The sequence below is a fragment of the Ascaphus truei genome, chromosome 8 (assembly GCF_040206685.1).
Source record: "Ascaphus truei isolate aAscTru1 chromosome 8, aAscTru1.hap1, whole genome shotgun sequence".
NCBI classification, from domain to species: domain Eukaryota; kingdom Metazoa; phylum Chordata; class Amphibia; order Anura; family Ascaphidae; genus Ascaphus; species Ascaphus truei.
The window spans coordinates 15,715,953-16,818,452 of record NC_134490.1 but is presented as its reverse complement, the minus strand read 5'-3'; the positions used below and the strand labels follow the sequence as shown (position 1 = coordinate 16,818,452).

Below are 1,102,500 nucleotides of genomic sequence, written 5' to 3'. Positions count from 1 at the left end.
GCCAATGGGAGTTAACGCCGGTGTGGGTGCGCTAACCTGTACCGGTCCCTGATCAATGTGACGCCAACTCTTATTAAAACTAGGGGACTTGCTTGCTTGGTTTTGTGAAAGTCGTAGTCTATTACTGAAACACATTTTAATTGTTTATTAATGTCATTATTTAATTATTTTGCAGGGAGATCCAGGAATTTCTGGAATCACAGGAAGAAAGGTAACACAATGCCAATGTTTAACCCCCACCAGGGGGCACTAAAGGGTGGCAGAGCTTAGAGCAGGTCTCTAGGAAAGTGAAAACGGTAACGGGCTAAATACAGGTCTCTATGTCTGACCGAACATGTGATCCACATAGGACATCCGCCCAGGGCCATATTATGCTTTAATACGCTTTTATCATTGGTTGTTAACTCATTCCTTACTCAGGGAAAATGTTGTTGCCATTCCAAACCTGCTGTTATCTGGACTGGGAGATGTAGATCATTAAATATTTCTTTATAAAGGCAAAAAAAAAAGTGTCCATCTTTAAAAATGACTCTCAAAAATATTTAACATTTTTATTTTCAACGATACTAAACTATTGTTGAATTTCAAAGTGAAACACATGTAAAAGTTAATTTAAACATATTTTGAGGTCAAATACATTCAATTGGACACTTAATGAACGTTTGTCTGTGTCCCGGGAACAGATTTTTAATTTTGAGATATACCGTAGTTTAGTTAACAATATCCTTGCATTCCAGGCAATTTAATTATGTTTTGTCAGGAAATCGCACATTAAAAAAATCATTAAACCCCTAGAACAGAATCCCTAATTAAACTCAATTAAATTCTAGCAATAGGGAGCTTCAAATGGCGTTTCCTAAAAATGGGAGGGAAGTCTTTGATTTTTTTTTTAACACGCCATTGCAATGACTCTCAATGGGAAAAGATGGTGTCAGAGCAGGGTCTCAGCTCCAGTTCTCAAGATCCCGCAACAGGACAGGTTTTAAGGCTATCCGAGCTACCGCACAGGTGGCTCAATCAGTTGCTCAGTAAAGACTGAGCCACTGATTGAGCCACTTGTGCTGAAGCAGAGATATCCTGAAAGCCTGACCTGTTGGGGGGGTCTTTAGGACTGCAGTTGAGAACCCCTAGGTTAGATTTAACAGACACATATACACTGGGGCCATTCGTAGAAGAAGCTTATATTTAAACATTACACAATACTCATAGCATGGCCTAAAGCCATAGAACATTCACATACATTTGTAACAACTCTTTCTAGTATAAAACAGAACAGGAACAGTATTTATCACTATTATTACCACAGCAGTTGTTCTGACAATATAGATTAGATACTGATACTGTAAATTAAGGTTAACATTCTCAGGTAGTGCTATGTGATCCATGGTTTGAATCTTTGCCCCTTAGAGACGTGATATACAGTACATATGGTTACTGGTACTGGTAACATCCTTTGGCATGTGTAAGCCTTTTAAACCTTATGAGGCTTTAATATAAACAATGGCTCAAATACATTGGTTCTTTCTTCTGAGTGGGTTAAGCCAGTAGGAAATCACTATTCAAAGCACAGGCACAAGTTCGTACAATGTGTAACAAGCTACATTTTGTAGACCCGGCTTTGATTATTTGCGGAGTGACCTTTCGGTGGTGCCGTAAAAACGTAAGGAACAAGTTACAATCAAGGGACGCAAATTGTTAGCCAGAAAAAAAGTGACCCGGGGAGACGCAGAAATCGCTGAATCTCATTGTAATCTGTGCGTCATGTAAACTCGCCCCTAACTCCTCCTATTGCAGGGACGGCTAACTCCAGTCCTCAAGGGCCACTAACAGGTCATGCTATCCCTGCCTCAGCGCAGGTGGCTCAATCAGTGGCTCAGTAATGACTGAGCCACTGATTGAGCCACCTGTGCTGAAGCAGGGATAGCCCTAATACTTGGCCTGTTGGTGGCCTTTGAGGACTGGAGTTGGCTGCCCCTGTCCTATTGTCACTCCCCAAATCCCAAACTGATGCACACAGCACAAAACGTGGAGCAAAAATATTAATACATTGACATAGGCTCCAGGTGAACATGACGCAATTTGCTACAAAGTTGCCTTGACACATCACCCTCAATGTGAGATAATGACCGTATTCCACGCCAGCGCACTTACTCGAGAATAGCACATGGCCATCACTATTGACTACTAGGAAGCTGCAACCTGCAAGATTTGGCCATATTGTTTACCCAGGAAGGAGCTCTGCCACCAGAGAGTACACCGGCAGATATCTCAAACCCCCGGGGGTTCCTAAAGCTAAAAGTAGCCCAGGAAGAACCCCTGGTTCCAATTCTTTTAAATCATAACACTTTAAAGATGCTTCAGCTTAGATGAGACACAAAAAGCATTATTGGCATCAACAATTATTACAGGCGCTGGCATTTTGTTCTGCTGAGACCTAAGCCCATCTACCCCACTTAAAGAGGCAATGCAAGCATGCAAACTTTTGTTTTTTTTTAACATAGGATTGAGACAGGGGGTCTCCGGAGCTGAACCCTGGTAATTTCAGCTCCGGGGACCCCCTGCTTCCGGAGATACTTACCTCCGTAGGGAATGCCGGTAGCTGCTCTACTCAGCTAGCAGGGTTCACGCAAAGGCGGAGTTTCAAATTTCCCGCCCCCTGCTGGACCAATAGGAAGCCGTGACATCAGTTTTGGCTTCCTATTGGCCCGCGTGATCTGTTTCTCGGGAAGCAGAGGGTCCCCAGAGCTGAAATTAACGGGGTTCAGCTCCAGAGACCCCCTGCTTCGATCCCGTGTAAAATATAAGAAATTAAAGATGGCTCCTTTAAAGCCTAATGTAGAAATCGCTATTATGTGCAGTAACACTCCTGCTGGCTGTTATCAATAGTTAGAGACCATTGGGAGCCACCAGCGTACAAACATAATTGGCAGGCTGGACAGTATATTTCATGCTCCTTTGAATTGTTGCGGTAGATGTGCATAGATATACTCCGTGTCATTATGTAGGTCAAACATAAACTGTTCTTAAGATTTAGCATCATGAAATGTATGTTTGTATTGTAATCCAACTAAATGCACATGGAAAGTTAAAAGGAAAATTAAAAAACACTCCAGTGCTTTTTGTTAGTACACAGTTTTATCGATGTTCTGTGTTTTATGACCTGATGTGTTTGTACAATTCCAGGACTCTGGGGCATTTTAATTAGTTCTGCGTAAACTGAGACGTGTTTGTAGTGTCAGGAAATAAGTTACTATCCCTATGGGCCTCTGCTTGTACACTCACAAACACACACAAAATGCGCCTAATCTTTCACCGTACGGTCTGTTTTTATATTAACTCTGCGTCCGGCTGTAAAGGTTGAAGTTTCCAGCCAATATAGCATATTAGGGATGCAGAAAGCATTGATGAGTAAGTAGTTACATACAGTAGGTCTTCTCATAGGCAGCAGTGTCTTGCTGCTGTAACGCTTTTGCTGCAGGGAAGGCTGCTCTTGCAACCATAGAAAGGTCTGGCTGGGACCCTGCAAGTAATTCATGGGGAATGGGCCCCTCTATAATTATTAGAACACATGCAAATATGTGTGTAAAGAAAGAGGCATGTCTGCATCACTGTAATGATATGTACAGTATATTAAATGACTTGGGTTACTGTAAGATAATATTCCCGTCATGCATTTAGGGCAGGGCTGGGCAACTCCCAGGCCTCAAGGCCACCAACAGATCAGATTTTCAGTATATCCCTGCTTCAGCACAGGTGGCTCAATCTTCCCTGAAGCAGGGGTATCCTGACAACCTAATCTGTTGATGGCCCTTGACGACTGGAGTTGCCCACCTCTGAGTTAAGGTCATATTAACTTATCTGAGGTAAGCCATAAAGCATTGTATAGTCCATTCAAGTGAATGAACTGAACAGCAGGACGTACCGTAAGGTGCCTTAGGCATCCGGTCCCGCTGCGCTCGTTGGCGCGGGCAGCCACATGCGAGTTCCCCACCAGCAGGGGAATCCTCCCGAGCCGGTCCCGGTCCCCCCTGGCGGCACAGCGCACTACACGCTGTGGCGCGTCAGCCGCTATGGGACACAAGAAAATGGTGATCCCTAGCGTTGACGCGTCACGTGGTGTGGCTGTGAGCCAATGGGGAGGGGAGGCTTCGGGAGGAGGAGAGGCTTCGGGGAGCGGGGAGGAGTGTGGAGTGAAAGCAGCGTGCCTGTCTGTGTGTGTGTCTGAGTGTGTGAGTGCCTGTCTGTGTGTGTGTATGTGTCTGAGTGCGTGAGTGCCTGTCTGTGTGTGTGTGTGTGTATGTGTGTGTATGTGTGTGTGTGTGTGTGTGTGTGTATATGAGTGCCTGTGTGTGTGTGTTGCTTACCATCAGCAGCTCCAGCCCAAGTCCGTGGAGGGAGGGGGGGGGAGAGTAGCGGGTCCCTCCGCTCAAGCCACGCCCCCCCTCCCTGTCAAACCTCCCACTCCCGCCCACCTCCCGCTCCGGCTCCCGCTCCCTACAGACCGCATATCGCGGTCTGTGTATGTCAGCGCACCGCCTGTCTGCAGTGCGGGCGCGCTGACTCTGGGAGCGGAGCCTTAGCCTTACTACCGCTTGGTTAATATGCCCTTAATGAGTAACTATCATATCGGTGACCTGTGTTTTATTGCATTAGTTGAACATTGTAGATTAATTCTAATATTTACTTCCATAGGGGCCACGCCTAAGCACTGCAAAACTTCGAATCCTCTTCTCTGACAAATTACCTTCTTGGCTCTCTCTTTTCCAAATTCTTTGAGCTGCTTTATGCTTTAATCCAGCGGTGGCCAACTCCAGTCCTCAAGGGCCACCAGCTGGTCACGTTTTATGGATATCCGTGCTTCAACCCAGGTGGCTCAATCGGTCCCTGCTGCAGCACAGGTGGCTCAATCAGAGGCTCAGTCTTCAACTCAGTCACCTGTGCTGTGGCAGGGATATCCTTAAAACCTGACCTCTAAGTGGCTATTGAGGACTGGAGTTGGCTACCCCTGCTTTAATCCCGCCTTGCTTTAAAATGGCTGCCTGTGCTCCTCCCTCTCTTACTATTTCTATTTCCTTTCTTCTTCTTTCCAGGGGGAGGTGGGTGAAGCAGGCTTACCGGGGACATCGGCTTCCCCGGGGCTTCCAGGACTTACAGGCCCAAAGGTACCCATGAAACCAAGTTTGCTGCCTGTATAACTTACAGTGTGCATTATAAAATGGGCCCTGAATGCAGTAACCTGACATTTCAGATACGTTGCTATGTAGTAATCCAAGTGTTGTTTTTTTTTTATTTTTACATAGGATTGAAGTGGAGGGTCTCCGGAGCTGGACCTCATTTATTTCAGCTCTGGGGACCCCCTGCTTCCCGAGATACAGACCTCCAAAGGGTGTGCCGGTATCTCGGCAAAGTTTAAAGCTCCCGCATCACACGGCCAATAGGAAGCCGAACCTGATGACATCACGGCTTCTTATTGGCCCGCAGGGAGCAGGTGTTGTGCAACTCCGCCATTACATGAACCCTACTAGCCGAGCGGAGCGGCTACTGGCAACCCCTACGGAGGTATCTCTGGAAGCAGGGGGTCCCTGGAGTTGAAATTAATGGGGTTCCACTCCAGATACCCCCTGTTTCATTCCTGTTAAAAAATAAATTAATAAATGCCCAAATAATTGCATGCTTTAATATAGTACAACCAATTAACCCCTCGTGTTCACCCAGAAAAGTTCTTGTATTTTCTGGCTCCGGCATTCAGGATAAAATAAGTCATTCATTACCATTACTGTAGTTGCCGTTTAAAACATACCTGTCCGTAGTGGTGAGATACATATTGTAAAATATTTATCTTGCATGCATATTTTTCCCAATGGTTTAAAAAAAAAAAAAAAAAAAAAAAAAAACATTTTTCAATACAATTTTAACCCAAACGTTAACATAAAACGGATTGCATGATACCACGCTGTCCTGTGCTGCCCTCTGCTTCTGCATCGTACATGTTGCATGCTGCTGGTACCACTGTTCTAGATCTCTGTCTTATTGGAAGATCCAAGCGACTGTTCTTTGCCCCCCGAGTGTCTCTGTACACAGCTGTTCTGGAAATGACTGACATGCAAATTGTGTTCAGTTTGCGTTTCCTTTTTTTCTTTTCATCTTTGTTGCTTTGTTTTCCTTTTATTCTTTTTTCTTTCTTCCTGGACTTTGTGTAGGGTGACCAGGGAGACGCAGGCTTGAAGGTAGGCATGATAAAACAGGTCCTGTGGTTTTTTTTTTTTTAATTGCAGTTCAGTTGGTTCTTAATGCAAGCTTAGGCTGCGTCCCCGCTAGCGCTGAGCGGGCAGCACTTGCTGCGGTTACTTACATATATAGCTATATGTAAGTCCCCGCTCATGCTGCGCGGGCACACACGCGCTCACCTGCGCTCTGCGCTTAAGTAAACAAAAAACGATACTTTCCTGCGCGCTCAACTACCCGCAATGCCCTCCCCCCCCCATCCCGCGCGCGCGTACATGCAGGACACCCGGCGATCATGCTTGGAGCGGTCTCCAATCATGAGTACGCTCAGCGGGGGGAGTCAGACTTAGGATGCTTAGGCCACAGATCATTAAACCGAAGTCAATGGGAGCTTCTGTGTGATAGTGCCTGATCGCCACTAGCACAGTTCGATGAATAACCCACATGTTATGCAGTGCAGGATCTGGCCAACTCCAGTCCTCAAGGGCCACCAACAGGTCAGGTTTTAAGGTTAACCCTGCTTCAGCACAGGTGGCTCAATCAGTAGCTCAGTCAATTCTGGACAAAAAATATCAAGAGGAGCCTGGGTTAAAGAAGTGCATGTCCAGTAAACCTACTCACAGATTGCTCTTTCGACCTTTTGGGTCTCATCAGTGTGAGGCTGGTTATACTGGCTTGGCAACGTGAAGCTGGGAGAGGTTTCAACACACATTACATGAGTCCTTTGGTCAGAATGTGCAACACTCAGAGCCAGAGGTTTGACATACAAGGATAGAAAAAAACTTCACACTGGACTGACATATGCTCTAAGCCAGAGGTCTCCAAACTACAGCCGGGGGGCCACATCAGGCCCCCCACAATATTTTATCCGTCCCACAGCAACTTGAAATTTATATATTTTTGCTCATTATATATCATTTCCCAGTGTAAGCATGGCATCCTTCCTTTGTTTTTTGTCACATTTCTCTTTTGTTCTGAATCATATCATGCTGATTACCCCCCAAAAGATCCAAATAAAACATATTCATTCATTTATAACATATATAAATATATAAAAAATTATAAAAAGATTTTTTTTCTTTGGCCCGCGATAATGTGTAGAATATACGAATGGGTCCCTCGTACTGAAAAGTTTGGAGACCACTGCTCTAAGCCAACCATCACATGAAATGGAAAAGTTAATACATGTTATCCCGTATTCTCAGGACACAACGTCCCAGACTCTCGAGATAGACTGAAAAGTGTCAACTGCAAGATTTACTCTTGACCTGATAGATTTGAGATAACCCGGGTAATTGAGAGAAAATCAGAAAGATGCACCTTCAGCTCTTTTGAGCTTTATGTGACAACTACTTGGAATATATATGATTCCTACTCACCTTTGGCATTTCAGCTGGATATGTTATGGGGGATCCTGTTGGGTTCTTGATTGGTCTGGACTTCTACTTTACACAGGAATTCCTTTTGAGGGTCAGGAGGATTATTCAGGAAAAAGGTGTCAAAGAAGCAAAATAGATTTGAAATTGTTCTGTTCAGTTTTGCTGCAGACTTCCTGCTACATTTTGTTTTATTTTTCGTCCTAAATAAATAAAGCACAATGAACAGGAAGCCGCTGCTTAAGTCCTGGTTCTAACAGGAATGAGGGCATCTCCTATGAAAAATGCAGCGTCAATGGGGAGTCTTCATTAACTGCGTTCTGGAAACACATGGGAGTTTCCATGCGATTGTGCCTCAATCTGCGCTATCGCAGTTTAAACACGGGGGAATATATATATATAAAGCTGAGGCCGTGATTATACTAGAAATTGCCGGTGGTACGACGCCGCGTGGCTGAAAAACAAACGGCTGAAATCCGATGAAGGTTTACATACCAGCGCGCCGCCTGGAGCTGCAGGGCGGCCGTCTCCGGTTTTCCAAATTGTTTTTGGCAGGCTTCCCTCCTGCCTCCCCTGTATGAGCGGCAGCGCAGGGTGACGTCGCCGGATCGTGCTGCTCAGCGGCATCTGGTATAATTGAGCCCCAAGGGCCTTTATATCAGCCGAGGCTGCCAACAGGATGTTTTGGGGCAAAATCCCCCATTAATAAGCCCCTTAGGCTGAGTCCCTGGTGTCGGCGCTGCACGCGAGCGTGCCAGGCTGGCGGCGCGTACAGCTGAGATCCCCGGTCTGCAGAGAGCTACAAGGAGAATGGGGGGGGGGGGCGGCCATGACGTCACCCGGCAGGTTCGCCCGCATTGGCTGAACCGCCGGGGGCGTGTCGAGCGCTCCGTCGCAAGTTGTGAACACAGATTTCCTGTCTTCAGATAAATCTGGTCACGCCACGAGGCGGGCCAGGTGGGTAGCAGGCCCGATACCATTGAGGGGCAGCTCTTGTCTCTGCAGCGCTCGCGATAGCAGGCGCTGCAGCAGGCAGCGGGGACCTAGCCCAAAGAGGTTTCTTTGACCGGAGAGTGTCTGTGGTTTACAATCTAAATCTATTGTCAAACTTAATTAATATATGTTACACGTTCAATATACGTTTCTCATGCAGACAAATTAGCACCATTTTAGCACTGCCTTTTAAATTACTAAAAGTAACAGAAACATATAATTTCACTTAGTTACTTTCACTTCACTTCCATTGCACAATCCCAGCCATTTTTTGTTTTTAAATTACAGGTTTGAAGCAGGTGGTCTCCGTAGCAGAACCCTGTAAATGTCAGCTCCGGGGACCCCCTGCTTCCAGAGATACCTCCAAACGGGTTGCCCGTATCTCTGCAGTTTTCTACAATTTAAAGCCACCGGTCACATGAGCCAATAGGAAGCCGAACCTGATGACGTCACAGCTTCACAGCTTCCTATTGGCCTGCTGGGCTTGAATTTGAAAAGCCGCCATATAGTGGATCCTGGAGTGGCTACCGGCACCCACTACAGAGCTAAGTATCCCCAGAACCAGAGCTGAAATGAATGGGGTTCAGAAGACCCCCTGCTTCAATTCTGTATTTTAAAAAAATGGAACGGCTTGATTGCCTTTTTAAGTCTCTTTACAAATCACATCCACAAAGGACACATAACTATAGACCTCTCTGTATCAACCAGTTTAATTTAAGTGTGCACACAAATACGAGGCGTCTTTGGGGAATTCTTCTCCACTGTTCCATATGTTTTTGTGTAATAAGACCTTGAGCGGTTACCCTTCTACACCCTTTATATTGTCACTATTCTAGTGTTTAATACATAGCTACCTGTCACTACATGGCCATTTGTACTGATGCATCTGGAAACCGCTTTCCATTGGAAAACAGAGATCATCAAATCTTTTACAGCACAATATGGCTACATTGATTTTTTCTTAACTTATTTTTGTGTGCAGGGACAGGGAACCCCCTGGTAGTCTCTTTATAAAATCAAAGTTTAGTTGCGCCTGTCTACACATTCAACGATTGGCTTACGTCCAGTTCTGCTATTCATTACATTAGCGATGCCGCCATGACGTAAATCTCAATGTCGCCATGTAATAGGATGTTGGAGACGGGTAAACATAAACAGAGAACAAATAAACAAAACAATGATACTAGCGATTATACACTAATCAGATCCCAGAATACAATGTTACCAAGAAGTTTAATGTTGTTTTCTTGTTACAGCTGGTACTTTAGTAAGTAGATCTTCTCTCTGATATACCTTACGTAATATTAGCATCTGGCTGGGGAGAGAATGGACTATATGCGAGGCAGTATGCAGGCAGAGCATATTTTCAGTAACTACAGTTCTATGCAGAGGACAAAACTTGAATTCTGTAAAACACTTGTGGTTCATTGTCATATCAAAACATATCAATACACCTACCTACCAATACTGTATGCCAATGTTCTTAGAACGCTGCAGACGTATCTACATTGCATTCAATTACTAGAAGTACTACTTATCCAAGATCTTATTTATTTTATAAAAAATGTTTTACCCGGAAGTAATACATTGAGAGTTACCTCTTGTTTTCAAGTATGTCCTGGGCATAGTTAATATAACAAATAATACATGGTTACAAATACAGTTACATAAATGAACAGGGTATACATTATATACAAGACATTGCATGCACAGGTAAAGATAATATATATTATGGGCGTATGAAACAGTTACAGACCAGATTAAAATGTGAGACAGCCTTAGTTTTGAAAGAAATTAAACTGGTGGTGGATGTGAGAGTCTCCGGTAGGTTGTTCCAGTTTTGGGGTGCACGGTAAGAGAAGGAGGAGCGGCCGGATACTTTGTTGAGCCTTGGGACCATGAACATTCTTTTGGAGTCTCAGATGATAAGTGCTGCATGTGGTAGGCGTGAGGAGCTTGTTCAGATAGGTGGGTAGCTTGCCCAGAAAGTATTTGAAGGCAAGACAGGAGAGGTAAACTTTGCACCTAGACTCGAGTGATGACCAATCTAGTTCTTTGAGCATTTCGTAGTGATGTGTGTTATAGTTGCATTGGAGAACAAAACGACAAATTGAATTGTAGAGGGTGTCAAGTTTGCTAAGGTGGGATTGAGTTGCCGAGCCATATACTATGTCTTCATAGTCAATAATTGGCATTAGCATCTGCTGTGCTATACGTTTTCTGACCAGGAGACTTAGGTAGGATTTGTTCCTGTAAAGTACCCCTAGATTGGCATAAGTCTTGGTTGTCAGGGTTTCAATGTGCATCCCGAATGTTAAGTGGGAGTCAAGCCATATGCCCAGGTATTTAAAACTAGTAACAGGGGTTAGGGTGGTGTTAGTGTTGGTTCTAATGTGGAGCTCAGTCGCTGGAAGCTTTAAAAATTTAGTCTTGGTCCCAAATACCATTGTTACAGTCTTGTCAGTGTTTTAAAACAGTTTGTTTTGGGAAATCCAGTTTTCGAGTCTCAAAAAGTCAGACTGAAGTATGTGTTGAAGGTCAGAGAGGCTATGGCTGTGTGCATATAGGATTGTGTCATCTGCATACATGTGTATTGAGGATTCCTGACAAGCTGTGGGAAGGTCATTGATGAACACTGAGAAGAGTAGGGGCCCCAGAACAGAGCCTTGCGGGATGCCACAGGTGATATCCAGGGGGTTGGAGTTAGAGCCAGAGATGGACACATGTTGGGATCTACCTGATAGGTAGGACTGAAACCAGTTTAAAGCATGTTTCCCTATTCCAGAGCTCTGGAGTTTGTTGAGCAGGATAGCTTGATCAACAGTATCAATAGCCTTTACAAAATCTAGGAATACTGCACCAGTGAGTTGACCCCGTTCCATTCCACACTGGATTTCATTGTAAACTTTTAGCAGGGTAGTTACGGTAGAGTGTTTGGGGCGAAAGCCAGATTGGAATTGGCTAGGGAAATTTGTCTTGTTATAGTAATCGCTTAATTGGGAGTGGACACATTTTTCCATGACTTTGGATAGGATTGGGAGAAGGAAGATTGGCCTGTAGTTTGAGACAGTGTTTTTGTCCCCATTTTTGAAGATTGGGACAACTCTGGCAGCTTTCCGGGTCTTAGGGATATGGCCTGCAGACAGGATAGAGTTGACTATGGAAGCAATTGGTTTGGCAATTGCTGGGGCACCAAGTCTTAGGAACCTAGATTGTAGTAAGTCAGGTCCACATTGGCTGCTTAGCCTATGTTTTAGAGAAAGTGGGGCTGAACCTTTAATGAACGCCTCTAAAATTGCTTCCAAATTGGGATCTCAAGCTCTTAATTTCTTTTTTATGATCCAAACCCTTTGTAAGGCCATCATTTTCTAAGTTCCCGTGTATACTCTAACTGGAGAAACCTTGGATGCTGTGTCATGTTCCTGTGAATGTGTAGTTTAACTTGTCATTTTTTTATTGTTAAAAGATGACAGAACACTATCCACCCGCCCTTCGTCACCCCCTCTCTTTTTCACCACTGTAAATGGGAAAATGGCTTATTGTGTGTCATCAACTGCCCCCATGCTATGTACATGTAATGCGCCTCGTTGCCAAGATGGCTTGATTACCAATGTTTGTAACATGTACCAATACGCTGACTGACACCAATAAAGGAAAAATATTTAAAAAAAAAAAAAAAAGGTGACAGAACACTGAGCCACGGAGGCAACTAGCCCAGGACAATAATACTAATTATACATAGTGGGTAATTATCCCTTCAAAACAAATATATACAATTTAAGACATAAAGCATAAAAAAACTTTAAAGGGCCTATTCTGGTAGCTTCGATAAGTAAGTTATCAACAGTTTTTGGCACTTCTTTAGCGAATTTGCATGTGTAGCTATGCAGAAAGCTCCAACAACTTGCCAAACTCGCTCAAGACCTGCTTTTCTCCGATCGATAGCACTCCCGCACAGACAAACCGAACGGGAGCTAAAATAATGTCCAAACTCACATTTCTTTACAAATCGAGCTATTCAGGTAGCTCTGACATTCACATCGTGGCTGCAACTTGCACATTCTGATCTCGCTCAAAGAAATACACAATAAAATAACATTGACATAACTGGACAATACATTACACTTGCCAATAAACCCATTGATTTTGACTGTGGTAAACCATGCCCTCAATATGGGCATAGATTGCCATAATGGCAATAAATGGGCAACCTAAAAAAAACATTTCTATACATTACATTTTAATAAAAAATTCTATACATTACATTTTAATAAAAAAGAAACTGAAAAGGGCATAGATAAACACATTGCCAGTCAATGGGCATCCTAATAAAAATACACAATTAAATAAAATACAATCAATGTGTCTCTTACCTTTGCCGAGATGAACATTCACCCTCCTCATCCAACTGTGCCACCAACTCTTGACCCACAAAGCAATGATCCTCATCAGCATGATGCAAAGAAGTCCGTGAGCCTCAGTAGCTTGACCATTTTAGCAAATTGTTTACTGGAAAGGTAGGTTGCACCCTTTTAAAATTGAAGCTTCAATTTTTTTGACAAGACACATGCAATCTGCTAAATAAAATTCACAGTAAATTAATTAATAAACCCCTCTTTATTTTTCAAGTCTGTAGACAGTCCTTTGGGATTTGTGATGTCCCTTTCCTTGCTATTGTTGGGTAAAAGAGTAGGTATGGAATGGGTAGGTTTGTACTATTCCAGAAGGAACAGGATCCAGTACAATTATCAGTGAAACGTAATACACTTCAACCTATCATTGTCATAAATACCATCAGAAAAGAAAGAGCTACCTCCAGACGCCTGACAAAACAATTGAAGGCTTCGCAATTAAAAGGTTGTAACTTCTATTATATTTTATGGTTTATAGTATGTACTGATCATTTGCTTTCCATTGAAGTGGTCATAAAGTACTTGTAGGCTTAAGGTTTTTAATACAGTTATTGAATACATATCATAAAAATGATCTCCCGTATTAATAATCTTTGTCAAAGCTTTGGCCTAACCTTAAAAATCAAGTTACTTGAACTGAGCTGGGAAAGTTTACTCTTGGGTTAGCCGTCATTAAGGGGAGAACACCAGATGCTGTCTACAGGAGATCAGGCTGGGGCTCTTTAAAAAATAGCAATATAACCAACTCATTCAAGACGTCGGAAGCATGCATGATCAGAGACAGGCTTCAAATTGTGCTCTTAAAGCTTGGAAGCTTAATATAACTGCAGGCAACACTATGGTTCATGGGGGTTTGGTTACGGATATTTCAGTTTACAGGTGTAGTGAATAAAGTGGTAATCATCTTGAAGTCTTCCATCGCCTTCTGCTGGAGACATGTTGTACTACACCAATGCTGTGTTTTCAATCTTTGGAGTGTTGAATGAAGATGGAAGGTAAATGAAACAATACAGTACCAATACTTAATAACGTACAGATTTATATGCCTCAAACATCCTTCTTTTTTTGTTCATTTTCTTTAAGGTGAAGATGCTTTTTTACTCACACACCTCGAACAAAAGGGGCTGGTTAGGACGTCAAGTAAACACATCTCCAAATTAGCGCATAGCAAATGTTAAGGTCACTTCTATATTCTTTGCCACACAAATGTCCTCGGCTGATTCTACCCCTGTCTTTTTGTTTCTCATTTCCAACTCCAGGGAGAAAGAGGCATGCCGGGGATGCCAGGAAAACATGGAGCTAAGGTATCCGACAAGGAATGAAACACCATTTTAAGCCCCAGACTTACCAATAAACCTCTTAACCAGGGGTGGCCAACTCCGGTTTCCAGACTATCCCTGCTTCAGCACAGGTGGCTCAATCAGTGTCTCAGCCTTTAGCTGAGCCACTGATTGAGCCACCTGTGCTGAAGCAGTGATGTCCTGAAAACCTGGCCTGTTGGTGGCCCTTGAGGACTGGAGTTGGTCGCCCCTGCTCTTAACGGTCTCAGATTTTACAATATGTGTTTTCTTTTTTGCTTGCTGTTCCTTTGCCCGTTTCTTCTCATTCCTGTGAGTTACTAACGAGTACTCACTCATCCCGGCTCTTTCCTCACCCTCTGTGGTTTCGTATCTGTGCTTTTCATTGCGTGTCTTTTTTTCCTTTGGCTTTACCCTTCAGATTTATGACCTCAGCCCTTCCTTTAACTTTGACCGCATTCATATTATCCTTCATAATCATATTTACCAGGGTTTATTGTGACCTCTGGTAACCACTTGTTACATTATTCCTTAAACCTTCCTATTAACTGTCCAATATACATTACATTACGTTATTAAATATATACTCAGGGTATCTGAAAGGGACGTGTCTTGACGTGGCACAATTTCATTCACTTATCCTGATTATTTTGCACAAATGTTTTTACTTCTGTTTTTTTTTTTTTTTTTTATATATATTTATTTTAAAATCTTCATTTTCTTTGGGAAACACAGATATTTTTGGCGGGGAGACTAAAAAATGGCTGCCATTGTTATGGTGGTTCTGTGAAATGCTCTAAAAGTGAATTATTGCTGAATATTTCAAATAAGTAATCGATCGTTTTTTTTTTTTTTACATGTACTGGTAAAGCTGAACTCCGTTAGCCGTATTTACTAAGTGTTACTAAGCCATAATGCACCTTACATCATTCAATTGAATGGGCTGCGAGTTGTTTTTATGGCGCTGTAAAGTTTATTTATTTATTTATCACATATTTTGCCAGGAAGTAATACATTGAGAGTTACCTTTTTGTTTTCAAGTATGTCCTGGGCACAGAGTTATGATGACAAATACATGGTTACATTAAATAAACCAGAGTTATACATTATATATAAAACCATTGCATGAACAATTATTGATAATATATGTCTTATGTCATAATACTGTACTGATTTATAAATATGGCCAAAAGAGTCTAAGGCTAATACTGGAGTTGTACTTTGCAGATATGTCTCACTAAAGTATATGACAACCTGGAACAGAAAACAAAAATGGCCACCACGCTACAGTTTGGAGAGTCCTGTATAAGGCATAGATTTATACATCCCTCTTACAGTTTGATTCCAGTGGGGGTGCCTATGTGTACAGTATGGAATCTGTACAGTGTATACTGTATGTCCATTATCAACCAGAACTACCAAAGCAGCCATTTTGAATTGTTCACTGGATTGGGAAAAAGGTTACAACTCAGTAAAGCACAGCTCATTTAAAGAAACAAAACAAATTCCATCCCTGACTCATGTATTTTACCTGTGAGTCTTAAACATTTACTGTCTGCTTATAGCTTAAAACAGCTGTTAAAATGTGATGAGAGGTGTTACATGTCTGCCTAACTAGAAGCTTTGTTGCTAACCGTAGCCCAAACATATTTTGGGGTGAAGAGTGGATGCACGGCAGGGGTTTCCTGTGGTGTTGATCCAGGGAGAAATCTGATTGCCATTATTGAAGTCAGGAATCATTTTTACCTTATGAGACATAATTGGCAAAAGTTTCACTGGGGTTCAATAAATATAGGAGGAGCATCTCGCCCAATAAGAATTGAACAGAGGTTGAACTCGCTGAATATGTCTTTTTTTCAATCTCACCTACTTAGAGTACAGTATGTAACTATGTCCTTTCCCTGCTGCTCCTTACATACAGTGTAGCTTGCAGTTTTTTTTTTGCTTGCTTATCTATGCTTTGTCTTCATGGAACAAGAGTCATGCATCTATCTCTCAGTGCTTGTCTGGCAAAAGCAGGGTATTAGTGCTTGGTTGGTAAAAGCAGGGTATTCCAGTGCTTGACTGGCAAAATCAGGGTATTAGAGTGCTTGGCTGACAACAGCAGGGTATTCCAGTGCTTGGCTGACAACAGCAGGGTATTCCAGTGCTTGGCTGACAACAGCAGGGTATTCCAGTGCTTGGCTGACAACAGCAGGGTATTCCAGTGCTTGGCTGACAACAGCAGGGTATTCCAGTGCTTGGCTGACAACAGCAGGGTATTCCAGTGCTTGGCTGACAACAGCAGGGTATTCCAGTGCTTGGCTGACAACAGCAGGGTATTCCAGTGCTTGGCTGACAACAGCAGGGTATTCCAGTGCTTGGCTGACAACAGCAGGGTATTCCAGTGCTTGGCTGGCAACAGCAGGGTATTCCAGTGCTTGGCTGGCAACAGCAGGGTATTCCAGTGCTTGGCTGGCAACAGCAGGGTATTCCAGTGCTTGGCTGGCAACAGCAGGGTATTAGAGTGCTTGGCTGACAACAGCAGGGTATTCCAGTGCTTGGCTGACAACAGCAGGGTATTCCAGTGCTTGGCTGGCAACAGCAGGGTATTAGAGTGCTTGGCTGACAACAGCAGGGTATTCCAGTGCTTGGCTGACAACAGCAGGGTATTCCAGTGCTTGGCTGGCAAATGTGTGGTATTTGAGTATAAAGGGATTCAACAAAGTAAAGGAGGGAAGCATAGTCCTAAGAAAGAGGCGCGCTAGAACAAGAGGCCATTCTCTGATGCTGGAGGGTGGCCGCTCAGGGGAATGTGAAGAAGTACTTATTTACAGAAAGGGTGCTAGATTCGGGGAATAGCCTCCCAGCGATGGGGAAATGAGCAGATACGGTGGGACAAGCAGCTCACATTCTATGTTTCTGGACTCTGTCTTTAATGTTGCCAATATGAAAAGGCTTCTAAACAGAATCTCCCAGGCATGTGTATTATACAGTGATCTGTGTTTGATTTACTGTTGACATTGGTTGAATATTTTCAAAAACATCCAAGGTCTTAACATTTGTGACATTAAATTAAAAACACCATAGTGATGTATTTCTTCAACTTAGTTGTCCGCATATTAATCAAGCTAAAATGTGCTTCTTGTTTTCCTTGCAAGGGCTATCCTGCAACAGCTGTAGCAATAGCGGGGATTAAGGTCAGTTGTTTGTTTAAACTGTTCGTGGCAAATGAGAAAAATTTCGATTTTTTTTTAACATTTTTTATTATTATTATTTTTACATTTTTTATTTATTATTATTTATTTATTTATTTTAACCGGTTGATTCTACTTTTTTATTTTTATAGCATTTCTATCACTATTGTTATACATAGCTTGATAAGGAAATAATATACATTTGTACTTTTATCACACTTGAATGATGGTGCGATATACTGTTTAGACTCCAAGTGTTATTGATATGTCAAAATAGAAGTGTAATAGAGTATTTCTGTTCATGGCGATGGTATATATTAAATCTGTTTAATGCCATATTGTCAGCTATGGAATTAATTATATATACCTACTACAAGTCAGGACCGGCGTCATGGCGGTGCTGGCGGTGCCTGTTCACTGAGCCCCGCGGCTACAGAGGCCCCGGGGGGAAGAGCACGGAGCCTCCGTAACTCTTACCTTCTCCAGCGGCATCTCCTCATGCTGGCTCCTGTTATCATTACACCGAGACGTCCAAAGGCGTCGTGATGCCATAACAGCAGGACGTCACGTGATGTCATGACGCCATGTGGCGTCATGTTGCCAGGACAAATGGATGCCCTGTGGCGCCGCATTGCCATGACAACGTGACACCTCGTGGTGACGTCCCCTTGTCACTGCAACGCGACGCCATTGGACGTCGCAGAGCCATAATGGCGGAACCATGCTCGGGGAGATGCCGGGAGGAGGATATGCCGCTGGAGAACGTAAGAACCGAGGCCTGGCACATGTCTGTGCACCGAGCCCCGCAAACATCCCAGCCGGCCCTGCCACTAGTATACAATATTTGCAACCACTGAAAGTGTTTAATATTCTATACTTGAATGCTGCATCTCATTTGTTTTTCTCTCATTTGTGTTTGTGCATTCGTCTAGGGTGAACCAGGAACTCCAGGAACTCCAGGAACAAAGGTAGGTTTATTCAACTCATTTTAGCCCTTGACTGCACTGCAGTGCTACACAGAGTTGGGACCCGTGGGACAAAGGCTACGTCTCCCTCTCATTACCTTACCTCCTAGAAAGGGTGGTTAGTATCAGTCTGTACTTTAACTGTAGGTTACAACTTCCATCCCTGTGTTTTATTCATTGAAATGTTGTGGTTATTATATTCCTAATTTGCTTCTACGCCTGTACACAGCTGCCCCATGTAACCTTCAGTAAAATGAATCAATAAAACTATTTCCCTAGCTCTACCTCTTTCAATTTGAGTGTTTAGCCCAGGGGTGGGCAACTGCAGTCCTCAAGGGCCACCAACAAGTCCGGTTTTCAGGATATCCCTGCTTCAGCACAAGTGTCTCAATCAGTGGCTCATTCGAAGACTGTACCACTGATTGAGCCACCTGTGCTGATGCAGGGATACCCTAAAAACATGACCTGTTGGTGGCCCTTGTGGACTGGATTATATATCTTTAGCTTATCTTTGTCATCCTCTCTTTGACATCCCCAAAAGGACTATCTGGTGTGGTGAGTACATTATAGCCCCCAAGGACGATGGGTGTCGGGTTAGAATGCAACGTGATGTCATAGTTTCCAGCCACTGCTGGATTCAATAACATTAAATGACAGAATTTCTGCAATTGCAGTTCGCCCAATACTGTTAAATTCTTCACTGTGTGTGACCAGGTGGGGGACTGACGTCCAGTCAGATATTTTTAGCATCAGCAAGTGTAGCTTTTTCTCTGTGTGACGAAAGTCACTTTGTTCTTAGGTTTCTAGAGGGCTATTTGATGAGTACAAAGAAAGAGAAAAAAGTAAGAATATCTTTAGAAAAAATAGGAATCAAAACCTTCATAGTCTTTTAAAAACACAAAGAAACTAATGTTTAGCATTCCACAATAGCTAGACGAAGGTTGAAGTATTTTTTCCAGAAATATTATTGGTGTAGTTTATTGGTTCAAATTTCAAATCCTATTGCCAAAAAAAGCACAAATGGTATCTAAGATATTAGTTAAAACTGCAGTATTCTTTTTATAAATCAAGTTCTTGCTTGGCTTGTTTTCCTATAATGTTTTAGGGTTTGGAGAAATTGCATTAAACTAAGATCCTTAGGATAACCTGTCAAATTTGATATAGTACTAGGGAAAAGGGTCTTATATTGAAGCTTTATTGCTTAATTATTCATATACAGTACACATTATTTGTGTATATATATGTATATATATATATATATATATATATATATATATATATATATATATATATATATATATATATATATATATATATAGCAACTGTAAATATTACTGTATGTTCATTTGCATGTCTTAGACAGGTCTACAACCCTGTCTTTCCCCATTATCACCCAGCATACAGCACTTCCACTGCAGCAAGGGATTCTGGGAAATGACATGCAAATGAGCACTCAGTGCCACCTTTTGTCTCCAGCTCGTATTACACAAGCAAATCCTCAAGCCAATGCATGCTGTTTTAAACACAGCTTTTAGACAGAGGCTGGGATGAGATGCAAAGCCATTAAACCCACTCACAGACATGTTTCAACCTTGATGGGTATCATCAGTGTGAGGTTGGTTGTAATGGCTAAGCTGGTTTGAGACTAAACTAGGTAATCACCATTATTATTAAGGTTATGGTGGGTAAAAAAAAAAGTGACAAAAACCCTCCACAGTAAAGCATAAAGCAACTGTAAGTATTACTGTATGTTCATTTGCATGTCTTAGACAGGTCTGCAACCCTGTCTTTCCCCATTATCGCCCAGCATACAGCACTTCCACTGCAGCAAGGGATTCTGGGAAATGACATGCAAATGAGCACTCAGTGCCACCTTTTGTCTCAAGCTCGTATTACACAAGCAAATCCTCAAGCCAATGCATGCTGTTTTAAACACCCATAAAACCCAGTCTGTGCTGAAAAGTTGTGTAATGCGGCAGGCATAAGCTTATAGGGGTCCATGTTAAAATGGATCAGAAGCATAAGGTGACACTGTGCGCTCATTTGCATGTCATTTCCCAGAATCCCTGGCTGAGGTGGAAACACTGTATGCTAAGAGATAATGGGGAAAGGCAGGGTTACAGACTGGTCTGAGACATGTGAATATGTTCTCAAGCGATATTTTTATTTGCTATATTTGTATACACATTATTTGGATATTTTCTTCATACAGGGTGAGAAGGGAGACACGGGCAATGCACTTGGTGGAGTTAAAGGGGAACCTGGATCCCCAGGCTTAACAGGACCTACAGGACCAAAGGTGTGTGTTCTTAGGATCCTTTTTTCCCACTTTTCAGGGGATAATCTTCAGGAGGTGGCGAAAACATCCAGTGAGGACCCTCTTCCAATGTTACCGTTCATCTGAGGATACGTGATAAACATGTGGGATTTGTGTAACATAAACCAATACAGTCAAATTGATGCCCGGCTGACGCCAACGTTATCTACAAGTGTATAATAACATGAGAGGGATCTTTAAGATATTAAGTATTGTTGTTGTTATACATGACTTGCTGGGTTAATGTTGATGTCGAGGAGAAGGAGTACTCGTGGCACTATAGAAAATCTGCCACGAGTGCCGAGCAGGCCAAGTCCACCAGCAGGAAAACCCAGAGAACGAAATATAACGACACCCCAGTGATCTTGATACAGTACAAAAAAAAATATTCTTGCTTGAATAAATGTTGCATTTTTTTGCATTAAGACCACTGAAGTGCCATTGTATTTTGTTCCCTGGGTTAATATTGAAACAGAAATGCAAGTGCATAGTATAAGATAACAAGTATTACAACAAATGTTGTGTTGTGTCCCTAAAGTATATTGGTGCATCGCAAAACTGAACAGAAATGGTGTCATTTTAGAAGTCAGTGTATATTAGTGTCACTGCAGCCTTTCCCTATAATACTGGAGCAAGGCTTTCAGGCACTTCTGGAGGAGAAGGGGGTAATTGCTGAACTACTAATTCATCTGAATTGTAATGTACCCTCTAGTTTTACATGCCAGCTGAAGCGTGTCCGTGTAAACTGTACACGATTCATATTCAGCCAGTTATTTATAGCATTAAATCGCTTACTTCTCTCTCCAGCTGATCAAACCTTTCAAACCTCTTTGATTTTCGGGTTTGAGAACCTTGTTAGAATGAAGACAAAGAAACAGGAAGTTGTAAGAGACATTTTGCTAAGAACATTCCTCTCCTTTGAAACCAGAAATATGACAATCAGGGATATTGTGTAAGACACAAAGGGAATCATTTTTTTCATTATTCCCATCCTCCCGCAAAAGGTGGGAAAAGGTTGAAGAACAAAAGAAACCGATTTTTGCTTAAAATCTTTTTAACTTGAACACGTTAGGAATAAATATTATTTGTACTTGCAATTCTATACGGACAATGCGTTAAGAAAAGAACGTGTTGTCCAAGCCTGGCCTGAAGCAATGGAATATTAGGAATTATTGTTTTGAAATATTTGAAAATGTGAACTTCAGATGTTCTCTGATGGCATGAAAAGTGAAATTAGGATTTTAGCCAACCTCAACGAGAGCTAATATCGAATTAAAAAAATAATATTATGGTTCTATCATATATGTTTTAATTTTCTCTGGCTTGCAATAAAGTATATTTACAGTGAATACTTGATATAGTCTAACTATGTTTAAAGTCTGTCATAATCACTCTAATTACTATCCCATCAAGAAAAAAAGATTGAAATGCTTTTCTATCTGATACCTTAAAAATTGACATGCTTTTTGTCTTTTGCATAGGGAGAAGCTGGTGATATCGGCCAACATGGAATTCCAGGGCAGCGGGGTGACAAGGTATACACAGTACTACCAGCTGTAGGTGTTTACATGACACAGAGCCACAAATCAGAGCAGTGAGCCAAGTGGTCACACAGTGGGATAACAATATATCGCTGACCATCTACACAGAACCCACAATCCACGCCCACATTCTCTTTCATCTTAACTACTGCAATCTTCTGCTGGTCAGTATGGACTTCCTACCCCACCACTCTCTGTTTCACAATCTATGCGGACATCAGCTGTTGGATCTGTCCCTGCCTCTCTCCTCCTCAGATTCCTCGGCTGGCTTCCCATTAACCCTTTGTGTGCTGGAGGGGGCCCGAGGTCAGAGTGCACCGACCCATCCGGCACTCGCGGATCACATGACCGTGATCGCTCTGTCATTGATGAAGAAAGGGAAGTAGTCATTCCCTTTCCGTTCATCATCAGGGCAGATTTCAGCCCAGGACGTGATCTCCCCTAAGAAAAAGACTACTTTTTTGGTGGGGGGGGGGGGGGGGGGGAGGCGGGGAGCGTAGCTGCGACGTCATTGAGCACCCAGCGTGCCAGACCCAATGATGTAGTAGCTACTATCTATCTCTCTCAATGTCTTGTATAGTGCAAACACACAGCGAACCTGCTCCTATGCGCTTTTTAAAAACTCCAAAGGTGGAGCGAAGAATCAAGCTGGGTTCGGAAAGGCGATTTCAAAGAGCCAAGCCTTGAGCCGTTTTCTGAAAGTGGGAAGGTCTTTGATGTTTCTGGTGAATATGCGGAGGGTATTCCATTCCCTGTCTCCCTGTACCGAAGGGGCACAACCAGCTCGTATAGTGCATTTGAATCTCGGGACTTTTTTATAAATTGAAGGTTTTGGGATCGTAGATTCGAGGTGGGTGTCTGGAACTGAAAATTTGTTTGAAGGTAGAGGGGTCCTGTGCCGTGGAGGGTCCGGTGTACCATAGAGAGGCGTTTAAACGTTGCTGTTTGCTTGGTGGGCAACCAGTGACGTTTTCTCAATTGAGGGGTGATATGGTCAAACTTCCTGGTGTCAATGATAATTCTGGCTGCAGAGTTCTGGAGCGCCTGGAAAGTAGAAAAAAAGTAGGTCGGCATTCCTACGTAGAGAGCATTATTACTGTTAGGACCAGGTCGACTGTGACGGTGGTGAGGTCTTTTTTTGTCAGGAGATGGGCAATCCTCTATCATTTTCAGAGCATTGACTGAAGCTTTAGCTGTGGCATTGACTTGGGTGGGAGGGTGTCCTGGTCATTAAGGATGACTCCTACATTTCTTACTTGTTTTTATGTAATGTAACTGTTGTTACCTATTGAAAAGCGGAGTTCCTGAGGTCTTGCAATTTATTCATTGGCAGTGTGTTTCTTTGCTTGTAGAATCATTAAGACATTGAGTAAGTGAATTTGATTGTTCCTTGTGATTATTGGATGCTCCAATGAGTGTCATTGGCATAAAGTTGGAATCTATGTCCTCTTCTTCTAATGTGGTCTGTCTAAGGTTTAATGCAGATGTTGAACAGGAGGAGGGAAAATGAAGATCCTCCACATGTAACCGTGGTATATGGTACCATATGTTGTACCATATGTTGTCCCATATGGGTGGATTGCTTGCAGTCTTTCAAGAATGACATGATCTAATAAAGCGCAGTGTCCCTGAAGCCAGCAACTTCCTTCATTCTAGTGGCGATCATCTTATGATTAAGAGTGTCAAATGCAGCCGACAGATCGAGAAATATGATGGCCAAGTCATGTCCTTTATCCAGTAGATGTAGTATATTGTTCCATATAGTGAGGAGGGCCGATTCAGTGCCATGTTTGGATCTGAATTCTGACTCGTTAGCATCCAGTATATTATGAGTTTCAAAGTGGCATTGGAGTTGGTAAGTATCGTTTTTCTCGATTACTACGTACTAGGGTTAATTTCCATATCACCTACAAAATTCTCCTCCTCTCCTTCACGGTTCCTCCTTCCCCCGTCCCTCCTATGTTCGCCTTTTCTCTGTGCTTTCTCATGGCTGTCCTCTCTCTGTCCCACTTGGTTCTCTGATATATTTCTATTAAACCCCTCTTTCTCTGGAAATCACTTCCCATCACCACCCATCAAGCTTCCTCTCTCCCCATCTTCAAGAAATGCCTCAAACGTCACCATTGCCATGAAGCCTAGAGGTGTAAGATGCCCCCATGACTCACTGCATACGCACTTAGGGGCTTATGAAATATTTACTTGAATAGGAGTACACAACCGCAATTTTGGTTGCGTTACATGTTGGCGCTTGCCCTATACATTTTGCACTTCAGTGTACTATTGTCTCTGTATTTTCTTCCAATACACAATTTAGATTGTAAGCTCTTTGGGGCAAGGAATCTGGATTAGATTCTTTTTTTTCATCTACTTTCATGCCTTTAATTAAACCTATTTGTATTTTTGCAGGGTGCTACAGGAGCTAAGGGAGAACAAGGCCCCTCTGGACCACGAGTAAGTCTTGTTGCTTTTTGTCAGAATGACGGGGGACTGTTACCACACTTTGGTGGATATGGAATTGCCCCCTAAGTGGAAGCTCGGTCTCGTCAATGGGGATCTTCGGCTGCTCCGGTGGATATAGACTTAGGCCGCGTCTGTGCTGAGCATTAAGTCTATGGGAACGTCAATAGCACGCGCACACACACGAGTGCATGTGAGTGCATGTGAGCGACGACGCGTCTGTTTTTCGCGAGCCAACATTTTTGGACTTTGTCTCGTGACGGCCGGGTCACGTTGGCGGTTTGCCCAATGAGGGCGAACCAGCTCCATGACGTCATCGGTCACGCCTCCGACACGCCTCCCCGTCGCGAGGATCTGTAGTCAACAGGTCGCTCGGCTGACAGGCGCCTGCGAGGCCATGCACTCCGTCGCATGCGCGCCTGGACTATGGTCTCGGCCTTAGGCTCATAACCTTCTGGCAGTGAAAGGGTTAAGTGTGTTTAGTGCAGTAAAACTCAACAAGTCCTCCTACTGATGGCAATTTACATTTTGTGACAGGGTCTAAAGGGGGAGCCGGGGAAATCAGAGATGGTTGAATATAATGGCAACATCAACGAGGCCCTACAGGTAAGCAATGTATTCTGTATCTGTGAGAAAACCCGCCTCTCATCAACAATTCTCCTCTCAACTTCCTGGTTCAGGTAAAAAAAAACAGTTTGTAAATAGCAGAAGGTTGTATGATGAGGGGGAGGCCTCCTTCCTACAATATAATATTTGGAGAAAACTATATTGAACTGTTTAAAGAAGCAATCCAAACAGCACTTAAAAACACGCCCCATTGCCATGGCCACGGGTGTGAAATAACGCTGCGGTGTCATGTGACATCACATCACGTGACCCTGCGCATTGCCATGGTGACACATCGCCCGACTCCGGCTGAGTCACGGTAAGTGAGTTACAGAGGCCTCGCGCTGTCCCCAGGCATTTAATTTAAATGCCTTGAGGAAGAGCGCGGGGTCACTGTAACCGCCACGCCCCCCCCCCCCCCCAAAACAAATCTCACGCCTCCCAGGTCAAAGTGTACTATTGGCAATGGCATGTGCAGTCTTTTGAATCATCAGTAGGCAGTGCTAAGCCATAAGGTACCATTCATGGCCTGTAAAGTAATGTATAGTATAGCACATTTTAGTCAGTATGGCCCAAAGGATCTTATTTAATAAAGTAAAACATAATGGAGCAGCCCTGACAGCGTATTCCCGGGGAATCCTATAACTCCTGTGGAGTACTTTTCCATGACTGTTCTTAAAAATATAATTATCGCAGTCAAAATAGAATGACATTATTATTACTACTTATTTTTTTTATGTTATTAAACCAACCATGTTAGAGCAGAAACGAGTAAAATACAAGGAGATAACGACACAACAGTGCAAATAAAAGTAAGCACTGGTACTAGGAAATCGCATCTTTGAAATGTTATAATTCAGTAAATGACATTGCTCAGTCAGATCATGTCTGGAAATCACAGGCTCTTTGAAATGCAATTACTTAGAAGTTTATTTTCCAGGACGCTCACCAGGGAATTCCACTAGCCAGATCTTCTTTTGCCTTTAATATCTTGACCCTCGGATTCCTTCATATCCTTCCCAAACCATGGGGCCGTCCCACCCAAAACCCAATAATACAAAGAAACCTATTTCGGATGAAAACGGTCACAGCATTTATGAAACAATCCTTGCCAGCAATTTAACACATTAACATATTTAACATAATCATAACGCATATGCCAGCAACTGGCATTACTACCAAGTGGGCATGTTCACCATAATAACACCAAGCAGGGGTGCTCAACTGCAGTCCTCAAGCCCCCCAAAGGGTCAGGTTTTCAGGATATCCCTGCTTCAGCACAGGTGGCTCAATCAGAGGCTCAGGCTTCGACTGAGCCTCTGATTGAGCCACCTGTGCTGAAGCTGGGATATCCTGAAAACCTGACCTGTTGGGGGGCTTGAGGACTGGAGTTGAGCACCCCTGAGTTAGAGCAACACGCGCCGGAAGGTAATGTATTGCTAGTCCATTCACAGGCTCCACCGGGGCCAAACCACATGTCCATTCCTTAGCGTTTCATTCCGGGTGTCAATGAAATCCGTCACTGTGACGTATAATCCAACAATAACATCTCCTCTCTCTCCTCTTTCTCTCCTCCCTCTCTTCTCTCTCCTCTCGCGCCTATCTGCCAGCATTCGAAGAGATGATTGCTCTCCCATGCGTTCCAATCAGAGACACATACAAAGACCCAGTAAACTCAATACAATCTAATTTAGGAGGAAATATTGATTCAATTGACTACTCAAACATGCAACAGTCATTTTGTGAACAAGAGGTTAAAGTGCGCAGCAAGTAAATAAAACGTGATAAATAGTGATAAAGTAATTAAATAATTAATTACGTGACCTTGAACAGAGCGTCTGCAGCTGTGATGGAAGGGGGGGCTCAGGAACCCCCTGGAGCTAACAGATAAATACAAAAAAGACACAGCGCACAACGCTCATAGTGCAATTACAAAATTATATTGACATGAACAAATTATTAGGTGTGTATTGTGCGTACATCAGTGCAGTTTCGGGTTATGTTACCCAACGCCTCAAATGACTGGAACAGATGTCCTCACAGGGGTAGAATCGCTGATGGCTCTGTGGCAGGATTTCAGTAGGGCAGATGGAAAGCCTCTGTGCGTCCTTGCTCCCCAGAGCATGAGTCGAACGGGAGCTGCTGGCCCATGCAGTGTTTGTTCAGAGAATGGCTGAACACCAGCTGAGTACTCTCACTCCCCTCCGTGTGCAACACTTCCTGGTGGATGACGTCACCGCGGGGAGTCGCCGATTTTCGGCGCCGTTCAGTCTGTCAGCTCGCGCAGTAGAGTACTGGTTGGAAGGTAGAGCTATTGGCAAGAATGTCCTACGCGTTTCGAAAACTTCCCTGATGAAGAAAACTGCTGTTTTCGAAACGCGTAGGACATTCTTGCCAATAGCTCTACCTTCCAACCAGTACTCTACTGCGCGAGCTGACAGACTGAACGGCGCCGAAATCGGCGACTCCCCGCGGTGACGTCATCCACCAGGAAGTGTTGCACACGGAGGGGAGTGAGAGTACTCAGCTGGTGTTCAGCCATTCTCTGAACAAACACTGCATGGGCCAGCAGCTCCCGTTCGACTCATGCTCTGGGGAGCAAGGACGCACAGAGGCTTTCCATCTGCCCTACTGAAATCCTGCCACAGAGCCATCAGCGATTCTACCCCTGTGAGGACATCTGTTCCAGTCATTTGAGGCGTTGGGTAACATATCCCGAAACTGCTTGTTTTAACTGCACTGATGTACGCACAATACTCACCTAATAATTTGTTCATGTCAATATAATTTTGTAATTGCACTATGAGTGTTGTGCGCTGTGTCTTTTTTGTATTTATATGCAACAGTCATACCATTACTCAAAAACAGCAAGCTTGACCCTACGTGTCTTTCTAACTATCGACCTGTCTCCCTCCTGCCTTTTACCTCTAAACTCCTTGAACGTCTTGTATTCTCTCGCTTGCTCCATTTTCTCAACACCTATTCTCTCCTAGGCCCTCTACAATCTGGCTTCCGCACTGCTCACTCCACGAAAAGAGCCCTCACTAAAATAACTGACGACCTCCATGCTGCCAAAGACAGAGGTCATTACACTCTGCTCATATTACTCGACCTCTCTGCAGCATTTGACACTGTGGGCCACCCTCTTCTCCTTCACATTCTCCATACTCTTGGTATTCGGAACAAAGCTCTATCCTGGATCTCATCCTACCTCTCCCATCGTACTTTCAGTGTCTCTTTTGCTAACACCTCCTCCTCCTCTATTGATCTCTCTGTGGGGGTACCCCAGGGCTCTGTCCTGGGACCTCTTCTCTTTTCTCTGTACACACTCTCTCTAGGTGACCTAATAACATCTTTTGGGTTTAATTATCACCTCTATGCTGACGACACACAAATATACTTTTCAACACCCGACCTTACACCTGCTGTACAAATCAAAGTTTCTGAATGTCTCTCTGCTATATCATCCTGGATGGCCCTCCGCCGCCTTAAACTCAACATGGCTAAAACAGAGCTCCTCATACTTCCTCCCAAACCTGGCCCTACTACCTCCTTCCACATTACTGTTGGAACTACGATCATTCACCCAGTAGCCCAAGCACGTTGCCTAAGGATCACACTCGACTCCTCTCTCACATTCGCCCCTCACATTCAAAACATTTCTAAAACCTGTCGCTTTTTCCTCCGCAATATAACAAAGATACACCCTTTCCTCTGTTGCTCGACTGCTAAAACTCTGACTCAGGCCCTCATTCTCTCCCGTCTTGATTACTGTAACCTTCTGCTGTCCGGCCTTCATGCCTCTCACCTGTCTCCCCTACAATCTATCCTAAACGCTGCTGCCAGAATCACTCTAATCTTTCCTAGATCTGTCTCAGCATCTCCCCTCATGAAATCCCTCTCCTGGCTTCCGATCAAATCCCGCATCTCACACTTCATTCTTCTCCTCACTTTTAAAGCTTTACACTCTTCTGCCCCTCCTTACATCTCAGCCCTAATTTCTCGTTATGCACCATTCAGACTCTTGCGTTCTTCTCAAGGATGTTTTCTTTCTACCCCCCTTGTATCTAAAGCCCTCTCCCACCTTAAACCTTTTTCACTGACTGCCCCACACCTCTGGAATGCCCTTCCCCTCAGTACCTGACTAGCACCCTCTCTATCCACCTTTAAGACCCAACTTAAGACACACTTGCTTAAAGAAGCATATGAGTAGCACTGTGGATATTCTGAATACATGATACATAAAGCTTGGACCCCTGCAGACGCACTTACCAGAACTCCCTCCTACTGTCTCTCTACGTTCTCCCTACCTACCAATTAGACTGTAAGCTCCTCGGGGCAGGGACTCCTCTTCCTTAATGTTACTTTTATGTCTAAAGCACTTATTCCCATGATCTGTTATTTATATTATCTGTTATTTATTTGATTACCATGTGTATTACTACTGTGAAGCGCTATGTACATTAATGGCGCTATATAAATAAAGACATACAATATAATACAATACAATGATGGTTCTTGTAGGCTTTATCTCTGAAAATGAAATATACAAGGTTTATAATCTTCTAATTTACACTTTATTAAAATATGCATCATTATTGTTATTGCAGGAAATTCGAATGTTGGCCCTGGTAAGAAAAAAAATATTTATTTAACCATTTTCATCTCTTTTTTTTTTTTTCATTCTAAATGATCGACTCTTAGTATATTTTCCTGTAAAATAATGTTTTAATTAAGTTACCCAAAAAGTAAATGGACGTGCCTAGACTCTCATCTGTTTCTGTTATATGTGCATTGTTTTCTGAAAGGACCCTACGTCAGTGATGTATCACGACATGCTACTACCATAAACCCTTTCCCTGCCAAACAGTCCTGCCACCTGTTCTGGCAACGAAAAGGTTAAGTTGGTGCTAACGAAGGCATTTTGAACTTTATCACGCTAAGCTATCCTGGATTCCTTTTAGCTTCCTTAAGCATCTCGTGCGTCAGCAAACAATCTATAAAAGGCATTAGTAGAGAAGTATGTGACGCAGCATTATAATGTATCAAATCCCCAGATCATATCCGTGTCAACTCTCCATTGCCATAATCGTCACTGGCTAAGAATTTGCATCCAAGGCACAGTGGCCAACTCTTATAATCTTTGTTAAACAAGTTCATGACATCAGACACCAGCACACACACAAAAAAATCCTTTTTTTCATGTGTGTCGAGGCATAAATATCGGGGGCATGTTACAACCACCCCCTTTATTAGCCCCTGTCCTTCCAGAAACCCTGCAGGCCGTGAAAGTGCTAAGGCTATGACACAGGAGTGACTAAAGAGTAAAATGCTGAAGGGAACTTCTAATTGTATCAAATAAAAAAGTAAATAAGTATTAAACCAGCATGATGAAACATGCTACCCAGGGCATCCTGCTGATTTCGCAGGTTCTGGTTGACAAGACAAAATATCTGGGGGGGTCTTTACTTAAAAACGGCATTTTATTGGAAAACACTGTATTGGGGTATTTAGGATGGCTGTTGATAAAATTCAGTGAGATTTACAGAAAATCTGTGGAGAAAAAGTACAAATATGTTTATAATCAGTAAATTTAATAAAAAGAACAAGCACTTTAGAATTACAGAATAAACCGTAAAAGGAAGACCAAGGGTCATATTTACAAAGTGGCGCACAGTCCTAAAATACCTTACATAGTTACATAGTAACCTTACAAAACATTCATGTAAATGGGCCATAAGGATCTGTAATATGTCTTATCTTATCGCTTAGTGCTACTTCGTTAATATGAGCCCTTAAAGTTGCTGCTTTTTTAGGACTTCATGCAATCTTTCTGAAATCATAAACATTTGTAAACCGAAAAGAAGCTAAATGATGTTTTCTCAAACTAGGGGCCTCCTGGACTTCCGGGACCTCCTGGTCCTCATGGATTACCGGGACACAAGGTGAGAATTTACCCTGCGACCAATGCGTTAATGGATTGGCTAGCTCTGTGTCCTTACGGGACCAGTGTGGACCAATGGAGCGACATGTATAGTAGATCAAATGAAGGTGATTGTCACCTTTATATAAAACAATACACTTAGAAAAAATATTTATTTTTAAGCTCCTGTAGTAATATTGGCCCAGGAGGAGTGTAAATTCATTGTAGGTTGGGATACCTTTTAAAGGACTGTAAGTGGGCGACGTGTACTGTAGCAACACAGAGGAAAGCATGATTCCTATGCTCACTGTCGGATTTATCCGTACTAGTACTCACACATATATGTTTAAAAACACACCGGAGTAAATGACATGGGAACAAATTTTCAACTTCTTCATTAAACAGAAACAATGTCTTTGACGTTGACACGAGCTTCACCTCTCCACATGAAGTCTCCTGCAAGAGTTTATTCCCACCGCTACGTCTCACCTTTGGGCTGTGATTATACCTAAAATCGCCCAGCGGCGTCACGCGCGGCTGAAAAACAAAGCACATAAATCCAATGTAACCAAACATACCTATTGCGACGGTTGCGCAGCGCCGAACTGCAGGGCGGCAGACTGGAGAGGAGACAGAGGAATTTGTTCCTGGCAGGCGACGGCCGCGTCACGTGAGCGGTTCAGCCAATGAGGGCAAACCGCTCATGGCCACGCCTCTGCCACGCCTCCCTGTCTCCTCCGGCCTGCAGTTCAACTTGCCGCTTTGCCTCATTGCCCTTCTGCCCAGCAGCTCCTGTATAATTGTAGCCTTAGAAACGTCTGCTGCCTTCCTTCTGTGCTACTACCGTACGCCATCATTGAAATGCTCTGAACACTGTAATGTTATCTATGAAGAACGTTCCTGCTGGTCCTTTAAAAGAAACCACAACCTTCAATGAACCCCGCTCTCATGGAGGGAGTGGGTGACATAGGGGCGGCGAGAGCGACATGTGAGGGGGGCAGAAAGAGTAAATGGGGGGCACCCTCAATTTCAAAAAGTGCCCGCCGGACATTCCGACCTGCATAAGCCCCTACCTTCTCCGGTGCCACTGGGGTCTGCCGGAGGTTAACCGCCAGTCAGAACCTCCTGCACTGCTCCATGTGTAGGGGGCTCCCTCTCTCCTGCTGGCCCCACCTCCTCGGAGGAAACGATACTTGGTGTAAGAGGGGTAAGAGAGAGGGAACTCTGTCCAGGATGCTCTGATTGGCAGAGGTGGTAGGGAGTCACGGGGGAGTTTTTGAAGGGTCCACCACTAATCTCTGATCCAGGTAAGTATCTGATGTAGGTAAGTATCTCCAGAAGCAGAGCTGAAATTAATGGGGTTCAGCTCCAGGACCCCCTGCTTCAAATATGTGTTAAAAAAATAAAAAAACGGCACGAATTGCTCCTTCAAAGTAACATTTCATGTAGTTTAATAATATTCAGTAGAATACTGAAAATTGACCGAAAGTATAACCTTGTACTTGATGTAAATACAATGGTTTCTTTCCTCCTGCTAGGGTGAAATAGGATTACCAGGTCCTCCGGGTCATGATGGAGAGAAGGTAAGAGTTCTGTGGCACGAGCTGCTGCCCGTCTTTTCATTTTATGAGGAATAACCAGAATATACAAAACCTAAAACCCCGGAGTATTCAGAGTTATTTTCTGTTCAGTAAAGTGGTATGAATGAAGCCATAATGCGCAAGCGAAACCAATGATATTGCCAACGCAATCATAAATAAGAAAAGCAATATGAAAAAAAAAAACATTTATTTATAGGTGAGATGTAGAGGCAAAACAGAATAAACTAGCCCATGTATCATACAAATGCATAAGAATGTGCTTGTAATGCTGCACAAGTGGATCAGGAAGGACCCAGCTTATATTTATTCATTTCAAAGAACCTGGTTAATGTGCCTTCCAAAGTCAGAATTGGGCTGATACAGGATATGACAATATTGAGTATTATCACTCAGAATTTTTTTTATTGGGTTCCTTCAAAGAATGAATTATTCTGCTGTCACCATGGATAAATGCATGGAGTCCAATTATACAACCAGTATTAAAGGATGGCGGGTGCACTCCACTCCTTTCAAAATGGCGGTTGGCGCTCTAGCAGGAAAATCCCAACAGAAATCGCTACATAGACTTCAAATAGAGAACAGTATCTTGTGGCACTCAGAAACTCCTTGACAAACGTTAAATAGACTTTCAAAGTCTTTATAATGATGCAGACAAAGACTTTAAATGTCTATTTGACTTTTGTCACTGTGTTTTTGAGTGCTACAGGATACAGATCTCTATTTGAAGTCTCCTACCAGTGCCATGTTCCACCCTCCGGCCAGCAATGAAGAAGCTCCTCCCCCTGTGTTATTATTATTGTTACTGCACGATAGAAAATAGCACGCCACAAGAAAGTAGATGCTGCCATTCCCTGTGGTAGCACGTGTGTTAAAACTGCTGTACTTTATTCTGATGATATCCTAATGCAGGGGTGCGCCAACTTCCTGAGCTTCGCCCCCTGCCTGGCAGCCGCAGCGTTCGCGCCCCTCCTCTCCAAGGACCCGGCGTGAAATGATGCAGCGGGTCATGTGACGTCACGACTCGTGACCCCGCCGCTTCATTTGACACGGGTTGCCATGGCGATACCTCACATGACCCCGTGGCAACGTGTCGCTGAAGAGCCAGCAGAGAGCAAGTAAGGGAGTTAAAGAGGCCTCATGTCTCCCCGGCATTTAATTTAAATGCCTTGGGGAAGAGCACGGGGCCTCTGTAACCGCCGCGCCCCCCCTAGAAATTCTTGCGCCTCCCCTGGAGGTGCGCCCCCCAGTTTGCGCAACCCTGTCCCAATGTATAGGCTAAACGTTTACAACAAGGGTTCTCAAACACCAGTCCTCAAGATCCCCCAACCAATCAGATTTTAAGGATATCCCTGCTTCAGCACAGGTGGCTCAGTCAGAAGCTCAGTTGCCTCGGGCTCAATCAGAGCCTCTGATTGAGCCACCTGTGTTGAAGCAGGGACTAATGAAGTCACCTGTGCCAAACCAGGGATATCCTGAAAACCTGACCTGTTGAGACGGCTTGAGGACTGGAGTGGAGAACCCCTGGTTTACAGCATTCAGAAATCAAGCGTTTGCACTGGTCTAAGCTGTAATGGCCTCCGAGTGCTCGGCATCTGAACCAGTAACAGTGGCTAACATTGAGTTAAATGTCCGCATCAAAATAAAAGCTCATTGAGAAAACTTAGGAAGGGGAAAATTGACTTTAATTCATTATTTACATATATTTTCCTGCTTAGAAGGGTGGGTAGCCATGCTGGTTGTAGTTGATGTGCTTCAAGCTTTCGAGCCCATCAGGGTCCTTCATCGGGTATATAATGTATTGGAATTATTTATTTATGATGGGCAAATATGTTTCTGAGTGCAGTACAATGGGGGGATAGACAGTCGTATATTTTGTTTTTTGTGTGTCCCTATGTTTCTTTTATGTTCAAATTAAAATGTTGAGTGCTGGGAAATACTTTTGTTTTTTGTTGTTACCGTTGAAGGAAATAGGGTCCCTCTTTGTTCTCTTTGCACCACTTTTTGAAGATATTGTTTTCTAGACATTTGAGCCTACCCATGAGCCCTGTCTATATACTGTCTATATACCTTCTATATACTGTCTATATACTGTCTATATACTGTCTGTACTATATACTTTGTGAATGAAATGTTATGGATTGCTCCAAAAATCTGGATTTGCTTGCAAATATTGCATGTTTTAGGGGCCTCGGGGAAAATCTGGTGAGTCCGGACCTTCTGGTTCCACCGGAGCTCCTGGACAGGATGGACTTCCAGGACCAAAGGGAGACATTGGTTCCAGAGGGATGCAAGGGCTAAAGGGAGATAAGGGAGAAGCCGGAGAAACAGGTTCCCCTGTGAGTAGACGCGGAGTATAACTGGTATACTGTAATTATGAGATACAGATATATACGCCAGCACTGCATGTTCTGTGACGCTATAATAATTGTACATTCATCTTTCACAACGTGGTGGTTAATAGTGGGCAAGTTTCTTGGTTCAAAATCTGACCTTCGCCAATTCGTTGTTTAAGAGCCTAATCCCGAGAAAAGCTCATTCTCAGATGGTTATTTTTTTTGTTTGTTTTTTAATAAACTGGGTGAATGTTTGGCTTTTATGACTGGAAAACACATAAATTATACACAAAAGTTCCCACTTCAAAAAAAAAAAAAAAATTTTAAAGACCTGCTGAATGTTATTTTTTATTCCTCATTTTTTTTTTTTTTTACAAATCCAAAACCATTGGCGTTCTAAAAACAATCCACAAAACATTTTTTTAACCAAAACACCAGTGGAAGCTCCAACTTCCTGGTAGACCAATATCTATAGTCCAATAATGCAGGAACAATGCTCACTTGCCCTGAACAGGTTACAATACAATGTAAGAAGCTTAGGACTGTGGAAGATACAGACCCATATTTCCTAAGCAGTGTTATTCCATAAGACACCATCTGGCTCATATATCTGAATAAGGTGTCTTCTGATGCCGAAATGTATCTTATGCAATAGTACCACTTAGTAAATATGGGCCAAAGTGAGCTGTCCAAAGTGATACATTGAACATACAGCAAGTGACTGAGGTAGGAATCAAGCCTCACAAGTTTAGTGTTCAATGCCAACAACAGTACAGGCATACCCTGCATTAACGTACGCAATGGGACCGGAGCATGTATGTAAAGCGAAAATGTACTTAAAGTGAAGCACTACCTTTTCCCACTTATCGATGCATGTACTGTATGGCAATCGTCGTATACGTGCATAACTCATGTAAATAACGCATTCCTAACCGGCTCTATAGTCTCCCCGCTTGCGCACAGCTTCAGTACAGGTAGGGAGCCGGTATTGCTGTTCAGGACATGCTGACAGGCGCATGCGCGAGCTGCCGTTTGCCTATTGGGCGATATGTCCTTATTCGCGAGTGTACTTAAAGTGAGTGTCCTTAAACCGGGGTATGCCTGTACTGTGTGCTATCTCCATGCTTACTCCTCCTCCCTAATTCATGTTGAAACTTTCTAACACCAGGTTGCAGATAGGGAGTGGGACTTCTGTTGAAAAAGGGCAGACATTTCTTTTTCGATAAAATAGCTAAAATGAAAATGCACCTTTCAGTGCTGTTTGTCCTGCCAATGTACGTTGCTATTAGTATATTTATATGTAATAACATATCTGTTGCTCTGTTACCTTAACAAAAGGATTGCTTTTGTTTTCAGGGTCTTGATGGCCCCACTGGGGAAAAAGGACAGCATGGAGACCAAGGAATTCCTGGCCCCCCAGGGCTACCTGGCCCAATTGGGCTTCCAGGACTTACAGTAAGAATGTAAAAGTCGTAATGTGAAAAACCTGTGTGAACTCGGGACATTTCAGGAAGAGGTGCATTCACTCAGAGAAACACATGCTAAGGATATTTCCACCTTATAATTGTTCAGTTCACTCCCGCTTTACACTGAAGAGTGTGTGTGTATATATATATATATATATATATATAATCTTATACTATATAATTGAAAGCACTGTATGCCTGCCTGCCTGGATGTCCGGTGTCCCTAGGGGAAATCTCATTGGTCCCTTGGCCCGCCCCCGCACACCTCTCATTGGCCTGAGGCGGAGTGACGGGCCAAAGGACACACAGGGACACACACACACACACAGGGACACACACACACACGGACGGGGACACACACACACAATCCCCTCCCGGTGCCCCTCACTCTCCCCCGTCAGCTGGACCGCACCTCAACTTCCACACCCCCCCCCCCACCCTCCCTGTGCCCGAACTTACCCGGAGTCCCGTGTACACACACACACACATTCCCACCCCGCCCAAGCTCACACACAAAAGCTCATCCCCCCCAAGCTCACACCCCCCAAGCTCACACCCCGGCGCCGCTACAGTCAGCGGGGGAGCGGAGCGAGCGCCCGGGACACACGCGGGGGAGCAGCCACAACACGCCTCACATCCACGTGGGAGCGGCCGGATGAGTGAGGCAGCGGCCGGATGAGTGAGGCAGCGGCAGGATGAGTGAGGCAGCGGCAGGACGGGTGAGCTCCCCCCCCTCCACATGCTACGTGCTGCTCTTGCCTCTCCGCTCCCGGCTCCCCCCTGTCACCGCGTGACAGGCCGCGGGACGTGAGATGGGAGGGGGGATGCCCCTCCGGTCCCGGCTCCCCCCTAGGCCGCGGGACGTGAGATGGGAGGGGGGATGCCCCTCCGGTCCCGGCTCCCCACTAGGCCGCGGGACGTGAGATGGGAGGGGGGATGCCCCTCTGGTCCCGGCTCCCCCCTGTCACCGCGGGACGTGAGATGGGAGGGGGGATGCCCCTCCGGTCCCGGCTCCCCCCTGTCACCGCGTGACAGGCCGCGGGACGTGAGATGGGAGGTGGGATGCCCCTCCGGTCCCGGCTCCCCCCTGTCACCGCGTGACAGGCCGCGGGACGTGAGATGGGAGGGGGGATGCCCCTCCGGTCCCCGCTTCACCTTCTCCCCTCCGGTGTCCCCGCTGCCTGCGCAGGAGGAGGGGGGGGGGAGCGGGTGTTGGTGCTGGTGTGTGTAATTGTGTGAGACTGTGTGTGAGTGTCTGTGACTGTGTGAAACTGTGTGCGACTGTGTGTAACTGTGTGTGACAGTGTGTGTAAGTGTTTCACAGTGTGAGAGTGTGTGAGTGTGTAAGTCTGTGTAAGTGTCTATGACTGTGTGAAAACTGTTTGAAACTGTGTAAGTGTGTGTGACTGTGTGTGACTGTGTGTGAGTGTGTGTAACTGTCTGTGATTGTCTGTAACTGTGTGTGTGTGTGTGTGTGTGTGTGTGTGTGTGTGTGTGTGTGTGTGTGTGTGTGTGTGTGTGTGTGTGTGTGTGTGTGTGTGTGTGTGTGTGTGTGTGGTGCACTGTGCAGTGTGAGCAGTGTGTCAGTGTGTGCAGTGTGAGCAATGACCACTGTGTGTGTGCAGTGTGAGCAGTGTGTGTGCAGTGTGTGTCAGTGTGAGCAGTGTGTGTGCAATGTGAGCAATGAGCAGTGTGTGTGCACTGTGTGCAGTGTGAGCAATGAGCAGTGTGTCAGTGTGTGCAGTGTGACCAATGAGCAGTGTGTGTGCAGTATGCAGTGTGTGTCAGTCTGAGCAGTGTGTGTGCAGTGTGACCATTGAGCAGTGTGTGTGCAGTATGCAGTGTGTGTGCAGTGTGAGCAGTGTGTGTGCAGTGTGCAGTGTGTCAGTGTGAGCAATGAGCTGTGTATGTGTGTGTGTGCAGTGTGAGCAGTGAGCAGTGAGTGTGCAGTGTGAGCAGTGAGCAGTGTGTGTGCAGTGTGCAGTGTGTGTCAGTGTGACCAGTGTGTGTGCAGTGTGTGTCACTGTGAGCTGTGTGTGCGCAGTGTGCGTCAGTGCGACCAATGAGCAGTGTGTGTGCAGTGTGCAGTGTGCAGTGTGCAGTGTGCAGTGTGCAGTGTGCAGTGTGAACAATGAGCAGTGTGTGTCAGTGTGAGCATGGTTCACATCCCGGGCAACGCCGGGTCTCTCAGCTAGTATATATATATATATATATATATATATATATATATATATATATATATATATATATATATATATATATATATATATATATATATATATATACACTTCAGTACACTATATATACAGTATATATATACACTTCAGTACACTTTTCAGTGTAAAGCTGATATATATATATATATATAAACAGCTGAACCCGTTATAGCGTGGTGCTTGGGGGGGGGGTATGAGGGAGAGCTGGGATATCTCTCCCAGCTGTCCATGACCTGGTGGCGCAGTGGCACCCCAGCGCAGGACTGACCCGGCAGCAGCTGGCAGCTCTTTCCTCTCCCTGCTTCTGCCTAAAGCTTCCGGCTGACAGGGAGAGAGAGGAAAATCAGAGCCAGCTCCCTTAAAGAGACAGTATGTCTCTGTGTGTGTGTCTGTGTCTCTGTGTGTGTGTGTGTGTCTCTGTGTGTGTGTCTGTGTGTGTGTGATCCCCCTGAACAGAGAGCATCAGAGCAACGTATCGCCATGGTAACCAGCGTCGAATAACGCTGTGGGGTCACGTGACGTCATTTGACGATTGAGCCGCGGTGGAGTGGGGGGGCGCAGGCAGCCAGCTCCCTGCCACCTGGGACATGGCAAGCCCTGGTCACCCCAGCAGGGCACAGGAGGGGCTAGAAATCGGCATGGTAGGAGATCTGCATCATGGTACTGCATATTATTGGGAGCCACGCTCACATCGCGTTATAAGCGGATTCGCGTTGCAACGGATCGCGCTATAACAGGGTTGAGCTGTGTATATGAACAACAAAAGAATGTACCAGAGCTCAGATAAGAAAAGTGATAAGTATTAAATGGTTAATGGAGTGTATAACTGAGGAACAATGATATATATAAAGATGTGGAAAGGCAATTAATACCAGGAAAATGCAGCTCTAAAAAGGGATTTAACCAAATCAAATAAAATGTGTGCAGCAAAAAAGAGCGCAGGTGCCAGTAGTATATAAAAATAGGACAATTTTTAATAAAACAAACAGGACAATCAATGTCCCTATGTTATTGAACCATATATAAGATATCAAAAGAGACATACCGTATATAAGCAACAATGAATAAAAAACAATATTGACCAATCATAAGCCGTAACTCAATTGAGGAGGATAGTCGATATGTAATTGCACACATTGAGGGGGGGGGGGGGGACTGCTGTGATATAGGAGAAGTGGCTGATGAAAAGTTAGTTCAATGGTAACCTGTAGAAAACCAAAGGTATGTATGGCGGTAGTGAGGTAAATAGATGGAGCAGTCGGTATCTTATACTAATTAGTGAAAGCACTGTATGCCTGCCTGCATGCATGCCTGCCTGCCTGCTGGATGTCCGGTGTCCCTAGGGGAAATCTCATTGGTCCCTTGGGCCGCCCCCGCACACCTCTCTTGGCCTGAGGCGGAGTGACGGCCCAAAGGACACACAGGGACACAAACACACACACAGGGACACACACACACACACACACACACACGGACACACACACGGACACACACACACACACAACACACACACGGACACACACACACACACACACACTCACACACACACACAGGGACACACACACAGGGACACACGCACACACACAGTAGGGGGGGGGGTGTACATTAGCAGCATGTATAACTCGGGGGGGGGGGGCCTCACATACCCGCGCGCACCTCCTCCTCTCCCCGTGTCTCCCGCGCTTTCAACCACCCCCCCCCCCCGGCGCCGCTACAGTCAGCGGAGGAGCGAGTGCCCGGGACACAGCGGGGGAGCGGCCACAACAAGCTGCCTCCCGCCTCAGTTCCACGTGGGAGCGGCCGGACGGGTGAGTGAGCGGCCTTCACCCACCCCTCACCCCCTTCAAATCACCTCCCCTCCACCCCCCCCCCCCCCCCCCCGGCGCCGCTACAGTCAGCGGAGCGAGCGCCCGGGACACAGCGGGGAGCGGCCACAACAAGCTGCCTCCCGCCTCAGATCCACGTGGGAGCGGCCGGACGGGTGAGGGAGCTGCCGACGGGTGAGTGAGCGGCCGGGACGGGTGAGGGAGCGGCCTTCACCTCCCCTCACCCCCCTTCACCTCCCCTCACCCCCCTTCACCTCCCCTCACCCACCCCTCACCTCCCCTCACTCCACTTCCCTCCCTTCCCCCTTCCACCCTCCCCCTTCACCTCCCCTCCACCCCCCCCTTCACCTCCTCCACCCCCCCCTTCACCTCCCCTTCACCTCCCCTCCACCCCCCCCCTTCACCTCCCCTCCACCCCCCTTCACCTCCCCTCCACCCCCCTTCACCTCCCCTCCACCCCCCCCCCCCCCTTCACCTCCCCTCCACCCCCCCCCTTCACCTCCCCTCCACCCCCCCCCCTTCACCTCCCCTCCACCCCCACCTTCACCCCCCCCTTCACCTTCCCTTCACTCCCCCCTTACAACCTCCCACCACCTCCTCACCACCTCCACCCCCCTTCCCACCTCCCCCACCCCCCTTCCCAACTCCCCACCACCTTCCCCCCCTTCCCACTACCTCCCCCCCACCCCCCCCCTTCCCACCACCTCACCCCCACCCCCCTTCCCACCACCTCCCCCCCACCCCCCCCCCTTCCCACCACCTCCCCCCCCTTCCCACCACCTCCCCCCCACCCCCCCCTTCCCACCACCTCCCCCCCACCTCCCCTTCCCCCCCTCCTTCCCACCACCTCCCCCCACCCCCCCCTTCCCACCACCTCCCCCCCCACCCCCCCACCACCTCCCCCCCCACCCCCCCACCACCTCCCCCCCCTTCCCACCACCTCCCCCCCCACCCCCCCTTCCCACCACCTCCCCTCCACCTCCCCTTCCCCCCCTCCTTCCCACCACCTCCCCCCCCCTTCCCACCACCTCCCCCCCCACCCCCCCCCCTTCCCTGAGGCGGAGTCACGGGCCAAAGGACACACAGGGACACAAACACACACACACACGTAGACACACACACACACACGTAGACACACACACACACACAGACGCAGACACACACGTATACACACACACACGTATACACAAACACACACACGTAGACACAAACACACACACGTATACACAAACACACACACGTAGACACACACACACATAGACACACACGTACACACACACACACACACGTACACACACACACGTACACACACGCACGTAGACACACACACACGTACACGTAGACACACACACATGTACACGTAGACACACACACACATGTACACGTAGACACGTACACACACACACATGTACACGTAGACACGTACACACACACACACATGTACACGTATACTCACACACATGTACACGTACACACACACATGGAGACATACACACACACACATGGAGACATACACACACACACATGGAGACATACACACACACACATGGAGACATACACACACACACATGGAGACATATACACACACACACATGGAGACATATACACACACACACACATGTACACATACACACACACGTATACACTCACACACGTATACACACAGGTATACATACACATAATGTATACACACACACACATGTATACACACACACGTGTATACACACACACACATGTGTATACACACACACACATGTGTATACACACACACACATGTGTATACACACACACACATGTGTATACACACACACATGTGTATACACACACACATGTGTACACACACGTGTACACACACACACATGTGTACACACACACACATGTGTACACACACACACATGTGTAAACACACACATGTGTACACACACACACATGTGTACACACACATGTGTATACACACATGTGTATACACACACATGTATACACACACACACACACACACGTGTGTATACACACACAAACATGTGTACACACACACAAATGTACACACACACACACACACACACTTATACACACATACAATGTATACACACAAACATGTATACACACACAAACATGTATACACGTGTATACACACATGTGTATACACACACGTATACACACACACAATATATACATACACACAATGTATACACACACACATGTGTATACACACACGTGTATACACACACACGTGTATACACACACACACACACGTGTATACACACACACGTGTATACACACACACGTGTATACACACACACACACACGTGTATACACACACGTGTATACACACACACACGTGTATACACACACGTGTATACACATACACACACACGTGTATACACACACGTGTATACACATACACACACACGTGTATACACACACACGTACACATACACACACACACATGTATACACACACACACATACAATGTATACACACAAACATGTATACACACACCCCAGCACGACCACATCAGCACACCGGTATCCCATGCCCCCCCAGCACACTGGCATTCTCGGCTCCCCACCATTCCCAGCCCCCATCAACACCATCAGCACCCACACATCGCCACCTTTGCACCTCCCCCATCGGCACACCCACATCCGCACCCCCACATCAGCACCAAACCCTCCCAAATCAGCACACCAATACAATCACCATCAGTACAGCCACAGCAGCACTACCACCGCACATGGGCCGCGTGGACCACTCCCCACCCAAATGCCACACCCACACCACAAACATCCCGGGCAACGCCGGGGCTCTCAGCTAGTCTAGATATAAAGATGGATATGAATGAGGGCTTAATTGCGTCTCACCGTTTCACAGATGTAAATAGTGATGGACGAGTCCGTCAGCTAAGCCTCCAACCTGTATCACAGGGAGACCATGATATGCTGATCCGGGATAATTACAGTATATTCACTCACATGTAATGGTAACCCCAGGAGGGGGGGAGTCCCACAGCTGATCAGACGGTCCAGACTGAACCCCATTAATTTCAGCTCTGGGGACCCCTTGCTTCCTGAGATACAGACCTTCGTGGGGCTGTCAGTATCTCAGCAAAGTTTAAAGCTCTGTGTCACGTGGGCCAATAGAAAGCCGCGTCGGGTGACGTTTCGGCTTCCTATTGGCCCGCAGGTCGCTGCAGCTTTGAAACTCCACCATTACATGAACCCAGCTAGCGGAGCGGCTTCCGGCACCCCCTACGGAGGTGTCTCAGGAAGCAGGGGGTCCCCGGAGCTGAAATGAATGAGGTTTCCTCTGGAGACCCCCTGCTTCAATCCAATTGAAGAAATAAACAAAAACGGGAGAAAAAGGAAACGCCGGCTTGGATTGCCGCTTTAAAAGTGAAACAATTGAGCTTCCACTGTGAAGATGTGGTGTACAGTACTCGTTTGAAAATATCCATTTGGCTTGGGCCCCTGTTTCTGCTTTCTGTGTCGTGTTATTAGCGCTGTATCTGGCTTCTGATTACTTGTGTTATAATGTTATGCCATTGTTATTAGGGAGAGCATGGAGACTCTGGAGAGAAAGGAGACCCGGGGAATTCAGTAAGTGAATTACTTTTGCATTTTTAATGCTAGAATTGTACCTTATTATTCATTTTCTCTGTAAATTATTTTCCACCCTGATTATGACTAGAATTGTACAGTAAGGCTGTACTCTATATCTTGTTATTAGATTGTTAAAATGTTCACCATACCACTCAAATCTATTCCCAGTAAATATGGACAGGTTTTTTTAAAGCTCAGACAATTCATGCATTCATTTTATAAAACCGCATCTTTTCATAGGATAATATTTTTTGTATGTATTACGTGCAAATTATTCTTAAGTATGAATGGGTTTGGCCCAAGAAATGTAAAAGACAAAACTTCAAGATTAAAGTGGCTTTACCGCTTGCTATTTGTTATTATTTTAATTTTACTAGGGTCTCCGGAGCTGAACCGCATTGATTTCAGCTGCAGGAAGCCCCTGCTTCCTGAGATACTTACATCTGAAGGGGCTGCCCGTAGCAACTCCGGCCGTGCACAGCAAATGTCTGTTTAAAGGTCCCGTGTCTCGTGGGCCAATAGGAAGTTGCGGTGTCATCCCTTCCCACTTCCTTATTGGCCCGTGTGACACAGATATGAAGGCATCGCCTTCAGAGGTACATTTCTCAGGGAGCTGGGGAGTCCCCGGAACTGAAAATGACACGATTCAGATCCGGAGACCCCCTGCTTCCCACCAAGGGGTGGAATATATATTTGTAAAGGCAAAGCTCCTCTACGCGGGATATTCACTAAAGTGCGATAGTTCTGATCGGGTCAATTCAATGGTAAGTCTCCAATTGGCACTATCTCATTTTAATGAATAACCTTCTAGGCCAACACCAGTCCTCAAGGGTGACCAGCAAGTCAGGTTTTAAGGTCAACGACTGAGCCACTGATTGAACCACATGTGCTGAATCAGGGATATCCTTAAAAACCCGACTTGTTGGTGGCCCTTGAGGTCTGGAGTTGGCGACCTGTGTTCTATGGGATAGATCCACAAGGCTCCATTAAATCAGGGCTTATATTGTGACACTACCTAAGACAGGAAAGGGCATAAGGCTAAGGCCCCGTTGCATGCGTCCGCACGGCTGTCTTGCTTGCCGGCGGCGCATGCAACTCACTGCACCGCGATCTGCGGTCTGCAGGAAACTTTTTTCGGAGCGGGGGGCGTGACCAAATGGGTCGGGTGGGCGGGGCCATGACGAGGGGGGGCGCGGCCATGACGTGTGTCCGTGTGCTGGAGTGGAATATAACATTGACATATCTCCAGTTTAATCGGGTGCTGTAAAGTCCCGTCCGTCCACCGCCCCCCTCTCCCCCCTCAGTTTGCCCTGAAGCCGGGCCCCGTCCCCCAGGCCCTGCATGTAAATGAGTGTGAAGACAGGCAGTAGTAAATAAATGTGTCCCGCTCCCCGCAGCCTCCCTGCTCCCCGAAGCCTCCACTCCTCCTCTCCTCCTTGCCAGGGGTTCCCCCCCCCCCCCCCGCATCTGCTTACACTGCAGACTATGAGGAGAGAGTCTGTGGGAGGGAGGAGGGGGGCTCCCTTGGTGCTGCTGCTGCTTTCCCTTTCCTCCCCGCTCCCCGCTCCCCTAAGCCTCCCATCCTCATTGGCTCACAGCCACACCACGTGACGCGTCGCCGCTTGGGATTACGGGAGGATTCCCCTGCTGATGGGGAACGCTCGTGCGGCCGCCCGCGCCGCTGGGCGCAGCGGGTCCCAGCCCTAAGGTTCCCAGGGGGGTTAACATCTCATTAACATTACGTTTTTGTAGCATAACGTTTTGTTATCTTCCAGTGATGTGACATTAAGTATGTTTTATCATTACTCTGATCCAGACCCTGAAATAGGCATTTAACTGGAGTTCATAAGCAGAGGACAGGGAAATAACTCTGGGAAATGACGCTATGTTAACTAAATGACACCTAACTGTGGTGTTGCACACATCCAGACCTGGGAAAGCCTGCTTTAGGGTCTGGTGGTAAGTAACTCTTACGTTTAGGTATTACCAGTGAGGGTCGCCTAACTAACGTAGCGTTCATTTTCCACGTTGGCCGTAACTGACTTTTGTGGGTATGCAAAGTTATGACACCTCATTTGCGTCTCATCATCGCTAACAGACGTTATATTTAACGCAATGCTCTTTACGGAAGAAATCAGGACTTAACTGTATGTTATTGTCCTTTGAACATTCATGTGTTTGTTTACGGACGGCCAGTGACAGGGTAGCACTCGGGACAACTGTCCGGGGCCTAGCGGTCTATACCCTGAAGTTGTAGGCCGCTTACACGACCCTTCCACCACTCAATAACCCCTCTCTTCCCCTCCTTTGTTTAACAACCTGGGGTCCAGGTCAAGAATGTATTTTTGGTCCCCAGGAGAGCTACCAGTGACCATGAGGTTGTCACTTTAAGTGACTTAACAGAGCTTTGTGGATCTGTGCCTTAGAGCTGGGGTGTTCAAACTTTTCTGTTCACGCCCCCCTGTCTGCTCTCTCCCCCTACTCGCACGCCCCCCCTCCTTACCGGCTCTCTGGCTTTGGCAGCATCATGTGACGTCACAATGTCATGTGACGTCACGTTGCCATTTAGCCCCGCAGCATCATTTGACACTGCATTGTCATTGCGATGTGTCACCGAAGAGGCGGCTGAGAGCAGGGAAGAGAAGTTGCAGAGGCCTCACGCCTCCCCCGGCATTTAATTTAAATGCCTTGGGGAAGAGTGTGGGGCCTCTGTAACTGCCGCGCCCCCCCCCCCCTAGAAAATCCCAGGCGCGCCCCCCAGTTTGCACACCCCTGCCTTAAGCTAAGTCCCCAGTGGAGGCTGCTGCACACGCACCTGGCATCCTGGCGACGCGTGCACAGCTTAAAACCTCGATCTGTGGTCTGAAGGAAGCGATGGGAGGCGCGGGGGCATGGTTAAAACGGGTGGGCACGGCCATGACGGGGGCACGGCCATTGGTCAACAGTAGCTGCACTCCCATTGGTCCGAGCTGCCCGGGAACACAATCATGTTGTATCCCCTGCTGGCTGGCGCGCCACCGCTCTGTGTGAGCCAACACGCAAGAAGACACTGGGGCCTGCTACTTCTGAGGTGAGTGATTGGTGTGCGGCGTGCACACTGCCACGCGCCGCCGCCATCACCACCGGGGACCGAGCCTTAGGGCTGTTCTATAGAATGTGCGGCCGTGCGCACGTGACTGTGCGAACGCGCATGCACGTGCCGCACGCTTTTTGTGTGTATGCTGAGCTGTGAGCTGTGTGTGTGTATGTATGTATGTGTATGTATGTGTATGTATATGTGTGTGTATGTGAATGTATGTGTATGCTGAGCTGTGAGCTGTGTGTGTGTATGTATGTGTATGTATGTATGTGTATGTATGTGTATGTATATGTGTATGTGTATGTATGTGTATGTATATGTGTATGTGTATGTATGTGTATGTATATGTGTATGTGTATGTATGTGTATGTATATGTGTATGTGTATGTATGTGTATGTATATGTGTGTATGTATGTATGTGTATGTATGTGTATGTATATGTGTGTGTATGTGTATGTATGTGTATGCTGAGCTGTGAGCTGTGTGTGTGTATGTATGTGTATGTATGTGTATGTATGTGTATGTATATGTTTGTATATGTGTGTGTGTATGTATGTATGTGTATGTATGTGTATGTATGTGTATGCTGAGCTGTGAGCTGTGTGTATGTATGTGTATGTATGTGTATGTATATGTGTGTGTGTATGTATGTGTATGTATGTGTATGTATGTATGTGTATGTATGTGTATGTATATGTATGTATGTATGTGTATGTATGTGTATGTATGTGTATGTATATGTGTGTGTGTATGTATGTGTATGTATGTGTATGTATGTGTATGTATGTGTATGTATGTGTATGTATGTGTATGTATATGTGTGTGTATGTGTATGTATGTGTATGCTGAGCTGTGAGCTGTGTGTGTGTATGTATGTGTATGTATGTGTATGTATATGTTTGTATATGTGTGTGTGTATGTATGTGTATGTATATGTTTGTATATGTGTGTGTGTATGTATGTATATGTATGTATGTGTATGTATGTGTATGTATGTGTATGCTGAGCTGTGAGCTGTGTGTGTGTATGTATGTATGTATGTATGTGTATGTATGTATATGTTTGTATATGTATGTGTGTGTATGTATGTATATGTGTGTATGTGTATGTATGTGTATGTATGTGTATGCTGAGCTGTGAGCTGTGTGTATGTATGTATGTATGTATGTGTATGTATGTGTATGTATATGTTTGTATATGTGTGTGTGTATGTATGTATGTATGTGTATGTATGTGTATGTATATGTTTGTATATGTGTGTGTATGTATGTATGTATGTATGTGTATGTATATGTTTGTATATGTGTGTGTGTATGTATGTATGTATGTGTATGTATGTGTATGTATATGTTTGTATATGTGTATGTGTATGTATGTGTATGTATATGTTTGTATATGTGTGTGTGTATGTATGTATGTATGTATGTATGTGTATGTATATGTTTGTATATGTGTGTGTGTATGTATGTATGTATGTGTATGTATGTGTATGTATATGTTTGTATATGTGTGTGTGTATGTATGTGTAATTTATTATTTATAAAAATAAAACCACTTTTGTAAAAAATAAAATATTTATTAACATTGTGCAGACACGTTCAGACACATACATACACACACATACACACACATATATACATACATACACACACATATATACATACATACACAAGCATATATACATACACACACACATACATACATTTCAGCGCCGGTAGCGGCGCGAAAGATTATTTTCCCCGTCTTCCCCGCTGTCAGCCGGATGCACGCTCACTGCCGCGCGCGCGGTCCTTGTATAGAAGGGCTGACTAACCTCAGCCAATTATAAGTGACGCGCACGGCGTAGCGCACGCGGCCATTATATAACAGCCCTTAGTGGTATTAAGGAAATAAGACACCTTATAGTCAATATATATCCTACTGCCATAAGGTGTCGTACACCGCCATCTTATGGCCGAGAACGGCACTGCTTAGTAAATGTGGCCCTAAATATTTCCCATATATTTTAATGAAATTATAGAGGAGAAGTGTTTATTAATATTAATACTGTTTTATATACAGTAAGTTGCCATGTTTCCAACATCCTACACGCCGCACTTTAGATGATGTTTGTCTGTCCCTAGGTATCTGGGCCCCCTGGTGCACCAGGCGTTTCTGGACCTGTGGTAAGTGTTTGTGACTCCCCTATATTACATATATCTATATATTTATAGCTAAATTGCATTTGTAGAATAAAATCCAGACTCACAGTTGATTTTGAATTGTAGTAAAGGCTGTTTTCTTAATGCAGAAATCGCCTATAGCCAAACACACTTGTACCTTTCAATCTAGTGCTATATGTGCCCAAATGCACGAGGCCCTGTTAAATCAGGGCACGGAATAGGTAACAGGTGGTATTTTCGAGAGGTGAGGGAGAGAGGGGAGAGAGAGAGAGAGAGAGGGGAGAGAGAGAGAGAGAGGAGAGAGAGAGAGAGGGAGAGAGGGAGAGAGGGAGAGAGGGAGAGAGGGAGAGAGGGAGAGAGGGATCGATCTCTCCAGAAAACCCAATTTTTCTGTGTCTGGACGGAGCAAACGCCAGCTTGTTCTTGTTAGGGGGAACGTTAGCACTAACGGGTGGAAGCAAAATAACCATAAGGTATTTAAGGAGTAGCACTGGGTTAACGTTAGGTTATTTGCGTCACTGCATAGGCATTATAATTAACCTAACATTCATTTAGGTTAAGTTTAGATTCAATAGGCTAACGGCGCTTAATTCATCTGGCCCTTTGTACCGAAAGATACCATGTGGTCACTTGAATGGAATAGCATTGCTTAGTATATATGGGCCATAACCTGCCGGTCCCGTTTTCCACATGCTGAATCTCTCAATATGGAACAAGCAGATAGTATGTTTCCTAAAGGGAGATATTGGTCTTCCGAAAAGGAGCTGGCCTGTTGTCCAGGGCTAATATATACCATCTTTTTTAAACAGGGAAATCCTTTAAAATGAAAGGTCATTCATGGTAACCCCAGTTCAATATGATTTTATAGCGTTTCTCTTCATTTCTCAAATCATTTATTTATGGGCATCTGTTGCCCTCTACTGGGGTAACACTGTTATTGCAGGCTATGGTTTGTAGCACCGAATACTGTTTCAATTTGATTAGCTGAGACAGGCGGTGTCAGTCTTGGTTCTGTGTCTTTTACTACCAGGGATTTCGTCATACTGTATTAAACTCTATATGGAGCTGCAAGGCCCAAATTGGCTGAGAATTATCGTACACGGGAGCCAGTAGTGCACTAAGTGGGCACCATTGCCAAATATTTCATCAATACAGGTGTCAATGTGCCAAACTAGGTGTAGCAAGCTCCAGTTCTGAAGGGCCACCAACCCGGGCAGGTTTTAAGGCTATCCCTGCTTCAGCACAGGAATATAAGTATATCCCAGCTTCAGCACAGATGGCTCAATCAGGCTGATTAAGCCACCTGTGCTGAAGCCGGGTTATACTTAAAACCTGAGTTATTGGTGGCCTTGAGGACAGGAGTTGGCCACCTCTGTGCTTAACCATCACTGATGTAAGGCTGCGCTTATAGTGCCCGCGACGCGACGTCGTTCCAAAACAAAACAATTGACTCCGTCGCAAGCGCTTATAGTAAGCGCGACGGAGCGACGGAGCGACGGAGCAACCAAAAAGTTGGAAGCGGGTTAAAGTTGATTTTTCAGAGACTGTCGCCACTTGTGACTGTCTCTGAACCAATCAATGACCCTGTCGCTAGCGACATCGATGAAAGTTACATTATAACTTTCGCTGGCGGCGATGGGTGACGTCATTGGTCGCGTCGCCATCACCAGCACTATAAGCGCGGCCTAACAATCCCAACACTGGTTATTATCTTTAGCACAGTATAGCGGACTAAGCCAGTGAGTCTGGAGATCTTGAGGTTAATAAGATTGCAAGCAAATGAGATCATTTGTTCTCTTTCATTGCCATTGAATGACTGCTGAAAGTAGCAGTACTGTATGCAGGCTTAGGATCTGAAGAAGTAAAGAAGGCTTTAATTTACTGGAATTTCTTGGATGAACAGATCTCTGCATATATTATTTATTATTCCTACATTTTTGTTACTAGTGAAGTTATATTAATCTTCAACTGAAATAAATTAAAATGCCAATCAATTCGTTTTTGTGGGTCAGAATTATTTTGGCTCATTACATGTTTCCATGTTTTTGCGCAATAGCTGCTGTTTGAGGGGTGAACAAGGAAGGTGTTAAAGTTCTATAATGTTCCATTTTTGTTTGTTCCCGTGCACAGGGTCCTCCCGGACTGTCTGGCCCAAAGGTACGATCACTGTATTTAATAAAACTAGTTCTCATTAGACATTAAACTGCAGTGTGTCTGTGTGTGTGTTTGGGTGTGAGTGTGTGTGTGTGTGCATGTGTTACAGACAATAGATGAAGTATTAATATTAATTCAATAATATCTATTTATTAAACACTGTAGTTCACTATAAAAAAAATATATACTATACTGTATGCACTTCCTGAAAACAATTGGACATTTACACAGCATGACTTATTTTTTGGAGCCGGTTAATGAGTCATATTTCAATGGAATGGAGTTTACCACTTTGTCTACTTGGAGTTTCTACTGGAAAAAAGAGAAACCCAGCATTATCCATGAGTTGATGGATACATATCAGGAATAAATATGCAGAATAAGTCCGTTTCAGTTGGGCACTAGACACGGTAGGCCGGTGCTGTGGCTCCCTGGCTTCCCATGCAGCAGCCTGGCAGTCAGGCTCCTCCTGTCGGCGCCGGAGCAACCCTCCCCCTGTAGTGTTTCGTTGTCATGGCGACCAGACGTTAAATGATGCCGCAGCGTGTTGTGATGACGATGCAATGTCACATGACGCCGCAACGTCATGATGTCACAATCCTGCAGGAGGGGGGCCGCCTCGAGGAAAGGCCCCCAAAGTATTGGTGCCTAGGTGCAATCCGTCACTGCAGTTAGGTGCTGGATTTGCCAAGTGATGTGTACATTTCCCCCTATGTTTTCTTACAGAGAAGTGCAGCACTCTACATAGAATTTAATAGGCTCAATAATCTCTGCCCTAACAGATTTAAAACCACATTTTTTGTATCCTAGTACAGGGGATGCTCAACTCCAGTCCTCAAGCCCACAACAGGTCAGGTTTTCAGGATAGTCCCTGCTTCAGCACAGGTAGCTCAATCAGTCCCTGCTTCAGCACAGGTGGCTCAGCTTTGACTGAGCCTCTGATTGAGCTACCTTTGCTGAAGCTGGGATATCCTGAAAACCTGACCTGTTGGGGGGGAGAGGGGGTGGGGCTTGAGGACTGGAGTTGAGCACCCCTGCCCTAGTAGATGGTAATAAAGTGAGCTACCGTTGGTCAATGTCATTTTGGTTTCCCCCTCTTCACTGATGGTGCCACCCGCATATTTATACTTCCCGGGCGTTAACATCTTCCCATGGGGTAACCGGCTTTGTATGGTGCTTGCATTTTTGTTCATCTGCTTTTCAGGGAGAAGCAGGAGTCAATGGAGTGAAGGGAGACAAGGGAAACCCGGGAGAAAAAGGAGACAAAGGTCCCCTGGGTTTGCCAGTAAGTAGATGTGATTTACTTGTCATTTTGGGAACCATTTGGGAACTAAAGGAAATGCAAGGCGCGCTGTCCCAAAAGTTCTCTATGTCCTTTAACCAGTAGTTGTTATCTCCCTGCAGCTCCTAATCTCCCGAGATCAGCGGGGTCACTGGAGGAAACTTAAAAACAAAAAAAAGGAGCAAAAGAGAAAACCAAAGCAGAATCAGTAACAGTATAATCACATTTATGTAAAAAAACACAGGTTTTATTCACATCAATGAAAAATCCCGTGGATTCCCCTTATTTAAAAGTGATTTTTCATTGATGTGAATAAAACCTGTGTTTTTTTACATAAATGTGATGATACTGTTATTGATTCTGCTTTTGTTTTCTCTTTTTTGCCCTTTTTTGTTTTTATGTTACCATTTGGGAACTGAATTATTGCCGGCTGGTGTGTTTAGCAGAAGGGATAAGAAAATCCACAACGTTCACTTCTTGACCAAAATTGGCATTATTGTATTTATTGGCCTAAATCACTCCAATACAACAACCCATGGAAAAAGAACCTTTTTATGGCAATTTGTTCCAACACCATAACTGATACCCTTTGCATTTGTAGTGTTGATATGCTCCACCCTTTATTAATATGCATGGGTTTTGTGGTTTGATCCGTAGTCTAACACCTAACTCCAGGAATAACGTTGGCATTTGATAGCGGATTCTGGCTTCCACATTGCCAAGAAGATTTAACCTCAAATCTGTTTTAGAAAAAAAAAAAAAAATCATTTACAGTAGGTTTCAGAATCACATTAAAAGTGTTCGCTGTTGCATAAGCAGCCACAGTGAAGCAATAAAGGTAATGACTTACCCCCTGGAGTTTGCATCCAAACTATTAGGAGAATGTTTTTAACGTCCAAAGTCAAAGTTCGTAAAACACATTTTTAAATCATGAGGCAATTGTTTATAAACAATGCAGCTTTACCCTCAAAGTTAGGCTGCGCTTATAGTCCTGGCGACGGCGCGCAGCGTGATATCAAGTCAATGTAATCCGTCGCGTGCGCCTATAGTTGGTGTGACCGCGGCACAAACGACGCAGCGACCAAAATCGCTGTAAGTCAATAGAATTTGATTTTTTTCGGCGACCGCAGAGTGACGTCAGCGGCACGTGAGCGGCTCAGCCAATGAGGGCGAACCGCTCACGGCCACACCCCCACCAACGCCCCCCGGTCGCCCACTCATGTCTCCTTCACTTTAAGCAGGAATCGCTATTACAAAGGCGACGGATGACGTCACACGGTCGCATCGCCGTAGCCAGGACTATAAGCGCTGCCTTAGACAGAGCTCCCTGCTCATATGCCTTAGGTTTGCTTGTCTTACCATGGACGTTCTGCAGGATATTCTCACGGTTTGTGATATCGCTGACCTGGGGAAACTATTTCGGATGGAAACCAGTTCAGTGTAAACAAAAACATTTTCAAAGGACAACTAACCGCTCTTCTCTCTTTCATTTAATGCTGTGTAAAAAGCCTGCAATTCATACATTATATATATAAACATTAATGACAAATATATGATATACAATATACTCTATAATCAAATCTATATGTAACCACACCTTTGTTTTACTAACTAATGTACAGCACCTTGCATAAGAGCGCTATATAAATGGGGTTATAAATAAAAAGGATGAGTATCTCTGTCTAGTAAGTTTAACATAGGTTGAACTCGATGGACAGGTCTTTTTTCAATCTTATCTACTATGTAACTAGGTCTTATTTCTTCATTCTTTTTACCATGCTGCCTAAAGGCTGCAATTCAATATCATTAGCTCATTCATACTTCCTTGGTGAAAAGAGTTACAAAGTCTCGTAAACCTGCACCCAGGCAAACGGCAAAAGGCTGATCTTTCACTAGCAATACATGGTTATCTTGTCTCACGGCTGAACTTCCCCCTGCTTCTCTGTGTCACGGTTATGAGGAAGAACTCTGTCATCTGCACTTTAAAGCGTTTGCTGCCTACTAGTTAGTGACAGCGTTGAATCTCCCTTTTGGTGCTAGACATAAAAGGGATTCATTATCTAACAATTGCTGGCTTCTTTGCAGCATTAAATGAAAGAGAACGAGACGTTTAATGGGATGTGCATTGGAGCGGTTTATTTTTCCTTATGCATATTACCCGTAGGTCACACCCTAACAGCACTCCTATAGGAGCTATTTAGTTAAATATGACTATGTATATTAGGCTCGTCAAACTGAACCCATTCAATGCGGCAGACAATGTGTAACCCATGTTCCTGTATCCACAAGAATATACAGCTTTATTTATTACATTCATGCATTACATATATTTATAACGTGCTTCCCTACCTACTTATTAGCTTTCAGGTCAGTGTTTAGTGATCTAGATCTGGGGTTCTCAACTCAAGTCCTCAAGACCCCCCAACAAGTCCGATTTTAACGATATCCCAGCTACAGCTTAGGTGGCTCAACCAGTGGCCCTGTCGTTGATTGGGCCGCCTGTGCGGAAGCAGGGATATCCTTAAAACCTGGCCTGTTAGTGGCCCTTGAGGACGGGAGTTGGCTACTCTTTGTCCTTGTAAAACCGCATGGTTTGAAATGGTCACACGTCACGGAGTCAAATTTGACAACTATCTGTATTCTGTATTACAAATTGCATCATTTACACCGCATCTATCAAACTTGACAAACCGCCAATGAGAGAGGGAGAGACATCGACTCTCGTAGACACCTGTCGACCTTGATATAATTCCGGACCTAGGTACATTTCCCTTCTGTAGGAACAATGAAACTGTTCCTTAGTCTGAACGTGTTTTATAATGACTGGATATTACAAATGAAGAGATCTGCATTTTTGTCTCAAACTTTACGGGCCTGTTTATATTATATTATATATTATATATTATTATATAAGTTATAAGTATATATTATAAGTATATAATTATATTATATATATATATAACCTTTCACGTCCCATTGGCTCTGACAACTCCTAATTTCTACACTGACTTTTTGTAGCTGCGATCATTTGGTTTGTCACTACTGCCCATTGTAAATTGGATGTGCTTCCAATTGTATACTGTTGCACCCAGTTAATAGCAACATGAGACTTCCCTGTAGAAGAAGACAGTTGTGAAATCATGTATTGCAATAAAGATAGTGTTCTGCTGTTCCAACTATAGGTATACTGTAGCTACCTGAAAAGAGTTGACTACCTAATTCCGTCAGACTGTATTCATTGTGTCAATGTGTCATAACATCACCTTCCCTTAATCCCTTTATTTTGTGTTCTCGTTTTGTTAACTAAGAGAATTAAAGAGTATGTATGTCTGCAGTCACTGCTTCACTCACCTCTTCCCTCCCTCATTGTTCTCCCCCCTTTCATCTCCCTTCCCCTTCCATGTCTGTTCACACTCTCACCCTGCTATCCAGGGTGCCTCAGGTTTAGACGGCAGACATGGTCCACCGGTGAGTTCCATCTCCATTACCCTAACATACCTCTCTCCTATTACCGTGCCTTGTCTTGTCTGCTCTTCACTTTAGCCTGTTCACTATCCGATGAATCCCCCCAACCTACAAGCATCATTAAAATACACCAAGCTAAGCACATGAAATAACGTTGGATTCCTGAAGATCATCATTTTGCTGATCTTTAAGTAGTTCATTATACTCTGTTTTAAACCATGAAACATACAGACCATGTGGTTGTTATCCGGCTCTGCAGACCGGTGACTTTCCCTATCCGTTTTGATATTTTTGAGAACATATGTTTAACGGTTTAAGTAAATCGGTGTTTAAAAGATCAAACGGTATTCAGCAAAAGTGAGTTAGATTCTATGCGTTTGGAAGTCCGATTCGAACTGCCCCAAAGGAAAAGTGCTTTTAATCATGTGTTTGGTTAAACTTCCTGTTGAATAGACTGGCGCTTTAATCCTCTTGTTGCAAAGGGGCTTCTGACAGCGAGGAATCAAAACACTTTCCACCATAAGCAGCTAATTGTCGTAGTATGGTGCATTTATAAACATATGTACTTCTGTTCTACCCTGATTTGTATTATGCTTATTGATCCTATTGCCACATATGGTTCCACTAGTTATATTATATCAGTGAGCCAATTCAGACACAAGATAAAAGTTTTATATAGAAAAGTACTTAAATCTAAGTCTCTTTCATTTCTTCCAGGTTATTAAAACGTATGTTTTATGGGAGGACGAAAGCTGTTAGATAAGCTTCACACAATGTCCTGTTACCCAATAGTGGATATACATGTGATGTCGATGATTGGATAGGTGTCTTGAAAGGCCTCCGTGTTGAATTTTTCACCATGGTTGTTGGTAGAGGAATACAAGAAAGGTTGTGAACCCAAGAGCTTAGCTCAAATTTAGATATAATGGAAGTGTGTAACAGTGTTAACTAAGAGAAGTGCTTACTAAACATGCATTATTAGAAAAATAGCATGCATCTGTTGTTGTTATATACATATATATATATATATATATATATATATAATTATTTGTATTCAACCAACTTAACTGAGATTTTTGTAATGAAAATTATTTTACACTAAGTCCTTCTGGTAAAATAAAGGCAATAATTAAAGATAACGTCAGGCTAATGGATAAGCAACCGTGTACCATGCAACTATGTAGATAAATCTTATGCTGGTATAAATATTTACGGCCGTTCCATGAGAAATGTTTTAAAGTAGCAGCTTTCAAAGGTGAGAATCTGAATGTACCAGGATTATAATTCACTTTTCTTAATTTCCCCAAATAACATATTAATAGGACACATATTGTTGTAACCCAATGCTGACCTACAAATGTACTGTTTCTACAAATACCACTGTTCTAGCAGACAACACAGTGCCAAAGGTCTTCATTATGTGTATTTATGTATCAAACAACTAACTTTCTAATTTAAAAAAAAATCTATTGCTTAAAAAAATGCTGCAATCATTGATATAAATCACGGCCACGCAAATAAGAGCTCATTATTATTTTTGTATTTCCATCACTCCCTTTAACTTTGGCAAATGACATCAGTAACTGCTACAATGTGACAACAAGGCACCAAACTCAGCCCCGCAGCCATAGCAGGCTGAAAATAAATGTGCTTCGAGATATAGGCCAATGCAGTGTCGGAGGACACCGTGGATGGACTGTCTAGTGTCTTGTGGTGTCGGAAGTGGTCTTATGGCATAGCATTGCCTAGCAAATATGGGTCATAACGTTTTCAGATGTGTAAGAAGTGCTGAAGCACACGTCTCCGTTCACCATATGTACTGGTTCAACCCAAGTGTTTTTAGAGTGAGGGGAATCATTACGAGACATAAAGACAGAACCTCAGAGTCTGTGCTCTATCATATTTATCTCTGTATGCATACATTTCTGCAGCATGGTCATTTCCAAACCGCATGCTCAGCTACTTTCCCTGAAATGATGCAAGTTCCTCTTTATTTAATCCATTTTAATTTGTTTTGGTGACAATGCTTAAATACATGACTAAACCAAATTTTCTTTTATTAAGCTACCTTTTCAGCTTTGGGTAGGCAGCGTGGCAGTTTACTTTGATTTCCGTGGATTAGGAGTCGGTTTCAAATTTGTGTTTTTATGTGACACCTTTGGGTCTGCGTTATCAATATGCAATCAAGGAAAGTGACCTTTTGCAAAGCTGGTTAGACTCAAAGCTGAAAACTGTAACTAGCCAAAGATAACTCGACTGTCTGCACAGCTGGACTTCTCCTCTACTTGCTTGTTTCCTGGTTTTCAAACGTTGTGACAAAACAAATTGTATGTTGAAAAAGTTCTTGTTTTTCCATGATAAATTAGGGCACCCCAGGACCAATTGGACTTTCAGGGCCAGCAGGACCAAAAGGAGAGAGGGTGAGCAAGGTTACTCCCCTTACTAGCTGTATGAACACCGCGCAATAATGGGGATCTGTTGCTAAGGCAAAGATTATTTTTACTCTTTTGTTGCAGGGCAATAAAGGAGATCCTGGAGTTGCAGGATCAATTGGACCATCTGGCCTCCCTGTAAGTGTTACAATGCAATATATAGTACTCCAATGCAGAATTATATCAACATGTGTATATATATATATATATATATATAATCCTGAAGAAGGTTCTTTTGGAGACTGAAACGTCAGCCTCCTATGTGTTATGGATCAATAAACACACTATTTTGCATTCATTTTGTCTGGTGCAGATAATTAATCTTTAAATGAAATATATATATATATATATATCACACACATACACACATAAACACATACACACACACACACACACACACACAATTGAACGCTCTAAATGTTATCCCTGTACAAGAAAAAAATATTATTCTGTTGGTAAAATCAGTACTAATAACAAGTGGTATGTCCAATAGTGATGGTACAGGACACTCTTAGGGGTTTCTTTGGTGCAACTTATTCATAGGCGTTCTTCCCATACTCCAGTTGTGTGAAGTCAGGAAATATCTAAAAAGAGAAAAGGTGCACACAAAGCAGCCTCTATGCTGTAGTACCTTTAATATAAAGTCGAAATGATAAAAAAAAGTAATGCACTCACAAAGAATAAAGTATTTTAAGCTTATCTGTGTTTGGTTCCTATTGGAGTCTATCTATCTATCTATCTATCTATCTATCTATCTATCTATCTATCTATCTATCTATCTATCTATCTATCTACATAGATAAAACGCTCAATTTCAAAATCCATTCTCCTAGTAGTTGAGGTGGTGCAGGAAAAAAATCCAATACACTATAAATATACTTCCATTTTATTATTGCCATATATACAAAATATATATATATATATATATATATATATATATATATATATTTTAGTTATATTTACACAAGACTATATATACACTGAGCACCAAACCTACATTCCTCACAGACAGTTAAAAAAAATTAAAGTAATGGCTAACATGGGAACCACAATATATGCATAGAGCTAATCACATATTTAATCTGAACACAACAGGGTACAGTGTTTCCTGTATGTTCTGTTTGACCCAAGTCAAGTACCTTCTATTATCAGCTTCAAAGTATTTACTGAGCGCAACTGATGTCCCAGACCATCCCTTAACATGAGACAACTGAATCCCCAATTTATAGATCGTTGCATGTATCTCCTCTTTCATGAGATCATTGACTCTTAATCACTCACAGTGTATAGTGCTCCTGTGACAGTCTCTTAAACTTTATCATTGCGGTTCTGCTGTGGTCTTTAGCCTGGCATCAGGGTAGATTCAGGAACTCGCGGAATACCGTGCTGCTCTTAGTTTTTCTCAGCATCCTCCCCCATCTTCCATCAGATGTTCCTCCCCTCTGACGTCACAGCTACGACCTCCAGCACGACACGCGTTTCACCTGTGTGGCTCCGTCAGGGGTTTGAGATATATAATGTACATATGTGTATGTGTGTATAAATAAATAAAAAAATATATAAGCTGGTAATGGAGCCAAAAGTCACTGGTGACAAGTGAAGGCTAAATCTTACTTTTCTTGGGTTTGCTTTTGAGTTAGAAATTCATCAACAGGATATACAGAGCATTGTTTCATTACATTACTTAGAGCAATTATATATATATATATATATATATATACACAGTAAATATAAAACTATTGTATACACATACACTCTAATATTCTGTTTTTTTGTAGGGTTTACATGGACCACCTGGTGAAAAAGGAAACCGGGTAAGAATTTGGTTATACTGTACGCTACCGTTTGTTTTATCACTAATCCCACATGAGAAGGTGGAATGATTATGGTCTGAGTTAACCCAAAGACACAACACCAATTTATACAAAGAGAGGCTTCACTTACATACACTTCTACTGAACATGGGGGAAGATTAACTATTGTCCCTGAATGGTATTAAAAATAAAGATGCAATACATAAATTCTACAGGTCATATTTTTTCCTAGCATTTATCACTGCAATGCATGCATTATCATAATAACACACGCGGTACACATAAAAACCCTGGGAGGCCATACTTATGTTGTAATGGGGCAGTGTGTTCTGGGTTGGTACAAGTAAATAGATTTGTCTAGTTCCTTCCTCGGTTTGGTATACAGCTGTGGTTCTGCATGCTTGTGTCTGCTGTTGAGTTAAAATAAAGTGCTAATCACTCAATAGCATGTTTACGTTATTTTATTAACATTAAAAGGAGATTGATTCGAACGTAGTATTTTAATCATTCCACCTTAGAAAAGAAAAACCCATTAACATTAATCTTTTGTCATCTTCCCTTTCTCATCTTCCCTTTCTATGGAAAAACCATAACATCATTTGCAGACTTTTCAGTTGGTTTCACTCAGTTTTGAATACAAACAGTAATGTGAGCGGAGCGATTTCTAGTTCTACAATATAATCTGTGTCATTTCCTTGATTGGCATCACTGTAAAACATACCACCTCCAGCCCATTAAATGATTTCCCTTCTCCATTGTCTGGGTCTATTCTCAGTAATCGCAAGCATTCCCCGGTGGTATCTATGCATCAATAGAGCAGCAATTACTGCCGTGACGCCACAAAATGTGTGTTGCAAATGCGGTGTTCTTATAGTGCAGTCTGATTAGCGCCTGGTCATTAGAGGCCCATAATTAGGAAGGCTTCTTAAATCCTACCCTAAATTGGACGCTTATTTAAGACAGGTGCAATTTAACGTGTGAACGCCCACATGGTGCTGATGTAAATAAATTAGGAGTTGAGGCCTTATTTTTACAAACCACCGTTGAGCACCTGCCCAGTGAGTTTGGGCTAGGACTCCACTGTCGGTAGCCAACTCGATATTGGCTCGATAGGTTTTTATACCATGTGCGTATCGCAATAACTATCGCTCTGTGCACCTTGAGTATATCAGTCATGCGAAGTCAAAATTCTTTTAAAAGACTTGTGTGAGAAGTGAAGGCAAACTAAGCATAGCTCCATCTGATCTAACTACTCTGAATGTAGCCCTTAAACCGGCCTTCCTCGTGTGAAAGCCCATCTGAAAATGAGTTAATTGTAATGATGTGGTCAGGGGCCTGAGATTACCAACTGAAAATGTGCTCATATTACACTTGTGCAATAAAGTCTTGCTCCATATCCGCTTCTTCATCTGCACTATTTCATGTGAGTGTGTGTGTGTGGGTGTGGGTGTGGGTGTGCGTGTGTGTGTGTTCTTTGCTTTCACAGGTTCACCTTCGTCCCCTTTATCCTTTCCTTAACGTGTGCCTTTTTCCTGGGTCTTTCCTCCTGCTTCCTATGTAGCCCACTCCAATTTTTATCCTGGATTATCCTTTCTTTGTTCAAATGTCTTATCCCTGGTTCCATTTTCCCGCGTGTCACCTCCTCCAATCCATTCATTTTGCAAACCCACAATTTATTTTGTCTAAATTTAATCCTAATAATACCTGTATTTTCTAACCTATCCCAACGAGATGCTTATAAATTTCCTCTTCCAAAACAATGAATAGATTCCACCTTCCTAACGGAACTTGTAAAGTTAATATTAAAAAAGATGTATGTCTTCGTAAATGCAATTTTACTTTCTTTGGTATTTATTTGTTCAACTAAGTTTTAAGGGCGAAAAACAAATCATTTGGTGTCTGATTCAGATCTGCTGTGTGTGTGTGCTTAACTTATTCAGTTCTGTAAGTTTAACGCAATATGAAATAAGTGGGTAGTAGTGGGCAAAACCTATATATACTGGTGCTAAAAACTGGCAAAAAGGGCAATCCGTAAACCCAAACAATTACATATAAACAACAACAACCTGTCGCACTCAGAAAAAAATGTAAAGGAGAAGGTGTGGTTTCCTGTAATGATGTATATGATGCAGAGTGATGTGTACAAGACAACGTTTCGGAATTGGCTTTCTGAAAACTGTTTTCTGCACCTGACAAAGACTAATGCCAAAACGCTGTGCTTCCTGTACATCACTCTGCATCATGTAAATATGTGTTGGCGAGCATACCTTTCCCTTTAAGTTTAACACGATAGCCAACTTTACCTTCGCTAAGATCCCGAGGGTTATTCACTAAAGTCCCGACTGCAAAACTGGGGGACAAAATAAACGCGCCAGATTTATCAAAGGAAAACCTCAAAATGCTCTCAATGGGATTTCTTCCCTTTGATAAATATGATGCTGTTTTTTGCACTGGTTTTGTTCCAGATTTGCAGCCATAGGCTTTAATACATGTACTCCCCTGAATGGGCGATAATCAATGGGATTTTTTGTTTTAGGCTCACATTATAATATAAAAATATAAGATAGTTTTTTTCCTTTGGGTAAAACAATGCTTTGGAAGAGATGGTCTAGAAACAACCAGACAAATATTAGGAGCCAATCCAATTCCTCTTGGTAAACCTGTTTGCATTGGTCATTCCGTAAAGCTCTCCATCATAGTTAAAACTTACTTTATACATGCAAACAAGCAGTACATTTTTCACCCTTACCACAGATCGTATCTGACAACACATCTTTCGCCTCTAGCTATTTCTCTCCCCCATAGAAATATTGAGTTGTTTTATCTGTTTATACACTGTTATGTCTGGATCAGGAGTAGCATTTGACGTATTGTTCCTAGAGAGCTGTACTGCGTTTTTAAGAACTCATCTTAAGGCATATTGACAAGGCACAGCTGGTTCAGGATGACACCATAACACTTATCTTCTCACTATAATAAACATGAAAGAGCCTATATTGTATTCTTGGTGACAGCCACAATGAGCTTTTATTATATTTAAATGCTACATAGTTACATAGTAATGTTATATGCTAATGTTACCTTGGCAGTCCAATACAAAAATCAAAAGGGTTACGTTTGAATATCCACTGAAGCTACTCATGAGGTATTTGATGAATCAGACTCCAAATAATTTACCTTGATAACTTTTATTGGGACGTACTACGTTAGCCCTTGAATATAAAACAGACCCTTAATACTTGGCTTATCACGTTGGCATCAAAGAAATAATATGTTCTTGAGGATCTTTATGAACCACAGCTGTCTGTTCTTTTTGCTGTGGAGTGATCATTAAAAAAAACTGTTCTAAATGAAACTAGTCAGAAAAATATCTGTAGTGTACAAAAGCTTGTTATTTTATCTCACAAGCAATAAACCCTTTTTAAACCTTTTATTTAAAGGCTTCATAATTGTCATTTTAACAAATTTCCGCTATTACACTGAATAATAAATACTTTCAGTACTAAAAGCCTACAGTAATTTATTATTATTTTTAAGCATTATGGTTTCTTAATAGCTACTTAAAACAACTTTGAAGTGGATGATCCTTTACATTATTACATCTTTTTCTTGAACTTAATTATTATTTGCAGGGGGAAAGGGGGAAGAAAGGCTCTAGGGGGCCTAAAGGGGATAAGGGAGAACAAGGAGCGCCTGGATTAGATGCACCCTGCCCGTTGGTATGTTTTGGTTTTTACAATGTACTTTATTTAGGACTTGAGGATGGGAAGAACGAAAGGACGAATTATTCCAATGAAATTCTAACTGCATACGAAATGGAATGTACATTATACAATTACAATGATATCTCCGATCTTCAAGGGACGTTTTTGGCCGGACCCATTTATCTTAAACTTAGGTTGCAATAAGAGTTTGGAATAAATGGGCTGTGGCCAGATTATACTTGTGGTCTCACTTGTTGCTACTGCAGTTTACTGACGATTCCTTGCAGGTTCTCCGGAGTTGGTTGCTTGTCTAAATTGCATTTGGTGATACTTCTTCACTTCCTCAAGATTGCGGACATCAGGTGGTATGGTGGTCCAGGGCTGGGAAAGTTGTAGGACACCTGGGCTAAGTGAAATACACCAGAGAAATGATTCCATTGGTTTTAGAAACATATATAGAAAAACTCATTGTGTAAGAGGGCGCTATGTATCAACCGTTCAAACTATGCTGATTGATGATTAGATTCTTACATTGGATCCAAATCATTAGCCATGAAAATTGCCACTATGAATATGGGAACACAATCTCGAGATATATTTTACACAATATCCATAGTGCCTATACCAGGGGTGGCCAACTCCAGTCCCCAAGGCCACCAACAGGTCAGGTTTTAAGGATATCCCAGCTTCAGCACAGGTGGCTCAGTCATTGATTGACCCACTGATTGAGTCACCTGTGCTGAAGCAAGGATATCCTTAAAACTTGACATGTTGGTGACCCTTGAGGGCTGGAGTTGGCCACCCATGGCCTAAAGAGTAATTTGCACTTGAAATCAATCCTGACTAGAACTCATTCTTCAGGAGTTTACAACGGGAGCAGAGAAACCGGAAGCCCTAAATAGTGGTTGTGGGAATGAAAATCAGAGAAAATGGTGTCCTGCAGCTCTGCCACCCTAAGAGTGACATCACATGCCTCCAAATGAAAGTGTCTGGCATCTGCTGGATTAATCCAAATAGTTGATTTCATGAACAGGCACACCGAGGTTTTAAAGGCGAAAAAGGTGATCCGGGGTTACCAGGGCTGGACGGGCTGGATGCCCCATGCCCATTGGTATGGCTATAACTTCCCTTTTCCTGCATGCTTCTTACTGTTGTCTAATGCTAATCCTTATTGTGTGATGCCATTAACATGCACTACACCTATCTTCCTGTACTCAGTAACCCCTAAACACAAACGTATTCAACTAGCATTTGGCTTCTTATAAGGCTCCTATTGCACTGAATATCCCAATTTGCTCATCATTTCTTTCATTCAAATACTGCTTCTCAGGAAGAAAAGCGCTCCCCCGATTTAGACAACTTTTGTATATTTCATATACGTAAACCCCTACATATATAAAATCCAGGGGAACCTTTAATACCACAATAAAAGTAAATTAAAAAAATGTAGATCAACTGGTATTCTTATTTAAAGCACTGGAGCAGTTCATTGAACGAGGCCACTACAGTCTCAACCTGAACATGTATAGTATGAGTAACTCCTAAAGAACTGTGACCAGCACAGACACAGATTTTTATAACTGACAAAAACACTGATTATCTTCTTGCAACAATTAGGTCTTCAACACGCCTGACACAGAGAAACGTGTTCCTTAGCATTGTACTTCTGTCTCTCTCGCTCTCTAATGATATAGGTACACACTGTGCAGTAATGCATGCCTTGCATGATCAACACCACAATCTACTGTTATTTTCACATTGCCGTAGGAACAATATCTGAATGTTACCGTGCGCCATCTTTTTTCCCAGTCTTGTTTTTGTTAAATTGACTACATTATTGACTTGGCGAAACAAAAATCTATTTTCATTATTTTCCCTGGAGCATGTTTTGAAGGAAAAAAAATATGCATGACCTCAACTAAACACTAGTACAATTAGAAGGCAATATATGAAGTTCTCAACTCATTGGTCCAGATTCATAGAGGTCCGTTGTAGACTTAACACTCAACACTTAACTTTAACGGATGTTAGTGCTGATGATGTGCCAAAGAGGTGTTCACTGTAATAACACCTATACACAGCTCCGTTATAGTTAATGCAGGGATTTAATGAGACCTAAGTTAGGTCCTTCCTAAAGGTGGCGTTACTCCCATCCCGACCCAGACATATGGATTTCTCTCTCCTCCAAAACTCTTATTTCAGGGTCTGGAGGAGCGTAACAACACCTATCGATAAGACGGGCTTAACGCAAATCGTGTTATTTCAAATGCAAACACAAGGCAGTACAAACTTAAAATGGCGTTAGGCCTCTGATAATGAGATATACAATGGCCATTGCTTTTGCATATATTTAGCTTGGTGGATATGCATTAACCGCAGGGAACATACTGGCCATTAATGATTTGGATAACGTCTCTATTAGCATGGAGTAAACAGACCTCTGTGTATCTGAGCCATTGTCTCTAACCAACAAACTTGTGGCCAATCCTTCCTCATTCCCTATGATTACTCCTTCTGACCAACCTTTAACAAACTCTACTTTAATAGCAAACTCTTCCTGCCTTATCCAGACTTATTAATTTTACCTTCTTACACTTCTAAAAGCCAACTATCTCTGCAACGAAATCCACCCCACAAAGCAATGTAACAGTTTCCGTATTCTTGTCGCAATGGTCAGTGCTACAAATCAGCCTCGGGCCTTCGTCTATTCCCCATATTTAGTGCTGAGTATTAAAACTGAGAACACTATATAATTGTGCATTATGAAGAAACCTGCAAGATAATGTAGTTATTCTATCAATTTAACATGAGGTGTATCATAAAGATGTACAGCCAATTGATCTGCTGTTTTCTGATACTACTGTGTAATTGTTTTAATTCAACGTTCTTTGGAAATATATGAGTATTTCAGCATTAGGTGATGCCTTTGTTATTTGCACTAACAAATGATATTATAAGACAAGCTTTTGAGAGTTATCCTCTCTTCCTTAGGTCAGGCAGTTCTGCCTGACCTAAGGAAAAGAGGATAACTCTCAAAAGCTTGTCTTATAATATCATTTGTTAGTCCAAATAAAAAAAAGGTATCACTTAATGCTGAAGTACTCATCTACATTGGTAATTTATGTAAAATGTTACTTTCTTCGGTCATGCAGGCCAGACTCATTAACATAAGGTGATATATTGTCATCAACAAGCCACGCATCCTGAAAGTGTGGGAAATGTTCGAGCATCATAGCCAGCAGCACAGTTCACAATTGTAAAAACTCGGTTTTTGAAGAGAGAAAAAATAGTTTTTATATACTTAACTACAAATTGATAAACGTCAAAAATTAACCAAGTAACGATACTCACATTTGTGGATAAGGAAAAGGTCGTCTATATGCCTTAATGTAATTTCTCATACAGTAGCAAACATCAGCTCTATGCAGTGAGATCTCTCCCTTGTATGTACTTTCACAACTTGGGTAGAGATTAATTTATTGAAACAGCATCTCCGTGATTTGAATTTGAGAAGGAGAAGGGCAGGAAGGCGGTTTGGCCTGTCCTCCATGGACAAGGAAGTCTTGAAGGGGAGTTTGTAGTCAGCAGACAGCAGAGTCAAATATTTACGGGCTTTAGACTGCCAACAGCAGAGATTCACATCCCTTCCAACAACATTTAGCACCTTTTCTAGCCCCATTTTTCACTATATTATTGGTGCAATCCCACATAGTCAGACGTATAATTTCTGAGGGGCTTTTGAGTAGAAAAGTAGTTGACAATCAAGTGTTTTCTTTACCCTTTCCCCATCCAGTTCTAATCAGAGAACCAATAAAAATAAGGGGAGGTGAGATGAGGAGTGGAGGCACTTGCTGATCACACAGTGACATCACACAAAAGGGAGCAGCCAGAGGAAATCAACCCCCCCCAAGTCTAACTTTAAAAAATACATTAAAAATACATATAGGTGTCAGATTTGGATAATAAATGTATCAATTGCTCAAATGAGAGCTCCTAAACATGTGACTAGAATTAGTTCACTTTAAACAGCAGCAGGCCAAAGGCATTAAAAGCCCTGGAGCACAATAAGACCATTGTTACCAATATATGTGATACAGCCATTCCGCTGCCACCTGCTTCCAGCGTTGAAAATGACATCTGCACCTTTGAGGTGGCACCAATCCCGACCTGCAAGATAAAGTTACTTCATCTATTTTATTATCAGGTTTCTGTTCATTAATCAAGCAGATAAACATTAGTCTTACAAAGACAGGGCTTCCTTTATGAATAGTGCAAGCTATCTTCTTCAGTGGACCTTCACATAATGATGTAGTCAGATCTATATTCCCTGTGCCCGGGGACTACCCGTGGGAAACCGTGGGCAATGCGCATGCCGCCAGTTCATTAAATGCAGCTAGTCTGTGGCTGTCCGTGGCTGTTACTTTCCCCCGGAGCCACAGGAAAAAGCTCCAGGGAAGGCGATCCAAGGTTCTTCTCTTATTTTAAGACCCCCACACAGTGACAGTCCAATGCAGCAATATTGGAGACCCATTTGAAATTGTTTAATAAATTATCTATTTAAGAAATTACATTTTTTTTATATAAAAACAAAATGTTGTGGCAGTGAGGTGTATGTCACACAAAAATCTGAAACCACATAGGCCATACGTGTAGTGTATTCTGATATAGCACCACGTGTAATTTTACCTAAGGTTGCAAACCCCCTCCCTCCCCGGCCAATTTAAAATGTAGATTCCTTTATGCACGAACTAAAGAAACACTACCTTGAATCTCCTACATGGGCCATTGCTTCCATGCAAGCATTTAAAGTGCAGAATAGCTCAACCCCCTTATAACGCTGTTCTTGGGGTCCAAAGAATCACATCGCGTTATAAGCGGATCGCGTTAGAAATAATGTACTATTGTATGCATTGTACAATAAAATATTTAAGATACCAATAATCGTGTTGTAAAGTATTCTTAAATATCAAAATTGGGAGCCACCCTTGCATCGGGTTATAAGCGGATTCGCGTTGTAACGGATCGCGTTATAACGGGGTTGAGCTGTATATATAATGTATTTGTTAGAAGACAATTATAACCTGAGGGTCACAGGATAACAAACAAGGAATATGTTTTGTGTTGCTATGGTTGAAATGTTTGCGATTATGAAATGCATTTCTAGAATATATGTAGATGCTTTGTTTGATGCATGTGGTACCCCACTACGATAGGGTGCATAGAACGCTTACAATGCCTTATTTCCATAGGGTGAAGATGGTTTGCCGGTACAGGGTTGCTGGAATAAGGTAAAATGACTAGTGAATTTGCTGTTTCCTGCATCCTGCACTTTAACGTGTGACATTCCTGACAAAGATGGTGCCCAAGGGACATAGACACCTATATTAAATACCCAGTGCTATGCCAAAAGACATCTCCCAGTGCCGGAAGTCCCTTCAAAGCCTATTCACTAGAATGCGCATAAGGTGTCCTCCAGTGCCAGCAGCTGTCTTATGGCAGGGGGGGGGTCAACTCCAGTCCTCAAGCACTACCCTCAACATGTCAGGTTTTTAGGATATCCCTGCTTCAGCACGGGTAGTTCAATCAGAGGCTCAGTCGAAGACTGATTGAGCCACCTGTACTGAAGCAAGGACTGATTGCGCCACCTGTGCTGAAGCTGGGATATCCTGAAAACCCGCCCTGTTGGGTGTCTTGAGAACTGGAGTTGAGTAGCCCTGTCTTAAGGCATAGCACTGTTTAGTAAATATGCCCCACGGTTTCAATACATTATTAGTGAGGCTATCTTTACAAAATATCAAAACACAAAACGCCTTTTTGCACACTCCATTGAGTATTGTGTTGCACAGATCAGCGTTAGGGAGGCCCCATATATGCAGAATTCCTTTTGGTCCATAAATCAGGGCACGTGTGCTGCAATTCTGGAGAAATAGACATTATGTATCAAAGTCTTCCGGCTGCAAAACTGTGATTATCAATTTGATTATTTGATACATAACCCCCATGGTGCAGTTAAAGGGAACTGCACCCTGATTTCAAGAACCTGAGTAACACACATGTTCTCATGCTCCCTTGAATACAATTGTGCTTGGAGTGCCAGCATGCTGCTTGTTCATCATATACTGCACATGGAGATGAGTGTATCTTTGTAAATGTCTCTGCACGTGTGAATGCAGTCATTATCTTTACCTGCGGAAATATCATTAAGCAGATCCCAGTAAAAGAACTCTGATTCCACTAGGGAACACCATTATCAGCAAGAATCTGAGGGTTCACCTTAAGAAAACGCAGATAATTTGGGGCCGACAAATGTGTCTGATCTTATTTGTGCCCATATAGGCTCGCACCTCCTTCAAGGAGCAATCCAGGCCATTTTTTCTTCTTCATTTCGAAATACAGCCTTGAAGCAGGGGGTCTCCGGAGCTGAAACCTGTTAACTTAGGCTCTGGGGAGCCCCTACTTTCAGAGATACTTGGCTTCATAGGGGGTGCCGGTATCTCTGCAGTTTTCAGCTCTCTCGTCAAATGGACAAATAGGAAGGCGAACCTGATGATGTCACAGCTTCCTATTGGCCCGCAGTGCCTGGGAGTTTTGAAAACATATAGTGAACCCTGAATTGCTACCGGCACCCCCTAGGTATCTCCGGAAGCACTGGGTTTCCGGAGCTGGAAGGAATGGGGCTCAGCTCTAGAGGCGCCCTGCTTCCATTCCGTATTTAAAAAAATGAAGAGAAAACGGCCTTAAAGTGTTTTCTTACCTCCTAAAACTCCACCAATCACTGAGATGCCAAATCTAACCTACGTTTGTTTTCTTTTGCAGTGATCGTTCTAACCTGGGATGCCCTGTGTGTCTGTACATAGAATATTTATTTTTATACAGTGTTCATTTAAAGTACCAACCTTTTATGCATATTTTTTGTACAGAAAATACTAAAAGATTCCTCTCGTTTTCATGGACCATTTGTGTAATTTTTTTAATTTTATTTTGTGCCTTTGCTTTTCTAATATTTGTGAAAGAACGCTGCTGTATTTGCATGATATTTGTGCATAGTTATTAAATAACGCTTCTTAAGTTATTGTACTTTGGTGCCAAAAGCAAAGTTTATCAGAGAAGTGACGGCCTATTTCCAAAGTATGATATTTAATAAAATCCACCATTTTTTGTTTGTTTTTGACATTATAGCCTCATGACCAAGGTTATTCGATGGTCCAGAGCAGGGGTAGCCAACTCCAGTCCTCAAGGACCACCAACAGGTCAGGTTTTCAGGATATCCCTGCTTCAGCCCAGGTGGATCAGTCGAAGACTGAGGCACTGATTGAGCAACCTGTCTTGAAGCATGGGTATCCTGAAAACCTGACCTGTTGGTGGCCGTTGAGGACTGGAGTTTGCCACCTCTGGTTCCAGAGAAAATTGACTATTTAGGTGTCGGCGGGGTATTCAAACCAAGTGGTGTTTTATCAGGCATCAGAATTGGAGATCACTGTGTTTAAGTTAAAACTGCAATCTGTGATCAGCCATTCCATATCCATATTTTAAAGAAAAAGATTTTTTTTATATACATCAATCAAAAGAAAGAAGGTTGTCCCACTAGTACTGCGGGTTTGCAGCTTTGTAAAAATGTCCCAAATATCCACCCACCTTTTTCTACTTTCATACCATTGACAAAGTTTCATTAGTAAATCAGATGGACCCACTTACATTTTTTGAGCCCTTGGGTTTTGTAATGTCTCTTGACTTGGTGTATTTTTTTTAAAGTTTATTTTTTTTCTCTTAGCTTCCCTGAACCAAGGGGGTTCCCCCAAATGCTGACCTGTGGTTCCCCGACATGCAGAGACCTCCTGCTTCCTGAGTGACAAACTGTTTTGTCCACCAGGCAAAAATACCAATAGAAAGTTGAATCGTCATCAGTAGATGATGTTTCGACTCTCTATTCGTGACCCTGCAGCCATATTTGAAGTCTTTTTGTGTAAGGGTTCCTAAAGGGCGCGGGAGTATGGATTAGCTCCAAAAGGACTCCCTTCACTCCCCCCCCCCCCCCAGCCCCCTTCGGTTCAGGTAAGCCTATAAAAAAATTTTTTAGGGGGATTGCAGCTTTAAAGTGGTGGGATTAGAATAAACAATGTCTAATGTATAGGATAAAAATACCTCACACTAATTAGAACCATCGGTCACTGGAGAAGGTGTGGGATGTGCGATGTTCTGAGGTCTTGTGGTGCACCAAAGTTCGAGAACTTTGTTGGAGAACGCTAGACTTAAGGTGTTCCCAAGGTCGGCGAGTCTGATATCATGTTCACATGTTGTTTTGTGTTTGTATTGCATGGTTATTTTTTTTTTTTGCCTATTTCCATGCTGAAAATGACTATCTTCTTTGCTCTGTAGAAAGCAACAGTGACTTTGTTTTACCTGATATACTAATGCTGCAATACAGCAATGCCCAAAGTTGTTCTTCCAACGGAGGAACTTTTACATAAATGCAATGCAGTCATGTTTTTTACAGAGGTGAAGGAGTACAACGTTTGACAGAAATATTCAGGTGTCGTTTCAGGAATAGGATAAATAAACACATTATGAATTCAAGAGAGTATGTATATGAAAATAATGCAAATATACCAGCTGCAAACCAATACAAGAATCCCACCCAAAATTATAGTTACACATTTTCTTCCCTTTTACCAGAATAATTTGAAGATTCTGATTGAGAAATAAAGCTGAAGGTGTGCTGTATCAAGCACATACATGTATTGGGGCACCTTTTTTTCACCTCTTAGCTGAGAAAGTTCAATCTTTAAATGACCCCAGGAATTCTAGACTATTGAGACATATTTTACATTGATATGTCTACGTTCAGCGTAATGTAGTATGAGTAGCATAGCTCTATTATCCACTGACTATGTGAGCAATACTAATTAATATACACAAATGAGTTTTGTCATATATTAGATAGTGAATTGTATTCTGTTCCCACTTGAAGCACAATGGCAGATGGTATTGTTATAGGTTGGGTTTTTATACTGGCGCATGGAAGTGTTGGCAATCTGTCAAGTAGTTCTGTCTGCTTTCTGACAAACATTGTTTTTGCCTGGTTTGAATTTAACCCATTGAGTGCTTAAGGGTCCTGCAATTTATCAATAAGTTTAGCCTTAAGTAAGTAACATAAAAATGTCCACCTTGGAAAGTTATATGGGAGAGGTATGGATAGGCTTGCTATATAACAGAACTGCGTTTACTGTGTTATACGTACCTTCATTTAACATGCACCTATAATGCAGGGTAGTATGCGATCAATGTACAATATCACTGCCATTTATGGTGAAAAAAGGGAAATAATAAAGCTAGATCTCCTTATATACAACAAACAAACTAGATGTGAGACATACTGTCCCTTTTAAAAACTAGTCTAAAAAACTATCAATATTTAAACCTGGAATCTTACGTTTTATAAGTGGTTGCTGGTAAGATTTGTGATGAATATGTTCCACATTAACAGGATCTGTTTGTTATGACATTTGTAAATTGGTTGTAGCCTTAAAAATGACTAAAGTAGTAAAATACATAGACACGAAAGGCACATACTAATTTGGCAGTATTGGTGCATTCTATCAAAAGTTACACATTTATAGTGACATGAATTGGTCCGTAAATGATTCAATGATATCTATGAAGGCAGTATGATTATTAATAAGTGCCAGGAATTGTTAAAAGAAAATGGTGTGAATCCCATCTTGCAGTCCCAACCAAAATGTGATAAGGTAAAGCAATGTCAGTGTTGTTTTCCCAAGATGCATACTCACAAAAGAACGTTCATTTGCCACTTTAAGGGGCAGACTCCATGGCTACTAGCCAAAAAATGAAGCTGTACAGAATGCAGGAACTGAGAAATGGCCTGCAAAGATGAAGATGAAGACAAGGGTCTCCCATGCTTGAAGATTTGATGAAGTCTGCTCGACTTGGGTCAATGTCTGACAGAGCTTCTGGGAATTGTTCTGTCCTGAAACCCATGGTGCCATTACAGGAGACCATGTGCCTGGTTGGAGTTTCATGGTGTATCTATCACAAAGTTCTCCTGCATCCATGAGGACAGATGGCTAAAAGAGACAACTCCTAACACTGTGTATTTATGATGCTCTCTTGAAGTTTCCCATCACACCATATTCTTTTTAGACTGACAAGTTTGACAGAGTGGGGGAAAAAAGATTGTACAGACTCTTTCTACAGGACTACTTCGCGGTGTGAAAGAAACCACATCCTCCTTCCTCTCTTCAGCAAGAGCCTTTGGAAAAAAATGGATACAACATGATTTCTTGTTTGTTCATTTTGGAGAGCAGCTGTAGATTTAATGAGGAAAACAAGACTAACTTCCAACAAGTGCCTATTGATGATTCCATCTCTAACCTTCCCACTGCCTTTTTATTTTCCAACCTATTATTTATCGCCTTTTTAATGACAATCAAAGATAAGGGGACAGTTCCAACTTGTATAAAGCACCGATTTACAATATATTTAGTGATTTGGGATATTCCCTAATATTGCTACAGATAACTGGCTACAAATCGATTACAATATCTAGTCATTGTATTATTATTTCTGCTGACTTGTCAATTCCCTGGAGCTCACATTTTAGTGTGTTTCGTTCAGCATTTGTGTATGTTTCAAACCAGCGACTGCCCCAAATAAAGATACTTAAATATAGATGTATATTTTAGCTGGTAAAAACCTGTGAGTTCTTGATGAATCTCTAGCTACTGAATTGGAGTAATTTGTGCTGGTGAAGCGTCCTTTGAGGTGACAAAGTTATTCCTGTAACGCCATCCTAAGGATTAGCTATATTTGACCTCCTTGCCGTGATGCTTTTGACATACATTAATAACCAGGTTTGCTGTACTGACTGGTAATGAGACTGGTGATACCATGTGCTCTTACTCCATACCCTGGTGCTCTAAACACCCATACATGTGAGCTCTGTGGTTGCACAAGAGAATTCCAGCAATAGCAGTAAATGATTCTACTACTTTACACCCCTATTAGTTTTCTGCCTACATCCTTTTTAACCCCGTCACTGGCAGAAGTGCCAAAAAAAAAAAAAAGCACTGTTCCACTTTAAGGGGTTAGTTTGGCTATAAATACAATACGCTGTCGTAGATCTATAGATCAGGAAGAAAACTCGTTTCTTCTGCATCCCCTTTGGTGAGAGGTTTTTCCTGGACGTTGTGTGTACATGAGCTTTCGAACTCTCATGCCATCTAGAAGTTTGGGAGGCCTTTAAACCTCTTGAGCTGACAACATCGAAGTCTCGCGTTGGTCGATTAAAAAGTATCATTACGTGCAAAACAGTAATTTTAGAATGATGCACAAAAGGCTGGTGAGAGGGTTGTTGTTGTTTTTTTTATCTTTTGTCTATGCGGTAATTTTGTGATTTTCAATATTTGTTACTTGACCAGAACTGCAGGCGTTGTGCCTCCTTTTTCTAAGAAAACACATTTTCAGAATGTATATCGTTTGGTAATATTTGAGTAAATATCCCTTTTAATTCTACTCCTGTCGTCATGACAAATATTACTGTGCTATTACCAGTTCTGTAGTGTCCTTTCTCCACTTTTTCCGTTTGTATTTTTTATTTCGGGGCCCTGTGTGTACGATGCTTTGGGAATGTAAATTGAATTCATGTTTCGCTGGGTTTTGCTGAAACACTCCCCAAGCCTAGATAATAATCCTATGTTAACTAGCAGACTGGTGCTTTAATCCCCTTCAATGAGGGGATGCCATACCTAATATAAGGAAGTGAACCTGTAATGACAAGATCCAGGCTGACCCACCTTAGATACTGTATCTACGTAAAATGTTATAGTCCGACTTGGAAATAAGATTGCAGGGTTGTGTGACTAAGAATCGGTTCTCTTAGTACGGGTTGTATGAAGCCCAAGCATGCAACCATAACCCCAGCCTCACACTGCCACATATACAGTATATGATTTGTAATAATGTAAAAGTACTCCAGTATGTAAAACTCTGACCATTTCTTATGGTTGTTCCATAGTTTAGCCAGGTCCCTTGAGCACAATGAAAGCTTTACTTTTTTCATTTAATATATAAGCCCATTTTCACTAAGTGGGCCATTCCGTAAGACACCTGGTGACCCATTCAAGAGTCGAAAGGTGTCTTATAGAATAGCACCACTTAGTAAATATGGCCCGTAATGCTGAAGTTACTGGCTAGTGAGATAAAATGCTACAGTGATTACAAAAATCGTTGTCGCAGCCACATTGAAGAGGGCCTGCATGTTACTCACAAACAGCTTGGCTATGGGGCCTGTTCTAGTAGCTGCGGTATTGTACGTGTGAGATTGCAAAATTTGACAAGGCAATAATGATCGGAGAATAATTTAGGATCTCGCCGTATTCTAAAAGATTTTCGCTTCTAAAATATCACATCTGTTGAAATCGCACATTCCGAGCGAAGAAACTTACAGTGCAGATCGCGCTTTTTTAAATGAGAACTTTAATACATTTTTATGATATAGATATATATAGGTATATATATACAGTATATATATATATATATATATATATATATATATATATATATATATATATATATACCTATATATATATATATATACACACACACATATACAGTAACGGAGTCTGAAACCAATGACATTGCTTTTGAAGCATGGGAGGCTGGTTCAAATTCCGGTGTCATCCCCTTGTGACCCAGGTCATTTTATCTCCATTTGCCTCCCGGTGCCACCAGAATTAGATTGCAAATTCGACATGGCAGGGATTTATGTTTTGTTATTAATGTTAGAAAAATGAACACACGCGCATATATTTAAACTATTATATTAATAATTCCCATAGAAAAGGGCAATATTGTCAAGTAATGCCCTAGATGGATTTAAGGTAATCAGCTTCACATTGGCCCTTCGACTCCTCCAGCCAGGGCAATATTGATCAGTAATGTACATAATTCGGTAGACAGTACAGGGAAAGGTAATTAAACCAATTGAATTAGGGAGTCTGTGCCCAACAGAGCAAAAACAGCCAATCTCGCAGCTATTGGGGCAGGGGTGGCCATCGGCAGTCCTCAAGAGCTACCAACAGGTCAGGTTTTCAGGATATCCCTGCTTCAGCACAGGTTACTGCTGAAGACTGAGCCACCTATACTGAAGCAGGAGTATCCCGAAAACCTGACCTGTTGGTAGCTCTTGAAGGCTGAAGTTATCCACCCCTGTATTGGGCCAATCTCTCCAGCTTTGAGGTGCTGAGATAAAATGTGCGATTACTTCCACACTCTTTTGCATTTTTGGCTTTACGGGGGCACTAAAATACCAGCGAATTAGCAACATGGGGGACATGGAGACATTTTGGCCATATCGCAGGAATTTGCAGAGCCGGAAAGAAATGAAAAAAGAAGGGCTTTTAGAATATGATGACGTGCTAATCCATGCAAAAAGTGCTCTTTGCGCATTGGAAATGCTACTAGAATAGGCCCTGTATGTGGTATTAGCGTGAAAATGAAAAATGATAAGGAATTTCTAGATGAAAAAGAGGAGAACACAGTAGGACTGGAGCTTTGATTTGCAAGACATAGATTGGGGGTAATCTGTACATCTCCAGATCTTTCAGGAAACTACAACATACTGTAAATAGCTACAAACCTGAAGATACAGATGTTAGTGTGGATTTTGTTATTGTGGGATTAAACCATTTGCCAAACTAGTTTCACTCTTGTCTCGACAGTTTTGTTTAGGCTGGGGAGTGTGGGATTCCGTCGTGCGATAATTCCATTGTTTTATTAAAATTCTAATGTAAGCAAACTGATTCAACAAACCTGCCGTCTTGTTCTCGTTTTGCACAGTTCAAATCTCCCAAATTGAAGTCGCTTCTTTCATTTCCTAGACTCAGCGCATGATCTTAAAGATATGAACGTAACAAAGCAAACAATTTCATTAATTTTGTGGCTAATCCCAGGTTCTTGTCTCGTCTAGGGATGTACAATTCAATTATGTGGAAATGGTAGTCAAATCTGTAATTGTTAATTACGTGAATCCTTTCTGAAAGTGGCATTTAAAAGAGAAAAAAAAAACGTACACATTATTTCAATGTGTTTGTGGCAGTTAGCAGAGAACATGATTGTTATTTGTTGAAACAGTTGCATTTAGCTTTTTGCTATTTTTTTTTTAGTTTTGCAACAACTGATGTACTGTTTTATCTTGTGATATGAATTAAGATGTACAATATTTAATGCACTAGTATAATACTCTTATTTTGATGTATTAAAGTGCAAAGTGGGCATTGTTTGTACTTTCCTCTTGTGGCCATACGTGGACTATTATGGGAGACTTGTAATATTTTTTGTATCTCTTGTATTTTAAGATGAGCCTCACAGGTATTTTAATACACCGCAAAAGCCCTACGAGTGGCATTCTTACTAATAGGTTTCTGATTATATTTTTGCACGCTCCTTCAGCTGCTTTTGACTAAGTTATTTCAATATCTATTATCTTGCTTTAATGTTTTATAAGGTCATTTAGGGATTTCAAAAATGAGAAAGGCATTAGGAGTATGAAACAATTTAATGTTGCCTCTAATTTCTCTTGATATTATAAAGGAGCTCCTTGGGGTTGTTGCAAAACGTGCTGTCCTTATCGATTAGGCTGTCAATCGTGGCTTAAAACACCTCACTGTGCAGTGTCCAAATCACTGTCAGGTTAAAGCACCTGGTAAGGTTAAACATGAACATGACCAATGTATGGATTAGGTCAGGGGTGCTTAACTGCAGTCCTCAAGCCCCACCAACAGGTCAGGTTTTCAGGATATGCACGCTTCAGCACAGATGGCTCAATCGGAGTGCATTACTTACCTTCAGATTCACTTATCACCAACACCCTAAATTGGCTTCACTTTAGTATATAGTTCTGTTTGCACATATCCATGATGTGAACACCTGCGCTCCCCTTACCTGGAAGACTTCGTGAATTCACATGGACCTGGCAACGGTCTAAAAAGGGTTAGTTTGAGCTGCTCTACAAATATTATCACACATTCTGTCACATTGGTGGTGATGAATTCATTATTACAGTTTTATTTAACTTTGATTCACATTAATTTGTGTGTTATATATTTGTTTATTTCACGTTCACTGTCACGAATTTATGGTATAACCTCCATTTTTTAAAATATCTATCTGAAGTAAGCACGTAGCTTTATAAGGCTGCGCTTATAGTGCCGGCGACAAGTCAAAACAAATGCATTGCCGCCATCGCGTGCGCTTATAGTAAGCGCGGCACGATGGAGTGACGGCGCGGTCGCAATCACTGGAAGTCATCTCAATTTGATTTCTCCAGCGACCGCAGCCTGACGTCACCGTCGCGTCGCTATAAGCGCAGCCTAACTTGCACTTGGTTCACCAAATTTCATAAAGGAGCTCCCAGTTACAATCCTCCAATTTTGGCTCAATCAGAAGCTCATTCAAAGATTCATGAGCTTCTGATTGAGCCACCTGTGCTGAAGCAGGGACTGATTGAGTCACCTATGCTGAAGCAGCAATATCCTGAAAACCTGACTTGTTGGGGGGCTTGAGGACCAGAGTTGAGCACTCCTGGATTAGGTGACTTTAGTTTAAGAAGCATAAAAACATGACTGCACTATAATTGTCCTATTCATTAAACTCCAGTATTGCCAATGCAAAATTGCCCCAAAACGCCATGCAATTTGACGCAATACAAATCAGGCGGTGTCACTGTATTCATTAGGAGTTATTTATGTATAAAAATTGCACCGCTAGACGTTTTATTTGCATGCACTTATCGCCCGATTTGCTGCAATACCGGTTGTAAACTGTCATTAAGATACCTCCCCGCCTTCAGGTAGGCGCATTAGGGCTTTTACTGGAGAGGCAGTGAGGGAGATTTCTCTCGACCTTAAGTGACTCTCCCGGTGACCTTCAAACGCTCACCTTAATGAATATGCCATGAGTATGTCATTTTGCGAGTGTGCCTTATTTGCATACAAAATTTGCTTACGCACGGAAGCAAATGGCAGTAAAAGAAAAAAGCCTGTTCTCTCATACAGTAGGTTGGACATACAATAAAGGCTTTAATGAACACGGCGAGATACTAATCCGTGCAAAAAAAACATGTTTCTGCCTGGAAATGCACTTATCGGAGTTGAATGAATAGGCCCCTTTGTGCCATATTTACTTCTATACCTAGCCGATCCGTGACTGCTGATGGGAGGCTCTTGGAGTGGTTTAGGGCAGAGGTGCTCAACTCCAGTCCTCAAGACCCCCCCGACAGGTTTTCAGGATTTCCCTGCTTCAGCACAGGACAGCTTCAGGATATCTCTGCTTCAGTCCCTGCTTCAGCACAAACCTGACGTGTTGAGGGGGTCTTGAGGACTAGAGTTGAGCACACATGGCTTATGGAGTCCTCCCAGTGTCAGATTTCCCGTGAGGCCCGGGGCCTAAGGCGGCGAAAATTTGGAGGCGACAAAAATTTCCTCCATATATTTTTGCCGCGCTTTCTGGCCTCTCGGACGTAATGGGAAGGCACTTGCCTGTGTCGGCGGCCTCCTCTCTGCCGCGCTCCTGCTCCTTTGGAATCCCAGCGTCAAATGACATCATGATGTCGCATTTCCATGGCAACGTGCCGCCACGTGACGTCACGTTGGTGACATCCGCGGCGTCATTTGATGCTGGGATTCCAAAGGCGCAGGAGCGCGGCAGAAAGGAGGCGGCCGACTCGGGCAAGTGGCTAACGGCGGCAAATTTAGAAATCCGTCGCCGAGTTCTCCGGTTCGCGAGCCTCTTATTGTTTGGAGTTTGGGAAATTTAAATCATTGCCGGTGAGCCAATCAAGGTGTACCGAATGCAGTTTGTTGCTTATCTATGCAAACATGTAGGCCCATGTGTCGTAAACAGTGTCAAGCTGTGAATTACTTTACAGCACATTCAAAGGAACGGACCATAAGGTGTTTTAAGGATTAGCACCACTAAGGAGATATGACCTGCAATATACAGTATTGCAATTCAGCATTTGTCATGACGGCTAAAAATAGCAGCTTCCAGTCAATACGGCTGCTGTCACAGTTACGCACTGGTCCAATGCAGTCATATTGAAACAGTGTCTCCGTATTAATCGGAAGCTGCCGCGTTAAACTGTCGCAGAAAATAGGAATCCATAATGAACTGAAACATATTACAAGTGTATTTTAAATGTTTAAATAAAATTTGCAACGATTTACAGATGTAGCCAACTGTATTGCAACTGGTGGCACGCTGCCGTGGGGGGGCGGGGGAGGGACACCGCGCAGCAGCGGGTGAGAACGTCCACTTGTGTGCAATCAGCCGCTAGCGGAGCTATTGCTTTATTCCACCAGCGGGGGGCGCTCCACGTGTCGCAATAACGTTGGGTACATCTGTATATGAAGGTCTACAGAACTACTGTAGGTTCATCACAGGGTCTGACAGCTGTGATAGTGGACAGCAGACATCTTGCATACTTCAACTGGGTGCTCCTTCAGCAACGGGTATGTTATCCCCCTTCACCATCTATAGAATGTACTCAACTCCGAGTTGCCTTATATGGCTCCAAAGAGTGAAGGGTTAACTTATGTTGGCAATTGTATATTTGTTTGATAATGTTATTCTTTTATACACGTGTTCTTCTGCTTCTCTCTCATGCAAAACATAAAAAGCTCTATTGTTCTTTCAGAAAGTCTAATAGTTGTCAATTGTACTGTAGTGAGATTTCCATTTTTTTCCCCCAGTATGTAATATTGTATTTTCGCATTATCTGGTGTACATACTTTCTTACTTTTCTTTTTTTAATAAAATGTTTACTTATCCATTTATTTTTCATTGTTTATAGTCGGCAGCTGCCCGAATAAATAAATTATTAAGCAAGTCACAGGCTGATGTTTGTTTTATTAATAATTTGGATTTTCATTCAATAATTGGTTACACATATAAATATGACTGTGTACACACAACGGCTGGTCACCTGAATTGTGCAGAAAATCAATTCTAATTTGAACAGTGGATTTCAAAGTCCGGTGTCCACACACTGTGAGCTTCAGAACGGAAAGAGGACTCTTCTCACCAATGATTAGGACTTCTGACGTTTTTGTGATCATTGATAATTGCAGTTGCAGTGAGAGACTCACTTCAAGTAGATTACATTTCACAGGTCTGCTATCAATATCAGTGCAGCTATCCGTACCCCCAATATCATTGTAACCTATAATAATGATGTAAAAACCTAATATATATATTCTTTGTAAATTTGTCACCTAAATATGAACACCTATTTCTGAGCAATTCAATTACTTTTTATAGAAGTCCACTTCCATCTTCAATTGATTCAGACAATTGGGCACAGGCTGTGGATGAGGTGGACATACACTGGCGGCACACTTTATTCTTACCTGGCTCGTACCGCAAGCCGGGAGGTGTCCCGGCTTGCTCGTTGCTTTCCCTCGGCATGCCGCGCGTCATCGATGCGCGGTCACGCTTCATCGGGAGCGTGCACACGGCGCGCGTGCCCTGGGTTGCTCCTAATGTGGGGGATGCGGTGGGGGGCTCCGGGGGACCCGGCGGACCCGGAGAGGGGAGGGGGAAGCCCTGATCGGAGGACCGACCCTCCGAGGCTCCGGCGCACGCCCGGGACACCTCGGCGCGCGCCCGGTTATTGTCGCGGCCGAGACCGGGCAAAGGTAAGAATAAACTCGGCCGCGACAGTAAATGAATAGATAGAAATCAGTGCTACCGGATTATACCATACATCATCTCATACTTCCGGTCATATCAGACCGTTGCGGGGATTCCAAACTGAGTTTATTTTATATCAAGCATATATGAAGACATTTCATCCCAAGCCTCTTTCAAGGTAAGTCACTGTCTCTTAAACTATAAATATCTGCAGTCGACAACCTGTTGAGAACATGGATTCCGGATATCCGTGCTCCTGTTGGTCTCTTTGTAACAGTCTTTTCTGTCCCAACTCCATGTTCTCCTGGTAGGCGCTTCCACAACAATTCAGCAAAAATAGAAACCCTGAGTGTGGCTTAAAAAAATCCCAAATTGCTTTCTAAAACACAAGGTAAACAAGTAGCGCATTTCGCAACAGCGACGAGGTGCGAGATCACTGCACTATGGAAACGGTCAGAAATCCCAACTATTCCTGCAATCAGAAATAGAATTTGGTTTGTTTGCCAGATGGAAAAATTAACAAGTTTGGTTACAGATACTGGCGCTAAATTTGTAAAAGTCTGGATGATGTGACTAGCACAAACAGACATCCCGGGGGTGGATGGTACTACAATCCTACTGTGATAGTCTCGGAAACACGTTCTCCGCTGACTCGAAAAAGACAGGCAATAGTCGGAAGAGATCTAAGGTAGTACTTTAGATAGAGAACAGAGAGGCTGGCCACGTGAGAGACCCACTCCTGGGTGATAGTGAGGCAAACGAATGGACTTCCCCACCTCTCCTGATTTAGGTTAAAATTTTCTTTTTCTTATAAGTCTGACTATTTGTATAACTGCTGTGACTCATGAATATGTACGTATGTATTGTTACATGACGAAAAAACTTGAGATATAAAAAAAAAAAAATTATTTGCACAATATTCATTAGCACATCCAAAAAAAGCTCACAGAAAACCGCCCTGAGAAAGCACTGATAGGCTTGAAACGCGTAGGAGATTTTCTTTGTGCTTTTTTAGACTTGTTGAATATTCTACAAATAAACGTGATTTTTTTTTACTGATCTGAGTCTTGTCTAAGAGTATGGTGCAGCGTAGCCCCATCAGGGTTTCTAATTATGTAGATTAGGTGGAAGCTGCTTTGGGGACCAGGTAAAATAAAGGGTTTATACCCAAACCTCACCTCTATTTGAGTAGCCCTGATGAATTGTACCATCTACCACCTTCCTTACTGCCATCTGTTCTGATTGCAAGAACCTTTTATACTTTAGGTATCTGGAGCAGCTCTGCTCGGAAGATAAAATGCCTGAACAATGACATCCGACTAGTCTGTACACCATAGAAAATGAGATAGGGTCATGCTGTGCCACTTAGGATGTTTCCAATATTTGCTGGGCTTTAAAAAAACAAACAAACATATTTAATGCTGTGATTTTGAAAACCTTTATAGCACGGCCCCATGCAACAAAAGTACAATCTTATCATTTGACCATGTTATAGCGTTAGACCCTGAGGGAACTAAGGACACTTTTAGGGCTCAATGGGAGAGGGGTGCGGATAACAGGAATGGCGCTCTCAACCAGAATGAATAATTAAACTCTAGAAATCATTGTGCACATGGATCATACTAAACTCCAACTGTGAATACAATGTGATCGAATCTAATACCACTATTCACACATAATAGTGGATAGTGTGAGTGACAATCAAAAGTAAATACAATGGGAAAAAATAAGTCCTCCATTCAAACTTTCCAAGAAAAAAAACATACTCCAGTTTTTCAAATGTAGTTGTTCCAGAAAGATGAGGGAGCGGGGACATCAAAAATTAAAGGGAAACAAAAATAGACCATATTATAGTATTCATATACTGGACACCTAACAAGCTCCTATTGAACTGAGCTTTGTCTGAGTGCTTTTCCTGGTAATGTACAGGTTAATAAAGGCTTCAATCAGACTTAGAACTTTGCAACTAATATTGACAGATTTACTATAAATCATTCTTCCTGTTATTACACAGGTTATTAAGAATTTATATTAGCGTTAGGGACCCCTGAATTATGGTCTGCTTTGACGTTGGCTCAGGGGCTTACAACAATTTTGGCCAAAAATGTCAAACTAAAAGACCATTTTACTTAATAGATATTTATACATATATATTTAGGCACTGTACCGTGTATGATTTTCACTGGATGTGCTAAAACTGAGCTTTGTCTGTGTTTTATGTGCTGTCTCTGGTTTTAAATAAACATATTATAGTATTGTCAGGAATAATGGGAGTAATAATAGGAACAGACCTCCAATGAGTATCAGTGGGCATATCATAATCTGTGGCAAATACAGGTGGGTAGTGGACTGATGCGGGTTATCTCGAAAAAGAGAAGAACACCATCGCACAGATCTATAGAACAATCTTTATCAAATGAATAGATATAAACTTGTAGAATGCGCACTTCCGAGAAGGCCTCTCTGCGAAATACAGTGATAAAAGCAATTCTGTGTTCAGCGGCAATCTCACCGCTTCCGCGATGCCGATGCTGTTGGATGCCAGCTGATGTTGCTTCCGGTAGTGGACAAGTTGAAACCTCAGCAGCCATGACAGGAGTTCCTTCTCCAATCGGATATTTCTTACATATGTAAACCCGCCCCCCCCCCCCCTTGGGATTACTATGGCCTTAAAGGGTTACTGTGTGGGTTCACACACCATAAGCCCTGCCCAGTGCTGCCTGTTGAGAGAGACATCACAGTAGGGTATATAAAGTGGGGGAGAGGTCAGGTCCCTTGAGGAGTCACAGAGGAGGGACCTCACTGTGAATAATGTACATATGTTCAGACAATAGATAGAGTCTAGGATAGGGTAAGGATCCCCTTCATTGTTTTATAGTTAGGGACAGAGCCCTACTTAGCGTACCCAGGAATGGCTCCACACTACTCTCATAGATTTGAAGAGACAAAAAAGTGTATTTTCAAGCGCTGATACATGACGTCAGCGTCACGTGAGCTGGTTCAGCCAATGAGGGCGAACCAGCTACGTGACGCCCCCGCCACGCCTCCAGATCGCCTCCCCAATCTCCTGCAGCTATATTTACAGATCGCTGGGACTGCAGGAGTGCGGGAAGCTATGCGCGAGGTCGCGAGCGGGCGCACAGGCTGTATAATCTCAGCCTTAGAGACAAGATGTAACGTATATGCTGTGATTGAGCCTTTATTAACGGTGACCAATAAAGCTACTGTTTGTATGAATAAAGTTCCTGGCGCCCATCGTTGCATTACTAACGCCCAGCCTGCAAGGATCCAGCACCCTAACAAGGTAATAGAGACTGAGTAAGCCAATTAATGAGACATTTCATGTAGACTCCTGAGGATGCCGGCAGGGAGGGTTACGCATATAATCTGAGCCAACACAATCAACTGGTTAAAAATGGACTGTGACGCTGGATGAGGAAGAAACAAACACAATATTACACAAGCAGTTACAAGAAAGAGATGTGTATGACTATATTTAGATAAGCCACTTGGAAAGGAAGAAGTAGGTTCACTGCACATTTCTCCTTATTCGGAAGGACACGTTATTCCCCCTGTGTATGGTTTCATCTTATCTGGTGAAGGATCTTAAAACATATTTCTGAATAAGTGCCCTATATTTTTCAGGCCTCAAGGTGACTTAAGATGAAATGTATCCAGATAACCAACTCATATTTTCTCCTGCTTCCTGTTGTGTCTGCATAACAAACGTGGGCTAAGAGTTCCACCCCATCTCAGACCTGGTGGATTTAAATCAGCCATCCGTGCTGCTTAAATCTTTTGCAACTGTTTTTTTTTTTTTTTTTTAACTTCCTGAGCAAAGGTGTCACCCATATCAGAACTACGGTATTCAAACGTCCGGCGACCCTTGACTCCCGAGATATTCTTTTTTGAATTTGCTGGTGTATTAAAAAAATAGGCTGGCTTTCTATGGAATGAGGCTGAACCCAGCAGGCTTATTTTCTTTGACTGTTATCTAGGCCAGTGGGGCGCAAACTTTTGGTGCTACGCCCCCTGCCTGCTCTCCCCCAGTGCTCGCTCCCCCCCCCCCTTTACCTTTGTGCCGGCGTTGTTTGACGTTGCGTTGTCATGGCGATGCGTCGCCCGAAGCTAGATGAATCAAGATAAGTGTGTTGCAGAGGCCTCGGGCGGTCCCTTGGCATTACATTAAAATGCCTTGGGGAAGAGCGCGGGACCTCTGTATCTGCCACGCCCCCCTAAAAAAAATCTCGCCGCCTCCCACTTTGCGCACCCTTGATCTAGGGCAGCGGTGCGCAAACTGTGGGGCGCGACCCCCAGGGGGGGCACGACACTGCCGACGGGGGGCGCGGGGTTTACAGAGGCCCCGCGCGCTTCCCGAAGGCACTTAAATTAAGTGCTGGGGGAGCTGCAGGGCCTCTGTAAACCTAACTTACCGTGGCTCCGGCGGCTTCCTCCCTGCGGCGCCATGGCAACGCGGCGTCAAAATGACGCTGCGAGGTCATGTGACGTCACGTTGCTATGGCAACGTGACGTCATTACGCCGGAGCGCGGGTAAGTTGGGGTTGGGGGGGGCGCGGGAGCGAGGGGACAGCCGTCAGGGGGGCGCAGGGAAAAAAGTTTGCGCCCCCCTGATCTAGGGCATAGGGGGTTTCCTGGAGGTCAGTGTAATGTTACATGGTTCAGTTCCACTGCAGGCAATGTATAAATAATACCTTTCATTCAGGGGAGGTGTGGATTGCGGCAATCAAAAAAAAAGAAAAACAGCAAAATAATGAAAACTTTGATACATCCCACAATAATATAGCACCGAGCAATTACTAACCTAACTTTATATACTGACGCAGAAGGAGGCAACACGCAATGACTGTTCTTAGGGGGAATGTAATGTACTAATGTCAAATAGCTAATGTATATATAAAGCCCTCTCCCGCCTTAAATCCTTCTCACTGACGCCCCACACCTCTCTAATGCCCCTACCCTCAATATCCGACTAGCACCCTCTATAGCCACCTTTAAGACCCACCTTAGGCTGAGTTCAGGGTGGATGCTGCGGCCGCGAGCTTCCGTGTGCACCTCCGCCGCGTGCTCCTGCAGCTCAGCGATCTGTGACTTAGCTGCAGGAGTTGGGTTGCGGCGTTTGGGGGCGTGGCGAACGTGTCACGGAGCTGGTTCACTGAACCAGCTCACGTGACGCGACTGTAGCCCGAAAATATCATTTTGGGTTGTAGCGGCAAAATGTAGCAGCGTCAACGCTGTACTTTGCTGCCGGTGGAGTTTTTAGTTTGAATACTCCCACCGAACAACCCGAAATTGTGATGAACGTGCGTGCTCAAGCAAGCGCGCGCACATCGGATAGCATCCACCCTGAACTCAGCCTTAAGACACACCTGCTTAACGAAGCATATGAGTAGCTCCATGGCTGATACTATACACCTCATATATCGACATTGGCCCTTGCAGACGCCCTTACCAGAACACCCTCCTACTGTCTCTGTACGTTCTTCCTACTTACCAATTCGATTGTAAGCTCTTTGGAGCAGGGGCTCCTTTTGCTAAATGTCATTTTTATGTCTGAAGCACTTCTGCCCATTACGTGTCATTTGTATTATTTGTAATCTATACGATTGTCACGTGTATTACTGCAGTGAAGCACTATGTACATTAATGGCGTTATATAAATAAAGACCTCCATACATACATACAAGATATCCCAACTCCTGTATGCAGGTGATGCATATTTACAGTGGTTTAGTTCAGAATTTGCCAAAAGGAATCATATTTTTCAGAGTAGGATTAGAAGACCACATAACATTGACACATTCCCTTTTTCCCCTGCACATTTATGATGCTCATGTCAGATCTTCTAAAGGAATTTGGGGCCTCAACAGTAAACGTCTTTTTCCCCTAGCATAGATATCAGTTTAGAAAATCTGTGCCCGCGTCAGTTATGTATTAGTCTCATGGTCATATTTTCATTTTAATCAGTTTTTTTTTTTTTTTTACACTAATATAATAGTTTAGGTAGAAAAAAGACATATTGTTGTAGCACGAGTTAGGCCGCGTCCATGGTCGCCGAGATCACGCGGAGGAGTGCGCGTGCGTCACGATCAGAATGCCTTAAGGCAGGGGTGCGCAAACGTTTCCCCGTGCGCACCCCTGCCTGCCCTCCTTTGCGGCTCGCGCCCCCACATTCCCCCCCCCCCCCGTTCGGCCCCGGCGACAAATGACACGCGAGGTCATGTGACATCACGGTACCATGGCACGTGACCCCACTGCATCATTTGACGCTCGGTTACCATGACCACGCGTCGTTGGAAGGTAAGGGAAGTCATGTATTAGTGTTGTTATAGAGGCCTTGCGCGGTGCCCCGGCATTTAATTTAAATGCCTTGGGGGAGAGCTCGGGACCTCTATAACTGCTGCGCCCCCCCCCCCCCCCAGAAAATCTTGCGCCCCCCCCAGTTTGAGCACCCCTGCCTTAAGGCAATGATCAAAGCCATAACCGAGCATGCGAGGGGGCGCGCCGTGCGCAACGAATAAGAAATTTGATTCCACGGCGGCGCGACGGCCAGATCAAGTGAGCTGTTAGCCCAATGAGGGCGAACCAGCTTTGTGATGTCATGGCCACAACCCCCCCCTCCCCTTCGTGTCTACCCAGGCCACCAATCGCTGCAGCTAAAATGCGGGTGACGTCACTGTCACGGTAGCTTATGACAAGATATAATGAACACCAAATATCTGGGTTGAACTGAACGAGGCTTAGATGTAATAAAATATATTTATTCCTTAAAAAAGGTGAACACAGCAATATAGTACAATTAACAGACAAGAAGGTAACACTTACTTAGGGTTGGGGGATGGAGAAGTATCCGCTAGCAATTCTCCAGCAGTCCAGTGACATTCAAGATGATATCAGAAGCACAACTCCAGCACAACTAAAAACTGTAGGGTTGACACAGTTTATATACCTGTGCAACCCTATTCTTAACATTGAACACAGTTTTTAATGCCTACAGTGACTCCACATATTGGCCAAATATGAACTCTCTGCGACCTCCAGAACTGGAGATACAGAAATGCACTTTAAAACATTAAAATACATGCTTATAATGAAACATGGGAACAGGGGAACATACATTTTCAAGGTACAACAAGGTGCAAACCTCATCCTTGGACCGCAGTCCAGTTAACCCCTTGTCTCTCTGGTGAGGTCAGGGGATGGCCATATGGGGTGCAACCCCTTTAATACCGGGCCACCCCCTTTCTCCCTCTACACCTCCCCTTCTTAATGGGTGACCTGTGGCCCACTGGCCCTAACGGGGAGTGGGGCACTGCTGGCACCCTTAACGAACTCAGTCTCAGAGGGATAGTCCTGATGTGAAAGTCCATCAGCATTGCTGTTGTCACTACCCTTTTTGTGCTGAATCGTAAACTCAAACTCTTGCAAGGCCAAGCTTCACCTTAGCAACTTGGCATTCTCCCCTGATGCCCTCTGCAGCCAACTCAAGGGGTTGTGGTTTGTGAGGACCGTGAAAGCCCTTCCATACACATAGGGCTGGAGTTTTTTGAGTGCCCACACAATGGCCAAGCACTCTTTCTCAATGGTGGCATAGGCCACCTCTCTGGGAAGTAGTTTTCGGCTGAGGTACACCACAGGGTGCTCTCTACCGTCGTCCCCCACTTGGCTCAACACAGCCCCAATGCCATAGTCCGAGGCATCAGTCTGTATGAGGAAATGTTTGGTATAGTCTGGGGCAGCCAGTATGGGGGCCCCAGCAAGCGCAGTTTTCAGTGCCTGGAAAGCAGTTTCACAGGCAGGAGTCCAGGTGATAAGCACAGGCAGTTGCTTCTTAGTCAAATCAGTCAGGGGTTTGGCCATGGCGCTGTACTGTGGGACAAACTTCCTATAGTACCCTGCGGTGCCCAAAAATGCCATGACCTGTTTCTTGGTCTTTGGAACAGGCCACTGAACTATGGCTTCTACCTTGGCAGGCTCTGGTTTGAGGTGTCATCCACCCACCCTGTGCCCTAAGTACAGGACCTCTGCCATCCCTACCATACACTTAGTGGGTTTCAAGGTAAGCCCAGCCTCCGTGATCCTATCCAGCACCGCAGCTACATGTCCTAAGTGGGAGTCCCAGGAATTACTAAAGACAGCAATGTCATCTAAGTAAACCCTGGCATAGCTCTGCATCCCTTCCAGTAACCTATTGACCAGGCGTTGGAAGGTAGCCGGGGCATTCTTCATCCCAAATGGCATCACCAAAAACTCATAGAGGCCACTTGGAGTGATGAATGCTGACTTCTCCCTAGCCTCCAGGGTCAGGGGGATTTGTCAATAGCCTCTGCTCAAATCCATAGTGGTCAGATACTTTGCCCCCGCAAGTTCATCTAGTAACTCATCCATGCGGGGCATGGGATAGGCATCTGACACCGTCCCAGCGTTGAGCAAGCGGTAGTCCACACAAAACCGGGTGGTCTTGTCCTTCTTAGGAACTAGGACTACCGGACTTGCCCAAGGACTCTGGGATGGAGTAATAACCCCTAGGGTCAGCATCTCCTCTATCTCCCTCTCCATACTGGTCTTGACCTCTGCTGACACTCTATAAGCGTGCTTATGCAGAGGCCGCTGGTCCCCTGTGAGCACTGGGTGTTTTGTGAGATGTGTGGTCCCTGACATGTCAGTGAAGAGGGTCCCATACTTAGCTAGCATGTCCCTGGCTTCTCCCTTCTGCCTAGCACTCAACTGTGCCCCTATCTCCACCTGCTCCACAGTGTTTCCCTGCCTGCTAGAAATCATAAGGGGTCCTACAAGATCCATCGCTACTTTCTGGAAGGGTTCCCCTATTATCGGTAGGGGTTTCAGGGGTGCCTTCACACGATCGCTCGCCTTACCCACTCGCTGGCAGGCATCACAAGAGCGGTAGAAATTGCCCACATCTCGAGATGCCCCCGGCCAGTAGTAACGCTGTAATAACCGGGCTCGCGTTCTGTTGACCCCCTGATGTCCCGCTAATGGAATAGAGTGAGCTACCCGTAACAGTTGCTGTCGGTACCCCTGGGGCACTACTAGCTGTCGCTTACCGGTCAATCCCTCCTCTATCCCTGGGTTCCCTTCTTCTCTATACAGGAGTCCCTTATACCATAGGCAGCGCTCAGTGCCCTCCCCTGCCTGAGATTCGGACGCCCGAAGTCTCACGCCGGCCAGGGTAGGGTCTGCCTTCACTGCCTCCCTAAACTGGGCTCCTAATTCTGGCCACCCCCCAGTCATGTAATTGTCAGGGAAATGGGGAAAGGTGAGAGGGAACAGTAAGTCAGTCTGTGGTTGCATCTGATCCTGGCTTACCGCCCCGGGCTCCTCTGCGCCCTCTGCTAACGTTGGTCCCAAAGGCTGGGGGACTGGCGCCGCCGCCATTGCCGCTGTCTGGCTTCGGGTAACCGCCGCCACTGCAGCGGGCTTGGGCACTCGGTCATAGGTGCAGGTCATCGGTCCCAGATCATTGCCAAGAAGAACATCGGCATCCAAACCGGGTAAAACCCCCACCTCCCGCACACCCTGGCCCTCCCCCAATCCAAAAAGATTCTGGCCACTTGCAGGAAACGTGGCTCTCCGTCGGCCACAGTGATCTGTATCCCAGGGCCTAGGATCAATTCCTCTGGCCGGACCATATCAGGTCGGACCAGGGTCACTGCAGCTCCTGAATCAAGCAAGCCTTCTGCTTGCCGGTCACCAACTGTGAGTGAGATGTCTGATCCGGCCGTCCGTCTGCTGCAGATGTCCGCGCTGAGATGTCCTCCGCTCCTGGCTGTGGGCACCGATGAAACCGGGACAGGTGCTGCATGGGACGTCTCGCTGGGCGTTGGTCCCATGACCGGTCCGGTGTCTTTGGTGGAAGCTACCCGCACGCGGGCTACCGGCTTCGCAGCTGGGGTGCGGTGCCCCTGATGGGGTCCGCCGGAACGCAGGGGTTCCGGGCAATCTGGTCTGATGTGACCAGGGCGGTTGCAGTTGTAGCACCGGCGCTCGTGCTGGAGCTCCCCCGCCTTCGGTGGACTGCTGCCCGCAGGCGGCCTCTGAGTCTATTGGGGGGTATTGGCAGACTTTCTGACCGGTGCCGCCGCCACCGCCGTATTGGCTACTGGTTTGGCGGTCATCAGGGCTCGGCTGGCCACATAGTCATCTGCAAGCCTCGCCGCCTCCTGGTAAGTCTTGGGCTTCTTGTCGTACACCCAAGCCCTCACCGCCGGTGGGCACTGCTCCATGAGCTGCTCCTGAAAGATGAGGTCCAGCAGGCGTTGGTAAGTCCGTGCCTCATAGCCCTCCACCCAGCATATCCCGTATAAAGCCATGCGGGTCACGTAGGTAACATAGGAGTCCTGGGGGTGCCTCTCTTCCTGCCGGAATTTACCCCGGTAGGCTTCAGGGGTAAAACCGTACTGAAACAATAACAGTTCTTTCAGGTGTTCGCAGTCATCAGCATACTCATCTGGCAGTGCCATCATTGTCTGCTTAGCCAATCCGGACAGTAAGGGGTCCAAACGTGCAACCCTATGCTGGGGAAGCACATTGTACCGCCGGCACTGCGTTTCAAAGTTCTTTAAGAAACTGTCAATCTGGTCAGTGCCTTCCACGAACTTTGTGAGACTGTGCTGGTCCAGTTTGAGTTCATCTGTGTTGGGTTGGACAGGGGGGCAATAAACGGGTCTGTTCACTGCCATAGTGATAAACTGCAGCCGCTCCTCCGGTGTCCCTCTGTCTCCCCATGCAGTAATCAGTGCCAACATTTCAGGGGTGAATGGACTGGTAGCCGCAGCAACCAGTACCCCTCCTGTTGCACTGCTCCCGGGAGGTGCACTCGTTCCCTCCACAAGATTCCGCCGCCCCGGCACTGGGTTACTTCCCTGATCTCCGGGTGGCTGTATAAGGGCAAGCTGAGCCGTATCCTGAGGCTCTGCAAGCCGGGCTTCATAGTCACTGATTGCGTCAACCATGTCTGCGACCTCCTGGTTCTCATAGGGCCGTCCATATTCACGGCACTTGTCCTTCAGCTGAGCTTGGGTCCACATGTTGGATGAGCCTTCAGCCTCGCTCATAGTTCAGTCGCAGCAGTTAGGTGGTGTTACAACTTGTGTTAACTGTTGCACTACTGTGTGTTCAATATCTTTAGTCCCAGGAACTCGCAATTCCCTTCGAGTTCCCACTATATTACAGGGTAATTACCGTACACTGTAATACAGGTTCAGTTCAGATCCCACCGCTTGCCACCAGTTAATTATAGAGCTTGTCACGGTAGCTTATGACAAGATATAATGAACACCAAATATCTGGGTTGAACTGAACGAGGCTTAGATATAATAAATATATTTATTCCTTAAAAAAGGTGAACACAGCAATATAGAACAATTAACAGACAAGAAGGTAACACTTACTTAGGGTTGGGGGATGGAGAAGTATCCGCTAGCAATTCTCCAGCAGTCCAGTGACATTCAAGAAGCACAACTCCAGCACAACTAAAAACTGTAGAGTTGACACAGTTTATATACCTGTGCAACCCTATTCTTAACATTGAACACAGCTTATTGGTGAACAATTACTGTATCCCCTCTCTAATGTGGAGACACAGACTAACAGACTAACCCATGCCCTCAGGTAACAATTAGACTGGCGGAGTTTGTTGATTGACTAATACTTAATCCCTAGACATTGGGTAACAATCAAGGCAGATACTTTTTGATCACCGTGCTTAGGCTACTCAGCCGTCTGCCCTTCATGACTTATTAGCCTAGCAAATGGCGTCTGCATTTTCAGAACAGATCCAAAATAAAATACATATACACTTTAATATCTACACATTTTAATAAGTTCCATTCTGGTGGGCTCAGTGGATCGACCTTTGCCAGTTTTTAATGCCTACAGTGACTCCACCTATTGGCCAAATATGAACTCTCTGCGACCTCCAGAACTGGAGATACAGAAATGCACTTTAAAACATTAAAATACATGCTTATAATGAAACATGGGAACAGGGGAACATACATTTTCAAGGTACAACAAGGTGCAAACCTCATCCTTGGACCGCAGTCCAGTTAACCCCTTGTCTCTCTGGTGAGGTCAGGGGATGGCCATATGGGGTGCAACCCCTTTAATACCGGGCCACCCCCTTTCTCCCTCTACAGACACACGCACGAACGCGAGCTTGCGGTCACCATAGACCCAGCCTTACTGTGCTCGGCCCCGGGACAAGCTGCGTGATTGTGGCTGCCACATCGCTGTAGGATTATCGCTGTGGGAGGTCTGATCCAGATGCACGGATCCCCGCGCAGCAATGTCGTGGCAGGCACTGTCTCTCCGGAGCTGCAGCTTTTTGAGAGTGAGTAGTGCTACATCTGTAAGCCCATCGAGCTCAACCTTTGTTACATTCTAACTAGGTCAGATACTTACACTGTAAATGTATTAATAGTGGTACAGAGAAAGGCAAAAATACTTCAAGCACATTTTGCCATTATGAGGCTTATTCTGTAAACTTCGAAATTGCCGAAACGGCGATCTCACATGAAAACCACATTGACTTAATGGGGCTTTTGGTGTGAAATCACCAGATGGATCATCTTGCAGTTTGCAGCATAAGCCATTATGTGTCACAACAGAAGAAAAAAATTCCTTATGGACTCCAGTGAATGCAAAATCAGATAGCGTTCTGTGGCACTGAGCATACGCATGTTCTAGGTCTGCCATCGCAGTATACGCATGTTCTAGGTCTGCCATCACAGTATACGCATGTTCTAGGTCTGCCATCACAGTATACACATGTTCTAGATCTGCCATCACAGTATACGCATGTTCTAGGTCTGCCATCACAGTCTCCAGGGGTAGTTTTTTTTCCTGCTCACTGTAAAGAACCATTTCTTTTACTGCTGAAGAAATCTGCTTTCCTCCAATCTCAGTGGATGACCCAGTATAAATTGTGCAGCCTATGGCAGGGGTGAGCACCTCCAGTCCTCAGGCGCCACCAACAGGTCAGGTTTTCAGGATATCCCTGCTTCAGCACAGGTGGCTCAATCTTCGACTGCGCCACTGATTGGGCCACCTGTGCTGAAGCAGGGATATCCTGACAACCTGACGGTGGCCCTTGAGGTCTGGTGTTGCCCACCCCTGACCTCTGGAGTGAAAATCTCCTTTCTTTCATACATATGGTGCTGCTTTTGTACCAGTTTTGCGCCTGGAGATTTTGATGAATCTCACCAGGGACAAGAAATAATGTCGCTTGAACAAAGGGAAATAAACAATTAAAGCTGCAATACTACAATCCTCACTTTCTTTTTTTGTATATGTAAAGCGTGACAATGTATAATTCTACATTCTTACCTCAGCTGGCGATCGTTTGGTGCTCCTATTATAAATTTGTCAAAATCCTGATTGTGTGTCTAACATAATGGCTGCTTCAGTCAGTGTAACTCAGCAGCTACAATGTATCCTTATATTACTAAGGTAACATCTATAGTTACAGTTTGCAGCTCAAACTGCTGGGAATATTGGCAACAAATGATCACAAACAGGAAAGTGTTGCAAACATCTTGCACTGCGTGCACAAACCTGCTATAGAAATCAAATGGCATTAAAGCAGGTCCAAGCTGCTGTTTATTTATTTTTCCCTTTAATATGTGCATCGATACAATCCATACGACAAGTAATTAGCTAAATTGCCGATCGGCGAAGATTCGAAATGGGGGTCACTAAATGGCTGTCAGTGCAGCAGAAGAGGACCAAAGATGCAAAGTTCTGTGGGGAAGATCATGTGACCAGGCAGTCACTAGATATAATTGGTGCACTGCTAGAGAGGGGGCAAGGCTCAAAAAGGGTTGTGCAAAGCCTGTTTCAGAAGAGGAAGGGGATGTGACTTTGCAAATGGTTGCTATAGAAACAAAAAATGCCTGTTACATTATAATACATTCAAAATGTCATTCACAGTGTTTTTTTTTTTTTTAAATGCCACAAGTATTTTCTCATAGTACAGAACTGATTTATTTAAAAAAATAAAACACATATAGTATATTGCTTGGTCTGCAGTTGTATCATTTTAAAAATACAGTAAGGGCCGTTCTATACTGTTTGCGGCTGTGCGCGCGCGTGTGCATGTGCGAACGCGCGTGCACGTGCCGCATACTTTTCGTGTGTATGCTGAGCTGTGAGCTGTGTGAAGGTACTGTGTGTTTATGTGTGTTTGTTTGTGTGTATGTACTGTATATGTGTGTGTGTGTGTGTGTGTGTGTGTGTGTGTGTGGGTGTTTGTGTGTGTGTGTGTGTGTGTGTGTGTGTGTGTGTGTGTGTGTGTGTGTGTGTGTGTGTGTGTGTGTGTGTGTGTGTGTGTGTGTGTGTGTGTGTATGTAATGTGTAATTTATGAAATAAAAAAAACACTTCTGTAAAAATAAAATATTTATTAACTTTGTGCAGACACGTGCAGACACACACACACATACACACACACACACACACATACACACACACGTATATACATACATACAAACACACACATACGTAAATTTCAGCGGCTGTAGCAGCGCAAAAAGATTCTTTTGCACGTCTTCCCCGCTGTCTGTCGGCTCCCTGCCATGCGCGCGGCACCATTATAGAAAGGCTGACTAACGTCAGCCAACTAAAATTCTGCGCGCGCGCAAGGCGTAGCACGCACACGTAACTATAGAACGGGCCTAAGTATTATTTAATGCTACAAAACTGATTTATTTAAGAAAAAAACATATACACATATATACGATTTCACGTTTAACTGCTTTAACACCCTCACAGTCATTTTTAAAATAGGTTTGCAATTTTAACCACCTTTGGTAGCAAAGAGTTAAGAGACATTGGGCACTTTTTACATTCTGACACTCCAAATGACACCTCAAAAGGTACAGTAACAATGCACATAAAGGTTAGTGCCTTGTCCATTTTCCTCTGGAGCAAATAAGCATCCGTTTATCAGGAAATAAGTCAAAGTAAAAGTAGGCCAATGTGTCAAAATTACGTTTGCAGGGGTTTTTTTTTTTTACACATTTTTGTAAAAAGAATTGAAAATTCTCAAATATTTTAATTATTCGAATATTGTTTTTGAATATTCTCTCGTTTTCGATTATTCTTTCAATTTTGTTTTTGAGTGAATAGTTGATCATTCTTATACTTTCTCATTTTCTTTCCGCAAATGTTTTAATATTCTCCAACTTTCTTCATTTTTCCCGTTGTTTTTCCCCTAAGTTTGAAATACTCTTCCATTTCACATTTTAAAACTTTTTTTCCCGCAAACATCCGAAAATGTGGGAAATGCGGCGAATTTGCATGGCTAGAAATAAGTAATCATGGTGAAAAAAGCTGAATTTACTGATAATGAAGGACACATATAATGTGCAGTCAGCAATGGTCTAAATATGAGAGTACGGGGGTTGGTAAGCATGGAGTACCAGTAGGGGTAGGGTTGCCAGGTGTCCGGTATTGAACTGGACTGTCCTGTATTTGGATACTCTGCCCAGCAAAAAATGAGAGGTACTGTAATACTGGACTTGTATGTGTCCAGTGTTTTCCTCCCTGGACATAGTGATCTGACACACGTTGCACCATTGAGTCCAGTATTTTTGGAGAAGCCATCTGGCAACACTAAGTACCAGTACTTTTTTTTACCTACAGGTCCACAGAACCAATACTTTTTTGTTACACACTTACTGTTCCACTTTCTATTGCAAGTAAAGTGCCTTTGCTTCAGGAAGGCTTTCTCCTTTTCTGCATTCCGAATGCTGGACTGTATGAATATTTCATATATGATGAAAATAGCTTTTTTTCCCCCAATGGTAATACATGTTTTGACCTCACAGTACCTAGACTTTCGCTAAACCACTTCCACCCCTGGCAGTCTGTCTAGCCCAGCAAAAAAAATAATATATATATATATATATATATATATAACCATTAAACATATCCGTTATTTGCACAATGCAAAAGTAACAGCCATTACTCACTAAATCTAAATTGAATGTTATTTTTTTGCTATTCTCCTTTATTCAAACCACTATGTTATTAACTGCTTCTAACCTTCTCACTCTCATATATAGTGATGATTTTTATTTTATAAAAAAGAGGAATATCCAAAAGATATTTAAAAAAAAGCCATCATGCTAATCAGGGGATGCCAGTGACTATGGCTGGGGGGGACTCCTTACATACTCTACGCATAGTATATAGCCCCTTAGTTACACCCCCTATGGATAATATAGGAAATAGCACAAAAAGACCCTGGCAAAATGGATCTATATATAAATATGTATTGAAATAATGCATTTAACAAAAAAATGGTATTAAATCATTACACGCTTGAAATGTAATCAATAAAAAAATATGCAAAATACAAAAAAAAAGACAGTGTGACATCCTACCAGTGCAGTAGAGGTGTTATGTATTTATTTTTTAATTGATTATATTTCAAGCGTGTAATGATTTCATAGCATTTTTTTGTTAAAAGCATTATTTCAACACATATTTAGCTATTGATTAATATTGAGTGCATTATTCTGCACAGTGTCCTACCTTCATATATAATCATGTTGGTAATGTGTCTAAACTTCATGTACCCTTCTGTTTTGTGACAGCAGATGGGTACTAAAAAACAACCCACACGTCCAACCACACAAGGCAGCAGGAAACACACACACAGACACACACAAAACTACTCCCCCCCCCCTACTCCATATGCACCCAGCAAAGAGAAACCAGATCTAAAAGTTAGGAAATCAATTTGCTTGAACTCCTCCTAGGGGTGGTATTTTATTTAATTCCCTGTACAGGGCTGTCCCCTTTCTCTCCTCCTCTTTCCCCCCCTTATTTTTTTTTTTTTTTGCCCTCTGTCCCACCTCCTGGTTTTTACTATCAGCCTCCAAGAGCTTCCATTTACACACTGGTTTGGGGGGGGTGGGGGGGGAAGAGAAGAAAACAAAATAATAGAAAGGATACAAAGACACACACAAAAAGAAACAATACAAAAGAAGATCTCAGCCACCTCCTACTTTGCAGCCATCTCCTTGAAGCAAGAAACAGAGGGGATAGAAATAGACTAGAGAGCAAGGTAAGAAGGAGAAGAGGCAGCAGCCTGGGGAGGAGGAGGGCACATCTCTTGCAATGAATGGCTTCTGCTCTGCAATGAATAAGCACAGCCCGGACAGATACAAATGTAGCCAGAAAGAAATGTATTTAAAGGGGACGCAGCAGCCCTGCAGCCTCTTCCTAACATTAGGTGTGATATAGATGACCGTTTTTTGTTTTGTTTACATTCAAATATAGGAAAATGAAAGCCCCTCTGCTCCCGATGGGGGAGGGTTTTTTACCCCTCCCCCCCCCATGTAATTCATTATATTCCTATTTATTGCGCTGGTTCTTGCATCCTCCCTTGTTTACATTGCTGGTGGAGAGCGAATTTATTCCTGAAAACGTTTTAAAAATGTAATTTTCCTGCCGGACCCCCTCCCCCCAGCCAATAAAGCATGACACCAAATACATGTCTGTACTGTATAACACTGAGGAAGGGGCGCTTCTCTCCGCCTGTATACAGGAGAGACCTCTCTTTACCGCGTCCTAGGCCGTTTTTTGCACATAGCAGCAAGAAGTGATTTCACGTGGGATTCTTGTTATTATTATTTATTTGCACCCGGGATTGCGTGTGCGCCCAGCATTGCGCTGCCCTGGGAAGGGGCACTTTGTGTCTCAGACCGCCCGGAGCACACACTTTCTAGCCCCCCCACCCCCGCTGCCAGGCCGGGGTGAGAGATAATACTCCCCATCCTCCTCCTGCCCTCTCCCGATCCTCCCCCTGCCCTCTCCTCATCCTCCTTTTGCCCTCTCCCCATCCCCCTCCTCCTGCCCCTTCCCCATCCTCCTCCTGCCCCCTCCCCATCCTTCCCTCTCCCCCTCCTCCCCTTGCCCTCTCTCCCCGTCCTCCCATTGCCCTCTCCCCATCCTCCTCCTGCCCTCTCCCTATCCTCCCCCTACCCTCTCCCCATCCTCCCCCTGCCCTCTCCCCATCCTCCTCCTGCCCTCTCCCCATCCTCCTGTCCTCTCCCCATCCTCCTGTCCTCTCCCCATCCTCCTCCTGCCCTCTCCCCATCCTCCTCCTGCCCTCTCCCCATCCTCCTGCCCTCTCCACATCCTCCCCCTGCCCTCTCCCCATCCTCCTCCTGCCCTCTCCCCATCCTCCTCCTGCCCTCTCCCCATCCTCCTCCTGCCCTCTCCCCATCCTCCTCCTGCCCCCCTCCTCCACTCCCGCTTCTTCCTCTCAGCTCCCAGACAGAGAATAAAAAGACCCCTCCTCCTCTCCCCACCTCTGTGTTCATGTCAATCCCGCTTTCCCAACAGGAAGAGTTTCATTTTCTACCTCTTGCTCTTTGTTTCTGTGACTCCCCCCCCCTTCTCTTTTTTCCCCTCTCCTCTCTCTCCCCATCCCCCCTTCTCTTTCCCTCTCCTCATCCCCCCTTCTCTTTCCCTCTCCTCTCTCCCCATCCCCCCTTCTCTTTCTCGCCCTATCCCCCTTCTCTCTCTCACCCCCCTCGATTCTCTCTGTCTCCCTATTTCCCTCCCTCTCTTTCCCCTTCTCACCCCTTTCCTCATCCCCTTCAGTGACTTCCCTCTCTCCCCTCATCCCCCCTTCCACCATCCCTTTTCCCTACCTCCTTCTCTGGCCCCTCTTTCCTCACCCCTTCTATCTCCCCTCTTTCCTCATCCCCCTTCTCTCTCCCCTCTTCCCCCCCCCCTTCCCCCCCACCTCTTCCCCCCCTTCCTCTCCCTTACCCCCTTGCTATCAATAAGACACCCCTTCCTCTTATTTATGTTCTCCTATTTATTTTTACTGGAATTAAATAATAAATTTTGTATTAATTATATATGAAAATATGTTGTACTGGGGGGGGGGGGGGGCAGTAATAATAATTAGGGCTGTATACAGTTGATCAGTTGTATCTGATTGTTTGTGTCCTATGGATTTATTTTCTTCAATACATAATCCGGGTTTGCAGGCTTTGCTGGCTGCTGTTTTGCAGCTAGGCCTCTTAAAGAGGCGGAGGGCCTGTTACATGTCTCAGCACTTGCACACTATTCCTCCTTTCTATTCTGCCACCATTTGTCTGCAGCATATTACATCTGTGTGGTGTATACAAGCTTTTCTAGCACTGAGACATTTGCACAGAAATCCATATTTTCTTTTTGCAGCTATATGAGAAATAGCGTATTTTATGGGTTTTTTTTTTTGTACTTTTTGACGCATCTGATTTCTAAAAAGGATTATTTCACCTTGTTGGGAACTTTTTTAGAGGGTAGTTCGATAGACTACGAAGTAGGCGATCACGCTGTTATCGTTCGTAAAACTGATTGGCTCTTATTCTGTAACGCGTGCTAAGCGCAGATGACGTCCTATCGCAGGAAAAAAAACGCATTAAGGTCAATGGGGCTTTTGACGCAATACGTAGTCTGCTTTGATCACACCTTACAGAATAAAGGGCCATTGACTTCGGTTGGGGTTTTTGCTTCAGAGTATATTACTGCCTGTAATACAGGTATACCCCGCATTAACGTACACAATGGGACCGGAGCATGTATGTAAAGTGAAAATGTACTTAAAGTGAAGCACTACCTTTTTTCCACTTATCGATGCATGTACTGTACTACAATCATCATATACGTGCATAACTGATGTAAATAACGCATTTGTAACAGGCTCTATAGTCTCCCTGCTTGCGCACAGCTTCGGTACAGGTATGGAGTTGGTATTGCTGTTCAGGACGTGCTGACAGGCGCATGCGCAAGCTGCCGTTTGCCTATTGGGCGATATGTCCTTACTCGCGAGTGTACTTTATGGGGCCTATGCAGAGAGCAGCGCTTTTTAAAATTGGAGAGGGGAATAAAAAGTAGGTTTAATGGAGTTTTATTCTCCATATGGAGAAATGGGCGAAATCCGCTATTTTTAGCATTACTGCATGTGGAGAATTGTAAATGAGGAGATGCGCGCAGCTGAAAGGGAAAAAAAAAAATCGCGCATTTATTTTTTTTTCCCTATAGCCGGCGAGCTCCTGCTTCTTGCCAACTTTAGTTGGCGGAGAAAATTGAAGAAAATCGCGCCAAAAACAGCCGCTAGATGGCGAGCGCGCCTTTCTGAATTCGGATACTTTTCAGACTGGCGAGATGTAGTTTCTCGCCAACCGCGCGGCGAGATTTTCAAATAGAAAAAAAAAATTGGCGTGTTTTTCCTACCTCGCCATTTTCAGCTGTTTTTTGCGCGATTTTCTCCGGAAAATGGCGAGATTTTAAATAGCGCTGCTCTCTGCATGAGGCCCAAAGTGAGTGTCCTTAAACCGGGGTATGCCTGTACTGAGAATATTTTGACTTTATTATCATGAATTATTTGATAAACCCTATGATATGTGTGTCTTGTAACTCCTTATATGGCTTTATATATCTGTTCCCCTAATCACAAATAAGGCAAAATAGCTTTGGACATTGATGCTATTAGATACGAATGTAAAACGTCTCAGATGATATCAATTTAACGACTGCTGTTCTTACATAATTCCCATGTTTGCTTCGGAGACACCTTTACTACAAGTTGGCGTAATATTTTGAGGAGTCGTTATATAATAGTGCTTTCAAGTCAGTGTCAAATACTATTATATTGCTCAGATGATTTATGTAACCAATACGGTTCGTGTGTTAAAAAATAAATGTTAAAAATGCAAATATATTCTGAGCTGGCAAGGGGTTTGCTTGTATTTCATTATTTTATTTCCAATTGCTGCTGGATTATATTATTATAGTATTAAATCATGTTTTTTTTTTTTAATTATTAAACAGATGGGTTTGTCTGGCCTTTTAGGTTGATATTATCAAACCACCCGTTTTGTTCGTATCCTAGTGAAAGTTAGGTCTTAAGTTACATACAGGTACAGCACATTATGAATTCATTGCTTCACTTTTGTTTGTCTGCAGTGAGCTCTCACTTTCACTGTTCTCTATTCTTTTAACTTGCCAGCTTAACATAGGGAAACTCAATGAATGAATTCAGGGCTCAGTAAATGCTTGCATGGGAGTAGAAGATATTTGAATTGAACTCAAATTTGCCATCCTTATGAGATCTGTGAAAACGCTGAACACAAAGTGTATACATTCAGATAATGCTTATCATGTTTTGTTTGCCTGGTATGCTTTCTTTATATGGTGTTGACGCTATTTTGTATGACTGATGAACATTTACTCAGTGTTTACGATGAATTTTATATATATACTAGCTGAGAGACCCGGCGTTGCCCGGGATGTAAATGCGTAATAGGTAGTATTATTTATAAATCGTGGAACAATAGATGACTATTTGTTGTAAAGGTTTCATAATAATGTTGAAAAGAAAGATGGAAGAAAATGTAATACGATGTTGTTTAAAAATGGTTTATTGTAAACACACCACAGTACAATGTATATTTTGGTGACATAAGTGATGTGAAAATGTGAGGCGTGTGTCTTCCTAGGGTGTGAGGCGGCGGATGGGTGTTCAGTACGGGTGGCGCGTGGGTAGTGAGTGCTGGCTGTGGGTTGGGGTCTTGCTAGGGTGTGAGGCGGCGGGTGACAGCTGGTCAGTGATATTGTTGCGTAGGGGCAGGATGCGGCAGGTGTGTGTCGAGTGTGTGGGTTGTCTGTTGAATGCGTGCGGCGGGTGGGGGGAGGTGGGAGGTGGTGTGAAGGGGGAGGAGGGTGGAGGTGGTGTGAAGGGGGAGGAGGGGGGAGGTGGCGTGAAGGGGGAGGAGGTGGGAAGGGGAAGGGGGGGGTGGTGGGAAGGGGGGGTGGAGGCGGTGGGAAGGGGGGGTGGAGGCGTTGGGAAGGGGGGGGAGGGGGGGGTGGGAAGGGGGGGGAGGCGGTGGGAAGGGGGGGGAGGCGGTGGGAAGGGGAGGTGAAGGGGGGTGGAGGGGAGGTGAAGGGGGGTGGAGGGGGTGGAGGGGAGGTGAAGGGGGGTGGAGGGGAGGTGAAGGGGGTGTGGAGGGGAGCTGAAGGGGGTGTGGAGGGGAGCTGAAGGGGGTGTGGAGGGGAGGTGAAGGGGGTGGGGAGGGGAGGTGAAGGTGGTGTGGAGGGGAGGTGAAGGGGGGGGTGTAGAGGAGGTGTAGGGGAGGGTGGAGTGGAGGTGAAGGGGAGGTGTAGGGGGGGTGAAGGGGGAGTGAAGGGGAGGTGGGTGGCGGGGAGGTGAATGGGGGGGGGGTGGCGGGGAGGTGAAGGGGAGGTGAAGGGGGGGGGGTGGCGGGGAGGTGAAGGGGGGGTGGCGGGTAGGTGATGGGGGTGTGGAGTGGAGGTGAAGGGGGGGTGGAGTGGAGGTGAAGGGGGGGTGAAGGGGGTGGAGGGGAGGTGAAGGGGGCGGAGGGGAGGTGAAGGGGGGGTGGAGGGGGGGTGGCGGGGAGGTGAGGGGGGGGGCGGGGAGGTGAAGGGGGGGGGCAGGGAGGTGAAGGGGGGGGTGGCGGGGAGGTGAAGGGCGGGTGGCGGGGAGGTGAAGGGGGGTGGAGGGGAGGTGAAGGGGGGGTGGAGGGGAGGTGAAGGGGGGGTGAAGGGTGGGTGGAGGGGAGGTGAAGGGGGGTGGAGGGGAGGTGAAGGGGGGTGGAGGGGAGGTGAAGCGGGGTGGAGGGGAGGTGAAGGGGGGTGGAGGGGAGGTTAAGCGGGGTGGAGGGGAGGTGAAGCGGGGTGGAGGGGAGGTGAAGGGGGGGTGGAGGGGAGGTGAAGGGGGGGTGGAGGGGATGTGGAAGGGAGGGGAAGTGGAGTGAGGGGAGGGTGAGGGGAGGGTGAGGGGAGGTGAAGGGGGGTGAGGGGTGGGTGAGGGGAGGTGAAGGGGGGTGAGGGGAGGTGAAGTCCGCTCCCTCAGCCGTCCGGCAGGTCCCACGTGGATCTGAGGCGGGAGGCAGCGTGTTGTGGCCGCTCCCCCGCTGTGTCCCGGGCGCTCGCTCGCTCCCCCGCTGACTGTAGCGGCGCCGGGGGGGTGGGGGGCTGAAAGCGCGGGAAACAGGGAGGCTTCCGGCCGCCGCGAGTGAGGCCGCCGCCATCTTGGGCACTCGGTGCCGCGAGGCAGGCTGCCTGGCCACTGGCTGTTACCCCGCCGGGGAGGGGGGTGAGTTGTGAGCGCCGGGGAGGGGGGGGCATGTATATGTGTGGGGGGGGAGAGGTGGGCGATATAGAGGGGGGTCTCGCACGGCCGCTGACACTGGGTGGGGGGGGGCGCTGAAGGGGTAATAATAGTGTGTGTGTCCCGCTGACTGTAGCGGCGCCAGGGGGGGGGGGGGGCGGGGTGAAAGCGCGGGAGACACGGGGAGAGGAGGAGGTGCGCGCGGGTCACGATGTTCAGGGAGGTGTGTGTGTGTGTGTGTGTGTGTGTGTGTGTGACACAGTGTGTGTGTGTGTGTGTGTGTGTGTGTGTGTGTGTGTGTGTGTGTGTGTGACACTGTGTGTGTGTGTGTGTGTGTGTGTGTGTGTGACAGTGTGTGTGTGTGTGACAGTGTGTGTGTGTGTGTGTGTGTGTGTGTGTGTGTGTGTGTGTGTGTGTGTGTGTGTGTGTGTGTGTGTGTGTGTGTGTGTGACAGTGTGTGTGACAGTGTGTGTGACAGTGTGTGTGTGTGTGTGTGTGTGTGTGTGTGTGTGTGTGTGTGTGTGTGTGTGTGTGTGTGTGTGTGACACCGTGTGTGACACCGTGTGTGACACTGTGTGTGTGTGTGTGTGTGTGTGTGTGTGTGTGTGTGTGTGTGTGTGTGTGTGTGTGTGTGACACTGTGTGTGTGTGTCACTGTGTGTGTGTGACACTGTGTGTGTGTGACACTGTGTGTGTGTGGTGACACTGTGTGTGTGTGTGTGTGTGTGTGTGTGTGTGTGTGTGTGTGTGTGTGTGTGTGTGTGTGTGTGTGTGTGTGTGTGTGTTTTTTGGCCCGTCACTCCGCCTCAGGCCAATGAGAGGTGTGTGGGGGCGGGCGGCCCAAGGGACCAATGAGATTTCCGCTAGGGACACCGGACATCCAGGCAGGCAAACATACAGTGCTTTCACTAATATAGTATAAGATATATATATATATATTTATATATATATATATATATATATATATATATATATATGTAGCCCTGCTTCCTATCACTAGCAAGCGGCTACTATGTGCTGTGTTACCTGCTGGCTCACAGGGCCTAGTCTCTGCCACGGAGAGCCTGGGGTGCGCGCAATATTTATAACGGGTGCAGCGCCTCCACCTGCGACAGATCCCGCCAAAGGGGGAGTGAGTCTTCGCAGGACGTATATGCAAGAATTACACTTACACAGCCAAGTTCTAAAACCAATCTCTTTTACTGGCAGGTCAAACTCACGGTACATTACAAGCCATAACATTCCTATATATGTGTATACGTTATATAACACGCCACGGCGGACGTCACCATCTCCTAGCGCCACGGCGGACGCAACACAACTTGCGCCTCGGCGGACGCCAATCTATAATCCCCACACCCGCCACCGGGTGATCCCACCCCGTGTCCAATCCTACTGCTTAGTCCTCCCGCACACAGCAGGCTCTGTCTGTGTGTGTATGGGTGACTACGCAGCCACTATGTCTCGGGTGAATGAAAGATACAGTTGGTGCACATGATGAAATACCTGCCGAGCACTCCGGTGCTCGGAACTGCCACGATCTTCAAAAAGGGTCTCTGTGCGTCGACACCGCTCTATCTCTCTTTCTCCCTAGGGTCAGGGGCGCTCCCACCCGGACTCTGGCAACTCCAAAGGGGTCTGAGCCCAGACCTCCCTTTCGACAGAATAGTCCAGGTCAAAACCAACAGTACTAAGGGGACAGGAACCTTACTAAGGCGATCCCTAGCTCAGCTTGTCTCTAAGGTGACTCAGGGCTAGCTGGGCCTGGGGCACCTGGCCTGCGCCGGGGTGGTCAACCTCCCCTCACAGTCTCTCCGTCTCCTCTCCAATCAGCTCTGACTCCACGTGCGCGCAAACACTGCCTATATCTCTGGCAACTCCTCCACCCATAGGCTAGACTCTCACCTGACCCTCCCCGCAGGGCTGTTGGGTCAAGGGACTGCTCTATCTCCCGCCAAATGCACTCTCCTCCTTCGCGGGCTTTTGCAACTACTCTTTGCAAGCGCAACCTCCCATTCTTTGGGGTGAATCAGGGGTCACGGCTACATCTATATATAATATATATATCTTATACTATATTAGTGAAAGCACTGTATGTTTGCCTGCCTGCCTGCCTGCATGCATGCCTGCCTGCTGGATGTCCGGTGTCCCTAGCGGCAATCTCATTGGTCCCATGGGCCGCCCGCCCCCGCACACCTCTCATTGGCCTCACACACTCACACCACCCCCTTGGCCCGCCCCTGAGGCGGAGTGACGGGCCAAAGGTCCACAAAAAAAAAAAAAAAAAAAAAAAAAAAACACACACACACACACACACACACACACACACACACACACACACACACACCCCCCCCCCCCCCAAGCTCACACACACCTCACCCCCCCCCAAGCTCACACCCCCCCCCCCCAAGCTCACACACCCCCCCCCCCCAAGCTCACACCCCGGCGCCGCTACAGTCAGCGGGGGAGCGGAGCGAGCGCCCGGGACACACGCGGGGGAGCGGCCACAACACGCTGCCTCCCGCCTCACATCCACGTGGGAGCGGCCGGATGGGTGAGGCAGCATACCCACGGGCCTCGCCGCACGCTCCTCGGCACCGGCTCACCTCTCCCACCCCCCTCACAGCAAAGACCAGCCTACCCGGCGCCGCCTGCAACGCTCCTCGGCACCGCCGCCTCACCTCGAGCCGGAGGGCAGCGGGGGGGCTCCCGCCCTGCAGGAGGCCTCACCTCGAGCCGGAGGGCAGCGGGGGGGCTCCCGCCCTGCAGGAGGCCTCACCTCGAGCCGGGGGGCAGCGGGGGGGCTCCCGCCCTGCAGGAGGCCTCACCTCGAGCCGGAGGGCAGCGGGGGGGCTCCCGCCCTGCAGGAGGTCTCACCTCGAGCCGGTGGGCAGCGGGGGGGCTCCCGCCCTCCCGCCCTGCAGGAGGCCTCACCTCGAGCCGGAGGCAGCGGGGGGGCTCCCGCCCTGCAGGAGGCCTCACCTCGAGCCGGGGGGGCTCCCGCCCTGCAGGAGGCCTCACCTCGAGCCGGAGGCAGCGGGGGGGCTCCCGCCCTGCAGGAGGCCTCACCTCGAGCCGGAGGCCAGCGGGGGGGCTCCCGCCCTGCAGGAGGCCTCACCTCGAGCCGGAGGCAGCGGGGGGGCTCCCGCCCTGCAGGAGGCCTCACCTCGAGGAACATGCTGCCGACTGCAAGGTAAGCAGCTCTCCCCCCACCCCCCCCCATTCCTTCATTGCCAGCCTCAACCCTCCATACATACACACACACACACTATATATATATATATATATACATACACATACACATACACATACACAGAGACACACACACACAGAGACCACACACACACACACATGTAGGCGCACACACACACATGTAGGCACACACACACACACACACGCACACACACACATGTAGGCACACACACACGTCCACAGACACACACATGTAGACACACACACACATGTAGACACACACACACATGTAGACAGACACACACACACACACACACACACACCTATACAGACACACGTATACACACACACACACGTATACACACAGGTACACGTAGACACACAGACACACGTAGACACACGTAGACACAAACAAACACGTAGACACACGTAGACACACAGACACACCTATACACACAGACACACACCTATACACACACACACACACCTATACACACACACACACACACACCTATACACACAGACACACACGTATACACACAGACACACACGTATACACACAGACACACACGTATACACACAGACACACACGTATACACACAGACACACGTTTACACACACACACACGTACACACACGTATACACACACACACACGTACAAACACACACACGTACAAACACACACGTAGACACACGTGTACACACACACACGTAGACACACACACAGACGTAGACACACGCACACACGTAGACACACACACACGTAGACACACACACACACGTAGACACACACACACACGTAGACACACACACACACGTAGACACACACACACGTATACACACACACACGTATACGCACACACACGTATACACACACACACGTAGACACACACACACGTATACACACGCACGTAGACACACACACATGTACACGTAGACACACACACACATGTACACGTAGACACGTACACACACACACATGTACACGTATACTCACACACATGTACACGTACACACACACATGGAGACATACACACACACATGGAGACATACACACACGCACATGTACACATACACACACGTACACACACACACACATGTATACATACACATAATGTATACACACACACATGTATACACACACACATGTATACACACACACATGTATACACACATGTATACACACACACACACACACACACACACATACACACGTGTATACACACACAAACATGTATACACACAAATGTACACACACACATGTATACACACACACACACATACTATGTATACACACAAACATGTATACACACGTGTATACACACGTGTATACACACGTGTATACACATGTGTATATACACATGTGTATACACACACATGGAGACATACACACACGCACATGTACACATACACACACACGTATACATACACATAATGTATACACACACACATGTATACACACACACACACACACACACGTGTATACACACACATGTATACACACACGTATACACACACACAAACATGTATACACACACACAAACATGTATACACACACAAATGTACACACACACACAAACATGTATACACACACACAAACATGTATACACACACAAATGTACACACACACATGTACACACACACACACACATACTATGTATACACACATGTGTATACACATGTGTATACACACACGTACACATGTATACACACACACACACAATATATACATACACACAATGTCTACACACACATGTGTATACACGTCTATACACACATGTGTATACACACACATGTGTATACACACACGTACACACACACACACACACACGTACACATGTATACACACACACACACACATACAATGTATACACACAAACATGTATACACACACACAAACATGTATACACACACACGTGTATACACACACACGTGTGTATACACACACACGTATACACACACACACTATCCCCAGCAAAACCACATCAGCACACCGCTATCCCATGCCCCCCCAGCACACTGGCATTCTCGGCTCCCCGCCATTCCCAGCCCCCATCAACACCATCAGCACCCACACATCGGCACCTTTGCACCTCCCCCATCGGCACACCCACATCCGCACCCCCACATCCGCACCCCCACATCAGCACCAAACCCTCCAAAATCAGCACACCGATACAATCACCATCAGTACAGCCACAGCAGCACTACCACCGCACATGGGCCGCGTTGACCACTCCTCACCCAAATGCCACACCCACACCACAAACATCCCGGGCAACGCCGGGGCTCTCAGCTAGTATATTATAATTTAGGGTTGCCAGGTGTCCAGTATTGAACTAGACTGTCCTGTATTTGGACACTTAGTCCAGTAAAAAATTAGAGGTAATACTGTACATGTATGTGTCCAGACATAGTGGCCTAACCAACTTGGGGGGGTACACTGATTTCCCTGAGCAGGGAGAGAGCAGGGCAGCTTCCTCCATCCTGATTGGCTGCATAACCCAGCAGCAGCCAATCAGGAGGTGTCGGGAGCCAGAGGGTGGGGCCAAGGACAGGAGGAAACAGCACAGAGCAGAGAGCGAAGAGAGAGGTGTGTGTGTCTCGAACATGTGTCTTGAGCGTGCGTGTGTCTTGAGCGCATCGCACCTTTCACCATTGTGTCCAATATTTTTAGAGAAGTAAACTGGCAACCCTAATATATATATATATGAGAAAAACAGAGGAGAGAGCGTCCGCCCCATAGCGTAAAATAGTAAATTTAATGAGGGGAAGGGGAAGAGGGGGGGGGGTAAAAATGCACTTACAAAAGTACAAATAAAATAGGCATTGCGTGATATAATCACCACCATCCGGTCACTGATTCCTGTCCTTGGGGTGAAATCCGCTCTCAATGCAGGATGAGTATACATCCCAGCAGAAGTCTTTAGCAGATTTTCAGGGCCAGTAGATATAGGATGTTATTTTAGAGTCCAAAAAGGTAACTCCGAATTGCCAGGCCTCTGTAACACCAGCGCATGGATCGGTCCGCTCCAGCGCTCTATGATGACGTAGTGTCAATGCGTCCAACGTGATGACGCTCCCTGACGCGTTTCGTCACTCACGGGTAACTTTCTCAAAGTGTATTTTACGCTATGGGGCGTGCGCTCTCTCCTCTGTTTTTCTCCTAGATTCCCTGTGGATGTGTTTAGTCCACTTCGAGAGCAGCCGGAGACCCCCTGCACTAGCATCTACTTCATATTGGACTTTCTACTGAGGACTGGTTTTTACCCTCTTTCTTTGTACATTTATGTGGTTTTATTTTTAAGCACGTTAATGTCACATTATTTGTTTGTGTATAGTTTTTTCTTAGAATAGAGCACAGGTATAGATTTTTAGGTGTTACTATATCTATTGATTTTTCATTAGAATCACAATTTTATATATTTTTATATAATTCTTTTTTGGTTTTATTATTCTTCATAGACATATAAATATATATCCAGTTGTAACACTTTAACTTGAGATTAATATAATATCTAGAATCAGAGGCGCTGCCTTTTTCCTTTGTTTGTTTTTATATATATATATATATATATATATATATATATATATATATATATATATATATATTAATATATATATATATTAGTGATATCTGTTTGCTAATGCATATTTTTTGTTTAATAGCACAAATAAAGGCCATCATCTGCATCTGTAATGTAACAGCTTTGTAAAAATGTACCTTTTAATGTCTTAAAAAAGACAATGGATGAGCTAATATCTAAAGGTGCAGTCCCGTATACTGAATTTGCAATAGATTGAAAATCGTAAGCGGATCAACACATTCCCTAATTTACGTTTGCTTCATAATTTTGAACTTTCCCAAGTTAGACCTGGAAAGCAACTGCGGAAATCTCAATGACAAATATCACAATTATTTCTAAGATATAACAAAGGGTATATGGTACATTAAAGCCGTAGTCCCCATTTCTTACATATCATGGTTTTAAACAAAAATGGCCACACACTCAACTATTGATTGCCTCATCTGGCAGGTGTCGTGCTCGGTAAACAGGTAATCATAGAATGTAGATGGACACCGGAGTGTTCAAAATACCTGCGTTGACCACAGGAATAATGGAAAAAAGGACAATATGTGTTTATTTACTCCATAAAACACAAGATATTTCGACGATTCATTCCCCAATGTTGGTATTTTGAACACTGCACGGGGTCCATCTACAATGGTGTGTGTGATTTTAATACATATTTTGCTTTTGAACATTTATCATGGAGTCTTCTTCGCATCTTGTATGGGCGAAATATTTTTCCCTCTATAATGTGTGTGTGTGTATGTATATACAGGCATACCCCGGTTTAAGGACACTCACTTTAAGTACACTCGCTAGTAAGGACATATCACCCAATAGGCAAACGGCAGCTTCCGCATGCGCCTGTCAGCACGTCCTGAACAGCAATACCGGCTCCCAACCTATACCGAAGCTGTGGCCAAGCGGGGAGACTATAGAGCCTGTTACAAATGTGTAATTTACATCAGTTATGCACGTATATGACGATTACAGTACAGTACATGCATCGATAAGTGGGAAAAAGTAGTGCTTCACTTTAAGTACATTTTCGCTTTACATACTGCACCGACACACTTTATTCGAGCAAATACCCAGTATGTAGCTGGCAGATACCTGGAATGCGCCGCTCCTCACCTCTGACAAGCCCCGTTGCGTTTGCCTTCCCAGCCTGGGTTCATGCCTGGCTGACGGGCGGCTGATCTGTTAAATGATAATGATTAGGATTTAATAGGCTGCAATGCTTCGCGTGTCTACCAGATGGCATAAATTCATGAATTGTAATGCAGTATATATATATATACTGTGCAGTATTGCAGCCAGCGGGAATAAAATGCTTCAATCCCTGCCTGGAAAATAACCCAATGCACTCGGGCAGAAAACAGTCACAAACCTCAATACACCCGGGTATACCCGAATTCGTGGGACTAGCCTAGCTCGAATAAAGTGTGTCGCCAGTGTACATGCTCCGGTCCAATTGCGTACATTAATGCGGGGTATGCCTGTGTTACATAGTTACATACATGCTCCGGTCCCATTGCGTACGTTAATGCGGGGTATGCCTGTATATTATATATATATATACATATTATATATATATATATATAACCTGCTGGGGTGTGGCACAGAATACCATAAACATGTCCATGGCGGGGGAACCAATAGCAAACTGCGAGGCAATCTGATGATGATGTTGCTGTGTTTTTATTGGCCGTTGGAGCAAGTTATTCTTGCTCGGTGGAATAACTACTTGTATCTTAAGAACCGTGGCCCCCATGGGGGTCCATGAATCGTCTCCAACAGAACCCCCAGATAAAGTAATAGAAGCTCCGTGCTCCATAAGGCTGAGTCCATGCTGCCTGCTGGCGTGCTGAGGCGCAGGGAAAGCGGGTGCTTTCCCTGGCCTTGCGGTTGCTTACCGCACGCGCCGTCAGCAGCCGTCAGGGGGCAGGCCGGGGGCGGGCGCGTCACTGGCCGGGGGCGGGCCAGTGACGTCACGGAGCTGGTTCGCCCTCATTGGGCGAACCGCTCACGTGACCGGCCTGTCTCGCCGGCAAGCGGGGGAATTTTAAATTCCCCTAAGACCTGCGCTTCCGCAAGCGCGCGGAAGCGCAGGTGAGCCCCTACTAAAGCCGCTCTAATTGCGGCTGTAGGGGCTCAGTGCTGAGCGGGAGCGTGTGGGAGCGCGCGTTAGCGTGCTTCCGCCAGCAAGCACTTAACATGGCCGAGGCCTTACTCACCGGATCCTTATTTGGGGTTTTCTTTTGATTCATCAATTCTCTACTAAAAATATTCAATTATTCCTAATAACGGATTCAATAACAGAAAGAAAGAAGCCATGCATATTAATGTATTTACATATGTTATTCTTTAAACCCCATATAAATGTGAATAAATCGTCAATGTTTGTCAAATATTCTCATAACGAGACTATTAAGATAACCACCTCACACAGGCAGCCATTACGCAATTGATTTATTTTATTTAATATTTGACATATTTATGCGCAGAGGTAGCAAATTATTGTAACCGTTATCATGTGATTTCGTGTTACTGCCGCATTGCGTTTTACCGGACCGTTTGCGTTATCGTGTGATTTCGTGTTACTGCCGCAGTGCGTTTTACCGGACGGTTTGCGTTATCGTGTGATTTCGTGTTACTGCCGCAGTGCGTTTTACAGGACGGTTTGCCGTTAGCGTGTGATTTCGTGTTACTGCTGCAGTGCGTTTTACAGGACAGTTTGCCGTAAGCGTGTGATTTCGTGTTGTTGCCACAGTGCGTTTTACCGGACGGTTTGCATTATCATGTGATTTCGTGTTACTGCCGCAGTGCGTTTTACCGGACAGTTTGCCGCTAGCGTGTGATTTCGTGTTGCTGCCGCAGTGCGTTTTACCGGACGGTTTGCGTTATCATGGGATTGACCATACAATTCAGTGGAGCCGCGAGTTGCCAAACCGCGCAATTTGCTAAACGTGCCACGAAGTGCTATAACGTGTGCAGATAACGTCCGCTTCCTCTGTATATACATTGTGCCCGGCTGTACATTGGGTTTCTCACACAGGTTGCTCAATCAGTGGCTCAGTCTCTGACTGAGCCACCTGAGCTGTTGGTCGCCCTTGGGGATTGGAGTAAACCGCCCCTTCTCTGGGGCCTCTGGCAAGCTGAGGCTACAAATAATTTCCCCTGTGTCCTAATTCTAATCTCTATTGTTTCTGTCTTTCCCTTCTCATACCAATCTCCCATAGTCAACATCTATCTTTATATTACAACTGACTGTAACTTTAAGATGCAATTTGAGAATAGAATAAACTTCCTCCTAAAGCATGAAAATGCAATAACTGTGCTGCGGTAATAGAAGAAGTGAAATACTGTTTCGTTTCTTGATTTATACTGTAGCTTTTCATTTTAGACAGGGTCCCACTTATAAAGGTGCAGTTCCACTTAGCAATGTAGATTGTAGTTGCAACAAATAAAAGTGCCCCCCTTCCCCCACCCTCGCTAGGTAAGTCCTTCTATATATTTTGGGGGGGACATCTTTCACAGTTTCTGTTTTGCAGATATATATTTGAAATTCTGATCTTAAAAAGTATTCACCGGTTTTGGCCGACTTTAAGGCCCGTGATTTGGCAGCCATTTTGTTTCCCCTGAAGGGAGATTTAAACCAGGAAACGTCAGCGTTAAGTATCTCAGGAACTGTTGTGTACCAGGAACTTAAAATAGTGCAGTTCTGCGGGAACCCTAAAATTCCCATCCTATAAAAAAAAAAAAAAGAAAGGAGTTGGGGGGGGGGGAGTGCTGCACTTTTGAGATACACCGTGTAACTCCCCCCCACTGAAACCTTGAGAAGGATCCAAATGGTTGGCACATAAATCGAAATAACCGCACCCAAGTAATTGCTCTTCCTGCTGCCTAACGCAGCGATGCACAAACTGGAGCGTTCGGATCCACTCAGAGCTGTTTGGCTGCTTGTTTTTTTTTTAAATGTTTTTTTTTTCATTTAGTTTTATTTACTGGATTGGAGCCTGGGGGTCCACCGAGGCTAAACCGCACTAATTACCTCTGGGGGGGCTTACTTATGTAATGCTGAGGCCGCGATTCCGCACCCACCAAAACAAATACCTCAATTTTCAAGGAAGCAGCAGATAGTGCGCGGAAGCGCGACGGAGCGTCTGTATCCTGACACGACAAAATAATTTGTTTTAGATGCGACAGCCGCATCACGTGCATTATAATCGTGGCCTAAGAGTATGCATATATAATTGTTTAGATACAATGTGTCCCTCCCTCGAAGAGCTTGCAATCTAATTTCAGTACCTGGGCTTAGGGGATAAAATAACTTGTTCAAGGTCAGAAGGAGCTGACGCTGGGATCCGAACCAGGTTCATCATAGGCAGTGATGTCACACCTAACCTGCCCCAGCAAGTAGAACACACATGTGCCACAATTGGTTATGATGCTTATTTTGCCCCCAGTCGGCATTACTCCTCTTCTATTTGGAAGAAGATCAGCGCACATTTTGCCTAAAGCTGTCCTGTGTTTTGTAAACTTCTCCAAAACCAGCAAGCAAACAAATTACAGCTCAAGGAAAAGCCTGCCCTGCACTTCCTGACCTTCCCATTACATGTGCAGGCGTCTGTATGTGCACCTGTAACGTGTGCGGGCGTCTGTATGTGCACCTGTAATGTGTGCAGGCGTTTGTATGTGCACCTGTAACGTGTGCGGGCGTTTGTATGTGCACCTGTAATGTGTGCGGGTGTTTGTATGAGCACCTGTAATGTGTGCGGGTGTTTGTATGAGCACCTGTAATGTGTGCGGGCGTTTGTATGTGCACCTGTAACGTGTGCGGGCGTTTGTATGTGCACCTGTAATGTGTGCGGGCGTTTGTATGAGCACCTGTAATGTGTGCGGGCGTTTGTATGTGCACCTGTAATGTGTGCGGGTGTTTGTATGAGCACCTGTAATGTGTGCGGGCGTTTGTATGTGCACCTGTAATGTGTGCGGGCGTTTGTATGTGCACCTGTAATGTGTGCGGGCGTTTGTATGAGCACCTGTAATGTGTGCGGGCGTTTGTATGTGCACCTGTAATGTGTGCGGCGTTTGTATGAGCACCTGTAATGTGTGCGGGCGTTTGTATGAGCACCTGTAATGGTGTGCGGGTGTTTGTATGAGCACCTGTAATGTGTGCGGGCGTTTGTATGTGCACCTGTAATGTGTGCGGGCGTTTGTATGTGCACCTGTAATGTGTGCGGGCGTTTGTATGAGCACCTGTAATGTGTGCGGGCGTTTGTATGTGCACCTGTAATGTGTGCAGCGTTTGTATGAGCACCTGTAATGTGTGCGGGCGTTTGTATGAGCACCTGTAATGGTGTGCGGGTGTTTGTATGAGCACCTGTAATGTGTGCGGGTGTTTGTATGAGCACCTGTAATGTGTGCGGGCGTTTGTATGTGCACCTGTAATGTGTGCGGGCGTTTGTATGAGCACCTGTAATGTGTGCGGGTGTTTGTATGAGCACCTGTAATGTGTGCGGGCGTTTGTATGAGCACCTGTAATGTGTGCGGGCGTTTGTATGTGCACCTGTAATGTGTGCAGCGTTTGTATGTGCACCTGTAATCTGCGTTTGTATGAGCGCCTGTAATGTGTGCAGGTGTTTGTATGAGCACCTGTAATCTGCGTTTGTATGTGCACCTGTAATCTGCGTTTGTATGAGCGCCTGTAATCTGCGTTTGTATGAGCGCCTGTAATCTGCGTTTGTATGAGCGCCTGTAATCTGTGTTTGTATGAGCACCTGTAATCTGCGTTTGTATGAGCACCTGTATGTAATCTGCGTTTGTATGAGCGCCTGTAATCTGCGTTTGTATGAGCACCTGTAATCTGCGTTTGTATGAGCATCTGTAATCTGCGTTTGTATGAGCACCTGTAATCTGCGTTTGTATGAGCACCTGTATGTAATCTGCGTTTGTATGAGCGCCTGTAATCTGCGTTTGTATCAACACCTGTAATCTGCGTTTGTATGAGCACCTGTAATCTGCGTTTGTATGAGCGCCTGTAATCTGTGTTTGTATGAGCGCCTGTAATCTGCGTTTGTATGAGCACCTGTAATGTGTTCAGCTGTTTGTATGAGCACCTGTATGTAATCTGCGTTTGTATGAGCACCTGTAATCTGCGTTTGTATGAGCGCCTGTAATCTGTGTTTGTATGAGCACCTGTATGTAATCTGCGTTTGTATGAGCGCCTGTAATCTGTGTTTGTATGAGCACCTGTATGTAATCTGCGTTTGTATGAGCACCTGTAATCTGCGTTTGTATGAGCGCCTGTAATCTGTGTTTGTATGAGCATGCCTGTTGGATGTGCAGCTCTAACCAGAGAGAATCGATTCCCAAATGTAATTCGTCTCAATCCCTGTGTTTGCTGCCACTATTTTTAATATACCTGTTGTAATTACAGGGGGAAAATGCTGAACCACATCCAAAGTACAACTGTCACAGATATAATTATTTCATCACCTAATAATATGAAACACCCTTTTCCAGTTTATCTGGTCTTTTATAATGTCAGTTATTTAATTAGGGAGGCTCTTCGTTCTATCCTTGCACTGCTCTTTGTTATCTTGAACTCTGTTCCTATTCATTTTCTAAATAGCAAGCAGACCCACACCAGCACAAAGCTGTATAATGTTGTTATGACATGCACATATAGTAAAGCCCTGCCTGTTCTCACTGGGTTTGACATTATTTGTTGAAGGGAGGTTTGAGGAACCAGTGTCTTTAGTGAGCTACAGTAGCACTGGGAATGCCCCTTAGAGAATAAGTCCACACCCTCATTATTACACATTATTTCCACCCAACATTGACTCCCATGTAAAACAATGTTTTGCAGCATCATGAATAAATGGGTCACACCTTTCAGTCCTAATAAAAGCCCTCGCCCAGCAGATAGTCACTGCTAAGGCTGAGTCCCCGCTGGCGCTGAGCGCGCTCATGCTTGGAGAGCGCTCCAAGCATGAGCGCCAGGTGTCCTGCTTGTACGCACGCGCGGGGGAGGGGGGCATTGCGGGTAGTTGCGCGCGCAGGTAAGTATAGGTTTTTTGTTTACCTAAGCGCCGATCGCGGGTGAGCGGGTGTGCACGAGCGCTGCGTGAGCGGGCACTTCCATATATCTATATATGTAAGTCCCCGCCGCAAGCGCCACCCGCTCAGCGCTAGCGGGGACGCAGCCTAAGAGACCCCCTCCACTTCTCACATTGCAGGATGCTGAAGTTACAAAGGAGGGCAATTGCTTCTTTTCTCTGCATTATTACAGTGGGGCACCTTTTGTATTGTTACCTAGGCAATGATAAAGTTATCACCATACTTACACCGTAGGAGGAGACGTCCTCCATGTACAGTACAGGCCTCTGAAGTGGTGGCTGGTGCTTTAATACCCGTGGGTCCCTATTCGATGGTGAGATGGGGATTAACGTGTAATTAATGGTTCTTCGGCTTCTGTTCTAGTGAATGGAAGTTGCTGCATTTTCAACGGTGTGCACCTCGCTTCTCAATGTCTTAATGGGCCCTTGTATCTGCTTCTTTGCCGCGTCATTTCGCGTTGGGTTGGAAGATGTGAGACAGGTGTAATGCTCATCATCACTGTTCATTTAAAACAGGGGGGCTCAACACCCGTCCTCAGCAAAATAGACAGGACACCCGGCGCTCATGCTTGGAGAGCTGGTGATGTCACCGCTCTCAAGCATGAGCGCGGTCAGCGCCAACGGGGCCGCAGCCAAAGGCTGCGCTTATAGTGCCTGGCGACGGCGACGCGATGTCGCTCCGAAACAAATACATTGACTCCGTCACAAGCGCTTATAGTAAGCGCGACGGAGCGACGTCGCGACCAAACATTTTGAAGCCGGGTCTATTTGATTTTGTAGAGACAGTTGCCACATGTGACTGTCTCTAAACCAATCAGAGACCGCGGCCCGCCTCCTTTCGTGAGGTTACTGGCCTTGTTGCCAGCGACGTCGCTTAAAATCAAATGATAACTTTCGCTGGTGGCGACGGGTGACTTCATCGGTCGCGTCGCCAGCACTATAAGCGCAGCCTAAGGCCGCGCTTATACTACCGACGATGTGACGTCGCCCGAAAACAAATGCATTGTCGCCGCTGCGTGCGCGACGCCGCCGCAAAGCGAAATACAACTTTCGCTTGTGGCGACGGGTGACGTCACGCGTCGCGGGCACTGTAGGCGCGGCCTAAGAGTTATTCAACGTAACAGGAGATCAGTTGCTTGGTTTCTCTTCATTAATATTCCTTGTTATTGTGTTTCTTTTTTAGGTTAGAATATTATTTTTGGATATTCTTTCTATACATTCTCGTGACACATTACTGCCACCCATGTGCTCCCATGAATATCACAGCACTATGTAAAGTGACACCTCACTCTTATTAACAGAGCGGCAGCATTTGTTCCTGCAAGCTCTCCTATAACCGCAACATTTTATTTTATCTTTAGTCACATTGGAATATTATGCATAATATGATGCCATTAAACAGGTAAGCAATCATATTAAGATGTAGGAGGTCACCGTATGGTCAAATTGATTTTTGAAAAGGCTAATTTTTTCATTAATAATAGACATTAAAAAGAATCCAAAGAACACTATAAAGTAGCTTAATCACAGGATGAATAGTCTTTCTCATCACCCTATGCATTCGGTAAAACAATTAGGTTATATATCCTTTGGCGCACAGGTTCATTGTGTCTAATATACTTGCTTTTTGTATGATGGCTGTATTATATACAAATAAATTGCCAGTTTATTCACACAAGGCAATAATCTTAATGCCCTAATTTACATGACATACAGGGAAGCGTTTTTTTGTTTTATTGAGTAATACAAGATAAGTATAAGAGTACAATAGGGTACAGAAGCCATTAAATGGTGCAATCTGTCTAGTTAAAAACACATTTTGAGTTGTTCAAAACCTTTGTAAGCTATGTGCAATTTTCTAGTATCTGTGTTGCATCTCAAAAAGAGTCATGTAAACAGAGTTTATATTCATTGCAGGTTGTGACACCTTTTAATGGACTAAGCTAGTTCTTCATACTTGCAGTGGAGTGTATAAAGCTTGTGGAAACGTCCCAGAGCTCTTGATCTATTATTAGTTATAACAGCCTGAGATGAATCTATCTCTGTGCAGTGATGTTTATTTTTGGCGGGAGTAGAAAAAAATTACTACAGTGGTTTTCATTCAGTATCCAAGATATCCACATTCCCAAGAGATCTGTTAAAAAGGAAAAATAACCTGACAAAACATTTTTTTTTCATTCTTTCTTTTGAAAAAATGTGTGTGTATATATATATATATATATATATATATATATATATATATATATATATATATACACACATACAGTTAGGTCTGGAAATAATTGGACACCGACACAATTTTCATAATTTTGGTTCTGTACGCCACCACAATGGATTTGAAGTGAAACAACCGAGATGCAATAGAAGTGCAGACTTTCAGCTTTAATTCAAGGGGTTGAACAAAAATATCGTATGAAACGTTTAGGAATTGCAACCATTTTCATACATAGGGCCTCATGCAGTAAGCCCCGATAAGGCTTTTTCGGCATTTTATAGCCGTTTTTTGCCCTCCTGATTCAGTAAGCCCCGATAAGTGGGGATTATCGGCAACTTTTCTTCCGAAAAAAATTTTTTCGCCACCTGGCTGCCGATAAGCCACTTATCGGGACTTTTTTTTCCCGCCTGAATTCAGTAAGCCCCGATCAGCTTTTTGGTGCTGATCGGCAGGCCAGATTGGAGATTTTATGGCCAATCCAGCCCGCCAACTAAAGTTGGCAACTTGCTGAAGGAGAAGCATCGGCAAGGGCGACACTTAGGAAAAATCAGCCCTTTTTCCTGCCTGTGATTGATGCCGGGGGTCTCCGGAGCTGATACCCGCACCGGAGCCCCCCGGCATGCATCCGAGGCAGGAAAAAGGCATTTAAAAGCTAAGGCAATGAAGGGGTTAACCCACCGTGCCAGCGTTATTGTGGGTAGCGGGGATGGGTGAGGGGGGTATTTGGCCCTGGGTGTGAGTTTAGGACTTGCGGGGGGGTTGCGGGGGCACTTAACCCCTTCACGACCGTAGCAGTTAATACCGCTACGGTCCTGAAGGGGTTAAGGCCTCCCGCTACCCACCCGCAAGCCCTAAACAACCACCGTTGGGGCTAATGCCCCCTTCACACACCCCCACTACCCACAATAATAAAAAAAACACACCCCAGCCCCACAATAACGAATTAAATAAATAATTATATATATATATATATATATATATATATATATATATATATATATATTGTGACAAACAGCTTACTCCGGGGCTCCGCTGCTTGTCCGGGACGGTTAGAACACGGTCTTTTGGGGTAGGTTAAATGAGGAGGCGTCACGTACTGTTCCTTTAAACAGGCTGTGCCTGGTTTATTCAGTCCCAGGCACTGAGACTGCCACAGTGCATACAACAAAACACATCAAAACAAAAGCTGCTCACCTGAGCGATAACTTAACTTAGATTTCCCTAACTCAGGGTGGAAGTGGCTTTTCCACTTTCCAACAACAAAACAAGGTACTTTTGCAGAGTTAGCCAAATGAATAGAACAATTGAACCTGTGTGGGGAAGGGGCTTCTCCCCACTGTGTTCAGCAGCCTTCCAGGCTCTGGAGAAGAGACAAGAGCAAACAGGAAATCAGTCTTACATACCTGATTTCTAATTAGCATGACAGGTGACAGAAATCCCTCAGTTCCAGCGCTTGCCCAAAACTGTGGGATGGAGTGCATGTATTATAAGGCTGCACTCCCAGGCCAGACAGGATAGAAACTGTTCAGTATCCTGGGAGCCCTATATATGGAATTTATTACCATCCCCTGGTTTCTGTCACATATCCTCCCCCCCAGCTCAGACCCTGAGGGATGAGCGACCATGGATATTAGGGAGTGCATCCTTGACAACCCGTCAGCATTGCCATGTTTGTGCCCTGACCTGTGTTCCACAGAAAATTTAAAGGGTTGTAGGCTTAGGAACCACCTGGTCACTCTAGCATTCTTTTCCCTGTTTTGACACATCCAGGTAAGGGGTGCATGATCTGTGACCAACCGGAATTTTCTCCCCAACAGGTAGTATTTGAGCGTCTCTACAGCCCACTTTATTGCGAGACACTCTTTCTCTACTATGGAGTAATTTTTCTCCTGGGGATTTAGTTTCCTACTTAAATAAAGGATGGGGTGTTCCTCACCTTGAGACTCCTGGGAGAGTACCGCCCCCAGCCCTACCTCAGATGCGTCGGTTTGGACTACGAACTCTTTGGAGAAGTCAGGTGTGACCAACACTGGTTGGGCACAGAGAGCTTCTTTCAGGCTTCTAAAGGCCTGTTCGGTTTCGGGGGACCACTTTACCATAAGTGGTCCTCTTGCTTTTGTGAGGTCGGTTAGTGGGGTTGCCTTAGTCGCAAAATTGGGAATAAACCTTCTATAGTACCCAATTAACCCCAAAAAGGTCCTTACTTGTTTTTTTGTAACTGGCCTTGGCCAACCTTGTATCGCCTCCACTTTGAGTGTTTGGGGTTTGAGTAAACCTCTGCCAATAGAATACCCCAGATACTTGGCCTCCTCCAGACCAATGGTGCATTTAGCGGGGTTAGCAGTTAGTCCAGCAGACCGAACTGCGTCGAGCACAGCTTGGACATTTGGAAGGTGGGATTGCCAATCTTCACTATGGATTACCACATCATCCAGGTAGGCAGCAGCATACCGAGCATGTGGTTTTAAAATTTTATCCATCATTCTTTGGAATGTGGCGGGAGCTCCATGTAAGCCAAAAGGCAGCACCCTATACTGAAAGAGGCCGTCTGGGGTTGAGAAGGCTGTCTTTTCTTTTGCCCTTTCTGTGAGGGGAACCTGCCAGTACCCTTTTGTTAGGTCTAGGGTTGTGAGATATCGGGCTTTGCCCAGTCTCTCTACAAGTTCATCTACCCTGGGCATAGGGTAAGTATCAAATTTTGACACCGCGTTTAGTTTCCGGTAGTCATTACAAAACCTTGTTGTACCATCTGGCTTTGGGACTAAGACTATAGGGCTGTTCCACCCACTTTGGGATTCCTCAATTACGCCTAGTTTTAGCATTTTTTTAACCTCTAAACTTATAGCCTCCCTTTTGGCCTCTGGGATTCGGTACGGTTTAAGGTTAACTCGGACCCCCGGTTCAGAGACTAGGTCATGTTCAATTACGCTAGTTCTACCTGGCTGTGTAGAGAAGATTTCTTTGTTTCTGCTCACTAAATTCTGAACCTCTTGTTTCTGATGAACGGACAGGGTTTCAGCTATGCTAACCTCTGGGTCAGTTTCTTGACTCTCTGACGGACCTGGGGTTACTAGGGTTGACAAGACTTCTCTATCTTTCCAGGGCTTGAGTAGGTTTATATGGTAAATTTGCTCAGGTTTCCTCCTACCTGGCTGTCTTACCTTATAATTTACTTCTCCCACTCTTTCCAAGACCTCATATGGCCCATGCCATTTAGCAAGGAATTTACTTTCCACGGTGGGAACCAGAACTAGTACCCTATCACCTGGAAAAAAAATTCTGACCCTAGCACCCTTATTATACGTATTCCTCTGTGCTTCTTGAGCTTTCTCCATGTGTTCCCTCACTATGGGTAGGACTGCAGCAATGCGGTCCTGCATCTGGGCAACATGCTCTATTACACTTCTGTAAGGGGTAACCTCGTGTTCCCAAGTCTCTTTGGCTATATCCAGTAAGCCCCTTGGGTGTCGGCCATACAATAGTTCAAACGGGGAGAAGCCTGTGGATGATTGGGGAACTTCCCTAATGGCAAATAACAGGTACGGTAACAAACAATCCCAGTTTTTCCCATCTTTATCGACCGCCCGCCGTAACATGCTCTTTAAGGTTTTATTGAACCTTTCCACTAAACCATCTGTTTGTGGATGATAGACTGAGGTTCTGAGATGCTTGATTTTTAGGAGTTTACATAACTCTTTTGTTACTTGGGACATAAACGGTGTTCCCTGGTCAGATAGAATCTCTTTAGGAATTCCAACCCGGGAAAACAGAACTACTAACTCTTTTGCTATGTTTTTGGCAGAGGTGCTACGTAGGGGAACTGCCTCCGGATATCGGGTGGCATAATCTAATATTACCAATATATGCTGATGTCCCCTAGCAGACTTTATTAGGGGTCCTACTAGATCCATAGCAATCCGGTCAAATGGTACCTCTATTATGGGAAGGGGTACCAATGGGCTGCGGTACGCCTTGAACGGGGCGGTGATCTGACATGCTGGGCATGAGGAACAATAATTCGTAATTTCTGCCAGAACCCCAGGCCAATAGAAGCTTCGGAGAACCTTTTCTTTTGTCTTTTCCACCCCTAGGTGTCCCCCCAATGGATGACTATGTGCGAGGTGTAACACTACATTACGGAATGTCCGTGGTACCAACAATTGTTTAGTTGTAACTGATTTTCTTTTATCAACCCGATATACTAGGTCGTTCTCTACCTCGAAGTAGGGGTAAGCAAGCGACCTATCTGGTTGGCCAAGAGTACTATTCAGGTCCCGTATATTTCCCCTTGCTACCTCTAATGTGGGGTCCTCCCACTGGGCCTTCTTAAAACTCCCAGGACTGACCTCTAGGTCAGCGAGGGTCTTATCCGGTTCTGGGGTGGTAAGTGTCTGATCAACATCCTGATTTGGGGTATTCCCTACCAAAGTAGTGATGGGGAAGGGAATTTTACAGCACTCCTCCTTTTCCCCCTTCTTATTTGGGCCCTCGTCAACCTCCATTTCTGAAAACGGGAAAGGATTTATTTCTTCTAATACTTCGTTATGGTCCGCTATTGAACTCTGGGCGCTATTCTGAGCGGGGGACCACATTTTTAGAAAATGGGGAAAGTCGGTCCCTATTAACACATCATGTGCCAGTTTGGGTACAATACCCACCTTGAAATCTAAAGAACCAAACTCTGTTTCAAAAAAAACATCAACAGTGGAATATTCATGATTATCCCCATGTATACAACAAATTGCCATTCTTTGTGAACTGTTTCCCTGTTTCTTCTTAATGGGCAAGAGGTATTCGGACACTAGTGTGACCATGCTCCCAGAGTCCAGAAGTGCCCGAACCCTCCTACCATTAACCTTTACAAATGCCCACAGATGGTTATTCAAGGGGTCCTCTGGGCTAGGGCGCATACATTGGGACAACAGCGAATAAGGTTCCACGCTGTTGCATTGCATGGGCTCATCATTTAGTGGGCAGATTTTTGCTGTGTGGCCCCTCTCATGACAATTTACACATTTAGGTACATAGTCTGTGTCCCACTTAGAGCCTTTTCCCGGCTCCCCATGTTGGCTATTGCCCTTAGTGTGCGAACCACTGTTGCTGGTGCTGCGTGAAGGTGGTCGCCGCTCTTCAGCTCCCCTTAACCCCGGTACCCTTTTACCGTCTCTGGAAGAGTCCTGGAACCTCGGGTAGTGGGGTTGCTCCACGACTGGGGGTTGCGGGTGCTCTCCTGCTGCATTGTACCTTTCTACGAGGGCCACAAGCTCATCCGCATTGTGGGGGTCACTCCGACTGACCCAATGGCGTAAGGCAGAGGGAAGTTTCCTCAAGAACTGGTCCATGACCAACCGTTCCACGATGTGGCTTGCTGAGTTGATCTCGGGTTGTAGCCACTTCCGGGCGAGGTGGATGAGGTCATACATCTGGCTTCGGGTGGCTTTATCCATCGTGAAGGACCATGCGTGAAACCTTTGGGCGCGAACAGCCGTGGTTACGCCGAGGCGGGCGAGGATCTCGAACTTCAATTTTGCATAGACGTTAGCTTCGGCTGGCTCTAGATCAAAGTAAGCCTTCTGGGGTTCGCCGCTTAGGAAGGGTGCGATTAGACCAGCCCACTCAGCTTCTGGCCATCCCTCTCTCTGTGCCGTGCGTTCAAACGTGAGAAGATAGGCTTCCACATCATCCGAGGGTCCCATCTTCTGAAGGTAGTGGCTTGCCCTGGTCATTTTCGGAACTGGGGCTGCTGCTGCCAGTGGAAGGTTACTGATAGTCCCCCTCAGGATCTCGAGTTCCTGCTGTAAGCCCTGAGCGAACCGCTGTTGCTCCTCTCTCAGCAAGCGGTTTGTCTCTTGCTGGTTTGCATTCGCCTGTTGCAGGATTGCATTAGTCTCTTGCTGGTTTATTAACAGCTGTCGCTGGGTTTCACTCGCCTGTTGCAGGGCTTCATTCGCGTCTTTCTGGACAGCGACATTGCGTACCAGCGCACTCACCACGTCTTCCATCTTGTTTGGAGAGAGAGAAAAAAAACTTTTTTTTTTTTTTTTTTTTTTTTTTTTAAAGTTCTTTAACCCCCAGACCTTTTAGTGTTCTGCCCGCATTCTCCACCATATGTGACAAACAGCTTACTCCGGGGCTCCGCTGCTTGTCCGGGACGGTTAGAACACGGTCTTTTGGGGTAGGTTAAATGAGGAGGCGTCACGTACTGTTCCTTTAAACAGGCTGTGCCTGGTTTATTCAGTCCCAGGCACTGAGACTGCCACAGTGCATACAACAAAACACATCAAAACAAAAGCTGCTCACCTGAGCGATAACTTAACTTAGATTTCCCTAACTCAGGGTGGAAGTGGCTTTTCCACTTTCCAACAACAAAACAAGGTACTTTTGCAGAGTTAGCCAAATGAATAGAACAATTGAACCTGTGTGGGGAAGGGGCTTCTCCCCACTGTGTTCAGCAGCCTTCCAGGCTCTGGAGAAGAGACAAGAGCAAACAGGAAATCAGTCTTACATACCTGATTTCTAATTAGCATGACAGGTGACAGAAATCCCTCAGTTCCAGCGCTTGCCCAAAACTGTGGGATGGAGTGCATGTATTATAAGGCTGCACTCCCAGGCCAGACAGGATAGAAACTGTTCAGTATCCTGGGAGCCCTATATATGGAATTTATTACCATCCCCTGGTTTCTGTCACAATATATATATACCCAACAACACCTATACCCCCCTAACATACAGTATAGTAATGGGCAGAATGACTATTATCCACAAATGGATAATAGTGCAGTTGTCCATTTACAATACATACACAACAATAAAGACTTTAAATACATATAGCACTCACCCATGTCCCACTGCCACGATGAAGGCCATCCTCATCTTCATCCTGCCCATGCCCCATCCGCTTCTGCAAAACAAACACAAGAATTACAACATCCAAATTAATGTCCCCTAACCCCTTAATCACCATAGCGGTTATTAACCGCTACAGTTATTAAGGGGTTAAGCCACCATCACCCACATACCCTCCCCCACAAAGCCCCCCAACCACCCTCACCCAATACCCACAGGGGAGTCCTACCAAATACCCTTGGGCCTAATACCCCCTCCCCCAGCACATACAGTACAATAATGTGCCAAATAACTATTATCCACATAGGGATAATACATTATTTGGCCATTATTAAACACATTCAATAACGTTAAAATGTAAAGAAAATTGTACTAACCTCATCAATAAGAAGTCTCCGTCGCCAGCATCATCCTTGGGGTCCGTTGCCAACATTAGAAATAGCCACAACATTTCAATATCATTAACATAACACTGAACCCCTTAATCACCTTATCGGGTACTAACCTGAAAGGTAATTAAGGGGTGAAGCCATCCTGCAATGCCTACAACAGTTATGCATAACATCCTCAGTGAAATAAAAACCAATTGCCTAACCAAATTCCATTTAATCATTCAATCTGTAGGCTCACATGCCTCATAAAACATTGCATTTACAGTGTATACATGTAGCATAACATGTAAACTGCATGTACACGCTGCAAATCAATGTTAACAATACAATAATGCCACTCAAATCGCCATACATCACAAGAAGTATATTATTTAATACAATAAACTCACCATCAATGAATTACCACACATCAATTACATCCCTAAACAATTAAAATACCATCCATACCAATTACACAATGAACTAAAGCTATCCTAACAGAGAACAACTTCAAAACATAGTCAAAAGTACACCAACAATTACAATATAATAAAGCAAGGCTTTCCATATCCTACTGTACGGCCTGGAAGCCCAAAACTTACATCTGTCTAAAAATACAATACATTTAGCACACATCAATGCATAGCCACAATGATTAACAATACAGAATTAGAAGCTTTAACAACACTATCATTTCTTACCCTGTATATATATCTGTACACATACATACAGACATACATACAGTGGGAAGAAATGATATGCATTGTAAAAAATGAAAACATGAAAAAGCAACACAAAAAACAGTTACATTAAGTACATTTCTTTATTTAACTTACCATTACTTGCCCCCACCGACTCCCGTTGATCAGCTTACTCACGAACCAATCCACGACACCATCCACGACACCATCCAGGAACAAATCCACGACACCATCCAGGAACAAATCCACGAACCAAACCAGGAACCAATCCAAGAACAAGTGCAGGAACCAATCCAGGAAGCAAGCCACGAAGAAATCCAAGAAACAATCCACGACACGATCCAGGAACAGGAACCCATAAAAGAAAAAAACATAACAAATTAAACATTAAAATAATAAAACATGACAATCAAGGGTTGTACTAGTTTTATTCTTAGTGAATCTGTATTACAATACCTTGTTCCGGGGTCTTCTTGACGTCCGGTGCCACGCCCTGGTCTTCAATCTTCAGGAGGAGGTCCGTCCTCCTCGGCATCTGCCTTCAAAATGAGACGACATAGGCTTTTATAGGCCTATGACGTCACATTTGTCGTCATATGGTTCCCACGGCCCTGATTGGGCCGTGAAAACCATGTGTTTTGGCCGATGTAAAAAAATTGATGACGTCACTTAAAGGCAATGCCAGCACAGCCAATCAGAATGGCTTTGCTGCTATTGCCTTTAAGAAAACGTCATGAAATGACACATGGCCGGACTCACATGGTAAGCCAGCCAATCAGAGCGTGGGAACTCCATCCCTACTCTGATTGGTTCAAGTACCATGTGAGTCCGGCCATGTGTCATTTCATGACGTTTTCTTAAAGGCAATAGCAGCAAAGCCATTCTGATTGGCTGTGCTGGCATTGCCTTTAAGTGACGTCATCAATTTTTTTACATCGGCCAAAACACATGGTTTTCACGGCCCAATCAGGGCCGTGGGAACCATATGACGACAAATGTGACGTCATAGGCCTATAAAAGCCTATGTCGTCTCATTTTGAAGGCAGATGCCGAGGAGGACGGACCTCCTCCTGAAGATTGAAGACCAGGGCGTGGCACCGGACGTCAAGAAGACCCCGGAACAAGGTATTGTAATACAGATTCACTAAGAATAAAACTAGTACAACCCTTGATTGTCATGTTTTATTATTTTAATGTTTAATTTGTTATGTTTTTTTCTTTTATGGGTTCCTGTTCCTGGATCGTGTCGTGGATTGTTTCTTGGATTTCTTCGTGGCTTGCTTCCTGGATTGGTTCCTGCACTTGTTCTTGGATTGGTTCCTGGTTTGGTTCGTGGATTTGTTCCTGGATGGTGTCGTGGATTTGTTCCTGGATGGTGTCGTGGATGGTGTCGTGGATTGGTTCGTGAGTAAGCTGATCAACGGGAGTCGGTGGGGGCAAGTAATGGTAAGTTAAATAAAGAAATGTACTTAATGTAACTGTTTTTTGTGTTGCTTTTTCATGTTTTCATTTTTTACAATGCATATCATTTCTTCCCACTGTATGTATGTCTGTATGTATGTGTACAGATATATATACAGGGTAAGAAATGATAGTGTTGTTAAAGCTTCTAATTCTGTATTGTTAATCATTGTGGCTATGCATTGATGTGTGCTAAATGTATTGTATTTTTAGACAGATGTAAGTTTTGGGCTTCCAGGCCGTACAGTAGGATATGGAAAGCCTTGCTTTATTATATTGTAATTGTTGGTGTACTTTTGACTATGTTTTGAAGTTGTTCTCTGTTAGGATAGCTTTAGTTCATTGTGTAATTGGTATGGATGGTATTTTAATTGTTTAGGGATGTAATTGATGTGTGGTAATTCATTGATGGTGAGTTTATTGTATTAAATAATATACTTCTTGTGATGTATGGCGATTTGAGTGGCATTATTGTATTGTTAACATTGATTTGCAGCGTGTACATGCAGTTTACATGTTATGCTACATGTATACACTGTAAATGCAATGTTTTATGAGGCATGTGAGCCTACAGATTGAATGATTAAATGGAATTTGGTTAGGCAATTGGTTTTTATTTCACTGAGGATGTTATGCATAACTGTTGTAGGCATTGCAGGATGGCTTCACCCCTTAATTACCTTTCAGGTTAGTACCCGATAAGGTGATTAAGGGGTTCAGTGTTATGTTAATGATATTGAAATGTTGTGGCTATTTCTAATGTTGGCAACGGACCCCAAGGATGATGCTGGCGACGGAGACTTCTTATTGATGAGGTTAGTACAATTTTCTTTACATTTTAACGTTATTGAATGTGTTTAATAATGGCCAAATAATGTATTATCCCTATGTGGATAATAGTTATTTGGCACATTATTGTACTGTATGTGCTGGGGGAGGGGGTATTAGGCCCAAGGGTATTTGGTAGGACTCCCCTGTGGGTATTGGGTGAGGGTGGTTGGGGGGCTTTGTGGGGGAGGGTATGTGGGTGATGGTGGCTTAACCCCTTAATAACTGTAGCGGTTAATAACCGCTATGGTGATTAAGGGGTTAGGGGACATTAATTTGGATGTTGTAATTCTTGTGTTTGTTTTGCAGAAGCGGATGGGGCATGGGCAGGATGAAGATGAGGATGGCCTTCATCGTGGCAGTGGGACATGGGTGAGTGCTATATGTATTTAAAGTCTTTATTGTTGTGTATGTATTGTAAATGGACAACTGCACTATTATCCATTTGTGGATAATAGTCATTCTGCCCATTACTATACTGTATGTTGTGTATTGATGCTATGTTTATTGGGGGCATTTGTCCCCAATAAACATGCTACTATGCGTTAACCCCTTCATTGCCTTAGCGGCTATCCGCTATGGTAATGAAGCAGCATTAATGTATTTTAATAATATTGTGCGGAAGCAGGAGGCCCCCTGAGCTGAAGCGCATTTATTTGTGGCTCAGAGACCCCCTGCCTCCCGAGTTACAGGCCCCGGTTTGGGCCATCGGTTACAGTGTGGACGCCATGTTTATTGCGGGGACGCTATAAACATGGCGGCGACACTGCCACCCGATGACACATACCGGGGCCTGTAACTCGGGAAGCAGGGGGTCCCTGCTCCACAAAGCAATGCGGTTCAGCTCAGGGGACCCCCTGCTCACTGTACAGTATAATTAAAAAGACATTCATGCTGCTTCATTACTGTTGCACATAGCCGCCAAGGTAAGGAACGAGTCTTTATTGATGTGTGTGTGTTTTATTTATACTGTACATGTGCAGAGGGTCTCCGGAGCAGAACAGCGTTGGTTTGAGGTCCGGGGACCCCCTGCCCCCCGAGATACAGGCCCCTTTATGGGGTGCCGGTATCCCTCTGGTTTGTTTACAGGTCGCGGTCACGTGATCGGGACCTTTAAACGCCGAGGGATACCGGCACCCCATAAAGGGGCCTGTATCTCGGGGGACAGGGGGTCCCCGGACCTCAAACCAACGCGGTTCAGCTCCGAAGACCCCCTGCACATGTACAGTATAAATAAAAGTTGTTTTTAAATACTTTTTTTGGTGCCGAAGTTTGCGCTGAGAGAGCGGCTTGTCTCTCTCAGCTGCAAACATCTATCGGCACCAAAGGCTTATCGGGAGCCAGGCTGTATCGCCACAGCTCATCGGCAGCTTTGCTTTCGCAGTGCTTCAGCATGGATCGGAAGGATTCGGCCCTCACTGAATACTGCGAGGGCAAATCGCCCAAAAAAAACATTTTCGCAATTCGTGCCGAAAATTTTGTATCGGGGCTTACTGCATGAGGCCCATAGTCCCCTTATTTCAATTTTCAAATGAAATTGGACAAATTAACACAGTCATAAATAAAATGTTCATTTTTAATACTTTGTCGAGAATCCTTTGCAGGCAATGACTGCTTGAAGTCTGGAACTATTCTGGAGGCCAGGGTCATGTGTAGCATGATTAGCCCAGATAGGTTCAACTTGTTCCTTTTACAAGTACAACAAGTTCTTTGTCTTTCTTCACTTTATTGAGGAAAAGCATGGATTTACAAAGGCACTTGTGGATGATGGTATTGTGAGAGAATGTCTCTATGGTGAGTGCGCTTGATAGTGGGGAAAGGTGAAAAAGGATAAGTCCTGCCAGTAGAGCAAATTACAGGTGGGGTACTCACTCAGCCAGTGTAGAAGTGGAAAAGGAAGTGCCAGTGTATGCTGGGTAGCAAGATAGCCTGGGGACAGACCATCTGTAAGCAAGGCAGAGGGGGAGAAGGCAGACTAACCCATTCTGACAGAAAGGCTGAGGTTGCTGTAGCAACTCACTGGCATAATGCAGAGACAATGATCGCAACACTGTGTCTACCACACAGGCACTGTGAGTGTACAGTGCAAAATGCATGCAGCTGGAATGAGAACTTGACAGACAGAAGCTGCAAAGGAAAGGGGGGGGGGGGTGAAACAGAAATGTGGTTCTTGTTCCATGACAGGAACGCATGGACATCAGCAAACGCTGGGTTTCCTCCTTTGTGATGCTTTGCCAGACTTTTACTGCAGCTGTCTTCAGTTGTTCAGGTCTTTCTGCCTTAAGTTTTGTCTTCAGCAAGTGAAATGCATGCTCGATCGGGTTGAGATCAGGTTATTGACTCGGCCATTGCAGAATATTCCACTTCTTTGCATTAAAAAACTCCTGGGTTGCTTTCGCAGTATGTTTTGGGTCATTGTCCATCTGTAAAGTGAAACGCCGTCCAATCAACTTCGCTGAATTTGGCTGAATCTGAGCAGACAATATATCCCTATACACTTCAGAATTCATCCGGCTGCTTCTGTCTTCTGTCACATCATCAATAAACACTAGTAACCCAGTGCCATTAAAAGCCATGCATTCCCATGCCATCACACTGCCTCCATCGTGTTATACAGATAATGTGGTATGCTTTGGATCATGAGCCGTTACTAGCCTTCTCCATACTTTTTTCTTCCCATTATTCTGGTACAGGTTGATCTTAGTTTCATCTGTCCAAAGAATGCTGTTCCAGAACTGTGCTGGCTTTTTTATATATTGTTTGGTAAAGTCTAATCTGGCCTTTCTATTCTTGAGGCTTATGAATGGTTTGCACCTTGTGGTGAACCCTCTGTATTTGCTCTCGTGACGTCTTCTCTTTATGGTAGACTTGGATAATGATATGCCTACCTCCTGGAGAGTGTTCTTCACTTGGCTGGATGTTGTGAAGGGGTTTTTCTTTACCATGGAAAGGATCCTACGATCATCCACCACTGTTATCTTCCGTGGACGTCCAGGCCGTTTTGTGTTGTAGAGCTCACCAGTGCGTTCTTTTTTTCTCAGAATGTACCAAACTGTTGATTTGGTCACTCCTAATGTTCCTGATGGTATTTTCCCCATATGGGAGTTCCTGTATGGGATGTTTGTTTGCTTATTCAAATCTAGATTGTAAGCTCTCACGAACAAGCCCAGTACCACTTTTTATCGGTTTCGTCTGTTCTTATTTGGCCACATATTACAGGTTAAAGGAGCAATCCAAGCTGTTTTTTTGTTTTTCCATTTAAATACAGGATTGAAGCAGGGGGTCTCCGGAGATGAACCCCATTTATTTCAGCTCTGGGGACCCCCTGCTTCCAGAGATATTTACCTCCGAAGGGGGGGGGAAAGGGGGCGGTATCTCACTGCAGTTTAAAGCTCCCAGTCACATGGTCCAATAGGAAGTCGCACCGGATGTCGTCACGGCTTCCTATTGGCCAGCAGGGCCCGGCTTGTTGTCCCGGCTTCCTATTGGCCAGCAGGGCACGGGAGCTTTGAAAATCAGCTATAATGTGAACCCTGGAGTGGCTACCGGCACCCACTACGGAAGTAAGTACCTCCGGAAGCAGGGAGCTGAAATTAGTGGGGTTCAGCTCCGGATACTCTCTGCTTCAATCCTGTATTAAAAAAATGGAAAGAAAAAACAAAACGGCTTAAATTGCCTCTTTAACATTAGATTTAGGCCCAGATTCACTAAAGGGTGCTAAGCTTTAGCACAACTTAACTCCCCTTTAAATGAATAAAGCTTATGCTATTCGTGGATCCGGCCTTAAATTACGATTCTCAAGAATTATTGTGCTTCGGGGGAGAGGGGAATCCTATTTTCATAATTGTATATTTCAAAATGGAAGTTACAAATGTAAAATAAATACAGTAATTCAGTTAGTGGGGTTGAAAGGGACAATATCAAGTAGATGGAGAAAATATATATATATTTTATTATAGTACTTACATTTTTATTAATCGTTTTGCAAGTTTTTTGGGGGGTACACAAAAGAAAAAGGAGTGGGGTACATTGATACATCTAATTGGTTGAAGTCACGGGGGGGAGGAACGGGAGGAGGGAAGGGTACAACATTTATACATATAGAATATATTCTACATTAGTTTTAACACAGTATAGATCACAACGTTTGGAATATTTTAATCTAAATATGGAGATATACCAGCATGTCGGGGAAAAAATATATATTTGAAATAACCTAATTAGTTGTTTAACTTGATTAGTGTAATTAGCCACCTTAGAAATATTCACTCGCCCCTAACGTGAACACTGATGGCCTGTGAAATATGAACACAGCTCAACCCCCTTATAACGCTGCGCTTGGGATCCAAAGAATCACATCGCGTTATAAGCGGATCGCGTTAGAAATAATGTACAATTGTATGCATTGTACAATAAAGTATTTAAGATACCAATAATCGTGTTGTAAAGTATTCATAAATACGAAAATTGGGAGCCACGCCTGCATCGCGTTATAAGCGGATTCGCGTTGTAACGGGGTTGAACTGTACATCTTCTTTTTCACCAGGTTCTGTAAAATTCACCCTTACCAAATAATTATTGTTCATCGCTTATAGCTGTTCGGATAATTATGGCACCATAATTTTTGCTTAAAAAAAAAAAAAGAACAGATAAAAAGTTGCAATTAAGAATGCGACTTTTGATATGCTTTGAGGGGGGCGGGAGTTACAATCTTTACCTAATCTTATTATTTTTTATATACTAATAATAGTTGACCCAGACTTTTTTTTTTATTTCTGTTGCTTTGTGTGGCTAATGTTGGCAGCATAATGAGTTTTAACAAGATGCAGAAGAAGAACGATCATTTAGAAAAAAAATGTCTGGACTCCCAAAAAATATAAACATACTCATTTTGAGTGGAAAATTTTACTTTTAAGAGTGATTTAAATTTTTCAAAGGAAGCCAATTCCACGAATGCATTGTGAAGTTACAATGTGGATAGTGTTCATGAGATAATGTCCAGAAAGTTACCTCCTGAGAGGTCCTTAGGACACCGCTGCTCTCGGAGACAAACACTCGCGGCATTATTGAAAGTCCCTCTTTCTTTTCCCCATTCTGCCAGTTACACTCATTAGACAATTCAATGGTTGGAGTTTTTTTTTTTTTGTAAAGTATTTTTACTGCAGACTTGTACATACAGTATATATTTTAACATGCATAATGTGGCAGATTCTTATACAGGTATCTCTTTATGTTCCATACAATATTTGTTTTGCATTATTTCCTTTTTATTTTGAATATAGTAACACTTGAAACTTCAACGCAACTTGTAAACATTTACTTGTACTATGTCAATCCGTGATATCATTTTACCTTCAATGGTTGAGTTTTGAGGATTTCCCTGGTCAGCTTTTCTCATTAGATCTGGCTTCTTCTTCTTCTTTTTTTTATTTTTTATTGCCCAGTTCTAATTTTGTTCGTCTTTGTGCTGTGAAAAACAGGACTGGTTCTATGCTTTGTAAATTGTTACAGGCTGCTCGGAAAGACAACATTGGATGGAGATTACTTCAAGGGGGACTTTTTTTATTTGTCGCTGGGACCACCGGGGTTTCTGCTGGCAGTCGCAATCTTAAAGGGACAGTTCAAGCAGTCGATTTGTTCTAAACATAGTACAGTATTGCAGCAGGGGGTCTCCAGAGCTGAACCACATTCATTTCAGATCCGGGGACCCCCTGCTTCCGGAGATACTTACCTCCACAGGGGCTTCCGGTAGCCGCTTCGGCTGTCTAGCAGGGCTCAAGCTTTTCAAGCGCGCGCGCCCTGCGGGCCAATGCAAGTTGCGACATCATCAGGTGCGACTTCCTATTGGCCCATGTGACAAGGGAGCTTGTCAAGTGGGCCACACACACCCCCTTCTGAGTTTTTTTTTTATCTCTGGAAGCTGGGGGTCCCCAGAGCTGAAATTAATAGGGTTCAGCTCCAGAGACCCCCTGCTTCAATCCTATGTAAAAAAAACAGAATGTGCCTGTTCGGATTGCTCCTCTAAGCCTGGGGCCATAGAGGGGTGAGGAGTTCCGAGCCGCGCTGACGCTGAGGCTCGCCTGCTGAAATCTGCAGACTTTTCTTATTAGAAGAGCTACCAAACAACGCACCTGTTCATTTACGTTAATTCTATTTTATAATAAGATCCTCTATTTATACTGTGTTCGGGGGAAATTGGTTTAATCATCTGTTTTATTATTTATTACTCTTCCTTTAATTCATCAGAACTGCTTGATGTCTTTCAATATATTTGGAATGTTTTATTTTTATTACTGAGTTAATACATTGATGAATCTATTGATTCCCCCGTCCCTGTAAATCTAACCTCTTCTTTCCTTTGGTTTTGCAGCCGGGCGTTGCACCTTTTGAGCGAGGGCTGCTGCATATCAGCTGATAGAGACGGGCACCGACCACAGCGAAGATGTCAGCTCGAGGGGGGAAGAAGAAAACCACCAAACTGTCCCGCTCGTCCCGGGCTGGAGTCATCTTCCCAGTGGGCAGGATGATGCGCTACCTGAGGAGAGGGACTCACAAGTACAGGATAGGCATGGGAGCACCCGTCTATATGGCCGCTGTCATAGAGTATCTGGCAGGTAAGCAGAGACTAGAGGATACACAGCGACAATGTACCTCCCTTTTGGATCCTGTAGTACACTGGCAGTGAAACATTATAGTGATATTCTGCGTTTAGATATATACAGTGGTGTGAAAAAGAAAGTACAGGTACACCCTCTTTGAATTCCATGGTTTTACATATCAGGACATAATAACAATCATCTGTTCCTTAGCAGGTCTAAAAATGAGGTAAATACAACCTGAGATGAACAACAACACATGACATATTACACCGTGTCATGATTTATTTAACACAAATAAAGGCAAAATGGAGAAGCTATGTGTGAAAAACTAAGTACACCCTTACTGCTTCCATAGGAATTAAGATGCTAAGTAGCAGACAGGTGCTGCTAATCAAATTGATTAATTGATCATCTGCAAGTGTGACCACCTCTATAAAAGCCAAAGTTTTAGCAGTTTGCTGGTCTGGATCATTCAGGTGTGTGTTAACACAATGCCAAGGAGGAAAGACATATGTATATATATATATATATATATATATATATATATATATATATATATATATATATATATATATATATATATATATATATATATATATATATATACAGTGGTCGACAAATCACAAAAAAATCTACTCGCCCAACAAAAAAATCTACTCGCCACCTAGTACCAAACGTGTGATGCCTGGGCCAATAGGAGCTCGCCACGATGTTAAATCCACTCGCCCGGGGCGTGCAAATGTATAGGTTTGTCGAACACTGTATATATATACACATATATATATATATATACTCCGTGGAAACAGCACAGATTGACTAAGTGAAGGTAAGTCAGTAAGTTATATCTCCAAGTGTATCAATAGTTGTTTAAAGAGACACTTCTGAACCCACTAAGTATCTCCTGTGCAACTGCATAATGTGAATCAATGCTAAGGTCTGCAGTGTACCACACTAGGTTGTTCCACAATAAATAAAACCTGTGTAAGTGAGACCAAGCTCCATGACACACATTGTATAGGTCAGATAGTATCTATTAAGCTTCCACCCGGCCACCTTGAGAAAGCGTCAGAGCGACGCGAAACGGCCGTCGGTGGTGGACGCTCCTCTGTGACGTCAGCACGTGTCAGTGCGGTGTCCAGCGCAGCTCCGAGGCAAACCTTGCCAGTGTGAGCTTTATCGAGGCGCGCTGTTACTTTCAACTATACTCCTCCCCACCCGGCTAGCTAATGTTCTGTGGTGTTCATTAATACACCACGCCGGGTGGAAGCCTTCTATATGTTACTCGATCAATGCAGTGTGCGCAACGGAGTTGGGTCTTAACTATACAGGTACTATTTATTGTGGAACAACCTTAGTATGGTAAACAGTAGACCATAACCTAGTCGTACACTACGCAGTCGTACAGGGGGTATCTAGTAACCTGTATGGATATAATTAAGCTAACAGACGTAACAGCCTGACTGACACTTTACTAATAGTGCTATTCACAATTACTTTCCTCTCCACCCGGCTAATTAACGTTCTGTGGTGTACATGAATACACCACGCCGGGTGGAAGCTTTATAGATACTATCTGACCTATACAATGTGTGTCATGGAGCTTGGTCTCACTTACACAGGTTTTATTTATTGTGGAACAACCTAGTGTGGTACACTGCAGACCTTAGCATTGATTCACATTATGCAGTTGCACAGGAGATACTTAGTGGGTTCAGAAGTGTCTCTTTAAACAACTATTGATACACTTGGAAATATAACTACTGACTTACCTTCACTTAGTCAATCTGTGCTGTTTCCACGGAGCATCGTGTGAAGTAGCTCATTGTGCATTATATATTTGTATGAGCACTTCTATATAGGCTGAGGCACTTTATGGAATCCATCAGACATTGTGAATGTGCCTTGCGGAAGACCTTTGTACACAGTATATATCAGGCTTCCAGCTTCAAGCCTTTTTCCCTAGCTACACTGTAGCTTTTTACTTTAACTTATTATTTTTTGCGTCGTCTCTAGGGACCCTTTTTATATATTGTTTACTCTTGAAGATTTGAGTACCATTTCTGGATGTATTTATCCCTACATATATCTAGTATGTGAGTTTTGAGATACTGTGCACCTATTACTCACCATCTAATCAGCGAGTACTCTCTTAGAGTCACAATCTATTCAGTTGTAGGTACACCTATATGTGTCTGTCCGGTACATCTTTGACAGTTACTACACTTATTCCAACCTTTATACCACACTGAGGCATAAGTTAAAATCCATTCTGCATATGCCAGCCATTTTAGGGCTCCCTAGATTCATATGGCAACCAGTCTAGCTCACAGGACTGGGAGATAGCTATTTAATTCTGGTTTTAAGTGTTCTGTGTTTTCCCTAAACCCCATATTTAATTAAAGGTTTATTTTATTTATTTTCATTCATCACTTTACGAGTGCTTGTTCCAAAGGGGTCCTTTTTCTTGCCTAGGCAAGTACAGTCCATGTTACTAGGCCTTGATTATACCAGATGCCCCTGGGCGGCAGCGTGATCCGGTGATGTCATCCGCACACCCCTGCCGAGCGGCATCTTGAACAAGCAGGGGAGACAGGAGAGGAGAGAAGCAGATGAGACAGGTAGGCGTGGCGGAGGCGTGGCCGTGAGCGGTTCGCCCTCATTGGCTGAACCGCTCAGGTGATGCGGCCGTCGCCTGCCAAGAACAAATTCCTCTGTTTCCTCTCCAGTCTGCCGCCCTGCAGTTCCAGGCGGCGCGCACGTCGCTCGAGGTATGTTTACCTCAATTGGATTAATGCTCTTTGTTTTTGCGCAGCCAGCTTTTTTGGTTATAATCACGGCCCTAGAAATGTTGCCAGATTCTGTAAAAAACAACAACAAAAAAACATCAAATATGAGTGCGGGGGTCGCCAGTACAAACAGGCTACGTCCTCTGCAGATGACATCACTGCTTTCTATTGGCCGGCGGAGCCAAGGCTGAACGAACGGGCATGTTGTCCTCACGGGCCAGTATTATTGCTTGGGAGACTTAGGGTTCATTTACCAGCATCTGTGGGGTCTCTTAAGAAGCGAGCAGCGAGGTTGAAGAAGGAATAACCACCCCCCAATTTTTTGAGCTGAGAATTGAGTACTGATTTAAGCCACTACTCAATTTAGTGTGAGGTTGCCATCCCTGCGCAGGAGAAGACTTTGGACTCATTCATTTGAATGGCGCTTACCTCCACAGCACATTGTATCTTATCTTTATTAGTCTAATTAAGGTAGGCATTTACGTGTGCAAAGGGTTGAGTGGGTGAGTCTATAAAGTTTTCTTCAGTGTCACGCGTCTATGGACCAGTATTATAAAGCCTTTAAGGCTGCAGACCAAGCAATATTCTACATGTTTTTTTGTTTTTTTTAATAAATCAGTTCTATACTATGAGAAAATACTTGTAGCATTTTTTTTTTTTTATTATTACTTAAATTTTTTATTGAGCATTTTTGTACATACAAAATAAGGTAAACAAAACATACAACACAGAAAAAGGGGGGATACAGTAATACAAATAAACTGGTTGTGGAACAATAGAAAAGAGGTAGATCGGGGAGGGGGGAAGGGGTAGCATTTGTACTAATATAGCACTGTACACAAGAATTTAAATACCACATGTATCACTCTGGTAGCATTTTTTTTTAAACATCTCTGAAGGACATTATTAATGTATTATAAGGTAACAAGCATTTTTTTGTTTCTATAACAGCCACTTACAAAGTCACATCCCCTTCCTCTTCTGAAACTGGCTCTGGCACACCCCTTTTTGAGCCCTACCCTCTCTCTAGCAGCGCACCAATTGTATCTAGTGACTGCCTGGTCACATGATCTTCCCCACAGAACTTTGCATCTTGGGTCCTCTTCTGCTGCACTGACAGCCATTTAGTGAGCCCCCAAGCTGAATCTTTGCCGATCGATCACAGGAGAATGGATCAGTCGGCAACTTAGCTAATTACTTATCATTATGTGGATTGTGTTGATGCACACATTAAAGGGGGGAAAAATAAAATTAAAAAAACATCAGCTTGGACTGCTGCTTTAAAACATATTGGAGATCAATAAAAAGAAGACAGGATACTTTTTCTAATTGCAGAGCAGGGGTGCCTCAAGTCCCACCAACAGGTCAGGTTTTCATGATATCTCTGCTTCAGCACAGGTTGATCATCGGAGGCTCTGTCTTTGGTCTGATTGAGCCAGTTGTGCGGAAGCAAGAACAACCTGAGAACATGGCCTTTTGGGGGGGGGGGGGGGAAGAGAACTGGAGTTGAGCGCCCAGAACTAAAGGAACAGTTTCACACTGACATAACCCACACGTTTACACATTCAAGCTTTTGGATTTTTCTTATTTTTTAAATACTAAATTGCACATAAAGCATGTGAAGTGATTAGATAATTTGCTGGAATATTCGGTACTGTGTAATTGCAAATGCAAATTACAAGTGCCCCACGTTTAAATATAGCCCTTTATGACATATGAGTACTTTTTCTGGATCCAGATTTTAGCTTCTGGTTTGATGGGTATAAAACTTGCCGGATAGCTGCAGCTGTGGAAGTGTAACTTGTCCCTTTGCTGGAAGAGGACATAATTTCCAGGCCACGGCACCGACCCCCCCCCCCCCCCCCCACCCCACAGATGTTCCAGGACTGATTCCAGCCCATTCACATTTATGCTGAATTTGCCAAACTTCATGCGATTGGTTTAGTTCTCTTTCATTAGCTAAGCATTCTATTGATAGACAAATGGATGCTGTTTATAGTCACATCCAACCCTCTCAGTGCGCTCCAAAATACAGGTGCATTAAAGGCGCCATTCAACCCAGCGGCGCAACAAAAACATATACTTTTTATAAAATAACTTAGTGGAATTAACTTCTTTAGAAAGATGGTTCAATTACTGTTGTCTTAGGTGAATTAATATAGTTACATAGTTGCAAAAAGACATGCGTCATGAAGTTCAACCTATGCTAAATTTAGACGACAGATACTTTATTCTATAACCGTACTTACAATATATTGATCCAGAGGAAGGCAAACAATAAACCCCAGTGACATATCATCCAATGATATCTCATAAGGGGGGAAATAAATTCCTTCCTGACGTCAAGAATTGGCAATCAGATTACTCCCCGGATCAACATCCTTCCCATGTTTACTTATTTGGTATGAATCGTGTCTTGTCGGAAACACCAAAACCGAACTTATCCACTATGTATGTCCATCTTCTTGACATAGGCTGTTACCATCATTACTTTACCAGGTAAAGAACAAATCCAAGCCATCAATGTCACTGACTATCAAATATATTTTAGTGATAACTGGCTTTAAGATGTTTGGCAAATTACTGTATCTTATTTCCCATGGGAATGTTAAAAGTCTAAAAATTATTTTAAAAATATTTGCTATTTGTTGTTTTTTTCCTCTTCTCCAAAAGGTGTCAACCAGCCACATTTCTCCTATTTACCTTGCCCCTGTCCTTAGCTGGCTTTCATCCCAGGTTGGACTACCCCTTTGATGCATCATTCTGGCCCCTTCTGCCACGTGAAAAAAAAAACTAATGACATATGAAGTGTTTTATGTTTATTTAACATGAAAAATAAGTAGAATTGGGGGATGCCCTCTGGCCGGGGGCGGGGGGAGAGGAGGGTGCTGGTACAGATGGCCCATGGCATGAAAAGGCCCAGCTATGTCCACCTCCTGCGATGAGATCCTGCGGCCAGATCAGGCCTGGTAACCTCTACCCCCTGCTCAGCAGGCCTGGCCCAAACTATCCCACCTTCAATTCTTTTATAGCACAGCCCGAGTATACACAGCTGTATTTAAGAATAGATGCCCCTAAATTCTTTGCTGTGCAGCAGATACGCCATTAAAGGGTCAGCCCCTGCTAGAAATGGCAGTGGCATGTTCAACGGGTTCAATGCAGGTGATTAACATTGTTTTAAACAAATGAGACAAATATAAGTATTATGAAATATTGTATTTAAATGTATGTCTTCGTAGCAATGAATGCTTGTTTGGAGTGTTGCTTTTGCGATCTTTACCTAATGTTTTGTGATCCTATAGATACACAAGAGGATTGTTCACCCTTCGCCTTTTGCCTTTGATAGTATAAAGAGATAACGGGAAAGAACAGTAATTAGCAGATAACTTTCAAATGTATGATGTGGCCGGTGCTGGGGTTAGAGCTCCCAGGGATTGTGTGTTTAACATTAAAATGAAACAGACCCAAGACGCAAATAACTAAATGTTTTACTTTTTGAATAAAGAGAGTTTTTTTTTTTCTCCTGCTAAGAGGGACTGTCCCTTTAAGCGATGCTAACGGTTGTTCTTATTTATTTGCAGCTGAAATCTTGGAGCTTGCAGGCAACGCAGCCAGAGACAACAAGAAGGGCAGAATTACCCCTAGACACATCCTTTTAGCCGTTGCAAATGACGAAGAGTTAAACCAGGTACTTGCATGACACTGCCACCAGGTGGCGATCCATTGTCAAATACCCTATTTCCTCGATTCTAAGACGCCATCGATTCTAAGACGCACCCTTGATTTAATAAAAAAAAATGTGGAAAAAAAAAACCCAATATTAAAAGTGCAGATTTTTTTTTTTTTTTTTTAAAGCAAACAGTAGCATACATTTATCTGCACTAGAGAGAGGCAGACACAGAATGGGGAGAGAGAGAGACAGTATCGGATGAGCAGAGAGAGAATGGATGGGGGGAGGAAGGAGAGAAAGGAGGGAAGGGGGGGAGAGAAAGGAGGGAAGGGGGGGAGAGAAAGGAGGGAAGGGGGGAGAGAAAGGAGGGAATGGGGGGGGGGAGAAAGGAGGGAAGGGGGGGAGAAAGGAGGGAACGGAGGGATGGGGGTAGAAGGGGATAGGGTAGAAGGGGATGGGGGAGAAGGGGATGGTGGAGAAGGGAGACAGTGGAGGGGAGGGAGACAGTGGAGGGGAGGAGAGGAGGGAGACAGTGGAGGGGAGGAGGGGAGGGAGACAGTGGAGGGGAGGAGGGGAGGGAGACAGTGGAGGGGAGGAGGGGAGGGAGACAGTGGAGGGGAGGGAGACAGTGGAGGGGAGGGAGACAGTGGAGGGGAGGAGGGGAGGGAGACAGTGGAGGGGAGGGAGACAGTGGAGGGGAGGGGGGGAGGGAGACAGTGGAGGGGAGGGGGGGAATGAGACAGTGGAGGGGAGGGGGGGAGGGAGACAGTGGAGGGGAGGGGGGGAGGGAGACAGTGGAGGGGAGGGGGGGAGGGAGACAGTGGAGGGGAGGGGGGGAGGGAGACAGTGGAGGGGAGGGGGGGAGGGAGACAGTGGAGGGGAGGGGGGGAGGGAGACAGTGGAGGGGAGGGGGGGAGGGAGACAGTGGAGGGGAGGGGGGGAGGGAGACAGTGGAGGGGAGGGGGGGAGGGAGACAGTGGAGGGGAGGGGGGGAGGGAGACAGTGGAGGGGAGGGGGGAGGGAGACAGTGGAGGGGAGGGGGACACACACAGAGACACAAACACAGAGTGACAGAGACACACACATACACACACAGAGTGACAGAGACACACACACACACACACAGAGACACATACACAAACACACACAGAGTGACAGACACACAGAGAGAGACACATACACACACAGTGACAGAGAATCACACAGAGAGACACATACACAAACACACACAGAGTGACAGAGACACACACACACACAGAGACACATACACAAACACACACAGAGTGACAGACACACAGAGAGACACATACACACACAGTGACAGAGAATCACACAGAGAGACACATACACACACAGAGTGACAGAGAATCACACAGAGAGAGACACATACACACACAGAGTAACAGAGAATCACACAGACACATACACACACACACACACACACACAGTGACAGAGAATCACACAGAGAGACACATACACACACAGAAGTGACAGAGACACACACCACACACACACACACACACACATACACACACAGAGTGACAGAGACACACACACACACACACACAAACACATACACACACAGAGTGACAGAGAATCACACAGAGAGACACATACACACACAGAGTGACAGAGACACACACACACACACACACACATACATACACACACAGAGTGACAGAGACACACACACACACACACACACAAACACATACACACACACACACACACACAAACACATACACACACAGAGTGACAGAGAATCACACATAGAGAGAGACATACACACCCAGAGTGACAGAGACAAGGGAGGGGTCGGAGAGCTCGTGGGGCTGGCAGCCGATACTGTGAGTAGCAGAGGGGGGGGGGGGCGGATGGTTCATGGGGCAGGAAGCTGTGAGTAGCAGAGGGCTCGTGGGGCTGGAAGCTGTGAGTAGCAGAGGGGGGGCGGAGGGTTAATGGGGCAGGAAACTGAGTAGCAGAGGGGGGGGGGGGGCGGAGGGTTAATGGGGCAGGAAACTGTGAGTAGTGGGGCAGGAAGCTGTGAGTAGCAGAGGGCTCGTGGGGCTGGAAGCTGTGAGTAGCAGAGGGGGGGCGGAGGGTTAATGGGGCTGGAAGCTTTGAGTAGCAGAGGGCTCATGGGACTGGCAGTCACAGCTGTGAGTAGCAGAGGGCTGGAAGCTGTGAGTAGGGGGGGGGGTTGATGGGGCTGGAAGCTGTGAGTAGGGGGGGGGGTTGATGGGGCTGGAAGCTGTGAGTAGGGGGGGGGGTTGATGGGGCTGGAAGCTGTGAGTAGGGGGGGGGGTTGATGGGGCTGGAAGCTGTGAGTAGGGGGGGGGGGTTGATGGGGCTGGAAGCTGTGAGTAGGGGGGGGGGTTGATGGGGCTGGAAGCTGTGAGTAGGGGGGGGGTTGATGGGGCTGGAAGCTGTGAGTAGGGGGGGGGGTTGATGGGGCTGGAAGCTGTGAGTAGCGGAGGGCTCGTGGGGCTGGAAGCTGTGAGTAGCGGAGGGCTCGTGGGGCTGGAAGCTGTGAGTAGCGGAGGGCTCGTGGGGCTGGAAGCTGTGAGTAGCGGAGGGCTCGTGGGGCTGGAAGCTGTGAGTAGCGGAGGGCTCGTGGGACTGGAAGCTGTGAGTAGCGGAGGGCTCGTGGGGCTGGAAGCTGTGAGTAGCGGAGGGCTTGTGGGACTGGAAGCTGTGAGTAGCAGAGGGCTCGTGGGGCTGGAAGCTGTGAGTAGCAGTCAGGGACGGTCAGCTGGTGGTGCCGCTACAGCCGCACTGCTGTGGGTCGCAGAGGGGGGGCCAGCACTTCAAGCAACAAACTGAGACAAGGGGGAGGGAGAGCGGGCGGGGGGCCGTGGTTCAAGCAGCCGGCTACCGCGCTTTTTGGTAAAACGCTGAAAGCTGCACGCCCTCTGTCTGCAGCGCCCCCAAGCAGGTTTTTTTTTTTTTTTTTTTAGTACATCGATTCTAAAACGCACCCCTATTTCAGAGATGTGAAATTGGGAAAAAAAGTGCGTCTTAGAATCGAGGAAATACGGTATATCGTAAGTAGCAGTGATTTTTAACCTGTGGAGCGCCAGATAAAAATCTTGCGTCTTCAAGACCCAATTCCCAAGATATTTGTAGTTTTTGCATCAGTTTTACCTAAGAAAACTACAAATATATAAACACAAGGTCACCAATAGAGAGCTTTCTATTGGAGGCCAGAGCAGGTCTGACTCCAGCAGCCATTTTGTGTCCCCCTGGAAAAGTATTCTTGTCCAGTTGTAAAAGCAGCAAATATGTCGGCAACCGGGGGTCCCCAGAATTTGGGAGACAGCGGGTCCGTGCCGGGGGAACCCCCCAGGTTTAAGAGATGTTAAAAAAAATGAATAATAAAAAAAATCAGCACCGATTGTTTCCTAAAAAACATAAACCCTACTGCAGTAATATATATTATTTTTACATACATAAAAAAAAGTGGCCACATTACATTTGAAAAGGTTTCCACCGTTTTTTACATGTTGAAAACCACAGAGACAGCACACATCTCCTGTATAAAAGAAATGTTTGGAAGTGGCCTAATCCCGGGGTTCTCAACTCCAGTCCTCAAGACCCCCCAACAGGTCAGGTTTTCAGGATATCCCTGCTTCAGCACAAGTGGCTCAATCAGTCCCTGCTTCAGCACAGGTGGCTCGGTCAGTGACTCAATGACTGAGCTGCCTGTGCTGAAGCAGGGATATCTTGAAAACCTGACCTGTTGGGTGGGGGGGGAGGGGTGTCGAATTGAAAACCCCTGGCCTATTACACTAATGCAGAGTTATGGCTTTGAACGGAAATGACTACCCATTATTCATGCTACTATGATTCCCTTATACAATTCTGCGATTGCAAATTAGGCTGCGTCCACGCCGCCGCTTGGCACGCTCACTTCAGTTAAAATCAATCTGTCCGGCCACGCTCTCGCAGCGCACTCATGCACATACGCTCTTTCAAGCTAGGCGCTTGGGGAGACAGAACAAATTGATTTTCAAGCACGCTGAAGGGTCACATAACTCTTCAGCAACCAATCAGCGCCAGTCAATGCACACAGCCACACACACGCACACACACACACACACACATACAATTATAAACACACACACTTACACACAGAAATAGCCCCGATCCAGCCAATGACACGCCCCCTGCTTGCGCTTGCAAAATTATGCAGGACAGCCTGCACTCACGCTTGGAGAGTTGGTGACGTCACTGCTCTCAAGCATGGGCGCGCTCAGCGGCAGCGGGGCCGCAGCCTTAGGCCTCGGCCATGGTGACAACAAGAGCGCTGAGCAGCGCTGACGCTCATGCTCTCCTGCTCAAGCAGGAGCTTTTTCGTGTCCCTGCATGAGCGTCAGCGAGCCCGCTTGTGTGCCGGGTGGGAGGCAAGCGGGAGGCGGGGCTAGCGCGCCACGTCACGGTGCTGACGTCACGGACTGCCATTGGCCTTTGGCGGTCACGTGACTGGCCCTGCGCTTCCCTCAGCGGGAAAAATTAAATTGGGCTGTCGGCTGAAATTCCACACGCCTGTGGAAGCGTGCGGTAACGCCGTCTAAAGCCGCGCTGATAGGGAGGATGTGTCCCCTCAGCGCGACTCAACTAGTTACTACCAGCAAAGAGAAAATCTGAATGACCTCCCAGTCCATACAAACGCTGATAACACATCTAGGAGGGAGAAGGAGCAGCTCAGTGAGTAAAGACACTGAGAACGAGTGTGAAGCAGGGGAACCTGGCTCAAATCCCCGTGGCAGCTCCTTGTGTCCTTGTGTCCTTGTGTCCTTGGGCAAGTCACTTTATCTCCCTGTGCCTCAGGCACCAAAAGCATAGATTGTAAATAGGAAAAGCACTGTATGAAATAAAGTTATTGTTAGAAAAATAAATGAGTTTTCAGTCAGAGTTACAGTATTTGTGAGCGGTTTCTCCAGCTTTTTCTGATGATATTTAGTGTTGGTAAAGGATGCATTTGCATTGTCCGTTGGCTAGCATTTTTTGTTCATTCATCAGATAGCTACTGTACCAAGCATCAAACCACTGTGTGCGGCTAAACAGACATTAAATGTGTCCCGCAGCAGTGGTGTTTGTGGCAGGTTTAACATACACGTAGGATCATTTTCTTACACGCTGGTTTAATGTTCTCTAAGCTAAAGGTCCGTGAACAGAATGATTATCTTCCATAGCTGGTAGTAGTAATCAGTGAGGTTGGCTGTTTATACATGAAATCTGTGTAATTCAATGCAACATTAAGTGAACATGCATAGGTATTATTCTTTTTATTCTTCAAAATTTTTCCCTTAGTATAGTGTAATAGCATCCATTAAATGTGTTCCCTCTATCTCTCTCTGACCCAATGTGCTATATTCACACACATATACATACACATACAGGCATACCCCGGATTAAGGACACTCACTTTAAGTACACTCGCGAGTAAGTACATCTCGCTCAATAGGCAAACGGCAGCTCGCGCATGCGCCTGTCTGCACATCCTGAACAGCAATACCAGCTCCCTACCTGTACCGAAGCTGTGCGCAAGCGGGGAGACTATAGAGCCTGTTACAAATGCGTTATTTACATCAGTTATGCACGTATATGATGATTGCAGTACAGTACATGCATCGATAAGTGGGAAAAAGGTAGTGCTTCACTTTAAGTACATTTTCACTTTACATACATGCTCCGGTCCCATTGCGTACGTTAATGCGGGGTATGCCTGTATATATATATATATATATATATATATATATATATATATATATATATATATAACGGAAATAGCCGTGTTAGTTCAGTTGCGATAGTGTAGTGTTAGTCCAAATAAAACAGGTATCACCTAATACTGAAGTACTCATTTTTTTCTGCACTATATATATATATACATATATATATATATATATATATATATACATATATATATATATATATATATACAGTTAAGTCCGGAAATAATTGGACACTGATACAAGTTTTGTTATTTCGGCTGTGTACCAAAATAAATTCAAGTTGCAGTTAAATAATGAATATGGGCTTAAAGTGCAGTCTATCCGCTTTAATTTGAGGGTATTCACATCCAAATTGGAAGAAGGGTTTAGGAATTACATCTCTTTAATATGTAGCCCCCTCTTTTTCAAGGGACCAAAAGTAATTGGACAATTGACTCAAAAGCTGTTTCATGGACAAATGTGGGCTATTCCTTCGTTATTTCATCATCAATTAAGCAGGTAAAAGGTCTAGAGTTGATTCCAGATGTGGCATTCGCATTTGGAAGCTGTTGCTGTGAACCCACAACATGCGGTCAAAGGAGCTCTCAATGCAAGTGAAACAGGGCATCCTTAGGCTGCAAAAAAAAGAAAATCCATCAGAGAGATAGCAGGAACATTAGGAGTGGCCAAATCAACAGCTTGTACATTCTGAGAAAAAAAGAACGCACTGTTGAGCTCTGTAACACAAAAATGCCTGGACGTCCACGGAAGACAACAGTGGTGGATGATCGTAGGATCCTTTCCATGGTAAAGAAAACTCCCTTCACAACATCCAGTCAAGTGAAGAACAGTCTCCAGGAGGTAGGCATATCATTATCCAAGTTTACCATAAAGAGAAGACTTCACGAGAGCAAATACAGAGGGTTCACCACAAGGGTTCACCACCATTCATAAGCCTCAAGAATAGAAAGGCCAGATTAGACTTTGCCAAACAATATCTAATAAAGCCAGCCCAGTTCTGGAACAGCATTCTTTGCATAGATGAAACTAAGATCAACCTGTACCAGAATGATGGGAAGAAAAAGGTATGGAGAAGGCTTGGAACGGCTCATGATCCGAAGCATACCACATCGTCTGTAAAACACGGTGGAGGCAGTGATGGCAGGGAGCATGCATGGCTTTCAATGGCACTTGGTCACCAGTGGTTTTTAATGATGTGACAGAAGACAGATGCAGCCGGATGAATTCTGAAGTGTATAGGGATATATTGTCTGCTCAGATTCAGCCAAATTCAGCTAAGTTGATTGGACGGCGCTTCACTTTACAGATGGACAGTGACCCAAAACATACTGCGAAAGCAACCCAGGAGTTTTTTAAGGCAAAGAAGTGGAATATTCTGCAAGGGCCGAGTCAATCACCTGATCCTAACCCGATTGAGCATGCATTTCACTTGCTGAAGACAAAACTTAAGGCAGAAAGATCCATGAACAAACAACAACTGAAGACAGCTGCAGTAAAAGTCTGGCAAAGCATCACAAAGGAGGAAACCCAGCATTTGGTGATGTCCATGCGTTCAAGACTTCAAGCAGTCATTGCCTGCAAAGGATTCTCGACAAAGTATTAAAAATGAACATTTTATTTATGATTGTGTTATTTTGTCCAATTACATTTGAGCCCCTGAAATAAGGGGACTGTGTATGAAAATGGTTGCAATTCCTAAACGTTTCATACAATATTTTTGTTTAACCCCTTGAATTAAAGCTGAAAGTCTGCACTTCTATTGCATCTCAGTTGTTTCATTTCAAATCCATTGTGGTGGCGTACAGAACCAGATTTATGAAAATTGTGTCAGTGTCCAATTATTTCCGGACCTAACTGTGTATATATATATATATATATATATATATATATATATATATATATATATATATATATATATGTATATATATATATATATATACATATATATACACAGTTAGGTCCGGAAATAATTGGACACTGACACAATTTTCATAAATCTTAAATATATATATATATATATATATATATATATATATATTATATTTATGTTGTGTGTATATATATGCAAAAAATCGTTATATATAATAAGAGAGCATATTGGATGTAAACAGTATCTGATGTCTTGGGATGTATACTCTGAAATGAATAAAGAGAAACAGAATATGGTGAAGTACGTTCTGTATTAGTAAAAGCGCAAAAGTAGACAGCTACTTACAAAGTAGCCAAAAGTTAAGGCATGTAGGACACATAAGTTCCTCTCCTTCATGCTGGTCTGTATGGTGGTCTTTTCCCCTCCACGTGGGACGCCAAGACATCAGATACTGTTTACGTCCAATATGCTCTCTTCTTATTATATATAACGTTTTTTGCGCCTGTATTTTCTCCCCCTTTGTCCCATATATTACTACTGTGTATAATGTAACACTGTGGCAGCATTTATCGTTTCATTTTATTGTTTTATTGTCTTTATATGCGCACTTAGTTGTTATATATTTTATATATATATATATATATATATATATATATATATATATACACATACATATACTGTACATATATATGCACAACATAAAAATGGCCAACGTTTCGGCTACCCTCTGGAGTCTTTATCAAGATATTATTAACATTTACAGTTAACAGTTACCAAAACAGTGACTGTACTCTCATAAAACAGAGAGTACTCTTAATAATTGTTATCTGCTGTCATAAACATTGAAATAAAAGTTCATTTCCATGTAGAACAGTCAGTGCTGCGGACCACTTCTAGATAAATCACCTTGTAACGTCTTCCAGATTTTGTTCAACATTCCTCAGCGTTTCCTTTGTATTCTCAGTTACTCAGAGGGGTGACCATTGCGAGTGGCGGGGTCCTGCCAAGAATTCACCCAGAGCTGCTGGCTAAGAAACGAGGTGCCCGTGGCAAGGAAACGATCCTCTCTCAGCCCATTGAGAAGAAGAAGAAAATTGGCAAGCCAATGGCCAAAAATCTGCCAAAGAAACCAAAGGCCGGGAAAAAAAAGATCATCAAAAAGGTGAGCCGCATAATTGGGAGAGTGGACAGCAAAGGTGAGCCCAATTTTAGACTGAGAATAATAGGTTAACATCGCACCAATATGACTTAACTATGGCTGTCAACATGCTGTGTAGGAATCCAACTGTAGCTTAGTTATAGACTACACACACACACACACACACACACACACACACACACACACACACACACACACACACACACACACACACACACACACACACACACACACACACACACACACACACACACACACACACATATATTGCGCAAAACTAATTTCTAACAATTCTACAATGGTGTCAAATGAATGCTGTCACAATGTAATGGATGTACACCACACCAGAAATATATAGGAAACAAAATACAAAAGCCACAAATCAGAGACAACAGGTGAATGAATACAAAACACCTGTGGGATAAAAACGTTGAATGTCCTTATAAGAATTCCTGGACGAGGTGTGACCTATAAATCAGAAAGATGCCAATATGGTGATGTATGTTTTATCATTAAAATAAAGCGCAAGAAAAGTGGCTACTTACAATGTAGCAGAAATATCCAGGCATGTCAGGATAACATCCTTTCTGTTAGCTGCAGCAGAGGGGCTGATGATGTAAGGAACCTCTCGCACAATGTGTACACACGCTGGGGCTCCCTTCGTTGCACTGTTCAACCCGATCTCGCGATCACCACCCGGAAGTGGCGCCGCTCACTCCGTCGGCTCCGTCAGCTAGCTTAGTTGAAAGTATAGTGCACAGTCCCAATAGCTTTAAATAAGGCTTTGCAGCAAATTAAAACGTCCTTACATCAGACAGATTAGGGAGATCTATTCAGAGACCCTCACCCTACATGTTTCGTCTGAGTTAGTACCACAGAAGAAGTCTAACTCAGACGAAACGCGTAGGGTGAGGGTCTCTGAATAGATCTCCCTAATCTGTGTGATATAAGGACGTTTTACTTTATATTATAAACAAAACAGTACAGGGCGTCATTTCTAATAGTTCATTGATAGTAACAATAATGTATCCCAGTGTCCGCTCCTTGTGACCTTGGGCAAGTCACTTTATCTCCCTGTGCCTCAAGCACCAATATCATAGATTGTAAGCTCCCCTGGGCAGGGACTGTGTCTGTAACTATCCTATGTGCTGCGTACCGCGTGCTGTGCTGTCATTGGGAAGCGTTTTGAGTCCCATTGGGAGAAAAGTGCTATATGAAACAGTCATTATTTATTATTATTTCTTAAAAGGACAAACAAACAGAAAAAGAAGGGGCGTCCAGTTCAACAGCAGATGACGGTCCTGGGGACGGATTCACTGTTCTATCTTCAAAGAGCCTCTTGCTTGGCCAGAAGGTAACCGGCAAATTCTGGGAGGTATTGGATTAAAAGGGAGAAAATAAATACACATTCAAAGGCCGGCACATTTATCATGTTTCACAAGATATCGCTTCTAGTCTTCAACCACACTATCTTTATCAGGGCCGGCTGGGGGTTTTGCGGGGCTCGGGGCAGTGGGGTTTGGGCGGGGCCTCTTACCTTCTCAAGAGCAGCATCTCCTCCTGCTATGTCGCGTTGTCGTGGCGCCATGTGACGTTGCGTTGTCGTGGCGATGTGTGGTCACATGATTGCAGGAGGAGATGCCGGCTTTGGAGAGAAGGTAAGAGAGGCACTTGCAGAGGCCCCCTTTGTAAAAACAATTAAATGAAGCCCACGGGGCTTATTCTGTAAGCTGTGATAGTGCCGATCTTGCGATATTTGCACTTTACAGAATAAGCACCTTAAATGTCTAAAAATAATTAAAACATCGTACCATCAAGCTTGGACCAGTGAGTAAATGCAAGCTTCCATTTTGCAGTATTTGCAAGGAATAGTAAAAAATAAATATCACACGACCCGATTTGATGTTGAAGGGACGTGAAACACTCCAGCAGAACCCCTCTGTATTGGAGTTCTATACAGACATGTATCACGCACACAACACACTATACACACGCCCATCGCCGCACATCCTCCTATGGCATTGTCTTGTTTCTGTGAGTTCTGTGAATTCCGCTTCTATTTGAACAGCACAGCTTGAGTTTAGTGTCTGCCTTCTTCCCCTTACACTTTCTTCTCCTTCGCTCAGCTGTCCTTGACTCAGAGTGATGTTGGTCACATAGGATCAATGAAGGTTGAAGGCATTATCCATCCAACTACTGCAGAAATCGACCTCAAAGAAGACATAGGTGAGTTATATGTGGGCATAGGCAGATTATTTAGTGAATTCATTATACACATCAGATTTGTCCAATAAATTCCAGCTCACTTTAAATTGCAATTATCATTCGTCATAAACACTTTTCTTTTTTTTGCATCAGTTGTCTTCGCTTAACATAATATCTTCCATCTGAATAGTTTATAATGAATCAATTAGTAGAGATTCTAATCCTGAAATAAAATCTGTTCATTACATAACTGCTTTGTCTGCTAACATGAAGTTAACCAAGTAATGTTATAATTATTAGTATTTGCCGATATTTAATATCACCACGCACACCAGCACTTTTGACTAAGCAAGATGGGAAGAACTATTTTTTTTTCCCCATCGATTTCCTATAGAAATCATAGGGCCTCTATCAAACAAAGAATATTTAAAACATGCATTATGGATGTCATTAATGGGTCTTGTTTAGTGTGAAAATACTCTGGCCTTTAATTATACAGACAATACAGTCCAATACGGCTCTGGTTTGCAAGCATAGTCATCTTCATTCCGGTCCGCAGCTGGAAGCTGAACAGTCCGACAATAACACTGCTGCATTGGGGCAACAACTCGTGGGGGAACTGAGCAAGGGTTTTTATTTAGTACAACCCAACATGAAACACACACATAACTAAACCAGCTTTAAGTCAGCGTAAGGCCTGGGACATAGTTGTTCTAGCAGTGCTTTCCCTGGCCTTACACAGCGCGCCGTCAGGGGGCGGGTCAGGGGGCGGGCCAGTGACGTCACGGAGCTGGTTCGCCCTCACGTGACCGGCCCTGCGCTCCGGCAAGCAGGGAAATTTCAAAACTCTGTCAGACACACGCTTCCCCAAGTGTGCGGACGCGTGCGCGAGCCCCTGCTAAAGCCGCTCTCATTGCGGCTGCAGGGGCTCAGTGCCGAGCAGCAGCACGGCTCAGCATGCCTGAGGCCTAAGGGAAAAATGAAAAACCAGTCCATAAGAGGCTGTGCCCATTGTCATATAAGGTCTCAGTATCTCCTCAGGGAGATATCTGTACTGTAAACCACCCTCCCTCTCTCACTCCCCTCACTTTACACGTGGGCGGGGTGCGGCATCACCCGGCATTCTCCTGCGTCTCAACCTGCAACTCCCATGTCTCCCCCTCCATCTCCCGTGAACATGGCTGCGCGGCGTCAAATAACGTCGCGTTGCCATGACCACGATGCGGTACGTGCCGTTGCGACGTCACGGCAACGTGATGCCGCGTAACGTCGTGACATTACGTAGCGCCCTGTCGTCATGGCGCCATGTTCACGGGAGTTGGAGAGGGAGACACGGGTATTGCAGGGGGCGGCCCAGGAGAATGCCGGGAGATGCCGCACCACGCCGCCGGTAAGACTCGCCTGCGGGTAAAATGCACTCACCTCAGACGGGTGGGCGAGTGCATTTGTCGAGCCCTGGGTATAGACATAGTAGGTTATGGGGTAAAGCAGACCTTCAGTCAGCAGTTCCCAGTTTAGGACAGACCTTCAGCAGCAGGGTCGTAGGGCAGTATCCTTCCTGATCACAGACCGCCCATAGTGAGGTATGCTGTCCTTTTTAAAGGGCTAACGATGCAGCTGTGACCTTGCTAATTAACTTTGCTTGTACTGTTTAACTATTGAGGAACAAAGTTCATCAATAGTGCTCAGAATGACTGTAGAGGAATATTTGTAATAATGTCCATATAGACTTTCTTGATTGAAGATATAATGATGCAGGCATCTAATATAAATGTGAGTAATGAGTGTATAGGTGAGCGTTGTGTATAGGACATATATATTGAAGTCCTAGGGGTGCTGTGAGTGGAGAATGATTAGCTCCACCACATTACTCCTAATGAGGACAATGTCACACACGCTTGCAACCACCTCTCTGACGAAGCGCCAGCTAGGCGTGAAACGCGTAAGAGCTATCCTCCATTCCTCTGTCTGCACCATGATGTTCGAATAAAGATTACCTTTTAACCACAAGCTGTTATCCTGATCATCCTTGGCTGTGCCCTGACACACTGCGTCCTGCAGCATACTCATCTGTTTAACTATTGCTCTGCTGGAGTCCGCAGCTACCGATATGTTTCCCATGCATAGCTATCACACAGGCTATTTACCCTGCTACAAGCACGCCAACCTTTACATCAGCACCTTCGTTGTATAATAGTTTTTGTTGTGCAGGAAATGCCTTGGAAAAGGCCGGCGGGAAGGAATTCCTTGAAGCTGTGAAAGAACTGCGCAAATCTCACGGGCCCCTGGAACTGACTGGAGGTAATTTAGGGCAGTGTTAGTCAACGCGAAGCTCCTTAGGCCGAGCTCACACTGGCTGCTACGGCCGCGTGCTTCCGTGTGCGCCTCCGCCGCACACTCCTGCAGCCCCGTGGTCTGTGCGCTAGCTGCAGGAGTTGGGTCACTCGATTGGGGGCGTGACGAATGAGTCACGGAGCTGGTTCGCCTTTATTGGCTGAACCAAACCGACTGTAGCCCCAAATTTCAATTTGGGTTGTGGCGGCAAAATGTCGTAGCGTCAACGCTGGACTTTGCCGCCACAAGCAGTTTCTAGTTTGACAACTCTCGTCCACTAGCCTCAAAGAGTGCCGAACGTGCGCGCATACGTAAGCGCGCGCACGTCGTGTAGCAGGCAGTGTGAGCTAGCCCTTAATACAGTAATTGGCTTGGGCTATCTGGCAGGTGTTACCTTTTGGTATAGTGATTGTGAAGTACGTTTATTTAGCATTTTATGTACAGTATTCTTTTATTAATTCCCTTTTTAATTACATATATGACATTTTGTCTCAAACCACGTACAAACGGTTTCCCCAAGCATTCAGTGGCCCAAGTCATTCTGAGAGCCGTCTCCAGTCTGTTATTTGCCAGTGAAAGCATTGGTATCTATGTGCAAGGATTGGCCAAACTAGGCACAAAGTAGAAGGGAGTGCCACATTTGTGGCATGTGTAGATTTCCACAGCTCTAGCTCACTTAGGCTGCCTACAGCAGACTTGTGATGAATGATGGAACTTACATTGTCACTGCCAACCTCCGAATAATAATACACCTTTCTCCTGAGACAGGAGTTGCATTTTCCATAGTATAATTATTTTAGGGCTAACGACTTTCCTTGTTGCTCTCTAGCTGCCCTCAGCCAGGCAAACGGACTAGCAGCCAAGTTTGTCATCCACTGCCACATCCCTCAGTGGGGATCAGACAAGTGTGAAGAGCAGCTGGAGAAGACCGTTAAGAACTGCTTATCTATTGCTGAGGAGAAGAAGCTGAAGTCGGTGGCGTTCCCTTCCTTCCCCAGTGGCAGGTATGTTCCTGTCACAGTGCTGTTACACGTGCTGGGCCAGTGCAGCAGCAATGTCAAATATATTTGGCTGATTATCCCAACATTTTTACTGATATCCAGCTTTCTTGGGGCCTCCCAAAAAGACGTTTAAAGGTTTATGATGGGAATAAAAGTTATCAAGATTATTCCTATTTGACATCATTCCTCCATTAAGGGTCATTGCCCTCTTCCAAAATGGCCTCTGGACAGTTTCCTGACAGGTTCATTGGTTCCAGTTGCTGATTGGCTCACCAGAAGGTTTGTTGCAGCAGCCATTTTAAATGTCCAAAGTTCTATCAACATAGGTGAATACCTTAGTAGAAAGGGGTAGATTTGTGTTAGTAAGGCAGGGGTTTTTGTTTTGTTTATTTTCACAACAATTCTGGTTAGGTTTTGGTATTATGTATTAGAACTAAAACAGGAAAAATTAGCATCTCACCCTGTAAGGTTCCTACATTTATTTATAGTGGCATACCTTGTCCCAAAGCTATGTAGCAATCAGTTAGCATTTTACACATGCATTTCTACTATACGGTTTACCCTCTGTTAAGGCAGCAGAAAAAAGCAATATCCATATGTGTTATTTTTTTAATACATCAGTTCAATACTATGAGAAAATAATTTTTTTTAAACAACTCTAGAGTACATTAAAATGTACTCTAATGTAACAAGCATTTTTTGTTTCTATAGCAACCGTTTACAAAGTCCCATCCCCTTCCTATTCTGAAACAGGCTCTGGCACACCCCTTTTTGAGCCCTGCCCTCTCTCTAGCAGTGCACCAATTGTATCTAGTGACTGCCTGGCCACAGAACTTTGCATCTTTGATCCTCTTCTACTACACTGACGACCATTTAGTGTACCCGTGAGCCGAATCTTCGCCGATCGATCACCAGAAGAACGGATCGATTGGCAACTTAGCTAATTACTTATCATTGCGTAGATTGTGTTGATGCACATGTTAAAGGGGGGGGATCAATTAAGAAAAACGGCAGCTTGGACTGCTGCTTTAATACCAAGAGCATTGTAAACACTATTTTACTAATGATTTCCTTTAATGAGTGTATTAGTATATGGTATGTGAGTAAACGCTCCCAGTAGCTTTGCATTAAAAACACCCAGAACACAAAAACAACTTGCACTGTTGGGTGGTACTGATTGATAACATATGTGTATGGAATTCAGGAGAACAATGAATCTCTGTCCTGAGGGGCTCGCCGTTTAATGTTTGGAATATGTGGCACAGAGAGATACAGGGACTGCAAACATTCTTCTTTTTACTACACAGACTGAGCCTTTACCAAAAAGCCACTCCTCACTCATAGATATGTTATCGATTATAGCTACAAATCTTTACTCATTAGGACAGGGTTGCTGAACTCCAGTCCTCAAGACAACCCAACAGGTTTTAATCCTATCCCAGCTTCAGCACAGGTGGCTCAATCTGAGCCACTGATTGAGCCAACTGTGCTGAAGCAGGGATACTCTTACAACTTGACCTGTTGGGAGGTCTTGAGGACTGGAATCGATGTGCCCCTGCATGAGGAAATTATAACCACTTCTTTCTTTTATCTCCAACCACGTAGAAACGGTTTCCCCAAGCAGACCGCAGCCCAAGTCACCCTGAGAGCCATCTCCAGCCATTTTGTGGCCTCCGCCTCTTCGTCCTTGAAGAACATTTACTTCCTGTTATTTGACAGTGAAAGCATCGGCATCTACGTGCAAGAAATGGCCAAGCTGGACAGCAAGTAGGAGCCAGAGGCCATAACCGCAGCTTCACCGACAAGGACGGTTACGAACCAGCAACGGGGGGAAGGACATGATTGGAAGAGACGGATGGAATATATAGATCTGTTTTTTTGTTTTTTTTAATGAATAAGGCGGTGTGAACCTTGTTTGAAGTTTTGTGGTTTAAGGACAGCTTTTTTATTTGATTTTTCCATGGGTGAGGAGGGTACCGGAGGTTTATTTGGGGTAAACGATAGGCATTCTGAAATTCCTCCTCTTTCTGTAACACGCCAGCTCCCTTTACATTTTTATAGAATCTGAAAAAGAAATATATGCCTCTGTCCGTCACCAACCATTTTTCTTAAAGGATGTCGTTTTCATAACTCTCTCTCTCTCTCTCTCCTGTTTTCTGTCTTTATTACTTTAGACTTTGTGTTAAAAACAGCTTAAAAAAAAACAACGTGTTTTAGATTTGTAGCTTTGGATTTTACAAGAGAAATAAGACCATGAGGTTATTAAAAAACAAAAAAAAAGTTCTTACGTTTTGTGTCTCTTGTCTTTTTATGGGGATTAATGCATAGTTATTACTTGATTTGCCCACAATTTGGATTACATCCATAGCAAAAAAAAAATCTTTGCGTTAAATACATATATGGGGCTATACACTAAGCACCAGAGGAGCACAACCTTTTAGTGCTGCGCCCCCTGTCTCTCTCCCCCCGGCTCTCGCGCCGCCCGCCTACCTTCATCCGCGTCAGATAACGCTGCGGGGTCATGTGACGTCACGTGACCAGCGGCGTCATTTGACGCGTGTCACGTCGCCGTGTTGCCATGGCGACGCAACACAAGCCAGCTGAAGCAAGGTAAGTAAACAGTTGCATGGGGCCTCACGCGATCCCCCTGCATTAATTTAAATGCCCGTGGGAAGAGTGTGGGGCCTCTGCAACTGCCTGTGCCCCCACCCAGCAAAATCTCCCACCCTCCCTGGGGTCGCGCCACTCAGTTTGCGCACCGCTGCCCTACACAACTCAATATGCCTATTTGTCATACAATGTAACGACAACACACATCACTGCAAAATGCTCCAAGAACTAGAGTAACTATCACTAGGTCCAGGCACAAAGTAACATTTTTCTATCTTGTCTTTAATAAATACTTTCTGGGCAAGCTGCCCGTCTAACTGAAAAAGCTCCTCACCCCTACCACCAGAACTAATCGCCTGAGATCTGTCTCCGAAAGACTGTTCAAGGTCCCAAGGTTCAACAAAGAATCCGGTCGCTGCTCCTGTTACCGTGCACCTCACAACTGGAACAGTCTACAAGAGACTCTCACAGCCGCCACCCGTCTAAATTCTTTCAAGACTTCAGCTGTCTCACATCTTCATATTGTCTAACTTACATACGCCAATAACATATCTCTAACTGTCCATGCAATGTCTTTAAATATAATGTATAACCTCTGTTCATTTAATGTAACCATTTAGTGTTATCATAACTCTGTGCCCAGGACATACTTGAAAACGAGAGGTAACTCTCAATGTATTACTTCCTGGTAACACATTTTTATACAAAAACTAGCTTTTGTGCCCGGCTTTGCCCAGGGAATGTAATATTGAATACATGTTGTGTCCCCGCCCCGCTGGTACATCTGCCCCCGCTAGCTGACACACCTCCCCCCTCCCCCGCTGGTACATCTCTCCACGCTAGCTGGCACACCTCCCTCCCTCCCCCCCTGCTGACATCTCCCCCGCACATCTCACATCACACACACACACAGGCAAGGACATGCCCCCTCCCTTAGCCACTCCCCCCACCCCTTGCTCCTGCTCTAACAGATTTGCTGTACAGCCGAGTGAAACTTAAAATGTCCATAATTTGGGAGGTGAGTCATATTGAAAGCTCAAAATAGTTGCGTTGACATACAGTACAAATCCGCAGCACAATGCACAGTTAAAGTTTCCTGGTGCTAAGTGGTGCCGTTTCTGAGATTTCGATGCTTCTGACATACAAACAAACAGACAGACGGAGTCCAACTAGAATTATAGTATAGATGAGTATATTCAGCAAAAGGTCATATTCTAAATTGGCCTTTAGAGGGAGCCATCAGGCTAATGAACAATTCTCTTCAATGAAACTGAAAAGACCCATTATTTCTAGCTGTCAGTATTGGATATATGAGGTTAGAGTTGTCTGTTACAGTGGAGCCTTTGGACATAATGTACATAGGAATGTCATCGAGCTCACCAAGAGTCTTTCATCTGGATGAGCCACAATGAATATATAGTGATGCGACTTATTTCTGACCTCAAATGGCCTTGTAAACAAAAAAAGTCAGTGTCGTATTAAAATATGATTTAGCTTGTAAAGCTGTGGATCAACAGAATAGGGTGGAGGGGTAGAGATAATTTATATATATATATATATATATATATATATATATATATATATATATATATATATATATATATATATATATATATATATACACGGTACTGATACCTCTACATGAAAATATGGAAGATACCACATTGTACCGCACTCAAATGAAGCTAAGCACAAATAAAAGCATTTCGTTAACCACAGAACGGTATCATCTATTTATTTTTTGATTTTATATATATATATATATATATATATATATATATATATAAAAAAGAAAAGAAGTGCCAGCTATATATAAAAGAAAAGAAGTGCCAGCTCCATAGCATAATACTGTATATAAAATGATTAATTTTGAGCAGATACACAGAAGGGACTCCCAGGCATATCATCTGCCCGCTACATCACGGATGAGTATCTGCTTACTGACACCTGCCACCATAGTACCCCTTAATGTATTTGACAAGCTGATTCATCCTCCAGCTGTTCAAAACAGCATACAGATTGTCTCCAATTAATGTTTTTTATTATTTGATGTGAGTGCAAGTCCTGGCGACTTCTCTTGTTTTCAATAAATTAATCATTTTATATACAGTATTATGCTATGCAGCTAGATCATTAAAGAAGCTTCGCCTACTCCAAACAGTGACTTTTCTGGAACTGGATATTTTCATCCTTTTTTTCCATTTTTGGACTGGTTTGTTCTCACTATCATTTTCTACACTTTATATATAATTTTTATATTTAATATATTGATTGATTGTTATATATAATTATTTATCCCATTTAAATCATCTATCTAATTTGTGGAATTTTATACACTACTCATTGTTTCTGTTTTTGTGAGATTATATAATACTAGCTGATATACCCGGCGTTGCCCGGGAGTACATTTTCCCGCTCCCCCTCTGTCTCCGCTCCCCTCCCCCGTTCCTAGCTTTATTTGCCCCCCCCTTCCCAGCTCGGTTCCCCCCCGTTAAGCTCCGTTCCCCCCCGGGACACTTTACATCAGTCTTTCCCCCCTGCACCAGATGGCAGTCTCCCCCCCCTGAACCCCACATCACTCTCCCCCCCTGCACCCCACATCACTCTCCCCCCATGTACCCCACATCACTCCCCCCCCCCTGCACCCCACATCACTCTCCCCCCCCTGCGGCCCTCATCACTCTCCCTCCCCTGTCCCCGGTGGTTGTCCCCCCCGCTTGTTTTCCCACCCCCTCTCTCCGGCGCTGGGGTCACCCTGTCCCCGGCACTCCTTCCCCCCCCACTCGCCCCCCTCCCGGTCCCGCGGGTGAGGAGAAGGCGGCGCTCCGCAAATCTTCCCGACGCTTGTCCCCCCTCCCTCACCTCGGTCTCCGGCGCGCGTGACCGTTCACCCACCTCACCCTGGTCGGCGGCGGTGAGGAGGAGAACAGCAGAGTGGCTGTGTGTGTGTGGGGCGGCTGTGAGCGGTGAGTGGTGTGGGCTTAGCGTTATTCTGTCCCGGTGCTTATGTCCCCCCCCCTGACCTCGGTCTGACCTCGGTCCCCGGCACGAAGGGCCTGTGGGTAGGCCGTTAATCAGAGGCTCCCCCAGCGCCACCCACCCCAAACACACCACCACAGCCCTCCTGCTGTGCTGGAGGCTGCACCACGCGTGGGGAACCTGCGCACCCGCCCCCCGATTACGGCCGGAGCCCCCACCCGCCACGCGGGAGACACGCGCTCCCACCCGAGCACACTTACCCTGGCGCCAAACCACCACCGACCACCTGCATTGAGCGGGAGGGGATCAAGCGGCCGCCACAGCAGCCGCACCAACGGCTCCTAGTGATCACACTCTCCCCCATCAACCGCGCAGGCCCAACCGGACTCCGGGTAAGGGACCCACCGTGCCGAATTATTTCGGGCACCGGGAGAGGGAGGGTGGGTGTGTGTGTTTTTTTGGACCTTTGACCCGTCACTCCGCCTCAGGCCAATGACAGGTGTGCGGGGGCGGGCGGGCCAAGGGACCAATGAGATTGCCGCTAGGGACAGTGCAGACAGAGAAACATACAATGCTTTCAGAAATATATAGTAAGATATACACACACACACAATAAAGTTATAGGGACTTTATGTATTACTGTTTAAAAATATTGATACAAATCAACGTACTTCAAAGAATGTGTATTATTACATTAGAAATCAGTTGGATAAAACAAATCTTATTATGTGAAGTCTTCGATTTTATAAGCACCTAGAAATATACATAACAGTAAAACATTTTTGTTACAGTTTTATTATAAAAAGACTATCACATAATTACATTTCAGTACATCTTTATTTCAGTACAAATATCAGCTTAATTCCAAACTTAATCAAAGGCAGGTTTTCAAAAATAAATACAGAAAGGGTAAATAAAAGGAGTAAGTATTCTATAGACAGATTGTCGGGTTGGGTAAGTATGGATGGATTTATGATCCAGGTCAGCAAAATCACATAAACCAAGCAAGCGGCATACGTACTGAGACAGAGTGGTGTACAGTTCCCCTGTCTAAATCAGTATGTAGGGTAATAATGATTTCAATTGTTAGGGTAAATGTACAGTAACCGCTTGATAGTGGGGATGGTCGGGTTATCTATTTGTAACAATGAAAATGCTTTAGTCACGTACAAATTGAGATAGAAAAAAAAAAAAGAATCACGCTGATAATTGTGTAGCATCTTACGATTTGATAGTATGTCTTCGTCTGTTTCTAAGGTGGTGTAAATAACACATTTTTTGCACTCTTCCGCCGCTCACATTTCGTGCTTATTGCTGCACTGATGTTTAATTAGTAGTTGAAGTAAAAACCTTTGAGAATATCTTTCTAGACCATTTCCATGTTGATAGCTTACTTTGTAACCAGACACTAACATTGACATTTAGAGCGTCTTTACACCCGCCTTTGTTGAGAATTGTCCTCTTATTCTAGCAATCCTTTCCATTGATAAAATATTTTTGTGTCCTGCTTTAATTACATTTTTTGTAAGGAAAATTAAGTCCGGTAACGGCTACAATGAAAAAATAAATTGACAATGTGGGTAACTCAATAAAATATATTCCATATACATTTTTAGGAAATGTATAAAAGCTTGAGTAATAGTTTTATATTGATGCATTAAGCACATACAGCATATATAACAATGTTTCTATTCAACGGACGTTAGTTTCCATTAAATATCAATAGCTACATTTCTGAGGTTTCCATCCCTCACTCTAATAGATATATGTGATTCCATCATATATGACAGATTTTTATAATGATAGCAATATCATAGTAATAACATCACGGTTTATTGGAGTAATGATATATTACAGTATCTCATTGATCAATGTATAAATGTCCAGTATTGCTTAGCTGTATGAATTAAGTAGGAGCTGCGAAAATATTATTCTTCATCAATATAGCAATGTGTTAGTTGCCTGTTAAACAGTCAATATATTAGGGAAACAAAAAAGGGCATAGGAGCACTCACAATTTCTTCCTGTGCTGCCATGGTGCCACATTGAATTAGGATCGCACGCAGGAACAGAAAAGGAGACAGCACTCCCCTGGACTTGTGTGAATAATAGTGCAGGTTTATTTTATTCTGATAAAGGCCCAAAGTGGGACCAACATGTTGATCCTTCAATAAAGCAGCATTTTTATTCGCACAAGTCCAGCGCAGCGCCGTCCCATTTCCCGCTCATGAAAATAATAGGAAATACAGCCATGCAGATTCACGGAATGCATTGCTGTATTGTATGTGATGAAAGTATACTGTATGTTGTAGTGTGTTGAGGTAGCGTCTTTTTATACATCAATTAGAATCTACCGATGATCACTTCCTGCAAATGTCCCGAGCAATTAAAAGGCCCAACGGGAGGGGAGACAGTTCATAAAATCTCCTGGATTTGTTCAATGAAAGCTGCTTCCGGCGGCGCTCTTATTTAACGAGGCATGGTTTGTCCCATCTCCTTCCAGCTCTTTGGCACAAAAATGTCCCGGCTTTTAATTTGGGTCACAAAAAAACGACCGACGTAACAGCCATTGAGCTGCCCAGCGCCATCATTTCGCCCCATTGATAAGAACATGGACAGCGATCCTGGTAAGAGAGACAGAGGTGGAGTGTTTGTAGTTAAACGTTTGTACACATTCCTGGAAGCGCATCACTGACTTATTTAGATATCACCGGTTTCTTTTCCATATGTAAACGAATTACACAATTGCCACAACAACAAAAAAAAAACACACTGTATACACTATAGCCCAAAATGACATTTTCCTGAGAGTGGTTTGGAAGTGTATTTCCTACCTGGCAGAAGTATCTTATTCATTAGTTCTTTCCCTGTTTGATGGGCCAAATTATTCCACCCCAGTGAAGATATCAACAACTAGCTTCTACCTGAACCATGTGCGGGACCTTTTTATATACTCAGAGGAGGTTTCTACTCCAATCATCAGCATCTTTTTTAATTCGTATGAGTTTTTCACTTTATATTTAATTGGTTTTTGAAGAAAAGAAAGGAGTGGCTCGGTGACTGAAGACACTGACTGTAAATAATGACACTGAGTTTGAAGCAGGGGAACCTGGCTCAATTCCCAGTCAGCTCCTTGTGACCTTGGGCAAGTTACTTTATCTCCCTGTGCCTCAGGCACCAAAAACAGGTTGTGATTCCCATCTGGGCAGGGACTGTGTCTGTAACAATTCCCACGTGCTGCGTACCGTGCACTATACTGTAATTGCGAAGCGCGTTGAGTACCATTTGAAGAAAAGCACTATATGAAATAAACTTATTATTAAAATCAATTGTGGTTCACAATCACACTGAAGTGTCATTTCCAACCTCCGTTATCAAAGCCACCAATTGGATAAACCCCAGCATGTGCCAGAGTGGCACCACAGCATCAATAAAGACGGCCCACGCTAGGTACTGACTCAAAACTCCTACCTTGTGGACCGTGATGAAGGGGGCTTTAAATCAATGTATGATGTACATTTTCAAGACTGGAAATCCATAATGCTACTTTATCATTGTTTCTGTTTAAGAACAGTTGGATTAAGGATTCAAGATACATAAATCCTTGAACACGTACTGTAGAGTTCATGATGTACGGTCAATTTTGATCAATATTTCATTTACTTTACTGATATAAGGAATACAACCTCTTTAGTACCTGGTTTGTAAGTCTTAAGTGGTTTCTCCATCAGACTGTTGAGAATGTTGGTCACAGCAACCTTGGCATGCAAGCTTGCATGATACGCCATCTTGGGTTCTTGTACATTGGCACAGTCGCCAATTGCATAAACATTGGGATGTCCTTCCACTTGAAGAAAGTCATTAACTATAAGAGCACCATCAGCTGCAAGGTTGTCACCTGAATGACAAAAACATTGTACTATTATAGGATCCAAAAAATTGTCATTAGATAAGAACCACTTGGCCCATTTTCCGTTCGGCTGTAAAACCGTAGAAGACCCCTTTTGATCCTTGGCTTTCTTTTATATCAAGAATCTCCTAATGTCTATCCAACATCATTTTTCATTCATTTACTATATTCGCTTTTACCAGCTCTGTTGTGAGGCTTTTCCACCAATTCACCTCCCTCTCTGTGAAGACAATCACATTATCCCGGAGCCTCCACCTTCAGAGTACGACCTATTGCTGTAGCACTTCTCTCTCTCTCTAAAATATGCGGTCCTCCTGTACTTTGTTGAAAACCTTTGTGAATTTGAACATTTTAATTTTATCCTCCCCCCTTCCCCATTTACTCCTACAGGTTGTACATAGGAAGGTCCTATAGTTTTCCCTGGTGAGTTTTGTAGACCATGCCTTTGTATAACCCTTCCATTGGGACTTTCTCCACTGTACATGGACTTGTGTCAATCTCCTTTCCACTTATATTCCTGCTCACCAACTGTGACCTCTCACCTTCAGCTGTGGAGACTGAATAGTTATTACGGTTGTGATTATTTGCTTAGCCTTCTGCCTAAGGCCGCAGGCATGGTCAGCGCTTAGCCGCTGAGCCGCGCTCACGCTTGCCAGTGAGCCCCTGCAGCCGCAGTGAGAGCGGCTTTAGCAGGGGCTCGCGCACGCTTACGCAGGCGTGCGGAGGCGTAGCAGTCAACAAATTTTTCGTTTACGCGCAGAGGGGAGCGGGGTTCCGGTCACATGAGCGGTTCGCCCAATGACGACGAACCAGCTCCGTGATGTCACTGGCCCGCCCATAGACACGTCCCCAGACAGGCGCACGTAGTAAGGCCAGGGAAAGCACCTGCTTTCCCTCAGCCGCCGCGCGCCTCCGCACGGGAGAAATGTCTATGGACTCCGCCTAACTTAAAATAGTTCTCCATCTTCCTTCTTCTATGTCTGCCGGTATTTCCTAAAAGCTGTCTTTCTAGCATTTACAATATCTGCCACCTCCTTTGAGAGCCAGAGCAGCTTTCTTTTCATTGAGCCTCTACGAACTTGCCGGATACAAAGGCCTGTTGCTTTCATTATTGCACTCGACTCAAACACCTCCACCCTGCCAAAGAATCACTTCAATATATTCTCATATTCTCATCTTTAAAACGTCAGCCCCCCTAAAATCTCAAAATCAGAAAGATTTTGTGTGGGTGGGACCCAACCTCTGCCTTTATACTACACAACACTCATGGGTTATCCATTTGCTAATATGTAATAAATACTCATCCCAACCTCACATCAGACCACAATTTTATTACTCTACATACACCCAACAATAATAATGACGTTGCATTTAGAATTGCTCATTTCCCTTGTAATTGTTGGGTTTTGTTTTTGATGCAATGGAGTCCAGATTTGATGCATAATTACATTTTGACAAAGTGTTTTCTCCATGAAAATGCAATATCTTCTACATAACGACGCCATTTGTATACAACGTGTCCAGTGTGTATTAAATGCAAAACCAAATCATTGCAGCACCAATTTTATGTAAAGCAAAAATGAATAAAAGGATCCATGAATCTTTCTGTAGCGTTTATTTTATCATGCCCCTAAATCCGTATCCTAATCTCAGTCTAATAAAATTATATTGCGTCCTCTTATTTAGCCAGTTCCTTACCATTAAACACACCCTCAGCATTTCTTGGTCAGTTCGTTTAGCGAACCATCCTTTTACTATCAGCAATGTAACGAATGTCTCACTCTCTTACCAAACACGTTGCTGTAGGAAGACGAATTGACCTTTATCCCTGTGCAGCTGAGAATTAAGTTAGCGGTGACGACCTCTGCATTCTTGTCCAACAACACTTCTATATTATCTTGAGCTACATTCATAGTCAACTCATTCAGGTTGGTGACCCTCTGACCTGTGCAAAAATGACCTTATGTTATTTGTAAGTACAGCGCATGATATGGAGGAAGCAGGCAACTACATGTATTATTGAATAGGAGTAGCAATGGAAAAATGCGACTGCGACTGAACTCCAGACCTCCAGCCCCCCCTACCCGCCTAACAGAGCAGTTTTAAGGATATCCCAGCTTCAGCACAGATGGCTCAATCAGACTGAGCCTCTGATTGAGCCACCTGTGCTGAAGCAGGTATATACTGAAAACCTGTTCTGTTGGGGGAGGGCTTAACGGCTGGAGTTGAGCACCCATGGAATAATCTACAGGCTCCTGGCACTGACAATAATGCGGTTCAACTTCAGGGACCCCGATAGACATACTTGTAAAAAATAAAAAAAAAATGGTGATTGTGCTGAGCATGCGCATTGTAAGTGAAACTTCTTAGCGTTTTGTCACTGAAAGAGTAATGCGTTTTTTATGATTTTCTTTGAATTAAAGACTTTTGGCTTTTTTTCCGCAGAAATTTCAAAGTGTTTCATTCAATGAAAATCATAACAATTATAATACTATTTCTGTGACAAAATGCAAAGAAGTTGGAGTTACAACGCGCCATTTATTACATTTTGGGGGTGCGTGTGTATGTCCCCGTTCATTCATTCTAACCCCCCCCCCCTCCCTTCCCCCTGGGTAGTCGTCTCTGCGCATGATCTGGTGGAACATAAAGTTTCTGCGCATGCGGTATAGATTCGGCTCTGTTCCGTGCAAGCGCGAGGGACGATGAAAATGTATGCGCATGCGCAGCCAGTGCAGATTTTTTTTTTGCACTTGGTAGGCGGTACTGTTGTACGCATGCATGAGAGATGAACACTGAACATGTGCAGTTAGTATAGTACGGTTGTGTGCATGCTCGGCCGGCGAGGCGCAGGATGGGTCTTACAGACAATGGGCTTTGCGCATGCGCTGGTGAGATGGCAATGACGTTATCTGCCCACGCACGTCTGATGCGGGTGTCGTCGGCTCACAAGTTGTGTGTGCAAGGTATGCTATGTCGGGCGCATGTACCATACCACTTTGACTGTATCTGAGCATGCGTCATTGTTGCTGGTTCTGTCTTCGCATACCTAGTGTGTTACGGTGTGCAAGGACGCATGCGCTAACAGCGCTGACAGTGTTGCTGACAACTTGTGGCCACTTCTGCAGCCACAGTCAGCCCATGCGCAGTATGTTACTTCCGTTTCACAGTGTGTCACAATTCAACTTGTGTTACCCTATGAGATTTTGTTTAGAGCCACCGTCAGCTAAGGCATGGGGGTTGAGGGGGGGGGGGGGGAGTGTTGTGCTGCTTTAAGCTTCAAGATAGTCTGTAGGATGCAGAATACAGTGCACAAGCTGCCATATTAATATCAATCTAAAATGTCAGTAAAGACAGCTTTCAAATTAATTCCAACCCTATGTATATTATTAGCAGCTTGGCTGCTGTAATGTACTATTGTTAACATAAATGAGCACATACCCAATACTAGCTTTACCCCTTTATTTAGGAGGATTTCCTTCACTGCTCGTCTGACGCTGGGTTGCAGCTCCACATCTGCTAATGCAACCTTAGAATGAATCAAAGTGACCTGTGGAAGCAAAGAAGGAATCTGAACAGGGGTATATGAAACCGTACTGCCCAATCCACCCAATCCCCTTCCCCTCTAATAATGCTGAGGCCATAGTGCGCATGCGACAGAGCGCAGGAGGCGCCTGTCACCTGAGCGATTTGTAGACTCACTTGTGCGAGCGACGGGGAGGCGTGGCTGTGACGTCATCCAGCTTGGTTTGTGCTGACTGGCTCAAACGCGGCCGTGACGCGAAAATGCAATTTTTTTGTTGGCTCTCGCGCACTATGGCCAGCCCAATAGAGCTACTGTACTTTGTTTGCGCTGCGCGCACTGTAATCGCAACATGACCTTCAGTTGCAATTCAGCACAGGGGTTAATAGTAGTAACGACTAAAGCTTACAATTGCCTTAAATCTACACCTTACGTGTTATACAGCTTCTTAATCTACATAGACCCAAAGAACATAGAACATTGCATAAATATGGATATTTATAACTCAATCAGATCACTTAAAGGTAAATGGGAAGCGCAGTTCTTCTTTCATCTCCCGGTCCCATACATACATTTAATAAATGGTCCCAAGATTGGTAGCAGATAGTGCACTTGATCTTGTCCCATACAGTAGGTCAGATTATAAATAGTTGTAGAGGAACTGGACAAATCTGTAGACGATCAATCAGAATATAATAATAATAATACAGTAATAATAATATAGTTGTTCTAGTTAATGGATACTTAGATTCTTCAGGGTGCATTCCTTCTGTAAAGTTGATGGGACGTGCAACAATTTACCGAAGACCTCTGTAGAACCTCTGTATTGGCATAATACACTAGAATCAATAAACCACATTGTGTCCCGTACCTCTTTATCTGGATACTCTGTCTTCACCTCTGCAGCCATCTCAACTCCCGCTGATCCGCCACCCACTACCACCACATGTTTAGCTTTCTGCACCTATAAAATACGACACGTGCCATTAAATTACGATTGTGTCACCCAAATATATTTTATGCCCCAACGTCAGGTTTGCACACGAGCACATATGCCCTGATATCCAAGTATGCCCATCCATGTGGATTACCAGTGCGCACGGTATAACAGGGGTGCGCAAACTGTTCTCCCTGCTCCCCCCCGCCATCTCTCACCCCGGCTCATGCCCCCCCCCCCCGCTCCGGCATCAAATGATGCCTTAGGGTCATGTGACGTCACTGACCCCACTGCGTCATTTGATGCTGGGTTGCCATGGCGACGCATCACTGTGTCCATAAAAATGATGACCTTATTGACAATACAAAAAAATTAGTAAGCAGTGTTGAAGTCCAGTGGTTTCCATCTGTCTTCTTGAGAAACCACAGAAACACATTTTTGTACCAATGATCAAAGGATTAATGATGGTGATAATGCACTTAGATTACATATGAATGAAGTATTGTCTGGCTGACTGATATCGCATACCAAATACGGTGATAGACTGGCAAAGATCAGTCACAAAGTTCAAAGATCCACTCATGGCATGTAAACCATGAAAGTAGGTTTCGGTTTCCGGAGGGGGGAGGTTTGGGGGGCTGAAGGTTTCTGCAGCTCTCCCAAAATTAGTGCAAAGCCAACACAACACCAATGAATGGGAAATCCATGCTCCAATCACTGTACATTATTCAGATGTGCAAATATAGAGAAACAGAATTGGCAAAGCTACTTTCCCACCAAATCAATAGAAAACGTGTGAAGGTTTGATCTACAGCATCAGTTCAAATCTGTAAAGAGAATTTACATAATAAATGTAAAATGTGCAATTACTACTTGTCATATGCAGCAGCTGTCTGCACATCTGTTACTAGTAGCAGGGGTGCCACATTTACATCGTTCCCAATACGAAATCCATTTAACAAATAATTTTAAATATCTTTTCCTTCAACATTATTAATATATGGGCAGTTTTATTGTACAGGGGCAGTGTGTACAAAGAGATTGGATTTTTGCTTTGGGACAAACCTGCAGTTCTGCTTTAGATTTTGTAAAGCCCTCATGTCTTCCTTGCTCATTACTCTTTGGTCTCTGGCGACCCTTTGCACCTGCTCTCTGTTCTTCCTAGACACTGTTGCCAAGACAGTCTTTGGATGTCTGCAGGTAAGTAGGGAATTTATCCACCAGTCTTAGGGAAAAGACCAAGCCTTTTTACCTGCCTCTCACCTGTCTCCCCTACAATCTATCCTAAACGCTGCTGCTAGGATTGCTTTACGCTCTCCTAAATCTGTCTCAGCATCTCTCCTGCTGAAATCCGTCTCCTGGATTCCTATTTTACACTCTATCATTTACAACCTTCTCCTCCTCTCTAAAGGCTATTACACTCTTGTGCCCCTCCTTACATCTAAGCCCTAATTTGTCCCTATACACCGTCCCGACTCTTGCTTTCTGCTCAAGGGTGTCTTCTCTCTATCCCTTTTGTATCTAAAGCCCTCTCCCGCCAAAAGCCTCTCAAACTCACTGCCCCACACCTCTGGAATGCCCTTCTCTTCAATATCTGACTAGCACCCTCTCTCTCCATCTGTAAGGCCCATCTTAAAACACACCTCTTAAATGAAGCATATGGGTACCTCAAACTGTATGCACTGCCCGTGGCTCCTTGCAGAACACCTTCCTACCGTCTCTGTAAATTTTCCCCACTTACCACTTCGATTGTAAGCTCCTCGGGACGGGGACTCCTTCTCCTATTGTTTCATGTGTTATATTATTAGGTCACGTGAATTACTGCAGTAAAGCGCTATGTACATGGATGGCGCTATATAAAGATATTCATTCATACGAAACCAGAATTCTACCCTAGTATGTTCACTTTATGCATGTGGTTTGTGAAATCCTGTTCTGTAAAGACAGAGAACCCATGAGGGTATCTACAGGTCTTCCACAGCGGGCTAGGACATTTCGCAGCGAAAGTAATCCCCTAACCATACCACTGACCCTAAAACCCCATAACCTTAACCTCTTAACCCCTTACCCTAAAAACCCCTAACCATAACTCCTTACCTTAACCTGTTAACCCTTTACCCTACAACTCAGATTGCTAATGCAAATCTTTACCCTAAAAACCGTAACCCCTTACCCTAAAACCCTTAACTTTACCCCTTACCCTAAAAAGCTGAACTATAACCCATTACCCTAACCTTACCCTAAAAAGCTTAACCCCGTATGTATGTATGTCTATTTATAAAGCGTCATTAATGTACATAGCACTTCACAGCAGTAATATACGTGACAATCATATAAATAATATTCAAACCTGCTTCACTTATCCTGTTATTTATCATACCTGGGTTGAAAGCAAACAAGGTTTCTGGGAAATTCCATGCAAATGAGCAACATGAGCAAATGGCCAACCCCCGTCCTCAAGGGCCACCAACAAGCCAGGTATTACTATGGATATCCCTGCTTCAGCACAGGTGGCTCAATCGGTGGCTCAGTCAAGGACTCCGCACCTGTGCTGAAGCAGGGATATCCTGAAAACCTGACCTGTTGGGGGGGGGGGGGTCTTGAGGACTGGAGTTGCTCGCCCCTGCCCTTGAGCTTCAGAAAGACCCGCTAAAAAGCCTGAATGTACGGTGTGTGGGCGCACCAAGATAAGGATGTCAGATCTATTCTGTGAACGGAAACTTTGTAGTAGTTACTGGCCAGTAATGCCAGGTATAAACGCGCCCTATTCCCAGGTGCGAAGACCCCCGAGAATTAGAAACTGTGCATTTGCAGGTGAACTGATGAGGAATGCCTCAATTACTTCCTTTTAAACCACCGTGTGCCAAGGGAGAGATAGCCCGGCAGCCATATTGGATTCCCCATAATGCCGCGCTTATAGTGCCGGCGACGCGACCGGTGACGTCACCCGTCGCCAATAGCGAAAGTTGTAATTCAATTTGCAGCGACGTCGCGAGCGACGGGGTCATTGATTGGTTCAGAGACAGTCACATGTGGCAACAGTCTCTGAAAAATCAAATTTACCCGGCTTCCAAATTTTTGGTCGCGACGTCGCTCTATCGCTCCGTCGCGCTTACTATAAGGGCTTGCGACGGAGTCAATTGGTTTGTTTTGGAGCGCCGTCGCGTCGCCGTCACGGGCACTATAAGGCAGCTGAAAATAGCACAGATAATATCTGGAGGTCCTCTTCCTCCCCCCCGCCCCCCGTTCAGATTAAAATATAAATGTTGAAGAATCTAGGGGGGGGGGGGGAGATAAATGCTGTAAATATTTTACTATTAGGTTTATGATCGGGACGAGAAAACACAAAACTCCAAGGTTTCAGACAATACGGCTGTAATAACAACACATTTAAAATACACTTACAACATCTGTGCATATGGTATCGTAACTACAAAAGCTCACCTCCTTCACCAGATCTTCATATTTCTGGATGGCCATATCCCTGGAAATGACTTGGTTGAACTTTCCAGGGAAGGGCCCGTCGCTCCCCGTCGCGAGGATGAGGTGAGAGAAATGAAGCTCCTAAGAACATGTAATGCTGACAGTGTTAGGTTGGGCTCAAGAACTTTAATACAAGCGAATTGAGAATGAGTATTGGATGCTTGACACAATCACTTGTCATTCCTTGGAGCACAACAAGTGCGATATATTCTATATAAAAATAGTGGATGTGTTTCTTAATCACAGAACCACTGTACCAACGGTATAAATGTTCCATGTTGATACAGTAGGGACATTGGTTCTGTGATTATAATTAAAAAACGTATCATATACACACACACACACACACACACACACACACACACACACACACAAACATATAGCAGGCACTCCTGGACTCTGAAACGTTGCCTCGTAGGATCAAGTTTAACTCTTGGTATTCCTGCCTGAACTGAGATAATACACTGAAAGCACATTACTAGCTGGGCGGAACACTAACCATTCATGGTGGCAATTTTACTTATCATTTATTAACATTCAAGACATATCTATTGAGAATAACGGACTAGACTTTAAAGAGTGTTAATATTTCATTTTACAGTACAGATATGTACATTGACTTAATGAATGTTATACTTTATTGATCACCCATCAATTCATTGCAGTGTGCACTATATCCAGCAGTAGTTCTTTCTCTGTGTTTCTCTCCACACCTTACTTTGCTCTTAACTATCTCCTCAGTAGGACCCACTGTACGATTTTCAGGTTCGGCGAGATCTCTGTTATCTGTGCACAGACCTGGCTAGATTCTACAGTTTGAGTTCATTTTATGGAGGGGGAATTTGTGAGATTGTTTTCATGTAAATAAGATTACAGCAGGGAGTATCAGCTGCAACCAGACAAATTCTCCATGCCCTTGTTGCTTAATTCCGCATATCTTTATTACCCTTTAATCCAGGAAGTGATGTTTTTCGAGGGGCCTCCCTTAGTGAGGTAAACAAAGCCCCCCGAAACGCTGTTTCTGCACCCTGGACTAAAGGGCAATAAAGGTATGCTATATTAAGCATCAAGCGGTATGGTGAGTTCGTCTGGTTGCGACCCTCACAATTAGGCCTCGTCCACGGTGACGGAGCGCTCGCACGCTGTGCAATGAGTTACATTAGGGCAATGAGAACGTCTATGCACGCGTGTGCGTGTCAGCAGGAGCTATGCACGGAGAGACAAAAAAAATGTGTCTTGGTAGCGCAACGGCACCCCCGCGCCACGCCCCACCCCTTCGCGTCTGCCTGCAGGACAGAAAACCTCTCCTGCTACAAGCTTACGTGACGCCCACGCATGCAAGCACCATGGACGCGGCCTTTGTTTCCACGTATGCTGTTAAGATGTGCTGCGCCAGGGCACCTAGGCAGGCTGGCATTGACGACTACGCGATCGCCACCATAAGTATTAGAGATTACAACAGAGTGTGCGAGAGGTTAAGACAAAGCAAATGGTGTAATCCTAATTACCTCATTGCTTTCTAGGAGTACTTGCTGTGTCTGCAGGTTTATTCCCAGCACTTTGCCTTGCTTAAAGCTGTCCTGGTAGGTTGCTTCATAGGAGATGAAGGTTTTTCTTGCAAAACCTGTTGCACATAGAGAGAGTCTCACATACAATCACATGCCCAGCATACATTCATTACATGTTCAGCATTGCTTTTAGCTGCAGTCCTGTCTGCTGGTGATTTTGTTATTGGTGTACTGATAAGAGACCAACCTGAGTCATAAATTAGTGCTTTTTATTAACCGCACGGCTAACTCGTGGGGCTGCAGCTTCGGACAGTCATTCTCTTTAACCGAAACGACTTTATGGAAGATGCCAAAAATAACATACATTTTACAGCAGTATTAAAGGATCATAATTACAAGGAGCAGCTGAATGATTAAAGACTGGCTCTGTCAACAACGATACTGAGTTTGAATCAGGGGAGCCTGGTTCAATTCCCGGTGTCAGCTCCTTGTGACCTTGGGCACTTTATTTCCCTGTGCCCCAGGAACCAAAAACAGATTGTAAGCTCATCTGGGCAGGGACTGTAAAACTCCTATGTGCTGCGTACCTCGCGCTAGACTGTAATTGTAAAACGCTTTGTGTCCCATTGGGAGGAAAACGCTATATATGAAATGGTTATTATTATTATTATTATTAAGACAAAAATAAAAGCTTGTTAATCATTATATGAAACAATGTAGGAAAAAAACAAGGTATACGGAGAAAGGGTAGAAGTAGGAAAAATATATCTATTTATATTTTTAACTATTTGATAACTACCATATAAAAACATTAAATGGTTCCCAGATTGCCTAAAAATGTATTTGTGTTTTTCTTCTGCTTCCGGCATGTGATTTTTTCTAATTCTGCTATTTTTCAAAGTGTTGCTTTTATGTTTGGAACAGATTAGATGTCTTGATTTGTAAAAATGAAACCTGTTTTCCAGCAGCCATAGAAACATTACCCCTTAGCAAAAGGGTTGCCAGGTGACTTGTCCAAAAATACTGGACACAATGGTGAAAGGTGCGACGCACGCGAGAATCGTTGGTGGGGAAGAATGTTATTTATAAATGACCTGACATGTCATTTTTTCTAAATTTCACTCCAAGTATTCACCAATTTGCACCAATTTATATTCTATTTCGTAAAAAATCTGGGGAGGGGTCTTGGGAGGGAGCGCCCTTCCGAGGATTTGTTTTTAGGAAATAGAATATGAAATAGTGCAAATTGGTGCATACTTGGAGTGAAATTTAGAACAAATGACGTAATGGTCAGATCATTTATAAATAACTGACCTGCAGTCATACTGTACATGGCGAGCAATACTAATCTTAATGCTCCTCACACAAATTCCAAGATTGTTGCACTCCTCCTCATCCTCTCTCTCTCCCCCCTTAGCCTCTCACCATCCCACCGCCCTCGTCTTTTCACGCCCTCCCCTCATCCTCTCTCACCCCCCCCCTCCTTTCATCCTCTCTCAAGAATTTAGATAAAGATGGGCAATCAAAACTGCAATTAGATGTTACTGCAAAACAAGGACAACAATGATCTCATTTTGCAGCCATGCATTGCAATAGTAAAAACTCCACACCTTATAAAAGGCCCTAATGATACCATGACAAAAAGACCACACATTAAGGTGTAGTGGTTTATAAGTGTCTCTATACATGTTTGAGGCAAAGGGATGAATGTAAGTGGTGATACTTTTGAATGGATCAGCAGGACGGTCTTCATAAAGAAGATCTGCACACAAGCTTTGAAGATCTCACAACTCTGTACAATCCCTATATTGTAACAGTATTACAAGTGAAAGCTTATTTACAGCTACAACTCCAAGAAACGGTCATGTTGGGCCATTGCAATCAACCTATACTTCTCCAAGACCCAAACGACAACTAATAGACAAGTTTACACTACTGGTGTAGCCAGACTTCCTGTCCCCGGAGCCACGGAAATAAAGCAAAACACAGAAGTTCCGGAGACAGAATAGCCCCCCCCCCCCCCCTACAGAGAGATTTCCCACTGCCGTGGAATGCCACGGTCAGGGCTACGTGGCTTCCCACGGCAGCGGGTAGAGAGAGCCTGGCTGCATCTGTATATAACATACTTGTTGATGAACTGGTTTGAAAATAAGCCGCATGTTGGAGAAATAATGGAGGACAAGACTTACCACTCTCTACGGAAGCGCGAAGCGCAGCAACATTGTGATGAAAAGCATCTTTCATATCCACCAGCACAAAGGGGATTCCATTGGACTTGAGTTGATTGGCAGCTGCTATACCGGCGAAACCTCCACCCACAACCACCACTCGCACCGATTCGTCCACCGACAGTTTGGACCCCATGTTTGTCACAGGAACGCCTTGAAAGCAAAAAAAAGTGCAAGAGAGTTTCTTGTAAAGTTACATTCTGTAAATACACGGACACAAAACGGAGTAGCAGGAAGCCACAGGGGAACTACACAATGCTATACATTAGAGAAGGGGTGTGCTCAATTCCAGTCTTCAAGCCCGCCCAACAGGCTGAGCCACTGATTGAGAAATGCATTTTGCTCAATTCTGCCCCCAAAATGGCCCATTTTCTCAATTCTGATAAAATGCTGACGAAATTGGCAACATTTTGGGTCATGGAAAGTTTCACAAAATCTTAAAATGTAAGAGAAATCCTGGAAAATGTTGTGAAGCAAAATTTGAAGACAATTGCACATCTCTAACAATAAATAGATTGATATGCAATTTGTTTGTCAAAAAAAAAAACCCCAGAGAGGCGATTCTTTCAATGAAAGAATGTGGGCGGTGTAAAGGCAAAGATTACATACATTCCTTCTTTCAAACCAGTGCAATGGCATTACTGTACTAATACAATCTATCGCAATGTTTGCTAGGAACGGGGCTATTTCGTCTCCTGCCTGCACAATTTGATCCTAATATATTCAATTTGATTTATTTTTCTTGGATAAATATGATGGTTTGGGGGTTTTTTTTGCCCCAGATTTGCAGACTAGAAATAGGAATACTGTACTCAGAAGGATACAAGGGATTTATGGGAATCTGCCTAAATTTACTTCACATTCCCCAAGATCCCAACTCAACATCCAGTCCTCAATGGCCATCAACAGGTCAGGTTTTCTGGATATCCTAGCTTCAGCACAGGTGGCTCAATCAGTGGCTTAGATTGAGCCACCTGTGCTGAAGCAGGCTCTTCGACTGAGCCACTGATTAAGCCTGTGATGAAGCAGGGATATCCTGAAAAACTGACCTGTTGGTGGTGCTTGAGGACTGGAGTTCCTCAAACCTGGTTTAAAATCTTCTCCTACACAGTAAAGGGTGTCTTCAAGTTCACAGCAAATGGAGCAATTGTCCAAAACGAGAAGTGGGTAATTCTCTACACACCACGTGAGATTGTTTTTTTTAATTTCGAGCAGAAAAGCCAAGCGGTTTCAGCTTCTTAAGGCTAAGGTCCCGTTGCACGCGTCCGCACGGCTGGCTTGCTTGCCGGCGACGCGTGCAACTCGCTGTACCGCGATCTGCGGTCTACAGGATGCTTTTCTCGGAGCGGGGGGGCGTGGCCAAACGGGTCGGGGGGGCGCGGCCTTGACGTGAGGGGGCGCGGCCATGACGTGAGGGGCCGGAGCGGGAGGTGGGAGGATTGACTGGGAGGATTGACAGGGAGGGGGGGCGTGGCTTGAGCGGAGGGACCCGCTACTCTTCCCCCCCCTCCCTCCACGGGCTGCAGGTAAGTAAAAAAAACACACACACGCAGGCACTCATACATACATACATACATACACACACACACACACACACACACACACACAGGCAGGCACTCACGCACTCATACACACACACACAGACAGAGACAGGCACGCACACAGACAGGCACACACATACACACACTCATACACACAGACAGGCACTCAGGCACACACATACACACACACACAGGCACTCAGGCACACACATATACAGACAGGCACTCACCTGCTTTCACTCCACACTCCTCCCCGCTCCCCGAAGCCTCTCCTCCTCCCGCAGCCTCCCCTCCCCATTGGCTCACAGCCACACCACGTGACGCGTCGAAGCTAGGAAACACCATTCTGTGGTGTCTCCTAGCGGCTGACGCGCCACAGCGTGTGATCAGCTGTGCAGCCAGAGGGGACCGGGACCGACTCGCGAGGATTCCCCTGCTGGTGGGGAACTCGCTACATTGCCGCCCGCGCCAACGAGCGCAGCGGGTCCCAGGCCTTACTTATGAAAAAGGTGGCACTGTGTGCTCATTTGCATGTCATTTCCCAGAATCCCTGGCTGCAGTGGAAGCGAAGCATGCCAAGAGATAACGGGGGAAAGGCAGGGTCGCAGCCCAGCCCGAGACATGTGAATGTGCTCGCAAGCGATATTTTTTATTGGCTGTACAGTATTTACGGAAAAGAAAACGCTGAGGCAGAAACCTTCCAGCCCGGCTTACTTACCTGCGAGTGGAAGTTCAGGCTGGGACAACCGACTTGCTGCAGAATCACAACACTCAATCTCTGGCTCTCGCTTGCTAGTGACGACAAGGGATTGGTACACAGAGCTCTCCCTGAGCTGGAGAGGTATGGTTTAATTTGCAGGGAGAGCATGACTCATCAGAATAACCTGGTGCTGTGTTGGACGAGTTTTGCAGCTCGAGAAGCCGCTGCTTCAGTTAGACAGAGAAACCAGTCTAATCCTGTTAATAATAACATTACTGCCACCCAGTGTATATATGTTATTCTTTGTATTCTTATTACATGCAGTATAGCCAGCCGGTCATCTGACACTTTACTTCAGTCCTGTGTGCTAACTCTAATCCCAGTGCATTCTGGGTAGTAACCGTCCTGTATCTCTAAGGATAATGGAGACTTGGAAAACCAGAAGTGGATTTTAGTCTTATTATGATAAAGAGTATTGCTCTTCAGCTACTTTTCCAAGGGGGCAGGAAAATAAGCGCAGAGGGTCAAGAACAGGATTTGAATGTAGTTGTTTACCAATACTACAGCAACAACCACACGTGTGTATCTTTATTTCTATAGCGCCATCCAGGTACATAGGGATTTACAATACACTTGACATAATATTATAACACATAATGGGAATAAGCGCTTCAGGTATAAAACCAATAGGAAAAGGAGTCCCTGCCCCGAAGAGCTTGCAATCACATGTATTTTCATTTGGCATTAAAGGGGTTAAAAGTTAAACTGTTGATTCAAGATTGAGATTTACACAGTAAATTAACCCCATTCCGAACCATAAAAAAGCCTTAAGATTCAGAGGCACTCGGTACTGAGCGAGTTAAAATCTAACATAATTTTATATAACATAATAGTGAGCTATGAAAACCATTAATAAAACAACGTTTAATCGTTTAACTTTCCTGACACTACTTCCCCTCCCATGTGCCTGCAGTAATACACAGCTCCTACTCCCACCCTGAGAACGCCTGCAGTAACACACAGCTCCTACTCACATCCTGAGAGCGCCTGCAGTAACACACAGCTCCTACTCCCATCCTGAGAACGCCTGCAGTAACACACAGCTCCTACTAAAAAACAGATACAGACCGGCGCCTTATAATCCAATTGGATGGTAAATAAAGTCCAATAGATGGCTTGAAATGTCCAATAATTGGTGTTCTAGTCCAGTGGACAGCAGATTCCTCAGCAGCAAAAGTAATATGCCATGCAGGGAAGACAAGAGAACAAAATCATAGTGTAACACAGTTGGTTAAAACTTAACATATATAGACATACACAGACAAACACAAACAACACTTAAACAACACTAAACAATAGGCTGACTAATATTAATGATTTTAATGAACACAGTAAAATCCAGCACACTGGTGACGAGCGGATTCGGGTTCCGGTGTTTTAAAACCGGAATCCTACTTACAGCAAGACCACAGGATATAGGCAAATGGATATTGAATCGATCATCTGTCGGTAGATGCTTGTGAGCTTGTGAGTCCTGCAGATCACTCCTCGTGCTGATGCCGAAAATGGCGACTCTGCCTCCTACTCCACGAGACGCCTTCCGTTTTCGCCCGGAACTGCGTCACAGCGGGCGGGACAGGGATACCGGATCGCACTCCAAATGCCAGCTCCTTAAGATCTCAACTCCAGAAACTGCTGCAAGGCTCCGCTCCTCTCTCAGTGATGCTGGTAATAAACTCTCAAAGGCCCAACGCGTTTCGTGCGCATGCGCACTTCTTCAGGGGTACCTTGCAGCAGTTTAAGTGTTGTTTGTGTTTGTCTGTGTATGTCTATATATGTTAAGTTTTAACCAACTGTGTTACACTATGATTTTGTTCTCTTGTCTTCCCTGCATGGCATATTACTTTTGCTGCTGAGGAATCTGCTGTCCACTGGACTAGAACACCAATTATTGGACATTTCAAGCCATCTATTGGACTTTATTTACCATCCAATTGGACTATAAGGCGCCGGTCTGTATCTGTTTTTTTCTGTGTCTCACTAACTGTGTTTGGGTTAGATGTTCCTGGCAGCCTTGTTTATTAATTAATTTAATATTCACACTGTTGTCCTTACAATCACTAATATATTTGTTTCGATTAGTTTTTAGCGCTATCCACACCACTCTTTTTTTCTTACACAGCTCCTACTCCCATCCTGAGAACGCCTGCAGTAACACACAGCTCTTACTCCCATCCTGAGAACGCCTGCAGTAACACACAGCTCCTACTCCCACCCTCAGAACGCCTGCAGTAACACACAGCTCCTACTCCCATCCTGAGAGCGCCTGCAGTAACACACAGCTCCTACTCCCATCCTGAGAACGCCTGCAGTAACACACAGCTCCTACTCCCACCCTGAGAACGCCTGCAGTAACACACAGCTCCTACTCCCATCCTGAGAACGCCTGCAGTAACACACAGCTCCTACTCCCATCCTGAGAACGCCTGCAGTAACACACAGCTCCTACTCCCATCCTGAGAACACCTGCAGTAACACACAGCTCCTACTCCCATCCTGAGAACACCTGCAGTAACACACAGCTCCTACTCCCATCCTGAGAACGCCTGCAGTAACACACAGCTCCTACTCCCACCCTGAGAATGCCTGCAGTAACACACAGCTCCTACTCCTACCCTGAGAACGTCTGCAGTAACACACAGGTCCTACTCCCATCCTGAGAACTCCTGCAGTAACACACAGCTCCTACTCCCATCCTGAGAACGCCTGCAGTAACACACAACTCCTACTCCCATCCTGAGAACGCCTGCAGTAACACACAGCTCCTACTCCCATCCTGAGAACGCCTGCAGTAACACACAGCTCCTACTCCCATCCTGAGAACGCCTGCAGTAACACACAGCTCCTACTCCCACCCTGAGAACGCCTGCAGTAACACACAGCTCCTACTTCCATCCTGAGAACGCCTGCTGTAACACAGCTCCTACTCCCAGCCTTAGAAAGCCTGCAGTAACACACAGCTCCTACTCCCGCCCTGAGAACGCCTGCAGTAACACACAGCTCCTACTCCCACCCTGAGAACGCCTGCAGTAACACACAGCTCCTACTCCCACCCTGAGAACGCCTGCAGTAACACACAGCTCCTACTCCCACCCTGAGAATGCCTGCAGTAACACACAGCTCCTACTCCACACTGAGAACGCCTGCAGTAACACACAGCTCCTACTCCCATCCTGAGAACGCCTGCAGTAACACACACCTCTGCATGGGGTTGGGCAGGCACAGTTAGTCAACTTGGCTAGGATAGGATTGCCTAGGGGGGGGCTGAGTGAGCTAGTGGTAGCCGGGGAGGAGAGGCAGCAGTTAGAGCAAGTAGCCTTCCCCATTCCACTGGCAGGGCATCAGGGGGTCTCTCGGACTAGAGCCCAGCTGTTGCAGCCTTGCTCTGAGCTGGAGGCATCAGGGGCGGTAGCAGAGTTCTGCCACCTCAGTGATGCCTGTTGGCCAGTGGGTAAGGCGGGTGCTTGTGTACAGGTATCCCTGGTCTCGTTCCTGGTGATGGGGAAGCTGGGGCAGGGAGAAGTGCATGCACAGGTAGTTCCCTTGGCTAGGTTAGAATTGCCTACGGGGGGCTGAGTAAGGTAGGGCTGTGGGTAGGTAGGCCGCCAGGAGCAGTACCCGTGGCTAGGGTAGAACAGCATATGGTTCTGTTCTCAGATCAGCCAGAGGTATGTGCAGAAGGAAAGGGCAGCATAGTGAAGGAGATGTTGAGGTATGTAGGGATATACCTGCAGGAAGGAGCGGGCTGCAGTCAGCCCAAGGATTTACAGGCAGCCACAGGGCAAGCGCAGAGGGGGTCCCTACTAGCTAGGATTGTGACTCCAATTTTGACTGACTTGACTCAGGGGCGACGGTCTGTGCTGCCTGTCTGGTTCCCTGCCTGGGGAGAGCGCTCCCAAACCCTGAAGCTGGCCCTGGCCAGTGAACCCCCTGTGGTGTATGTGAAGTGCACCCTATTTCACGGAGTAGTGGCTTATGCCACATGGGGAAATGCCATCCTGCCGAGGTGGGGCTGGCCTACAAGACTCAGACTTTACCATCCACCCTAAGAGGAGCAGAGGGCACAGCCCTGTTAATGGCGTTGCGCGGCAAAAGAACCCCTCTGACTGTGAATCCTCAAAAGCTGCCATGGCCCAGGCTGAGGTATCTGGCCCAGTGGGCAACGTTTGAGGAGGGAGAGGTGTCATGATCGGGGTATGAGGGGTTAATGGGATCTGTGTATATGTTGATCTGCATCCCCCTGCTTCAGCAGAATTGCCCCAGGTCTGAGATTTATTTCCCCAGCAGTCTGTGTTATATTCCTGTATGTGTAGAAATCATGTCGGGAGGGAAAGGGTTAACCATATTGTGTATATGTTGATCTGTATCCCCCTGCTTCAGTAGAATTAATCGCTATGTTATGTATTAACATGGAGAGAGGGTTAACTGTGTATTTGTCATAATGTAAACCCCATAGAACCATATCTCTGTATGTGTTTGTGCTACCAGGTTGAAATTTGGATATGCTTTCCTATGCAACGAACACAGGTTGCATAGATATTGTTAATCTGATTTAAACTATGGGAAAAATAGTTATGTTATCGCTGTTTTTATTATAACTTTGGATGTAAGTTTGGAAGCTCGCCAAATGGCCCCTATGATATGTAATTGTACAATCAAAGGAGGCCACTTGAAAGGCTCATTGCATATGCAGCCAGGTCTCACAACTAGGTGATAACCATTTCACCTGTCAAAAGTGACACCCTACATGAAAGACCCCTGCCCAAAAAGCATTTTTGCTAGACAGGATAGCAACAAAGGCATCATGTAATAGTTTTTTATAAATGGGCTGGCCAAGTAGCTACAGGGGAGGGTTGTATTAATGAGGGGCTGGGTAAACCCAGCTTTTTGCGTTACCTGGCAACCTGTGATTGGGACAAGATAATTCTTCACCAATAACTGAACTGCCATGGTAGGAATGGGGGCCTGCATCTATATAGTTGCTGGCCCACTTTATTCCTGTGTGGGTTGCTTGTATCTGTCGTTTTGTCATGCTTGTTGTGACCTATAACAACTAAGGAGCTGCTATTCGGCTGAATATCTCCTTGTCCAACCTCAGTAAGTGTAAATATTTCTGTAATGTTATTTGCTTGATGTATTATCTGTTCTGCTCATAGGAAATAAACTCATTCAGTTTACTATATCCTAGCTCAATCTGGCCCAGTTATTGTATATATGTGCTGTTCTCTCGTGTCAGTGTATTTTTGTGTAGCCTTAGTCTCCTGCATTCATGCACCATACTACTTTTAAAGAGGAGCACAGGGTGGGATCACTTAACAGGCTCAGATCCCAGACAACCTTTAGGAGTTCCAGTGATATCACTAGCTGGCCCACCTATACCCACTCTGAGTTGGGTAGGGCGATACAGGAAGGAATGCCACAGTTCATTGGGATTATATAAAAGTAGCACAGTCTTTATTCTGCAACTCAGACTGTGCTTGGCAGGTGAGTGTTACTGTTTAAGTTCGGACTAGCCAGGGGCACAGTCCTTAAACGGTGTTACAGCAAAGATGGAAATCCTATTCTCACCTTGGTCCCTCTGTTCACTGGTTCCCTGGATATTCAGTCCTCCCAGTGGACAGTTACATGAGTGTTTTCACCCGACTACCATAGCTAGGGCAACTTCTTTTCACCCTTCATTGTTTCTAGCTCTATCCTGGGGGGGGGGGGTGTAACCTCTCCCTCCACACACTTATAAGCCCAGTCAAGGATGGGCTCTAAAACGAAGCACGGGAGAGTTAACCACTTGGTGGCACCATTTGTATTTGACGTGCAGCCTAGATGGACAAAAGTTGGATTTCAATTTCTTTTACATATAGAAACAGAAGTGTGGTTTGTAAATAAAAATGAGTACTTCCTACACAGCTGATAACCGTTAAAGTTCACTTATAATTGTAAAGCTGAATTGTTCGATTGACCGTCCCTGCTAAATGACCACCTTCATATAAACTAAGAAAGTCCAAACAGGTCCCTTTTGTCTTACACATCTTTGTTATTGAGGGTTGCTACCTAACTTCATAGTTATGAAACAGATCCAGCCAATCCAGGTTATTTACGAGATAGTGACGTTCAATTCTGAAAATGAATAAAAATCGCCTATTCACCATATTAAAAAGACGGGGATCTTAAACGCAACATCACGAAGCAATGTCTTCAACTACATTTCAATTACAATGGAAGACAGGTATTTGTTATATTTGTTAAAGAAATTGATTTTTCTTTCCAGAATTAAAAATGAATACACATTTAAGGTACCAAGTTACCAGCTTCTCTTGGGAGCACAGGGAGTTGCTTGATGCAGAGAAAAAAAGCACAAGGGCCTTGTATAGTAAATATCAAGAGTACAGTTGTTCCAGTAAAGCAAACATGAACAGGAATATTCCTTGTACACATGGCTGCTTCTGTCTGTCTGGCTACCCTCACAATGAGCTCAGGAGCAGCAGAATGCACTGAAGCTTCTGTATTGAGTCTATCTTAGTCACTTACCTCCTAAGAGTAGAGATGAGCAAATATAAGTGGGAGGTGAACAAAATCAGATGGACTTCAACAGATTTTTCCATCTACATTTTCCACTGAAGTAGCAAAGAGTCTGGAAAAATTAGCTGGACCAAGTAACAGTATTTCCCAAAATTTAAATAAATAACAAATAAAAAAAGAGATTACCAAATGACTGGAACAAAAAAAAAGCATTTGGGGGTAAATTTACAAATCACTCCAGAGTGACTTATTTTAAAAGTTTGCTCATCCTGCAAATTTTGTTTTAGTTAGAGGCCCATGATAAACTGAATGAATAAATATTAATTTTGGCAGAGTACCCAAAGTGCAAAATTGTTGTTTCGAGTTGAATATTACTTTGTTGAGCTGTACTGTCGCGGCCCCTTTTAATCTCCAACATCCCCGAAAAAATTCGGGGATGTTTTCCGTCTCTCACGGGCCTTGTCCGCGCGGCCCGAAATCGCCTGATAGCGCTAATAGCGCTAGACAATAAAAATGCCCGCAGGCGCCCAAAACTGCCGAAAACGGCCACCATCAGCCCGCGATTTGCTCGCGATTTTTAAAATCGTGGGGAAAAGGCCGCAGGAGGCTAAAGGCAGCAGCCACTGTATATTGTAGGGAATGTTGGGGTAGATGCATGAATGTGTGATCGTGCGAAATCAACTATCAACCGAAAGAATTGACATTTACCAGTGATCATGCTTTCATTAAATCTAAAGTACATCGTTATTTCTCACCGCTTACTTATACTAAGTGACAATGCTTTGGATGGATCACTTACCTCCAAATAATTTAACTTCCAGAGAGACTTTGATTTGGATGAAAACAAAGTACAAATATAAAGCAGCAAAACATGTGAAATATTCTGTTAATTTATTTTAATAAATCAGTTCTGTAGTATTAGATAGTGACTGTGTTTGTTTGTTTTTTTAATTCAACTCTTATTGTCCTTTTTAATGAGTTTTAATATCCTGTTTTCTGTAGCACACCTTCCAAGCAGTGCAAGATCTTTGCAACACTTTCCTGTTTGTGATCATTTGTTGCCAATGTTCCCAGCAGTTGGAGCTGCAAACTGTAACAATAGTCAATGTTACCATAGTAATATCAGGATACATTGTAGCTACAGAGTTACACTGGCAGCCATTATGTTAGACACACAATCAGGATTTTGACAGTTTTATAATAGGAGCACCAGACGATTGCCAGCTGAGGTAAGAATGTAGAATTATACATTGCCACATGCTTTACATGTACAAAAAGATTAAAAAAAGAGGGAAAGTAGTATTGCTGCTTTTGAATATTCCTGTCCCATTTTTCCTTGACCATATATTACTGTGAATTTTCTTTGTTATCAATAGGAATCATAAAGTCAGGGTATTTAGACACAGAAGACACATTGCTTGTGGCTGCTCTGGACTCTGGCGGGTCATTTTTGCTAGTAATATCTTTATTTGGGTTTTGTCTGCCAGGATGCATATTTTTCATTTAAAAAAAAATAGTTTTCTTTGGAGGAAAAGACGTTGTCCTGTATTGATAAGTATTGAATATGTAAACAATGACTACATCCCATACAGTATAGCTATTCATTCAGTGTTATAATTACTAAGCAATGCTATTCCAAAAGGCAACGCATGGTCAAGTGAATAGGTCGTAAGGTGTCTTCCTGTGTTGTAAGGTGACCTAAGGAGCAGGACTGCTTGGTAAATATCCCCCCTAAGCTCTGGGAGTTATCGGTAATGGAAGAGATGATGATAACTGAGAATGGAATAACAGGGGTTAAATTGTGTGTTATGTAATTGAGAGGGGAACTTTATGATCGGGAAACTTTAACTTGAAGTGATTTTAAAATATGGAGAAGCAAAGAAGGGTGGGTAGCCGTGTTGGTCCTTTCTTCCATGTGGTAACAAAGGAGGGAGAGGCAGTAGGGGGTATGATACCTTTTATGGGACCAACAAGTCGTTGATATGTTACACGTTCTCTCAGGGTCCTTAATCAGGTAACTGAACATATGGAGAAGAAATACAGAAGGTACACTAGAGGGCGCCCTTTCACTACAATAATGATTAACTGGGATGAGTACTTCAGTATTAATCAGGGGTGCGCAAAGTTTTGACCCTGTGCCCCCCTGCCTGCTCGCGCCCCCCTCTTGCTCGGCTCCGACGTCATTTGATGCCAGGTTACCATGGCGACGTGTCACCGAAGACCAGTTATGGAGAAGCTGCAGAGGCCTCGCGCGGTTCCCGGCATTTAATCTGTAGCCGCTGCGCCCCGCCCCACCCTAGAAAATCTCCCGCCCCCCCCACTTTGCGCACACCCCCCCACTTTGCGCCACCCCACTTTGCGCACCCCCCCCCACTTTGCGCACCCCCCCACTTTGCGCACCCCCCCACTTTGCGCACCCCCCCCCCCCCCCCACTTTGCGCACCCCTGTATTAGGTGATACCTTTTTTATTTGCACTAACAATTGATATCATACAGTAGGACAAGCTCTGGAGAGTTCTCTCTTCCTCAGGTCGGCAATACTGATTTACGGAGATTCCATGAGCTTAACACAGAGGTAAAAAAAAGAAAAACAATCTAACAATCTAAGCCAGCGGTGATCAACTCCAGCCGTCAAGACCCCCTCCCCCCCCCCCCCCCCCCCCCAACAGGTCAGCTTTTCAGGATATCCCAGCTTCAGCACAGATGGCTCAATCAAAGACTGGAGTTGAGCACCCTCTGCTCTAAAGTGTGTGAGTAAATCGTGTGAGAATGATCCTCAAGGGATTACACAACTTGCATTCCTTAAAAAATGTTTTACACTGTTGCAATAACAATACAACAGTATTATAGCTTCTGCGGGAATCAGAACCGCATTGTATGCGTAGCTAGAGCCCCAGACCCCTCATTAACATACCTTTGATGCCAGAGATGCATCAAATGTGTTTCAATCTTATGTGCCCATGGACACTCCTGCACTTAAATACATACATCGGGAATCATGAGAATGTTACAAGTATTCCCCTGTAATCTAAATGAGCTGATTATTGAGCATTAACTCATACTCTGAATACATTTGAAAATAATTACACATTAAAAAAAGTTATGGTGGTTAAAAAAAGTTATAAAAACACTCAGCTGTACAGTGTACAGTAAATAAAAATACCACTTGCGCTGCATTTCCCAGGCTGTGCTGAAAATATGTGTAATATGGGAGGCGTGAGCTTGAAGGGGTTCATGTTAAATGGCTAAGAAGTAAAGCATGGCACAGTGTGCTCATTTGCGTGTCATTACCCAGAATCCCTGGCTGCAGTGGAAGCACTATTTGCTAAGCGATAATAGGGAAAGACAGGGTTGCAGACCTGAGACATGCAAATGTACCCACCAGGGGTATTTCTATTTGCTGAAAATGATTACACAATAGTACCTGACACACTCCAGTAGTACAGGGGTCACGGACATTAAACCTTAAATGTCAGAATGACTCAGCCACTGATTGAGCCACCTGTGCTGAAGCAGGGATATCCCTAAAACCTGACCTGTTGGTGGCCCTTGAGAACTGGAGTAGGCTACCCCTGGTATAGAATAACACATGTAAAATACAAAGTGAAACAAAACCAAAATAGAAAAATTGAAAAATAACACCAGGGTTTTTATTATTCCTTTTTTTTTAAAAAACTTTTTAAGTGTCATAGTGATCACAAGGCCCAGAATTGCCCTTTGATGATCGGAATAGAGAAATCTGTTGCGATCTGGTTCACTGCTCTCAGAAAGCCGTGGTTTTGACTTCCCCTAGATATGAGCAGAAAGGGTATGACATTTATGGAATGTCATTGGGGCACTTAGATTGTAAGCTCTTCAGGGCAGGGACTGCTTTTCCTAATGTTAATTTTATGTCTGATTCGCATATTCCCATTATGTGTTATATTATTATGTCACGTGTGTTACTGCTGCGAGGCGCTATGTACATAAATGGAGCTATACAGTATAAATAAAGATGTACATAGATACACCAGAGTGCCAACTATGGTGAAGTTACCTCAATATCATAAAGCACTCAATGGGTTAAAGAAAAATAACCCAAATGCAGAGGTGCAAATAGCACTGACATGAAGACGTGTGATGCAGAAGGCAGGAGAGTCATTGGCACTTCAGTTAGATACCCTCTCCAGATATTCAATCCATAACAATGGGATACTGTACGTAGGTTCCCAGAACATGAAACATTCCTTATCTTTAAATTATATTTCATTGATTTATTTCAGCAGTACTATAAAAACAATCATAGCAGCCCTGTAACAGCAGGGGCTTAGTTATCACAGCCCTGATGCATTCTGTGGTTCTGAAGAAGACTTTGATGAAGGGATGTAGGACATGTTGGAACACGTTTCTTGGTTGCTATGGGAAATATTATTATACTAATATTAATTAGATGTGTGTGTGTGTGTGTGTGTGTGTGTGTGTGTGTGTGTGTGTGTGTGTGTGTGTGTGTGTGTGTGTATGTATATATATATAGCAACTGTAAATATTACTGTATGTTCATTTGCATGTCTTAGACAGGTCTGCAACCCTGTCTTTCCCCATTGTCACCCAGCATACAGCGCTTCCACTGCAGCAAGGGATTCTGGGAAATGACATGCAAATGAGCACTCAGTGCCACCTTTTGTCTCAAGCTCGTATTACACAAGCTCGTATTACACAAGCCAATGCATGCTGTTTTAAACACAGCTTTTAGACAGAGGCTGGGATGAGATGCAAAGCCATTAAACCCACTCACAGACATGTTTCAACCTTGATGGGTATCATCAGTGTGAGGTTGGTCTTAATGGCTAGCAGGTTTGAGACTAGACTAGGTAATCACCACTTTTATTAAGGTTATGGTGGGTAAAAAAAGTGACAAAAACCCTCCACAGTAAAGCATAAAGCAACTGTAAATATTACTGTATGTTCATTTGCATGTCTTAGACAGGTCTGCAACCCTGTCTTTCCCCATTGTCACCCAGCATACAGCACTTCCACTGCAGCAAATATATATATATATATATATATATATATATATATATATATATGTATATATATATATATATATATATATATATATATATATATATATATATATATATATATATAGTGCATCATTTAAAAAATAGATCCAGCACTCTTGGGACTTTAATTTGAGAAATATTTCATGGGGTTATCGACGTTTCGGTCCCGATTGGAACCTTTGACAAAAGTCCCAAGAATGCTGGATCTATTTTGAATGAATGAATTTATATATATGTTTAATAAAGTGGATAATTTAATCTGTCTGTAGCGTTAGACACACAATAGATAGAAAACCTTCTGCTCCTAATAAGGTGTTTGATGGAGGTTATTTCAGCTATATGTTGTACTCACTGCTGGAGAACTACTTACAGTCTACATTCCCTAATCCATAGTCAATATAATTATTTATGCACTTCTCTACTTAATGTGCTCATTTTTAAACAACAGACAAGCACTCTTCCTTCTCACCCCATAGGGTACATTGGAATCAGATTCCCTGCCGAACATAAGGCCTCTGTTCTGGGCATTTCGAGCAAGAAGTCTCCCGTGCTCTGCTGGCAATCCAGCACAGAGTCTCCTTTCAGCAGTCACCCTCCTCAGAGCAACTCATGCATTTCCATGCAGTGAATCTTTGTGCTACGAAACCAGGTTTCACTGTTCACAGAAGTAAGTTGAAATTGTCTCAGGAAGTGTATGGAAGCAACCAGTGTATAGATGAAGCAGCGGCTTTCTGCAGCGAGGCTTGTGGGGGTTCCCGAAACTTTGACTTTTACATGTCAAATGACCCATGTAGGCAGTTAATTACCCATGGACGTTAGCACCCCGCAGGGGTCGCATCTCCTTAACAGGAGTAGAGGTGCTAATGACAATATGACTTGGAGTGACCTTTCTTCTCCGTGGTTGCAGGAACTGAAGGTGAGGGGTACTAGTTACACAGTAAAGCACTATTTAATATTTAGAATAGTAATTAGAAACGAAGATGCTCACATAGGGTTTAGCTGCGGATTCGCAAAACAATTTTGGACCTCTTCCCCAAAATTATTTTACACTTTTCGGTCAATTCAATAAAATAGCGAAGAAATGAGCGAAATGGGATTTTGTTTTTCATAAATGTGTATATTTTTTCCCCCATTTTCACTCATTTATATCTTCACTACTGAAGATGCCGGGTGTATGTTGATATGAAGGATACACCTGGCATAATCGATAATGAAAGACTTGAGTTATTAAGACTTAGTAACCGTAGGGGTCACTCTCAGCTACACTCTACAGGGGGTGATACAGAGCAAATGTTCTAGTAGATTCTTGGCCTTTCTCTGGCTAAATCGAGTACTGGGTACAATTTAACTGTGCCCTTGTCTGACCATTATAAATTGGGGGAAAGAATGGTGTGTATGACACCAATTATGCAAAAGACTCTCAGCAGTGCCTCCAATGTAACCCCTCTAATTTTCATTGCACCTAATGCTAAGGTGGGGACCCGAGTCCTCCTTCTAGATACATTACCCCACACGTGGCTGTATGTCAAACGTAGGGAGGTAGAGTACAGTAATGTCTATAGCACAAAGGTTTTTATAAGGCAATAGTCTTCATACACCAAGGTAAACCTTATGATCCTTGACTGGAGGATAATTCAATGCAATACATAGAAACATAAACAATCCCCACAAAGCACTGTGCAAGTATGTGTCCGTGTCTCTCTCTCTTATACCACCCAACCCTATGTATAAGTGCCTGTGTGAAAGTGCCGGCACACAGTTGGAGCTATTATTTGGTATATTTACGTAGCAGACATGTTTCTTCGTAAATGCTTTGTTACCTTTATGTGGCTTCCATTGAGGATCCCCTCTGATGGTGCGATTGCCTCCTGCTGCTGTCCCATGGATGCTCCGCTAGGCTCCACTCATGGAGTCGACCTGCACTCCCTTCAGCCAGCATCCGCTAAGCTCATGTGGTTCACTACCTGGCTCTTAACCACCACTTGTCAGTCCTGAGATCCCTCGGGTTGCGGCAGCTCTGCCCCCGCCAGGCCCTCTTAAAGACTCCTCTCACCTTAGCCTCTCCTCTCAAGTCTATTGTCATTGGCTGGTGTCATGCCTATCATGAGCCTGGCCTGGGGGCGGTGTGTGAGCGCTGCATGCATTTTACACACACAGACACACACACAATGGGCCATCTCTGCAGATTCTGGCATGGTCAAAGATATGGGCCTCCAGGCTACTAAATTCTTGGGCAGGGCAGTGACTGGAGGAGTGAAAGAAAACTGAGCTCCAGGGACATTTATATTTAAAAAAGCTCTTTATTATTAATCACTAATTTGCAGCAATAATTCATTATTTAATAAGACAGAAATTATTTTTTAGTAAACAATGTCAGCCAACAAAGAAACATCACCCCCAACTCCTTAGCTAGGCTCCCACCCGATGAGGGTACTAACTTTGGAGTGCAGGGGGTACTACCCAGGGTGAGACTTGAACTAGGTGATTCTCTTCTATGAGACACAGGTGCAGCGGATCTCAGGTTGTCTCCAGGTCTCCTGGAGTTGTCCCCCTGCTGTCTGGATAGACCTCTGGCTACTTGCCTTTGACTGCATTACGGGGCACCACTTCCCACAGCTAGCACCGACTACAGGGAATGGAAGAGTGCAGACTCATACGTTAATAACCCATTGTTAAACACAAACTGTATATAATAATACTCGTATTCTCCTTGTCATAGCATGATGCATATCCTACAATACTTTACAGGGTGAAAGATGGAGATATTTTTTTCCTTTAAATATGTGTTAATTACATTTTATATCCATGGCCTACAGCCCTATTTGCTAATAGGGCTGTAAGCTTTTCCTATAAATAGGAGATTGGGGGTGAGGTGTGTTGGGGCGGATGTAGCGGGGGTGGATGTTAGGCCCCTTTTGGTAGAGGTAGGAAGGGTTAACCCTTGTATGCCAGAGTAACAAGACATTACATGGCAAAGCCTTACTAGCCTTTATGACATGCAGATGGTTAGTTAGGTTGATTGAGGAGTCAGGATTTTTAACCCTTTAGTTAATAGTGAACATGGCATGAATTATGCATGCCTTCACGACTACAGTGTTTACAAGGGGTTATTAATATTGGAATTATTTGTGTGTGTATTTATGGGGGGGTTTCAAATGGTGCAAACTTCTTAATTAGGATTTTTATATGGCGAATATCATACAGATTGTTGCGTTTGGGACCCTGAACTAGCGGGGGGAAAAAAAAGATTGCGCCTTCACTAATGACCTCCATGCTGCCAGAGACAAAGGTCACTACACTCTGCTCATCAGGGCCGCCAACAGAAATCGTTTGCCCAGGACAAACATTTTGAGCAGGCCCCCCTCCCCCGTGTCGGTGTTATTGCCTGCCGCCCCCCCATTTCACACCTCACGAGTGCCCGCTCTTCCCACCCCCTCTTCCTATGTATTTCTCTCCCTTCCGTCTCACCCCCTCTCACTCTCCTGCTTCGCATGTTTTCTCTCCCCTGCATCTCACTCTTACTCACCTCTTTTCCTCACTCACCCCCTCTCTCCCTCCTTCAAGTGAATTACCCCACGCTCACTCATTCCTTCCCCCTCACACAATTCCCCCACAAGATATATACCAAAAAACTTCCCACCCCCAAATACATACAAAAAAATTCCCACCCCCCCAAATATATACATCCTCCCCCACCCCCCCAAATATATACAACCTCCCCCACCCCCCCCCAAATATATACAACCTCCCCCTCCCCCCCAAATATATACAACCTCCCCCACCCCCCCAAATATATACAACCTCCCCCACCCCTCCAAATATATACAACCTCCCCCACCCCCCCAAATATATACAACCCCCCACCCCCAAAATATATACAACCTCTCCCACCCCCCAAATATATACAACCTCCCCCACCCCCCCAAATATATACAACCCCCCCACCCCCCCAAATATATACAACCCCCCCACCCCCCCAAATATATACAACCCCCCCACCCCCCCAAATATATACAACCTCTCCCACCCCCCAAATATATACAACCTCCCCCACCCCCCCAAATATATACAACCTCCCCCACCCCCCCCCCAAAATATATACAACCTCCCCCACCCCCCAAAATATATACAACCTCCCCCACCCCCCCAAATATATACAACCTCTCCCACCCCCCAAATATATACAACCTCCCCCACCACCCAAATATATACAACCTCTCCCACCCCCCAAATGCATACAAAAAACCTACCTACCCAATACATATTAAAAAAACAATACATATAACGCCCCATACATACATATATAAATACACACATATATGAATACACACAATACATATTAAAAAAAACAATACATATAAAACCCATCCAAATACATATAAAAAAATCCCAATGCATCTAAAAAAAATACACCAAATGATATAAAAAAAAGACCCCAATACATCTACAAAAGCCCAATCCATTAAAAAAATAAAACAATACATATAAAAAAACAACCCTCCCCAATACATATAAAAATACCCCAATACATATAAAAATACCCCCAAGCCCCCAAATACATATAAAAATACTAATAAAATAAAAGCTTTATTTGTACGACATGTATACCCTCCCCCAGTGTATTAATATTATCAGGGCTGGCAAAATACTGTGAACTAAACAGCTATAATCTAGGTGAATGTAAGTAATAATACTAACAATAATAATAGTCACAGATAATACTACAAATAGGAATAATATTATATATTTAATATACTTGTATAAATCAGGTACTAATAACATAGTTACAGAGTAATAATAGTAATGGTGATATAAATACTACGGGTCATTTGTAATAATAAGAGCCAGTTCCCCACTCCATAATAATAATAATAATAATAAATGTGTCCTCGCCCCCTCCTGTCTGCTTCCCTCTTTCCCCACCGAACTCCCTTCTCCTCTCCTAGTCCCTTTTCTTTGTACCCTTAATTTCCAATTTCCTCCCCTCACCTCCTCATGTAAGGTCCCTCTCCTCCTTCACCAACTCCTGTAGGGTCCCTCTCCTCCTTCACCAACTCCTGTAGGGTCCCTCCCCCCTCACCAACTCCTGTAGGATCCCTTCCTCCCCCCTCGCCAACTCCTGTAGGGCCCTCTCCCCAACTCCTGTAGGGCCCCTCTCCCCCCTCAACTCCTGTAAGGCCCCTCTCCCCCTCATCAACTCCTGTAGATTCCCTTCCTCCCCCCTCATCAACTCCTGTAGGGTCCCTTCCTCCCCCCTCACCAACTTCTGTAGGGCCCCTCTCCCCCCTCACCAACTCCTGTAAGGCCCCTCTCCCCCCTCACCAACTAATGTAGAGTCCCTTCCTCCCCCCTCACCAACTCCTGTAGGGCCTCTCTCCACCCTCACCAACTCCTGTAGGGCCCCTCTCCCCCCTCACCAACTCCTGTAGGGTTCCTTCCTCCCCCCTCACCAACCAATGTTGAGGGACATTTAAAGATGGTGCGTCGGAGTGGCGCATGAGGGACTCTGAGCAGCAGCGGCGGCAGCAGCAAGGGATATTGACTAGGGCGCTCAGCCATGCGGGACAGGGTGCACAGGACTCAAAGACTTAAAGATGACACCAGGGTCAGAGCACGCATGGTGAAAAGCCAAGCGGCTAGGTACCCAGCAGGTTCTTTTGGCGGGCCGGGCAAGTGCCCGGTCAGCCCACCCTTGGAGTCAGGTCAATCCGTGTATTAGTCTTACAGTCAGAGCAAGTTTGTAGAAGTTTGAGATAGGTTCATAATGTAGATCAAACTTGTGACTCAATATACAGTCCAAAAATACTGATGCGAAGGTTGTTATTAGGGCTGTTCTTCCTCCTCCTTCTGTACACAGCAGAACTTCAAATGGCAAACTCAGTGGTGTTACCCAGAAAGTTCAGCACGGTATTCTTAGATCTGAAATAGATCAAGTGTATGCTGTAATTATGGGTATATGCCCAATGTCTTCGACTGAGCAACTGATTGAGCCACCTGTGCTGAAGCTGGGCTCTCCTTAAAACCTGACCTGTGCGGGGGGGGGGGGGGAGGGGGGGCATGAGGACTGGAGTTGAGCACCCCTGGTTTAGAGAACCTCTTCAGTTCTCACAAAGGGTCTCTACTAGAGATGGGCAGAACTGTGCCAAGTGAAAAAATATTCGCTTTCTTTTTTTATTTTGCATTCTCACAAAATATTTGCCAAGCCGAAATTACAACGGGAAATGCTGAGGTTCTTAGTAGCAGTTTTTATCACTCAATCTTGTTGTGCTGCCACCCCAGCCATGATAACCACCAACACCTAACACCTCTGTTTTGCCAACTAAGCTGAGACTGACTTATTGATCTGAGTGATCTGAGTGATGTGTGTGTGTATCTCTTCACTACCTCCCCAACTGCATAAACACATGGCGTCCATTTATAGCAGTGGTTTTCAACTGGGGTTCCACGAGCACCCCTCAAGGGTTCCGCGGCTGCCAGGGGGGGGAGAGCCAGGACAACTCTCTCAGCTGTCCCAGGACCGGGAGCACATAGCAGTGACCCGGCGTCTCCCGAGCTCAGCAGCAACAGCCGGCAGCTCACTACTATCCTCTCTGCCTGTTCCAGGTGGGAGGAACACATTCCAAGAGCTTCACTCCTGAACTTGTCTGGACAGGAGGTGAGTGTGTGTGTGTGTGTGTGTGTGCAAGTGGGGGAGTGTGTGTATGAGAGTGTGTGTGTGCAAGTGGGAGAGTGTGTGTATGAGAGTGTGTGTGTGTGCAAGTGGGAGAGTATGTGTGTGTGTATGTGTGTGTGTGTGTGTGTGTGCAAGTGGGAGAGTGTGTGTATGGGAGTGTGTGTGTGTGCAAGTGGGAGAGTGTGTGTATGGGAGTGTGTGTGCAACTGGGAGTGTGGGAGTGTGTGTGTGTGTGTGTGTGTGTGTAAGTGGGAGTGTGCACGCGCACAAGGGGGAGAAGGAGCATGGGAGTGCGAGAGAAGGGGGTCAAAGGAGGAGGGCAAAGGGGGTGGCGGCGAGACGGGGGGGAGAGACAGGGGGCGAGGGTTGGGGTTCCCCAGAATTTCAAAATTGAATTTTGGGGCTCTCTAAAAAAAAGGGTGAAACCACTGATTTATAGTCTCTGCCGTAAGAAGAAAGAGAAATAATGAGAAATGGTCATGCATAATGACGTTTTTAATGTTTTTAAGCCAAATTGCCTTTTAGTCAATTTCTCAGTGTTTGCAAATATTTTACTCAACTCTAATCTTTACAATTCTAATCAGCAATACGTAGCAACGTTCTGTAGGTTCTCAATGTAGAAGACAGATAGTTTATAAACTAATATCAGTATATGTAGAGTGCAAAGCTCCTCTTTTCTGCCCATGTTGTTTCGTTCCCCTCCTAAACTGACAAAGTGATGTGAATATAAACAAAATTAAACTCGCATATATACTTTCAGACACCAACGGCGCAGGCGAGACCTTCAACCCACCTGAAATCCCACTTTATATATACACAGTACCTTCGTGCAAATAGTAAGTAAATAGTAAGTGCACATTTTGATGTATTTTACGCTTTTTGCTTGGTATAGTTGTGTAGACTGTCCACACTATTATCTTTCCACTATCCCGAGATCCGCAGGACACACTGGATCTAATGACCATATAAGGGTACTGATCCGCTTCAGCTAAAGATGAATCCCACACTCCTTCCAGAGAGACTGAGCTCCCCTCATGTCAAATATTAGTCTCCATAATACAATGGAAATGCAGTAAAGTTTGAGATTGTCTTGGACGGCACATAAAAATACCACTTGTGAACCCATTCCCACGTCTCAGACCGATCTGCAACCTGCCTTTCCCCTTTATGTCTTAGCATACAATGCTTCCACTGCAGCAAGGGATTCTGGGTAATGACATGCAAATGAGCACACAGTTATTTTGGAAAACATTTGGATTGTAATTGGCCAGCCTTTCATACGATGGGTACAGCTCAAAGATGTTTTTTGGAAATCCTACTTCATGACCAGAAATGAAAGTTGCCTTCACCTTCTCCCGGGATAAAAACCAATGACACAAAGTTGGCATCGTTATTAACATCACTGAGCTACGTTGAAAGTGCTGAGGGCCGTCTGGTTAAAGCATCAATCCCTGCCCCTTATTATATTTATATTGATTATTTTACATAATTGGAACAAGGAGGCGGGGGGTCACCCCCGGAGGTGAACTGCATTATTTTTTAGTTTTTTTAGTTCAGATGACCCATCATTTCCAAGATACTTGCAGTTTTACGAGTTGGGCGATTCAAAACAGGCTTTGGGATTGGATGGGCGCGGGTGCCATCTTTAAAATCCTACAAGTGAACCGACACCAAAAACGAAGTATTTCAGAAACGTGGGGGTCTCTGGAGCAGACAATAATGCAGCTTTGCTCCGGGGGGGAGGGAGGGAAGGCGGGGATCGACCGACTGCCACCAATTATATAACAATAAAATCAATACCTATTTTGGGATGGATTGCTGGTTTAAGACAGGTCTGGTTTTTAGGATATCCCTGATTGAGCGACCTGCGCTGAAGCTGGGATATCATCAATACCTGACCTGTTGGTGGCCCTTGAGGACTGGAGTTGGCCACCCCTGCACTTGAGTAGTGTAGCTGTTTTATTCCGTACCAGTGAATAACCCTCCTAACATACCTTTTGCACCGGTCACAGTCTCCACAAAGGTTTCCACCAGCAAGCGGTGCAAGGAGTTAACTGCTTAACTTCTGTACAGTCAAGTCATATATCTGTTACTGTATACGGCATTTTTCTTCCCTTCCTAACCATCATTTAATGTTAAAAACGGACATACCCTTTTCTCTCACTGAGATATTTGTGCCAAATGTGCAAAGCGTAACAAACATGTTTATAGATTTGATGTACTGGAGAAAATATTACGAAGTCGTTCTTGGGCCCCTAGATGTGTGTGTGCTGAGAGGGAAGCCGGGTGTGTTTCATGCAGGAAAGCACGATTCAGGGGGATACATTTTATTTACACCGTTCAGCAAAATGTTATGCAATAGAAAGATCACTTTATTATTATTGTTTTTTCATGTAAAAGGAGACATCAATCCCTGCCCTTTTCCAGGCTTTGTTACCAATCCCTGCCCCTTTCCAGGCTTTGTTGATCTTTAAATCTGGTTCTTCGTTTGGGAAAAATAAGCGTTTGAAATATTTAGTGTCTGGGATGTTAAAATGAAGCTTTACCCAGAGCAGGGTATATGCGTTAACAATCAGTCCCTGCTTCAGCACAGGTAGCTCAATCAGTCCCGGCTTCAGCACAGGTGGCTCAATCAGTCCCTGCTTCAGCACAGGTGGCTCAATCAGTCCCAGCTTCAGCACAGGTGGCTCAATCAGTCCCTGCTTCAGCACAGGTGGCTCAATCAGTCCCAGCTTCAGCACAGGTGGCTCAATCAGTCCCAGCTTCAGCACAGGTGGCTTAATCAGTCCCAGCTTCAGCACAGGTGGCTCAATCAGTCCCAGCTTCAGCACAGGTGGCTTAATCAGTCCCAGCATCACCACAGGTAGCTCAATCAGTCCCAGCTCAGCACAGGTGGCTCAATCAGTCCCAGCTTCAGCACAGGTAGCTCAATCAGTCCCTGCTTCAGCACAGGTGGCTCAATCAGTCCCAGCTTCAGCACAGGTGGCTCTAAACCAGGGGTACTCAACTGCAGTCCTCAAGCCCCCCACCCCAACAGGTCAGGTCTTCGACTGAGACTCTGATTGGGCCCTCTGTGCTGAAGCCGGGACTGATTGAGACACCTGTGCTGAAGCAGGGATTTTCTGAAAACCTGCTCTGTTGAGGGGGGCTTGAGGACTGGAGTTGAGCGCCCCTGCTCTATCCAACCCAGCACCATCACTTTTCAAATATTGATCTGACGTTTGAAGCAATTGAATATGACAAGATAAATGCAGCCATTAAAACAGAGTACGAAAAATAAGATAATGTGATCCTTTCTGAAGAAGCGACGTCAGAGAATGTTACTGTATGAGTTCTGCGTCTCTAAAGTATACTGCTCGTGTGTGGTATATAATCAGCAGCTCTTTTTCTACACGCGGGACGTGCAATGCATTGCAGGGAAACGTGCCGATTGCTCCTCTGGCAGAGAAAACGATAACATCATTATATCACAGATAGGTCATTCATTAATTTACAATATTATGTGGGATTAAAGATAAAATCCAAGCGGTACTTCAAAACAGAAAACTTTTTTTTGTTTTAATATATGCAGTCTTTGATTACCTTTATTAAAAACGAATGATCTAAGCTGCCGATCGATTCGTTCTCCCGTGATCGATCAGCAAAGACCCTGCTTCCCAGGGTTCACTAAATGGCTGCCTTTTGGTTTCAATCAATCCTTCAGCCAGTGTAACTCAGCAGCTACAATGTATTCTTATATTACCAAGGTAACATTATTTTTTGTTACAGTTTGCAGCTCAAACAGCTGGGAACATTGGCAACAAATGATCACAAACAGGAAAGTGTTACAAAGATCTTGCACTGCTGGGGAGGTGGGCTAAAGCCTGCTATAGAAATCAAAGGATGCTCAGTATATTAAAACTCATTAAAAATGGCATTAAGAGTTGAATAATAATAAAAATGCAATATTATCTAATAATACAGAAATTATTTCGTTAAAAAAAACACACATGCACTATATTGCTTAGATTGCCTCTTAACATGCTTCAAAGAAAACTCACAGTGTTAACGGTTAGAGAGCCCTGTGACGATCCTGGGGCAGCCCACAGGGACCTATTGACGTATACCAGGTACGGCAATGGAATAAATGCTTGTTTTGATGGGGACGGTGGGGCTTACAGCTTCAACTGAGCGGACGACCCATATCGCAACAGAAGTGGACCCCCTCTACTTCCGTTTCCGTCAGCTGGGGTAGCGGTGGCGGTCGTGCGATCGCTGCGGAAGCACATGGCGGGCGTTCTGCGGCCGTCGGCACCAACACGGTTAAGGTCAAGCAAAATGTAAAAAATAAATGAAAGGGATGGAAATAAACCAGACGCCCCAGCTCTTCCTCCCCTAAACCCACACAGACTATTTTCTCTTCTGTCAAAATAAAGTCCGTCCTTTCTTTCATTTCACTCTGTGTTTTTCCCTTCATCCCCCGATCTCTCGTTTCCAAGTTTCAGTGACATCACCGCAATCGCACAGGAAGCACACACTGAACTTTTCCATTCAATAGTGTGCCTTCCTTACTTAACCCCTTTGCCTCTGTAGGGATTTGCAGCACTTTGGCACTTAGCCACAAAGGGGTTAAAGTGGCAATCCAAGCTCTTTATTTATTTTTGAAACATTTTTGCCAATTTTTTAACCAGGATTGAAGCCCCATTAACCCCATTAATCTAACCCCATTCATTTCAGCTCCGGGGACACCCTGCTCCCAGAGATACCTACCTCCGTAGTGGGTGCCGTTGTGCCGGCCAATAGGAAGCAGTGATGTCATCCGGTTCGGCTTCCTATTGGCCCGTGTGATGCAGGAGCTTTAAACTTTAAAGCCCAGTTACCTCAGCCAGAGCGGCTACGGGCACCACCTATGGAGGTAAGTATCTCCCAAAGTAGGGGGTCCATGGAGCTGAAATGAATGGGGTTCAGCTCCAGAGACCACCTGCTTCCATCCTGTGTAAAAAATAAAATAAAAAAATGTTTATAAAAAAAAAAAAAAAAGCACTTGGATTGCCCCTTTAACAGAAGAAAAAAAATGTATATAATTAGTTAGGAAACATAGCGACCACTACTCACTAAGCTACAGTATGCCCACTATACACTAACCCAGGGGGGTGCACACTTTTCAGTCCAGAAAATATTGCGCCCCCTAGTTTGCACACCCCTACGTGACTAACCAATACACTCATGTACTCCCACTGTTTCTATTGGGCTTTCACATGGCACATGATTGTAAGCTCTTTGGGCCGGGATTACTTTATCCCAATGTTACATTTATAACTGGATGCACTTAACCCTTCTGTAATATGATATCCCCTATATTGTAATTCCATTGTGATGTTTGTAAAAATTGTAAAGGGCTGTGTGCATGGCTGGTGCTCTAATATCAATATATATATTTCATATATATTTATATATATATATGTCTTTTGGATACTGCTACGGTAATGAGAGAAAAACATTAATTTAACTACTTCTTTTTTTTTTTTTTTTTTTTTTTAAATGACATGTTAAAAAAAAAATAGCACACGAGTTACTTGCCAATAGGGGCTGGGTCAGCTCATGGGTTTTACCACAAGAGTATTCTCCTTGTTCCAAGGGTATGAAAAAGGCTTTGTAAAGCAGGATGGAGTGAGGAAGGAGCTCAGAGCGAGCTCTGTCACTCCTGCAGACTGCATGAGACAGAGGAGTATTTCACTGGCTCTCTCCAACAGCACTTCCTAACAACATATACAGTATAAACACACACACACACTCACACACACACTCACACACACTCTTCTTGCTACCGACTGTACACTAACCTTATTTTATTCCCCCCCCTCCAATTTTTGTTCCCCCCCAGAAAGTGGATCAGGACCAATTCTTTACCATTAGCCAAATGTAATGAATTATTTGGGATTAACCACGCCACAAGCATTGTTTATACCTGCCAAGGTTGACAATGACAAGGATCCATAATGGTCTTATCTTCATTTGATTAAACAGATGTTGCAAACAAGACAAGTAACTGGGCATGCATTATCAGGGAGGATCATCGTCACACGGGAGGTTCTGCGTTTCTGTATCCATCACTCAAAGTGACCAAAAAGAAGAGAAACGGATCCACCTGAAAACTGCCACAATACAGTGGGACCGGTGACCATGTAACGTCCTTTATTTCCTACATAACAGGCCTTCCAACTCACTGGATCAGCAAAAAGGGTTACTGGTACTTGGCACGGGTAACCTGATGACCTAAAGTAAGACTGTTTTCTATAACAGAGGATTTACGATAATAGCATTTATTACATAATGTACCATGCATTCCACTTTTGCCTAGAATGTAACTAAATAGTCATGGTTGTGCAATCTATGTTATGTTACCCGTCAGGTCGGTATGATATCTGTGACTGTTAAGTTACACATTTACAGATTATACCATGGGTTTACGGAGCGTGTGGTTTTGTCCCCATTATCCAGGTCAGAACAACTTGGTTTTTCCATTAAGCAATAAACATTACATTTGACCAAGTCCCTAACACCCAATCTTGTGCTGTAAAATTGTTTTTCCTTAATCTACAAAGAGAGTAAAATATATGAAAATAGGAGAAGGGGTGGGGGGTTAAAACAAAGGAGCGTCAAAGATATTTTGACGCGTCCACGTCATTCCTTCTGAAATGTTGCACACAAAATCATCATATGTTTGTATGGTGTGCAACAGAATGAAAAAGCAATGGGGATCTGTGTGAGACGTGGATTGGCTGTTGAACATTCATTATCCTATATGGTGCTAAACAAAAGTCTCACACACTAAACACAGTCTAAACACACGTATATCTGTAGGGGATCCATCTAAAAAATTAAATAGGAAAAACATGGAGGGCATGCAAATGATAACAGCCAGCCTTTAGTAGGAAAGATTATTATCAAAATTAATTATTTCGCAGCACTGTGCAATAATGGCTAATAAAAATAATGTTTAATAAATAGTAAAGGAATATGATATAGTAGTATACAAAAAAAGTTAATATGGCATTCTTAATACAATAGGTAAACATGCTCTGCTTTCAGGGCTTTACATTTAAAAGGTACAACTTACATGACTATTTGGAATTGGTAATGTAATTGAATTGCATGAGTTTATATACTGTAGATAGGGCTGGCATTTCTATGACAGTCACATCACAGATTAAGCTATTACATATAATAATAGCATGTTCTTGTATAGCGCTGCTAGTTTTACGTAGCACTTTACAGGCACATGTCTCTGTCCTGTGGAGCTTACAATCTATGTTTTTGGTGCCTGTGGCAAAGGGAGATAAAGTGACTTGCCCAAGGTCACAAGGAGCCGACACCAGGAATTGAACCAGGTTCCCCTGCTATCAAGCTCAGTGCCAGTCGGTGTCTTTACTCACTGAGCCGCTCCTATCCTGGTTCCCCTTCATGGAATCCTATGTGCACAGTGTCACAGAAGGTTGCCATGTTACCAGAGAACACAATAAATACAGGATGGGATGGTGGCAACTTTTAGATCAAGCGAGTTAACTTATAAATGAGGTGTAAATAGTTATAGCTGTTTCCTGGAATATTAATGTTTTTCCACTGTTTACATTCATAGCTGTGACCAGAGCAAAGTGTACCAAGGAGGAAGGTCAGGCCCAGGAAAGTCATATCCTGAAATATTATCCTGGACTTTCCTCTATCAGCAAATGCCTTTCCAGCACTGGCAGTATAATTAAAAAAATAAAATGAACGAGGTCTCCAAAAAGCTTTCAATATATTTTGGTCCATAAAGTACATTTGTTGCCATCTGCCTCCCATCATTAACATATTTCCCACCTTCACAGAGAAGTGTTCAATCATTTGTAACACTGTATAAGGTACAAATTACCACCTCAGAATAAAACAGACCTGACAGACTTTCTTTAATCCCGTTTGGTAGAATGATTCAGACTCAGCAAGTTATTTTCTTAATGAGCTAAAATAAAGTTGTTTAGCTGAGGTGGCAATAGGAAATTTCTGCACAAGTTAGTAAAGCCAATTTAAATATGTGCCGTCCGGCTTCCGGAAAACAGCGATGACTGGCCAGCTACAGAACAAGCTCTGAGTGTCTTCACTGGACCTGCTCCAAGTTTGCAGTAAACCAGAATACACACAAGACACCGATCCATCATATTGTGGGTACATAAGATTAAGAGGAATGTATACAACTCTTAGCGGGAGATTCACCATTCGCCATCGACCTGAATAGCAGGTAACTTCAGATCAAGGTGCGATATCCCACATCAGCACTCGGTGAATCCAGGCCTTAGGTCTTAGTGAGAGCTTCTGGTGCTTCTTGTTGGGCCCGCAGTGCCTGAAGACTTTATAAGCTTATTTTCACCATTACATTTTATGATTTATATTATCCACTGTAGTCAATTGTTATTTCTTTATTTTTATGTACAACTTATTTACAGATCGTACATTCTTTTTAGAATTTTACAGACACATTAAATTCATTCCCCAAACAGCTAACAATCCATTTCTTAGGGTCTGAGGTGCAGGTGGATAATAGTGTTTTGGTGATGGAGACTTTGCCTCTGTGGCTTTGTCATTCCTTCTTATACACCAATAACCCCAATGCTATAAAAGTAGCCCGTAATGCATTGCGGCCTCTCTGGCAGCAATGGGCTTCAATGAGGCATTTCGGTGTCTCCATGGCTTCCTCGCATGTAATGCCAGCTGAGCATTTACTTAAACCTATATCTATATTATTTGGTATTGCTGACCTGAGGAAAGAACTCTCGAAAGCTTGTCTTATAATATAAATTGTTAGCCCAAATTAAAAAAAGTATCACCTAATACTGATGTACTCATTTAGTCTGCACTATCGCAACTGGACTAACACGTCTATTTCTAGTTAATTCAATATTTATTTGGCAAACTCACCCAATGCTTTTATACCTAATTATATTAACTTGTGTGCTACTGATGTGTGGTTACTAAAGATGGGCGAATCTCTCTCCGACATTCGAATTTTCTGCAAATATGGCGTTTCTTCGTGGCTAGAGTTTAAAAAGTGACACCGTCCACCACCGCACATTCGTGTACTGTATATGCAATACCACTGGTCACCACCGCACATTTGTGTATATGCAATACCACTGGTCACCACCGCACATTCGTGTATATGCAATACCACCGCACATTTGTGTATATGCAATACCCCGCACATTTGTGTATATGCAATACCCCGCACATTTGTGTATATGCAATACCACTGGTCACCACCGCACATTCGTGTACTGTATATGCAATACCACTGGTCACCACCGCACATTCGTGTACTGTATATGCAATACCACTGGTCACCACCGCACATTCGTGTACTGTATATGCAATACCACTTGTCACCACCGCACATTCGTGTACTGTATATGCAATACCACTGGTCACCACCACACATTCGTGTACTGTATATGCAATACCACTGGTCACCACCGCACATTCGTGTACTGTATATGCAATACCACTGGTCACCACCGCACATTCGTGTATATGCAATACCACCGCACATTCGTGTATATGCAATACCACCGCACGTTTGTGTATATGCAATTCCACCGCACATTCATGTATATGCAATACCACCGCACATTCGTTTATATGCAATACCACCGCACATTCGTGTATATGCAATATCACCGCACATTTGTGTATATGCAATACCACCGCACATTCGTGTCTTTGCAATACCACCGCACATTCGTGTCTTTGCAATACCACCGCACATTTGTGTATATGCAATACCACCGCACATTTGTGTATATGCAATACCACCGCACATTTGTGTATATGCAATACCCCGCACATTTGTGTATATGCAATACCACCGCACATTCGTGTATATGCAATACCCCCGCACATTCGTGTATATGCAATACCACCGCACATTCGTGTATATGCAATACCACCGCACATTTGTGTATATGCAATACCACCGCACATTTGTGTATATGCAATACCACCGCACATTTGTGTATATGCAATACCACCGCACATTTGTGTATATGCAATACCACCGGTCACCACTGCCCATTCCATTCACCTGAAAGTTCCAGACCCTGGAAGAGAGAGAAAGGAAGAGAGGAAGAGAGAGAAAGGAAGAGAGGAAGAGAGAGAAAGGAAGAGAGGAAGAGAGAGAAAGGAAGAGAGGAAGAGAGAGAAAGGAAGAGCGGAAGAGAGAGAAAAGAAGAGAGGAAGAGAGAGAAAAGAAGAAAGGAAGAGAGGAAGAAGAGAGAGAAAGGAAGAGAGAGAGAGAAAGGAAGAGAGAGAGAGAAAGGAAGAGAGAGAGAGAAAGGAAGAGAGAGAGAGAGAGAGAGAGAGAGAGAGAGAGAGAGAGAGAGAGAGAGAGAGAGAGAGAGAGAGAGAGAGAGAGAGAGAGAGAGAGAGAGAGAGAGAGAGAGAGAGAGAGAGAGAGAGAGAGAGAGAGAGAGAGAGAGAGAGAGAGAGAGAGAGAGAGAGAGAGAGAGAGAGAGAGAGAGAGAGAGTTGACATGAGATGTTGACATTTGCACAAAGGAAAAAGGATGTAGCTTTCAGGAGCATTCATCAAATTTGTAACTGCCCGATGCACCTGCGAATATCCATCTGCAAACCGAATTTGGTTTTGGAAGAGACGATGTTAACGGAATGATAACTACATATTTGAGAAGAAAAAAAATATATATCCTGTAAACAAACTATGTAGTAAGTGTCATAAAAGAACTGTGACTGCACAAAACAGAAACCTCGCTCTAAAATGTAGTTGTACTGCTGGTTTAACCCTGTCCCAGCCAGAGCGACCAGCAGCGCATCTTTTCGCAAGTGGATTTGATTGCTTTGCAATGTCCTACTTTCCCTTCCGGCAGCGAACAGGTTAAAAAAGATACAGATATATTTGCCTTTGTTGCTGGCAAAATGACGGGCTGTTTTGGGAGATGCAGTGTATGTATTTTTAGTGCAAATAACAGTCTGGGAAACAGCTGCAGCCTCAGAGACTAAACACCCCTCTGTTCTGTGCTTCCGTCTTGTACAGCTTTTTTCTTCCTTTTTTCCGGTCTATTTTTATAAACCACTTGTTTTTTCCCCAATCCTCAAATAACAGGCCAGAAGATGCGGGTCAGGGAAGGTGGGTGTCACACCCGCTAAAGTATGGGTTTCCTTATTTTATTTGAACCTCACTGTTGTGTCTAAAGCGGTTTGTATGCCATCTGCAAAAATGTACAATAAGTAATTATTCATCTGAACTACTTTTTTCCTCCTAAATAAAAAACCCCCACCCCCCAAAAAACGAAAACAAGTTAAAATATTGTTTGATTGTTCATGTAGTGTTGATCCAATAATTCCTTTTAATTTTTCTTTTATTATTTCACTGTCACCATGGAATCCACTATTGTCTTAACGTTTGCGAATGGCCATTTCCCTCCCCTTGTAGCTCAATGTTCATTGGTCTCTCTGGCAGTGAAAGGGTTAACGGAATACCGCTATCTTAATATATAAAATTGAAAGGTTGGTACTAGCTGCGGTGAATCTGATTGGTCCTCAGCCTCTGGCCAATCAGATTGATGGCTCTATGACGTCACCCAACTCTCTCTCTCCCTCTCCCTCCCCCTCCCCCCCACCGGCTCCCGGACAGAGGGGAAGCGTGGCGCGGCCCTCCTGCCCCAGCCGCCAACGCTCACTTCCCTCCCCGGCTGGGGGACAGGCAGTGGGCAGGCAGCCTCCGGAAGGACCCCCTTCCTCCTGCAGCTGCCCCCGGTAAGATGGCGGTGCACAGCGGACAGGCGGGGGGTGGTATTCAGTCAGGAGAGAGGGGGGGGAGTTAGTCAGGAGAGAGGGGGGGGAGGGAGTCAGGAGAGAGTGTGGGGGAGTCAGGAGAGAGGGGGGGAGAGAGGGAGTCAGGAGAGAGGGGGGGAGGGAATCAGGAGAGAAGGGGGGAAGCCTGAACAGCTGTGAAGAGGGGGGGAAGGGAGTTGAGAGGGTGGATGGGGGAGGCAGAACATTACATCACGGGCAACGCCGGGTATATAAGCTAGTACAGGAATATACCAAATAAGTAAACATGGGAAGGATGTTGATCCGGGGAGTAATCTGATTGCCAATTATTGGAGTCAGGAATGTCATGGAACAGGAATACCCCTGTCTGCACTTCTGTTTCACCCCCCCCCCCTTTCCTCGCAGCCCTGCTTGCCAGCTTATTAGGGCCAGCTGTATGTGTTTGTTTCTGCACACAACACAGTGCTTGTGTGATAAATACAGTGCCATTTCCCCTCTCCCAGCAGCTTTCTGTATTAGAGATGCAACATTATTGCTACATGTTGTAGCTCCCCCAGACACTCCTGTGAGCTGCCATAGCAGCCCCAGCCTTTCTCTCAAATGGGCTAGTCTGCTTTCTCCCCCTCTGCTCTGCCCACAGATGGTCTGTCCCCAGACTATCTTACTACCCAGCATACATTGCCATTTCCTTTCCACCACACCACTGGACGAGTGAGTACCTTGCTGTAACCCCTGTAATGGTGCTGCAGGATTATCTTTTCACCTCCCTTTACTACTAAGTACACACTGAGATATTTAGACCTACACCTCTACACAAGAGACTGTTTTTCCCTGCTTTCTCCAAATAAAGTAAGAAAAGAAACAGACCTTGTCGTGCTTGGAAAAGAGGGCCGAGTTGACACTATCTGAGCTAAGTCATCCTACACGTGACCCTCTGGCTTCCAGAATAGTGAAAAAATATCGTGTGCCTTACAGACACTTACAGGAGCTGCTACTCCAGACTCCATGATAAAATAGGGCAGTCTCTGCAAACAAAGGAAGCACCAAGTAGCTCATACTGCACACAGCCTGCAGCCTTAACAGAAAAGCAGCAGCCTACACTGCACAGCAGCTTTGCAACAAACAGTGCTTCTTACACAAAACCTAACTGCCTTTTTCTCTGTCTGAGTTCACCCTCTGCACAGCCCCATAGTGAGGAGCCACCATCTCACCTACCCCTGCGCACGTCCCCACGGCTAGCGCCATCAAGGGCCACGCTACCGGACACCCGCCAGGACATGGATCAGAGCCACCGGAAACCTGTGAGTACAGCTACCCCTACGCTGCACGCTGCAGGACACCACTCGGCATCATCTGAGACAGATGCCCATCGCTGACAAGGTAAAAAACCGCACGCCACACGCACTGGCAAAAGGGCTACACACACCTACAGCATGGCAGAACTCAGAGCCTCACCAGACATCACGCAGGAAAGTGATCACTCAGACACAGAGACCGCTGCGCAACTGTAACAGGCGCAGGCAGGTGTAAGGCCCAAATGGACAGTCACACTGACACAAAAGGCCAGCGAAAAATATGAGACTGACATTGAAGCACACCGCGAAAAGTTAGAGAAGGCCTGGGAGGACACTGGTCGTGAAATATGTAACGTTGCAAGTACTACTGATCAGGAGAAACAAATTAGACAAGCTATAGCCCAATTGAGGTCAAGTCACAAACGTTACCAAATGCTGTCACAAACATATCTCTCCTACCTAAAAAGAATTAACACGGAGGAAAGCCTCAGCGAACGTGACCAGCAGGAGGCAACTGACCTGGAGTGTGACGGCTTCGTGCAGACCATTATCACTGAGGCCGAAGACCAGAGAAAGGACCTTTTGCTGGAAACCGCATCACAGCGCTCCACCACATCCAGACACTCATCAAGGTCAGCAAGATCAGCACAATCCAACGCATCCAGCGCAAGTGCTATCAAGGCGCGAGCCACCACGGAGGCCGCACGTGCCAGGGCCGAATATGGTCGGAGAGAGGCAACCGTACGGGCAGAAAGAGCGCGCATAGAAGAGGAAGAGCGGAACGCCGCTGCTGCTACTGCCGCCGCTGCCAATGCCGCCCCGCGTAGAAAGGTCGAATTGGACGCGGATCTAGAGGCACTTAACCAAGAGAAGGAAGCCGCCGCCGCCATAGCCCAAGCTGAAGTCCTGGAAGCAGCCGCGCAACAGGATGGCAGGGAGCAACCGTACAGATGGATTGCCTCAGAGGATCCGGTCCGACGCACTGAAGACTACGTAAGGAGCCTCTTCAGTGTAAACACCAGCGCACCATCTCAACACGGAGGGAGTGACACCACAGACACCGAAGACTTGCTAGGACCACGAGGAGAAGACGCTGCTCCGTCAAAGGCACATGCTGCCTGGGATAGCAACAGCCGCAACAGTGATCCACACGCCAGGGCGCACACGGATGCACTACAACGGGCTCGCCATCCAGGTACACCCACACGGGGAAACACCGCCCCTCACACCGACCAGCAGTCATCACGCGTCCACGCCAAGGAAGAGGCTACCGCACGGACCCTCCCAGCAATTACCTCAGAACGGGACAAACACGCCGACGCCTCAGGCCTGACAGACATAGCCAAGTATATGATCCAGCGCGACCTGGTGCAAGCAGGGCTCATCTGCTTCGACGACCGCCCTGAGAACTACCGGACGTGGAAGTTCACGTTCAAAGACGCAATCAACAGCTTGGACTTCTCAGCAAGGGAAGAGCTCAACCTGCTATTCAAGTTCCTGGGGAACGAATCCAGAGAGTACGCGAATAGACTGCGAGCGGCAAACGCGCATCAACCCCAAGTAGGTCTTGACCAAGTGTGGGAAAGGCTAGAAGAGTCCTACGGCAGCCCCAAAGCAGTCGAGGATTCGCTCTTCAAAAGAGTCGACAGCTTCCCCAAGATCACAACTAAAGACTACTCGAAGTTACGAGAGCTTGGGGACCTGCTGCAAGAACTGGAGTTCGCAAGGAAAGACCATTCCTTAATAGGTCTCAACGTCCTAGACTCAGCTCGTGGAGTGAGACCCATCCTGGAGAAGCTACCCTTCAACCTCCAAGAAAAATGGATCTCACAAGGCTCCAAATACAAAAGGGAGAAGCAAGTCGTCTACCCCCCATTCTCAGTTTTCTTGAGCTTCATTCGCGAAGCAGCAAGGACGAGGAATGACCCCAGCTTCTTCTTAGGTGCGCAAACCACATACAGTGCAAGCAGCCTGAGGAACGAGAGACCAGCGTCGAGATATGGTAACCCCCAAACACCCATCTCGACCCGCAGGACGGACGTGCCTCCCACAACCCAAACTACTCCCGATCAGTCGGTCGCCGGAGACAAGGAACCAAGGGACCCAAACAGGGAATGTCCCATACACAAGAAACCACACCCACTCAACAAGTGCTTTGGGTTCAGGATGAAGTCCCTAGAGGAACGCAAGAGGTTACTTGGAGAATTCGGAGTTTGCTTCAGGTGCTGCGGTTCCACGACTCACCTAGCCAGGGACTGTAAAGAAGAGATCAAATGCACAGTGTGCGAAAGTGACAAGCACGTGACGGCGTTACACCCAGAGGCGCTGACACTCCACCAACTCAAGAACCCATCCTCTGTAGCGGAGCACGGCGGGGAGAAAGAAGAAGGAGAGCCAACATCCATCACATCTCAGCGCATTGAGGTATGCGGAAAAGAAGGTGACAAAATGTCCTGCTCTAAAATATGCCTTGTCGCAGTACACCCCCAGGGACAACCTGAGAAGGCTATTCGGATGTACGCAATACTCGACGACCAGAGCAACCGATCGCTGGTCAGGTCAGAGTTCTTCGACATGTTTAACATACAAGACGGTGCTTCTCCTTACACTCTCAGAACGTGCGCAGGGCGAATGGAGACCACAGGGAGAAGAGTGAATGGCTACACCATATGCTCAATAGACGGCAAAGTGAACATGCCCCTTCCCACACTCATCGAGTGCAACCACATGGCCACAAACAGGGACGAGATTCCCACACCAGACGTGGCACTCCATTACTCCCACCTCAAAGGAATAGCCAACCACATCCGGCCGGTAGAACAAGGCGCCAAGATCCTGCTGCTGCTCGGTAGGGACATCATGAGGGTACATAAAGTCCGTAAACAGCATAACGGACCCCACAACGCGCCATACGCCCAAAGACTTGACCTAGGATGGGTGATAGTGGGCAACGCGTGCACCAACAAAGAGCACGGGCAAGACTACGTTGATGCCTGCAGAACGGTGGTGACAGAATGTGGACACACATCTCTCTCTGAACCATGTCTTGGCCATCTCCAAGTGACCGAAGGGCCAAGTGAAGAGAAAAGACAAGGTCATACCCCTGAGATCAACAAAGACATCCTCACGTCGAGGGGATGCGACAATGGCCTAGGATGCTCAGCAGTCCAGACAGCTAAGGATGATGAGTCGATTCCACCAAAGGAAGAAAGTAACCTCCCAAAGGTGACCGACAAAGGGATCGTCCAAAAGACAATAAACGATCAAACAGTTCTCTCGCGAGCAATGGCACGATTAAGATGTACAGTTGTTCCTCTCCATAGAGTATCAAGTGACAAAGCAAGCAGCTGCCACGGCTGGCATAGCCATAAAAGATTACGCCCCACAGGTGAAGCCACAGTGTCAAAAAGACTGTCCTCTCCTACGTCTAAAAGAAGACGGCCACAGAGACATTTCACAAAGGGATTTACTAGGACAAAAGAGACTGTTCTTCGTTACGTCCAGGGAGACAATAACCTCCCGATGGCAGTCAACAGAGAGACACAGAAGTGTTTCACCAAACGACGTGGAGATGTTCCCGTGCAAGAAAAATGCACCGATGACCTACGGTGCACAGCGTTCCAAACAACAAGGGACGGCAAACGAACACCATCAAGGGAAGATAGAGGATTCCCGAGGTTAACTGTCGAGGAGCTCTCTAAAGACGGACTAGGCAGTTGGGTGACTCCACTACCATCCCATTCACTAAAAGGACGCTTCCCAAACAATGGAGAACATGCCATCTCTAGGTTCACTTCGCACCTCCGCGACCTAAAAAGGGAACCAGAGACTAAAAACAACTTTGTGGCCTTCATCCAGAAGATATTCTTTACCGGCCACGCAAAGCCAGCACCTCTAATGGAGGAAGGTGAAGAATGTCGGTACCTCCAATCACCTGGGGCCTACCACCCTCAGGAACCCGATCAAATCCGGGTAATGTTCAACCCCAGCACTCAGCTTCAGGGAGTCTCTCTGAGAGACGCCCTCTTTACTGGACTAGATTCGACAACTAGTCTTCCAGAAGTGTTGTTCCGCTTCCGCAAGGAACCAAAAGCCATCTCCTTCTGCCGAACGCCAGGTGATAGGGCGACAAGCTACCACGACTGGCAAACTTACAAGGGGATGTACTCTGTGGATAAAACTACAGAGACAAAAGGACTGTTTTCTCACAAGGCTAAAAGGAAACAGTGCCAGAGACTCTTACAAAAGACATTGTGGTGCATCAAGCTAACCAAGAGCTGTGCATCCACCTGGCTTCCCTTACTGGAAGGTTGGCCAAAGGACTTTGACGCCAGTGGCACCGGCCGGTATCACCTTGCTATGGGAATATGGACCTTTGCATTGTTATGTTATGTTTGCATTGCACATATGTTCCACATAGCCTGTTATATAGTGGTATCTACAGATACCAGATGGGGAGTGTCATGGAACAGGAATACCCCTGTCTGCACTTCTGTTTCACTCCCCCCCCTTTCCTCGCAGCCCTGCTTGCCAGCTTATTAGGGCCAGCTGTATGTGTTTGGTTCTGCACACAAACATAGTGCTTGTGTGATAAATACAGTGCCATTTCCCCTCTCCCAGCAGCTTGCTGTATTAGAGATGCAACATTATTGCTACATGTTGTAGCTCCCCCAGACACTCCTGTGAGTTGCCATAGCAGCCCCAGCCTTTCTCTCAAATGGGCTAGTCTGCTTTCTCCGCCTCTGCTCTGCCCACAGATGGTCTGTCCCCAGACTATCTTACTACCCAGCATACATTGCCATTAACTTTCCACCACACCACTGGACGAGTGAGTACCTTGCTGTAACCCCTGTAATGGTGCTGCAGGATTATCTTTTCACCTCCCTTTACTACTAAGCACACACAGAGATATTTAGACCTACACCTCTACACAAGAGACTGTTTTTCCCTGCTTTCTCCAAATAAAGTAAGAAAAGAAACAGACCTTGTCGTGCTTGGAAAAGAGGGCCGAGTTGACACTATCTGAGCTAAGTCATCCTACATGTGACCCTCTGGCTTCCAGAATAAGGAAGGAATTTATTTTTCCCCTTATATGATATTATTGGATGATATTTCTTCCTCTGGATCAATATACTGTAAGTACGGATATAAGATAAAGTATCTGGCGTCTAAATTTAGCATAGGTCAAACTTGATGGACGCATGTCTTTTTTTCAACCTCATCTACTATGTAACTATGTAACTGTGTAACTATGTAACTGGGAGGCACATATCCAGCATCAGTGAAAAGAGGCGTCTCCCTGACCAATGACTCAGTCAGTAACAGTAATGCTGTTCTGTTTTTCAGGTCGGCTCACTGATAAGAACCTGCTAGGGAACCATTTTAGCTCATCCCAAGATTCCTGCATTGTGTGGCCAATATCAGACCCTCCAACATATAGCGCTGGATAATATGTAAAAATACAAAAAAAAAAAGGTTCAAACTGCACAACCGTCTTACAATCAAATTAAAAATGCATTGAAAAATCGATGTTTCGGTATAAAACTATACCATCATCAGGATTTAAAGTCACGGGATCAGTGCAAATATTTATAGGGCTCCCTAAATCTAAAACACCCACCTCAGGCCAACGCTAGTCCTCAAGGGCCACCAACAGGCCAGGTATCCTTTAAGGACTGAAGTTGGTCACCCCTGTCCTATTTCATCTCCCAAACCTCGCCCCCAAGGGCGCGTATATGACATTACTGCAAAGCTCATTGTTATGAATCTCCAAAATAATTGTTAGATAGAAATGTGAACAAAACTGTATACAGTGAGTAAACGATATTAAAAAATGCACAGAACATTTGACTCCATATAACTTATAATGATGAGTTATAAGTTTTGTAATTGACCACACATGTAATTGACTTAATGATTATAGACAAACAGGACCTGTAAGCCATACTGATGACTCGACAATATTTTATTCTGACAAAAACATTGTCTAAAAACACTAGCAACATTTCTCCTGCAAAGTTATAGTGCAGAGCAACAATGCAATAAAGTAGTAAGTATCTAGCTTTGCCTAAATGCTCATGTCTTAGGCCGTGCGTATAGTGCCCGCGACGGGCGACGCGACGCGTGACGTCACTGTCGCCGGTAGCGAAAGTTGTATTTCGGTTTGCAAGGCGGCGCGGGCGACCAGGCCATTGATTGGTTCAGGGGTTGTCACATGAGGCGTCAGCCGCTGAAAAATCAAATATTCCCGGCTTCCGAAAATCAGGTCGTCACATCGCCCCGTCGCTTTGTCGCCGTCGCGCTTACTATAAGCGCAAGCGACGGCGCCAATGCATTTGTTTTTGGGTAACGTCGCGTCGCCGGCACTATAAGCGCGGCCTTATATGTCACACAATTGGTGAGCTCTAAACAAAAGCTCATCTTTATTAACCCCTGCACAGCTGAAGCATATACACAACAGTTGTATTGGGGCGGTCACCTCTATATATTGAAGCCTCTATTAAGGTCACATAAGCACATCAGTATCAATTAAATAAAACTTACTAAACTTCTTTAAAAAAAATAAACCAGAACTGTAAACATGGACTCCAAAAAGGATTTTTTCAGAAAAAACACTCAAGATGATTGCAGTCTTTGTATGTAGGGAATGGGATATCGCGCCTATCTGTGTTACAGCTACAATGCAGTAAGCCGAGGGCAACCCTCAACTGGCAGAAAGAAATTAATAAAGATTTTTTTTGCCAGCAGAACACAAAAAGCAACATAGTACAGAGCAGTAAGCAACGGCACCAGGATAGTATCCCCAAACTAGGGGTCCAGGGGTGACTACTAAAAAGCAATAGCAACCCCTGATATGCTGCTACACCAGTGCTATGCGATGTCCCAAACCAGTAGACACAGTCACGTAGAGTCAGGGGCGTTGCTATTGCCCGGGGCCTGTACTCTTGGGGCCCTGCTCTCTGGGGTGACCAATCCAAATTTCTCCAGGCACTCACTGACTGCACATGTATGAAGAGCGCTTGCCGGCTGCTCGTGCGCATGCGCGATCGGCGTTTGTCGATTTCTCATGCACATGCGTGATCGGAGTTTGCCGGATGCACATGCGTGACCGGCAAACATCAATCGCGCATGCGCGCTTGGCAACTGCCGATCCGGCTTGCGAACGAGCAGCCGGCAAGTGCCAATCGCGCATTTGCGGCCAACGAAAGAAAAACATTTTGCCTGGGGCCCCGCGCTTGCCTAGCTACGCCACTGTGTACAAAATATAGTACAAATAGCTGAAAGGCTGTGCTGGAGGTGGCTAACTCAAGTCCTCAAGGTCCACCAGCAGTCCAGGTATTAGGAATAACTCTGCTTCAGCACAGGGGCTCAATCAGTGGCTCAGTCGTCGACAGCAACTTTTACTATCCTTAAAACCTGACTTGTAGATGGTCCTTGAGGACTGGAGTTGGCCCACCCCTGTTTTTAGGCTTAGACTGATGAAGTTCTTTAGTGGGACATCACCAAGTTGAAGCTAAAAATAAAATACAATGAAGCAGAGTGGATGGCTGCTTTAATATAAAAGGGATCTGGTTTCTGAACTTCTATTCTCTCCACAGTATCTGCGTAACTTAAAATGCAGGAAGCACTATAACAATGTTTGACATAGATCGGAACTCCGGAAAGAAAACCCTGTGTGCATTCCATATATATTCTGCGCTTTGTCTAAAATCGTAAGGATTTCACCAGCACTGACAGGACTAAAATAACACAGTGTAGGTAAAACGTTGATACATTCTTATGAATCACTGACCAGAAGCAACCCTGGGTCACTGACCATCAACATTTAGTTGTGATGAGTTGCAATTTACTCATCATCACAACTTCTAATACTACTTTGAAGAGCTTGTGATGAAAGATATAGATTTTCTACCCTGCGTTTACAAGTAGACACTTTTGCTTCAGATTTTGGGACCCGTTCTATAGAACGGTATACAAAAAAACATGAATAATGTTGGGGGGGATAGGGGTGGGTTTGCTGGGATTGTGTGTTTATTAACTTTTAGAACCTGATATTGATAGCCAAATCTTTCATAAGAAACTCACACTAGATTGTAAAAGCCTTGGGTCAGGGACCTCCTTCTTATTGTCTCAGTTTGTCTAAACATGTATGTACTCTTTTATCATACAATCTTATTGTACATTGTACTGCGCTGCAGAATATGTTAGCACCATACAAATAAAGTATTATTATTATAATAATTATTATTTTACTCTCTCATTAGTTGTCCCAAATGGTGCTGAAGCAAACACAATTCCTGCAAAGCACCATCATATGTTAATGTGCATGTCCCATGGTCCACTAAGCCGGTTTTATTTTGAATATTAACTATGTCTATGGAGTCTGGTGATTCTGCACTATTATGCTTTATCAGTAAATAGATATGTTCCTATTTATCTATTTAGTTTTAATTTAAACTTTCCCCATCATTACTGGAGATTTATATGAGGCAATCATTACAAAAGAGATTCAATTTCAACAAGCTGGCAAATATTTGGTAGTCATACATATTTCGCATAATAACTTCCCTTAAGGGGGCCTAGTAATATAAAACACATGAAAATTAACCATTAGGCTCACGTAATCTACCCATTATCAATACTCTTATTACCTGCTAGCAGATAAGATACATTAGATAGTCATTATTGAGCAGTACATAAGTATATTAAAGCACATTTTAATTCTATCCTTGTAGAATTCAATATTTGGCTAACAGGTTGAAGAAAATGTAATCCAAAATGATGTCCAGAAATCAAACAGGGTTTGTGTCAGGCAAGTACTCGCCTTACAACACCAGCAAGATGTACACAGTTTTGCAATATTGCTCAGATGTTAGAGTACATAAGAATAATAACTTTGATGCCTCTTGATTTAGCTCTTATCCTTAGTCTTGATGCCAAAAAAAGCATTTGAGATGGTCAGCTGGGACTATATTTTTAATACATTGAAATAATTTGGTATAAAGGAAACTTTTCCAGGCCTTAAGAGTTTTATATTCCAACCCCTCAGCATCACTGATGGCTAAAGGTACTTTGTTTAATCCTTTTTCTATGGGTAAGAGAACAAGACAATAATGTCCACTTTGCCCAACTATTTGTTTTGCTCTGAACTGGATAGGTAGAAGAGAAGAGGAACACAGCTCACAGCATCCAAAAATGCGAAATAAGGGCAACTCCAAACATGGGAAAAAATATATATTAACCTTTAATGATCAGCTTGGCAATAGTATAGGAGCACGCACCAACGCGCTTCATTCCGTTGGTGCGTGCTCCTATATTATTGCTAAGTTGATCATTAAAGGTTACCATATATTTTTTCCCATGTTTGGAGTTGCCCTTATTTCACATTTTTGGATGCTGTGAGCTGTGCTCCTCTTCTACCTATCTGGATTCTTCCTTTGGAGGACTGCACGCATAGGAATCCATCCATCTGGAAAATTACTAGTCAGGTAAAGGGCATTAGCCCCTCGTCTGTTACCTTTCTATTTTCTGGACTGTCTTATGTTATACCCCAGTGGTGATTTAATGTTTATTGGAGACCAAGTATTGGGGTAGCTGTGTGGGCACCACCAGGTCTCTATTTTTCACCCTGGGATGTTCATTCCTGTCATCGTATTATTGTTCCTGGATTCTGGATTCTCTTAATGAGATTTATGTTGTGGCGAGCTTACTGTGGTGATGCACCAATATACCACAATGCTCTGAACTGGAACCACTGTCATTGACAATTAAGAAAATAGTTTGCTGATGACATGGTACTTTTTTGTTCAAAATCTTCCCGCCTAGATTAGACAATTGATTTTTTTGTTAAAGTATTAAAAAGAAATAGCTGTGTTAGTCCAGTTGCGATAGAGTAAATGAGTACTCCAGCATTCTGTGATACCTTTTTTATTTGAACTAACAATTGATATTATAGAGAATTCTCCTCTCATCTTCAGGTCAATATCCTGAGGTAAAGGATAAACTGTGACCACAGATTTTATGGTCCACAGAAATACCACCAGATATCCATGAGGGGGACCTTCCTTTTTGTGGATGCTAAGTGTAATACTTAGGAATAATCTTGCCTATTCATATTTTCCCAATCTATGAGGTCAAATGCAGACCTCAAATAAATAAAATCTTAAAGAATCAGAAAAATTGAGAAACTTTCCAATCTCTTCCCCCCCCCCCAGACATTTAGCCTTATAAAGATGTTCAGCTTATGTTTTGCAAATGCAAGTTCCCCAACTTCAGAGGAGAGATATAAACACTTTAAACAGTAGTTTCATTAATTTTTTTGTGAAGAGGGAAGATAAGAAGAACATGCATGTCTAAATTATAGCTGACCAAAGAGAAAGGGTGACCAGAATTACCCAAATATAGAATGGTCTCATTTGGGCATGTCTTAGTAAAGTGATCAAAGAAGCTAAAATGTTAATAAATACACAGAAACCACAATTGCCTCTCCACTTCAATTAGAATACATACCTCTTGCTAAAGTAACTTCTCTTTATGCGGAAATCCCGACTGCCGGGGGTGTCTCCAGCGCTCTTTAAACAATGGAGAAAAGTTGAATCTAAACAGGTCAATCATTTTTTTTTAGATCCGTTGTACAGCGGCATTCCCCAATTTCAGGATTTGGAACAGAAATTCCGTCTTACCCAAAAACATTTATATGTTTATTTGCAAATTAGGCGCAACATACATAAATTATCTCATTTAAATTAATCCAGATTTCATCGGCTGCCACAATGAATCCGCTCATCGGTTCTTCCCTGAAAACACAACCGGCTTCCTCTCCCTAATCTATAATTGCCCTATATTATTTATGGTGTCCTTGGAATGTTTAATGATCTCTGGTTATAACTTGAAGTGACTCATTTCTGTCTCATATATGATAACATTGTAGTATTGTTATTTCTCATTCGGGGTATGTCTACTCCACGTGGACCTCCCCCACTCCTTCTCGGGGGCGCTGGGAAGAGGTGTTGTTAGAGGGAACACGTATTTTGCATATCATTAGCCAGCAAGGCCTGTAACGGCTGAAGACAGCACTTAAACACTGTGTTGGTGAGTTTTGTAGATGCCAGTTAGCACTTAACGAGGTACTAATTTAGGTTAACACCTCGTAAAGTCATCAACGGAGCTTTGTGAATCTGGGTCAAAGTGTTCAAATAAAATGCACAGAGGTAACAATCACAGCTAAGAGATTGCTCTATTGGAATTTGGGGCACGTGGAGTGCTCAGTCTCCACCCAGTAATCCTGGCTGTAACAGCTACCAGAGGTTAGAGTGCTGTGATCCATGTGATGTGTTATTTAGCTATGCACTCAGCTACTCATCTAAAATTGCTCATGAGGGATGCACCAGAAATGAAAGTAAAAATAAATCAGATTTCCTCACCATAACTTTTGAGCGAGACTGCTGGAGCCGTGACAGGGAATAATAATAGGTCTCCTTAGTATGAGAAGGATTGAGGGCCATATGTTCTAGATATTTCACACAGAGTTTAGCTTGCTTTTATCTGCCATTCACAGCTCTTAACTAAAGCAGATTACTCAGCCATAAGAATGACATGACTTCATTTACTGTATGGAACGGGATTGAGAAACACATTGTGTTTGATGCAATCTAACAAGAAGCTTAGCGGTTCTCCTCTTGTAGAATTTCCAGGAGAAGTGTAGAAACATTTTAATGTTGACCCACTGTGCCAGCATGTTGCAGGAAAGTAAGCTGAGCTTATACTGTGTGCGATGGCGCTTGCGCTAGTGTCTGCGCGTGCACGCGCCAAGCGCAAAGTGCAGGATCCCTTGAGGTCGCTCCTAGTGCACGCACGACGGAGTGACCATGTTTTGAAAAGACAAAATATGTGTCTTTTCAAGCAGCGGCCTCATCACGGCCGCGTCGCGGGAGCGGCTCAGCCAATCACGGTGAACCAGCGATGTGACGTCATAGCCACGCCCCCCATTGCCTCAAACACTATGAGCACAGATTGCTTGTGCAGTAGCAGCAAGAGCTCGCACTCTCGCAAGCAAGCGGAGTGTATGAGCTCGGCCGTAGAGGGGTAGAGACCTGTTGTACCGCGCTGCAGAATATGTTGGTGCTTTACAAATAAATAATAATAATTGGTATATTTTCACTACAGGCCATAGCTGTGGTATGTATGAATGTATAGAATTGTATTTATAGCGCTGCCAATGTATGCAGTGATTAAGAGAATTATAACAGACAGAATCGGGAGATACACAACTGGGTTGAACAAAAAGATCTGCCCTAACAATTTAAATAGTATAAAGGGAGTCTCGCGGGATAAAATAGGAGCAAGTGCAGTAGATATTGAGAGGACAAGTAAATAGATCTGGAGCTGGGATTAACCAAGTGCTTCACTGGGGAGGTGAGGTTCTAGCATGACTTGAAGATGGGGGGGATGTGGATTAGCAAAAGCTGGGGTGGGAAGGTAGTTCCACTGGTAGAGAGTCGAAAGTGAAAATGGTTTGAGACACAAGAGTGCTGTAGAGTCCTGTAATGGAGCAGAGAGGAGACAGCCCTTAGCAGAGTGTAAAGGGATGAGAAAGGGTACTCTTTAGAGATGAGATGTTACAAGAGGTAGAAGAATGTAGAGCCTTGAACGACAAAAGTAGAATTTTATACTTAATAGAAGAGTTTGATTGTGAGCCATTGAAGGGTTTTTTTAGGCGGCGCAAACTGACTGTATCATAGTGCCGAGGTGCGCAAACTGACTGTATCATAGTGCCGGGGTGCGCATACTGACTGTATCATACTGCCGGGGTGCGCACACTGACTGTATCACAGTGCCGGGGTGCGCAAACTGACTGTATCATAGTGCCGGGGTGCGCATACTGACTGTATCATACTGCCGGGGTGCGCACACTGACTGTATCACAGTGCCGGGGTGCGCAAACTGACTGTATCATAGTGCCGGGGTGCGCAAACTGACTGTATCATAGTGCCTGGGTGCGCATACTGACTGTATCATAGTGCCGGGGTGCACACACTGACTGTATCATAGTGCCTGGGTGCGCATACTGACTGTATCATAGTGCCGGGGTGCACACACTGACTGTATCATAGTGCCTGGGTGCGCATACTGACTGTATCATAGTGCCGGGGTACACACTGACTGTATCATAGTGCCTGGGTGCGCATACTGACTGTATCATCGTGCCTGGGTGCGCAAACTGACTGTATCATCGTGCCGGGATGCACACACTGACTGTATCATAGTGCCGGGATGCACACACTGACTGTATCATAGTGCCTGGGTGCGCACACTGACTGTATCATAGTGCCGGGGTGCGCACACTGACTGTAGCATAGTGCCTGGGTGCGCAAACTGACTGTATCATAGTGCCGGGGTGCGCAAACTGACTGTATCATAGTGCCGGGGTGCGCTAACTGACTGTATCATAGTGCCAAGGTGCGCAAACTGACTGTATCATAGTGCCGGGGTGCGCAAACTGACTGTATCATAGTGCCGGGGTGCGCACACTGACTGTATCATAGTGCCGGGGTGCGCAAACTGACTGTATCATAGTGCCGGGGTGCGCACACTGACCGTATCATAGTGCCGGGTGCGCAAACTGACTGTATCATAGTGCCGGGGTGCGCAAACTGACTGTATCATCGTGCCGGGGTGCACAAACTGACTGTATCATAGTGCCGGGGTGCGCACACTGACTGTATCATAGTGCCGGGTGCGCAAACTGACTGTATCATAGTGCCGGGTGCACAAACTGACTGTATCATAGTGCCGGGGTGCGCAAACTGACTGTATCATAGTGCCAGGGGTGCGCAAACTGACTGTATCATAGTGCCGGGTGCACAAACTGACTGTATCATAGTGCCGGGGTGCGCACACTGACTGTATCATAGTGCCGGGGTGCGCACACTGACTGTATCATAGTGCCGGGGTGCGCACACTGACTGTATCATAGTGCCGGGGTGCGCAAACTGACTGTATCATATTGCCGGGGTGCGCACACTGACTGTATCATAGTGCCGGGGTGCGCAAACTGACTGTATCATAGTGCCGGGGTGCACAAACTGACTGTATCATAGTGCCTGGGTGCGCAAACTGACTGTATCATAGTGCCGGGGTGCGCAAACTGACTGTATCATAGTGCCGGGGTGCGCACACTGACTGTATCATAGTGCCGGGGTGCGCAAACTGACTGTATCATAGTGCCGGGGTGCGCAAACTGACTGTATCATAGTGCCGGGGTGCGCAAACTGACTGTATCATAGTGCCGGGGTGCGCAAACTGACTGTATCATAGTGCCGGGGTGCGCAAACTGACTGTATCATAGTGCCGGGGTGCGCACACTCACTGTATCATAGTGCCGGGGTGCGCAAACTGACTGTATCATAGTGCCGGGGTGCGCAAACTGACTGTATCATACTGCCGGGGTGCACAAACTGACTGTATCATAGTGCTGGGGTGCGCAAACTGACTGTATCATAGTGCCGGGGTGCACACACTGACTGTATCATAGTGCCGGGGTGCACAAACTGACTGTATCATAGTGCCTGGGTGCGCAAACTGACTGTATCATAGTGCCAGGGTGCGCAAACTGACTGTATCATAGTGCCTGGGTGCGCAAACTGACTGTATCATAGTGCCGGGGTGCGCAGAGTGACTGTATCATAGTGCCGGGGTGTGCAAACTGACTGTATCATAGTGCCGGCGTGCGCACACTGACTGTATCATAGTGCCGGGGTGTGCAAACTGACTGTATCATAGTGCCGGGGTGCACAAACTGACTGTATCATAGTGCCGGGGTGCGCAAACTGACTGTATCATAGTGCCGGGGTGCGCAAACTGACTGTATCATAGTGCCGGGGTGCGCAAACTGACTGTATCATACTGCCGGGGTGCGCAAACTGACTGTATCATAGTGCCGGGGTGCGCAAACTGACTGTATCATACTGCCGGGGTGCACAAACTGACTGTATCATAGTGCCGGGGTGCACAAACTGACTGTATCATAGTGCTGGGGTGCGCAAACTGACTGTATCATAATGCCGGGGTGCACAAACTGACTGTATCATAGTGCTGGGGTGCACAAACTGACTGTATCATAGTGCTGGGGTGCGCAAACTGACTGTATCATAGTGCCGGGTTGCACACACTGACTGTATCATAGTGCCGGGGTGCACATACTGACTGTATCATAGTGCCGGGGCGCACACTGACTGTATCATAGTGCTGGGGTGCGCACACTGACTGTATCATAGTGCCGGGGTGCGCACACTGACTGTATCATAGTGCCGGGGTGCGCACACTGACTGTATCATAGTGCCGGGGTGCACAAACTGACTGTATCATAGGGCCGGGGTGCGCAAACTGACTGTATCAGAGTGCCGGGGTGCGCATACTGACTGTATCATAGTGCCGGGGCGCACACTGACTGTATCATAGTGCCGGGGTGCGCAAACTGACGGTATCATAGTGCCGGGGTGCGCAAACTGACGGTATCATAGTGCCGGGGTGCGCAAACTGACTGTATCATAGTGCCGGGGTACACACACTGACTGTATCATAGTGCCGGGGTGCACACACTGACTGTATCATAGTGCCGGGGTGCACACACTGACTGTATCATAGTGCCGGGGTGCACAAACTGACTGTATCATAGTGCCTGGGTGCGCAAACTGACTGTATCATAGTGCCGGGGTGCGCAAACTGACTGTATCATAGTGCCGGGGTGCGCAAACTGACTGTATCATAGTGCCGGGGTGCGCAAACTGACTGTATCATAGTGCTGGGGTGCGCAAACTGACTGTATCATAGTGCCGGGGTGCGCAAACTGACTGTATCATAGTGCCGGGGTGCGCAAACTGACTGTATCATACTGCCGGGGGGCGCAAACTGACTGTATCATAGTGCCGGGGTGCACAAACTGACTGTATCATAGTGCCGGGGTGCGCAAACTGACTGTATCATAGTGCTGGGGTGCGCAAACTGACTGTATCATAGTGCCGGGGTGCACAAACTGACTGTATCATAGTGCCGGGGGGCGCAAACTGACTGTATCATAGTGCCGGGGTGCGCAAACTGACTGTATCATACTGCCGGGGTGCACAAACTGACTGTATCATAGTGCTGGGGTGCGCAAACTGACTGTATCATAGTGCCGGGGTGCACACACTGACTGTATCATAGTGCCGGGGTGCACAAACTGACTGTATCATAGTGCCTGGGTGCGCAAACTGACTGTATCATAGTGCCAGGGTGCGCAAACTGACTGTATCATAGTGCCTGGGTGCGCAAACTGACTGTATCATAGTGCCGGGGTGCGCAGAGTGACTGTATCATAGTGCCGGGGTGTGCAAACTGACTGTATCATAGTGCCGGCGTGCGCACACTGACTGTATCATAGTGCCGGGGTGTGCAAACTGACTGTATCATAGTGCCGGGGTGCACAAACTGACTGTATCATAGTGCCGGGGTGCGCAAACTGACTGTATCATAGTGCCGGGGTGCGCAAACTGACTGTATCATAGTGCCGGGGTGCGCAAACTGACTGTATCATACTGCCGGGGTGCGCAAACTGACTGTATCATAGTGCCGGGGTGCGCAAACTGACTGTATCATACTGCCGGGGTGCACAAACTGACTGTATCATAGTGCCGGGGTGCACAAACTGACTGTATCATAGTGCTGGGGTGCGCAAACTGACTGTATCATAATGCCGGGGTGCACAAACTGACTGTATCATAGTGCTGGGGTGCACAAACTGACTGTATCATAGTGCTGGGGTGCGCAAACTGACTGTATCATAGTGCCGGGTTGCACACACTGACTGTATCATAGTGCCGGGGTGCACATACTGACTGTATCATAGTGCCGGGGCGCACACTGACTGTATCATAGTGCTGGGGTGCGCACACTGACTGTATCATAGTGCCGGGGTGCGCACACTGACTGTATCATAGTGCCGGGGTGCGAACACAGACTGTATCATAGTGCCGGGGTGCACAAACTGACTGTATCATAGGGCCGGGGTGCGCAAACTGACTGTATCAGAGTGCCGGGGTGCGCATACTGACTGTATCATAGTGCCGGGGCGCACACTGACTGTATCATAGTGCCGGGGTGCGCAAACTGACGGTATCATAGTGCCGGGGTGCGCAAACTGACGGTATCATAGTGCCGGGGTGCGCAAACTGACTGTATCATAGTGCCGGGGTGCACACACTGACTGTATCATAGTGCCGGGGTGCACACACTGACTGTATCATAGTGCCGGGGTGCACACACTGACTGTATCATAGTGCCGGGGTGCACAAACTGACTGTATCATAGTGCCTGGGTGCGCAAACTGACTGTATCATAGTGCCGGGGTGCGCAAACTGACTGTATCATAGTGCCGGGGTGCGCAAACTGACTGTATCATAGTGCCGGGGTGCGCAAACTGACTGTATCATAGTGCTGGGGTGCGCAAACTGACTGTATCATAGTGCCGGGGTGCGCAAACTGACTGTATCATAGTGCCGGGGTGCGCAAACTGACTGTATCATACTGCCGGGGGGCGCAAACTGACTGTATCATAGTGCCGGGGTGCACAAACTGACTGTATCATAGTGCCGGGGTGCGCAAACTGACTGTATCATAGTGCTGGGGTGCGCAAACTGACTGTATCATAGTGCCGGGGTGCACAAACTGACTGTATCATAGTGCCGGGGGGCGCAAACTGACTGTATCAGAGTACCGGGGAGCGCACACTGACTGTATCATAGTGCCGGGGTGCACAAACTGACTGTATCATAGTGCCGGGGTGCGCACACTGACTGTATCATAGTGCCGGGGGGCGCAAACTGACTGTATCAGAGTACCGGGTGCGCAAACTGACTGTATCAGAGTACCGGGGTGCGCAAACTGACTGTATCACAGTGCTGGGGTGCGCAAACTGACTGTATCATACTGCCGGGGTGCGCAAACTGACTGTATCATAGTGCCGGGGTGCACAAACTGACTGTATCATAGTGCCGGGGTGCACAAACTGACTGTATCATAGTGCTGGGGTGCGCAAACTGACTGTATCATAGTGCTGGGGTGCGCAAACTGACTGTATCATACTGCCGGGGTGCACAAACTGACTGTATCATAGTGCCGGGGTGCACAAACTGACTGTATCATAGTGCCGGGGTGCGCAAACTGACTGTATCATAGTGCCGGGGTGCGCAAACTGACTGTATCATAGTGCCGGGGTGCACAAACTGACTGTATCATAGTGCTGGGGTGCGCAAACTGACTGTATCATACTGCCGGGGTGCGCAAACTGACTGTATCATAGTGCCGGGGTGCACAAACTGACTGTATCATAGTGCCGGGGTGCGCAAACTGACTGTATCATAGTGCCGGGGTGCACAAACTGACTGTATCATAGTGCCGGGGTGCGCAAACTGACTGTATCATAGTGCCGGGGTGCGCAAACTGACTGTATCAGAGTACCGGGGTGCGCAAACTGACTGTATCATAGTGCCGGGGTGCGCAAACTGACTGTATCATAGTGCCGGGGTGCGCAAACTGACTGTATCATAGTGCCAGGGTGCGCACACTGACTGTATCATAGTGCCGGGGTGCGCAAACTGACTGTATCATAGTGCCTGGGTGCGCAAACTGACTGTATCATAGTGCCGGGGTGCGCACACTGACTGTATCATAGTGCCGGGGTGCGCAAACTGACTGTATCAGAGTGCCGGGGGGCGCAAACTGACTGTATCATAGTGCCGGGGTGCGCAAACTGACTGTATCATAGTGCCAGGGTGCGCAAACTGACTGTATCAGAGTGCCGGGTGCGCAAACTGACTGTATCATAGTGCCGGGGTGCGCAAACTGACTGTATCATAGTGCCGGGGTGCGCAAACTGACTGTATCATAGTGCCGGGGTGCACAAACTGACTGTATCATAGTGCCGGGGTGCACACACTGACTGTATCATAGTGCCGGGGTGCGCAAACTGACTGTATTATAGTGCCGGGGTGCGCAAACTGACTGTATCATAGTGCCGGGGTGCACAAACTGACTGTATCATAGTGCCGGGGTGCGCAAACTGACTGTATCATAGTGCCAGGGTGCGCACACTGACTGTATCATAGTGCCGGGGTGCGCAAACTGACTGTATCATAGGGCCGGGGTGCGCAAACTGACTGTATCATAGTGCCGGGGTGCGCAAACTGACTGTATCATAGTGCCAGGGTGCGCAAACTGACTGTATCAGAGTGCCGGGGTGCGCAAACTGACTGTATCATAGTGCCGGGGTGCGCAAACTGACTGTATCATAGTGCCGGGGTGCGCAAACTGACTGTATCATAGTGCCGGGGTGCGCATACTGACTGTATCATAGTGCCGGGGTGCGCACACTGACTGTATCATAGTGCCGGGGTGCGCATACTGACTGTATCATAGTGCCGGGGTGCGCACACTGACTGTATTATAGTGCCGGGGTGCGCAAACTGACTGTATCACAGTGCCTGGGTGCGCAAACTGACTGTATCATAGTGCCGGGGTGCGCACACTGACTGTATCATAGTGCCGGGGTGCGCAAACTGACTGTATCATAGTGCCGGGGTGCACACACTGACTCTATCATAGTGCCGGGGTGCACACACTGACTGTATCATAGTGCCGGGGTGCGCAAACTGACTGTATCATAGTGCCGGAGTGCACACACTGACTGTATCATAGTGCCGGGGTGCACACACTGACTGTATCATACTGCCGGGGTGCGCAAACTGACTGTATCATAGTGCCGGGGTGCGCAAACTGACTGTATCATAGTGCCTGTGTGCGCAAACTGACTGTATCATAGTGCCGGGGTGCGCAAACTGACTGTATCATAGTGCCGGGGTGCGCAAACTGACTGTATCATAGTGCCGGGGTGCGCAAACTGACTGTATCATAGTGCCGGGGTGCGCAAACTGACTGTATCATAGTGCCGGGGTGCGCAAACTGACTGTATCATAGTGCCGGGGTGCGCAAACTGACTGTATCATAGTGCCGGGGTGCGCAAACTGACTGTATCATAGTGCCGGGGTGCGCATACTGACTGTATCATAGTGCCGGGGTGCGCACACTGACTGTATCATAGTGCCGGGGTGCGCATACTGACTGTATCATAGTGCCGGGGTGCGCACACTGACTGTATTATAGTGCCGGGGTGCGCAAACTGACTGTATCATAGTGCCTGGGTGCGCAAACTGACTGTATCATAGTGCCGGGGTGCGCACACTGACTGTATCATAGTGCCGGGGTGCGCAAACTGACTGTATCATAGTGCCTGGGTGCGCACACTGACTGTATCATAGTGCCGGGGTGCGTAAACTGACTGTATCATAGTGCCGGGGTGCGCAAACTGACTGTATCATAGTGCCGGGGTGCGCAAACTGACTGTATCATAGTGCCGGGGTGCACACACTGACTGTATCATAGTGCCTGGGTGCGCAAACTGACTGTAGCATAGTGCCGGGGTGCGCAAACTGACTGTATCATAGTGCCTGGGTGCGCAAACTGACTGTATCATAGTGCCGGGGTGCGCAAACTGACTGTATCATAGTGCCGGGGTGCGCAAACTGACTGTATCATAGTGCCGGGGTGCGCAAACTGTCTGTATCATAGTGCCGGGGTGCGCAAACTGACTGTATCATAGTGCCGGGGTGCGCAAACTGACTGTATCATAGTGCCGGGGTGCACACACTGACTGTATCATAGTGCCTGGGTGCGCAAACTGACTGTAGCATAGTGCCGGGGTGCGCAAACTGACTGTATCATAGTGCCTGGGTGCGCACACTGACTGTATCATAGTGCCGGGGTGCGCAAACTGACTGTAGCATAGTGCCGGGGTGCGCAAACTGACTGTATCATAGTGCCGGGTGCGCACACTGACTGTATCATAGTGCCGGGGTGCGCACACTGACTGTATCATAGTGCCGGGGTGCGCAAACTGACTGTATCATAGTGCCGGGGTGCGCAAACTGACTGTATCATAGTGCCGGGGTGCGCAAACTGACTGTATCATAGTGCCGGGGTGCGCACACTGACTGTATCATAGTGCCGGGGTGCGCAAACTGACTGTATCATAGTGCCGGGGTGCGCAAACTGACAGTATCATAGTGCCGGGGTGCGCAAACTGACTGTATCATAGTGCCGGGGTGCACACACTGACTGTATCATAGTGCCGGGGTGCGCAAACTGACTGTATCATAGTGCCGGGGTGCGCACACTGACTGTGTCATAGTGCCGGGTGCACAAACTGACTGTATCATAGTGCCGGGTGCACAAACTGACTGTATCATAGTGCCGGGGTGCGCAAACTGACTGTATCATAGTGCCGGGGTGCGCAAACTGACTGTAGCATAGTGCCGGGGTGCGCAAACTGACTGTATCATAGTGCCGGGTGCACAAACTGACTGTATCATAGTGCCAGGGTGCGCAAACTGACTGTATCATAGTGCCAGAGTGCGCAAACTGACTGTATCATAGTGCCAGAGTGCGCAAACTGACTGTATCATAGTGCCGGGGTGCACAAACTGACTGTATCATAGTGCCGGCGTGCGCACACTGACTGTATCATAGTGCCGGGGTGCGCAAATTGACTGTATCATAGTGCCTGGGTGCGCAAACTGACTGTAGCATAGTGCCGGGGTGCGCAAACTGACTGTATCATAGTGCCGGGGTGCGCACACTGACTGTATCATAGTGCCGGGGTGCGCAAACTGACTGTATCATAGTGCCGGGGTGCGCAAACTGACTGTATCATAGTGCCGGGGTGCGCATACTGACTGTGTCATAGTGCCGGGTGCACAAACTGACTGTATCATAGTGCCGGGTGCACAAACTGACTGTATCATAGTGCCGGGGTGCGCAAACTGACTGTATCCTAGTGCCGGGGTGCACAAACTGACTGTATCATAGTGCCGGGTGCACAAACTGACTGTATCATAGTGCCAGGGTGCGCAAACTGACTGTATCATAGTGCCAGGGTGCGCAAACTGACTATATCATAGTGCCGGGGTGCGCAAACTGACTGTATCATAGTGCCGGGGTGCGCAAACTGACTGTATCAGAGTACCGGGGTGCGCAAACTGACTGTATCATAGTGCCGGGGAGCGCACACTGACTGTATCATAGTGCCGGAGTGCGCAAACTGACTGTATCATAGTGCCGGGGAGCGCACACTGACTGTATCATAGTGCCGGGGAGCGCACACTGACTGTATCATACTGCCGGGGTGCGCAAACTGACTGTATCATACTGCCGGGGAGCGCACACTGACTGTATCATAGTGCCGGGGTGCGCAAACTGACTGTATCATAGTGCCGGGTGCACAAACTGACTGTATCATAGTGCCGGGGTGCGCAAACTGACTGTATCATACTGCCGGGGTGCGCACACTGACTGTATCATAGTGCCGGGGTGCACACACTGACTGTATCATAGTGCCGGGGTGCACAAACTGACTGTATCATAGTGCCGGGGTGCACAAACTGACTGTATCATAGTGCCGGGGTGCGCACACTGACTGTATCAGAGTGCCGGGGTGCACAAACTGACTGTATCATAGTGCCGGGTGCACAAACTGACTGTATCATAGTGCCGGGGTGTGCAAACTGACTGTATCATAGTGCCGGGGTGCGCAAACTGACTGTATCATAGTGCCTGGGTGCGCAAACTGACTGTATCATAGTGCCGGGGTGCGCAAACTGACTGTATCATAGTGCCGGGGTGCGCTAACTGACTGTATCATAGTGCCGGGTGCACAAACTGACTGTATCATAGTGCCGGGGTGCGCAAACTGACTGTATCATAGTGCCGGGTGCACAAACTGACTGTATCATAGTGCCGGGGTGCGCAAACTGACTGTATCATAGTGCCGGGGTGCGCAAACTGACTGTATCATAGTGCCGGGTGCACAAACTGACTGTATCATAGTGCCGGGGTGCGCACACTGACTGTATCATATTGCCGGGGTGCGCAAACTGACTGTATCATAGTGCTGGGGTGCGCAAACTGACTGTATCATAGTGCCGGGGTGCGCAAACTGACTGTATCATAGTGCCTGGGTGCGCAAACTGACTGTATCATAGTGCCAGGTTGCACACACTGACTGTATCATAGTGCCGAGGTGCGCACACTGACTGTATCATAGTGCCGGGGTGCGCACACTGACTGTATCAGAGTACCGGGGTGCGCAAACTGACTGTATCACAGTACCGGGGTGCGCAAACTGACTGTATCATAGTGCCGGGGTGCGCAAACTGACTGTATCATAGTGCCGGGGTGCGCAAACTGACTGTATCATAGTGCCTGGGTGCGCAAACTGACTGTATCAGAGCACCGGGGTGCGCAAACTGACTGTATCAGAGTACCGGGGTGCGCAAACTGACTGTATCATAGTGCCGGGGTGCGCAAACTGACTGTATCATAGTGCCGGGGTGCGCAAACTGACTGTATCATAGTGCCGGGGTGCGCAAACTGACTGTATCATAGTGCCGGGGTGCACAAACTGACTGTATCATAGTGCCGGGGTGCACAAACTGACTGTATCATAGTGCCGGGGTGCGCAAACTGACTGTATCATAGTGTCGGGTGCGCAAACTGACTGTATCATAGTGCCGGGGTGCGCAAACTGACTGTATCATAGTGTCGGGTGCGCAAACTGACTGTATCATAGTGCCAGGGTGCGCAAACTGACTGTATCATAGTGCCGGGGTGCGCAAACTGACTGTATCATAGTGTCGGGTGCGCAAACTGACTGTATCATAGTGCCGGGGTGCACAAACTGACTGTATCATAGTGCCGGGGTGCGGAAACTGACTGTATCATAGTGCCTGGGTGCACAAATTGACTGTATCATAGTGCCTGGGTGCGCACACTGACTGTATCATAGTGCCTTGGTGCGCACACTGACTGTATCAGAGTACCGGGGTGCGCAAACTGACTGTATCATAGTGCCGGGGTGCGCAAACTGACTGTATCATAGTGCCAGGGTGCGCAAACTGACTGTATCATAGTGCCGGGGTGCACACACTGACTGTATCATACTGCCGGGGTGCGCAAACTGACTGTATCATAGTACCGGGGTGCGCAAACTGACTGTATCATAGTGCCGGGGTGCACAAACTGACTGTATCATAGTGCCGGGTGCACAAACTGACTGTATCATAGTGCCGGGGTGCGCAAACTGACAGTATCATAGTGCCGGGGTGCACAAACTGACTGTATCATAGTGCCGGGGTGCGCAAACTGACTGTATCATAGTGCCGGGTGCGCAAACTGACTGTATCATAGTGCCGGGGGGCGCAAACTGACTGTATCATAGTGCCGGGGTGCGCAAACTGACTGTATCATAGTGCCGGGGTGCGCACACTGACTGTATCATAGTGCCGGGGTGCGCACACTGACTGTATCATAGTGCCGGGGGGCGCAAACTGACTGTATCATAGTGCCGGGGTGCGCAAACTGACTGTATCATAGTGCCGGGGTGCACAAACTGACTGTATCATAGTGCCGGGGTGCGCAAACTGAATGTATCATAGTGCCGGGGTGCGCAAACTGACTGTATCATAGTGCCTGGGTGCGCAAACTGACTGTATCATAGTGCCGGGGTGCGCAAACTGACTGTATCATAGTGCCGGGGTGCGCACAGTGACTGTATCATAGTGCCGGGGTGCACACACTGACTGTATCATAGTGCCTGGGTGCGCAAACTGACTGTGTCATAGTGCCGGGGTGCGCAAAGTGACTGTTTCATAGTGCCGGGGTGCGCACACTGACTGTATCATAGTGCCAGGGTGCGCAAACTGACTGTATCATACTGCCAGGGTGCGCAAACTGACTGTATCATAGTGCCGGGGTGCGCACACTGACTGTATCATAGTGCCGGGGTGCGCACACTGACTGTATCATAGTGCCGGGGTGCGCACACTGACTGTATCATAGTGCCTGGGTGCGCAAACTGACTGTATCAGAGTGCCGGGGGGCGCAAACTGACTGTATCATACTGCCGGGGTGCACATACTGACTGTATCATAGTGCCGGGGTGCGCAAACTGACTGTATCATAGTGCCGGGGTGCGCACACTGACTGTATCATAGTGCCGGGGTGCGCAAACTGACTGTATCATAGTGCCGGGGTGCACATACTGACTGTATCATAGTGCCGGGGTGCGCAAACTGACTGTATCATAGTGCCGGGGTGCGCACACTGACTGTATCATAGTGCCGGGTGCACAAACTGACTGTATCATAGTGCCGGCGTGCGCACACTGACTGTATCATAGTGCCGGGGTGCACACACTGACTGTATCATAGTGCCGGGGTGCACACACTGACTGTATCATAGTGCCGGGGTGCGCAAACTGACTGTATCATAGTGCCGGGGTGCGCACACTGACTGTATCATAGTGCCGGGTGCACAAACTGACTGTATCATAGTGCCAGGGTGCACAAACTGACTGTATCATAGTGCCGGGGTGCGCACACTGACTGTATCATAGTGCCTGGGTGCGCAAACTGACTGTATCAGAGTGCCGGGGGGCGCAAACTGACTGTATCATACTGCCGGGGTGCGCAAACTGACTGTATCATAGTGCCGGGGTGCACATACTGACTGTATCATAGTGCCGGGGTGCGCAAACTGACTGTATCATAGTGCCGGGGTGCGCACACTGACTGTATCATAGTGCCGGGTGCACAAACTGACTGTATCATAGTGCCGGCGTGCGCACACTGACTGTATCATAGTGCCGGGGTGCGCACACTGACTGTATCATAGTGCCGGGTGCACAAACTGACTGTATCATAGTGCCGGGGTGCGCACACTGACTGTATCATAGTGCCGGGGGGCGCAAACTGACTGTATCATAGTGCCGGGGTGCGCAAACTGACTGTATCATAGTGCCGGGGTGCACACACTGACTGTATCATAGTGCCGGGGTGCACACACTGACTGTATCATAGTGCCGGGGTGCGCAAACTGACTGTATCATAGTGCCGGGGTGCGCACACTGACTGTATCATAGTGCCGGGTGCACAAACTGACTGTATCATAGTGCCAGGGTGCACAAACTGACTGTATCATAGTGCCGGGGTGCGCACACTGACTGTATCATAGTGCCTGGGTGCGCAAACTGACTGTATCAGAGTGCCGGGGGGCGCAAACTGACTGTATCATACTGCCGGGGTGCGCAAACTGACTGTATCATAGTGCCGGGGTGCACATACTGACTGTATCATAGTGCCGGGGTGCGCAAACTGACTGTATCATAGTGCCGGGGTGCGCACACTGACTGTATCATAGTGCCGGGTGCACAAACTGACTGTATCATAGTGCCGGCGTGCGCACACTGACTGTATCATAGTGCCGGGGTGCGCACACTGACTGTATCATAGTGCCGGGTGCACAAACTGACTGTATCATAGTGCCGGGGTGCGCACACTGACTGTATCATAGTGCCGGGGGGCGCAAACTGACTGTATCATAGTGCCGGGGTGCGCAAACTGACTGTATCATAGTGCCTGGGTGCGCAAACTGACTGTATCATAGTGCCGGGTGCACAAACTGACTGTATCATAGTGCCGGGGTGCGCAAACTGACTGTATCATAGTGCCGGGGTGCGCAAACTGACTGTATCATAGTGCCGGGGTGCGCAAACTGACTGTATCATAGTGCCGGGGTGCGCACAGTGACTGTATCATAGTGCCGGGGTGCACACACTGACTGTATCATAGTGCCTGGGTGGGCAAACTGACTGTATCATAGTGCCGGGGTGCGCAAACTGACTGTATCATAGTGCCAGGGTGCGCAAACTGACTGTATCATAGTGCCGGGGTGCGTAAACTGACTGTATCATAGTGCCGGGGTGCGCAAACTGACTGTATCATAGTGCCGGGGTGCGCAAACTGACTGTATCATAGTGCCGGGGTGCGTAAACTGACTGTATCATAGTGCCGGGGTGCGCACACTGACTGTATCATAGTGCCGGGGTGCGCAAACTGACTGTATCATAGTGCCGGGGTGCGCAAACTGACTGTATCATAGTGCCGGGGTGCGTAAACTGACTGTATCATAGTGCCTGGGTGCGCAAACTGACTGTAGCATAGTGCCGGGGTGCGCAAACTGACTGTATCATAGTGCCGGGGTGCGCAAACTGACTGTATCATAGTGCCGGGGTGCGCAAACTGACTGTATCATAGTGCCGGGGTGCGCAAACTGACTGTATCATAGTGCCGGGGTGCGCACAGTGACTGTATCATAGTGCCGGGGTGCGCACACTGACTGTATCATAGTGCCGGGGTGCGCAAACTGACTGTATCATAGTGCCTGGGTGCGCAAACTGACTGTATCATAGTGCCGGGGTGCGCAAACTGACTGTATCATAGTGCCAGGGTGCGCAAACTGACTGTATCATAGTGCCAGGGTGCGCAAACTGACTGTATCATAGTGCCGGGGTGCGCACACTGACTGTATCATAGTGCCGGGGTGCGTAAACTGACTGTATCATAGTGCCGGGGTGCGCAAACTGACTGTATCATAGTGCCGGGGTGCGCAAACTGACTGTATCATAGTGCCGGGGTGCGCACACTGACTGTATCATAGTGCCTGGGTGCGCAAACTGACTGTATCATAGTGCCGGGGTGCGTAAACTGACTGTATCATAGTGCCGGGGTGCGCACACTGACTGTATCATAGTGCCTGGGTGCGCAAACTGACTGTAGCATAGTGCCGGGGTGCGCAAACTGACTGTAGCATAGTGTCGGGGTGCGCAAACTGACTGTATCATAGTGCCGGGTGCACAAACTGACTGTATCATAGTGCCGGGGTGCGCACACTGACTGTATCATAGTGCCGGGGTGCGTAAACTGACTGTATCATAGTGCCTGGTTGCGCAAACTGACTGTATCATAGTGCCTGGGTGCGCACACTGACTGTATCATAGTGCCGGCGTGCGCACTCTGACTTTATCATAGTGCCAGGGTGCGCACACTGACTGTATCATAGTGCCAGGGTGCGCAAACTGACTGTATCATAGTGCCGGGGTGCGCAAACTGACTGTATCATAGTGCCTGGTTGCGCACACTGACTGTATCATAGTGCCGGGGTGTGCACACTGACTGTATCATAGTGCCGGGGTGCGCAAACTGACTGTATCATAGTGCCTGGTTGCGCAAACTGACTGTATCATAGTGCCGGGGTGCGAACACTGACTGTATCATAGTGCCGGGGTGCGCACACTGACTGTATCATAGTGCCGGGGTGCGCACACTGACTGTATCATAGTGCCGGCGTGCGCAAACTGACTGTATCAGAGTGCCGGGGGGCGCAAACTGACTGTATCATACTGCCGGGGTGCACATACTGACTGTATCATAGTGCCGGGGTGCGCAAACTGACTGTATCATAGTGCCGGGGTGCGCACACTGACTGTATCATAGTGCCGGGGTGCGCAAACTGACTGTATCATAGTGCCGGGGTGCACATACTGACTGTATCATAGTGCCGGGGTGCGCAAACTGACTGTATCATAGTGCCGGGGTGCGCACACTGACTGTATCATAGTGCCGGGTGCACAAACTGACTGTATCATAGTGCCGGCGTGCGCACACTGACTGTATCATAGTGCCGGGGTGCACACACTGACTGTATCATAGTGCCGGGGTGCACACACTGACTGTATCATAGTGCCGGGGTGCGCAAACTGACTGTATCATAGTGCCGGGGTGCGCACACTGACTGTATCATAGTGCCGGGTGCACAAACTGACTGTATCATAGTGCCGGGTGCACAAACTGACTGTATCATAGTGCCGGGGTGCGCACACTGACTGTATCATAGTGCCTGGGTGCGCAAACTGACTGTATCAGAGTGCCGGGGGGCGCAAACTGACTGTATCATACTGCCGGGGTGCGCAAACTGACTGTATCATAGTGCCGGGGTGCACATACTGACTGTATCATAGTGCCGGGGTGCGCAAACTGACTGTATCATAGTGCCGGGGTGCGCACACTGACTGTATCATAGTGCCGGGTGCACAAACTGACTGTATCATAGTGCCGGCGTGCGCACACTGACTGTATCATAGTGCCGGGGTGCGCACACTGACTGTATCATAGTGCCGGGTGCACAAACCGACTGTATCATAGTGCCGGGGTGCGCACACCGACTGTATCATAGTGCCGGGGGGCGCAAACTGACTGTATCATAGTGCCGGGGTGCGCAAACTGACTGTATCATAGTGCCTGGGTGCGCAAACTGACTGTATCATAGTGCCGGGTGCACAAACTGACTGTATCATAGTGCCGGGGTGCGCAAACTGACTGTATCATAGTGCCGGGGTGCGCAAACTGACTGTATCATAGTGCCGGGGTGCGCAAACTGACTGTATCATAGTGCCGGGGTGCGCACAGTGACTGTATCATAGTGCCGGGGTGCACACACTGACTGTATCATAGTGCCTGGGTGCGCAAACTGACTGTATCATAGTGCCGGGGTGCGCAAACTGACTGTATCATAGTGCCAGGGTGCGCAAACTGACTGTATCATAGTGCCGGGGTGCGTAAACTGACTGTATCATAGTGCCGGGGTGCGCAAACTGACTGTATCATAGTGCCGGGGTGCGCAAACTGACTGTATCATAGTGCCGGGGTGCGTAAACTGACTGTATCATAGTGCCGGGGTGCGCACACTGACTGTATCATAGTGCCGGGGTGCGCAAACTGACTGTATCATAGTGCCGGGGTGCGCAAACTGACTGTATCATAGTGCCTGGGTGCGCAAACTGACTGTATCATAGTGCCGGGGTGCGTAAACTGACTGTATCATAGTGCCTGGGTGCGCAAACTGACTGTAGCATAGTGCCGGGGTGCGCAAACTGACTGTATCATAGTGCCGGGGTGCACACACTGACTGTATCATAGTGCCGGGGTGCGCAAACTGACTGTATCATAGTGCCGGGGTGCGCAAACTGACTGTATCATAGTGCCGGGGTGCGCACAGTGACTGTATCATAGTGCCGGGGTGCACACACTGACTGTATCATAGTGCCTGGTTGCGCAAACTGACTGTATCATAGTGCCGGGGTGCGCACACTGACTGTATCATAGTGCCGGGGTGCGCACACTGACTGTATCATAGTGCCGGGGTGCGCACACTGACTGTATCATAGTGCCGGCGTGCGCAAACTGACTGTATCAGAGTGCCGGGGGGCGCAAACTGACTGTATCATAGTGCCGGGGTGCACATACTGACTGTATCATAGTGCCGGGGTGCGCAAACTGACTGTATCATAGTGCCGGGGTGCGCAAACTGACTGTATCATAGTGCCGGGGTGCACATACTGACTGTATCATAGTGCCGGGGTGCGCAAACTGACTGTATCATAGTGCCGGGGTGCGCACACTGACTGTATCATAGTGCCGGGTGCACAAACTGACTGTATCATAGTGCCGGCGTGCGCACACTGACTGTATCATAGTGCCGGGGTGCACACACTGACTGTATCATAGTGCCGGGGTGCACACACTGACTGTATCATAGTGCCGGGGTGCGCAAACTGACTGTATCATAGTGCCGGGGTGCGCACACTGACTGTATCATAGTGCCGGGTGCACAAACTGACTGTATCATAGTGCCGGGTGCACAAACTGACTGTATCATAGTGCCGGGGTGCGCAAACTGACTGTATCAGAGTGCCGGGGGGCGCAAACTGACTGTATCATACTGCCGGGGTGCGCAAACTGACTGTATCATAGTGCCGGGGTGCACATACTGACTGTATCATAGTGCCGGGGTGCGCAAACTGACTGTATCATAGTGCCTGGGTGCGCAAACTGACTGTATCAGAGTGCCGGGGGGCGCAAACTGACTGTATCATACTGCCGGGGTGCGCAAACTGACTGTATCATAGTGCCGGGGTGCACATACTGACTGTATCATAGTGCCGGGGTGCGCAAACTGACTGTATCATAGTGCCGGGGTGCGCACACTGACTGTATCATAGTGCCGGGTGCACAAACTGACTGTATCATAGTGCCGGCGTGCGCACACTGACTGTATCATAGTGCCGGGGTGCGCACACTGACTGTATCATAGTGCCGGGTGCACAAACTGACTGTATCATAGTGCCGGGGTGCGCACACCGACTGTATCATAGTGCCGGGGGGCGCAAACTGACTGTATCATAGTGCCGGGGTGCGCAAACTGACTGTATCATAGTGCCTGGGTGCGCAAACTGACTGTATCATAGTGCCGGGTGCACAAACTGACTGTATCATAGTGCCGGGGTGCGCAAACTGACTGTATCATAGTGCCGGGGTGCGCAAACTGACTGTATCATAGTGCCGGGGTGCGCAAACTGACTGTATCATAGTGCCGGGGTGCGCACAGTGACTGTATCATAGTGCCGGGGTGCACACACTGACTGTATCATAGTGCCTGGGTGCGCAAACTGACTGTATCATAGTGCCGGGGTGCGCAAACTGACTGTATCATAGTGCCAGGGTGCGCAAACTGACTGTATCATAGTGCCGGGGTGCGTAAACTGACTGTATCATAGTGCCGGGGTGCGCAAACTGACTGTATCATAGTGCCGGGGTGCGCAAACTGACTGTATCATAGTGCCGGGGTGCGTAAACTGACTGTATCATAGTGCCGGGGTGCGCACACTGACTGTATCATAGTGCCGGGGTGCGCAAACTGACTGTATCATAGTGCCGGGGTGCGCAAACTGACTGTATCATAGTGCCTGGGTGCGCAAACTGACTGTATCATAGTGCCGGGGTGCGTAAACTGACTGTATCATAGTGCCTGGGTGCGCAAACTGACTGTAGCATAGTGCCGGGGTGCGCAAACTGACTGTATCATAGTGCCGGGGTGCACACACTGACTGTATCATAGTGCCGGGGTGCGCAAACTGACTGTATCATAGTGCCGGGGTGCGCAAACTGACTGTATCATAGTGCCGGGGTGCGCACAGTGACTGTATCATAGTGCCGGGGTGCACACACTGACTGTATCATAGTGCCGGGGTGCGCAAACTGACTGTATCATAGTGCCTGGGTGCGCAAACTGACTGTATCATAGTGCCGGGGTGCGCAAACTGACTGTATCATAGTGCCAGGGTGCGCAAACTGACTGTATCATAGTGCCAGGGTGCGCAAACTGACTGTATCATAGTGCCGGGGTGCGTAAACTGACTGTATCATAGTGCCGGGGTGCGCAAACTGACTGTATCATAGTGCCGGGGTGCGCACACTGACTGTATCATAGTGCCGGGGTGCGTAAACTGACTGTATCATAGTGCCGGGGTGCGCAAACTGACTGTATCATAGTGCCGGGGTGCGCAAACTGACTGTATCATAGTGCCGGGGTGCGCACACTGACTGTATCATAGTGCCTGGGTGCGCAAACTGACTGTATCATAGTGCCGGGGTGCGTAAACTGACTGTATCATAGTGCCGGGGTGCGCACACTGACTGTATCATAGTGCCTGGGTGCGCAAACTGACTGTATCATAGTGCCTGGGTGCGCAAACTGACTGTAGCATAGTGCCGGGTGCGCAAACTGACTGTAGCATAGTGCCGGGTGCACAAACTGACTGTATCATAGTGCCGGGGTGCGCACACTGACTGTATCATAGTGCCGGGGTGCGTAAACTGACTGTATCATAGTGCCGGCGTGCGCACTCTGACTTTATCATAGTGCCAGGGTGCGCACACTGACTGTATCATAGTGCCAGGGTGCGCAAACTGACTGTATCATAGTGCCGGGGTGCGCAAACTGACTGTATCATAGTGCCTGGTTGCGCACACTGACTGTATCATAGTGCCGGGGTGTGCACACTGACTTTATCATAGTGCCGGGGTGTGCACACTGACTTTATCATAGTGCCTGGGTGCGCACACTGACTGTATCATAGTGCCTGGGTGCACAAACTGACTGTATCATAGTGCCGGCGTGCGCACACTGACTGTATCATAGTGCCTGGGTGCGCAAACTGACTGTATCATAGTGCCGGGGTGCGCACACTGACTGTATCATAGTGCCGGGGTGTGCACACTGACTTTATCATAGTGCCTGGGTGCGCACACTGACTGTATCATAGTGCCGGGGTGTGCACACTGACTTTATCATAGTGCCGGGGTGTGCACACTGACTTTATCATAGTGCCTGGGTGCGCACACTGACTGTATCATAGTGCCTGGGTGCACAAACTGACTGTATCATAGTGCCGGGGTGTGCACACTGACTTTATCATAGTGCCAGGGTGCGCAAACTGACTGTATCATAGTGCCGGCGTGCGCACTCTGACTTTATCATAGTGCCAGGGTGCGCACACTGACTGTATCATAGTGCCAGGGTGCGCAAACTGACTGTATCATAGTGCCGGGGTGCGCAAACTGACTGTAGCATAGTGCCGGGTGCACAAACTGACTGTATCATAGTGCCAGGGTGCGCACACTGACTGTATCATAGTGCCGGGGTGCGCACACTGACTGTATCATAGTGCCGGCGTGCGCACTCTGACTTTATCATAGTGCCTGGGTGCGCACACTGACTGTATCATAGTGCCGGGGTGCGCACACTGACTGTATCATAGTGCTGGGGTGCGCAAACTGACTGTATCATAGTGCCGGGTGCGCAAACTGACTGTATCATAGTGCCGGGGTGCGCAAACTGACTGTATCATAGTGCCGGGGTGCGCAAACTGACTGTATCATAGTGCCGGGGTGCGCAAACTGACTGTATCATAGTGCCGGGTGCGCAAACTGACTGTATCATAGTGCCGGGGTGCGCAAACTGACTGTATCATAGTGCCGGGGTGCGCAAACTGACTGTATCATAGTGCCGGGTGCGCAAACTGACTGTATCATAGTGCCGGGGTGCGCAAACTGACTGTATCATAGTGCCGGGGTGTGCAAACTGACTGTATCATAGTGCCGGGGTGCGCATACTGACTGTATCATAGTGCCGGGGTGCACAAACTGACTGTATCATAGTGCCGGGGTGCGCAAACTGACTGTATCATAGTGCCAGGGTGCGCACACTGACTGTATCATAGTTCCGGGGTGCGCAAACTGACTGTATCATAGTGCCGGGGTGTGCAAACTGACTGTATCATAGTGCCGGGGTGCACACACTGACTGTATCATAGTGCCTGGGTGCGCACACTGACTGTATCATAGTGCCGGGGTGCGCACACTGACTGTATCATAGTGCCTGGGTGCGCACACTGACTGTATCATAGTGCCTGGGTGCGCACACTGACTGTATCATAGTGCTGGGGTGCGCAAACTGACTGTATCATAGTGCCGGGGTGCGCAAACTGACTGTATCATAGTGCCGGGGTGCGCAAACTGACTGTATCATAGTGCCGGGGAGCGCACACTGACTGTATCATAGTGCCGGGGTGCGCTAACTGACTGTATCATAGTGCCGGGGTGCGCTATCTGACTGTATCATAGTGCCGGGGAGCGCACACTGACTGTTTACCAGTTCAATCCTACAATAAGGGGAAGGAGTGGGAGGCCATTGTTGCTTTAAAGCAGCAATACTATATTCCCCTTTTTTTTATTTTACTATGTAAAGCATGTGGCATTGCACATTCTTACTTACACTGGCAATAGTGTGGCGCTTTGTTTTCAATCTGTAAAAATCAGAATGGTGTTACTAACATAATGGCTGCTTCTGTCAGTGTAACTCAGCAGCTACAATGTATCCTTATATTACTAAGGTAACATTATGTATTGTTACAGTTTACAGCTTAAACTGTGGGGAATATTGGCAACACATTATTACAAACAGGAAAGTCTTGCAAAGATCTTGCACTGCTGGGGAGGTGAGCTATAGAAATCAAACATTTTTACTGCATTTTTTAAAAATTATTATCATGCTTTAAAAACTAATTTTAAAAAATGGCATTAAGAGTTGATTAATAATATATATTTTTTAATGCAGTAAGTATTATGTAATACTACAGAACTGATGAAAGATTTGCTGCTTTAAATGAAACATTCCCAACAAAAAACTTCCAGCATACTGCACATATAATGGATTTCAGCGCCACCACGAGCAGGGCCGACGTCTGGGATATATGATGGCAAATTGATGCCTCCGTTCATTGTCTAGTATATTTTCTGTTGGTTAGGGGTCACCAGTCACTAGTACAACTGGTCTCCTTTTTTATTCACTGGTTCTCATAGCCCCCCACTCTTCCCACACAGGTTGCTATTCATACCATGACCAACATTGATGTCTCGATAATTTCTTTATAGGAAAAAGGCTGACGGCCCAAAACAGCCTCTGCACAAATTGGCACGGGTCTGCTTTGCTTCACTAAATCAGGTTTTTTTTTTTTTTAAACTTCATTTACTGCTGCACAACAGCCATAAATTAGAATTACTGCTTCTAGGGTTATTCTAAAGTGAAGATTATATTACGATGGTGCTCAGCTTCAGTTCATCATTGTGTAATTCACAGAGGTCTATTCTGGTAGCTGCGATGTTGTCCTTGTCAAACTGTGCGGTGTGACAAGGCAATAAGTCGCAGAATAAAAGGTGGAATTCTTGTTGTATAAGACAAATCGCATCTACTACATCTCGCCTATTAAAATATGATATTCCGTGCGTGAAAACGGCCAATCTGTGCCAGTTTGCCTTTGTTTTCATTTGGAGCAGAATTACCATAACGCCGCGAGATGACGCAACCGCCACCATTTATTAAGTAGCCGTGTGTTGGGAGAGATGGAGAGAGACTGGTTACCTTTTAGTGCAATTTCTACTGTGATTTCTCAGTTGTCTTTTGTTTTTATATTTTGTTTGTTCGTTATTGTCTGCTTGTCAGTTTAGTTTGGAGTGTGCGGATTTCTGATTCTTTGATACTGTTTGTTTGTGTATTTTTGTTTCTAAGTGTGGTCTCTGCTTGTTTGGGGTGTGAGTTAGTCCAGGGTAGAAGTGAGCGCGCTGGCACACGAGCGCTGTGACGTCGGTCGCTCATGCTGATTGGGTGATTCCTGGCAAGCTACTTGCGCGCTAAGGGGGATGTGTGCCTGTGACATCACGTGAGCGGTTCGCACTCATTGGCTGAACCCCGCACGTGACCAGGGGAAGCGCGACAAATACAAAAATATTTGTCTCGCCAAGCATCGTGCTTCTGCACGCTCACTTGCACGCACATGCGCAACTTGGACCCAACAATTTACTTTAATTGTTTTGATCGCGCGCTCGCAAGCTCTCAGCCTGCATGCGGCCTAAGATGGATGGAGGGGAGACGTGAGAGTGTAGGTGAGTGGAGTGTGAGTGGGCATGAGAGGAGTGTGTCGGTGTGAGAGGAGTGTGAGTGGGCATAAGAGGATTAAGAGTGGGTAAGAGAGGAGTGTGTGGGCATGAGAAGCATGGCAGAGTGGGGAGTGGCAGAGTGGGGAGTGGCAGAGTATGAGTTGGCAGAGTGAGGAGTGGCAAAGTCTGAGTTGGCGGAGTGAGTAGTGGCAGAGAGTTAGTTGGCAGAGTGAGGAGTGGCAAAGTGCGAGTTGGCGGAGTGAGGAGTGACAGAGAGTGAGTTTGCAGAGTGAGTAGTGATGAAAAGAGGAGTGATGTTGTGAGAAGTGGTGAAGTTGTAGATGTTAGGAGAAGAGGTAAAAAGGAAGTGAGGGGGGCTACAGTTGCTTGAGTGAGTGGAGATATAGATAATAGACTCAGGTGAGGAAGGGGCAGCATGGGAGGAGTCAAAGGGGACTGGGATGAGTGTTCAGGGAGAGATGGAGAGCATACACCCAAAAACAGGAGACTCAGACATTGAGCCTCCTGCTGCACCTGTGCCTAAAGCCCACCGCAGCCGTGTTGCTGGTGTACGCAATCTGCATTTCACTGGTGCAGAAAATGACGTGCTCATGGAGAGCCATCAACTCCTACAGCCGCCTGTTTGGACGATTGGCAGCACAGATGCAGACTGCGGGAAAAAACGCATATGGGAGGATATGTTTAGAAGTCAGTGCCCTTGGAGATTCCCAACACGCGGCTGAAAACTGCAAGAAGCGGTTCTCCGACCTTAAGAAAATTGTTAAGGAGAAGATGGCACTGTTCCACAGACATGCTGCTGGTACTAGTGGTGGTCCTGCTAAAATCATAACCATGACACGAATGGAGGACAGGCACACATGGAGGAGAGGAGTCCATCCTGTCCCCGTTCACCATATATAGTTTAGAGGGGGACCTGGATATTGTACCAAGTAAGCCCGAAGAAGAGACAGGTTACATCAATTAAATTGCTTTCCTGTGTTAAAAGCACCCTGGGGATGCACAGTAGGACTTCCTCAGGGCTATGTCACTTGATAGAAACCAGCCAGGCCTCATGGCTGGCCTATAACATCTAAAATCTAAGATCTAATCTAAGATCTAAATCTAATCCAGACTCAAGAGCATGCATCATCCAGAAGCCTGGAATCTTCTGAGACCCTGTACCTGCTGTTGTAACATCTATGCAGTGATGCAATAAAGTCCCTGTTTTATGATATACCTGCCTGGACTGAGTCAGTGAGAAGGTGTATGGGAGAATGCTTCAGATGGAGACTGCCTCTGGTACTACCAGAGTTCCCTGAAGCTGGAGGCGCTGACATTGGACCAGATGACATTACAAGCCTGTCCTGATCTCCACTACACCGTAGATCCACTCAGCTCTTCTGATCCAACAGGCAGGGCCGGATTAAGACCTTTAAAGGGCCTAAGCACTTAAAAGATTTTGGTGCCCCCATATATATCTAATTCAAAATTAAACTAATAATAAACCGTAAAATTAAATTTTATTTTTCGAAATGAAACAGAACTTACAGTAAGATGGAAAATAATGTTTATTTTTGTATACTCCAATTTATTTATATTTGAAACGTTTTCTCCTACTTTTTCTAATTGCAAAGTCTTTGATCAGATCCTCAAAACTAATCTTACGTAACACATCTGCTTCCATACTTAGTAGAAATAAGGCACCCAGCCTACCCTGTTGCATAGTTGTTCAGTTGGGATTTTTAATATACTTCAACTGAGTTGTTGTGAAACCCGGTTCAGCTGCACCCTTTGCAGTTTTGCACCATATGGTCCATGGCAAATCCGGAATGGAACATTTCTGTGGGGCCCCCCTTCCCTTGATGCCCTAAACACGTGCTTATTTTGCTTAATGGTTAATCCAGCCCTGCCAATAGGTATACCTCAGCACCACACAGAGACGGTAACTAGCCGTGTATCTCCCAGAGGGGGGTGGAAAAGGGGGATATGTGCTCCATAAAATTAGGGTGGGATGGGTGTCATGTAGCGGCTATGCGAGACATTGCGGCCAATCTTGCTGGAACTGCCATTAATTTGCACGGCAGTTACCACCAGACTGGGCATGACAAACAAATAAATACAATACCTAATGAATAACCCAGAACAGAATAAGTTAATTGTTCTTACATTTACTTTTATTAATTATATGAAGAAATAATACTTTGTTTGCATCAATACCAATAGAAGTAAAACATATTAGCATTCTAAGAGAAGTGCGAATGTCTTAAAATGTGCCGCGCAAACGTTTTCATAAACTTCTCAAATGTTGCCTTTTCGCTAAATTGTCACAAACAGACACATTGAAGTCTAAGGCCGCGCTTATAGTGCCGGCGATGGTGATGCGATGTCGCCCGAAAACAAATGCATTGTCGCTGCCATGTGCGCTTATAGTAAGCGCGACGGCGACAAAGCGACGGGGCGACGTGATTTTTTGCACCCGGGAATATTTGATTTTTCAGGGGCTGTCGCCTCATGTGACAGCTCCTGAACCAATCAATGGCCTGATCACCTGCGACGCCGCTGCAAAACGAAATACAACTTTTGCTAGTGGCGACAGCGACAGGTGACGTCATGCGTCGCAGGTACTATTCGCGCGGCCTTAGGATACTAATAGCCTAAGGCAGCAAATGTATATAAAGCTGTTACAATGCCCATCAGGGAACCAGAGAATAAACTATATATATATATATATATATATATATATATATATATATATATATATATATATATATATATATATATATATATATATATAGACCTGCCTAAGACATGCAGATGAGCATACAGTTATATTTGCATATATATATATATATATATATATATATATATATATATATATATCCAGTCATTTTAACCCATTCTTTGCCACAGGGCTGCAAAGCCCATTACAATTCCTCCTCATTAATAAAGATGGACAAATCCATTTCCCAGATCTTCGCTGTTACCCCCCAAATCGGTTTTGCGGTGAAAAAATCCGCAAACATATTTGAGCGGTTTCGTTCTGCGCGGCTTCATCAAAATCCGCCACTGGACACAATCCGTTGATGGATTTGCAGACTCCAACCTGCGGATTCAGGAATCCGTCGGCGGATTCTTAAGAACCTGCCAAGAGATTACTGAATCTGCAAATTGGATTCTACAGATCCGTCCACGGGTTGCTGATGTTCTCGGAGAGTATTGATAATTAAAAAATCCGCGAAACGTGAATCTCCATTTTTCAGGTTGATCCGCTGAAATCCAGGGCCCAAAGGGACCGGCTGATCCGCTGCGGATCCAAATTCTCCCCCAAAATTCTCCCATCTCTACTCATTATACACAGTTGATCCTTTAACTGAAAGCATGTGTCCACCACTGTAGAATCTGTCTCTGGTTTTTTTTTCCAGCATAAGGATAATGGAGCCATTTATAATGGCTACAAGTTTATTTAACATCCCCACACGCAGCCAGGCAGCTTTGTGATCATTTCTGACAATGGTGTGTTTTGATAAAAAGCCCCGTTGAGCTTTGAAGTTGTTTAGTTTGATATTCCACATATTATTACATCTGTATGTTGCAGATTATAATACATGAACCACGGGATCAAAATCAAGAAAATGTCAATATTCTGGGCCCCAAAAAATGGCATCTTGATGGAAAAATACGGATTTGTATCTGTGAGTCTCCACTGAAATGTATGTAACGGGTATTCCTCCACCCAATTGCAGATAGAACCTAATGTTACCGGGTGTGGTGCTTTACCTGTTAGGCTCCCAGGAGGGCCGAGCTTCCGCCACGGGGAACCTGGGGCAAGTATAATATGAGTAACCCTGTACTCGGTGCAGCGCCTCCACCTGCAATGGCTCCCACCAGAGGGGGAGTGGTTCCTCGCAGGACAATATATATTAATACACACACAGCACGTATAACAACCAATGCCTTTACTATCGTGACCGTACTCATGCATAAAATCAATAAATCAACAGGTGTCCCTCCCTAGAGGAGACACTAACTAATGCGTCTCGCAGGACGCTACCTCCACCTGCACCTTTACCAGATGATCCCACCCAGTGTCCAGTAACCCCACACAGTATTACCACACCCTTCAAGTGAGATATGTATGTGTGACTGCGCAGCCACTATGTCCTGTATGAATAGGTGGTATAGCTGGTGCACTTGATGGTTACCTGGCGAGCACTCCAGTGCCCGGGCCTGCCACGGAACTTCACAAAGGATCCTGATGTCGGCTGAACACAGGAACTGCCGTCCGGGGCGATCCCACCCGGATGACTGCTGCAGCGACAGCGAAGGTCTGAGCCCAAACCTCTGGATGGACGCGCGGCGTCCGCTGTGTCCCTAACTAGCTCTGGATAGTAAGTGACAGGGTCCCTAACCTGGGGCCTGTCCATGACACAACTCACTCTACTGGGTGGCTCAGGGGCCTTGGGGGCTGCTGGCCTAGTGCAGGGAGTCACTGACTTCTGCACCCTACCTCCTTCCCCTGGCTGCTCCTGGCGCTGACTGACTCGCGTGCTCCAAGCCCGCGAAATGTATCTATTCTCCCTTGCAGGGAGATGCTGTCGCCCTATTGGCTCCCTGGGGTCACGTGGGGCGCGGCTGAGGCTCATGGGACTTGTAGTCCCTTCCAAGAGCCTTCCCTGGTAGGCTAGCATTCCCACGCTTATCACTGCGCATGCGCGAGCTGTTTGTGGGCCTCCCGGCGCTTGGCTCTCACTGCGCATGCGCGGGGCAATGCGCAATGGCGGCGCCCTGCTTTGGGAACCGTCGGGAGCCTCGCAACGCGATCGCGTCCCTGGCAACTGCCCGCACGCATCCCCGGCAACCGGCCGCATCGGAGGATAGCGCGTTGCTCGCGCACATGCCCCCACACCTCCCCGCGAACGGCCGCAGTGAGTACGAGGAGGGGGGTCCACAACGGAAGGGGGGACCTGGCTACATCTATAAGATCACTTATGCAAAAACTCAGAGTATTAGTGAGAGTTAGGGGTGGCAGGTGGCTTCTCCAAAAATACTGGACACAATGGTGAAAGGTGCGACGCGTTCAAGACACACACACCATCTCTCTCCACTCCATGCTGTTTCCTCCTCTCCTTGCCCCCACTCCCAGACTCCCAATGCCTCCTCCTGATTGGCTGCATTACCCAGCAGCAGCCAATCAGGATGGAGGAAGCTGCCGAGCCCCCTAGCAACAGCCCTGCTCGCTTACTGTTCGGGGAAATCCTGCGCCCCCCCCAGCCGGTCAGGTCACTATGTCCAGAAAGGTAATACCGGACACATACATGTCCAGTATTACCTCAAATATTTTACTGGACAAAGTGTCTCAATACAGGACAGTCCGGTTCAATACTGGACACATGGAAACCCAGGTGAGAGGTGACGTGTGATAAAATACAACTACTAGATAAGGCCTCGAGCATGGTCAGCACCCGTGCTGAGGCGCGCTGGTGCTTACCGGTGAGCCCCTACAGCCGCAATGAGAGCGGCTTTAGTAGGGGCTCGCCTATGCTTCCGCAAGCGTGCGTAAGCGTAGGTCTTATACAAAATTTAGATTTGGCGCTCGCCGGAGCGCAGAGCCGGTCACGTGAGCGGTTCGCCAATGAGGGCAAACCAGCTCCGTGACGTCACTGGCCCGCCCCCCGACACGCCCCCGGACGGCGCGCGGGCCAAGGCCAGGGAAAGCACCCGCTTTCCCTCAGCCTCCACGCGCCTCAGCACGGGAGAAGGCACCATGGACGCAGCCTCACACATGGCAACAGCAGAGTTGTAAGTGATTCTTTCCAATTGCACTTTTCTTTTTCGTTAATAATTTAGTAAAGTGATACAACAAACAGTGCTTTAAATATGCGGATATGTTTTATTGCAAATAAACGCTTTCATGTATTATAAAGGGAAAATGATCCACTTTATACAAGAAACATGCACTGGTCTTGAACATAAATGTACCATGATTGTTTAAAAGACCAGATCCAAAAAGCATGTTGCTTTCTTTAAAAGGATTGATTTCAATGTAGCTCATAATTACTACTTTCATATAGTAACTGCAAACTGCTGCTGAGCATTGAAGTGCAGTACAGGCTCTGGTACGTAGAACATAGGGGTATAATGTTACATGACCACAGGCACAAAGAACTGGCACCAAGCTTCAAACAGGGTCTCACACTTTAGAAGCATTGGTATGTATCTTAAAGGCACGAGGGGCCAACACTGAATTGAACTTTAGCTTTCTGAATATAGATTACCAATAGTGCCAAATACACTTTGAATTCTTTGTGTAACCCTCCCTGCCCGGCTTCTAGGGAAATTACATTGGTGTGTTATGTATGGCTACTTTGCATGGGTTATTTTATTTATACAAATGTTTTACCAGGAAGTAATACATTGAGTTACCTCTCGTTTTCAAGTTTGTCCTGGGCACAGAGTTATAAAAATACATGGTTACATTAAATGAACAGAGGTTATACAGACAATTCACAGACATCTCATGGACAGATAGAGTTGGAAAATTGGGTCATGGGATAAAAGGGATGGTGAGTTTCAGATTGAAATAGAGAAGCTTTAACATCACCAAACATCAGCGAATAGCAAATGGCTTACACCCTTTGGTTGCCCTTTGGCTGCGCCAAAGGCTGTCTGTCTTTGGGGCGACCCTGATGTACACTGAAGGGGTTCAGATTGAATGCAGCTGTGGATTAAAACTCCTTTGTCTTCCTGGCTCATTAACATTCTAGTGGGTGGAGTTGACGTTACACATAGTACAAACAAATGTTAACCCTCAGCACGCTGGTCCAGTGCAGAGGGGAGCAGCTCTTGGGTAACCCCATCAGGCGCCCGCCTTTGGGGCGACGCAGATGTACACTGAATGTACACTGTACATTGAATGCCTTAACTTGACTCAGGGTGCTGGATTCAGGAGGCTGGGCGATGAGGTAACAATGTTGAAAAATAATGGGGCGCCAGGAAATGTTGTCATACAACAGTCTTTAATTGAGGTCCCCAGACACGGGGACCACACACCGCACTTTAAACAACGTTGTACTGTTTCTTTATTGTTATCAATGGATTCTGTGCTTCCATGAGTGCCCACGCTTAACACTCAGAGGGAGGTATATATCTTAATTGCTTAACTGTTCTGAGACACTGGGCCCTCTCCTTATCTGTTTGGGATACCCCTCTGTATTATCCCGGTAATGCTAGGCCCATTGGAAATCTTAGTGGGTGCTATACAAGTGACCCCAATCACTTTTCAGTGTGTGCCCCCTTGCCTGCTCTGCCCCCCTTACTTCAGTCTCTGACTCACATGACCAACTGCGGCCTTTTTGTTCACTTATTAAATACATTTGAAAACAAATACAAATTGTTATGTTAACCACAAAAAGTAAGACATGTGTTATATATTTAATAAATAACAAGAAAACAGAAGTATCAGGAGTGCATTTTAAGGCACTGAAGAGCGTGTCTACTGTCCTGAAATGAAAGGTATACAAGTCCATTTGAACCCTTCAGCTGCCAGTGAGGCCTGCCTTGCATTGCAATGAGTCAGAGATTCTTTTGGCATTGAAAGGTCAACCAAACATGTATACTACAGATACTACATAAAAATGAATAAACAACGAATATTGTCTGGGGATGGAATTTTTCCAAGACCTCTCCTTTATGCCACTTATTTCACCACAGAAACAGATGTATTTGCGTCTCTCCGTTCACTGTGCAAATATTTGGAGTTACTGTGTACCATCAACTTTTGAAATGAAAAAGATAAGCAAAAAAAATGATATACTTTGAAAGCCAAGCAGCAGGAAAGTGAGGCCACAGAGAGTTCAGATTACTGCTCTATGTTCGATCCTGCCAGTTCTGGTAAAAGCTAAAGACATTTCTCAAGGAAGAAGACAGAGGAGTTTTGACTGGCTATGTTCCTTGTAAGCTTTAACTAACATCAGTTCTCCTGCCAGTGTATGGATAAAGCGCCAGTACTTCCTAGGACGAACTAAGGACAGTGGCATGATTAATATGTTAAATGTATGTAGTCCCCTTTCCCTATGCCTAAGGGAAACTACGCGGGTGACTACGTGTGCTGCTATACCTGTTGCTCACAGGAGGCCTAAGCCTCCGTCACTGGGAGCCTGGGGTGAGCTCTTTCTCCTCTAGTGCAGCGCCTCCACCTATGAGGGATCCCAGCAGCATGGGATGATTCCATATAGAACTATTACAGTAATAAACACACACAGGTATATAACAATGGTTTACTACACGCTCATATACAGACAATAAGGATAACAATACCCCAATACAAATACCCAACACCAAGAGTGAGTCCCCCAAAATAATGAGGGTGCCCTGGGCACCTGTAACCCGATGTCCGCACGAGCAGGCCCACCCAAATGTGAGGTAGCGCTACCGCCCTTGTGTTGTGATGGTGCACGGTGAGTACCTTCCTGGCTACGACCAGGGTATGGTGGAGATTCGTAATTAGCAGGGCCGCAACGCGATCCCACAATGTGGGATCTGCCAAATCCTCTCTCGCCTTACGGTGGTGATCCGCCTTGTGGGGGAGCTCCAGCAGGATTGTCTCCCATAATGTCTATAGGGCCTTGAGCCTGGTACCAGGCCGCAGAGGCACCGCGTGGCCGCCCGATCACCGGTGCAGGAACACACAGTAATAATGGGGAAGTGTCCCTATCTGGGGCCTTCCCTACAACACTCAGCTGGTGGTGACTCATGGCTTAAGGGGCAATACTAGGCCTAGTCCAGGGAAGCACTGCTCCCTGGACACTACCTGCTCTGTTGCCCTCCTCCTTCCGACTGGCCCACGGCTCCTTTGTGCACCAAACTATCACCTCCTTCCTGCTCTCCTCCTCAAGCCCTATTGACTCCTACGCCCCATGTGGTGCCTAGCCCAGAGGACTATGGGACATGTAGTCCATTGCCGTCTCCAATGGAGCCCCTAAGTTGGCCGCCGCAATCCCGGACTATCTGCGCATGCGCGACGCGTCTTCTGCGCATGCGCAAGAACAAAGATGTCTCTGGCACCACGCAGCAGCTCCCCCTCACCGGAGGTAAGGAGGGGGGCTCTGCTACATGTAGTTCATTGACACCTTTGCAAATATATATTTGTCATTAACTTTTAATATCTCTGTGGTAAACAAAGGCTTTGGTGAGTTTTTAAAATCTTCGTGTTTTAGTGATGACGGTCTACGGTACTCAAAGCCGCAGGTAAATGTTCTTATAGCTCGGTTCTGTGTTTCAAAAGCAATTATGCTGCCTTTATTAGTTAATCAGATCAACAGCGAACTGTTCCAGGAGAAATGCAAAACTTACATTTTTCACAAGATACAAGTAAAGGTAAACAGTTACTTTAAGAATGATTGGATCCTCACACAAAATTAATCATTTTTGACCTGCAATGTTAAACTGCCACTATAAATAAACGTATGAGGGAATACATATGCTCCATATATAGGATCTTGGCATTTAATTTATGCTTTTAGTCATTTTGAATATGTGTTAAAGGAGTAATCAAGCGGCCTTTAAATTTTTATTTTTTTTAAAAACATACATTTTGAAGCTGGGGGTCTCCGGAGCTGAAACCCCATTATTTCAGCTCTGTGGACCCCATCCTTCCCAAGAAACTTACCTCCGAAAGGGGTTCCGGTATCTCAGCAAAGTTTAAAGCTCCTGCGTCACATGGGCCAATAGGAATCCGCAATGTATGACGTCACGGCTTCCTATTGGCCCGCAGAACACAGGAGCTTAGAAACTCTGCCATTATGCGAACCCAACTTGCAAACCGGAGCAGCTACCGGCACCCCCTACAGAGGTAAGTATCTCGAGAAGCAGGAGGTCCCCGGAGCTGAAATGAATGAGGTTCAGCTCTGGAGACCTCTTGCTTCAATCCAATAGAAAAAAAATCAACAAAAATTGGAAAACAAACTTGATTTGCCTCTTTAAAGTATCAAGTTACTTTCCCCTCATCTGTTCTACTTGCATTTGCAAATGATACAAGCTTTACTTATAAAGAACAAAAGGAAGTGTCAGGCGGGGGACACAAAGTAAGTCAGCCACTCGTGTGTCATTGCAGCAACTGGTGCTGATTAATGTATTTAATTGATTGAACAGGGTGTTTTCTAGGTGCCCTGTCTTACCACCAGCAGGATACACACTCAGTTCACAAGATATTCACCTCAGACGTACTGGCATTGTCGAGACATTTCCTGCCACGCTGATTCATATGGTGATGTAGAAATACAGTTTGTATTTGAAGTGCTGAAAGACATTAGGATTAGGAATCGGCACAAGCACTTTTCTTCCCGTTGCAATTCTTTACGGCATATCTTTCCACGGAAAAAAGGATTGTGTGTGTAGGACCGACATGGAAAATCAGCAGCCCACCTTGTACATTGGAAGGGTTGACAAGTGTGCAGAAATACATGCTGAGACCATACTAGATTAAGCAAACATTCGACACTCATAGTCAGGGGCTTTCGGCCCCCCACACACTACACACTACTACACTCATTCCAACTCATACAGCACACAGGAGGCTAATTCATTAGCAAGAATGACCTCTGACCTGTGCCCTCAAAGAATGTGTGCTCCATCCAATCTTGGACATTGCTTGTGCTACACTCAGATTTTGGCTTTAACGGTTTCACACTTTTCAAAACTATTCATTTTCTTAGCATCCTTTATTGTGGACATACACATTTCGAGACAATGGGCTCTTTTCAATATACTCCGTAGAATGCCATTGCTGTCCGAACAAAGATTAGAATGATTAGGGATAGCGAAAGGGAGGGGGATATTTTTGTATGAATGTATTTTGGGTCTCAGTCCTCGAGGAAGAGGACTCAAGTGGGTTAATAAAGGTGCAATCAGTACTTCATGTTACAACATATTCACTTTCAATGAGATGCTGCAGTTGTGATTTGATACATTGGCTTCACCAACGTGATAATTCACATTAGAAATGGATATAGCACCACATAACATGATACTGTGTTATCGGTGCTGATGGAAAATAAGATTATATGCCAAACAGCTCCAATTTGAGCAGGGAATATCCCCCCGTCTTGAAAACTTTGAGATCAGCAGATGACTTGTCACAAAAATTATACATGGTGGCTGAAGTCATGTAAAAAAGATATAATAAAAATTCCTGTAGCCACATTTGAAATGAGAAAAACCCTGGAACAATAACTTATAAAGAGGGATTTCCTCTATAGTGTGTGTGTGTGTGTGTGTGTGTGTGTGTGTGTGTGTGTGTGTGTGTGTGTGTGTGTGTATTACTGCGTGCTCATTTGCATGTCTTAGAGGTCTGCAACCCTGCCTTTAACCATTATCACCCAGCATACAGTGCTTCCACTGCAGAAAGGGATTCTAGGAAATGACATGCAAATGAGCACAAAGTGCCACCTTTTGCTTCCAAACCATATCACATGGTCCCCTATAAGCTTATGCTTGCTGCATTGCAAAGTTTGTGAGCACAGCCTGGGTTAAGATGCATAGCCAGTAAACCTACCCCAGACAGCTTTTTTTTTTTTTTTCCTCCCGAGAGGGTTGCACACTCTCGCTCATCGGGTCCCAAACCACTTCAGTGGTTCGGGAGCATGCCTTTGGACTGTCCAACCGAAGTCAGACCCGCCCTCAGAACACAGTTTCCCTGAAGGTTTCAGCCCGAAAGCTTAGGTCTCCAGGGACATTGATGCCTTCCTCCGTTAGGATTCAGGACATCCGTCTCTTCCTCCCTCTGGCCCGAGGCCCGCAAGAGAGTTCACATCATCTCCCCTCTTTCGAGGGTTGTGCGGGTGCACCCCAGCCCCGAAGGGCTGGTTGTTCGAATGCCATCCCCCCTTAGTCCGAAGGCTCAGGGGTTCTGTGGTCTGGGGCCTGGACACCACCTCTCAACGAGCTAGAGGGCCAAATGCTTGCCACAGACCTTTCCTACTGAAGCCTCAGATAGGATGGTACTGCATTTGGTCATAGCTGTGCAGGCCGAGAGGAGCATTCATATCGCCTTGATCTAAGCCAAAGGGCCAAGGCACCCACAGACAGCTTTTTTTTTTTTTTTCCTCACGAGAGGGTACACCCTCTCGCTCATCGGATCCCAGTCCACTTCAGTGGATAGGGAGCTTGCCCTTGGACTGTCCAACCGAAATCAGACCCGCCCTCGGTGCCCAGTTTCCCTGGAGGTTTCAGCCCGAAAGCCTAGGTCTCCAGGGACATTGAGGCCTTCCTCCGTTAGGATTCAGGACATCCGTCTCTTCCTCCCTCTGGCCCGAGGCCCGCAAGGGAGTTCACATCATATCCCCTCTTTCGAGGGTTGTGCGGGTGCACCCCAGCCCCGAAGGGCTGGTTGTTCGAATGCCATCCCCCCCTAGCCCGAAGGCTCAGGGGTTCTGTGGTCCTGGGCCTGGACACCACCTCTCAACAAGCTGGAGGGCCATATGCTTGCCACAGACCTTTCCTACTGGAGCCCATGTAGGATAGTACTGCATTTGGTCATAGCTGTGCAGGCCGAGAGGAGCATTCATATCGCCTTGATCTAAGCCAAAGGGCCAAGGCACCCACAGACAGCTGCTTCGACCATAATGGGTCTCATCAGTGTGAGGTTGGTTACACTGGCCTTGCCAGATGATGCTTGGGATGGGTTTCACCACACATATTTAAGTTATGGTGGGTAAAAAAAGTTACTAACTTACTAAGTGTGTGTATATATATGTGTGTGTGTATATATATATATATATATATATATATATATATATATATATATATATATATATATATATATATATACAAATATAGCTGTATGCTCATCTGCATGTCTTAGGCAGGTCTGCAACCCCGCCTATATATATATATATATATATATATATATATATATATATATATATATATATCAAATGGAAATATTACAGTGTGCTCATTTGCATGTCTTAGACAGGTCTGCAACCCCGCCTTTCATCATTATCACCCAGCATACAGTGATATACAGTGGTGTGAAAAAGAAAGTACAGCCTTTTTGAATTCTATGGTTTTACATATCAGGACATAATAACAATCATCTGTTCCTTAGCAGGTCTTAAAATGAGGTAAAAATAGAACTATTCTATTTTTGCTGAATTCCCCTGGCTTGGAGCACGCTACACGTCACTTCCGGTTCAGAGATCCTGACGTCATCGGCTGATGGTGGACGCCGAACGCGGAGCGCGGACCAGAGACTCGTCGTGTCAAGATAGTGAGTGCTTTGGCTCTTCTTTATCCCCCGTATTTACCTCCGCTGTGGGGTCATCTTGTTCTTGTGTGGCGCCGGGTTTAGAGAGGCAGTGGCGGAGGGTGGCGGCATACTTAGCCGTTCTGTTCCTTCTCAGGGGACGCGGCGGTATTGTTGCCACACGGCATCCCTACCACTATCCAGCCCCTACACGAGTGTAGCTATAGCACTCGGTCAAGTGGAGTGATTATATACTTATCATATGTATACTACAATGGGACTCTGAACGGAAGGCTGTTTCATTAATATATATACAGCTTATTCATTCTGGATGATCAGTATTACTGGTGTAGCGGTCATGTAAAATGGCTACAGTCATCTCTCCTGCTGACAGTAAGGCCTGGTAAGTTGTGGGCATGCCAGCAGTAATTATGGAGGTTTGCCCTCACACCCTGGTGGGGTGCCCTGTGTATGGATGGGAGTGGTCACATGCTCTGACTCCATGGTTAGTGATGTCAGAGGTGTGTCAGCTTCCAGAGTGTACATAAGGCACAGCACTGTGTCTAAGAGTTAGTTCGGGCAGGAGTTCAAGTTCTAGTACTAGCCTGAGTTACTGAGAGTTCTGGTTATGTTATAGTAACTGAAGAGGAGACTGTGTCCAGGGACCTGGCACAGGGCAGTGATCCCTGCGGGGATAGGGAATCCCTATCTAAGGAGAGATACACCTTTTAAAGGGAGGCACTGACTGGACATGAGTGGCTAGATATCTACTGCGAGGGGCAGCTAGCCCACTCAGACAATAAAGATGTTCTCAATCACAAACCCTCTCGTGTACATGTGTGGAGTGAATGTACAGAGAGGAGCACCACAGAGGAGTTCCTCAACAGGATCATCCCCATGCGGACGCAGGGACCCTGATGAGGTGGAGGCGCTGCACTGGAACTAGGTGAGACTCAGCACACTACCTCAGCTGCCTGTCTGGACGGGTCCTCCCCACACACCATCATGCGGGAGACTCAGGAGTCCTGTTGCCAACAGGTGCACCACCAGACACTACCACACTGTAATGGGGACCGGTTAGACCACAGGGGCCAATGTGAGATTGGGTGGGTCAGGCCGGTTCAGAAATACCGTTACACTGGCATACAATTTGGAGCATCAGTGTTTCCTTGTTGTGATTCTGGGATTTCCTTTACCTTAAAATTAGGTAAATACAACCTCAGATGAACAGCAACACATGACACATTACACCGTGTCATGATTTATTTAACAAAAATAAAGTCAAAATGGAGATGCTCAGGGTAGACTTCAGTTCCTCATGCTGCTCTATAGGGACACACTGGGTAATCAGACGTTCCTGCAGCACTTGTACTTCGTTAGCAGCCTGCAGATTTTCTTCCTGCAAAGTTTGCTGCTTCTCCTCTGCATTCTGGAGGTGCGTACGCAGACCTTGCAGTTGGTTCTGCAAAAGGTGCTCTGCTTGTGTGTGTTGCTCTTCAAACTTTTCATCTTCCAATAGTTTCTTTAATTTTTGTAGCTCGTGCAGCTTTTCCTTCTTTTCATTGACATGGTCTGTCAAATCAGAATTTTCTTCTTTCAGCCGTGCATTTTCTTTTTTTGCAGTTTCTGTAAAACTTCTGATTTGAGACTCCTTGTCTCCTGGCGTTTAGTCCAGCCCTCTCTAATAGAGGAATCTCTGGTCTGTCCTTCCTGGGTCAGCCCCAATTGTGAGCTCAGGAATCCTCTTCCTGTGTCTCACATGACACTATTTCACAGAGCTCTGATTTGGCAGGTGGAGTCTGGCTGATTGCCTGGCTGCACTTAACTTGCTCTCTGCTGGATTTAGAGGCATTTTCTTCAACAGGAATAAGTCCCTGTTGCAGCGACGTCATACAGTGTCTCGTTACCGCGGCAACGCATTCTCGCAGCGGCAAATGATGTCACACCGTCACGTTACCATGGCAACGTGACACCGTGCGAACCAACGTGATTTAGAAAGGCGCTTAAGACACTCTATGCAAGTGATATATAATTGATAACTATAAAATCAAATAAATAAAGTGTAAGGTGAATTAGACATAAAATCTCAACCTCCAATGGGAATAGTACAGATTCCCTAAAACAAGTAGACACATCCAGGGACTGGAAGGAGCATATGTCCGGAACACCCCAAAAAGTAAAAGAGAAATATCTAGTGCAATAATGCCATACAATATAAGATGAAAAGCGACCTTGTGGCTTCCTGTCACCGCTGTCTAATATCCTACTTCCTGTAAGTAGGTTCTTCATATGAGCCAAGATTTGATCCCCTTTTTCATCTTATATTGTATGGCATTATTGCACTAGATATTTCTCTTTTACCTTTTGGGGTGTTCCGAACGTGACACCGTGCGACATCACGTTGGTGACGTCCACTGCGTCATTTGACGCTGTGGTTCAGAAGAGAAGGAAGGCGGCAGCAAGAAGGCGGCCACTACGGTAAAGTGCGGGAGCAAAAATAATGAGAAAATAAAGATAAAAATGCTGTGGGGCCCGAAAAAAAAAATTCTCACCTGGGCCCGAACCCGCTCTCGCTGGCCCTGCCTATCTCCCCCGCCAGTGTGCAGCAGCAATGGAAAAAACCTGCAGCAGCGTGTGCCGGATCCAGGCGGAAAGCAGAGGGCCGCAGGACCGGAAGTAAGTCGCCATGATCCCCATCCAGGGGGGGAACTGTTTGCAATGACAAATCACATGACACAGGTATATAACAATATACACAACCTCATCCACATTATCACCCAGAAAGGGACTGTCAGCGTGGTTTCGTCACCGGGTCGGTGAGTACGGCTGCTGTCGCAGGAATGGGGTGCAAGCAAACAAAATATAACAATCATCATTTTTTTTAAGCCTATAGTAGTAATAATCCCTGGCCATTAATGCCCCGGGTAGGTTAAAGCTTCAAATTCTCCACCCAAGCCATTAATGGCCAGGTAAAGTCCTGAGATATTTACTGACGTATATCAAACATATCAGCTTTGTTCTACCCAAGTAGCTCCTGATTGAGGAATGCGCAGTGAGCATTGATCGGTGAGAGTATAAGGTGGTTCTTTAAAAAGTATCACAGGAGGGGCTAAGAAGCGATTAAGAGAACATTCCTGCTGTGTCAAAATCAAATCCTTTTTGTCTTCTCCTTTCAGCCTGTGTCATGCTGAATCTCTACCCTCTGTGAGCCTCTCCTTCTCATTCCTGTACACACACACACACACACACACACACACTCACACACTCACTCACTCACTCACTCACACTCTCTCTCTCTCTCTCTCTCTCTCTCTCTCTCTCTCTCTCTCTCTTGTGTAACGTAATGAGATGACCTCAGTGATGATGTGGCACTTTATAAAACAGCCATTTGAGCTTATTTCCCAGCCCTGCATTGGCCACGCTTTACTGTAACAAAAAAATTTTTTTTGCATTGAAACGGTTGACCTAATCTTCCAGAGAGTCTGCTCGTGCAGAAAAGTCTCAGCTTTCATCAGACTAGAGAACATCGGACCAGTACTTCCTACTTCTGGTTCTCTAGTGGCATTCTGGGGAAATAAAAGCAGCGGAAGAGAAAGGCATTTTCAGACTTTTGCCATGATGTCTAAAATGTTTATATATTGGCTAATCAAATGGAAAACTGGGCACCACATGTTCCGTGTCCAGAAAGGGGGACGAGTTGTATTGTTTCACTTTTCCCTAAAAAAAAAAAAAAAACATTACTGTCTGTGGTTTTTGGACACATAATACAGAACTGTGATTGTTTTAAAGAAATGAGTCATATATTGTAGAACCGTCTGAAAAAGAAGAGGGGGAAAGCAAAAGGATTGAAGTAACATGCACTGTGCAATTGTACAAAGTATATATGAATATGTTACTCTACTGACCTTGGTTAAATCTGCAATCCCATTTTCTTTTACTTAACGAGATCTCTCTGGCCTTTCCCAGCTCTGGTTTTATTTTTGAAATCTGATGCTCTGTTCAGGAGATAAAAATGTGGAATATTAAAGGGGAAATTCTACATTGTCTGAATGGGCCGTCTTTAGGGGATTTTCAGCCGACAACGGCCTGATTGGCCACTCTGGACAATATAGAATTACCCACCAAGTGTCTGGGAGGCTAAAGCTGAGCTCTCTCCAAAGCCCAGTGCAGCCTAAAGGTTGTACTTGTAACATCGGAAACGAGAGATTATTGTGATTTTTAACACACAAAACCCCCATAAAAAGACAGCAGGACGTGATTAGCGCCACAGAGGCATAGAATACAGGCACGGATAGACTACATATCCATAATGGTAAGTTTGGTAACATTGATCTAACTACTAATCCTTTTACAGAAATAAATCAAACTTCACCATTCCACAGATAATGTCACATGGTATAGGATGTTTGGCCGCGGCTGGCGTTTAGGAGCCACTCACCTCGCCGCAGGGACATTTCGCCACTAAGGTAAGCCCCTAACCTTAGCCTAAAAACCGCTCAGCCTAAAAACCTTACCCCAGTCCCCTTACCCTAAAAACCTTACCCCAGTACCCTTACCCTAAAAACCTTATCCCACTCCCCTTACCCTAAAAACTTTACACCCATCCCCTAAAAACCTTACTCCAGTCCCCTTCAGAATGGGACATCTTGCCGCCAGCATCTCGCCGCAGTCATTTAGCCGCCGCCGGTAAGGTAAGTTTATTAGCATGTATTAGTATTAGGGGTTAACTTTAGGGGTTTTAGGGTAAGCTTTTTAGGGAAGGGGGCCCAGTCTCAGCCGTTTCGCCGCCTCTCACCTTGCTGTCCCATTCCGTGCAGAATAGACCATGCAGAAGTGCTGGTCACAGAACAGGAGTTGGGAACTATTGATGACTTCGCAAATCTCTAATTGTTATCAATGATCTCAGTCTATTCCATTCTTCAGTGGGTGAGGAATCCTTCAGCTGCCATTAGACAACTTTCCACTTTATTACTTTCTGGTTCTTTCAATAAAGTGCAAGGCCGCAGTTAGTGAGGCTTTTACTAGCTCATAAAAGTGTGTTGCTTCAGGGAACTTTTTATTTATATACTTTTCACTGTCTATCTGTTTTTGAAATACTGCACTGAACACCTCAATAAACAGCGGTTATTACACACACAGAATAACACATCACAGCTATGACCTGAGGTTACATCTTACTATTTCAGGAAACTAATTATCATCCTTAAAATATATCAAACATGTCTATTTCCCCCATTACAAAACAGAGACACATAATGTACCCAAAGTCACAAAGCACTGTTAAAGCACAAGGACAATGTAGCAAATTATATTGGAGCTGTAGATAAGTGAAAGCACTTACCTACGTAACACACTGACATTTGTACTGTTTGTTTTATCACTTAGGAAAATATGTTAAAAGTGTTTCCAAATACTAATACTAATGAATATGCAGGAGCTGCTGGCAAGCCCAAAATCTGCCTAGGAACGGCAGAAAAATATACAAACGCTGCAAATATTACTTATTGCATTTCTTCCGATCTGCAGAAGAAAGCTAGAGTATCCAGCCATTAGTAACTAATAGCCTTACTCATTGTTACTTTGGATACAATAAGCTAGAAATAGGATGTCCCATATATGTGAGGAGGACGCTGGAGAGAGGAGGGGAGGGTAATGATTTCTGCAAGGTCATACACAATAATTATAGTGACATATTAATCCTAATATTAAAAAGGATAAGGAAGAGCTATTCCATTAGTAATGTGAGACGCTGGGTCTGGGGATTGGCCTGGATAGAAAGCACCGTGCCCTTTCCACGCATGCAAACAGAAAACCGCGTTAGCATTAACTCTTTGTAGTTAAAAATATAACCAAATATTTGTAATGATTTTGCAATGAAGTACATGATGAGGAAATGAAAATACACTGTGTGCACGTTGCTATAGTGACACATGTATAAAGACTTGAAGTCCTCAATATATTGAAGACTAATGTTACTTAGATACTTTAGGCCGCGTCCATACGCAGTGCGATGGCGCATGCGCCGAGAACGAAAGGCTGTGCCTCTATGAGGCAGGCCATAGAGTGCACGACCGCAAGCACGATGGCGTGGCGATTTTTCACGCAACAATTTTTTTTTATTTTGTCCCGCTACGGCTGGGTCACATGAGTGGTTTAGCCAATGAGGGCGAACCGTTCACGTGATGTCACGGACACGCCACCGACATGCCTCCCCATCGCGTCTCCTCCTCCAGATCCCACAGGCCAGGGATCGCCCCTGCAGCAGGCGTGTGCGACGCCATGTTCGCCTTCGCAGGCGCATGCCTACTCTATCCGAGGCCTTAGGAATAAGGATATGAAGTCACACTGGACTGGCAATAGGATCAAACCGGGACCTCCCTTTCCAGAATCCTTTTAACTATCCAGGCTCCTCCACTTGAAACAAATGGTGAAGTAGACAGAGCATGCAGACAGGACAGAATAATGTATGTCCAAGGCCCTGATTAGGTATGCCATGAAACGCCTTCCCTGTGCAAGAGAAGATTGTAACCCTGTTCAGTTAAGTAGTGCCGATCTCTTTTCGAGCACCATTAATAGTAGCCCGAGTGTGTCACATTTCCTTCTGGAGAAAGTAGTCCATCAGCACAACGGGAGTTACAGCTCAATGCTTGTGGATATTTAGCACACGTTAAGAGGAAGGGTTTACGTGTCAGATGGGTATCGTTTTTCTTCATTACTGTACATGATCGGGAATATAAAGTGTAGGTTACCCCAGACGCCCAGATCTACCCAATTAGTACCCAATGTTGGAGGACTGTCCCACGTCTTCAGAGATTTCCTCTCTCCATACATTGGGACAATCAACAGAGCTGTGTCTCATATTCTTACAGTGCCGTGTGCTCTGCACTGTGTAAAAACGGTTACGTATTTCTGCACTTTACAAAGAAACATTGTTTTATTAAGCCCGAAGCCATGCAAAACATTTTTAAGTTTTTTCTTTTTTTAAACATAAGACCGTAGTTTACAAAACTACAAACGTTTAACTACGTTGTTTAATAAACTCCAAAAAGGCCAAAGGCTTAAACATATAACACATTCTAAGTTACTCTGTGATGTGGTATATTTCCTTAGGGCTGGAGTGTAGAAATATGTGGCAATTTCTTTATATAAAGCTAAAATATACCATGACAAACCTGGCCTGAAATAAAAAAAGATAATTATATATAAAGCGCAGCATTTAATAGATAAATGTGTATTAGCTGTTAAAGAGTCTACATAGGAACCATTTGCCTTGAATTAGCCTAAAGTTTATTCGACTCATTGTTCGAAGCTCAGATGTGCACAGCTGTAAACGCACATCTGTATCTTTTAAAAATGGCAGAGAAAGCCGTTTCTCCCCTTCCACATCAGTAAGTTCCCTCTGACCCTGTGAAGCAAGAAAGCTTTACAGTCACATTAACATTACATTTAAAAACGGGAGATCAAACGGATACGGTCTTTGATTTCCCCAATAATCTTGCCGAGTCTTCAGAACGTAGAGAAGGCATTTCTTTCTCTCTCACACAATTATCCGAAATTGAGTGCGCTTTAATATGATCCGTAAGGAAAAACAGCTGCAGTGTGATTGGAATCAGGAACTATGTATGGTTTAGTTTTCCTCAATGGCTCAGCTGCTATGGCATGACAGGGAGATAAATATGCTAACCAGCAATATCATTGCTGGAGGCGGAGCCAATGAGCAGTCAGCACATTGCCGCTACATGCAACGTTCTTGTTGTTGATTAAGTCAACCCATATCATGCTCTGGGGGCGGCCAACTCCAGTCCTCAAGGGCCACCAACAAGTCAGGTTTTAAGGATATCTCTGCTTCAGCACAGGTGGCTCAATCAACAAATGAGCGACCTGTGCTGAAGCAGGGATATTCTTAGAAACTGACCTGTTGGTAGCACTTGAGGACTGGAGCTGGCCACCCCGCTCTAGATCTTGCCAGGGTCGGAAATAGCAGTGTACTGGGAGTATCCTGTAAGACTGGGAGGGTGTGTTTTCTGGGTGGCTCACAGTTGGGCGTTTTTGGGAGGATGGGTTTCATGCTTCAATGTTTTGAGTTGGCAAAGTCTTGATTACGAACATTTCATTTCACTGTAATTGTTTCACTTTGGGCCTGGAAGGGACTGATATAATAGGAAGTTCACCCCCCCTCCCCCCTACTTACCCTTGGATGAATCTTTCCATGTTTTCACAGGCCCCTCCTAGCGTCATTTAATACTTTGAAGAGGGAGAACGAGCCATTGAAAAACCCTGCTGCCTGGTATAGAAGGACAGGGCTGAATAGAATAGGATGGAACTTTGCCTGATGCAGTCACTGCCTTTACTTGGAAGGGAGACGCAATATATAGTGAGGGTCAGCAAGCATTGACTTCTGGGAGAGAAAATAGCAACTACAGTGTATGCCTCATACAGGGCCGTCTTAACAGCATTATAGGTCCCCGGACAAAGCAGTGCACTGGGCCCTGCCAACTCTCCGCTACAAGTCGTAATTTTTCTCCTTCTACTGAGTTAGCGGGAGATTTAAATGTTTAGGCTGAGTCCCCGCATGCTACTGCAGCGCCCGCTGTGGCGGACGCTGCAGGGACGAGAGCCCTCCCCCCAATGGCGCCGGGCCCGCTGCGAGGGGGGGCCGCAGCGCTGTGGGGAGTTTCTCCTGAGAGCAGGACTCGCGACGGAGCGCTAGGCCACGCCCCCCCGGCGGTCCAGCCAATGAGGGCGAACCTGCCGGATGACGTCATGGCCGCGCCCCTATCACTCCCCCGCCACACCCCCCCACCCGGTCTCTCTTCCTGCAGCTCACTGCAGACCGGGAATCTGCTGCACGCGTCGCCAGCCTCGTGGGCGCGCGTGCAGCGGAGGCACTGGGGCCTTAGCCCTAGGCATGTGATTGGAAAATTTGTGTTAAATTCTGGTCTGTGCACAGATTAGCATGGGGCCCCTATGCTCATTGGGCCCCTGGGCAACTGCCCAGCGTGCCCATGTGTTAAGATGGCACTGGCCTCATACAGAGACCCCTTTTGGAAATAAATTAGGGTAGTACTTATAATTGGTCACTCACTCATTTCTTTATCTTAATGTTGATGTTGAGTGCATTCTAGTCCTTAAAACTTGAAGTGGGTGTCAGACTGATTGTATTGCTGATTCCTGTACATATTTATACGTATTTATTGAATCCACCACCCTGCCTTTAATATCTATGTAATTCTACCCCATTAAATGTTATCCAAATAAGTTCATGCAGGATAAGAGAGTTTGGGTAAATATGAGCAATAACAACCATTTTCACAGCCAACAGTTCACATTCCTTTTTTATTATTTTTATTTTTTTGGTACAGCTCAGAATCCCTGCAAATAAAATACTTTGTTTTTCTCTCTTCACAAAATAAATAAATAAAATTACTTGGAAATTGCAAAAAATCAATAAATGTGTCACGGTAACAAATCTTACACAAGAAAGAAAAAAAAAATACGGATGGTCTCGGAACAAAAATAAGGAATTGGAATAACCGTGAAAACTAAACATAAAATCGGTCACGTGTGAAAACCTTCTGGATGTAAACCTTGGACAAACAAAAAGTATAGCAGATTTATCAAAGGAAAAAAAAACCCCACAACTGTCAATTATATTTTTACTTTGGAGAAATCTAGTTCGGAGACTTTGCATCAGTCCCACGGTTCTTTATTTCACATAAAGGTGTTGGTTAAAGGTGCACATCTCTTAATCATAAGGCAGTGAATAAACAGTTCCCAGTCTTATTAAGACTAAACCAGTGATGATGTTATTACCTGTTGAACTAATATATCATTCTTCATGCTCATTTGCATGTCTTAGACAGGTCTGCAACCCCGCCTTTTACCATTATCACCCAGCACACAGCACTTCCACTGCAGCAAGGGATTCTGGGAAATGACATGCAAATGAGCACATTGTGCCACTTTTTGCTTCAAAACCATTTTAAACATGGTTCCCTATAGGCTTAAGCTTGCTGCATGGTTTTGATGTCTCATAGGGTAGCAGTGCTCAACTCCAGTCCTCAAGAGCCCCCAACAGGTCAGGTTTTCAGGATATTCCAGCTTCAGCACAGGTGGCTCAGAGGCTCAGCCACCTGTGCTGAAGAAGGGACTGATTCAGCCACCGGTGCTGAAGAAGGGATATCCGAAAACCTGACCTTTTGCGGGGTGGCGGCTTGAGGACTGGAGTTGATCGCCCCTGTCCTAGGGTAGAGTAAAAATAATATTTTTCCATTCTGCCACAGAAAGAAAAGGCACATGGTCATTGATAGTAATAGAACCAGTCTATTAAGTATTTGAAAAAAAATAGTTATTTGCAAATTTGCTTTTATTTTATATTTTTTATACCGGACAGAACAATTAATGTAACAGGTTTCTGTACTGTCATGAGTTGAAGAAGTCATTCATGTAGTATATTTGTTGAGAGCCCTTAAAAATTATCATCACTGTGAATCTGTAAAAAAAAGCTGCTTTACAACAGCACCTTTGTAGTTACTGCAGCATTTTTGCCTCAGATGTGAGAAGCCTGAATTATACACATTCCTATGGTATTTGTGGTTGCGCTGTTCAGAATTAGGCTTTCAGATTATATATATATATATATATATATATATATATATATATATATATATATATATATATATATATACTTAGTTAAGTTATGGTGAGTGGAAAAAGTGACATAAACCCTCCACAGCAAAGCATATAGTAAATGGAAATACAACTGTATGATCATCTGTATGTCTTAGGCAGGTCTGCAACCCCGCCTTTTACCATTAGCACACAGCACACAGCACACAGCACTTCCACTGCAGCAAGGGATTCTGGGAAATGTCATGCAAATGAGCACACAGTGCCACTTTTTGCTTCAAAACCATTTTAAACACGGTTCCCTATAGGCTTAAGCTTGCTGCATGGTCACAGCTTTAAGCACTGCCAGGGTTAAGATGCATAGCCAGTAAACCCACCCACAGGCTGTTTCGACCTTAATGGGTCTCATCAGTGTGGCGTTAGTTACACTGGCTATGTAAAGCTGAACTCACCATAACTTAACTACGTATGGTAAAAAGTATGGTAAAACCCATCCTGATTGCTTCAGCTTTGCATAGCCAGTCAGGTCCGTGATGGTCAGGACACTACAGACTGAGGGACCTCAGGGATTTAAAAAAAAAGGAGAGTGTGTGTTAACCGAGTGGTATTAGTTTACTGAAACTCTGATATACTGCTATGTGGGACAAGATCTTCAATTAGCGGTCTCTGGTTATCCAGGTAGCCTGAGGACACGGCCTTAGAGAATTTGTGGCATGCTAAATCTATGATATGAATGGTGTGCCTTGCTTCCAACAGTGTGATCTTGAGAAACTTATAAATGGATAAAAGACAAGCCCAACATTTGCACCTAAGGCTCAGTAAGTCACACATATAGACAGGCTATTGCTGTACTGCCTCTGTCCTCCTTTCAGAGTCATGGAAGTCCTAAGGGACTTCTCGGTGTCAGCAATACACAGCGAGTATTATAGAGCTGTGAGGAGTTCGGAGCACTGAAACCCATCTTACTGCAAATTTATGGTCTGTAGAGAAGTGTGAACCTGTCTGAATGGAGCATGTATATATATACAGCTCGCACTCAACCTGGAGACACAGCGACTGCTCCCTGCCAGAAATGCCTCAGCATGGTTTTCTGGGAAATATTATAAAGAAACATTCTTCACAGGGGAGATATCAGAACAGTTTTCATGCTGGTCTATGGAGAAGGTGCACTCTGTCCAGTAATATGTCCAGTCATCCTGCCCTTAATGGGATCTTGATGTCCATCAACTCAATGTGCATTCCCTTATTTCCAAGGGAAATGGAAATAAAAATAATAGATGCAGGACTGGAAATCTTTGAGTTATTTTACCATTCGTGTTTCAATTTGTGGAAGAGCTACACTTTGATATAGCTTCTGTCAGTTGCCTGACGTGCTACAATTATAGATTGTAACTGCACAAAAGACGCCTGAAACAATATATTCACTGGAAGAAAGCATGTCAATCAGGATACAAAGAAAAACAGCGAAACGAATGGGAGGTCAGTTTCTCCCCATGAAATAATCTTTCAAATATGCCTGTTCTTTGTGCCATGTTTTCCATGGCTCTTATCGTCTCTTCGTTGTTCAAGAGATTTAAGTTTAATTGCAATTCATGTTTTGCACATGTTGATTAATCTTGGATAGGACAAGTTCTCACATGCTGGATAATACACAAGATACCATTTCATCCCTGAACTCTGCAACGTCACCGTACTGCAGTGATTACCTTACACATTAGGCATGGGTGCACCTCCAACCAACACATTTAATGGTTAAGAAAACAACACAAAATTAATCCAGATTACAAAACGACACTTTTTTTTTCCGGTTTCAAAAGGCCTGGGGCAGCTGATTTTTGAGGTCCTTATTCTATGTATCCTTTAAACCCGGGGTAGCCAACTCCAGTCCTCAAGGGCCGCCAACCAGGTCAGGTTTTCAGGATATCCCTGCTTCAGCACAGGTAGCTCAGTCATAATGACTGAGCCACTTACTGAGCTACCTGTGCTGCAGCAGGGATATCCTGAAAACCTGACCTGTTGGTGGCCAATGAGGACTGGAGTTGGCCACCCCTAATTTAAACCCTCTGCTGCCAGAGGTTAATGCAGTACCTTTCTGGCCCCCCGGGCATAAAAGCGTGTAACACATTCAGTGACAGAGAGGCCAGAAAGAAATGGATAAATGTATTATCTATGGACCTGAGGGCCCCTCGTTCTCCACCTACTTTAATAATAATGGGCCCAGCAACATATTACAAAGCAATCTATTACCGGTCCCTTTCACAGCAATGGGGTTAACTCCCTAAGAATTGTAGGGTTCCCTTCAGCACAGATTTTACATAGCAGACTAATCACTGCAATGAACCAATTATAAATATTTGGACTAGACCAGCTGCCCCGCTACCCCCTTTAAAAGCAGCCCTGCTAGAAAGCGTCCATTATCTATTTATAGACCTCATTCACCGGAGAAGGCAGGTGAGAGGTCTGTGCACACTTTATGGAGTGTTAGAATAACTCGGAGTGAGAAACAGGTGTGAGCCACCTCACAGGCCCAAAGAAAAACCCGGCTCCTTCTGGTTTATAATATCATTTGTTTTCACACGCAGAACTTCAACTGGTTTGTTTTTGGAGCATTTGGGAAACAGGACAAATGAAAGAGCAGGGATCCGGCAGGCCGGTGAGACACTCTTGTACTCTTCACGGGGACCTGGCTTGCTGCCGTTTCATTTGACATGTCTATTGCAATTTTGCCTTTTTATTTTTCAAGTGCAGCAGGGGTTCGAGTGCACAAGCGCTCTCTAGTTTAAATGCATTGCATTCAAAATGTCTACAACCTATTCAAAGTGTCATATATAAAACATCTGTTCGGAGAGCAAATCTGTTCACTGATTAAAGGAGATGGTCCGCCATCTTTGTATTGCAGAAACTCAAACAAGATTCCTTTTTTTTTTCTTCTTTCCACGGATACAAGTGATGCGATTGTTTGCACTTTTAAAAATACGGTAAAGCTTGACTGCTTGTTACTTTTGACTGGAAATATTAAAGTCTCCGTGTGCAGCATTCATACATGTGTAGAAGCCCCACCAACAAACAAGCTCTTTGGGTTTTACATTTTTTAGTGCAGATATCCTCCTTTTTAGCTTCAGAAATTGGGCAGACGCTTTGGGAGGATGTGAAGCCAGAATACACTGGGGTTTTTTCCGGTCAGCGTTACTTTAGTAGCTAGATAGAAGTAGGCAGTTTCTATACATCAGCAGGAATCATCCACTTATGAAGCCAATCTGGGTAATCAGCCTTCAGCATCTTCCCCTGACATTGCAGTATGAAGAAAGCTCCCTAATTTAGGAAGCCATTCATTGGAAAACGCACGCAAGCTCTTTAAACACAGTGCACTGCGGCTCAGCGGGTGCAAAATTGTCCCCTCCCACCGCTCTCCCCTGTTTCAAGCACTTGGTTAATTGGCAAGATTTTTTTCCCCCTTCTTCCATATATATATAAATAAGTCAAATAGGAAAACATTACGTGACCCAAAAATTAACCCTTTCTTCTAGCAAATTGATGGATCGGTTTGTAAGGGTCTCTAAATCACTGGCCAGTTTATAGCCAAACAAATTCATTGCTGGCTTACAGACATCCTGAACCACCTGGGCCAGTTTGAAGGGTATGCTGAAGCGCCACTTCTCAAACTGCTCGGAGGAGTTCTTCTGTGTAGAGTAGATGCCGTTGCTGTCTTGGGAGGCTTGAGTGTTTTTGATGATCCATTCCTCCACCTGTGGTGTAAGGGAGATCCCAGCAAACCTGTACATCTCTCTTGCCTTTTGAAGGGGGAACCTTGCAATGTCTTCATATCGCATCAGCATGTAGCGTCCACGAAGCCAATCCGGCTGTCTCAAGCCCAGCTCTGCAGACATACGGATGCTCTCACAGTTGCCTCTTAATTTTTGGACCTCGTCTTCATGTATGGGAGCTGCCCCTTCCAAAGCCCATTTTTTCCATGACTCATACTTGCCAGAGAAAGCGACCATGCGAGATGCCAGCACGGCTCTGGGGTCACGCACTAGTTGTATGATCCTCATGTCCAGACGGGGGTCTTCAACAAGAGTGCGTAGGAATTCCAGCTGACGGATGCGTACTGCTTTAACTGCCACGTGTTCCTTATTTAAGCACGCCTCCAACGCCAACGTCATGTTCAAAGGGCCGCACCTGCGATTTTTGCAGTGGTACTTTTCAAAGACTTTCTTGACAAATGGAGTGCAGACAGGGTCTTCGCACAGTGACTTGCTGGAACCCCTGCGGAACATGAATCGGGTGAGATGGTTTTCAGGCGCTGGTGCGATAAAGTTCTCCAGGATGTGCAGATCGCACAAGAGAAGTTGCTGAAGGACATCTCTGTAGACAATGGCTGAACCCACTGCATTAGACCCAACAGATTCAAAGGACACAGTCCTTTCAATGTGCCATAGCGGCTCAAACAAATAGAAGATGTTCCCCTGTTGGTTGAAAAATTCACCCACAAAAGATGAGCCGGTGCGTGTGGTGGCCATGAGAAGTATGTGCCGACGCGGACTTTTTGGATGGTCCTCGACAAATGGGTTACTTCCTCCAAATTGTAGAGTGACGTTCACCAATCGGTTCCTGAGCTGTGAGAAGGCAGAGTCCAACTCACTAAGGGACATTAGGGAACCATTATCGGAGTAAATTATGTTGGGGTCCGTGCTGTTCACTCCAAAGACGTTCTGTGGCATTTGCTTCAGGTTTAGTTTGTCAGACACTCTGCAGAATAAACATAAATAAAACATATTAATTCCATATCATACCAAAGTTTCTACCTCCTAAGTCATGAATATTGTTCTAATGAAATCCATTGGAGCAGCAGTGCCAGGTGTCAACAATGAAAAGGTACAATGGCTTCACCCATCCATGTGTCTTACAAAAGACCCACTGTGTCTTTACATTGTTGCTTGTAAAGGCACAGTGAACCTCCAATGCATTGTTCTTCCATTGTGTTGGATAATGCATTTCTGAACCCTCCAGTCGGCATATAAATGTGTGTATATTTATTAAGTAGAAATAGCTGTGTTGGTCCAGTTGCTATAGTGCAGACTAAATGAGTACTTCAGCATTAGGTGATATCTTTTTTATTTGGACTAACAATTGATATTATAAGACAAGCGTTCTCAGGTCAAACAACTGTTTATATTTATAAACCATAAAGTGCAGGTTGCTGCATTAAAAGGTAGATTGTTTTGTTCAGGGCAGAGGAAAATGTTACCCTCTTTGGAAATAATTAACACACACATTCCCAGCGAGCTCAAACCCCAACACCCACTATATATGTGCTACTGAGCGTAGCAAAGGAATAAATATATGGTAATAAGTATAAAGTTAAATACTTCAATAATAATATTTTCTTGGTTATTTAGTTGAACCCTTTGGCCAAAGCATCATAAGCCTGCATACCAACGTCGCTGGACGCAGCCGTACGACGCTTTGGCCAAATGGTTTAACTAAATAACCAAGGAAATATTATTATTGAAGTATTTAACTTTATACTTATTACCATATATGTTTTGTCAATTGGATGTAGCATTGGGCTCCCCTGTCTCTTTGAAAATGAACACATTTTAAATCCACACTTTTGCTCAATATATGGAGACTCAGAAATGAGGTGCAACCTACAAATCTAGACGTCCGATTCCCCCTCCTTGGACCAAAGTGAACTAATTCCAGTGACACATTTAAGGAGTCTTATCTGGGTAACTGATACTTTTCTTTAACCAAAATCTGGGGTATTATTTACTATTTTAAATTAGATTTGGGAGGGGTTTGATTTCCTCTGGCTGCTCCGTTTTGTGTGATATCCCTGTGTTCAGCGAGCGCTTGTACAGCCAGAGTCCAGCCCCCCCCCCCTTCTCCCACCCCCCCTCTCCCCCCCTTCTCCCACCCCCCCCTCTCCCCCCCCCCCTTCCGGTTAATTTTATGGACTCTCTGATAAGGACAGGGTGGGATATGGGTAAATATAACTTCTTGCTTGACAAACACGTCCCTATTCAGAGGCCCTAAGAAATTAATCTGTCCGACTATGTGGGATTGCATTTAAGCCTTCCAATGAAATATGTACTGAGAAACCTCACACTGCGGGGAACACGCTCTTTGTTCATTAATAACGTGGGGTTACAGGCCAGTGTAGACGGGTACAAGGTTGAATCAACACTGTAGACCAGGTCTCTTCAAATGGCGGCTCACAGAAGGCCTTGAAGTGGCCCCTGGATATTTTTTTTTTATTCCCTGGTAATTTCATAACATCCAAGTGCAGTTTTTTACATTGACGCTCACTTGTTATTTAAGGTAATGTAAATGTATACGGTATAGATGTTATAAAGGATTGTAAAATGTTTAAATACAATAAATTACACAACAATAACCTTGTGGCCCTTCTGCTCTTAAATCTTTTCCGACCAGGCCCTTTGGAAAGCTAGTTTAAGAGCCCTGCTGAAGGCCTTGCTGTGGTTTACATATTAGGCTGGGGCCATGCTACAAAATACAGCGCTGTGCCGCGCTGACGCTCATGCTCTCCTACTCAAACAGGAGCTTTTCTGTGTCCTTGCATGAGCGTCAGCGAGCGCGCTTGTGAGGCGGGGTGGGAGGCGGGGCTAGGGTGCCACGTCACTGCGCCGTCACAGAGTGCCATTGGCTGTTGCCGGTCACGTGACCGGCCCTCCGCTTCCCTCAGCGCAAAAAATTAAATGATCTGTCGGCTGCAATTCCACACGCCCGCGGAAGCGTCTACCAAAGCCCCACACATGCCGGCTGCAGGAGGTAAGTTTCCTGGCTCAGCGCTGTATTTTGTACCATGGCCCAGGCCTTATGTTTATTTTACACTAGGAGTAGCTACACATTTATGGAGATGGCAAAGTGCCGTTAAGTGATTCCACAGCTGTACAGAATTCATCAGTACAAGACATTAGGCAAATACCTTTACATTGTTAACTGGTCATTTTAGTAAGAAAGACACCTAAATACAAAAAGACGCCTCGCGTAATCCTCTAGTTGCGTCTCTGCAGCACAGACCAATAGCCGTGTATACAGCTTTCCGAAAATGTCCTCCTCCCCCCTCTCTCTCTTCTAATGAGACAAGACCAGAAATGTGTCTTTGGGGAACGCTAGTTTCTTGCTAAAGCACACACATTAGAAAAAGGCCATAGGGTCCTCCTACACTACTATCCTAGCTTTAGCACAGGTGGCTCAATCAGAGGCTCAGTCGAAGTCTGAGCCTCTGATTGAGCCACCTGTGCTGAAGTTGGGATATCCTGAAAACCTGACCTGTTGTGGGAGGCTTGAGGACTGGAGTTGAGCACCCCTGGATTATAGCATAGGCCACTGTTTGAATTAGACCAACAATTGTCCATGTTATATGTGCTGATAGCAGATCAACAGCGGAATTTCTTAAGAGACATCAGAAAATGAATGATATATTTATACTGTTAAAGCTGCAGATAATATACAAGGTATGCACTCCTCCACCCCCGCAATGGTGTTCTATAAAGTGATACTGAGCATATCTATGCCCTTTAGCAATCTGAAACCATCTAAACTGGATTAGACAACTGAGACCTTGTGCTGCCTGCCAATAAATACAGCTGCACTGCCCAATCTTAATGCCTTTCGTTCCCTTTAAATAGCAAATTGGAATAAAAATCTACTACAGAGAAGGCGTCTGTTTTATTTTACGATCACAGATACAAAATCAACATTACAGGCATGCTGATGTGCTGCAGATTTGAATCGTATTTTCCCTAGGAGGAGAGCTTAAGTGGAGATGTGCGATTGTCTTGAAATGTTTCGGGATTTTCTGTGTGTGCAATTTTATCCTAAATATTGCATTTTCAAGACTTACTAATTGACTTTTTTTAAATGTTTGGTGAATTTTTTTTTTTGTGTGTGCAAATTTTAACCGTTTGTGGAAAGAAAAAAAAAGGGAAGGGGAGGGGGAGGGGTTGGGCAAATTGTGTCTGGTTTGTGAACTTCAGTGAAAATGTTGCATGTTTCCAAGCTTGGCCATAATCTAGGGGAGGAAAGGGAATTTAAGTGTTTATTTAGAACCAAGCAATATTGCACTGAAGGCTAAAACGAAGGCACAGTACATTAGCGTTACCATTTAGCATATACAGGCATACCCCGCATTAACGTACGCAATGGGACCGGAGCATGTATGTAAAGCGAAAATGTACTTAAAGTGAAGCACTACCTTTTCCCCACTTATCCATGCATGTACTGTACTGCAATCATCATATACGTGCATAACTGATGTAAATAACGCATTTGTAACAGGCTCTCTAGTCTCCCCGCTTGCGCACAGCTTCGGTACAGGTAGGGAGCCGGTATTGCTGTTCAGGACGTGCTGACAGGCGCATGCGTGAGCTGCCGTTTGCCTATTGGGCGATATGTACTTACTCGCGAGGTACTTAAAGTGAGTGTACTTAAAGCGGGGTATGCCTGTACAGTAGTTCTGACGAATCCATGAATGGTAGGGCACGAAATAGGTAAGATGGATTTAGATATTTAGACACTCAATTCTCCTCACTTTTAAAGCTTTACACTCTTCTGCGCCTCCTTACATCTCATCCCTAATTTCTCGTTATGCACCATCCCGACTCTTGCGTTCTTCTCAAGGATGTCTTCTTTCTACCCCCTTTGTATCTAAAGCTCTCTCCCGCCTTAAACCTTTCTCACTTTCTGCCCCGCACCTCTGGAATGCCCTTCCCCTCAATAACCGACTAGCACCCTCTCTATCCACCTTTAAGACCCACCTTAAGACACACTTGCTTAAAGAAGCATATGAATAAAACCGTGGATAATCCTGGACACATGATACATAAAGCTTGGCCCCCTGCAGGCGCACTTACTAGAATTCCCTCCTACTGTCTCTATATGTTCTCCATACCTACCAATTAGATTGTAAGCTCCTCGGGGCAGTGACTCCTCTTCCTTAATGTTACATTTATGTCTGAAGCACTTATTCCCATGACCTGTTATTTCTATTATTTGTTATTTATATGATTACAACATGTATTACTACTGTGAAGCGTTATGTACATTTATGGCGCTATATAAAAAAAAAGCTGTGTGTGCTGAGCACGCGCATAGTAAGTGAAACTTCTTTGACTTTTATCACAGAAATTGTATTTGTGTTGGTGATGTTTTAATTAAAAATCAAAATACAATTTCAGTTACAAAACGCAAATAAATTTGACTTAGAATGCGCGTGCTCGGCACACATCCCATGTATTAGCTATTTGCACTAAGTGTGAATTCCTTGTGTGTATGTGTGTCAGTGTGTGTGTACGTCAGTCAGTCATTCAGTCAGTCAGTGTGTGTGTGTGTGTGTATGTCAGTCAGTCAGTCAGTCAGTGTGTGTGTGTGTGTGTGTGTGTGTCAGTCAGTGTGTATGTGTATTTGTGTCAGTGTGTATGTGTAAGTCAGTGTGTGTGTCAGTCAGTGTGTGTGTCAGTCAGTGTGTCGGGGGATGTGGGTGGGTCAGAGTGTGCGGGGGTGGGTCAGAGTGTGCGGGGGTGTGTGGGTGAGTCAGTCAGTGTGCGGGAGGGGTGGGTGAGTCAGTCAGTGTGCGGGGAGGGGTGGGTCAGTCAGTCAGTGTGCGGGGAGGTGTGGGTGAGTCAGTCAGTGTGCGGGGAGGTGTGGGTGAGTCAGTCAGTGTGTGGGGAGGTGTGGGTGAGTCAGTCAGTGTGTGGGGAGGTGTGGGTGAGTCAGTCAGTGTGCGGGGAGGTGTGGGTGAGTCAGTCAGTGTGCGGGGAGGGGTGGGTCAGTCAGTCAGTGTGCGGGGAGGTGTGGGTGGGTCAGTCAGTCAGTGTGCGGGGAGGTGTGGGTGGGTGGGTCAGTCAGTCAGTGTGCGGGGGTCAGTCAGACAGTGTGCGGGGAGGTGTGGGTGGGTCAGTCAGTCAGTCAGTGTGCGGGGAGGTCAGTCAGTCAGTGGGGGGGTGTGGGTCAGTCAGTGTGGGGGGGGGGTGTGGGTGGGTCAGTCAGTGTGTGGGGGGGGGGTGTGGGTGGGTCAGTCAGTGTGTGGGGGTGGGTGGGTCAGTCAGTGTGTGGGGGTGGGTGGGTCAGTCAGTGTGTGGGGGGAGTTGTGGGGGGGTCAGTCAGTGTGTGGGGGGGTGTGGGTCAGTCAGTGTGTGTGGGGGGGTGGGTCAGTCAGTGTGTGTGGGGGGGGGTCAGTCAGTGTGTGGGGGGGTGGGTGGTTTCAGTCAGTGTGTGGGGGGGGGGTGGGTCAGTCAGTGTGTGGGGGGGGTGTGGGTGGGTCAGTCAGTGTGTGGGGGGGGGCAGTCAGTGTGTGGTGGGGGGGTCAGTCAGTGTGTGGGGGGGTCAGTCAGTGTGTGTGGGGGGGTCAGTCAGTGTGTGGGGGGGGGGGGGTGGGTCAGTCAGTGTGTGTGTGTGGGGGGGTGGGTGGGTCAGTCAGTGTGTGTGGGGGGGGGTGGGTCAGTCAGTGTGTGTGTGGGGGGGGGGGGGGTCAGTCAGTGTGTGGGGGGGTGGGTCAGTCAGTGTGTGGGGGGGGTGGGTGGGGTCAGTCAGTGTGTGTGGGGGGGGTCAGTCAGTGTGTGGGGGTGTGTGTCAGTGTGTGTGTGTGTCAGTCAGTGTGTATGTGTGTGTGTGTGTGTATGTGAGTCAGTGTGTGTATGTGAGTCAGTATGTGTGTATGTGTCAGTGTGTATGTATGTGTGTGTGTGTGTCCTGCCCCCCTCTCTCCTGACTCTCCCCAGCACACTTGTCCTCCCCCCAGCACAATTGTCCTTTCCCTGCACCCTTATCCTTTCCCTGCACCCAGACCCTTTCAGCAGTCCGCCCCCCAACCCCCCCCATTCCTACCAGATCGCGGCACAGAGGAGATGGAGGCAGTGTCGGCGGGGGGAGAGGAAGAAGCGCGTCATCGTTAGCTGGAGCCGACTCGGAGGCTTCTGATGGTGCTGTGGGGGACGTGGGGGACGTGGGGGACGCAGCGCACTCATCACCCCCCTCCTCCCCCCCCGTTACCGGAGCAGATCTATGCCTCGGCCGGGGCATGCACCGGGAGGAGAGGCCGCAGGAGATCAGTGCCTGCATAGAGCCCCGGGGAGCAGTGTGGGCTTCAGTGTCCCTGTGAGGAGAGTCATGGCGTCTCGAGCGTCGCCATGACTACCGGGCATGCGCAGCATATCAATGGGCGGGGAACGGGCGGGGAATCAGCGGCGCCGTCACAACTGCGCATGCGCGGCATGGCAGCGGCCGTTAGGAGCGGCGGCTATCGCCGCCGCATATGTCACAATGTGTGGAGGGGGGTGGGACTCAGGGGGTGGGGGGGCGATTAGGAGCGGCGCCGGCGGCTATCGCCGCCGCCGCCGCATCTGATTTGTGGAGCGGGTGTGATGTGAGTGTTGGGGTCTGGCTCAGCCCGGCCTCAACTGCCAGCACTGACGTCACATCCGTTTCATTTCTGTCTCCACAATTCTTTTTTGCCCCATCACGAATGAGGTGCCACTAAGGAAGTTTCACTTCAATAAAGACATGCAATACAATTTAGATATCACCCTAAGGTGGCCGGGGATTCCTGGCTCCATTTTGCAACCAGAAACGGCAACAAATCTTTGTTGTTTTAGTCAATGTTATTGAACAGCTTCAATACTATCCTATTGTGACTTTATTGGATTGAACGAACGTGACAACATATTGTGCACTCTGCTCTTTACCCATACTGTATCTCAGTCTCTTACTTGGAGATGATCTTGTTTTCTTTTTCAATGATGACCAGAACCACCACAAAACCCAGGAAGAGAGCATATTTGGTCTTCATTCTGATGGTCCGTAGCACATCTCGAAAGTCCATGGGCAAGCTTGGTATTTTATCCATGGTGGAGACTTCATCCAATGGCTTATTCCTTCTTTTTGTCTGGGTGGGAGGACTCCCAGGTCCCCTTCATTCAGAAGCTATATCTGAGGCATTGCTTCAGTGTTCATATCTCCTCGTGGAGTATGTCTGGTTTTTTTTTCCTGTGGAAAAGGACAAATAAAGTAATTATATTTAACATGGTAAATAAAGTCTAAGGTACAAAATGCAGATAAGTAGTAGAAAATGTCAATATGCCATACTCATTAAATACACCTTCAACCAGCAGCCCACCATAATATATTTTCTGAAAGACTACAAAACTATGATTGCACATTAGAACACAACAGGGCCACCCATTTTTCAATGGCTTATCCTTTTGTTCTAGAGTTTATATTGGCATTACTACTATTCCAAAGCTTGTTCAAACTTGTTTCTACAGGGTTCCTTGTTATGCCTGGGACATTTCTGTGGCAGTGACTAGTAGAAATGTACTTTTAATCAGTTTTATTGGGCATCACAATACTTTAAAAGGGAGAGGCATAGCATCGTGTTTAATGTAGCTTCCATGCACAAGATTGTGTGTTCAATTCCAGCCTGTGCCACTTACACTTCATGTAATATTTGGCAAATCACTTTATTTCCCTGTAGCTTTCTAGGATTAATATACATAGAAAAATATGTGCATTGAATGATGTAAATCTAGCTGCGAAAAGTGCAACATTTACATTATTTTTCATTTGTTTGCCTTCTTGATGAATAATTAAAATCTTAAATGTTATTCAAACACTCCAATGGTGAAATGCTACCAGTTTTGTAGGCAAATTAGTTTGTACTTGAAAGGATATTAGCATTCAGGGAGTTGGTGTGCCGGCTCCTGTTGATTCATGCTTTGCTAAATAAAAAGAGACTTTTCTTAAGTGCAGGAGCTCATAAACTCAATTGTCTCATTCATCTGGACATAATTTAGAGCTGGTGTGTTTATTGATCTTTTGGCCATGTGTGACAATTCAAAACGTTATCAAAGACTTTGGCTGTAATTATGGCTCATTGGCAGCATTTGCCACCAAATTGTCTTAAAACTGTAGGGATATTATGTGGTTATTACATTATGCATTGCACCATCCAAATGGTAAGGGTTAAATAGAACTAAACACAAAGCAGCAGGCCATAGGCTGCAATATGAAACATGACCACACCCAGTTCATTTGCCAACAACGTCTTTTGCATAGGAAAATACAGCCAAAAACGGGTTATTGTACTTTTCCAAAATTGCAGCGCTCCCAGTCTCCCCCAAATTGTGTCCAACCAGAACAACCTCTACTATGGTGATCAATATAAATAGATCTATGTAGCAATGTAAGGGTTAAACTCAGAGCGAGAACGCGTGTCACACCCAATGAGCTATAAAATACCGCACAGGTCTCCTCACAATTCCCAAGAAACTCCGTTTGGCAGGTGAGGCTGCATCTGGAAAACTGCCTTCTAGTTCAAAAGGTAAAACTCTCTAATTGTCTCTCTATGGAAAACAGACCTATTGTAACCAGGGTATTCAATCAACACAGCAGTGAAAGGCCCTTTCACATATTCAAAGACACCCAAGAAAGGTTGCATGTAAACTGAGAAGAACACTATTGTGAGGAATTGGTGTTTGAAGGAGCCCCTGGTTTAAGGTCCAATGTCTTCTCTGGAAGAGTGTGGCTCTCCCCCGATTACTGGTATACAATGCAGTTGTGTAATTAATCTACAGTACAGTATATAGTACAATATCTATCTATCTTGAAGAAGAGACCAGATGTTCTAATTATCTGCACCAGACACAATGAATGCAAAAGAGTGTGTTTATTGACCCATAACACACAGGGGCTCCTTAATCTGTGTGTTATGGCAGGAGTGCGCCCCACAGGGGGGCGGGAGATTTGTCTGGTGGGGCGCGGGCAGTTGCGGAGGTCCCGCGCTCTTCTCCCAGGCATTTAAATGAAATAATTTTTTTTAATTAAATGCCGTAGGATCGCGTGAGGCCTCTGCAACAAGAAAACTTACCGGGATTCAGAATTTGACGCATATCCATGACAACCCGGCGTCAAATGCCGCGGGGTCATGTGACGTCATAGGTGTCAAATGATGCCACGGGTCACGTGACCAGACGCGTCTGCAGGTAGGAGGGGGGGGGGCACGAATCTGGAGCAGGCCAGACAGCGTGGCGCAGCAGGAAAAGTTTGTGCTCCTCTGTGTTATGGGTTAATAAACCCCCTCTATTTTGCATTAATTTTGTCTGGTGCAGATAATTAGACCATGCTGGTCTCTTCTTCCAAATATATACACATATACACACACACACACACACGTTAAAGCAGCAATACTACTTTCCACCTTTTCTTATTATTTTTATATGTAAAGCATGTGACAATGTATATTTCTACATTCTTACCTAAGCTGGCAATCGCTTGGTGCTCCTGTTATAAATCTGTAAAAATGCTGATTGTGTGCCTAACATAATGGCCGCCTTTCAGTTTCAATCAATCCTTCAGTCAGTTTTAGAATTATATATTGCAATTGCATTGTAAGTTGCCGGTGCTCAGAGGAGGAGAGAATTCTGCAATGTCACAACGGAACACAGTGAGGGAAGAAACATCCAACGTTTCAACTGCGATGTAGTCTTTGTCAAGGTAAGGACTCACCTTGACAAAGACTGCATTGCTGAATGAATCACCTGATTATCATCAAGTCCGTGTTCCTGGATACTTTCTTCCTTCACCGAATGATACTTTGCCACAGGCTTTACATAAACAAATAAGAAAAAAGTGGGGAATATTTTATTATTTATTTATTTATAAAATATTTTACCAGGAAGTAATACATTGAGAGTTACCTCTCGTTTTCAAGTATGTCCTGGGCACAGAGTTAAACAAATAATACATGGTTACAAGTACAGTTACATAAATGAACAGGGTATACATTATATACAAGACATTGCATGCACAGTTAAAGAAAATATATATTATGAGCGTATGAAACAGTTACAGACCAGGTTAAAATGTGAGACAGCCTGAGATTTGAAAGAACTTAAACTATAGTACTGCTGCTTTAAATGTGAGTGAATGATTTCTTTTTTATTCTCCATCATTTACTCAAAAATAATGCGGGCTTCTTTTTTAGATGTTCAATACTGATCATGACAACCCAGTGGATTGAAAGTCTCCTCTCATTAACGTCCAAATCAACCCACTAGTGCCAACACAAACATTTCTTCTTTTCATTCTCGCAGTTCTGTCTATGATGCTCTGTTGGTAGCAACTCAATTTTACAATGTTATTATACACACACGCACGCACTGCACTTTATTTAATGGAAGCGGCTTGTGGCTGGGAAATCCTCTGTCATTCGTGCAGGGGGAATCCCAGCGATAAACTGCCCAAGAAGGCTCAGTTTTCTCAAAGGTCCTACTCGGGCCTGTGCTTCAGGAAGTATGTTTAAATGTTATTTATCCATTAGAGTTTTCCTGGAAAGCGAGCAGACATATGGATTTTATTTGCGTCAACCACCCCTCCCCACCACACACACACACACACACACACACACACACACACACACACACACACACACACACACACACACACACACACACACACACACACACACACACACACACACACACACACCACACACACTTCAGTAACAGGAGAAAGCACATTTACGTATGATAGCCTACGGGGATAGCCTACGGGACTCCTGTGTGACTGGATGCTGGCCCAATTCATAAGGGAAAAGAACATTACATCCTCAACGAATCCTTACGGGAACCACGATTCATAGATTTCTGATTCATAGCCAAGTAAAACCAGATGGGGAAACTGCACGGGGATGGAGAGTAATGAGTCATTTGGTTTAATTAGCTGATTAGATAAGGGACCATTTAGGGAAGGGGTGGACAACTCCTGTCCTCAAAGGCCATCAACAGGTCAGGTTTTTAGGATAGCCCTGCTTCAGCACAGGTGTCTCAGTCAAAAACCTGACCTGTTGTTGGCCCTTGAGGACAGGAGTTGCCCACCCCTGATTTAGAGCCAAGTCCGACACAAGTCTGAGAAATTCTCCTGACAATGAATTCCTTAGGGATTCCATCATCTCTAGTTACAATTCCCCGAAGTGCCTTCAACTTCAAGACAAAATATATTGGAAAGCAGCAATCCAAAAATATATCCCTTTCTGCAAATAGTCCATACTTAAACCTTCTTCTTCCTGATATCAGGTGTCATTATTTAATGATCCAATAACTCTTTCTTTTTAAGAGTTTATGTAAAAAAAAAATTTTCAGAAACAGTTTAATAAAGGCCATTATTTCAGTTTGCCAAAAACGTCGGCCATACTTTGTCCTGGTAACTACTACTTTGGACACGACTGAAGAGTTAGGCTTTTTTGCACATGTAGCGATATTTGTGATTGTACGTGTCACGGTGTGACTTTCGTATTTAAATTTGCTGGTCTGTCACCCATCTTAACACCTGAGCAGAGAAGAATATTGATGGCTAAAGAGTTACATGGATGGAAGTTACAAACACAGAGGACGCAGAAAAATTAAAGCAAAGTGGGGCTAATGAAATTTGATCCCTTTAATATTTGTACACTTAAAGCTGCAGTTCAAGCTGCCGTTTTTTTAAAAATGTATTAAAACATTTCCATTCAATATGTGCATCAACACAGTCTACACACTGACAAGTGATTAGCCAAGTTGCCGATCGATCCGTTCTCCTGTAATCAATCGCTAAAGATTCGGCTGGGGGTTCTTTAAATCACTGTCAGTGCTGCAGATGAGTACCCAAGATGCAAAGTTCTGTGTGGAAGATCATGTGACCAGGCAGGCACTGGATGCAAGTGGTGCACTGCTAGAAAGAGGGCAGGGCTCAAGACCCAGAGCCTCTCATATAAGACAAAGGGGATGTGACTTTGTAAATTGTTGCTATAGAAACAAAAATGCTTGCTACATTACAATACATTAAAATGTCTTTACATTTTTTTTTTGTTTGTTTAAATGCTACACATACAGGATATTGTTTGTTCTGCAGCTTTAACATCAAGGCACTTACTCTCCATTAACTTTACAAAATGGTATGCTAAAGATGTGCCAACATGTTTACAGTTATTATGGAATACACTAAAAGATTACAAGCTTTCAAAATATATAACGAACTTCCAAAGGAAAATCAGAAGATCTTGGAAATCGTCATTATTTAGTGGATTTAAAGCATCAACCTCCAAAATGATATATGTTTTACCTTACCTGAGCCAGGGGGAGGGGCCCTGTGAGCTGATTTGTGGTCCCCTAGACACCTGTGCACCCTCCCGATTCCCAGTAATAAAGGATTACAAATGTTTGTAGTTGCTGAAAATACTGCAAAGATGGCCGCCGAGTCGCCAAGAGAAAGCAGTGACCTCAACTTCCCGTGAAGTCGTGGCTTTCTGGTTCTCTTTTTCTAAACGGTTAGCAACTTATAAGATCTGAAGACGGACGCACCTGCATCATGATCAGTGCGGATGCATGAGCTGGCAGGTAGGAGCTTGAATGGTTCTTAAACGACTGATAATAGCTATCGCAGAATGAATAATACCCAGTGGTGTTTTTTTATTGCATTAGTGCCAGGAAAGAAAGTGCTAATAGAAGAGGTCATACTCTGAAACAAGAGAGCGGGAGGCTGAGGAGAAATACAGTATGATGGAGTACTTCTTCCCGGAAATGGTGGAAACTTCATGGCATTAACCTCCCAACAAAGATGGTGGACGCTAATACAGTAAGGGAATAAAAAATTGCTTGGGATAGATTCAAGAGTACCCTAATTACGGGAATAAGCCAATGATCTAATAGGGTTTGAGGTTTCACAACAAATAGGAAAACTAGGTGGTTCCAGTGGTCCTCATCCGGACTGTTAATCTCAATGTTTTTTTTAAAATCCTCCTTGCTTGGAAATTACCCGCCTGGAAGATGTTTTTTGGGTCCCAGGAAGTTCTGTAGCATGAACGCACGAGGCAGCACAACCAAATGTGGGCATTTAATAAAGAGAAGGACCAACACAGCGAGATATGACCAACGTAATAAATATATATAATTTTCACAACAACCAGGGTGCATGCTGCAGAAGTCCTGAAAACATTTGAAGTCCTGACTATTATTCGTTATGGAGCCCCACAATACTTCTTCATATTTATTTGTGACATTAGCCTACAATTGTTAATGTCGGGTGGAAAAGCAGAGAGATATTTTGCCAACAAAAAAATCCAACTAAGTAATCAGACTGGTGTCCATCTGAGTTTAGAGAGAGTGTATGCAGAACAAACCTGGAATTAACTGAATTTCCAAACAGATGTTGTGCACTTGGATGGGGCACGGCAAAAACGGTGCCGTTTAATGATGGACACACGGTAACGGAGAAATATTAATAGAGGTGGACCAGAGGCACTCAACTCCAGTCCTCAAGCCGCCCCAACAGCTCAGGTTCTCAGGATATCCCTGCTTTGGCACAGGTGGCTCAATCAGTCCCTGCTTCAGGACAGGTGGCTCAATCAGAAGCCCCTTATAACAGGTAACTCTAGTCCTCAAGGGCAACCAGCAGGTCAGGTTTTCAGGATATCCCTACTTTAGCACAGGTGGCCCAGTCTGTGACTGAGCCACTGATTGAGCCACCTGTGCTGAAGCTGGTATATCCTGAAAACCACACCTGTTGGGGGGGGGGAGGGGCTTGAGGACTGGTGTTGAGCACCCCAGTGCTAGATGATGCAAAATGTAAACATAGAACAGAACAATTGATAAGTCTTATTTGCTATCTTCATTGCCTTCATCATTTTACAGTTATTTTGTTAACAAGGCACATTTACAAATGTACTCTCTCGTAGGTCCCTTCCTTTTCTGCACCGATTCAAATCTGGCATAGCGTGGACTCAAGATATATCAAGACGGATCTTCACTGCTGGAACTTATTGGTATTTAAATCCTTCAATCACACGGGAAAAAAGGAAACCGCAGCGGGTGTGATCTACAACGCCGCCTTGTTTTCTCTGGAGGGGACGGCGACGGGCTACCTTTACCGGTAAATATCTCGCGGACAAGATTGTGCAGCGAGTACTGCTGCATTTAAAGCTCTAGCACAAGGGTGGCTACCTGCAGTCCTTAGGGGCCACCAGCAGGTGAGGTTTTAAGGATATACCTGCTTTAGCACAGGTGGCTCAGTCAACGACGTCGTTGACTGAGCCACCTGTGCTAAAGCAGGTATATCCTTAAAACCTCACCTGTTGAGGACTGGAGTTGGCCACTCTTGCTTTAGTAGTACAAAGCAGTCTGTAAGATGTACACGTACAACAGGCTAGGAACTGCGGTTCTATAGGTTTGGGATGAGAATCTCTCAAACGGCACCTGTTTCTATAGGTTGTAAGATGGAACCAACTGGGGTTGTCAATGGAAGAGAGAGAATAAATCCCATTAAGGTTTAGTATAACCGTGCTATATAACATATATATAACATATAGTGCTATATAGTATAACCGTGCTACAGAGCTTTTCTTCATTCAGTAGGATGGGAAATGTAATGATCCACAGATTTCTGTTTCATTATGTCAAAGAGAAGCCCCCGCCGCCCCCCCCCCCTCGATTGTTACAATATAAACATAAAATCAAGCCAGGCCTTGGTGATAATTACAGTATAAACAACGACCCGTTGAAAGATTGCTTGCAGACGGATTTCCATTGCACCGCAGATTCAAATAATGTTGTGATCACAGATGAGGCATTTCCTAATAAAAGCAGAATAGGTTGAACGTTTGCTGTTTAGACATTTTCTGGAAGGTATGATTAGAATGTGGTCAGCTTGGAGACATATGTTCTGTAACACGCTAAAGCCAAAACACAGTAGCTGTTGTCAGGGTTGGATAAAAGTCTTTGTTCGCCCTGAGCACTCATCATCGTAGGCCCCCCAAGATAAATCTATAGATAAATATTTGCATTGTATACAATGTATAGGTCCCATAATATAGTATAAAGAACTGTCTTGGTTCAACCATGGAACAGAAACGACCATCTTCACTTGCGCTACTCTCAATGGAGAATGCGCCTTTGCAAAAATTGGAAGATGTAGTCCGTAATTTAGCAATTTTCTTTTCTCATTCTTGAGTTATCAGAGATTTTTGGGGGCCCAAAACTTTTTCATAGGTCCTGGGCACTGTACCCATTGTGTCCAATGGATAGTCCATTCCTGGCTGTTGCCATGCGATTTACAATGCACAACACAGGATTCCCGGGCTGCAATAGCCATTGACGAGAGACAAACACACACTCATTATTCAATGCGCTATTCCTACCTGCGCTTTGCAAGTAGGATTTCAATTTTACATAGCCGACCATCACCAGAACATCAACCATAATATGTTGTATTCTTGTTGTTATTGCTTTTTAATTATTTTTATTAAATGTACCTTTTTTCACTTCACCTATCCTTTTTTTTTTCACCGTTGATTAAGTTACCTGTACGGCACCCACGTTCTAGCACATACAAGCGCCACTACTTGAGTACTATACAGTATTACGCTATGTATTCTCCATTTATCTTTTCATATGCTGTGACCAACATCCGTATTAATACGATTTCAAAGTGACCAGGACATTTTGTTTAATCTTGGCCTGCCTACGGTTCTATATATACTACACATATATACCATCAGTGTCACAAACCTATGACTTTACTAACCAGGCTCCTGAATAGTTTCCCATTGCATGCGATCTACTGGCCACTCAAATTAGCCAATATACTGAAGTAACAAATGCAGCATGTGAAGTGAATAAGTGCCATTCAATATTAATGCTTTAAAATATGCCTAATTATTTTATTGGAGCTTCTTAATAATATTTCTAATGAATTCTGGAATCAAAGTTGCCCAAACGACTACAACTAAAAGTAAGAAGGGACGCAGTAAAGTCCTGTTCCCAGCCATCTAAATGGGGTAAGAGCTGCAACAGAGTTATCCAAATGAATTGTCAGGTTGAAGTCTGGTAACCTTTTCTGTGGTTTATTTCCTCCAACCCACGGTAAAATGCCATTCTTCAGGCACCGTCCATCAGTGCTACTTACTCGGACATTTATGACCAGCAGAAGTTCTTATTATAGATCAGATGAAATTGACTGCTTTTTAATGCACGAGGACACTGTTCTCTGTTCTTGAATGGAGGTTTTCTGTAGTGGAGTTAAGTCTGGGTGTTAATCAGGCAATGTATTTTCTGTCTTAGTCATGTGATTCCTATGTAGGGCCCAGGACAAGGGTGGTTCAGCCTGCTATAATACATACATAATACATACATACAAACATACATACATACATACATACATGATGAAAGCAGGCACACCAGGACTTGGAAACTATCTACGTTTCAGCTCTCTAGGACAAAGTCTTGAGAAAGGCTCCTGTAGAGAGCTGAAACTTTGGTAATTTTACAATAAACTTTATTTACTTTTCTAAGTACAGGAGGGTCTGCTTCCATCTTATCTGTATTCCAGTCCCCAACGGTTTGCACCCAGAAGGCTACTATTTTCAGTGGCGTGCTACATACGTGCTACATACATACATACATACATACATACAATACAATAGAATTCACATACAATTTAAATGTTGCCAAAGAAATAAACAATTGTCAAGCTGTTAAGGTGTCAAAGAGGCATCCTGAAGAGATCCCATTCACCATGGAGTCATTCAATTCAGCATCATGTCCTCACCTGTAGATAAAAAGCCCAGGTGCAACATTTTGACTTTAAATAGGACCTTTCTTAGGGTGAAGTTACTAGGTATTATTAAAACACTGGCCCTCATGTTGGAATGAAAGACTTTAGTTTGAATGTAAAGCAATACTGAATGACTGCATTCTACTGTCCAATTACAGCTTATTCTGTGGGGGCGATTCACTAAGCAGCATGTCACTAGCAGTCAATGGCGAAGAGGGGTTGGATACCCAGTGCAGATATATCAGCACTTCTATAGAATCAGCCCCTCAGGCTGGGATTCACTGTGCCGAAGTGACCGATCGAGCTACTTTGGCACATATAGAATCAGACCCCAAGTTGTGTCTTTAAAATAAACTGAATCCTACTGTGCCCACCCCTCCATATCACCCTCCACATCCCCCTCCCCCTCCACCCGCAAAAACAATATTTCAGGCATGGAAATGCTAGGCAGAGTTTAAGATGTGTTGTAATTATGTAAAAGGAACTTTGACAGGTTGGAAGATTTATTACTGCATATTGCACCTATCATGTTTGAGGAGTTTACATTTTTTCCTTCCTAAATAATCCGTCTTTATAAAAGGCGTATTTATATTTCATTGGCCTTTCCTTAGTGGTCGAAATTATCCTAAACCTGTTACCAGAAAAAGTGTCTTGTTGATCCTTTATTAAGGTACCTTCAGGCAAGCACTATGTTCATGCAGCATGGAATGCGTTAAAAGTTCTACAACATTACCACCCCTACCCTGTTTTAAAATAGAATAGAATAAAATAGAAATGCATGTTTAGAGATAACCAGATAACATCACTAGGACACTATTCAGTGTGCATTTTACAGGAAACCGCACTGAGACCTTTCAAAGACTACTCATATAAGCCACATTTTTCGAAAGCGCACTTGTGTCTCTAATATTTTTTTTAATTAGCTCTGCTTTGGGCTTTTCAGAGCGTCTTGTCAGTAAACACACAGATACCCAGCAAGCTCTGAAAATCCCCAACAATTACCACACAATGTGTGTGGTGTGTGTGTGTGTGTGTGTGTGTGTGTGTGTGTGTGTGTGTGTGTGTGTGTGTGTGTGTGTGTGTGTGTGTGTGTGTGTGTGTGTGTGTGTATATACACACACTATATATATAGGGGCCTATGCAGTAACTTGCGAGAAGGCTGAATTTGGCTGTTTTATTGCGAGATTGGCATGTAGTATGCAGTTGATGGCGGTATGTGTGCGAGTTAACTGAAAAACGGCATATGCAATTGTTGCCGGAAATCAAGCGCCGGCGGGGTGGCGAGAATGGCTATTTCGCCATATTAAGCAGCACTCAGAATTCAGTAGATGCCGAGTAAGATCTTGGGGGTGCGCGGGAGAAACTCCTTGCAAGAAAAGTGCCAAAAAGCTGCGGCAATACAAGAAGGCACCAACAAGCAGTCGAGAGCCGAAAATTTCAGCTGCTAGTGACATTGTTGTGTCATTGTACTGTTGCTTCTTACAGCGCAACTTTATTTGTATTACATGTCATTCAGAACCTGTTACATGTGTTGTTTATAATAAAATATATTATTAATGTTAGCCAAAGGTGTCTGTCTTGTGAATGACAAGAAGCAGGTATGTTCCTAAAACTATCTATTGAGGGACAGCGCTGTGAAAGCCTTGCTAATGTCACTAGCAGCAAGAAACACACTGCTGTGAGTAACAGAATGCGTCAAACTATCATGAGGTGATTTTTTCATTTTCAAAAGTTGCCGCCAAATTCTCCTTCAATACAGATACATGACCTAATCCCCCTCTTGCTGCATGCACGGGTTACAGTACACACAGCAACTCACTGAAATGTAAGCTTTGCAACATAGTCCAACACACAGACACAAATGTACATGAAATGTCACAAGTCACATGCACACATGCACACATGTATCACCTCTTCACGTGTCAAAGAACAGAAGACACAACTGTAGCACTGCACCAGGTATGTTTCTAAAAGTATCTAATTAGGGACAGCAGTAAAAGGTTTGCTAATGTCAGTAACAGCAAGACAGTCACTACCGTGAGTAACTGAAAGCTATAAGCAAGAAGGAGGTTTTTTTATTTATGTGCAGAGGTTGACGCCACATTCAAGTGAAATACAGATACATGCAGTCTTCCGCCACTGACTGCAGGAACGCGGAGCGCTGCGCCTTGTACTCGCAACATGTGCAACTCACCAATTTCCCTCACAATCGCCATTTACTGCATTTAGCGGCAAATTCCCGGCAAACACAGGAGATTTAAGCGCGCTGCCGACACACACATATCGCAAATTGCTGCATAGGCCCCATAGTCCTCAAGGGCCACCAACAGCTCAGGTGTTCAGGATATAGCTGCTTCAGCACAGGTGGCTCAATCTTTGTCTGCCTTCGAATGAGCCACTGATTGAGCCACCTGTGCTGAAGCAGGGATATCCTGAACACCTGCCCTGTTAGTGGCCCTTGAGTTGCCCACCCCTGTTGTAAGGCATAAAAACCAGTGTCGTGCGATCACATTTGTAAACTCGGGTGAGACATTTGCAAAGTAATGCATTGTGAAGCAAGTAAGAATTATGCATGAAGTATAGAAGATGGATGAGAGAGAGAAATAACAAGTCCATGTCATTTGAATCTTCCCTTAACTTTCACGTCCTAATTACAGACTTCGCCGTCAAGTCGCGCAGCTGTTTTCAATTGGAGAGAAACTGAGGTCATGTGGCAGGGCCTGTTATATACAGTATAACCAACACGGTGAATACACTGTGTAACTCATTCCAAGTCACTGCAACTTTGGAATCTCTCCAGCCCCCTCAATTAGGTACAATCCACTAGCTAGCCCCTAACGAAAAAGGGATATATTGTATAAGGATACTCTGTGGAATCTGTCTAATGAAAGCAGGATGTGTTGTGTAGAATTTCCTATTGTGCTTCTCAGATCACTTTAAGGGAGCAATCCAAGCACCTTTTTTTTTTTAATTCTTTACCCAGAATTGAATGTAATTCATGGACCAGGGCACACGGATTTAAATCATAAAGAATGTAATGTGCCATAGAACACACAACGTTTTGTCCTGCTGGCCTTTCTCAAGTGAAGTGGCAAGTGGCAAGATTTTCTCAAGTGAAGAGAAAGGCCAGCAGGCCGAAACGTTGTGTGTTCTATGGCACAAATAAATTCTTTATGATTTAAATCCGTGTGACCTTGTCCACTAATTACATTGGATGCAGCGGATGATACGCAGGTCTTCCCTGGGACTAAGGAGCACTGGTAAATGTATCACTATTAATCATTTTTTTCCTTGGTGTGCAGCAAACATCCGTATTTTTGCATTACCCAGGATTGAAGAAGCATGTCTCCGGAGCTGAACCCCATTCATTTCAGCTCTGGGGGCTCCCTGTTTCTTGAGAAACTTGCCTCCGGAGTAGGTGCCGGTAGCTGATCCGCCTGAGCTTTAAAGTTTAAAGCTCCCACGTTTACATGGGCCAATAGGAAGCCGCACTGGATGATGTCACGGCTTCCTATTGGCCCGCAGGGCATGGGAGGTTTGAAACGCCGCCATAACATGGACCCTGATAGTCGAGCAGAGCAGTTATCGGCACCTACTACGGAGGTAAGTATCTCTGGAAGTAGGGGGTCCCCGCAGCTGAAATTAATGGGGTTCAGCTCCGGAGACCCCCTTCTTCAAACCTGTGTTAAAAAAAAGAAAAAAAAGAAGGAGCATGGGATGACGATTTAAATGTAGATTGTAAAAACCTGCTAAAAAAATTCTGAAACCAAACCCAAATTTATACAAGTCTGGACGCCGTGGTTGGCCCAGAGAGACATCTCAGGAGCAGAGAGAACCACAATCTGGCAACGATTGAGATAAATGCGTTCTCTTTTGAAGTATGGGTAAGAATATGAGTAAGAATGAGCTATAGTTCACCTTTTAATAAGACTAACCAGAAATATAAGAAATAATAAGAACGTTAGTCATCTACACAAGTATTGAAGAAAGTTCCCATAGTAAGTAAGTAATAGTAAAATAACAGAAGCAGAGATCTCACACCTGTTATCCCCCTCCTCCCCCCCCCCCTTTTTTTTGTTGTGTCTTGGTTTTTTTTGCTTGTTTACAAACAGATAACATGTTACAATTTTGATAAGAATATTTTTTATTCCACGTTTGAAAGTTCTAAATATGCAATGTTTTATTTGATATGAAAAAATTCAATAAAAATTTGAAGTTGAGAAAAAAAAATTCTGAAACTATGGAGCGAATATGACAAAAATGTTAGACACTTATGTTACCAAGTTCTTTCACTTCATAGCATATCTAATGGGCGTTGTTAAAAAGGTCATGGAGCGTTACAATAGAACAGCCTTGTAACTGCTGGTTGTTAAACGTGAACGTTATCATGCTACAAAACGCACAGAGAAAAGAACATGTGTTACCTGTAAAATGTCAATTCTTCATGCCCCATACAACTGCACTTTCACTGTCCCCTGTGGTTCACTGGGCTGTTTCAGAAACTAAGAAGATAACTTAATATACTCTAAATCAACTGAGCGCGCTGCAGTCGGCCAAAAATTATTAATCGACTTGAATGGGGGTTTCTGATTGGCCGCATTGGAGAACATGAAATGACTTCCCCTTTACTTACATATGTCAAAATATCTAACTACTACCATGTCTCGGGCGTTTGTTTAAAGTACTCATTTAATATTTTCCATGTTTCGCTATACACTGTAAGAAATCAGGTGTGGCTCACAACTTGCCCTGTTCCAGATACTGAAGATAAAACAAGTCACTCACTTCAATGTAGTTACCTGAATACATATTGCTGGGACGATGTACACAGAGCTTACAATTTGCTATTTTGTACCTGAGGCAGAGGAAGGTCGCACAAGGCAGGACCTGCTATCAAACTGCAGTGACGACATTACTATTACCGTGTTGTTCTCATACAACATGAACAATGTACACAACACCATACCGTGTAATAAGAAATAAGGGATTTTCACAAGTGTAGAAGATATTGGGCCATGTTTATTATGTTGATTGGGCCAAGTTCACTAAATGGTGCTGTGCCGTAAGACACGTTATGGTCCATTCGTTTGCACGACAGTCTTAGAAAATGCTTGGGACAGACATGAGGGGAGCAGGACGTTTTGAATCCAGGTGACAGATCTGGGAAACAGGCAGATTAGATGTGTCAAAAAGCCCATATCTGTCATCACTATCCATATGTCTTCCAAGAATAATACACATCACTCCTCCGATGACTTATAATTGGGGCAAAGATTATTTACAACCCAGCGCACATCTTGCGCCGAAACCATCATATTAAACCATACATATAATGGAAGTAACTGCGGGTTACTAGATCATGTTGCCTTTGCCTGAATCAGTTATTTATTATTTTGCCAATAAAATACCCAGCACTTTACAGAATTGACTTAAATGTAGATTCAAACACAGGTACTGACATGTGTCACATTTACTGTATATTTCCAAGTGATGTGTTCTCAAACTGAGAGAAACAAAGCTATACTAATTAAACACCCATGCAACATGATGCTAGACTAATCAGGAATCTTCTGGCATTATTGGATGCATAGCAGCTATCCCCCTCCCCCCTCTCTCCCAAAAGAAAGAAACTATACAACATATACCTCAAACTGAAAGGGGAGATTCAGATATACAGTACCACACCCCTATCTGCAGTTCAAGCAATATCCTGCATGTGTTTTTTTTTAATAAATCAGTTCTGTAGTGAGAAAAAATACTTTTAGCATTTTCTGTTTTTAAAAAAAAAACAACTTTGAAAGACCAATTTTCTTGTATTCTATTTTAATACGCATGTTTGTTCCTATAGCAACCATTTACATCCCCCAGATCTAAAGATGTCGCCAAACTTCGCCGATCAATAGACGGAGAACGAATTGACCGGCAGCTATGCAGACCTTTAGGTAAGTAGATATTGCCCACATGAAACTATTGAAGTAAAAAAAACAAAAAAAAACAGGAGCTTGAACTGCAGCTTGAAATAATTTCAGCGGTTGTAAAAAAAAAAAAAAGTGTTGCACGGCTAAGTGATTTGTGTGAGATGTGTTGCAAAGTGAGCTGCAAATTTAAACAGAGTGCAAAGTGAAGACTGCAGAATACACAGCAGGAACTTTAAAAGGTAAAGAAAATCAAACTCTAAAAAGCATAATATCATTACAGGTCTAATTTTATTTCACTTGCCGTCTCCAATCTATCCGTCAAGTGATTGTACGTTTTAATGACACGATTGTGAGAGTGGATGATAAGTCAGGTTTTGTGAAGCAGCTTTAAAATTCCACACCGTGTTCAGGTGCCGCGCAGCGACAGAGAATATACGCACCATGAAGATCAGGGGTTCCCAGCTCTGGTTCTCAAGGGCCACCAACAGGTCAGGTTCTCAGGACACACCAGACTGAGCCACTGTTTGAGCTAAAGCAGGGATGTGCTGAAAACTTGACCTGTTGGTGACCTTTGAGGACTGGAGCTGGCCACACCTGCCCATGGGCATGTTAAGTAAAATATACAGTTTACACTGATGCACCCATTGTGATATGTAACCAAACCTTAAAGCTGCAGTTCAAGCTCCCGTTTTTTTAGTTTTTTTTTTTTACTTCAATAGTTTAATGTGGGCAATCTCTACTTACCTAAAGAACTGCATAGCTGCCGGTCAATTTGTTCTCCGTCTATTGATCGGCGAAGTTTGGCGACATCTTTAGATCTGGGGAATGTAAATGGTTGCTATAGGAACAAACATGCTTGTTAAAATAGAATACAAAAAAATTAGTCTTTCAAAGTTGTTGTTTTTTAAACAGAAAATGCTAAAAGTATTTTTTCTTACTACAGAACTGATTTATTAAAAAAAAAAACACACACATTGCTGGAACTGAAGCTTTCAGGCTCCGTAAAAAGTTTATCAAATTTAGGTCTGCAACGTCAACACCAAAACTAGCAACATATTGTAAAACAAACGGAGGAAGAATGGAGAAGCGATTACAAGACTGGAATGTATGTATAGAGACAATACAGACAGTTATAGGGAATTATATAATAATACTGTACAATAAGAACAGCAAAATCAGACAATAGGAAAGTAAATCCCTGCCCCACAGAGATTGCAATCTAAATGGTATGTTGGGAGATTTACAGAAACAGCAGGTGAGGGAATAAGTGCTGTAGATGGCAGTACCTGGTCACAATGGTTGGTACTGTAGGAGTGACTGTGGGTGTGGGACAGTAGCCATGAGTCCTGGCTATTCAGATGCTTCTTTTGCAATGTGGGTTTTAAGGTTCATTGGGATTAAATTAGATGGTTAACACAATTAGCAGGGGAAGAGGTGTCAGAGAGGCCTGAGCCAGAGCAGATGTGTATATGGCTGGGTCCAGGATTAGGAGAGATATCCGCAGGAGCGAGGAGGGGGAGGAGAAGGGGGAGAGAGGTGTAAATAGTTGTGCAGTGTATGGGAACAAGCATACTGTAGGTGGAGGGAAGGAGAGATGAAGAAATTGAGATAGGAAATAGAAGGGAACTGACTAATAACACGGTTTATCTATTTCTGATGTAGCCAGGTCTCCCCTGCACAGCAGCACCTCCCTCACCTCGTGTCCGATCGCGGGTGCCGCCGAGTCCAATGGCGGCTCCGCCCGGCGATCGCAGAGGTGAGGGCGGTCAGGTCCCGGCTTGGGGGTTGCCAGGGACGCGTGCGGCCGGTTGCCAAGGCCGCACGCGCATTACAGGGATCCCGGCGCTCCCGGAGCCGGGCTGCGAGGGCGCCGCCATTGCCCCTTAGCTCGCGCATGCGGAGTGGTCGCGCATGCGCAGGTAGAGCCCCAGAGCCAGGACAGAGTCGCGCAAGAGTAGGGACAGGGATAGAAAGGTTGCGGCGGCCATTAGGGATTAGTGCAGGTGCAGGAGAGGCGCGCACGCGGCCCCTATGTGTTTTTAGGCTTCATGGGACTACAACTCCCATGGAGCATAGCGAGACAGGCACCAGGTGCCTCATAGGAGCCAATAGGGCTGCAGGATTACCCTGGGCTAGAAAGAGATACATTTGGCGGGCTTTCAGCTACGTGGCAGTCAGAGACCGGAGCAGCCCAGGGAAGGAGGTAGGGTACAGGAGTCAGGGACTCCCTGTACTAGGCCAGCACCCCCAGGGCCCGAGATAGCTCAGCTCCCCAGTGACGTGAGTGTTGCCAGGGACAGCCCTCAGGTTAGGGACCCTGCCACTTACATTAGTGGGAGCTGGGAAAGGAAGGTTAAAGAGAGTTGGAGTCAGGGAGCTGTGAGGGAAGGAAGGGTGCGGGGAGCGAGTGCAGCTCCTGCCCCATATAGGTACCCACACCCCAGGTAGGCCCCAACTCCCCACTAGATTAGTGGGTAAGTGCTGAGGGAGGCCCAAGATAGGGACGCTGCCCTTAGTGTAGTGCTGCCTTGTCAGAGTCACGGCGGTCAGTGCTGTGAGGTCTGACGGGCAGGCACCTTGTTGCGCAGCACGTTGGCTGCCAGCATCCAGTGGGTCACAGCTTGTTGCTGCAGGCGCTGGGATTAGTTTAGTAACAGTCAGGGCTGGGAAGAGTTAGGGGAGTGGGGCAGGCTATTAACCCCTGTAGGCCCCTAGGAGCTTCCCCTAAAGCCATTACAGGTTGCTGTGCTGTAGGGACGGCCTATATACCCACACCCCAGGTAGGCCCCAACTCCCCACTAGATTAGTGGGTAAGTGCTAAGGGAGGCCCAAGGTAGGGACGCTGCCCTTAGTGTAGAGTGCTGCCTTGTCAGAGTCACGGCTGTTAGTGCTGTGAGGCCTGAGAGGCAGGCACCTTGTTGCGCAGCACGTTGGCTGCCAGCATCCACTGAGCTACACCTTGCTGCTGTAGGCACTGGGGCTCGTTAAGTGTTATTAAGCATAGTCAGGCTGGGAAGAGTTATGGGAGTGGGGCAGGTTATTAACCCCTGCAGGCCCCTAGGAGTTTTCCCCAAAGCCACCTTAGGTTGCTGTACTACAGGGACAGGCCCTAGGTTAGGGTTCCTGTCACGTTAGTGCCAAGTGTTAGTTAGGGACTCAGCGGATGCTGCTGTTCCTGTGAAGAGGTTCGGACCCACGTTGGGGTCCCCAGAAACTTTCATCAGAATAGGATCGCCACTGGCGGTCCGAGTGCCAGGAGTTCGGTTGGAGGATCAGACGGATTCATCACACGTCTGACCCTTTGCAAAGCCAGTTGCTGATCCGAGTACCGGAGTGCTCGGCAGGTACCATACAGTCATAAGTGCACCAACGGGCCCTTAGTGTAACTGTGACTGCGCAGTCACCCACGTTCTCTCCAAGAGTGCGGGACATTGGGTGGGGTTCTTTGGTGTTGGGGAAGCGTCCTGCGCTACGCAGTAGGTGTCTCCTCTAGAGAGGGACACAGGTTATATTAGGGTATTGCCGTGATATGTTGTTTGCATGTTAGTAAAGTCCTTAGTTATTATACCTCACCGTGTATGTTATTATTGATTGTCCTGCGAGGAACCACTCCCCCTCTGGTGGGAGCCATCGCAGGTGGAGGCGCTGAATTGAGTAAGTGGTTACCCCTAGTATAATTGCCCCAGGTTCCCCGTGGCGGAAGCTCAGTCCTCCTGCGAGCCAACAGGTAATGCACCACACCTATGGTAATACCGTATGTTCCTTGCACCCACATCAGATCTGCGATTGGGGGGGGGGGGGAATACCCGTTACACTTAAGAACAAAATTGCTGGATACTATTATATAAGAGCATGTTTTTTGGTCAAAAAGATATAGATAAATACACACCCAATGACAATTGTTGGACAAAGATGATACTTCGAACAACAAACAGAGAAAAGAGACCTAGTTTGGGCACTCGAGTAAATCAAATGGGTGAGGTATGGAGGATTTAAAACAACTTTAATAAATCACTAAAAAAATATTGGGGATTAAAACGAGTATTAAATGCTGTGATCCTAAGGTCTGAACCTGTGATAACAAGTTCTGGATCGGTAATGCGGATGGCAGAAACACTCAAAAAGGAGTGTCCTGCAATCAAAAAGGAGTGTCCTGCAATCAAAAAGGAGTGTCCTGCAATCAAAAAGGAGTATCCTGCAATCAAAAAGGAGTGTCCTGCAAGGTGTTTGTATTTTACTCACCTTTCTGATTGCAGGACACTCCTTTTTGATTGCAGGACACTCCTTTTTGATTGCAGGACACTCCTTTTTGATTGCAGGACACTCCTTTTTGAGTGTTTCTGCCATCCGCATTACCGATCCAGAACTTGTTATCACAGGTTCAGACCTTAGGATCACAGCATTTAGTACTCGTTTTAATCCCCAATATTTTATTTAGTGATTTATTAAAGTTGTTTTAAATCCTCCATACCTCACCCACTTGATGTACTAGAGAGCCCAAACTAGGTTTCTTTTCTCTGTTTGTTGTTCATTAATACTTACCGAGGGAGCACCTACATCACTATCACATCGTATCTATCGACAGCTGCGGGGGTCCCCTATCTAGTACCCAAAGATGATACTTGACTGGATTCCCAGAGATATCAAAAGACCAAGATGACGACCAAAAGTAAAATGGGAGGATTAAGTAAAAAAATGTGTTTGAGCAGCGGGGAGAGGAGAGGAAGATCATGGGGGAGGTCGGCATTTAGGATTGACAAGGGCTGAAGAGGGTGATGATAGATAAATAGATTGATATATCCCCTATGTTGTGTCTGGTTATACCCATTACCAGCTTCACATTGCACAGCCAGTAACCAACTTACACTGATGAGGCCCACAAGTCTGTGAGTACTGTTACTTTACTGGCCATGCACTTCATTAACCCAGGCAGTGCTGAAAAGCTGTGCAATGCGGCAGCCATACGCTTACAGGGACAAGAAGTAAAAGGTGACACACTGCGTGCTCATTTGCATGTCATAACCCAGAATCCCTGGCTGCAGCAGAAGCACTGCATGCTAAGAGATAAGGGGGAAAGACAGGGTTGTAGACCTGCAGTCTGAGACATGTGACTGTGCTCACTGGCGGTATTTTTATTATTATACATATTGTATGTATGTGTGTTTCTGTATGTATGTATGTGTGTTTGTATGTATGTATGTATGTATTACTGCAGCGTTGCTGATCTGTGATTAGGCCCCCCCCCACTCCCCCACTCCCTTTTATATTTAGTCTCCTGACCCTCTGTATCCTTCTCCATCCCTATACATCTGCGGAGACTGGAAATGTTTAGCCTCCCTAGGGGAAATGGAGACTTTAGCAGGTTAGCTATGAACTTCCTCTCCTATTTCCCCCGAACCTTGATGTGCTTCCCTTCCAGGACACAACACATGCACCGAATTAGACCTCAATCCAGTTTGGTAAACGTGTTAACCTCTTCATTGCTGTACAAAGCTATGCTACCGCAGATTAAAGAGACACTCACAGATATTTCAAACTTTGCTTTGATTTTCTCAATCTGGTTCTATTTCTTTGTTAATCAGCTTTTCTACCTATAAATCCTCATGAAAATCGATAGACTGCAAACGCACAATATACCAGGACAGATAAGCGCTGCTATTTATACACTGCCGGAGAAATAAACTAAAAACAGAGTGAAGTAACATAAATCCCAGAATCACTGAGCAAGTCACACAGCGGGTTTCTAAAATGGTTATATTAACAAAAAATGATTATTTTATTTATATTTTTTAAATCAGGATTGTATAACAAATGTCATTCAAAATATGAGCTTTTTAAACCCAACGCTGTTCTGTCCGTGCAGTCAAAATGGAAAGAACCCTGTTAAATAGCCTGGACAGCAAACTCTTCAGCGTTTGAACACGTAATATTTTCCTCTGTACAGCACAGCTGCACTGACAGTGCTATATAATATGTATGTGTTTTAGATATTACTCATAATAAAGAACGCCAGTGTTACGCTCTTACTCAGCTTTGCTAAACCTTCGTTCCAGCATGAAATGAATAGAGTGAAACGGCAGCACACAGGATTATTAATGAAACGGTTGTTAGAATAGTCCAGTGTTTATAAAGAAAGGCATAGAGACCTGACAGATACAAGAGGTGCAGCTGCTTCCAGGTAACCAATACTCTTGCACCTGGAAAGCCTAGGAACGCATACATTAAACATGCCCGACTATGCCTCCTTATCACAACACATTGCTGTAGAAAAACGGGTGGCCAACTCCAGTCCTCAAGGGCCACCAACAGGTCAGGTTTTCAGGATATCCCAGCTTCAGCACCGGTGGCTAAGTTGTTGACCGAGCCGCCTGTGCTGAAGCAGGGATATCTTGAACAGCTGACCTGAAACCCTCCGGCTGTAGAACACTGACATGCAGTTATGTTGTATCGGGGGCTCCGTTGCAGATGTTTTAAGTATTTCAGCTAGTCCCGCTCAGCCTTACACGGACACAGAAGCTAGTGCCACGTATTGCATCAGGCCAGAAAAACGTCTGCAGATTCCAGAGCCAATGAATACATTCTGCTCCTGGTACAGGTCAGCGGCTACACTTCTCTTCCTCTGACGCACAGATTACTTACTAATAAGGGACAAAGCAGACAAACAACACGGGCAGGGAAAGGAGCAAGATTAGGCGCCTCGGGGCATGTGCAGTAAGGACCTCAATGTGTACGGTGGGACGGGGGTTCTGTACCCTTTTATTTCCTCAACTGATAGTTGCTAAAATGCAAACATAGTGAGCTAATATACAAGGAAATCAAGGGGGAAATTATCTTGGGGAAAACCCTGTTGGCACAAGGGTAACGCAGTCACATTGAGGGACGATATTATATGTTGACGCTGGTGTCATTTGATTAAATCGTTCCCTGCCAAAGGCGCCTGCAATGCACACGCGTTGGAGGCCCCTCTGACTACTTTCCAACATTTTACTTTTTTTCTTATTTGTACATGTAAAGCGTGTGACAAATGTATCAGTCTACATTCTTACCTCAGCTGGCAATTGTTTGGTGCTCCGCTTATAAATCTGTCAAAATTCTGATTGTGTGCCTAACATAATGGCTGCTTCAATCAGTGTGACTCAGCAGCTACAATGTATCCTTATATTTCGAAGGTAACATTAGCTATTATTACAGTTTACAGCTCAAAGTGCTAGGAACATTTACCACCAATGATCCCAAACGGGAAAGTGTTGCAAAGATCTTGCACTGCTTGGGAGGTGGGCTAAAACCTGCTATAGAAATCAAAGGATGCTTTAAAAAAAATATCAATCATTAAAAATGGCATTGAGTTGAATAATAAAAAAATCACTATCTAATAGTACAGAACTGTTTTTTTTTATTTATTTTTAAACCATATACAACTTGACATGTTTTGCTGCTTTAACACCACCAGGACCCCTATTCACTATGCTAAAAAGTAGTTTTCCCCTTGTTCAGGAAGGTTTAAGATCTATTCATTTGAACAGAGTTTACATCTTCTTCCTGCACAAGGAGACGACGGCCTGACAACATAATGAATAAAGGCGTAAATACCAACAGACCAATGTTGCCAACAAATAAAACGTTTTGCCTGTATTCTATCAGAGAGCGGTCAGGTGTCACGCCATGTGCAAGTCTCACGCTCTTGGACTGTATCGGACGCAGCAGGGGAGCCTGAGACACCGTACTAATCCCGCCCACTTTATCATTACCTGTTCCCCGCCCCCTCAATCTGCAGGCCTAGCTCCCTTGCTCCAGAGGAGGGGTCTGACGCAGACCTCAACGCGTGTGTGATCCCTATTCTCACACGCTGAGTGGGGGACCCGGCTCTTATCAGAAGGGGGAAGCTTTCATGCTGGGGTGACCACGTTTCTCAGGCATTCACTTAATACCAGGGAGGGGGGTTAGCTTTCAATACACAGTTCGTAGTGGAAGCGGTAATGAGGAGTATTTGTGTACAAATTCTTGAAGAGCTTGGCCTCCAAAAGAGAAAAAAAGTCACACATTTCTATTACTGTATGTCTCACTCTACCCAGGCTTCCGATTAGTTATTATCCCAAGATAAAAGGGGCAACAGGCAACACACAGACGCAACATGGACTTGTGGGGGATTGAGCGAGTGTTTCCTTAAAGCAACAATCTCCTCACAGACTCCATTCTAAGACATCCAATATCCAGACCCCATAGACCATTTTAACAAAATAAATATTACCCTTTGTCCTGGGAAAGGTGCCTGTAATGTGTTATTGTGCAATATGTTGCAGGCCCCTAAGGCAGTGAAAGGGTTACGAGTTCATTGGCCCTTTTCCAAGATGGCGGGAGGTTAGCTCAGTTAGGGCAACATCTTCATCATCATCAAAGGTATCACTATATATTGCACCTTTTAGTGAGATAGGAGGCTACATTTCCCCAATACACCAGCTGCCACTTTAACGGGTAGGAGCTGGCGGCCGGAGCTTGTAACACGATATGATCCGTGCGATTATTCTGCTGGCACAGAGGTCTTTTTATTCTGAAATGACTGATCATGACACACATGTTTGGGGTCAGCGCCTGGTGTATCAGAGCCAAGCTGATGACTGTACGTTGGCGTGAGAAAGCAGTGCAGACTGTGTCTTAATCCAGATTCCCAGGCCTCCCTCCAGATCCCAGTCATGTTCGCGGTCTATTGGGTGAACACAGCAGAGACACAACACAGATTCTTCCTATCTGTAGTGAGTCAGTGAATAAAAAAAAATATTATATATATATATACCGTATTATATATATATATATATATTGTGACAGAAACCAGGGGATGGTAATAAATTCCGTATATAGGGCTCCCAGGATACTAGACAGTTTCTATCCTGTTTGGCCTGGGAGTGCAGCCTTATAATACATACACTCCATCCCACAGTTTGGCAAGCGCTGGAACTGAGGGATGAGAGATCCAGACCAGAGTTTGTCTGCTGCCTGATTTCTGTCACCTGTCATGCTAATTAGGAATCAGGTATGAAAGACTGATTTCCTGTTTGCTCTGGGCTCCCCACAAGAGCCAGGAGGCTGGAAGGCTGCTGAACTACAGAGGGGAGAAGCCTCTTCCCCAAACAGGTTCAATCTTTCTGTTCATTTGTGTAAGACTGCAAAAGTACCGTGTTTTGATGTTGGAAGTGGAAAAGCCACTTCCAACCCTGAGTCAGGGATATCTAAGTTAAGTTATCGCTCAGGTGAGCAGCTTTTGTTTTGATCTGTTTTCTGTTGTATGCACTGTGGCAGTCTCAGTGCCTGGGACTGAATAAACCAGGCATAGCCTGTTTAAAGGAACAGTACGTGACGCCTCATCATTTAACCTACCCTAAAAGACCGTGTTCTAAACAGTCCCGGACAAACGACGGAGCCCCGGAGTAAGCCGTTTGTCACATATGGTGGAGAATGCGGGCAGAGCACTAGGGGGTCTGCGGGTTGAAGAACTTTGAAAAAAAAAAAAAAAAAAAAGTTTTTTTCATCCTCTGCAAACAAGATGGAAGACGTGGTGGGTGCGCTGGTACGCAATGTCGCTGCCCAGAAAGACGCGAATGAAACCCAGCAACAGCTGTTAATAGCCCAGCAAGAAACTAATGCAAACCAGCAGCAGACGAATGCAGCCCATCAACAGCTGCTAATAGCCCAGCAAGAGATTAATGCCAACCAGCAACAGGCGAATGCCAACCAGCAACAGGCGAATGCAAACCAGCAACAGACGAATGAAGCCCTGCAAAACGCGAATGCAAACCAGCAAGAGACAAACCGCTTGCTGAGAGAGGAGCAACAGCGGTTCGCTCAGGGCTTACAGCAGGAACTCGAGATCCTGAGGGGGACTATCAGTAACCTTCCACTGGCAGCGGCAGCCCCAGTACCGAAAATGACCAGGGCAAGCCACTACCTTCAGAAGATGGGACCCTCGGATGATGTGGAAGCCTATCTTCTCACGTTTGAACGCACGGCACAGAGAGAGGGATGGCCAGAAGCTGAGTGGGCTGGTCTAATCGCACCCTTCCTAAGCGGCGAACCCCAGAAGGCTTACTTTGATCTAGAGCCAGCCGAAGCTAACGTCTATGCAAAATTGAAGTTCGAGATCCTCGCCCGCCTCGGCGTAACCACGGCTGTTCGCGCCCAAAGGTTTCACGCATGGTCCTTCACGATGGATAAAGCCACCCGAAGCCAGATGTATGACCTCATCCACCTCACCCGGAAGTGGCTACAACCCGAGATCAACTCAGCCAGCCACATCGTGGAACGGTTGGTCATGGACCAGTTCTTGAGGAAACTTCCCTCTGCCTTACGCCGTTGGGTCAGTCGGAGTGACCCCCACAATGCGGATGAGCTTGTGGCCCTCGTAGAAAGGTACAATGCAGCAGAAGAGCACCCGCAACCCACAGTCGTGGAGCAACCCCACTACCCGAGGTTCCAGGACTCTTCCAGAGACGGTAAAAGGGTACCGGGGTTAAGGGGCGCTGAAGAGCGGCGACCACCTTCACGCAGCACCAGCAACAGTGGTTCGCACACTAAGGGCAATAGCCAACATGGGGAGCCGGGAAAAGGCTCTAAGTGGGACACAGACTATGTACCTAAATGTGTAAATTGTCATGAGAGGGGCCACACAGCAAAAATCTGCCCACTAAATGATGAGCCCATGCAATGCAACAGCGTGGAACCTTATTCGCTGTTGTCCCAATGTATGGGCCCTAGCCCAGAGGACCCCTTGAATAACCATCTGTGGGCATTTGTAAAGGTTAATGGTAAGAGGGTTCGGGCACTTCTTGACTCTGGGAGCATGGTCACACTAGTGTCCGAATACCTCTTGCCCATTAAGAAGAAACAGGGAAACAGTTCACAAAGAGTGGCAATTTGTTGTATACATGGGGATAATCATGAATATTCCACTGTTGATGTTTTTTTTGAAACAGAGTTTGGTTCTTTAGATTTCAAGGTGGGTATTGTACCCAAACTGGCACATGATGTGTTAATAGGGACCGACTTTCCCCATTTTCTAAAAATGTGGTCCCCCGCTCAGAATAGCGCCCAGAGTTCAATAGCGGACCATAATGAAGTATTAGAAGAAACAAATCCTTTCCCTTTTTCAGAAATGGAGGTTGACGAGGGCCCAAATAAGAAGGGGGAAAAGGAGGAGTGCTGTAAAATTCCCTTCCCCATCACTACTTTGGTAGGGAATACCCCAAATCAAGATGTTGAGCAGACACTTACCACCCCAGAACCGGATAAGACCCTCGCTGACATAGAGGTCAGTCCTGGGAGTTTTAAGAAGGCCCAGTGGGGGGACCCCACATTAGAGGTAGCAAGGGGAAATATACGGGACCAGAATAGTACTCCTGGCCAACCAGATAGGTCACTTGCTTACCCCTACTTCGAGGTAGAGAACGACCTAGTATATCGGGTTGATAAAAGGAAATCAGTTACAACTAAACAATTGTTGGTACCACGGACATTCCGTAACGTAGTATTACACCTCGCACATAGTCATCCATTGGGGGGACACCTAGGGGTGGAAAAGACAAAAGAAAAGGTTCTTCGAAGCTTCTATTGGCCTGGGGTTCTGGCAGAAATTACGAATTATTGTTCCTCATGCCCAGAATGTCAGATCACCGCCCCGTTCAAGGCGTACCGCAGCCCATTGGTACCCCTTCCCATAATAGAGGTACCATTTGACCGGATTGCTATGGATCTAGTAGGACCCCTAATAAAGTCTGCTAGGGGACATCAGCATATATTGGTAATATTAGATTATGCCACCCGATATCCGGAGGCAGTTCCCCTACGTAGCACCTCAGCTAAAAACATAGCAAAAGAGTTAGTAGTTCTGTTTTCCCGGGTCGGGATTCCTAAAGAGATTCTATCTGACCAGGGAACACCATTTATGTCCCAAGTAACGAAAGAGCTATGTAAACTCCTAAAAATCAAGCATCTCAGAACCTCAGTCTATCATCCACAAACAGATGGTTTAGTGGAAAGGTTCAATAAAACCTTAAAGAGCATGTTACGGCGGGCGGTTGATAAAGATGGGAAAAACTGGGATTGTTTGTTACCGTACCTGTTATTTGCCATTAGGGAAGTTCCCCAATCATCCACTGGCTTCTCCCCGTTTGAACTATTGTATGGCCGACACCCAAGGGGCTTACTGGATATAGCCAAAGAGACTTGGGAACACGAGGTTACCCCTTACAGAAGTGTAATAGAGCATGTTGCCCAGATGCAGGACCGCATTGCTGCAGTCCTACCCATAGTGAGGGAACACATGGAGAAAGCTCAAGAAGCACAGAGGAATACATATAATAAGGGTGCTAGGGTCAGAATTTTTTCTCCAGGTGATAGGGTACTAGTTCTGGTTCCCACCGTGGAGAGTAAATTCCTTGCTAAATGGCATGGGCCATATGAGGTCTTGGAAAGAGTGGGAGAAGTAAATTATAAGGTAAGACAGCCAGGTAGGAGGAAACCTGAGCAAATTTACCATATAAACCTACTCAAGCCCTGGAAAGATAGAGAAGTCTTGTTAACCCTAGTACCCCCAGGTCCGTCAGAGAATCAAGAAACTGACCCAGAGGTTAGCATAGCTGAAACCCTGTCTGTTCATCAGAAACGAGAGGTTCAGAATTTAGTGAAAAGAAACAAAGAAATCTTCTCTATACGGCCAGGTAGAACTAGCGTAATTGAACATGACCTAGTCTCTGAACCGGGGGTCCGAGTTAACCTTAAACCGTACCGAATCCCAGAGGCCAAAAGAAAGGCTATAAGTTTAGAGGTTAAAAAAATGCTAAAACTAGGTGTAATTGAGGAATCCCAAAGTGGGTGGAACAGCCCTATAGTCTTAGTCCCAAAGCCAGATGGTACAACAAGGTTTTGTAATGACTACCGGAAACTAAACGCGGTGTCAAAATTTGATACTTATCCTATGCCCAGGGTAGATGAACTTGTAGAGAGACTGGGCAAAGCCCGATATCTCACAACCCTAGACCTAACAAAAGGGTACTGGCAGGTTCCCCTCACAGAAAGGGCAAAAGAAAAGACAGCCTTCTCAACCCCAGACGGCCTCTTTCAGTATAAGGTGTTGCCTTTTGGCTTACATGGAGCTCCCGCCACATTCCAAAGAATGATGGATAAAATTTTAAAACCACATGCTCGGTATGCTGCCGCCTACCTGGATGATGTGGTAATCCATAGTGAAGATTGGCAATCCCACCTTCCAAAGGTCCAAGCTGTGCTTGACGCAGTCCGGTCTGCTGGACTAACTGCTAACCCCGCTAAATGCACTATTGGTCTGGAGGAGGCCAAGTATCTGGGATATTCTATTGGCAGAGGTTTACTCAAACCCCAAACACTCAAAGTGGAGGCGATACAAAATTGGCCAAGGCCAGTTACAAAAAAACAAGTAAGGACCTTTTTGGGGTTAATTGGGTACTATAGAAGGTTTATTCCCAATTTTGCAACTAAGGCAACCCCACTAACTGACCTCACAAAAGCAAGAGGACCGCTAATGGTAAAGTGGTCCCCCGAAACCGAACAGGCCTTTAGAAGCCTGAAAGAAGCTCTCTGTGCCCAACCAGTGTTGGTCACACCTGACTTCTCCAAAGAGTTCGTAGTCCAAACCGACGCATCTGAGGTAGGGCTGGGGGCGGTACTCTCCCAGGAGTCTCAAGGTGAGGAGCACCCCATCCTTTATTTAAGTAGGAAACTAAATCCCCAGGAGAAAAATTACTCCATAGTAGAGAAAGAGTGTCTCGCAATAAAGTGGGCTGTAGAGACGCTCAAATACTACCTGTTGGGGAGAAAATTCCGGTTGGTCACAGATCATGCACCCCTTACCTGGATGTGTCAAAACAGGGAAAAGAATGCTAGAGTGACCAGGTGGTTCCTAAGCCTACAACCCTTTAAATTTTCTGTGGAACACAGGTCAGGGCACAAACATGGCAATGCTGACGGGTTGTCAAGGATGCACTCCCTAATATCCATGGTCGCTCATCCCTCGAGGTCTGAGCTGGGGGGGAGGATATGTGACAGAAACCAGGGGATGGTAATAAATTCCGTATATAGGGCTCCCAGGATACTAGACAGTTTCTATCCTGTTTGGCCTGGGAGTGCAGCCTTATAATACATACACTCCATCCCACAGTTTGGCAAGCGCTGGAACTGAGGGATGAGAGATCCAGACCAGAGTTTGTCTGCTGCCTGATTTCTGTCACCTGTCATGCTAATTAGGAATCAGGTATGAAAGACTGATTTCCTGTTTGCTCTGGGCTCCCCACAAGAGCCAGGAGGCTGGAAGGCTGCTGAACTACAGAGGGGAGAAGCCTCTTCCCCAAACAGGTTCAATCTTTCTGTTCATTTGTGTAAGACTGCAAAAGTACCGTGTTTTGATGTTGGAAGTGGAAAAGCCACTTCCAACCCTGAGTCAGGGATATCTAAGTTAAGTTATCGCTCAGGTGAGCAGCTTTTGTTTTGATCTGTTTTCTGTTGTATGCACTGTGGCAGTCTCAGTGCCTGGGACTGAATAAACCAGGCATAGCCTGTTTAAAGGAACAGTACGTGACGCCTCATCATTTAACCTACCCTAAAAGACCGTGTTCTAAACAGTCCCGGACAAACGACGGAGCCCCGGAGTAAGCCGTTTGTCACAATATATATATATATATATATATATATACACATGAGAACGAAAAGAAGACAGCGTGGCTCCCATAGCATAATACTGTAATTTAATAATTAAAATGATCGTGCAAGTGAATCACGGACACTTACATTGTGCAAAATGAGTAAAGTCTTTACAGTCACCCGATGGAGCCTGCGTGGATAGTTGCCGTGTGTGGAGTCCAACACACTCCTGTCGTGGTTGCCAGGAGGGTGCACGCGCACCCGGTATCCCCCTGGTTGTAAATCCCGCGAGAGTATGTGTCCACCGATAGTACGGGATAGTACGGGATGCTGACACGGCAGTCACACTTCCTGCATCAGGATACCAAACGTAGTGGAAGACGGACCGGCTCCAAAACGAGCAAAAGACAAAACTGCTCAAAGAAAGGATAAAGCTTTATCCCCTGAGGAAGTCGCATATCGCGACTAAACGCGTAGGGAAGTAGCTAGCACTGGACTTTTTATTGCACACTATCCTTTCTTTGAGCAGTTTTCCATCGGGTGACTGTAAAGACTTTACTCATTGTCTCATTTTATTTTGCACAATGTAAGTGTCCGTGATTCACTTGCACGATCATTTTAATTATTAAATTACAGTATTATGCTATGGGAGCCACGCTGTCTTCTTTTCGTTCTACAGATCAAGAGGAAGGTGGTTTTTTCCTGGAGACTGGCAGCGACACCCAGCAGCTGTTGAAAGACACTTTTATTTTCATTTTTTCATTCATTCATTCACCGCATCTCTTGGGGCTTTTTAACCCTTTTCCTTCCCCATTCCCTCCCCCCTTTCATTCACCCATTCCCTCTCATTGTTTATGTTGTATGTTTATTTATATTTATGTTATGTTCTGTTTCTAGTAGCCACCTCATACACACAGGTACTAGTGTTTTCGTGTGGACATTCATTTGTGTGCAATCATCACCTTTGTTGTCTGCTATTCCGGCTAGCGCAGCAGTGTTTTTTCCTTTCTTTATATATATACCCATATACATATATACACATATATATATATATACATACACACACACAAATACACACATGTGTATACATTCACATATACACATATATATAAACACACGTGTGTGTATACATTCACATACATATAAACACACGTGTGTATACATACAGTATGTACAGTATGTCTATAATTGTATATATGTAATGTTCAATATTTGTATATATTTATAATGTGTGTCTACATTATATGTATGTATAGTAGCAAAAATCCACAGCACTCAAACTTGAGAAAGGATCTTTGAGGTCCAAACGTTGCTCATTTATTGTTGTTTGCCTTGTGGTACCTCTAAAATCCTTTTTGTAATTCACTGGTGAATGCTGCAGATTGTTGCTACTATACATTCTCCAGGACTGGCTGGTGATCCTTGTCCTTCTGCTTGCACCCCATACTAACGTAAGTATTTACTATCTTGCACTATTGTGTGCACCAGGCATCTTATTTTTCTATATAGTGTGTGTGTGTGTGTGTGTGTGTGTGTGTGTGTGTGTGTGTGTGTGTGTGTGTGTGTGTGTGTGTGTGTGTGTGTGTGTGTGTGTGTGTGTGTGTGTGTGTGTGTGTGTGTGTGTGTGTGTGTGTGTGCGCGCCGTTTTCAGGTGATTTGAAAAGTGTACCAAATACAGAAGAATTTACAATGCATCTGATCTCAGACGCATTATTAGAGAGGGTTGGGGTTCCTTACAATGCTTCTGATCTCAGACGTGCTATTAGAGAGGGCTGGGGTCCCACACAATTTCACAATATAATTATTGGATTCCTTAACCAAAAAGGTTAAAAAAAACACTGGTATGTACACAGAGTGTGAATGTAGGGGTACAGTACCATTCTCTTGTCCTTCCCCTGCTTGTAGAACAGACATGGATCATCGACGATAGCACCCTCTCCTATTATCTCCCAGCAGCCAATGTACACATTCAGTTGGGATTTAAAATACAAAAATCACCAAACAATAACATTTACACATTAACACATTAACACATTAAACCTACCACTGACATGGCCTTCCAATTAACCCATCGCCTGCCAAATCTTATGGACAAACAATTAACCCATCGCCTGCCAGTTTGAAGGTTGCTTTTAACAATTAAAGGAAAATCTGATAGAGCCGCACGCAGAAGATAAAGAATGAACTTGCTGAGCATCAAAGTAAACTTTCCCCTGACTTGTTACATTAAACTGCAATGGTGCCGATCGGGGGGAATATATCCCATCTCATCATTATCCTTCTTACTTGTGCTGCGGCTTCCGCCTGGACTGTATTTCTCATGGAATACGGTACACTTGGGAAAAGGCTGATGGTGGTCAGAGATTAACCCCAACGGTCGCTGCTGCAAACCCATCAACACTGCAACATCTGCCAAATTCGGGCAGCAACACAGATAAAGTTCCTTTCTAACAGCTCTGCTTCCACTTCCTGTGTGCGAGGCCCAGACAAAGCGACACTAGTGTATGAAATAATAAAGCGCTAAGAAGCGGTGCTATTCTATACAAAGGGCTTCTGGTGCCGGAAGACACATTGTGGCCCATGAAGTTAAATGCTAAACCATAAGGAGTCTCCAGGTGCCGGAAGCCGTCATACGGAATAGCACTGCTTAGTAAATATGTGCCTAAATATGCCCTTAACCCCTTCTACTTGTTGCTGACACCTGCTGCAGAAAAGTAGTTAACGTAACTATCTTTATGTGACCAGCGGTAAAATGTACAGAAGTACAACTAGTTTTCCCTACTAAAAGGTCTTTTTTTTTTTACAAAGCATTTCTCTCTCTCCTTTGTTTCAGCATAACCATTGGGAAAATTAGATATAAAGAAGACGCCCCCGAATAATGTTCTCTTCACATGTATACATGTCTATCCCATTTGTATCTAAAGACCACCCAAAACCCCTTTCACTCACTGCTCCTCGTCTGTGGAGTGCCCTTCCCCTCAATATCCAACTAGCACCCTCTCTCCACCTGTAAAACCTCTCACTCACTGCCCCACAGCTCTGGAATACGCTCCCCCTAGCACCCTCTCTCTCTCCACCTGTAAAACCTTTCTCACTCACTGCCCCACAGCTCTGGAATACGCTCCCCCTAGCACCCTCTCTCTCTCTACCTGTAAAACCTTTCTCACTCACTGCCCCACAGCTCTGGAATACCCTCCCCCTAGCACCTTCTCTCTCTCCACCTGTAAAACCTTTCTCACTCACTGCCCCACAGCTCTGGAATACCTCCCTCTAGCACCCTCTATCTCTCCACCTGTAAAACCTCTCACTCACTGCCCCACAGCTCTGGAATACCTCCCCCTAGCACCCTCTCTCTCTCCACCTTTAAAACCTCTCACTCACTGCCCCACAGCTCTGGAATACCTCCCCCTAGCACCCTCTCTCTCTCCACCTGTAAAACCTTTCTCACTCACTGCCCCACAGCTCTGGAATACCCTCCCCCTAGCACCTTCTCTCTCTCCACCTGTAAAACCTTTCTCACTCACTGCCCCACAGCTCTGGAATACGCTCCCCCTAGCACCCTCTCTCTCTCCACCTGTAAAACCTCTCACTCACTGCCCCACAGCTCTGGAATACCTCCCCCTAGCACCCTCTCTCTCTCCACCTGTAAAACCTTTCTCACTCACTGCCCCACAGCTCTGGAATACGCTCCCCCTAGCACCCTCACTCCACCTGAAAGACGCATCATAAATAAAACACACCTCTTTAATGAAGCATATGGGTAGCTCTGCTGGCTGATACGAATTAATATATATAATATTATATAATATGCACAGACTTCGCCATTTGCAGACGCACTAACCAACACCCTCCTGTCCCCACTTATATTGTAAGGTCTTCAGGGCGCGAGCACACAACCCAATTAGTTTGAAGCAGGGGGGGGGGGCTGGTTTAACTACTGGTGTCTACTCCTTCTGACCTTGGGCAAGTCACTTTATCTCCCTGTGCTTCAGGCACCAACAGAGATTGTAAGTTCATCTGGTCACGGACTCTATCTGTAAAAAAAATCCTACGTGTCGCACAGTACAGGCATACCCCCGGTTTAAGGACACTCACTTTAAGTCCACTCGCGAGTAGGGACATATCGCCCAATAGGCAAACGGCAGCTCGCGCATGCGCCTGTCAGCACGTCCTGAACAGCAACACCGGCTCCCAACCTGTACCGAAGCTGTGCGCAAGCGGGGAGACTATAGATCCTGTTACACATGCGTTATTTACATCAGTTATGCATGTATAGGATGTTTGCAGTACAGTACATGCATCGATAAGTGGGGAAAAGGTAGTGCTTCACTTTACGTTCATTTTCGCTTTACATACATGCTCCGGACCCATTGCGTACGTTAATGCGGGGTATGCCTGTGTTACATACATGCTCCGGACCCATTGCGTACGTTAATGCGGGGTATGCCTGTGTTACATACATGCTCCGGACCCATTGCGTACGTTAATGCGGGGTATGCCTGTGTTACATACATGCTCCGGTCCCATTGCGTACGTTAATGCGGGGTATGCCTGTGTTACATACATGCTCCGGACCCATTGCGTACGTTAATGCGGGGTATGCCTGTGTTACATACATGCTCCGGACCCATTGCGTACGTTAATGCGGGGTATGCCTGTGTTACATACATGCTTCGGTCCCATTGCGTACGTTAATGCGGGGTATGCCTGTGTTACATACATGCTCCGGACCCATTGCGTACGTTAATGCGGGGTATGCCTGTGTTACATACGTGCTCCGGACCCATTGCGTATGTTAATGTTGGGTATGCCTGTGTTACATACTGTACATGCTCCGGTCCCATTGTGTACGTTAATGCGGGGTATGCCTGTGTTACATACATGCTCCGGTCCCATTGCGTACGTTAATGCGGGGTATGCCTGTATAGTGTAATTGTGAAGTGCTTTGAGTCAGAGAAGAAAGTACCACATAAAATAAAGTTATTATTATTATTACACATACAGTGTCGTTACTTTTGTTTAGTGATACTCAGCAAATGCCTTAAGCTTGACCTGCCAGTGAGAGCATTAATGAGCAGCTAAGGCTCTCTCTGTCCGTGATTATTACTTCATTATTATTACTGCCAGGATAATTGGAGACGTATGGCGACAGGAGATCAGGTCCGTGAGAAGCCCGTGCTGGGGCTGGCCGGAGACCCTTGTGTTCCAGAGGTGCGGCTGTTGCTTTGCCCCATTATTTTTTATGATGTGCTTAATGCACTTCTTTTTTATTTATTTTTTTGCTGCAGATTAACTTTAAGATTGTCCGCCAGTCGACAGTGGGAGAAATTCAAATCCTAAATGAATCATTGTTTGTTGGAACAAGGAGACTGTGTGTAAATACTTTGCTAATGGGAAAAAGTCAATGCTGTTTACCCGAAAAGAATGTTTTGGTACCAACTGCCTTTTTCCTCTGTTAATCCTCGTTACATGTAATGTTGGAATTTCTGCATTATTGAACTATTATGGGTGGCGGGCGGGGGGGTAAGATTTTTTTTGGGGGGTGGGAGATAAAATGTAACTTATTTTTTAAACTACGTATAGCTCAGCAGTGTTGGAACACCCACAACAGAGATATCAGCATTTAGGAACCAAAGTCAGTGGCATGTGGGATTCTGGGCATTTTAAGTGCTGCATTAATGTAGTTCGCGGATACCAAAAATTAATCAGTAAGGCGATTCTAAATCAGTGATACTCACAGAAAAGTGGATGACAGATCTGTTACAAATATTCTCTCCATGGGTATGAACCCTCAGGAAACCGCTATATACTGGATTTTCTGTGACATTTGCTATTATGATTTTTTAACAAAAATTTACAAAAAAAAAAGCCTGATAAACATATCTACTATATATTTCTGAAAGCACTGTATGCCTGTCTGCGTGTCCTCTGTCCCTAGCGGCAATCGCATTGGAGCTTTGGTCCGTCACTCCGCCTCAGGCCAATGGGATGGCTCCCTTGGCCCGCCCGCCCTCGCACACCTCTCATTGGCCTGAGGCGGAGTGAGGGGCCAAAGGTCCAACACACACACACACACACACCCCTCCCCCCCCCCAGGTAAGTCACACCACTGCGCGTCCCGCCTCAACTTATGGCCCCAGTAATTCACCTATTTCAGGCGCGCAGCCTCGCGCCTCAGGCCAGGGCCCCACACAGGCCCCCACACAGGACGCTTCCTGCCGCCGCCTGCACGTGTCTCCGGCACCCGGGCAGCACATCGGGGGACCAAGCGGTCGCCCGGGGAGCGAGCCCCGAGTCACGGGGAGCGGGGGGGGGGCGAGTCACAGGGAGCGGGCGAGCCCCGAGTCACGGGGAGCGCGAGCCCCGAGTCACGGGGAGCGGGTGGGGCGAGCCCCAAGTCACGGGGGGGCGAGCCCCGAATCACGGGGAACGGGGGGGGGGGGCGAGACCCGAGTCGCGGGGAACCAAGAAGGGGGAGCGGCCAGCGGGGGGACAGACGCCGGGGGGGGGGGCATGCGGATACATAAATTATGACAATACATTTCCCCCCCGCTCCCCTTTCCCCCCCCCCGCTCCCCTTTCCCCCCCTCCGCTCCCCTTTCTCCCCCCTCCGCTCCCCTTTCCCCCCCCTCCGCTCCCCTTTCCCCCTCCTCCGCTCCCCTTTCCCCCACCCCTCCGCTCCCCTTTCCCCCCCTCCGCTCCCCTTCCCCCCCCTCAGCTCCCCTTCCCCCCCCCTCCGCTCCCCTTTCCCCCCCCTCCGCTCCCCTTTCCCCCCCTCCGCTCCCCTTTCCCCCCCTCCGCTCCCCTTTCCCCCCCCCCTCCGCTCCCCTTTCCCCCCCCTCCGCTCCCCTTTCCCCCCCCCCTCCGCTCCCCTTTCCCCCCCCCTCCGCTCCCCTTTCCCCCCCCCTCCGCTCCCCTTTCCCCCCCCTCCGCTTCCCTTTCCCCCCCCCCTCCGCTTCCCTTTCCCCTCCACCCCCCTCCCCCTTCCCCTCCACCCCCCTCCTCTTTCCCCTCCACCGCCCTTCCCCCCTCCCACCCCTTTCCCCCTCCCACCCCTCCTCCAACCCTTCCCCCCTCCTCCACCCCTTGCCCCCCTCCACCACCCCCTTCTCCCCTTCCCGCCGCCCTTCGCCTTCCTGCCTGCCTTCCTGCCTCCCCACCCCCGCCTTCCCGCCTCTGCCTTTCACCCGCCTTTACTCCGGCCGCCTCTGCCTTTCACCCACCGCCTCACAGCCTCTGCACGCACTCAACAGACACCCGCCACACTCGACACATACCTGCCGCCACACACACCTGCTGCCTCCCGCCCCTACGTACCGACATCACTGACCCACCGCCTCACACCCAACAGGACCCCCGCTCACAGAGAGCACTCACAACCCACGCGCCACGTGCCGCCTCACACCCTAGCAGGACACACGCCTCACATTTTTACATTTGTTATGTCTCCAAAATATACATTGTACTGTGGTGTGTTTACAATAAACCATTTTTAAACAACATCGTATTACATTTTCTTCCATCTTTCTTTTCAACATTATTATCCAACCTTTACAACAAATACTCACCTATTGTTCCACGATTTATAAATAATACTACCTATTACGCATTTACATCCCGGGCAACGCCGGGTCTCTCAGCTAGTCCTAAATGATTAACCAAGACATTACAGATAGCAGGGCATGTGTTGCAGAGTTAATTGCAACTCCAATATAGTTTGCTAACTGGGGATCTCCTTAACTTTTTTTGTTTAGTTATAGTGTGAGACTACAAGTGGTTAGAGCATCAGCCCCGCCCCCCCCCCCATAAAATACTACTGGAGATGCAAGAAGTAAAAATACACACCCCATGTAACATCTGACATGGATCATGAGATTATAGAAAAACATTGTATGCTGCTTTTACCCAGGGAGTATTCAGTGTATATGTAAACACACACACACTGCACTCAGTCCAGTGATGCACTAATGATGTTTATGTAGCCACCAGAAGAATCACTTTGGCTCATTTGGGGCTTTTTATAAATTATGTTTTTTGAAACATATGATTGAAGCAGGGGGGCCCCGTTAATGTCACTCTGGGGACCCCTTCTTCCCGAGATACAGACCTTTAAAGTGGGTGCTGGTATCTCCGCGAAGTTTAAAGCCCCCGCGTCACGTGGGCCAATAGGTGCTTTGAATGTGCATAATGTGATCATAATGCATAATGCGATCGCTGCTAGCCGAGCGGAGACGGGCACCTCCCTACGGAAGCATCTCGGGAAGCAGGGGGTCACCGGACCTGAAACTAATGGGGTTCTGCTCCAGAGACCCCATTCTTCAATCTAATGTTTAAAAACAAGCATAAAAACAAAATCGCCAGCTTGGATTATTGCCTGTAACTGAACCCTACAAGGATTTACACAGTTTCTCTGAAACAAATTGCTGGAGGGTTGCACTGCGATCAGTAAGAAGTAATATTCATTTGCAAGGAGATATATGTTCTATATTTGCAGACTTTAGGCTGGGGCAAAGGGAAGCGGTGAGGTATCGGGTTTTATGCTGTACAATATGGTCGCTGAGCTGTATCTTGCTTGACACGTCTGTGTAAAAAAAAAAAGTTCTTTATCTAGAATAAGATAAAAAAACACATACACACAACAGGAAGCACCGTGACAATCCTCTTCCAATGGCCTTACTTGGGCACATTTCTCGTTGTACGCTAGGAATCATTATAACATCTATAAAGAACGTTAAAATGTATTATAACCTATAATGGGTCTCCACTTCTCCAGGACCAGTATGGCTATCGGAAAGTTTATATGTACTTATGTTCAACTGCAAATTGATCACAATCAAAAGCAGCACTGTACAATCTGCAAAACTGGGTAGCAAAATTGCTTCCATTTTTGGCAACTGTTAGACAAAATTAAGTGTGTGAGCCTCTTTTAGCAATGTCTGAAAGTGTCTATTCTGCAACACAAAGTGACAGTACAAACACAATGCCAACTGTTAGTACCTTGACAAATGAAATACAATGTAATTGAATAGGCACTTTCCCGAGATATACCGAGCAGAGAGAACCCTCGGCCGAGATATACCGAGCAGAGAGAAACCTCGGCCGAGATATACCGAGCATAGAGAAACCTAGGCGTGCACAGACATTATAATAAGGCTGGTTGGAATTCCAGCGTCCTGACCTTGTATCGGGATTCTGCACAGCGCCAGCAAGGCATGGCTATCAGTATGGCAATCATTTATTTACAGAGCGCCAACAAACACTGCAGCACATTGAAATACGTGAACAGTGCCAACATTAACTAGTAACTGTATGTGGATATGGGAACAGATAGGGAAAAACTGACCACTGTAATAATAATTATAGGTTTTATCTAAAAGTGCTGGGTATGCAGCACTGGATAAAAGGTACCTTCCCCAGAGAGTTTACAGTAGGATTTTGTATATAATTATAGGTGAAAGATTTGGGTAAAAAGAAGTATCAATTACCCAGGTGAGACCTATTAATTAAACAGGTCACTGGAATGAGTTCACCTTGGTCCTAGGAGAGATATACTTCTTTAATGACACACACAGGACGGTCTAGGATATTTGGTCGTGGCCGTTTTGACGCAACCCAATCTCCACCGGACTTTAGCCGCAAGGGACCTCGCCACCGGGACACTCATCCACCGCCTACTTCGCAGCTCAGATAAGTCCGTAACCTTCGCCCTTACCCTAAAACCCCCTAATTCCAACACTACCCCTACCCTAAAACCTTAACCCCTTATGCTAAAACCCCTTAGGTTAACTCTTTACCCTTACTGCTAAAACCCCTAAAGTTAACCCCATACCCTAAAACTTACATTTTTCTAGAAGCAGCTGGCGGCGGCGGAGCAGTAGTGGCGGAGGGCCCCCCTGTGGATAAACACAGCTTGGTCGTGGCGGGACGGCCGCGACTAGTTGTCCCATTCCGCACACCGGGTTAACTAACTCATTGACACAGACATTCATACTTAGAGCTACTAAGCGTGGCCAAATTCATACTGAGAGTTACTAAGCGTGGCCAAATTCATACTGACAGTTACTAAGCGTGGCCAAATTCATACTGACAGTTACTAAGCGTGGCCAAATTCATACTGACAGTTACTAAGCGTGGCCAAATTCATACTGAGAGACACAATCAAAACAGAAACAAACAAAACCGTAAAACTACCAAAGCAAAGCAAATCATTTACTAGCAGATAGAACGAGTCAATGGTACGGAAATTGAAAAGCTACAGCTGGATTTGAAAAATAAATGAGGAGAAAACGAGGTAAACTGATACAGAGAAGCAGACTTTGTCAAGCATAATATGGAGAGGAAGTTATAGTTAGGGTGTGCTCTCTGTCAGAGCGCACACATTGGCGATCTCGGAGTTTAGAGAATCTCGGATCTCGGAGTTTAGAGAATCTCGGATCTCAGAGTTGAGAGAATCTCGGCGTTTAGAGAATCTCGGATCTCGGAGTTTAGAGAATCTCAGATCTCGGAGTTTAGAGAATCTCAGATCTCGGAGTTTAGAGAATCTCGGATCTCGGAGTTTAGAGAATCTCGGATCTCGGAGTTTAGAGAATCTCGGATCTCGGAGTTTAGAGAATCTCAGATCTCGGAGTTTAGAGAATCTCGGATCTCAGAGTTTAGAGAATCTCGGATCTCGGCGTTTAGAGAATCTCGGAGTTTAGAGAATCTCAGATCTCGGAGTTTAGAGAATCTCGGATCTCGGCGTTTAGAGAATCTCGGATCTCGTAGTTTAGAGAATCTCGGCGTTTAGAGAATCTCAGATCTCGTAGTTTAGAGAATCTCTGCGTTTAGAGAATCTCAGATCTCGTAGTTTAGAGAATCTCAGATCTCGTAGTTTAGAGAATCTCGGAGTTTAGGGAATCTCAGATCTCGGAGTTTAGAGAATCTCGGCGTTTAGAGAATCTCAGATCTCGGAGTTTAAAGAATCTCGGCGTTTAGAGAATCTCAGATCTCGGCGTTTAGAGAATCTCGGATCTCGTAGTTTAGAGAATCTCTGCGTTTAGAGAATCTCAGATCTCGGCGTTTAGAGAATCTCGGATCTCGGAGTTTAGAGAATCTCGGATCTCGGTGTTTAGAGAATCTCGGAGTTTAGAGAATCTCATATCTCGGAGTTTAGAGAATCTCGGATCTCGGCGTTTAGAGAATCTCGGAGTTTAGAGTATCTCAGATCTCGGCGTTTAGAGAATCTCGGATCTCGTAGTTTAGAAAATCTCGGATCTCGGCGTTTAGAGAATCTCGGATCTCGGAGTTTAGAGAATCTCAGCGTTTAAGAGAATCTCGGAGTTTAGAGAATCTCGGCATTTAGAGAATCTCGGATCTCGGAGTTTAGAGAATCTCGGATCTCGGCGTTTAGAGAATCTCGGAGTTTAGAGAATCTCGGATCTCGGCGTTTAGAGAATCTCGGATCTCGGCGTTTAGAGAATCTCGGAGTTTAGAGAATCTCAGATCTCGGAGTTTAGAGAATCTCAGATCTCGGAGTTTAGAGAATCTCGGAGTTTAGAGAATCTCAGATCTCGGAGTTTAGAGAATCTCAGATCTCGTAGTTTAGAGAATCTCGGAGTTTAGAGAATCTCGGCGTTTAGAGAATCTCGGATCTCGGCGTTTAGAGAATCTCGGATCTCGGAGTTTAGAGAATCTCGGAGTTTAGAGAATCTCGGAGTTTAGAGAATATCAGATTTCGGAGTTTAGAGAATCTCGGATCTCGGCGTTTAAAGATTCTCGGATCTCGGCGTTTAGAGAATCTCGGAGTTTAGAGAATCTCAGATCTCGGAGTTTAGAGAATCTCGGAGTTTAGAGAATCTCAGATCTCGGAGTTTAGAGAATCTCGGAGTTTAGAGAATCTCAGATCTCGGAGTTTAGAGAATCTCAGATCTCGGAGTTTAGAGAATCTCGGATCTCGACGTTTAGAGAATCTCAGATCTCGGCGTTTAGAGAATCTCGGAGTTTAGAGAATCTCAGATCTCGGAGTTTAGAGAATCTCGGATCTCGTAGTTTAGAGAATCTCGGAGTTTAGAGAATCTCGCCGTAAATCTTTAAGTCCAGGCTCAGCTGAGAATAACCTCTTCCATACCCTTGGATTTCCCCATCAGGCTGCACCCATTGGACCTGTTTAGTATATGACAGGACTGCATGCCATGTATCTAACTCCAAGAATGGACGATAAAGTGATGGTAAGTCTCTTCTCCCCCCCAAAGGGGTACATCCAGGTGTAAGAATGCATCAGTCCTGATAGCGAGAGATCTCCTGGTTTGTGAGCTGCGGCCTGCTGAACATCATCCATTCTATTCATCCTTGGGATTTAAAAATAAAATAAAAAATGGCAGCTGGTGATCATGCCACCAATGATGTTGCCTTTACTGATCGGCTCAGTATCACACAGCTGTCCTGCAGCCATCTTGGAATGGAGCATGGGCTTTTCAGCTTTACATTGCAAAGCCAGTATAACCACACTGCTCAGACCCAAAAGGTCGAAACAGCTGTTGGTGAGTCGGTTTACTGGCTATTAACTTCTTTAACCCATGCGGTGCTGAACAAGCTGTATAATATGACAGACACAAGCTTATAGAGGTTCATGTTTAAATCGATATGAAGCAAAAAGGTGACAATGCACTCATTTGCATGTGATTTCCCAGAATCCCTGGCTGCAGTGGAAGCATAAGGCTTTGTCCCCGTTGGCACTGAGTTGCTCATGCTTGGAGAGCAGGGGAAGCTGAGTGCACTAGAGAGTATAAAAAAATTGTTTAGCTATGCGCAGAGCGCCGGTGAGCATGTGTGCACGCGCATATGCGCGCGCGTATCACGTGAGCGGGGACTTGCATACATATTTATATGCAAGTCACCTCGCCAAGCGCCGCCCGCTCAGCGAGCTCAGCGCTAGCGGGGACGCAGCCTAATGCAGTAAGAGATAACGGTGAGAAGCAGGGTGCAGACCTGTCTGAGACATGTCAATGTGCTCACAAGTGATATTTTTATTTTCTTAAAAAGGTAAAAAAAAAATCCATAACCAGGGCACTATCAGTGAATTGTAACAAACGCAAGCACATTTTCCAATAATTTTCCCTACTTTGGCTGCTCGCGTCCTTACCACAGACCAAGCCAAATTCTACTTAACAGTTCTGCATATACGATGAATACTCTATATAAAAACACATGTTATCACAAGAGACCAGCAACAGCAAAACGTTCCAATAAATCAGGACATAAGAGATCCAGCCATCTCATTCTGTTTATGTTCACAGCACTCCAAAGAATGGGGGGGGGGGGGAGATTGGGATGTTTGCCCTTCGTCATTATTGCCGTCTTATAAGGCAATTAAATTTCAGTGAGTCAGTCTGGGAGCTTGTGTTTGTCTGGCTATTTAATAGTGCTCACATTTAACTAGTTGCAACTACAGTTTAAAGTTGACACCTCATTAAGGTGAATGGAGGAGAATTCACACCTCTATTGTTTTATTCAGCATTCCCCCCCCCCCCCCACACATTGGTACATGTATTTACAGATTCCTCATGTTCTCTAGACCAGGGGTAGCCTACTTCAGTCCACAAGAGGCACCAATAGGTCAGGTTTTCAGGATATCCCTGCTTCAGCACAGGTGGCTCAATCAGTGGCTCAGTCTACAACCTGAAAATAGAGGAAATCCAAGCACGCAGGCTACTTTTTAAGAGTTTTTAATCAAACACTGTAGTCTTCGACTGCGCCACTGATTGCGCCATCTGTGCTGAAGCAGGGATATCCTGAAAACCTGACCTGATGGTGGCTCTTGAGGACTGGAGTTGGCCATTCCTGTTCTAGGTGCTGGCTATTTATACAAGGTGAAAGGGGGTAGGGCAACTATCTTTATGCACTAAGAGGATTTCACCCCCGCCCACCCCCATTTACTCTGCTGCAAAGTTGCCTTCCCTTGCTTGGAAACATTCATTTCAAGATAATGGAGCTGCAATCTTCACAAGCAGGGGCAAAATGCTTCACAGCATTTCCCCCCCCCCACCCCCCCCAAACATTTTTATAAAGCATTGGTAAGTTTTGCAGACATTGCAGTACAAATATGACCTAATACCAGAAAGGGTTTTTTGGGTTGGATACTGATCGTTGGGGGCTTCGCCCGGGGAGGGTCCAGAGATCTAGAAAGAGTAGAAAAAGAGTAGGAGAGAGGGGGGAGGAGCTTCACAGTATTTTTAATGGCCCATGGGAGACGGGAGCAATGAAGCTGAGCTGCACCTCATAAAATGACCCCCCCCCCCCATATCCCATACGAGGTAGGGGCCATTAATCCTTATAACCCGTTCTAAGTCAGGGAGAACTGCACCACATGATAAGCATACAAGTACTGCATTTATTTTTTTTACTCGCCCCTTGAGTTACTCTTAAAACTGCACCAAGCCTTGAGCTCTGCATTCGGTAATGTGTCCTGATTCAGTTACCTTCCAAGACCTCTCCGTGTGGTGAAAAGGTTTACGATGTTTCAGCGAAGCAGTCATCCTTGAGAGCTGCTGTGAAGGACAGTATTCATGAAATCTTTGTGTGTATGTGTGTATATGTCTTTATTTATATAGTGCCATTAATGTACATAGTGCTTCGCTGCAGTAATACACGTCATATTCATATAAATAACAAATAATACAAATAACACATCATTGGAATAAGTGCTTCAGACATAAAAGTAACATTTCGGAAGAAAAGTCCCTGCTCCGAAGAGCTTACAATCTAATTGGCAGGTAGGAAGAACATACAGAGACAGTAGGAAGATGTTCTGGTAAGAGCGTCTGAAGGGGGCCAAGCTTTATGTATCATGTATAGTATTAGCCAGATTAGTAATCTGCCTATTTAACGGCTGTGTAGGTTGCCCAAATGTATAATTTCATTTATATAGCGCCTCCCATTACATTAGGAGGTGAATAATGTACATTACAAAGAATGGACATAAGTGCAACAGAAGGCTAAAGCTAAAGTAGACTCTGCTACAAAGAGCTCACAATCTATGTGTTATGTCGGGAGGCTTACGGGCACATTAGGAGTCAAAAGTGCATTATGAGAAATGCAGTCAGGGAGGTTTAGTGCATCTGGAGTTCGTAGCAGAGGCGTAGAACGTTTAATGAGCTGCTTCTTTTAAGAGGTGGATTATCAGCTGGGCTTTGAATGTGGGAAGTGAAGATGCCTGACCAATATTGAGTGGAAGAGCGTTCCCTAGTTAGGGAGAGATTTTATATGTTGGGAGAAGGAAAGGGAGGCGATGAACGTAACCCCTAGGCAGCGTGCTTGCGAGACTGGGTGGGTAGTAGGGTTATTGACTGTAATGGAGAAGGGAATAATGTGACCTGGTTGGGAGGGAATATGAGGAGCTGTGTCTTAGCCATGTGAAGCTTGAGGCGCCGAAGGGCCATCCAGGCTGAGATAGCTGCTAGGCACTGTCATTTGTGACTGAACTGCGGGTGCAAGGTCAGGTGTAGATAAATATAGTTGTGTGTCGTCAGCATAGAGATGACAGGTGAATCCAAAAGAGTAAATGAGGTCACCCGGGGAGAGGGTATTTAGAGAGAAGAGTAAAGGGCCTAAACCTGAGCCTTAGGGATCAGTACACCTACAGATAGTACCATAGAGGTTGAGGAGGAGTTGGCATAAGAGATACAGAAGGAGCGGTAAGAGAAGTAGGAGGAAAAAAGTAGGAGGGCAGTGCTATGGATAAGAATGTGCAGGAGAAGAGGGTTGTCAGCAGTATCGAAAGCTGAGGAGAGATTAAGAAGAAATAGATTAGAGTCGTTTCCTTGAGATTTGGTCTTATTGATGTCATTAGCTACTTTGGGTGCGGTTTCTGTAGAGTATGCTGTGCAGAATCCTGATTGGAGGCGGTCAAGTAGGTTATGGGAATTAAGAAAGTGAAATACATGTAAAAAAGAGGCAATACGTTCCAGAAGTTTCGAAGCAAATGGCAAGCGGGAGACATGTCGTGCATGGTATTTAAATCGGGTGCCAGCTCAGTGACAGCAAATCTCCAACCCTTCAAGTGACTGAGCGAGACTGTGGGGAGGATTCAATATATAGGATCACATTTACGGTAGCAATCCCCCCCTCAGAAGCCCATGAGTTTAATTAGCTCATATCATGTTAACATCTTGCCTCTTAAGCATGCCCTGCCCAGGTAACCTCAAAACAGCACTGGGCTCTGGGGACTACTCCATTTAAATCTCCCGGACACTATAATAATTGGAACCGCGTATATCTCCGGAACGAAGCATTGGATGAAAAATAAATAAACAAACATCGTTGGAAAGGGTAAGAGGAAATTCCATAAGTAAAAAATAAACTGAAAAATAAAACAGAGATGCACACAGACTGCTGCTTTTATACAACATGAAACTGCTATTTTATTTCCGATCTTCTAACACAGTATTCCAAGTGATACCTTAAAGGTCCGGCTGTTGGAGTAGCCTAATGATAAAGTAATGTAAAGAACATCTGCAGCGGGGGGAGCAGCCTAAGGCTACGGCCCTGCTGTCTGCGCTGCACGCGCGTCTGCCCGGCTGGCGGCGCGTGCTGCCGACTTCCCTGGTCTGCAGTGAGCTGCAGGGGAAAAGACAGAAGGGCGTGATGGGGGAGTGATGGGGGCGCGGCCATGATATCACCCAGCAGGTTCGCCCTCATTGGCTGAACTGCCGGGGGCGTGGCCTAGCGCTCAGTCGCTAGAGCTGATCACAATTTTCATGTATGCCTGAAAAACGCAGCGAAGCGGCTGCCCCTCGCAGCGGGCCTGGCCCCATTGAGGGGCGGCTCTTGTCCCCGTAGTGCCCACCATAACGGGCGCTGCAGCAGCCAATGGGGACCAATGGGGAAGCACCGCCCCTATCGGCCCAGTAAGCACCTTCGCGCGGAAGGTGCCGCCGCGCTGCACTGCAAGTTTTTGCAAATACAAACATGCGACTGAGGCGTGGTCAAGCCCCCCCCGATGGTTCAGCCAATGAGGGCGAATGAGGTCATGGCCAAACCCCTGGAAAAAGCCCAGCCACGCCCCTTCCCCCCCCCCCCCCCCCCCCATCGCAAACTCCTGCATCTTCTCTGGGACCGCAGATCGCGGTGAAGTGCTGTACACGCGCGCCGCCCCCCCCGCCGGGCACGCCTGCTGCAGTGCACACTGGGACCACGGCCTTACACAGGCTCTAAGGTCATGCAGCAGTAGTAGTGATGTTAAAGGATTTGCATTTAATGCATTGTAAGCACAAACTAAAGGACCTACACTCTGAAAGATATATAGGAGAGAGTCCGGATAGAAGCCTTCAAATATTTCAAAGGTAAAGGAAGGAAGCATCATTCAGGGATAAATAAACACCGGGACGGAGGGTCATACTAATGGGAAATGCGGGATTGCCCAATGGGAAATGCGACGTGTCCATTTTGACTAGAAGGGTAGTGGATACATGAAACAGCAATCCAGGGACAGACATAGTGAAGGAATCATTCAAATCGGCTTAGAATAGACAAAAATAACCATATGGGGAAGAAAGCTTCAGAAAAAAAAATATAGATTCTGGTGCATCCCATTTTGCAGCAATAGGGAAAATAGGCTGAGATAGGAGCCGAGTAACCCGTGTGTGCTGTAACTTTGTATTTTCTATGCCAAGAGATAATGGGGAAAGACAGGGCTGCAGACCTGTCTGCGACATGCAAATATACACAAGTGGTATTTTGATTTACCGTCACTTTTTTTACCCACCATAAATTTTTTAAATGTCTGGTTAAACCCACTTACCAGCTTCACGTTGCATAGCCAGCAGCCAATCTCGCACTGAGGAGACTCAGAAGGTAGCTGTCTGTGAGTAGGGTTCCTGGCTCTGCACTTCTTTAACTCATGCAGTGCTGAAAAGCTGTGTAATACGGCAGGCATACACCCATAGGGATCCTTGTTAAAATGGATAAAAAGTAAAGAATGACACACTATGCTCATTTGCATGTCATTACCCAGAATCCATGGCTGCAGTGGAAGCACTCTTTGCTAAGCGATAATGGGGAAACACAGGGTTGCCGACCTGAGACCAGGGTTGCCACCTTCTACTGAAGGCTAACCTGAAGACATTTTTAAATGTAGCGCTTACCTTCGTCTCCCGGCATCTTCCCCTCAATATGGCCATGCGGTGTTCCATGGCACCGCGTTGTCATGACAACGGGACGCCACGTGACAGCACGCTGCATGACAATGGGTCGCCTTATGGCGCCGAGGCGTCACAATGTCCTGGCAATGCGCCGCCTCGTGACGTTCACGTAGCGTCCCGTTGTCGTGGCAATGGACGTTATGCTGTGACGTCACGTGGTGTTCCCAGTGACATGGCAACGCGGCGCCATTTGATGCCGTGCAGCCACATTGACAGGAGTTGAAGGAGAAGCCAGGAGGACGCAGAGGATGCCAGGAGACGCCGCCGCTGCAAGCCGCCTCAAGCCGCCATCCCGAGGTTCAAAGGTAAACCCGTAGTCTAGAGATACATGGCCAGAACCCGTAGTCTCCGGGTCAAACCTGGAGTGGTGGCATCCCTGTCTGAGACATGTGAATGCACCACAAGTTATTTATTTATTTACTATTCTCTATATTAAGGCAATTATAGAAAAAAATAGGGGTTTCTAATTGGCAGTGAGGTTACTACACTTTATTGAGCCCCATAAAACACTTGCCAATTTTTTTGCAGTGAGTATTATATAAAATAAATGAGTTACAGTGCTTGTTAAAGAAGGTTAGTGTGAATAAGCGTGAATAAGCGCAGCCCAGGCCTGGCACTGTATAAAGAGCACACTTTACAGGCAGGTCACACCATAAATATGGGACTTCTGCTCTGTGCCTCCAACATTTATTCATCATATAAGGACATTTCTGCTTTTAAAATGGTGCCACTTCAGCTCTGCATTTAGTAATGTGTCCCGGCTCTGTTACCTTCTCTAGGACATTGCTTATCGGCCAAAAGGTTTCAAATATTGTAAATATCCGATCGCTCAGAAAATGATACACTTGCCCTGCACTTCCATTCTGATTTATTTTGCAGTAAAACGATTTTCCGATCTATTTCCCGCCGGGCGCTGTATGACGGGATCTCCCCCGGACCGTCACTGCATCACGTTTTTCATCCAGGAATAGCTATACGCACTCGATTAAGTCAGGGGTGCTCAACTCCAGTCCTCAAGATCCCTTCGCCCCCCCCCCCCGCCCCAACTGGTCAGATTAAGTGATGCAACTGAGGAAGGGATAACACCCCAATACATTGTGCTCTGTCGATGTTTTGTATGCCCAATAAATGATCTAAAAGACCCCTTTTCCACTTAACCAAGGTCGTATATATCTATTCCTGGATGAAAAACCCTATCCTAAAGCTAGCAAATGCCCTGGTTTACACAGAACAGTCCCGGTTTGTACGGATCTCTATATTAGTCCAAACAGGTCAGGTGTAACTCTTGATAATGTAGCCCCCTGTAAACAGCACAGGCTATACCTATCTTCCTTCTGCTGTGGTAAGTCCTGTTAAGATCAGGCACCAGTAATCATCATGGGTTTTCCCCCCTCCATAGCCCTATCCTGAGTGGTAGATGCAGGCCTGGACTCTGTTGCAGGCGTGAGCAAGAGGGGAGGTCCTGTTGACATCACGAGGGGCGGGGCTAGCTCTATATTTAGCAGCCAACTCCGGTGAGTAGAGCCAACTCCGGTGAGTAGTGGAGAGTTAATAGTGATATCGAGAGTCTGGAGTTGCCGGTTAGTTATGCCGGGAGTATGCAGTGCAGTTAATATGCCATGAATCAAGGAATCCTGCGGATCGGTCCGAGGATTTGGAGGAGACTACGATCTCCCCTGCGCAGAGTGCAAGAGAGAGAAGAGCGGAAAGATTCAGCGTCCTTTAGTAGAGCTGATAGAATTATAGACTTGGTGGACCAATGCCCTCACCCCACTGCCAGGGGTGATGGGGAGAATCCAAGACCCACCGCGAGGCTAACCTCGGGGGTGGGCCACGGGGTATTGAAGCCCTAGCCCAGACCATCCTGCCGGAGGAGTGACTTGGAGGGAAGGAGAGGAGGAATTATCTGGGCGACGGCGAGCGGCGTAATAACCCGTCCTGGCTATTGTTGCGGCTGTTGGAAGTCACTATCGTTGGGATATTGTTGCTCTGTTAATAAAAGAGACTATTCGTCATCCGCAAAGACTGTGTGTGACTTGGAAAGTACTACCCTGGGACCCAAGGGGTTCTTCTATACCGGTCCTGTCCCATATTCCTGGGAGTATAGAAGATAGAGGCGCTGTACCACTTAGAGATCATGGAGGCTACCACCCCAGAAGCCCGGTCCTGGCTCCCCCACAACATCGCGGGAAGCTCAGGCCCTCCTGTTCCTCACAGGTACGCACCACACCGCATGTAATCCGTCCTCATGCACCCTAGACACCACCGTAGAGTCTGGGGGAAGGGGGGAAGCAGGGTTACAATAACATGAAAGGCTAGTTCAAATAATTAATGTATTTTTTTTCTTTCTAGAGTGCAGACAATGCATGCAGCGCTGTACTTACATTTTTGCCGGCACACGGTGAAGAGTTTACAGTCTAATTTTGTTATTAAAGCCAATAAAGTGCCTCTTAGGGCCGTTCTATAGTGTGTGTGCCTGTGCGAATGCGCGTGCACATGCTGCACGTTTTTTGTGTGTATGCTGTGAGCGAGTGAGGTATATATGTGTGTGTATGTGTATGTATATGTGTGTATGTGTGTATGTGTGTGTGTGTGTGTGTTAAATAAGTTTTGAAATAAATAAATACTTTAATAAATTGTTTATTAACATTGTACATACACACACACATATACACACACATACATACATACATACACACATACACACATACACACGTACACATACACACACATTTCAGCGGCACTATTATAGAAAGGCTGACAAACCTCAGCCAACTAAAACTTCCGCGCGCGCGCGCACGACGTAACAAGCGCACGCAGTATAGAACAGCCCTTAAAGTCACAAGGAGCGGTGACCCTGGGATTGGAATGGGGTCACTCACCACTGGACTAAGGATTAGATAAGATTATCAGACCAGTCCTCTACTCGATTCCTAGTATTTTACTGGCTAATGTACCCATCTCCTGGGTGAGCCTTGCAGAAGTTTGGTTGCTTTTACCCTATATAGGCATCCCTTACCCTCTCATCCCTTACCTTTTTTTTGCCATGGGGAAGGGGAGCGGCGGATAACAGGGGGTCCCCAGAGCTGTACTGATCTAATTTCAGCTCCTGAGATACCTACCACCACATGTTTACATCCCCCTCATCACACAGGCCGTGATGGATGATGTGGCAGCTTCTTATTGGCCCGCGAAACACTAGATTTAAACCTCCATTTTGTTTCCCTTGGGTGGGACGTTACCGATCGCTACCTTTACAGGTAAATCAGGAGACCCCCAAAGCCGAGGCTAACGCAGTTGAGTTTTGGGGACCTCTTGCTTCCCAGCCACCTACAGTCGTAGTGATTATGACTCCGTTATTATGCCGTTTTTCAAAAATTCTAATTTTTGCGGCCATCTTTCTATAGCCCTGCAGAAAACGCTTTTATATGATTCATTGTCAAAAGCAGAAAATTGAACAAGTGGAAAATGAGACCTGTGTCCAGGGTGAAAAGGGTAAGTACCAATTCACAAAAATAAACACTGTCTACATCAGGGGTGGCCAACTCCAGTCCTCAAAGGCCACCCACAGGTCAGGTTTTCAGGATATCCCTGCTTCAGCACAGGTGGCTCAATCAGTGGCTCAGTCAAAGACTGAGCCACCTGTCCTGAAGCAGGGAGCCACTGATTGAGCCACCTGTGCTGAATTAGCGATATCCTGAAACCTGACTTGTTGGAGGCCCTGCAGCTTCCCAGCATTCATTCAAGTGCCTTCAGGAAGTGCGCGGGGTCCTCTGTAAACCCCGCGCCCCCCGCAGCGAACCTCGCGCCCCCCACTTCGCGCACCGCTGCATTACATGACTGAGGCTGTGCAGTGTAGCAGCTCTGCCTGCGTAATGATAACATATGTTTAGAGAGCTCTGGGGTTCTTCTTATCAGCAAACAAAAATAGCTGCTGCACTACGTGTTTCTTTGGGACAAAAACAGCGGGTATCCGCCTATTAATCTCGTATTAACTTAAAAAACATTATTTGTTTTTCTCCAATTCTTACTTCCTGATTAAAAAAATAAAATAAAAAACGAATAATACTTTCTGCATTATTTTAGTCAACGTTCTGCTTTGGTCCTGAAGGACTGCAGCTTCGATGTAGGTTGCGATACCTTTTAAGGGATCAACATTATGGTTCTTTCTAGATGAAGTGCACCTAGCTCAGTCAGAGGTTTGTGGATTCCAATGTGCGTGAAGAAGAAAACGCTGAGCGTTGGAACGCTCCGTACACTATCATTTCATCTAGGAAAACTCCGCGAATCATTTGTACAATACCCGCCCTTCACATTGTCGTGGTTTAGTCATAACTCACGTTGTTATATTTAAAAGAACAGTTCCTAGGGGTAGAAAGTGCAGACACATACATTATAGACAACTTTTTTTTTTTTAGTTAAACAAATGAAATGATCAACTCCACGCTATCTAACACCCCTAACACCCACATCCCCAAATGGCTAATGGGACCAGCAGTGCGGCTGGACCACACTCCATCCTGAGGTATACTCCATCTCACAATGAGGGACCAAAGACTGCTGTGTGATGTCAGTGTAATGTATGCTGTGCATTGCTGTACGAGAATAAAGACCCCACTTGTGTTTTATACTCCTGCCTGAGGCTGCAGTTCTTCAGGGCTACGGCACTGTTGCCTGCGCTGCACGCGTGCCTGCAAGGCTGGCGGCGCGTGCAGCCGAGTCCCCCGGTCTGCATTGAGCTGCAGGGGGAAAGACAGGGGGGGGGGGTGACATCACCCGGCAGGTTCGCTCTCATTGGCTGAACCGCTGGGGGCCGTGGCCTAGTGCTCCGTCGCAAGTCCTGATCTCAATTCTCTTGAGAGCAGGAGAAACTGTCGGCGCAGCGCGGTGGGCCCCCCCCCCTCTCGGCGGGCCCAGCGCCATCGTGGGGCGGCTCTTGTCCCTGACGCGTCCGCCACAGCGGGCGCTGCAGTTGCCAGCAGGGACCAAGCCTAAGAGGTTCGAAAGCTTGTAACATATCAACTACTTTTTCGTCCAATAAAAGGTATCATACCCCCACTCCCTCTCCCTCCTTTGTTATTACCTAGAAAATGGAGTATCCCTATGTAAAGCTAATTATTACTGCTTGACTTTTTGTTTTCCCATTCGTTGGTCTCTGCAGCTATTGTCAAGTTTAGTCCAAACCTACCATCCCATTAATGGTTACCAATGTCTCTTATCCTGGACCCATCGCCACACGGGAACTCTGAGGGGCGAGGTCATGCACTCAAATTCTACTCGCATCTGTCATTTGTGTTTCTCATTCGGTTTTTGCCAGATGTGTCAAAAAAACATATTCTAAGGGGCCTATGCAGAGAGCAGCGAATTTTAAAATTGGCGAATTTATTAAAAAGTAGCTTTTTTGGAGAGTTTTAGGGGCCTATGCAGAGAGCAGCGAATTTTCGAAATTCGCCATTTTTTGGAGATAATCGCGCAGAAAACAGCAGAAAATGGAGATTTCCGAAAAACGCGCCAATTTTTCTTTTCTATTTGTAAAACTCGCCTCGCGGCTGGCGAGAACCGCAATCTCGCCAGTTTAAAAAATATCCGTATGCAGAGAGGCGCGAACGGCATCTAGCGGCTGTTCGCGCCAATAAAATGGCGCGATTGTCTCCGTTTTGCCTCGCCAAAAAAAACTGCCGCTCGCGGCCATTGCAAAGGGAAAAAAAAAGGCGCGAATTTGTTTTAACACATTTCTGAAGCGCGCATCTCGCCAATTTAAACTCGCCACACGCATCCATGTTAAACATAGCAGAATTCGCACTTTTCTGCATATGGAGATTAAAACTCTCCAAAAAAGCTACTTTTTAATAAATTCGCCAATTTTAAAATTCGCTGCTCTCTGCATAGGCCCCTTAATCTCCATATGCAGAAAAGTGCGAATTCTGCTATGTTTAACATGGATGCGTGTGGCGAGTTTAAATTGGCGAGATGCGCGCTTCAGAAATGTGTTAAAACAAATTCGCGCCTTTTTTTTTCCCTTTGCAATGGCCGCGAGCGGCAGTTTTTTTTGGCGAGGCAAAACGGAGACAATCGCGCCATTTTATTGGCGCGAACAGCCGCTAGATGCCGTTCGCGCCTCTCTGCATACGGATATTTTTTAAACTGGCGAGATTGCGGTTCTCGCCAGCCGCGAGGCGAGTTTTACAAATAGAAAAGAAAAATTGGCGCGTTTTTCGGAAATCTCCATTTTCTGCTGTTTTCTGCGCGATTATCTCCAAAAAATGGCGAATTTCGAAAATTCGCTGCTCTCTGCATAGGCCCCTAAATGTTTATCAGTCTGGCAACTGCATGAACATGGCCTCTGTTATTTTGTAGGCAGTGGTCCTGTAGCTGATGTCGACAGACTCTGCAGTAAAGCTCCTTGGACCTAATTTTAGAGACATTTATACTCTAACAACAGGAAGGTTTTTTTTTTTTGCAAAATACGCGATATGGGCTTACTGTACCAGGAAGGTGGAATTATCAGTTTGTATCTAAAAAGAATAGTGGCGATTCACACGCCCCAGCACCATCGCACTTCAACCACTCGGTCCTGTGGGCGGGTTTACAACATATTTTCTTTCACTGTTGCTATGTTACCGACTTCTATAATTTTTCGCACATCTAAAGTTTTACAGTTTGAGAAATGTCATTCTCAATAACGTAACATTGCTGATGCCTCTCACAGTCCTTGTTCAGAATGAATGGGGTAATCCATCCTAGGACCAAACAGAACTAACACCAGTGACATGTTTACGGTACACATCCGCTGGGGAATGTACACATCCGCTGGCGAATGTACACATCCTCTGGGGAATGTACACATCCTCTGGGGAATGTACACATCCTCTGGGGAATGTACACATCCTCTGGGGAATGTACACATCCGCTGGGGAATGTACACATCCGCTGGGGAATGTACACATCCTCTGGGGAATGTACACATTCGCTGGGGAATGTACACATCCGCTGGGGAAAGTACACATCCTCTGGGGAATGTACACATCCTCTGGGGAATGTACACATCCGCTGGGGAATGTACACATCCGCTGGGGAAAGTACACATCCTCTGGGGAATGTACACATCCTCTGGGGAATGTACACATCGTCTGCGGAATGTACACATCGTCTGGGGAATGTACACATCGTCTGGGGAATGTATACATCGTCTGGGGAATGTACACATCCGCTGGGGAATGTACACATCCGCTGGGGAATGTATACATCGTCTGGGGAATGTACACATCCGCTGGGGAATGTACACATCCGCTGGGGAATGTACACATCCGCTGGGGAATGTACACATCCTCTGGGGGAATGTACACATCCTCTGGGGAATGTACACATCCTCTGGGGAATGTACACATCCTCTGGGCAATGTATACCTTTTTTTAACCGAATCTGACACCTGTACGTATTTTTAACTTATGTTTTTTAAGTTAGACTTGGGAGGGGGTTTGATTTCCTCTGACTCCCTTTTGTGTGATGTCACTGTGTGATGTCACTGTGTGATCAATAAGTGCTTCTACAGCCAGAGTCCCCCCTCCTCACCTTAACTTTATTGGCTCTCTGATAAGGACAAGGTGGGATAAGAGTAAAGAAAACACATGACTGACACACACTTCCCATTCAGATGCCCCTAAGAAATGAATCTGTCCCATTGTACCTTTGAAACAGGATTTCCACCTGTGGGGGAGGGGGGATACTTTTTTGTTGCACTAGGTGGGACGCAGAGGGTCTTCGGAGCTGAACCGTGTTAATTTCAGTTCCTGCTTCCTGAGATACTTACATCTAAAGGAGTTGCCGGTAGCAGCCCCAGGGGGGAACACAGTATGGCGGTTTAAAAGTCCGGAGTAACATGAGACAATAGGAAGCCACATCATCTCTTGCGGCTTCCTATTGGACCGTGGGACATTTAAACCTGCATTAGATACCGGTAGAACCTTCAGATGTCAGGATCTCGGGGAGCAAGGTGTCTCCGGAGTGGAGATTACCGCGGTTAAACTCCCCCTGCTTCCCTGCTAGGGAAACACTTCCTTAAGTACAGAAAGTGTAATGTGAAATGGTGTTTAATTCTGCAAACGGGTTCAGAAACATTACAAGTAGGAACTTGTTTATAACTGTCAAACGTTAATGAAGTTCCTGGGCCTAAGAATGTCTGCGACATTCCACATACATCCTACACATGCTGAGAATTACCATGCGGGAAATGTAATGCGGAGCAGGTCAGAGGTTGCTGGGAGCAGTCAGGTCAGAGGATTGCTGGGAGCAGTCAGGTCAGAGGTTGCTGGTAGCAGTCAGGTAAGAGGTTGCTGGGAGCAGTCAGGTCAGAGGTTGCTGGGAGCAGTCAGGTCAGAGGTTGCTGGGAGCAGTCAGGTCAGAGGTTGCTGGGAGCAGTCAGGTCAGAGGTTGCTGGGAGCAGTCAGGTCAGAGGTTGCTGGGAGCAGTCAGGTCAGAGGTTGCTGGGAGCAGTCAGGTCAGAGGTTGGTGGGAGCAGTCAGGTCAGAGGTTGCTGGGAGCAGTCAGGTCAGAGGTTGCTGGGAGCAGTCAGGTCAGAGGTTGCTGGGTGCAGTCAGGTCAGAGGTTGCTGGGAGCAGTCAGGTCAGTGGTTGCTGGGAGCAGTCAGGTCAGAGGTTGCTGGGAGCAGTCAGGTCAGAGGTTGCTGGGAGCAGTCAGGTCAGAGGTTGCTGGGAGCAGTCAGGTCAGAGGTTGCTGGGAGCAGTCCTGTATGGAAGTGACACACTGGGTGTGGAACTCTCGGAATGAAAACCAAGACTCAGAGGAGGTCGGACATACAACATGGAGCAGCCTGGTATAATCATTAGTGCAACAGACCTACACATATTAACATTCAACAAGACATTCAACAACAAACCTCACGGTTCAGTGGCCTTGAAATTAACCCCTTCCATAGCAAACGGGTAAAAAAAAAAAAAAAGATGTGGATAACACAAAGTTTTAAAGGAACAATCCTGCTACAGGATGGGAGTTGAGGTTCCATCAGGCTACTGCAGCCATTGTACCTGTTCAGTATATTACTGAACGCCATGTATCCAACTCCAAGAATGGAAGTTAAAGCTTCAGCCAATTTAACATCCGTTCCCCCAGCTCGCCCCTTTTCCCCCCATTTCTGCGCATGCCCCCTGGTTCTTTACCGGAGAAGTTACTAATATTATTTACTTGCTTTTAAAGGGAATATAAATGTCTGTCTGTTAGGACAGGGGTGCCCAAAGTGGGGGGCGCAAGATTTCCTGGGGGGGGGCGCAGCTGTTACAGAGGCCTCATGCTTCCCCGAAGGCATTTCAAATAAAAGCCGGGGATCCCGTGAGGACTCTGTAACTTTTACTTACCTTTTCTCCCAGCGACGCGTCTCCGTGGCAACCCAACATCACATGACATCGTAGGATCATGTGATGTCACGTTGCCATGTGTCACATGACCCCGCTGCGTCATTTGACGCCAGAGCCAAGCAGGGAGGTGGGACTCAAGCTGGAGGGGAGAGGAGACTGGGGGGAGCATGTAGGAAACTTTGCGCACCCCTGTGTTAGGAAGTTGCAATCAATGACACGGTGGCTTCCTATTGGTCCACAACACCAGCAAAATATGACAAACTGGTACCTTCACTGCCTCCCCCGGCATTTAATTTAAATGCCTTGGGGAAGAGCGCGGGGCCTCTGCAACCAACGCGCCACCACTTTGCGCACCCCTGCCATAAGACACCCTCCTGCATATGGCCCATAAAGCAACAGGCCCTCTCCCTCTCCTGTCGAGTGTACGATTGGCTTTAGAACCATTCCGGGATCTTAATTCCAAAAAAAGTTCCAATTAAATTACCCTTACAGTTCTCCAGCCCCAATACTTTGTCATTATAGCATTTGAACAGTACCTGCTGTACCGGTGTTAACGCAGGTCACTTTTAGAATGCTGTTAATGAATACCACCATGGACTGTGTCTCTGTTAGGTGGATCATTAACAACCTTTCACATGGATCAGCAGCGTGGGTGCTCTGGGCAGAGATGACTGATTCTAGAAGCGATGGTGGTATGTCAGGCAATCAGAGGGTCTTGTGAACTCACTTAAAGCCGCAGACCAAGCAATATCCTACATGTGGGCTTTTTTTTTAAATAAATCAGTTCTATACTAGAAGAAAATACTGGTAGCCTTTTTTTTAAAACAACTCTGAATGATATTTTTAATGTAATATAATGTAACAAGCATTTTTTGTTTCTATAACAACCATTTAGAAACTCACATCCCCTTCCTCTTCTGAAACAGGCTCTGGCACACCCCTTTTTGAGCTGTGCCCTCTGTCTAGAAGTGCACCAATTGTATCTAGTGACTGCCTGGCCACACAATCTTCCCCACAGAACTCTGCATCTTTGGTCCTCTTCTGCTGCACTGACAGACATTTAGTGAACCCCTGAGCCGAATCTTTGCTGATCCATCACAGGAGAACGGATCGATCGGCAACTTAACTAATTACTTATCATTGTGTGGATTGTATTGATGCACATATTAAAGGGGGGGGGGGGATAAAACAGCAGCTTGGGCTTCTGCTTTAAACTGTTTATTTGGTGAACACAAACGTGTGGATTGACAACCTTTCACGTGCCTCTGAAGGGTTATGTGATGCTAAGCAAGGAATATGTGTGGAAAACATAGCCTTTTTTACAATAAGGAGGTGTGGATGTAGCGTTTTAACATCTGGGTCAGTCCGCATCTTACACCTCCTGAGAATACATGAACATATGTTTTACCAAAGTAAGACCAGAAGAATAGTAAATATGTTACATTTTACTGCAGTCACACACCACACACCATAGCTTTTACACACTAACCGCCCCCAGCACACTTGAGCTTTCGGACAGTCTCCTGTAAGTTAGACTCTTGCTTTTCTAGGTGGGAAGTAGAGGGTCTCCAAGGCTGGATGCTTTAACTTCAGCTCCGAGAACCCCCTGCTTCCAGAGATACTTACCTCTAAAGGGGCTGCCGGCTGGGAACAGAAAATGTCTGTTTAATTGTCACGCGGGCCAAAAGCCGTGACGTCATCCCATGTGGCTTTTTACTGGCCCGCGTGGCGCTGGACCTTTAAACAGATATGAGATACCAGCAGCACCTTTAGAGGAAAGTATCCATATTATGATGGAATTGGAGACGTACAATTACACAGCTCAAGGACACCTCTTCCTTACTATATGCCGAGCAATGGGACTTATGAATCAGTCATGTAGGTGAATGCTTAACCACATTGAGCATTGGGAAAGTTGTCATGGAAAACATGCATCCAACTAAATCTTACAAATCACTTACTGGCGTGAGACCAAGATCAGAAACTCGATGCCAAAACAGTTTTAGAACAGTAAAAGCATAGCTGTAGAAAAAAAAAACAAATCTGGTTTGAGACACAGTACCAGTTCTTTCTATATACTAGGGATGGAACAATCACGGCTGCCTAAAATGTGATCCCTGACGCCTGTGCGACTGCCGGGTTAGTCAACACCGCAACCGGCAACGGCGCACGCAAAGCACAACTGGAAGCGCTGTTGCTTGTCGCCGATGTGACTGACAGGTTGTGCTGCTAAACTTGTTGAAGAAAGTGCAGAGCCAGCATACCTATTCAAATAGAAAAATATGTATTCGCAAATAGGACAAAAGGTCAGCAAATAAAAAAGTACACACATTCCCTGTATCTCGTTCCCCTGCAGTTTCCTCCATTATTGTAATAAAAATAAGCATTTTGTGGTCTAGCCCCATAAAACAAATCTGACAATGAATAAGTGATGTCTTATGCTAAACAAGAAGTCGTCGTCTTGTGAATTACACAAATAACCACACATGGCTTGTCGGGCATTCCTTCCACTTGTCTGTAATAGCTGCAGGGCTGGGTTCCTGAATTGACTGTAGAAGAGCAGACCACATCTTGTCATTGAGCCTGTGCTGGGAGGATCTAGTCATTGGGAGTTATGGAATTTGGCTATCTGCCTGTTTCTGGCTTCCATCCCTCTGTCACTGAACTGTGCCGAAATCAAAAAAGGAAGGGCTTTCCTTCTTTAATTCCAGATTCTAAATTTATTCTACGGAGTTCAGGAGAGGACAGGCAACCTTCCCACCCAACCCCCCATTCCCTTCTTACATGACAGGCTACAATTTAGGAAGGGTTTTAAAAAAAATATATAATCTATCCGCATTTCAAAAGATATATAAATTTAGTTTTTAGATTTTTCAATCCATGCTTGCATTTATTAGAACTGAAAGAGCACTGCATTTGGAAACACTGATCTCCTATGGTTGGAAGTGTTCCCAATGACATCATAGCAGGTATCAGATTAAGGAAGTGATGTAAGGATTCCTGCAATGACATCATAAGGAGGAATTACAATAATAGCATATATATGGTTCTCAATGGCCATTGTTACGGTGCAATACTGGCTCAAAAACAATTCAATTGCTTCCAATTAAAAAGTGCAATCTTTAAAATAATTTCGAAATGTAATTGGCTTCCTAAAGCAAATGTAACCATTATTAAAGCAAATACGTGAATGCTTGGGTTTCTTTGGAAACTACGCGCAAATCTACTTTCTTCTGGGACTCTAAATGAAGTAGTGTTTGTACATTAAGTGTTTCCTTTGTTTCCACTCGTGTAAACGGCGGCTATTTAGTGAATGAATAGGCACGCCTTCATCTTTTTCGTTCTTCCAAATAACAAAATCTCATGTTGATCAATTCAGCAATTTTTAAAATTAAAATCTAGATCAGAGGTCTCAAACTCAGTCCCCAAGGGTCACCAACAGACCAGCTTTTATGGATATCCCTACTTCAGCACAGGTGGCTCAATATATGTCTGCAAGAATCCCTAGATAGATCCAATAAACAGGCACAGCCCAAGAGATATTCACATTAAAGAGGTTTATTGGATCCAAAATGCACACATATGCCCGATGTTTCGGTCCCAGGGGGAACTTCTTCAGGGTACCTGAAGAAGGTCTGCTAACGATCAAAACGTTGGGCTTGTGTGCATTTTGGATGCAATAAAATAATCTTTTGCCCTAACTTAGTATTATGCTGGTAATATAGATCACTAGTGATCTAAATCTAACTATCCCTTATCTCCTCTGGATTGCACCACGACGGCCTCCTGGAAAGGCAAGTCTTTGATCCTGTGTGTGTGTGCGGCCATTTTTGTGGATGGGAGAGGCCTAACTGCACCCTTCCCTCCCTAACATTTCAGAGAGTGTTTGTTTCCTTGAGTTCATGGGAGGTCACTGATTCTCTGCTTGTTTATGTTGCATAGGGAATTTATTTCCAGCTGTCTTTAACTCTCCTGGTTTACAGTTTCTATGCATTTACATCCATTGTGTGGGGGGGAGAAAGTCATTGAAATGACAGAGAAATATTCGGCCTTTGCTGCTTTCTACAGCATCTGTGAGTTGAGAAGATAAACAAGAGTTAGGCTCTCTATTCATCTTATGACCGGATGTTATATCAGAGGTCCCACTAAGGTAGTTTGCAAATTAAAATACATTTACAAATTGCCTTTTATAATGATTACATATATTATTGTGAGATTTTATAGTAGTTTTTCAATTTTAGGTAAATATTATCGTGACTTTTTTTCGGGTATTAAAAAAAGTCTGCATTGTGATTCTCTAAAAAAAAAAAGCAGAAATAAATCTGCTCTGAACACTACAAAATTGTATCTGCTGCAGAAACATTACTGGTGATACATAAACCCTTAGGCCGTGCTTATAGTGCTGGCAAAGGCGACACGACCGATGACGTCACCCGTCGCCATGGTCACTGGCGAAAGTTGCAATTTGATTTTTAGCGACGTCGCTGGCGACAAGGCCAGTGACGTCTCTAAAAGGGGCGGGCCGCGCAATTTGATTGGTTTAGAGACCCGCCATGTGGCGACTGTCTCTAAAAAAATCAAATTTTCCCTGCTTCAAAATTTTTGGCCGCTCCATAGCGTCATCACGCTTACTATAAGCGCTTGCGACGGAGTCAATGTATTTGATTCGGAGCTACGTCGTGTCGCCGTTGCAAGGCACTATAAGCGCAGCCTTAGGCTGCGTCCAGGGTTGCAGCAGCCGTGCGGAGGCGTGCTGAGGCTGAGGGAAAGCGGGTGCTTTCCCTGGCCTTGGTTAGCGCGCCATCCGGGGGCGTGTCGGGGGGCGTGCCAGTGACGTCACGGAGCTGGTTCGCCCTCATTGGGCGAACCGCTCACATGACCGGCCCTACGCTCCCGTGAGCGCTTGAAACTAAATTTTTTCTAAGACCTACGCTTCCGGAAGCGTGCGCGAGCCCCTGCTAAAGCCACTCTCATTGCGGCTGCAGGGGCTCACTGGTAAGTGTAAGTGCGCCTCAGCACAGGTCAGCGCCTAAGCGCTGACCATGCCCGAGGCCTTAGCTAGCACTAAAAAGTACAGGATGTGTTGAATATTTATGATATTTATAGTTCGGTTTTAATAACAAAATTTCCAAGGTTTTACCCTCATAAAAGCATTTGATCACTGACTTTGTAAACAACGACACAGAGTTTGAAGCAGGGGAACCTGGCTCAATTCCTGGTGTCAGCTCCTTGTGACCTTGGGTAAGTCACTTTATCTCCCTGTGCCTCAAGCACCAAAAGCATAGATTGTAAGCTCCCCTGGGCAGGGCCTGTGTCTGTAACCATCCTATGTGCTGCGTACCGCGCGCTGTACTGTAATTGGGAAGCGTTTTGAGTCCCATTGGGAGAAAAGTGCTGGATGAAATAAAGTTATAATTAAAGTTATTATTATCTATATTCTGTGATATCACCAATTAAGAAACATGTAATAATAAAGACTGAGCCAGTGTTACATTGAATGGTGACATTTTATTGATCTCTATGTATCTTGTAATAACCACCGTATCCCATTGCACAATAATTGCCTTTTCTTCTCCATGTAATTAGTATCGTCACAGAATATAACTTTAAATGAGACCTAAAACAGTTATCACGCCTCCACTCTGTCCTGCCCTCTGTTTCCATATAACGGCCTTGTTACTGTATTAACATTGTGTTGTCTTCTATCCACTTGAACAGAAGTTAGCACATTGTTATTCACATCTCACCACATTGCACAAAGACCGTTGTGTGAGCACCCCCCCTCATTTTCCTCTCACACATCGTATCCCCGTGCAAAGTTCAACAGTATCCGCAGCATATTGCTAACGGCGCAGGGGGACTTGGCGGACAGGAAATGATGGAGATCTCATCATCTGTCGCTGTTATGAACTGAGATCCTGAGGACCTACGACAGAGGAATGTTGGACAATATAAGTGAGAAATGCTGTTTCAGATCGTTTGTCAAGTCAAAAGAATGTCTGTCAATAGGAGTAAAACCACTTAAATACGGCTTGTATTATCTTAATATTTGTTTTTTTTAATGAAGTGCAATTAATGATATTTTTAAAAGGTGAAAACAATATAAATGTTAATTGGTGCATTTTTTGATTGGATCAAACAACCTGCCCCTGTTATTAGTTCCCCCCTGTGTGAGACTAACTCCTGGATGACCCCATTAGACTAAAACAGACAGGTGGTTGCTCTGCCTTCCTGGAATACAAGCATTGTTCTTTGCATGAATGTAAATGAGCAGAGTCTGTAAGGTTCATAAGCACAATAAAACAGTGGGGACCAATGAACCAGTGCTGTGATAATAGCATACAGCTGTTTCCAAACCATTGTATTCACTGGCATTCCAGCCTGTTTTCTCTGGTCCTAAAAAAAACAATAGAGCCATTTGTTGTCTATGGATGCTGATTGTGTTTTAAATGAAGACACAGTGCTAATACCAAACAGTAAAAATCCCAAATCTTACTGCAAGCACAAACCATGTATAAAGAACAAGATGTTTAACAACACAACAATATCTTGCTGTATCTTTTAATGCAATGTCTGTTGCAGCAGGTTACCAACAGGCAGGCACACACACACACAAACCTATGGGGTTATTCTTTAAATTGCCCTAGTGCCAATCAGGGTACTACAGCACAGAAACTTCCATTGAAGTCTCTCTCCGATGAATGATTCTGAATAACCCCCTAGGAGTGTCCCACTGCATATTCTCTTGCATACGTTTCTCGGTTGAAATTGAAATAGAGACTCATTCCTATAACTGTACATTCCACTGTTTGTGTCTACACTAGTCATGTTTGATTAAACCCCTTTCTGCCAGACCAGCCTGCTACGCATTACAGGTGGCAAACAAGGAAAGAATTGAGCAGACAAGTTGATTCTGAGCTCTGACCTTGAACTGGAGCGAATGCACCTTCAAAAATAATCACCGTTATGGTATTCTCCGTAATAAAAATATACCACATCCATGCATCTTGAAACACGAGCACTACAGTATGTTGAAAAACATTGTTTAAGTTCCCCAAGATCTACTGCTACTTACTCTCTAATTCAGTATTAAAAGGAGTTCTTCTATTGCAGCTGTTTTAATGTCGTATGTCAATGGAAGTGGGGAATGATGTTCAGGGACTGTTCGTACAGGGGCGGCCAACTCCAGTCCTCAAAGGACCACGAACATGTTAGGTTTTAAGGATATCCCTGCTTCAGCACAGGTGGCTCAATAAGTGTCTCATCCTGTGCTGAAGCAGGGATATCCTGAAAACCTGACCTGTTGGTGGCCCTTGAGGACAGGACTTGGCCACCCCTCTATCTATTAATATTTGGGATCTTCAATAATGTTTCAGGACTTTGTTCTATAAAGAAGTGGCTACTATGTCTATTTAATTCTATAAAGAAGAGATTTAGTACTTTAGTGGTGTCTAATCATACACAGAATTGCTTTTTGCTTCGATAGGCTCATTTTCAGTGCTAGACAATATACACAACGTGCTGCTACAATGCTGTGTATGTGCCAGCAGGCATATCCCAGAAAGCGTCAAGGAGCAGAGTATTAAATAAAAGCTGCTTCATTTACTGACTAAACCATTTACCATATGGCAAATCGACATAAAACAACTGTTCCTCCTTTTAAAATAAAAAGAGCAAAAAAAAAGCCTAGATAGTGGCCACGTGTGCGGATCCTGTCAGTACAGCATTTCTCACCCCAAACTGAAGCAGCTGCTCGCCTCCTGTATGAGTGAGCAAGACAGTGCGAGGGGAGGAGGGAGAACTATTCCACTTTCAACACCTCAACAGCCGGCATTTCCATGCGGAATGGAAAACAAGTTGGGAGGATTATCTCAGCACACCGACAGAAGCAGGGATACAGTTTTTAATGAACACGCAAGGATTCAATGTGTTTTAGATAAAGTACCTTTCCCATCTACTTTTGTTAAAAATGATATATATATATTTTATTATTATTTATTATAATGGTGATGGTTATTCAAACATCAATGTTTTGGGCCTCTGTTTAAAATGCTTTATCCATGTTTAATGTGAGCGACTCAATGAAATATATATATATAAATACACACACACACACACGTAGATATACACGCGCACACACACATACGTACATATAAATGCACACGTACACACACCTTTATTTTACTAATTTGTTTAACCTTTCCCATATTTCACAGTGAGATCATCCTGTATTTATATATTTCAAGTAAAAGCAAATATTTAGCACACAGGCGATGAAACTGAAGGCAATCGTTACATTCATTAGGGCCTAACTAAGGACTCGTACCCAACTGAAAACGTTTACAAAGTGCTGCCGCAATTCCAGAGCTGCAGGGCTCGGGAAACGTTTACAAAGTGCTGCCGCAATTCCAGAGCTGCAGGGCTCGGGAAACGTTTACAAAGTGCTGCCGCAATTCCAGAGCTGCAGGGCTCGGGAAACGTTTACAAAGTGCTGCCGCAATTCCATAGCTGCAGGGCTCGGGAAACGTTTACAAAGTGCTGCCGCAATAACAGAGCTGCAGGGCTCGGGAAACGCTTACAAAGTGCTGCCGCAATTCCATAGCTGCAGGGCTCGGGAAACGCTTACAAAGTGCTGCCGCAATTCCAGAGCTGCAGGGCTCGGGAAACGTTTACAAAGTGCTGCCGCAATTCCAGAGCTGCAGGGCTCGGGAAACGCTTACAAAGTGCTGCCGCAATTCCAGAGCTGCAGGGCTCGGGAAACAGTTACAAAGTGCTGCCGCAATTCCAGAGCTGCAGGGCTCGGGAAACGTTTACAAAGTGCTGCCGCAATTCCAGAGCTGCAGGGCTCGGGAAACGTTTACAAAGTGCTGCTGCAATTCCAGAGCTGCAGGGCTCGGGAAACGCTTACAAAGTGCTGCCGCAATTCCAGAGCTGCAGGGCTCGGGAAACGCTTACAAAGTGCTGCCGCAATTCCATAGCTGCAGGGCTCGGGAAACGCTTACAAAGTGCTGCCGCAATTCCATAGCTGCAGGGCTCGGGAAACGCTTACAAAGTGCTGCCGCAATTCCATAGCTGCAGGGCTCGGGAAACACTTACAAAGTACTTTTAAAATACACGGATAAGAGCCGCTAAAGATAATACAGTACTGAACATCACTCCATTGTACAATACTGCCGAATGACTTCCACGCTGCAATAAGTGGATTAAGCTACCATGTGTTAATTTTTACTAGAAGTTGACATCGTCCACCAACATACTATTGTCAGAGTAACGTGGAATCAGTGATATTTTATTTACAAGTATATCTTTTTGCTGATTTAACAAACCCGTTATACTGTTTCCCATTATTCTAGACCTATTTCTGCTTTTCTACAGAGTGCAGCAAACACACGTTGGGTCAGCTGTGGCTTGGTGTGCCTTTAACCCTTTCATTGCAGTTCATTGCTCTGGCAGCAAAGGGGTTCATGTGCACTGGGGTATGTTTGCATTGCTTCAGGAGACAAGAAAGCATGATACATCTTTTGCTTATAAGGCGTACAGATAAGACTGTCTCCTAAGCAACAGCAGCGGTTTATTTGTGAAGTTGAGGTAACCGCTGTAGAATGTTTCAGGGATGGAAAAAAATATATATACAATTCTTAGGAGCCGCCCAGAATTTTTAGGAGCCAGCGTTTTGTTGGAGGGCGGCTCTGTGTCAGTGTGAATGTGTGATACACTGACATGCACACTCTTACTGACACACACTCTCATACAGAGACGCGCGCTCTCTCATACAGAGACGCGCGCCCTCTCATACAGAGACGCACGCTCTCTCATAGTAGGGCACGCTCTTTGTCTATAGTAGGGCAGCCCGCGCTCCTCCGCGCTGACGCGGAGGCTCACCTGCTCAATCAGGAGCGATTTCATGGACTAGCAGGCGAGCCAGCGTGCGCGATCGGGAGGCGGAGCTATGACGTCACGGGGTCAACAGGGGTCGAAGCGCCGACGTCAACGTCACGACGCCGGCGTCGTCATGCTGCTTCACCCTGATTGGATGTTTGCAGCCACGCGACGTCCTCAGCGCAGTCTGAAAACATGTACCTGAGGCCAGCATCATGCGCCCGGCCACTGGTTCTACCAAACCTCCTCGCCGGCAACGGACGGAGCAACGTGGTGCGCAAAAAGGGGTGGGCGCAAACACTGCAGCTCCCGGGCAGGGGGGCGCAGCTCAAGTAGTTTGCGCACCCCCCGCCTTAAAACACACCTGCTTAACGAAGCGTATGGATAGCTCCATGGCTGATAATTTACACCTCATACATAAACCTTGGCCCCTTGCAGACGCACTAACCAGAACATCTTCCTACTGTCTATTTACGTTCTTCCTACCAGCCAATTAGACTGTAAGCTCTTCGGAGCAGGGACTCCTTTTCCTAAATGTCACTTTTATGTCTAAAGCACTTCTTCCCATTATGTGTAATTTGTATTATTTGTTATTAATATGATTGTCACGTGTATTACTGCTGTAAAGCGCTATGTACATTAATGGCGCTATATAAATAAAGACCTCGATACATACATAGCCACGACTGTCAAGAAGCGAAATAGTTGTCGTCATAAACAAACTTGCTTAACTTTAGAACAAAGTAACTGTTTAGTTACACAGGCTGCCCTGAATTCCTACTTGAAATCACTGCTTTGCTGACTGTGTGAGCAGCCACGTATTGTTTTGCTAAGTGTTACTGTCCCTTGTGGCATCAACAAGGTTAACAGTGCGTGGAGAGAAGTCAGGAGGAGGTAATGTTGCCTGGGTAATAAACAAATGGTCTTTGCATCTGTAGTAAACGTGTGAGATCTAAGGTGGACCAGGAAACCTTTTACATCTGGGATCCTAAATCTGATGTCAGAAAGAAAACGGCTCTGCTCACATCTGTGAACTTCAGACAGAAAAAGTTCATTCTTTTTCGACATGAAAAGGAACACTATATCTGTAAACTGTCAGCTCGTTACTCTATGTAAAGAGCCTTCACACGTGTAGTAGCCGTGCCAGCACACTTGCGCGTTATGTCATGCAAGTGATTTGGGATGAATGGCCGGTAGAATTTAACAGTGAATAAAGTACGTACATGTTTTTCATTTGCAAGCTCTCAAGTATTAAAGACTCACGGAGTGGTCAATGGAATGAACTGAAACCCGGTGAGCGGGGACAAGATCGGTTTAGGTCAACTTCCAGGGTCAACATTTTGGATATTCAAAAATCGCGTGATTGTGAAATCCGTGATGAGGTAAACAGAAGAGGTGGCGTCCGTAGGAGCCCAGAACGTGATCCCTACGCATTTAGCAGAAAGCACATGATGCAGCTGCCATGTGATGGGGAACCCTAATGGTTAATAATATATAGCTGACAAAAAGAGGTTGCTTTCTGTGAGCTTTGTCGTTATGCTCCCTTCTTCATATGACTTAATGTAACATCTATGTATAATTGTTAGGTTGGTATTGGTAACCTGTAGCACTAACGTGCTCAACCTGACCCTCTTCAGATTGTAACAGTTCTTGTGTCCGAGCCATCCCTTTAAATTATAGAAAGCATTATCAGCTTTTAGTAACCCCATGATAGTAAGCATTGTGACGTTTTAAAAGGTTTCGTTTGTGCATAAAAACTAATCCAAACAGATTTTACAAGATATTTGGGGACAGAACATGTGGACTGATGAGCTTAGGTTCCTACATTACATCAAAGCAGCACTCCCCATAAAAAGAGGCTGAAATAATGTATAGTATACTTTATGTTGTACTTGCTGTTTAGATTTTCACAATCTTGATTTTTTTGCAGAGTTTTCATCCGTTTATTTTTTAACGCCAATACAACAGATTTTTTTGAGCAGGGACCCCCTTGAAGGATTTTAAAAAAAAATCTCGGGGCCCTCACTCATGCCCTCCATGCTTACACACGCACTCCCCACACTCACCCACCCCACATTCACCTTCAAACATCATACTCACCCTTTCACTCTCCACATGTATCCCCTTCTAACACAGCACCCTCACCTTATTTCTTAGTCATAAACACAACATTCACCCCCCCCAACACCTTCTCATACGTACAACACATACCTTTCCCCACCCCACATAAAGCACTAGCCTCCCTCCCCCTCCCACACAAAGCCATTGACACACAGACACAGAAAGCCATCATATATCACACACCCCACACACAAGGCCACCCCACTCCTTCTTACACAAAGTCCCTCCCACCTTCCCACACACCTTAAAACAGCTGTCCAAGCTGCCTCCCCCCACTTTAATATGCGCATCAATACAATCCACACAATGATAAGTAATTCGCTAAGTTGCTGATCGATACGGTCTCCTGTAATCGATTGGCGAAGATTCGGCTCAGGGGTTCACTAAATGGCAGTCAGCGCAGCAGAAGAGGCCCAAAGATGCAAGTTATGTGGGGAAGATCATGTGACCAGGCAGTCACTGGATACAATTGGTGCACTGCAAGAGAGAGGGCAGGGCTCAAAAAGGTTGTGTGCCAGAGCCTGTTTCGGAAGAGGAAGTGGATGTAACTTTGTAAATGGTTGCTGTAGAAACAAAAAAATGCTTGTTACATTCTAATACATTAAAAATGTAATTCAGAGTTGTTTGAAAAAATGCTACAATTATTTTCTCATAGTGTAGAACGGATTTATTTAAAAAAAAAAACAAAAAAAAATGTAGGATATTGCTTGGTCTGCAGCTTTAAACAAGTCAGCTGCTCAGGGGGTGGGTCCTGTGTGATTGGGAGATGGAGGCTCCTCTCTTTTCTGTGGATGGAGAGACGGATTGCAGCCTCCACGTCTCCAGGCAGCGCGAGGGGAGGTGCCTATTGAGCAGCGAGCTGAGTTTTCCCCCTTGGGCCGCAGCCCCCTTGGCAGAGGGTCCCAGTACATCAGGGTTCCACAGCACCCTGGCTCAGACACACTACCTTACCACTGTCTTATTGAGTGTGAACAGCCATGTTAACCTCTCAGGAAAGCAACTTTTTAGCAATATCTCAAAAAAAAAATCAACTTTAGAATTTGAAAAGGGTAGGATATCTAAGAAAAGCAGCACAAATATTTTGCAATGGTATTAAGAAAGGAGATACTTATTTTTTTATGGTGAATAGAGCAGATTTGACATTTTTTATTGCAATGCAAACAAAGCTGTCTCAGCACAAATCATAATGTTTTAAGCCTACAACTATATGAAATTGCAGCCCATTAAAGGTAACAAAAATATGTATAAGTCAATCATTGTTTGAGTAAAATAAAAAAATCAAATTTTTGAGCATTATTATGATGAATGAGTCATGATATTTCTCATTAAAACTTCAGTTCCACTCGGACTAATTCTCATACACTATTAACTTGTGCATTTTCTAAATCAGACTTGATCACTATTAGCAGTGGTCGACAAATCACCAAAAAATCTACTCGCCGAACAAAATAATATACTCGCCACCTAGTACCACACGTGTGCTGCTTGGGCCAAAAGGAGCTCGCCACGATGTTAAATCCACTCGTCCGGGGCGTGCAAATGTATAGGTTTGTCGAACACTGACTATTAGCACCGCTGCATACTTTAACCTTTCAAAGGAGCAAGTCATGGATTTTTTTTAGTACTGTTTTTTTTTTTTAAATGTAGGATTAAAGCAGGAGATCTCCAGAGCTGAACCCCATTTATTTCAGCTCTGGGGAACCCCTGCTTCCGAGATACAGACCTCCAAAGGGTGTGCATATCAGGAAAGGTTAAAGCTCCTGCATCATGGGGGCCAATAGGAAGCCGAACCTGCTGATGTCACGACTTCCTATTGGACCGCAGGGTACGGGAGCTTTGACACTCCATTACATGAACACTGCTACCCCTTACAGAGTTAAGGATCTTCAGAAGCAGGGGGACTCCGGAGCTGACATTAATGGGATTCAGCTCAAAAGACCTCATGCCTCGATTGACATAGTACAGCTAAATGTTTACAAGTTGAGTTGACGGTTCAAGTGTTACTATATAAAAAATAAAAAGGAAATAATGCAAAACGAATATTGTATGGAACAAAGAGATACCTGTATAAGAATCTGCTACATTATGCATGTTAAAAATATAATGTACAAGTCTGCAGGATTTCCAATAAAAAAAGACCCCATGCCTCAATCCTATGTACTGTAAATAAAAAATAAATACTTAAAAAAAATGTACAACTTGGATTGCCTCTTTAACTATCACCTAATGGAACCATATACATTCAGTGACATTTCCTATGGAGTTTTTTGCCATGACGATTTCCGACCCAACTGTCAAAAGTGTAAGAACAGATATACAGATAAGATATAAAAAATAGCTTTTATACACATCCAAATCATTAAAAAAAAACTTCCACTATATTGCAAGAAGCACACCAAATATAAGGATAATTCTATAGGTAGCAAAAAGGGTCTGTATTGCTTTAGACCCGGGATGCGCACACGTTTTTCTTTGCGCCCCCCTCCCTGCTCTCCCCCCTTGCTCATGCCCCCCCTTACCTTACCTTCTCTCCGGTGTCATCGCAATGCATTGTCATGGCAATGTGCCGCCAGAAGCCGCCAGAGAGCAGGTAAGAGGACGTTACAGAGGCCTTGTGCGCTTCCCCTGCATTTTATTTAAATGTTGAGGGGAAGAGCGCACTGCCTCTGTAAGTGCTGGGCTCCCCCCAGTTTGCGCACCCCTGCTTTAGACCCCTGGTAGGGGCGCCCCAAGTGGCTGGACCTGATCCTCTATCTACCATATTGCAACTCCCATACATGCTGTTAAATGAGATTGAGGCTCATGCCTTCTACACACAAATAACTCCTCTCTCTAAATGGCCTTTTCCATTTATAATTTACAGATTGTATTCAATGTGCTTTTGATCTTCTTTGAAGAGTAAACACTTCTTCACGCCATACACATCAGAGGCAGAAGACCCCGTGTGTATTTAAGGTTAAAGAGTAGTGAGTGCAGTGTTTCGGAAAACCCCATGCAGACCAGATTTTAGGCATAATCAACGATTTACCAAGCACACATGTCTGCACTTATCCATGTGAATGTGTGATTAGCTGGTTATCCCTAAAACATGGGGTGTGCCAAGTGGAACGTTACATAATGCTGTCCTACTCAATGACAAAATATATATAATGAGGTATTAGTGCAGGGGTGGGAAACTCCAGTCCTCAAGGGCCACCGACCGACACCACCGGTTTTCAGGATATCCCTGCTTCAGCACAGGTGGCTCAATCATTGGCTCAGATTGCGCCACCTGTGCTGAAGCAGGGATATCCTGGAGGCCTGACCTGTTGGTGGCCCTTGAGGAATGAAGTTGCCCACCCCTGGATTAGTGCAAATTTAAGAATGGATTAGAGTCGCAAATGACCATCTTGGAACCTGTACAATCTATTAATATTAGTGATACTGTATGGTCTAATTTGGATATACATGTTTACATCCATAGTTGTCTCCATAGACCCCAAGAAATACAGATGTTGTTACTTCTGTTAGTTGTTGGGCTTGAGTTTTTCCATGACCAATGATTACAATACAGTATCTGCCGTTTCTAAATAAGGTGTGAAGAGGTTGAAGGTCATATGTGAATACACCTATGTTAAAATATCATCCTATAACGCCCTCGCAAGGGCGGTACGGGGCTACTTTAGACCTAAGACAATTCTGCAATGACATAAGTATGTAAGAGAGAGAAATAACTTAGGCTGCGATTATACAGAAAAACGCCCGTGGTGTCACCCGTAGCGGCGCAAAAACACATTTTGAAAACGCATCAGCTGTCTCCGCTTTGCAGTAGCAAGCAGGGAGACAGCTGAATTTGGTATAGCCACTTATCATGTATGTATGAAACTTGTTTTTTTGCGCCGCGCAGTGTCGCTACGGGCGACACCACAGGCGGTTTTCTGCATAATCGCAGGCTTAAGCAGCACTACAGAACTCATAAAAATACAATTAATGTTACAGAATGACAACTCTTAGCATTAGCAACCCGTAATCTTGAAATAAAAGAAGTGGAAGTTTTAACCTAATCCTTGGATTTAACACCAGGTAGCAACAGCACGTCTAGTCCAGGAATGGCCAACTCCAGTCCTCAAAGGCAACCAACTGGCCACGTTTTAAGGATATCCCTGCTTCAGCGTCGACTGAGCCACCTGTGCTGAAGTAGGGATATCCTTAAAAGCTGGCCTGTTGTGGCCCTTGAGGACTAGAGTTGGCCGCCCCTGTTCTAATCTGTCTTCCACTGAAAGTGAGAAGCAAAATGCAGGCAAGGCTGCCTTAATCCCACCTCAAATAAACTTGGTTAATGACATAAACTCATTAAATTGTATCACATTTGTAGCCTTGGAAAAATGTGATAATGAAAATTAACACACATTGCATAGTGTGTCATCAAACACCTCGGTGTTACATCGCCGGGTGGGGAGAAATCCAGGCGAAGACATTTTGCAAAACTGGCTACACAGTACTTCTTCAAATGTCACCAATTAAAATGCTGGTTTAAAAGGAATTTAAACCATTCCACATACAGTAACAACACACTAGAGTCAGGTTTGTATGTTTTACTGAAGTAACAGTTACAGGTGCTATCCCTAATACTCTATCCTAGTAGTGAGATATCTGGCAGTTAATTATTATTAATTATAATAAATAATGTTTTATTAAACCATGAATGTTTTGGGCTGTGATTCGGATATTTGTGGGTTAGAGACATTTGTTTTGAAATAACTGCATCCCATGCTATCTCCGCTGAATCGCTGCATTGGTAGTATTAGACATTAAATACTGTAGTCCAAGTTAGAAACAAGTGTTGGAAATGTTCCGCTATAGAACACCTCAACCGCTCTATAATCAATTAAGATAACATTAAATAGCTCTGCAACATAGACGAACGAGATGTATCTGCGAGAAGACCAATAGCAAATATCCAGAATATACAATACATTATCTATAACTAGCAAGTTAAATGCATATATATCCTACAAAATAAAGAGTGTTGTTTTAAAGTTGCAGTGATCAGAGCTGAATTAGTAAATGTAGATGTCGGCCATTTTTTATTAACCCCAGCAAAATATATATATTTTTTAAATCACGTTTTTACATCAAAACTGCTCAAACTTTGAAAGAAACACATTGATTTTACAGCGTAGAAGAATGGGATTTAAAAAATCATGGGAATCAATGACAATTTGTACTTTATTTGGATCAAGTAAGTGGAAATACATCATAAAATATTGGGGACGATTACCTTTATTTAATAATTATTTTGAAAAAATACTATTTCAATACACATCAGTGCTTCACTAACGCTAAATAAGTTAACTATAAACTCAAAATCAGACATGTCAAATACCCTTGTATGTTGATGTAATGTAATCCTGTTGTCTCCAATTATACTACTTGGATCGCAAGCTCTTTAGAACAGGGAATACGCACTTGCCTGTGTTAGCTTTTGTGCATTAGTAGTGTATTTCTATGCAACAAGAATTGATTGCACTGTCTAGGGAGGCATTATAAGAATACAGCAATACAACACATGCTACGAAATAAATCTTTCCTGTGGTTACAAACAGTAATTTGGGGCTTGTTTTCAGAGCTTCTGCACCATGAGTCTCCCGGACACCTGGATAAACTCACAAAGGAACAGAAATTGCCCCAGCGTTGGGGCTTGTGGCTTTGAAGTTTCTTTTTCTTTTAGTATTTTTTTTTAAAGTGAATATGAGTAGTTAGCACAGGGTTTCAATGCTTAACAAATATCTCCAGGCCCCTGAGCTCCATTCATGCCCAGACTACTCTGTGGCTCTACAGCTTAAACAAGCTGTTTCTTTAGAGCAGAGCCCACTATAGCCTGCAGCCTTATTTGGGAAATCAATCGCCACTCAAAGTAAACCGTGGTAATTAGTCCCTTCATCAAGCCTAAAACCTGCATATATTTTATGTAGAGAGATAGACTTTATGGGAAAAAAATTCTCCAAAATGTATGTGATTACCCTAATACAGTACCAATATTTACTGAACCCACATATGCTGCACTGTAGAGTAATACTGAGCCATATGCAATTTGATGAAAAGCGGGGTAACGTACATTACATTAAGTGAATAAATGTTAGTGCATCGATAACTGTGTGTTACCCAACTTCTCATCATATTAACTAAGGCGGTCTGAGTACACTATATACTTCCAGCCCTCCACTCATGAAAACGTACCAGCATCACTGTATAATTGTACTTAATATCAGTATATTCGTATAGAAATGTACAAGATGCACTACTGTATATACTGATATAGGTGTCACTAGAAACTCCCAGACCCCCAAATCATCAAGTTCTTAGATAAAGAAAATAGAATTGAAAATAGCACCAACACAAAGATCCTCCTTAAGAATCCCATGGTGCCATGTTGGTGACAAGTGGCGCCTGATATCATTAGCCTCTTACCCACTGCAGTAGCCAACAGCATAGTTCATCCTCGCTGCAAGGGCGTATCTATTGTTTTTTTTGTGCAGAATTGAAGGGTTTCAGGGGTGAATAGTGGGAGGAGGGGATCATCCCAACTTTAGTCATGTCACGTTTCTTTGGGTCTCCTGTCCTAGAGGTACTCATAGTTGCTTTTCTGTCATCCTCACTACCATGTTACATTCCAAATGGTTAAATACAATGTACTGTAGTTAATACTTCTTCATTTTCATCCATCCAAAATTACTATGTTCCATGACTTCCATCCTCACATCAACTTCAAACTTGAAGTCAGCATCTTCATCTACATCAAAAGAGGATGTGGGGGAGAATGTATGGTTGTCACTGAGAACTAATGCATTTTATAACTGTGTCAAAAATAGAATTACATTTTGTAACCCCTTTACTGGCAAATGGGCATGCTGCAATATGAAGCGATAATGAGTATGTGCTGACAAGCTACACTACAATAATTACAGCTGCAGAATCCATGAACAGCCCTAATGCCCTCTGTCCCCTCCAGGCATCAATCGTAAAACCCCTTACCGCAGTGGAGACCTCTCTTTGGTTAACTGGGAGCAGTAGGCAACCTGCAAAGGGTCTGTTTGATGCAAGGGTGATGGGGTGGAACCAGGAGTGTGGGGTCTCTGCAGCCCCCATGGAGTTTATACATTATGAAAATATATGTATGTTACTGATTTCGTACGTAGAGCACCCCACCCCAAACATTTTTCTTGCACTCCTGAGGGCTGTTGATTCCTCTGTGGATAATGACATTTGAGGAGGCTGTAAACTCAGATATACAATACCAATTTACACATCAACATATTCATTTTCCAGGTCCATGGTATATTTTTTTCCCCAGTTGAATATACAATGCTGGTATAATGTGTTCTCTAAAACAATATATGGTTTTGCAACAAGTGGCAGTCAGTGTGACTTTTCTTATTGCAAGTTGTGGGCCCAGGAAATCCCTCCCTGCAATATCATTAAGCACTTCATAAGAATAACCAACAATGCAATGGCATAGACCCAATCTCTCCTTAACAATCTGTTTTAAAGGGAATATAACTTATTTTCCATAAACGTGACTAGGTAAAAATGTGGCAGTTTTGAAGAAAGTTCCAGGTTAAACTTTTTTTTTCTTTTAGAGGAGGGAAATGTGAAATGATAATTTAATTAACCCCCCCCCCCCCCCTGAATCCCATTAGAAGTGTAAGAAGAAGCACTCACAGAATGGCGAGCATCCACTGTCCCGCTTCTTCTCTCTGCCTCTTGCTTTCCTCCCAGTGATCTGCTCCAGCTTCTCTCCTGGGTAGCAGGGCTGTGAAAGTGTGAGGTTGAGGTCCTAGCTGGGTGATGGAGGATGTGACACATAGGCTGGGGGTGCGCTCCTAGCCAGCAGGGCAGCCCGCATGCTGTCAGCAGCTTCCCCTTCTTGTCCCAGAGACTGCAGGGGGCTGCATTTCCCTGGGTGTTTATTATAAGAAATAACAGCAGGAAGCAGCCGGGATTAACCAGATGCAAAACTTACTTCCCCCTGCTCTTTGCAAATCTTTAAAAGGGGACCAGGAGGAGGGCAACAAAAGGCAGGATTTCCTATGCAAATGCATCTGAGTGTAGCGGAACTTTTCAGGCAGCCTGGTCTCTCCAAGTTGTCGCGTTTCCTACAGTTGATCCTCTAGCTTGCGACCCATGGGAGACCTGAGGATGAAGTTGGGACGCGTGGGAGAAGTTGGTGAGTGTTCGGTGGGTCCCGGCTGGAGCCTGGAGTGCAGCATCTCAGTGAAGTCCCTGTCTGCCTAGAGGTGGAGCCTTGAAAAGATCTCTCCCACCCTCTTCCTCCTCCCTGCTATACCTCTCCTCTTCTCCCTCATCCCTCCCCCTACCTCATGAGCTCCTTCTTCTCCTCCTCTCTCTCCCTTCATCTCCCCCCCTCCTCCTCTCTCTCCACCTCCTCCCCTCACTCCTTCTCTGGGGATCCATATGAACAACGAGCTCTCTGTTAGCTTTGTCTCAGAGTAGCACTAAGTATGCACAGTTTGAGTATTTGGCACTTTCTCTCGAAAATAAGTCAGTCATTTTTTTTGACAGTCGTTTCTTCATGAGCTTTTTTTTTATGGGATGATATTTGGTGCTCTACCCACAGTCCTGTTAAAATAAAAGCATTAGTGCATTACAGGGCTGCTCCATGCAGCTTCACATCTGCATGGAGATCAACCACTGAACTGCTTTGCAGTTTTTGAAGCCCTCAGTTTACTGCAGTAAAGCAATTTCAGCTGTATTTCAAAAAGGAGGGAACATCCATATTCTAAAAACCCTACTACTTCTACCCCTAGAGGAGTCAGATACTGGCATTTAAACCCTGCCTAACCCCCTGCTAGCTGGAGGCCCTCAAAACATAAGACTGCATTAAAAATGCCAAGTGCCACATCTGTGTGACCAAGGGCAATTATTTTTGATCAGATGCTTCTACCCCCCTCCCCCCTCCTCCGCCTCTGAATAATTTATGATATTCCCTTTTCTTTCTCTGTCTTTTATTTATACAAACAACGTTTCAAGTTGTTCTATCTCCCTACTTACTCTCTAACACTCTTTCCATAGATGAAGCCTTTTACCCATCACCAAGGTGTCTTTACCTGTAGTCTGGAGACCACAGTGGTTTCGTCTCTGTAAACTTGAGAATATGGGTTCTGATATTGGATGGCAGTGTAGGACGAGGATAAAATAAGAGCAATTCCGTAGGCGTTGTGCAATAGTCCATATATGAGTTGCAAATGAACATGAAGAGGTGGAGGAATAATGGGGCAGAGCCTATTAACTAATATACTCATTGAACATATTAGCAGTTGTTACTGGGCCAACAGTGATCACCCACCTCCTAGGTACCCATTCTCTGTCCATTCTGTTTGTCTCAATTTCAAGCTCTTAATGCCAAAGGCAGACACTAGTGTTCCCCTTCCAGAGTGGCAACTATGGACCTCACCATCGCACCATCCTCTGACCCGCCTGGTATAAGAATGCTCTCTTCTACAAATTGTAAAGATCTTTTGTCTATTTCCTCTCCCACAGCCATAATCTATGCATATAATTAAAAGGTGTCCTGATAGATAGAGTTGATCATTATGTTGCAAAATTCCTGACTACTCATTGGTGTACTAAATCCTATTCACACATCAGGTGTGTCAGAGGTCACACAACAAATCTAAGGCCGCGGGCATGGACAGCACCCGTGCTGAGCTGCGCTCACGCTCGGCAGTGAGCCCCTGCAGCTGCAATGAGAGCGGCTTTAGCAGGGGCTCGCGCACGCTTCCGCAGGCGTGCGGAAGCGTAGCCGACAAGTCAATTTTAGTTTCGGCGCTCACGGGAGCGCAGGGCCGGTCACATGAGCGGTTCGCCCAATGAGGGCGAACCAGCTCCATGATGTCACTGGCCCGCCCCCCGACACGCCACCGGACGACGCACAAACTAAGGCCAGGGAAAGCACCTGCTTTCCCTCAGCCTCAGCGCGCCTCCGCACGGCTTAAGTCACTATGGACTTAGCCTAAGACTGAGCTCAGACAGAAGGTGTTGCGATGTGCGCGCGCACATCTGTCGCAAATTTGGGTTGTGTGGTGGGAGTTTTCAAACTGAAAACTCCCCCGGCAGCAAAGTGCAGCGTTGTCGCTGCAACATTTTGCCGGCACAACCTAAATTGTAATTTGGGGCTACAGTTGCGTGACGTGAGCTGGTTCAGCCAATAGAGGCGAACCAGCTCCGTGACGCTTTCAGTACATGCCCCCGCCACGCCCCCGTACGCCGCAATCTGGCTCCTGCTGTTTGAGCACAGATCGCTGTGCTGCAGGAGCACGCGGCGGGGGCACGAACGCTAGCAAGCTGCCATAGCAGCCTGTCTGAGCGAGCCCTAATAGTCATCGCCACTTTAAAGCTGCAGACCAAGCAATATCCTATATGTATGTGTTTTTGTTCTGTACTATGAGAAAATAATTATAGTATTTAAAAAAAAAAAACAACTCGGAATGACATTTTTGGTGTATTATAATGTAACAAGCATTTTTTTTTGTTTTTATAGCAACCATTTACAAAGACTCATGGCCTGGGTAAGCCTATCAGTATAGGTCTAGAGTAGACCCTGAGCACGCCCCCTCTGAACCCTAATCAGGGGAGTATCCAAATTTAGTTGGCAGTCTTGCTCTGAAGAGAAAGGAGAGAGCATGGTCTGTCAGTCTCTCCCATTGTGAGGATGAGCTGGCCCACCCCAGGCACAGGAACATCAAGACTCATTGTCCCTATTATAGGGGTAGGTGCCCTCTAGAAGTCTGGGACTTCAAAGACTGTACAGCACTGTAAGGAGAGTTGCAGTGGATGCATAATATGCAGATATTAAAGGATCCTGGTTCTACTATATTCCCCTGTCTGAGTGTCAGTCATTGGACAGGGGGGTAGAAGGATGCCATGGTGGGGGCTGATACCTGGAGCACCCTACAGCTGGAGGTGCTGAGTACCCGAGAAGAACTACAAAAATAGAACCCCAAAAGCCTGTCCTGGTCTCAACAACAACGCAGGCAGCTCAAGATCTCCTGCTCCATACAGGTAGTGCACCACACAAATAGCGTAGACTGTAGAATCTCCCAGAGAAGGGGGAAAACAGGGCTACATATATATATGCAAATATAACTGTATGCTCATCTGCATGTCTTAGGCAGGTCAGTAACCCCGCCTTTCCCCATTATCACCCAGCATACAGCACTTCCACTGCAGCAAAGGATTCTGGGAAATGACATGCAAATGAGCACACAGTGTCACTTTTTGCCTCAATAACCATTTTTAACATGGTTCCCTATAGGCTTAAGCTTGCTGCATCCCAGAATCCCTTGCTGCAGTGGAAGTGCTGTATGCTGGGTGATAATGGGGAAAGGCGGGGTTACAGACCTGCCTAAGACATGCAGATGAGCATACAGTTATATTTGCATATTTGCTTTCCTGTGGAGGGTTTTTGTCACTTTTTTTACTCACCATAACTTAACTCAGTATTATGGGTTTTTATATATATATATATATATATATATATATATATATATACATACGTGTGTGTGTGTGTGTGTGTGTGTGTAACATTATGAAGGCTTTACCCAATGATCTTCCAAGTACTGCGGTTGTAGCCTCTCCATGTTGCTTCAACACATTTTCTGATTTCATCCTCCCATCTTTCTTGTGATCGTTTTGTTGGTCTTTTGAGTACTATCTTGTCCAACGATAGTTATCTCTTCTTGTGTTATGCCTGGCACTCCCTTGTGATGTCACACACTTTTGTTTTCTTTCAAACCCATGCATTCTATTTCCTGTGTGTGATATATACTGTATATATATCACACATAGGAAATAGAATATATACACACACACTTTTATGGGAGATAACCCGGCACACTATGTTCTCATTTGCATTTCCTTACCCAGAATCCTTCTGTTATATAACAACCACTGTATGGCATGATTTGACAGTGGGTTGCATGAAGATGAAAGACATGCAGAGGAACTCATGGGTTCCTTGTCTTTGCTGTCTCTTTGGCACCAGCTTCTGAAAAAGATGTAACAGATAAACGGAAGGATTTCGATTCTGAAGTCAATTAACCATAATTGGAAGTAAGTGACCTACAGATAGTTATTTGACCCTATAACAGTTAATGTATGTATACTCTAAAAACCAACCATAATATGTCCAGTCCTACTACTCCAGACAAAGCAGCCATATAGATTAACTTTCTATTACTTCTAACCTTGTACAAGCAGTTTATCCAGTAACAGAAGATCCTTTATACCGGCCGTTCTTTTCATTCACTTCTAGATCGACGCTCGTGTGTGACTCATAACTAAAAGAGACCGCCAGATCTACTCAAGTTTAAAAGCATAATAAGCATCTAATAGGGTAAGTAACTCAAATCTGGAATACCCTATGGGCCTATGGCAATATTAAAATGTTAAATACAGACGGGATGACTAGAAAATCAACCCTTAAAAAATATATTTTGTTATTGTGTATTTTTATTTGTGGTTGTAGCTGTTTACAATATTCATTATTTTTAGATGTATCTACAATAAAGCACGCTTTTTTTTATGGTCCCATGTATGTGACATGCAGCATTTAAAGCACCAGTCTCACCTTGCCAACCCTCCCTTTTTTTGAACAGGATGAGAACCATGGGATCCCCTCAAGCTGAACCCCCATACCCAAGATACTTGCTGGTAAAGTTTCCAGTATTACCTCTTTGTTTTGTGGGGGGAGTGGAGGATTTAAATGGCCTTCCTGACATTGCAGCTTCTAATTGCTCCGCAGCTTGGCGGCCATTTTGTTTTCTCCCGGTAACTTCACTGGTAAGTATCTTGGGAGCCAGGTGGCATCCTCCTCCCCATTTCACAATCCATAAAAGAAAAGAGCGTGTATGCAACAAATGGGCGGGATTGCTGTTTTAAATAGTCCTTCTATTGAAAAAATGCATTGATTTTTTTATTGTCATCAGTTTTGTCTGCTTTATCACTTAGTGAGGCAATGACTGGTTATATTTAGCAATCTATCTCCAGTTCTCAAGTACCCCCAACCAGGCCAGGTTTTAAGGATATCTCTGCTTCAGCACAGGCGGTTCAATCAGTGGCTGTCATTTTGATTGAGCCACCTGTGCTGAAGCAGGGATAATCTTAAAACCTGACCTGTTGGGGGTACTTGAGAACAGGAATTGAGAACCACTGATATAAGCAATGCACATCAAATATAAGGCCTTGGCCATGGTTAATCCTGGCGTGCGGAGGCGCGCTGAGGCTGAGGGAAAGCAGGTGCTTTCCCTGGCCTTAGACAGCGCGCCATCCGGGGGGCGGGTCGGCGGCCGGGGCCAGTGACCGGCAAGCGCGAAGATTTAAAATTTCCCTCATTGCGGCTGTAGGGGCTCAGTGCCGAGCGGAAGCGCGCCTCAGCGCGCCTCTGCCCGCAAGCACTAAACATGGACGCAGCCTTATGTGTATTAAAATCTGCACATGGACAAAATGAGCTGCTGTGACATATGTGGTGCTTAACCGATCCTGATCCAGATGTAAGAAGCTGGGTTATCAAGTTGTTATTACACTGGAAGCTGACACAAGCAGATACAAAACAGAAAAAGTTGCATCCAGTGCAGTCAGACTGACAGGACGCCTATGCTGTGCCCTACTAAACATTTATGGTAGGATTTGTGAAATGTTGTAGAAGTGTACAGCCTACAAAGTCCCATTCCGGTGCCTGTCATGTTCCAAGGACCAGTCTGAATAAGATATGGGATTTGACAGGGTGAAACGCAATTGAAATCTGAGACCACTAATGCTAAAAAAATAAATGAAACAGTCTTTCAATAAGTGACACTCGCACCTAATTATCGTACTAATATGTCTTTTTGATGGAGCTGAACCGCTGAATGTCATCTACACCCTTTGATCTTTACAACTATCAAACCTCAATCCACATATAATAGTTCAGAAAGGCATTGTTCCTTATTACTTGAGTGCAAGCCAAAATTATGTTGCCACCTACTCAGATCAGGCCGACCAAATGTCACCTCCAAATGGAAGGCAACTAAAAAACAGTTTCCAAGTCACAGGAACCAAATGTCACCACCCTGATCAGTGAGACATTCCACATCTCACAGCACGCCAACCAACTTGCACCTTTCAGATAAGAACAACTACATTCCACATCTCAGATAATGAAAGTCCACACATCTTGTGGCAAGCTATACTGCTTCAAGCCAGAGGAGATGTGAGATTCTGGAAGACTGATTTAACCAAACTAAAAGTTAAATCGAAGCATACTACAGGACTACTGATGCTTAACGGAAGTAACTGTGTCCTCCAGTGAGTGAGATGGGAGGGTGTTAGCCTGTGTTCCAATGAGTCCGATTCATTCCAAATGAGTACCAATGGGCAGTCTAAGGGTAGCCAAACCCTCCCTCTTAAATATATATTATTGTAGAGTCAGTTGTTGTATTTAGTATTGTGTCCATTCTTTTATGAAACATTGTAGATATCATGTTTGAATAGTTTTTATTTTTTTTAATTAGTGTACTCAATGCTGTGCACAGAATTTTGGAGGCACAATGAGTCCTTGGTGATAAAAAAAAAAAGTATGTGCAAGACCTCACAACAGTATCAAAACGTCAAGGTAATATCACTGAAGTTTCTGAAAATACAATATATAACCCCTGGATAGAACTCTTGTCTTCAACAGTATATCCAGAATGAATTAGGGTGCGGATGATCTCGGGGCATGAAATAAAAAATAGAAAGAAAGGAAATAGCGCCATTTGTTACAATACTTAAGGGCCCTTGAGGAAGCTGCAAGTTGCAGTGAAAGGCGTAGGGCGATCGGAGTGGACAAGGATGCGAGGAGAGACTGAACACCGGTGACCACACTGCAAGGCCCGCACATGCCGACTGGGAAGCTGTAGCATGCCAAAGTTGGGGCATTGCAGAGAACGCCAGGATACAAACGCTGACATCTTAACATCAGTGATTGGAGGCTCAGGACTGCCCTGTTGTGTCCAATATGCTTATAACTCACCTGTGTCTGTGAGTTTTGTTACGTGACTTTTATATTTTATACTTCTCATTTTTTAAAGTATTCCGGGAGAACATACTTACCAGAACCACCCACTGCTGTATACAAGGGATGATCATCACCCTTGGAAAGGTGCGATCACTACCTACACTTGTGAGTGTATTGTGAGTGTATTGGTATTTGATTTTTAATCACTTTGGAGTATTGTAACATTTTGCACCATTTCCTATTTTTATATATATTTTTTTATTTCATGGCGAGATTATCCGCCCCCTAATTTGTTCTGGAGACAATGAGCCCTAGCCTGAATAATTTACAGTGTTGGAGTCTGATACACAGGGAGATAACGGAACATATTTATTAAGTGGAAATACGATCATTCACCCAGTAGCCCAAGCACGCTGCCTAGGGGTCACACTTGATTCCTCTCTCTCATTCTCCTCTCATATTCAAAACGTTTCTAAAACTTGTCGCTTTTTCCTCCGCAATATCACAAAGATACGCCCTTTCCTCTGTTACTCAACTGCTAAAACTCTGACTCAGGCCCTCATTCTCTCACGTCTCGATTACTGCAACCTCCTGCTGTCCGGCCTTCCTACCTCTCACCTGTCTCCCCTACAATCTATCCTAAACACTGCTGCCAGAATCACTCTACTCTTTCCTAAATCTGTCTCAGCGTCTCCCCTGCTGAAATCCCTCTCCTGGCTTCCGATTAAATCGCGTATCTCACACTCAATTCTACTGCTCACTTTTAAAGCTTTACATTCTTCTGCCCCTCATTACATCTCAGCCCTAATTTCTCGCTATGCACCATCACGACTCTTGCGTTCTTCTCAAGGATGTCTTCTTTCTACCCCCTTTGTATCTAAAGCTCTCTCCCGCCTCAAACCTTTCTCACTTTCTGCCCCACACCTCTGGAATGCTCTTCCCCTCAATACCCGACTAGCCCCCTCGCTATCCACCTTTAAGACCCACCTTAAGACACATCTGCTTAAAGAAGCATATGAGTAGCACTGGATAATCATGGACACATGACACAAAGCTTGGCCTCCTGCAGACGCACTTACTAGTATTCCCTCCTACTGTCTCTGTACGTTCTCCCTACCTACCAATTAGATTGTAAGCTCCTCGGAGCAGGGACTCCTTCCTTAATGTTACTTTTACAGTATGTCTGAAGCACTTATTCCCATGATGTGTTATTTATATTTGTTATTTATATGACATGTATTACTACTGTGAAGCGCTATGTACATTTTATGGCGCTATACAAATAAAGACATACATACATACATACATACATACATACATACATACAAGTGGCCCTAAGCAAAGTTCTGAGTACATGTGCACTCAGAGATTTTCCATCAGGAATCTAAAGCGTACAGAAATTAATCTTGAAAAATGTCCTTTTTTTGACCGTGACATTGGTTCAATAAATCAGTTCATATTCAATTTCATCCCAGGCTGGTGGGTTACTCTAATTATCTTCTTAAATGGTACGAAACCATACGGCACCTTATAGCTAATTGACATTTGGCTTGGCACCACTTAGTAAATATGTCCCAAAGGGACTTGCTCAAGAGGAAGTGACAATAGGGTTTGAACCTGGTTCATCCATGTGCCGGATTACCCAATAGCACAGTAGGCACGTGACTAGGGCCCCCCAAGCTTAGGGGGCTCCCATAGGTTGCTGCGGCTCTCCATGCAGCAGCCTGGCGGTCACTGTCTGCCGTACTCTCCCTTCTCCTGTGGGTGCCGGGATCCAACTTCCGCCCGACCAGAGGTAGGAGCTGGAGGAGGGAGCTCCAGAATCCCCGGACCTCCCCCAAGGTAAGGTGTGTGTAAGAGAGGGAGGTGTGTCGTCTCTTATCTTCTCCAGAGCGGCCCTCCTCCTGTAGCATTGCGTTGTCATGGTGACCCAACATCAAATGGCGCCGCGATGTCACATGGCAACGCATTGCTATGACAATGCGACATCATATGACGATGCAACGTCATGTCGCTGCAGGAGGGGGGCAAGGAAAAGCCCCCAAAGTTTTGGTGCCTAGGGGCCCCAGAGGGTCTTAATTTGCCACTGGCCACTGCCATATATACATATTAAGCCAGCAGAGGTTGCTATATTAATCACTATGCCACTGAAATGAGAAAAGGTGAAAACATAGCAAGAAAAACATTGTAGCCAGTGCTTTGATGACCCCATAAGCTGTAATAAGGTTAATCATAATAAGACATGTTATTCCATGTATGTTCAGCTCGCCCTTCCCAAGAATTATTGATCTTCAGGTTTTCCATTTCCACTGACATATTGGGATAACCTTTGTAAAAATTGGTATTTCCTTGTAGACCATCGATCTTGTTAAAACCTTGACAAGATGACATATAATTTTCTACGAATTTTAAATGAATACAATTACCTGGATCCTCGTCTTCTACTTTAACCCCTAAGTAAACCTACAGTTTTCTTACTATGTGCGTGTGTGTATATATATATATAAACATGCAGCACAGCTATTTATATATGTTGACTCCTACAACCATTACATACAAACCACTGAACATATAAATCCGTCTAAAAAAATAATCATATAATAAATAAAACATTTCGGAAAAAGATTTGAGTTATCTGAATGAACATAGTCCTTAAAGGATATTTTTCAGGTAGTTCACTCATATTTTAAAGGGTGTTTTAAAGTCATTTCTAACCAATTTCTCTTTTCTTTGATAGAAGAAATTACTTCACAAGCTTCTTTTGAGTGGTGAGCTGTGAATTGCCTTTGAGAAGCTTCTCTCTGAAACTGCAGCTTATACAATTTATTCCAGTTGTACCAACCAATATATCTTCTTGTCTTCTCCCCTATTGTGCAAAATGAACAGCTGCACAGTGTTTACCACAAGAAAAAGATTGTTTTCGAGATCCTTATCTGTGGATTGGAGATGAATTGAACTGGATAATTTCGGATACATCCGTGATTTCCATTCGATGGAAGCAACAGATAAATGGCTTTAGAGATTCATGCTGCAATTATGCACAATGTGAAATCTTTCACATCAATATGTAATGGGATGTATTTCCTGCTTCGTGCTCTCTCCAAGACAAAAACATTTTTCTTAACAGCATTTTCCTTGTTGTCAATAAACCTCTTCAGTACCGAAGTGGCCTTTGCATTTTGTTCAACACTAAGGTTGTTGCTAAATGACATTTGGAGTAATGATTTTGCAAAAACGAGGCACTTGTCTCCTTGTAATTTGGGGTGTCAGTAGGAGGGGTTACATGATGTAAATATTATCATGGCACGTATCAGATTTTCCTGCTTAGGCTGAGGCCCTGCTGCGGTCGGCGGCGCGCATGACCGCGTGCGCACCGACCACCAGCCCCTTACCTCCATTCTGGAGGTCACCGCTGGCTCCTTACGACGTGGCTGACTGCGTGCTGCGACGCGTCAGCCGGCCAGAGCTACAAGCTTCTGGTGATCAGAATCGCTGACGCGTCACGTGGTGCATGAGTCAGCCAATGAGGAGGGGAGACTGCCGGCAGGGGGGTGGGCACAGGGGCTCACTGCACACAGCACACATGGGCTCACACAGCACACACAGCACACACAGGCTCACACAGCACACATGGGCTCACACAGCACACACGGGCTCACACAGCACACACAGCACACACAGGCTCACTGAAACCACAACAGCCCTCCAGGTTTTCTTACAAAAAGCAGCAATACAAGAGCAAAGTAATCACTATGGCCCATAGTGAGTTCAAATGAGGCAGCTAGGCATAGTCAGACCGCAAACCCACAGAGGGGACGGACGGAGGGTAAACTGTGTGTTTAACTGCTGATAAACACTGTTCTGTTTTTGTGAATGTCTGCGTAACTTCTGATAAAGCTATATATTGTCTGCTGAACTATTAAACTATTAAGCTGGGCAGAATTGTAGGGGTAAAAGCATAAGATCTATCTATATAAAACCTATGGTCGCGCCCTCCAGCATGGCCCCGCCCACCCGACCCATTTGGCCACGCCCCCTGCACCTAAAACCGGCTCCCTAAAGACCGCAGATAGCGGTGAAGTGCTGTACACGCGCCGCCTGGACGCAGTGTGGGCGCGCCGGCCCGTTCAGCGGGGCCGTAGCCTTTTTTTTAAAGTGTTTTAAAGCGGCTGTCCAAGCTGGCGTTTTTTTTCCTTCTTTTTTTTTTGCGTAGGATTGAAGCAGGGGGTCTCCGGAGCTGAACCCCATTCATTTCAGCTCTGGGGGCCCCTTGTTTCTAGAGATATTTACCTCCATAGGGGGTGCTTGTAGCCACTCTGGTTCGGCTACCAGGATTCACATAATGGCAGTTTCAAAGCTCCCGCGCCCTGCGGGCCAATAGGAAACCGTGTTGTCATCCGGTGCGGCTTCCTATTGGCCCACGTGATGCGGGGGGCTTTAAACTTGCAGGAGATACCGGCACCTCCATTGGAGGTCTGTATGTCAGGACGCAGGGGATCCTCGGAGCTGAGATTAATGGGGTTCAGCTCCGGAGACCCCCTGCTTCAATCCTATGTAAAAAAATAAATAAATAAGAAAATAAAAAACGGCTTGGATTGCTCATTTAAACCCTACCAAGCCCGAGGTTGTGTAACCCCTGGCTGTCTATATACAGGGTATGTCGCACAGAGTGTAATGTAATGTACGGATGGTACTGCACTTGACGGTGTGCGCCAATGAGTGAAATAACATTAGTGCGGTCCTTTTTGCGCGCGGCTAATGCAGACACAATGGTGTCTGCTCCCACTGTCATCTTGTGCGTGTCACACAACAACACGCCAGCTGCAGCAATAACGCCTGATACATCTGTAGGTACGTTTTACAAGCCCGCAAGTACTACATTTCAGCACATGAAACCCAACTGTTCTTTGTGCTGATATAAACATACCCATAAATTATCTGTGGTGTCTCGGCTGGAATAATGTTTAGCCCTTCCGAAAATGATGGTCCTTTGTATGAAAAAGACAGCTTTAAAACGACGTAGCCTGTGAAATTGATATATCCCGTCATATGTGAAGTAATTGCTTCCACATAATCAATCTCCAAATTGCTAAATAATGCAGAATAAGAGCCACGCCTCTTATTACACTGTTGTTGTGCAATACACACTGCGGGTGACCGTGTGGCCTTTGGGACCATTCCTTGACACCATGTTTGGTTTGGGTCGACTCCGTGGAAAGGGTCAGTGCAGATGGTGTGATGAAGTTGGTAGAGCGTTAAAACTGGCGGCTTTATGAGGCTCACAGGATCGCTGACCATTACTTTGTCACATATTCCGTCTCGTTTCTTTACTCTGTTTCTTGCTGTGCATGGGTTTTATCAAATTAAATCAAAAATAAACAAAAGAATGTAGTAAAATGGTAAGAAATGTATTATACAGGTAAAACAATGAAACATTGTTATAGATCAGATGTGTTGGAGAACTCCTTTAAAAGGGAACCATGATTATCATTTATACACAAAGAAGAAGGGGTTTGACAGCTCACTTGACTATGAGTCATGCGGAATATGTGTATTATTATAAATGCAGCGAGAGAGAGAGAGACATTTTCTATCATGCATTTTTAAAGCCATTTTAATGGCAAAATGCCCACATGCGCACCTGGATACACCTGGATACATAGCTTCATTGTCTAATGTCATAAGGAAAAATTACCTGTGTTTACAAAAGCGTAAAACTACTTATATGACTATGCATGCAGACGGAGAAATTCTGTACAGGTCAACATGGAGTTTACAAGATAAACATATATGTAATACAAGACAGTCTGACACCTGTAATTTTAGGATGTCAAAAATATTCAGGTCACAGATAGCAGATGGTAACATGTGCGAGCTTTCTGAACCATTTACGACCCTTCTGCATATGCCACAGTCTGATTTATTTAAACCAGTGTTTCCCAACTCCAGTCCTTGGGGAACCCCAACAGGTCAGGTCTTAAGGATATCCCTGCTCCAGCACAGGTGGGTCAGTCAGCGGCTCGGTGATTTTGACTGAGCCACCTGTGCTGGAGCAGGGATATCCTTAAGACCTGACCTGTTGGGGTTCCCTGAGGACTGGAGTTGGGAAACACTGATTTAAACATTTCCCTATCCTTGCATTATATTAATGTTTAAATAAAAATATTGGGCACCTCTCTCTCTCTCTCTTTTCTCTTTCTCCTCTCTCTCTCTTTTCTCTCTCTCCTCTCTCTCTCTCTCTTTGTACTGTATAATGAAGCTGCTTGTATGATTATAAACACGCGTGCTCCAATCTCATCACTCTCTAAGTAAAAAGCCTGAAGCTCATTCTCCACTTGAAATCATCAAAATGCATTAAACCTGCAGGTTTTCCCTCATCAAGTTCCTCTCTTGGTCATTTTTGAAAATAAACCACATGCCAACAATGTATCGGTTTTCCATGTAGCCGGCATTATTTATTTATTATTATTATATTATTTATATACTTGCCGGCATTATGTACAAGCAATATGTTTTAACAGAGTATTTCAAGGAAGCCATAACGCCCAAACTATATACTTTTTACATGGTTGGGAAAAGAATATCTTCAAAGTGACTGTTTCAGCTCGAACTACTGGTACGGTCCGATTCCAGAGATTGACACAGAAATCCCAGCCGCTCCGTTTTAACACATTCTTTTTTTGACTATTTTTTAAACAGGATTTGAACCGGGGAGCTCCTAGATTCCAAAAGACTGAACGGTTTTAGGTATGACCGCCAAACCACGAGCCAATAGGAAGCTGTGACGGATGACGGCTTCCTATTGGATGACAGCGGACAGCATCTTTTAAGAAGCCAGGAAGTGAGCTGGCACGTAAAACTGTAACTAGCACGGGGAGCCAGAGGGATCTCCGGAGATGAAAATAGCGAGGTTGAGCTCCGGGGACCCCCACACCGGTTCGAATCCATCTATTTCAATTTTGGATGGGATTTTTGCTTTAAAGGAGCAAAACATGTAGAATCTTATATGTTGTTGTTTTTTTTTTTTTTAAATAAATCAGTTCTGTAGTATTAGATAACAGTAACTGGTTATTTTTTATTTTTTTTATTTTTTTCCCTTCTGTCCAACTCTTAATATAATTTTTTATGAGTTTTAAAGCATCCATTGATTTCTATAGCAGGCTTTAGCCCACCATCCTAGCAATGCAAGATCTTTGCATACATTTTCCTGTTTGTGATAATGTGTTGCCAATGTTCCCAGCAGTTTGATTTGCAAACTGTTACAATAGATAATGTTCCCTTAGTAATAATATAAGGCTACATTGTAGCTGCTGAGGATTGACTTCAAACTGAAAGGCGGCCATTATGTCAGGCACACAATCAGGATATTTACAGATTTATAACAGGAGCACCAAATGATTGCCAGCTTAGGTAGGAACGTAGATACATTGTCACATGCTTTACTTAGACAAAAAAGAAAAAGGAGGAATGTAGTATTTCTGCTTTAAATATATTGGGTCTTATTTTATAGGCTATTAATCACTGGGCCGCTTATGCCGCCAGTTTTTTGAGCGTTGCTATCACGGTATTCAGAAAGCCTCGATTACCTGTGATAGCAAAATTCCCAAAACGGGCGAGTAGCCGGCGGCATGATGATCTCCTCTCTCAGAAGGGCTCACCCGGCGATTTTTTCCAGCTGCAGAGAGAGCTGCACAGAGAGCGCCGCCTCTCCCTGCGCATATCTCGCCAGCGATTGCAAGATTTTAATATACATTTTAATACTAGTGTAGATGAGCAGGGGTTGAACCGCGTTGATTTCAGGTCTGGGGACCCCCTGATTCCCGAGATACAGGCCCTCTTATGGGGTTCCGGTATCTCCTATGAATTGAAATGTCTCGCGTCACGTGACAGTGGGAATAAAATGCATAGGAGATGCCGGCAACCCATAACGGGGCCTGTATCTTGGGAAGCAGGGGGTCCCCGGACCTCAAATCAACGCGGATCTGCTCCGGAGACCCCCTGCTCATCTACAATTGTATTAAAATGAATATTAAAACAGCTTAATTACCGTAACGGCTAGCCGCTAAAGCAATTAATGGGTTAAACCTCCATAACCTGTTTCTTGGGGCAGAGGGGGTGGATGAAGGGGGTAGTAGTCCCAGTCTGGGTACTTAGGCCTGCCTGGAAGCTCGCGGAAGGAGTTAACCGCTTCACTACCATAGCAGTGGGAACCGCTATGGTAATGAAGGGGTTAACCAGTCTCGCTACTCCCCCGGAAGGCTTAAACACCCACCCTTGGGGCTACTACCCCCTTCACATAATCCCTCTACCCCCAAGAAACAAAAATAAACACAACAACCCTACTACCCACCTCCTCTACCAACAACAACCCCCCACAACACATACAGTACATTAATGGGCAAAATAACTATTATCCAGATATGGACAATCGCTCATTTGCCCATTATAAAATCAAACATTAGCCAGCAAGCAATAAATAAATAAATAAAGTAAATAAAACTTTCTACTTACCCCTGCCATCATGAAGGGTGTCCTCGTCAGCATACTGCAGGTCCATGTCCTCCGTTGCCTGCAAGAGTACATGAAAAAATATAATTTAAGGCCCCTAACTCCTTAATCACTGATTAATAACTGCTATAGTAATTAAGAGGTTAACCCACCCTCCCCCGCTACCCACCCAGGAGGCATAACCACCCACCCAAGAGCCACTATACCCACCCTCTACCCATTGATTGGCACAGTGCTATATCATACCTATATATGGGCATGATAAGCCACTATAGCACTCAATGGTCAACCTAATAAAAATCATTAATGCCAAAAATACACACTAATTAAATAAAAACACAAGCACCTAAACACCCCAACAATAAAACAACTAGATAGCCTAATAGTACACATCACTAAAATGTATATATCACCAAAATAGCAAAATAATTAAAATGATGTTATTCCAAACATAAGAATTAAATAAAATAAACACCTATCCAAGCAAACTATTCAAGAAATAAAACCACTAGCCAACCAATCAATTAAATAAATAAAACCACTAGCCAACAAAACAATTAATTAATTTAAAATGCTAACCAATCCTAAAATGTACTATAAACAAGGCATCTAAATTCCAAACAATTTAATCCTAACAATAAACATAAATAGAAAAAATAACAATCAATTGAAAACAAGCATTTGCCAAAAAATGCATTGCCTGTCACTGTATTTATCTGTACCCTAAAGGGGCACAGATTCATACATTAGCAGTCAATGGGCAATCACAAACATTGAAATAAATAAATACAATAAAAAAACCTGAAAAAAGACATTTACATACATTCAATATTTGGCTTACCTTTAGAAATCTTCATCCTCCGAATCCGGGCGTATCGGGAAGCTCTCGACCCGCGACGTCATCACCCGCAATCCGTCTCCATCCTCTTAAAAGAACAGCATCAGGTAAAAAAAAATCTTCTTTCTTTGATCTTCTTCGACCATCTTCTATCTTCATCTGTCATTCTGTCCTTCTTTTCTTTAAACGTCTTTTTTTTAAATCCAATAGAGTCCCATGGAAAATCCAGCAACAGAAGTTGCCTCATCGTCTTCTTGAGCTAAAGCGAGCCGGAACAGGCCTTATATAGGGAATGTGACGTCACATTTTAGGGTCAGATGGTACAGCTCCAATCCGATTGGAAGCTGCAACATGTGCCCGCCTCTTTTTAAAATTTTTTTAAGGATGTGACATCATCTCCAAAGGAGGTACGTCACATCCTTAAAACCACATGGCTATATCACATGGTATTACAGCCAATGGGACTGAAGACAATTTCGTTGGTTCATGTACCTTGGTGGCCCTTGGTGGGTTAACCCCTTAATTTCCGTAATGATAATAACCACGAAGGTAATGAAGGGTTAACTCCACCCGCAACCACCCACGAACGGCCTAAAAACCCACCAAGGGCCAAATGCCACCTTCACCCACATTAAAAATGGCACTGGTAGTTAACCCCCACATTGCCTTAGCGGTTAGCCGCTGCGTTAATTAAGTTGCCTGTAAATGCATTTTTATTGCATGGGATTGATGCTGGGGGTCTCCAGGGCTGATATTAATGGGTATCAGCTCCGGAGACCCTCGGCATCAATCCGATGCAGGAAAAATTCTTTTTTTTTCTGTCCTCCCTCGCCGCCTTCTCAGCAGCTTCACCCCAGCCTCCCACCAACTTTTCCTGGCGTGAGGATTTTGGGAGAAACTCGCCATTCTAGAGCCACGATTAGCCTCGATAAACTAATCGAGGCTACTAGAATTGCACGAGTGTCAGAACCTGCCGATAAGTGGCTTATCGCCGCTCGCCCGGCGATGTGTTTTGGACAGCTGAAAAAATTGCCGATTTATGCCTTTATCGCCCACTTATCGAGGCTTACAGAATAGCATTGGGCGAAAAGGCCTCGATGATTGGGTTATGAAGCCTTATAGAAATAAAAAAAAAATCTAAATAGTTGCCGGCAACTGTGAATGAGCCAATGAGTAACAGTGATGTCAGTGGGAAGTTCCAGTATTTGGAACCCAGTATGCCGGCTCCTTTGGAATTTGGCCAGGTTACTCAGCCACTTGAATGAATCGGCAACAGGTCCCTTCTGACTCAGCTCTAGGGCTGAAGAAGTTGCTCACAGGTGATGTCACCACCTTTTGATGTGAGTGGAACCTGCTTCAAATTAAAGTGTCAGCTCCCGTTGTGGCATTGGGAAAGTCACTTTACCTCCCTGTGCATAAGGCACCATTTGATTGTAAGCTCTTCAGCAAAGGGACTAATTGTGTCGCACAATTCTATGTGCAGCACCGTGTATATTGTAAGCACTATATAAGAAAAATGATGACTAGTAGTTAATATGGGCCTCAATTTGTGACAGAGAATCACTATTTCTGTCAATTAGATTGTGAGCTCTTCGGGGCAGGGACTTCTATTCCTAAGTGTCACTTTAATGCCTGAAACACTTCTGCCAATTATGTGTTATTTGTATTATTTGCTATTTATATGATTGTAACGTGTATTACTCTGTGAAGCGCTGTGTACATTAATGGCGCAATATAAATAAAGATATACATACATACAATTCAGTTGTGCTCTCTATCAGTGCTATATAAAAATCTGTTAAAATTAATAATTGACTCTCCTAATGTAGAATCCAAGACAACATAAAAAAATACATGCATTGATTATATATTTGGAAATCTTGGAAGTAAAAATTAAATGGCTTGTAATAATAATAATAATAATAATAATAATAATAATAATAATAATAACAAAAAGCCTTTTATTAGAAACGAAAACATCAAATAATTATTTTTTGGGGGGATAACAGCACATGTGGTTATAATGTTTTATTTAATGTGTACGTATTGCATTTAGTAGATGGAAATGATATACAGCAATCTTATGTACTGTATGACAGCTCCATCTGTCAGTACTACCCAGTAATCGTGTTTTTTGTTAAAAAAAATATATCTGAAAAATAAACACTGAATATTTGTGTAGCCAGCTCCCCCCTGAGCTACTAATTCCCTGCCTAACACGTAAGCCCTGGTACCAGCGCAGTGTCAGGGTTAGATCTACACCTTGCTGCAGTAAACAGCTCCCTTGAGTGACAGGGGGTGTGTGCCTAGGTATTGCCCACTCCGGGCTAAGACCTGGGACCCTCCCCTGGTAACAGAAAGGGGCTGCAGCTCCAAACAACCTAACTACATTTGAAGTGTGGAGCCATGGCTCTGGTTCACCTTCTATCCCCTCCCTTAGGGGAGTGGGAGAATATACCCCATACAAGGAGAGACTCCTGGGGCCTCAAGCCCTTGGGGTTGACTCCAGGGACATAGTGGAGCCGTGCTTGCTGCTTGCTGCATGCTGTGATGTATTTTCAATAAAGACCAAGTTCTGTTTTTACTCCTGCCTGAGGCGGCAGTCTTTTGGGGGGAGAAAAAGAGGTTTTCTACAGGGACTGCACCTATCTCTGATAGGCCCTGTGGGAATGGAGGCGCTGCACCGACGAAGATGAGAGCTACAGATCCCAAAAGCCTGTCCTGTTCATCCTCAACTAACATCGGCGGAAGCTCAGGACCTTCTGTAAACCTGCAGGTGAGAACCACAACAGCGTGTAACAGTGAATCTCCCTTAGGGTGGAGGAACACCGGTTACATTTGTCATCAAAGTAATGTACCCCTGACAAAGGGCAAAGTTTCAATATAAAATAGTAAATAAAAACACCGCTTGGGGTGCATTCACATGTCTCAGGTCTTCAACCCTGTCTTTCCCTATTATCGCTTAGCAAACAGTGCTTCCTCTGCAGCCAGGGATTCTGGGTAATGACATGCAAATAAACACAGTGCGTCACTCTTTACTTCTTAGGGCTCGTTTATAGTGGGCGCGTACGCGACTATCGCTCGAGCGATCCCTGCACTGAGGTCTGAGGCGAAGGGGAGGCATGGCGGACGCATCACCAGGCTGGTTCACCCTCATTGGCTGATCCACTCACATGACGCGGCCATCGCGCGAAAAGACAACATTATTTGTCTTTTCAAAAATCTGCCATGGGCGGCCTCATAGAGAAGAGGTCTGTTGTTCTCGCCACGCGTGCGCTATATAGTGAGGCGAGCACTATAACCTCAGCCTTATCCATTTTTAACATAGGCCCCCTTATAAGCTTACAGTATGCCTGCCGTATTACACGGCTTTTCAGCACAGCCTGGGTTAAAGAAGTGCATGGCCAGTAACTCTACTCACAGACAGCTGTTTCAACCTTTTGGCTATGCAACCTGAAGTTGGTACGTGGGTATAACCAGACATTAAAAAAGTTATGGTGGGTAAAACAAAGTGACAAAAACCCTCCCCCGTGCAGTAAATAAAACCACCACTGGTGCTGCATTTGCATGTCTCCGACAGGTCGGCGACCCCGTCTCTCCCCGTATAAAATAGTAAGTGGACAGTTTCCATTTCCAAATAACCTCACTGACTTGTTCAGTTCATTTGGTTCTGGCTGATGGATAAACGCCTAATGAGAGAAAAGTGAAATTAGGAACGGGTGATGGAAAACAGATTATTCCTGGAATTATAGGCTGTGCAAATGTGCATCAATTTATAATTAACTCTTCAACTGATTGACAAGTGAAAGCCTGATTTACTGTCTAGTGTTTTTGATTGACTTTGAGCACGCAGAGATGTCAGAGAACTTGAGTCCATTAATTAAGACGTTGAGGAATTTCTCACGTAGGTGAGATTCTATTTACACTTCTGCTCTAAAGTTCACTTTTTTTGCATCTTCTCACTGTCTGTCTATACTGCATGAGAAGTAATGGGAATCTAAAGCAGGGGCGGCCAACTCCAGTCCTCAAGGGCCACCAACAGGTCAGGTTTTAAGGATATCCCTGCTTCAGCACAGGTGGCTCAATCAACTGATTGAGCCATCTGTGCTGAAGCAAGAATATCCTTAAAACCTGACCTGTTGGTGGCCCTTGAGGACTGGACTTGGCCACTCCTAGTTTATAGACATGTCCGGTATCACTCATCTGGAGTGAGTGTCACTCATTATAAAGCAACCACGCTCTTCCCCAGCAACAGTGAACCCAGACAACGTACATGTCAAGGTCTTTGAAGTATTGTTCTATTAAACTATATTAAAAACAAAAATGTGGACGCTACTAAGCTCATTATTTGATGCTATGGATATACTGTATACAGCAACGTATATGGGTGGCATGTCGCATTGGTAGAAAGGATTTTTGGTGGGACGTTCATTATTATTTTTCTTTCATATATAGCATTGAAGATGACAATATTGGGGTGAGTGCTACAGACATACAGTAAATGTAAACAATGCGAGGGGGACTCCCTGCCCCGAAGAGCTTACAATCTCAGCAGTCTTGATTACCATCTTGTAATCTATAGTGACCCAAAACTCAAGAAGCCAGTGAGCCGAACCCCTGCACCACTTTTCCCGTTTATCTTTCCTTAATCAGTTCCCCGATGTTATTGATGGTCACACAGGGCGTGCCGCATCCGCCTGAATAACTAGGAGTATCTTTTCAAGAGAAGGGAGCAACACGTTATGACCATCATCCCTCGTTCAGTAACCCTTCGGAAGTGAAAGCCAGGGAGATCTTTCAGACTTTCCAAAAATGAAATAGAAATGTTTTTCATAAATCACTTGGTTTTACCCCATGAAACCTGTCTCTGCCATTAGCTCAGTTTGATCCTATGTGAGACTGCACGTTAAATACAGCATCATTAGAATTGGAATCCTGCACTGGAAAAGTATCATTCACACAGACCTTGCTTTTTTGATATGCCTACGCCAGGTGTGTTCATTGCAGATGAAACACAATGTATTTATCTTTTCAACGTCCCACATGCTCTTTATATTCCATTTGCACCCCCGACACTATTCTGGTTAATCTCCCGGACTTTAGACTAAGTTCTGCAATAATGACACCTAGTGGACAGGGTGCAATAAAGAAAAGTGGATAGTGCTGTGATGAATGGGTGCTTATATTAGACACAATTAGAATCACAGCTGTAATCCAATTTGAATAATACATACATACATACATACATTATATATATATATATATATATATATATATATATATATATATATATATATATATATATAATATGCAAATACAACTGTATGCTCATCTGCATGTCTTAGGCAGGTCTGCAACCCCGCCTTTCCCCATTATCACCCAGCATACAGCACTTCCACTGCAGCAAGGGATTCTGGGAAATGACATGCAAATGAGCACACAGTGTCACTTTTTGCCTCAAAAAACATTTTTAACATGGTTCCCTATAGGCTTAAGCTTGCTGCATGGTCACAGCTTTGAGCACAGCCAGGGTTAAGGTGCATACCCAGGGGAGGGTTTTTGTCACTTTAGTCACTTCCTTCCGGTATCTTCGGGGTATATCTTCAGCAGATTGTTCAGGGGTTTAGCTCGACTAGAGTACACTTCCACGAAGCGACGGTAATACCCACAGAAACCCAGGAATGATCGCAGTTCCGTGACATTCTCGGGACGCGGCCAGTTCACTACCGCTTCTACTTTGGCTGGATCGGTAGCAATTCCTTGAGCAGACACGATGTGTCCCACGTAGGTCACCGAGATGTGACAAAACCGACTTGTCGAGGGATAACTTCAATCCTTCTTTTCCAAGACGGTCTATCACCTTCAACAGCCTCTCTTCGTGCTCTTCCAGGGTCTTCCCGAAGACAATGATGTCGTCCAGGTAGACAAGACACTCCCGAGGGTTCATGTCCCCGATTGTCTTCTCCATCAGTCGCTGGAAGGTAGCAGGAGCTCCACATATACCTTGGGGCATACGCGAAAATTGGTAGAAGCCCAGGGGGCAGACGAAGGCTGTCTTTTCCTGGTCCTCTTCACTCACAGGTACCTGGTAGTACCCAGATCGTAAGTCGAGCACACTAAACCATTGGCTCCCGGTTAGAGCATTCAGGATTTCTTCAATGCGAGGAAGGTTGTATTGATCGGGTACCGTACGATTATTCACAGTTCGATAATCGACGCACAATCTTACAGATCCATTCTTCTTCCTTACCACCACTATGGGTGATGCATAAGGACTCCGAGACTCCGTTAATATCCCAGCGGTCTCCATTTCCTTCAGGACGTTCCTTACATCGTCCACATCCCTGGGGGCGGTGCGACGAGAGCGTTCACGGAACGGAGTGGCGTCCCTCAACCTAATGGTGTGTTGGGCGCTGCGACTGTGGCCCACATCCATCTCGCTGGTGAAAAATACCGTCCTTCTTTCATTCAGCTTGACCGTCAGTCGATCCTTCCACTCAGTTGGCAGCGTCGAGTCTCCGAAGTTGAAGTCCAGATCGACTAACTGCTCACCCACTGCAGCGGCGTTCACCTGGGGCACTGTTTCTACCGGGCTGACGGGATATATGCTGCCCAGACTTTGTCCTACATCAATGTCCATCAGAAATGGAGAGATATTTTGAACATACACGTAGGTTCGTAGAGAAATTCTGGTCGTCCACTCTCTCACTTCGGGGATTACCCTATACCCTCTCTGGGTCTCTTCCTCAGGGGGTCTCCAGAGAGAACAGATGATTGGTCTCATCTCGATCCGTATAGCAGCACCAGACGGCCATGCGTTGCACTCCCCCTGGTAAAATGGTCGTCAGTCCGCGTTGACGATTGTAGAGGTCCCCGTGACGCTCTAAGGTATATACTTTGTTGCACTCCTCTCTCAGTACAGGGTCAAGGAGTGAATTGGCCATTGGCAATTCATTGGTCTCTTTCAATCTGATTACGACTCGCACTATATCCGTATTTGTTCCCAAGATGACCGGGTACTGACACTGTCCTTGAGGCTTCGGGCATACCATTGCCTCCACATGCATGGGATGTTTCTTACCGGTATTCAATTGAAGTATCTCCAGTGGAATTCTCACAATCCCATCGATGGGGTAATCTTCATTGCTCAACCCCCTCACCTTCATATGTTCTGCCGACCGCAGGGGACAGTGCTTAAGGTGTTGGTCGTAGAATGGTCACTTGGGACCCGGTGTCCAGTAAAGCAGAGGCATAGACTCCTTCTACTACCACACACACGATGGCAGAGGGGCCTACCTGACAGTAACCATCTCCGGCCAGAGTTCCATCGTCTGGGTTTAGGTCAGTAGGAGCTTCGGGAGGCGCAGGGGTGGCCTCGGATGTCTTGGCTTCTGTGGTCTGTATCCGACAGATCATGGACCTAGCTGGGCTTCCTTTACTGGGCGTTTTCTTTTCTTGGGTGACTCCATCAGGGCACTCTCTGGAGAAATGGCCTTTCTGTCCACAGCCCTAGCAGACGATATCTTTAGGATCCAGTCGTCTTGGGTAAAGGGGGGAGGATCTCCCCGAAGTCCGGCCTTTTGTTGAGGGCGGCTTGGGTGGCTCCTCTTCCTCTTGGACAGGTTTCTTGATCCGGCGAGCGGAGACTCCCGGGATGTCACTCACAGGCGAATCTTTGACCTTGGTGCCTGTATGCAGCTTGGTATAGGCTTCATGCCCTTTGACGATCCCCAAAATGTCCATGAAGGTAGGGGGAGGCCCCTCCATTAGTGAGCACCTGATCATGATCGCTATGTGATGCGTGGGAATGGCCCCTCGGAGGAACTGCTTGCGCCGGTATTCGTCCATCTCTGAGGCTAGGATGAGGCCGCAAGTTCGCAATTTCCACAGGACCAGCTGGATTCGTTGAAGGAAGTCTGACAGGTCTTCCTTCTCCTTCTGTCGGAGACCGTAATATTTGAACCACAGCTCACTCTCCTCTTCATCTTTGCCATAGATCTGGACTAACAAGTCTAGCATCTGATGAGCAGAGAGATCAGGGTCTTGGTCGCGCTGTGCACTGACCATGGTGGCTGCTGGGGGTCGGAGGCTTTCCAGGATTCTCTGACGTCTGACCGTTTCAGAGCAGGGCCATTCATCGATCACCTTGAGGGTGTGTTCCTTACAAGACTCGATGCTTTCCTCGCCTGCGGGGACAGGAACCATTCCTGAAAACGCCTTCAACATCCTGTAATTTTGGGCTTGGGCGGACGTAGTTATCGCTTCCACAAGCTGCGGGAATGTCACTCCTAGCATGGAGCCGCCACTGTCTGACGAACTTGCGATCCCCGCTCCCTGACTGTTAGGGGTTGGGGTGAAGCTGTTCACTAACCGGTTAGGGACCGGTGACGTTGGCGTGCTACCGGCCCAGCTGGTGGCCCCTTGCCTAGCATCAGAAGAGAAGGTCACTCGGGGTAGAGATATGTCTGATCTGTTGGGTGTACTGGCGGCCATATCTTTGTCTTCCCAACCCGCATGTCTTGAAAGGGAAGTTACGTGACTGGAAACGGTTCCAGGGTAAATTAGAGGGCACCCTTGCGGTAAAGTCTCTGGTAGATACACTACTCGTGGGCCTCTATCAGAGGGTATAGCTTGTTCGGTGGCCAGCAATAGGGTGTTCTCTTGCCGGTCAATGTTGTAGTGCTTGCTGATGAGGCGGGCGCCCGCCAGACCAGGTAATGTCCTGACTCCGCTGCAGACAGTAAACATGGTTACATCGGCAGGTACCCCGTCTACGGCGACTACGTGTCGCAGGAGCTCTCCTAGCTTTTCGGCCCAGTCGGCCACTTGTTTGGGCGTGAGCACAGACATGCTCACTGATAGGATACTACGTTAACTACTGAGTAGGGCACCCCAGGACTTATCTCAGCAGCGCCTCCAAATGTAACAGGTATTCCCTGTGAATACAGACGCTACTACCTGCTGTGTATACCTGTGTGGCTCTCAGGAGCCTAAGTCTCCGCTCGGGGAGCCTGGGGTACATACATATAACACAATCTCGTGGCGCAACGCCTCCACCTGCGATGGCTCCCGCCAGAGGAGGAGTGATTCCGCGCAGGATAAATATATATATATATCACTCCACACACCGCATGTAAAATAACCAATGACTTTACTGTATAGCATGTACTTATTCATAAATCAACATGTGTCCCTCTCTAGAGGAGACACTGACTACTGCGTCTCGCAGGACGCTCCCACCTACACCGGGTGATCCCACCCCGTGTCCAATAACCACACACAATATGTCCCACACCCTTAAAGGGAGATGATATGTGTGACTGCGCAGCCACTAGTCCCGTATTAATAATAGGAAAATGGTGAAGAATCGGCGCAACTGCGCATGTCTGAAAAAAGGCTCCCAGATGTCTCTTCAATAAGCTTTATTAAACACACACCAGGGCTACACCAGCATCTCCCCCTCAACGCGTTTCATCCTTACACAGAGGGCTTCGTCTCGGAGTGGGGAGAAGTGGTGACAGCCTGTTAAATACCCTAAAAGCCCGCGAAAGCGGAATAAAAATTAACCCCTTCAATACTTTTCAGCCTCTTCATAAGTGACTATGTTATTAATTCTTAAGTCTATGTTAATCCCTTAGAACATTCTCAGGTCCATGTTAGTCACATAAAGTGCATAATCAAAACATAAACATATACAGGATAAGACTGTTTGGCTGCATATTGAGGTATGTAAATATATTAAAATGCTGGTTACAACACTGCATGAAATGATAATCCCTATATTACATTATTAGAGCCAAACTGATATAAGTCCATTATTATGCATATATATTTGGACTTCCTTTATCTTCAATTACACCATTGGTAATAATGCGTATGCTGTTTGGCAATGAATTGTAGGGAGTAAATAATATATAAAAAAAAAAAACAACACAAGACATGTAAATTGAGCATGGGAGAAGGGGAGGGAGGGGGAAGGAGGGGGAAGGAGGGAAGGGGGGGGGGGGGGGGGGGGGAGGGGAGGGAGGGGAGAAAAGGGTGGGTGGGTGGGGGAGGGGATGATGAGGGTGGGGGAAAGATATGGAGTGAGGTGGGGGGGGGAAAGGGGGAAGGGGGGGGGGAAAGAAAGGGGAAAGGGAAAGAACAAAGAACAAGGAAAGAAAAAGAAGAAAATAAAAATAAAAGACAAAAGACAAGAAAAAAGAAAAGACAGAGCGGAGGATAATAATAATATCCAATTAACATACTGTACATTCTGTAGTTGAGAGGACAATTATATATTAGCATAATAGCATAAGCTTTCCCCAAGGTAAACTCCTCTATATTTTTTATAGAAAACATCGCAAGTCCCAATCCACATTTAGTCCGTTGGGCTGTAGCGTATTTAATGTATGGATCCAATGCGCCTCTCGTTGATATAAGAGCTTGGTTCTATCACCTCCCCGGGGGGGTATGGCTATATGTTCAATTGCGCAACATTGGAAATTTTCTACAGTGCCCAACGGACAGTTGTTAAAATGTAATGGGACCGGATGTGTCATGTCTTTGTTTTCAATTAACCTTAAATGTTCTAAAATGCGGACTTTTAGGGCTCTACTTGTTAGCCCCACATATTGTTTTTTACATCCGCATTGTAGCAAGTAAACAACAAAGTTCATCTGACATGACATAAACGTTCTTATATGGAATTTCCGTGTTTCCTCTTTGTTAGAAAAATGCATAGTTTTCATCATCTTAGGGCATATCTTACAATGTCCACATTTAAATGATCCGATCAATTTGGGAAAAAAGGACAGTTTGTTTTTGTTATTGTTTGATGTTTTCAACATACTAGGTGATAAACGATTCCCTAACGTAGCTGCTCTGCGAAACACTATTTTGGGTCCCACACAGGCCATTTTATTTAGTAACGGATCTAAAGATAATGTGGCCCAATGTTTGCGTACTATTGCTTTGATCGCATTAGCTTGCTCACTGTAATTGGTAATAAAGAATGGTGCTTCTGCGTTCTCGACTTTTGTATCTGACTTAGTACAACCACCCGGCATATTTATAAGGGTATTCCTATCTATATGCAGTGCATGCTGATATGCCTGATCCAGATCTACACCGTCATATCCCCTCGACAGGAACCTCTCTCTCATCTCGTCTGCCCTGTGGACAAAGGCCTCCAATGTGGAGCAGTTCCGGCGCAACCGCAGGAACTGCCCCTTTGGAATGCCTCTGACCAGGGGGCGTGCATGACAACTTTTGGCATGAAGCAATGAATGTGGGGGTAATAGATCCATCTTGAAGGGGAATAGGGACAATGATTTAACATCACATGCTGTATCTTTTTCATTCTCGGAGAGTGACTTCTACCCATCTTCTGGAGATGAGAAGGCAGGTACCAGTGAGATGATGCATCCAGACCGACCAGCCAGTAAGAAGTCTTCAAAAAACGAGGGAAGACAAGAAGAGGCAGGAGGAAGAACCCACAATGGGATGCCCTCAAAGAGATTGAAAACTTAAGTATTGAAAACAGCAATGTCATAAACATTTCTAAATATCAACTGACGCAAGCAGAACTGTCTATTCTACATCTAGGACTATCTTTTGCCCCTAGCACTTCATTCAACCTATTCACTACAATGGTGGATCTATTCAAATTCACGAGGAAGTTAACCCTCAAACGTTTTTTCTCCACCAGAAGCAATGTATCTAACACTTTGTTACCCATTTATGATGTTAATCAAGTTGTCCCCATCCCTCTGGGTTTTCAGGATCAATGTAATCAACAGGACCTTATGGATCTCCTTATGGAGAATAATACCTTAGATGATCCTGTTGATTTCCTGGGGAGTGTAAATTCTGGCCTCAAGAAGAAGTCAGTGTTCTGCCCCTCACATATGAGGGGGCAGTACATTGACATCTTCCAAAAGGGCATTGAGAGAGACCTCTCACTCCTAGCAAAAGGCATAGGATCCAGGGGTATGCAGCGAGACAATCTGACGGCTGATCAAAGGGCAGCTTTGAAATCTCTGAGTGATAATGATTCTATCCTTATTAGGAAAGCAGATAAGGGTGGTGCAACAGTGGTGCTCGACAGAGAGTATTATATATCTGAAGCTCAGCGGCAACTAGATGATCCAGAGGCCTACCGTACCCTCGACAGGGATCCAACTCCACAGTTCAGTAGAGAGTTCCAGGATCTCTTGGACGAAGGTGAGATTCTACACGTCCTCTCACCCAATGAGCGGGACTTCCTTACCACTCCAGATCCCATCATTCCCATTTTCCATCACCTGCCCAAGATACACAAAACACTCACTGCACCCCCAGGTAGACCCATAATTTCAGCTATTGGTTCCCTGGGTGAACACCTTTCCCAATACATAGATCACTTTTTACAGCCACTTGTTTTTTCTTTACCTTCACACATTATTGACACCAAGCATGTTTTATCTCTTTTAGCACCTTTAACTTGGCACCCGAGCTACATCTGGGTAACCCTAGATGTGGCCTCTTTGTATAATATTATTAATCACGAGCACGGTCTTACAGCTACTGAGTTTTTTCTGCACAATCACTCCACGCTTTCTCCAGCACATATAGCCTTTATCTTGGACAGTATTAGATTCTCACTCACCCATAACTATTTTTTCTTTGACAAACAGTATTATCTCCAAACACGTGGGACAGCTATGGGGACCTCGTTTGCCCCCTCCTATGCCAACCTGTTCATGGGTTGGTGGGAGATGTCCCACGTGTTTGGAGATATTAACCCCTTCAGGCATCATGTGGTGTTTTACAAGCGCTACATTGATGACCTGATTCTGATCTGGAGTGGTGGGGAAGAAGACCTTTTGAAGTTTTTTGAATACCTGGCAAAGAACACACTTAATCTGAAATTTACTCACACATATAACAAAAACCAAATTCATTTTTTGGACTTAAATTTATATGTTGATATTGAGTATCAAATTCAATCAGATATTTACAGAAAAGAGAATGCCAGAAATTCATTGCTTCATGCCAAAAGTTGTCATGCACGCCCCCTGGTCAGAGGCATTCCAAAGGGGCAGTTCCTGCGGTTGCGCCGGAACTGCTCCACATTGGAGGCCTTTGTCCACAGGGCAGACGAGATGAGAGAGAGGTTCCTGTCGAGGGGATATGACGGTGTAGATCTGGATCAGGCATATCAGCATGCACTGCATATAGATAGGAATACCCTTATAAATATGCCGGGTGGTTGTACTAAGTCAGATACAAAAGTCGAGAACGCAGAAGCACCATTCTTTATTACCAATTACAGTGAGCAAGCTAATGCGATCAAAGCAATAGTACGCAAACATTGGGCCACATTATCTTTAGATCCGTTACTAAATAAAATGGCCTGTGTGGGACCCAAAATAGTGTTTCGCAGAGCAGCTACGTTAGGGAATCGTTTATCACCTAGTATGTTGAAAACATCAAACAATAACAAAAACAAACTGTCCTTTTTTCCCAAATTGATCGGATCATTTAAATGTGGACATTGTAAGATATGCCCTAAGATGATGAAAACTATGCATTTTTCTAACAAAGAGGAAACACGGAAATTCCATATAAGAACGTTTATGTCATGTCAGACGAACTTTGTTGTTTACTTGCTACAATGCGGATGTAAAAAACAATATGTGGGGCTAACAAGTAGAGCCCTAAAAGTCCGCATTTTAGAACATTTAAGGTTAATTGAAAACAAAGACATGACACATCCGGTCCCATTACATTTTAACAACTGTCCGTTGGGCACTGTAGAAAATTTCCAATGTTGCGCAATTGAACATATAGCCATACCCCCCCGGGGAGGTGATAGAACCAAGCTCTTATATCAACGAGAGGCGCATTGGATCCATACATTAAATACGCTACAGCCCAACGGACTAAATGTGGATTGGGAATTGCGATGTTTTCTATAAAAAATATAGAGGAGTTTACCTTGGGGAAAGCTTATGCTATTATGCTAATATATAATTGTCCTCTCAACTACAGAATGTACAGTATGTTAATTGGATATTATTATTATCCTCCGCTCTGTCTTTTTCTTTTTTCTTGTCTTTTGTCTTTTATTTTTATTTTCTTCTTTTTCTTTCCTTGTTCTTTGTTCTTTCCCTTTCCCCTTTCTTCCCCCCCCCCTTCCCCCTTCCCCCCCCCCCCCTCACTCCATATCTTTCCCCCCCCCCACCCTCATCATCCCCTCCCCCACCCACCCACCCTTTTCTCCCCTCCCTCCCCCTCCCCCCCCCCCCCCCCTTCCCTCCTTCCCCCTCCTTCCCCCTCCCTCCCCTTCTCCCATGCTCAATTTACATGTCTTGTGTTGGGTTTTTTTTATATATTATTTACTCCCTACAATTCATTGCCAAACAGCATACGCATTATTACCAATGGTGTAATTGAAGATAAAGGAAGTCCAAATATATATGCATAATAATGGACTTATATCAGTTTGGCTCTAATAATGTAATATAGGGATTATCATTTCATGCAGTGTTGTAACCAGCATTTTAATATATTCACATACCTCAATATGCAGCCAAACAGTCTTATCCTGTATATGTTTATGTTTTGATTATGCACTTTATGTGACTAACATGGACCTGAGAATGTTCTAAGGGATTAACATAGACTTAAGAATTAATAACATAGTCACTTATGAAGAGGCTGAAAAGTATTGAAGGGGTTAATTTTTATTCCGCTTTCGCGGGCTTTTAGGGTATTTAACAGGCTGTCACCACTTCTCCCCACTCCGAGACGAAGCCCTCTGTGTAAGGGTGAAACGCGTTGAGGGGGAGATGCTGGTGTAGCCCTGGTGTGTGTTTAATAAAGCTTATTGAAGAGACATCCGGGAGCCTTTTTTCAGACATGCGCAGTTGCGCCGATTCTTCACCATTTTCCTGATTCATACCGACGGTGGCACGCAGGAGCAGGCGAGGAGAGTGGGTCCCAAACCGGAGGAGCAGGTGAGGTAATATTGCTATCCCCCTGCACCGGTTGATTCTGTGGCCCTGCATAGCTCCCTCGTATCTCTCCAGTGTCTGATTCTCCTAGACCTGTGTTAATACACTGAAGCGCACGGCAGACTCCCAGGCATCCGTATTAATAATATATGTAGGATCGTTGGTGCACTTGTTAATGGTTACCTGCCGAGCACTCCAGTGCCCGGGCCTGCCAAGGAGCTTCACAAAGGATCCGAAGGCTAACGAATCCAGGAACTACCATCCAGAGCGATCCCACCCGGATGGCTGCTGCAGCGGCAGCGGAGGTCTGAGCCCAAACCTCTGGATGGACGCGTGGCGTCCGCTGTGTCCCTAACTGACTATGTAGTAAGGGGTGGGGTCCCTAACTTGGGGCCTGTCCCTACAACACTCAACTACTGGTGACTCAGGGCTATCTGGGGCCTAGGGGGCTGCTGGCCTAGTGCAGGGAGTCACTGACTCCTGCACCATACCTCCTTCCCCTAGCTGCTCCTGACGCCGACTGACTAGCGTGCTCCAAGTCCGCGAAATGTATCTATTCTCCCCTGCAGGGAGATGCTGTAGCCCTATTGGCTCCCTGGGGTCACGTGGGGCGGTCCTGGGGCTCATGGGAGATGTAGTCCCTTCTGTGAGCCCTCCCCTGATTGGCTGCCTCTCGTGCGCTGTCACTGCGCATGCGCAATGTTCCTGGCTGGCTGCCGCATGCGGGGACTCACTGCGCATGCGCGAACACATAGAAGATGGCGGCACCCTCGCCGCCCTGCTTCGGGAGCGCCGGGAGCCCTGACAACGCGATTGCGGCCTTGGCAACCGGCCGCACGCGTCCCCGGCAACCCCCGAGCAGGATCCTGACCGCCCCCACTTTTCCGAGCAGCCGACGGGACCGCCATTAGGCTCGGCGGCACCTGCGATCGCCAGCAAGGCGAGGGGGGCTTGGCAGGCAGGGGGGACCTGGCTACATATATATATACATATATATATATATGTATATATATATATGTATATATATATGTATATATATATATATATATATATATATATATGTATATATATATAAAATCAAAAATAAATAAACGATACCGTTCTGTGGCTAACAATATGCTTTTATTTGTGCAAGCTTTCGAGATACACTGATCTCTTCTTCCGGCGGTGCTATATATATCTATCTATATCTATATCTATCTATATATATATAATTTAAGTTATGATGGGTGAAAAGGTGACTAAAAACCCTCCACCGTATTGCATATAGCAAATAAAAAGATCACTTGTGAGCACATTCACATGTCTTTAGGCAGGTCTGCAACCCTGCCTTTCACCATCACCACCCAGCATACAGTGTTTCCACTGCAGCAAGGGATTCTGGGAAATTACATGCAAATGAGCACACCTTGTCACCTTTGCTGAAAAACCATTGTTACATGGAGCCCAAATAAGCTAATGCTCGCTGTTAATACAGCTTTAAAGCACAGCATGGGAATCAGATGCAAAGCCAGAGAAACCTCTCACAGACATGTTTCAAATAAAAAACAATAAACTGCGCAACAAATGTGTAAAATTGTGATGTTAAAACTAATAGTGTGTATATAAAAATCTGATAGATTGATATAATAAAAAGTGCACTAATAAGGTTAAGAGAACACAAACTTGTATTCCCAAAAGTGTTAAAGCAATAATATATATAATAAAAATAAAATACAAAAACCTTTATCAATCAAGGAGAGTCTGCAGCTTGTTAGAATGGACGGCCCAATCCTCACACGCAGCACGTGTAAAAGAGAAAAAGAACAAAGCGCACGACTCTCGTACCGTAAAAAAGTAATTATATTGTGACAATAATAAAGTGTAAATGATTGCACGTACAAGAAAGACTAATCATATAAGCAGGGCATGTTTAGGGTACATGTTACCACTCTGGAAGATGGGGACTTGCTTCCTGGGGCTCCTTCAGCATACACTGCTCCTGATCCAGTATATTAAGTAGCAGCAGGGGTAGCCAAACAACGCTAGCAAGTATTGTCCGTAACACAGTACCCAATAAAGGCTATATTGAAGAGACAAATGGAAACAAATCTCTCCTGCTCCGTCCGATCTGCTTCAGCTCAAAGCCCGTCAGGGAACAGCAAAGCTTCCGACTCGCCACACTCACAGACCAGGACTCTGATGTCACCTCAACACGCCGTAGGTCCACAACGGGCCCCCCAGTGATCAGTGAAGTAAACGAAAGTCCCGTGAGTAGCGCAAGCAGGATCAAAGACGCTGGTAGTATTGCAGGAGAGTGTCCAATGTAGTATAAACAATCCTACAGTTTTTATTGAAATTGTAAAAAAAAAAAAAGCTATTTTAACTTCAGCATGAATGTAAGTTTTATGCAATTTCGAAAAATACAATTTTATTTGACAGTATTGTTTTTATTTTAAATTACATATGGGGGGCACCGTATTTTTTCAGTCCTTAGAGCCTCTAAGGCTGCGCTTATAGTGCCTTCGCCAGCGACGCGACGGCGACATCCCGCTGCGGTTGCTGGAAAAATCAAATTGACTTGACTTCCAGCAATCGCGGCCAAGCCGTCGCTCCGTCGGCCATCGCGTCTACTATAAGTGCATGCGACGGCGGCAATACATTTGTTTTGCCGCAATGTTGCGTCGCGGGCACTATAAGTGCAACATAACGGTCTTAGCAGCAGTATGGGCTTCATTTTTTTAAAAGCAGGGGGTCTCCAGAGCGGAACTGTGTTAATTTCAGCTCCGAAGACCCCCTGCTTCAATCCCGTAATAAAAAAGAAATAAAGTGATACCCGTATCGCTGCTTTAAGCTCAGTCTGTTCAAAAGGATGGGCTAGCTTTCTTTGAGTGGGTGCACCTTTTTGTTGTCTTGGGCTGTCTATCATACACTGGCGACACACTTTATTCGAGCTCGGCTAGTCCCACGAATTCGGGTATACCCGGGTGTATTGAGGTTTGTGACTGTTTTCTGCCCGAGTGCATTGAGGTATTTCCAGGCAGGGATTGAAGCATTTTATTCCCGCTGGCTGCAATACTGCACAGTATATATATATATACTGCATTACAATTCATGAATTTATGCCATCTGGTAGACACGCGAAGCATTGCAGCCTATTAAATCCTAATCATTATCATTTAACAGATCAGCCGCCCATCAGCCAGGCATGAACCCAGGCTGGGAAGGCAAACGCAACGGGGCTTGTCAGAGGTGAGGAGCGGCGCATTCCAGGTATCTGCCAGGTACATACTGGGTATTTGCTCGAATAAAGTGTGTCGGTGCAGTAGTGCCAACAGCTCCAGGGAATCCACATAAAGTGTGTAAGAAGCTAAAAGTGACACGGCCAGTAGGTGCTCAATTGCATGTCATTACCCAGAATCCATGTCTGCAGTTTAACCACTGTATGACATACAGTATTACAATGGGGTGGATGATGTAGTTATTGTACCTTAGAATAAATCATTGTTGAGATGTCTCTTGCCCACAAGATGTCTCTATTGCTCCATTGGTGAGATCCATTGTGGGTCTTGTAATGCAATCCTTTACTGGCATCTTCCGGACTAAAGAGGTAAAAAAACAAAACAATATACACAAATATCTAGAGAGGAGTGTATTTGTTTTTCCTAAAGCAGCAAAACAGGTTTCACTTTAAAAAAAAAAGTATTATAGGATTGAAGCCGGGGGTCCTCTGAGCGGAACTGTGTTAGTTTCAGCTCTGCAGACCCCCTGTTTCCGGAGAAACTTACTTCTGTAGGGGGTGTCGGTGAACTCTGCAGTCAAAGAAAGTGTACCGAACAAAATGGTGGTGTTTAAATGTCCCAAGTCATGTGGGTCCAATAGGAAGCTGTGATGTCATCCAGTGCAGTTTCCTATTGGCCAACGTCACCGGGATATTTAAACTAAAAAGAGATACCGGCACCCCCTATGGAGGTAAGTATCTCTGGAAGCAAGGGGTTCCATGAGCTGAAATGAAGGTAGTTCAGCTCCGGAGACCCCCTGCTTCAATCCTGTAATAACAAATAAATAACATTTAAAAAATGAGACCCCTATTGCTGCTTTAAATGTAATTGTTGGTTTCACTGCAGGTATGAGACTTCCAACTCCCTCTGAAATTCACTAGGGAAAGCACTCAGGCCTGGGACCCGCTGCGCCCGGCAGCGCGGGCGGCCGCACGAGCGTTCCCCACCAGCAGGGGAATCCTTCCGAGCCGGTCCCAGTCCCCCCTCACGGCACAGCTCACTACACGCTGTGACGCGTCAGCCGCCAGGGGATTCAAGAGAATTGTAATCCCAAGCGGCGACGCGTCACGTGGTGTGGCTGTGAGCCAATGAGGAGGGGAGGCTTCGGGGAGCGGGGAGGAGAATGTGGGGGGAAAGCAGCGTGAGTGCCTGTCTGTGTGTGTGTGTGTGTGTGCCTGAGTGCGTGAGTGCCTGAGTGCCTGTCTGTGTGTGTGTGTGTGCCTGAGTGCCTGTCTGTGTGTGTGTATGTGTGTGCCTGAGTGCGTGAGTGCCTGTCTGTGTGTGTGTATGTGTGTGCCTGATTGCGTGAGTGCCTGAGTGCGTGAGTGCCTGTCTGTGTGTGTGTGTGTGTGCCTGAGTGCCTGTCTGTATGTGTGTGCCTGAGTGCGTGAGTGCCTGTCTGTGTGTGTGTATGTGTGTGCCTGAGTGCCTGTCTGTGTGTGTGTCTGTGTGTGAGGATTTGAGGGGCTCAGCGGTTGAGGGGCTGAGGGGCTGAACGGCTGAGTTGAGGGGCTGAGGGGCTGGACAGCTGAGTTGAGGGGCTGAGGGGCTGAACAGGTGATGGGCTGTCCCGCCCCCTCACCTGTTTTGGCCACGCCCCCCCCCGCTCGCAAAAATTGTCCCTTTGGACCGGAAGAAGCCCCAAGTGCCTCTCCACGCGCCGCCTGTCTGCAGTGCGGGCGCGTGGTCTGAGGCAGCGGGGCCTTAGCCTTAGCAGGCATTCACATTGCCTTTTTATGACTCAATTTATATATACAACATAGTGGCAATACTCCTCTCTTATACGTCCACATTTCACTGATGATCCCACCATGACTGAACAGAAGAACCTTCTCCCTGAATTGGAGCTGGACAGCACCTGTTACTAATGTAGACATGTGGTAAAAATGGTATACAGTTCTCTCTCATGCTGGCAGTAAGCCTGGTAAGTATACAGGATTGCCAGCATCAATCATGGAGGTTTGCCCTCACACCCTGGTGAGGTGTCATATGTACATGAGGGGAGTGGTAACAGACCTTGTGTCCATTGTTAGTGACACAGGAGGTGGAGCCATTTCCTTGGTATATAAGGCACAGCACTGCCCAAAGTTAGTGGTTCAGCATGTATGCAAGGTTATGTTCAAGGTCAAGGGGATAATCTAACGTGATTCTGCAGCAAATAGCCTGACCTGCAGCACTAAGGCTGGCAGGGCCTACACTGTGTCCAGGGACCTGGCACAGGTGGTGATCTCCCTGAGGGGAGAGGTGATCCAACGCCATTGGGAGGGCAGATAAACCTTCAGTAAGGAGAGCACAGAAGATGAGCGGCTGAGCTCTTGCTGCAAGGGGCAGTCTGCCCATACCATCATCAATAAAGATGCCCTGTTTCACGACAACCCCACTGTGCGAGTGTGAAGTTACTCCACAGCGGAAGGCACCACCAAGAAGGAGTTCCTCATCAGAACCATCTCCTTGCGGACGCAGAGATCCTGATGAGGTGGAGGCGCTGCACTGTATGTAGGTAGGACTCTAGCACACTACCTCAGCTGCCTGTCTGGGTTGGCATTCCCCACACAACATCATGCGGGAGACTCAGGAGTCCTGTTGCCAACAGGTGCACCACCAGACACGACCATGTAATGGGGACTGGTTAGACCACAGGGGCCAATGTGAGATTGGGTGGGTCAGTCAGGTCAGAAAATCCGTTACACTAAAGTACTAAGTATTTAGTTGAGTGGGAAGCCATATATTCACACCATAGACAGTCGCTGTATAAAAAATACATGTTTTTTAATTCTAACACGTTAAAAAACTTTCCCCCTTCCTTCAGTATACATGTTCCCCATCCTTCAGTCCCACCGTTAAATATATAAGTAACAACAGATAACAAATGGAACAATAATGAAGACTTCATGAATGTGATATAACTCTATGTAAAAGATGGCAACATATATTGTGACTGATCTTCTCACTCCCTTTATTTTCTGTTTCCCCATTTATTTAAATAACTAATTAAAATGACATTAAAAAAAAGCCAACATTACAGCCTCTGAGTGGCAAATGTAGGACCGTCCGACCGGGTTTTGCGTGTAACACGCCATTCTCTCCGCTGAGAGGTCTTGAGAACAGCGTGTTGCATGACGAAACGGTTCTGTCGTTCCCACATTGGACACTCAGAGGCTGTAATGTTTGCTTTTCTGACATGTTCAAATCACTGATTTTTATAAAAATAGAGTTTGCAGTAAAAAAAAACAAAAAACATCTATCGTCCCATTTTTATGTGGCTTTGCAATGCAAGAACAAGCTAATCTTTACATAAACTCCAAACACTAACCCTTCAAAAGAGATATTTGAAACAAAACATAAGGAATACAAAAAAAAAAATTGTTAATGCCTTTTGTGCATCGTTTGGGGAAATCGTTCAATATTAAAGCATTTAAGGGGATTGTGCAGATTACTTGAAAACTCCTAATGACTTGAATATTGAATAAGACCCTTAAAAACAGAGTTTAAAGTCCTAAAATCACTTACACTGGAATGAAAATAGCAGCCCCAATCAAGGCTTATAAAATATGGCAACAACTCAAGTTTACAATTAATAAACATGATAATTACCAAGAAAAATAAACTGATTTCATATGTTTGTCTATCTTTATTTCTAAGACGATTGGTCTTTTCAGGTGGCTGTGCGTGACGTCAGCGTCCTGTAAACTGGTTCAGCCAATGAGGGTAAACCGTGACGCGTCCAGCACGCCTCCTCAATCTCCTGCAGCCAAATTCACAGATCGCTGGTGCTGCAGGAGAGCGGGCGGCTACCACGTGGAGGCGCGCGGACGTCGTTGTCACCATGAGCGTCACCATGAGCGTCACTCATGAGCGTCACCATGAGCAATCCAGGTACAGGATCCACAGGGAAGACCCGCTGCAATCCAGGTACAGGATACACAAGGAAGGCCCGCTGCAAATCAGGTACAGGATACACAGGGAAGGCCCGCTGCAATCCCAGGTACAGGATACACAGGGAAGGCCCGCTGCAATCCAGGTACAGGATACACAGGGAAGGTACGCTGCAATTCAAGTACAGGATACACAGGGAAGGCCCGCTGCAATTCAGGGACAGGATACACAGGGAAGGCCCGCTGCAATCCAGGTACAGGAGACACAGGGAAGGACCCGCTACAATCCCAGGTACGGGAGACACAGGGAAGGCCCGCTACAATCCCAGGTACAGGAGACACAGGGAAGGCCCCGCTACAATCCCAGGTACGGGAGACACAGGGAAGGCCCGCTGCAATCCCAGGTACAGGATACACAGGGAAGGCCCGCTGCAATCCAGGTACAGGATACACAAGGAAGGCCCACTGCAATCCAGGTACAGGAGAGACAGGGAAGGCCCGCTGCAATCCAGGTACAGGATACACAGGGAAGGCCCCGCTGCAATTCAGGTACAGGATACACAGGGAAGGCCCGCTGCAATCCCAGGTACAGGATACACAGGGAAGGCCCGCTGCAATCCAGGTACAGGATACACAGGGAAGGTACGCTGCAATTCAAGTACAGGATACACAGGGAAGGCCCGCTGCAATTCAGGGACAGGATACACAGGGAAGGCCCGCTGCAATCCAGGTACAGGATACACAGGGAAGGCCCGCTGCAATTCAGGGACAGGATACACAGGGAAGGCCCGCTGCAATCCAGGTACAGGATCCACAGGGAAGACCCGCTGCAATCCAGGTACAGGATACACAAGGAAGGCCCGCTGCAATTCAGGGACAGGATACACAAGGAAGGCCCGCTGCAATCCAGGTACAGGATACACAGGGAAGGACCCGCTACAATCCCAGGTACAGGAGACACAGGGAAGGACCCGCTGCAATCCCAGGTACGGGAGACACAGGGAAGGCCCGCTGCAATCCCAGGTACAGGATACACAGGGAAGGCCCGCTGCAATCCAGGTACAGGATACACAGGGAAGACCCGCTGCTATCCAGGTACAGGAGACACAGGGAAGGCCCCGCTACAATCCCAGGTACGGGAGACACAGGGAAGGCCCGCTGCAATCCAGGTACAGGATACACAGGGAAGGCCCGCTGCAATCCAGGTACAGGATACACAAGGAAGGCCCGCTGCAATCCAGGTACAGGATACACAAGGAAGGCCCGCTGCAATCCAGGTACAGGATACACAAGGAAGGCCCGCTGCAATTCAGGTACAGGATATACAGGGAAGGCCCGCTGCAATCCAGGTACAGGATACACAAGGAAGGCCCGCTGCAATTCAGGTACAGGATATACAGGGAAGGCCCGCTGCAATCCAGGTACAGGATACACAGGGAAGGACCGCTGCAATCCAAGTACAGGATACACAGGAAAGGCCCGCTGCAATCCAGGTACAGGATACACAGGGACGGCCCGCTGCAATCCAGGTACAGGATACACAGGGAAGGCCCGCTGCAATCCAGATACAGGATACACAGGGAAGGCCCGCTGCAATCCAAGTACAGGATACACAGGGAAGGCCCGCTGCTATCCCAGGTACAGGATACACAGGGAAGGCCCGCTGCAATCCAGGTACAGGATACACAAGGAAGGCCCGCTGCAATTCAGGTACAGGATACACAAGGAAGGCCCGCTGCAATTCAGGGACAGGATACACAGGGAAGGCCCGCTGCAATCCAGGTACAGGATCCACAGGGAAGACCCGCTGCAATCCAGGTACAGGATACACAAGGAAGGCCCGCTGCAATCCAGGTACAGGATACACAGGGAAGGCCCGCTGCAATTCAGGGACAGGATATACAGGGAAGGCCCGCTGCAATTCAGGGACAGGATACACAGGGAAGGCCCGCTGCAATCCAGATACAGGATACACAGGGAAGGCCCGCTGCAATCCAAGTACAGGATACACAGGGAAGGCCCGCTGCTATCCCAGGTACAGGATCCACAGGGAAGACCCGCTGCAATCCAGGTACAGGATACACAAGGAAGGCCCGCTGCAATTCAGGTAAAGGTACACAAGGAAGGCCCGCTGCAATTCAGGTACAGGATACACAGGGAAGGCCCGCTGCAATCCCAGGTACAGGATACACAGGGAAGGCCCGCTGCAATCCAGGTACAGGATACACAGGGAAGGCCCGCTGCAATCCAGGTACAGGATACACAGGAAGGCCCGCTGCAATTCAGGGACAGGATACACAGGGAAGGCCCGCTGCAATCCAGGTACAGGATCCACAGGGAAGACCCACTGCAATCCAGGTACAGGATACACAGGGAAGGCCCGCTGCAATTCAGGGACAGGATACACAAGGAAGGCCCGCTGCAATCCAGGTACAGGATACACAGGGAAGGCCCGCTGCAATCCAGGTACAGGATATACAGGGAAGGCCCGCTGCAATTCAGGGACAGGATACACAGGGAAGGCCCGCTGCAATCCAGGTACAGGATCCACAGGGAAGACCCACTGCAATCCAGGTACAGGATATACAGGGAAGGCCCGCTGCAATCCAGGTACAGGATACACAGGGAAGGCCCGCTGCAATTCAGGGACAGGATACACAGGGAAGGCCCGCTGCAATCCAAGTACAGGATACACAGGGAAGGCCCGCTGCAATCCAGGTACAGGATACAAAGGGAAGGCCAGCTGCAATCCAAGTACAGGCTACAAAAAAAAAGGAAACGTAAAGGCTCCAAGGATCTTATAAATGCAATCATTTATTGAAGCCGCACTTTATTGCATCAATAAATTATTGCATTTATAAAATCCGTGGAGCCTCTACTCTTCCTTTATTTATTTTTTTACATAATAATATAACACATAACGGGAATAAGGGCTTCAGACATAAAAGTAACATTAAGAAAAGGAGTCCCTGCCCAAAGAGCTTACAATCTAAGTGGTAAGAAGAACGTACAGAGACAGTAGGAAGGTGTTCTGGTAAGTGCGTCTTCAAAGGGCCAAGGTCGATGTACGAGGTGTATAGTAGATAGATGAAGACAGGTGGTGTTTTCATACATACAATTATATTTTAAACTAATACTTTAAAAAGTGCAATCCTTCCAGAACACTTTTTAAAACTTATCTTTGGAAAAAATGTAAGATCAATTGAATCATATTTTTTATAAGGAAAACCAGTATACTGTACATGTTTAGCATCCCAGATTAATTTTGCCATATAAGCAGATACTTTACATAGAGTCATGGTGGCTATTCTGGACCAAGCCCACTGTTTCAAATGAGTAGGTTCAGATAGCTAAACGTACGTATCTCCTGTAAATGTACACAGAGTCCTTCTATTTTCTTGTCACTTTTATTGGCAGGGGGATGGGGGTACAGAGGATATGAAAATAGCTGGCAGATTAGGCTGGGGCCATGGTACCGCAGACGTGCGGATGCTCCGTGAACAGACTGCCTTAAGGCAGTGTTCGCGTCCATGCGCGTGCGGGAGGGGGCGCGCGTTGTGCAAGAAATCAGTTGAAACTGATTTCTTGGCGCAACAGGCAGGTCACATGAGCGGTTCGCCCAATCAGGGCGAACACCCCCAGAACACGCCCCCCACGGCCCGTCGACCATGCCCAGGGAAAGCACCCACTTTCCCACAGCCTCCGCGCAGGCGAAGGCACCATGGCCAAGGTGAAAAGGAATGCTTTTCTAGGGGAGCAGTGGGAGGTATGTCTACTTACTGTGGTCTGTTGATTGAAAAGGAAGTGGGGAGTCTGAACACCCAGGATATAGGAGGATTACACAACAACTAGGGGTTCTGGGAGAAATTACAGGGGTCTGTGCTGGAGTTGCTAGGCAACAGACAAACCATGGAGGGATGGATACATTAGTTGCAAAGTTGAACTGAACAGTGACAGGAATAACATTAGAGGGAGAAATGCACCACTAGTTTTAGGGCAAGGGTGCTGGTATCCAGAGAGCATGGAAAAAAACATAATCCTGTTCCAGGACAATGGCCACGGAGTTTGACCCGGAGACTACGGGTTCTGGCCACGTATCTCCAGGCTACGGGTTACCTTGTAAACCTCCGGGTGGCAGCGTACGACGGCGTCTCCTGGTATCCTCCCGGCATCTTCCCCTGCAACTCCTGCCAATATGTTTTCATGGCGTCAAATGGCGCCGTGTTGCCATGTCAATGGTAACGCCACGTGATCTCACAGCGTCACGTGACACCCGTTGTCATGACAACTGGGCGCTACGTGACGTCACGGCATCACACAGCGCCCCCATTGTGCCATAAGCCGTCCCGTAGCATGCCGTTGTCATGGCATTGCGGCGCCATTTAAAACTGTATGTACAAACGCATGTTTTTGTTATACACGAGAAGTGTATGAAATGAATATTTGAGGATATCATTGTATTAATATTTTTGGTCTGGGTTATGTTATCTTGTGTGAGTAAAAAGTGAAGACTTTCTGGATTGAATCAAAGTTGCCTCGAAATACACTAATGCATTGACCCCAAACCACAATGTTTCTGTTCTTCTTTCACTTCTTCTTTCACTAACTTAGTTTATTTCCGTATAGTCACATGGTTCAGCACAGACCTTGCTTCCTTCCTTGATGTGACATTCTATTTGCAGGAGATATTTTGCTTATTTCAAACTTGTTGCAGTTGTAATAGATGTATCATACTGTAAGTTACCTTTTACTTAATGACACAGACATCCGCAGTTAGAGATGGATTAAATGAGAAAGTACATTAGGAGCAGTCAAAAGTGTGACTTAAAAAAAAATATATATACATAGCATTGAAGCAGGGGGTCTCCGGAGCTGAACCCCATTCATTTCAGCTCCGGGGACCCTCTGCTTCCAGAGATACTTACCTCCTAAGTAGGTTCCGGTAGGTGCTCTGGCTCAGCAAGCTGGGCTTTAAAGTTTAAAGCTCTCACGGCACATGGGCCAATAGGAAGCCCCACCGTTGATGTCACAGCTTCCCATTGGTTTGCAGGGCGGAAACTCTTTGTGAACCCTAGTAGCCGAGGAGAGCGGCTATCGGCACCTAATTTGGAGGTATCTCCGGAGGCAGGGGGTGCCTGGAGCTGCAATTAACGGGGGTCAGTTCTTAAATGCTATATATATAAAAAATAAAAATTCACAAAAAAATCTGCAGGCTTGGATTGCCGTTTTAGTGAGAAATAATTACATAAGCTGTCGATGAAGCCCTTCTCCTGTGATTGATTGGATAATATCTTGCTTGTGGGATCTCTTTCTGATACTGCGCTTCAGTCTGTCAAATTCTGCAGCTAGATATGTAACATTACATTACTAACACATTATTGATACATCTTACAGAGTAATAGACAGTCTGCTGATTGCAACACAGCAACAGATCTGTTTGTGATACTTTGTTGCCAACTGACACAGCCCAAAATGGTGTGTGCCAGAGCCTGTTTCAAAAGAGGAAATAGAAGTGACTTTCTAAATGGTTGCTGTTACAATCAAGGGATGATCGGTACATAAAATCTTTAAAACTGGCATTGAGAGTTTAAAAAAAAAAAAAAAGCAGACAGTATTATCTATTACTACAGAACGGATTTTTATTTATTTATTTATTTTAAACCGTAGAATTTAGCATGTTTTGCTGCTTTCATACTGAGAAGAGCAAAATCAACAAAAAGATGGGTTGAATAACTGATAAAAGGTGTGGTACTCTAGAGGAAAGGGACCTCAAAGTTCCTATACAAAGATGTATGGGCCTTTAGTGTTCTCCTTGGTGTGATATGTTGGAATATAAAGTGACATACTTCGCTATCTCTGCCGTTCAAATGCCAGGGCTTTAGGGAAAGGCCAGCAAGGCGGTTGCCTGGAGCCCTGCACCTTCGGGGGCCCCGGCGCTCCCTCCTCTCATCGGTCCCGGGATCCAAAAGAACAGGAGAGGGGAGACCTGACGGAGGGAGCTGGGGAGTCCCCGAACCTGCACATGACTGTGCTCACCCCAAGGTAGGGAGGGGGAAGAGTGTGCGTGTGTATATAGCTGGGGAGGTCTTACCTTATGAGGAGCGGCCTTCCTTCTGCAGTGCCGAATTATCATGTTGCTGCGCCGACGTCATGGCACTGCAGGAGGAAGGGTCCGCTACCGGCATGCGGTCTTGGGCCCTGAATGAATCATTTGGAAACTGTGATCTCTTCAGTTATACTGAGATAAGGAACAATGTTATCCTTGTATCTGTGTTATGACCTATAATAAACCCCTTTTCTAAGCCTATTCTTACTGCAGGCATCTACCGCCTCCCTAAAGTCCCACTACAATCCCTGACAGATATGACTCACTTTTTTGGCACAATTTCCGGTATGAATGTAAAGAGTGAGCTGTTAATTCCTGGTGATGTCAACCTCAATTGGCTTGACCCTAAAAATACAAAAATCTGGACACAATTCAAGTCACTAAATTTAACCCAACCAATTTCCCAACACACGCGGACAAACCTAAAACCGTGCAACCATTCCTTGCTAGATTGCATCTTACCCTCTTGACCTAACATAATCCAATCGTCTGGTATCCTACCTGACATTTTCAGCAACCATGCAATAGTGTGTTGTATAAGAAATCAAAGCCCCAGAGTTCTGCTCACTAGAACATTTAGAAACTTTAACCCACAACAATTTGTGGCTGATCTTACTAGCTGCCCTTGGTACAGAATTAACCTGATACCTGACCCTGATTCCGTGCTCAATTATTTCCAGAGTTCTTAAAACTCTGTGATACCCATGTCCCACTGTGCAGAATAAGATTATATACCTTTCGTGACTACCAACCTTATCAAGCTTTACCATTTTAGGGATACCTTTTGAAAAAGATACAGAGTAACTGGCACTACGAAGGATTTTAATAACCACAGATGCCTGCGGAATACATGCACAAGACAAACAAAACTAGCAAAAGCACAATGTTACTCTGACAGTCTTTATCAAAGTACATCAAATCCAGCAAAATTCTGAATGGTCATCAACAATATATTTCAGCCTTCTAGTCACCAACAACCATCTAATATCAAAAAGGATGATATGGTATTAATAGTGGTGGTGGTGGGGGGGGGGGGGGGGGTAGTTATAAGTAATAAGGCCTCACATATTGGGTTATTATACTCTAAAGTGTGTTAGTGTTGGCACTTACACACAGAAACTCCAATTGACTTGAATGGGAGTTTGTGTGCTATAAAAGAGCATAACGCCCATACAGGTGCCCAGCTCAGTCTCAGCCCTGGAAGGATATGACTGCGGGGAGACCAGAAATGTTAATAAAAGTTATATAGAATTAAAACAATAGTCTACTCTGGCTGTCCCCTGAGGAGGATCGTTATTGATCCATGGTTAAGTTGAAATTGCCACTAGCAACATCATTCGAGCAAATGAACACTGGTTGATTGGGTGTTTTGTTTAATTCCTGCCATTATTTAAGGGCTTTGGTTCACTTCAGGTGGTAAAACCAACCCAGCTTTGCTACAGTGGATCATCGATTTAGTAAAATGAACAACGAATGCTGCTTTGAAGACAGAAGAATTGTGGGAGAAACTTAAAATTTGTAAAATATAATATACGCACACACAGCTTTCCCAGTGACACACAAACACATAAACACACCACTTCAAAGTGACACACACCCAGTGACACACACTGACAGCTTCCAAGTGACACACACACAGTACCCTTCCAAGCCTGTCGCTCACAGCAGCACGGATCGTACACACAAAAAGTGTGCGTAACATGCACGAGCGTTTGCACAGGCGCGCGCGCCCACTAAATTATGGGCCTTAGGCCCCATCATGATGTCAAGATCTAGAGGCCACATTCGAAAGGACATGAAGGTCAGGAGAGTGCCCAGCAAACAGTAGAGGGTTTGCACATAAGCACTACAATGCAAAAATTCCAAGGAAATAAATAAAGGATAGCAGGGAAATGAAAGCAATTTAACTACTTTATCAAATATATCATTATTGCGTTTGTTCAGTGGCAGATATGGGTGGGTCCAAAACAGTCTCTGTGCTTGTAGAGCCCCAATGCTGTACAAAGTCCTTTCCTTAATGTGTATTGAGACTCAGAGTTTGACAAGGGGAGGAGGCCGCGCCCCTTGAACAATACTGGGTTTATTTAGATCAAAACCTACTAGACCAGGAGTGGCCAACTCCAGTCCTCAGGGCCGCCAACAGGTCAGGTTTTCAGGATATCCCAGCTTTAGCACAGGTGGCTCAGTCACTTTTATTCATTCATTCATTCATGAGCTGTTAACGGTAACCCCAACAAATTGTCTCAACAAACATTTGTGATATCCAGTTACAAACTGGTTAATGGTAAGCCATTGTTTGCATCTGTTTTGTGACCTATAACACAATATATATGACTGCTTGCCTTGTCATTATACATTGAGCAACGCATATTGTGCAATAGTTGAACAGTTAAATATTCCTGTTCACACAATGAATTTACTTCCTGATTTGTCTCTACCGAAATGAAACATTGCCCCAATTTGCAAACTTTCTAAGATAAAATCACACCAGAGCGATAATACATCACTGATTATCTTTCAGTTTAAGTGTCAGATTATTCAAATATAACGTTTATTTAAGTTCCCATTCCATGTGTGTTGCTTTGAAAGAACGTTGCACCGCTGATATTTCTGTCACATGGATTAGAGTAAAAATAGAAATATCTTGCACACCGGTACAACAAAGCAGTCGCTCCTAACTCCGTCCGCAAGTCTCACCAACAGGTCAGGTTTTAAGGATATCCCTGCTTTAGGTGGCTCAATCAAAATGACTGAACCGCTGATTGATCCTCCTGTTCTTAAGCAGGGGTATCCATAAAACCTGACCTGTTGGTGGGACTTGAGGACTGGAGTTGGGAACCACGGCAATAAGGAATGAAAAGATATAATTATGCCGGTGCCCCTTGTACAAAGACAGGCGCGTCACTGCCCACAGTGTCAGAAAAAGGAACATGGATTTTCTTTAAAAAAAAAAAAGATTTAAGCGAAAACTGGAAGGAGGACACGAGTTCAGAACCCAAATGTAGGTGGAGTGGATGAGCCACGAGGGATTCCTCTCCCTCCCCAACCCCCTCCCCCCCACAGCCCCCACCCCCCACCCCCCACATTTTCCCCTCCTCTCTACCCGTACCCTCAACTATTAAAAAATATGTTGGCCAGTTCTCTCACAGTACAAGCAAAGTTAAAAAGATATATGTTGTTGACCATATTGTACCCATATCTGTAAATGTCAATGCCAATAAAAAAAGATTGATACAAAAAAAAAAAGAGAGATTTATTCTAGCCACTAACAGAACCAACATTTGGCTTTCGATGCAACCATATCTCTGATAAAGACTGCAACGACTTGCGAAATGTCGGTTCTGTTAGTGGCTAGAATAAAAACGTTTGAAATAAAACCTGCAGTGTCGTGGTTCCTTTGTCTGATGTGTATTATAGAACACATGCACACTGCATTCATGGAATTTGCTTCCCGCTCATCCAGTCCTGTAAAGTGTTAGCCGTTTTGTGTGAATCTCAAGCATTTTGCCTTGAAGCCACACTGTCCTGGCAGTGCTTTCTTTTGTCGTATTTCCAGGCTTCGCCACCCAAGCAGCCAGCATCACCCTTCCAGACCCTCCAACATGAACATTGCTACAGTACAGTCCCTCTGTCAATGTGGGATACCGGAGCTTACAAGCAGGCTCCTATGAAGGCATGTGCATTTTATTTTTATGCAAAAATCATTTTACCAATAAAATACTTGTGTTTCTGCATTTATTTGTATATACCGTACTTGTATTTCCATAAAGCTGAGGTAGTGATACCTTCCCTATAACACGCTGATCATTTATCAAATCAGTCATCGATCTTCAAGCTGCTGTAATTAGCTGGGGGTTCCTAGCATCAACCAATGGGAAACAGGAAATGGTTCTCGCACCCAGGCAGAAATGGGCACTATAGGTTGAGTGCTGTATGCTCTCTCTTAGTTCTATAGGTATAATTTAATTAAGGAGGCGCACGACATATAAAATATGTACTGCTTAATAGGTACAGAGGGTATGCCCTTCCCTTCCTACATCGAGCCCAAGGGTTTAGTTTCAGGCCAATGGGCTATCCTTCCGGCCCCTGCATTGGACCAAACACTGCCCTCCTAGATTGTGTAATTGCCAGGCCCTGTATTAGGACCTAGAAGGGCAGCCTCTCGGCCCGTGTTTCAAGTGCCCTGCATTGGATCAATAGGCTGCCCAACCAGTCCTATGTCTCCCACCCCGGACCCTGCATTCTGCAAAGAGGCTGTCTCCTTGGGTGCTAGAATGGATCACGTTGCTATCACATATGTCTGGGACCTTGGCTGGACCTTGACAGCTTTGCTCATATTTAAAGAGATAAAGCAGTACAACAAATCACACACTGTGCAAAAAATAGGCGAGTACTGTACACGGGTGATAACTTTTTTATTTGGACTAAAAGGGAATATTTATTGAAAAGCTTTTGAGATCTATGCTCTCTTCCTCAAATCAACGAGTACTAGACTACAAATTACATTTATTAAATAAACATTAGAACATGCTTTCTAACTAAATGAAGGGAGGAAAAATAAAATGCACGAAAACAGAATTATTTGACTGAAGTGGTTTTGTGTTTATCAAAATATTGCAGCTGAATGAAACCACTCACATGACCTGTAAAACGATACCATGAGATAGCACTCTTAAATGTCCAGAGCTTGGTATTGAAGTGTCTAACATTTGATAGAGATTTGTTTGCCATGGAGATTAACGCCACCTCAAACATCACGGACATTTTTGTCAAACCTAAAAGAAAAAAGTTACTACCCCATACCCAAATGTTAAAATAACAATCCTGCTTTCCTTTTTTTTTTTATGGTTCTAGGACTGAAGCAGGGGGACTCCGGAGCTGAACTGCATTCATTTCAGCTCCGAGGACCCCCTTGCTTCCCGAGATACTTACCTCCGTAGGGGGTGCTGATAGCAACTTCAGCTGGGGTGTGTGGGGCTATCGAAATGGCGGCTTTAAAGCTCCCGCATCACGCGGGCCAATAGGAAGCAGTGATGTCATCTTTTGTGGCTTCTTATTGGCCCACGTGACCAGGAGCTTTAAACCTGCAAAGCTGCTACAGGCATCCCCTACGAAGGTAAGTATCGGGAAACCTATGGTCCACGGAGCTCCAGTGTTTGAGGGGAGCATTTGCTCCTTTAAAACACCCTATTATGGGCCCTGTGCAACTTCTCCCTGAGATCTCCTTCTCCAGTAGTCAAAGTGTAATTGTTTCAAGGAGTACAAAGTTCCACTACTTTTTTTTAGTTTCACACAATCTTACAATTGCACTTAGTTTTTAAAAGAAAAATGGATTAATGGAAGAAAGTCTCGCCTTTCCCTATGTTAAAATCTTTCTAAAATACAGGCCAAAGAGCTTTGGCCCAAAGTTGAATAAAATCAGCTGATTTTTCAAATGTGACAGTTGCCACTACCTTTTTTTACGCCATTTCAACCTCTGTGTTTGTGTCTGTAGTTACAGACATGTCAATTCTCACTGACTTTCCCCGAGTTTCTCTGATTTGGAGTCAATCTCACTGTGTTTTAGCATCCGCAGCCTTATAGAGACGGAATTGAGTCCTAATGATAAAAAAAAATTGTTAGGCAGGAGAGGGCGTTAGATATAATAGGAGTAGACAGAAGACATCCTTGAGCAGAATGAAAGAGATGGGCGGGTGTATAGTGAGAAATTAGGGCTGAGATGTGAAAAAGGGCAGAAGAGTGTAAAGAGTTAAAAAAGAGGATAATTTTGTAAGTAATACGGAATTTAATTGGAAGGCAAGAGATGGATTTCAGCAGGAGATACGGGAGAGAAAGAGGGCTTACGTTAAGAGTTTTAGCAATAGAGGGACAGAGGAAAGGGAGTATCTTTAATGTCGCATCGACCTATAGGAAAAGAATCGCCCCAGCTACATGCAAGTGTGACGTCACAGCGCTCAGTTGTGCGCGCGCAAGCAGCCTGGGCGCGGCCTTAGGAAGGGTGTGTGTAGAACATGCGGATACAGAGGGGATGTGATTAATGCACATGGTGACGGGCTTAGGACAGGGTCTCCCAGCACTGTGATCTTTACCTCATGCTGAGTGAGACACAGTCCGAATGTGTGTGACTCATGCAAATTGCGAGACTTGACTGGACTGCATAATACTATGGTCAGTCCTGCCTGGTATAAAAGGGAACTAAATGCCGTGGCATGTTTAAGCCAAGTGCCCTAAAAGCCCATACATAACCACATACTGTATACCTGGTATATCATGGGCATTTGTTATGCTTGAATCCAGTGTTCCCGACAAAAAGAGACATAATTTTTAAGGATACAGTTGGAGATCTGTACATTGTGCCTATAACCGTGCAAAAGCAACTAACGGAGAATTCCAATTGGCCAACAGAAAGTCCAATGATCAAAATGAGGCAGTTCATTTGCAAAAACACACTGTGTCCCTGCAAGCTCAGAACCCAAACCCACTATATATAAAATGTTTTTGAAGCAAAAAGTGGCACTGTGTGCTCATTTGCATGTCATTTCCCAGAATCCCTTGCTGCAGTGGAAGTGCTGTGTGCTGGGTGATAATGGGGAAAGGTGAGGTTGCAGACCTGCCTAAGACATGCAGATGAGCATACAGTTGTATTTACATTTGCATATTTGCTTTGCTGTGGAGGGTTTTTGTCACTTTTTTTACTCACCATAACTTAACTCAGTATTATATATATTTTTTTTCTTTTTCCAATCCTTTCATTTCTTGATTCTGCTAACTTTCCCCGCCCTCCCCCCAAAGTAAATGTTATTGGATTTTGAAGTCAAGGATATAAAAAGGGTGAGGGAGGGGGAAAGAGGGAAGCAGAAGATAAAAATATAAGGAGGGGAAGCAGAACCACCATATTATTGCAAATAGCAAGAACATTTTACTGCTGGTTCTTCGAATTTGTCAAGTAGGGTATACTTGGAAAGGTTATACCCACGTATCCAGGGATTCTATAGATTACAGAAAGATTTTGTGTTGTGTTTCAGGAAAGCGGGGGATCTTTCCAGTAACGTTACCTCGTTTATTTTCTGGATTTTGATGTTTATTTAAGGAGCCATGTTTTATCCCAGCCTGCTGCTATAGAGCATCTAGCCGCAGTCAAAATGTGTGAGATTAGTTTCCACTGTGATGAGTTTCGATTTCAATTGGCTTAGCTACAGATGCAGTCAAATTCATATACAATGGCGGATTTCGAAATCCGCCGCCACTAGGCACTTACATATGCTGGCCGGCTCCTTTCTGTCGCCCTCCTCCTGATTCGCAGTGTCAAATTACGCCGCAGATGTCACCAAAGTGATGCCACACGGCGCCTCAATGCCATGGCAACGAGACGCTGCGTGATGTCACGTTGGTGACGTCCGCCGCGTCATTTGATGCTGCGAATTGGGAGGAGGGAAGCTTATGTAAGTGGCTTCCCATCAGGCCAGAGACTGCAGCAAATGTGTATGGGGGGGGACATTTTTGCTGCCCCAAATGTTGCCGCCCTAGGCCCGGGCCTAATGGGAAACATGTAGCAGTTTTCCTGCAAGGAAACTGCAGCTGAATGGCAGACTGACTGCGGCCAGATAGCGGCTTCACCACGGTCAGACTAATTGCCCATAAGGACTAATACATCGGGAGTTCCTGCTTCTGAATGGGATTCTCGCTGTGTTAATCCTACCGGGCAGCCACCAGTCTGGAGGTAATTAAGGGATTAACCCCTCACGCAACCCTCCCAGGAGGCCTAACCACCCACCCTGGGGCAACTACCCCCTTCACCCACCCCCTCTACCCCCCAACAAACCGGGTACTTCTGTTTAACCTCTTCATTACCTTAGTGGGCTAGCCACTAAGGTAATGAAGCTACTTTTATTTTAATTACATAGCACTGAAGCAGGGGTCTCCGGAGCAGAACCGCATTAATTTCAGGTCCGTGAACCCCATGCTTCCCGAGTTACAAGCCCTGGTATGGAGTGTCTGTATCTCCTGAAAGTTTAAATTCCTTGGTCACGTGGGCCATGACACAGGAGAACTAAATTTGCAGGAGATACTGGCACCCCATACCGGGGCTTGTAACTCGGGAAGCATGGGGTTCACGGACCTGAAATTAATGAGTTTCAGCTCCGGAGACCCCCTTCTTTAATACTATGTTATTAAAATAAAATAAAAACAGCGCAATCGCCTATTAGAGCTGTGCAGGGAGAGGAGCCGCTTCTGTCTGCTCTCACTGTGCAGCTCTTCCAGACTGTGGCGGTCCGGTAGGATTAGCGCAGCGGATACAGAAGCAGGGATCCTCGCTGTGTTAATCCTGATGGGAAATTCCCACCTGCTCTGCACTTGGCAGTGATCGGGCCACACTTGGGCCTCGGTCAGGGTTGCCACCTCTCCGGGTTTGACCCGGAGACTCCAGCTTTCGGGTACTTACCTCTGGGCTACGGGTTTAGCATGTCAATCTCCGGGTGGAGGCGGCGAGGTGCAGCGTGCTGCGGCGGCGTCTCCGGCACCCTTGTGCTATTCCCCCTCCAATTGCAGTCAAATGACGCCGCGTTGCTATGACAATGGGACGCTACGTGTCGTCATGAAGCTACGCGGCGTCACGTTGCCACGGCAACGCGGTGTCATTTGACGCCGCACAGCCATGTTCACTGCAGTTGGAGGGGGAGTTGGCCATAAATTGAAGGTGGCAACCCAGCCCGCGGTTCACTCGTGCCAAGTACATGACCGGGTGGAGATAAATTTGACTGCATCTGTGGTATAATCAAAAAGGAAAGAATTATGGTCCATTTCCCAGAATTTATTTTACTTTAGGAGTTTAGGGCAAAGCACCAGATATGCGCTGAATCAGGAGTTGTTCTGACACGAAAATTACTTATTCAAGAGATTGATTCGAGTTGTCGATCTCAGCCACGAGTGCACACATGAATAACACCAACACCAGTTGTTATTAGTAAACACAATTTATTGGTTACTTAGCTTCGGATGTTCAGCATCTTATGGCACTCAGAATGCTGCACAACATCAACCAGGGGACACCCGCCTTCGCTTAGGCTAGGTCCCCAGTGCAGTCGGTGGCGTGTGTGCGGCCGTGCGCGCACCTCTCACCAGCCCCTTACCTGCTCCCTGGCTGTTCCCAGTTCATCCTCACTCCCAGGCTCACTGCGCACTGTGATGCGTCAGCCGGCAGGGGCTACAACCAGTTTGTGATACCGTGCGGCGACGAGTCACATGGTGTGGCAGGGAGCCAATCAGAGGCGGGGAAGCAGGAGCGAGGAGGGGAGGAGAGCGAGAGGTGGGGGGAGAAGTCTGCTGATCTGTGTGTGTGTGTGTGTGTGTCATTGATTTTTTTTTTAGTTTGGCCGGTGTTGTGGCCCCGCCCTCTCGTCATGGCCACACCCACACAGCCCGTTTTTGCCACGCCCCCCAGAACGCCGCCTGCAGATCGTGGTATAGCGCCGCCAGGTCGCAAGACGGGCGTGCAGGCGTGTGCAGTGGGGCCTCAGCCTTAGGATGGACTGCCTGATAAATATATTCCTGTGATCACGTTAGCACTGAGCGAAGAGCTGAGTATACTATCCCTGTTTACTGCACTTATCAGGAAACATATTCAGGCATTCAGCCAACATCCCAACTAGGGAAAGACTGGGGGAGTCCAGCTAGGCTCCCGCTTCTCATAATAAAATCTTTCAGAGCATTCTCGCAGTTATTTCCGTCACAGCAAAATGAAACTACATTTCAGCATACAGTATTAGGCGGCGTTTATAGTGGGCGCACGCGTGCAACGGAGCACAAGGCGCCGCGCGTGCCTGTCACTCTAGCAATTTGTGCTCATAGGGATTGCGCGACGGGGAGGTGTGACGGACGCGTCACAAGGCTGGTTTGCCCTTATTGGCTGAACCGCTCACGTGATGTGGCTGTCGCACGAAAAGACAATATGTTTTCAAAAACCTGCCGCGCGGTCGCTCTGCATCGGTCGCACAGACTATAAGCGGCCTCAGAGAGGTCTGTTCTCGCGCCCACTATAATTGCGACTTTAGGCCTCGTCCATGCTGCTTGCGCGAGTGTCGGGGGGGGATGGTGCGGCTATGACGTCATGGATCTGACACGCTAAATCAAATTGGATTTCTCGCCAAGCAGCTAAGTGCCGTGTGCAATTGCTCAGTCTGGACGGGCCCTTAGGCCGCGCTTATAGTGCCGGCGACACAACGTTGCGGCAAAACAAATGTATTGCCGCTGTCGCGTGCGCTTATAGTAGAAGCGGCACGACGGCTTGGTTGCGATCGTTGGAAGTCAATTTGATTTTTCCAGCGACATCAGCGTGACGCGCACTATATGCGCAGCGTTAGACATTTTAGTAAGAGAAAAGTTAGCCCATCATGCACCCTGGCCATCAGAAACACAATAAACTCCATTCTGTTACAGGGGTGGTCAACTCCAGTCCTCAAGACCACTGCCCCCCTCCCCCTCCGAACTGGTCAGGTTTTCAGGAAATCCCTGCTTCAGCACAGGTGATGCAGTCGAATACTGAGCCACCTGTGCTGAAGCAGGGAGACCCTGAAAAGAGATTTGGATACATTTGCCTTGATCTCTTAGATGCTGCTAACTTTGATGTCACTTTTTACTTATTAGAGATTGATATGTTCTCTTAACATGACGGAATTATGACCACTTTATCCTCGTTCCTGCATTCGACTTCATAGTGTGTGATTTTTTAAAGATGAACTATGTGTATGTATAGCATGATTAAGAGATAAAGCAGAATGCGAATTCGGCGTTTTCGGGTGCTTGTTGTTCTCAGTGACCCCTATCTGTGCCCTTATCAAACATGGCCGCTGCAGACTTCCGGCGCCCTCCCCGCCCGGGGTCACGCGGTATTGCTGAATCAGGGTCAGCTGACTCTCGCGGCTGTGGGCGTGGCCGGTGCAGTGTGTGGTTATTAGCTGCGGAAGAGCGGGCAGCCGGGCCAGTCACGTGATTTCAGCACTGCAGACAACGCAGCCATGAAGTGTCTCTTCGTCGTCTCTTGTGTACTGGCTGCGGGTGAGAACCCGGGGGGTGGGGGACCTGGGCAGGGCCGTGTCTCAGGGGGAAGCTGCCGCTGTGTGGCGGGGCCACCGTGTCCCGCAGCGGCTCCTGCAGTTATAACCACTCTCCCCTGTCGCCGCGGGTACTGTGAGGGGGTGGGGGGAAGGGTATGTTATCAGGGGCGCAGTCACTTATACCATATATCCCCTCTTATTCAGACTGTATCTCCCCTCTTAATCAGACGGGCCCCCTGAGCAGTGCCCGGGCTGCTTGTGCGAGGCAGGGGAAGGCACAGATGGCCGTGTTCTTTCCCAGGGCTGGGTGTTGGTTGTTGATGTTGTTGCACACGGGTTGTTCTCCTGGGGCAGCTGTTAGGAGTGTCGGGTACTTGGCGCGTGTTCACATGTTGGCCCCTGAGGGTACATGCACAGTGGGGGGTAATTGGCTGCTTTGGGGCACAAAGGGATTCTTTGCTGGGCCTAGAATAATAGTTGCATAATCACACTGCACAACCGCACACAGATCCGTCAGTTTGTTACAGCTTCTGGTTACTTTTACTTCCAAGGAAACGCGCCCAGTGTGTTGTACAACAATAGCTTAGCACTGTGTGTGTCTAGGTGGAGAGGGTTTTTTTTTCTTCCTTTGCAGTATATTTGTTATGTTATAACAATGCCCAGGAGGACATGCTTGAGAGCGAACTCTGTATTACTTCCTGGTAAAACATTTTTATAAAATAAGTATACGGTTACTGCAAAAGTTAAACTACGATCTGCAGTGATATAGTTTTTATGCCGCATTCTTTGGTCAGTGATTAGGAACGCCATTGTTAATGTTTTATAACTCTGTATATGTGCATCCCTGGTTGCGTTTAATCCCTGGTTGCGTTTAATATGGGTTGGTCCCGATTTTTTTGTTTTTTTGAGGCTTGAGCATTACAGCAGTGTTATTTCTCAACAAGGTGCCTTTGTTATGATCACATGATCCATGTGCTCATACAGAGTTAATAACCCAATGATTGATACTATGATTCAACAAATTCCATTGCTAATATTGGTGGCCAAATCAGGAATGTGCTTGGCCCTTCTACATTTTGCAAAGGGTGCTACTCTGCAGTTTTTGGTAGCAAAATGTTTGAGTGCAATTTAAACAGTGATTGCAATACAGCAAGGCCCCGCTTCTCGGCGATTCACCGGTACCATGTCTGCGCAGAGCGGGTCGGTCCAGGGTCGCGCATGCGCAGAATGGGTTTTTTTTTTTTTTGCAGATGTTGCGCATGCGGAGAATGTGTAGTTGATCTGAAAGAGAAACCACTAATCAAGGTAGTTATCCACATCACCCAGCGTGAAATGGATTCTTAAATTGAAACTGAGGGGAAATTCCCACTTCACTTAGGACAAGGAAGCTTTTTATAAAAAATAAGCTTGATTTTAAATGGCGTCGCCATGTCGTTTAATCTAATTGCTTTTCCCCCCTGCGAGCCATAGAGCGCTGTTGTGGTGATTCTAGGGCAGTGAGGAAATGCTTACAATACTGATGTTTTAAAATACAAACTAGTGAAATACTTGTAACATGATTACAATTCTAATTTTAAAAAAAAGTTACTGAGGCCTAGTGTTGGTGGAGGAAGTAAGTGATCATGAAATAAGGCAACAAAACAGCATGTAGTCTTGGTCTCCGATGGCTAGTCACATTGCAAGCCATTTGTTTGGCGGTAGCCTCTGATATATTTGAATAAACCACAATGTTAATTCGGACTTAAATTGTACATTTTGACACCAAATTTGACATTAATTTTGCCTATCCCAAGTGTTGGACGCTGGATCCTGCCGCTAACCTATTTTTCAGGGGGAAAAAAATCTTGCATATAAAAATACATATCTAATTAAGAGACTGCATAGCTGTTATTACATGATTCATGCTACTAAAGACATGGATTGCACCTATGGCGTGATGCAGCAGAATGAATCGAAGAGTATAATGAATTAAAGATATTAACGAATATTTAAAAAAAAAAAATACTTCTGCTTCCCCTTTTGTAAACGGTTGAAAAACAAGATTTTAACACTTATTGTAACCTAGTCAGAACTACAGAGCTTGTTTGTTCGGCTTCTAAATGTTGTGATTAGTTGCTTACAATAATAGATATCTGTGCTCATTACTTTTTGTTGGCCTTCTGCCAAGCACACTGGCCTCTCCTGTATGTCTGCTTTCAGGGAGTACAGGGAATATCTGCATATTGGGTGCATTGGGCCCCATGCTCATCTCAAAGTATCGGTCTGTGTCTCAGTGGCCTACTTTGCACATTTTTCCTTCTGAAGGCTGGGTCCATAGGGACTTCAGCCGTGCGGAGGTGCGCAAAGGCTGAGGGAAAGCGGGTGCTCTCCCTGGCATTAGTCCGTGCGCTGTCCAGGGGCAGGCCAGTGACGTCACAGAGCTGGTTCGCCCTCATTGGGCAGACCGCTCACGTGACCGGCCCTCCGCTTTCTTCAGCGCGCAAATTTAAATCTGACTGTTTCCTCCGCACGCCTGCGGAAGCATGCACGAGCCACTGCTAAAGCCACTCATTGCGGCTGCACTGGTATGCGTGAGAGCGGGTAAGCGCTGACCATGCCCTCGGCCTAAGGCCTCGTCCAGGGTGAAGGTAAGCGCGCTCATGCAACACGCGATCAAACACCTGATCGCAATGAGACTGTCGGTGTGCTTGAGCGCTCAGCTGCTTGCAGAGACAAATGCATTTGATTCTGGTGCGTCATGTGAGCGGCTCGCCCAATGAGGGCAACCCAGCTCTGTGCCGTCACGACCCAGGAAGGGGGCCGCAGCTCAAAGTTTGCGCACCGTTGGATTGAAAATTGACTGACTGAAAATTGAACCCAGAACTTTTCCCTTGGGGTGAGATTTAAACCAGGTGACTTAGCTAGTAACTGTCTGAAATTTGATCTAATTTAGCCTTCCTACTTGTGCATGAAGACACGAAGTGCTGAGCTTGGGAGTGAAGACATGCTAGCTTGGCACCCTCTTGTTACTTCTGGGTCTTAACACTGAATGTTTGTACATTATATGATGAATTGTGCATAATTTATTCCATGTCGGCAGTGTTGGAGTACTGGATAATCGGCTGAAGTTACTATTCAGCAGTTCCGAACTATATCAGCCATAAACACACTGGGTTTATGTAGTACAAACATTCTGTTGTAAACAAAGCACTCAGATCTGATATCATTTCTCTTCTGTTTGCTTATTCCTGTTGGTTTGCCCAGATTAGTCCTTGTATAAGCCAGTGTCCTTTCTACTCTAACATGCAAAAAACATGATGGGCTCTTGGCCTGCACACTGCTGGTTTACAAGGTGTGGTCCCCCTCGGCATTTGTCACAGATACAATCAAGTGAAATTGAACAGCAATGGTAAAAAAGGTACTTTTAAAAACCTTTGAATATATATTTGTTCTCTATACTTTTTTTCTTTTATCTCCATTACATACTGTATCGTAATCTGGTGTTCGTGTACTTTTTTTTTTTTTCATAGATGGGTCCTGCACTTTTAAAGGCTCCATCTAACGACACATGACTTTGCAAAAAAAAGCATGTAACATTTGTAATGTTAACAAACATTTAAGTTTTACTAAAACTACTGGGTGAATTCAGCTTCTTTTATTGCCAGCTTAAATAGTTTGCGTTCTATTCTAATTTGAATGCCCAAGTAGCACTTAATATTTTTCAGGGATCATCACACTTGGATCACAAAATGTGGAAGCCGTTTGCAAATGGGTTGGACCCTTAAATTGAGAAGATGAACCCTATGGCCTGTTTGACCATGTTCACCCCCTTCCTTGTTGGCACTGGACAGGAAATGGGGCAGCTAATGACTGGAAGTGGGGGGGGGTCATATCCCAGAACCTATTGTGACATCACACAATAAGATGGCTTTGTTGCGTTTCAATCCTTGGAAAAAAGTCTGTCCTGGGCAATTAACCTTTAGTACAGTACTGATTACCAATATTTAGGCTCTTTACTAATCCATGGTTCAAAATATGACCGCACACTGCACAGCGGCCTTCTGGTGGAAGGTGAGGTCTTATGATATAGCTCCGTTTATTAAATGCTTTAAACTGATAGCAAGTGTTAATTTAAATCAACCATGTTTATACTGGGGTTTATTTTGCTGCTGATAGACTAAAGTGTCATTTGCAGTGAATTACACTATGCGAATACTGTATGTAGTAATTTCCTGGGTGTTTTTTTCGGTAACACCGGAGTAAGTCGTCACCTTACACTCATGGCGTATCCAGATATACCAGAATTGCTAGATGGACTCCATAAAGCGGTTCCTCAAACGGTCAGAACAAAACGACAGTCTTCACTTTAATATTTAGTCATGACTTCTAATTTGCAGAGTTTACACAGGAATCCTGTGACGTGTGCCTATAAATCCTTACCAGGCGCACCAGTGCTCAGGAGGGGGTTTCCACATATACTGTGTATTTTTTAAGCCTCGTGTGCTGTAGTATTCCTATATGCCTGCTTGCCTTTACTCCAGGGATTCTCAACCCCCTCGGGGTGCTTTGCCAGGTCCGATAGGAATTCCCTATTCAGATGCAAATTATTTTTTGTTCAGTTAAGCATGCAATATGCATCCAGTCTGTAGCTGTTGGCAAACTTCCTTCTAGATATCCCTGCTTCAGCACAGGGGACTCAGTCAAAGATTGATTAAGCCACTTGTGCTGAAGCAGGGATATTCTGAACCAGACTTGTTGGTGACCCTTGGACTGGAGTTGGCCACTCCTGATCTATAGATTGCCAGTAGGAAGAGTCTTGACTGCCAGATCGTGCCTGACACTGTTTTGTGCCGACCAGGCGGTTAACCTTGTCCAATGGTGCAGATTACTGCTTGAAAGATTTTGACTTCATTATTATTATTATTATTATTATTATTTTTTTTAACAGTGAAACAAAACTTGTCTGCATACAAACTGATTTCACACTTATTTGCCAAACCGATAATGCTGGAGAACAATAAAGATGACTGGAATTACATCATTCAAAAACACACGTATATGTGTATATAATATATAATTTTGGAGCGGGTGATTAATGAAATTTTGTATTTCAGTTGCAGCAACTCCCCTGTTTGGAGTAGAGCAGTGTGCCAACGGCCCGCGCTCCTGGTGTGAGAATGTCCGCACTGCATCTCAGTGTAGAGCTGTTAAACACTGCCAGCAAACAGTCTGGAACAAGCCCACAGTGGTATGTTTTCTCTAACAGTCACGCTCGCTTCATGAAAGTAGAATTTTAACAGATCAATTTTTTATTTTTAAACACTCTTATAAATTGATCAAAAGAACCTCCATCTGAGGTATTGGGACGTTTCTGCCAAACCAGGTGAGGTGAATAACTTTGCATTGGAAATCAATGTTTTAGTTGGGGATTCTGTCCTTGAGAGGTCGCACAAGTCCTGAGCTTGTTAAAAGTATACATTTTTATTTGTAATGATGTCGCTTGTTTTCTACCCAACTAGTATTAAATAATAAAAAGCCACCTTGTGCTGACTAACGAGGGCCCCGTGTCCTCGGCAAAACTTGTGCAACCGGTTTTGGTAAAATTTGTGAGGATTTTCTCCGGTGTGTGCTAAAACTATTTTGGGGCAAATTCTTTGTTAAATGGGACACCCTTTCCGTGTGACTTCACTGACTCCGATGCGGTTTGTTTTATAATGTATGTAGAAATCGATGCCATGTGACTTGTGCAAGGAGGTGGTAACTGTGGTGGGGAATTTCCTGAAAGACAACACGACTGAGGTATGTCCTATGATACTTCTATCACATGCTATACCTAGAGGGATAAACAGATACGGGCTGTGTAAACTATTTTCCGTGCAGCATCACATGCACCACTACCCCATGGCTGGTAGAATGGTGTATTGTGTTCAGTGGGGATATATAAAGGTTACTATATATTTTCATTTGTTTTGCAGAGTTACTTAAGGTCTTTTATTATTTTCTTTTATTTGGCAGGGTGAAATCCAAGCTTACTTGAATAAGGTGTGTGAATTCATCCCTGACCCTGGCATGTCCTCTACATGCAAACAAATGCTGACTGAATACTTCCCACTTGTCTTCAACATCCTAAAAGAAGAGCTGGTAAGCAGACGGCCTCCCGACTCTTAATGATGGATGACAGGCCGTTTATGTATGTGTGTACATATATATACATTTGGACCACTGACATGGCATTTTCCTCTTACGTTTGGACATAGATGTAGCTAAGGTTACTGTACCTGCTGGCCCATTGTGGTGGAATATTGTGTTCTATTGAGCATTTGCTGCCATTGAAGCCTATGGAAAACCTGATATGGGTGCAATAAACTTTACCTATGTATACAGTCACAATGACCTGGTGAGGTCCTATATACCAGCGGTGCGCAAAGTGGGGGGTGCGACCCCCAGGGGGGGTGGGAGATTGTGCTGGGGGGGCGCGGGCAGTTGTAGATGCCCCGTGCTCTTCCCCCAGGCATTTAAATTAAATGCCGGGGGATCGCGTGAGGCCCCTGCAACTGTTTACTTACCGGGATTCAGCTGTCTGTGTTGCGGACCATGTGACCTGACGTCACACGCCCACGCAGCGTTATCTGACGCGGATGAAGGTAGGCAGGGGGGTGCAAGAGCCGGGGGCAGACGGGGCGCAGCACAAAGTTTGTGCTCCCCTGCTATATACGATAATCTATCACTTTAAGTAACCTGAACCATTTCCTCTTGCCATTTGAAAGCTACCTGTGACAAATCTGCAGTTTTCTAGGATGGATAAGTGTTCGACCTTTTATATTATACCAGGATAAGACAAACTTTCCTATAATTCAGTGGTATGCTTCTGAAATGTTATGTATCTAACCACCATGTAAATTGTTTTTTTTGTTAGAGCAATCCGGGCGTAGTATGCTCTGCCCTTGGTGTGTGCACATCTCTTCAACGGCATCTGGCTATGCTGAAGCAGAAGCCTGTGACTAATGAGATACCAGATATAGACCTTTCCAAACTGGTTTCTCCCTTTCTCACCAAAGTTCCTCGACTTCTCTATCCCGAGGACCAGAACCCTCAGGAGCCTAAGGTAATGACCAGTCATGGGATCTACCTGGGTAGTAATGAATCCCAGAGGAGTTAAAGCATTGGAATGTCTGGGATAAACACTAATGCTAAGGGTTACGTGGGTTGGGAGACTTCAGTGTCTTTGCACTACTTGCAAAATCAGTTATTTTTTTAATCATAGATTACCTTGTTGCTTTTCAGAACTTGGCTTAAATACCATATTCAGGAACTCTTTACAAAATGTATGTTTGTGGGAAAAAAAACGAGAGCAGCCATCTTTATTTGCTCCATCCCTCCCATTTGGTGAATTTGCTACTTCCTGCTTTTTTAAAATTGGGCCGCCATATGGGAAGGCGCTACCGATGGTGGTGTGGCTTCCTAATGGCCAGTGGAAGCTGTGAGATTTGGTTGCAATTTTTTTTCTCCTGGAGGGAGTTTTAAAAACTAATCTTGTGTAAGAACAGGGCGATTGCTACTTTAAACACACAAAGCAATCCTAGACATTTGCTGGCACCCAACTACATTGTGTATTGGTCCTAAGGTTGCCTCCATATAGTAATCTTGTTGCTGACCCATTTTGCAGCTTAGGGGTTAAAGATGGGCTGTTCTAAACGGAATGCTTTCTCTTTCCCCTTCTCTCCCCCCTCTCCCCCCCCCCCCCCCAGAACGGGGATGTCTGCAAAGACTGCGTTGTGCTAATCACTGATCTACAGGACTCCATTCGAAGCAATTCTTCCTTCTCCAAGAAAATGGTGGATCAAGCCTTGAAGGAGTGTGACCAACTTGGTGGTGGCCTCTCTGACATGGTACTTCTATTTTATATTCAACATCTAACCTTATGGCAGGGCTATTGAATGAGATTGTTTCTTTTCAGCCCAAAATGTATCAGTACTTCACAAATTGGTACGAAGAAGCAAAGGGCACTTTCATATGTACCGCATAGTAGATGCCGTGCAGTTCCATCAAACGCTTATTTTGTGGTTTTTAAACTATTACAGCTGATCGGTATGTTTGTTTTTGGTGACTTAGTATTTTATGCAATTTATCCAAGAAGGTTACTCGTCCATAGTTTCTGTAAAGTAGAGGTTAATACAAGTATGCTGTCTGGCTTTCTCCTAAACACATTTGAAAAATATGTGATAAAATGATGATCTTTGCGTTCAGTTGCATGTGAAGCCCTTATGGTCCTACTTAAGCTGCCTAGTTTTCTAAAATCGCTCTACTTTCAGAGCCTCCAGTATGTGAACTGTTAGTATAAGTGCTGTTTACCAGTTTCTGTAGCTGTACGTATAAAATGTCTAACGAAGGGCATAGTGGGTAATCTGTTGAAACTTTTTTTGTTTTAGTGCAAGACCTATGTAAACGAATATGCTGATATTGTCATCCAAATGCTACTGCAAATGGTAAGTCCACAAGCACATTGTCTTTTTTTTAATTCTCTGTACAACCATTGGCGCCCTGTGTATCTGTCCCAAACTGGGCCGCTGTTCATCCTATTGCTGTGATTCCATAAATAAGTTCTAGCACGACCTTAAAGCATAATATTTGATCTCATGAACCTTCATATGCTTTGTACAGATTTTCTGTTGAAGCAATAACTATCCTAATTCTATAGCCGAATGCTTGTTTTTAATGAGAATTTTAACTAAAAATCAGAATCCTTATAGGTGTAAAAGCACTTCATGTTTGCATGAACAATAACCTGAACAAAATTACCACTGGTAGACATCAAATCTAGTTCTGTAGATTGACGAGTGACATTCTGCTCATCACATTTGATTTGAACACCTTTTGGGCTTAATTTTTTTTTTTTTTTTATCTTCAAATCTGTTTTCCTGGAATCAATCTTAACTTGTGTTATTTCCATCTTTCTGTGTGTTTTTTCCTTTTTTAACCCCACCAAATCCATTTTCCTTTTTTCTTTGATCATCAGGATCAGGTATGTGAAGCTCAGCAGTGTTGCTTTTCTGTGTATGACCATCCACCCTCCTAACTTCCCCTCCTCCGTACAGCTTTTTGATGTAATACAGCTTACAGGACTGCATTTAACTTTACAGAACCAAAAACACATTTTCAAACCGGGTGCTTCTGGACTCGACCCCTTTTGGTAGTGGTCCTTTCAGCACTTGGTTCCTTTAAACCAACCACACAAGTTGTGATTAGTGGTTACATTTAATAACAATTAGTCTGGATCATACAAGTCTGGCATCTCAAACTGACTAAAGAAAGTGTGATGTAACTGGCACACTGGTTGATGCATAACGCATGTAACCTTAAAACTGCACTTAGTTCAGTGTGTTTGGGAACTTGCCTGCCTGTCAAAAAGCTTTATAATGGAGGTTGTCCACTGTTCACAACCCTGCACTGCTGTGAGTAACACTATATCACATGGCACTGTTATGGTAACACTGCAACTCTAATCCTCGATACTAGTGCTGATACTGTCCCCTGCTTATCGGCTGCTTTCTTGAGTTATGCATCACCTATTGTTATCCCACCTTTTGTCTTTGTTATTGCTAAACCTTTATCCTGTAACTGTTTCAGTTCTCGTTTTCTGTGGCATAATTTTGAAAGTATGCTTTACATACTTGTCTGTAGTCCATTTTCCCCATAACATGCCTTTGCCAGACTTGTCATTTCTGGAATTATGTAGAACTTGTAAAAATGTAAAAAAAAATTTTTAGTTATTTTTTGTGCGCATGAGCTGAGCACAGCCCTATTGGGGGGAACAGACAATGGTGTAGGAATGAGCAAAAGCTCGATCTAACTACCGTTGATTTTTTAATTGGTTTAAACCAGGTGTATGGGGGTGTTAAGATTTAGATATCATTATTTCAGAAACCTGATCAGCTGTGTACCATGGCCGGATTATGTGAGCAGACCAAGTCTGCACCTCTGGTGATTACACCAGCTAAAAGCCTCATTCCTGCAGTGAAACTGGAACCCGCTATTAAAGTAAGTCTTACTTTACCCTACTTAAGTGGGAATACCCTGCTTTAAGGGCTTAAAATGGGCTTTTGTGACACCGCAAGTAACCTCTGTGCCAAAGACAGTTGTAACTTTTGGGGGAGAAACTTATAATAGCCATGTTTGTGTACCTGTAGTACATATTGAAAATAAGCAGATGTAATGTGAAACTAAAAGCATTTGGTTCTATGTTTAGATGACCGAAGCGTCTTCCATTAATGCAAATCCACTTTGTGAAGTCTGCCAGCTGGTGATACAGGAAGTTGAAACCCTTTTGGATAACAACCGGACAAGGGTAATGGAGGGGGATGGGGGGGAATATGTGCGGACCTGCAAATGTATCATTTTAGTTTTTGGGATGATTGTGCCATGAACTGTAAGTCCCCATATCATTTAATGTGGTGTGCAGGGGTGAGTATTCTCTACCTCTTCACCAACAAAGGTGTCAAAGCATTGCAATACTGACAGCATGGCCAATACAACTATATAGGTCATTTTTTCTGGAAAGTTATATTTAAGGAATTTCCTTTTGCTAAAGCGGTAGTAATGCAATAAATACCTTTTCAGGCTTGGTGTAAAATACTGAAGTTTGGAACTTCCAGGGAGTACCGTATTTAGGTCACTGAGATTTGATGGATAGTGCCAATTTGTCTTCCCATGGCACCACAAGCTACTCCTGTATTAGGGACTTCTGCCCAAGTCTGATTCCCCAGGTATTAAAACAGAGCAAGAGCTACAGACAGAATGATTGGTTGGGACTTCGGACGTCTTTCCATAGTGTATTGAAGACTACGTAATTTCTGCTTCCTGTAGTTTTAACTGAACAATCACTTTTTTTTATTTTGCAGGAGAACATATTACAAGCTTTGGAGAGAGTCTGCGACATTGTCCCCAAAAAATACTGCCAGCGATGCAAGGATTTCATAGAAGACTATGGGAACTCAATCATTGAGTTACTAGAGCAAGAAGCTAGTCCACGTATAATATGCAGTGCTTTAGGATTGTGCAGCATCAACCAGCGGCAACAGATTGGTAAGAACGGTGATGGATCCAATTCTAATCCTGTTGGCCTGAGTTGATCTTTGCTGCTTTTATATACTCCAGTGTTAAAAAAAAATTTTTAAACACCTGTGAACACTAATAAATACAGAGTCTTCACTAGCATATTGGATAAACTTCAATGATTACTTGCAAGTGTGCCCGACTAATTTTTGTAAGACTGGGGTTTCTCGTTTGAGAAACACCTTATAGTTCCCTCACTTGTATATTTTAAGTTCACTTTTTTTTTTTCCCCCGCTAAATATGTTGCTGCCAATGGTCTAAAGTGCTTCCTGAAAGGGTAGGAAACAACATTTGAGTACATTCTTTGAAATAATCTGCAGGAAAATCTTTGTAAGAAACAAACCATGAGCGGGTCATGGTGTTCAAAAGCTTGTAAAAGGAATGTGTTTTTTTTTTTTTTTTCCTAGGTCATTCATGACCGTGCACACTTTGTATTAAAGAAGCATTACAAGTTTAATTTTTTTGTTTTTTTTACTTACAGGATGGAACTGTTCATTTCGGCTCCGGGGGCACCTTACTGCCAGAGATACGTGCCTCTATCTATGCAGCCAAGGAACAGTGCCTAACGAAATGGTGATGTTTAACTGTCCCCTTCACGCAGACCAATAGGAAGACGTGGCATCCGATGCAGCTTGCAATTGGCCTGCGTGACCGGTACCTTTTTTTAAACTCTGATACTGGCACCGCCTATGGAGGCATCTCTGGAGGCTGGGGATCCCCAGAGCTGAAATTAACAGTTCAGCTCTGGAGACTTGCTTCAAACCTGTAATAAACAAAGAAATAACTGGTATTGCTGCTTTAAGCCCTGTTCCTAGTGTCATGTACTTGCATAAAGACATGGGAGAGAAGTAGTAATTGCAGAGATTATAAACATGTTTTTTAATAGCAGATATTGGAGTACAATTTTATTTAGATTTTTCATTCTCAATGGCAGTATGTCTGGTTCTAGGTTTCTCGCCACGGACATAGTGTGAAGCAGGAGAGAAACTGCTGCAGTAGTGAAGTCTTGTTTAAAAGGACTCTGTTTATAAGTGTCAGTTGCTACAGTTTCATTGTTTTTTTTTTTTTTTTTCCACCTACTCCATAAATAGAAAAAATGAATGTAGAGAAGGTTGCATCTGGTGGCTGCTGTAAAGTGTGCAAGATGATCATGAACTATGTGGATGAACTACTGGAGAAAAATGCAACTGAATCTCAAATCCAGAATTTCATGAAGAGGGTTTGCAACTTCCTACCAGAACCCATGCAGGATGAGGTACTATGCGATGTTCCTTGGAGTTACCCCTTTAAAAACTGAAGATATCTGTTCATTTTTGTTTAGTATCGGAACCGTGCTGCTGCAGAACTTCCCATAAGGGAAAAGCCGTATTAAATGCCAGTAATGTGGCTTTGGGATCATTCCTGAAATCTGCATATCCCTTTCCACGTCCTCAACTATCAATATGGAGGCTTCCTTTTATCACTTAGTTGTGGTACCCTAATACTGCACCCCACAGGAGAATCTAACCCACCTTTGGAACTTACTACTTTTTCAAACTGTTTGGCACACAGGCTCTCCTTGGTGAAAGCAAAACCTATAAACGTTTACATACTAATAGATCTCCGTGGAGGAAGACTTATCTTTCTCCCCCCTCCCCCGTCCCTTTGTTTACAGACCTGTTGACTTGGGTTCCATGAAATTTAAAAAATATATATATATATATTTTTTAAATTTGTAGCTGTCATGAGAATTTCTCCAGAAAACTTTTGAGTATATTATGGTTGTACTCAAATTGTTTAACTTCCACTTGTGTGGTACACTAATCCTTTGCAGGTAGAAAAAGCTTTGCATACTTTTATCTTTAATGTCTCTTAACTGTGGCTCTTGAACGCATTTAATTAGCTGAATGCTCCATTCTGTTGTGTGCTACCGGCAAGTTATCAACACAAATGCTTTTCTGTAATTGTTTGCAGGAGTTATGATTGTAAGATGAGCAGACTGTAAATGTAAATTCCTTGTCTAACATTAAAATAAATGTTGGCAATAAATGCCAATTGTGTTTTACTTCTTTGCATCATAAATATTTATTTTTCAGTGCCAACAAATTGTTGATCAATACGAGCCAATGATTGTGCAGTTACTTTTGCAAGTCTTGGATCCTAGTTTTATTTGCATGGTAAGTTTTTGAGATGTTTCTTTCCCTTTATAAAGTGGCATTACCTCTTTGGCTTTTGACTAGGTGGGAAGCAGGGGGTCTCTGGCCCTGATCTACATTGCTTTCAGGTCCGGGAACGCCCTGCTTTCTGAGATACTATTGCTGAAAAGAGGCTGTGCACAGACGGTCTCTTTAAAAGACCAGAGTCAGACTAGGAAGCCGAAACATCATCCCTTTTTCTTCCTATTGGCCGTGTGACATGGGAACTTGAAACCTGCAGAGATACCGTCATCACCTTCCAATGTTGGGCTCTCGGGAAGCAGGGGTCCCTGGAGCTGAAATGAGGTTCAGCTCTCAACACCCTGCTTCCAACCTAATGGAATATAATTTTGAAAGGCAATGCTTTGCTTTCATGGTTGTATATTCTGTTAAAGGTTGTAAAGATTGTATATTAAGTTGTATTTTATATTGTGTGTATATATTTATATATATATATTTTTTTTAACAGAAACTAAAACTTTGTGTAAATGGAAAGCATCTTTTGGGATCGGATGAATGCATGTGGGGTCCCAGCTACTGGTGTAAAGATCTTGAGACAGCAGCACGTTGCAATGTAAGTTTTAGACTGGCTCTTAGCATAATTACTAATGACTTAAACTGGGCTGGCTAGCCTCGGATCTCCTATTGGTTGGGCAGAAAACACGACACTGGGGGGAGGGGGGAGTTTCTTAGTCCTCTGTACTGTTGTTTCTCCCCCCTCCCAATGCCTTGGTGTGCTGGGAGAGGGAAGAAATATAATCTTGCTCCTATTTGGTCCAGGGCAGCCAATGGAAAGCTGCAACGTTGACAGTATCTTTCAAATGGGGTCCACAGCTGGGCTTTATTTTTATTTTTTAAATCTAACATTCGCACACTGAATCTCGGGTTAGGTAAACTTAAAAAAAAAAAATAAAAAAAAATTTGGGGTTGCCTGCTTTTAAAATAGGGTGGTTAGTGCTGTCCAGGGACTGGCAGTAAGCGGTGTGCCCATCTCCTGCCAGACAACCTGACATATATTTTGTTTTTCATGTGACCTTTTATTATACAGATTCTCATTGTTCTGTTTCTTTCTTAACAGACTGTTGAACACTGCAAACGCCACGTCTGGAACTAGAATCTTCCTGTTCCTATGCAGAATTACAGAAGGGTCAGAAATCTGGTCTGTTAGAAATGTCCCCTCCAGCCTAATTTTTGTATTTTTCTCTCCTCCTGAAAACTGTACTAAAGAGAATCGATAATTTGCTGTACATATTTGTTAATCTGCAATGATTAACATATTGAGTAGTGTATTTTAAGACAAATGCATTTTTAACTTCCTAAAATGTGATTTACTTTTTTTTGTGTGTAAAGCAAAATGTTTTTTTTTTTTTTTTTTGGAAAGTGTAACTTTATTCTCATTGTTCAGTAGTTTAGCAATATTTTCTTTGGATATTGTTGCTCTTGTATCAAACTAATGTTCATGGCTTTACCACATTCTACTAGCATTGAGTGCAAGATAATGTCATATTTTTTTTAGTTTTTTTTTTAAAACTAGATCAGTCGGGGTAAATTAAACTCCAATCATTAGCATGCTGACTATCCATTCTAAAACAGAAGACATTGGGAGAGGAGCAGACTGCAGTCTTATAACAGTAGTGTATGCCAATAACAAGCTTAAATATTATCTTGGCTTTTATGCTGATCAAGAAAGGTACAATCAATAAATGGCCATTAAACTGTTTGTGTAACATGTTGGCATTGAGTGCACACTGGCTTTATTTGCCGATATACAATCGAAGTGTTTTAGCAGGTTGGATTTGCCATTTTCACCACAGGTTGGTTAGTTATATAATGCTCTGTCAAAGACCTTGAAGCCATGATTTTATCTTGATAAGGGTGGTGGACACTTATCAGCTTTGGCATTGAAATGTGGGTATAGACTTAAACCTTCATGTGCCGCTTTTGCCTTAATTTGCAGACCCTCAATCAGGCACAAAGCTTTTAATTTTTTTTTTTTTTTTCCATTGTAAGTCAAGACAGTTTTAGCATAATGGTAATGATAGAAATGTAATGTTGTGCCTCTTCTGTTGAAGATTGAATCTTGAAATTTAAATTTAACTGTTAATGTTGTACCATCAGCCAACAAGATGATTAAAAATTAGGGTAAATATTTGGTTTAATTGACTTGTCTAAACTTTGCACTAAAGCTTCTATAATTGACAATAAAATTCTTAACCTTACAATACTGTTTGTTTAGTACCAGGTTTTGCATGGAGGTGATTTTATACTGCAAAAGCAACACCACTTCTGTTTTTGTAGGTGCCAAAAGGGCATTTCTTTAAAGTGACCTTTATGGCAGTAGCTGACACAACCATATATAAAAAAACAAACACAACTTTCATTAGTAATAAAGTGGTTTAGAGCAGGGGGGCGCTGGCGGTTGCAGAGGCCCTGCGCTCTTCCCCCCCAATGCATTTAATGCCAGGGGATTGCGTGAGGCCTCTGCAACTCCTCTGCTTACCTTGATTCAGCCAGCTGTGATGCGTCACCATGGCAACGTGTGACGTCACACCGACGGATCATGTGACATCACATGACCCCCGCACTCCGGAAACCAAGGAGGGGGGGGGGGCGGCGCCCAGCACAAATAGTTTGTGCACCCCTGGTTTTAGAAGATTTTAAAAAAAAAAAAGGAAATGGTCTCCAACAAAAAAAAATACTCCCCAAGATCTTTGTTCCTGTATCTGGAATTGGCTGATTTGCTTTAATCTGCAAACAAGACGGTTGCTTTTAAGGGGGATCTTTCTATGGGGCCAAATTCACTTTGTTTTTTATGGGCTGTTTAAGCTGCTATTTAAATTTTGTGTACACGAATTACGCTTCAGTTAGTAAAACTTAAAAGGGTACAAGATTAGAATTACATGGATAAACCCATTTACAGTAAAAAAAAAAACTTTAAATAAAACCACTTTCCACTTTTTGTGCAATATGGAACTTCTGTGAAATTCTGAGTGCCTCATTTGATTCTGATGGATACATCTAGTCAAACAAGACGGTTTAACCAAAGTGATACTGTATTTTTTTTCCCCCTCCCCCTTGACATAAATTTAAAAAAAAAAACAACCACAAACATTTAAATAATGAAAACACACTTAAAATTCACATTTGGAACCCGTGGTGATGTCTGTTTCAGGGCTCGCGTACATGTGGCGAGTCAGTACAACAGAAATAAAGTTCATCTAAAGCTTGATGGTTTTGTGTTGGCCTCACAGGTCTGGTGGCAGTGTTCAGTCTAGCGTTCATGTTTTTTTATTCAGAGAATATTTTGTACTAGACGGGCAAGTCTTTCACTGCCAGCAGAAAAGAAATCTTGGTACTGAGCCATTTTCAACATTCTCTTCCTCAAACGGTCTTTATGAAATAAACCAAGGCGCAAGTTCAATACTGAGTGTAGTCCCTTCTCTTGTCTTCCCCTGCGTGCCCCTCCCTATCCCCAATGCATCCCAGATCTGTGTCCTAGCAGAAGTCCCCATTTAATTGTTTCATTAACACTTTGTATTAAAAATAACCACACTTGTTTGCAATTTCTATTGCTCATGCTTCTTGTAGAGCTGTAAACTTTGAACAGCCTGAGTGGAGCGAAGGATGCCAGTCACTTGTGCTTTTTTAGGCAGTTGGCCTAAAGTGTGTGTGCTTTCACAAACCCAAGTCCACTTCCTTTTTGTGCAGTGATGCTGTAGTTCTGACTCAGTACATACTTCTTAACAATTAGACCAATGAGGCCACCTCTAGTCATAATTCTGTTATCTCCAGGGGGCTCTCCACAATTGTATCTCTCATCTTGTGCATAGGTGTAGACTTTGCAGACTCTGTGCGTGCGTTTCTGTCATTGAAGGCATGACTGTCTGTATTCAGTGTCTCCAAAGATCGGCCAAGGACTTTCTGGTCATCCTCGGGCAAGCTATTGAGGTCGGAAGTCAAAAGCGTGCCAGTACTGCCATGGATTACGTGGATCCCATCTGGTCCCTTTAATTCAACCGGCTGCTTGTGTCTGAAGCGGAGGGATCCCTGCCTGGGGCTATGTTCCTCTTCTTCCTCTAAATCGTTCTGGATCAACTGTAACAAGATGATACATGCAGTGCTAATAACTTTTTTTTTTTTTCCCCACCTTTACGAACTAATTTAATTTGACACCAAGCTTGAATGTTCCATTTAGTTTGTATACCACTGCACACAGTTCAATTCTGGGATGTTGGTGCCTTAAATACACCAGTGCTACACTAAGAACTGATGCCAAATTGCGTTCACGTTAATCGTCCTTGGATCTGTGCATTAAATGAATGGCAGATTCCCAGAGGGGAGAGAATAAGAAAGTACCACATAGGAATAAAGTTTCATTTCTCACAGGTCTGATGTATATGAAATGCCATTGGTAATGGGTGTTATAGGTAAAATATCCCTGTGCAAACCTTGTTTACAGCATTGTTCTATTTGAAAGGCAGGTTGCATACTAAACCTAGTAATCTTATTGTGTTTTGTTTTTATTTATATTTAAAAAAAACAAAGGATTATATGAAGGATTCCCAGTAGAGCAGTGAACTAACTGCTGTATTGTTGCACTGGTGATGTCAACATGGTAGAAAGTTCAAGGTATATAAATCGATGTAACTTTCAAGTCCCCTAGATACAATGGAACTGAATTATTGTACAGTGTAGTTTCTTTACTAGTTATGAAAGTTCTATTTGATACTTTTAATAAAATTACACTGTTCAAACAGCACCTAGTAATTTAGGGGGAGCGTAGCACAAGAGGGGGTGGGGAGAAACATCTACCCCCAAATCAGCTGTTTAATGCCAGGGTGGAGACAACTTTGTTATGTTGCAAATAGTGATTGGCCTCTGAGAAGGGCCCCAGTATTTCAGTGCACTGTTAATCTGCTGAGGAAGCAGGGAGAAGAGCATGTATGATCTGCTGCAACAAACCCACACCCTCTGCACTGGGATGAGCAAGAATGAACTGCTAGGGTGTTCAGTGAAGCCCCTATAGACATCTGTTGCCCACCAATGATTTACTGTACTGAGATGCTAGGAAGTTTTTCTGTAACCGTAACACATGTTGATGGGGCACTTCCACATGGAATATTTTTTTTGCCGCAAAAATACATCTCACCACCACTCAATACTTGTTGGACTGTGGAATTAAATATACAATTAGCCATATAAGTTATGCAGCAAGGTTAGAATATCAGACATTAGCCACTCCATGCGCACACTACTATTGAGACGTAGTTAATGAGGCGCAAAGTGCCTGCACATCACTGCAACCTGCGCATGCGGTCTACCTCTGTCACTGAGGACTGATCCCCAGCGCTGCTGGTGGCCTTGTGAACCATTCTTTGGGCTAATAATTTTTTCAGTCTCATATAATCATCCAACACCAGTTTCAGAAGGGATCCCTGTATAAAGATGAGGGTTAACAGGGTAGTTAATTCATTACATGTCTTTTAAAACCCAGTGTCAATAGGGCAAACCACGCATCTGACATTCCCCTACTTATCACCAAAGAAATTATTCTCAACCATTATAATCGGTTACTACAAAAAAAATATCTACTGTCAAATGTGGACATAGGTTAGTGGGGGTTTAGTTGGATATTGTGTAATTACACCAAGAATCCCATTGTGTTTGACTGAAAGCATTTGCAGAATGTTTGGGGTGTTGCAATAATACACACACCAGAGGAAATGTGTTATTTTGGAAAATTATGGGTCTGTTTGCTATGCCTTTGGACACCTTAAAGCAATATCCATTTTTTTTATTATCAGTTCTGTACTAATGAGAAAATACTTGTAGCATTTAAAAAAAAATGTTTTTTAATGTAATTAATTTAACAGGCATTTTTGTTTCTATAGAAACCATTTGCAAAGTCCCTTCCCTTTCTGACAGACTCTGGCTCTTGTGCCCTGCCTTCTCTATAGTGCACCAATTGTATCTAGTCACATTATCTTCCACACAGAGCTTTGCACTGTGGGTAGTTTTGTAGAAATGTCAGTTAATTAAATAACTCAGAGCAAAGCGATTGATTACAGGAGAGCAGATCAGTCAGCAGTTTAGCTAATCACTGTCAGTGTGCAGATTGTATTGATGCACATATTAAATGGAAAAAAAGTTTTAAAAAAAACAGCAGCTCGATTGAACTGCAGCTTTAAGATATCGTAAAAAAACATTTTGCAGGATGGTTCCTGAGAGCAAGGAGCCGTTTTTTCTATTTGGATACAATTGTACGCTATTTTTAATCAATATGGCAGCCTGAACCTTTCAAAACTGCACTGATTTTAACCAAATTCAGCAGGATTTTAAGTAGCTGGATTGAATTTAGAAAATCCATGTTTTGTTTTGCACATTGGTCAACATTTTTGGATGCTCCAGGGTGGGAACGGGGGGGGGGGGGGAATGGTGTGTTTTTGCACCCGATGGAGAAACCAAAAATATAGTTTACAGCATTGAATAACCGAGCAAGGCTCAGCTATTGTTCCATAAACACTCGGCTTTAGTGACATATTATTCCCCTCTCTTTCTAATACTTTATTGCCTGAAATACACCCAAATCCCCTCTAGGAAATGGGACCAAAAAGTTCAAAATATATTGATAACACTGAAATTGGAATTTGGACATTTACTAGATGTAATATGTGTTTACTTTACAAGTGCAGGTTAAATGGGTAGTAAAAAGGGGAACAAAAAGTCACACATGTTGACCTAGAGCAGGGGCGCACAAAGTTTCTGTGCTGCGCCCCCTGCCTGCCAGCGCTTGTGCCCCCTCTTTCCTGTGAACCGATGTCATGTGACCCGCAGCGTCATGTGACGCGCGTTACCATGGTGAAGCGCCCAGAAGCCGGCTGAATCCCGGTAAATTAAGGTTGCAGGTTGGATAAGGGGGCGGGGCCTCTGCAACCGCCGCGCCCGCCCCCCAGTTTGCGCACCCTAGACCTAGAGTTGATTTTAAGCAGATTCTTGTAATTCTTAAAAAAACCAAAATACAAACCTTGATGGGCTGACTAAAGACCCTGGGTTTATCTGTAATCTATAAACGGTGGATAGAACTGCACACACAAAGTTCAATTGAATCTAGGAAAACATTTCTGATACAAAGCAAGGTGCTCGGGCATACAGAGCGGGCTGGTTAAGCCATTCATGTGCATATAGGAACAGGAGAACATGCAGCACACTAATAAAACAAAAAAGTTGTGTGTGTGTGTGCTGATCACGTGTATTTTAAGTGAAACTTCTTTGTCTTTTGTCACAGAAATTGTAATGTTGATGCTTTTAATTAATCAAATCGCAATTTCAGTGCCACAACACAAAGAAGTTTGACTTAGGCCTCGGCCATGTTCCCTGCTTGCTGACGGAAGCGCGCGCACTGAGCCCCTACAGCCGCAATTAGAGTGGCTTTAGTAGGGGCTCACCTATGCTTCCGCAAGCGCGCGGAAGCGTAGGTTTTAGGGGAATTTAAAATTCCCCCGCTTGCCGGCGCGACAGGCTGGTCACGTGAGCGGTTCGCCCAATGAGGGCGAACCAGCTCCGTGACGTCACTGGCCCGCCCCCAGCCAGTGACGTGCCCGCCCCCTGACAGCGCGTGCGGTAAGCAACCGCAAGGCCAGGGAAAGCACCCGCTTTCCCTGAGCCTCAGCGCGCAAGCAGGGAGCCTGGCCGAGGCCTTAGAACGCGTGTTTTAGCTATTTGCACTTCTATATTTATAGTAACTGAATTCCGTGTGTGTTTGTTGTTCTCAGGGTCCTGCCATCCTATCTCTTCCTCCCCCAGCGGAGCTGTGTCCTGCTGCTGGTGCCAGCCCTCCGGCGGCAGTACGGGGACATGGACGCGGCTCACGGGGGCAAGGGGGGTGTACTTGGAGGCTCACTGGGGTAGGGGGGAGAGAGGGTGTACTCGGCGGCTCACTTGGGGGAGGAGAGGGTGTACTCGGCGGCTCACCGGGGGAGGACAGGGTGTACTCGGCGGCTCACGGGCAGGGGGGGGGATTGCGCGTGCTCTGTGGCTCACTCTGGGGGGGGAGGGGTGGCGGCTCGTGTGTGTGTTCCTGCTGTTGGAAGCTGGCAAAATTCAGTGGCAGTGAATGTTGCCGACGGCCTCTTCTGCCAGCAGCGACGTCACTTCCGTTCCCATCAACTCCGTTCACTGCCACAGAATTTTGCTCATGTGGTAGGAGGTGCCGCTAAAGAAGTTTCACTTCAACAATGTTAGCTGCAAAAATATAAGCTTTTTAGTGAAGCTTAGCGGGCAAAAAGGAACAGCTAACGTTTCAGGGCAGTGTCCCTTTCATCAGATTTCTGAAACGCTGCCCTGACACGTTAGCAGTTCCTATTTGTCTGCTATGCTTCATTAAAAAGCCTACATATTTGCAGCGAACTTTGTGCTGTTTTAGCATGCTGCATACAGTCTCCTGTTTCCTATCTGTAATCTTCTCTCTGATCTAACCTTAATGGGTCCTTCGCGCATAATCTGGCCCAGTTTTGCTATGTTGTCATACTCTTGTATCGCTGCACGGAGGTAGCGATCATCTTCTGGCTTGGTGGCCGTCGGCTCTCGACCGAACGTGCCCTGGGAAAGGAAGAAATTCCACCATCACAATATCACACGGTACAGAGAGGCAAACAAAAGAGGAACAGCGCGTTTCTCATTTGGAAACAAATAGCTAATGTTCTAATGATTTACTTTCTATTGATATTGTCTCCTTTATAGGCTACTTATTATCAAAGCCATTCAATATTTTCTGCAAGATTACCTCTGTTATTAAAATAGAGAAGTCTTGTGGAAAATTTTTGATTGGTGAATTATTAGTTAGAATTGAAATCTCTTAAATACAAACAAAATATACAGCTCACTAAAGTAATGATGTTGTGTTGAATTTGTGTGCCCAAAACGCCTAATGTGACGTTGGGTGCAATTGATGAGCTAATATTTAATGAATACACAAAAAGTTGGAAGGCAGGAGCATATTAGTGCCTCCGTCTACCAATTAGAAGCTCATTTTTAAAGCGCACTCCTGGGCGGTAATAATATATTATTAATATTCTGTATGTAGAATCTATTTTAGTAAGGTAATTATTAAACGTTAAGTTTTAACCGCCCAGGAGTGCGCTTGAGAATTGAAATCTCTCAGCAATGTTGCTAAGAATTTTGAGATGCCGAAAGCTCAAGGTGCAAATATTTAAGGAGAATATTCCAGTAAAGGGCATCACTGACTGCACAAAATTATTTAAAAACAGGTTGTACAATCATATTTGATAGAGGCAAATATGTAATGTGTATGTGAATATGGCTGAATTTAGATAGGGAAATATACAAGATTTCAATGATTAGCCTCTGTCGCGTAAATGCTGGGACGTCTGGAGCAGAGATTGGTGCTGTGGGGATTTGACCTACATGAGTCCTTGCTGGGCTGTTCCAGAGGTCTGTGATGTCACTTAGGTTCTCGGGTAAATCGTCTTCATGCTCTGCCTGTGCAGCTAACTCCATGTTCCTGCAGAAAGGATCTAGCCACACGGGGTTAGCCCTATCAAGACAAAAAGATTAGGAGGTTCCCCTATCACTGGGGCATAAAGCAAATTGTAAATTGTAACCTCTGCACCAAGAGTAATAGATTCCACGATAAAATCTTTTTATGAAGACTCACTGTCTACCTAATTATATTATTATGGGGGGAGGAGCCCAAAGCCCTATAGAGATTGAATGCTGTATACAATTAGGACTGACCCTGTCTGGTAATGGACATCCGTAGCCAGGTGGTGATCATCCTTGAAATCAACCACACCGTCCCTTTACTTTTTGTTATCTCCAATTCTCCTCGGGCTAACTTATCGATAAGCAATCCGCCGTGGCAGAAATCAGATCCGAGGCCACACTTCAATAAAAAGTCCTATTCCCAGTAAGATATCATTGGTTTTTATACAATACAATACTACCGAATGTTTAATAAAGTAAAACTAATTACATATTACATTTTATAACACTACTTATTACCTAGTTCTCACTTTCACGGTCTGTGCTAATAATACTTGTGGGAATGTTTTTCTTCCTTGGGTAGGGAAGAGGGGTAACCGTAGCATTCAGCCTTGAAGGAATCTGTGATTTCGGTTTATAAATAGCCTTAGGATGTATTTTTGTATGTATGTATATCTTTATTTATATAGCGCCGTTAATGTACATAGCGCGTCACAGCAGCAATACAAGTGACAATCATATAAATAACCAATAATCAAATAACACATGATGGGAATATGCTCTTCAGACATAAAAGTGACACTTAGGAAAAGGAGTCCCTGTTCTGAAGAGCTCACAATCTAATTGGTAAGTAGGAAGAACGTACTGAGACAGAAGGAAGGTGTTCTAGTAAGTGCGTCAGCAAGGGGCCATGGTCGATGTATGAGGTGTATAGTATCAGCCACGGAGCTACCCATATGTTTCGATAAAGAGGTGTGTTTTAAGATGGGTCTTAAAGGTGGATAGAGTGTGCTAGTCGGATATTGAGGGAAAGGGCATTCCACAGGTGCGGGGCAGTGAGTGAGAACGGTTTAAAGGCAGGAGAGGGCTTTAGACACACAAGGGGTAGAGAGAAGACACTAAAAACTTGACCAAAACCCTAAATACAGTAGTGCAGGGGTCTGCCTCTCACTGTGTGCTGTGGGGGGCCCGGCCGGCGCTGGTTAGGCCTCTATTTGCCGCATGGCATCTCCCCAGCTGCTGGCATGCCTCCTCATTGGCCCGGCCTAACCAGCGCCGGCTGGGCCCCCCCACAGCACACAGTGAGAGAGGCAGCAGCCAGTGAGCGCCAACTTGCGAGAGCCGCATGTAGGTGCGGGAAGAGCCGCAGGTTGCTGATCCCTGCAGTAGGGTATCATATTTTTAAACACGTGCAAACGGGAAATGACATATGACAAAAATAACAACGAAAAATCAAAGCAAAGATAGTGATCATATGATCACTTATAGACCCTAATGAATGCACTCAAATGTGTCGACAGAACAATTGGACAGAGTATGTCCCGGGATTCTAATAACCCTTCAGTGGTCAGACTGAAGTATTATTTAGACACATGAATTCCATAAAAACGCCTGGTGGGCAACAACGATAGTGATAATATATACAGTGAATGAAATATAAAAATCCCCAATAGCTAGGCGGCTTGTGGGCTGAATGGTCATATGGATAGTATCCACCTGTGACCCATAAATGCCAATTATCCGCTCATATTGATTGCGTCCAGCGACGGGTGTTGGCGAGTTAGCAGTACTAATACAAAACGGCAGGATTCAGTCTATTCCCATATAGGTTGTATAGCTTTAAGATAGTGCTGTAATCCAAAGTTCCCAAAGCAAGGGAGGACTCAAGGGGGTGTAGCAACCTCACTACCTATCTTGGAGGTGTGGTGTAAGCTACTTTCATATGTACCAATATTGGTTGTCACATTTTAATCCTTTTGTGTAGTTTGACAGTGTCAATTGTTATCCACAATGTGGTAAGGGTATTGGTGACAGGTAGAGTCAGTATGTTCCGTACCCATACTCATAATATATAGCTGATACATACAACGTTCCCAAAGCAACTATAATCAGAGCTATGAAAGGGTATACATATGTAGCACCTGTTCCCCTCTGCCACGGAAGATCTGGCCACTACATGGGTGTTTCCCTGGATACTGTAGCTCACCTGCTGGTTCAGAAGGTCTGAGTTGCTCTGCGGTTGGAGTTTGGGAGCAGCAACAGGGCAGGCTTTCTCGTGGTTCTTACTGTGCAGCGCCTCCATCCCATGAGGATCCTGCTGGATGTAGGATGGTCCCCACAGGCAATACTCCATTCCAATAATCACACTCCATAGTTTGTCCAACAGCAGTTTTATTGTACAACAGCATGATCGTCCTCCAGCCCTGGAGCAGACCCGCGGGTATGAGGCCCCAAGAGCCCAACCCAATCTCCTTAACCCTCTGATAGGGAAAAGGGTATCACACTGTCCCATAATCATCAACACTGAATTTGGTGTTGTGTCAGCCTTTATACCCGGGGGGAAGGGCTTGTAACCCCGCCCCATAACAGGGCCAGGTACTGACAGGCATCACACAATATACGTGACCCAGTCAGAACCCTCCCCAGGTATGACACTCCAGCTGCCGGTTTAGGCCTGCCCCTGGATAAGTAAGATAGTACCCATTCCAGGCTGCAACTGCAGGCTAGGCCCTGCGCAGGAGTTTAACCCCAACACTGCCAGTTCCTATCAGGATTTATAGTGTTGAGGCCAGTAGAAGGCCACCTCTCCTCCGCAGGTGACCGTCAGCTGGGCGGTGCAGCTGCAGAAGTGCCGCCAGCTGCATCTCCCATTCCGCCCCGGCGCGACTATCAGCTGTCCGGCGGGGTGGTAGAAGTGTGTGTATCTCTGTCTGCGTGCATGTGTCCCTGTCTGTGTGTGTGTGTCTGTTGCTCCCCCCTCCCTGTCAAATCTGTGTGAACTCCAGGAGGTGCCAAGGGAGCTGTGTGTCTTTGTGTGTCTTTGTGTGTGTTTATGTCGGTGTGTCCCTCCATTCTCTCCCTCCCCTCCTTCCTTCTCTCCCTCCCCCCCTTCCCTTCATTCTGTCCCTCCCCCCTTCCCTCCATTCTCTCCTTCCCCTCCCTTCCCTCCATTCTCTCCTTCCCACCCTTCCTTCCATTTTCTCCCTCCCCATCCCTCCATTCTCTCCTTCCTTCCCTCCATTCTCTCCCTCCCCCTTCCCTCCATTCTCCCCTTCCCCCATCCCTCCATTCTCCCCTTCCCCCATTCCCTCCATTCTCACCTCCCCCCTTACCTCCATTCTCTCCTTCCCCCCTGTCCTTCAATTCTCTCCTTCCCCCCCTTCCTTCAATTCTCTCCCTCCCCCATCCCTCCATTCTCTCCTTCCTTCCCTCCATTCTCTCCCCCCCACCATCCTCCATTCTCTCTCCGCTCATCTGATACTGTCTCTCTCTCCCCATTCTGTGTCTGTCTCTCTTTCTCTCTCTCCCTATTCTGTGTCTGCCTCTCTAGTGTAGATAAAGGTATGCTATTGTCTGCTAGTTAAAAACAAATTCTGCATATTTAATATAGTGGGGTTTTTCCCCCAAATTTTTTTTATTAAATCAAGGATGCATCTTAGAATCAATGGCGTCTTAGAATCGAGGAAATAGGGTAGGTCCAGTCACCCATAGGGATACATTACACAATATAGCCAATGTGTCTATATCAGGTCAGAGACATTACTATTGTAATGCATCCAACGACACAGTCTATCAAGTAATGATCAATATAGCTACAGTGTTGCTAAATTCAAAATAGTAGCAATAGCGTTGATATGGTAATGAAAGAAAGAACAACGCGATACAACACGCCCCGTCGCTGGATGGTTAGTCAAGCCTTCTCCCTCCGAGACGCCACTGTAGTGATGTCACAGCAGCCCGACGTACGTTTCATGTGGCTTACGCACGGTTTTTCAGGGGAGGCTTAAGCCACGCGAAACGTACATTGGGCTGCTGTGACATCACTACAGTGGCGTCTCGGAGGGAGACGGCTTGACTAACCACCAAGCGACGGAGCGGATCGCTGGACGCAATCAATATGGGCGAATAACTGATAATTGGCATTTATGCATACAAGTATACCGGGTCACAGGTGGATTCTATTCATATGACTATTCAGCCCACAAGCCGCCTCGTTATTGGGGATTTTTATATCTCGTTCACTGTATATATTATCACTATCGTCGTTGTTGCTGTTATGAATAAAATTTTATTAACACACAAACCCAGCAAGCTCAAACGCCCACACCCACCTAATCTTGACTATATGTAATGCCACATAGAGTGCAACTGGGCTGCCACAGCCCAGTTGCACTCTATGTGGCATTACATATAGTCAAGATTAGGTGGGTGTGGGCGTTTGAGCTTGCTGGGTTTGTGTGTTAATTAATTTCTGACTGTAATCAGTTGTATGGAGGTTGTGGCACCTCCCCCTTTTTAATGGGGGATCTTCTCATCTTGCTGCAGGTAATGAATCTATTATGGTTCTTCCCCCTCATACAGAGGTTTAGGGAACAAATGCAGTGTAGTGTAGGACTTGCACTTATTATGGTTTACCTTGACGATTTGGTGTGCAAGCTTATGATGTTTTGGCCAAAATTTCTCACTAAAAAAACATATTTTATTATTAGCATTAGCAATGTTATTAGTACTGAAGCATCATTTCTTGTAATTATTACCATGTATGTTTTGTCATTTTGACGTAGCACTGGGCACCCCCTGTGTTTTGCTATAAAATTTTATTATTTTGCCCATTGGTTGTTTTTATGGAATTCATTCTGTGCCTCTCGGTTACAAGGGTATGTGTCTAAATAGCACTTCAGTCTGACCACTGATGGGATATTAGAATCCCGGGACATACTCTGTCCAATTTTTCTGTCGACACATTTGAGTGCATTCATTAGGGTCTATAAGTGATCATATGATCACTATCTTTGCTTTGATATTTCGTAGAGAGAAGACATCCTTGAGCAGAATGCCAGCGGGATGGTGTATAGCGCAAAATTAGGGCTGAAGCCTGGGTCCCGCTGCATCCGGCGGCGCACGTGGACGCGTGCGCATCACTCACCAGACCTAAGTTCCTTCCGAGCCGGCCCCAGTCCCTCCTCGCTGCAAGGCTCGCTGCGCACTGTGACGCGTCAGCCAGCAGGGGATACACGAGGATTGAGTTCCCAAGCGGCGACACGTCACGTGGCCTCGCAGTGAGCCAATGAGGAGGGGAGCTGTCTGGAGCTACGGGATGGAAGTCTGTGCAGCTGTGCATAGCCCCCCCCCCCCCTCTGGTGCCCGTTTCGCAGGCTGCCCCTGCTCCGGGAGGATGGATATGGGGGGGGGGCTCCGGGAGTGAGAGAGGGACCGACGGGGGGAGGAGAGGGGCGACAGCACGGGAGCCCTCTGCTCAAACCACGCACCCCCACTCAAACCACGCCCCTTGCTCAAACCACGCCCCCTCTCCCCGCTCAAACCACGCCCCCCGCTCCCTACAGACCGCATGCAGTGCGGGCGCGCTGACTGAGGCAGCGGGGCCTTATCCTGAGATGTAAGGAGGGGCACAAGAGTGTAAAGCTTTAAAAGTGAGGAGGAGAATTGAGAGTGTCATCCGGGATTTGATAGGAAGCCAGGAGAGGGATTTGAGCAGGGGAGACGCTGAGACAGATTTAGGAAAGAATAGAGTGATTCTGGCAGCAGCGTTAAGGATAGATTGTAGGGGAGACAGGTGAGAGGCAGGAAGGCCGGACAGCAGGAGGTTACAGTAATCGAGACGGGAGAGAATGATGGCCTGAGTCAGAGTTTTAACAGCTGAGCAACAGAGGAAAGGGCGTATCTTTGTAATATTGAGGAGGAAAAAACAACTGGTTTTAGCTACGTTTTGAATATATGTCCACATGCATCCGATTCACAAGGACAGGTTTCTTTCTTTAAAAATAAATAACTCGTAATTTATTCTCTCCGTCTACAGAATTCCCAATGTAAACTGACAACAAATTCATCAGCGCACTTATTAACAAGGACGTTGACCATGTAGCTTAAAATACTTTTCAACTCACCCTTCAAATGAGTATTTATTTGTGTTCGGCATGTCGAGAATATCCATAAAACCTCGGTTCCCTGTGGGAAAATAAGCAGAGCAAAGGCTCCAGTTCAAAGGTATTTTGTTGTTCAAATAAAATGAGGATTTTCATCCATCTCCGGCCGTCTCTATCACTTTTAAAGTTTATGTTATCATTTACGTTAGATACGTTCTTAAGATTAAAGACTGAAAATGTAACTGAGACCATAAGAAATACGTTAGATATAAATAGCTTTCACGAAACAATTCCCCAGTGAAGTGCTCGGGTTAGAAAAGATAGTGCAAAATAAACCAAGTGGAACTTGTAGCTTATTAAATGGCAAAGACAGAACACAGAGGAAATTAAATAATGAAGGTTAGTGGCTCGACTATAACGTGTGGTATATACATGGTGACCATGGCCGGCCCTATCAGCTGAACAATGTTATTTTTTCCATATATGAAAAGGACACATGAAATGCTATTAATACGCCTCTCATCCCATTGGCTGCCAGAAGGGTTTATCAGTTCTGATTGTGGTTACTTAATGTTTTGATATAAAGACAACATAAATAGGCAGACTGAATAAAATATCCCCAGAACCACAACCTTGGATTTGTGCTATTTTACCAGCACAGAGTTAAATAAACAGAACTTACCCGTTGAGCCGGCCACAATTGCTTTCAATTTCCGCTTGTGTCTGCAAAACATGGTAATTAGTTGGGGGTTTTTTTTATCCAAAAAGGAGCTTATATTGGTGATGTCAAACTGATACTTCACGAGTTACATATTTGTAATTGTTCTGTATGAGACTTTTTGTTGTTGTTGCTTGCACTAAACTTCTTTAATGAAGAATTCCAGCATCCATATTGATCTAGTACATGAAAATATGTCCCGGGGACCTTTTATTGTGCCAGGCTGCTGTTACCCACATTACTGTCAGGATACTGTAACATTGCAGCTTGCTTAAAACACGCTCTACTTTTTATGATACTAAAAACGTATGTATCGCAAATAAGAAACCCTTATGCTAAAAAAACAGGCAATGTATTTACACTGAATTAGGAAAACAAATACCTGGTCTAATTTTTAATTCAGAGAGCAAACAATGTTCTATTAACACCCCCCCCCCCCCAATCTATCTCTTCCCCCCATACTCCCTTCTCCCCCCTCCATCCTCCCATCTCTCTCCCCCCTCCTTGCACCCTCTCTCTCCCCCTTTCCTTCCCCCCTTGCTATATAGATATAGATATATATAGATATATATATATCTATATCAGTGATATGCAATTAAAATATAATGCCATGTACTCTGTTTTATTTATCATTGATTTTCTTTTGAACCATTACCTATGAATATTGTTCCAATATCTTATCAGAAGAAAAGAATGGTAAATCGGTGAAAGGGACAACAACATATTACAAAGCAGTTCTGATTTCATTTAATTATGTACAATATTCCAGATGAGAGTACAAATCTATGGATTGGGCTAATGGGATTCTGATTCCGAGTACTGCATTTTAGCCATTAAACTATGTCTCCTTTCTCTAGTTATAGTAGGGAATAACTTCTCTCTACCCCCGTTGTATCTAAAGCCCTCTCCCGTCTTAAACCTTTCTCACTGACTGCCCCACACCTCTGGAATGCCCTTCCCCTCAGTACCCGACGAGCACCCTCTATCCACCTTTAAGACCCACCTTAAGACACACTTGCTTAAAGAAGCATATGAGTAGCACCTTGTCTAATACTAAGTATACACAATACATAAAGCTTGGCCCCCTGCCGACGCACTTACCAGAATGCATAATTTACATTTAGCTGATTATGCATATTACATCGATTCATTAACCAAACATTTTGCTTATAAGAGCGAACGTCTGCATAGCTTACTCACACAGTCCTGTAGTACCAGTTCATGAAGATGAACAGCATAGCAGCCAAGAATAGGAGAATCGCCAGAATAATGATTGCCATCTGTAACGGTATAGAAATAGTGTCTGGCACATCACATTTGTTCTATTGAAACCATATATGTTTAAGGATGCGATAAGAATTGTGAAAGACAAAGGAGTTCAAAAGCATCTCTGTTGATGGAACCTGGTATGGAAAGAATGGTTCTGGAAAAGGGTATTAAGAATCTTTAAGACGACACTAATAGCATACTTCTAAACTACACTAAACCCATATCGAGAACCCCCCCTTTTCAAAACCATAGCATAAGTGAAGCCCAATTTCCTATTAATTGAGCGCAAGAGGCACGGCTCTTGTAATTTCTTGCATTAATCAACCAATGATCCTTTATAGTGCAGCTCCTATGTGGATGCTTAGTACCAGTCCTCCTAAACACATACACGAGTTTCCAAGCTGAGGATATCTCCTGCTGCGCATCTTTACCTGTAATGCAGACAGGTCTTCTGGCGCCCGTGTCGCGGTGGCAGGTTGGACATCCAGGACATTGTAATTCCGGAAGAGATTTCGTAGCTGCTCTTTATTCTCGTCGATCATCTGAATAACTCTTAGAAGAAAAGTCACATTTACTATGACCCACCGGCTTCAAAGGCAGTGACATTACTGCTTTGTTACTCCTTCCTCTTATATAATAGATCTATTGAAGAGTCCCATGGTTGATTACAGTTTTCAATCTGCTTATTAATAGTGTACTAAACCATACTCGGACAGTAACCGGATTTGCTGCCAAATAATACTTTCTCCAATCTGGAAGGGCTAATCTTGCATGGGATATAAAATGACTTACATTTCTGTACTTTCAGCCATAATCTTTTACCTTTCCATAAAAATGTCTCAACTTTATTCACAATATTCCAGAAATCAGAAAGCAGTGGCTGTTTGCTACATTTCTACAGTGGCTATCTTGCTGGTTTTGTGTATTTTAAGTTGGATATCCATTAAAATACCTTAAAGCCTCTGTGCACCACTACTCCGCTACCGAGAGTGGGCAACACGTATTTTAATTCCTTGGTCATCAACACTAATGACCTTTGCACAGGGCAGACTGCAAATGTCCTACATCCACCTGCCATAAGGAATGAAAGACTCATGGAGTCGTGGAATGAGCTTGAGCATCACAACATTTCCAGGGACAGGACATAGAATACGAGGTTATAAAGACTTCTCCAATTAATACATAGCTAATCAACTAGCCTACATTTAATGATCAACTGCTGCGGTATGTATTGCCATGAACACCTGGCCTGCTGGTTGACCTTGAGGACTGAACTTGAGCCCCACTGTTATACCACCATCGCGGACAATGATTTCCTTTAAGTCCCAACTGTACTCTGTTAATTAAAGTAATGTATAGGGCATACTGTATGTACAACTTACCGCTCCACATCCAGAATCCTGTTGGTTTCACGGTTCACCACGTGGATCAGCATGTCTGTTTGTGCAAAGTTCACTCTGCCTTTCTTGTCCACATGGAACTGTGAGGAGAGTGAGCAAACCCTTAAAACTCATTCTCTGGTGCTCATTCTCATGTGATGGAAACATAACACCTACAGTATATGCACTGAGGTTTATAGGCAAGTAACACAAAGAAGAAACCCATACTTTTTGCAAAGCTCTAAACTATAATTTAATCCAGGGGTGCACAACTGGAGGGCACAAGATGTTTTCAGGGGGCGCGGCGGTTACAGAGGCCCCGTGCTCTTCAGCCCAAGATCTCTATAACTCACCTGAATTCAGCCGGCTTTGGGCGACACGTCGCCATGGCAAAGCAGCGACAAATGGCGCCGCTGGGTCATGTGACGTGACGTGACATCACATGATCCGCAGCGTCATTTGACGCCCGTTGACATGGCAACGCAGCATCAAATGACGCCGCAGGGTCACGTGACATGACGTCAGATGACCCAGTGGCATCATTTGACACTGGATTAAACATAAGGGGGGGGGGTGGAGCAACACTGGGGGTGAGCAGGCAGGGGGGCGCCGCAAGTTTGCGCACCCCTGATTTAATGTATGAATTGGCTCTAATGTTGGTCTCTAGAAGGTATCACCACCTACAACAAATCTGCATTTCTCCAGGAGCAAAATGGGTTCTTGAACTTTATACTACAGGGAAGTACCAAAAAGCTCTTTACATGATGATACAATACTTGTACTGATATCCTTATGAAGAGCACGAATTAGAACTGAAATGTTTAATATCAATATGTAATGTAGTAATACATTTTTTCACAATGATTAATTTTATTAATAGCGGGTGGTTATTTGTTGTATATTTTGTTGGTATTTATGTATGCATTTGAGTGGCTTGTTTCAGATCCTGCCATCCTTTTGAATATATTTGTCATAATAACTAACTTATGATAACTAATAGGCTATCCCTGTGATATTATACAAATACTATAAATATCTATTTCTAGCTATATCTATAAATTATCAATTGATCGATGTGTGTATATACACATGGAGAGAAAGAGAGCAGCAACAGTTTCCTTTCACTTTTGCTATTACCTGTACATCATCTGTGTTCACAATGGCTCCAGTGATGTTGGACAGCAGACGTATGAACTCCTCCTCAAACTCACGCACCCTGTCTGGAATCTCATTGATAACAATCTTTAGGCGCTGGTCATCCCTCAAGATATAGATTCCCACCATAGAAGTGTCATTGTGCCCGGCCAGATCAGAAGCCACAATGTCCACCACAAAGTAGCCAGGGTTATAGGCCGTAAACAGGTCAAAAGTCCTCACAATCCCATCAACGTTACCTGCCAGGAAAGCCAGGATATTTAGGGTTCACTACAGGTGAAGAGAACTTGAAGGAAACTGAATTATTTAAATCTATCGGACATCTTTTACGTGGAAGACAAAATTCACTAGTATTGGGCAGCTTTTCAAGTTGAGTATGAATTCCTTTCATTGGACCACTGCAGATGTGATACTGTACATGAGATTTTCAGGCCTTATTGCTGAAAAGTCTGTAAATAGTTATGCTGGTTCTATAAGAAGTATAATAACCAGAAAATATGTTGACAAACTGGAAATGTAGACAATGAGAAGAACACATTTTTCTTTTTAACAAAGGTTTCCGGAGACTGGTCATGCCTTTTATTAAGGGCGATAACATAATAAAACAATAAAAGAGAAAACCATGTTACACTGAAGTGACTGGTGACAGTATACAGATGTTACTTTTCTGCCAGGCCAGTTTTCAAAGGGATTTAGAAAATTCCTGACCAGGAAAGGACGCCAGTGACTATGACTACAGTTCCAGAAAATGTATAATAATTCACATTTGATACAATGACTGTTCTCTGTCTTTGATACTCTACTCAAACCACCCTCAGCTGCCTCTCCTTCCTCCATCTCCGCTCAGGACTTTGCTGACTATTTTAAGGAAAAGGTGGAATCCATACGTCAGAACATCCCCTCTGTTTCTTCCTCCCATCCTACACCTCTTCCTAACTCTCCTCCTGCCTTCCTTGACTCTTTTTCCACTGTCTCAGAGGAGGATGTGTCGCTGTTGATCGCCTCTTCTCCCTCTACCACTTGCTCTCTTGACCCCATTCCTTCCCATCTCCTAAAACCTCTTGGTCCTACTATAATCCCTACGCTCACACACATTTTTAACTCCTCCCTCTGCTCTGGAACCTTTCCATCCTCCTTCAAATATGCAACAGTTATACCATTACTCAAAAACAGCAAGCTTGGCCCTACCTGTCTTTCAAACTATCGACCTGGCTCCCTCCTGCCTTTGCCTCTAAACTCCTTGAACGTCTTGTATTCTTTCGCTTGCTCCATTTTCTCAACACCTATTCTCTCCTAGACCCTCTACAATCTGGCTTCCGCACTGCTCACTCCACGGAAACAGCCCTCACTAAAATAACTGATGACCTCCATGCTGCCAAAGACAGAGGTCATTACACTCTGCTCATATTACTCGACCTCTCTGCAGCATTTGACACCGTGGAACACCCTCTTCTCCTTCACATTCTCCATTTCTCTTGGTATTCGGAACAAAGCTCTATCCTGGATCTCATCCTACCTCTCCCATCGTGTCTCTTCTGCTAACATGAATAGAACAGTGTATTGGTGCATCACCATGAATAGTCCATAAGTAATCAATTAATTCCAATAATAGATCCAAACTTCAGGACATAGAGTATATTGGCATGACATCTCAGGGTGAGAAACTGGAGGCCTGGTGGTCCCCACGCGGGTACCCCAAAATAGGTCTCCTAATAAAGTGTACTCAACCCCGAGGAATAACTCAAATAAGTCCAGCAATGGATGGTAAAAAATATAATGGGCTGCAGCCCTTTACCTTCCTTTATGGTGTCCTTGGTTAGTGGATCAATTCCAGCGTGCCGTCCTCTGAAGGTAGTCACAAGCAGCAAAGGATGAAGAGGAGCACAGCAGCGATTCCCAGCAGCTTCCAGCTAGTGTAGCGCCAAAAAATGAGGGTAACTCCAGATGGGGATAAGTTATAAAAATAGTAATTTATTGGTCAGTAGAGAGGAATACAATGGCAGGAACGCGTAGGTGCGTTCCTGCCATTGTATTCCTCTCTACTGACCAATAAATTACTATTTTTATAACTTATTCCCATCTGGAGTTACCCTCATTTTTTGGCGCTACACTAGCTGGAAGCTGCTGGGAATCACTGCTGTGCTCCTCTTCATCCTTTGTCTCTTCTGCTAACACCTCCTCCTCCTCAATTGATCTCTCTATGGGGGTATCCCTGGGCTCTGTACTGGGACCTCTTCTCTTTTCTCTGTACACACTCTCTCTAGGTGACCTAATAACATCTTCTGGGTTTAAATATCACCTCTATGCTGACAACACACAAATTTACCTTTCAACCCCTGACCTTACACCTGCTGTACAGACCAAAGTTTCTGAATGTCTCTCTGCTATATCATCCTGGATGGCCCTCCGCCGCCTTAAACTAAACATGGCTAAAACAGAGCTCCTCATACTTCCTCCCAAACCTGGCCCTACTACCTCCTTCCACATTACTGTTGGAACTACGATCATTCACCCAGTAGCCCAAGCACGCTGCCTAGGGGTCACACTCGACTACTCTCTCACATTCGCCCCTCACATTCAAAACATATCTAAAACCTGTCGCTTTTTCCTCCGCAATATAACAAAGATACGCCCTTTCCTCTGTTGCTCGACTGCTAAAACGCTGACACAGGCCCTCATTCTCTCCCGTCTTGATTACTGTAACCTTCTGCTGTCCGGCCTTCCTGCTCTCACCTGTCTCCCCTACAATCTATCCTAAACGCTGCTGCCAGAGTCACGCTACTCTTTCCTAGATCTGTCTCAATGTCTCCCCTGCTGAAATCCCTCTCCTGGCTTCCGATCAAATCCCGCATCTCACACTCCATTCTTCTCCTCACTTTTAAAGCTTTACACTCTTCTGCCCCTCCTTACATCTCAGCCCTAATTTCTCGTTATGCACCATCCAGACTCTTGCGTTCTTCTCAAGGATGTCTTCTTTCTACCCCCTTTGTATCTAAAGCCCTCTCCCGCCATAAAACCCTTTTCACTGATGCCCCACACCTCTGGAATGCCCTTCCCCTCAGTACCCGACTAGCACCCTCTCTATCCACCTTTAAGACCCACCTTAAGACACACTTGCTTAAAGAAGCATATGAATAGCACTGTGGATATTCTGAACACATGATAAAAAAACTTGGCCCCCTGCAGACGCACTTACCAGAACTCCCTCCTACTGTCTCTGTACGTTCTCCCTACCTACCAATTAGACTGTAAGCTCCTCAGGGCAGGGACTCCTCTTCCTTAATGTTACTTTTATGTCTAAAGCACTTATTCCCATGATCTGTTATTTATATTATCTGTTATTTATTTGATTACCACATGTATTACTACTGTGAAGCGCTATGTACATTAATGGCGCTATATAAATAAAGACATACAATACAATACAATATATGATTTACATTTGGGACGAGCATGGTTGTACTGATATTAAATATGAGAGGGTAGCTGTGTTGCACACGTCAGATCATTTGTTTCCCTCTCACACTAAATTTGCTTATATGGAAAGTATATTATATTAACAGCACCTCAATAGAGATTAGGAGCATTTTCGGACACATTTTGCTACATTGGGTTTTTGTGTAAATGACATTGTTTTTCTAGTACCAAGGGGACCAGGAACTCCTGAGGGTAGTAAGACCGTACATTATTCTTGGTGGTGCAATGTAATGGAGGCGCAGTGTGATGTTTTTCTGGGGACTTATTGCTCATTTTGAGTGCTCTGTGGGAAGGGAGTGATTCAGCTGGATGGTATTAACGCCTTTCACATGCATGGGGCACATTCTTGTTTGGTTATTTCAGGAACACTCAGTTCCCTTATCTGACATGGGTTACTAATTCTTTATTAGGCATGAGGAACAAACAATGTTATGCATTCGTTTCTTTTGTATCGCTTTATGGTGCCAACCACTTGCATCTAATAATCAATGGTCAAATATAAGCTAAAAAAATAGGATGAGGGACACAATTTGTAGGAACACTAAACTACGTTATTTTAGAGCAAAATGTGCCATTCAGCAGCAAAAAAATCTGTGATTAAAGAGATTTGCATTTACGAGTTTTCCTCCATTGAAGTTATACTGACATCTAGTGAGCCGATTGGGAAGTCCAGTCTGAAAGAGGGTTGGCATTCAAGCCGGATAGTTAGGGCTTCTATTCACAATGGCGGCGAATCTGTCTTCACCTTGCTGGGAAGATTTAAGCTCCATTCCACTGAATGGATCTTACATGTTCATGAACAACGGAAAGATGGCTTCCTAACATATTGAATAGGGACTACACAGATTACTATAAATTAAATATACCATGCTAGTGTACTAGCTTTTAGATGGATTATTTTATTTATTGGGATATGTTGACGGACAAGAATATGGGATTCATGAACGATTAGTAGAGGTGTATACTATAGGTGCATAGTGAAATACCGAGATCTATTTAGCCAAGTCTCCCAGCTGCAAAACTGGTAAAGAACCAATGCAAAATAACTGCACTCTGCATCCCAGACAAAAATACAACTGGTTTCTTTAAGTTCTAGATACTTTGCAGTGTCAATGAGATGTACGCTGATATGTTAAGCTAATATTTCTCTGGTGAATGCCGCACGTTAATTTCCTGCCTTGCAACTACCTGGAGAGATGCCTAATTTTCCAGGATTTACTTTAATCTGGAGCACCTGTGAATAAGTACAGTATATGCTTATATCTAATCCAACGATTTAAGTGATAAAGGCGCTCCAACGCTGGATCCCTTAGATGTGGGAATATATGCAATAAGCAAATAAACAGGATAGGACAAGGGGGTATATAAATGAGATGATACTTGTAGTTAAGTCCCCAGATGGAGGGCAAGGTATACGGTTAAAAACCCCAATCAAACCCTCATTGGGATGGTTCCTGGACTCACAATAAATATTCAATAAAGAATAGTACTCACAAAAAGCCCCTTTCCAATGTCCTGTAAGGCGTGCAGCCAGGTGAAGAGATGCTGGTCTCAGAGAACAGAATTGGAAGAAAAACCAGCTCACCGCCAAGAGTGGGTCCCAAACAGATATGTTTAAAAAATCTTCTTTATTCAAACTATCTAAGGCCCGGGCCATAGAGGGGGGGAGCCGTGCTGAGGCTCGCAGACGCTGAGGCTCGCCTGCAGAAGCTGGGCGATTTCATGCCCATACAGGCGAGCCAGCGTCCGCGATCGGAGGTGGGGGGAGACTGAGGGAGGCGGGGCAGTGACGTCGCTGGGCCAATCGCTGAAACCTCCAACGCCTCCGCACGCCTGCGACGCTCGCGCGAGCCCCCTCTCAAGGCATCCTCATTGAGGATGCAGGGGCTCAGCACGTAGCGTCCGCACGGCCTGTCCATTTATGGACACGGCCTAAAAGTGGAGGTTAACACCCTCCTACGCGTTTCGTGTAAAAATACACTTTATCTACAGTACATCCTGATGTTTGACATAAGTGCGCGGCGCGCCACCAAGAGATGTCTCTTTGTTTCTATAGGGTCCCACATTCTGGTATGTTATGCACACATGCCAACATTTTCTCCCGGACAATCGAGAGATTTGGCTCCACTCCAATGACATCACTGACTGTCCTAAATTCATACAAGCCATGCCCCATGACATCACTAGACCCACTCCCTTCCTGCCCAATGTAGCACACAGTAACTGCCTGCAACTCCCTCCCTCTTCATGAGTAAGGCCACGCTTATAGTCTTTGCTACGGCGACGTGATGTCACCCGTCGCCGTTGTAGCAGCGATTTTTGCTTATAGAGACAACAAACAGCGACCGGGGGGCATGGCGGGGGCGTGGCCATGAGCGGTTCGCCCTCATTGGCTGAACCACTCACGTGGCTGAAGACGTCACGCTGCAGTCGATGAAAAATCAATTTTCATTGACTTCCAGCGACTGTGAACAATCCGTCGCCCTGCTCCTACTATAAGCGCACGTGATGGATTCAATACACTTGTTTTGATGCAATGTCACATTGCTGTCGCTATCACCGTGACTATAAGCGTGGCCTAATAAGGCAGATCTAATCTGTTGATTTTAGATCAATAAGCCCTGCCTGGCACTCAAAGCGGAGTGTGGTGCAGTTGATTTATCTGTTATTCCCACTCGGCAGGCAATAAGGGGGTGCATGGGGATGAGAGGGAGGAGGGAGACCGACCCCAAATTTGTGACTCTCAAAATAGGGAGGGTTGGCATGTATACTTGAGCAGTCAATGGCATGTCATACCTGTATGTTTTTAAGGCATCAGTAGTGTATTGAACACGCACTCCAGTGTAAATTGCTGAAAGTTTATTAAGGAACAGTCAATGTTTTGGCCCTTTATCAATCCAAGTGTGCGCCACACATAACGTGCTTTCAAAACATTGCAGGCCCCTGTGGTAGCCAATTAACAAGTGCTTATTTGTAAGGAGTGGCTCATCGAGACACATACAGTAAAACACGTTACTTACCAATCACAAAGATATTTTTCATCTCCTCTGAATCATTGGAATGCAGCCTGATGTAGCGTATTCCCAGGATGCTGTAGAAAACAAAGCTGTTGTTCCCCACATCAGCATCCAGAGCTACTACTTTGATCAGTTCTGAGCCCACCTTTGCATCAGTGGCAACCCCTTAGAAAACAGGAAGCATTTGGAGATTAGAAGGTATACAATACAATAAAAGTCATTTAGCCAATGTTTATCTGAATAATAAATACTAAATATTAAAAGCCTCAAAATACCCAAACAATGATATGACAACACTTTGGCAGAAAGTACTTTTTTTTTTTTTTTTTAAAAAAGCCACTACTAGTAATGTTACTACTAGTAACAGAAATAATTATGTTAATATTTATTTATACACAGCACTAATTTGCTTTCTCTAAACATATATATAAAAAATGAAATGACAGCTATAGATGGGTGGATTTGCCAATCGTGGACATTGTGGCTGGAGAAAAAAACTGCAAAAAGACATGAATTTTTAACCCAAACCCACCAACAGGGAATGTCTTACTTAGCGAAAACATTTATTTCCAACTTTCACCAAAATGTGGGCCATTTTTTGGGGGGTGGAAAGTTGGCAAAACTTGTATAAAGTGTGTGAGTTCAAAAGTCTCTATAGAGAACTATAGCTGTCTGACATGTTAATCTGGTCTGTAACTGTTACACACGCCTATAACATATTTTATCTTTAACTGGTCATGTAATGTCTTGTGTATATATAACCCTTCACTTAATGTAACTGTATTTGTAACCATGTGTTGTTATCATAATTCTGTGCCCAAGACATACTTGAAAACGAGAGGTAACTCTCAATGTATTACTTCCTGGTAAAACATTTGTTAGCAATAAATAAAATAAATAAGACAATATTTATGCAATGCAGGGGTAAGAGCACTAGACAAGTGGATTTAAATGTTAGCTGACAAAAAGACGAACAGTGACACTAGAAGTAAATGTAAGGATAATAGCGATATTTATTGTTAAACGTGTGAAAACCTGATATGGGATCAGTCTGTTACTCCAGAACCTGTGACAGTAATGCGGGAGCCGAGTATCACACATTTAGCAATTCATTGTGATTTGGGGCTTAGATTGTAGTTTTATGTACAAACTGAGGATGAAACTGTAATGTGAGCTGTGGCTGAGAATCTTAGAAGCGTGTGAAATTCTTAGAACTATCGGCTTTGGCAATGTTCTTTCTATGGCGTGAAGTACCTGCTGTGTATTCAGTCTTTGTGAACCGGGGAGGTTGGTCATTAATGTCTTCCAGGTAGATTTTCACTTCTTGCAAAGTAGAGTCTGTGCTGGGATCAAAGCTCTGGATCCTGGATGACCTCAGACTTTTTCGGGGTGACCAATTCTTGTTGCTGGAGGCTTTGACTACAAGGAAATAAAAAGGCTCCTTCTCTCTGTCCAAGTTGTGTCGCACGGTCAGTGTCCCCTCTGGAATCAGCTGGAAATTGCTTTCCTGATTACCGGCTAGAGAAGGAGGAAAGATAACAAACTGGTTTATCTCCATTGTCCATCTGAGACTATTAAGCCTTCAACCCCCAAATATGTCAACATAATGTGCCCTATGAAGGTGATATTCAACTATTGATGAACGTTTTCTTGATAAATCCTGACTTTCAAATCATGCGTTTTCATATAACTTTTGTAAGATCAGAAGGTCATTATTTGTCTAGCTATTGATTAAAGCTCACCTTTATTTACATGGATATTCCGGAACAAGTCAAAGGTTTAGTACAGGGGTGGCCAATTCCAGTCCTCCAGCACAGGTAGCTCAATCAGTCCCTGCTTCAGCACAGGTAGGAAAATTTGACCTGTGGGTGGCCCTTGAGGACTGGAGTTGTCCACCCCTGGTTTAATATCTACATAGAGCTTAAGTAGAGCTCATACCTATCTGTTGAGCTGCTCCTCTGCTTGATAGATATTTCTAGACTTGAATGCACAAGTAGTATAAAAATTATTTTTTATTAAAAAAAAAGTGAATGCACCAGTTTCCTGTACCTAATATAAGAACCATAAAACACAGTTTTGTGTCTATTTAATCCATGTTGATAAATCAACTGATTAGAAGGTCACTTTAACTTCCATGTCCTGACCAGCAACAGGTTTAGAACAAGTAAAGAAAAAAATGTCTCCCGTTACTTTTACAGGCATAATTCAGAATGTAAGGATTTACAGGCATACCCCGCATTAACGTACACAATGGGTCCAGAGCATGTATGTAAAGCGAAAATGTACTTAAAATGAAGCACTACCTTTTTTCCACTTATCGATGCATGTACTGTACTGCAATCGTCATATACGTGTACAACTGATGTAAATAACACATTTGTAACAGGCTCTATAGTCTCCCCGCTTGAGCACAGCTTCGGTACAGGTAGGGAGCCAGTATTGCTGTTCAGGACGTACTGACAGGCGCATGCGTGAGCTGCCGTTTGCCTATAGGGCGATATGTCCTTACTCGCGAGTGTACTTAAAGTGAGTGTCCTTAAACCGGGGTATGCCTGTATAGTCTTCTCCCTTTTATGGAAATAATACACAGTAGAAGGAAATTACCTGCTATGAAATAATACACAATAGCATTAGAGCCCTCGTCTGCATCCACAGCGCCGCTAACGTTCCCCACTACTGTTCCAGGTTTGGAGTGTTCGCGGACAGAGAGGGTTTGGTACTGAGCGGCTCCTCTCTGCCAAGAGTCAAATAAACAGGTAAGTTATTAACCGACAACAGAAGCCAAAAAGCCTATTTACAATAGGGATGTTTCTATTGTACACCTGGTACCATTATATACTCTGACAGACCTCTGTTCTATTCTCTTTGTCCTGCACTGTATGTATTTTGATTAAATAAAACCTGCTTCTTAATTCTACGAATCAAACACTTTGACTGATTGTAACAGCCCTGTATAGTATTTTCATGACTAGCTGAAGTAAAAATAAAATCACTTAGCTATAGTGATCCAGGTGTTTGTTTAATTGGCTTAGATAAACACGTGCAAAACATCGATCCTAGAACACAAAGTGTTGTGTGCTGTACTATAAGTGTAGTTGCTGTTTGATTAGATGTCAGTTAGATGCTTTCCATGCCTATATACTGTAAATGTTTGTACATTAAACGTATGCAAAAACACCTCCACATTCCAGTTCAAGGATGCTACTGTCTTTAAGGCCTTCACACTCAACATGATGTTTTCATAAATAAAATGCAGTATATTTCACTTACTGGAGGTCTCACAAAGATGGGCTCATTATCATCAATGTCATCAAGTGCAACTTGAAGAGGAAGCATTGTCTCATAGGGCACTGGTTGGCCAAGGTCAAAGGCAACAATTATAAGCTACAACAAATAAAATACATTGAGCCTTAGTCCCCCAATAAACACACACTGGAAAAAGTCATCTGGTGGTTCTACAATTCCTTGTCTCTACCAACATTAAATGTACTGTATGTAAATCAAGCTGTATATTCATATGAAGCCGGCTACTACTCATTCTCCTGGTGGAGCTAGGAATGAGTTGCAGACTGCACCAGATGAATAGATGAATAGATGAATGGGTAAATGAATAGATGAATTTGACATCTATTCATCCCAAGGGCAGTACACACAACACACGGTCGTCCCTTAAGGCAGGGGTGCGCAAAGTTCCTGAGCTGCGCCCCCCTGCCCAGCAGTCGCAGAATTCGCGCCCCCCCCTCTCCAAGGACCCGGCGTCAAATGACGCTGCGGGTCATGTGACGTCACATCATGTGACCCCGCCGCGTCATTTGATGTGCGTTGCCATGGTGATGCGTCACTGAAGAGCCGGCAGAGAGCAGGTAAGGGAGTTACAAAGGCCTCACGCCTCCCCATGCATTTAATTTAAATGCCGTGGGGAAGAGCATAAGGCCTCTGCAACCGCCGCGCCCCCCCCTAGAAATTCTTGCGCCCCCAGTTTACGCACCCCTGCCTTAAGGTTGGAGGAAAGGAGATTTCACCAGCAACAAAGGAAAGGGTTAGTTACAGTAAGGGCAGTTACAATGTGGAATTCATTACCCAGGGAGACTGTCTCCAAAAAAAGTTTGGACATCTATTTACAAAGGAAAGGTAAACAAGGATATACCAAATAAGTAAACATGGGAAGGATGTTGATCCAGGGAGTCATCTGATTGCCAATATTTGGAGTCAGGAAGGAATTTATTTCTCCCCTTATGAGACATCATTGGATGATGTGTCACTGGGGTTTTTTGTCTGACTTCCTCTGGATCAATATACTGTATATACAAATATAGAATAAGTATCCGTCAGCTACATTTTAGCATAGGTTGAACTACTATGTAACTATCACTGCACCATATGAATGAGGGCCAGCACCTTGGCTACTGTAATTGTACAGGCGTTGTCTGCTTTACTATGCTCTTAACCTAGTTAATCTCATTTGAGCCTTGGATGGCTCTAGTACTGTGGTGCTTGAATTCAATTACCACTTAATTAAACTAAAGCTAACAATTTGTTTGCTAATTCATGAGTTTTACCAGCAGAGAGGGCAGCTAAACACCGCCGAGCCATTCACTGCTGGCTCTGATGTTGCCAGCGGGATTGAAAAAGAACACTGAATTTTTCATTTAATCAAAGGCAGCCCTACATCCTTTGGAAGTGTTTCTAGTTGGGTGTGACACGCCATGCGTTCCGTGAGTCACTCACGTTGTACATGGCTTGTTTCTCTCGGTCCAGTCTCTGTGCGGTCTGAATGAGTCCACTTATTGAATCAACGTTGAAGTACTCCCAGTCCTTGTTCCCTGCGCCGGTTTTGAGCAGGCTGTAACGCACGGCACCATTCAGGCCCTCATCGTTGTCAGTGGCGTAGACTTCATATACAGTGGATTTCAGGGGGATTTCCTATGAATGAACGAAGGTCCAAGAATAGTATCTCAATATGCCACTAGAGGTCCCAGCAACACTTACAAGTGTCAACTATGCGTGCATGAAGATGCTGTCACACTTATTGTTGTTTATTTATAAAGCACCAACATATGCCGTAGTGCGGTACAATGAGGGGAACAGGGTGATATAAATGATATAAACAGAATGACCTACCAAATGAGTACAAACAAGCGCAAACAGATACAAAAGATAATGAGGGACCTGCTCGTGAGTTTACAATCTAGAGCAGGGGTGGGCAACTCCAGACCTTAAGGGCCACCAACAGGTCAGGTTTTCAGGATATCCCTGCTTCAGCACAGGTGGCTCCATCAGTGGCTCAGTCGAAGACATTTTTTCACTCCTGAAACTAAGCATTTGGTAGTGCGCAGCAATACTCAGTATTTCCATACAGCTGGGCTCTATCCTATATACTCCCCCCTCTCCCACCGCAAAAAAAGAAACCCCTTCCCCCCTATTTTTCTTGGTTTCCCCCTACCACCCTCCCCCAAAAATATGAAAAACAATAAAATTTGAGTGAAAAATAAATACAATTAAAATAAGCAATGCATCTTTATTTAAGGTCCAGAGGGTCTATGTATTAAGGCAAATCTGCTGCAATTCTGTGGCCCCTCTAAATACGCCCCAGATATGTCAAAGAAAAAATCCCACTGAAATCAGTATTTTAGAATTTTTGTTTATTTGCCACAGAATTGCACAACTTTTGCTTTGATACATGAAGATATATATGTAACATATACAAGCGATATTCTTAATTGCCTATATATACAGCTGAACCCCATTATAACTCGGTCCTCGGAGTCCACCCGATACAACCGCGTTATAACCGGGATCGCAATAAAAAATGGCTGCCGCGATCAGGGGTTCCACGTCCGCCAGAGGGAGAGAGCTCTGATAACTCTCCCTGAAGCCGGTGTCGCAGCAGTACCCCAAAGCAGGACTTACCCGCAGCAGCTCATCTGTGTGCTATGCAGAGAAGCTGTGAGTCTGCGAGAGGGGGAGGGAGCGGGGGGAGGATCTCATGCAGTCTGGGCCAGAATGTCAGCTGTCTGTGCGAGTCCCCAGGCCAGGAACCAGCTCCTTTCTCTCCTCCCCCCTGGCGGAGGTACAGGGAGGGAGGCAGGTATGTGTGTGTGTGGTGGAGGTTAGTGGCTCCTCCTTCCCAGGTTTTAAGCCCGCCCCTCCCCACTTCCCTAGTTTGCAAGTGCCTCATTCTGCTGGATATAGACCCACTGTGGTCTTTCTCCCTCCTAATGGAGGTAAATGAGAATTTTAATCCTAATAGAGGTATATTAGTATTTTATCTGGTAGTGTTAGGCCTTGCGAACAGGTGTCTGCCTTGACTTGGCTCGCAAGCTTACAACGCTTTGGCCAAAGGGTTAAACTAAATGACCCTATTTCAAGAGAATATATAAGTATGTTACTGTGTATTTCTGTCATGTTGGATGTAGCATTGGGCTTCCCTGTCGTCTGTTGTATACATATGCCACGCTCTATAGCACTCCATTTTGACACATATATATATATATTTTGTGGGGGCTCAGGGGTTCCCAAAAATAGCTTACTGGGGTTCTGTGTTTTGTATGTGTGTCACCGCAATAGATGCCGCAGTTTACTGTCCTGCAGAGATTTACTTAAAAACACAAGGACCTTTCACGACTCTTAATAGGATCCTGGCTAGTCTGGCACCTGGGATATATAGTCAGACCCAGCCGAAGGGACGCCTGCTGCTGTTAACTTTTTGGGAGCAGCAAAGAGCATTTGTACGGGGGGGCTTTGTGTTTTGGCATAAAGGAACCTTCCCTGCAAATCCCAAGATGAGGTATGGGAATAATTATTACTGAGCTGATCTTTACTGTAACAGGAATTGTACTTTTTTGTATCTCCACTGCTTATTCCCAGTTTAAATCACAGGGTTCAGGATTATGTGCATGGATGTGTGTGCCTATATTGCAATAAGTCCGTGTTTGTTAGTAAAAGGCTGCAAGTGTTTGTACACTCATTTGAAAGAAGTGAAGAATAGAAAGAGTAATTTCTAAACAAAAGTCGCATATTTTCCACAGTGACTGAATATGGGAAAATGTGGGTTCATTTGGGGAGATAATCAGCTGATTATGGAATTGCACATTAGTCAAAAAAAATTCTTCTAAAATCAACAATCTTGTACAGATTGTTTCTCAGCAGAACTGTAAATCGTCAGATGGAAGTGATTCTTGTAACTACTGACAGTTCAAAAGAAAAGAGAGCGGGGGGGGGGGGGGTGAGTTTCCCGGCCAGGAACCAGCTCCCTTCTCTCCTCCCCCCCAGCGGAGGTACAGGGAGGGAGGGAGGGAGGTGTGTTTCAGCAGTACAGGAGAAGCTCCTGAGTCTGGGCTGGGATGTCACCTGTCTGTGTGAGTCACCCGGCCAGGAACCAGCTCCCCTCTCTCCTCCCCCCAGGCGGAGGTACAGTGAGGGAGGGGGGAAAGGTGTGTATATGGGGGGATGGGATGTGCAGGGGGGGGGGTGATGTGCAGGAAGTGGGGATGTAATGGGCAGGGGGGATGGGAAGGGATGTGTAGGGGGGTGATGTGAAGGCAGAGGGATGTGATGTGCAGGAAGGGGGGATGTGATGGGCAGGGGGGATGGGATGTGATGTGCAGGGGGAGTGATAGGGGATGTGATGGGCAGGGGTGGGGGATGTGATGTGCAAGGGAGTATTGTGTGTGTCCGTCCGTTAGTAATAAAGCTTTAAAAAAAAAAATAGCTTTTAACAAACGGGAGCCACACTCACACCGCGTTATAAGCGGATTGCGCTATAACGGAGTTGAGCTATATATATATATATATATATAGGCAATTAAGACTATCACTTGTGAGCACATTCACATGTCTTAGACCTGTCTGCAACCATGCCTTTCACCATTATCACTTGGCATACAGTGCTTCCACTGCAGCAAGGGATTCTGGGAAATGACATGCAAATGGGCACACGTATCACCTTTTGCCTAAAATCCATTTTTACATGGAAACCTTTTAAAAGGCAAATGCTCTGCTGTTCACACAGCTTTTAAGCACAGCAAAGCCAGTCAAACCACTCACAGACAGCTGTTTCAACCTTGTGGGTCTCATCATTGTGAGGTTGGCTGTAATGGCTTTGAAATTTTTGGGCTGGGTAGGTTTACTATACACATTATTTAAGTTATGTTGGGTGAAAAAGGCAACATAAAACCTCCACCGTTATCATATAGCCAATAAAGAATATGTATATATTTATAGACCTTGAAAGCTCGCACAAATAAAAGCATTTTGTTAGCCACAGAACGGTATCGACTATTTGTTTTTGATTTTTGTTATATATAATCTCGACATTTCTGCCATTTGCCAGCTCCCAATAAAAATGCAATCTACATTCATAGCCAACAAAGGAGTTATTTCAGAACCAAGTTCACAATAAGACAGAGAGTCATGATTTCCCAAGTGCATTTGATACTTCACAATGTATTACTTATTAATGAAGAATGACATGTGTAATTTCACTCTCAAGGTGCTCTTCCTGGGTTTACTGCACACTTTACATAGCGTTGCATACTATGTCATCCCATATAACATATAAAGCCCATCCCACAGTGCAAAGCTGCTGGTCCTTTGACAATTTTAGCCCATGGCGTTACAATATGTTACCCCAGAACTGAAGGAGATGCAGAAAACGTTTGTATCCGAGTAATTTGTCCCATCAGGGATGGTCTCCAGCAGACTTATCAGACAAGACTTCCTGTATATACTGTGACGGGGTACCTCTTTAATGTGGAGGATGGTGCCATTGGGCGGGCGGACAAACACCGGACGGTTGTCATTGACATCAATCACCTCCACCCTTAGCATGGTGGTCCCCCACAGAGGGGGTCTGCCTTTGTCTGTGGCTACGACTGTTAGGTTAAACCTCTCAAAGGACTGCAGCAGCCTTTGGGACGTTACCAGCCCAGAGTTGCCATCAATGTGGAACGCCTCTGAGGAGAGAGTAGAGAAAACCCGCTTCTTTACATGTGACAGTTATCCTAAATATACAGAAAAAAAACACATTACTTTAAAAAAAAAAATGCAGTCCCGCTAAAAAACCTAGAATTGGATTGTTATCAAGTGAGGGACATCAGACATATCAAACATTGCTCTATTATTTTTAACGTTGGATGTATAATTTTAACAGCTTTGCATATTAATGCATTGCAGTTAAAAGGTTTTCTAATATAAGCTTGAAAGTCTAACTCCGTCAAGAGGTATATTAATATACAGTGCTCGACAAACCCTGTCGCCCACTCGCCAGGTGCGAACGGAAATTGGCCCGTGGCCAGCTACTTTTCCCCCCTGCTCTGCGCAAATTTAAAAAAAATAAAAAAAAAAAAATAAAAAAAATATCCTCCTGGCTGATTGGCCAATTGGTCGTGACGCGGAATGGAGCCCTTCTCTGCAGGGGTAATGGCTTCTCCTCGCGCGCGCGGTCCGTCTCCGTCTCCTGCCCGCGCTTCCCTCCTCATCCCCTCCAGTCTCCGCTCCTGTCGGGCAAGAGATGACAGCAGGGGATTTCTCCCCCCATCTCCCCCCCCCCCCTGCCCCGCTTGCCCTCCGGTTCTGCTCCTGTCCCTGTGGCTGCTCGCGCGGGGCAGGAGATGACAGTGGGCGATGTTCCCCCGTCCCGGTTGCCCTACGGTCCCCGCTTTCCCCCAGTGCCAGTGGCTGCTCCCGATGCCAGCAGGGGTGTTCCCCTCGGTCCCCGTGGCTGTCTCCGCTTCCCCACCCCCCCACAAATTTAAAAAAATAAATAAATAACAAAACAAAATATTTTCCTGGCTGATTGGCCGTGACGCGGTCGTGACGCGAAATGGAGCCCTTCTCTGCAGGGGTAAGTAATGGCTGCTCCTCGCGTGCGCGGTCCCTGTCTCCTGCTCGCGCTTCCCTTCTCATCCCCTCAGTCTCCGCTCCTGTCCCCGTGGCTGCTCGCGCGGGGCAGGAGATGACGGCAGGGGATTCCCCCCCCACCCACTCCCCGGTCCCGCTTGCCCTCCGGTTCCACTCCTGTCCCCGTGGCTGCTCGCGTGGGGCAGGAGATGACAGCGGGGAATGTTCCCCCCCCCCAAACCTGCTTCCCCTTTGGTCTCCGCTCCTGTCCCCGTGGCTGCTCGCGCGGGGCAGGGGATTTCCCCCCCCTGTCCCGCTTGCCCTCCGGTTCCACAGAGTGTGTGTGTATGAGAGTGTGTGTGTGTATGTATGAGAGAGAGTGGTGTGTGTGTGTGTGTGTGTATGTATGAGAGAGAGTGGTGTGTGTGTGTGTGTGTGTGTGTGTGTGTGTGTGTGTGTGTGTGTGTGTGTGTGTGTGTGTGTGTGTGTGTGTGTGTGTGTGTGTGTGTGTGTGTGTGTGTGTGTGTGTGTGTGTGTGTGTGTGTGTGTGTGTGTGTGTGTGTGTAAGAGAGAGAACGTGTAGGACACCAAAGGTACCCCCCACCCCACCCAGTCAGTCATCCCCCCACCCCACCCAGTCAGTCATCCCCCCACCCCACCCAGTCAGTCATCCCCCCACCCCACCCAGTCATCACCCCACCCAGTCAGTCATCCCCCCACCCAGTCAGTCATCCCCCCACCCCACTCAGTCAGTCATCCCCCCATCCCACCCAGTCAGTCATCCCCCCATCCCAGTCAGTCATCCCCCCATCCCACCCAGTCATCCCCCCATCCCACCCAGTCAGTCATCCCCCCACCCCACCCAGTCAGTCATACTCCCCCCCACCCAGTCAGTCATACTCCCCCCCACCCAGTCAGTCATACCCCCCCAGTCAGTCATACCCCCCCACCCAGTAAGTCATACCCCCCCCCACCCAGTCAGTCATACCCCCTCAGTCAGTCATACCCCCCACCCAGTCAGTCATACCCCCCCACCCAGTCAGTCATACCCCCCCAACCAGTCAGTCATAACCCCCCCCACCCAGTCAGTCATACCCCCCACCCAGTCAGTCATACCCCCCCCACCAAGTCAAACATACCCCCCCACCCAGTCAGTCATACCCCCCCAGTCAGTCATACCCCCCCACCCAGTAAGTCATACCCCCCCCACCCAGTCAGTCATACCCCCTCAGTCAGTCATACCCCCCACCCAGTCAGTCATACCCCCCACCCAGTCAGTCATACCCCCCCACCCAGTCAGTCATACCCCCCCACCCAGTCAGTCATAACCCCCCCACCCAGTCAGTCATACCCCCCACCCAGTCATACCCCCCCACCCAGTCAATCATACCCCCCCCCACCCAGTCAATCATACCCCCCCCCACCAAGTCAAACATACCCCCCCACCCAGTCAGTCATAACCCCCCCCACCCAGTCAGTCATAACCCCCCCCACCCAGTCAGTCATACCCCCACCCAGTCATACCCCCCCACCCAGTCAATCATACCCCCCCCCACCAAGTCAAACATACCCCCCCACCCAGTCAGTCATAACCCCCCCACCCAGTCAGTCAGTCATACCCCCCCACCCAGTCAGTCACCCCCCACCCAGTCAGTCATCCCACCCCCCTGCCCAGTCACCCCACCCAGTCAGACAGTCAGTAATCCCCACCCAGTCAGTCAGTAATCCCCACCCAATCACCCACCCAGTCACCCCACCCAATCACCCACCCAGTCACCCCACCCAATCACCCACCCAGTCACCCCACCCAATCACCCACCCAGTCACCCCATCACCCCACCCAGTCACCCCATCACCCCACCCAGTCACCCCATCACCCCACCCAGTCTCCCATCATTCACCCAGTCACCCCATCCCCCCACAGTCACCCTCTCTCCGTCTCTCACCCTCTCTCTCTCCCTCTGTCTCTCCCTCTCTCTCTCCCTCTCACCCTCTCTCTCACCCTCTCTCCGTCTCTCTCTCACCCTCTCTCCGTCCTCTCTCACCCTCTCTCCGTCTCTCTCACCCTCTCTCCGTCTCTCTCTCACCCTCTCTCCGTCTCTCTCTCACCCTCTCTCCGTCTCTCTCTCACCCTCTCTCCGTCTCTCTCTCACCCTCTCTCCGTCTCTCTCTCACCCTCTCTCCGTCTCTCTCTCACCCTCTCTCCGTCTCTCTCTCACCCTCTCTCTCTCTCTCTGTCTCACCCTCTCTCTGTCTCACCCTCTCTCTGTCTCACCCTCTCTCTGTCTCACCCTGTCTCTGTCTCACCCTCTCTCTGTCTCACCCTCTCTCTGTCTCAAAATCTGGATCTGGATATTTTATTTACCCTGTATATCTTAACTGCCTATACTACACCGAAATAACCTATACTGCTTTCTTCCAGATCTGACTCAAGCTTCACACAGAAGACATTGGAATCCCCCGTAACCCAGAAGACAGGTAGGGAACACATCCCCTCCAATGTATAACATTGTGGGAATGAGGTACCTGGACATTGAGGGTCTGCGGATCAGGTAAGATCCCAGGTGGGATTGCTGCTTTAAACATTCTGAAGCGGGGGCATCCAGGCACTAGTTAAGGGGTGCAGGAAACTAGTCATTCACATCTGGCTTTTTTTTCTAGATTCGACATTTATACACACACATACACACACACAAAACAAGGACTAATTGTAGTATAATGTAATACAATAAATAAACTTATGTCAAAAACGAATGTTCTTACTAGAAATGTATTAAATTTATTTCATTTATGTTTTTTTTTAAATGCGGGGCTGGGGGCGGGATTAGAGGCGGGGTTGGGGGCGGGACTAGAGGCGGGACTAGGTGGCGAGTAGATTTTTTGGTTCGGCGAGTAGATTTTTGGGTGATTTGTCAAGCACTGTTAATATATATAATGTAATGTCATATAACATGGGTAGGAGCTTGTTAAGGATTCATAGCTACCCAAGGAAAGAATGCTGCAGAGATATTTGGGTGAATAGGTGAAGGAATAAATAGATTTTGTTTTTGAAAACGCAACCAACTATAAAAAGAATCAGTATGTAACACAATATATCCATAATATATGACACACAAATGTACTTTTCAGCCCCTGTCCTTACACCTGCTGTACAGACCAAAGTTTCTGAATATCTCTCTGCGATATCGTCCCGAATGGCCCTCCATCGACATAAACTTAACATGTAAATTGTGTAAATGAGTTCCTCATATTTCCTCCCAAACCTGGCCCCACTACCTCCTTCCACATTACTGTTGCAAGTACTATCATACCCAGTAGTGCAAGCACGCTGCCTAGGGGTCACGCTCGGCTACTCTTTCACATTCTCCTCTCACATTCAAAAGGTAGCTAAAACCGGTCGTTTTTTCCTCTGCAATATTACAAAGATACGCCCGTTCCCCTGTTGCTCGACTTGTAAAACTCTGACACAGACCCTCATTCTCTCCCGTCTCGATTACTGTAACCTCCTGCTGTCCGGCTTTCCTGCCTATCACCTGTCTCCCCTACAATCTATCCTAAACGCTGCTGCAGAATCATTCTACTTTTAAATCTGTCTCAGTGTCTCACCTGCTGAAATTCCTCTCCTGGCTTCCGATCAAATCCCGTATCACACACTCAATTCTCCTCCTCACTTTTAAAAGCTTTACGCTCTTCTACTCCTCCTTACATCACAGCCCTAATTTCTCGATGTACACCATCCCGACTCTTGCGTTCTGCTCAAGGATGTTTTCTCTCTACTCCTCTCCTGCCTTAAACTTTTCTCACTGACTGCTCCACACCTCTGGAATGCCCTTTCCCTCAATATCTGACTAGCACCCACTCTATCCACCTTTAAGACCCATCTTAAAACACACCTGTTTAAGGAAGCATATAAATAGCTGCATGCTGATGCTTTATACCTCATACATAATCCTTGGCCCCCTGCAGACGCACTTACCAGAACACCCTTCTACTATCTCTGTACGTTCTTACTACCTACCAATTAGATTGTAAGCTCTTCGGAGCAGGGATTCCTTTTCCTAAATGTTACTTTTATGTCTGAAGCACTTCTTCCCATGATCTGCTATTTGTATTACTTGTTATTTATATGATTGTCACGTGTATTACTGCTGTAAAGCGCTATGCACATTAATGGCGCTATATAAATAAAGACATACATACATAATATATTAGACATTTGCTTGACATTTTTTCAAGTGCTTGGTGACAATCGGATTACAGAATTGACAGTCCCAGCTACTATATTTTATATTGTTGCGTCACTGCACCTGGACGGCTATTAATATTATGACTTATTTATAAGTGGCCACATGTTATTTAGTGCAATACACAGAAGACAAAACACTGGACCAATTAAAAGGACACAGACAGAATTAGAAGTACCCGAGTACAATCACATACACCAGGGAATGAGCTCCCTCCATGTAAGAGCTCACAAACTAAAGACTCTGCACCTAAGAGTTAGGCCTGTGTACCAATTATTTTCTTGACATAAATGAATGAAATGGTCTAAACAGAAAATAAAGTAATAAAGTAGTAGCCCCCCCTAACATGTTTGCAAACATATGGCATTGAAGCATCAAGCACTAACAATATTTCCTTTCCTAGGTATTTAATCCTCTGGGCGCCCTATAGGCGGAGTTACTACGTCATCATCTTACTGCTCATTTTTCTGTGGGAGATCGTGCTCTGCGCACCACAGCGTGATATAAAGGACGAGTTACAGCATCAGCGACGGAGCGATCACGTGACCGCGAGTGCCGGAGGGACAGCCTGGTGCTGCCGTACCTATGTCACGCAAAGGGTTAAAGCACTAGTATTGCCTGTTGGTTTTTTTCTTTGACCCCCCATTTTTTTTTACTTGGATAGAAAGCAGGGGGGTCTGTGGAGATAAACTGCGTTCATTTCAGTTCCGGGAATCCCCTGGCTCCTGAGATACTTACTGGGGGAAGATCTGCTGTGTGTGTTCACCATCCCCACTGACATACCTACACCAGGGCCCTCCAGGTTGTAAGTCACCACCCCGTTGTCGCCCTCATCCAAATCTGTGGCTGACATGATGATCACAGACGTGCCCTCGGGTTCATTTTCATACACGCTGGTGCTGAACTGGCTTTTGGGGAACTGGGGCCTGCAGTCATTAACATCCAGAACCGTGATAACTACCTGTTATAAAGAAAAGGGGGGAGGGGGGTGAGAAATACAGATCTGATGGCTAAATCAGTCAGGATGGACACATATACCAATTTTATTTGCTGCACATCCCGATAAGGAAATGCAGGAATAGGTAAAACAGTTACCCACTGCCCACGGCATTGATTGAAGGGCAGGCCTCCATCTACAGCATTACAGGGGTTAAAATGGGTTTATTGATTTTTTAAATGAAGCTGTAGTATCTATTGAAATGTATAGCTCATTTCAGACATAGCCTGGAATATTTGCTTGCTTATTTTTACCCATTGAGTAACAGTGACTATTTGAGAGTCCAAACCATATTTACTAAGCAATGCTAATCAATGATACCTGACAGACAATTCAGCAGTTTTCAGAGAAATACATATTAAAAGGAGGTAGGCTCAAGGGAACAGTTAATGGAACGGCAGTGGTGGGGCGCCATCAACAATGGAACTGAAAAAAACCCCCAGCATATTGGAATCTATGGGTTTAGGAAACAGGAAATTGAAACTTAACATTAGGACCTATTTTTTCCAATATTTGAAGCCTCTTTCCCTTGCTGGACAATATTTCAACTCCGTTCATGAATGAAAATAAAATATTCCATAGGACAGTCTAGGGGCCTAAGCTGGATGTTAGGTAGGAAAAATGGGCAGAGTATGCGAGCCAAATGAATTGAATTATATATATGTTGATATATATATATATATATATATATATATATATATATGTATATATATGTATATATATATATATATATTCCTGCAAAAAAACACAGCGCCAAGTCCTTCAATAGTGTAATATGTTTTTAATACATAATAAAATACAGCCAAGCAACCAAATCAATACTCACAAAGTTAAAAGTCTTTTTAGCTTATCACATCTACTGATGTTATGTAAAAGGGTACTCAAGTGTCTACAGGATGACGTCCTAATGTTGCGTTGTGTGGACGGTGTGTGGTGCAAGGTGTAGGAACTGAGACAAGTCCGTAATGCGTAGGGCAGATTCAATTCTTGGAGCAGTGTCTGTGGCTCACTCTGAGTCTCTCCACACACCGTCCAGACAACGTGACATAATCCCCTCCCCCAAAGAACCCGTAAATGTGTGTGAGTGCGATGGCTCATTGCGGCATCCACCGCAACACAAAGGGAGAGGAGGGGACAAAAGACAAAACGGAAGAGGGTTAGCAGTATAAGCAACCGGGATATGGGCACTCCGATGGGGATGGTCCTACTATCCTGGGGCTGTATACTGTGGAGACTGCTCAGGGCATAGCCTGCCGCTATATGGACTCATAGCATGAGACCATTCTTAAGGCTTCTTTCTGCCATGCTCAGTAGCACTCCTCTGTGACACTCATATGCTTATATAAATGTTGTGGTCATTTTGGGGGTTCAATAGGAGCTTGTTAGGTGTCCAGTATGTTTCTTTCTAATCGGCACACTTTCCCTAACTGTAAAACAAAAAAATAGGGGATCCTAACTTATCCTATATATACATTGAACGCCTACATACTATATACAGTGAGATCCCTCAGTGTTTCCTCCAGGGATTTCCCTATAGAACTTTCTACAGCTCTATATGCATCCCTCGTGACATCAACGGTCACCATGCCTACAGTGGGAATGGTTACAAGTATCTCTACTATCATGTACCAGGTGACAAGCAAAGCACTTTCTAGAAGGTGGGCGTGGTTAGGGAAATCCCCCACAGTTAACCCTCTGAGGTGCTTAACCCCTTAAGTGATCATAGTATTCCCAAAGAGGTTACATATATTAGAATCCGGGCTAGCTCAATTGGTCCATCCCCATCGCCAAATTGCAGCGAGGAGAGAAGCGCCTGCCCATAAAGTTCGGATCGTTCCGAACCACGAGAGTTTGAGTGAGTTCAGATTTTGCCCCCAATCCCCTCAATCTTACCGATGTCAATTTTAGTAACAAAGACATAGCAGTCTAACTGCTTATCATCATATTACCTGCACAGAGTTCTCTCGACGGTTGCTGGCGATATCTCCAGGGTTGTCTCTGGCAATGGCTGTAAGGGTGTAGTGATCCTTCTTTTCTCTGTCCAGGGCAGACAGGATATATATATCCCCCTGTTTCACATACAGAGGAGAGTTAGAATATTTATCCTCATGCTTTACCCATTTATTTTTAACTTCAAGTTGCTTTATACTTCAACATCTACAATGACTATGCAGGAATAACCACCCCTTAGTCTCATAAGACCTATGTAAAGGTTATAGTTCAGATTTAAAGAGCTGTGTTAAAGCCCCATGGCCCAGTTTCCCGGAACAACCAATATATTGTATGCAAAAACATTTATTTCAACCAATGGAGAAGCAGGTGTTAAGATGAAACCTAACTTTTGACCATCCTGTAATGCAAGGTTAGAGCCATAGTGGTCCCTGAGAATATCATATTCATCATTGGTTGTATTACATTTTAATGGGCTAAGAGAGTTCTATATAGATGTAAGTGTGTACTGAGCTTTCCCATTCTCCCATGTCTTCCACCCCTCCCCCATATATGCTCCGTAATGACCAGGAGACTTGTGAGGTGCACACACTATAACATCTATGAAAAACACTCTACAAACAAATCTTGTAGACATCATGTGACATTGAACTTAAAGTTGTAGTGATGTTGAACCCCATCGTAAAAATCTACTATATCCCAATTGCAATGTGTTACTGGGGTGTAGTAGGAGCCACATGAAGCTGCCATGTTCCTATTAAATACAATGTTTAATATCTATTTTATTTCATAGTTTTCTCACAATAGTCCCAAAGAATGCCCTTCAGAGCCTCAGATAGGGAACAATGGATTTTAGCTGTTAGACTGGGACTTGGCTAACACAAAGACTAATAATTGTGACTTCTTTGTTTTAGATGTTGCCATTAGAAACTGCCATGAAAGTCTACCAAGAAGCAGTTTTCTGTTTAAGTCATTTGTCATTTACTGGAGAGAAAGGAAAATAAATTCTGCTAATGGGCTATTTCTGTTCTAACGGCTTGTTCCAACAAACATACAGTATTATTCAACCTCCCAGCTGTGCAACAATTCATATACCCACAGAAGTCAGTAACAAATATAACATTGAAAAAATGGTGAGCACAGTGAACACTAAACTCAATCAGTTTGCCTCAGAGGAAAATGAAAAGTTCTAAAACTGTCCGATTTGCTGCAAAAATTGCAGTTGAAAATTATGTTGCTTGTTTTCAGATGAGCAAACACTTTGACAAGTGACCACCAGGTTTTCAGATGTACATTTTAAATATCCATTATGTTATTGGTGGAGCAAAGGAGTGGGCTGGCAAAGGGAGCCTGTTGAGCGAATGAGCGTGTGGATGGTCTGGAAGGTTGAGCAAAGAGACAAGTCGGCAAGCGGCTAGTTCAGAATGTGGCTTCGGGCCAGTTGAGTGACGGAGCAGGAGAAGGGAGCGGGAGGGACAGGGGGACGGTTATTATAATAATGAATGAAAAGGAAACACAACAAACCTTATAGTAATAATAATAATAATACTCTCTTCAGAGCAGGGCATTACTGGCCAAAATTATCCTGCTGGGTTCACTACTCCAGCCAGGGCCCTGTTGGCCAGTAATGCCCTGTTATGAAGTGGTCTATTACTTAAATGATTCTGATTCCACTGTACAAAGAAATATAAATATATTGCCAATTAATTGCATAAACCACATTCATGTTTATATTATTTTGCTCTGTAGTAAAACGCACATGCCGCAAACAGTCCTGCTTTGGGTTGTCATAAATCTGTGACATAGGTATTTACCCTGCTCACAATCTGCAGAAACTGATACTGTTTTCAACAATTACATAGCTTAGAGCAGGGGGGCGCAAACTTTTTCCCCTGCGCCCCCTGCCGACGGTCCCCTCACTCCCGCGCCCCCCCACCCCCGCTCCGGTGTAATGACGTCACGTTGCCATAGTAATGTGACGTCACATGACCTCGCGGAGTAATTTGATGCCGCGTTGCCATGGCGACGCTGGAAGGAAGCCGCCGGAGCCAAGGTAAGTAAAGGTTTACAGAGGCCCTGCAGCTCCCCTGGCACTTAATTTAAGAGCCTTCGGGAAGCGCGCAGGGCCTCTGTAAACCTCGTGCCCCCCCCCCCCCGCAGACAGTCTTGCGCCCCCACTGGGGGTCGCGCCCCCCAGTTTGCGCACCGCTGGCCTAGAGGAGAATAGGTGGAAAAGTATGGAACTCACCTGAAAGCTGAGGTTGTGACTGCAAATAGCAATACAAGTTTTAAGAGAGGACTCTTCATTAAGAGGTCAATTAATGGAAATGACTAGTATGGACATATCGGCATCTGGAGGCAGGAAGTGAGTGTTTTACTCACCCAGAGACTTTAGCACCTGAAAGTAGTGGGGGAGAGTTGGGACGGGATACTGAGATTGATGGACCATTTGGTCTGATCCAGTATTAAGTTCTTATCGTAGAAAAGGGCTGTGTTGATTTTTATTGAAGAGAAATGTAAACAAAAGGATGCTATAATGTATAGTGTGTTATAACCAACAGCACTCTCTCTATTCGCTAAATTGGTTTCAAGAAGTAAAATAAATACATAGCTTCCATAATGGTGTACTCTGAATTCCCATTTTCTAAATTGTGGCTAATGGAGCAAAAAAAAAAAAAAAGCAGTTTTCTACTCTTAAGTCAAATTGTGGCCATGAAAATGAAAGGGATTGAATTGCTGAATGAAAGTTAACGAAGTACATAAAACCATTGGTGTTGAATGACCAAGTGATAGCAAAGAGGAAAATGCTCTCAGACATATACCATTGTCGGATTTATCCCAAACTTGCCCTCTCCATCCACAAGGCTGTATTGTATGAGGGCAAAGCGACCAGAGTCGGCATCTTTGGCTTTTATCTGCAAAACAGTTGAACCAAGTTGGATGTCCTCAAAGACAGGTTTCTGAAAACAAATAATAACAGTTATATGAATATATATATATATATATATATATATATATATATATATATATATATATATATATAAAATAAAAAAAACTCTAAGGATGTTTGCACATCCCTGTGATAGGCTGAATGGCCTGTCACCACCCAGTCAGCCAGTGAAGCTGCATATCCCTCCCCCTCTGTGAATGGAATGGAGAGCAGTGTGTATATGGGGCAGGAGGGACTGCAAAGAGTGGCGAGAAGAGAAACAGCAAGGTGAGTAGTAAAGGGAAACAGAGAGACAGCAAAGAGAGGAGGAGGGTGAGATGAGTAGTCTCACGGGAGACCAGGACTAAAACCAGGGATCAATACCGGCAGACAGAACACGAGAGTTTATAAAATTCATTTATTGAAAAATTATATCCATCACTATACAAAACACACAAACATCACATATACCAAACTGGGGAATACTCTGCATACCTAGTTGCAGGGACCTCCTTGCAGAGATTTCCCCTGTTCTCTCTTCTTGCCCAGTGCATACAGGACTGGTTTTCAGGCCTGAGACCAGCACTGGAGTGGACACTGCAGTTTCTCCCTGTCACAGCAACACCTCTGTAACTCTCTGCAGGCTCTGTCTGCTAGGGGTCTCACTCCCCACCTTTTTATACACTTAAAACATAATATTGCAACACTCAGGGCCAGGTGCTGCCTACATGCCCAGGTCCTGATTGGTGGGTAGAACTGCAACATAACATTTGCAACATAACAACATACAGGGAAAGCTCACAGACCAAGTTGCAACAATTCTCCTGCAAACACGAACCCCTGATTCCTGAGGTGGTGGAACCAAGCAAAGACATACAGTACATATATACATAACATATAATACAATACCAAAACCTTTATTAACAGCAGCCATATTTACCCCTACCATCACAAGTAGGAGAGGAGAGAGTAGTGTGCACAGAGAGGAGAAGACACAGTAAGGCAGGTAGTGCAAAGAGCGGGGAGGAGAGAGTGCAAGGAGGGGCAGTGCATGACGGAGGAGAGAGAAAGGTAGGGAAGAGGGGACAAGAGATAGCAAAACGCTACAGGGAGGGGTGAAAACAAAGAGTAATGTTAACTTAATATACTTTCAGATCTCCTAGATCAGCGTATGTTACGCCGGGTACAGCTAGTACAAATATAAAACAGCAGGTCACAGTAAACATGAAACCCGTGAGCATTTATGTGGTAAGTAATATATGTTCAAAGGGACATAAAAGTGGTTTCAAGGCGCACAACAATATCAATGTATAATTTTCTCATCTACACCGGGACACATCAGCCATAAAGAAACAAGACTATATACTTTGATATAGCGTGAGTCAGCTCACTTAGGCCCAGACTCACTGAAATCTGTTAGGCCATCTAACGTTACATTAACGGTAACGCTGTTCTCACTAAAGAAAGTAACATAACACTAACTTAGCTTAGCAATATAAACAACAGATATTAGGAAAAATGAAATGCAAAATATAAGCAAATGAGCTGCTATTATAAGAATACCCAACTCACAAAGCTCTGCTAATGTTAACGCCCCAGAACATTAAGTTATATAGGTCATACCTAAACTTGCCGTTGCACCCATCCAGACAAAAGCAATAGGTAGAGTCCTATTCCAGTGTCTGGCTGAAAGTACCAGCGAGACTTAAATGTTATTTGAAGTAACATGACATTATGCCTACGCTTAGGAGTTCTGTTTTTTGTGTGTGCCTATTTCTAAGGCTAAATGCCTGTGATTGTGGGGGCGGACATAGGCTCCTCATCTCCCTCTGATTGAAGTTTCAGTTTTCCTCCACCCTCCGCTCATCCATATTGTACAATCCGTACCCTAGTTTGGGCCCTCTTTCAGGCCTGACTCATACGTACACCCAGGCCAAAATATATTCCCATCTCTCATTCCATCTAAACTCGCTGTAGGCCATGCACCGGTTACCTCAGGGCAAATAACATCCATTACTGATTTAGGTAATGGTATTTGCCCTGTTATATGCCTGATTAACAGAGTTTAGCGAGTCTGGGCCCTACTGTTTAGCCTCGCTGAGTGCCTGTACATTAGTGTTAAGAAAAAGGAAGTAGGCGCTCTCTCATGATGTTCTTGTCATAATGAGAACATCAGTTGTATACAATCCCTCATTAATAATCCATTAAGTCTTAGATACTAAAATAATAGTACACATAACTATATAATCAAGTTAGAAATTATTACTTCTTCAAACTCACTTGGCAGCTGATTCATTATTGCTTTTATTTAAATGCAAAATAACAAAACGGCTTGTTTAGCTCAGCAGTGCGCAATCATGGATCGCAACCCCCTTCGTGTCGTTGGAAAATTTGTGGGGTTGCCAAAGAACCCCGCAGCACAGCAGCCTCTGTATCCCTCTCTGTATCCCTCTCTGTATCCCTCTCTGTATGCCTTTCTGTATCCCTCTCTGTATCCCTCTCTGTATCCCTCTCTCTATCTCTCTCTCTATCTCTCTCTGTATCCCTCTCTGTATCTCTGTATCCCTCTCTGTATCCCTCTCTGTATCCCTCTCTGTATCCCTCTCTGTATCCCTCTCTGTATCCCTCTCTGTATCCCTGTATCCCTCTCTGTATCCCTCTCTGTATCCCTCTCTGTATCCCTCTCTGTATCCCTCTCTGTATCCCTGTCGGTATCCCTGTCGGTTTCCCTGTCGGTATCCCTGTCGGTATCCCTGTCGGTATCACTCTCTGTATCTCTCTCTGTATCTCTCTCTGTATCTCTCTCTGTATCCCTCTCTGTATCCCTCTCTGTATCCCTCTCTGTATCCCTCTCTGTATCCCTCTCTGTATCCCTCTCTGTATCCCTCTCTGTATCCCTCTCTGTATCCCTCTCTGTATCCCTCTCTTATCTCTCTCTGTATCCCTCTCTGTATCCCTCTCTGTATCACTGTCTGTATCCCTCTCTGAATCCCTCTCTGTATCCCTCTCTGTATCCCTCTCTGTATCCCTCTCTGTATCCCTCTCTGTATCCCTCTCTGTATCCCTCTCTGTATCACTGTCTGTATCCCTCTCTGAATCCCTCTCTGTATCCCTCTCTGTATCACTCTCTGTATCCCTCTCTGTATCCCTCTCTGTATCCCTCTCTGTATCACTGTCTGTATCACTCTCTGTATCTCTCTCTGTATCCCTCTCTGTATCACTGTCTGTATCACTCTCTGTATCTCTCTCTGTATCACTCTCTGTATCACTTTCTGTATCACTCTCTGTATCCCTCTCTGTATCCCTCTCTGTATCTCTCTCTGTATCCCTCTCTGTATCCCTCTCTGTATCCCTCTCTGTATCCCTCTCTGTATCCCTCTCTGTATCCCTCTCTGTATCCCTCTCTGTATCCCTCTCTTATCTCTCTCTGTATCCCTCTCTGTATCCCTCTCTGTATCACTGTCTGTATCACTGTCTGTATCCCTCTCTGTATCACTCTCTGTATCACTCTCTGTATCCCTCTCTGTATCCCTCTCTGTATCCCTCTCTGTATCCCTCTCTGTATCCCTCTCTTATCTCTCTCTGTATCCCTCTCTGTATCCCTCTCTGTATCACTGTCTGTATCCCTCTCTGAATCCCTCTCTGTATCCCTCTCTGTATCCCTCTCTGTATCCCTCTCTGTATCCCTCTCTGTATCCCTCTCTGTATCCCTCTCTGTATCCCTCTCTGTATCCCTCTCTGTATCACTCTCTGTATCTCTCTCTGTATCCCTCTCTGTATCCCTCTCTGTATCACTCTCTGTATCACTCTCTGTATCACTCTCTGTATCACTTTCTGTATCCCTCTCTGTATCCCTCTCTGTATCCCTCTCTGTATCCCTCTCTGTATCCCTCTCTGTATCCCTCTCTGTATCACTCTCTGTATCACTCTCTGTATCACTCTCTGTATCTCTCTCTGTACTCTCTCTGTATCACTCTGTATCTCTCTCTGTATCACTCTGTATCCCTCTCTGTATCCCTCTCTGTATATCTCTCTGTATCACTCTCTGTATCACTCTCTGTATCTCTCTCTCTCTCTTGCAAAAGAAGCAGAGATCTTAGCTCTCTTGGCTCTGTTCAGCCTGGATGATGATATCGTAGATGCCCGAATAAGGGCCTATCCATATTCGGGCATCTACGACATCATCATCCAGGCTGAACGAATGAGAGAGTTAGGTTCTGACTGCTTCTGCTGAGGAAAGGGAGAGACAGATGGGGGGGAGACAGAGAATGGGGAAGAGAGAAACAGGGGAGTGAGGAAGAGAGAGAAACAGGGGAGTAGGAAGGGAGGGAAGAAAGAGACGGGATGGAGAGACACGGGGAAGGAGGGAGAGACATGGATAGAGAGACACATGGGGAGTGATAGAGACGGATGGGTAGCGAGATACAGAGGAAGGGAGGAAGAGAGAAACACTGAGGGAGGAAGAGACAGAGGGAGGGAGAGAGAGTCACAGGGAGGGAGAGAGAGACACACAGGGAGGGAGAGAGACACAGGAGGGAGAGAGACACAGGAGGGAGAGAGAGAGACACACACAGGGAGGGAGGGAGAGAGAGACACAGGGGAGAGAGGGAGCGAGAGAGACAGGGAGGAGGGGAGAGAAACGGAGGGAGAGAGAGAAACAGGGAGGGAGAGAGAGAGAGAAACGGAGGGAGAGACACATGGAGAGCGAGACACAGAGGAAGGGAGGAAGAGAGAAACACTGAGGGAGGGTTAGACACAGAGGGAGGGAGGGAGAGAGAAACAGGGAGGGAGAAAGACACGGGGAGAGAGAGAGAGACAGGGAGGGTGCGAGAGAAACAGGGAGGGAGAGAGAGACACAAGGAGGGAGAGAGAAACAGGGAGGGAGAGAAAAACAAGGAGGGAAAGAAAGAAACAGGGAGGGAAAGAAAGAAATAGGGAAGGAGAGAGAGACAAAGAGAGAAAGACAAGCGTGAGAGAGAGACACAGTCAATCCACTAATGGTTTTTTGGCCGCAGGTGGGGGGTCTCATGCAATGGACATTTAAATATAGGGGTCGCGGCGAAAAAAAAAAAAAAAGTTGCGCACCACTGGTTTAGCTCATCATTACAAGGTCAAGAAAAGATGGTAGTAAATACTGAATTACTTTTTTTTTTTTAAATACAGAAGAAATACATGTACATGGGAGCTATTGCCTACTTTTATATTATAGTAAAATCATACATTATGTAAGGTAATTGCAGGCTGTGATACCTTTTTGGAGCAACATGATAGTTTCAGACTCACCTGATATAATAGTTGGCTGAAGATGGGGTTATTGTCATTTATATCCACAATCTGAAGGTAAACTGGGATCTCTGCTGATCTCCGAGGAGACCCGTTATCCGAAGCCCTAACAGTGAAATTCAACCACTGCACCTGCTCATAGTCAACTGTTCGATTTGCAATAATCTTCCCTGCATTAAATACAGAGTTTAAAATGAAGAATGCACAGCAGCAATTTAGAACTTGCAGTCACATGCCACATATCAACTGAATCTATCTATCTATCTATCTATCTATCTATCTATCTACGTATCTATCTATATGTGACCAGACAGATAGGATAGATAATGTAGATAGGTAAAGTAGAAATATCTATAGATACAGTACAAAATGTATTAAATGTGTTAAAATGTTGAATTCATTACCCATGGAGACTGTGATGGCAGATACAATAGATTTGTTCAAAAAGGTTGGACATCTTTTTAGATAGGAAAAGGTATACAGGGATATAGCAAATAAACATGGGAAGAACGTTGATCCAGGGATTAATCCGATTGCCAATTCTTGGAGTCAGGAAGAAATGTATTTTTCTCCTAATGAGATATCATTGGATGATATGACACTGGGGTTTTTTGTTTGCATTCCTCTGGATCAATAAGTAAGTATAGATATAGGATAAAGTATCTGTTGTCTAAATTTAGCATAGGTTGAACTTGATGGACGTACGTCTTTTTTCAACCTCATCTACTATGTAACTATGTAACTATAAATGTCACTTGTTAATCCTACCAGTGACCCACATGATCACACAACAATGGCAACATCCTATTCACAGACTTGCCCTTCCCTCGCCCATACAGTACCTGCCATGTTATCCTCTAGTTGCACGTATCCCATTGGTATAAGGTTGTGCAGAGAGTAGGTGATCTGTCCATTTGAACCCTTATCTGGATCAACAGCCGATACTGAAATCAGGGTAGTTCCTGAGGTGGCACCTTCCAGAATCCTCTCAGTGAACACAGTGACCCCAAAAGGACGAAATCTGGGAGTATTGTCATTGACATCCAGAATATTCACTGTCAATTTTGCTGTGGGTCATAGTGAAACGCATAAGAACATTATGTTGTTGATAGAACAGGAAGGGTAAAAGCTTAACATAGGTACACGAATTAGGGGAAATAAACGTAGTTGCCTATTCTCCGCAAATCTTTTGGCCTTCAAACTTCTATTAAACTTTTTCGCACATTTTCAAACTTAAAAAAACAAAGAAAACAATTCTGAACCAAATTTTGGCAATTTCAAATCTAATCAAAGAGTATATATTTATTTACAAAAATGTTTTACCAGGAAGTAATTCATTGAGAGATACCTCTCGTTTTCACGTATGTCCTGGGCACAGAGTTATAACAATACATGGTTACATTAAAAGAACAGGGGTATACAGTCAATTCACAGACATTTCATGGACAGATAGGGTTGGAAAATTGGGTGCAGGGGATAAAAGGGTTGGAGAGTTTCAGATTGAAATAGAGCAGCTTTAACATCAAAATATGCACTGAAATGCTGTAATAATCCTGTATTCTGCTCCTCCTGGAACATCTTGAACTTGTATTTGTACTTCTTTCTTCTTCATTGGATGGTTTATACGTCAGCAGTGAGGAAGCAACAGATTTCTGCTGTTCCAGAAATGTATAGATACAATTTTTATATAGACAACAGAAGCTTATTTTTCTTGAAGCATGAACATATTTCCAACATGAATTATTGAATGTGCTAGTAGAGATTATGTTTAAAAGATCACTTACCATTAGGGACACTCACTGATCGATCAACCACCTCACTGGCATTATCATACACAGAAATTGACACATCATATGTAGCTACAAGCTCTCTGTCCAGGCTGGATTTTACCATAACTGCTCCTGAAATACAGTATTGTATTTACATTGGATGCACCCATTCCAGTAAAGTTAACTGTATTCACTATTATATTTATTATTTTGATATTGTGAGTTGTGAATTAGAGAAATCTAATTCATAGGATTGTGTGGGTAAGTTAATTGTGTACTGTTCTAAACTAACAAAAACATTAACATGTCCTCCATAGTTTATAAAAGTATAACTTAGCTGTAAAAACATATTTGTATTTAATCAAATGATAGTAGTGCAATCTGAACTGCAAAGTATTCTTTGTATTGCTTTATTTATCATCAATTAATATTAACCTTAATTGAATCAGTAGGTATAACAACCATGTAATCATCCAAAAAGATAAAATGCAGTACAAAAATTGGAGTTTCCTTTTTTAGTTGGGTTAGATGTTTTTTATTGACATTACCCAAACCTGTTTTCTAAGTTCCTCTTCCATTGGAATTCCATATTGTGGACATTATAAAATACATGTTAATTCCCACCCACCTAAACCCGTCCAACCCTTTACAGTTAGGTCCCAGTGCTCCCATTTTCAGTCTGCAAAGGCTTAACAACCAATAAATGGACATGCCTTGCCCTTTATGATGACTAGGCTTGCATCCATGCCGCCATGACTATGAGCGTGACGCAGCAAACAGTTATCATGATGATGATGGAAGAAGACTATGTATGGGTCAGACAGAAGAAGCTTTTACAGAGAAAACAGATCAAACCTTCAGGATTGTGAGCCATAAAGGAAAGAAAAGATTCATTTGGTTAGTAGGATGATACTGTCAATCAGCAGAAAACCAGACTGCAGGCAAGCATTAAAAAGAAGAGGAGGAAAAATAGAGAACAGAGCATTCAAAGAGAAACTGTAAGCAAGGGACATACAGTATATAGGTGCCGTAGAAAAGTGGAATGGTAGGAAATACAAACCTAATATAAAGCAAATAATAAGAGGAAGAAAGGTCTAGAAAGATTATGTTAAAAAGTAGAAACCTCACAATATCATACCTGTTTTGAAATCAATATGAAAAGCACTCTGCTGGTTAGGCAGAAGGGCATTGGTGTCATCTTTGGCCAGTATTTCGATGATGTAATACTCAAGACGTGGGTTAAGGTCCCGGTCAATGGCAGTGACCTCAGCAATAACAGTGCCCACCGCGGCTGATTCCAACACATTCACTGTTTGGATGGGGTTGACAAACTCTGGTGGGCAGTCATTCACATCATCAATAAGGATATTGACAGTGGTGCTGCCAGACAAAGGAGTTGTTCCATGGTCTGTGGCCACCACTATCAGCCTGTAGGCATTTTTCTCCTCCCTATCCACAGTGACATTGGCTACTCTTATGACCCCAGTGGAGGCATCAATAAGGAACCTATCTTGAGCGCCACTTTCAATTCGGTAGCTTAGCTGTTGGTTTGTACCACTGTCTGCATCTGTTGCCATTACCTGCACAACAGAAAAACCTGGGAGAAAAACAGACTCAGGTGTCAGGGAAACACATTAGATCAGGGGTGGGCAACTCCAGTCCTCAAAGGCCACCAACACGCCATGTATTGGGGATATCCCTGCTTTACCACTCTGATTGAGCTACTGATTGAGCCACCTGTGCTGAAGCAGGTATATGCTTAAAACCTGACCTGTTGGTGGCCCTTGAGGACTGGAGTTGGCCACCCCTGCATTAGATAAACGTTAGCTGTTAGGTATCATTTTGGACCAGAGAGCATCACTTTAATTTTGCACCTCTCAGCATCAATAAAGATCTTTGTTTCAGCTTGCAATTTGGGAGCAAGAAAAGGAGGAGTTACATGACTCACATCATTACACGTATAAAACTGTATGACTCTGTGCAACCGTGTTTTTACTCTTCAACCTATGTCAAAAACCTGCCCCGTTTAAGATAGTGTTATCTTTTGCCTTCTAACAATCTGCAACTGGTTTTTTTTGTTTTGTTTTTTTCATGTAACGCAACTTTGCATTGACAAATTGTGCAGTGTGTCAAAAACACACATTTCTGTACGCCAACACACATAAACCTTATATAAACCTAAAACGACTTCCCATTCTGGCATGTGGCACTACAAACTTAAATATATATATATATATATATATATATATATATATATATATATATATATATATATATATATATATATATATATTTAAATTAAGAGGTTATTCAAGTTTAAACTCAGGTTGTCATATGATCACAGCAGAATTTGTTTTATTAAAATTCCAAAATCAGGAATTAATATGAACATTCAGGCGTTTCTATTTAGTCTTTCATAATACAGTTTAAAATGCTGAACGGGATGTGCTGTTCTACCTATCTCTTTAGCAATAAAGCAATAAACCCTACAATAGTTGTTAAAACGTTTTTCACAACTCCCTTACTGAGAAAATAACACAATGTAGTTTACTAGAGGTTGTCAACCTATTTATTATTGTAACCTTGCCACATGCTTACAGTAATGTCAAAAAAATAAAAGTAACAACCTTTTATCCCCCAACACTAAAGGGCCTGTGCTATAAGCGTTCATAAACCACTTACCGAGCACTTATCGGCCGAAAGGCCTACTGCTATTCAGTAAGCCTTGATAAGTGGGTGATAAAAGAATGAATCGCCAACTTTTTGAGCCTTCAAAAAACAATTGCAGAGTGAGAGGCGATAAGCCACTTATCGGCAGGTTCTGAAACTCATGCAATTCTAGTAGCCGCGATTAGGTTATCGAGGCTAATCGCAGCTCTTAAATGGTGAGTTTCCCCCAAAATCCTCACGCCAAGAAAAGTTGGTGTGAGGCTGGTGAGAAGCTGCTGGGAGGCGGCGATAAAGGACTTAGAACTAAAAAATGCTTTTTTTCTGCATCGGATTGATGCCGGGGGTCTCCGGAGCTGATATCCATTAATATCAGCACCGGAGAACCCCAGCATGAATCCCATGAAAAGAAAAATGCATTTACAGGCAACTTCATTACCGTAGCGGCTAACCACTAAGGCAATGAAGGGGTTAACCCCTCCCGCTACCCACCAAGGGCCAAATAACCTCTTCACGCACGCCGCTACCCACAATAAACACTAATACCCACCTCCTCTACCGCGGGGGTCCTCAGGTGGTCCCCATGGGTGTCTGTGGGCCCTCGGGTGGTCCCTGCAGGTGTCCAGGGTCCTCAGGTGGTCCCCATAGGTGTCTGGGGGCTCTCGGGTGGTCTCTGTGGGCCCTCAGGTGGTCCCCGCGGGTCCCCACTGGCCTTCGGTACCAATCCTGTGGCAATTTTTTTTTGCAATTCATTGAAATAAATACAACCCCCCCCTCCCAACAGATACAGTACAGTAATGGGCAAAATAACTATTATCCTGAACATCAGCTATAGTGGCTTATCATGCCCATATTATATGGGTATGATGTACCACTATGCCAATCAATGGGTACAGAGTGGGTATAGTGGTCCCAGGGTGAATGATTAGGCCTCCTGGGTGTGTAGCGAGGGAGGGTGGGTTAACCCCTTAATTACTATAGCGGTTATTAACCGCTAAGGTGATTAAGGGGTTGTTTAGATTGTATTTTTTCATGTATTCTTGCTGGCATCGGAGGACATGGACCTGCAGTATGCTGACGAGGATGCCCTTCATGATGGCAGGGGTAAGTAGAAAGGCTTATTTACTTTATTTATGCTGGCTGGCTAATGTTTGATTTTATAATGGGCAAATGCATATCTGGATAATAGTTACAGTATTTTGCCCATTACTATACTGTATGTGTTGGGGGGTGGAAGAGGGTTGTATTTATTTCAATGTATTACAAAAAAAAAATTTGCTACAGGATTGTACCTCAGGCCAGCGGGGACCTGTGGGGACCACCCTAGGGCCCCCAGACACCCACAGGACCACCAGAAGACCCCAGGACACCTGCGGGGACCACCCGAGAGCCCACAGACACCTATGGGGACCACCTGACGACCCCCGGAGACCACCCAAGGGCCCACAGACACCCCCGGACTCTGGTATCTATCAGGTGGGGGTAGAGGAGGTGGGTATTAGTGTTGTTGTGTTTTTAATCTTTATTTTGAGTAGCAGCTGTTTTAATACACGTGTATGATCAGGGGATCTCCAGAGCAGAACCGCGTTGATTTGAGATCCGGGGACCCCCCGCTTCCCGAGATACAGGCCCCGTTATGGGGTGCCGGTATCTCTTATGCATTTAAATGTCCTGTGTCACGTTACCGTGAGAATAATATTGGCACCCCATAACAGGGCCTGTATCTCAGGAAGCAGGAGGTCCCCAGACCTGAAATCAATGCGGTTCTGCCCCAGAGACCCCCTGCTCATCTACACTAGCATTACATTTTTTGTTAAAAAAACATTAATTCCGGGCGAGATATGCGCAGGGAGAGGCGGCTCTCTCCGAGCAGCTCTCTCTGCAGCTTAAAGAAATCGCCGGGTAACGCCTTTTCAGAGAGGCTATCATCACGCTGCCGGCTACTCGCCCGTTTTGTGAATTTTGCTATCACAGGTAATCGAGACTTTCTAAATACCGTGATAGCAACGCTCAAAAAAACTGGCGATTTAAATGGCCCGGCGATTTTTTTATGAAGGCTTATAACATAGGCCCCTAAGTGTTTTTTTTAACCCAGTTTTTTATTATAATAATAATCATTCTAATAATCATTATATAATTTCATTCTTAAAGCAGAAATCCCACCTATTCGAATGTATTTCAATTGATTTTTATACAGACTTCGAACCGGGAGTCTCTGGAGCTATTCCTAGCAGCCCCAGAGACCCCCCAGTTTCCGAGATACTAACGATTTTAGTTGACAGTGTTTCAGCCTTGACTGGGGAAATTAAAATGGCCACCAAATCCAGCAAGCCCCTCTGGCCAATAGGAAGCCGCAACTGTTGATGTTGTGGCTTCCTATTGGATGTCTGCGGGTGCATCTTTGAAAATCCAGAGCTGGCAACTAAAACTGTAAGTATCTAGGGAACGGGGATCCCCGTAATTAAAATAATATACAAACATACAATACCTGTGTCACAGACCTTTTACTAATAATAACCATTGGCTTTTTATCATTAGTATAAATGGAACTTGTTTCCTCTTACCTGGTGGACTGTTTTCCCGCAGGTGCACAGAAACACTTGGGGGGCTAAAGACGGGTCTGTTATCATTGGCATCTAAGATTGTTAAAACAAGTCTGGCTGTACTGTTTAACTTGCCAATGTCCTCCACCACCAAGGTCAGATCCAGTACTGGGACTGAGAACGCCTCTCTGTCTATTCCTCTGCCAGATTTCACAGACACAACACCTGCATGGAAACAAAAGCATCTCACAGTTGTCAAATGTGCAGCCCCACTTAGCACAGGGCAGACCAACTCCAGTATTCCAGGGTCACCAACAGGTCAGGTTTTCAGGACATCCATGCTTCAGCACACGTGGCTCAACAGTGGCTCCGTCTTCGAAGACTGAGCCACTGATTGAGTCACCTGTACTGAAGCAGGGATATCCTGAAAACCTGACCCGTTGATGGCCCTGGAGGACTGGAGTTGGCAATCCCTGATTTAGCACATACTGTTAGAGTTTCAACAGTCAAGCCCACCGTGACCCCCGCCCCCCCACACACACATTAAAGCTGCAGTTCAATCAATATCCTACGTGGTTTTTTTAATAAATCAGTTCTGTACTATAAGAAAATATTTGTAGCATTTAAAAAAAAAAGACATTTTTACTTTAATCTAATTTAACAGGCATTTTTGTTTCTATAGAAACCATTTACAAAGTCCCACCCCCTTCCCCTCTGGCTCTTGAGCCCTGCCCTCTTAGCAGTGCACCAATTGTATTTAGTCACTGCCTGGTCACATGATCTTCCACACAGAACTTTGCATTGTGGGTAGTTTTGTAGCAATTCAAAACGGATTACTGGCACACATCTCATCTGTTTGAATGTATCAACTGCCAGTGCTCACGGAGATTAGGGAAAGTCCTGCAAGACCCCAATAAATTCACATGGAAAGGAGAAAATATCCAGACACACAGTCTTCTCATTCAGTGATTTATTCAGCATAGAAAACGACCAACGTTTCGCTTCCACGCAGCCTTTGTCAAGGTGAAGGCCTAAGACTTGCGTGACAGTCGAAACGTTGGAATATATCACTGAATGAGAAGACGTGTGCCTGGATATTTTCTCCTTTCCATGTTAGTTTTGTAGAAATAACCGTGAATTAAATCAGTGGTGCGCAAACTTTTGCAGCTCCGTCCCCCCTGCCTGCTGCCCCCGGTGCTCAAGCCCCCTTACCTTCGTTCCCTGCGTACAACCACCGAGCGCCCCTACAAAAATCTCCTGCCCCCCCCCCCCCCAGTTTGCGCACCGCTGAATTAAATAACCCTGAGAAAAGCAATCGACTACAGGAGAACGGGAAACAAGTAGACAAGGTTTCTGCGCTCGTGCGGTCAATCAATATGGTGACGTAATCCGTTTGCAGCTACACGTGAGGGGTCACTCCTCAAAAGGCCCCGATACATGGGAAACTCCCCCAATGAAGGGGGAACTCCCAAAAGACAAAAAAGTACAAAGTGCACGCAAAGCACACCACCGATTACTTATAAAATAATGTTTAATACAATAAATATAGTCCAAATAGACCACAAAACAAAAGTTAAACACAGTAAGTAAAGATAAAAATAATAATACAAAAAAACAATAATGATAAATAAAATACAAAACAGTACAATCCCACACACCTGGGAGAAATGCCTGTTATATTATAATACATTAAAGATGTAATTGAGTTGTTAAAAAAATGCTACAAGTATTTTCTCATAGTACTGAACTGATTTATTTTAAAAAAAACACATGTAGGATATTGATTGGTCTGCAGCTTTAAAAGGGCATGGAGCAGTAAATGAGGGACGTTTCTGCAGCAATTACAATGATGCAGTGGTCAGTATTGAGCTGTATAGCAGTTTTTAACAAATTTGTACGAATTTTAGGAGATTCAAAATTTAAATATAATAAAAAAAATCAAACTACAAGGCTTGTACTGTACAACAAAGATCTGATAACACGAGGACAAATACAAGGAATTTGTATAAAAAACATTTCCAAGTGGCAGCTACTATAAATACAGTAAATATGACAAACATAACTGACAAATACAGCTGCATTACTTTATCTGGATACATATTTAATTTACTAGTTGTTAGAACCCTTCAGCACTATGGGCCCTACTTACTAAGCAGCACGAAGCATAATGCCTCTGGAATGCGTTTCACCTCAATACCCGACTAGCACCCTCTCTAGTCACCTTTAAACACACCTGTTTAAGGAAGCATATGAGTAGCTCCATGGCTGATAATTAACACCTCATACATAAAGCTTGGCCACTTGCAGACGCACTTACCAGAACGCCCTCCCTGTCTCTGTACGTTCTGCCTACCTACTAATTAGATTGTAAGCTCTTCGGACCAGAGACTCCTTTAGCTAAATGGTACGTTTATGTCTGAAACACTTCTCTCCTTTATGTGTTATTTATATTATTTTTTATTTATATGATTGTCACGTGTATTACTGGTGTGACGTGCTATGTACATTAATGGCGTTATATAAATAAAGACATACATACATACTGCACCTGACTGCTCATGAGTGCATATAATAATAATGATAACTTTATTCAATATAGCGCTTTCCTCCCAATGGGACTCAAAGCGCTTCACAGTTACAATATAACGCCCGGTACGCAGCACATAGTATTTCTACAGACACAGTCCCTGCCCAGATGAGCTTACAATCTATGATTTTGGTGTCCGAAGCACAGGGAGATAAAGTGCCCAAGGTCACAAGGAGCTGACACCGGGATTTGAACCAGGTTCCCCTGATTAGCACTCAGTCTTTTACACACTCTTTACTCACTGAGCCGCTCAGGTGTTTTAGCGCTTAGCACCACTTAGTACATGTGGCCCTATAGATCTTAATAAAGCAAAATGAACCAGGAAATGTAAAAGTAAAAAAGGAAACTCTTACCCGTGCTGTTGTTTATTGTAAACAGATCCATCTGAGCCCCGACTAGTCGATACATCACCACTGCATTTGGTCCTAAGTCATTATCTAAAGCTAGAATAGGCCCATTCAGTACTGTGATAGGTGTTCCTAGATCAAATACGAGAGTCAGAATTTTTTTAAGGTGGATTTTGTAATCAGCTTCCATCATCTCGTTTTCTCCCAAGCCCCCTCACCGTCCCAACACATCCCAATGACTTGCTGTGACAAAGACATTAATAATGAGTGAGGCAAACAAGATGAGGCCCCGTGAGACATGTTACAGTGATGGCTTAGGCTGTTGCAGCCCATGCAGACTGAATCAAGAAGCCCCCTCGTAGTCTTAAAATCCTGCTGGAAAAATAGATAGATTGGTCATTACTGCATGTGGCTATAGTGTTTGCAAATAAACATCAAGGCTTTTGGGATAGTGTGGGATAAACTTGGCGTTAATGTGGGATAAACTTGGGATAAACTTGACGACTTGTGGTTTTCGGGTTCCTTCTTATGATCATGTTCCACCTAAATAGACATGTAGTCTCATCTGAGTCCCGATAGCAACAGGCTTCCTAATTCTCTCATTTTGTAGGAGAACTCAACTCAGTGTTTTTTTTAGTGGTCTAAAAGCATGGCTGGGTCGTCATGGTTAAGGTCTTTTTATACAATGTCTCATTCAATTTTCAAAAAGTAGTTAAGTAGGATCTGTCGCTTTAAGGATAAGTGTTGTCATTCTGTACTGTCGTTGTAGAGGTAAAACTCATTAAGTGCCTATTTCGTCATAGTTCAGAGTTAACAAAACATAAAGCTCATTAAATATGCTTTTGAAATAATGTCAAAAAGAACATTAAATGGTCTTTTCCTCAGTACTCAAAGAATGTAGTTAATGACTTTTACCTCTGAGACGACGATATATTTGCTAAACACTTTTCGGTGACTGCACACTGTCTATACAATCAGGGATTCTCAATGTTCTCACTCAAACACTAATGTGCAAATATCAATTGCTCACTATGTCCCACCCTAACTCTTTGTTTATATGACCTCTGCACCAACTACCTCTTCTTGGACATTCTGTTTTTTTGGTTTGTTCCATTCCCCTTCCCCCTCATATGCCTTCCTTATAGGGGGACCACAACATGCTTCAATATTGTGCCCCTAGACCAGGGGTGCACAAACTGCGGGGGTGCAACATTTTCTGGGGGGCTGGAGGGGCGCGGCGCTTACTGAGGCCCTGTGCTCTTCTCCAAAACATTTAAATTAAATTTCAGGGGAGCGTGAGAGGCCTCTGTAAGTCCCTTACATTGTCTCCAGCGGCTTCTGGTGACGTGTCACCATGGCAACGTGGCATCAAATGACGTCGCGGGTCACCTGTCGTCGTGACATCAGAAATGTCGGAGACAAAGTAAGTGGGGGGGCGCAAGCAGGGGGGGAGAGCAGGCAGGGGGTGCAGATGGAAAAGTTTGCGCACACCTGCCCTAGACTATTGTCACACTTTCTTCTTCTTAATACAGAAATTATGCTCCTCAGGATCAGATGCAGGGAGAATGAACAGCGTTGTATGACACTGGCAAGATGCGGCCCAGTGATGCTGTGTATCCATTTCATTCTTCTCACATGATACCAAGTTGTTTGTGTGTCTGTAGAGGAGAGGCCTAATGTGTACTGTTATCAGCTCGTGCTTTGGAATGGTTTCTGGTTTGAATACTAGTGCCAGTTCTGTGTGGCCTTTGACTACTGACAGTTTTGTGACCTTTTAAAACTTTATTGGCCTTAGGTACCAACTATTAGAAAATTCCTCAAACAATGAAAAAACACCACCTACAGTATGAATGCAAGCTACTTATGTGAATGGCAAAATGCTGGGACATAATAGAGCACCATCAGCTTATACAGTCCCACTGATTGAACTTAAGCAGAATTATACTGTTCTCTAGTCATACATCCAGTGTAGACATCTATAATTTATCACAACAATTAAAATGTTGATTTATCTTACTCTCTTGTTCAATGCACTTTATCCAATTTTATGTGCCGTAAATATTTTTGCTACTATACCTTTGCATGAATGCTATTTACTTAACGCTGTGTAAGCTATTTACCATGTTACTTTACAAAGTAACATATTTTATTTAAGCTGTGAACTCAAATTCCTTTTTATTAACCCCCTGCAAATGGGTAAATTCTATCTTATTTTAACGATAATTTCATTATAACATTGTGGGCCTTGGGCACTGGGAAAGATGTAGGTTATATTGCTGAGTGTTTTTGGTCAACACTGACTTGGAAACAGCCTTCTGAATAAATATACCACCTGCTGGGGAGTTCTCCATGATTTCTGCCTGATATGCTCCTTGAGTAAGCAGAGGGGGGTTGTCATTTTCATCCGATATTGTCACAACCAGCAGGTCGAAATCCTGAACAAAGGGATAAAGGAACAACACAAACATGTTCAATCTAAAGCGTAGGAACGCCTAGGAGTATCCAACTCCAAGAGAAAGAAGGGTCATTACATTTCATTTTATTTCTAGTTGTTGTTTACAAAGCATACAATGATTCATCTGTTGAAAAGTGCAGTAGCGGAAAGAGGGCAATAGTATACTATATACTTGCGGGGACTATATAGCCGCCATCCCAAAAGGTTTCCGTTTGTCTGTGCTGACTTATAACTTGTCAGTCACTGTGCACTATGCAAGATCAAATAAATATAGCCAAGACAATATGAATTTAACTAGTGTTCCTGCTTCTTTCTTTGCTTGAGACTTATGTGACAGTGACCAACGTGTATACTGTATGTAGTTTGTGTATTAAGTAAGCAAGCCTGATGCGTCTTCGTTGGAATTGCTTCTTAGTTGCAGGTTGTGATACTTTTCATGGGAGGAATGTTAGAGTTCTTCATAGATGAAATAATAGTGTATACAGCGTTCAAAACGTTCTAGGTTTTTTCATCAACTGTTCATTGGAACTGAGGTTTGTTTGTGTTCACAAATGTGGTGAGAACATTACAGCTCTGAACTGTACAATAAAAAACCCTTAGCTATGATGAGTCTGAAAGGATAATATATATACTGTATACCATTAGAAGTGCTACTTTATCGCAGACTTTCACAAATCAGGCTAAATTTGTCGATTTTTTTTCCCTCATTGTTCTTTTTATTGATCATCTAACTTTGCTGGTAAACATGACAGATTTCAACACATCTTTAAATTATACTAAAAAGAAAAAATATATATAAGTAAAAAGGTATCAATCAGATGCTCAAACTTAACTCAAAAATACACAATTCTTAAATTAAATAATGAACTCACAGAATGTACAGAACATAAGTTTAGTCAGACACATATTACAGACGTTAGGTTCGGATATACTGTTCTCTGTCTTGATACCTGTTTAACCTGGTTCTTTTCTCCCTCTGTTTACCTCATCTATGACCTTGTGCAACTTGCCGCAAGAGACTCCAGGATGTGTGTGCGAGAGCCTGATATATTTGGTCTTTTTCACTCTGTGGTAGGGAGTCAATATAGGGTTCCCATTTTGTGAAGAAAGTCTCAGTTTTTTGTTCCTTATTGGTCTCCGTTTCCATTTTATCTAAGGTCATTAGCTGAATGAGATATGTTTTAACCGTTTCCAAGTCATATTTCACCCATTGCACCATTATAGACTTTCTAGCTGCCAGGAGTATAATGTCAGCAATCCTTGGGTTTCCTGAGTCCCCATTAACTTCTTTCCACCCCTCCATGTTCCCAAATAAAACCGATAGAAGTTCCTTCACAGTTACCACTTTTGTCATGTCATGTATATATATTAGAACCTGGTCCCCAAAATCAGATATACATGGGCATTCCCATAGGCAGTGTTTTAGATCCGCTTTAATAAGCCAATTTTTTTAATCACACAAAAATTGTATCAAGCATTAAAAGTCGAACTACGTTGCTAATTACAACACAAAAGAAAATTGCATCAGGGCCTTTATATTCTATCAATATTGCAAAATGCTAGCGGAAGCTGCAAAATGTTGTGGTTTTGCTATTTTCGTGCGTTCCAGAGCAATGTAAATATTTGTAAGAATTTTGTGTAAAACACGAAATGAAGGGGAAGATTGCGAAAGCATTTGCTTAACACCCCTTCAGTGCCGGACAGGATTGCTTTTCCAGCAATGAAGGGATCGCTTTAAACCAGGGGTGGCCAACTCCAGTCCTCAAGAGCCACCAACAGGTCAGGTTTTCTGGATATCCCTGCTTCAGCACAGGTGGCTCAAACAGTGACTCAGTCAAAGGGCTTGCTTCAGCACAGGTGGCTCAATCAGTGGCTGAAAGAGCCACTGATTGAGCCACCTGTGCTGAAGCAGGGATATCCTGAAACTCTGACCTGTTGGCTCTTGAAGACTGGAGTTGAAGACTGGAGTTGCCCACCCCAGCTTTAAAGCCTTCCATGTTGAAAAATAAATCAGTAACACTTTGCTTTGTTTTTTTCTCCGCTGCAGTAATAATGTGAATAGTATTCACCTGAAGCATACTACAGTATATGTAACAGAATGACTATGACGCGTATAACAATCAATCATAATGTTTTCCCACTTTACCCGTCTAGAGTTCCGTCCATTTTCGGGATTGTCCTTCACGGTCACTGTTAGTCTGTGCTCAGAAACCTTCTCTCTGTCCAACTGGCGATTCACATACACTATCCCAGTCTGAAAATAAAATCCAAGCTGAATAAATGCAAGAGGAAAACACCAAAAACATGGTAACACACAAGATAAAAACAGCCAGTGACTAATCTAAGAAATATATTACCCATAAAGCAGCAATACTACTTTCCCCCTTTTTTCCTCCTCTTATTTTGTTATGTAAAGCATGACCATGTATCATTCTACATTTTTACCCAAGCTGGCAATCGTTTGGTGGTCCTGTTAAAATCTATAAAAACTTTGTGCTGCAGTCTGTGAAATGCTGCAGCTGACGTGTAACATTGTATTACTAAGTGTAACACATTATTGTTACAGCTTTCATAGTACACCGTTTGCTATTTGGAACACAGCAATAGATTTGTTTGTGATACTTTGTTGCTAAAGGGCAGAGCTAAAAAAGCTGTGTCTCAGAGCCCGTTTCAAAAGATGAAGTGGATATGGCTTTCTAAATGGTTGCTGTAGCAACCAAAGGATGATCGGTACATTAAAAAAAATCATTCAACATGGCATTAGGAGTTTAAAAAAAAATGCAGACAGTATTATCTAATACTACAGAACTGATTTATTTTAAAAAAAAATATAGGATTTTTCACATTTTGCTGTTTTAAAGCCATAAACGTCCTTGCATTTTCATCTTGTGTCAATGTAACAAGGTACTTTGCTTCAGCTCTGTCCTAGATGTATCCATTGGAAACGGCAGGTAGGAAGAATTAAGCAGAAGTCACCTGGAGCGCAGGTACAGTTTGCCTGTCTTTGTGTTTATAGTTAGATTTTCATTGAGTAAAAGACGCTGTCTGGGTTAATGTGCCTATGTATTAATAAGGGCAAATGTTTTCTGTCAGGGAAAGAAAGTTTGTAAGAGGCAGTGAGAGAGTGGTAAGGAAAGACGCTGGATTTGCAGTGGGAGAACGTCTCTAATCCAGCCGAGAGATTGTTGTATACGTGGGCAAATCAGCCTATGTTTTGGAGAAAATATTTATTCTGCCTGTAAAATCCAATGTGTTGAACACACAATAATACATGCTGAATTCACTGCTGTAGGTGTTTCACACCACGTCATTATCAGAATGACGCAGGCATCAAAAAGACTTACATTTTCATTGATGTAAAATGTGTTTTCTCCATTCCCCGCCGTTAGGTTAAAGGTCAGGATAGCGTTACGTCCGATGTCTGCATCACTAGCAAGAATCCGGGTGATAGGTGTTGAAACAGGTGTGTTCTCACTGATGGTTATATTTTTAGGAAGGTTAAGGATAACAGGGTCATTATCATTAATATCTAACACACGCACTCCGACCACGGCCTGAAAGAGAGAAGAGGAAGATTTACTAGGCAAACAAGACAAGATATTGTAAATAAAATACTACATTACCAAATAAAAAATGTAAAATCACTAAGATTGTCAGCTCTTCGGGGCATTTTCCCTTTTCCTATTGTTTTATGTCTGACGCGCTTTTTCCCATTATGTTATAATATAGTCAGGTGTATTGTAAAGCGCTATGTACATGGATGGTGCTATATAAATAAAGATATACCGTATGTACATACTCACAAGGATTCTTAAACACATTTTATTTTAATGTACTGGCAAAAACATGGCATTGAAAGCAACTCTGTCCCTTTCTGAACCCTGTTTAATGTCATTGTGAAGGTTTCAATTACTAAGATACTGAGCCCGAATTAAAATGATTGCCAAGGATTGCAATAAAATCTAAGTTTGTAAATAAAAGAACAATACTTTCAGGAAGTTTTTCTTTTAGAGGGGATTGCTAATTAAAGCTGCAGACAAAGCAATATCCTACATGTGTGTTTTTTTAAATACTTTAGTTCTGCATAATGAGAAAATACTTGTAGCATAAAAAAAAAACAACAACTCTGAATAATATTTGTAGTGTATTATAATGTAACAAGCATTTTTGGTTTCTATAGCAACCATTTACAAAGTCACAATCCCTTCCTCTTCTGAAATATGCTCTGTCACACCCCTTTTTGAGCCCTGCCCTCTCTCTAGCAGTGCACCAATTGTATCTAGTGACTGCCTGGTCACATGATCTTCCCCACAGAACTTTGCATCTTTGGTACTCTTCTGCAGCACTGACAGCCATTTAGTGAACCCCCGAGCCAAATCTTCTCCAGTCGATCACAGGAGAACGGATCAATCGGCAACTTAGCTAATTACTTATCATTGTGTGGATTGTATTGGCACACATATTAAAGGGGGGAAATGGCAGTTTGGCTGCTGCTTTAAAGGGAAAACACTTGAAAGGGCAATAGAATTTTTTTTTATATATAGATGCTCATACTGCTGGTTTGCTACTGTTTAATTGCCTGGGCTTCTCTATATTACTTGGCACAATATATACTGTATCCAGTGATATCTAGGAATGTACATTATTTATGTGAACATTGCATATCAAATATAAAACACGCAACAATTACACAGAGAGAAAAATGAGCTTGCTTACTGTAGAGCTGAAAGGAGGATCGCCCCTGTCTTTTGCCATGATTGTAATGTTGTAAAAAGCAATGTTCTCTCGGTCAAGCTCGTAATCCTTTTGAACTCTCAAATCCCCTTCCACCGAGGATATTACAAACTCTCCTTCAAAGAAAATCAGAAGAAATACAGAAATCGATTGTAGGCCATGTAAAACATTTTTATTATCGTTTATTTGTGAAGCGCCAACACATTCCGCCGTGCAGTACAATGGGTACAGAGTTATGTATATTACAAAAACATAAACAGTTACATACAAGTGAGGAAAGAGTACTGAGGGCCCTGCTTGTGAGAGCTTACAGATTAGAGGGTGTGCAAACTTGGGGGTGTGAGATTTTCCAAGGGGGGCGCGGCGGTTGCAGAGGCCCCGCGCTCTTCCCCAAGGTATTTAAATTAAATGCCGGGGGATTGCGTGAGGCCTCTGCAACTTCCCTTACCTTCGGCGTCGCCATGACAACGTGGCGTCAAATGATGCTGCGGCTTCACGTGACCCAGCAGCGTCATTTGATGCTGACGACAAGGTAAGGAGGGGGCGTGAGAGCAGGCAGGGGTGCGCAGACTGAAAAGTTTGCGCACCCCTGGTCTAGAGAACATACATATATATATATATATATATATATATATATATATATATATATATATATATATCCTTGCTATGACTCCATATTGTGTTGTGTTGAATATGACCAATTCATGCCATGGTTTCCTGTGGCCATTGCCATTCTAAATTGTAAATCAATGTTACGTTGCTCAGTAATGTACTATGTGATCATTTCATCTCAGACTTTCCTTTGCTATCAATATTTCTTGCATTTCAATGAAACTGTCACATAACTGTTACTTCGGAGTTAATGGTCAAACAAAATGCAAATGGAGCACTACAAAATGTTCAACCTTTCTGCTCCAATCTGACCCCTGAGGAAGTTCTGATTAGAACGAAACGCGTAGGGTGGACATCACAGACTAAAGAAGGACTGCCAAGCCTTGGTATACTCTGGGGAACTTTCTGCAAAGGATTGAGTCCTTCCTGAAAATTCCACTGTGGACGGCCGCCACGGGTGGATGCCCAGCGAAGGAGGGAGTGCTGGACTTTCATCTTTGCCTGACCCAGGCTGGTCCCACTGCTTGATTCCAACTTATGGTTTGTGAGTTTATTACTTTTTAATTTATTTATGTCATAAAGCTACCTGCACTATTTTCTGTGTCCTCTATTTTTCATGGTATGGGATCCACCTCCCCATGTTCCTGACGGACATCACCATTGAAACAACATATGAGGTGGTCACTCTCGATAACCACAAAGCTTCTATCGCTCATGAAAAATGTGAGTGAAATACATACCATTTATTAATTATCACTATCAAAACTTTTTTGCACTATATGTGTATGTTTTTTCTCTTTTTCATATACCCCTGGATGTGAGTGCGCTCCTGACCCTCTGTCTCTGTTTCTGCTCCAAACGCAATATGTGTACATCGTGGCTGCGACGGTCCTGTTTTGCCATGACGGCAAGAGCAATAGGTCCTTTTAAATTACAGCTTTTAAACATAGTAAATCATGTTACCACTTGAGGACCATACACACACATTGAACAATGAGATCTGTCATGCTCCCAACAAGACCCTTGGTTATTAAAGGTTAATGTACAAGAGTAAGGAAATCCCAATCCCTTTTTGTGGTAACTACTTCAAATAGATGGTTTTTAGGGTCACTATATGGCACTATATCTACCTATTATACCAGTGGCTGTGAAGATAAGAGCAGGTTCAAGCAGTTACAGTGTGGGAGGCCATGGATCCCTTTCTTCAATTTAGATCAACTCTTCTGTAACTAAAAGAATGCAGCACCCTGCAGCCTGTGCACTATTTTGTGAGATTACTTTTGTCCTCACTGATGGCTTAAAAAAATTAAATACTTCGTTCCCTTTCAACTTGTTCAGTAGTCGTCTTGCAGAAAACAGGCCTCTTCTTAACAGCTGCATAGTACTCATACACATAATTAGGGTTGCCAGGTGGCTTCTCCAAACAAACTGGACACAATATTGAAAGGTGCGACGCGTTCGAGACACACACACCTCTCACCTCCATGCTATTTCCTCCTCTCCTTGGCCCCACCTTCAGGCTCCTGACACCTCGTCCAGATTGGCTGCTGCGTAATGCAGCCAATCAGGATGAGGAAGCTGCCCAGTCTCCTAGCAACAGCCCTGTTTTCTCCCTGCAGAACAAGGTAAGGATCAAATATACAACCGCTCCATGAAAAAAGGGTAGGCGCTCACCAGCAAAAGGGGTCAAAATCAACTTTAATAGACTACATAAAAAACAAAGAAACAAACAGTACTAACTACTCTCCCACGCATTTCACGCCCACTGTCAACTCCTTTCATCACACTACATATATTATCATGCTTCAAAAGCATCATTGCTAGACCTCCTGGAGCTTGTACACGGTTTTCTCTGTTCTCTGCTTTCTCCCTGGTCAGGGAAATCCCACGGCCCACCAAGCCGGTCAGGTCACTATGTTCAGAGTGGTTATACCGGACACATACATGTCCAGTATTACCTCTAATTTTTTAATGGACAGGTTGTCCAAATACAGGACAGTTCGGTTCAATACTGGACACCTGGCAACCCAACGTAATGGAAATAAGATATTCCATATTTGTACTTGTTTGTGTTATTGAGCAATGGACACACAATAACTAGGACATATAACTACTAGATTCACTTTGCAAAGTCAGTGTTGCTGTAGCTACATTGTTAAGGTTGTTTACATTCTTGAATTGTGCAGCCTTTCCTGGAATTATCAGGTCACCAACAGTTTATCTCAAAGTATCCACTGTGCTAGTGCTCCTAGCTTGCACTAAATAGGGTGGAAATGAACCAAATCCATATTAGTTTTATATTAAGCCTTGTAACCTGTAATATGCCTCCCACCGGTATTTCAAAATGTGAAATAAAATACAGAATGTACAAGCCGGTATCTCTAATCTAGACTATTTGGTCTAGAAGTTCATATAAACAATGTGTAGGAGTGTGGGGGAATTATATTTTCTGCAGACATTAAAGAGTGGAATAATCATACTGTATTTCCTGATTTAAAGTGGCTTAAGTGCTTGTTTTTTTTTATTTTATTTTTTTTACATTTTTATGATTTAATAAGCTTTAAAGCAGGGGGTCGCCGGAGCTGAACCGCACTGATTTCAGCTCTACCCCCTACTCCCCGAGATACTTACATCAAAAGGGGTAGCAGCTCCGGATAGGCACAGAAAATGTCAGTTTAAAGGTCCCGCGGGCCAATAGGAAGTCACAACGTCATCCCTTGAGGCTTCCTATTATCCCACGTAAGTACTTCTGAAACCAGGCGTTCCCCGGATCTTAAATTCAGTTCAACTCCAGAGACCCCCTGCTTCCCACCTGGGGCGGGAGGAAGGGTTTAAACACAAAGTTCCCTTAACATTATGTAACACCCTTCCCCCTATCCCTATGGGAAACAGCTGTTATTACAGTACTGGTGCTACCTGTAGGCGTACAGAAGGCCTGGGCCTCCACTCATAGGGAGCCTGGGGTGACTGTGTGTTCTGTATATCTCTATATGGTGCAGCACCCCCACCTATGAGGATCCTGGGTAATAGTATGCATCCTCATAGGAACTCGTATACCTTTAGGGTATACCCCAATAACACACTCACGATCAAATTCCAAAATATGTTGCTGAAGTATTGAATCCCAGACGGTATATAAATAGAGACAGTGACTTGTATACTTGCTAAATATATACTGAGTCCAAATTCTATGAATATTATTGGGTTCTCAGATAAGCCCTCAGGTTAGCTGGCCTGTTCCTCAAGGCACCAATCTTGCTAACCTGCGCTGTATAGGCTTGAATATAAAAGCATTAATACCAGTGAGTGAATATATATAGATCTGTACTCACTAATTGTAGGCGTCTTCTTGAACCGTCAGCGTGCTTCAATCTTGTAAATGTCCAAAGATCCGAATTTGAGAGACGATGCACAGCGTGGGAAAAAAGATTCACTGGACTGCTTGTATATGGTACACAAATCCTTTATTGGTGGCACATAGACACAGCAAGGAAAAATAACTCCCTCTGACGCATTTCACGCGACAAGCGCACTTTATTAAAAAAGCACGCTTGTCGTGTGAAACGCGTCAGAGGGAGTTCTTTTTCCTCGCTGTGTCTATGTGCCACGAATAACGGATTTTTATACCAGATACAAGCAGTCCAGCTAATCTTTTTCCCCACACTGTGCATCGTCTCTCAGTTTCGGATCTTTGAAGCAGGGATATTGCTAATACCTGGCCTGTTGGTGGCCTTTGAGGGTCAGAGATGATTGCAAAACAATTAGTTGCAGGCTTATCGGGTGCTTATGTGGCCACCATAAGGTGCTGGTCACAGGGCCACTCCGGCACCCAAATGGTTAAGGGTCTTATTCTAAATCCGCTAAAGTGGCCGATCGGGTTGGAATTCCCCATTGACTTTGGGAGATATAGAATTAAGCCCCTTATTCAATATGCAGTGATGGGACTTCCCCATAGCAGGGAGGCCTCTGAGATCATTTCAATTTTAATGGAACTCCGAGACTTCCCTGCCACGATCAAGCCCCATCGCTGCATATTAAATAAGTCGTTTATTGTTTACAGATTTAGATATTTGACAAAATTACCCATTAAAGTTGAAAGAATGTAATAATGTAATCAACGTCCTTAAAAAATGTAAAGGATTAAAGCAAAAATGTGGTTGTTTCGGTTTCTATGAAACTTTTTTGTTCTTTTTAATGGGGACTCCCAGGCTCCTATTGAATAATCTGTAAAACAATCTTCTTTTTCTCCTAGGATTTCAGCGCCATTAAAAAAAAATGATGCTTACACCTTTCCTAGCAAAGGAGAAGCATATTCAATTGTATGGGGCTGATCTCGTCCCCAGCATGAAGCTAACGTTCCAGCGTCCTCTTTGTCATAGAACCGATGAAGTGAAGGAGGAAATACGGATACACAAAGCGATACCAGAGGAAAGGGAATAGCTAGAGGTCCTCCTGTGTTTCACCATAAAATGCTTCTTGCTTACCAGTTAATGAAAAACAGTTATAGATGTTTTTTTTTTTTTTTGTAAGCTCCTAACAAGAACTGCCCCTTTAAAATGAAGCTTTGAAATGAGTTGCTGGCTAGATATCCCGCTCTACTCTCCTATGATGCTAGTCTTTGAATCTACCAAAAGTGATGGGAATATCTCTACGCAACTTCCTGAGGTTCTTGCAAATACGTTACAAGTGGTAGCAACGTGAGCCAGCAGTTCCTCATTTTTTGCATGTCACTAAACTATTTCTAATGAGATGTTGCAACCTCATAGATTCCCAGAAAACACAGCTGTTCTGTTACAGAATGTATTGGACAAACCTCGCTCCATATCTGTTATCAGTGCTCATGTTCATCTTCTGCACCTCATCTGCACTAGCTACTTCTGGCTAGACGCATTTCTCTACCATCAGCATCTATTTGGTTCTTTCCCCCCACTATGTTCATCTTCTGCAGTTGTGCAGCTAGCTACGTCTGGCTGGACGCATTTCTCTACCATCTATTTGGTTCTTTCCCCCCACTAACACAACCCTCCGGCAGATGTAGCGACACTGATTGTTCCTAAAGCCACACTACAGCTAAAGAAAGGTCACTGCCGTGGCTTTTCCCTTCCTTAAATGGGTCATACAATGGCTTGTCACGGAACACTGCAACTGTACGTGTATCTACATTCACCCAAACACACAGAGTCCCCTAAATTCAGCAAAGTACACTATGGGGGTTAATCATTAAACTGCAATAGTGCTGATCGGGGAACTATAGCACAGGAACTTTCACTGACTACTTCAATGGCAGTTTTCATACGATAGTGCCCAGAACGCCACTTTTGCAGTTAAATGAATAACCATATATTGGTAAAATTAGCACAACTCCCAACATCCTTATTCAGTAATGATGGGGATAATTTCAGAGACTGATAATTTTATACGGTGACTTTACAGTACTGTACTGTAATACTAGAGTATCCCATTTAGATCCCACCTAATTGGCTTCCTTAAATAACTGTAATCAAGCTCAAAGCAACAATTTGGTTTGGATTTGGGGATTGTTTGTCAATAAAGTGTTGCGTATCCCACCATTTTCAGAGAGCCAACGAGGGGGAGAGTAGGGGGCTTTGCAAACTTGTTGTTTAACACACAGTGACATACCAAAAAAGAGAATAGCTAAAGGGGATCGAAACCCTTAAAAAGTCTCAGCTTATCATGTTTACAAACTAACTTTAAAATATTTCAACATATAAAACTTGGTAGGAAAAACAAGGTGTCAATCACCCAGATTAAACCCCCATGAACATGTTGATGCCATTAGCCCACTTCGGTTTTAGGAAGGACAGCCTTCCTATGTGTGTGAAAGTCACATTCACGATTGTAAAATACATGTTCTAGTAATACATTGTACACAATTATATGCATAATCTTACATTGTTTTACTTTCATCGAAGCGTCATCATTCCAATATATTTATGGCTTTAAGAATTTTCATGCCTTAGATTCAGCTCCGACATCAATATGTTTTCACTCAGTAACTAGTCACATTATTATACAATACAGGTGTTTTAGGGATCAGATAGAAGCATCATTAAAAACAGACATATTATACTGAAACTAACATATCCTTTTTAAAAGGAAGCCAACATACACCTTTTACACTCATTATATATGATTCCTGAGCATTAACAACCTAAGAAGAATAAGACGTCTATCGTTCAACTTAATCAGATCTTATATCAGACATCCACTTACCCAGAATATCACCCCCTACAATGCTGTACTCTACTTGACCATTGAGACCAGAATCTCCATCCACTGCTTTAAAGGTTGACACCCTGGGACCCGGTTGTCCCTCTGTGATGTCGAAGGGTCCCTCATATGGCTTTGGAAATGTGGGCCAGTTGTCATTTATATCGTTTACATTGACTAATACCTGTAATAACAATATTTCATAGATTAGCAATAGTGACATTTGGGGATCTCTGTAGTGACTTTCACTGGTCAATAGTTTGGGGCGCTCAGTGAGACACAAATCAAAAGTGTGTCTTCTCATAAAATCTGTGTTTCTCCTTCTAATAATAATAAAATCTATGGGCTTATACACACGGTGTGCTCTTTTAGGCCAACAAACTGACCTCTTCCTACCTATGTTCAAAGCCAGGCCAGCTTTAGAGTATGGTGTGTTGCTAAGGGCATCATGCTCTAAAAACCACACAACAATAAAACAGAGAAAGCAGTGAAAATAATAGAAGACTTCTAGAAGAAGACGTGACAGAATCTGAAGGAACTTTAAATGTTTTTACTGGAGAAAAGGAGAACGAAAGTTTAGTTTAATGGTCAACACATAAAACTGAAAAAATCATGACCAATTATTGTGGAAAGGCAGCACACAAACTCGTAGACATAACATACAACTGACGGAATTCTTCTTTCACATAAAAACCTGCTTTTAGAGTGTTAATGCAATATGGGAATGCAACGGGATACATGCTCTGATGAAAACCTATCTGCAGCTATCTGAATCATATTATTGGATAGTTGTGTTACTCCTAAAAACACTGGATTTTGACTGTTCTGTGATGAAGGGATCAATATTTAATGCCTCTATCCATCTTTTGTCTAAAGATGGATAGAGGCTTCAAGGTGCCCACCTTCACTCTCCTTGCCCCTCCCAAAGCCCCTGCTCCGTACACTACAACACCATCTGGTTTGATTTGCAGAGTTCAGTATGAGGGATACATACCGTGATGGTCGAGGTTAGGCGACGTGCAACAATGGGACACTGGTCTGTGGCAGTCACTATCAGAGTATATTGGCCTAGACAGACCTCATAGTCCAACTCCTTTACTGCTCGGATTAGTCCCTAGTGCACAAAATAAAAAGGATCAGAAAATTCTATGGGGTTTAATTATCAAATGAAGACAGCGCCAACCGGAATTTAATGGAGAATTGCACCAAAGAAAACATTCTTTAAGGTGATAAATAGCACAATGTAACACTTATACATAAAACTTGTAGTTATTTGTACGTTATATTATTAATTCTGAGCATACCAAAATGTTCCATAATGTAACAATGTTGTTCTCACCGTTGCACGGACTATAGTAAAGGTTCCTAGAAGATTGCCATCAGTAATGGCGTAGGTAATAGTACCATTAGGACCTTCGTCCCGATCCACAGCTGTGGTAGTGACAATGATGGAGTTGAGTGTGCGAGGTCCCTCGTCCAACGTGACCTCGTAGAGCACTCTTTGAAACACGGGGGCATTGTCATTCTCATCCATAATGGTCACATATACAGTGGTTGTCGCCTGCAAACAACAAATACGCTTGTTAATTATTTTCCATAGTATTGAGTTGGTGTTTTTTAACCTCTTTGCTGCCAGGGGGGGCATGGAACAGAAGCCCCTCCCCCTCCCAACATGGATGAAGGAATCTCTGGCATATTTTATTACATATACAATAATGGAAAATAATAATAATAATAGTTGCACCTTTCAATTCTTTGCTGCTTTAAAATGATGAGGCTCGCGAGATTACCCTGCCTGCGGGACCGAGTACACGGCTCTAGCATGGGTAGAGCCGGTGAGCTCGTCTTCCATAAACAGCTGAGGACTCTTCCTACTGATGTCCTTGCACCCACGCCCTGCAGTGTTCATTTCCAATATCTCACATGTAACTGCGCTTTATTTGCTTTTAATTTGTTTAAAATTATTTTTATAGTGATACAGGTTGTGCTTGTCTGTTTTTTTCTCCTCTTTTGTTTACTCAATGATCCCCCGTTCAGGGGGAAGAAAGTCTTAAACACCCAAGTTCATATGGACTGAGCATGCTAGATATCTATTAGTGGTACTGTATTACTCCAATCAGGAGGTTAAGTCGAGCACGGTTATAATTCTTTCTGCTTTAAAATGATGCTGCCACACCACCTCCAAGTGACCAAAGAAACATTTTCAATATTACCCATTTACTGCTGGTCAAACTGAAAGAGGTATATAACAGTCCAGAATATCACTGGCTAGGGACCCACAGTCGAATGTGTTAGAGTCACATTAACCACTATGACATCTCTGCCACATCTGTTTCCTGTTCTACACTTCATAATCATTTTACTGCACAAGAGAGAGACAGCGTATTGTAAGTCAACATCGAACTGAAAGCGTTAGACACTTAAGGGCTACTACACATATAGGTCTTCACAACCAAACCCAGACATATACTGTAAACAAAAATAATGTAACCCACAGAATTATTCATATAAAGTTAACATTCTCAGCATCTGTCAAAAAGGGTGACACGTCTCTCCCCTCTCCTTCTGTTTTTCTCTCTTTTCCCCCTCTTTCTCTCTGTCTATCCTTTACAGTACTAATATAAGGGGTTTGATCTAAGATCCTCCTATAACTGTTAATTCTCCCGGATGGGGATTTACATAATAGAATCTAAATGCATAGGAGGTTACAAAATACTAGGAGCAGATCGACTCTTCTTGATCAATCAACTTTGAGATGCTTCGGGTTGTTCACTTTTAAATGTATATGTTAATTAAGTTTACTGTCTATAAACAACCATGTGATGTGAATGTACCCCTGTCAGAAAACAATAAAAATGTTTGAAATAAAAAAAAAGGGTGACACGTCCATGATGATTTAAGGGAAAAAAGCCAACGCAGTCCTACTTAATTAGTTCATGGCATTTTGTGTCACTCAAAAAGACATGCTCGTTTTGGACAAGATTTACCCCCTACTATTCCCCTGGAAGGCATACAGTGTCCTTTGTTATTTCTGCTTTCTCATGCAGTTTACAGCAATGACATTAACACACCATGTAAATGTGTACGGGAAAAAACGGCCTACAGATGAACTTATGGAAAGGCTTAACAAAGCCAGTCCAGTCCACCATTTCTAGGATCTCTTGGCCAAAAAGGCCAAATCAGCAATTGCTGCAATTAACATGGCCACATGTAGTGCTGCGACTCATTTTAAATAAGTAGCACGGGGACTTTCCACGTCTAACTTTATCCCTTGGAGTGGCCAGGAATGCAATGTAAAGGGGTTAGAAAATAAACAGTGGACATAGGCCCTCATTCTGTAAGGTGCGCAGGTGACGTGCAATCACATGAAAAGCCCCGTTAAAGTCAGTGGGACTTTTCATGTGATAACGCTTCTTCTGCGCTATCACACCTTACAGAATAAGCCCCATAGTAGTAGGGCCGAAGGACATTAGCTGTACCTGAGATCAGCTAAAGGTAAGAATGAGCAGACTGAAAATTGAATTGGAGAAATTATTTGTTTGTATTTGGTTTAATATTATTTGTGTAAAAGTGTTTAACGCTTAAATCTTTAAAGTTGAATGCTTATGTTTTTATAAAGTATATCTGTATTTTTGTTCTATTGTTTAATATAATATGTATGAGAAATCCAATAAAAAGATCAATGATAAAAAAAAAGAAAATGAACAGCCACAGTTTATATAAGAAACAAACTCTTGGTCAATTTCATTGGTCAAAGGACTCCCAATTCAATGCAGAGAAGAGCAAACGTTATATAAAGAATATTTCCTTTGTGACTGTATATATAAGTAAATTGGGAAGTGATTTGAGTGCACTTTTTATTTATCCATGTATACATAGATGAGAGGGAGGCTGTGACATCACTGTTGTGAGTGGAGTACCTCAGGGATCGGTACTGGGACCCTTGCTTTTTAACTTGTTTATTAATGACCTTGAGGTTGGCATCGAGAGCAAAGTCTCCATCTTTGCTGATGACACTAAATTGTGTAAGGTAGTAGAATCAGAGCAGGATGTAATTTCTCCCCAGAAGGACTTGGAGAGACTGGAAACATGGGCAGGTAAATGGCAGATGAGATTTAATACAGATAAATGTAAGGTTATGCATTTGGAAAACAAGAATAAACAGGCAATTTACAAATTAAATGGGGACAAATTAGGAGAATCCTTGATGGAGAAGGATTTAGGAGTGCTTGTAGACAGCAGGCTTATTAATAGTGCCCAAAGTCATGCAGTAGCTGCAAAGGCAAACAAGATCGTATCTTGCATTAAATGGGCAATGGAAAGAAGGGAAGTAAACATAATTATGCCCTTTATAAAGCATTAGTAAGACCACACCCTGAATATGGAGTACAATTTTGGACACCACTCCATAGAAAAGACATAATGGAACTAGAAAAAGTGCAGAAAAGAGCCACCAAATTAATAAAGGGGAAGAATAATCTGATTTATGAGGACAGACTAGCTACATTAGATTTGTTTACATTAGAAAAGAGACATCTAAGATAACTGTGATAACTATATAAAAAAAATATATATATATATATATATACAAATATATTCAGGGACAATACAGGGAGCTTTCAAAATAACTATTCACCCCAAGGACAGTACATAGGACGCCATATCTTAAATTTGGAGGATAGGAGATTTCACCAACAACAAAGGAAAAGGTTCTTTACAGTAAGGGCAGTTAAAATGTCGAATTCATTACCCATGGTGATTGTGATGGCAGATACAATAGATATCTTCCAAAAAAAAGGTTTTAGAAAGGAAAGGTATACAGGGATATACCAAAAAGTAAACATGGGAAGGATGTTAATTCAGGGAGTAATCTGATTGCCAATATTTGGAGTCAGGAAGGTGTTTATTTTTCTCCTTAAGAGATATCATTAGATGAAATTTCACTGGGGTTTTTGTTTGCCTTCCTCTGGATCAATATACTGTAAGTACTAATATAGGATACAGTATCTGTTGTCTAAAGTTAGCATCGGTTACACTTGATGGATGGATGTCTTTTTTCAACCTCATCGACTATGCAACTGCTAATTCCCTAGGATCGAGGAAAAAATTAAGAGTGGAAATATGTAAATTATTTTGTTGAATAAAGAGTGTCTTATTCAATGAAAATCACGTGCTCCTCTAATATACTGGTGTCCTTAGAACTGGGGGGAATCTTCGTTCCAATTGTACACTGGTATCATTGGGGCATTGTACAGCAATAAGATGAATGTCTCTCTTATAATATGGGAATAAAGTAGGAGATAGGATACAGAAATCTTTATTTTGAAGCCCACATCCCTATCATTCAACAATATTATTTTGATGTGCAAATGTATGTTGGCAAAGGGTTAAAACGAATAGTTTATGTGGTTTTTGCCATTTTATGTCATATGTATGTATGTATGTATGTATGTATGTATGTATGTATGTGTGTATGTATGTATGTATAGATATGCTCGCTTTAATGCATTGGGACACTAAAAGAGTTGTGTGTGCTGTTAAGGTTACTAGAAGAATCCTAAAAGGATTGCAAGTAGAAAGAAAGTGCGAATCAGCAGTCCTCATTCCTGTGCATTGTGTTTCAAGTCTCTCTCCATTACAAGGATATTCATAAATGCTTTATAATGCAGCATGAATACCAAATCAACCCAGTATGGACCACAGCAATACAATAATAGCGTGAGATTCTTACAGTCATCAGGAATTAGTTTCATGTTAATCAAGCGAAAATATAGTTACTTATTCTTACTGTCCTCCTGGGGGAGCTGCGTTCTCTCCCCACTGCCTGCTGGTCTGTTTTTCTTTTCGTACTGTAAAGGGCGACTGCCTATGAAATTTCCTGTGTTGTGCAACTCTTTTGCTCTCAACACTGTCACCTCATTTGAAGTGATACAACAGGCATGAGAAACACTGCACTCCCTTTGCAGCTCTGGCAAGGATGGATTGCTACAGGAGGGCCCACCGTCCCACCTCCAGCGTATGGAAATTCGGTCTCCTGCTCAGCCTCTATCTGGCATCTTACCAAGGTAGGACAAGCAGACTTCTGTCCTTGCTCTCTCACAAGTGACAAACATGAAAACATGTTTATATTCAGTGCTGTACAGGTCTATTTAGACAGTTTCCCTTTCTATTATCTTCTAGAGCAGGGGTGGCTAACTCCAGTTCTCAAGAGCTACCAACAGGTCAGGTTTTCAGGGTATCCGTGCTTCAGCACAGGTATCTCCATCAGTGGCCCAGTCTTTGACTGATTGAGCCACCTGTGCTGAAGCAGGGATACCCTGAAAACCTGACCTGTTGGTGGCCCTTGAGGACTGGAGTTGGCTACCCCTGTTCTAAGGAGTGTAGTATGGCAGCTGCAATAAGGGACCAGGAGGGGGACTTTTTTTTGTCAACTGGGCAGAAAGTAGAAAACTAGCAAGTCAATGTAAAAAGAGCAAGGAGAGGAAGCCTCTCTTTTAAATTGTTAGTGGTGTACTTTGGGGTGTACAATGATTTGAATCCCATGGGAATTCATGTTCCTGGTCCCATGGGAAATCAAATGTTGCAGTATAAAGCCATTTGGATTATGAGACACTTTACATGGTGTAAAAAATGATAGGCAACGACCTCCCTCTGCAAACCTACAATGCTTGTAATCCCCTCCGTACTGCAATAGAAAACATATTTTCTGTGGGGACGGATTTTTGCCTTTTGGTTATTACTGATAATTAGAGACCAGATCCAGGAGAAAATGAACATTTCAGGCACGGTGAGGCTCTGCAGATGTCAGGCGTCTCCTGTTTCAGTGTAGGTGGGAACAAGGTGCCGTACGAGCTTATTATATGCATGTGCAGAAATATTCAACCTCATTATAAGTATGGCCATTTTCAGGGGAACGAGGGGGGGGGGGTTCAACTTTTTATTTATAGCAACTTTTCCTTTAACAGCCTCTGTCCATTTGGCAGCATTGTGAGCAAGATAAGGAAACACTCCCATATTTCTAAATATATTGTTAGTTTGAAACAATACCATTGTTTCCCAGAAACTAAAAAAAAAAAAAAAAATTGATGAATCAGGGCTCCAGATATAACTCATGTTTAAGTTTTTAGAATGGGGACAGGTAGCCTGGTAATTAAAGCACTGGCCTCTGAAGTGGGAATAAAGTGACTGAAGACCCAATCCTTTGAGCCCCTTTACTATTTTTCATTTTTGGGCCTTAAAATACAAACTACTTGGAAATAGTTTTATGCAATTACGAAGTTCAGTAGTAACTACAAAGTTATATAATTCAGGGGGCGCTCAACTCCAGTCCTCAAGCCCCCCCCCACAAACAGGTCAGGTTTTCAGGCTATCCCAGCGTCAGCACAGGTGGCTCAATCTGATTGAGCCACCTGTGCTGAAGCAGGGACTGATTGAGCCACCTGTGCTGAAGCATAAATATCCTGAAAACCTGACCTGTTTAGGGGGGCTTGAGGACTGGAGTTGAGCACCGCTGTAATATATGAATAGTCAGATAGAAATAGGTAAGCTAATTCAACTGAATTAACACTATTTATAGGGGCCCGGGGAACAGCGAGGCCCCCTAAAAAAGTTCTTCAAAAGCATATTGTAGTGAATATTATATGGTCCCCAGCAGCACTCAAAAACAAGGCACCCCACTGAATGATTCGTCATTTTGAATCTTATTTTAGACAGATATTCTCACATAAGTAAAAAAAAAAAACAGCACGATTTAAAAAAAAGAACAGTTATATATACAGATGTTACCCTAGAAACGCTGTTTTCTGAGTACCGCACAGTATCAATATACCAATAAGTGAAATTGGCCCTATATCTTTTCCACATGTAATAATAGGGCTATGTACAGCTGTTCTCTTTTAAAGTGGTGAACATTTATTATTTTGTACTCATTATATGAGAATATCTTTCTAAAGTAAGACTGAACAAAACATGTACTAGGGCGTACATAGAAGGCAGATATCCCTTGATGGTGCACGATGAATAATACTAAAAACAGACTTTATTAGACATACTAAAATAAATACAGGATATATACAGCTGGTGCTCTTATAACAAATATAATGATACATTTAATTTAAAAGGGGTGTTCATCTCCAGTGGCCAAACGTATAATGATTGCCAGATAGTGATGTGACTATACCAGCAGAAATGGGGGAGAGCTTAGATTAGAGCCCTAATGCTCAGCACCTCCCTCCATGTGGAGTAAATATACATTGCTGCAGATGTTATATGCACAGATTCAATTGGAAAAATACTGATCTATATCTACTGTGTGTGGTGATACTGTGTATTTATGTTTGGAGTAGCAACAGTGTTCATGTTCAGAGATACATTTCCGTTTTGCGTGTAGTTTTCAGTTGCTGTGATAGTAAGGCATTAGGATCCAGGTCAGTGAGAGAATGAGATTCTGTGCTCGCACGATTATCGCGGTGTTTGCTTGGATTATTATAGTGTGCTCTGGAACAGACTGACATCTCTTAGGCCCGGTCCATAGAGGGGTGGGGAGAGCGGAGGCGCGCTAACGCTGAGGCTCGCATGCTTCGGTCAGAGCGATTGCACGGACTTGCAGGCGAGCCAGCGTGCGCGAAGGGAGCCGGGGGGAGGTGGTTGGAGGCGGGGCAGTGACGTCGCTGGGCCAATCGCCATCGACGCACTGACGTCAATGTCATGGCGCCGACGTCACTGCGCCGTGACGTTGACGCTGCTGTGCTGTGATTGGAGGTTTTCAGCCGACAGCGTGCTGAAAAACAGCTTGGCGCTCGGCTGAAACCTCCAACTCGTCAGCACGCCTGCGGACGCTCGCGTGAGCCCCCTCTCAAGGCATCCTCATTGAGGATGCAGGGGCTCAGCGCGGAGCGTCCGCACGGCTCAGCGCGGCCTCTCCATCTATGGACTCGGCCTTAGGCAGCTCTATGGTTCATCGTGTTGGTGTCGTGGAATCGGAAAGGCAGCTTAGTGCAGACCCGGCTGCACCTGATCACAGTGCAGAGAGGTGACCCAACGTCAGTGTCACAGGGAAGGCAGTGCGCCTTTCAGACTGCGAGGTGAAGCTACAGCAAGACAGTGTAAGAATTAGTTACCAGTATGTACGTGATAGCCGCGTGGCTGAATGTACAATGCGCACTGTATCAACAGGGTGTTCCCTGTAAGGGAAAAATTGTGTGATGCGGAGCTGCAATTGGGACCGGATCAAGGCCGGGTGTGCTGGTATGGATTGCTGCTGGCGGTATGATAGAGTGTCTGCCAGACCTGTTTGTGAGGGGAGTACTTTTTGGTTGGATGGTAGTTAGTCAGTATTCAAACAGACCTAGTGACCCGGGCCTAGGGTGGCAATATTTTGGCAAAATGTCCGCCCCCATATACAGATGATGCGCGCTTGGTCCTATCTGGCCTGAAGGTAAGGCACTTACTTCCTATACTTACTATACTGCATATACTATATATACTATACTATACTGCATAAAAACATAAGATGTGCACTCACATTTGGTACATTAAAAATGCACATTTGAATAACATTGATGGGACACCTGGCGTCCTCCTCACTAGCTGCAGCCCGCTCTGGGGCTCTCTGCGTCTCCATGTCAGTTATGGTGACATTCGAGGACTGGATCAGCTGGACTGGCTTGGTGTTCGGACAGCTCACTTTGGTTCCCACAGACCATAATTCAACACGTTTCTCCGATGCTTCTTCAGGAATTTGGCAAAACGCGTTGAATTGTTGCCTGTGGGAACAAGAGTGAGGGGTCCGAACACCCAGCCAGTCCAGCTGATCCAGTCCCCGGATGAGCCGTCACAATAAGTGACATGGAGATGCAGAGAGCGCCAGGCGTGATGCAGCTAGTGAGGAGGACGCCACAAATCAGGAGTCGCTACAATGTTATTCACATGGTGTATTCATGCATGTTAAGTATTTGTTCAATTCACATGCAATAAGTTTACACTATCACATTGTTTTTCTTTTATAACTTTAAGTTGGTGACATCCAAGGGGTTAGAGTTAAAGCCAGAGATAGACACATATTGGGATCTACCAGATAGGTAGGAGTGAAACCAGTTTAAAGCATGTTCCCTTATACCAGAGCACTGAAGCTTGTTTAACAAGATAACATGATCAACAGTATCAAAAGCCTTTGCAAAATCTAGGAATATTGCACCATAAATTGTTCCAGTTCCATTCCACACTGGATCTCATTGCAAACTTTTAAGAGGGTAGTTACCATTGAGTGATTTAGGCAAAAGCCAGATTGGAGTTGGCCAAGGAAATTTGTCTTGGTATAGTAATCGCTTAATTGAGAGTGGACACATTTTTCCATGACTTTGGATAGCATTGGGAGAAGAGATATTGGTCTGTAGTTGGAGACAAAGTCCCCACTTTTGAAGACTAGGAGATATCTGGTGGTTTTCCAGGTCTGAGGGATATAGCCTGTAGACAAAACAGAGTTGATTAGGAAGGTAAGCAATGGTGAATGGTTGATTAGGAAGGTAAGCAGAGTTGATTAGGAAGGTGGCAATGACTGGGGTACTAAGTCATAGGAACTTTGATCACACCAGGTCAGGTACACACTGGCTGTTTTAGTTTTAATGTTTGGAGCTCCTCTTCGGATACTGGGGCAAATTGTATGCACTGTTGGGAGGGGGTGGGGATATAGGGGTTCTCACATGTTGAGCTTCATGATTGTAGCCAGGGTTGCACTTTGATAGTAGGGAAATAGCACACCACACAAAATATTTATTCAATGCGTTTGCAATGTACGTGTGATCTGTATGGGATCTGTAGTATCATCCTTTTTGATAGTAGATGGTTGTTGATGGCTAGATGGCTGGAATATATTGTTGATGACCATCCAGAGGTTTGCTGGATTTTATGTATTTTGGTAAATATTGGGCTTTCGCTAGTTGTATTTGCCCTGCGCATGTATTCCACACACATCTGTAGTTATTAAGAGCCTTGGTAGTGCCACTTACTTTGTGTGTTTTTTTTTGGTTTGGAAATAAACAAGCACAGAAACGGGGGCAGGTATAAAATTGATTCTGTGCCATGTGCAGTTGGTAAGATCAGCCAGAAATTGTTGTGGGTTAAAGTTTCTAAATGTTCTAGCGATTAGAACTTTAGGGCTTGACTTGGGCAGTTTGATTTTCCTTACACAATACATGATTGTATAGTCACTAAAAAGATCAGGTAGGATACCAGAGAATTGAATTCTATTGGCAGATGAGGATAGAATCCAATCTAGCAAGGAATGGTTGCCAGATTTAGGTTTATACATGTGGGTTTGGAAATTAGTGGGTTAAATGTAGTGACTTGAATTGTGTCCAGATTTGGTTGTTTTTAGGGTCAAGCCAATTGAGGTTCAAATCACCAAAAACAGGTCATTCTTCCGATTCAGAGAGGAAATTGTCCAAGATCACAAGTAATTGGCAATGGGATTCGATTCAGTTTATCTCCCTTCATGCACAGTGCGATTACCACTGATGCAGAACAGATTATCATTCTCATGTATAGCACGGCGATACAGATATACCGTGTCACATTGTCACCTGAGTGAAAAAAACATGTGTAGAAAAAGGTGCGGAATTAACCACTAGCGTGAGTTCTATGAACAATCGCCACAAGTCAACATTTTTAAGTGTCTTGACTGAAATCTATTTTTGTTTCCTCACAAAGACGAATGAAAAACCTTTGAGAATTTTTGTTAAAACTGCAAAATTAACGTATTTACAGTACTGTAAGCTTTAAAATAGTAGCGTAGCTTTACAAGGTATATTATAGTTGAAATACATCTAATGCAGTTCCTCAAGTAACATCTGCAGCTTTCCTTGTTTGTTTCATATCTCAAAACATTAATGCCCCATATCCATCATATATATATATATATATATATATATATATATATATATATATATATATATATCATCACATATATATATATATATATATATATATATATATATAAATAAAACATTATATATATATATATATATATATATATAATCAAAAAATAAATAGATGATACCGTTCTGTGGCTAACGAAATGCTTTTATTTGTGAGAGCTTTCGAGATACACTGATCTCTTCTTCGGGCGATGTTACAATGGATAAAGCAAGAAAGGTTTAACTTTAAAACAGTCTGGAATGTTATCTGCGGATGAAACCTATCCCTCCCCCTGTGCAGTATGAAATTTATGACTTTAGATGTTAAATGGTCCCTGAATGTTTGTGATGTAAGAGTGTGTGTATATGTGTATGTGTGTAAATATAAATTTATAAAGCGCCACAGTGTATACAGCGCTTTACAAAAGGTGTGTGTGGACGGGGAGTGTATACGAATGGTGTTGGTGGGTGTTGAAATGTAAGAGGGTGTTGGATTACTATAAATTTGTGTGGATACTATGTAGTTCCTATTAGTATATAGGGATAGAATTACATTGTATATATGTATGTGTAAGAGACAGCTGTGTGTGCATTCATATAGCGCAGTATTTATAGACATGGGATTTAGCATTCATGGGAAGAGAGTTCTCTTGTGTAGTGGCTCATGAAACTGCGGTCTCGGTTTAGGCCACCGGTCAGTGTCCTGAACAGTTTAATACATTTTTATTCGTGCAACACCTCTCTTTCGGTGTTCTAATAATGCGCTTGTAATCTCGGCTACGGCGATGTCAACACGACGGTGTGACATAATCCGTCGCAACAGCAATTTCTGCCTATAGTGTAGGAAACAAGAGATGGTAACTGGGATGTGTGGTGGGGGCGTGGCTATGAGCGGTTCGCCCTCATTGGCTGAACCGCTCACGTACCGTCTGACATCATGTGGCGGTCGTCTAAAAAAAATCCTGTGTGGTATTTGTATTGTGCCGCTGTGTGGAGCATTGCACAGGTTTTGCATCTTGCGTCCTGGCATGGTCTTGTCCTGCATTCAGTTGTACTGTTGAATACTTTACTCCACACCATAATTTCCTTGAGATTATGAGGTTGTCTGTATGATAATAAGGGTGTTTCAGGGAAGACCTGTGTCAGTCTTGTATCTTCCTGGAGAATGGGTTGTAGTTCCCTGGCAATCTTGCGTAGGGCTTCTAGGTGTGGGTTATATGTGACCACCAAAGGTACCCTGTCACTTGTCTCTTTCTTTCTGTATTCAAGGAGATCACTTCTTGGTATTTCGGTGGCTTTGTGGATTTACTGGTCTATAATTCTGTGGTTGTATCCACGGTTTATGAAATCCAATCTCAAGGCTTTAATCTGCTGGTCTCTGTCTGCTGTGTCAGAGCATATCCAGTTATATCGTATGGCTTGACTGTAGATGGTTGCATGCTTAGAGTGTGTCGGGTGGAAGCTATTGTCCCTCAAATAGCTGGCTCTGTCTGTAGGTTTGTGGTATATATGTTATTTATGGTAATGGTGGTGTCTAGGAAATGTACTTCATTTGGGGAATGGGTGAGTTTGAGGTTGATGGTCGGGTGGAACATATTGAAGTTCTCATGAAACTGTATGGGGTCCTGTTCACCAGATGTACAAATTAGGAGGATGTCATCGATGTACCAAAGGTATGTAAGGGATTTCAAGTGGCAGGTGGAAAAAAAAATCACTTTCCAGTTTTGCGCTGAAGAGATTGGCATACTGTGGCACCATCCGAGTGCCCATAACAGTCCCGGTTGTCTGGAGGTATTTAACATTTCTAAATGTGAAGTAGTTATGGGTCAGAATAAATTCAAAGCATTTAGTCACTTTCTGTCAGTTGATCCTGCTGTCCCAGAAAGTATCTGCAGGCTGAAATCCCATCTTCGTGGGGGATGTTTGTGTAAAGTGATTCTTCATCCATGGTTGCTAGTAGTGTTCCTGTTGGCAGGGGCTAAATAAGAGAATGAACCTGCTTCACCACAGCATCACACGAGGAACAAGAGACAGTCCTGTCGGCGAACATTTCTCTGACTCTGGTCACAAGATGAACAATCTGAAGGTGGCCATACTCAAAGGTAATGTTAGAACACCGAAAGAGACGGTTGCATGAATACAAATTTACAAAAAACTGTTCAGGACACTGACCGGAGGCCTAAACCGAGACCACAGTTTCATGAGCCACTACACAAGAGAGCTCTCTTCCCATGAGTGCTAAATCCAATGTCTATAAATACTGTGCTATATGAATGCACACACACCTATCTCTTACACATACAGTTGTACAATATAATTCTATCCCTATATACCAATAGGGACTACATAGTATCCACACACATTTATAGTAATGCAACCCCTCTTACATTTCAACACCCACCAACACCATTGGTATACACTCCTTCTCCACACACACCTTTTGTAAAGTGCTGTATACACTGTGGGCGCTTTATAAATTTACATTTACACACATACACACACACTCTTACATCACAAACATTCAGGGACCATTTAACACCTAAAGTCATAAATCACATACTGCACAGGGGGAAGGGATAGGTTTCATCCACAGATAACATTCTAGACGGTTTTAAAGTAAAACTTTACTTGCTTTATTCATTGTAACACCGCCCGAAGAAGAGATCAGTGTATCTCAAAAGCTCGCACAAATAAAAGCATTTCGTTAGCCACAGAACGGTATTGAGTATTTGTTTTTGATTATTAAGCTCGGCTAACACGGTACAGATATATATATATATATATATATATATAACAACAATCAGAAGCGCATACTTCATAAGGGTAAAATAAATATATATTTTAATATAACGTGTGCTGAATAGTCCTTTAGCTGGAGGATATAGACCTATGGATGTATAGCATGCATGGATATTATACAAACACGTGATAAAAACACGGTTTGTCATATTCTAGGAGTCCAACCGGTTAAGGTATGGCCAAATAAAATGGAGGTGGAGGGACTGTTGCTTTAGAATATGTTTTATAGCAAGGGCTAAAAGATTAACTTACAATGGCACAATAGTGCATATCAACGAATCCAGTGGGAGTACAAATAGCTGAGAAAAGAATGCAGGGGTGATAGCTATAATGCAGTGATAAGAGGGCCTGGCAAAATTCACAAGGACATCCCTCTTTGATGAGCTCTGTAGTAACCATTGAGTGCACCGAATGGGAAGTTTGTGTCTGTGTGTGTTTATACTCACACACAGACACACACAGACACACACAGACACACACAGACACACACAGACACCAAGAAAGAAGAAGTGTTAAAAACGCCCCACCATTTTAACTGCTTCTTTAAAGCTACCTAGTAAATAACCATATTGCATTAACACTTTCCCTGTCAGAAGGGCCAGGAATGCATTGCCAAACAGTGCATTTCTGACTGTTCTGGCAGTGATGGGGTTAAGTCTGGTGACTAGCAGCACAAATTAGCGTATGCGTACTTTAAAAGTTGGACATACTGCAAACACTTGTGTTTTGACAGCTCCTTCTCTTGAGCAATAATTGCATACTGTACGTCACACCGGTTGCATCTCTCTGATGTAACCTGTCACAGTCTAGAGGTTTAGAGATTTACCAAGTATCACTTGATTTCATTTATAGTACATCTGCAAAACCACCCAGGCACAACACTCTAATGCAGTCATGCTGCTAAAATAAGAAATATATCCCCCATCGGACACAGTTACACCTTCTGGTATTAAAACGCAGTAATTACGTTTCATTTCAAGGTGTTGAAAGCCCATCTGTCCGTGATTCAAAAATACATAGGGGCCTATGCACTAAGCTCCGATAAGTCACTTATCACCAACTTATTGCTAAAAAAGCCTACTGCTATTAAGTAAGCCCCGATAAGTCAGCGATAAGAGATCATTTCGCCCAAAAAATTTGCAGAGAAAAGAACAAATCTCCAAACGCACGGCGATAAGCCACTTATCAGCAGTTTTTCAAACTCGTGCTATTCTAGTATTCCCGATTACCTTATCTAGGCTAATCGCGGCTCTAGAATTGAGATTTCCTCTCAAAATCGTTGGCAAGAGGGTGGTGAGAAGCTGCCGATAAGCGGCGAGACGGGACTTAAAAAAACCAATGCATTTTTCCTGCATCTAATTGATGCCGGGGGTCTCCGGAGCTGATAGCCATTAATATCAGCTCAGGAGACCCCCCTTCTCCCGCATTCTATTAATAAAAATTACATTAAAGGAGATTCATTACCATAGCAGATAGCCGCTACGGTAACGAATGTGTTACATTTCTAATTAGGGTTTTATTACTAGTGTATTGTAGCAGGGGACCCCCTTCTTCCTGAGATACAGACCTTGTTATGGGGTGGCGTTATCTCCTATGCATTTAAATGTCCCACGTCACGTGACCGTGGGAATCGAATGCATAGGAGATACCGGCAACCCTTAACGGGGCCTATATCTCAGGAAGCAGGGGGTCCCCGGACCTGAAATCAACGTGGTTCTGCTCCGGAGACCCCCTGCTACAATACACTATTAATAAAATGTAAATTAAAAATTTCGCCCAAGATTTGTGCAGGGAGAGGCGGCTCTCTCTCTACAGCAGAAAGAACTCACCGGGTGAGCCATTTTTGCAAATGTTGCCGTCACTGGTATTCGGGGCATTCTGCATACCGTGATAGCAACGCTGTCAAAAACGGAGATATAAAAACCCTGGCGATTTTTTTATCGGAGCTTAGTGCATAGGCGCCATAGTCGGCATTTAAATGCCATGATAAGTAATTTTATAGAACAGGTGAAGCGAAACATTTTTAGAGCAAAATTAGCAATGGGTAGATTGGGGGGAAAACCCGGTCAGAAATGTATGCAAACTCCTTTTTTTGGTTCATGCAGTAAATATAGCAGCCAGCTAAGGCTCAGGCTAAGGCCCCGGTCTCTCCGCTGTAACGCGCGCCCGCGCTTTTGGCGGCGCGTTCAGCCGATTCCCCGGTCTGCAGCTCACTGCAGGAGGAGAGACCGGGGGGGGGGGGTGGGGCGTGGCGGAGGAGTGACGGGGGCGCGGCCATGACGTTACCCGGCAGGTTCGCCCTCATTGGCTGAACCGCCGGGGGGCGTGCCTAATCGCTCGACGCGAGTCCTGCTCTCAATAGCTCTCGCGCGAGCGCTGCGGCCCCCCCTCGCAGCGGGCCCGGCTCCATTGCGGTGAGGGCTCTCGTGCGCGCAGCGTCCGCCACAGCGGACGCTGTAGTAGGCAGCGGGGGCAAAGCCTAAGGCCCCGCTCCCTCCGTCAGCGCTCCCGCACTGCAGACAGGCGGGGCACTGACAGACACAGACCACGATATGCGGTCTGTAGGGAGCGAGAGCCGGAGCGGGAGGTGGGCGGGAGTGGGAGGCTTGAGCGGGAGGGGGGGCGTGGCTTGAGCAGAGGGACCCGCTACTCTCCCCCCCCTCCCTCCCTCCACGGGCTCGGGCTGGCACTCATACACACACACACACACACACACAGACACACACACAGACAGGCACTCACGCTGCTTCCCCCCCACACTCCTCCCCGCTCCCCGAAGCCTCTCCTCCTCCCGAAGCCTCCCCTCCTCATTGGCTCACAGCCACACCACATGACGCGTCAATGCTAGGGATCACCATTCTCTTGTATCCCGTAGCGGCTGACGCTTCACAGCGTGTAGTGAGCTGTGCAGCCAGGGGGGACCGGGACCGGCTCGGGAGGATTCCCCTGCTGGTGGGGAACGCGGGTGTGGCCGCCCGCACCGCCGGGCGCACTGGGTCCCAGGCCTAATTCTCTGCAATGATACTAGTAATTGCTTAGTGAACATGTGTACTGACAACATTGCACAATGCTATATATCAGTGGTGCTCAACTCCAGTCCTCAATCCCCTCCAACAGGTCAGGTTTTCATATAATAATCCCTGCTTCAGTACAGGTGGCTCAGTCGAAGCTTGAACCTCTGATTGAGCCACCTGGGCTGTAGCTGGAATATCCCGAAAACCTGACGTGTTGGGGGGGGGAGAGGGGGGAGCTTGAGAACTGGAGTTGAGCAGTATATGAGCCATACTCCCTCCACACCGCTATTTTCTAACCCTAAATACCCTCAACAGTGTCAAAATAAGTGACTGATCTGGCCGTCATCTGAGTTTTATGAATTAGAGAAGATAGGAAACAGTTGCACTTCATTAAAGTTAATTTATCAATAACATTTATTTTCAGCATTACAAATATAACAAGACAGCCAACAATGAACTTGCATTAAGGAACCGACATCACAGTCTTTTCTCAACTTTGTTGATACATTTATAATACAACGAAGGAGCGCAAACAGAAGCTCATACTTATAAGTGATTAACAAATTATTCTTACTCAGTGCTGCCTACAAAGACCGGTCACTAGTACCGTGTGAACAGATGAAACGAAAAATCGAGGCACAGCTGAGCGTGATTATATAGGTGATGGTCGTGTGCAGTGCCCCATAAGTGAAATGAAGCACTCACAGCTGGTCTGTAGCGGTCTAATGACCAATTGCAGTAGTGAATGATGAAAACTGCAAGCTGAAGTTCTCCTCAAATGATAAAACATAAGAAGGACATTGCATAATAACATTTGTTAAACAGTAACATAACAGGGCGAGTATGGGATACACTCATATGCTCCCACTCAGTTTGGAGCAGTAAGTGTGTTGAGGAGGCCACTCAGGATCGTCCCAATGCTGCCACGTAAAAGCCACAAATGTCCTGCTCCAATCCTTGTGTCGGCGATGTCTTTGCCGGTGTGGGTACTTCCGCGTCTGCGCGTGCACAACAGTACGGTGTCCCAGTGGAGTCAGGCTGGTTGGTGTGGAGTGAGGCTGGCTGGTATTGTGTCCTTAGAGGGTCAAAAAAACCAGCGCGTTTCGCTCGCCTCAGTCAAGTCAACGGCTTCCTATGGGGTTCTCTCTGGTTTCTCTAAGCACCTCATCCTACTTGCTGGATTTCATTAAAACCCAACACTTTTGGTTGCAAGCTGTCAAGGTCACTTCAAACCACACAGATTTGTACTATTTTCTTGATTTTGGTTTTTTAAATTGCATATATTTTAAAATGGGTTGTTTTGAATGCACTGAGAGCAAATAGTATTCTAACCCCTTGACTGTCGGGGAAGCCTACAATGCAAATCAATGCAAATCAATGCATTGCAGATGTTTCTTCCGGCAAAGTTTGTAACCCCTTAAATGTGTTGGAAGGCCCTGCAACACATTAGCACAATATATGGGTAAGAATTAAAGAGAGGGTGCTCAACTCCAGTCCTCAAGCCCCCCAAACAGGTCAGGCTTTCAGGATATCCCAGGTTCAGCACAGGTGACTTAATCAGAGGCTCAGTCAAAGACTGATCGAGTCACCTGTGCTGAAGCTGGGATATCCTGAAAACCTGACCTGTTGGGGGGGGGGGGGGGGTGGGGGGGAGGAGACTGGAGTTGAGCACCCCTGAGTTAAAGTATGGTGCAAAATAAGTCATTTTTCTTGTATATCTAATAAGCTTGAAAATCCTTTCACTACACACTTTGCTTGTACTTCATAAGGGCCTTTTCTGATTACAAACGAATCCTGTCATAGTCAGCTGGCTTTACGTCAGCAGCCACATCTGCTGTACCCCCTCTCCTTCCAATCCCAGTTAATTGGAGAAACGTATCAGGAAAGTGGGAACGCAAGGAGTCTTTTACAAGGGCTAAACACACTGCAATCTCAGTGTGTGCATGCAAATACAGAGACAATCCTGTGTTAATACGCCATTTGCCCTTGGTCTTGCTTACAGGGAAAAGGAAGGACAGACTACTAGACCAAACACACAAACAAAACTACTGTATATTTGAAACAGGTCATGGGAAATCTCTCTAAGCCTCAGATAAAAATGCAATCTTTTAGTATAGTTAACCCACACTTCTCAATGCACTGTAATTCTGATCACACAGTAAACCCACCAGTAACTCTAATATACTGGACTGGCTCTCAATAGATACCGCCATATTTCAGAAATCTTAATCACACATTAAGATCTAGGAAATGGGTGTGCAAACTTTTCTTGCTGCGCCCCCCTGTCTGCTCTCCTCTGTTGTCGCGCCCCCCTTACCTCGGTGCGGCGGCATTGTATGACGTCACGTTACCATAGAAACTGTGACGTCACATGACCCCGCTGCGTCATTTGATGCCACATTGCCATGCTCACGCTTCCTGATGCTGGCTGAACCTCGATACGTAGCGGTTGCAGAAGCCTCGCGCGGTCCCCTGGCATTTTTGGGGAAGAGCGCGGGACCTATGCAACTGCCAGCGTCCCCCCAAAAAATATCCCGCCCCCCAGGTTTGCACACCACTAATCTAGGATACCACCTACTCCCTCTCCCTTTGCTACATGGAAGAAAGGACAAACACGGTTACCCGACATTCTTTGCAGATCTAGGATGCAAATCCCATAAATCCTCAATTTTTATTGATAAAAGGATATTTATCTTACCATATGCCAACATAGCATGCAGCCGGGTTAGCATGGTATATATTTCATCTTACCCAATGCAGTATGTTACCACACACAGAAAAACTAAATGGGGAATGGGATCCTATGTTGGGGTTAATAAAATACATTTTTTTGCAAACAATATGTGATTTAAAGAGCTGTCAGTGTCCCGAGATGACAGATATCAATTCCAACACATTTGATGACGAGACATCTGAAGTCTGAAAAGGTTGTGCCCAAGACAACCATGTACGAGTGATATGTAGGTCCATGAAAGGTATCACAGATCACAAAGTATCTTACATAGTACAGTAGGGGATGGAAACCCCGCTGTAAAATACAATGAGATGTTAAGAATAATTAGTGGAAGACTGTACATATTACCGCGCTCCTACCTTTAGAAGTATGCTGCTGGTAAAAGGGTTGGCCATACATACAGTATATGGAAAACAAAAGAACAGATCCTGCGCTCCTACCAATTTGGGCTAAAATATACTTGTATGTATGTATATCTTTATTTATATAGCGCCATTAATGTACATAGCGCTTCACAGCAGTAATACACGTGACAATCATATAAATAACAAAATAATAAAAATAACAGAACATGGGAATAAGTGCTTCAGGCATAACATTAACATTTCGGAAGAGGAGTCCCTGCTCTGAAGAGCTTACAATCTAATTGGTAGGTAGGGAGAACGTACAGAGACAGTAGGAGGGCATTCTGGTAATATGGGTCTGCAGGGGGCCAAGCTTTATGTATCACTAGCTGAGAGACCCGGCGTTGCCCGGGATGTAAATGCGTAATAGGTAGTATTATTTATAAATCGTGGAACAATAGATGACTATTTGTTGTAAAGGTTGGATAATAATATTGAAAAGAAAGATGGAATAAAATGTAATACGATGTTGTTTAAAAATGGTTTATTGTAAACACACCACAGTACAATGTATATTTTGGTGACATAACAGATGTAAAAATGTGAGGCGTGTGTCCTGCTAGGGTGTGAGGCGGCGGGTGGCGCGTGGGTTGTGAGTGCTGTCTGTGAGTGGGGGTCCTGCTAGGGTGTGAGGCGGCAGGTGGCGCGTGGGTTGAGAGTGCTGTCTGTGAGTGGGGGTCCTGCTAGGGTGTGAGGCGGCGGGTGGCGCGTGGGTTGTGAGTGCTGTCTGTGAGTGGGGGTCCTGCTAGGGTGTGAGGCGGGGGGTCAGTGATGTCGGTGCGTAGGGGCGGGAGGCAGCAGGTGTGTGTGGCGGCAGGTATGTGTCGAGTGTGGCGGGTGTCTGTTGAGTGCGTGCAGCGGCTGTGAGGCGGCGGGTGAAAGGCAGAGGTGGGCGGATTAAGGGTGGGTGAAAGGCAGAGGCGGGTGGGTGCGAAAGCAGAGGCGGGAAGGCAGGGGTGGGTAGGCGGGAAGGTGGGCAGGAAGGCGAAGGGTGGTGGGAAGGGGTGGAGGAGGGGGGGAGGAGGGGGGGAAGGGGTAGGGGGTGGGAGGTGGGAGGGGGCTGGAAAGGGGAGCGGAGGGGGGGAGGAAAGGGGAGCGGAGGGGGGGAGGAAAGGGGAGCGGGGGGGGAGAAAGGGGAGGGGGGGGGAGAAAGGGGAGTGGGGGGGGAGAAAGGGGAGTGGGGGGGGGCAGAAAGGGGAGTGGGGGGGAGAAAGGGGAGTGGGGGGGGAGAAAGGGGAGTGGGGGGGGAAAGGGGAGTGGGGGGGGGTGGGAAAGGGGAGTGGAGGGGGGAAAGGGGAATGTGGGGGTGGGAAAGGGGAGTGGAGGGGGGTGAAAGGGGAGTGGGGGGGGAAAGGGGAGTGGGTGGGGTGGGAAAAAGGAGTGGAGGGGGGGGAAAGGGGAGTGGGGGGGTGGGAAAGGGGAGTGGGGGGGTGGGAAAGGGGAGTGGAGGGGTGGGAAAGGGGAGTGGAGGGGTGGGAAAGGGGAGTGGGGGGGGAAAGGGGAGTGGGTGAGGGGGGGAAAGGGGAGTGGGTGAGGGGGGGAAAGGGGAGTGGGTGAGGGGGGGGGGAAAGGGGAGGAGGGGGGGGGAAAGGGGAGGGGGGGAAGGGGAGGAAAAAAAAAGGGAAGTGGGTGAGGGGGGGGGAAAGGGGGGGGGGAAAGGGGAGGGGGGGGAAAGGGGAGGGGGGGAAATGGGAGGGGGGGGAAAGGGGAGGGGGGGGAAAGGGGAGGGGGGGAAAGGGGAGGGGGGAAAGGGGAGGGGGGAAAAGGGGAGGGGGGAAAGGGGAGGGGGGGGGGAAAGGGGAGGGGGGGAAGGGGAGGGGGGGGAAAGGGGAGGGGGGGGAAAGGGGAGGGGGGGGAAGGGGAGGGGGGAAAAGGGGAGGGGGGGGAAAGGGGAGGGGGGGGGGAAGTGGAGGGGGGGGGAAAGGGGAGGGGGGGAAAGGGGAGTGGGGGAGGGGGTGGGAAGGGGAGTGGGGGAGGGGGTGAGAAGGGGAGTGGGGGAGGGGGTGAGAAGGGGAGTGGGGGAGGGGGGGGAAAAGGGGAGTGGGGGAGGGGGGGGGAAGGGGAGTGGGGGAGGGGGGTGGAGAGCAGTGGGCATATGTATTGTTAGAATTTATGTATGTGCATGCCCCCCCCCCTCCAGGCATCCGTCCCCCCCCCCTCCGGGCGTCCGTCCCCCAGCTGGTTCGGCGGGCGGTCGCTCCCTCGTTCCCCGTGACTGGCGACTCGCCCCCCCCCCCCCCCGTTACCCGTGACTCGGCCCCCCCCGTTTTGCAGCTCGCCCCCCCCGTTCCCCGTGATTCGCGCTCCCCCCCTGTTTCCCGTGACTCGCGGCTCGCCCCCCCCCCCCGTTCCCCGTGACTCACCCTCCCCCCCGTTCCTCGTGACTCGCCCCCCCCCCCGTTCCCTGTGACTCGCCCCCCCCCCGTTCCCCGTGACTCGCCCCCCCCCCCCCCCGTTCCCCGTGACTCGCGCTCCCCCCCCCCCCGGCGCCCGCTTTCCCCCGATGTGCCGTCCGGCTGAGTGTGGCGTGTGCAGGCGGCGGCAGGAAGCGCCCTGTGTGGGGCCTGTGTGGGCCTGAGGCGCGAGGCTCCGCGCCTGAAATAGGAGAGTTACTGGCAGTGGTGTGCCTTACCTGAGGGGGAGGTAGCGCCGGGGAGGTAAGGGAGCGGCTGGGGTAGGAGGGCCGTGCTTCCCCTCCGTCTGGAGCCGGTGCAGGGCGGTGCACGTGATGGGGGGACGGACGGACAGAGGGGGGAGGGGAGGGGGGGGTGGTGTGTGTGTCCTGTCTGTCTATCTGTGTCCTGTCTGTGTATCTCAGTGTGTGTGTGTATCTCAGTGTGTGTGTATCTTTGTGTGTGTCTCAGTGTCCTGCCTGTGTGTGTCTCCGTGTGTGTGTGTGTGTGTGTCCTGTCTGTCTATCTGTGTCCTGTCTGTGTATCTCAGTGTGTGTGTGTGTGTGTCTCAGTGTGTGTATCTTTGTGTGTGTCTCAGTGTCCTGCCTGTGTGTGTCTCCGTGTGTGTGTGTGTATCTCTGTGTGAGTGTATGTGTGTGTCCGGCCAATGAGAGGTGTGCGGGGGCGGGCCAAGGGAGCCAATGAAATTGCCGCTAGGGACACAGGGAGACACATACAGACACGGACACATACAGACACGGACACATAGAACATTTTCACAAATATATAGTAGATGTGTATATTATTAGCCACAGTGCTACTCATATGCTTCTTTAAGCAAGTGTGTCTTAAGGTGGGTCTTAAAGGTGGATAGAGAGGGTGCTAGTCGGCTATTGAGGGGAAGGGCATTCCAGAGGTGCGGGGCAGTCAGTGAGAAAGGTGTAAGGCGGGAGAGGGCTTTAGATACAAAGGGGGTAGAAAGAAGACATCCTTGAGAAGAACACAAGAGTCGGGATGGTGCAGAGCAAAAAATTAGGGCTGAGATGTAGGGAGGAGCAGAAGAGTGTAAAGCTTTAAAAGTGAGGAGGAGAATTGAGTGCGAGATACAGGATTTGATAGGAAGCAAGGAGAGTGAGTTCAGCAGGGGAGACACTGAGACAGATTTAGGAAAAAGTAGTGTGATTCTGGCAGCAGCGTTTAGGATAGATTGTAGGGGAGACAGGTGAGAGGCAGGAAGGCCGGACAGCAGGAGGTTACAGTAATCAAGACGGGAGAGAATGAGGGCCTGAGTCAGAGTTTTAGCAGTCGAGCAACAGAGGAACGGGCGTATCTTTGTAATATTGTGGAGGAAAAAAATGTAACAAAGGAGTAATTTGCTTTCTTCTTTTGATCAAAACATGATTTAAACCTGATCTGTAAGATTTAATATTTGACACTAGGGTATTTGTGCACCCACAATTCATCTTTATAATCAGGGAACTCTGATTGTGGCTCTGGATAGCTTTTAATTGCACTAAATCACAAAAGCATATGCTTCATTTATTTAACCCCTTCAGGGTACTTTCACACATTTCACAAAGTTTAGTCCATAGGGCAATAAGAAATTGCATATATTCAGTGTAGGTACCTGCTAAACGGAGTCTACGTTGCCGAGGTTGCAAGGCTTGAATCATGTTTTGAGCAAAAGATGCAACCAAATGACTCCTTGTCCCACAGACTTAGGCTAAGGGCCCAGTGCGCGTGCCGCTCATGCGACGGGGTGCCTGGCGGCACTTGTTCCTGGCATCAGCGCGACCAGGTGGACTGCTGGGAACTCACGTAGGGGAGGCGTGGCGGGGGCGCGGCCACGAAGTTGGTTCGCCCTCATTGGCTGAACCGCCGCCGTGATGTGGCCATTGCTCGGCCGCCGCGCCAAAAGACAAAATGATTGCCTTTTGGCAAAGGCGGTCGCGCATTGCGCATTGTGCCGGGGCGCGCAGGCAGCTACTGGGGCCGGCCCCATAGAGGGCCGTACCTGGAACGCGCCGCGCGCGCCGTCGCAGCCGAGGCCACTTGGACCTAGCCTTAGGTTCTAAATGTAAACACCACTAGTATATTTGAGCCCAAATTGGTAGGAGCGCAGGATCTGTTCTTTTGTTTTCCAAAAATAAGTAGTATTGTTGAAGCATTGTTTACAGCCATCAGAAGAGAAGGGCCATTATTGTTGCCGCTCTGACAAGAATACAGGGAATTTGGTCCTTGAGTTTGCCTATTAAACATCTTTGCAGGGAAGTATTCTCTTTTCTAATGAGCCATACGGTCTCAGGCAGACAATTTCATGCGGTGCACTTTTTTGCTTCAGTAGGTCCAGCTGTGAAAGTCTTGTCCCACAGGCAAAATAATTAGTTATCCAAATGTGCATAGGAATGGTTTGGTGAAGATTTAGCCTGCAGGCTAAATTGAGCCTAAGAAAGACAGGAAAGTGAGCAAAGAGAACCGTTAAAGAATTGAGGGGCTATATATAAACACCACACACCACCTCTAATGTACTGTACTACCCTACCCTGTGGTAAGATGTAAGAATCGTTTTCTCAGCCATGAGACATTTGAAGTGACTTTTTTGCATGCGCCTGCTGGTTTGCCAGAGCTAAATTACAGGAACACATGTTAAAATTAATATATATTCCATTAACATGTGGGAGTTAATTAAGTGCTCTAAGTACGTCCATCATCTGCTAGCACAAGCAGGACAAAAGCAATGGAAATTATCTTGCTATATAAATCACGAAGAGGCTTATTTTCATAACTAATGAGTTAATGCCATTTTATTATTAAAACTCTTATGCCGCACATTGCCCCATTGTACAGGATAATTCGATGCTGCATATGAAGATTAAAATAACAAGATATTTACATTAGACTATCAACTGTACGTCTTTGTTTGTTGCTCCTATGCCTAGTTTATCTTCCTTTTAGTGAGCAAAGAAAAGTTTTATTTTTCTAATGAAAAACAAACAAAAACATACCAGTTTTTTAAAAGCCTGTCACGATGACACCAACTTTTATCAACACATTTATATTTCTGGGTACTTGATTGAACAGAACAAGTTGCAAAATAAATTGTGATTTATTTCCTTAATAGACAAACACAAGACATCTGCAGAATACACTTGACATACTTGAAAGTCCAGGACATACTTGAACACGAGAGGTAACTCTCAATGTATTAGTTCCTGGTAAATCATTTTATAAATAATAAAAATAAATAAAAAAAAAAACCACACCCTTTTTGTGGCTACATACACAGTCTTTAAAAATGCACTTACTCATATCCATTCTCATGGCACAACATTCACAATATCTGCATTGCAATGTTACTACTAGAATTTAAATAACAGTAAATAAAATCTCTAAAGCCAAATCTGAGTAAAATCAAATCATGCACATGTATGTCTTATCACTGAGGAAGGTTAGCACAGCCTGAGTGAGAAACAATACCAGGCGTGGAAGGTTCTTTGTTCTGAATGGTACATCTGCATAAAAAGCTACATTGCAAATACACTGAACCACAATAGGTTTCCATATTACAAGCCAGCATGACCACAATGTCGTGCAATTCAAATCACAACCAATAAAAGGCTGCAACATCATGTCCTGAGGACATCTCACCTTTCTATTGGTCTACCAGAGTGAGGCTGACTTAACAGCTATATGGTTCCCCCAGATAAGAAATATTGTCTGGGGGGGGGGGGGGGGGGGGAAATGGTTACATGTTGGTCACCGGAGATAAAACAGTGTGGGTCAGCTCCAGGTCAGATTATATCAAAAGAAAAAGGAGCAATATCGATTATTTACCTAAGTATTATGATGAAGGAGCAAGGGAGAAAATACATTGTCACTAGATAGAGAGAACGTTTGTAAATATGTCCTCCCAGAAAGATGGCCTTGTCTTTTAATTTTATAGTTCAGAAACTAGCAAAAAAGGATTGCACAAATACATCATTTAAAAGCTTTCAAGAAATATTCCTAAGCAGAGATGCTTTTCTTTATGAGCATTAGTCACATTATTTTAAGTTAGATTTATTCTGCAACATAATAGGGTATGGAAGGTAACCACAAATAACATCATTTATCAACTATAATTACAAATGATTTAAAATTATATTTTATCATTGATACAATAGTTAAGGAGGTTTCATCTACTATATATTTCTGAAAGCGTCGTATGTGGCTATGTCTGTATGTGACATGGCTATCCCCTAAAACCCCTGATGCAAATATCGCCATTCAGGGATACTCCATTTTTAGGAGAGATAGGTCAAAGAGAGGAGGAGGGGTGTTATTTTATATTGCAGACACCTTACAATTTACACTGTTAAATTGCCCACCAAGTCCACCCTCTTTTGAAACTGTAGTTGGCAAAATCTGCCTCCCCTTTTCTAAGCCCATCTTGCTAGCTGGCATCTACCGCCCCCCTAAAGCCCCTCTACAATCCTTGACTGATATCACCCAGTTTCTTGGCTCCATTTCCTCTCTGAATGAGAAGAGTGAGCTGCTAGTTCTAGGGGATTTCAACTTCAATTGGCTTGACTCTAAAAACCACAAAATCCAGATACAACTCAAGTCAATTAACCTATCACAACTCATTTTCCAACCCACACGGACAAACCTGAAATCGCATAATCATTCCTTGCTAGACTGGATTCTCTCCTCAAACCCCAGCAGAATCCAATCTTCTGGCATCCTTCCTGATATTTTCAGTGACCATGCAATAGTGTACTGTGTAAGGAAAATTAAACCGCCCCATTCAAGCCCTAAAGTTCTCCTCACTAGAACATTTAAAAACTTTATTCTGCGCTCGAATATTTCCAATCCGAATTCTTAAAACTCTGCGATACCCATGCTCCACTACGCAAAATAAGGGTACGGGGGGCCCACCTTCCATGGGTTACACCTGACTTTATAGCACTCTACCAGTTCAGGGATGCCTTGTGGAAAAGCTACAAAGTAACTGGCACTACCAAGGATCTCAATCACTACAGATGCCTGCGGAACATGTGCACAAGGCAAACAAGGCATGCAAAAGCACAATATTACTCTGACAATCTCCACCAAAATACATCAAACCCAGCTAACTTCTGGAAGGTTATCAACAATATATTCCAGCCTCCTAACCATCAACAACCAAGTAATATCACTAAGGGGGATATTACTCTGACAAACCCCACTGACATTGCAAATGCATTCAATGATTACTTTGTGGGGTGTGCCACTAACTTATTAGCGAAACGCAGCCCAAACCACAAACATGAATCTCATCCTGGGAGTATCCCTACAGTCCCACCCCCTCCCAACACTGCCCACAATTTTCAATTTGGCCCAGTATCTGAAGAGGAGATTATACAAGCGCTCCTCAAACTAAAACTAAGCAGCCAATGTGGACCCGACTTACTACAATCTAGGTTCCTACGACTTGGTGCCCCAGCCATTGCCAAACCAATTGCGTCCATAGTCAACTCTATCCTGTCTGCAGGCCATATCCCTAAGACCTGGAAAACTGCCAGAGTTGTCCCAATCTTCAAAAGTGGGGACAAAAACACTGTCTCAAACTACAGGCCAATCTCACTTCTCCCAATTCTATCCAAAGTCATGGAAAAATGTGTCCACTCCCAATTAAGCGATTTCTACACCAAGACAAATTTCCCTAGCCAATTCCAGTCTGGGTTTCGTCCCAAACACTCCACCGTAACTACCCTGCTAAAAGTTTGCAATGAAATCCAGTGTGGAATGGAACGGGTCAACTCACTGGTGCAGTATTCCTAGATTTTGCAAAGGCTTTTGACACAGTTGATCATGTTATCCTGCTTAACAAACTCCAGAGCTCTGGAATAGGGAAACATGCTTTAAACTGGTTTCAGTCCTACCTATCAGGAAGATCCCAACATGTGTCCATCTCAGGCTCTAACTCCAACCCCCTGGATATCACCTGTGGTGTCCCGCAAGGCTCTGTTCTGGGGCCCCTACTCTTCTCAGTGTTCATTAATGATCTTCCCACAGCTTGTAAGGAAGCGTCAATACACATGTATGCAGATGACACAATCCTATATGCACACAGCCATAGCCTCTCTGACCTTCAACACGTACTTCAGTCTGACTTTTTGAGACTCGAAAACTGGATTTCCCAAAACAAACTGTTTTTAAACACTGACAAGACTGTAACAATGGTATTTGGGACCAAGACTAAATTTGTAAAGCTTCCAGTGACTGAGCTCCTGATTAGAACCAACGCGAACACCACCCTAACACCTGTCACTAGTTTTAAATACCTGGGCTTATGGTTTGACTCCCACTTAACATTCGGGATGCACATTGATACCCTGACAACCAAGACCTATGCCAAACTAGGGGTACTTTACTGGAACAAATCCTCCCTAAGTCTCCTGGTCAGAAAGCGTATTGAACAGCAGATGCTAATGCCAATTATTGACTATGGAGACATAGTATATGGCTCGGCTCCTCAAACCCACCTTAGCAAACTTGACACCCTCTACAATTCAATTTGTCGTTTTGTTCTCCAATGCAACTACAACACACATCACTGCGAAATGCTCAAAGAACTAGATTGGTCATCACTAGAGTCTAGGCGCAAAGTTCACCTTTCCTGTCTCACCCTCAAATACTTTCTGGGCAAGCTACCCAGCTATCTGAACAAGCTCCTCACCCCTACCACATGCAGCACCTATCACCTGAGGTCAGACTCCAAAAGACTATTCATGGTCCCAAGGCTCAACAAAGTATCCGGACGTTCCTCCTTCTCCTTCCGTGCACCCCAAAACTGGAACAACCTACCAGAGACTCTCATATCCACCACCAGCTTAAGTTCTTTCAAATCTAAGGCTGTCTCACATTTTAATCTGGTCTGTAACTGTTTCACACGCTCATAACATATATTTTCTTTAACTGTGCACGCAATGTCTTGTATATAATGAATACCTTGATCATTTATGTAACTATACTTGTAACCATGTATTATTTGTTTTACTCTGTGCCCAGGACATACTTGAAAACGAGAGGTAACTCTCAATGTATTACTTCCTGGTAACATATTTTATAAATAAATAAATAAATAAATAAAATGTCTCTCCCTGTGTCCCTAGCGGCAATCAGATTGGACCTTGGGCCAGGCCAATGACATTGCTCCCTTGGCCCGCCCACCCCCGCACACCTCTCATTGGCCTGAGGCGGAGTGACGGGCCAAAGGGGAGGGAGACACACACACACACACACTCTCTCTCTCTCTCTCTGTCCCCCCCGTCCCCCCATCACGTGCGCCGCCCTGCACCGGCTCCCGGACGGAGGGGAAGCGCGGCCCTCCTGCTCCTGCCGCCAACTTCAGGCTCCTCCCCCCTCGCTCTCAACCGGCTCCCGGAAAGACGGAGTGGAAGCGAGGCGCTACCTACCCGCCGCACCATTACCTCTCCGCAACATCCCCACCACGTGCGCCGCCACCCTGCACCGGCTCCCGGACGGCACCCTTACCTCTCCACAACATCCCCACCACGTGCGCCGCCACCCTGCACCGGCTCCCGGACGGCACCCTTACCTCTCCACAACATCCCCACCACGTGCGCCGCCACCCTGCACCGGCTCCCGGACGGAGGGTAAGCGCGGCCCTCCTACCCCAGCCGCCAACGCTCCCTTACCCCCCCGGCGCTCCCTTACCCCCCCGGCGCTCCCTTACCCCCCCGGCGCTCCCTTACCCCCCCGGCGCTAACTCCCCCGGCACTAACTCCCCGGCGCTACCTCCCCGCCGCTAACTCCGCTGGGGGGCCAAGCAGCCTCCTCGGATCTGCGGCAGTCCCACTCTCCACCACCTCTCACTCCCGTCGTGTGTGTGTGTGTGTAGGGACATTTTACTCCTGCCAACAATTTGTGCCTCACTTTCACCCCTACCCTTCACCCCCCCCTACCCCTGCCCTTCACCCCCCCCTACCCCTGCCCTTCACCCCCCTACCCCTGCCCTTCACCCCCCCCCCACACCCTTCACCCCCCCACGCCTGCCCTTTGACTGACGCACGCACACAAACCCTGACTGACGCACGCACGCACACACCCTGACTGACGCACGCACACACCCTGACTGACGCACGCACACACCCTGATTGACGCACGCACACACCCTGACTGACGCACGCACACACCCTGACTGACGCACGCACACACCCTGACTGACGCACGCACACACCCTGACTGACGCACGCACACACCCTGACTGACGCACGCACACACCCTGACTGACGCACGCACACACCCTGACTGACGCACGCACACAAACCCTGACAGCCGCACGCACACACACCCTGAATGACGCACGCACACACCCTGACTGACGCACGCACACACCCTGACTGACGCACACACACACCCTGACTGACGCACGCACACACCCTGACTGCCACACGCACACAAACCCTGACTGCCGCACGCACACACACCCTGACTGACGCACGCACACACACTGACTGACGCACGCACACTGACTGACGCATGCACACACTGACTGACGCACGCACACACACACACTGACTCACGCATGCACACACACACACACACTGACTGCCGCACGCACGCACACACGTACTGACGCACGCACACAACCCCTCAGAGCCGCACGCACACAACCTCTCACAGCCGCACGCACACAACCCCTGACAGCCACACGCACACACACCCTGACGCACACACACAAACACACACACACTGACTGACACACACACACTGAGTGATGCACACACACACACACATACTGACGCGCACACACACACACAGACTGACGCACACACACACACACACAGACTGACACACACACACACACACACACACACACACACACACACACACACACACACAGTGACTGGCGCACACACACTGACTGGCGCACACACACACTGACACACACACACACACTGACACACACACACACACACACACTGACACACACACACTGACACACACACACACACACACACACACACACACACACTGACACACACACACACTGACTGATGCACACACACACACACCCTCACTGACTGACGCGCGCGCGAGCACACACACCCCCACACCCACGCACACACACAGTGACTGACTGACGCACGCGCACACACACACACACACTGACTGTCTGCCGCACGCACACACACACGCACACAATGACTGTGTGTGTGTGTGCGTCAGTCAGTCTGTGTGTGTGTGTTTGTGTTTCTGCGTCAGACTCACTGACGCGCGCGCACACACACACACAGTGACTGACTGACGCACACACAATGACTGACGCACACACACTGCATGAAGCTGTAAAGGGGGACAAACAGAGCTGTAAAGGAGGGAGGGGGGGGAACTGGATTGATGTGAATGGGGGACAAACAGAGAGAGGGGGAAGGGGAGAGGAGAGAGAGAGGAGCGGGAATATTACATCCCGGGCAACGCCGGGTCTCTCAGCTAGTAATATAATATTTCTGTGGTTTGCTGGTTTGTAAGTGTTTAGGATTCAGTTCTGAACCAGTGTTATACAACACTTTCCTCGGAGCACTGCCAGAACAGGTTTTCGAACAAACCAGCAAACATCCAATTAATATGCAAATTAAATACATTCACTTGTATAAAGATACAGGGTTATAGCTAAAACCTGGGGATCCTTGAGGAGATATTTCAGAATCACTTCATTTCTAAAATGAAGAAAAACAGTGATTGATATGTAAAAACATGTGTCTTTGTCCAGTTCACCCATTCACCTAGGCATGTTCAGGAAATAAAAATGTGCGATGTATAAGGAGGCAGCTGTTATGTACACTGAGGGTTGTCAGACGTCCTGTATATCTGGGATTGTTCCTTATTTCAATTACTTGTCCCAGATAGGCTTGTCGGGATGCATTATTAGCCTTTATTTTAGTGTCTTGACGTGAAATGCCTGAACATATAATTACTGTAATTAAATCAGACATAAAGACGTAACAGATTTCTTCGAGTGTAATAGTTACCTTTTCTGATAGATTTCGCTAAATTACTAAAGTATTAATATGATAAAGTTAGGACACTGCCTGGTCATCTCATAATACCATGACCCCCACCCCTATAGGTGGTAACTCAGCGTGCGTCTTCCCAGAACCGCCAAGAGCACAGATGATAAAAACCAAAGAATATAGCGGTGAGCGGGAGATACCATTCAGCTCCACACATTTGCAGATCGTTCATCGCTCATTGTGACCTCACACTTAATACTGGATTTTGTCATCCCGTATTGTAAACCTTAAATGTGGCGACCCTATGTACACTGAATGATCCGCTCATTCACTGCGGCCTATGTACTACCATATTGTTTTCATATTTCTGTTGCGTCATCAAAGCTTCAAAAAAATGTGCGTCGCTTGAATGACGACTTCATACATGACACAATTTTTATAGAGTTTATGGCAAGTTGAACTTGACACACTTTTCCCTTTTATTTGGTGTACATAAGCATTATTTTTTGGTGTACACCATTTACATCTGTATGCCCAGCACAGTCCATTTCTGTGCTCCGAAACAAATGGTGGTGCCGCAGATTGATGAATTTAAGTACATAGGCGCATGCAAGCGCAATCGAGTTTGACGTGCACCAATTTTGCGCTAATAGCCATTTGCGATGCTTAGTATATAGGCTCCATTGTCTTGCCACTAATGCTGTGGACAGCAGGCTTGACTTCTTCTCAAAATAATGTGAAATATTTCCTGAGCATGTGGGCGCATGTTGATGGTCGTGGTAGTGCAGTGGAAGCATGTTGGTGGTAGGACATGTGGGTGGTAGGATATGTGGGTGGTAGGGCTAATGCAGGGTGCATGTTGATGGTCGGGCTAGTGCAGTGGGAGCATGTGGGTGGTAGGACTAGTGCTGTGGGAGCATGTGGGTGGTAGGACTAGTGCAGTGGGAGCATGTGGGTGGTAGGACTAGTACTGAGGTAGGACTAGTGCTGTGGGAGCATGTGGGTGGTAGGACTAGTGCTGAGGTAGGACTAGTGCTGTGGTAGGGCTAATGCAGTGGGAGCCTGTTGGTGGAATGGATAGGGGAGTGGGAGCATGTACTTTACACTGTCGTTTGGGTAAGCTTGGTGGGAATTTCTCCCTTAACTTTCCCGCAGTCAGGAAATGCTTTGTGTTGCGGGCAATTCTGGCAGTGAAAGAGTAAAAAGGCTTATATTATATAAAAGTGACAGGTCTGCCCATATATACTGTACATCCTCATTTGGTAAGGCTGGTAGTTATGACAATGCTCATGGATTTACAGTATGTGTAAATGTTTCAAAGTAAAGGCTCATCAGCCAACTAAATCCAGGTGAACAGTTTGATAATCATTCAGTCCAGATTGTGTATCATCTACAGAAAGTCTGGCCTGGAATTAGTTTGTGGTAATGAAACTGGTTAAATGAATACAGTATATGCTGAAATGAAACAATGGGGGCTTTCCTCATGCGTATATGGCCTTCACTGTGTAACAAATCATTCTCAATTTCAGTTGCGACTTCCTATTTTGAGACATTTCACACAGTTTATTTGTTTCAAATCTGCTGAGCATTTGAAAACTCCAAGTTTAAACCGTGAGTCACTTACAGCCGATACTGCACTTTAAAATGGGAAAGTGGCCTGAGCCCGACTCACGACTTCCAAGTCTGTCAAGCTTCAAACACCCTTTCCCTAATGAAGAATTGATTTGATGCCCAATCATAAACCAAAATGTAATCCTGAATTCCCCTTTATTTCATCCCGACACACAGATAATCTGCAGAACATAAATCGCAGACGCTACTGTTGCATTTCACAATAATAAATAAGTGAGAGGGCAACTTTTTTTGTTATTTTATTCTTACATGACATAGGTTCACAATGAATGTAGATCAGGGCTGGGCAACTCCAGTCCTCAAGGGCCACAAACAGGTCAGGTTTTAAGGTTATCCTTGCTTCAGCACAGGTGGCTCAATCAATGGCTGTCGGAGACTGAACCACCTGTGCTGAAGCAGGGATATGCTTAAAACCTGACCTGTTGGTGGCCCTTGAGGACTGGAGTTGCCCAGCCCTGATCTAGACAGTATAATAAAGTATTTGCTTTGTTAAGGTTCCCATGTGTAATGCACCAACAGCAGCATGTCTCTGTGCCATGTTTCCTGACCCACTACAGTACTTGTTTAAAAGGAGTAATGTCCCTTCCTTAAAATTCCTTAGTGGATTAAACTTCCTATTGAAGCAGGTAGCGCAGGGGTATTGTATTATATATATGACATTTTTTGAAGTACTGCTGTCAATTTCCTGTAATGTACAGTATTGTCTCTCGTGTACAGTGCTGCATACATTGGTGGCTGACGCTATGTAAATACAAATCTACACATATCTATCTATATAGCTATATGTTGGGTCTCTCAGCTAGTCTATCTATATAGCTATATGTTGTAAAACCATATACAGATGTGACCTGGGCTAGAGGCCATGACTGTCACACAAGATATTGTAATAAAGCATTGATTTCGCATAGGATTTCTTTGAAATGCCTCTAGTGTCTAATAACAAAATGTACCACTACGAGTGACAAAGTGACACAGAAAAACCTGGATTATGTTAACTTCATTGCTCAGCTTGGCTGCCGCTGCAGCCGTTCTGGACTTTATGATGAGTATCACTTTTTTTTTCCATCTTTGAGATTTTGTTGGCACATGATATGTTTCATAGCAATGTTCTATTATTATTAGTTCTTCTACTACTTACTATTCAGGGTATTTCTGCTTTTGAACATTTGCAATATATACTGGCCTCTGTGTACATTATATGCTGACCATCAATCAACTTCATTTTTTGCCTTTACCGGCAAATATATGGTTGAGTTTCAGAATGTATCTTTCTATATATTCAGTATATATATATATATATATATATATATATATATATATATATATATATATATATATTCATGTGCAACAGGGCAGTTTTTGTTCCACCTATATACTGTACTACTTATATTTGTAGCTTTAGACATACTGACCAGCCAGTCAAAACACATGTTTCTCTGCTTTTTCCTTAATGATGGTGAATATACTGTGATCCTGCGATCTCCACCTTTGCAGATTTTGCACATTCAACCACAGCTGGGGTTTTTTTTTTGTAGTCCTTACTTAGGTTTTCTATTAGAGGTTCTTTAGAGGTCTTGCTTTTTTAAAACTGTCATTTTTATTTTATGTCTTGAAAAAAATCTGTTTAATTTGATATACTGCGTGCTTGTTTTGGGACATTTATATATATACAGTATATATATATATATATATATATATATATATATATATATATATATATATATATATATTTTCCTTAAAGACAAACTTTTTCAAGACGACCTATCCAACACTCTTCCTGATTCATTTCTTTCACTTCCATCCTAGAACCACACACAGAGCCCTGATGTTGATAGCCAAACCCTTGCTGAGAAATGTACGCACTATTCCTTGTACCTTCCACCCCCCTCCTTCCAAATTGTAAGCTCCTTGGGACAGAGACCTCCTTCCTATTGTCTTAGTTTGTCTTCACATACAGTATATGTACTCTTTTGCCATACAATATTATTGTCCTCCCACATTGTACTGCGCTGTGGCATGTTGGCGCCATAAAAATAAAAGATGATAATAATATATTGACCAAAATTACTTGTCAAGATGATATTATGTGCAGTAAAGATGGTGATTATACCTCTTTTCTTGACTTCCTATTATTAATGACTTCAATTTTTAACACCTCAAGAGACTCTGGTAGTGAGCTCCTGCTTCAACCTGTAATAGCAAAAAGTGGGAAATAATCCCTGGTGGTGCTTCAAAAACGGGGTGGTTCAAATCGATGAGTACGTATATACATAACAATGCGAAGCAATGTATGGTTCATATATGAAAAAAGTTCAGAACCATCATCGATAGGCGGTGAATGAAAAGTTAATAATCCATCTGATAAGCCAAGATGTATGTGGAGTAATGTGGCAACCATCTCACCTGATGTATACTACGTAGGATGTCAAAGAGAAAGGGGGGAGGAAAACATGGCCCCGGCTGCCCACCAATGGGCCCCTCGTTAATGGAGCACCCCCTATCTATAAGCATGAAGGTCACCTCCCCCCGCTCCGTGTAGGTGAGTGGAAAGCTGTGACCACACTGGCTAAGAATAAATAGATCAGCTGTATGCCAAAGTTTGTAGCAGTACTGACGGTACAGATCGTCCAGCTTGGTTCTGATGCGCGTGCTTCAATCCTGATGAAAGGTACAAAAGTATGGTGGTGGAAGAGAGAATGAGCACAGCAAAAAAGATGAAGGGATGGAGGCAGGTAAAAGGTTACATTCTTTAATAGGCATAATAGCCACACATAAACAAAATAGGTCCCGTGACGCGTTTCTCGCTATTAAGGCGCTTTATCAAAGAATGATCTGTGCTCTGAAAAAACGGTTTTAAATAGCAGTCTCTCAGTTGGAAGGCATTTCGCACCAACAACACTTGGCCTCACTGATTGTCTGGGACCAGGTGAGTGACGACGGAAACCCGCAGGTCTTGACTGCTGAACCATCAAAGAGTCTACCATAGACAGGACAATATAGAATTGCAAAATTGGACACAAACTTTGTATCGCACCCCAACTAGCAAACTATAAGTGCATCTAGCTAGTTATTTCACTTTACTGGCAGATAGCTAAAGTATACCGATTGGAATTGAGTGCAACAAAGGCCATAGTCCTCTTGTTTTTTGTTCCCTTAAGAGACTCATCTTTAGATGTGCAGATTTCAAGAAGGTACTGTACATCTGAGGTGCTTAAACCACCGAAACTATTTGCATATGCAACATAGCGTCTGCGTCCTGTCTGTTAATAGACCTCACTGGTGAGCTCTCTAATTAGCTGCCTTGCATGTATACTTTATGAAAGGACAATCCCATGAGCTATTCTCAATGTACCTGTGCTTGTGATTTTTGACCTGACTCCTAAATGCAAACAGCTAGAAAACCTCAACACTTCCCAGGGATGAAGAACAATACTCGGCTACTTTAAGGATCTGCACTATTGAAAGATGTGGGGTCACAGCAAACTTACTGCTACTTCATTTTGTCTGTAACCCAGGGGTTCTCAACTCGAGTCCTCAAGATCCCCCCCCAACAGTTCAGGATATCCCTGCTTCAGCACAGGTGGCTCAATCAGTGGCTCAGTCGAAGTCTACTCTTCCCAGACCTTTTCCACTGCACATGGACTATCTTTTTGCTAGTCAAGTCAAGAAGGCAGGACAGAAATGTGTAGCTGGCAGTGTGTTGTTTGGTTGTTAGATTACATGCTGTGGTCATTATATCCTCCTCTATATCTACTTATTTTGCCTATAACAAAGAAAAAGTGTGCGAGTGGGTAGCACAGCAACACTTATTCGCCATGACCTTGCACACTTCAGCTGCTGAGTCCTATAATAACATCACTTAGTAGTACTACTGATTGCAGCAGACAAATGCGAAGCACACCTGCTCTTTCACCTTGACATCTGCATGCAACTGCGGTGTCAGTGATCCTGTGCTAAACCTCAAAATCTAAATGATGCGTTGTCTGCTGCTGGTAAACAGGATGTATAAGCAAGTCAGAATAAGAAGCCATCTCCCCAAAGCCTACAAGAGCTAGTGCTTTTGGAGGTGCATGGAACCTGTGATACAGAAAAAAACCATCTAAAATAAAGTATTTTGAAACACAGGTATATGCTAGCTATAACGATCCTCTCTTTAATCTTTATGGCTGCTATAATCTCTTAAGGAAGCAATTATTTGCCTGTTGATAAACACATTTTAACCACTTTGCTGCCAGAGGAACCTTTATTTATTTATAAAATGTTTTACCAGGAAGTGATACATTGAGAGTTAACAATCGTTTTTATGTATGTCCTGGGCACAGAGTTATGATGACAAATACATGGATACAAATACATAGTTACATTAAGTGAGCAAAGTTATATATTATATACAAGACATTGCATGCACAGTAAGGCCGAGCGTATAGTGCCCGCGACGGGCGACGCGACGGGTGACGTCACCCGTCGCTGCTAGCGAAAGTTATATTTTGCTTTGCGGCGGCGCGGGCGTTTGATTGGTTCAGGGGCTGTCACATGAGGCGACAGCCCTTGAAAAATCAAATATTGCCAGCTACCAAAATTTGCGACGCGACGTTGCTCCGTCACATTGTCGCCGTCGCGCTTACTATAAGCGCACGCGGCAGCAAAGCATTTGTTTTTGGGCGACCCGTCGCAGGCACCATATGTGCGGCCTTAGGCTACGCTTATAGTGACGGCGACGCAACGGTCAGGTGACTGTCGCTGGAAAATAAAATAGAGATGACTTCCAGCGATCGCGACCAATCCGTCACGCCGTCGCGTTGCGCTTACTATAAGCGCACGCAATGGCGGCAATGCATTTGTTTTGCCGCTCCGTCGCGTCGCTGTCGCTGGCACTATAAGCGCAGCCTTAGAGATAATATATGTTATAGGTGTATGACACAGTTACAGACCAGATTAAAATGTGAGAGCTTTAGTTTTGAAAGAACTAAGACTGAGGCGGCTGTGATTGTCACTGGTAGATTGTTCCAGTTTTGGGGTGCACGGTATGTACACATTGCTTACCGTTTGCATACTTAAAGCATCATTGTCACCCAACAAGGTTCTTTGGGGTTGCTATAATGTAAAAGCATTCACCATAGCAATGCGCCCCCCCCCACCACTGATATCGTTTTTCAAATTTAGCAGGCCTAGAATCCATATTCAATATGACCTATGACTGGGAACTGCTTTTGCAAGGAGTGTGTGTGTTTGTGTAACAGAAGGAAATCAATCGGCAGTGATCCTCATAATACATCCATCAGGGCAGATTCAGAAGCAAATCACGGAAAGTTCATAACGGGAATCCACTTTTAATGACCTTGAAAATCAATGATCATATTATATTATTATATTGAAAAAGATATTTGCTGGGAATTTCATCAGGAAGGCCAGCACAACAAGATGAAAAGGAAAAGAAAAAGTATTTAAAACGGCGCTGTTGGCCCGTCTAGCACGGTGGATGTGATATATTTGTGTGCGGCAAAACCATATCAGATAAGCAGAGAAAAAGGCAAAAATCTACGTACAATATACCAGCCAGCGAAAAGCAATCATAGGACAGCAAGGTTAAGCAAACCAAAATGGTGGAAAAGATACGGTTAATGTATTTCTTGCTAAAGGTACCATTGAGGTACCAAAACGTTGTCTCGTTAGTGTTCTGCAATCAATTGTTTGTGCTGTATATGTTTTCTACCATTTTGGTGTCCCTCGCCTTGCTGCTGTATATATATACTTGTGTGCATACAGTATATGCAGATGGAAATAAAAAAAAGATGCACTCACTCGACTCGCAGGTAACTCCTCGTGAGCACGTCCATCCCCCATCAGGGCATCCAATATTTTGAAAGGTTCTCCCATGTACGGCACGCCAGAGGACTTGATTAATAAAAATATGAAGTAAAGAAGTCGGTACTCAAGTGATCTTTATGAAACAATCCAAAGGATTTATTGACGATAGATCGACGTTTCGGTCCGCTTGCGGGCCTTTCTCAAGAGAATCGTCAATCTATCTTCAATAAATCCTTTGGATTCTTTCATCAAGACCACTTCAGTGCCGGCTTCTTTACTCTACTGGAACGTAGGTGGTATCCACGACGGTGCGGGACCACCCTTGCTGAGTACCGGTGGCAGGTATCATGTTTTTGTGAGTGCGCCACGCAACAGAAATAGAAACATGAGAACATTTATTAAAGGATGATCGTCGTTTCGATCCATAACTCTGGCCTTTATCAAGATGTCTGAGTTTTGATAAAGGTTCGAGTTGCGGATAGAAACGTTGATCGTCCTGTAATAAACGTGTTCATAATTTTAGTCCTCTGGAGTGCCATTTTCCCTCCGTGTATGGGAGAACCTTTCAAAATATATCCAGATGGAGCCAACGTTACTACTCCACGCCCATTGTTTTGAATCAGCTGTGCATTAGAAAGAGGTGGGACTATAGTGCTACTTCACCAGCATCAGCATGCCAGAGGGAATAATGACTGTGGCTACATCTTTATGTATAAATAAATATGTGTGTAACTGTACGCATACATATATATATAATAAAATCAGAACGTTTGAGCAGCAACATGGAGAAGAAAGGCTTTTGCAACCCAGTACCTGGAAGATCATTGGGGTGATATAACATTTGTAGCTATTACTATATCCTTGTCCCCTTTTAAACAAAGATATATTAGAGGATACCAACCTTTTACTACTACTTAATATCTTACTTTGGAATGTACTACATGGCTCTTTTATAGGTATGTAGGTTGAGAAATACACATGGCTTATTGTACATTAATAGCAAGACAAGTTTGTTTGTTTTTTTAAATAAAAGGAAAAAAAGTTGATGGTAAATAAATATATAATGGTAGCTAGTTGTTTTAGCCAAACATTTCTCCATATGACTGTACAAAGTCTATTTATTATGAATTGAAGCCAAAGAAACTCTAGCTGTTCTTGATTTAACCAGATGTTAGGCATTCACAGTGTAACATTTTTTACTTACAATGCTCATTGTTCTTTTCTTTTCCTCATATAGATCTGATAACAGCTTATTCAGTCTCTACCAAGCACTCGCTCTACATTTGCCCCAAAGGACTGAATGTGAATCTTACATGTCAAGTCACTGGGGCACCGGCTGAAAACCATGATCACACCATTCTAATCTGGCACTTCAGTAAGAACAAACACTCAAACTGTCCTGAAAGAAAACACATACGGAATATGACAGAGAAGGAGCACCACGCTGCACAAATTATACACAATCTGCAGAGTCGAGAATTCCACGTGACTCTACAGAACCTTTCCCAACTGGATAGTGGTGTCTACTGTTGTTTCGCTTTGGAGACCATTAATCACCACCGTGTGCACGTATCCCATAGTTACATAGAGCTTCAAGTGAAAACAGGTAAGACAACTGTACAAAGTGAATCCTACTCACCAAGAGAAGGCACAATGGATGGCCTTTTTAGTGTAATAATACATTACACTGATTAATATTAACATGGACTTTAGCCATAGCCACAGCGTCCATAAAAGACCATAATGTACATTGATTATCCAAATGTATTGATCATATGATCTTATTACCCAATGGATGACTACTATTATTAAAATAATCCATGTTTTCAATTTGTAAAAGTATGAGGATTTTATTATACCAAACCTGGGCCGAACTGATAATAAATATATAACTTATATAAAGCTGACAGTGTGTGCAGACTGTACCTGTATATACTTGCTTTATGAATGCAGATACAATCCTTCCACAGAACACTGATAACCTTATTTCCATTGTTAAAGGACAAGGTACATGCAAAGTTATCGGCTTAAAACCATCGAAGCAGCTTAACTGGCCTAAATCGTCCGCAGAGTAGCCAGTTCAGATTGGCGCATGCCAGGATAAAACTTGACTCTCTCCCAAATGAAAACTGGAGCAAAAGCACAACATGGTTCTCTGTGGCTGTACCCTTCCCAGAGGGAAAGTTCATAGAAAGACCAAGACCATTATTGCACTAATCAGGGGTGGATAACCTTTTTTCTGCCAAGGGCCATTTGGATATTTATAACATCATTCGCGGGCCATACAGACACAGACAGGCACACAGGCAGGCACACAGATCCCCCCCCCCCCCACTTGTGGTAGTTGCTGCTGCTGCTGGGGGGATCGTGTAGGGCGGTTGCTGGGGTAAGTGCGGGGGGAACTGCTGGGGAAGTGCGGGGACTGCTGCAGGGGGAGTGCGGGGGGAAGTACGGTGGCTGCTGGGGCTAGTACAGTGGCTGCTGGGGATCGTGTAGGGCTGCCGGCGCCTCACACCACCTCCTCCCGATCGGGCGCGGCGGCCATTTAAAAAAAATTAGCGTGATCCCGGTTATAGCAGTTGTCTTAGCAGGGCCAGACCAAATGATTTCGGGGGCCTGTTACTGCCCTCGGGCCTTACCTTCCCCACCCCATGCACTAAATGAACAAACATTACTGGTGTTAGGAATATAAACCATTTCATCTGTTGATATACCCATGTATGTATACAAATTGGGGTTAATAACGCTACATTTAATAATAACTTTATTTATAGAGCGCTTTTCTCCCAATGGGACTCAAAGCCCTTGACAGTTCCAAAAAGTAACAAAGAAGAAAACATTTAAGGTTATAAAATACACCAAACACAAGGAAAGATACAATGCAGGATGGGACGGTACTGTAGCTATTAAAGCTGCAGACCAAGCAATATCCTACATTTGTTTTTTTAATAAATAATTTCTGTACCATGAGAATATTCTTGTAGCAATTTTTTTTTTAAACTCTGATATTTTTTAATGTACTATAATGTAACAAGTGGTTTTTGTTTCTATAGTAACCATTTACAAGGCACAGATACTGAGTTAATACTCCTCTGCAGTCATTTAGTGAACCCCTGAGCTGAATCTTCGCCGATCGATCACAGGAGAACGGATCGATCGGCAACTTAGCTAATTACTTATTATTGTGTGGATTGTATTGATGCACATATTAAAGGGAGGAAAAATAAGTTAAAAAAACCCAGCAGCTTGCACCCACTGCTTTAAATGTCGGACAGGTTGTGGTTCATGAATTAAATGTCGGCCTATTTTTATAGATTTCCAGAGAGGGGGCCTCTCGAACTGTACAAAATTGTAAAAGTACAATTCTAAATAGGATCAAATTAAACATATGATAGTCATATATTAATTAAGTTATAACAAGGCTATTGACGCATTTAAAAAACAAGACAAATACAAGTATTTTAAAATATTTCTGAAAGCCTGTATTTCTTATAAGGGCACTCGGACGGAGCAGAAGTCGGACTAGGAAACTGTTTTACTAACCAGATTTATTAACACTCTTTGTATCAAGTAACTCATCGGAAAGATGGGTCTGGAAAAGTTGAAGATGAAATGTTTACAAACATTACTAAGAAACTCTCAAAAATATTTTTAAGTAAAAAGATCTGCCTACTGTATATTGTTTTTAAAAGGCGTCAACCATTTACTTTTAACCTAACAAATAAAGCACTGACATTAATTCCATTCGGTCCCAGTGGAGACTACATCTTCAAGTGGAAACATCAGTAGATAATGTTCTGGAGTGATATATATATATGTGTCTCCTGCCTATACATCATATTCGAAGATCATCCAGGCGGACATCTTTCTTTCCCCCCACACCCACCCTGATATTTGGTCTTTTTTCCACATGTTTTGGCATATTTTGGATATCCTAATATCACTGGTACTTTACGTTTTGCCTTCTTGAACTATTTGGGACAATTTTATCTATATTCATTTTTGTTCTGGTTTTATAGTTCACTATATTTTTAACACATTATCGACTATTATTATTATTATTTAGCATTATCAGTGTCACCTACATCCTATATTATTCACCTCACAGTCATATTATTATATTTCTATTCTTATTGGCGCTTCTTTGATTTTTGTGTGTGTGTATATATATATATATATATATATATATATATATATATATAATACTTTGTCCATATTTATGAAAAATTACCCAAATCCTTGAAGGCCTAATACATATAATTGGTTGGTTAGGGTCACTTATGATGTGAAGTGTAACCTACAGATCAAAGAATCACAACGCTATTCCCTTAATGGAATCTCTTTCTGTTATGTTGCAATAATGAAGATGTACTGTAAGCTCATTCAAGTCAGATACATTTTTTCTGTGACAGACAGTACAATTTTCCTGCTTTGCTTTAAAATCTGTGCAATGTTCTCCTTCTAATACATGTGGCAAACTTGTTTCTCTTTTATTTTTAAAGATAATCCAGATCTTCAAAACTGTACGCATCACCGGTCTGCTGAAGATGACAATGAAAGTAAGAACATTACTCCGATTCTAAAAATCAGTGACACCGACATCGAATCGGTGAAACTCACAGACAAGCTGTTAGTGTTTGCATGTCCCACACCGGGTGGCACAAGCCATTGGAGCTGGCATATCTCATACAGGGTGGCACAAGCCATTAGAGCTGGCATATCTCATACAGGGTGGCACAAGCCGTTAGAGTTGGCATATCTCCTACAGGGTGGCACAAGCTGTTAGAGTTGGCATGTCCCATACTGGGTGGGACAAGCTTGTTAGAGCTGACATGTCTCATACTGGGTGGCACAAGCCATTAGAGCTGGCATGTCCGATACTGGGTGGCACAAGCCATTAGAGCTGGCATGTCCCATACTGGGTGGCACAAGCTTGTTAGAGCTGACATGTCCCATACTGGGTGGCACAAGCCATTAGAGCTGGCATGTCCCATACTGGGTGGCACAAGCCATTAGAGCTGGCATGTCCCATACTGGGTGGCACAAGCCATTAGAGCTGGCATGTCTCATACTGGGTGGCACAAGCCATTAGAGCATCATAGCTCATACTGGGTGGCACAACCAGTTAGAGCTGGCACGTTCCATACTGGGTGGCACAACCTGTTAGCGCTGGCATGTCTCATACTGGGTGACACAAGCCGTTAGAGTTGGCATGTCCCATACTGAGCTGCATATAGTAACACTTTGGGTTTCTATGAATCTCTGAAATGCTTTTACATAAACATCAAACTTTGATCATATTCCTTCCTGCTTCCTTACGTTACTGGTTTTGTACTTTACTCTGGGATCTATGCCACACCAGATTTTAGGAATGACCAATGCAATAATCCTTTTGCGGCAGAAGGGCCTGTAATGCGCTGCTCTGTAATCAGTGCTGCTCAGTTTTTTTAAGGCATTTTGATGTGTTTTTTTGTTGCAGTGTCTGACCTTGAAAGGGACCCGAGGTGAATTGTGGTTGTATCTGCCGGATGAAAATACTTGTCCCATGGCCAAAATATGGCCACTGGGGTAAGCCTTGCTCAGACGGCCGATAGAATGCAGTGATGTCATTGCGAGATAACACCAGCTTTCTATCGGTGACCCGATGGCCTTATTCGTTGTTCTACTGATTTCCCTAGAACCCGGAGTTTCCAGAAAATTGGGCTACCCCGATTCATCAGGACCCTGCCAAGTTCAGGTTCTGCAGAATAAAACTAGCACTTTTGGGGGATTGAAGTTTTAAAGACAAAATCCTGCCAAATGTAGCTATGTTTTTTTTTTTTTTTACAGGATTCAAATGTGTTATACACTTTGCTTATGGCAGATTTCAAGGGCCCAGATACAGATACTGTGAACATGTGTATTATCTACAAAAATAGAGCAAATAAAAATACCACTTGTGAGCATATTCACACGTCTGACAGGTCTATGGCCCCAGTCACTGCGTGCACACGCGCGCACCAGTTTCAGCCGCGCTGTGGTCTTCCTCTGCGTGTCCAAAGAAGATTAGGAGATCGCAATGGGGGGGGGGAGGTCATGGCGGGGGCGCGGCCATGACATCACGGGGCTAGTTCGTCCTCATTTGGCTGAACCGCCGCCGTGACGTAGCCAGCGCTCGACCGCCGCGCTAAAAGACAAATGTCTTATCTTTTGGCAAAGGTGGTCACGCATGGCGCTTTCTGCAGGTGCGCGCAGGCAGTGACTGGGGCCGTAGCACACGTAGACGCGAGCAGTGGGGACGAGGCCTTATCTCAGCATACAGTGCTTTCACTGCAGCCAGGGATTCTGGGAAATAACATGCAAATGAGCACATAAATATATATATATATTTTTTACCTCAGACACCACAGCAGCAGCATTGGCTATAGTGGCATGCATCGTTGGAACCCTTTGCCTGCCTCTCATACTAATCCTCGTTTACAAACAGAGACAAGCGATCACCAACAGGCGTACGTATTTATTCCCAATTCTGGGATTGACATTATTTCTTCTATTTTGCGCATATACTGTATGCTGATGCTCTAGGAGTACTGGACTGTATGTAACAATTCATAATTGATACTTTCCTCTGATGTGTCACCACCTTGTGCTTTATAATCCCCAAATGCTCCCTCTCTCATTCCAAACAAAACACGGAGGTCATCTGCTGAGCCCGATGAAAAATCTCACACTCCATATTTATGGCTCTCCCAGAACTTCATCTTGTAGCCACGTTCTCCGGAATCAAATATTAGATCCCACAAACAAACATCTACAGCAAAGTTGCCTATACGAAGCTGCCTTGCTCCCCAATCTCTTCTTTAATGCTTTACATTACATATTGCTCATAGAAGCTTTTTGCTAGAAGAAGCTGCTGTATTTTTCTGTGTTGGCTTCATTGATTTATATACCAATTCCCCACTACCATTTTATTCCAACCACGGAGTCCTGTTTTTGAGGCTCAGTACCATGGGAATGGTATTTTACATTAAGATACCAAGAGTCCAAGACAATCCCATCTGAAGTTGCAACGGGTACCAACGAAATACAAATGTACTGTATGTATATCTTTATTTATATAGCACCATCCTATACAGTATTAGAGTTGAGAAGTGACTCCCCACTCTTGCTTTAACCCTGTGTTCTCCACTAGAACAGCCTCTGCTGACTAATTGTTAATTTAATTCTCAATTCTAACTTGGCTACAGGTAATTCAGACATCTACTGCTAAAGCTCTAACACAGACCCTCATTCACTCCTGTCTTGATCTATCCTAAATGCTGCTGCCAGAATTACTTTACGCTCTCCTAAATCTGACTCAGCATCTCTCCTGCTGAAATTACTCTCCTGGCTTCCTATTAAATCCTGTATTACACACACAATTCTCCTACTCGCTTTTAAGGCTGTACACTCTTCTGCCCTCCTTACATCTCAGCCCTAATTTCTCACTATACACCATCCTGACTCTTGCGTTCTGCACAAGGATAGCTTCTCTCTTCCCCTTTTGTATTTAAAGCCCTCTCCTGCCTAAAACCTCTCACTGACTGCCCCATACTTCTGGAATGCCCTTCCCCCTCAATATCCAACCAGCACCTTCTCTCTCCACTGTTAAGGCCCATCTTAAAACACTCCATTGGCTGATACTATACATCTCATATGCGTTTACCATGACCTTTTGCAGAAGTTCTCCCGCTAAGTACCACTTTGCTTGTAAGCACTTTGGGGCAAAGCTTTTCTTAAATTCCTCCGTGTGTGAAGCGCTTATTCCTATTATGTCACGTGTATTACTGCTGTAAAGCGCTATGTACGTGGATGGTGCTATATAAATAAAGATATACATACAGTACATACATGACGCATCTCATTGCCATATTGGCCACAGGTCATCCCATGCCACATGTTAAAGGAGTGACAACACACTGCTGCTAACTTTAAAAGTACCTGTCAATGATTAAGAAGCAAGCTGATATTCTCAGATAAAGACATTTGGCAACAGTAGGGAATAACCTCAGAAAAGGTGACCGAGATTACAATAGGTTGCGTTACTAATGCTCAGGAAAGCATTTTAGAATGTTTCCAATACACAACTCTGATTTAAAAATAGAAAAACAGGCGTAGAAGAGTTTCCCCTTAGTAAATCCATTTACATTTCTACGGATTCAACGTTGCTAGAGCAACTCAATCCTTACAGAATAAATTATTTCACCATAATGGTCCACCAGATAACTCGTACGCAACTGTACCGTGTCACAGCCAAGCTCTGAAAATGTATGAGTGAGAAGCAATGAGCAGACGGGGCATTGTTCCAGTGAATGGGATCTAGCTGGACAGTGTTGTAGTTACAGTGTTGAACTGTGAATTCTTTACTCAAATTTAAACCCTTCTGTATTAAACTATATGAAGGCAGCCTGTTGGATCTTCTAAAATGTGGATCTTAAGTCATAGTAACAGTATTTTTGAGATGACTCCCATTTTTAAGTTGTGCTTTCCACTCGGTCATTAGAACGGACGTGAGAAAGCACAGCCTTACCACTATACAACAAAAACGGACCCTGCGGCTTTGACCCTAAACGTGACCTGAGCGTACACTTGTAGAATCAGATTTAACTGCTCATGGTCAAGTTTCTCTAGTTTTGTTCCTCTTCCTCTTATCTACTTTCGAAAATAGTTCCAGATTAAAATTAATTATACGTTAATGTTTAGTAGTAGATGCTATTATTGTGTTAAGAATAGAACCGCTGGGTTCTGCTTCATATTATTCAGAGGCGCAGAAAGCCAGCTGCATAGTATAAAGCGTATGAAATTGTAATCAGTGCAGAATGGTTACTCTGATGTCTGTCTATGTAGCACAGCGGTGGCCAACTCCAGTCCTCAAGGGCCACCAACTGGTCAGGTTTTAAGGATATCCCTGTTTCAGCTCAAGTGGCGCAGTCAAAGACTGAACCCCTGATTGAGCCACCTGTGCTGAAGCTTGGACTAATTAATCCACATGTTGATTAAGCCATCTGATTAAGCCACCACCCCTGCTGAAGCAGGGATATCCTTAAAATCTGACTAGTTGGTGGCCCTTGAGGACTGCAGTTAGCCACCCCTGATGTAGTACAATGTAATGTATCGGAAAGCATGATGACTAGTTAAAAAAAAGATTTGGATTTTATTAGACGTGTAACTATTATAATTTAATTTTTTTATGGAACCATGTACAAAGTACGTAACAATAATGTACCTAACAATATGCACCAGGAATACTTCTCCCCTATTGTGTTCGCATGAAAATGTTTGCTTGAATGGTCTGCAAATGTTGTTTTATAATGCAATCCATTTATAAATGTACTTTGTGCATCTGGTTGAATAAAATGAGTGCCTCTGGTGGAAACGACCTTACTGCGATGCTAAGTATACTAACATTTTTAGAGGGTTTAATTAAATGTGCTTCTTCAGATGGGCAACCAGTAAAAGGGTTATCCAGACAACAGTGTCATAATGACTTCTGATTTCTTGTTTTTACTTAGGAGCACAGGAACTGGTCAGAATGGACAGGTAAGATGGATCAGAACCACCTGCAATACTTTGCACTTTTCCACCTATTCATTCTATAACATTTCCAGTCCTTGTGATATACTATCTTGTGCATAGTTGAGAGTATTATATTATTCAACAATATTTGCCTTTAATTCTCTCTCTCCACATACATACAGTATATTGATTGACCTAGTGGTGTGTGTGCTGTAACTTATCATTTATACACTTGTGTGTGTATATATGTATTCCTGCATATTCAAATGAATGTATACATTATTACATTTGCATAAATTCTAGGCTTGATATTTCTTCCCTTCCTCCTCTACCCAAAGGCCCAGATCTAAGCTTCAGCACGGCTTTACTCCTGTTCATATGAATGTGAGCCAAGGCATGCTAAATCATAACTCCCTTTTATGAATCTAGGCCTCAGATTTAAAGGGACAGTCCCTCCTAAGACACAAATGAACTAAGAATTGTGACATGTTTGAGCTGAAAGATCTTTAAAAATAATTTAAAAAGAATAAGGTCAGGTTTTCAGCACATCCCTGCTTCAGCACAGGTGGCTCAATCAGTGGCTCAGTCGCTGGCCACCCCTGACCTCACCCACTTGTTTATAATTTTGCTAAGTATTACATGTATTGGATTTCTCTCTCTTCAGTGACGCCCATGGTCTTGAGAACCCCGTGTTTGATGACGGTCCCAGTGGGAATGTACAGGTGGAACAGAGGCCCCGGTTAATTTTCATGGCCAGTCGCCAGCAGTCAGACACGGGTCGCCATCTGCTCTCTGAACCCAATACTCCTCTGTCTCCCCCGGGCGCGGCCGATTGCTTCTTCCCATCACTAGGTAAGTGCCCAAAGAACATCATTGAATGGAATCATTTTCCTGCCCACATGCTAAGAGATGCATACTCAGTATGAGTTACATTGTAGCAAAGTAACATCAGATGTTTTGACGCTTGTGATGCCTTGGTTCAACACAAACGGATGGATAACATGCTAAATGACACAGAATTGGACATATGGCTGCGACCAAGTCTCCGCCGACCATTTCGCTAATAAGGTAAGTTAATTTAAGAGTTTTTGCGGGTGTTCAGGATAGGGGTATTAGGGTAAGGGGTTAGGTTTTTAGGGTAGGGGGTTAGGATAAGGGTTAAGGTTTTTAGGGTAGGGGATTAGGATAAACTGTGTAGGGTAAATGTTTAGGATAAGGGGTTTTAGCAGTTAGGGTAGGCGGTTAAGGATAGGGGTAATAGGGTAAGGGCTTAGGTTTTATGGGTATAGGATTAGGGTAAGGGGTTAGGTTTTTAGGGTATGGGATTAGGGTAAGGTGGTTAGGATAAGGGGTTTAGGGTAAATGTTAAGGGAAAGAAGTTTACTGTAAGAGGTTAGGTTTTTAGGGTATAGGATTAGGGTTTTAGGGTATAGGATTATGTTTTTAGGGTATAGGATTAGGGTAAGGGATTAGGATAAGGAGTTTAGAGTAAGTGTTTAGGATAAGGAGTTTAGGGTAAGGGGTTAAGGTTTTTAGGGTACAGTAGGGGTAAGTATTAGAGGTTAAAATGAAGGGGTTTTAAGGTAAGGGGTAAGGTTAGGGGTTTATCTTGGTGGCAAAGCGGCCGCGGGCAGATGTCCCTGCGGCTAGGCGAGTAGCAGCTAAACACCAGCGGAGATTTGGTCCCGGCAAAATGGCAGTGACCACATGTCACTAGAGTCTAGACTGTAAATTGAAATGTGCAGTCGTAGAACACAAGAATCAATAAAATCTAGTATTTAATCATTTCTGACCTTTTCTTTTATTACCTACATCATGCTGCATGAAGGCAAATCTTAAACCTTTTCTAATATTTCATTTAAATGGGGGTTTAGTTACATATTGTGACCAGGATAAACTTGCCCACCACACCAAGGTTACCCCAGATCAGGGAAGTCCTAACTTCATTTAATTATTTGTCCTGTGAGTTCTCCTGCGTCTCTCTGTCTGAAGTATAACATGAAATGTCTGGTATAATAGGGACTAGGTGGGTAGGGAGCTTAAACCAAAAAAAATAAAAAATACTTGCAATGTGTTTTATAATTTACTGAAGTGCAAATTTAAAAAAATAAGTATTTTTTGTACATAAAAAATGTACAAAAAAGGGTTAATCAGCCGGGTATAATGGCCTGATTAACCCCTCTATCACCACACCTCCCCAACTCAAAGCGCAGGCTCTGCCCAAACCACCCACAACCTACCAAAAACTACTTGACACCCTCCCGACCAGTCCACGGTTAATACCATGCTAAGTAGTCTTATGCCTTCCACGTATTCTTTTGTCATCACTTTCCAATTCCTTTTAGAATTGAAACTCTATATCAGGAGTGGCCAACCCCAGTCCCCAAGGGTCACCAACAGGTCAGGTTTTAAGGCCTTAGACTGAGCCACTGATTGAGCCACGTGTGCTGAAGCACGGATATCCTTAAAACCTCACCTGTTGGTGGCTCTTGAGGACTGGAGTTGGCAACCCCTGCTTTAAATCATACAGATAGTACTTTGAAGAAGCATTTCTCACATGAAACAACGTTTCGGTTGATACAGTAAAACATAATTGTTTCCCTTTTTCCCCTTAGAACCCGTCCCAGATTCTCCAGACCCTATGGATGTGTAAAGAGGCTCAACATGGAGGACTCCACCTCAATGTATACAGACTTTAGCAATAATAAGGGGACCTTGACCCAAAAGTTTCAGGGAAGACCTTGTTATGTCTGCTCCATAATGCAGACAATGTGGAATGCGTCAGGACACCAACACATTTCACTCAATAAAAAACAGACAGCCAATCAGAGAAAAGTGTACAATTCCCATTGAAGAAGATATCAAACTTGGACCAAAACGTTCTTGATCACATTGTTTAGTTGGCATTGTCCTTTGTAACATGTTATAGGCAGCTGCAAATGTACTTTATATAACAGAACAACAGGATATGCATTTTATAGGTGTCAGATTCAAGAGGCTGTTATTTTGGCTTGTTTATTATATAACGTTCGCCAAATGCTCTCAAAATTGCCAGGAGCCAGGCTTTTCCACTGCAAAATTTGTACGCATTAAACTGCTTTTAATTAAAAATAAAAATTGAAAAAAAGAAGACCTTGATTCATGAATTCTAAAGAATACACTCAAATGACTCACACAACATCAACATCGGGTCTGGGAGTGAGTGCTTCTATTCTAAAATGCATGTTAAGTCATGAAAACAGCTCTCCACCAGGTGGTTTTATTTATATCACCGGATAAAAACGTTACATAATGCAGGAGCACACACTAATTTGGGTTAAGTTAGTTCATCAAGAGGCTTTGAGAAATAATTCACTTGAAAGTTACAAGTGGTTTGTTGGCAATCCACCAAATAATAATTATTCCTCTCTATAAATGAAATAGTACTGTACTTTTATAATTTCCTCTCATTTTCTTTAAAAAAAAAACTTGTATTTTTATCCTGTCTCTTTTTTCCCCTTTTTCTTTCATATGATGTCCTGTTTATTTATTCAGTGTCTTTATTCCTGTTTTCTTTCTCTTCCTTCCATGTCTGTGAATGGTTTCTCTGGCTTTGCACCTGATTCCCATGCTGTGCTTTAAAGCTGTGTTAACAGCGAGCATTAGCTTATACAGTACGGGCTCCGTATAACAATGGTTTTTCAGACACAAGGTGACACATTGTGTCATTGTGCTCATTTGCATGTCATTTCCCAGAATCCCTTGCTGCAGTGGAAGCACTGTATGCTGGGGATTATGGTGAAAGGCAGGGTTGCAGACCTGCCTAAGACATGTGAATGTGCTCACAAGTGATCTTTTTATTTGCTATATGCAATACGTTGGAGATTTCTTGTTGCCTTTTTCACCCACCATAACTTAGAACGTTAATGTATTAACACACATTCCTCCCAGAGCTCACCCCTCCCCTCCCCACCTTTTTAACTTCTCATTTTGCTGTATGGACAGGACTCACTGTGGTTGTTTCCCCTAATACAGAGGTAAAAGGAAGGGTTCATAGTGTAGTGTTAGGACCTGCAAATTTGGTTATGCCTTGATGTTGTCATGCAGACTTATGACGCTTTGGCCAAAGGGTTTAACAAAAATAACCAAGAAAGTATTATTATTGAAGTACTTCACTTTATACTTATTACCATATATGTTTTGTAAATTGGATGTAGCATTGGGCTCCCCTGTCTCTTCCTTAATGTACATTTATTTCATTTATTCAGTTTTCTTTTCTTCGTTTCTTTCTGCCTCTTTCAGCTGTTTTCACTAAGTCGCACATATCAGATTTGTGTACAGTGGGCAGATTGTCGCTACCTGCCATTAAAGTCAATGGCAGATATCGCCGATTTGCCTGCGATAGTACAAATCACTCTATGATGACTCCAAGCCATTGTAAGAAAGATATTTCCTTAATTTATGGGGGTAGTAGATTCAACCGTCTGTTACAAATGAAGCTAAAGCCAATCTACTATAACAGGGGTGGCCAACTCCAGTCCTCAAGGGCCACCAACAGGTCAGGTTTTCAGGGTATCCCTGCTTCAGCACAGGTGGCTCAATCTGTGCAGGGATATCCTGAAAACCTGACCTGTTGGTGGCCCTTGGGGGACTGGAGTTGGCCATCCCTGTACTATGAGATGGACGGAGCGTTAGTTCTGGCTAGAGGCAGGCGAATCCGCCACAATCCATTCCCCGGATTTTTTCGTCTTCACCCCCCACCCCCCTCCCAAATCCGTTTCGCGGTGTAAAATCCGCAGATGGATTTGGTCGGTTCGAATCCGTGCGGATTCATCACAATCTGCCACAGATTTTGTTTTCAGAAATCTGGACGGTTCTGTGGAATCCAATCCAATCCAATCCAACTCTTAAGAATCCGCCAACGGATCGCTGATTCCGCGGATTGGATTCTCCACATCCGTCCACGGCTGGCGGAATCCGCAGAGTGAAATAATAATAAAAAATCAGCTTAACACGAATCGCCCTTTTTGTGATTGATCCGTGGAAATCTGCGGACCGAAGGAACCGGCCGATCCGGTGCGGATGCAAATCTGCCAAAACAATTCGCCTGACCACATCATTTATCCGGACAACAACCATAACAACAGCATGCAATAAACTAGATTACATACTGCATGATTTAGCAATATTAGGCTTTGTTCATAGTGAGTGAATGCGTGCGCGCGCGCGACCGCAGCAGCAGAAGAGGCTTCTCCGCTTTCTGCGGAGGCGACAGGGAGGCGTGGCTGTGACGTTACGGGGATGGGCGTACCACTCACGTGACTCGGCCATCACGTGGCAAAGACAAACTTTTTTGTCTCGCCACGCGTCGCTCGCCTCGCCGCTCACGTGAGCACTGTGAACATGCACATTGGCCTGCATCGGTTTGTTTTCTGCTGCACTATGGCCAAGGCCTTGTTTGCAATGTTGAGATCCTGGCACATGTTTTATGCAAGTAGTATTTTACAAATGACCCAATTAAAACAAATGCTGCATTTTACATTCATTCACATAAGGAAATTGTGCTATTTTTAAGGTTATTTAAAATTTGACGCAGAACAGTTAATTTTTCTTGAACATGTCCTGTTGTGAGTAGGTTCCTAGAAGCCAAACTATATGCTTCTTAATGCTTATTTTTCTAAATATTTTCTGTGTTCTGCTTGGGCTGTGTGTGGAGGCATTACTGAAAGATTAAACAGGATGAGAAGGTATTGCGGCCAAGAGTAAAAACACAGAAATATGTAACACCTTTGCTACTATTGTAACATTTGGTTAAAAATGTGTATCTCTCTTGTTAGAGTCCATGCAGATCCCTCCCCAAACTCCCACCAGGTGCATTTAAAGGTGTGGTTTTACATAGTGTGGATATTGTGCTTTTCTCCCAATGGGACTCAAAGCACTTCACAATGACAGCATAGTGTGCTGTAAGCAGCATTGTACATAGGAATTGTTACAGACACAGTCCCTGCCCAGATGAGCTTCAATCTATGATTTTGGTGCCTGAGACACAGGGAGATAAAGTGACTTGCCCAAGGTCACAAGGAGCTGGCACTGGGATTTGAATCTGGTACCCTTGCTTATGGGAGGGTAGTGCTCCCCTCCCCCCCAAGGTTTAAGCTTGCCCCCCCCCCACTTTCCAAGTTGGCAGGTCAGTTTAATTTTGCCAGGTTAAGACAGATCCAATGTGATCATTCTTCCTATAATTATACAGGTAAATAAGAATTTTAACCCAGGTGAGTGTTGGGACCTGCTTCGGTCATGCCTTGTAAGTGGCAGCAGGCTTAAGATGCTTTGGCCAAAGGGTAAAACTAAATTACCCTTTTTACATGAGATATATAGGTATTGCACTGTGTATTTTTGTCATAATGGAAGTAGCTTTGGGCATTTTTGTTTGATACATTTAGCCACGCCCACTAGCACGCCTTTTGACACTTATATGCATATATATATATTATGTGGTAATGGTTGGGGTTTCTCAGAGCTTGTTGGGAATCTGTGTGTTTTGTTAATTGTGTGCAGCTGGTCTCACCCTTGATTCAAACTCATTGTTGTTGCTTAGGCTGGTTCCCGCTAGCGCTGAGCGAGCGGCGCTTGCCGAGTTCACTTTGTGTAAAGTGAATTCTCATGTCCCCGCTCACGTGGTGCTTGGGGCTTGGGAAGTAAAATAAAGACTGTTCGAAGTGCACTCAATAGACCCCCCATGCAACCCCCCCCCCCCACACGCACTCGCATAATTCGCAGGACAACCGCGCTCATGCTTGGGAAGTTGGTGACTTCGCCACTCAAGCATGAGCGCGGTCAGCACCAGCAGGGCCGCAGCCTTACAGAGTCAGTGTCTTTACTCACTGAACTGCTCTTTCAGCACTTTTATGAAGGTGGGAAGCAGGGGGTCTTTGGAACTGAACCGCATTAATTTCCGCTCTGTGACCCCCACTTGCAGAGATACCTACTACCAAAGGTGCCCCAGTACCATCCCTTGCTGGGGAAACAAAATGGAGGTTCAAATCTCCCGTGGCACACGGCTCAACAGGAAGCCGTGACGTCATCCGTGGCAGCTTCCTAATGGCTTGCGTGCCGCAGGAGATTTAAGAAACAGGAAGTGCGGGCAGCGCTTACGGAGGTAAGTATCTCAGGAAGCTAAAATTAACGCGGTTAAGCTTCAGAAACCCCCTACTTACCTCTAATGCTGAAATAAAGGGTGAATTTAATTTAAATGAACTTAAAGAGAGGTTACTTTCCGAAAGTGTCGGAAGTTTACACGCTTCCAAGTATGTATAAATAGCCTCTGCGTCTGATGATTTATTTTTGGGAAAATTTAGGCTATATAATTTGTTATAATAGTCCGAAAATTCGTTCGCTATTTGCGTCTCACAATGTGTCTTCGTACCTGATTTTGTCAAAATAGCTGTTATTTGGGATTTAGCTCTCATACCGCGCAATTTGGAGGCGAGTAATCGGTCGGCTTTATTACCTTTATCATAATAGTTTTGTTTGGTCCACCGTAACGCCCTCTCCACTTCATCCATTTGGGTCTGCTTAAGTTCAGATCTAGTTTTGTCTAGCAATTTGAATTGTTTTTTCGAGGGATTAGTTTTTTTTTTTGTTTTTTTTTAGTTTCAATTTTTTTTTTTTTTTTTAGAGAGACATAACAAATATACAGTCTTGGAATACATGTGATGTTTTAACAGTGTCACTTGTCCATACAACAAAGGGTATTAACAGTTCGTCATCATTACTGAAATAAAATAGTTGCTATAACACTGTTTTTGAATAAGTGTAGTCTGTCTTCCTATTTCCGGTTGTGTTAGGGAAGCAGCCGCTTTCGTAAACGTCTCTCATGGGCTTAACAAAGGAAAGAGAAGAACGTAGAAAAGAAGAAAAAGAAGGGTGGGAGGGGTGGAAGGGGGGGGGGGGTAGGACAAGCCCATTTGTCTGGTCTTTCTGTATTTATTTCTATGGGGTCCCTAGTTTCCTGGCCATATTTCCCAAATTTTGTGAAATTTGTCAGTTTTCTGGTTCAACTGTGCTGTGAGGAGCTCCATCATCTTTATTTCCCTTAGTCTCCGTAAGACAGTCTGCCTAGAAGGCGCATTTACCTTTTTCCAGGCAGCCGCAATAACACAGCGGGCAGCTGTCATTACATGAGTGATCATCTTACTTTCTGCCGTTCCTAATTCATCTATTGGTTTGGCCAGCACCATGGTCAGCGGTTCCACCTCAACCTCCACCCCCAAGTACTCTCTGATCAATCTTTGTATCATGACCCAGAATACCTGAATTTTTGGGCAACTCCACCAAATATGAACCATATCTCCTTTTTGCCCGCATCCCCTCCAGCACAAATCCGGGAACCCGGGGAAGATCTTAGCCAGCCTGCTCGGGGTTAGGTACCAATGAAATAGAATTTTATAAATATTCTCTTTGATAGTGGTACAGATTGACGTTTTTGCAGCTACCTCCCAAATGTCCTCCCAGTCTTCTCTATCGATCTCTGTATTCAAATCTTCTGCCCATTTGATCATATAGCTATGTTGGGAACAACCCGCTGATCGCGCCAGGCCCAGATATATCTCAGAAATCAGCCCTTTACAGTAATATCCTTTCCTACACAGTCTTTCAAAATTTGTTAAATCTTTGAATGCCGAATCTTTGGAGACTGATTGCAGGTAATGCTTAATTTGGAGGTAACCAAACACTGGTATATTTATGATTTTGTGTTTCTTCTCCAGCGCCTGGAGTGGTAGAATTATACCGTTATCTACAAAGTCGTCAGCTACCATCAGCTTTAACGTCTTAAATTTATTGAGTCTCTGTGGGAGCCAGCCTGGGGAGAATTCAGGGTTATGGAATATAGGGGTTAGTAGTGTTGGACTGGCTGTCAGACCATATTTATTTTTATTTCTAGACCATATCCGCCATGTACATTTCATTGCTCCCAGTTTTAATATTTCCAAGAAGGTCTCTCCTCCCCTCTCGGTCCACATAGCAGCCGGGAGAGAGAGAGGTCTTGTATAGGTAGACTCAAGTCCCACCCAGCAACTGGTGGCTGGATCATTGTTCCAAATTATTGCTTGTTTGAGTTGGGCCGCCAAATAGTATTTAATGATATCCGGGACTGCCAAGCCTCCGCAATCTTTTGGGGCTAGCAAAATAGATCTAGCTACCCTGGGTCTTTTATTTTGCCAGATAAATTGGAAAATTCTGTTTTGTATGTTTTTAAGCTCCGGCATTGGAATATCTATAGGAAGAGTCTGGAAATAATACAGGAGCCTTGGTAGGATATTCATTTTGATCGTGGCTATTCTTCCTAACCAAGATATCTGGTATTCGTTCCAGCTCTGGAGGTCCTTTTTTAGCCTCTCAAATAATGGTGGATAGTTATGTTTGTATAGCGTATTATACTCCCTTGTTATTTGGATTCCTAAGTATTTGATCTTTGTGGAGTTCCACTTATATTTAAAATTTGCTTGTAGTAATTTAACTTCAGAATCCGATAGGGTTAGGTTCAATGCTTCCGACTTATCCATGTTGATTTTATATCCCGATATTTTGCTAAATTTATCTAGTTGTGAATGTAAGTTCGGGAGTGAAATCAAGGGGTTGGCGAGAGTTAGGATAATGTCGTCGGCAAATAGGGATATTTTGTAGTTTGTCTCTCCTATTACAATTCCATTTATGTTTTTTAAACATTAAGAGAATGCCTGACAGAGATTTCAAAAAGTAAAGATGGAATCACCAAAACAAAGGACAAAAGGGCAACTTAATTCATACAAAAGTATGAAAAGTACCTGGAAAGCACAGTATCATCATTAATCTGTCTGTGGCAGTATATATATATGTATATAAATCAATATTAGTGAATGGGTATATTGTGTTTCCCCAACCACAAGCAGTAAACAGACGTGATTTTCTTGTAACTACTCTATAGATGTGTTTAAATCACACTGCCAACGCCAATACAAACAATTCAGTGCCAAGCGACCGTGTTATTTCTCTCTGTCCTTGACGATATGACAATCAACCACCTGGCTTTGTGGGTCAGCAATTAAAGATAATTACTTTCTGCCTTGATTAATGATTTTCATGGGAGTATACTAGTCACATCCATTTTTCCAGACAAAGTTTTGCAACATGTCACAGGCCCTGTCCAGATCAGTTTCCTGAAATCAGAAGCAGATTCTATCAGTACAGACAACTGACGGCGAGTTGTATCTGATATCTCTAGGCTTTATTTACCAGTATATAGAATGGTTTATTAAAAGTCCATCTGTAGCTCTGTTATTCTAATACCATGATATAAAATCCAAACTCATTTTCTTTATTTTAAATGAGCAATCCAAGCGTTTAAAAAAATAAAAACATTTATTTAAAATATATATTTGACACAGGATTGAAGCAGGGGGTCTTCGGAGCTGAACTCTATTAATTTCAGCTCCGGGGACCGCCTGCTTTCGGAGATACTTACCTTCGTAGGGGATGCCGGTAGCCACTCCGGCTGAACCAGTTGGGTTTTAAAGTTTAAAGCTCCCGCATCCTGTAGGCTAGTAGAAAGCTGAACCTGATGATGTCACAGCTTCCTATTGGCCCACAGGGCGCGGGAACTTTGAAATGTCGTCATAATGTGAACTCTGCTAGCCGAGCTGAGCGACTACGGAGGTACGTATCTCCAAAAGCAGGGGTCTCTGGAGCTGAAATTAATTGGGTTCACCCCCTGGAGATCCTCTGCTTCAATTCTGTGTAAAATAAATAAAAAATAACTAAATGGTAAAATAAAATTAAAAAAAAAAAGCGCTTGGATTTCCGCTTTAAACTCTCTTAATTGTTTTGCTTACAAAAAAGGTAGCTGGGGAGAAGTGTTCCCTCTTATTGGTGCAGACTAAGGCTAAGGCCCCGCTCCCTCAGTCAGCGTGCCCGCACTGCAGACAGGCGGCGCGCTGACAGGCACAGACCGCGATATATGCGGTCTGTAGTGAGCCGGAGCCGGAGCGGGAGGGGGGCGGGAGTGGGAGGGGGGCGTGGTTTGAGCGGAGGGACCCGCTACTCCCCCCCTCCCTCCACGGGCTTGGTCTCCCGGGCTGCAGGAAGGTAAGCAGCTCCCGCTCCCTCCCTTTTCCCCCAGAAATGCCCTCAAGCTGATACACACACACACACACACACACACACACACACACACACACACCACCCCCTACCTTGTGTAGGAAGCTGTCTGACAGCTCCCGCTCCCGCCCCTGATAGGCTCTTCAGCGCAACACGTGACGCGTCACCGCTCGGGATCACAATTTTCTTGCATCCCCCGGCGGCTGACGCGTCACAGCGCGTTGTGAGCCGTGCAGCGAGGGGGGACTGGGACCGGCTCAGAAGGATTCCCCTGCTGGTGGGGAACGCGGTCGCCCGCACCGCCGGGCGCAGCGGGTCCCAGCCCTAAGTGTGGTTAGTTTTGCTTAGTTAGTGTTTATATTGAAGTAAAACTAACCATTATTTCTCATTGTATGAGAGTTCCCTTTTAACAGCTGGCACCATGAAACCAGGAACGAGAACCATGAATTGAGATGATATATTCTTAAAGCTGCAATCACGCTTGATCAATGTCTTTTTTTGTAAGTATTGGAAGCCGGGAGTCTTCCGGAGATAACCCACATTGTTGTGACACCCGGGTTCCTGGGAATACTTACCTGTTTTTTTTTCCGGCGTTTCTGCTCCCACCAGGGGAAACTTAATGGCCCCAAATCTCATGGGTCCCACGGGCCAACAGGAAGCTATAACAGAATTGTTTGCTGCATCTTGTTGAATGGCCATGCAAATCGTTGTAGAACATTTTGACGTGGCTGCTTCAGCAAGACTGACACAATTGGCCGCCGCAGGTAATATGTCCCCTAACTAATAACCTTAACCTCTCACCCTACAAACCTTACCCCATTAACTCCTTGCCCTAAAAACCTCATCCTTCTACCCTAAAAACCCTAACCTTAAATCCTTGCCCTAAAAACCTTATCCCGTTACCCTAAAACCCTAACCTTAAGTACCCCTTAAGTAACATTAACCCAATGGTTTCCAACCTTTATCTGGTTAAGGAACCCCAAGTGAAATTCTGAGGAACCCCGACCCTTTCTAATAGTGTGTCTGAGGTCAGATGCATTGTATGGATCCCCAATCCTCTCTAATAGCGCGTCTGAGATCAGATGCATTGTAAGGAGCCCCAACCCTCTCTAATAGCGTGTCTGAGATCAGATGCATTGTAAGGAACCCCAACCCTCTCTAATAGCGTGTCTGAGGTCAGATGCATTGTAAGGAACCCCAACCCTCTCTAATAGCGCGTCTGAGATCAGATGCATTGTAAGGAACCCCAACCCTCTCTAATAGCGCGTCTGAGATCAGATGCATTGTAAGGAACCCCAACCCTCTCTAATAGCGTGTCTGTGGTCAGATGCATTGTAAGGAACCCCAACCCTCTCTAATAGCGCGTCTGAGATCAGATGCATTGTAAGGAACCCCCAACCCGCTCTAATAACGTGTCTGAGATTCGATGCATTGTAAATTCTTCTGTATTTGATACAATTTTCAAATGACCAGAAAATTACAGGGGACCCATTAGGGATGCTCGGGGAACCCAAGGGTTCCTAGGAAACTTGGCTGAAAAACACTGCATTAACCCCTAATCCTAACACTAGTCACTTACCTCGGGCCGAAACGGCAAGCTGTTTAACTGTTGCTGCCAAGTATCCCTTGGCGGCGGATAAATTTCTGTGGCGAAACGGCTGCGTCTAATAGTCCTATTCTGATTTAAATCCCCTCAGAGAACATCAGTAACTAAACCGGTAATTATATCAGTGTGCCCAGAACTAAGAATAGCATAGTTTACCCCGGAGGACATAGGCTACGCTTATAGTGCCGGCGCCGGCGATGTCAGGCTACGGTCGCTGGAAAAATCAAATTGAGATGACTTCCAGCGATCGCGACCAAGCCGTCGCTCCATCACGTCGTGCTTACTATAAGCGCACGCGACAGCGGCAATGCATGTATTTTAACGTGACGTTGTGTCGCTGTCGCCAGAACTATAAGGCGATCCCAGTGCACGCGTGCCCGGCGAAGGTGGGGGGGGGGGCGGCGTGTGCACAGCGCTGCACCCGCACACGCATTCCTGGGAGGGAGAGGTTGCGACGGGAGGGGGCGTGGCGGGGGGGGGGTTTGAGGGGGCGTGGCCATGACCTCACACGGCTGGTTCGCCCTCATTGGCTGAACCGCCGGGGGGGGGGGCGTGGCCACGGCTCCGTCGCAAGTTCCACACACTATTTTTTTGTGTGTGTGGAATCTTGCAGTACAGCACGGCTGCTGAATGTGCGCCAACGCATGTTCTCGGCCCTGAGTGACTGGGGGGGCCGGTGCTTGTACGCACAGCACACGCCGAGGCGTGCTCTGTGGCAGTCACTGGGACCGCAGCCTAAGCACGGCCTAGCGGCTTTAATAAAATAATTTAGGAAGTATTACTGCTTCAATGGATGGTGAACACATCAAATACAGGGTCATAAACTGCACATGTATCAAAGAAGAAATCCAATTATTTATTTATTTATTGCAAGCTTTTATACAGTTAGTAAGTATTATTTGTTCCAGTTTTGCAGCTGGATGTCGCTGATACATTACCCTGTCAGATGTCAAGAACAGAACAATAAACATGACCTATTTACATCATTTCAAGCACCGTTGTGGTCAGTCATACTGAATTCCCATGCGTAGTCATTACAAACCTCTTTGGTTGCGATTCACTAAAGATCGTCAAGTGGGCGATAATATTTACAAAAAAAAGTTCAATATTATTGTCCATTTAACATTCTGTTCCCTATGATTGATATATTCATGAATAACATGTACATAGAAATCTTTTCAACCATATGGTGATTTAATACCCTTTAAAGTATCCTCTGGTAGCAAAGAGATGTAACCCCTTTGATGGCAGAGGGGCTATCAGTGTATTCCAAAGGAATGACTGGGGTACCCCTGCTACATTAAAAGGGTCAACAGAAAAATACACCCCCACCCCTGGCCTCCCAAAAACCAGCATAGTAACGAAATGCAACTATCACAAATAATAATTCCTTCGTAGCCCAAGGTCAGGTAGGCAGGATCAACCTCTGCCAGCTGGCCCCTATGGTCTAGTAAAGAGTTAATGCAGTCCCTACTCCAGAGGGGTGGCCTCACCAGTCGTCAAGGGTCTCCAACAGGTCAGGTTTTCAGGCTATCCCTGCTTCAGCACAGGTGGCTCAATCATCATTATGACTATTTAGATAACAATACGTTAGTAGCCCAGATTTAACGGACCTCTATTTACCCTGGACACAGTAAAATTGCTATCGTGCCAATCAGTACAATATCATATATTTGTATTATTATTGCTGCTGTGCTGCTGTTGTGCTGCTGCTGCTGTAGGGGCGGTATGTTGCTTTGGAGCTCAGGATGTGTCTGGAGTGGGTACGAGTGCGCCATGAAAGCACTCACTGCTTTTGTGCAGTGGGGAAAGTGTGAGTCTGTTTCCTTTCCTTCTGTGTTGTTTGTCCGTTCCATGTATTTGACTTATCACAGCACTGGTAATCTCACCATTAAGTCATACAGTATATACCCCAGTCCAGTTTGCGCTAAAACTTGCTATTTCTATGTTGCAATCTTAAAGCGGGTTTCTTGAAACAGTTTTGCAGCATCTGGTACTGTGGGCTTATTTATACACTGTATGTACATTTATACACAATTACACATGTGTCACATTTATTGGGTTATTAATATATATTTAATATTACAGTCTAGTTTGGTTTGCACTTTTTAAGTTGTTTTATGAACAGTTTACAATCTGAAACATGCAGTGACAATACAAGTACATTGGTTTATAAACCATTAAGGTTATCACCAAGTTAAAAAAAAAAAAACAAAAAAAAAAAACCAACACATGCACACAATAACACTGTCAGCTCAACTTCCTTTATTAAATGTCCTCATTGTTTAGTTCTGTCTTAATAATACTATGTTAGTGGTTTCCTGTTTTTAGTTTTGAGGCCAAGCCAACGTGTAGAGTAACTTCTTCAGCTATTCTATGAAGTACCTTTTACTGAAATAAGTCAAACATTTCCTTCCAGAGTATAAGGGGCATGTCCTGGAGCCCCTGTGATAACTGGAAGAGGTGAAGCTCTTGATTCGAGTCAGCGCTAAGAATATTTCCATTACCAAGACAATGTGCCTCTGCTCTGCACTTTAGGAACTCATTAATAAAAAAAAAGTTAATGTCATATGAAGGGTGTGGTGCAGTTCATTGCATACAATAGCTACTGAAGGGGGCATCCCCAATTACTTTTCTGCTCACTCTAAAGGCAATAATTTTGCTGTTTGGTTTAAACCCAAGTGGGGTTATAGATACCTCCATACTGGCCACAGATGGGAAGTCAACATACGTATATGTTTCTTTTCTAATGTAACTGTGTGATATAAAATAACACAAGTGGATCCATCAAACCCGCCTTATTTTTCCATTTCTGTATCCAGACACCGGTATCTCTATCACTAGATCAAACTACAGACGGGTTAGATATGGATTGCTATGCATTACTCTTTAGATTAGCATTTTATTTCTATTGAGAGGTCTGTGTAGGAAGCAGACAAACCACTAAAGCAAGCCAATAAAAACAGTAATTGCTTCTTTATGTTCATATGTCAGGAACCTGATTACCTAACTTTATACATTTAACCTCAGACATTTATCGTTCAATGGAGAAAAATAATGACGAAATGCAGGTCAAGCTATTCCCTTCATGAATCCTGCTACTGATCTGTATACCTACTTGAAAACCCATTTGTTCACAAAAGATGGCAACATTGGAGTTAAGTGTTCTTATACATTGACAAAAACAACCTCATGTTACAAATGAATCTCCATGCATCAGTTTAATGCCAAATTGCATTTTTGGGGCACTTGTCATATATTCTGCATATCATCACAGCACTACAGTAGTAGTATATAGATTTCTACAAGGAGAAGAATACATTGTATGTACTATACCGGTATAAACGCCTTAGAGAGCCAGTGCTCAGATTCCAATTAAATGCCAAAGAAGTTATTGTTAATATTAGCTATCGTTTCATTTGTGTTCTGTCTTTGCCTTCCAAAAATGATAACTGTACAAACACATTTTAGTTCATTTTGGGACTATATGCACAATGTTCCAGTGAATATCGCAGGTGCACAATCAATTTGTTAGTGAAATCAATAAACTTTTGAAAAACAAGCAATTTCCTAATGATTGTTAAAGAATTAAGATTGTGCTGGGCTTTTGCATTTTTTGCAAATGAATCGCTGGCCACTTTAGGTCCTTTTTCTATGTACTTTGCTAAATTTGTGATCTAACAGTAATAGCAAAACCCCGCGTCTGACACACATTGCTCAGAGATACATTTGAACACCTCTCCACATGACACACAAACACAAAATATATGTAGCGACATCAAAACACCACATTTTCTTGGGGTGAATACTACCAACCACAAATTAGACATCATTTCATGTAAAGCCGCCACTTGCTACGGTGCTGGTTACCATATGGTACTTTTCAAAAAATCATCAATGTATTCATTTAAGAAGCAGTTTGTAACTGTGCATATGGGAGAATATTTTTTTTATAAAAACACCCTCATATAGTATATAGTATGTACCGTACATATATAAATATGTATATGTCAATATACTATACGGGGGGGGGTGTTTATACAAAATTCTCCCATAAGCACAGGAATAAAAATAGATCTCATATATACATAAATTCATATACTGTGCATAAGATTAATCTTTATTCTGATCTGTTTTGTTATCGCTATAGAGGAACAATACTTTTATTTAAAGTTACCAAAGAAAGAGTTTTTTAAGACCTCAGCAATATACAGGTATACAGAGGCCCTCCAATTGCAGAATTCCTGGTGCAAACAAGCCCAGCAATGCCCATATATTCCAAGTAGAGGGATATATATATATATAGATATATATTACAGCAGCAAACACGATGGAGGCACACAGATGTACAGTAATTGCAAAAATGTGCTGACGTTTACTTCATGCTTAAGCAGACAAATATCTAACGTTTTGGGGATACAGCCCCTTCCTGTGGCATTGTCTGAGGAAGGGGCTGTGTCCATGAAATGTAATATTCAAGTAAACTTCAGCACATTTTTGCAACTACTGTACATCTATGTGTCTCCATCTTCTGTGTTGCTATTCTTTAAGATCTCATATGGGCTCAGATCCAAAAAAGAGTGTTAGGCTTCAGTACAAATTTACTTCCATTCATACAGGTACCCCCGTTTTGGGGATCTACTGTAGGTCATAGTTTCTATATACAGTAATTTGTGATGTGGCTTCTTAAAAGTTTTTCCTGGGTTATTTTAACTGAAAACAATGTATTACAATATGTGGGGTAAATGAACAACAGGTATTATACAAACTGAAGGGTTTATCAGCTCAGAACAAGCACTGACGGGGCGTGGAGAGGCAGCTAGAGCAAAGTAATGGTGGAATCCCAATCACATACAGGACATCAATGTCTAATGAAACCAAAATAAGGTGAGGAAACACCCACCCACCCTGCCTCGAACCTCACAAACAGCTGCAGGGCGGAGCTCACACGTGTGCATTATGAAGAAAATGATTTGGAAACATCCTGCTACACAACAGGACTAAAGGGATTTCAATGGACACCTCGGTGTATTGGTTCATTCTTTGTGGAGCATTAGTATTTCAAGTTGATTGATTATATTGCTAATGGCACCTTTGTACATAACAATCTCTCTATTATATTAATTAGAAATAGCAATGTAGGTGCAGAGTAAATGAGTACTTCAGTATTAGATGATCTCTTTTTTATTTGGACTAACAATTGATATTACTGTATAAGACAAGCTTTCGAGCGTTCTCTCGCTTCACCACAGTACTGAGTATTGCTTGACACGAGGAAGAGAGAACTCTCAAAAGCTTCTCTTATAATATCAATTGTTACTCCAAATAAAAAAGGTAGCGCCTAATAGTGAAGTACTCATTTACTCTCTTTATTACATTATACTTTTATAAACCACTGTGTCCACAAGCATAGTTCCAGACTATTGGCCATGCACACTTTCCATTAAAATGTCACTTCTGTTAGTCATGTCAGAAATATTGCAGTCCTTAACAACAGAGAAGCATCTGCCACCTTCTGTAAGATAAAATGCTAATTTATTGTGGCATGTCCAGCACAAGAAGAGAGGGTTTGGCTCCCATCTGTTTCAGATATGCCACAACAAATTAGGCTTTTCTTTTACAGAAATACATTCACATTCTTCAGTGAACGTTTTGATGGTTTTGCAAAAAAAATTCTCCTTTAAGATCCAGGGCACCCCTGGTTATTTCCACTTACTGGCTATCTCGGCGATTACCATCTGTAGGATACTTACGGAGAGGGCAGGGTTTCCTTCATCCTCCACAGTGACCACTAGTCCATAGAAGCTTTGCCTCTCACGGTCAGGGGGGGATGGCCTGGTAGCGATCTCACCAGTAAGTCTATCCATGCGGAAAGTGAGGTCCTCATTGCCTTGAGTGATGTAGAAAGAGAGGACGCTATTTAGGCCGGTGTCTCGGTCTGTAGCTCGGACCCGAATCACAGATGTCCCACCTCCAACATTCTGGAGTCAGCAGACAGAAAGGAAACAGAGAGCATACAGGACATTTATTTATATGGAACATATTTTACAAGGAAAAATACATTGAGAAAGAAATCTAATTTTGATTTATCTGTAAATTCTCAGAGTAATCATTGCTCTGTTCTAGGATATACTGTATTTCATTTCATACGTTTTTAATGGTACAACAGGCAATGAAGATAGATACATTACTTTTACTTATGACACCACATGTAGGATGACTGTAAGTTGTGATACACGTTTTAATGGACAAACTAAATCGCTCAGAAGTATAACAGAGCGCACATCCAAAACCTAACAGGTCTCTACTGAGTGTGTTCAATACAGAAGAGATATGTGAGGAGTCAGAACCTCTATATACTGCATTACATCTATGAAGACCTTTCCTGCTGGTCCGTTCAAATATATATTAAAATGTTACAAATCTATATGTCTCCAAAACCAATGTGACTACTAGAACTTTAACTCCCAAGCTATTCAAGGTAAATGTGTGCTTCCTACTGTATCAATACTTGTTATTCTGATATGTGTATATAGCAAAGGGGTTATTGATGCATTTCGGGGGGGGGGGGAGGGGGTGGAGCAATGGAATTGTCATTCTTTTTTAGCAAATAAAAACACGTGTGAGCACATTCACGTCTCAGACAGGTCTGCAGCCTGCCTTTCCCCATTAGCTCTTAGCATACAATGCTTCCACTGCAGCCAGGGATTCTGGGTAATGACATGCAAATGAGCACTCACCGTGTGTCAATTTTTGCTATATTATTTTTTACCATTTTATCAAGTTTGAGTCATTCAGAGGTGCAGCTTAGTTCACATATATGAAGCTTTTGTAAAACAATATTGAAACCCACTTTGCACAACATATTGGAATAAATAAATAAAAGGCTCAACCAAGTAATACTCTGTTGTTGTTTCTGATATTTTATGTAGAGTTTTCTTGGCCATCTTGAGCTACTGTTAAAAAAGTTGTACTAATGATTTCTAAAGTACACAGTCTTCAGAAAAATTAATAGGCCACTGTACCTCATAAACACTGATGTTGTAGCCAAATGGGCTACTAATGACAGGAGGATTGTCATTAACATCAAGGACATTCACTGTTAATGTGTGCTCTGTTCTTCGAGGCGGGGAGCCACTGTCAGAGGCCTGGACCTAAAGGTAAGCAACAATTGTTACATAGTTACATCGTAGATAAGGTTGAAAAAAGACATGCGTCCATCAAGTTCAACCTATGCTAAACTTAGACGACAGATACTTTATCCTATAGCCGTGCTTACAGTGTATTGATCCAGAGGAAGGCAAACACAAAACCCCAGCGAGATATCATCTAACGACATCTCATAAGGGGAAAAAGAAATTCCTTCCTGCCTCCAAATATTGGCAATCAGATATATGTGTTATAAATGAGCAGGTGAAAATGTCCCACTATCTAACTGGAATTCACTGGGTAGAATCTTGCAGTTAAAAGGGCAGAAGCATACTCAGGGACAGGGCCGGGTTGATGGCTGCTGTCGGTGCCCCTGCACCAAGCCCTGCGCTTAGAGGCCCCGCGCTCTTCCCCACAACAATGAAACGGATTGACGGGTAGAGCGCTGGGTCTCTGCAACTGTCTCTTACCTGTCCGGTGGCATCTCCTTCTGCAGCGTCTCGTTATCTTGACACCGCGACGTCAAATGGTGTCGCATTGCCAGCACGTGACTCCGCATGGCGCCGAGTTGCCATGACAATGTGATGCTGCATGTTGCCGTGATGCAGTGTCCTTTGAGGAGATGCTGTGCCGGACCTGGTAAGATGCCCCGCAAAAGAACATGCTCGCACTGCTCAGAGTGTACACTTCTGTACCTTCTTTCACAGTTTTGATTTACAGATGTAGCCGGTTGAACTGTTTCCTTTTTTGAAGTATGCCCGGGATACTGTCATATTGTGCGGCAACCTCACCATTTAATTCTGTAGAAACGCTGTGATATTCTAAGACACGGGTGGGCTAACTTCAGTCTTCAAGGGCCACCACCTGGTCAGGTTTGATCAGGTCTGATTGAGCCACCTGTGCTGAAGCAGCGATATCCTGAAAACTTTGGGGACTGGAGTTGGCCACTCCTGTTCTAAGCTTTGCTTGAGTATGGGCCGGGAGAATGCTAAATGGCCGCAGGGTCAGGGCTGACTAGGGTGGGCCAATAAAAAGCTTCAACTTCATCAGGACATGACGCCATGGCTTTCTGTTGGGTGTCTCTGGGGCTACGCTTGTAGTCTGTTGCAGTATTTTAAGTTTCTTTGTATCAAAACCGACACAATAAAGACATTTTAAAAGTCTCAGGAACCAGGGTGTACTCACCTGCGAGCAGCTGAGAGGGCCTGCTCTGATTTAGGTAAAAAAATGTTTGTTCTTAAAAACGAGGAACTGCTGCATTAAAGAGGCAATACAAGCATGCATTTTATTTTACATAGGACTGAAGCAGGGGGCATCTGGAGCTAAACCCCATTCATTTCAGCTCCGGACACTCCCTGCTTCCGGAGATACATACCTCCTTAGGGCGCGCCAGTAGTCACTACTCGGCTAGCAGGGTTCACATAATAGCGTCCTTTCAAAGCTTCGGTGCTCTGCGAGCCAATAGGAAGCTGTGACGTCATCGGCTTCCTATTGGCCCGCGTAACGCGGGAGCTTTAAACTTTGCCGAGATACCGGCACCCCCTTTGGAGGTTTGTATCTCGGGAAGCAGGGAGACTCCAGAGCTGAAATGTATGGGGTTCAGCTCCGGAGACCCCCTACTCCAAACCTATGTTAAAAAATAAATAAATGGCTCCTTTAAGCAATTGCCTTGACATCATAAACCTGAGTTTGTTGGGTTCTCCTTGTCTGAATTACCTTCAGTGAATATTGATCTTGTAATTCCCTGTCCAACGTTTTTATCAAAAACATTTCTCCGTAGGTGTTGTTTGTGGTGCGGATCTCAAAGAGCCCACCTACGTTTCCTGCGGTTAGTGAGAACGTCACCTGTAACAGATTCATTCAAATAACAGCGTGACATGGGAAGAAGAAGAGCGGTGGCACGAAGAGAGATGGGAAGAAGACGACAATCAATAAGGTGCAGCAGCGTATGTTACAGTCTAAGGATGTACAGGTACTATAGCGAGTGGGAGAAGACAAAGATTACATTTCTCCACTTCTTATAATGTTTATGTGGAGGGATTCACGGAGATCTAACAGCGTTTACTGCCATTGACTTTGTCGATCCCCCCCCCCCTATATTCCTATATATATATTCCTATATATAGGGGAGGATTCACGAAGCTCTGGTAGTGTGTATGGTAGCTCAGTCATCGTTTACTTCCATATAAATCAATGGCAGTAAACGCTATTAGATCTCCGTGAATCCCTCCGCATAAACTCTATAAGCAGTGGAGAAATGAATGTATATATATAATATAATATAATATATATATATATATATATATATATATATAATGCACCTATTTAGCTTTAATTTACACAATTTTATTTAGTTTCACAATCCAGACTTTGTTAATAAAACCAGAATTTAGAATCTCTCTGAATAAGACATTACTGGAGGCCAACTGGCCAGTATAATCCTGGTCAGCTGGTCTAGATACACTGGCGAACTAAAGACGTAACGCCTCCAACACTAAAGGGGTTAAAATACTATGTCCACTTAGTGGTTTATACTAGTGGGGCTCAACTCCAGTCCTCAAGACCCCCCCCCCCCCCAGCAAGGTCAGGTTTTAAGGATAGCCCAGCTTCAGCACAGGTGGCTCAATCAGTGGCTCAGTCTTCAACTGGGCAACTGATTGAGCCACCTGAGCACTAGCTGGGCTATCCTTAAAACCTGACCGTGCTGGGGGGTCTTGAGGGCTGGAGTTGAGCAACCCTGGCTTCTATTATTTGCAATGTACTCAATAAAGACCTGTTGTCATATTTTAGATATGTACCAAGTAAAGAATAATATTAAAGAGTTTACAAGACTTAATTCCAAATCTTTGACATACAATTTCAAAATGTTCCAATCATGCAAAAGAATGATTACATTAAAATCAAGTTGACATTCATAAATCCATTAGTTGAAGTAATGGCAATTGTTGAAAAGAATGTAGCATTTTGCTTGCTTCGGCCAAACTCCAGAATTCTCACCAGGCCATTGTTTCCAGCATCAGGATCTCTGGCCAGGACTAAAGCTACTCTTTTCCCCGTGGGACAGTCCTCTGCCACGTTAACAACTGATTCAGATGTTGCATCAAACTTGGGGCTGTTATCATTCTCATCCAGGATAGTAATAGATACCTGCAGAATCAAATGGATCTGTTGACTTTTGCACAAGTTAAATTCTGCAATCCACTGGTCAGCTATTACATTTTAAAGTTAACCTGATATCTACCTTTCGAGGTTAAGCCCTGCCTGCTTTTCAATTTAGAAGTCTCAGTTAATTATATTAATTATTCATGCAAGGTGACATATATTAACATGCTGCTTAATTTAAACGTTATGTACTGTACTACTTATGTTCCTTGGAAAGGATCTCAAAATCAAAATAAACCACTCCTTGATATAATTTGCATATAATTAAGCCTGGTGTATCAGTTTGCATGGAGCATGGTGTATCAGTAAACATGGATCCTGGTGCATCATTAACTAAGGAGCCTGGTGTATCAGTTTAGATGGAGTCTGGTGTATCAGTTTAGATGGAGCATGGTGTATCAGTTTATATGAAGCATGGTATGTCAATTTATAAGGATCCTGGTGCATCATTAACTAAGGAGTCTGATGTATCAGTTTATAAGGAGCCTGGTGCATCAGTTTATAAGGATTCTGGTGCATCAGTTTATAAGGATCCTGGTGCATCATTAACTAAGGAGCCTGGTGTATCAGTTTATAAGGATCCTGGTGCATCATTAACTAAGGAGCCTGGTGTATCAGTTTATAAGGATCCTGGTGCATCATTAACTAAGGAGCCTGGTGTATCAGTTTATAAGGATCCCCATAACCCTTTACAATCTCTCCTAATTTGGGATCTACACTAGTTCTAGTTTATTCATTATGCATTAATTCCACACACAGCAGAATGGACAACAGTTCATCACAAGTTGATAACAATGTCATTAGGCAACAATCCTTGAAAACAAAAATAGAAAATAATATCCTGCTGGAGTATAGGTACTATGCAATAAAGAAAAAGAAGGCACAGAATGAACAACAAACGCACAGAAGAATACTAAAGTATAGTTACTTATGCTAGGATCTCTGAAGAACATCGTACCCAAGTATTAATACAGAGCTGAAGCACAGGGTATTAGCCAAGTATTAATACAGTGTTGACGTTGAAGGTTTGATGTTAGATCAGCCCTAACATTGACAAAGGCAGCGTGACGCTGCCGAAACGTTGGTCTATTATTGGCACATTAAAGCCTTTTTGCTTAAGTCCGTGTGCCTGTGTCTCCCTCTGCTCACCTATGCATCCATTGGGACCCTTGGACTCCTTTTGAAGCAGAGCACCGGCAGCTACGTAAGTACCCTCATTTTGCCTCATTCTTGAGTGCCGGCATTCCTTTTTGTATTGTTGATGTTAGATCAGAGTAGGACTGACATTTTATTCTTACGAATGTGCCTTTTTGCTAATTGTAGCACGTGTTACGTAATGAGTAATGACACTCCAAGGTAGTGAATGTGCCTGTTACTTCCATACGCAGCATAGAGTCCCTTTGTTGCAAGACAGACCTGTAACATATTGCATGGTAACCTAGTGCTAATCCATTCGGGTGCACAATGGTTAATCACATGCTGCATCCAGGTGCAAGTCATCAAATCAGATCAACATACTGCACTTTTTTGAAATGTCTGTTGTTGTGTTAATGGCAGGAAATGGTGTTATAATTCGCACATTATCAAGAGACGGGAGAAGTAATCTATAACTAAGTCTAAGGAAGGACAAACCCTTAGAGAGGAAGGTGGATCTGCCCCACTCATTATAACAACATCCTAAAGGAAGCGTGGGATTGTCCGTGGGGATATAGGGGACTCTGTTATTGTTTGTCATTAATTGTAGTTCATGGGAGGCTTATTGTCACCTCTTCTACTATTATTCTTTTGGGAGCTTGCAGGCTGCTGGCGTTCTCACATTGCCCTTGTATGGGGTGAATGATTTAATTTGTTGGACCCCGATGACCTAGTAGAATAAAGGGCAACACATTTAAACTTTCAGCACAATGGTTTCCTTTACAGAGGTTAGGACAGGGCCCTGTGTGAGAAAGCTACGCCTTTTCCTATGCCTCAGGTATAAAAACCCTATAAACTGCTGTACGACGCAGATACACAGGGAGAGCAGCATAGAACTGATACTAAAGCTAGCATTGAATGCACAATACACAATTATTTTACATGCCATGCATGGCATTCTGGTTTCTATATTCAAGGCTGATGATGACACAATCTTTTTTTAGCGCAAACTGTCAGAATATGGCTTTTCTGAAACAAAAAACATTCAAAACGGCCCCAACATGCTTTTCATACAGAAGCTCTCAGACATACACCTCCTCTTACAGTTGATATATGTGTTTAATAAATGAAAGCGGCAAAACATGTGAAATCTTATGTTTTTTTAAATAAATCAGTTCTATAGTATTAGCTAATGACTGTGTTTTTTAATTTTTGAATTCAACCTTTAATGCCATTTTTTTACTGAGTTTTAATATACTGAGCATCCTTTGATGCAATGCAAGATCTTTGTAATACTTTCCGGTTTGTGATAATTTGTTGCCAATGTTCCCAGCAGTTTAAACTGTAAATTGTAATAATAGTCAATAGCCATGGTAATATCAGGATACATTGTAGCTGCTGAGTTACACTGATTGAAGGATGGATTGAAACGGAATGGCGGCCATTTAGTTAGGCACACAATCAGGATGTCGACAGATTTATAACAGAATCACCAAACGATTGCCAGCTGAGGTAAGAATGTAGAATGATAAATTGTCACACGCTTTACATGTACAAATATGAGAAAAAGTGGGGATGAAGTATTGCTGCTTTAAGGTGTGCCTGTTAGCTTTGAAAAGTTAGATCAAATGGCCTTTGAAAAAGCTATATAACAAATATCATAACAAATAAAATGCAGATTGGTTTTGTTAGGGCACATGGCAGAGAACAGACTGGGACAATAGGCTACACCTGCACTCTTATATAGTAGAAAGAATCCTTGCAGGTGCTGCACTCTCTGAGAACAAAGCATGTAGTATACTGCACTTTCCATAGCTGCAGCGATCAGTCCGGAGTTATAAAACAGGGTTTTAGAAAATACCAGCAGTGACCATTTTGACCCAAACACTATTTTATCGAACATGAGAATGGGAAACAAATCAAAAAAATTACAATTAAGAAAAGTAAAAAAAAACCTACACATTTACAATGATAATGAGGAAAGACGACCTCAGAAGAATTAAGGGCACTATTCTAAGAAGAATTAGAAGAATTAAAGGTACAGCTATTATGCTACGGCCCCAGTGGTCACGGCTGCGCGCGCGCTTGAGCGTCTGGCGGTGCGTGCACCCGTTTCAGCCGCGACCTGTGTTTGTGCTTTGAGTGGCGAGCAGGTGACCCAACAGGGGTCGGGGGGGGGGGGGGCGGGGCAGGCGTGGCGCGGCCATGACATCATGCGGCTGGTTCGCCCTCATTGGCTGTTCGCCGTGATGTGGCCAATGCTCGGTCGCCGCGCCAAAAGACAAAATTCTTGACTGTTGGCCAAAGCGGTCGCGCACTGCGCCTTGTGAGCGCAGCGCACACACCGACTGGGGCTTGCCCCATAGACGGGTGTGTCTTTTGTGCGTCGCGCGACCTGCCGTGGCCACTGGGGACCGAGCCTAAGGAGTACAACAAGAGGCGATTTAAAAGACATGGAAACCACTAGTTGGGAAGACATGGAAAATCCCAGAAAGAAGAACACACGGATGCAAAAACGTATTTACCTTCTGTTGATGATCAGTGAGCATTACAAAAAGAAAAACAACAAACAAAGATAAAATGATATTATTTAGATTCCTAGTTGTGAAAACTCAATATGAGTAACAATTGATCCACATGGTGGGACGCGTTGGCCTATTTCTCTGAGGACTTTAATAAACAGGTTCTCAGAAGATCAATGTTTCCTGGATATAGACAAAAGATGTCAAGCCTTTAAATAATGCATGTATTGTGTATATGTTGTTCTTCTTCACATAAAACTTCAAACAATAGCAGCACTACATAAAAAAACAGATTCTCCTTTATCCGTCTTACCATAGAAAACATGGAGGTTGTTGAAAAACCTCATCAAACAGAAGTGTCACTTCTAGAAATGTGATTAAACCGCTGGGAGATAGGAAATCAGGTCATTTTTGCAGATTGCTGAAATTCATCCTTGTGAGACATTCATGGCCAGGTTTAGTAAGTTGTGCTACTGTCCTTCATAAGACACCTTCCTGGTACAGATGACACCCTATGGGCCCTTCACTTGAACTAGCAATAAGGTTTCTTGTGGGGTAGCAAAATATGCCAGAAATCAGTGAATTCTACTATGATTTTAACGATTGATGGATTAAATGCTTATTTTATCATTTATATAAAAACATACAAAATATGTTGAACATAATGTTAAATATCCTTCTTCAAATGTGTGAGGGACCAGCTGCTTTAATAGGGTTCCTTTTGGTGAGCTGTTCATTTATTTTTATTATGTTATTGAAACATTTACATCTCGTAGTCGAAAACAAAATATTTATCTACTGCAGGCCTGCACAACACACGGCCCGCCCGCGGCAGCTTTCGCCCCCCTCCTCCCGAGTCCGCTCTCCCTCCCCCGAGCCCCCTCTCCCTCCCCCCACGAGCCGAGCCCCCTCTCCCTCCCCCCGCGAGCCGAGCCCGCTCTCCCCTTCCTCCCCCCCAGCCCGCTCTCAAGACTGCACGCTCTTGCAGTGTGGCACTTCCGGTGCCCGCTGCTTGCGAGCGAGCGCATTCCCGCCGTGATCTGAGGTGGGGAGGTGTAGGGGAGGTGGGGGGGAGGTGGAGGGGAGGAGGGGGGGAGGTGGAGGGGAGGAGGAGGGGAGGTGAGGTGGGGGGAATAGGTGCAGGGGGGGGGGAATAGGTGCAGGGGGGGGGAATAGGTGCAGGGGGTGTGGAATAGGTGCCGGGGGGGTCTAATATGTGCAGGGGGAGGAATAGGTGCAGGGGGGGAGGGGAATATGTGCATGGGGGGAATATGTGCAGGGGGGTGTGATGTGCAGGGGAGGTGATGTGGAGGTGATGTGCAGGAGGGGTGATGTGAGGTGCAGGGGGTGAGGTGCATCGTGGGTGATTGGAGGTGCGGGGGGGTGATTGGAGGTGCGGGGGGGGGGGTGATTGGAGGTGCAGAGGGGGTGATTGGAGGTGCAGAGGGGGGTGATTGGAGGTGCAGAGGGGGGTGATTGGAGGTGCAGAGGGGGGTGATTGGAGGTGCAGAGGGGGGTATTGTGTGGGTGAGGGGGAGAGATGGGGGTATGAGAGGTAGATGGGGATTATCGCAAAGGTTGATAGTGAGGGGTTCTGGGGGAGATATGAGGATGATGATGAGGGGTTCTGGGGGAGATATGAGGATGATGATGAGGGGCTCTGGGGGAGAGAGGATGAGGATGAGGGCGTCTGGGGGAGAGATGATGAGGATGGATGATGATGGATGATTTTACCCGTGCGGCCCAATTTTTTTTTCCTTGGAGCAGTTCGGCCCTTCTCGCTTTACGAGTTGTGCAGGCCTGATCTACTGTGTCAGTTGGCTTGCTGAGGTGTCTCAATGATATCGTAAAACAAGGTTAAACTAATATTTTGTGACCTTGAAGCTGTGATACACTAAAGATCACCAATTATCAGTAATTAGTGTCAGCCTCCTCTAACTCACCCTCTTCTTTTACAAAAGCATGGAGGAATAATTCATGTATCAAATGAAATGTAGCAACTCTCTGAGAAAGTGTTTTTCTGTTGGGCCTCTGCCACCATTGACAACATTTATTAAAAAAGCAATGGTCAAATCGGAACCAGGGGCCCGCTCAAGCTCAACCCGATTACCACTGGGTTCCTGAGCATGTACTGTATGTGCAGGTGTTTCTGGTCCCTTCTGGGAAAACAATCCGGCTGCCATTCAAGCCTCATTCCCATGAGCCAATAGGAAGCCGCAATGTCTTCAGAGAGTGACACGGTAGCTTCCAAGTGGAATACTCAATATAATGTTCTCTTAAACTACCACTTTGTTGTTCTGAGTATGATGTGTGTACTGGCTGAAACTGTGGACAGACTACAGTAGGGATGCTCAACTCCAGTAAGTGCCGGACCGAGACTTTATTACGCCCAGGCAGATACAAAATTTGGCGCCGCAGGTCACATCGCAGTCGCCACCATCACAGCAGATCACCTCACCACCTTGTTTAAATATTCTTAGTCTCCATAGTCGCAGGGCACCTTGCACGGTGGTATCCACCATCTGTGGGTGTGAGCGAGCAAGCGACCTCACACACACAGGATACTCAGCTTGGTCACCAGCAGTCGGGACACGGTTTAAAATTTCCCATGCACAAATGTGTCCTGGCTGCTGGTGGCCAAGCTGAGTGTCCTGTGTGGGCGCGCACACAAATGGCGGTGTTAGTCCGAGTGGGGGTTGCTGAAGTCACGCTCCTCCATCTCCGCTTCCCTTCCGAGCTGCAATATCCTCAGCCTCTTTCACATTCTTAGCATGTCCAAGGGGCTGAGCATAATGCAGTTCGGAGGGGAAGCAGAAATGGAGGAGCGTGCCTTCAGCAACCTCTTCCCGGACTACCACCGCCGCCATTTGTGAGCACACGCACACACAGGACACAGTGGGGCCACCAGCAGGCATGACATGTTTTTACATTTCCGACGCACCGCGGGAGTCCTGGCTGCCAAGACGAGTGTCCTGTGTGAGTGTGCGTGCATGTCATGCTCTCTCCCATACGTGAGGCACCCCACCACGTACAGTGTCAGCGGTGCACAGTACTAACAGCACTACTACGCGGTGGGGAACCTCACGTATAAGAGCACGCAGGCTGGTCTACTAGGTCAGCACTCTCATACATGAGGCTCCCTGCCCCTGCCGTGTCATAGTGTCTGCATGGTCAACACTACTATGCGGTGGGGTGCCTAATGACGGTATGAAACCACGCTTGGCCTCGGTTGTTTTGGTGCCCATTTTGGTCGGCGCCCGGGCAAGTGCCCAGCCAGCCCGCCCCTAAATCCGGTACGGACTCCAGTCCTCAAGGGCCACCAATAGGTCAGCTTTTAAGGATATCCCTTCTTCAGCACAGGTGGCTCAATCAATGGTTCAGTCATTTTGATTACACCACCGTTGCTGAAGCTGGGATATCCCTAAAAGCTGACCTGTTAACCTGACCTGTTGGGGGCCCTTGAGGACTGAAGTTGAGGAAGCACCCCTGCACAACAGGAACAGATTTGGAAGACCCTGCTGTGGTCACATTTGCCTCTTCAGTAATATTTGATGATTAATGCAAATCCGGAACTTAAAAAGTGAATGCACACCTTCTCGTCTCCTATGTATCCACATAGCGCGTGCACGGTTGAAAGCCGCGATCTGTGGTCTGTGCTGGAGCTGCAGGGGGAAAGACCATGGGGGGAGGGGGGCATAGTGGGGACACGGCCATGACATCACGTGGCTGGTTCGCTCTCAGTGGCTGAACCGCCACAGTGATGTAGCCAGGGCTCCGTAGCCAGGGCTCAGTCGCCACTAGCAAAGACAAAATTCTTGTCTTTGCTAAAACGTGGTTGCGCATCGCGCATTGTGCCAGGGCGCGCAGGCAGCTACTGGGGCCGACCCCAATAGAGGGCCGTACCATCTGTGCGCCGCGCGCGCCGTAACCGTCGCAGACGCTGGGACTCAGCCGAGGGGTTTCAGCCATTCGCTGATATCACAGGTGCTCTGTACAATCCGAAACACCCCAACCGCCTTATCCCCCGGTACCCTATGTTTCCACTTACCCATCCGTATAGATTGTGAGCGCCTAGGGTCAGAGCCATCCTTACCTACTCTTACAATGTATGTCAATGTTTCTTATCTTATTGTTTTTCGTCCTCAAACCCTATTGAACTGCGCTGCAGAATATATTGGCGTGTTATAAATAATGAATAATGAAAATAATAATAATGATGAACATTTTGTATTACTTTTATATTTTGAAATCTAGAGTGGACCTTTCTGCTTAAGCTATACAAATTTAGAGAATGTAGCCTTTATACCATCACACATGGTGCTATTACATTTTTAATGCATCTGGCCTAATAAACTTACCACAGTAGAGTCTTGCTTGGGACCACCATCGTCTGCTACCACTGTCAATGCGTAAAATTCTCCTTTTTCTCGGTCTACCAGACCTTTCACTGTTATTACACCCTGTGACGTAAAAATAATAAAAACAGTAAAAAAAAACAAATGTACAGATTAAGAACTAAAATGATTATACCTGCCAAGTCACTCCAAGTTCAAGTGTGACTGTGACCCACGCTCGTTTTTCTTCACGTTCTACTCTGTTATATCATTACCAGTGTTCGACAAACCTATACATTTGCACGCCCCGGGCGAGTGGATTTAACATCGTGGCGAGCTCCTATTGGGCCAAGCAGCACACGTGTGGTACTAGGTGGCGTGTAGATTTTTTTGTTTGGCGAGTAGATTTTTTGGTGATTTGTCGACCACTGATCATTACCAATGGCAAATAGCCAAAAGACTAGCCATGTGGTTATCATACCTTTTGGCCCTGTAGACTTGGTTTGAGTCAGCCACCAGACGTTTTATTGACATGGAAATTAGGTACATTCAGCTGTGTACAAGTGCATTGCTTAGTTCTAAAAAAAAAACCTGGTGTGACTGGTAGTCTTTGAAGAGAAGTTTCTAAACCACTGCAATAGCAAATGGGAATGGAAAACAAGAATAGAACAATAACACAAAAGGGAAAAAGTTATGAACTAGGGGACAGACTCAGGCTGACCCACTGGATTACAGGGGAAATTCCTGGGAGACAATGTTATCAGGTGTGTCCAGACTGACCAAGCATACTGAAATGATAGGGAGAGTCACATACTGTAATCATGGGTAGACTTGGGATTCTGACCGAATCTCCCACATCAATTTATCTGTAAGTGCGGCTGCTGGAAGAGTCAGTCTGCTCAGTGTCGATCAGTGTATGTATGTATGTGTATATGCATGAGTGAATACATGTATGAGCCTGTGTATGTATGAATGCAACCCCTATTATAACCTCATTATCTGTTATCACCCTATTGTGGGACCTGACTACCTGTGTTTAACCCTGCGGACCCCCAAACAGTGATTAGGATAAATGCCAACATCAAAAGCAGAGAAGCACAGAATTAAGTATGCAGCAGAGAATTGGGAAACCCCGTGTAATAAATAACAGTGTCAGCCAAAAACAGCCAACAGCTACAATATTAATCAAAACAAATTTACTTGTTCACATAAGAGCTTTTTAGACATAAGCAACACACAGCACATTTTCACAAAACAAACTGCTGGACAGTTTTTAAATAATTGAAACAGTTTGGAAACAAACTATGCAATCAGGGTGAAAACCAAAAACTAAAGCTACTGTACTTTGCAAAAGAAAGCCATAGAAAAACAGTGGGATGGCACCGTTAAATGCAGTGCTGATAGCACCATTTATGTTATTGCTCACACATAACAGGTAACAAGCTGCTTGGTAAAAGAAAAAGGTCTCTCTTGTTAGTGAGTTGTTATGGTGTTGCTGCTGAATGTGGTATTACAAGTGACACAAAACAAGACATAACAGAATTAAATAATTATATGTTTTGTAGCATTGCCACTCCCTGCGTATAGTATGTTGCCAGCATAATACGTCCTATGTCCTTAAGTCACAAGGATCTAGCAGTAGGATTCACACATCAGTGCTATCACCATATGACTACAATTCCTCTTACTTGCTATAGTATTTACACAACGAATCCATTCCTACTTACTGTCATTCCATCGATTTTGAACAGTGCCAGTGCCTGGGCATTTGTGTTCTGGTCGAACCTGTAGGTCAGCTGGTTCAGATTATCGATGGAGCGGGCTTGAACCCGAACCACTTCGGTACCCGTGGCAATATTCTCTATTATTACTGCCTCGTAGGCAGCGCTGGAAAACTGAACCACCTCATCCGGCTCATTCATCAAGGTGACATAGATGGTACAGAAACCACGGTTATTAGGGGGTGCCTGGTCCGTGGCTGACACATTCATATAATAGGTGGTTTTAGTCTCATAGTCTAGGTAATCGATGGTGGTAAGTAGGCCGGTGCTTTCATCAATCTCAAACTTCCCATCTGAGCCAGATATAAGCTTATAAATCACCAGCCCCCCGTCACCTGTACGGAGGATGAAAAGCGTCATTAGACTGCATAGAAATCAAAGCTATTCCAGAAGTTCCAAAAGTAATCAACACATGTCCAGAACTTTCTCACTACAGCTTTCTGAGTTGTCAAAAAAAAAAATAGGTCAACTTAAGTTCACAGGCCCAAATCCTTGCAAGGCTATTTGATGATGATGATGATGATAAATGATCGTTGGGGAAGCAGCAGCAACATGCAATTTGAAGAGCTGTAGTAGTTATATTGGTCCAGAAGATATGTAAAGGTGTATGGGGATTTGTTGCAGGTTATGATACTTCCTATCAACAGAGTTCTTCATAGATGTAGTTTTACACACAAAAAAAAACAAACAGATTTATCTCCATCATATGTACTGTCACACTATACATTTGAACGAAGACTTGTGATGTCTCTGGAATATGTGTAGCCTCTTTGTTACCGCTCCATTTGTTAAAAAAATACTCCTATTGATGCACTACTATAAAGTATCACGGCACGCTACAGACCTACACATTTACATTGAGATAGAAGAGAAAGGTTGTATGATCAGAGCCAATCAAAAAGTCTGAAGCAGGTAGGTAATTCACTGAGAACGCACAGGGTACACTGTGGAAAGAAAGAGCAGCCAACTTCTTTGTGTACGGTTGGTTTAGCTCATCATCAATCCTGGGTACTGTGGCTTCTAAAACAACCGGGTTTTTTTTCAGTGAAGGGAGAATAGGGTGGGCAGCAGATACTGTATATGACTCTTTTGGTTTCCTTTATATATATATATTTGGATTCTTCTCTGAGAATATAATAGAGTTATCTGCTATTGTATTTCAGGTGAATTAGCTTGTTAATAAACCAATGACAAAAGAACAGTTCAACCAATGTTTGGGGTGGTGTGTCCTACATACCTGTGTCTCGATCTGTCGCTCGCACGACCGTGACAGAGGTCCCGATGCCCGCGGTTTCTCGCAGGCCCAAGCGAGTATATTGCTGCTGTGTGAACATGGGCAGCTCATCATTAACATCTTCCACATAGACAATCACCTAATGGAAAGGCACATCAACAAGTGAAAAGCCTGGTATTATCACAGTACTGGGATATGGGACAGAATCATTGGTACAGATCGATCCATAAACTGGCTGTTAGGACCATACCTACTTAGAAGTCCTAAGCTGTAAGGCACTGTTCAGTCCATTCAATGGTAAGGCACCTTACAACTTAGCACCACTTAGTAAATATGAGCCAAAGTGACTTGTCCAAGGTCACAGGGAGCTGGCGCTTTATCTTTCCCTGTTCGAGGTTGGTGCCTTAACCACTAGCCCATTCCTTCTCTGTCATGCACCATGGTTGATATATTCCCATTTCAAGCAATGTTTGCCATTTGCAAAAGGTTGGAATCATAAATCATTTGAGATATATTTATGATTCAGATCAAAACGAGTCCAAGTAGTTACGGGTGTTCTTCCAAAGTTGATTTAACTGTTAGCAAAATGCTGACTCTTAACAACATTTTTTACAACTAATATTAACCACTTCAGTGTTGGTTCTGGAGGGGTACGCAGAGATTAATATAAGTGTACTGCTCTAGAAAGGCCGTTAACACTCAAAAGAACAAACGTAGCCAGGAGCTCTTAAACATCTTCTCCAGCCACATCAAGTTTTAGAAATAACCAATGCATTTGCTAACATGCTAATACACCTAATTGAGATCCCTAAATGGGATGTTCATTGGTAATCAAAAATCTATGTTCGGCTCAGCGCCCCATGGGTACAGTAGGTTTCAGAGCCACTGAACAAAGCCATTGATGTTGCTTGGCATTGATTCTTAAATGACTATTCCATGCAATTCCATGCAATGCCTGCAATGCGTTTTTGGCACATTCAGTATTGGCGGGTTATGCTATGAAATCAATTATCTTATGTTTTTTTGCATGCTATAACATTACTTATTTACTTTGTTTTTGGAGAGGCATTAGTGAGGAGTAATTGGGTCAGCGGAATGACACCAGCACAATGTGACTTCATGCATGTCACCATCTGTTGGATAATGGGAAGGTTTTACTGATGCAGATCACTGTCATTGGTTTGATTATCTATCATTTAACTCGTGTTTATGTTAAGATGAATTATTTACTTTTAATTCCAGTTACGGTACTGGGTGATACAGGAACATTACAGGTTTATGAAACATTCTCTTAAATAGAATATCTTGCTCTGGCCTTCCATAGCACAAACCACTTTAAAATCAGGCTAAGAGACGGTGTACCTCCCGGTTTATGAGGATTATGCTCTTAAACACACTTTGATCAATTTTTACATCCATGGATTAGTACAGTGGTAGCGCAAAGTGGGGGGCGCGACCCCCAGGGCGGCGCGAGATTACCGGCGGGGGGCGCGGGGTTTACAGAGGCCCCGCGCGTTTCCCAAAGGCACTTAAATTAAGTGCCGGGGGAGCTGCAGGGCCTCTGTAAACACTACTTACCTGGATTCAGTCAGCATCTGGAGACGCGTTGCCATGTCAAATGACGCCGCGGGGTCATGTGACGTCATGTTGCTATGGCAAGGAGGAGGGAGGGGGCGCGTGGAGAGGAGGACATCGGGCAGGGGGGCGCAGGGAAAAAAGTTTGCGCCCCCCCTGGATTAGTACATTGATTTCACCTTACCCTTACAGAACTTCTCATGGGTCCTTGGTCACTGTTGTAAGCTTCTACCACCAAAACATGGGATGAATTGGTCTCTCTGTCTAGAGGTTGGGTGCCCCGCATGACTAGTCCCGTGCTGACATCAATTCGGAAATTGTTTTTGCTATTTCCTATCAACAAAAAAAAATTATGAAATGTATTTCAAATACATCTATATTACCAATATCAATGGCTTATCCCAGTATTGCATAGGATACATGAGCATACATCTTGTTCCATTGGAGGGCATTGATAGATCACAATGACATCACTGCAAACCATTAATGGGTTGGAATATTAACCATTCTCCTGCAAAAGGGGTGAGAAGTGACGCAAGACCAGCTGACGCCAATGATTGTGAGCAAACGTTTTCTGTCTCAACCGCTCATCAGCACAGATTCTAGTTATTCTCTTGTCTTTCCCTTCCGACATCTCTCCTGTTGGTGACTTCTCTATTTGCAGTGTAAGCCTGAGTACTCTAGACATGCTGTGGTTGTTAAACATGAAAATAGGGAAGCACTTTGTGTACTTGTTTTGTAAATGTTTGGAAACTGTGCGAAAACATAGCTGTCATAGGAACTGTGTTCTTGGCAAGGTTACATTTTTCACTTAATAATGATCTTTCTATTATAAGGTTGTCAGTGGATGCAGTGTGGTATGCAATATAATTTACAGTATAGGTTTAAAAATTACAGGCACAGTAAATCCCTGTGTTCAAGAGCTTACAATCATCTTTTAATGCTACCATTGCATTGCAAATAAATACAAAGGATGGGGGGGGGGGGGAGGGTGAGGGGGGGACAACTACGGTTCTCAAGGGCCACCAACAGGTCAGGTTTCAAGATATACCCTGCTTCAGCACAGGTGTCTCAAGCAGTGGCTCAGTCGTCAACTGAGCACCTCTGCTTAAGCAGGGATGTCTTTAAAACCTGACCTGTTGATGGCCCTTGGGGACTGGAGTTGCCCACCCCTGACGTAGGAAGCCCTCCCGTAACCAAGTAGGTTTCTAATCATATGAATCCTTTTACGCTGCTTCACGATAATATTTTGTTGTAGCCAGCAGCAAACGGGCTCATATCAGTTTGTTTGTTTTTTGCTACTGCAAAGAGGGATGAGTCCTGTACAAAAGGTGCTTGGTTTTGGACTCATTACTTAAAATGTTAAATTTGCACAACTGGCATGCACAGGTGAGCATTGGAAGATGAGAGGAAACCATTAACGGGTCATTCTTTTACTGTGTATGTATATCTTTATTTATATAGCGCCATTAATGTACTTAGTGCTTCACAGCAGTAATACACGTGACAATCATATAAATAACAAAATAATACAAATAACACATAAAGGGGAGAAGTGCTTCAGGCATAAAAGTAACATTTCGGAAGAGGAGTCCCTGCTCCGAAGAGCTTACAATCAAATTAGTAAGTAGGAAGAACGTAGAGAGACAGTAGGAAGGTGTTCTGGTAAGTGAGTCTGCAAGGGGCCATGGCTTATGTATGAGGTGTAACGTACCAGCCACAGAGCTACTCATATGCTTCATTAAGGAGGTGGGATTTAAGATGGGTCTTAAAGGTAGATAGAGAGGGTGCTAGTCGGATATTGAGGGGAAGGGCATTCCAGAGGTGTGGGGCAGTCAGTGAGAAGGGTTTAATGCGGGAAAGGGCTTTAGATACAAAAGGGGTAGAGACGACATCCTTGATCAGAACGCAAGAGTTGGGATGGTGTATACTGTAGCGAGAAATTAGGGCTGAGATGTAAGGAGGAGCAGAAGAGTGTAAAGCTTTGAAAGTGAGGAGGAGCATTAAGTGTGCGATACGGGATTTGATAGGAAGCCAAGAGAGGGATTACAGCAGGGGAGGCGCTGAGACAGGTTTAGGAAAGAGTAGAGTGATTCTATCAGCAGTGTTTAGGATAGATTGTAGGGGAGACAGGTGAGAGTCAGGAAGGCCGGACAGCAGGAGGTTACAGTAATTGAGGCAGGAGAGAATGAGGGCCCGAGTCAGAGTTTTAGCAGTCGAGCAACAGAGGAAAGGGCGTATCTTTGTAATATTGCAGAGGAAAAAAATGACAGGTTTTAGCTACCTTTAGAATGTGAGAGGAGAATGTGAGAGAGGTGTCGAGTGTGTTATACTCTTGAAGTAGACTATACAGGAGCCTGATTGCAAGATGCCTACAAACCAACGTGGAGGAAGAAGTTGAAGGCATTGGTGTTCCATTGGGCATGAGGCTATTGACATCCACTACTGGGATCCATCTACTTACCACTGACAATTCGATACCACACTCTGCCGTTCTCCCCTTCATCTGCATCAGTGGCTTCCAACTTGAAAAAATAAATAAAAATTATCACATAAGAAAATGTATTTTTAACGGCTGAAAAGGGAGTTTTTCCAAATGTTGCCTTCAGTTCTGCATTTGTGTTTAGAATTCATTGTGCAACCTTGATTTTGATAAATGGATGTAAAATGTGAAGAGGTTACAGTTTCACCAGCACTTGCTTGTAACAAACACACTTTGAAGGGTTTACGCCTGTATACTATGTATTGTGGGAAGAATGGGCACTATAGGCAGGTGAAATGGTCAGCAGTCTCTGCTCACCTCTAAGGACTATTTGGGAGTCACAGGCTGAAAATGGTATTTGAATGGAAAAGTACTGTTTTTTTTATTATTGAGAATGAATTTAATTCTCTGAGGCTGTTTATGCTAAAAACCTGTGACTGATTCCTGAAAAGAAATACAGGAGAAAAGTGTGTGCAAAATCGTATGGGACGAAGACTTATCCACATAGCCCCATTGTACTTAACACCGGGATTTAACAAGACTTTAGTTAGGTCATTCCTAAATATGGCTTCCGTCCAGACCCTAAAACATGGGTGTTCATAAAGAGGAGAGAGATACGTGTGGTATAAAGGCTGTGGTTGAGGAAGTATAGAAGTCACTTGATTCTCTAGTAGTCTGTCTGTCGCCACCCTTAGGTAAGAGATACTTAATGGGAGTCATGCTATTTTAGTGCTAACATAACATGGCGTTAAGTTTATGCTCAGGGTCGCACAGATATCCCGGGGTCCAGCACAGTTCTGACCGTGTTACGAGCCCCATTTCACACCTCGTGGGCCCCCTCTATTTCTCTCCCTCTTGCCATCTATTTCTCTCCCCTCTGTCGCACCTCTCACTCTCCCCCCTCAATCAATTACCCCACTCTCACAATCCCTGCCCCACGCCTCACATGTATTTGTCTCCCCTGCTTCTCACTCTTACTCCCTCATTTCCTCACTCACCCCCTCTCTCCTCTCACCCCCCTGCATCAATTACCCCAATTAACCTACTCTCACTCACTTCCTCCCCCCACACAATATATACTAAAAAAAAACCCAATGCAAAAAACTTCCCACCCCAAATACATATTAAAAATATCCCCACCCCCCAAAATACATACGTATAAAACAAACCCCAATGCATCCAAAAAAATGACCCCAATACATATAAAACCCACCCCAATGCATCTAAAAATATACCCCAATACATATAAAACCCACCCCAATAAATCTAAAAAAAAGACCCCAATACATCTAAGAGACCGCAAAGACCCCAATGCATCTAAAAAAAAAGACCCCAATGCATCTAAAAAAGAACCCAATACATCTAAACAAGACCCCAATGCATATTAAAAAAAGACCCCAATGCGCATGTAGCCATGTTTTCCCCATGGCTACTAAACTTCTCTGCCTAACACGTAAGCCCTGGTACCAAATTTAGAGTTGTTCTTGTTGATGTAGAAGTGTGGAGCCAGGGCTCTGGTTCACCTTCTATACCTTTTCCTAAGGAGAGTGGGAGCATATACCCCATACTCCCTCAGGGAGCATGGGAGACAAGGAGAGACTCCTGGGGCCTCAAGCTCCTTGGGTTGGCTCCAGGGACCACAGAAGAAGAAGATCTGCTGTATTATGTCAATGTGCTGTGAGGTATGCTGTGCAACAAGAATAAAGACCACAAGTTATATTTTAGTCCTACCTGAGGCTGCAGTCTTTCAGGGGAGGCAAAGAGGTTTTACTGCAGGGACTGCACCTATCCATGATAGGCCCTGTTGGAATGGAGGCGCTGCACTGTATAGAAAGAACCCAAAAATCCGAAAACCTTTCAAGTTCTCCCCAACAACATCGGCGGAAGCTCAGTGCTCCTGAGAGCAGGTGAGCAGAATTACACCGGTAACCAGAACCAAATGTCCCTTCGGGTGGGGGAAAAGGGGTTACACATGTAGCACCTTTCCCCACCCTAAGTGAGATCATATAGCTACCGGTGTATTCTGGTGCATATCTGTTTGGTAGAACAGAAGGCCCGAGATCTCCGCGGTGGTATAGGGAGACATCAGGACAGGCTATCAAGGATGGTTCGGCAGTCAGCGCAGCTCCTCCAGCCCAGGAGGATCCTGGTGCAGCCAGGATGAAACTCATAGACAACTCTTCTTGGTATTCACACTCCAGACATCAGAACGGAGAGGGTATAACTGGGGTTTATTGGGTACATCATAGATATTACAGGTTCCATTCCCTGAAGGCAGTACCCCGGGCTTGTGGCCCTGAGCACCCCTCCTCAGCATACCTTACCCCCTAACAGGGCAAGGACTCAGCCCACTGCTGTGTCCTCATAGCAGGAAGGGCAGCACAGAATTAACTCCCAGAACCCTTAGGCTGAGTCCATGCTGCCGCAGACCGCCCAGAGGGGTCCGTACGCGGCACAATCAAGTCCCTTAAAACATTGATCGTGCCCATAGACAGCGCGGGCGCGCGCAAAAGCAGGAAGGTGGGTGCGTTGCGCGAGAAATCAGTTGAAACTGATTTCTCGCCGCGATGGGCAGGTCACGTGAGCGGTTCAGCCAACGAGGATGAACCAGCTCCGTGACACCCCTAGACTTACCCCCCATGGCGCATCTAGCATGGCCAAAAAACACACCCACTCCACGTGCTCGGACGCAAGCTGTATGGACCCAGCCTTACTTTAACCTCTAGGGGGAAACCCCCTCCGTCCCAGGGGAGTGGCTTTTAAGCCGGCCTCCTACCAGTCATAGGCCCCCATTGTAATACCAGGCTACTCCTGAACTTTATTAGGTAACACACATACAGTATAACAATACAACCAGGCCCTGCAGGAATTGCTCCCAACACTGCCCACTCTTTACTGGGACTTCTAGTACTAGAGGGGCCAGAGAATTAGTAGCCTGAGGGGTCTTGGCTACACACATATTACAAAAGACCCCAATACAACTAAAAAAAAAGAGACCCCCATACATCTAAAAAAAAAAAAGCAGTTGCCGCTGGGCCCTGGCTCTCCTCACTTGCAGGCCTCGTCCTCTCTCTGCCTCACGCTGGGCCCTGGCTCTCCTCACCTGCAGGCCTCTTCCTCTCTCTGCCTCACGCTGGGCCCTGGCTCTCCTCACCTGCAGGCCTCTTCCTCTCTCTGCCTCACGCTGGGCCCTGGCTCTCCTCACCTGCAGGCCTCTTCCTCTCTCTGCCTCACGCTGGGCCCTGGCTCTCCTCACCTGCAGGCCTCTCTCTGCCTCACGCTGGGCCCTGGCTCTCCTCACCTGCAGGCTTCTTCCTCTCTCTGCCTCACGCTGGGCCCTGGCTCTCCTCACCTGCAGGCCTATTCCTCTCTCTGCCTCACGCTGGGCCCTGGCTCTCCTCACCTGCAGGCCTCTTCCTCTCTCTGCCTCACGCTGGGCCCTGGCTCTCCTCACCTGCAGGCCTCTTCCTCTCTCTGCCTCACGCTGGGCCCTGGCTCTCCTCACCTGCAGGCCTCTTCCTCTCTCTGCCTCACGCTGGGCCCTGGCTCTCCTCACCTGCAGGCCTCTTCCTCTCTCTGCCTCACGCTGGGCCCTGGCTCTCCTCACCTGCAGGCCTCTTCCTCTCTCTGCCTCACGCTGGGCCCTGGCTCTCCTCACCTGCAGGCCTCTTCCTCTCTCTGCCTCACGCTGGGCCCTGGCTCTCCTCACCCGCAGGCCTCTTCCTCTCTCTGCCTCACGCTGGGCCCTGGCTCTCCTCACCCGCAGGCCTCTTCCTCTCTCTGCCTCACGCTGGGCCCTGGCTCTCCTCACCTGCAGGCCTCTTCCTCTCTCTGCCTCACGCTGGGCCCTCTGACTTCAGCGCACACCGAGCCTCCACTCAAGCCCCCGCGCGCCGGAAGCTGGGCCATGCTTACTCCCGGCGCGCCGACATCAGAGAGGCCAGTCACCCGCTGACGTCAGAACACTTGTCCCTTCTGTCCCCCCTGTCAGTGGCCCTGCCTGTGCTAATAAGATACACAACAGCCATTGTTTTTTCATATTATCAAGTAATTGAAACTCAGGGAAAGCAACGTCCATGAATGATTTTGATAATGTCTTGGTAATAGCACAGACCTTTTGGGATCTGGGCCTGAGTGTGTTCCTTTTTACTTCCTATCCTCCATTGTGTTTTCTTGCTACCTTACACAGCTTGCACATCAAGGTCTGTTTCACCTTTTGGACTCATCAGCTTGAGTTTGGTTGCTCACTTTGTTTGTGAAGGTGCTTGTGATTAACAACCTAAGGTTATGTTGGATAGAAAGCGATAAAACCCCTCCATGCTGTACACAGGAAACTCATGAGTTCATGTGTAATCCTCTCTGCCCGGCTTCCGAGCGAGGTTACATCGGTGCTGTGTGTATATGGTACTCCACATGGGTTGCCTTGACTTAGGGTGCTGGCATTTGTGCGGCTGGGGTAGCAAGGTTGTGAAATAATGAGAGCTAGGAACTTTTACAGTACAACCGTCATTTATTTGTGTCCCCAACTCAGAGACCGCTCAGACATATCTTGACACGTTGTACAGAGTTTGATACAAAGACATACATGAATACTTCTCTTTCATCTGTGCCACTCTTAACACTTAGGCTGGGTCCATAGAGGTGGAAGCTGTGCTCCTCCGTACTGATGCTGAGGCTCGCTTGCTCGGTCAAGAGCGATTCCATGGACTGGCAGGCGTGCGCGATCGGTAGGCGGGGGAGGTGGAGCAGTGACGTTGCTGGGCCAATAGCCCGCGAAGCGCCGACGTCAATGTCACGGCGTCAACGTCACGGCGTCGACGTCACAATGTTGACGTCATGACGCTGCTTCGCGCTGATTGGGTGTTTTCAGCCGACAGCGCGCTTAGAAACAGTTTCGGCTGTCGGCTGAAAATCCCTGCGTCTCAGCACTCCTGCGGACGCTCGTGGGAGCCCCCTCTCAAGACATCCACCCTGAGGATGACGGGGCTCATCGCGGAGCGTCCTCACGGCTCAGCGCGGCTTCCCCCTCTATGGACCCAGCCTTAGATGGATTGTACTCTGATTTCATTTCTTAGGTAGTTGTGGGACTCGGCCCCCCATGTCTCTCCTCTTTAGATAGTGATCAGACTACTCAAGGCCTCTATGGGAAATCCTGATAGGTCTCATGGTGCTTGACCAATAACTTGCTGTATTTGGAAACGGCCACTTCCACACACAGAATGATAAGGAACATTAGTGCTGATCCGCGGATAGAGCTGATGAGATGGCACCCAGAGGCCCTCTTTTCTTGAGACCCTCTATGGCGTGCTGTATTCCGTTTACCCAAACTGTAAAGGACCCTTTTTCCATCTTTAGGGGCTCCTTACTTGAGGGGTACTGTCCCTATCTACAACATAACAAACAGGGGGCCTGGCCTATGCTATCACCTTATTAATATTCCCATCTACACTCCCCGAGGCTCCGCTCCATTGGAGCTCCGGGAACCTGACGTTCCACAACAGTCCCTCCTCCTTAAATACCCCTGCGTGACGTATAGATTCCCATAGCAACCAAGGTGTGGCCCAGTATAGACCAGTATTGTTAGTAACTATTTAGGAGGGGGATACATATGTATTTTACACAAGACCTGCTTTACCAAGCAACAATTATTATTCAGAAGGCTTTATACAGCAACGCGATCATTTAAAAGGGCATATTATTATTATTATATCATGTTTATGGGATAAAATAGACTAGAAACATGATATAACAAAATATAACTTGATTGCATACAAGACCTGCCCTCTGAGCTACATTGATGCTACCTGGAAAGACAGGTAGCACAGGACTCTGAAGAGTATACAGGCAGAGAAGGGGTCAGGTACAGCTCTAAGCAGACAAAATGAGTCGTTCCTCTTCTCAGTGAGGAACCAATACAAGGTACAGTAATTTGCAGGCAGCACAAGATAACAAATGAGCACATTCAAAATGTTATGTGCTGCCCTCTGGTGTCCAGCTTGGTACATAACCGTAGTGAAAAATCCTTGTTTATAATACGATGAATCAAATATTTTTTTCCACCATACAAACACCATAGTGTTATAGTAATTATTGCATAGTTTATCAAATATATTGTGGTGTATGAAGAGCCTAACAAGGAGGCAAAGAAATAACGTCTATGGGTTACTAAATCCACCAGCTCATTAAAATTATAGGTTGACAAGGTTCAATGTTAATCTGATTCTCAGAAGAAAGAAAATAATGCTGAACATAGAGGCACAGTTTGATCACATTATAAAAGTGGTATTCCTCCGTAACCTCCTATTACATTATCAAGCATAGCCAGGTGGTGCACACAGGCCAAAACCGGTACAAAGCGGTTTCATACGATTGTCAAGACAAGTTCACGCCACCTCAGACCTGGCAGAGTTTTTGACACATATACAAGGTACAAAAGTGATGCACAGAGATGTAGAGTTTGATACATCTCATTACAATCTGTATCATATAACTCCCCCCTATCTCCTCCTACTGCCCCTCTCCAAATCGCAAGGTGGCGCAAAACTCAGAGCAAAGACATACATTCTGATACATTGACGCAAACAGACACAAGATGAGAATAATGCAATTTACGTGCATTTTGCTCCAAACTTGCTATGATACATCTCCCCCACCTAATCCCTCTTTTGTTTCACAGGATGAGAACCGGAGTTCAACTGCATTACTTTTAGATCTGGGGACCCTGTAGTTCCAGAGATATTCCCCGGAAAATGTACCCCTGTACATTTGTTTTTTTTTAACATCCTGGTTTTTAAATGTCCCGCGTCACACGGACCAATATGCCGATGTTATAAATACATTCTAATAACAATGACTACGATAGAGGATGTGAAAACGTGGATACAAAGACAGGCAGAAGGTGACACACATCTTTAACGTGACACGCACAACGTGCAAATGATAAAAACAGCTTAGTGGCATTAGTATTCATTACGTAACGCCGGAGCGTGAACGGAAATAAAATGTTGCATATTTATTTGAAATTGTACGTTTATCACCTTGTGCAAGAAATGCTTAACAGGGGCACTGACAGAAGGAATACAACAGGCAAAATGTCGTAAAACACAAAGGTTCGTACGTGTCGCAAAAGGGCTTTTGGTTGCACAGCTGGAGCAGGGAAATCTCATTTTAACTTGTTCTTGTACTCACCAGATATGTATTTTTTGGGGGGTGGGGCACACAGACTGTTTGGCGTACAGATATTAATGGTATATACTAAAAGATACTTTTTCTGTATGTCAAAAAAAAGTAGGAAGTGCGTCAAAATCGTTCACCAAACGCAACTAGTTGTAAACTTTAAAACGTCTAAATAGCGCTAGTGCAGATAGAATGCGTGGCTCTGTATCAACCAAAAAAGCCGTTAACGAAATGTATTATTTTCTGAACTTGACTATTATAAATAATATTACACTAATAATTAATATTTTCTAATACTAGTTCTAAGTAAAAAAAAATACATATAATTCTGTGTAGCCCCCTTTCCCTATGCCTAAGGGAACTACGCGGGTGACTACGCGTGCTGCTGTACCTGTCTGCCCACAGGAGGCCTAAGCCTCCACCTCTGGGAGCCTGGGGTGAGCTCTGTCTCCTTGCGTGCAGCGCCTCCACCCATGAGGGATCCCAGCAGCGCGGGATAACCCCTCATGGAAACCAATACACAGTAATGAGTAATACACCACACAATGTATAGAACTAAAGTTTACTGCAGGGGAGCGCAAAGTTTTTGAGCTGCACCCCCCTGTCAGCACCCCTCTCGCTCCCGCGCTCCCCCCTCACCTTGTTTGCGGCGTCAACTGACGCCGTGGGGTCACATGACGTGTTTCTATGGAGACGGCCGTGTGACATCACCACGCATAACATTGTGGCATCATATGACGCCGTGTTGCCATGGCGACGCGTCACAGCGTCTGAAACAAGGTAAGTGTTTAGTGTTGCAGAGGCCTCACGCGATCCCCCGGCATTTCCTTAAATGCCTCGGGAAAGAGCGCAGGGCCTCTGCAAGCACCCGCGCCCCCACCAAAAAATCCAGCACCCCCTCTGGGGGGCGCGCCACACACTGTGCGCACCGCTGGTTTACTGTATACACATACTAACACATACAATAACGGCAATAACCTTACCCACAGTATACACCCAATGAGCCAACACGTGGTGGTTCCCCCAAAGTACTGTGGGTGCTGTGGCACCAATACCCCTGGTGTCCTGTCCCAGCAATTCCCACCCAAGTGACAGGTAGCGCTACACCCTGTGGATGTAGGTGCACGTTGGGTACTCCAGTACCTAGGTAACCTGTGTTGGACCGGGTCCCGCGAAGCGGGGCCTCAAACACAAATCCCCTCTCTCCGAAGGGGTCCGGATGCTCCAGCCGGAGGGTCTCACAAAAGTCTATGCATCCTGTAACCTGGTCCCAGGCCGCAGGGCACAGCGTGGCCGTCCCTATCTGGGGCCGTCCCTACAATACTACTTCGCTAGTGTCTCACGGCTTGTCTGGGGTCTCGGGGCAGAGTTCTGGCCTAGTCTAGGGGCTACTGGCACCCTGGACGCATCCATCCTCTCTGCAGATCCTGGAAGACTGACCCGCAGGCTTTCCGATATCCTGTTCCTCTTCTCTTCAGAGCCCTATTGGCTGGGACAGCCCCATGTGGTGTTTCCCTCCCCTCGGAGGATTCTGGGACATGTAGTCCAGCGGCTGCATGTGCGGAGCTATCCAAAGATGGCCGCCGCCGCCTCCTCCACTGCCCATGCGCGCCTCGCCGCACTTCGCATCTTGCAAAATGGCCGCCTCCAGCTCCCGATCGCGCAGAGCTCTGGGGAACCAGTGAGCAGCTCCCCCGCACCGGCGGCAGGGTAGGGGGACTCGGCTACATCTGGTTTCATGTTAATTGTGTCAAACTGATATTTAAAAATAAAACAATTATACGATATACGCTTCATGCTTGAAGCCTTCTTACATACGACCCCCCCGTTTATGGCGGTTTGTACTAATTTTTATAGCTCAAATGTTGACGCACAAAAATAAGTTGAAATGATCTTAGTACATACGGTCTGCACCAAAGTGTGGTACAAACACAAAGCAGATGCAAATATATCATTGAATACAGCAACTGTGCCCAGAAGACAACCCACAGATCAAAGCAAAGTAAGCAACAACTGAAAAGTTCAAGGAAAGAAGCTGGGATTTGCTAAGACAGAGAAACATAAAGAAGCTCTTTATATTAACCTTCACTCCGTCCCATCCCCCTCTAAGCCCATCTCAACTTTACAGCAACCTGAAGGCTGGCATTCACAGAACAAAATCCCGGACCAGACCGTACCATGTACACATTCCACAGGGGGAAATGAACTATTTGGGGAGCTCACACTGTTATTTCCAAGAGTAACGAAAACTAAAGAGTTTTGCAAATCCCATCAGTCCTTTTCACCAACTTGAAGCAGACTGCACCCAGTGTAAACGTTATCACAGCCCGCCACTAAAGGACGAAAGGAAGCTGAAGGTTTAGAGAGTCTGTGTTTTGTGCAAAAGTTTCTGCTTTCTCTCCTCTTTGTCTGCATCACCCACACCTCTCTCCTCCCTCTTGCTGCCCTCTGTCTCCCCATCCCCCTAGCAAAGGGCACTCTGCCTGGAAGAGAACAGGCAGCTACCAGTGAAAGGCAAAAGCCATGAGAAGACTGCAGATCCTATGAACAATCCCACAACTAAGGTAACCAAAGAACATTATAACAAGGGCTCTTCCACTTCTGCCAGCATTGCTTTTTAGCGGGATGTTTCAGGTCAGAGCGATGGGAACATTACCCATCACATTTACATGGGGTCTTCTCACTTTCCCCTCAGCATTGCCTTCTTCTTGTATGCTGAGAATCAGCGAGAAGCCCTGCATCTCTCATAAGGTGAGTGTCCCAAACGTTGCTTTCCAGCATCTGATGAGAAGAAAGATACAGGCCACTTGGGGTCCACTGGATTTTTTTTGGGGGGAAAAATAAAATAAGATGGTCAATTGCAGTAGCCAGAGACGCAGAGTTTTATTCATTCAACTGCAATGGTGCCGATCAGGACACTATTACACGGAAACTCCTGTTGAAGTAAATAGAAGTGTAAGTGGGATAGCTGCTTGTTGATTGATTTGTAGCCAGTTACATGAAAGAGGCAGCGGAATAAAAATGACAGTTCCCATTCTAAATACTTGCACTGCTTTGATGGCGATGAGGCACTGTGAGAGTTTGGTTACCACCACATGATTAGCACCTCACCCCCCTTAGGAATAAGACACCTGCAGCTTTCTCTGTGCATCTGCTTCGATGGGTTGTATTTTCTACTTGGCCATGTACCTAGGCAGATGGACATGCCAATGCTTTAACCTTTTTCCTGCCAGGGGGTCCTGCAACGAATGAGGGAGCAGGGGTGGACAGAGATTGGGCCCCCAGAATATTTTTGCACTGGGGTCCTCCTTACACTAGTCCCTCCACTGGCTCAGTACAACAGTGCTGCTCAGCTCCAGTCCTCAAGCCCCCCCAACAGGTCAGGTTTTAAGGGTATCCCAGCTTCAGCACAGGAGGCTCACTGATTGAGCCACCTGTGCTGAAGCAGGGACTGATTGAGCCACCTGTGCTGAAGCAGGGACTGATTGAGCCACCTGTGCTGAAGCAGGGACTGATTGAGCCACCTGTGCTGAAGCTGGGATATCCTTAAAACCTGACCTGTTGCAGAGTTTTGAGGGCTGGACTTTGGCACCCCTGCAGTATAGTGCTACATGAAACGCACTCTCATCGCACTGCTTTATTTCGCTATAAAAGCACAAACACCATCCTAGCTGTGAATCCTCTGGGACAGGGTTTCCAAGTGGTGTGAAGGTCATTTGATATTCCTGCCAGTGATAAACAGTCCTGCATCGTGCCGGAGGCACCTTCATCCCCGCAGGGATTACATTTATATTCCAGACACTTCACCTGACTGGCCAATAACATCATTTATCATTAACAGTGGCTGAAATACCTTTAAAAATTAGTGGTACTGTGCCCGATATCGAGCAATTATAAAGCTGCTAAATAATGGGGTAACGCCTTTTTGATGTCACTTTTTCTCCTCGGAAGCGGCAGTATCACTATATTCTTTTAACTTTCTACCTGCGCCCAACCGAATGTAATCACAACCCCCCTCCGCCATTTATAAATCCTTGCCAGATCTATGCATAGTGCTATCGTTTAAAGAAATCTGGCTTTTATATTCAATAGAAGGTAGATCCTGCTTCAGCTATTACTTTGTGCTACCGCTGCTTTTGGCCAGAGGTACATCCCAAACTTTATCTGACACTTTAAAGACCACAGTCACCTGTACAGCCAAAGAAAATGAATGATGATATAGATTAGGAGTACGCAAACTGGGGAGGGGGCGCATGATTTTTTGGGGGGAGACGGTTGCAGAGGCCCTTCGCTCTTTCCCAAGGCATTTAAATGAAATGCCGGGGGATTGCGTGAGGCCTCTGCTGCTCACTTAACGTGATTCGGCCAACGCGTCGCCATGGCAACGCGGCATAAAATGACACCGCATGGTTATGTGACATCACATGACGCCTGTCACCATGGCAATGCGACGGGCACACGTCATGTGATGTCATTTGATGCCGCAACAAACGTAAGGGGTGAGGGGGGGGGGCGTTAGCACTGGGGGAGAGCAGGTAGGGGGGGCACATCACCAGAAGTTTGTGCACCCCCTGATATAGATCACATCTTCATTGCCACAAGGGGTGCTGGTCTCTTGGGCAATGAAGGCGTGAATGGGTTAAATCTTAATGGTTGATGCATCTAAATATTTTTAGTAATAAGTAGATATGAGTAAAGCAGAATTATTTTCAGTCACTTTTCTTTAAATGACCCTAACTGCCTGAAATTGTGTGGTAATAAACTCGTCCCTCCATTAGTATCACAGATCCAGAGTATTAAAACTGAAGTACAGTACTAGTACTACTCCCCCCCCCCTTCCCTGGCCCCGTGCCCTCCCCAGGTGACTGCACAGGTGCCTCTGAAACGTTGCCTTTGATAGATTATAATTTCATAAATGATTAGAATGAAAGGGAATTTCATTTGAAAGTTCTGCAGTTTTCCGTCATCTTAAAAAGGATGAAAGTGACAGCCGGAGCGCCGTGCCCTGCGCTGGGGGGGGAGGCAGAAATCGCTTCGTCTTTCAGCTCTGCCTGAACTTGAAAATGATTTTTGTACATTTTTCCCCCCAAAACACATTGTTCTGTTTATTCACGGATAATTCAATGTTTTGATTTGTGTGCGCAAAAAGGCGCGTCCTAATGTTACAAATGTAACTGTGCTAAGCGTTAGCATTAGATGGCAGCTCCTTCTACTGACATACAGTATTATGCAGCTTTTCTAAAACTTAAAAGCCCCGGACCCACTGAATAACATATTAAAAACAGTTGAAGCACTTAGCCATGTGACATCTTATAGTTTGATTCATAGACTTGTTGGGTGATAAAGGATTTCGTATGAAAGAGGAGAGTTGATGGTTTGATAATAAGAATGATATGTGATTAGGTAGAGCGCTCTGGGCCATATCTACATATCTACTAAGGGGTGCAAAGCTATTAGCTAATTAGCTAATACCCATTATTGCCCATTCAATAGAATAGGGTGTAAGGTGTTGTATGGCTTTTCTTTTTGTTTTGTACTACTTTTGGAGTGCTGAGCCATCCCACAAGAACAGCGGCATAAACCTCATCCTAAACAGGTTGTTTTATTTCCCATAAGGGTCACAAAGTCACCAATCACTTTTAATACAATTTATGAGCGCAGATCACTTTTTGTATCACGTTGTATGGCTTTGCACTGCTCAGTAAATACAGCCCTCCATGTTTGATCTTTGTCTGTTTGCCTTCGGTTTAAAGCAGATCTTTTTTTGTGACGGTACGTGCCAGTGTACAGTGTGTACTCGCACCTTTATCTCTCACCTTCTCCACCTGCTCCTCATCTCCGACAGCATCTTCTTGTAACGCCGTGTCACCATGGCAATGTGACGTCACATGACACCGCGACGAGAGATGAGGAGCAGGCGAAGGTAAGAGGCAGGGTACCGGCACCTTTTACATTACAAAAAAAAGAAACACAGGTTGAAAGTATTTAAATACCAGTGACTCCTTACTACTACGTACTTACTAAGGATCTGATGCAATTCATGCAAATGTGGGAAGAATGCCAGATGTTTGGGATATATATATATATAATGTGATTGGGATCAATCAAGGATGTGAATGGCACAGTCCAGGGACTTTAAAAAGATGCTCATCATGTTTTCACTCCAGTTTTGTCTTTGTGCAAAACGTCTCCCACTTCTGAAACACTGAAATTACATCACATAACAATGGAATACTTTCTTACATATGTTGTCTTTAAATACGAGAGCTAAATGTCATTTATTCATTTATGATATGCATATTTTGGAGGATAGTTACTAGTTATCAGTGAGTACCAGGATTTGATGACAGTAAGGTGGATGGATTCCCCTTTATCCCACAGAAGGGGTTAGCATTCATCAGTGCATGTTTATCATGTAGAACAAAAGGTGTACAAACAGCGCTTATACAATCAACAAATGATAAACCTTAGATAAATTGTCCGAATGGTAGTCCTGGAGCTGCCTGTTGAGATTGTTCTGGTATCTTGCACCCAGACTTGAATTTGTGGACAAAAGCAACCTCCTCTGGCGCTGAGGTGGGGACTTGAATTTTCTTCGTATAGACTGTGACCTCAGGAAAAAACAAAAGACAAAACATGCAGGAAGCCTGCAATGGTGTATTACCCAAGGGATACAAAACATATATATAGGAGCAATTTATTGATTGATTATCTATAAAATATACATAAAATATACATGAAAATATACATAAAAATTAATAAAATATTTGAACCAGTGCTTGGCACTAACTGGTGATGTGAACAAGCTGCTTGCACACTATCACAGTGGGAGGCTTGAAATTTGTGTCCAAGACTTCTGATCTTTGCTCCGCCTGGTAAAAATTGAAAACCTACTCACCAGATGTGAATAGGTCAAATGCACTGGTTAATGGTCTTTAAGGCCGGGATACACCGTCTGCCTGGCGGTGTTTACGTCTCCTGCTGCCGGGATCCTATCTCGTGCTCCGTCGTGAATCACTTCATGGAATGCACCCGATCCGCTCGCGCAATGACGTCACCAATTCTCGTCCACTGCTACGGTGTCCCAACAGTACCAAAAACCATCCAACGCGTTTCGAAAGCTCTATTGGTGTCTTTCTTCGTCAGGGATATGTGCTGAAAGCATCTATGCTGCTTTATATCTCAGTTTTTGATTGCAAACGGTCCATGATTGGTGTGATTAAATTAAAACAGTGTGATATCAATGTCTCTTGATTCAGATATTTGAAAGAGTATACATGATTTAAAATAGAGATGGAAAACAGACTGCAGGAATATTAATATACTGCAAGAATGTTAATACAATTGGGAATCTTTGACATGTAAATTATAGATGAATTAATCTTCTCTGTGTGAAAATGTATCTAATACGATGTTGTATTAACAAACATATTTGTTGTTAATTAAGTGACTAATTATTTAAGTAATACATGTTCATAACCTACACAGAGATGTCTGTTGGAAATTTTCATGATGTAATTCATATCATGGTGTCATATAGGGCATATTGCCATGCACATATTATGTACAGTCAAATTAACCCAATCATACCAAACAAATCATAGTGGATGTAGAATGGAAATACATGTGGAATATAAATACATATGGATTGAAAATACATTGATTAGTTGAAAGAATACATTAAACATAGTTAGAAACATAATCACAAAGTAGATCATATGATAACACAGCAATAGTAACAAAAGAGTGCGGTACTTGGTATGGTGACCGCAGTCATGGGTATATTCATAAATTAGATCCATAAATAGATCCATAAGGAAGGAAAAAAGGCAATTATATGCATATACAGTGCTATTGAATGGTGATAGTCCTAAATTAGATTAGTATGTGTCTATAAAATATGTGATGAACTAATTCATAACTTAACATTATAAGTGTTTTTTGAATTATAATATAATGTGATTATTTTACATTTGTTCCATCACTATTTGATGAATTTATTGAAAATTTGGTGAAAAAAAAAAATATATATAAAAAGTGATAATTATTTTTAATTTTTAATTTTTAATTTTATTTTTTTTTTTTTTTTTTTTATTTTTAATTATTTTCTTAAAAATTAAAAATTAAAAATAATTATCACTTTTTATATATATATTTTTTTTTTCACCAAATTTTCAATAAATTCATCAAATAGTGATGGAACAAATGTAAAATAATCACATTATATTATAATTCAAAAAACACTTATAATGTTAAGTTATGAATTAGTTCATCACATATTTTATAGACACATACTAATCTAATTTAGGACTATCACCATTCAATAGCACTGTATATGCATATAATTGCCTTTTTTCCTTCCTTATGGATCTATTTATGGATCTAATTTATGAATATACCCATGACTGCGGTCACCATACCAAGTACCGCACTCTTTTGTTACTATTGCTGTGTTATCATATGATCTACTTTGTGATTATGTTTCTAACTATGTTTAATGTATTCTTTCAACTAATCAATGTATTTTCAATCCATATGTATTTATATTCCACATGTATTTCCATTCTACATCCACTATGATTTGTTTGGTATGATTGGGTTAATTTGACTGTACATAATATGTGCATGGCAATATGCCCTATATGACACCATGATATGAATTACATCATGAAAATTTCCAACAGACATCTCTGTGTAGGTTATGAACATGTATTACTTAAATAATTAGTCACTTAATTAACAACAAATATGTTTGTTAATACAACATCGTATTAGATACATTTTCACACAGAGAAGATTAATTCATCTATAATTTACATGTCAAAGATTCCCAATTGTATTAACATTCTTGCAGTATATTAATATTCCTGCAGTCTGTTTTCCATCTCTATTTTAAATCATGTATACTCTTTCAAATATCTGAATCAAGAGACATTGATATCACACTGTTTTAATTTAATCACACCAATCATGGACCGTTTGCAATCAAAAACTGAGATATAAAGCAGCATAGATGCTTTCAGCACATATCCCTGACGAAGAAAGACACCAATAGAGCTTTCGAAACGCGTTGGATGGTTTTTGGTACTGTTGGGACACCGTAGCAGTGGACGAGAATTGGTGACGTCATTGCGCGAGCGGATCGGGTGCATTCCATGAAGTGATTCACGACGGAGCACGAGATAGGATCCCGGCAGCAGGAGACGTAAACACCGCCAGGCAGACGGTGTATCCCGGCCTTAAAGACCATTAACCAGTGCATTTGACCTATTCACATCTGGTGAGTAGGTTTTCAATTTTTACCAGGCGGAGCAAAGATCAGAAGTCTTGGACACAAATTTCAAGCCTCCCACTGTGATAGTGTGCAAGCAGCTTGTTCACATCACCAGTTAGTGCCAAGCACTGGTTCAAATATTTTATTAATTTTTATGTATATTTTCATGTATATTTTTATGTATATTTTATAGATAATCAATCAATAAATTGCTCCTATATATATGTTTTGTATCCCTTGGGTAATACACCATTGCAGGCTTCCTGCATGTTTTGTCTTTTGTTTTTTCCTGAGGTCACAGTCTATACGAAGAAAATTCAAGTCCCCACCTCAGCGCCAGAGGAGGTTGCTTTTGTCCACAAGTGCATGTTTATCAGCCCGCAAAACATTCATACCTGGGGAAGGAGGTTGTTTTGTCCTTCCCATTGGTCATTGGACTCCTTCCAGGTGTCTTCTCTCCCTCATCCCTAGCCCTTTACTTGCAATGTTTATTTCCAGCTGCCACTAGTCCATCAACAAGGCACACGTTAAATTCCACTCCCAGTGAGATATATAAAACGCTAACCCTCCCACATGGACATATGAAAGTTCACTTAAAACAGGCTGGTACCAGCCACGCAAAGTTCAAGTTTCTCTTACAGCTGTTCATATTCTTTTTTTTTTTCTTTTGCAAAGTTGCAACTTTGCAACTCAGATCAAAATTATGATCAAGACTAGAGATCGGCGGATTAAGAATCCGCCTCGGATTGTTCGGTTCCTTTGGGTCACGGATCAGTCTCAGGGGAGGCGGGGAGAAAGACTGCGCGTTCAACTTCTAATCCTGTTGGGTCTGATACCATACCCCGTTCCTCATGAGGTGCCTTATATTTGTCAACCCAATAATGCTTTGTGTGACTGTGGGAAGCCAGTGGAATCACTTCCTGAAGTTTGTAGAGTTTTATATATTTTAAAATAAAGTATTTCAATTCAATATGTGTCTAGCACTCTGGCAGATGGCAGAGTGAATATCTTTGTTGCTTTTCTCTTATACCGTAGCCACCATTGTGCATATTCGTCATGTAGCACAAAATGAGTACTCAACCTGTAGTAGCTCCCTCCCCCTGGCTTCCTTTAAAAGTAGACTTCTTCCAATTCCTGGTCCACTTCCTGGTTGACAGTTTAATGTTCCTTGAGGAACATACCGGAGATACCTGTGAGATATTCCAATAGCTTAAAGCGAAATCACCTGTACCGATGGGGAGAGGTGAATCAGCGGGCACTACGATGCAGGAAAAAACTGTTGAGGCTGGACTGTGCTGTAAAATGTTTCCTTTATTCAAACATGGATAAAAAGAGGAGGGGAGGTAAGCCCCTGCACTTCTAACGCGTTTCACCCGACGATTGGGCTTTTTCAAAGATTAACATTACCCGTGCGTGAGACATTGAAATACCGGAAGTAAACCGGACGTGACGTCACTCAGCCAATGAGCTGCAAGTATACCACAGATGGCATGATGGGAACCTGCATTCATGGCTGATGTGCGCTCGCGCGAGATACAAGGGCATCAGTGTCATGCGCAATAGAAACTAATTAAAAACAAAGAGTATTCAGTTTGCAATCCATTATAACCATAATAACAGTTGGATTTGGTTAATCATTAAACCGCAAGTCCCAAACATACAATGACATACATGTAATGGTATATACATAAAGATGTTCATTAATTGATTTGTTTTTTGTAACTGCGGATAGCAAACTTATGATTGCAATAATAAATTAAAAACATGTAAAGTCAAGGGTTAATTATAGATACAGTATTTCCAGTACATCAATATTTAAGTTCTTAACTTCCATATAGACAGTGCATATTTCAAAAGTGCAAAAAAAAAAATCATATTTAAATTCTAATAAAAAGTAATAATGACAATAACACCAGTGCAACTTATATTCTATGTTAATGCAATTATAACAATAAATTTCAAACAATTCTTTCATGGAGCTGTGATCTGTTTATATTCTAAAAAATGTTTAGATCATAATATACAACACCAATATGAACACTAAAAACCTCATTTACTAGTGTGTTCTAAAGGGAAAGAGAGAGGGGGAGGGAAGGGGAGAGACAGGGGGGGCAGGGGGGGGGGGAAGGAAAGGGGGGGGGGGGGACAGGGGAGGGAGGAATGGGAAAGAAATGAAAGAGAACACAAGTTGTGAATATACTCAAAGATACATTTACAAAATGCAAAATAGTCAATGTTGCCATGATACAAACATGTAGGCACATAAAGTGATTGATATAATACATATTGAATTATCAAGGAACAAGAAGCATTAGATATGGTCCATGGTGTCCTATCATAGTAAATAATTTTTTATTTACTATGATAGGACACCATGGACCATATTTAATGCTTCTTGTTCCTTGATAATTCAATATGTATTATATCAATCACTTTATGTGCCTACATGTTTGTATCATGGCAACATTGACTATTTTGCATTTTGTAAATGTGTCTTTGATTATATTCACAACTTGTGTTCTCTTTCATTTCTTTCCCATTCCTCCCTCCCCTCTTCCCCCCCCTTACCCCTCCCTCCTTTCCTTCCCCCCTCCCCCACTCCCCCCCCCTCCCCCTCTCCCCCACTCCTGTCCCCCCCCCTCTCTCCCCTTCCCTCCCCCTCTCTCTTTCCCTTGAGAACACACTAGTAAATGAGGTTTTTAGTGTTCATATTGGTGTTGTATATTATGATCTAAACATTTTTTTAGAATATAAACAGATCACAGCTCCATGAAAGAATTGTTTGGAATTTATTGTTATAATTGCATTAACATAGAATATAAGTTGCACTGGTGTTATTGTCATTATTACTTTTTATTAGAATTTAAATATGATTTTTTTTTTGCACTTTTGAAATATGCACTGTCTATATGGAAGTTAAGAACTTAAATATTGATGTACTGGAAATATCTATAATTAACCCTTGACTTTACTTGTTTTTAATTTATTATTGCAATCATAAGTTTGCTATCCGCAGTTACAAAAAACAAATCAATTAATGAACATCTTTATGTATATACCATTACATGTATGTCATTGTATGTTTGGGACTTGCGGTTTAATGATTAACCAAAACCAACTGTTATTATGGTTATAATGGATTGCAAACTGAATACTCTTTGTTTTTAATTAGTTTCTATTGCGCATGACACTGATGCCCTTGTATCTCGCGCGAGCGCACATCAGCCATGAATGCAGGTTCCCATCATGCCATCTGTGGTATACTTGCAGCTCATTGGCTGAGTGACGTCACGTCCGGTTTACTTCCGGTATTTCAATGTCTCACGCACGGGTAATGTTAATCTTTGAAAAAGCCCAATCGTCGGGTGAAACGCGTTAGAGGTGCAGGGGCTTACCTCCCCTCCTCTTTTTATCCATGTTTGAATAAAGGAAACATTTTACAGCAAAGTCCAGCCTCAGCAGTTTTTTCCTGCATCGTAGTGCCCGCTGATTCACCTCTCCCCATCGGTACAGGCGATTTCGCTTTGTCTGCACTCAGCAAAGGAGCACACAGACCCGGAAAACACATGGATATATGTGAGTACAATACTGCTTATTGAGAGCTGCCCCAGGTTCATTGGTTTATTTAGTTCTTGGATGTTATGAGAGGTTTGGAAGGGTCCTAGGACTTCCCCCATACAACTCTCTTCATCCCCGCTAGACCATGAGCTATCTAGGGGTTAATGCCTACAGCTTCAAGCAATATTAAGGACATTATGTGATCCGGTTTGCAGCGAGTCATTTTCATTTTTTCATGAGTGGGTAAATGCTCTGTAGCACTAGTTAATTGGGGGACCCTACCTCAATATTTTTTCCTCTATTCCAATAGCTTGATGAGCTACATGTGTGAGGTATAAGCAGCTCATAAGTATGATGTGACAAAGCCACTACCCATCAGCTGGTTTAGTTCACACTGTTAGAGCTACTGCCTAGAAAAGCTGTGGTTGTCGGTTCTTATCCTGTTGGGTCTGATACCAATACACCATTCTAGTCATTAGGTGCCTTAACTCTATATAGTTGGTATGGAAATAATTTTAAGAAGTGTGGGATGGGACTCTTTTAAATATACTTTGCGTCCCCATTTGCATATCTCGCAGCCGGGTACCTCAGCGGTCGGTAGGACGGTCTGTCAGACAAACCCTCTACCTGTTTTCTGATGTCCTCCATTCCTTTTTACACTTGCGGAGAGAACACCTAGAGCAGTTAAGGCTGTTAGGTTGTCCGGGGGAGGGCGTGGAACATATTGAGGAAACTTTGGAGGCCATCATTTGTGTGGCCCACAATAACTCACAACATATTGAATTTACAGGCATTATAAACACTTAGCCCTAAGAGTTTACCTGCTATTTTTTTTTTTTACACAGTGTCATTTTGATATTTCTAAAGACAAGTTAAACAACAACATTGTGTCTTTAACTGTGTTATCCAATGAGCAGTGTCTTCACAATTTGGACAACGCTTTTCCACGCAGTTGTTTTATACAAATAGTTCAATTGAAATCACATTCAAAGGAAGATTTTTTTTGAAAAGTTGATTGTATATTCTGATAACAGAGAATTCTTCTGTACTCACATCCCATTTATTTTACTTAACACAAACAGACTGAAGGAGAGAAGAAATTAATATATCTCAGTAGCTATTACCATAACAAGTAATTGAGATTTTGAATAGCAATTGTTCTGTAAACAAGTTGCTGTTTTTTAGATTGACAAATGTGAACATTCAGCAGACTTAATTTTGCCTTTCTCAATAATACTGTAGCTTGAGCTGTAGGTACATAGATAATTTGATTTACATTTTTTTTGTTTAAAATGTCACTTGACTTCATAAATCATGTTAATAGTGCCTGCTTTTTGCAGGGTACTTAATATATGTTATTGCATTAAAATATTATATAGAGAGCAAAATAAACTACTGAAATGTATGTTTGCGTTTGTTACAGGAAAGATGATTACGGAACATACAGGGAAACTTGGGAATGACACAGCAGCAGACATCAGTATCCTTGGACTTTTCAACACAACCATGGAGACTGTCCATGGAAACTCCACAGAAAGTCCTTCAGATGTCACAGACCCTCTGCCCATCATCATCTCTCTCATTTGCATATTCCTTCTGCTTGCCACCTGCCTCATTTTCGTGACACTTTGTAAACCTGCTGCACTAGACCAGTCTCTCTACGGGCCACATGAATGTATGCCATATCATGCAGAGAATGCCAGTGAACCACAACTAAGGCTCTGGAAGAGGCTGGGCTCGCTGAGACGCTCAATCAACAGTTTCAGACGGAGTCGACCCATCACTCAGCACCAGAGGACTTGCTCAAGAAGACCACCAACCAACCAAGACTGGTCCTTTATGGAGTCCACCAAAATGTGACCAACCACACTTGGTGTGCACCATGATGACATTTTTCCATACTACATTGGATGAAAACAGAGCACGGAACAATATATGCTTCTGTTTTACTGTGTTCACAAAATAAACTCTGAAGGGTTCAATCAGATGTACTCCTATGGTTACTTTTAATGTGGGATACAGAATTTCCTTAAGGAAGACGTACAGTGGCCACGTGAGACTGATGAATCAATACTGTATTATGACAATTACTTGATCGCTTTACCAGCCACTGTAGACATACTGCATGAGAAAAGCAAATTTCTGCAGACAACCAATGTATATTTGTTACACATGAAAACTATTCCTCGCTATTGTATAGCATCACTCTGCTGTTCACTGGAAGTTCACTGGTTTCTTAGTTGTGTTCTTCGTAGGTTTGATGCTAAGGTAATCTTATCCACTCTGTTTTTTTACCATATTGTTTTAGGATTCTATACACGAATCAAATGTTTGTCACTATATGTCACACTTACATAAATATATAAATAATACTCCCACCTTACTGATGAGTAAATCAATTGTGTAAGACTTATCTTATTTAAAAAGACATTTGTTCTACAGTAGACTAGAAATACAAAGATTGGTGCTAAGAATGACAAATGTGTTTCTCTTCCAGTGGGATGCAGTATTTCCCTGTAATTAGAGTTATTGAACATTTAAAGTTGTCTTTAACAGAGGAGAGTGAAATGGGGAAGAAATAAGTAAGAAAGTCACATAGATCAATAACATACTCAACCAAGGCCGGATTGTCTTTCTGTAACCTCTGGTTGGTTGGCTTTATTATAGTAGTAACAATGTCTGTTATTTCCCATGTGGGATAAAGCCCTATGGAGTGAATATTCTTAATATGATCAATGAATTATAGTGATTATAGTGAGAAGGTTGACAGATAACTTTAAGATTAAATAAATGGCCAATGAAGCAAAACTTTGTTCAAAAAGCTACACATTTCTGTAATTTAGGGCTCTCTGGCCCATTGAGTAGCAGGAGCATAGCCGCCGACAGGGGCAACAGCCAGGACTTCTGTCCCGGATTCAATCAGTCACGGGGCACTCTCCCATTACTGATTGGAGCCAGTGACCCTACAGTGTATGTGGTCCGCACTGCTGCTCCACTGGCTGCCCCTCCTTTATGCCCGAGCACTCCTCCTACATGGCCTATAGGGTACTCCCCATCGCTAGCCGCTGTCCAATCTGCACCCACCCTCCTGCTTGTTTTTCCTCCGGCCTGGGCACTCCAGCAGGCCTATCCGAGGGCCTCAGGTAAGCTTGTTATTACCCCCTTACACCCTTCAGGCCCGTTACTGGCTTATATCATCTCAGTACTTTCCCAAACCAGCTAGTGGTAAATGGGACAAAAGTCTACTTCCTCAAACAGCTTTTGAAATGTGAATCTCTGAGAAAGCCATGAGGACTTATTTGCATTTCCCAGTATTGCCAAAGCAAGGGATACAAGGAGCAGAGAACTCAGCAAATAGTGCGGGCTTCTTCCATTCATCCATGTGAATTGTCCCTCCAGTCAGTGGGAACAAGGAGGCTGATGCTGAAAGAATAACGACCAGTAGCTAGCTGTCCCTTTTATTGGTTCTGACATTGTTATTATCGCCCAGTTGCTGATGGTGATCCCTGATGATTATATTCCTTCACTATTTCTAGTCACTAAATGCTTTTTTGTGATCTGCATGTGACAGTTGACCATTTATAACTAAAAATGTGTTACAGCAGGTGTGGCCAACTGCAACCCTCAAGGACCACCAACAGGTCTGGTTTTAAGGATATCCCTGCTTCAGCACAGGTGGCTCAATCAGTGGCTCAGTCAAAGACTGAATCACTTGCAGATATACTGTAAAGCAGGGGTGGCCAACTGCAGTCCTCAAGGGCCACCAACAGGTCAGGTTTTAAGGATAACCCTGCTTCAGCACAGGTGGCTCAATCAGTGGCTCCGTCTACATTGTGCTCCTGTAAATTGCATACATTTCCAGAGAGAAAACCCCATCTTCTACTACACAGGATACCAGTCTATTATAAAGCCCTATGCACAATGCCACAAATTGTAAAGCCCATTCAACAACGTGAGTATGTGGAGTTCAAATGCACATTTATCACCAATGGCTTCTCCTCCAAAATGCTTTGACAATGAACACAATCCATTATCTCACATTTACTTGTTTGAGAATATTTCTTTTAGTCTCATTACTTGGCTTCAGAAATAATTAGCCTTATCGCGTCACAGATGCATGTTTAGAAGCACAGGGAAATGTAATATGCATTTTAAATGTCATTTTATGTATTAGCCAGAGCAGATCTTGCTAAGCCGTGAATTGCAAATACAGCCAAACACCAACACACTTCACACAGAATAATATGCAGTACATACATTATGTTTTGCTCCGGTGACCCCGTAGTTCTGAAGATACTACTCAATGTAGTTACCGCTGTTAAATGTTCTTCCAGGGGAAAGAAAATGGTCCAAACTCAGTGGCTCAGTATAATAAAGGAGCAATTCAAGCAATATTCTACGTGTTTAAAAAAATATATAATTCAGTTCTGTAGTATTAAATAATACTTACTACCTTTAAAAAAAAAATTGTATTCAACTCTTAATATCATTTTTTATGAGTTTAAATTTACTGATAATTCTTTGATTTCTACAGCGCTCTTCCCCAGCAGTGCAAGATCTTTGTAAAACTTTCCTGTTTGTGATCATTTGTTCCAAATATTCCCAGCAGTTTGAGCTGTAAACTGTAACAATAGATAATGTTACCGTAGTAATACTGTATAATATATATTGTAGCTGCTTAGTTACACTGACTGAAGGATTGATTTGAAACTGAAAGGCAGCCATTTAATGAACCCTGGGAAGCAGGAGTTTGCTGATCGATCATGGGAGAACAAATCGATCAGCAGTTTAGGTAATTAGTTTTCAATAAAAGTAATCAAAGGCTGCATATATTAAAACCAATTTCTTTTAAGCGTCTTTCATTGCCTCTTTAAAAAAAAAAAAAAATTAAAAATAGTATTACGAGTTGAATAATAGAAAAAAATGCAGTAAATATTATCTAATACTACAGAACTGATTTATTTAAAAAAAATAAAAAAAACACATGTAGGATATTGCATGGACTGCCACTTAGAAACGCACAGCACCCTTTCATTCCCCATCATTGTCATGTTGATACATGCCTGCATGATGCTGCTGGAGTACGGCACATTCTCAGGGACGCTGGCCTCATAGCTGCTCTTCAGGAAGATCGGCCGGTTATCATTAATATCCAACACCGTCACCAGGACCGTGGCGGTTCCAGTTTTTCTGTTTCCTGCAGGACCATTGTCTGTAAAGGCAATAAAACCTATAGACCTCCTCTTATACACAGGCCGGTATGCACACATGTATTTCTGCATTCGTTTGTGTACCACTTTTCCTTTTTAACTAAAAAATGATAGTATCAATTCCATTACGAAAAACAGTGAACTATATAAAAAATGCGTTACCTGTCCTGTTTTTATAGTAAAAAAAAACAAACTTGAAAGGATGAATTCCACTAAGGGACAAAATAACAGCTGAAGGTACAAACAAGGCATTATTTTATTGTTACGTGTAAATGTCTGAAAAATGTCTGAGTTTTTTTGTATTTAACAGTGAGACTAATTGGGGGGAGGGTTTAGGGGGTCACCTTGATGTAAGATAAACAGATTTATAGACACCCACTCCATGGGCTCTCTTCTATAAAGTCTGAGAGCGTCAATTCGTGACTACCATAGGAAAGCCCCATTGAAGTCAATGGGGTTTTCCGTATGGTAGCACCAGATCGGTGCTATTGCACGTTATAAGGCCGCATGTCTGACCAGTGTACAGGAGTTGAGGTGCTTGATGTTCAAGGTCGGTGAAGACACATCTTTTTACGGCAAAATGATGTGATTTGTCTATACCAGGGTGGCAAACACCAGTCCTCAAGGGCCACCAACAGGTCAGAGTTTAAGTAAATCCCTGCTTCAGCACATGTGGCTCAATTAGTGGCTCAGTTAGTGATTGAGCCACCTGTGCTGAAGCAGGGATAGCCTTAAAACCTGACTTGTTGGTGGCCTTTGAGGAATGGAGTTGGCCACCCCTGGTCTATACCAATATAACGTCGCCTGGCAAGACAGGATTGTTTTTATCTATGGGGATACATGGGCAGTTCAACGTCCACATGTTGCACCTCCCACCTTATCTTGATATTCGTGAGATTATGTCCCGTGTGAATCAGAAAAATACCTCAACCACATGAAGCACAACCAAGCTTTCCTTACCAATAGCCTCCAAAACTAGGTTGTAAGATGCCATGGTTTCCCGGTCGAGGTTTACTACTGTTCGGAGGACGCCATCCCTAAAACCGACCATGAACTTTCCATCCTGATTCCCTCCTACAAGAAGTCAGAGACAAATCCTGCTCAATACACAGCGACATCACATAAAAAGAATCTAGAAGAAGACAAACACATGTTTCAACCATATTTACAAAGTAAATATAACATTGTTATTCAAATTACTTATGCTGTAGGTATATCATTTAAAAAATGAGCATGTTGGTGGCCCTTGAGGACTGGAGTTGGCCACCCCTACTCTAGATTTACCCCTTAATCATATCACTACTATTGGTTGCTTTAGGTACCAAGCACGACTGCACCTTTGAGTAGTATTACAGTAATATTAGTAGTATTAAAGTCTGCATAATTCTTTGGGATCTGGCTAAAAAAGACCAAAAGCACCAACATTTGCTGCCAGAATTGCAGCTTATAGAGGACTCCCTGAGAAGATCTGAACTCTAACTGTACAATGACTGGGGACTATAAGGCCTCGATTATACCAAGAGCTGCAGGGCGGCAGCGTATCCTGTGATATTGCATCTTGGTTATACCAGGGCTTCAGGAGAGTCGACAGGAGAGGAGGTAAGGAGGCATGGCCGTGAGCGGTTCGCCTCATTGGCTGGAACCGCTCACATGACGCGGCCGTCACCCCCGCAAACCAAATTCTCAAATCGCTCAAGGAGACAGCCGCCCTGCAGCTCCACGTGACGCGCACGCCGCAACAGGTATGTGCGCTCCTATAGGGTTTTTACATTTTGTTTTTCAGGCGATAGTATAATCACGGCCTAAGGATGTATCTAATAGTAGTGTTACAGATACTTACATTATTTGCTTAATACACACCATCATTATTATGTGATTAAGTGAAACCTTGCTCCTATTCCAATTAGCGTCCACGTGTGTTTATTGTAGCTGAAGGAATAGTTTAATTATGTGGGTGTTACTGCATTCTTTTAATAACGCGTCTCTCACCTTAAAGGTCTTTAAATAGCGTTTTTTTCAATTAAAAGTAATTGGGCAAAAAGTAGCTGCGTGTAGTCAAGGAAATGAATAGTAAGGTGTTTAGAGATTGTATAGGGTTGCTGCTTTTTTGGGTACAACATTAGGAAACGAACTGCTATATCACATCACCGATTTCCATAAAATAGTCATCCAAGTTGGTCCTCATGCTTGTTGCAAAACAATGAGTAGTGGGGCGCATTTTCCCCATCGATGGGGCAGCTCTGCTCTGCTACGGTATATCTTGTAATGCTCTAACTAACCTTAAACTTTTTGGGAGATTGGCTAATGCTGAAAAGTGTGTGTCTGCGAACTTTTCCTTTCTCTGTGTGTGCTGATTTTTTTCTGTATTGCTCCTTTTTTTTGATACATTAAAGAAGAAACTTGGTGAGACCAAAAGCAAAACGGAAGTCCTTCATTTTCTTTGATTGAATTTGTGACTGCTGATCCAGTTTGGTTTTTGTATAGTTGTATGCCTCTTGCGGTATCGATGCAGGATCATAGCACCACTAGCAGAATTATATTAGACTGGGTGAGTGCTAGTTAATGCTATTTTTGTATATGTAATGCTGAAAAATGACCTTAAACGTAATCTAAAGACGCACATGATTTCTTGGGGGATGCCATTTCAAGTAATGGAATGAATACAGGAGGGAGACGTCTGTTAAGATCACGTTTCAATGCATGCAGGCATAGCATGTAACTTGTACAAGGCCTCTTTCCTCGCTTTTGAATCAAAATAAGGGGGGTTATTTACTAAAGCATGGGTGGTCAACTCCAGTCCGCAATGGCCACCAACAGGTCAGTTATTAGGTATATCCCTGCTTCAGCACAGGTGGCTTAAACCTGACCTGTTGGTAGCCCTTGAGGAGTGGAGTTGGCCGCCCACGTGCTAAAGTCTCCCAGCTGCCAAATTGGGGCAAAATAATGTATCAAATAAAAAGCTCCAATTCCTTATAGTGGGATTCCATTTCAATAAGTACGGGGCAGCTTGTGTACAGATTTGCCCCTGTTTTACAGCTGGGAGACCTTAGTAAGTAACCCTGTATATCTCTTTGGAAGTTTGAAAAGCTCTTATGAGTAAGATTTTGGGGTACGGGTTATTGTACTCAATAACGCTCATGGACTTGAATGGGAGTTAGCAGAACGGGCACGATGACCCGTACCGGCACTTGATGCCCCTAAGAGTGATGGAAGCCATTAATAAAGTCCCCCGACTGCAAAACTGGAAAATAAATAACATCAGATTTATACCAACAAAAAAATCCTGTTAAAGTCAATGTTTTTTTATTTGTTTTTTTATTTGTTTTTAATGTTTTTTTGCACCAGTATTGCCCCAGATTTGCACGCACTTTGATAAATGACCCTATAGTAGTAGCAGACCACAACTCTACTGTGCATATTAATTATGCACTATAATAAATCGTGCAAGCACTGTACAGTGCTCAAGAGTAGAGGCAATTTTAATATCCTGTTGATAAGGGTTATTTAACTTGAGTTCATAGGGTAGAACAGAAAGCCCTACGAAGCTAATGTGTAGTTGACATAGAGTTAAACAGCATGTACTGTAACCTGCTGCACTTGTCCATGATCACTAGAGGGCACTACACACAGCTTAGTTGAATGTTCTTTGCAAACCTTGAACCAACCCTGCTCTGGAAACTTTGAGATAGCTGAGGTGATAAGGGACAACAATGAAAGGATTTAGTTAAGGAGAGTACTGAGAATATATTCCATCCGCTATAGGCCCATATTTACTAAGCAAAACGATAGCATATGATACCTTGCGATGACAGAAGACACCTTACAGCAGGGGTGGCTACGTCAAAGACTGGGCCACTGATTGAGCCACCTGTGCTGAAGCAGGGATATCCTGAAAGCTGACCAGTTGATGGCCCTTCAGGACTTGGAGTTGGCCTCCCCTGCCTTACAGCTTATTCAGGTGAACAGGCCATGGGCTGTTATGATGAGAAGGATGACAGGGAACTTGTTTCCAGCCTTTTTTTAGTAGGATATATCATTTTGTTTTTGTAGTGTGCACAGTCCTCCCACTATATGGCCAGGGTTAATTTAGCCGGTTCATTACTTAACGGGACTGCACAGTTTTAAGGAGTAAAATACTCAGCAGGAATTTGATACTAGAAATGGGAAATTCATGCAGACATAAAAAAAAACTGACATATGAGCCCACACCCACCACCAGTTTAAGTTCTTTCAAAACTAAGGCTGTCTCACATTTTAATCTGGTCTGTAACTGTTTCATACGCCCATAATATATATTATCTTTAACTGTGCATGCAATGTCTTGTATATAATGTATAACCTGCTCATTTATGTAACTGTACTTCTAACCATGTATTATTTGTCTTAACTCTATGCCCAGGACATACTTGAAAACGAGAGGTAACTGTCAATGTATTACTTCCTGGTAAAATATTTTATAAATATATCTGTCCACATAAACAACATCAATACAGTGCCATAGACTGCCTGTAAAAATTCCTATGTGCTGTGTACTGCGCATTATTCTGTAACTGTGAAGCGCTTTGAGCCCCATTGGGAGAAGAGTGCAATATGAAATAAAGTGATTATTATGTAAAAAATAAGCCAAAGCATGGAGCTAGTAAGGACACATTTATTGTACCATCTTGTGTGCCTGCTTAAAATCTACTATTTTATTAGTGAAGCTAGTTTAAAGTATTGCCACTGATGCCAGGAGTTATTACGCGCCACGATCCCGGCTATTGACTTGCAGTCCGTTAATAACCCACATCAGAGCTTTGTGAATCTCCACCTACAGTATGTGAGGGAGACTTTATAGCTCCTATTCCCTCTCCCAGAACCCCCAGATTCTCGCATCCTCACTGGGTTTCAACGCTCTCCCTCAAATGAGGGCCGTGACATATTCAGACCAAAATTTCAGTTTCATCTGGTTCTACAATGATGTTCTGGTCTAAGCAGCAGGAATGATCAAAGGGTCTTTCTCTCACTTAGAAAGGTCCTAGTTTCATGTCACAAGGTGACAGTAACGGAGTGCAGCTCCAATCTTTGCAGTCAAGGGAAAATTCATCACAAATTTAGTAGGAATTGATGGTGCTCATGCCTGATCAATTCACTTGGCAAGTTGTTTTATCAGCTTTCATGGATGAAAACCTACAGAGAGGATCAGGGATTCTGTCACAACCTAATGGTCGTTATAGGATGTTGTGGCGTCATTTCACATTGGTCACCCTAGCAACATGACATTATAGGAGGCGGCCCGCTCAGGAAAAGGTAAGACCCTCTCTCAAACGAACACAGACACACACAGAGACACACAGAGATACTCTCTCTGCCGGTCCTGGGGCCTCGCACTTCCCCCTCTCTCTCCTCTTGTCGGCGAACGGGATCTAACTTACGACCGCCCGACCGGAGGGGGGAGCTGGATGAGGGGGGCCTGAGCTCCCTCTTATAGCTCCCCCCTCCGGTTGGGTGGAAGTTGCATCTCGGCGCCGACAGAAGGAGAGAGCGCAGGGCCCCCGAAGATGCAGGGCCCAAGGCAGCTTCCTTGCCCTATGGCCGGCCCTGTCCCTCCCCTCCTTTGTTATTGCATTGTTTCCTTAAAGGAGTCTTGAAGGAATAGGTTCCCTGATCTCACATAGATAGAGAACAGCACATTGGTTACATTTTGTGACTATTCAATATTTTCAGCATAAATACAAATCATTGGATTAATAGTGGTGGAGGATAGTGGGGAGGATAGTGGGGAGGATAGTGGGGGAGGATAGTGGGGTAGGATAGTGGGGAGGATAGTGGGGTAGGATAGTGGGGTAGGATAGTGGGGGAGGATAGTGGGGAGGATAGTGGGGAGGATAGTGGGGTAGGATAGTGGGGTAGGATAGTGGGGTAGGATAGTGGGGAGGCTAGTGGGGTAGGATAGTGGGGAGGATAGTGGGGGAGGATAGTGGGGAGGATAGTGGGGAGGATAGTGGGGTAGGATAGTGGGGAGGATAGTGGTGGAGGATAGTGGGGAGGATAGTGGGGAGGATAGTGGGGAGGATAGTGGGGAGGATAGTGGGGTAGGATAGTGGGGTAGGATAGTGGGGTAGGATAGTGGGGGTGGATAGTGGGGTAGGATAGTGGGGGAGGATAGTGGGGGAGGATAGTGGGGGAGGATAGTGGGTAGGATAGTGGGTAGGATAGTGGGTAGGACAGCGGTGTAGGATAGTGGGTAGGACAGCGGTGTAGGATAGTGGGTAGGATCGTGGTGTAGGATAGTGGGGTAGGATAGTGGTGTAGGACAGCGGTGTAGGATAGTGGGTAGGATAGTGCTGTAGGATAGTGGGTAGGATAGTGCTGTAGGATAGTGGGTAGGACAGCGGTGTAGGATAGTGGGTAGAATCGTGGTGTAGGATCGTGGTGTAGGATAGTGGGGTAGGATAGTGGTGTAGGACAGCGGTGTAGGATAGTGGGTAGGATAGTGCTGTAGGATAGTGGGTAGGATAATGGGGTAGGATACTGGTGATTCCATCTCAGTGGTTTGCATAAATGTACTCCCCCTACCTGCATTATGAAAACTTGATATTGTTTATTAACATATATACATCATGTAATCAAAGTCATGCTGTGTCTCATCCCCATTCTGCAATAGGAATGTGGGGGGTGTTTGCTGCATTTGCTGGATTTCCTACCAGTTATGAAATAACTGAGCTCTGCATTCAGTCCCGTATCAGCATCCGTGCAGTTCAGGCGTGCTACCACGTAGTCTCGGGGGGCGCTCTCAGCCAAAGAAACGTTGTAGAAAGTGGGAAAGAAAGTGGGGCTCTCGTCATTCACATCCAGGACTGTAAAACATAACAGAATTGTACCTGAAGTAAGTCAATTATAGGGAGAAATAGTCAATATCTGCTGCACAATTGTGTTTGTACGCAGCATATCTGTTTGTTATATCTCTTCTAGTACACATCTCCATAATCTGGGCCAGGTTAGTAAAGGTACTGACTCTGAAAACAATTACGATGACTTTGAAGCTGGGGAGCCCGGTTCAAAGCAGGGGAGCCCAATTCAAAGCAGGGGATCCCGGTTCAAAGCAGGGGATCCCGGTTCAAAGCAGGGGATCCCGGTTCAAAGCAGGGGATCCCGGTACAAAGCAAGGGAGCCTGGTTCAATTCCCAATGTCAGCTCCTTGGAAAAATCACTTGATCTCCCTGGGCCTCAGGCACCAATCAGATTATAAACTCGTTGGGGAAGGGACTGTGCCTGTAAAATTCTATGTGCAGGGCTGTATACCGCATGCTATATTGTAATTGTGAAGCATTGTGTCCCTTTGGAAGAAAAGGGCTATATGAAATAAATATATTATTGTTACAATGTATCTAGTATATGTTTATACTACGGTATTAATACCCATGTGCCGTTCTGATGTATAAAATGGGACTATGGATCTATTCTTTTATCCACACCATTGCCTTTTGGGAACAATATTGCACTATTGCGTATCCTTTTCTCTTTCGGTCCTGTAATCTGCGCTCCCAAACTTTGAAGATTGTTGCAACTAGAAGAACTTTTGGAATGGTTATAAATAGGGTTTATGAGCTGCATTTCAAAATGAGGTTTTTGCCTGTTTGAGAACTAAATACCCAATATCACTTATACAAATTCACTATATCACTTGCTGGATTTATTACTATTATAGTATTTATTTCATGGTTGCTATTCTACACATTAAGTTTGTAGTTACAATTCACTCGTTATGTTTTGTACAATGGGGAATATCAGATTCTGTGTAGGTTGTGGTATTGTTTTGCTAGGTGTGGCTTCACGAAAAACAAAACATTGGCAAATACATACAAATATAATAGGGATAAACTGGGAAGAGCAAAACATGTTCTGGCTCAAGGGCCCGAGGATAGGTTTGAAAGCCCTTGATGTTGCTTATCTGGTGAAAATAAAAGGTCAGAGTCACAGAATTTACAGTATATATCGATTTCCTGCAACATCCTACAATTTTTGGATGACTGGAAAACCTCTGTAAAACAGCCATATAAATGATCAAGAGAACCATGATCTCGCAAAATGATCACAACCTTTCCAACTACATGGAATCAAGGATTTGAAGAAAGGGTCAACTTGAAGAAAGACGCTACAACATACAGATTAGTGAACGTCTCCAGCTGACAGGCTGGATTAAACGGAGTGCAGCTCGATCTGACAAAAATCAGGGCTGGATTAATATGCTGGTAAAAAAGTATTTAATGGCACATCTGACAAGTGTAGAGCAAATGCAAAAAACTCTAACGCGTTTCACACATTACTGCGCTTTATCAAAGAGTAACCACATAGATCAAACTAGGGGATATACAGTATATACCTGTCTGCGCTGGAAGCCGCAGGTGCGATTCCGGGCACAGACCGCCCCCAAATAAAAAAAGACATGGGGACAGGGTGTCCGGCAATCGAAATAGCGCCCCCTCCGGGGGAGCACTGCACTGCAAACACCACAATTAAAAACATGCAGCATATGGAAAACAAAGAAAAAAAATAACCATACAAATGCACAAACGTTGTGCATATAAATTCAATTAGATACACGACCTGTGTATACAGAAATGCGCATTTGATACAGTAATTCTATATTCCGTCACTGGGCAAATTTATATGCATACTGAGTCTTACACTTCATAGACCCCGAGACTTTGCTTATTATTGCTGAATACATTTAGCTAATTAATTGCTGCCTCACCAATAGCAATCCTGGATATCACATCTCTTTTGAGCGCTATATTCTGGGATTGAGTGCCCTATTGCGACTTTCAACATATACATTACCCCGGACTGTCAAAGTGCTGGTTGAACTCTTGGATGGCGTTCCGGAGTCACTGGTCACCACGCGAAGATAATACTCTGCAGTTCTCTCCCTGTCCAGTACATCTGTAGAGGTGATCAGTCCACTGGTGCTGTTTATGACAAAGTCCAAGCGCGGCATGCCCACCTGCATGCGATATGTCACTTGACCGTTCAAACCATCATCTAGGTCTATAGCCACCACCTGTCAGAGGATATTGTTTAAGTAGTGAAAGGCTGGACACCTCATTACATTGATGCGCAAAATTCTGCAGGCTTCTCCTAAGGGTGTTCTAATGCCTCATCCAAAGCATTGTGCTCCAAATACACACACTTTTGCTAATATAACCAATTAACAAAACTTTTTATGCTATCTATAGAGATCCTTATTGTTCTTTCTTATACAAAATGAAAATATAAGCTGGTATTTGTTGTGTGTTGAATGAGTGTAAAATGCTTGAAGGTAAACTTTACAAGAAATAATGCATTTTGATACACCAAGCATTGTCATTTACCCAGAATCCCTCTCTGTGGGTTACCTAGTCTATTACAAGTGACAACAGGGTGATTGAAGCAGGTTTGAGGGACAGGTTTGAGGGACTTATTGAAGACATGCAGATACGCTCATAGGTTCACTATCTGTGCTGTTCAATTAATAATGAGTATACTGTACAGAGAAATGTAAATAAGTGAAAAGTATTATTGAGGCTGTTTTGCTGTCCTGTGTTATCTCCTTAACTTGTCTGGGATTGCATATTTAAATGACCACACAGTGAGTTCTGTATAGGTGTGTACTGGCGGATCATACACTATTTTAAATGTTGACTAGGTCAAAGGTGTCCAACTCTAGTGCTCAAGGGCCACCAACAGGTCAGCTTTTCAGGATATCACTGCTTCAGCACAGGTTGATCAGTCAGTGGTTCAGTCAATGACTGAGCCACCTGTGCTGAAGCAGGGATATTCTGAAAACAGGACTTGTTGGTGGCCCTTGAGGACTGGAGTTGGCTACCCTTGGACTAGATTATTGTGCGTTAAACTTGACATAAATCACCTTGAATTGAAACAGAAAACACAACAGATGTTTCTCTGGCTAACAATTTCCATGACCTAAAGAAAGTTCTTTCATCTCTTTGATGCAAACGGGAGCGGAAATTGGAGCAATGCATCAAAACATACTTCTCGTTGCACTTTCTGTACATCGATACATCACCCCCTACATGAGAAACTATAAAGCCCTGAGAAGTAGTGGGATACTTACCTGGAAAACAGAGGATCCAATAGCAGTGCCCTCTGGGATTTCAGCAATGAATGGCAGGTTCTGAAACGTGGGATCATTATCATTGAGATCCAACAAGTTTACTAGAACAGTGGCACTGCTAGTGGCACGGAGAGGCGGTCTTCCACCTGCCAAGTCAAAGGGAGGCAGATGCCACGTTAACAGAAAAACACAATGAACAACAGCAGCAGTCATCTTCAAAAGGCAAATGCACGCACAGCAGAATAAACTAGACACGTTGGAGACTTGTGTTTGAAGACGTGGCTTATACAAAGGTTACAGAATTATTTATTAGCAAAGTACCATTTAATAGAACCAATTCTTGGAAACGTAATGATTGTTTTCACATATTGTTTTCTAAATATTATATATCATTTGAAATCATAATCTGTCATACAGTATGGAAGCTCTTATCTTGCTAATGAGTGGAACGTACAGTCGCAATTTGCAGCTACTTTCTATAACAAAATCCATGGTTTTGTAGCTTAGCTGGTTTGTGTCATACAGCAGTTTGTGTGACCATGAAAAGCCCGTTTTTAATGTTTCATCTAGGGACAGAAAAAAATTCTACAGTATAAGGACTTGAAATACTTGAAGGGTGGCACTAAGATAAAGGCTTTGGGACAGGAGGTGGCACTAAGATAAGGCTCTGAGACAGGAGGTGGCACTAAGATAAAGGCTCTGAGACAGGAGGGTGGCACTAAGATAAAGGCTCTGAGACAGGAGGGTGGCACTAAGATAAAGGCTCTGAGACAGGAGGGTGGCACTAAGATAAAGGCTCTGAGACAGGAGGGTGGCACTAAGATAAAGGCTCTGAGACAGGAGGGTGGCACTAAAAAAAAGGCTCTGAGACAGGAGGGTGACACTAAGATAAAGGCTCTGAGACAGGAGGGTGGCACTAAGATAAAGGCTCTGAGATGGGAGGGTGGCACTAAGATAAAGGCTCTGAGATGGGAGGTTGGCACTAAGATAAGTGCACTACGATAAAGGCTCTGAGATGGGAGGGTGGCACTAAGATAAAGGCTCTGAGATGGTAGGGTGGCACTAAGATAAAGGCTCTGAGATAGGAGGGTGGCACTAAGATATAGGCTCTGAGATAGGAGGGTGGCACTAAGATAAAGGCTCTGAGACAGGAGGGTGGCACTAAGATAAAGCTCTGAGCTCTGAGACAGGAGGGTGGCATTAAGATAAAGGCTCTGAGATAGGAGGATGGCACTAAGATAAAGGCTCTGAGATAGGAGGGTGGCACTAAGATAAAGGCTCTGAGATGGGAGGGTGGCACTAAGATAAGGCTCTGACAGGAGGGTGGCACTAAGATAAAGGCTCTGAGACAGGAGGGTGGCACTAAGATAAAGGCTCTGAGATAGGAGGGTGGCACTAAGATAAAGGCTCTGAGACAGGAGGGTGGCACTAAGATAAAGGCTCTGAGACAGGAGGGTGGCACTAAGATAAAGGCTCTGAGACAGGAGGGTGGCACTAAGATAAAGGCTCTGAGATGGGAGGGTGGCACTAAGATAAAGGCTCTGAGATGGGAGAGTGGCACTAAGATAAAGCTCTGAGCTCTGAGACGGGAGGGTGGCATTAAGATAAAGGCTCTGAGACAGGAGGTGGCACTAAGATAAAGGCTCTGAGTTGGGAGGGTGGCACTAAGATAAAGCTCTGAGCTCTGAGAAGGGAGGGTGGCATTAAGATAAAGGCTCTGAGACAGGAGGTGGCACTAAGATAAAGGCTCTGAGAGAGGAGGTGGCACTAAGATAAAGGCTCTGAGATGGAAGGGTGGCACTAAGACAAAGGCTCTGAGTTGGGAGGGTGGCACTAAGATAAAGGCTCTGAGATGGGAGGGTGGCACTAATATAAAGGATCTGAGCTCTGGTATGGGAGGGTGGCATTAAGATAAAGGCTCTGAGTTGGGAGGGTGGCATTGAGATAAAGGCTCTGAGCTCTGAGACAGGAGGGTGGCATTAAGATAAAGGCTCTGAGTTGGGAGGGTGGCACTAAGATAAGGCTCTGAGATGGGAGGGTGGCACTAATATAAAGGCTCAGAGCTCTGAGACGGGACGGTGGCGAACTCCAAAGACATACATTTACAAAGCGGTCTTCTACCACAACACACCTTTCAGCAATGGAGGATACATTACAGCACATTGAAGTCAAGCATTAAAGGTTTCTTGTGGCAGAAGATGGTTTAGTGAACATGTGCCACAGTGTTCAGTACCAAAGAGAATTTCTTCTGAAGTGTATACATGGCACAGCCTCCCACCCATTGCTTTAAAGGTATTAAAGTACTCTTTTCAAACTGAAAGCAACACAGTATCCCCGGGAAGATCATCCACTGTGTCCACCATTACCACTTCATTTATAGAAAACCCGGTATATTGCCTATAAAATCAAGTTGTTTAATGCCTTGGGATTTTTAGTAACGTTGCTTTCATGTAATATATTATATAATACTCTTGAAATAAATTGAATTTGTTTTTGCACTATAATGACCTTGCTTCTTATATCGGCATTGTTGTCGTGTGTATTTTTATGATAAAATAAAGGTTATCACGCATAAAGTCCTTATCTGTCAATAACTTGTGTTTGCCCAATTCTAAGGCAGACACACTCAGCAGCAGATCCAATGGGTTGGAGAGGGTTGCTTTGGGGCAATAGGGTTTTAGGCAAATAGTGGCATGGCAGAGGAAGGAGAGGCAGCCCGAGGGTGAAGAAGGGTATGCGGGAGGTCAATGATGAGTTACTGGAGAACATGCCACTAACATTTAAATTTGACCATGTGTCAACATTTCGGGGCAGTACTGTGCAATTAATACCAAGAATTTTGACCAATCAGAGAGCAGGGATGTCAGGATCGCCTAGACCTCCTGCTTAGCCATAGTTCTTCTTTGTCCACTGGGTGTGCTGCTGTCTTCTGTTTCCTCTGGGTTCCTCTGTCTGCCTGTCTGTCTTCTTGTTGCTCCTGTCTCTGTCCTTTATAGCTTCTGCTTCCTGGTTGGTTCAATTGCCTTTGCTTGAAGTCAGACTCCTATGCACATGCCTCTGATCCTGATCTGTTTCTGTACCTGTATTATAGAAGTCTGTTCACAGTAAAAGCCCTTTCTGGTAATCTGGCTTGTTCCTGTTTGTTCCTGTTCTCAGTCCCTGCCCCCAGACCTGTCCTTGCTCCCCTGTCCTGTTCCAGTCTGCTCGTTGCCGACCTCTGCTTGTTACCTGACTTCGCTACCTGCCGCCTGCCTCGGACCTCTGCTTGTTTCCTGACTTCACTACCTGCCGCCTGCCTCGGACCTCTGCTTGTACCTGACTTCGCTACCTGCCGCCTGCCTTGGACCCCTGCTTGTGACCCCTACTACGCTCGTGCTGTTCCGGCCACTGAGATCCTACCCGCCACAGGAGTCTCCCGTGACAAGGGACTTTATTAACAGCCTATACAACACTATAATGTCCATTCAGTCTGTGAATAACAAACAAATCAGAGATGGTGAAGCAAGTGGGCGAAGGACACATACGATCTGTTACAGAGATAATGATCCGCCTCATCATTTCAGCCTCCAGTGGATTGGGGTTCTCTCTGTCCAGCACCACTCCCGTTGTGCGAATCTTCCCCGTGGTGGAGTTCAGGGAGTAGAACTTGTTAAGGGGATTGATGCTGTAAACCAATGTGCCATTCTCGGCCAGGTCTGGGTCAATGGCAACAACCTATCGCAGAGATGACGGGAGAGAGAGAAACGATTAGTAGAGAAGGTTCTGTACGAAATGTGAAAGTCTACATTTATAGGTCACCTGTGGATCCATTTTTAACTACTGTATTATATTAGCACAAACCTGCAGTTTTAGTAATCAATGTTTCAGGTCTCCTCAGCCGTGAAGTATTCATGGTTTGTTTACTTTATTTTATAGTTAATGCTGAAAAAACACGTTTAATTAATTTTAGGATTCAATATTTTAAATACTTTGCAAATGGTTTAAGCTGCGATGTGTTTTCAAGCACTTAAAATGGCTCATTTGTTTTAGAGTACAAGGAAGCAATGTGTTTTAAATGGGCCGTACCACTTAAAGCTGCAGACCAAGCAATATCCAACACGTGGTTTTTTTTTTTTAATAAATCAGTTCTGTACTATGAGAAAATACTTGTAGCATGTAAAAAAAACACAAAAAAAAACCCAACAACCTTGAATTAAATTTTGTATGTATTATAATGTATCTATTGACTGCCTGGTCACATGATCTTCCCTACAGAACTTTGCATCTTTGGTACTCTTCTGCTGCACTGACAGCCATTTAGTGAACCCCAAGCCGTATCTTCGCCTATCTATCACAGGAGAACTGATCGATCGGCAACTTAGCTAATTACTTATCATTGTGTAGATTGTATTGATGCACATATTAAAGGGGGGGGGGAGGCAGCTTGGACTGCTGCTTTAAGAACATAAATGGAGTTGCCTGAATAGGGCACTGTTCGCACCTTACTTGATGTTTGTTTCATTAAAAAATATATATATAATGTTTCAAATTTGGCACTAAAAAGCCTTACTCTGTATACAATAGCACAGGAGTGGCCAACTCCAGTCTTCAAGGGCCACCAACAGATCAGGATTAAGGATATCCCAGCTTCAGCACAGGTGGCTCAATCAGTGTCTCGGCCAACTCCAGTCCTCAAGGGCCTCAATGACTGAGCCACTGATTGAGCCAAATGTGCTGAGGCTGGGATATCCTTAAAAGCTGGCCCATGAGGACTGGAGTTGCCCCCCCCCCGCCCACCCCCCACGTGCAACTGTACAACATGCAATTAAATTGCAAACACCCCGAATACTGATTTCCCGAAGACTAGTTAATGATTCCAAAATCACAGTGACCAGGGCTATGTTACAAAGCAAGTTTCAGACCAGTGCTCACATTTAACCCCTTAAACGTGACAAGTATTCTGCCCAGGCTCCTCTTGGCAGTGAATGGGTTAAGAAGCCTTTGCTTGTAAATACTTTAAAATCAACAGTTTAAAGTCACATCTTTAATTTAGCATTGTCCTTGTCGTGGCCGGAATATGACCATTTTCTGTTTATAAAAATGCTGTGAAGGTTTAAAAGCAAGTGTGACCATTTAGGTGAAAAAAAATGGAAGAGAATTTTGTTTAAAATGCTCAGAAATTACCTTTCCCGGTCCCCATTGTACGTGGGCAGCACCAGCATCAAGAATTCTGTTGGATCCCTTAAATGCTTAAGGAGACACATTTCTCTGCAGTACATTAAACATAAAACTACCCCAGTTGGTTTATACCTTGCAATGCGCAATATTTGCAAATGCATTCCTATTATTATTATTATTACATTATTCCTATCAAAACCCTTATTCAGACATGTTTTTATATTCTTCCCACAAATACAATTACCAACAAGTGGCATGAATAGTATTTGTTGAAGCTGGAAATAAGTGGTTATAATAAAAATGATATTTTGCCTCCCATGCAGTAAAAACAGAGTTATGGTGCATACAAAAGATGAAGTCCATGGAAACAATTGTATTAAGCTTGTGCTATTTAATAAGAATCTATTTTATTATGGATCTGGTGAATCTATGCAAAAGCTGTGCAAAGTGTTAGAATAAATATTAGGCACATAATTGCCTTCTGTTTACACAAAAAGCAAACTATCCCCAGTCGCAGAGATAAGAACATCTCCTCTGGAAAGTATGACAATATTAAGAATGTGTGCAAGAATTTACAATGTACCATGCACGTATTATTAAAATTATACTACAACACAATGTGTTCTAAATAGTTGTGTGTCCTTAAGTAGGAAATGCTGGGGGGAAAACACGCAGTTATTGTCTTTGAAAACAAAATTAGCAGAAAAATGAATGATGTCTGATCAGAACAAAAATAAAAATTAATTTAATGCGTTATTAAACCCAAGCTTTGATCTATTTAAGTCTATTCTGTACTTTGGGATTGTGCAGAAGTAAACAAAAAAAAATGACATTTATTTGTGAAATCTAAGGAACAGGGAAGAGAGTGTATTAAAATCTTCACTAAATGGATAATATGAAATATGCTGCAAGAATCGCCGTGCCCACTTCTTTGGTATTGTCAGACCTCTATATCGAACATTAAGTAAACATGCATATCTTGAATTTAAATCTGATCTTTAAGATGATACATTTATTCTATACCTAACACTCAGACCTATGTTTCGTAAGCGGTTCTATGCCATAAGATACCCTCCACGGGCCAGAAGACACCTTACAGCCTCACCCAAGTCAATTTGCAGTTAAGTGTCTTCCAGCACCTATGGTATAGCACTGCTTAGAAAACATGGCTCTGAGAATCCCTGAATAATTTCACATGAATGGGAGCTGGAGATGTGCAAAGCTGTAACACAGGTGTATTCAGTGAATACGGGGGTACATCAAAGACCAACGTTTCGGTCCACCAAATGGGACCTTCTTCAGGGTTATGTGGGGGTCCTGTTTGGTGGCCCAAAACGTTGGTATCGTATACTCATATTATTTGTATGGGACAGGACCTGCATTACAAGCGTGCCTACAGGAGTGCCTGTTCATTTGACTATATATATATATTTATATATAAAAATAAAAGAAGAAAAAAAGCGCCAAATCCTAGTGCATTACTGTGCAAAATCGATATATTTAATTCCCAAAAATCTCAATAAAAATGAACTCACAAACATAGAACAATTGAAAGCATGTTATGAGATATACTCATGCTCCTAGGACCAGGAAACGCTGCTTCGCTGCTGTATTCACTCCGTGACACCACTGGATCAGAATGCTGCCTTCGTTGTTCACCGCCTGCAGGAACTGACGTATCAGGCACTCCGCGATGATCTCTCACCGGATACACACCAACAGATGCTCTTTGGTTCCCACCGGGGACGGTAGATGCCGCGGACCAGCGGATGATGTCACGAAAATCGTGCTGGATACCGGACCGGTAAAGATCCCGAGCAGTTCTGTAGCAAGCGTAGGGAAGGTGTGCAGTGGACCTTCACAAACGCTTGCTACAGAACTGCTCGGGATCTGACTGGTTGAGCCACCTGTGCTGAAGCAGGGATATCCTGAAAACTTAACCTGTTGGGGGGGGGGGGGGTGGTCTTGAGGACTGGAGTTGAGCACCCCCAATTTAAAGAACCGGTGCGAACTCACGCACGAGTTACATTTAAATAGTATACCCCACTTACGTGTCGAGATTTCGTCCTTAAACAAATAACTTCCGCCCCCATAAACCTCAATAGGGTTATTTCGAAAAAAATCCAGAATTGTAATTAAATGGATAAAGACGTAAGCAAACACATTCATTAATAATATGCATGCACTATGCAATTAGCTGCCAACTGAAAAATAAATACAGGTATTAATAAACTGAAGGCAACACCAGGCTTTGGTTATTATATTATCCATGGTGTTAAGTTTTGCCCCAGGCATACAGATTGCAGGGAAGGGGTATTATCATCTTGTGCTTTTCCTGCATGTCATTTTTCTTTTCTGAACTAAGGCTAAATTACTTCTGCCGTCACCCTGCCTCTTATTTTCCATTATTCCGTGAAGGGTGTTAAATCAATGCTTTTTCGGAGCGGCCCTTGAAAGAGGTTATGGGCTTTGGGCTCAGCATTTCATTTTTAAAAAGCACGGAGGCAATCCAAGGGGCACATTAAAAAAAATGCTGTTTTTAATATATGCAGTCTTTGATTACCTTTATTGAAAACTAAGCTGCTGATCGATTGGTTCTCCCGTGATCGGTCAGCAAAGATCCTGCTTGCCAGGGTTCACTAAATGGCTGCCTTTCAGTTTCAAATCAATCCTTCAAACAGTAACTCAGCAGTTATAATGTATTTTTAAATTACTAAGGTAACATTATCTATTGTTACAGTTTGCTGCTCAAACTGCTGGGAACATTGGCAACAAATTATCACAAACAGGAAAGTGTTAAAAAGATCTTGCACTGCTGGGGAGGTGGGCTAAAACCTGCTATAGAAATCAAAGGATGTCCAGTATATTAAAACTCATTAAAAAAGGGCATTAAGAGTTGAATTAAATTTTTTTTTAATGAGCGTTATCTAATACTACAGAACAGATTTATTAAAAAAAAAAACACGTGGGATATTGTATGAATTGCTCCTTTAAATGAGCCAAAAACATGGCTTCCTAAGCAAGAAGTCTGAATGCATAGAATGACTGAGATACCTTTCACATGCAAATGCCACAGTTCACACTTTTGTTTACAGCACTGTACTGTAGGTACTATGACCAAAGGGGACAAGCAATTGGTCTTTCTGGGTTTCCTACATAAGAGGACAGGTGTATAAAATAGCCTAAAAATAGCCTGTGTGTTTTGCAATGTGTACCTATATATATTATCAGAAGGAGTCTTGTGCATGAACAGATAGTAAACATCTTTGTCAATCTAAAGAAAGATCTGAAACGCCTTTAGTTATACTGTAAGTTACCTTGCGTGTATTACACGTCCCTTGAAATATCTGCTATAAAGCAGGTGTGGGTGATACCAGACACCGTGCCTTGGTTCCCAGGCCACATACATTACTTCTTTGGACATGTGCAAAACTGAATAAATGCCCTTGCGAACTGTTAAGAGTTTTTTCCTCACGTTCGATTCTCTGCTGAGCATTTCGCCAAGCCACAAAGTGTGTAATAATGTCGCCTACTGTTGCTCCTGTGTACTGCTATCCTGCACGTCCATCCAGGCGAGATACAGCTGTGGGTGACGCAGACCCACATATAATTATATACCCCTTTAGTAATTGTAAAATGTCAGGGTTATACAGTGTGGCTGTGATGTCTGATCTTACAATATTATGTTTATTCTATTTCAAATAAAATGTAAAAAACAAACAAACAACATTGTGTGGTTTGAATTGTCACCATATTTTTTAGAAGTGGAACATCTTTTGGAATACGGCAAGCTAAAAAATGTTTTTACGGCTACATATTGCCTTGTCAAATCGCAGAATTTGACAAGTACAACACTGCGGGTATTACCCACAGGGTGATATAATTGGCTTTCTGTAGCTTGTGATACCGTTGAAAGAACCAACACAACAGTTCTTCCTTGATGTAATAACTTTTTAGACCTGGTTACGGTTGTTTGAGTGGTAATTTACAGTCAAACGTTTAAAAGTTTAATTAGAAAATTGAATCTATATTTCCTTAAGAAAAGCAATCATTTGGGCTCATTGACAAAATAGCAGGATAGTAATAATACCAATGCAAATAGTAATATTAATACTATGGAAGATGATATTGCAGTCACTATGTGTCCCTCTTGTTTCCAACATACCGTAGTGACATCTGAATCTGGAGGTGTCATCTCCACCAGGTTAATAAGGTATGGCTCATCTTTCCATTGGGGGGCATTGTCATTGATATCCAACAAAGTGATATTCACCTAAAATAAATACAAATTGCAGTGATTTCAGAATAATACCATCTGGATATTCAATGGTTTTCTTTATCACAGTTTCAATGGAATGCAGCTATCTTCCACAACATTATCCTAACCATTAAGAGAGACAATAGCAGGATCGCGTGGATGGTGGGAGGGTATTAAGAGGAAACAAGGATGGATGGAGTATGAAGAAAGGGTGAAAGTTGGAGCAATAACAAAGGTGCAGAGGTTGGGACCATGGAGGAAAAGGGCAGGACAAGGCAGAGATACCAGAATATACTGTATAAAAGGGCAGAGAAAGACATTTTCAGAAAGAAGAATAGAGGAGACCAGTTTTGAAGGGACAAGATGTAATGTTGATTGGAAAGTGAACACTACGAAGGAGTCAGCATGTGTTTTAGTGATGCGTGTCTGATATACATGGGTCATACAAAAAAAGCCCAAAAAGAATTGATTGTGTTAGGCAGTTCCTGTGGCAAACATGCAAAACATGGATATTAGGTGATCACCTTCCGAGGACAACAACTTCCATTTTAGTAGTGTCTCCAGTTGTATATATATCCCCTCAAACATCCCTCCAAATAACAGAGAGATGCCTGTGCTGAAATAGCCTAAATACAAAAGGAGTACATGTGATGTACTCTGGGAGATATGCTAATGCCTATGTAAAGTATATTTAAATGAATCATCCCAAACTTCTTAAAAGGCTGTCTATAAGAACCATACTGAGGTGACAAGCATAAGGTACCTAGCTGGACTGGTGTCAGACCCAACAGGATTAGAGCCCATAACCTCTGCTTCTCTGGGAAACAGCTCTAGCAGTGTGTGAATGTGTGTGAATGTGTGTGAATGTGTGTGAATGTGTGTGAATGAGTGTGTATCCGTTCTGCGGATATGTTAAAATTCAGAATCCGCAGGACAGATTGTCAGTGATAGATAAAAATCTGGCTGGAATGGGTTTAATGGCGGATTCGGATGTATCCGCTTGGCTTTTTTAGTACACAATCCGCAGACAGATGTTTGGTAGGGCGGGATCGGATTTGGTCTAAAACAATCCAGGAAGGGGATTCGGACCAGTCCACCCATATCTAGTATACAGTACCTAGATCAACCAAAGTGCGATGTTGATGATGTAAGAGGAGACTACTACTTTGCTATATACAGACCTGAATTACCAGTACCATTTAATTTACAAACCCGCAGTACTGTTCCTATGTGATTGAAGAAGGGATTTACAGCAAGATACATATTTCTTAAAGAAGATCCAAAGAATCTGCCCCAGTGTTTAACATATTGGGCCCAGATTCACTAAGAGGTGCTAAGGTTCAGCACTCCATAACTCGCGTTGATTTGCACCTTTTATTGAATCTGGGCTCTGATACTGTATATCTTTAACACAAACAATAACCAATGAGTTCAACAGATCACAAAAAGTATAATTACTGAAGGCTTCTCATAATCTTCATTAAAAAGTGTGCATCACACTTTGATTTTCAATATCTTAATTATCGCTGCAGTGTTGTGCAAAGAATTCAATGAACTACCCAATGAAACTAGAACAATTACTTTGCAGGAATAAATTAAAATTTGTAATTAAAAGGTGTTTATACATCCCTCTAGAAAGCTGTTAATTTAACGCCATTTCTGTTGTGTCATTAACTCAGGGGTGCCCAACTCCAGTCCTCAAGTCTCCTCCAACAGGTCAGGCTTTAAGGATATCCCTGCTTCAGCAAAGGTGGCTCAATCAGTCCCAGCTTCAGCACAGACGGCTCAATCAGTCCCAGCTTCAGCACGGGTGGCTCAATCAGTCCCAGCTTCAGCACAGGTGGCTCACTGAGCCACTGATTGAGCCACCTGTGCTGAACCAGGTATATCCTGGAAACCTGACCTGTTGAGAGGGGCTTGAGGACAACTGTTGAACACCCCTGCTTTCACTTTCAAGTGGCTGTATTGCTGTTTGGATGAGCATGTTTGAATGAACACATCCATATAAACACAAAATACACTATACTAATATACAACATGTAGTCCCAAGCACATTACAAATTTAAATTTAGGTAAAGAAAGCTGTATCTAAACCCTTCCTGTCCCTGAAAGGGTTAAACACGGAAGTGAAAGTATTGTGAAGAAGAAAATGACAGGGGTGAGCAGGTGAAGGAAGAAGCGCGGTAATCTAAAAAACAACCTATTATTCACAATATTATTGACATATATATTCATATATCCACATATAGCCGACATGGTTACCCACGTTAATATGAAATAACGCGTTAAATACAGCGCCCGTTCTCTCCTCCACCGTTGTTTCCAACGGCGCTACTGTTAAATAACGCGCCAGCATTAACACAAAGCGTAGCGTTAACGGGAGCAGTAACATGTACATGTTTGATAATCTTTGTAGTGTGAGTGTTGGGTCACAAAGGTCATTGGGGACAAGTTATATATGAGGGGAACTAACCGTGGCGATGCCGATTTTCTGATTGGGTCCCACACCGCCATCCACCGCCCGGATGATTAAAATGTATTCAGACTTGGCCTCTCGATCCAGTAGCGTTGTTGTAGTGATTTCCCCTGTTGGGGCAGAGATTGTGTATTAAAGCCCAGGCAGCAGTATGGTATTAACAGTCAGATGTTGCTAACGTAGCGCCTCCTTTTAGTCTCAGCCCTCTCCCGAATCCTCACCAATACCTCGTCCCTGAATGGGAGCACTTACCTGACATCTCATTAAAAAGTGAGTACTTATCAGCGAAATAAGAGTGAACACAACTTTAATGTCCAATCAGCTTTATATAGGGTCAGAGAAAGACTTCGGGCCATACTTACTAAGCAGTGCCATAAGGCACCTAATATGGGCTATACCAGGGGTGCTTAACTCCACTCCTCACACCCCGCCAACAGGTCAGCTTTTCTGGATATCCCTGCTTCAGCACAGGTGGCTTAATCAGTGCCTGCTTCAGCACAGTTACATTATATATTACATAGTTGACATTATATGCACTATACAATTTATATGATTGATCAATATTTACAATGTCTTAGTCCTAGGCACTTTTGTATTTGTCAGTCAGAGCAGTAACAAATGTGAGAAAATAATATGCTTTGACTATTATGATTCCATTTGCAGGTTCAATGTTGGTTTTAAATGTATTATATTCCTTTGCTCATTGTATTAGTTATGTCTTAGTTTGTAATTTCACCCCCACCCTGAGGGTGTCGCTGTGGCTGCAGTTTTGGCTCCGGCGCTCATCACGTCAGATTCAATGGTACGGTACACGTGATGCACTCAGCGTGGAGTCACGCTTGGCGGGGGAGAAGTTATTTAAATAACCAATACTCTTAGATCCCCTACACTCTTTGACAAAGCGCCTGTTTGCGCGAAACGCGTTAGAGTGGTTTCTATCTGCTTAGCGCCATGCTGTCACTCCATTAATAAATTATTTTAACCCATTTTGGCATCGTAGCCCCCACTGTTTTTTCTGCATGCTGTGCTCCGTTGCATCAACCCTTGGAACCCCTGCGTCACCACTGGTGGCTCAATCAGATGCTCAGTCTTTGGATGAGCCACCTGTGCTGAAGCTGAGATATCCTGAAAACCTGATCCGTTGGGGGGTGGGGGGAGGGGGTTGGAGGGCTTGATCACCCCTGGGCTATAGTGTACAGTTGCTGTAATCGCCTTACAACTGTAAAATGATGTGTTTTACAAAGTTAGCCACAACTCTTCGCGGTATTGTTTTATGCTAAACCCGTATCTCTTTCCCCAACTTGCTTTTTTAGTGACAGAATCAAGAAGCAAAATAGAATGGCGAGTTTTGGTCACAGGGAATTATAGTTGTTTAAATCTACAAGCAATTGACAAGCTGTATTTTAATTTGAGCGAGGACTTTCATTGTTTTCCTTTATACAGAGCACGCCTTGAAAATGATACCACACCTGGCAGCGATGAAGGATTTACTAGAATGGTTATATACACCCTCAAACGATTCTGATCCAATAAATACCGCGTCACAACATACATGGGTGGTATGTTCCCTTTTGTGAATAGGCAATAAAAATGGCCATGTTAAAGAATGAAAAATAATGATCTACAGTTTGCTTCCATGGAGAAGCAAGACACACGGCATGAGAAACAAATTAATCTAAATGGAAATACATTAAAAATGCAAAGGATTCCTTTAAAATATAAGTGCTTCAAAAGTTTTGCACCATCAATTAATTACCAGGCTTACATTTTTTTTTTTTTTATCTTTAAAAGGCTTTAAATATTTAAGTGTCGTAGTGATGGATCTTGCCACCCGTTCTCCAAATTACTTGCAATTAAGAATGCGCCTTAACAGAGCAGGTTCGACTAATTTGCAACTCCTACAAAAAGTACTTCTATCTTTACAAGTGGCAGTCGGAGACGTCTGAGCAGAGAGAACTCCATAGAGCTGTCACTTTACACCTTCCGAAGCAGGTGAAAGGATTTCAACCAGTCTAATGGTTTCAGAATCAGCTGGTGTCCACTCAGCATTTCAAACTGCTGCTAGGTTCTTTCAATAATGATTTTCCTGCACACATTTAATCCTCATCGAGATTGAATTAAAGGTGTTTGGAATGGTGAAAAGAACATTAGGAAGCAGCTTCACGTTTGTGACTTTCAACAGGGTGACTGTTTTGTGTATTTGCCCTTCCTCAAATTCACTGCACCCCTGCACATGTGGACAGCTAAATGTTAACCCTTCTGCAAACATTGTTGTCTCTCTGGCAGCAAAGTGGTTAAAGGTTAATTATTGTTGGAGGTGGTAAACTTTACTGATCACCGAAAATGATGCTCTTTGTAACAATAATAATAACAATGATTCTCTGTACATCTGCAGGTCGTACTTATTCTTCACAAAGTGCTCTTGCATTAGCTCTTCCCTGTCACTTTTATATTCTCTTCTATTATTTTACATATTTTTAAAATGTTAATTTCTATCTTCAGTTTGTACATCATCTTGCAGCGTTTCCTATTTAGATTGGCTAAATCTTTAAGTTGGACAAACACATGGCAAAACTTTCAAACTACAAAATGATATGTGAAGAGTGAAGCTACTTACACAATAAAATATTACACAATCTAAAAAAGACATACTTTTAAATAGTGTTGATATGATAGGAGTAAGGTTGTGGCAGCCATTCCAAAAGTCAACAGGTGTGCAAACGATGCAGTATTTTTGGAAGACCATCCACAATTCGAAACAGCTGAACTTTGATACCCAAGAACTAACCAAACTTTTCCATACAAGCTTTCACCAAGAAAAAATCTCGTGAGTTCCGATTTTTAAGTGGGGAAAGTTTCTGATTTCGGTCAGATCTCACTATGTTTCTTTTTCTTTTTTTCCCTTGGTGCTATAGGGCAGGGGTGCTCAACTCTAGAGATGGTAGAGAGGTTTTCAGCATATCCCAGTGTAACACCTTTATCTACCCCCCCTAAGGGATATCTGGTATTTTTTAATAAAATCCTTGTGTTACCGGTGTGATGGTGCTCACCTGCAGGCTTACAGAAGGCTGAGTCTCCGCTGCTGGTGTTTGGGAGTAGGAACAGGTCAGGCTTTTGGTGAAGTTCTCTATGTAGTGCAGTGCCTCCATCCTGTAGGAACCCTATTAGAAACAGGGGTAACCCCCACAGGCACTCCTTTCTCCAGCAACACACTGAGACTCTTGATGGTACAACAGGTCTTTATTTATGTCTTTGCATACAACAGTTTTTTCCTCCATAGCAAGAGAGATTATCTCCACTGGATCCTACATAACCCAGCTGGAGGTCACCTTGCAGCTTACTTGCCTTTTTCCTGTGTCAGAGCCTAGCTCGCAGGACCCTTCTTTGGAATCCGCCCAAGGAGCTTGAGCCCCAAGAACTTATCCTCAGCCCCCTTACCCCCTGATGGGTAGCTCCCACTCCTCAGAGGGAGTGGACAGAACACACTAAATTTAGAGGGATGCTATGTTTTATACGACAGGGGAGGGTCCCACTCCTTAGGCCCGGTAAGAGGGCAACACCCCTCCAGGAATCCCACCCCCATGGTCACATGCTCCAACGGTCCCCAGCTAGCACCTAGAGACCACAACAAATTATCTATCTCATGGTGAACACACATGCTGACTCATGTTATGGGGGATTTAACCCCAACACTGTCTGCTCCTTACCAGGACTTACAGTGTTGGGGCCAGAGAAATGTGCCAGGGGCACTGGGCTACACCAGCTTCAGGTGGCTCAATCAGAGGCTCAGTAGAAGACATGTGCTGAAGCAAAGACTGATTGAGCCACCTGTGCTGAAGCATGGACATCCTGAAAACCTAACCTGTTGGGGGGGGCTTGAGGACTGGAGTTGAGCACCCCTGCTGTAGGGTCATAACCTTCCTAAGAACCAACTAGAATGCCAGTAGAGTGGCCTGTTCTGAAACATTGCCACATTTGATACAGGTGCACAAATATGCTTTAGTAAGTAAAATTGTGAATTCAGTATCTGAAGATAAGCAGTGCAAACCCAATGACGTTACTGCTCTAGTCTCGTAGCGGAGGGAGCCACAAATGCAGAGGTGTGGAGTAACTGATGAAGATAAGGAGTAGCATAGCAACGAATACACTAATTTCACTGCTGAGATTAGAGAAGCTTCATCCTGACTTCTGCACCTGAAGAAGGGACCTGTGTAGTCCTGATATCTGGCATGTCTTCAACGTCAGCCACTATACAGATGCAGCGGCCGTTATCCGAACATTTCACTGAGCCGTTTTCGTGAACTGCAGTATTCTACGCGGCATTCACTCGTTATTCTTCCGTGAACGCTGCCGTGAATGCCGCCAATCACACCAGTCACACCTATCCCAATCCAGCAATGTGCCAGCGCCGGCACTAGTAAAAACACTAGTAAACACGCATCTTAACGCGGGAAAGTTTGAAGACATCACGCGGCACGACCTGGGTACGCCCAGGAATACAAATCGTGAAATGTTCGGATAACGACCGCTGCATCTGTAGCTCGCAGTTCTACAAATAATCTATTTTATTTTCAAACAAGCTTTGTTTCCCTTCTGTTTATTACTCCACTCTGTCTACTTTGTTACCTCAAAATATACCATCATATTAAAAAATAAATAAACAACTTTAAAAATAGTTTCCCCTAACAATAAAGAAATCTGAGTGGAATAATATTCTCAAAAATTATTTTCATAGATCTAGACGTGAAAAATCAACTTTTTTATAGAGGTTACTGATTTATTTGTCTATTCTCATATAATCTAACTGAGCTAAATACCTCTCTACATAACTGTTATCAAAAGGCAGTTCTTCCAAACTTGCAAATATATCGGGTGTTGATATAATATGCATTTTTAAAAATAAGAATAAAGAAAAATTAGCAGCTTTAATATAATGTGCACAACCATTTTTCAAAACGGTAACATATATATATATATATATATATATATATATATATATATATATATATATATATATATATATATATATTATATGTAGTGATCCCCAAGCGAGCTGGAAAATGTGGACCAACATCAGAATAACATACTGTAAGCTATGAAGGACATATCTTGTATTAACAGCTCAGGGAAAACCACCTGGCTTAATAATTGTTATAATATATTTTCTTTATCCAACAGAAGACAGCGCAACCTGCAAATAATCTAGATTAAATGTGAAAGGCAGAAGACATGATGGAAGTATCACCTGACCGGGCGTTAATCCGGAATTGAGGGGAGCCATCCAAAGAGTATATGATGGATTCCTGGCCATATTCTCTGGACCGGTCCAAATCCGTAGCATTTAAAAACAGCACAGTGGCTCCTGAGGGAAAGAGAAAAAAAGCATACACCTAATAACACTGTACCATTCTAACAATCATGGACAAAAGTAGGAATCGTTATCAAGTATTTTAATGTTTGTATACACTAAGGGTTCTAGATATAAGTGGGGATATATCACCTGCTATGATGTTCTCCAAAACTGTGATGACAAAGGATGAGCGACTGAAAGTTGGAGGGTTGTCATTTTCATCCTGCAATTGAAAGTACACAATGACCAACACAACAAATTGTGGATTATACAGATCATATGTCCTAAGGGCACACAGACTAAGCAGTACAGTGAGCTTTGAATGTAGAGGATATTCTACAGTACATGTTTAGATTTGATTCTTCTAGAGTTGCCCAGAAGAAGAGTTTGTTGCTACACAACAAAGGAATCACAACATGGATTTTAATAACATCAGTGCTGATCAAATCTACAATTCACTTCCCTTCCGAAGGGGTTAAGAGATGATTTTGAGTTGCGAGCACCTGCCAGATTCCTTTGCTGGGCCCCTCTATGCTGATAGCACTGCTGAACATAACATTTGTGAACACATGAGGTAGTTACATTATATTGCTGAATATTGGGTGCCACATAGGAAGCAGACTAAGGAATTCCCTGGAGCATATAAAGAAGTTAATACCAACTCCTATGTGTTGGCATCCAGTCATCACCATTCACAATGGATTAATAATATCCCTAAAGGGCAGGCATTGAGAGTGAGGAGAAACTGTTCTCAATCAGAGGTTTATAAAGATCAGATTAAGGATTTAGGTTCCAAATTTATAGAGAGAAATATAAGAGAGTGGTCCAAAATGCCATTGATTTGGCAAGTAAGACAGACAGAGCCTCATTGATCCATCCTACAAAAAAGGCACCTATTGTTTTAGATAGGGAATTTCTCCCATTTATCACACAATTTAATGGGATGGCTCAAGATATCTCCCAGGTGTTTAATAAACACTGGGGGATTCTACAAAGAGACCATATCCTTAAATCTATACTGCCTAGCAAACCTCAAATTGTATACAAAAAAGCGCAGAATTTGAAATCCCAAATAGCACCAAGATGCCCCAGTAAATTGTTGGGATCCGGCCCATGTATGGAGACCTCAAGGGATACTACACTTGTAAAAAATGCATTGGTTGCAATTTTGGGCGAAAATGCAAAGAATTTAAATCAAATGTCACAGGCAAGACATATGACATCAAAACATTCATCAATTGTAAATCAAGTTTCTGTGTCTATCTTTTAGAATGTCCATGCGGATTGCAGTACGTGGGTAGAACAGGGAGGCCTCTTAAAAGAAGATTTGCTGAACATGTATATAACATCAGAAAGGGCTTAGAAACACACAGTGTATCAAACCATTTCAAGGTACATCATAATATGATACCTGATAGCTTATTTGTATTGGTATTGATTGCCCCAAAGTCAATGTTAGAGGGGGAGATAGATTACAGAGGATCTCTCAACAAGAGACCTTCTGGATCTACACCTTAAAAACCCTCTCCCCTAAAGGATTGAACATTGACTTTGATTTGGCATCTTTTCTTTGAGACCCCCTGTTCCATGGCCACGTTATTGCAATTCCTTTAATCAGCATTTCTGTTGCAGAGTCAATTGATGTTTCCATTTTATTTTTAATTTTTTTAAACAATTTTAGTGTGTTTTATGGTTTCAATTATTCCCATGTATACACACCTCTAGGATCCCAGGTGTATGTTTAACCCCACTGGCACCGTTTCATTGCGATATCAGTTCATTCACCTTGGTTACACCTAATGTTATACCGAAATTTGAAGGGTTAACTTAGAGCTATTTAAAGACATTGGGATTGGTGAGGCTCCACAATACCCTGAGGAAGTGACGTTTCCCCGTCACGAAACGCATAGGGAGGAGCCAAAGGAGGTGCCGGACTGTTGATCCATCTGACACAGGGACAGTGACGTCATCGCTGTGCGCCGGAACAAGACGGGACACACGCGGGGTTGTCGGGACTGTCAGAGACTGTACATTGGTTTCTAGCCTGGCTAGGCACCTCTAACAAATGCTTTTAACTTACAGAAACATTGTGAGTATGTTTCTGTTCAAACGAGGATGTGTTATTAAAGTTTAAACGGTATTGCGCAATCCTCTCTCTCTTTTTATCCCATGCTATGGAGATCTAAGTATAGGAGTATTGAAGCATATCCGGAAAACATTCTCTCTGTGAAAGAGGGTCCTTTCCTTGATATGCATCCGAACCAGGGACATCACGTGGGGTTCGTGTTACCCTGGAAAACGATCGGATTCGGAGGGCTCATCATACAGTTTCTCTCCACCGCACGCTGTCTTCCTATTTCTAGTAAGTAGGCATTCTTTTGGGACATCTACACAAGAGGGCTTCATTGCTTAAAACGTTACTGCGCAATGTTGTGTCCCTGTTCTATGTTTCACTGAACACGATAGCAGTTGCTGCGAGGAGGACCTTACACCATATATTGGGGACTGAGTCCATTTCAGCTTTATCATCATTTAGAAGAAAGGACATTTTACTTCATCCACCACCATTGTTATATCCTTTGTGGACTTTAATTCAATTCACTTTGTTTTATCACTTCACACATGCGCCAAGGTTTATTTCTATTTTTATATTTCTTAATAAATTCTTTACGATTAAAATCCATATGAGCTTGTCCATTAACTACATTGGATGAAAAGATAGGGGCAGCTCAAACCTGGCAGCTGGAATAACACTGAACACGAGGAGAGAATAGACAACTTCTTTAAATAGTTCAAACAGTGGCCTTGTTGAAACTTATTACTGAGCAATGTGATGCAGCCACTGAGAGCTGCAGAGGTGTAAAAAGGTACAGCTCGGCCCAATAATAGGGTTTTTGTTTATTTTCATTACTACAAACTATGCGTCAGCTGCAAAGGCTGATAAAAAGGCAACTGGTAACTGGTGATAATCTGTTATCTGAGAGAAAATGTGTCTTTTTTTGCAAAGCAAACAAATAACAGATGCTATAAAGCAGTGAGTAAGTATTATTACAGCTTCATCTGTCCATCTTTCTAAAAGAAAAAAAGCACAAGTGTAGTGTAGTACAGGGGTGGCTAAGTCCAGCCCTCAAGGGCCACCAACCGGTCAGGTTTTAAGTTATCCCTGCTTCAGCACAGGTGGCTCAGTCAATTACTTTCTTCCTCAGCGTCTTTCAAGATTTCAGTTGCAATTCCACCTTCTCCGGGGGCCTTCCCATTTGTCATGGATTATAATTTAATATTAATTTGGTCTGTAACTGTGACATATGCCTGTACCATATATTAATCATAAACTGTTCATGCTATGTCTTTATATATAATCTATAACCCTATTAATTACATGTAACCATTATTTGTCACTATAACTTCGTGCCCAGGAGATACTGAAAACGCGGTAACTCTCAATGTATTACTTCCTGGTTAAACATCTTCCGGGAGAACGCATGGTACATCGTTGATGGTTTCTTCTTTGTCTTCCTCTGCTGGATTATGCTCATTGTTATCTGTCTCTTGTACAATTCTTGTAGAAGTCCTGAGCTCTCGTTATGATAAGCGCACAGTCTTTTGTTGTTGATCCATCGTCCTTTTTGAGAGTGATGATTTTCTTCTTCACAATCATAAATGGCTGCTTCGTCTTCTTTAAACTTGTATTATGCTCGATAATCTTTTTCACCATATCATCATCTAATTCTTTGACATTTCAGTTGTACACTTGCAGATCATCTTGCACAGCTTTGTATTTACAGTTTTTGTTCTGTCTTGGGATTGCTTCATTTCTTGTTGTTTTCTCAGTAACTGTTTTGTTTCATCCAATATTTGTAGTTTTTTTTTTGTTGTTAGTGATTCCTCCAGTTTTTTCTGTGCATTCAAATACAATCGTCATAAGTTTCATCACGCTCCTCAGCCCTACCACATGCAGCACTTATCATCTGAGATCTGACTCCAAAAGACTGTTCATGGTCCTCAACAAAGTACAGTATCCGGTCACTCCTCCTTCTCTTACCGTGCAGCTCACAACTGCAACAATCTACGGAGACTCTCACAGCCGCCACCCGTCTAAGTTCTTTAAAATTAAAGCTGTCTCACATTTTAATCTGGTCTGTAATTGTTACATACACCTATAATATATATTATCTTTAACTGCTCATCCAATGTCTTTAAATATAATGTATAACTCTGTTCATCTAATGTAACCATGTATAGTCATCATAACTCTGTGCCCTGGACATACTTGAAAACGAGAGGTAACACTCAATGTATTACTTCCTGGTAAAACAGTTTATAAATAAATAATATATATATATTTATATATATATAACTTCTTTTTTTTTTATACATACTGTATTCCTTTTTACTAGCAACTCTACAGAGCCACTTGTGATATATAAATATACGTATTGTTCTGGGGTTTTGTAGAAAAAGGCATTGGCAGGATTGGCATGTGTTTAATGCCAGAGATAGATAGCTGGGCAGAAACTATTAGGGCTGATATTTCCTGGGATAATGACATTACACTTGCTATTAGTTCTGATTGAGCAGCTCGCTCTACAGAAAGCTTATTGTACCCTAATGAGAAATCTTCAAAGCGAATTTGACTTCTTTATTAAAAACCATCAAGCAGCATTAAGAAAAAAGTCTGACTCTTCGTCCACCTCCTCGCTCTGCAATAGGGGGTTATTTCCCCTCACCTCAACAGGTTTTTTATTACAGAAAAATCCCTTCAGTGAGGAAGACTGAAGAAAGTGACTTGACAGCTACTTAAAAAAGCAGCATACAGAATCATATAGAAGCCAGTGACCTTTTCAAGTCAGGTTTTTAGACTTAAGTGATTATGTTCTTCAAAGAGCACACAGGAAGGGTATTTAGATCCTACCAAACCTCCCACGGCCCCTGCTTTATCTCCACCTACCCCTTTCATTTCAGTAATCCAATGTGAATTTTAATTTGTCATTTCATTTTTAATTTATTTCAGAACCCCCCCCCAGCATATTCCCCCTTAGGGTTGTGCCGCCTTTTAAATACCCAGTTACGTTTTGTGTTTTTGAAAGAGCCAGCTCATTAAGGTCAAATGTTTCTGGTCCCAAAGCCTGTCAGATCCAATTAATAACATCCGTTGAGTAGCTTAGAGAAGTCAAGTGATGTGATTCAGAGTTGATTTTGACCTTTGAGATGATGATTACCTGTGTTGTACATACAGTATATAAATACTTTCCTCTCACCACAAATAAGAATCAGGTATACAGCTAACAGGTACTCACATATAAGGTAGATTTCATGCAAAAATAAATTTTTTAGTTTCTCTTATTGTAGAGGTAATCTGCTCTGCTTTTAATACACATCATATTTGTGCAAGAATAAACTTTTTGCAGACCACATACTGTAATTGTCCTACAGCTTGTGAGTGGAAGGCTGTCTCCATTGTGCAACAAGAAGCGCAAGACCATACCATTAGCCCAGATCCCCGTACGGAGGTGCGCACGGTCGTGACATCACCCGCTTAACGTGAGTGTGTTTTTTGGCCATGGTACACACACAGTCCGTGTGTGTGTCAAGGGGCGTGGCAGTGACGTCACGGAGCTGGTTCGCCCTCATTGGGACGAACCGTTCACGTGATCTGTCTGTCGCGCTGAGAAATCAGTTTAACTGATTTCTCACGCAACGCGCGGCCCCGCCTGCTTCTGCGCAGACGCGCCCACATGCCGCGTGGACGGGAACACTGCCTTAAGGCAGCCTGTTCGCTCAGCGTGCGGACGCCTCCGCACGGTCTGCAGTACCATGGCCCTAGCCTTATACTCAGCATTTATATTGATTTGAAAAACAGTGTTGTAATCTTTCCATTGCTGAAGAGATGTGCAATGTTGTCTATAACTAATTTTGTTTTATCTGCAATCTCATCTCTTCCTCTAAATACTGAAAATAAGACCACAAATTAAAACGGCATTTCTTTCTTTTAAATATTTTTTTTTTTAATGAGATGTAGACTTTGTCCCACTGAATATAATGTGTGCTCTGCAAGAACAGGCTCCCTTTCCCATAGTATTTACAGGCATAAACAAATTCCTATCTCAAAGAGCATGCACTCTAATTTCAGTTGGCACGCACAGAAAAATACAGTGGCTTGCTCAAGTCCAAAAGGAATTCTAAGCCTATAATTTTGTTCTCCCAATATGCTTTACTATGCCACTTAAATGAGGATTGTCGCAGTGCTTGTCAGGAACCTGGACAATTGTTTGTCTCACATCAATGTCATAGTACGGGCACAACTGGTGCAAAAGGAATTTCAGTGTACGCACTTACTCACTTCCGCTCTAATTGTGCACACCACTGTACAAATAGATCACTAATATACAGTATTACTAACATAACCAAATGACACTAGGCATCCCTAGATATGAGCTTGTGCTAAAAGTAAACCTTATTGCCCAGAATCCTCTGCTGCAGGGGTTGGGGACAATAGTATTCTGTTTATGACTTCACAATTGGTCCTCGAAGAGCCATTTTGCAAATGTATAATCTATTCCTCTGTATTTTGCTCTGCCGAATACTTTTTCTCCTTTATTTGTGCTCTCTCCCCACCTACGCTCTCCATTTTAGTTTTCTGTACCCTTTCATAACAACCTTTAAAATGCGAATTCTCCTTATAAAAAAAAATAAAAAAGGTTAAAACAAAGGAAAGATTACAGGGTACTTACAAATACTTCAATACTGACAGAGACAGTGCTGTTTAGTGACGGAACACCAGCATCTTTCGCCATAACGGTCAAATATATAACACCATTGGAAATGTGTTCATAATCCAGGGGGCGAGTCACAGTTATCACTGCAATCGAGGGGGGGCAAAAATTGGTCAGAAAAACAGAAAGGAAACATGTTACAGATGCAGCGGCCATAATTTAACGAAATCACGCGGTTTATAACTCGGAATACCCATGTGATGGCGCTGGGGATTACTTCCAACCGTATCGCCTTAACACGCGAGTGCAGGCGAGTGCATAAAATTGCATTTTAGTGTTCTGGCTTTTAAACACCTGACATTGACACAGTAGCACAGTACTGTACACATTACAATTCATTAATTTCATTGCATTTTATTGCACACAATCCATAAAATTCAAACAAAGCAACCGCGATAAACATGTGTGCCTGGGGCGATTGGCCGCATTCATGCCGCGTGGAATACAGCAGCGCACACGAAAACGGCGCCGTGGTGCCTTAAAATAACAGCCGCTGCATCTGTAATAGTGTGTAAGACTGTGCTAGGCTATTACATATGACGTACATAATGGCTCTTACTGTGGAACTGATATTTGTTTGAATAGAACTTATTTAGAAGCCTCTCCTAAGTCTTACAACACTAAGAGGTACGATAGCTTCAATTAGTGGGAAGCAGTAGAACCTACAGTATATTTTGCTGGTCCCAAACCCGGTCCAGCAGTTTTTAATCCTGCTCATTATTTGTCAATTAAGATATTGTGTGAGGGAAGATACATTCAGATATACACCATATTCCAATTTTAAGTACAACCTGGGAAATCATTTGCCCAAAATGATAAGTGAGACTGTCAGAAACTGAATCCACATACTTGTATATTGATAACCAACACATTTTTAATTACCCCACATCTTTCCTTGCATCTAAGGGTAGTAAAAGGTTGTGCTGGTTTTATCATTGCTACAAAGACTTAATCACTCACCTCCATAACCTTCAGAGACAGTAATTTCAAAAAAGCTGCGGAAGGCAGATGCCTCCAAAATGCTGTATGTGATCTGGTTATTTGGTGGAGAATCTTCATCAGTTGCCTAGTTTAGCAATAAGAAGAGCATTACATACTAATTGACAAAAGCTATGTTAACAACCTCCATTTATTTGCTTCTGGTACATTACTTTTTATGTAAGTAACTAAAGGAAGAGTACATTATATTGAAATGTACTGTGTTTACAGTTTATTAATTTACCAATAGCCCCTGTTATAGGTGACGTGCTAAGAGCAAAAAGTATTTGGTTTTGCAATTGTATTTGTTTAGTTTACGATTTCGATAGTTTAACTGTAGCATGGTTTACTGGTTATGGCTCATGAAAAGAAGACGAACCTGAAACACTTTTTGAGTTAAGTGAGACAAATGTCGGATTACATAGGAGTTTCATCTTTGCCTGTGCCCCTCTGGTGTTCCCACAACCTTGTGTAGTGAGAGTTACGGAGGCTCTATATTATGTACTATTGAGATCTTCTTTATGTCTCAATTGAAGGAATGCAGTAGCTACAAATATCTTCTTGTGACTCAATCCATCTGGGTCGTCCCATCATAATGATCTTATCTGTTGCAGGAAATCCCTGTAGCATTTGTCAGGACAAAAGGACTATAGCTACGATACAATTACAATTACAAGTTACATTGAGGGATTCAGTAATTCCACCTATGTAAGCAACTGATTGGAAGTAGTTTGCTCCGGACTATGGACACTGATGTCGGGTAATTATTTTCGATAACAGGCCCAATTGAGTTGTTATATCTTATGACTAATTAGAAAACTTGACCAAAAAGGGAAAGATGGAGCAACTGAAAACAGTACTAAGCAATAGAATGCAGAGGATAACATGAGTTAATTTAGGAATGTTTTTCTTACCCTAAGTTTGATAATTGTGACCACAGATGGCTCATTTTCTCGGATGGCTCCCAGATAAGACTCTTTCTGAAAGGTGGGGCTGTTGTCGTTAACATCCAAGACATTGATGCGCACGCGCCCTGTCGTCTCCTCACCTCCCCCATCCCTGGCAATCACCGTGAGAGTGTATCGCTGGGTGGTCTCGAAATCTAGCCGGGCAATGAGGGTGATTACACCTGTGTCTTTGTCAAGGGAAAACCTGAGTGGAAGAAGAATTAGCTGTCAGTCTCATTATCTCAATCTCATTCATGACATTGGTGAATATACAAAAATAATGCCCTCTAAACACGCAACGCAAGAATGGAAAGTGCCAGATCTGCAATGGCTCCTGGGAAATTTCCAAGAACATGTTGCTTTGGTAAAATAAGTCAGTTGGTGGGGAAAAAAATAATGATGTATTTCAACAGGGTTTTTACTTCTTTGATAAAAGTGGTGCATATTTTGCCCCTATAGGACTGGGTTTTCCAGTCATCCGAATAAAATAGTCAGTTAACCCTTTCAGTGCCAAAATGGCTCCTGGCAAAAGTTGCCCCTGGCATAATGATGGTGAAAAGAGGCACTCCGCAACACTGTATTTGGAAAAAAGATAAGTGTGATTGATGACATCATATTGAGACAGATGTCTGACCAATGTTTCGGCCCATACTAGCCTTCAGCATGGTCAGGTCAAGTAAATATTTAAGACCTCAAAAAAGGTCATTCTAACTCTTATGATAGCCTAACATTTTCTTAAGATGGTAAAGAGATATGCACACAAATATAGTACCAAGCTTACTCCTGCCCACTATACATGATTAACACAGAGGAAAAATAAGAAGCACTTGTAAGCTTTACCAATTAGTTGTAAAATTGATTTAATCTGTATCATAAGGTTGGGAGAAAGGTTGACACCAGTCAAAATTACATTAGAAGCACAGACAATGTTTTTAGCTGTACAGTTAGGTGTATATTATATGTTGGAAGAAAAAGCTTGTGCGTTGTCAATCAAGCCTGCGGTCTGCCTACATTGACTGGGTTTGGAGCTAAAAACATTTAAAAAGGTCATTGGGAAAGGCAGATAGGACACAATCTAATAATGCAATACAGCAACACCAACATAAAAGCGATGTTCAAGCAGCAATGCAAGCTCCCCAACCCCAAAAGGTATCATTGTGCAGAACCATGAAGAAGCATGTCCAACAAACCAAGTCTCGGCTGTCCATAAAATATTCATGACAATCTGGGAACCAGAGTGCACCGAGACGTCTCCATTGAGAACAGGGGCGAACATAAAAGTATTGTGAAATCTCCCTTCACTCCTCTCAAAACACAAAGGAAACACATACTGTAGTGCAAACAAGGACGCTCTCGCTGGTTGACACTGTGAATTAGGGGGATATCATATTGGGCATTGCATCATATAATATTTTCTATATGAAGAAGGAGCTCTGAAAGGCTGCCAATGTATAAAGAGACCGCATCATTTCCCAAAAACTAGTCATTTTCAGCTGTTACCTTTCCCCCCCTCAAGTCGGCAATGAGGCATCGATGCAGCAGTGGGAGGACTGCATTTGGCTCATTACAACCTTGCAGTCTGGGGCTCTGTTGTTCTTGTTTATATTTCTATGTCCTTGAAGATTTAATTCCGCGGGGTCACATCACTTAACTCTTATACAGTAATTGAATTGTCTTATTCAACTCGCATGTCAGGGGCATGGAGAAACATACATAGTAATGCCAAACCCCTGAATGTGATCATGAAATTGTGGCCCAATCTTGGTTCTCCAATACAGGATAAACAATACAGAGTGCTCTGAGATGAAAACAAGAACTGGATCAAAATGTAACTACATGACAGAAGTAATACAATAATGTAGACGAAAAGAAGCAGGCAAGTAGCCCTTACGTTTCATTATTAATCATCTCTTCCCAAAAGGGAAGCTTGTGTAATCCTTACCTGTCAGGGTCATCACTGAAGAAATAGCTCACTTTTCCAAAAGTACCAACATCATTGTCTGTAGCCTACAGTACATAGAAAAATAAGATACATTTTTACATTTCAAGTGGGTACGTGAAGATTTGTTTGCGGCATCGTCTAAATTCAATTAGCAAACTGAATTTGTACAGGACTTTCCAAAATAATGCACTATATATTTATAAAATGTTTTACCAGGAAGTAATACATTGAGAGTTTTCAAGTATGTCCTGTGCACAGAGTTATGATGACAAATACATAGTTAAATGAAGTGAGCAGGGATATACACTATATACAATAGGCCTTGGCCATGTTTGGCGCTTGCTCGCTCTCGCCTGCTGCCGCTCGCTCTACCAGGAGCTTTTTGCTGTCCTGACAGAGGAGACAGCAAGCGCTTTGGAGGCGGGTATCACTGTGTGTGTGTCACTTGGTAGCTGTCAGTGTTTGTGTGTCACTGGGGAACGTGTGTGTGTGTGTGTGTGTGTGTGTGTGTATGTGTGTGTGTATGTGTGTATATTATATAATATTTTAAAAATTAAAAAAAAAGACATGTGAGAATAAATTATTTATTAACATTGTGCAACTTTGATAAATATATTCACGCGCACGCACACACGCATACACACACACACACACACGCACACACACATGCATACACATACACATGCATACACACACACACAATGCACACACACACAGACACACACACACACACACACACACACACACACACAGGAGACAGGGATCGGGCAGAAGGGGGACAGGGATCGGGCAGAAGGGGGACAGGGATCGGGCAGAAGGGGGACAGGGATCAGGGCAGGAGGGGGGCAGGGATCGGGGCAGAAGGGGGACAATGATCGGGCAGAAGGGGGACAGACCGTCAGGGGGCGGGCCGGGGGCGGGTGCGTAACTGGCCTGGGGCGGGCCAGTGACGTCACGGAGCTGGTTCGCCCTCATTGGGCGAACCGCTCACGTGACCGGCCTGTCTCGCCGGCAAGCGGGGGAATTTTAAATTCCCCTAAGACCTGCGCTTCCGCAAGCGCGCGGAAGCGCAGGTGAACCCCTACTAAAGCCGCTCTAATTGCGGCTGTAGGGGCTCAGTGCTGAGCGGGAGCGTGCGTCAGCACGCTTCCGCCAGCAAGCGGCAAACATGGCCAAGGCCATATATTGCATGCACAGTAAGAGATAATATATATTGTATGTGTATGTAACAGTTACAGACCAGATTAAAATGTGAGACAGCTTTAGTTTTGAAAGAACTTGGACTGGTGGCGGCTGTGAGAGTCTCAGGTAGATTGTTCCAGTTGTGAGCTGCACGGTAACAAGAGGAGGATTACAGAGATCTGTAATGCATTGTTTTCATGCCTTAATGATCTAGCAAACAGAGGTGTGAAAACATTAAGACAGGGGTGCTCAACTCTAGTTTTTAAGCCCCCCGTCCAACAGCAACAGGTCAGGTTTTAAGGATATCCCAGCTTCAGTACATATGACTGGAGATGAGAACTCCTGTATTAAGGATTAGTACTATATGCGTTTCTTTTATCTGTACCAGAACACTTAGCATCATTTAATATAACAGTCAGAGCATCACATTCTTCTATGAAAGAAAGAAAAGTAAAATGGTGAAAGTGAGCTCAGATTTATGGCACCCATTTCACCACATAAATAGTGAAAGGAAATAAAGATTTGTGGAAGATAATAATATATAATAAATATATGAAATATGTATGAGTCCCCGCTAATGCTGAGGTCCCCAAGCGTTTATATTATGTACGGAAGCAGAAATAATAAAATGTTGTTTTAAAAAAATGCCACTTTATACTATTTCAACCCCTTTGCTGTCAGTGGCGCCCGCAATGCGCTGAAACGCGACGTGTTAATGGTCCCTCTAGCATTGTCGCAGTTTAATATGGCTGCTGTCCAAGATCTAAACCAAAAAAAGTCTCTCGGAGAAGATGGAAAAATACGAAACAAAAAAGGTCCCCTCCGGTTCTCGCGATCACGTGATCACACTGTCACTGATGATGGAACGTAAGGGGAGGAGCCATCCCCGTCCACTCCTCCTCGGTGTAGATCGCATCCTGTGCGCACTCCCCTAGCAAAACTGGCATTTTTTTAAATGCAGCTGCTAAGACACGGGCTGTACCCTCGGTTGCGCCAGACTCCATGACGTATTAGCTACGTCTCGGGGCACTGAAAGGGTTAAATAGGGCTTATCTGCTCTGTTGCCAGCGATGTTACTGACTCTGGGGAAGGAGCTAAGTTCTAAATGCGACATTGGAAGCGCTTTGATATGAAGTGCTGCTGGAAGCTACCCTAACACACAGGTGCAGCAGAAAGGGCCATCATGGTGACATGTGCAGTACACATGCAACATTCAGACCTCTTCTACTGCAATAAGTAGGTATAGAAAAAAACAAAACAAAGCCCTTTTACAGGAATTAGAGCAAATATATTAAAGCGGTAATCCAAATTGGTGATTTTTTTTTAAAAGTTTTTTTTTAACATGGCATTGAAGAATTGGGTCCCTCAAAGCTGAATACTATCATTTCAACTCCAGGGACCCCCTGCTTCTGGAGATACTTACCTCCATAGCGGGTGCCAGTAGCTGCTATGCTCAGGTAGCAGGGTTCACATAATGGCCGCTTTCAAAGCTCCTGCATGCAGTGGACCAATAGGAAGCCACGACATCATCAGGTTCAGCTTCCTATTGCCCCGCGTGACCCGGGAGCTTTAAACTTTGCCAAGATACTTTGCCGAAATACGGGCACCCCCTTTCGGTGGAAAGTACAGTATATCTGGAAACATGATGTCCCTGGAGCTGAAATTAATGGGGTTCAGCCCTGGAGACCCCCTGCTTCAAACATATGTTAAAAAACAGTAATTTAAAAAAAAAAACATGTATTGCTCCTTTAAGATTCAATAGCAGAGTCTTGTTTCTGTTTCACAGGTAACCCCTCTGTGACTTCTATAGGCTGCCATCAGATAACAGCCAGATGGAGTTAAATGGAGAGGAAGAAGTGATAGCATTTCATATATCCCACTATAATCTTTGCTTTGCTTAACTGCTCCTAAAATCATTCTATTGACAATCCACAAAATGCAAGCCAAAAAAAAAAGGGCAAAAAAGGCCAAAGCACTTGTATATATATTCATGATGAGCATGTTAGTTTGTATGTACTGTATGCAGGAAAAAAGGGGGGAGTTCTCCGTCCGGCGCATAGGCTCAAGCAAAATGTATAGACATAAAGAAAAATACCGGGAAAAAAACAGTGAATTAATAAACAATTGTTGCAATTAACAATGGAATAGGTGTATCCACAGGGGAAATACAAATTCCACTAACGCAATATTGTTCCCAACTTCCAAATTTCAATAGTCTTAAACAGTTAATATATGGCTATTTAGCAAACATTGAAACTAGATCAACTTGAAGTTTAATTGATGTAATAGCACCACTAATTGTGGTCAATGTTGCTTTTCGAAGCAAATCTTACAGTAAGTGGACATATTGATAGAATCGCTTCCACCTGATTAGCACTTTGAATCCTCTGGTTAGTCCAAATGGCAATAGATACCAAATAATGATCACACAGATGGAACTCTATGGTGTTTTTTCATTCAGGATTATAAGTTGGACAAAATAGAAGAGAAGCTATCATGGTGCAACACATTTAATATTAGGACTGGTTTAAAACAGTAACGCAGTTACAGAACAGCAATGGTGTGTCAGCGTTGTGGATAGCTTCCCAGCTTGTTGACAATCTCGGTCCCTCATTGCTCTGGTGCGGGTGCAGCTCAGCTTCCAATGTTGAAAGTCCGCAGGCTCTATTTTCTCCCAGCTTGTGCAGAGCCTGGGAGGGGTAAGGAGCCAGCGATGCCTGCAGGAGCGTGCCCATGTCCTGCTCACGAGCACTTTCATGAGCTGCCGTTTCCTGATTGGTCCAAGGAGATTCAACGCGTCACACAGACTATGGTGGTCTATAAGGCTCAATCCAACGCGTTTCGCTGTGATGCTCCGTCAGGGATTTGACTAAAGGTTCTGAAAAGCTTTAAATACCTTTTTTTCTTGGACCTCTCACTTTCTCCCTTTAACCTTTGCCTTTGGCCTCTGTCAATTGACTGTTTCCAGCACACTAGCTAGATTTGCTAGAAACTACTCACTGACTGACTTCACTATCTCATCTTTTCCACTTTCTTATCATCATCATCTCATCTCATTTGCTATCACTCATATTCTTCCCACTATTCCTCCCGCTGCACTCATAACTCCGTTGACCTCTCTGCACTGGAATCCACCATTAACTAACCTCTGCTCTACCTCATCTTGCAAACACTACAATTCTTTCCTTTCCTCCTCCTTTAACCAGCATGTAATTCTTATTATATGGCACATTCATCGCTCTAATCCCCAATCTTGGCTTAATATACCTACACTATATCTCAATACTTAACTGACTACATGAAGACGCAGGTTGATCTAATCTGTCAAGACATCCCCCTTGCATCTCATACTCCTCTCCATCCTAAACCCTTCTGGTTACACTGGACTCTCTAACCTGTCACAAAATTGGAACTGTCTGATACTATCATCCTCCCTTTTCACTACATGCAATCTTGACCCCATTACCTCTCACCTTATCTAACCTCTTAGGCCTGGGACATAGTCCCACAGACCCCGCTGAGCCGCGCTGAGCAGATGAACTTACCCCCTTCATCTGTGATCAGCGCGGCTTTAGCAGCTGCTTCCGCATGTGTGCGGAGGCTGGGAAATTCTGAGGAGACAGGCAAGTTTAAAATTTGCCGATCATGGGAGCGGAGGAGCAGTCACGTGACCGCTCACATCCAATGGGTTCCGCCTCCGCCACGTTACGCCCCCAAAGCGCGCTCACTGCCTCGCTTGCCAGGACACAAAAAAAGCTCCAGTTTGAGCAGGCGAGGCAGAGCAGGAGCACGGCTCAGCGCGGCACGAGGCACCATGCCCGAGCCCTTACTCTGCTTCACCAATGTAGCTAATGATCTCCACACTGCCAAATCTCAAGGGCAGTGCACCCATTTAAGTTTACTTGACCTCTGCCTTTGGCACTGTCAACCACTCTTCATTCTCCTGGTATTGGTAGCAAAGTCCTCTCCTGGTTCTCCTCTGATCTTTCTAACCAGTCAGTGTCTCTATTGCTAATTGTCTGTTGGCGTCCCTCAGGGTTTGGTCCTGGGACCATTCCTGTTCTATTAATACAGTATACACTCTCACTTGGTGATCTCAGCTGCTGTGGCTTCAAGTATTACCTCTCTGCAGATGGCACACAATTGTATCATTTAACCCCAAAGTTTACACCTGATAGGCAGTCACAAGTCACTGGTTATCTCTCTGCTATTTTATGATTGATGGTCCTCTTTCAGCTGAAACTTGACTATTGAAACCTTCGCCTCTCTTGAAGATATGGGCAAATCCACCCAAATCTGTATCCCGGATTTTCTCACATTTCCCCCCAAAATCTGTTTCATGGTGTTAAATCCGCGGACGGATTTGGTCGGTTTTAATCCACACAGCTTCATCAAAATTCGCCATTGGATACAATCCGTGGACAGATTTGTAGAATCCAATCCGCAGATTCAGCAATTCAGCAACCGATTGCTGAATCCACGGATTGGATTCTGCAAATCCATCCACGGGTTGTGGAGTGTATCAATGTAGCACTTAAAGTCTCCCAGGAAGACGGTGAGGGTGTCATAAAAAAGGAAGACAGAAATTCAGGATTCAAAAGCCAGATAGAAAGGTTTAGGGGGAGCATGTACAGTTAGGTGGTCAATAGGAGACAGCCACCTCCAGAGAGAGAGAGGGGACACAATTCCAGGAGGGGTAGAGAGTAGTTGGTACTAGCAATAAGAAGACACCTACTAAAACAAAGGCCACCATAGGAAATGCCATCTCTAGTGCAGAGTCCGATTGAGAAAGCCAAGTTTCCATCAAAGCAAAAACATTCAGAGAATGGGAGCATAAAAGATCACGCACGACCTGGAGCGTGTGAGGCTAGGAAGGGAACTTCCCTCCTCCCTCTATTCCCTCCACCTCCCCCCTTCATTCCCTCTCCCTCCCCCCTCCATTCCCTCCCCCGATACTCTCTCCCCCTCAATGCTCTCTCCCTAAACTGCTGCACCCAAGGAAGCTGCCCCGCTCTCACCCCCCCATTCTCTTTTTCCCCTCCCCATTTTCTCACCCCCATTCTCTCTCCCTCTCCTCCCCCTATTTTCTCTCCCACTCCTCACACCATTATCTATCCATCTTCTCCCCCTTTTCTCTCTCCCTCTAGTCTCTCTCCCTTTCTCCCCCCATTCTCTATCCCCGTTCTCCCCCCATGCTTTCACACACACCCATTCTCTCACTCACACCCCCTCCCCCCACTCTGTAACACACTCCCACCTCCCCCAATTCTCTCTCCCTAAACTGTTGCGCCCATGAAAGCTGCCCTGCTCACCACCCCTCCCTCCCTCTTAGTTCCACAACTGCTAATGTACTGTATAACACTAATAGCTAACACTAAGTAAACACTCGTGTTTGATGTCGGATGGTTTGCATGAAGTTTCTGAACCCAACAGTTACAATTTAAAAAGACATGCACTTTTAATCTTGTATGGCTAGTACCAATAATGGGTTAATAGAAGTACAAACATGGAAAGAAACCATGCACGTCCAATTTGCTCTTTAAATTGACTGAATGAGCAATTGGAGGTCATAAACTGTTGACAAACTGTGAGTATAATAAAGACTACTAATCCTGCCAAACAGATTGGAATACAAATTGTGGAAATATGGCACAGCAAAGCGCTGTGAAAGTAACATGATATACTGTATATATATATAAAATCTTAGACAGTAAAACAGTTATTTCCCATGGGAGAAAATAGCACTGACATCTATATATCAGAATAAAAGATATTCTCTCTCTCATGTCTCTCTCTCACGTCTCTCTCTCTCTCTCACCGTCTCTCTCTCACCGTCTCTCTCTCTCACTGTCTCACTCTCCAGTTATTTTCCCAAAGCAAGTCTCCTCTCTTCACCACCGCTCGCATCGCCTACAATCAACAAGACAATTTTTTTTTATTTTTCCTTTTTCTTAATTGGTTATGAGGGATTACTCCTTTAAAAAAAACATTCTAGAACTTCCGGTGGGCGAGCCTTGGTAATGGTCGTTTTTTAAAGGAGCTCCTCAACACCCTCCTGAAACTTCTGCTTAACCAAGCTATAACAAGCTTTTGTAGGAAAGAGGATAAGCAGATAGACAAGCTCAGCTCTCTGCCAAATCACCGGGAGCCAAGGAGGACAGGCAACCGGAGGACGCTCGAGGAGACGGCATGGTGATAAGCCCATCAGACCACACCACGGGAAGCCCCCACCCCGCGGTGGACAACACAAGTCAGGAGGAGCGACCGAGCGGAACCAACGAGACCCCCTTCACGCCACAAACCGGAGATCGGGGAGAGGAGGGGGCGTGTGTGCGCCGATCCACGGACAACGGCGCGTAGGCTGAGGATGTCGAGAGGCTAAGAAAATCAGCTGGAGAGGGACACGGAACCCAGGGAGAGGAAAGGCACACACACGCCCATATGTGAGCGCAGTGTGAAGGTGTGAGAGGCCGAGCGACAGAAGCAATGGGCTGCTGGAGAGGTAAGGGGACGGCCCCGCAGAAACTACCCTCCCGCACAGCGCAGATCAAATATTGAACACCAGCTAGGCAACACCAAGACCAGTCCGGGGCCCGCAAAGGAGACGCAGAGCACAGGTGCCAGAGCACAGGTGCAGAAGATCTGAAGATAGAGAGCGCTCACCACTGGGACCAAAAAGAGACCAAGACAAAGCCAGACCAAGACCAGTTATCCTGAAGTTTCTTAATTATGCAGACAGAGAAAACGTGTGTATGTAGCACCTGTTCTCCCTCCCCCCCCCCCCCCTGCCAAGGGAGATTTGGTATCTACCGGGTGTGCTCTGGTGCTGTTTAGCTCACCTGTTGTCTTCCAGGAGGTCTGAGGGCTCCGCTTGATGTATATGGGAGCAGCAACAGGGCAGAGTTTCTTCTGGTGCAGTGCCTCCATCCTATGAGGGTCCTGGCAGAGACAGGACAGATCCCCACATGCACATACTTCCCCCAGTAATAGGCTCACACCGTCTGCTGTACAACTGGGTCTTTATTGATGGCAATTGGCAATTCTCCTCCACAGTCCCTGGAGCACACCCAAGAGGCATGAGACCCCAAGAGCCCCTCCTTATCTCCCTCACCCCCTGATGGGGCAAGGGGAATCACTCCCACTCCACTGAGGGAGGGAAGACACACAGCCATAATTTGGTGGAGTGCAAGCTTTTATACCAGGGGAGGGGCTTGTAACCCTGCCCCATAACAGGACAGGTCCAGGGACTGACAGGCATCACACCATCTTCATGTGACCAAGTCAGTACCCTCCCCAGGTATGATACTCCAAACTGCCGGTAGGCCTGCCCCTGGATACGATAGCATAGTAGCTATTCAGGCTGCAACTGCAGGCTAGGCCCTGTACAGGAATGTAACCCAACACTGCCTGTTCTTATCATTAGTGTTGAGGCCAGTGGAAAGGCTATAGTCAGGGGCACTAGACTACACATGCTAGAAGCCTACAGGAAAAAAATCAAGACCTGCAATATGAAGGTAATAGACTCCAGATCAGTAAATACCGATATACAAAGAATAAAAGTAAATTGAGAAGAACCAGGGGTGACAGTTTATTAAAAACGCAAAGACCGATAAAACACCCACATTATGATCAGTCTTGGCGTGTAGCTTAAGAAGGCCGTCCACAGCTTGAGTGTTCGTGATGTAGTGCAAGCACCTACATAAACTATATTATACAGTTTACTCATTCCAGGAACTGAACAATAAATACATATTACCAAATACACAATTTTTCGCGTATCTACAGTCTAGGCACTACACATTGACAACACTAAATAATTTATCAGCAGAAGATAGAGATAATCAACGTGATGCTCTATTTCATATGGCAAAATATGGGAACATTTCAATATCAAATGTTTACCAATGTCTGAAGAAAGTACTATATTTCGATGAGAATACACCAGGAATAGGAGCTTGGGTAACAAACTGCCCCAATCTAAGTATGGAGACTATTGTGAGACAGTTTGGGAATCATTAAAAATACCACCCGCAGTGTACCAGGAAATGTGCTATAATATTCTACATAGGACATACACTACGCCCACATTTAGATTCAAAGCAAAACTATCTCCAGCAGTAAATGTACAAAGTGTGCAACCCCAGAGGTAGACTTATGGAGATGCCCAGTAATCCAGGATTTCTGGTCCAGGATAGGGAACTACTGCAAAGAATCTCAGGATATAATAATCCATATAGACCTTGAATATGCGATCTTTAATATTATAAATCCAGATGCAATAGGGTAACAGGAAACCAAATTGGAAACAATAAACTCAAACAAATTATAGCTATGGCAGCAAGAAAAAAGACCCTGCAACAGTTAATACACAACACCTCCCCATCTCTAAAAGTGTGGAAGGAAAAAAATGTTTAGTCTATTTACACTTGACTGGGTAGAAGCCATGACAGACAAAGAAAAGAAGAGACGTTTCCCAAACTTGGGAAGGCTTCATTGCAATATTTCTAAATGACAACAAGGAACTTTATTTATACAACAATCCCAGGTGAAAAAGAATTGGGAGAAAAATGTATAACGGATGCAAATCTTCCCCATATCTCCCAAACAATTAGCACAGAATATTATAAATGATAAAACCTTGAAATAATAATACCACTAATCAACCTATATAACCATATAAGTAGGACACAAAAAATGCCGCAAAATGTCAATCTAGCAAAAATAATTGAAATAACAAGAGAACACAAAGTCCATGGCGCAGTTATTGATTAAGATTATCAATCCTGGGCACAAGCAGTAATCAGTCCAGGTGTACAGTAAATTTATAAAAATTTATATAAGATGCAAATCTTCCCCATATCTCCCAAACAAAAAGAGAGGCACTAAATAAACCCATAACAACCCTGGAAGTACAGGAAACCATCAATACACATAAAAACAACAAATCACCAGGACTAGATGGTCTTAGCACAGAATATTATAAATTATTAAACCCTGAAATAACAATACCACTAATCAACCTATATAACCATATAAATAGGACACAAAAAATGCCGCAAAATGTCAATCTAGCAAAAATAATTGTTCTCCCAAAACCAGACAGAGACCCGGAGAAACCTTCATCTTACAGGCCCATCTCCTTGTTAAATCGAGATGTCAACGTTCCACAAAAATATTCTCCCAAACATTATTTCTCCAGAACAAACAGGTTTTGTTCCCAAGAAACAGTCAGTAACAAGTGTAAAATCTGCGGTGGCCTCAAGACAGTCCGAGGGTAATAACATAATAGTAAATCTCAAAACCGAAAAAGCATTTGATAAAATTACATGGGCGCATATTACCAGGATACTCCTGGCACAAGATTTGGGGGTAAAATGTATAACACTAATCCGAACTATATACGACTCGCCCCAGGCCTAGATCACAGATAATGCATTGAATTCTGACGTTTTCACTTTACAAGGTAGGGTTGTCCCCTATCCCCAATTTTATTTGACATAGCTCTTGACCCTCTAATTAGACCTCTAAAAAAGATGAAGAATTTTAGCGGCATTCAAATACTGTAGGCGATAAGGAACTAAAAATTGCAGCTTTTGCAGATGATATGCTCCTTTTCATTCAAATCCCCAATAAGCAATACCAGCTATTATAGAAGCAATACAAACATATGGTAAAATTTCAGGTTTAACCATCAACTATGAAAAATCAGAAGCACTAGCTTTTAATTGCAAAACAAAAGATCGAGTGGAAGGGTCCCTTTCCAGTCAAGTAGGTAAGTACACACAGTAGGCTAATATAACATTAAACACATACAATAATACAATAACACTGGTGGTTCCCCCCCAAAGTACTGAGGGTGCCCTGGGCACCTAGAAACCCGGTGTCCACAGAACAATTCCCACCCCAAAGTGTGTGAAGGTAGCGCTACCCTCCCTGAAGTGTGGTGGTGCATGATGGGTACCTTCCTGGCTATGACTAGGGAATAAGAGAGATCCTCCATTAGCAGAGGTGCATCAGTGGTCCCACGATGCAGGATCTGTAAAACTTCTCTCACGCCTCACCTCTGGGCTGCCATGTGTTGTGCCTTCCTAAGGCTGTAGGTCGTGGCGCGAAAGTCCGTCTGACTGTGCAGTGGTGTGGGTTGTCAGCTCTATTTGGGAGGTTCCCTATCTAGGGCCTTCCCTACAATACTGAGCTCAGTAGTGATCAGGGCCTAACTGGGGCCCAAGGGCGAAGTCTGGCCTAGTCCAGGGGCTTACTAGCTCCCTGGACACATCCGTCCTCTCTGCTGGCTCCCTCAGGACTCACATGCTGGCTCCTAGTCCGCAGAGGACTTCCTGGGCTGCAAGAATACCTTATCTGGCAGCGTCAACCCCCATCATGGTTGCCGCGATCGACATAGTCCCATTGCCTTGCATAGCTGCGCCAACCCCAACATGGCCGACCCAACTTCAACCCGATCCACCCGAGCAACGGAGCAGTTTTCCTCTTCATAGGAGGTAAGCAGGGGACCCTGCTACAAGCATAAGAAAGCAACTTTATTCACCCCATTTCCAGATGCCATACAGAGTTTAGACTGCAGACAAGGATGCTGGGTAATGACATGCAAACGAGCACATTCGCCATGTCACTTTTCAGCTTCCTACCCATTTTAAACATTCATGTTTCCTTTGAGCAATCCCTTGGGAATCCATGGAAAATATGCAAATGCCCCCCTGACTTGGCTACACTTTGCACAGTGGGCGGTGTCTTACCCTTATTATTACCTTCATTGTCTGGTTGGAAAGCAACAGAACATATATTCACAATGTACTGTAGAATCGGGAACCAAGTTTCAATTAATGAGATAAAAACAATGAAACTGCATTGTATTATACCTTTCTGATTCTGCACTTCTTTACAATATAAGATGATTAAATTTGTCAGGAAAAGATCTAGGGAAATGTCCCATGTTTCAAATTGAGAGGAAAGTTTAAAAAAAATCACATGCCCTGTATACTCATTTAAACTGCCCAGTGTCTCTTACCTGCAATCTAATTGCTGTATAACAGTGAATCAGGGATTTAGGAGCCTATGGGTGGCTGTGTGTATCTGTTACACACATACCATACACAAAGGTGTGTGTGTGTGTGTGTGTGCGTGTGTGCGTGTGTGTGTGTGTGTGTGTTAGGGGTGTGGGGGAAATATGCAAAAAGCACTCATGGTTTGCCGATCTTTGTGTTATGTTCCCTACCAATATACGTACAGTATTTAGTTTAACTAGTGTCTAAATAGCTGAAAATGTAATCAATTCTGTAACTGTCTATTGGCCTTGCTGATTTAAAAATTGGCTGGATAATCATTAACTAATTTTATCTAAGCAATAATCAGCATTGTAGCAGGTATAGCTATGGGGAAGAGGTTTTCAATAAGCCAGTGAAGCATACTGCAGCACTAACTGAGCATATCAATGTGTTGCAGAATCATTCAGCAGTCAATGGGCTATGAATATTCTGTGTACAGTTGGAATTTTAAGCATGCAAAAAAACTTTGTACGAGCAGCTTCAGCACCAGGATGCAGAACACCTGAATGCCAAACAATGGAGGTGCTACTTATTGCCCTTACATTTTGCATTGTTAACACCTTTAATTGTAAAAGCGTTATGTTTGGCAAGAATTGCTGTAATATGCAGATATGGTCTTGTTAAAGAAAACAGGATATGAAGCCCACATATAACTCACAAGTGCTTTTATACAAGCAGCAAATCTTATACCAGTGGGGTTTAATCTTAAAAAGACACGTGGAACCCTTCACAAATGTATGGTGAGTCAGTGAAACCCCTTAAATATATACTGTGACTTGTGGATTAAATCATGTGTACTTAAAAATATTAAAGCTGTGGTAGGATTTATATCTTCTAAATAACCTTATAGCGTTCTTTATGACATATAATTTTTAATACTATAGTATAACACTATAGTATTACCTTTTTGAATTAGTTAATAAAAAATATGGCAAGATATAATTGTCACGGGAGACCAGGTTATTTAAACCTTTTTACCAGGATCATTCATTGAGCAAAACAAGGCAATGAAATACATTTTAGTTTATTCAGCATAAATTCGCTTTCACACAATGATACACAAAATACAGACAAAATACACACTTACTTTGGGACGGGGGTCGAAAACTAGACTTTCCTAGGGGCAGGGAACTCTATGGGAGAGTTTTACCCTGACCGGGACTTAGCGCGGAATCTCCTGGAACCCAAATCGGCATAAAATTCCATACGCCACCACTACTTTCTCTTCTGAGAACTTGGTCCCTCCTGACTGCGAGTTAGTCCAAATCTCCTGGAACTCAAATTGGCATAAAATCCAAGCCGCATCCGCTACAATCGTTTCTGAGAACTTGGGCGCTAAAAGCTGGACTTAGACTCTGGCAGGCCGGCTTTTCAGGCTCAAAATCAAAGCCAGTTGCTCTGCTATTCGCACAGAAGCAACTTTGAAAAGCCCGCCCACACTCTTACTACCGGAGACTACGAATCTGATTGGCTCATCCATTCTTATAGTATTTTCAGTTTCATTCACAAAACAAAACAGCCAATCAACGCGTTGGAACTTTCCCAAGCAACCAATCAGATCCAAGCCGGCTAGAAAAGCCGGGTCAGCGGGAAATCCGAAATAGCCAAGAGACATGAGCAAGCCTGCCACCTCTCTCCCTGGCTATCTCAATGCCACATGCTGGGCAGGCTCCACCTGGTCTGCCAGAACAAGTGGCTTCCTGGAGGACTGCCACTGATCTCCGGACCTGGTACTCCGCCTTTCCCCGCTGAACAAATGCTATTAACACCTCCGGTTATTCTCTGGCTGCTCTGAACCAAGGAAGGACAGATGTCTTGAGCGGCAAGCTGACAACAAGACAAAAGGGGACAAGATTCTAAACTTGGAGCTGGACATTGCCTTAACACATAAGGGTGCGGATCCAAGAGAGCAGAGAAGCTTCCCCTGCAGCAACCCAGCTAACAGATAAGATTTTTCTTATAAGACTATTATCTATGTCTATGTATATATATAAATAACTATATGATTTGGGCTGGTGAATCGCTGGGCTAACCACGCAGTTAAAGAGAACTGGATCACAAGTGTATTTATACTCCAGAGTGGAGCGGATTTTGTTTGTTGATTTACATGTTTGCTGTGTTTAAAGCAACAGGCGCAATAAAGCCTTATTTTAATTTAACCTTAAAACAGTCTCCATTGCATACCTCTGAACACGTCTCTTACAAATACCCTTGTGAGTCTTGGGGAACAGTGGACAGAAAAGGAAAAATGTTGTCGTTTTATTTCTATCTCCCTTATTCCCCACACACTTTCCCTTGGACTCAGTTTGGACTCCAGAGTCCCCCCTCAACCTTATATATATGGTTGGGGCATCCACAAACCTTATAGTGGTTGTGGGTCACCTTGGCACTAGCTGGGGTACCCCCTTTAACCTAGGGATCCCCTCAGCTACAGGAATACATGTTTTATCCCTGTGCCTCATTCTCCTTTCTGGACTGTGCTGAAGCAGGGCACCCTAGTGGTGAGTCGCGCTTGCTTTTTCAAGCGGAGGTATTGCCGGGACAATGTGCCTACATGTATCCCAGAATCAGGCATGATCCTGGGTACATTTATGGGGGAATCGACAACTCCGGACCCCAACCTCCTAGGCACATTCTGTCAACGGTTCCTCCGCAAACCCACCTAGAAACTCATACCCTAGCACAGCGGTGCACAAACTGGGGGCGCGCCCCCCGGGGGGGCGTGAGAATTACTAGGGGAGGCGCGGCGGTTACAGATATCCCGCGCTCTTCCCCATGGCATTTAATTTAAATGCTGGGGGATGCAAGGCCTCTGTAACTCGCTGAGCTGGTCTCTGCCGGGTCTTCGGCGATGTGTCACCATGGCAACGCGGTGTCAAATGACGCCGCGGGGACATGTGACGTGACGCGACGCATCGCCATGGAAACGTACGTAAAATGACGTGGCGGGCTCACGTGACATGACCCGCAGCGTCATTTGACGTCGAGTCCTTGGAGAGAGGGGGGGCGCGAACACTGCGGCTGCTGGGCAGGGGGCTGCAGCTCAAGAGGTTTGCGCACCCCTGCCCTAGCAATCCCTGCTTGATTGCATGCCCGGAAAGGGAAAAACACACAAAAATACCTTTAATACATACAGGATAACACAGTGATACATTGTTACTGGGTCCAAAAGCTGACTCTCTGGGGATCCTTATACACGGATCAGGGGTAACCAAAACGGGCTTGACCTTTATTAGCGAGCCTGGTTACCCCCTCCCGTCACAATAATTCCCAGGTCTTAAAGGATAAAGGGTCATATTTATTTAGCAGTCTTCTGCCATATAATACCTTGCGGTGCTGGAAGACACCTTACAGTAGATTGAGGCCAATAGGCAGGAAGTAAGGTTTCTTCCAGTGCTGGAAGGTGTTTTAAGGCAGAAGACTACTTAGTAGATATGGGCCAAGATGTCAGCCATGACTAACTATGATGCCCGGAAACTTGTGGGTTACACATTACTACAAATACAGCTGATAAAGAAAAATCAGTCAAACAGAATCCCTTATAGTTTGCACAAATGGAGGATACAAATAAAGTGGGGAAATGTATATCCCGGGATTTAGCTAACCCCTCAGAGGCCATTCATATTGAATCATACATCAAAACTCTTAAAATAAACTTTATTAGCTCAAATATAGGAAGTGCAGGGATGAGAAGGTATATACTAAATACATATAAGGTGAACTTAAAGCAAGATAGTGGTGCAGGAGCTCGAACCAGGAGCTCAATACCCACAATTGCTATGGCAAGAGGGATGAGGGATGTCCCTCAACGGGTAAATATGTTATGACCGTATCTCACTATGAAATTAAAGTGAACCTATAATAATAATATAATATATATAATACTGGGATACATATCTGTTACAACTATAGCGCTATGATATTGAAGTCAGTTGTATCTCAGAGGGAACGGTATAGATACAATGTGCTGCACCTCAGCATACAAAGTAGCACTGATGCTGTAAATACCCACAGATCTAAATAGTAGATGTAGATGCTGTAACATAGTTTGTAGGGTTGTCAGAAACCCCCTAGATGTTTGGGCTAGATGCATCAAGTAACATCCACACTAATATCTATATAGCAATAACATATAAAGAAAAAAAGAGAAGCGCAGGCTCCAGAGTGTAATACCGTAGAGAAAATGTAATCAAAATTAAAAAATTGAAAAAGGTCCTTTGGACATGCACTCACAAGAGACCCAATAATAAACAGCATGTATGAGATAAACCTCAATCATGAAGTCGTCACTGCCAGGGTATGCATCAGTCTGTCAATATATATATACCTAGCACAAGCTGTGGTAGGTGATAGAAAACCATCAATATTTTGGTCAGTAGCTCAAAATCGGCAGGTATCACAGTTTAGTAAATAGCATTGAAAAAAATATAATTTGCCGTTAAATACTAATGTGTATGTGGGATTAGTGAATACTGTAAGTCCATAAATAAAATGTAAAGGCTGATCATGCCAATTTGTTCATTTATCGACCTTCAGTGAATCTAGGCCACACGCACGTGGATGGAAGTTAAATAACTCTACGTGAATCAGGTCTTAACCGGCACATAATGATTTCCAAAGGTGAAGATGATCACACAAAACAGTTAATTCCCTAAGAGAACATTACTAATAATAGCTGCAATTTGCTGGCCTTAGCTTTTAATCTTGAAATGCACTCAGAAACAAAGACATTTATCAGAGCATTTCAGACCAACAGAAATACAGTATACTACATCCAGCATTTGTATGCAGTATTCAGAGTACCACAGAGAAAAGGACCATATAATAATCACTCAAACACAATATTAAAAATGACTCAAGTTTTTTTTTGTTTTTCTAGCTATTTTTCTGTTTCAGTGCAATAGAAATAAAATAAAAAGCTTTTTTATATATATCAGAAAAGAGAGATCCCTAAATGATGCACTCTACTCTACTAATCAAAACAATAAATCTTTATTCAAAAATATGTAAACACACTAATTAATTAAAACCTAAAGAGGTGCGCTATGAGACGCCAAATATAAAGGCTTCTCTGATGTCCAAATGGCATAGGTATATTAACCCTGATATGCCTAATATGCTGGGTGAATCTTACAAAAAAATGCAAAGTGTAGATTTATACCCAGGCGTTCACACAGTGCATATAGTGTTGCTGAGATGAAACCCCTATGGGGCTAGTCTAGAGACAAATAGTGGGCGATTCTGTTCAGTATAGCGGTGGATACTATGTGGTATCATATATTAAAGATGTATCCCCACACATACAAGTCACTCAAATAGTGAGCAGTTAACAGAGGATGTAATTGGTAACACCCTTACATAGACTGACAGACTGTAACTGGTTTCAATATCAGTGATCTCCCAATATAAAGCAGCAGTACTACTCATATAATAGTGTGTCATAGAGGATCTACTTACATAACCATATTGCTGGCAGTATGTGCAGAACCGCGTGCACTGGCGGTCATTAACAGTCTCAGCAGGCCATATGTACTTATCATAGCCCTCTCTCTAGCTAGTGGGATCCACGTGTGTGGCCCACATCTTAGTTTTTATATAATATATATATATAGTTTTTATATGTGCGGCCCACATCTTTTTTATATAATCCAAGTACTGTACACAGTTGATAAACAGGAGCTCTGTATGGACATATATAGAGTGGTACTCCTGTTAGTGGATATGAATGAACGATTAACATACCGGTACTTTTTTTTACTGCCTTACAAGCTCTCTATCAAAATAAAATATAAAATTAAAACAAAAAAAAAATGCTGATAGTTTTCTTCGTAGTAAAATCAAAACGTAGGGGTTAATTCACTAAACAGTGATCACTTATAACCATTGCCATTTACTGATTAACCCAGGTGAAAAATGTAAAATGCTTGCAGACTGATGAGAACATACTGTACACTATACTTTCTTTCAGTAAATGCTCTACAGTATGATAAGTCACTATCATTCAGATGGATTGTAAGGTACATATTTACTATGAGGTACTATGCCATAAGACATGTACCAGTGGTGAAAGACACCTTATGGCCTATTGGATGAACCATTTACTTGAATGGACCAAGAGATGTCTTCTAGCACCAGAAGGTGTCTTATGGAATAGCACTACTTAGCAAATATGATCCATGCTATGGAAGCAATACTCATTTAGTAGCCAGCACAGAATGTAAAAGAAGTAGGATGGAGCAAACCTCCGTCCATCTTGGGAGGAAAAGAAAGCAGGCCGTGGAACCCAAAGACGGAACGCGGTCTCAGAAGAGTCTAATAAGGATTGAAAAAGTGTCGCTCTGTCACAATAAATCCAGGATTACCCTATTTCTGGGACAGTGAGAACAATCTTTCCCTTGCCTCTCCTGAAGATACTGTATGCAGAATACTAATGAACCCCCTCTCTTCATTCGGCTGGCCTCCTGATCTTGTCATGCCAGTAGACTTAACCCTGGTTTGGGGCCGGTAAATGATGGGGTTGGGGATTGGATGGTGTCTGTGCCTGGGAGAATCTTCCTATCCAACTGTCTAGCCTCAGGTCTAAGACGAACCAACGCTAGACCACAGATCTGGAGTGTGGCTCCCGGAGATGGGTGGCTTGGATGGTGTGAGGGAACAAATTAAATCCAGCAAGGCACCATAGCTCGCAGAAGCCTTGATAAATACTGTAGGTGACAAAAAATAGCTGCAAGGGCCCATAACAACAATTCCCACATCATAATAACTTTCCTGACACATGTTCCGAAGGAGGTCTGAGTTATACAAAACAAAAGCAGACACCTGCTGGAAAAAAAATACATACATATATATAAAAATATATATACACACACACACATGTATTGTATATATACACACACACACACACACACACACACACACACACACACACACACACACACACACACACACACACACACACACACACATATATATATACATATATACATATATATATACACACATATACAGTTATATCTGATTGAAGTGTATAAGGCCTAAGTTGGGGCTTTTGAGTGTTAAGAGGGAAGGGCTTAAAATGTTAAGAATGGTCCTTCCCATATTTGTTTTGTTAATAATAGTAGGATGGCGGGTACACACACAGATTAATAAAAAAAAATTAAACAATGGGATTAAAACCTCTCTCGGCTTATGGTGTATTGAAATGTTCAATAAGTTAGGTATATTGTATACAGTATGTATTTCGTTGTTGCCCTGGGATCCAGGCCAAAACGGGACTGTTGATCTCGGTCAGTTGTGATGTGCTTCCACCAGGCTGGCACGCTTCGGTGTGTGCAGCCTAAGATGACCCTTGGTTTCCTCCCTCCCCCATTTTGTTTCCCTACCTCGCCAAGGGCAACCGAGCACTGTGCTAGGAAAGCCCTTAGAGGCTTCTCTTTTCCCTCCCCTACCACCCTCCTTACCACTGAAGAGAGCATTCACAAGTCCAGTCCAAACCCTTTCAAACGCAAGTTCCCTGACACATAACACTACCAGGAAGTCTCATCTTACTGTAGTATACTCTCTCACTGCCGGCTTCTCAAATGCCTCTGACAGTCATTTCTCACAACGTCAAAGGTTTTAGTAGCCCATGTAAAGACGAGGAGGATTATCTGATTATAAGAGAATGAAAGGAGATGTCCTTATATTACATGAGACACACTTTATAAGGTCAAACACCCTGGCATTCTTCGGTAAACAATATCGCCAGTTTTTTTAACTCATCTGCCCAAATCAAAAAGCAAGGAGTCACAATTTTACAGTTTAAAAAAACAATCAAATAAGAACAGGTAGGGGCGGGAGGTTCTTGATCCTGGTGGGGACTCTATGGGCAAGACCTTACAATAGCAAATGTCTATGCTCCAAATGAGTCCAACTCCAAATTTTTTTACTAAAGTCTGTCACACATTAGGAACTATAGCGAAAGGCAACATCATCCTACGAGGGAATGTCCGACTAGCACCCTCTCTATCCACCTTTAAGACCTACCTTAAAACCTACCTCCATAACGAAGCATATGAGTAGCTCCGTGGTGATACTTTACACCTCATACATCGACCGTGGCCCCCTGCAGACGCACTTACCAGAACATCTTCCTAGTGTCTCTGTACATTCTTCCTACTTACCAATTAGATTGTAAGCTCTTTGGGGCAGGGACTCCTTTTCCTAAATGTTACTTTTATGTCTCAAGCGCTTATTCCCATTATGTGTTATTTGTTATTTATATTATTGTCACATGTATTACTGCTGCGAAGCGCTATGTACATTAATTATCTCCCTCACTTCCAGAAACTCTCTTATGACTCCCTTCTTAGGCTGCGCTTATAGTGCCGGCGACAGTGATGCGACATCACGTCAAAACAAATGCATTGCCGCCATCGCGTGTGCTTATAGTATGCGCAACGCGATGGCTTGGTCGCGATCGCTGGAAGTCATCTCACTCAATTTGATTTTTCCAGCGACCGCAGCCTGATGTCACCGTTGCGTCGCCGGCACTATAAGCGTAGCCTTAGGCTGCGATTATAGTGCATGCTTGTACGTGTGACTGTGTGATGTCATGCGCGCATGAGAAACATGCACTGCAGGCAGGAGGCATCAGGAGGCGATAGGCAGGCGTGGCCATGACGTCATTTGAGTGGTTCGCCCTCATTGGCGGAACCGCTCACGTGACGGGGCCGTGATGTGGCCATCATGCTCAAAAAACAAATTGATTTGTCTCTTCAAGATTTAGCCGCTCCGTCGCGCCTCCGCGCAGTCGAACGCACTAAGCACAGATTCATTGGACGCAAGGTATTTCTTTTGGCCCACGCACACCGGCACTATAATCGCAGGCTTAGGGAATCCAAATGTTATACCAGATTTTTGTAAAAGAGCCTTTAACAGCTGGGAGAAATTAGGAATCTCAAGATTTAATGACCGAGGCACGGACTTGAAACCAAATCCTTTTGAATACTTCTCGAAAGAGAAAGGTTTACCCAATAAATAATTTTTTCAATATTTGCAAATAAGGGCATTCTATACCAACCACATCCAGCCTCACCTGTGACCCACTTTGAGAATTTATGCCTGGGAAACGTAGACGCTCAAAAGCTCACATCACAACTTTATGGGAACTTCTCAGGTCCAGGGTTAGTTTCCCAACAAAAACGTAAATACATGTCACATTGGGAATCCGACCTTAATGAAGAGTTGGATGGGGATGGCATGAAATCTTTGAAGCGGTAGCTAAGGCTTCGGCCCCACTGCCTGCGCTGCACGCGTGTCTGCGAGGCAGGCGGGGCTTGCAGCCGAGTCCCCCGGTCTGCAGTGAGCAGGGGGAAAGACGGGGAAAGGGGTGATGGGGCACGACCGTGACGTAACCCGGCAGGTTCACCCTCATTGGCTGAACAGCCAGGGGGCGCAACAATTTTCTTGAGAGCAGGAGTTTGTCGGCGCAGAGCAGCGGCCCCTCATCGCAGCGGGCCCGGCCCCATTGTGGGGCGGATCTTGTCCCTGCAGCGTCTGTGTAGACGGACGTTCACAGAGGTACACAATTGGAGGCTTTTATAAGGTGAAATTATAATAGGCTTTATTGTGCCTTTTCCCTTTTCATTAGGAAATCATCCAAACACAGGGGGGGGGGGGGGGGTACAAAGCTTCTATTCACTTGGGAGTATTTCTAGTGAAAATACCATGCAATTAATTCACATCTCCCTAAGTCAAGCATGTCTCGAAGCCCCAAAACATATAGCATGAAATAAGCAGATATAAGCAGTCTCTTAATAATGAAAGTATTATCTGTTCCTTGGAGGGAAAATCTTCTCTGGTTCAGCTCCCTTCCCTCAGGGTGTGTCAGCATTCAGGTTCAGAAGTTTTCCTTGTGTCTTGTAAGCAGCTCTGCTGTTTCTTCTGGCAGGGCTCAAGACTGTTGTGAGAGTCAAAGACAATCTCTGCTCTCTCTCCCAAGTTCAGCTCTCAGTCACAGCTAAGGAGTTATTTCCTGTCTCAAAGGCAGGCTTTTTCTACCACATGTAATCAGACAGGTGGTGTTAGTTAATTTGCTACCAGCAGTTAACCACCACACTGCTGGATTAGAGGCATATTTGTGAACAGGGATAAGTCCCCTGTTACATACCTCCCCTGTTTGTGGGAAGCTCGGGCTTACCACGGCCAAAGCCCATCCTTCCACTCTCATTCGAGATCTCTCTGTGACTTGAATGAGAGTGGATGGAGGAAGAGAACTCTCTGTCCTGCTGGGATTGGAGCCCTTTCTCCAGTTTCTTTTTGTCTCCTCCCGAAGGTGCTTGAGATCAGCACTCCTCAGTCGCTCGAGGAGGACTTTTTCCACGTAAAGTTTTTTTATCACGTGCGCGGTCATGAGATTTCTGTTGCGTCGGGCACTCCTCTTTTTGTAGACAAAGTGTATGGCAACAGTTGTAGAGCAGTTAGGACTAGCCCTTAGAGTTTTCTGCTCTTGAAGCGGTCTTTCTGCAGTTTCTCCACACCACGGAGTCGCCAGTTCAGCTTCTTTGGGACTGAGTTGCACCTCCACCTCCTTTTCCAGAGAACGTCCTATTTTTTCAGCTTCCTCAGCTAAGGATTCTTCTGGCTTTGATTCTGCACTCCTACCTCTGTTTGTTGCCTTTTGGGCAGGTGTAGGTTTGGCTAGTGCTTTCTTAGGTGGCTCAAACTTCGTAATTTTGTTTTGAAGTTGCGTGGAGTCCCCAACTCTCACTGTACCCTTGTCCTCACGGGCATTAGTTACTGTGGGATACTGGTGCTTGGGCAGGGCCAATACCTTTTTCCGTATTGGAGGAATCTGTAAGTTACTGGCCTGCAGAGTCTCAACCTGTTTGAGTGCGTCTTGCAAGTCTCTTGTTAGGGAATCTATCTGCGCACTTTGCTTCCTCTGAGTCTGTATCAGAGTCTCCTTCATATTCTGGAGCTCTGTAATTTTTGTCGTCAAGGTTGCCGCTGCGTCTGTTTTCTCCTTGGTGTACTGACTCAAGGGAATGGAACAGTCTCTCTGTCCCTCCAGCTCTTGCTCCAGTTTCTGAGCCTTCTCACGCTCCCTCTCATACAGAGTCACCTGGTATCGAAGATCCGCTTCCAATGATGCTCTGAAGACATGCAGCGTGGCCTTTAGCTCCTCATACTGCTCTGTGGGGACGTACTGGGTATTCAGACGTTCCTGCAGCGCTTGTACCTCTTTAGCAGACTGCAGTTTTTCTTCCTGTAGCGTTTGCTGCTTCTCCTCAGCATACTGGAGGTGTGTATGCAGACCTTGCAGTTGGTTCTGCAGTCGGTGCTCTGCTTCAAACTTTTCCTTGACTTCTTCTGTCAACTGAAAATGTTCTTCTTTCAGTTTTAAGTTTTCTCTTTTTAATCTTGAATTTTCTCTTTTTTCAGTCTCTGTATTCTTCAGGGCTTCTTTGCAGTGCTCCTTCCATTTACGCACATCTGCTTTGAGAATGACACTCTCCTGGCGTGAGACTTCCTTCTCTAGGTTGACGGTCTGAAGCTCCTTCTGAGAGACTTGGAGATCTGTATCAAGATTACCAATAGTTTCTTTAGCAATGTCCAGCTCCTCAGTGAGACTGTGTAGTTCCTTTCTGGAAACTTCCAGGTCTGTGCGGCAGCTGTTGGTCTCATGATGTGAGGCATCAAGCTCTATACGAAGAGTGTGAACCTCTTGCTGGAAGACTGTCATCTGCTTCAGTGCCTCCTCATACTTCCGCTTTAGCGTAGCCACCATTTTATCCAATTGGCTCTGCTTTTCATCCATGGAGGAAATAGTAGCCTTTGCAGTATCTAGCTCAGTCTTGAGATCCTCCAATTCGGTCTTAGCCGCAGAGTAAATTGCAAGCACAGTCTTCTGTAGCTCAGCATTATATTTTCTCTCCCTTTCCAATTCTTCACAGAGCAGATCACAGTCATGCCTGGCAATTTTCAGGGCATCTTCAGGGCTGGTCAAGGGATCGTCACTCACGGCTCCGCTTCCCTGGGATGACTGGTTGAGGGTTCCTCACTGTTGGCACCGGACAGACACTTCTTTGGGGTACACGACTTCTGCCTTGGGCCCTCTGGATATTCGGTTAACCGCGGGACGAATTCTCCATTTTCTCTAGGCCGCAGGGCAACTCGGTCCCCCTTTTCCTCCACAGGATCTGCGGACATGTCTGTTCCTTCCACGGTAAGTGAAGAACTGCTTTTCTTTTTCCGCCTTTTTGATTTGGATGACACCGTCCCTTCAGGGATATTGGGGTCTCCATCTTCATTTGAAATTTTAGCGGCTTCATTATATACGCCAGGCTTTTCTTGCAGTTGCTTTAGCTGACAGAAATATTGGGTGATCTGCTGCTCCAGCTCTGTCTCCTGCTGATCATATTCGTCAAAGGGAGCGGTCTTTTCTGTTCGTGCCGAGTTCAGGCACCCCCACCATTCTTCGGGTGTTTTGTGGGTGTGACTCGGTTCGGGTTCCCCGTAAGAGATGTCTTCCTCTTTATTGGACTGGAAGGGCCACTCTTCCGTGGGGTAGGGTTCATTACAGGAACGCTGCATCTTGTCCTCCATTTTTAGGCTATCAGGTGTAATTTTCTTCCTGACCTCAGGAGGCACTATTGGAGCTGTTGCCACTGTATTTGCTAGAATCCCTAATTGTGGTAGTCCTACAGATGGGCATATTTTTTTTTCCAATATCAGCAGTACTGTGCATGCATTTTCTCTTATCAGGTATACAAGATGTGCAGTTGCTAGGTAAAAAAGTCTATTTGCTCTACACCATTTACTTGCTAGGTGCAATCTCTCCGCTTCAGCAACAGAATTTGGTTTTCTGCCTGAGTTCAGTAATTTTCAGTCTCATCTTTGGGTATTATGGCATTCACACTTCACACTTTGGGTGTCTGTTTTTGCTCCCAAGATATATATAGGCAGACTTTTTTACTTGCAGAAAAAAAAACATTCTTTCTTTCCCGGCAGGGTGACTCAACACTCAGCATTTGTTTGCTAAAAATTCCCCTGCTTCAGCACAGTCTTGTATCAATTTCCACACTTTTCTGCATATACTTCATTCACAGTTGGTAGCCCTATGCGGTGTGGCAACCTTTATTTGCAAAATCAGTACCACTCGTGGGTCACCATCTGTATTCACGGCTTCAGCGAAACTTTTGAAAACAACAAACACCTATCCCTTTTTAAGGGCTGACTCACTTCTTGAACCCTGACTATGGCTGGAAGGCAAAACCCCTATTTCAATGACCATATTACACTTTGTGATAGGCAAAATAAGGTTTAGCTACTTCAGCAGTCTCTTCTGGGTTTTTGTAAGTTTCAGTGCAGTGTGTATCCCTTTAACTCTGATCTCTGCTGCATGAGGGTTTTTTTTTTTTTCAGACTGTTTGTAGGCCAAAAAGCATAACAAAAAATTTCACATAAAAATCTCCTGTCCTTTTTAACTTTAAAGACACCTCTTGTCCCACCTCGGACACCAAATGTAGACGGACGTTCACTGAGGTACACAATTGGAGGCTTTTATAAGGTGAAATTATAATAGGCTTTACTGTGCCTTTTCCTTTTTCATCAGGAAATCATCCAAACACGGGGGGGGGGGGGGGGGAAACAAAGCTTCTATTCACTTGGGAGTATTTCTAGTGAAAATACCATGCAATTAATTCACATCTCCCTAAGTCAAGCATGTCTCGCAGCCCCAAAACATATAGCATGAAATAAGCAGATATAAGCAGTCTCTTAATAATGAAAGTCTTATCTGTTCCTTGGAGGGAAAATCTTCTCTGGTTCAGCTCCCTTCCCTCAGGGTGTGTCAGCATTTAGGTTCAGAAGTTTTCCCTGTGTCTTGTAAGCAGCTCTGCTGTTTCTTCTGGCAGGGCTCAAGACTGTTGTGAGAGTCAAAGACAATCTCTGCTCTCTCTCCCAAGTTCAGCTCTCAGTCACAGCTAAGGAGTTACTTCCTGTCTCAAAGGCAGGCTTTTTCTACCACCTCTAATCAGGCAGGTGGTGTTAGTTAATTTGCTACCAGCAGTTAACCACCACACTGCTGGATTAGAGGCACATTTGTGAACAGGGTTAAGTCCCCTGTTACAGTCTGCCACAGCGTTTGGCATTTTATCTTTTGACTCTGTGTCTCTGTCCTGGACGCACTTTCCTCCTGCTCCTTGCCGCTAGCCTGTGGTTACAGTGTTACCATCTAGCGTCTTTTCTCTCTTGAGAGAGATCTGCCATTTAAGTGTATTTTGCTATTACGTTTTGCACTATGGTTGTATTTATTTTTTCCTATAGGTAATGATACTCCCCTGATTTCCTCTATATTGAGCCAGCGGTGACCTTGCCTAAGAGTTCTATATGTACTACCATCAGGGAGAATGCATATAAGATCATGATGAGATGGTACTTTAACCCCCTGAAACTACATTTCTCCTCAGTTAATCCCTCATTTGCCCTAAAGGATGTGGCGAGCAGGCCTAATTTCTCCACATATGGTAGACCTGCCCAGCAGTAGCAACCCTTTGGATAAAGATAAAAAATTGGTTATAAAGAATCTTGAATCTAGACCCATAGCTATTTCTCTTGAATAGGCCACTCCAAGATATCTCCAGGGCTGAAAACAAACTAATCTCCCACATAGCAACAAGATGTGAATTAGCAGCTCTATGGAAACCACATAATATACCTCCCTTCTCTAGTATCAACAACAACATTTGGTTAATATGCCAAATGGAAAAAATGACAAGCTTCTTAAACGACTTACATACTGGTATACTGGAGTTAAACCCTCTATCGATTATGCTTTAAAACCGCAACGCGCATTCTCCCAAGAGCTCCAACAGCAGAAATATAAAAACAGATCCTTCAATCTATTTGTACCCCCACAAATTAGGTAAAATTACAGTATAACTTTATAGTCTACAGTTGTGCAAGTAATTTCATTGTCTATAAAGTAGAAAAGTGTTACTGTAAGTATTGGTTTTATTGGATGTGTTCCCCTCTATCCATCACCCTCACCACCCTCTATCCATCACCCTCACCACCCTCCACCCCACTTTATTAATATTTCTGTAACATCCCCCAAATGTTTTTTTTTCTATCTCTGTAAAAACTTTCAATGAAAATGTAGTAAAATAAAATAAAGAAGTGGGCTTATTCCTAACTAATATTTGTACATATAGGACTGAACGTCAATATGATTTGAACCCCAATCTTCCCTTGCTCTCTATGAGAACATGTATAGGAGGAATCATCCAACAAAAATGACCATACTATACCCATGAACTAATGTGTAACTCCCTTTACCGTCAGAGTAATAAGTTACAGGTTTGCTTGACTCCAAAGAGTTAATAAACTATTTTGTTTATTTATTCCTGGTTTATCAGTTTAGTAACTGACTTACACAGCGAGACATTCATTTACATGTAGTTTCAGCTCAAGTGATACTTTTTCACAATAATGTATTCCATTACAGTCTCCTGATTCCTTTCTTCTCCCTCAATTACCCAATATGTGATAATAGCCTTGCGTTCCCTCATGAAGTGAGCATGTACGAAATCTACCTTACTATTTCAAAAGGCTTCATGTTGCACAAATGTTCCAGGTGGTTGCCCTCCCTCCATAGCCAGCAATAAAGGGAGGCCTCAATTTTCTAAATTGGATGGAAGCTTTAACGGTGGACTTTGATCGGAGTTGGCATTGAGTGTTAACGCTTCATGGAAGTTTCCCTTCCACCTGGGCAAAGCTGCGTTCTGCCCCATTAGGGAAAGTAGCAGAACTGCCATCACCCAGGCTTCTTCTTTCCAACCTGACCCATCCTATGAACTATACCTCTTTAGAAAGGTTTGAGAGATAGGGATCATGAAGCAAATGTGGCCCTTGCATCTGTCCAAAGAAATCCAGATGGCCGTCATGGCAAACTGCCCGTGCTGCCACGGGCTCAAAAAAAGAAAAAATACCAGCTACAGTATTTAATAAAAGGTTGCAATACCTTATTAGAATAAGTCACTGTTTACGTTATAATATTTTGGAATACGCCAACACCTGAGACTGTAGCAAGTGTTATGAAATAGACAGCACATGCTGTAGGAGGTTTTGCAATTGCAATTTTGCAGATACAGTACACATATTGACTTGTCTGTTCTCAGCTATAAACTCCATAATGGTCAGTATTTTGCATATATATAGTAATATATTTATTTATTTTGGTTATCGATTGATTATTGCAGGGGTGCGCAAACTGGGGGGCGCGAGATTTTTCTGGGGGGCTCGGGCGGTTGCAGAGGCCCTGCGCTCTTTACCCAGACATTTAATTAAATGCTGGGGGATCGCGTGAGGCCTCTGCAACACTCCACTTACCGGGATTCAGCCGGCTGTGTGACGCATCACATGGCATGACATCATTTGACGCCGCGGGGCCATGTGACGTGATGTAACACGCATCATATTACATCACCGCGTCAAATGAAACCGCGGGTCATGTGACGTGACATGACCCGCAGCATCATTTGACACGGATACAAGGGGGGGGGGCGCGAGAGCCGGGGAAGGGAAGACAAGGGGGTGCACCTTCAAAAATTTGCGCTCCTCTGGATTATTGAATCAATTCTACATATTTTTAGGTATATATCCTTTAGAGAGGTTGTCTCTTGTTATTTACAATTTAATTTATTCCTGTCCCAATTTTGGGTTTTTGATCTTTGGGTGTCAGGAGTATTTTAGTATCAGCTGTGTCTTTCTTTTTGCTTCTATTTATTTATATGGGATTATCCATTTCTATTCATATGGAATTTCTCCATTGGGCTCTGTAGTGGACAACGTGGTGTGGTGTCCTCAATCCCCGAATAGTACTATTGCAATGAAAATGCATTGATGTGAGTGTTATTATGTGATTACATGTATGTATTGGTTTTTGTTGTTGGCACAATATTTTATTGGTTACATATTTGTTGCATAAAGATGGTGTATTTTATTCTCTATATATTTTTATTGTTATATGTATGCATATTTTGTATATGTTTAGATTTTCTTTATTTTTAGCATTGTTTGAGTCAAGCAGATAGATTAATCTTGTCTGCTATCAGCGAATCTTCTTATAATCCTTCTTTGTTATTTGTTGCCTAGCAACAGTGGGGTATTTAAACTCCTGCATTGAGATATCACAAAAAAGCCTTCAAAAAAGGCACCTAGTTGGGACGAAACGCGTCAGGACGTGACACTACGTCATCACGCAGGAGTCTGGTGAGGTCTGATCAGATTCAGGGCGTTCGTCAAGACCCCAATGATGTCCAGCAGGCAGCCTGTAACAGGACTCAGGCTGCATTACGCCACCTCTGGTTCGGGTGCGCAGCAGATTGGGGCCTTTTGCTCACGCTCTGAGCTCACCATCTGAGGGCAGTGATTCCGGAGCAGACATGTTGGCGGTGATATTATATTATTATATTCACATACGCTGTTTTAATTGCGTACTATTGCAAGTGTGCCTGTTTCCACCCCCTTGTTTTTTTCCCCTTCCATTCATTAAATGTACCGTTTTACGCTATGGGGCGTGTGCTTTCTGTTTGCTTTTCTTTTTAGGTCTCTTTGACTGGATGTGGTTCATCCTTGGAAAGCAGCCTGGACTCCTACATCTCAAGCAATTTTGAGCCATTTTTTCATCTGGACTTTATTTCCGGAAGGGTTTATTTATGTTATCTGTTTTGTTTGTCTTGTATGTTGTACTGCACTTTACATTTAATATGACAAATTTCACTCCCTTAAATTAACTTACTCATCACCATCCCTATTTAGTTGTTGGTGAGTAGTATAGTATTCTATTTATCAACACTATATATATATATATCATAAATTATTCATACCCATTTGAGTTTATGTATACTTTTTTATTATTGTATTTAATATTTTTGGTGCTACTATAATATAATATATATATATATATTTTATTTATAAAACTGTTTTACCAGGATGTAATACCTTGAGAGTTACCTCTCGTTTTCAAGTATGCCCTGTGCAAATAGTTATAACAATACACGGTTACATTAAAAGAACAGGGTTATACAGTCAATTCATGGACAGATAGAGTTGGAAAATTGGGTACAAGGCATAAAGGGCTTGTGAGTTTCAGAATGAAATAGAGAAGCTTTAACATCACCAAACATTAGCGAACGGCAGCGAACAGCTCACACCCTTTGGCTGCCCTTCGGCTGCGCCAAAGGCTGTCGGCCTTTGGGGCAACACAGATGTGCACTGGGATGGTTGAGATTCAATGCAGCTGTGAACACAAAGTTCTTTGTCTCCTCGGCTCATTAACATTTCAGTGGGTGGGGTTGACATTCCACAAAGTACAAGCAAATGTTAACCCTTAGCACACTGGTCCTGTGCAGAGGGGAACAGCTCTTGGGGAGCCCCATCAGGCTGTTCGCCTTTGGGGTGATGCAGATGTACACTGGGGTGGTTGAGATTCAATATGAGAAAAAGGACACACAGCGCACCGAAGGTGAATAGACAAATAAATGTATTAAAGCTCACACAGCGTGTATCAGTGACTTACATTTAAGACAAAGAAAATGTGCTCAGCTGTAAATCCGGAAAAGAGTGAGTCCATAGGTGGAATATAGGCATTTTATATGTTTGTGCTATAGGAGTGGTAATAAATAATTTCTGCAAAAAATAATTTTTTATGTACATTTGATTGCAAAATAAACTAAAGCAAAGCCCATTATCACAAATAAAACATACAATATTGGAACAATGTTATCCTTAATTTACAACTTGTGGCTTTGCTGTTGTCTATTTTTTGTGATTTAACTAAGGAAATATGAAATATATTATTTATTTATTTAATTCCTCCTTGTCACTCTTTGTATCGCTGGCATGCTGCAGTATGTTGATTTTCAAAGATCTTCACTCTGCTATTACTAACAGGAAATATTATGTTCAATTTAACTGGTACATTGTATCTTCTAACGCTGTACATTCAGAGGTGTGGGAACAAACAAAAAAATGAGTGAACATTAAAATTGGCTTTTAGCCCCATCAAAGTGTATGAAAGACTGAAGGTGATTTTTGGTCACTTCAATTGCTACAGCTATAGTCCTTCACAACAGGAGAGTCCTTCAAATCAGCAGCACAATCAGTCAACGAAAAAAAAAATCGATGCTTCCAAAAGATTCAAAATGTTTTTATGATGTTCATAATCCATCGGGTATTAGCAGCAACTTGACAGATCTTTACTCATAACAATGCAGGAATACTAATATAATCTGATATCATTAGATTCATATGTACAGTAGAAATAAACTGTTGTCACTGTTAAATAGACCTCCTGTATTTTGGGGTGTGATACATACACAATTATAATCAGACTTATTCGTGCTTATGAATACATTACAAATGTGTTCCATGAGTTCAGCAAATCAAAGTACTTTGCTTGAATTATTGGACCTAGCCTAAAATCATCAGCCTGATTTCTATGATATTCATTTGGTATTTTATTGTTTCTAATGGTGGCAAAACTGGTGTACTTTAAAAAAAACAAAAAAAAAAACAGAACGTGCAATGAACATGTTTTTTGTTTTATTTTGCAATCAATTCTCTATATCTCCTGCCTTACATTGTTATCTTGTTATTTTACATGTGTGTTAAACTCATGGAATTTTTAGTGAACCAGAATTGCTGACCTGAGGAAGGGAGGAGAGCCCTGATATACCAATTATTAGACCAAATAAAAAAAGGTATCTACTAATACTAAAGTACTCATTTACTCTGCACTATCACAACTGGACTAACACAGATATTTCTACTTTCTTCATTGTTATCTTTACAAACCTGTCTTTTTCCTAGTTTCAAGCTGAGAGACTTTAATAAATAACCCTTTCAGTGTCCAAACTTTTCAAATCTCTTGCATGATCTAAGGAACCTAGGTACTGTACAGTAGCTAAGTAACTGAACCATGAGGAGACCTGGGTTCACAACACCATATCATTTTTGGCAAGTACTTTATCACCCAATGCCTTGGGGCAGGGATTAACCATGCATGTATTGTTCCAAACTTGTTCAAGGCAATGCATTGTAGACATAATAAATATATGATATCTATAGCTATTTTTCTTCCCAGTAAAGTCTATATTCTGCAGGCAGGCTATCACTCTGTTCATTGTTCTTTACCACTTCTTTTTCAACATGTTGGCATTGTTCGATATCTCTTGGGATTAGGTAATTTATTCAAACAATACACTCTCTTTATCCAGCAGTGGAACTGACAAGGCCCATTATTGAATTAGTCCCTTTTAAAATAAGATTCAGAATATAACGTAAACATTTGATTCCATTTCCCTTACTCCTTGATCTGTAGAGTCTGACATAGTGTCACAGCCAGAAAGATCACAGTTTCTTATCTGTGCACTGATCTGTCTCAATGAGCTCACTGCCACCGTTTCCCATTAAACTCTTCACTGCTGGTGGACCTGCACATATATTGTGAGGCAGTGCACTTGCAGACCTCTCTGACAGTGAAAGGGTTACATGGATACCCTACTCTATGCGAGAAGCCATGGCTTTTAAAGGTGACCAGTTTGCTACCATGCCTGAATGGCCTTTAATAGAGTTGGAGTAAAAAATTAGATTTTAAACGCTGTATCTATATAAATTGTAATAGTGTGCACTCATGGGTCTTTAAATTGGATTTTGCTTGCTGATGGCCATACCCTATTTTCCCCAACACACTTGTCTGGATACATTGATGTGTTGCTCATTTAATAATGCTGCAGACCATTGGCATTCCCGGCAAACTAATTCCCTCGTTGTGCAGCTTGTAATTACATTTATAAGTACTTATTTCAATGATGGACAATGCTTTAGGGAAAAGTGATGTTCTCCGGTACATTGAAGTACTCGGTGGGCAGATAATGTTACTATAATAACTACACTGTTGCGGAAAACGAACGGTTTGCATTTTATCAGACCAACGACAAAAAGGGTATAAAGGTATTGCAGTACGTAGGGTTTTGATGCTACAAAAGGTCCCTACTTCAAACTTGAAGAATACACTTTTTGTACACTTTAAATCCCATATAAGGAAACATAAAAGGTAGAATTTGTATCTTGGTCCAATAAAATACATTACATGCGACAAAAGGATCCACTAAAACAGGGGTGGGCAACTCCAGTCCTCAAGGGCCATCAACAGGTTTAAGGATATGCTTGCTTCAGCACAGGTGACTCAATCAGTGGCTCAGTCTTTGACTGAGCCAACCTATGCTAAGGCAGGAATATCCTTAATACCCGACCTGTAGACAGCCCTTGAGGACTGTAGTTGACCACCCCCCTACACTATAACCTAGTAGTCAACAAGGAATTAAACATTTCATTCTCTAATACAATTATTAAGTACAAAAGTGTGATGGCAAAAATTAATTAGAGAGTTATGCAGAAGTTGCCACCAGAATGTTTAAATGCAAAGTCCAATAAACATGTTATTTGACAAACCCAGCGTTTCCCCAGTTTCAAGCTGATTCATTTATTTTTGTCAGATCCCGCGTTTTTACCATTCTTTCGGGAGGATTCACGAAGTCCCCATAAGGGATAGAGCTCAGCCGGTGTTAACTGCCACTATTACTGACTCGGTCAGCAGTTTACGCAGGTCCAGCTCCGAAATGCCTTAACGCAGGGGTGCGCAAACTTTTGACCCTGCGCCACCCCCCCCTGCTTTCTCATCACCCGGCTCGCGGCCCCCCCCCCTTTTTTGCCAGGCTCCGGCGTCAAATGACGTTGTGGGGTCATGTGACATCATGAGACCCGCGGCGTCACTTGATGCCGGTTACCATCGCGATGCGTCGCCGAAGATCAGGTAGGAGAAGCTGCAGAGCCCTCGCGCGGTCCCCCCCCCCCCGGCACTTCATTTAAGTGCCTTGGGGGGAGAGCGTGGGACCTCTGTACCCGCCGCGCCCCCCAGGAAATCGACCTGCCCCCCAATTTGTGTACCCCTGCCTTAACGGATCTGCTTGAATACCCCCTCTATTGTGAGCCAAAAGTTAGTTGATTTACACACTGATCCAACATGTGCTCGTACCTCTGCACCAATGTCCTTGGTATTCTCAATACACTGTAAATCAGGGGTGCTCAACTCCAGCCATCAAGGGCCACCAACAGGTCAGGTGTACAGGATACCCCTGCTTCAGCACAGGCGGCTCAGTCAACGACTGAGCCACTGATTGAGCCACCTGTGCTGAAGCAAGGTTATCCTGAACACCTGTCCTGTCGGTCCTTGAGGATTGGAGTGGCCCATCCCTGCTGCAGAAGAAACTGCATAGAGAACGGCTTTTTATTATTTGTACAACAGTGAATAAATAACACTACCTGTGCGTCACCATCACTGCTTTGGGCACAATGTCTCTGACACTTTGAAAGCATTTTCCATAACTACTGTACAAATAACCTTAATTTCATGATTTCTTGAATATGCATTTTGCCTTTACGATGTGGAGCCTCACTTCACCTCCTGCTGTGCAACCTTCAGCTTTACAGACATCAACCAGTGCTGCACCATTTAAATCATAATATTCATGAATGCTTTTCCCTGTTGACATATCCTCGTGTTATAATAAACATTTAGTAACGCCAAAATAAACCATGACATGATGAAAGCCAAAGAATGTTTTCCAGTGGAATGTTATAAAGTGCAACTATATTTTACAAATACATTGCAAAAAAACATACTAAAAATAGTACATTTCCTAAGTGCCTTTTTTTATTCTTAGAAAGTGCAGTCAAGGTAGTCATTCTTTTGTACCCAGGACATACGTGAAAATGAGAGGTAACTCTCCATGTATTTTTTCCAGGTTACATCTTTGATAAATAAATGAAATAAATATTACACACTTTCCAAGCAGTCACAAGAAATGTAAGATGCAATTTTAGTGGTGAAAGTGATTAAAATGGATATAACGTTATTTTAAAGCAAAAGTGAAATCTAGACCATTTTGACATAAACTAACACTTTAACATGTTACCCTGTGGGAATTTCGATCACTGCTGCCCTCCCCCTCCCGAGCCAACTTTTGGACATAAACAGAATGAAAACTGCAGGATCAGTAACACCACATGTCATGTCACCAGTACCAGAAGCTTGCTTGCTTACGGAAGTTCATAGATAAGTGACCCGAACCGATACATTGACTCCAAAATGAAGATAGTGAACTTATAAGAAGTCTGCCAGACAGAAGGTGAGATGACTGCAGGATGACAGTCCTTGGTCTCTTTCTCATTGTGTGCCGTATTTTGGTCCTGTGTACATTATTTCAATGAGTGATGTCGCCAATATTTCTCATGGTCAAACACTTCATTATCAGTTTGTTAAGGGAGTTGTGGTTCTTGAAGAATATTGATGTTAAAACGTTATCCCCGGCCCCTTAAAAAAAGCAACCACTGCATATGTAAAAATAACTACTTTAGAATGTAGTCCTAATCAATGCACAACTTTGTCATTAGTTTGAACACCTTTCTAGCAGCTTATGAAAGAAACAGTATTGTTTTTTGCAATATTTGTTAGTCAGTGTTGAAGAGCAACACAAATTAAAGGAGTTACATGGTTCAGTGCTATCATACAATTGTTGCTAAGTGAAAATGCATCTTTAGAACAAAAATGCAAAGAGCAGTTTGCTATAGTATCTTCTGTTTTCAAATCTTGACAACATTATTGGTTCAACTTCAGTCTCTTTAAATTAGTAATTCAACCAAACCACTTACAACTCATGCTGTCATTTCCTGCTAAGGGATATAAATATTATAGAGGATTTCCTCATAATGTTAATGCAATGATGTCTCCAAGCTCCAGATCATTAAAGTAGGCAAGCCATACTTCCATTGGAACAGTAACAGAAGATATACCTGGCAGCTGACATAACATGACGACAGTTGTTGTGTGAATCGATAATTACATTCCATTTTCTGTTTATAGCAAATCCTTCCACGGCCCCATTATGCATTTCCTTAGTGTTAGAAATTGCGTCCTTGTGCTTATTGCTTGTAGTGTGGCAAATACTAATTAGTGACAACTTCACAAAGACAGCTCTTAAGTTGGCACAGATCCCCACAATATTGAATCATCTCTTGTTACTTCCCATTACAGCTGTGGTCTCTCTATTTGAGGGAGAAAACACAATTTTTATTGGAAATCAAAGAACAAGCATCTCATCCCACACGTCTCATTACTGTTACTGTGATGGACCCCTTAGAATGTATGTACTGCATGTACTTTTTTTTATTTATGTACCGCTAGAGATGGGTTGGCAGTTCCGAATACATTCCCCAGACCAAATCCGATCCCCACAGCAAAATCCATCTGGGGATGGGGTACTTAAAAATGGAGGAGCAATTCCACGGCTGAAAGGAACTGGCCAATCCGCAGGGGACTCAAATCCGAAGAGAAAATTTGCCCATCTCTGCATACCACCACCAATGTAGGCAATGCTTTGTAGTGGAGACAATACATTACAGGGAAATTATAATACAAGAAGTGCAACAAACATAAAATCAGACAATACGAAAGGAAAGCCCTGCCCCGCATATCTTACAATCTAAGAGGTATGTTAGGAGACTCGCAGAGATAGTAGTTGAGGGAGCAAGTGCAGTAGATGGCACTGCAGATAGGCTAATGGAGCAAAGGTCTCAGCAATGGAAACAGGTAAGAGATGAGAGGTAGTGAATGATATGATGTCATTTTTGCTGGAGGGCGGCTTTGGTCAGATTGGCCTGGATTTTCTTCCAGAGTAATTGGAGTTCTTGGATTTTGTCATCCACTGCGGGAACTCCGGAGAGAGGACTGGAAGGAGGAAGGGCAGCAGGATGGTACCCGTAGGCACAAAAGAACGGTGATTCCAGTGTTGAATCGTGTTTCATGGAATTGCGGTAAAACTCTGCCCACGGGAGCAGATCAAACCAGTCGTCCTGTTGCTCAGAAACAAAGCAGCGGAGGAATTGTTTTAAGGACTGGTTGGCCTTATCCGTGAGACCATTGGACTGGGAATGGTAGGAAGAAGAGAAATGTAGGGAGATAACCATTCTTTGCAGAAGGCTTTCCAAAATCTTGAGACGAATTGAGATCTGGGATCTGAGACTACATCCGTCAGGACTCCATGGAGGCGGAATTTCTCTTTATAAATCTCTCCGATAGTTCAGAGGCCGTGGGTAGCTTCCTTAGAGGAACAAAATGGGCCTGTCGTGTGAATCGATTGACTACTACCAGTATGGTAGTCATACCCCCGGAGGGAGGCAGTTACACAATAAAAATCCATAGATAAGTGGGTCCACGGGCGGGTGGGAACAGGTAAGGGCTGGAGCAACTCACAGGGAATTGTCCTTGGCACCTTCATCTGAGCGCATATAACGCAGGCTGTCAAAAACTGCTTTACGTCTTTGCGGATCTCTGGCCACCAAAATATTTTTTCGAGGAAATCGCAAGTCTTCCTAACCCCCGGGTGACCAGCCGTCTTGGCGTTATGACCCCATTGCAACACCTCACTTCGGAATTGGGGGGGGGGGGGAAATAATTTAGACGAACGTGTGGACGTTGACCTAGGATCCTCTGCCTGAGTCTTTGAGATCTGTTGCAGAAGTGATGATGATACTGCAGAGATGATCTGTGAAGATGGAATGATGGGCCCCTGCCCTACCTCCTCAGAACCGTCAGGACAGAATTGTCGAGATAGAGCATCTGCTTTGATGTTCTTGGATCCTGGATGATAAGAGATCACAAAGTTGAACTGAGTGAAGAAGAGAGCCCACCTCGCCTGACATGTCCCGAGTCTCTTTGCTCCTTCAATGTATTCAAGGTTCTTGTGGTCTGTAAGGATTGTAAATCGGAGAAGTTGTCCCCTCAAGCAAATGTCTCCATTCTTTAGGGGCCATTTTAATAGGCAGAAGTTCCCAATTTCCAACATCATAGTTCCTTTCCGCGGCAGATATTTTTTTTTTTTATAAAAGAAAGCACAGGGGTGGAGTTTCCCATGAAAACCCTTCCTTTGAGAAAGAACGGCTCCAGCTGCCAGAGGGTTTTGTATGATCCGGATGGATCAGCATAGGTGCGGAAGGAAAGGCGGACTTGAGCTTCTCGAAAGCCAGAAGAGCCTCAGAGGGCCATATCTTATGATTCGCCCCGTTCTTAGTAAGAGCCGTCATGGGTTCAACCACCTTGGAGAAATTCCTGATAAATCGTCGGTAGTAGTTGGCGAACCCAAGAAATCGTTGCGTTGGTTAGAAGCCTAATGGTAAGGGCCAATCCAGCACTGCCGATACCGTCGCACAATCCATCTCGAACCCAAGGGAAGAGATGAAATGCCCAAGGAAAAATCTTCTTCTGTTCGAACTGACACTTCCAGCTTGGCAAAGAGGGAGTGTCCCAAAGTTTTTGGAGGACCAGTCTAACCTGTGCCCGATGTTTGGACAAAGAACTGGAAAAGATAAGGATATCGTCCAGATATACCACGAGAAATTCATCAAGTAGATCCCGGAAAATCTCATTGATGACATTTTGAAATACGACTGGAACAAATCGATGTAACAGTGCTACATGTATATGGCAAGGTTTAAGATTAGTGATTCTCTAGCTTTGTCTAGCTTGAGAAAACAGTGTATGTCCCTCCTCCTATTGCTCCCTTCTGTAAACATTAGAAAGAGAGACTCTTAAAGGGTGAGAAAGTCTGCACATTAGGGATACCGATGTAGCCAGGTTCCCCCCTTTGTCCCTTGGGTCCCGCTTACCTCCGACGCAGATGGTTGCGGAAGCGCGCCAGTGCAGGGAGCATTGCGGTGGAGGCTGCAGTCGACAGATGGGGCATTCGCACCAGTGGGATTCAGCCGGTTCGCACCGGTTCATGCGAACCTGTACCTAAATTTTCCTCAGTTCGCAGAACCGGTGCGAAAAGGGCGAGCAGAGCTTCTGCTAAGGGGCTGGGCAGCTTGCTCCATCCTGATTGGCTGCATTACACAGCAGCAGCCAATCAGGAGGAGGTGTCAGTAGCCTGGTGGTGGGGCCAAAGAGCAGAGAAAAAGCGGGCAGCAGAGAGAGGTGAGGCTGTGTCCTGCGTGTGTGTCCTGCCTGTGTCTCCTGTCTGTGTCTGTGTGCTGTGTGTCTCCTGCCTGTCTGTGTGCTGTGTGTCTCCTGCCTGTCTGTGTGCTGTGTGTCTCCTGCCTGTGTTCTGTTTGCACTGGTTGCAGGCTGCAGTTATTTGCAGTGGTTCCCCATGGTCTCTCTGCTCCCCCCCCCCTGGTCTCTCTGCTCCCTCCCCACTATTGCTCACCCCTGTGAGATGTGAGGGGGTCAGGGAGAGATGTGAAGGGGGTCAGGGAGAGAATGGGGGGGGGCTGGGAGAGATGTGAGGAGGTGCTGGGAGAGATGTGAGGGGGGTCTGGAAGAGATGTGAGGGGGGCTGGAAGAGATGTGAGGGGGGGCTGGAAGAGATGTGAGGGGTGGCTGGAAGACATGTGAGGGGAGCTGGGGGAGATGTGAGAGGGGGCTGTGTTCTGTGTGTGTCCTGCCTGCCTGTGTCTGTGTCCTGTGCAGTTTGCCTGCTTGTGTAGTTTGCATATGTCCATTTGTATTTTCACTGGTTGCAGGTTGCACTTATTTGCACTGGTTCCACCTGGTCTCTCTAACACTTCCCCCCCCCCCTTGGTGTCTCTTCCCCCCTGGTCTCTCTCTCCCTCCCTGGTCTCTCTCTCCCCTCATCTCTCTCTCCCCCCGTCTCTTTCTCTCCCCCCTGTCTGTCTCTCTCTCTCTTCCCCCATCTCTCTCTCCCTGTAACGGATCCGCACCTTAGTTTGCTGTTTGCCTTGCCTTACAGACCCGTGCAGCCCTGGAACACTGCTCCTGATGTTTGCTGCAGCACCACCCTGGGTTCACTCATTAAAGCAATGCTGTCACACGCCCCTTCTGCTATTGGTTTACTGACCTTTAAAGACACCTTTCCCACAATGCTTCCCTGCCGAGCATAACCCTTCCGGTTGTCACAAGTGTTCTGCCAAAAGCCCTAAGGCTTGGCTCTGTTGTGTACTAATCTCTCTAGTTCTATTCCCTAGTTCACGCAGAGGTCTGTTCCTGTCTCCTGTACTGAAGCAAAGTACTCTTCATGTTAACTTCAGATCCCTGTTTCCTGAGGCCGGCTGCTAGTCTCATGCAGCGGCCTGTCCCTGTCTCCTGTGCTGAAGCGGAGTACTCTTCATGTTAACTTCAGATCCCTGTTTCCTGAGGCCGGCTGCTAGTCACACGCAGCGGCCTGTCCCTGTCTCCTGTGCTGAAGCGGAGGTCTCTCCAGTGTTGACTTCAGCTCCCTGTTCCCTGAGGCCTGCTATCCTTCCACAGCAAGAGCCTATCTACCGGTACCTGGGGGCGCTGCTCATTCTCCATAGCAGAGGCCGTGTCCTGGTTCCTGTGCTGAAGCGGAGGTCACTCCAGTGTTACTTCAGCTCCCGGTTTCCTGAGGCTTGCTGTCCTTTCTCTGCAGAGCCTATCTATTTGGTTCCTGGGGCCTTCTGCTCATTCTCCATAGCAGAGGCCGTGTCCTGGTTCCTGTGCTGAATCGGAGCACCTCCCGTGTATTCTTCAGCTTCCTGTTTCCTGTGGTCTGCTGCCCTACCTTTAGCAGAGGCCAATCTGCGAGTCCTGAGGTCTGTAGCTCTCTCTCTCCTTGCACAGGCCCGCTCTGGACTCTTGCGCTGAAACACTGGTTTTCCAGTGCTGCCTGGTGGTGTGCCCACTCCGGTCTGCCTAACCCTTCCTGAGACCAGTACCATGGGCCATGGTCGCCGCACGCGCAGAACCCACGCCTGCGCTCACGCACCTAAGCTGAGGCGGGGAACTTCTGATTACCTGTTGCTGAACTCCTGCTTTAATAACATTTACCCTGATGTCTCCAGTCCTGACTATGGCTTGTCCACTGATGATGCTACCTTCTCCAGTCCCGACCCTGCTACGTACGACTACAAACTGCGCAGTCCGGATCAGCCTGCGCGGTCTAAGGTCAGTGCTTATACAACCCCACCTCAGCCACGCGGTCCGACCCAGGTTTGTGGCGAGCACAACCGTGACACTCCCCCCGTCTCTCTCTCCCCCCGTCTCTCTCTCCCCCGTCTCTCTCTCTCTCCCCGTCTCTCTCTCTCTCCCCGTCTCTCTCTCTCTCTCTCCCCCATGTCTCTCTCTCTCTCCCCGTCTCTCTCTCTCCCCAGTCTATCTCTCTCCCCGTCTCTCTCTCTCTCTCCGCCCTTCTCTCTCTCTCCCATGTTTCTCTCTCTCTCTGCCCCCATTTCTCACTCCCCCCGTTTCTCTCTCTCTCTGCCCCCATTTCTCACTCCCCCCGTTTCTCTCGCTCTCTTCCGCTGTCTCTCTCTCCCCCCGTCTCCCCCGTCTCCCTCTCTCCCCTTCTCTCTCTCTCCTCTTCTCTCTCTCTCCCCCTTTCCTCTGTCTCCCCCCGTCTCTCTCTCTCCCCGTCTCTCTCTCCCCGTCTCTCTCTCTCTCCCCGTCTCTCTCTCTCTCCCCGTCTCTCTCTCTCCCCGTCTCTCTCTCTCTCTCCCCGTCTCTCTCTCTCTCCCCGTCTCTCTCTCTCTCTCCCTCCCTCTGTCTCTCTCTCTCCCTGTCTCTCTCTCTCCCTGTCTTTCTCTCTCCCTCTGTCTCTCTCTCTCTCTGTCTCTCCCTGTCTCTCTCTCTCCCCGTCTCTCTCTCTCCCCCCCCCATCTCTCTTTCCCCTCCACCCCCTCCGTGAGAGAGAACCTTTTGCTAAAAATGTTGAATCCCACCACTGGGCGTCCGGGTCCTCGGTGTCCCACGGCAGACGGAGGGACAGGGCACCTCCATCTTGGATGGACGTGCAGGCACAAAGGCAACCCACGCATGCGCAGAGGAGCCCCGACGTTCCGGCAGCCATTAGGAAGCTCGCGCATGCGCAGAGGCTTCTCAGTAGCGGTGGCCATTTTAGGAAGTACTCCGCAGGGGAAATACACCTCCCAGCATCCTTTGGGACAGCCCTATCATGAGACAGGGCACAGCAAATGGGGCTGCTGTATTCACGAGTCCCAGGGAGTACAGTTTTGGTGTGAAGCAGGGACCACGCCAGTCGGAGCTGGGACGCAAAGGGGTAAGGTAGTGTCTGGGTGCAAGTGGCTCCCAGACTAGGCCAGATACCCCCTTTAGGCCTCAACTCATATCAGATTGTGGCTGCTACAGGGAAAGCCCATAGCTTGGGACATTTCCCCAGTAGCTGCCTACAGTTAGCGTATAGCACCAGTGAGACGCCACATGGTGATTACAGCCTGTGGTCTGGGACCAGACCACCTACATATAGAGACTCTTAAAGGTGAGACCCTCCAACCGGAGTTCACCCCACGCAGAGGTGGACGCCTTTGTGGATGACGATGTTGCTGGATCAGCGGATTCCTGTTTATTATTCGGCAGCACCCGGGTACTGGAGTTCCCGGGCAGGTACCACACTCAAGTGCACCAACGGTTCACAGGGTAGCGCTACTCCATACACTTTTGGGTGGGCCTGACATTAGGGAAGGACCTCAGGGTATTGGTGCCTAGCACCCAATGTACTTTGGGGACACTCCTCTGGTATGCCGTGCTATAAGTGCAATTACTGTGGAGTATAGACTGCTGTGATATATGTTCAGTAAAACCCGTTATTATATACCCGAGTGTGTGGTTACTGTTAGTATTGGTTCCTGTGAGGGGTTTATCTCGCTATGCTGGGATCCCTCTCAGGTGGAGGCGCTGCACTGAGGAAACCAAACGACACCCCAGGCTCACAGAGGCGGAGGCTCAGGCCTTCTGGTAGCCAAACAGGTAACAGCAGTACTGGTGGTTCCTTTAGTTACGGGGAAAAGGGGCTACACCTAAATTCCGTTTTTGTCCAATTAGAAGGAGCTTTGGGTGGCAGAGATACTCATCATTATTACATAGTGCAGACTGTTCATTTTCCAAGAGGCATCATCCCCACCTTACTACGATGCATATTGTTGTATTATTAATTATGCTGACTTGGTTAGAGGGTTTTTAATAGCACATTTTTCATAGTACTTTGAAAAGGATGGTTGTAACATTGCTATCTGTATGCAACATCAAGGCATCAACAACCAGCATCTCCTCCACTTCCTATCCCCTAACCGACAGGCACAAGACCTCAGCTTGTAAAAGCAGCTGCAGAGTAGCGTCAAGATGCCGTGAGGGGAAGCAAGTGCTACAGAGCGATTATGCTCTTGTGCACAAATCTGGAGACAAGGGCATGCTGTACAATTTGTTCAGGAAACAATAGCAATGTTTGACATGTCATAAGGATTGATGGAGCAGAAATTTACATGGGAGAATGCATTTTTAAAGAGCTCCGCCGGGCCCTGGAGAGGCTGCGGCAACTGTAATAGTTTCAGCATTTATCATACTTTGAAGCCCCGCTGAATAACTCTGGAAAGTACATAAAATGAACTCTACTACCTTTAATAATGGAAGGTGGATATAGAGGAGTTTAAGGAGGTTTACTTGACACACACACATATATATATATATAATACATATTTTTACACACACACACACACACATTATATTGACCATATATTTATGATACTTATGTCTTATTTATATATTATTCATACATATATAAACATATATATATATATATATATATATATATATATTTATATATAAAAACATATATCTATATCTATATATATCTATATATATCTATATCTATATATATATGAAAAAAATAGATATGATGGTTAGGATTTAGCATATTTAATATCTTTAAATTATGTGTTTTCTGTTATCAAGTCCATGAACGGATTGCTATGCCTTTAAGGTTCATCCAGAACTCCTTTACACACCTGAAGGTTAGAATTTTGCATGTCTAATATGTGTTTTCTGTTATCAAGTTTATGAATTGATTGCTATGCCTTTAAGGTTGTAATTATTTTTTTTAATTACCATTCATTTCCATTGGTGGAGTTTATTTTAATTAATTACCATGATGACTATTCAGCATATAAGGACATTCATCATCATCTTCGGATATACCCCTGAGGAAGTTGCCCAGAGCGATGAAATGCGCTGGGCCTACCTCATGGAAGCAGTCCAGGAGTGGTCATAGATCACAGGACTTCAAAATCTTTCCATACTCTCAATCATCGTGAGAAACATCCGGGGAACTCTTTCTCTCCCTCCGGAAGACCCTGAACTAGTGTTGACTCCACGAGTCGAGGTGGTCAGGACGAATGATATATTCCCTTCACATTCCCTTCCAGCGATAGGAAATTTGACATCTCGGTACTTTGCCTTCAATTCACCTGTAATACGCTGTTTTGGCAGGCTTCATATCAGAAGCATGTTACCGTGATGGAGAGAGTAGATTGCAGGGTAAACTCCTTTTACATCTCCTCCGGTAGTAGGACTGTGGAAACTTTACGTCGGTTACCGGAGACCAGATCATTGACTATTTGTTTGGCTTGCACCATGAGATGAATTTGTGTTTATACTTACACTGAAAGCTACTATGCTTCCAATTGGAGATTGAAGATCCATCTTTGAACGTATTCTTCATGCTTGTGGATCATGGACATTTGGAATATTGATCATCTAACATTGGAACTTTGTTCCACTACGTATAGTGCTGGACACTCAGCATTTTCCTGCTCATTTGTTTTTATTATAAGTCATAAGTTCTTTTCATTAGAATAATTCATTTTGATACATTTTTATTAAAATTACATTTATTGTGGAGTAAGTGCGTCTGTTTTTTCTTGTATCTATTTTTTGAATGTGGTTATGTCCAATTAGAAGTTGCTAGCACTCCACAGTAATCCAATCTATTATACACTATTTTCTAAGTGATTATTTAGAGTTATTCTATATCCTACTAGGACATATGTTCACACATCTTTATTACCTTTGTATAATCTATTATACATGGTGGTTTCATCAATTTATTTATTTGACCTACATGATTTTCTTCTAGATTTAGCGCTGATTATTCTATATATATATATATATATATATATATATATATATATATATATATATACACACATATACACACACACACACACACACACACTTATATACAGTACACACACTAAAACGTATTGGTCTATATTAACTAAGTAGTGCCATACCTTCTAGCTCCAGAACGCACCTTACAGCTAATTTCCTTGAATAAAAATTGCATTTAATTATATGGTCACTGCATCAAGTGTATGTTACGCATATTGGATTTCATGCACTCAGTAGACTATGCCAGCTCCATGTACAGTGACCCTTTATTTATTAATACTGCCTCCTACTAACCTTATTAAAGATAACAAACACATTTGACTCCGTTTCATGTAAGTTTCTTTAGTAGTCAAAGTCTGCAGGGGGTCTAGGTTAATGTTGTACATGAAAAGAAACAGCTAAAATTCCTAAATGTTACCATCATTTATGCCAGGGGAGCGCAATCTTTTTCCCCTGCGCCCCCCTGCCGACTGTCCTGCTCTCCGCGCGCCCCCCCCCCCCTCCCTCCTCCTTACCGTCGTTCCCGGCGTCTGGGTGTCATATTGCAATAGCAACGCGACATCACATGACCCCGCGGTGTCATTTGACTCTGCGTTGCCATGGCGACGCGTCTCCAGATGCCGGCTGAACCACGGTAAGTAAGGCTGTGCTTATAGTGTCATCGCTGGAACAGCGACGTCAAGCTGCGGTCGCTGGAAAAATTAAAATTGACTTGACACCGTCACGTCGGTTCTACTGTAAGCGCACGCGATGGCGGCAATACATTTGTTTTGTTGCGACGTAGTGTTGCTGTCACCGGCACTATAAGCGCGGTTTCCAGAGGCCTTCGCCGCTCCCCGGCACTTAATTTTAGTGCCCTCGGGAAGCGCGCGGGGCCTCTGTAAACCCCACACCCCCCGCAGTAAATATCGCGCCCCCCCAGTTTGCGCACCTCTGATTTATGCAACAAACTCCTCTTACTTCTTCTTATAACCATTCCCAAATGAAAGTCATCTAGCTGGAGACTCCAACATGAAAACGTGTATTTTCAAAATCTGTTCATGTCATTTTAATTAAGGTCCAAATACACAGCCTGGAAATCGAATACATTGTCTTCTTACAGCTTTCAGTGGGAGTCCTTTTGAATAGGAGACGTAGCACTGTGTAATTTTTTATCACTACCATCCCATGGGGGAAACAATTTCATATGCCAGCCAGGGACAGAATAGTCGGCAAAGACTGTTTCCTTTTTTCAGGAGATTTGATGCGTTTTTCTCTCTTTGCTTTAGCTCTTTATTTATGAGCCTATTAGTTTCAGTTTAGTTACGGAATTGGTCTCAAATTCCATTACAACCTAACTAATGTAACATTTACAACCTCCAACAATTATGGAAGTGTCAGGATCATGTGGCTGGTGATGCGTGGAGCTGCGTGTTTCAGAAGCACTAACACCTCTTTATAATGTATGCAATAAAGATTTAATGGCTGGCAGGTTTAGTTCCTTCAGCGATAGATTAAACATATTTTAATATGCCTCGCCTCTCACTTCCGAATGTTAACATTTTCTTTCAATTAGAAACAGTCAAACAGCTTTCAGGTTCAAAGCAACGACTTATGTTCAGGGGTGAAGAGTAAATGAACGTGCTTCCCTATGTGATATAGTATATTTATGTTGTTGAACTCCCTCTATTCTGTTCAGAGAAAACACTGTACTTACTGTAAAGATGCAAAACCCATTCTGCTGCTGTGTCTACATGTTAATGCTGTGATCTACTCTTCCCCTCTGTCTTCCAACCCACAATTAACACCAATAGAAGAGTCCACTCCGTATTCCCATTCCTGGCTTTATTGCTTGGAGAGGCTTGAAGGACGCTAGAGGGCAGCCATGGAGTTTTAGGAGGTGCTGTCACTCATTCAACATGTTGAGGAGTGGGACAATGCAGAGTAAACAATGCACCAATATCCATTTAAGTGAATGGGAGATCATATATTCTTAACCATGCAATACTCTGCTTCAGACTATTTTGAACAGAGAGGTATGTATTGTTGTATTGTATTGTATTGTATTGTATGTCTTTATTTGTATAGAGCCATTAATGTACATAGCGCTTCACAGTAGTAATACATGTGGTAATCATATAAATAACAAATAATAAATAGATATAAATAACAGGTCATGGGAAGAAGTGCTTCAGACAAATGTAACATTTAGGAAGAGGAGCCCCTGCTCTGAGGAGCTTACAATCTGATTGGTATGTAGGAGAAACGTACAGAAACAGTAGGAGGGCATTTTGGTAAGTGCTTCTGCAGGGGGCCAAGCTTTATATACTGTATCGTGTCTAGTAATATCTATTGTTGGAAGATGTTTGAGGCTGTCTTTCATAACTGGTGTTGTTTCATACTACATTTAAATTATGTTTCTACCAAATTATTGAAATATATAAATATAAAGATTATGCATCCTAAAGGTGGTAAAAACAAAAAACAAAACTGTGCGCTACTACCTAACTACCTATAAAGTTTAAATGTATAAATATATACAGTGCAGTGACTATACCATCAATATAGTGCTAAAAAAATTTTTTATAAAAAATTAAACCACAACTCCCACAGTGAGATAATTATACATTAAATAATAAGTGCCACATAACCGTGTTGGGGATAATGGCGTCTGCAGCTGTAAACGCAGGGGTGGCTCAGCACCCCACACACACTAAGAGAATGGAAACAAAAGAAAACAGCGCACAACGCCAAATAGTGAAGCAAATTCAACAATATATTATAGAATTAAAAAGGGGGTAATATATCTGCGTACATGAAAAAAGTTGGTAAAAGGCATGTAGTGTGTATCACACTGTTTACCACTCGGCAGCTGTTAGCTGTAGAATCGGGTGCTTGCTTCCCTCTGCTGATGCAGCTCAGTTGATTCTGGGGCAGGACGTCAGTCTTTCACTCCCAAGGGGATTTCCCTTCATGCAGCCAGGTTCAGCAGCTGGTACTGGGGCTCGGTGAAATCGCTCCTGCTTCCTGGCCGATATGAAGCTGCTCCTGTACCTCGGCAGGTGTATCCTCTGCACAGAGGTTAAAACGCAGCTTGCTGGGGTGCCCTCAGCGTGCCACGATGCCGCTCCGTCGCGGGACGCTGTGTAATGACGTCACTGTCTACACAGCAGTGGTGGATTCAATAGGGAAGTTTGAACAGTCTTACAAAGTCTCTCCCTGAAGATGTAGTTAATTCTACGAAACTAGTTGGATGTAACATTCTATTGCCTTATATCTGCTTACATTGGCCTTTGTCTATGTATTGGCCTGTCCTGTTTTTATTTCATCCTGTGTGCTGTTTTGGACACTTGTGAGAGACTTTGTAAGACTGTTCAAACTTCCCTATTGAATCCACCACTGCTGTGTAGACAGTGACGTCATTACACAGCGTCCCGCGACGGAGCGGCATCGTGGCACGCTGAGGGCACCCCAGCAAGCTGCGTTTTAACCTCTGTGCAGAGGATACACCTGCCGAGGTACAGGAGCAGCTTCATATCGGCCAGGAAGCAGGAGCGATTTCACCGAGCCCCAGTACCAGCTGCTGAACCTGGCTGCATGAAGGGAAATCCCCTTGGGAGTGAAAGACTGACGTCCTGCCCCAGAATCAACTGAGCTGTATCAGCAGAGGGAAGCAAGCACCCGATTCTATAGTTAACAGCTGCCGAGTGGTAAACAGTGTGATACACACTACATGCCTTTTACCAACTTTTTTCATGTACGCAGATATATTACCCCCTTTTTAATTCTATAATATATTGTTGAATTTGCTTCACTATTTGGCATTGTGCGCTGTTTTCTTTTGTTTCCATCCTAAAGGTGGGCCTGTAAGTATTTATATATGTATATCTTTATTTATATAGCACCAGTCAGGTACATAGTGCTTGACATAATATTGTAACACATACTGGGAAGAAGTTCTTCATACATAAAAGTAACATAAGGAAAATGAGTCCCTGCCCTGAAGAGCTTACAATCTAAGTGGTTAGTGGGGAGCACTCAGAGAGACAGAAGGAGGGTGTCCTGGATAGGGGCCAAGGTCAGCAGAATGGGACATGTGGACACGGCCATTTTGCAGCGACCAAATCACCGTCGGCGTTGGGCCGCAGATGGACCCTCCGCCACTGGAATCCCCACAGCTGACTGCTTCTAAGGTAAGCTTTATTAATGTTTAGGGGGTTCATTTAAGGGGTTTTAGTGGTTAGGGGTTAATTTTAGGGGTTTTAGCGGTTAGGGGTTAATTTAAGGGGTTTTAGCAGGTTAGGGGTTAATTTAAGGGGTTTTAGCGGTTAGGGGTTAATTTAAGGGGTTTTAGCGGTTAGTGTAGGAGGTTCATTTAAGGGGTTTTAGCGGTTAGGGTAGGGGGTTTTAGGGTAAGGGCTTTTAGGGTAAGGGCTTATGGTAGCTGGTTTAGACACTTACCTTAGCAGGGAAGTGGCCAGGAGCGGCAGGTTCCAGCGGCGTGGTGAGTCGCAGCAAAGCGTCGGCGGTCTTTGGTCACGGCGAAAAGGCCGCAGCCAAATGTCCTAGACTGAAGGTCAGTGCATATGAGATATATAGTAACAGTTACGGAGCTAACCATATGTCTCGTTACAGAGGTTTAGACCCTAAAGGTGGAGAGAGAGGGTGCCAGTTGGATATTGAGTGGAAGGACATTCCAGAGGTGTGGGGCCGTGAGGGAGAAAGGTTTTAGACGAAATAGAGCTTCAGATACAGAAGGGGTAGACCATTAGTGATTGTAGTATAGCCGAAAATCTAAGGGTTATTATCACAGAGGGAATGGAGTCTCTTTCATTTCTTTTTTTATAGGAAGCACACAAATAAAAGGTTTATGTGCATTTAATGCACTTTTTCACATCTCTAAAATGTAGACTGATCATAAAGTCTACTCAGCTTCTCTTCAAAATGTACACTAAATGTACAGTACACTGAAATACAGACTTTCATTTGGAATGCAAAATGGAGTATAATAATTTAAAGCAGGAACCATACGATATGTATTTCTGATTATCTAAAGTATTTCATTCTCATGGTTACATCTTCATGCCACACCATGGAAATGAATAAAGTCACTCTTTCAACCCTTCAGTGACAAAATGTTTAGCGGCATTACGATTTGGACTCTAGATTCATGCGATCACTAATGCAGAATTCCCAATACCACGTATCCCTCCCACATAGCCCTGAATGGCAGAGGAAATGATCTTGCTTGTTCAGATTACTTACTCCCCTTGGCTCTCTAAGAGGTGATAGGGAGATCAGCTGTTGGAGTAGAAGAAAATGTTGTTGGCGCTCGAAAATTGGCACAAAAATCATAATGGTTTATTCGTGAAAGTGCGAGTTCTGCAAAATTGGCTTATAAAACACACAACTTAATGGGGTAACAATTGGGACTTTTCGCTGTATTCATTAAAAATTATCTATGCAGAACTGTTGCTACATTTGCATGCACTTTCCACACCAAATGTGTTCTATTTGATGCAATATTCGTTTCTCACCTCTCCAGGCATTTGAGAGAAAGAGAGGTAGACAGGGAAGGGTAGCTGTGGATAATAGTGCATCCAGGTAGTGTGAATATACACAGTTAAAAAAAGTGCAGCATATCAACAAATTATACGAAAAATAAAGTGCGCAACCCAAAACTAAAACTTAACCGTATTTAAACAATGTAAACCGTGTACCATGTAATAACTCCTTATATAGCCATGGGTCTCGCAAAACTCGTACTAGATAAGGCACTACCCTACAGTGGAAGTGATAAAAATATTAAAACCATACAAAACCGTTGGTGTCAGGGTATGCAGCTATAATAATAGAGTAGCTCAGCACTCCTATGCACATAGAGAAAAATGACAAAAAAAGCGCAAGACGCAAATGGTGAAGTATATCAAAATTATTAATACAGTGAAATTGAGGTAAGTATTCTGCGTACATCAGATTAGAAAGTAATAGGCATTCACGTGTAATACACAAAGTTACCGCACACTGGTCAGCAGGGATGGTGGTTTCAGGGTTCTACCCCAACAGATCTTTTCTTGCTATTATTCTGGCATCATCTGTCTCTCACCCGATGTTGTCCCACAACCAGCATCTGCGGTACTCCGAAGTGTGTTCCGCAGCAGCACTGTGATGTCCTTCTTGTGCTGTCTCCACGTGACAGAAATCAGTCTCTGTGGTAAGCTAATAGTCTCTGTCACACACGGCCACGTGGTTATGTTCTCACTGCAGGAAAGCAACCGGCGTGCAGCTAGAGTGTTCCGCCTCGTGGTCCGCGCACCTCAGTGACGTCACTCTTTGGGCGCAGAGCAGAGTGTAACAGGGCGGAAGTAGCCGCAGCCGCCGTGCAAGGAAAGTTCAATAAGCACACAATGGCACTAAGAAAAGCAACCGCACGCTGTACTAATAATACTCTTTAAAAGGTACAATAACACTAATAAATCCAGTAATTAATCCAACGCGTTTCGAAGCTGTAACGCTTTATCCCTGAAGAAAAAGCGTTACAGCTTCGAAACGCGTTGGATTAATTACTGGATGTTTTAGTGTTATGGTACCTTTTAAAGAGTATTATTAGTACAGCGTGCGGTTGCTTTTCTTAGTGCCATTGTGTGCTTATTGAACGTTCCCTGCACGGCGCCCTGTTACACTCTGCTCTGCGCCCAAAGAGTGACGTCACTGAGGTGCGCGGACCACGAGGCGGAACACTCTAGCTGCACGCCGGTTGCTTTCCTGCAGTGAGAGCATAACCACACGGACATATCAACAATTTCCCTGCACTCATCTTGGGTATATGTATTGTGACATAGTCCCAGGATATTAGGCAGCTTTCTGCCCGATTTAGGTCAGAAAGGGCAGGAATAGTGCAAAAGGATCCATTCCACAGCTTCACATTTACTCAGGCGGGTGGATGGAAAGTGCAGGCCACAGTTTACAATGGGTCTAGTTCTCACCTGCTCTCCTAATTAAGGAACAGGTATTTATGGCAGCTAGGTTTGCTGCTTCACTCTCTCTCCTAGAGCCTGGAGGCTGGGGGCGTGCTGCTCCCCTGTATCCAGTTCGGGGAGGACGCCCCCTTCATGAGTCGCAGTGTCCGGAAGAATTGCCTGGACTCTTGGGACGCTGTCCCCATCTATCAGTTAAGAACGCAATGTATATTTCTGTGCCTAAAGACGGTGAACATTATTGAGTATATAGTAACCCTAAAAACGGGAGTGTATTATTTAAGCTGGGGAACCAGGTTTGTTGGCCAGCAACAATTAACGAGGCTTATGTGGCTGTATAGTTACTTTCCCTAAAAGGGATAGGCTTTGTTTTTATGGTTTTGTTTTCTTTTCTTAAAGTGACAGGCTGTGAGAAATATTGTGTCACCCAGTAGCCCAAGCACGCTGCCTAGGGGTCACACTTGATTCCTCTCTCTCATTCTCCTCTCATATTCAAAACGTTTCTAAAACTTGTCGCTTTTTCCTCCGCAATATCACAAACATACGCCCTTTCCTCTGTTACTCAACTGCCAAAACTCTGACTCAGGCCCTCATTCTCTCACGTCTCGATTACTGCAACCTCCTGCTGTCCGGCCTTCCTACCTCTCACCTGTCTCCCCTACAATCTATCCTAAACACTGCTGCCAGAATCACTCTACTCTTTCCTAAATCTGTCTCAGCGTCTCCCCTGCTGAAATCCCTCTCCTGGCTTCCGATTAAATCGCGTATCTCACACTCAATTCTACTGCTCACTTTTAAAGCTTTACATTCTTCTGCCCCTCATTACATCTCAGCCCTAATTTCTCGCTATGCACCATCACGACTCTTGCGTTCTTCTCAAGGATGTCTTCTTTCTACCCCCTTTGTATCTAAAGCTCTCTCCCGCCTTAAACCTTTCTCACTTTCTGCCCCACACCTCTGGAATGCCCTTCCCCTCAATACCCGACTAGCCCCCTCGCTATCCACCTTTAAGACCCACCTTAAGACACATCTGCTTAAAGAAGCATATGAGTAGCACTGGATAATCATGGACACATGACACAAAGCTTGGCCCCCTGCAGACGCACTTACTAGTATTCCCTCCTACTGTCTCTGTACGTTCTCCCTACCTACCAATTAGATTGTAAGCTCCTCGGAGCAGGGACTCCTTCCTTAATGTTACTTTTACAGTATGTCTGAAGCACTTATTCCCATGATCTGTTATTTATATTTGTTATTTATATGACATGTATTACTACTGTGAAGCGCTATGTACATTTTATGACGCTATACAAATAAAGACATACATACATACATACATACACATAAGAGCAAACTGCTGAAGGTCAATGGCTTAGTGCCTCAGACATGTATCTGTTAAGGGATACAAAAAAGAGACACAGCGCACAACGCTCATAGTGCATTACAAAATATTATTGACATGAATAATAAATGGTGAGTAATGTGCGTACATCAAATAAATTAATATCAAGCAGTTTCGGGATATTTTACCCAACGCCTCCGGAGACCAGGATGTAAGTCTTTGCAGGGGTGATACTGCTGTCCTCGATGGTGCAGGGTCCTATTGAAATGTGTGCACAACCTCTGCTTGATCTTGCTCCCCTGAGCACAGGCAGGCTGGGAGCTGCTGATTCCTGCAGTGTTTCAGCAGGGCAGTTTTAGACATCAGCTGTGCGCCAACACTCTCCTCCGTGTGAATCACTTCCTGGATCGTGCCGTCACCGCAGGGATTCGGCGCCGCTCAGCAACAGTCAAAATCGCGCAGTAGGGTGCCAGTATGGGGCTAGAGCACTAGTACAAGCTTGACCTACGCGTTTCGAAACGGAACGTTTCTTCTTCAGGGACTATACAAATAATATGGCGCTATACAAATAAAGACATACATACATACATACATACATACATACACATAAGAGCAAACTGCTGAAGGTCAATGGCTTAGTGCCTCAGACATGTATCTGTTAAAGCTGCAGTCCCTTAGTGGGACAAAATAAAGCAGGTAGAAGCCTGAATTAAGCAATGTAATGCTTCCTATTATCCTTTTGTCTAGTTTTATAACCCTAGAGGACTGTGTCGCGAAGAGCCCAAGCAGAAGTCAGCGCTACATAAGAGTGCTGTTTGTCACAGTATATACACGCTACCTGGATGCACTATTACCTCCACTCACGTTACTTAAATGTATCAGTCTGTGTCTATGTATGCACAGTATGTGTGTGTATATAGGTGTGTGTTTGCATTTGTGTATATATATTATTTACGTTATGGGCCGTGTGTGTATATATATATACACACACATGGCCCATAGCGTAAAGAATACATTTAATGGAGGGGAATAGGGAGGGAAAGAAAAAGGCTCACTCACAAGGGTAAGTAAAAATGAGGCAATTGTGAATACAAATATCACTGCCAAGTGTGTGAATCCACGGTGATGATCCTCTCTAAATGCATACAGTAGCCTGTAGGAACCGGGACACGTCTCCAGCCGCACACCGTAAACTCCAGACACTCCCCGCAAAGGATTTCAAATCTTGTAGCTTCCAGCTGAGCTCCAAGCGCGATTCAGCCAGCACCGCGCTCCTGCATGATGACGTTGTGTCGTCGTAACGTTGTTTTTGCATTTCTGACCAATATATATATATATATATCAGGAGTGTTGCTGCAACCCGGGCAAAGCCTGGGGGCCCACGCTCTTGTGGGTCTGCTCTCTAGGTTGAAAAATGCATACCTTTGCAGCTGCGCATGTGTGATCGACAATTGCCTACCGCGCATGCGTGATCGACATTTGTTGAAACATGTTGTGACGTGATTGACTCTCATCATGGTTGAATGGAGACACTGTGTGGAGGTATACCTATCCCCAGTACAAGCCGCGGTCTACATGCGACATGCCGGTGGAAGTAAGAAAGATATCGCTGGCACTGGGGGGTACGGAGGAGCCCTTCTTCGACCCTTTACCTTCTCAGATGACTACACCTTGATGCTGTCTTAAACGGAATTGAGATCTACCGTCTGTTAACCGACACCGGACCCATTCTCCAGTTGGTGATGTCTGTACAGATATTTCTCTCAAATGCGTGTTTTTTAATCCACTATGTGAGCGCATGTCCTGGCGGCTAACTCTTTTCTCTTTAATAAATTGCAGAACAGTATTATGCTATGGAGCTGGCACTTCTTTTTCTTTGTATGTGCACGTGTATGTGTATATATATATATTTATTACTGGCGTGGACAAAAATACAAAATACTTAGAAGTCAGTCAGAATATTTAGGAGCCAGCATTTTGTTAGGCGCGCATTGGGAAGGGGGCGTCCGTCTACACACACACAAATTGAAATTCTGAGGAATCCCAAAACCCTCTCTAATAGTGTCTGAGATCAGATGCATTGCAAATTCTTCTGTATTTGGTCATTTTCAAATGACCAGAGAATTGCAGGGAACCCTTTAGGGATGCCCAGGGAATCCCTGTTGGAAGAGTGTGGCTCCTTATGCCTTCTCCGTTCATTTTCACGTCTTATCACATCTCCCTTCCTCCCCGTATCCATTGTAACTAGGTATCTCTCTACAAACTGTTTCTAATATCCTCAGTTTCTACATTTCTGCCACACCTGATGAAGAACACAGAGGTTCGAAAGCTTGTAACATACGGTATAAACGATTTGTCGGTCCAGTAAAAGGCGTCACGCCACCTACTTTTTCTCCCTCCCTTGTTATTATAACACTGGAGAGAACAATTGCAGTCTTGCGCTGTTCTCGGAATTGCCCACAGGCTTTTCTCCCTCACTCTGTCCAATTTCTAAAGAGTCACAAAGGTATGACCAGTGCTGTCTTAACACATGGGCATGCTGGGCAGTTGCCCGGGGTCCCCACGAGCATAGGGGCCCCATGATAATCTATGCACAGACCAGAATTTAACACTAATTTTCCGAAGATGATAACATAAACATTACCATCGTTACAGTAAAGGAGAGACTTGCCCCAAGGAGCTTACAATCTATAAGCAAAGGGAAGTGGAAACTGGGTACAATAGGGGGGATAAGGAGGTGTGACGGATATTATCATAGATTTCACATGGTATTAAGTGATAATATTCGTGCGGTATGTTCCCATATCTCGCAGGATATGACAAAGCTGCCCCTGCCATGGCTGACATCTTTATAATGTGTTGCCAGATCACACTAGTAAAACCAAACCACAGTCACACATGATTATATATTTTTAAAAACACATCTTTAAACATGTCACTCAGGTGGCTGAATGGAATTGTGCAGGCGGCTGAATACTATTAGAGCACCGGGACCCGCTTAATGAAAGATATTCACAGCTTTGCCTTTTTATTCCATTTTTCTTTATTTAAAAGAAAAAGGGAAAAATAAAAAAAACTCACGGAAACAGGAATTGATGGGAAACAAATTGCCTCATCTGGAAACGCAGCACCTAAAGGAGTAGTAGCTGCAAAAGCAATTACAGAATGTCAGAAATGTGTCAGGCATCCAAAGTGACCTATAGTGATTATTATTATCATTATCCCAACATAGCTGTCACTTTGGATGACCCAGATCATCGCAGAGCATGTCTGTGACCACAAGGGGGAGGTAGACCAACTGTGGAATGGCTGCTGAGCTGAAAGAATGTTTCAGTCAAGCGTGAAGTACCCTATCCAGAATCAGAACACTACTTTGAATGTTTTGGAAAACAGGACTGACACTGCTACAGTACCTCTGGACATTGTATGTGCACCCCTCTCTTGGTATTTCTGACCTGTCTCTATTAGTGTTAACACAGACTTCAACCTGCTCCTGAGTATTAACTTCTGTCCCAAGCATTTAGGAGCCTTATTCTGGGTGCAACTGAGGGTCCCTTGTTCATCTCTGTGCCTGGTCAGCAGCTTGTCACAAGGCTGTTATTTGCTCATGGAAACCCGCGAGTGCACGGAAGGAGTCAGAGGATACAGGAAGGTGTACAGCAGCTGTGTTATGCAGAGCCTGAAGGAGCCCCGCAATGTAAAATACAAGTTAAGCCGGCATAGACCTTTGCGGGGGAAGCCTGAAGGTCTCTGAATAACCAGCCACACCTGCATGTATGCAGGAGGCGGAGATAAACATACATGACTTTGGACCAATGAGCAGTCTGAAAAGTGAGCTGGTGAGGGGACGATGAGAAGACACAGAGGTGTGGTGAAAGCAGTCTGACAGAGGGTGTTCATGAGCTCCCTCCATGTCTTACCCTAGAGCAAGGATGGCCAAGTCCAGTCCTCAAGGGCCACCAAAAGGCCAAGCATTCAGGATATTCCTGCTTCAGCACAGGTGGCTCAATCAGTGGCTCAGTCTTTGACTGAGACACTGAGCCACCTGTAGTGAAGCAGGAATATTCTGAAAACCTGATCTGTTGGGGGCCCTTGAAGTCTGGAGTTGGCCACCCCTGCCCGAGAGGGACTGCTTGCAGGCCCAGTGCAAAAAGAGTTACTCTCCGTATGAGAAGCACCTATCGTCTCTGTATCAGATACAACCCACAGTCACAGTGAGCCGAATAAAACGGGTACAGCCTGCTATGTCCCATGAAGCAGGGCAGCTTCTTCTTCCAGCTTCTGCATGGAGAGCCCCCATTCCCTCCACGGACTGCACAGAATGAGCTTCCAGCCAGACAAAGTGGAGAGAGAAGGTGCTGCAGTCTCTCTAGGTCAGCCCTCTCCTAAGAAGACCAACATTTCACTCATCCATCCTCCCCCCTCCCCCTGGACTGAGACCCTTGGCAGGAGGTGGGGGACCAAGTCAAGTTGCATAGACACATATGGACCGCAATGGAAATCAGGACTAATTCAGTGTTTGGAGATCAATTTTGCGTGGCAGCCTCACGGAGAAGTGAGGAGGGATCAATCCATTGATTTTTTTTTTACACTCTGGCAGCAATCAGGGGATGCGAGGGAAGAGGGAGATTTACCCCAAAATCGGGAGTCTTCCTCCTAAATAAGATGGTAAAAATGTGTAATTATGAGTTTTTGTATCTACATTCTGTATTTAGCAAATGTTACGAGCGTTTTCTTATGACTGTGCGTTTTATGGTGAAGGTTTGTTACATGGGATATTATTATACTGAGAGGTTTTAAAGAAGCAATCCAAGCGGCACTTAAAAAAAAAAGTTTTAATATATGCAGCCTTTGATTACTTTATTGAAAACTAATTACCTAAGCTGAGCAAAACAATGAAATTAACCCCTCCAAAAGCGCTAACCTACACTAAACTAAGTGATAACAATTTGTGCTAAAACAACGATAAGTGCTCGTGCAACATCAAAATGATAACAAAATGACTTGCACAATGCTGTGAGAAAAAAAGAAAAAAAAGCAGCTAGGTGACAATAATAACAGGTAATTCCAAAACCTGATACAAAACAGTGAACAAACACTGAGAGCTCATATGGTGCTGCTGTGGCCTGGAGAACAAGGTGTCGTTAACGGACGCTTCCCCGACGCCATTGAAGATAGAGGGTGTATCCTGTAAGCTGTCTCCTGTAAGCTGTCTCCACGTGGGGTTCGTGTGAGGAGCGGATTAGAAGGGGAGCAAGCACAGATCCTCTCCACTGAACATATTGGCGTTGATTATGTGAGTAGGATTCTTTCACATCTCAGATAGGGCTCTGATTGCTATAACACACTGCGCAATCAGGTGTGTCTGCTTATCTGTTATTTCAGACGGTGTATCCATCTACATCAAGGACATCTATCCCATCTGGAGCATCTAAACCAGAGCCCAACTACCATCTTAAAGACTAGAGACTGCCTTAAAGATCACGGTATCTTGGACTTTAGCGCTGGGGACTTTATATTTGTTTAATTACCTAAGCTGCCGATTGATTCATTCTCCTGTGACCAATCAGAAAAGATCCTGTTTGCTAGGGTTCACTTAATGGCCATCTTTAAGTTTCAATCAATCCTTCAGTCAATGTAACTCAGCAGCTACAATGTATCTTTGTAACATTGCCTATAGTTATACAGTACCTTCTTACAGCTTCAACTGCTGGGAACATTTACAACAAATTATCACAGGAAAGTCTTACAAAGATCTTGCACTGTTGGGGAGGTTGGCTAAAACCTGCTATAGAAATCAAAGGATACACAGTATATTAAAACTCATTCAAAATGGCATTGAGTTGAATGATAATTTTTTTTTTAAATGCAGTAAATATTATCTAATAATACTACATAACTGATTTATTAAAAAAAAAAAAAACACATGTAGGATATTTCTTAAATTGCTTCTAATCTATTTAGTTTCCTAAGAGGAGGGTACGTGTAATTTTCACACACAGGCCTCTTAAGTGAAGAAACAGCCACAGCGCCTCTATACATAAAGATGCAATCCCTCCTTGGACCAAAGTGAACTTATTCCAGTGACAAGTTTAAGGGGTCACATCTGGATAATTGATACTTTTTATACAAATTCAATTTATTTTTTACGTTGGGATTTTGGAGGGAGTTTCATTGCCTCTGGCCGCTCTATTTTGTGTTGTGTCACTGTTTTCAGGGAGCGCTTGTACAGCCAGAGTCTCTCCCATCCTCCCCCCTCCTCATCTTTATGGGTTCTCTGATAAGGACAGGGTGGGATAAGGGTAAAGAAAACATTTGACTGACAAACACTTCTCCATTCAGAGGCCCCTAAGACCAAGTCCCCGCTGGTTACTGCAGGGTCCGCCACAGAGCCGCCCCACAATGGCGCCGGACCCTCTGCGAGGGGCGGCCGCCGCGCTGTGCAGACAGTTTCTCCTGCTCTCAAGAGAATTGAGATCAGGACTCGCGACGGAGCGCTAGGCCACGCCCCCCAGCGGTTCAGCCAATGAGGGCGAACCTGCCGTGTGACGTCATGGCTGCGCCCCAGTCACTCCCCGTCATGCCCCCCTGTTTTCCCGGGGAATTTGGCTGCACGCGCCGCCAGCCTCGCAGGCGAGCGTGCAGAGCAGGCAGCGGGGCCGTAGCCTTAGACATTCAACTTGTAACTAATTTCCAAAAATAGAAAGAAGCTGAATCTTTGCTATTAATATTGTGAGATTTGTCCTCCTCTCATCCCCTTAGCAATACCTACTTGGCTTCGGTGGAGCAGGGCAGTAGAGGAGGACGGTGGGTGGCAGCGGGAGAAGAGGACAGAGGAGGAGGACGATGTTGGTGGGAGAAGAGGCTGCAGGAGTAGAACAGAGCAGCACAGGAGGAGGACGGCGGATGGCGTTGGGATAAGAGGACTGAGGACCACGGAAGCACACCAGGATGGCCGGGAGGTGTTGCACTGTAGCAGCGGCAGACACCGAAAGTCAGTGAAGACTTCCTAGTCGGACCAATGGGGCGCACTCCTGCCTGGCCGTCCTCCTCTGCTGCCCTGCTCCGCTCCCACGATCCTTCGTCCTCGTCTCCCACCACCCTCCTCCTCTGCTGCTGCCACCCTGCGCTTACCGCCCTCTTCCACCACCGATCCCGTCCCCACCCAAAATATGCCGCCCTAGATGACCGGCTAAGTCGCCTAGTGGTTGCACCGGCCTTGCTGCCACCGTCCAAGAAATATCAAATTAAATGTGCAGAGTCTCAGGTCCCTGTTTTTTAAAGAAAACTACTTTTTACACAAATTCCAGATTTTCATAGCTTGTCTCCTTCTGTATCTGTGCCTCGCCTGTGGTTTGTATCAATGTTGATTTATTTTCTCTTGACACGGAAAAAAACCTAAAAGTTAATGCTATTTGCTTAATTAACTAATTATTTCTGCTTTTTTGTCTGTAATGCAAAAAAAATCAAATGATATGCCAATTATACCTCTAACTATATTTTAGTTTCTGCAAAAGAAACTCACTTCAGCATTCAATGAAAAGTAATAATAACTAACATTTTTAGAGCATGAACGGTGTATGCAGCTCTTTGCGCAGAATGTTCCAGGCGCACGCCATTATCCCGTAGATTTTATCATCTCATTTGGTGCAGGTCCGCATTTTCCTGTCATTCCTTTAGTGAAATATTTTGTTGTGCACCACCATACGCATCAGCATAAAATCAGCTCCTTCACAGGAGTGCAATGGTCTGTTATTAAAGGCCTGCTGTTTTTGAAGCGCTCTGACAGAAATCTGCGTAGAACAGAAAAGGGTTTTGCCCCGAGGTGCTAGTCTGGTGACCTTCAGCTATACGCTACATTGGTTACGCCTGCTATTTGTTGCTTCTTTGTTACTAGTCACAATATCACAATGGCGCATCTACAAAAAGTTCACTGACGGTCACACCTGATTCACTGCAGGGCAGCCTGGTCATCCCATCTCAGTGCAGGTGTTTTCTTGACCTGTGCCAGCACTCTAACCCCCATGCTCTCCTAAAATAACGTTGTTTTTTTTGGGGGGGGGGGAAGCAAGGCCACAGCTTTATTAGATTAGATCAACAACCCGATGACTTGGCTGGGCTGCCCATCAGGGATCTTGAGCCCATGGCATTGCTGGAGCTTGTGATGCCCACTGCTGCCGGAACTCTGGATGTATTAGTAATAATGGGGGAACATTCCCCAGAATAAAGAGTCACGAAGGGCTCTGAGCCACAGTATAAGAACTATTACAATTCACCTCACTAAATCATTGGGCTGCATCCTTGTAAACCAACTCTGTTACAGGCAAGGCCACCACCCCGGCTTTCCCCAACTCCTGCGGCCTCGTTCTGCGCCAGGCCTCTCTCTCCCACCGGTGCGTGTCGGAGGCTGAGCCTGGTTGCACCCAGTTTGGAGAGAGAGAGGCCCGACATGGTTAAGAGGAGGCAGCAACTGAAAAGAGCCATGAGCCGGGGACTGGCGGCAACAACCAGAGGCTCGGCTTCTGATTGCCGCCACAGGGCCCTGGCTCTCCTCATCTGCTGCCTCGTCCCACACCGGGACCCTCTCTCCAACCACTGCGAGCCGGAAACTGGGTGCACCCGGAAGTCAGTCTCAGCTTTCGGCATACACCAGTTAGAGAGAGAGAGGAGCCCGGCATGGGATGAGGCAGCAGCTGAGGAGAGCTGGGTTTAGGGATCCGGCAGCAACCAGGGGCCTGTCCCCCCAACCACCGGGCCCGGGACACTTATCCAAACTCTCCCCCCCTGACGGCGGCCTTGCCCATGTAGCCCAGACACATTTATTTGACTTGTGACATCCCAGAGGAACCGAAGAACAAGTAGAACTACTTCACTAATGCCCACAACATAAGAGGCCTTCCCCATGTGACCACCCCCTTATAAGGCCTTGCCCGAGGACACTCCCCCAATAAAAATTAACCCCTAGCCTCCCTTGTGAACTGCTGAAGGAAAGGGCCAGTGCCACCTGATCATGCGGGATCCAGCCGTAGTACAGGTGTTTAAATCGGGGCCATGAAAAACTACCAAATGATTGATAAAGCCAGATATCTTCTATGCTCCATTTCTGGCAAATAGATCATTTCCTGCCAACCACTGAAGGTAAAATTGGGGTTAGGTATTTTTGTGGAAAAAAAAATTCAAACATTATAAGTTCCAATTACATATTGTCAACAAGTACGGCTTCTTTTTGAGTTTCCAGTAGATTCCACTTACAAGAAAAGATAAATGCAAGTCAATGATTCTTAAATGAACATCTCATTGTCCTAAATGGTTTCCTCTCTCTCATGGATGAAATGTGGATATTAATGCACATTACTCCTATGAAAACACATTGTTTCTTGTCCTGAAGGGTGAAGAATCCCCACTACCCCCAACAGGGAAAGAAATTGCTTTGCAGTGAACTGAAAAGATTATACTGGTAATTGAAATGAATAAGAGCTTTGAAATTGGTTTAACCCTATGGCGCCTGACAACTGATAAATCTGTCATTCTGTTACTGTGCCTTTCTGCTTAGCCATTGATGTATCCATTGTATATTAGTCTTTTCTAATCCTGCAAGTGTTGCAACTCCAGCAGTGAATGGATTAACCGTTTAGGGCTTTATTCTATATACTGTATATAAAACTCCTATTGAAGTTAATAGTGATTTTTAGCCAAAAACAGCCTGAACGGCTGCTTCGGACAATATAAAATTAACCCTATAGCTGCTAGGTGGGATATTGTAGCAAAAGCACTGGCAACAAAGTGTTTTTTGGGTTAAAGGTACGCAAGGCACTAAGAGATCCATGAATTTTAAAAAGCTGGGAATTAATGGGTTAAAGTTTAACATCGACAGAGACAGACACAGAGAAAGAAAACAAAATAAATGAAGTTTAATTGCACCAGATCTATAATTAAGGTTTTTTGAGATTTTAAAAAAAGAGAGACCGGTATATTCGGTTAGCATATACCTGTTAATTAAAGTGAGAACAGGTGATTTGTGTGTTCACAGCTACTCTTTATGTACATTCTAATACGACAATCGTATGTTTGATAGAGATAATACTATTTATTCCTATTTAAATGTTCTTTGGTGAACACTTAGGGGCTTATTATTCTGTAACCTGCGCTAGCGCTGATCCACGCATAAAAACCCATTGAAGTCAATTGGCCAGATTGGCGCTATTGCAGATTACTGAATAAGCCCCTTATCTGAAAGAGACTTATGTTGAATAACCTAGTTTTTTTGTAACTTTAAAATATACTGCATGTCCAACCGGCGCTCCTCTGGTAATGGTAAAAAAAATAAACGTTCATTTGTGGGTAAAATTGATAAGGTTGCTCAGCAGACATGGGTCACACAATTTATTGTCCGTGCTTGTGTAAAAGAAAGCTCAAGAAGCCAGAGAAGAGAGAGAAGAGGATATTAACGAACTTAGATATAAGGATACCTCAGATTCTGGGCATACTTTTAAATGCGGTAAGGACTAGACAAGAAGATTACTGAATAATAGATTCAGTCTGCAAACATTTACAAAGAGATGTGTGATTATTTGCACCAATTTTTTGAGAATAAGGCCCTTTACAAGATTCTGCAAAAGTCTTGACCCTTCATAGCAATCTGACAAAAATGTTGCACTTAAAGTAGCAGGTTTCACCCCCCACCCCCCCATTAATATTTGCATCAATACAATCCACACAATGATAATTAGCTAAGTTGCCGATCGATCAGTGAATATTTGGCTCGGGGGTTCACTAAATGGCTGTCAGTGCAGCAGAATAGGACCAAATATGCAAAGTTCTGTGGGGAAGATCATGTGACCAGGCAGTTACTTGATACAATTGGTGCACTGCTAGAGAGAGGGCAGGGCTCAAAAAGGGGTGTGCCAGAGCCTGTGAGTTTGTAAATGGTTGCAAAATATACAAAAAATACTTGTTCTATTACAATACATTAAAAATGTCAGAGTTGTTTAAAAAAAAAATTTTTATAAAAAAAACACATATGTTGGATATTGCTTGGTCTGCAGCTTTAAGTCTATTTTTGCGACATTTACACAACTATTTACAGTGTAAGGTTTTTATTGTAGGTTTATTGGACCAACATAAAAATAATATGGTCTGAGACATAGATGGTCTATTACACAGAAGTAAAGACTCAGTTTGAGACGAGTTTAAGCTTATTTTGGGACAATAGAATATATACCAGCCTACACCGCACCAAACTTTTGGGGGAATCCAAAACAACTACAGGAGATATTAGAAGAACTTGTGTATACAGTAATACTTTTTAGCATACATTTATGAATGAATGCACCTTTTAAACATTGTTTAAAACACCTGTCCAGTATTTACACTCAATTCTTTTTTAAGACTTAGAAGGTTAATAATAACATGTATTTCTTTTTTTTTTATATTTGATTTTTTTGTTACGTTTTCTTTATCATTGTCATTTTTTTTTCAAGGTGACACCATCTGAAGCAGGTAATCTCCACGTTTATTGATGCTCAATGAAATGGCCAGTGTACGTCTGCTGCTAATTAACCGCATTGATTTCATATTCTCTTGTTGTCCACTTAAATGGCAAACCGTGCATCTGATAGATTGAATAACCCACACAATCATCTGGTTGACATCTCAATCACACCTCTGTTAGGTCCCTAATGAATTTTATAATTTCACAAACACTGGAAATTAAGGTCAAAGTCCGGTCTGGGGAGCATGAATCACCTGTGCTGATCTTTATGATATTTTAAACGTATACTTCATCTTAGCTACCATCCCTATTTGAAACACCAGCGACCATTTCAGACGTATGGGCTATAATTATTCCTCAGGGAAAAAGCACAGACGGGACATTGGTGTAGAATTATTCATAGGTTGAATTATTATGGGTTTTCCGCATCACGTCACACTGTTCAACAAAAAGTATCATTAATTGTACACAGTTTTGGAGCTATGATCAAGATTTCCTGTTCTGTTTGTGTATGGACAGTCTGTGTTGGTTGTTATGGGACCTCTATGTATTAGGGTTAGAAAATGAGTGACAGCTTTTGTAAAGAGAAGGCAAAGTTCCCTAATAATAGTATTTGGGTTACACCTGTGTGGTCTTATTCAATAAGACCAGATTTCTGGATCGGGTTCCCATAGCAATGATTACTGCCCTAGTATATCTGCTCTCTTCTTCCCTAGTTCAGAATAAAAGCCATGCAGGGCAAATTGATGTTATATGGGGCATGTAATAGCCCCAGAATATGAGTTTTTGTTCCCTGTATTGCAAACTTGTTACATTACTTTCTTTAAGCACTGGTGGCTGTTATAGAAAGTGAAGATTATAGGAAGTGTAAAAAAGGAGTGTTTGGGGAGGTACGGTATATATCGTACATCAATAGGCACTCTCGTAAAAGACCTCTTTTCTTTCCTCCAGCAACTCCAATATTTCAGGGTCTGGATGGGAGTTAGCATATAAATTGAAATGTACACTGACTTAATGCTTGGCGAATCGCCTGGGACTAATTCACATTTTTTTTTGCGACTGGCAAAGGGCAAATTGTGCATTGGTTCGCGAACTCCAGAGAAAGCTTTGCACGTCTCTAGATCTTGAAACAAATCTAAAGGAATGGGTGAATATGACATGTCCATGCTCTAGGAATCTTGATGGTCTACTAACTTATAGCCATTTTGCTATTTATTCTAACTCTATTACATTTTGAAAGGATCCCATTTATGGGAATCATACAAAGCCTGACAAATTATACGGGGAACTTAACTTTCAAGATAGATGCAGAACTAAAACATAGAAGGTTAATGTCTTAATTACATGTTGGAATGAAGGTGCTATTTATTGTTTGACACCTCCATGTGGCTTACCCAAGTGTCGGTAATATGTTGCAGGTCCCTTCGGCAGAGAAAGGGTAAAAATCAGAACATACAGCTCCCTTCTCTACAGCAGTAAGACCATTATTACTCCGTCCTATTCTACCACACTACAGTCCTATGAATTGATATTCTGTCATTTAAGAAAAATATAAGCTCAAGAGAATTGTGCACTTATGGTATTTAGATGCCACTTTTTCAGAGACACTTATAGGTAGTAATTCCTCCTCTGTCTCCTTGCATCTTTATTGAAAACAGATGGATTGATAATAATATTTAAAAGAAACAAGCAAACCCAACAAAGGCCATTCACATTAAACTTTCCAGGAAATTTGGAATATCCACTGATTACTTTGCCATTTACTGTTTTTTTATAGTACTGTCTTGTTGTTCCCCGCTTTCTACTGCTGGTAATGAATTCAATTTTCTTTTAAACGCTAAAGAAATTGAAAAAGATGTTGTTCTCCTTAAGCACAGCTGGAGTCTCCGGACCCTGGGGAGGGAACAGAACAAGGAAATCAATTAAGATGCTAAAACTGGGGATAAAGGAATAGAGGGCAAGACAGCAGTGAAAGCTGGAGTGTCCTTGTACATGCCATATTCACCTGTGGCTTACTCCCTTACGGAGGACTACTATGTTTCATCACCATTTTGGGTCAAGTAGTTATTCATGAAGGTGGTTTGCGTATTGTGTGTGGCAACAGCCTGCAGGTAGAGGACTGTGTCCATATAATTTGGGGCCCGTTTCCTCTGTCCACAGTGGATCCTTATCATCCTTGCTCAGCACCATCACCGAGATTAATACTGCTCTTTTTCACATCTACTATTATCATTTAGTTATAAGGCGCCAACATATTCCGTAGCACAGTACAACAGGGTTGGAGGTCAAACGATAAAATAACAAACATATAACATACATTGTTGCAGTCGGTAAGGAGGGCCTTGTCTCAAGGAGCTTACAAGATATAAGGAAGGGTAAGTGGAAACAAGGTACAGCTAAACCCCGTTATAACGCGGTCCTTGGGGTCCACATAATGCGATGGCGCTATAAGCGGGATCACGAAAAAAATGAAAAAGGCCACGATCAGAGGTTCTGCGTCCGCTAGAGGGGGAGAGCTAGGATAACTCTTCGAGCTGTCCCAGATCCGGCGGCGCAGCGGCACCCCCACGCAGAACTTAACCGGAACAGTAGGGTGCTGTGGATCCGACACCACGGGTCAGCTATCACAGTGTGTGTGTGTGTGTTGCTTCACTCATGTTTATTTTGTCCGTTAGCAATAAAGCATTATATAGAATAGATATGTTGGGGGAAAAAAATGCCAAACACAGCTGACGTCATTCGCGCGACCATGTTTCGGGATCATTCACGTGTGTTAGGTAAACATCGTAAACAGGTGTCAGAGGAGCTGGGTCACGTCCTCAGCCGCGGGAGTTGCATGGTGGTGCCGGGGGAATTAAGAAAGGTAGGAGACGGTCTAAATCGGGAGCCACGCTCCCGCAGATCGCGCTATAATGGGGTTGAGCTGTACAAGGGGTAAAAGGTGGGTGTGTTTCGGATAGCTGCGTGTTACTTCTTCCCCAACGCCAACTCCTTGAAATAAGTGGGATTATGTGGAGGTAGAAATGTGAGAGCAGGGTAATGTGTGAAGATGGAAAGGCTTCAATATACATCTGTAATACTTTACCCAAGACCAATGACAGAGCAGATGTAACATCAGCGAACGGCAGCCAATAGCGGACATCCTTTGGCTGCCCTTTGCTGGGACTCGGGTATTATCTCCACGAGAGTCGGAGGTAAAGTGAAGTCAGCTGCGCAGCAAACAGACACCCACAACAGACACCTGCGATGTAATGTACTGTTTAATGGGTTACAGGGTCAGTCCCATGCAGGGATAAAGTGATCCAATGACCGTGATACCCTAGGAGTTAAAGGAGCAATCGTGGGATATCAGAAATGGCAAAAACACCCTGAAATCTTTGGTGTCCCTCTACTTTGGGACAAGGGGGTCTGTCTTGACCTACACATTTATTGGGGCGAAATAAATGGATATATTGATACACAAATTTTCAGAGCAGATCCCCCAAATTTGGGTAAAGTAAGTTTCCCTCATCCTTCTATTACCCTGGCACCTTTCAGAAATACTGTTACAAACAACAGTCACCCCCTTGTAGGTTCCCAATTAGGTTGCTGTTTGGGGTTACCAGAGTAATGTGAAGGTTATGTCTGCTCTCTAGTCTTCAGTTGAGATCACCAAAACATAATGTTAATGTATTACTTGTATTTCGCCATTTCTTCCCCCACTTCCTCCCTCCCAATAAATCCATATTATAGCTTTGGGGCTCAGTGTACTGTTCTATTAAACCATTGACCTTTCAAGATCCACAGCATGTTCTTTTATATAAACTGACTTTACACACTGATTTCATGCCTAAGGTCATGAAGGGACTGTGATGCAGTCACACCCATTAACTCCAACATTGAGTCACTTGTGCAACTGGTAGAAACAATAAATAGAGTCAAATAGTGGTAGTAGTGTGTATCAGTTATCATGATAATGGATATGTTCAATATTATTTTAAAAAAAGGACTACTGCCATACAGTATATTAGAAAACGAATAACTTGGTCTTTGCTCTGAAATTCAAAAACAAGAGCTAGATTTGTTCTCTAAATATGGAACATCATACTACTGTACACACTCAGGAATCTCTGACTATATTCTGGACCAATGAGAAGCTACTGGCCTCATTTAAGAGTGTACTGTACCTTTCAGTATTTCTGTTACAACTATCCAAAGGAGAGAAGGGGTCTCAACAGTAAGGATTAGATATCAATGTTTACTAAAAGACAACAATCACAAAAACAAGCATTCTGGGAGACATACAAACCATGGAGGAGTGTAGGGTTATTAATACCTATTAATGAACCAATATTAGTTGTTCATACATGTAATCCAGGGGTGGCCAACTCCAGTCCTCATGGCCACCAACAGTTACGTTTTTCAGGATATCCCTGCTTCAGTACAGGTGGTTCAGTCAAAGACTGAGCCACCTGTGCTGAAGTAGGGATATCCTGAAAACCTCTCCCCCTCACCCATTTTTTTCTAACGCGATCCGTTTATAACACGATGTGATTCTTTGGACCCCAAGCACAGCGTTATAAGGGGGTTGAGCTGTATATATATATATATATATATATATTTAGTGTTAAAAATCATGATTTTCCTAATCTCTTAATCTCTATTTTATAATAGTAACCTTTAGACTGCACTGGGCTCTGGGGAGCGCTCCATCATAACCTCCCAGACAATTAATATTTAAAACGCTTTTTATCTCCTGAATGAAACATAAGATTTTACAAGTAAAAGGATAAGTAAAAAAATTAAATGCTAAACAAAATAATAATAGGGATTAGCACAAAGTGCTGCTTTTAAAGAGCAGGGAATTGCATCTAACATATTTGCCTGGACTTGTATTGGTAAAAATCAAGATTTGACAGGAATGCACCTTCTTTAACCCGTTCAGTGCCAGTGGAAGCTGTAATGCAGTGAAGGGGTTAAGAGATCACCAAGCGGATCCTGTGTAGAGTGACAACCAACAGACCACTGTTTGCATCTTAAATGGCGGTTTACTGATATACGCTTCTCTCTATCCTACTGTGCATTATGACTTTTTTTTATATATACTGGTATAGCCAACCAGCACTTGCAGCTGGCGGAAGAAGAAAAGGAGCACCTTAGATCAATGTCTCCAGGTCCCGGTGTGAGATCGATGAGGCGAAAGAAAGGAAAACTCAGGGCTGAGAGGACAGCAGCAGAGAGGCTGGAACAGTGCAGAGCACATAAAAGGTGACCTAATGAATCCAGTGATGAGAGTTTAATTAGCAAATTGACTACATCAATGGACTGCTAACCAGCATTTTCCCCTAAGCATCTGCCAGGAATTTTTTGGCTTGGTATGTGGAGGTATGAACACCACAGTCCTAACGGGAATGTGCATTGCAATGATGCCTCATATCCACTTAGGCAAATGGTCCCAGCAAATGGAGTGGAATATACAGATTACTGGGAATAAAATGTCATTTAAACGTGCCATACTCCCAGAAAAACAACATTCTGAGAGCAAGACAGCTGAAATAACCTGTAAATATATTTAGGTTTCTGTGTATTAAGCCAATGTATGTCGTAGCACAGGGGTCTTCAAACCAGTCCTTAAGAGCGGCACACAGGCCAGCTTTTATGGATATCCCTGTTTCAGCACAGGTGGCTCAATCAGTGCCTCAGTGCTTGACTGGGCCACTGATTGAGCCAACTGTGCTGAAACAGGGATATCCATAAAAGCCGGTCTGTGTGCGGCTCTTGAGGACTGGTTTGGAGACCCCTGTGACGTAGCAAATTCAGGGCATTTCCATCCTGTGTCCATCAATCAATGAAGTTTGCTTCAACGTTGATCCCGTAAGCGCCATGGGAGGAGTTACAGATGTAGCCAGACAACCTTTCCCCGCTGCTGAGGAAAACCGCGGGAATGCAATCACAGTGTCCTCCGACAGCTGAGATTAATACACGGGACTTTCTATACGGAAGTAAGGACCCTCACCACTGCGGCTTTTACCTTCTCCGGAGCTGCGGCAATTTGCTTTTATTTCCCAGTAAGTCTGGCTACATCTGTACCTGGTGCACCTTTGGTAATAAGATGTATCAAATTCTGTTATCTGCATATACCCCTCCCCCTTTATTTTGTGTCAAAAAAATCACCAAAGTTGAAAGGGGTAGTACAAATTGATGAGTTAAAGAAAAATGAAATAACTTGGTGTATAGAACTTGGCTTCAAATGATGCCGTGGCAACGTGATGTCACATGACCCCGCTGCGTCATTTCAGGTCAGAGCCGAGCCTGCGGGGGGGGGGGGGGGAGGGGGGGAGAGCAAGCAGGGGGGCGCAGGGGGAATAGTTTGCACACCCCTGCATTAACACACACTTCTCTTCGCTAACACACAGACCCCTTCTTTCTCTGTTTCCATGTTTGTAAATTGCAATACGTGCAAACATTCTAATCCCGAGGGTGGCCAACTCTAATCCCGAGGGTGGCCAACTCTAATCCCGAGGGTGGCCAACGCTAATCCCGAGGGTGGCCAACTCTAATCCCGAGGGTGGCCAACTCTAATCCCGAGGGTGGCCAACGCTAATCCCGAGGGTGGCCAACTCTAATCCCGAGGGTGGCCAACTCTAATCCCGAGGGTGGCCAACTCTAATCCCGAGGGTGGCCAACGCTAATCCCGAGGGTGGCCAACTCTAATCCCGAGGGTGGCCAACGCTAATCCCGAGGGTGGCCAACTCTAATCCCGAGGGTGGCCAACGCTAATCCCGAGGGTGGCCAACGCTAATCCCGAGGGTGGCCAACTCTAATCCCGAGGGTGGCCAACTCTAATCCCGAGGGTGGCCAACTCTAATCCCGAGGGTGGCCAACTCTAATCCCGAGGGTGGCCAACTCTAATCCCGAGGGTGGCCAACTCTAATCCCGAGGGTGGCCAACGCTAATCCTGAAGGGCCACCAACAGATCAGGTTTTCAGGACATCCCCGCTTCAGCACAGGTGGCTCAATCAGTAGCTCAGTCGTTGCAAAGTTTATTAGCCACATGAGAGTACAAAATATTACAATTCATGGCAGAATATACCGGTCTAACAAATTACAGTAACATGCAGGACATGATACATCTCGTGTGCATCTCTAAACTATTTCTGGTTCTCATCATATTCCCACATTCTATTCAACATATAATAAGCTGACAGAATTTTGACCAAGGCAGTCACCTGTTTGCTTTAAGCTTGGTTCCATATGTTTAAGGAAGCAATTTAGCCAATTGGTTGAGTGTGTACTGTTTTAACTGTCATTAACATCGGCTTAACACGTTATTGTAGCATAATGTTGAGTTATAGTCCAATAACTTGACGTTAAGTATATATTCGTGTTACTCCAATCCAGATAATTAAGTAGGTCTTCAATTCATGTTGTTAAAGAGAGGAGAGTGAAATAACGCCAGGAAATATGCTATATTAGTTAAATCATGCCAAAATGTTGTTACACCAATCAAGACCCTGAAAGAGCCTTATTTCAGGCTGTGGATGTAGAAAACACCAAGTTTAGGTATGGCCTAACTACAGCGACATGAACTCCCTGTGTTAACCGTAACTTTACAACGCAATGTATAACATGCGCCCAGGCAATGAAAATGTTAACGTAACACTGGGACTGAATGTGACTTTAACACCCCCAGCGGGGCACAATCACTCCAAGAAAACCAATGCTTAAAATGCTCTCATTAGTATAAAAAAACAAAAGCATTTTCCACACTCCTGAAATGCCTACATATTCAAAGAGCAATATTGCATACAACTGTGGAAATATCATTGTAGTAATAAACCAACATAAAGGCAAACTGACTATCACAGCCTGCACCTTTATGCACAGCGATCTGGTATGGGGCCTGTTTCTCTTTTTTTTTTTCTTTTTAGGGAACTTTAATTACTTAAGCTATCTTAATTTTTTTTTAATCGGTTCACCGGAGCAGATGAGCTGTCTGAGGGATGCAAGAGTAATTGTTTTCCCACTGGCTTCCCCTCTTCAAGTGTCAGACGGAGATCAGGTGCAGCCGGCGAGCTTTGCATCAAACATTCAGAGAAACTGCTCCGCACAGCAGCTCCGGGCTTCAGCAAACAGCAAGGCTTGAGCTGTACTGGATGCCTTGCTCTCGAAAACTAATTGCCAATGCGATATTCTGCCTGGGGAGTTTCCTACTCTTCCTACCTCTGGGGGCAGGTACGTTAGAAAGGAAAAAAAAGGAGGTGGGATACAGGCATTAACCCCTTTGTAGCCGGAGGTGCAAAGCAATGAATTGCCAACATCTGTGGGACTCTGGCTATTTTGTTTCTGCACTCCTTTATAATAAAGCCTTTTAAAACAAGTAATACTCAATTTTGACGACCACCCTGGGGTTTACCTAATAGGTCATTGCAGCAAGTCACTACATTCTTTCAGTACTGAGGAAAAGGCGATTAAATGTTCTTTTTGAAAGGAAAAAATTCTGTCATTTAAAAAAGGAAGGTATTTTGATATGACAAGTTCTGACGATTATTATGATGATTAAATGTCATCAATGAGTCATTAGAGGTTTTTTTTTTTTATTTTACTAAGCCTATTTTTTTTAAAAATGGGTAAAAAATGCACTTAATGAGTATTACCTCTACAACGACTATATGTAAAGAAGAAGAAGACAAAAGAAAGATACCTAAAGACTGCATTTTCATGTGTGTATTTACATTTTCTCAACAGAACCAACAGGGTAGCACAGGAGTGCTCAATTCCAGGGGTTGTGAAGTGTTCTGGATATTCCAGCTTCAGCACAGGTGGCTCAACCAGAGGCTGGATCAAAGACTGCGCCTCTGATTGAGCCACCTGTGGTGAAGCAGGGACTGATTGAGCCACCTGTACTAAAGCAGAGACTCATTGACCAACCTGTGCTGAAGCTGGGATATGCTGAAGACTTGACCTGTTGAGGGGGCTTGAGCACTGGAGTTGAGCACCCCTGGTTTAGGAGACTGCATATTGAATTGGTCTTCATAAGCATGTTTATAATCATACGAAAGGCTGTAATGACAAGTTATTATGTTAAAAGGGTCGCGGTTGCCGGGATTCCCAAACCCGGCCGCTACCAGATTTTGCTTTTTATCCCTCTCACCAAACAGCAGGCAATAAAAGGGATGATTGACAATAATCCATAAAATTACCCATTCAGTGACCATAAAATGAAACTCATTTTGGACGGCACGAAAGCACCATAATAATTCACTACATGATGGTGGCATTGTGGCTGGCCAGCCACAACAGAGACACTTGCTTTATCCCCTTTACTAGCTGAGGTGCCTACAAAGCAACATGTTGAGGGGTAAAAGAGCATTTCATGACACAACAGAAATTCATCCCACTTCCTCACATACCGTAAATATTATTAAAAAAAGGGTAAAAAGGCAGTGACCATTTTTTCCTTGCCATACAAAGGAGGCACACATTCTTTGGCTTGTACCATGGAATGAGCAGCACGATTCACGGTAATTAGCAGCACTAATGGCCATGAGAAGTATTTGATTGTTGTGCAGGCTGGGTCATGGAATAGGAAACAGTTTTGTAACAGTTAAGGTCTCTATCATTTTCTAATATTAACCCAATTTGCTTTGTTAACTTGCGTTGCCAGACGGGCCCGTCTGGCAGTTAAAAGGTTAAGCCACAATCAGAAAGTGAATCTGGCCCTACGTGGATATATGAAAAGTGCAATTACGGACGATTTCTTTTTTTTGGAAAACAACTACATTTTAATATCATCACAGAAAAGGTCAGATATAGGCATTTTATCCCCTCTCAAGCCCGGTATACATTCTAAGTTCCCTGTAGGTACCACGGTAGGTAAATCTTTATTTGGTATGCTTGGTAAGCCTGCGCTTCATCGTTATCATGATCATAATCATCATTACAATCACATATGGTGGACACAAAATGGTCGCAAGGTTAGGGCTTGTTCTGGCGGCCAATAGAAAGTTGTGATGTCATCGGGAGTATATGTCCTATCTTTCTTTTTGTGTTAACCACAGCCATATTTGGCTTATTTGTGCATCAAAACAGGCACAAAGAATGACCAATATTTCGGGAACTGGGGCATGAATGGAGGTCGGGAGGTCATGGAAGAGCTCAGAGAAACCCCCTTGGTTCAGGTAAGATTAAAGAGAATTAGTTCAAGCTGCAATACTGCCCATCACAGCAAGGTCGTTAAAAACTGCCATTGAAGTCAATGGCAGTTTTTCTGCGATCAGCAGTCACAGATTTAGACCCATGGGGCTTATTCAATAAATTGCGATTCAGAGCCTTATCATACCGAATCTCCCAATTACTTCAATGGGAGGTTCCATGGGACAGTACTGGGGTCGGTACTATTGCTGTTTAATCAATAACCCCTATGAGTCCATTTGTTTTGTATCAATCTGTGGAGGTTCATCTTTTACTATATATAGTATATAGCATATGTATAATGTCTATTCTTTATTATAAAGCTCTGCACTTGCTGCACCTGTCATTTTAGTACCAAAGGATTAATGGGCTGGTCCAATTCCTGTCTTGTGTCAGACCACTTATCTGCTCTTCTCTTTGGATATCATTTAACCCCATCACTTTGCAGTGTGTCGCTGGTCCCTCTGGCAGCAAATGGGTTAAACCTTTTGTTTGAGGTGTGTTAGCCAGCCAGAAAACGTGTGTGTGACATAATCAACGTTCCGTCCCGATTACACAGATGCTAAAGGATTGATGGCTGCAGGTTGCATGGTGTCTATACAGTTTGCTTGATACAAAAGGCCCTAAGACGGTCTAGATACAAAACAGGGCTGTCTTACAGTATATTCACGTGGCTAGGCTGAAGGTGGGCCAAGGCTTAGCAACATTTTGTACGTTTACGTCCTAGAGTCTTCAAAAAATGCCCCTCCAATACCTACAAATAATGAGGTCTCTGCCCCCTTAGCTCTAATACTACAAGGCAGTGTTATTGGAAAGAAGTCTCCTGTTTATTTAGTGCTGTGGATTGAGAGCATCAACCTCAAAAAATGAACAAGGCAGATCTGACAAAGATTTGGGTGTTGTGGTCATTTGAATTGAAGCTATATTTTAATTAAGCAAGGCGAAGGTCACGGGCATTGACTGGTTTGAAAATGATCTTGGAATTCTGCCAAGTTTAGTATGTGTTGTATATGGGCAACTACACAACCGCGTTCCTCAAAACTATTCATTTTACAGTAACCATGCAGACCCTTCATGTAGAGGACTGAAAACAACGAAATAAGAAAAACATGGAATGGGTTAGGACAAAGAGCACATGTCTAGTTTGGAGAAACATTTGGCAAGATGTTATGCGATTTCTCATGAAACAGGTGAAAGGAAGGGAAGGACAATTGGTATGTGGAAGAGAACATCACGGCCTCCTCCACACATAATAACATTACATAAACAGAGGAGTGATCAAGTGAATGTAAATGCCAGATTGCCACGGGAGCAATGTAACACTGAGACTTAATTTAATAATGCTATCCACAAATGTGTGTGTGAAAAGAAGGCAGGAGCCACCCTGATTTAAAGCATCAGTCCGTGCAACTAGATTTTGTGGTTTGTGTTGGGGGAGATATTTCTTTTTATACTATCTGAACCAGGTGTCTCTTGGATCTGTGATACTCCCCACTTCTGGGGATCCCCTGGTTTGAGAGATGCAACTGGTTGGACACAGGAGGACACAATATGGCCACTTTGGCAACCAATAAAAAGCTGCAATGTCAACAGGAGATAACATAACTTTCTGTTGTGACACTGAGGCCATACTTGTAGTTTATTTTGTGTCAGACACCAGAAATGTTTTCTTTATTCTTGCGAACCTGGGGGGACCCTGAAGGTCCGCAAATCATGGATTAGCTCCTTGGGATCCTTTGGCTCAGGTAAATAAAGGGGACAGGGAAGAATCAGAGACTGCTGCTGAAACATATCACTGGCTGACCTGCTCCTTTCAATGCCTTCTTCATTCATTCTTTCTTTCACATAAGAATTTGTAAACAAACCTGTTTCAGACAGGTCTGCAACCCTGCTTTTCACCATTATCTCAAAGCATACAGTGCTTCCACTGCAGCAAGGGATTCTGGGAAATGACATGCAAATGAGCACACAAGTGTCACCTTTGCTTCAAATAAATTTTGACATGGAACCCTATAAGCATATGCTTGCCGTATTAAACAGCTTTTCAGCACAGCCTGGGTTAAAGTGCATAGCCAGCAAACCTACTCGACCTTTTGGGTCTCATCAGCGTGAGGATAGTTATACTGGCTTGCAATGTGAAGCTGGGAGAGTTTTCAACCACATCACACAAGTGATATTTTCATTTGGTGTATGCTATGCAGTGGAGGGTTTTTGTCACTTTTTTACCAACCATAATTTACTTAAGGTGTGGAAGCACTGTATGCTAGGAGATAATGGGGAGACGTCTGAGACATGAATGTGCTCACAAGCGATATTTCCATTTTCTGCAAACATACCTGGAAATAGATGCTGTGTTCTATGCCCTGAATCAGTTAGGGGAATCCTGATTTACATGCTAATTGTATCTGCCTGATTTATTCGGACTTGTTCTGCCCTGACATTTAGACCTTGTTAAACAGTTATAGCTGGAGCTTGAAAAAAAAAAAAATGAGAGGCTGTAACAACCTCATTGTTTAGCGCCTGACCGCCTGACTTGTTAAACATCTGTTTGAAATATTAATATCTGTCAGCCGGGAAAAGCTCGGGGCTCTTTGCATCTTCGGACCATCTGTTTGTAGAGTAAACACAGTTCCACAAGACCCGGATCTCTGTGTCATTCCTGCACTCATGGATGTGTTCATGTCACGTGTGTGCTCACTCATTTACACGTGTGCCCTTGTGCGTTGACACTGTATTTCTGGGTGCATTGATTAACTCAAATCAAAGACTTTAAGTGCATATAGCTTGTGTGTGGAAATATATTTCTGCATGTCCGTGTCTCAAAGTAGTGGGAGGGGATATTAGGAGTGTACAAAACAACACTGGGAATTAGGGATTGCTGTGCCTGTATCCTCCTTAGGCCCTGTTAGTGGGAATTTCTATGGGGTCTCTAATCAGACCGATTCTACAAATCACATGCAGTTGAATGAATAACATTTCAATCTTTAAAGAGTAACCCATATCTTGCTGTAGCTTTTTTTTTTTTTTAACCATATGCGCTGAACCGTATTAATGTCAGCTCCAGGGTCCCTAGTATCCGAGATGCGTGACAGTTACTTCCTAGTATTTATATATCTCTTCATCATTTGGGCTACTACGAAGCTGCAATGGAGGACGTTGCAGATTCCTATTGGCTCGTGCAATGAGGGAGGTTTAGAGTGTTAGTGCGGGGGTGGCTGATGGAGTCATGTGCCCTGGGGAGGGAGTGTAGGAGTGTATTGGAGTTTAAACCCTTCCATGCCTTAGTACAAGGGTGGCCAACTCTTCCAGTACTCGAACAGGTCAGTTTTCAGGATATTCCTGCTGCAGCACAGGTCACTCAATCAGTCATTGACTGACCCACTGATTGAGTGACCTGTGCTGAAGCAGGGATATCCTGAAAACCTGACCTGTTGCTGACCCTTGAGGACTGGAGTTGGCCGCCCGTTCCTTAGTAGTTAGGAAGACATGAGAACAAATGAAGTGTAACACACAAATCTTTTGATACATTTTACAAAGCCGCTGCAGTTATGCGGCACCTATTAATTTGCGACTCGTAAATCAGAAAGTCTGAAGCCAAAAGATGGAGTTGTACTCACTAAAACCCTCAGGACGGTGGTTCCCACAGTGACGTTTTCAAACAGACTGACGTTGTAAAGTGACTGACTAAAGATGGGGCGGTTATCATTCTCATTGATGAGGTTAATCTTCACTCTGGAAAATCCCACATGGTCCAAGGCACTCTCGTTCGCGAACAGCTATGGGACAAACGAAAAGCAATTAATACCATACTCTAACACTTTTACACAGGGGCATGGACTGGTTTTGTAACATACTACAGTATATATATGTACAGTATATATGTATGTGTGTATTATCACCCAGCACACAGCACTTCCACTGCAGCAAGGGATTCTGGGAAATTACATGCAAATGAGCACACAGTGCCACCTTTTGCTTCAAAACCATTTAACATACATACATACATATATATATATATATATATATATATATATATATATATATATATATATATATATATATATATATATATATATACATATATACAAATATAGCAAACTTTTTTTCCCTTTTTTAATTCCATGGAAGAGCTTGAACTTGCTCTTTGCAGAGATTTAGAGACCAATGACATTTTATAGGGAGTTCTTTCTGTATTTTAAAAGGTGAGACTTCACTATTCGGTCTATGAGAAAATTCCTGCTAAATATAAGTAGCTTTGGCCCTTATTCTGTAACGTGTGAATAGCGCTGGTCCAGCGCAATCGCACGGAAAGCCCAATTAAAGTCGATAGGGCTTTCCGTACACTAGCACTGGATTAGCGTTATTCGCACTTACAGAACAGGGGCCATTGTCCTTCGGCGGATGAGGCTTGCATCAGGTGAGTAAGAAGTCACAGGCCAAAAATTGTATTCGAATCTTGGGCATCTAATCCATGCCGGTGTATAATGCGTTTTAACAATAATTAAGCGCTATTAAACATCAGCAGAGTCTGTTATCCCCAATCAGCTCAACGGCCCTAATATTACGCTTTATGGAGCCGTCACACAAGCAGGTAGTTTTTACTTTAAATGAATCACACAATAAACCAAAGACAAATGACTTTACAATACTTTCCCCTGATTGACTACAAATATTCCCCAACTACCTGTGTTGCCTATATCCTTATCTTTCAATCAATGTTTTTTTTTCATAATCTGTATTGTCACAGAGCAAGTTACTCTGCAGAAACTGTGATAGCAGTGGTAGAACAAGACAGACTGTTGATATTTCTATGCATACAAAACAATGTGCTTTTCTTCTAATTCACCTAATGCAAAAAAAATGTATCTTAACACTAATCAATAGATAGATTGGTTAAATAACAATAGTTTATTCCTAGCCAGTGCTGTTAGTGTCTTTATTATGAATCAGCTGCTTCTACTAACCTACACTGTTCATCAATTGGTATGCTGTGGTGTAGGATTGTTAATAAAAATATATCCCTCCTGAGTATGTTTTTTAACCAGTGCATACATTTGCAATATAAGACCAAGACACTGCTCGTGTTGACCAGGCCGAGCTTCCTGAGGAATCCACTCTGATTATTTCTCTAACCTTAGTAATTTTTCTACAGCCAGTTAAAATGATTGATGCAATATAGGTTGAAACAACAGCCCACATTGATCACTATCAGCTGGCTGAGTACTGGATTCTGCCAGAGATACTTTGCTTAAAAGAGCTTCAATGTAATGGAGTCTCCAATTGTTTTCATCAGTGGCTGGCATCTGTCTGAACTGACCATGCCACACGGGCAATGTCTCTTCTTATATTCTATTTTCCTTTCATCAGATAATGCAGTGTAGCTTTCTCTGTGTCTCATAATCATGCTACTGTTTGTTTATACCCCAGCTTGTGTGTATAAGCAGGATTTTGACTGGTTCACAGCACACAGGAACTGCTGGAATAACTACAGAATCCGTTTTACTCTGAGGATTTACAGTTAGCAAATGAAAGACACTATAAAATAGAACCCAAACAGACGGCAGGTAATGGGGGTATTGGTTGAAAGGAGCATTTATTGCTCTATAAAACTTTTATGGCCCCTCTTTTGCAGACAGCAAACATGTCCTTAGTAACCTTTCTATCACCACAGCTCCCTGCAATACATTGCCTTGAAATATGTTACACGCACCCACAGCTCTGGAGGGGTTAAGTGTGTGCCTGCAGATTGTTCTATTATTGTAACTGTACCGTTTTAACAATCTAAAATAAAGAGATTTCCTTATTTCCTCACCAGCATGTCAGGAGATACCAATTTTGGATGGTTTACGATTCTATCAGCGAAACTGATATCAGATGCGACAGAACGCCCTATGCTGTCTCCTGAATACAGATGGGTGGATTTTTTTGCAGGAATTCCAATTCGCTGCGAATGTGGCGTTTCTTCGCAGCCGCGGATATTCACGGCTCCGTCTCCAATCGGCACATACGCCTCTCTTTTTCTTTTAAATCTTTAAAACATTTGTGCACGAATGCGAAGACGCAAATGTTAGAACATTCGTCGTTGGAGGCAGGGCGGAGTGAAAATAGCGGCGGTTTAAGGATCATCAACCCACATTTTTTACTGCCCAATCCGGCTGCAAAGATTCGCCAGTGAATCGAATTTTGTTCAAAATACCACAAAGAATTTGCAGCTCGAAATTTGACAAATTCGCTCATCTACACCTGAAGACAAATTAAGGCTATTTTAATCATGTTACTTTGGACGGATCCCCAGGTATATACACTTTAACATTTATGATTTCAAGGCTACTTTTTCTGAAGGGTATATATAGCCTGCTTTTGAACAGCTGACACATGTGTCATGGGATGCTTCATACCGAGAATTCATAGCGAGGTATTGTCTCAAAGTCCAGCGGCACTGCGACTCGCATGCGAATATCCGCCTTCCCTTGAACTGAGGTTGGAGAGATGATGAAATGGTTTGAGTTGTTTCCAACCAGGTATACCTCGAAGGCACTGTTTAAACCCTGCAAAAAAAGGCAAAAGACAAAATCAAAACACTGATGAAGAGCAATCAATTAATAAATGAACGTGCTTCCCTGATGTGGTTGGTGCCTTCATGAAGATGTTTACGTGTCCATTTCCACATGGTTGCTAGTAATATCACCAAAAATACAGCACAGAATCGGCTATCTTTTACAAATGCGGTCACATCATTGAATTAAAGCAGCCAAGGACAGTTGTATTTCAGAAAGAAGTGGCATTTTTATTTGTTCTCTTTACATAAGCAAGTGGATTTAAAATATGAAAGTAAACATCAACACAAGTATCTGGGAATAAGATCATTGATGTGAGATAGAATCGGAAATAAAATGGTACCCAGGGTTACAATACAACACAGTCCCTTCCAGCATTGAATAGGAAAAATCAAAGATGAGCTAAGACAAATGAACTTGCAGTGTTGAACCTTTGGTGTGATTCCATTGGGCAATATACAGTGGATCCATCGAGTTGTTACATCAAAATATGACACTGTAAAATAAACTGTTCACCCGTTAATCAGCGGTGCAAACTGTCTGCTCTTGACAGTGTCAAAAACAGATGTCACATTCTTCAAACACCTAATTTACAGCTGTTGATGTATTAATTGGTGACAACACTGTCATCCCCAGAGAATAATATATATCGACAGTTGTGTTACACATAAGGTAAATATGACACATGCAGCAGTTTTATTGATTTTGGAACGGTGGGTGTACTGTATGAGTGTATTAAATCTTGCGGCAGCTTGCAGGGGAAAATCCAACCAGAACTATTTTATATTCAGTGAAAAAAGTAGTAATTTTTTGGCTGAGTGATACAATTATTATAGGGTCTGCATTTATAGTGAAGGCAAACCAATATTGCTGCACTGTTACTGTACATATAGAGAAAATGTCGATTGACTGTCAATTATTTAAGTAGCTGCTAAATGCTGTTGTTAAAAGTGAGAAACTTACTCGGCTTTAGCAAAGCAAATACTACTATATTTTCTTGATGCGTCTGAGTTAAATAATCTGGAGAGTGATTTTATTGGTCAACAGAGTGCAATTAGAATAATCAACAGGAACACTTACCAGAATTCCCTCCTACTGTCTCTGTACGTTCTCCCTTCCTACCAATTAGATTGTAAGCTCCTCAGAGCAGGGACTCCTGTTCCTTAATGTTACTTTTATGTCTGAAGCACTTATTCCCATGACCTGTTATTTATATTATTTGTTATTTATATGACTAACACATGTATTACTACAGTCCTGTGAAGCGCTATGTACATTAATGGCGCTATATAAATAAAGACATACAATACAATACAATAACCAGTAGAAAGGATTGCTCACACATCCAATCCAGTTTTCAATGGCCCCAAAAAGTTAGAAATGCAAAAATATAATGAACACGTCGATTGTGAAGATGAGGACACCCTAATGTGGTTATGAAATAAATTAACTATATATAGTAGTCTCAAAGTTTCACTGTAAGAATCCGCCAAAAGTCCTACTCATACAGGATGAAAATATTTTGAAGGCAGCTTTTTGATGAAAAGAGCCTGCTTGGCACTTATCTCGGCCAGAAAACCTCTGGACCAGTACAGCATGTTCCAATGGAGTTCAACATACCTACTGATATAACTGCAGGATTTCCAATTTTCTCCCAGAACAAACTTCTTTGAGGAGGATTGGACAATTAAATGCACGAGAAAGCGCTAATGGCTGAAAGTGCCTGACCGTAACAGCAGGAAGCAGATGAGTAGGCCAGAATTTGCTCTCAATTCTTTCCACTTCTGTGTAAGGATGCACAGCACTATGCAATACACTAGAACCAAGTGCAGCAAAATCATTCTGTAAAGAGTCACTGTTCTTTATTTCTAGTATTTGGTAAACTAGACCCCTAAACTATTTTAGGCCTTTAATGGTTTATTCACACTTACTGTAGAAACTTGGCCGCGGAACTGCTCCCCTGGCACTTTCAATGGTTTCACATTTTAAGATGTTTAATATCACATATTTAAAAATCCCATCAAAAACATTTAGAGGCCTATTCTATAAGCCTCGATAATCCATTTATTAATCACCCGCTACTCTTCCCCCCCCCCCCCCTCCATGGCTCGGGCTGCTGATTGAAGGAAGTAAAAACAACACACACACACACACACACACACACACACACACATACACACAGACAGGCACAGGCACATACACACAGACAGGCACACACACACGCAGGCACTCATACACACACACACAGACAGAGGCAGACACTCATGCACTCGGGCACACACACAGACAGGCACGCACGCACTCAGACAGGCACTCAGAGACACACACAGACAGGCACTCAGAGACACACAGACAGACAGGCACTCAGAGACACACACAGACAGGCACTCACGCTGCTTTTACTCCACCCTCCTCCCCGCTCCCCGAAGCCTCTCCTCCTCCCGAAGCCTCCCCTCCCCATTGGCTTACAGCCACACCACGTGACGCGTCAACGGTAGGGATCACCATTCTCTTGTATCCCGTAGCGGCTGACGCGCCACAGCGTGTAGTGAGCTGTGCAGCCAGGGGGGACCGGCTCGGGAGGATTCCCCTGCTGGTGGGGAACTCGCGTGTGGCCGCCCGCGCCGCCGGGTACACCGGGTCCCAGGCCTAATTGCGGCTCTAGCATGGTGAGCTTCTCCCAAAATCCTCATGCCGGGAAAAGTTGTCGAGAAGGTGGTGAGAAGGTGGCAATACAGGACTTAGAAAAAAAAATGCATTTTTCCTGTATCAGATTCATGCCGGGAGTCTCCGGAGCTGATACCCATTAAAATGCATTTACAGGCAACTTCATTACCTTAGCCGCTAACCGCTATGGCAATGTAGGGGTTAACTACCAGTGCCATCTTTTTTATGGGTAGCAGGGGTGAGTGATGGTGGTATTTGGCCCTTGGTGGGTGTTTAGGCCTTGCGGGGGGGGGGGGAGGTTGTGGAGTTAACCCCTTCATTACCTTAGCGGTTAATAGCGCTAAGGTCTTGAAGGGGTTACCCGCTCCCGCTCCCACTACCCACACAATAAATATTTTGAAACACAACAACCCTACTACCCACCTCCTCTACCCCTAACAAACCCCCAACACATACAGTACAGTAATGGGCAAAATTACCATTATCCTCTACCCCTAACAACCCCCCCCCCCCCCACACACACATACAGTACAGTAATGGGCAAAATTACTATTATCCACACATGGATAATAGTACATTTGCTTTCTATTGATTGTTATTTTTTTCGATTTCTGTTTATTGTTTTGAATTTGTTTTGGCATTTGCCCCAAGAAACAGGCTAATGATGTTTAACCCCTTCATTGCCTTAGCGCCTAGCTGCTATGGTAATGAAGCTGTTTTAATATACATTTTAATACTTGTGTAGATGAGCAGGGGTTCTCCGGAGCAGATCCGCGCTGATTTGAGTGCACGTAGACCCATATTTATTAAGCGCTGCTATTTCATAAGGCACCTTCTATAGTCGGGAGAGACCTAAGGCCAATTCAAGGGAATGGACTGTAAGGTGTCTTATCATACCAGAAGGTACTCTTCAGAGAAGGCTATTATTGTGCTTGCATAATCTATATACAATATAGGGCTGTATACATTGTCACCTATATATAAGAAAAATATTATTTAAAAACCTGAAGATTTTACAATGCATGTCCCAGGTGTTCTTCCATAGATGCATTCATTTGGAATGTTGGCACTGAGATTCATTTAAAACCCAAACCATACTTTCCTCTGATTTATTTATTTTTTTGTCTGTAACCCCCCTCTGTTTTCCCCTTCTCGCTCACAGACACTAAAGGCCTTCAGACACCCTGCTGCAAATCTGAAAGCGAATCCCTTATTTCAAAGTTTATCAGCGGCCCACAAAATGGGCTAGGTTTGATGGGATTAGTACTTAGTACTCGTTCATCTTCTGAAACCCCACAGCACTGCCTCAAGTCCCTCACTCCCCTTTAAACTAGTACAAGGCAGGGGAGGGGGGCAGAGTCTGCTAGATATTTCAAAATTGTTCGCAAGATATCACTTCACTGTAAGCTTCAAAGACTCAACAGCAAATGCTCTTCAAATAAATGGAAGATACTGCCAGGGCAGCTAACAGATTTCCCGGGGCCCAGGACTGGAGTCTCCACGCTAGACTTGTTTGGATGGTCTGGTTAAGTGGAGAATATATGTTTTTTTTTTGATCATCTGCCTAACCTAGTTGTTGACTTTGCATTAATAAAATTAAAAACAGGCAGCAACTCATGTTATGGAGGATAAATTTCCTCCTTATATATGGCAGTGAAGGCACAGGTTGTGCAGGTTGTGATACCTATTAATGGACCAATATATCAATAGTACAAGGTTTTCTTGTCCATAAGCCTTTCAGTCTTCAGAGGTCTCGTCATCACGTCTGATGAAGAGACCTCTGCAGTCTCAAAAGCTTATGCACATGTAACTGTTGATATGTTGGTCTATTACAAGGTATCACAACCTATGAAATATCTGACTCTTTCTGGGACCGACATGACGATTAGCAGCCTTTTGTGAAGACAAAACAACACCACACAATTCCATCAATGTCGCACATACTGTAAGTGCAGCGATATAACCTATACAAAAGCACAATACAGTTACTTAGGAATCTATGTATATCTTTATTTATATAGCGCCCACACAGTACTCAGTGCTTTACAAATGAGACAAAAAAAAAAACCAGCACAGGGAATTATAATACAATAAGTGCAACAAATAAGATCAGACTATATGAAAGGAAATCCCTGCCCCGGGGAGTTTACAATCTAAGGCCACGTCCATAGTGCGCTGCACGAACAACAGGCCGCATCTCTATGAGGCCGGCTATGGAGCGCGCAACTGCGTTTTCAAGAAACAAGAGAATTTGTCGCGCAACGGCCGGGACATGAGAGTGCTTCAGCCAATGAGGGCGAACCAGCCTCATGACATCACGCCTCCACCACGCCTCCCCGTCGTTGTGGCTCTCAGTCCACAGATTGATCGGCCAACAGCTGCACGCAGCACCATGCGCAGTGCACAAGCCCACTCTATCCGAGGCCTAAGTGGTATGTTGGGAGAGTCACAGGAACAACAGGTGTGGGAATAAGTGCAGTAGATGGCAGTGCTTGGCCACAATGGTTGGTAGGAGTGACCGTGGGTGTGGACAGTAGCCATGAGTCCAGGCTGTTGAAGCGCTTCATTTAAGATGTGAGTTTAAGTTTTGACTTAAAGGTGGGGAAAGAGGGTGTTTGGCGTAGACTGGAATCCATATCTACATTCCAGATCATGACTAATTTAAACTTTATCAAATTAATTTCCTGTCCTTAAAAAGACTGGTTCTTATTTATTCCAGTGGCTCTGTATGTGTGGTCATCTGTGCTTATTTATTTGAGTGGCTATGTATGTGTCTACGTCTGTACTTATTTATTTGAGTGGCTCTGTATGTGTGCGTCTGTGCTTATTTATTTGAGTGGCTCTGTATGTATCTACGTCTGTGCTTATTTATTTGAGTGGCTCTGCTTGTGTTTGTGCTCTGCTTATTTATTTGAGTGGCTCTGTATGTGTGTGTCTGTGCTTATTTATTTGAGTGGCTCTGTATGTGTTTGTGCTGTGCTTATTTATTTGAGTGGCTCTGTGTGTGTCTGTGCTTATTTATTTGAGTGGCTCTGTATGTGTGTGCGTCTGTGCTTATTTATTTGAGTGGCTCTGTGTGTGTCTGTGCTTATTTATTTGAGTGGCTCTGTATGTGTGTGCGTCTGTGCTTATTTATTTGAGTGGCTCTGTATGTGTGCGTCTGTGCTTATTTATTTGAGTGGCTCTGTAAGTGTTTGTGCTGTGCTTATTTATTTGAGTGGCTTTGTACGTGTGTGTCTGTGCTTATTTATTTGAGTGGGTCTGTATGTGTGTGTCTGTGCTTATTTATTTGAGTGGCTCTGTATGTGTGTGTGTCTGTGCTTATTTATTTGAGTGCCTCTGTAAGTGTGTGTCTGTGCTTATTTATTTGAGTGGCCCTGTATGTGTGTGTCTGTGCTTATTTATTTGAGTGGCTCTGTATGTGTGTGTATGTGTCTGTGCTTATTTATTTGAGTGCCTCTGTGTGTGTCTGTGCTTATTTATTTGAGTGGCTCTGTATGTGTGTGTGTCTGTGATTATTTATTTGAGTGGCTCTGTATGTGTCTGTGCTTATTTATTTGAGTGGGTCTGTATGTGTTTGTGTCTGTGCTTATTTATTTGAGTGGCTCTGCTGCTGGGGATCTTCCCTAACCCTGAACCAAGACTCACACCTGATATCACCATTGCAGCCTGCCATCTCTTTCCCTGTAAATGGTGTTAACTTTCTGATTTAATACTGACTAACCTTAAAACTCACCCCACAAGTTAAGCATCCCAACAGCCTGCACTCATGGTTACTCTCCCACACTCAGCCACTCCTACCACCCATTGTGACCAAGCACTGCCATATACAGCACTTATTCCCTCACCTGCTGTCTCTGTAAGTCTCCCACCATACCTCTTAGATTGTAAGCTCTTCAGGGCAGGGATTTCCTTTCCTATTGTCTGATTTTGCTGCACTTATTGTATAATTTTAATTCCCTGTACTGTATTCTTTGTGAAGCGCTGAGTACACTTTTGGCGCTATATAAATAAAGACATACAATACAATACAATGCATCTGTGCTGTGCTTATTTATTTGAGTGGCTCTGTATGTGTCTGTGCTTATTTATTTGAGTGCCTCTGTAAGTGTGTGTCTGTGCTTATTTATTTGAGTGGGTCTGTATGTGTGTGTGTCTGTGCTTATTTATTTGAGTGGGTCTGTATGTGTTTGTGCTGTGCTTATTTATTTGAGTGGCCCTGTATGTGGGTGTGTCTGTGCTTATTTATTTGAGTGGGTCTGTATGTGTGTGTGTCTGTGCTTATTTATTTGAGTGGGTCTGTATGTGTTTGTGCTGTGCTTATTTATTTGAGTGGCCCTGTATGTGGGTGTGTCTGTGCTTATTTATTTGAGTAGCTCTGTATGTGTCTGTGCTGTGCTTATTTATTTGAGAGGCTCTGTATGTGTTTGTGCTGTGCTTATTTATTTGAGTGCCTCTGTATGTGTCTGTGCTGTGCTTATTTATTTGAGTTGCTCTGTATGTGTCTGTGCTGTGCTTATTTATTTGAGTGGCTCTGTATGTGTCTGTGCTTATTTATTTGAGTGCCTCTGTAAGTGTGTGTCTGTGCTTATTTATTTGAGTGGGTCTGTATGTGTCTGTGTCTGTGCATATTTTGTATTTGCCAGATAAATCTGAGTCTTTCTAATCTATTGTATTGAGTGACAGAAAATCAAACACAAATAGACTTGTGTTTCTTTTATCACCCTCTTTTCTGCTCAGATACCCTTTTAAGTCCAATTAAATATCTGCACAATTAAAATGCCAACCCCTTGCACTTACAGTAACGAGAGACATAATAGACAAATAGATGTATCATTAAAACTCAAACAAATAGGAAAAAATAGGCCTTTGTTTCCAAGGAGCACAATATTTACAAAGGTTGAACTTGATGGACATATGTCTTTTTGTTACCTATTCTGCCATGCTAGCAATCTCTTATGCATACAGTATGTATTGGCTTTCATTTAATCAAATTCACTTTTAACCCCTTTAACCATGTCAACAAATGTGTTAATAGTATGTAGTAGTATGTAGACACGACTGTTCTTGGCTACCAGCCTGCCCTCCCTGGCAGTAATCCCTGGTTACAGCAGGCCTGCCTGTAGTTAATATGAGTTTTCCCCAATCCCTGCAGTGCTCTTAAGTGACAGGGGAGGAGGTGGAACTAAGCCTGGGTTGCCCAATCATGGTCAGAACTGGTGCCCTCCTCCTGGCTGTAGTTAAGGGGTTTGCCGCCCAAATTTAGCAGTGCCTCTCCCCACTTGAGAGAGGAAGGTCATACCACAGGTTGCCTGAACATTGGGCATTCTCTGTTCCTCTTACCCTCGGGGGGTCCTTGGATATCTGAGCCAGACACTGCATTGGGCAGACACCTGCCGTGACTGTGAGTGCTGACAGAATAAACCGTTCCTGTTCCATATACCTCCGGCCTGGTGTGTGATCTTACTGGGGGGAGAGGTAACTGTTTCTATCATAGGAGGTCGCCTCCATACACCTGGAGCCTGCGACAGATTGAGGCGCTGCACTGATAATTATGCTGGGTATGTACCCCAGAAACCTGTCCCATGTCCACAACCATCGCTGGATGACTCAGCCCTCCTGCTTACCAACAGGTAGCATGCACCACACACGCTGTAATGGCAGAATCTCCCATTGGGTGGGGGAAATGCCGTTACAAGTACAAAAACTCAGCCTTTTTCAAGTTATATAAATTAAATTGCTTTTGAACTCACACTAAGATCTGAACCATATTGCTCTTTTGATTTGTTACCAGTTGGTCACAGAGGGATTTCAATGAGATAAGGTGATTTGCAGAGGATCACACAACATAAACAAGAGAGAACTTGTGTATTTAGGACCAATACCCAAACCTAAGCCGTAAAGCACTACATGCATTTGGAGTGACACTGCCTATACAGTGCTGAAAGGGGCAGTTGGTTGCTTAGAAATTGTAATAACAGTGCGGTTGTGCAGCCTACAGTATATTCAAAAAGTCACCAGTGCAGACAAAGTCTAAAACGGGGGTGGACAACTCCAGTCCTTAAGGGCCACCAACAGGTCAGCATTTCAGGATATCCCTGATTCAGCAGGTGTGGCTCAATCAGTCCCTGCATCAGCACAGGTGGCTCTTTCAGTCCCTGCTTCAGCATAGGTGGTTCAATCAGAGGCTCAGTCTTTGACAGTCAGAGGACTGAGCCACCTGTGCTGAACCTGGGATATCTTGAAAACCTGACCTTTTGGGTGGGAGGAGGGGGGGGGTAGCTTGAGGGCTGGAGTTAAGCACCCCTGGTCTATGCCATGCATTACACCGTCGTGTTTCTTTTTTCTCCTGTAATGATCGTTCCCTATCTGTACATTTCTTTCTACTCGATGCTTCTCTCTTCTTTGATTTCTTTCTCTATTTAAAATTTTGCTAGAGTTATCTCTTCAATTCCATCCCTGCTAGGACAGACAGGATCAATCTGAGACTGGCTAACCCTCAGCTTATCTCTGCTCCATGTGATTGAGTGTCTCGCTTTATAGACAATTTCCTGGTGAATTGCATGTATTGCAAACTTTCCCCCCCATCTCTGCTATTCCTCCTCCCCACCAATATAACATTATAATTCAGTACATTGTGTGGATGACGGCTCGCCACGGCCCAGATCTATAAATGCGCGCTAACGATTAGCTCACCTTTATTCTCATTCATATTAATATTCACCTTGTACTGTAGATCTGAGCCTAAATGCTTTACTAGCAATGTATCTGGGAACGGTTTGCATGCACAGAAGTAAAAATAACTAGAGATCCGCACAAATCTGTTTCCCGGAATTTCTCACATTCCTCAAAATCCGTTTTGGGTGTAAAATCTGCGGATTTGGTCGGTTTTAATCCATGCGGATTCATCAAAATCCGCCATTGGATACAATCGGTTGACTGATTTGTAGAAGCAATCCACGGATACAGTAATCCATTGGCCGATTCTTAAGAATCGGCCAACGGGTGGAGTGTATTTGTAATAATAATTTACAAATCCGCCAAACGCGAATCGCCCTTTTTGAGATTGATCTGCGGACCAAAGGAACCGACCGATCTGCTGCGGATTAAATCCGCCCCAAAAATTCACCCATCTCTAAATGTAACCACAAGATCCTGTGGTTAAAGCTCATTTGAAGTCATCTGGTCCTCTAATTTTTTTTTAATTCCCCCCGTCAAAAGAATTATTGACACAAATTAACTATAAAACTGTTACTTTTCTAAGGGCAAATAGCAGCTCTGTTTAAAATCATAAATTAAGAAATACATATTTTTTTTAAAGTAGCTCTTTTCTCCAAGATACTACAGGAAGGCAACACAAAGTAATAACCACAGTGGAAAGCACCTAATATTTGTACAGCAAACGTTCCTGTTATGCCAATAAGGAACATATTACACTCATGTGGCCCTATTCTCGTAGCTCTGAAGTTGTCATTGTCAAACTGAGTGGTTTGTCATGTACAGAAGTCAAAGAATTAAATGTAAGAAAAAACTCTATTCTCTATTGCAAATCGCACCTTCTATACCGTCTGTAAAAAGTGACAAAAACAAAAGTGCCGGGTTTAACAGCCAAAACGCCCGGATTGCACATGCTTTTGAGCGATGAGAATTGCAGTTGTCGTAAAATAAAAAAGCGAGTTTGAGGCTTTTTTGACAACCGATTGGAATGGCAGAGCTGGAGTGAAACCGCTTCTAAGGAAACCTTTTCCGCACAGATTGGCAGAGCGAGAGTGACACCACTTCTAAGGAAACCTTTTCCGCACAAATTGGCAGAGCCAGAGTGAAATCGCTTCTAAGGAAACCTTTTCCACACGGATTGGCAGAGCCAGAGTGAAACCGCTTCCAAGGGAACCTTTCCTGCACGAATTGGCAGAGCCAGAGTGAAACTGCTTCTAAGGAAACCTTTTCCACATGGATTGGCAGAGCCGGAGTGAAACCGCTTCTAAGGAAACCTTTTCCACACGGATTGGCAGAGCCGGAGTGAAACCGCTTCCAAGGGAACCTTTCCTGCACGAATTGGCAGAGCCAGAGTGAAACCGCTTCTAAGGAAACCTTTTCCACACGGATTGGCAGAGCCGGAGTGAAACCGCTTCTAAGGAAACCTTTTCCACACGGATTGGCAGAGCCGGAGTGAAACCGCTTCTAAGGAAACCTTTTCCACATGGATTGGCAGAGCCGGAGTGAAACCGCTTCTAAGGAAACCTTTTCCACACGGATTGGCACAGCCAGAATGCAACCGGCCGAAAAAAATGACGTTAAGGCTGACCTAATCTTTCTACAAAAGCACGTTACATAGATGAGTTGTTCATTTTGTTTTCTGCTTGCTTTGTATATTTAAAAAAAAAAAAATGATACCTTCATATTTGTCTTCAGTCATAAAGTCATAGTATATTAATACAGCTTAGTAAATATGGCCTTTAATTCCCACTACTGTTGCCTGCTAACAATGTGACATAGAACAACATTCTCCCCCATTATTCTGCATGCTTCGTGTGAGATGATAATTCAAGCTATATCTGTCTTTCGCAGTTATAATATCAACAGTCCTAGTCCTGGTTACATTTATGTGAAGCGAGAGTCAGACCAGATAATCCAAACAGATTTACCATACCTGCTTACTGATGTATCACCAAATAACTAAAGGTAAATCTATAAAGAAGATGATAACAATGAGAGAAACCGACAGAAAAAAAAGCCTCCAAGCATAAGAAATTCAATGTTGCATCATTATTGATACAAAGCAAACCAAATTGTCAAGATTGTCTTCAATGCGTTTTTGTGTAATATTTTGTTGCTTATTACTTGTCAGAATGTCCTCTTTTTGCTTTTTCCTCATCCTAGATAAATCAATATTGTCATATCCCGCTTGAAGGCTGCGCACAAGAAATAGTTTCTGTCTCATTTTCCTATCTTAATTTCCATCTTGATTACAAATGCTCCCAAAAGGATTGCTCAACATGGGTAGAGACTAGAATGAAAGGGACAAGTAGCACACCAAGAGAGATTCCAGCGCAACAGGGCCAAGTCTTGCCAGGAGGGCCGCTGGGAAGATGAAAGCAGAAAACACGAATGGACAATAAATAGGAAGATGGAAAGGCAAATAGAATATAAGAGAAGTGAACTAAATAAAGTGAACATGGCAAAAAAAAAAAAAAAAGAGATTTGAGATGACGACAACAAACAGTGCGTAACAAGAGATAAGGTCTCAATCTATAACAATGTATCTGCTGCTTGTACAGTAAAATAATGTGGTACATTGTGGCACTGGGGCATCACCGAGGGCTTAACTGAAGAAACACTTTTTAGATACACACTGACAGAAACAGAGCCAACTGAATTTCCCTCTTGCCGCACTCGCACACACTGCCATGTGAAATTCGGACAGTCTCCTGAGTCCGCCAAAGATTTTGAGTCTACCAGTGATTCCAGGAAGCATGGCCAGTTTAGACCTTGAGGGCACACCTGATGCTGCTGCCCACCCAGGATTCCCCCAAGTATCTAGTAGGCCAGTCTCAGCCTGAACAGGAAAGTGAAACTTGCTTAAAAAATGGTTTCAATCCAATTGGGTAACCAAGTTTCAAGTCAGGAAGAAAGGGACACTGAATCTTGCTATGTTGCAGCTATATAGCGATATGAACTAAGACTCCAATGACGGTGCTACATTAACAACCCTACCTAAAAATATTAAAATGCATTTGGAAGTGAGGCTCACACTCAATTAGACTGAGATTTCAATCTTCTACTATTATTTAAATGAGGATGGATGGTGCACTGCGGTGAAGCTCAATTTCAACTGGATATATTGGCCTCAGTAGCAGTGTTGTGTGTGACATAGTAACATGAGAATGTTTCTTACTTCATCTTTATCCTGCACTTGGATGTAGAGAGGCAATGCAAAACCCAACTGGGCCAGTTCAGGAATACTGACACTGTACTCTGAGCTATTAAAAACTGGGGCATTGTCATTGATGTCGATCACCAGAATGTTGAATGTGGTTGTCACAGTAGCATTGGAAGGGCTACGATCATCAAGCAGTTCTGTTCCCTTCAAAGAGAAGACAAGAAAGAGAATGTTTTCACAAATTGTACCCAGCTATAGTATAAGTATTTAAATAGACAAGCTATGTGTAGTATATACCCTTAAAAAGTTATACATTTTAGATCCCACAAATGCAGTAATTAGAAATAAACATTTTGTCTGAATACTTCAATAAAATAAGTGTCACTCTTTTATACCAATAACATAATAACAGATATTTACTAATCATAACATTACACTGAGATAATTATGTTTGGATTAGAAATGCTATAATTATTCTCATTTATTTGTAAAGCGCCAACATATGTAAATTACACATATTTATATATCAAATGGAAATATTACTGTGTGCTCATTTGCATGTCTTAGACAGGTCTGCAACCCTGCCTTTCACCATTATTGCCCAGCATACAGTCCTTCCACTGCAGCAAGGGATTATGGGAATTGACATGCAAATGAGCACACAGTGCCACCTTTTGATTCAACTCCATATTGACATGGACCCCTATAAGCTTATGCTTGCTGCATTGCACAGCTTTTCAGCACAGAATAACAAATTGAAGTAATAAAGGCGTAAACGTTTGATCCCTTGTATGATTGTAATAAACAAATGAACAGTATGGGACATAAGGGTATGTGAAAGAAATAGAAGTAAAGTCCCCAAGAGAACCAATAATCCCTGAAGGGAAAGAAAAAAGGCTAAAATAACCTAGATCAAGCCCTCATTGGGATGGTTTCTGGACCCACAATAAGTATTCAATAATGAATAATACTCACAAAATCCTATTGTGAGTATTCCTTGATAAAGTGTATGTTTACACGAAACGCGTAGGAGGGTGTTAACCTCCACTTTTAGATGGATTAAATAAAGAAGATTTTTACTATTCATTTGCTTGGGACCCACTTTTGCGGTGCACTGGTTTTCTCTCTTGTTCCTATCAGCTTTTCAGCACAAGCTGGGTTAAGAGGCATAGCGAGTAAACCTACCCACAGAATCCCTTGCTGCAGTGGAAGCACTGTTTGCTAGGTGATAATGGTGAAAAGCGGGGTTACAGACCTGTCAAAGACATGTAAATGAGCAGACAGTAATATTTCCATTTGCTATATGCTTTACGGTGGAGGTTTGTTTGTCACTTTGTTTACCAACCATAACTTAAATAATGTGTGGTGGACACACCCACACACCACCCACCCACCCACCACCCACCACCCACACACCACACCACCCACCACACCACCCACACACACTCTTTCAAAATAAAAGATGTGCTGTACACACTCACAACCTTTTATTTACAGAATCTAAGCAAATAGAGAAACAATGAGAAGTAAAAGGGTACAAGTGTTCTCACTGTTAAACTGACAAATTGGTCATGTTGTGTCGTCAAGACCTTGTCAGCAAAGACAGCAATGTCTTTAGAAGGAGAAAGCTCTTTAATAGGATGTTACTATTGCTGCTTGTTACAATGCTACGTGCTCTGTACCATTGAAGGAGATGCATTTCCTTATTTCTTCTCATTCCAATTAAAGGCAGAAAATGAAGGATCCAGGCACCAGAAGCACCACTATGATGATAATAGGGTATTGAACGAATGAGTGCGGCTGAAAAGAATCTTATCGGAGGTCAAGTGCAGTAATTATATGTCACTTTCTGGCCCTACAAGACTGGTGCCCCTTTGAGAACTGAAAAATGATCTGTGCACCTTTGGCACAGCCTGGAACAGTCCAAATCAATGGGGCTGCTAAACAGCGACTGATTTGTGGGCACCTTGGCGGTCCTATACCAGGCACATCTCAGAGCATTTCTGACCAACAAGCCAGCTCCATATTGATTTTAATTAAAAGTCTGTGATCGGAATGAGTGGAGAAGCAGAATGGTTCTTGCTGATCAAGTGGACTTCTGGTAACGTCATGCATCATTGCAGCATAAAAATATTGCTCAGAACACAGGGGGAGTTCCCAGCACGCAATAAAGAATATAAATGCAAACGACACTGGGTGATATGCCAAAAAGAAAATGTTTTTACTTTGCTGATATTTGTACAATGTACAGAAAAGATTATACAAATGTAGCAAACAATTGTAAATGACAATGATGGCTAAGGTATAATAAAGTAACAAATCAAGATTATCCGCATATGGAGTCAAATCCACACACTAAGTGTAATGGGAGAAAAAAGGATACATAGAGGAGGGGGATAAGGTAAGGGAAAAAGGGAATAAGGGTGGCAACGTTTTGGGGCTCCTTGTTCTGGCCCATTCCCAAAGACCACAATGATCCAGGTACTTCCCTTACCCCTGTTAGAACAGGAACTCCCTTAATTAAAAGCAATAACCAGGCTGAAGTAATGATGGAAGTACAGTAGCAAAATGCACCAAGAATAATAATCTCCCAGCTGGGTATAATGAAACAAATGACAGCAAAGGCACCTAACAAAAGTTAGTAACTATACTGTCAGCCCAGAAATGGGCAGTCCTAGTTAGCACAACTGAGTCCTATGACTAATGTTCTCACAGAGTAAAGTTGTATCAAACAGAGTAACGGATCACAGAAATCAAACTAACTTTTGTTAGGTGCCTTTGCTGTCATTTGTTTCATTATACCAAACTGGGAGATTATTATTCTTAGTGCATTTTTCTACTTCCATCATTACTTCAGCCTGGTTATTGCTTTTAATTCAGGGAATTCCTGTTCTTACAGGGGTAAGGGAAGTACCTGGATCATTGTTGTCTTTGGGAATGGCCAAAGGGCTAGGAGCCCCAAAACGTTGCCCCCCTTATTCCCCTGTTTTCCCCATCCCCTCCTCTTTTTCCCTTACCTTATCCCCCTCCTCTATGTATCCTTTTTTCTCCCACTACACTTAGTGTGTGGATTTGATTCCATATGTGGATATACTTGATGGGTTACTTTATTATACCTCAGCCATTATTGTCAGTTACAATTGTTTGCTACATTTGTATAATCTTTTCTGTACATTGTACGATCATCAGTACAGTAAAACATGTTCTATTTGGCATATCACCCAGTGTCGTTTGCATTTATATCATTTATTGAGTGCTAGGAACTCCCCCTAATTTCTGTATTGTGACTTTAGAGGGAAATAGGGTCCCTCTTCGTTCACTTATACCACACCTTTGTTTATTTATTGATTCGGTATACCTCGAAAAATATTGTTGTTTCCCCAGGATTTCTAATACAATTTAAAAGTATTTCATTCTTTTAATACAAATAGCATCTTAGTGACATTAATCTTAGTTCATTCCAATCTGGCTTCTGACCAAATCACTCCAGTAGCGACCCTCTTAAAAATGTGCAATGAGATCCAGTGTGGAATGAAACATGGACAGTTGACTGGGGCAATATTCCTAGATTTTGCAAATGCTTTTGATAGTGTTGACCACACGATTATGATAAACAAACTCCAGTACTCTGGTATTGGACCACATGCTTTAAACTGATTTAACTTTTATTTATCAGGAAGACAAGTGTCCATCTCGGGCTCCAACTTTATCCAATTAGATATTACCTGTGGGATTCCCCAAGGCCTTACTTTTTTCTGTCTTTATAAATAACCTGCCCACAGTTTGTAAGACAACTTCTCTGAACACGCATCCTGATGATACTATTTTATATGCACGCAGTCCTAGCCCCTCTGACCTTGAAAATGTGCTGCAATCTGATTTTTCAAAGGTCGAAAACGGGATTACTCAAAATGAACTGTTTTTTTAAGAACTGACAAAACAGTAACTATGGTACTTGAGACTAAGGCTACATTTCTAAAGCTTCCCATAACAGAGCTTTGGATTAGAACCAGCTCTAACACTAATCTTGCTGCTGTTACTAGCTTTAAATATTTGGGTATGTGACTAGACTCCCATGTAACATTTGGTTTGTATATTGACAAACTGAACTCCAAAATCTATTCCAAACTGGATGTACATTATAGAAATAAATCCTGCCTATGCCCATTGGTCAGAAAGTGCATTGCACAGCAGATGCTAATGCCAATTATTGACTATGGGTATATACAGTAGTTTATGGTAAAGCAGCCCAAACCCACTTTAGCAAACCTGACATTCTTTACAACTCAATATGCCCTTTTGTCCTCCTATGTAACATCAACACCCACCATTGTGATATGTTAACTAGACTAAGTTGGCTTTCCCTTGAGTCCAGATGCAACTACATCTTTCCTGTCTTATCATCAAATACTTTCTGGGCAAGTTACCCAGTTACCTGAGCAGGCTTCTCACCCCTACTGTACACAGCACATATCTCCTTAAATTAGCCCCCAGAAACCTGCTTACAGTTCCAAGGTTCAATAAAGAATCTGGTCGCTCTTCCTTATCTTACCCATCACCCCCCATCTGTAAAAATTTACCGGAGTCTCTCAAATCAACTTCCTGTCTAAGTTCCTTCAAGATTACGACTATTTCCTACTTTAAACATGTTTATAGCTGTAACTTGTAATGTTGTCAACTTTATTGTGAGTACAAATAGATGTAATGCTGCACACCAGAAATAATCAAAATACTTGCAATTACCAGAGCTCCTGAGTCAGGGAAATATATCTAAACAAAACCCTAAGCTTGAATGAAAATAGATTATCCAGGGCACTTTATATATATATTGGACGCTTTACTGTTTGGGTATGCCAGTGACTTGAAAAAGACCTCTTAGCAGGTCGAAACGTCGTGCTGTTCTGACATAATAAATTCATTGAAAATCCGTAGTGACCTGGATCATCTATTTTCATTCAAACTTTACTGTGAGCCCAGGACACACTTGAAAACGATGTATTTCCCCTGGTATTTCATAAATAAATAAATAATCCAGTGCAACATTTCTCATATGTACGTTTTTGTTTCAGTGTATTACTAAGAAACAATGCATGTATGAGCAAGGTCTCTTAACTAGGAGTGTTTAGTCATTCAGAAACCCAGACAACTTGACAATATTTAATATATTGTCATAGAACGCATGCAGAGCAGTTACATGCATTGAACTGTATACACCTGCAAAGTGTAGTAACGCAGGCTAATTTTCATTGCACCCCCAAACTGCTCCTTAATATTGCAATATTCCCCTAGATAGCGTACGTAGCACAACTATAATCATGTTTCAATTTCTTACGAATACAGGTATAATCACGGGCATTATTTTTTTTCAGCAAGTTTCTGTATTAATGCTGGCTGCAAAAACGGTGTATTTAGCCAATTGGTATTAATTATTTATTTGCTGGGGATATTTAAGTAATAATCCCCGAAGAACAGGGCATTACTGGCCAATAATGAGTTGAAGGCCCGAGGCGAAGCCGAGGGACTTTAACCCAGCCAGGGCATTATTGGCCAGTAATGCCCTCTTCTGAGGGGATTATTACTATTATAGGCTAAATGTAGGCTTTTTTCATAAATAATAGACACTTTTGTATAGTTATATAGATTTTTTTATTAAAATAAAATGGTAAATACATGAAACCACCTCTATATATGCTTACACTGCAGATATCTATATCCACACACTGCCGCCCCCTCTGTGTGCACACACACACACACACACACACACACACACACACACACACACACACACACACACACACACACACACACACACACACACACACAGGGACATCTTAACAACATTAGAGGCCCCCGGGCAAAGCAGTGCACGGGGCCCTGCCTACACTGCCGCTCCCAGCCTCCCACGCGCTCACTAGCAGCAGCAGGCACCGGAAGTGCTGCACTGCTAGGCAGCGAGCGGTTGTGACACGAGCCGGGGTGCCGGGCGGGCGGCGGGCAGAGAGCGAGCGGAGCCGGGGGGCTGGGCGCGGGGAGAGCGAGCAGGGTTGCCAGGTGGCTTGTCCAAAAATACTGGACACAATGGTGAAAGGTGCGACGCACGCGAGAATCGTTGGTGGGGAAGAATGTTATTTATAAATGACCTGACTGTTATGTCATTTGTTCTAAATTTCACTCCAAGTAATCACCAATTTGCACCAATTTATATTCTATTTCGTAAAAAAATCCAGGGAAGTCTTGGGAGGGAGCGCCCTTCCGAGGATTGTTTTAGGAAATAGAATATGAAATAGTGCAAATTGGTGCATACTTGGAGTGAAATTTGGAACCAATGACGTAATGGTCAGATCATTTATAAATAACTGACCTGCAGTCATACTGTACATGGCGAGCAATACTGATCTTACTGCTCCTCCCACAAATTCCAAGATTGTTGCACCCCCTCCTCATCCTGTCTCTCTCTCTCTCTCTCTCTCTCTCCCCCCTTGTCCTTTCACCCCCCCTTGTCCTCTCACCCTCCCACCCCCTTTGTCCCCTCACTCCCCCCTTGTCCTCTCACCCCCTCCATTCATCTTCTCTCATCCCTCCATCCCTTCCCTTCATCCTCTCTCACCCCCATCCCTTCATCCTCTTATCTCCCCCCCCTCCCTGTCATTATCAGTACAGTTGCTTTCAAATTTAGACTTCAAAATCCAGCTTTAAATTGCATATTAAATCATGCCATTGAATAAGTAACCTGCTCTGCCTTCTTGGGGATGATCTGTAAGTAAGGGTGCTGCAGAGATTGCAATGTTGCTGTGATGAGAGCTGAGTTATGAAGCCTTTCTGAGAATTTACAATGGTGGTTATTTTTAATAGATTTCGAAAATGGGAAGACTGTAAGTTTAGTAAAAGAAAAGTATGGGTGAGTGAGCAATTAAACAAAGTTGCCAGTACTGTATGTAGTCGGTCACCACACACACACACACACACACACACACACACACACACACACACACACACACACACACACACACACACACACACACACACACACACACACACACACACACACACACACACACTAACTCAAACACACACACCCTGAGGCACACACATATACAGGCAGGACACAGGACACAGTCAGAAAGACAGACACACTGAGACATACGCAGATACACACACACAGATACACACACAAACATACACACAGATAGCCAGGCACACACATATACAGGCAGGACACAGGACACAGACAGAAAGACAGACACACTGAGACACACACACACACACACACAGATAGACAGACACACATATACAGACAGGACACAGATAGACAGACACACACTGAGACACACACACACAGGCAGGACACTGAGACACACACACACACAGGCAGGACACAGACACACTGAGATACACACACACACACACACACTGAGACACACACAGATACACACACTGAGATACACACACACACACACACACACACACATATATATACAGACAGGACACAGATAGACAGACACACACTGAGACACTCAAGCAGGACACTGAGAAACACACAGGCACACACACACACAGGCAGGACACAGACACACAGGCACAGCCTCACCTCTCTGCTGCCTGCTTTCCTCCGCTCTTTGGCCCCACCCCCCAGGCTCCTGCCACCTCCCGATTGGCGGAATTACACTGCAGCAACCAATCAGAAGCTGCCCAGCCCCTTAGCAGCAGCAGCCATGCTCTATCCCAGCGGTGCGCAATCTGTGGGGCGCGACCCCCAGGGGGGGCGCGAGACTGCCGACGGGGGGCGCGGGGTTTACAGAGGCCCCGCGCGCTTCCCGAAGGCACTTAATTTAAGTGCCGGGGGAGCTGCAGGGCCTCTGTAAACCATACTTACCCGTGGCTCCGGCGGCTTCCTCCCGGCGTCGCCATGGCAACGCGGCGTCAAAATGACGCTGCGAGGTCATGTGACGTCACGTTGCTATGGCAACGTGACGTCATTACGCCGGAGCGCGGGTAAGTTGGGGTTGGGGGGGGCGCGGGAGCGAGGGGACAGCCGTCAGGGGGGCGCAGGGAAAAAAGTTTGCGCCCCCCTGCTCTATCCCATGTCCGGTATTATCTATCATATTTAACCGGACAACTGGCAACCCTAAGAGCGAGCCGGGCGGGGGGGAAAGCTTTAAGCATTGGTGAGCACGCATGGGCCGGGCGCGTGGGCCCCCCCTATGCTGTGGGGCCCCCGGGCAACTGCCCATTGTGCCCATACGTTAAGAAGGCCCTGTACACACGCACACACACACACACACACACACACACACACACACACACACACACACACACACACACACACACACACACACACCACCTCTACACACACAAGCACACCACACACACACGCTGGAGCTCTACACTCACACACAACACAGCAGCTCTACACACACATACACCACAGCCGCGCTACACACACACCACAGCAGCTCTACACACACACACACAACACAGCAGCTCTACACACACACACACAACACAGCAGCTCTACACACACAACACAGTAGCTCTACACACACAAACTCTGCTGCAGCACAACACAACACACACTATTGCTGCTATACCCATAAACACCACACACACACACACACACACACAAATGCAGCCACTTGCTTCTTTGCAGACTCTCTCTCCCCCCCCCCCCCCCAAATTCAACTGAATCTGCTCTGAAAATTTCAGTCAGCTCGGGAGGGGGAGGAGTCAACCCATGGCTGATACTTCCTGACCAATCCCCTGCCCTGTCTCAGAGCTGTTACTTCATTCTGACCAATCCCCTGCCCTGTCTCAGCTGTTGTGAAAGCTGATTGGTTGGAAATAAACAGATTGAAAATTACACTTTGCAAGCTGCTAAAATTCCGGGCATTACTGATTGGATAATGCCTGGAATTTTAACCAATCAGAGAGCAGGATTTTCAATAATGCCCTGAATTTTACTGCTTTAGCCTATAATCATGAATACAAACATGACAAACAGAGAGGCTAAACAATCATACAGACTCAGCTGTAACCCGGAAATGCTGACAGATATATAACATTTTGAATAAGGGTCTCAAACACTGAATTAGTTAGTTCAAGTGAAAATTTGTGTTGGAAGAGGTCCTGCCTCAAGGAGCTTACAATCTATAGGCAGGTAAATTGAGACATTGGGTACCGGGGATGAGAGGGTTGGTGAGTATCGGAAGCAATAGAGCAGCTGTAACATTACCAAATAGCAGCAAATTGTGACACCCTTCAGCAGCCAGCAAAGGCTAATGCTTTTGGGGCGACTCAGGTGTTATGTCCCAGGGATTATTTGTGGAAATTAAAAATGCAGCACAGCAACATGCAGTGCCCAAGTCAGACATGCAGTGGGGAGAGGGGCTTTTGGACTCCAGGTGGTATTTGAAGTGGTTCTTCTCATGCTGTTAACCCCTTCCATGCTGGCTTGGTGGACAGGGGCAGTGAAGGTGTATTTGGGAGCCTCCTTTATGGAGACGCCTTTAAAGCGACTCAGGTTTTATGTCCCAGAGATTCTTTGTGGAACGCCAGGAAGGTGTTTTATAACGAAAATCTGCTTAGTAGATATGGCCCAATATGTCTGGTGCTTAGTTACCTTTACTGTAAGAATAAATCCAGAAGTGTAGAGAGGGTTTTCTCTGTCCAGCTGTCCATTCAAAGTTAATGCACCACTGATATAGTCCAAGGCAAATATGCTGTTGGTGTTACCTAGGGTGAAAACATCAATGATAAGAAACAGAAAGACATCTCCACATGGCCATATTACACACATGAACACATATACCTCATACTAATTCTGAGATACACAGCTCCAGTATTTTAAATCAGAAAACCTGGTCCCATTTCAGCACAGGCTTACCTATAGAAGCTACACTCATTATTTCAAGCAGTCAGAATAGGCAATAATTCAGGTCACATTCATTTTTAGTGGTCAGAAGTTGCATGAAGCAATACATTAACATGATAAAACAGATCTCGTTATCAAAGCTCCACAGAGAAATGAATGATTGATTCATCAGCAATCATCACAACAAATCCCCTGCTATAAAACACGATTTAATTTTTTTACAATATGTTCCCAGTGCATCAGAAATATTTATATTATAGAACAGGGTTAAAACCTTCTCTTGTATGAAAGGAGCAGCTGTCAAGATTCCCCCAAATACTAACAGGTAAAAGTAACAGTCTAGCAGAACTGGTGTGGGGGAAAAGAATAGAAGCGTGAAAACATATTCAGGATATTCACAGGGCAATGCTGCGGTTCAGGAAACGGCACAACAAACAAAGCTAAACAGGGTTCTACGGTTCTGAAAAAGATAACATAGGAAGGTTGGGTGGGCAGAATAGACCATCGCAGCCAGCAATTTCTATGTTTATATGGAACGTTAAGTAATATTGACAAATATGAATTGTTTGATATATGTGGTCCTTTCCACTACGGTTCATTCCCTTCCTCCCATCAATATCACACATTAATTCTCTTTTCATTGATCTACATCTAATCCACATACAGTACTGTAACAGGGGACACATTTATCCACATCTGGGGTGGCAAACTTCAGTCTTCAAGGGCCACCAACAGGTCAGGTTTTAAGGATATCCTAGCTTTAGGACAGGTGGCTCAATCAGTGGCTCAGTCAGACTACCTGGCCTGTTGGTGGCCCTTGAGGACTGGAGTTGGCCACTCCTGATCTATATAATGTACTTCAAACCAAAACTAGATACGAAGATGGATATAAATTAGTGTACTGTAGACACAACAACATACTATTTCCCAGCAACAGAAATCCTCAACATATAAGTTACTTAGTCACACTACAATGATCTTGTTTTTATCAATCTTTAATGTTCTAGGGGTCATATTCTAGGTTTGACCTGTCCTAGCGTTGTCTTCATCCATTATAGCCAGTTTGCACGTGACGTTTATGACATCCAATGTTTTGCTTTTAGGATAGGTAACCAAAGGCGACAATAGGGTTCATTTATAATAGATGTTTGTGCAAAGGACGACTTGCATGCCAGCTGTATGTTGGGAATTCCTCAAGCAGGAACTAATAAAGAAAATGTGTTGTGACTCTATCTATCAGGTATCATGCCTTTAGATATAATGTGTCATGTAAAGTGATCCTATCTACACTCTCCTTACCATAGACAATGGTTGTCATTATATAACTATATACTTATTAACTGTAAGTTGAAAAAGGTTGACAGCTATAAAATTGTACAACAATATCTACGGTATATTGAGTTTTCTGATGATATTGGCTTTAACTTTAATCTTTTTATGCAGTCGGCAATACTTTTCTGCAGAGCATTTATATCTGGATTGCTGAAGCATTACATTAAAGTAATAGGTTTTTGATCAACTTTGTGGTCCATATTCTATATATGCCAAAGCAGCTGAAAATCCCCCCAAACTTCTAATAGGCTTTTTGGTCACAAACGGCCTGAATGCTCCGGTATATAAGAATCCAATCCTATGACTTTAATTGAGGAATGAAGGAGGAAAAAAAACAGAATTATTATTGTTCAAAATCTTGTTGGGGTTTTTTAGCCCTAAAAGAAGAAAAAGAAAAATAGAAAAACATTTCTTAGCTTTAATTTATTATGTTCTTTTTTTCTGTGTCAGCTTATGGTTTTCTAAAGTGTTACACTAAATACATATACTGGGATCTTCAATTTCTGTATCTAATTACCAACACTTTCTAATAAGAAAAAATTATGTGCATCAAGACAAATGTTTAATATATTTATATATAGTAACCTATGCGATAACTGTTCACTATAATCCGCTGAAAAGATACATACTCTTTATTTTAAGATGAGTATTTCTTGGGATCATTTACCTGCGCAATCCTCAGTACTATCTCGAAATCTCTGATAAATCTGTTCTGCTTGTTTGTTCTGTTGTCACTAGATTCTTTTTGACCCAGTAAAATGTCTTGGGTTAAGTGCACTACAGTTTTGTGATAGCTGTAACGTGCTGAAATAGTGTGCCTGCTCCCGTGGTTAATCTGTGCCGATACAATGTTTCTGTTCTGTTCTCTTGGAGACATTTTTCTCCGTCAGCAATTCTCACTCTGCCAAACCTTTTAATGATTACCATATATATGGAATAACAGCACATTGTGCTTTCCTGATACAGAATAGAGTTGCTCACGGTATTTTCCTTCATGGGAAGAGCAGTGGGGTTGATGTTTGCTCAACTGAAAGTCACTGATTTAAATCCTTCTCCTTTACAGGAATCATTTCAAATCAATAACTGTGCTCCGTTCCTGGCATTTCAAGCCCTGGTATAAATCCCATCGTGATTGGGGCAATGGTCATATCCACATGCCCTCATTTTGGCCATAACATGACTCTTTATCGACTAATTTTACACAGTGGTCTAGTCAGGAGTAGCCAATCCAGGGGGCATCAACAGGTCACCTTTTAAGGATATCCCTGCTTCAGCACAGATGGCTCCATCAGTGGCTCAGTCAATGACTGAGCCACTGATGGAGCCACCTGTGCTGAAGTAGGGATATCCTTAAAACCTGACCTGTTGGTGGCCCTTGAGGACTGGAGTTGGCTACTCCTGGTCTAGGTATTTCACTATTTTGTAAGCAGATGCCGGCAGTTGGAGGTCTATATGTAACCAATGAATGGCCTATGAATTATAACACTATCCAATATGGTCTCCTTGATGTCAATTGTTGTTTTTTGGGGAAATGATTATATAGAAGTGACAACTTTCATATTTAGAATCATTGCAAACTTTCCAAAAAGAAAAAAAATACCTTTTTATAGAAGACTTAAAAGAGAATTTATTGTAGTTCATACCGGGAACATTTTCTGCTGTGGAATTAGATCAAATTGATAGGTTTCACGCAGTTACATTCTACTAATGAAGCCACAACAGGGTTAGTGTTTCTCATTAGGCAGTGCAATTTCCAAAATTGAAGCATACAGTGGTGTAGGTTGAGTAAAAAAGCTTTTGTAGCCCATTTAGGACCAACCTCTTCAGTCACTGATTGCTCCAAGATATGGTATTGAAAAGCTTTGAATGCTTGTTTCCTTGTCTCTCCATCAGTTGAGCCGGAATAAATCAGACACCATGCATGCTGAAGGCATGAAATCAATGGCCTTCTGGCTTTTTTCTATAGTGTTTCCATGAGAACATACTGTACACATATACTATTCTAATACCTTAATAATCTCCCCTTTAAAATGACTTACATCTGTATTCATTGTATTACCTTTCCAAAAGCCAAACAAATGATACAGTCTACCACAAAAAAGGAACATCTGATGAGTCTGATTACTTGCTTAATCTTATCAAGTGGCTTTATCCACACATAGCTTAGACCAATAGAGTGGTATTTATTCTCATCCCTGTTGCACTGCCATTGCTTGATTTTTGCTTGTGTTTCATTCTTTCTTTGAGGTATATTTAAAGTTATTCTTCCTTGGGCATATGATCACATATGATATACATGTTTAAAAGAACATTGCAAGATCATGTTCCTGCCACTGCATGTTTGAAACGACAATTTGACACTGTGACAGTGAAGTGCAATCGTTTTAGTGCAATATTTAAACATATTATATATTTCCATGTGCAACACTGTTAAACAGTTTTTGACCAATAAGATACTGTATGCACAGGAAGCTAAAATAATTTCCTCATTGCTTTATGTTTAGCTTTCGTTTCAGTTTTGCAAGTGTTCATGGTGGGAATGCGCAAGCTCCGATAAGCGGTATAGGAGCTCGATTGGCTTTAACTCAAGTCTATTGCAGTAAGCGCTGATCGAGGTCTATACACCTTATGGGAGTTTCATGAATCACAGCACATGTTTCCCTTTCTCAAACCCTTCACAAACATCCTGGAAGCCGTACAAAAGAAGCATTGACTTTCATGAGATATTTGGGAGGCGAGTCTATGATGTGCCTAGGTGAAAATAAGTTATTAATCCAAACTTGCTCCGTCAGGGCTGCACTCCACTGAATGTCGCTAGATGTGGTTCATGGAATTTGCAACAGATGCAGTTTCCAGTGCATAAATATCCCATCAGCCACGTGGACCATTTCTTTCACCTAACCTTGAGCTCTTGTTATTTTCCCTACCTTAACGTATACATTGTTTCCTTCAATCTACATGACACAAACCAACAGGTTTGTATCATATACTGTAGATTGAAGGAAAATAATGTTAACCCTCTAGAGTTTTTACCTGGCTTTAAACCTTTTCAAAAATGTTTAGGTATTGAAAGCAATGCCCCTCTGGGGGTGGTGGTGGTGGTGGTGGTGGTGGTGGGGGGGGGGGGGTTACAGAAGAATGACATTGCCTCTCATGCTTTTTTATTTTCCCCTTAGATACACAACACAATGTGTGTGTACAAGGGCAACATGTGCAGATATTTCTAGGCTTTCTGTTTCCTTGTCCTGATCTTCTCATATGCCTCATCTCCTCTCCAACTCTTAACAGAAGGCAAATTAATCTTTATTAACCCAGAAAGCTGACCAAATGAAATGCCTTTTCTGGAGCATACCCTATTATAGAATAAGTCATTTGCTTAGCCTAGAAATGAGTGATGGGATGGCAGAGTCACTAAGGCTGAGACTTTCTCCATAAATCTGCCGAAATGTTGTGTGGATTACTTCCTAGGATTAATTACAGTATCTGTCCTTCAAAACAGAGCCTTGACCTTAATCAGTTGCTGAACTGCACAAACTTCATTGGGTAAATGCATAAAATGTCCCACCTTCAACAAGGGGACAAAGGAAATGATTGAACAGAACAGTGCAATGTACTGCAATGGGTGAGAAGAGGATAAGCGCTGGATGTTGCCCATTTTAAACATACCCCAGACAATGCAGAGTATGTATTGGGTGGGGTACTTACCTGCAACACCTTACATATGTTTATCCAAATGATCACTGTAGGAAAAGAAAGCTTTCAGGTATGCTTAAGGAAGGATATGAGTAGCTCGATGGCTGATAATTAACACCTCATACATTAACCATGGCCCCTTGCAGACACACTTACCAGAACGCCCTCCTACTTTCTCTGTACGTTCTTCCTATCAACAAATTAGATTGTAAGCTCTTCGGAGCAGGGACTTCTTTTCATAAATGTTACTTTAATGTCTGAAGCACTTCTCCCCTTTATGTTTTATTTATATTATTTGTTGTTTATATGATTGTCACGTATATTACTGCTGTGAAGCGCTATGTACTTTAATGGCGCTATATAAATAGTACTTAGCTTTATAATACATTTTTGCAAATCTGTAGTGCCTTGGATTTTCTGATACATGCCATTATCCAGGAGTTTGAGTTACAGGATTTCTCTGACCCAGGAGCACCGGTATCTAATCACAAGTACTGTATCTTGCTTTAGCGTGATTTTGAATAAGTGTGCAGCACTGTTACTTTCTGATGTTACTTTTTTTGCTATATAAATAAAAACATATACACATACAAACATACGTATAAAAAGACAGCACTACAATGTGTGTTTAGTAAAATGCAGGTATCTATCCATTTATTTAACTATCTATTAAGATAACCAATCTTGCTTAGAGATTGAAAGGGGCAAGTATGCAAAAATGTTTGATCTCAACATCTTATTCCATTGAATTGGGATCATCCAAACATTTAGACCCATGCTTACTAAATGGTGCTATTCCACAAGGCACTTTCTGGTATTATACAAGTGAATAGGCTGTGAGGTATGTTCTGGAGCCAGAAGATGTCTTGTAGAACAGTACTGCCTAATAAATATGGAAACTCTTTAACGGCTAATGGGGTAAAAATATGGATGAATATTTCTTACAAAGCAGAAATGAGAGTCTACAACACACACAAACACACACACACACACACACACACAAACACACATTCATACTGAATAACTCCGGCACTCTCAGGACTTTTTAAATGCAAGAAGAATTAATTTACTTTAACACAAGCCTTTCTCTTTAGGTTTACTGGCTATGCACTTCTGTAACCTAGGCTGTGCTGAAACGCTGTGTAATAAGGCAGGCATAGGGTTCCATGTTAAAATGGATAGGAAATAAAGAGTGACACACTGTGCTCATTTGCATGTCATTACCCAGAATTCCTGGCTCCAGTGGGAGCACTGTTTGGTAAGCAATAATGGAGAAAGACAGGGTGCAGACTTATTTACGGTGGAGTATTTTTGTCACTTTCTTTACCCACCAGAACTTTTAAAACATCTGGTTAACAAATTTAAAGAACAGAGATGGGCGTCAAATGTCACCCATACCTATGCCAATGTTTTTATGGCAGATTTCAAGAAAGATTTGTATATACTAATGATCTCTAGAAAGAGGACATCATATGTTGGCAAAGGTATATTGATGATGTGTTTGTATTATGGGGGGTGAGAGGACAAAGATACAGCTGTTCCTTAACTATCTTAATGAGTGTCACACCACAATCAATTTCCCTGGTGATTCTGAATGGTCAGAGGAAGTCATGTAGTTTCTGGATTCTAAAATCTACAGGGGAAATGGGTGTTTAGAATTAGACATTTATTTTAAAACAACAGATGGAAACCACCTAAAGTATTACAGTATAATAGCTTCCACCCTGACAACATGAAACATGGTTTACCTTACAGTCAGCTTCTCCAGCTTAAAGGCATTGTTAGCGAACATGATCGAGTACAGGATAGATTACTGAGTATTCAGGAAAGATTTCTACAAAGGGGGTATGACTGTATCTCCCTAAAAGAGCAACTAAAGAATGGGCAGATATTGGCTAGAAAAATACTTTTGGAAGAGAAGGCAACAGAAAAAGTGAGTCACACTAGGTTTCCGGCTGTTAATACAGTGCACGTCAGCATGTGTTTCAATAACCGGAAGCATATTGCGTTCCTCTGTGAGTTCCAGATAGACCGTAAGGGAAAATATATCAAGTTGGTGGCACAGTGGAGTACAGCGCATATGTTAGGGACCATGCTTTAATGGAGCAATATAGACAACTAGCCACCATGCTGTCATTAAGCCTGGGGAAGGAGCCAGGGGCTCTGAAACTTTGCTTATATCAGTATGTGACTAACTTGACTAACTGTTCTGTGAACAAAAGAAAATGTTGCATTAAAATGTATGATTATGTGAGTTTTTTTCTGTGTTTATTCTTCTGAGTGATGGTCCCTTTTGGATAATACTAGAATAGTATACATTTGATATTTGCAAAATTCATTGTACTGTAATAAAAGCATAATTGCTCAGGTAAACAAACTGACGTATATATATATATAACACTAGAACCAATCAAAGATAATTGTATTCAAAGCATAAATACACGTACGCTGACATTTCGGTCCCACATGGAGACCTTCCTCAGGGCCGTGCAACCAACAAGTGACAGTGATCAAACATATATATACCCCCACCCATGATTCACCACTACAGAAAAAAACAATCACCAACAGAGCAATCAGCAATGGCACTCAACACAGCTGTATTTGTAATGATCCGATGGAAATATATCAAAAAACATTCAAAAGTCTTCTATTAGAAGCGCAAACGGATGGTGTCATAAATAAAGCAGAATTTCATTTTCTCTTCAACATATATCCCAGAACTCCCATATTTTACCACATTCCAAGTTACAAAAATACTGAGCAGCCACCAGGAAGACCAATAGTCTCAGGGGTGCAGTCGATGACGTCAAGCGTGTCCCAATATGTAGATTATTTTCTACAACCATTTGTGGTCAAGTTAAAATAATAATTAAGGGATTTGTCTAAAGGCTGCACGTTATCGACTCCATCTCTGGGATTTCATGGAAGTCAACATATATATGGGCCACGTGTGACGTAGCCTCTTTATACACTTGTATTAATCATCAAAAGGGTGGAATATTTCTTGAATCTAGATTCAAATTTGTGTAACACACACAAGGAATTTATTTTAAAGGCAATAGGTTTTATTTTGGAAAACAATTATTTTTTTATTTGAGGATCAATATTATTTGCAGGTCTGTTGGATTGCCATGGGACCAGATTCGTACCCTAGCTATGCTAACCTCTACATGGGATTGTGGGAGGATCTTACATGTTTGGGGTGATGCGCGGCTGGAGGCGGGTCAGGTGTTCTATGGCTGTTTCATAGACAATCTTTTATTTATTTGGGATGGAGAATTGGAGGATTTAAAGACGATTTTGACACCATTTGATAGAAACGATATGGGCTTACGGTTCACATATGAGACCAACAAAGAAAGGGCAGTATTCCTAGATCTCAAACTCAGAATAGATGACAATAATCAAATCATCACAAAAACACATTTTAAACAGGTTTCAACAAATAGCTACCTACACAGTAGTAGCAATCACTACAAAAATGGCTTGAAAACATCCCCTGGGGCCAATTCTCCAGGGTTAAAAGAAATTGTTCCCTGGACGTGGATTTCATGGCTCAGGGTCTTGATGGACAAATTTGTCAGAAAGGGTTATGACAAAAAGATAATTTTAGAAACAATTAAACAGGTAGGGCAGATAAATCGAACCAGTCTCTTAGAAAAATCCAAAAAGAAACAAAATACTTTTGTGGTAAAGGAAAATAAACAGATGGGGAAAACACCAACATAAAAATATCAGCCTTTGTTACACAATTTAATAACGCGGCTTGGAAGATCAGATCCATTCTAAATAAACATTGGCCTATCATATTAAATGATCCATTTATTGGTTTCAAATTGCCTCTAAAAATACCTTTGGTGTTTCAGAAAGCTCGTAATATAAAAACATTGATAGCCCCAAGTAAATAAAAATATTTAGATAATAATACCATATAGGGGAAACTGATAAATGGAAATTTTTCTTGTGGTAGAACGAGATATTTGACATAAATAACACAAAGTCCAGCACACACTGTCTTTAGATAATAGAACAAATGAAAAGGGATAATGCCAAGAAGAAATTTAATGACATTTAATATGCAACACAAACCACCAGTATAAGAACCACACCCACTACATCAAAAATTGATAACATGCAATAATAAAACAGGCAAAAACAAAGGGAATAATGGAGGGGGGAGAGGGCAGTGTATGCCCCCCTGCTGCTTCCCCATTGTTTGTACCCACCTATGTGTTGCCTTGACCCTACTGTGTTTGTACCTTATACACTGCCCTCTCCCCCCTCCATTATTCCCTTTGTTTTTGCCTATTTTATTATTGCATGTTATCAATTTTTGATGTAGTGGGTGTGGTTCTTATACTGGTGGTTTGCGTTGCATATTAAATGTCATTATATTTCTTCTTGGCATAATCCCTTTTCATTTGTTCTATTATCTAAAGACAGTGTGTGCTGGACTTTGTGTTATTTATATTATATATTGGAGGTATTGGGTCCTCCGTAGTCCGTTGCACCCTGCAAATATTCGTTTGCCTTCTAGTGTGTGCTGTATATCATTGTTCTGTTCTGAGATATTTTGACATGCAAGCATCTAAATAAAACAGACCAAATTAATTTACATGCAAATGGATCTGTGCACCCAGTACAAGGTAGGATCAATTGTTTGTCCACATTTGTCGTCTACATGATTGGTTGTCCTTATGGCATCCAATATGTAAGGAGCACAGCGAGTACTCTCAGCACGTGCTTTTTAGAACACCGCTGGAATATAATACACGGTTTATAGTCTCACAGTCTGTCAATGCACTATATGGACAAACATAATCAAGATCCAATGTCATTATCAGTTATGGGTGTTGAAACCATTGGGTCCTCTCTACTTAGTTGAAACAGACATAAAAGATTAAATCTTAGAGAGACATATTGGATATATGTGCTTGATACTTTAGTTCCAAGAGATTTGAATGAATCTATAGATATTAGCACCGTGGTACTGTATAGTTGTTTCTTCTTCTCCTGTTCATTGAACTGGTTCAAAGGTCTGGTTTGAGCATGTTTACCATGTTCCCTTTGAATCTTTTCTGTGATAGGTCGTTGGTACAAATTGTATAAGATACATATTAACACATATATAATATAGGTTAATAGGTATATAGATAAGATTATAGTATAAGTCACATTATTTTAAATTTCACATTCATCATTTATCATCATTTTCAAATTTATTCATTGTATGTTATCATTTCATCACTATGAATGTATACACTTCACATTTAATTATATTATTATTCACATTTAGGTGAAATCTCAGATTGTTAAAAAATAGTTAAAATATTCATATAATTTTAAAAATATTAATATAATATGGTTTGCTACATGATTGCTGTACATGCAAAGTTGTTTGGATTGCAGTGACATTGACTCTTTTGTAAAGATGGCCTGGGAAAGGTTCTCTTTCTTTCCAGGCTCGTTTCCCACTCTTTCTCTGTATTTTGAGGATTAAAATATATTAATAACAATCAAATACTATTCTTTGGTCACTACATAGTTAAATATCACCATGGTAATACTTCTGGCCAAATCTCATTAGACTTGAGCCTCTTTGATCATTATTGTACAAAGGACAATCATTATCATAACATCTAAAAGTGTTGTTAAGCATTTGAAAATAGATTGTATGCGTCAATCGAAGCATTTATTGTTAAGTATTATGAATTAAGAGTGTATGTATTCATGCATAATGAGCTTGCAATGTAATGCGAGTAGAACATTTACTAATCATTTAAGATTACAAGGAAATCTCTGCTATCCCCCTCTTTTTCCAAAATTAGCCTAGTGTAGAGGAAATGTTTTGATTCATATACTGTATATATAAATGAGTGGATTTTGCATTATTTCTCTTTAAACATATATGAATGATAATTGTTATTTAAGTAAAACAATTAGTTTCTGCATATCCTCCATATAGATCCTTAGTTAATGTGAAGGTGATTAGAATCATATGTATGGAGTTTTTTTAATTAAATCAAGCCTCCTGTGATTGGACTCAAGAGGTATTTAAGCATTAGGATGTTAGACTGATGAAACGCGTAGGGTCACGTGTTCATTGTGAGCAGTGCAGTGAGCAGTCATTTGTAAGCTGAAAGAAGCCGGAGTAAATTGCAGCTGACCGCCGAAAGTTCTAGGAAACCCTCTACACAGGATCATGTGATCGTAGCAATGTGTTGACGGAGGACTCTCTACAAGGTGACACTACGCAGAGAGAAAGTTTTGCCAGAGTGGTTTGAGCGGAGCAGCGTCCCAGATGAGTATGTTGGGGCATGATATTTCTCTCATACAACGCGCAATTTAAACTGATGATGTTTATGAGTGTTCAATTGTAAATGTCCAAGGTGTATCAAATGTTTTTAAGCGTTATTTCACCAGGATCGGCGCTTTTTTTTCTATAATATATATATACAGTGCTCGACAAACCCGGTCGCCCACTCGCCAGGTGCGAACGGAAATTGGCCCGTGGCCAGCTACTTTTCCCCCCTGCTCTGCGCAAATTTTAAAAAAATTTAAAAAAAAATATAACAAAAAAAATATCCTCCTGGCTGATTGGCCAATTGGTCGTGACGCGGAATGGAGCCCTTCTCTGCAGGGGTAATGGCTTCTCCTCGCGCGCGCGGTCCGTCTCCGTCTCCTGCCCACGCTTCCCTCCTCATCCCCTCCAGTCTCCGCTCCTGTCGGGCAAGAGATGACAGCAGGGGATTTCTCCCCCCATCTCCCCCCCCCCCTGCCCCGCTTGCCCTCCGGTTCTGCTCCTGTCCCTGTGGCTGCTCGCGCGGGGCAGGAGATGACAGTGGGCGATGTTCCCCCGTCCCGGTTGCCCTACGGTCCCCGCTTTCCCCCAGTGCCAGTGGCTGCTCCCGATGCCAGCAGGGGTGTTCCCCTCGGTCCCCGTGGCTGTCTCCGCTTCCCCACCCCCCCACAAATTAAAAAAAATAAATAAATAACAAAACAAAATATTTTCCTGGCTGATTGGCCGTGACGCGGTCGTGACGCGGAATGGAGCCCTTCTCTGCAGGGGTAAGTAATGGCTGCTCCTCGCGTGCGCGGTCCCTGTCTCCTGCTCGCGCTTCCCTTCTCATCCCCTCAGTCTCCGCTCCTGTCCCCGTGGCTGCTCGCACGGGGCAGGAGATGACGGCAGGGGATTTCCCCCCCACCCACTCCCCGGTCCCGCTTGCCCTCCGGTTCCACTCCTGTCCCCGTGGCTGCTCGCGTGGGGCAGGAGATGACAGCGGGGAATGTTCCCCCCCCAAACCTGCTTCCCCTTTGGTCTCCGCTCCTGTCCCCGTGGCTGCTCGCGCGGGGCAGGGGATTTCCCCCCCCTGTCCCGCTTGCCCTCCGGTTCCACAGAGTGTGTGTGTATGAGAGTGTGTGTGTGTATGTATGAGAGAGAGTGGTGTGTGTGTGTGTGTGTGTGTATGTATGAGAGAGAGTGTGTGTGTGTGTGTGTGTGTGTGTGTGTGTGTGTGTGTGTGTGTGTGTGTGTGTGTGTGTGTGTGTGTGTGTGTGTGTGTGTGTGTGTGTGTGTGTGTAAGAGAGAGAACGTGTAGGACACCAAAGGTACCCCCCACCCCACCCAGTCAGTCATCCCCCCACCCCACCCAGTCAGTCATCCCCCCACCCCACCCAGTCAGTCATCCCCCCACCCAGTCAGTCATCCCCCCACCCCACTCAGTCAGTCATCCCCCCATCCCACCCAGTCAGTCATCCCCCCATCCCACCCAGTCATCCCCCCATCCCACCCAGTCAGTCATCCCCCCACCCCACCCAGTCAGTCATACTCCCCCCCACCCAGTCAGTCATACTCCCCCCCACCCAGTCAGTCATACCCCCCCAGTCAGTCATACCCCCCCACCCAGTAAGTCATACCCCCCCCCACCCAGTCAGTCATACCCCCTCAGTCAGTCATACCCCCCACCCAGTCAGTCATACCCCCCACCCAGTCAGTCATACCCCGCACACCCAGTCAATCATACCCCCCCCACCAAGTCAAACATACCCCCCCACCCAGTCAGTCATACCCCCCCAGTCAGTCATACCCCCCCACCCAGTAAGTCATACCCCCCCACCCAGTCAGTCATACCCCCTCAGTCAGTCATACCCCCCACCCAGTCAGTCATACCCCCCACCCAGTCAGTCATAACCCCCCCACCCAGTCATCACCCCACCCAGTCAGTCATCCCTCCACCCAGTCAGTCATCCCCCCACCCCACTCAGTCAGTCATCCCCCCATCCCACCCAGTCAGTCATCCCCCCATCCCACCCAGTCATCCCCCCATCCCACCTAGTCAGTCATCCCCCCACCCCACCCAGTCAGTCATACTCCCCCCCACCCAGTCAGTCATACTCCCCCCCACCCAGTCAGTCATACCCCCCCAGTCAGTCATACCCCCCCACCCAGTAAGTCATACCCCCCCCCACCCAGTCAGTCATACCCCCTCAGTCAGTCATACCCCCCACCCAGTCAGTCATACCCCCCCACCCAGTCAGTCATACCCCCCCAACCAGTCAGTCATAACCCCCCCCACCCAGTCAGTCATACCCCCCACCCAGTCAGTCATACCCCGCCCACCCAGTCAATCATACCCCCCCCACCAAGTCAAACATACCCCCCCACCCAGTCAGTCATACCCCCCCAGTCAGTCATACCCCCCCACCCAGTAAGTCATACCCCCCCCACCCAGTCAGTCATACCCCCTCAGTCAGTCATACCCCCCACCCAGTCAGTCATACCCCCCACCCAGTCAGTCATACCCCCCCACCCAGTCAGTCATACCCCCCCACCCAGTCAGTCATAACCCCCCCACCCAGTCAGTCATACCCCCCACCCAGTCATACCCCCCCACCCAGTCAATCATACCCCCCCCCACCAAGTCAAACATACCCCCCCACCCAGTCAGTCATAACCCCCCCCACCCAGTCAGTCATACCCCCCCACCCAGTCAATCATACCCCCCCCCACCAAGTCAAACATACCCCCCCACCCAGTCAGTCATAACCCCCCCCACCCAGTCAGTCATAACCCCCCCACCCAGTCAGTCAGTCATACCCCCCCACCCAGTCAGTCACCCCCCACCCAGTCAGTCATCCCACCCCCCTGCCCAGTCACCCCACCCAGTCAGACAGTCAGTAATCCCCACCCAGTCAGTCAGTAATCCCCACCCAATCACCCACCCAGTCACCCCACCCAATCACCCACCCAGTCACCCCACCCAATCACCCACCCAGTCACCCCACCCAATCACCCCATCACCCCACCCAGTCACCCCATCACCCCACCCAGTCACCCCATCACCCCACCCAGTCTCCCATCACCCCACCCAGTCACCCCATCCCCCCACAGTCACCCTCTCTCCGTCTCTCACCCTCTCTCTCTCCCTCTGTCTCTCCCTCTCTCTCTCCCTCTGTCTCTCCCTCTCTCTCACCCTCTCACCCTCTCTCTCTCACCCTCTCTCGGTCTCTCTCTCACCCTCTCTCCGTCCTCTCTCACCCTCTCTCCGTCTCTCTCTCACCCTCTCTCCGTCTCTCTCTCACCCTCTCTCCGTCTCTCTCTCACCCTCTCTCCGTCTCTCTCTCACCCTCTCTCCGTCTCTCTCTCACCCTCTCTCTCTCTCTCTGTCTCACCCTCTCTCTGTCTCACCCTCTCTCTGTCTCACCCTCTCTCTGTCTCACCCTCTCTCTGTCTCACCCTCTCTCTGTCTCACCCTCTCTCTGTCTCACCCTCTCTCTGTCTCAAAATCTGGATCTGGATATTTTATTTACCCTGTATATCTTAACTGCCTATACTACACCGAAATAACCTATACTGCTTTCTTCCAGATCTGACTCAAGCTTCACACAGAAGACATTGGAATCCCCCGTAACCCAGAAGACAGGTAGGGAACACATCCCCTCCAATGTATAACATTGTGGGAATGAGGTACCTGGACATTGAGGGTCTGCGGATCAGGTAAGATCCCAGGTGGGATTGCAGCTTTAAACATTCTGAAGCGGGGGCATCCAGGCACTAGTTAAGGGGTGCAGGAAACTAGTCATTCACATCTGGCTTTTTTTTCTAGATTCGACATTTATACACACACATACACACACACAAAACAAGGACTAATTGTAGTATAATGTAATACAATAAATAAACTTATGTCAAAAACGAATGTTCTTACTAGAAATGTATTAAATTTATTTCATTTATGGTTTTTTTTAAATGCGGGGCTGGGGGCGGGATTAGAGGCGGGGTTGGGGGCGGGACTAGAGGCGGGACTAGGTGGCGAGTAGATTTTTTGGTTCGGCGAGTAGATTTTTGGGTGATTTGTCAAGCACTGTATATATATATATATATATATATAGACAGAAAAAGAGAGAGAGCGCACGCCCCATAGCATAATACTGCATAAAATTTATTAAAACAGGGGAAGGGGGTGGGGGGTGGGGGGGGGGTAGGAATCGCACTCACAGGATGCAAATAGTTAAAAGGCAGTTTGTGAATATATCACCACCATCCAGTTCTGGATACTGGAACACGTCTCCGTGGACTCCTTCAGGGCTGCCAGACACGATCACCAGGAACCAGATGTATAGGGCTCCGTTCGCTGTCTGTGTGTAGTCCAAAATCCAGCTCTCACTTTCAATGGCCGCCGATTGTATTCACGCCGCCGATTGTATTCCCGCGCTTGGTGTAGGCTTCTGCGCATGCGCGTCGTCGTCGTGATAATCGCGCTCTCAGTACCCTGACGCGTTTCGTCACCTGACCGGTCAGGTGACGAAACGCGTCAGGGTACTGAGAGCGCGATTACGTCATCACGACGACGCCGCGCACGCGCAGAAGCCTACACCAAGCGCGGGAATACAATCGGCGGCCATTGAAAGTGAGAGCTGGATTTTGGACTACACACAGACAGCGAACGGAGCCCTATACATCTGGTTCCTGGTGATCGTGTCTGGCAGCCCTGAAGGAGTCCACGGAGACGTGTTCCAGTATCCAGAACCGGATGGTGGTGATATATTCACAAACTGCCTTTTAACTATTTGCATCCTGTGAGTGCGATTCAAACGAGTCACAGACATGTTTCAACCTTAATGGGTCTCATCAGTGTGCTTGGTTGTACTGGCTTTGCAATTTCCAAGGCTGTGTAGGTACCATACAGTGGAGGCTTTTTTTTTGCCATTTTCGCCCACCATAACTTAAACTTAAAATGTGTATGGTGTATATATATATATATACATATGTATACATCATACATATGTACATACATACATATATACATATACATACATACATATATATATATATTATATATATATATATCATGGCTAGTCCAGACTGCCTCTCTGCCTCCTATCATGTAAGTCCCTGGTAGTTACAGGCTGTGGCAGGCTGTCCTAGGGGGCATTGACACCTCCTTCATTCTGACTCCTTGAGTGGCAGAGGTGGTGGTGACATAGGAATCTGTGTGCAGCCTATCCTGGTGAAGATTCTGCCCCCCCCCCCCCCTTCTGAGCCTCAGGGAGGAAGTGCCCAAATTGCAGTCAGTCCAGCTCTCCACCTCTTGGGGTGAGATGTGTGGAGTCAAGCTCCTCCCGGCTGAGAGTGAGCCAGGCCAGTCAGTCCTCCTGGACTGGCTGGGCCCTGCAAGATCAGAGACCTCAAGAAGAGCAGTGAGCCAAGCACCATCCAGAGGCCTGGAATTCTCTGTGACCCATGCATCCGCTGTATGTAACATCTGCAGTGACTGCGACTAAAGCCCTTTTGTATTATATACCCTTGCCTGAGTCTTCAGTTAATTGGGCAGGGGGAGTGAAAGAAGTCTTCTTTGGTGGGAGACTGTCTCTGGGAATCCTGGAGCTCACTGAAGCTCGAGGCGCTGACACCATGAGCTGGACATCAGCATCACCAAAAGCCTGTCCTGTTCCCCCACACCATCGCGGACCACTCAGCTCTCCTGAACCCTCACAGGTATGACCGTACCACAAACACCTGTAGCAGCAGCAACATCTCCAGGGGAGAGGGGGAGGGGGGGGGGGGAACAGTGCTACATATATAAAATGGAAAAGCTGTGTTAGTCCAGTTGCGATAGTGTAGAATAAACGAGTTCTTCAGTATTAGGTGATACCAATTAGACTGTAAGTTCCTCGGGGCAGGGACTCCTCTTCCTTAATGTTACTTTTATGTCTAAAGCACTTATTCCCACGATCTGTTACTTATATTATCGGTTATTTATTTGATTACCACATGTATTACTACTGTGAAGCGCTATGTACATTAATGGCGCTATATAAATAAAGACATACATACATACCTTTTTAATTTTTTTGGCCTAACAATTTATGTCATAGGACAAGCTTTCGAGAGTTCTCCTCTCTTCCTCATGTCACCAATACTGATCAACAGTGGAATCTCTGGCTAAAACAGTGTTTGGGAGAGTAGGGGGGAAAAAACCCAGCAGATGTACTGCAAATAAGGTAGGGTGAGAAAGTGTTTGAAGACATGGAAGGGTGTAAAACGGTGACAAGGAACAACATGTTTCCTTCTCCCAGCAGTTTACAAACTAGATGAGCTGCAGCTGTAATAAATCTGTTCTAAAATATTTTTTCTCCTCCCAAAAATATAAGCATCAGAATCAAGGACCTGCTGTGCTCAAACTGTAAAACAGCCTAATCACTGGTGCCTTTGATGTGTTCAGCATGATTCTTTCCCATGATAGCTGCACCCAGTAGTCAGGATTAAGGCTCTCTTGTCATTCAAACTAATGCATCTAAGTGTAAATGTGCAGTAGAAGATGCTAGTGAGAAGGTATGAGCTTCATGATGTGCTATATTTTATAAGTAAATCACACGTTACTCGTAGAGGAATAGGGCAGTTTTTAGTCTGTGACTCAAATGACATGTAAGGTCTTTAGTCTCAACCACTCTTTAACTTCGTTAATGGTCCTATGTTGAGACCAGTGTCTTATTGCTTGAAAAAGAGGAGTTCAAGTGGGTTTCATCTGATTTTTTAGAAGAAAACACACTCCTACACATAAATCTCTATCAAACCTTTTTGATCTGTTGTTATCAACGTGGGTTCTTTTTCTGCACGTGTTAAATATAACCAATGGAACACTAATGGACAACTTTGATCACCTGCCAAAAGGACTATTGTCTAAAAACGATATTGCATGTGTTTATGTTATTGTATTTATGAGGAGTAATAACTTAGTGATGCTTGCATGCCACCATTATATTCCACAGATTCCCACAGTAGAACATGAACACATGCTGTATGCAGCCACCACTTGGCTAAAATCCAAACACAGCAAAATAAAGTGAAACCCAGTGACTTGGAACGGCGCTATAACAACAGTTAATGTGAAAAAATAAAGATAAATTATAAGGTGTTGCTGAAATATTCTCAACCTTCCAGGGAATATGCACTGATTCCCTTACAAGTAGTTAGGATCCAGGGCAGGAAGGGAGCGATGTCATCAGGAATACCCAGAAAAAAACACATAAAATATCATAGTGCAGTAGGTTAATTAAACGTGATTGTCAATAGGATAACTTGGCTCTTATAGATGACCTACTTACAAAAAGTAAGATAAAAAACAGCAAGTGGTTTAAAGATGGTTCTTGGAAACTTCAGCTTGTAGTGGCACTTGGATATGACCGCAGCACGCAACAGTGAACACTGATAACAGGCTGGATGGTATATTCACGAAGATCTCAGCTCCCAGTCAGATACACGCAGTCATACAGGAATAGAGGGAAACCATAGTGTTTACCAGATAACACCAAACTTTATAGATAAAAGGTATAAGACATGTACTCACAATGTGATATACGAACACGATCACATAAGGTTTTACTTGAGGCAGTAGGTATGGTAAATCGGCAGATGGAAAACTCCAATCCCTTCAGGATCCCTCCTCGAGGGTGCCCCCTTGTCCGGTCGCGGATGGAGAGCGTCTGTCGCCACGTCCGGGCCTAGCGGTGACGACTTCCGGTTGGAGCGGATGGGTGAAGGGATAATGGGATCGCCGCACCGACACTGTGCCTCCGGGGATGGAACAGCTAGCCAGACTGCAATTCAGCTGTGCTGCTACTCTGCTAACTCGGCTCAACGCGTTTCGCTGTGTCCTGAGGAAGCTGTGGTACACAGCGAAACGCGTTGAGCCGAGTTAGCAGAGTAGCAGCACAGCTGAATTGCAGTCTGGCTAGCTGTTCCATCCCCGGAGGCACAGTGTCGGTGCGGCGATCCCATTATCCCTTCACCCATCCGCTCCAACCGGAAGTCGTCACCGCTAGGCCCGGATGTGACGACAGATGCTCTCCATCCGCGACCGGACGAGGGGGCACCCTCGAGGAGGGATCCTGAAGGGATTGGAGTTTTCCATCTGCCGATTTACCATACCTACTGCCTCAAGTAAAACCTTATGTGATCGTGTTCGTATATCACATTGTGAGTACATGTCTTATACCTTTTATCTATAAAGTTTGGTGTTATCTGGTAAACACTATGGTTTCCCTCTATTCCTGTATGACTGCGTGTATCTGACTGGGAGCTGAGATCTTCGTGAATATACCATCCAGCCTGTTATCAGTGTTCACTGTTGCGTGCTGCGGTCATATCCACCTGCCATTACAAGCTGAAGTTTCCAAGAACCATCTTTAAACCTACTTGCTGTTTTTTATCTTACTTTTTGTAAGTAGGTCATCTATAAGAGCCAAGTTATCCTATTGACAATCACGTTTTATTTAACCTACTGCACTATGATATTTTATGTGTTTTTTTCTGGGTGTTCCTGATGACATCGCTCCCTTCCTGCCCTGGATCCTAACAGCAAAATAAAGAACATGTGAGAGAACATGTTGCATCCCAAAAAGCCAGAGAACTGGAAGATGTATTATCTTCAGATTAAATCCACAGATACATGGAACTTACCAGAAACAATACTGTAGCCAATTCCTCTGGGACGCCCTTTGTCCTGGTCAATGGCTGTTATCGTACGAACAGTTGTTCCCTGTGGAAAAAAAAACATTCATTATCCACGACAATCAGAAGAGGGGGTCAGTGTGTTCCCAAATTGTAAAGTTCTGATATTAATATTACAAGCACTCATCTATGAAGAAAATTATCTTCTAGAGGTCAGAAGAGGACAGAGTTAGTTTTTCATCATATTCCCCTTTAAAATTTCTTTTCATGTTGATCCCTTCATTTTTTTATGATTCGCCTGTTTTAAGACTTGTAGAAATTTGACCACATTGACGATTCTCCCCCGAAAAAGTAATAAGAATGAGTATTCTGTGATTAAGTGCTGATTTCATCATCGCTAATGAGAAAAATTGAAAGCAAAGACTAAACACAATGTTTCAGAGCGCTTAGATTATTTGTATCTCCTAAAAACAACAGCAGGCATATTTGAAATTAAGCACTGGAAAGTGTCACATCATTGAGTAAGTGGTGCAGCACTGATAATGTTTGCAAGGCTTAGAAGATAATTCTGGCACAGTGTTTGCCAAGCAGGGTTCGTAGAAACCCTTGGGTTCCCCGGGCATCCCTAAAGGGTTCCCTGCAATTTTCAAGTCATTTGAAAATTGTACCAAATGCAAAAGAATTTACAGTACAATGCATCTGATTACAGGCGCGCTATTAGAGAGGGTTGGGGTACCTTACATTGCATTTGATCTCAGATACGCGATTAGAGATGGTTGGGGTTCCTTAAAATGCATCTGATCTCAGACGCGCTATTAGAGAGGGTCGGGGTACCTTACAATGCATCTGATCTCAGACGCGCTATTAGAGAGGGTTGGGGTTCCTTACATTGCATTTGATCTCAGATACGCTATTAGAGATGGTTGGGGTTCCTTAAAATGCATCTGATTCAAACGCGCTATTAGAGAGGGTTGGGGACCCTTACAATGCATCTGATCTGAGACGCACTATTAGAGAGGGTTGGGGTTCCGCAGAATTTCGCAACATAATTATTCATTTCCTTAACCAAAAAAAGGTTGGAAACCACTGCTTTATCAACACAGAACTCTGAACGAGTAGCTCAGTGGTAATCATTAACTTTTAAGTACAAGTTGAACCCATTTCGAAGCCCAGTGTCGGCTCTCCTTGTGACCTTAGTCAAGTCACTTTATATCTTGGTGTCTCAGGTACCAAAATTAGATTGTAAGCTCTACAGGGCAGGGACTCATTGTGCCAGCATAATTCGATGTACAGTGCAGAGTATACGGTCAGCACTATATAAGACACAATTATTATTAATATTAAATACGCACATTAGCCATCCCAGTGATCAAGAAGGGCATGTGTTGAATGCTTAATGCTTAAAAGTGTTGTCCCCACTGCTTGCTTTTTATTTTACCTCCCTTCCCCAAATTATTGTGCACAGATGGGAAGAAGGTTTGGCTCTATGGACCCTCTTGATCCCGAGATACATACCAGGGCAGGTGCAGCCAGTAGCATCCCCTCTAGGTAAAACACAATGGCGGTTTAAGTCTCCCACCAGCTGTGAGGGCCTGTCCGGCGTGACACAGGTATTTAAATAACCAGGAAGTACCAGCTGCACTTTACTTGGTATGTATCTCTAGAAACAGGAGGTCCCCAGAAATGAACGTGGCTCAGCTTCCCATCCTGGCACAGCAAAGGGCGGCGGGAGGAAGGGGAGCTGCTCCTTTAAGACAGGCATACAATATATCGCTGAGAAATGAAGTGGCTATTCAGAAGTCCATTATAACACTTCCCATGCTTCATGCATTTTAGTGGAGGACACACATTTTTCTTTTACCAGAGTCATTTGTTCTCAGGCTTGTGTAAATACACATTATATTATTCTATACATAACCATTTTGTCACCAGAGGGGCAGGAAAAAGCATTTGGCACAGAATGGATTAAACATGGGTTTGCAGAATAAGCCTGTATTTACTCCACAAACTACACAGCCTGCTGCCGTAAGAAAATTGTAATTAATGTACTGTACAAAGCACTTATTGCTGTCCGCTGCTCCGCTTTCTAAGCTCTATTGAGGCCTGTGAAAAACATTCATTCATTTTGCTCCAGTAGAGAAAATGTCAGGATTGGAATTTGCATGTACAGTGTAATGACAGGATGGCTGAGGGAGAGCCAGCTATAGTCACAGCACGGCCAACATGCAGTTATTCAGCTTCCTAATGGAAGGTCAACATTAACCTCTTCAGTACCAGAGGGGGGCTGAAAGGCAGTACAGGACAGCAGAGGGGTTAACATGAAAAAAAGTTTGATTTGCTTGTAAGACCAGACACGTTTCTTTATAAAGCTGTTTTTAATATAGTTGTCAAAGGCGTAGGGAGGATGTCTCAAGTTATAACAGTCTATTTTGTTGCCTTTTGGATATGGAGCTTGGCCAGTCAATACACAAAACTAAAAGTAAAGATTAGAAACATATCGCCCTGTAGACTAGGAGTGGCCAACTCCAGTCCTCAAGGGCCACCAACAGGTCAGGTTTTAAGGATATCCCTGCTTTAGCGCAGGTGGCTCAGTCATTCTGATTGATTGAGTCACCTGTGCTGAAGCAGATATTTCCTTAAAACCTGACCTGTTAGTGGCCCTTGAGGACTGGAGTTGGCCACCCCTGCTCTAGATTACAGAATTTAAAGCTGCACTAAGAATGGAAGAAATGTGGATGAATCCAAACAAGCCTTGGATCAACCTATCACTTTGGAAGAAGTGATCCAAGCTATAAAAGATTCCAAAAGTAATAAATCTCCTTGCCCAGATGGTCTTCCTAATATATACTAGAAAACATTCTTGGCCATTTTATCTCCCAGACTAGTTCAAATGTTTAATGAGGTTATGGAGGAAGACACATACCCAAACTCAATGACTTCCACCAGCATAGTTGTGATGCAAAGGAAGGCAAAGATCCGTCAGACTGTACGAGCTACTGCCCAATGAGGTTATGGAGGAAGGCGCATACCCAAACTCAATGACTTTCACCAGCACAGTTGTGATGCCAAAGGAAGGCAAAGATCCGTCAGATTGTACGAGCTACTGCCCAATGAGGTTATGGAGGAAGGCGCATACCCAAACTCAATGACTTCCACCAGCACAGTTGTGATGCCAAAGGAAGGCAAAGATCCGTCAGATTGTACGAGCTACTGCCCAATGAGGTTATGGAGGAAGGCACATACCCAAACTCAATGACTTCCACCAGCACAGTTGTGATGCAAAGGAAGGCAAAGATCCGTCCGAGCTACTGCCCAATCTCGCTCTTACATTTGGATATTAAATACTACGCCAAAGTTTTAGCCAATAGATTAAATATATGCCTCCCTGCTAAAATTCATAATTATAATCCAGGTTGGATTTATACAGGGCTGTCAAACCCTAGACAAGACTAGACGCATAATAAATTTGATTCATGTACTGTACACACTATTAAAAACCTCCAGCTAGGCTGCTTGGCCTCGATGCCATATAGAATCAATTGGGATTTCATGTTCACAACACTTACTTTAAGTTCTGGGGACCAGGAAAAACATTTGACAGCTACAACAAAAACAAACTATATTCAAACCCCCCAGCGATCATTTAAAAAATGGCCTGGCTTCTAACAGAATTCCTATCATGAATGGGACTTGGCAGGGATTCCCCCTCTCCTCGCTTATTTTTGCCTTGACGATTGAACCACTTTCCCCATTAGACGTAACCAGAACATCTCTGGCATTATGGGTGCCGCTGAGAAGTACAATGAATTTCCCTATTCAAGGATGATGTAACCTTGGCAATAACCAACCCAATAGTCACACTTCTTAACTTGTTTTCTACCATGTGATCTTTCAGAAAGCTATGAGGTTACAAGATCAACAATCAAAAATTGATAGCTCTTAACCTCACGATCCCCCAAAAAGCTGTCCAATTAATATGATTTCATTCGATTTTAATTGGGTTGCGTCTAGCATAAAGTATCTGGGGATAGACATTACACTGCTGGTCTGTATTCTTTATAAAGCTAACATCGAAGCCCTACTCAGAAAATATACAGAGATCTGAAAGGATCATATGGAGGTCATATACTATTTAGTGGATTGGCGGGGTAGTGGCAGTGAAAAATGAACACCCTACCTAAGTTGCTCTATTTTTTCCATTGAGATTCTCCGTCCACCTCATAAAAACGTAAAAAATAAATGAATTGTTCTATATGGAACGATAAAAACCTAGGGTGAAAAATCCATACTATATCACCAACGTTAGATGGTGGCCTAGAAGTGCCTAATATCACTAACTAAAGCAGTTCAACTTGGGCAGCTAGTTCTATGGCATTCTGACCCGGGAGTTTGTAGGTAGGTCGATTTGGGATCCTTTTTTCTCAAAATCCCTCCAAATCAGAGACATTCTCTGGATCCTGAAATCTGATAGACCACACTCTCTTATGTGTCATACCATATTGAAACACTCATGTTATCTATGGGATGTTAATAAAATGGGATGCCTTCAACTGTGATCATCCCTGCTTCCTCATGGGCCAGAGTCACAAGCAAACATCTTCCTGGAGAATATCTGGCCTGACTGGGTATGACAGCTACATCTCCCAAGGCACAGTTAAACCATTTAGCTTCTTCCATGAGAAGTTTGACATTCAGAATTTCTCAGCTATCTGGAAATCTGAACTTCTAGAATCCTGGGGCGCCAAAAGACAATTTGAACACCTACTGTATATGCCTCAGTGGTCAACAGTAAAGGAATTTCTTCAGCAATTTACTGCCTTTTGGTGCCAGAGGACCTAGATTCTAAGGAAGGGTAGTAACCCAATGGGAGAGAGATGGGTCAAGAGCAAGATTCAGAAAAATGGTTGGAAAATTGGGTGGTGAGTGGTGACTGCTCGCTCCTCCATCTGTACCACTATTAAAGAAAACTCCTACAAGGTTCTTTACTGCTGGTACCTTACCCCCCAAGCGAGAGCGCCGGGTGAGGGAGTGGCCTATGTGTGGTGAGAGCCGTGGGGAGGTGAGTCCCCCGCTGTGTCCCGGGGGCTCGCTCCGCTCCCCCGCTGACTGTAGCGGCGCCGGGGGGGGGGGGGTGAAAGCGCGGGAAACAGGGAGACACGGGGAGTGGAGGAGGTGCGCGCGGGTCACGATGACTTGGATTTCAGCCTGATGTTCGGGGAGGAAGAGGCGGAGCCTCCGGGACCGGCGGGTAAGAGACCAGGAGATGTGCTGCTAACACTGTGAGCGTGCGTGTGTGTGTGTTGTGTGTCCTTTGGCCCGTCACTCCGCTTCAGGCCAATGAGAGGTGTGCGGGGGCGGGCGGGCCAAGGGACCAATGAGATTTCCGCTAGGGACAGAGGCCATGCAGACATCCACACAGGCATACAGTGCTTTCACAAATATAGTATAAGAAGATATGTAACAAGACTTTTTCTCCCTGTTGTACCTATGTAACATTGATTTTGCCTCCTTCCGTCAATAAAAAATAAGATATAAAAAAATGGAAGAAATGTGGCAATCTAGAGGGCTGGTATGTGTCACGTTTGCTTTTACCAACAAGGTCACACTCGGACAGTACTCTCATAAAAACTATAGCAGGGATTCTATGCCGCGATGCATGGTATCTGCCATTCATGTCAGTGACTGCACTGCCAACACTTTCTATCCCTGTGCCCTGTCTTTGCCCTTCTGATGTTGTCCTCTATGCGTTAGATATTCTGTGACTGTCCCTTTTTATCTTTCCGTCAATACAGTACTTCAATTTCTCATTCGGCAGCCGTTGGTGTTAGACTGCTGCAGTCAGTGTGGGGTTTTCCAGGTTCTGCTGCTTTCTTCAAACAATGGGATTTCAATTAAGATTTGAAGATGGGGCAGGAGGAAAAGCTCTACCTAGACATTTCAGGTTAACACCCTGTGATCTGACCCTTCTTTAAGGAAGCAACATTTAATTTCGAACTCTCTTCCCCGCTCACCGCTAGGATCTTTTCAATAGACTCTTCAAGGGAATGTCTGTACACTTCAATGTGACAGCATTAGCCATAAATCCCTGGTCACTGACCTTTGAACAGCTCAAGAGCTGCTGGGTCTGGTATCACCAGAGGCCTTGTAAATCACCCTCGTGATAGCTTTCTCCAAAGCTTCTAATATAACCGAGAAAGGTAATTATAGCAGAAGGAGGAGGCTTGGAATGAAATATAAAAAGTCAATGAAGGGATATAAAGCAAGGAAAAAAATAATCAACCCCATGTACAAGATTCAGTGTTCTATTCTCAGAATGTATCGTGCTTTAATTCACTGCTCCAGCAGCAGAGATATGAACTACAAATCCGTCTTTGGCAAGGGGGCCTGTTTCTCCATTTAAAAGACTGGGTGACGGTGTTGCTCTATCTGTGCATTGGTCGCCTGTCAGACGAGAGCGTCTCAGAATGATAAGTGTTGGACAACCGTGCTGTACATTACAAAGGGAAGAAGGAGCAAAACTGCAGGAGCTTATGTGCAGGAATAAAAATAGTTTATTCAAGTTAGAAAGTGATGGTGATTTATTGTATTATATATTAAATAGAAGTAGCCGTGTTAGTCCAGTGCAAAATAAATGAGTACTTCTGTATAAGGTGATACTTTTTTTTATTTTGACTAACAATTGATTTATAAGACAAGCTTTTGAGAGTTCTCCTCTCTGTCTCAGGTCAGCAATACTGATTTAAAAAATATTCCATGAGTTTAACACAGATGTAAAATGCAAGATAACACTCTAAGGCAGATGAGGTGTTTTACAACTATATAAAGCTTTTAAGTTACTGTATGCTCCAGAGGCTTTTGTGCAGCCACTTCTGGAATAGAATTCTGTCAGCTCATATCTTGTGCTTTGATCAACATAACAACTTCCAAGAGGGAGAAAATAAATACATGTCTCAAACCCAGTAAAGCTGAGGAAGAGGAAGTTAATCCAGTGTCACAGGGAATTTAACATATAATTTAACACATGGTGCTCCGCTCCAGTCCACAACCCTCCCCTCCTCCCCCCCTATCAGCAGGTCAGGTTTTCAGGAGATACCTGCTTTAGCACAGGTGGCTCAATCAGTCCCTGCTTCAGGGATATCCTAAAAACCTGACCTGTTGGGGCAGGCGCAGGGGGGGCTTGTGGATTGGAGTTGAGCACCCCAGACAACACATAGCTCGTCAAAATTCTAGATGTAAAACATGCCCCACGGGCTAATCTTTCAAGGGCCAATCGGTAACACAATTGCAGAACTCGTGCATGTAGTTTTGTTAATGTATGTCCAGTAGTAGACATTTCTAGCACTCTTCATTATTTTGAGCGGTTGTCTGTAAAATTGTTCAGATTTGCAACAATGCAAAAGCATCGCCCCAATAATAATGGCAATATTTTCCGCGTGTCACTCTTTGGCCTAGATTCACTATATCTCGCTCAATGTGAGTTAATATCGCTCCTGTAAAAAAAAAAAAAGAAAGACAGTTGTGCACTAAAGCTCAGGAATTATCACCTTATCCAGTAAGAATTCATTATTAATAAATGGGACGTGATCAAAATTTTCTAACTGCGCAGTAAATAATGCGATAAAATAAGCGCTAACTTTTGGAAATCAGCATTAATTAGTGCTAGGGATGCAAATGTCGGAGCCAAACCGCCACGGGTGCATCGAAAGTTGCCGCCGGGAAAACTCAACACTGGACACATCGCCCCTTATTCACATTTCTCCTAATGTGAACCTAATGTTGTGAAGGTGACAGCTAAGTAGAGAAGAAAGTGGTGGAGCTTTGATAAAGTGCTCCTATAGCGCGAAACGCGTCAGAGGTACCTTATTTGTAGCCCGGTCTACTAATGCCATAAATTAAAGCATTTTTTAATTTGCAAGCAGCCTCCAGTCCTTTCATTTTTTCAGCAGTGCTCCACCACTTTCTTCTCTACTTGGATTCATCTCATTGGAAGAAGGCACGCTACACCTGTCCAGGAAGGTTTCGTGAGTTACTTATTTCTGTGATTGCAGTTCTACAATTCATGTCTTTATTATGTCTCATGCCTATGGGTTGAGGGGTGCTGTCCCATAAGTGGGTGTGGGGTGTGCTCTCTTCAGTGAGTGTACATTTCACACACCCACTGTGGTGCCTGCATACCACTCTTTATATTACCCTATCATATGGCCATCAAGTGAGCACTCAATGCCTAAATATACTGCATAAGAAGTTAACTCTTGCCTGGACTCCTATGCTATATTGCACAATACTGCAGAGACATTTGTAGCACCTACAGGGATTTATTTCCCATACCTGCTATAAGGTGACAGCTAAGCAGGACACTAAGCGCGCTCCCGCGTGGCCTCTCCACATGGCGGGCACACTGAGTGTCCTGCTTTACAACGTGAAGTATGTCGCGCCTTTACAACAGACGTGTTCACATTAGGAGCGGCGGCTGGGACATTTAAAGATGGAGGCGGAGAAGAAACTTGAAGAAGCGGCGTCATGTCCAACGGTGAGATCTCCCGGCGGCGACTTGCGATGCAGCGGAGCGCCGGCAAACGTTTGGTCCCATTCTGCTTAGTAGCCCAAATGGGCAGCTAAACATGAGTTCATTATGACCAGCTGGTCACTTGGGCTACTAACGAGTTGATCAATTAATACAGAAACAACTAAAAATAACTTTAAAGGACTTATAGTGGCAGCACTATGATGTACTGGAGCAATATTAAAATATGAAATTCGAAAAAATGAGTGACTAAAAATATAAATTTATTTACTCAGAATCTATTAATATGTTCTACACATTGTTACTATTATGTCTCTTGTATTGTATTTTGGGGAGGGGCTATTGTATTTTGGGTGAAGGGTTGTATTGCATTTTATTGTATTTTGGGGAAGGGTATTGTATTTTGGGGAAGGGAGCATTCTATTTTACATAAGGGGTATTATTGTGGGGGGAGATTGTGTGTGTGTGGCGAGGGAAGATTGAGGGAGAGGGGGGTTAATTAAGTGATAGTGTAGGGTGTGAGAGGACAGATGGGGTGGAAGAGGGAGGTGGGGGATTGAGAGGAGAGAGAGTAAGAAAGGGGGGGAAAGAAAAATACATGGGGAGAAGGTTTAAGACGGGGGAGATAGAGGAGGGAGCTTGCGAGGAGGTGTGAAGGGGGCTTGCAAGGCCACTGGGAAGCGTGCTCCAGTCGAAATCCTAGTCCTGGGCCCAGGGAAATCTGTCTGTGGCTCTGGGTGAATAGGATGATAAATAAAACTGGTGTTTAAACCCCCCACTAATTTGTTTAATTTATAATAGACCTTTAGCGAATCTAGCCCTTTGACCCTTGATGAAAGGCAACCAAGTGTATACCAGTGGCTTTTAATTTTGAATGAGATTTACATTCACCTTATCTTAGACATCGCTAGAAAGTGTACAGTTATATTCTGAGTTACCTACAGTTATTCATTAGATATTATTAGAACTGCCAGTTGGTACTCTGCTAACAGCCTCAAGAGAATTAATCTGTGTATGTATTAAATTCCATTTTATACAAGGTCAAAAATCTTCCTTCAACACGTATAAAATGAATTTCTTGCTATGACAGCCTTTTCTACCTAGTAACATTGTGCATCAAAGGTTGTCAGCAGTTACACTTCACATACTGTATACAACATTTCAATAGAAGATGACATTGAAAAGCACAAACACTTAGGCACGATTGAGCATCTGTGCGCATTAAAGCTCCAAAGATGCTAAACATTTACATGTTTAAAGCTGAATGACCCTATGAGGTGACACATGTCAATCAACAGAAAAGAAATTGGAGGATTTTAGATCACAAGTGCTGACCAATGTTTAAATAGTTTTTAAAAAAGATTTTTCCAGAGATTTTAATGGCCTGTTAGGATGCATTGATGGGGAAGCCAACAGACTCTCCAAGTGAACAGACAGGCAGGCACTCATTAATTTCACACTATGACGGTCCTCACAGAAAGAATCTTCATGTAATGTAACTGCGGGGAGTCAGAAGAATAACCGTCAATTGCCACCTCAAGGGAAGAGTGATGGAATTCCAAGTACTAACACTCACTGTTGCTCTGAATGCTTAAAAATAAAATGGAAAACCATTATACTCAACTGTCATGCTACAAAGCACTAAACATGATTGTTGGTCTTCATTAAAGTGAATGTTAATAATAGGTGTAGCCATTTTACTAGGCCTCACTTGAGGTATTTTGTGTTCAGTTTCTCAGATGCCTGCCACTGAGGGTAATCCTGGTAGTGGCTTGTCATTTATTACCAACAATTCCCTATTTTCCAGGTATGCTGCCTCTCTGCCTAACTTATCCGACTGACCCTAGACTAGATGAATCACAGGAGACTGAATGGTTATATAGCACAACAGCACCATAAATACCAGCAAGTCTGTGTCCTCCTGTGTGTAGAACCTCAGAGAAAATATTTTTTAAGGAATTTGTGCTATATAAAAAAAGACCATATGATACCTTATAACAAATTCACTCAGACAACTTTGACTAAACAGCCTATTAATCTCTGTATTTGTCTTTGCTTTTCTTCTGCCAGAAGATTGCTAATTGCTCCTGTTCATTTAAATGGAATATTGTGCGCAGTCTCTCCCTACCATAGCCCCCATAGCTCCTGGAAAGATGCGTTTTGAACATGGCAAGCTACTAAATCTCCCAAGCACAGCTGGGTTAGGCTAACACACCCTCAAAGTCTAAGACTAATCTTCCACAATTCCACATCCTGAAGGACCCTCTGAACTCTTCCCAGAAGTTTTCCTTAGAACCTCCGGCTTGTTTGTAGTCCCCAGACCATGTATAGATAGTTGGTTCTGTTCAGTAATGTAACCTTGAAACGATAGAGTACTGTTAGGCATTGATTTCTTCATTTTCCAGCGTCTAGGTTCATCCTACAGTAGCTAATACACTGTGATACTCTGCTTGGACAAGTCACCCACATTACGACACAGCAGGCACATTCTTTATACATTTTCTATTTCTGACCAGCCTTTAATTCATTATCTTTTATGACTTTATTATACATATGTAGCAGACTTTATTGTTGCTCCAGATAATGCAACATATCCTGTTACAAACCAGAATATCACAGAGTTTCTATAGGATTCAATGGCATCTAATTACAACTAGAGGAAAGTTCACATTTGCGATATAAATGCAATGAAAGAAGCAAACAGCAGAGAAAGCAACAGGACTTCATCACTTGCCTCTTGTGTAGTCGCTGTAGGGTTTCCTTCTTTAGTCTCTTTCAGTAAAAATTACAAATTTAGCAATAGCACAAAAGTGTTTGTAATAATGGATGCACTGATTAGCCATTCCCTCTGCAACCCGCCATGGTGTCTATGCATCAACGCAGAGAGCTTTTGATGCCTAGTTTAGGGAGACACTTATTCAGTTACAACGGTATATATGTGTAACTTATATCCCTAATGCCTGCTATTGACTCTCCCCAGCATCACAAGCTGATGCGGATGGGACAAAACGGAAAAGTACCTTAATACAATGACATGATGAAGTGCAAGATGACAACTGCCTCGTCGCATAATTTAGCTCTACAATATCCAAAAACATAGACCCCTGTGTATAAACAGAGTTTATTTTGAGTATTGTCAATTTAATTCCCCACGGATCATACTCTAAATACTGTTTATGTTATAATGAATACAAGGATGAGTATCTACAAGGATATACAGTACATTGCTCTCTTTCTATAACCAGCCTCACACTGAAGAGACCCAAAAGGTCAAAAAAGCTGTCTGTGAGTAGATTTACTGGCTCTGCACTTCTTTATCCAAGGCTGTGCTGAAAAGCCATGTAATATAGGGGTCCATGTTAAAATGGACATAAAGTAAAATGTGACACTGTGTGCTCATTTGCATGTCATTACCCAGAATCCCTAGCTGCAGTGGAAGTATTGTATGCTAGGAGATAATGGGGAAAATCATGTCTGAGACATGTGAATGTGCTCACAAGGGATATTTTTATTTGCTTTCTCTCTTCATAACACTATTTCTAATTTTTCTCCAAATATCTTTAGTTCGGGCTCCGTAAGAAATCAGGACAAAATGTATGTAACAGGGACACCCCTGGCGCCCCTCACCTGCGCGGAGTAGCAGGTTCCCCTGCACTGTGCCGGGGAGCTGCATGGGTGAGCGCGTCGCCGGGAGCTCCCAGCGGCATCTGCAGTCAGGCACCGCCATATTGGACTCGTTCGCGCATGCGCGAAAGCTCGCGCCTGCACAGTGTAGCTTCAGGAGTTGCGCCGGCCATATTGGGATTGGCGCTAGTGGTTGCGCATGTGCAGAAGATCGCGCGATGCAGCGGCCACCATTACAAGTTCGCGTATGCGCAGATGAGTGTAGCAGCGGCCATTACAATGTTGCCCATGCGCAGTGAAGTAGGCGCACGCGGCCCCAATGTTAAAGAGGTCCTGAGTGGATTACAATTCCCAGCAGCCTCTGGGGCTGCACTTTCACCCAGATCACATGCTGCATTCCAGCCACTAAGACTTACAGATTCTCTGCAGCAGGGAATTGGATACATTGTTGTGTGCAGACAGGAAGAGTCATTGGGAGCTGGGAGGAGGACACAAAGCGCAAAAAACTTCCTCTCCAAGGTGGAAATGACATAGGGAATCTCAAATGGGCAGCATATGAAAAGAGAAAAGAAAATAGTGCAACACAGTTTAATTATAACATATAGGTGAGCATGGAGGCTCCAACACACTCACATGCTCCAAGATATGTAAAAGCAGTTAAACCACTCAGGGTTCAGACGCTGTAAACGGGACTCCAGACAGCTGTTTCTTGCTCTCCACTTCTGCACCAGATCGGCGTCTGACGTCACGAACCAGCCTTCTCACTCTCCTACAGCTAGGATTGCCTCAAGTATGGTATATTTGTTGATTAATCCCTTCTTTGCCTCTGGCAGCGAAGATGTCATACAGTTTTGCCTGTTCACCTTTCCATCTTGATAAAAAGGCTGGTTCGTGACGTCAGACGCCGATCTGGTGCGGAAGTGGAGAGCAAGAAACAGCTGTCTGGAGTCTCGTTTACAGCGTCTGAACCCTGAGTGGTTAAACTGCTTTTACATATCTTGGAGCATGTGAGTGTGTTGGAGCCTCCATGCTCACCTATATGTTATAATTAAACTGTGTTGCACTATTTTCTTTTCTCTTTTCATATGCTGCCCATTTGAGATTCCCTGTGTCATTTCCACCTTGGAGGGGAAGTTTTTTGCGCTTTGTGTCCTCCCCCCAGAAGATTATTTGAGAGATTGAGAAATCTCTCACACCAGCTGCATCTCCTCTTGGTGATATTGATTTATTTTATTTTATTATTAATTTTTTCATGTGTATGTAACGGGTTTTCCCACCCCCCAATCGCAGATTATACTGTGGGAGCAGAGAAACATACAACGTTACCATAGGTATGTGGTGCATTACCTGTTGGCTCACAGGAGGGCTGAGCTTCCGCTAAGGGAAACCTGGGACAATTATAGGATAATATGAGTAACCGCGTACTCGGTACAGCGCCTCCACCTGCGATGGCTCCCACCAGAGGAGGAGTGGTTCCTCGCAGGACAATACACAATAACCACGTACCACGTATTGAATAGTAACTAATACCTTTACTAACATGCATAGACGACATGTAACATCAACAACATAACAACAGGTATCCCTCGCTAAAGGCAACCTGACTATGGCGTCTCGCAGGACGCGTACGCTAACTTGCACCACGGCGGGTGCCCACACTTTATGCGTCACGGCGGACGCTAACACCTTAGGCGCCTCGGCGTACGCTAACACCTTAGGCGCCTCGGCGGACGCTAACACTTTATGCGTCACGGCGGACGCTAACACCTCCACAGAGTGATCCCACCCCGTGTCCAGTAAACCCCAACCCAATGTTTCGCACTCCCAAGTCATATACCAATGTGTGTGTGTGACTGCGCAGCCACTATGTCTGGTGATAGGCCTTGTTGGTGCACGTGAGGTTGTGGGTTACCTGCCCGGGCTTCAGCCACGGGTGCTGCTATACCACTGGGGTTGAGTCGCCGGGATATCCGCGTGGGGTGAATTCCGGCGTGGATAATATCACCGCAGCTCCACACCGTCTGTACCTTGGCGAGGATCAGTCTGCTACCCACAGACCGCAGTCACATGCTCGCTTGGCCTCCGTGAAAATAGTCCAGCTCCCTTTTAGCAAACAACCAATATTCTTTGTTCACTACTAACAAATAGATAATGGGGCAGAGTCCCTAACCTAGGGCCTGTCCCTACCACACTCAGCTAGGGTGACTCAGGGCTATCTGGGGCCTAGGGGATTGCTGGCCTAGTGCAGAGAGTCACTGACTCCTGCACCCTACCTCCTTCCCCTAGCTGCTCCGGTTACTCACTGACTAGTCTGCTCCAAGCCCGCCAAATGTATCACTTTGTTGCAAGCAGAGCTCCTGCAGCCCTATTGGCTCCCTGGCGTCATGGGGCCGCTCCAGAGGCTCATGGGACTTGAAGTCCTCTTACAGAGCCCTCCTCTCATAGGCTAAGGCTTTGCGGGCTTTCTGTGCCTCCACTGCGCATGCGCGAGCTCCCTGCAGTCCTCCCGGTGCTCCTAGCCCTTGCGCATTCGCAATGCCACTAACAATGGCGGCGCCCTGCTCCGCGAGCCGGCAGGACCGCAGCAACGCGATCGCGGCCTTAACAACGGCCCGATCGCGTCCCCGGCAACCGGCCCGATCGCGTCCCTGGCAACCGGCCGCAACTCTTAGTAACGCGCGGCTCGCGCACCAGAAGGAGGGGGGGTCAGTACGGCAAGGGGGACCTGGCTACATGTATTTAAGGTTTGCGCTCACTTTCCTTGCACCATTGGGAGCTGGGAGCAGGTTGGGGAAGGGTGTGTGTAGGGAGCAGTAGCCCCTGCATACTAGGCCAGGTTACCCCCCCATCCGGCCCCAGATAGCCCTGTCTCACCAGTAAGTTGCTGCATCTAGGGACAGACCCAAGAGAGGGATGCTGCCACCTTAGCTGAGCAGGATAGTTAAGTTGTGACAGTATTGCTTTGCAGTGCAGCACAGCACAGCAGTTAGCTTTGGCTGCTTCAAGAGAGGCCCGTTCAGTGCGAGGGGGGGTTGCTTTCTATAGTGCCCAGTGTTATGTGATATCACCGATGCCAGTTGCACGCGGTGATCGCGACCTGCGTCTGGGCTCAGACAGGCTCTACCGTGAGAGACATTCTGTGGGTGAGACGCTCCCCGAGGGAGACACCTCACACAGAGGTGGGACACCGCGGAGGCAGATTCCTGTTCCTGCGTCAGACTCTTTTTGAAGATCGTTACACCCGGGCACGGACGTGTGCCTGGGCAGGTATCTATAAGTGCACCAACTATACACACGTGAGCAGCGCTGCCACACATCAGTGGGGGTCCAGGACACTGGGACACTGGTGCCGAGCACCCAATCAATGTGGGCACTGTATGGTTGGGTTACTATTGGGGGCGGAGCGGCCAAAGGCCTACGAAGGGAGATAGGTGCCCCTTGCACCCAATGCAATGTTATGTAATGATGTGTTATGATAATACAGAGAACAAAGTCCTTGGCGCACTATCATGTATGTTAACCTGATACGAAAGTTCCCAGTGCTGAGATTAAAAGAAACAGTTCCTGAATCTTCGCCGTTGATTCTCTTGGATTTCTTATGACGGTAAGTAGTTATCTGGAATCAAAGAAGACAGAAAAACCATTGTGCAGTACTCTCTATTAGTGGAGATCTCATCCACACAGCTGCTAGCTACTTACATCCAAGTAGATAAAGACAGGCCTTGAAAGGTATCTTTAGCTGGCCGTCTGGGACACTCAAAGGTTGAATATGGGTCCTCAGGTGTTTTACGCCCTCTCCACACGGATCAACCGCAGTGCCAGATATCATAAGGAATAATGAAAATGCCAATGGTGTAGTACAGTACAATTTAATAAAAACGATTTAAGATCAAAACAGCCAATGCACTCACATGCAATATGACCTTACTACATGGATTACGACGTGCCGTCCGCAGGCTTGAGGAGCTGTTGTGTGGTGTGTAAGGAGGCTGAGTCCCGCGTGTATCTCTTCCTTGCGGCCTTTACCATTACCCCTGAGGAAGTGACGTCAGTAGTCACGAAACGCGCGTAGGGTGGAGCTTAGACTGCACGCATTGCTGCGTGCACGAACCGGCTGGGGAAGGTGCTGTGGATGTTAACGTCATCTGAGGTTGACCTGGCGCTCTGAGTTGCGGCCGCAAGGAAGAGATACACGCGGGACTCAGCCTCCTTACACACCACACAACAGCTCCTCAAGCCTGCGGACGGCACGTCGTAATCCATGTAGTAAGGTCATATTGCATGTGAGTGCATTGGCTGTTTTGATCTTAAATCGTTTTTATTAAATTGTACTGTACTACACCATTGGCATTTTCATTATTCCTTATGATATCTGGCACTGCGGTTGATACGTGAGGAGAGGGCGTATAACACCTGAGGACCCATATTCAACCTTTGAGTGTCCCAGACGGCCAGCTAAAGATACCTTTCAAGGCCTGTCTTTATCTACTTGGATGTAAGTAGCTAGCAGCTGTGTGGATGAGATCTCCACTAATAGAGAGTACTGCACAATGGTTTTTCTGTCTTCTTTGATTCCAGATAACTACTTACCGTCATAAGAAATCCAAGAGAATCAACGGCGAAGATTCAGGAACTGCTTCTTTTAATCTCAGCACTGGGAACTTTCGTATCAGGTTAACATACATGATAGTGCGCCAAGGACTTTGTTCTCTGTATTATAATTTGTCTATAGCCTTATGGAAAGGCATGATATTTTGTCCTAGGCAGCCTCCAATGTTCCCCCCATACCCTCTCTTATATTGATGGTTGTGGGACTATATGATATTGGTTATCCTTGCACAGTTAGGATATATCATTTTTCACATTTATAATTTGATTCAATATTAATTATTGTAATTATCACATATAACAATAGGTCGAGCGCTTGTTTTGTAGTTTAAGTTCTCTTTATATCATTAATGATGTGTTATGTTGTAGTGCAGGGGGGCGCAAACTTTTTGATATATCATTTTTCACATTTATAATTTGATTCAATATTAATTATTGTAATTATCACATATAACAATAGGTCGAGCGCTTGTTTTGTAGTTTAAGTTCTCTTTATATCATTAATGATGTGTTATGTTGTAGTGCAGGGGGGCGCAAACTTTTTTCCCTGCGCCCCCTGTCGGCGGTCCCCTCACTCCCGCGCCCCCCCTAACCTGCGCTCCGGCGTCGCCATAGCAACGTGATGTCACATGACCTCGCGGCGTCATTTTGACGCCGCGTTGCCATGGCGACACAGGAAGGAAGCCGCCGGAGCCTAGGTAAGTAAAGGTTTATAGAGGCCCTGCAGCTCCCCGGGCACTTAATTTAAGTGCCTTCGGGAAGCGCACGGGGCCTCTGTAAACCCCGCGCCCCCCCGCCTGCAGTCTCGTGCCCCCCCTGGGGTTCGCGCCCCCCAGTTTGCGCACCGCTGTTGTAGTGCATATAGTAAACTGTTTTATCCATGCCCTGGTGTAAGTACTTACTGTATGTGGTTCCTGTGTAAGGGGTTATTCTACAGACTAGAATCCCTGCATAGGTGGAGGCGCTGTAAGCAGTATGTTCCAGGATACACCCCAGGCTCCCAGTGGTGGAGGGTCAGGCCTCCTGTGAGCCTATCAGGTATTGCACCACACTGGTAACATATGTAGATTTCCCCACATGGTCCCTATCTGCGATTGTGGGGGGGACATGTGGGGGGACATGTGTTACATGTAAATGGAGTTTTTAGAGTGAATTACATACATACTGATAAGAGTTTCTCTGCGTTAACTTCTATTGACTTCAATGGCAAGTAACATGGGATGTGCAATATATGGTAAATATAGAGGCGCTAACACACTAAACAGTGCTTTCTAATACTAATACAATAGTGAGATAGATACAAATATTAACAAGTAGAAAACCAAGTGCAATAACAATGTAAAAGTGTCACCCCCCTGCTTCTACCCTCCGGTGGGGTTGTCTTCACTCTTCCCCAAAATGCAGAATAGTTTTCTCATGATCCAGGGGGAGCATGGGGGATATAAACACACGAGAAAAACATGTAGATGTAACCAATAAAAATAAATAATCCCTGGTGAATCTTGGCCCCTATGTGCTGCCTACTCACAAGAAGGTAACGATAATCAAGCAGAGGTAACAAAGGGTAGGCTGTGGACATCAGTAATGCAGAGCTGCTCCTTCACTTGGGGAATGCGACCTCAGCAAGAAAGAAATATACGCACATAGCACAGATCATATCATTCAAACAATTTATACAACTCTTCAAAATGCACACTTACAGTGTTGCCAAATTAAAACAGCATGTAAGCTATAATAAGCTTCAAAGTGACCACGGGGAGATAAGTGCCATCTCTCACCGCACCGATCCCGACGGGAACTTCGGCTGGACCCCACGTTGGTATGCTGGAGCGGCCTCCCCTGAGCTAGAGTTTTCAAAGTTTAAGGACCCGGGTTCTTCATTAAACTAACTATTGTACCACTATCGCTTGGAAACCCTTATTGAAGTCAGTGGGAGTTCCCGTGCAATATTTCCACGATCGGCACTATCGTTGCCTTATGAATAACTTCCTAAATCTGTTTATGGCACCTGTGCTACCTTGCTAGACCACAACAACTGACACTTATTATAACAAGAGGTGTGATATATGTGAGGAAATGACCCTTCCCTCTCTAACACAATGAAAGGGACACATGCAATAAGTGCCAGCACGGGTTATCGCACCCATTCCAGCGTTTTCTCCCATTGAATAGAACTGGAGTTAATGCCGGAACAGGTGTAAAAACCCGTACCGGCACGTGATCCATGTGCCCCAAAGGAGGTTATTGATAAAACTGTGATAGTGCCGACTTCAATGGGAGTCTCCATGTATGTATTGTATGTCTTTATTTATATAGCGCCATTAATGTACATAGCGCTTCACAGTAGTAATACACGTGGTAATCATATAAATAACAAAGAATATAAATAACAGGTCATGGGAATAAGTTCTTCAGACATAAAAGTAACACTAAGGAAGAGGAGTCCCTGCTCCGAGGAGCTTACAATCTAATATATGTCTATCTTTATTTATATAGTGCCATTTATGTACATAGCGCTTTCACAGCAGTAATACACGTGACATAATAATATAACACACACAATGGAATAAGCGCTTCAGACATACAAGTAACATAAGGAAAAAGGGTCCCTGCCCCGAAGAGCTCACAATCTAAGTGAAACTGCACTATTGCAGGTTAATAAATAACCCCACAGCATGTATGCTAAGGCTTCTTTGTCCACTGAACTGGACAAGACTTGGACAAATTGTCTGGGGATAACCCTGCCAAGAAATTTAGCCATTCAGTGATTTTATTTTCTCCTTTGTAAAACGTGTGCACATGCTGCTCCTTATAATCTGTACAACAAAGTGGGAGACGCCGCAGATCCTCTGGCCTTGCCAAGGTTCTGCCATTCTCCCTTTTCTTCCTCTACTTCAAAGGGGGGGTCCAGGGAAACAGGTGGGTGCAGCGTGCCCTGGGAAATATTCCAAATGATTGGGGTTTCGAAGTTCATTTCCTTCCCCTTCCTATGACAGGATTAAGGACTTGCTGTACTTGTAAAGCAAAGCACAGCCCAGTGTCACGGTAGCAGAACCCATAGGGAGTGGAAAGAGAACTCTGCAAAGCTGCCGTGGTAGATTTGAAAATCCTATTTCTCACTCAATTCCAGTCAAAGAGCTGATAGTGATCCGGTTGCAGTAATTTGCTGCAGTTAACCCACCCCTTTCACTTTCTATCAGCTCTTCACTGACGGCCAGCTTGACGTGCTGTTACTCGAGTGAGGAAATTAAAATGTGATGCAATAATCCCAAATAAGAAGGCCTTTATTAGGTAATATATACACTTTAGATTAGGTATTCTCAACAGCTACGCAGATAGCGGATTGGAGGCATGCTGTGTGCCACAGATAAAGAGAGAGAAACACAGCAAAGGCAGAGAGACAGGGGGAAAGGAAGCAAGAAGAACTGGAGACAAGAGAGGCTTAACACATTCATAATAAACACGGCTAAATACCATCTAACCAATAATGTACAGAACTGCAACAGAGACCCGCACAGTGTTGGAGAACTAGGATGACAAAAGAAGATCATATTTCTAATGATTGTCTGCAATATATAATATGCAGTTACTTTATATACAGATATACCGGTATATAATGTACACTGCATACTCATGAGGTTTAATCCCTTCAACATTAAAAAAAAAGTCATCATTTATAACACAACACAAATCAATTATGGACTCTAAAATAGGGCCCTCTCCCAGCTTCCAGGCACTCAACTCACCTTTTTAAGAAAGCCTATCTGGCATATTCCTAACATCCACCCTCCAACCCAATTGGTACCAGCTGTGAAGCTGGACCAAACTCCATGCTATCTAAAAAAAACCCTAGCCTCCACACCCCCAAACCTCAATAGAACCAGCAGTGCGGCTAGACCATACCCCACCCTGAGGCACCCTCCCCCCCCCACCCCCCCCACACACACACACACACACACAATCAGTAGCCACCTTAGCTTTTGTTTCAACATTGCTCCTTATTGACTCTGGATTGTACATTCTCAGGAGCAGAACCCTCATTCCCTTCTGTATCTGTGTGTGCATGTCTTCCTTACTTGTATGTCATGTATGTATGTATATCTTTATTTATATAGCGCAATGCAGGTACATAGGGCTTTACATTACACGTGATATAATATTCATAATGTTATAATTGTCATTCAATTTATGTTATTGATGTCACTCTGTACCCCCACTGTACCGCGCTGTGGACTATGTTATCGCTTTACACATAAAGGATAATAATAATAATAATAGTGGTCTTTTCTAGTCCCAGTTAAGATCTATGTACTGCACTGAAACTTTCTACCAATCACAGAATTGCTTTTCATTCATAGCATGTGTGAATAGCGGAGTCAATTGACTCCCTTGATTCTCATTACTATGCAGATTGTTTGTATTTTAATTTTACTCCCTGTCCAGCAATCAGATTCTCCCAGGAAGACGAAAGTGATGTACAAGAGACAGTTGTATGAGTTGTAAAGCAATACATTGCAATATCCTGCAGCTAAAGTTACCATTGTATTCTCAACAAAAAACCTTCACAAAGATAAACACTTACTGGAGGTGAATTCTCATGGATGTTGGTGCTGTAGGGTAAATTCATAAAGATTGGGTCCATGTCTTGTATGTCAGTGATAGTGATTGCCAAGTTGGCTAGTGTTGACAGAGGCTTGGCTTTGTCTTGATCCTATCAAAACATACAAACATATGTATCAGACAAGGTTATCTGGTGCATGAAAATCACTGTCAAATTACATTTCCACAAGGAAAGAAGATGTGCATTTGTGATAGGCAACTTTGGTAGAAGCTTTACATTCAGGATCATTTACAGGTATAACTTACAGGTATAACTTATTAAATAATAGTTCTCAGTACATTTAACTGTAATAATTATTTGAATTCATTCCCCAAAGCAGAACCGTAGATCAAAATAATACTCAAATAGCTGTTCTCTTTGCCCCAAGAATAAAAAGTGTATTGATAATTTTGCTGGAGTCTTTGTATTGATTGAGAATTAAATGAGATTCAACGGTGTTTAACCCCTTTATTGCTAGGAGGCTTTTTGGGAATTAATAGGTTCACATGTTTTAGATCTTTCATACACTGAAGGATTAATAGAGGTGCAATCAACTAAATATGTCCTACTGTTAATCAAAATATCTTGTCAACGTAATACCTGTTCTCCACTGCCATATGATGCCAGTAAATATATACTGCCTGTTGCCATGTGAGGAGTATAAACACTTATCTGCTCTGATGCGAGATTGCCTTTAATATCTGTTCAGTTGTCTTGGGTAATCACAGCACATTTCTGTTCTATATTGCTATTTAATCACAGGTTCCAGCTGAATTCAAAGTCTGTTTCAGATAGCTAGAATCATTCACCGTAAATCAGACACTGCTGGGATACCCTATGCAAAAGAAAGACTTGTGGCCCCGGTCATATACAGCCATTCCCAAATAAAGTTGAGTTATCTTTTTTGTATTTTAGTGCATGCTTTAAAGGAGCAATCCAAGCAATATCCTACATGTGTGGAGTTTAAAAAAAAAAACTAAATCAGTTCTGTAGTATTAGATAATACTTACTACCTTTTTTTATTTTAAAATTCCATTTTTAATGCCATTTTAACGAGTTTTAATACACTGAGCATCTTTTGATTTCTATAGCAGGTTTAGCATGCTTCCCCAGCAGTGCAAGATCTTTGCAACACTTTCCTGTTTGTTGCCAACATTCCCAGCAGTTTGAGCTGCAAACTGTAATTGTCAATGTTACCTTAGTAATATAAGAATACATTGTAGCTACCGAGTTACACTGACTGAAGGATTGATTTGAAACTGGAAGTCAGCCATTTAGTGAACCCTGGGAAGCAGAATTTTGCTGATCGATCACTGAAGCACCAATCGATCGGCAGCTTAGGTAATTAGTTTCCAATAAAGGTAATCAAATGCTGCATATATTAAAGCAAAAATTTTTTTTTTTTTAGCAGCTTGGATTGTCTCTTTAAGAATCTAACAGCATTCACAGACACGGATACATAACAATCCAATCACAAGCCCTCATTACTGGAACGCACTTGCCAGCGGTGACAGGCAGGAAAAGAACCATTCTAAAATGCCATAACAAGACCTTGTAACTGCAGAAATACCTGATTAGGGGGGATTAATGCTCATTTAAACTGTATTCAAGAACACAGCTTGAATATAATCTTTAGAATAACCCTACTGCCTTGCTGTGCATGGCCTTGCCGGATGTTTCTTTACTGATTTGCTCTGTAAAGGAATTATTACTGGTAAACTCTATGATGAACTTGAAATGTTAGTAGATTTTTTTTTTTTGCTACTGTAGGTACATGTACATTTCCCAAGAGTTTAATAAACTTGGTTTTCAGTTATGTGCAACTTTTTTTTCCAAATGTGAAAACAGCGGCTCATTTGGAGACCAATGACAATGAGCAATATTAAGAAACAGATGTAGCAGGTGATATTGTGGGAATGGGGTACATTGTAATATCCTGCAGCAACACTGCCAATGAAACCAATGGAAACTCTGTGATATTCTGTGTTATAACTAGTTATGTTGTGTTATCTGCGGGAACAATGTCACTCAATATATTTGTATAATTCCACCATCTAAGGTTCTTTCTACTCCCGAGAACAAAAATCCAATAAAAACCAATAGCTACTGCTAATAATTACCACCGGTGACCACCACATCCCATTGATGATGCTGAAACAATAAGTGTGTAGTACACTGATTATTATGTCGGACTTCCAAGGATGCGAAACATGATTTTATTAGTCTTTAAAAGAGCTTTGAGATCTACAGTAAATGTAGCTTTTTCTCCTCTGATAAAGTTTCAGCTATGAAACACATCAGAAAAGACCACAGATTGACTTGTTGCAGTGTATTGCCAATATGGTTCCTACGGGAGTATTTTAAGTGGAAACAAGCTGTCTGTGTATGTCTGACGCCTCCTGAAAATGACTTGCATTTTCTTAAAGTAAGCAACGTTTTTTTCCAAATATGCAATTGTGGAGATATTTAGGTTTAACACTGAATGACTCAGCAAATAATTCAATGTTCTGACGCTGCGACTGTGATATTGGGAAAAAGGAAACACAAGGAACAGAACTGTTTACAAAAGAGGGCAGGAGACTTACCGTTGCATTGACCTGCAGCTGGTATGCCTGGGTGATCTCATAGTCCAGGGGATTTATCACAGTCACGATGCCACGAGACTTGTCTATGATAAAGAAATTGGAAGGCGGCTGGATGGAGTACAGAACACTGCCCCCTGTTCCCTGATCAGGGTCTGTTGCATTCACAATGAAAATTGGAGTTCCCACTGGTGTGTTCTGAAAGAAGACAAATACATACTGTTGAATTAACAGAAATTACCAAACCCAATCAAATTCTTGAAAATAAATCCTTTAACCCTGTGATATTCTGTAATGCAATCTGAAATGTTTCATGGCTTTTTTGGCAGCAAAAGAGCTAATTTATAATAATTTATAATCAGCGATTGACTGAATACTGTGTTTGGACCATGTTATTTAAGGTGCTAAATGAACACTTCATTTCTTACGAGAGATTACTCTACCAATGATATAAAAGTGTTAATAAAAAAAAGATGATAACTGTGTAAAAGTAATAGCTTGCTGAAGACAGGCATTTGTCGGCTATCAGTACGATATCGCTCTTAGCAATCCTCCTTCCAGGTCATATCTCGGAGATCCTACACACTCACACACACACTCGGATGTCACCTCAAATGACCTGCAAGGAGGCCCTCTACTTCTTGATGAGGTAGCTGAATGGTTTAATTCTGCTGTTAAGGTGAGTTGTGCAACGCCACCAGATTGAAAAGTTACGCATAATGTACGGGGTGCTAATAAACCTTGCTTTACTTTCTTGCAATAGGTGTTGTGCCCTATAGCGGTTTTCTTTTTCCTATTTACCAGGCAGGGACTGTACAGACATTGTTTAGAAGCCCTCAGATACCCTAGCGCAGGGTGGCAACTCCAGTCCTCAAGGGCACAAACAGGCCAGATTTGAAGGATATCCCTGCTTCAGCACAGGTGGCTGATTAAGCCACCAGTGCTGAAGAGAGATATCCCTAATAAATGGCCTGTTGGTGGCCCTTGAGGACTGGAGTTGGCCACCCTGCGCTAGGGTATTTTCAGATTTTTCTGTAAAGGTGAACAGTCTACTTTACATATCTTGTATTGTGCAATATCACACCATATTCAAATAATAGGAGTAATGTTACATCAGTAACAAGGCAACCTTTCACGTATGGAAATCGATCAGTAGCTACTGTATGTTGATACCTTACATTGGTCTAAGACACGAAGCACACTAACTTCAATTTAAAGAATAAGAGATCAGTAGTTTTTGGAGACAATGAGGGTCAGTTTGCAAAAACCATGCACTTTAAACTGGTCTATTCATCAAAGTATTAAAGCTGTGAAACCAGGGAAAAGAAACTGCAGAAACATTCAGTACCAAGGAAAACATTCCAATTGAAACCAAATGGGATTTCCTTCTGGTGCAGTATTTTTGCATCAGTTTTGCATCTGGGAGTCTTTGACAAATGACCCCTTTGGTATCAAAAATAACAGGCCATTGAAAACTACGGTTACATTTTTATTAGATCAATGTCATTTATTTTTTGCATTTATTTTACATTCTTTTTTTTTTTGCCGAATTTTCTTTGTTTAAATTAATTGGCGGCGGTTATTTCCAAACTCGGGTCATTTTGCGAATATTAGAAAATGGTCAAATGGATCTTCTATTTTTTAAATGGACGCTCTTCATTTGGTGTGATCATTATTTATTTTAAATGGAATGTTTATTGTTAAAGAAGCCGCCTGCACCGATAACGTGCATGGCTTTTTATTAAATTGTACTGTAGGTGTACTGTGGTATTTATAAATAATCCATTCTTTATACTGATCTGGTGCACTTCTCCTTATTTATTTGTTTTAAGCTACAAAGTAACATTTATTTTTATCACAATGAAAACACCTTTTAAATTCCTGCAAAAAATATTTCTACATTAAAGCATTTTTCCAAGGTAGAACTTTGGAAAAATACATTTACCAGCAATCCACACAAATGTGGATCCTCAAAGGCACCAACTGTACAGATTTTAAGGATATCCCTACTTCAGCGCATTATAGATAAATGACATACTGGTTGGTAACCGGCAAAACATTATATGTATGAGGTTTCATGAGGGTACATGACTGTAATTAGATAATTCTGATGTTTTTAAACTACTAAAAGTTGTGGGCTAATGTTCACTATTTGTTTTCTCATTATCCACAATAGTACTATATTCTCCATTTTTAAAATGCCCTAATCAATACCTAAAGTGTTAGACTGGGGTTTCTGTCAAGTTTAGAAATGTAATGCGGTAAAAGGGTTACCCAATTCTGCTAGTAATGGGTTAAAGGAACAGAACAAGGATTTCTTTACAGTGAATAAACAACACGTTCAAGAGTACCCTAGATAAATGCCTATTTGATTGGCCTGAGGCAACTCTGTTACAGAGACAGGTTTGAGTATTTCATAATGTGCTTGAAACAATCAAAGCCCCCCCAAAATATTTTATAGCTGTCACCAAGATAAATTGTTACAGATCTCTGTGATGGCTGCTTTAAACTGTAACATTTATTTTACATGCTCATAAAGTGTAGTCATTCATTGAACTAAAATTATGATTACAACACTTGACTGGAAATATGGAGCTTTCGTTGTGCAGATATATATATATTTATTTATTTAGATATATAGAGGTATCTGTACTGTGTTAGACAAGCTTAATAATCAAAAACGCATAGACGATACCGTTCTGTGGCTAACGAAATGCCTTTATTTCGTATACGCATACTCTTACAACACTAACATTCAGGGACCATTTAACACATTAAATCATAAATCGCATACTGCACAGGGGGGAGAGATAGGCTTCAGTCAGATACATTCCAGGATGCACTTTTAATGTTAAACTTTTTCTGCTTTATCCATTGTAACATCGCCGGAAGAAGAGATCAGTGTATATCGAAAGCTCGCACAAATAATAGCATTTCGTTAGCCACAGAACAGTATCGTCTAATCATTTTTGATTATTAAGCTTGGCTAACACGGTACAAATACACACACACACACACACACACACACACACACACACACACACACACACACACACACACACACACACACACACACACACACACACACACACACACACACACACACACACACACACACACACACACGACTAATTGTGTATTCTAATGGTTATGTGTTCAATATACTTATTCTAATACTTATTCTAATATATTGAACAAATAGCCCTGACACAAATAAGCACTGATCAACAGTTAAATGGAGGGTTGGACTATGTAGAGAGAGAGAAAGATAGAGATTATCACTTATCGGCTACCGCTCACAAATGTAATTTTATTGTCAAATCGGTGGTGTTTTGTTGCGTTTTTGAACAAATGAAACGGAGAATAGTGACAGGCATTCTCTTATTACCATCCCATTATACTATGTACAGCGGGTAAGTATTGTAATCTGGAAAAAATTCAACTTCCGTGTTTTTGACGGATCTTCGCGTGTCAGACTGCCAGGAATCCGGAAAACCCATTTTTGCGACATGTCAGCCGTCTGACTGCCTGTATCCACGCTAAGTGCCGTAAAAAATTACCAAATAACTTAACATTTGGAATGGGGGTTCTTATTCCTAAGGGAACAGACACATTTTTAACTTGAGCCTGAGCTGCCCCCACAAAGTGCCCCAAACACCCCCTCAAAATAAACAGATAAAGCTTGAAAAGCATTAAAAAAAATGTTTTAATTCATTTCAGATTTCAATTTTCAATTCGATAATGTTATACAGGTCATCAAATTATATCTCAAATAAATGTAAATTATATTTAAATTGTGAAGCTTTGTAATCAGTAATGTAAACAAGTTCTGTTATATACATTAAAGTTTATTTTGATAAAGGGTGAAAAATCTGTTTAATTGATATTATTCATATACTTGTATGGCTTTCATAGTGAGGTGTGGCCCCACATTTGTGATTGGCCCAAGCCCCATCTCACCTCTCTCAAGCGTGTGTGTGTGTGTGTGTGTGTGTGTATATAGATATACATATATATGGCATATGGTCAATATTGGCAATGTCCTCTTTTTTATTACCTTTAGGATATCACTGATTCATATCAGATACATGGAGGTCTCAATTAGAGATCTCAAATCATTCTAGTCATGAAATACCTGAAGTGATTAGAATGATTGGTTAAATAATTTTGTAATATATATGTCCCTGTGTTAAAATGCTATATATATATGATAACAATTGACAATTATTACATTGACTTATGTTTGTTCTCTTCTTTTTCCTTTTTCAATAGCCCTATATGCGTCTCTATGTTTTAATTGTACCTAGGTAGTTGTTTAATTGTTTAAGGGTTGTGTTTTATTCATTACGGGTTGCTAGGCAACCCATTTCTGTACATATATATATATATTCGCTGCGGCCTACGGGTTAATTTTCCTCTGAGAAAGTCAGAGCCACTGACGAAACGTGTCAGGAGAGCACACGTGGTGAGATCCAGTCCCTGCTGCAAGGAGCCCCAGTGTTGGTTGCGGACGGCAATCGACCTGATCTGGAGGAACTATCCATTTAGAACCTCCAGTTGAAGTATCTGATTGTACCCCACGAGGTCTGAACATTTTGACTGATAGCTGACAGCATTCTTCATCCTTCTGCTGTGGAGGAGACTCTGTGCTGGATCGTGTGGTGATATACTCACTGCTTGTATTTCATTTTCGTTTGTGAGTGAGCCTGTTTCCTCTCTCTTCTATTTTTGTATTAAATATTACGCTTTTTACGCTATGGGCTGTGCGCTTTCTCTTTTGTGTTTTTAGATTTTTCTGGATGTGGTTCTCCATCTGAAAGCTGCCCTAAACCCATACAAGCGCAATCATTGGATTGGACATTACAGGAGTGGATTAGTATACAATTTATTTTTTTCCCTATCATCTGTTATTATATGTATATACTTTATACTTGCTATTAGAGTAATTATATTTGTACTAACATTAAGTTACAGATTACTATATCTATTGGCGCTACTATCTCTGTTTTGTAATACATATATATATCTATACACACACACACACAAATGTAAAACAAGTGGCTTCTTCTCATATAGGGGACAGTTAATGAAACAATCCCTCTAGCCAATTAGGCAAGGGATGGCCATGGCCAGGGGGCAAGCCCGCCCCTCACCTCACTGGCACTGGGGTTTTCGGTGCCTCTGTCATGGCCTGGTGGGAGGGAGCGGGGGAGGGGCTAGGAAAAGGGCTTTAAAGTGCAGCCGGGAGCGGGAGCATTCATTCTGCTCCCAGCTGTAGCGAAATTCCCACCCACTCGTCCCTTTTTTAGAAGGCCGTCGGGGGCAGGTACTCTGCCCTTGGCCACTCGTATGTTAACGAGTAGAGAGAACGTTATCATTGTGGAGCTGTTGAGCTATACTACCTGTGAACATTGTTAACATGTACCATTGTATTTTACAGGGCAGAGTTGGAAGACTTCCCAAGGAATAGAAAGGACTGAAGTTCCTAAAGGAGTGGTCAGTTGGACCAGTTTGCCACTGTCGTGGTGGCAGTTTGGGGGGTAAGTGCTTGGCCTTGCCATACGGGGCTCGGGCTGATAAAGCCCGGGGTAGTCGTGAGTGGGCAGGGTCAACTGAACGTGACTCCCGGGAACCCATTCACGACAATGGCCGGCTCTTTGGGGCTCGGCCAGGTACGGGGGCAGCAGGACAAGGCCTGGCTGACCCCCTTCCCTTAACCCATTAAGCGAGCACTCTGGCAGGGACTAGCGGTTACTCTATTATTGTTTAATAAACAAAGACGCGGCCCTTTATACCTCCAAACCGAGTCTGTCATTACTTGTCTATTATATGTGGGTATCGGTTAGCAAGGAGAGGGGAGGGGGCCCTCACAGCCTAAATGGTCAGGCACCAGTACAGGTTAGCTCACCCAATCTGGTGTCATCTCCAATTGACTTGAATGGGTCTTAACGCTGGGTCGGGAGTGCTAACCCATACTGGCGCTTGATGAATCTGCCCTATAGTGTCCTCAGCATTTCCTTGACCAAAATGTGATTAGAGTATATTGTATGCCTAATAAAAGAACATACTCCTGCTATAACGCTGAGAACAAGCTACACTTGGAATTGTCAATGCTTGCAGCTGCACAGCCAATATTGATTGTGTAGGTTCTGCAATAGCAGAGAGCTCCTCAACCCTCAAGCAGAGCTATTCCCTGGTAAATCTGTGAATAGAGATGTCAGGTTCAGGGTAAGTGTACTGCTGTGCAACCACAAACAACAACCCTAGCAGAGCTAATAAGACATTGATTCTCTGTGCTACTGCTGAGTTATCAGAATGACTACTAAGGATGAACTAGCAGGAGATCAACTCTTGGTTAAACCAGCAAGTTCCTTTTATGGATCCTAGAAGAGAAAAAAACTATTTAAAGCAACTAGTTGTGCTGCAAGTTGGAAAACAAAAAGGACTTTACTTTTCTATAGATGCAAATGTATCAACACTAATTTAATTGCAATAAAATATATCACGAACAACAGATTATTTATTCTGTATATCTGACTGGACTAATAAAATAACTACATCAGCGATCCCATTTTAAGAAAAATTGTTCCGGAATCAATATTTTTGTATGTCATCTATATGGGGGATGCTCTTTAATACCATGCAAATTCCTAGCCAAAGTGAAGGAAAAACAAATCACTGTATGCTGTGATTTTAAAATAAAATAGGGATTTTTAACAACGTCTTTCATATTCTTATCTTCCCATTGCCGTTCAAAATTGAATTTTAAGAATAAACTGTAATAGCATTTCAATTCAGTTTTAAAGTTTGTATTTTACCGCTCATTTATTTACACACAGCGGTTTGTGTTCGTGGTCAGCTAACTCACGGGACATTCTCACCTGAACTACAAACAATTACAAATAAGTAAAGCCTGGACTTTGTGTAGATGGCAACGAGTGAATGACTCTTTTCAAACAGTGGAAACGATTAGGATGCAAATACATCTGTGCAGCGAGAATGCAAATAACGTGCAAAATGACAGGCAATCTGGCCAAACACCTGTTTGAAGGTCGTGGAATGAAACAAGGTAATAGGAAAAAAGGGAGCCGTGTAATAGTATGAAGTAGATAGATGGTGGGTCAGGGCTATAATAATAACTACAAAGTCATGATCTCGTCTCACTATGGTCAGCACCGCATAGAGAGCCATAAAACACAACAAATACACACTGTGCAAAAAACAATATTGAAACAAGTAAGTCAGGAAATGAACAAGACCTATTAAATACGCTGTAAAGCTGTCTTCCCGTCACTTCTATCACCCGCTATTGTGCACTGCTGCTCAATATTACTATACAACGCATCACATTTATTTTCAAGGTATGATTGGAAGGGAATGTTGCCCCCTTGAACATGAAGTGTGATTTAAGGCATTGAAGTGTAGCTTAGTGCTGCCATAAAAATGACACTTTATCTCACCTTGCCCTCTGTAAACAAAAACTGTAAGTAATTTGGAGTCAATGTGCCTGTATAGTTATAACGTATTGTGTGTAAACTGACAGCATTACAGGAACATAATATATATATATATATATATATATATATATATATATATATATATATATATGCAAATATAACTGTATGCTCATCTGCATGTCTTAGGCAGGTCTGCAACCCCGCCTTTCCCCATTATCACCCAGCATACAGCACTTCCACTGCAGCAAGGGATTCTGGGAAATGACATGCAAATGAGCACACAGTGTCACTTTTTTATATATATATATATATATATATATATATATATATATATATATATAATCACTTAACATTTAAGGTTAGTCAGTTCTTAACAAATAAATAATGTCTTCAAAATAGCCCAAACATACCCCTCTAATAATAACTCAAAATAGCACCAGGGAGACAGACATACGTGGCTGGAATCCAGGGGTGGAACAAGTGATTTGTGGGCCCTGATGCAAGTATATGTACTCCCCCCCCTGGCACTACCTGTGGAGCAGGGCTTCACCTGTAGGCAGGGGTGGCCCTCCCATGCAGCCAATTACTGACTTCTGGTCGGGCCTAAGATCCGTGTTAGGACCGCCGGGGCAGGACCTGGCCTGCTCCACCGGTAGAGCCTGGGGAAGAGGAGAGGCAGAGTGCGTGGTGACCCTGCAGAACAACCAGAACAGTGTTCTGGCAGGCGTCTGAGCCCCCTAAAAGCCGGGTATCTGGTGCAGCTGACCCGGGGGTTGTTCCGCCACTGCTGGAAACAGTAAATGAATAATGACCATTAGAATCCTACTATCCATTTTGGCAAATGGCTATAAATAACCTTTGACAACCCAAGAAAGTCAGTTTTAATGGGTTTCCTAAAAGAAGAAGGAGAGGGTGTTTATCACATCACATTCTGCTCATACAATCCCTTTAAAGGCTTGACATGATAAGTGGAAAGTGCCATTCTGCTACTGTATGTATACATGAGAATAACTGAACTTCTCATTGGATCAAGCAGTGAACCAGAATGGATTAAAATAACTGAGAGTAAGTTGGGAGACGGAGGATGAAGGACATTTCAGATGTGAAAGAAAAATTGAAAAAAAAAAAACCCACCAAGGCAAACTCATTTATACTTCACTCCTTAAAGCAAGGATCAAAAATAAGGATACACCTTGTTATAAAGGAGCAGGCCAAGCCATTCATTTCTTTTTTCTTTTTTTTTGCAAATCTAATTTTGTTTTACAGAGGATTGAAGCAGCGGATCTCTGCAGCTGAGCCCCGTTCATTTCAGCTCCGGGGTCACCCTGCTTCCTGAGATACTGCCTCAGTATCTCTGCAATTGTCTGCAGTTTAAAGCTCCCTTCGTCACATGGGCCAATAGGAAGCTGCACTGATGATGTCATGGCTTCCTATTGGCTTGCAGGACGTGGGGGCTTAGAAAAGCGGTCATTACATGATCCCTGCTAGCCAAGCAGACCAAGTGCCGGCAACTACTACTACAGACGTAAGTATCTCCATAAAGCAAGGGGGCCCCAGAGCTGAAATTAAAGGGGTTCATCTTCAGAGACCCCCATACAGCAATACAATGTAAAAAACTGTTTTAAATAAACTGCACAAAACAATCGCCGGCTTCTTAGATTACCGCTTTAAAGCTAAACGTTACGTTTAAAAGGGATTTATTTCCATCTCTTCTAGATATGGACATTGAGCACTATATAATGAGGTAGAAGTATATTTATACACACAGCCCTCAAAAGCTCAATCAAAAGATTTATCCAAGTCAGCCGCAAGTCAACTGTGCGCTGAAATTGTATAAACGCCACATTAATGCAGCTCCTAGTATATTTTTATTATTATTATATTTGTAGTTCTGTGTTGCACTTTGTTTTTTCAAGGCAGTCGTTTAAAGTTCTGAAAGTCAAAAAAAATTGTCAGCAACATATAGAAATAAGCTCCTGATGGCCAAATACACCCACTGCAGTCAATGGGAGTTTGAGACCATTACAGATCATATTAAATAACCCCACACATATTTGAGAGACGTGTGCTTGGCTTCTTTGCCACTCCCCTCCCCCCCCCAATAAGACATATTTTCTTCACATTGTGTTTGTAAATGTCTCTCCGCAGAATGTACAATATATACATATATTTGTATTTTGTGTGCGTGTCAGGGAACAGAGAGAAAAGATAGAGGTTATAATAGGAGCCCTCTCATACCCTCTTCCTCTCCTGTATTATGCCTGAAGATCTACTCGCTGTTAGTATTGTCACAGCAATTTTGTATCATTCATGCCCTCTTGAGCAATCAGTGCATTTACTGAATATAAAGGGCATCTGGTTTAATAGAAATATTTTTAGAGAGGCAGATAGCAATTTTTGGTACCATTCTACAAGGGAACGCTTGTTGTACAGTGTTCTTGAGATAATTTCTCACAATTACCAATAAGTAAGCGACAATTTCTCTTACTTATTGGTAACATCCCCCAATTTTTTAAATGAATGGGCAGCTAAAAAGTGATACACTGAGGAGGTAATTAATTAAACAGTGATTGTGCTGACCGGGGCATTATCACATGGAAACAATTATTTACTTAAATGGGAGTTACCGTGTGATGGTGCCCCAATCAGCAATATGGCAGTTTAATGAATAACCTTAATTGTATTGCCCAATTTAAACGGGAGTTAGGTTGTGCTAATGCTTAGCACCCTTTAGTGAATATGGGGCTCAGTGTGCTCATTTGCTTGTCATTACCCAGAATCCAAGTCTGCATTTTAACCACAGTATGATATGACATTGGTGTGTTGCAGATTGTTGGAGATATAGAAGGCATGCAGATACACCAATGGGTTTCTTACCTCTATTGTACCTTGCACAATGTCTTTCATAAAAAAACATTTATCCACCACATCTTTATTGTGTATATTTTTAAAGAAAATTATTTCACTACCAGCTAAATCGAGATAACAGCGGAACAACTACAGTACCTTTCATTACTATGTTAAAACCTGTCTCAAATACAGCTAATATTTGATTGCTATTTTGTACGGTGTGTAACTAGCATTTTAAATGTAGGTACCCTGGGTTGCTGTAATACAAAAAGTAGTAATAAGTGCGCAACCATATACAGTGCTAAAATTGGTGTGAAAGTGCACTATAATTATAATTATCATATACCCTGGGTCGCTGCTGTGTGAGAACTAGTGCTACATGGACAATGTTTACGCAATAGCACATTAATATCAATTACTGCATCAAGTATACCGTATCAAGTATGACACAGATGCTAAAGAACATTTCATTTTCTATAATCGCTTTGTGTTTGTTACTAAGCTCGCGCCCATAGTTAGCGCGACTGCGCGCGATGTAAAAGCCCGTAAGGCAATGCGCATGGCCAAAGAGCACACGTGCACGAGCGAGACAAAATCTTTTGATTGTCGCGCGACGGTCAGGTCATGTGCACGGTTCAGCAATGAAGGCGAACCTCTCACGGGATGTCACGGGCACCCCCCCCCCAAACATTGAATTAGAGCTGCTCTTTGTCGCGTCTCCTCCAGGCCCCACAGGCCACGAATCGCCTGGGCAGCCGGCGTGTGTGACGTCACGCGCTCCTACTTTGTACAAGGCCTAAGACATGCTGCTTGATTCTGTACGTAATCCCCAGTGAAAAAAAGCAAAACTTGCTGTACACCTAATATTTTTATGGTTGTTTGTTATGCTACAATCCATGAACACTAACAATTAGACTAGTGTTCTACAAATCCCTACACATCTAATTTAGCATTCAGTGTTTAAGGCTCATAAAGTGGCCTACAGTGGCAGAATTTCAATGCCTACTTTCAAGCCTGAAATCCTTCTGAGGTCTAAATGAATTCATTATGTTCCGTGCAAATACAGAGAACTGGGAATGCTTTCCTGACGATGGGACACTTGTTCTATTACCTCAAGCTTGATATTAATTGGGTGACACTTTATTTTAATGGCACATTAATTAATGCCCAATTCCAAGGCAATTTGTATGTGAGTTCCAATGACATACACATATTAATACAAATGAATTTCATTATGACCAGTGTTTTAACAAGGAAAGCAAAATCAATTTGTAGCTATGGGAACTCTTTAAATGCTAATCGCACATCATTAGAATTGTAATCTGCCGCATCAATCTATGTCGTATGTACATATGTATCAATATAAAGATGCCAAAAGTAGGTTTGTTCTAGGTTATGATACATTTAAAGCAACAACATCAAATGTTGATGATTTTGTTTCATGGCCCTTCAAGTCTTGTTTGTAGACATACAGTACTGAGGCTTAGCAGATCCTGAAAGACCATATACGGTACATCTTTGAATATTTGTATCTACAAAGAACTCTAATGTTGTTCCATATTCCGTCAATGTAAAACTTTCAATTCTGCAATGCAGGTTGGAAAAGTCATATACTGCACCGACACACTTTATTCGAGCAAATACCCAGTATGTACCTGGCAGATACCTGGAATGCGCCGCTCCTCACCTCTGACAAGCCCCGTTGCATTTGCCTTCCCAGCCTGGGTTCATGCCTGGCTGATGGGCGGCTGATCTGTTAAATGATAATGATTAGGATTTAATAGGCTGCAATGCTTCACGTGTCTACCAGATGGCATAAATTCATGAATTGTAATGCAGTATATATATATATACTGTGCAGTATTGCAGCCAGCGGGAATAAAATGCTTCAATCCCTGCCGGAAAATAACCCAATGCACTCGGGCAGAAACCAGTCACAAACCTCAATACACCCGGGTATACCCGAATTCGTGGGACTAGCCGAGCTCGAATAAAGTGTGTCGCCAGTGTACATAATTATTTCTTTGATATGCCAACATACTGGTAGAGATGGGTGAATTGTTCACCAAAATTCAAATTTCCTATGAAAACCGCATTTTTTATTGCATTTTTCACATATTTACATATTGGTTAAAGTAAATGTGAGAATATTTAAACATGTGGTACTAAGCACACTTAAAATTCACACAAGTTCAGTGCCACACATCTGGTGAATAACAATTTGGATTTACAATATAAATTATATTTTAATTCCTTTTGTGCACACGTATTCTTTTTTCTGTTCGTGTATCCTAATACAGATCAATAATGAATAAGAGCACTCACAATTTATCTCAGGTACGGCCACAGGTGCATTATCTTCCACAGCAAGTAAGGATCATGTGTAGAAACAAGGAATGAGATGCACTCTGCTGGACTTGTGCATAGGGATGGGATGCACTCTGCTGGACTTGTGCATAGGGATGGGATGCACTCTGCTGGACTTGTGCATAGGGATGGGATGCACTCTGCTGGACTTGTGCATAGGGATGGGATGCACTCTGCTGGACTTGTGCATAGGGATGGGATGCACTCTGTTGGACTTGTGCATAGGGATGGGATGCACTCTGCTGGACTTGTGCATTGGGATGGGATGCACTCTGCTGGACTTGTGCATAGGGATGGGATGCACTCTGCTGGACTTGTGCATAGGGATGGGATGCACTCTGCTGGACTTGTGCATAGGGATGGGACGCACTCTGCTGGACTTGTGCATAGGGATGGGGGCACTCTGCTGGACTTGTGCATAGGGATGGGACGCACTCTGCTGGACTTGTGCATAGGGATGTGATGCACTCTGCTGGACTTGTGCATAGGGATGGAACGCACTCTGCTGGACTTGTGCATAGGGATGGGACGCACTCTGCTGGACTTGTGCATAGGGATGGGACGCACTCTGCTGGACTTGTGCATAGGGATGGGACGCACTCTGCTGGATTTGTGCATAGGGATGGGACGCACTCTGCTGGACTTGTGCATAGGGATGGGACGCACTCTGCTGGACTTGTGCATAGGGATGGGACGCACTCTGCTGGACTTGTGCATAGGGATGGGATGCACTCTGCTGGACTTGTGCATAGGGATGGGATGCACTCTGCTGGACTTGTGCATTGGGATGGGGTGCACTCTGCTGGACTTGTGCATAGGGATGGGATGCACTCTGATGGACTTGTGCATAGGGATGGGATGCACTCTGCTGGACTTGTGCTTAGGGATGGGATGCACTCTGCTGGACTTGTGCATAGGGATGGGATGCACTCTGCTGGACTTGTGCATAGGGATGGGACGCACTCTGCTGGACTTGTGCATAGGGATGGGGTGCACTCTGCTGGACTTGTGCATAGGGATGGGGTGCACTCTGCTGGACTTGTGCATAGGGATGGGATGCACTCTGCTGGACTTGTGCATAGGGATGGGATGCACTCTGCTGGACTTGTGCATAGGGATGGGATGCACTCTGCTGGACTTGTGCATAGGGATGGGATGCACTCTGCTGGACTTGTGCATAGGGATGGGATGCACTCTGCTGGACTTGTGCATAGGGATGGGATGCACTCTGCTGGACGTGTGCATAGGGATGGGATGCACTCTGCTGGACTTGTGCATAGGGATGGGATGCACTCTGCTGGACTTGTGCATAGGGATGGGATGCACTCTGCTGGACTTGTGCATAGGGATGGGATGCACTCTGCTGGACTTGTGCATAGGGATGGGATGCACTCTGCTGGACTTGTGCATAGGAATGGGATGCACTCTGCTGGACTTGTGCATTGGGATGGGGTGCACTCTGCTGGACTTGTGCATAGGGATGGGATGCACTCTGCTGGACTTGTGCATAGGGATGGGATGCACGCTGCTGGACTTGTGCATAGGGATGGGATGCACTCTGCTGGACTTGTGCATAGGGATGGGATGCACTCTTCTGGACTTGTGCATAGGGATGGGATGCACTCTGCTGGACTTGTGCATAGGGATGGGATGCACTCTGCTGGACTTGTGCATAGGGATGGGATGCACTCTGCTGGACTCGTGCATAGGGATGGGATGCACTCTGCTGGACTTGTGCATAGGGATGGGATGCACTCTGCTGGACTTGTGCATAGGGATGGGATGCACTCTGCTGGACTTGTGCATAGGGATGGGATCCACTCTGCTGGACTTGTGCATAGGGATGGGATGCACTCTGCTGGACTTGTGCATAGGGATGGGATGCACTCTGCTGGACTTGTGCATAGGGATGGGATGCACTCTGCTGGACTTGTGCATTGGGACGGGATGCACTCTGCTGGACTTGTGCATAGGGACGGGATGCACTCTGCTGGACTTGTGCATAGGGATGGGATGCACTCTGCTGGACTTGTGCATAGGGATGGGATGCACTCTGCTGGACTTGTGCATAGGGATGGGATGCACTCTGCTGGACTTGTGCATAGGGATGGGATGCACTCTGCTGGACTTGTGCATAGGGATGGGATGCACTCTGCTGGACTTGTGCATAGGGATGGGATGCACTCTGCTGGACTTGTGCATAGGGATGGGATGCACTCTGCTGGACTTGTGCATAGGGATGGGATGCACTCTGCTGGACTTGTGCATAGGGATGGGATGCACTCTGCTGGACTTGTGCATAGGGATGGGATGCACTCTGCTGGACTTGTGCATAGGGATGGGATGCACTCTGCTGGACTTGTGCATAGGGATGGGGTGCACTCTGCTGGACTTGTGCATAGGGATGGGGTGCACTCTGCTGGACTTGTGCATAGGGATGGGGTGCACTCTGCTGGACTTGTGCATAGGGATGTGCGAAACTGCGGATTGCATACTTAAAAATCCAGCTGAATTCTTTCAAATTCGCCATTAACTACAATCCGGACAGATTTTATTTTTAGTATCCACAAAGAGATTCTTAATCTATTGCTGTTGTTAAAAAGGAACATAGAGGGCGAGAGGGTGAGGGTGAGAGGGTGAGCTTTCTAATTATATTAGCAGACGCCAGTTGTATATATATCCCCTCAAACGTCCCTCAAAATAAATTATGGAGTACCGGGCCGGGCCCCTGGTTGCTGCCACCGGGCTCTGGCTCTCCTCAGCTGCAGCCTCTGCCTATGTCGGGCTTCTCCCTCCCGCCGGTGCGCGCCGGAACCTAGGTGCACCCAGAAGACACAGGCACAGCTTTTGGCTCGCACCGCTGGTAGAGAGGCAGGCCCAGCATGGGTAGAGGAGGCAGCAGCCGGGGAGAGCTAGGTCCAGCGGCGGTGACAACAACCAGTGGTAATTGTATTTGTTGGGGGTGGTAATTGTAATTGTGGGTGGTGGTAATTGTATTTGTGGGGGTTGGTGGTGGTAATTTGATTTGTGTATGGGGGTAGTAGTAATTGTATCTGGAGGTAGTAGTGGTAATTGTATCTGGGGGGGTAGTAGTGGTGTTTGTATCTGGGGGGTAGTAGTGGTAATTGTATCTGGGGGTAGTAGTGGTAATTATATCTGGGGGGAGTAGTGGTAATTGTATCAGGGGGTAGTAGTGGTAATTGTAACAGGGGGTAGTAGTGGTAATTGTATCTGGGGGTAGTAGTGGTAATTGTAACTGGGGGGAGTAGTGGTAATTGTATCGGGGGCAGTGGTAATTGTAACTGGGGGTAGTAGTAGAAATTGTATCTGGGTGGAGGTAGTGGTAATTATATCTGGGGTAGGTAGTAGTGGTGTTTGTAACTGGGGGTAGTTGTTTGTATCTGTGTGTATGGGGGGGTTGCATCCGGGGGGTGTAGTGGTCTTTGTATCTGGGGCGGTGGGGGGGGGGAACGGGGTTAATCCTGATCTCCTGGAAATCTCATGGTGGTCCTGACTGTCACATTCTACTTTCTCGCTGCTCACACGCAGCTAATCTAGCTATTAGTGTATCTCTCAGGTATCTCAGGTGTGCTCTACAAGGAAAATTAAACTTTCAACCAAGAACTGGAAGTGATTTGCTTTTAAAGCAAGCCAGGAAGAGGGAGCTACTATAGGTATATGCACTAGTTTTGGTGCTATATGAAAGATATGCACAAAAATGACTAAGGTACTGCATAATAGAACAGGGACAAAAATATTCACTGTGCCAACTTGCAGAGTTCCAGGCACATAATGAATTGAAATACTTTATTTTGAAATAAATATGTAGCCATGGTAGGTTTGGCTGTTTTACTGCACCCTGTTATGTAAGCCCTGATAGATACAGGCTATAACAGACGGTCATATAGAGTTTTCCCCTAATCCAGTGATCGGGTGTGGAGGTGGAACTGGGTCTGTGTACCGCCAATCATGGTACAGACCTAGTGCCCTCCCCCCTCCTGGGCCTTGGGGAGGAAGCATTAAAGTTAATTAGTCCAGGTTCACTCTTCAGGGGGTAGAGACCTATGCCTCTAGCCCTGTTATGGGCTGGGTAAGAGTTGAGGCACCTGGCCAGGCCTCCAGCCTACCAGTGTGGCCTAGGGCCATCCTAAGACCCAGATCCTGCTAGTAACATCATGCATCCACTGTAAAAAGAACTGCAGTGTCTGCTTCAATAAAGGATCCCATTATATATACCCCATGCCTGAGTCTAGTCTATTGGTATGTTCAGAGGAGGGACTGTCTCCAGAACCCTGGAGCCTACTGTGACTGGAGGCGCAGCACCATGAGAAAAACTACTGCCTGAAACTGCCTAAAGCCTGTCCTGTTTCCCCACAACATCGCGGAAGCTGAGCCTCTCCTGAACCAGGTATCTAGCACCACACAGACCTGTAGCCAGAGTAAATCTCCCAGAGGGGAGGGGAAGCAGTGCTACAATAAAAACTGTACATACTGCAGTAAGTAATTCTACTTGCTTCCCACAGGGCACATAGTGTTATTAGGTTGACAAGTCTAAGGCACCTTGTGAGTAATGGGGTATGGTGTCAGACCCAACAGGATCAAAAGATGAACCCACTTAATCTCTTTTATTCAGAACAACAGCAATAGCAGTGTGAACTAAACCTGTAGGGTTGCAGTGCACACTGTCTACTAACAGCATACCTCCACAGGAATAGCTATTTTGTTGATTGTATTTTTAACCTTCAAAGGACTTCAAGCACAAAAGAATAATATGTACGGAGGACTATGAGTCCAGGTGACATTAAATAAAAGATGAACAGAACATGGGCAACCTCGCTCTCCTGGGTAAGAAGAAGATGGGAGCCACCTCTGCTGCTCTAGGGATTACACAGGTATAACTGCGGTTTGACAAGCAAGCACTGTTATTATTTGTTATTATTTGTCGACTATTCTTGGTACTATATGGATTTTATAAATGTTTCTTATTAGATCGGATCTGTGCAATCTCATTTATATAGATTGTACACCGGACATTATATCCCTTCTATGTACCCATCTATTTAAGCATATAGGGTCTCTTTTAGGGTGACTGGACCTCTGAAGAAGCCAATGTGTGATTAAATGCATTTTGATTTAGCAATCTGCATTTAAAAAAAGCTCTAAAAGCTCTAAATAAGGAGTTTTTGTTCTGTAAATATAAATATACAGGCTTTGTTCATTGCTTATCATTACCACTAAGTACAAGGTCTCATTACTAGGGCCAGTACACATTGTGGTTTGACCCTATCAGATCTTGTCCTAATTAATTGTCTAATTACGTTTTCTTTTATTATTCACTTCATTCAGTCTCATAATAAATGTATAACTTTTTAACTCACTTGGTTAGGGTATTACATCACGGATTCTACTCCGTTAATGTATCCTCTATTTTGCAGTTCTTTGGAGGTCCTTTCTCATTCTCATTCTATTTTAATTGAATATGTATTTAAAGTTACTTTGTCCAGGTCATTATGCATCACTAAGGCTAAGGCCCCGCTCCCAGAGTCAGCGCACCCGCACTGCAGACAGGCGTTGTGCTGACATACACAGACCGCGATATGCGGTCTGTAGGGAGCGGGAGCCGGAGCGGGAGGTGGGCGGGAGTGGGAGGCTTGACAGGGAGGGGGGGCGTGGATTGAGCGGAGGGACCCGCTACTCTCCCTCCCCCCCCTCCCTCCACAGACTCGGGCTGGAGCTGGAGCTGCTGAGGGTAAGTTTAAACACACACACACGCAGACACTCATACATACACACACACACACACACGCAGGCACTCACGCACTCACGCACTCATACACACACACGCGCGCACACACAGGCAGGCACTCATGCACTCATACACACAGACAGAGGCAGGCACTCACGCACTCAGGCACACACATACACACACAGACAGGCACGCACGCACTCAGACACACACACAGACAGGCACTCACCTGCTTTCACTCCACACTCCTCCCCGCTCCCCGAAGCCTCTCCTCCTCCCGAAGCCTCCCCTCCCCATTGGCTCACAGCCACACCACGTGACGCGTCAACGCTAGGAAACACCATTCTCTTGTGTCTCCTAGCGGCTGACGCGCCAAAGCGTGTAGTCAGCTGTGCCGCCAGGGGGGACCGGGACCGGCTCGCGAGGATTCCCCTGCTGGTGGGGAACTCGCGACATGGCCGCCCGCGCCAACGAGCGCAGCGGGACCGAGGCCTAAGGGGTATTGTACCCACATGGAGTATTTAGGAGTGCACCTCCTCTAAAGGATTGCATTTTCTCTCTCTTCATTTTCTAATAGAGATGAAATAAAACACGTTTTTTGACACACACAATTAAAAACAAGGTGAAGCACAGCTGTGATAGTGATAGTAAGCGTCAGCTGGTTTAGCTCACACTGCTAGAGCTGTGGCCCAGAAAAGCAGTGATTGTGGGTTCTAGACTTGTTGCACCTGACACTATTCCAGCCATTTGGTTGTTGCCTTAGGCTTATTATCAATTATATATAGTTGGTGTGGGATGGAACTAATTTAAATATACTTTGCAAATCTCCCTGCCAGGTACCCCAGGTGTGCTCCTTTTCCAGCGCAGGCATGTCTCCCTAATTTATTTGGATTAGAAAGGTCTCTCTCTTGTGCTGAAGCAGAGATATCCTTAAAACCTGACCCGTTGGTGGCCCTTGAGGTCTGCAGTTGGCCATCCCTGGCATAGTTTATATACCCAATTATTGAATAAGCACCTATGTCTACATGCTGCATTATTAGAATGTACAGTAGGACTGTGCACCCATGGCAGTTATTCCAGTAACCGTGAGTGCCCCAGAACCTCTATTTTCTGCTCTTCTCTAAAAAGTAGCAGAGAAAATAGTGCCCTACTTTCTGCAACCCTGTACCCGCACAGGACAGGAACACACGTTTTGCATTTGGAATTAGGATTGTAATAGTTGGAACTCTAACATATACACTGGTCTTTTTACGTCAGCTTTGGGTACGATCTGAGGATACTATACTCATGTCCCACTCCCATGAGCTTTAAAGAGCCTAACAGTCGGTGCACTGTATATATCTCAGTGGAGTTCCACTTTGTAATACCTCCTTTGCTCTGAATAAACCTTGTTCTATTGATTAGAGTTGATTTCATCTGGCTCTGTAGTTACCACTGCTATGTTCTGTGCCAGGCTTCATCATTAAAGTAGTTTTTTCACCTTACTATAAAGTGTTATTCTCCCCCCCATCCCTTTCACATATTATTCACTCCTCTATTCCATGTGATTTTTTCTCTCTCTTTTATCACCGATTTAACACTAGGCTCTCATGCAGCATTGAGTCTTAAGTAGGTCATAGGAGCTGTCTAAGTCTATAGAAATTATACGTTTAAAACAGTTACTTTTATTTAAATTATATCAGAGGTGCTCAAATCCGGTCCCCACGCCAGCCAACAGGTCAGGTTTTAAGGATATCCCAGCTTCAGCACAGGTGGCTCAATCAGCGGCTTACAAGTAAGCTTCAGTGTGATAAAGAGTATTTATCCTCCTGAGCAACTACAATGAAATTATCAGAAGCACACAGCCCAAGGACCACACTAATACTGTTCATGGGCATTAGTGCATATCTGTTTTTTTATATATATATATATATATATATATATATATATACATACACACACACACACACACACACACACAGTGTTCGACAAATCACCCAAAAATCTACTCGCCCAACCAAAAAATCGCCACCTAGTCCCGCCCCAACTCCGCCCCTAGTCCCACCCCCAACTCCGCCCCTAGTCCCACCCCCAACCCCGCTTTAAAATAAAATATATAAATAAAATACATTTAATAAATTCCTAGTCAGAACAACATTCATTTTTGACATAAATGTATTTATTGTAGTACATTATACTACAATTAGTCGTGTGTGTGTGTGTGTGTGTGTGTGTGTGTGTGTGTGTGTGTGTCAATGTCGGATCTAGAAATAAAAGCCAGATGTGAATGACTAGTTTCCTGAACCCCTTAACCAGTGTCTGGACGTCGGCGCTTCACAGAGAGAGACAGAGAGAGACAGAGACAGACAGACACACACAGAGAGCGGCACACCCACACACACACACACACACACACACACAGAGAGAAAGAGAGACACACAGAGAAAGAGAGAGAATGAGAGACACACACACTGAGAGAATGAGAGACAAAGAGAGAGTGCGACAGAGAGAGCGAAGAAGAGAGTGCGACAGAGAGAGGGAGAGGGTGACAGAGAGAGGGAGAGGGTGACAGAGAGAGGGAGAGGGTGACAGAGAGAGGGAGAGGGTGACAGAGAGAGGGAGAGGGTGACAGAGAGAGGGAGAGGGTGACAGAGAGAGGGAGAGGGTGACAGAGAGAGGGAGAGGGTGACACAGGGAGAGGGTGACACAGGGAGAGGGTGACAGTGAGACGGAGAGGGTGGGTCACACAGGGAGAGGGTGACATGGAGAGGGAGAGGGAGGGTGACACAGGGAGCGGGACAGGGTGACACAGGGAGAGGGAGAGGGTGACACAGGGAGAGGGTGACACAGGGAGAGGGAGAGGGTGACACAGGGAGAGGGAGAGGGTGACACAGGGAGAGGGAAAGGGTGACACAGGGAGAGGGTGACACAGGGAGAGGGTGACACAGGGAGAGGGTGAGAGGGTGACACTCACAGACACACAGACACTCACTCTCACTCAGACAAACACACACACACACACACACACACACACACACAGTCTGTCACACACACACACACACACACACACACACACAGTCTGTCACTCACACACACAAACACTCACCCGCAAGGTAGGGGGTCGCACATGGCAGCAGTGGGGCCTCCGCATGGCAGGAGGGCCTCTGCAAGGGGCCGCGCCCCCTCCAGAGGCGGATGCCGACGCCGCTGTATTCCCTGATAGAATGGAGAAGGGCTGGTAGGGGATTTCCCCTGCTTAGAGCAGGGAGAGGCTCCGGTTTGGGGATTTCCCCTGCTTAGAGCAGGGAGAGGCTCGGGTTAGGGGATTTCCCCTGCTAACAGCTGAGCTGGCCATCAGAGCAGGAGAAGAGCAGGGCTCGGGGTTTCCTTAACAGCTCAGTGCTTGTGTGACAGATCGGCAGACTGTCCGCAGAGACGGCATACCGACGCCGCGTGGGGTGAGGGGGGGTCACGGAGGCCGGGAGAGATTAGGGTGAGGGGGGGGGGGGTCACGGAGGCCGGGAGAGATTGGGGTGAGGGGGGGGAGGTGGTGGATGGCCCGATGGGAGGGGGTGGTGGATGGCCCGATGGGAGGGAGGGCGGATGGCCAGATGGGAGGGGGGGGGGGCGGATGGCCCGATGGGAGGGGGGGGTGGATGGCCCGATGTGAGGGGGGGGCGGATGGCCCGATGGGAGGGGGGGCAGATGGCCCGATGGGAGGGGGGGGTGGATGGCCCGATGGGAGGGGGGGGCAGATGGCCCTATGGGAGTTGGGGGGCGGATGGCCCGATGTGAGGGGGGTGGATGGCCCGATGGGAGGGGGGGATGGATGGCCCGATGGGAGGGGGGGTGGATGGCCCGATGGGAGGGGGGGGCAGATGGCCCTATGGGAGTTGGGGGGCGGATGGCCCGATGTGAGGGGGGTGGATGGCTTGATGGGAGCGGGGGGCGGACGGCCCGATGGGAGGGAGGGGGAGGGAGGGGGGTGACAGATGGCCCTGCAGGGGCCTGAGGCAGACAGGCGTGGAAGGGGCTGGTTGCCAAAAGGAGGAGGAGTGGAAGAGCTGAGGAGGGAAAGTTTCTGAGAGCCGGGGGAGGAGCAAAGGCACTGCTCAGAGAGCCGGAGGCGGGGTAATCTCCCCAACAACATGAACCCGCCTCCGGCTTTTTTTTTTTTTTTCTCCAGGGCGAGCGCGGGAAAAACAGAAGCGCGAGCGTGAAAAGAACATCAGCGCGAGCGGGGGAAATTTAAAAAACACACGTGTGCTGCTTGGGCCAATATTTACTCGCCCGGGGATTAAATCCACACGCCCCGGGCGTGTAAATGTATATAATTGTCGAACACCGTATCTACTATATATTTCTGAAAGCATTGTATGATGTATGTTTCACTGTGTTCCCTGTCCCTAGCGGCAATCTCATTGGTCCCTTGGCCCGCCCGCCCCCGCACACCTCTCATTGGCCTCACACACTCACACCACTGCTTCAGGCCCCCTTGGCCCGCCCCCCTCACCTCTCATTGGCCTGAGGCGGAGTGATGGGCCAAAGGTCCAAAAAAACACACACACCTCTCTCTGTCCTCTCCCCCCCATCACACTCACCTCCCCCCCTCCCCGGTGCTCCACTCACCTCCCCCCCTCCGCTCCACTCACCTCCCTCCCGCTCCACTCCCTCCCGCTCCACTCACCTCCCTCCTGCTCCACTCACCTTCCTCCCGCTGCACTCCCTCTCCACTCACCTCCCTCCACCTCCCTCCCGCTCCACTCACCTCCCTCCACCTCCCTCCTGCTCCACTCACCTCCCTCTCCACTCACCTCCCTCCCGTTCCACTCACCTCCCTCTCCACTCACCTCCACCTCCCTCCCCACTCACCTCCCTCCACCTCCATCCCGCTCCACTCACCTCCCTCTCCACTCACCTCCCTCCTGCTCCACTCCCTCCCACTCCACTCACCTCCCGCTCCACTCACCTCCTGCTCCACTCACCTCCCGCTCCACTCACCTCCCTCCCGCTCCACTCCCTCCCGTTCGACTCACCTCCCTCCCCGGCGCGGTGACAGGCAGTGGGCAGGGCAGCCTGCCGCTGCCACGTGGCACCTAAGATGACGGCGGACGGAAGGACCCCCTTCCTCCCTCGCGGACTAAGTAACATGGCGGCGGCTGGAAGGAGAGGTCCCGCTCCGCTCCACTCACCTCCCGCTCCACTCACCTCCCTCCCGCTCCACTCCCTCCCGCTCCACTCACCTCCCTCCCCGGCGCGGGGACAGGCAGTGGGCAGGGCAGCCTGCCGCTGCCACGCGGCACCTAAGATGGCGGCGGACGGAAGGACCCCCTTCCTCCCTCGCGGACTAAGTAACATGGCGGCGGCCGGAAGGAGAGGTGACGTGTGTGTGTGTGTGTGACACTGTGTGTGTGTGTGTGTGTGTGTGACACTGTGTGTGTGTGTGTGTGGGGGACACAGTGTGTGCCCCCCCTCCTGTCCACTCTCCTCCCCCTCCTGTCCACTGTCACCCCCCTCCTGTCCACTGTCACCCCCCTCCTGTCCACTGTCACCCCCCTCCTGTCCACTTTCCTCCCCCTCCTGTCCACTGTCACCCCCCTCCTGTCCACTGTCACCCCCTCCTGTCCACTGTCCCCCCCCTCCTGTCCACTCTCCCGCCTCCTGTCCACTCTCCTCCCCCTCCTGTCCACTGTCACCCCCCTCCTGTACACTGTCACCCCCCTCCTGTCCACTGTCACCCCCCTCCTGTCCACTCTCCCCCCCTCCTGTCCACTCTCCTCCCCCTCCTGTCCACTGTCCCCCCCTCCTGTCCACTGTCCCCCCTCTGTCCACTGTCCCCCCTCCTGTCCACTGTCCCCCCCTCCTGTCCACTGTCCCCCCCCCTCCTGTCCACTGTCCCCCCCCCTCCTGTCCACTGTCCCCCCCTCCTGTCCACTGTCCCCCACCCCCCCTCATGTCCACTGCCCCCCCTCCTGTCCACAACCCCCCCTCCTGTCCACTGTCCCCGTCCCCTCCTGTCCACTGTCCCCGTCCCCTCCTGTCCACTGTCCCTGTCCCTCCCCTCCTCCTGTCCACTGTCCCTCCCCCCACCTTTTCCTAGCGGCAAATTTAACTCACGGGCAACACCGGGTCTCTCAGCTAGTATATATATATATTGTGGCAGGCCGGCCTTGCGGCAGGGTCAGTAAGACGCATAGGCAGAGGATTAAGCTGAACCGGGTTGGTTTATTAACCTGCAGACAAATAAACAATAGGCCTTTAAGGCCAAAATAAATGATAGAAAATAAACACCTATTCCATTTAAGGAAAGCTAACTACACAATAGCTTTCACCCTCACTAACTGCATGGCCAGCTAAGCTGGTTCCCAAGCCAAAAACATGCCCTGGCATATTCCACAGTGTAACACAGTCTCTGCATACAGTAATAAGGGTTTTGCTTATCTTAGTCCTTTTTGGAGCAGACGTCCCTGCTTCAGCACGGTCTCTCCTCCTTTCTTGCTAGGGGAACTCAGCCCCATATTGAGCCCAGAGAAACTCCTCTGTAGGTCCTCTATATAGCTTCCACAGCTGGGAAGCACTTCTATGACCCCCTTCTCTGGGGAAAATAGTCTCTCTCTCTCTCTCTCTCTCTCTCTCTCTCTCAGTCTCTCTCTCTCAGTCTCTCTCTCTCTCAGTCTCTCTCCCTTTTTTTTTTTATTTTAAATCTGCAGTCTCTCAGGAAACCTGCTAAATTAGGCTGCAGGTGCATGCAGTTTTCCAGAAGTAGGTTAACTGGTTGAGTTCTGGATGTTACACATATCCTCCATTCCAGCCTACTGAGTCTGTGACTCTGTCACATATCCCTCCCCCCAGCAAAACATTGTCCTGTGGGCGGTCTGTGCACCAGCTTCTTTGTCCGAGTACTGGGCCTGCAGACTGGTACCTCGCTACCTCGCTACCTCGCTACCTCTTTGTCTTGTGCCAGTTTGAGTTTAAGGTTGAAGCTCTGCTTTTGTTGTATCCCTCCTTGCAAAGGTTCCTGAGCATCCTGCTGTCTATTAGCTCTCTCTAGAAAAGAGTGAAAAAAACAGGCGCTACTTCGTGAATGAAATTAATGTAGAATGTAATAGAAAGGTGGTACAGATAGGATTAATAATCCAACCCCTTGCTCAAACCTCACTGGTGGGACCTGTGTCACGGGTTCCAAGGGTTAAGTATTGCTCAAAACATCCAGGGGGAGCATGTGGGGAGATAAGAGAACAATATATACAATTTAAGTGCAGACGTCAGGTGTTATATGGTTATAAAGGCTATGTCTTGGCTCTTATGGTTGATCTACTCACAGGAGCACGGTGATATAATGAGCAGTTGGCAAATTGGGTTGCCACCCTTGAAGATGTCTGTGGATAGTACCCCCCTAACGATTCTCCGTCAGCAGAGTATATATAGAGAGAGGGAAAAGACTACATAGTGCGATCAATATGATATTTTATATTTGAAAAACACAATAAAAATGCGCACTTACAATTTGCACAAAAGTTAAAAGCATATATCACAAATTGTGAATGGAGGATCTCCCGAAACAGCTCACCGCCTCCTTCAGGTCAGTCTGCTGGCTTCTACTGCTCTGCGTCCTGGACCGGAGCTTCCTTCTGCGCGCCCGTCTGCAAGATGTGACGTCACTGCATTCAGAGCTGCTTCTACGGATCCGTAGAAGCAGCTCTGAATGCAGTGACGTCACATCTTGCAGACGGGCGCGCAGAAGGAAGCTCCGGTCCAGGACGCAGAGCAGTAGAAGCCAGCAGACTGACCTGAAGGAGGCGGTGAGCTGTTTCGGGAGATCCTCCATTCACAATTTGTGATATATGCTTTTAACTTTTGTGCAAATTGTAAGTGCGCATTTTTATTGTGTTTTTCAAATATAAAATATCATATTGATCGCACTATGTAGTCTTTTCCCTCTCTCTATATATACTCTGCTGACGGAGAATCGTTAGGGGGGTACTATCCACAGACATCTTCAAGGGTGGCAACCCAATTTGCCAACTGCTCATTATATCACCTTGCTCCTGTGAGTAGATCAACCATAAGAGCCAAGACATAGCCTTTATAACCATATAACACCTGACGTCTGCACTTAAATTGTATATATTAGCTCTCTCTGCCAGGACTCCATGCCACTCTGTGAGCTTGATCTGCAGATCCTGAAGATGCACCTCTGTCTTCTTCCTCTTGTGCTCAGAGTCTCCCTCACCCTGTAGAAGAGCCTTGACCTTGGTCAGCTCATTGCATACACTCGCCAGTGACTGTTTGGCCTTCTCTTGTGAAGACCGCAACTCTGCTTTAGCGGTGATGGCTTTTGGACTTTTCTACATCAGCGTACCTTCAGTTTTTGGCTCTACACCATTTATCTTCAATACTTCAACTTAGACGGGATTCTTATTAACCCCAAGTGCACCCCATGACACCTCTCTTGTACAGTTGGTAGACTCGTAGGCTTGGGCCTTTCTGTCGGCTCTTAACTTACTCCATTGGGAGTGTCGCTGGACAACCTGTGAGGTCTTCCTCATCCTACGAACACGGACACACTTCCGTCCCATTCTCGACTGTCTCTTCACAGCGGCTGCCCTCCTGGCAAGGAGTCCACGTTGGGTTCTATGGGCATTAGTTTCAGTGGGATACAGATGCTTGGGCCGGGCCAATACCTTTTTCTCCAACTTCAGCTGAGAAACCTCCTGCTGGGCAATGTAGCGTCCCGCTCAGTCTTCAGAGCCTCGAGCTCGTCGCCAAGGTCACGCTTTTGTCTCTCTGCCATCTTGTGGCTAGTACACTCAGACTCCAGGTCCTTCCTCAGGTCTTGAAGCTGTCCTCCTGCATTTCTTCTTTCACACAGTGCAGCTGCTAGTTCAGCTTCTTTAGAGTTGATTGGCGATTCCACATCTCCTAGCAGACTCAGAGCAAGGCTTAAATCTGTTTCCGTTTCTTTATTCTGGACCTGCAGCTGCTAGTGCTCCTCCCGGATCTTGTCCAGCTCCAGCTGTAGCCGTGTCCCCTCATTGGCCATGTGGTCCAGCCGTTTGTGGATATCGGCCATCTCAGTTTCATAGTGCAATGTCAGGCAGGCCACCTGACGGACGGACACCTCCTCCCTTTTGGCGCGCTGTATCTCTCGCTCAGCCATCTGCGTCTGCAACTCTTCAATCTGATCCTGCCAGTCCCCTCTCAGGGCATCACCTCGTTCCGGTGTTTGCTCTGGGCTTTCCTCAGAGCCTCCTTCATATTTTGAAGCTCTACGGTTTTTGTTGCTAGGATTGCTGCTGCTTCTGTCTGCCACGCCTCTTTCTCCTGAGTGTACTGACTTTTGGGGATGGAACAGCTGCTCTGCTTCTTCATCTCTTGCTCTAGTTTCTGGACCTTATCGTGCTCCCTCTCATACAGAGTCACCTGGCTTCTAAGCTCCACCCCCAGCGATGCTCTTGTGGCGCTCAACGTGAACTGCAGCTGCTCCAGGGAGAGGTATTCTTTTTCCAGCATTTGCAGCCTGTACTTCTAAATGTTCCTGGGACAATTGTTTCATCACTTTTTCTGCTTGGTGAAGCTTCTCCTTTCCTTCACTAGCCTGGTCAGACAAATCTGAATTTTCTGCATTCAGATTTATATTCTCTCTCTTTACAGTCTCTAAATTACTCAGGGCATTCTCATAGTCTCAAACTTGACACTCAGCACTTTGCTTAGGGTGTTAGCTTTACACAGCAATCCTTTCATACCCGATGGGGCAAACTTTACACTCAGCACTTGCTAGCTGCAAATTCACTTGCTTCAGCAAAATAAAAACGTTTTTGGTTTTCTGCTTGGGTTCATGAACTTACAGTAACACATCTTCATCTACTGACCCCCAGAGGCGTAGCATCCCACTTCTGACACCACCTGTGGCAGGATGGCCTCGCGGCAGGGTCAGTAAGATGCTACAACACGGTGTGAAGTTGAACTATTTTGGTTTCCTGACATTTAAGGTATAATGTTTAGACTGGAACTAGCCTTGCTAGCAAGTCAGTTAGGTAGACTCTGGTATATCTAGTTAGCCTCCCTAATGCAGAGTAGGCTTTTGTTTTATGATGTGGTTGGACTTATAGGAGCAAAGGAATGGAAGCAGGCACACGGTCTTACTAAAGGTGCAGTTTATTGTGCCACCAAAGGTCCAACGTTTCGGCAAATAGATTGCCTTTATCAAGGAGAGGGCCCTCTCCTTGATAAAGGCAATCTATTTGCCGAAACGTTGGACCTTTGGTGGCACAATAAACTGCACCTTTAGTAAGACCGTGTGCCTGCTTCCATTCCTTTGCTCAAGTACCTCTGGGATGTCTGGACCTCCCTGGATACAGCGCACCGGCAGATAAGTACCCCCCTCCAGCACCTACCAGCGGTGTGCATGTGCTTCTACATATGACTGTTTGACTTATAGGGACAGTGTGCCTACATTAACTATTGATGTGAAGAACACAACTACACAAGCATTTGTTAAAGCCTAAAACACACTGCGTGGACTTTCTGACTCTACTGTGAGTCCATCCTGTCACTATATACATACATATATGTATATATAATGTGAGGGGTTGGGGCACACCCTAAAATTGTATAGGCCAGACTACTGGAGAGGGTGCTGCTATCGGAGTACCTATAAAGGTACTTTACCAAACTAACAAAGGGATAGGCACATCAAAAAATATGCCAAAAAATAATTTTATTGGCCCAATGCTACGGCTACCCTCTGGATAAAAGCTCCAGAGGGTAGCTGCAACGCTGCGCCAAGAAAATACATTTCTGCATATTTTTGGAGTGCCTATCCCTTTGTTTATATATCTATATATATATATTTGTGATTATACTGTAGCAGTTTAATAATCAAATATACAAAGTCCAAATCAGTGAGACGCCGTGGCATGGGGCGTCACAGCCAGTGACTACTCACCCCAGTGTCACACCGATTTTCGTGCTTGAAGGCTGCCAGCTCTGTATAATTGATTATTAATGTTAAATGTTCGGCATGCAATATGGCTCCAAACAATACTGCTTCTTTTCTCTCTTGTAATGGTCCTCACTAAACCTCGATCTCTACATTGAGTAAAGTAAGGGCAGGGAATAAAGGTACTAAGTACTGTAGGGGGCAAGATTTAAGAGGAATGACTGAACTAATGCATATTTAGAACTCACCCCCTCAAAATGACAAGATTCAGGCGTCGATGTAATTCTATAAGAATATCATCATTGCCCATACTACGCCTGTCATGTTTTATTTAGGTTGTGTCTCATTCATTTGGAAAATAGTCACACTTATTCCAACTTAACAGTCTCGTGAGCTGTACTGGAAGACAGAATCGTTGCCTTTGAAGTTTTTTAAAATGAACATTACATTGTGGTCCAGATCTCTCAAACCTCCCAACATTGCAACCCTGACATCTGTGTTACACCATCGTCTAGTGCAGGGGGGCTCAACTTCAGTCCTCAAGCCCCCCTAACAGGTCAGGTTTTCAGGCTATCCCAGCTTCAGCACAGGTGGCTCAATCAGAGGCTCAGTCTAAGGCTGAGTCCATAGGGACTTCAGCTGCGCGGAGGTTGATGGAAAGCGGGTGCTTTCCCTGGCCTTAGTCTGCGCGCCATCCGGGGGCGTGTCTGGAGGTGGGCCAGTGATGTCACGGAGCTGGTTCGCCCTCATTGGGCGAACGGCTCACGTGACCGGCCCTCCGCTCCCCTCAGAGCGCAAATTTAAATCTGACTGTCTCCTCTGCCTCCGCACGCCTGCGGAAGCGTGTGCGAGCCCCTGCTAAAGCCGCTCTCATTGCGGCTGCAGGGGCTCACTGGCAAGCATGAGCGTGGCTCAGCGCGGGTCAGCGGGTAAGCGCTGACCATGCCCTCGGCCTAAGGCTGAGCCTCTGAGCCACGTGGCTGAAGCAGGCTCATGTTTTACAACTCTGAAGTTGTGTAATGTGTAACTGAGCATACATTACGTAGTTCTGTAATCCTACATTTCACAAGAAAAAAAAAAAAAAAGAAAGCAATGACAAATATAAAATGTCTTTCTGTCCCAAAAAATATTCTATGCACAACTTTGAAAAATCTGAAATGGAATCAAGGAGGATTTATCATGCAAGAACTGGGAAAACTGGGACCAAACTATGCACTCCATACACTGTAACCACAAATAAACCTAAATATATTTTTCACAGTGTTGGAAGATATTGGAATGAATGCAGCAGATGATGTGTTCATGTGGTAGGTTTCAAACCCATGTCAATCATGCTGAAACTGTGTTCAATCATATCCAATATGTTTTTCTTAACCCTTTTGATGCTGGAGTGGCCGCTCCATAGGAGTGCAAGACGTCTTACCCGCTAGCAAAACGAGTCTCGGTGGAGTGAAATGGTCAAAGGGGTATTTCCTCTGTGTTTGTGTTCTTGGATGAGCAAGTGAAGCGAAGACGCCCACTAGACTTCGTGGACAAACGCCTTGACCGATTCTGATGAAAGTTTGGGAGCGCCTTTCTGCCATCCTAACTTAGATCTGCCAGAAGTTTCAACCACATTGGCGCAGACCCAATTTGTTTTTGTTTTTTGTGGTACATCTCATCCACCGGATTCTTGATACGCAACATTTAATTAATTTTATTGCCACTTGTACTACATTTGCTTGAACAGTTTCATTGAAATTAAGTATTTAAAATGAAGCTAAATTGGCACCATGGTAACAAACACTGTACATCAACAACCTGTAGATGTACTGTGACATCGGGGTGGCAGTGATAATTATTCACTGCGTAATAGGTTTTTGATGTCGGTATCAGTATAACTGTTCATATATCGATATATCGCGGCCTTCTTGAAAATAATGCGTTTTCTTTGTTCTTTTTTTGAGTTTAAATTTTTGGACAGTTTGTCGCGAATGAGATTGCTACATGGCATGGCATGGTTTTGCCGTTTGAGATAATACAGCCGTGCGCAAACTCCCTGCGCTGCGTCCTCCCTACCTTCTCTTCTCCTCGGTCGCCGGCCCCCTTGCCTCTAATGTTGTGTCACATTACGCTGCGGGGTCATGTGACGTCACGTCTCTATGGCAACGGGCTTCATTTGACGCTGCATTGTCATAGAGACGTGTGACTGGAGCCGGGTAAGTAAGTTTACAGAGGCCTCGCGTTTTCAGCTCGGGGCCTCTGTAAACGCCCCCCCCCACTGAAAAGTCTGGCGCACCCCCCAGGTTGCGCACGGCTGAGATAATATATTAAATCTAGGCCTATTTCTTTTCAGGTCGCAATAATATGAGGGTTGAAGTGATATTCAGTATTTAAATTTTGGTTTGACTTCAAGACAGTGCTTGATCATTGTGACAGACAGCTGCTTTTCTGGATAACTTTGTTACCGGTGCCTCGATAGGCAGTGGAAACCAGGCTTATTTATAGGCTTGTACACACAGTAGTGTGAGAATTCAATTGGCCAGACATTCCTGTTTTCCACTGAAGTTTTCGAATATTTCGATAATTTGATGACAAAATCCACAAATTTATGGCGTTTCAAATTTTGTTTTTTCCGTGTTTCATTCGGTGTTATGAATCTTTGTCCAGTTAGGCTGAATCCACAAAGCAGTATAAAATATAGCATTTTCCTAGTTTTAATAAATGCACACGTTTCTTGCCTTTATGACAATTAAATTATCTAAACTGTCGGTCGCTCTTTCCTCCCATGATCGATCGGTGAAGATCCTGCATCCCAGGGCATGCTATATGGCTGCCTATTTTAAAAGCGGAAGTGTTGTAGCTTCCTATACAGTGGCTATAGCAACCCAAGGAGACTTAATACATTCAAAAATCAATAAAAAGGGCATAAGGGGTGAAAAAAATGGAGTATGATCTAATTCTACACAACTGATTTATAATACAATAAAAAACACATATAGGATTTTAAATTAAATCTTGCTATAAATGCCACATAAAGCAATCTGATGTTCCTTATAGCTAAGTAAGTGCCTTTCTATGGTAGCATGCAGGAAGTCAGGCACTGGGGATTTTGACTGCATATATTTCCCTTCACAGTACAAACTTACTTCTATTTTACTCAAACTAAACTGGAAGAGCGTTATAAATGTCTTCTTTGTGTAGGACCCCATGACAGCTTACTTACCTGCAGACTTGAAGTGAACACCCGCTGATATGTAAGATGTGTGTGCTAGTATTTCTTTTTGGGGCATCACCTAATCTTTATTGTTAACCATTACAGTTTTCTTATGCCTCCCTCCCCCTGCAATTTGTACCTCTTAATGCATCTCCTTGCTGATTCTGTCCACCAAGGCTATCAGCCTACAGGCAACATTGTTAAAAGGGAAATGTATGTAGCAGAACGAGACGTGAAATTATAATCAGCAGGCATCGTCCCAACAGAAAAAAACTAAATGTATTTTAGATCAAATAATATATTATTTGAAATTGTCCAAAAGTACATCCACTGTGAGTTGGCCTCTTTCTACAAACAATTATCCATACTTTGAAAGTCTACTCTCAATGGTACCTGTTTTCCATGCTGTGCAGATATCTGCTCTGTGCGAGAGAAGAATTCCTCACAACATATGGAATCAAGTTTTTAACTAAGTCCCTGGTAGAGATGGTCAAATATTGGGAGCAGATTTGGATCCGCAGCGGATCGGCCAGTTCCTTTGGTCAGCGAAATTCTGTGGATCAATGTCAAAAAGAGCGCTTCGAGTTTTGCGTATTATTTATTATTATTATTATTACCAATACACTCCATGAATTAACCATTCCATTGGCCGATTCTTAAGAATCCGCCAACGGATTGCTGAATCCGTGGACTGGATTCTATAAATCCGTCCATGGGTTGTATCCAATGGCAGATTTTGATGAATCCGCGCGGATTAAAAATCGACCAAATCGAGGACTTCCGGTGACGTCACCACAGATGGATGATTAGCTGAGGAGCTCCCAACACCCTCATAAGAAAAGAATAGAAAATGCAACTCCCCCCACACCAAATCGCCGATTTCAGCTCCCACAACTGACCCCGACACAGCCGTGATGGCGGCCAAGTCAAAGAAGACCCAGAACACCGTCGCAAAGTTCTTTGCCCCCGCACCGCGCTGGGCTGAGCTGGAGCTGAATCCAGCCTCCCAAGATGGCGCAGAGGAGCCGGAGCACGCGGCGCTCGACGAACTCCAAGACCATCTGGACTCGGACCCCCCCGTTTTAAATAAAGAATTCTTCAACTCCTTGATCCTCAAAATGAGGAGAGGGGTACAAGAGGACACGGAAAAGGCCCTTCAAAGCATCCGAGCAGACCTGGGAGCCCTGTCTGGGAGAACAGACGAGCTGGAGGCCAAAATCGAGGGAGCCATCAGCTTCCAGTCTGAGGCCCAAGAAGAAGTTGCGAGATGCGATGCCGAAATCAGGGACCTCCAGAATGCCCTGGAGAACCTTGAAAACCGCGAAAGGAGGCAGAACATACGCCTCAGAAATGTGCCTGAAGCAATCTCCCACGAGGACCTGCAAGCCTACCTCCGCAGAGTTTTCCTCCAACTGGTGCCGGGCCTCTCTGAGCATGAGCTCCTTATGGATCGGGCCCACCGTGCCCTGGGCCCAAAGCCAACAGACCCCAACCGCCACAGGGACATAATAGTAAGGCTACATGCATATACTACCAAGGAGCGAGTAATGAATGCCGCCAGGGGACAACGCAGCATACAAGTGTACGACACAGACATACAGCTGTTCAACGACTTGTCCAGGACCACAATGATGAAGAGACGGGAGTTGAAGCCCCTCACCAACTACTTCCGCGCCAAGGAAGTCAAATATCACTGGGGGTTCCCTTTCAAGCTAGTGGTGCTCCGCAATGGGCGCCACTTCACAATCATAGCACCAGAGGATGCAAGAGACTTCCTCAAAGCCCTAGGGATCCCCCCACCACACAGCGACAGTGGCAGGGTCGGACCCCCCGGACACCCCCCGAGCATTCGAGAGGCTGGCCAGCCAAAAATCTCGGTGATTGTGCAGCCCACCTCCCATGAGAACCAGGCCCCCCCGGTTGGATGAAGACTGACCTCGCATCCCAAGGCCCCAGGTTTGTACGGACTTTTGCTGCTCCCTCTCTCTCCACCTGAAGTATCGACTTACCGGCCGTGACGGCTTACATCCATCCAGCTTCCCACATAACCACCAGCAAGGAACGCTCCAGCTAAGCCCTGGGGAACACCAAAGATGGCCGCCATGGAAGCTCTGCGTCCCCAGGCTCTCCAAGAACGCCCAGCAGCACCCCAGCGAGCTGACGCCTACTATCACTCCCCTCTCCCCCCCTCCCCCTGACCCCCCCCCCACCCTCCGTCCCCCCCCCACCTTCCCCCCCACCGTCTCTCCCCACCCCGCCCTCTCTCCCCACCCTCCCCCTGCCAAGAAATCTCACTACTCACCTGCAGGGATCCGACAACAGGATAAGGACCCCTCCATCCCCCGCTGGTATGTACCCGGATCGAGCCCATCACGTTCCCGGATCGAGGCCTTCATCCGTCCACCTTTAGTCCACTCCCCGGAGGGGATCCTGCACACAGCCGGTCTCCCCCAGGAGGGGGAATCGAGCCCATCCCGGGTCTGCTACCAACCTGCCCGAACACCGATTTGGCCCCCGAAACGTTTCGTCAGTCAAGGACATCTATCCGGTCCACCCCCCCATTCCTGTCCAGAGGAGATCAGGTCGTATGAATACTTCTAGACCCCCCGTGCGCCCCCCTACCCTTGCCCCCCTAGCCCCCCCCCCCCAGTATATAAACGATATAGGAGCGCTGCCTGGACATTGGACTTTTTTACCCCCCCCCACATTAACTCAAGGACAAATGCTGCTAGCTCTATGTATATCCATGTAACGGTGCCCACGCAGGGCCAAGAGAGCCCAGATTACGGTTGTGTTCCCAGACCAGTAAATCAGCTGATTTAGGCTGTAGGAGCATGGTTTAAACATTGTACATGCAAGTGGTCCTGTCCTCTGCCACGGCTTCCCCCCTCCCCTCCCCCCCTTCCATCCCCTCCCCCTCTTCCCTTCCCCCCTCCCCACATTCCCCTCCCTCCCTCCTCCCCCCCCTACCCTCACCTCACCCCCCCCCATTATACCCCCGCAACGGTCCCAAGAAAAGGTTTATCTGATTCTTATATATCCATGCAATGCTGTTCATGCAGGACCAAGAGCTCCCAAAATGTATATGTGGTCCTTCTCCAGCTGACTAGCTGAAGCAGGCTTTAGGAACACTGTATAGGCACGACATAGGTCTGTGATTCCGAGGTCTATTATAGTACCCCCCCTTCCCCCCCTTTTATCCCCTCCCCCCCTCTCCTTCCGCCCTCAACACTCTCCCCCCCATCACCCCTCCCCCCCATCACCCCCTCCCCCCAACGACACCTAGAAAAGACTTATCTGAGTCTTGTATACCCAGGCAATATTGTCCATGTAGGGCCAAGAGCTCCCAATATGTATATGTGGCCCTTGGCCAATTGACTAGCTGTTGCATGACGTAGGAGCACTGTTTAGGCATTGCAAAGGTCTGTGATCCCGGTGGCTACCATGGTTTCCCCGCCCCCCCCCTCCCCGCCCCCCCACCACTACCCCCCCCTTCTTACCCCCGCAACGGCCCCAAGAAAAGATTTATCCGAAGCTTGTACATCTATGCACTACTGTTCATGCAGGATCAAGAGCTCCCCAAAAATGTATATGTTACCCTTGACCAGCTGACTAGTTGAAGCAGTATCTTGGAGCACTGTTTAAGCACTTTATAAGTTTGTGATTCCGGTGTATAATGAGGTGTCCCCCCTTCCCCCTTCTCCCCTCCCCCCTCTCCCTCCCCCTTCCTCCCTTCCCCCTCCCCCCCTCCACCCACCCCCCTACCTCTTGCCCCCCCTTCATCCCCCCCACATAAAGACCCCAAGAAAAGGTTTATCTAAATCTTCTATATTCATGCAATACTGTTCATACAGGACCAAGAGCTCCCAATATGCATATGTGACCCCTGACCAGCTGAATAGCTGAAGCATGATTTAGGAGCACTGTTTAAGCAATATATGGGTCTGTGATTCCGGTGTTCACCATGGTGTCCCCCCCTCCCACCCTCCTCCCCCTCTTGCTCTCCCCCCCTCGTCCCCCCCCCCCATGTTCCCAAAAAAAAAAAAAAAGGTTTACCTGAGATTTATGTATCCATGCTACGAGGCCCACTTAAGACCAAGAAACCCCAGAACGCATCTGTGTCCCCAGTACTGCTGGCCAGTTGATATGTGTTAATGGAGAATGGGTCAGTCGCGACATATGCCTATGAGCCTGTCTTCTGCCACGGTTTCCTCCCCCCCCCCCCTCATTTGAACCTAAGGATTGAAAAGGCCCATCTGGTTCACACCAGGACAGGTATTGTTTATTTAACTTGGCCCAAAATGTCCAGAACACTTAACCTCGAAAAACCGGCTGGCTAACTAACAAGCAATGTTGTTTCAGCCCTGTATAACCCTATTTCTGTCTTAGGCATAGCCGTCCACCCAAGTTAGTTCCCCCCCCCACCCCTCTCTCAAACGATGAGGGTATTTGACCTCGCTCACTGGTCTCGCCCCGTGTTTGGCGACCCGGAAACTTTGGATCTGGAGGTCCCCCTGGACCCCCTGACGTACGTGCTGGGGAAACAAATTGAAGACCTTCCCGCCCCTATAGCCAGACTTTCCTCGGCGATCCTTACGGCCGCCAGATGCTGCATCGCGGCGGCCTGGAAACAAGTAAAGGCCCCTTCCAGGAGAACAGTAATTAAAAGAATAGACGGGGTCATAAACATGGAATGACTGACAGCCATGTTGAAGCAGAGAATGCCTCAATTCTATAGAACCTGGGAGCCTTGGCCAGGCTCTGGGGCCCCGACACTGGTGCAAGCCCTGGTCCAACTCTGATAACCTCGGGGCCGAGGGCCGGTGCGCCCTATCCGCCACAATCCCTCCCCCCCCTCCACCGCCCCTCCCCCTCTTTTTCCCCATGTCGTTCCCAACTATCCACCCGTCCCTCGTCTTCCCCTCTCTTTTCACTACTGAAAATAGGGGAAAAAAAAGGTTTATTGTGTGTCTCAGAGTACCTCACTGCCATGTGCCTGTATTTCACAACGATTTGTTATGTTATGCTGTGAACGTCATATCAATATCCGCATGTATGTACTTTAAAAGACACCAATAAAGGAAAAAAATATTAAAAAAAAAAAAATCCGACTAAATCCATCCGCGGATTTTACAACACGAATCAAATTTTTTTGGGGGGGGGGAGGAAATGCGAGAAAATCTGGGAAACGGATCACCCATCACTAGCCCCTGCTTCGTAATCCACCTTTGTGGCTGCGGCACCTAAAATGTTCACACGAGTTTTGTAAGTAAGAATTTATCATGCATCACCCCAACTATGTATCTTGTACACAGGCAACACTAAATAGAGCTGAGAAAATAACACCAGGAAGCTTCCAAACAGATTGACCATACATAAAAGTATTCCCTTGCTGGTATTCCCACCTGTCATCTTATGATTTGAGAAAAGTATCACTGATACTAGGCCAGACAATCTCAACCACCCCAGCCCTTCTCACCATACGTCTCCTTCCCTTCAGATTGGAAGCTTCTCTCTGTACAGTAGGAACATAACAACCTGCTACGTACATGTTTCGTTTAACACATTTGGGTTTTAATGATTTTATTATTAAATTGCTGTGTTTCAATTGCCGTTGCACTGTGCTATGGTATACAGTATGCCGGTGCTTTGTTGATCAATTAAAATAATAAAAAAGAACTGAACTTCATGTGCCTGTCTGAGTTGGGTTTATTTTATGCACGTGCTATACACCATTCTGTTAGTTTGACAGAAGAATGCACTTCAATACACCGTCAATTTACCAAAGGTTTTCTGAGATTACTATTTTGTCTTATTCAGCAAAAATGTTGTACATAATTCAAGCTTAAAATAAACGATAAGACCACAAAGCTGAACAATGTCTTTATAAGAAAGTTGAGTTTTCAAGGTGACAGGAACCAAAATGAATATTGAGAATTGAATGGAACTACTGTCCATTGTACTGTGACTTTCAGCATTCAAAAGATTCCAGGTACTGCTTTAGAGGCATACTAGAGGTATATGGTACTAGACAACATAACTTAAAGACTTGCACCCAGGCTGTAGGGAGGGACAGCTAGAACTCCTGTCCCGGGCCCCATGCTGGCAAACCTTGCAGAGGGGGCCTCCTGGAGGGTGTTGCAGAGGGGGCCTCCTGGAGGGTGTTGCAGAGGGGGCCTGCTGGATGTTATCTTTGGAGGTGCCTGTTTGAAGCAGCATGCTGTAGGCCGGTGGAAGGGAGACTCCCGTGAGAAGCACCTCCAAGGACGCCATCCAGCAGGAAGCTCTGCAAACTCTCTCCACAGGCCCCCTCAATCCCTCAGGGCAGCAGGTACACTTGGGTGGGTACAGTTGGTTTCTCTTCTCCTCTCTCCCTCCCCCCTCTCTCTCTTTCTCCCCTCCCTCTCCCCCTTCTTTCTTTTCCCTCTCCCTCCCTTTTTCCTTCTCCACCACCCCCCCAACCCCCCTCTCTCTTCCTCCCTTCCATGTTTATGCACCTTCTGGAGATTGAGAAAAGGTCAGTGTTAATTCTAACTAAACCTCTGCTTAACTTCACTGGATTTGCAATTTAACAGACCTTTGTGGAGTTCTGCATCTGCCTATAGGGTGTTCAAATGAACTATACTGGAAAATGTTAACCACTGCTATGAGCAAAATCCGTTCTTTGCCGAAGAAGACATTTCCACACAGCTTAAACATAATATAGTACTTGTCTGAACATTGGCAGATTTGAAGGAGTATTAGCATGGTGACCATTACAAGCACATTGGAGGCACCTCTGGCAGCAAGAGGGTTAATGGGAATTCATTCTCCATCACATATTTTTACATGCAATGCCACGTTTGTAATGTGTCAGTTTATAATATTCCTGCAACAGACATATATTATTAAATGCCTCGGTTATCTACTTACATGCATCAGTTACCCACAACAATTTTAAGACGTTATGGTCTATATTCAACTGTCCACAAAAGGGAATAAAGGGGAATGTTGCTATTATTGTTACAGTTTAGTACAGGGGTGGGGAACTCCAGCCCGCAAGGGTCACCAACAGGTCAGGTTTTCAGGATATGCTCCAGCACAGGTGGCTCAATTAGAGGCTCAACTGTGTAGAAGCAGGGATATCCTGAAAACCTGACCTGTTGGTGACCCTTGAGAACTGGAGTTGCCCACCTGTGGTTTAGTATAATTAATGAGGCAACAGATATTAACCAAAGTGAATAGGTTAATAGACAGGTCTGGTAAACAGGAGCCCTTCAGCTTAAATGCAAGCACCAACACATTCACATGAATGCAAATATCTGGATATTAAAATCTCAAGTAGTTTATTTTTTTATATTTAATAAAAGCACAAACATGCAATCACAGACGTGGACCGTTTTATGTGTTTCGTGACAGTGGGGCATCATTTTGTCAGAGGGCTAATCCTCCGCCAGCCAGAACGCTCTTTTACGCTTTACATATCCGAGCATGACAATACAATAATTCTGATAATATCATAGTTAAAGTTAGAAAAGATAAAAATAGATACTGTATGACACATGCATTAAATTAATTAATAAAATAAATTATTATTACTAGAGAATTCTAATGCAAATGAGATGTCTACTGTACATAAATACATATTTACTTATTCCAGACAAAAATCTAAAACAATAATGCAATTATCAAAAGATATCAAACATATCAAAATCACTCAATTCAAAATATAAGTAGTCAACACTATATCAGGACTAAATGGGCACATGTGGATTTGGATCTGGATCTGTCTCAGATCTCTCGGTTCCTTTGGTTCACGGATTTCTGCGGATCAGTCTCAAAAAGGGCGATCCGCCTTTTTCCATCACTGACAATCCACATGGCGGATGATTAATCCATGGTCCAATTGTTAAAAAGCCTCACTCACATTAAATCCACTGGAGAGGATCTCTCTCACTCTCTCTCACTCTCTCCCTCTCCGCGGATTAATCCGTGTGCGAATTTTGTAACAATCCGGCAACGAATTGTGGAATCTGCGGATTGCATTCTTTAAAATCTGTCCTGATTGTATCCAATGGCAATTTTGTATTAATTAGCACAGACTGGAACAATCCGTCAATGGATTTTACACCGCAGAACAGATCGTCAATGGAAAGCTCGGGAAATTCCAGGAAACGGATTTTGACAGTTTCGCCCATCCCTAATCACGACACAATAAGTACCTGAGTACAGCACCTTAGCCACCATTTCACACAACCTTTAATCATCATTCCCTGCATGCGGAGGACAGATGGAATTCTCCTCTGTATGAGGAGTTCAGAGTTATTGTGGCATTATTGGATATGGAGCCGTTTAGATTTGTTGCAGGTTGTGGTAACCTTTTCACGGACCAACACGAGAGGTCTTCATAGATGCCAGTACAGGCAGTCCTCGTTTTACAACGCTTCGCTTTACAACGAATGGCTTATCCAACGCTATGCAATGCATACCTATGTTTATTTTTACAATGCCAAAACGGCTTATCCAACGCTCTTACAACGCTTTGCAAAGTTGTTTATGTGTATATAATATATATATAATATTATGTTATACTATATAATATATTATATTATATTTGATGTTATATTATATATATAATACAGTATATACACTATATAATTTATGTGTGTGCTCCGTATCTTATTGCCTGCATAAAATATTTGGTGTATTTTAGTGTTAAAAATGCCTTCAGGAACGGAACCTTTCATTTAAACAGTGTTCCTATGGGAAAACGTGTTTCGCTCTAAGACGTTTCGCTATCCAATGCCATTTTGAGTAACGCATTGTGTCGGATAACCGAGGACTGCCTGTATAGTGTACATAGCTTTGGAAAACTCACAGGTCTTCAAGGCTACTTAAACTCCCCTGTATAACAATGCCCTGTATTGATGCGTTAAAAACTAATTGGGATTTTAAATCACTGCTCTGACTCATTGTATTCCTAATTCCAGGCCTTTATTATTTATGAATTCAGCACAGCTCTACACAGCTGTTGACTTATCCCTTCAGCAACCAATACACAGGTCAATAACCCAGCAGTTAGGTTATCATGGATAACCCTGTGTCTGTGATCAGTTTGTTCCACCTCCAGTAGCTAACACCAAGAGCATTTTACTGCAGAGTAAATGTGCTAATGCATTGATTTGTTGTCTTTGTCACTGCCTTTGGCTACAGTAAGTGGAAGAATAATATAAGAAAGAATGTACTTTGATTGACTGCTAATTTATTGGATGAAAAAACAGACTTCGGGGGAATTGATGTACTGACAGAATCAACAGTGTATGCCATTTCTGTATGATTTGCATATGCTGTTAATTGAGACCACATCAATCTGACATGAATATGTGCTCCTGCCTGCTGCATTAGTATTGCCAGTTAGCATTTAGTAACTTTTTTTTTATGAACTTGCTAATAATTGTAACTCTTAGGAAAAATGTCAAATGAACAGAGCTTAAAATGAAGGTCATTAATTTCGAGGGTACAGTCAAAAGAATGCAGCGAATAGCCTCCGGGTTCTGCTTACAAACCTCACAAGAGATCTTACTGTGCAAGTAAGTGGGATATTCTTATGTAATTTTTCCACAGAATTCTTTATAATAATGTTTCTTTTGTGGTAAAAAAAAATAATATATGATTGGGGCAACCACTGTTGACATTAAATAAACTTACAGTATGAATTCATGTGCTCTGAGAGCTTTTGCGTGTGTTATTTTTTTCATTTATTTTTACTTTGTGGGTTTTTTTTTGTTTTTTTTAGTTTAGTACTTTTTGAACAAAAAAAAGATTGCGATATTTTTTTCCGTTGCTGTTCAATTCAGGAAAAATGCGAACAGATGGCAAATCATCAAAGCGGCGTTTTACAACTTTTTTTTAGAAGGAACCCCTATTGTTATGATCCAATTGCTGCGGCAAACCTATATATTCATCAACAGCTAATTGAACTGATGGTTCTACAAAACTATTATCAAAATGAAATACCCAATTAATACTACATGTTATGTTGCAAAGCTGCGTCCTTTCCTCTGTCGCTCTACTGCTAAAACTCGAACGAGTTGCGACACGGGACGACAAAAATATTATCTTCCCTGCTAGCCTACGCATCATCGTGCTTTGCGCGCCCGCACACACGGCCATTGGGGCCTGCCCCATAGAGGGCTGTGCTGTAGTGTGTGGCGCGCACACCGTAGCGAGCGCCGCAGCGGCCACTGGGGACCTGACCTAAGAGTAGGTATCCTGTTGCTTTAGAAAAAGTGCACTAGATAAAAAGACCATTGAAACGATCATTCACATTGTAGCTGTTGTTGCACCGACCATGTACAGAGAATTAGAGTACTGTACAAACACAGAGGCCTACATTTACTAAAGGCTGATAAATCAAATCAAATCAATTATCGACCTATTCACTAAAGCCATATGGCCAGTGATAAAGCTGTAATAATGGCCTTTCTACTGCAGGAATATGTCAGGGTTATTTTTAATGCAACATATAAAAATGTACATGCAAATTAGTCATTAACGTCAAATTACCAACTCGCGTGATATTCACTAATATTCGATATCTGGAGATATCCCCCCAAAATATCACCCACCTCAGGTCACTACAGTATATACGTAGACTAACAAACAAACAACACACAGAACCCCAGCAAGCTCTTTTGGGGAACCCCTGCGCCCCCACATAATATATATGTATATTAGTGTCAAAAAGGAGAGCTATTGAGCGTGGCAAATGTATACAACAAGCGAGGTATATTAGTATTTTATCTGGTAGTGTTAGGACTTGCGAACAGGGTCTGCCTTGTCGTGGCTCACAGGCTTACAATGCTTTGGCCAAAGGGTTAAACCAAATGACCCTTTTTCAAGAGAATATATAAGTATTTTACTATGTATTTTTGTCATATTGGATGTAGCATTGGGCTTCTCTGTTGCTCACTATATACTGTACATAGGCAAGGTAAGACGAGCCAACCTAGAATACGTGTTAAAATACATAATATTAACATTTTAGAACATATAAATATATTAACCCCTTAGTAGACCAAGTGACCAGCTAGTCAAGGTTAGCCCAAGATGGCTGCTTCTGCTTAGTGGCACATATGGATTTTATGGGTTTTTGTATTTGCATATAATGTTAGTAATATAAATCTTAATGAAACTCACCAAATGGGCCCCAATAATTCAATATATTACACACACGGAATGGATTGTACATTTAGGATTTGGGAAAGAAATGTATTAATCTAAATAGTCAACACAAATAAATCTGACGGAGGTGATCAAGAATGGAAATAAGTAATTAGGAGAAGCCAGGGTGGTCTTAGAGTTTAACACCAAAGAACTGTTATCTCTTAGACAAGAATAGGATGATACAAAACTGTGTGCTGCTAATTGACCAACTGGAACAAGCTGATTTATTGGGGTGGGGGGAGGGTCATGTGACTGTTTTAGATGTATAAAACAAATATCCCCCCTGCATTGGCAGGGTAGCATTGGCATCTTAAGAGTGATCCAATTAAAGTGATCATTTTAAGTGACAATATATAGTTAGACTATAGTTTGGCTAAAGGTGACTGGTGACTGCATTTTTCTGCAAACTCTCTTACTCAATGCAACAAAAAGTGAGCTTATATGACCACACTTTGATCCCATGCTTGTTAACCTGCATATTTTAAACCCCCACACCTTTACAACTTATTTCACTGCAGCCTGTCCCAAAACTGACTGCACAAAATACCTCCCACACCCACTCAGCCCACTGAAACCCTGAATTGACTCTGGTATTGCAATGCAGCAAAACATTTGACAAGGAACAGGCACACCCCTGCTGTTTAGTCTGCACACACTCACTTTGCTCACAACAGCTCCATGCAGCACTGCCTACCTCTGGCATAATGAACCTGCAATGTATCTTAACTTTTTTCTTTCTCCTGGCCTCATGGAGATGTTAATCCCTCTAAACACTACAAACTCCTCCATCCTGGCCCACACCCAACATCACCATACACCGTGGACTACTCAAAAGCCTTCCACTATCTACTGAATGTTGGTGGAGAACTCTAAAAACCAGCACACCAACCACTTCTCACTCTAATGGCAAACACCACAAATTTACAACTTGCAAACAACTACCCAAATTTCTACTCATACTATTACTCTCTTTAGCAGGTGATATTGAACCTAACCCAGGTCCTCCCTGTCCCATGCCCCTGAGAATTCCACCTTTAAATTCCAAAAAGGGCTATCTGTCGCCCATATAAATATCCGGAGCCTGCTGCCCAAACTGGACGAACTAAGGGTATGGTGCCTTATGCATAAACCCAAAGCCATCATTCTTACAGAAACATGGCTAACCCCTAAAACCCCTGATGCAAATATCACCATTCAGTGATATTCCATTTTTAGGAGAGGTAGGTCAAAGAGAGGAGGAGGGGTGTTATTTTATATTGCAGACACATTACAATTTACACTGTTAAATTGCACCCCAAGCCCACCCTCTTTTGAAATTCTAGTTGGCAAAACCTGCCTCCCCTTTTCTAAGCCCATCTTGCTCGCTGGCATCTACCGCCCCCCTAAAGCCCCTCTACAATCCCTGACTGATATTACCCAGTTTCTTGGCTCCATTTCCTCTCTGAATGAGAAGAGTGAGCTGCTAGTTCTTGGGGATTTCAACTTCAATTGGCTTGACCCTAAAAACCACAAAATCCAGATACAACTCAAGTCACTTAACCTATCACAACTCATTTCCCAACCCACACGGACAAACCTGAAATCGCATAACCATTCCTTGCTAGACTGGATTCTTTCCTCAAACCCCAGCAGAATCCAATCCTCTGGCATCCTTCCTGATATTTTCAGTGACCATGCAATAGTGTACTGTGTAAGCAAAATTAAACCGCCCCATTCAAGCCCTAAAGTTCTCCTCACTAGAACATTTAAAAACTTTAACCCACAACCGTTTCTGGATGACCTTACCAACTGCCCATGGCACAGAATCGATTTAATTCCCGACCCTGATTCTGCGCTCGACTATTTCCAATCCGAGTTCTTAAAACTCTGCGATACCCATGCTCCACTACGCAAAATAAGGGTACGGGGGGCCATCTTCCATGGGTTACAACTGACCTTATTGCACTCTACCAGCTCACTACCAAGGATCTCAATCACTACAGATGCCTGCGGAACATGTGCACAAGGCAAACAAGGCACGCAAAAGCACAATATTACTCTGACAATCTCCACCAAAATATATCAAATACATCAAACCCAGCTAACTTCTGGAAGGTTATCAACAATATATTCCAGCCGCCTAACCATCAACAACCAAGTAATATCACTAAGGGGGATATTTCTCTGACAAACCCCACTGACATTGCAAATGCATTCAATGATTACTTTGTGGGTTGTGCCACTAACTTATTAGCGAAACGCAGCCCAAACCACAAACCTGAATCTCATCCTGGGAGTACCCACATTGCCCCACCCCCTCCCAACACTGCCCACAATTTTCAATTTGGCCCAGTATCTGAAGAGGAGATTACACAAGCGCTCCTCAAACTAAAACTAAGCAGCCAATTCGGACCTGACTTACTACAATCTAGGTTCCTACGACTTGTGCCCTAGCCATTGCCAAACCAATTGCTTCCATAGTCAACTCTATCCTGTCTGCAGGCCATATCCCTAAGACCTGGAAAACTGCCAGAGTAGTCCTAATCTTCAAAAGTGGGGACAAAAACACTGTCTCAAACTACAGGCCAATCTCAGTTCTCCCAATTCTATACAAAGTCATGGAAAAATGTGTCCACTCCCAATTAAGCGATTACTATACCAAGACAAATTTCCCTAGCCAATTCCAATCTGGCTTTCGTCCCAAACACTCCACCGTAACTACCCTGCTAAAAGTTTGCAATGAAATCCAGTGTGGAATGGAACCGGGACAACTCACTGGTGCAGTATTCCTAGATTTTGCAAAGGCTTTTGATACAGTTGATCATGCTATCCTGCTTAACAAACTCCAGAGCTCTGGAATAGGGAAGCATGCTTTAAACTGGTTTCAGTCCTACCTATCAGGAAGATCCCAACATGTGTCCATCTCAGGCTCTGACTCCAACCCCCTGGATATCATCTGTGGTGTCCCGCAAGACTCTGTTCTGTGGCCCCTACTCTTCTCAGTGTTCATTAATGATCTTCCCACAGCTTGTAAGGAAGCCTCAATACACATGTATGCAGATGACACAATCCTATATGCACACAGCCATAGCCTCTCTGACCTTCAACACATACTTCAGTCTGACTTTTTGAGACTCGAAAACTGGATTTCCCAAAACAAACTGTTTTTAAACGCTGACAAGACTGTAACAATGGTATTTGGGACCAAGACTAAATTTTTAAAGCTTCCAGCGACTGAGCTCCTGATTAGAACCAACGCTAACACCACCCTAACCCCTGTAACTAGTTTTAAATACCTGGGCTTATGGTTTGACTCCCACTTAACATTCGGAATGCACATTGATACCCTGACAACCAAGACCTATGCCAAACTAGGGGTACTTTACAGGAACAAATCCTCCCTACGTCTCCTGGTCAGAAAGCGCAAAGCAGATGCTAATGCCAATTATTGACTATGGAGACATAGTATATGGCTCGGCACCTCAAACCCACCTTAGCAAACTTGACACCCTCTACAATTCAATTTGTCGTTTTGTTCTCCAATGCAACTACAATACACATCACTGCGAAATGCTCAAAGAACTAGATTTGTCATCACTAGAGTCTAGGCGCAAAGTTCACCTTTCCTGTTGTGCCTTTAAATTCTTTATGGGCAAGCTACCCAGCTATCTGAACAAGCTCCTCACCCCTACCACATGCAGCACTTATCACCTGAGATCAGACTCCAAAAGACTGTTCATGTTCCCAAGGCTCAACAAAGTATCCGGCCGTTCCTCCTTCTCTTACCGTGCAGCCCAAAACTGAAACAATCTACCAGAGACTCTCACATCCACCACCAGTTTACGTTCTTTCAAATCTAAGGCTGTCTCACATTTTAAGTAGAAGAACAATGTTCAAATATAGTGCTCAAGTGACATGCTCTGTAATTAACAATGATTTCTTGATTGAAGGAAATAGGCTGGGTATAAGGTATATGATTGAGTGAGGTATATATGGGTGCGTGTGTAGTCTGTGACCTGAATAAATGTCCTGGTGAGTGTGGGTGATGGAGATATATGAGCCCCACCCCCTCACTGCCAATGTGGACTGGTACTGACACTTGTATAAACACACCAATAAAATACCTCTATGTACTGTTTGAAGGTACAACTCACGTGACCTTGCCCATTGTGCCTTCTGGAAAGCGTGCTCCTGCTTGTAGAAATGATTCGGGTAGCCACAGATGTAGAGGTGCAGCGCACAGCGATAAACTGGATCCACGGGACAGCAGCAGTATAATGAAAATAAAAGTTCTTTATTGAGAAGTCATGGTGCAGACAGGTATGGGTGCAGGAAAAAACCTCTGTCTCAGAGACAGAGAACTTTTATTTTCATTATACTGCTGCTGTCCCGTGGATCCAGTTTATCGCTGTGCGCTGCACCTCTACATCTGTGGCTACCTGTCTCACATTTTAATCTGGTCTGAAACTGTTTCAGATGCCCATAATATATATTTTCTTTAACTGTGCATGCAATGTCTTGTATATAATGTATACCCTGTTCATTTATGTAACTGTATTTGTAACCATGTATTATTTGTCTTAACTCTGTGCCCAGGACATACTTGAAAACGAGAGGTAACTCTCAATGTATTACTTCCTGGTAAAATATTTTATAAAGAAATAAATATTTAGAACAAGTGAATTGTTTTTTACATTTTGGGTACAAGATGAAATCTGTCCAAGGCCAAGGTAAGATCATAGGCTTTATGACCAGACTTTTCCAAGGATTGTTTCATTGTATTATTGTTCAATGCTAACAAATCATGCACAGGTTAAATAAATAGCTAGGATTTACTATATGAATCGGTTTTTAGAGTAGATACGTCAGAACATAAAAAATGAACAAACCAACAATACCATTGATCAATCAAGAATTCTCTGTTCTCCATAATAGCATGTTTTAGTTTGGCCTGTACATGTAGACAAAGCTTATTGTTATTTTGCTTTACTATAAATAAATGAACTGTCAGGACATCTGTTTGGAATATTTCATTTGATATTGGATAACAGGAAACGCAAAATTACAAACATAAGGAACTTTCTTCGTCATAAGGACATCATCATCTCTGATCAGTCTTTATAATATTATTTTCAGTATTGTGTAGGGTGTTTATGTTGTATGTTAACTCCTTTGGTGCCGGAAAACATTCCTTTGCCATGCATTGGTAGCCTCAAAAGGGTTAAATACATTTCTGACATAGGGTTTTCTATTACATTTTTTTACATAACCCTGTGATGGAAAAGTTATCACTTATTTGTATAGCTGAGGCCGTTTAACGCCGGGTTAACTCATTATCCGTGTATGAAAATAACATGACCGTTGCAATCCATTTATAAATAAATCATTCTCGCTGAATACGGCGGCAATTCGAAAACAAATCTTGTCGCAATCACATTTTTTTTTTTAAGAATGTCACATTTTAACACATCTATATTTACCTTTAGTGAATCTAGCCCAGAGATGGAAGATTTAAAATATAGGGGTGTGAAGATACAAAACAGGGATAAAATCATGGGATGCAAACGTAAATATTATGCATCCCTGTGCTGAGGAGCCGTATTCAATGCTGACACATACATTCTTTAACTCCGTGCACTGGAATGCTTCCCCCTTTGGCAGAAAGGGGTTCATTGTTGAAAATAAAGATCATATTTATTCTCACACAATGCTATTAAGGAACACAAGAAAATGTGACTTCTTGCCCCAAACAGCTTACAACTGAATTAGGGTATTTTGTTTTCTAATATATTTACTGGCAAAAACATTCTATTGAATTATAGCATTCCTTGCAGTCTCAGCACAGGACCTGATATATACTTACACTGACTCCGGCTCTAAATAACTGTGGTTATGTCAATTTAATGCCAAAATGGCTTTCCTTTGAGCCTGATATATTGACTCCTTAAGACTTGACAACACAACAAAGGGAAACTGGCAGTGTGTGAGCTGGACCGATGATGTGAATTGCTTCTTTTTATAATGTGTTCCTGAAGAAAGGCAGATTAGAGCCCGGGTCATCTATTTAAAATAATATGTTTACTATACAATGGGAAAGTGCCTAATTTGTCACCTGCACTACTTCTGCTCATTAACTGAGCGATAGTTTGTTGAGTACTCCAGTTCCTATTATGCCCTGAAAGCTTCAGGGACACCGAGGTACAGTAGATGCCTGGCCATTTATACGCAAATGTTGGCTGCAGCGGAAAATGGCAAAAAAAAAGGGTATTGGCTCCTGTCATAGGCTTGATCTATAATAAATAGCAAAGTGCTATGAAAAAAAAAAATATAGACTGGTCTCCAATGTGTGTTTGTTAGGAAACAGGTAACTTGATTTTGAAACACAAAATGTAATGGGTGTACATGTAAAAGGAACCTGCATATCTCGGGGCTCTCTTTGCCACTGATTGCCGTTTGGGATGTGGACATTTCTCACCTTTTCCCAACATCCTCCTCTCCCAATGTGCGCACAACTTTCCCTTCCTGCAATCTTTGTCCGGCTCTTTCATCAAGTCTCTTAGGCCAGTGATTCACGGAACCTCAATCATTCCTATCTCGCTCCAAGCAGAGGAAGAGAATGGCTTTCAGCTCAATTACCCTTCACATTCCAATTTCATAACGCCTGAATGAGGCTTTTTAACCAAAAACAAAAAAAAAAGCATGTCTCTCACAGCCCGGGCTTAAGCGCAGACGTGCAGAATGGACCCGACTAAAGGCTTTCACTTATATTCACCTTTCATCCTACTCTTGTTTCCTTTATTATACTTACTTTGACTTTGTTTTGCTGAACCTGAGCTCTTTGTTCTGCTCAATATTTTGTTTGGTGACACGGGGCACAACGAATACATTTCTAGTCCGGCAACTTCCCCTTGGTCTAAACATGTTTTCTCTCTGCTCCATCTGTCTCTCGGGCCTGTCTGAAAGCCTTTCCCCTTACATGACCCTCCTATTTTAACTGCTCATCCTCCTCCAGCTATTCTTTTTGTTGACTTCACACTTATACCGTTCTACACCCTTTGTACATTCTAAATTTACGGTTTTACTCCGAATAAACTAAAATATGACTCATTTTCTCTACTTCTCTGTAGGAACTCACACTGTTCCGCCATGTGCACATAGAAGGTGTGCAGGAATCTGTTTGCCCCCTGGTGAAGTCAATGGTAAACTCTCCCTTGCTGTACCTTTTTACTGCATTTTATTGGTACTGATGATTTGTAACTTATTTCTATAACATTTCATATTGCAAAGGGAAGATACAACACCCAGTAGTGTGCTTTCATGTCTACCAAAAGGTCCTCGAACCTGCTGTACTCTCCCCATTGCCACTTGGCATTCAGTGGCTATGCTGAAGACAAGGATATTGGGTAGTGACATGGACCAAGTGGTGCTTATTTCCAACTTTATTAGCTGGAGAGCTTTTGCCTGCTGTATTAAACAGCTTTTATGACTAGGCCTAGGACAAGGAAGATACAGAATCAGTGGACTCACTTAAAGATAACTGTCATGTCATTTTGGAGTCATCCGTTTGAGCTTAATAACATTCTGCATTGTGTAGCTGACCAGAAGCAATCAGGTTGTGACAAGGAGTACACATTGAGCTGTGCCCATTTGCCTCAATGTTGACCACATCTATTCTATAGTTAGGGTGGGAGGAGGAGCCCAACTCCAGTCCTCAAGGGCCACCAACAGGTCAAGTTTTAAGGATATCCCACTTCAACGTCCTCAATCAACGACTGTGCCACCTGTGCTGACCTGTTAGTGTCCCTTGAGGACTGGCGTTGGCCGCTCCTGTTATAGGGCCAAGCTTCACAATGCATTTCTGGCCCTTGCATCTCTGAAGTGGTTAAGGGCTTAGCATAACTTTCTTGTTTTTTTTCTGAAATGTGATTCATGAGTAGACAAAATATAAAATGGGTTGAATTTGCATTATTATATCATTCACAACTTCCAAGTAGACGCTGGATGTAATCAGTGAGTTTAGAAATGTAAGATTTCATATTCCCCCCAGTGAGAATTCCTAGAACAACAGTAAAACTGCACAGCACAGAGAATAGAATTTTATACACACACAACAGACTATAGTTTCCTTCATGAAATCATTTACAGGCTATTTTGGAACAGGGATACAAAGTCACTTACCCAAGGCCACATGTCGTTGCCACCTAAAGTAACATTTCTCTGGACCTATATGTGGTGCTATTCATAACATAAAATAATATACACTTGTAAAGCACACCTTATCTTAGAGTTCATTGTCATAAAAGAAAATAAAGACACATGCAAGTTAATACCTCACACTTTGCTATAGATACCTAAATATTTCCAGTTATTGCAAATTATTTGAAGACTAATACACTACAATACTGTACGTTGTGGGTGCTATCAATGACCAAAACATCAGGTTACTTGTCTACATGCACTAATAATGCAAGTAGGTTTTTACTATTAATGCCCAGCCCTTGCTATGTTGCTGTATAATTTGCCAGGTTATAACCCCCCTTGAAGTTTCCTGGAGTCACAAAGCCCTTGCTTTATATTTCTGAAATTGGATTCATAAATAGACAATGTAAAATGGGTGGGATTGGTATCATTTTATCATTTACAACTTCCTGATTGACACTGAAGCTAATTAATGGGTGCAAAAATGTAAGATTTTCTATTCACTGGAACTATTCACAGCAGTCAGAATCCCTCAAATAATGCAGTACCTTTATCTTGTATTCATTTTATAACAATATTGGTATTAATGTTATAACAATTTTTATTTGTCGGCTATAATCACTGTGTACATATATATATATATTGTAACACATATAGAACACCCACAAGCTCATGTTGAACCCCCAAAATAACCACAAAATATATATAAGCGTATAAGTGTCACAGAGGAGTGCTACTGAGCATGGCAATAACATTTAAATCCAGAGACGAACAGGAAACACAGACAGAGCTCAATGCACATCCAGCAAAACTGTATACACGGTACAGTGCCTAAATATACATGTATTGATATCTATTAAATAAAATGGTCTTTTAGTTTAACATTTTGGCCAAATTGTTGTAAGCCCCTGAGCCACTGCATGGCAGACCACACCTCAAGGGTCCCTACACTAATATAAATTCTTAATAACCTGTGCATTGCCAGAGTGCTTTTCCTGGTAATGTACAGGTTAATAAAAGCTTCAATCAGACTTAGAACTTTGCAACTAATTTTGACAGATTTATTATAAATCATTCTTCCTGGCAATGCACAGGTTATTAAGAATTTATATTAGTGTAGGGACCCTTGAGGTGTGGTCTGCCGTGCAGTGGCTCAGGGGCTTACAACAATTTGGCCAAAATGTTAAACTAAAAGACCATTTTATTTAATAGATATCAATACATGTATATTTAGGCACTGTACCGTGTATACAGTTTTGCTGGATGTGCATTGAGCTCTGTCTGTGTTTCCTGTTCGTCTCTGGATTTAAATACATATATATACCCTGGCTCATCTGACGTACAATAGTACAATATTTTTTAGTCGATGTTATGGTGTGTAATGTCCATTGGGCTTTAAGCATGACAAATAATAACAGTGATCATTCAAGGTAAATCTTCATCTTAAATAGCAACCCAACAGACACCAAAAACACCTCTGGGCTATTTCTGGTGCCTGTTAGGGACTTTTAGAATCATAAAGAAATGCCTTAATACCAATCTAAAGCTCTCCATGTGCACACATAACTTTTATTGATCCCTTGCTCAGCCAGTATCAAACAAGAACTGTGAGAAACCTCACTGACAATAGCATAAATCTGTCAAGGACAGATTTTTAACAAGAAAGCTTTTATTCATACTATATATACTTGTGTCATCAACAATAAAGGGAATATCTGGAATATACATTCATAGATAAATATCTGCATACATGTGCTGATGTATAAATACAGTCAGAAGCATCACTAGACATCTTTATTAAGGAGTTGTTATTACAACTAAAGACCTTTGGGGGGGTTACAGAAAAAGGGTACTATGCACACAGCACGTTATTTCCACTGAAGTCACTCATTTCATAAATTACACACTTGGTTGTAAGCGAAGTTATTCGTGAACACAAATTCTCTTAAGGGGATGATTTGCTTCAATCACTAATGTAAATGTGGTAATGACATATGTCAACCCACTGCCAAATTCTGAGGGAAATATAAGAAACTGAAAACTGTGAAGCAGATTCTGATAGTTCAAACTCAACGTTGTCTGTTGGCTCTTGTTATTTTACATTATAATGACAAAAGTTTTTTTTACAACTTCTAACTTTGATTTGACACTTTTTGGGGATGTTACCTCATCTTGGCCCAAGATCCACAAAGCTCTGTTAAGTCAGAGCTCATAACATCATGCCATCAAAATCAATAATGGATGTTATGTTCCCTGAGAGTGACTCTCTCCCCTCTCACTCCTCTGTCTCTCCCCTCTCTGTGTGTCTCCCCTCTCTGCATCTCCCCTCTCTGCGTCTCCCCTCTCTGCGTCTCCCCTCTCTGCGTCTCCCCTCTCTGCGTCTCCCCTCTCTGCGTCTCCCCTCTCTGCGTCTCCCCTCTCTGCGTCTCCCCTCTCTGCGTCACTGCGTCTCCCCTCTCTGCGTCTCCCCTCTCTGCGTCTCCCCTCTCTGCGTCTCCCCTCTCTGCGTCTCCCCTCTCTCCGTCTCCCCTCTCTGCGTCTCCCCTCTCTGCGTCTCCCCTCTCTGCGTCTCCCCTCTCTGTTTCCTTTCAAGTAAAAAACAGATTTCAGGGTCTGGAGGGAGCTAACACCACCTTTACATAGGACCTAAGTAACACATCTTTAAATCCCTCTCTCCCTGCTCCCTTTCTCTTCCATCTCTCTCTCCTCTCCATCAAAACCCATATTTCAGGGTCTTGGTGGTATGACCTAAGTAACAGATAGTCAGATCCCTGCCGTAACTATAACTGAACTCTGTGGATATGCGCTGTTAGAGGGAAAACCTCTTTTACATATCGTTAGCACTAACGTCCATTATACTGTAGTAACGCAAGGATCTATTACAGCTGAAAACAGCCGTAAACACTGCGTTAGAGACCTTTGAATGATACCTGTTAGCACTTAATGATGTGTTAACTTAAGTCAATAACAGAGCTTTGTGGATCTGGGCCCCTGTATTTAAGTAATTTTTGTATTACAGAAATATCAAGCATAAGGTTTTCACTGTTATCGTTGGTGGGCCTATTTAGACAGTACTATCTATGGGAAAAGGGGTGGGACATTATGTATCGTGGGAAAAGTGCACAATGTGTGAGCTCCATGGCAGAAAAGTGTGGTCGTCCCATTGCAACTGATTTTGTTGTTTTGTGTATGGACATTGGGCAGGTCCGGAAAGTGACTGGGATTGCTTGTGTATTGACTGGTACATGTATTAACAGCCAAATAGCTTGTTGTTGTGAATTTGTTGGATATGGTGCGTAAGTTTATAGGATGGTCTGGACGGCACTAAGGAGGATAGCACTGGTAACGAGGCAACATTGAAGTGTATAAAAGATTGACAACACAAGTGCCGCAGTAATGTGAGATCTGTCAAATGTAACTTTACCAAACTGGTGTCATATTAAAGTTTAAATAGCAGAAAGGGGGATATCTACAGAGGCAAATAATGATTAAAAATAGAGATGGAGATAGGAAGGCTACTACAACTTGTCAGGGGGATTTCTAAAACTTTCCAATAAACTCAGATTGTATTGATATGCTTTTATTCATTCTGACCCTTCCAGTCATGATTTACACTTGACTTATGAAGATAGTACACATATTTTAAGAGTTGCTGAAACGTGACAATATTGGCATTGCATGGTTGGATTCTTCTCACCACCTGATCCCATACTCAGTTGTCAAGTGTATTGTGACTAACCAACGGGGAAAAAAAGACATTCAAACTAAATGGTGTGTTCTGCAATAAGATGAATTCATTTACAACACATGCACAATATATAGTGGAGAAAATCACCCTGGATATATACCTTAAATATTGTCACTAATTATGCACTGACCCACATGTATCTGAAACATTTAATGGAAGTAGCAAATGTGTATATGTAACATGCATAGTACCTACAGAAAAAAAAAATCAAGTACAGTATATCAGTCTGCATTTTTTTAAATAATAAGTGCGAACATATATAATTATACTCGTCAGCATTGTTAATTTCAGGTAAGTGACTTCTTTGGCATATCTCATGGACATGTTTTCCTTTAAGGAAACATGTAAAGACAGGGTATTGTAGTGTCTAATTATCAGTATACCTACATTTTTTCAGGTTTTGTGGTAAAGTGTATATTATTAGCATTCAGATCTTCCAGCCATTTGATAGTTACTATAACAACCCAAACTGTAAGAGGTACTCCACTCTTCCCCTTCCCTCCTCAGATCACCAGCAGTGTGTTTCAAGCATGACCTCACCTACTTGTGGCAATCAGAACCATTCTTCAGGATGTGAGATGTAAAATATATCAGGGCTTCCTCTCTTCTGAGTTGTGTTCACTATTACTAATATGCACACTTACATTCTGCCATGAAGCCTTTTGGGGTATAGGTAATCAACCTCAGAAACTTCAAATTTGGACTCTCATAAGGGATTTGCTGTTTCAATGAAAAAAAGAGAATGGAAACCATCCACGCACGGCATGCAGAAGGGTACACCACTGAATGGAAGGGACATTCATTGTTGAGGAATGTGGAAATAAGTTGGTAAGTGGGACTGCACCTTTTAAATAGGTGTGTGCATATTTCTCTGTGCTGGCCAGGAAAGAGAAGGCACCTTTATATCATCTCAGCAATTAGAAATGTATGATGCACAGCCAGGGCACCGACATTCAGAGTTTGCTGACAACGTAATACTCCTGTTCTACTGCAAAAGTGGTTCATGGTGGAAACCAATCTCATGTATACACTTAAAATATTGTTTCCACATCATTTGGAGTTTTCTGCCCTAGCAATCTTGTTGCATTTTTTTTCATGCGCACTACTTATACATTTCAGAGCGGGTTAGCTTTTGCGCTAAGATGACAGATGAGCTGATACTGAGGGTACCTTTCAAACATAGCCAACCCTTCCAATCCGCGAGGTTGGCTAATGATGGTCTTCCAATATTGCTACCTTCACAAGCGTCAACTGGGTTTAACACTTTCACTGCCAGAGGAGCAAGCATCCTTTTTCTTAGCTAGTTTTGCAGGAAAAAAGATTCTTTAAAATAATTGTTTCCCCCTTTTTTGTCTGTATACGGTAAACCTTTTGAAAATGAGTGCAGAATAAACACGCTCCTTCTTAACCCTCTTGCTGTCCCATGTGGCCTCACACTCGTTTCAGATGAATACGTTCCAGATACCTATGACAGGGATTGATATTACTTTAGAGTGATCCCTAATCAGTGTGGAAAATTTCTTGTATTTCCCAGCTTGTGAAGTTCTAAGGAAACATCACTGTTTAAAATTAACAGGAAGCTTAAAAGTAATGTACGAATCCTGCATCATTGCAAGACATTACCTATAATCCTTATTTGTAGTTTAAATATGTTGTAAATAACGTAGGTAATGGGGCCCCGTGGAAAACTTGCACGTGGACTCATGGGTTTCTTATCTTTACTGTACCTTGTAATCGATGTTTGTTGATTTTTTTTTTTTGGTACCCGCTAATCTCTTCTTATGTTTAGGTTTCAATGCGATACAGTAAATAACAAATATAAATGTAAGCTGATTTGATATCTCTTCCTCCCATTCCCCCTCAATCTTCAAGCGACATAACCGGTCCTTTATATACTTACTAGCAGTAATGATTTATAATCTGTGTACTTTAATACCTTGTCGTTTATATACTTAATGACATAAATGTTCATAAGCGTGTACATCTGCGAATAGAACTTGGACAAAAAGCTTTTAGAAGACACTTCAATATCTGTCCTTTAATAATCAAATTGAAATTAATTTGTGCTGTGTTTTCATTCCACTTGCTATAGAGGAGTTTAGGCTTGATGAAGGCATTCTGTAATGAAAACATCTTAAATTGTCAAGAAAATCAAAAGACTACAAATTGGACAATTTATTATGAATGCGTGGGCTGACTGTGGGGGTTAGTACTGTACTTCTCTATTTTAAGGACATTAGACCTTGCGATTACTGCATAAGAACAATCACTCAGCAACATTATCTGGTCCAGCTAAGAGATAGGTTTTTTTTTTTATGGATGGACACCAGGCAGCCACTTAAGGTTATTAAATACTGCAGGGAAGAACGTACTTTGGTGAAGAGGATCAAACTTCTATAGTTTTTTCCTCGTGTACAGTAATTATAGGCTGCTAGCGGAACACAAATTATTCTAAATCTTTAAGCTACGGCTTTTCCATTGTACAAAAGTATAGGGAACATGTGAGGAGGAGAAGCAATGTTAAATGAACAATTTGATCCTGGAGCGACATAATTCTATGCAAACCCCTAAAATAATGTTGATAGTTGTAACCCTTTCTCTACCATGGAAGCTAAAAATGCATTGAACAGGTCAAGTCAAGTAATAAAAGTTCTGAAAACCCATTTTAGTGTTAAGTCCCTTTGTTTTTGTGAGTGTAAAATTGAATTCATAGCTGCTAGTAATAATTTTTTTCATACACGCAGGAAGACAGAAATTAAAAAACAGGATCTTGTAAATTACAGCAAAACTGACTTAGGGGTTTATTCTACATGGCTAAAATACCCTATTCACATTAATGGAGAATTTCGGTCGAAACGGACCACTTTGCCTCTTAGGCTGATGCCGAATAAGCCCCTGACTTAGAACCCAGAAAATGTATCCCTTCCACAAGATGAACACCTGCCAGCTGGCAAGGGTGGAAATGTAGATTTGTTCCGTCGTTGTCACTGTCCACAATGGTAAGGAATGAGACAGGCTCAGATCTACTTAGCTGTGCTTGGTCAAAATGCCCATTACGGCCAATTTCATGAATGTCGGCTTCTTGCAGTTTAGCACTTGAGATGTGCAAATGTTTTGTGCACTTCGGGAAACTTTTCGTATTTCGCCCTTTTCAATAGAAAAGTTTGCAACACGTTTGCTTTACCATTAAAGCCACAGGGGATTTCATGCTTAAAAATGTTGATCATCTTCGCTTTGGAGATGCGACTGCACTTAAAATAAAAAATTAAAAACACGTTTCAGGGCTGTTATTTTGCCACCTAAATAGTAAACGTTGAACAACTTGGGCCATTTCTCAGGAAATGTTGGTGCCAGAAGTTTGATAAAAGTGTCTTCTTTTTTAATCATTTTGGAAAGCAGCAAAGCGAATCAGGTTCAAACATCACTATTTAGCAGCACTTACTGCAGTGAATATGTTCCATGATCTCTGTTCATTATACTGTATATACTGTACAGAGTTTTTATTTTTATCCAAACAATACATGGTGAGTAAACAGAAAACATGGCTCATCCAATTATATTAAGCAAATCAAAACTTAGGAAGGACAGCAAAAATGGTGGTGGTTGAATAAAATATCTATTTTCCTTAAAAAAATAAACATATAAATAGAGTAGTAAACAAACATGTACATGCAATGCATTATAGTGACTGTGTTTGTTCACAAGAAACCTATAGTTCAGCAGTTTTGTTTGGTTGTTGATCAAAGAAGTAAAATAAGACACAGTGATATCTGAAAAAATCAGCCGCAACCTGTGATCTGGGGCTGTGCTTTCAGAGCAGAGCAGGGGATCCGATTGGAGGGGGCGTGGTGGGGGCGCGGCCATTATGTCACGCAGCTGGTTCGCCCTCATTGGCTGAACCGACAATGCTTGGACGCTGCGTCAAAAGACAAAAATCTTGTCTTTTGGCCAAGGTGGTCGCGCATCGCAGATTGTGCGCACGCCGAGTGGGGCCTAGAGGGCTGTGCCTTGTGTGCGGCATGCACGCTATAGTATGCACCGCAGCGGCCACTGGGGACCTAGCCTAAGACATCTTTTTGGGAAAGGAAAGTAAACATGAGAAGGATGTTAATCCATTGAAAAACCAAATTACTGGAGTCAGGAAGGAATTCATTTTTCCCCTTATGAGACATAATTGGATAATATTTCACGGGAATTTTTTGTTTGCCTTCTGCTGGATCAAAATACTGTAAATACAAATATAAGATTATTATATAAATGAATATGTATTTTTTCAACCTTACCTACTATGGAACTATGTAACATGTAATTATGTAACTATATAACCCCTTTACCTCCTGTTTATGTATTTGCTAACATGTATCGAAGGTCATTTTAAAGTCACAAATAAAATTGACGTTTACGTTTATTATGTGCAGGGGTAACAATTAAAAGATGTCCCTCCATACCACAAAATGAACGATTTCCTCGAAAATATAAGCACGGGATTACTACTGAAATGTTTGTGCCACGACAGATATATTTGGGGAAGACATTTTTACAGAAAACTATACATGGCAAGGTATGAGAAACACAAAAAAGCAAGTAGAGATATCTCAATGCACAAGGGAGAGGATTATAACCTTTGCCATGGAAATGAAAATTTTGCAAGCAGAGAGCGCTAAAGTGTCTTTACTCTGAATAAGATAAGGCATCTATATTAATTAAATACTAATGCCACAGAGCTGGGAGAACACACTTATTCTGCCTACTTCATATGCAGAGCCCAAACATATTCCAATACAATTCTACGAGCCCCCAAAGACTCTAGTGCAGAACAGGCTTGGAAACCAGTGCAATTAAGTACATCATTATCATTAAAACAATATTTTAATTTTAATTACATTCAGGGAAGTGGAGTCTGATACATGCAGAAGGTCCCGGGGTTCCTTACGCCTTGGGGGATATGGTGACCCTTCTGTGCTCCTATCGCTTCTGCCACACTATAAAAAGATACTGTTATGCCTGCAGTTTCTATGCATTAAAATGTAAATGGTGAGATGCACTGTCAAGTTTTATTATGGGAGGTTGTCACCTTCCCAAAAGAGACTGCCATAAACCACAATGGATTGCGCCTCCTCCCCAACCAATATCATCCATTAAAATAAATTGGAAATTTTAAGAGAGTTAGAAAATGTTAATAATACCATTAAGTGTGGTGTGTGAAAGGAGTCTGGAACCATTTATCAAGGGCTGCATTTGCGCAAAGGATTAGCACAAATACACTATTCATGTAATTTGAAGCAACTTTGATATGTTAAATGATATCTGGTTTAATTATTCAACAGTGTTAAAAACAGTAATTCCTGATGTACAGATGTGTATATATATATATATATATATATATATATATATATATATATATATATATATTTGCTAAGAAGCAGCTCAGTGAGTAAAGTCACTGACTGATAACAATGACACTGAGTTTGACTCGGGGGAACCTGGTTCAATTATTGGTGTCGGCTCCTTGTGACCTTGGGTAAGTCACTTTATCTCCCTGTGCCTCAGGCACCCAAACATAGATTGTAAGCTCCACGGGGCAGGGACTGTATCTATAAAAATCCTACTGTATGTATAATACAGCGCACTATATTGTAACTGGGAAGTGCTTTGAGTCCGATTGGGAGAGGGAAAAAATGCAATAAAGTTGTTGTTATTATTATTATTATATCTTTATTATAGCTTCATTTATGTATATAGCACTTCATGCAATAATGCGTTGTAAACATTAGGAAAAGGAATCCCTGTTCCAAAGTGGAATGTAGGGAGGACTTACAGAGACAGTAGGGCCATGTTATGTAAGTGCGTATGCAAGGGGTATGCATTGGAGCTACTGAAAGGCTCCATAAAGGAGGTGAGTTTTGAGACAGGCTTTAAAGGTGGGGAGAGAAGGTGCTTGCTGGATATTGTGGATAAGGGAGTTCCAGAGCTGCGGTGCAGTAAGTGAGAAGGTTTAGGCAGACGAGGGATATAGATACTAAAGGGGTAGACAGAAGATATCCTTGAGCAGCGATATAGCAAAACATTAGGCCTCGTCCATAGTGCAATATATGGAGCAAGCTACATAGCTCGGGCTACAAACAAACGTGTGAATTCCACAGCGCATGGCCATGGTGAGCGCAAGCTTGCACGTGGGATACAAGAATACCAAAAGCAGAGGAGACAAACGTGTTTGCTATTGCAGCGAGACAGCCTGTCATGTGAGCGGCTAACAGCCAATGAAAATGTAGTAAGCTATTCTGCCTGGATACTGTTCAAATTACTTTTTGTCAGTTGAGTTGTGCTTGCTTGCTGTGAGAATATGGACAACTCAACTATTGAAAATTGTATTTATGAGGTTTACAAACGTGAACCTTTAATTCATACCATGACAGAAATATCAATGATAATTTATGGAGAGAAATTTCTGATGTATTATTCATTACATTGTTCATTTTTTTTTAATTTTAAACGAGCCATGTTTTCATGCATGACAATGTATATATATATATATATATATATATATATATATATATATATATATATATATATATATATATATATATATATATATATGTTTGCAGAATACTTCTGTAAATTGCATGCCATTATGCATTTTATTATTTGCTAAAGGCGTGTTCTCATGCACGACACCTCCTTGACACGCCCTTCCACATCATGACCACGCCCAACCCCCCCCCCCCTCTCGCTTTCCAAAAACCTACAGTCCACACATCGCTGGAGAGGAAAGCTTGCGCGAGGCAAGTAGCACTGTAGTGCTCGCTTTCACTATGGACAAAGCCTAGGGATGACATAAAGAGGTGCAGAGGAGTGCATGGCCTTTAAAGAGAGGAGGAGGATCTTTTTGCAAGCAATATGGAACTTAATTCACATCCATGAGAGGGATGTCAGTAGGGGGAAAGCATTGATATATTTAGGAGAGAATTAAGGGATTCTAGCAGCAGTGTTCAGGATAGATCGTAGAGGATAAAGGTGAGAGGCAGGGAAGCCAGGTAGTAGAATGTTACAAAAGTCAAGATGGGAGAGAATGAGGGGATGCAAGATATGGGACAATGGTAGCAGTAGAGCGAAAGAGGAAAGGACATATTTTAGCAATGTTACAAAGTCACAAATTAATGCTTCCTGACAAGTGGCATACCGAGTACCCGGTACCCGGCCTTACCCGGCACTTTTTCCAGCTACCCGGACATTACCCGGACCCGGCAACTGAGAAGTGGGCCCGGCGTCGGGTAATACCCAGCGTCGGGTAATGTCAGGGTAGCTGAAAATAAACAAATAACTTACCTGCAGCCAGCGACGGAAGACATCTATGAAGAGCAGCAGAGGTCCAGTGGCAGTGGCAGCATCCGAAGTGTCTTCAGCCGGCGTGGGAGCAGCAGGAATCCATTACACAGCACAGCAGCAGGTAAGTAGTGTGAGCCAGGGAACCACGTGACCGGAGCAGGAGCGTTCCTATTGGACAGCCGTCTGTTCAATAGGAACGCTCCTGCTCTGGTCACATGGTTCCCCGGCTCACACTGCTATCTGCTGCTGTGCAGGTAAGTGCCAACCGGGTACCTGGCCGGGTAGATCTATTGATTTTGGCCGGGTACCCGCTACCCGTTTTTTTTTTTAAATAAATCACTACCCAGTACAACACTATTCCTGACTGTTTCAAAGAGTCGCAAACTCTGAGCACTACGCCAAAAGAGAGGCAATTTGTTTCATTGTGCAGAATAGACAAAAAACACAGCGCACAACGCTCATAGTGCATTAAAAATTATATTATAAACCCAATAATAAGGTGAGTATTAAGCGTACATTGTAACAGATAAAAACAAGCACGTCAAGGGTTAGTGTTACCCATGCACCAAGTCAGGATAGCGGTTAGGATTTCTTCGGTGTAAGCACACACCCCTGTGCGGGCTCCCTCAGTGCCTGAAAGACTACGACGCGCTGTCGCCTCCGAGTGACGTCACGAACCCGGAAGCGCCGGACCGGTGAGCTGAACAGCGTGCGTTGTGCTGTGGGGGAGTTTTGCCTGACTGGAGGACACTTTCTACACTGCGAATCTTGCTGGACTGCTTGCGATCGTGCCTGTGAATATCCAGGACACAGTCTACAATCTAGTGACCGTGACGGGAGAAGCTGTGTGTGCTTACACCGAAGAAATCCTCACCGCTATCCTGACTTGGTGCATGTGTAACACTAACCCTTGACGTGCTTGTTTTTATCTGTTACAATGTACGCTTAATACTCACCTTATTATTGGGTTTATAATATAATTTTTAAAGCACTATGAGCGTTGTGCGCTGTGTTTTTTGTCTATTCTGTTCTACTTAGGGGGTACCTGAGCCATCCCTGGTGCCATAGCTGCAGACGCTCCATTTCAATTGTACAAGGTCACGCTATATATATATATTTATCACCAATCACTTTATCACATCTATATTGTTTGTAGTTGCGCACCTATTTCTCACTTCTGTTTCATTGTGCCCCTGCATCAATTTTGCTTCACTTGTGCTAGTAAGCCGTCTGGGGCGTGGCTATAGGAGGATTTGGGGGAGGAGAATCAGGACAATTTTGTAATGAGATGTTTCAAAATGTATTTGTATAACTGTAAGTGTTTTATTTATTCTTTGCACTAATTAAAGCTGGGAGGCTTAGGTTGAGAGATCTGCAGCAAATGTAGGAATCAATTTCTATACATTATTACATACAAACTGGAACAACCCAAACTAAAATGTTTGTTTTGCATTTTGGAGCAAGTGATACAAATCTCCACACTGGTACTAAGCCTCGGTATGCCAAGGCTAAAGGCCCACTCAGTTATGGGCCACAGAGAGAAGAAATGGTCTGCTGGTCATGCCTTGTTTAGGACTCCCAGTAGGATTGCACAGCAAGCCTACTGTAAGTATAACAACACACAACCAACTATCGAATCATATTTGACTTAGAGCAGGGGTGCCCAACTCCAGTCCTCAAAGGCCAACAACAGGTCAGGTTTTCAGGATATCCCTGCTTTAGCACAAGTGGCTCAATCGATCGCTCAGTCAACGACTGAGCCACCTGTGCTGAAGCAGGGATATCCTGAAAACCTGATGTGTTGGTGGCCATTGAGGGCTGGAGATGGTCACCCCTGACTTAAAGAATGCAGACCGGGCAATAATTAATCTCCGACTTCCACTGTCCATTCTGAATGCAATCTCACCTTCTTCAAAAATGAATATAGAAAACAGCAATACTATAGGACATCCGCTTCCTGTGGTCAGTGGGGATGGCTACCTGATATCCCGCTTTTTCTAGCCTAATTATGAGCTTTGGAGTGCTGTGATGTTTAGATACTCCTTATAACTATGACGTGCAGCATATATCCACTTATTAGGGAGAAGTTAATCTCCTCAAACAAGAATTTAAACTTTAATACATTACTAATGTAGCCATGTATAAAAATGGTATACAGTTCTTTCTCATGCTGGCAGTAAACCTGGTAAGTATGCAGGATTGCCAGCATCAATCATGGAGGTTTGCCCTCACAACCTGGTGAGGTGTCATATGTACACAAGGGGAGTGGTAGCATGCTCTGTGTCCACTGTTAGTGACACAAAAGGTGTGGCTGTTTTCTGAGTCTATATAAGACACAGCACTGCCTAAAGTTGGTCAGGTTTTGTAGTGGTTGGAGAGTGTTAATCAAGGGATCAGTTATGGTCCAGTTCTGGAGGTCTGCAGCAGTTAAGGCCATCAGATATAATCAATAGTATCTACACTGTGATCAGGGACCTGACACAGGTGGCGGTCTCCCTGAGGGGAGAGGTGACCTAACTCCTATGGGAGGGAAAGAACTTCTGAAAGGATGTACTACATCAAGATGAGCGGCTAGGACGACCGCTGTGTGGGGCAGTCTGCATGATGATGTCAATAAAGATGCCCAGTTTCACAAGACCCTTGCTGTCTATGTGTGGAGTCATTACACAGAAGGAGGCACCACAGAGGAGGTCCTCATCAGACACATCCCCCTGCGGCCGCAGAGATCCTGATGAGGTGGAGGCGCTGCATCAGCCCACTACCTCAGATGCCTATCATGCTGATATCCCCATACCAACCCAGCGGGAGACTCAGGAGTCCTGTAAGCCAGCAGGTGCACCACACGACATGTTATGGGGCCAGTAGACCACACGGGCCAATGTGAGATTGGGTGGGGGCCCGTAAAACCGTTACACTAACGTGCATGGTATGTGTATCAGAGGACATAGGCAGCAGACAGATGATAATAGAGAATTCAAAGTGAGGAAAGCAAGGCACAAGAGACACAGAATGGAATCCTGAAGGTCAGCTAAGCACATGTCTGGGCACCCAAATAATATGCTACAGCAACACTGCAAGGCATGGAGACCGGCAAACACATTTGAGCAAATTGGAGAACCATAAAACTCCATTACAGCAAATCAAATGCCAGTCAGGCTGACAGCGATTAGCATGAAATGAATACAAGGGAACTTAATGAGGTCTGTCGAGGCCGACTTAGTGAATTAGCTTGCCAAGTGTAGCACTACTCCCTGTACCTTCTTTATTAACTTAAGAAGCAGTGTCGCCGCCTTGTTAAACCTCTTCAAGGGAAATATAAGGCCACTTTGCCCCTGACAAAGTGGATAATTACAGGTAGAACAGCAATGTATTATGATAAGAGAAACATTTATGACTCAGCTGGCTCTGCAGCTGTCACGGGATATAATTCATACCAACCTCCTGACAAACTGACCTCCATATAGTAATTACAATAAACCATGGTCAACTTGAGTTAGAAAGCACGGGAATATCTTAATATTATACAGCACAACAAAAATATGGTGGGGGAATAAATGGCATAGCTATCTTTGCAAGGTTGAAGGAAAATGATTTCTTGGGTTAGAATTAAATCCCTGTTTCTTTTTTCATGTCAGTAATCAGAATCTTTTGCTTCTAATCATCCTGTATAATTGAAAGAAAATGCTGAATTTGAATCTTATGAATAAGCGCTTAGGCTGAGATTATAGTGTTGGCGATGGCGCGCGCGTGGCGAGAACAACATACGTCTTCCCTATGAGGACAGATTATTTTGTATTTTTTGCGAGGCGGCCGCATTACGTAAGTAGTTCAGCCAATGAGGGCGAACCAGCGTGGTGGCAAGTCCGTCACACCTCCACAATCGCTGGAAGCTCAGTTCACCATCGCTCGGGTGAGTGGCACGCGTGACGCCATGCGCTCGCACACGCTCCCACTATAATGTCAGCCAGTCTGAGTTTTGAGAAGCTAACTGAAAAACAAAAGATTTTGGTCACTCAGTTCGAACATGAATTTGGCATCGGGTCATGGCCTAACTAAATAAAAAGAACAATAAAAGGATACGTTACAACAGGGGTGCACAAACCTTTGCAGTTGCGCCCCCCGCCTGCCGGCCCCCGGTGCTCGCACCCCCCTTACCTCTGTTCCCTGCGTCAAATGGCGCCGCGGGGTCATATGACGTCACATGACCCTGTGGCGTCATTTGACGCCGCATTGCCATGGCAACGTGCCAGCAGCCTCCTGAATCTCGGTAAGTAATAGGTTGCAGAGGCCTCACGCCGCGGGGAAGAGTGGGGGGCCTCTGCAAACTGCGCCCCCTACAAAAATCTTCTGCCCCCCCCCCAGTTTGCGTACCGCTGCGTTACAACATTATTTAGGAGTAATCAAGTGAATCTGAAGTTCCAGTGGCAAAATTGTAATTTATACCGGTTTATTCTACCTTTTACAGAAAAGTTCTGAAAGAAGAAAACTGTATGCCAACTGCAAAAACTGGTACCCAGATCTGAAGTGGATAATGGGATGGAGTCTGTTGGTTTCTTTTTGTACCTTGTTTTGTACAATAAAGCTGAAATTTGCACTAGGTGTTTCCTATGCGGTGTAATAATTAAACTGGTGATTAAACATTTCCTAATCAATTTTATGATATTATGAACCTGTAAGATATCGCCTCTTGAGCATGTCTGGTAAATGATATGTAGCCCTGTGTAGTTTTGGGGTTACATGTCTTTCTCATCCTGTGCAATAATCCCTGTTATGGGCAGGTTTGCCAGGAGTGATCATGGGGTTTGCCCTCACCTCCTATGCTGTGTATTATTCCGTGAAGGAAGTGACATCAGGCTCTGTGTCCACTTACAGTGACACAAGGGTGGTGCCTACTGAATCTATTTAATATGCAGCACTTCCTCAATTTAGTCAGTGTGCCTCACCATCTGAGTGAGGTGAGTCTGTCCAGCAACCTGTCAGGGCTCTGGCTGTGTTTGTGGCCCTCCCTCAAGGGAGTGGTGTGGAAGACTATTCCTCTTACTCCATCAGGGAGTAAGGGAAGAGCTAGACCTGCTTTCATTGCCCTTGCCTGGGAGTGTATGGTCAGGGACTTCCTTTGGGTTGGCAACCTGAGATGAGCGGCTAGAAGACCGGCCGCTATGATGGGCGGCTGTCCATGTATGGTGACAATAAAGGATGCCAAAGAAAGAGATCGCTTCTGTCCTGATTGTGGAGTCACTCGGGAAGAAGGTGCACATAGAGGTTCTCTTTCAGAGACTCCTCCCTACTACGTTGGGGGTCTGGAAGAGATGGAGGCGCTGTACCATGAGTGAGTATAACTCAGCATTACCTCATAAGCCAGTCTGGAAGAGATGGAGGCGCTGTACCATGAGTGAGTATAACTCAGCATTACCTCATAAGCCAGTCCTGATGTTATCCCCCATACCACCGCGGGAGACTCAGGGATTCTGTAAGCCAGCAGGTGCACCACACTACACTTCATGTACCAGGGGTCAGTGTCCACATAGGGGGGGCAATATGAGATTGGCCCGGGCAAACACCGTTACAGATACAAAGCCTTATTTAGCATTTTGGTTTTATGCTGCTCGTGCTGTGTGGAAAAATATACTTAATATGACATTGGAAACATTCTGACTCATTTCTAAGTGTCTAAGATCTGACACCATGTTAAGCTCCTGGAATTCTATAGAATATGTGTACTGTGTGCTGTCTGGCAAGGGGGATGCCAAGGAAAAACGTCAGTGTTACATCTGTATCTTGAAGATAATTGATGACTTTCTTTACGCCCTCAGGACAGTTCAGGAAAACGACATGCAATGCGTTCAGAAAAAAAATAACGAAATCCCCCTTGTCCACCGCCTAAAAGGAAGAGATAGATCAAAGGCCCGTGGCAGGAGGGGGCTGGCAGGCAGCATATTAAAGAGCCATTTCTTTTGTAGTGCTCAATTACTACACATTTCAGAGGTAGGCGCGGATACAGACACTCACATTCACTCCCAAGAAGAGGCGCATTGTAACCTTCAAGCTTGACTTTACAAATGCATAATTCTCATGCTCTCTGATCCCCAAATAACCCCCATCAGAGACAGAGGGGCCTGCAATGTATTGTAATCATTGCTGGACCCTCTGTCTGCAAAAAAAAAAAAAAAAGAGTTAAAGACCACACGCAAAATGTAATTAAAGATCATATACAAAAGCGGAACTTGTGGCTTCGAAACGGGACAAGAAGCATAAGCATAGATTGCAATAGCATGTGACAATTTATCACCTTTTTTGATTGCGTCTTTATTACTTGTATATGAGATCTGATAGCTTTTTAATAATATGTACATTGCACCTGCTCCGAGGACGAAAGTGTACTAATGGTAGCGACATGTTTGTGGGCTGAAGGAGTGGCTCAATGGTGACATCACCCGCCTTTGCGCTGGAAAAACCTGGTTTGATTCCCCTCATCGGCTCTCCTTGTTCATAGGCAAATCCCTGTACCTCAGTCTCACCGGGCCTGCAAAATTGTGTGATCAGCAATGTGCACACTGCTGGTGCTGTATACGCAAGAGAAAATATATTACACGTGATGCCTTTTTTAAATCAAACTCTGACACCTGCTGTCCGGCCCTGACAGCCCTTATGGGGCCCATGACAGCGTGCTAACCGGGGCCTAAGACATGCGTGTTAACCTGAGCCCCTGGGTTGGTTGGGGAAATAAGCTGATCAACCCTGAGCCGAGATTAATATTCCGTCAGCATCATTTGCATTGTGGTATGAAGCGGCAGCACGTCAACGTCACTAGCATGGCTCCCATCCATTTCAACAAATTATTTATAGTGATGAGATTTTTCCATGTAAACGATTGGTGAGAAATGAATCCACTGCAGGATTTCCCAGCAGCAGAGCACCCTACAGCAGGATAGGACACGATGGGCGCCCGTCTAATCACCAACAGCAGGGGCTCCTTTTCCTATTATTTTGTCCGATGCGCTTATTCCCATTGTGTTATAATATTATGTTATGTTTATTGTAAAGCGCTGGGTATCTGGATGGTGCATACTGTATATAAATAAAGATATACATACAACACACTTCATTGAATTATGCTGGGCGTGCTAGATACTGCTTGTATGAAACTGGCAGCAAGGGGTAATATTTAAGTGTTACAATGAAGCAAAATAGTGTAGCGGCTGCATGTGCGGGTCTGCACCATTTCTATTCTCTCCAAACATTAGTCTTAAACCATAGACATTGTTCAGTGAGACATCTGACCAACTACTGTTTTACAAAATAAACATTTAAAAATGTGCATTAAAAAAACAACTTTTTGTCATTGTGTTTACTACAAGCATGGGCTGGAAACAAGGCTGTTCTGATTAGAATGAGATTGTTGCCGTATCAGGCACATATTAAGAAGGACACCTACCTCTGTGATGCGCACAGTGTATGGCTGGTTGTGAAAGGTAGGGGCATTGTCATTCACGTCGCCAACTTGAATATTCACTTTGCCTTTGATAACCTGGACATTGGACGAACACACAATGGTAAGAAGATATGCTATCTTTCTATGAGTGCATGGCACAAGTATATGGTAATTCCTTCATTATTGAGACTTATTTATATTCTGATTTTCAGGACAACAAGGAAAACATATACAGTATAAACCCCTCATTTTATTTCTCCCGTTATACCATTCAATATGGAATTCTGTTTATTTTCTAGTAAATAAACTGCATTAAACGTGTAGGAGAAACAACATGCACAAAGGGTTAATTTTCTTCCACTACACGTGCGAATATAATCAATACCCAGCCATTTCAGATATTTAAAAAAACAAACATCCATTGATCACCCAAACACCATCCTTCTAATTGATGCCCCAATTAAAAACATCGGAGCTGCTATAAAGGAAGCTCTTAGCTGGAGCTATTAGCGTCAGCGCGGCACGATTAACAGTTCCATTGACCTATAGACAGGTCTTTAAGGCCAGATCAGAAGTTGCTTGTGAAGTAGAAAACATGGAGGGAGTGAAATATGCTAGTGTTCGTAGATCTGAGCAGAGGTATCCCCTTCACTGCCAGGCTCTGTTCCGGGTGCTGGGTCGCTCAAGTATCCGAGCAGAGTTCACCCACGCTGTGGCCACTGGCAAGATGCCTGCACTCACCTCCCAGTGGGCCTTAAGCGGGGTGCTCTGCCCGGAAGCCCCCCGTGGATTTTCTTTTAAACTCAACCTCCCCGTTTAGTGCATTTTTTGTTATTAGTTACAGGTGCACTTGGTTACCGGTTTATGTTCATTTTTAATTTATAGACGTCTTTCTCGGGTTGGACACACGCTGGTGACCAATCAGATGTGTAAGCCGATTAGTTTTACGGTCTACAAAATAGACCTAGATCAGAGCAGATAGTAGCACCCAATCATCCAGTATTAAGGATTTTAAAGAGAACCGCTACAAATTCAGTTGCAGGGAAAGTGATGCAGTTCACCTTTTAGCAACATATAGGCAAATATGGACTAAGAGATGCTTTAGCGCAGTGTAGTGAATATGGCCCATCATGAGTTTCCCCTGCTCTGATGCAAATGCAGAACGGCCCCGCTCTGATGCAAAATACAAGACTACATACATTAAATACGCTTTTTTTTTTAAACACCCCTTTTGAGGGTTCTCTTTTACATGTTCCCTCAAAAAGTCCGTTTGGAAATAAAAAAAATCGCCCAATAACATGTGTCTAAGACGGACGTTGCACATATCTGCTGCATGAACCCGTTTCTAGCATGTTTTGGGAAATGTTAAAGATATGTTTAATTTGACATATTCTTATATATGTACTGAGCACTACTGTATATATGCGCCTATACCTAGTTCCAATAACATGCAACAAGCTTGTGTTACATTGTTTATATACCTTTCTTCACAGTTATTCCTGCTGACAGCAGTTACATTGGAATACATGATTCCACTCCTCCAGTCCTCAAGGGCTACCAACAGGTCAGTTTTTAAGGATGTCCCTGCTTCAGCACAGGTGGCACAATCAGTCCCTGCTTCAGCACAGGTGGCTCAATCAGTGGCTCAGTCGATTGAGCCACCTGTGCTGAAGCAGGGATATCCTTAAAACCTGACCTGTTGGCGGCCCTTGAGGACTGGAGATGGCCGCTCCTGCAATAAATCCTTCTATCCCCGCCCCTGCTTTTACATATCCAGTTATCTTGTCCTGTTTTGCCAGTCACAGATTTTTATGCCATGAAATGTAAAAGTCACACATACCCCCTGGCTGTCACTGACAGAAAATTCAACTGTGAATTCTGATTTAGTCTGAAATGAAAAAGAGAAGAAAATAATACGATTAGAAATAGCGTTTATCTTATGACACCAGTGCTTTGGATTTCAGGTAAAAAAAAAAAAAAGTATAATTACATGCAAAATACCATCAGGAATGTTGAAAAGGAGGAACCCATGGTACATTAACAGACATGGCTCTAAAATCTAACAGCGCATGAATATCAATTACATGCAGCAATAGAAAAGTTATGTGTAGATCGCATATAAAACATACAAGATAGGCAGAGTACAAATACATTATATTTATGTATATAACAGAGCAGCCACTAACCACAATATATTTATTGCCTGTGTGCATTAAGTAAAAAATGAGGATATACAAAATAGAACAAATCAAGCAGCTGCAGGTATTAAAAGTTTGTGAAAAATATAATATAATGGACATATTTTATATATATATATATGGAAAACAAATACAAAAACCCTACACCCCTCCCAAATTTGCTTGCAATTTATTAGTGAAGTTATACATTTTTATGCGAAGGCCATTGTTCTGTAAGGTTTGATAAGTGCAGATGACGTGCTATCGCATACAAAGCCCCATTGTGAAGGTGAGGGGGTAACCAGGATCACTAATAAAAGTTAAGCCCACTTGGTTGCCCCTGAGCTGTGTTTGGGGGTCCTACAGTGTCAGCTCTTGGACCTGCCTGTTGCACATGTACAGTACTGCTCTGCAATGTATGTACACTGTGCAACCATAAGGATAAGGGGGCAGGAGGCAAGGTATCCCCAGAACAGTGCAGGGGTGTCTAGTCTCAGGGGGGTGCCCAGATAACCCTAACCCTGGTATATATAGAGGGTTTCGGGGGGTACTCCAGTCAGGTATATGACTGTGAAGATTTTATTAAAATAAAAAGTCTTGTTTGCAGCAGTGTAAGGGATATGGCTAGTGGGGAAACACAGTTAAGGTTTTTCTCTCTCTCTCACACCAACAGACTTAGTACATTTTAATAAAGACAGGCTATAAGATATATTTTATTAAAGCTGGTATGTTTTAAAATATGTTATACTTATTCATTGTAACATAAGCTGGGTCCTATTACTGCAGGACTTCCCCGGGGGCTATGGGCTCCCAGGGTGTGGTGCCACTAAGTCTGCCCGTAAGTCTGTAGATCAAAGTAAACGTGTGGCCAGGAGTGTGAACGGCCATATGTGAAGGATGGCTGAGTTAAGTGCCAAGTCCTGGGATGATTACAGGCCATCCTGGCAAGTGGTCACCTCCCTAGACTGAGAGGCACCTGGCCTCTGCATGACAAGTAGGCAAGATGGCGATTTTTGAGCATGCTCCTTTGCCATGCCAGGTCAGGTGCCAGGCGTTTCAAGAATGGCAAACATGTGAATGGCTAGCAGTGAAGTTGCCACGCTTGTGGGTTGGCAGTAATGCTGTGGGACTGACTTTGCAAATGTTATAAAAAAGTTAGTAGCCAGCCCAGGGTGGAGATCCCAAGACATATCCAAGTTGTGACTCCAAGCCCAAAGAATTCTAGCGGAGCTCGCAAGGAAACTGCTGCAGGACAGCAGAGCAGAATATTTTTGAAGTCCTACTTTCAGCACCATTTCCACCGGACTTGTTAAAGACTTTATTTCGGTCAAGGAAGTTTAGTTTTTCAGCCCAAACCCCCCAGTAAGTGTGTTTTCTCCTGTATTATTGTAATTCACTGTGTGTATGTGTTTCCAAGAAATAAACACCATTTATTTAACATTTTGATTTTGCACGAAATTATCCCAGAATAAAGGTGGAAGTACCTGGTCTCCCGTGACACCCAATGACTTCAGTGATTTTTTTTATGCGATAGCACGTTATGTGCGTTTATCACACCTTACAGAATATGCCCCCCTGTCTTTAAATAAAGGAGACATTTAGTTGCATCTTTTGATACAAAATAACATACAAGCCTGCTAACCCAGTCATGGTAATGACTGAGCCACTGATTGAGCTACCTGTGCTGAAGCAGGGATATCCTGAAAGCCTGACCTGGTGGTGGCCCTTGAGGACTGGAGTTGGCCATCCCTGGTCCAAATGCTCATCATTCTCATCAGTTAATGTATTGCCCTGGAGGAAGATGCTGGGTGATTTACACGATAGTAGTTCCAGGTGCTGCTATCAGACGCAGCAGCGCAGCTCAGTGTGACTTGTATGAATCCATCTCTGGCCCCCAGGCACTGTGTGCACTTATCTCCAACAACACCAGGCAATACAGCCCCTGCATTTTATGCCAGTATGGAGAAACACATGATAAATACATGCTGGAGCACTGGATACCGCAGGCTTCTGGGACGGTTTGTGTGTGGCGAGTGGTCTCTTTCCTTTCGTGCTTTCCCATGTGATACATGGGCATATGGGGCCCGTTATATGGTAATTGTGGATGTGATAAGCAGGTAAATGCCGTATTATTAGCAAGAAGTCAAACTAATGAGCACTTGATACTAGAAATGTGCGAAACCTTCACATTATGTCGCGAACTGTGCAAATTATTTCCATCATTAGCTGTTTCAGGCTGTCACAACTTTTTGAAACTTGTGACATGCCCTGTTAAATACCGCAACAAAATAAGGCTTGTTTTGTATTTTTAAAGAGTGGTGCAGTCATCTGCATTCTATGAGACAAGAGGGTATCTCAGTATTTCAAAATGCAAAAAGACGTCTACTTTGTGTCAGTTCCAGGAATCGTGCTAATGGGAAGCCCTTGTATCTTGAAAGACTGGTGTCATACAATTCTTATAACATAGAATAAGCCAGTAATGTCCTGTTCTTCAGGGAATATTACGTAGCTTTTATATCACACTGTGTTATTCTCAAGGGAGTCAAGATTTTAGATTTTTGTTACTGTAAGTAGTAACAAAGGAGGGAGAGGGAGAAGCAGGTATGATACTTTGTATTGGACCAACACGTAGTTGATATGTTACAAGCTTGGTCTAATAAAAGTTATCATACCACCTAATCCCTCTCCCTCCATTGTTACCACACAGAATAAATGACCAACAGGGCTACCCACCCTTATTCCTTACTGTAAGGTGCTTAGTGCAGCTCTCTGAAAAAATGTATGGTGTTTAATGACAGAATAGTACCTCTCGATCCAAGGGCTGCCTTAGCCAAACTACACCAGTCTCACTTTCCACAGCAAAGAATCTTCTGGCTTCATCCCCCACAACTCCAAATACCAGTTTGTCATCATCATAGTCTTTGGCAAGGAGCTGTGTTACTGAAGTACCTGTGGAGAAAACATCAAGGAATTATACAATTACAGTGTCCACTTTTTGCAACAAACGTGGTATAATATGTCTTTTCACAACTGATTATTAATCAAATTATTTATTGTTTAAAAGGAGCAATCCAAGGGCTTTTTTTTGTAACATTTATTTTTTTACACAGGATTGAAGCAGGAGGACTCCAGAGCTGAACCCCGTTATTTTAGCTCCGGGGACCCCCTGCTTCCAGAGATACTTAGTTCCATAGGGGGTGCCCATTGGTGCACCAGCTGAGCTAGCTGGGCTTTAAATTGTAAATCTCCCGCATCACGCAGGCCAATAGGAAGCCAAACCTGATGATGTCACGGCTCTCTTTTGACCTGCTTGGGCAGGTGCACTGGTAGCTGAATGGAGCAGATAGAAATGAAAGCGCTTGGATTGCCGCTTTAAAAAAGTGGGCCCCAGTGCTTAAAAAGTTCTAATGCTGACCCATGCGTCGCATGTCACTCAGCAGACAAATGACACCAAGGTAGGTATGATAATACCAAACACAGGTAGGTATGTTTAATATGACCCAGTGCCACTGAAAATAGATATTACAGAATTGTACTCACAGCAGTACTATAACTCAAATGCTATAATAATGATCTATCTAAGTCGAATGAATAAATCTAAGTAGATGAATACAGAAGAGTCAAGAATCCATCTCTTTCAAAATACGGTTAAGGTGAGGATGTCCATTGTAGGGAAAATAAATAATGTATATATCTGAATGTGTATATATAATATATATATATGTAGAGGTATCAGTACCGTGTTAGCCGAGCTTCAATAATCAAAAAATAAATAGATGATACCGTTCTGTGGCTAACGAAATGCTTTTATTTGTGCGAGCTTTCAAGATACACTGACCTCTTCTTCTGGCGATGTTACAATGAATGAAGCAAGCAAAAGGTATACTTAAAAACAGTGTCTCTTGGAATGTTATCTGTGCTTTTATATATATATATATATATATATATGTATATATATATATATATATATATACAACACAAACAAATAGTAGCGCTAGTAGTGTATGAATGTAAATGGTGATTTAGAGTGGTGATATAATGTGTGGGGGTGCTTAAAGACAATTATATGACCCAAGTTATTGAGGAACCAACCAGGAGAGGGGCCATACTGGATTTGGTAATATCAAACAATGTAGAAGTGATAACAAATATTCAAGTCCTGGAATATTTGGGTAACAGTGATCATAACAAGGAGCTTTCAAAAGAACTATTCATCCCAAGGACAGTACAAAGGACTCGGGGGCATCCCTTTAGGTTGGAGGAAAGGAGATTTCACCAGCAACAAAGGAAAGGGTTCTTTACAGTAAGGGCAGTTAAAATGTGGAATTCATTACACAGGGAGGCTGTGATGGCAGATACAATAGATTTGTTCAAAAAAAGGTTGTACATCTTTTTAGAAAGGAACGGTATACAGGGATATACCAAATAAGTAAACATGGGAAGGATTTTGATCCAGGAATTAATCCGATTGCTAATTCTTGGAGTCAGGAAGGAATTTATTTTCCTCCTTATTAGATATCATTGGATGATATAACACTGGGGGTTTTTGTTTGCCTTCCTCTGGATTAATAAGTAAGTATAGATATAGGATAAAGTATCTGTTGTCTAAATTTAGCATAGGTTGAACTTGATGGACGTACGTCTTTTTTCAACCTCATCTACTATGTAACTATGTAACTATGTATATAAGTCTAATAAAGGTGTACTTGATAAAGTGAACAATAAAAATGTAAATAACACAAAAAAGAAAACCGTGAATGATTATATCAAACCAGTCCCAACAATAGTGAGGATGAAATGTCCAGTTCCAAGAAACAGTTCGTATGGAGTATTCAAAGCTTCTTTAGTGATCTACAAGGTAGTTGAAGAAAAAACAGAGCACTATCCACAAGCAAAAAGAGATCTAGAGGGGGCTCACTGATAAAAATTACAACGGGTTTCACGGTGCGGCCGAGACGCCGATCTGAGCGGGTCTGGTTATCTTGCGGTGGTATCGCGGACAAGTTGGAGCCCTACTGGGTGACGTCTGGCACCAAAGATAATGAAAATCATCTGAAGCCTCTATGATAACAGATGAGTATCCCTCACAGCTCGGGCAATGTGGCTTCTGTTGTCTAAGTGAGATTAGCACTTGATCCGTCCTCCAGCTTAAAGCGTCCATATACAGATTGTCTCAAGTGAATGTGTTTATACCTACTATGTGAGTGCAAGTCCTGGTGACTACTCCATGTTATAATAAATTCCTTTTATATACAGTATTATGCTATGGAGCTGGCACTTATTTTCATTTTTGTCATATATACCAATCAAAATCAAAAACAAATAGTCGATACTGTTCTGTGGCTTAAGAAATGCTTTTATTTGTGCGAGCTTTCGAGATACAGTGATCTCTTCTCCGGGCGATGTTAAAATGAATTAAGCCAAGAAATTTACTTTCAAATCCCTGTGGAGTATGTGATTTATGACTTAAGGTGTTAAATGGTCCCTGAATGTTTGTGATGTTAGAGTGTGTGTATGTATGTATATGTGCAGTGTTCGACAAATCCAGTCGCCCGCACGCCCAGGGCGACTGGATTTGGCCCTGTGGCAACCCGTCATGGCCGCCCAAGCAGCGAACGCAATTCTTTGTTTTTTCCCTGATTGCGCTGAAAAAAAACAAAAAAAACAGTCCCCGTACGTGTGTGTGAGGGAGAGTGTGTGTGGGGGAGAGTATGTGTGGGGGAGTGTGTGTGTGTGTGTGGGGGGGGAGAGTGTGAGTGTGTGACACCAGAAGTACCCACCAACTGACTCAGTCACCCAGCTTGCCACCCACCCAGTCATCCAACCAAGTCACCCACCCACCCAAGCCACCAATCCCAAACACCCACCCAAGCCACCCAGTCAGTCAGTCAGTCAACCACCCAGTCAGTCAGTCAGCCACCCACCCAGTCAGCCAGTCAGTCAGCCACCCACCGTGTCTCTCTCGCTCTGTCTCTCTCGCTCTGTCTCTCTCGCTCTGTCTCTCTCACTCTGTCTCTCTCACTCTGTCTCTCTCACTCTGTCTCTCTCACTCTGTCTCTCTCACTCTGTCTGCCTCACTCTGTCTGCCTCACTCTGTCTGCCTCACTCTGTCTCTCTGGATATCTTATTTACCCTATATATCTGACTCTCATGCTTCACACGGGAGACATCGGAATCCCCCCTAACCCAGAAGACAGGTAGGGAACACCTCCCCTCCAACATATAAAATTGCAGGAATGAGGTTACCTGGACATTGAGGGACTGTGGATCAGGTAAGATCCCAGGCAGGATTGCTGCTTCAGATATTGTGAAGCAGGGACATTCAGACACTGGTTAATGAGTGCAGGAAACTAGTCACACAGACAGACACACACACGTAACAAGGACTAGTATATATATGTAATACAATAAATAAACTTATGTCAAAAACGAATGTTATTAATTCTTACTAGAAATTTTCAAAAAATATTTTAAAGTGGGGTGGGGCTATGGGCGTGGTAGTAGCTTTTATGGTTCAGCGAGTAGTATATATATATAGTGAATAGATGAGAACAAGGCACTCCGTCAGGTAAATCAAGGTGGGTGCAAATCCTGTATGAAATAATAGGCAATACGATACCGGATTAGCGAATATCAGAGGCAGCACTCCACGAGGTAGTCAAAAAAGAGTTGTATTTAGTAAGACATCAATTCCAACGTTTCGGTCCTACACATGGGACCTTTCTCAAGGTGATGAGCACAGGTGGCTCAATCAGTGGCTCAGTTTTTGACTGATTGAGCCAGCTGTGCTAAATCAGGGACTGATTGAGCCACCTGTGCTGAATCAGGAATCGATTAAGTCACCGGTGAAGGATATCCTAATAACCTGATCTGTTTGGGGGTTTTGAGGACTTGAGTTGAGAACCCCTGCCTTAAGAGACCAAAACATTGGTTCAATATTATATGCACAATATATTTAAAATCCTCCCTTGTGACTTGTTGACATATTTTCCTTCTAAACATGTTGCAGAATGTTATTTTTCTCCATTTGGCATAAATTGGATGACAAAATATCTTTAGCAAAGAGCCCTTCTTTGCGTCAGAGCTTCTTAGGTATTAGAGAAAAAGTCCTGATCCCAGAAAGGTTGAGTTTGTTCTAGTTATGATGACCCAGATAGCAGGTAATGCTATATTCCAGAACTTAAATACCAATGAATAAACTGGTCAAAGGACTGATCATAAGGAAATGAAGCATTATAATTCAGAAATTTGAGAGTTATGAGCTATCATAAATGCACCCTCTACATTTTCATTGAAATGTCAGAGTTTCTAATAACAGCTGATTTCGAATATTGATAGAGAAAGACATGGGAATCACTGAATCACACCCAGGGCTCATAAATGTCAACCTCACTTATTTTCTGTTTCTTTATTTCTACCTCCTAATAGCAGATACACTATAGTTACATACATAGTTACATAGAGTTACATATTTACATAGTAGACGAAGTTGAAAAAAGACATGCGTCATCAAGTTCAACCTATGCTAAATTTAGACAACAGATACTTTATCCTATATCCATACTTACAGTATAGTGATCCAGAGGAAGGCAAACAAAAAAAAACCCTGTGAAATATCATCCAATGATATCTCATAAGGGGAAGAATAAATTCTTTCCTGACTCCAAGAATTGTCAAACAGATTACTCCCTGGATCAACATACTTCCCATGTTTACTTATTTGATATATCCCTGTATACTTTTCCTTTCTAAAAAGGTCCAACTTTTTTTTAAAGATATCTATTGCATCTGCCATCACAGTCTCCATGGGTAATGAATTACACACTGCCCTTACTGTATAGAACCATTTCCTTTGTTGCTAGTGAAATCGCATTTCCTCCAACCTAAAGGGATGACCCAAGTCCTTTGTACTGCCCTTGGGATGAATAGTTCTTTTGAAAGTTCCTTGTACTGTCCCGGATATATTTGTATATAGCTATCATATCCGCTCTTAGACGCCTCTTTTCTAATGTAAATAAATCTAATTTAACTAGCCTCTCCTCATAAGTTAGATTGTTCATCCCCTTTATTAATTTGGTGGCTCTTGTCTGCACTCTCTCTAGTTCCATAATGTATTTTCTGAGGAGTGGTGCCCAAAATTGTACTCCATATTCAAGGTGTGGTCTTACCAATGCTTTGTAAAGGGGCATAATTATGTTTACTTCCCTTCCATCAATTGCCCGTTTAATGCAAGATAAGATCTTGTTTGCCTTTGGAGCTACTGTATGACTTTGGGCACTATTGCTAAGCCTGCTGTCTACAAGCATTCCTAAATACTTCTCCATCAAGGATTCCCCTAATATATCCCCATTTAACTTGTAAGTCGCCTGTTTATTCTTGCTTCCCAAATGCATAACCTTGCATTTATCTGTATTAACCTCATCTGCCACTTACCTGCCCAAGTATCCAGTCTCTCCAAGTCCTTCTGGAGAGAATTTACATCCTGCTCTGATTCTACTACCTTACACAATTAGGTGTCATCAGCAAAGATGGAGACTTTGCTCTCTATGCCAAACTCAAGGTCATTAATAAACAAGTTAAAAAGCAGGGTCCCAGTACCAATCCCTGAGGTACTCTACTCACGACGTTAGCCCAACCTGAAAAAGTTCCATTTATAACAACCCTCTGTTGTCTGTCCTTCAACCAGTTTTCAATCCAGGTGCATATATTTTTACTGAGTCCAATTTGCTTTATTTTGTATACCAACCTCTTGTGTGGAACCATATCAAAAGCCTTTGCAAAATCTAAGTAGACCACATCAACTGCATTACCCTGGTCTAAATTTCTACTTACCTCCTCAAAGAAACAAATAAGGTTAGATTGGCATGATCTATTCTTCATAAACCCATGCTGACTATTACTAATAATTTTGTTTTCCATTAGGTATTCCTGAATATTATCCTGTATTAAACCTTCAAGTAGCTTCCCCACTATTAAAGTCAGGCTTACAGGTCTGTAATTCCCCGGTTGTGATCTAGCTCCCTTTTTAAATATAGGCACCACATCTGCTTTATGCCAATCTTGTGGTACTGAGCCTGTAGAAATGGAGTGCTTGAATATTAAATGGTATGGTTTAGCTATTACTGAGCTTGACTCCTTAAGAACTATGATCAATTGTTTGGGAAATTTCGCGAACTGAAATATTGAGCATATGGCATTTACATTGAAATAGTGTGGCATTTAAAGAGACATTACAAGAAGTTAAAAAAAAAAAGTAATGCAGGATTGAAGTATGGGGTCTCCTGAGCTGAACCCCGTTCATTTCATCTCCAGGGACCCACTGCTTACGGGGGTAGTGACCCCTGTAGTGGGTCCCAGTAGCCACTCCAGGGTTCACATTATGGCTGCTTTTCAAAGATCCCGGGCCGTACTGGCCAATAGGAAGCTGTGACCTCACTCGGTACGACTTTCGATTGGCCCATGTGACGCGGGAGCTTTAAATTGCAGAAAACTGCACAAAACCCCATTTGGAGGTAAGTATCTCTGAAGCAGGGGGTCACAGAGCTGAAATTACGGGGGTTCAGCTCCAGAGACCCCCTGCTTCAATCCTGTATTACAAAAAAAAAATTTAAGACAAATTAAAAACCGCTTGGACTGATCCTTTAACATTCATACTATTTATTAGACCCTAGTTTTGTGTTCTTGTCATCTGTGATCCTTGAACTATTATTTTTTAATTTCCAAAGTCTATTAAGATTACTTCACCACAGTATCTGCAAGTTGTTTCAACAATATAGAATGGATAGTGTGTGCCTTTTCAACACACTGGGCCTCATGCAGTAAGCGTTGATAAGGGAAATATGGCCATGTTATAGCCAAAATTGGGTTTGAGATTCAGTAAGCGCCGATAAGTGCTTCATATCGCCAGGTTTCGGAGCCGATAATTTGGTTATGGCCAGTCGCCTGCCGATAAGCCTGTTTTCGACACTGATCGCCACTTTTTTAAATCGGCTGGATTCAACAAAAAAAAACAGCTTATCGGGGCTGATCGGCACTACGAAATTGAGATGTTATGGCCGATTTCTCCCGCCAACTAAAGTTGGCATTTTGGACGGGAGAACGATCGCTAAGGCTGCCGGAACGGCACTTAGAAAAAAAAAAACTTCTGTACATCAATGGAAGTCAATGGAGCGGGGACGTATAACAGTATAGTACTGTTTACGTTTCATTGCTCACAATACAAGGGGGATTTGCATTACAGTGTGGGGGCATTCCCTGCATTGTGTCACAGCTGATGTGTCTTATTTGCATAACATTCGACTTTTACATGTTTGCAGCATTTGCGGGTCACATTACTCATCATGTGATGATGTGGCAAGGGAAAATACTATACTACACTCTTAAAGGAGAACCTCACATCATATCACACATTTTACTCAACTCAGCGACAATTATTTACATGATGTTACACATGTCACACATGTCACACATACACAGTATATTCATCTTCCTTTACATTACACAATGCTTGTAATGTGACACGCATCTTTAAACGTTCATGTACATCTGTCTTCTCATGTTTACATATACTTTTGGGTCCTCCCTATTTTCATGACGTCACTTATTGGACGCTCAATCACATTGCATGTTTACATTGTAACCGTTGCATTACAAGCACTTCAACCTAACTTATACACACATGTACAGTAATTCATCATTGGGACACCTTGTAAACTCATTCTATACCAACTATCCTCCTTACACAAATGCATGCATATGCACACGACTATTCATTGTTGCCAACATGTCACAATAACATGGATAATTACACATGTTACACAAAACTTTTCCCACGTCAATCTCAGCCTTTTTGTCTCATTACATGACTGACTCTTGCGTTCACAAGTGTTACATGCATTGCACATGCAACTATTTATTTGCAAGCAATCTTTGTACAAAGCTTCACGTCACATCATTGCCAAATATCATCATTCCCTGCAGAATACACACAACAAATACTTAGAACAACAAGTGCACACAGCTTGCCACAGAAGTACTTTATTATGTTAATGTAACACCTTGCATTTTACTATGTCACCTGACATCATCACATACCTATTTAAAGGACGCACATTACCTGCTCATTCACAGCTACTCATTTCAAAATGTTGCGAATGTTTAGGAGACGGAGGAACATTCTTTTCTATGACATGCTTGATGATGAAGACAATCATATAGGGCAAGGGAGGGACACACCGAGGGACAGTGACAGTGACGCGGATACGACAGGGACAGGGAGAGGGACAGGCCGAGGGACAGGTAGAGGGACAGGAGATCAGAGGAGAAGACAGAGGAGACAACTTGTGCCTCGTCCGCGTCTGTACAGGGAGAGAACCCTGTTAGATGGGATGAGTGAGGAGGAGATTGTAAGTCGCTATCGTTTGAGTTCAGCAGCAATCTTAGCTCTTTATGAGGAGATAAGGGGAGATTTAGATTTTTTCACAGCCAGAGGTCGTGCAGTCCCTGGGCTTGTTAAAATGCTGTGCTCATTACATTATCTTGCTTCCGCGTCATACCAGACAACTGTGGGCATAGTGGGCGGGGTCTCGCAATCTACATTCTCGCGGGCCTTGACCCAGTTTCTCTATGCACTCAATAGACGCGCTAGGAATTATATTCATTTTCCTACAGAGGCGACAGAGTGGCTGGAAGTCAGGACTGGCTTTTATAATATAGCAGGGATACCATGTGTGCTGGGTGCAATCGATTGCACACATGTTGCTTTGATTGCACCTAGTCAGAGTGAGCATGTGTACCGCAATCGGAAGCACTACCATTCACTCAATGTACAGGTGGTATGTGATGCCACGATGAGGATAATGCATGTGGTACCCAAGTTCCCTGGTTCCAGTCACGATTCCTCTATCCTGAGGAACTCTTCAGTCTTCCATGCGTTCGAAGAGGGACATTTTGAACCTGGTTGGCTGCTCGGTGAGTACATATTTACATGTTCTAACACAAAACACATGTTGATTTAGGAATGTTGGCATTGTACAATTTGATCACTAATGTCAGCTTATGTGTGCTCCATTCATTATAGGTGACTCAGGATACGGAATTAGGCCGTGGCTCTTGACTCCGGTGCTAAACCCTCAAACTGAAGCAGAGGACAGGTACAATGCAGCCCATATATCTACAAGATCTGTTATAGAGAGGACATTTGGCCTACTCAAGACCAGGTTTAGGTGTCTGGACAGAACTGGTGGGGCTCTTCTATACAAGCCTCAAAAAGTGTCTGATATTATCCTTGCCTGTTGCATTTTGCACAATGTTGCACTCAGGCACAATGTACAGTCAGACCTAGCTGAGGCTTTGGTAGACGAGCATCCCACCCATGTAGCTGCTGAAAATGAACAAACAGCCAGTGGTGGCCAGACACGACAGAATCTCATCAATTCATTTTTTTCTTGTAAGTACAAACTCATATGTTCCTAGTACTACTTTTATAGTTTAATTATGTTATATTAACAATAATGTTTCTTTATATAACCTTCTGTTAGGACACAGATGAATATGGGTTGCACACCTTTCTTTTCTCTGCTGTGTGCACAAAGGGATGTGGCACCGGTATGTTATTGTTGCACAGGTTATATAATCCCTCTTCAATTGTACTTTAGTTGTGTGTATGTGAATACAACTTGGGTAACAAAGCAATAATATTTTCGCATTGTGTTATTCCTTATGCTAAGACAAAACACATATTATGCCCATAATCATTCATGCTTCTAGTATGCTTACATACAATGTTATTGGTGCAGTGTAACATGTACATCCATATGATGTGTACACCAGGCTGATTTACATTTTGAATGTCATGAAATATACATGGTGTTGTACATTTAACACCAAATACACACTTTGCTGTGTTGTTTACGGTACTGAAGATGGCATGTCAATGTTTGCAATTTATATATTGTTCCTTTGCATTATAGGTATATCTCCAGTATGACTGATCATGGTATGTATATTTGCTGACATCTCTCATAAGATGTGGCTACCTCAATCTTCCTATAATTATTGGAACTAAAAACCCAACATATTGGTTTAAACACAAATGTTACATATATGTACTTTCTGTATCATGTATATGCATTTAGCTACTCTTGAGCTTTCATGTGCATTGTATTACAAAATGATTACTCACATTTCATCACATTTTATGTAGGTTTCCTTATAATTTCCATTAATGTAATATAGAGGTGGTTGGAGAAAAGGGGATAACTGTACTTATTTGTTTACTTACGGGAGCACATTCATCACTAGCATAGACACACTTTTTAAGACAACTGTTTGTGTCTCTATCAATTGGTGTAGGATCCATGTATAACACCGACAAATGATAACACCAGCTTTATTATGGTAGCTTATATCATCATATTGACTATACTATGTATTTCTAAACGATTAATAAACACAGTAAACTATAGTTAGTTAGGTTAATGAAATATACACAGAAACGTACTTCATAACATGATGGTGATGTCATATTCAGAACATCATGCATTGGAGGGGACCATAACATCTGGCCACTAACATTATTTGCTACAGTCCCAAACCATTTTATCTACATACCCATGTAACAAGAGATTTTAAAAATAAATGGCTACTTGGTTGTAAGTGTCCTTTACATTGGGAGAAGGAGTGGCTCACTGAGTAAAGACACACACTGGCACTGATAGTTTGAAGCAGGGGAGTCTGGTTCAATTCCCGGTGTGGGCTCCTTGTGACCTTGGCCAAGTCACTTTATCTCCCTGTGCCTCATGCGGCAAAAAAACATTTGTACGTTCCACGGGCCAGGGACCTCAGGCTGAAACATGTGTCTGTAAATCGCTGCGTACAACTAGCAGCCCTATACATGAACATGCTCATATTATTATTATTATTGTTACATAGTTTCGACAGTCATACGTTCCATTACATATTAGAATACACAAATGTGTTAGCAGAGTGGGAATGGTTGTTATATATAAAACACACCATGTCATAAAATGTTAGTAGTCATTAAAGAACACTCAATAAAAATTCATGAGGCACTCTTTTGCAACATCATTATGTTAATTAAGTGCTTATGCAATATAGGCATAAGGGTATCACATTTTTAATTGTTTGTTAATAAGCGCTGCAAGCAATATAAAATTAGTTCCATATGTAGTATAGTAGTCGGTGGCTCCTCCTCACAATCATCTCATATAAAGGTAGACTCTTCTGAAATCATACATTGATCCGATTGTATCTTCCCCGACATCTCTGAAATACAGCAAACACATGATGGTCAAAGATGGCACCTTACTAGATATGCATCCGTGACAACGCGTTACGCAGCTCTATATGATTGTGTAGATACACACGTCACTCACTTATATGTTAGAAGTAAAACTGTTCATCAGTATGTAATGTTTCTTTAAATTTGTAGCAGGCATAACTATGTATAAGAAGTGAACGTTGCCTGTATACTGAAAGATGTGCGCGCACATCTTTGTGTGCGCACGCACTTCACGCTTGGCTCCACTAACTGTTAGCGCATGCGCAAAACAAAGCGTACGTTGTGCGTTCAATACATGTTGAAAATACCAGTAAACATAACATCTTTATTTCAAATACAATGAAGACGAAACTACATTCGTTCTAAACGAGTACATCTGTATTCTTTTTAAACAGACGTGTTTGAACAGAAAGCACGGCCGATAACACAATGCGCAAATGCAATACGTGTGACGTCATGTTAAGCCAGCGTGAAACGCACGCTAACACTCCTCCCACTCAATTAACATTCGGCTAACGCCCAGGGTACGCCTACAAACACTGAGCCGCACGCATCACACACTGCAGTTACCGTTACTATAACAAAACATGACAGCCAATAGGCTTTGAGGCGCGCACGTCGCTTGGGGGCGGGACTTACATCACTAATCCTTTTTAAGGACGCCTTGGCCCATGACAAGGGTCCCACGTCATACGTGGTGGACCCGGTTTTCAATGTTGTAGATGTTGCATGATAACAAAACAGGTATGTGTTAGAGTAATGGTAAAATGTTGCTAATATGTTTAAAGGGATAGGAAAGTACGTATATTTATTCCGTCAGCAATGTGTACTACTCTTTCAGGTCCTACTATATTGTATTAGGAAACAATTTGTTTGTGATCGCTACATGTTATGCAGTCTGCAATGTTACGCTGTATCCACGCATTGAAAGTGAAAATGGTGGTTACAAAAAAAAAAAAAATTTAAACGCAGAGTCAACGCATAACGATTGTTATATTTACCATTCTTCTAGAATTAACTCTTCGCCTGGCTGCAACTGGTCGCTCCAGAAATGCAAGCCATTTTCATCCACGCTTAACCCAACCGCTGAATCCAGTATGGCACATATCTCCTCCAGGATGCGCTCATAGGAATCGCCACTGCTTTCTTCAAATAATTGGTCGGGAGGTAGGTTCATTTCTTCCGGTTCCCATTCCAATGCAATTTCAGCTGAAAGGCTTGGTACATAATCATAGTACTTTTGTTCTTGTACAATGTGGGTTTCAGGAATGGAGGCTGCAGATATTGCAGCACGTATCGATTCAAACGGATCAGTAGTAGCGGATACATTGCTATTGCCATTAGGAATAAATATGCCTTTCACGACAATATAAGTGCCGTCTTTCAGGATAAATTGTTTTTCCGGGGCAATCTTCCAGAAACCATAGGTGTGTTGTAGCTTATCCTGGTCACGTTCAAAAAAGTCATTACTTGATAAAGTGAATCTTATTGAGGAATTAAAATTCCGTGCATGCTTACGGTCTTGGTAATAAGGATATTTTGCTCGAATGAAATCATCGATTTGGCGTGTGCTTGCTTTCTGTCCGCGACTGTTCAAGATGGCTTCACAGATCATGTACTTATACCCTAAAAGGGGATTAATATTGTTAACGAATTCATCAGCCATGTCTGAGTAGCACAAAAGCTGTGTGCAGGTCTGTGTTATTTGCTCATCAAAATGAATGTGCTGAATGGCTAACAAACTCCTGTTTTTCCTTGTCAAGGTCAACAAAAGTAACTACTTTGACTCCTTATTTCAAACGCCAATTGGATTTGTTTGTCTAATTGGGTTAACAGTTGTGGTTCGTGATATGGGACTGTGGGAGAAACATTTCTCCTTCTTTTATCTCGTTTGTGAAAAACATCCCTAGACTGTGAATGCGTTCACATAGTGTTTTTTTGAAAACTAACAAAGACCAGTGTGTGAAAATATTTCTTAGCCAGGCATATCAGTAAAAACACACCTGCAAAAAGAAATGTTTTTTCCCCGCTTACATTTCTGTGTGTATGTGAAAGTCTGGTTAACTCCCTGTCTGCATGAGTTTAAATACGTGTGTATATATATATATATATATATATATATATATATATATATATATATAAATATATCTCTTATAAAAATATATATATATTTATATATAATATTTTATTTTTTTTTATATTGCAGGAGTACACACAACATTGATGGCATTAAGTATACCTTGTATGAAACCTATTTAAATGGTGAGAAACATGATTGAATGAAGTAATAAACATTTGTTTAAGCACAATACTGTTAGAGTCTCATACTTAGGATATTTCTCAAACATTAGGCCTGTATTATTAAAATAGTGTGCTTTCACAAGGAAGCATGAAGTGTATTAGTTTGTGTATACCAGTTTATATAGTACTATATATATATATATATATATATATATATATATTTATATATATATATATATATATATATACACACATATATACATATATATATACACATATATACATATATATATACACATATATACATATATATATATACACATATATACATATATATATACACATATATACATATATATATACACATATACACATATATACATATATATATACACATATATACATATATATATACACATATATACATATATATATACACATATATACATATATATATACACATATATACATATATATATATACACACTCACACACTCACACTCACACTCACTCAGTGTGTGTGTGTGTGTGTGTGTGTGTGTGTGTGTGTGTATATATATTATTATACATTCTGAGATGTTATAGAAACGAACACACAACTGATTAAAGGACAAAATTACAATGGCCAAGCAAGGCAAAGGTAAGTAATAATTTACACATAATCCTGCTGTACACGTACAAGAAAGATGTTTGCACTTACTTAGGTGTTTTAATAATTGCATGTGACTAATATGCATATGCAATTCTTACATCAATTAACACACCCAAATGCAATGTTTTGCTGCAAAGTCAATGGCAGCTTCTCTAAACTTAGCAACTGGCTCCTGGTGGACCATTACTGAACAGACGATTAAAACATAAATATTTATAACACTATTCATTAATTAGGAGTGTTAACATTTCCAAAACTTCACGTGTACAAGAACATACTTGAAAGTTTGGAAACAACACAGTCTTCAGCATACATACAATAGTAATTAGATAATCTGAAGTCAACAAAACAAGGCCAAAGACATATTTTCTGAATTATAACATTTATTTTTTTTGTTCCTTTTGCGAGCGAGTAACAGGCCTGCTTGTTGTCTCTTGAATTTTCCTTTTTCTTTTGCCACCAACTTTAGGCACAACAGAGCCACTTTGAGTGGCCTCTGGCACTTCACGGGCAGGGCTTGTGGCCAGTGACTGTTCACCTACGGGGCTTGTGGCCAGTGACTCACCTACAGGGCTTGTGGCCAGTGACTCACCTACAGGGCTTGTGGGCAGTGATTCACCTACAGGGCTTTTGGGCAGCGATTCACCTACAGGGCTTTTGGGCAGCGATTCACCTACAGGGCTTTTGGGCAGCGACTCACCTACAGGGCTTTTGGGTAGTGACTGTTCACGGACAGGGCTTGTGCCCAGTGACACATGTGAGCAAGTTGGTAGACACTGCACAAGTGATGGTTGGTCTGTTTCATGTGTGTCTTGTTTTGTTTTTGTCGCCTCCTTTGTAGGTGTCTGCTGCTGAATTTGTACAGATGGCAGCGGTAGGATGTCATCAGGAACCTGCACAGCAATGTCTGCTACTTGACCGGTAACATTTGGGCCTGGTGAATGAATATCAGATGAATGTGGTGAAAACTGACCTGCATGAACAGATCCTGGCTGGGAGGTGTTGAATTGTGGTACATTAGTCATTCTCCAGTAATTAGCTTGTGTTTGCTGAACAACTAATGCTTCGAATGAGGTGTTGATTTTTTGCAACTGTTTAGGCACTTCAATGAAGACTCTGTGGAGATGTGCCAATTGTGATACTGTTTCTTCCTGCAGTCCAATCATCCTTTCCAGCACTGTCATCATGTCTGAATGGCGACGATTTTCTGCGTCCACTATTTTTCCCTCTGAAGCTACAATTGCATCGTATGTGGAAGTTGATGGACGATTTGGCGGTACAACAGTTTCTATTGGCACCTCTTCATGGTCACATGATTGTATTTCAGTCTCTTCTGTGGCGTCATCCTCATCATACTCATCATCCTCATCACCATGATGTTCTAAAAAGAAATGTACACATTATTAAATGGCATGTTAATGTATGCTGTGTTACTATGTAATTGTACTGTGTCCTAAGTAACACCTAACATGTTAGCATACGTTTTATAACCTCATTAAAAACTACCTTGACTTACGAATAATGTTTGGACTCAGTATGAAATATGAATGAATGAAAAGTTGCTCTAAACTCAGAAGTCCTACATGATAATTAACATCACTAACACAATACATGTTGCCTTACACTTAATTTTCACTGACACTAAGTAATCCTATTTAAAGAAGATGTGCAAAACAAATAATGCACATGACAACATAACATATAGAAGAGCACATATTATATGGCCAGCAAATGATACACTCACCTTCTAGTAGTGTTGAGCTGGCTGACCCAGGTGAAGACACTTGTTCCATCTCAGGTGACACATGTCCTCCAGGGGCAACTATATATAACAATAACATAAGTTTTACATTTACATGTGTAAATATTGAACAAACACTTATTGTATGTTCTGTATTTATGATTAACTAACAACATCAGTTCCTTAACCGAAAATGTGTGTGAAAGTGAACATAAATAGTTGTAATAACACTGTACATGCCTGTGTACTTAGAATTTTTGAGTTCCCTAACATACAACATACTATGTTTCTGCAGTAATGCGTGAGGATAAATAGATTAAATGAGTACATAAAAATCATATGTTGTGTAGTGATATCAGTATCATAATGTACATAACTATCATGAGATGACCATTCACAATGGTTATCATGAAGGTGGTCATATTGCAAAAAGTGTTGTTTTTGGTAGAGGATATGTGTGGTACATTAATCGAAGATGTGGCACACCTGAATGTGGCTGTGACTCAACAAGACAACACATGCAGTGTGTGATAATGTGTCTTTCATAGTAGTTCAACTATAGATATGAGTGAACTAATGTGTGACGTACGCTTTGATAAGTAATGAGTTGTTGGGGCATTTAGTAGCTAGAGTTAAGCTTTCAAATGAGTGTGATTAACTTCAGTTGTGCTATTCAGGTTGTAAGAAAGGTATTCCCTTCCCCAAAAAGCCTAATCAGCCACACCTTTCAATGACTTGAAACAGGTGCAAATGGTGTGAACTAAGTTGACCGTGAAATGAGGCTGTAATTAGTGTGTGTGCTGAACCCCACCCCCTCTGTTGAAGTGTATGCTGTGATGAGATATTAATTGCAGCTGCTTTAACACAATGGTAGATGAGCTAAGTAGTCATCTGCAGTGTTAAAGTTATGAAAACAATGACATAACATATGATACGTGTGCCTCATTATGCTGTCTGTATATGACATAAAGCAAAAATGGACCTTTTCATAAGCAACTATAGATGTGTTAGTGCCAGTGATGTTTGTAGGCCGTTACATGCAATTTCTTTGATGCATGCTTAAAATAGGCAGTAATGTCATGTTTGTCGGAGTAAAATCAATAAAATACACAATAATATGATACATATTTCTGTTCTGTACCTGTAGCTACTAATAATTTCTCATGAACATGTGTTACACATGTGTACTACCCTGTTGTTCCCCATCTTCGCCCACCATCAATTGCTTCCACTGCAGCTATGCATTTTGGGAATTCACATGTAAATGAGCACGCAATGGCACGTGCTATATTAGTTACTGCTTTTAGTAGGACTACTACATATATGTCTATTTTGAGATATATATATACAGAATCAGACATATACATATATAGATGCAGGTATGCTTATATTGTGAAGACAGTATAAAAAGCAGTGTAAATATGCAAAATAACTGTAAGCAACGACACGCCTAGTACAGTAATATTTATCACCTGCTGGAAATTGTGACGGATAAATTCCAATGTCACGGTCACCAGCCAAGCCTTCCACGACGACGGTAAGTAATTTTGGCCGAAGCAGCTCCTCCAATGGAGTCAATATGAGACGTTGTGGTGTGGGCCCACCTCCAGTGCCAGTAGCATGCACGCGTTGGTCTTGTATTTTCTTTTTCAATTTGGACCTAATATCATCAAATCTTTTCCGACAATGATACTTGTCCCTGACACTATTCCCACAGGCATTGACACCAATGACTATTGTGTCCCACATTTCTTTTTTGCTTGCTGCACTTGTCCGCCCTTGAAAAACATATAAAAGATATGAGGTAAATGAATAATAATATAAGCACCAGTTTCCTACACTGCTAGCTGTTCCAAGAGATATCAAACATGCTGTTTTATGTGTAATATGTGCAGCACATGAGCATTCACTACTAAACCTATACATGTAAGCAAGGTTGCATTCATATTGTATGCAGTTCTGGCAAATTGACCGGCTGTGTTTATTTGTCCTTGTAAGGCATGATAAAAAGCTGTGTTTCCACACTAATGAACATAGAAAGATATTGTGTACCCATATTTGCATATGAACAAAACTCAGATGACCTAGGATCACATGTATTTGAATAATAAATGTAAAGTTACACTTACCTACTAAATGTCCATAGAGACTGTCATAGTGCTCCAGAATGCCAGTGACAAGAGCCCTATTTTCCTGGTCATTGAAGCGAGGATTACGTGGCTTCTCCACACGTTTTTTCCGAGCAGGTTTAGGGTCAGAGCTTGGCTGGTGCTGACTGGACTCTCCTTCTTCCAATGGAAGAGCCTCCAAAAGCTGGCCACCAGCAAGCACGCCACCACCAGACACCCCATCAGCAACTGCGCCACCAGCAGCACTCCCAGCACCAGCACTCCCACTCCTAGCACCAGCACTCACACTCCTAGCACCAGCACTCACACTCCTAGCACCAGCACTCACACTCCTAGCACCAGCACTCCCAGCACCAGCACTCCCACTCACAGCAACAGCACTCCCACTCCCAGCACCAGCACTCCCACTCACAGCAACAGCACTCCCACTCCCAACAACAGCACTCCCACTCCCAACAACAGCACTCCCACTCCCAGCAACACCACTCGCAGCACCAGCACTCCCACTCCCAACAACAGCACTCCCACTCCCAGCAACACCACTCGGTGCACCAGCAACATCACTCCCCTGAACAGAACGTTCACTCCGACGCGTACTCGCACGAGTAGCACTCCCACTCCCACCAGCATCACTCTTCCCACGCTTTGCGGGCATACTTCCAGCACTCACAAAAAACAGACAAGAAATGTACAGGCAATCACACGACCCACTTCCACATATAAAACAAGACAAAGATGTAAACAAAACAACAAAGGACAAAGCTCACCCAATACACAACAAGTCTCTCAGTCAATATGCAAATGTTCAATCGTCCAGCTCTGTGCGTCTCTCTCTCTCTCACTCCCAACAACACAGAGAATGATTAGCAGTACACGTTGCCTTTAAATATGGCGCGCAATCAAAAACATGCTTGTTTCGCCTGATTCAGCAAGATTTGTGATTGTGCAACCTAACAGCACCCCGCCACGCACGCCGATACACCTGTGTGTGATCGGCTCATCATCGTGAGAGTGGGCGGATTTGTTTTCTGGTTGATTTTGAATGTATTCGGCACTTACTGCATACGGAGAGGGAAAAACGCCAATAACATGACTAATCGATAAGCTTGCCGATTTCACATAATCGTCGCTTACTGCATGAGGCCCACTGCCTTTTAACTTTTTGTTTACAATTTTAGTAAACTGGAGAATGTCGGGATTTCCTAAACATAACAATTAAATTTGCCACCAATACTGCAAAGCTTCTATGGGGGCTATGCACTATTCTCCAAGCTTTTGCGCCGGCCTGCAAAAAATTAGGACGTCCGATAAAAAATGAAGTGGGCGGCACGATTCACTAAGACCCTCAGCCCATTTTCTATCGGACGTGCCCAAAACTGGCTTATCGTGCGTGCAATGTTTTTTCCCTCTGCTAGCGCACTGAAACTTCCCATACGCTAGCTGATAGAAAAAATAAGCCGCCTGTGACATTTGCATGGAGATTCTGCATCTCCATGCAAGGCTGTTACAGACGATCGTACACTAAATAAATACATTTGAATAATAGTGTACATGAGCAGGGGTCTCTGGAGCTGAACAGCATTGGTTTCAGGTCCGAGGACCCCCTACTTCAGGACATAAATGCCGCGTTATGGGGTGCCGGTATCCCCTGCAGAATTTCAATGTCCTGGTCACGTGACACGGATGCTTGAAAGTGCAGGGGATACCGGCACCCCATAACGGGGCCTGTATCTCCTGAAGTAGGGGGTCCTCGGACCTGAAACCAATGCGGTTCAGCTCCGGAGACCCCCTGCACATCTACACTATGAAACACATGTATATTAAAAAAAGATTTAACAAACATCAATACACGAACCCCCCCTCCCCACTAACACATACAGTACAATAATGTGCAAAATTACTATTATCCAGATATGGATAATAGATTATTTGCCCATTATTAAACACTGCATTAGCATACCTAAATAAAGTAAATAAAAACAGTAGCCAGCTAATCCAATGAATACAAGCAGTAACAACATCAACAATGAATTAATTAAACCATTAACCAATGAAACCAATTAATTCCTAAACAACTCAAAATGAATAGTAACACTAACCAATCAAACCAATGAATTACTACAACATTAATGAATGAAAACATTAAAAGACAAAGAAATACATTCAAACAATATCTGAAATAACCATAAAACGCATTAGCTAACATAATACAATATTAACTACAAACGAACACCAATCGCAAACATTTTATTACCATTAAGCAGGAAAAAAACAAACAATCACATCCACATAAGAAACTGACATTAAAAAAAGCAACAGCAATACCAAGCCACAAATGCCCCCCAAATATTGTTATAATAATGTATTAATCTGTACCCTAAAGTGGTACTGATAATATATTAGGGTACAGATACTTTAGAGACACCCGCCGGCCTGTTGTATGGGTTTTGCGCCTGCAAAAAGGTAAACAAAGAAATTTTTCTAAGTCCTGCTTTTTTTATCACCTGCCTTTAGCTGGTGAGCTTTATTCAGCGCAACTTTCACGTACGATAAGTTTGCGTTGCTTAGTGAATCCCGCAGAAGGGCAGGATTCAGCGCAAACAGCTCATCGTACGATCAAAGTTGGACTTTGAAAAATTTCCAGAAAAAGCCCGTTTTAGAGCGCAAAGTGCCTGTTTGCGCGGCTTAGTGAATAGCGCTCGGCGGAACTTCACGTTCTATGAGCACTTTGCGCTCTTAAAACGACTTATCACTGCTTAGTGCATAGCCCCCTATGTCTCCACAATGTGTTCTCAGCTAATTATCCAGATTGAGAAGTCTTGTACTATCTGCATTGTTATGAGCTCACCATGGCACTAAAACCTTCCAATTCTGCAATATGTCTCTGTCCTTATGCCACTGTAAATTACCTTTCTCCAAAGCATGCATAAATGTACAATTTTATTATTATTTTGTTAAGGCGAGATTTTTGCAATTACTACGAGTGTGTGACTTTCCTGCTGTGATAATCTGCTGACAGACATTATGAGGCCTATGCACTAAGGGTTCATTAAAAAATCACTGGACCATTTAAATCGCCGTTATTTTGAGCGTTGCTATCATGGTATTCAGAAAGCGTTGATTACCTGTGATAGCAAAATTCACAAAACGGGTGAGTAGCCGGTGGCGTGATGATCGCCTCTCTGAAAAGGCGTTACCCGGAGATTCCTTTATGCTACAGAGAGAGCTGCTCAGAGAGAGACGCAAATCTCCCTGCGCAAATCTCGCCCAAAATGTATGTTTTTTAATTTTGATTTTATTACTAGTGTAGATGAGCAGGGGGTCTCTGGAGTAAAATCGCATTTTTTTCAGGTCTGGGGACCCCCTGATTCCCGAGATATAGGCCCCATTATGAGGTGACGGTATCTTCTATGCATTTGATTCCCACGGTTACGTGACGTGGGACATTTAAATGCATAGGAGATACCGGCACCCCATAACGGGGCCTGTAACTTAAAATTATTTAATTGTTTTGATGGTTTGTGCTTTAACTAATTGAATTTGTTGGCGTGTGCTTTTATTTATTGAATTGTGGTGTTTAGGTGCCTGTGTATGTTTTATTATTGTGTATTTTAGGCATGCATTTTTATTTGGGTGACCATTGACTGCTATAGTGGCTTATCATGTCCATATTATATGGATATGATTTACCACTATTCCAATCAATGGGTACAGGGTGGGTATAGTAGGCACGGGGTGGGTGGTTAGGCCTCCAGGGTGGGTAGCGGGGGAGGGTGAACCCCTTAATTACTATAGCGGTTATAAACTACTAAGATGATTAAAGGGTTAGGGGCCATTATATTGTATTATTTATTGTATTCTTTCTGGCAACGGAGGGCAAGGCCCTGCAGTATGCTCACGAGGGCACCCTTCATGATGGCAGGGTAAGTAGAAAGGTTTATTTACTTTTTTCTCCTGGCTACTGTTTTATTTAATAACTAGCTGAGTGCCCGTGAGTTACATTCCCCGCTGGGAGGGGGGGGGACACAGTGGACAGGAGGGGGGGCAGTGGACAGGAGGGGGGGCAGTGGACAGGAGGGGGGGACAGTGGACAGGAGGGGTGGGGGGGGGGGCAGTGGACAGGAGGGGGGGGAGAGTGGACAGGAGGGGGGGGACAGTGGACAGGAGGGGTGGGGGGGACAGTGGACAGGAGGGGTGGGGGGGACAGTGGACAGGAGGGGTGGGGGGGACAGTGGACAGGAGGGGTGGGGGAGACAGTGGACAGGAGGGGGGGACAGTGGACATGAGGGGGGACAGTGGACAGGAGGGGGGAGGGACAGTGGACAGGAGGGGAGGGGGGCAGTGGACAGGAGGGGGGGATGGACAGTGGACAGGAGGGGGGATTGCTAAAATATTCCAGGTCCCTCCTCTCCACTCCCCCTGTATGTTTCTCCGCTCCCCCTCTCTCTCGGCTCCTCCCCCCCCATGCGTAGCTCCGGTCCCCACCCTGCAGTGTCTGACACACACACAGTGTCCCACACACACACACACAGTGGCACACACACACACACACACACACACACACACACACACAGTGTCACACACACACACACACAGTGTCACACACACACACACACACACACACACACACACACACACACACACACACGCACACACGCACGCACGCACGCACGCACACACACACACACACTGTCACACACACACAGTGTCACACACACACACACACACACACACAGACAGTGACACAAACACCCACACACAGTGTCCCCCCCCCACACACACACACAGTGTCCCACACACACACTCACACACACAGATATGTCACCTCTCCTTCTGGGCGCCGCCATCTTAGGTACTCGGCGCCGCGAAGGAGGAAGGGGGTCCTTCCGGGCGCCGCCATCTTAGGCACTTGGCGCTGCGAGGCAGCTGCAGGCTGCCAGCCCACTGCCTGTCCCCCCACCAGGGACGGAGGTGAGTGAGCGCCGGGGAGGGAGGTGAGTAAGCGCCGGGGAGGGAGGTGAGTGAGCGCCGGGGAGGGAGGTGAGTGAGCGCCAGGGAGGGTGGTGAGTGAGCACCAGGGAGGGAGGTGAGTGAGCACCGAGGAGGGAGGTGACTGAGTGCCAGGGAGGGAGGTGAGTGTGATGTGGGGGGGAGAGGACAGAGAGTGAGTGTGTGTGTGTGTGTGTGTGTGTGTGTGTGTGTGTGTGTGTGTGTGTGTGGCCGAGTGGGAAGAGAGTGGCAGTTGGGTGACGTCAGACCCACCAATCTGATTGGCCAGAGGCTGAGGACCAATCAGATTCACCGCAGCTAGCACCAACCTTTCGATTTTATATATTAAGATTGTCAAATGAGCTATCATCCATATCTGGATAATAGTTATTTGACCCATTACTGTACTGTATGTGTTGTTGGGGGTGGGGGGGTGTATTTATTGCAATGTAGGCCCAAATTTATTTTTGGCAACAGGATTGGTACCGCAGGACAGCGGGACCCACTGGGACCACCCGAGGACCCCCAGACACCCATGGGGAACACCCAAGGACACCCAGACACCCGCAGGGACCACCTGGAGGCCCATGGGCACCTGCGTGGACCACCTGATGATCCCCGGACAACTGCGGGAACCACCCGAGGGCCCACAGACACCCACAGGAACCACCTGAGGATCCCCGGACTCCTGTGGCCACTGGTATCAATCATGTGGGGGTAGAGGAGGTAGTGTTTATTGTGGGTAGCAGGGTGGGTGAAGGGGTTATTTGGCCCTTGGTGGGTAGCGGGAGGGTTAACCCCTTCATTGCCTTAGCTTTTAGCTGCTAAGTTAATGAAGTTGCCTGTAAATGCATTTTTATTGCATGGATTTCATGCCGGGGGCCTCCAATGCTGATATTTATGGGTATCAGCTCCGGAGACCCCCGGCATCAATCCGATGCAGGAAAAAAGCATTTTGTTTTTTAAGTCCCGTCTCGCTGCTTCTCAGAAGGTTTTCAGCACCTTCCTGACAACTTTTCCTGGCGTGAGGATTTTGTGAGAAACTCACCATTCCAGAGCCGCAATAGGTCTCGATAACCTAATCGCGGCTACTAGAATTGCACGAGTTTCAGAACCTTCCGATAAGTGGCTTATTGCTGCTCACTCAGCGATTTTTTTTTGAACGCTGATATTTTTGACGATTCATTATTTTATCTCCCACGTATTGACGCTTACAGAATCGGAGTAGGCATTTTGGGTGATAAGTGCTCGATAAGTGGCTTATGATCCCTTAGAGCATAGGCCCTTATGTATGCTTTTGGCATTATCACTCCTATGCACCAAGCTGCATATTCCAATTCCCACCATTTCCTCAATCCTTGTAGTCCTGAAAAGTCTGTAGACCAGAAACTAAATTATCAGAAGTCCATTTTGCCACATTTGGGATTTTTAAACATCAAATCAGCTGTCTGTGAATAGGTTTAACTGGCTATGCACTCCTTTGTGCTGAAGAGCTATGTAATATGACAGGCACATGCTTATAGGGTAGGGTGACCAGACATCCAGATTTACCTCTGACAAAGCGAAACGCGTAAGTTTGAACTCTATGGGCCACCGTACACCACCTAAAACTTGGCACTGAATTATAAAGTGCTTGCATAGCACCGGCAAGAAGACCGTGCTTGCTCCGCCAGACCGCGATCATCACAGCGGGACCATGCATCACTGGAAGACGGACCAGAAAGCTGTGGCTGATTCAGCCCTGCCTTATTAACTGCAGATACCGCCATTTTATACGGGGATTCAGTGGAGTGCCAAGAGCGGCATTATTGCTGGAAAGCATATTATTCAAAAGCCCATCAAACACCGCCGTTTGCGAGTGTATATAACGCATTCTTTTTCTTGCTTTTATAATAAATTGTTTACGTTATGTATTCTTTTATCCTTTCTTAATCAAGATACAGAAGACAACAGTGCAAGCAGAGAAAGCAGCAAATACACCTGTTAAAGATTGATTGATCATCATTCAAGCAAAGCTACGTACATTTACAATCTATGTCAACACGGAACATTTATTAATAGTTGTTTCTACTCTCCAAACCGTCCGTGTTTGTGCGCCATAAACGCCCAATTGTTCTGTCTGATTGAACTTGTTGGACACATGTCTTTTTTCAACCTCATCTACTATGTAACTATGACATGGCAACTTCCTATTGGATGACCCTGGAGCCGTATTGTTTTATTTTTTTAATACAATGGCACATTAACCCTCAGTTGCCTTGGGAAGAAGGGGCCACTGGAGGTTGAACTACCATGATTTAGCCAGTTTAGGTACTTAAAATAACATACAACCATGCAGTCCCGCCTAGCTTTTTGTTTGTTAATTTTTCATATAATTGGAACCCAGAGGTCCTACAGAGCTGAACTGTGCTATTTTCAGCTTTGGGGGCCCCCAGGTTCCTGAGATAATACCAGTGAGGGTGCTTCCCCCTGAGGAAACAAAGCCATCAAATCATGCAGGATCTGCGGGCTGATAAGAAAGAATAGTGATGATTGAATGGCCAATTGGATGGCTATTGGATGATATTTTATTTATTTATTTATAAAATATTTTACCAGGAAGTAATACATTGAGAGTTACCTCTCGTTTTCAAGTATGTCCTGGGCACAGAGTATTGAATTCTCTATGAAGTAGCACAGGTACTTTCACAAGTAATGAAAAAAATGTGATTGCAACGGCGCTTACTTATAACAATGTCCTAAAAAAGTGAAATATGTGTAACAATGTGTTTAAAAGCAAATGACAGAAATAATATCTATAAATTCAATTACAACGTGAACTGTGATCTATTAGTTAATCATGTGATAAATCCACCACCCAGTGTAAAAGGTGCTAATAGAAAAGCTACTCAAAACCCTTGTAAAGACTGTTCTCTTAGTCTTTTTGATTGCAGAATTCCTCAAAGATTCAGGGGAGCGCCAATGTTCACGTGATTATATGAAAAAGAAAAATAAAGGCAACATAGTGTGATACAGTCTCAATTCTTTCTTTCTAGTGAAAAAGGTAATCCACTCACAATTTTCCTTTCAAAAATCAGGCATTACAGAGACACTCCTCTCTCTGTTTAGAGCAATGAACATGGATATCCACAGGTGTACCTAGACCCCTTTCACTTTTTCTCCACCACCGCACGAATACCCAGAAATAATAAGAAATACCAAAATTGCGCAATAACGTCTTAAAATGTATTGGAGATCATCACAGATAAAACATATGGCTATGCACTCACATAAGGAATAATAGGTACAGTCATTGTACGAAATCCTGATAGATAAAGCAATTCACCGGTACACAGTGTGTATCTTCCCTCTGCTTCTCTGCTCCCATCAACGTCACATCCGGTTGACGCAGGGCTGTGGGCGGAAGTGCTGTAAGGGGGATTCCTGAAGAAGTCGTACCGACGAAACGCGTAGAATCCTGTGTTCAGCATCCAGTCTGTGCAAGTCACAGTTGCGAAGTCCTGGCAGCCGGAGATCCCCCTTACAGCACTTCCGCCCACAGCCCTGCGTCAACCGGATGTGACGTTGATGGGAGCAGAGAAGCAGAGGGAAGATACACACTGTGTACCGGTGAATTGCTTTATCTATCAGGATTTCGTACAATGACTGTACCTATTATTCCTTATGTGAGTGCATAGCCATATGTTTTATCTGTGATGATCTCCAATACATTTTAAGACGTTATTGCGCAATTTTGGTATTTCTTATTATTTCTGGGTATTCGTGCGGTGGTGGAGAAAAAGTGAAAGGGGTCTAGGTACACCTGTGGATATCCATGTTCATTGCTCTAAACAGAGAGAGGAGTGTCTCTGTAATGCCTGATTTTTGAAAGGAAAATTGTGAGTGGATTACCTTTTTCACTAGAAAGAAAGAATTGAGACTGTATCACACTATGTTGCCTTTATTTTTCTTTTTCATATAATCACGTGAACATTGGCGCTCCCCTGAATCTTTGAGGAATTCTACTTTCACAAGTAAGTATCGTGAAGCTGAAAATAGAGCGGTTAAGCTCTGGTGGACCCCACTGTTCCAAATATGTCATCAAATTTAATTTTTTTACTTACCTTACCATGTACTGCACTGCACACACTATAGAAGCTTATCTACATGAAAGATGTTTTCACTGGGGTGGCAAAGTTACTAGTAGAAGGGGTCATATTTTTGCAAGTGTGACTGGGCCTAAGTTTACTAGTCTAATAAACCATCAACGGATACATCAAGCAAGCTATGGATAGTGTTACATTGAGATGGTGATTTTTGACGCAGTGGGGCATGGAAAGGAGGATCACATAAAATAAAAGCCAGCTGGAAGGTAATAAGGCTGGTAGCCTGCTTTAATTCTTTCACTGCCATAGGGAATAACAATTTATTAGTTTGCAGTGAGTCACTGGTCCTCTGGCTAGGCAAGCACATGCTCACATTAAAGGAATCAACCGTCTGTGGGCTTCATATTGAACATGTAACATCTGATCCCATTATGAATGTGTGCCTCCTAGCCCTCAGTTTCAGGGTTCATCCTTTCTAACGTGTGCAAAGAAATAAATAGTGGCGCTCAAAGTAAGTGAAAAAATCCAATATGAATGTAAATACGAGTCCTAAATAAAGAACTCTAATGCACAAAGTAAGCAACTAGCTAGTGTCTAATACTAACACAGTAGTGCCATAACAATGTAACGTGATTTATAAACATTAAATAAGTTTCAATGCATAAATAAGTGATAAAGTGCTGAAAAACACAATACAATAAACTCCTTCACTCAGACCCTGAACATGAACCTGGATACGTTTCAAGATATCCACAACAATTCGATTCCACAATGCAGGGGAGCGGGGGACATTCACCCTTTCTAAGCATGGCTTTCTTTGCCAAACAGGGACATTTTGGTTAATGATGAAAATACAGCAACAATTCACCTGGTCTGGGTTGCCGTCACCACCCAGGACCTGGGAGATTTCACTTAGAGGACTGTCAGAGATGTGTGCAGCGGTTTATACAGCTCAACCCCATTATAGCGCAATACGCTACAATGCGGATTCGCTTATAACACGGTCTGAGTGTGGCTCCCGATTTACAAACATCTCCATTTTTTTTATTTTTAAACATTCAATGCTTTATTGTTAACGGACACATACATACACACACACACACACACACACACACACACACACACACACACACACACACACACACACACACACACACACACACACACACACACACACCATGTGGGAGTTGAATATGAATACATTTTATACAATACACATGCAGGAAATGGACCCAGGACCTTTCATATGCTAGTACCAATTCCCTACCTGCTACGCCACAGGATTAGTGTGATGAAACAGAGGCTATAAATATACGTAACATCTACAGCACAGTGCAGTGGACTGCACTGTGTACTATATGTTAAGTTTGTTTTAAGAGTCTGTGACATCACACAAACCCTGTGGCTTGCAGGTAGAGAATTTGTACTAGCATATGAAAGGTCCAGGGTTCGATTCCTTCATGTGTATTATATAAAATGTATTGTGTGTGTGTAATAAAGCATTGCATGTTAAAAAAAAAAAAAAAAAAAATCCCACAATGTGTCATGTGGCCCTCCTCTGCACCCGAAAGTCAACTTAAGTGCTACACACCTGGACGCAGCCTAATGAAGCAGGGAGAGCTGCGGAGAGGAGAAAGCTGCAGATGTTGGTAAATCCTCACACGGCCAAATTTTATAATGTGATCCTGGTTATAACGCGGTCTCATTCTGTGGACCCCGGGGACCGCGTTATAACAGGGTTCAGCTGTATAATGGAGACCGATTTGGGTGCAATTATATCTTGGCTTTATTGAGCCTGTTCCTTTATCCAGGCAAAACATACAAAAACAACAAAATAACAAACCCTTATCCCTTTGTAAGGGCTAACTTACTTTCTCCGACCCTATCTGCAGGACTAGAGGGATATTCCCATTACCAGACTATCACTCAAAAGTCTCAGGAAGTACCTTAAGCAGGTGGCCCTCCATGTCAGTCTCTGGCAGGTTCCAGGAAATATAGGTCTCTGGTGTCTCTGGTGTCTTGATCTCAGCACAGCTTTTGTGCTCAAGACAGTGCCTGTGTGCTGGCTTCTCTGCTCTCCTTCTGTCAGTCCAAATGTGAGCTAATGAAATTCTCTCCTGTTTCCAACAGGAGGCTTTTCTTATAGACTTAATTGACCAGGTGGAGTCTGGTTAATTGCATGCTGCACTAAACCAGATCCCTGCTGGATTTTAGAGATAGTTTCTTCAACAGGGATAAGTCCCTGTTATAAGGGCACTGTACACGACATGGGTAAAGCTTGTGGTAGGAAGTGTGATAAGTCTATGGAAGGTCAAAGTTTAGAAGGAAGTCTAGCAGGAAACTCATCCTTCCAGCTCAGTCTGGACAAATATTGGGAACCTACTCTTAAATTTCCCCCACCCTTACATAACTCGAACTCTAGCTCTTTCTGGGGGTCTCCAGGAATTACTAAGATAACAAATAACTGTTACAATGTTGCAAAACGTTTTGTTCCTACACATGTTCCCATAACAACTACCGCAATAAAATGATTGAACCCTTAAATCCCAAAAGATGTCAAGAGCTACCAATCTACCACTCTAACCACTAAAATTGGGCCTTCAGGTTCATTATAATATATGCACGCTGGTTCTTTTTTTCATTATAATATATAATTAGTTATATTGTATGATGCAGAATAATTGCCTTTAAATATTATAATAATTTGTTACAGTTACAATTATAATTTGTTACAATATGTTATATAATTAGATATGCCAAAAGGAATAGGCAAATCTGTTTTTTTTTATTCAAAATTAAATTTGTACTAACCGATCTGCAAAAGAGATATGGGCTTAAAGAGGCAATCCATTTTTTTCACATAGGATTGTACAGTAGCAGGGAGTCTCCAGAGCTGTGATCCCCTGCTTCCCGAGATACAGAACTCTCCATAGGGGGTGCCGATAGCCCCTCTGCTCGGCTAGCAGAGTTCACGTAATGGCAGAGTTTCAAAGTTCCAACGTCATTCGGGCCAATAGGAAGTTGTGATATCATCAGGTTCAGCTTCCTATTGGCCAACGTGAAGCGGGAGCCGTAGACTTTGCAGAGAAACTGGCAATCCCTTTGGAGGTCTGTATCTCGGGAAGGTGGGGGTCCCCAGAGCTGAACTTAATGGGGTTCGGCTCCCGAGACCCTCCACTTCAAACCTGTAAAAAAAATGCAAAAGCATGAATTATTCCTTTAAAATGTTATATTTTAAAATATATTTTGCACAACGGAGTTTCTAAGTGCATACCAGCAGTAAAGGCTTCCATCTGTCCCTTGTCACTCACAGCCAGAAGTGAGAATTGGACTACTGAATGAATACAGAGAGGTCAGAGTCACACTTCAGTGATGATGGGGCTTTTAACGCAAGTACTTAACATGCTGAGTTTGCAAATCTAACATGGCCTGAATGCTTCCTGCTTTTAAAGGGTTGGCAGAAAAAAGTTACTGTGTTTCTACATTTTATGCTTTTTCTCTCATCCTAACAGCGACTGCATGGGAAATTGTATATGGGCCCGGACAATAGAGTAGTACTATTTATCTATATTAAATAATTAATATTAGTACTTTATTTTGAGTCACTGTATACTTTTCCAAATGTCATTTAAACTCCCACCATACAGCATACTCAGGCCATACTTACTAGGCAGTGATATTCAATAAGGCACCTTCTTTCACCAGAATTCACCTTACAGCCAAGTCACTTTGGGTCTTACTTATATATATATCAAAAGACAAAGATACCCAATGCTACATCCAATGTGCCAAAATACATAGTTAAATACTTCAATGTTGGTATTCTCATGAGTAAGGATCATTTAGATAAACCCTTTGGCCAAAACGTTATAAGCCTGCAGCCACGTCACGGCTTGACCCCTCCTCCCAGAATTAAAGCTCACCCCACCCCACCCCACTTTTTAAATAGCAGGTTTTTCCATATTCCTGTGCAGGACAGGTCTATTAAGGCAATTCTCCCTCCACTACAGAAGTAAATGAGAATTTTCACAGCATACTGGTCATGCCGTGACGTGGCTGCAGGCTTATAACGCTTTGGCCAAAGGGTTTAACTAAATGACCCTTACTCATGAGAATACCAACATTGAAGTATTTAACGATGTATTTTGTCACATTGGCTGTAGCATTGGGTAGTTTTGTCTTTTGTTGTATACATTTGACCACGCCCAGTAGAACTCCTTTAGACACACATTTATACTGTATATGTGATGTGGTGTGTTCTGGGGTTAGAGCTTGCTGGGATTGTGTGTTTATATATATACATATACAGTATGTATACAGTTTGTATATATATATATATATATATATATTATATTATTATAATTAGGAATTAGGAAAATATATATATATATATACACAACTGAGGAATCTGCAGGACTCACTGGGTAAATAGAAATTAATTTATTACATCAGATCAAAAATATGAACCAATACATGGGTGAAGAGAGCTACATTTCAGACCTCCCTGTCTTTTATCAAGTTCCTATACCATTGCACAGACACATTGCCTGCACCAAGAGGCATGCGCGGAGAAGGAGATCGCCAGATGGAACCTGTTGAGCCACAGTAGGGGGGAGGCTATTAACATTTTGGCGCCAAAGCAGTTGAAACAGTGCACTATAAATAGAACCAGTGTGCTGTACACTAGTATAGGCGCTTGATAAAAGACAGGGAGGTCTATAACGTCGCTCTCTTCACCCATGTATTGGTTCATATTTTTGATCTGAAGTAATAAACTAATTTCTATTTATTTACTAACCCATTGAGATGCAGACTTTTCAGTTGTGGATCTACTTTATCTGGAGCTGGATGGTGGTCCTGGCTTCACTGCATGCACCCTGCCGCAAGTGAAGTAAATTGTTTCTCTATTTATTCCTAGTATTGGATTGAGTGCCCTGGACAGAATTAGGAAAATATAAAGATACATTTATGTAACCATGCTGTAAAATGGTTGCAGTCATCTCTCCTGCTGACAGTAAGGCCTGGTAAGTTATGGGAATGCCAGCAGTAATCATGGAGGTTTGCCCTCACACCCTGGTGAGGTGCCCTATGTATGGATGGGAGTGGTCACAGGCTCTGACTCCCCGTTGGTGATGTCAGAGTTGTGTCAGCCCCCAGAGGATAGATAAGGCACAGCACTGATCAAAAGTTAGGTTCTTCTGGGGATTAATAGTTCAGAAGCTGTTCAGTTAGAGGAGGAGTTCAGAGTCAGTACACTAAAGGACTAATGAGACTGTGACCAGGGACCTGGCACAGGTGAAGTATCCCTACTGGGATAGGGAATCCCTATATTAGGAGGACCATACCTTTCAAAGGGAAGTACGGTGAACAATGGAGGGCTAATCACATCCATTGTGGAGGGCAGTTGGCCCACCGTACCAATAAAGATGACTCTGATAAAAGAAACCCTCGTGTGTAAGTGTGGAGTGATTACACAGGGGGCTGCACCACAGAGGAGTTCCTCACCAGGACCATCCACAAGCGGACGCTGGGATCCTGATGAGGTGGAGGCGCTGCACTGGATATAGGTAGGACTCAAGAACACTACCTCAGTTGCCTGTCTGGGTTGGCAAATCCCCACACACCATCATGCGGGAGACTCAGGAGTCCTGTTGCCAACAGGTGCACCACCAGACATCACACTGTAATGGGGGACTGGTTAGACCACAGGGGTCAATATGAGATTGGGTGGGTCATGCCGGTCCAGAAAAACCGTTACATTTATTTAACACATCATGAGATACAAACAATAACATCTGAGTGACGTTTCGAGCCAAAAACCAGCCGTTTCTCAGGCTCCTAAATCAGTGCACTGATCACTGCAGGTTAAACAGAGAAATGGGCCGGTTTGGTGCCAAAACTGGCGCCCTTCCGGTTCAGACTAATCAAAATGTATTTACATAGTTACCAGGTGAGTATATACTTGGTCACCTACCAGGTATATTCATGAAAAAAGATTAAACTAGAGCCTTCAAACGCCCCCAAGATTCAGGGGATATCTCTACAGCTCGTGAGTGAAAAGTAGCTCTGAGTCATCTTGAGCTATATTCTTTGGTTTTTATCATCTCTGCTCTTGGCGGGCCGGGAAAGACGGACCTACTGTAACAAGCAGCGGTGGGAGAAACTGTAACGCCTATAGGGGTGTGTGTCATGGTATTGTGAGACAACCAAGCAGTGTCCTAACTTTATTATATTAATAATTAAGAAGGCGACATCTATCGGAAAAGGTAACTATCACACTCAAGAGAAATCTGTTACTGTAATGAAATCAGTCATAAAAACACAAGGTTAAGTTCAGGGCTTTCACGCCAAGAGACTAAAATACGGGACAATTATGCGTTCCGACAAACCTTTCAGGGATAATGGGACAAGTCAATGAAATAAGGGACAATCCCGTATTTACAGTACGTCTGGCGACCCTAAGCCAGCAGTTCTTCCTGCACCAATATGTTGCTAACCCAACTAGCAGTGAACAGTTATGTCACTTGTTTTTATTTTGTATCCTTCTTTTTTAGAAGTTTTGCTATCACTAATGTAGCAATAGATTATATTAGAACGAGTTTCATAGTTACTCTGTACAAGATCCATGTTTCCCCTTAAGGTTTCAGGCAGGTCAGTTAAGCGTACTGATTCCTTTAGATAATCTCCATTTATCTTGCCTCGGTTTTCATTCCATCTTTCCGTCAATGCCATCGTTTGCTCTCTTTCTGCTTTGTGAACGGAGTTTGACCTCCGGCAGTTTTTCCCCCTATCTTTCTTTTTACAGTGCAAAGTTGTGTATCAATGTGGCTCTGATCTCATAACCGGTCATACGTTGGCAGGAGAAATACATTTTGCTGCGGTCCTGTGAGGAACCTCAGCCGCACTCGTGCACCTGCCTTTTCTTCATGGAGATTAGATCTGGCCAGGAACTGGTAGAGAACGATCGGAACAGTTTGACACGATATTTTTCTCCAATGTTAGCAATTTAATATCAGCATTTCTGCACAAAGTGATTACATTGACTGCCTTGCAAGCATTTAAAGTAGTATTTTTATTTTGCCTTGGATATAGTTAACTATTACGGATTCAATATTCTGTAGTAGAGATGTCTGCCGAGATTCTCATTGGCCGCGAATTGGCCAGTTCCTTCAAGTCGTGGATTTTTCACGGATCAATCTCAAAAAGGCACATTCGCTTTTTTTTTCTATCACCGGAAATTTGCAAAAGGATTTGACTGTATAAACATAAGAATTCACGAACAAATAATTTAAAAAAAACAGCCCATAGCCTGCTCCCTTCATTCACAATCATAATATGAACAACAATAGCAAGGAGGTGGGAGGGGCTTAACAAATGCGCGGCAAGATTTAAAAAAAAAATGTAATCCGCACTCAAATTTGGTATCTGTTAGCAGATTTTACAAAATGCTTGCAGAGGGAAACCGCTGGCGGCTTCAGGAGTATCGGACATTTGCGTGTGGATTGTATATTGGTAGAATAAAAAAAAATCCACGGAAAATCAGCGTCTAGAATTTGAACTCATCCGCCCATCTCTACTCTGCAGCTTAAAAAGACACCTTGAAGATATTAGTACAATGGTGGTACGAATGCCCATCCAAATAAACCTCATACAGGCCTGGTGAGAGATGAACAGCAGAGCAGAAGAGGCCAGTGATCTGGGAAGGTGAAGAGCCTGACTTTATTTACACTATGCTATTGGCTGAGGAGTGAGTACTGTGACGTAGGGGTAGATGTGGCTGCTTTTAAATTACGGTTAAACCCGCCATTACCCCTACCTGTCATTAATACATTTGTATTGTGTATATAAATCTATGTGTTGTGTACTGTAACAAAACACAGAACCCCTGCAAGCTCTTTTTGGGAACCCCTACAAAATATATATATATATATATATATATATATATATATATATATATATATATATATATATATATATATATATATATATATATATATATGTCAAAATGGAGTGCTATTGAGCGTGGCATATGTATACAACAGACGACAGGGAAGCCCAATGCTACATCTAACATGACAGAAATACACAGTAACATACTTATATATTCTCTTGAAACAGGGTCATTTAGTTTAACCCTTTGGCCAAAGCGATGTAAGCTTGCAACGCTTTGGCCAAAGGGTTAAACTAAATGACCCTATTTCAAGAGAATATATAAGTATGTTACTGTGTATTTCTGTCATCTTGGATGTAGCATTGGGCTTCTCTGTCGTCTGTTGTGTACTGTAGCCTGGTTCAAACACTTCAAGGACCAGGGGTTACGTCTGTGCTCAGGAGGAAATGTTGCAAGTTGCTAGCGACCTTTTCCATGTTACTCGTTTAATGTTGCACTTTCATCCACCAATCAGAGGGCTAAGTACTATTGAAGGCACCTGGCCTTAATCCTCCCTAAATGTATCTGTGCTGTGCCATAGGGTATAAAAGGTGGGGAGGGAGGCCCCTGTGTAGTTCTATGTCTGAGTTAGAATCCCAGCTAGTTGCTGAAACCAGCTGCAGCTGCAATTGCCGTTGCTGAGTGACAATTCCAGTGTCCTTTCCATTGCTGGTTCCGGGCCTGAAGTCCAGTTCCCGTGAGACACTGCCTGGGAGAAGAACAGGGGAAATTTCCTTACAGAGGCCCCTGCACCTAGGCCTGTAGGGTGTTCCCCAGTTACCCCAGTTGGGAGTGTGTGTATTTCTGTATGGAACAGTTGTGGATATTAATTTCCAATAAATTCACTTTTATTAACTCTGTAGTTCTGTCTGGCGAATTGATCTCTGGTGTATTTGTCCTGGTCTCCCGTGACTAGTACTATTATGGAAGAACAAAAAAGGTGAAATGTGAAGGTATACAGAGCAGTGATCTAATCTCCCTGTAGCTGTTCAGATGGTAAAACTTATTAGAATTGTGGATGAACACAGTGATTCTAGGATTAACACAGACTTTTGGGTCTTGAATGTATTTATTGTAGTTTTGAATTATCACCTAGATTTTAATGATTTGGTTCTAATAATGATTATATTGGTGTTTTGCAAATACAAGTGTATTTGCTGAAACTGACATAAAACATGACAGTGTTAATGTATTGGAGTCAATAAAGCAGATAATGTAATTTTATTTATTTTTTGTTAATGCCAAACTGGATATTTGTTCCCTTATCACATGGGCCTATTTAGAGTGTGTTATTGTGTGATAAATAAAACTATTTCAATGTTGTGTTCTATTACTTGTTTAACTGAATGTAATTCAATTATTAACTGAATTCATTTAACTTATGTAGCCATGCATAATAATGGACTGCAGACATCTTCTCTGTTGGCAGTAAACCCTGGTAAGTACAAGAATGCCAGCAGTAGTTATGGAGGTTTTGCCTCACACCCTGGTGAGGTGCCCTATGTATGGATGGGAGTGGCTGCATGCTCTGAGTCCCTGGTTGATGACATCAGAGATGTGTCTGCCCCCTGAGGTATATAAGGCACAACACTGTCAAAGTCAGGTTGTTGTTGCTGATGTGTTTTGGCTCCTGTGAAAGGGATTGCAGGATAGCTTTGTGCCCACTAGTGCTGTAACTAGTGGCACGGGTTTCCAAATCAAGCCTGTCAAGACCACACTGTGTCCAAGGAACCTGGCACAGGGGTGATCTCCCTACGGGGAGAGGGGATCCCACTTCAATTGGAAGGGCGTACCTCGCAAAGGGACAGCACGGAGAGATGGGCAGCTAAAGCTGACAGCTGCAAGGGGCAGTCTATCTTATCGAGTACATCAATAAAGATGCCCTATTCCAAGATACCCCCACTGTGTGAGTGTGAAGTTACTCAACAGTGGATGATCCCACCAAGAAGGAGTTCCTCACCAGGACCATCTCCCTGCAGAAGCACAGATCCTGATGAGGTGGAGGCGCTGCACTTGAAGTAAGTTGGACTCGCGACCACTACCTCAGCTGCGTGTCTGGTTGATATCCCCACACACCATCATTCGGGAGACTCGGGAGTCCTGTTGCCAACAGGTGCACCACCAGACACGACCATGTAAAGGGGGCTGGTTAGACCACAGGGGCCAATGTGAGATTGGGGTGGCCAGACTAGAGGGAATACCCGTTACACTTATATAAGATGTGGTACCCCTTGCAAAAGACATCTGCATAACTAAACTGCTGGGAGCAACCTTGTTTCTATACAGGCATACCCCGTTTTAAGGACACTCACTTTAAGTACACTCGCGAGTAGGGACATATCGCCCAATATGCAAACAGCAGCTCGCGCATGCGCCTGTCAGCACGTCCTGAACAGCAAAACCGGCTCCCTACCTGTACCGAAGTTGTGCGCAAGCGGGGAGACTATAGAGCCAAGGTGGGCAACCCTATCGCCATTCGCCACTTGTGGCGAATTGGCAGGGAAACTGTGGCGAATTTGACTCTCTGCGGCCTGCGACGGCCCCCTCAACCACTCCTCGGTAGGGAAGGAGCGCGCTCCAGCTGTACACGCTCCCCTCCCTCCCACACCCCCGCCTGCTCCATCCCCTCCGAGCCCGCTCCAGTGTGACGTGCTGATGCGCACACACCCCCCAGCCCGCTCCAGCGTGACGTGCAGATGCGCACACACCCCCACCCCAGCTCGCTCCAGCATGACGTGCTGATGGGCACACCCCCCCAGCCCACTCCAGCGTGACGTGCTGATGTGCACACACCCCAAGGGTGGTGGGGGGTGGGGAGAATCAAGGGTGGTGGGGGGGGAAGAATCAAGGGTGGTGGGGGGAGAATCAAGGGTGGTGGAGGGGGGGGGAATCAAGGGTGGTGGGGGGGGGAGAATCAAGGGTGGTGGGGGGGAGAATCAAGGGTGGTGGTGGGGGGGAGAATCAAGGGTGGTGGGGGGGGGGGGAGAATCAAGGGTGGTGGTGGGGGGGAGAATCAAGGGTGGTGGGGGGGAGAATCAAGGGTGGGGGGGGAGAATCAAGGGTGGTGGGGGGGAATCAAGGGTGGTGGGGGGGGGAATCAAGGGTGGTGGGAGAATCAAGGGTGGTGGGGGGGGAGAATCAAGGGTGGTGGGGGGGAAGAATCAAGGGTGGTGGGGGGGGAAGAATCAAGGGTGGTGGGGGGAGAATCAAGGGTGGTGGAGGCGGGGGAGAATCAAGGGTGGTGGAGGGGGGAGAATCAAGGGTGGTGGGGGGGGGAAGGATCAAGGGTGGTGGGGGGAGAGTCAAGGGTGGTGGGGGGAGAATCAAGGGTGGTGGGGGGGGGGAATCAAGGGGGTGGGTGGGGAATCAAGGGTGGTGGGGGGGAGAATCAAGGGTGGTGGGGGGGGAGAATCAAGGGTGGTGGTGGGGGAGAATCAAGGGTGGTGGGGGGGGAGAATCAAGGGTGGTGAATCAAGGGTGGTGGTGGGGGGGGGAGAATTAAGGGTGGTGGTGGGGGGGGGGAGAATCAAGGGTGGTGGGGGGGGGGGAGAATCAAGGGTGGTGGGGGGGGGGAGAATCAAGGGTGGTGGGGTGGGGAGAATCAAGGGTGGTGGGGGGGGAGAATCAAGGTGCCTGGAGGGGGGGGGGGGCTCAAGGGTGCCGGGGGGAGATCAAGGGTGCTGGGAGAGATGATGAAGGGGGTTAAATGAGATGGTGATGAGGGGGGGGGGTGAGGAGATGATGAGGAGGGTAGTGGTGGAGGCGGCCGTTCTATAGTGCGTGCGCTTGCTGCACCGTGTGCGCGCGTGACAGTTATAGTTGGCTGAGGTTTGTCAGCCTTTCTATAATGGTGCCGCGCGCGCACGGCAGTGAGCATGGGACCGGCCGACAAGAGGGAGGATGAGGAAAAGAAAGATTTCGCTACCGCCGCTGAAATGTGTGTGTATGTACAATGTTAATAAATAATTTATTAAAGTATTTCTTTATTTCAAATGTATTTATAACACACACACAGTCACACACACACTGCCTCACTCGCTCACAGCATACACACAAAAAGCGTGCGTCACGTGCACGCGCATTCGCACAGGCACGCGCGCACCACACTATAGAACGGCCCTGAGAAACAGTGTGTGTTTAAAATTTTCGCATGCGCAACATAATACCTCAATTTTTATGTGGTGTGGCTATTTTCACTTCTAATTCGCCACACCTGTGGCTATATTGAAAAATAGGTTGCCCACCCCTGCTATAGAGCCTGTTACAAATGCGTTATTTACATCAGCTATGCACATATAGGATGATTAAAGTACAGTACATGCATCGATAAGTGGAAAAAAGGGAGTGCTTCACTTTAAGTACATTTTTGCTTTATATACATGCTCCGGACCCATTGTGTATGTTAATGCGGGGTATACCTGTATATTTCTAATACATATTTACATTTCCAGTGAGACATTTAAACTTTGGAGTTGACATGTTTTCCTCTTTATCTAACATCTTAATGTCATATGGCTCCTTCTCCACAGGTAGATTAGACCAGGAGTGCGCAAACTGGGGGGTTGCCAAAATTTTCTGGGGGGGAGGGGCACGGCGCTTAAAGAGCCCCTGCGCTCTTCCTTACAACATTTAAATAAAATGCTGGGGGAGCATGAGTCCTCTGCAACTGCCGTTTACCTGCTCTCCAGCGGCTTCTGTCGACGTGGTGTCAAATTACGTTGCGGGATCTAATGGAAATGCGTCGCCATGGCAACTCGTCATCAAATGACGCTGCCGATGCCAGAGAGAAGGTAACGGGGGGGGGGGGGGCGGGGGGCGAGAAGGGGGAAGAGCAGGAATGGAAGCGCATAGAAAAAAGTTTGCGAACCCCTGGATTAGTCCTTTGTACTACATAATAATAAATTTCGTACAGGCTATAGGGGTCACACTAGTGAATTATCTAGGACCACATGCAGGCATTGGCCATCACTAGGTTAGAACATTCAGGGACTGTAGTATTCTCCACAGTGCTGTGAACTCTCAAGCACAGTTTTGAGGATACTGTAGCAGCTACACTTCTATAAACAAGCCAGAGGCGACATCACAGCTTGTCTGTAACCAGATCAGCAATTAAGCAATTGCTCCACCAGGGAGCATGGAAGTGGATTCACATTCTCTATGCTTTGCAATGTCGAGGAAGCCGCTATTAGCAGAATTATCAATGGTTAAAATCCAATTATTCCTATTTCTGTAAAGTGCTGGACACTGTTTATTTAAGGATCTAAGAAGAATCATAACAGTGATATACCCCTGTTCAGTTCATTGAACAGTCAAATTAACATCACAGGAGAAACAGAAAAAATGACAGCCAATTAGCTCTGTGTGATGTTATCATTAAAACAAATAAAATATTGGAACATTTACAGACCCTGCACAATCGCTCTAATGCATACTGTATTTCAATTATAGACTGGGCAGCTTCCAGACATTGTCTTAGATTCAGGATTGCAGCGTGTACTAAAGGGTCCTTGTTTCCTTACTAAATAAAACATTTTTTTCATAATTGTTTTAGACTACCAATAAAGCAATTGCATGAGCCAATTACCTACATTAACATCTAAAATGAACCCAAAGTGTCTTGATGGTACAATCCCTCCAAAAATCAATATAAACCCAGGGCAATAGCATGGAGTTATATCTGGCTGAACAATACCTTTACCTGTTTTTTGAACACAGAATAAAACAGGAAGGGTTTCGCTTTACTTTAGTTGAGGGGTTCTCAAACACAGTCCTGAAGGGCCACCAACAAGCCAGGTTTTGTGGATATCCCTGCTTCAGCACAGGTGGCTCAATCAGTGGCTCCATCTTCGAATGAGCCACCTTGGTTGAAGCAGGGATATCCATAAAACCTGGCTTGTTAGTGGCCTATGAGGACTGAGTTTGAGAACCCCCTGCTTTAGTTCCTAAATTCTGATCACTGCAGTATGTTTTGCACAAAATGTACCTTCCCTGAGAGGAAGAGCGCAGAGTACGGTGAAGCAAACACTTGAACAACGTCTTCTGTTTTTAAGGATAACCATTGACAACAAAAAGAAGCTGAAAAAGGTAAAAATGTCTATTTTAGGAACGTTTGCATGTATTTAAGGAAGCCAGTTACATTGCTTTTGTGAGCTTAGCGGGACTGCGCCTTCAGCATTTGACATACTCAGTGTCAGGCGGGACTATAGCACTGTCACCCTCATGACCAGCTTTCCTTCTCTGCCATCTAGCACAGTGTATTCCTGGTAAAAGCCGCAGGTGTAATGAGGTTTTCTCCAGTGTTACCTGTATGTTGGCGTAGTGAGGTTTTCTCCAGTGTTACCTGTATGTTGGCGTAGTGAGGTTTCCTCCAGTATTACCTGTATGTTGGCGTAGTGAGGTTTCCTCCAGTGTTACCTGTATGTTGGCGTAGTGAGGTTTCCTCCAGTGTTACCTGTATGTTGGCGTAGTGAGGTTTTCTCCAGTGTTACCTGTATGTTGGCGTAGTGAGGTTTCCTCCAGTGTTACCTGTATGTTGGCGTAGTGAGGTTTTCTCCAGTGTTACCTGTATGTTGGCGTAGTGAGGTTTCCTCCAGTGTTACCTGTATGTTGGCGTAGTGAGGTTTCCTCCAGTGTTACCTGTATGTTGGCGTAGTGAGGTTTCCTCCAGTGTTACCTGTATGTTGGCGTAGTGAGGTTTCCTCCAGTGTTACCTGTATGTTGGCGTAGTGAGGTTTCCTCCAGTGTTACCTGTATGTTGGCGTAGTGAGGTTTCCTCCAGTATTACCTGTATGTTGGCGTAGTGAGGTTTCCTCCAGTATTACCTGTATGTTGGCGTAGTGAGGTTTCCTCCAGTGTTACCTGTATGTTGGCGTAGTGAAATCAAGGACAATACCACTAACACCTTATTACACTCTGACAAGCAATGTTAATGTTATTTTAGGCACATATGGCCTAGGACATAGTAAAATCAGCGTCGCTGAGGCGGGCTGAGCCGCGCTGAGCTGCGCTGAACAGATGCACAAAGCCCCTGCATCTGTAATCAGCGCGGCTATAGTTTCTCCCTCCGCATGCGTGCTGATGCGTGCGGAGGCTGAGAAAATCAGAAGAGACAGGCAAGTTTTAAATTTTGCGGCTTGGGGAGCGGAGGAGCGGTCACGTCACCGCTCCCATCCAATGGGGCTGCAGCCGGCATTTTACCTACAGTGTCGGTGAGATAGCAGAGCCACCAGACCAGACAGAGTAGAGGCAGCACAGAGTTGTGTGTGTGTGTGTCACTGTGTGTGTGTCACGGTGCGTGTGTCACTGTGCGTGTGTCACTGTGTGTGTCACTGTGTGTGTCACTGTGTGTGTCACTGTGTGTGTCACTGTGTGTGTCACTGTGTGTGTGTCACTGTGTGTGTGTGTGTGTGTCACTGTGTGTGTGTGTGTCACTGTGAGTGTGTGTGTCACTGTGAGTGTGTGTGTCACTGTGAGTGTGTGTGTCACTGTGTGTGTGTGTCACTGTGTGTGTGTGTCACTGTGTGTATGTGTGTGTGTGTCACTGTGTGTGTGTCACTGTGTGTGTGTGTGTGTGTGTGTGTGTGTGTGTGTGTGTGTGTGTGTGTGTAACTGTGTGTGTGTGTCACTGTGTGTCAGTGTGTCACTGTGTGTGTCAGTGTGTGTGTGTGTCAGTGTGTGTGTGTGTCAGTGTGTGTGTGTGTCACTCTGTGTGTGATTTGTGTGTGTGTGTGTGTGTGTGTGTGTGTGTGTGTGTGTGTGTATGTGTGTGAATATATTTATCAAAGTTGCACAATGTTAATAAATAATTAATTCTCACATGTCTTTTTTTTTCATTTTTAAAATATTATATAACACACACACACACACACACACACACACACACACACACACACACACACACACACACACACACACACACACACACACACACACACACACACGTTCCCCAGTGACACACAAACACAAAGACCACTTCAAAGCGACACACACAGTTACCCAATGACACACACACACACACACACAGTGACAGCTACTAAGTGACACACACACAGTGATACCCGCCTCCCAAGCGCGCTTGCTGTCTCCTCTGCCAAGACAGCAAAAAGCTCCTGGTAGAGCGAGCGGCAGCAAGCAGCAGCACCAAATTCTTTACTATGTCCCAGGCCTAAGGGGAGTGTTGCTGACTGGAACAAAGCAAGATTGATGAGAATTGTGCAAACAGCTGCTTAGTGACAGCTGATTATAGTATACACCAGGGGTGCTCAACTCCAGTCTGCCAGACCCCCCCCCCCCCCCCAACAGGTCAGGATTTCAGGAGCTGAAGCTGATATATCCTTAAAACTTGATCTGTTGGGGGTACTGTATGAGGTCAAGCACCATTGGTATACAGAACCACGTGTAATTAAAGAGGCAGTCTGCATTGCACTTAACAAAAACTTTTTGTTTTAATACATGCAGCGTTTGATTACCTTTATTGAAAACTAATTACCTAAGCTGCCGATCGATCCATTCTCCCAAGATCAATCAGCAAAGATCCTATTTCCCAGGGTTGACTAAATGGCTGCCTTTCAGTGTCAATCAATCCTTCAGTCAGTGTAACTCAGCAGCTACAATGTATTCTTATATTACCAAGGTAACATTATCTATTGTTACAGTTTACAGCTCAAACTGCTGGGAATATTGGCAACAAATGATCACACACAAGAAAGTGTTACAAAGATACTGCACTGCTTGGGAAATGGGCTAAAGCCTGCTATAGAAATCAAAGGATGATCAGTATATTAAAACTCATTAAGAGTTGCATTTAAAAAAAAATTGTAGTAAGTATTATCTAATACTACAGAACTAATTTATTATTTATTTAAAACGCACACACATGTAGGATATTGCATGGATTGCTCCTTCAAAGAATTCAAGACAAGATACACCTTTTCATTTTTACGTGTATTTAAATTGAGTATTTATACAAAACTGAAGCTCTTCTCCTGAACTAGGCAGCCCTTTGCTGCTGTACATTTAAATGCATTTTCATGAAAGCCTAAAGCTGGAGGAAGAGACATCCCCTTCTGCTACTAGTTCTTTCCAGCGCACTGAATTTTACCCAGCCGTCTTCAGCTACACAGTACTTTGTAAATCATTACAATAAGTCCACCTAAAAAGGCAATGTGTGGTAGACACCCCTTGCATGCCACATCTACGAACTGAACCTGTATTTCTTTCACAATTTTATTCAAATGTGGTAGTATCACTCATCACTATTAGACAAAGGTCAACAAATTAAAACATACTACAGTATCTTCAGCAATAAATTCAAGTTACACAGTAGCAATGGGACGGAGATGTCTCTGTGCACAAGAGCTTTTAGTGTTACATCGTTTGATCCATTTTACTTGTTCAAGGTCACATTGAGGGTAAATACTGTATGTAAGGGATTACAATTTGAGTCAGCTCTTGAATTTGTAACTTTAAACCATGCCACATTCACATAATATGACTTGGAGCTTTTTTTTTTTTGGTTTAGGGGATACAGGAGGGCCCCGCCCGTACAGCAGTTTCCGTTCCCTGGCGCCGCCACAAAGCAAAAATTGCCAAAAAGCAGAACCAGCGATTTTTGGATCGACGAGTTGCGAAACGCCGAGAAGCGAAACGCATTGAAGCGAAACGCTGAGAAGTGGGGCCCTGCTGTATTCAATAAGATAAATGGCACGTGAAGAAAAGCAAACACTGTTTCCTATGTCAGTTGGATAGACCAGCGGTGTAGATTTTCTGGGGGGGGGGACGGCTGTTATAGAGGTGCCGCGCTCTCCCCCCAGGCATTTAAATTAAATGCCAGAGGTCCGCACGAGGCCTCTATAATACACTTCCCTTCCAGCGAACCATGGCAACCTGACATCACATGACCCCGCACATCAGTTGACGCCAGGGTCGAGCAGGGGGGTGTGAGGTGCCGAGGAGAGCAGGCAGGGGTGCGCACAGGGAAAAGTTGGCGCACCCCTGGGATAGACTACACGCCCATTACTCCTAGATCTGGATGGTGTATCCGTTAATAATGTAGAGATGGGGTGCGCAAACATTTCCCCCTGCGCCCTCTCCTTACCTTGTCTCCAGCGTCAAATGATGCTGCAAGGTCACGTGATCCCGCAGCATCATTTGACGCCGCGTTGCCATGGCACCGCCTCGCAGAAGACAAGGTAAGGGAAGTTGCAGAGGTCTCACGCGATCCCCCAGCATTTAATTCAAATGCCTTGGGGAAAAGTGCAGGGCTTCTGCAAACACTGTGCCCCCATGGGGGGGGGGGGGGGCGCGCCCCCCGGTTTGCATACACCCGATGTAGAGATATACTCAAAGCTGATGATGTTCTCCTCAAAGTCCAAACTGTTCCCAGGCTACTCTACGCGCTCTCGTACTGAATTTGTTGGTGAGTAGCGCGTTAGAAAAAAAGTAAAACACATTTGCTACACAAAGAATGAAAGAGACAGAGGGGCCAATGCATTGCCCAAGAAAAAGTATCATTTGGAAACCGAAAAGCATATTTTGGAGACAAGAACAGAGCAGTGAGTTAGTGATTGAGGACTTCCAGTCCTGTAATGTGGGGTTAATGTCAACTAGCTTGGTACCTATAAGAGCCTGTATCGAAGAGGTGTTCATTGATGTCAGGCCCTGAATGGGGATACTATTTTGTATTGCAATCTCTTTGCTGTTACTTAAAGACTTGTTTGGATCACCAGTTTACTGTAACTGCGTCTTTCTTTAAAGCTTGTTTTTTTTTCATATACTCCTGAACTCTTTCACTTTGCTTGAGGAAAAAATGTTCCCAGAATATTTAAAAGGTTACCACTATGGACACAATGTTTTCAGTTTTAATAAAAAAAATGTCAACTTTAAGATGAAGCAATCTTTTGTACGTTACTCATTTCCGTTCTGTATTGCCTCTAACCATCATAATTATCTACAATGATCACAGTACAATTATTTGTATCCATATAATACATTACATTCTGGATTATGTCATATTCATTTATCAAAAGATTTATGGAACCTCTACTTTTCCCTCTAATGAGATTTATGCAAATGAACACTTCAATAACGATGGCGGGGGGCACGAGTTACATAATAGAATTGGTATTCCAGAACGGTAACAGATTTTGTCTGTTTATAACTAGTTTGCCAAGTTGTGAATTCAACCATGTCCTATGAACCATGTCCTATGAACCATGTCCTATGAAGCAATACTCAGGTTAGACATTGGGTGACAATCCATTGGTTACAAGCGTAGCAGGGCCACCCTGGCTACTATTCTACCCAATGGGCTGGCAGTAAACCCTGGTACTATCAGGTTGCCAGTAGTTGGTATGGGGTTACCCCCCTCACCTTTGGTACTGCACTTGAGTGACAACAAAGGGTGGTACCTCCTGTTGTAGCTGGGACAACGGGGTGCCCGCCTTCTGGCTGTAATTAAGGGCAGGACTGCCCAAAAGTTAGTTGTTGTTCCTACCTCTGAGGAAGGCAGGTCACACAATTGGGAGCCTGAGATTGGGGCCTACCCATGTGCTCTTCCCCTTGGAGGAGAGTGAGCGTGGACCATACCTCTGCCTCTGCTAGGGGGGTGGGGAAGAGCTACGACGGCTGCGGGTGCCCTTGGCCTGTAGTGGCGGTCCAGGGACCATCATCCAGTGAATCTGACTGACTGTATCCGGCAGAAGACTGCTGAGTAACTGTTACTGCAGAAGTGTAGTAATAAACCCATTCCTGTTTTGCAATATACCTCCTGCCTGGTGCGTGACCTTACTGGGGGGAAGAGGTAATAGTTCTACCGTGGATAGATCACCTTCAGTTACTGGAGTCTACGGCAGATGGAGGCGCTGCACTGCTAAGGAGATATGTGGGGTATGAACCCCAGAAGCCTGTTCCTGTGTCCCCACTACCATCGGCAGATGACTCAGCCCTCCTGTTGCCAGCAGGTATATGCACCACACACCCTGTAATGGTCTCTATCTGCGATCGGGTGGGGGAAACACCGTTACAAAAGAAAGCAGAAAACAGAACAATATGTCAGGTTTGTGATTGAGGGAGTAGGTGAGTAGGTCCAAAAGTAATGATTAATAATATAGTAACTGTAGATGATTGATAGAATGGTATTGTCACATACATGCTTATCCATTAAGGGATTAACAACAACTAGCACCCAGTGTTCCACCCCAATGGGCACAGAAAGTGAGCACTCACTCCTCAAAACCGTCACACCACACACCAATTACACTGACACCCCAAGGATTATAACCTATAATAAGAGCTTAAACCTAAGTCACCCCTTTTTTCACAGAAAAATATACAAGTGAAACCAAGCCCTCAATTTAGAAAAATGTTTTCGAAAATGAGAGCAATACTTTCAACGGTAAAAGATTCAATTAGAGCGCTTACTTTACTAATTACATTTGAGATTTATTGCACCAAAAGGGAAAGCAGTCATTATTACAGAACAAACGGATGGAAAAATGACACAGGGGTAGACAGTTTATAAAATAAGAAAGATTCAAACAGAAGACCTATACATTACCAGCAAAGCCTTGTACTGGGTCCCTCAAGGAGTCTTTAATAGAAGATATGAGATCCACACACACAAAACACTGCTTACTGTAGGTCTGATTTGTGTGGTTCAAACACACTGAAAGACTCCAGATTTTTGACAGGTCTGTAGGAGCGTGTCCAATCACCCTTTTGTCACTTTCTCTTGACCAGCGACACTTTTTTGACTGGATAACGTGGGAGAGAAGAATTCTCTAATTTTACATTTATTTAGGGGTATAAAATACTTAATAATTATCTTCCAGTTTCACTAAGCAATGCTAAGCAACAAGTCACCTAATGGAGCATTCACTTAAACAGGCTATGAGGTGCCTTACATGTGTTTGCTGTACATCTTCAGAAGGGACTTGTGAGGTCTCAAAAAGTTTATCTACAACTATACTTATGAAGAACTATGATGTCAATACTTTAAAATGTATCAAACCTGCAACTAACGTAAGTGAGGAAAGAATGATGTAGCAGCTTAAAAGTTACAGTGATAAAGGCAGAGTTACATAGCCGTTTTATAAGAAATTACAAAAGCAGCTATTGTTATCATAGCTACAGTGTATCATAATGCTTTTCAAAATAAAAACTAACTACCAAAGGCAACTCATTAGCTGGCATTCAAACCCAACCGAGAGGAGGTGGGTCGAGATAGAGGACCTGATTTGTTCCCCATGTAAAATAAAAAATCTTCTCTGGCTCAACAAAAAGTCTAGACCACCTGAGATCTGTAAGAACCCAGTGATATCCTTTGCCTGTAATCTCTGGGACTCCCTCAAAACCAAGTTCCAACTAACCGATACCCCTTCCCTTATGAAACTACTATTCTAAAAATTGGAAACAACCGGTCCCCCATCCTTAAATCAAATAAACAACAAAATTTGGCATATAGTCTATATGGAAAAACTCTCAGCCTATCTGAACGGCTCTACCTCGCAATTCCCTGATATTTGGGCTCCTTGGTTCCGTCATGCAGGTATATCCCCATATATAGACTAGAATACTTTGAACAGAGTGATACATGTGGTATTTAAATTGTTGAATACAGTGCGATATTGGTACAAATGCTACCCCTTCCCCCACTCCCCGATCTCCCTCTTCTCTATTGCTCCACAACCAGTTTATTTGTATTACTGTATCCCCCTTTTCTTTTGTGTAGTATGTTGTGTTTACCTCATTTTGTATGTTTGAAAATGCTCAATAAAAATGTAAGTAATAATAAAAAAAAAACTACCAAAGGATTTCCCAATTTAAATATGAGGCCAGTAAGTACAGGAAAAAGTAAGGCAAGTTTAAGAAATTGGACCAGCTAAGAGGAACCGGACTGTCACAACTCGAACACATTATTCATTTTATATTTGTATGTATGTATGTATGTATGTATGTATGTATGTATGTATGCCTTTATTTATATAGCGCAATTAATGTACATAGCGCTTTACAGTAGTAATACACATGACAATCATATAAATAACAAGTAATACAAATAAGACATAAAGGAAAGAAGTGCTTCAGACATAAAAGTAACACTTAGGAAATGGACTCCCTTCTCCGAAGAGCTTGCAATCTAATTGGTAGATAGGAAGAACGTACAGAGACAGTAGGAGGGCGTTTTGGTAAGTGCGTCTGCAAGGGGCTAAGGTCGATGCATGAGGTGTAAAGTATCAGCCACGGAGCTACTCATATGCTTTGTTAAGCAGGTGTGTCTTAAGGTGGGTTTTAAATGTGGATAGAGAGGGTGCTAGTCGGGTATTGAGGGGTAGGGCATTCCAGAGGTGTGGGGCAGTCAGTGAGAAAAATTTAAGGCGGAATAGGGCTTTAAAAACAAAAGGGGTAGAGGGAAGACATCTTTGAGCAGAACGCAAGAGTCAGGATGGTATTTAGATATTAAACATGTCTTGTTACTTAAATAACCAATATCAATGCTGTGGGTACGAATTACATAATAGAATTGGTATACCATATATGGAACAGATTTTGTATGTTTATTGCCAAAATGTGAAATCCACCATTTCCTGTGAAACAATACTCAGTTTAACCTCATATAAATGTCCCTTGTCTGAACCTAATTATCTGCCTAAATGTCCTTTGCCTGACCCTTCGTGATTCCATAAATGGTATTTCTCTGTACTTCATGTATTTATTAAATGTCCCTTCTCTGACATTGTTCCATTTCTTAGACACCCTTTGTTTATAACATGAACTGCTGGTAGGAGCCTGCAACAAATGGCTCTGCAGTCTCTTGCTGACCCCTCCACCAGCAAAAAGTGGTAATATATGGAGGCAGGAGATCAATATGATGCATTGTAGATATAATGTGTGTCTCCAGCAGACTTCCAGCTTCCTCCTGCCCACAATCTCTATATTCTAAATAGCCCATAGTAGTAGTCGGAACATATCTTCTTTGTCTATGTTTGTGTAACAAAAGCCTGGAGTGCAAACGTAACAATGTGAGCCAGTCTTCTCAGCCATAGCTCATAATAATATGTAGTAGTTATATAGTTATATGGATCTTGGGAGCCCCTACATTCAATAGTATGATTCCCTTAAAGGTCACGACTAATACACAGTGGTCCTTAGAGACCTAACAAGCAACACTTTTTCAAAGTCCAGATCATCCTCTTATACACATAAGTTACAACACAGACTTTAATAGGATCATCCAGAACAATCATACATCTCATTGATAAGTAAATCAATAGATTGAGATATAAATGTATGCATCCCATCAAGTGTTTTTATTCTGCACCATGCCGTTGGCAATGCAGTACCCAGCACCCCATTTGAAAGGCCTGGGTTACCTTGTTGAACCAGTAGCCATGGCCGACGCAGCTCCTAATGTTTTGGCGTACCGGGAAACCTCGTTACTAGTAAGCAGAGGTAGAGCGTCTAGCGAGTTTTTTTTTACTGTAAATGTAGTTAATGTTCTGCGGATAGTTGATGAGCTAAACAATATCTGCACCAAATAAGGTATGATAAGAGGAAAACAAATGTTTTCCTTCATCCTTTAAAATGGGACTAATTGAAAATACTTAATTAAAACAGTTTTTATTTAATTACGGCCTCTTTTATTGGGACTGACAGATAATATTTTAGTTGCTGTGTAAAAATTTTGAATCAGTTTTCCTTATATACATTCCACAGTCATAAAGCTTTTGAAACAGGATAGGTAATGGGTTGCATTCAGTATCCATATGTGTAGAGTTAATGGCATAATCAGGCATGTCTTACAATGTCAATGCCAACCAGTGGCTTACAAGCAATAGGTTCTTTGTGGCCACAAGTGAGAAGGTCCCTGTGTGCCAGGCTTTATGTTTCCCGGAGTCTAACAAAAGACAAGCCAGAGGAAAAGCAGAATATAATTAAGTAGTACAATGTTGCAATAATAAAAATTCTTGGAATCCCGATTTAGGCTTAGAATTGAAATTGACTTTTAATAAAATGTGTAACTACTTTACAAAGCATTGTGCATCAAGTTGCTATGAAAGCAGCTAATTAGTATTATAATTATCATTAGCAGCTGGCTACAATATTAATTTGGGGACGTGGAGCTGCATCCTTTATGTTACTCTACAAAGGTTGAATTGCTATTTGTGGCAAGGTTGATAGCTGACGAGGTGAGGACATGAAGAAATATAGTGATACACTTTTAACCCCATTAAAACTCTGTAATAACAGTCACAAAAGCAGTCATGAAAACGGTGTTCTCTGAATTAACCATAACAGCTTACTCACATAAATGCAACATCTTCAACATGCCCATCAGAAACAAGGTGGCATCAAACAGCGCAGCAGAAACACAGATACCATAGTATTACATTCATCTTCAACCCAGAATCATACTGGGCCATATTTACTAACTATTGCCAAGACCCTCAGACCTCTGTTAACTCAGTGCTCATGAGAGACAGACAGAGACAGAAACAGACAGAGACAGACAGAGACAGACAGAGACAGTTCCTTGTTAAAGTCCTATGTGCTACACAGTATATATATACCATCCCAAACAGGTGTCTCTTCTTGTGTTGTATAAAGGTGTGCTGGGGATGGTATATAAGTAACCTGGGGATATATGGGATGCCAATGATTTGGCTTTTTATATACAAATCCTGGGCCTTTAATCTTTATCTAGATTCAATACGTTCCAATGCTTTGTTATAATGGATCGTATCTGGTGGGTTTGGCTGCTATGTTGTGTAATGAATAATGCGCCCCATCAAGATTTTGTTTTCTGCAACTATAAGAAGTGCGGGTTTTGTTCTTAAATACATTTTTGGGAACTAAGAGATCTGCTCGTCAGTCCAAAAAGCAACATCAAAAGCTTCTACGATGTCTAATTCGCGATACACTCTGTTTTTAAATCTTATGGTCAGCTCCCTTGACCGTAGACTAAAGGATTCATCATCTGAACAGAGTCTCCTCAGTCGAAGGAACTGGCCTTGGGTATACCTCTAATAAGGGATCTTGGGTGACTGCTGTCTGCTCTAAGAAATGTGTTTCTGTAATTTTCCTTCCGATATATGTTGGTCTGAATACTACCATTCATGTCAACATGTAGTAGAAAATCAAGATAATGAATGTGATTAAGATTAAAATTAAATATGAATTTAAAATTAACTGTGCTGTTATTAAGTGTGTCTATAAATTGGTGCAATGTGTTCTCATCACCTTCTCAAATAAATAACAAATCATCAATATAACATTTGTAATAAATTATATTTTTTCCTAATAGGTTAGTGTCACCAAATATAAATGTGTGTTTCAAATAACCCATAAAAAGATTAGCATATGATAGGGCAAACCATGTACCCATCGCGGTGCCCCGTGATTGTAAATAAAATTGAGTGTCAAATAGAAAATAGTTGTGAGTAAGTAAAAAAGGGATGGAATCTAAAATAAAAGTGCGTTGTGCAAGAGAAAGTTCTGTATATTGTAGAAAATGTCTGACAGTAGTCAAGCCATGTTAAAGGAAGAGAATATATAATAGTGTAATATGTCCAAACACCTGTGGCAATATGTATGGGGATCGAGATTAAGAACTCACATTCTCCCAGTTAACGCGACGCGATCCCGGGAGAGGGGTAGATGGTGTATACTGCTGCTGCGCTTTGATTTTTATGTGTCTATGCACATGGTGCTAATAGTTGTCTCTGTTTCCATCGAGGGCTTGATCCACTGACACCAGGGAGAGTACTCTAAGCAAGACCCCCCTGCAAACTACAGAGTCTTCAGATTGTCTTCCAATGCTGTATTTTAACTGGGAGAATGTGAGTTCTTAATCTCGATCCCCATACATATTGCCGCAGGTGTTTGGACATATTACACTATTATATATTCTCTTCCTTTCATATGGTGAAAATCTGCGCTCCCCACAAGCTTCTTCCAAACAGTCAAGAGAGGAGAAACCGGATCTTCTCCTAAGAGGGTTGAGCAGCGAATTTTACTATCATTATTTTTGAGCACTGTTGATATCAATCACTTTATATTTATATTTATCACTATATTTATATATTTATTTAATACACCTTTCTTGGAAGCGCCTCACAATTTTTGTTTTACAGTAGTCAAGCCATGTCATGGTCTATGATTGTATACAAAGACGATACGTCCAGGGTTACCCAAAGGTATTGTTTAGACCATTTGATATTTGACTGACCCACACAAGTCTCCCGTATCTCTTAAATATGTGGGGAGCGAGTGTACAAGAGGTTGGAGATATGTCAATGCCCCACTGATCACGGGAGACTATGAGCTGCAGGGTAGACTAGAAAGTCGAGGGAGAGCATTTGGAGGCCCAGCGCGCACAATTCCTTTGCATCAATTTGGCGTGATAACCCATCTCCCAAAGATCCAATACTTGAAATAATTGGTCTGCCAGGAGGGCTGACCAATGACTTATGGGTCTTTGGAAGATGATGAAAAATGGGTTTCACAGGGTTAGTGCAATATAAAAATTCATATTCTCCATCATCGAGTACATGAAAAATCCTATCAACATCCAATAATTGTTTTAATTCCAGAACAAAACTGGAAGTGGGGTCACTCATGAGCCTGGAATAAGACTGGGTAGCTCCCAATTGGTGTAGAACTTCGGTGAGATAATCAACCGAAGATTGTATAATGATTGCCCCACCCTCGTCAGCATTTTTTATGTCAATTGAGATATCCTCTTTCAAGCTCATGAACTCTTGACCCCAATAAGGGATCACATATAGCACGCCCCCAATAAGGGATCACATATACTGCGCCCAACCTCCATTTTAATCAATGTTTAAAATATTTTAGAAGCAATCAAGCGCCCACCATAAAGATTAAACTATCACAGTTATTAATTGAATACCTTCTCAAACCACTAGATTAGAGGCAATTTTGAGAGAGCTGTAATATAATCTCACAATGGGGGGATGCAATTTTCATCCGGTCGGTCGGTCTTGACCCTGTCAGCAAGACAAAACCAGAGAAGCACCTGGTGTAGCTCAAAGCCTCGGCGTGAGAGAGCACCGTATAACACAGCGAGATAAATGAGCCAAGATTTTATCAAAGAAAACAGTTAAAGTACAAGTCCTCATTCATAGTCCCGGGGAAAACTGTTTGTATACGGTCAATTCAAAACGCCTGCCGTTGTTTTAATCTTATATGTTTATCCACTCCCTGAGGTAAATCCGATACTTGTTCAATTATCTGGAATCTCAGTTGACTTGTATTATACCCCTTAGAGATATAGTGCCGTGCTACAGGAGATCGGTCATATTTATGTCTAGCGCTTTTGTGTTCTGGAAAACAATTTTTTAATTTGCGTGTCGTTTCTCCTATAGTCAAGAAGCCACAAGGGCACTTCAATATATATATATATACACACATACATACATACATACATGCACACCAAAATCGGAGTGGCAAGAAAAAGCTCTTCTTGGGGATTGCTTTACAGTTCCTTAGATGACTGAAGGAAGCTTGGTCAAAGTGGTCAAAATGGTCTGAACCAACGAAATTCTGACTCATTGTGCTGATATAAAATGAACTTCCTGCCCCATGCTCACACCTCTCCTATTTGCCACACTGCCGAGTGACACCTCCACTCCTTCTGCTTCCTAACCTCTCTTGACCAGATTTCTCTTCTGATGTCAGACAGCTGATGTGTTTGTCAAAGTCTCCCTTTGTCACCCAGAACAAAATCAGGAGCTGATCTAAGTTCTCCAGAGGTGCATAAAATCAGCGAATAAATTAGTTCTACCTAGCAGTAATGGCACATAAAATTAAGGGGACACTGCAAAACGCATCAGCCAAATAAAAGAGGAATTGAAATCCAAGATGAGGTCAGGAAGCGATAGATATTGTGAGCACAAAACGGCATGGATAGAAGGAGGCGTGGGGCAGGATCAGCATTGTACGGGGAAGGTGTGTGGGAAGCGTGTTAAGAGGGAAATGGAGTTTTGAAACTGATCTTTTTCTGTGGCAAGATAAATGGAAGGGTAGAACTCAAAAACAAGAGTGATTACTGATGCCATCCAAAAAGAGTGGTGTTTTTAATTAATAAGCTTTCTTGATGGGGTGATAAATATAATGATATAACAAAATTATTTAGCATACTGCAGCATACTTTCCTTTGAAGGAAAAATCTCACTCAAAATAAGTCATCTAATTCTGATCAATCAAAGATGCATGAAGAATGATAAACACAAACACATATCTAGGTTAGGGTGAAAAGGCAATAGGAAATAAACACCTCTGATTGTAAAAATATATAACAATTGACACCAAACTTCCCATTCCTTATGGTTACTAACTATCTCCAAATGCTGACATATGCTGTGCCCTGCCTCTCCTGTGGTTACTGTAGAAGGAAATACACAAAATGAACACAATAAGACAATGTGATGCTTTGCAGATTTGGGATGCTCTAAGCAGCTGGGATTATGGCAGAGTGGATGTGTATGAGGAATAAAAAGTATAGGAATAAACATGTTCAATAAAAGAGACCTTTACTTATAATAATACTAGCTGAGAGACCCGGCGTTGCCCGGGATGTAATTTTGGGGGGGGCGTACGACAGGGTTAGGCTTCCCCCCCCCCATTGACAGCTAGGTGGGTGACTGAGTTGACTGAGTGTGTGGGTGACTGTGTGGGTGGGTGGGTGACACTTGACTGAGTGGGTGGGTGGGTTGGTGACTGAGTGGGTGACTTTGGGTCGGTGACTGGGTGGGTGACTTTGGGTCGGTTTGACTTTGGGTCGGTAGGTGGGTGACTTTGGGTCGGTGGGTGGGTGACTTTGGGTCGGTGGGTGTGTGACTTTGGGTCGGTGGGTGTGTGACTTTGGGTCGGTGGGTGGGTGACTTTGGGTCGGTGGGTGGGTGACTTTGGGTTGGTGGGTGGGTGACTTTGGGTCGGTGGGTGACTTTGGGTCGGTGGGTGGGTGACTTTGGGTAGGTGGGTGGGTGGGTGACTCTGGGTTGGTGGGTGGGTGGGTGGGTGAGTTTGGGTCGGTGGGTGGGTCGGTGACTGGGTGACTTTTTCAGGGTCGGTGACTGGGTGGGTCAGTGACTGGGGTCGGTGACTGGGTGGGTCAGTGAGTGGGTAGGTGGGGTCGGTGAGTGGGTGGGTGGGGTCGGTGAGTGGGTGGGTGGGGTCAGTGACTGGGTGGGTGGTTTTGGGTGAGACTGGGTAGGTGAGTGTGAGACTGAATGGGTGGGTGAGTGTGAGACTGAATGGGTGGGTGAGTGTGAGACTGAATGGGTGGGTGAGTGTGAGACTGAATGTGTGGGTGAGTGGGAGACTGAATGGGTGGGTGAGTGGGAAACTGAATGGGTGGGTGAGTAGGAAACTGAATGGGTGGGTGAGTGGGAAACTGAATGGGTGGGTGAGTGGGAAACTGAATGGGTGGGTGAGTGGGAAACTGAATGGGTGGGTGAGTGGGAGACTGAGTGGGAGACTGAGTGGGAGAGTGGGTGGGAGACTGACTGGGTGGGAGACTGACTGGGTGGGTGAGTGGGAGACTGACTGGGTGGGTGAGTGTGTGACTGACTGGGTGGGTGAGTGGGTGACTGACTGGGTGGGTGAGTGGGTGACTGACTGGGTGAGTGGGTGACTGACTGGGTGGGTGAGTGGGTGACTGACTGGGTGGGTGAGTGGGTGACTGACTGGGTGGGTGAGTGGGTGACTGACTGGGTGGGTGAGTGGGTGACTGACTGGGTTGGTGAGTGGGTGACTGACTGGGTGGGTGAGTGGGTGACTGACTGGGTGGGTGAGTGGGTGACTGACTGGGTGACTGACTGGGTGAGTGAGTGGGTGGGTGAGTGGGTGACTGACTGAATGGGTGGGTGACTGGGTGACTGACTGAATGGGTGACTGAATGGGTGGGTGACTGAGTGACTGGGTGGGTGACTGAGTGGGTGGGTGACTGAGTTGACTGAGTTGACTGGGTGGGTGGGTGACTGAGTGGGTGGGTGACTGAGTGGGTGGGTGACTGGGTGGGTGTGTGGGTGGGTGGGTGACTGGATGGGTGACTGACTGGGTGGGTGACTGACTGGGTGGGTGACTGACTGGGTGGGTGACTTGACTGAGTGAGTGAGTGGGTGGGTGACTGAGTGAGTGGGTGGGTGACTAAGTGAGTTTTTGAGTGACTAAGTGAGTGGGTGGGTGGGTTACTGAGTGGGTGGGTGACTGAGTGGGTGGGTGACTGTGTATGTAATTATTGTGTGTGATTGTTGATTGTGTGGGGTGTGTGTGTGGATGAGTGAGTGTGTGATGTGATAGTGAGTGTGTGGTGTGTGAGTGTGTGTGTCAGTGTTGGTTAGTTGAGTGTTTGTGTGCAATAAATTAGACAGATGTGTAAATAGTAATGTTTTGTGTAAAATATGTTATTGAAAGGAAGAGGTGATTTATTGTGCTAGGTGTGTTAGTAGCGGAGGTGTTGTGTTGTTGTATATGTTTGTGTGTGGTGGGATGTTGATGTGCAATGGGAGTGGGTGGTGAGACGTGTAAATGTGCATTGTATTCAGTGTAGTGTGTATGGTGAAGGGTAGGTAATTGGAACAGTGGGTTGGGTGTGTGTGTTTGTTTAGTGGTGGTTGTGTTGTGTGTGGTAGTTAAGGTTATGTTGAAGTGTTGTTTTGTGTGTTGTATCAGCAGAGGAGGTTGGTGTGTGTGTGTGAGTACGTGTGTTGCGTGGTTGAGGGCGTGTGGCATTGCTGAGTGCGTGTGTGTGTGCATGTGTTTGTGTATTTGTGTGTGTGTTGTGTGTGATGGTGTGTGGTGTGTGTGAGAGCATGTGTGTATGTGGCGTGTGTGATGGCATGTGTGTGTGTATGACGCATGTTGTGTGTGTGAGTGCGTGTTGTTGGTCATAGACATGTTGTAAATTGCATGTTTTTGAGTGTAGTGTGTGTATTATGAGGGTGAAGGTGAGGTGTGATTTGTTGTTATGTGTGGCATAGAATGACAGGATGTTTGCGTGTGTGTGTGTGTGTGTATGAGGGGGTTTTGTGTGGGTGAGTGTTGTGTGTGAGTGGTGGTGTGAGAAGTGTTTTAGAATAAATTATACAGACAGTGAAATTGTTAGGAAAACATATTTTATTGTAAGGAACAGCTGAGTTTCAGTGGTAGGTGTTGTCATACAGTGTGTGAGGTAGCGGGAGTGACATTGGTGGCATGCTGTTTGACTGTAGTCCGCGGCGTTGCGGTCCGGTTGCGGAGGGAGATGTGTGAGGTGCAGGAGATGTCAGGCGTGCTGGTTGTTCCGCGGGAGGTAGAGTGTGTGAGGTAGCGGGATAGCGGGAGTGACATCGGTGGCATGGTGTGTGGTGTGTGTGAGAGCATGTGTGTGTGTTGCTGGTGTGTGATGGCGTGTGTGTGTATGAGGCATGTTGTGTGTGTGACGTGTGTGAGTGCGTGTTGTTGGTCATACACATGTTAAAAATGGCATGTTTTTGAGTGTAGTGTGTGGCATAGAATGACAGGATGTTTGCGTGTGTGTGTGTGTGTGTATGAGGGGGTTTTGTGTGGGTGAGTGTTGTGTACATTATACAGACAGTAAAATAGTTAGGAAAACATATTTTATTTCAACGAACATCTGATTTCCAGTGGTAGGTGTTGTCATACACTGTGTGAGGTAGCGGGATAGGGGGAGGAACATTGGTGGCATGTTGTGTGAGTGTAGGCCGCGGCCTCGCGGTCCGGTTGCGGTAGGGAACTGTGTGAGGTGCAGGAGATGAGGCGTGCTGTGCGGTCCGCGGGAGCTACACTGTGTGAGGTAGCGGGATAGGGGGAGGGACATCGTTGCCATGGTGTGTGAGTGTAGGCCGCGGCCTCGCGGTCCGGTTGCGGTAGGGAGCTGTGTGAGGTGCAGGAGATGAGGCGTGCTGTGCGGTCTGCGGGAGCTACACTGTGTGAGGTAGCGGGATAGGGGGAGGGACATCGTTGCCATGGTGTGTGAGTGTAGGCCGCGGCCTCGCGGTCCGGTTGCGGTAGGGAGCTGTGTGAGGTGCAGGAGATGTGGCGTGCTGTGCGGTCCGCGGGAGCTACACTGTGTGAGGTAGCGGGATAGGGGGAGGGACATCGTTGCCATGGTGTGTGAGTGTAGGCCGCGGCCTCGCGGTCCGGTTGCGGTAGGGAGATGTGTGAGGTGCAGGAGATGTGAGGCGTGCTGTGCGGTCCGCGGGAGCTACACTGTGTGAGGTAGCGGGATAGGGGGAGGGACATTGGTGGCATGGTGTAGCGGGGTAGGGGGCCTCGCGGTCCGGTTGCGGTAGGGAGATGTGTGAGGTGCAGGAGATGTGAGGCGTGCTGTGCGGTTCGCGGGAGCTACACTGTGTGAGGTAGCGGGATAGGGGGAGGGACATTGGTGGCATGGTGTAGCGGGGTAGGGGGCCTCGCGGTCTGGTTGCGGTAGGGAGCTGTGTGAGGTGCAGGAGATGAGGCGTGCTGTGCGGTCCGCGGGAGCTACACTGTGTGAGGTAGCGGGATAGGGGGAGGGACATCGTTGCCATGGTGTGTGAGTGTAGGCCGCGGCCTCGCGGTCCGGTTGCGGTAGGGAGCTGTGTGAGGTGCAGGAGATGAGGCGTGCTGTGCGGTCCGCGGGAGCTACACTGTGTGAGGTAGCGGGATAGGGGGAGGGACATCGTTGCCATGGTGTGTGAGTGTAGGCCGCGGCCTCGCGGTCCGGTTGCGGTAGGGAGCTGTGTGAGGTGCAGGAGATGTGGCGTGCTATGCGGTCCGCGGGAGCTACACTGTGTGAGGTAGCGGGATAGGGGGAGGGACATCGTTGCCATGGTGTGTGAGTGTAGGCCGCGGCCTCGCGGTCCGGTTGCGGTAGGGAGATGTGTGAGGTGCAGGAGATGTGAGGCGTGCTGTGCGTTCCGCGGGAGCTACACTGTGTGAGGTAGCGGGATAGGGGGAGGGACATTGGTGGCATGGTGTAGCGGGGTAGGGGGCCTCGCGGTCCGGTTGCGGTAGGGAGATGTGTGAGGTGCAGGAGATGTGAGGCGTGCTGTGCGGTTCGCGGGAGCTACACTGTGTGAGGTAGCGGGATAGGGGGAGGGACATTGGTGGCATGGTGTAGCGGGGTAGGGGGCCTCGCGGTCCGGTTGCGGTAGGGAGATGTGTGAGGTGCAGGAGATGTGAGGCGTGCTGTGCGGTTCGCGGGAGCTACACTGTGTGAGCTAGCGGCATAGGGGGAGGGACATTGGTGGCATGGTGTAGCGGGGTAGGGGGCCTCGCGGTCCGGTTGCGGTAGGGAGCTGTGTGAGGTGCAGGAGATGTGGCGTGCTGTGCGGTTCGCGGGAGCTACACTGTGTGAGGTAGCGGGATAGGGGGAGGGACATCGTTGCCATGGTGTGTGAGTGTAGGCCGCGGCCTCACGGTCCGGTTGCGGGAGGGAGATGTGTGGCGTGGAGGGCAGGGGGGGTTTGAAGAGGCAGTCTGCAGTGTTTGGTGTTGTGTGAATGTGTGTGTGTGCTGTGTTTGTGCGTTGTGTGTAGATTCTGTACCTCAGTGGTTCCCAAACTTTTTCGGTTCAAGGCTCCCCAAGGCGATCAGGATTTTTACGCGGCGCCCAAAGTAAAAACAAAGGTGTATATACATACCTAACAGTTGCAGTGCGCAGTTGGTGTCTCTCTCACACACTCTCACTCTCTCTGACCTCACTCTCTCTCTCTCTGACCTCACTCTCTCTGACCTCACTCTCTCTCTCTCTGACCTCACTCTCTCTCTCACTCTCTCTCTCTCAGACCTCTCTCTCTCTCTGACCTCACACTCTCTCTGACCTCCCTCTCTCTCTCTCTGACCTCACTCTCTCTCTGACCTCACTCTCTCTCTGACCTCACTCTCTCTCTCTGACCTCACTCTCTCTCTCTGACCTCACTCTGTCTCTCTGACCTCACTCTGTCTCTCTGACCTCTCTCTCTCTCTCTGACCTCACTCTCTCTCTCTGACCTCACTCTCTCTCTCTGACCTCACTCTCTCTCTCTCTCTGACATCACTCTCTCTCTCTCTCTGACATCACTCTCTCTCTGACCTCACTCTCTCTCTCAGTCTCCCGGTGCTGCTCCTCCAGCGTGAGCGCCGGGCCTCCCTCTCTCAGCGTCGGGCACTCAGCGTCGCTGAGCCGGGCTGAACAGATGCACAAAGCCCCTGCATCTGTAATCAGCGCTGCTATAGTTCCTCTGGCCTGGGACATAGTAAGCGCTTAGGTGCTGCTGCTCGCTCTTGCTTGCTGCCGCTCGCTCTACCAGGAGCTTTTCGCTGTCCTGGCAGAGGAGACAGCAAGCGCGCTTGGTAGGCGGGTATCACTGTGTGTGTTTGTCACTTGGTAGCTGTGTGTGTGTGTGTGTGTGTGTGTGTGTGTGTGTGTGTGTGTGTGTGTGTGTGTGTGTGTGTGTGTGTGTGTGTGTGTGTGTGTGTGTGTATTATATAATATTTAAAAATGAAAAAAAAAAAAGACATGTGAGAATAAATTATTTATTAACATTGTGCAACTTTGATAAATATATTCACACGCACACACCACACACACATCACACACACACACACACACACACACACCACACATATATATACACCACACATACACATTATATATATATATATATATACACACCACACATACACACACATATATACATATATACATATATACATATATACACACACACACACACACACCACACATATATACACACACACCACACATATATACACACACACACACACCCTGCAGCCCGTTTTTCACACACACACACACACACACACACACACACACACACACACACACACACACACACACACACACACACACACACACACACACAACACACACACACCCTGCAGCCCGTTTTTCACACACACCCTGCAGCCCGTTTTTTTCACACACACACACACACACACACACACACACACACACACACACACACACACACACACACACACACACACACACACACACACACACACACACACACACACACACACACACACACACACACACACACACACACACACCCCCCCCCCCTTGGTGCTGTCTGGTGGCTCTGCAGTTGCAATGCCGGGCAGGCTGCAGCCCCATTGGATGGGAGCGGTCACGTGACCGCTCCTCTGCTTCCCCTCAGAGGTTTTTTTTTTTTTTTTTAAATGAGCTAGCAGCCCTTGTTTCCCGCTGCTGGCGGCCCTGATCGCGGCGCCCCTCTAGCCAAGCCGCGGCGCACAGTTTGGGAAACACTGCTGTACCTGATTCGGCAGTCTGTGGTAGCAGACGTGAAGGTTTTGATAGCTGTGAAGCGTGGCCCCAGAGCAGGTTGAGGATTAGAGGATTAGGTGTTGCAAAAGCAAAGCGTGAGGGGTGGGACAGTGTGGAAGTATTAGGGCATTGGTGTTGGACGCAGGCCAATGAGAGGTGTGCGGGGGCGGGCATTGGACGCAGGCCAATGAGAGTCAGTGAGGGGTGGGACGCAAGTCAATGAGAGGTGTGCGGGGGCGGGCATTGGACGCAGGCCAATGAGAGTCAGTGAGGGGTGGGACGCAGGCCAATGAGAGGTGTGCGGGGGCGGGCATTGGACGCAGGCCAATGAGAGTCAGTGAGGGGTGGGACAGTGTGGCATTGGTGTTGGACGTAGGCCAATGAGAGGTGTGCGGGGGCGGGCATGGCCTGAGCAGGAGTGACAGGCCCAAGGTCCAATGCGATTGACCCTTGGGACGCAGACATACAGTGATTTCACAAATATATAGTAGATATCAAACAGAACAGTTGAAACCAAATGGTCCTCAAACTGAGACCTTTCCCAATGTTATTCTAATTCATTATCTCATTTAGTCAATTTTGCTTGTGCATACTGTACACTGTAACTGTAATTCTGGGCAGCCTGTTTCTTGGTGCACCCAGGGAATACAATTTCTTGTTACATTTTTTATAAGTAAGCATGAAATATTATGTTATTCTCTATAGATAATTGGCATAATTCCATCAAGGTGCCTTCGTTTCTTTCACCAGGCTCTGAAAACGGTTTACTCAGTAAACATGCAAGGTTAAGCAGTTATTGGCTGTAAAATGAGGGCCACAAGATACAATATTTGAGTGCAAAAAGTCAATAATTCTTCAACTAAACAATGATTTATGAAATCTTCAAAACAATAAGTCTATAGAGGAGAAACGACGAATCTAGAATGACAGATTACACTGCAATATGCATTTGAACCCCCTAGCAGTGAAACATTAATAGTTGTGTCTACAAGCCACCAATCACATGGTTACAGTTTCAAAATAGTTTCTTTACTTTGAAGGCTACTAGAAATGAATGCCAATGTAAGGATAAAATAACTGCAAGCACATGCATGGCACTGCCATGACGTGGAAAAATGAAAAGACCAAGAGGTGACTCGAATCAAAATTCAAATGTATTGAATAACATAGATTCCCAGGGTAAAACAACGCACCTACGCATTTCGCACAACCGCGCTTTATCAAGGTGATCGTCTCATTTTTCCACATGGTAATGCTCTGTATTTTCTTACAATCGTTTGGATCTCTTCCCGTATGGACACATACCTTGGAATATCAGGACTTAGAGGACGCATAAGGGGCATTTGGACACGTGAGTTTCCTGCGTTTGTATTTTTTTTAATTAATCATTTATGGAGGATGTGATATTATGCTGTACATTTGGGGGCCCTGTGCTGGTACTCATTAGGCGTTATTCCCCCTGGTATATATTTGACTAGATGAAATGTATTTACCTATTAAGGATATTCCGGACACTACAGTATATAGATCTTCATATCTTATGACGTTGGAGCCCACACCAAGTCAAAGCACCATTACTCTGCGGGGCAATGGATAAAATAGAAGAAAATCACCTTTTTCTTATTATAGAAGCATTTTTAAAAATAGGTAGAAAGAGGTGTCTTATTTATTACAATTAAACTCTCCTAAATGTAGGAAGTACATCCAATGGGAATGTCATTATCATGTGTAGAACATGTGGCTTTTCCCAAAGTTGGTTCATGTAATCTTTACCTTTACTGAATGTTGTTTAGAGATGTGGGAATTTTTTTGCACACATTAGCAAACTTGCAAATGTAATCCTTTTTGTTTCACCGAAAATGTTTTCTTCGATCCAAAAGTTGTCAACAAGTTCACTTAAAGCTGGAAGTAAATGGCTGCTATTTTGCCATTTACAAAATGAAACAGTGAATATTGAACAATTTGGCCCATTTCGCTATAACTTTTGGTGGCAAACGTTCGATATCAATTTTTGCAGGTTTTTCAAAACCTTTTGGGAAGTTCAGTGGAAACAGCAGCAATGTGAATCTCAGCCGGTCCACACAGCTCCAATGCTGATGCAAGTGTGGATCAATCTTAGCAAATGAGTATCGTACATTGATACAATGTAGTGGCAAAAAAAATAAAGTTCGCATTGGCTCTTTTTTTTTTATTTGAAAGGAGCAATTAATTCCCTTTTTTAATTTTATTTATTATTTGTTAACATAGGTTTGAAGCAGGGAATTTCAGCTCCGGGGGACCCCCCGCTTCCCGAGATACCGATTTTCAAAGGGTGTGCTGGTATCTCGCCAAAGCTCCCGCGTCACGTGGGCCAATCGGAAGCCGAACCTGATGACGTCACGGCTTCCTTTGGCCCACGGGAGCTTTGAAACTCCGCCATTACGCGAATCCTGCTAGCCGAGCGCAGCAGCTACGGTGACCCCCTACGGAGGTAAGTATCTCCGGAAGAGGGCGCCCTCTGAGCTGAAATGAATGGGGTTCAGCTCCAGAGACTCCATGCTTCAATCCTGTTAAAATAATAATAATAGCCTGCTTGGATGACCTATTTAATAGACGCAGCATTTGCTTATCTTTAAGGCAGTGTAATTATCAGTGCTACCGATCGATCCGTTCTCCCGTGATCGATCGGTAAAGATCCTGATTCCCCTTGGTCAGCGACTGCCTATCAAAAGAGAAAGTGCTTTTCTAGATGGTGGCTACAGAATAGCAACCCAAGGAAGCTTAATCCATTAAAACGTATTAAAAGGGGCATAAAGAGTGGGTGGGGGGAGGTGGGGAATAAAAAAAAATGCAGTAGGTATTATCTAGTAGTACTCAACTGATTTATTAGAAAAAAACATCGGATTTTGAATGTATTGCAGCTTTGGCGCATTTCCCAGCCAAACCTCCAGGGGCAGGAAGTCAATTTACTTTATGAAAAAGTCTCTTTCTATCAATGTAACAGCAAAGTGACTGTTATTGAAGACAGACACAGGGCATCCCATCAGTCCCTAATCACTATACTTTGAAGCCGCTTCCCAGCGCTGGAGAAGAGTTCAGATCCATACAAATAAATGGAACTTCAATCTTCTTCAGCGCCAAACGCAGCTTCACAGAATATTGAATAAGGGCCATCGACTTCAGCAGGAGTTTCCGTGCGATAGTGCCACGGTCGGCACTATCACAGTTTAATGAATAACCCCCATTGTGTCTAAAACTGCTGCCCTGGACAGAGTACTGGAACATAGCCGGCACATGCTTTCTGCTACTTTGACGCCACATTATAAACAAGGCAGCATCTCAATCCTGAGGCTTCATCCTTTTCAAACGTTCAGCGTATATATTGCTGATGCACTTGAGAGGCAATTACAGTAATTAATGACAGAGTCCAGCGTTATCACTGTCCCCTCAGCCATCTAGGCAATCCAAGTGTGTGTCAACCTATTCATTAAGCTGCAGTGATGCTAAAACCGTTATTTTCTTAACCCAGCTTAATGCATTCTGGCACCACAACCTGGCATCTCTAGCAAACGAATACAGCCAATCATCAAGTTGTGTCATTTCAAAGAACATTAATAAATAGCTTCTATTTTAGTAATGCATATTTTGTTCTTATTTTCTCTATTGGCAAATTGACTCCTCCTTACATAAAACAGCACAGTCAGGTGAAAAGCAGGTGCCCCTGTCACATGTAGTTATCTGCATCCCAACCACGAGTGTCCAGCAAATTGCTTCCTTGATAAATTAGGCTATTTAAGAGCGAGTTACTGTTATTAATGAAGCTGGTGTACAAAGACATTAGAAAGTATCCTGGATGTTAGACTGTGTCTTCCCGTGTGAGTAATGTGCAGTTCAATTATGTGACTTTAAAACTGACTCAAGAACAAGAGAAGGATACACATAACAAGAAAACGTGATGAAGGTTAAATAGGCAATTATGTAGGGACAACATCAACAATTAGCTCATCTGTAGTATTCGATATTATATTACCTATACAAGCTCTTTGAGTTTGTTTTGTTTTTTTAGTTGAAGTCAGTATTTGGTAATGGAAGCTAGTCATTAGCAGCCTTTCGTTAGCCACCAGGGGACACATGCATATAAACAATTAAAACGGTCATTAAGGTTTCATCTAAATTACAACGGGTCCTCTATTTAAAGAAAAAATACATTTTGTAGTTACGGGGGAAATATAACAAAGAACAAATTGTTATTTTGTTGTTATAGGGTAAATTGGGGAAGAAAACACTTACGCCCTCGCTAACACCCTCACTTTCCAGGATTACATAGAGTGAGGGAAACTGATGGATTATACAAAATGAGTGCAAGTCATTATTGAAACAGTAATGTTAGTGTATGACTTGTTTGTTCCAACTCTTAAACCAATGTGTTCTGATTTCAGAGCAAATATCATTTATATTCCTAGTTACTCTTTGCAAGGTCAAGGTTTCCATGTTCCTGTTTGCTCACATTGTTTACCTACATCCGATTCACCCATTTATATATTCCCCGCTGGTCCTAATTTCTGTCCTTGCCCTGCCCCAAATAAGGCAGAGCACAGTGCACAGGGTCTCATGTTTGCTAAATGGCGCTATTCCATAGGACACTTTCCAGTGCAGGAAGAGACTTCATGGCCCAATTAAGTGAATGGACTATGAGGTATCTAAAGGCACTTAGTAGATATTGGCTGGAGTACCTCCTGTAGGTATTCATGTCAGGGGGAAAATGTGCTTAGTAGTGTGGATTGATTTATAGAGGTTACTTCTGCCTGCATGGGACACCATTATAAAAAAAAAAAAATTATTTATGTGTGTGTATATATATATATTATATATTATATATATATATATATATATATATATATATATATATATATATATATATATATATATATATATTATACAGTATATACACATACAAAAATGCACGTATATATATGTATATATTGCATAACAACACAAAAATATAAAACACAGACAATGAAAGCAATGTGGAAACTTCTGTTTTACGAATAAATGAAATTTTAACCCCAGGTAAAATCCGGTACGGATGAGTTTTAGCTCCGAGTCAGACAGATGTTTGAAGAAGAAGAAGAAATCAATGAACTGCATGTCTGTAGCTCCCCAGTGACACATTCAGTGTGTTTTTACTGATGCTGTTACAAGCTCTCCCCAACGTCGCTGCTCAATAGAATTCACATAAAGGACTTTCATGTGATGTACTGCTGAATGAGGTTTAACAATCAACCTCGGGCTCAGCCAGGCCGGGATAGAACAATAGGGAGAAGGAAATTAAGATGTTATTTATATGAGAGTGAGCCTTGGAAAGGTTATGACCCTGTAAAACTAGATATGGATCCAAAAATAAGACCAGCTGAGGATGTGTTTTCTGCTAACAACCTGAAACAATGATATTTATCCAACTCAACTGACTATACAAATACTTTAGGTGCAATCCCTCCCAAAAAGCCCTGGAGAAGAAACGGGAAAGCAAAATGGTATTTAAAGTCCTGCAAAAATTGTCCTGAGGTATTATACACAATGGACCCACACCATTATTTCTTGTAGAAGAAATGGCAGCCATGTTATTCTATCCCAAAGAATCTAACAATAAGCAGCAAAAATAATACGATCGTAAATATGATAATTAAGTTGAATTCTGCCATAAACGTAATGATGAGCTCATTAGGGTTGTGTTTTTTATTCAAATGAGGGTTCCGTTATAATGCACTGATTTATTGTCATTGTTCTCCCATTTATTTTCCCCACAATCTAGAGACATTAAAAAGCAGGTATTATAAAGGCACAGATGTTTCTATAGCGGTCTCTGTCTTCTGTAGTGTTTGTTTAAAAAGATGCATATATACAACAGTAACTCATGTTCCAAATACATTCTGTAATCATAAGAGAGTTTGGGATGCATCAAATGTAGAAAATGTATTAAAGCGCAAAATGTGAAAAATCCTATATGTTTTTTTTAAATAAATCAGTTTTGTAGTATTAGATAATACAGTCTGCATTTTTTTTAAACTCCTAATGGAATTTTTAATTTTTTTTTTATGTACTGATTATCCTTTGGTTGCTACAACAATCATTTAGAAAGTCATATCCACTTCTTCTATTGAAACAAGCACTGAACGCACCTTTTTGAGCTGTGCCCTTTGGCAACAAAGTATCACAAACAGATCTGTTGCTACTGTATATTCCAAACAGCAGACTGTCTATTACTCTGGAAGCTGTAACAATAATGTGTTACACTTAGTAATATAATGTTACATATAAGCTGCAGCATTTCACAGATTGCAGCACAAAGTTAGAAGGCGGCCATTATGTTAGGCACGCAATCAGGATTTTTTATAGATTTATAAAAGGAGCGCCAAACAATTGCCAGCTTAGGTAAGAATGTCGAATTATACATTGTCACATGCTTTACATCTAAAAATAAGGGAAAAAAAGGGGGGCATATAGTATTGCTGCTTTAATCAAGTTTCTCACGTTTCCTAAAGATCATGAGCCTGGAAGGTTTAGGCCAGGGCTCTTCAACTGGGCCCTTGAAGGACCTTGAGGTAGCCCTTGGACTAGTATAAAATAAGAAGGAGCAAAGTTACATTATTCACACTAAAACTCACTTGTAAAGTAATGCGAATATATATATGTTACGGATGTTATACATGCGTACAAAATGTTAAAATATTATAATTTCTTAAATGTACCTAAATTTAACATGTGGCCCTTCTACTTCTAAATATTCTCTGATCTGGCTCCTTCGGAGAACTGGCTGAAGAGCCCTGGTTTAGGCTAACCTCAGACTTTGTGGTGCTAGTGATGCTAAAAAATGCACATAAATGATGTAATACAGTACATCCGGACCTGACCCAGATTGAGGCCTACCTTAGAGATTGTAACCTCCCAAACCAGTCAGAGGAAGACCAATAAGTTTCAAATGCAAAAATAGCCCGGTTAGAGTTAGAAAGGGCGGTTAGCTCATTGAAGCCATCAAAGGCACCAGGCCCAGATGGTTTCTCAAATTTGTTCTATAAAAATATTATAGGAATTCTAGCGGCATGTCTACTAGATCTATTCAATGATTTTCTCAGTGGAAAATAAATCCCCCCACAGATGACGAAAGCCAATATAGTGGTGATCCCTAAAGAGGGTAAGGACCCCTTATGTTGTGGTAGCTACAGACCAATCTCATTGCTCAATTCGGCTCTGAAAATTTATAGTAAAATCCTGGCCAACAGGTTGAACAAAATACTTCCTAGATTATCCACTATAACCAGGTTGGTTTTGTAAGCGAACGCCAAGTGACAGATAACGCAAGGAAAATTATTAATGTGATAGATCAGATACAGACAAATGAGATAAATGCTGCACACCTCAAAATATGAACAAAAGGTGATACAATTACCGGTGCTCCAGTGCTTGAATGAAAGCCTGTAATCAGTCCTGGGTAAATGATAAAAGGAACACAGGGCACAACGAATTTAGAATATCCAAACTCATTTATTGAGCCAACACAACATTTCGACCTTAGTGGTCTTTATCAAGTGACATAGTGGCATAAACACAATCCCTTCAAACAACATTTAAATAGCGCCCCAAACCCCATCATGTAACCTGTTCAATCAGTGGTGATGTTAATCATGTGCTGAAAATGTCCTTCCCTCCAATGTCCTGTCCGTATCTTTAACAAAGTAATCTTTGTCCGGTGTTTAGACACTCCTGTGTCTCGTGGTCTCATCCGCATTCCCCCCTCATCCGCCGCCGCCGGAGGACCCGGATGAGGGGAGAATGCGGATGAGGCCACGAGACACAGGAGTGTCTAAACACCGGACAAAGATTACTTTGTTAAAGATACGGACAGGACATTGGAGGGAAGGACATGTTCAGCACACGATTAACATCACCACTGATTGAACAGGTTGCATGATGGGGTTTGGGGCGCTATTTAAATGTTGTTTGAAGGGATTGTGTTTATGCCATTATGTCACTTGATAAAGACCACTAAGGTCGAAATGTTGTGTTGGTTCAATAAATGAGTTTGGATATTCTAAATCCGTTGTGCCCTGTGTTCCTTTTATCATAGATCAGATACATAAATCTAAGACGAAAGCAGTGTTGTTTAGCCTGGATGCAGACAAGGCGTTTAATAGGATAAAATGGGATTTTCTAGATAAGATGCTGGAGGCATTTCAATTTTCGTTTTTTTTTTACAAGGGGCCTGGGCCCTCTACTAGACGCCAACGGCCACTTTGAAGATCCCAGGGGAGAGGGGGGAGAGGAATATAATAACAATTAAGAACAGGACTAGACAGGGGTGCCCCCTCTCTCCACTTCTCGTTGCCTTGACAATTGGATCCCTTACAGTCACAATCAGAGCTTCCCCAAATATACAAGGGATTAATATAAAAGACGAGTGTACAAACTATCACTTTACACGGATGATATTATCCTTACTATAGCTAATCCATTGACATCTCTCTTGAATTTACAATCCACTCTTCGGAGGTTTGGGGAGTTGTCTGGGTATATAGTTAATGTGGGAAAATCGGAAGCACCAAATTTAACGTTAATGGAAAAGGAGGTTGATGTTCTTAAATGACATTTGACTATAGGTGGAAAAAGACCATCTGAAGTATTTGGGGGATATACCTTACTAGGGACTATAACTCATTATATAAATATAAGTATCCCGAAATTTTTTCTAACATTAGAAAAGATCTGCAAGCTTGGAATTCTCACTATATCTTCTGGATATGGCGTATAACCGCTGTTAAGATGAATATCCTGCCAAGACTTCTATATTATTTCCAAACATTACTAATATGTGCCCCAGATACAAATATAAAAGAAATCCAAAACAGAATTATGCAATTTATTTGGAAACAAACAACCGCGAATAGCCAGGTCAATTATGCTGGAGTCTAAAGAAGGAAGGGGTCTAGCAGTTCCAAATATTCAAAAATATTATATAGCCTCACATGTGAAACAAATGGTTTATTGGCATTCCCCGGGAGGGATCTATGCTTGGGTGGATCTGGAAAGCTCACTTAAATATCCTGTTGGCCTGTCTGCTTTGCTGTGGTCGAGCTCTAGGACTGGGCTTGAGAGACAGCCTGAGCCGGCTGTAATCGGGTTTACTCTGAAAATCTGGCAGTTGGCAAAAAAATATATATAAGGTTATGTCAACTCCATCTAGATTTCCGCCCCTATTCGGTAATCCATGGCTATGGCTGGGTTTTCGGGGTTGGGACTTTGAAACCTGGACCCATAGTGGAATTCTAGAGATGGCATATTTATTAGAAAAAGATAAGTTGATGTCAATTGAGGAATTGATGAGAAAATATGGTTTACCTCAGACGGAGGTGTTTAAATATATGCAGGTCCGACATTGTGTGCGCCGGGGTTTCTATGAGGAGGATTTCTATGAGGAGGATAAATACACACAATTTGAAGATTTATGCAACACAAAAAATATCAAAAAGGTCTGATCTCATCCCTGTACTGAGGTTTAATCCCCCAAAAGGATGCCCCGGCCCATAAATATATGGAGCAGTGGGCTCTGGATTTCCAGACTGAAATAACAAGAGGACTGGGAAGATATATGGGATAATGTGGGTAAAACCTCTATATGCATGTAGACGGACGCTCACAGAGGTATGCAAGGGAGACTTATTATGGTGAAATTAAATAAGGCTTTTATTGCGCCTGTTTCCTTAACATCAGGAAAGCATCCAAACAAGGGGTAAACAAAGCTTCTATTCACTTGGGAGTATTTCTAGTGCAGTCCACAACTCCCTTTAGATAAGCATGTCTCCCAGCCCCAAACATATATCATGAAATGAGCAGATATAAAAAGTCTTATAAAGGAAAGTCTTATCTGTTCCTTGTAGGTGGAGGGAAAGTCTTCTCTGTTCCTGGGTTTCTACCTTTTCCTCAGGGTTTGTCAGCATTCAGGTTTAGAAGTTTCCCCTCTGTCTTGAAAGCAGCTCTGCTGTTTCTTCTGGCAGGCTCAAGACGTCTGTCCCCATGTCAGTCTCACGAGTTGTGAGATTCAGGCACAAATCTCCCTTTCTGTTTGAAGGGCAGGCTTTTCTAAGCAACCTAATCAGGCAGGTGGTGTTTGTTAATTGACTACCAGCAGTTGACCACCACACTGCTGGATTAGAGGCATATTTCCTGAACAGGGATAACTCCCCTGTTACATACCTCCCCTGTTTGTGGGAAGCTCAGGCTTGTCACGGCCAGAGCCCATCCTTCCACTCTCATTCTAGATACCTCTGTGACTTGAATGAGAGTGGATGGAGGAAGAGAACCCTCAGTCCCGCTGGGATCGGAGCCCTTTCTCCAGTTCATTCGTGTCTCCTCCCGAAGGTGCTTGAGATCAGCACTCCTCAGTCGCTCGAGGAGGACTTTTTCTAAGTATAGTCTTTTTGCTCCATGTGCGGTCATGAGATTTCCCTCGCGTCGGGTGCTCATTTTATTGCCGGTAGACTGTATGGCATCAGTTGCAGAGCGTTTAAAAACAGCCCTTTGAGTTTTCTGCTCTTGAAGCTGTCTCTCTGCACTTTTTCCACTTAATGGTGTTGCTAGTTCAGCCTCTTTGGGATTAAGTTGCAAATCCGTATACACTTCCAGAGAATGTCCCATCTTTTCAGCTTCATCAGCTAAGGATTCTTCTGGTTCTGATTTAGCACGTGTACCTTCTTTTGTTGCCTGTTGAGTGGCTGAAGGTTTTGCTAGTGCTTGTTTAGGTGGTTCAAATTTTGCAACCTTGTTTTTCAGACGAGTGGTATTCCCAGCTCTCACTGCACCCTTGTCTTCATGGGATTTTGTGGCTGTAGGAAACTGACGCTTAGTCAGGGTCAATACTTGTCCTTGTATAACTGTAATCTCATCCGCGAGAGATCCCTGTTTTTTGAGTGCGTCTTGCAAGTCTCTTCTCAGGGAATTTATCTGAGCTTGCTTCCACATTTTCACTGCATTGTGAAGCACTATGAACTTCTTTGCTTGGGCCACAGTTACTTGTTTCAGTTTCATGACCTTCTTGTGCTCCCTTTTGTGCCGAGTCACCTGGGTTCTAAGCTTGGCCTTTAGCGATGCTTTGGTGATGCTCAGGGTAGCCTTCAGTTTCTCATGCTGCATTGTGGGGACATACTGGGAAATCAGACGCAGCACTTGAATTTCTTTAACAGCCTGCAGATTGTCTTCCTGCAGAGTTCGCTGCTTCTCCTCGGACATCTGGAGGTGCATACGCAGACCTTGCAGTTGGTTCTGCAGTCGGTGCTCTGCTTCAAACTTCTCCCCTTCCAACAGTCTATTTATTTCCTTAAGCTTGTGCATTCTTTTCCTTGACTTCGTCTGTCAAATGAAAATTTTCTTCTTCCAGTTTTAAGTTTTCTCTTTTTAATCTTAAATTTTCTCCTTTTCCAGTCTCTGTACTATTCAGGACCTCCTTGCAGTCCTCCTTCCATTTACGCACATCTGCTTTGAGAATGACAGTCTCCTGGCGTGAGACTTCCTTCTCTAGGTTGAGGGTCTGAAGCGCCTTCTGAGAGACTTTGAGATCTGTATTAAGATTGATAATCGTTTCTTTAGAAATGTCCAGCTCCTCAGTGAGACTGTGTAGTTCCTTTCTGAAAACTTCCTGGTCTGTGCGGCAGCTGTTGGTCTCATGATGTGAGGCATCCAGTGCTCTGTGGAGTGTCTGAACCTCTTTCTGAGATACGTCACCTCTGTCTGGACATTGTTGACCTCCTGTTGTGAGGCATTCAGCTCTACGCGAAGAGTGTGAACCTCTTGCTGAAAGACTGTCATCTGCTTTAGTGCCTCCTCATACTTCCGCTTCAGCTTAGTCATCATTTTATCAGATTGGCTTTGCTTTTCATCCATGGCGGAAATAGTAGCGTTTGCAGTATCTAGCTCAGTCTTGAGATCGTCCAATTCTGTTCCAGATTCAGAGTACATTGCGAGCACCATCTTCTGTAACTCAGCATTATCTTCTCTCTCAAGTTTCAATTGTTCCCGAAGTAGATCACAGTCACGCCTGGCAATTGTCAGGGCGTTTTCAGTGCTGGTCAAGGGATTGTCACTCACTGGTTCCGGTTCCGCTTCCCTGGGATGATTGGTTGAGGGTTCCTCACTGTTGGCACCGGACAGACACTTCTTTGGGGTTCACGACTTCTGCCTTGGGCCCTCTTGATATTCGGTTATCCGCGGGACAAATTCTCAATTTTCTCTGGGCTGCAGGGCATCTCGGTCCCCCTTTTTCTCCACAGGATCTGCGGACGTGTCTGTTCCTTCCACGGTAAGTGAAGAACCGCTTTTTTTTTTTTGCCTTTTTGTTTTGGATTACAACGTCCCCTTAGGGATACTGGGGTCTCCATCTTCATTTGAAATTTTAGCAGCGTCACTGGATCCACCCGGCTTTTCTTGCAAGTGTAATAGCTGACAGAAATATTTGGTGATCCACTGCTCCCGCTCTTTCTCCTGCTGATCATATTCATAATCATAGGGAGCGGTCTTTTCGGTTCGTACTGAATTCAGGCATCCCCACCATTCTTGGGGTGTTTTGTGGGTGTGACTCGGTTTGGGTTCCCCATAAGAGATGTCTTCCTCCTCATCGGACTGGAAGGGCCAATCTTCCGTGGGGTAGGGTTCATTACAGGAACGCTGCATCTTGTCCTCCATTTTGGGGCTATCAGGTGTAATTTTCTTCCTGACCTCAGGAGGCGCTATTGCAGCTGTTGCCACTGTATTTGCTAGAACCCCCAATTGTGGTAGTCCTACAGGTGGGCATATTTTGCTTGTAGAGGTCGCAGCTCTCACTGGCATCTCTGTAGACTTTTTCTTTCTCTTGGGTAAGTTTTACAATATCGGCATTACTGTGCATGCATTCACTCTTATCAGGTATACAGGATGTGCTGTTGCTAGGTAAAAACTTCTATTTGCTTTACACCATTTACTTGCTAGGTATAATCTCTCATTAGGTATGCTGGATGTGCAGTTGCTAGGTAAAAACTTCTGTTTGCTTTACATCATTTACCTGCTAGGTGCAATTCCTCCGCTTCAGTCAAATAATGTGGTTTTCTGCTTGAATTCAGTCTCAACTTTGGGTATTATAGCGTTCACTCTTCACACTTTGGGATACCTTTTACACAGCTCAGCAATTCCTTTTCCCCAGTAGGGCAATTTTACCCTCAGTACTTGTTTACTGAAAATTCCCCTGCTTCAGCACAGTCTTGCATCAATTTTCACCCTTTTCTGCATATACTCCATTCACAAGTGGTAGTCCTATGCGGTGTGGCAGCCTTTACTTGCAGAATCAGTACCGCTAGTGTGTCACCATCTGTATTCACTGTTTCAGCGAAATATTTGAAAACAACAAACGCCTATCCCTTTTAAGGGCTAACTTACTTCTTGAACCCTGACTACAGCTGGAAGGAAAAACCCCTATTTCAATGACCATATTACACTTTATTTGTGATAGGCAAATAAGGTTTACCTGCTTCAGCACAGTCTCTCTCTCTCCTCTTGGAATCGGGGAAAATAGTCCATCTGTGGTTTTGTAAGTTTCAGTGCAGTGTAGATTTCCTGCCTGGGTGTGTATCACTTTAATTCTGGTCTCTGCTGCATGAGATCCTTTAATTATGTTGCTCAGGCTGTTTGTAGGCAAAAAGCACAAAAAAGATTTCACAGGCAAACTCTGGGCCCCTTTTAACTTCAAGGACCACCTCTCATCCCACTTCTGACACCATATGTAGGCGGATGCTCACAGAGGTATGCAAGGGAGACTTGTTATGGTGAAATTAAATAAGGCTTTTATTGCGCCTGTTTCCTTATCAGGAAAGCATCCAAACAAGGGGTAAACAAAGCTTCTATTCACTTGCAGTCCACAACTCCCTTTAGATAAGCATGTCTCCCAGCCCCAAACATATATCATGAAATGAGCAGATATAAAAAGTCTTATAAAGAAAAGTCTTATCTGTTCCTTGTAGGTGGAGGGAAAGTCTTCTCCGTTCCTGGGTTGCTACCTTTTCCTCAGAGTTTGTCAGCATTCAGGTTTAGAAGTTTCCCCTCTGTCTTGAAAGCAGCTCTGCTGTTTCTTCTGGCAGGCTCAAGATGTCTGTCCCCATGTCAGTCTCACGAGTTGTGAGATTAAGGCATAAATCTCCCTTTCTGTTTCAAGGGCAGACTTTTCTAAGCAACCTAATCAGGCAGATGGTTTTTGTTAATTGACTACCAACAGTTAACCACCACACTGCTGGATTAGAGGCATATTTCCTGAACAGGGATAACTCCCCTGTTACAATGCACAAAAGATAATATTTACAACATTTTGTTACGCTGGTACTACTCTCCCAAAAGGTTAAAGCAAAGGTTTCCAGAGGCGACCGATAGATGCTGGAGGGGATGCGGACAGATAGGGGATCTAGCACATACATGGTGGTTTTGCCCAGTAATATAGACATACTGTAGTTTTGAAATTAATAGAAGATGCGACGGGAATCAAGGTTCCGCTAGACCCAATTTTAATCACCTTGGCTAAGCCTATGGAAGATGTAAATCATTACACAGCTAAATTAATTTGACATATACTAACGGCGGCTAGGTGCACGGTAGCAGCAGCAGCAGCGTGTAAAAAAACACTGCCGCCCTCCAGAAGTGAGGTCATTAGAAGGGTTAACGATGCACAATTAATGGAGAGCCTCACCTCATTTTTGAATCACACCACCAGGGAGTATGATAGAGTTTGGGATCCCTGGAATGTTGGATAGGGGTAAGACCCCAACAGGATAGAGGATCTGGGAGTGATAAGTGTAGGATATGTCGTTGATAAAATGATATAAAATGTGGTATGATATGTAATGTGACTGTTGTCGATTGAAAGAATTCTGATAGAAAATGGTTGTCCCCCCCATCCCTCTTCCCATTTACGTTTGAAAATCTTAATAAAAAAATATGTTGAAAAAAGAAAAATTGATTTAAAGGATAAACCGGAGTCTGCAAGAGTTGCTCAGGGGACACACAGAGAGACTGCTTGTCTCTGGGACTCCTCTGCACAGCTCTTACAAACTCGTGGCTGGCTTGGTAGGAGTAACACTGCGGTGGCCCCATTCAGAAGCAGGGATACCCGCTGAGCTAATCCTCCCAGGCTGCTTACTGTTTTCTTGGCCGCGATCGAGCCCCAGCCCGGCCGCATGCCGGCCCTCACAAAGTTTTGCGGTCACCGAGGCAGCAAGTCTTGCTACAGTACATCTGTATGTGCACTGGTACTGTGTAACTCCTCCCAAGCAGTATGTGCACTGCTACTGTACAGTACTGTAACTCCCCCCAATCTCCTCCTATTGAAACTCTTACACTGAAAAGGCCAATACAAGAGGGCAAAAAGTGTGACCGGTGCCTAAGAAACACAGCATGAAAATGCTCCGACAACAGCATGTTTTGTCGTAATACATAGACTGCAAACTTCAGAATACATCTGTTCCTCTTTAATCTCTCTGATTAGAGATACGCAGACACATTGTGTGAAGAGTTAATCCCTCAAGTATCTGTTAGTATTGGGATTTTCCAGTAATACTGTGTTAGTTTAAGTAACCTACCCGTTCTGACCTGACCAAGAGGTGCTAGATGGCTTGGAAATGCCACATTACCCAATTCTGTTTTAGTTTTTTCTCCCATTCATTTAATGCAGTGTTCTTCTCTTGAGCCTCCTGCTACAAGACTGACCGATGCCCGGTATCTTCTGAATAAAGACAATTGTGTTTTTTTATACTGCACAAGCTTCTATCTGTTTTCTAAATCCTTACTAAGGTAATTACAGCCCATGTAAAATCAATGGATATGAAGGAACATATGTTCCTTACATGGAAATGGAAGTGGAAATGAAGGAAATTAATTCAATAGATATGCAGAGACATATGTTCCTTACATACGAATGGGATCTTATTGGAAATGGTCCAGGTGATGGCTCTTTAGAAAACCTACTGTATGCTATTGTTGGATTTTTTATGCATGACATAAAGTGGAAGTTATACGTTAAAGTAATGCAGAGCAAATTGTGATGACATAAATACAATCTCTCTTTTTTTTCTATCACTGACAATCCACAAGCAACAATTCCCCCTACTCCCATTCTTTTTTTTTTTTACAGAAAGGGTAGTGGGTATTTTCCAGAGCGGAAGCCCGCTATTTTTCAGCTCTGTGGACCCCTTGGTTCCCGAGCTACACACCGTTAAAGGTACCAGTTTTACATTTGTCTCCAGTCCTCAAGGGTCACCAACAGGTCTTCAGGATATCCCTGCTTCAGCACAGGTGGCTCAATCAGTGGCTCAGTCGAAGACTGCACACCTGTGCTGAAGCAGGGATATCCTGAAAGCCTGACCTGTTGGTGGCCCTTGACGACTGGAGTTGCCCACCCATGGCCTGCACCCTTAGCTTTTGTTTTGCAATAATGGTATCATACATAACTATGTTCAATGGAGAAGAAAGTGAAGCAGTAGAGTTTAGAACTTTGTTTGGAAGAGGAGGCCCAACACACAATGTTATGTAGCATAGTCTCCGGCCGCTACCTCTTCCTTTGGTCCCTAACAGTATAAGTCATGCTAGGGACAGGCACTGGAGGGGTTAATTCCTCATGGAGGCTTAGTGTGCTATTGTAGCCTTTGATACACTTACTGTAATCAAGGGTGGGCCTAGCAACAACCTGAGGGTGTCAGCCTGGAGGAGTATACTGGCTGGGTCACATGAGCTTTATGTGACGCCTGTCAATATCAGATCTGCCTTGTTATGGGGAAGGGTTACAAGCCCAACCCCCCAGGATATATTCTGGCCCTCTCCCAGAAATCAGTGGGTCCCTGTGTCTCTTTCCTCCCCCTGTGGATTGACAACATCTACCCTGTATCCCACAAGGGGATACAAGAGGAGCACCATAAGGGAACCTAGATGGGCCTCAAGCCTTAAGGTAACCTTCCAGGGAATGTGGACTGCTGTAAGTTCTGGGACCCTGAATAAACATCCATTGTACCATCTAAGTGTGTGATTCCCTGCCTTGGGATAAGGAAGGTGTCAGCATGGTCCATCCTGCAGACCCAGGATCCTCGCTGACTGGAGGCGCTGCCAACAGAGAATGAAGCACCCTGAAAGCCTGTCCTGATTCTCCCCATACCATCGCGGAGCAACTCAGAGCCCTCCTGTTGCCTCACAGGTATGCACAGCACTAGGAAACATACAGGTAGCGACCCAATCTCACATAGGGTGGGGGTAAAGGGGCTACATTTATTACAAAACAGACTTGTTAAAGACATGGCTTATTCTGTAAACTGCGACATTGGCTTTTCCGTTTTATAGTGCTAATCCGGTGCTATCACAGCTCACAGAATAATCCCCTAAAAGCCTTTCTGAGTATCAATTTACTAGGAAAAAAAGTTGACACTGTGTGCTCATTTGCATGTCTTTTCCCAGGATCCCTGGCTACAGTGGAAGCACAATATGTAGGAGATACAGACATACCCCGGTTTAAGTACACTCGCGAGTAAGGACATATCGGCCAGTAGGCAAACGGCAGCTCGCGCATGCGCCTGTCAGCACGTCCTGAACAGCAATACCGGCTCCCTACCTGTACCGAAGCTGTGCGCAAGCGGGGAGACTATAGAGCCTGTTACAAATGCATTATTTACATCAGTTATGCACGTATATAACGATTGCAGTACAGTACATGCATCGATAAGTGGGAAAAAGGTAGTGCTTCACTTTAAGTACATTTTCGCTTTACATACATGCTCCGGACCCATTGCGTACGTTAATGCGGGGTATGCCTGTAATGGGGATAATCAGGCCTGCAGACCTGTCTGGGACATGTGAATGTGCTCACAAGTGATATTTTTATTTGCTAGTGAAAAAAAGTAAATGTCTAAAATCATTTAAAATATGTATACTTCTTTGATTGCAAAGTTCTCAAATCACTTAGATTTAACCCTTTAAATATATAAATACCATTTGCTCACCTTTGTCCTAGTTGGAAATGCATGTCTAAATAGTAAATAGTTTTGTGTCTGAGCCGCAAAATTAGAAAGTCAGATTATATCGCAATGAAAATACATCACTATTATTGACAATCAACTACCTCTGCTGTCTGCTCCAAATGTCTATTGGCAGCAAATTGTCTTGCGCGTGGAATTTTCATTAAATATATGTAATTTAAATTGTATTATTTTTATTGCTCCCCAATTGTTATGGAAATACACAGATGTTATTAGTAGAGCAGATAGATACTGCATGCTAATAAAACAGTTGTCCACCCATTTTTTTTGTGTCTCTTTCTAAAAGGAAACTATTTAGTTAACAAAGGATTTGATTCCCATTTGTACCACGAGGCCATTTTAAGATAAGAAATTATTGTATATTCGGGGAATCAGTTGCTGTTACTGCAATTTATTTAGGAAACAGCTAATAAAACAGCCCTTCAATACAGCAGCACCTTCTCTGTTCATTTTCACGCTCGCAGCCAGCATCCTTATCATCACATCTCCCATCCACCCCATATCCATTGTAACTCGATATCGCTCCCAAAACTGTATAAAACATACTCTCTTTCTATATTTCTGTCAAACCTGATGAAGAACCCCGAGTGGTTCGAAAGCTTATAACACTCAGTATCTCAGCCTCACTCTATTTTACTGTCTGTGAAATAAGTAGAAATAGCCGTGTTATGTGACGTGATGGTCGCCCCTTTTATGTTACACCGTCCACCCTCCCCCTTTTTTTCTGTACCCTCTCCCCTATTGAAAACTCAATAAAACTATTTGTGAAAAAAAAAAGAAATAGCCATGTTAGTCCAGTTGCGCTATTGCAGAGTAAGGGGTACATCAGCATTAAGCGATACCTTTTTTATTTGGACTAACTATAGATATTATAAGAGTTCTCCTCTCTACCTCAGGTCAGCAATACAGATTTACAGAGCTTCATATGTAAAAAACAAGATAATAATCTAAGACAGGGGATATGGAGAATTCATTGCAACGGGATGGTAAATAAACAGACAGGGCAATAAATGGATGAACGGGTTACTGAGAAATGTAGAGCATCACTGAAGCACTGTCCTCTGCCATTATTATATAAACTTACATAGCATAAATGAGAAAGTTATACATGTAAAGACCACAGACCCTACTATCTTACCATCCAAGTTACCATGTGCTTGGAATGATACATTTCAGCTCCATTTTCCTCTCCTCAAATCTATGAACCGTTCAAGTAAAGGATGCTTCCATTCATTCAAACATATTTAAAAAATGCCATTCTCCAAATCAAACTTATGCCTGAGACATGAATTCTACGAGCTCAACGATCACCAACTCATGGATACCTATCTTCCAGATCTCCAGTGGGTAACTAACGTCATTACTGATGGATTATGATTCAGAAGAATCCATTATGCGCATGAATCGTAATTCATTGAAAAAATTACTCAAAGTCATTGAAGTCTGAATTCTAATTATTTAAGATGTCGTTTTGCCCAAACCGCTCGCGTGTTGCCTCTTGTTTTTTGACAGAGTATCTGAGAATTCAATGACGTTTGTTACAAAAAGAGCACTTCCATTCAGCACAACCTATACAGTATTCCACTGAGGATTGCCTCATATGCAGAATGTTCAATAATCGAACCCCTCCTATTTTCCTCATTGGTACATTGTCTCCCCACAGCAGACAGGTGAACCCTCACTGATTTGGAATAAGTTTCACTTATCTTTTTAGCATCAGCTGTCTCAGAGACTTTGTCACTCGAGTATGCAATAATACCGGCCACCACCGCATATCTGATACCTTGTATATCCTACTAGAATATATCTCAGGTATCTCAGGTGTGCTCCTTTTTGTGCACAGGCATCTCAGTCTCAGGTGTAAGGGGAGTGAGAAGACCCGGATAAAATATATATATATATGGTGCAATATTATATAATACAGTGAAGAAATATTAAGGCAACTCTCACGAAATGCACACTCACAGAGTGAAGATAGAAATCAGGCATTGAATCCCACAACGGATCCTAGATTGTTTTCTTTAGCCCAACGATGAAGTACTCAGGTGTTGTGACAGACGAGATGCAATATGTAAATCCAGCACACGCCGGGGAACTGGTGCGCCGTCAGCTCCCTTGGATGTTTTGGTATCCCTTCCTCTCGTCTCGATCCCTCCAAATAATGATGCTTGAACTCTACGCGTTTCGCTGCGTGCTTCGTGTTCTTTGAAGGGGGGGGGGGGGGCTTGAGGGGCTGTATATTGCCCCAGGGATACTGTGTAAAGATACACTACTAAAGGTACATTACTAAAGATACATTACTAAAGGTACATTACTAAGGGTACACTACTAAAGGTACATTACTAAAGGTACACTACTAAAGGTACATTACTAAGGGTACACTACTAAAGGTACATTACTAAAGGTACACTACTAAAGGTACATTACTAAAGGTACACTACTAAAGGTACACTACTAAAGGTACATTACTAAAGGTACATTACTAAAATAGGTCTCCCTCAAACATTCAAAGTCGAATATCTACACATTCGCAGGCAGATGTTATGACATTCGCAAAAAGGCAATTTTTTAATTTTTTTTTAAACTTGTGCGACAGACCCCTCGTGCGACAGACCCCTCGTGCGACAGACCCCTCGTGCGACAGACCCCTCGTGCGACAGACCCCTCGTGCGACAGCCACCTCATGCGACAGACCCCTCCTGTCACAGCCACCTCATGCGACAGACCCCTCGTGTGACAGACCCCTCGTGTGACAGACCCCTCATGGGACAGACCCCTCATGTGACAGACACCCCATGTGACAGACCTCTCGTGTGACAGACACCTCATGCGACAGACACCTCATGCGACAGACCCTTCATGCGACAGAGTGTTTCAGGTTTCCTGGGGGTTGGATAGGCTCAGCTACATATTTTTTTTTACCTCTTCAATTCTGGGGATCTCATGCATGAGACATCATATTATCACATACATGATAGGTAAACCTCAACACTATTTAGAGACACTATTCAGAAAAGATGTAACCTTTGAATCTCAAATGTTACCCTTTAAAAAGCTCCTTCCTAATTTCATATTAAACCTTTAGGACCAATTTCATTAGTATCTAAGAATCCTCATGTGAAGTGACAGCCCACATCTTCAAACTAAAATATGTGGACTGAAACTGAAATATATTATTGACCTCAATGCACAGAGCTACATGCCAAGATTTACAGCTTCCCTACGGTTTAAATAAATAAACGGAACCTTTATTGAATTTTTCCACATTTCCTCTAATCTAGCCTCAGTTAAAGCTCTCCCATTTCTCTTTCTAGCTCTCTTACGAAGGACAATACCAGAATAAGGAGGCTTCAAAAGTTATTTTCTTATGATTTAACTTTCAGTATTTTCAAATAAAAATATCAAGCAGTGGAGATTACTGGTACTATTAGATTGACCTCAGTGAAACCCAATAATTTCTACTCAATTCTACATCAAGGCAATGAACTATCAAATAATGTTTGGAAAAAAAGAAGACTTAACTTGAATTGAAGCCCTTTTAAATGTATGTTAGAAATCCATTTACCATATTAAAATGTATGAATGAGAACTTATATCAAGACAATTGAATGAGAATATGTTGAAGGACTTAGAAGTCCTATAGAGCCAAAAAGGGGCTGAATTGTAGTGAGACTTTAATGTATACCCAGGGCCAGCAACAGGGTGGGTCTGCCGGGGTTGGCATCCCGGGCCCGGTGAGTCGGGGGGGGGGGGGGGGGGGAGTTGTATGTATTTGGGGGTGGCAAGGTTTTTGCATTGGGGGTGGGAAGTTTTTAGGGTATATATATCTTGTGGGGGGAATTGTGTGAGGGGGAAGGGAATGAGTGAGTGTGGGGTAATTGACGGAGGGAGAGGAGTCAATTGGCCTCACGATTTCTGTTGGCGACCCTGTGTATACCAGATGCTAGGGCTTGGCTTGATTATAGGATTTCAAGGCCTGGTAGGAAATCTGAGCCTGAAGTAGTGTAGAGATTCTTTGTCTAAAAAAAGCAATGTTTTAGGGGCGAAGTTAGTGATCAATAACTATGGTTGTTTCTACATTTTCACTTCCTGGATATTTCTTGCTCTCAAGACACACTCAGCATGTGAGTGAACAAGGGTTTCTTTGTTCTATGAATTCCATCAGAGCACGTTTTCATCATTGATTGAACTTTCATCTGTAAGTAACATTGTAAGAATAAACTGACTTTGTCTGCTGGACAACAATCTTCTGAAGTATTAGAATCTGTCTGAACAAGAAATAATAAGTGGTATATTATTATTTAACAATGTATACTTCAGACATACTGGAAAAGGGAGTATTTGATAAAGATGTTAATCTACTTATGGCCATATAGCAAAGTAGTTCCCATAACAAAACTTCTAAGACAAAGGGACATGCTATGACACTTGGAGGTTCTTATTGGAATGCTAGGAACTCCTTTTATAAAGAGCGTGTTAATGCAGGAAAAATCTTCCCAGCAAATAGCAAGGAACAAGTGCAGTATGTTAGATTCCAAGAAAATCAAACCAAAAATGACATTGTGTCTGTGGGAATGATCAGGCGAGAAGAAGGTTACACGGCATGGTAACATAACCCTCTCTGTCCCCATTTCTCTTTTGTAGTTCAGCTTGTAAAAAGGACAGAATTATGATCACCAATTCTAATTGCCCACTTTGGAAACAGGTCTATGCATCAAGGCAGAGAAACTGAAGCAAAGAGAAGTAGCCGTTTTAGTCCAACTGCAATAGTGCAAAACAATTTAAATAAAAGAGTACTCCGCATTAGGCGATACTTTTTTCCATTGCACGAACGAGTGATATTTTTGGACAACATTGGGGTTTTTCGGCGCCTAACCGCATTATTTTCACCTCTGCGGTCCCCCTGTTTGCCTCAATACTTACAGGTGTAATTACCAGTGTTAAAGCTCCCTGAAGGCAAAATCAAAATGGTTGCAAAATCCCCCAGGCCAATAGGAACGTGCAACGCCATCTGGGGGAGGGGAGAATATATACTCTTCCCCTATTCACTTCAAAGATTCTACTGCCCTCCTGGTGTGACAAGGTGGTACAAATGGATGTCTGTACAATGTTTAGCCATGGACATCTTCCTGTTTGTATTGTCATTACACAGCTACACTTCCAAAATCTTTTTTTTTTTGTGTAAACAACATTTTTTGAAGCAAGCATTTTTATCAGACAATCAATATAATGCTAACCTGATGTAGCAATTAATATACATGAATGTGACACCTTGTGTGTGGACACCTCCTGTAAACCTTATATACAAACTGACCAAAAAAATATGTACTTTTGTACCTATTGGTCACTATACTAGGTAACAGGGTTGCCCCCAATATATATTTTTTTCTCCTGCTTTGGCCTTCGAACAATCCTTAAAAAAAACCCTACCCCTTTATACACACACCGCCCTCCCCCCTTCATATTCATACATACCCCCCCCTCGTAATTACACAGATCCCCACCCTTACATAACTAAGACTCTTGTCAATGTGGGAAAAGAAGTAGCCTCCTACTCATTTCTATCGGGTGGTTTAAGGCGCGGAACTGCAGGCTGTGTGAAGGCCGACCGCGTCTGTCTCCTTTAAGTGCAAGGCATTGTGGGTGCAAGGATTGAGGCCTCGCCGGTGAGTGACAGGCACCCTGCCTTCACACTGCCTGCAGTTCCGCGCCTTCACACAAGGCGGTAGAAAGGGAGAGGTGGCTTCCTCACACTCTGATATCCGTGACATTTTCTTTAAATCCCGCTATCGTTTTGTGACCCCAAAGTCCATTAAAACTGATAAAAAAAATCCATGAGAACGGCAGCCCTGCCAGATAATATTTCATGATGACTACCATCTTCACACTGTCATTAAACATGCGGTTGCATCATTGAGAATGTATGCTACACACTGTTTGACTATGGATTTCTAGGAGCTGAGGTGGAATGGATGTGGTCTGCTCACATGGCCTGCACACATCAGTGAAATATTGCAGATATGTTTTCAGACTTCTCTTTGTATCTCTGGTGGTTTCTGTCTGCATAATAACAACTTGTCCAACAAAGTCTTTAAACACTAATTTCCCCTCCCTTCAGCAACTTCTCCCCATTTTGCATGTATGTCAGCTTACAATTTGGAAAAGGAGATAGGAGGAGTTAGGGAAGAGTTAGGAAACACGCATCTCTAACATGTGCCTCAGTCCATTATTTGTCCTTTAGCTTTGTGTTTGAAAACTTCACCGGATCTAAAGCGACGAATCCCTGGCTAACAATTTGTGTAACATTTAAGACTCTTGATAAACAATCTTCCTGCGTTTGGCACAGCTGCAAGTCCAACCTTTAAATAAAAATGTGTATGCTCCAAAGTAGATTTTGCTCTGTATTGATAGACAGAAGCCAAAGTACTGTCTGTTTCGATGTGTCACGTCACACAAGTTGTACACCAACAAAAGGACCGCCTGTAGCCTTCCAGCTGTCACCTCTCTTGATGGTTGCAGTATTGCTGCATGGAGCCGTGTTCTGTCCAAATCAGCCACATCGTGTGGTCTGTCAAAAGCTTCCCTTGGCTGACTCCAGCTCACAGCTTGTGCTCACTTTCATGCAGCCATCCTCCTTCCAACACAGTAGCCTGGGAACGTACGCTTAACCCCTAGTCTGCTTAAAGGGCGATTAAAGTATTGATTTTCTAATTGAGGGACACTAGCTCAAGATTCATCGCCACCTCTTTTTGCCACTGTCAGAGTGATTCTTTGCATTCTTCAGAACTGTCATCACTTTACAAATATAATTTAATATGAATTAATAAAACTACTACTATACTAATTATTAGGAAACTGTATAAATGAGAACCCTGCAAATCCAAACCTTAAACATATTTTTTACCTAGAGAATTTGACAAACAAACAGTGGTTCATCTCACTGTACACACCTTACAGAGTAAGTTATTATAGAGCCGGGAAAGGATTCTTTTTTTCACACAAACATGAACTGCTGACCCACAGCTGAAAATCTCTCCTCACTAGTGACTGTCATTTGGATGCTGACACATACAGTATATCAATATTCAAAGGAATAGGACGAGCCCTTCCCTTTCCTGTATCATAATAAGTATGCAGGAGTGTACACTGATGAGCCTGGAATGGAGGTTCACACCTTCAGGGCATGGACTAATTAGGCCATATATTTACTCCTGGCCAGGAGCCACAGTTGACCCTTAAAACAGTAAAAGGTTATAAAAGGTGGCACAGAAAAAATATAAAGTATGTGGGAAGTATCCACTGTCTTACTTCTCAACCCAAATTAAGATTCCAAAAACATGCCAGTCATAGGTTACTGACAACTGGAAAGTGTCAACAGTTTTAATTCTGAGGCCAGATTCAGATTCCCCAAACTTCCAGTCACAGATCGCTCAAAATATCATCTGACTATGTTCTATAATTAAAAATCAGCTGATATTAAAATGTACGTGTGCAATCAGAGAGTGCTAAAAGTATACATTTGTAATACATGTTGGGTTATATATTCATTACAGGTAGGCTAGCTGTGCAATCAATTATTATCTATATATTTAACGCTACAATTTGCAAAAGCAGCCTACATGTGCACACATGAACATTATATACACAATACATTAATATGTGTTAGGTTTGCAAAATAAAAACATTACTAATTTATAAAGTTATCTTTAATATACCGGTTCATTTTCTTTGATTTGTTATTTGGGTTCATTTAAAAAAACTTCGACTCATCAGAAGATTTGTGAGCTATAGCACTAGTGTAACGTGAACCTGTTTAGAACATGCATTTATTAATATAAAGCAATAGGATTGGGTAAAGGGAGTGTATGAAATATCTGTATTAATTACTAGTGGTAAAGTATGTACAGCATATTTTAGCTTGTCTTGTCTTCACTTCTTTACTTTTATGTTTCAATTAAACCTCCACATGTGAACTGGTATAATGATAGGTGTGTGTGTGTGTGTGTGTGTGTGTGTGTGTGTGTGTGTGTGTGTGTGTGTGTGTGTGTGTGTGTGTGTGTGTGTGTGTGTGTCAGGCAAAAGCTAAAATGCTGTAGTGGGTTTACAATTGTAAAAATTAATGGATTATCATAATATGTATATATTATATTTATTTTGTTAAGATTATCTTTTCTTGCTGACAACTTTTTCTCAATGCAATTGCTAAATTATGATAATCCATAAATTTTTACACTTAAAACCCACTACAACATTTTAGCTTTTGCCTGAAACACCTCTTTAGATATCTCTACCAACTACTTCACTGCTACAGTATATCAGTACGTCACTGTTACAATACTGTACATCAGTACTTCACTACTACAATACTGTACATTAGTACTTCACTACTGCAATACTGTATATCAGTACTTCACTGCTACAGTACATCAGTACTTCACCACTACAATACTGTACAACAGTACTTCACTCCAACAGTAAATCAGTACGTTGCTGCTACAGTACATCAGTACTTCAATGTTACATTACAGTACATCAGTACTTCACTGCTACAGTACAGAGCTGTAAAGGCCTTGAAAGCTAATGTACAAATACTGTACATCTTTTAAGAACTGTCACCTTGGTCCGTTGAACACCATCACAAGCTAAAACAAAAATACTCAAAAGCAACTTTTATTAGTTGCTATGAAATCAAATAATACATGATTATGAGTAATATATATATATATGTAGCATTGCACATTGACTTCTAAAAGATATAATACAGTAAGTCCTGACTTACAATCTCATTTTGGTTGCTGAGGTACAAGCAGAGAAAGTGACTTGTCCAGGGCCAGAGCTGAAATTGGGAATTGAACTGGGTTCACCTGCTTCAAACACAGAATTATTTGACTGCCGTTATATTACCAGTAATGCACTGCTTCATCATCCATGCAACGTGTTATGTGATCGGCGCCTCTGCAGCCTTCATTTAACCTCACCCCGCCAGCGCAAGTTCCCCGCGTGATTCAGGAATGACAGATGAGCCGGCACGTTGTTTTCAAGCGACTTGTGTCTCGGCAGCATGCAAAATGTCAGACCTTGGGAACCTGCGTATTAATGCCAGAGATTTATGGTCGAATCTCTCACGGACGGGGAAACTTTCTCCCAAGGAGTTTACAGGTTGAAGGTCGCTTTACCGGAGTGATAAGCGAAACACGTTTTCATTCATCCCCCACCTTCCAGGGTATTCAGGCACTGGCAGGGTTAACGCAGCCGTTTATGTTGCAGGAGAAAATTGTCATTCCAACGTTACAAAGGACTGTACTGCACTGCATAATTATAAAGTATTAAAGCAGCAATTCCCCCCCTAACTACATCACAGGGGGTCTCTCCAGAGCTGAACCACAGCATTTTCAATTCCGGGGACCACACGGTTGCCAAGAGACTTACCAGTGAAGTTATCAGTATTACTTCCTGGTTTTTAAAAGAGATTTAGATAGCCAGCCGATAGGAAGCCAAATTTGTCAGCCATTTTGTTTCCCCTGGATGGAGATTTCCACCTGGTAACTTCACTAGTAAGTATCTCTAGAACCGTGGGATCCCAGCTCTTCAGGTTTGGGGGACCCCCACTTCCCAGCCTATAAAAAACAGAAGTAAGGGGGATTTCTGCTTTAAGCAGGCTACATGAAAAATGACCCTTCCTATCACTCCCTGTGATCACACTATATATCACATGGTAATAACTGGAATAAACGGGACCTGACACATTACCATAGAGAACACACATATGTAATGGAGCAACACAACCAAAATCATGGCTATTAATCATGATGCTTAATGATGCATTTATAGTAATTTTAACAGCCAAACACACACTTCTTCAACTTACATATGCAGCCCCACTCAGTGTATCAGTCTGAATACAGCATCCAAGGCCTACTTATGGTAAATGTGCACAAGAGTACAGCTACTTGAACCCAACACTGCTGCAAATTGCTACAACTTGCTTATTATTTACAGCTTCAGCACAGGTGGCTCAATTAGTGACTCAGCCGAAGACTGCACTACCTGTGCTGAAGCACGGATATCCTTAAAAGCTGAACTGTTCAGGGGAGAGGGGATCTTGAGGATTGGAGTTGAACACTACTGATTGTATGGTCCAATGAGCTTGTACAGTGACTCACTGAGCTGCATGATGGTCTCAATACGGCAGCAGCCGCCATAAATGACAAAGATTTCAAAATCAAAACATAGGTGATCGTCTCTCAAACGATGAGAAGTAAGGGAGATCCATCAATAGGCCAGGCCAGCCGGCTGAGAAAAATGGTTACTCGGCAGCGTAAAAGGAACTATTTTCTGAAAGCATGTTTGTTGTGACTGTATACTGCTTTATTTATTTTGGCCTGGAGGGCAACAAGCCAGCAATTTTCTTCACATTAAGCCGCTTTGTCAAGCGGCGCAGACTCACAGCTGGCCGAAAATGCCTCTTACAGCCTGAACCTCACCTGACAGACTAATCAATAGAGACGTGTGAAACAGCTTCGTTTTGCTGCAGTTTCGAATGTCTGAAAAATCGATCAACAATTGATGAACAATTCAATCAAACTTTTAGCCCCAAAAGATCTACCAAAATTACCCCAAATCTTGAAACCTCAATCTTTCACCAAGTGGTAAAATAACAGCCCCGCAACTTAAATAAAAAATGAGTTTATTGCTTATTGAAAAAGAGGATATTTGTCAATTTCGACTAAGCGCATGAACAAACGTATCTACTAATCAATCAATATGTCAAAAGCATGGACTGTGGGCGCAAAAATGAAAAAGGTGGAAAAATTACTACAGTGTAGTATTTTCTGAACAAATAGTGAAAGATTAATATATGCGTAATGCTCTCACAAGGTAAAAATGTGGATTCGCTTATATCATGGTAGATCTTTATAGGTGAATCTTGATCGCCTAGTTGGAATTACAGGGAAATCTAGAGCCTCAGAGGACTGAGATAGGTGGAAAAAAGAACACAATAGATCAATATCTTCTTTAATTTTTAGCAGAGCTATACTCTATGCACTCAGAAAAATAGTCTTTAAATCTTATCTGTACGCTGATTAGACGATATGGAGATTCTGCACTTTCAGGATACTGTACTCTCGGGCAATAATTGCCCCTAACCACCCCCCCCCCCCCGAGATGTCGCTGTGCGTTCTGTTCCTCCCGGAAACTCAACCTCCTCATCAAAGTGTTTCACCCTACGCATTTCGCCTGTTAGCTTCCTCAGGGGTGATGAAGTGGACTGCCACAATCTTTCCCTTAAGTACCCTCCATTCGTGAATAACACAGATGTACACTAACATATTGGGCACAATCTTAAAGGGGTATGATATATACATAGAACCTATGTTCCAGGATACGTAAAACGTTATTGTTATCAATATCTTTAAAAAAACATATATAGAAAAGTTGGTTAGAATACTTCCAAATTCAACAATGACTCATCTGCCATTTTTACAGTCTTGTAATTTAGAATATGTTCTATAGCTCTTAATATATTGGCTGAGTCCGGGAGGGTATGTACAGTATTGTATGCAATTATGTCTCTGCAAAGAAAGACAGGCGCAAACATGCCAACGACCCAGCAACAAGAGCTGAATCATAAATCAATCAATAATAATCCAGCTCTGATCCGTCACTGACCCCTTGGCTGCTAGATGAGTTTCTGTTACATTGAATTTTAGATCTTGAAAAAAGAGAACTATGAGAAAACATCACAGTGAAATTCAGCAAGTTGGGGGGGGGGGGGGAATGTGCACTGTCTTGACTCCAACATACAAAATGCCTCAGGTGCATGCCAGACGCCAAAGGGTGCAACCAATATATGATGGAAATCAACTGTAATTGAAGAAAAAGAGCAGCCCTCCAGGGGACTGAAACAAAAGTAGGAAATGATTAAGTCAACGTTTCGGTTCGTAACTCGGACCTTTGTCAAGATGGTGTTGTGCATTACTAACATCGCTTATATACATGTTACCTGTATACAAATATTTACCCGGCAAACAAAAAACACAGACAGAAAATGCAATGTCTATTATGTGCTAGCAAAATTGTCCGAAAGTGAAGCCTTTAACCCTTAATAAATTGTGAATATTAACTAACAAACAGACACGAAGAAGGACAAAAAACTGCAAAAAGTGACACACATCGGATAAAACAAAAAAAAAGTGAATGCATTCCTTTAAAAACATTATTGCATGTTAGTGAATGAAACAGAATGAAAAACATTCACAGATACTAGATAGTTATTGGTTGAATAAATGGAAAACTATTAACAATATATCACAATTCTAAACACTGTTTAGTAACATTATTAACTTCTTTGGAACCTAAGTGACTCACTAGAATGATATAATGTTTCACAATGTAATCATGTTTAAAAATGTTATCATGTATCAAAACGCTCAACAAAAGACTCCTCAACCAAAATCATGAGAGAATACTTCAATGAAGACTCTTTCAAGGTAACCATTATATTTATGAAGTGTATATGTAAAAAAAAAAAAGGGCATTTCAGATTTTAAAAACAGTGAAATACAGCCAAATAATAAAAGTGTAGTACAGGGGTGGCCATCTGCATTCCTCAAGGGCCACCAATAGGTCAGCCTTTCAGGATATCCCTGTTTCAGCACAGGTGCATCAATCAGTGGCTCAGTCTTTGATCCACCTGTGCTGAAGCTGGGATTGAGCGGAAGCAGGGATTTCCTGAGAACCTGACCTGTTGGTGGCCCTTGAGAACTGGAGTTGGCCACCCCTGGTATAATAATTTTGGATTCAAGTTAGAACAACTTACCTTTTACATGTGAACATATGCTGTAGAACCCACTATATATACTCATTCTAATCGCCACACACACATTTAAATAGTGAGAAAAGTATCACACACAAATGTGCATTGCAAATCCATCTTCTAAATAAAAACAACCATAGCACAAGTATAAAAAAAAAGGTAGACCAGGGAGACCAGTTTCGGAAGGTGGCTCCCTGTCACGTACATGCACGCTCATGTGGACATGTGTGCAAGGGGTCAACAAGAAACTGACCTCCCAGTTGTCTGTCACCTGCCCGCAGAGCACAAGGATAAGCACGCACTCCTCCCACATAACTCAAACTCCATCCCCACTACCAGGATACATTTGACGTTAAAGTTGAGGGTTTACACCTAGGGAGTTCATAGTTTCCTTACTCCAAGAGAAATGTACAAATGTAGCAAAATCCCAATTCAGCAAAGCAGGGTGGTGTGTCCAAAAAAAAGCATTTCTCACTTCAATGGTGAACAGGTTCAAAAATAAAGACGTATGAACAGGTATTTCAATTTTGTTGTAACAGAATTCCTCAGGGGATCATGAGGAGAAAATGTGAGATACACAACAGACACACGTGTATCTCCAACATTAATCTTTCCACTGTGACAGAGTCACTAACTCAGTATGCTGGAGTGAGGAGCATGTGTGTGCTTCCAGCATACAATCTGTTAAACTCACCCTGGAGAGGCATGCACCTGCAGCTAATTAAGCAGGAAGGACTCCTGAGAGACTGAGGGTTTCAAAGGCAGGAAGTAGCCTGCACCAACTGAGCTAGTTTCCCCCCATGGAGGTTAGAGAGGCTTCTCCCAGCTAGGAAGCACCTGGCTGTTGCTCTGGTCCCCCAGCCCTGCGAGGAGCTCTGCTGCTGGGACCCCCAACCCCGGATAAAGACTGCTATGAGCCTGCTCCCTGGAACCAGCGTTCCCGTTTACTGTTGGAGCTGCAATACAGATAAGATTTTCTCATTATACTTTGTATGTGGAGCACGTTTTAGGCGGAGAACCAGATTAGCTGGCTGCCCTGTTAGAAAGGGGCTGCAGTATAAAGTTGAGTTAGTTTCCCTAAACGGGAATAGGTCTTTATTTTATGCTTTATTATGATTTAAAGGGACAGTACCCATTTTGTTCATTTGTCTGCTGGTTAACAAACCAACCCGGTTAAGCTTAATCCTCTGCCTAAGCATCTTACTGAACCTGCCGCGAGGCCGTCCCCCACACCTCCCTCAATCTTTTTGCCACAACCTTTCTGAGTTTGCTACAGCACACTTAACGAAACCCGCAAAATACAGCGTATGTTTGTTTAAGCAAATTTTTTTTAAAAGTACACCTATTTTTGCTTGTACTGTACAGTGAAAACTGTTTGCCAAATGTATGTGGTTCAACGTTCTCGTAACCATATTTGTAGTAGCTTGTGATACCTTTTAGTGGGCACACATGAGAGCTCATCATACATAAAACTAAAGTGTTTAGAGCAGGGGTGGACAATCCAAGTCCTCAAGGACCACCAACAGGTCAGGTTTTCAGGATATCCCTGCTTCAGTACAGGTGGACCGAGCCACTGATTGATTAACACAATATAAGCAGCACAATGTAGATGAACTGATGCTAATTAAATTGATGTCACTGTAATATATCAATAAGTACCAGATACACTGCAATAGGTTCATGTTCATTAAACGAGAAATAGGAGATTTTCCTTTGCAGCTCGTAAATGTGTTAAACTGCTGTTCAACAGGTCGTCACACTGTCACCAATTCCAGAGTATTTATTAGATTATAAAATCATTCTTAAATGTAATAATCTACTTTGACAGACCTATAATTGTTCACATTTTAATGAAAAATGAAGTATTTTTTCTGCAAGATAGGACGTAAAAATAAAAGACGTCCCGTTTTATTTTCTGAACACAGTATACATGCAATGAGAAATCCACCAAAGTGTCCGACTAACCAAAATATTGTACTTTTGCTTAGAGAAATGAAATATGCCCTAAACCTCTCTTTGAAGTTCAAAGCAAGAAAGGATAATTTTCTGGGTTATAAATGAAGTCTTTATCTGTGACGCTCTTTAGCTTCAGGCCACAATTAGTGAAAATTAATATTGGTTTGGATAAAGATGCTGGCAAAAGTCTCTTAGAATTGTACACATCCCTGACCTTGTCATTTTATTAAATAGTAGGGTTTTGTGGAATTAGTGTAATTAATGCTATTCCTCCCTTTCCAGTGTGGCTCCAGATGTCTCAAAGATGAATCATGACATAGGGATGTCATAGTAGCTTCTCTACTGTATGTTCTCCAGATGGGCATGAGCTTGCCAATCTACTTTCTTTTTATTGGTTAATCGTTTTGTACACAGAAACAGATGTACAACTCATTTCCATCTTTAGTGGGGCCAATTGTTTTCCTTGAATTTCTATTCCGACACCAGATACAATCTAGGCATGTCATGAATTCCACGATTAGTGTAACTGCAAATGAAAAAAAAAACCCCATCTAGATTCAACTCCAAAACACCAATATAACCACATTGTGCATTATATTTACAAGATAAATAGGGTGTGTTATTATTTTGTCATTTGTAAAAGGTGCACATTTCTTAATTGATGCTGAGAGGGAAAACATGCATTTGATGTGTCCCACTGTAATAAATGTTTTGCAACTCACCCGAAACCACTCAAACTGTAAGTTGATGTCTGCAATGCATGATAGGTGAAAACTACCTTGATTCCCACATGTATATTTACAGACCTCAATATGTTTTTATGTAATCATCAATCTGATATATAGAAAATAATTTGCATTCACTGTGTAGTTAGTACAGTATGTCAATATGTTATGTTATGTTATTTTGGTCCAATGTTTATCTAATGTGGTTCTTCTCCCTCTCTCAGGTGACATCATCTCCATGTACCTGAAATTACATTGTAAAATGTACGGGACAGCGCCCGCAAAATTCTGTATGAACACTGTCAGCGCTACATAAGAACAAATATATTATTACTATAATGGGATACGACTCAGGCTATCACTGTATATTTGTTATTGGATGTCTATTAAAATGTGGTTGTTTGATACGGTTGTCACGGGAGACCAGGTTATTTACACCTTTTTTACCAGGATCATTCATTGAGCAAAACAAGGTAATGAAATAAATTGTAATTTATTCGGCATACATTTGCTTACACACAATGATACACAAATTACAGACAAATAGACACTTTCTTTGGGACTGGGGTTGAAAGCTAGACTTTACTAGCTGCAGGGACCTCTTTGGGCGAGTTTTATCCTGACCGGGACTTCCCTGACCTGGAATTCCCTGGACCTCAAATCGACATGAAGTTCCACACGCCAGCGGGGCGTTCTCTTCTGAGAACTTGGCCCCTCCTGACCGCGAGTTACTACAAATCCTCTGGAACTCAAATTGGCATAAAATCCCAGCCGCGTCTGCTACGATCGTTTCTGACAACTTGGGCGCGAAAGTCGGGACTAGACTCTGACGGGCAGGCTTTTCTGGCCTGAAATCGAAGCCGGTTGCTCTGCTATTCACGCAGAAGCAACTTTGAAAAGCCCGCCCGCGCTCTTGCTACCGGAGAACTACAATCTGATTGGCTCAGAGATTTTATAGTATTCTGAGTTTCATTCCAAAAGTCAGCAGCCAATCAACGCGTGGGAAAATTCCCAAGCAACCAATCAGAGCCAAGCCGGCTAGAGAAGTCGGGTCAGCGGGAAATCTGAAAGAGCCAATAGCAAGTTTGCCACCTTTGTCCCTGTCTATCTCAATGCCACCTGCTGGGACAGGCTCCACCAGGTCTGGCAGAACAAGTGGCAGCCCAGACGACTGCCATTGATCTCCGGACCTGGTACTCCGCCTTTTCCCGCTGACCAAATGCTATTCTCACCCCTGGCATCCTCTGAATGCTTTGAACTCCGATGTCCAGCAGACTTACCGGCGCCTATGGATTAGCTCGGGCAGCCTGTTTGGACATCGGTTCCGAATGTAAAAACACATTACATTTAATAAAGTATACTTTAATACATTAAGCTATATTGGTAATATTCTTCTGAGTCTCTAGGTACAGGGGAAAGAAGAAAGATGTTGTACTTTTATTTCTACCTGCCTTATTCCCCACACACTATCTTTTGGACACATACTGGACTCTCGGGTCCTTATCAACCTTTACATACGGTTGGGCCCCCCACAAACCCTGCACTGGGTCACCTTGGCACTAACTGGGGTACCCCCCTTAACCTAGGGAATCCCTCAGCTACAGGGATACCTATTCATCCCTGTGCCTCATTCCCCTTTCTGTGCTGAAGCAGGGTACCCTAGTGGTGAGTCGCGCTTGCGTTTCAAGGGAAGATACTGCCGGGACAATGTGCCTACATGCATCCGGTGGATCAGTGTCATGGGAGACCAGCACTTTTAACACCTTAATACCCAGATCCTTTGAGCAAAGCAAGAGATAAAATACATTTATTTACAGAATGAAAACACACAGCTGGAACGGGGTAAAACGTTGTGGAGGAACGGGGTAAAACGTTGTGGAGGAACGGGGTAAAACGAAATATCTTGTTTCCAAAACGAGAGGTTGCAAAACAAAGTATCTAGGAGCAATTTCCCAAGAGCGGGAGTTGCTCGCGAAAAGAGCCTGAAACAGTCCTCAGTCAGCAGCGCAACTTGCCACTGCTGTTTTATTCCGCCGGAACTGCTTCTTTCGTTCTGTTCTCGTAGTATTGGATCTTGGAACCTTAGTTCTTACGAACTCTTGAAGCTTCGCTGAATCTTTGTTACGATGTTACGAATCTCTTACAGCATGATGAATCTTAAGTGAATCTGTTACAGCATGACTTTAATTCCTGATGGGCTGCAAGGGTTCTTATAGGGTTAACATTCCTATACCTAACTAGTGCAGCCTATCTCTCCGTGGCAATATTTCCGTCCCTCTATCACGGAGTTGCCAATACTTTGCAAACCTGGCAGAGGGGGCTTCTCATTCTGCTATGGGCATGTGTGAACTTTGCACCTTTGCCACAGCATATGAGACCCTGCCCCTCTTACCTGGTGCCGCTCAGTCTGGGAAGGGTGACATCGTGCGAGGATGGCTTATTGAAGTTTTTCTTCCTTTACTCCTCCTTGCTAACAAATGGTTTAACACTTCCATATCCTGGATTGCCTTTGAAGCTTAGAGGGCGGAGTAGCTATTCTGTCACCCATGCAAATTGAATTTTACCCATACTGAACAGTACTTGAATTAAAAAAAATATATAACTCTCGCCACCTTATACCTGGTGGGAGATACACTTAACTCCACACTGGGTTCTGGGGTTTGGGCATATACCGGGGACCATTGAATGTAATTCAATTCCCTGCCCGGTCTTACTATTTTGTTCTGTGCTGAAGCAGGGAGATTTGGCGGTGAGCTGCAAACTGTTTTCTAGTGGTCTGTATTCCTCATGTCCTTATGAATATGGGGAAATTCCTGAGTACATGTTTCGTGGTAACCCGCAACACTGCCCCCTTCTACCCAAACACACCCTGACATCATTTTACTGTAAAATCACCCCTGAAACTCACGCCCTGCACATCTCCGCTGGTTGGCACTCCTAGAACAGTAAAAATACACATACATCTTTATTACAAATGCAGTTACATGCCATGATTGGGTTGAAGAGCTGACAATCACAATTCCCCCATATGGCTCAGTGGCTCCCAGCCGGGCATAATACCTTTTATTATTGGCCTGGGTACCTCTTCACCGTCACAATCAGGCATGATTCCTATGCACATTCTGTTAACGGATCCTCCGCAAAAAAAAAACCTTAAAACTCATACCCCAACAATCCCTGCATGCTGGCATGCCCGCAGAGAGAAAAACACAAAAATTACTTTTATTGCATACAATACATTGGAATGGTACAATGTTCCTGGGCCCAAGAGCTAACTCTCTTGGACCCTTGCACATGGATCAGGGGTAACCAAAACGGACTTAACCTTTATTTGAGAGTCTGGTTATTCCCTAACGTCACAACGGTCTTGTTCTGTATATCCAACAGCATGTTCACCCCTAATCTGTTCCTAAAATGGTAGCGGTGGCGTGCTAAATCATTGCACCATTTGATGGATCTGAACATTTATAGCATAACCCCTTTAGCGGTACCTCAATCTATCCCAGTTTCCTCATTAGAGGGGAGGGGGATTTTTTTTCTTTCTATGGATTTGAATCTGCCTCGGATCAGCTGGTTCCTTTGGGTTGCGGATTTCCCCGTGATTTTCTGTGAATACGTTTCAAAAAGGGCGATTCGTTTTTTTTCCTGTGGTTTTTTTTTTCTTTTCACCAACGCAATCCGCCGGGGGATTTTAACAATGGCAGTTTTGGATTAATTTGCACGGATTGAAACTGGAACAATCTGTAGACGAATTTTACACCGCGGAACAGATTTTGAATGGAAAGTTCTGGAAATTCCTCAAAACAGATGTTGAAGTTTTGCCCATTTCTATTCCACTATTGTATTGTATTGTATGGCTTTATTTATATAGTGCCATTAATGTACATAGCGCTTCACAGTAGTAATACATGTGGTAATCCAATAAATAACAGATAATATAAATAACAGATCATGGGAATAAGTGCTTCAGGCATAAAAGTAACATTAAGGAAGAGGAGTCCCTGCTCCGAGGAGCTTACAGTCTAATTGGTGGGTAGGGAGAACGTACAGAGACAGTCGGAGGGAGTTCTGGTAAGTGCATCTGCAGGGGACTAAGCTTATATATCATGTGTCCAGTATTATCCACAGTGCTATTCATATGCTTGTTTAAGCAAGTGTGTCTTAAGGTGGGTCTTAAAGGTGGATAGAGTGGGTGCTAGTTGGGTATTGAGGGGAAGGGCATTCCAGAGGTGCGGGGCTGTCAGTGAAAAAGGTTTAAGGCGGGAGAGGGCTTTAGATACAAAGGGGATAGAAAGAAGACATCCTTGAGAAGAATGCAAGAGTCGGGATGGTGTATAACGAGAAATTAGGGCTGAGATGTAAGGCGGGGCAGAAGAGTGTAAAGCTTTAAAAGTGAGGAGGAGAATCGAGTGTGAGATGCGGGATTTGATCGGAAGCCAGGAGAGGGATTTCAGGAGGTGAGACGCAGAGACAGATTTAGGAAAGAGCAGAGCGATTCTGGCAGCAGCGTTTAGGATAGATTGTAGTGGAGACAGGTGAGAAGCAGGAAGGCCGGACAGCAGGAGGTTACAGTAATCAAGACGGGAGAGGATGAGGGCCTGAGACAGAGTTTTAGCAGACGAGCAATAGAGGAACGGGCGTATCTTAGTGATATTGGGGAGGAAAAAGCGACAGGTTTTAGAAATGTTTTGAATGTGAGAGGAGAATGTGAGAGAGGAGTCCAGTGTGACCCCTAAGCAGCGTGCTTGGGCTACTGGATGAATGATCGTAGTTCCAACAGTAAAGTGGAAGGTGGTATTAGGGCCAGATTTGGGAGGAAGTATGAGGAGTTCTGTTTTAGCCATGTTGAGTTTAAGGTGACGGAGGGCCATCCAGGATGACATAGCAGAGAGACATTCAGAAACTTTGGTTTGTACAGCAGGTGTAAGGTCAGGTGTTGAAAAGTAAATTTGTGTGTCGTCAGCGTAGAAGTGATATTTAAACCCAAGAGATGTTATTAGGTCACCTAGAGAGAGTGTGTACAGAGAAAAGAGAAGAGGTCCCAGGACAGAGCCCTGGGGTACCCCCACAGAGAGATCAATAGAGGAGGAGGTGGTGTTAGCAGATTAGACACTGAAAGTACGATGGGAGAAGTAAGAGGAGATCCAGGATAGAGCTTTGATCCGAATACCAAGAGTATCGGAGAATGTGAAGGAGAAGAGGGTGGTCCACGGTGTCAAATGCTGCAGAGAGGTCGAGCAATATGAGTAGAATGTAATGACCTCTGTCTTTGGCAGCATGGAGGTCATCAGTTATTTTAGTGAGGGCTGTTTCCGTGGAGTGAGCAGTGCGGAAGCCAGATTGTAGAGGGTCTAGGAGAGAATAGATGTTGAGAAAATGAAGCAAGCGAGATAATACAAGACGTTCAAGGAGTTTAGAGGCAAAAGGCAGGAGGGAGACAGGTCGATAGTTAAAAAGACAGATAGGGTCAAGCTTGCTGTTTTTGAGTAATGGTATAACTGTTGCATGGTTGAAGGAGGAGGGAAAGTACCAGAGTAGAGGGAGGAGTTACAAATGTGTGTGAGGGTAGGGATTATAGTGGGACCAAGAGGTTTTAGGAGATGGGAGGGAATGGGGTCAAGAGGGCAAGTGGTAGAGGAAGAAGAGGAGATCAACAGTGATACATCCTCCTCTGAGACCGTGGAAAAAGAGTCAAGGAAGGCAGGAGGAGAGTTAGGAAGAGGTGTAGGATGGGAAGAAGAAACAGTCAGCAAAGTTCTGAGCAGAGGTGGAGGAAGAAGAGGCAGCTGAGGGTGGTTTGAGTAGAGCATCAAAGACAGAGAAGAGTTGGCGTGGGTTAGACTTGTGCATGTTGATTAGTGAAGATAAGTAGGCTTGTTTAGCTTGCGAGAGGGCAGAATTGAGACAGGATAGCATAAATTTGTAGTGAAGGAAGTCTGCGAGAGTATGAGATTTCCTCCAGAGGCGTTCAGAGGAATGAGTGGAGGAACGTAGAATGCGCGTGTGGGAATTTAGCCAGGGTCTGGGGTTAGAAGGGCGAGGACGGCAAAGAGAAAGCGGGGTATGTAGATCAAGAGAGGAGGATAAGGCAGAGTTGTAGTTCCTGACCAGGTTGTCAGGGTCTGTAGCAGAGCTGGGAGAGGAGAAGGAGGAGCGTAAAGTGGATTCAAAGTCAGGTAGGTGAGTAGAGCGCAGGTTTCTGCAGAACCGGGGGATAGATGGAGTTGGAGAAGGGGAGAAGCGAGATAGAGAGAATGATGAGGTGATGGTCAGAGAGAGGAAAGGGGGAAATGGAGAAATCAGAGAGAGAAGTTTTTAGTGAAAACCAGGTCGAGGTAGTGACCGTCCTTGTGGGTGCTGGCTGCAGTCCACTGTTGAAGGCCAAAAGAAGATGTTAGAGAGAGAAAGCAGGAAGGCCGAGGGAGAGAGAGGTCATCAATGTGGCAATTGAAGTCCCCAAGGAGAAGAACAGGGGAGTCTGAGGAGAGAAAGAAAGAGAGCCAGGATTCAAAGTGAGTGAGAAAGGCAGAAGGGGGGTGAGTAGAGGTAGGTGGGCGATAGATGACTGCCACGTGGACAGGGAGAGGAGAGAAGATCTGGACAGTGTGAACCTCAAAGGAGGGAAAAGCAAGAGAGGGAGGAATAGGAAGGGTTCGGTAGCGGCAGAGAGAGGAGAGCAGGAGCCCCACGCCTCCCCCCCTGCCATCAGGGCGCGGAGTGTGGGAGAAAGAAAGCCCACCATAAGAGAGGGCAGCTTCCAGAGCAGAGTCAGACTGAGGGAGCCAGGTCTCAGTTATAGCAAAGAGGAGCAGAGAGTGAGAGAGAAAGAAGTCATGCACAGAGAGGAACTTGTTAGAAAGGGAGCGTGCATTCCAAAGAGCACAGGAGAAAGGGAGAGAGGAGGGAGGGTGGCAGGGGATGTGTATGAGGTTGGAGGAGTTGACACCAGGAGTAGAGGTTGCATTTGCCAGGCGAGGACGAGAGCATGTAGGAATAAGGCAGGGACCAGGATTGGGAGAGATATCCCCAGAAGCAAGGAGGAGAAGCATGGACAGAAAGAGAATGTGTGAGGAGGATTTGTAGGGGTGTGATTTAGTACAGGCAATATAGCTATGCAGTGTCAGAGGGCGCAGGTAAGAAAGGAGTTCATGTGAACTCAGAAGTGGTGAAGAAAGGAGAGATGGAGATATCTGAATAGCGTTAGAGACATACTGAGCCTGGTAGAAGGAAGTGTTATTTATTCCCCATAAACAGACTAATTATGATGTGATTAAAGATGATAAAATAATGAACTGTAGAAATTTACAACTACTCTTATGGACAGTTATTATGACTATGAGTACACTCTAACTTTCAATAGTTTCATTCTTTTCTAACCAGTTTTATATTCATTTTAACTTGACTATGAGTATCATCCAATGGGTACCTCATGTTATTAGGATTTTATTGCAGGGGAACATGTTGAGAAACACTATAATATAAATATCATTAAGTTATTGAGTAAAGCACATTTTAAAATAAAAGTGGCTTCCGTTGTTATTCCCAAGTTTTGGGGAAACTTCTAGTTGTTTTGGCATTATGTGTTTGCAAATCCATTCCTAAGCACTTCCACACTGTATGCGTCTACGTTGATGTAATACCTTGTGTTGACTTTGGAGAAAAACTGAGGAACAACAGAATTTAGAGGGCACATTAAAGTACTGTAGTTCAAAACTGTAATAGTTGTGTTTGTCCCGGAGAAGACAAGTCCCTTCTTCAAGTGTAAATTGTCACATTATAATGAGAGTACTTTGCACACTTGAAAAAGAGAACGGTTAGGTTTCTAAAGCTCTGTACACTACAAGTCCATCTTTGAAGAACTTTCATGTTAGTCTCCTAAAGCAGGAGTGCGCAAAGTTTCCTCCCTGCGTCACCTGTCTCCTCTCCCCCCCTGCTCACGCCCCCCCCACCCGGCTCCGGCGCCAAATGATGCCGCGGGTCATCTGATGTCATGTTGCCATGGCAATGTGACGTCACGTAACCACTCTGCTTCATTTGACGCCGGGTTGCTATGGAGACGCGATGCTGGAAGGCAAGGTAAGTAAAGTCACAGAGGCCTCGCGCGATCCCCGGCATTTATGTTAAATGGCTTTGGGGTTGCGCGGGACCTCTAACAGCCGCGCCCCCCACTTTGCGCACCCCTGCCCTAAAGGTATCACAACCTACAGTGAATAGGGCATATTAAAGGGGACCGGCTATATATATGTATGTGTATATATATATATATATATATATATATATATATATATATATATATATATATATATATGTATATATATATATATATATATATATATATATTTTCTTATCATATTTTTGGTGCATCAGACGAAGGGGTTAAATTCCCTGAAATTTGTGCGATTTGTGCGATTCATTACAATGAATATGCAGCACAAATACTGAAGGTCTGAAAATCTTTATTAGTTGTGTGGTGGACAAAATAGTTTTATATATTGTATCCCCACGAGCAGTAGGTGTAGGTCCTGCTCGTTCTCCTGGAACCGGCACTGTAGATGACAGCTACTGTGTATTGAAAGTACAAGTGAGTAGGAGGAGAACTGCTGCTGGGATTTTTATATATATATATATATATATTTTGTGTATGTAGCATATATAATGGCAATCCTCATGTAACCCCCCAAAATAATTTGTCTGGGTGCATTAGTATGAGGAAGTATAATCATAGTAAATATAAACAAAGCACTCACAGGTATTGTTTAAGAAATAAAGTGATTTATTTTGTCCATCATCATTTAGGTCCAATTACCGGATCTTTCTCAAGATCTTGGGAAAAGTCCCGTAATTGGAATGAAACGCTGATGGACTAAATAAATCACTATATTTCTTTAAAAGTACCTGTGAGTGCTAAGTGTGTGTGTGTGTGTGTGTGTGTGTGTGTGTGTGTGTGTGTGTGTGTATATGTGTGTGTGTATATTTATTAAAGAACAAGACTAGATATCGCATGCACACCATATAATAATACATGTATCCCAACCAAGCCAGCGTATAAGTGATTGCCGGCGGTGCTCAATTGAAATATGTGAGAACAAACAAAAAAGGAGGAGCACACAGGTTTACCAAAATATCACAGAGTTTATTTTAATTCACATAAAGTAAAAAAACAGGTGAGGAAAATGGTTAAAAAGTAGCATGGACACCATGCACGAGTCCTCAAATTGGACGTGGTAACAAACTGCAGCTAGGACCGGACTAGGTCACAGTGATACTGTGTGACAAATATATGCAGATAACTTGAAGGGCTAGGGGTGAACACCCAGATAATAATACCCGATATGTGCTGTCGGCAAATATCCAGACATGAAGTGCTTGATAGCCACACTAGTAAACCACAGGGGAAAAAAGGGGGTAAGAGGGCGTGGGATAACAAAGGAGCAAAAAGAAGGACGATGTCCAAGTATAATATGTAAATATATCAAAATGCTCCTAATAATGCTCCTAATAATCTCTCCACCCAAAGGAGGGAGACAAAATAAAGCGGACCCCTTAAAGTAGAATGAAGGAGTTTATGAGGTAGGGACAACAGCTGCTTCATTCTACTCTAAGGGGTCTGCTTTATTTTGTCTCCCTCCTTTGGGTGGAGTGATTATTAGGAGCATTATTAGAAGCATTATTAGGAGCATTTTGATATATTTACATATTATACTTGGACATTGTCTTTCTTTTTGCTCCTTGTTATCCCACCCCCTCTTACCCCCTCCCCCCCCCTGGAGGGGGGGGATGGGTGGTGTGGGGGGGGAGTGGGAAGAAGGTGTGGATAAGAAGAGCTACAGGCAGGGTAATTACAAACAATTCTGATAGTGTGTGAGAAACCCCATATCCGCATTATGTCCTTTTGTTTTGGTGTCAAAGAGTCTTATCACTCTGAGTTCAAATGTTTTCCGTTCTTGGGTGCGTTTAAACATTCCATTGAGGATTTTGATTTTTAAATCATTTATGGAAGGATCTGGTTCTGAGAAATGATGTCCCACTGGTGAGCAGTATCTTCCTTCTTCGTGATGGAGTATGGAGTGTCTGTGCATATTCATTCTGCCTTGAAGTTTTTGGCTGGTTTCCCCAATGTAGCATCCATGGTCACATTTGTTGCATTGAATCATATACACTACATTCCAGAGACTTTTACATCCACCACCAGTTTAAGTTCTTTCAAATCTAAGGCTGTCTCACATTTTAATATGGTCTGTAACTGTTTCATACGCCCCTAATATATATTATCTTTAACTGTGAGTAGCCAGGGTCCCCCCGGTCTCCCTGTCTACCGGTTTCTCTTCCCCTTTTAGCCATAACCCTGGTGTATGTGGTTTCTGGGTGGGTTCCTATGCTAGGGCCATTCTACATTCCTATAGAATCCTACATAGGTGGAGGCGCTGACCGACGAGTACGTTCCAGAGGATTCACCCCAGGCTCTCACTAGCGGAGGCTCAGACCTCCTGTGAGCCTGACAGGTATACTGCACCACCCCTGGTAACACATAGGTTCCCCCTCACATACACTCTATATGCAATTGGGTGGGGGAATACCCGTTACATGTGCATACAGTGTCTTGTATATAATGTACAGGCATACCCCGCATTAACGTACGCAATGGGACTGGAGCATGTATGTAAAGCGAAAATGTACTTAAAGTGAAGCACTGCATTTTTCCCACTTATCGATGCATGAACTGTACGGCTATTGTCATATACGTGCAAAACTGATGTAAATAACGCATGTGTAACAAGCTCTATAGTCTCCCCGATTGCGCACAGCTTCGGTACAGGTAGGGAGCCGGTATTTCTGTTCAGGACGTGCTGACCGGCGCATGCGTGAGTTGCTGTTTGCCTATTGAGCGATATGTCCTTACTCGCGAGTGTACTTAAAGTGAGTGTCCTTAAACCGGGGTATGCCTGTATACCCTGCTCATTTAGGTAACTATTTGTAACCATGTATTATTTGTCTTAACTCTGTGCCCAGGACATACTTGAAAACAAGAGGTAACTCTCAATGTATTACTTCCTGGTAAAATATTTTATAAATAAAATAAATAAATAAATTCCTGGATGTGCAGCTGTATGATCCTTTAACATTGAATGTTCCATGGTTGTGACTGGCTGTGGGATCTTGGCATATATGTTTGCAGTGTTTGCAACGTGTGTTGTTGCACGGTTTTGTGCCATTATCAGTGTAAGGAAAGGAACATTATCAGTGTCTTTAAGTTCGTTCTGAAGTTTTCTGTTGATTAATTTCTGTTTAAGGTTTGGTGGTTGCTGGAATGCAAGAATGGGAGGTTTGGGGAAGATTTCTTTTAATGTCACATCCTCTGCCAGCATGGGTTGCAGATCTTTGATTATTTTTCGTATTCTCTCTAGGGTAGGGTGGTATGCGTGTGGTAGGTTCTTTCTGTCTGTATTGTAGCAGGTGTTCTCGTGGGGCTTTTAGTGCAGATGTAATAGTTTTGGCAATAGTCTTTGGTTTGTATCCATTCTGTCTGAACGATTCGGTGAGGGTTGTGAAATGTCTGTTTCTGTCTTCAGTGTCAGAGCATATGCGGTGGTATCTTATAGCTTGGCTGTGTATGATACCTTGTTTGGTATGAGTGGGATGGAAGCTGGAGTTGTGGATGTAACTGCATCTGTCTGTTGGTTTCTTGTATACAGATGTGTGTAGTTTGCCATTTTTCAGTGTTACTGTGTTATCTAGAAAGTTTACTAGGTTTGCCGAATAATCCATTTTGAGTTTAATTGATGGATGGAATGAGTTCAGGGACTCGTGAAATTGTTTTAGGTTTCCTTCACTCTCTATCCATATTATAAACAGGTCATCAATGAATCTGTAGGGTTTGTGGGGGCATGTAGTTAGGAATCTTTGTTCAAGATTTGCCATGAAAAGATTGGCATATTGCGGTGCCATCTTGCTACCCATTGCAGCCCCCATTAGTTGTAGGTACATTGCCTTATTGAAGCTGAAGAAGTTGTGTGTGAGGATGTATTCTATTAGTTTGGTAATTACATCAGCGCTGTATTTCTGATCCAGTGGAGATGTTGTAAGGAATTGCAGGTATGCCTCAATACCATCCTTGTGGGGGATGTTGCTGTAAAAGGATTCTACATCCATGGTAAGGCTGTGGCCCCGCTGCCGCTGAGCTCGCTCATGCTTGGAGAGTGGTGATGTCACCAGCTCACCAAGCATGAGCGATCGCTGTCCTGCAACATTTTTAGAGCAGGAGTGGGGGGGCGTGGCTATTAGGGGAGGGTGCGTGTCATTGGCTGAATAGGGGCTGTGTGTGTGTGTGTGTGTGTGTGTCTGTCCATTTTCTCTCTACCCCCTTCCCTCTTCTCTCCTCTCTCCCTTCTCTCTTTCCCCCATTGCTCTCTCTCCCTCCCCCATTGCTCTCTCTCTCCCCCATTTGGTAGAGGTAAGCACGCTAAGCGCCAGCGGGGACTCAGCCTAACTAGCAGTGTGTTGGATGGTTGCTAGTTGATGTTAAGATTATTGAGAAAATCTGTGGAATCTTGTACAGGCATACCCCGGTTTAAGTACACTCACTTTAAGTACACTCGCGAGTAAGTACATAGCGCCCAATAGGCAAACGGCAGCTCGCGCATGCGCCTGTCAGCATGTCCTGAACAGTAATATTGGCTCCCTACCTGTACCGAAGCTGTGCACAAGCGGGGAGACTATAGAGCCTGTTACAAATGTGTTATTTACATCAGTTATGCACGTATATGACGATTGCAGTACAGTACATGCATCGATAAGTGGAAAAAAGGTAGTGATTCACTTTAAGTACATTTTCGCTTTACAGTACATACATGCTCTGGACCCATTGCGTACGTTAATGCGGGGTATGCCTGTATGTAGCTGTTGGTGCTTCTGACTAAAGTTTACTAAAGCGCTTATTCCCATCATGTGTTCTTTGTATTATTTGTTATTTATATTATTATATCACGTGTATTACTGCTGTGTTGCGCTATGTACATTCATGGCGCTATATAAATAAAGATATACATACAATGAATGTATATTTTTGACAGCGCCTACACGTGTACCAGCCTCACAGCAATATATCCCAGTGGAAAACAGATCGTTCAAATTGCTAACACAGATGACCTGTATACAAAATATAATTTGTTATATATTGTGATGAACAAAATGTATATTTGAAACTCAGGTGATAATATTAATAAGTGAGTGTGAAAAAATAGCTATTAAAAAAAAACAAAAAACCATATAATAGAAAAAACACAAAACTAAATATATGAATAATGCAAATCTATAAAAACTATATTGTTGAAATATGTAATGAATCTGTGAAAAAAATATATATTGAATAAAAAACGATAAAAAATGATTGTGTTCCTTCACGTTATAGATGAATCTTTGTAAGAATTTCAAAACGGCCGGGCTGCTCCTTCTTTGGGGTCTGCAACCTCCCAGCGAATCTAGTAGAGAAAAAAGAGAAAAAGCGCCCGATCCATGTGTAAAATCCAAATACAAAGTTTTTAATAAGGAATGACAAGACAAATGCACACTCACAATTTGTCAATGCATTAAAAGCATTGTATGGGTGAAACCATGCGCCAACATGTATCTGCTCGCCGCCTGCTTGTTTCGTGATGTCAGTCTTCACTGCTACCGGTGCACCACGAAGAATCGTCCCTCCGGCAATTCAGACCGACAGTCTATGGTTCCAATCACGTAAGTAGACTAGTCCGTGCGGCTCAGGAAAAGTCTTCCTCTTACTGGCAGAAGGCGTATGAGCTTAGTCCGCCACCGTAGTTTCAGAAAACCACGTGCCCTACGCGTTTCTTCCGATAACGGATTTCATCAGGGGATGACGTGTACTCTCAGTGGGCTGCTATTTAAGAATGTCTTTGACCAATGGCCATCCGTGAATGAAATTGCGCCCAATTATCATAAAAATATCGTATTTCGTTTTAGATTACCATTTTCATAATGAGTTTTCAAATCACATTTTACAATTATGAATATACAATTGCCAATAAAATTATAAATAAAAATGAAAAAAAAAAATGAAAATAAAAGTTAAATTTTTTGTTTCTTCTTTTGTATTATTATTTTTATTTTCATTTTTATTTATAATTTTATTGGCAATTGTATATTCATAATTGTAAAATGTGATTTGAAAACTCATTATGAAAATGGTAATCTAAAACGAAATACGATATTTGTTTATAATTATTTGTGACTAATAACATTTGAATATTTAATTGTCACATCTATACTATCCCATAAAGCCTATCTTATAATGATATAATGAATTATATTTTAATAACTAATTAATATAACAACCATATGAATACATCTATTTAGAATCGAGTATACATCTATCGATTATTAACATATGATTGGTAGTTTATTGATGTCTCTGTAATCGTATAAAGTTAAGATAACATAATCCAATTATTTTACTTTACAAATACATATATATATATACAGCTGCAAATGGCTATTAATTTATACTCATAATAAAGCTGCCAATTGAATATCAACTTAGTCATTAAAATACAATGGGATATAATTTATCAAACTGCAGTTGTATATATACTAACAGTCCTAACATGTTTTTTGAATAGTTTTATATAGGTATTAACATACTTTGTTTTAATTTTATCTTTCTTTTTGTATTGTACTATGTATAGTTTTAAATCTGTTATTAAGCAATTAGTCTAATTTTTATGATAATTGGGCGCAATTTCATTCACGGATGGCCATTGGTCAAAGACATTCTTAAATAGCAGCCCAATGAGAGTACACGTCATCCCCTGATGAAATCCGTTATCGGAAGAAACGCGTAGGGCACATGGTTTTCTGAAACTACGGTGGCGGACTAAGCTCATACGGAAGACCTTTCCTGAGCCGCACAGACTAATCTACTTACGTGATTGGAACCATAGACTGTTGGTCTGAATTGCCGGAGGGACGATTCTTCGTGGTGCACCGGTAGCAGTGAAGACTGACGTCACGAAACACGAGGGCGGCGAGCAGATACATGTTGGCGCATGGGTTTACCCATACAATGCTTTTAATGCATTGACAAATTGTGAGTGTGCATTTGTCTTGTCATTCCTTATTAAAAACTTTGTATTTGTATTTTACACATGGATCGGGCGCTTTTTCTCTTTTTTCTCTAAAAGAAATACATACATACATACATTAATTGCAGATCAGAAGATGCTACTTAGACGAGTGCTTTCACGTTATTGCATTTTCAGTTTTTGTTCACGAAGTGAGACAGGTGAATGGAAAAAGAAAGCAGAGGAAAAATAATAATTATGAGACACAAACTTCCCCTTAGACAGCTTTCTCATTTGAATGTCAGCTTCTTAAGTGCCAAGATAGGAAAGTACCAAGTGTCTATATTTAATCCAAACAAAAGGAAAATATTTCCCACCACTGAGTCCATAAAACTAACAATGCATTATTCACACATTAATAATAATAAAGATGTCAAGCTGTCAGGTAAGAAGTTAATCTCGTTCGGAGCACAATTAAAGATGCTATTATCTGGCCACCTGGGGACAATTTGGTTTTCACAATGCTGCGGGTTTCACAGATAAAAGGGACGGGAACTTGATTGGACGAGAGGATTGTACAGATCCCATTAGTTGGAACTATCACTTAGATTTCTAATTGTGGTTCTTCAAACGGAATGCAGTAAAACAGCATTTCGCTGCCATGTACAAGGTAAGGGGACTCTGGAAGTCACTTGTAACTCTTTGACTAAAGTGTTTTATGGAATAAAGGATTAAGGGGTAATACCGTGACAAGCAACGCTGGGTGAATCATGTCCCAATTTGCATACGCCAGGCACACAGATAGTGATACATAAATCAAAGAAGGTCATTTATTTAGGGCCACAAGTTCTGCACATGCCAATATGAAGCAATTTACAGTCAGGTTTGAAATTATGAATGTAGCACATTCAGATTTAAGTTCAATTAGAAAAATGATCAGTGATGGCAGAGAGTTGTTGCAAAAATACAATTTTGATGTACAGAGCTTTGCAAACCTCACAAGTCTCATCTTGTGTATTGTACATGTAACCCCCTTTACTATGCCTATGGGAAACCGCAGGCGATTACACATGCTGCTGTACCTGTGAGGCTTACAGGAAGCCAAAGCCTCCGCTCCTGGGGAGGCTGGGATGCTATCTCTTGCGGTGCAGCGCCTCCACCTGTAACCCTGATGTCCGCAGAACAATCCCACCCAAGTGTGAGGTAGCGCTACCCCCCCTTTGTGAACCGTTGATGCAGGTGTGATACCTGCCTGGGTACTCCAGTACTCCAGTAGCTTCCGGAATTACGCGGAAGCAGGTCCCACACAATGGGGCAACCGACAGCGATCCCCTCTCGAATAAGGGCCCAGGCCTCCATGTGGTGCGAGCTCCAGCCGAAGTGTCTCACACAAAGTCTGGTGCCACCGTCCAGGCTGCCGCATGGACGTCCATCCGCCGTAGTAGTAATAGTGCTGCTGTATCTCTAATAGGAGGGTCCCTATCTGGGGCCTTCCATACAATACTCCACTCATGGGTAGGGCTATCTGAGGCCTAAGGGGCAAGATCTGGCGTAGTCCAGGAAGCTAACTGCTCCCTGGACACTACCTTCCTCCTTGCTCCTCTGTCAGGACTGCCCAAAAGTCACCTTGAGCCCCGCAGAGGATATCCTGCTGCAAGAGGCTGCTTCATCCCATTGGCTGGGATAGCCCATGTACTATATCCCATATCCCCTTCCCCCCCGAGGATTCTGAGGCTTGTAGTCCCGCTTCAATACATGCGGAGCCATACCAAGATGGCCACCACAACTCTCGCCCGAGGCTTCTGGGAATTGTAGTTCCTGATTCCCAAAACGGCCACCACAACTTCTCCCAATCCAACGGAGCAATGAAGGGGCAGCTCTCCCTCCTGTGAGCAGGTAAGGGGGACCCTGCTACACACATGATATGTATTATTGCATCTGTACACTTGAAGCTAACTTCGTTTTCAAAAGCTGTGTACACTAAAATTGCAACAGAACCTGTGACTTGGTCCCCTCCAAGGAATCACAATCTTTGGTTGCTGTCCTCTCTGGCAACGGAAAGGTTACAGCAGGGACGGATTAAGCTGGGGCATGTGCCGGGCTGCCCCATTCATGAGGGCCCCCGCAGTGGAGTAAACACCTTGCCGCAAACGCCAGCAATGGCGTGGGAAGTGGGGCCCAATTTACTCCCGCATGGCCAGTTCTGCACTAGCGCAGCCCTCTTCACCACCCCTTCCCAAGGTAAAGGGGGGTGGATTGTGTGAGGGGAGAATCGAGTGTGAGTGGGGGATTGAGTGAGAAACGGAGGGGAGAGAGTGAGATAGAGGGGGTTAAGGTGGAGGAGTGGGAGAGAGAGTAAGAGTGAGACAAAGTGGGGGGAAAGAGACAGAAATGGGATGGATGAGAGAGAGGAAGGAAGAGTGAAAGGATAGTGAGACAGAGGAGGGGAGAGGAACATGGGGGGAGGGAAAGGATGAGGGGGAGTATGAGATAGGGTGAAAGAGCAAGGAGGTGTGTGAGAGGGAGTGGGGTGTGTAAGAGAAAGGGAGAGGGACTCCGGTGGATACTAGACTTACTTGACATTTTTTATTTGGGGGGCCCTGGGTTTCGGATATACAAGTGAAACAAACACAGAACTACCCTGAATGTTTTCCTTGCGGGGGGATTGCTGCTTTAACTCCGAGCTCGAGCCTTACTGTTTGCGGTTTATGCGGCCCACTTATCAAAAGAGCCGGAAAAGCGAAGCTGGTGAGTGACAGCAATTTACAAATTGACAAATCACAGTTGATTAGCACAGTTTTGCCTATTAAAGACTTTGTGCCCACAGAGACTGTGATGAGGAAATCTGTTAGCTGGAAGCAAAACCTTTGTTTCCTAAACTATACTGTTGCATTCGAAAATGAACACTAAGAAATATAATTAGCGTTAACTGTATTGTCACAATGTATCAGATTAATTAACTTATTCAGTGTCAAAAATGCTCACAAGGCTCAAAACTTTAATATATCCAGCATCCCACTTCACTCCATCACAACCCTGCACCATCAATATTACTAGGACTCTATTCACCAGAGTGGCTAACTCCAGTTCTCCAGGGCCACCAACAAGTCAGGTTTTCAGGATATCCCTGCTTCACCACAGGTGGCTCAGTCAAAGACAGAGCCACTGATTGAGTCACCTGTGCTGAAGCAGGGATATCCTGAAAACATGACATGTTGGTGGCCCTGGAGGACTGGAGTTAGCCACCCCTGCTACACACTAAATAAGTGGCAGCTGTTGCCACATTAAAAGGGCACAGAAATATTTGAGGCAAAGTAAAATCCCTGCATCATTTTCAGAAACATCTAGAGGCCTAGTCTATAAGCCTCGATAACCCACTTATCAAGGTTTTTTCAGCCAAAATGCAAATATTGCCATTCAGGGATACTCCATTTTTAGGAGAGATAGGTCAAAGAGAGGAAGAGGGGTGTTATTTTATATTGCAGACACATTACAATTTACACTGTTAAATTGCCCCCCAAGCCCACCCTCTTGAAATTCTAGTTGGCAAAATCTGCCTCCCCTTTTCTAAGCCCATCTTGCTCGCTGGCATCTACCGCCCCCCTAAAGCCCCTCTACAATCCCTGACTGATATCACCCAGTTTCTTGGCTCAATTTCCTCTCTGAATGAGAAGAGTGAGCTGCTAGTTCTTGGGGATTTCAACTTCAATTGGCTTGACCCTAAAAACCACAAAATCCAGATACAACTCAAGTCACTTAACCTATCACATCTCATTTCCCAACCCTCACGGACAAACCTGAAAAAGCATAACCATTCCTTGCTAGACTGGATTCTCTCCTCAAACCCCAGCAGAATCCAATCCTCTGGCATCCTTCCTGATATTTTCAGTGACCATGCAATAGTGTACTGTGTAAGGAAAATTAAACCGCCCCATTCAAGCCCTAAAGTTCTCCTCACTAGAACATTTAGAAACTTTAACCCACAACAGTTTCTGGATGACCTTACCAACTGCCCATGGCACAGAATCGATTTAATTCCCGACCCTGATTCTGCGCTCGACTATTTCCAATCCGAGTTCTTAAAACTCTGTGATACCCATGCTCCACTACGCAGAATAAGGGTACGGGGGGTCCACCTTCCATGGGTTACAACTGACCTTATAGCACTCTACAGTTCAGGGATGCCTTGTGGAAAAGCTACAAAGTAACTGGCACTACCAAGGATCTCAATCACTACAGATGCCTGAGGAACATGTGCACAAGGCAAACAAGGTATGCAAAAGCACAATATTACTCTGACAATCTCCTCCAGAATACACCAAACCCAGCCACTGTAACTTCTGGAAGGTTAGCAAAAAAATATTCCAGCCTTCTAACCACCACAACCAAGTAATATTACTAAGGGGGATATTACTCTGACAAACCCCACTGACATTGCAAATGCATTCAATGATTACTTTGTGGGGTGTGCTACTAACGTATTAGTGAAACGCAACCCAAACCACAAACATGAATCTCATCCTGGGAGTACCTATATAGCCCCACCCTCTCCCAACACTGCCCACAATTTTCAATTTGGCCCAGTATCCGAAGAGGAGATCATACAAGCGCTCCTCAAATTAAAACAAAGCAGCCAATGTGGACCTGACCTACTTCAATCTAGGTTCCTAAGACTTGGTGCCCCAGCCATTGCCAAACCAATTGGTTCCATAGTCAACTCTATCCTGTCTGCTGGCCATATCCCTAAGACCTGGGAAACTGCCAGAGTTGTCCCAATCTTCAAACGTGGAGACAAAAACACTGTCTCAAACTACAGGCCAATCTCTCTTCTCCCAATACTATCCAAAGTCATGGACAAATGTGTCCACTCCCAATTAAGCGATTACTATACCAAGACAAATTTCCCTAGCCAATTCCAATCTGGCTTCCGCCCCAAACATTCCGCCATAACTAACCTGCTAAAAGTTTGCAATGAAATCCTGTGTGGAATGGAACGGGGACAACTCACTGGTGCAGTATTCCTAGATTTTGCAAAGGCTTTTGGTACTGTTTATCATGCTATCCTTCTTAACAAACTCCAGAGCTCTGGAATAGGGAAGCATGCTTTAAACTGGTTTCAGTCCTACCTATCAGGTAGATCCCAACATGTGTCCACCTCTGGCTCTAACTCCAACCCCCTGGATATCACCTGTGGTGTTCTGCAATGCTCTGTTCTAGGGCCCTTACTCTTCTCAGTGTTCATCAATGATCTTCCCACAGCTTGTAAGGAAGCCTCAATACACATGTATGCAGATGACACAATCATATATGCACACAGCCCTAGCCTCTCCGACCTTGAACACAGCCTGACTTTTTGAAACTCGAAAACTGGATTTCCCAAAACAAACTGTTTTTAAACACTGACAAGACTGTAACAATGGTATTTGGGACTAAGGCTACATTTTTAAAGCTTCCAGTGACTGAGCTCCAGATCAGAACCAATGCTAACACCACCCTAACTCCTGTAACTAGTTTTAAATACCTGGGCATATGGTTTGACTCTCACTTAACATTCGGGATGCACATTGATACCCTGACATCCAAAACCTATGCCAAACTAGGTGTACTTTACAGGAACAAATCTCCCTAAGTCTGCTGGTCAGAAAGCGTATCGCACAGCAGATGCTAATGCCAATTATCGACTATGTAGACATAGTATATGGCTCGGCACCCCAAACCCACCCTAGCAAACTTGACACCCTCTACAATTCAATATGTCATTTTGTTCTCCAATGCAACTACAACACACATCACTGCGAAATGCTCAAAAAACTAGATTGGTCATCACTTGAGTCTAGGCGCAAAGTTCACCTTTCCTGTCTTGCCTTCAAATACTTTCTGGACAAACTACCCATCTATCTGAACAAGCTCCTCACCTCTACCACATGCAGCACTTATCATCTGAGATCTGACTCCAAAAGACTGTTCATGGTCCCAAGGCTCAATAAAGTATCCGGCCGTTGATCCTTCTCTTACCGTGCACCCCAAAACTGGAACAACCTACCAGAGACTCTCACATCCACCACCAGTTTAAGAGCTTTCAAAACTAAGGCTGTCTCACATTTTAATCTGGTCTGTAACTGTTACATTATATATTTTCTTTAACTGTGCATGCAATGTCTTGTATATAATGCATACCCTGTTCAGTTATGTAACTGTATTTGTAACCATGTATTATTTGTCTTAACTCTATGCCCAGGACATACTTGAAAACGAGAGGTAACTCTCAATATATTACTTCCAGTCAAAACATTTTATAAATAAATAAATAAAATGCCTACTGCTGTTTTGTAAGCCTCGATAAATTGGCGATAAAGGCATTGTAAGAGGAATTTAATGGAGACCGATTAGGGTGAAATTAAATCCTGGCTTTATTGCACCTGTTCCTTTAACAAGGCAAAACATACAAAGAAACAAATAAATAAACCCTATCCCTTTGTAAGGCTGCGCTTATAGTGGGGGCAAAACAAAGTCGCATCAAAACATTGCCACCATCGTGTGCTCTTATAGTAAGCGTGACGCGACAACGAGATGGAGCGATGGCTTGGTCGCGATCGCTGGAAGTCATCTCAATTTGATTTTTCCAGCGACCACAGCCTGACGTCACTGTCGCGTCGCCGGCCCTATAAGCGTAGCCTAAGGGCTAACTTACTTCCCCAGGCCCTATATGCAGGACTGGACGGATTACCAACATATCACCCCAAAGTCTCAGGAAGTAGCTTAAGCAGATGGCCCTCTATGTCAGTCTCTGGCAGGTTCCTGGGTTCTCTGTGTCCAGGAAATATATGTCTCTGGATGTCTGGATCTCAGCACAGCCTTTGTGCTCAAGACAGTGTCTGTGTGCAGGCTTCTCTGCTCTCCTTCGGTCAGCCCAAATGTGAGCTAAGAAATCTCTCTCCTGTTTCTTACATCAGGCTTCTCTCAGAGTCCTAATCAGCCAGGTGAGGTCTGGTTCATTACCTGTGTGCAATTAATCAGCTCGCTGCTGGATTTAGAGGCAGTTTCTCTCAAACAGTGTTAAGTCACTGTTACAGGCATAAATCGACCACTTTTGCAGCCTTAAAAAAACAAACGCCGGTGAGATGCGATAAGCCACTTATTGGCCGGTTCTGAAACTCGTGCAATTCTAGTAGCCAAGATTAGTTTATCGAGGCTAATTGCAGCTCTAGAATGGCAAGTTTCTCCCAAAATCCTCACGCCAGGAATAGTTGGCGTGAGGCTGGGGAGAACCTGCTGAAAATGCAGCAAAAGAAGATGCTTTTTTCCTGCATCGGATTGATGCCGGGTGTCTCCGAAGCTGATACACATTAATATCAGCACCGGAGACCCCCGGCATGAATCCCATGCAATAAAACTGCTAAAAATGCTAACCACTAAGGCATTGAAGGGGTTAACCACCAGTACCCGGTTTATTGTCGGTAGTGGGGGTGGGTGAAGGTGGTATTTGGCCCTTGGTGAGTGTTTAGGCCTAGCGGGTGGAGTTAACCCCTTCATTACCTTAGCGGTTAATACCGCTAAGTTAATGAAGGGGTTAACTCCACCCGCACCCCCCACCCTGCAAGGCCTAAACATCCATCCTCAGGGCTACTACCCTCTTCACCCAATCCCGCAACCTCCAAGAAACAAAAATAAAAACAACAACCCTACTACCCCCCAACACATACAGTACATTAATGTGCAAAATAACTATTATCCAGATATGGATAATACCTTATTTGCCCATTATAAACTCAAACATTAGCCAGCGAGCATCAATAAAATAAATAAAAAAACGTTCTACTTACCCCTGCCATCATGAAGGGCATCCTCGTCAGCATACTGCAGGTCCATGTCCTCGTAGCCAGCAAGAGTACATCAAAAAATACAATCTACTGGCCCCTAATCACCTTAGTGATTAATAACCACTATAGTAATTAAGGGGTTAACCCCAGTCAACCGTTACCCACCCAGGAGGCCTAACCACTCGCCCCGGACCCACTATACCCACCCTATACCCATTGATTGGCACAGTGGTATATCATACCAATATAATATGGGCATAATAAGCCACTATATCACTCAATGGTCAACCTAATACAAATCATTAAGGCCAAAAATACACAATAATAAAATAAATACACAAGCACCTAAACACCCCAACAATAAAATAATTAAAAAGCCTAATAGTACACATAAATAACATTTATCTGTCACCAAAACAGCAAAAGAATAAAAATTAAGCTATTCCAAAACATAACAATAAAGCTAAATAAACACCTATCCAACCAATTCAAGAAAACCACTAGCCAACAAATCATTTAACTTAATAAAACCACTAGCCAACAAATCAATTAAATAAATAATACCACTATCCAACCAATCAATCAATTAAATAAATAAAAGCACTACACTGGATACTGGTTCGGTGGATCATTTGCTCTGACCCAATATTGGCCGTTCTTATGTTCCATATACATGCGCCTGCAGTATATGTGTTTTCCTTGTGTGTGTCACCAGCAGAATATCTAACAGAGAAACAAAATCAAGGAGTCATGACAACCTCCTAAATAATACCAGTGTACAGTGTATTTCTACTACAGTATTAGGTTTCATTTTTTACCTACCATAACTTTTTAAATGTCTGGTTATACTCACTTACCAGCTTCATGTAGCACTGCCAGTAACCAACCTCGCACTGATGAGACTAATAGTCGAAACAGCTGTCTGTGAGTAGTTTTATTGGAAATCTTTAACCCAGGCTGTGCTGAAAAGCCGTGCATACGCGATCGGCTCTTGATGGCTGCGCATGTGCAAATGGCCCATGCCAATAGCTAATGCATTGCTGCCAGGAGCCGACTGCGCATGCACGACCATCAAGTGCCGATCTGGCGCAGGCACGACGGTCTCTTGCCAGCCGCACATGCGCAATCGGTGTGGGTCATTCACGCATGCACAGTTGGCTCTGGTCGTTCGTGCATGCGTAGTTGGCGCAGGCCATTCACATATAGGGGTCCATGTTAAAATGGGTAAAGAGTGGCTCACTGTGAGTGCTCATTTGCATGTCATTACCCAGAGTCCTTGACTGCAGTGGAAGCACTGTTTTCTAAGCGATAATGGGTTGCTGACCTGTCTGAGATATGCAAATGAACCACGTGGTAGTTTTATATTCTTTACACTGTATGGTGGAGGGTTTTAACGTGCAAATATACCTACAAGTGTTATTTTTATTTGCTCTACTTGTCTTTATAAACATTAGGGAAGCATTTCAGTTTTTATGGATTGACAAGGCCCTAATTATTTGAGACCAACAAAGTTCCTCTTCAAGGGTAAAAAAAAATACATTTTCTTGTGTATAACGATTTAGTATAATATAATCTTTAAATAACAATAAAAAAAAACTGCAACTTTCTAAAAGGCCAAATCTAGTGAGCTCTAAATGTTCCTGTTTGACAACTCCCATGCCAATAATTTTCTGTTTGAATGTGAGATCAATGCCTATCTTAGGTATCCTGAATAACATTAATATGCACAGCCACCCAGCATGAGAACCAGACGACATAACAGTTTTACAAAGGAACCGAGTGTTATTGCTAAATGCTCTTGGTTTTTCCATGTCACCAAGCAAAGCCAATGCAATGTTTCATTCAGTTGGCTCTATAGTTTGAATTGTGTACTGCCTCCCACTAACAGACTATAAATTGTACAAATCCTTTGCATTATTGCAGTCAGCGGTAATCACATCTCTTGACTCATTTTCTCCCTGCCGGAAGCAGTAGTCAAACAGAATGCTATCCATACAAGTACTGTAAGTCACATTCGAGCAGCTCATAAATTGTGCCCTTTCTTCTCTCTATTAACATGTTTGTTAGTGAGCTTGTGGAGTACAAGAGAGAATAGTGGCTAGAATTCATCTCTGCTGCACTTAAAAAGAAACTGGAAATGAAAGATGACAGTTACTAAAATCAATATATTAATGTGCAGCATGCAGAATTATGATGGCTAGAGATATTGACAACTAATTAGAACAAGGTTGAAAACAAAACACGCATTGTATGGCATATTAATCAATTCTATCATGCTCATAAATGTACAATGCTCATGTTTTGCTAAAAAAAAAGTAAAGGCAGTTTCTCAAGTAAATTTAAAGTAGTCCTGGAATGGATCCCATTTTATAGAAGTGTGCTCCCTACGTCACAGGGGGACAATGTTAACACCTGTTTTCTGGCTCTAAAGGTCAGGGGTACAAAGAAGCGTTTTGGGATAGGATGTCATTGTGACTGTCCATTGTGCGTGTTAGCAAGCATACAACAAAAACTAAGGGTTGGCATTTTCACTAATACTTTGGTATTGGTTCTAAACAATGTGTTTTGGATTTGTTATAAATTATGGAAAAAAATGTATTAATGTTGTACCCATCCTTAATATATACAGGTGGGGGCAGGGGAGAAATGTGAGAAGTGTGTGGGGGGGGGGGGGGGTGGATCTATGGTGTTGGGAGAAAGCGTGGGTAAAGTGGAATGGAGTGAGAGTGGGTGACATGGCAGAAAGACCGGGAGAATTGGGGAGAGTTTGGGGGATAGAGGGGGTTACATAGAGAGGGAAAGAGTGAGTGGGATAGGGAGGGGAGAGAGAGACATGAGGGGGGGGGGGGGTTGTGCCTTCTTCAATGCTATGCTAAAACCTGATAGCTATCACCAGACATGATGACATGATTGGAGTGGGTGCTGCCACCTGACTCCAAGTCATAAATAAACAGATTAGTCAGTAAAGGTTTTGTTAAAATTCCACTGAATATAGAAAAACCCAAACTCCCAAGGGCTTTATTCAGAACATTAGAAATTCAAAACAGGAACATCTCAGCTGTTCCTTATAACCTGGAGTCATGTGGTACCTCTACAGTGGAATACATTTTGAAAGCACATCATTAAATTGATTAGATGCAAATAGTATTGATTACTTCATAGAAGCTGTACTATAACTCCGCACCCTTTCTCTGATTTATTCTCAAGTTATATTATAAAGTCATTTCCAACATGGATAACAAGAGTGAACTGAGTCACCAGTTATGTTTTATTTGATTCAGAGCCTATTGCTCAGAACCAAAATGCTACTGTGATTTATTTTTATTAATGAGTTTCCTTCGTTTATTTTCAGGAACTCTTCGGACGGGGAAGGTAATGAAGGTGTCCTGTGAAGACAGGAGGGGCAGATAAAGCGTGTGTGTTGGGAACGAGATTGGATGTTGTCTTGGAAAGGAAAGATATTACTGAATATCAAGAACATGTGCACAAAGAAGGCACTTTATTGACTTTTATGGGAGTCAGCAAAGTTCCCCCCCACCTTTGAAACCACGTTAGTCTCTTTCTTTCTTTCTCTGGATCAGTATAGAAATATCAGCCAATATAGCATTATGTTGATATTTAATACAGTGGGGTGACAGGGAGTCGGCTCTGAGCTAACCGTTATTCTGATAAAAGATGTTTTAAGGATAACAGTCTATTTTAGGGGTGGCCAGCTCCAGTTCTCAAGGGCTACCAACAGGTCCGGTTTTCTGGATATCCCTGCTTCACCGCAGGTGGCTCAAGCAGTCGCTTAATCATTGACTGAGCCACCTACGTTAAAGCAGGATATCCTAAAAACCTGACCTGTTGGTGGCCCTTGAGGACCGGAGTTGGCCGCCCCTGGTCTATTTGGAACATATTATGGTGTGCAATACCACTAATCTAACCCTTTTTGCCAAGAACTCCAGTGTCTCCTTCATTATCAGATTCATGTTAACGAGGAGGGCATGCAGTAGACTGAGAAAGCTGCTTGCAAACAGCCTGATACCTGATTAGGCTATTTTTGTGCCCCATAGTTAAATTACATCAAACAATTTTCTTATTTTCTTAATTGTCAACCTATTGATTAACATTTGTCCCACTTAGCACAACCTTTGAGTAGTTATGGACAAACAATATGTAACAGGGACTTATCCCTGTTTAAATAAAGCAGCCTCCGAGCTCTGAGAATCCAGCAGAAAGATGGTTGATTCTAGCCACTCAATTAACTAGTCTCCACCTGGACTAATGAGAGCTCTGTAAAAAGCCTCATGTGAGACACAGGAGAGAGATTCCTTAGCTCACATTTGGGCTGACATAAGGAGTACTGCAGAGATTTTCCTCAGCACACAAGGTGCTGCAATGAGGAGAGAGTCTTGAAGCATACAGAATTGTGTGTTAACAGCAAGACCCGAGTGGACAAGACTCTATACCTGGACACGGACATTTACATAGCACACAAGGGTGCTGCCCAAGGAGAGTAGAGAGGCCTTCTCCTACAGCTACAGAAACAGATAAGTGACTTTCTTGTTGGACTGTTGTGTGTGTGTGTGTGTGTGTGTGTGTATGTAACATCGCCGGAAGAAGAGATCAGTGTATCTCGAAAGCTCGCACAAATAAAAGCATTTAGTTAGCCACAGAACGGTATCATCTATTTATTTTTTGATTATTGAAGCTCGGCTAACACGGAACTGATACTCTACATGTATATATATATATATATATATATATATTATATAATATATATAGCAACTGTAAACCCTGTGGAGGGTTTTTGTCACTTTTTTTACCCACCATAACCTATATATATATATATATGTAGCACCGGTTCTGCGACCCACCCCCCCAGCGAGGGAACATGAGAGATGAGTTGCCCAACGATAGTGTGGGGGAACAGGATAGTCCTTTTGGGGATCCGCTGGTTCTTCTCCTCTTGGTGTCAGCGCCTCCAGGCATAGTGGGTTCAGCAGAGCTGAAGGCACTCCAACCATGACAACCTTTACCCCCAATACCTCTGTCCAACAGACTGCCGCCGAGCCAAAAGTATAAATGAGGATGATCTTTATTGTAGCAGCCACTGCCGATGTCATTACAGCATATGCTTCAGTTGATATGATAGATCCCTGGCTTCTGGATGCTACTGGCCTGTGGGTAATATTGAGGCCTGGCTAGAGTATCTTGTTGCCCTTAGCCTATGAGGCTGAGCAAGTCTCCCTCCCAGCCGGGAAGATACGTCTCCAACACTCTCTTACCCCATGTAGGGGAAGGCTGAAAACCAACTGAAGGTCTCACCCCTAAGGGGCTGAACTTCAAGCTATAATTTAGACACTTCCTTCCTGAAGCTCAAAGAGGGAGGGCCCAGTATCTGTACCACCATTGGCTATCACTGATCCCGGTATCATCTCCACTGCTGTCACTCAGTAAGTTAACATAAGGAGGGGGAAAACCCCATAGGATAGCCTGTAACTGTCTACATCTTATTAAAACGTACGTGACAGGGAAGGTAGAGACATAGCTGGGCCAGCTATGGCTATGGACACACATTATATATATATATATATATATATATATATATATATATATATATATATATATATATATAAGACACACAGATGAAAAGAACATAGACAATCCCCTTAGTAGCACTCTAAATTACACCTACACTAATCTATAAGATAAAGATGGTTAAAAAGAAACAGATGCTCCGCCAATTCAGAAAAAATGAACAAGATTTTATTGATTAAACAACAAGACACACTAACTTAAAAACATAAAAATACTAAAGACAGCCTATGAAAATATATATGTATCAAAAATATAAAGAGAGGACTACTAATCAAACACTTTCAGTATTACAAAGAGAAAAAAAAAAAAACTAAAATGTGTCTAAATAAAGTTTAAATAATGACAACAAAGTAGTTTAGTCTAACATAATAGGCAATACAAAATATATTCCCATTGACATATGCATGAAAGAATAATAAATCATTGCGTTGGAAAAAGTATATAGTCAATGACCCAGTATATAGCCAGGAAAAATTAGTATGTATACCAAAAACAGAGGGGGAAAAAAGAGATAAAGCAACCAGGGAAAAATAATATAACAATAATAATAGTTATACCCTGAACAGCATTTCCCCAAAATGAAATCAATGAGAACTGATGCAGCAAATAAAGAAAAATATGACTAACTAGCTGAGAGCCCCGGCGTTGCCCGGGATGTTTGTGGTGTGGGTGTGGCATTTGGGTGGGGAGTGGTCCACGCGGCCCATGTGCGGTGGTAGTGCTGCTGTGGCTGTACTGATGGTGATTGTATCGGTGTGCTGATTTGGGAGGGTTTGGTGCGGATGTGGGTGTGCCGATGGGGGAGGTGCAAAGGTGGCGATGTGTGGGTGCTGATGGTGTTGATGGGGGCTGGGAATGGTGGGGAGCCGAGAATGCCAGTGTGCTGGGGGGGCATGGGATACCGGTGTGCTGATGTGGTGGTGCTGGGGTGTGTGTGTGTATACATGTTTGTGTGTATACATTGTATGTGTGTGTGTGTATACATGTGTGTGTGTGTGTATGTGTACGTGTGTGTGTGTATACACGTGTGTGTGTATGTGTATACACGTGTGTGTATACACGTGTGTGTGTATACACGTATGTGTGTGTATACACATGTGTGTGTGTATACATGTGTGTGTATACACGTGTGTGTGTGTATACACGTGTGTGTGTATACACGTGTGTGTGTGTATACACGTGTGTGTGTATACACGTGTGTGTGTATACACGTGTGTGTATACACGTGTGTGTGTATACACATGTGTGTGTATACACATGTGTGTGTGTATACATTGTGTGTATGTATATATTGTGTGTGTGTATACGTGTGTGTGTATACACATGTGTGTATACACGTGTATACATGTTTGTGTGTGTGTATACATGTTTGTGTGTATACATTGTATGTGTGTGTGTGTGTACACATGTGTGTGTGTGTATACACATGTGTGTGTATACACATGTGTGTGTGTATACGTGTGTGTGTGTGTATACATGTGTGTGTGTGTATACATGTGTGTGTGTGTGTGTGTATACATGTGTATGTGTGTATACATGTGTGTGTGTGTATACATGTGTGTGTATACACATGTGTGTGTATACACGTGTGTGTGTACACATGTGTGTGTACACATGTGTGTGTGTACACATGTGTGTGTGTGTACACATGTGTGTGTGTGTGTGTACACATGTGTGTGTGTGTGTACACATGTGTGTGTGTACACATGTGTGTGTGTATACACATGTGTGTGTATACACATGTGTGTGTGTGTATACACGTGTGTGTGTGTATACATATGTGTGTGTGTGTATACACGTGTGTGTGTATACACGTGTGTGTGTATACACATGTGTGTGTACACATGTGTGTGTGTGTACACATGTGTGTGTGTGTACACATGTGTGTGTGTACACATGTGTGTGTGTGTACACATGTGTGTGTGTACACATGTGTGTGTATACACATGTGTGTGTATACACATGTGTGTGTGTGTGTATACACATGTGTGTGTGTGTGTATACACATGTGTGTGTGTGTGTATACACATGTGTGTTTGTATACACATGTGTGTGTGTGTATACACATGTGTGTGTGTATACACATGTGTGTGTGTATACACATGTGTGTGTGTGTATACATGTGTGTGTATACATGTGTGTGTGTGTATACATTATGTGTATGTATACCTGTGTGTATACGTGTGTGTGTGTGTATGTCTCCATGTGTGTGTGTGTGTGTGTATGTCTCCATGTGTGTGTGTGTATGTCTCCATGTGTGTGTGTACGTGTACATGTGTGTGAGTATACGTGTACATGTGTGTGTGTGTACGTGTACGTGTGTGTGTGTCTACGTGTACATGTGTGTGTGTGTGTGTACGTGTACATGTGTGTGTGTCTACGTGTACATGTGTGTGTGTCTACGTGTACGTGTGTGTGTGTCTACGTGTACGTGTGTACGTGTGTGTCTACGTGTGTGTCTATGTGTGTGTGTGTCTACGTGTGTGTGTTTGTGTATACGTATGTGTGTTTGTGTATACGTGTGTGTATACGTGTGTGTGTGAAGGGGGGTGAGGGGTGGGTGAAGGCCGCTCACTCACCCGTCCGGCCGCTCCCACGTGGAACTGAGGCGGGAGGCAGCTTGTTGTGGCCGCTCCCCCGCTGTGTCCCGGGCACTCGCTCCTCCGCTGACTGTAGCGGCGCCGGGGGGGGGGGGGGGGGGGGGGTTGAAAGCGCGGGAGACACGGGGAGAGGAGGAGGTGCGGGCGGGTGGAGGCTGATTTCGGGGAGGAAGAGGCGGAGGCTCCGGCGGGTATTTTAACCCCCCCCCCCCCCGGTTATACATGCTGCTAATGTACACCCCCCTCTACTGTGTGTGTGTGTGTGTGTGTGTGTGTGTCCCTGTGTGTGTCCCTGTGTGTGTGTTTGTGTCCTTTGGGCCGTCACTCCGCCTCAGGCCAATGAGAGGTGTGCGGGGGCGGCCCAAGGGACCAATGAGATTTCCCCTAGGGACACCGGACATCCAGCAGGCAGGCAGGCAGGCAGGCAGGCATACAGTGCTTTCACTAATATAGTATAAGATAAAGACATATTAGCAAACAGAGTCATACATATTGAAAACACCACAAAGTGCAGCACTGCAAGGACAGGTAATGCCCAAACAGTAAGAGGAGGGTAATACTCAGCTGCAGCTAGATTGTGTAGAGTTTGTGTCCATATTGATTGTACAGGATGTGTTTCCAAAGTCTGCTTATAACAGGAACAAAAAATAAAGTCCAAAATGCTGCATCAGATCCATCATAAGTCCCTCAGAATAGAAGATTACATAAAGGCTGTAGTAAAGTAAACACTCAACATGTTTCACCCGTGAGTGGGCTTCTTCCTGGAGTGGTAAAATTTAAAGTGAAGGCGTGCAGTGTTTTATAGATGGGCTTGAGTTAACCTTATATATTATGTGTTGAGCAACTTCTCCTTTTGTGTGTTCTATATATATATATATATATATATATATATATATATATATATATAATGATCTCCAGATCTTCTCCCTTCCCCATGGTTCCAAAAGCAATAGTTAAAGGAAGGCACTATGGACAAAGAATGGGACATTTGGTCATGACCGCAGCCGACCCGCCACTGAAATTCCCACCGCTGGCCGCTTCTAAGGTAAGTTTTATTACTGGTTAGGGTAGGGGGTTAATTTAAGGAGTTTTATTAGCACTTAAGGTGGGGGTTAATTTAAGGGGTTTTAGTGGTTAGGGAAGGGGGTTAATTTAAGGGGTTTTAGTGTTTAGGGATGGGGGTTAATTTAAGGGGTTTTAGGGTAAGGGCTTAGTGTAGGAGATTTTAGGGTAAGTGGTCGGTGGCGGAAGCCTCCGGCGGTGGGATGAGTTGCGGCAAAGCACCAGCGGCCATTTTGTTGCAGCAAAACAGCCGTGACCAAATGTACTAGAACGCTATGGTCATTCATTAAAAATAGTAAGTCAACCATCAGTAGTTCCACTCGTATAGGACATCCAAGTAAATGTATCATTAAAAAGTATCTTTAATAACCCTGTCACTTCCAGAGGACCTTGCCACCTATTGCAGTGTAATGCATTGCTAGCCTCTCTAGCAACATAAGATCGTTTGTAATGTGTTTGTGAATGGAAGAATTTCCTGGTGATACTCAAGTTGCAGCATTGAGCCAAAAAATCCAATCAGTATCATACGTACATTAATTATCATAGACAATTTATGAATCATGGGACTAGATTGACAAGGAGTATATAGGTAAAAACCTACAGCAATAAAAGAAGTATTACACCACAGGTGGACCATTTGGGGATTTGTGGTGTTTACCAGTAGAGTGGGGCATTCTAGAAAAAAATCTGCATACAAACATATTGTCTATATTTATTTATTATATCCCTGAGCAGTCAATGAACCGCACTTTACCTTAGTATACCAGTTTCTATGGTGATAAAAGAGTTTCAGTCTCCTGTGAAGTTATACAGAGAGAAAAACGTTTGAAAGGAGATTTCATTTAGCGTGATGGAAAACCCCGGACAAAGTAGAGAATGTGTTTATGAGCCCACTAGGGTTTGGTGTCTGTAATATGGTTATCGGCAAGTGCAAACCTAAGGGATTGTTAGAGGGAGAAGAATTCCTCCCCAATGCCTGTAAAGTATTACACTATCTATCTGCTCCATGGGAAGAAAGTTCATTATTTGCCTTGGCAACGTGTGCAAATTTGACTGCTCGGCAGCAGGACAGGAGGATTAAATCCTTACCTCGGGATAGCAGTGAAGAGGAATGATGATATCCCACATATGGAGCACATTTATTTCAGTGCTGTCAAGGTAATCGCAAATAGAAAAGACAGTCAAAAATACGCTATATATGTTTTGGTCACATCAAATCTGGAAAAATTCCAGTTTAAATGCCCTTCTTCGGCCAACAATGCCCATAAACCATGTCTCCTACAATGCATCCCAGTGCCATATCTGTTTTATAATACAATTGCAGTAATTGGCAAACATAAACTAATATAGGGCCACTAGACAGAATAATGCTATTTAATTTTGTACATATTTATTTAACAGTTTTAATCCGTTGCAGCTACACACTATATAACAAACGTGTCAAATCGGTGGGTTTTATTGGGACATTGCATGTTGCATACAACTCTGTTTAAGTAACTGTAATGCAACCTTTTTGCTCTTAATGGTCTCTTATTCAAATGTACTTTAGATACCATAATGTTTTATACTGCGACAGCTCTGCACACACCATTACGTCTATGGAGAACTTTCTTGATGGACTATTAGATGGTATTAGAACCTACACTGACTCTAGAAATGAATGCAAAGCTATTCAACTTCATTTTAATGTTCATCATTGTTAGAGCGGAGGCGATATATTTGATGATTTGGTTTTTAGTGACTATTTTTCAATCTCTAGTTGGTAAACCTGTTGTATATCTGTATAGATACATGTTTAGGGCTGGTAATTAGCTTACCTATTAGTCACCCAGTTAGAGAAGGCTGGACTACATGTTTAGATATTCTCCAAAGTGGAGTAGGCCTTTCTTTTGTTTATTTTGAATGTTTTTGCTGTGTTAAAGGAACAGGCGCAATAGAGCCTAATTTTAGTTTCACTTTAAACGGTCTCCATTGCGTACCTCTGCACACGTCTCTTACACCACCTTAACTCACTTAAGTACCAATGAGAGGGCCTAAGAGAAGTAATCTATTGCTAATCTGGACAAGCATTAGTTGGCCAGCAGCCGTCAGGTCTACAGCCTCCACTATAATGCTCTGTTTGCCTGGAACCAAGCTCTGTCCCAAACTTACAAATGGTGGTACAATAACGTGTTATTTGGAGTTGAACGGTAATGCTATACAACGCGTATGATTCAAATGATGCAGAATTATAATATTAACAGTCATTAAGTATTCTGGTGTAGTTGACATTATTTGAAATCGATACTTTTTCTGACATTTGGCAGGCACTTGGCTTTCCAAAGCTAAAATAAGCAATCAAAAGTTCAGAAGGAAAAAAACAATAATGGAGAAAGTTTACGTCACCCGGCAGGTTCGCCCTCATTGGCTGAACAGCCGGGGGCGTGGCCTAGCGCTCCATCGCTAGTTTCCCTCACAATTTTCTTGCAGGCTGGAAAAACTCACCGCCACAGAGGGTGCTGCAGTAGCCAGCGGGGACCTGGCCTAATGGGCAGCATAGATCACTAGGTATGTGCCTTTTCCCGCTGTTATGTAAATGCCCTTAAAAGAAACTGACCACGTGAGGGGTGCTCTAGTTTTGTTGTCAATGATGCCTCAAGTCAAGCGTTCAATAGACACAGATGTGAAAAAGCAAAATGGGCAATAGGATGCAAATTACCTAATTAAGCCCTTTCAGACTATGTGGAGTTTAGCATTTGTGACTGGTGAAATGACACTTTCACTCTGTTCCTCATATATGCAAACTGTGTGTGATTCCGCTGTCTTATTTGCACTTCCAAGAGCCTCGTCGGGAAGGATGGAAATGAGACGGATTTTATTACACAGAGCTGCCGGCTCTGCCTTTTACTTTATGCCCAAATACAAAAGGAAATCTCATTTCCACTACCGTGTTTCTGAAGAGTGCAAAGGCTTTAATAATCTTGGATCGGGAAGGAAGATTAAGCGTACATTGCCAGCATTTTAACAACTGTATTTTAGGTTACATTCTGTATGCAGTAGTTTACTTTAGATGAAGGGTGCTCAACTCCAGTCCTCAAGACCCCCCAATAGGTCAGATTTCAGGATATCCCAGCTTCAGCACAGGTGGCTCAATCAGAGGCTCAGTCACAGACTCGATCTCTGATTGAGCCACCTGTGCTGAAGCAGAGATTGATTGAGCCACCTATGCTGGAGAGGGACTGATTAAGCCACCTTTGCTGAAGCTGGGATATCCTGAAAACCTGACCTGTTGGGGGTGGGGGAGGGGGTGGAGCTTGAGGACTGGTGTTGAGCACCCATGCTTTGGATAGCTGAGCCATAAGATTGTAGACAAGGCAGTCCTTCTTTTACTGTGTCTTTGTCTACCATTATGTAAAGGCAAAAGAGGCAGTAAATCTAATATACTATGCACAAAAGTAACAATGCTTCCGTTAATATTACTGGTGGGAGCTTTAGATTTTGAAACTATCCGACTGGCAACAAGATAGAAGCAGGGCCGCCGACAGTGGGGGAGAACCGGAACTGGTGTCCTGGGCCCGGGAACCCTGGGGGCCCCGCACGGTGGAACAGAAGCATAGGAGAAAAGCAATGAAGCTGCTGATCCCCTCCCTTCTCCCACACTGCCCCTCGTTGTTCCCATTACCTCCCTGTCCACCATCCCTTCCACTTGTACTGTGTCAGGTTATGTACTCTGGTTTGGTGTATAGTGTGGTCAGGTTATACCCAGTGTCAGTGTATAGTGCATCTGGTTATATAATAATAACTTTATTTCATATACAAGAGCGCTTTTCTCCCAATAGGGCTCAAAGCCCTTCACAATTACGTACAGAACGCCGTACGCAGCACGTAGGAATTGTTACAGACACAGTCCCGGCCCAGATGAGCTTACAATCTATGACTGTTGCTGCACCCCCATGCATCCATTCCACCGGTGCTCGCGACCCCTTAACTTCTTGTCGGCGTCAGTGGGGTCATGTGACGTGACGCAACGTGACTTGTTGCCATGGCATTGAATGAAGCTGCGGGGTCATGTTACATCATGGAGAGGAGAAATGTATTCTTTTAGTGGCACACACAATGTTTCGAACTCATGCTAAGTTCTTTATCAAGTGACTGGTCATGAGTCCGAAACTTTGTGTGTGCCACTAAAAGAATAAATTCTTCTCTGCAAATCCGAAGTGCCCTGGATCTTCCTATTTCTTTCATATACTCTGGAACTACAACAGACAGGTTGTTTCCCTGAACCACGGAGCATCGGTACACTAATAGCAAGTATACTGCTTATATTAGTATTTTAAGGTGTGCAAGGCTATTCTCTGTATTTACGTCATGGAGAGGAACATGACGTCATCTAAAGCCGACTGAAACTCGGTTAGCTTAGTTGCAGAGGCCTCACGCAATCCCCCGGCATTTCATTTAAATGCCTTCAGGAAGAGCGCAGAGCTTCTGTAACCGCCGCGCGCCCCAAAGAAAATTCTATGCCCCCCAGTTTGTGCACCCCTGCTCTAGGTCAATGTATAGTGCAGTCTGGTTACATATTCTGGGTCGCTGTACAGTGCAGTCTGGTTACATATTCTGGGTCGGTGTATAGTGCCATCTGGTTATATACTCTGGGTCAGTGCATAGTGCTGTCTGGCTACATACTTGGTGTTGGTCTATAGTGCATCTGGATATATACTCTGTGTCAGTGTATAGTGTCGTCATTATTTCTTTATCAAAATGGTTTCCCAGGAAGTAATACATTGAGTTACCTCTCGTTTTCAAGTATGTCCTGGGCACAGAGTTATAATGACACTAAATGGTTACATTAAATGAACAGGGTTATACATTATATTTAAAGGCATTGCATAAACAGCTAAAGATAATACATGTTATAGGCACATGTAACAGTTACAGACCAGATTAAAATGGGAGACAGCCTTAGTGCATCTGGATATATACTCTGTGTCAGTGTATAGTGTCGTCATTATTTCTTTATCAAAATGTTTTCCCAGGAAGTAATACATTGAGTTACCTCTCGTTTTCAAGTATGTCCTGGGCACAGAGTTATAATGACACTAAATGGTTACATTAAATGAACAGGGTTATACATTATATTTAAAGGCATTGCATAAACAGCTAAAGATAATACATGTTATAGGCACATGTAACAGTTACAGACCAGATTAAAATGGGAGACAGCTTTAGTTTTGAAAGAATTTAGACCAGTGGCGGCTTTTAAGAGTCTCAGGTAGATTTTTTTCAGTTTGTTTTACGAAATCCAGTTTTCAAGTCACGAAAAATCAGATTGAAGTATGTGTCGAAGGTGAGAGGCGCTAGCGCTGTGTGCATGTAAGATTGTGTCATATTGTGCATTGAAGCTCCCTTACAAGCTGTAGGTAGATTATTAATAAAGACTGAAAAGAGTAGGGGCCCCAGAACTGAGCCTTCATTGCAAACTTTTAGGAGGGTAGCTACTGTGGAGTGTTTGGGGCTAAAACCAGATTGGAGATGTCTAAGGAAATCTTGGTATAGTAATCGCTTAATTGGGAGTGGACACATTTTTCCATGACTTTGGACAGTATTGGGAGAAGAGAGACTGGCCTGTAGTTTGAGACAGTGTTTTGTCTCCACTTTTGAAGATTGGTCTTTTAGATATGGCCTGTAGACAAAATAGAGTGGATTAGGGAAGCAAGCGGTATGGGCTAGGGATAGGGAGCTGGGTAGCTAGAAGGGTAGCTGGGCTGGGGGTAGGGGGCTCGGTAGCTGGGTTCCTCTCCATTCCCACTGTGATGTCACCTGGCTACATAGCTAAAGCTTGGATGATGAAACTGCTGCCGCAGTAAAACACACTGTCTGGGTGAGGGGGGGGGAGGGGTAGGTAGCTGGGCTTCCTAGAGAAGGGGGTTAGAGAGAGAAAGAGGGTGTGAGAGAAGGGGAGAGAGAAGGAGGGAGGAAGAGAGGAGGGTGAGGAGAGAGAAGGCAGGGGTAAAGAGAGAATGTGAGAGGAGTATGAAAATGACAGCTGTCTCCTATGTATTAATGTTCTCCACTAGTTCTTTTAAAGAAAAGGGTATTTATTGTAGAAACTCTCTCCCCATGCACTTTCAGCATAAATGTTACAGTACATGTCTATAGCATGGATTCCCTACAGGGGGTTCAGGAACCCTTAGTGGTTCACAAGGGATCTCCAAGGGGTTCACCAAAATAAATATGTAATGGTGGATGCCAGGCAGTATAGTGGGTTCCTGATCATGTGTGAGGATCCCCCCCAAAACTCCATAACTACCCCTCCCCAGGTCCATAACTACTCCCCCCTGGGTCCATGACTACCTCTCCCCCAAGTTCATAACTACCTCTCCAGGTCCATAATACCCCCCTGTCCATAATTACTCCTTCCCCCTGACCCTTATCTCCTCCCCCTCCCCCAGGCACATATCTCCTTCTCCCACAACTCCCCCAGGGAACCCCAATGCGCGATAAAGTGGGGAGATTAATGGGGAGGGTTTCCTGAATAGAAGTGCTTTGATGGCGCACTTTTTTTATCCTTTATAAACACAAAAAAGTTTGCAAACCCAAAATACTATTGAAATTACCACATACAGAGATGGAGAATCCATCAAAAATACTAATATCGTTTACTACCAGATGAAGAAATTGACGCGTTTACTGGGACACCAGTGCTAAAACACAAAGAGTGTGGAAACCATGGCTAATTTATAATAAATTAAATAACACTGGGGGAGCTGGTTAGTTCTCCTCTCCCTTCTGCGGCTAAACCCGGAGAAGTGCTCCCACTAATCCTCTCCCAGGAGGAGTACTCCCACTGATCTTCTCCCAGGAGGAGTACTCCCACTGATCCTCCCCGTAGAGAAGTCGAGGCCTATCATATTCTTGAGGATACCTAGTAGTAAAAATCGGGATCTATCCCAGTAGGGGGACTTTGTTATGCAGATGTACCTTACTGTAATTGTAAATATAAATTACCTACAGTATTACATACACTTGTAAATGTTGTGAAACCATCCCCCCCCCCCACACACACACACACACCACCACCCTCCTCTTTCTTCTGTACCCTTCCCCTTCCCCCTCCCTCTATGCCTTTTGTAAAACATCATATATACCTTAATCCAGGTCAATATCTCTATCATTATCTTTACAAAGTTGTTGTAGTTGTTCTTTTGTGTTAATAACATAGACAATCTAGACCTACGTTGGGAGAATCTGTAATATACACAGTATATGTTTTGATTTTTCTAAATGTTCCGTTACTCATGGGAAGAATAACTTGACAATGGGGTCAAAACACTTGAAAAGCTCTCTTCCAGGATCCAATGGAACAGATGGACATTAATGGTGTTTTAGGATAAATTAATCAGGATGGACTTGTGGCAATGTCAGCCTTCAGTGGCCCAATCCATCCTAATGAAATCTGATCTCTCTGTCAGAATAACTCCTGACAGAATCACTTAAACAAGTAAATTAGACCTAATAGTAATAAGCTCTTTAATTGTATATTATAATGCAGTGTCTTATCTATGTATAGAGAATTAGCCAGCCATGCATTACAAACAGCTGCGGAAAAGTGAAAAGGACCAATACTTAGAAAAGAAGCATATTATGGGTAATAGAATGTTACATTAATCCTAATAAACAGGGCATTATATGGCCAATAATGGCCCAGATGGAGGACTTTAAAAGATCCGGCCGCCACCCCGCCTCCGACCCACTCCACAAAAGGCCTTGGCACACACCTACAATCTATGTATTTCCCAAAGCCCTTTACCTTATTTATTTTGCTATATCTTTCTGCTACTTTCTCTGTTAAATTACTTACATATGGCCTTTTATCTCTTTCTCTACTACTAGAATGTTAATGCATGCCATTATTCTCTCCTGTCTGGACTACTGCAATCTTTTCCTTACTGGCCTTCCAACTTTCTACTCTTCAATCTATTTAGAATGCTGCTGTGATGATAACCTCACTCTCCTCTCGATCAGTGTCTGCTGCTCTCCTCCTGAAAACACTCTGTTGGCTGTCTATTAATCTTTCCACTCATCCGGCCCTCCCTATATCTCAGATTTTATCCCTTGTCACGACCAGACGATTACACCGGGATCGAAGCACCAGACAGAACGAAGGAGGTAAATAAACGTGGTTTATTGGTTTATTTTGGCCGGAGCCAACAGTAACACAATACACAAAAACAGACTCAACTCACCAAAACAAGGGGTTATGGGTAGGGTGACCAGATGTCCCAGTTTAGCTGGGACATTCTCGGTTTGTTTACACTTTGTCCTGGGTCCCGACTTTTATCTTAAATGTCCCGTTTTTTTTGGACAGTGCCCGCTACACATGCGCAGTTGGGGCTTGCCAGCCGTGCATGCACGAATGGTGTTTGCCAGCTGTGCATGTGGGGGGTAGAGGGGCAGGTCAGATCCGGAAGCATGCCCCGGCTTTAAGGTTGAGTAAAACGTTAATAGTAACTCATTGAAATTAACTTGCGGGGGGGGAAAAAGGTGAGTTGGCTAGAGTAGCCGTATGTATTAACCCTGGTTGCATATCTAAGTCGCGCGCTCACAAGTGTGCTGTTCGTGACAGATGGTATATGGGGACGGAGGGGAGATATTATTAATTTGAGGGACCCTTTGCGTAGGTGAAATGAGCGACAGCTTGAGAGCTGTGTATTAACCCTTGTCCCGTATGCCGGTCACGTGCTCACAGGTGTGGCGTACGTTACAATGCCCATTGTACATTACGGTTCCCCTATCCTTTTGCAATGCTATATGTTGCAGCTTGAAAATAAAGGAATCGTTGATACTCTGCTCCAAACAAAAAAATCCAATAAAATCAACTATATAATGTGATGTGAGGCGGGCTCATATCACAAGAAGTAAATGTGTCATACTTCTAAAGGGGAAAAAAATCAATTTGCAAGTTTTACAGCAGGTGCCTTGCACAAGTCACTGCATTTAAGGGGCTTGACAGGGCAGTGCATTTTTTTTCTGGCGAGACAAAAGTACTTTTCTTTCAAAGTATTGATGTTTGTACGCCAGCTTTGCCTCGTAATAAATAAGTAAATAAATCTTGTCATGACCCTTTCCAACTTGCAGCAGTAACTTTAATAGAATCCCCTTTCGCTGCATATTTCAGACAAGAGTCCTTCTCAAAATAACTGCACGTGCAGCTGGACCTTCCAGGCTTCTCATTTTGTGTGCCATTTATGGCTTACAGGCGTGGCCAAGTCCAGTCCTCAAGGGACAACTAACAGGTCAGGTGGCCCTTGAGGAACGGCGTTTGCCGCGGCTGCCCTACAACATACATAAACCAACAGGAGGCACCTACAACAAGACGCCTACCACACGCTAACACAGCATTACGTGTTTTGTCTTCATTAAAATGCAGCAATATAGACTAAGCCCGTACTCTCGACTTCTGCTTCTTCTATTTATAGGAGGAAGACACAAAAAAACCTCAAATGTACAGCGGCTGACCCTGCCTGTCCTAATTCTCCTTCAAAAGCTAATGCCTTGCAATGCAAGAGCTTCTTTGTAACTAGATACAAAAGGGAGTTTGGTACAATATCACTCTATGGGACCTATTCAGGTGGCTTCAATGTTATCACTGCAACATCGAACGTGTTTGCATGTTCCTACATCACTGTATGGAAGTTGTTAAAAAAACGATATTATGTCAGATATATCACTTGTTAAATAGCGTTTATTACAAAAATGACATACCGCACAAGTTAGAATTTGCTTTTCAAGCGATATACCCGTGCAATTTCCCTCCATCAGTCTGGAAGAGCTGCACAGAGAGAAAAACTGCATCTCCCTGCACCTAGAAACTGCATCTCCCTGCACAGCTCTTACAGTTAATCTCCTTGCACAGAGAAACTGCATCTCCCTGCACAGCTCTTACAGGTAATCTCCCTGCACAGAGAGAAAAACTGCATCTCCCTGCACAGCTCTTACAGGTGATCTCCCTGCACAGCTCTTATAGGTGATCTCCCTGCACAGAGAAAAACTGCATCTCCCTGCACAGCTCTTACAGGTGATCTCCCTGCACAGAGAGAAACTGCACCTCCCTGCACAGCTCTTACAGTTAATCTCCCTGCACAGAGAAACTGCATCTCCCTGCACAGCTCTTACAGGTAATCTCCCTGCACAGAGAGAAAAACTGCATCTCCCTGCACAGCTCTTACAGGTGATCTCCCTGCACAGCTCTTACAGGTGATCTCCCTGCACAGAGAAAAACTGCATCTCCCTGCACAGCTCTTACAGGTGATCTCCCTGCACAGAGAGAAACTGCACCTCCCTGCACAGCTCTTACAGGCGATCACAGTGGATTAATTTCAGGTCCGTGGACGCCCTGCTTCCCAAGATACAGGTCTCCCTCTGCAAGGGGTGCCGTTTCTCCTGCTAATGTACATTGTCCATGTCACGACCCACGTGACCAGGACATACCTCGGGAAGCAGGGGGGTCCCCGGGCCTGAAATTAATCCGGTTCAGGTCCAGAGACGCCCTGCTTCACTACTATGTCATTAAAATAAAAACAGTGCGTCATTAATTTAGTTGCTAACCGCTAAGGTAATGAAGGGGTTAACTGCCAGTATCCGATTTGTTGGGGGTAGAGGGGATGGGTGAAGCTTGTCTTTGCCCCACGGTGGATAGTTAGGTATCCCAGGAGGGGTTAACCCCTCCCTTACCTTAGCAGTTACAACCGCTAAGGTAATGAAGGGGTTAACTCCTCCCGCAACCCTCCCAGGAAGCCTAAACAGCCACCCTGGGGCAACTACAAGCTTCACCCACCTCCTCTACCACCAACAAACCGGGTACTGCTTTTTAACCCCTTCATTACCTTAGCGGTTAGCCACTAAGGTAATGCAGGTCGCCTATTATTTTTGTTTCATTACAAAGGATTGAAGCGAGGGGTCTCCGGAGCGAAAATGAATGCGGGTCGGCTCCGGAGACCCTCGGCTTCAATCCTGTGCAGCAAATATAAATAATACTCCGTCAGATGCGAATCCGATCTCGCCACGCTTTAGGTGAAAAGAGAACAAATGTGTGCTTATCCCTCGATTTGCATGTCGGAGCTACCTGAATTGCAGTTACTGGCAAAAAATGTGCGTTTCGGTATTTTTTGAGCTACTGCACGGCTTGTCAGAGGAAGAATGCTAACGCCCCATAAAAAGCCGTTTCCAATCGATTTTGACATGTTTTAGAAGCTGTCTGATTAGCTACACATGCAAAATTATTTGGAAAGCGCACTTAACAAGCGTTACGTCACTTATCGAAGCTACTTGAATAGGCCTCTATTCTATGAGATGCCTTCACATATTTAAATGTATTGCCCCCCTTGCATTTATTAGAGCAATAATACTACATTCTCCCTTTTTCCTTTTATGTAAAGCATGTGACAATGTACAATTCTACATTCTTACCTAAGCTGGTAATTGTTTGGTGTTCCCGTTATAAATCTATCAAAATCATGATTGTGTGCCTAACATAATGGCCGCCTTTCAGTTTTAATCAAGCCTTCATTCAGTGTAACTCAGCAGCTACAATGTACCGTTATATTACTAAGGTAACATGATCAATTGTTACAATTTACAGCTCAAACTGCTGGGAACATTGACAACAAATGATCCCAAACAGGAACGTGTTGCAAAGTTCTTGCACTACCTGGGAGGTGGGTAAAACCTGCTATAGAAATCAGAGCATGCTTTAAAACGAATTAAAAATTATATTAAGTGGAATAAAAATACATTTTAAAAAATGTCTATTATTATTATCTAATACTACAACACTGATTTACTTAAATAAAAAAAACCCCATACAATTTCACGTTTTGCTGATTTAAAGATGGTGGAAGTACTGTAGATATGGAACCTCAACCTCTCCCCAGCAGCATACTGTATGTGAGAGGAGCACAATCTTTTACCCATGCGCCCCCATGCCGGATGTCCTCCTCTCCGTACGCCCCCCTCCCTTCCTCCTCCTTACCTTGGTTCCCGGCGTCATGACGTCATGTTGCCATAGCAACGCGACATCACATGACCCCGCAGTGTCATTTGACGCGCGTCTCCAGATGCCGGCTGAACCACGGTAAGTAAGGTTTACAGAGGCCTTCGCTGCTTCCCCCAGCACTTAATATAAGTGCCTTCAGGAAGCGCGCGGCGCCTCTGCAAACCCCGCGCCCCACAGTTAATCTCGCGCCCTCCAGTTTGCGCACCGCTGCTCTATGTTATGTTTCTCTTCCTTTCACTCACCTTCGTTTATAAGCATGTTCTGACCAGAGACCTTGTTACATTGTTATGTACATGTTATCAACATGTCTGTGAAAACAAAATGTTTTTTTCATGTATCTGAGTAATATTTGCGTAATGTTGCAGTATAGTATGTATTTAGATAGCACCCACAGGGTAATCACCGCACTACAAAGACAAAACAGTACAGTTGATGCAGCCAACAGCAGCTTCTGCATTTTCTACTTGCAACAAGTTTGTATTGTACAGTTTCAGTCTCCAGAACAAAGTGCTGAACTTGTTTGACCCTTGTCTACACACAACGTTACCTAACAGAATGATGTTGTAGACACTGTATTAAGCAAGAAACCCTCATTTAGATTAAGCATGGCACCAAATTATAAACCAACAATACAAAGACCATTTTGAACTGCGTAATTTGTGTTCTGCTATCCTGCTGCATAATCAAAAGTAAGCATCTCTTAATAAAATTACTGCATTTCATATTGCTGGAGAGATATCTTGGGGCTGCAGTAGCTAAACATCAGTTAAGCATAACAATAAGATTAAAATGAACGCTATGTTTTTAAAATTATTATTGCACAGTGCATTGTGAGCATGTCACATTTAGCCACAGACATAATATATTTCTCTAAACCTTTATCACATTTTAGAATTTGGAATGTAATTTACCAGGTAGGAAGGGCAGGTTGGGTAAAGTAGATTGTTGGAGTTTGCAATCATCCCATTTTATCAGAATGAGTTATCAGAGAACCTGTTTCCCATAGCTCCAGCAGGTGTTTGTGTGTTTGTGTGTTTGCGTGTGTTTTCTTGGTCTCTGAATTAAATCAAACATTTGTGACTTGAGTAAAATATATAAATAATGATTCAAAATAATACATGACTACAGATAATAAGAATCAATGATCCTCAGCTCTGAGGAGAAACAAAATTAAGGTTCGGATAAAATAATTATTTTAAAAAAACGGAGACCAGTCCCCAAGAGTTATAGGATACAGAATACAATGATCGAAAAATCAATCTGTGTTTGACCCTCTGTGGCAGTTTGCCCTTTAACATCTGCTCAGTTTTCTTATAGCTAGAAACTTGGAATCCTACCACTGTAATTACCTTACTGTCTGCGGGGTCAGCCAAGCAGAGCCATAATGCAGAGACCCCTTGCAGCAAAGGGTTAATTCAACTCAGACATCAGAGTGCCACAGACAAGAACAGGAAACCTGACTGACCCGAGCTTTCAACATTTCTGCTCCTGCCTCTGTAGCAGGGGTCCAACTCCAGTCCCCAAGAGTTACCAACAGGTCATGTTTTCAGGATATCCCTGCTTCAGCACAAGTGGCTCAGTTTTTGACTGAGTGATTGGTCCACTTGTGCTGAAGCAGGGATATCCTGAAAACCTGACCTGTTGGTAACTCTTGGGGACTGGAGTTGGCCGCCCCTGCTTTGGATCCATGGGCTGCCCCAGGGCCAGCAAATCTTACAAACAGATAAGACAATTTGCACATACTTAATAAAAAAAAATGTCCACCTACCAACTGGAGTATCTTCATTTATCAGCAAGTACGTGTCAAAGAAGTAGTTTAAAAAAAATGGCAGTCTGTTGTAGCCCAAACCTAAAGAATAAAGGAAACAGATGAGTGTAAACCGCAAACAAGGAATCCATATACAGTACTGTAATCATTAGGAAAGAAGAATCAGCCATTTGTTTACAAGAAAAGGGGGACCTGTTATCAGGACAAACCTCAGGCTCAGAAAAGATGCTGGATGCTCTTTATTCTCTTACCTAATTTCTGAAAGTATTTACCAGGTTCCCTAACACTTCCCAGTACCCTCAGGAAATGAAAGTCCTCATTGCTATCCTAATTCAGACAGCAAATGGAAATATTACTGTATGCTCATTTGCATGTCTTAGACAGGTCTGCAACCCCGCCTTTCACCATTATCACCCAGCACACATCGCTTCCACTGCAGCAAGGGATTCTGGGAAATGACATGTAAATGAGTACACAGTGCCACCTTTTGCTTCAAAACCATAAACATGGTTCCCTATTGGCTTAAGCTTGCTGCATGGTCACAGCTTTGAGCACAGCCAGGGTTAAGATGCATAGCCAGCAAACCCACTCACAGGCACATACAGTTCTTTATTCCTTCCTTACTGTATGTGGTGTTCACTATGTTTTCTCTGCTGCACTTCCATCTACTCCTATTGTCACCCTTTAGATTGTAAGCTTTTGGGACTAGGGGCTCCTTTCTCCCAATGTTTACTTTGACATATTATTCACCCTTCTCAATTGCAGTATAATTGTATTTGCATTCCCTGTATTACATCTTGTATATAATCTCTAAAGTTATGTGGCTGACACTATGTAAATAAAAACACAATACAAACACCAGGGTGATATCTCAACATAACTATCCTGCTAATATATATATATATATTTTTAGAATTGTTTAACCCCTTGAGTGCCAGGGCGGCCATTGCTTTTTCAACGTGTTGCAAGGCCCTCCCAGGGTTAATAAAAATTGATCTGATAAGGATGGTCACTTATGTTCTGGCCATCGCACTGCTGAATTACAGCCGGTCACGTCTCGAAGAGGAGAAACTGAAAGGACAGACCATGCATTCTTAAACATAAACTATTACCACTTTCGCTCTCCACGGTGGAAGCGCGGCCGCGAGAGAATACAATTATTATTTTAACACATGATTAATACCTTGCGATTTCTGCATGGTCGAGTGTGTTTCGCTTACTCAGCCCTTGCTGCGGCCACAGTTTCCTTCACACGATCAAATCTCCCTGTAATTGCCTCTTTTCCCTTTGATTTTCTCGACTCGTTTATGTGATGCCATATTTATTTAGCGTTCATGTGCAAGTGTTGAATGCCCACCTTTCCAAGGTAGCAACTCAGTGAACTGGAAATCGCTAATAAGTGTGCCATCTCTTCACCCAGATACACTCACATCCTTTCTTCTGCAGGCGGAAATTATTTCTCTCACTAGTCCAGGGGTGGCCAACGCCAGTCCTCAAGGGCCACCAACAGGTAAGGTTTTCAGGATATCCCTGCTTCAGCACAGGTGGCTCAATCAGTGGCTCAGTCTCCAACTGAGCCACTGATTGAGCCACCTGTGCTGAAGCAGGGATATCCTGCACACCTGACCTGTTGGTGGCTCTTGAGGACTGGAGTGGCCCACCCCTGCTCAATCAATGGCTTAGTCATTATGACTGGGTGGGTTTAAAAAATTCCCGTGCACCCCTAGCCAGAAGGCCCGGGTGTGAAGATGAGTGCGGAAAATCATAGTTGGTTCATTAAAATGTGTCCATGCTGGGAACTGTTCTGTGCACCGGTCGTGCTACTGCTCCAGGGCTTTCTTTCCCTCCTGTTCAGCTCTCCACAGTTGGCGCCCAAATAAGTCCCCCAAACCCCCCCCCTCCCCCCCCGGGTACACCAGCCAGCAGTGCATGGGGAAATAAATAAATCTCTGGCTTTCAGTTTCACTTCTGGGCCAGGCGACCAAGTGTGTTTCCCTGCCCATTCTAGCCCTCCCACAGGCAGAGATGATATTACACTTGATCTTAGCCAAAAGGCGGAGAAGCGGCCCCAATATATAACATGGTCCCCTATAATCTTATGCCTGCCGTATTACACAGCTTTTTCAACACAGCCTGGGTTAAAGAAGTGCATATTCAGTAAACCAAAACAAAAATGTCACATATGGGTATATTCGCATGTGCCTTTCCCCATTATCCCTTAGCATACAGTACAATGCTTCCAATGCAGTCAGGGATTCAGGGTAATGACATGCAAATGTATACTCACAGTGTGTCAGTCTTTGCTTCTTGTAACCCATTGTTAACCCATAGAAATTCAGCTATCTCAGATATTTAGACAATGACGGCAGGTTTAAAGCAGAAATCTACACTACTTTGTTGGCCCGTCCCAAACAGAAGTGCATTTTTGTATTTTTTCAAGATGGCTACCAAACAGCTTCCTGTCATAGGACACTATTTCTGAATGGTTCAATGGCAGTTTCCTTTCCGAAGCATATTTGCCCCACCCACAGATTCCTTGAGATAGAAAAACATTTGAGGGGGAACTAGAAAAATATATGTACTGTAAGTCCAATGTCATTTGCCTAAAGTAAAACCTCCAGGACCCTCCAAAGAATGTAGTCTTGAAACAGAAAACATTCATGTAAAGTATCTGAAGTTAATGGACCTACTGTATTACTGTTAACTGCAGCCAGGAGGAACTTCTCTGTGTGCAATATTGTGGCACAAGGACTATAACTGCCCCCTTATGTGCGAGTGTATATTAATGTAAACCAGACCCTCCAACATGTGTGGGTATACAATAAGTATCACTGTGGTTCCTCTACTCGTGTCAGACAGAGCTACGTCCAAGCAATCCCTATGGAAGTCCCATAAGCTATGCAGCTTACCACATGCAAAAAATGTTCTGTACAATAAGTACAGCTGGTCTTACAGGACCAAAAACCTGCTACATAGGTACAGTTGGAGGGTATGGTAAATTGTAAGTAGCAAAGTAATATTTTGCTGGGTTATTAAATATCCATGACTGCACCTTTAAGGCATATGGGTTCAGTACTAGAATTTCAAATAAAGGCACATAGTTATGGTCTAAACTTTCCACTGCCAGAAGTATCTGAAAATACCTTCATCCCGTCCTGGCAAACGCCAGTGAACACAGCACTATGACATTCTAAAAGTTGTTTATTTTGTATGTAAATGTATACTATTTATAGTAGAATTATGTATTTTCTCTCCAAGATACAGTGAGTCATGAAGTAGTACACAAATGTATATGTTAATCACAAACAATAATTAAGATAATACCATGAGTCACCGTGATGTTTATATTTTCAGTCAAAGAAACCGAGATGAAAAATGGAAAAAGCAAAGAATTTACTAAATGGTTGAAAAAAGGTAAAAGCAATGAGGTGAACTGTGTACAACTCAGAAACCCACGCCCCCATTTAATATACTGCATAGCTGTATTCCTTGTCCTGGAGCAGATTTCAGTCCCATATTTGAGTAGCGCTGAACTCATCTCTGGCACCTGGAAACAGCTTCACAGCACATTGAATATAGGCCCATACTGTATAAATCATGTAAATTGTGACTGGGTGCACATTAAACATTCTTCTTCCCCTGTAGCATTAGCAAAAGTAGCTTGTTAGTTCAATTCCTAATTTGATTGAGTTCTTTGTGCGGAGATGTGACATCCTATACATGTGAAAGGCTTAGAGCAAGGGTGTCAAACTCAGTCCTCAAGGGCCACCAACAGGTAAGGTTTTATGGATATCCCTGCGTCAGCACAGGTAGCTCAATGAGTAGCAGAGACCCCCGGGGTTGAAATAGAGATATCCATACAACCCGGCCTGTTGGTGGCCCTTGAGGACTGAGTTTGACACCAGTACAGACTCTATTCTCACAAACACACATCAAAAAGTCTTTTTTTTCTATGATGTTGGAAACTTTGCAAAACTCTTTGTCATTGGCATGTAGTTGCAAATGATTCTTGGTACAGCATGAAGTTACTGTATGTATGTTATGCAATCAGTCGTAAATACAAATATAGGATACGTATCTGTCTATAATCTGAGTTCTATAATGGCCCTAATTCTATATGCGCCAAACCAGTCACTTCGTCATATATAGAATTACCCCTTGGTATCATTGGGTAAATATGGCCCCTTGTCTTGTTTCCAGTCCTACATAATTTAGAGACGCATAGAAAATAACACTGGTGTCAACACCGTTTAAGAAAATAATTGCCAAAAAATAAAAGTGGTAGTTTTAAAAATAGAGATCAGGTTACAAAGCTAGCACACCTGTCTGCACGTCAGCAACCTAACCGTGGCATTGTGGCAAACCTAAAGTTCCTTTCTGTGCACAGAGCTGCATGACTCTGTTATGACTGATATCAATCATGCGAATTGAGTAGGAGATGTTAGAATTGTGACATGCAACGTGGATCAATGGTGCCATGGTCTTCTCTAAAGCAATAATAAGTCTAAATAATAAATAGGGCGTTGAGAGGGGAAATTCTCTGAGTTCTCAGTGAAGGGTGTAGAGGCAGGCACTGGAAAAGGCAACACTCAAGTGGATCAGGGGATAATGAGGGAGAAAAAACCACAGGCATAACAGTAGAAAAGCCAGCCGAAGAGAAACCCCCCTTCTTGTGGATGGCTTGGAAGTGAGTATATCTTCCAAATGTATTGCAGAGGACTAGCATGAAGAAGAGGAGAATTATAGGACTTAGATGGGACCTAGGTGTGTGTCGCATTTTAGGTGAAATGGGGCAGTCCCACTGAGCACACGAAGTAAATCATTAACAAACATGAATTTCCTTAAACACACGTAACCCGTATTTAATAGAAAAGGTAGAATGTATTATTTCCGTGGTAATTACGTTGGGGTTTCTTTTCACTGGGGGCTATAGATTGTTTGTGCTCAACACGTAACGACATAATTTTGTAATTTTGGGGATAAAAATAAACAAAATACTGCAAAAATTCCAACAATTGGTATTAATAAAACAAAATCACAGTGACAGCCACGGGATTTCACAAATATTGTTTAGGCAAAAAGATGTTTTCAAAATAGAAAAGTAGTAACATTGTTACATAGTAACATCGTAAAATCGTTACATAGTTACATAGTTGATGAGGTTGAAAAATGACATATATCAAGTGAACCTATGCTAAATTTAGAGGACAGATACGTATCCTATATTTGTATTTACGACTGATTGCATAACATACATACAGTAACTTCATGCTGTACCAAGAATCATTTGCAACTACATGCCAATGACAAAGAGTTTTGCAAAGTTTCCAACATCATAGAAAAAAAAGACTTTTTGATGTGTGTTTGTGAGAATAGAGTCTGTACTCTGTGCTGAACCAGTTTTTTTTTGTGGCTATTTTCTTGTCTATTTTAGTATCTGGGTATTTCTATAAAAACAGGGGGGGGGGGGGATGGGAAGCTTGCTCTGTCTATTTGCTTTACTTACCCAAAGAGATGGACTGCAGGACCATCAAGGAGAAGAAGAGATCTCTAGAAAAACAGTGCTGCTTCATCATTCCTAAAAACAAAGAGTACAATATTTGAGCATAGTCTGAAGGCCGGAAAAGGTCGGGTATGACCACTTTGTAATGTCACTTCGATAAAGGTCACAGATAGGATTCTGAAGCATCATATTATATAATGATATTTCACCCCTTTGAAGACATTACATACATATTTTACTTTATTTCCCTGCAATGGCATTTACATGTCACTTCAGTTTGTTCTGTTAGTGACATGCATCCATGGTATTCCCACCTGTATGCAAGGCTAAAAGTAACACACTTAGGGGTCTAGTCACTGTGTATTAGCGCAAAGCCATGTACTTTCATGCACTGCACCATTTTTTGCTCACTGTTGCATGAAACATACCTTTATTTGAGGTGACCTAACCCCTGTAAGCAAATAAACAAGCAACCCCCTATAGCAGGGGTGGGCCACTCCAGTCCTCAAGAGCCACCAACAGGTCAGGTGCGCAGGATATCTCTGCTTCAGCACAGGTGACTCAATCAGTGGCTCAGTCTTTGACTGAGCCACCTGTGCTGAAGCAGGGATATCGTGCACACCTGACCTGTTGGTGGCCCTTGAGGATAGAGTTGGCCACCCCTGCTCTATAGCTATAGTTTCCTCTTCATGCTTACAGCAGCTGCAATACAAAAACAAACTCCTGATGGTTACTAATCTATGTTTACCTAAGCACCTCCACTTACTCCACCCATTCCTACAGTAGTTGCCTTAACTACCATTAGCAGCAGCAGCAGTTTCTTAACCTTGATGATGATCATTTATGATGTATTTAAGTTTCCATTTCTCACACACTTGAAGTCCCAAAAGGATGCTCACTTCTAAAAGTTGCAGTCCCTCCGAGAGACACAATGTTCCAGTAGCCGTGGCAACTATTTTTATATCATTTTTTTTTTTTTTAAAGTCATGGATACTTGGGGTTAGCCGTAAAATCCGGCCTGCTAACGTGACATGACCTAATTAGGTAACGGACGTTAGTTTTCCTTCATTTAACGGGTATCCGCAAAGCAAAATGCAAAAACAACTGTCGTTAGCGATCTCATTAGCATATGCTTAGCACCATTTGAGGTTAGCAAGGCCGTGCTTCAAATAAAATGGCGTTAACCATGTCTTACCCAAAGACTGTGTTACGGTGATGAGGTCCCTGAATAATTGTTTAATTAGAGGTTTTTTTAAAAAGAGAATACGGGAGAGGAAAGGAACCTGGTAAATAGCAATACAGTATTTAAATCAAATCTAACTCTGGTCTTGCACTAATCCAGATTCTGTATCAGGCTCAGTCAACCACTGAGCCACCTGTGCTGAAGCAGGGATATCCTTAACACCAAACCTGTTGGTGGCCCTAGAGGACTGGAGTTGGCCATTCCTGTTCTAAACAGACAAAGCCCCATCTCTCTTCCCTCCTCACCTTTATTGGTATAAAAGGGTGGGCAGAAGGTTGAGTAAACACTTTTGACAATTACCCCCATTCACTCCGAGGCGTAGATGAAATGATCCTTCCTTTTAATTTCCAAAGAAACAAAAGCTGACACGAGTTTGCACGAGTGCGATTACATGTTTAAGGAGGACTGGTGCACTTTTAACTGGGTATCACAATGATGTCATTGTTTTGTTTTTTACCGCAAGATAATAGGTATTGCACTTTTAAGCAAACCCATTACAATATATATATATAGATGAACAGCGCCTGTATTTTTTAAAGAAACAGTAAAAACCTGTATGCCAGCATCCCCAGAACACAAGCACTGACAACGCACCCAATTCTCCCAACAGCCTCACGGCTCAGGACTGCCTTTAAAAATATATATTTCCAGTACTTAAAGCTGCAGTTCAGTCTTTTTTTTTTTAATTTATTTTTTTGCTTCAATAGTTTCATGTGGGCAATCTCTAATTACCTAAAGAACTGCATAGCTGCCGGTCAATTCGTTCTCCGTCTATTGATCGGCAAAGTTTGGCGACATCTTTAAATATGGGGAATGTAAATCGTTGCTAAAGGAACAAGCATGCTTGTTAAAATAGAAGACAAGAAAATTGGTCTTTCAAGTTGTTTTTTTTTAAAACAGAAAATGCTAAAAGTATTATTTCTTACTACAGAACTGATTTATTAAAAAAAAAAACACATGCAGGATATAGACTGAACTGCAGCTTTAAGGGGCTACAACACAGCATGAATGAGACTCAGGCTGTGGCCAGGCTGCAAGCGTGTGCGCTGGCGCTCGAGTGCCGTGACGTCATACGCTTTGCTTGGCCGTGCGATTCCTGGCCAGCTAGCTGCGCGCGTGTTGGGGGGGGGGGGGGGGCGCGGCCATGATGTCACGGAACTGGTTTGCCCCTCATTGGGCGAACCGCTCATGTGACGCGCCGGCGAGCTGCAGAAACACATTTATTTGTATCTGCAAGCAGCTGAGCGCCGTGCGCACATGCGCATGCTCACCACACACATTGTTGCAAAGTGCTTCATCGCGGTGAGCATGTGCGCTCAGCGTCACCCTGGCCGCAGCCTAAGAAATGAGTATTGGAATGAATGGTCAGTTAGATCATGTGCCCTTAGAGTCATACTGTATATATAAGTTTAGACAAGTTTTTGTCACTTTGTCACCAACCATAACTTATTTAAAATGTGTGTGTGTGTGTGTGTGTGTGTGTGAGACCTATATATATATATATATAGGTCTCACACACACACACACACATTTTAAATAAGTTATGGTTGGTGAAAAAGTGACAAAAACTTTCCACCATACAGCAAATACAAATATCACTTGTGAGCACATTCACATGTCACAGATAGGCTTTTCACCATTATCTTCTAGCATAAAGTGCTTCTACTGCAGCCAGGGATTCTGGGAAATTACATGCAAATGAGCACAGTGTCACCTTTTGGTTCAAATCCATTTTAACATGGACTCCTATAAGCTTATGCATACATTCTTTACATCTGATTAAGAGATCTGCAGTCTGTTAAGCTTACGCACATGACAACCTTATAAAATTGATATGTTGGTCTATTAAAAGGTATCACAGTTCACAAAGGTATCCTTAAAATAAGTACAGAAAACCATGAACAGTAAATAAAAAATTGAATCAATTAATAATATTGAAGCACTCTACAACTTATACAAATCCCACATACAATTTGTCTGAGCTTCTGAAATATCACATAATATATGTAGTACACTGTACTCATAATACAGCCTATGTATATCCTGGACTACTTACAGGACCTTTACTGTAAGTACATTTAGATGCGCAAGCTTGCCTTGGAGCACTGTCCAACTTCTACCCCTAAAGCAGAGCAAGCCAAGAACCCAGCTAGAGAAGGCAATTTCAGCCTTTAGATAGTCTATTGCAGGGGTGGCCAACTCCAGTTCTCAATGGCCACCAACAGATCAGGTTTTAAGGATATCCTTGCTTCAGCACAGGTGGGTCAATCAGTGGCTCAGTCATTGACTGATTGAGCCACCTGTGCTGAAGCAGTGATATCCTTAAAACCTGACCTGTTGGTGGCCATTGAGAACTGGAGTTGGCCGCCCCTGGTCTATTGGCTGGGTATGTTTTTTTTCCAGGGTGGATTCATCTGTAAAAGTTGCACGAGGCATGTAAGCAGGCTGTGGGGTGTTTTAATCAGTGCTGTACAGCAAATACAAAAACTTCGAGGAGTCACCCCCATGTATCACACATCCGTGTCAAATCAACTAAAAATCTATCTGCTTAAATTATTATTTAAGTGCAAAGTCATACGGCCATAGTGCCACAATGCAAGGCAAAAGCCAGATGTAGCCTTTCCATCCAAAATGTTGACACAATATATATGTATCTTTAAATAATATGTGTTACTTACAGAAAGATATGGGCATTCCCAACAGGAAAATAATCTCATTAAGTCCCTGTGACCTGCACAGATTTAAGTTTGATGTTTGTTCCACTGTGGAACATTTACAAGCTATAAATCCAAGAGATTTGACCTATTGAGTAGCCCCAAGGGTTCCCTTTTGCTCATCTAAAGCAGGAACGCTTCTACCAATTCCCTAAAAGTGTTTAGCAGGGAGAGAATAGAACTCCAGTAAGGTTCTTAACTCAATTACCAGCTCCCAGCAAGTGGATCACACACAACTGCAAAATGGTCCCCTACCGGGGTGCTAAAGTGTAGAAATCAAATGACTCCATTATAGAGACTATTTTGGTCCAAATTTGCCATTAGCCATAAGAGGCGCAGAACAACTGTAGGAAAAGATTTGTCTAACAGATTACCCATGAGAAAGCTGCATAAAAATTGGCATTGGCTTAGAATAGATGATAACAGTGTTAATTCCTCATCCTCTGGTAAATCGTGCCAATATAATGCTCAAAGGTTTACTCATCATGCTGTTACTCTTACCAATGATGGACCCTCATCATGTTTCTGGCATTAGAAAATTAAAAAATTGTCTCTGCCAGACAAGGCGTCCGAGAGCAAAAGGACTTTGTTATTATTATTATTTTTTAATTATTATTCAACCTTATTTTATTTATGTATTGATTTTGTGCTTATGCATTGGTGTTATATATGTATATATATCTACGCATTTATATTTTACTTATATAGATTCAAGCACATAGGCAGTCATTTATAGCATTAGCATAAAGGCATTGGAATATATAGAATTATAATACAAATAGCTTTCGATCTAATTACAACGCAATCTAATACAATTAAACCAGGGCTCCAAATGGTACTTTAATTCCTTCAATGCTGAGAAAAAGGCAAGCAATGCATTACATAGCAAGTGTTTAATGCACGTTAACCAATGAAGTGGTTAAGGACTACATGAAAGTGGGATGCCTTCTTAAAAAAAAACCTCCTTCTGGACATACTGTAGATGGCTTACAATGCCTCTCTCACATCTTCCTCAATAAAACTTTCTTGATGTAATACTTTTGTTGCAAAAGGGGTATGCAACACAATACTTTACAATGTGTTGCAGGTTCTTCTGGATGTGAAAGGATGAAGTCATTTGATACTAAAAGGGGTAACATTGTCCCACTGTAACAGTTGTTTGTGAACCCTAAGCTAGCCAGTGGACCAAAGAAACAACCTTCAAATACCACCAATGGACACAAAGCCCCCTCATATTGTATCATGGTTATTACAATCATGAGCACAGGATGCTGAATCTTGTATTGTATTCAATAGATTCAGTGAGGCTGCTGTGCTCTTTTGATTGAGGTCACCTCTGAAGCCCAGGGATTCCTATCCCGTTAAATAAAGCTTTATTGATTGATTGTACAAATAACACAAAGGCTAGATAGCACATCAAGTCACATCACATTATACCATGGGATTCCATTTATATGTATGTTGAAATTCTGATTCATATTAGAGGATATTGTACATTATTTGAGGAGATGTTGCTTATATAACGCATGCTGTCACAAGACCTTTCAACAATAGTCTCTGTGTCTGCCACACTTCTCTCGTATCTTCATAGAGATGTTGGACATCTCTCATTCTTACCGCTTCTCTGGTTTGTAGGACTCTGGATTACCACTGGTAATGACTGCGAGGACTTTCATATTGAGGCAAGAGGAGATGATGGAAGTGGATTTTGCATAAGCAATCTGCCCATTTTTTATACCCACTATTAATAAAACGTACTCCTTATCTGAACAGCACACATTTTTATACAGTGTCTGTCAAATAAAGTATGAATTTGTTTTTAATAAATACAATTATTTAAAAATGTGAGTCAATGAAACAGGTACAAGCACTAGAAATGAACTAATTGCATTTAAAAGTAGCTATAGGTAGTAAGGTTTCCCTGTCCTTAGGAGCTTACAGTCTACTTCTTATGATGTAGGACAGTGGTCCGTAAACTTTGGGAGCTGCGCCCCCCTGCCTACTCCCCCAGTGCTCGCAGCCCCCTTACCTTTGTGCTGACGTCAAATTATGCCGTGGGGTCATGTGACATCACATCACATGACTCTGTGCTGTCATTTGATGCCGCGTTGCCATGGGGACTCGTCACCTTGCGCGATCCCCCGGCATTTAATTTGAATGCCTAGGGGAGGCACGCGGAGCCTCTTTTACCGCCGTGCCCCCCCCCAAAAAAAAGCCCCCCAGTTTGCGCACCCCTGATGTAGGACATATGGGGCCATCAAGTATAAGAGTGTAGAGTGAACACATTTAAGGTTCACTACTTCTGTAAATTGAATTGTGTTGCCTTTCCCTGCATCGCCCAATACTGCAGTATGCTCACATTCAGAGTATGAGTGAGTAAAGACACTGACTCTGTAAACAATGGCACCGAGTTTGAATTAGGAGGGACCTGGTTCAATTCCTGGTGTCAGCTCCTTGTCAGATTGAAAATGGCTATATGAAATAAAGTTATGTATAAATATGAAAACTGCTTTGGTGCTGTATGCATTTTTTTGAGGAATTACATTATAGGTTATTGCAGTAACAATGTCACACCAGGTGGGTGAATGCTGGTAACAAAAACACTCCGCAAACTGTAGGACACTAAGATTAGCGTCACACAGTATCAAGCACTGAAAGGTTACAGTTCCTTTTGCCACATTAAACAGCAGAAGTAAGCAGCAGTTTTCCAGGATTGTTGGCAAACTAAGCTAAATGCTAAACACTCCAGCTAATGTATGCATTTCTGTGCAGAGACAAACAGCACACGATGCCGTGCTAGGAAGGGTGCACTTAACTCCCTCTGAAAATTAACATGCTGCAGCATAAAACAAGAGTGCACATTTCAAATCCTCTAACATTCCTATACTTATATATTTATTGATATTATAATGGTATTATTGCAATCCTAAAATGTGATGTTAAGCAGCAGGGCTGTCGACGGGGGGGGGGGGGTGGAGTCTGGGGGACTCCAGAAAGGTGGACCCAACCTCCGCTATTGGCTACTTGGACGGGCTCTACCTAGCTACCAGGTAGGATACAGATCGGCCCTGCACCACCAGCTCCAGCTCAACAGTTAGAGTGGTGGAGAGAGCGAGTGGGAGAGTGAGAGAGTGAGAGGAGAGATTGAGAAGAGAGGGTGGGGGGAGGAGAGACAGAGGGGATAGAGGGAAAATGAGAGCAATAAGAGAATGAGTGGGAGGTAGAGAGGGATGAGAGATAGAGAGGGAAGGGAGAGAGGGAAGAGTGGGATGAGAGGGATGAGAGAGAGGGAAAAGAGGGACGGAGAGAGGGGTAGGGGCAGATTAAGAAAGCGAGAAAAAATGAAGAAGAAGGCAGTGAGAGAAAGGGAGAGAGGGGGGGGTGGACTTGCAGGGCCGACAGGGGACAAGCGGACCTTTTCCCAGGTCAACCAGTCCCGGGTAGAGACCCAAGTCCTGGGTCCCGGGAAAGCTGTCGGTGGCTCTGATAAGAAGCCTTAAATGTGTCACTTATCAAAATATGGCAGAATTGTTGGCACTCATGCCTTTTTTAAATTAAAAAGAGAAAAGTCTCTCAAAATGCAACAAAAACACAGTGGCAGGGGTCCAGAAATGTAACCTACAAAAGTAAACATTTTCCATGTTTAAGACCATTATTTCTGCAATGCATTATTGGCTTCTCTAGTGCTGAAAGGAGTTTGTAGTGATTGTGAACACATATTTAGATAGGCAATCTGCTGTTGAGAGTTTATTCTTATGTTTTATGGTCCACTTAGTATCATTATATTTCTAAGGTGTCATATATAGGTACCAGGGCAATTGCTATTCATGTACCGTCCATCATCATCATGTCATTCTTTACCCATTCCTGTCATCTTGTGGTATGCTTACATTTCACAATCCCTGGACCATGCTAGAAGATAAAATCAGAAAAATGCATTTTAATGTAATTTTCTTGATTGTGTACTAGCATCAGCTCACTCTTGACTTAGGGGTCACATATTGTTTACAATGCTAAGATGCATCTCAGAGCAAATGTGCTGGAAGCCTTCGCCAGTAAAGGTAATTGGATCTACGCACCAAGCTTAAGTCCTATCATCACTAGAGATGGGCGAAACTGTCAAAATTTGATTCCAGGAATTCCATCAAAATCCGTTCCGCACACGGATTTTATACTTGAAAATCCAGGCGGATTCATTCAAATTTGCCATTGAATGCAATCCAGACGCATTTCTTTACAATGCGGAAATGGATTCTTAAAAAGGAACAGAGAGGAGGAGGCGTGGCTACGGGTATGTGGATGGAAGTGTAGTGCAGCAGCTCCAATACCCACCGGCACAAATTAGCTAATAAAAGACATTCTCGGCGCAGTTACCCTAGTTTCAAGAATAGCACCACGAGTGTGAACCTCTGCGGAACAGTCACATATCACTTTTGAGGAATTATGGCCACAACAAGGCAGAAAAATAAACGAAAAACGGACGTGCGATCATACTTCACAGGGGGAAGCAAAGCAAGGCCAGAGGAGATCCCTGCAGGCACAGACTCAGACTCGGCACCAGAGATGGAGGGGACAGAACAGACAGGGATAATAAAGAAAGAAATTGCTTGGTTGCTAGTAGATTTAAAGTCGTTCTTCAGGGGGGAAGTGGAGAGTCTCCGCAAAGACATGCTACAGATCGGCACCCGCACGAGCGAGCTTGAAGAAAAAATGGAGGAAAGCTCCCGGGGCCATCGGGAAACAAATACACGGATGGGGGACCTGGAGCGCAGAGTAGCGGAGCTCGAGGACAGGCAAGAGGACAGCGAGAATCGCGACAGGCGCAATAACCTGCGCATACGGGGGATACCCGAGGAGATCCTAGATCCCGAGGCCCTGCTCAATAGATGGATGAGCAGCATATTGCCAGGCAAAACGGAGGCTGAGCTAACAATGGATCGCTGCCATCGCGCCCTGCGTTCGCGCCCAATGCCCAACAACCCTCCCCGGGACGTGATCCTCCGCCTGCACCATTACAGAACAAAGGAGGAGATCTGTAAGATTACACGGGCTATGCCGGCGGTAACCTATGAGGGAATCACCATGGCGATTTTCCAGGATCTCTCCCCTCTTACCCTGGCGAGGCGGAGGACGCTATTCCCCATCACAAGAGCCCTACGTGACGCAGACGTCCGCTGTCGCTGGGCTTTCCCTTTCGCCCTGGTGGTGATAAGAAACGGCCGCTCCCACACCATTAAACACCACTCAGAGGGGGCCGCATTCCTCAAAAAGCTGGGCATAACAGCTGCAACCACAGGCCCGGGGACCCCGGAGGCGCGTCCCCCGCGCCCGGCTGAATGGGAAAAAGTGCCCAAAACAGCGGAGCGGCGCAAAGACAGAGCGGATACAGACGCTTAGTAACATCATACAAGACACCGCAAATCACAGTTCAAGTTATATAAGTTCCATGTTAAGTTGCTAATTGTACCCCCACTGATGAATGCTGTTCTAAGGCCCACCTCGACCTCAGAAGGTGCCCAAGGAGACCAGAGGGAGTGAATACACCCACCTGCAACAAACCCCGCAATGGCGAAGAAAACCCCCCAAAATGGCGTTACTAGCCTTACCTGGCAAAGAAGGGGAGAAAGCGCGGCAAGTATCATGGCGGCGGCTGTTTTGGCGGGACAGACTGATGATCAGAGTGCGCCCGCCTCCGGCTACGACTGTCTCCGCCCTCGTCCGGCCCCCATCTGCCAACCCACTGCTGCGTCACTTGACAGGTGCCGGCGGCGCCGCGGAGTCCCGGATACCCGGCGGAGAGGCTGTCCCACCGGAAGTGCACACGAGTCGGGTCCCGGCTCTCAGCGCGGCAAGCATCATGGTGGCGGCTGTGTTGTCGAGGCAGTCTGGTAGGCAGAGTGCGCCCGCCCCCGGCTGCGACCGTCTCCGCCCTCGTCTGGCTCCCATCTGCCGACCCACTGCTGCGTCGCCCGACAGGTTCCGGCGGAGGGGCTGTCCCACCGGAAGTGCGTCACGGGCCGGGTCCCAGCTCCCCCCGGCGGAGGCACGCGAGCTCCACTGCCGGGGAGGGGTACGGCCGCCCAGTGGACACGGAGGGGAGTCAGCTAATCAGTGTGAAGGAGTGCCGGGCAGTAAAGGCTGTCACACCGGAGCAGCCCCAGAACAGAGTGGGAAGGGCGCGACAAGAGCGCGAGATACCCAGGAAGCAGGGGGGGGGGGAGGGGTGAAGGAGAGGGAGGCCTAGTACACAAGGCAGGAAGAGGGAATCTAGCGGCCACCTAGGCAGAAGGAGGAAGCAGGGGGGGCCACAAGCAGAATAGAAGGAGGTCCAGGGGTGCGGGGGGGGTTCGGCTCCGTGCGTCCCCAGACTTTACAATCAGGCCAGAGCACGGCAGTTAGGCTTAGATACTAATAGACACAACTAGACATGTAGGTTAAGGGATTTAAGGGTCGCCTGAAATCAGACCCAGTTGGGGGAGGAGGTGGCTGCGCGAGGATGTTTAGCAGTAGCCGGCGGGTGGTCGGGAGTCTGTCACCAACCCTGCCCGCAGGCATGTGCTTCCACGACAGGGAGTTGGGCCCAGCCCGTGCCCCTGTTAAAGTCCCGGAATCCCATGGTCCGCAAGAGGGACTATGGTGCTGGACAGGGAGGGAGGAGGGTCCAGATGGAAGGATTTACTTCCGGGCATTTACCCTGGGGCCCTCTGGGACCTCCAGGGTACTGTTTGTGTGTTTATTGAAGGCAATGGGATGGGCTGTGGGACAGGGAAGTCCTAGAGCCGATACCATGGTTCTGTTTGTTTACATGTATTTGTGTTGTTGTCTTCTCGTTGTCCCCCCTGATGTGTTTTCCCTCTGTACCACTTTCCCCCACCACATACCCTACTCCCCTGGCAGGGCGCAGAAGAAAGGCGGCGACGGATTAAAAGAGACAGGGATCGGGATCCCCACGCCATCCAGAGAACTCAGAATGGCTCAGGAAGACACCGACGGAATCAGGTCACAAATAAAGTACTATGAATAACGAGGTCCGGTGTATCTCTCACAACGTTAAGGGGTTTAACGGTCCGGCGAAGCGCAAGCTAGCTCTCAGGGATTACAAACGACTCAAAGCCGACCTCCTCTTTCTCCAAGAGACACACTTTTCTAGGGGAAGCTACCCAAAATTTTTAGACAAAGATTTCCGGGTAGTACATTTGGCATCCGCCCAAGTGAAAAAGAGAGGGGTAGCGATAGCCATACACAATAGGATAGATTTCACAGTTGAGAAAAAGGTGGCAGATAAAGAGGGCAGATTTCTAATTCTGGTGGGATCAATCCACGGGAAACCGCTTACATTAGCATCAGTATACGCACCCTGTGAAACATCAACTGATTTCTTTTCCCTTTTCTTCCGAAAACTCCAAAAGGTAGCCAAGGGAAACATGATCATAGCGGGCGATTTCAACAGGACACTGAATCCCAAGTTAGACCGGTGCACGGCCGCTAGTCTCCCCCCTAAGCTAGATATTCGGCAAATCACGCAGGGATTGAAGGATTGCCAATTGGTAGATATATGGCGAGAACAGCATCCCCAAAGTAGAGATTATACCTTCTTCTCCCACCCCCATAACAGATACAGCAGGCTGGACTACTTCCTAGTATCAAACAGACTGGTCCCAGTGGTCTCCCACACAGGGATCCACGATATTTCGTGGTCCGACCACGCACCTATCGAGCTGCGGTGCACTCTAAACTTACTAGACAGACCTGGAGCAAACTGGAGGTTAACGAGCTGTTACTAAAAATCCCAAACTTGCAGAGAGAAATTGGTGAGAGGATTAAGGATTTCTTCACTGAGAACGTGGGGAGTGTTTCTTCCGACACCACCCTATGGGAAGCCCACAAAGCGACTCTCAGAGGCTCCCTCATGTGTCTAGCTGCTAGGCGCCGGAGGGATCAGGAGAAACAGATAAAAGTCCTACAAGACAAACTAGCGACCCTATCCAAGGCGCACAAAGTATCTAGGAATCAGGACACACTGCGTGCTTTGGCAGAAACCAAACAGCAGTTGAATATAAAATTGGCCTCCCGGGCAGAAAAGGAGATGAGTTGGTCCAGACGTAGGTACTTTGAGAAAGCGAACAAGCCGGACACCCTATTAGCAAATCGACTTCAAAACAAAATTCCGAATTATCATATACAAACTATTCGCACACAAGGGGGTGAGCTTACTTCTAATCCTAAGCGGATCGTGGCAGAGTTCAAAAGCTACTACGAGACGCTATACGATGGGGGTAAGGTCATACACAATCAAAAGACGAGGGATAATCTCGGGGAATTCTTAAAAGAAGCCAAATTACCGACCTTGAGCAGGGTGGAGAAAGAAGCGTTACAGACGGACTTCTCTTTAGAAGAGTTAACGGTAGTTGTAAAGTCACTTAAGCCTGCCAAAGCGCCCGGCCCAGATGGCTTCTCCAACTTATACTATAAAAAATACCTGAAAATTTTAGCCCCACATCTATTGAAGCTATTTAACTCTATACTACACGGGGCCTCGTTCCCAGCTCAGATGCTTCAAGCGTCAATCTCCCTGATCCATAAACCTGGTAAGGACCCGGCAGACTGTAAGAGCTACCGGCCCATCTCGCTGATTAATACGGATGTAAAAAATTTCTCCAAATTACTAGCTAATAGAGTGGGTATCGTCCTTCCCAGGTTAGTTCATCCAGATCAGGTGGGGTTCATCGGAGGAAGGCAAGCGGCGGACAATACCAGACGGATAATAGATTTGGTGGATTTGGCACAGAAACAGAATATCCCGTCAATGGTACTAAGTCTGGACGCGGAGAAAGCCTTCGATCGAATCGATTGGCCCTATTTGAGAGGGACGCTTGGGGCATTTGGCTTTGAGGGACGCCTCTTGGAGGCCATCATGGCCCTCTACGAGGGGCCAACGGCAAGGGTGAGACACCAGGGATTCCCATCAGAGCAATTTCAAATTAAGAGTGGCACACGCCAGGGATGCCCGCTGTCCCCTTTGTTGTTCGCCCTCTGCGTGGAACCCTTGGCGGCACATATCAGAAACAACCCGGATATTACGGGCATAGCTGTAAAAGGGCAGTCACACAAAGTGGCGCTCTACGCAGATGATGTGATCCTGACATTATCACAGCCTCTCACCTCCCTGCCCAACGTCTTCTCAATTCTGGGGACCTTTAAACAAATTTCTGGGTTCAAAATTAATCAGGCCAAATCGGAAGCCCTCAATATTAATTTACCCAAACCAGTAGAAAAACTAATTGGACTCAATTTTAATTTTAAATGGCAACCCTCTATGATTAAGTATTTAGGGGTATATATCACGAAAGAATATAAGGCTTTATATAAAGCAAATTATCCCAGGTTGTTTCGGACTCTCCGTGAGGATCTCCGGAGATGGGCAGAGTACAGTATCTCGTGGATAGGCCGTATTCATAGTGTGAGGATGAATCTCCTGCCACGAGTGCTGTACCTTTTCCAGGCCCTCCCGATCCCCCTGATACAAGAAGATATCCTCTCGCTTCAGTCCTTAATAACAAAGTTTATCTGGAATAAGAAAAACCCACGAATTAACAAAGCGATCTTGAGGAGGCCGACCTTAAGAGGAGGGTTGGGGGTGCCATGCTTGTTCGCCTACTACAAAGCAGCCCAACTGAGCCAGATTGTGCAGTGGCACACAGACCCGAACCTTCGGAGGTGGGTAGCACTAGAAAAAACATGCTGCACACCAATAGATATTAGGAACCTAATTTGGTTGCCCAAAAAAAGTCGGGCCGTTATGCGGACTCCGCTGCAGACCATGGTCAACTCCTTGAAAGTCTGGGACGCGGTTAAGTTCAAGTGCCATCTCACATCCCTGAACTCTCTGATGACTCCCGTATGGGGGAACCCAAACTTTGCTCCAGGTATGGATAGCTCCATTTTCTCAAAATGGATTCAAGCAGGGTATCTCCGCCTAAAAGATCTGGAGGGCAGGCAACATATAAAAACATTTGATCACATTAAAGAGGAGAACAATTTACCAAACACTGAATTCTTTAGATACCTCCAGATCAGGGCCTTCTACAATGAAGCCCCAACTCGGCCTCGGAGAACAAATTTTGAGCAGCTCTGTTCAAGAGATACGGACACAAGGGGACTAACATCTAGAATGTACAGGGAAGTAGTGTGCCCGAAGACGGACGACCAACCCAAACTTGCCTACATGAGACAGTGGGAAGCAGATATGGGAGAGACATTAGAAGACGAAGACTGGGATAAGATCCTGCAGATGGCGGCCAAAAGCTCCATCTGCACCACATTAAAGGAGAACGCATATAAAGTCCTGATGAGGTGGTATTACACGCCCGCTAAATTATCTAAATTTGTCAAAGGCTACTCTCCGCTCTGCCCCAAGCAGTGCGGAGAGAGAGCGGACTTATTCCATATGCTGTGGTCTTGTACGAAGGTAAACCCGCTTTGGGAGGAGATTAAAGATTGGCTTCAGAGACTGCTAGAAGTGGAAATCCCCTTAGACCCGTGGCTGTTCCTATTGGGCAGACGAGTCAAGGGGCTATCTAATGCCACACATAAATTGATCACACATCTGGCTACAGCCACCAGATGCGAGATTGCAGCAGTATGGAAACAACCAGAGATTCCAATTATCCCCAAGATTAGAAATAGAATTTGATTTGTCTGCCGGATGGAACAGTTGACGAGTTTGGTTAACGACACCGGCTCAAATTTTCTAAAAGTCTGGGAGCCCTGGCTGGCACAGACAGACATCCCGGGAATAGATATCACCACAATCCTGCAATAATAGGCGGTAAATGCGTTCTCCGGTAATGAAAGGGATCCACGACAACATAGAGACAGAGAACCCGAAGAAGGAGCGGGATCCAGGGCAGAATAAGCCCCTAGTGTAAGAGGCAGCCAAAGAGGTAACAGCAGGAGAGAGTGGGTCAATGTTCTCGGAGAAAGAGGTCTACACTAAAATACACGTACGGCGCCCGAACGGAAGATGATAGGTGGAACACCCTTCCGAGCCCTACCACCCCCCCCCTCCCTTCCCCCCCTCCCCTCCCTACTACATAGTTAGTGTGTCTTGTCCCCCGGTTCGTCTTGTAAGTCCAGTAGGTCAAGTTTTTGGTTAATTATGTAAAAAAGAAAGTACTAAATGCGGTGATGTCACTGTAGACAATGGATGGTGTTACCATGTAAGATGTATTTCACCCAATAAAATCAAAGTTGTAAAAAAAAAAAAAAAAGGAACAGAGAGAGAGACCTTTCTAAATGTATTAGCAGTCGCCAGTTGTATATATATATCCCCTCAAAGAAATGTCATGCCTGTGCTGTGTGAAAGAGGTGCACACCTGAGAGATATGCTAATGTCTATGCAAAGTATATTTAAATGAGTAATGTCCCACACTTCCGTAAAGGATTTCCATACCAACTATATAGAGTCAATAAGCCAAGGCACCAACCTAATGACTTGGATGATGTCAGACCCAACAGGAACTAGAACCCATAACCATTGCTTTTCTAAGCTGCAGCTTTAGCAGTGTGAGCTAAACCAGCTGTCCTTTCTTTAAGGGATGATCCAGGGTCATTTGTACTTGCATTGGGATGAATCGCTCTTTTGAAAGTTCCTTGTATGTCACAGAATATCCCTACTTAGACACCTCAATTCTAATGTAAATAAATGTAATTTAGCTAACCTCTTCTCATAAGGAAGATTTTCCATCCCCTTTATTAATTTGGTGTCTCTTCTCTGTACTATTTCTAGTTCAATAATGTCTTTTTCTATGGAGAGGTGCCCAAAACTGTACTCCATATTCAAAGTGTGGTCTTACTAATGCTTTATAGAGGGGCATACTTATGCTTACTTCCCTTCCATCCATTGTCAATGTGTCTTATAGTTATACATGCATCTTGTGTAGTTATTGGCCAGTGGAACCCTCTGATGAAGCCCCATATCATAGCGTGAAACGCATTAGGTGCATTCTACTGTAACTTTGATCTTCTCTGCCTGATATTGTATGTCTCAAAAAAGAATTAGCATTTTTTCTGACCTAAGCTCTGTTCCTGCAAGTCCGATGCTATTGTACTTGTGACTTGGATTGGACAGACTTTTGAGGCCACCGTGAGACAGGCGGACAAGTTGACGTTCTCTGAAGCAAAGATCTGTCGTGACGAGAGGGGAAGTTAAGAGGAAGGCTGTGTTACCGTCTTGAGCACCTAAAGTACTTCTTTGCGTTGTCCTTACTAACCTCCACTGATAGTCATGTCGGGAAAGTGAGAGGATACAAATGCTCATTGCATCTACATTGGGGGGAGGCCAACTACATTCTTCAAGGGCCATCAACAGGTCAGGTTTTCAGAATATCCCAGCTTCAGCAAAGGTGGCCCTATCAGAGGCTCAGTCAAAGACTCTGATTGAGCCATCTGTGCTGAAGCAGGGATATCCTGAAAACCTGACCTGTTGGTGGCCATTGAGGACTGGAGTTGGCCACTCCTGTCTTGCATGATGACGTTTAAAGATGCAGTTCAGGCAATATCCTGCATGTGTGTTTTTTTTAATAAATCAGTTCTGTAGTAAGAAAAAATACTTTTAGCATTTTCTGTTTTAAAAAAAACAACTTTGAAAGACCAATTTTCTTGTATTCTATTTTAATAAGCATGCTTGTTCCTATAGCATTTGCATTTACATTCCCCATATTTAAAGATGTCGCCAAACTTTGCCGATCAATAGACAGAGAACGAATTGACTGGCAGCTCTGCAGTTTTTTTTAGGTAAGTAGAGATTGCCCACATGAAACCATTGAAGTTAAAAAAAAAACTAAATAAACAAAAAAAAAACGGGCGACTGAACTGCAGCTTTAAAGCATCTTAACATTATTTTGTTGCAACTGTCAAAGACTAAAAACAAATTAAGGATAAACAATTGTTTGTATAGAGACATGCTTCTCACGCACATAGCTCCGCGTCTACACCTCAATTACTTAGTTATGATAGATACTGTATATAAAAACCTCTATACAGTATATTGGATGCTGTCCTTTTTAAGTCCTTTGCCTTCCACCTGGTCTCTTTGACGGTTCTCTGTCTTTGTCTGTCGCCCCTCTTCCATTCACTGCAATTTGCATCCCAAATTTACAATGCCAGTCATGCTTAATTTTTTTGCCTGAGCTCCGTTCCACAGCATAACAGAGGAATGAACGTGTAAATCACTTTGTTGCCAAATAGCCTACATGTGTGAATAATAGCTTGTTTAAAACGCTCTGCCCCATTCATGCAATTCCCTTAGGCTCATGCTGAAGAATTAACATGCACTTACCTTCTGCCTGCCTTTTACCCGTTCCACACATCATAATTACAACTAGAGAAGCACAGCTGGGACCATCCAATAGTATTTTGTTAGAAAAATGGGGGAAATTTTGCTACCTAGTATTTTTCAGCCCCCAAAAAGAATACATATTGGATACATGCCCCTACACCAATGCTAGTTCAAATCACAATATCATGTTCCTTACACATGGGGTGCTCAATCCAGTCCTCAAGCCGCCCCAACAGGTCAGGTTTTCAGGATATCCCTGCTTCAGCACAGGTGGCTCAATGAGAGGCTCAGTCAAAGACTGTGCCTCTGATTGAGCCACATTTGCTGAAGCAGGGACTGATTGAGCTACCTATAGGGATGCCAGGTGGTTTCTCCAAAAATACTGGACACAATGGTGAAAGGTGCGAGGCGCTCGAGACACACACACACAGACTCTAGACAGACACATGGGTTGTGTGGTATATTGGTGCATCACCTCAACAGACTCCAATAGTGTAATCTCCCAATAAATGAATCCAATGTCCAGGAACAATATATGTAGAAGTGAATTAATTGACCTCCCAGGGTGATAACAGGGACTTGTTGGTGTCCACACGGCTACCCCAAACTACGTCTCCAGTAGGCATAAGCTCACCCCTGGGGCAATAACACCTGAACAGTCCAGCAATGGAAGGCAGAAAACGATGGGCTATGCCCTTTACCTTCCTTTAGTGGTATCCAGGCGAGAGGATTCTCCGGCGTGCAGCCCTCAGAAGGTAGGTCCAGAACAGCAAGGGAGAGGAGGGGCACAGCTCAATTAGGTAGGAGGTTGCCACCCTCCAATCAGCTAAGACCAGCTGAACAAGAATTGTAAAACATACAGGACACCTACAAGCTCATATTGAACCCCCAAAATAACCACAACATATATATAAGAATACAAGTGTCACAGAGGAGTGCTACTGAGCATGGCAATATATATTTAAAACCAGAGACAGAACATGAAACACAGATAGAGCTCAGTGCACATCCAGTGAAACTTATACACGGTTTTAAATATATATTGCCATGCTCAGTAGCACTCCTCTGTGACACTTAAATGCTTACATATATGTTGTGGTTATTTTGGGGGTTCAATATGAGCTTGTGGGTGTCCTGTATGTTTTACAATTCTTGTTCAGCTGGTCCTAGCTGATTGGAGGGTGGCAACCTCCTACCTAATTGAAGCTCACCCCCTCCCACATTTAAATGGCTAAAAGCTCAGTCCATAGCATCTCCCACTCTCAGGGGAACTTGCCTGCTTGCAGTATGATTGTGACAAATCTAATACAGAGTGCTTTTCCTGGTAATGTACAGGTTAATAAAAGCTTCAATCAGACTTAGAACTATGCAACTAATTTTGACAGATTTATTATAAATCATTCTTCCTGGTAATGCACAGGTTATTAAGAATTTATATTAGCGTTAGGGACCCTTGAGATGTGGTCTGCCGTGTAGTGGCTCAGGGGCTTACAACACTTTGGCCAAAATGTTAAACTAAAAGACCATTTTATTTAATAGATATCTATACATATATATTTAGGCACTGTACCGTGTATAAGTTTCACTGGATGTGCACTGAGCTCTGTCTGTGTTTCATGTTCTGTCTCTGGTTTTAAATATATATATTGCCATGCTCAGTAGCACTCCTCTGTGACACTTATATGCTTATATAGGTTGTGGTTATTTTGGGGGTTCAATAATTCCTGACAGTTAACTTTTTTTTTTCCTTTAGCAAGTTCGGTTCCGAAGAAATTGCACCCATTTTCTTATGGTTCCAAAGTAAAAAATAAAACCCATAACAAATTCATAAAATAATAAGTGTTTGAGCATTGTACAATTTTGTAATTTCTTAAAATAACAAATCGACCCCCTGGTAATGCTGTGTAATTAAGATTGATAAATACACTTCTTCCTCACAACGGGAGACTTATGTTTTCCTAATGTTTTTTTTTTTTTAATGTCTTTTGTATTTTGTATATTTCCGACACTTATGTGCATAATACATTGCAGAATTGAAAATATTGTCATTCCACGGTTCATTTTCTCTTGGATCCTTTTTTTAAATGAGTCTGGGTAATTGTTGGAAAAAGGGGAAGTAGTTGGATTACTCTATAAAAGCCATTCATGTTGTAGACCTGGTGACGTCTGGAGTGCAAAGCTCATTCCTGTTTTAGAGTTTAGAGCAGTGGTTTCTAACCTTTTTTTGTTGTTAAGGAACCGTATAATAAATTCTTAGAGACCCCAACCCTCTCTAATAGCGCGTCTGAGATCAGATGCATTGTAAGGAACTGCAACCCTCTCTAATAGCGCGTCAGAGATCAGATGCATTGTAAGGAACCCCAACCCTCTCTAATTGCATGTCTGAGATCAGATGCATTGTAAGGAACCCCAACCCTCTCTAATAGCGTGTCTGAGATCAGATGCATTGTAAATTCTTCTGTATTTGGTACAATTTTCAAATTACCAGAAAATTGCAGGGAACCCTTTAGGTGTAGCTGCCGAACCCATGGGCTAATAGGAACCCTGGTTGAAACACACTGGTTTAGAGTATGGCCATATTATTGGACAATAGCCTAGTGTCTGTCATTAGCAATCGTATGTTATAGATCATTATTACGTACTGCTACGAACTAACTTTTTGATGTACCTCTTATTTCCAATAAGCCTATATGATTTTAATCTGCAAGGAAACTACAGTGTTTATCATAAGAATACGGTTACAATGACCGTGCAAGGGTACACGTTCTGTCATTTCACCAATAGTGTTGGGATCTTTAGAAGATAGGGTGTCACCAGCCAGTACTTGTGTAATGAGCATGTGTGGTATAGTTATCTTCAATGTCATCACACAGTCCAAAAGCCACTGACCCCAACCAAGTTTAAAAATAACCAAGGGAGACACTGTACAATAATCTTTAAGAAAGGATACTGTATCTGTAACACTGTAATACTGTATATTTCCACACTGAAGCTGCAGGTTGATGTTTCAATGTGATATGTGATCATTTAAGAGTAAAAATAAAAGTAATCTGTTCTAAAAAAAAAAAAAAGGACATTTGTTACTATGTACTACTGAATCCCTTCCCTGCCAGGGGGTCTGCAATACATTCCAATTCGTGTTTCTCTAGTGCAGTGTTTTTCAACCGGGCATCCCTCAAAGGTTTGTGTAATTTTTAGGTTCTTTTTTACAATACATCTGATCTCAGATGCGCTATTAGAGAGGGTTGGGGTTCCTTACAATGCATCTGATCTCAGACGCGCTATTAGAGAGGGTTGGGGGTTCCTTACAATACATCTGATCTCAGACGCGCTATTACAGAAAGTTGGGGTTCCTTACAATGCATCTGATCTAAGACTATTAGAGAGGGTTTGAGGTTCCTTATGTAACCCCTTTACCCACACCCTAAGTGAGATCTGGTCTGCTACTAGTGTTTTTGGTGGAGAATGGTGCATACCTGTGAGGTAACAGAAGGCCTAGGACTTCCGCGGTGGTTTGAATAATCATCAGGACAGGATTTACAGGGTGCCTTTGTTCATTGGTAGCAGCACCTCCAGTCAGCGTGGATCCTCTGGATAGTAGGATGGTCCAGATTGACACCTTTCTTTAGCCCAAGACAGTGAATCACACTTGTATATGGTTCCACGGTATTTATTGCAGTGTTTAAGATCTTACACAGCAGGTACATCACTTTCCTTGCTTCCCCTAAGAAGGTCACTTCAAGGCTTGAGGCCCATCCACGCTTCTTCTTGCATGGTGCTCCTCCTGATGCCCCCTTATGAGACATAGGGAAGTTGTTGCTCACTCCACAGAGGGAGGAAAGAGACAGTAACTAGTGAAGTTAGATCACAAAGTCCCCATTGCCCCAGCGAGCACGGTGTGGAGTAACCTTACTCACGATTAGACACCGACCTGCGTCCCTTCTCAGCTGCTTCCTCTGACGCTGCCAAACAAAGTGCGTCTTCCGTATGGCTTCCGGTGGTGTAGAATGATCCTCACAGATGGCAGTAGAAAAAATGGATCAAAATAACAGCCGCTCCAGAAAAAAGGTAGGGAACTCACCAGCAATGGAGGATTACAAGCAAATTTATTGAACTACATAAAAAATAAAGAAACAAACAGTGCAAACAACTCTCCACACGTTTCACGTCCACTGTGGCGCTTTCTCAAGGAGTCATCACATCCAGCATGACACCCAGCTAGTACCTCCCCCAGGCTGACACTCTCTGGTTGTTGCTAGCCCGCCTTTAGATGCAGTTACTGCATCTAAGGCTGCAATAGCAAACTAGGCCTTATGGAGGAATTAACCGATCCACTGCCTGTACCTAACAGGGCTTACACTGGTAAGGCCCAGGGAAATAAGTTGGCGGCCGGAGGCTAGGCTACACTTACAATGCATCTGATCTCAGACGCGCTATTAGAGAGGGTTGGGGTTCCTTACAGTGCATCTGATCTGACGTGCTAATAGAGAAGGTTGGGGTTCCTTACAGTGCATCTGATATCTGACTTGCTATTAGAGAGGGTTGGGGTTCCTGCCAATGCATCTCATCTCAGACGCGCTATTAAAGAGGGTTGGGGTTCATTACAATGCATCTGATCTCAGGCTCGCTATTAGAGAGAGTTGGGGTTCCGTAGACTTTCACAATATAATTATATGGCCCCTTAACTAAAAAAGGTTGGAAACCACTTCTCTGGTGAAATTAGAGCTTTCAAGTTTTTTTTTTAACTTTTGGTTCTACTCTTTCAAACTGCTTTCAGTGTGTTTATATCATACCTGAGATACTAAGGCCTGAAAACACTGATTAGAATGGCTACGTGGGATTATAACAGAAGTCACAGCAGTTTGTCAAATGTAAAAAATATATATATCATTTCATCTATCTTTAGGAATTTCATAAAAAGAAAAAGGGTTATTTTGGGCGAACATAAACAGTTCTAAATGTACTTTAGAGAGAACTACTGTTTTAAAACTAAACGATGATAAACAAATTATTCCATGAACGCAGCAAACACATGGAGTCTTAAGCATTCCAAGTAGAGGTTAATTAATCCCATTTTTGTTTTTCAGGCACTAGGGGAAAATGCTCTTTAAAGTTATCCTGTACAGTGTCTATAGAGGTGCATTAAATCAAACACACGTGCTCTTCTTCCATCCTGTCTCTCTTACAATTTCACATTCTGCAATTCTCAGTGGCCTCATGAGGCTTTGTATTATTCTCAGAGTAAGGACACTTATTGCCTTGATATAAATAGACCTGTTTTCATCATCACCTACTGCAGCATTAATATCTGCACACCCTTATTTTATTGATTTACCAGCACCGAAATAAATTCTTTAAAACAGCAAGTGTGAGGCTGATTAAATAAAATAATGGGACAATAAATTATATTTTATATATGTACCGAGAAGAACAGTTGACAAATTAGATTGTATTCTTTGGAGAAAGTATTGTACCGTGCTATTTACATGGTCAGGTACACAAGAACTACAAATGTGTGCGCAAATTCAGATCAGATGAATTCTTGGGGAGATTAAACATACATTTTTATCAAAATTATCAATAAAACAGATCACCTATATTAAAAGACATTCAGTTTTGTGAGGCTCGTCCCAATATTCCCTGCACCTGTGTATTTGGTTGGATCCATCATATAAATCAAAATCAACATCAATACTTACATATCTATGGTGATCCACTGTGTCTAGGTTCCTACAGATTTATGTTACTACTTGAAACTCTTTTAGTAAAACTGGGCTTCTCAGTGAATAACTACAGAGCTTGCACACCAAGAAACCCCACCATGAAATATGTGAAAATCTCCTCATCTAAAAAAGCCAAAATGGCCCGGCAGCCCAGCCCAAGAAGAACGATAAGGTGGTTGGGGCATGCAGATATTTGGGAAATGTCAACCTACCCCTGGAGTAGCAAAGACAGAGTTCCTAATGGGAAATAAGAATACCAGCAGACATTTTCAAAGGGATAGTACCAATAACTTAACTAACATCCTTAGAAAGATTCAATCACTATTATTATAAGTTTTATTTGCACCCTGTGAAAACGGGATATGTTCTTCATTACTTCAGGTCGGCTGAATTCATGCTGATAAACTACTGTACTTATATCTAACCATTTGAAAAATGATGGCTTCATAATTACTTTATAAACAAAGAAAAACAAGAGAAAAAAAAAGGACCTGTAGATTAGACGACAGACAAACAGTCTCACTACACAAAGAGGTTAGATGAAGATTTTCAAATCCATTCTGCATTTGTTTACCATTGAGACATTAAAAGTTTTTTTTTTAAATAGTTCAAATACTTACATTTCTCTGATTACAAAATAAAAAGTCACCAATTACTCCTTTCAATTTGTTTAACATCTAGGCTTTACCTTGTCTTGGTGTATTTATTCCACGGAGGCATTTAATAGCACAAAACACAAAGTTTCGGGTATCAATACCCCTTCATCAGGTAACATAGGGCAATAGCACCTATTTAACATGCCACTACCATTTGGGGTTAGGAAGGACTGCCTTAAACCACCTTGAGTAATCTAATTTGTGATGAATTTAGAAAAGGAATTAATGGATGGGGTGTCATTTTTGGTGGGTTTAAGATATAAAGAGTAAGGAATGAATAGGAGGGCACTGCAGTCTTGCAAAACGGGTAGCTGTCACCTTCATAAAGGCTGCATGTAGCAACCGAAACGTTGTTATTCGTTGGCTTTATTAAATAGTTTTTGCAAGAGCGCAGTCCTCTCCTCTTCCTTACTGCATATTCCTGTATGGGACCGCACAGGAAGGCCCATTCGAACAGGAGTACCAGCATTTTTTCTGATCACATTATCTGACGTGTCTTGGGAACCCTTATTTAAACAATATAGAAACACAGAGCCATTTAAGGGTGGTATGAAAGGGAACAGGAAAGAACCAAATGACAGGTAAGCAATATGAATCACTGGATGTCAGGGAGGAGAACAAGGTGAAACTTAAAGAACAGATGGAAAGGGCAGCTGGGTTATGGCAGATCAAAACAGGGATATTTATTACTGAGAAGTGAACTTACAGTGAAATGATGTCAGTAGTAGTAGGGTGTATGGGGCTTATTTAAAGATTATGTAAAATTCAACAAACAAAATGACCAATATATCAAAGTATCATGTAGCAATAAGGACATTTACCATTTAGAGGTAATTTTAGCTAATGCACGTTGAAAAATTAAATTTAAAGTTGTTCAACTTTCCTCTGCCATTGTCCATAATACCAAAGATTCCTGCCCTACTCCCAAATGTCCTCCTCTCAAAGTTAGGGCCACACGGGGGGAGAACCGGGACTCTGGCTGCGGGGAGCCCGGCTGGCCGACGCTGGAAGTTGGGCACAGTCAGAGGTTGGGTCCAACTTCTTTGCCCGGCTGCCGGTCCTCTCGTTGCCGCCGGACCCCGGCACTTTCCGGCTGGGGGCCTGCATCTCCCTCACTCTCTGCCTCCAGTGCATATCGGGCCACTCTGACATCGGCGTACGCCGGAAGTTTGGCCCAGCTTCCGGCGTGCACCGGCATGAGAGAGAGGCTCGGCGCGGGACAATGAGGGAGGCACACAGCTGGGGAGAGCTTAGTCCGGTGGCAACGAGAGGACCGGCAACTGGACAAAGAAGTTCCAGCTGCTTTTACATAATGCATGATAAGCTTTTGGGTGCTCAAGACATAGCTACTATGTCATGAAGTCTGGCGCTCCAGGAACACCATCACATAGTATCGACGTCATAATGTAATTGCTTTTTTTTTGTAATCAGACATTTAAAAGTTACAGAAACCCTCCACCGTACAGTAAATGAAAATACCACATGTGGTGCATTTGCATGTCTCAGACAGGTCTGCTGCCCTGTCTTTCCCCATTACCGATTAGCAAACAGTGCTTCCACTGCAGCTAGGGATTCTGGGAAATTACATGCCAATGAGCACTCACATTGAGTCACTCTTTACTTCTTATCCATTTGTTTTTGTAGGAAGAGGCATGGGAGGTCTCCTCTTCTGTCCCGTCATTAGCCCCTTCAACACGGAAAGGGTTAACTATATAGGCCATTCGCGATAATGAGATGTAAATAATATGAAAATGAGGCATTATCATAACATTTCATATCCCAAAAAGTCACTTAAAGTTAACCCAGGGACTTGACATTACAATAGTTAGGTCCTACCTAAACTTGGCGTTTCTCAAATCCAGACACTGACAATAGGACTTTTGTAGGGTTTGGATGGGTCTACCACCACACTTTTGATATGATTTAACACAGGGGTTCTCAATAGGGTTGCCAGGTGACTTCTCCAAAAATACTCGACACAATGGTGAAAGGTGCGACACACTCGAGACACACACACACACACACACACCTCGCTCCACTCCATGCCGTTTCCTCCTCTCTTTGGCCCCAACCTCAGGCTCCTGACACCTCCTCTTGATTAGCTGCTGCTGGTAATGCAGCCAATCAGGATTGAGGAAGCTGCCCAGCCCTTAGCAACAGCCCCGCTCTCTCCCTGCTCTGAGAAATCCTTCAGCCCTCCCCATCCCCCCCAGGCCGTTCAGGTCACTATGTTCAGAGAGGAAATACCAGACACATACATGTCCAGTATTACCTCTAATTTCTATCTGGACAGAGTGTCCAAATACAGACAGACAGTCTAGTTCAATACTGGACACCTGGCAACCCTAGCTAAACTCTAGTCCTCAAGACCCCCCAACAGGTTTTCAGGATACCCCAGCTTCAGCCCCAGTGGCTCAATCAGTGGCTCAGTCGAAGATTGAGCCACCTGTGCTGAAGCAGAGATATCCTGAAAACCTGACTTGTTGGTGGCCCTTGAGGACTGGAGTTGTCCACCCTCGTCTTGCGCATAGCGCTGATACATAATGAAGATCTGGACATATGTCAATCTAGAAAGTAATATTATGGTTGTTTCCAAACCCAAATAAATGTGCCAGGTAATCTGAACTTTTGCTTCTTTCATTGTACATGAAAAGAGTAACTTGCGATAGGTCACTAAAAGCAAAATATGTTGATAATAAGTCTTGAAATGGGTGGGTTCCTTTTAATTGTCAACTGGTATCAGTTATTTGGAATTTGGTGGCCCCTCCTCCCTGGGTTTAAGCTCTCCTCCGCACTTTATAATTTGCAGGTTTTTATATGTACCTGTGCAGGACAGGTTCACTGAGACCCTTCTCCCTCCGCTGCAGAGGTAAATGAGAATACTCACAGGTAGTGTCAGGACCTGCACAGTGCTCATGCCGTGACGTGGCTGCAGGCCTATAACACTTTGGCCAAAGGGTTTAACTAAATGACCCTTACTCATGAGGATACAAACATTTAAAGTACTTAACTATGTATTGTTTGTCACATTGGATGTAGCATTGGGTGCTTTTGTCTTTTGTTGTATACATTTGGTCACGCCCAGTAGCACTCCTTTTGACATAAATATATATATGATATATGGTGTAGGGCGCGCAACTTTACTTGTTGCGCCCCCCACCCCCCCTGCCTGCTCTCCTCTGTCGGTGCGCTTCCTTCCCTTACCTCGTGCCGTGTCATATGACTTTGCGGTGTCGCGTCACGTGACCCGTGGTGTCATTTGACGTCACGTTACCGTGGCAACCGTGACGTCACATGACCCCACGACGTCACATGACCCCGCGGCGTCATTTGACACCGCGTTGCCATGGTCACGCGTCCTGAAGCTGGCTGAACCTCGGTAAGTAGAGGTTGCAGAGCCTCGTGCCGTCCCCTGGCATTTTATTTAAATGCCTTGGGGAAGAGCGCGGGACCTCGGCAACCGCCCGCGCCCCCCCCCAAAAAAAATCTCGCGCCCCCAGTTTGCGCACCGCTTATGTGGTGGGTGCTGGGTTTAGAACTTGCAGGGTTTTTGTGTTGGTTCCTTTTTTTTTTCACTTGAAAACTAGCGCCTTTAGCATTAGAACTAAGTGATTTGAGTTACTGAAGATTTTCACAAATGTCTATCACGGTGCAAAGTTCCCCTCACTGTTCTCGCTCTCTTTTTTAATTTCAACGATATTTTCCAGCACATTAATTCAATTTATGACAACAATTTTGTGGGACATTACCTTAGTTTATGACAAAGTGCTAGAGAACCGATTATGTAAAAAATAAAATAAAACAACAAATGGATAGATATGCTTCATTGTGCCAACGATCTGAGATGTGATTCGTGGGCAAAGCGGGCAGCAATAAGGTAGGATAAGTCTGGCAATCATGTAGGAAACATTGACAGACCTTAATAGAGAGTAGAGTCAAATCCACTCAAAAGGGCGTCCCACACTGTATGTCAGGGATCTCAAACTCAGTTCTCAAGGGCCACCGACAAGCCAGCTTTTATGGCTATCCCTGCGTCAGCACAGGTGGCTCAATCAGTGGCTCAGTCTTTGACTGTGCCACCTGTGCTGAAGCAGGGATATCCATGAAAGCTGGCCTGTTGGTGGCCCTTGAGGACCGAGTTTGAGATCCCTGCTGTATGTCTTGTGAATTATATGTGGCTGCCATAGAATTATACAATCGTCTTTACAGCAGCTAACCCGCCCAACTTTTTTACCCTAGTAGTACTTAGGGGTGCCAGGTGGCTTCTCCAAAAATACTGGACACAATGGTGAAAGCTGTGACGTGCTCGAGACACACACACCTCTCCGCTCCATGCTGTTTGCTCCTCTCCTTAACCCCACCCCCAGGCATCTGACACCACCTCCCGATTGGCTGTATTACCTAGCAGCAGCCAATCGGGATGGAGGAAGCTGCCCAGCCCCCTAGGGATCAGCCCTGATCTCTCTGCTAAGGGAAATCCTGCGGCCCCCCAAGCCGGTCAGGTCACTATGACCAGAGAGGTAATACCGGGCACAGACATGCCCGGTATTATTTTAAAACAAATTACTGGACAGAGTCCAAATGCAGGACAATCTGGTTCAACACTGGACACCTGGCAACCTTGGTAATACTAAGGAGCCCCCCCAGAGCTGTTCTTGGCTTCCTAGCCTGACCCGGGCAGCCATCTTTGTGTATTGTTACCCAGTGATGATATCTCAGGAACTGAGGAATCCCAGGTCAGGTAATGATAGTTATTTATTTATATATGCAAAGAAAAGACTACTGCTTTAAAGTAAAACTATTATTTAGCTGAGTCCTTTGAAAAATTAGTACATTTATATTTCTGCTGCAAATGTCATTGTTATCAGATGCTTGTGGTTCTACAAAGTATATATGGGGTTAATAATTATATTATCATTAATTTGCAAATGTATATTTTTTTGCAAAATATAAAAAATAAAAAATAAAACACCTGTAGATGCAAAATAAAGACTGTACATAAAGATTGCAAACACTTTCCAAAGCATTCTGTTAGCAGTGAGACATTACACGTTTTTTTTTTAATTACTTAAAAATACCGATTTTGTCAATGTTTTTTTTTTTTTTTTTTAATGGTGATAATCATCTTTATTAAACCCATGTAATCTGACCAAGTTGCTGCCAAACAGACCAATAAACCGTAATACAAAACCCGGACTGGATCATTATTATACGATTGACCTGGGGTGAATTAACAAGCATTCCATTAAATATGCCACTACCATTTTTTCCCCCTTTGATGCTAGGTGTTAATACCCTTTAAACTGCGCGTATCACGTCTGTGGGTGTGGTCACGCAAATTGGCCTAGTGACTTATGCGCAAAATCATTGCCCCATACACCTCTTGGATTTGTGCATGAGGGAGTACTACTTTTTACTTTCATCCATTTTTATTCAGGTTTATTGTAGAAAGTATACAAGATGTTTAAAAAAAACCCACTATTAATGGGGAAAAAAATACTTTATATTGCAACTTACGCTGTGCTTTAAAAACCTCCTAAATTAATTAATGTACCCGAAAAGTGTATACTCCAACTAATGAGACATTTGTCAAAACTGTGTTATCATGCTGTATTTCAGCCATACATTATATAATTTATTTATTTATCAAATGTTTTGCCAGGAAATAATACATTAGCGTTATATACTGTAATTACATAGTAGATGAGGTTGAAAAAAGACATGCGCCCCTCAAGTTCAACCTATGCTAAATTAGACGACAGATACTGTATCCTATACCCGTACTTATAGTATATTGATCCAGAGAAAGGCAAACAAAAAACCCCAGTGACATATCATCCAATGATACCTCATAAGGGGAAAAATAAATTCCTTCTTGACTCCAATAATTGGCAATCAGATTTCTTCCTGGATCAACATCCTTCCCATGTTTATTTATTTGGTACTGTATATCCCTGTATACCTTTCCTGTCTAAAAAGATGTCCAACATATATATTAGTGTTAGGACCCTTGAGACGTTGTCTGCCTTGGAGGGGTTCAAGGGCTTACGGCACTTTGGCCAAAGAGTTAAACTAAAAGACCATTTATTCTAAAGATATATATATATATATATACTGAGTTAAGTTATGGTGAGTAAAAAAAAGTGACAAAAACCCTCCACAGCAAAGCAAATATGCAAATGTAAATACAACTGTATGCTCATCTGCATGTCTTAGGCAGGTCTGCAACCCCGCCTTTCCCCATTATCACCCAGCACACAGCACTTCCACTGCAGCAAGGGATTCTGGGAAATGACATGCAAATGAGCACACAGTGCCATTTTTTGCTTCAATGAAGCAAAAAGTGGCACTGTGTGCTCATGTGCATGTCATTTCCCAGAATCCCTTGCTGCAGTGGAAGTGCTGTGTGCTGGGTGATAATGGTGAAAGGCGGGGTTGCAGACCTGCCTAAGACATGCAGATGAGCATACAGTTGTATATTTATATATATATATATATATATATATATATATATATGCACTGTAGCGTGTATTTGTGTCAATGGATGTAGCACTGAGCTCTGTCTGTGTTCCATGTTCTGTCTCTGGTTTTAAATATAAAGATATCCAACCTTTTTTTTAACAAATCTATTGTATCTGCCATCACAGTCTCCATGGGAAATTAATTCTACATTTTAACTGCCCTTACTGTAAAGAACCTGCTCCTTTCTTGCTGGTGAAATCTCCTTTCCTCCAACCAGTTACTTCTTGTTCTCAATTATGTCCTGGGCACAGACTTCTAATGACTATGCATTGTTACACATTGTATTTACAGACATTTCATGGATAGTCTCTTATAGGTTGATATCTGGTCGATAGATATAATCATGACATCAGGAAAAAGCACTCACACACAGTTCTTTAAAGCTGCAAAACATGAAATCCTATATGTTTTTTTTTTTTATAAATCAGTTCTGTAGTATTGGATAACAGTAACTGTTTTTTTATTACTTTTATTCAACTCTTAATGCCATTTCTAATGAGTTTTAACATACTCAGCATTCCCCGATTTCCACAGCAGGTTCCAGCCCATCTCCCATGCAAGATCTCTGCAACACCCACCTTATAAATTATGGTGGGTAAAAAAGTGACAAAAGCACTCCACTGTACAGCAAATAAAAATATACCTTGTGAGCACATTCACATGTCTCAGACCGGCCTGCAACCCTGCTTTTCACATTTATCTCTTAGCATACAGTGCTTCCACTGCAGCCAGGGATTCTGGGAAATGACATGCAAATGAGCACACAGCACACATAATGTATTTCGAAGATATACTGTAATTGCACCTGTTCTCTAGTTTACACTGAATTTTCAGAAAATATTTGACAATTTGCTCATGTTTGGCCAAGACATTAGTCTACCTAAATCTGTCAATATAATTGACATATATTGTTATACACAATTGACATGCCGTTATTTCTCTCACATGCCCCATCTAACTATTAAATCACTGCTAAGGATAAGCTCTATTTTTCTCTTTGCTCAACACTCCAGATGCAAATGAAATTATATTATTCTCATCACTGGGAAGGTTGACATTTTGACATATTGAGGGATTATCAGGATAGGGATCAAAATGTCAATTTCACTCTTGTCGCCTCTGAGGATAATTAACCCTTTTACTGATAAATGGGCCACATTTATTACAAAGTCTGCTCTAAAGGAGCTTTGCACTGACCCTCTCATCTGATTATGGACCAAAAATAATCATTTTAAACTGTTCTCTAAAATTGTTGTCTTGAACATAGTATAATGAAAATAAAAATAGCCTAGGAATGCTCATCAATACAACTAGCAATGAACAGACACAAGCTGTGGGCAGAGGTGCAATGGGATAAGAACTAAGATAAGAATTGAGAAAAAATAGGTACATCTAGGAATATGTAGTGTGATAATTGAATAAATATGTCAAACTTACATTTGCTGAAAGTGAGGAGGATGTGAATGTGTAGGAGACCGTGGGGACAAACAAAGATAGTCAGGGGGTCTTTATTGTTTGAAATCTTTAAACAGAGAACTACAGTATATCTAGAGGTAATATGAAAAATATAAATCAAGAGAGATTCAGGCTTCTTTTACTGCTGCTGGGAAGCACGAATACGAAAACATTGCTCAGTTTCCATGAAGCAGAATGTATTTTTTGTTAATTAGTGCAGAAACTAATTAAGTGTTTGCTGTAGATTCTGCTAGACTTTATTGAGTATGAGTTGTATTATCTGTAACAAAGAAAGTCTGAACACTTTTCAATGGTATGTAGGTGGTACATTTTATTGTAGTCATGCTTCTGCAAAATACTGTATGCTGGACACGTGCTAGGAAAAATACTTGAAGCCAATGCCATAGCAAGTCAATATTTTAAGAGGGGCATGATCAATATGTAAAGATTCATACCCACATCGTCTTGTCAATTAATTGAGAGGGTTCATTATAAGAAATTTGTAAAATCTTCACTGGAGTTTGAGGACCAGAAGAAATGTGTCCTTTTTCTATGAAAAAAGTTGGCAAAAAAAAAAAAAGAGATCGCCAGGTACAAGACTTTAAATTCAGGTCACCTGATCATTTATATATTGACTTTTATATAAAAATCTGGTAAAAAGCGGTGAAGCTTTGGTAAAAACTGGTGAAATATTATAGCAATGTTAAATTTAGGAGAAATTCACTAAAATACTCTAAATTATTTGAAGACCTTTGCATATCTCCAGTCATTTTCCCTTTAACAAACCTCCCTTCACCCTTTATCCTAGTTGGGTTGTCAGGTCATCTTCATTGTATTAAAGAGATTCATGCGTTTAAAGCACAAGTTTCTACAAACTATTTTTAACAGATATTAAACATGTGAATATGAGGCAGGAATCATTGTTCCCGAAGGATTAACACTGCCGAGGTTCCCATTCAGAACCATGGACCGCTCGGAGCTCCATCACGGCATACTCTGTCCCCAGCACCGAAGACTTTTGCTTATTCATCCACAGCACCGAGGACAGCAAGTTTGCTACATCTGTTCAAACACATTACTGTATATTAAAGACCTGCTGATTACAAGTACTACCCCATTTATTTACCTAAAATCTGCAGACTGCAATTTTACTTGTAAGAATTGCCGCCGTCAGCGAAAGTCTGCGGTTGCTGTTTCCTATCGCACAATCGCTTGCTTATCTCTTTCTTACAGTTTATTTGTTCTCCTTCCCAAGTGAGGGCAGTGACATCATCAGACTGGAATTAAAGCTTCACTGGATTCTCTTCCGCCATTTTGTTCTATACCTGGCAGCAGGTATTTTCAGAGGAAGCGTATAAATCTCCCTGCTGCCAAACTAGGGCAAATAATCAGCACTAAATCTATCAAAGACAACCAATGTCTTTGAATATAAGGCTTTTGTTTCTTTTGATACATTTAGTTCAGGCTATTTGCCTTAGTTTTGCAGCCTGGAGACTTTGCTACATCACCACAATGTGTTAAAAGAGGGTAATGCCCTACTAAAATATATTAAATATTTCTATGTAAGTTCCTTGCCATGTTAGGACACAATGGGCACATGCTAGTAGGAGATGTTTAATGGACTGTGTGATGCCCACATTACGTTGCAGTATCTTTTAGTCCCTAAATAAGGCCGGAAACATTGTATTTTTCTACACTGGGTTTATTTACAAGGTTAAATTATACACCAACAGGCCCACTGTCCCTTTAAGTCAAAACAAATCATAAAAATAACACCTATTCCTTTTAGGGAAAACTAACTAAACATACTCCAGCCCTTTCTAACGGGGCAACCAGCTAAGCTGGTTATCCGTGCAAAACATGTCCTATCATATGCACCCCATATGAACAGTCTTAGGTACATTAATATATCCCTTAGCTCTTGGTCTGTTAATGTTGGGGCTCCAGGTAATTCCCTCTAGACCACGTCTGCACAACTTGTCAAGTGAGAAGGGCTGAACTGCTCCAAGGAATACAGATTCGGGCCGCACGGGTAAAATCATCATCATCATCATCTCTCCCCCAGCACCTCATCATCATCCTCATATATCCAGCACCCCTCAATCTCTCCCAGCACCCCCTCATCATCCTCATATCTGCCCCAGCAACCCTCATCCTCATATATATCTCCCCAGCACCACTCATCAACATTTTCATATCTCCCCCAGTACCCCTCATCCTCATATCCCCCCCAGCACCCCTCATCATCTTCATCCTCATATCTCCCCCAGCACTCCTCATCATCTTCATATATCTCGCCCTGCAAGCCTCATCAACGTTTGTGACTCCCCATCTCTCACACCCCCATCTCTCCCCCTCACCCATACACAATACTCACCCTCCACATCACACACAATACTCACCCTCCACATCACACACAATATTCACCCTCCACATCACACACAATACTCACTCTCCACATCACACACAATACTCACCCTCCACATCACACACAATACTCACCCTCCACATCACACACAATACCCCCCGCAGACCACACACATTCCACCCCCCCTGCATCTCACATCCCCCCTGCACCTCACCTCACCCCCCTGCACCTCACCTCACCCCTCTGCACCTCACCCCCTGCACCTCACATCACTCCCCTGCACCTCACATCACTCCCCTGCACCTCACATCACTCCCCTGCACCTCACATCACTCCCCTGCACATCGCATCACTCCCCTGCACATCACCTCACCCCCCTGCACCTCACCTCACCCCCCTGCACCGCACCCCCCTGCACCTCACCTCACCCCCCTGCACCGCACCTCACCTCCCTGCACCGCACCTCACCTCCCTGCACCTCACATCACGCCCCTGCACCTCACATCACTCCCCTGCACCTCACATCACTCCCCTGCACCTCACCCCCCTGCACATCACCCCCCTGCACATCACCCCCCCTGCACATCACCCCCCCTTCACATATCCCCCTGCACCTCACATATCCCCCTGCACCTCCCCTCACCCCCCTGCACCTCAGATCACGGCGGAGAGCAGGCAGGAGTGCGCGCGCTCGCTCGCAAGCAGCGCACACCAGAGGTGCCGCACTGCTAGAGCGTGCAGTCTTGAGAGCGGGCTCGGATCGGGGAGGGAGGGAGAGTGGGCTCGGCTCGGGGAGGGAGAGCGGACTCGGGTGAGGGAGGAGAGCGGACTCGGGGGAGGGGGAAAGCCGCCGCCGCGGGCCGCACAGTGAGTGCCGGCGGGCCACGTGCGGCCCGCGTGTTGTGCAGGCCTGCTCTAGACCCTGCGAGAGTTCATAATCCCTCTTTGCTTTAATTGCAATGATATGGATAGGACATCCCTGCTTCAGCGCAGGCTCGCGTCCTTCCTTCTTCCTGGATTAAGACCCAGTCAGTCCCAGCAGACTCGCGACCACCGTCCAGCGGATCTAAGGGACTGTGCAGCCTCTTCATTAGCTGGGGAGCATTTTCTCTCTCTCCCCCCTTTCTCTGGGAAAGCAGTCTCTCTCTGAGCAAGCCATTTCCTGACTTTTAACTCCCTATGCAATCAGGAGTCCAGCCTGCTCAATTAGTTTGCAGCTGCTGCTAGCTTCTCTAGGGGAGATTAACTCCCTGTAGACCGGAAAGCACACTAGCCACACCACTCAAGCCTATACAAAGACAGTGATTGTATCACAACTGTCTGTTATACAAATAGTCAAAAGACAAGAGAGAGAGAGAGAGAGAAGGAGAATTCAAGGGATACAAATAAGAGAAAGTGATGGTCTAACAAGAATAGTTTTAAAGGCAGTGACAAGAGGTAGTTATGTCTTTATTGAAAAATAGATAGAGTGTCGTGTGGTTCAACAAAAATTAAGAAATTCATATTTCTTTGTGGAAGTGAATAGAAAACCAACATGTTCGATTTATGTGCAACCGGTAGCTGTTGTGAAAGAATACAATGTTTGGTGACACTATGAAACTAACCATGGGGAGAAACACGATAAATACACTGGAAACCTACGTGACGACAATGTTTCTGAATTAGGAGCAACAATCAATTTTTAGACATGCTCACCAAGTAAGTTAGGCTGCAGTTACGGCAAACTACATGATTGTCCTGCTGTGTCATCAAAATCTTTTTCGGAAGGGGAGTTTTGGAAGTGCATGCTAAATGCTGCAGAATAATTCTGTCCAGATAAGCGGCAAGCTTTTGCAAATATAAGCCTCTCAAGAAATACAGAGAGAATCAGTGATTTATCTGAGATCCTGAACAGTCAACTCTGGGACAAAGTTAAGTCCTTTGCTGCATTTTTGGTTTAAATTGCTGAAAGTTCGGCTGTAACTGATATGGCACAGCTTGCAAATTTTCATGCGGGGTGTGGATGAAAATATGCACATAACAGAAGAGTTTGTAGAATTGGTTCTGATTACAAACACAACAGCTGATGAACTCTTAAACAGTTTGGTGGGAGCTCTGGACAGATTAGGTATAGACTGGGGATAAGCTGTGAGTCTGGCCATAGGCCAAGCACCACAAATGGTGTGTAGAAAACATGGAGCAAAACGGAAAGAACAATTGCTAGCTGTCAACCCAAACGATCAGTTTTAGCATTTCCATTTAATATTGCACCAAGAATTGCTGTGTAGTAAAACCCCGACGATGAATAATGTTATGGATTTGGTTATTAAAACCATGAATTTTATTCGAGCGAAAGGTCTCAACCATAGGCAATTTAACTTGAGAAAGTGTTTGCAATTTCCCACAACCAGTTTTCTGCCAATGTGCATGATCTCCCAGAGGAGCTGCAAATGGAAATAATTGAGCTGCAATGTGACACATTGTTCTTGGATAAAGTTTCTCCATGTTGATGTTAGTACAGTTGATCAATATCTAGGACCAAATGATCCCAGACTGAAGTCTATTGCTTTGACAATTCTTTCTATGTTTTGGATAACGTACATCTGTGGCCAGCTCTTCTCTGTAAATAACCTGAAGAAGTACAAAACTATGCTCTGAACTTACTGACAAACACAATGAACACAATACTCAAGATCGCCATAGCCAGTCACTTGCTCCAAATTTCGAGGCAGTGGTCTAAAATAAGAGGTGCCAGGGATCAGAAGCAGCAGTAGCAGTGATGTGATCTATCTCCATTCACAACACTCACCAGGACATTATATATATATCTATATTGTACGCCCACCTACATACCCAAGTACTCACTTGCATATGACTACACCCGTTTGACTATTCCTCTTCAATCAAGAAACTGTGACTGATTATATATTACCCATGGTCATTAGAGCACTATTACTGAACGTTGTTCTTTTACCTTGTAGCAGTAAAAGTACTTTGCGTACATACCAGTGTATTTCTTAAGCAAGGATGATTATTATTATTATTATTACTGGTTGTATTGGTGATGTTATCGTTGCTCTGTATTATTGCTGACATCTAGCATAAAACCGTACTACTATGTATTATTTGCGTATTTGGATAATTTATGGTATATATGGCCTGAATGAAGAACAATGAAATATGATCAGGCCCATCATATGAAGTGAGTTCATATTTGTTATCAATCAATCCGTGAATATTTGCACTTGACAATAAATGCCACATTCCAAGCAAATTTGAATGTTGGTGAATAACCTCACATGCTGCCATCCTTATAGCTTTTGATTGCTTATGCTTTGTACTCCCCAAGCCTGATTCATTGGTTCTGCATGCTGCCTGCTGCGCCTGCCCCTGGCACGTCAATTAAACCCCTTTAACTACTCTTCTTTTACTTCACATAAAAAAAACATTTTGGTCCACAAGACCCTTGATTAGAGTAACAATAAAATCGAACCCACTAATGCTCTGAGATTATGCGCCTTTCCCTCCCTTCTTCCTACGGGCTTAATAATAATAATAATAATAATAACTTTATTTCATACAGCGATTTTCTCTCAATGGGACTCAAAGTACATCACAGTTACAGTATAGTGCATGGTATGCAGGACATAAGAATTGTTACAGACACAGTCTCTGTCCAGATGAGTTTATAACCTATGTTTTTGGGGCCAGAGGCACAGGGAAATAGAGTGATTTGCCCAAGGTCACAAGGAACTGACACCAGGATTTGAACAAGGCTCCCCTGCGTCAGACACAGCGTCGTTGTTCTCAGTGTCTTTACTCACTGAGCCGTTCCTTCAGCTCTGCCCTCATGGAGCCCTGTGTAATAAAATTATTAATTTTCTACATGTTGGTGTTATTGCTCGGTCTCCATGTCCCCGTTTGTGTGCCCGGCCTCTCCCCGTGGTTATATTCCGGGAGGTAGGTGACAGTTAGCCCTGGGTGGGAAGCTCTGGCTAAGGTTTTACAGGAATGTCCGGGGTTCCCCCAGAAGGGAATCCCATGGAGGGATAACTGGGCTGGGGCTCAATCAGTGCCCACATTATCTCTACACTACACCTCGACTGAAGGTACTGAGCGGAACACAGGAGCTTGCAGTAGACCTGGCATAATCACCTCCAGTGCTAAAAGGGCTCAAAACGTATGTGGGTAGTTATAGTATTATGATATCACTTAGTAATATTAAGATAAATAGTAGACTGCTGTGCCAATGATCTTTTAATTTAAAGTTCATTTCAGGGATAATGATAAGGGCAAAAATAAATAAATGGCAATTTGGAAATCATGCTCGTTGCACCTTTGATGCTACCTGTAAATATTAGGGTGGGACAGAGGGTGAGGCACTCAGTCTCCATCATCTTCTCTGCATCAGGTAACGAGAAAGACCAAAATGCGTGGCCCTGGAATTTCATGTAGGGCACCTGATAGAAATGGCAACCTTCAGAAAGTTAATAGGTTTATTACGTACTGTAGTGGAGGAGTCACTACTGTGGAATATTATTACATTGCATGTGTCCCACCAAGAAGGTTTACTAATGATTGAAGTTACCCGGTTTAACCTAGCAATAAAAGTGGCCATTTAGGCTGACAGCTTTCTTTTTAGTCCAGTTTTACAATAAAACCAATTTATATGCAAATGAACCTGTTTACATTTATAATTTACTGTATGATCAATCACTGCATGCTACTAGATTAATGCACATACATTAGGTATGTGGAAGCAACCTGACATATTGATGGAATTCAAAGAAGCCTCCTCTTCCAGGCTTACTGTATGATGGCAAGTAGCCACAATGCAAATCTACCATTTCAGTACCTTACTATAAGGCTGAGGTTACGTCTACTAGTCTTTCGTCTTACTATGACCCATCTATTCCTCTTCTGCATATACCACAGAACAGAAGGTCACAAGCTTGGAAACACTGCTTCAGAACAAAAATGTATTCGAGTTGTTTACAGTGCGTCATGGCTGACAACATCAAGCAGTCACAGACAGGGATAAAGGGCAACGTTCTCATAGCTGTAATTGTCCTGAAGAAGTGCACATTCATTTCAGGTTGTGATACATTTTAATGAAACAGCAAGAGGGTTCCTCGTGGACGCAGTAGTGTGTGCAGAGCATTTTAAACCTCAAACGTGAGTTTATGTGAACTGTGACAAAGACAAGGAAAAATAAAATCTCGTAGACAAGGAAAAAGGAGTAATAATCTTTCCACAAGGGTCTGAATAATCATTGGCTGGGTAACAAGGGGTACAAGCTGTATGAAAGCAGCAGCTGGATTCTAGGAAGCCACCAGCAGGACAAGAGCATCTGAAAGAACAGTAATAAACCAGAAACAAATACTCACTATGCAAATCAGAACCGGGGTGTGGTGGCCGGGTATATTGTTTTAACTGTGTCTGTTGACTGGAAACATCTAGTTCTTGGATGAAAGCAGTAATAAAGGAAGATACTCTAGGCTATTTCTAGATGTCCTATACCGCCACCTTGTTAAATGGTACAACGTAATGGGTTTCAGTTACTAAATTGTGTCTTGCCTTCATGCCGACACATACAACAAGCTGTGATGTTGTTTGTCTTTCCTTTTGGTGCTGTTAGTCAATAAAAATAACACCTTTACCACCACCCTCTGTGAGATTTGGCTGTTACTAGTGTCTTTCATGCGATGCTGTGCATACCTGTGAGGCAACAGGAGCACTGAGTGCTCCACGATGTATGGAAAGTCAGGACAGGTTTACAGGATACCTTATTCATTGCCAGCGCCTCCAGTCAGTGAGGATCCTGTGGTAGTAGGATGGTCCATGAGGACAACTTTCTATGTCCCAAGGCAGTGATTCACACGGCATATGGTTCAATGGTGTTTATTGAATTGTCAGATCTTACAGCAGTCCCATTATTTCCTCTGTTTCCCTGCAGGAACACTTGCAAGGCTTGAAGCCTTCCATTCTGTGAGGCTCCTCTTGCATCCCCTTATGGGACACAGGGTAGCCGTTGTTCACTCCACAGGGGGAGGATAGAGACACACCCACTTTTAGGAGAGTGCCGGTTTATATACCCTGGGGTTGGGCTTGTAACCCTGCCTCATAACAGTGCAGGTCTACACATGTCACCCAACCAGTACACTCCCCCAGTCTGACACTCTCTGGTTGTTGCTAGGCCGCCCATGGATACACTATTGCATCCAAGGCTGCAATAGCAACTAAGCCTATGGGGGATTAACCCTTCCAGTGCCTGTCCCTAGCAGGACTTATACTGTTAGGGACCAGAGGAAAAAGGTAGCGGCCGAAGGCTATGCTATAATAAGTATAAAACTATATGAGAGATCCACCAGCCTCAACACAATTTGCCCTTGGGCTGCCTATGGAGAAGCCTCCAATGTTCCTGTGCTAAGCCGAACCTCCTGGCAGCAAAAGGGGTTCAAATAATGTAATGGTTGGGGGAATTTCAATGCATTGCAGTGCAGAGCAATGACACGTTTAACATGTAACCGTAGACAATGTGTAAATCTCTGGTGTTGGTTCTAAATACCGTTTATTACATTACACACACAGCACCAATAATCGCAAATGTTTTTCTACGCTTTGCTGACGTATACCAGCGTGTAAATACACAAACATCACACAGCGACCTCGTCTTTATGTAAGTGTTAAAGACCCATTCCTAGATACATCTTGAATTATTTTAGCCAGTGCTTTCCAGCAAAAAAAATATTGTAGTTAAAAGGAATAACTGGGTTCGTTGTAGATAAAAAAAAATGGGCCAATCTTCTGCCTTAAATCATTGCGCTCTGTTTTCATTCTTCTCCCCCCCCCACCTTCTCCGGGGATATTTCCTTTTGAATCTGATATACTGTCTTTGTATGTGTTAGAAGTCCTTTTTGTTGCCCAGTGTTAATGGTATCAGGGCCTCCCACTTCAGATATCAATCACAGTTCCAGTGATACCTTCTCACCTGCTGCTTAGCCCGAGGGGTGCAAAGATCTGAACGATTGCTTCTATGCCAGATGCGCACAGTGCTACTAGCACAGATTTGAATGTTTCAGGCAGCAGTCTATGCCATAAGCAAAACAAGACTAAAGCTTCACATGGGTGAAAAGGATCCAAACAACCCAGCATATGTAATAGTTTGTAAAACTCAAATAATAAATACCAAATTATTGGATAGATAAAATGGTCCAATTTTACTAAGATATGCTATTCCATGGCTTATCGCAGGGGTGCCAATCTTTTCTCCCTCCCCTGGTTTTTCTCCCTCCCTGCCGGCTCTCCCCCCCCCCCCTTCTTGCGCCCCCCTCCTCAAAATTGGCCCCGGCGTTCTGACGTCACGTTACCATGGCGACGCGTCTCCAGAAGCCGTCCGAGCCAAGGTAAGTGAAGTTACAGAGGCCTTTGCCGCTCCCCCGGGATTTAAATGAAACCACCGCTCCCCCACCCCCGCCCCGCAGAGAATCTCACGCCCCCCAGTTTGAACACCCCTGGTTTATGGAATAGTTCAGCTTAGTAATTATGGGCCAATATTTCTAATATTGATAAATGTTACTGTTTTTGTTTTCAGAGTTCCAGTGAGCAGTACTGAATATGAAATGTTGTAGCGTTTGGGTTCGATAAGAGTGTGAATTTTTTTCTGGTGCTTACATATTGCCTACGTTATGCAGCAGTGAGACATAGACGATTCGCAATGGTAACCTAAATCAGACAAAACACATTTGGCTCTGGAGCAATAGGAGTGGAATCAAACTATCCGTGGGTTAATAATACGTAAATGTGAAGCTGCCCAACTCTTTGGTTTCAAGAGCAATTTTGACTCTGCAGGTGAGGGGAACAAGTGCGGGCGTACGGATAAGAGATTCGCTTTTTCTCACGCCTTCCCCAGCACTTGACGATTTTAATCCACCAGCCAGAGATTTGTCAAACAAATCCTACTAATTAGCCCACATTAGTGCACGATCAACCCACAGGATAGACTTATAGGGAACAGACCCGAGGAGACGGGGGGGGGGGATAGGCTTTGTCTGGTAATCTGTCCTATGACAGCTGCAGACAGCACTGGGTCCCCAAAAGGCAATTCCTATACAGCAGCATCATGTTGTTGAATAATTTAATTCTGTTTCCTTTCTTACATATTTATCTTATAAAGTTTCTGTCAGCAAAAGCCACTGAGACACATAACCTTAATCTGGAAAAAAAAGAGAGAAATAGGATGTGTTAACCCATTATGGGAGGCTTAGTGAGTAACGACACTGACTGGCACGGAGTGTGAAGCAGGGGAGCCTGGTTCAACTCCCGGTGTCGGCTCCTTGTGACCTTTGGCAAGTCTTAAGAACTTGCCTAGGCTACAGGTCCGTGTGGTGCTCGTTACCTGTGAGGGTCCAGGAGAGATGAGCTTCTGCGATGTTATGGGGAACTGGAGCTGGAGGCAGTCCCCACCATGACAGTCTTTTCTCCCATACAGTACCTCTGCCTAGTAGACCACTACTCGGGCAGAAGCATATAAAAAGGATCTTTATTGGTGGAGCCACTGCAGGCATTATCACAGCGTAGTGGAGAATGGGTTCTCCATCATAGTGGAGAATGGGTTCCAGACCCCTGGATGGTGCTGGCCAGCAGGTTATATTGAGGCCTTGTGTTCTGCACAGATCTTGAGCTCACTCAGCCCCAGGAGGGGCTGAAGGCACGTCTCACTCCCAGCCGAGAGGAACTTGAACCCGTTCCTTACCCCAGGAAGGGAAGGGCTCGACTGCAATAATTTGGACACTTCCTCTCTAAGGCTCAGAGGGGGAGGGCACAGGGTCTGCACCATGATTGGCTGTACACAGACTACTGTTCACCTCCACCCCTGTCACTCAGAGAGGCAGCATGAAGAGGGGTAAACCCACAGGATAGCCTGCCACTGTCTGTAGCTATCAGAACTTACGTGACAGGAAGGCAGAAAGATAGTCTGGTCCAGCCCAGCCATGGCTGTATTTGTAATGTATCCTCCGTGCTAAAAGAAGCTGTGGAATATTCAATTTCACGAGAAAATGATTTGTATCGGTGCATATTACACCTGCAGTAAACGTGACTGCCATTATTCTGCCACCAAGTTGCTTGCTATTTTCTAAATTAGCATGTGTAGCAGCATATTCAGCTGCGACTGCTTCACACTTACAAATAAATATTTATTCAACGTAAATGCGGCAGCGCAAATAGCCAGACAAAGAACACATACTTTATAAGCCTTATAGAAAAACTAGTCAATATTTGAATGATAATTTCTTTTGATTTGCCCTTTTAACTGTTGTTTTAATTATATTCTTTATACATACCTACTAAAACCTATGGGATATCATACGTTAGCATTGAAACAGACAGCAGGGTATAGGAAGGCCTGAAGATACAGGCTCCTATAGTCATGTTACCACTGCTACAGATTGCAGGAGCTTCTTAAATTTAAAGGAATGGTTGCAATATCCTATTCCTTACACAAACAACAGCCAGCATATGTCCTACCTTCCATCAATGCTGCAGCCAACCTTTGGATTGGGATTTGGGACAAATTGCTACTGACTGCACTATGAGTCAGTTACTTTTTTTGCTGCAGTAAGAGGCAAGGGTCACAGTAGACTAATACAAACAGTAGGCACCATGTAAGTTAAGGCAGCATTTCTGCTCTTTTTTTTAAACTAGATTCTTATTTTAGATGGACGAGCTCCTCCGATCTGGATGAAATTTGGAAGTCAGTTCAGATGGCCAAGTATTACTGGCTGCTGCTGTTAATGGGCACAGCACAAAGCACTAAAAAATACACAACAATATGACTCTACATCATCATGCGCACCACAGCTGACCACGTCTGTTTGTCTAGATGTCACCATGTGCCCATCCTGTCCCCTCTGGTGTTTGTACTGTAGTAGTGCTACTCCATATAACACATAAAACACAGCGGGAAGACACCTTAAGGTGCATGCAAGTGAATGGGTCATAAAGGTGCTTCCAGTGCTGGAAGGTGTCGTATTGGTGTAGAATTGCCTTGTAATTACAGCCTAGTCTCCCTTATTAGCACACGTTGTCTACCTGTTCTGTAAATGCTAAACCTTTGTACAAAAGGAAGCTTTATGGGAAAGGCCTAGACGTGGTATGAACCCATCAGGACTACATGTAACATGGAGTGCATTCACAAATAAAAATTATTCTGAACACACTGCATAATTAAAATGCAACAAAATCATTTTTTGATGCATTATTTAAACAAAATACATTAACTAAAGCCATCCAGGTTATTTGATTCTGCCAATTCCGCTTGCTGATAAGCCAGCTGGCCTCTTAAACACATCCATACTAATGAGCCTAGATTAATACTTAAACCAAACCCATATTTATGCAGTTAGTGAGGTGCCATGCACCGTGTTTGAAAGGCTGATAGGTTAAACCTTTTCACTCCTGACTTGTATAAGCTTGCAGTAGAACAGTTGACTGGGGATATTATCTGGTAGTATTCCCCCACCTGATGTAAGCCATTGCCATTTAAGTCATATGTGTATATATTTGAAGAGATTATAACAACCATCAAGGTAATTACAGTTCCGTTTCAAATCCTACCATACAAACGGCTATCACAGGCCTCTCTAGATGTGCTACAAGAAGGGGTTTATTATCTGTACTCTAGCCATGCATAAAATAAAATTGGGGATACATTCAGTTTTGCCCCTTTATATATTATTAAGCCATTGAATTGTACTAGAAGAAGGCAAAGTAGAAAAATAAACATTGTTCAGCCAAATGTCAGGGTGCCTTCCTGGTAAATGGGCGGAGTTGAGCAGTATTATCCTTGACACAACCATTAAGAGCAATTTATAGTAAGTTTTTTGCTGGTTATTGTTTACGTTTGTTGGGTACCTTTATTGTTGGGTAGAAGGTGATCTAAAAAGCGACACACATTTCTCAAGTTGCTTCAAATTACTGTTAGGATGGTAGAACATCTCTCCTCCAAACCAGTGAAACACAAAAAAGGATTATTTAAAGGGCCATTCCCACATGGTGGCTCAAAACATAGCAACATATCAGTGTACTCAACTTTGTTAAATCAGTGATTCACATCACGGGTCCATGAGGTGTCACCAAGGGGTTTGGCGCCCCACATAAAATATGCAATGGCGGGATTCGATTGCAGGAACAAATGTAACTCTCGCAAACATCTACACCCCTATGATCAGCAAGTACATTTCCTAACAGAGTTCATGCATCTACTCGGGTATCTTCCACCATTCCCGCTCCTCCTAGGGGTGATTTTAACTTAGTTCAAAATTAGGACTTGGACAGATCATGCACAGACCATGACCAATCACACACCAATAAATTTAAAACTCTGATTTCGAAGTTTCCATTAATAGATACATAGAGATCTTTGAATCATAACCAAAAGGACTAAACCTTTTACTCGCCACCCCCCCCCCCGCCATACTCAATCCAGATTCGATTACATATTTGTTAACCCCAGATTGATGTCAGCAATTCCTCAAGCGTGTATAGGGCCAATCACCTGGTCAGCCACACTCCAATACATATTTTATTAAAGACCCCACCGATAGCCTCAAGGCAGTTTAATGGCGTCTCAATGACTCTCTGCTAAACCACTCAGAAATTGTTCTTGAAATGAAGGAGGAACATTTCTACCTTATTTAGGGAAGTGTAAACTTTATTGCCAAACTGGTGGAAGCCCATAAGGCTTGTATAAGGGCACATTCCTCTCCCTAGCAACACACAAGGAAAAGTGAAGATGCAGACCATTTTCGACCCGACAGCTAAGGTTACTAAGATCGCACAGTCTCACAACGCCCAACCATCTAGAACATTATATAAAACTAACCGCACTTTAAAATTATTTTAAAAAGGTCCAATTAGAAAACACGGAGAAAGCCTTGAAGTAGCCAAAGCAATTAATTTATGATAAGGGCAACAAAGCTGACGCCTGGCAAACAAATTAAAGAATATGAGAGCAAAATCAAATATATAATCTATCAAATTAAAGAATGGCGAGATACTCATGACACAATAAAAATAGCCAGGGAAAAGACACAGAAGAGCCAGGATCCACTCCTGCGAGCCAAAATCTCGGACTATCTAAAAAATTGTGCTCTCTCTTATGTAGGAAGAGCTTGTATCCTTGAATGCTAAGATTATGGAAGAGGAATTAGAGGAAATAATCAAAAACATAAAATCCTCTAAAACCCATGGTTTGGGTAGATTATCAAACACATACTTTGACAGTAAAGTCAATGTGGCTCTTCTAAATAAAGGTAAATCGCAGCCATCGTCCCATCAGGTGGATGGATATACAGGTAGCCCTGTAAATTCATCCTATTGTGGCGTATCTAGCCAAATATGTATGGGTAAAATGATTATACCATTTATTATTGCTGAATTATGGGTGTTGGTGTATAACTGTGTGGTCTGGATGCCCTGGGCATGCTAGACGGGTAATACACTTACTCAGCCTGCAAACTCAGGAATCTGGGTGCAGAGAGGTCCCCACGAGGAGGTTGGAGACAATGGAGGGTGGGGATGGGCAGTCCTCTTGACTTGGAGCTGTTGGTCTGATAAGCAGAACCATTGTCTACCCAAACAGAGGTGCCTATCTCATCAAGAGATAGCGAGTCGGCCTTGGGAACAGGAGGAGGTCGGCGCTGTTCCCAATGGCTGTTTCATAATTCCCGCCCTCCTTGCCTCGGCCTCTCCGTCACGTCCCCTGTCCTGATTGGCCAACACAGATGAGTCCTCGTCCTGTGATTGGCCCACCACCTAGCATCCGTGTGGTTTTTCGTCTCTGCCCCATTCTCTATGTTTGACTATGGAAACGGAACAGCTATAAGAATCACAGATGATTTCAGTTCAAGTGTGGTTGTTGATCCTGGCGGACAAATCGACTAAGCTAGGCTCTCTGAGGTTGTGCCAGAGTGGTCCGAAAGCGAGGCTGTGTGCTTTGCTACAGCAGGAAATTCAAACTTGCTGATTAAGGAATTGCAGCCAGCAATATCTATGGATTTTAAGCCTGTAGAAAGGTGGAAGCTGCACTGGGGAAGGCATTTCAATGATGCCGGGCACCTAGACTGTCTAGGATTCTCCTTGTAGGCGCTATGGACTGTGAGTAAAACTCTATTGTGATTTTGTGTTGGGTCTGCTGGTTCTCGCCAGAATAAAAATACTTTTATTTGACCGCGGTGTCCTGTCTGGTGCTTGATCCCGTAGAATAATCCTAGTCTCCCGTGACACATACTATAAAAAATATTTTTAAACACTTACGTGTAGCTCTCCACCTGTTGAATGTATACAATTCTTACAAGGTAACCCAATCCCCATACAAGTCCAAAGCAAATATAGCGGTCATCCATAAAGAAGGAAAGAATCCCTCACGCTATGAAAGCTATAGACCTTTTAAATACTGACCTTAAGATCTATAGCAACATTTGAACCCAATCCTACTCAGGCTTATCCATCCGGATCAGTTAGGCTTTGTACTTAATCGGCAGGCCTATAACATGAGGAGAATAATCAATATCATTGAACATAAAACCAACTCTAAAGTCATAGCAATTCTCCTGAGCCTCGATGCAGAAAAGGCCTTTGAAATGATTGATTGGCAATTTCTAGATGAGCCATTATCAGCTTTTGGCTTTGTAGGTCCCTTCCTGAAAGGAGTTAAAGCCCTCTATAATAATCCTACAGTAAATATAAAAATTGTACTAGGCAGGGATGCCTGCTATCCTCCTTATTGTTTGCACTGACAATAGAACTGCTAGTCTGCTCTATCAAAAATTATTCTACCATTTTAGGTATAAAATTGTGGAAGGCAAATAGCCTACAAGATCTCATTATGCGTGGGTGACATCATCCTGACAGTAGTGAATCCATTGACCTCACTCCCAAATTTGCAACAGAGACTCTCGGAATTAGGATAACTTTCGAAGAATAAGATAAACTCCGAGGCTCCCAACCTGACTTTGCCACACCACAAGGTTAAGCTCATTCAGTTTAATTTCAACGATGAGTGGAGGGAACCCCACCTAAAATATCTGGGAAATTATTTGACCAAGTCCTATTAAACTATATATCAATACAATTACCCCAACCAATTGTCACAAATTAGAAAACAACCCTTGGAACAGGGGAAATATCTGATCTCATGGTTTGGCAGAATCTGCTCCATAAAAATGAACATTCTCCCTAAACGTCTACATTTTTTCCAGACTCTCCCGATTTCAATCCCTGTTAAGATGATCTGAGATCTTCAAAATAGGTTTTTAAAATTTATGTGACAAGGCAAGAGGCCCGGACAAGCATATTTATCTAATTTTATTAGCTCCGTGATCAGGTGGTGGTCTTGCAATGCCTGATTTAAGAAGATACTTTCTAGCAACTCATATAAGACAAGTTATTTACGGGCATTCTAGCCCAAAATGTTTCCGATGGGTAGATCTAGAGGAGGTTCTACCTAAACCAGTTTCATTACTTGCTCGGATCTGGATGTCTAAGCAACAACTTTCAAAATACTGTGCCCCTCCCCGACTATAAAATGTACATTGCACGTAAAGAATCTGGCTATGAAAAAAATACAATCTCCTCTCTTTGCCATGAAAATAGTTCTCCTACTTCCTGCGTGGAGCCCCCAAACTTCCATTATATTTTATTTTACACTACTGTGCAACTGCTTTTAGTTTGGAATAATCGGTATAATTTGTGTTTTAGAACAAAACTACAATGTAAACCCTAAATTAATCTACTGTAATACATGCTGTTGATGGTATATTTAATTTCCCTTACCCTGCTCCCTTTTTATTTTATGTTCCCATTCCTATCCCTTCAAAAAAACTTTCAATAAAAATGTGAGTATAAAAAGCTTGTGTGGGGACTGCTCACTTAGTAAAGCCCCAAACTGCACCTTAGAGTAAGGTATAGCAGTCAATTACAGCAGGAGTTTCTAAAGTCCCTCCCCACAATGCATTGTATCCACAGTGTAATTGTGGGGCATGACTTTGGAAGCTCCTGCAGTGATTGACCACTATGCCGCCCATGCTGTCTGCACACCCTGAGGTGCAATGTGGGGCCTTATTAAGTGTATGCATGTATGTATAACTTTATATAGCACCATCCAAGTACATAGTGATTCTCAGCAGTAATACACGTGACATAATAATATAACACATAGTGGAAATAAGCGCTTCAGACATGAAAGTAACAATAGGAAAGGGTGTCCCTGCCCCGAAGAGTTTACAATCTAAGTAGCTTACAATCTGTTCCCCCCCCCCCCCCCCCATGAGCTAAGGACACTATACTGCTTGGGATTGGTCAAACAGTTTTGTCATCAATTGTCTTATGAGTAGGTAATACAATGGAGTAATTAGGGGTTTGGGGAACAAATATTTTCTAGCAGGGGGTGCACAATGTAAAAATGATTGGGAGTCCCTATCTTAGATACATTCAATCACCCTTAAAGTAAAAAATTTACTTATTTGTATCTAGTGGAAGATAAATGTTTTCATTTTCTTTAGGTCCACTGAATTCATGCATATGAGCTACTTTTTATCTGTTCGACTAGTGATTACCCCATACATATTTTACTAAATAAACCAAAAAAGCATTGTACCTGTAGAATCCAGGATTGATACACAGTCTTATCACCAGAAGAGATCAGATAAAGATAGTAAAATCCCTCCAAATTATTAAAATATCATGGAAACATTTAAGGGGCCTATGTATAAATAGTCTCCAACAGTAATTTTCTCATACAACCGATGCAAAGAAGAGTGGAAAATGCATGCGTCTATGGGCGCCAAGGTATGAAACCGGTTCTGATGATTTGTACTGTATGTATGTATGTATGTATGTCTTTATTTATATAGCACCATTAGTGTACATAGCGCTTCACATTAGTACTACACGTGACAATTATATAAATAACAAATAATACAAAAAGCAGATCATTGGAATAAGTGCTTCAGACATAAAAGTAACATTTTGGAAGAGGAGTCCCTGCTCCGGGGAGCTTACAATCTAATTATTTGTGTGGCGTCTGCATCAACTTTCTTTTTCACAAACAAAAAAAATGATGCTAAGAGGCGGAGGTAGAGGCTAAGTTTGGTTGTTGTCGGTTGTGCACATATGCAACTGATGTGCAATAATAAATTACAAGCGTGGGCCACGTATGAGCGCCACAAAAGCATCAAAACTGTCGGCCAAGTTGTTCTTGGTGTATAAAGACAAATGCAAGAAGACGCAAACAAATCCTGAAGCATCCGTGCAGTTATTACATGTGTACAATCTGAGAAATCAAATGGTTTTCTTTTTAAATAATCAACTACCATCAATAAATATCCCAACCTCTCTAAATGATTGTTACTCACTGGAAGTAATCCCTGTTCTGTATTTATGTGAGCGGCCCGATTTATATTTTATACTGTCAAAAGTTAAATGGAAATCCGATACAAACACAATAAAAGGATAACTGATGTTTTAGAGGACAGCCGATCCTGTGGGACTATTCTTCTGGCATTAATACGGGGGGAAATCAATGGGGCTACACCTTACTTAAAGCATCAGTTATCCAATATCAACCCGTTCTTTGTAGTATACATAACACTGTACCCCATTGTACTGCGCTGCGGAATATGTTGGCGCTTCACGAATAAATGTTAATAATAATAATCATTTACTTTGGGTTTTTTTTACTTGACGTATGGTTTTCTTTCCCCTTTCATGTTTGAACTACGTAAAGAAAAAGTACGAGGCTTACCAAAATGTCATATCCCACTAGAAATAAAGTTCTCTTTCCGTGCATACGTTTGGTTAGTGTCCTCTTCCGATAGGGAACGGTAGAAAAACTTTGATAAATGGCTTATGTAGGGTTTCCTGCTGACTAGCACGATTCTCCCTCTGTACTTACCTAAATGCAATAAGTGCTCTAGACATGCAGGTCAATTGTATCAAAACACAATCCTGCCCTGAAGAGATTTCAAAGGAGAAACAGTCCCATGGGAATACCACTAAGCTAAAAGGATGTGAGTGTATGCATTAGCTATCAAGGCTCTGAGATTAAACACACCTGAATGCTCATTTCAGCGAACCTGAAAGCAAGTGATTCAACAGTGTGGAGTCTCAAACAACATTATGTTCAGTAGGGGGTCAATGATGGGTTCCAGGATTTTGTCATGAATACAGTACTCTGAATCTGTCTCACTTTTCAACAGTCATGATATCTCAAAGTATGTTCCAGGAAACTATAGCATATTAGGAATATACAACAATGGGACAATGATTAGTAGATTAGCATGGCAATCATAAAAAAATATATATAAAGGATTGTAGACCAATATATACGATAATATATATAAGATAATAGTCCAACACACTCACACACACACATACACACACACACATATATATATATATATATATTATATATATATATATAGTAAATAGATGAGAACAAAGGCACTCTGTCGGGTAAACAGTGGTGGGTGCAAATCCTATAAGAGCAAAATAGGCAATACGATACCGTGTGGACGAATATCAAAGGCAGCACTCCAGAAAGTCGTCAAAAAAAAGAATTGTATTAATGAGACATCATATCCAACATTTCGGTCCTACTGTACATGCGGGACCTTTCTCAAGGTGATGTGACGTTTTGGTCCCGCATGTAGGACCGAAACGTTGGATATGATGTCTCATTAATACAATTCTTTTTTTTGACTACTTTCTGGAGTGCTGCCTTTGATATTCGTCCACACGGTATATATATATGTAGAGGTATCAGTACCGTGTTAGCCAAGCTTCAATAATCAAAAAATAAATAGATGATACCGTTCTGTGGCTAACAAAATGCTTTTATTTGTGCGAGCTTTCGAGATACACTGATCTCTTCTTCTGGCGATGTTACAATGAATGAAGCAAGCAAAAGGTATACTTAAAAACAGTGTCTCTTGGAATATCTTCCAAGAGACACTGTTTTTAAGTATACCTTTTGCTTGCTTCATTCATTGTAACATCGCCGGAAGAAGAGATCAGTGTATCTCGAAAGCTCGCACAAATAAAAGCATTTCGTTAGCCACAGAACGGTATCATCTATTTTTCTGCAATTTACTGCAATTTTGGCTAAACTTGTCAAAAAAAGTCAAACTTTTTAACAATATAAAATGTAATAAATATTTCACGGAAGACGAATCTTCAGATATTTTTCTTTTGTTGAGCGTCTAGGTTTTTTCTTCCCCTCGAAGCTGCCGACTCCCGCAGTGTCACCGTCTGTGCTGTTATCAACTGTATACAGTATGTATGAATCATTGTATTTATATGACATCAGCAGTGTATGCAGCGCTTTACAAAAGGACAAGGATAATACAAGTTTAATAATAGGCATAATAAGACCAACAAGTAAATGAGAGAGACCCCTGCAAGAAAAAGCTTGTATATGACAGAACAAAGCTGCTTGGAACTATGCCGTACCCTTCTATCCTTCCTTTGGGGAGCTGGGATAGGTAGCCACTGCTATTTGCTAGGCAGGAGACATGGCCAAACAGACAACATTCACCCACAATTCCTGGGGGTGTTCACACTTTCCATTTAAAAGGGCAGTCAATGCTGGAACCCAAGAGAACTAATGACAGTGCCACGTTTAATAAGACAGGGCTGCTGTTTTCAAGGATTTTATTCTTTTTTGAGGATCTTTGGGCCTCACAACTGACTATAGGGTATTTTCTTTGCGAATTTCAAGGATATTGAAAGGCAGACGAGTGTGAAGAAGAAGCAGCAGCCTCCTCTTCCTCTCTACCGTGCGGCATAAAGGCGCGGAGCGGCTGTCAATCTGACGAAGGGTGGTTGTATGCCCCCCCCCTGAAACATAGTGCTTGATTTTCTGCGCTGCTACTCATCTAATAAACTGTGCGGTTTGCGCATGTATGGACGCCATTCCTGTCGTGCTGCTACTTTGAATCTTTGCCTCTTGAGTATCTGAAAGCAGCTGATTGCAGGGCGCTGGATTACGTAGCGACTGCACGGGGAGAGAAAATGGAGTGCCTGACTATACTCTTTCAACAAGAAAGGAGAGTGCTGGCTTATACGAACCTATCTTATATACAGAAAAGTATTCACTTCTATTTTATGCAAACTCATAAAAAATGTAAAACTAGCCCCAAAAAATAGATTTGAGCATCAGAATGCAACGGAATTTCATTAGGACCTTGAGTAATATATTTCAAATCATAATGCACTCTGTTTTCAACAAATTGACACTTTAAATTTCTTCCTTTTTTTAACCTTTATATCTGTCTACCGCAAGATACATGGATGTTATGGGGTCTAATTATAACCACAATAACTAAGTATTGTAATAAATTAATTAACCATGTAAGCAGAGGATATAGTGCGTTATTGGACGTAGCTTAATATAGTTGTGCCCAAATTATTTGTTATTACTGGACAGTGCGTGATTTGGGATGAGGAAGTGATAATTGTTCTGAGCCTCTCTACATATATAGGGGCCTCAGGTTTGTTCAGTTTAGTGATCATCCATAATGTCTTTGCAGCACATATCCAGCTAAACTTTTCAATTATGGAGGGACCATCAGTTAATGGTTGATTGTATTTTTGTGATGGAAGAGGTTTAGAAAAGGTCTAGATATGAATATTAGTGCGAGAGGACATAGGTGCCAGCTGCACCAGGCCAGATACAAGCTAAAAGTAACCCTGAGATTCGTTTATTTTGCCATGGACATATTGGGGTCACTTATTTTCATGTCAATTTGATACAGGTACAGAATCAAGAGAATACGTAACTTCAGGGTGATTAGTAGATGAGTCACCAAATCAATATTAAATATATATAGAATACATAATTGGCAGCTGTTAATTTCAAAGTGTAATCAAATCATGTTGTTTAGGAAACATCTTCAAAAACCGCAAGATGTAACTAACACCTTTTAAATTTGCACCTACCTATCTTTCATTTGGTAGAACATCTGGATCGCAGCTGTAATTGATAAGTGGAACATCAGGAAAAAGCTACTAATTAGCACTCAGTGCATATTGCATTTTATATTACATACATTTTCTCTGATGGTCCAATTAAAGAATTGATAGCTTTAAGACAGGACATATGATAATATTTGCATATTCTTTTATATATCATGAAGGTGCACTTATACACGGAACGTAGAAAATAAGTAGATTATCTCAATTTCATTTTCTGTGCCTTATAACAGAATCCCTTTATCATATTGCAGGCTCTTTTAAAATGGAATTGACACAACAATCTCTGTTCAGTTTGATTACATTTCAATATTATGAAGTAGTCTCTGACTGTGCATATGTTTATGGGGCAGTGATGAACATTAGCATTGTGGTATACTTAACATATTCTTGCAGATTTTTCAGTAATATATGTGCACATACATACATAGGTCAGGGGGTTCTGAACTTCAGTCCTCAAGCCCCTCCCCCAAACAGAGCAGGTTTTCAGGATATCCCAGCTTCAGCACAGGTGGCTCAGTCAAAGACTCTATCTCTGATTAAGCCACCTGTGCTGAAGCAGGGACTGATTTAGCCACCTGTGCAGAATAAGGGATATCCTGAAAACCTGACTTGTAGGGGGGTGAGGGGATTGAGGACTGGAGTGCAGCACCCCTGTACTAAGGGACTGTGTAACCACTTAGTCTTTTTCTGATAGACCCAATGAACATTTAATCTAATTTAGCTTCTGAATGTTTTTTTTTATTGTTTTAAAACTAGTGATAATCCTACATGATAATGTTACTTTATGGTAACACTACTCCTAAGTGCCTTATTCCACCTATGGCTTCTTGCTTTAACAAAACTCTTTAACCATCAGGGGCACATGAACAGGTTTGCTGAAATATTCTTAATTGACCAATAGTCAGTACCAGTACTAGGTTCTGCAAAGGCAAACAAAAGGCACACTACAGTATGTTTACTAGATGCATATTAAAATCAGCCATGTAAATGACACCACACTTATAACCAAATGTTCATGAGTGGGAAGTACAAATGAAGCTTCTGAATTCAAACTATATGATTCACAGGTCATCTTCCATAGCTTCAACACAAATGACAATTAGTTATTTTGCTGACAGCTTTTGGCCAAGAATAAATCATATATGGATTTCACAGCTACAGGGATCAGAAAGCAAAGGATCAAGAAAATAAGGCAGGTATGCATACTGTCTGATTTATAGTCCCATATAATTGTAAATTAGTCCCATATAATTGTAAAAGCTGTGTGCGTGTGTGTGTGTGTGTGTGTGTGTGTGTGTGTGTGTGTGTGTGTGTGTGTGTGTGTGTGTGTGTATATATATATATATTATTAAGGTTATGGTGGGTAAAAAAAGTGACAAAAACCCTCCACAGTAAAGCATAAAGCAACATACAGTAATATTTACAGTTGCTATATATTTATATATATATATATATATAGATATATATATATATATATATATATATATATATATATATATATATATATATCTATATATATAGATATATATATATATCTATATATATAGATATATATATATAGATATATATATATATATAGATATATATATATACATACACACACACACACACACACACACACACACATGTTTCAACGTTTCAAGCAGTGCAATGTATTTCCATTAAAAAAACAACCCTAATGTGATTGTTTTTACTATAACTATGATCATTAAATATTGGACATAGTGTTATCCCTAAAGAATATTTCCTTTACAATACAATATAATCTGCCCTCTTGAAAATGTGTGTCTTTAAAATTACAGCTCTAGAAATGTAAAATTGACATATCCTGCTAAATTTCAGTATATATTTGAGTAATTGCAATATTTAAGTTATTTACCAATTAGAATTCCGCCAGGTCCATAAAATAAACTATGTAAACACTTAATGCTAAGTACCTTTTCCAAAAAAAATTAAAATGCATTTATATATCTTATATAAAAAAATTGTATTATAATATTCTATACTGAAACAAAAATATGTTCTGCTCCTCCACATTAGATATTGATATAAAAATCTTTATAATTCTCCATTATTTTTGTTTCCTAGTATCCGGAAATGTCAAAAAGAGGAATCACAGTGGGAGGAATTTTATGAACAGGACACGTGCATTCTGTAGGGTACAAAAGTTTGTTCAAAAACATGCACCAGCAACAAATAATCCACAGTAACATATCAGAGCAATATCAATCTACAAACTCACTCTGCAACAATGAATAACATGCACAAGGTTTACAGCAGCACCCTGTTTCAATAAGGACAAAATGACTGATGTGAAATACAGATGCCTCAATTATTCTGCATGCTTGCTCCTTTTCCATGCTAAATGTAACATTGAATGAGATCAGAAATAGTATTCCTCTTATCTCTGATGGCATGGTAAGTGGAAACTCTGCTACGGTGGATTACAAGAGAGTTTATTATTTTGTTTGTATTAAACTTCACATTACCTTTAGAGAGAGAGCAGTGTCTGGGGGCCACTTGCAGAATTATTAGGTACAGGAGAAGGCTTGCTGTGTCCCTCCAGATGCTCCAGGGTTGAAATCCTTCCCTTTTATCCTGCTCCCTCTTTCTTCTCTTATGAATTCCTTGCAGAGTGCAGCACAACTTCAGGACTGCCACAGGAATCCTTCATCCCCCTCACATCAGAAGATCCATTCTCCAACCACTCTGGCAAGCTCCCCTCTCTCCTCCCTCCCACCCCTAAAACTAACATCCACAGCCACCCTGCCCTCACTAGTCTCAAGACAACTTCCCAAAGGTCACATCAGCTCTATCCAACCGCTATAGGTGCTGAAATCCCCAGGCACTTTCCTTGTTTGATTCCCTTTTCCTAGGAGGTAACAAAATGCAACTTTGTGACCCTGCTATATAAGAGTCTCCCTTCCTGGTTTTAAAGGGCTGCAGGTGAAATGCAGAGACAAGAGATTGTCCAGGGCAAAGATCTCCCCCCCCCCCCCTTTTTTTTCTCTCCTCGTTTCTCACCTAAAAAGAGCAGATCCAGCCTCCCAGGCACAGCGGTGAAGTGACAGGGAGCCCCAGATGCAGAGAGGACGAAGAGATGCTGCGGATCACTTTAAGAGCAGCCAGTTCCCATTGCCATGTCATGAATATTTCAGTGGGAGTTAAGCTGCCCTCAGCTGATGTCATTCTAGTTGCTGCTTTGGTGACTCCACGAATCCCCCAAAGATCAGATGTGACGAGCAGGAGAGAGAGAGAGAAAAAAACAGACTCAGGTGCAGCTTTAACTGAGCAGTATATAATCTGCAGTGTCTCCCAGTATATATCTATACACCCTCTCCCTGTATATACCCGGAGAGCAGGCGGCTGGAGCACAGGCTTTTCTTGTTCTGATCGCCTGTACTCGGGAGTATTTTACCCAAATATGATCAGGGGAGACGCACACACTTCTATATCCCCGTCATTCTAATCTGTTGGAAGGATGGGGAAGGTGAGTTGGTTCTCTGAAGTCTTAAAGCGCCCCCTTCCTACCCTGTGAGTCGGAAAAGAGAATGAAAGGGATCTGAGATAAAGCGAAATTCATTGTGTTCTTGCTGGGTACTTGTGTCTCCACTTAACCCCTTTGATGACAGTGCCATTTTAAATTGTCCTCGGACACTAAAGTGATTATTATTACTATTATTATTAGTATAGTAAGTGTTAGTATCATTTATATGATCAATGTAAGTATTATTACCAATAATATTGGTATTCGAAATATTAGAGAAACTACTAATACTATTAATAATAATATTGTGTTAATAGGTGGTAATAACATAATTATTAACAACAGCAAATAGTAATCTAATTATCATTATGAATGCACACCCTTGTAGAAGGATACTATATTAGACTAAATATAATATGTAGGTAAAGGAGCACAAGACACACATGATTTAAATTCTGGGAGAACTGAACGTTTGCTCCGGAGATCTAACAGTTTTTTTTATTAGTAGAGATATGCAAATGTCTTTAGAAGTGCTTGGCAAAAATGTTCCCTATTTTTCTTTTTAAATGTTGCGTTTTTGCACATATTCAAATTGTGCAAAATGTCCCCAATTCTAGCCAGAATTTTATAACTTGCACATTGACTTTTAATGCTTGGCAAAATTTTGTTTGCCAAGCTTTGCTGTTCTGCAAATTTTGGTGTGAACCGCCCTCCCCTGCAAATTTTGGCTGGTTTGCAAAGTTTCGCCAAAAAGCTGCACATCTCTACGTACTGTATTAGCACTAGCTGATTCCTAAAGCCTAGCCCTGTGTCCCTTTATCTCCACGCACTTGGCCAGCTCATGTTAAACTGACAGATATACTATATCATTTAGATTTATTTTATTCACGAAGCCACTGAACAATAAAAATATTCACATGAAATTAAGTATTTCTTAACGTAATAAATGTAATTGTAAATAATAGATGGTGGAGAGATGTCTGTTTTCTATATATTAACCTACTTCTATAAATTTGGTATTATTGCTTAGGCTGATGAACTGATGACTGTATTAGGACCAATAACAGGTTTGGAGATGTGTACCCTCATTTAGGCCCGGATACATCAAGCTTCGTTAACACTGAGTTAATATCGCACCCAGCACCCTCAAAAAACAACGTGTTTTACCGCAGTTTCATGACAGTGGACATCAGCATTGTGGTAATAATTGAATAATTTTTTTATTGTTAATAAATTAATATGGAATGCGGGAATTAACACGATTGTTAATGATGCGTTTATTACCGCATCGTGATCGCATTAATAATATTTCTATCATAGGCTTCTGTAATATGTATCATTACAAAACCTTATATATCAAGTTACATTAACCTCTTTGATGCCTGCGGCTAACAAGGTATACCACAGGCATCAAAGGGGTTAATACATTAAAAAAACCTATACTACCTACCTCCCTTGGCTACCTTAGTGGCTGGTAAAGCCGAGTGCTTTCATAACCAGTTAAGGTGGCCAGGGGGGATGGTAGTGTATTCATATGTTGATATTAACCCCTTTAAAGCCCTTTGTGGGCAGCTAGTCATGGAAACCCATGACTAGCTGACCACATGGCCTACTGAGGGGTTAATATTTCTTGTAAATGTATTCAAAAGTAATATTTTATCGCCGACTTCATGTTGGTTTCGGTTATCTTGCCTATGTATATAATGGGCAATACTGTATATACATAGGTAAGACAAGGCTAACGCCAGCCGGGAATAGGTGGTACAAAAAAAGTGCGGTATTTCTGCCGTTAATCACATCCCGATAAATATCAGAATGTGATCTATGATATGATAATACAAAAAAAAAAGCAAAATTATGACATTTTAACGGATCAAATAAAAAATGCTTTATTTTTAGCGGTTCAACATTGATGTATTGCAGTGTAAAAAGAACAGACATTTTGGGGTGATAATACCGCGTTTTTGGGGTTCACGGAGCTCGATGTATCTATAAGTTTAACTTGTAGGGTTTTGTTCTCTGCCTGGTCATAGCATTTTATGACACTGTGTTGGCCTCTGATAACTTTTTTCTGGACATAGAAAGATATGACATGCTGCATACCGCATGATATATCTTTTTGTGCTGACTATATACCTGATTATTATTAATATCTAATAAGATTGATCTCATTCAGAGGTACAAATGTTGTGGTTTCGTTATTATTATTTTTTTAGCATGCTAATGGTCTTACTATTAAATAGATTATTTTTGGGATCGTAGTGAATTTCTCGTGACCATTGCACACTTCCCTAACATACATGGCACATGTTGTTTAATATAATCATTGTGAGGTACTGTAGTGCTGTCTGACATGTTTGGAAAGTACTTCTTTAGTAACGAATATACTACAAAAAGCCCGTTATAGCAACATATGTTGGGTGATCATATGGTTTTATTTTACCACTGTGTAGCTTTATTTCCTCTTCTTGAAGCAGTTTCTCTTCCAAGGGTAAAGCTATTGACTCAGGACACATGAATCCAGAACTGGAAATGCCCCTCCTATTACATCCCGTACTGCATACCTCTTCCACTTGTATTGTTGGTTGAATCAATTTATAGTAGAAACTTTACATTATCTTGTTGAGAGTAACATTGTTACTTCCATAGTGGTCAGAATGGCACTGGAATAATTATGTCATACATACATTTAGATTAGATGTTAAACTCTTCGATTGTAAGCTCTTGGGGCAGGGACTCCTTTTCCTAATGTCACTTTTATGTCTCAAACTCTTACTCCCATTAGGCTGCGCTTATAGTGCCGGCGACGGCGTGACGGAGCGACAGTGCTACCAAAAATCTGGTAGTCACTGATACTTGATTTTTGGAGAGATAGTCGCCACTTGTGACTGCCTCTAAACCAATCACAGAGCGCCTATTGCACTATGCCCTCCCCCTTGGTGACGTCACTGGGCTTGTCGCCAGCGACGTCTCTCAAACTTGAAATACAACTTTCGCCAATGGCGACGGTTGATGTCATTGGTCGCGTCGCCGGCACTATAAAGGCGACTTTAAGTGTTATATTATTATGTCACGTATATTACTGCTGTGAAGAGCTCTGTACATAGATGGTGCTATATAAGTAAAGAGAGACGTACATACATAAAAAATGTACAAGAATTCTAATAAAAACATATGACAGACAGCAGGCTTAGCAATAGTGCCCAATGTCCGGCTGTAGCTGCAAAGGCAAATAAGATATTAGAAAAACTGGACTGAACAGTCCTAGGATCAGTGCGATAGGATGTTAAAAAGGATTATAATGCATTGAAATGTATCTCAAGTCCCATAGATAGAGCCAGGTAGTATAGCGTGTTGATACTCTAGGAGTTTAGATGATTTCTTTAAGCAAACTTGATCAGCAATCCATTAGATAACCACTCATAATTTAGTAGATGCCACATGAGGGGCTTAACTCCAAGTGGAACTTATGGTTATTAAGGGAAGATATAGCCTGTAAAGCTGTTCTAGCCTGTTCACCACCACACTTATTGGAGGTACTACTTAGAGTATAATGATTAGATGAGATGACAATATGTAGAAGTAAACATAATTATGCCCCTTTCTAAAGCATTAGTAAGACCCCACCTTAAATATGGAGTACAGTTTTGGGCACCACTCTATAAAAAATACATTATGGAACTAGAAAAAGTGCAGAGAAGAGCCACCAAATTAATAAAGGGGATGGATATTTTGATTTATGAGGAGAGGCTAGCTAAATTAGATTTGTTTACATTAGAAAAGGGGCATCTAAGAGGTGACATGATAACCATTTACAAATACCGGTATATTCAGGGACAATACAAGGAGCTTTCAAAATAACTATTCATCCCAAGGGCAGTACAAAGGACTCGGGGGCATCCCTTAAGGTCGGAGGAAAGGAGATCTCTCCAGCAACAAAGGAAAGGGTTCTTTACAGTAAGGGCAGTTAAATGGGAAATTCATTACCCATGGGGACTGTGATGGCAGATGCAATAGAGATCTTTAAAAAAAAGGTTGGACATCTTTTTAGAAAGGAAAGGTATACAGGGATATATCATATCAAATAAGTAAACATGGGAAGCATGTTGATCCAGGGAGTAATCTGATTGCCATTAATTGGAGTCAGGAAGGAATTACATTTCCCCCTATGAGACATCATTAGATGATATTTCATTGGGGTTTTTTGTTTGCCTTCCTTTGGGTCAAAATACTGTAAATACACATATAAGTAAAGTATCTGTCGTCTAAAGTTAACACAGATTGAATGAGTAACAATTACATGACTCCCTGTGTCTACAACAAGGCATTGGATTCCGCTTCTGTCTGGCAGGGAAGGTGTTAGTAAATCATTTGGGTTATTTCATGGCGAGTTTTTGCTGCACTAAACGACTTTTAGCTGAACATTTTTTGCAGCCAGCTCTTAAACTGTTCATTGATACCTTCATGTAATTTGTTAGAGTCTATAACATACTATTTCCGGTATAAGCATTTGGTTAAATAATCTCTTGGTGCAATAGTCTTCTTTAATTAATGCATGTATTATATCACTGGAGTACCGTGATATTATGTGATTCGTAGTCATAACATATTCAGATTTCACCCTATGAACTGCAAATAGTTGCACAAAGTGTTTAATCCCCGTAGCATACTAACATATGGGTCAGGTTATCAGAACTTCACTCCAGTTTTGCAGTGAATTAATTATGCTAATGGTTTCAGATTAACAATATCTCAAGCCTATGGAACAGAAAGCCATGTAGGCATTTATTTGACCAAGTCCCGAAGAAGTAGTGATACTGTGCTTGGTATCAGGCGAGTCTAAACATGTTTAATATGGGGGCTAAGCTGTTGGACTGTAATGGTTAAGGAAATTCAAAAATCAATACTAGGGACCCTGATATGGAGGAGAATCCCAGATACACACGATTGTTCTCATGTAGACTGACACGTCAAGCTATTTATTGAACTGGATCAGATTCCGGATTCCCATTCAATGTATTGGGGATTCTTATTTGATGTTGTTCAATTGATCTGGTACTGTTTTTGTATACTCGTTTTACAACAGATTGTCATCTGGGAGACGTGGGGTAAACAACCTTCTAATTCTCCTTATATTTAAATAAATAAAACAGGATGAATATACATTGATTCCACCAGTATTGTCTGCATAAATCCTAGTAAAAACTGGAAAATGTTGATCCGCTTCAAACACACTGTTACAACTTTACACCCAGTACAATAATGAAACCTCAGGCACTAAACCAGACTGTGAACTGAAATCCTCTAGACCAGTGTTTTTTTTAAACTTTTTTTGGTTAAGGAATCCTATAATTATATTGTAAAATTTTGAGGAACCTCAACCCTCTCTAATAACGTGTCTGAGATCAGATGCATTGTAAGGAACCCCAACCCTCTCTAATAACGTGTCTGAGATCAGATGCATTGTAAGGAACGCCAACCCTCTCTATTAACGTGTCTGAGATCAGATGCATTGTAAGGAACCTCAACCCTCTCTAATAACGTGTCTGAGATCAGATGCATTGTAAGGAATCCCAACCCTCTCTAATAACGTGTCTGAGATCAGATGCATTGTAAGGAACCCCAACCCTCTCTAATAACGTGTCTGAGATCAGATGCATTGTAAGGAACCCCAACCCTCTCTATTAACGTGTCTGAGATCAGATGCATTGTAAGGAACCTCAACCCTCTCTATTAACGTGTCTGAGATCAGATGCATTGTAAGGAACCTCAACCCTCTCTAATAACGTGTCTGAGATCAGATGCATTGTAAGGAACCCCAACCCTCTCTAATAACGTGTCTGAGATCAGATGCATTGTAAGGAACCCCAACCCTCTCTAATAACGTGTCTGAGATCAGATGCATTGTAAGGAACCCCAACCCTCTCTATTAACGTGTCTGAGATCAGATGCATTGTAAGGAACCTCAACCCTCTCTAATAACGTGTCTGAGATCAGATGCATTGTAAGGAACCCCAACCCTCTCTAATAACGTGTCTGAGATCAGATGCATTGTAAGGAACCCCAACCCTCTAATAGTGTGTCTGAGATCAGATGCATTGTAAGGAACCTCACACCTTTCTAAGGCTTTGGTCCCACTGCGGCCGGCGGCGCGCGGCTGCGGACCACCAGCTGCTCGCTTCTGTTCTTGATGTCCCCGCTGGCTCCTTCCGGCGTGGCTGACTGCGTGCTGTGACGCGTCAGCCAGCCGGAGCTACAAGGATCTTGTGGTTTCGGCGAGTGCCGTGTCACGTGGCATGCAAGTGAACCAATCACCGATTGGATCCCAGCAGCCAATCTGATTCCCCCCCCCCCTGCTCCGATCCCCCGTGTTCCATTCACCCCCCATTCCGATTTTCCCCCTCTGCTCCGATCCCCCTTCCGATTCCCCCCCCCTGCTCCGATTCACCCCCCCGTGTGTATTTGCCTGTGGGATGCCCATGGAACCCAAAGCTTCCTTGGAACCCCAGTTGAAAAACACTGCTTTAGAGCAGGGGTGCACAATCTTTTTCCCCTGTACCCACCTGCCGGCTCTCATGCCCTCCTTGCGCGCCCCCTCCCCCCCTTTACATTGGCTCAGACGTTTACAATGGCAACGTGGCATCACGTGACCCCTGCGGTCTCATTTAACTGCTGCGTTTCCATGGCGTCATGTTGCCAGAAGCCGTCTGAGCGAAGGTAAGTGAAGTTACAGAGGCCTTCGCCGCTCCACGGCATTTCCTTTAAACGCCTTCGGGAACCGCGTGTGGCCTCTGTAACCGCCGTGCCCCCAGCAGAGAATCTCGTGCCCCCCAGTTTGCAGACCCCTGCTCTAGAGCAATGTGTTACTGGTATAACACAGATACATCTCATGATGTTTCAACTATTTACTTGTTAGCAGCCATTTTATCTTCCCAAACCCAATACGATTAATGGGGTATCTCACAGAGGAGTGACTAATGGGATAACCCTGCTTTGTAATATGACAAAAACAAAGGAACAAAAACTTCATTCTACCCCTCAAAACTGCTTCTTTATTTTTCTCTCAGAATAATACACTTTGTATTAACTAAATGTTTATAAGGCCCTTTGCTGAAAAGTATTTTTTTTGTGTTTTGCTATGGTCCGTTTAATCTCGGCACAAAAACGTTTTTATTGATCCTGCCAAAATGTGTTCTCACAATGTTTTTTTAAGTGTACTGAACATCTTTTTTGTAGACTTTCTTATTCTAATTTAGATATATTTGATTGACTCATTTTTTTTAATAACGAACATGTCAACAAAATCAGTATTTTATCATCACCAGTCTCATGGACTTCAGTGCAGCCAGAAGTTTAATAATCAGTAGATATCCATTAAAATGCTATTTTTTTTTTTAGTCCACTAGTCCTCTAGACCAGGAGTAGTAAACGCCAGCCCTCAACGGCCATGTTAATGGATATCCCTGCTTCAGCAGCTGAAGACTGAGCCGCTGATTGAGCCACCTGTGCTGAAGCAGGGATATCCTTAAAACATGACCTGTTGGTGGCCCTTGACGATTGAAGTTGGTCACTCTTGCTCTAGACTGTAAGCTCTTAGGCACGTTCTATAGTGCTGGGCGCGTGCTGCGCCGGGCGCGCGCGGATCTTTAGTTGGCTGACGTTAGTCAGCCTTTCTATAGAAGGGCCGCACGCGCATGGCAGGGAGAGGGGAGCCGACAGACAGCGGCGAAGATGAAGAAATTCATCTTTTCGCGCCGCTGCCTGCGCTCAAATGTATGTATATGTGTGTATTTGTGTATGTATGTATGCATGTATGCGTGGATGTGTGTTTATATGGGTGTGTGTGTGTGTGTGTGTGTGTGTGTGTGTGTGTGTGTGTGTGTGTGTGTGTGTGTGTGTGTGTGTGTGTGTGTGTGTGTGTGTGTGTATGATTGCAGAAGTAAAAAAAAAAATATTTATTAAAGTTTTTTTTTTCTTTAAAAAAATCTATCTAGGACTTACATTCACTCACACAACCCATGCACACACATATACTCACACATACACACACATAAACACACCTTACCTGCAGCTCCCGGCACTATATACAGGGAAAGCATGCGGCACGTGCACGCGCGTTCGCATAGGAACGCACGGCCGCATCATGTATATAACAGGCCTTAGGAGCAGCTCCCTTATTACCATTTGTAGCTGTTTGTTCTTATTTGGTATGTCTTTCTGTTATGTAATTAATATAATTCTGACCCACCATTGTACCGCACTGATGAAGATGTTGGCGCTTTATAAATAAAAGATAATAACAGCCCAGAAACCCCACATTCCACTGATCTTGGTCCTGAGAATTTGGCATCTATGTGCGAACAGCTATGAATACTTTTCCTCGTTGTATAGTCGTCTTTAAAAGCTCTCTTACCTTTAACATCAGCTTAAACGTCATTACATGGTTGCACAGATGTGGGCTTAAAAGAGGCAATCCAATTTTTTTTTTAAACATAGGATTTAATCAGTGGGTCTCGGGAGCTGAACCCCAGTCATTTCAGCTCCTGCGACCAGCTGCCCCCAGGGATTAATACCTCCGTATGGGGTTCCGGTAGTCGCTCTTGCTGGACTAGCTGTGGTTCACATATTGGTGGCCTTAAATGTCCCACGTCACGCGGGCCAATAGGAAGTTGTGACATCATCCAGTGCGGTTTCCTATTGGCCCACGTGGACGTGACATTTAAACTGTAAGAAGATACCAGCACCCCCTACGGAGATATGTTGGGAAGCTTGGAATGCTGCTTTAACTCCAAGACTGGAAATCCAAGCAACATCCTGCTCTGCAAGAGTCAATGTTGCATTTTCTCTTAGTCAAGATTAAAATCTGCTTTTTATTTAAAACATAAATACATCTTTCTTGCCTTGTGTCTGTTGTTTCCAGTAGACTGATTTGTAATTTTTTTTTTTAAAAAATGCATCAGTTAAAATAAAACCCCAGTTTGGGACTTGTTGCGGGTCACACAATATGTTGGCTACACGGCTCCACAAACTCCTCAATAATTATTGCTCTGTGGATTCTGTCAATCAACAATGAAGAAGCTTGAGTGGATATGAGCAGGGAACAGGATTTCCATTACCTTGTGGCTGCATATATTGCACAGTCTCTCAGGTGCAAAACTGCAGCAAAATACTGCATTAAATATGTCAACGAAAGGGAATCTGAGAGAGAAAGAGGTGGGATTTTTGTCCTTTCATAAATCTGGTGCCATTTTGTTTTTTCCTTCGCTTTAAAGCTGAGAGACTTGATACATAAATCACAGAATTATGTAACTGTTTATAAAAGGTGTACTCAATAGTCATAAATAGCCCAAGTAAAGGTGCACTCACGGTACCAAAATACAGACCGCCCCGGGTGCGCAGCAGAAAAAGTACCCGATGTATACGGAACCGCCGATATCTTAAAGCAGGGGTGTGCAAACTTTTTTGTCTGTGCCCCCCCCCCCCCGGCCTGCTCTCCCCCCTGCTCGCTCCCTCCCCCATACCTTTTCTCTGGGGTCATCTGACGTCACAGCGTCTTGTGATGTTGCGTTGCCATTTTGACCCTGCGGTGTCATTTGACTCTACGTTACCATGGCGATGGGTCGCCAGAAGCCGCCCCCCCCCACCCCGAAAATTTAGCACCCCCCAAGGCTAAACCCCCAGTTTGCGCAACCCTGTCTTAAACCGCGATTATAGTGAGTGCGCGTCGCGAACAAAATTGCAGGACCACCATGAGGCCGCCAATAGTGCGCAGTTTTTTTTGAAAGGCTAATTATTTTGTCTTTTAGCGCGGCGGCCACGTCAAGTGAGCGGTTCAGCCAATGAGGCCGAACCAGCCTCGAGACGTCACAGCCGCACTTCCGCCATGCCTCGCTGGATCACAGTACAGGGATCGCTCGAGCGACAGGCGTGCCCTCCGTCGCGTGCCTACTATAAACGCAGCCTGAGAGGCTGCAGAGAGAGGCAATCACACTGTAATACATTTAGCATTTTTTTTAAGCCCACTGGAGTCCCTCTTTGTCTCTGCATCCTCAATAGTCATAAAGGCAGTGCTGTAATCTGTATTTATCTTAGCTCCTGGGGGGGGGAGGCAGGGAATGCATTGATCTGAGAGCTCTTTAACCTTTGAATATTGATGTATCTGTGAGGTCTGTATTTGACACCTATCATCATGGAAGAAACCTTGGTGCTATGTACTGTATGAAGGTTTCCCATCTACCAAACTGGAGCAAAATAACTGCACCTTAGTTATCAATGGAAACAAATGTCCCAGTTTTGCAGCCCAGACGCTTTAATACATACAGTACCGTTCCTCCCACATGCCTTAAGTTTCCATAGGTACAGGTCTGTTGCAAGGAGGAGCTGAGGGACTGGAACCTCCCAATTAGATTCATTGTTTTTTCTCCACGTCATCCTCCATTCAGTGCTGGGCCGCGATTTCCTTTTCTGTCCCTCGCCCAGGGTGAGATGTATTAGCCTCAGGTGCCCCAGTGCTTAGCTGTGCAGACAGTGTGCTGCTAATTATGTGCTAATGTCACTAGCTGAAGCCTGAAAGTACATGCCTGAGGTTTCCCAAAGTCATTTTCTCAGCTCAGCAAGTGAAACTGCAAAAAAAAAAAAAAAGGTCATCGCAACTGGCAAACTGAGCAATTGTGGGCAGAGTTGGGGTTGTTCATTCTGGGAAAAGGTCTTGTATTTTTATTAGTTCATTTCAGCATTCCTGGTCTGATATTGGAGCCCAAGATTTTGCCAGAGTTTGTTCCCTTGTATGTCTCTGATCACGCATTTCCAGCTCTGTTGATGCATGGTTAAGCTCCCACATGGGGATGTTTCTGGTTAAGAACCACACAGGTGTAATCTCTTCAAAAAATATTTTTTGTTTTTGTTTTTTTTAAGTAAAACAGTCCTTAAATATATTTTTTCTCTGCTTTTTTAAAGTATTATAATACATTTGCATTCACTTGAAGTTGGACCAGTATAGTGCAGTTGACAAAGGAATGCCTCTACTGTTACGCTATTGAGACATTATTTTGAATATGGTTAAAGCAGAAAAACCCGTCACACTATATATATAGCTGTGTTTAAAACAGCATGCATTGGCTTGAGGATTGGCTTGTGTAATACGAGCTTGAGACAAAAGGTGGCACTGAGTGCTCATTTGCATGTCATTTCCCAGAATCCCTTGCTGCAGTGGAAGTGCTGTATGCTGGGTGACAATGGGGAAAGACAGGGTTGCAGACCTGTCTAAGACATGCAAATGAACATACAGTAATATTTACAGTTGCTTTATGCTTTACTGTGGAGGGTTTTTGTCACTTTTTTTACCCACCATAACCTTAATGACAGTATATCTTATACTATATTAGTGAAAGCACTGTATGTTTGCCTGCCTGCCTGCATGCATGCCTGCCTGCTGGATGTCCGGTGTCCCTAGGGGAAATCTCATTGGTCCCTTGGGCCGCCCCCGCACACCTCTCATTGGCCTGAGGCGGAGTGACGGCCCAAAGGACACACAGGGACAAAAACACACACACAGGGATATACACACGGACACACACACACACACACACGGACACGGACACGGACACACGGACACACGGACACGGACACACGGACACACACACACACACACACAGTAGGGGGGGGGTGTACATTAGCAGCATGTATAACCCGGGGGGGGGGGGGGCCTCACATACCCGCCGGAGCCTCCGCCTCTTCCTCCCCGAAATCAGCCTCCCCCCCCCCCCCCGGCGCCGCTACAGTCAGCGGAGGAGCGAGTGCCCAGGACACAGCGGGGGACCGGCCACAACAAGCTGCCTCCCGCCTCAGTTCCACGTGGGAGCGGCCGGACGGGTGAGTGAGCGGCCTTCACCTCCCCTCACCCCCCTTCAAATCACCTCCCCTCCACCCCCACCCCCCCGGCGCCGCTACAGTCAGCGGAGCGAGCGAGCGCCCGGGACACAGCGGGGGACCGGCCACAACAAGCTGCCTCCCGCCTCAGATCCACGTGGGAGCGGCCGGACGGGTGAGGGAGCTGCCGAACGGGTGAGTGAGCGGCCGGACGGGTGAGGGAGCGGCCTTCACCTCCCCACACCCCCCTTCACCTCCCCTCACCCCCCTTCACCTCCCCTCACCCCCCTTCACCTCCCCTCACCCCCCTTCACCTCCCCTCACCCCCCTTCATCTCACCTCCCCTCACCCACCCCTCACCTCCCCTCACTCCACTTCCCTTCCCTTCCACCTCCCTCCACCCCCCCTTCACCTCCCCTCCACCCCCCCTTCACCTCCCCTCCACCCCCCCTTCACCTCCCCTCCACCCCCCCTTCACCTCCCCTCCACCCCCCTTCACCTCCCCTTCACCCTCCCCTTCACCCCCCCCCCCCACCTCCCCTTCACCCCCCCCCCGACCTCCCCTTCACCCCCCCCACCTCCCCTTCACCCCCCTTCACCTCCCCTTCACCCCCCCCCACCTCCCCTTCACCCCCCCCACCTCCCCTTCACCCCCCCACCTCCCCTTCACCCCCCTTCACCTCCCCTTCACCCCCCCCCTTCACCTCCCCTCCACCCCCCCCTTCACCTCCCCTCCACCCCCCCTTCACCTCCCCTCCACCCCCCCCCCTTCACCTCCCCTCCACCCCCCCCTTCACCTCCCCTCCACCCCCCCCTTCACCTCCCCTCCACCCCCCCCTTCACCTCCCCTCCACCCCCCCCCTCACCTCCCCTCCACCCCCCCTTCACCTCCCCTCCACCCCCCCCCCCTTCACCTCCCCTCCACCCCCCCCCCCCTTCACCTCCCCTCCACCCCCCCCCCCTTCACCTCCCCTCCACCCCCCTTCACCTCCCCTCCACCCCCCCCTTCACCTCCCCTCCACCCCCCCCCCTTCACCTCCCCTCCACCCCCCCCCCCTTCAA

At 43.9% G+C, this 1,102,500-nt stretch overlaps 8 protein-coding genes and 1 long non-coding RNA gene across 22 annotated transcripts in view; 6 read left to right on the top strand and 3 right to left on the bottom strand.

Annotated features, from left to right (window-relative positions):
* Window positions 1-71,662, top strand: part of COL13A1 (collagen type XIII alpha 1 chain) — a 122,660-nt gene extending 50,998 nt beyond the window's left edge. Inside the window, exons 15-40 of the mRNA XM_075610618.1 lie at window positions 176-211; window positions 5,091-5,162; window positions 6,201-6,227; window positions 14,266-14,310; window positions 17,445-17,483; window positions 18,413-18,448; window positions 20,658-20,744; window positions 22,244-22,297; window positions 24,710-24,754; window positions 25,298-25,366; window positions 29,977-29,997; window positions 31,258-31,311; window positions 32,828-32,872; window positions 35,074-35,226; window positions 36,580-36,678; window positions 44,283-44,327; window positions 49,534-49,575; window positions 51,703-51,729; window positions 52,931-53,011; window positions 56,441-56,476; window positions 58,840-58,893; window positions 58,990-59,043; window positions 60,684-60,719; window positions 65,457-65,534; window positions 69,673-69,711; window positions 71,240-71,662. Coding sequence (XP_075466733.1) covers window positions 176-211; window positions 5,091-5,162; window positions 6,201-6,227; window positions 14,266-14,310; window positions 17,445-17,483; window positions 18,413-18,448; window positions 20,658-20,744; window positions 22,244-22,297; window positions 24,710-24,754; window positions 25,298-25,366; window positions 29,977-29,997; window positions 31,258-31,311; window positions 32,828-32,872; window positions 35,074-35,226; window positions 36,580-36,678; window positions 44,283-44,327; window positions 49,534-49,575; window positions 51,703-51,729; window positions 52,931-53,011; window positions 56,441-56,476; window positions 58,840-58,893; window positions 58,990-59,043; window positions 60,684-60,719; window positions 65,457-65,534; window positions 69,673-69,711; window positions 71,240-71,242 — 1,377 coding nt within the window. The 3' untranslated portion in view covers window positions 71,243-71,662. The remainder of the gene's footprint in view (window positions 1-175; window positions 212-5,090; window positions 5,163-6,200; window positions 6,228-14,265; window positions 14,311-17,444; window positions 17,484-18,412; window positions 18,449-20,657; window positions 20,745-22,243; window positions 22,298-24,709; window positions 24,755-25,297; window positions 25,367-29,976; window positions 29,998-31,257; window positions 31,312-32,827; window positions 32,873-35,073; window positions 35,227-36,579; window positions 36,679-44,282; window positions 44,328-49,533; window positions 49,576-51,702; window positions 51,730-52,930; window positions 53,012-56,440; window positions 56,477-58,839; window positions 58,894-58,989; window positions 59,044-60,683; window positions 60,720-65,456; window positions 65,535-69,672; window positions 69,712-71,239) is intronic.
* A 28,402-nt stretch (window positions 71,663-100,064) lies between these two features.
* MACROH2A2 (macroH2A.2 histone) lies at window positions 100,065-162,257 on the top strand. Of its 2 annotated transcripts, none has more exons than XM_075610615.1 (9): window positions 100,065-100,236; window positions 138,982-139,225; window positions 145,578-145,684; window positions 154,240-154,437; window positions 155,684-155,788; window positions 156,561-156,660; window positions 158,851-158,940; window positions 159,803-159,977; window positions 161,580-162,257. In XM_075610615.1, the coding sequence occupies exons 2-9, from the start codon at window positions 139,054-139,056 to the stop codon at window positions 161,743-161,745; spliced, it is 1,113 nt and encodes a 370-aa protein (XP_075466730.1). In that variant the 5' UTR covers window positions 100,065-100,236; window positions 138,982-139,053; the 3' UTR covers window positions 161,746-162,257. The 2 variants fall into 2 exon arrangements, with proteins under 2 accessions (XP_075466730.1, XP_075466731.1); XM_075610616.1 differs by lacking the exon at window positions 100,065-100,236 and adding an exon at window positions 109,369-109,494.
* Window positions 162,258-166,381: 4,124 nt separating this feature from the next.
* AIFM2 (AIF family member 2) lies at window positions 166,382-197,012 on the bottom strand. 4 transcript variants are annotated; one of them, XM_075610613.1, is made up of 9 exons: window positions 196,829-197,012; window positions 181,111-181,302; window positions 178,922-179,037; window positions 177,375-177,494; window positions 173,865-173,957; window positions 172,912-173,020; window positions 171,263-171,418; window positions 169,261-169,461; window positions 166,382-168,187 (listed from the first exon to the last, which is right to left on the bottom strand). In XM_075610613.1, the coding sequence occupies exons 2-9, from the start codon at window positions 181,283-181,285 to the stop codon at window positions 168,033-168,035; spliced, it is 1,125 nt and encodes a 374-aa protein (XP_075466728.1). In that variant the 5' UTR covers window positions 181,286-181,302; window positions 196,829-197,012; the 3' UTR covers window positions 166,382-168,032. The 4 variants fall into 4 exon arrangements, with proteins under 4 accessions (XP_075466728.1, XP_075466726.1, XP_075466729.1 ...); XM_075610611.1 differs by lacking the exon at window positions 196,829-197,012 and adding an exon at window positions 183,409-183,762; XM_075610614.1 differs by lacking the exon at window positions 196,829-197,012 and adding an exon at window positions 182,333-182,461.
* Window positions 197,013-273,675: 76,663 nt separating this feature from the next.
* Window positions 273,676-365,022, bottom strand: CHST3 (carbohydrate sulfotransferase 3). Of its 2 annotated transcripts, none has more exons than XM_075610609.1 (3): window positions 364,397-365,022; window positions 286,699-286,975; window positions 273,676-279,712 (listed from the first exon to the last, which is right to left on the bottom strand). In XM_075610609.1, exons 2-3 carry the CDS (start codon window positions 286,833-286,835, stop codon window positions 278,458-278,460), a joined length of 1,392 nt encoding a protein of 463 aa, XP_075466724.1. In that variant the 5' UTR covers window positions 286,836-286,975; window positions 364,397-365,022; the 3' UTR covers window positions 273,676-278,457. The 2 variants fall into 2 exon arrangements, with proteins under 2 accessions (XP_075466724.1, XP_075466725.1); XM_075610610.1 differs by lacking the exon at window positions 364,397-365,022 and adding an exon at window positions 319,435-319,808.
* A 3,571-nt stretch (window positions 365,023-368,593) lies between these two features.
* LOC142500894 (uncharacterized) lies at window positions 368,594-372,925 on the top strand. Of its 2 annotated transcripts, none has more exons than XR_012803341.1 (3): window positions 368,594-368,806; window positions 369,009-369,089; window positions 371,245-372,925. It is a non-coding gene; the product is annotated as an uncharacterized LOC142500894 (long non-coding RNA). The 2 variants fall into 2 exon arrangements; XR_012803340.1 differs by lacking the exon at window positions 371,245-372,925 and adding an exon at window positions 369,352-369,459.
* Window positions 372,926-420,191: 47,266 nt separating this feature from the next.
* On the top strand, window positions 420,192-435,835 carry PSAP (prosaposin). Its single transcript, XM_075610607.1, has 14 exons — window positions 420,192-420,349; window positions 425,442-425,575; window positions 426,052-426,126; window positions 426,343-426,468; window positions 427,244-427,432; window positions 428,076-428,216; window positions 428,757-428,813; window positions 430,249-430,365; window positions 430,574-430,672; window positions 431,226-431,409; window positions 432,531-432,694; window positions 433,515-433,595; window positions 434,083-434,187; window positions 434,692-435,835. The coding sequence occupies exons 1-14, from the start codon at window positions 420,310-420,312 to the stop codon at window positions 434,725-434,727; spliced, it is 1,548 nt and encodes a 515-aa protein (XP_075466722.1). The 5' UTR covers window positions 420,192-420,309; the 3' UTR covers window positions 434,728-435,835.
* CDH23 (cadherin related 23) lies at window positions 434,971-1,088,800 on the bottom strand. 7 transcript variants are annotated; one of them, XM_075610599.1, is made up of 68 exons: window positions 1,088,573-1,088,800; window positions 1,032,054-1,032,125; window positions 1,026,548-1,026,628; window positions 884,492-884,634; window positions 881,349-881,396; window positions 879,512-879,604; window positions 809,086-809,280; window positions 806,483-806,611; window positions 785,154-785,232; window positions 764,912-765,024; window positions 755,311-755,499; window positions 742,590-742,739; window positions 739,809-739,967; window positions 660,942-661,006; window positions 658,967-659,204; window positions 658,035-658,140; window positions 657,033-657,160; window positions 650,452-650,524; window positions 650,197-650,313; window positions 644,949-645,061; window positions 642,383-642,490; window positions 636,585-636,774; window positions 633,061-633,206; window positions 631,788-632,007; window positions 629,651-629,803; window positions 623,925-624,038; window positions 622,818-622,966; window positions 597,729-597,789; window positions 595,449-595,597; window positions 593,693-593,828; window positions 592,402-592,790; window positions 590,699-590,800; window positions 582,520-582,669; window positions 581,239-581,367; window positions 579,399-579,527; window positions 578,127-578,354; window positions 510,761-510,982; window positions 510,416-510,535; window positions 509,425-509,605; window positions 502,561-502,694; window positions 501,189-501,398; window positions 499,991-500,098; window positions 497,722-497,824; window positions 495,396-495,521; window positions 492,477-492,680; window positions 488,384-488,842; window positions 487,261-487,377; window positions 486,319-486,543; window positions 485,477-485,646; window positions 480,087-480,224; window positions 477,264-477,383; window positions 475,101-475,278; window positions 468,976-469,187; window positions 464,962-465,156; window positions 463,504-463,617; window positions 462,838-462,967; window positions 461,488-461,751; window positions 460,237-460,398; window positions 453,722-453,978; window positions 452,588-452,685; window positions 451,637-451,757; window positions 451,137-451,216; window positions 449,901-449,941; window positions 449,240-449,300; window positions 443,037-443,166; window positions 442,089-442,211; window positions 438,935-439,048; window positions 434,971-437,708 (listed from the first exon to the last, which is right to left on the bottom strand). In XM_075610599.1, exons 2-68 carry the CDS (start codon window positions 1,032,121-1,032,123, stop codon window positions 437,385-437,387), a joined length of 10,083 nt encoding a protein of 3,360 aa, XP_075466714.1. In that variant the 5' UTR covers window positions 1,032,124-1,032,125; window positions 1,088,573-1,088,800; the 3' UTR covers window positions 434,971-437,384. The 7 variants fall into 7 exon arrangements, with proteins under 7 accessions (XP_075466714.1, XP_075466716.1, XP_075466715.1 ...); XM_075610601.1 differs by having other exon boundaries at window positions 488,384-488,554; XM_075610600.1 differs by lacking the exon at window positions 438,935-439,048.
* Window positions 515,282-562,782, top strand: VSIR (V-set immunoregulatory receptor). Its single transcript, XM_075610608.1, has 7 exons — window positions 515,282-515,486; window positions 551,356-551,724; window positions 554,621-554,677; window positions 556,499-556,606; window positions 559,649-559,676; window positions 560,317-560,504; window positions 562,268-562,782. The coding sequence occupies exons 1-7, from the start codon at window positions 515,399-515,401 to the stop codon at window positions 562,303-562,305; spliced, it is 876 nt and encodes a 291-aa protein (XP_075466723.1). The 5' UTR covers window positions 515,282-515,398; the 3' UTR covers window positions 562,306-562,782.
* On the top strand, window positions 607,124-620,137 carry C8H10orf105 (chromosome 8 C10orf105 homolog). 2 transcript variants are annotated; one of them, XM_075610169.1, is made up of 3 exons: window positions 607,124-607,486; window positions 607,618-607,673; window positions 619,178-620,137. In XM_075610169.1, the coding sequence occupies exon 3, from the start codon at window positions 619,183-619,185 to the stop codon at window positions 619,612-619,614; it is 432 nt and encodes a 143-aa protein (XP_075466284.1). In that variant the 5' UTR covers window positions 607,124-607,486; window positions 607,618-607,673; window positions 619,178-619,182; the 3' UTR covers window positions 619,615-620,137. The 2 variants fall into 2 exon arrangements, with proteins under 2 accessions (XP_075466284.1, XP_075466285.1); XM_075610170.1 differs by lacking the exon at window positions 607,618-607,673.
* Window positions 1,088,801-1,102,500: the final 13,700 nt, after the last annotated feature.

What these genes read in the sequence shown, in the direction of transcription:
- MACROH2A2 (XM_075610615.1), top strand. Translation starts at nt 139,054, where the DNA reads ATGTCAGCTCGAGGGGGGAAGAAGAAAACCACCAAACTGTCCCGCTCG. An exon ending in AAAAAAAGATCATCAAAAAG is followed by an intron (nt 154,438 to 155,683) that starts GTGAGCCGCATA and finishes ATTTCTTAAAAG; the next exon opens with GACAAACAAACAGAAAAAGA. An exon ending in GCCTCTTGCTTGGCCAGAAG is followed by an intron (nt 155,789 to 156,560) that starts GTAACCGGCAAA and finishes TCCTTCGCTCAG; the next exon opens with CTGTCCTTGACTCAGAGTGA.
- AIFM2 (XM_075610613.1), bottom strand. Translation starts at nt 181,285, where the DNA reads ATGGGGTCCAAACTGTCGGTGGACGAATCGGTGCGAGTGGTGGTTGTG. An exon ending in AGGGGTAAAGCTAGTATTGG is followed by an intron (nt 171,419 to 172,911) that starts GTATGTGCTCAT and finishes ATTTTTGCACAG; the next exon opens with GTCAGAGGGTCACCAACCTG. An exon ending in TTCCTACAGCAACGTGTTTG is followed by an intron (nt 169,462 to 171,262) that starts GTAAGAGAGTGA and finishes TTTGTCATTCAG; the next exon opens with GTGACAACCTTGCAGCTGAT.
- CHST3 (XM_075610609.1), bottom strand. Translation starts at nt 286,835, where the DNA reads ATGGATAAAATACCAAGCTTGCCCATGGACTTTCGAGATGTGCTACGG. An exon ending in GAAAACAAGATCATCTCCAA is followed by an intron (nt 279,713 to 286,698) that starts GTAAGAGACTGA and finishes TTTATTCTGCAG; the next exon opens with AGTGTCTGACAAACTAAACC.
- PSAP (XM_075610607.1), top strand. Translation starts at nt 420,310, where the DNA reads ATGAAGTGTCTCTTCGTCGTCTCTTGTGTACTGGCTGCGG. An exon ending in TGAAAGACAACACGACTGAG is followed by an intron (nt 426,127 to 426,342) that starts GTATGTCCTATG and finishes TTTATTTGGCAG; the next exon opens with GGTGAAATCCAAGCTTACTT. An exon ending in CAGAACCCATGCAGGATGAG is followed by an intron (nt 432,695 to 433,514) that starts GTACTATGCGAT and finishes TTTATTTTTCAG; the next exon opens with TGCCAACAAATTGTTGATCA.
- VSIR (XM_075610608.1), top strand. Translation starts at nt 515,399, where the DNA reads ATGGATTGCTACAGGAGGGCCCACCGTCCCACCTCCAGCGTATGGAAA. An exon ending in ACAAGCGATCACCAACAGGC is followed by an intron (nt 556,607 to 559,648) that starts GTACGTATTTAT and finishes GTTTTTACTTAG; the next exon opens with GAGCACAGGAACTGGTCAGA. An exon ending in GAACTGGTCAGAATGGACAG is followed by an intron (nt 559,677 to 560,316) that starts GTAAGATGGATC and finishes CTCTCTCTTCAG; the next exon opens with TGACGCCCATGGTCTTGAGA.
- C8H10orf105 (XM_075610170.1), top strand. Translation starts at nt 619,183, where the DNA reads ATGATTACGGAACATACAGGGAAACTTGGGAATGACACAGCAGCAGAC.
- CDH23 (XM_075610599.1), bottom strand. Translation starts at nt 1,032,123, where the DNA reads ATGATGAAGCAGCACTGTTTTTCTAGAGATCTCTTCTTCTCCTTGATG. An exon ending in GCGGGAAAACAGTCCACCAG is followed by an intron (nt 488,843 to 492,476) that starts GTAAGAGGAAAC and finishes TTTTTCTCCCAG; the next exon opens with GTTTTTCTGTTGTGCAGGTA. An exon ending in AACTGGTACTACAGGACTGT is followed by an intron (nt 449,942 to 451,136) that starts GTGAGTAAGCTA and finishes CATGTTTTGCAG; the next exon opens with ACACAAGCGGAAATTGAAAG.